The sequence below is a fragment of the Canis lupus genome, chromosome 18, assembly GCF_003254725.2.
Source record: "Canis lupus dingo isolate Sandy chromosome 18, ASM325472v2, whole genome shotgun sequence".
NCBI classification, from domain to species: Eukaryota; Metazoa; Chordata; class Mammalia; order Carnivora; family Canidae; genus Canis; species Canis lupus.
The window spans coordinates 9,019,092-10,075,000 of NC_064260.1; the positions used below are offsets into that span (position 1 = coordinate 9,019,092).

At 39.3% G+C, this 1,055,909-nt stretch overlaps 4 protein-coding genes, 4 long non-coding RNA genes, 3 other non-coding genes and 6 pseudogenes across 25 annotated transcripts in view; 10 read left to right on the forward strand and 7 right to left on the reverse strand.

Annotated features, from left to right (window-relative positions):
* Nucleotides 1-25,797: 25,797 nt before the first annotated feature.
* On the reverse strand, nucleotides 25,798-739,757 carry SUGCT (succinyl-CoA:glutarate-CoA transferase). 2 transcript variants are annotated; one of them, XM_025449590.3, is made up of 14 exons: nucleotides 739,613-739,756; nucleotides 713,259-713,310; nucleotides 712,365-712,438; nucleotides 706,501-706,586; nucleotides 705,913-705,963; nucleotides 699,361-699,481; nucleotides 644,145-644,236; nucleotides 611,478-611,621; nucleotides 569,028-569,123; nucleotides 435,698-435,769; nucleotides 428,516-428,613; nucleotides 388,742-388,844; nucleotides 124,150-124,213; nucleotides 25,798-26,791 (listed from the first exon to the last, which is right to left on the reverse strand). In XM_025449590.3, exons 1-14 carry the CDS (start codon nucleotides 739,710-739,712, stop codon nucleotides 26,628-26,630), a joined length of 1,317 nt encoding a protein of 438 aa, XP_025305375.1. In that variant the 5' UTR covers nucleotides 739,713-739,756; the 3' UTR covers nucleotides 25,798-26,627. The 2 variants fall into 2 exon arrangements, with proteins under 2 accessions (XP_025305375.1, XP_025305378.1); XM_025449593.3 differs by lacking the exon at nucleotides 611,478-611,621 and having other exon boundaries at nucleotides 739,613-739,757.
* Nucleotides 177,634-177,745, forward strand: LOC112661553 (U6 spliceosomal RNA). Its single transcript, XR_003137784.1, has one exon. It is a non-coding gene; the product is annotated as a U6 spliceosomal RNA (small nuclear RNA).
* LOC112661520 (uncharacterized) lies at nucleotides 223,980-227,637 on the reverse strand. Of its 3 annotated transcripts, none has more exons than XR_003137762.3 (2): nucleotides 226,512-227,637; nucleotides 223,980-224,825 (listed from the first exon to the last, which is right to left on the reverse strand). It is a non-coding gene; the product is annotated as an uncharacterized LOC112661520 (long non-coding RNA). The 3 variants fall into 3 exon arrangements; XR_003137761.3 differs by having other exon boundaries at nucleotides 226,390-227,637; XR_004806909.2 differs by having other exon boundaries at nucleotides 226,151-227,637.
* On the forward strand, nucleotides 238,361-262,700 carry LOC112661521 (uncharacterized). The gene is made up of 5 exons (XR_003137763.3): nucleotides 238,361-238,822; nucleotides 246,950-247,076; nucleotides 248,091-248,176; nucleotides 250,278-250,450; nucleotides 260,790-262,700. It is a non-coding gene; the product is annotated as an uncharacterized LOC112661521 (long non-coding RNA).
* LOC112661522 (uncharacterized) lies at nucleotides 323,082-327,678 on the forward strand. The gene is made up of 3 exons (XR_003137764.3): nucleotides 323,082-323,324; nucleotides 323,849-324,190; nucleotides 325,916-327,678. It is a non-coding gene; the product is annotated as an uncharacterized LOC112661522 (long non-coding RNA).
* On the reverse strand, nucleotides 516,230-516,840 carry LOC112661353 (E3 ubiquitin-protein ligase RNF13-like; annotated as a pseudogene).
* Nucleotides 673,531-675,800, forward strand: LOC112661352 (ubiquitin-conjugating enzyme E2 L3-like; annotated as a pseudogene).
* LOC112661554 (small nucleolar RNA U13) lies at nucleotides 715,613-715,715 on the forward strand. Its single transcript, XR_003137785.1, has one exon. It is a non-coding gene; the product is annotated as a small nucleolar RNA U13 (small nucleolar RNA).
* A 64-nt stretch (nucleotides 739,758-739,821) lies between the features above and the next one.
* On the forward strand, nucleotides 739,822-859,608 carry LOC112661519 (M-phase specific PLK1 interacting protein). Of its 3 annotated transcripts, none has more exons than XM_049096425.1 (3): nucleotides 739,822-740,498; nucleotides 808,919-809,033; nucleotides 859,198-859,608. In XM_049096425.1, exons 1-2 carry the CDS (start codon nucleotides 740,034-740,036, stop codon nucleotides 808,997-808,999), a joined length of 546 nt encoding a protein of 181 aa, XP_048952382.1. In that variant the 5' UTR covers nucleotides 739,822-740,033; the 3' UTR covers nucleotides 809,000-809,033; nucleotides 859,198-859,608. The 3 variants fall into 3 exon arrangements, with proteins under 3 accessions (XP_048952382.1, XP_048952381.1, XP_025305381.1); XM_049096424.1 differs by lacking the exon at nucleotides 859,198-859,608 and adding an exon at nucleotides 847,270-852,454; XM_025449596.3 differs by lacking the exons at nucleotides 808,919-809,033; nucleotides 859,198-859,608 and adding an exon at nucleotides 741,757-742,283 and having other exon boundaries at nucleotides 739,837-740,498.
* On the reverse strand, nucleotides 774,771-893,654 carry CDK13 (cyclin dependent kinase 13). Of its 4 annotated transcripts, none has more exons than XM_049096421.1 (15): nucleotides 892,220-893,654; nucleotides 865,371-866,030; nucleotides 857,929-858,099; nucleotides 856,428-856,567; nucleotides 854,787-854,957; nucleotides 818,340-818,529; nucleotides 816,556-816,612; nucleotides 798,077-798,178; nucleotides 797,903-797,980; nucleotides 788,484-788,600; nucleotides 787,793-787,924; nucleotides 782,718-782,765; nucleotides 781,007-781,212; nucleotides 778,361-778,813; nucleotides 774,771-777,803 (listed from the first exon to the last, which is right to left on the reverse strand). In XM_049096421.1, exons 1-15 carry the CDS (start codon nucleotides 893,431-893,433, stop codon nucleotides 776,956-776,958), a joined length of 4,587 nt encoding a protein of 1,528 aa, XP_048952378.1. In that variant the 5' UTR covers nucleotides 893,434-893,654; the 3' UTR covers nucleotides 774,771-776,955. The 4 variants fall into 4 exon arrangements, with proteins under 4 accessions (XP_048952378.1, XP_048952379.1, XP_025305372.1 ...); XM_049096422.1 differs by having other exon boundaries at nucleotides 778,361-778,633; nucleotides 892,220-893,598; XM_025449587.3 differs by lacking the exon at nucleotides 782,718-782,765 and having other exon boundaries at nucleotides 892,220-893,592.
* Nucleotides 893,655-920,825: 27,171 nt separating this feature from the next.
* LOC112661411 (uncharacterized) lies at nucleotides 920,826-939,588 on the forward strand. Of its 3 annotated transcripts, none has more exons than XR_007403527.1 (9): nucleotides 920,826-921,075; nucleotides 922,842-922,927; nucleotides 924,091-924,218; nucleotides 926,126-926,236; nucleotides 927,647-928,160; nucleotides 930,041-930,194; nucleotides 931,065-936,597; nucleotides 937,003-939,072; nucleotides 939,363-939,588. It is a non-coding gene; the product is annotated as an uncharacterized LOC112661411 (long non-coding RNA). The 3 variants fall into 3 exon arrangements; XR_007403528.1 differs by having other exon boundaries at nucleotides 927,838-928,160; XR_003137663.3 differs by lacking the exon at nucleotides 931,065-936,597.
* A 2,963-nt stretch (nucleotides 939,589-942,551) lies between these two features.
* Nucleotides 942,552-943,089, forward strand: LOC112661401 (40S ribosomal protein S24-like; annotated as a pseudogene).
* A 3,219-nt stretch (nucleotides 943,090-946,308) lies between these two features.
* On the reverse strand, nucleotides 946,309-946,611 carry LOC112661311 (10 kDa heat shock protein, mitochondrial-like; annotated as a pseudogene).
* Nucleotides 946,612-980,070: 33,459 nt separating this feature from the next.
* LOC112661549 (U6 spliceosomal RNA) lies at nucleotides 980,071-980,174 on the forward strand. Its single transcript, XR_003137781.1, has one exon. It is a non-coding gene; the product is annotated as a U6 spliceosomal RNA (small nuclear RNA).
* Nucleotides 980,175-990,087: 9,913 nt separating this feature from the next.
* On the forward strand, nucleotides 990,088-999,036 carry LOC112661307 (AP-3 complex subunit sigma-1-like; annotated as a pseudogene).
* Nucleotides 995,607-1,055,909, reverse strand: part of RALA (RAS like proto-oncogene A) — a 73,270-nt gene continuing 12,967 nt past the window's right edge. For 2 of the 5 annotated variants that reach the window (XM_025449290.3, XM_035701529.2), the window contains exons 2-5: nucleotides 1,012,212-1,012,367; nucleotides 1,009,938-1,010,146; nucleotides 1,004,222-1,004,396; nucleotides 995,607-997,613 (exon numbers count right to left, since the gene is read on the reverse strand). In XM_025449290.3, the coding sequence (XP_025305075.1) occupies nucleotides 997,491-997,613; nucleotides 1,004,222-1,004,396; nucleotides 1,009,938-1,010,146; nucleotides 1,012,212-1,012,325 (621 nt within the window). In that variant the 5' untranslated portion in view covers nucleotides 1,012,326-1,012,367 and the 3' untranslated portion in view covers nucleotides 995,607-997,490. Of the gene's footprint in view, nucleotides 997,614-1,004,221; nucleotides 1,004,397-1,009,937; nucleotides 1,010,147-1,012,211; nucleotides 1,012,368-1,012,982; nucleotides 1,013,149-1,020,629; nucleotides 1,020,784-1,047,968; nucleotides 1,048,031-1,055,909 lie in introns of those variants that run through there. The other 3 variants (XM_049096428.1, XM_049096427.1, XM_049096426.1) reach the window with 3 other exon arrangements.
* Nucleotides 1,028,217-1,033,077, reverse strand: LOC112661305 (aspartate aminotransferase, mitochondrial-like; annotated as a pseudogene).

Genomic DNA, 1,055,909 nt, shown 5'->3' on the forward strand with positions numbered 1-1,055,909 from the left:
AGACACCAGGGTGAGCTGTGGGGCTGCTGTGTCGAGGGTGCTGGGCCGGGCCTCTGGGCAGGGGGCCTCTGAGCAGAGGCCGACAGGTGAGCACCTGGGACAGGATCCAGGGAAGCAGCATCGGGGCGGGGGGCGGCGAGGAGGAGACTTGGGAGGGAAGCTGGCAGGGTGGGGGCGGGTGAGCGAGTGCGGGGGGCTGGGAGCCAGCGCAGGGGAGGGCCTACTTTCCAGGTTTAAAAGACCTCCCTGGTGGTTGTGGAGCTTGGGGCTGGGAGGGTCGGGAAGGGGCCTGTCTGATCCGTGGAGGGGAGGCGACCGCCGCTCCCCAGGGGGGACGCAGGCCCTAGCCCGCAGCCCCTCCGCCCTGCCTTTGGGGGCTACAGGCGCCCCGCCCCCGCCAGCCCCTTCCCACCCCCTCCGGTAACCACCAGGCTCATCCCTTTTCCTGAGGTTGGGGTTTCGGCTTATTGTGTTCTGTTCAGCTTCTAGAAGGGGACTCCCGTGTCAGTCGGTCCGAGTGTCTGCACTTGGCACAAAGCCTCGAGATCCGCGTGCGGAGGCACACGGCGCCCCGGCTCCCCGCCCGCACCCACGGCGCCCTCGGGGCCGCGAGGTCACCTTCTCCCGAAGTGCACAGCCGCCCAGGCTTCACCCCCCACCCCCCCCCCGCCCTGCAGGCCACGGCCTCACCAGCAGCCGCCCACCCGCGCCCCTGCCTCCCGGGGCCCCCCCACGGCCCGGGCCGCCTGCTCCCCGCTGCCTCCCCAGGGTCCCCTCCAGCGCCAGGCATTGCCCCGCGGCCCTCGGGCCAAAATACAGTCGTCCAAACGGGGTCCCGCCGCCCCAGGCCCCGGCTGTTGGTGTCCCCGAACTGACCCCGCGCCAGCGCGCAGGTAGCGGAGCAGCTGCCGCCCCGGGAACCCCGCAGCCCCCCTGCGCCCCCGCTGTGACCCCCTGCGCCCCCGCCCCCCGCCCCCCACCCCTCCCGCTGCGCCCCCCCCCGCCCTGTGCCCACGCCCGGGGCCTCCGCACCCCTGCACCCCTGCTGCGCCCCCTCCCCCCCGCCCCCCACACCTCCCGCTGCCCCCCCCGCCCTGTACCCATACCCTGGGCCTCCGCACCCCCGCACCCCCCTGCGCCCCCGCCCTCCGCCCACCCCCGGGGCCCCCACTGCACCGCCCCCGCTGCGCCCCTGCCCTCCGCCCACGCCCGGGGCCTCCGCACCCCCGCACCCCCATTCTGCTCCACATGCCTCCCATTGTCCAGTGAGTCGAGCTTCCTCTGCTGCTCATCTTGGGCCATGCTGCCGCCTCAGCGCTGTGGGGGGCCACTCTCCAAGGCCCGTGGACTGCGGCCTTGACAGCATCTCAAAGCCACGTGTTCGTTCCCACTGGAGCCTGCGTTGCTCCTCGGGGCTCCACGGGATGGTGTGTGCCTCCCGCTGCCGGCCCCTAACACATCCCCTCACCGATGGAGCTCAGCCCCGCATCAGGCGCAGGGCTGAGCAGTTTATAAGCCTCACCCACCATTTCTCACGTGGCATCTGTGAAGGAGGTACCCTGAATCCCCCCCAGTTGCCCCAGGCGGAGGCCGAGGCTCGGCAAGGGAAGTGGCATCCCCGTTCTCAGTCACAATTCAAGCCCACCTCTGAGCAGCCCTCTCAGGCACTGACTGTCTCAGCTGTGGCACTATTTTGCCTCATTTACAAGCGTGCCTGCCTCTCCGTGGCCTCTGAGACTCATCTTCATATGTCCCTGGCCTCCGCGGCACATGACACACTGACACGTTCTGGACAATGCGCTGTTAATAGGGTGGTTTCTTGTTCTGCTTCTGTAAAGTCTTCTAGAAGGAAAAAAAAAAGGTGAAGGTCCTTCTACAATAGCCTTAGCATTCTGTTATAATGAGGAGAAAGTCGGGAGATGGATATCTAAATGTTCTCAACCCCAACATTAGCTTAAGTTCTCATCCACACCCTCGGCCTAGGAGGGCCACACCAAGACAAGTCAGCCTGCCCTTTGCAGCCCCTTCATTAGAGAAGGGAAGTGTTTATGTGGCCTCGGCTCCGGGATGATATAATGATCGCCTTTCCTCCCAGCAGGTCTCACCCTGTCTCAGGAAGACGTCAGGGGTCAGCACACGGCCAGACTCCGAGCTGATGAGTCACTCCGGGAGAAGGCCAGTCGCAGGATGAAGGTTGGCTCCAGGGGATTGGCAAGAGGAAATGGTACCTTTCCCTTGGAGGAATGAGGTTGGATCTGACCTCAGTCTGATGGCATGGAAAAACACCTGCCCTGTCTGGCTGGGGATCCAGGAGGAGGGACAGGGGTCCCCAGAGAGTAATCCTCAAAGGTCAGCCTCTACCCAGGGCTCTTAAGAAATGCTCACTGCCAGGTCTCTGAGGGGCTCAGGTGAGGAATATGGATGTTTCTTATTTATAAGTCTGGTTCCATTAAATGCAGGCAGAGTGGTGGGAAAATGTACCTGGGAGAAAACAGCAGGAGGGGGAGGCCAACAAACCTTGATTCCTCTCCAAGCCAGCACATGTGCTGCGGGGCACCCGTGGAGGACCACTGAGTCCTGTGGTGCAAGCTAGAGCCACATGTATCACTGCCCCTTCCTTACTGCACTTCGCTACCACCATTACCACCGTTACCACCTCTCCATTGCCGTCACCACCTCTGCCCCCCATCACCTCCACTAGCTACCCTCTAACGCCATTGCATTACTTGGCAGGTGCCTTTCTAGGAACTTTGTTTCCTTTTCATTTAATTTATACAACAGGAGCTCTTTTCCTGAATAATGAGGAAACCAAGGTTTAGAGAAATCAGGCAACCGGACCAAGGTACACGTCTTATAAGTGGCAGAGTTGGAATTGTCACCCTAGCGTGTGTAACACCGAGGCTGTGCTCTTGGCCACTGTGCCAGATGGAAGATTCCTTCTGGGGCAGAAGAGAAAAGTTGGGATGAACAAACAAATCATAAAGTGAAGACCAGTCCTCCTCCATCTCGCTGATGGCCACCTCTCTCCGTCTGCTCATGCAGATGTTCAGTGACATCGTAGTACTCTCTAGAATCATGGATGATTATTATACTTCTTCTCCCTTGGGGACATGGCTCCTTTTCTCATTTCTACCAGGAAATAGGTGGTTGCCATGTCTCTTCTATTCTAAATCATCATGGCCGTTCTTGCCTTCCCAGCAGGTCACTGTGACCTCTGCTTGAAAATTTCAGGGGAAAATGAAATACTCTCACCAAAGCTCCCCAATGTCTAGCACAGCTGGAGATGAGGCCAAATCTTAATGTGTGAGGACCGAACCAAGCACAGGGCCATCTGCCAGCCTCACAGCACCCTGAAGGCCCACCCCTCCAAGAATCTCAGGCGTGTGTTCCCTTACGGGAAGATTAGAGGCAGAGGGATCACAGGTGAGTCAGGGAGCCTGGAATGCCACCATCAGTCAGGAACTACAAAGAGTTAATGCCCAGGGAGACCCAACAGTGAGGTAAAGGGTCATTGAAGGTTCCTGAGCCTTTTCTCTGCCTCAGCCAGCAGCTGAGGAATGGGCCAGCCAGGTAGCCGTCTCCTGTTGCTGGCTTGGATACTTTTCCAGGGAACTCTTTGAGCATAAGCACCTTGGAATGAGCCTGATCTCAGTAAAAGACCAAATGTCAGAAAAACTGAACATAAATCTTGCCTAGGGTAGGAATTCCTTGACAGTCCGATTTTTTTCTTTTTCTTTTCTTTTTTTTTTTTTCACTAGGGTTACAAGACAGGGAATGTGATAAGAAAGCCTAGCCTGATTTTATGAGCCATGATGATAGTACGTCCCTTTCTAGAACAAACTTGCAGTTGCAGAGCTTTTCTGTTATTTAAGCTCCTGGAAACTGAATTGGCTGGAGACCCCGTCTGTGGCTGCAGGTCCAGGTCCTGCTCCCACATTGAGATGCAGGCTCCGTGGGACACTCCCTGCAGTAGGCAGGCAAGGTTGGCCTGTTACTTCAACTGAGGTGGAGCTGTGTCAACTGCGTATCGCGAAATACATGGGAAGCCAGACCACATTTCAGTGTTACAGAATCCAATCCAGGTGTTCGCATTTTGAAGTATTAAAACAGGCAAAATACATCCTGGGAGGCCCCACCCGTAACTTCCAGAAGGCTAATCTTATACTATTTATAACAACTATAGCAGCTAACTTTTAGGGATACCTTACTCTGCCCTAAGCATTTTGCATCCATAATCTCACAGATCCTCATGATGATCCTATGAAATAGACAGTATCCCTATTTTATAGATAAAACTGGCCCAGGATGATTCTGAAGCTTTCCTAAATTCACACAGAGTGTACGTTAGAACAAAGCTGTGATCTTAAGGCTGTTGGACTCCAAAGCCATTGCCGCTAACTTCCATGTAATGACACCCAATGGGTCAAATAAAAGACACTGAATCCCAGTGGGATTGCTGCTTCCACATCCTCCAACCCCCGAGGTTTTCTAAGTGTTGACGAGAGGGATACACTGTAGCTGGGTTACTGGGGCCAATGCACCAAATTACTAGAAGCAGGCTGCTTTTATTTATTTATTTGTTTATTTATTTATTTATTTATTTTAGACATAGAGAGAAAGAGAGAGGCAGAGACACAGGCAGAGGGAGAAGCAGGCCCCATGCCGGGAGCCCGACACAGGACTTGATCCTGGGACTCCAGGATTGTGCCCTGGGCCAAAGGCAGGAGCCAAACCACTGAGCCACCCAGGGATCCCAAAGCAGGCTGCTTTTGATGGGGATAGATACCTGGGAAAATATACTTTGGAAAAGCCGCCACCTCCATGCAGCTCATGAGGTGATACTGATTGACAAGCCTGTAATTAAAAAGAAAATATAGTGAGGCCTGGCGAATGGACCACACAGGAGCACCAAGCTCTGATGGCCTTACTGTAATCTCTTGCTTTCAATTAGGCAAGGTGACTGAGCCACGAGGAGGAGAACCTGAGGGAACTGTGAAGACAGTTCTCCATCAGACACTGGGCACTCTGTTGCCAGAACCAAGGGCTAGGGCAGCGAAAGAGCTGTATGAAGAAAGATGAAGTAAACCAAGCTGATCCGCATATTCTAGGAGTGTAAGAAAGGGATAGGTAGATGTGGGTCCAAGTTTTTGAGCCCCCACCTCACAGCAGATCATTCTAAGAAATGCCAAGAACAAATGACTGGTTCTAGAATAAACGAATTAAGATGAATCTGGTTTTCTCTGATGTGACACCAATTCTGATCACCCCTTTTTTCTTCTCTTTAAAATTAAATTAAGAGGGACACATGGGTGGCTCAGAGGTTGAGCATATGCCTTTGGCTCAGGGTGTGACCCCGGGGTCCCGGGATCGAGTCCTGCATCAGGCTCCCTGCATGGAGCCAACTTCTCCCTCTGCCTGTGTCTCTGCCTCTCTCTGTGTCTCTCATGAATAAATAAATAAAATCTTTAAAGAAAATAAAATTGAACTAGGAAGCCAATGACTTGCTTTAGTGTTCTGTTTAAGCAACTACATTTATATACTTTCTAAAAGGCCAATGTTTACCTGCAGCATCTTTATTATTTTAAGTCAACTTTAACCCAAATTCAGTGGGAAGCAGGCTTCACAAGCACTTAGTGTGAGCATCCCTCTAAGGGCCTTATTGTTGTTCTAAAACTGAGCACAGCTATGCTTTTCTTCTGTTAGTAACACTGGGGATCTGGAGAGCTCACGCACACACACGCCCTTGATGTGTCCTACAAATAGTATAAATTCTACGGTGATCATTGGGTATTGCCTTCCATAGGGGAAAAGAGGATAAATTTATACCAGCAGCTAAGGTGGCTATGATGGTCCCCTCTGTAAACTGACTGTAAAGAAATCCTATCAGTTGATGATAGACACCAGGGCCTCATGCGTCACAGAGCAACTGGGTCATTTTGACTGCTTCCGAATAGGAGTAAATAGAACTTTATGTAAAATTGCTTATACTGGCTAGACTTCAAGAGCTTAAACTTTAGTGTTTGATATTTCATAAACTAAAGAATTTTCTCTCCCTAATTCTCAGCCTGATGGATCATCATTTGATGCCTGGAGGGTAACAGGAGACCTTCCTACTTGGGGCAAGATTAGTGCGTTGCTTTCATGTCTACAAGAACATTTCAGAGCTTCCAAGAACTTGTCTGAAAGGAAACTTGGAAGCAAGCGAAGGTGTGAGAACAGGAAACTTTCTCAGGGATTTAGACAATTAGAGCCCATGTTGATTTACTTAGCAAACCCAGTGACCCTCTTTGTCTGCTGGCTTTTACGTGTACATTTTATTCTACACTGGTCTTAACGTTGCCCTAGATTAGGCCACTTCCCAAGGCTTCCCATTCAATTTTTTCTTGCTGCTCCCTCTGTAGTTGGCTTTCCCTGAGGAGGGTGTGAGGACCTCAGAATAAACACAATCCTTCTATCAGCAAGGTTCCATCTTGACTCTCCACAGGACCACCCTATGTGGTGGAAGCCAGTGTCAACATGCACATGGGGAAAGATGTCACTGTACTTGAGATCTGAGGTAATCTCCCATCCTGCTGCTTTACTTGGCATAACTAATCACTGCAGCTCTCATGTTAAGAAAAGGCCCAACAATGTCCTCACTTATATCAGGACACCAGGCCACCTGCATGTCCTAGCTGAAGCAAGAGAAGGAGTATTTGATGTGCAATAATCAAGTGGCTGTCATTCAGATGATCCATTCTCCCAAGTCCCATAAACCTGTGCCTGAGTCACAACAAAAAAAGCAGTAGGTTCAACTTTAGAGGGCTGTTTCGCTACAATGTCTGTAAATCATTGGGTGCCCAAGAGAACTGCTTTTCTGTTCATGCAATGAAATGGAACATAAATATGGAGAGGAATTCTTCCCACTTCAAAGGGGTCAGAGCCACACATCAGGGGGTTCTGAGAATATAGCAAGGATGTGTTCTTCACTAGTGGCAGGTTATGGTTTCAAAGCAGCCAAGGCTTTAGGTGATGGGTCATGAGAAGAGGTTAGTGATAGATGTCTCCATGTTTCTGAGAACAGGGGAGTGCATCATAAAACATGGGGATAGTCCCAGGGTACTTTAGAAGATACAAAATGTCCTAGAGTGGAGGATGGGGAGAAGATAGGATCAAGGTTATGTTTGTTATGCTCTTTAATTGCAACTTTATAACCTACATTGGCGTGAGGTACATTTACATGTGCAACATGACATATTAATCATTTGGTATGGCTTCCAAGGACTGGTGGTTTGAAGGTCATTGTCCCTCCACCTTACAGGAGCTGTTGTTCAGGGGAGCTGTTGTCCACAGCTTCATCATAATCATTGAGGCCAGAGGGAGAATCTAACTGGCTACCTTTGCACAGTCCCAACAGAATGTCCACCAGCTGTACTTCTTCATCCTGTCATTAAACATGGGTTCAGCACAGGTCACTGAATCATAAACCATTAAAGCTAAAAGATACTCAAGAGATCTTCTGGCTCAGTGATTTCTAAACTGTTAAATAAAAATTTTTCAAATAAAATTTTACTCAGACCCCAAAACATAAAATAAATTTAGTAGCTATGATTCAATATGGCAATTTAATCATAACTTTTTATTATTCTTACCTAATAAATGAATATGAACTGAATTGGTTAAGAAAAAATCACCATTTTGTAGTCACTAATGAGACAATGGATCCAGGCAATAATCATGAATGGAGGCTGAAACCTTAAGATGAAGGGTTTGATAGGGGACTTTTTAATGGAAGGATGAGGCTGATACCAATTGAGCTTATTAATCAAACCACATTAGTAAAAGTGGGTTGATCAACTCTACTCTGGCTTCAGAGGTGTGCAACAGGAAGTACATATGAAGAGTATCCATGAAGCACTCTTGCCTTAAAAAATATCAAACTCATATTCACTCAACCTTCTAGGTTTAAATACCAGTATCCAGGACATTAAAGAACAAATCAAACAATACCATGAGGAAACAATCAACCATATTCGGAACGTGGGACAGTCTACAGAACAAATGACCTAGTTTCCCTAATTGGTTGAAGGCATGTGCAGTGGATTCTATTATTGCCCAATTATTCATCCCCTCTTCCTGCAAGAGGAAGGATTATTCATTTGTAAGTGGATCATACATTTGTGCCTACTGCCTTTTGGCTGGCCACTCTCCCAGGGGAACTGTGTGAATTCCCGTCCCATTGATATCAGTTGGACCTCATGACTTCTCTGCCCCATGGTGAGTAAGTGAGACTAGGCTACATCTAAGAAAGCTTTGCCGGCCATCCCGTCACTGGCCTTGTTGACCTTTTACTTCTGTGGCAATAACATCCTGACACAAATTGCTGGGTCCCAGAATCAGAAGACACATGGAAAGGAGCTGAACCACTGCCAAAAGCCAGACAATGTGCAGTGGGAGCCAGAAATAAAAACTTTTATTAACATTTTTTGTTATACCATTGAGATTTGGGGGTCATCTGTTACCCCAGCAAAGCTGGTAAATTTAATATGAACCTCCTCCCATCACACACACACACACACACACACACACACACACACACACACACAGACCTGTTATAAAGTAAAAGCCATTAAGCAATGTAACCATTGAAGACATGTTGTGGACCATGATTGTGAATCACAGTTCAAATAATTAAAACTTTAAAATGTCACTTTGGGGATAACCGAAACAATTGACATAATGTCTGTGTATTGTATAATATTAAGGAGTTATTGTTAATTTTGCAAGTGTGAGAGTGCTCACATACACATGTATTTCTCAGATGTATCGTGATGTATGCATGTGTCGAATGACATGACGTCTGAATTTTCTTCTGAAAATTCCAAGAAAAGAGAGTAAGATAAGTGTCACAAAATATTGATAATTGTTGAAGCTGGACTATGAGCACAGAGAGGTTGACTAAACTATTATCTCTAATTTTATGTATGTCTTTAAATTTTCCTCATAAATAATCTGTAAATTATAGAACATAAAACATGGAGAAATAGCAAATAAATTAAAAGGCATTAACAATCAATGACAAGCAGGATATAATGGGATGTGCCAGCAGACAAGAAAATTCCAAAATTTCTGCCAAACAGTGCAGTGTTTGGGATGAAGGGTAACTTAGTAAGATTGAGAAAGCTTCATTTGTGTGTGTCTGTGTGTGTCTGTGTGTGTCTGTGTGTCTGTGTGTTGGAGGTCTGCAGTCTGCAGAGGGACAGTGTCCTTAAAAAAGGGTGTTGACTACTCTGTAGAGCATAGCAAAGAACAGACAACAGTGCGTGGAAGTGAAAGTCTGTCTAAACAACCCTTGACATTTTGACATCCTTCCATCCACCCACCTACATGCAGAATGATGCCCAATAAAGTGTCTACTGTCCAGGTGAAAAACAGGCAGACCTTTTCTCTTTTTTTAGACAAAACAAAACAAAATCTGTCTAGGAAAACTAGGACAGCTGATACGAGCACTGACACCCAAGGGAAAAGCACTCCCCAAATTGGTATTTTAATGTAATGGTCAGCTGCCCACATGTCCATCCTGAAGTGAAGTCTACTGGAAAATCAGCCCCGCCTGCAGAGGAATACCTATCAGGTGACAATTGCTCCATTGCTATATGAATGGACCCCTGAGGATCACCATATGATTAGAGGAAGTCTGCAGCACGACAGAGGTAAACTGAGGAAAAATGACACCAGAGAAAACAGAAATAATTAGGGAACAGACAATAATATTTTTTAAAAGGGGAAAACTTTTAATACTCTCAGAGGGATTTGAAACAAGATGGCATCCAGAAAACAAGAATAAGACTCTACAAAAAAAAAAAAAAAAAAAAAGTAAAAATCAAAGATAAAGCATTGTTAGGAATTAAAATTAAGCCCTAACCCCCACTCTCTCCCATCCAAACAAAGAAGAAAAGACAAAGGAGATAATTCAGGGCCTACAGAGAAGAAGGAACTAGGATACTTTCCATCCCAGGGAAAGTAAGAGAAGTATTAGGGGCACATAGATGAAGAGTGAACTGGCAAGGGGAAAGGCAGTGCACACCAGAGCTTTGTTTCCATCATCAGTTTTCCATCATGCCTGACTTCATCACCATGCATTTTCAGAATATATGTCCCTCACATGTGCAGAAACAATGTGATGAGAATATTTTAGAAATGTAAGAGCAAAGATGATTCAGCATCCTAAGAGGCAAATCCTTAAGTATCTAATAATACACTCGGGCTTTCATTTCCAGAACCCCAAATCTCAAAGTCTAGTCTCTATACTGTCAGCACTTGCAATGCAAAGGTTAAGGTTCCAAGAACAAACAAGCAAACAAACAAAACACTAAATTTCTCTCACAGTAAAGATAATCCCCCAGAGAAGTTCCTGTCATTTTGGTTTCAAAGGTTTGTGGGTTTAGGATAAGGTTAAGTTGTGTTTGAAACTTTTGTAGAAAGAAAAGGTTTGTATATTGAGAAGAACTTTAACTCACACACAGGCTCCACTCACTGAGTACACATCAATGCCTACAAGTACATTATTGAAAATCCACAAAATATCTTAAAATCACCTTCACACAAGCTAAAAATGCTTATCAAAGTGCTTAGACTATATGTTGGCAATTGAACTTCAATAAAAGCAAATGAAAACAACAACAACGACAACCAAAACCCAAAGTGCCAAAGTGCTTAGAATCTACTTGGTGATGATTTAGAGGAAGCTATCCAATGATGAACATGATTTCTAGTAGAACACATAGACATAGACACATTTGGGTATAACATGAGAGATATTTTTAGGAGGCTCCTGTGAAATTATTACATTTTACCTAAAGATCATTTAAAGTTTTGAGGGGCCCCTGGGTGGCTCAGTTGGTTAAGCCTCTGACTCTGGATTTTGGCTCAGGTCATGATTTATGGTGGTGAAGCTTTCCTTACTTCTGAAGTATAGCTCTGGCCCTCTAGAGGGAAAGAAGCCAACTTAAACACTCTCCAAACATAGACTTCTAAGTTAAGGGTGTCATTAGCTCCTTAGTTATGTCTTCAACTTGGTGAAGACACATAATCCTCTTTCCCTTAATGTGTTAGAAAAGACTTCCTAGAAACTTCAGAATGCCGTGTACATTTCCTAGTATTATCCTTCTTGTTTCTTTTCAATGGAATAAATTGACAGTCAGTCTGACTCCAGCATACAGTTTAATAAGAGTGTGGGCTCCTGAGTACAAATGACAGCTCCGAAGCATAAGTGTTCCATGCCCTTAGGAAAGTCACTTACACAATCTCAGTGTTCTTCTCAAGAACACTTCATGGAGATGAAGATAGTGTCAACCACACAGAGCTACGATGAGGATTAATTGAGATAATCTCTATAAAGTTAGGCTATTCCCCTGCCCAGAGGTATTGTGGCTGCAAACAACAAAAGCAGCAACTCAAACTGGCTAAAATAATTAGTAAATGTGTGTTTCGTATAGGCTGGAATCCAGAAGACCACAGCTCCAGCACAGAATGATTGACAACTTGATAGATCATCAAAAACCTACGTTCATTCCCTCTCTCATATTCTACTCGTGGCATGGATTCATCCCAGTGCTGTGTCTTCTCCTAGTCACCTCTTGGCTTCCTAGGGCACTAGGACTACAGTATTTCTCATTCATATTCAATAAGAAAGGGCAAGGCAAATGTTCCAAAAGCTTTCCAGTGGACTTTTGTCATCCCACTGGCCACAGAATTGGGTCACAAGCCCATTCTAAAATGATCACTGCGGGTAGAAAAGGATCACCAGGACTGGCATAGACTTACTTTTGGAAGAGAAATGGATGTAGGGAAAGATCACTTAAATACTCAGTGAGGATGACCTCTTTTTAACATTACTGTCCACATTATGGTGCCCTTACAGTCTTACAGGAAGTTTTTCCAAAGATGCAACCAGGTATAGCTTCAAGGGTCTTGAAATGGCAAATGGATTTTTTGTGCCACTTCAAATTTCTTTCCGGTGCTGAAGAATCCTGGAGTTCCATTTATGAGAGGGAGAGTATAATGATCAGCTATAGGAATTAACCAAAAGTGCAAGAGCTGGCTTTGTCAATTCCATGAGTAGAACTAAACAACTGGGCTCTCTTTTTCTCTGCTACTTTAATTATTTTTTTTAAGATTTCATTTATTTATTCATAAGAGAGACACACAGAGAGGCAGAGACACAGGCAGAGGGAGAAGCAGGCTCCCTGTGGGGAGCCTGATGCAGGCCTCAATCCCGGGACGTCGGGATCACAACCTGAGCCAAGGGCTGCCACTCAACCACTGAGCCACCCAGGTGCCCCTCTTTGCCACTTTTTAAACGTTAGGCCACACAGAACTGTCTCTAGCATGCCTTCAAGCCTTTCAGACTAAAATCAAGAGCGCATTTTCATCACTGAACAGTGAGTTTGACAAAAGAGCTGGTCTTCCAGATTTCTGAGAGTGAGCTTTCTCAAAAGACCGATTCGCCAACCGTTTACTGAGCACTTACTCATTTTCCTATTTTGTGCCAGGTGCTTAGGGGAATATTAAGGGAGTGTAAGACATAAACTGTATCCTTAAGAAACTTTCAGTCTATCTCTGAAAATGAAGCATGTGGACAGTAAAGTGTTAAACAGTAGAACAAGACAACCTAGAATTCATGGCCTGAGAAAATTGCTGTAGCCATTTTAATTGGCCATGACTAAACTGACCAGCGACAATCCGTAATTAGAGGCAGCACCGTTTTGCAGACACGCATGTGGGCTCAACCCAAATCCATAATAGAGACTGATACTTTCCATGAAGCAGGCAGACAGGTGGCCTCACCAGTTTTTAGACTTAGCATCAATTTTTCCCATGTGCTAACTGTCACCAGGACCATGACCTTGCATAGACATATCTTCTTCCAGAGAGGATCAGGCTTGAAGCCTAATGAGATGGTAGGTTGCTAGAGCCCTAAAAGTGTGGGATGGCTTCTCAAGGCTCCATCTTCCAACAACCCTGAGGACTGACATTCAAACATGATTGATCTAATCTACACGGCTCCGCACCCTTGGCCTTAGAGAATATTTTAGGTGGAGAATATATCGTTTGTCATAAATCCTTACAAGGATTGCCATACCAAAGCTATGTGTTTATAACCCATGTGGAGCAGCTAAGCCTGATAAAAAATGTATACAGTAATAATAACAATAACTTTGACTCACCACCAGACACTTAATCCTTAGCACTGTGTAGGCAGGAAGGAACATTCTATAAAACTAGGGGGAAGTGTTCCTGGTTTACAAGGAATTTATAGTCTGAGTAAACCAGTACAACATAGATACATGGAACAAAATGCATAAGGCAACATACAGAATTACGATCTCGGCCCAGGCCCTCGCTGACTGACAGCCAGATTGTGGCAGTCAGAACCTTGGCTCCAGTCCCTGTACTGCACTGTCTCTATCGAAGCTACCAAGGCTACCAGAGAACAAGTCACTTCCTTGTTGGAACATCAATGGCTTCCCAGCGCCTACAGAAGAAACTGCCCTCTTGACTTTCAGGGCCTCCGAACGACTCTCTAAAGTCTGCTCCTCTCCTGTCTTCCAATGTACTGCCAAGAGCGTGGCCCTCTTTCACTGCTCTCTTTCCAAATGCAGCGTGGCCTTCCTGCCTCCATGGCCTGTTCACCTCTGCATACAGCACTCTTCTGGCCTCCACTTATTTAAATATCACTCTTCTTTGAAGATGAAGTTTTGCTTCCTACATAATTACTTTCCTAAACTCACCAGATTACAGAGGTTATTCCCTCCTCAGAACTCCCACAGCCCTGGCATTCACACGGAGTACCATGAGTTACTCTGCATCGAGTTTATATATGTATCTCATCTTCCCAGCTCTATTTCCAGTTCCTTGGTGTCAAGTGCTTCTCTACCTGCCTTCAAAGCTTAACAAACACAAGAGCTTCCACGCTGCTGCAAACAGCAAAATAAAACTAGGCATAAGCATTAAGTAAACTAAAGGAGTAATTAGTTATCATTGGAATGGACTAGAATGAATTTATTTCATTTCTTTTATTTTATTTTATTTTATTTTATTTTATTTTATTTTATTTTATTGTATTTTTTTAGAATAAATTTTAAAAGGCTTCCTAGACAAGTGACTTTTTAAACTGTTTGGAAGAAAGGTCAAGAATGACAGAAAAGTCAAGACAGAGAAGGAGCAAGACAGGTGAGGGTTAACATGGTGACTGTGGGCATGGAAAGGAATGGGTGGATCCCGGAGCCTGGCCATGTGCTGATAGTCGAGTAAAATCAACAAACTGGTACAAAAAGTCTGGACTCCAGATGCCCTTCCCTTTGCATATCTTCTAAGTGTAACTTGCGTAGGTCTATAGAGTTGACAATTAGGGCCAAGAAAAAGTCGTCATCTGAGCTTAAATTCTATCTTATGACCTTTAAACATTCTTCTTCCATTCAATTCTTTGAAATATCATTTCCTCTGGCGAGGTAACTTTTTCCAGTGGGAGCTTGTTGGTGAGTTTTTGGTCCTGACTTTAACCTTGTCAGAACAATTGGACAGAATTACAAGTGTTAGTTAATGCTTTGCACAGCGCTTGTTCTCCTCATGTCCTCAGATCCCCCCATAAAGTTCCATGTTGTTGAGAAGACTCTATCACATCCAGACCTGCAGGCTTTCAGAGATGTGGGGGGATATTACTGGACATGTGCTGATCAAGGGCTGAGCTGGGTTCTGCTGAGGCTACAGTTGGGATGGAATCCACCAGCCCCTACCTGAGACACTTCCCATGCAGGACACTTCAGCCTCAACCACACCTCAACTCTTCACCAGACCACACATCTGCAGAGTGCATACGTCAAAGAGATAGGAAGATGTGCCAAGGAATATGTGGATTTTCCCCCTTCATATTGGTTAACTTTGTAACTTTCCCTATCGTTCTGGATTACCAGATACCCAAAAAGGGGTACTCCTAATTCCTCATTTAAATTGTCTTTCTTCTATAAACAGTGTTGTTCAAACCTATCAGTTTTGTCTATACTGTGGTATTCTCTGTGCATCCAGAAAAAGACCCTAAATAAAGAACCATACAATGGAGGAATTTAAAACAGGGATCTCAGTAATTATCTCATCAAAGTCCCTAACTGTACAGAGTAAACTGCAACCCAGAAAGGGAATGTGGCCTGGCCACTGTCACTTGGGCATGTTATAGTTCTTTGATTATATTAAGGACTAAAATTGTTCCGACAATTTGATTTATGTCTTTAATGTAACTGCAACTACAAAAAACAACTAACGAGTTCCCGCCATTAACTAGAATGCTTTGCTCCATTCCCTTTAAAAACACACTTATCATAAGAAGTCAAAATAGATTTCATATTTCCGTGGAAAAAAATTGTAAGCTTCATCTGGGGATTATATCATACCTCCGTAGGCCCACCTCCCTTCTCCCTTAAATTTACGTAACATAAAAAAAGGACATAGAGGTGACAATCAGGCACCTGTTCTTCTGTCTCAACTTCCTCTAGAACAGCATTTTTCATAGCAGCACTGCTGACATTTTAGGCTGAGTAATTCTTTGTTGTGGGGCTATCCTGTGTCTTGTTTATGTTTATCAGCATCTCAGGTCTCTACTTACTTGATGCCAGTAGCAAACTGTCTCTCTCTGCTGCTCCAGTTATGAGAACCAAAAAGCCTCTAGACACTGTCAAATGTCCCATGGGAGATAAATTACTCCCTCTATTTTAGAACCACTGGATCTAGAACACACTGTGGTTATGGAGGTTATTCTGAGAAGTCCTGTCAGAAGTTTCTCATCAGTATTTGTATTCCACTCCCTCACTCCACCAGTTCTATTATTGCTGTAATTCCCACACTGGAGGCAACACTATCCCTTATTGTTCATAATGCCCTCACACAAAACTATACAGGCTTATCACACTTAGCAAAGAGTGGATATAACTGACAAAATATACAACACTGAAGGTCAAAACTGAAAGTCATATATTAAAAATAGCTTTTTGGGCACCTGGGTGGCTCAGTGGTTGAGCATCTGCCTTTGGCTCAGGTCATGATCCTGGGGTCCTGGGATCGAGTCCCACATCGGGCTCCCCGCAGGGAGCCTGCTTCTCCCTCTGCCTATGCTCCTGCCTCTCTCTGTGTGTCTCTCATGAAAAAATAAATAAAAATCTTAAAAAAATAAAAATAATGTTTCATCATAATCCAAGAGAACTATATTAGTTATCTAATGCTGTGTAGTAAATAGCCCCAAATTGAAGCTAACCTAACCTATTAAAAATAAAGCCAAAACAACTACCTGTTATTTCACACAGTTTCTGAGGGGCAGGAATCTGAGTAGCTTAGCTGCACAGCTCTGAGATGTCAATAAGCTGTTGGCCAGAACTACAGACATCTCCAGGCTATACTAAGCCTGGAGACTCTGCCTTCAAACTTACTCATGTGGGTCTTGGAACGCTAGCAGACCTCAGCTCCTCACTGGCTGTTGGCCATAGGCTTCAGTTCCTTGCCATGTGGGCCTCTCTGCAGAGCTGCTCGCTCCATGGCAGTTGGCTTCTTCCAGAATGAGGGATGAGAGAGAGAGAGAGACAGAGGCAAGGGGAGGGGGTAGAGAACAGGAGCTTCAGGTTTCACCTCTTCTATATGTTATTGTTTCCACAGACCAGCCTTGGTAGAATGTAAGAAGGGACAGCACAAAGATCGGAAGCAGAGGTGAGGCCCACAGAGGGCCATTTTGGAAGCTGCCTACTATGGAAACCCCTCATCTGAGGATGGAAAGGGATTTGTATCTCATCAGAACAATGACCTTGAAGCACCACATAATCAAAATAACTCAACCTACCCCATTCCTTAAGTGACAACAGTAAACCAATTCAGTTTAGAAGAACTTTCAACAAAAGCAGAGTTTCAGTTGCCTCTTTTCAATAGAAAAAAAATAATTAAGCGAGAACATATTACTTGTTTCAATTAGCCACAATTTCATGAAAGCTATTCATCAAGCTCTATTTATCAAATATTTTTTGAGAACCTTCTCTGAGTTAGACATTTGCTTGTGTATTGCTAAACTACAAATCACCTCAAAACAATGTCAATTTATGTGGGTCAGAGGTTGGGGTAAGGTTCAGCTGGGCAGTTCTGCTCTAGGTGGCACCGGCTGGGGTCATTTACTCAGTTGTATTCATGTGGTTGCAGACATGGGCAGGAGGTCCACAGAAGCTTCACTCATGTGTCTGGTGTCCTTGTGTTCTTCTAAGTGGCCCCTCTCTTTCTGAGGATAATGGCCATGGACTTCCTCAGGGAATAATGGTAGGACTTCATTCATTGTGGATGATTGCCAAGAGCAAAAGACGAAGATGCTACACCTTTTCAAGTCTTTGCCTAGAATTGGCATAGTATCACTTCCACCTCATTTCATTGGTCAAAGTGAGTCACTTTCAGAAAGTATCCCCTTATGGAAAGTTCTCTCATGTCTTCAAACTTTTGGCCTAATGCCTTTGACTTCTAGACTTAGATTCAAAGGAATTATGTGATTAGGTCAGGCCCGCCCAGATCATCTTCCTATCTTAAGGTCAACTGATTTTGGGCCTCAATTATCGCTGCAGTACCTTTCCATAGCAGCACTTAGATTAGTGCTTGAATGAATAACTGGGAGAGAGTGTATACAACAGGGACTACAAATCTTAGGGACTCTTTTAGAATTCTGTCTGCCAAAGTGAGACAGCTGGTAAAATTTGAGCATTTGTAGATTAATTAATAGTATCATATCAATGCTAATTTCTGCCTTAGATATTGTACACTGGTTATATAAAATGTTAACATTAGCAGAAGCTGGGTGAATAGTATGTGGGAACGAGATGTACTATTTTTGGAAGTTTTTGTAAATCTACAATTATTTAAAATAAAAAGTTTGACAAAAAAAAAGGCAGGTCACCAGACCAGGCCGGGTTCCAGGAAAAGGGAAATCAAGTTCATCTCTTGGTAGGAACAGAGGCAAGTGCATATAGGGAAGGAGGAATTGATGATGACCATCTTTGAAGATCACCTATTACAGACACCATGAGTAATAAAAATAATGAATACGACCAGTTCCTTTCTCAGAGAACATGTAATCTGGGTGGGTGAGAGAATGTCTATCCAACAGATATTTACTGTGGATCTCCCACAGAGTAAGCATCGTGATAATCCCTGGAGACACAAGGGTGATGAAGGTACCCGCAAGGATATTATAGTTTAATGGGAGAGAGTAATTGGTGACCAGTAATTATAACTCAGAAGTGATAACTGTTATGGTCAGATAAAGATGCAAACAAAATGCAAGGATCACTTCCAACTGTGGAAATCAAAACAAATACCAAGATGTTCTTTCCTCTCCCCTCTACTCTAATATTTTGAAAGTGCCCCAAACCAAAATAAGTTATCTTTATGGTTCACTACTGTATCTTCTCATTTGGGGGATTACAGTTTTCACGGAATTTGCTGATTGAGTAGGTTTCTATACAAATGAATATTCTCTTACTAAGAGAATTTTAACTCCTGCTAGAGTTATCGATATCATCCAAGACCCATCTCCCATACGTCTTTCATTTGTCCCAGGAGAATCTGAAATGCAACTGGAAATGGCTGTCACTCATTTTCCAGTCATCTCTGATAGGCCACAGCTTATTTACACTGGAATGTCTCTTTAGGTTTCAACAGTGTGCTGGCTGTGGTCTAGCACAAGTGACGCTCCTCCAAGGGGTTAGATCCAAGAGCTCCACCTTCTCATTGTTCTCACCAATGGTCCTTGGGAGAGCTGCTTTGACCTACTTCATCAGCCAACTTTATGACTCCATTTAACCTTTAAAGAAGAACTAGAAATGACAGCTTATATCTGTAAATTTACGCCCAGAAAAATCTGCTGGGGTGGGGAAAAACATCTTAAGCCCTGTTTTGCAGAAGTATATTTTCTTGGGACTTTGCACATGTGAGAAACTGTCATACCTCCCTGAGGTGGCAACCTGAGAAGACTTTCCTGAAGGTTTTGCCGACAGTGTTTGAGCTCAGCTGATCCTCTTGGGAACCTTATTATCTTTAGATCATTTACAGGTTGGAAAGATTTGGACTAGGGTCTTTTTGCTCCTGATGTGTTTCTCCGTCACCCCTTTGAAGATCCCCAAAGTCCTGGGCCCATGAGCTTTAGGGGCATGATCCAAGGGTAGCATTGTGGTAATAACAGCAGGTATCACTTAGTCCCACTGTATATGGTGGACCAGAGGATATGTGAGTGGTGCACACTCAATGTGATGCCCTCTTCAGGAGCACCCATCACGCCCTCCCAGACATGTTTGTTAAGTAAGTTAGTACATGTAAGTCTACCTAGAATAGTGCTTTACATGCAATGCTTATTGATGTTACTAGCATCAAATTTAACCCCCGTCACAGGACTCATGAAAAGATCTACCAGCATTGCTAAACTATAACTGGTATGTACAAGAGAGAAAAAAAGAATACAATAAGAGTTCTTATTTTACAGGGATGAATAGAGTAAATCTACTTCCATTTTGTCTGGGAAATTAAAAGGTAAAACTGACTAGTGGCAGAGTCTTCTTCCTCCCCCAACCGAGCCTATTCTAGATCTGAGTGCTCATGCTGCTGAGTTAATAAACCTTCCCCCAGAAGACACCTACACAGAGACCCACCATACTCATTTCACCTCATGTCACCGGGGTCATACGAGAGTAGCTGTACAAAACACTGAGTTCCCATTCCTGTCATCTCTCCATGGTTTTGTCGGTGAGTTCAGCTAATTGAGCACCACCTCGGCTTGCACAGTGAGCCCACATCCCCTCGCTTGAGTTCTCCCCCAGAAAGTAAAGCCGGAGAACCAGACATAATGTTGGAGACTCTGAAGGTAGGAAACATGGGCCCAGAAGTGGAAGTGTCAGTGATTGGATATTTCCAACTCTGTCATGTTTTTAAGAGTAGGACACTAGTTTGCTCTTGTCTCAGACCTTTCTCATTGTACAGTTCAACAAATCAGGCTGAAGATTCTAAGTCACTGAGCACTGTTTCCAGAGGTGACCTGTGGGCCATTGCACTTCTGTCCTGCTCTCTCTGCCAATGCCTCTGCAAGCATGTTTGGCTTATATATGAGCAATCCTCTCTGGGAAATATACTTCTTTTTTCTACCCCCAGAAAGAGTGGTTCTTTAATAGTTTCCCCAAAATGGACTCTACAGTTTTCTTGACCCTCTCCAAAGGAAGAACACAATAATGTTCATTAATAGTATATTTCAGGGCAGCCTGGGTGGCTCAGCGGTTTAGCACCACCTTTGGCCCAGGGCGTGATCCTGGACACCTGGGATCGAGTCCCACGTCGGGCTCCCTGCATGGAGCCTGCTTCTCCCTCTGCCTGTGTTTCTGCCTCTTTCTCTCTCTCTGTGTGTCTCTCATGTATGAATAAATAAAATCTTTAAAAAAATAGTATATTTCAAAGCTTCTACAGGAATAGCCAGGAAGTTCTTTGTAAAAATCTAAAAATATTATAAATCTAAGACTCTTAGGGTGAATGTGTGTTACACATGTTGCCATGTCTCATATCAAGAGAGGCTATGGAAATCTCAGTTTTTCTCTAGGGGTCACAAAGAGGTAAAGGGGTGGAAAGAAGGATATTTTCCTATGGCAGTTTCACATCAATTTCTTTCAACATCCCAGTTGTGTTCTGAAGCTAAGTGTCTTGCTTCATGGTGAGCACGTGTGCAGTTCTGGGCAAGAGGAAAAAGTGCCGGTAATGGGATGAGGAGCAGGAAAACATTGTTGTTCCCATCTGTGTGGTCAGGAGCCAAAGAAACCAACTTTAGTTGAACAGACTGCAGTGTGGTTAATTTGCAAAGAAAAAGAACGAGCAGGAGGGGGTAAGGGGTGGAGAAGAGATATGTCAAAGTGTTTTTCATCCTGTTGAAAGAATAAAGCAAAGGTTGCTATGAGGATCCACAGCGCCCTGTTTAACAGATGGCAAAACTAAGGTAGGGACAAAGGCACCATTCCTCTGGAGGCCATTTGAGTAAAATAGTAAGGTACCAACTACTCATCACTCCCTGAAGACTGAGCAAGCCCACTCTTTCTAAGAAAAAGCAAGAAACAAAGCCTAATTGTGGGAGTAGATCCATTGACCATCATGCCCTCCCTCCCCTTCCTTTGATGAAGTCTCAGTAACTATGACAGTAGGACCCTGGCTGTCACAAAGTCTAAACTCTGCTGTATATAATTTTTTTTTTGTTTTGTTTTGTTTTTTTTTCTTAGGACTGAGGATATGGGACAGAGAGGTAGTAAGCCTGAGGTCTCTACCACAACCCAGAGTAGCATTTGGATTATTCCTTCATTTTCTTTCCTGAGTTTCAGGGGAAAAAGGGGGCAGCCAGTTATTTGAGAACCAACCCATCCAGAGATTAATTCAAGATTGCTAGTGGAGGTAAAGTCATGGCCAGAATTACCACAAACTACCTTCTAAATTACTGAGGTAGTCCTATTTTTCTGAAGGTCAGTTGCAGGTTTGGAGATCTATGTTTGTGTAACAGGGATATATTACTCTGTGCAGTTAGAGGGAGAAAGGATATTATTATCATTGAGAAAGAAAGGAAGGACAGGAAGTTCAAAGAATGAGGAAAAAAGAAACATAGGAAAGGTGGTAAGTAGGGGGAAAAAAAGAAAAAATGAAGTTACAAAGTGTCAATTGATCATTTTGCAAAATAGTATTTTTCTGTCACTTTAGATGTACAAGCAAAGGCAAAACAGCCTCTGTATTAGTATCCTCCTGCTGCTATTAACAAAATATCACATATTTTGTGGTTTCGAACAATACAAATGTTTTGCCTTGTGGTTCTGGAGATCAGAAGTCTAAAATGAGTTGAAAATCGGTCTCGGGATCCCTGGGTGGCGCAGCGGTTTGGCGCCTGCCTTTGGCCCAGGGCGCAATCCTGGAGACCCGGGATCGAGTCCCACGTCGGGCTCCCGGTGCATGGAGCCTGCTTCTCCCTCTGCCTGTGTCTCTGCCTCTCTCTCTCTCTGTGTGACTATCGTAAATAAATAACAAAAGAAAAAGAAAAAGAAAAAGAAAAAAAGAAAATCAGTCTCACTGAGCTAAGGATTAGGTGGGACTGAGTTCCTTCTGGAAGCTCAAAGGGAAAGTCCCTTTCTCTTGCCCTTTTTCATCTTAAATACTTATTTTCCTTCATTCATTTTGATTTCAAATCTAGCAATGGTTTTTAAAAGTCTTTCTTAGATCACATCTCCCTGACATTGACTCTTCCACGTTTGAAGGACCACAGTGACTAACTAGAACCCACCAGAATAATCTAGGATAAGCTCCCCATTTCAAGGTCAACTGATTAGCAATCTTTATGCCCTCTTGCCAAGCACAGTGGTATATTCACTGGTTCTGGGAGTTAGGACATTGGCATCTTTGGTGGGCCATTGTTCTGCCTACCACAGTCCCTTTCTAAGAATGTTGCAAAGAGACAGGAGACTGGGCAGGCCCTTTAATGTTAAGGTCTTAAAGAACAGGGAGGAAAAAAGCTATTTCTCAGGAAAAATTTTGAGGTGGATGACATCTATGTCCCAGGTGGTGTTTGAGCACCTTCTATTTTTTTTTTAAGATTTTATTCATTTATTCATAAGACACACACACACACACACACACACACACACACACACAGGGGCAGAGACACAGGCAGAGGGAGAAGCAGGCTCCATGCAGGGAGCCCAACGTGGGACTCGATCCCGGGACTCCAGGATCATGCCCTGGGTGGAAGGTGGCACTAAACTGCTGAGCCACCCAGGGATCCCCGTGTTTGAGCTCCTTCTAGATCTTGCCCTTCTCTCTTGGCATCTACATGCCTGGCCGGATTCATACTGCTATGGGTTCACCAGAGTCTTTAGAACAAATATGCCCTTGGGTCTGTCTGACTTGTGCATGCTTTCTCTTTTCCCTTCCTGGTAATCGAACTGACATATTCCAACTTTCATTTTTTTCCCCAAACTCTCTTTTGTTTTGTGCTTTCCCCCGTGTGTGGAATAAATAGATGACTGCAAAGTATTTGCATTCATTTGTTGGTAATTCTTCTAGAGTGATGCTAGAAGACTTGATTTTGAATGAGTGTTGGGGGAAATGTGTCTGCTGTTGGAGTTGCTTATATCCCACTAATCCCACCACATAAACGTGTTCTGTGTATAGCCAGCCTGGTTTAAAAGTTCAGGCCATTTGTGCTCAGAAGATAGCTTGGTATGTCTATATAGAGAAACTATTTAAGTATCTTACGAGAGTAGCAATTTATAAAACATTCAACCCTGGTATTGCTATACTAAGATTATAAGAAGAAATATAATTTTGTTCTGATGTCTGAGAAAACTTCTAGACACCAATAGGAGAGCCTCTGTGATGTGTTTTTTTTTTTTTTTCCTTTTCCTAACTGCTGTTTGGAATGGAAATACCTTTTTAAAATTTTTTTCTCATCTCCCTTATCAAATGATGAACATACCAGTCCTAATGCCACAAAATCAAAAAGGAAAAGAAATTAGCTAGATATTCTGGTCTCCTAAAGATCATAATACTACAGTGTACAAGGGGAACAACCATTTTTTTTTTTTCAGGCACACGGCATCTTAAGAATCTCTTCAATGATAAGGGCTCAATTTAGCAGACAGTCTCCCATAAATAGAGGCAAATGTAAGAAGAATCTCATAATCTTGGGAACAAGCTTGAATATGAACAGCCCAGGGTCAGGGTATGGAAGGTGCGTCATGTGCCTTTTTTTTCCCATTCATCTCCTTTGCCAGTTGAGAATCCATGATGAGCAGTCAGAAGAGAGAGAGATCTGGACAGTCTGTCCATCCATGGGCTGGCATTCTTTCTTAGAGGCTTTAAGCCCGTTATTTGGGAGAGCAAATCCTATGAATGAAGACAGCACTTAAGCTACAAAACTTTTCAAGTTGTCAACATGCTAATGTCATGGGATGAAAAAGTCAGTGGTGAAATAGCAAATTTAGGTGAGATGTGAGTGGGGTGAATTTCTCTGAAAAAGTCTGAAAGTAGAGGTCATGAAGTCTTCACACAAAAGCCCCATGATATGGGCCTGTGTGGGTGAGGTAGCCTAATAACCTCATATGAAATAGCCTGTGTGAGATCTCCTGTGATTTTTAAAATCAAGACTATACTTCCAACTTTTAGGAGATGGATCAACGACAAAGGACTAGTCCAAGTAACTGGACTAGTCATACACAACTGGTCATTGTTCATTTCTCTTCTAGAGGAACATTCAGAATACCAGAGTGCATGTGGAAAATATCATGCTCGATTAACCAGAAAACCATGGCAGCAAAAAGTTTAGGAAAAAATTAAGAAGGGAAGACCAGTTGGCTGTGGACACACCCTTGGCTCCATAATGATTAACCCAACTAAGTTTTGAAGAATTTTCTAAGTCAACCTCAGATACAAAGCTGCCAGAAGGCAGGCCTTGACATACACTGAACTTGAGCATATGGTCTCTTAGTAGTGTGCTCCGCTTTGGGAATGTGTAAGAAAATAGGCCCTGATAATTAAAACAGCACATTTGTTTATAAGCATAACTTGATCTGGGCATATTGCTAGCAATTTTAGCCAGCGCAATGTTTCTTTCAGGACTAATTATCGATCTGAACTTGAAATCATTTCTAAATGATTTCTCTCACGGAGTCCATGCTTTCTGTAGGGTGAGAGGTTCAAAGTTCTCTGGGATCATCCTGAATTGTGTAGATGGAAATCTGGATACACGATTATACCGGAGATAGTCTCTGGCAGTTACTCTTCTTCAGTCTTGGTGGATTTCAAGGTTTTAAAGGCATTTTGTGACCCTGTCTGAGTGATCAGTATCCTCCCACGCAAGGCTACCCAGATAGATATTTAGGGTTATTGCTCACTAATCAAGTGATTTGCATTTCAAGATATTTACTTGGACCAGTAGCAGAAACGATGATCTGTTTTTTAAGATCACGGGGTTTTGCCAATTCTCAGTCATCTTGTCTTTTACTATTTTTATTACTAATTGTACATACATGGGGGGATTTCATTTAGATGTCTGGCCTGACGTGAATGTACCCAAATGTAGATCTATGAGTTAGCCGTTGGAGAAAAAGCACTGCAGAAGGCATTACCCTTGTATGATGAAATTCTAACTTGTGGAATGACAGCAGGGGTGCCTCAGAGTAAAATGTTCACAAACAGCAAGGCAGGGAGGACAGTAAGTCTTCCAGGAATTAGTAGGCAGTCTTCTAAGACACACCACGGGGCCTTGTGAGAGGACACATTTCCTATTTACTTGGAATCCTTGATTCTAGAAACATATTGGGGCTTATAGCATGGATAAATGGCTCAAATCATCCCCCCCCCAAAAAAAAAGAACACGAAAGGAAAACCAGCTATAAATCACAGTTTGAAAGATGAGCATCTCTAACTTAACTTTCAATTACCACTTGGTATGTCATGACATGGCTATCAAATACGAGTGCCTAACGGTCATGAATTTAGATCATGTCAGGATATCGATCATGAGGCCATTTGATTCCTTGGTCTGTACCTGGGTTTGGGTGACTGGCAGTCTGAGTGACAATCTGTCCTGGAACATAGAGTCAAATCAGGTGCCACCTTCTGCACAGAAAGTATTTTCTATACTTTAAGTTCTTTGACAAATACTTAAATACTTAAAATACTTAAATGCAAATACTTAATATTAAGGCATGATATATTCTTCTACAGTGAGCATTCAGATTACAAAGGAATGTTTTCCTTTTATTCTTCTATTATGTAAACATTATGTAATACCTAGATAGTCATTTAACACTCATTTAAAAACCTATTGCATTTGTACTTGGCTCAAAATAAGGTACTGATTAAAGAGGAACTCTTCATCCCCGAATGCAGATAGATACATACCCTCCAAAATGCATCGATGGAAATTGATTTTCTGCCATGTATCATGAAATAATCAGAGAAATACAACATAAAGCCAATATTTACCCCCATGGGGAGAATGAAACTCAGTTTTATAATGGACATCAGCAAAGCCCATGGTTTAAATTACAGATTAACAAAGGGTTCATGAGCTCAAAATTAAGTTATTCTGTTTAAAATCAATCACTAAAACTGTCATTCTGCTTATTGCTTTGACTTCCTAACAAAGGTTTAAATGAAGACTTTATGTGCAAGTAGAGAACGTCAAGAGATCTGCTCTTTTTCAGACCTGCGCGGGTGGAGGGGCAAACGTTTAGGCTATTAATGTAATTAGAATGAGCAATGTATTTTTCCAGGAAAAAAAAGTCTTCACAAAAAAATCCCACAAATCCACAATTAATCTATTATCTGTGGTGGTGTGTGTGGGGGGGAGAATGGTAAGGAGCAAAAGGTGGGATACGGTTAGAAAGCTCTAGATGCATTGATACCAAGGCCATTCTGGAGGCGCCAGGCAGGAAATCTGGAATTACTCTAACTTTTCTTTGCAGAGGCAGGCACCAGAACTGGGGAGCAAGGGTCCAGAAAGACTATTGCCTTTGCTAGCAAAGTACATTCAGATTATGGTTTTTGAGAAAGAGCATTTTTCATCATTCAGCTTCATGTTGGGTCACCACTCCGGCGCTGAGCAGCTCCCCAATGGCCTTGTCGTCGTATCTGAGGACCTCCTTCAGGATGTGTGTCGTGTGCTGCCCAAGCAGGGGAGGCGGCCTGGCTTCTGACATCTTGAACTTACTGTATCTCACAGCTGGGCCTGTCAAGAGAGGAGAAAAGCAGGAAGCCTGTTAATGACTAACCTTAGGAAATTAATTACCCAAGCAGCCTGGGGTGTTTTCAATGAATGCCAAGAATGTCACTGCCAGTTACAAAATCATGGTGCATTTTGGAATGAAATGTATTTTCACGTGAGGTTTTCTTGACTCGATTTCATCCATTTGTGCAGGGGTCACCTGACCTGCCTATGCAGGTGGCATGTATGTGCCTGGCGTGTGCCAGCCTATTTCAGGAGTTGCCAGTCCTGTCACAAAGACTCTCGGGGGTTGGTCACTTGGCTTGGTAGATTCTCTGGATCCAAAGGAACAATGACCACAGGTACATAGCATCTCTCTGGAGCTGTCCCTTCACCTGGGGCCATATTGCCAGCCTCAGGTAATCCAGAAGTTTATCATTCAGTGCCAACTATATAAACATGAAGTTCAATTCAATAGACTGCAGATCAATTAAGCCTCTGTGAGATTTTGCTGAAGCCTTGTGGCAGTGGAAGCAGTTATGTGCCAAGTTTCATTGTCAGCGAGATGTAGGTTTGCACATCTGCCCTGACACGTTGTAGCAGAGCCATCTTGGACAAGTTGCTTAACTTCTCCGAGCCTCAGGTTCTGCAACTAAACTGATGATGATAAGGTAAGGATTTAAATGAAATAATGGACAGGAAGCACTCAGGAAGCATCCCTTAACCCACAACAATGCACGAAACTTGGCCTCTATGATGACAAAAGCTGCCATAGACTCTGTCTTGACATGGGCAGTGCAAGGGGGAGAGGATATTTATTGCCAGCTGTTTGCGGAGCACTGAGCCACTGTTCACAGGGCAACTCAAGCAATAGTTTCAACAACTGTTGGAAACAGATTTTATCATCCTCATTTTCCACATAAGGACACAAAAGCCCAAAAAGCTCAAGTTTTGTTCAAGGTCGCATGACTAATAACCAGGACTCAAATCTACGTCCAGTTGAATCGTCTTGCACCGAGGGCCATGTACTTTGTGTAACTTTAGCAGTCTGCTCTTCCTTTTCCACTTTTCCATGGAGAAGCTGGACGAGTGCCGGGGAGCATGTTGTTTCAGCAGATTTTTACCTTTGCTGCTCACTCAATAAATGGTATTTACGTTGGCTGTTCTTCACATCTCATTTGATTAGGCTTCGGGAAAACAAATTAGATAGTCACAAGAAGACTACAAAACAGTGCATTTCTATCTCATAAAAATTTTTCCAGCCTGCTCTTGATGTGGGGAGCGCATAGGAAGACCACACAAAACCAAAGCACGTGTGGGCAACAATGTCGGTAAAGCAGCAAATGTGCTTCAAGCTCTTTGGAGAATTCCATTAATAAAGGGCATTGTTGTAGAAGCTATTGTTGATGGACACAGACCTCTGCAGACTATCAAGCCACACTTGTGAAACACACACCACCCACTAGGGGCAAATGACAACTTCCAACTGATGGCCAAAGTGTTTGCTTCTCTGAAGCTCCCTGAAATTCATTTCTTCTCCTCACACTTCTTTTTATTGTTTTAAATTGCATTTATTTTTTAAATTGAAGTGTAGTTGACACGCAACATTACATTAGTTTCAGGTGTACAACACAGTCAATCCAACTATCAATCAACTAGTCAATCCATTATGCTGTGCTCGCCACAAATGTAGCTACCATCCGCCACCACACACGCCGTATGGTAACCACTGGCTATGTTCTCTGTGCTGTGCCTTTTACACTCATGACTCATTCATTCCATAACAAGAAGCCCATACCTCCCACCCCTTCACCCATTTTGACCCTCCCCCCCAACCCCCTGGCAACCACCAGTTTATTCTCTGTATTTATGGGTCTGTTTCTGCTTTTTGTTTATTCATTTGTTTTATTTTTAGATTCGTTTTAGAAGCTCACACTTCCTTTTCTTTTCTTTTCTTTTTTTTTTTTTAAGGATTTTATTTATTCATTCATGAGAGACACAGAGAGAGGGGCAGAGACATAGTCAGAGGGAGAAGTAGGCTCCCTGCAGGGAGCCCAATGCAGGACTGGATCCCCAGGCCCTGAGGGTTAGAGTTAGGGTTCAGGTTAGGGAATGAGAATAACCTGCCCAACATCACACAGGTGGGAAGTGAGAGTCAGTTCCTACTGACTGGATTTGTTGGGTTCAAGAACTTTGGTTTTTAAACAGAATAATAATTTGTTGATGTGAAATTCACATAACAGAAAATGAAGCATTTGAAAGCGAACAATTCAGTGGCACTTCGTATACTGCTGTGCAATGACCGCCTCTATTTAAAAGTTGCAGGACATTTTCATCACTCCAAAGTCAGACTCTCTATCCCTGAAGCACTTTCCTTCAGCTTGGCCCTCCGCTGAACCCCTGGCAACAACCACTAACCTACTTTCTGTCCCTGGAGTGGTCTATTCTGGATATTCCATATAAATAGAATAACACAATATGTGACCTTTTGTCAAAAAGGTGAGCTTTCACAAGCATAATGTCTGAGATGCATCCACCTCGCAGCATGGATCAGTACTAAGGACCTGGACCTTGAACCTCCATGCAGTGGGTATGAGGGAATCTTCAGGTCCAGCCATACTACAGAGCAGTTCAGTTTGTGTTACTCCCATGCTTTCATGGCAGCTTCCAGAACTACCCTGAAGACTCTGCTACCAGTTTGGGGTGAGGGGTATTTAACATTTTGCACAAAAATGTCTTAAAGAATTTAGAATGGCATTACCAAATACCATTTACTAGAATGGTATATTAAAGAACTAGAATGGTATTGCTTGGTTTTTAGACTTGCCAGTATTAAAGGCCCTTGGAAAATACTGCATATTTGGAAAACTTATGCTTTCCTAAATAATTGTATGTTATTAAAGAAGCCGTATCACAGTTGAATAAATTGTATATAATTTTTCATAAATTCTTCAGAAACCAGGTCTTTTGACTATGGTTGAGTTCAGAAAGATTCTGAAGCTGGGGTTCATTCATGTAATTTAAGATCAAGTGTATATACATGTACAGTACTAGCAATTTTCAAATTGTACTCTTTATACGTTCTTAAAATAAAGTATTATTTTTGCCATATGGTTTATTAAAAAACAAAAATTTATAGTCTCTCTCTCTCTATACACACCCACACACACATATATACATATACATGCAATAGGACAAATACAATTTATATCTGGATCTCAGAGAGAGCTAAGTTCTCAAGAGTCCATTGAAATCTCCTGTTCTCACAGTCCTGTGCAATAATCCCAGGTACCAAGGACATCCCTCCCAGTCTAGGCTTTGCACAAAGGGAATAAATGGCTTTTAAAATACATTTGTCTCAAGAAGTACAAAATGTCTGACATAATTATTTACATCTAAGGTCCAGAGAGAATGAATAATTTGATCTTCCATTAAAAAAAGATGAGCAGATAAGTCACATGTTCTTAAATTACTTTTTGGCAAAGGAACATCTATATTCACATATGCTTTCAAACACTTGCAAGCTGTGTGATCTTGAGAATTCTTAAAGTCCCTGAGCCTCAGTCTACACATTTCTAAAATGAGGTTGATAATAACTACCAAAGGTTGGTCTGAGCATTTCAGTAGTGTAATATGGGTAATATTCAATATCTGTAATTAAGGAATACATATGAAGATAATATAAGGTACAATTTTGTTTATAAAATGAGCAAATCTGGTGACTGGGTTTTTCTTCTTTTTTCTTTTTTTTGGTTCATTTTTAAGAGGTCAGTAACTAGTAGGAGTATAAGTTGGTAAAATCCTTCTGGTGGGAATTTTGTCAACTAAATATGAAGAGTTTGAAAAGTGTTCCCATACTTTTCATACTTACAGAAATCCTCTTTAAAAATGTTCTATAGGGGATCCCTGGGTGGCTCAGCAGTTTGGCGCCTGCCTTTGGTCCAGGGCGTGATCCTGGAGACCCAGGATCGAGTCCCATGTCAGGCTCCCTGCGTGGAGCCTGCTTCTCCCTCTGCCTGTGTCTCTGCCTCTCTCTCTCTCTCTCTCTCTCTCTCTCTCTCTCTGTCTCTCATGAATAAATAAATAAAATTTAAAAAGTAAAATAAAAATGTTCTATATATGTAATTAAAAATGTTGACAAATTCCATAGGTAGGGATCTATACAGTTTTCAAATATACTTAATATTCTTAATATCTAACTTCTTCTCACACAACTTTCTAACTTATAGCCTATAAGGGTTCTTCGTGTATAATTCTGTACATTAAAAAAAAAAAAAAAAAAAACCCTTTAGCTTCCGAAAGTTACCTTGTTAGGACAAGGTGTTTACCAACCATTCCCTCACATACTGTGCTCAAGTCTAGCTCCTTCCCCTCTTTCCAGATGAAGAAGTCACATAGCTACAGTGTTGAAAAATATTTGGAAAATATGTCCAAAACTTGAGTACTGGTTAAATAAATTACAGAGCATTCAAATGATGGCAACCTGGGCAGTAATTTCAAGTTGTATTTTGGGGGACTTTGAACACAGATATTCTCTCCTGAAATAACACTGACATAAAGGCTTAGAAGTTAAACAAACAAATATAAAACTTCACGAGTGAAGAGAATGGGTGGTAGCATCACCAATGAATGAGATATTCAACAAATTTAAGAATGACATGGAAAAGATAATGTTGATGTGTCTTTTAAGGGGGAGAGAAGGCTGAAGCCCCAAATATTCTATAAGAAGACTGAGAGTAAGTGTGTATTAATCGGCCCATTTCACCCCTCAAGAGATTCTGATCTTAAAATCAGTGGTTATGAGAGAGATAGGTCTTAGAAGAGAAATAGGACTAAAGCAGAAGTATTGAATGGGTCAGTTTAGACTAACTTATTAGTTTGTACTACCAACTAGAAGAAAAATTAAGCTTGCTTTCAAGTTTCTAAATGAATATTAAACCTAGAATTTCATATCCAAACAAATAAATAATTTATCAAATATGAAGACATTTTCAAACTTTCAAAGATAAGTCTGTTTGCTAAGTAAGTTTCTTGATCCAGTAAAGCATGGGAGTAAATAATAGAAGGATAAAATTTTGGTACCCAGTAAAAACCAACCAGGGAGTACAGGGAAGGAAGACCCCAGGATGACAGCTCAGACTTGGACCCAGTCAATAAGGTAGAAATGGAAGAGGATAGAGGCCTTTGAAAGGGGTGACTGAGAGAGCAAAAGAGCCTTAATTGTATAACTAAGGATACTTAAAGACTGGGAAAATATAATAATAAGATAAAATTACATTATGCAAGAAAAAAAACAATTAGAAATTCTAGAAAAAACCTGCATATGAAAAAAAGATCCAAATATGAAGCAGATTATAATGTGGCAAGATTTTAAGTTACTGATGGAATATAAACATAGAAAATCCAGTTGACCTTGATACCAAGAACACTGGAGTAGTACATAATACCTGCACATCCTCTGTAATAGTACTAAGCATAACTCTCGTTTTATGGATCAGAAGACCAAGGTCCTTTAAAGGGTCAGTTTGTCTAAGGTTACCCAGCTAAATAAATAAGAGAACCAGGACAAGATCTGAATGTCAGACTCCATGGTAAGTGCTCTGTCATTCAACACGAATCTGTTGAACTAAGGATTGCCAACAATTAAAGATATTTGAACAAATACAATTTATAGGGATTTTTATTAAATAATTTATCCACTAATTCTACATAAAATTTTTTCATATCTATCTCTGTGTCAAGATCTTGGCTTCAGGATCTGGATATATATTAGCAAACAAATAGTTAAAATGTTAGGAATTATAAAACTGTTTAAAAACTAGCTGGAAAGAGGAGAATAATATAGGCAAGTGGGGAGAGGCCAGAGTGCTAGGAAAGGACTGTTCTAGGTGGGATGTATGATAAGGCCAAACTGATTAGATGATCTTTAAGCTGAGTCCTAAACTGATTGAGTTTATTGTACAACTAACTAGTGGAGGAAAGAAGAGTCCAGGCAGCATGAACAGGTTTGATGTTCAAGAAATTACAAAAAGATCCAATGGGGTCAGAACAGAATTTGGTAGAAGGGAGGTTCTCAATGAAGTTGGAGGGAGAGGCAGAGCAGAGAACACACAGGGATTTAAGAGCTACAGTAGCGATGGGGCATCGGGGTGGCTCAGTTGGTTAAGTGTCTGACTCTTGGTTTCAGCTCAGGTCATGATCTCAGGGTGGTGAGATCTGCTCCGAGTCAGGCTCCGCACTCACCATGGGGTCTGTTTGGGATTCTCTCTCTCCCTCTCCCTCTGCCCCTACCCCCACTTGTGTGTGCGCATACTTGCATGCTCAGGCATGTGCGCTCTCTCTCCCTAAAACAGATAAATAAAAGCTAAACAAAAAAAAAAAAAAAAGAGAGAGAGAGAGACATTACAGTAGTGAAGTTGGATCTTATTCTGGGTTCCATGGAGCTTTGAGAGCAGTGACAGAACTCTTGTGTTGCAAGGCAGAGAACGAGATGAGATGTGTTTGGAGGGCTGTTGAGGGTAGATCAGAAAAAATGCTGGTGGCCCAGACGATGATGGTGCCTGTAGAGTTTGAGGAAAGTGGGTATGTTTGGGAGCTGTGTCAGTGACAGAATGACAGACAAGGCTTGCTGGTGGATTACATGGGCCAGCTGTGGAGAGAAAGAAAAGGATCAAGGGAGAATCCTGTGTTTCTGGGTTGAGAGACTGGTGGGGCCATTTGCCAGAATTCAGGGAAGACGGAATGAATTGTTGAAGCCCAGGTTTGGGTGGAAGCAGAAGCGAGATTCTCTTTTGGACACGCTGTTTGAGGGCCTGTGAGATATCCAAGGAGACAGGTCAGTGGGCCTTTAGCTATGCAAGCCTGGAATTCAGGGAAGATTTGGGGCCAGGATATATAAATTTAGAAGTCACTTACCATCTAAATGTCCACATTCCAAAACATTATATTTTCATGGCAACTGTATTTATTCCAACATCCTTGATGCTGAGGATTTTAATAAGTTGCTTAGGGAGCCTTTTCTCTACTCTCCAAGCTCTCTATCAATTTCTACTGCATCAAAAATACTTCTGTAGGAAGCAAATTAAAGGAATAAAAAAAATCTATAAAAAAATCTATAGCTGACAGTTTAGAGAGAAATGCATTTCTTTAAAAGAGATTCCAAAAATAAATAAATAAAAGAGATTCCATATCCTTGGCCTTAAACAGATTCCCATTGACTTGACAGCCAAAAATAGGGCATTTTTACTTCTGCAAGAATTGTGAACATTGTGCCCCCACAGAGAGAGGCAGGGAGGGAAACTGAGTCAGATCTGCTTAGGGACAAACTAAGGTGGAGAAGTTTTTTCTTTGCCTTAATAAAGGCAATCAATCTGGAAAACACTGAAATAAATGCCCACCATAGCCATTCTGAGCACATAACTTGGTACCAAATCTGGAATCCCAGGTGCCATTCTTTCGAGGAGACCACCCAGTCTAATAACTGGTGTCAAGGCTCTGGGTCTACCTACACCCCTCACCAGGAAGGGGGCTGGGGTGGCACAGCTTGTAGGCTGCACCCACCTCCAAGGGAGGACTGTGTGTAATATGCTGAGATTGTCTATAGGATTCTAGGAAACTAGAGTTCAAGAGTTGAAAGCCAACACAATGCCAAGGCAGGTGAGGAGGAGTCCAGTCCTAGTTTGTAAGTCATACAAGGGAAGGTCTGCAACTACTACTGAGTCTTTGCTGTCAATGAGGCCTGGGGCCAACTGCTTTCTGGCTGTTATCTAATTCGATCCTCACACTGATTTTAGGCACTTTTTTAATATTTATGAATGCATTGTATTCCATATCACAGAAGAGCAACACAGAGCTCCTAGGGGTTATGAAATGCATGTAAAAGCATATAGCAGATGCACAGATAGGTCTGCTGACTTCGTAGCCACTGCTTTTGAGAAGTGATATAGCAAGGTGATTAAGAGTGTGGGGTCTGCATTAAGTTTCCCCTCCTCTTCTGGTTCCTTGCACTATTTCTTAGGTTCCACAGGAGTGAAACCACATGATAAGTGTCTTTCTCCTATTGACTTATTTCACTTAGCATAATATCCTCTAGTGGGGGGGGGGGAATCAAAGAGGAAGACAAACCATGAGAGACTCTTAACCCTGGGAAACACACTGAGGGTCGCTGGAAAGGAGGTGGGTAGGGGGATGGGGTAACTGGGTGACAGGCATGAAGGAAGCCATGTGATGTGATGAGCACTGGGTGTTATATGCAAGTGATAAATTATTGAAAACTACATCTAAGGGAGGTGGGGGTGAATGGGTGACGGGCACTGAGGGGGGCACTTGACGGGATGAGCACTGGGTGTTATTCTGTATGTTGGCAAATTGAACACCAATAAAAAATAAATTCATTCTAAAAAAAAAAGAAAACTACATCTGAAACTAATGATGGATATGTTGGCAAATTGAATTTAAATTGAAAAAAAAAAAGTGTGGGTTATGGAACCAGAGTGCCTAGCTTCCCATCTTGGCTGTATCTCCTTGAATATTTACCTAGTCAACCAGTACCTCAGTATCTTTCTCTGTAAAATAGGGATAATAAGGACACTTATCCCATCAAGTTGTGAGAATTTAGAAAAAAAGATAGTAGAAGAGTACCAGGCACACAAGAGGCATTTAATACACACTAGATGCTACCATTTTCTCTCCTTCTGCTGTGGTGCCTCCCTTAGCAACCTATATTCCTCAGCAGAGCCCAGGTCACCTGCCGACTTCAGACATTAATGACCTCCCGGGACACTGACCACCTGGCTGCTTTTCAGATTCATAACAGCAAGTTAGGGATAAAGATTTTAACTTTTAAAAATCCTTCACAGTCAAGGATCCAAGTATTTAAAGGAAAAGGAAAAGAGAGAAAGGAATCAACCATTCCTCAAGCACATATTACATAATGGCCACTTTTCAAATGTTTATTTTGTTGATTCTGCATTACAACCCTTTGGGAGTTTTTGTTTGTTTGTTTGTTTTTGTTTTATTTTTATTAATTTTTAAAGATTCTATTTATTCATTCATGAGAGACACAGAAAGAGGCAGAGACATAGGCAGAGGGAGAAGCAGGCTCCCTGCGGGGAGCCCGATGCAGGACTCGATCCCAGGACCCCAGGATCACACTCTGAGCCAAAGGCAGATGCTCAGTCACTGAGCCACCCAGGTGCCCCTGCATTACAGCTCTTTGATATAGGTATTTTTCTCTATCTTCCTACAGATAGCAAAAGGCAGGGTAAGGGAGGTTAGATTACTCACGTCACGCATCTGATAAGTACACTTACTGTTTTCAACAGCTTCAGAACCTACACCAGAAACCAATGTTATACTCCCTTGCATTTTAACTAGTTCTATTAGAGGGAACGTTGAAAACATGGAATTTATTTTACTTATTTAAAAATGCTATGTGCCAAACACTACTTTCTGGGCTTTACACATTTGATTCATTCAGCCCTGCAGATAATGCCAGAATCTACAATTATCGTCACTCTTTTACATATGGGGAAACTGAGAGGCATGGGGGGGGGGAGTCATTTGCTCAGGGTCACAGAATTACTAAGAGCCAGGATTCATACCTAGTCTCACCCCAAATCCCTGGTCCTTGCCAATGGGGCGCACTGCTTCCCAGGGAAAAGGGAAGAGGGAAAGAAAGAGAGGATGGTCTAAGTTTGAAGCTGAACTCAGGCGCCTTGGAGTAGAACATGCCAAGGACAACTTACAGTTCATCTTCTGACCAGTCTGTCCTCACCGTCCTTCTAGATTACAGTTCTACCAGATATCTTAGGCCATGTGTATTCATTACTACCTCATCTTTTCAAATTAGTTTGTCATATGCCACTTATTTCCTTGTAGTGAGCCCTGGAATCAAACCCCACCAATATCTTCCCGATCTCCCCTGATCCTGAGTCGGGCAGTGCGCTCCGAAGCCTTCCCTTCTACCCGCCCCAAAAGGAATGAAGCCTTCCCTGTGCTTGCTGTGGAAAGTTATCTGGTTCAAGGCACAGGGAGGGCCCAGTTCCTGGTGTGCCAGAGAATTCCTCAGACAAGCCCTGTGGTGTTTTCCATCTGTGGTTTGAGGCCCTTTGAGTAATAAGACCCTGACTATTTTGTCTCATCTCCTTTTAGAAAACTTCCATGATTCTCTTAGGCTAAAATGGGAATCTACCCAATCTATGCAAACATCCCAAGCTCCTCTAACTATATACAGAATTCAAGCTACATTTCTATCATCCAGACCAACTTAATAATGTAAACAGTTGCAGGAAACAGAGGTAGCCAAAAACATGTGGGAAACCATAATGAATATTCAAGTAATGGGAACATAATATCACATCATCATGAGGGAAGGGACCTAAACAGTCCTTTTTTCCAGAACTCCATGCACCTCCCTTCTTGATGATGCATTTCTAAAGCAATGAAATGATCCATTGCTCAACCTCACAGCAAACTGGCAACTGGTCAACACTAAGGGTTAAGTTAATTAACATAGCCGGCCTGTCTGATCATAATGGAAGCAGGAATAAGGAAAATCAAAACTAAGCCTCTGCATCTTTTCTTTTCTTTTTCGATGTCTGATATGGGTGTCAACTTTTAAAAATATCAAGAATACTTAAAAGCAAACATCTGTTTTATAATATATGAAATGCTATATCAAACATTTTTATTTTGACTTCTTTGGCCCATCACTAAGATACATGCTGTAGATACCATTTAATCTTCAAGGCTTACTAGTGTAATAAGAAGCCAAACTTCATTTTGCTGAAAATAATGATAGCTCCAGTACCAAGTTATTTCACAATTTCCCCTCCAGTGCTTGAACTCATCATCATAACAATAACAATATTTTTTATATGGCGCCTCTCAGCCATAGCATCCAAGGCGCCAAATGGAGCCACACAGTTAGAACACATCAAGCCCATTAGATGTGAGATAAAAACAGATAAAGCCATTTAAACTTGCATGGGTGGTGGGAAAAAGCCACAGAGAATCAGAATGGCTTTGGACTTCTTTAACAGAAGAACTCAATCTGTGGCACAACTTTTGTGGTCAGGCATCCCAGAAACTCCAGGCAAACATTTGGTATGTACCACCAGCTTGGATGGATCACTGTAGTCTCATCCAGAGTTCACCAGCACCATTTGTCATTATTGCTGTAACGAATTTTAACGCATTATTTTGTAACTCAATAAAGAAGTCTTCAAGAGCCACTACCTGTAAGGTAGGAGGATATTTTCAATGATGTCTATGGCCTAGTGGTAGTCATCAGTGTGGTTCCTCAACTCTCCAGTTCCCACCTTCCAGGAGCATGCTGGTATTACATGTCCTAACCCCTTTGATGTTGGGTGAGGCCACGTGACCAGCCAATGCACCATGAACGGAAGGGCTGTGTATGCCCTCTAGGCCAGACCACTCAATTGTTGATTTAAGAGGTCTCGAGGTCTCTCTGGTGTGGTGTCTTGTTAGCATGTGAGATGGTGACTGCTCCACCAGTCTGGGGTCCTTTAAAACCATGAAGCACATATACCATGAGCAAGAGATACATTCGTTTGTCATCACAAGCCAATGTTTTGGGGGGATTGTTTGTTACTACAGCATAACCTAGCCTATGAAGACTGATTATATGCCTCAACTATAATACATAGATCTATTTGCTGGGACCAAAGGAGGGACTCCTTAATCCAGCCCCTTAACATTCCTTTAAAAAGCATTCAGTTCAGATGTTCCAAATACTTTGAAACTCTCATTTTGTGCAGAGCCAATTTTGACCAGTGGAATGATGATAACAGCTATTATATACTGAGTACTTACATGTGTTGGGCATTTGCTGGAATGCTTTCCATATATTACTTTGTTTGATAGACTAAATGACTTTAAAAAGTAAGATTATTATTACACTATTTTATCAACAAGGGAAGTGGGGTTAAGTAACGTTATCAAAATTACACAGCCAGTCAACTAAAGAATTTCATTACTACTTGGGCTGGCTAAATACAAAGTGCATGCTCGTTAACACTAGGATGTATTTCCTCCCTGCATAATGTGGAAGAAAATCTGTTCTCATATCAGTGGCTGAATAAATACCATTCTTTGGCAGATGGTGTTATAAAGCAGTACTGTATTATAAATACTTATATATTTCATGATTGCTAATCCATTAAGGCATTTATCTTTCACTTGAAAAAGAAACAGGGCAACTTGCATTTGATTTATCTATCTTGTTCCAACCCACTGAAATGTCATAGTAGATTATCCATTTCCTGCTGGAAAAATATATGGCCCATAAGGAAATCCTATTCATATTCATTAGCAAACATGCCATCTCCCCTCAGAGTGTGCTACCCAAACTTGAGGCTGAGGTCTCCGAAAAACGTTGGACGGAGGAAGGGCTCCCCTGAACGCTTCTTTCCAACATTTGTGTTTGCTTCTAATTATTTTCAACGCTTATGAAAATGCTAAAAAAGGGTGAAGAAACACCTTGCTGACAATGTGTTCTTTGCCAAAATAATCAATTCTCCCACTTCTTTGCCTTATAAAATTCAAGTATCCAATACAAGCTCTTTGGGCACATTCCCAGGATTTTGTTTGGTTAGACTTCACCATGGAAAACAAAATTGGTTCAGCTGCGATCTGTAGCCAGAACATTTTAAGCTTCATAGACCTTCAAAGTAGTGACCTTCTCCTCACCTCCTCTGCCTCTGTGCTCCATTAAGGAAAATACCGGAAGAAGTTTCCAGTCAGAGAAGCCAGATTGCATTTCGATTCAGTTTGGAGGGGAGGAACTGAACAGAGCTGGAGCAGGTGGTTATTTGCAGCTCTTACTACAAATAAGCTTTGAAAAGTTCTTCTGTAAACCTCTGAAGGTCTTTTATAATTTAATAAAATTTTTCTGTGCTTCTTAATCTTTATCTTAAAGGAATCAACCTTATATTAACCGTCTTCTTCCCTGCCTTCCCAATAGTGTCTGAGATCACACAAACCACAATCATAGCCCAAGCAAATAGAGGATCAAGAAAAATAGGTCCCTAAACTTGCTGCTGGGAAAACAGAGATGTGTTCACTATTTGTTGCGAGAATTGATGTTAGTTTTTTTTCCCTTTCAGTTTACCTCTGAGGTCCAGATGGAAAGATTTTAGAAAATGCTTTTGCTTCATGCCCCTGTATCTATTTTGGCATGATCATACTCTCAATGACAGTGCTTTCATCCCCAGCCTTGCCTCTCATCTCACTATCCCAGTGGTGCTACCTCTTCCCACACTTCTCATCTTTCCTGCCACCTCCTTGGGCCAAAGCACTCTGAAATAGGAAGATGGCTTGTCTAATCTTTATTCCCAGCTGTTCCGTCCAGCTAAACTGACCTCATTCTTCCCTGGACCTGACACGGTGCCGATCCCTTTGTCCACCCGGAATGCATGTCAGCATGGCAATGCTTAAGCCCATGTTATTCTTGACGCTCTGCTCAAGCTAACTTGATGTTGAGCCATCTTTCCTCTCACATTTCTAAGGAACATCTCTCTTGTCTGATCCCCTATAACATTTGATCTGTTTTTTCCTCAATGGTGTATCTCAATCTCTAATTGTATTACCTCTTGAGATCTTTTGAGACCAGAATTAATGTTCCGCTCGTTTTGCATCCCCCATTGCACCTACCACATGATGAAGGATTAGACAAAAAAAAAAAAGAAAGAAAGAAAGAAAGAAAGAAAGAAAGAAAGAAAGAAAGAAAGGACAAACCCCATCCAACTAGATTCTTAGATTAGGAAACAAGGACACTAGAAATCTATGATATACAGAAGTAAAGAAACATTAAACCTTGTTTATATGGTGTATAAATGGAGTCAAGTGTATAAACGGAGTCATCCTGACTCCTCTTTGTCTTACACCCCATATCCAACTCATTAGCAAATCCTATTGGCTCTACTTCTAAATATATACAGAATCCAACTCCTTTTTACAAACATCCTGGTCCTAGCCACCATCACCTCTTGCCTGGATTTCTGTGGGAGCCTCTCATCATGACCCTTTGTCTGCATGCTTCCCTTGCAATATATTCTCAATAAGGCAGCTGGAGTCACCTTTTAAAAACTTATCACATCATATCACTCCTCTGCTCAAAACTCTGCAAGGCTTTCCTTGTTTTACTCTTGACAGTGGGCTCTGAGGTTCTACATAATCTACCTGCCTCCCCACTAAGCTGCCCTTGACTTCCCTTCCTACCTTCCCCAATCCTACTCACCTGGCTCAAGGAATGCTGGCCTTGTTCTTCAACACACATGCTCATCCTTAGGGGCTTTTTTCAGCCAATCTCCCTGCTTGGAACGTTTTTCTTTCTGATATCTACACTAATTATTTCCTTAAATCCTTCAACTTCTTTGACCATGTGGTCTACCCTAACTACCACATTTAACATTTCAACCTGCCACTCGGACCCTGCCACTTCCAATCTCCCTTATTCTGTTTTACTTTCTCTTTTTTCCACAGTACTTTTCATATATGTCTACTCTTCTTTGTCTAGAATTTAAACTTCTAGAATGTTTAGAATGTAAACTTGACAATGACAGGGAACATTGTCTGTTTTCCTCAACAAGTATCTGCCAAATGTGAGTGAGTGAGTGAATGAATGATTTCATTCAACTAAGCTTTGAATTTAGTTCCCAGAGTTTTAAAACAATGAAACTCAAAAATGTTCATAGCCTCAGACCAAGATTCTAGCAAAATAAATCCTGTCAAACAGACCCCAAAGCAAGGTAAAACCCTAGTGTTGACTATAAGCCAAAATAGTTACAAACAGAAAAGAGTTAAATGCAATGTGTTTGTTCTCACTACATCTGGTTTGTCCAATTGTGCAACTTAAGCTTACACTATCCATGAGGATGGACACCTGAAACATTCTGAAGATGAAATATTGCAACAGCTGTGCAGAATTTTTGAGTATCAAGATGCATATCATAGGTTGGATAAAAACAGGTGTTTGGGAGGGTTTTTAAGTTCCATGAGGGCAGGAACCATATCTGTTTTGTTTGCACTGTATGTCCAGAATCCAGCAAATTGAGATGCTCAACACATATTTATTGAACGAATGTATGCATGAAGAAAAAGGACCCCTATATTTTCAGAAATAAACAAGGCAATGAAAGGTAATTTTGCTGTTTGCACAAAGAAGGATTGACCATCTGGATGTTAGTACAATGATACCAAATTTTATCTTAATTTAATTTGTTTAAAAGTTAGTTTTTAATTTTGACAACAATAAGTAGGGCCCAATGAACAATGTAAAATAGCTCAGGAAAACATTGTCAGACTTAAAAAATGTTTATTCCTTCTTGGAAGAACATAAGGTCTTTGGATTTTTAATGACTATTTGCTTTTCTATTTGGAAAACATAAGACTTGGTTTTATTTATATGACACTATAATTTTTACAATTGTACATTAATTTAATTTTGTTCCCCATGTTTCTTTGTGAGTGGGTGTTGTAAATTTCACGTAATAATAATACATGCCTGTTGTGATATACAAACATTTTCCTACTTATTGATTTGTCCCCTTTTTCACATTCTCCTTGTTAGCTATTTAGATTGGTGCTTACAAAATGCCCCGCTGACTCTCTTGTTCATTAAATCTGTGGTTATTCTTCCCTAGTACCTTTTGAATTATTTAAATGTATTTAACACATAAGGTAAAAAGAGCTATTAAATATCTGAAGTGTTGTTTTCATTTTTACCATCACGTTGTAAATTTGAAGATGGTCATTTACTTTTTTTATATGTTAATTAAATGCATGGGTGATATTATCTTCCCACACAAAGCTCCTTGCACTGCTTATTAGAACACAGACTTGTTTCTCTTCTTCCGCTAAGGGTAGAGTTGGCTGTTGTCTCTGAAATGTGTGAGGATATCCTCAATCCATGCTGAGTGGGAAGACATTCTTTCCACATTGGAATTTCATTAATTTTGCCTGAGTAATAATCCAGCTTAAGCAAATGAAAAATATGAAACATCATTTTTTACAAATAAATAAAACTAGACCAGAGATGTCTTGTAAATCCATAAGAAAACTTAATAATATACACAAGTGGATTTTAAATAGTAAATCAGTTCTTTGCCTACAAAGGGTACTCTTTCTGTGTTTCAGTATGCTTATTTTTAGGAACATTTGAAACATTTCCTGTGTAATCATAATTAAGCCAATAATTTGTTCAGAGATTTGTCTTTAACAAGATAGCACAAAGATAAACCTCAAAATGATCATCTAAACATGTAAATGATCATACATTCTAAGATAATGAAAACCAAATTTAAAATGTTACTAAGAATAGTCTTTAAATTCACAAGGTCCATCAAACCAGAAGACCTGGTCCCTGATTAAAGATTATCCTGAGTTAGAAAGTCTTTGATGAGCAGTGATTCAGGGATAATTTGTCAAATGTCAATTTCTTAACAAAAATAAGTAAATAAGAAAAACTCTAAGTAGAAAGTTTCTACATGACATTTTGAATCATGTGAAAGAAAAAGGGTATTATAATAATAATGTGTTGCAAATTAAGATTCCTCTCTGGATTAAACTTTCTCTGAAAGTTTTTGTACCTTAAAATTACATGACAATGTATAAAACAGTTTATGTGAGGAAAGTGACTATTTTTATACACTATAAAAGGATCTGGTAGTTGGCACACTATAAAAAGAGTGTTATAAAGTCAAAAACATCCAAACACATGATATATATTTTAAGGATAACCACAATTTTGTTTCCTATGAAACAGAGCATTCAAGAAACATCCAAATGACCACTCTGGTATGATAGTGAATGTGCAGTAAACCCCTTAGAGCATATTAGAAAGTACTGGACATCTTCTTGGGCAAAACCCAGAAGAGAGGAGCATCCCCAAATTCTTGTTTTCTTTAAAAAGGGCAAGTTTGCTTATTTTCTTCATCCTTTTTTTTTTTTTTTTTGATGAAAGCCATCTTACCACAAAGATGGAGAATATGCCTCAGTGCCTTAGATGTTTGTCAAAGTCTGAGTATAGGGCTTCCTACCTCAGCTTTCTAGCCTGCCAAGTCAATTTTACATATTGCTGGGCCTGGCCTTATACCCACCAAGTCAGTATCTTTGGGAGTAGGGCTTGTTACCTGTATTTGAATATGAACATCAGAAGATTTTTGAATCACTAAGTTGGAAAAGTCTTGCCACTCTCAAGCTATGTGGCTTTGAAGTCAAATATTTTAGTCTCTTTTAGCATCAGTGGCTTCATCTAGAACATGAGGGTGATAATCATATCTAGTTCATGTACTACTTTAGAAAATTAAATTTAAAAATTTCTGCCAAGTACTTAACCCAGAACCTAGCATATATTAAGCCCTTGAGAATTTAAGTTCTTCTCCTTATTATTATTATAATTAACACTGCAGGGTTTTAGGGGCAGGAGCTAAGAGAATTGCTTCAAGATGACCAGCAATGATTCAAATTCATGTTGAGGTTCTAGCCTGAAATCTGTGCATAGAGACTCTTTCCGAAGGGAGGCTATTTATTTTACCATTAGAAAAGATGAAATCTTTTTTTTTAAGATTTTATTATTTATTTATTCCTGAGATACAGAGAGAGAGAGAGAGAGAGAGAGAGGCAGAGACACAGGCAGAGGAAGAAGTAGGCTCCCTGCAAGAAGCCCGATGTGGGACTTGATCCCAGATTCCGGGATCACGCCCTGAGCCAAAAGCAGATGCTCAACCACTGAGCCACACAGGCATCCCAAAGATGAAGTCTTAATAAAGTATTACGTGAAAAGCAATACCATGAACTTCCAGTTCTGACCAAGATGAAGTAGCCCCATTTCTCCCAAGTCCTCCCTGTTCCAACTAAAAACTTTGGACATACAGCAACAAAAATCATAGGAAAATTCTAAGAACTTGAAACAAAAAGATGACTGCCAAGGTATCTTGGGACTTGAGGAATTGCACTGAGGAGAGTTTTCTGGGTTTCCTTGTTGCCTTCTATACATCCTGGACAGGGTACTACAGAAGCCTCCAACCTGAGACAAAATAAATGGCAAGAAAAGCCCATTCCTCCAAGCCAAAGAACCAGGAAAGGATGGTCTAACTGAACCACAAACCAGTTTTTCAATATCTGCCTTACTCTGGGCAAACACCAATGTAAGACCTCTCTACCACTATTGCCTGGTGGTTCCAGTGGAAGCCAAGAGCGGATCTTCTAGTCTATCACTCTAACCCCACTCCCACAGAAGCAGGCAGTGGCACTCTGATTTTCCAGCCCTGTGGAGGTCAGCAGGACCAAAATGGGAAACAGACACCTCCACCTTACCAATGGAAAACATGGTACTCTAATGACCCTGCCATGATAGTGTCATGGTCATCCGGCAGAGAGTTGGGTGGGCTCAGTAGGAAGCTAACCATAAAGACCCATCTAGCCTTCATACTACATGCTAAGTGGAGGGTTGTTTGCTCAAAAGAGAGAGAGAGAGAGAGAGAGATTGAAAAGGATATAGAGACCCATAACATAATATCCAAAATGTCCTGGATACAACTGAAATTCATTCATCATAGTAATAACCAGGAAAATCACAACTTAAATGAGAAAGCCAATCAACATATGCCAACATCAAGATAAATCAGTTGTTGGAATTATCTGACAAGAGTTATAAAGCAGACATACAAATACTTCATGAATAAACGAAACAAATGAAAAAATATGAAATCTGAACATAAATTAGAAGAAACATATTATTTAAAAAAATGGAAATTTTAGAACCAAAAAAATACAATAACAAAAATTTTAAAAACTACTGATGTGTTCAGCAACATAGTAAAGATGTAAAGAACAAAGTCAATAAACATGAGGATGAATGAATAGAATTTAGCAGTCTAGCAACAGAGAGAAAATAGACTGAAAAAAATAATTGCACAGAGAATCGGGGCAATAAGAAAAGAGCTAACATTTCTATCACTGGAGTCTCACATGAAGAAAGGGAGAAAGTGGGACTTTCTGAAAAAATATTTGAACAAATAATGGCCCAAAACTTCAGAAAGTTTGATGAAAGACTAAAATGTACTGTTGTAAGAATGTGAACAAACTCCAAATAGGATGACCCCCATGGAAATTTATGCCAAGACACATCATAATTAAACTTCTGAAAACAAAAGACAAAGAAAAAATCTTGCAAGCAGTCAGACAAAAACATCAGCTTACTCATAGTAAAAAACAGTTCAAATGACAAGAGATTTCTCATCAGAAATCATGTATGACAGAAAGAATTGGAACTTTTTTAAACCAAAAGAAAAGAGCGGTCATTTCTGAATTGTGTATCTTGCAAAAACACCCTTCAGAAATGAAGAAGAAATCAAGTATTTCAGAAAAGGAAAGCGATAAGAATTTGTTGATTACAAACCTACCCTTATAAACAGAAAATTCTCTAAACAGAAAAGAAATGATAAAACAAGAAGACTCTGAACTTCAGAAAGAAAAGAACATCATAATGGGTAAAAATAAAGGCAGATATAATAGACTATCCTTCTTGTGAGTTTTAAAATTATATTTGATGATTGAAGGAAAAATTATAACATCATCTGACATGGTGCTCAATGTATGTAGAAGGCAGTTCGAGATGGTTGCATAGGAAGATCCTGAATTCACTTCTTCCCATGGACACAACAAACCTACTACATATGGAATAATTTCTTCTAAAAAAAATCCTGAAAACTAAAAGAACAGCACATCCACAACAAATTTGGATGTCTCACTGAGATAGGTAGGAAAGGCAGAGACATTCTCACCGAAAATCCTACCCCAGGCATGTACAACCCATAATCAGGAGGGATTTCAAAAATATGGAAGTTTTCCTTGAGGAACAAGGGGTTTGACCCCATGTAAGGCACCCCCAGCTCTTGGGTCCTCCACCGAAGAGATGAGCCCCCAAAATGTTTGGTTTCTAAAACAATGGGCAGTGCATCCCGGAGAACCATATAATTGTAAGGAGTGGAGAATCCACTCTTCTAGGGCTCAGGGCTCACACACAGAGCCACTCGCTTTGGGACCCAGTGCAAAAGTAGTAATTTTGAAAATGTGTAGACCATATGGAAATACCTACTTTCTAATTTTAAATGGCTGCTGAAGAGACAGGAACCCACTAGGACTCTCACTGGGGATTCTCACCATTTTTGTTACCTTATTCTACTTTGCTAATGTGTGCACAAGCAAATGCCATATTGGCAAGATCCCTCTAATCTGTTAGCACTGCTGGGCATGCCTCATACCCCATTCTGTAGCCAGGCAAGTACCCCAGCCTCCCAACCCATGCCACAGGTACACCAGAGTCAGCCAGGTAAGCACCCGCCCCACCCCTCATTGCTGCAGTTGCAGACCTGTTGTGGCCAGTAGACATATGCAGCCTATGCAAGAGTATACACCTTGACCATTTGGCTTTAGTGGCAACGGAGGATTGCACTTCTGGCCCTTACAAGTCTCCTACACATGGCCATTTCTATAAAACTGGAAGAAGTACCTATTTCATCTATAACATAGAAACAAACATGGAGAATCAGGAAAAATAAGTAGACAAAAGAATATTTTCCCAATGAAAAAAATAAGACAAACCTTTAGAAAAAGCCATTAAGGAAATGGAGATAAGTAATCTACCTGACAAAAAGTTCAAAATAATGGTTATATAAATGTCCCCTGGGGGTGCCTGGGTGGCTCACTTGATTGGGCGTCCAACTCTTGGTTTCAGATCAGGTCGTGATCTCCTGGGTCATGAGACTGAGCTCCACTCGGTTGGGCTCCACACTCAGCAGAGAGTCTGTGGGGATTCTCTCTCAACTTCCTTCTCTGCCCTTCCCCACCACTCTCTCTCAAATAAATCTTTTTAAAAAAATAGTTGCTGAACTTAGGAGAAGAATGGTTAAACACAGTGATAATTACAACAAAGAGATAGAAAACATAAGAAATACCAAACACAGAACCCAAAAACAATAACTGAACTGAAAACTACACTAGAGAAGTTACACAGCAGACTGGATGAAGAAGAATGGATCAGTGAGCAGGAAGACAAAGCAAGAAATCAAAGTGGAAATTTAAAAAATATGTGTAAACAAATTAAACAAAATGGAAATAAGATATACCAAAATCTATGGGACACAGCAAAAGTGATTATAATAGGCCAACCTCTTTTTTGAGAAACAAAAAAAAATCTTAAACAATCCAACTTTGGACCTATAGGAACAAGAGAAAGGAGAAGAAATAAAACCCAAAGTTAATAGAAGGAAGAAAATAATAAAGATCGGAGCAGAAATAAGTGAGATAAAGACTAAAATGACAATAGAGAAGATCAATGAAATTCAGAGCTGTTTGTTTGAAAAGATAAACAAAATTGATATAACTTAAGCTAGGTTCACCAAGAGTGAAAAAGAGAAGACTCCAATAAAATCAGAAATTAAAGAGAAGTTATCAATATATTCATGAATTATAGGTCAGGAGTACCTGGGTGACCCAGTAGGTTAAGTGTTTGCCTTTGGACAGATCATGATCCGGGGTCCTGGGATCGAGCCTTGCATTGGGCTCCCTACTCAGCAGAGAGTCTGCTTCTTCCTCTGCTTCTCCCCCTGCTCACACACTTTCTCTCTCAAGGAAATAAATAAGTAAAAATCTTAAAAAATAAAAAGAAAATTACAGGCCAATATTCCTGACAAACATTGATGTAAAAATCCTCAACAAAATATATTAGGAAACCAAATTTAACAATACTTTAAGAGGATCATACACCATGATCAAGTGGGATTTACTCCACAGATGCAAGAATGGATTGACATCTGCAATTTAATCATTGTGATACAGTACATAAACAAAATGAGGTATAAAATCATATGATCATTTCAATACATGCAAAAAAAAGTCCACATGGTTTCACTGGAAAATTTTACCACTTAAAGAATTAACACCAAGTTTACACAATTATTTCCAGAATATAGAAAATTAAAGTTCATTTCCAAACTTACTTTATGAGATCTGTATTACCCTGAGCTCAAAACTAGACAAAAGATTAGTGCAAAAAAGGAAAACTAGAGATCAAAGCCTCATGAACTTTAATCTAAAAAATTCTCATTATATATTAGCAAATTAAATGTGTAAAAAAAAAAAGTATACATCATGGCCAAATGGGATCTATTCCATTTATGCAAAGCTGGTTTAACATTTGAAAATAAATTAGCACAATTCACCATATCAATAGGTTGAAAAATAAAAATCATATGATCATACCAATTGATGTAGAAAAAATGCTAGGCAAAAATCCAACATCCATTTGTGAAAAATATTCTCAGCAAAGAAAGAAAAAAGGGCATTTCCTTAACTTGATAAAAAGCATTTACAAAACCCAATAGCTGCCATCATACCTAATGCTAAAAGATTGAATACTTTTCTTTAAGATTAGGAACAAAGCAAAGATATCTACTCTTACCGTTCTTATTCAAAAGTAAGTAAATAAATTATAGCCCCATAGTAAGAAAAGAAAAATAAATGAAAGGCATATGAGTTAGAGAGAAATTAAAATGTCCCTCTGCAGATGACATAACTATGTAAAAAAATCCCAAATAATCTACAAACAAAAAACCAAACACCTTTTGTTAAGGTTGACTTGCTAGAAGTGACTTCCACAAGGTTGCAGGATACAAGATAAAAATACAAAAAGTAATCACATTTCTATATACTAACAAGGAAAATGTGAAAACTGAATACAAGCAACACTATTTTCAATTCCTATAAAGAAGATGAACAAACCTTATACAAAATAAGTATGCTGAACATGATGATATGCTGATGAAAGAAATCATTGAAGAACTAAGTAAATGGAGAGATATACTGTGTTAATGATTGGAAGACTCAATATATTTGGCAAAGGTGAAAAATCAGTTAAAAAAGAAGAAAGATAGACCTTCAACAAATGGTCTTAGAGCAAATGACTATCCACAGGCAACCTAACCTCACACTAATAAAAACCTTACTCAAAATGGATCACAGAAATAAATGTAAGATGTAAAACTATAGAGCTCAGAAAAGAAAACTTGGAGAAAAATCTTTGAGACCTAGGACTAAGTGAATAGTTCCTAGACTGAACACTAAAAGGAGGATCCATAAAAGGAAAAATTGATAAATTGGGTTTTATTAAAATTAAAAACTTTTTTTCAGTGAAAGACCATGTTAAGAGAGTTTAAAAAACAAATTGGAGACCTAGCAAAAATGTTTGTAGACCACATGTTCAACAAAGTAAAAAGCATGAAATATCAAAAATCCAATTAGAAATTAGCAAAAGACACATTTCATTGAATGTAATATACACTTGGCTAGTAACTACATATGAATAATGTTCAATAGTACTAGCTACCATGGAGATGTAAATTAAGACATCAGAATAACTAAAATAAACAATAGTGATAGCACCAAATCCTGGTTACGATGCAGAAAAATTCAATCACTCATACATTGCTGGTGGGAATGTAATTTACAGTCCAACTGGAACAGAATATGGCAGTTCATTTCACAACTGTATGTGCATTTACCACATGAGCCAGCTATTGTACTCCTGGATATCTATCCCAGAGAAATGAAAACTGATGTTCACCTAGAAATCCCTTCGCAAATGTTCATAGCAGCCTTATTTGTAATAGCAAAAGTTGGAAGCAACCCAAATGTCCCTAATTAGGCGAATGGTTAAACATTGTTATATGGACTACTATTCAGCAATAAAATGAACTATTTTTAATTAATTTATTTATTTATGATAGACACACACAGAGAGAGAGGCAGAGACACAGGAGGAGGGAGAAACGGGCTCCATGCACAGGGAGCCCGACGTGGGACTCAATCCTGGGACTCCAGGATCCCGCCCTGGGCCAAAGGAGGCGCCAAACCGCTGAGCCACCCAGGGATCCCTAAAATGAACTATTGATGCAAGCAACATTTTGGATGTATCTCGACACAATCATGTTAAGTGAAAAAAGCCAAAATGAAAGAGTTACCTATTAGACGAATTTATGTACACAGCATTTATGAAGTGACAAAATTACAGACATGGAGAACATTGGTATTAGTGGTTGATAAGGATTACGGAAGTGGGAATGGTGGGAATTAATGTTGCCTATAAAGGGTAGTGAGGGATCCTTGTGATGGAACTGTTCTGTACATGGACTACTGTGGTATTTACATGAATCCACATGTGTTGGTAAAACTGCATAGAACTAAGTACACACACATACACATATAAATGAGTCCCATAAAACTAGAGAAATCTGAATAAGTGGATTGCATTAATGTCAATTTCCTGTCTGTGATACTGTATTACAATCATGCAAGGTATTACCATTGGGGAAAACTGGATGAAGGAATTATTTCTTATAATTGCATATAAATCTGCAGCTATCTCAAAATAAAAAGTTTTTAAAAACCCAAAAAAGACCAAAAGCAAACAAAAGCAATACCTCACATTTGATTAGTGCTTTTCTGTTTTCACTACAAATCATTCCATACCTAACAACACATCTCAAGTAAATGAATGATATTCATGATTTCCCCCATATAGAAAATACTGAGTATTTTCCTAAATTAACTGGATGGATCTTGATTTGGGGTATTGATGGTATTGATTTTGGGGAAGTGATTTTCCTTAATCACGGGGCTTAATAATGGGTTAAGAAGATTTGCATCAAACCAAGAATAAACTGCTTCAAATCCAAAACGGTGTTTATATTTTTTTAAAGTTTTGAAACCAAGTGAAAAAATACAATACAACCATCAAATATATTTTCCTTCCAAACTGTTGGCAAGCCTTAGGGGATTGCCTACCATGTCATACAAATCAGTTTACACTGGGGTGTGTGCAGCAAATTCAAGTCCTTTTGAAAAACACCATTTCTGGAGAACTTCGCAAGAGAATATGAGTGCTGCCAAAAGGAAGGTACTAGCAGAACTTAATTTCTGCAATCAATATTTCAACATGCAAGGAACGGGGGGATGGTGCCCTGAAGCAGACGTCAGTTGATAAGAAAAAATGTGATGAACCTGGATATGGAACTTGGGAAGTAGCTAGAAGGAATTTTGAAAAGAAAGAGTTCACATTTAGTAATCTGGATATTAGATTTTAATTCTTCAAAGCATTTAGATGAACCTGGAAGAGGCAAAAGACCAAATGCCAAAGCTGTTAGCAAGGTGAAATGGAAAAGAAAGGCAATATGTTGACCTGCGCTTCCCAGGACCATTACCACCAGTCCCATGTGGGTGTTCAAATTAAAATTAAAGTTAACTAAAATTAAAATCCAGCTCCTCAATTGGAGTAGCAAATTTCCAGTGCTTGTTAACTACATGTGGCCAGTGGCTATCATCCTGGGCAGTGCAGAAAACATTTCCATCATCTCAACAAAGTATTGGGCAGCCCCAATCCAGGTGATTAAGGAAAATACTACAAAGTTTAAAAAAAAATTTTTTTTTTCATTTAAAAAGGACACAATTTTATGAAATGGCACCTCCATAGAAGTGTACCCACAGCTGCCCGGAAGGGCAGGGTTGGAAAGGATCCTAACATCATCATGTCAAAAGAGCGGTCGTCTGCTGGAATCTTTCTGGTCGTCCAAGTCTATGTTTAAACACATCCTCTCCTACAGCAAGTAATTATTATCTTCTTAATTCTTTTGCAGGGCAAAAGAAATATTTCTGTACTGTGAAACGGTTCTATGGCTTTAGGTCTTTCATTATTCTGGCTGTTTACTTCTGGATACAAGTCTGCATTCCAATTTATCCACTGCTCTAATGAAATAACTGCGTATGTCATCAAGATGATCAGGGATAAAAGTGCCAAAAATAAGTGCATGTTTCAGGCTTGGAGTATAAAAGATTTATCTAGGGGCATCTGGGTTGCTCAGTGGTTGACCATCTGCCTTAGGCTCAGGGTGTGATCCCGGGGTCCTGGGATCGAGTCCCACATGGAGCTCCCTGCATGGAGCCTGCTTCTCCCTCTGCCTATGTCTCTGCCTCTCTCTCTGTATCTCTCATGAATAAATAAATGAAATCTTTAAAAAATAAAATAAAAAATTTATCTTTTGTTTTATTATATATTATATATTATATTATATCTACTTTTATCTCTATAATTATATTTTATATCTCTATTTTTACAGATTGAGATCACAAGGTTTCTTTTTAGTAACCCCCCAATCAGTTTATTTGCAATGAGTTTTCCATCAAATAAAACCCTGGTTAATGTGTCCCATTGCTCCAGAGAATTGACATGTTCTGTGTCTTATTTCTAATAACGTGTCTATGAAGTGGATCACCAGTGTGCTTTTTTCAGTATTTCAGGTGGCAAATTCATTAACACTGTCTGTTTTATGTCAGATGCAAATGCATGACCTTCTACATCTTTCCCAGTAGAAGTATAAAAATGTTGATGATAGAAATCAAGGATGCTTTCTTTCCAAGTGTTTGGGAAACTCTCAAGACCATTCACCTCCAGCCCAATAATCATAAAGGCATGGATAAAACCATTCTCAAGTCAGCCCATCCATAGCCATATTCTGTTCTACCCATGAAGACATACCTGATAATCTAGATTTTATTGAATTTCCTACAACATTCTTCATGTTCCCTAGATAACTAAAAACAGATACTGAATTTTTTTTAAGTTTAAGATGATGATAGAAGGAGGCTTTTACAATTAAAAAAAAAAAAAAAAGAACTTATCAGCCCCAGAGAATTAAAGATGTGCTGAGTCGTAACACAGCACAATGGACAATTCTAGAATTTTATTTTAAAGCAACGCTGAGAATACTTTCTAATGATTCTGCTGATTTTCAAACAATAATAAAGGTGAGGTCCTGCTTACCTGCATTCTAATGAGTTTGGCATTTCCCACAGTCTCGCACCTCGTGTACAAAACTATCAGAACTAGCTCTGGGAGAGAAGCACTCAGCATTCTAAGTTCTGCCTATGCCACTGTCCAGCTGTAATATTTTAGAACCAAATTGTACACTGACTCATCAGTCCAGAGACAAATAGATGAGAACTTGTGGCATCTGATCTCAAAGCTGGTGGCTACACAGTAATGATGTAGCAGGTGCCAAGCTCTTGAAAGGCGAGGTTCTAGAGAAACACTGTAGGACATCATCATTTTTAATGTCTCACCAACTTGAAAATGGTTTGTGTCTATGGCTTCAATTTTCAAAGATACAATACAGTCTGGGACTTTAGAACAGAGAATGTGACACATTGACTAATAAGTTTACAAACACGTGTTGAAATGGCAAAGCACTAAATAGGTTGAATTTCACCTACAAAAAAACAGGCACTTAAAAGGAGTCAGTCAAGTCAATGTTTACTTTTCACATAGAAATGTTATGTCCCCAAACTGGGGAGAAATAATTCAGCAGGTGGGGAAAAAATGCTTTCCAAGACATTGTCCTTGGCTTGTTAATGTCCCCTTACTACACGCAACTCGTGGAATACAACCGGTCTCATCTCAACATTCCTACATGTGGGGGTTTGGATAAGGATTTTTTTCCTCCAGAAATCTACATCTACAATGTGATCTATTCAATTTTTATTGGTTAAAAAAAAAAAAAGGATTATTGATTAGATTCCTCTCCAGCAGGACAGCAAACAAAAAATAAGGGAAGGGGGATGCTGCTGGAAAAGTCAATTTTTCTAAAGGGAAGAATGCTAGGTTGCATGGTCTGAGTGGATGGAGGTGAACAGACATGGAGGACAAGGAGTGAGAGTGGCCAGTTCTTGGCCTGGAACAACATGGGTGTTTGGGTTGAAATCTCCCTCTTTAGATAATTCTCAGTTGCTAGCAGTCTTTAAAAAAAAAAAAAAAAGGCAAATCATAGTGGCTAGATCAAAGTTTTTTATATGTCCCCCTCTTAGTTGTTTTGTACCAAAAAATGTTAATTTTTGGAGAGCATGTGGCCCATTGTGTAGTGCTAAGCATACTACTAACATAGCATCGAATAGGCTAGAAAGCAGTTTCACAATCATATCGTAATAGATGGTCATCGTGACGCTGAGATGGGATTTTTCCACTTAACAACAAAGGAAAATAAGGCTCTGAGAGGCTACATGTTACTTAGAGCTCTCAGCTAAGGGAGTGGTGCAAGGATTGGGGCCTGCCGGTGCCAGTTCTGGGTGCTTTTCACGAGTGGGCACTGCCACCTATTCATCCGTATTCTCCGAGGACGTCAGGATACACATGGAGCAGCACACATGTGCACTTATTGCCCTCTGAATGGAGACGGCCTCCCTGCTGCTAACATCCTGTCACTACTCTGGCTCCTGGTCATTGTGCCACACGACAGTAGACTCCCCAATATGCACGGGATCCTGACACTGGTGCCACCACCATGTCCAGGTTCTAAGCACAGGTTCCGGCCAAAGGAACCCCTACTCAGGGAGCCCTCCATCACTCTGCCCTCCTTCCAATGCCCAGCACCTTCTACTACCTGAGGCCAACAGCCACCCCTGCTGAATTTCAGCTGGGATGGGGGGCATGGCAAGGAGAATCTCACACAGAGACAGGCATGAGATGAATAATGTGAACAGAAGTATTCTTGTGTCCCCAGCTGGAACTCAAATCCTATTTTTCCACAGAATACATGTGACTGATTTTGACTTGCTAGTGAGGTTCAATAATTCTAGGAGGATCTAAGAGGATCTTGATTAGACATTTACATTATTCAGGGCCTCGTGGATGACCCCAAGGCCCTACTCATCATCGATAATATTGTTTCTATGGGAAAATGTGCTTCGAGTCGCTTAGGACTGTCCTCCAAAGAAATTCTAGCAAACAAACCCATTTGCAAGCTGGGCACCATCTGCCTTCTAGCACTGGATGTTCTCCCACTCGCTCCCTTCGACCTAACCTGTTTTCTCATGGCCAACTTCTGGGTGGCCCGTGAGAACAATTGCTCCTCTGAGACTACAGCAGGCGTAAGCAATGAGAAGAGGGTGAAAGTTCTAGGGAAAGGTCCCCGCAGCAGAGGGAGGGAGTGAGGAGAGGGAAGGAGACAGAGCTGGACTCATTCACCAGAAGGCAGGGATGGGGAAGCCTGTGCTATTGAGAGGCTCCAGGGAAGGAAGCCTTTTACGGGAATGAGAATGGACCTCTGAGGCAAGCAGGATGGATGTCTTGAAGAAAGCACAAGCTGTGGAAGAGGCAGACATGGGCACGTCTTGTCATTGAGTGGAAGTGGTGATTTTTAAGCTAATGCCTTAAGCTCTCAGAAAGTTCAGTTTTCTGATCTCTAGAATGGAGATATTGTTAATTTCCGAGGGTATTTGTGAAGATGAGAATCATTTTGTCAATGTGACCCACGCCACCCCCGGCAGCACAGGACAGACAGTTGAATGTCGCTTCTGCTTGCTTTCCTCCTTTGAGAGCTGCAGTGTGGTCCAGGGGAAAGAGCAAAAAGAAAGGGGCTTGGGTTCCAGCACAGAATTGGCACCGGTGAGTGCCTCTGCACACTGCCCCAGGGTGGGTCACCTGTGCTGTTCCAGCAGGGTGCCCTCAGAGACCTTTGGTGGGTCCAAAATGAATTAATGTATGCGTGAATGCCTGTGACCAGCTGGTGCTTGAGAAGTGTTATTATTAATTCAGGATTTCAACAAAGGTGTGTTGAGTGCCCACTCTGGGTCAGGCACTGTTCTAGAAGAAAATCCAGGCAAGGAGAAGGAGCGCAATAGGGCTGTTATGCAACTTGGGGGTGATGAGATGTGACCAGAGACCTGAGTGGAGAGAAGAAGGAGAGCCATAAAGCTAAGTAAAGAGGGGCCGGGGCAGAGGGAAGAGCACAACGAAAGGCGGGGCTATTGGAGCCTGCCTGGGCCTCTTTGGGAACCAGGGAGAAGTCCCTTGGATGGCTGTTGGGACTGTAGAGGGAGCAGGGACAGGATGGGTAGGGGAGAAACTGGTGGCCCACTGGTGTGCACTCTACAACCCACAGAGAGGCCTTTCTACTTACTTCTGGAATGTGGGGAAGCCCTGGAAAGGGTTTAAGGAATCCATATGGAGAAGAAACCATAGTGCACGGATGGTGGATGGTGGGAGCCGGCAAGCCTGGGAGGCTCCGTCAGCCAGTGGTACAGGCCAACGGTGCTGGGGTCCGGGGGGCAGTGGTGAGACTTGGATACATGCTGATGGAATGTGTATTTTGAAATTAAAGCCAATAAGATTTGCTGATGGGTGTGGGTTGTGGAGAGAGTGACAGAAAGAGGGGAGCTGAGAACAAATCAGTGTTGCTGCTTTTACTCTAAAGGAGACTGGAATTCACAGTGGGAGAAATAGTTTTGGGGAGTGGTGTTTGCTTCGGGGCAGATTGGGTTTGATGTGTCCTTGGGTGTCTGTGGGATGGAAGGCAGGCCCTGGGGTGCAGAAGGACACGGGCCTGGGACACATGCTGCGGAGGCCTCAGCAGGGCCCAGTGATTAAGAACGCTTCCTACAGGATGGACCAAGGAGCTACTTGTAAGACACATCACAGTGTCCGAGAGGTGTGGCACCAGATTCATCGTCTGGGGAATGAGAGTAGAGAAGGATGGAACCTCCACCCGACCTGGGCGGCATTGTGAAGGTCAGTGGGGACACACTCCAAGGGCGGAGGCTGACAAGGCATGTCCTTACGCAGAAGAGCCACTTTCTGACCCAAATTGTGCATGTTTCCCTTCGTTATGGCTTGTGCTTTATTCTTCTAATTTAAAAAATTAGGAAATGTTTCAGACATACTGAATACCAAAAATCAAAGAACGCACACTCCACCCAGATTTGTAATTTGTGAACATTTTGCCACTTTGCTTTATTCACTTTGACTCCAACTAACGTCTTGCCCCCACCCCCCTCTTTCCCTCCCAGCAGCTTTAGCGAGCTAATGAGAACAGCACCCAGCAAATGGAAAGTTCTCAATGAAGTCGGGCACTGTGGTCCCGGTGGACGTGGCTGTTATTGTTATTATCACGCTGACGCATATCCTCATGCCTTTTCTAGCTTTTCTTCCCTAAATGGATCTTCATGACAGTGGACAGTACAATTTTCTATCTTTTAAAAAAAAAATAGCATAGGTGGTTAATTTTCATGCTATATTTTTATTTGTGCCTGGCTGTTTTCACTCAACCTTGTGTTTCTGAAGTGTCGGATTTTGTTCTCTGTCGAGGCAGACATAGCTTAGAAAGTAAGAGTAACGGGGGGAGCAAATAAACTCTGTGCAAAGAGAGAAAAGTTGGGGTGCTTGGAAGTCCCAGCCCCCTCTGTCCTGTCACCCTTTACCTGGCTGCTTGCTTGCACTGCTAGGGCAGAGGAAGGCCAGGCTCGCTCAGGGTGCAGCGATATTTAATGCTAGCTTCACAGACCATCTGGTCTGATAGCCCCCAGCTCGTTCCACTGCTTGATCTCCAACAAGGAGCTGGAAGTGGGTGACAGTCCTCACCCCCAAGGAGTTTAGAACTCTGGGGCAGCCTCATTTTATTAACGAACTGACAATCACATTCACTTCTACAAGCAAAGTGAAAGTTATGGCACATGGATGCAACACTGCTCGTTACTGTTATTTTCCTGCTCTCTCCTATTCCAATTCCCTGTGTTATTTTTATTTCAGAGTCTTAACAGGAGAAGCAGTGTTTAGATTTAAGCTCCAAAGAGGTGAGGCGAGGCAGAGGGCACATTCCATGTAAGGATTTTTCAGGCATGGGTTTCAAAGTGGCCATTTGACCAACACCATCATGGAGCTTAAGCTGGAGGTCAGAACTGGTTTTCAAGACCCTGCTACCAGGCTGTGGCCCAATGGCAACCTCTGGGTTGGAGGTATCAAAGCAACGTCACCGTGAGACCACCTATGTGGCAGGTCGGTGTCCATGGGGTCAGATGGAGGGAGGCCTGTGGCTCCTGCTCTTGCAAAGGTTAAGTTCTGTGGCTTTTTCCCTTTTGCCAGCCTTGCTCGGGACCGAAGGAGAGATGGATGATGAACTGCCCAGGGTGGGCCTTGCCGCTTAGGTCTGCTGGCCCACGCGAGGAGGGGGGATCGGGCCCAAAGTTTCAGACCTGACCACACTCTGGAAGGGGAGTGGTCCTCGAGGTGATGAAGGAGCCAAGCTTCCTCTGCCTAACCTTTCACTGGAATGAAGAGCTTTTCACATTCTAGGTGATGATAGAACAGCAGGGGGAGGGGGGGCACATGAGAATCAGCTTGAAGCAGGTAAGCAGAGAAGCGACACTGTGGCCTCTTAGCTGGGGCAGCTCAGGGTGCCCCCTGCAGCCTCTCTGCTCCCACTGCCCCCTGCGCCCCTCAGGCTTCTCCCCACTGTCCTGATGCTCTGAACTTACAGCAGCAGGTGCCTGAGTCCTGAGGAATTTCTGCACCTTGGAATGTCTCCTCTGAGCAGGGCAACACCTCCCACCCACAAACCCTTTCACCTTTGATCCTTTGCCATGTGCATTCGTGGGTTTCCATTTGATCCTGTGCTCCCAGTTCGCTCCAGAATCTGCTTTTGTGTTTTCCTTTCCTCTGCTTCCCTTCCCCTGCCCAACCCTCCTTTCTTCTGTGGCCCCAGCTCACGAGCATCCTCCCTCCTTTGAAGGAGATTGGGCGGGAGGGGGGGGGGATTCCTTTTAGTTCATCTGTTTTGTTTCGTTTTTTTAACTATGCAGTACACAAAGAATTCAGGGAAAAGGGGTTGAAGAAAAATAAGAGAGGAAAACCTAGTGGATTTGGAGGTGAAGGAAAGTAAACTTGCATCCCACTTTCCCTAACCTCAGATATATTTCTTTTCTTGGCCAAGTTCTTGGTTACTCACCACAGTGCTCTTATTTTGGGCCCTAAGGGACAGGCGAAGGCTCTTTCCTGCTCAGCACATACTTAATACTTAAAAGAAATACCCTTCCTTTGTCTAGCGGTGCACTTGTTGCGAAGCAGTGCAAAGACAGGGCACCCAAGAGGCCACGTGCTAGAAACCCAGGGCCAGTTCTGCCGAAGGCTGACGCCTTGTGAGTGGTTCAAAAAAGACCTGAGTCAGAAAACCAACAAACAACCACAACGTGGCGGCTCTTTGTCTTGGGCTGTGTACTTTCTGAAAACCGTTTCTCTAGCCCGCAGCGAGCCTGGGCTTTGGTTGGGAGGCCCAGAGGTGTAGCTTCTTCACCCAATGCTTGCAAAATGTTTATAGGGAACTCAAATACCTTCCACAGATTACTCTGATTCTCCATCTGATTTCTCCACCAGCTGTTCGCTGCCTGATTCATTGTGCAGATTTCTTTCTGGTGTAGTGGCTATTCCCTAGTTACCCACCAGAATGCTAGGTCTTACAGGTGTATAGCATGTTTGTAATGCTTGTTCATATGCTCCCAGGGAAAAAAAATCATAAAATACAATCTTTTGTGTAATTTTCCTGAATACTAAATGCTTTGCCCTAAACTTTTAAGATAGTGTATCAGCTGAAGGATGCCAGGAATTACTTCACCTCTTGTATATGTACCTGCTATAGATTATGTTCGTTTTCAAATTAATTTCAAAGCCAGCTGTGATTTTTTTGCTAAAAGCAATCCTTGGTGGTACGCGTTAGCAACTGCCATTTAAAACTTAAAGAGACAACTAGCTGCACAACCTGAGGAATTAAAAATATGGGGCGTCTGGATTGTTTATTGTGGTTTTACATTTTGAGTTTAAGTCTTCTTAATCATATTGTCTGTAACACTTAATAAAGTTTTAGGGGAGGAGGAACATAATGTTGGAACTTCAGGGTGATTTATTTTTCCTTACTTTTTTTTTTTTTTTTCTTACTTTTTCTACTACAGTCATTTAGCTGTCTCTATAATGATGCCAAAATAGATGGATAGGTTCCTGTGCCACGGGGACTTATGGGAAGTTCAAGCTGAGAATGAAAGTACCTATGTAATCTGAATCCAAGAGGACAGCCCTCTAGCTGCCACAGTTGTCTATTTTGACCCATAGGACAGTGGGATGGATGGGCACCTGCCCAGCTACTTAATGAGCTGAGTCAACTCTGACAGAGCTGGGAAGAAGTCTCTCCTTCAGAGTGGACAGTTCTGAGGCCACCCTCCATTGTCTCTTATTTATGTGGAGTGTTAGTACTTTAAAACAGCTGGGCTTTTCTTTTTCTCTTTTCCTGTTTTTTTGCATAGAATTGACACAGTGATTATATCTAATATGAGAAAGAGGAAAAAAAAGAGAAAGAAAGAGAAGAAAGAAAGAAAGAAAGAAAAAGAGAAAAGAAAGAAAGAAAGAAAGAAAGAAAGAAAGAAAGAAAGAAAGAAAGAAAGAAAGAAAGAAACCTCTAGCCTATGCCAAGCACTTCAAGTTAGGTTTCCTCAGAAAATTTGAAACCTTAGAAATGTTTTTCATTCAAGCCATACAGAGATGTAAATAATAAGTATATAGATTCAAACTCTTCTAAGTAATGCTAGAAACAAGGCAGCCAGTGTTCCAACAAGGGCAAGACCTCACTTGTTGTATGCTTTTTAGGGCTCTTATCACTGTCAATTTTAGCTTGATGAAAGTACTACCACATGTCAGAGACAATGCCATATGTTCACCAAAAACAATTTATTTTCCTTCTGGGCATACAGGAAGACTACATTTCCCAGTTTCTTTTGCAATTAGTTTTGGGCCGTGAGTCCTGGATTCCATCCAGTGCGAGGCAAGCAAAGTTTTGTATGCCACTTCCAGGCCTGGCCACAGCCTCCCTGCTCCTGCCCCGTCTGTAACCCCTCTCTGCCCCTGATTCAGGAGCCCTGAGACCACATAGTGGTGGCACTGCAGCAGAAAGCTTCTGAGTGCCTGAAGGGCTGCACGAGATGATGTCCTCTTCGCCGTGACTCTTTGGGCTGTGACAGGGGGCAGACAATGATTAATTATTTGAGATTCAGGGGCTGCTTGTTATAGCAGCTAGCATCACTGACCACAGCCAATGTTCACCATATTAAATCACAGACGTTCTCTCTGTTGATTATTTCTTGCCTCACCCATACCTGTCATTTCAGGTAAAAATTAGGAAAATAGTTCATCTACACAAGTGCTTCTACTGTCTCCCTATCGCTGTTTCTCCCCTTCGTCCCTGCTTCCCCAACACACACACACACACACACACACACACACACACACACACCTTCCCCTTTGCAAGCCCCTTTTTTGGTTTTGAAATGGCAAGCAGGCCTGTCAGTGAAGACCCCTTGGGCTTCAAGGACATCAATCAGCTTCATAGCTACAGGTAAAGTTCTTTCCTTCGGGAACCTTTTTTTGAGCATGGAATATATTTTGCTCCCTCCAGTCACAGAGTGAAGTCAAGGATAGAGCTAGCTGCTTGTCATAAGCCTGAATGAATAAGAGGGAGAAATTTTATATTCACTGCTATCTGTTACTTTCTCTTTTTTGAGTATTCACTCCACCCTGCCTGAATTACTGCATTAATCTAGCAACTACTCAGTGGTCACTACTAAAGCATGAGTTCTTAGGAAAGGGACTCCTGCTTATTCCCTTTCCATCCTCAGTATTTGGCACCTCCTAGGTGCTCAAAAAAATGTTGGCTATTGTTTAGCGATAAGATTTTACACCAGGAAACGAATTGGCTTTGACTCTGTCAAGAGGAATTAGGGCAATTTCATGGGACTGGGACAGCTGTCTGGCCCTTCTCTTCATCCACGGTTATTTGAATCCCAGATCTGATACTTAAAGGAAATGAAATGTTAAATATAAATACCACCTTTTAATTCACCTTCTAATAACTTCTTTTTCCCTTGCCTCAAAAGAAGTAGGAGGACGAGAAGAAAGAGGAAAAAGAAAAGAAAAGAGAAGCTTGTAAGAGGCCCGTTTTCCTTTCAAAGCAGAAAACAGAGATCTCAAGTGCTTACAAAATCTGCCCGTTACAACTCATATTTATAGTAAGCAGGGTAGCAGAGTTCGGTAGAGGAAATGGAAAAAGTACGGGAGCAGACATTGCATTTGCTAAGTACAAATGTAAAACTACAGTTTCCACCTTCACTCTCCAGTGTTAATTTTTGAAATCCCCATAGTAGGAAATCCACTTGAATTTTGTTTGCCTTTGGATCTATTTTTAAATGAACAAATCTTAGTGCTTCTGGTATATGTATGTACTAGAGACAGTCTTAACCTAAGACGTTAAGAGAGGAGCCTGGGGGCAATTTATCAATGACAGAGCCCAACACCAGAAGAGAAATTGTAATGGCTTTTTAACAAAGGTTCTATTTTTAAGACCTAATTGGCTTATCCACTGGGATTATTTCTGGTATTAAAATTTTTTTAAAGGGATTGTTCCAAGAAATTCAGACAGGATGTATGGTAAAAATCATCACTGAGGTGATACAACAGCAGTAAATATTTATTGTTGCAAAATAAGAAGTTCTAGAATATCTGGGGACTTGCCTGCTATGGTAGTGAGTTATGAGAGGCATCACAACCAAGGCCTGCTTTTGTCTTTCTCCTTGCAGCCGGAGAAATAAATGCAACCCCTAGACTCATCGGAACATCCAAGAGGACCCAAAATCTGTCCCTTGGGGATTTGGTGAAACTCCTGCCTACTGATTCTTCACTTTCCCTGACCTTCCCAGTCTTCTTTCCTTATCCCTGTTGGTCTTTCTAGCTGCCCCCCACACACAGGTATTTCTTCATTTTCTTTATGCTTTATCATGCTCTTACTTCTCCATCTCTCTCTCTCAGAATTTCTCCATGCCCAAAAATATCAAATATGGAAGTCCAATGATGAGTGTGGATATGGATAAAGCCAATGGTAATGCTCCACCAGATTTCTTCCAGCTCTTAGGGACCCCAGTCTATCAATCACCCTCTCCTGTGCCTGCACACCCTATATTTCTCTCTCTCTCTCTCTCTCTCTCTCTCTCTCTCTTCTATTACTATATATAGGCAGAAGGGTCTTCTATCTTACAAGACAATCTTTTCTTGGAAGCAAATGTCCTATTAGCACAGGTACTCTACCTCCTACCTGTGTTCCCTCAAAGACTCATCTATATTGCTTGTCTCTATTGGCTTGTTTCCCATTTATCCTCAGGCTACTAAAATTCAAACCCTGGCTTCCATCTCTATCCCTCCAGTGAAACTGCTTTTCCTGGTATGCCAAGATTTCTAGTGACCCATGTCCATGGTAATAAATAAGAAACTTTAAAACATGAAGCATCTTTTAGGGCTACTGCCCTCTGTGGAGGAAAGAAGTCCTTGGTGGTTCTTTATGAAGAGGTAATCATGGTCTGGTGCCATATTGCCTTGTCTTCCTGACTACAGCTGATGCCACCCCAGGGAGTAGGAATAGACAAGTGACCCAAGGCCTCTAAAAACCTATGGACTATGAGGTCCTTCTCCATTTATAAAAATGGGGATGAACTAGACCAGTTGGATTTTCTCCTTAAAAGGCCAGTAGAGATGGAATCTGGTTGTGGAGCCAAAACATGTAGATTTTCATAGAGAAACAAAGAGTTAGAGTTGATAGCAGGCAGCCTGACTAGAGAGCTTCCCATGTGTTCTTAAAGCACCTTCAGAAGGAAACACAATATCCTGATTGCAAGAGTTCTGTTATAACTTGAACAAACTGATTTCTAAAATGTATTCCATACTCTACAAGGCCTGACTTTTCTATAGTTCCTATTTTCCCCAAACCTGGTTGCATGAATAAGGTTCTTGTGCACTTCATTTTCTGAGTGTGTACTTGCCATAAATTCACCACTGCTTAAGAAAATTTGAGTGAACATATTCTTTGCTAGCAAAAAGCCTGCATGGGTAATAGAGGTACCCAAAAATCATCTTATTTCTGTGATATATCACTCTGCTGATCACTATCTCCTTCCAGGAGTTCTGTCTCTTGGCTTAGGTGATACAAGTCTTCTCGGTATTCCTCCTATTTATGTGCCTATTCCTTTTCTTCCTTTCCCATCATCTCTATTTCCTTATCTCAACCATTAAAAATAGGCACTCCCCAGGTATACCATGATCTACTTTTCTTAAACCTGTATACCCTTTCTTTGTAGAAGTACATACACGCTCATGGCTTCAACCTCCATAAATGACAGTTATTTTCTGGACACCTTATCTTCGTGGCATGTTCCACAACATCCTCAAATTCCACATGGTTAAGAACAAAGTCACCAATTTTTATTTTTTTTACAGAAAGAGAACATGAGCGGGGGGGGGGGGGGCGGTGCAGAGGGAGAATCTTAAGCAGGCTTCATGCCTGATGTGCAGAGCCCGATGTGTGGCTTGATCTCATAACTCAACTCTGAGACCATACCTGAACCAAAATCAAGAGTCAGACACTTAGCCGACTGAGCCACTCAGGCACCCCTCAAAGTCATCATTATTTCACACAAGTCAGCTGTCTTGTATCCTTCCAGGAGTGGATGGCAGCAATGTTAGCTTAATATCACCCACCCAAATTACTCCATGCTCTAAGGTCTCTCTAATATATCTTCACTCTACCCTCTTTCATTGCTACCTTCTTTAGGTCCTCCCTCACTCCTCAATGATTGTGATGTTCCTCCTTTGTGCTCATATGGTATCTTCTGTGTACCTCTGTCATAGTGCCAACCCACCATGCTGAGAGTGCTGAGTTCCTCTGTCTCCTCCTAGACTGTGAGTTTTTGTGGGTAGAGATCCAGTTGTAGTCACATTCTGGTACTTCTACTAGCGCAGTAATGGCCAATTGCAGATATACATTGATTTTTTTAGTAGATAATAAGTAAATGAATAAATCAATAAAATTTAGACATGCCTGAACCATACATAAAAATGAAGACACTCCAGATACCTAATTGCATCAAAACCCACTCCACTAAAAACGGGAAATGTAATATTGAACAACAGAAGTGTTGGTTCATAATCTCCAAATGTCACCCCTCAAAAGAACCTCTCTTCTGAAAAGATGCTAGAGTCAAACATTTTTCACTTGCTCTACTCCCATCGCCTTCTCAGATTCCTTCTTTACAAGACCTTCGTGCAGCTCTTATTTGACTTTTGTGACTCAGTCTGTGTGTGTGTGTGTGTATGTGTGTGTGTGTGTGTGTATTTCTACCAAGCCAGGCCCTGGCTCTGAGGTTAATAGACATACCTAATACTAAGAGTTGTAATGATCTCGCTCATCAGGATTCTGTTCATTCCATATGAGAGAGGACCTTCTTCTGTACTCAATGGGACTGCTGAAGAATGCCTTTTAACAACCTCTTCAGCTTTATTTTTTTTTAATATTTTATTTATTTGAGAGAGTGAGGAAGAGAGAAAGCATATGAGCAGGGTAGAGGGAGAGGGAGAAGCAGACTTCCCACCAAGCAGAGAGCCCGATGTAGAGCCTGATGTAGGGCTCGATCTCAGAACCCTGGAATCATGACCTGAGCTGAAGGCAGATGCTTAACTGACTGAGGCACCCGGTGCCCCACCTCTTCAGCTTTAAAATGCATAAGCCGTTGACTCAAAGGGAAGAATCTGTGCAAGAGCCTGAAGAACCAAATGCTGGTATGATACCTCTTAATTGAGTTTATCCTAGATTTTGCTGATGACAGGAAAATCTTTTTATTTTGTCTGTGTGTGTATGTGTGTGTATGAGAGAGAGAATGCATGTACACACACACAAATGTACTTATATAAATATATATAATAAAATATGGTGTCATCATTGCTTATTTTAATTTGCCCAAACTAAGGGAAAGAAATATTAGCATATACAGTATAGAATAATAAGTTTATGTGTAACATTTACACCTAAAAAGAAAATTGAAGATGGAAAAAAATAATATGAGCTAAAATGTATTTAGCACTCAAAATATTCAGGCACTAGTAAGTGCTTTATAAGCATCATCTTTTAAAAATCCTTATACCTTGTTTATAGGTAAGAAAACTGAGGTTCTGGGTAGTTGAGTCACACTTGCAAAATGACAGGACCAGGATTTAAAATCAGGTATATTCATTTTTGAAATCAGGCTTTTAACACTAATAACACTCTGCTTATCTAATTTACTTCAGAAAGTCCAATGTGCTTAGTTTCCAAATAAGGAAGCTAAGGCCCAGAGGTGTGAAATAGCCTTTCCAAGGGCACACAGTTGGTCAGGAACAGTCAGGACTAGGCAGGAATTAGCATGGGGCATCTTGCCTCACTATTGAAATACATGACTCCTAAAGACAGATATCAATGAATAACAAAGACAAGTCTAGGAGATGAGCAAAGTCAAGTGATATGCCTTCCTCTTCTGCTTAACTTTGAGATGACCTGCATTCGGTCTATTATGAAATCTCCAAGAGACAACAATTACATTCATGGGAAGGAAAATAGTCTGTTTGAATGACACATACAAGAGATATTTTTGCATAAAAGCAGGGGATTGAGCCACTTATGGACTCTTAAAGATCAAAAGGCCCTTGGAGGAATGTTATTCCTCACCACCAGCTTCTTATCCCAACTCACAGCTGACTGACTTCCTTATTAGGCTTGGACAATGGAAGGGCAAAGAATTTAAATGAAGGAGGCTTTGTGAAACTCCAGAAGAGTAAGGCTCAGGGAATGGAGGCAATGTCTCTAGGGAGCATGGCTGGAAGTAGACCATTTGGGCTGTGAGGGAGGACATATGCCCAAGCATTGAGACGCCTCTGTGCAGATAATCTAGACTTGGCCAAACACAGTTTTTACAAATCTAAGTCTTCTTAGTTTTCCAGATGGCCATTCCCACTTGTTCAGATTGCCTGGGCCTCTGCCGCTGGATATCTGATGTCCTCTAGCTGCAGGTGATGCCAGGAGCCAGTCTGTAGATGCACCTGGGAATCAACCAGCTCTCTGGGGCCTGGAATGTCTCTAGGAATTGAGCCCCTGTGTTGCCCTCACCTACTCCAGCGCTTCCCTTGCTGGCAAACAGAGTAAGGTTGGGGTGTCCTAGGGACATGTAGCCAGACGGCCCTTCCATCACAATTCAAACTACTTCCAAGTTAGCCTCATCAGATTACTGAGCTTCCATTTGGCTGTCCAGCTTCCTCCTGTAGATGCTTCCTCAAGGGTCCATAGTGTTTTCCTAAATTTTTCTGTATTGACTACGTTTTCATTATATGGCCTGGTCCTTGGGCAATCTGCTGGTTTCTGCTATGAAACAGAGTAATTTCCTCCAGATTCCACCTGCTTTGGCAAACTGCCCTTTCCTTCCTCACTAATCTTGGTGTATTGAAGATCTATCAATGTGAGGCCTCACATCAAGATCTCCAATTCTAGAACATCGAGCATCAAATCATATACTTATTCCTCGAAGATGTAAGTAAGATTGGCCTATATGTGGCTTGTCAATGATCCTTTCCAACTCATGAGATTACACGGAAACAGTTACCGTAACTGCAGATAAGCTACTGCTATTTCTTCTCTCACCATTACTGATTAGGATCTTGTGGGTGATGGGCATTGTGCTGAATGCTTCACATGTATGAACTCGTTTAATTTTTACAACTGTAAGAGGTGGTAGATATCCTTCTTACTTCCTTTTTATACTTCAGGAAATTGGTATTTACAGAATCAAAGTCAGAGATTGCCAACTGCTATGCCATGGCACCACATGGGGAACAGGTTATGAGTCTTCTGATAATCTCACTCCTTACGGCAGCTGCACCAGACCCTCTGGCCCCTGCCTCAGTTGGCCCCATTTCTTTGCTCCAGGGTTCTTATCCCAACATTTGTGCAAATATTATCAATTTTCTCTGATTCCATGACATTAAAAATGTTGTGAAGCCATTTGGTTAAGTGGTGGAGCCACTCTGAATTCAAATCGGTGGAAATCAGAACCCGATCTGAAGGTAAACATCATAATGATGTTTTTCCTAACAAAACAAATCAAAGGGGAGGGAGTGACAAAACCAGGTTAAAATTCCCCAAGGGTGGTCATTAAAGAGCAGCATTAATCAGAACCACCAGAGTTTCTCTAATTCTATAAGATTTAGAGAAAAGCATGACAGTGAGGAGCAAAGAGGAAAATCAGATTGAAGAGGAAGTTACAATGGTGATGGTTTAGAAGAGAAGGCTGGGACTGTCTTGAATGGAATCTCAGTCTTCAAAGAATCCCCCAGGAGGAAATTATTCTCAACGTTCATAGAAGCATGGACAGGATAAAGTAGATTTAAAGCAGGATGGATTTGGGGTTGAACATCTGCAACTTTGACCATAAGTTTGATGAAATGTACTGACTACTCAGGACCACCTGGAACCCTCTGAGAACAAAACCTCAGCAGTGTTGTAGGGGTTTGACATCCCACTTCTTAAAAGCTGGAATTTGGTTCAAAATATCTAGCCACAGGTACTTGTAGACTTGAAATGTTTTTAGCCTTTTAGTTTTCTTTTACAGGCAAAAGATCTCATTAAACTTAATGATTTTCACTTGGATGCTTGGTTACTTAAGGGTTTGGAAGTATATCTATCCATCGCTCCTAAAAGTTTTTCCAAGTGCTTTCCAAGATGCACACAGTACTTAAGGAGCCCTTTTGTCTCACTGCTGTACATTTGTGGTGTTTTCTCTGAGGCTCCTTAGATGACCTGTCTCACACACACAATGATCTTAGACTGAGGCATAGCAACACTCTCATTTCATGCTCCGCCTATAGCTTGATAATACACATGGAATCATTTAATATGTTTGAAAGCAAAGCACTAGCATTTTTATATTAAAAAGCACCCCAAAGGAATATGTGTTCTTTTCATAAGGACATAAAACAAATGACAACTGCCATTACATCTACTATATAGAAGAAATATTGATGTCTGACATTGGAGGGATTAACAGGTTCCTAGGCTGGGTTCACATTTGGATGATACCAAAGTGATGGCTCCCTAAATGGTTTACAAGAACTTGAACTTTGGAGGGAAGCTTTAAGAAGGCTCAAGTCCATCTCAGAGTATTTTTTATATGCTGCTGGCCACAACTGCTTGCACACACACCTCTCCACATGAAAGCAAGTCATCTTGCTTGAAGGTGTTATCAACTTGCGGGCTGTCAGCTTGGGCTGAGGCAGAGAACCCCAAACATATTTTGGCTTCCAGACAGTGAACCAGCAAAATGATTTTCTTTCTAACTGAACCCAAGGAAGAAAACTGCTCATGTCTGGTTTGATGAATGAGTTATTCAGAAGCAATGAGTTCATCTCTTTTGGCATCTAGGGATCGGTGAAGGCCCATATAAATAGTAAACAATGCTTTTTTGGCGTTGCGTCCCAACTCAAACAATATGTTACATGCAGCCAGCCAGACTCTGCCCTTGGACACACCCAGATGAGTCCCACTGTAGTCAACGAAAACTATGGGGGAATTTCAGGAGAGTAAAATTCAGCTGGAGGGCGATGCTTGAAGGTCTGAGGGCTGGGTTTGAGGCCAGGGCCTGGCTCAACTGGTTGGATTCACGTGCCTTTAAAGACTATGCCTTTTTTTCTTTGCAGTATGTTAACTAGCATGCTTCAAGCAGGCATGGGAAAACTGATCCAGGAGGCAGTGAGTCCTAAACTGTTCAACTGTCTGAAGTCATACTATAAAAAGACACAGTCATTTTACTTCTGATGTGTGCTTTCGTGTAGACATATCAAGCTGACCACAAATAAAAGTGAAAACAGATCCAGAATAAGTACAGCAAACAATGGAAAACAAATGGGTCCTGGAGTACAGATGAAAAAGACTGGTTTTGCATGCCCCCATATTCCGCTGCCTTTTTCCCTAAAAATGTTTTCTTAACATTAAATTATGCATGTGGGTGCAAAATCAGTCCCATGGTGCCAACATTTTTTTTCTGCACTCAAGCTGGGAGAAACGGAGTGCTCTTCTATGACAATGGCTCTGATCTTTTATTAAGGCAAATTAGGACGCACTGTTTGCCCAGTGGAAGTTGGGCATCATTCAGAACATATACATGACAGGGACTTTGTCTTGAGTGCCTTACCATGGTTTCTAACAGATGCCTTTACTTAAGATATCCAGTCCTTGTCACCCCCAAAAGCAATATTGATTACATGGAAAAAATGTTTTTTTTTTTTTTTTCTGACAAGAACAATGGCCCAGACTGTGATATTCTTAAGAGGAAAGTGAACAATCCCACTATTCCCCGCTCCTGGATGTAGAAAGGGATGCAGGGGGAGGTACAGTATCCTCTTGATTCCTTCTCTTATAGCTCACATGATTGGAGAAGTCCTTATTAAACATCTAGTATGTGCCAAGCATCTTTCTAGGTGCTGCAGAGATAGCATTCAATTAAGAACTCCAAGTGTCTGCTCTCAGGAGTAGAGAAAATCAACACATCAATATTTTCTTGTTCATTTATGCACTTGCTTAATTTTTGGTAAACCCCTGCTCTCTAGTTTTATGTCCAGTGTTATATTTATGCACAAGGAGTGTGACACTGCCAACATTCGTAAGTGTTTGGAAGACAGGAAGAAATCTACTCGCTTTTCTCTCTGGGGCAGTCATCAATTCCTAGGTGATCACGATCAGCATCCTGGAAACAATGAATGAAATACCATTGACTCAAAATCCCATGTGCCATTCAGTCACCCTACTATGATGGACTGCTTTTCATGTGGAAAGTGAATAAGCCTCATGTTGTGTAGCTGATCTTTCTAGATGATACATAGAAAAAGTAATATAAATCACTCTTTTCTTCTTCCAAAAGCAAATGTAATCAGCGTACCACCCTTCCCACTATGGATTGTAACAATATATTTTGAATAAAACTAGCGTTTGAAAATGTACCAAATGCAATAGCACAAACGTGCTAGGAATGGTTTTTAATTTACGTTATGATTTTCTTCAGAACTGCTGCTTGGTTTCTGTAGCTTACCAAAGGATCTGTCCCTAGTTGTATGATCACATTATTTGTGTCACTCTTTTAGTAGCTGTCAAAATTAATGAGTGTCTATGATTTCTAATGGTTCAAAAATGTCATTTTGGAAGATGGACTCTTGTTTACTTCTGGAGGAAGAACTAAGAAGACAGCATGAGGGAAGAGAGGACCATAGGAAATACAATGATTTTCTTAAGATTGAAATGAAAATGTGTCATTCTGAGGCTTATAAGCAGAAAAAGATACAGGCTTTGTGGAGTCAGAAAAAAAACTGGCTTGATTCCTACTACACACTAGTTGTATGATTTTATTTATCTTATTTTTTAAAAATATTTTATTTATTTATTCATGAGACACACAGAGAGAAAGGCAGAGACACAGGCAGAGAGAGGAGAAGCAGGCTCCATGCAGGTAGCCCGACATGGGACTCGATCCCGGGACTCCAGGATCACACCCTGGGCCAAAGGCAGATGCTCAACCACTAAGCCACCCAGGCATCCCTATTTATCTTATTTTTAAAAAAGATTTTATTTATTCATTCATGAGAGACACACAGAGAGAGGCAGAGACACAGGCAGAGGGAGAAGCAGGCTTCCTGCGAGGAGCTCGATGCCGGACTCAATCCCAGCACCGTGGGGTCACGACCTGACCTGAGCCAAAGCCAGACACTCAATCACTGAGCCACCCAGGTGCTCCGAGTTGTATGATTTTAAACATAGATAAAACTGTCTAAGATCAATCTTCCCATCAATAAAATGGGAGCATTATACTTATAGAGCTGTTGTGAGGATAAAATGGAACAATACCTCTGAATGTCTTAATATAAGGTCTTGGCACATCTGTGAGTACTCTACAAGTGGCTGCTGTTTTATATTATTACTATCATTGCAATTTTATCTTATTGTTACATGTCATGAAGCCAGATGGAGAATCTTGCTTGATCTTGACCATGAGTAGCAAGGAGAAGAAAAGGAGTGAATAATAATAATAATAATAATAATAATAATAATAATAATAAAGTTTTGTTTTCCAAAAAAATTACAATGAAAAATAAAAGTCAGTATTTTATTTTATTTCATGATGACTAACTACCTGGAATAGGTAAAAATAGATTTTTTTTAAAGAAACATAACCGATTCCCAATTTCCCATAATCAGGGAATAAATGTTAGTATAATGGAATCATAAGTACTCTTTAAATTTTGTTTAAATTTCTTATTGTAGCAAACCCAAAGTGGAACCAAAAAAATAAATAAAATCTAGTCATTTATGTATGTATCTTCTGGTGCAAAACAGGCTAAAATCTGAAGAATAGGAAAGAGGAGGGGATGGTTATGCTGAGTACCACCACTTTCAGTTCCAAATTTGCAGTAAGTCGGCTTTTCAATGTTGTCATTTCTACCAGATGTCCATGAAAAGTGTGTGTGTGTTACACAAGGGACGGAAGAAATGGTCAGTGGATTTCTGGTTGGGTACCTTACACGAGCCTGGTGAAATGTGCAGCCTCTGGATATCCCCATTTGATGGGAACTGGGTGATCCTTTTTGTTCTCCATCGAGTCTCCAAGAGGAAGTTCACTGTTCACTACTTGTAATCACCAGGACCCACTGGGAAAGGTGTTTACAAGGCTTTAAAGATGACAAAGGGGAACTTGCAAGGATTTTATAGTCGGAACGGAAAAGCTCATCCATAATGAAGGGAAAAGGGTGATCAGAACAGATAGTAAATGTAGACCCGGCAATAGAAGGGTTTTGAGGTTTTAAAATGCTGTTTTGGTGATGATCAAATTGAAAAGTCAGAAAGGAAACAATGTGAAAGTAAGCAACTGTGTGTGTGAGAGTGTGTGTGTGTGTGTGTGTGTGTGTGTGAGAGAGAGAGAGAGAGAGAGAGAGAGAGAGAGAGAGAGAACGCCAGCTGACACCACTGACCAAATTTCCATAGGGGATAGAAAAAAAAATTCCTTCATCCATTCTCCCTAACCCTGCCTCTTGCAGCATATCTTCAAGTCATTTGTCTGGTCTAGTTTGAAATGACTAAGTGATGGGGCTTCCAAAATGTTCCCAGTGAGACCATTCCACAGTCTACAAAATTTCACTGTTTCCTCTTATTTAGCTTAATTTTACTCCACTTCAATTCACTGTTTCTATTCAATGGGGTGGGAGGGGGTAGTCCGTCTGTTCTTTAAATTCATGTCATAGGAAACAGTTTCTGTTTTCCTTTCACTTTAATGATTGGGTTAAATCATCTGTAGCCATGCCTAACATTTGCTTGAAGGGACACAAGACTATACGCGGATTGTTTTCTTGTTCAAAAGAGCTACACTGGCCGTTCTGTGGGGTCAAATCCTCATCCAGGAAAATTGTGAGGGCAGTTTTAGTTGTATCCATCCTGGCCAGGAGCGGAGGGGTGGCGGGGTGGGGGTGGGGGACGACACATCTGATAAGCCACATATGACATAATATCTTTAGGGTTGTTTTTTCCCAATCCTACATCTAAGATACCTAAGTATGAGTTTAAAGTTCAGCCCTATTTGAAATGTCCCACAAGCTTTCATTTCTAAACTTACTTCCTCAGAGGAGTACACTGCCATCTGCTACAGCTTACAGAAGAAGGGGCATCCTCTCCTTAAAAAAAAAAACTCAAGTCTTCATGTTTAAGGTTAAGATCTTAATCTATCTCACTATTGCCAGCTTCTCCACACCCCTTCTTCAGTGCCTCGGTGAAACCTGCCTGTGAAGGTGAATTTGAGTTCTGCAGAGTTTCTTACCTGGGATGCACCCACAAGATAGAAGAGATGTCCAGGAGAAAATTCTAGTATCTTTCTATCCTCTTTGAAATAATCCCAAGTCTGTGGGAACAAGGCACAGATCTAATGAAATATCTCTCCAATACCCTCAAGATGCTTCGAATTATTGGGGAGTGCTTACGTTAATAATAGGCCCAAAGCTCCAAGGCTTGGCAGATCAGAAATTTCTGTAGGTGAGGGCAAAATTAATAAATGCCTCAGGTGATCTGTATGCATGATAAAGTAAGAGCACCAAAGGTCTTAATGGCTTTGTCTCTAGCCAGGAGAGTGTTCGCAGATTTTTACTCTGTTTCCCCTTTCTTCTATGCATTGTCTTCCCCTTCCAGCAATTTCTACTTAAAATGGAACCGTCATCATTCCATATGGACAAGCCTATCTGGCTCATAGGAACCCCAATGTCTGCCCCCACACTGAGGGACCGCTCTAGATCCACATAGAATCTGGAGCCACTTACTGAATCTGAAGCCAGGTGCCACATACTGGGTTTTGTGCTCCCCACCCAGCTTCCCATCTCTGTCTCAGTTTTCTCAAACCTCAAATGGTAGTCATCACAGTACCCACCTCACAGGCTAGTGTGAGGACTATGAGATTCTATTAATTAATATCTGGGTGCTTAAAATAACGTCTGAAATACAGTAAACAACACTAGAATTGTGGACACAGTACATTTAGGACACTGAAGCTTCAACTGTGGTAGTCAATATAGAAGCCTCTGTATACCCTGAACACCTTCCTGGGTAGAAAAAAAAGAAATCGAGAAACTTAGGTGGATGGTGAAGAGTGTCAGAAAAAAAAAAATAGGAAAATTGGTCTCTGTGGTATCCATCACCATCAGCAAAGACCTTAGAAGGCCACAGTACAACTCCCCCATACCCCCTGGGGCCTGCCCCGGACCACAGCCTCTCTCATCTCATCGCCAAGGGCAGGGAACCTCAGCTGGAGGATCCCAGAGCCCCTGGTGCCCAGTGTTTTTCTGTAAAGAGAAAGGAGTAAGTCCTGCCTTTTGGCTGCGTTGGCAAGCTTGAATCTGGACGTTCATGACAATGCGTCTTAACTGTCAGAAATGAAAACAAACGTCTGCCTGGAGCACAATGTCATTTTCCAGGCGCATGGTGCCTGGAGCCACCGTAGCACTCGTGCTATGAAAGGATTCTCCTTGCCACAAAAAGATTCTGAATAAAATCTTGCTGATTTTCGGGAAGGTGGCCCTTCCAAAATTTGTTACCTGGCTCCGTCTGTGACAGGTTTGTTCTGGTAATGACTTTCTCACGGCAGGTATTGAGCATTGTGCTTGTTTCACAAACTCCCTTCACTGCATTTTCCAGCCTAGTGCCAACCCTAAGACTTCTCCATGCCAAGTTTTCTGAAAATTAATAAATCTACTGCCATAATCCTTACTGCTTCAGCTGACAAATTTAATAATGGACAGGATGCAAAGTGCAGGTTCCCTAATGGGATTGCTTTTTGTTTTTTGGCTGTTGTTGGATTTTTTTTTTTTTTTTTAGTTTGTTTTGTTTTGTTTGTCTTTGACAAGTTTTAAAGAGTACCACTTCTGAGATGTGGTCAAGGGCTATAAACCTAATCCTTAGCAATTTCTTCCTCAGCTCAAATAACCTAAATATTTTATGAACAGCAGAGGGTTTCGCATGTCAAGCATCAACCAACCAATCCTTGTTGATCCCTTGCTCTCTCTTTTCCTCTAGTTGTTTGGGTAATTTTCTTAAAAAACAAACAAACAACAAACTTCTATCAAATTTTCAAAGAAAATGCCCAGGGTGTTTTTAATATGCTTTCCTTAGAAGATTTCCAAAGTAGTATGCTATTCCTAACTAAAGCTGTCAACATTTTTCAATAACCCTGATATTCATTTTTTTGTTTTTGTTTTTGTTTTGTTTTTTTAAAGGCTTGATTTGAGTGGTTAGATAATAAAAGGACCAATTCTAGGGGATTCAAAGGGCCTCATGGTGCACAAGAGGAAGGTTAGCCCAAGATGTGCTTCACAGAAGAGGCAGTTCTGGTGGACTTTGAGGCCTTTTAAATGTGATCAAAGATGTGTTTGGGCCCAGTACACTCTGCCTTGAAGTAGTCCCTTTGCCCACCACAGCTGTGGGCTTCCTCAGCCCAAACTATTGACCACCAGCAAAGCAAAGACATTCATCCATGAAGTCTACTGGAATCTTCCTAAAGCAATGATCTACAGGGATTTATAATGGTGCAATGTAGTGTAACTCATAATTAGGAATGACAAGTTATTATGTATTTGTGAACCTAATATTCTGGGGTAGAGCTCATCTAACAAAAATGATTTAAAAACATAAAGAATCAATATTTATTAATAAGTGGTAACGATTTATTAATAAGTGGCATTTTAGGATCTTAGGTATTTTACCTCCTTGGACCATTATGATAATTATGTGAGATAGGTATCATTTTATATGCTTTAAGGTAAGGATTATATTGCTCAGAAAAGTTAAGAAGCATGCACAAGGCATCAAGAATACAGAGAAAACATAGCACTAAAGAAAATATGATATTTTTATTTAAAATACAAGACACCAATATACTTTGAAATACTACCCATTAGCATGAGGATATATTATATGCTAAAACTAGTTAAAACTTCACTTCTTATTTTGATTAAAGCTATGTCAGCAAGTTATGAATCTTGACTTTATCTCTTATTACTGTTAATTTATAAACATTTCCTATGTCTTTTCCATATCATGATGTTCTAACTCAGCAATCCTAAAGAGATCTTTTTCTTTCATTTATATTTAAGCAGGTATATAGTTTTCGAAGTATCTCACAAAAAGGAGTGCACCCAGAAAACAACAGGATTCATCAGAAGGTCCAGCATAATTTCTTTGTCATAATTAATTAGTCTTAGCACAATCATTCATTCAACATATGCATTTATTGGTCCAGGTCTTACACAGGGACTGGGGATAAAAGATAAGTAAAATATGGGTCTACACTCAAGAAGATCCCTGGGTAAAAGGGGAGCTATAGTAGCAAATTATTATTATAACACGTTTTGATAGATGCTAGAAAATGTACCTGCATTGGGGTGTAAAGCAGCCTGGAGGATGTGTGTGTAGCTGAGGATTCCATCCGAGTGACTGATGCCTGAATTCTGAAGGAGGGATTAGAGCTCTCCCGGTGGACATGGTGGGGGTGCATGCATCAAGCACAGGAACATAACATAGCAATATATCTAAGTGCCTTAAACATACGGTGTGAGTTTAGGAGTGGGGCAAGATGGACAGAGAACATTGATGGGGTCCCAGTTGTGAAGTCTTGGTAGTGCAGGCTATGCAATTTAAATTCTGACATTTATGTAAAGGCCGTCCAGGGTACAAATCTAATATTGAGAGGCCAAAAACTCTAAAAATGCCAGTCACACGCATTACCCCTTCTAAGCAAAACAACCCGTGGTTATTCCTTCTGGATTCCATGCCTTTGATTGGGAGACTGCAAGCTTGACAATGAGAAACAACAAGAATTGGTGTCTGACCCAAATATTGGACATGAGAAAGCCCACTGGCCTATAAGGTAGATAAGATGGAGAATTTAGGAGTGGAGGAAGGAATACATTTAAGAGGCATATATGAATTGGAATGGAGGGCTCTGTTGACCAGATGGATGTGGATGAGGAAGAAGAAGCACCTTAGGGACGACTGCTAAGTTTCCAGCTACAGTGGCTGATGAGGCAGATAATTTAAGGAGTAAACACAAGAAGAGGAAGAGATGTCAGAAGAGATAGACAGTCAGAGAGGCCTTGAGTTAAGAAATGGAAATGAAAGAGCTGTGTGTTGTGAAGAGAGTAGTCATATTTTCCAAATGAAAGATTGGTTTATGACTGCCCAATGTGCAGGGGGGTTTTGTGTGTGTGAGAAAATAAGGCAAGTATTTCAACTTGGGTTATTGCTACAGCTATGAAGTGCTGTGTTCTTTAAGTTAAATACCAAGATCAAAGTTCAGTTTTATGGTTAAAAATATCAATTTATAATGTGCTATTTCATACATACTAATTTAAAATGCATGAGATTAAACCATATATCATCTACTCTCCTCTCCATCCTATTAGATGTGTGAAAAGTTATCACAAAACTTAACTTAAAAGAGCCCCTTCAGATACCCTAGAGCCTACAGATTGAGGAAAGTTGGCCATGCCTACTAGAAAATTTTTTTTTTGAAATATCCTGATCCTCTTACTATTTTGTTCACATTCCAGTTAACCCTGGCTCTACCTTGCCTTGCTCCTTGGACATTTGGCTTCTAGGCTATACCTGGCTTGTCTCCAGGGACCAGCCATAGGTTCATCTATTGCTGATGTCCACTCACTGCTACCCTCTTGATTAGCACTTGCATTGTGCCCAAACCACTGGGGTTACCAGTTGGCTCCAGATTTCCACTGGTTTTGATTCACTGTGTAAAGTCAAACCCTTTCTCCAAAATGGCAAAGATATAAAAAAGGGATATAATCGTGGTGATATGATGACAGACAGTGACCATACTGAAAGGGGTGAGCACTGAATAATGTATAGAATTGTCAAATCACAATGTCATACACCAGAGACTAATCTAACATTGTATGTCACCCACGGTTCCATAATAAAAGAAAATATTTTAAAGATATAACCTGTAGCTACACCTCCTGTAGGAGGCAATATAGCTTAGCAATTCAAGACAGGGGTATAATGTCAGAAAAAAAACTGGGTTCAAATTCCTGATCTGCCATTTCTGATGTTAAGATCTTGAACAGATTATCTTAATTGTTCCCTCCCTATGCTTTGTCTATAACAGGGATAATAGATGCTAGCCTCAAAGCCTTCTAGCTTTGAGGTACAAATATAATAATACAATATGTGTACAGTAATGAGCTTGGTATCTGACAGAAGGTAAAAGTTCAAAGTTTCTTCTCTTTCTCTTCTGCTTTCTCATTATTATGAATTCTCCATAACATTCTTATTGCCAGTGCAAATTCTGTCCATTTGCCATCTTACAAAGCACCATCTCAGAAATGAGATCCTTAGCCTTCAATTAGAAGTTCTTGCCTTAAAATATCTGTAATGTTCTCATCCTCTTTGAATATCTTTGTATATATTCATTTGTTTTCAGGGATTAATAACTAAATGGGACACCAATACTTGGATTCCAAACTCACTAGTCACCTTTGCTGTCCTATTTCAATGTTAGTAGATGTTGTGAACTATTTAGAGCAGTCAGGGAACTGAGTTTTTTTCTCTGAAAGGTATTTGTTGCACACAGAAAGAGAAAAGGAAATTCTAAAAGAAAAGAACTTTGAGATCTAAGATCCAAAGGAGTTTATTATAAACAACTGAGAGTGTTAAAAAAAAATAAAAGAAACATTTAAAAGAGGTCAAAAAAGTACCTCGACAGAACCCTTTTCATTTATATTCTTTCACGTAAAATATCACATATTCAAAATGTTCCTATTAATTTTCATATGCTGCCCTCGCTCAGCATGTTTGACTATTTCCCTTCATAATGTTTTGGCACAAAAATGTAAATAACATTGTGCTTCACCTTCCCAAGTCCTCACAGTCCGTTTTCTGGGCAATCGCAGGAAGACTACACTAACAGTCAGAAATGGTGCACATTCTGCTGGTTGAAATCCAAAAGTAGTTTTTAAAAAAGTTTTCTGTCACAACTTGTTCTGGGGAGTTTGTTCCCTGCCAACTAAAAACTATGATTTTCAGGAGAGTACAAACCCCCTTAAAAATCAGACATGATGACTGTGTCTCTGCATTGATTTGGATGGAAGCCCTATGAAAACTTCGATTTTGTACATCAGGTCAAGATCTGGAACCCTTGGTTTTCTACTTCAGATTTTATTTTCCTTGAAGAACTTCTGGAGCATTCCTATTTAACTGCTTTTGGGAGAGAAGCCAACTTCCCTTTCATCTAGTGAAAGAAGACCAGCTCCAAACGCATTTCAATTTGAGGATGGGGTACTACTGGAAATAGTTTCACAAGGAGCTATTTACAAAATGTTTCAATGTGATGATAAAGAGGAAGAGAGAGAACGAGATTCTAGTCTTGGCCCTGCTCTTAACTACCTCTATGGTGTTCAGGAAGTCATTTTTACCTCTGTGCCTGCTTTCCTCAAGTGCACCTCAGGGAAGGGCCCCAGTCATGTAATATCCCACTCTTAGAGACATACAACATACTACATACCACATAAGTTCTTCAGTGAGGAAATCTGTAACTTTGTTTAAACAAGTGTTTCCCAAGCTTATTTGACCACGTAACTACAAATTAGGGTCCTATGAAATTCACTTTGGGAAACACTACTCCAGGTATACATTTACTCATCAGGAAAAAAAGATGAGGGTATTAGAAAAACATATATTAAGATTCCTGTAAAATTTTGTATTCCTTGATTGCTATAAATGTCTGTGGCATGAAATGAGAATTGGAGAATGAAAAAAAAATTTTCAATTACATTTTAAAGAGAACATGAAACCTCTGTTTATGGAAATATGGTAGATTAACTATCATGGAAAAATCTTCTTGATCTAAGACATTTTTAAAAGTCAGGGTATATTTTGCAAATGTTTTAAATGTATGGCTGAGTTAACGAGAAGGTAAAATAAATCGCTGGGTGGTGGTGAGCTGTTGGGGGAGGTGGGGAGGACCCAACAGAGAGAGAAAATCATAAAAAGTTAATTTAGTAAGTTCTGAAGTGAGCAGGTGCCCCGAGACTATCTACCAAAGCTTACCGACCTACAGCTATGGAAAACAGAAGACATAGCTTATGGATTTATACAAGATGAGAAGCCATATTTGAGACTCCCATGTGAAGCTGAGCTCCTTCCCCTAAATGTGATACCTCCGTGAGATAGTAAGCTAGAAGTAAAATCCATCTTGCATGGCACAGTGGCAAGAAAAATTCTGTCTCACTCTGATTCTGATGAAGATTGACAAAATAATTTCCTTCAGAATGTATAACCACATATACAGTGGTTACAGATTTGAAGCTTGAATTCATACAATTTTGGTAGTCACAGAAACTATAAGGAGAACTGTACTTTAAAAAGCCATCAGGGGACACCTGGGTGGCTCAGTGGTTGAGCATCTGCCTTTGGCTCAAGTTGTGATCCCAGGGCCCTGGGATCGAGTCCCATCAGGCTCCTGCAAGGAGCCTACTTCTCCCTCTGCCTATGTCTCTGACTCTCTCTGTGTGTCTCTCATGAATAAATAAATAAAATCTTTAAAGAAAATTTAAAAAAAGAGGCATCAGAGTCGAAGTGTCATAGATGTCTACAAGAAGGCAACACAAAGGAATATGCTTTCAATCTAGGCCATGAAGAATTTTGACAAAGTTCCAATGAGAGTAACACACAAAACATATAATGTACCTGGCAATAAGCAACATAAACTAGATAGGGTAAAACAAATTAAAAAAGAACCAGATATTCAAGTATTTCAGATATTAGATTATCAGATATAGTATAAAATATGTTTAAAGTAATAAAAGGAGGAATCAAACTTATAAGGAAAAAATAAAATCATTAAATTAAAAACTCATTGGAAAGATTATACATCATATAAGACACAGCTGAAGAGGCATTTAGTCAATTGCAAAACAGAACTGACAATACTACTCAGCATGCAATACAAGGAATAAAGAATTGAAAAATGTGAAAGAGAAGTTAAAAGACATGAAAGATAAAGCAGCAAGGTTTAACACCACACATCCAACTGGCATTCCAGAAGGAGTAAATAGAGTTCACATTTGCGGAATTTTCTACTGTGGATGAAAGACATGACTTCTCAGATTCAGGAAGTCCAACAAATTCCAAGTAAGATAATAAAAAGATCAATAAGTCAATTAATTGGACACATCTCAGTAAATTGGGAAACAAAGATAAAAGTCCAGGAGAAAACTTTCAATTGAGCAACAGAGAAAGGAAAAATATTGCCCACAAAGGAACATAATCAGATAGACAGCAAACAGGAAGCCAGAGGTATGGATGTGACTAGTGTGTGCAAATGGCCTCCTTAATATTCAGTAATTATGAGAACAAAGTAAAAGGAATCAAAATCTGACCAATTTAATGAATAACGAGGAAAAGGATACCATATGGTGAGAAGAGAGCCATCACTAATCATTTCTGAACTGAAGTCTGCAGGGAAGGGAGCAGTGAGCCCTGCTGCCTATTTACCACATCTAAGATGCCACTGCCCCTTCTCATGTTGGTTTATTTCCCCTCCCTCCATCTCTCCTACAAATTCAGAAATGTGTGTTATGGTTGCTCAATCAGGAATTCCAACTAGGGCCAAATTTATGAGTGTAGTGCAGGCAAATCTAGCAACTCACTAAATCTAATTATGGCTTTTAAAAAATCAGTTAAAAGAAAGCACATCTGAACATCGTATGGAAATAGAGTCTGAAGCAGTGGTTCCCAAACAAGGCTATGCATTAGAACCATCTGGGGAGTAGTTCTTAAAACGTGAATAACTGTACTCTATCTCTACTGAATCAGCATCTCAAACACAGGAATCTATACTTAAAAAAAAAGCTCCCTAGGTGATTTTGGTACACTGATAAGTTTGGGAGCTATTGGCCTAAGAGAATTCCAGCTAGATCCAACCTTGTGCTTCACAGACCCAGAACCTGGTTCTTATCAACTCTCAGTCCCATGAAAGCCGATACACTCAAAATCAAACTGCCTTTAAGACTGAAATAGATACCAGAATGCCACTCCTTATGTATATAACTGTCCTGTGAAGCACAAATATCCATGTTTGCATGATTGGCCCATCTCCACCTATTGTCAACTACATGAAAACATAATTACAAGAAGAGACTTCAACAATTTACATCAGCAATCATTATCACATGATAATGATACATATAGCTACATTAAGTCTAGTATAATCCATCAGCATGTTTTCTTCTTGGAAATTAATATGTTGCTGATGAATATGGAATCAGAACAAGGGGCACCGGATAAATTAAAGATCCCTTGAAATATCCTTCCCACCAAAGGGCTGGTTTTCAACAAGACTGGAATATGCAAGTGTGTTGACAACAACCAGCCCTGTGGATGAGGTCGTCTGCCTCAGGAGCCTCCTGATGATGGGGCTGACAGTACTTGGAAGGAATTGGGATGTGCACAGATGACACTGCCTCTGTAAAACTCTTTAGCTAACCACCCTAGCTCTGCTTCAGATTAAAGCTTTTTTAAATATATACTGTTCCTTTCTATTCTAAGACACAAGCACATGTTCATATTTCTAAAGTCAAGATGTGTCTTAAGACAGATGTATAGATTTAATATGACTTGAAAAAAATTAATTCAGAGCAGCTCCAGCCATCAGATACAAAAACTCTTTATTCCCTTATAATTGCAAAATTTCTGTGGTGATGCCTTGTATTTACCCAGTTTATCCTAGGTCAGCTCCCAAATAATCAAGTATGGCCAGAGGGGCAGGATCAAAATGGTCATGATCTCTGTGTGTTTGGGAGGAGTTTGCCCAGAAAAAAAAAAAAGGGAAAAAAAAAAAAAAAAAGGAAAGGCTAGGAAAACAAAAGAGGGAAATAAGATAGAAGTTTGTAAGGCCAAACAGTTGCTGCATTCATAGTATTCTTGATTAATCTCAAAGGGACCGTCTGTCAGAAACAAACCAATTCATTAAAGTAGCATGTTTATAAGAGCAGGGTGGCAGCCCAGGTGAGATCTTAAATATATTCTTGGATTGTTTTAACAGTAAGCATTTGGACGGGAGGTAAGGCAAAATGTAAATCCAGGAATAATATTTCCATTTTTTATTCATTCCTGCCTTTATTAAACATTGGCCTTGATTGCAAAAACTTGCCAACCTTTTACTGTTTGTTTACATGGGACCTATGGAAACAGCATTAAGCAATTTATTCCTTCAAACTACCATCTTGCTCTTAAAATTCTAACGTGCAACACCATGGTTGTTCTTTCAAGTCGACCAAGCTGACCTTGTCAAAACTCTGATCCCTGAGGTAAATCCTGGAAACTCAGATCACTGAGAAGGCTGGTTAAGCCAAATAGCGAGTTCAAACAGTCTCTGATTTTTAATTATTTTGTTTGCATCTTTAAGCAAACTTATTTGCCTGTATCATATAGACAGTAAAGAGTTACAGAGATACAGTTTACAGTAAATGGTTATTTGATGAAGACAAACTTATGTTTTGCTAATTTTAATCCAGGGGTCTTACCTTGATCATAACAACCTTTATTTTCTTAATTGAAAAGGAAAAAGATACATTTTAGGTAAACAGCAAATGCATTTTATGTCAAATATAATTAATGTCTGATAAATAAAGTTTATGAATTTTGCAAAAGAAAAGGTTTTTGTTTGGCTTTTGAACAGCCTTTAGTAAAATAGCTTTCTCTGCTCTTTTGACATCTGTTAGCTCCTCCATATCCTGGAAACATTAAGTGTATTATGCTTTCAGCTGGAAGCAAATAAGAACAAATCTCAGCCACCTCATTTTATAAATCCTTTCAATCATTCGTAATATTCTTTGACTAGCAAATAAAAGGACTGCATCAAAAAAGCAATTTAACTCATTGCTTACAGATGGAAATAATGAACATCGGTCATTGTCTAAGGACAGAGTATAATACTATATCCAAAACAGATCACATTCAAATATTTATTCATCCCTCTATAATTTAAAATGTCTCTAAAAAACTCACCAGTAATACCTCAAATTTCTATTTTCCTCAGGTAAAGGGATCAGAGTTTAAAGATTACGTGCACACAAGGAAACATGTGGTGGCATGGTATTCTTCAATTATTTCATTATTTCATTGAAATTAATTTTATTTGCCTGCAAATAATTTCAACAGACCATTTTATTATTCTTTTATCCATTGGAATTGTTGTCTAAATCTGAATTAGGCCTTCGGAGAAGAGATATTTTGATAAAATATTTTTGTATATTGGCTCACTACCAAGTGTTTGGTTTCTCATATTAAGTATATATCTAGGTGTTGTACCACAGCAGTAACAATCCAGTGATGGAGAAATTATTATCTACGTCTATATCCTATCTGCCTCATCTATGTACAGATAAATCTTAATTCAAAGGCAGTCTTTGAGATCAGCCATTTCAGACCTTGAAGCTTACCTCTGGCATTTACTAGTCAAGGGAACTTGGACACATTTCCTAATCTTCCTCACTCACTTGTTAAATGTGGGCATCACACTCACAGCATCGGGTTTTACGAAGATTAGATGGGTTGATGATTATAACACCTAGGACGGTGGTTTGAAAACAAAATAAGTACACAATAAAGATTAAGTTTTTTCTCTATTTTAATCCATAGAATTATAATATAAAATAGACATCTTCTCAGGGTGCCTGGGCGGCATGGTCTGTTGAACATCTGACTCTTGGTTTCAGCTCTCAGGGTCCTGGGATTGAGCCCTGACTCCAGCTCTGTGCTCATCAGGGAGTCTGCTTGAGGATTCTCTCCCTCTGCACCCCCCCCCCCCCGACTCTCTCTCTCTCTCTCTTTAGAATAAATCTTTTTAAAAAATAGAATTTTTTCTCTTTAGGATTCTCTATTTCTTGGGGCCTTTACGAAGCAAGTGATCTAATGCAAAACCTAACTCCACAAATGCCAGGTCTTCCTTCCAGTCTGTTGGCTCGCTCCAAGCAGGCTATTACCAAGTGGTAGCAAATATGACATCGAAGAGCCTGTGCTTCTATTCTAATAGTTGAGGTCTCTTTTCTAATACTTCCAGCAAGAACTCCAGAATTTTCTCTGAATTATCTTGGTCTGGTTATGTGCCTAACCCTGAACTAAACTCTAACTAAGGCCGAGAGAATGTGATAAAGAGGAACACATGCTTCCTCACGAACGTTATGGCAGCAGTAGCATCCCTACTCCAGCCATCATGAGCAGGAGGAGATGTGAGAGGGCCAAGTGGAAAGTAAAAGCTGAGATGGACTTGGAGAATGTCTGAACTATAAATGTATGCCCCCACCTGCACCATGATCTAGCTAAAGAGAATGGAAACTTTATAGGCTGAACATGTTCTATTATTTCCCTTTGGTCTTTCATTATACGTTCCATTTCTTTGCAGAGACATTCTATGTAATTACTAACATTTTCTACTTTTTTCCTTTATTTCGAGTGTGTTTATAATTTCTTGTTGAAGCATTTTTATAATCACTGCTTTAAAATCTTTGTCATGGGACGCCTTGGGTGGCTCAGTGCTTGAGCATCTGCCTTCAGCTCAGGGTGTGATCCTGGAGCCCCGGGATCAAGTCCCGCATCAGGCTTCTTGCATGGGGCCTGCTTCTCTCTCTGCCTATGTTTTTGCTTCACTCTCTGTGTGTCTCTCATGATTAAATAAATAAAATCTTAAAAAAAAAATCTTTGTCATATAATTCCAAGATCTGTGCATTATTCTCAGTGTTGAAAACTGTTGATTGCATTTTCTCATTCAAGTTGAGATTTTCCTTGTTCTTGGGATAAAGAGTGATTTTCAGTTATATCCTAGATCTTGGGCATATTATGTATCTCTATCTTTTTTTTTTTTTTTTTGGTCTTTTTAAAAATTTAAATTCAATAGCCAACATACAGTACAGTAACATACTTAGTTTCAGATCCAGTGTTCAATGATCTATCAGTTGCGTGTAATACCCAGTGTTCATCTATCTTGTATTTAAATTTGTTTTAGCAGGACTCCTCTGACTCTGTGTGGCAGGGGGAAGAGGGAGCTATTTCATTGCTGCAAGGTAGTGGTGGAAACCCAGTTTTTCCATTCTGTCCCCAGTGATACCCTATGCTGGTGAGGTGTGGGTGGGTCCTCCTCAATATTGCCAGGCAAGGTGGGAGTTCAGGTTCCCCACTAAGCCTCTGCTGATACTTTCTCGGCTCACAGGGAGAGGAGGGCCTGGTTACTCTTGGTCACATGGTTTCCGCTGACACAGCATGTGGTGTGGGTGGCTTGCCATTAGTGAAAGATGACAAAAGTCCAGGCTTTCCACTCAGCCTTCCCTGATACTACCCAGCCTGGATGAGGACAAGTGCCTCATTACCACTGGGTGGGAGTCAGAGCAGAAGTCCATTCTCCCCAAGGGTCTCCACTTTCACCATGGGGGTTGCCAGGGGGAAATGGAAGTCCAGGCTTCCTACTTGGCTTTCTCTGACAGCACCCTAGCGTGGGTGAGGGTTGAGTGGTGCTCTCAGCTCAGCGAGGCAGGGGCAAAAGTCTAGACTCCTTACTTTGTCTTTGCTGACAGAGGTGGAGTGGGCTGCAATTGTTTTCGTCTGGTGTTTGACTAAAGTAGAGAGGTTATTGTCTCAAAGCCTTCTTCCGTCTTTGTAGCCTGCATATTTCCTGGTCCTTTGGCAAGAAAGAACAGGCATTTCCTAGAGCTTTTTTGTATGTTTTTTGGTATTGGTCTTGGAATATTTGGTCGCTTGCTTCTCCAATACCCAATTGTGATATATTGTGATATGTGAGGGAAAAAACAAACCCAAACCAACCCAAGGAACTCAGTGCCACATCAGTCCCTGGGTGCCATGACCCAGGTTTGCCTTATTCTCTCCATCTCTCAGAGTCTTTTTAGGTTTCTCTTTAATATCTATTTTTTCCCCTCAGATCTTGGCCCATTAAGTGCTTGGCTGCCTTAGTAACCCAAAACCAAAACCCAAACCTAGCAAAATTGTGCATGCTCAAAGTCACTCCTGATGCTGTGAGTCAAAAAATGGTACTGTTCAAAGTCAGGGAAAGTGAAGGAGTGTATTGGTCTTACTTCTGTATCTCAGTGTGTTTCTCTTCTCTTTGGTATTTGGCCCCTTAAGTCCTAGCTTTCTTGGTAGTTTTTCAGTGCTTTCAAACAGATCTTTAAAAAGTATCCTGCTTTTCTTATTGTTCTCACTGGGGAGGGGAGGGGAGGATTGGGTTTGGTGTGCTAAAAGCTAGTCTTCCCGTTACCAGAAATGGAACTCTTGGATCTTTCCTATAGGTGTTTAGACAGCATTGTCCCTGGCATTCCTGATTTTGTACCTGCCCCAGGCTTTCAAAATAAATCCAACAATGAAGGCCAAAGAGTCAGGATAGATTCTAGTTGTAAAATTTAATGAAAAGTTTATTAGTGGACTATTAAAGATTTCCATGGCTGATATTCAGCTTGTGTGCACTGGTATATCCATACTGGTTACTAAAGTATTGAATTATTGATTACTAAATAATTGTACTCCATTCCCTGTACCCACCATGGGATCCCACTGAAATTTCTAATAATCCAAAATATAAAGGGCTAATGCCTAGTCAGGATGCACCTTCAATAGCACAGCTCTGTTGTCATGGCTAGCATCCTATCATTTTAGGTGAGGGCCCAAGCTTCAGTGTTGTTAAATATTTTGAATAACATCCCTGGGGATACTTGAGCTACATATATCCCAGTTTGTTTTTTCTTTTATTATAGGAATTAACTATATTTTCCTTTTAGTTACTTCCATAGCAAAATGTTTGGCATAGTTCTTTCATTTATTTGGATGATAGGCAACAATATAATTAGCAAAAATATTCAGAATTGTTTCTGCTAATGAGCCCTGTTTTAATTTCTAGTCTATGAATATCTTTACCTTTTATTAACATAATTAAAATCAGGCATAATTGCCAGGCTAAGCCAAATAACTTCTGATAAGGCTAACCTCACTGCTGAGATAATTTTCTCTTACTAATCAAAAACGTTATGCTGAATAGATGAAACTAAGAACACATCTTACAGAAAATAATCATCACAAAGTCATTAATAGTGGCCATCTTTATTTTTCCATTATTCACTATAATCATTTACTCCTTGAACTGTGGTCTCAGTATATTATTGCCATTATGCCTGTCTGAGATAATGTGTTCAAATTTCACAAGAACACATGAGAATATTATGTTTTATGTTTACTACCAGCCTTAATCACTTATTCACTTATAATTCACTTATTTATTTCTACAGGGAGATTCAAGGCATTAATTAAGCTAGCTTATTTTTCTTTGAACTAAATTACAAACTGAAACCTAATTAATGATTTTGCTAAATTGTCATGCAGTGGCAAAATCTCTGCTTCCTTGTATTTTTTTCACTCTGAAACCGACCCATTGAGAGCATATTGCATTTAATTTTTGTATGCCTTAACTCGTTTTTTCTTCATATGTTACTTCGGAAGTGGTGCTGTGTGCTACAAGGGAAAAGCAAAGCATTACAGATACATTCTTAATTCCCAGCCATTGCGACCAAGCCTTCAGAGGCTGTTTTGGGATCTATGTCAAGGGTCTGGTGAACAACTTAGTCCAAAGAAATCTATCTCCCCAACTTATGCTGTTTAACTAGGACTAAGCTTTTCTTTTTCTTTTTCTTTTTTTTAAGATTTTATTTATTTTTTCATGAGAGACAGAGAGAGAAAGAGAGGCAGAGACACAGGCAGAGGGAGAAGCAGGCTTCATGCAGGGAGCCCGATGTGGGACTTGATCCCGGGTCCCCAGGATCACGCCGGGGGCTGAAGGCGGCGTTAAACTGCTGAGCCACCCAGGCCACCCAAGACTAAGCTTTTTTTAAAGGGATATGTGAACTGCAGAAATAGCCGAGATGTCCACCAACAGATGAATGGATAAAGAAGATGTGGTGTATATATACATATACAATGGAATATTACTCAGCCATCAGAAAGGATAAATACCATTTACTCTGATGTGGATAGAACTGGAGGGTATTATGCTGAGTGAAATAAGTCAATCAAAGAAAGACAACTGTGTGGTTTCACTCATATGTAGAATATAAGAAAGAGTACCAAGGATCATATGGAAGGGAAGGAAAACTGAATGGGAAGAAATCAGAGAGGGAGACAAACTATGAGAATCTCTTAGCCATAGGAAACAAACTGAGGGGTTGCTGGAGGGGAGGTGGGGGAGGAGATAGAGTAAATGGGTGATGGGCATCTGAAACTAAGTTTGTACTATATGTTGGCTAATTGAATTTAAATGTAAAAAAATAAAGGGAAATGTGAGGCTGACATATCTGAAGCAACTGTGAAAGGAGGGGGTTACGAGATACAGGAAACCTACCAGATGGTCAGAATTTATTTAATATTGAGCTAATTTAATCATGGTTCCCATCCCCTAAAGAATTGGTGAAAAACAGGTAGTCAGACCAACTCAATCTAAGAACAGCTTTCTTCAAGAACGGACAATCCAGCAGTTTATGTTTCCTTTGACAAAAATAATTGATTTCAATTTTGTATACTTTTTGTTCATTTTGTGTATGTATGTATTATTATTATTATTATTATTATTATTATTATTATTATTTTAAAGTAGGCTCCATGCCCAACATGGGGTTTGAACTCACAAGCCTTGAGAGTAAGAGTTGCATCTCTACCGACTGATCCAGGCCCCTGGATCACTTTAAAAGGCAATTTTCCTGTGAAAATTTACCAAAAAAATGCAAAATTTATGAATTTTAGAGTGTCCAAGGGAGAATAGTGGTGGCAGGGATTAAGAGACTACAACCGTCTAGCTATTGGCCATGATCAGAAATGTGAATGTCCCCTTATAAGTGGTCTCTACAAGGATATTGGCTATAAAGGTATTGTAAGCAGTAGTACCTTGCATTTATGGATTCTTTATATAGATATATGTTATTATTTCTGATGGTAAGCAAAATTTCATTTATTTTGAAATGAGGATATGGAAGCTCAGTGTGATTAAGTGACTTGCTCAAGGTAACAAAAGACCAAAGGAGAGAAGTTGGATTCTAACTTTTAGTTCAATGTCTTTTGCATTTGGCCACCATCTGAGCAGTACTTGCATACACTCTATGTCTAACACAGGCATATCTCAGAGATATTATGGCTTCAGCTTCAGATCATCACAACAAAGAGTGTCAAATGAATTTTTTGGTTTTCCAGTGCATGTAAAAGTTAGGTTTACACTATTCTGTAGTCTATTAAGAGTGCAGTAGCATTATGTCTAAAAAGAAGTATATACCTTCATTAAAACACTTTATTGCTAGCAAATGCTAACCCACATCTGAACTTTCAGTGAGTTGTAATCACTGATCACCATAACAAACAAGATAATAATGGAAAAGTTTGAAATATCGAGAGAATCATCAAAATGTGACAGAGATAAGAAATGAGAAACGCTGTTGGAAAAATGGTGCTGACAGATTTGTTGAGGCAGGGTTGCTACAACTGCTCAATTTGCAAAAAGTACAGAAGTGTAGTAATGCACAGCCCAGTAAAAAACAAGGTATGCCTATAATGCTGTACAAACAATTACCAAGGAACTTTGGAGTCATTTTAGCACTGTGCTTATAATTTTTTTAAATTTACTTTCTTCCCCACTCCTCGCAGAAAAGATATAATAGAGGTCAAAGAAGGGGCATTCTCCGGTCCGAGAGAATCCGGAATTAATAGGGTGTAAATAAGGGATTAGTCTTTAAGCGTTCCTCCCAGAAGCAAGTGAATCTCATCTTCTGCATGTAATCCCAGTAATGTTAGATTTTAATGATATAAAAGTGTTAGAAATGGTTACGAGAGGACAATGGCCAGGGCAGTTCTAAATGGCCCACTTGAAACACTGGAAATGAGAATGAAAAGAATGTTGTCAGCCCTGCCCAAGGGAGACGCCAGCAGAGGAGCTCAAGTCTCTGATAACCCGGAAGATTTGCTGATGAGTGGAACAGAAATAATCTTTCACAAAGTTTTGTGATCACCCAACTCCTATGACTGCTCTAACCCACCTGCTTCTACGTGCCCTCAAACCAGGCTGAAAACATCTGGCAAATACCAGCTTGCCGTCAGGTGCTTTTGAACTGAGAAGGTACCATTGGCAACAACAGAAATATCTAGACATTGTAAAAGGTTTTTTCCCACACACACTGACTTAGTACAGATTCATTCAACAAGCATTGATTGAGTCACAGTGCTCAGTACTCAGGAATCAAAAATGATAAAGATAGCCTTGCCCTTTATGAGCTCAGAATCTAATTGGCTTTCTGGTGCAAATTAGTTTTATGTGAATTGAAAGGGCAGGAATCAATTATGCGAAGGCCTAAAACTTCCTGGGTGAGTAAATCACAGGGATCCAGATGGAAAAACTGAGAAATCTCTAAGAAGTTCCAAGGTGAGAGCAAGTCTAGCACCCCAGCCGAAAGAAACCAGCACTGAGTCAAACCCACATCAACACTGGTACATTTTCTCAATATTTCACCAATGTCCTTTCAGCAGGCATAGTTAGGGATCTTCAGTTTAGCACCAGAGAATCTACTGCTGGGAAGGGACATCTAGACAATACTCTTTAGTCTTTCCTCTTGTATTTATCTCCCTTTGTGAGTTCCCGACTCTGAGTGCTACTCCCCGGCATGTGACCCCTACCGCCTATCCCCTTAGAGTCTTGAAACAAATACAAACCAGTTGGTCTTGTTCATTCGTTTCGGCTGAAAGTAGCCTGACACTTTGAGAAGTTTTTCTGCTAAATATTCAAGAACAGAAGGGCAATGAGGAGAATATTACATCTACAGGCAAGCTAATTAGGAAAAATTTTCCAACCCATCAAAGCGAGTTAGCTTACAGGGCTATCTTGTTCTCTATGGGATTCCCTGAAAAAGGGGGCAGCTACCCTCTAGATCCCAAGGACTCAAGGAACCCCACCAGCAGGGCAGGCTATTGTCCCCTTTCTAGCCCCAGCTGGCCCCCACATGGCAAGCTTCAGAATGCTGTCCCCACCCAGCACTGTTAACCAAAGACACAAGGGACATTTCAATTTCTGGCTGGGAGTCTGACCCGTCGTTGATACCAGGAAGAAAACCATGCTCAGGATGAATTTTCCTTGGCATGGGGTCAGCTGAAGCCTGACATCTTACTACAACATTATATCCACACAGCACTCACAGGACAGAGTTCCATGTGCGAAGTCGGCCCCTCACTCATTCCCGTTGACTCAGATCCCCCTTCCTGCAAATGTAGAGGAGGGAAGGCCAAGACAATCAGAGGCCAGAAAAGTTACAGAAGGAGCAGGGAAATCTCCTGCATTTGTTGGGCAGCCCTATGATCAAAAGAATCTTCAGGGTCAGTAACGACGCTCTTCCATTCTCCTATTGCTTTTGCTAAACAAAAACACTGGCAATTCGTGAGTTGGATTTAATCCAAAAAGGGGCAAGGAATGAGGCCCATGGCATTACTTTCAATCTTGACAGCCAGGACCTTTTTTTCCGGATTCTCCTGTTTTTGTTTTTTTTTTTCAGACTCGGTGAATCTGTGTGCCAATCCAAATGCATGCTGCCCTCAGACTTTTCTAGTCGGTCCTTCACCTTGGAATTAAAGGCAATGATCTAAATTTAGTGGCTGCGGGAGTAATTCTGCCAAAAGTTTTGCTTGAAATCTTTGGTTAGGAAGAAAAGCAAACTAACAAAGCCCCTGTACTTACCACCTAACTTCCTCATAGGACAGGCCACAGGTAATAATTGAAACAAATTGGTGACCAGATCTCAAATGTTTGCATACAGGTTGTCTTGATAGACAGTCTAAAAGTAACAGGAAAGGAAACAGCAAAAAAGACTTATTTGGCAATGTGAGGATGAGAAAACTGGAGAATTTGGAAGCTACTGATGCGTTGTCAGGCACGTTTAAAAAGTGTGGAGATAAAAAAGTAAGGATGTATAGGATACAGTGTGACCTGTGAGGCGCTGGCATTGCATATTGAGAAAAAAATAATAAACATATTTTAAACTTTCTAGGGAAAACAGTATTCTATGTATACTGTACATAATATACTGTACTCCTAAAAAATAAGGTTCATGCCTTTTCTCATTTTTCTGTAAATATACTTTTTAAAATACTAGAGTAATGCTGTAAAAAAATTTAGAAAAACACTAGATTAAATAAAGTAAAACTTACCTATAATCTTACCACCCAGAAAGGCATTTTTTTTAAAGATTTTATTTTATTATTCATGAGGGACACAAAGAGAGAGAGAGAGAGAGAGGCGGAGACACAGGCAGAGAAGCAGGCTCCATGCAGAGAGCCTGATGCAGGACTCAATCCCAGGACCTCAGGGTTAGGCCTTGAGCCAAAGGCAGACGTTCAACTACTGAGCCACCCAGGCGTCCCCCCAGAAATATATTCTTAAAATCATAATGTCATTATTAATATTTTGATGTGTTTCCTTACAGACATTTTTTTTTCAGGAGGCACAAACCTCATTATATCAGTTATGGAAAAGTTTGAATATAACAAAACAATGTAAAGGTTGAGTTTTAAACAAATAGCCAGCTCCGACATCATGATAGGAGAGAGGATGGGAACAAAATAGCTACCATTTGACATTAAAAAGTCAGCCAAGGAGATCGTCTTGCCCAAGAAGCTGGTAGAGTTGCTAATCCAACGGTAGATAACAATTGCTAACCCTTTACTGAAAATTCCACTGGGTCCACATTATCCTTTTCAGTTTGCTGAGTGAAATAAGTCAATTGGAGAAGGACAAACATTATATGGTCTCATTCATTTGGGGAATATAAATAATAGTGAAAGGGAATAGAGGGGAAGGGAGAAGAAATGGGTAGGAAATATCAGAAAGGGAGACAGAACATGAAGACTCCTAACTCTGGGAAACGAACTAGGGGTGGTGGAAGGGGAGGAGGGTGGGGGGATGGGGTGACTGGGTGACGGGCACTGAGGGGGGCACTTGACGGGATGAGCACTGGGTGTTACTCTGTATGTTGGCAAATTGAACACCAATAAAAAATAAATTTATTATCCTTTTCAGTTTGATTCCATCATCAATGGACCCCTGAACTTTCTAAGAACTCCACTCATTCTCAGAAACAACATTTATTCTTTCTGTTTTGATCGGAGGTCACACAATTTGCCTCTGAACCCATGATGTAACTTCCACACTCCATTATTTAATAGCATATACGCATGTGTGTGTATGGTCAAGTGTATCATGTTATATGTCTACGTCTATGTATTTCTATGTAATGTGGATGTGTACATGCATAGATATGTGTATATTATCTCCTGTAGTGGGGCATTTTTTCAGAGTTTGGCTCCCAGACCTTGCTCATCCCCAGTGCTGGTAGGAAAGCTGAAGCATTTTTTTTTTCCCTGAGCCTGAAGATTCCATCGTTACTTATGTTTTATTATGATTTACATGGCTCTCATTTTATTTAGGAGAAAAGGTTATCAATCCAGCTGATGTCCTTTTAATTCCAAGGGAATGCAAGATGGAAAGTATTGTCAGAGGCCCAAGGCTAAGAATATGCAGATAATCAGAAAGCCCTGAGGCTAACTATCCTGGGTATATATAAACAACACTGATACATCACGTGCATAACTAAGGAGAAACAGCTCGCTGATACCGACTTCAAGGAGAGGGAGTCTATAACTGTACAGGAGAAGGAAAAGTCAAAGGAGCTCTCTTCAAAAGCCTGTGAGATACCAAGAATAAGTAACAAAGTCATCAACAGGAGGAACCCAATGTCTGAAGAATGCAGAAAGATAAAATCAGTGACATTGTCTTTTTCTCTCTGTTGCTGAACTTGGTCATGGGAAATATTTCCTCTCCTCCATTTTGAAGATTTAGGATGCAATTCTTTATGTTTTCAGAGACTTCAAGCTGACCCCTAAAAACTGTATCCTCACAATGTCTAAGACTTTTCAAGTTTGGTGTTTTTAAATTTTTTAAAGACAAGAAAATAAAAAAAAAAAAAAAAGGAAAGAAAGAAAGAAAAAGAAAAAGAAAAAACCCACACTAGGAACTCCAAGTCCTGCCAATTTTTCCTTCCTGCCAAGTCCTATTAGTATAAATGAACGGTTTATTTTAAGAAATGCCTGATAAATTACTCTACACAATCTAATGAGGGTACTGTCAGCAGAGGAGAATCATTTCCAAAATTTACTTGGCATTAAGGAACTAGCGCCTTCTAAGCTCAAACTGGGTTATGTGGCCCTAGCCTCTGTGGATTCCATAAATCTCTCCCTTCTCAGAGGACACAGGCCGATATGTGTAGCTGCCGAGGTTTCTCTGTGTGAGCTTACGGTTTTTGAGAATACAACAAAACATGGTCACTTTCAAACTTTCCTGGTCCACAGTTTGTACTTCTCTGCACAGATGTCCTTTGCTTCTTGGGCTTTGCCCCAGAGGAAAATATTAAAGACCACAGGTTGTTGCAGTAAAACCAGAAAATCCTGGGCCAGGACAAAACAGAAAACAGCAGGATATAAAAAGAGAAAGGTCAAAGAGCTTCACATTTCTCATTGCCACATAAACATTCACTTGGAGACTGATGCATATCCAATGCATCTTTGGAGAAATACAATGCATACAACTGGAGCGATGTAGAGGCTGCAAGTCCCTCCCCGAACAGCAAAAGCAAAGGAAGGCAACAGATTACTGCTTTTTCTTGGGAAAAAAAGGCAGAAGGAAAAAAAAAAGGCAGAAGGAAAAATGCCCAATTTAAAGAATCTGTGGGTTACAAAAACCATTACAAATGCATTTGAACCATAGAAGATGAGAATCTTCCCTCACTGGCTTCTCTATGGTCCTCCCCATGACAGCATGCACCTACTGACAAATCTCTTGTATTTTTTTTCTAAACATTTTATTTATTTATTAATGAGAGATAGAGAGAGAGAGAAAGGCAGAGACACATGCAGAGGGAAAAGCAGGCTCCCTATGGGGAGCCTGATGCAGGACTCGATCCCAGGACCCGGGATCACGCCCCGAGCCGAAGGCAGACATTCAACCACTGAGCCACCCAGCTGCCCCGAAATCCCTTCTATTTTTATTAATGAAAATCTGGAACCGAGATCTCAGCAATAAAAGACCTTAGGTGGTATCCTCTATCCTGAACAGCTAGTGGAAAAACAATCTTGTCTTCCAGTTTTACTTTTCTAAAGGCAGAAATAGGTGGATGTTCCGTTTGATTAATTAATCGTGGCAGCAAACTCCTGCAAAGCTCTTGGGGGGGATGGGATGAAGAGTTTAAAATTTGGAGCCTGGTATATGTAAAGCTTTTCTGTGCCCTTTAGAGCAACAACATTATAAAAGTTAATGTGCAAATAAAATAAACAAATACCTCTGGTCCTTGCCTACCCATGAGCCCGGCAGACTGGTTCCCCTTAGTTTTCCTGCGCCCACTTATAAATCCCCAGTGATGTGCTTCTAGGGCTTTTGCCCATAAGACTTTTTCAGCCACCTCGTCTAAAAGACTTCCACTTACTCTTACTTAGCGGTGTCTGTATAATGTTTGTGGTGACCCTGCACTGAAATCTTGTTAGGCCTCCAAGTAGGAGACCAAAGTGTTTCACACAATTTATACTACTCATATTTTGTATTTAATATGTTTAAACACTAGGATCGGAGTTCAGCGTTTAATGCAATGCGGTCTGTACACAAGCTGACTAAGTTACAGATGAGCAGAAAAGACACCGCATACTTCCTCCAATCTTATAGCAAGGGGAAAGATACCAGCTCTTCTTAGGAAATATTTATAAGTTCCAAGCGTTCTTAGCATCACTAACAAGCAAGCTCCACAATGCTCATCAGTGGTCCTCGAGGGGAACAGATTCCCATTTTGCAGATGAGGAAAAAGACCTGGAAAGAGATCGGGTGAGTTTCTCCAGGTCGAGGACAAAGACAGAACAGGAACAGAAAGACCCAGGAGGATCCCAGACCCCTGAGCCATCCTGCCTGATATTTTTCTCCAAGGTCACTGCTCAGAATACAACCTGCCTCTTTACAAGACCTGGGTGGGGAGGGGTTGTTGGTCAGGGTCCACGCTAACATTTCTTGAGTGGCTGGAAGGATAGAGCTGGATGCAATGGCCTCTAATCGTGGCTGGATTTGCACTTGGGGAAAGCCGTGCAGGAAGTTAACAATAGAGTGGAAAATCTTATCCTAAAGATCTCAGCCTCATCTTATCTATCAACAGGAAATCCGGTCCTAAAAAATACTTCATTTCAAGGCTCTCAGGTCTGATCCCCAGTTAGTGCTGACATCATATTTCACTAATTGGAAATGTCAGGGTAAGAACAGTATAAGCTTTATATCAGGTGGGTCCACATTAGTGACCCAGCTTCCTCAGCCTCCAAGTCTCTGGTGCACTCTGATTATTTTCTGATCACTTGCAAAGTGGAGAGCACAAAAGTAAGAACCCTTTCTTGGTAGCCTCGCCTCACCTTTGGGTGACAGAGCATTCCTAGATCATTAAATTGTGAAGTAATTCAATGGCAATAAGTTACAGGAAAAAAGGTGTGCTTCTGAAATGAATCTATCAGCCAGAAAAAGAAAATGTGAAGAGGGATATGAATTTCATGCGGGGTGAATGTCATAGTTGACTTTCTAAATGTAAATGCTACACCTATTGTCAACTCTCTGAAGCCAGCTTCGGAGGCGTCTACCGCCCTGTCACACTAGTCCCTGGGTACGGCCGGCTGATTCTGGTGATTCCAATGCCAGGCTTGGTCACTGGATCCCCAGACCTGCCACCAAGGCTGGAAGCACACATATCCTGGAGGACAGAAGGGTCTATGATGCGTAGCCTGACTCTGCAACCTCTGGCCATAGCTGATTAAGCCAATAGGGCCCAGACTCGAGGACAGATAACCCCTGGATTTCCACCTATATGACATGATGGAGAGGTTGACTTGGAAAGATAAGCTGTGCCCAGGTGTCCTTGGGGGAACTGAGAACTGGGAATTCAAGCCACTGGGCTGGTGGGCTGGAACCCCAGCAGCTAACAGGTAGAGAGAGGTAGGCAGAGCTGGAGTGGCCATGGCAGGCCAGCCCCCTGTTGGGTTCATGAGGAGGGAGTGACTGCGAGTGCTCTGAGGAAGCCAGGTGGTCAACCAGGAGCGGGAGGTGAGGGGCACCCGGACTGGGAGCCACAGAGCTACTGAGGGCAAGGAGGGTTAGCTCCTTCCCTTCTGAGGCTGGTCATTCAGCTTCTCCCACACACATACTTCCAATAAATCCTCCCTCACGTGGGGCAACTTAAGTGCATGCCTGTTTCTTGTAACCAAAAGAGCCTTGAGAAGAACAAAGGCCCCCAAGGAAATGATTAAAGACCTTGGGGGGGAGTCCAACCATGCAAAGTGCAGCCCCAGGAACACAGGGCTCTCCCTAAACCCTGGGTAATGCCAGGGCTCCTGCAAGAGAGCACCCTCTAGTGCAGCTCCCGGTCCACGAGAGTACTTAGAGTCATTTGGTCATCCTCGTGGCACCGTAAATAAGGAGCATCACCATAATTTTATACGATGTGCAACAAAAAGTGGCCAGCTGATTAAAAAAAAAAAGAAGAAGAAATCCCACCAAGGAAACATAACGAGAAATATGGCTCTTCGGTGTGGCTGTGATGTCTTTTTGCTCTGACATTTCATGAACGGGAATGTGTTAGCTTAGTACTTAACTGCAAGGAGTTCCTCCTGATGTTCACAGAAGAGATGAGTGCTCATCTGATACAAGTAAGTAGGAGTCATCCCTAGAGACTAATATCCCCAGGCACATCAGCGTTTGGTGAACATGAATCTGAACAATCTCTCCAGATTCACTATAGTGTTTTTACTGTCTACAGAAGTGGAGCAAATTCTTCCCCCATCTAGTAGTGGGGCTTTTGATTCAAGATTTCATTTCATCACAAAATATTTTTCATAGAAGGGGCTCATTACATTCTTAGCTTGTAAGAATTTTAGGGCTTTCTCTCTGGTTCAGTACTCCACTACAAAATATCTTTTCATTAAGTTTTCAAAGTGCTCCCTGAGGAAAAAAATCTTTGTTTGCCTTGGTGTTTATTACATGGGGCATCGTTCCATGGATGGTAAATTGATTTTGTCCTGCAGGCCAACTTCAAATGATTGTTTGAGCCCTCTGCCAAGATGGGTTCCTTAAAGCCAAGTGGCCCCTATGCTTGGTGGTAAAGAGCCCAGAATTGATTAGCAATGTCTGCCACAGGCATGGGAGGGAAGAGAGCCAGTATGCTAGGTACTGGCCAACTTCAGTTTACAGCTTTAATGTCTAAGCAAGTGTTTGACTTAGCACACTGCATTTTTAAGCCTAGCACAAAACTTTTCAGCCTTAAATATCCCTAATAGATAAAGGTGTTGACACTGAAATTGAAAATAAGATATAGATAATAACACTGATACACAATTTGTTGCCTCTAGGCTTTGAAAAAGCAACTAATTTATAAGCAGAACTTTCAGAAGAATATGAAAACTCAAATCTCGGAAGGAGAATTTTTTGCATGATGTGAATGAAAGAACCATATGCCAGTCAAAAAGAAAAGTATAAAAATGAAAAAAAAAAAAAAAAAGTGAGATCCCTGGGTGGCTCAGCAGTTTAGTGCCTGCCTTTGGCCCAGGGCATGATCCTGGAGTCCCAGGATTGAGTCCCATGTCGGGCTCCCGGCATGGAGTCTGCCTGGGTCTCTGCCTCTCTTTCTCTCTCTCTGTCTATCATGAACAAATAAATAAATAACTCTTTAAAAAATGAAAAAAAAAAAGTTGTGATATAACAAACTGGGGCTCATATCCTTAAGAAAAAACTCAAAAGCCCTTCTAATCTAAATAAGGCTGGATTCTCCATCTAGAACATGGCTTTTTTGTTTTTCCTTATTTTGATAGTTGAGACACTAAGAGTGAAAAGGAAAAACTGATTCAAAGGCCTCAATGTGAATCAATAGCAGATTCTGGCCATAGAAAATAAAAAGGCTGTGTCACGGCTGACTCGTTGTAGCTGTCAGACACTGGGATTCCCCGATCTGCTTTTCCAATGACAGGATGGAGGTGACCTCTGGGTACCCCCCTGCAAACTGCAATGTGGACCAGCAGGAGATTAGCAAAGGTTCATGGCAGGCAGAGCTCAGGTGAGTGGTCAGGAGATTACCTGACATGGAATGGTAATATATCACAACTGGATAGATTCTTTAGAAACTTTGGAAACAGGAAAGGAAATGCTCTAATTCCAGAAACTGAACCACTTCTGAGAGCCTCATCTGTGTTCCAAATACATATGGAGCTCCTCCCTCTGATTCCATATGCAGACTTGATTTTGTGTTGCTGTTTCTTTAAAGGAATTTGGAAACTCTTCCATCTACATTGCCTTATTTATACTTCCATGAGTGAAATAAAGTGCAGAAATAATCCACTTGCTTTACACTTAAGCCAGAGACAGTTTAATATCTTAGGTTTGCCCTCCAAAAGGCATAAGATGCATCTGTCTAAAATCAGACTAGATTCTCCTCTTTAGTGAAGTAAAGAAAATGAAAGCACAATGATTTTAGACTCAGACTCATATCAGTTGGAGCACCGATCCTGCCTCTCACAGCTGTGTGACCTTAAACATATCCTTTATCTATCTGAACTCTGATTTTCCAAAGCAGAGAAAATAATATCCACCTTGCAAGATGAAAGAATATTTTTAGAATAGTGTGTGTTAGGCACCTAATCCAGTGTCTGACAGAGAGTTAGCACGCAATGCATAGCTATTAGCTTATAGATACACCTCCTAGTATTGTTAACTGAGGGTGCATGTGGATGCTTACTTTTCCGAAAAAGAGAAAGTGGCTCCACGTTGGGTATAAGTCAGTGGCTGAGTCCAGAAATAAAATTACATCTACTTGTAAGTCAGGGAATGTACTTGCACCAAAGACACCCTGCTCGTTATGAGCAGAGCTCACTAGGATACGCTGGTCCTTGAGACCACCTCCTTTTAGTACAAACTGCATTAATGGTTGCAGATGATAAAGTGGGTTTATCTTTCAAAAGCTTCAGAAATATTCAGGCAACACTTATATAAGTTTTGTTGTTGTTGTTATTTGGTTTGTTTCTTTGCATTTTTTTTTTTTTTTGGTTATCTCTTCTGTGCAGAAATAAACCCCAGTGATACCACAGTTGAAGCTGCATGGTATAGTAAGCAGTTACCAAAAATAAGCATTAAATACTACTGAAAAATATACAATTTCCAATAATAAGAATTTGGCCCACTTACAGGTTTTTTGTTATTGTTACACATTTTTTTTTAAAATCTGAATCCTTTTAACAACTTTTCCCTCTTTTTCCCTACATGTTGCTAATGGAAGAGCGTTAATGGCCACAAAAATTAATTATGTCTTGATGTTCAGGACAAATTTGTGGGTTTTGCCAAAATGCCTCAGTTATTATATTTCACAATTACAGTATTTGAGGGGTAGATTGAAAATATGTAACTTTTGGACAAAGCCAGAATAAAATCAAAACCCAGAAGTGTTTCCAAATCTTTATAATAATCTGTAGACAAACATCATCAGCACCAGAAATAACTCTGTTGGGAAATATAACTGTATTCAGGCAAGATACAGTGTCTCTGGCTCACAGGTTCTACTTGAGCTTCTAAAAACAAAAATGCAGCAAATAATCCACAGGACCAACTGTCTTCCCATCTCTACAACAGATAACAAGAAAGTGACTGATTAATTTCTTGGGACACTGGTGTCTGGGAACTTTTCAGGGTCAATTTTTACTATCTATCCCTAAAAGGGAAGAAACAGACACATAAATATTATTATAGTTGTTGAGCTCCCTTTATGTAAATTAGAGCAAATCTTATTTTTAGGGTTCTGGGTAGCTCAGCAGTTTAGTGACTGCCTTCGGCCCAGGGCATAATCGTGGAGTCCCAGGATCAAGTCCCACATCGGGCTCCCTGCATGGAGCCTGCTTCTCCCTCTGCCTGTGTCTCTGCCTCTTTCTCTCTCTGTGTCTCTTAAGAATAAATAAATAAACTCTTTAAAAAATAAACAAACCAGAACTTAAAAAAAATCTTAGTTTTAGTTTTTGAAGGCACTCTTTTGACAATAATAACTTCAGCCTCTCACTAAATAAGTGAAACCTACTTCATAGAATTATTTTATAACCCTTGATAAAAGGGAAGGAAGAGTGACTTCTAAAACTCTGAAATAATCGCAGGCTTTACACAATTTTGGTGAATCTCAAATTAGAGGAAAAAAGAAGTGTCATAAAAGAAAGATTCAGTTTCCCAGATGAATTAGGCAGTATTGTGGAATCTTAAAATCTGATATAGTACATTTGCCCTCCCTAAAAGTTGTTCAACACATTTTTCTACAAAACAGATTTATAGCATCCATTTTCACTCTGATTTCCTGTTTCTCTGTCCATTCACCAAGCAAGTATTTGGAAGCCTAAAATGGCTATGTGGAGTGTTTTAAGAGTTGACCTAGGAAGTGAGCACCCCTTGGGGAGCAATTTGATTGGTTAATACTAGTTCTGAGCCCAGTATGTGAATCTTTATGACTGCACAGCTTCAGCAATGAATTACTTGACCTCAACTTTCTCCATAGGGGTGCACACCTTAATTTTCCACACTAATTTTCAAATAGAATTACAAAAACACTTTACTTATCTAGAGGTCAACTATTCGACAAACCCCACTACTTGGAATGCAGACAAAAAGCAAGCAAAAAAAGTATCTGTGCAGCCAAAAATGATGTCATAAAACCCATAGATTTTCCCCATTGGAGAGTGGCTATTCATTGACAGCAAAGTTACCTTGATTTCATTACCAATTCTGATCACTATACTGATGTTTTTGAGCCTACAGCCGATGAGAAGAAACACATCATGAGGGAGAAAGAGGGACGAAGAGAGAAAATAAGCCTAGAACAATATGACATAAAAAAAGATACTAATTCAAAAATCACAGGAAAAGGACAAACAACTGTATGCCTCCAAAGGCCATGAGGACATCACTTATTATATAAAAGAAACAATAATTAACATGCCTAATGATTATGGAAACAGACAATGTTTCATTTTCTTCAATCCACATAAATGAAGAAACCCAGATAGGTCTTTAAGTCATTTGATAAAGTTCCATGAAATAAAGAAAACATTTCTAAAGGATTAGCACTTAGAAGGGTAAGCTCTGGTCACTTACCTACCATCTATTACTGATCAATTGATCAATCTATATACCACTGTCGCCTTTATGAAATAGCTCATTCCCTCTGAACAAAATATTTTCAGATGCCAAAAGCCAAACTAATTGCAGAAGATCAATTATTCAATTTCAGAAAGGGTATATATGCAGCACTGGATGATCTTACGGACAAGTAACAAAATGCTTTGGAGCTCAAAGTTGGAAATCTGCCTTTAAAAAAAAAAAAAAAACAAAACAGAAGCATCTTCTCCTCCAAAGAAGGCCTTTTATCCATGAACCACAGGAACTTGACACAATCTGCAGGAGTTGATGATAGGCTGATATTCAGCAGGTGGGAACAGGAATATGGAACCAGAGCCAAGCTGAGCTTTCCAGGAGAGGAAGGTGCCCTCTTTTGATGCTGTTCAATGCTTGGATGTGGAAAGCAAAGCAAAGCAAAGCAAGCAAGCAAGAAGTATGGGAGAGTGAGCACATGCTGCTGGCGTTGGAGCAGTAGGCTCCAAGCTGGCCCACTCAGGATGTGAAAGCGGCACTCTGAGTATCCATGCAGGCATGGCAGGCACGGAGGAGGACAATCCCAGGCACACTGGAATCCATGGTCACCCTAGTTTTAAGGAGCAGGGTGAAAATCACCATCCTAATTAATTGTCCACGAAACCATTCTTGAGCTAGAGGGTAGTGTGAAAATATGAGCAGGTGGGTTTTCCTTAGGATACTCAGAAGAAATGCTCTCCTCAGTTCCTATGGCCTTTTATTCACTCTCTCTGTTCCCCTCAGTTGTAGCTACTACAACACATTACAATTCTTAGTACAGCCTCTCTTCCCTGTTGGATTATACACTTGTAAGAGCAGGGTAATCTCCCTCACTTGAGATCTTTAACTCTTGCCTCTTGCCATAGAAGGTAACATTCTCATGTTCCAGGGACTATTGTTCGGCCTATCACAGCAAGGTATCAGGTAAAAAAAAAAAAAAAATCCAGATTACAAAATGGGAAATTAGAATTTGGATTCTCGCTCAGTCACTCACTCTAAAAGCCACATGGGCCAATCCCCTAGCCTACACTTAAACACAGCATTCCTGCTAAGCGCCCACCCACTGTCTACTTCCACTGAACACTTGTGAGGCTTGCCATCTTGCCAGGAAGATCAACGCTCTCCCTGCCTCTGTCTCTTTCCTCTGCTGCTCCAAGTGTAAGAAAATTTGGCCTTGTTTCGAGCCCAGTCCCCTTCCCATAACATCTATGGACCTACGAGGGCATATCCTTCTGTAAGTTAACTACCGTATCTGAGACTTCTCATGAACATGCCCAGCGCAGGACACGATTTCAAGATCCTCATTCTGCTGGTTGATCTTTCCTTGAAGAACAAGTCATCACACCCACTTCCCCATCTAGATATGCCAAAAAGGAGTCTAATGTTTGTTGGGATGCCTGATTAGGTGTTTACAGGAGAAAAGGTACTATGAATGTATCACCAGCAGCATCAACCACAACACGACGGCATCTGGATTGCAATATTGTAAATACACTATGGGAAAGTAAATCCAGCACGGTGTCCATAGCCAGTATTTTTTGAAAAACACCATTTGGTGTTGATACCTTGAACATACCCGCTTTCTAAAAACGGTGATAGGAAGATGGGTGGGTGGGTCTGCAAGGTCTTTAAAATGTGTCGGTAGTGGTCATCTAGCCATCCCGATAAACTGAACAGACTCTCGGGTGCCTTTTCCCGCTGGTCAAAGGGTAACTGTCACAAAGTGGCCTAGAGAAATTGAAACATCCTGATGGTGTTCATAGAGATTGAGAGTCTGTGGGGCCATTGGGGATCCTAGGAAGTTCCTAAAGGGTTGTCCGGGAAGAGGAGCAGTCTAGATTCCTGCAGACTGACAGCCACGATCCCTCCAGGAGCAGCTGTGCAAAATTCTGAGAAATAGGCTGTTAAGCAGCTTGGGGCCATTGCCTCTGGGCTCTCATCTGCTGAACAGAAAGAAAAAAAGCCCAAACTTGAGCTGGAAAGCACTCCCTGGGTAATATTCAGCTTGGCTCTCTGCCCCTTGATACTCCTTCTTCACTTCCTCGGAGCTTGGGAGCCTGGGATCCTCCTGCGCAGAACGGGACTCAGAAGACACAGGGCCGGCCCAGCGCTCACTGCGTGCCTCAGGCCCACTCACATGCTCTGTGTTGCCCTGCAACCTAGCAGTCAAGTTTTTTGAGAAGTAGCCTCTACCTTCTTCCCTGAGACTCAGTTCTGCCCCTAAAACCATCCTGGCAGCCTTGTCCTTCCAGGATATGGAAAAATCAACGAGGCCGTCTTGCTCTTGCCTTTTTCTTCCTTATGCCAGGAGCTGAGTTCTAAATACCAACCCTTGCTAAGCAGGATTTATCTGAGGTCCACTGGGTACTGTCTGCTAGGATGCTGTGATGTTCCCTGAGCCCACAATCTCAGTGTGTATTTTGTCTGCACCTTGCCATCTCTTGGGAAACAGGGCACCATGTTTACCAGTTATCACGCCCCACCTGATGTGCTGGCATTCTCTCCATGGCCAGCAGGCAGGTTGTCCCCTGCCATCCCTCTGGCCCACACCAGCATGTCTCTTCAGTTCTGAGCCCTCACATAACTGGGCTGGTCCTTCCTGCTAGGTGAACAACTCTGCCTCTCCCAGGATTATAACACCCAAAGAGTCCCACAAGTGATTTTTGAAAAATACTCCACTGAGATAGTTTTTGGAGAGCCAAGGCTTCGAAATACCATCCAGTTTTCTTTTATATCACATGATTTCATTCTATAGCATACCTTTTGCATATAAAAGCATATGAGGAGGGTTTTTTTTTCCAAGTACAGGAATTAATATTAGAGAAGTCTATGAAGAGACCACCTATGTTATTAGTGAGAAAAACAAATTAGGACATTAATTCCTACTAGTCTATTTGGTTTTAGTCCTGTAGTTTAGGTAAACTTTTATCTTTTTTTGTAAAAATAGAGATTTAAAGGTTGTAAGTCACTGGAACATTTTCAAAAGCTCCTAATTAATAGTAGATGTCTAAACATTTCTTACATTAGATGTAGAACTATTGCTGTTGTGTAATCATCATCATTAGAACAAGATCTCCTTATGAATGGACTCCAGTTTTTCTACTGACACTACTACCTATAATCCATCGCCTCTGTCCCACATTATAAAATTTCCCATGGCACGTATATAGCAATAGCAATAACTGACACTTATAATATTTGGCAGGAAATTTGAAAATATGTCACACAAACACAGAAACACATCAAGGTTCATATAAGGCCGGATAGGATTGGGCTGCTTATCTTAAACATACATGTATCCAGTAAAGACTAAAACTGGTTGCTTTTCAAATTATCCAGAAGTTCTTTAAATTTATCTTAATAGGGTATTGTAGGGAAAAATTAATTCAAAGGTTTGATTATTACTAACATACTGAGATTCATATTTTTTATTAGAAAACAAAAATAAATTGCCATTGGGGTTTGCAGGAATTTGGATTTGGATGAGAAAGAAACAAGCATAAGACACATATGTAAAAAGATAAAGTTGCATTTTCTTGCAACATCAGATTTGACACCAGGATCTGTGTACAGATGATATGTATTGCTTCTTTCTATGCTTTTCCTGGGGTCATGGTTTCAACCTAATCAAGAATGCAAGAATAAAAAGTTACGTTATAACAGAATTCTGTTGCGTTTAAAAAGAAGAGAGCTGGAATATACATTTTCCTTTTCCCAGCTCACATGAAAGGTTACATGTCGACATTTCTTTTTGAATAGTGAAGAGCTTAATAAGGGTAAAGAAGAATAGTCCAAAGAAAATAATATCCACCCCTGAAAACGAAGGGGGCTGATGTGACATTCAAGGAAAGCACAGAAGGCTGCCATGCTGTTGAGGACTTCCTGCATCTCAGAGGAGGGGTGTGCTGGTTAACCAGAATGGAAGGTTTAGGCCATTTCAAAACTGTTTAAATATGAGTATTCCCTCTATTTTCTTCACTCACAAATTCCATTCTCCCCCCTTGGCTTGCCTTTCTTTGGTCTTCTTGGTCACGACCTCCAATTCTCTTTTAAATAAATGCAAATGATACAAATGATAAAGAGGGGTCCAATTTCTTTTTTGGATTGGTTTGGAAACCTTGGATTGTCTGATTTTACTTTTGGCTCAAATGCTCAAATAGATGACGTGAGGGTCTGAAAGTAAGTTAGTTACTTTCTATTTCGAGGGAAGCACACGATTTTTGCTTTATTTGTTAAAACAACATGCCCCTAACAACATTCGTCTCGGACTCTGTAGATCCCAGGCAGGGTGTCTGGGGATGACTGAATGAAGAGCCCAAGAAGCTGCTTCCAGCAAACTTTGTTTCTGTTTTGTTTTGTTTTAAGGAAAAGAATCTATTTCCACAGAAAATATCGTGGTATTTCAACTGGAATGACAACCTCTGGTTTGGAATTCCTATAATTTTCATTTGACTTAAGACCAAATGTGTTTAAGTGACAGCTCTTTTTTTTTTTTCTTCTTCCTTGTCTTACTGGAAATTTTCACAATTCAAGATGCAGAAAAATAAACCAGAAAGAAAAGTATCTGTAATTCACTGCAAATGAACTGCTGAATCTAAAAGGCCAAGCATGGAAGAAGCTGTCACTTTTGCTCTCTGAGGCCTTAGGGACCCCATGGCTACACAGAGAGCTGAGAAACACCATTCTGATGATAACTTGAGCTGCCAGGCACACCAAGGACCTTAAAATGGTAGTAACAGAAAAAGATGAGCCTCCAGCACCGCCAGGGAGAAGTTCTCTCCTTGGTAAGAGCATGTTGCCCCAATCGCGCTAATGTCCAGAAAATGGATGGTTCATCTCGGACACTAAGTGGCAGAGGCAGGAAACAGGCCAGGGGTTACCTTGATTGGGAATGGAAACAGGGAAGATGCCTTGGCCAGTTCAATAGGGTAAAACAGCTCCAATGAAGCTTCATTTAAAAAAACAAAAAGTAATCTTTAGGATTATATTGTTTTGTTTCTTGAGTCTACTCCACCCCGTCTTGACTGAGTCCACAAGAATTGTTTAAGTAACTTATTTTTTTCAACCTTTCCTGTCATATCTGGTTTTCCCATCAGTACTAATATACTGTTTATGGGTTGTTGTTTTTTCAAGAAAGGAAGAAAGCATTACAAAGATAGCCAAACAAGATGCTATAGATCATCTCTGCTGAGGTCCTGCTATAGAACCAAATTCCTGAGATTTGAAATGCGTTCCATGAATCTAAAAGACCTAAGTGGCCATTCCTGATGGTGAAAAGAGGGAACGAGGGAGCAGTCACATGGAGGGGCTGTTGGTCTCCGATGTCCTATAAATAGGAAGGTGAAATATTTTTTTTTCCTATCTACGTTCCATCTAGTCAAGGAAAACACTAAGTCTTCAGTGGTAAGATGAGATAAGGTATTTGGGAGAATGGTTAGAATTTGAGTTGTCACTTCCATGCTTATAATTTGGGAATTTCCTACTGAAATTAAGTGTACCAAAGTGCGGACTTCCTAAATTTGCTGTAAAACTCATGAATGCAGGATGCCACTTTGAGGGGAGCCTTTTTTCCATCCTCTGTGGAGTCTACTAGAATGCTCTCCCCCTGCTGTGTGTATGCTGTAGGGCAGTTGGGAAAGAAGGCTTTACCAAGGCTCGCTATGGCAACAGCTGGTGGCTTTGGCATTCTCATATAAACATGCAAGCCAAAGAGAAGTTTCTTCTTTATAATTGGCCCCCTTTTCCCCCTTCCTGGGACATTCCACAATGCCACCAACAATGAAGTGCTCAGAAAGGAGGAATCGTTTTTGTTTATGTGAAAATAGATCTGAACTCCATGAGGCAAGGGAAGAAATAACAAAAATCTTCAAAGACCACAAAGAGAAGTTATAATCAAATCTGGATGCCTTTTCCAAGATCCAACAGGATTGCGTACACCAGCTCTGATGGCAGGGGAGGGAGGGAGGGGTGGGGTAGGGCGGGGCGGGGACGGGCAGCTGGGGCCAACTGTCCTCTTCTCTGGCCTGGCCGAGTCCATTCCTGTTTGCCAGCACTCTGCTCCAGCTGTGCCACCGTATTCCCTACCCAGAGTGTGGGCAAGGCCCTTGTGTCCACAGGGCGTCGAACAGGAGCAGCCCATTTGCTCTCAGCTCTCAGGAGTGCTCCCTATACACCCAGCCATTGGCCTAACCTGTATAAAAGCGATGATCAAAACTGCCTTCAGGAGGCAGCATGACATTGCAATAAAAGGGCAGGAATTTTTTTTTTTTTTTTAAATAACTCAGCCCAGAAGGCAAATTTCCGAGTCTATAATTTACTGGTGATGTGACTTTGGCCAAGTTATTTAATTTCTCTGAGGCTCAGTTTGTTCATCTGTAAAATGGGGATACTGACGGCTCCCCTCAGTGTCGATGTGATAGAGACTGTGTGCAGCACCTAGTGCACCATCATACTCACTGTTGGCTTGTTTTGTCAGGTGTCCCCTAAAGTAACTGTTCTTATGCTGTATGTTACAAGCTGTATCTGCCCACACAGTGCAATACGAGGCACACATTTTCTATGATTCCTACCGCCCAGAATATTCCTATATAATGCAGCTTAAGGGAAAACATGTCTAGAGGGTGGGAGAGACCCTGTGTGTTGCTACTGGCTCGTAAGACCCTGCTGCCAGTGAAATAGGCTTCTCTATTTTTCAATTTCTGCTCCTAAGAAACATGGAGATGCATGTTTTAAAGAAAGAAACTTTGCTGGCATCGGGATATTATAAAAGAGAAAACTATCATCTCGACCCTCTTTCCAGATAACTCCACCGGCTTCCTTCCCGTGTGATGGCAGTCAAATCACCCTTACTGGTAAATACTGTTTCCCTAACAGACTTCAAAATTCAAGCCTCCCTTTTGTGCTCAAAGCCTGTTTCTTCTCATTTGCCACATTAGGCAATTAATTGGGTATTTATAGGCAGCTATCATATACCCCACTGTCATCGCTACTCACTCATACATCTTAAATTCTCCACATCTTGCTACTTCAAGTCTACCCCTTAATCACCTCATCATCTTTGTCACATTTGAAATTTTTCCTTCCACTTAATCAACTCCATTTTCCAAGCTAGCGTACGAACAATTGTGCAAAATCTTCTACTGCAGCTTTACCGAGGAGCAATGAAGAGAAAGTGTTTCTCCTTAAGTGATTTCTTTCGATCCCAGGATAGTTTCTGCTCCTGGTGCAAGAGCATCACCGTGTGAGCTATTCCTGATCTGCACTTCAGCAATGCCCTCTCTCCGTGCCCGGTGCCTTTCATTGCCAAATGTGGCTCTCTCTGGTGGGGGGTGAGCCAGCTTGGAGGGCAGGTGTCCCCTCCACCTCCATATCACAGCCTCCTGGCCACCCTGAAACCCCCATGGCTCTGCTCCTGGCTGACCCCCTCCCAGTGTTTCTGGGCACTCACCCTTCACAAAAGGAAAAAAAAAAAACCTTCAGATATTTCTCAGGACCCTTGGTCCCTTGAGCTAAGAAACAAGAGAAAATTCTAGCCCTCAGAGGATGGTCAGTTTTCTTATCTGGCTTCTCCTCCCTTTGTTAGGATAAACTAGCTGATTTCTCCAGTAAAGGACCATTACAAGCTGTCCCATGTGGTTGCCAAGGGACACATGTTCCTAGCGAGGGGACACACGAAATGCTTTTCCATGGGATCTTACTAGGGACTTTGGGGAAAAAGGGGGTCTTACCCAGTCGAATAATGTACAGAAACATGGCATTCAGTATCTCTCTCTTAGAGACTTCAAACATATCTCAGAATATTAATGGTTCTGAGAAACATCAAGGTAAAGGACAGTCACTGACCTTTGTTTAACATAACATTTTCCAAAGGTGTTGGCCAAGAGGCCTTTCTTGGTGGGACAATTATTAGGACTTCAAGAAACCATGGACCCATGCTGAGTCTATTTTGGAAATGCTACATGGTGTCTCTAGTTTCCCCTCAACAAACTGTGACATTCTCATCTGTGATTCCTGATTTATTATTTTCACCTGCACGTTCTGTCAGAGAACAAGGCTGTTTGGCGAGGATGCTTTCACACCGCGTGGTCTCCGCTGACGCTATACCCAACACACATATCCGAGAGCTCCTAGTTGGAAGATGAATAAAGAGGCTGTTTTTGGCTGAACACACACATCTGGCGGCGACAGTCCTGGGGCTTCCCTGTCCTCACTGCATGTCCTTTGATTGGTCACTGTCAAATGCCCATTAGACTGAGTTCCTTGTCAGCCCGCACTTGGCACAGAGGAGATACTAGATAACTGTTCATTAAGCAGGAGAATGACCTGTGTTACTATATATCCTAGAGAAATATCTGTGACTATTTCCATTTTTAATGTCTGACAAATAACTGATCATGTGGCAAGTTTTATTTCCCCCCAAGAGCCGCTGCTACTGCAGACACTGTTAGGAGTGTTATTAATTACCTACAACGTGTTTCGACTCACTCCTTGTATGTACTGAGCCTTGGCACACATTATTACTTAATGATTATAAGTCACAGGGTTCGATTTTGTGTAATAGATAAGACAGGTCACTGAGGCAGATGCGGAAGGCTGTGTATGATCTCCAGCTATGACCTGCAGAGCCAGGTTAGCTACACTTTTTTTTAGTAATCATATTTTTATTGTGACAAAAATATCAGTTACGTAAAATTTACCGAACAGCTCTGTGGCATTAAGGACATTCACACTGTTGTCCAACCATTCCCACTATCCATTTCCAGAACGTTTGCATCTTCCCTGGCTGAGGCTTTATACCAGTTCAACACTAACCCCCCAACTCTCCCTCCCCCAGCTCCCAGCAACCACCCTTCCATTTTCTAGTCTTATGAATTTAACTACACTGCACTTCATGTAAGTACTTCATATAAGGGGAATCTTACAGGAATTGTCAATAGTTCATTTTTATTTTTTAAATTCTTGCTCTAGATATAGTATCAACCACTCACCAGAACAATAATAAAAATCATCTTAACTTTCTTATACCAACACCACACTGTTTGCAGTTTAATTAGTGGTACTCAAAGGGAATCGGGCTCTAACTTTAAAACAAAATCAGTCCCCCTTGAGCAAGAGGAAATTTGCCCACACAGGGCCATGGTCAGATCATGGGAAAGATGAGAAATCCGGGTGAGTCTGGGTGGCAGCTAAACATCTTGTGTCTTTTGATGATCGAAATCTGCATATACATCCCAAACATTTCTCTTTTTCCCCCTTTCAAGCTGCTTTTCTGTTAATGTGTGAAAACAGTACAACTTGAGGGAAATGCAATCCACATGTTTTGGTGCATTTACACTTATATGCTCTTGAGAATATCAAAATGGCCTAGCAATATATTTTCCGATAGCTTTTTTGTCTTTTATAGAAACGTAATTATAAACTTGGTTAAAAAAAACAAAAACAAAAGCCAACTTAATAAAAAATTTTTTTAAAAAAGCTAACTTAATCCCCAAAGGACATAGACTCAATCTAAGTTCAGATTCTTGAAATTTAAACATTCTTTAAATAAATTGCCAATTTGATCTTTAAATGAAACACAAAAGATGCATTAAGCGGCCTTCATTTTACAACTTAAGTTGTATCTTAAGGTAAGGTAAAAACTCCATGGTTGGCTCAACTTTAGGAGTAGCTACTAATCAGGGAAAAGAGGACAGAGTTCAGGGATACCCAGACTTAGGTGCCCATTGGCACTCAGCTTCCCCACTGAGTGGGGACACTCAGCGAGTGTCAATTTTCCCATCTGTAAAAATGGACATCATAATGAATGGCTTACTGAACTGTCCTGGAGATTAAACAAATTGTGTCTTTAAAGTGCTCACATAGACACCATATATAGAGAAGGACTCAGCAAATGTTCATTGTTCATCACTCCTTCCTTTCATATTTGAATGTTCCACAGCAATGAGACCATTAGAATCTATTCACAAAATATATTTGCACTTAAGTACAGTGAGCTGCTTTCTTCCTTTAAATTGAAAGAATGAAAAGATTAATCCCATTAGGACAAGAAGACAAGGCACCAAAAGGCAAAGTGAGTTACTTAAGGCCACAGGCAGACTTGAGGGCCCAGCAAAAAAGAAAAAGTAGGTTGGGTCTTTGAGGGGTTTATGGCGGTGCTGAGGACATTCTTTAAATCTCTGTGGGGTAGTGCTTCTCTAGCTTGTCGGCGCTTTACCATACACTCTCCTCAAATCCCTAAAATAGCTTGCATTACCTTTCTCTTGCATTTTTAATGTAACTAAAATTCAGTTTTTGCTTAATTGTTTGAAAGCATGTGGCTTCTTGCAATAAATTGGAGGACAAGGTTCACAGAAACACCTTCCACAGACACAGGGTCCTGAGCTGGTTGGACCAATGGGCCAGCCACTCCAACAGTCACATGGCCACTGTGCCTTACTTGAATCTCTGATGAAGGACCAGCTGGGGAAGCATTTCAAGGTCTCTCATTCCTTCCCCCTCTGTGCAGGATCCCGATCTTACTCAGGGGATGAGCCCAGAGACACAAGTACTGCTAATGCCATAGCGGATAAAGATACAACACATGGAATTATGGTTCCAGAGAAGCTGATACATAATGACATATACCTCACAACCCTGAGATCATGACCTGAGCCAAAATTAAGAGTCAGACACTTAACCGACTAAACCACCCAGGCACCCTCGGGAAGCATATTCAAAGAAGACAATGTTCCTGTGGGATGCAGCCCAACTGTCATCTCTTCAGGGACCAAAGAGTTTCTACCTGCTATAAGGCTAGAAGAGAGCAAAGCCATTCCTCTTTCAGAGAGGACTAGCTCTCTGAATAAACTCAGAAATGAAGGCAAGCAACTAACTTATTCTCGGCAGAAGCCCACTTGGAGGCAAAATAATGTCATCTCTTGATTATCCATAACATGGAAGTCCAAACTGAAAGGTCATGTCAGCCCTTTTGTGCCTAGCTATTAAGGTGGCATCTGATTTTACTTCTCCAGCCAGTTTGCATGTCTAATTATATTTAATTAATTTATTCTCTAAAGACTTATCATAAAGTCAGTATTTCAATTTGATCCAGAAAAAGACTTCTCTGGGTGCCCAATGAAAGTTGACTGCTGGGATCCCTGGGTGGCGCAGCGGTTTGGCACCTGCCTTTGGCCCAGGGCGCGATCCTGGAGACCCGGGATCGAATCCCATGTCAGGCTCCTGGTGCATGGAGCCTGCTTCTCCCTCTGCCTATGTCTCTGCCTCTCTCTCTCTCTCTCTGTGACTATCATAAATAAATAAAAATTAAAAAAAAAAAAAGAAAGTTGGTTGCAGCTAAGATGGCAAGGACTCAAGCACTGATCCCAGAAATTGTCTTATCTGCCTTTTGGGACAAAATAACAACAAAAAAATGTTTTACCATCACTGAGCCTTCTACTCTTTTTTTGGCTTTTTTTTTTTAAGATTTTATTTATTTATTCATGAGAGACACAGAGAGGCAGAGACGTAGGGAGAGGGAGAAGCAGGCTTCCTGCAGAGAGCCCAATGTGGGACCCCATCCCAGGATTCCAGGAGCATGACCTGAGCCAAAGTCAGACGTTCAACCACTGAGCCACTGAGGTGCCCCTTCCTGTGGCTTTTTATTTTTGTTTTTATTTTGTTTTGTTTTGATTCCTAGATTTGGTTCAACATTCAATGGTCTTCTCAGAGGATTTCAAACACCTCTAATCTCCAGATTATCCTGCCTAGTGATACTTGGAGAAAGCCCCTCAAACAATGTATAAATCCAATGAAATATTCACCCAGAAAAAATTTTAAGCCTACGTATCACTTTCTAATAGTGAAAACGACTCTGCACCCCAGAACTTTATTGATAACTCAGGGCTGCCTTGCAACAAGAGTTTCTCATCTAGACAGATTCACTTATCTTTGGGTCGAGATTGATGAGGACATGCTGAAGAGGAACAACTGAGATCTTGGCCATTTTCCCAGTCCCAACGAATGGGAACATGAATTCCCTGAGCATGAAAGCCCAGCTCTCACGAAATATTTCTTCCTCATGGCACAGATAAGCATAGTTGATGGAGATCCCTAAGTCATATCAGCGACAGTAACTTGGCTCTTAGGGCTTCTCCAGTTCCTGATGGAAAGACATTCCTGGAGATGCGATTCACTCCTCCCCTGCTTCCTCCCTGCTCTCCTAGGAAGGGAAGTCACTGTGCTATTCATTTCTCACTGAAGGATAACAATGTCTATGACCCTGCCTCATTGAAATGGGACTGTCAGAGAAGGCTGCAGGCACTCAATGTCAAATCATCTGGGAATACACTGATTTATTTAACTCTCAGTACATTGCCATGGGTTAAGGGTTTAATAAAGTTAAACATAATTGAGGACTTTGGGAAGTACCATGGCTAGTCTATTTGAAAATTCATTTCCCTGCCAGCTTTCTCTCATTCTGTTGACAGACTGTAGAACCTTGCTTTCATCTCTTTCCTCTCTTTACAGCTTAACCTGGTCCCTGAAGGAGTATGCTCTTTCGAGAAGATAGATTGAGCACAACACACAACATGAAAACTTCACACACTCTTCCTGTTGTCATCTGAAAGATTTTTCTACCTGGAAGGAATAACTTATCTCACCTTTCACTCCCAGATTGGCTCTACACAGAATTCCTTCGGAGGACCAACATTTTTAAACTTTATGGAGGGATATAAGCTGAAACTTTGGTTCCTCTTAATTTTTCTTTCTCCCTGGTGAGATCTGTGACAACTTTCCACATTGCTGTTAACCATTATAGAAATTTAACTGCGCTTGGAGAATATGTGATTTCAGAGACACTATCTAAGTTTCTACCTAAAGGAGAAAAGAGCTAGAAGCATCAGGGCAGCATGAAGGCTTAGCAGAGGGAGACTGGGGACCATACGAGAGACTAGGTGGTCACTCCATGTAATGTATGTACTTCAAACTGGAAACAAACTAAAAAGTAAAATAAATCGCTTTCAGATAACTTCCATAGGTAGCCAATCTATTCATAAAAAAACATGCATACTGCTTAAAATTGTCACAAATCATGTTTTTAATTATTTTTCACCTAGTCATTTTTTATTCTAATCATCATCCAGAAAATGTCTATGAAGTACTTAGTTGCTATAGAGGGTGCTGATTTGACTTAAAATGATAGTATCTTTGTTTTCCAGAAGCTTAAAAAAGAAAGATGTTCATCATTTAGAAAAAGTCTTGCAAAATATTCAGAAATAAAAAATATGTCAGGCAATCAAATAAAGAAGTACTTTTGACTTTTTAAAAAAATCACTATAAAATCCAGACGTCCGTAGTCCAGTAAGTTGGTTTAAGTTACATTCATTCATAGGGGAAACTGTCCTTCCTGCACCCAACAACGACTAGCTAAAAATTGTTGCAAGTTCCAAACAGGAATATTAAAATATTATGAGGGAAAGACCTAACAAAAGTTTTTTCTCTTTTTTTAAGATTTTATTTATTTATTCACGAAAGACACAGACAGAGAGGCAGAGACACAGGCAAAGGGAGAAGCAGGCTCCCTGCTGAGCAATGTGGGACTCAATCCCAGGGCTAAAGGCAGACGCTTAACCACTGAGCCACCCAGGCACCTCTGACAAAAGTTTTATTGAAAAGAACTTAGAGGGGTGTCTGGGTGGCTCAGTTGGTGAAGCATCTGCGTTCAGCTCAGGGCATGATTCCGGGGTCCTGGGATTGAGCACGGCTCAGCGGGGAGTCTGCTTCTCCCTCTCCATCTGCTGGCATCTCACCCTGCTTGTGCTCTCTCACTCTCTCTCGAGTAAATAAATGAAATCTTAAAACAAAACAAAACAAAACAAAACAAAAAAACCTTAGAGTTGCTTGCTGAAAAACACGGATCAGGGTACCAGCAGGCAAGGGTTACTCAACTTCAAGCCATTTCACATGCACAGGAGACCGCTTCCCTTTCATGGCATTGACACACTCACCACTAAAATAATTCCCCCAAGTGCTGCCAGAATCGAACAACTGCAACGCACATTCACAGAGAAGTAGCTGAGAAAAGGTTATGGTAAGAAACTTTAGAGTAACACATCAAACTCTATTTCAGTGATATCCTTTGAAGTTTGGAACTCAAAACCAAGGCGGTTTGGCACCTACAGAGTACACAGGACGGCATGTTCCACTCTGGCTAAACGACCAGTGGGCAGCAGAATTACAAGAAGAAGATGGAAATGGCGAATGGCTCTGTGGAAACTGACAGTCCTTTGGAATATTAACAACTAATGGAAGGTCTTTCCACTGACGTCACAAGTAAGGCGGAGTTTATATAACGGCCAAGCTCTAGCTGATGAAAGGTTGTGGTATAAACCTTGGTGAACCTTTTAATTTCATAATGAGTGAACACAACTTGTTATCACGTGCACAGTTTAGACTTCAGGACACTATGAGCTTCACAAAAATCTTCAACTGAGTGAGAAGGCTTCTAGAAATTACACCTGAAAGTAGTGAGTAAGAACATCTGCCAAACCAGGTCGAGGCTCCTACCCAAACTCTTCTTCCGAGTCCCTTCTCCTCCAGATGGTGGGGACCTCAGAGAGCTCAGCATACATCTCCTTTACAGTTTGATTTATTTTTAGTTTGGTCATTAGCTCTGCCTTTCCAGGGTGACTGGGAAACCTGCCCCTCCCACTTCCTCCCTGTGAGCCCTTCTCACTGCCCCCACAGCCCACACTAGATCGGCCCAATCGACAGCTGGCCATGGCTTGTGTGTCTGTCTCCATTTCACTTCTCAGGGTAGACTTCCCTGGTGCCACGCACTGGGTGAGGGCTCCCTTGCGTAGCCTCTGGTTCTCCATGGAAATGCTCAGCCCCTTTCCCATATTTATTGCTCATGCTGTCCTCCCTAGTGAAGTGTAGCCCCATGAGCAACCGGGCCTGCCCTGGTCACAGCTCTATCACCAGGGCTCCAGCTAGCATAGGGAAGACAATAGTTGATGTTATCTGTTTGAATTTTACTACTCAACTTAGTACTCAAGTTACTTATTAGTTAATTATGAGCAAATTAGGACACTGTGCTCACTGTGCTGATACTTCTGTCACTAAACTGTTGGTGACCTGCCGCCCTTCTGGGAACTCTTAGGATGCTAGAATCTTTAAGCCTAGCAAAGAGGGATATGATACATTTTCTCATTTACACACCCACTAATAATTAATTTCTCTTAGTCTCTTTCCACCTTTAACTGTCAAATAGGCTTTAAAGTTCAAATCAGAGAGTAGTTTAATGAACAATATATGGAATAAAGAACAATAGTATTAGCCTAACAACAACTCATAGAGATAATTCATGAGCATTAACTAGTTTGCACGCTTCATCAAAGACATGCATATACACAAATGAAATTTCTTCCCTAATTATTTCCTAATAGATTGGAGGTGGCGGGAAATGATATGAAAAGGGAAGATGTTGCGATAGATACAATTAATAAAGCAAATAGTTTAGGTCTACTACTTGCTTTACTTTGATAGTGGCAATGATTATAAATGTTGAGACAATGTGTTAAGTACTCACAATAATTATTTAAGTAGTCAAAAAGACTTTTGAAGAGGTTAATAATTTCCCATCTTTGTTCAAAGTATATTAAACATTAATTGACTAGCCCCTTTAAGGCATTAATCAATTAGCAGCCTCCTATGTGGGAGCTCTTCAACTGAAAATCTGAGGGAATGGTATGGATTTATACATCTCTGAAAACGGTGCAATAAGTACTGTATAAGAATTATTGTTGTATAAAAAAAGAATTATTGCTGTTCTTCATGAGACGAGTTTCTAGAAATGATTAAGTTAGAATATGCTTAGGCAAATTAGTACAATGTATGGAAAATTCAGAAAAAGGTCACCAGACTTTCATTAACGACAAAGGAAATATAAATAAGTAGTTTTAAGTAACATTAACAAGGATTTTTACTATAAATGTAATGATGTAGATATATATATATGTGTGTAATATACATATATATAGAACTGCATTTAATGAATTCAAAAATATGTCTCCACTAGCTAACTAGAACACAATGTAGCATAATATCACTTTAGCTCCACTCTGGGTTGCCTGTTTTGGCAGATTCACCTCATTGAGGCATTGTGGGAGAATCAGTCATTTCTCCAGCATTCAGGAGGTCTCCAATGGGAACATCCCTTACAAAGAAAGGCAGAGCGATCATAGGTAAATATAATCAGTGAAAGGGGAAATCCACAGGAAAAAAATTATTTATTGATAAATTCCCTTTGCATTTAGTATCTCTCACCCTATGTGAGTGGCCTCTCAATAAGATACAGAGAATTAGGAGATACAATATAGCAATTTATTTGATGTCCATAAGCAGAATTGTCTCTCCCCTTTCATGTGCTAGCAGCTCTCAAGAGATGCTCAGATGCTAATTCCAAAAATAACCTAAACATATCTATTTCACCTGAAAGCTGGCACTTCCTCTATTGACAATTCTAACAGAATATAAGGTAAATCATTAAAGTTAACAAAAATATGCCAAAGCTCAATAGAAATTAAAGAAACAAAAATAGAATTTTCCAAAGGGAAATGAAGATAAAAAATGATGAGTAAAAAAGAGACAGCTGTAGACCTGAGAATTTTGTTGTGGTAAATTGAATTTGGGGCCCCAGTTATTTGCACCCTCCCCCCAAATGCCCATGCTTTCACCATATAGCTTTGCTCTCTCTTTTAAAAAGAGAGAAATATTTCTCCACTCCTTGGGACACAGCCTAAAACTCGTTTTGGCCAATGGAATGTGAACAAAAGGGTTTCTTGTGGTTTCTGTTTGCCTTTTTGCTCTTTTGCCATTGCCACGAGAGGACGTGAGAGGCACATGTGGGCAGAGCTGACTAAGGCCATCTCACAGAGATGCCTGGTCAGATTCGCACCTAGAGGCAAAGCCACTCAGGCAAGTCTGGCCTAGGTTATCTATCTCCCACCTGGTGTATGTAGATGGAATAAATTAATGCTTCCATTTGAATGGCACTGAGATTTTGTGGTTATTTGTTACACAGCATTATTCTGACAATACCTAAGTGATATAACTTAAAATGAGAAAAACGATATACTTTTCCCTTAGGGATCGGAAAAAAAAAATTTCTCTCTTCCCAAGATTGATTTTCCATTCATTTACCAGGAAAGCTGCCAATTTCACCTCTGATAGATCTAGAGAGCATTACAACGAATGAGTTCCTTCTAGATGGGCTGCTGACTTACTTTTCTCCTTACTATACTAACAATTGTATTAACTTTTAAAATGTTTACCTTTTCCTCTCTATGTTGGGGATAGTAATGATTCTGACCTCATCTGTAAACTGTAGAATTAAATTACACCAGTGGTTCTCGAATGTTCTTTAAGTCCCATGGTTCCAAGCAGGTGTTTGGAGGAGACAGCATGACGGAAGTGGAGAAGGAAAGCAAAACGTTTGGAGCGCTAACCTCTGCTTTAATCTTAAATATTGAGAATATTGAGATTTCACTTGGAAACTCGGTTCCCCTGTTTAAAAATTTAAACTAGGGCAGCCCGGGTGGCTCAGTGGTTTAGTGCAGCCATCAGCCGAGGGCCTGATCCCGGAGACTGCTTCTCCCTCTACCTGTGTCTCTTCCTCTCTCTCTCTCTCTCTCTCTCTCATGGATAAATAAATAAAATATTTAAAAAAAATAAAAAATAAAAATTTAAACTAAAAACCACTAGACAAGATGTTTTTAAATGTCTCCTCACACTGAAAACACTGTGCTTAAGTTTTTTATTTTGGCCATTCTCATCTCTTCATCACTATTGCCACAAACCCTAACTTAAGATATAATCACCTCAACTGCCATCACAACTCTCTAATGTGACTCCCTGCTTTAAGTTATAAATTATGCTATTTAACTTCCCTGCATCAAATTAGAGTAAAACCACATCTGGTGGGGTCTCCAGGCTCTGCCTCTCGGCAGTCTGATTTCCTGCTCCTTATTTCACCTGCCATATTGGCTTAAAACACACCTGGCTCTTTCCCACCTCAAAGTCTTCTCACATGCTAGTGCCTTTGCTGGGAATGCTCTTCTACTCTTCACATGTCAACTTCTTATTATCCTGCAATTTTCCATTGATAAGTCACCAGGCTTTCTCTGATCATTCAAATTAATGTAAGTCCCATTTGCCTCTATTATTCTCCATGACAACACATGTTCTGTACTCTTCTTTGCACTCATCATGAGTTACACTTATAGGAACTTTTGCTGGCTACTGTTATTATTTGACTTTCCATTGAGTAAGAACTCCATTATTTTTGCATTCCCAGGACCCAAAGCATTGCCTGGCACATGGTATATGCTCAATAATATGAGTAATGAACAAGCGACTTTGTTAGCTTTTATCAACATGCCGTTTTTTCACTACCACCCATCTACACTATATAGCATTTCCCTGTTAACACATCTCTGACATGCTCATACCTGCTCACTTAGTTATCTTCCTTAATTCATGTACAGTGTTCCTTATACCCCTCTACATCTGAGTTTTCTCTTTCAACTTGCTTTATTCATCATACTTCCCTCCTCTTATCCTTTTTGGACCAGTGGCCATGATCTGATCTGTTCCAGGACGTTATTATCAAGCCGATCCTGAATCTTAAAATCAGATTATACCAATAATCTGAATACCAATAATGAATTTAACAATAACAGTTATTCAATAAATGTGATCCGATATCTAGAGAAATAAATGCTCTATGCTGTTTGACTGAGGGGAGTGAGGAGTTTGGGGAATTTCCAAATTTCAAGGAAGGTAACCAGCATACCTTCAAGTAAACAATGACCAAAGTCCTAACTAATTTTCCTTATCCTTTTTCAGAAGAAGAGACAGAAAGAAGTGTCTGGTTTGTGGATAGTCAAGGAAATAGAGACCCAATGAACAAGAATGTGGCAAGTTTTCCCAGTAGTGCCCTGAGCAGAGACAACAGATCTGAGGAATGGTAACATTATGATCAATAGAGAAGTGAAGTCTGTGGGGGGTAGTAGGTTGGTTATGAGCTCTCATGACAGTCCGGATGCTCTCAGAGTAGGCATGAGGCTTCTGGCTTCTGGAAAGAGAACTCTCCCAGAAGTGAAAAAGTTGGCATTTTGGCTGAGACCAAAATGTCTTAGTGAGTTTGTTTGGTATGAGTCAAGTCAGAAAAATTCAATGTATTCTAAGTTAAGTGAAAACATTTAGTTTCCTTATCTACAAAGCTGAGATCTGTACTGTAAACCATAGTTCAGAAAGAAAATGCCCTGGCCTGAGCCATCAGTAGCATTCCCCAGACACCACCTCCATGGTGCCTTGCTTCTGCTCTCATTCGTGTACTGGCAATGTGTCATTTCCTAATAGGTGCCATATCCATTGTCCTTTGTTTTTGGTAATTATATTATGTGCTTTTGTGAGCATGTGAATACACAAAATGGAGTCAGATAATAAGAGCATTTTGGGTCACTGAGGCAATCGGACATTTGCTGGAGCAAAGACACAATTCTGTAGCCTCAGCATATGTGTGATCCTAGAGTTGCCCTTTTATCCAAATGAAGAAGTTGGATAATGTCTTGACAGATTGTTTGGGGGGAATCACCAATTAGCTGCAGTGGTCAGCACAGGGAACAATTAGTGAAGGAAAAGATGAAAGGAAATGACAAAAATTTTCAAACCTGGGACTGCTATCTTCCCCGCGGTTGGATGCTTCATCTCCATAATGAGGTCATTGTGTAACACCTTTAAATGTAAAAACAGACAGAAAACAAATTACAAAATAAAACTATTTAATCTCATGAAGTTTGAAAAGCCACCTATTTCGTTGACTAGGGAAAGATATTGCAAAACACAGAGATGTTTAGAATTTTAATTTGAAAGTAAATATTTTAAATAAAAATATTTCCATCTTATATTAAACCAAGTGAAACCAAAAAGAATTAGAAGGTTCCAGGACTAGCACACTACATTTTTTATAAAGTCTCACCACTCTTAAAAATGTTATTTGCTCCTAAATATAGGGTATGATTTTCCCCCTTTCATCTATGTTTGATCCTCTGAATACTAAAGCTCAGCCTCTTTCTGCATTACCTCATTACAGGACATGGCCAAAGTCAACTGGAGAAGGAGAGAATGGGAGAAGAACCAGGACCTGGAACACAGCAGCCCACGGGGGTGGTACATGTGTTCCCGGCAATTTATTCAGTGGAAGGTGTGGGGAGTCAGTCCAGTTTGAAAAGTGAATCAGAGTAACCAGAAGGCCCAGTGACTGCTGGAAGAGGACAGATTCAGGGCTGCTGTGACCAGCAATAAGCAGAGCCAGGAGCCCAAAGTGGACTTGAGTCAGAGGCTTGAGCAGAAGATTGAAACCAAACATGTTTTCAATGGTAATAAGACCATAATTATAAGACTAGATCTCAGAACTAGGAATCGATGGGGGACTGGCAAGGAGAAAACTGGAAAAACAAAAACAACAGAGACCCTATCCTAGAGGGCTGGTTAGGTTCCCAGGGACCTAACTGGGACCAATATAGTTATTTGGTGTCCCTTCAAGAGCACGAGGTGGATTTGACCTTGGGGTTAAGACTCAAGGCCAGTTACTAGGACAGGGACATGTTATCAGGGACCTGAGCAGCAGAAATGTGACTTGATGTCGAATTGCTTGACTACTGGAACAGACCTACCTAAATTCTTGACTTTCATTTTTCCTATAGGGTAGGTAGGAACACAGAATCTGCCAGGGATCAAGAGCCCTTCAAGCTAAAGGCAAGAGGATGAGACCAGGGCATGGAATTAGATTCCAGAACATAAAGTTTGAATTATGGGAGGCAAAACATTTGGCGAAAAACAAATGAAAATGCTACAAAGTTGTTTTCCTTTGTTTATGTGTTTTTTGACAACTGGAGTTTACCTGGCTATTCTGTCTCAAAGAACCCCCAAATTCAATTTACTATTACTGATTGTTCAGTGAAACATATATGGGTAACGTATGTATGAACTTACTTCACCCCTACTGCCTACCAAATGGAGAGCCTCTCTCTTCCTGTTCTGTACAGGGATCTTAGGGGCAAAAGTGTTTCAGTGGGCACAGTAAACTTATGGACCAGGATTTTATGCTAATATTTCAAAGAGCAACGTTTGTAATGGTTCTACAGCATTTTGAGCTTCAGGTAAAAACAAGATTTGCACATCCACGCCCTTATCATAGTCTTTTTTTTCACACAGAGTTAAAAGAGCATGGAATAAAAAGCCTAATAGAAATGTTCTCTCCCTTGGAAAACTCAGGGAAAGAGGTCAAATTTCTTGGGCTCTATCCATTTCCAGTGAGCTTTTTGGTCACATTATGGAGTAAGCCAATGAGACAACCTCACAAGTGACGTTTTCGGGCTACAAGTGTAACTCTGCTCTGTCTCAATATTCTGGCTTCTACTGTTTTCTTTGGGAATGGTCACCACCTTTGGGGTGATGTTCTTTAAGCAACCGTGTCAACCCCCCTCAGTGAGGGCGATGCCACACCATATGGAGATCCTTTCTAGGGATGCCTTGCCTCTCTTTCGGAATCACCAGCTTTGCACCCAAGAGCTGGCCAGAGAAAATTCTTGCCAGTGTTAGAACTGAGCTATAATTTAACTCTGGTGTGGCTCGTTCTCAGCACCCGCCCAGCACAGCCTCCTCCTATGTGGGGGTGGGGGCTAAATGCCAAGGCGAGGTGCTAAATCTCAGTTCTACTGAGGACAGGAACAAAAATACCAAGCTAAATTTCACTCGAAACAATTATCTGCACACTGAATCATTCTTCTCTTCTCGTATCTGTTGCCCTCCTGACTACCTCTTTGTAATAACACTGCAGTGCTACTCACAAAAGACAAAAGTGAGTGTTCTTAGCTAAATATAACTTCACTGATACTGTTGAAATTAATTAACGCTGAATTTTAATCGTGGAGGAAACGTTAAGTGTCAAACGTGAAAGGGTAGTCGGTAAAGGTCAAGGGCCAGATGTCAAAGTTTTGGGAAGCAAGAGCTCGCAGTAGATGCAGGTTTTTCATAGAAGCAGCTTAGAGACTGTACTTCCTTCGGCCCTACCCTCATTACTGTCCGTCTATGATATTCCCAACGCGAAACTTTTTAATCTTGGCCTCATCAGTTCCTTTGCATCGAAAATCATTCTGTTTCAAGCAGAAACATAAAGTGTTCTCATGCTTGGCACAGGAAGTTAACTGCACTTTTTCATTTGCCACAGCATTTGTACAATCATGAAATAAACGGGCTGGTCTGTGTCCTCCTCTCCACAAAGGATGGATGCATTCCCCTGCTTGGTCGCTGCCCACCTGTTTCTGTGAAGTCCGAGGTCAAGACAATTCCATAGGCTGTCTTCGAGAATCAGGTCAGGTTACCTCCGCCAACAATTGGGGCTGTGGCACTGCTGTCCCTGGAAACCCTGCCTAATGACTCGGAATCTTGGAAAACTCTCCAGCCTTGTTTGTGGGGCGAGTCCTGCTCTGCTTAGTAACATATTCGAGAATCTCAGAACCCAGGCAGTCTGTCTGAATTTTAGCATAAATCTCTCCTGCTGCACTTCAGGCATATTGTCTCCCCCAAACTTCATTGGAAACGGAGGATCTGGTGCTCATCAACATTTGTATAACATCTTTTGGGGAATGGTTACTAAATGTTCCCTGTTCACTTTTTGCACCCGGGCTCAACACCCCAATCTCTGTTACCTTAACCTAGAAATTCAGATTTAAAGTGTTTCATTTTCAGGGCACCTGGGTGGCTCAGTGGTTGAGCATCTGCCTTTGGCTCAGGGTGTGATCCCCAGGTCCTGGGATCGAGTCCCCACATGGGGCTCCCTGCAGGGAGCCTGCTTCTCCCTCTGCCTGTGTCTGTCTCCCTCTCACTGTCTCTCATGAATAAATAAAATATTAAAAAAAATAAAGTGTTTTATTTTCTGACCACTAACAATGGAATGGGGACCTCAGCATTAGGGACCTCCAATACCATTTTCTCTTAAGGAAATGTCATGTCTGGAACCTCTCTGCCTGGCCATTCTGGGCATTTGGGGTACGCATTTAGTTATTTTTAAATGAAGCAAGGAACCTCCCCTAGAACTTTGTAGTGGGCTTTGTCCTTCTTTTACTGATTTTTATCCTCCCTAGATCTTTCACGGTTGCGTAGCTCTTCTAAATTTCATTTCTTCTCCTTATTTCAAAAGCCTAGTCCCGACAAGAATAGAAATGTAGAGTGCAGCAACCTCTTTAGCAAAGTATCAGGCCTATTTAAAATAAGGTCTTTCTTTCTTCTTCAAGAGTTTCACAGATTGACAGCCTAATGACGGAGTCAAATGGTAATGTATTAATGATGGGGGGTGGGGAACAGTAAAATGTATACCTTAAAATGATGTGGGAAATAAAAAGTTTAAGTGAAAGTAAGAACGTCTTTTGATAAAGTCCTATGGCAGGAATGGCAGAAAAAGTCTGTAATACAGCACTAACAAGAAAAATAAATGTAAAAAAAAAAATAAAAAATCAATACCCGCTCTATAGGTGGTGAAAATCTCTAAGGAAATCAAGAGCTCTGGGTCAAGATTAGAGGCAGCAAAGCATATTCAAGTGAAAAGAGACAGACTACCGGCATTAAGTGACATAGACAAACGATATGTGTAAAGATCATATTAAAAATCAATATAATACCGCCAGTGACACTAACAATGATGCATAACAGAGAAGTGACCTCGCCGCTAACCATGAATAGAGACATGACCTATTCATTCCATTGAACAAACATCATAGAGCACCTATATACTGGATGTTGGAAGGGGCTGGCAGGAAAAAGATGAATGAACTTGCATTCAAAGTGCCTATAATTAGAAGGGAGGGTTGGGAATAAGAGACCTGAGCCAATTTTTACAACAGTTTAAACTCCACGGTGAAGGAGGAAAATCCAATAAGCAACAAGTAATTAACTTTGTCTACCTCGGAAGGAAGCAGCAGGACGTACATAGGTCAAGGAGTTCAGTAAAAGGCAGAGCACAAAGATAGTATTGAGATAAAACATTAGGTTAACAATTGCAAGGATAAATATAATACCAGCAGTTACTACCCAACAAAACTCCTGAGGGGTCAGGCTTTGTGTTGGAAGGGAAAGAGCTGTTCTCCATTGAATCCTCTCATTAAGTAGCCCCGGTAGGAATTACTCTCATTTGCATTTCTACTGATAAGGTGATGGAAGCCTAAAGAGGTTGAGAATTTACCCAAGGTTCACAGTTAATGGTTGAGTTTGGATTATAATTAAGGCATGTCTGACCCTAACTCTTAGCCAGTTGGAGACTCAGTAAAAGAAAAAAAAAAAAAAAGTCAGGCATAATTTGATTTACCATTAAAATAACTAGCTGATGTGGTCAAGTTCTGTGAAATAAATTAGTCCATTCACTGGGGAAAGAAAACTAGCCCAAGGATTGCTTGGCATCATGTAGCCCAATTAGTTAATAAACTGAACTGCTCCTTCGTAGGGAGCCAAGGTTACTACAGATACAAAGGCTATGATAAAAGGAAGGACTTAGGCGCCAGCCTAGCTCAGATTTTGAAGGGGACAGACCCAGCAGGTGACCTTGGGCAAGGCACTTAAGTACTCTAAGGCTCAGAACCCTCCCCAGTAAAAAGGTGGCAATAATATCTCTGTCTCAGGAGTTTTTAAGGATTAAGTAAGATATGAGTATAAAGGTGTGAGCACAGTGCCTTGGACAGAGTAAACTCAAAATTAATGGCAACTATTTACCATTATCAGTAGACTGGTTTTAAACGTTGGCTCTAACAAGGACAAGCTGTAGGGCTTTCGGGTATAAATATATATTAAACATAATAATACAATGATTAATAATCAGTGGTAATTAGATGCATATTGGCGTGCCAGGCATTATTAAGTGCTGAGGAAAAACTAGGTCGCAGAACAAGCAAGGTCCTTGCCCTCAAGAAGCTTACAGTCCTAGAAGGTAGACTTTCAAATTAAATGGTATCCACCAGACTGTTATTATTTAAAAATATTTGTTTAGCTCTCTGCTATATCCTCAGCACCTGGAACATTATCTGGCACTATCTGATAGATGCTGAATAATATTTTATTGAATTTATTGAACTACATTTTTAAAATTAATTGACTAATTTATTTAAATGTAATTACCTAGCAAATGGTGCCTTTTGGTTTCATTACTTAAGGAGGGGGGAGCGCATGATTCGAGGGTGTTGTCTCTTTTAAGCTTTTAATACACCCCTAGATTTCTCTAGACATGAAAATGTTTTACTGGCTTCCCAAAATATGTTCATTTGTAGAAACTTAGTTATCGAGGTCCAGCGTTGCCTTGCTGCAATTCCCTCAGTTTCCTAAAGCTTTCCAAGTGTCTGGAATCCTCCCTACACATAGTGCACAGGGCAGAAGACACTGCAGAGGCCATGCAGAGAAGCTCTGCAAGACCATGGTCATTAAGAGTGAAGAAAAGGCAGAAAGGGTGACAGGGAATTCAGGGGAAACAATGAGCATGCGCATTATATGTGTCATGTGAATCTACCACACTTGAATTATCATAGCTTTCTTCCTCATTGGGAAAACTCAGAAAACCATTTCCAAAACATGCAGTAATATCTTGGAAAGCAACAAAACATTGGAGTGATCTCATTTATGGCATTGTCCTTTACCACTGTGTCAATCCTACAGCTTGATAGAATTCATAATGGAAAAGTTACATAACTAAAGGCATAACATACAACACATTAGTGTTAAAAGTAAATTTAACTATCCTGAAAACAAAAAGAAAAGCAAAAATAACACAAAATTCATGAAAAAAAATGAACAAGTAAACTCCTAACTTTACTTAGATCATGGAGATCAGATTTAAGTGCTGATATTTTTGTTTTTCTTATTTCTTTTGAAACAATTGCCATAATTAAGCTTACTCTGGTGCTATTGCCCATGACACAGCCTTTTCCTTCCTTTTTATAATTAAAAAATACAAATATTAGTCATTCAAATAGATATTATAACATATATGCATAATTTAATAAGTACTCATAAAAACTTAAGCAGTAGAACATTCTCCAAGTGTTTATAGCACCAAGTTTATCCCAATTCCACCCTCTTCTATGCCCAAGTAATCACTCTCCTGAATTTTATTATTTCCTTCTCTTTTTTTCATCCTTGTATCCTCTATGTTTATGTCTCTAAGAATTTACCGCCTGTTTTCACCATTTATAAGATTTCTATCAATGAAATCATGAATATGTATTTTTCTCTGATTTGCTTTTTCTCTTTAACATTGTTTTTGAGACTTATCCATTTTGAAATATGTGGCCATGAGCCAATTGTGGCCCTTAATGTAAATTATGCCATTATATAGATATATCATAACTTATTAACTCTGCTTTTGCATTGTTTCCAGTTATTTTACTACAACAAACACTGCTGTCATACTAAACATCTCTTCATGCAACAATTACTCTAGGGCACATACCAAGAGCTACTATGGCTGACACTGGGTACATGTATCTTTAATATTAGGTAATAGCATTCCCCCCAGTATTGAGTGTCATTTTCAGTTGTTTTACAACGGTAGCAAAACTTGTTATTATCAGAGTTTCTAGGAGTTTGCCAATCTAATCACTTTGCATGGATATCTTACTGAAGCCTTAACTTGCTTGCATTTCCTTGAGTACTAATGAGACTGAATATGTTTTCCCTGCTTTTTATTTTCTGCTCAATGAAATGTTTGTTCAAGTCATTTGCATTTCTTCTATTTGTGTAATTATCTTTTCTTACTGGTCCATGAGTTCTTTATGTATTCTGGTTATGAATCCGTCATTGGAACATAAATTGAAAATATTATGGCTTTATTTCTCACTCATTTTGTGGTGTTCTGATGAACAGAAGTTTTTAATTTCAGCATTCTGAAATTTATTGAATTTTTCCCTTCATGTTCTATATCTTTTATGACATATTTATAAAATTCTTCCCTACTCTGGATGACACAGTCTCCTAAATTTTCCTATTAAAAATTTTAAACATTGGCCTATTTATAATAAAGCTCACAGCAAGTCAACGATTGAGAGGAATTATCTTAGCTTAATTAATGTGTTTCTACAAAACCCCTAAAGATAAAATGATATTTAATGGTAAGAAACTGAAAGCTTTTGCTCTAATACTGAGAACAAGGCAAAGATGTCTACATTCACCACTCTTATTCAACATATTATTAGGAGTTCTAGCCATGGAAATAAATCCAGAAAAAAAGGCATAATCTGCTTAAGGCACACAGATTGTAAGGGAAAAAATAATAGAATAAATAAGTAAACGTACAAGGGAGAAATATAAAAAGAAATATAAGAAAAGCAAGAAATCACACAGATTACATGATTGTCCACATAGAAATCCCAGCAAATATGCAAAAATACCCCTGGAACTAGTAAATGAGGTTATAGTATGCAAGATCAACACAAAAATCAATCACATTTCTGTATACCAACAATCAACATAAGGAAACCTAAATGAAAAACTTAATGCCATTAACAATTGCTAAACATAAATGAAATGCTTAGATACAAACTTAACTAACAATAAGTAAGACTCTGTATGCTGGAAATTGTAAAATGCTGATAAGAGAAATCAAAGGGCTACCTAAATAAATGAAGAAGCATAGCATGTTCTTGGATTTGAAGACTCAACATAGGGGATCCCTGGGTGGCTCAGCAGTTTGGTGCCTGCCTTCGGCCCAGGGTGTGATCTTGGAGTCCCGGGATCAAGTCCCAAATCAGGCTTCCTGAATGGAGCCTGCTTCTCCTCGGTCTGTGTCTCTGCCTCTCTCTCTCTCTCTCTGTCTCTCATGAATAAATAAATAAAATCTTAAAAAAAAATGAAGACTCAACATAGTAAAGATGTCAATTCTCCTCAAACTTATCTATAGATTTAAGGCAATTCTTACCAAAATCCAAGCAGAGTTTTTTGCAAAAAGGCTTATGCTAAAATCTATATGGAAAGACATAGACTTTAGAATAAATAGTCTTGAAAATAAGAATAAAATGAAAGAGAATCAGTCTACCTCATATTAAGGTATACTAGATAGATACTATATATTATATAGATACTTAAAGAGTATGGTAATGTAATAGAATAGAGAACTCAGAAATATATCCACACAAAACATGCCTAAATAATTCTGGCAAAGGTGCAAGTGCAGTGGAGGAAGAAGGACAGCCTCTCAAACAAATGGTACTGGAACAATCAAAAGAAAAAAAAGAAATATCTCAACCTAAATCTCATTCCTTATATAAAAATTAACTTAAATGGATCATGGACTTCCATGTATAATTTAAAGCTCTAAAATCCTAGGAAAAACCTTTAATATTCCTCTGCAAAGATCATGTTAAGGGAATGGGAAAAAAAAGCTACAAAAGGGGAGAAATATTTGCAAGCAACATACCTGATAAAGGACTGGTATCTTGTGTGTATGTGGGTGTATGTGTGTGTGTGTGTGTGTGTGTAACCCTCATAACTTAGCAGTAAAAAAAATCCAATTAGAAAATAGGCAAGGACATAAACAGATATTTCACCAAAGAAGATATCTTCTTACAGATGGCAAATAAGCACATGAGAAGATGCTCAATATCACTAACTGTGAAGGAGATGTAAACTAAAAGCATAATGACACAATACTAATGGCTACAGTTTTAAAAACTAGCATCAAATATTAGCAAATCAGAAACTGGATCACTCACAAATTTCCAGGGAGGATGTCAAATGGTACAGCCACTTTAGAAAACAGTTTGGCAGTTTCTTAAAAACAAAAGCCAAAAAAACAAAAAAACTAAACTAAACTTGCAGTTGCATATGACCAGCTGTTGTACTCCTGAGCCTTTATCCCAGATAAGTGAAAAGTTATGTTCATAGAAAAATCTGCACATGAATGCTCATAGCACCTTTCTTTGTAATAGTCCAAAATTAAGAACAACACAGATGTTCTTCAACCAGTGGGTCATGAAGCCAACTGTGGTACATCCATGGAATACTTCTAGGCAATAAAAAGGAACAAGCTATTGATTCACACAACAGCCTGGATTAATCTTTTTTTTTTTTTTTTTAAGATTTTATCTATTTACTCATGGGAGACACAGAGAGAGGCGGAGACAGGAAGAGGGAGGAGAAGCAGGCTCTTGCAGGGAGCCCAACATGAGACTCGATCCCAGAACTCCAGGATCACACTGTGAGCCAAAGGCAGACGCCCAACTGCTGAGCCACCCAGGCGTCCCAGCCTGGATGAATCTTGATGGAATTGTGTTGAAAGCTTCTGGGTGGCTCGGTCGGTTAAGCATCTGCCTTCAGTTCAGATTCTGAACTTGGGGTTCTGGGATGGAGCCCCACCATGAGCTCCCTGCTCAGCGTGGAGCCTGCTCCTCTTTCTCCCTTTGCCCCTCCATCCAGCTCGTGCTCTCTCTCTCTCTTGCTCTGTTCTCTCTCTCTCTTGCTCTGCTCTCTCTCAAAGAAATAAACAAAATCTTTTTTTTTAAAGAATTGTTCTGAGTGTAAAAAGCCAATCCCTGGGATCCCTGGGTGGTACAGCGGTTTGGCGCCTGCCTTTGGCCCAGGGTGCGATCCTGGAGACCCGGGATCGAATCCCACATCGGGCTCCCAGTGCATGGAGCCTGCTTCTCCCTCTGCCTGTGTCTCTGCCTCTCTCTCTCTGTGTGACTATCATAAATAAATAAAAATTAAAAAAAAAAAAAAGCCAATCCCTGAAGATTACATAGTGTATGCCATTTACAAAGCATTCTCAAAGTGATGAAATTCCAGAGACAGACAACAGATTTGAGGTAGAAGGTCCAGGAAAGATGGCAGTTGTACAGCTTTCAAGGGCAGTACGAGGGATTTTGCGATGGGGCTGTCAGTATCTTGACTGTATCAAGATTACTACCTTGGTTGTTAATGATGCGAGACAGTTTGGCAAGACGTTACCACTGGGGACCTGGGTAATGGGTACCTGGCATCTCTGTACTATTTCTTATAACTGCGTGAAGATCTATAATTATCTCAAAATAAAGTTTTATAATTTTTTTTGAATTTTGGTCTTCTATGTTTTGCTTTTGGAAAGATTGGAATTGAGTTTTGTGTATGATGTGAAAAGGGATTCAATTTTCCTTTTCCCCCAGAATGTTTTGTGCAGTCCTTCCTTTCCTCATGAATCTGTAATAGCAGCTCTGCTGTAGATCGTTTCTGCACATGTTGGGATTGTTCCTGGGCTCTCTAGTCTGTCCAGTGGGTACATTTGTCTACCCCATGGCCAATACCACACTGACCAAATCCCTCTTTTTCATCATAAGTATCAATGTTTCATTTGGCAAGATCCCCACCACACCTCTGCCTTGTTCCTGGTCTTCAGGGGTTCTTGGCCCTTTACTTTTCTCTATAAATTTTAAAGTCAGCCTGTCAGGTTCCAGGAAAATTCTACTGGGCAGAAATAACATCATTACAATATTATCTTACTACCCATTAAACATTTACTTTAATAATTTCAATTTATTTAAGTCATTTTTAATATGTTTTATAAAGTGTTAGCATTTTTCATAAAGGTTTTGCACATTTTTCATTAGATTTATCCCTTACAAAAGCAGTCCCCATTTTAGCTGTCAAGGTAAAACAGATCTTTTTTAAAAATAAAACTTGATGTTTATTGCTAGCATATAGAGATGAAATTTACTTTAAAATTATATCTGGCAAATACCTTATTAATAACTCATTTGTAGATTCTGTTGGTTTTCCTAAAGTTAATGATATCATCTCTGAATAAGTACAGTTTTGTTTTTCCTTTCCGAATCTTATACCTTTTATTTTGTTTTCTTATATTATATCATTGGCTAGGATGACCAATATATTGAAAGTGTTAGCAGAAAGCATTTTTATCTTGTTCTTAATTTTATACTTAATGTTTCATCATTATTTTTGCACCCAAGCATTATAGGCAATGCTTACTGCCTTATTACTGTGTTAGGCTAAAGAATCTATCCCTAGTTTATTGAGAACTTTTACCAAAGATATTGGCTTTTATCAAATTCTTTTCATCCATTTATTATTTATATGTTTTTCTCCATTAATCTGTTAACATGAGGAATGAACTAATTTTCTAATATTGAATCAATCTTACATTTCAAGAAAAAAAACAATTTTTGAGTTTTGTTTGCTCATGCTTTAACATTTTCTTGAATCTATTTCATGAATGAGAATGGCCTGCACTTTTCCTTTCTTGTATTGCTCTTGTTGAGTTCTCTTAACAAGAGTAATTTCCACTTTGTAAAGTGAGCTAGAGTAAACCTTCTTTTCCTATTTCCTGAAAGCATTTGGAATATCTGGTCCTTCACATCTCGTGGAATCTCACCTGCAAACTCTCTGGGACTGGTGCTTTGTTAGTGAGAAGACTTTTCATTATTGATTTGTTCTTTTAATCAATATAGGGCATTTTAGATTTTCCTTTTTTTTCTTAAGTTTCAATAACGCATACTTTCTAGGAGTTCAATCACTCCACTAACTTTTCAAATTTATTACCTTAAAACTGTTTATTACTTATTATACAATTCTAGAATCATTATATCTTTTCAGTGAATTGAAATGTTTATTATTATGGGGTGACTTCTATAGTAATGAATTTTGTTTTAAAGTCTGAACTAACATTAATAAAGCTACATTAGCTTCATGTTGGTTTGTTTTGCCTTCATGTATCATTTTGTGCCTTTACAACCAACCTTTCTAAGTTTTATCTTCTAGGTGTGTCTCTTGAAAATGGAAAATCACAGGACTTAGCCAGTCTTTTAACTGGAGGACTTAGTGTATTTATATGAATCAGGATTATTAAATTTCTATCGAATACCCATCCAGTTGTCCCCAGACTAATTTACATTCCATATGCTCCCAAACGTTGTCTGCTCCCCCTGTTCATAATGTCTCACAGTGTCCCTAGGTGGAAAGAATCTTTTGTTCCATTTATTAACTAATTCTGTTCTGTTTTGTTTATTAAACAATTAGGTCAAAACAACTTCTCATGTATTTATATCCCAATAACTTAGAAACTATGTGAAAAAAAGTGATAGATAAATTGAAAGAAGAAGTAATAATTTTGTTTCATTCCTAAATAACTACCATTATTTTCTCATAGGATGTGTGTGCTTGTTAGGCACTGCACAACATCTCAAATCTTGGAATAAAATTATGTACTTCTGCCCTTATTTCTTGTTAAGTATGTATTTTTCTCCTGGTATTTTCTTTCTTTTTTTTTTTTTTTCATAGAAACAACCACTGGAAAACTCAGTTTAATACAGATAAGATGTAATCGAAAGGAACATAGTGAATTCAATATTGAAACCGTGAACTGCCTTGGGCTAGCATTCCATGCTGTGTCCAACAGATGCTGCTGTGTCTCCCTAGAAACTTTTAGTAACTTCTGGTCCCCCTGTGTGTTCACTAGGATGCTGTGAGTGCCTCACTAGATAGCTTGGGAACAACAGTTCTATGTTCTTGTTGCTCAATAGTTGGGTTCTCTTTATTTAAATAAAAAATGATACAATACCAATATTGTTTTTTTTTCAGTCAATGGTTTTTAGCTTACTACATGTTTACCCTATTTTTGGCTTACTTTTTTTTTTTAATCATAGACCTTCTTTCAGCAGTTGTATTCCCTCTTCCGATGAGATGTTCTTGAGAATTTCCCTAGTCATCTGTTCAGAGTAAATCCTCTTTGTTTTTATCTTCTTAGAAGTTATTTCATTTTGCCCCCATTCTGAATAATGGCTCTACTGGATATACACTCCTAAGCTGATGGTTATTTCCTGTTGGCACATTGATGATATGCTTCCACAGTTTAGTGATCTTCGTTGTTTGCTTTTAAGAATTGAGCTGCGGGCTTCATGGTCATTTCTGTGTAGGTAACCTGACTGGTTAAACATCCTCTCTATGTTTTTGGTTTTCTACCATCAGTCTCAGCCACACTTGGTTTTTATGTAAGCTTTGCAATTTTTATGTCATCTATCTTGTCTCTAATACTTCATGACTCCGAGAAATTAGGTCTTCACAAGCTCCGGGAAAGTTCTCAACCACGTTCAAAAGCTGCCTCTACCAATTCTCTCTAGCTTCTTCTGGAGCTCCAATTAGATATATATTAGACATTATTAGCTATGCTTTGAACTTGATCACTCTCTAGGTCTCTGCATCGTTTACATTTGCTCTCTGGTGAATTCTAATTAATTTATTCACATCTATGTTAGCAGATCACAAATCCTCTCTTATGGTATGTCTAATCTCCTCTTTAATTTGTCTGTTGTGCAGGTGTGCTTTATCCAAAGATGATTTGCATTTGTTTCTTCCCGGTCAGTGCTCAGGGGCACCACCAAAATGGGACCACATTAAATTAAATTTTATGCTTGTATATTTTGGGTCCCCCGGTGGAATTAATTCTTGCCCTATATGCAGAAGAGTAGGTTTGTGGCTAAGACATTCATGAGAGATTTTTCTCTTTATAGCTTTCCTGTAAGAGCCAAAGTCAAGACAGGCTAGACTCCCAACTCTTTCCTTCTTCATTCAGTGAAGGGTTTGAAATTTTTTTGTTTTGTTTTGTGTTTCACCTAGTTCACCCACTGAGAATGCTGACTTTTGGATGTCCAAGTTTTTTTCAGAAGTCCAACCTCCCATCTGGTGTGTGCTGAGGATTTTTGTTCTATCCCCATTTGTTAAGGCCCATCAAGTCCAAATTCTAAGCCAGTAGATGTTAGCCAGCATTGGTCCAGTGCATGCTTCTCTGCATGCATGTTTTCTAGTGACTTTTGTACCAGCAGGATTTCTCAGGTCACACAGTCCTCCACACTGACAGAAACAGAGGTCCTCTGTTGTCATCCATCCTCTGGATGTCATTGTGTGACATTCCTCTGGATGTCTTCCCTAAGCTACATTTTTCAGGCTTAATTTGGTGCTCCAACTTTCCCAAGATTAATTAGCCCAGGGGTAAGAAAAATAACGACTATTAAAAGAAAGAGGAAATACAATAGAATCCAGTGAAATAGGAAGGTGATTTATGAACTCTAAAGTCAGGATATTAGAAGTCCGGACTTATATTTTTAACTCAATCCTCCTTGGCAGTGGGGCTTTTAAGAAGTTATCCCAGAACCAGTTGCTACAAACTTTGGTGGAGTTTGAGAAAGCATTTTTTCCCCTCTAGCCCTGTGAAGGGAGCCACTCCCAGGGGTTGTCAGCAGGGCAATTGTGTAGCAAGAACCAAATTACTTCTTTCATTCTTAAGAACCTCCTCCCAATTTTCCAGTGGGAAAACTGAGTTCTGATTAGTTCTAAGGACAAGTCGGGAGGTTTTAAAGATTTAAAAAAAAATTGAGATAGTACACGTGAGCGGAGATTGGGGGGTGGGGACAGAAGGAGAGGGAGAAGGGGACTCCTTGCTGACAAGGAGAGAGAGTCTGACACAGATCCTAGGACCCTCAGGTCAGGACCTGAGCCAAAGGCAGATGCTTAACCGACTGAGCCACCCAGGAACCCCAGGTCAGGAGGTTTTAAACGTGTCATCTTTCTTACTGGATATAGTCCTCTTCTTCCTGGACACTCTGAAGATATTAGCAAAGATTTGGGTGCTCAGCTTAAGATGCCTAACCTTATCTAATTCATTTAATGAATGGCTCTTGATTGTTTTCAGAATCCATGGAAATAATCACATTTCTTATTAACATTCATTTGCTGGTCAAGAAATCATCACTTAAATGTGAATCACTGCCAACCACTCTACTCTTTCAGGGACCAAAGAAATAAATGAGTGTGACAAGGAAAAAAGTCAGTTGGATAAAAATATAGCAGAGTAACAAAAAAGCCAGCGTGAATGTAAAGAAAGGTCAGGGGTGAGTGTGGGAGCTTAGCGCCTGCCGACCATCCATGGGTGGATGGCAATTTGCACCCCTTGGCTCGTATTATCCATACAGAAGCCCAGGGAAGTGGGTGGTATTATTTCCATGTTATAGATGAAGCCTCAGGCTTGGAGAGGTAAAATAACTTTAATATCATTAACAGAGGGAAAGGGCAGCCCGGATGGCTCAGTGGTTTAGCGCCGCCTTCAGCCCAGGGTGTGATCCTGGAGCCCAGGATTAAGTCGCGTTGGGCTCCCTGCATGGAGCCTGCTCCTCCCTCTGCCTATGTCTCTGCCCCTCTCTCTCTCTCTCTCTCTGTGTTTCTCATGAATAAATAAATAAAATATACATATTAAAAAAAAAAACAGAGGGAAAATGTGGCATCCTCTTGTTTCTCTGACAGCAGAGCATATTTTTTTTCCACCACATTATACCATCTCTTAAGTGTTCAGTACCTTTTCCCACTATAATAAGATTCTAGTGTTCCTGACCTGAATGCAACACAGATATAGGAAGAAAGGATCATTGGGGACACCAAATATTCCAAATGATTGCCACTAGCAATTTGTCTTTTTGTCTGTTGGTTCGAGTGCTGTCTGGAAGCTCAGATGTAGAAAGACACAAGCAATATTTTATGGAGGGCTTCCTTTCAGTCCCTTTGATGGTAGTGTATTGTAAACTCTATTGAGATCAAATCTCCTTTGGGAGCTAATTACAATAAGACATCTCTTTATTTGGTATAGTCAAGCTTTTCCTTACTAAGTCCACAGGACTATGAAGGACAGCGGGACGTAACAAAGCATCAGCATCTGCTTCCTTAACAATTTCTTCTTTAATAAAGTCACGCATGCCAAATATGTTTGTCTCATTATCACTCTCGATACAGTATGATATCAGTTTACCCAGGAAAGACTTTCAGCATCCGGAAACCACAGAGGAAATGATGTCGTGGCACACACACGATATCTGAACAGCCACAAAGCAGAACAGCAGTTGATAAATGTGATGATTACTCAGTCCTCCACCATGAGGAAGCAATATCATTTGTTTGCTTTATGTCAGCCACTCTAGAGAACCATAACCACCCAAGAGGCAATCCAATGATGGTCCTGTGACCACGGACAGATCACGGCCATGGCGCACCATTATCCTCTTGCACCTGATTCATCATTCACAGCATTTGCTCCGATTCAGAAACAAACAGAACCATTATGGCGGTTAGCACTGAGGTGGAGGTTGTAAAAAATTTAATAAATTCTGTGTTTTCATTTTACACATTGGTCTGGTTTTCAGGGGAATGTGTGCTGGTGGGGAAATAGTTTGCTTGTTGGAGGCAGATGCGTGTTTGCTCTGAGGCAAGAGATAAAGAGAAGTATTTTAGGAAGGAGTCTGTATGACTAGCAGTGGGGGAGATAATATCGATAAGTATGAGCAGGGTCACTGATAACTTTGTGGGCAAGTGACCCTTTGGATATGCCAAGAGATTTTATCAGCCAGAAAGACTGAGTCATGTATATATAATTTTGGCTTGAATTCATTGGCTATAGGGTGGAGGGTAGGGGTGGTGATACATAGAAACCAAAAGAGAGAGACGTGAACCCAGTTGAGAGTTTGGCCTGAGCCCCTTTCAGACACATGCATTTTCCCAGCTGACTTTTTGCACCCAGTGGCTCATAATCACAATCACATGTTATCAACTTGCCTCATAGACCCATTTTTTCAGCCTAGATCGTCATGGCAGTGTCACATCTCAATACAGTGGCCAGAAAAGTGGTTCTTGCCCCTGGTTTGCTTAACCTGAGTATCATGGGGAACACTGTCTTCTGAATTCTAGCTGTGTGATCTGTGTTCCTATTTATAACCATGTTTTATCTTTCAGACCTGACACAACTAGTCTGATTTGGACATTTTGCTCCTGTTCACAATGAAGATTTTCCTTTAGACCTAAGCCCCAAGGTCAGCCCTGTGGTCAAACACACACCTTGTGTAGCTTAGTCCTTGAATCAACCATTATACTGTGTATGTAGTAAAGTTGAATAATGGTCTCCCAATGATACCACGCCCCAATGCCTGGAATTTACAAACATCACCTTATTGCCTTATTTGGAAAAAAAAAAAAAAAAGGAATCATTGCAGATGTGATTCAGTTAAGGATTTTAAAATGCCAAGATGACCCTGGATTGTCTGGGTGGGCCCCAAATGCCATCACAAGTGTCTTTATAAAAGACGGGCAAGAGAAGATAAAACCAACACTCCAAATGGGGAGGAGGCAGTGTGAGTGGAAAAGCTGAGGATGGAGTGAAGTGGCCACAAACCAAGGAACGTCAGGAACCACCAGAAGCTGGGAGAGGCAAGGAAAGTTCTCCCCTAGAGCTGTCAGAGGGAGTAGGGTCCTGCTAACACCTTGATTTTGGACTGCTGGCATCCAGAACTGGATTCAGAGAATGTACAGAGACCATTTCAAGCCATCTAGTTTGTGGTCATCTGTAACAGAAGCCCTGGGGTACACTGTGTCTAGCTCCTCAGTTACATTAAGATGGATCCTCAGATGCTGGAATCCTCTGTTTAGTTCATGCACCCCTATCTAACAACACACCTTCCACCATTCCTCCCAAAGGCTTGCCTAATCTTATAAATCCAACTGAGATTCAGAGGTCCTATATAATGGGGACAGGAATGTTTTGAGCAGCCTCCAGACTTCTATCAAATAGCTGGCATTTTATTGAAAGTATTTTCATGAAGGAATATTCTTTTTTAAGCCTGTTTTGCACTCTTTTGGAGCTTTGCCATTTGCAATAATACCCTTAAAACCAAAATACTGTTTTCACATCAAATTTTTCTTTCTTCTATTTCAGCGATTTGTTGATGCAGGTGACGTGAGCTGCATGGTTCAGGGGCTGCTTTATGGAGGTATACAGCACGTAAATGAAGATGCATATCATCTTAGCTATTTTGGTTTATTGGTGGCAGCACATGGTTATTTTCTGGAGACTCCCAACTCTTGACTTTCCCAAGTTTTTCCTTAATGAATGGAAGCATGCTTTGTGAATGATCTGTATTTCCCTATAATGTAAGAGTACTCAGAGACTACAATAAGGAAATGATGAACATTTGACAGGTATTTCAGAAGATCTCGATCTTGTCTAAAAGCTATGGTGATGAGTGGCAGGAACACTTACCCATCTTGGCTCTGCCACTAACCAGGCTGAGGACTTGAACAAAGTTTTTTTCACCTCTCTGGACTTCAACCTCTGCACTGTTAAAAACTAGGCTAATGTGACCTACCTCATAGCCTTGTTAAGAGAACTGGAATGGCTTCAACTAGTTTTACCTGAATACCCTGAAAGGCTCTCAAGTTAAAGGCTCTCAAGTTCACTAGAGTCCAAATATAACTCATTGTCACCATACATCAAAGCTGTTCCTCCGAATCCACACTCCCTCAGCCCCATGCCTTCTAAGATGTATTCCTGACTTTTGCTCCTCTTTTATACCCAGCCACCTTTCCCAGAGTCGAGTTAAATTCATGACCAAGTACTATTACTTCTCAACTATGCCCCTTTGCTTCTTTTATTTTTTTGAAGATAGCCGTAAGTCAAGACTTCAGAACCGCCTGCCTGGACCACTAAAGAGTCTCTGAGTGGGTCTCCTCATGGGCATCATCTATCACCAACAACACCAACCATCTGAACTGTCTCTCTAGAGTTCAGATCTGACCATGCCTTCTCTCGGTCTATCTTCTTCCACAGCCCCTCTGCGTTACCAGAGGATGCACCCAAACAGTGTTCTCTGGCTTGCACAATACATCATCATTTTCAATCTTACTGGCCGAGATGAAAAATGTGGAGATTTTACATATACATCTGGATTTCTGCATTTTCACGAAAGACGAGAGGGTCTGCAAAGCCTGGATAACCTACATGAGCTGAGATGCTGTTATGGTCTTTAGCTGTGGCTTATTCTTTCCTGTTTTCCCTATCCTGGTTACCTGGTCTGATTCACTCATTGGCCTTATCTGCCTGGCACCTGTAGGTGGACCCATAGGATAAAGCCTAGACACCTGCATGCCCCTTCCTTGGACTACTTTTACAGTCACATCTCACCAAAATATGACTTCAAACACTTCCAGATTCTTGAACATTGCACTCTTTCAAACCATGTTGGCTTTTAACACACTTCCACTTCCAACACAAACACAACCCAAAGTTTTCTTCTTTGCAAACATGTATCCTATAAGACTACTTAAATGGCACTACTTTTGTCGTCTTATTTTGCCAGCCCAGAACAACGTGTGCTTCCTCTTCTAATCCTACACTAATAAATCATTTATCACATTGGTTTCCAATCATCTGTGGACATACAATAGAGTCCCCAAGAAAAGAGAGCATACCTACTTCTCTTATATCTCTACCCCCTGGCACAGCACCTCGTATAGAGAGGTGCTCCTAAGTGTTGGTTAAAAACAAACAGCAATGTATTGAGGTGCTTATCCACTGTTGGGTACACAGCAAGTGCTCAATAAATTTTATTTGAATTGGAGTAAACAGTATCAGGCATCACAGACTAAAGTTCCATAAGAATAAACTCCACTTTGGATCTTAGCAAAAGAGAAAATCATAGGGTAGCAGCTAAGAGTATAGGTTCTAAAATAGACTTTTTAGGTTAAAATTCTAGTTCTTCTGCTAGGTGTTTAGTTAGTATCTTTTCGTGTCAGTTTGATAACCTGCAAATGGGAATTCTAATAGTCCCTGCTTCAAAGGTTACTGAGATGATTAGATAAGATATTCATAAAGCCCTGAACAGCTTTTGGCACACAGCATTAATACATCTAGCTGTAATTATTGTTCTTATTTTGTTATATAAAGCCTTCTTTATATTAGGAAATCTCCCTTGTTACACAGCATGCACAAACTGGACCTCTGGAACAGCATTCTAGTGAGACAGCTGTATTCCAAATCTTACCTTCTACTAACATGAGATAAAAATTATATATATATTCAAAGAAGTTGTGAAGCCCTTCTTTTTCATAAGTAGGGCCTTCAGGAAACTTCTTTCCTAAAGCTCCAGTTTAGTCCTAAACAAGTATACTTCATTGGAAAAAAGCCATCCTAGTTAAAGTCAAGCAATAAGATACTCTATGCCTCAGACAACAATTAAATACCAGATTTTAATCACAATATTTCTAAATGTGTATATTCTTAAATAAGGCATACTTTTCAAGAGTGAAAGAAGACACATAATTTTTACCTGAAAGGTAAGGCTCCAAATTTATATAACTTTTTGAGAAGGATATATATATATATATATAGCCATATAACTTTATAAATAGAATATTAATATATATAAGTATGTATTATTTATAATTATACTACATATATAAAACTTTATTTTCTTAAGATTTTATTTTTTTATTTGAGAGAGAGCACAAACAGGTAGAGGGACAGAGGGAGAAGCAGGTTCCCAACATGGGGCTCTATCCTAGGACCCTGGGATCATGACCTGAGCTGAGTGCAGTCACTTAACCAACTGAGCTACCCAGCCACCCCTATATATAACTTTAAATATGTACCTTTGGCCAAGTAATTCTAAAGATACCACTTTTAAAAAGGAAAAAGACTCATACATAACAAGGTTCATCTCCACATATTTGTAGCATTTACAAATTGGTAGTTGCTTAAATGTTCAAAAATAGAATAATAAATAAATAATGATACAGATGCATGACTGGACACTGAAAAACTATTAAAAATTATGTTTACAAAGTTCTTTGACAATGCAGGAAAGTTACTAAATAAGAATTCAAGATACAAGGGCGCCTGGGTGGCTCAGTCAGTTAAGCGTCCAAATCATGATTTCAGCTCTGGACATGATTTCATGGGTTGTGTGATCAAGCCCCATGCTGAACGGGGAATCTGCTTGAGATTCTCTGCTCCTTCCCCTACTCATACACATCTCTCTCTCTCTCAAATAAATGAATCTTTAAAAAATATATTCAAGACACAAATTTGTATGAATAAGATAATCCCAAATACGAAAAAAAAAAAGATGAAAGAAATACACATCACTTATTTTGGTACATAGGTATCGAGAACCACAACATTTCTAGGGTAGGCAAAATTCTCTCTGCCTAGAGTTATTAAGAACTTCATCCTTGGGTTGCGTGCCCTCAGAGCTAGCCAAAACATTTCTATTAAAAAGCTAGGGATGTTGTCGAGAATCAAAAGTTTGAAAAGCTAAATTCTAATCTGAACAGGATGATTCATTTGGAAGAAACCAAACCTCAGCATCACTATCAGACATGAAGGCATAAGTGAGTGTCTTTGATGGAATGGCCTACATTTGTCAGGAAGTATGAGCCTGTGATGAGACAGGATGATAGCGGCCCTTGAGACTCACCTAATGCAAAATGCTTATGAGAGAGGAGAACTTCCAGTGGGTTGGATTCTATTGCTGAAGATGAGGAAGGGTTCTTGGAGGACAGTTCACCAAATGCTGCGGCTTTCCTAGCCTCTGACACTGCGGAGCCAACCACTGTGAGTGGGAAATGCAGACATGAATTCACATCTCTTGGATAAGCTAAACAATAACTTCCAGGGGACACTGATAATGGATTTTCTCCTAAAGAAATCATGACATCTTTGTATAAAGCATGGAAAAGTACACTTGACGAAGGCAAAAAAAAAAGAAATCCCTAAGGTCACGAAATCCTTGCGTAAAGAAAAAGTTACTGCCTTAGCTAACAGTGAGCAAGGAGTCACTAACAATAACGTGATACCATTCCTACCAATATATTATTCGGCATCTGACAGCCCATGGGGGCCTCACCTGTTTCTCCAAACACAATATACATAGTCAGTGCAGCCTTTCAATCACACACACTGCTCTGTCTCGAGAGCCCTGCTTAAGGACCTCATTCATCTTTCACCTGCCATGCAAGTGTTGCGCCTTGTTTATATATCATCCTTTGTTTTCTTAGTACACAGCCCTCTGGCTATAAGCACTGATCCCTCCCTTGATAATTAAGCTTGTTCCTTGCATGGAAATGCCTGCTCCAAAAAGCACCTGTATTGTCAGTTAGAGAGTGTGCCTCCACGGTGGAAGGGAGCCCACCCATCTGAGGTCACACCTGGGGAACTTGGCTGCCAGATTACTGCAGTGCTACGAAGCCTCCCCTTTTCTTTCACTGTACCCCACGTGTAATCTCTCTCTGGGAGTTACTATGCTGGAACAGAAGATAAAACATCTTAGGTGCCTTTATGGGCGTCTGCCAGTTAAGTGCCTTGAGCATACCGAGTAGTAGATACTAGGTTATAACTGCGATATTTAAGGAATGTTTACTGTGTGCCAAGCATTTTCTATGGATTATTTCCTTTCATTGTATATTAGCCCCATTTTACAAACAAAGAAACTGAGGCATAGAGTCTATGTAATTTGCTACGGTCACCCCACTAGTTTAAATGGCAGGGCTGGCATCCTAATTGGGACTACCTGGTGCCAGGGCAACCCTCATTCTACACGGTCTTCTAATTGCTGTTTTCCTGATTATAAAGTTAGCTCCTCCTCCTCCTCCTCCTCCTCTTCTTCTTCTTCTTCTTCTTCTTCTTCTTCTTCTTCTTCTTCTTCTTCTTCTTTTCTTTTTTTAAGATTTATTTATTTATTTGAGAGAGAGAAAGAGTGCACAAGCACTCCCTCAGGGTCAGAGGGAGAGGGAGAGAAAGAATCCCAAGCAGACTCTGCACTGAGTGTGGAGCCCGATGCTGGGCTTGATTCCATGACCCTGAGATCATGACCTGAGCTGAAACCAAGAGTTGGACGCTTCACCAACTGGGTCACCCAGGCACTCCATGAAATTAGGTATTATTCTTCACAAATTGCTTGCTGCTCCTCTCTATAAAGTTCCACATTCTCTTCACTCCATCTTTAGGATTTATTGTTTAAAAAAATACATCCTCCCAAATCAAGGCTGTCAAAGGATATAAAGCAGTAGAAATAGGGCAACATTCAATTTCTACATAGAAAGAATTTGGGACTTGCTAGAGCATAACAATTCTGGGAACTAAAAACTTGGATTAAGTCTACTGAGAAAATTTTAAGGTAGGTATAAGCAATTAATATGGATTTAGGAGATTATCTCTAGAAGGGTGCATATAAACCAAGCATAAAAACAGTAAGTTTTAGTGAATTCCAATAGTTAAAAGACAGTGTAAAGAAAAAAAAAGGGGGGGGGGGGGAGTCATGGAAAGGCTGCAGGGAAGAAAGCAGAGGTCTCTGCTACCCAACTCCCTGACGACCCTCAATGTGTCACAGCAGCCACTATTTTTAGCAGCCAAAGTTCCCTTCTGTGGTGGCTCAGTAGATGCGTAAAAGGATTTTCCTTCTGGGCACCTGGGTGGCTCAGTCACTTAAGTGTGTTTGCCTTTGGATCAGGTCATGATCTCAGGGTCATGAGATCTAGCCCTGCATCAGGCTCCTTATTCAATGGGGAGTCTGCTTCTCCCTCTGCCCCTCCCCCTGCTCATGCTTTCTCTCTCTCCCCCAAATAAATAAACAAAATCTTTTAAAAAAGGATTTTCCTTTTGTTTTCTCAAACCTTAAATAAAACAAGTTTGTTAAAGTTTTATCAGCCTCTAATTTGTCTTCTCTTTAAAAAAAAAATAAAGGATCTAGGGTTGATTCCAATAGAAATTTGGCTTTCATGTATATGAGATAAACACCTGTATATAAGTCATGTTATAAATGTGTATATATATATATTTCCATATAATATATCACATATGTAATAAGCACATATATTGCATATATAAGACATATTTAAGCAGCCTTGAACTGACTTCAGAGGAGAGGTCAGTAAACCATTTGTTGCACTTGGATCTCAGATTCACTTCCTTCAGCCAGTCCCAGATCTTTATTTTTTTTATTCTTTTTATTATTTTTTTTCTTTTTCCAGATCTTTTTAAACAGGAGAGAGGATAGACCAGCTACGCCAGACAGACACGACGAGGGTCGGATGTGGCAACAGTCCTCTGCAATGTCCTTGCACTTGCTGGTGCCCCCATGTGAAGAAATCCCCCTTGTGTTTTGTGGTCTCAGAATAAGAAAACAATGCAGTTAATCAGGAGTTTGTTCCTTGCTTCAATTTAGAGTTATAGAGTCTAGCGCTTCAGTGATCTCATGCCAGTCCCTGGCCCTCGTCATAAATATCTTGCCATTTTCTTCACATAGTGTCTGGTCTTTTTCTTATCTTAATTTTATTGTTCCACATCATGTGTGTTTTGTTACAAAGTGCCTAGAATCCTGGTAGGAAATAGACAGGAAATATATAAATATTGATAACATTTGCTGATTTGGCACCAGCTGCCAAGTGTCTCTTAAGTGGTAGGACCTGGGGATGGAAGGGAATAAAGTCCTCCCTCATGAACATGGAAACAGCGAATACAGACAGCTATGGTGAGTCGTGTGTTACGAGCTCAACATCCTCAATATGTGTCTAATTAAGTACAAATGGGATGTAGTACGTAAGATAAGTAAGTCTATTCCCTGGAAAGTCATAGTTGTTGTTTTTTTTCTTTCCGCCAAGAACTTCCTCTTAAAAACCAAATTAGTCAGAGATTTCCTGTGGTTTTATAATTTAACTGGAAGTCAGAATCAGAAGTAGGAGCCCATTACCAGGAATGAGTACTCAGAAACTGCCCTTGTTCATCAAAACAAACTTCATTCTTTCAGCAAACTATGACTGCAAGGAAATAGGACATCCCAGAGGGTAAATGCTCACCTGTCCAATGATCAGTTGAGGCATCTTGCTTTTATTACCTTTCTGCAAATAGAAGCAAAAGGAAAAGGAAAAGCAGCAGCTCCTCTGCCTGCTGGGAAGGAGAGAAGCAAAACCCAGCCCATCTACCTCCGGCTAAATTCCGAAATCTTAGGAATGGGGAGGGGTCTGAGGTCGGATCTCACAGAAATGGACCTGATGTGCTTATGAAATGGCACAATTCCCAGTTTTTCTGTCATACTTCAGAAGCATTTCATTATTTTAGTTAGCTAGAAGTTTCACTAGCCCTATAAGAAGTTCGTAGAAAACTCTGCCAGTTCACTTTCTGTATTTGGATCCCAAGCCAGCTGATCCAGGAAGCAAATCACTTACACAGCACTATTGATAGATTCATTTCAGATGGTAAACATTACTCGAAAGTACAGATGTGGTTTATGATGTATACAGCTTATAAATAACTTTATCAGATTGAAGGATGTCACCCTAATGTGCCACATGGATATTTTACTGACAAAAAAAAGTGTGGGGGGGGGAGGTGGGGGGAGATACTTTACTTCAAAGGGGCACAATAAAAAGAGCTAGGAAAAGCAAAGTAGGAACACAGGAATTTATATGTATTGAACACTATACGGAATTGTATTATACTCCACACATGCAAGAGGTATTTACTAATTGCTTCTGTGTTCAAACTAAGAGAAAATCTCTTCCACACAGTGTGATGTTTAATAATGTATCAGTCATGTCTTTTGGATGAGTGCCTGAAGTGGCTTTACCAACCCATGGTTCCAAGTAATGTGCTTCTAAACCTACTGATTCATTTATATATACCGTATATCCTTCCAAAAAGTCTAAACCCTTAAGAATAGGACTCATGGAAGGTAGTATGGGGCTAACCCTCCTCAAAAACTACCTTTGGGGGGCACCTGGGTGGCCCAGTCGGTTAAGTGTCTGACTCTTGTTGCGGCTCAGGTCATGACCTCAGGTGGTGAGATGGGAGCCCAGCGTCAGGCTCCACGCTCAGTGGGGAGTCTGCTGGAGACTCTCTCCCACTCCTTCCCCCTCTGTTTTTCTCCTTGACTCGTTCTCTTTTTTCTCTCTCTCTAACATAAACAAAAAAATAATAGTAAATGAAATTGTTAAAAACAAAACAAAACAAAAGAAAAACTACCTCTGGACAAGATTTACATTACAAAGTAAGTAGGGGGAGTTCTTCATTTATTCTCTTTAATCTTTCTAATCTCAAATATGGGAGGGGGCCTCAACGGACTAGAATTTTGCCAAAATACATGGTCTTCCATACAAGGGAAATTAGTTACCATATTATTTGTCTGCACAGATACAATCAAATTAATGCAGACTCCCACCTTGTGAGCTTTTTGGAACTAGAAGCTATGCATCTTCCGGGAATGCCTGCTTTTCTGTATCTTCATTGGCAAGAGAGATCACGGATGAGCAATGGTTTCGTAAAGCGTGCAAGACTACTAAAATGCGCATTATTTTGATTTTTGTAGCTTCTTTCTTCTCTGAGCCAGTACACTTCAAAATGTGGACTCTCTAAGAAAGAAGATTAAGTTACTGGTTTGACCAGTTTCCCAAATGATAGATGTAAAGAGGCCCCTTTCAGGGATTTGTGATCTGCTTTAGGTTGCCTCAAGGAGGCTTTTGCAACACTATGAGGATTGGGGGTGGTTTCGTTTTGCCTTGGGTTTTGAGTGCCAACCTAAGGACCACTGGTTTAAGTAAGGCTAACACCCAAACCCCTCAGAAACAGACCCTAGCTGTCTGTGTCTACATTCTGCCTGGAGTCTCATACACTCCATTCAGACTTGAACTCTGGTGCGTTGTTCCCACCTCTATGCGCACAAGTTCTGGAAGGCTGAAAACAGTGTGAAGCCTTGGATTTGATTTTTCCTTAATCCTCTAATCATCTCATGATCTAGGTAAAGGAATCAGTGAATAAATCAGTAAATCTTGCCAGCAACCTTTGATGGCCACTTCAGGAAGCAGCAGGTCTACGTGGTGAGTCACAGACAGGGACATCCTGTGCATGGTTGTCTTCTCAAGTGCTACTTGCTGAAACAGAGCTGTCATGAAGGGTTAGGGACAAAATAAAGGGTTAGCCCCGGAATCTGACTTAATTTCCTCATGAAGTTAATTCCTTGTAAGGAGAAACTTTTGCCTTGGCAAGAGAATTGCACATAGCCTACGTTCCAGACTCATCAGCTGCATACAAGGGGTGAAAATTCTGTGCAAAGGGTTGTGGGGAAGAGAACACTCTCTGGCCCTTTGCCACCACCCCAGCCCAGGATCCTCACAGCATCTCTACTTCAACTGAACAGATCCAGAGAGCAGCCTCTTGAAGTCCTCCCCTGGAAGGTCCTGCTTGGAGGACCACAAGCATCTTTAGAAAATGCAGATTCATCCGACCTCCTTGAGGCCCACTGTATCTCGAGTGGATAAACAATGTGGTTTTAGAATGTTCATTCCATCTTCTTGCCTATGCCAATGTGATTCCAAAACAACCAGTGGAGAAGCGAAAAATTCATTTTCATGCTACTGGTTTGAGTGCTTTTTGGAATTGACTATATTTGGTCTAAAACTGACTGTTTTCTCATTGAACGAGCCAACATTCCCAAGGAGCATTTAAATGAGCTGTAGCGTCACAGCATGGGAATGGCTGAGCACTGCACCAAGCTCTATTTTCACTTGATTATATGTGTATTTATTATACAAAAATAGAGCAAAAATATGACTCTGCCAAGAGACTCTCCTACATTGTAGTATAAGAGCGAGCTAGGATTTCTTTAAATTGAAGAGCTGCCTGCTTGTTTTGTTTTCACAGCTGTCAGCCTTTTTTATGTCAAAAATTTCCCCCCAATTGGTTGTTATTCATTGTGCTTATTATTTAGGAGAATTTACTGGTAGCAAAGTGTGCTTGCTGGTAACACAGAAAGAGGCAGTTCTCTGCTCTGTCAATTTGTGGTAGATTGAACTGTTCAGATAAAATAAAAACTGGGAAAATGGCCCTGAACATGGCCAGCTTGCCTCCGATTTAAACAGATAGGTTTTCTTCACTGCCACAGCCTTCTGGAAGACCTGCTTTCATCTGGGACCAGAATAGAGATGCGGCACTAAGAGCCCTTGCCAAAGGGCAGTCTTGAAGTGCTTCCAACTCTAGAGGGAAGTCTCTTGGGGGAAGCCTGTTTTCTACCTTGGGCAACGTAACCTGAAATTCCCAAACCAACCAATTCTCCACAGATTGTGTTCATGTGCACGAACAGGGAGAGAAGAAACTCTCTCCCCACTGTAGCAACTGCACCCCAGAGGACACTCCTCAGAGGCCGAGAACGTCCAGGTTATAGGAATGGAATGGAGCCACTGAAGAAAATGGTCCATTATGGAATGTTCTGTGGGTAAGAACGTCCGTTAATTAAGAAGCGAGTCGAAATTACTAATGGACTTCAGAATGGCCGCCAACCAGCTGCCAGTTGGCCATAGCTTGGTGACAGATGGTAGTGACTGATGTGCACTAGATCTGACCTAGAGATAGCCCATCATTTATTAAATCGCAGGCCCAAATAAAATTCCATGCATTGCAGCAGTTCACCCTTATGTCTCCCAGAGAGGTGCACTGAGAACATTCCTGACCTGCCACCCCTGTTGCAGACGGCAAAGTATTCAAAGGTCTGAAATATAGCACACAGGGAAGAAAGCCCCCAGAAAAAAACAAAAAGGTTGAAGGAGAGCCACTTGAGTGAGGAGTAGTGTAAAATGGGAGCTGTGTTCGTGCTAATCCGGTTTGTTACCTCACAGCACCACGATGCACCCCGCCCCTCGGCCTTTTTAAAATCCAGGGATGCTCACTCCCCACAGCATGTGTCAGGTCGTGACTGTCTGGGCTCTGCTTTAATCTGTCATCATGTTCTCAGAGGGAAGAGAGCCGCCCCAGACCAGCCCCAGAACCTGCCTACTGCGGGCTCTCGCAGAAACAAATCACCGAAGTGGGCTCATCGAAAGACCCAATTACTGTCACCGGACTCACTGTCTGAGTATTTGGGAAAATTAACCTTAGCTGTGCTTTCAAGACACTAGGCTCAAAAAGACCAGGGGGAAGAAATCCTACTGCTGTAAAGGCAGGTAGATCTAGAAAGGCATTTTATAGAGGAAAGATAGCTCTGTTTTAAAATCTTTTATGTAACATGTGCTAGAACTTCCTTCGTGTTGTCAAAATGTCATGTAGCTTCCTGTCCTATTTCAAAAATGATATGTAAAAGATGTGCTGGAATACAAGATACGTGCATTCAAGAAGCAAAAACGGGACAGAGACGGGTGGCATTGGGTCGGATTAAGGTTATCCTTTTATTTATTTCAAAGAGGCAGAGCACTGCTCTTGACAAAGTTCACATTTAACATGTTACACTAATCTTTTTTATTTTGTTAAAAAAAAAAAAAAGCAACTTCTTGTTTTAGCTGGAAGGAGCCTGGGTTATGACTATACTATAGTCTTCTCACACACGCCCACGGGAAGGCCCCAAATAGTAGAGAGGCTCTTAGAGATTTGAGGGGAAGCCCACAGAGGCCATGAATAAAATTTCTTCGTAATCTCATGCTTATCTTAAAACTGTATTTAAATTTTGCATTTGACTCCACGACATATCCATTTTTCCATATTTAAAAAAATGATGTTTGATGTTGCTCCCTTATAGAAAAAGAATGTTCCAAGAAGGTGTGCCATTTTTTTATCCTAGGGCATTATGAATCTCTGTCATAGCTCCCTGCACCTCTGCATCTTTCTGCACCAACTTTGGCAAATACAGACCTCATCCAAATTGCTCTGTTGATGGATTAGAAGACTCAGCCCCAGAGAGTTTGTGACTTCACCAAGCCACATGACTTTAAAATCATGCGAGGCTAGGTGACTTGCCCAAGGTCATGGGTAGCAGGAGAGAGACTGGAATTTAAGTGTCTGGTGGTCCCGTGGGAGTCATGTGTGCCTTGTGCCACCTTGGACATTGTGTCTGAGCTTGCGTGTCCTCGAGCTGGTTCTCCACGCCTTTCCATCTCAAACCACATTGCTGCCTCTGACCCCACAGTGCCCACCAGGTTCACTTATTCCTCCCAGGTCTCCCTCCTTGTACACCCAACTCTCAACCTCATTCTGCTTTGGAATTTTCTGTCATGGGCTTTGGTAACTCTTTGCCTGACCCAGTTCTGGTGGCCTTGAGCTGCTCTTGAGGGCTGGCTACAGCTGTGTATGTGGCCCAAGGGATCAAAGTGGGAAGAACTAGTGGAACCAGAAGATTCTGAGGGAAATGAGAGTCAAGAGGAAATAAATTGGGACATGGAAGACTGAAGAGCAGGCGAGGGAAACAATGGCCAGATAGCTTCAGAAAGAATAGTGTGAGCGAGGGCCCATGGGCCAGAAGGCGGAGTAGAGACAATGCCCTAAAGGAAGCACTGCCTGGAGCAAGGTAGAGTGGGAAATAGTTGTTGGGAAAGATGAAGTATGAGGCTGGCAAGCTCCAGATCACATGTGGCCTTGTAAGTGGGGTTGGGGGCCTTGTAAAGCTAAGGCTTTATCCTAAGGACAATGAAGAGATGCTAAAAAGTTTAAGCATGCAATGACCTGATGAAATCCCCACTGTAGGAATGATGCATAGGAAATCTCCAGAGCAATCTTAACAGTTGAAGGAGCTGTATTCATTTACCTTTTCAAAGTGATCTCCTTTCCTATCTGTGGGTTTTTAGAAAATTTTATAATATGTAGTCTTTGGGAAGAAAGACTATAAATAAATATTTCTGTAGTCTCTAATATTATAAGAACTTGTTCCCAGAATTTGCGGCAATAGTGTGGACACTGGCTCGGACGCAAGTATGTGGAATCCATTTCAATAAGTATTATTTAAAATACTCAAAGTTCCTTCCCTGAAAAAAAAAAAATGCCACTGCAGAATCACTTAAAAATGTTTACGTATATACCTAAATCTCCAAACTGCCGATGGCAATTTTAGATGGAAAGCCAAAGGCTGTTTCTCTTCCTTTTTATTGGACTATTATTAACCAGTCATAAAGCCTAGCAGTTCATTTATCAGAGGAAAAAAATGTATAAATGCTTGATGGATGAAGACTGTAGCCATAATGTTATGACTTTATTTGAATTATATTATATAGACAAAGCATGCCAATCCATCCACCTCCAGTTACTGCCCTGTTACCTCTGGTAACAGTCAGATATTTTCCTCATTATTTAACAATACCAGATCCCAAATAAGTATCACAACATGAAAAACAGATGTTAAAACGTGACACTCCAGGTCAGGTTACACTGAATACCTGTTAATTTTTAAGTGCCTGGTTCCTTCTCAAGAATCATTTCTAAAATTTTTCACAAGGTTTGTTGAATTCGGTTGCAGGGGTTAGGGTCTTAATACACATGTGAGACACAAACAGAAACTTGACTTGTTATGAATCAAAGTACCAATAAAACAGAGAGAAACCAGTTTTTATACAAAACGCTCATTACTTGACATGGAATATGATTTTACACGAAAGACTAATATCAAGGGCACAGTTTATGTTTTTCAGTAATTTCCATTTGTATTCTCCCCTTAATGCATCAAGAAGTCTTTTAAATCTATTAAAGGCAGACTTTCATTTTAAATAGCAAATAATTTTTCATTATTGTGCTAGTTTAGACTATATTTTTAAAAAACCTAAATACATGAATAAAAAAAAAATCGTCATTGGAGCACCACCCTCAGCAACCACTTCTCATCTAAATTTAGTTCCAGCTTTTTTCTCTGGATATTCATATCTACATAACTACATCTATAGATATCTTCTTGGAGAAATAGAATCAAAACATGCATAGAGGATCTTTTTGTGCCAATTAATCTTCTACAGCATCATTTTTAAATATGACTGAAGACGCTGCCTTGATATGGATATGCTGTAATGTGTTGCAGAAACTAATCACTGATTTCTGAACATTTAAGTGATTCCGATGTCTGGCTTTTATAAATATTATGGCAGTGAACAAATATGTAGCTTAATCTTTCTACACATTCTTGATGATTTCCTCAGCACAAATTCCAAGAAGTTAAATTTGTGGGTCAAAAGGATGCATATTTCAAAAATCTTGGTACATCACTGCTAAATTACATCCAGAAAGATTGTACTAAATTATATTTCCATTGGAGGTGAGTAGATGACATTTTCCTATCATTGTTTTTTTTTTAATTTTTTTAATTTTTAAAATTTTTTTACTAGTTTGCTACCATACTTCTTTAATCCCTACAGGCACATCCCCCTCCCATTTTAACATCCTTAAAATCAATTAACCTTTCCCAGTTGATGGCATATCATATTTTAACTGGTGATTTGTTATTTTTCCCATTCTTGGTGACATTGATAATATAGTGACGTATCATATAATCAATGTCTTAAATGCCATAACATATGGTATTTGCCTTTATATATGTGGCTGTGTTTATAGACACACAGAAGATTTTGGTTTCTATAGAGTCAAAAGGTTTCCTTATTTGCTGTCATGCTCATGATTTCTCTAATTTTATATGATAAACATTCACCTATGTTTCCTCCCATTATTATATTTTACACTTAATTCTCTTTAATAAACTTGATAATTACGTTGTAACAAATGAATACACCAATTACCCTCATATTTATTGAGCAATTCTTTTTGCTCATATATCATGTTTACAGCTTATTCTGTTTAAACATCATTAATCCCAATCATTTCAGTGTCCACAGAACAAGCATTTAATAGATTTTCATTGATCGATTATTTAAATCAGTAGGAAAAATTTGCAGACTTTGGCCTAAGTTAAGGTTTTGACATCACAGTTTAGGGCTTCTGAAAGGATTCTAGTTGTAGGTGTGAAAGGCCATTCTGGGCTTCCTGGTGTATCACTGCTTTGACCACGTAACATATAATAGGACCCAGAGAACTGAAAAACAGTGTTTCTCATCACTGGTGACCATCCTTCCGGCCTGACTAGGGAGGCGGGCTGGGAAGTCTCTGGTTTCAGTACTCAACAAAACTCCACAGGAATTTATTGAGAGCCCACCGGGGCTCAAGTCAGGAATACGTCCTCCACCCAGCTCAGCAACTGAGTTCACAAGTTCATCTTTTATAATGTCCACATCCAGAGTGAGTAGTGCGCTTATCTCACGCTCCAGAGTATCACTAACGACAGGCCAATGGGCACAAAAATGTGTCTGCCCTCAAAGAACCAGGTAGGGGAGCAAAAAGGTAAGTCGATTACGGAGCGCCATAAGATCCAATCCTCTCTTTAGCATGTGCAGCAAGAGAGCAATAAGGGAACGAAGAAGGAGACCACGGTCCAAGAGGAGAGGAGGAGGACAGAGAACCACATGGAAGAGGTAAGCTGAAGAACCCAAGGGACCCGAAGATGCAGGGTGGGGTACGGTGTGTGCCATAGCCTACCTGCCAGGTTGAGGAAATGGTACCCATAGGGTTGGGCACTGAAATGAAGGTGAGAGCGTCCAATAACAGGGCTGGGGGAAGTAGCAGGTGGAATGAGGAGTTGACAACTGGTTGACTGTGGAAGGTAGGGACAAGAAGATCATGGGGAGAGCCTCCATCAGGGGCTTGTATGCCTTGTAACATGCTTGTGCCCAGCCATGGGACAGAGAACACAGGAGGAGAGCCAGGCGGAGAGTCCGTTCACACTCGTAGAGTGTGAGCTGCTGTCAGTGGCTCTATCCTGGTGGGCGTGCCAGCCCACAGCTGGATATGCACAAATCTGGAGAGTCAGCCACATGCAACTGCAAATCACCTTCATTCATGTGCTTTCCTGGGTGACAGCAATCTCTCTGGGAATGAGAGTCGAGCTCTCTCGCTTGTTAGTTTTGTGGGAAATGGAGCCTACTATGAGGTGGCTTTCCTTCCATCTTGCAGTCAGACACTGGTTCTCCCAGAAGGCAGGAGCCCGGGATGCCAGGAAATAAGGGAAGAGCCTTGAAGAAGGCAAAATATTGTCTGCCATTGCACGGATTAGGGCCCAATGGCAAAATTTCCCCATCCAACCGCCATCAGCACTTGTGTTGCGTTTGCTGCACAACAATGACACTCAAGAATGACCTATCTGGTCTGCCCTGTGGGTCTGCTTTCAAAACAACGACAAAAAAAGGATTTAAAAAAAAATACTGTTTCAGTAGAACAAGAAGCTTGATTTTCTATCACCCAAGTCATACCCTTGCGATTCTTCGTTTCCAGACAATCTCAGCCGCGGGCAGGTGGAAGGAGGAGACATCATCACAGCTCACTCGCTGTACAGACCTGTGATCTGCATTCCGACTTCTGGGATATGATAAATCTCCAGTGTGAATTAGATTTTTCTAGGATCAGAAGTAACACTACCCAGGACAGGAGTTCGGATTGATAAATTGCCTTCCTGAACGGAGGAGAGGTTGGGTGGGGGCTGGGCAAGAGTAAGTATTTCATACACATAGTATTTTTATGTATTGCCCTGTGCAGTCTGAGTTGTAAAAATTCAGAGTTTCTCGCCTCCTCCAACGGTGCTACAATCGGCTTTAAACATGTCCAGAGCTAAATTTGCTCCTGAGAACAAGTGTTTGTGTTAATGTGACTTAATTGATAACAGCCCATGTGAACCCTATTATTTAAGACCTATGCATTACTAAATAGTTTCATTAAATAATGGGGAAGAACTTTAAAAAGAAAAACAAAGCGAGCACATGGTTTTCATTTTGGTAGTAAGGGCTGGAGAGAGGCTCTGCTCTTGAGATCGACTTCATGGCTTCAGGCAAAACTGGGAGATTAAGCAGAAACTCCAGCAACACCATAGCTCTCAGTTTTAGAGACACTTAACTCAGTATATGACAAATCTCAGGAAATCTTTTGACTTTATTGGTTGGGGGGGCGGGGGAGCCAGTAGTTGTGTTCCTTTTGTTTTCTCTCTCTCTCTCTTTTTTTTTTAAGATTTTATTTATTGGTTTGACAGAGGAGAGAGAGAGAGAAAGGGCATGAGCAGAGAGAGCAACAGGCAGAGGGAGAGCGAGAAGCAGGCTCCTGATGAGGAGAGAGCCTGACACGGGGATCGAACCCAGGACCCCGGGATCATCACCTGAGCCGAAGGCAGACGCTTCACCAACGGAGCCACCCAGGTGCCCCCGTTTTGTTTTGTTTTCGATAATTAATGTTAGCTAAATAGTGTTACCATAGAAAGTGACATGAAGTTTAAAATAGTTCCTAACAACTTCAGATAGTTTGCTGCCTGGCAAAAGGGAGGTAGATACCAAATGATCTCCCCGGATCAAAAAGCCTCCTTTCAAAGGGGGAAGAGAATATGAGGGGAGATGTAAACCATGGTGTATGGGGGGTGGGGGCAGGGGTGAACTGAAAGAATGATTCAATAATTATTGAATTCACACAATTCTCTACGCAAGTGATATTTCCCAGACACTCAGAGTGACCCCTTGCTACATGCCTAGGTCCAGAGTAGGAGTTACAAGAGCTACAGGATATTAAAATAGAATCTTTGCCACCTCTGTTTCGGTTAAACACAGAAGGCCCAAAGGTTAAACACAGGTAACAGGTGGCTGGGGTTCTAGACCACCTTTGTAGGACTTGCAAGGAGGTGGGAAAAATTGGTTTTGTAACCCTTCTCCCTTCCTTCCTTCTGTCTGCTGCTCCCTCTGCTTGTGCTCTGTCAAGTAAATAAATAAAATCTTAAAAAAAAAAGATTAAAAAAAAAAAGAAAAGGAAAAGAAAAGAAAGAAAGGACCTGAGGAGGTTACCATACCCTCAGAGTTCAGAGGCTGGGGCAGGGCAGGTGCCAGGGGGCATTGCAGGGCGGCCAGGGGCCTGCAGTCAGTTTCTGAGTGGGAGACCCATGAAAGCGCATCCTGAGAGGGGAAGCTTAGAGGAGGCTCCAGGCACAGAGAGTCACCCAACTCCAGGCACCAGATCACCCAACACCAGTCAGGTGAGGCTTTTCGGGCCCTGCTCCCTTTGGGTCCTCTTCCAGCAGGAACTTGGAATGGCAGGGGTGGGTGGGGGAGCCTGGGGAGGGGAGGGAGACAAATGAAAAGACGGATGGATAGGAAGCCAGCTGTGTCCCCCTCCTCCGCTCCTCCGCACCCCTGCAGACTTCTGAATTGAAGTAGGCCCTGGGCTACAGGAGCTACATTTTAGAAGAAGTTCAGATGCTGGGTTATTCCGCTCCGACAGCTGAACTACATTTGAGATGGATCTTGCCTTTGAAAGTGATGCAGGAGCATTCTGTTATCAGGTCCCTGAAAAAGTTACCAGACCTTCCCCAGACCCAGCAGCAAGAAAATCCAGGAAAATGAGCAAAGGATTGCGGAACCCTCTAAAATCCCCTCCGAAGTTTAAGGAGAGGGGAGGCCTGCTGATGTCACAGGCCCCACAGGGGACCCCTGCTCTCGGGCTCAGAGACTCGATCCTTCTCTGAGGCTCGGTGTTGAGACATTTGGCCCAACGTCCTTCTCTGCAAGGAGAGCATATAACTGGCAGTTCTAACAAATATAAGAAAAGAAACCAATATACTTCCATTTCCTATGGTCAGTGTTTCTTTACAAGTAAGGGTTGCATACTCAAACCGAGTTTTATACGATCTTCAACTCGTTTTCTCTCTACAGAGGCAATTGGCAGTTTCCCTTCTGCACCGCATTATGCTCTGGGAGGGTTTGTGCAACATCTTACAGCAAATTACGGGGCGGAATCAAGCTACTTACACCATATAATGTGACATATACACTGCTTTCCAGCTCCGCCTGATGAAACACAATATGCTTTATTTGGCTAGAAAATACAGCTGATCTGTTCTTATAAAACTCTTCGTGGCTAAAAGGAGGTCGGTTATATTTTTGATCAGACCTCACTAACCTCCTTCTCTGTTACTACTTCCCCTCAAACAAATAGCATATCCTAAAAGTTGTACAATGATTGTCATCTGGCAACCAGTATGAAAAATAATGGGAAGACTCACGGGTGCATTGTCGCAAATGCCAATTTACCAGGCAAGTAGCCATAGTCTATATAATCGTGATGGATTGAATGTCTGTGTGTCCCCCACCCCCCACCACAGCCCAGAGATTCATAGGTTGAAATCGTAACCCCTGATGTGATGGTCTTTGGAGGTGGGGACTTTGGGAGGGGATTGGGTCATTGAGGGTGGAGCTGAGTGGAATTCGTGCCTCTGTAGGAAGAGCGCAGCTTCCTGTCTCAGCTCCCTCTGCCAGGTGAGGACATCATGAGAACATGGGCATCTGCAGACCTGAAGAGGGGACACCAGATTTGCCAACACCTTCACCTTAGACTTCCAGCCTCCAAGACTATGACAAATACATGTCTGTTGTTCGGGTCCCCCACTCTGTGCTATTTCTGTTGATGGCAGCCCAAACTGACCAAGCCGGTAAAGTAACGGGCAGCGAAGTCAAGGCAATTTTTAAGTGCCAGCTCCTCCATTTGTGACTGGGCCAGGTCGGGTGGGCTTGCTAGGCCTGTTTCCTTGTTTTGGATGTGGGCCTCGCTTACAGGGCCACGGTCAGGACTGAACGAGTAAGGATGCAGAGCCTCTGCCAGGGGGTAGACCAGAGCCTCTACACATAGGTAGACCAGCTCTCCTATTCCATGTGTCAGGGGATGAGTCACCCCAGGGAAGAGAAGGACATGAGACTGGACGTTGTGCTCAGAGACTTCACAAGCTTACAATCTAGTTGGGGACACCCAGGCACACCCACCCTGGGTGGCTCAGTGGTTGAGCATCTGCCTTCAGCTCAGGGCATGATCATGGGGTCCTGAGATCAAGTCCCTGCATGGAGCCTGCTTCTCCCTCTGCCTGTGTCTCTGCCTCTCTCTGTGTGTCTCTCATGAATAAATTGTTGGGGACGCCCAAAGACATTTTTTTTTATTTATGATAGTCACACACACACACACACACACACACACACACACACACACACAGAGCAGAGACATAGGCAGAGGGAGAAGCAGGCTCCATGCACCGGTAGCCCGACGTGGGAGTCGATCCCGGGTCTCCAGGATCGCGCCCTGGGCCAAAGGCAGGTACCAAACCGCTGCGCCACCCAGGGATCCCCCCAAAGACATTTTAACAGTGATTCAAACGCTCAAATAAAAACAGACTTCACAAACAGTATCAAGTCAAATGAGTTGGATCCACAGGAGGTAGTTAAAGACAGGGGCAATAGTGTTTGGGTTTCCAAAGGATGGGGGGCATGGGGCTTGGGGAGGACGAGAGGAATCGGTATGGCTCCATCAGAAGATTTCACAACAAAATCCAGATGCAGCTTCTCTTCTAAGCATGGAAGCTGAGTTGGTGTTGCCCCCAGAAGAGGGAGCATGCCCCCCTCTCCAGATCAACAGCACAGGGCTCTCCCTGCATTTTTCATCTACTCTGGCTTTCACTGACCAGTGTTCCCTGACCGGCCCTAGTAGGTGTTTGGGATCCTAATCTCTGAAATAGAAGTTTCACCAACCTTGTAACCTAAGTGGACATCAGATGCCTTGGGCAACCACAAATTATGCCCTATCCCTTTCCTTCCACCATTCCCCTGGCAAGAACCCTTCTTCTAACATCTGGGGGGCCGCATTCCACACTCTAAACACAGAGAAACGACAGGCAAACCTGGAGTTTATTTTAGATGGCATCTTGTCAAGTTAAAACTCTTAAAGGAAATTTCCTTGAATTAAGATCCCGGGCAGGGGTGGGAATAATCAAATGATAATAAAACCTCTGATGCACATTTAGGCTGATCTTTCAATAGATTGATGATTATTTGCTAAACTTGTCCACTCAAATGAAATTATCTAGTTTTAGCACCTTCTTTTTTTTTTTTCTTTTTTTTCCCTGAATTAGTATTTAATGTCAATAGAGAGGTATGTGTGTGTGGTTTTTTTTTTTTTTTTTTTCTCTCCTTTTTCTTAGGCATTAGAATTCTCTCTCAAACACACACACATACATACACTCTAATCTCTAATACTTTTAAGCAAGATCTAGAAAACTGAGAATGGGGGAGGAACAGGGTAGAAGAGAAATTCCAAAGAGAAAGACTCTGCAGGTTCAACATTCCAGGCCTCACCCCTCAGAGCCTCTCACTCATCCACTACAAAACAGAGGCTGGGACATATCTCTCCTTCCCACAAATGTGAGGTAGATCATAAGTAATCTGTTTGTAAGACCTGAAGAATAAAAAAAATGCACAAATATCTTGTTTCCATGTAAATAAAAGCAAAATGAAGGATATGCTTGAAGTAATGTATTTCCATCCTGCATCCCATGACACTTTCTGGAATGAGAAAGAAGTGGCACATCTTATAGCTAACAGGCAGAGAATGTTTTATAACCCCGGGGTGGGGTGGGGGGGATAGTTAGGGTAAGGAATGAAAATCTGAACAGAGGAAGACCATCTAAAATTTACCTCTTAGAAAGTTTGCTGAGTGTGGCATAGTGTATACGTATGCCCAACCCTCCTTCAAGAGAATTTCAATAAAGACCTCTATTACTTCCAGTGCTTTCTGGCATAATATTTATGTTTCTTTTGTCTGACAGTGACTTTAAGAGAATCTTTAATATGATACGAGCTGATTTTCAAAGCTGTTCACCCGACGCCTGACGAGTATTCGCACCACCTGGGAACTAGTTAGGATAAATTTTTAGGCCCCACCCCAGACCTGTGTCAGAAATTCTGGGACTGGGAGCCCAGCGGCATGGATTTCCAGTAGTCCTCCAAGTGATTCAGATGCACCCTGAGTGTAAGAACTATCCCCTATGGGGAGCAGTCACTACTGAAAAACCTTGTGTGGTAAAGGTTGCTGGCGTCTGCCCCTGCCGACCCCTGGACCAGCTAGCACACCCATCCATTGGTTGCTTCCAATAAGACAGCTGAGGATTTACTTCCATGGCCTTCTCCAGACTTACCCCTGACTGACAGAGATGCCTGGGAAGCCACCCACCCGCCACCCCAGGCCTGGGAATCCGATGACAGATTGGCATAAAGTTGTTAAGTTTAGATCCTTTGAAGGGAAGGACAGCCTCACCCTGTGAGCCTTGTGTGCCCAGCCAAGGTTAGGCTTTACCTAAGACCACATCCCTGGGGAGTCCCTTCCTTCCCTATCTTGCTCTCCTCACTCTCCTTCCAGATTTTTCCTAAAGACTATTCGCTCACTAAATCAGTGCACCCAATCCCTTTCTCACATTCTCCTTTTAAGGAACCAGACAGTGACATTGTTAATAGTTGGGACATATCTGGAGAAATGACTGCAAAGATTTTCTTAGAGCAATGATGGGTGGGAATAGTTGCTGCTTGGTGAGGAAAAGAGTTCCCAAATGTGGGAATTCCCACAGGAGTCTTCTCAAAAGGATATCAGACTCTACTCTGTTTCAGGAAGGTGAAAATCAAGGTTGAAAACTGACGGGCCAGATGACGTCTATTGACCATTCAAATTCTGAAATGTATATATCACGACAAGTCCTAGTAGTGAATATTACCCAATTTTATTTCTGTTGGATGTATGAAGAGAAAGGGCAAGGAGTCCCAAGAGGGGAAGATACTGACGTTCGCTGACATAAAACAATTCATTCAACACATGTTTGCTGAGCTCCTAAGTGCCAGGCTTGGGGGCTTCCATAGTAAACTCTATAAGCAAAGTCTCTATCCTCAGGGAGCTTCCATCCTGATGAGGGAAACAGGCAAGAAACACAAGAATATGTGTAATCCGATATCAAAGAGTGAGAAACATTTTGAAGAAAAAAAGGAAAACAGGGGAAGGGGATGGAGAGTGATAATGGGATGAGGGCAGGGCGCTCACTGAGGAGGTGATACCTGAGCAGATGATTAAAAGCAGCGAGCAAAATCATGAGACTATCTAGTGCTCTAGACAGAAGAAACAGCAAGTATAAAGCCTCTGGACTAGGACTTGGTAAATGAGTCAGGGGCAGGAGATGAGGCCAGAAGGTCGCCAGGGCCCTGATCACGAAGGGGCTGGTAGGTCATAGTGCAAACAGGATGTGAGGGGAAGCCCTTGGGGCTTCTGAGCAGGCAGTGGCATGACTGGATTTATGTTCTCAAAGCCTATCCTTATAGAGAAGAGACTGTAGGTGGGGCAAGAGAATCAGAGACACAGATAAGAGGATATTGCCATAGACTAGGCAAGAATGAGATGAAGCTAATTAAGGGCTTCCTGGAAAGCTTATTTATCTAGTCATTGACTTCAATCCAGTGAGAGCTCCAAGGGCTCCGTGAGACGTGCACACTCTATGCACTTCTCCTTCCCTCTTGGCTTTATCACAACCTGGAATGGGAAAGAAGGATTTATGAAAGGGTTGAGTCGCAGACATCCAGACCGACTTAGGTATAGACATCATTACTGCACAGAGTACCAAGGAAGCCTTTCAATCCTGGATCCCCACTTTGACACTAGTACTATTATGTTTCATGAAACAGCTCCCTGCTTCCTGTTGTTTTATAAGATACTGTGCAGATCTGGGAAGTTTTACTGAGAACAAACTCTGTTCTCTAAAGCCGCAGTGTAAGTAATATTTTTTTTCCCATTTCATTTTTTTTCGAAGTGTATAAATAACACTGTTAAACAATACCATAAAAGAAGACATTTGATATCATCTATGCTAACAACTCAAAATTTCTACTTTGTTTTTTGCTCCCAATAAAGTCTATTCTTTGCTAAATTTTTATTGTCGGCAAGTTTTTAAATGCATGGAAAAAAGATTTCAATTCCAATTTATAACCCAAGCAAGTTTTAACATAGGAAGCCAATTCTTTCAAAAGAAACAAAAACCCACCAGAGCTTACTTTGAAACAATATTTAAAGCTTCAATCCACGGAGATTTCGAATACTCCTTTTCTCAGGTGGAATTCAATTTTCCCATTTATAAGCTTGCCGATGTTGGTGGCTGCAGAGTATGTGCCTGTGGTCAGGCGGTTTAGGGAAAATGGGAAGAATGAAGGTGCTGGTTTTAAAATTAAACCTGAATCTTTCACGTGCCTGAAGGATCATATCCAAAAGAAATTGCTTTCCTGGGGACCAAAGGTACTATCTCACCATTCAAAATACAAAGGGCCAGAAGTTTATTTATACCGTCTCCATGATTTGTTTCCCAGATCTGGCTTTCTACAAGCATTTCCTTCAGGAAAACACACACTTTTCCTCCCTCGCAGCCCAATTTCCTGTAGGAGTGCCTCTTTCAAAAATGGTAATCACAGCATCATTCCTCTGTTTTCTAGTGACACGCACAACACTCCCATTCACACATGCAAAACACCTTTCAAAACAAAATGAGGATAAATCAGAGAAAAGAAAGTAAAAAATTTTTCTTTTTCCCCAAACTGCCCCTCCTTATTAAAAAAAAGAAAAAAAGTAGCTGTTGTTGTATTTTCATAGCTGATACTGGGATTTCCCATCTACACTCTTCATTTAAAAGTTGATTCTTCCTAGTGATAGATGTAGACTTAAATAATCTGAGTCACTGGTGGAGTTTAACTCTACCCAAGGTGATTATAGGATACTCAGGGCTGCTGTTGGAACATGCCAGCGCTCTTGTGTTCCAAGGTGAAGGTGGCAATGAGGGTGGGGAGTGCTTCAGTTGTCAGAGCTGTGAGACGACTGCAGTCTCTGTGATGACTCCTTTAAGGAAAGGATCTGCTCTTTTGCCCTAAGTGAGGGTCTTTGGGGTTGTGTCCACAAAAGGAAGAAGGCGGTGGGGGGTGGGCGGGCGGGGGCAGCTGAGTTACACAGTCTTGCTTCCTGAACACAAAATTATCATACAAAACTATCTTGTAAACTCCTGGCAATGCTGTGATTTCCTCTAGATTAAGACTTAGGAAGGTCCCTAGAGACAGCTACCCAATGGAGGTGGTCTTGGGAGGAAGGCTGGTTGACCCTATCCCAGAGCAGCCTCTAGAAAGCTGCTGAGTGGACGTTATTGCCAGCAGAAGCCACTGCCATGACAATACCACTCATGAAGGAAAGAGGATGTTCCCACTTCTTGATTGCTATGCATTGAATATTTGTGTCTTCCCCAAATTCATATGTCAAAACCAACCTCCATTGTGATGGCATTTGCAGATGTGGCCTTTGGGAGGTGACTTTGGGAGGTGATTCATGGTCTTACAAAAGGTGCCAGAGAGCTCCTTTTCCTTTCTGCCCTGGGAGGACACAGCAAGAAGATGGTAGTCTGTGAACCAAGAAGTGGGCTCTCACCAGACACTGAATCTGCTGGCACTTTGGTGTTGGACTTCTTAGCTGCCAGAATAGTGGAAAATTTATCTTGTTTATGAGCCACCTAGTTTATGGTATTTTTTTTTAATAGCAGCCTCAACAGAATGAGACACTGGTCATCAGCTTTGTACTCAAATCTTATAATGATGCCATTTCCTCAATTCTAAGAGTCTATCACACTGACTTTTCTTTCTTTTTTTTTTTTAAGATTTATTTATTTATTTATGACAGACAGAGAGAGAGAGAAAGAGGCAGGGACACAGGCAGAGGGAGAAGCAGGCTCCAAGCTGGGAGCCTGACGTGGGACTCGATCCCGGAACTCCAGGATCGCGCCCTGGGCCAAAGACAGGCGCTAAACCACTGTGTCACCTGGGGATCCCCACATTGACTTTTCAAGAGGGGATAAGAAATACCATCATGATTGAAGGCACACACTAATATAAATAAAGATAATATATTTGCCATAGAATAAAGGATATGTTATATAATTAGAAATGATAACGATCATAAAAATACTAGACTATGTTGAGCCTTTCCTAGGCTGTACATTTAAATGTATTATTTCATTTATTCTCATAAAAAGTCACAGCCCTCTGAGATAGATCTAATTTTCCTCATTTTCAGATGAGGAAATTAAGGCTGAAGACAAATAAAGAAAATTAAGGAAAATGATGGAACCTGGAGTTTTAGGACTCTGATCTCACGTCCAAGGCCCTCTGATTTTCTGAGCAGTAGTGCTGTGAAAGGGAGCTACCAATGAGTACAGCCTTCCCCATTGTCCCAGAAGGACCCAGGGATAAATTTTAAGGGAAAAGGCAATAATTTCACACCAAGACCCTGCTGTAGGCTCTGTTGTTTCTGATGGCATAACAATCCAATCCACTGCTGCTGAGACCCAAGTTTCAGTAGGTAATGTGGTGAACCAGAGGGAAGAAGTGGCTCTGGGGCCTGAAAGATGTGGGCTTTGTAATCATGTAGTACAGGAACCGAAGGGTGAAATTTCTCATCAGTGTCAACGCGGTGACTTGTCAAATAGATGGTGCCGGGAAAATTGGAAATTAGAAAATAGATCCTTTCCCTCTCAAACATCAAACTAAATTCCAGATAAACCGAAAGTTGGAATAAAAATGAAAATGTAAAGATCTTCATGGGGATAGAATAGTGCTGTATCTTGATCACGGTGATCATCACATGCATCTACACATGTGATAAAATGGCTTAGAATGAGGCATACCCATTGCACTGCTGTCCATTTCCTGATTTTGATAGTGTGCTATAATTATCTAAGGCATAGTCACTGGGGGAAACTGGGTGAAGGGTACATAAGACTTCTCTACTATTTCTGCAACTTCCTGCGAATCTATAATTACATCAAAATAAAAAGTAAAAATAAAATTTGGGCACCTGGGTGACTCAGTTGGTTAAGCATCTGCCTTCAGCTCAAGTCATGATCCCAGGGTCCTGAAATCAAGTCTGGCATCTGTCTCGCTGCTCAACAGGGAGTCTACTCCTCCCTCTACCCCTCCCCCTGCTTGTGCTCTTTCTCTCTTTCTCAAATAAGTGAAATTTTTTTTTTTAAAGAAAACTTTCCTTAAAAAAAAAGTAAAAATAAAATTTAAATATAATCATAAAAGAAATAGAATATAGTAAAACTGAATAGCTGAACATGGCATGGCCAAAGAGGTATCCAATTTTTGAAAAATGATAAATTTAACCACCCATAAGTGAAACATTTCTAGTGTCCAAAAATACAAAATTGAAAGGCAGACACCCAGATGTTTTCCACATATATGACAAATGAGGGTTAGTTAATTCAGTATCCTTTATATATTGGTTAAATTGTGGACTCTGGTTGAAAGAGCCCGAATCCTGGGATTAAAAATCATGACTCTATCACTTGATAGCATGTGACTCAGAAAGTTACCTTCACTGAGCTTCAACTTTACCATCTGCGAGATAAGGATGGTGCTTCCTCAATGAGCTGGTGTGAAGATTAAAAGAGTCACTAAGGAAATAGTATCTGGAGCATAGTAACACATGCAGTATTAGCTAAGTTAGTCATCGTTTCTGATAATTGATACCATTCAATACAAAAAAAAAAAAAGAGATAAATCCCTCTGTGATTCCAGACTCTCAGTTATTCAGGATCTGGCTGGGATAAACTCATTCTTGAGAACTCTGGACAGATCGGCCTGATATAATGATATCCTCATGCTAAGTCAGGCCCGGACATTCATCCTGACAGCTGACAAGCTGCGCTAAGCAGGCCTTTACCCTTGTGGTCACCTTTGAGTGAGCTAGAATTCCCTGCTCTCTTCAACACGTCTACCTCTGTGGTTATCCATCCCGCTTCTCATCTAAGGGAGCTTCAAGTCCACTGTAACTAGGTAATGGGATGTTGGTAAGAGCCCCTCATGCTGGTAACCAGTGTTGTCATCTGTGCTCTCCCATGCAATATCTCTGTTAATCCTCACGGCGTCCTTGTTGGGTAGGTATGACTATCTCTATTTAGTGAAGAGAAGTCAGTGAGTGCCCAAGATCACACAGGTGGCAAGTAGTAGCACCTCATTGCAAAACCAGTTCTTCTGAATCAAAAGCCTGGTCATTTCCTGACTGGTGGGATCCCCTTGGACTCACATTATAAGCACCAAGCCCAAGCTGAGATTTCCAATAAGGATCTATAGGGCTCCACATTTTTCTAATGTGGAGTGTTGGACAACTTTGTTGACTCTTGACTGTTTTCTTCCTGATTGTTGTCAGCGTTCCAAATAGAAGTATTTGCCATGCAAGTCTTGCCTGGGCAAGTCAACTGCTGCTATAGTTAGACCACACTCTAGTGCTTTCTGTGTTCTATAAGATGCTTTAGAGCTCTGTCTCTCCCAGTAGATTGGAGGCTCATGGAATACAGGGAGCACATGTTGTCATTAGTTTGTATCCACTGAAAACAACTAGTACAGTGGACTATAACTGTAGATTGTTGGCCTCCTGATCTGGAACAATGCTTGAAAAGGCAGACTTGGTCCATGTTTCTGTTTGAGAAGCTTTTGTGTAGATGAATGACCTCCTGGATTATGAGTATAGAGACCTGGATTATCAGTTACCTGGGTACCAAGGAGGAGAAAGAGTATTTGCTCTGTTGCTAGCTCTTGGAGCTAAGAGTAGAATTCTCATCATCCTCATAAAATCATTATCCAGGGTGATCTTGGGCAAGTGATTAAACTATACTAGGGTCTCTTTCCCCACATTATGGAAGGAACTTACCATTTTTCAGGAAATCTACTCTGCAAGATAGCACCTCCAATCCTTCCAATCTCCAAAGACACTTGAGTATTTACAGAGAGTTAGGGCTCAGATTTGGTGTGGGCAACTGCCAGCACTCATGGAGAGGGTAGATACAGATAGGCATACATGTTCATTCTCTCTCTCTTTCTCTCTGTGTGCCCCCATCTTGCATATTTCTCTTTTTTATAATACTCTATGTAGATATTACTTCGATGTTTTCCCTTGGAGTCACAAAAGAGGGCAGGAATGATAGAATGGCTTTCTTTGTTAGGTGTATGGAAAAAAAAAATTGCCTCTAGCCAGAATCTTTTTGCACACCGTATGGGCTGGCTTGAGAGCAGCATGGTCTTTGACCGTAACACATTCCATGCTTAGCTCTGGTTTACAGGTGAGGGCCCCACAGGATAAGGAATTGGCCCAGGTAAAGCCATTTCAGTGATCTTTTACAGTGCTGGGAACCCCACGTGGGTGCTTGTAGGGCATTAATAAAAACACCTTGCTCGACAGTCGTCTTGACCCTGAAAACACGGAGTCCTCATGTTGATAGATGACCGTGAAACTGCAAGTAGCTTTACAGTAGGTTGACCCCCAAAAGCAAAGAAGGTTAAAGTGAGGTGGACTCAGTGCCTTTAAAAATACACATAAATCTAACGTACCAACAGCATGTGCTCCAGACGGCAATGCTGAGCACACGGGGGAGGAAAAGCAGACAGATGCCTACAGCCCAAAAAGCTGAGAAGGTAATTTGTGGCTTTTGGAGGTAGTGAATAATGATTTAACGTGGTTTTCTCCACTTTGATGGTTTTACAGAAAAGTCACATGAAAACGTGTTTTCCACTCTATTATTTCCCTCACCTGAAACAGTGCCAAGTCCCTTTCACGTTGGGAAAAATATCTCAACAGAATCAACAGTCGGAAGCTGGATTTTAAATTTCTTCTAAACTTGCTCTGCAGCCTGCCTGCCCATCCAGGGAAACAGTAAAGGCGCGAGAGCAATCCGGTCATTGATAATTATCTCTCTACTGCCACCTAGACAATCCGAGGGAGACCTGGCTGCCTTCAGAGGGCCCTGCCTCCCGCAGAAGGCTCGGGCTTCTGGTGGCGGTGAGGGTTATTTTGGGAAGCCAGTGCTTGGCTGGGTTTACATAAAGGGCTGATGACAAAGTGAGAATCACATCCTGTGATGATGTAACCCAGGTGGGTCTTACAGTCGTCTGAGTCTCTGAGGCATTTCCAGCGCTTCGCCTTGACAAGCGTGGGTCAGCGAGGGGTCCTAAGAGTGGCCCAGAGGGGTACCGGGGCCTCCAGGCCTGAGGCTGAGCTTTTAGAACCTGCCTCTCTTTAACTTGCTGTGTGGCTCCAACCAGTACTTGAACTCCTACTTAAACTCCTACAAGTCCATTTCCTCCCCTGAAAGGCAGCGGGGAGGCCCCCACTCGCCCACGACACAGAACTTCTTGGTGGAACTGTGGCAAGATGGCACAGCATGGTCCGCTTCCCCAACTGGGCTGGGCCTTCTCAACAGTGACGAGGAAAATCACTCACTACCCAATGCAGCTGCTGGGATGAAATCCGGTCGAAAGGAGATCTGAGATGCACCTTCCCTCTGTGCCCAAATGGTTTGGGAGCTCTGAGCAATCCATCCCTGTATATATACCTCGGTTTCCTCAAAAAACATCCTGTCATCTTCCAGATAATCATCCGGCAAATCCTATGCCCAGGGCCAACGTACAATGACTTCTCCGGACACCTGCCTTTCCAGAGGCAGGCAGCAGTCAGGGCCCGCGAGCAGCCCAGTGGGGCCGTGGGAGCCGCCGGCTGCCCTGCCCAGGCCGTGCTGGGCCCTTGGGCACCCAGTGCCCGTCACAGATGGCCCAGGCCGCCCGGGCCTCCGGGTGCTGCCGCGGTGGGTGAGCTCAGCCTTCCGGGGGGCCGGCCTGGCCGAGACTGGGGTGCCCCGCCACACTCACTTCCTAGAGCACAAGTTCAGCCAAAGCCACATTAAAAGATGGTTGCTTCACGTTGGCAGAACTTTTCAGGAGGCACCAAATGAGGGTGCGTGGGAGGGGGAGTGGGCAACGGTGTCAGAACATGACGAAGCCGAACAAACGTTTCCTGTCCTCACATTTAAAATCTCCGATGGGGGTGGAAGGCAGCCTCAGAGGCCCGGGGCTTTCCTGAAGCAACTATAAAAGGAAGGAATGATAAAAGGAGCCAGGGCTGGAGCAGGCTACTACCAGCCAGACCAGAGGGGGGACGGGGGGGGCGGGGGGGTGGGGGGGTGGGGGAGAAGTTTCCCTCCCAGGCCCGACCCTTGATTGCAATCTTCAGGCCGGGGTTGCTGCAGGAAGCTTTTTCGAGGGGATGTGAGCAGCTTTGGTTTGGTTTCTCTGGTGGCTCTCTTCTCAGTGACTGGCTGCAGGTGACCAGACCTAGTCTTCACAAGTTCCCACTGTAGATACACTGCAGAAGTCGGACAGCAAACAGAGGCATCTTTGTGCATCCCCCCCACCTCCTGGGTGGTATCCCACAAAATGTATTACCTGCCCAGGAAGTAGCCCCTACTACCTGATGCATTGCCCTTGAAGTCAGGAAAAGCATCTACTGGGACCGGGGCTGTAACTCAGATATAAGACCATCGACACAGTCGGTACCCAGGTTTCTTTCATGTGATTTCTGAGACAAGGCAAAGTCTTAGAGCCTTCCCTCTGACATCTGTCCATTTCCAGCCGCAACAAAAATAGGGACTCACCGATCTGAAGCAGAACAAATGGAAAACTCTTCAAAAATCCCAGATAGCATGATTGGCCTATTTCCATCAGCCTTCCAAGTTACTCAAACTACAATAGCCTATTGGGGATGCTTCCCATGATGGATTCTCCCTGAGTAGATTCAATGCTTAGGTCTCACATTTCTTGACCACTTAACTCCTGCAATGTCAGATCCCGTGCAGCCAAGGCCTGAAAGACCCATCCCCTAAGGAAAAGAGAGGTTCTCCTGAATGTGTTCAGAGTCCCCAGGCCAAAGATGGGACCGGCGATGTGAGAGCAGAGCCGTGTAGCTAATGGCCATGCACTGTGTCATGTAAGACGCAGAGTGTAAGGCAGGCTTTCAAGAGGTTCACGCATCTCAGAGGCCCAGGGATTGTGTTTGACTCATATAGTTTAGAATTCTTTCACCCACACTTATCAGTGGCATCATCTGCTTTGTCCTTGTTCTACCCTCCCCTAGAAATTGAGAGACACATGCAGCTGCCTACAGCAACCACAGAGATTTCTCCAATAAAGGAAAGTCCACTGAAAAGGGGGAAAAAATATTTCAGAAAGGCTCCAAGGGATGCCTGGGTGGCTCAGTGGTTGAGCATCTGCGTTTGGCTCAGATCGTGATCCCAGGGTTCTGGATCGAGTCCCGTGTCAGGCTCCCTGCATGAGCCTGCTTCTCCCTCTGCCTGTGTCTCTGTCTCTCTCTGTGTGTCTCATGAATAATTAAACAAAACCTTAAAAAAGGAAGAAAGAAGAAGGAAAGAAAGAAAGAAAGAAAGAAAGAAAGAAAGAAAGAAAGAAAGAAAGAAAGAAAAGAGAGAGAGAGAAAGAAAAAGAAAGAAAAAAGGTTCTGAGTTTCAGTGGCTTGGGGGTTAAATCAAATAATCCGGGTTCCAATTCTGATTCTGCTAACAATTAAATAATGAAATACACACTTTACAGATTTCAAGTTCTTTAACATTAGGTAATTTGTTTGACCTTCATAACAAACCTCTGAGCGAGGAGAGGAAACTTTGTCATCCCTAATGTGCAGATGAGCCAGCCAAGTCTGAGGTCTGCATAACCTGCCAAAGGTCCCATTTCTATATCGGCTGAGCTGTTGTCACGGTACATGGCCTGAGCTCCCTGTCTCCCCAAGTCATGACCTCTCTTACCTGAACACACATGCCTACTCACTCTCCCCCCCGTGCTCCCCTTAACAGCTGCTCTTAGCACAAGATAAGCTCCTCCCTGTAACTTGTCACTCATCTTAGTGACCCTCAAGGCCAGAAACTTCCTGGAGGACAAGGAGCATGTGAGGCCCATCTTGGATGGCTTGAGGACACGGCACTGCATCCATCTTGCATACAGCACGCGCTCCGTAAATATTTGGCAAGTTAAACCAAACTGAATCAATCTGGGCACCTGGGTGGCTCACGGGTGGAGCATCTGCCTTCAGCTCAGGGGGTGATCTAGGGTCCCGGGATCAAGTCCCACATCAGGCTTCCTGCAGGGAGTCTGCTTCTCCCTCTGCCTGTGTCTCTGCCTCTCTCTCTGTGTCTCTCATGAATAAATAAATAAAATCTTAAAAAAAAAAAAACCTGAATCAATCTGATAAAATTGCAAAATAGGTAAATCTTAGCATTGCCCTTCATTCCATAACCCCTGGTTCTCAACCTCAACTCCTGCCTGTCAAAACCTATACTCCCAGATCACTCAAACACATAAACTGTCTGATTGATAGGAACTTAAAATGTTTTATGTCACTGCAGGTAATACTTGAACCCAGTGGATGTGGCTCTAATTAATTTCAGGCACAGCCAGAAAGTCTGGGATAACTTGGGAGTGTCAGGGCCTTCCCAGCAGGCCAGAAATCACATTTAGAACTTCCTGGCACTTCAGCCTGTACAGAAATCACAGGCATTCACAGTCACCCACCTTGGTTTTCCTCATCTATGAGTTGAAAAGCATGAGTCATAAACTGTTGGAAGTATTTTTAACTCACCAATTATTTGGATAGTAAAATGTAATGCTTCAACCCTAACTGAATGCTAGGGACAATCTTAGCAACCAATTAGACAAAGTTGACTTTGAAACCAAAGAACAAGTCCAAGAGAAAAAGAGTAAGCTATTTAAAAAGATAATGTTGATATCCTGATAGGTATAACTCCAAGCACCTGTGAACGTGCCGTGCAAACAATCAGGTGCCATTGCTTCTTCCTCTTCTGTGCGGACCGTGTGAGGAGGCCTGCCCCGGTGGAGGCTGCAGCCTGAGTACCTCTTGGCCCTGAGCCTGCCCTCTGCTTACAGGTGGACCCGTGCTAACGCGTCTATACTCTGGAAGATTCTGGAGCCTCACATCAGGGGTGAGCCCAACCCCTCGCCTTTGCTGTTTGCACTCTGAGCCACTAAGCTGCCCCTGCCATCTCCCTGTCCCTGGCAGCTCGAACAGCCTCAGCTCAGGCCACCTGAACCCGCAGGACTCACTCAACGGACATGGCCTCTCCCTCTCCCGTGGCCTCTAGGCCCTGATGCCACCCTGCCCCGGCTATGCTGACCACTGGTTCCCCATTACGCTCTCTGCCCATCCCCAAAACTTGCTCATGCTGCGCTTTGCCTTGAATGCCCACCCCAGGAACTCCCACCTGCCCTTCAAGACTCAGCTCATGTGACCTGGGAAGTCTTGCCTGAGTGCCAGGTTGAGTTTTAGAATCCCTTCCTCAAGCACAACGTTAATGACTGCATAGTAATTCGTGTTCACATCTCTACTTGTGGCCTCAGAGTTCTGACAAATGTCTGGCACTTGTGAGAACTGAGGAAAGAGCGTGCTGACCAGCTAAACAAATGGATCTACTGCAATGAGGTGCAGTCCTACCCATCACCTCAGACCCTAGGCAAAAAAGGCCAAAAGTGCTTTGAGATGTTCCTCAGAGCCTAGCACAGTGCCTGGTGCAGGTTACCAGTTATTAAGTAACACTGGACCACATCATTCTTCCCTTGACCAATCTCTATTCATTTAGCCATCATGTCTTGACTATCTACTACATACACGCATCCACCAGGCATTATGGAAGAAATAACCAGCTAAACTGAGGAGCCAGAGGGGTCTAGAGTCAAGAGGAGTAACAGATTCATAAACAGAGGAGAGTCGTCCGGGTCTGAGTGCACGGCCAGCTGCTCTTTGTAGGGGAAACAGGGAAGACTTAGCCATGGAGATGAGTGTTGAGGCAGATCTTAACTGATGAGCACACGGATATACTTTTCTTGAGCTTGTTTAGCTGTGTATGTGTGCCCGTGTGTGTGTTTTGGTTCTGTGCTACTACTATCCACAGAATACCCTGGTATGGAGATTTATGCAAATGCTAATTACACACTAATTACACACTATAATCTAAAACTCTCCTTGGTTATTTTCTGCCAACACAACATCCTCTTGCACATCTCTAACTTTTTAGCTGTTCCTTGGATGACAGTGGTTTTAACATTCCGCAGACCCTGGTTTACCATCCCTGAACTGCTTCCTCTCCTGAGTCCTGTTAATCTCTCATGTTTATTACCAGTTATTCAGCTGCAGTCATCGTGAACAGTAGCGTGTTCTCCCCCACAGTAATAAATATTCATGTGTTTATGAAGTAACAAAGACAATGTAGCTGAGCATGAAGAGTTGATGTCAACAGCCAGGACTGAATGAAACACAACATTCAGTCGATTAGCATTCCCACGTCTTCCTGGAGGCTTAATTGTTTCAGACAGGAGGCTGGAGCTCGGAGGTTGGAAGTTTTGATAATGACTACAGGATGGGAAGGAAAACAAAAGATACAATTGGCTAGCCATGGCTCTGGGTGTCATTTCTGTTTCACAACAGCGTGTGGGGAAGAAACCTTTTCACATTGTTTAATTTATCCCTTGGAGATTGGGATGGTCCACGAGTCCAAACAGGAGATACAGCCTGGACGGTGAGAAGCGGAGCCCCGCTAGGAATTGAGGGGCTGTCTGCAATGGGGACTCCTAGTTTGAACTTGTATTCAAATGCACTCGATGCACCTATTGGCTCGGCGACAGCTACTGTAATGACACAAATATATATTTCTTTTTCCACGATTCCTGTCCGGTGGTGTCTAAGAAGCAATGCAAAGTTACTCTAGGAGTGCTTTGAAATAGTATTTGCTTCAGAGGTACGTATACTAAAATTGGAACAGTTCAGAGATTAGTGTGGCCCCTGGGCAAGAATGGCATGCAAATGTGAAAACAATCTCGGGGTTCTTTTTTTTTTTTTTTTTTAAGAGTGCTTCGAAATATTAACAGGTATTTGCTGGACATGGGCTCCTGCAGGTGTGCATACAGTACACTAAGCAAATGCCCATGAAGATGTATGATGTCAGACAGAAAAGAGAGAAGAAAGAGGATGGCTGCGTGGAGTCGTGGACGAGCACTTTGTACTCGGAAGAGCGCTTAGAGACCCAGCTCTGCCACTTACCAGCCAGGAGACCTTAGAAAGCTGCTCAACCTCTCCAGGCCTGTCTCAGCATCTCCTTGATGCAGGGCTTCTTAACTGGGGGCGATTTTGTGTGGGCTGCTCAATGCAGATGGCAATTTCGACCCCCACCTCCACCCCCAGCAACACCTCCCAAGTACTCATCTCATGTCCAATGCCGACTTTAATCTTTCCTGAAACCGAGGCTTCTGTCATAAAACAAAGGAGGTGGTCAGCACAAAGGTATCTGACTTTCCGACCAAAGCCACCAAATGACCAGGTGACCCAGTGGTATCAGACTTGTCTAATTTCCCTCCGAAAATGTCTCCAGGCATGCTGTCCCGATTCACCCTGCTACTTCTCGAGGCAAGGTGCTAATTTTATCTTAGAAAGGGCAGCACCATTTCTGAGGCAGTGACACTTTCTAAAAAGAGAAATCTGGCCACTGATGGCAAAAATCGTTTTATGTCCTTTTTGTCTTGTTTGTTCAGCAAGACCAAAAGAGGACAGATTCCCATCTTTTCTCGTTGACTTCACCAAGGGCAGGGTTCTGTTTAGAAATCAGGAAGAACAATGTGGAAATTGTTCACTAACAATGTGGATCATTTTCAGACAATCCCCAGAAAATCTGGGATAAGTTAGGTGGAAGAGAGATAGATGACAGTATGTGGAAAACTTTATTTATGAATGTTAATAAAATTTCTATTGCAAAGGAAATACTAGAGACAAAACCTAAAAGCCCTACATTGAGAATGAAGCTTATTCCAGCCTGACTCTGAGAAGCAAACAAGCCAAGACCGATTCATTAAGTGCCAAGTTCAAGGGAGGGATGGCAGGCTAGAGCTACAGCTGGAGAAGTTCCCCTCCTCGGGGTTTTGCCAAGAGCCTGCTCATATGCTTTGCAAACCATGATAGATATGGGAGGGCAGACCTGACATCCTTGCTGAGCTTTCTCCGCATCAGCGCTCTGCAGCATGGAAAGAAGTTGGTAGGTTTGAGATGAAAGGTAATCTTCCTCATTCACACTTGGGACCTTTGACAGAAATTTTCAAAATGGAAAACAAAAATGGCAGCCGGTCAACATCAAGATTCCAATTTTTACAACATCTGGAGGTGGCTGTTGAAGACAATGGCTGATACAACCCGGATGGACGGGTGCTTATGGGAGTATGCACCCCCAAGAAACATCCAGGTATGTGTCGGTTATACCGTGGAAAATGACATCTTTAATTTGTTTGAGCTGTGGGAATGTTTTCAAAAAGTGTGGTGAGAACAAGGCAGACCCAAGTTTTTGTGGCGGCTTGATATGCTGACTCCTATTTTCCACAGGTCGGAATGATATTGTCCTAAAACAGCAACTGAAAAGTATACCAACTCCTTAGATCCTTCCAGATCGTGGAAAGAGTAATATTTTAACCGCATATAGTAACTAGGATTTGAGAGGAAGTGAGTTTCCATTAAAGTGTCATCGAGGTAAGATGAAATTTTCAAAATTGTAATACCAAGGAGTATGCTGGACATCAGGCTCCAGAAAAAAAGCCAGGCTCTCTAAAAAGTTGGCTAATCTTTATTCCAGGATTATATCTTCCAGAACATGTGCCCAAACGCTTTAAACTCAATGAGAGTCAGTATAGCATGGGAGCAAAACAGTGTGACCTTTGCGGGCCAAAGGTCTGGGTTCAGATCTCAGCTCTGATACTTGTGTGACTTTGGGAAACGTATTCCTCAGCTTCCTCCTCTGTTACATGGACATAATTATGGCACCCACCTCATGGTATCAAACGGTGAATGAGTGAATACTTGTGAAGCAACTTGAAAGAACAGTGCCTGAAATATTTTAAGCCTACCCTCAATTCTGGCTCTCCTTCTCTGACGGCATCCTCACACAGACCTTGTGAGGCAAGCGCTATCCATCATTTTCAGCTCGCACATGGGAAGGTGAGGATTTAATAGGTAAGTGAACTTGCTCAAGAATGGACAGTTCATCAATGGTGGAGACAGTACTTGGAATCACCTATTCTCAGGCCAAAGCCCAAGCTCCACTATGTAATGTATTTGAGAATATGACTGTGGGGAGGAAGAGTTGGTCTTTCCTAATGAAGAAAATAAAACAGTTGCGAGGGCAGGGGTTAAAAAACTCTCCATGACCCCCTAAGGTGCATCCGCAATTCCATTCCTCTCCCCAGAGCACTTAGAAGAGGGGTGATAGGGTGTGATTACAAATATGACCACTATCAAAACTCTCCTGACCTCAGCTTATTCAGGTCACTTCCTTAACACTTGGCCCCAAAGCATGACTATTTGAAAGCCTTCCTCCTTCCTCTTTCCCAACAGCCTTCCCAAAGATGTACACTTATCGCCACCTAGTCTGTGACTGGTAGCATTTTACCCAATGAGTCAACTCATCCGTTGACTTCTGGAAGGCAAAGAGGCCTGGCAAGTTCTCTCAGGATTTTTTTTTTAATAAAGATTTTATTTATTTATTTGAAAGAGAGAGAGAGAGAGAGAAAGCATGGGTTGGGGGGGAGGAACAGAGGGAGGAGAAGCAGACTCCCTGCTGAGCAGGGAGCCCGACTTGGAGCTCCATTCCAGGACACTGGGATCACAACCCGAGCCTAGGGCAGATGCTTAACCACCTGGGTCACCCAGGTGCCCCTCTCTCAGGATTTCAAAAGGAAGGTTATTGTTGGTGCCTAAGCCCTATCCATACCCATCTTTCTCCTGGGACCCTCCCTCCTGTGCCACTACCCCTGCCAGTAATTGAGGCTTTGAATTGTTCTTGGGTCAGTAAAAGTGTGTGCAACATCCACCAATTTCATGGCTCTGTTTTTGTTTTTGTTTTTGTTTTTTTTATTGTCCAGTATCCCCTCATTCAAAGACACCTCTTGCATTCTCAGTAGCTGTACCATGGAAGCCTGGAAAACCAGGACCTTCAAGCTTTCCAATGCATTCTGTTGCTGTTCTTTCTAGACCTGGAATACCTTCTTCTTTTCCCTATCCTGCTCCCCAGCTGTTTGCTCTGTTAACCCAAAAAACTCCTACCCCTCCTTTTAGGGGAAGGCAGATGTCACACTTCATTGCAGCTCTCCTAGTCCACAGGAACATCTGTGTCCCCTTGCAAGGCAACACTGTTACCTTCTTTGCATTCTTCAATCTCTCCTAATCCTATTGCATTTAGCACACTGAATCATAATCTTTCTCTGTTCAGTACCTAATATACTCTTGAGATGTAATAGCCACTCAACAGGGCTTATTGAGAAAAACCATTGGGCGAATTGCCATGGGCGAAGCAGAGCTGGTGTAGTGAGAATGAGTATAATTTTTGATATCAGAGAGATCTAGGTTCAAATTCTGGTTTGGTCACCTCCTAGCTATGTGACCATATGCAAGACCCTTATAAACCTTTGTTTCTTCATCTGTGAAACAGACAGTATTGTTAGAAGAAGCAAATGAGAAAGGAGTATAAACATCTTTGCTACATGGTGCACATCTGACAAATTTTTGTGTCGCTCTTAAATTTTGCACACATTTTCTTCTCTTTATATTCCTCCTCTCCTCTTCGACCCACACACTATTTCTTCTTAGAGCAGAGGAATGTAGCTGTTGAAAGTTTGGATAAAAGTGAATTATAATGACAGGTTTTAGGAGAATCCCTTCAAGCAGAGTCTAAGAGAGGGAGATAACCATTTGACTTGAATGCCACAAACCTGATACCAAATGGGACCTTAGTGTGGAGATGGCCGTAGGATTTTTTTTTAAAAGATTTTATTGATTTCTTAGAGAGAGAGAGAGAGAGAGACCGAGCACAAAAGTGGGGAGGGACAGAGGGAGATGGAGAAGCAGACTTCTCACTCAGCAGGGAGCCCAGTGCAGGGCTCAATCCCAGGACCCCAGGATCATGACCTGAGCCAAAGACAGACACTTAACTGACTGAGCCACCCAGGTGCCCCTGGGTGTAGGATCTTAAGCCAATGGACTTTAATATTACTGGGCCCACCGAAAAAGTCATCACCATTATGGTGTAGATATAGCAGGCTATCTTGGTTTGGCTCCATTAAAATTTTAATATGTCTAACATGATTGTTCTGATTCCACTCTCACCAGAAAGCTGGGCCTGCCTTCTGGGGAGAATTATGGATGATGTTGATTTTGACTCTTTCCAGACCCCTATGGCTGTGATATTTCACAATCAGGAAACAGCATGGCTTCTGATTATGATCTGGCTGTCAGAAGAAAACTTCTGGTCTTATTTCAGTAAGTCGCTCAAGTAAATTAATCAGTTTTTTGGAGTCTACCACAAACTCACATTCATTTTATCTTACATGAGGCAATGCTGATCGACCGAAACATAAACGTGATTTCTGGCATCCTCAAGGACAGGTCCAGGTCACCCCAAGACTTCATTTAGCTTTGTTTCCTGACCCCCACATTCCTACAGATTTCATCAGTATTCTTTGAGATCCTCAGTTCTCTAATAATAGGCAGTTCGAATCTCAGTTTTTCCTAAGTCCTCCTCTTCGACCTCCAAGAAAAAAATCAGAGAGCCAAATGCAAAAGGCCTAAGTATATTCCATCTTGATGGACTATTGTCTTTGCCGTTGGAGGAGAAACAGGCCTTGTCAGTGACTTTTGGTCACAATCTTAGGTCCTCCTAAAGATTCCAGCTTAAACGTGTGTATGGATGAATCTCTCTTATTAGTTCATTGATGTGACTTACAGTAAGACCTATGAAAATGTAGCATTTCAATAATTAATGTGTAACTTAATTAGTCAGAGGGAAGAAATCAGCACTTAAGAACAATAATATTTGATTTATGGAGCATATTTAAAGGAGACTGAATAGAAAAGCTAAAGTCTGCAACATTTTGTTTTAAACTCTCTTTTGAACAGAAGTCAGCTCACATCACAAAAATGGTCTTGTTCATACATATAATGATACTGTAAATACAAGTTTTAAAAAGAGCTTTAAGGTAACAGTCGCAGACAACCAAATTGTAACCATTATGTTTACCATCTTGGCCCATGTCCCAAGCTCCACATGTTTTTGGCATAGTTGGGTTTTTTTTTTTTTTTAACTCAACAGTAAGGGCTCAAATATGAAGATTCCCTATTTCAAATGCATAAGAGAACAAATCCATTTATCTAAATATGAATTTGAAACTCTTTGGAGTATGGTGACCATATGCATCAATCCTCAGAAAGTAAAAGCAAAATATTAACTTCCCTTTCTGTTGGAACACTTTAGATTTCTGACATGAGGAACTGATCCTATTAAGTGGTAATTTACAGTGGCTACTTATTGCTTAAATGTGGAAAATCCACAGGGGTAGACCATGGGAATTAAGGAGGAGAGGACCCTGAGTAAAATAATATGCGCGGCTAATCCTCATCATTCACTCTGTATCATTCTCTTCCATCCAATTCCCTACCCACTTCCTTACCTTCCAGCCCATCCTCTGAACCCCAGCTAGTCAGTTAAATGAGAAATGTCTGGCAGAGTTTGCTACAAGAATGTGAGTTGCAGCAAACAGATTGGTCTATTTATAAGAAATGATCCTTCTGCCATGGTTTCATATCATGCCATGATTCCAATTCCAAGAAGTTCCCCTGCCTTTACTATATGATGCCTTTCACACAGTGAGAAGGAACAAACTATGGATCAAGGGAAAGTGTTGTCTTTGTGGAGGGCCAGCAAGCCAACAGCAGAAAGGCTCCATCTAAAATCAGAGAGGATAGTTACTCCATTAAGGTTGTTAAATTATTTCATTGGGCAGTTCCTCATAATGATCTTTCTTATCCGTTGAGAGTGACATTCTAAACAAACTATATTGCTCTTTCTTTGCTTGAAAATCTATGATTTTTTTTAGTGAATTCAGACATAAAAAGATTAAAAACAAACAAACAAACCCTGCCTTCCCATTATTGTTATTTTCTCCAGAATTTGGAGACCCATTACTTGCCATGAACTGGACATTCAAATCTTTTCTAGAACAATGAGATGTGTGCTCCAGCAGAGTCTGCTTTTTCAATTACTTGATAGGCTTAAAATGAGTAAACACAGAGAGAAAAATGCAGGGTGTGGGAACTGGAAGACATGACGATCAGTCTGTGGCTTTCTGAGAAAGTCTTGCTTATAGTAAATTTTTAAAGAAATGTAAAGTTAGGTCTTTTGCCTCAAAGTAAATTTCTTCCTTTCCTTCCTTCAGTGACAAACTACAAGGAGGAGACAATGTATAAAACTCCCACTCCGGCCCCAAAGTCCCATAAATTAGCCTTTAGGTAAATCCATTCCATTTCAGAATTCCACAGTGGAACCTTAAAATGTTTACTCCCCACAAAGTTTCCTGAAAATATGAAAATAGAATTTAAACACTTAATCTCATCTACAAATATGCCAATTTTAAGGTAAATGCATTTTATCATATAAACTATTATGTGATAAGTTACATTATATATTAAATGCAAATTATTTACTTGTAAATTCTTTTTAAACTAAAAAAAATAAAATTTTATTATAGTAAATTTGGAACATGCAGAAAAAATTTTTAAAAGGGTAAAAGTTACCAATAATCTCATTCCCAAACACAATTAATATTAGCATTTGAGTATATTTTTCCCTTCCACAATTTTTTTATCTTGTATGTTACTTTTACTACAATTGTGATTAAAGTACACTCGAAATTTTATATCTTGCTATTGTCTCTGAAATATATACATTTTAATGATTTGATGATAATCTATTGTTTAGCAATAACTGCTTTGGGGCTTTGGAAATTGTTTTTAATTTTTTATTATTAATGGTATCTTGGGACAAACATAAATTCAAAATAAATAAAAGTGCCATAGCAACTATTGCGGTAATTGGGAATAATACCTAGTTTTTAACGTATTGGGACAAACTGGAACTCAGAAGCACAATGGCTAATAGATCTTGAAGCATCTCACTTTAGATCTCTGGCAACAGAGACCTCTTTGGACTCTGCAGATCCAGCTGGAATTTTGGTAAGAGAGGGAGATGGAGTTTCTAATGGGATCCATTGCCATATGGACATGAGCAAGAAGGTTAAGTCTGTTGGATCAAGATTCATCGTACCATGGAAGGCAAAGGTCATTACTTACACAGCACTAATATTTACTCACTATAAGCACTAAAAATACTACCAAGATTTTTTACATTTCTATAACACCTGCCAGGTAGGCCTTAACATCTTGAATGTCCAATAAATTTTATGGAAGGATGATTAGCTCCATATTATCAAATGACTTCCTTGGTAAATAAGTTCATGGGCAAAACATATCTGAGCCTAGAATTCCAAATACACACACATAAAATGAACAAGAATAATTTATCCTCACTATTCACAAGGATAGCCACCTCTACGTTGCTTGAGACCTGCTGGCTTATAGAAGCTAGAAGATTCCCTTAGGATGCCCTTAAAAGGCTCCCCATGACAGAGTTCCTAAGGAGTTCAACATAATCTTGTGAGGTATATGTGGGGAAAACAATCAAAAGTAGAGGCTAGTGCTTGCTTCTCCCTCCTGAAGGAGGGAAATCTGTTGCAGCAGCCCATGCCAACAGAGCATCAAGTGGTTGTAGCATAACATAGTGTTCATGGGAAGAAAAAAGCATGGGCGTCCCCATTCCAGTTCCCCATGGAACTCTGAGGGTGTGAAAGAGGAATGTGGTTGCTCCTGAGCTCCTCAAGAAGGAACATAGAAGTTAGAAGAGGTGCATAAGCTGTGAGGCTGCAAAGAAGCTACTGGACAAAGCTAGGAGGCACTGCAGGCAGAAAAGCGACTGACATCAACTACTAAAAGAGCTAAAGGAAATTTTACCTGCAACTCTGCGAGGGAGCTGGAGTAAAGCTGGAAGTCACCATAGGTTGATGATGAAGGGAAGCATCAAAAAGTCATTTGAACAAAACAAATAGAGAATTAATCCGAAGTACAGCAATGGGATAAAGAGCTCCAGGATGGATGTCTTTCAGTAAATACTAACTGATAAATAACCTAGTCTGTCATTGTTTCTCTTATCATAAACATTACATCAGCAGAGTCTACCAATATCAGGGAAAATAAGACAGAACCAAAGATAGCTGCTCATAATCAAGGGTCCACTGGTGTCAGATCTCTGCTTCCCCGTCCCTTGTCCTCCACCAATGGAGCCACGCCTTGCTTGGAAAAGGGCAATTAGACATGGTAGGTTGAACACAAATATTTATTATCACTCCCTTCCAATTCTCCATGAAAATGATAGGGGAAGGAGTTTTCTAATGGATAAACCTAAAAGGACTAAGAGATGAAGGAAGGACAGAAGATGAGAGATGGTAGCAACATTTTGTAGGCTGAAAATGCAGTGGATGGGTGGTCATTAACTTAGAGATGGGGAAAAGTTGCAACTATGGAGTGGAGGTGGAACAGTGAGGAGCAAGCATGTTTAAGCTGCAAAACCCTGGAACCAGAGGCACCAGCAATCTGGAAAAAGTGGAGGAGCAGGGTAAAGGTGTAAACCAAGGACTTGCAGATAATCGATGTTGACTGCCTCTCCCCACACTTTCTGGAGAGGCGGAACACGATCCACAGCTGAGCACAAAAGTGATATTCCATGCAGGAAACCAGACAATTAAGTAAACTCTGTGTGGCAATCATGAGATTCCCTAGTGTCCTTCTTCAACTTGGCTCAGGCTTAAAACCCACAGGCAGAGATTTGTAGGATTGCTCTCTCAAGTACTGAATGGACCAAGAGAATAGATCTGTAGATGCTGATATTTGGGGTCCTCCACGGAAAGAGTCTTCTTATCAGCCGGCATTCAAAAAGCAATCAGTCCACAAGACCTGCCCTCAGCCACAAGATTCCTGCCAGCCTTTTAGTGTCATCTTCTTTAATATGAATAGATACTCATGACTATATTTCTATGTGCTAAGCATCATTCAAAGCATATTTTCTTTTTTTACACAATGAAAATTGTGTTGCTTCACTTTATCCTTTACATGTAGTATTCATGTTTTACACACATACATATAAATTTATTTTAGTCATCATAACAACTCTATAAGGTAAGTACCATTATCATTCTCATTTTTTCATAAGGAAACAGGTACCTAAAGACTATGTAACTTGGTCAAGGTCAAAAGCTGTAAAGTGGTGTGGCCAGTTTCACAATCTTTCAATTTGGAACCAGAGCCCATGCTTCTAATCTCTACATTATATCGCCTCAAAATAACAGTAGAGACAAAATTAGGCAAACAAGAAAAAAGGGAAACAATGGAAATAGGCAACCAGGGGCCAAAAGAAAAATGTAAATAACTATAACACATTTATTCAATTTACTCATTGCATCCATTTAAAGCAAAACGAAACAAAACACCATGATGCTCTCTTACTGAGGGAACAAGAGACTATGGGAACAGACAATTCAATAGGTGAGTTGAAGGTAGAATTATAGAAGGAAGAGACAAAGACAGAAACTAGGAGAGAAAACTGAGATGATCTATCTAGAGAAGAAAGAGTAAGCTGTGACTATGAAATCAGCAAAGAAATAATACAAGAAAACCTCCAGATTAATGAGTCTGTGAATATTCACTCAGCAGAATAAATGATGAGTTACACTAGGACACCACCACTGATAAATATTCAGCCACCAAATATAAAAAAGAGTATTCTGGAAGTTTCTAGGGAGGAAAGTAAACACAAGGAGGGTAAAGATGTGTTATGGCATTAGGCATCTCAACAGCAATTCTGAGACAGAAGACAGTGAGTAGCACCTAACCAAGTAACAACAAAAGGTGAAAATAAAATAAAAAGCTTTTCCAACAGGCAAAGTTTCAACAATATTATGTCCCTTTTGTCTTTTTTACTGATAGGAAGACAGGGTTCTAGAAAATAGCACCAAACTGATGATGCAGAGAAGCTTTAAGAAGTCATTTGAATAGCAGCACTAGAGAGAATTAATCTAAAAATCAGAGCAATAGGATGCATGTTGTTAGGTAAATACTCACTGATAGATCAACTGTTTTGTTGTTATTGTTGTTCATCTTACAATGGAGTTTTACAACTCCAATGAGAATTTAGGTGTGAATTACTACTACAAACACAGAAAACCAAGAAATGGATAAATAGGTCAGCTGTTAAATTCAGAAAAATGAAGGTGGGCCTGGGTGGCTCAGGTCAGTCAGGTAAATGGCCAGTGCTTGATTTTGGCCTAGGTCATGATCTCAGGGCCTGTTTGAGATTCTCTCTTTCCTTCTCCCTCTGTCCTTCCCCCTACTCATGCTCTCTCTCTCTCTCTCTCTCTCTCTTTCTCTTTCTCACAAATGATCTTTGAAAAAAATTATAAAAAGTAAAATATGTTCATAGAACAGTATGTGTCTTAGTTGTGAGAAATATTTATCTACTCTTAATAATGTAAACACTGACTACTGATTTAGGCAAAAACAGTAACCAATTATGGTGGAACGGGATGAGGGGAAAAACAGGTTGTGAGCTGTGTGGGAGATGATCCCAGACAGCTAAATCCTCACTGTCTATAGGACAGAATAAATATATGGCTACAATTCCAAGACACTAGGAGATAGCAGAACTCTGTTATTTAGAAATGTGAGGTAATTAGTGGAAGAAACAACTTTAAGAGTTTTCAGAAAACAAGAATCAGGAGAGGAGATGGGGGGAGCAAAAGGATGCTGCTTTTCACTATAAACCTATGAGTTCTACTTGTTTCTTCAAACCATGTATATGTATTATTTTGATAAAATGACTTTTTAAAATTACACGGAAATATTTTTAAAGGTTGGATTAGGGGATCCCTGGGTGGTTCAGTGGGTTAGCACCTGCCTTCAGCCCAGGGTGTGATCCTGGGGTCCCAGGATCGAGTCCCATGTCAGGCTTCATGCATGGAGCCTCCTTCTCTCTCTGGCTGTGTCTCTGCCTCTCTCTCTGTGTCTCTCAAGAATAAATAAATAAAATATTTTTTTTATAAAAAAGATTGGATTAGCATCTCAGAACTGGACTTCAAGTAAAATCTCACACTGCTTTGCATCTCTATCCCATAGCCACACACAGACTATTAGGTCCCCAAACATATCATGTCCTTATTTCCTGTGATCCATCTCCGGCTACTGAATCTTGGTTTTAGCTTGGTGAGACCCAAGCCAGACTTCCGACCTACACTGTTATTAGATAATATACTTGTGTTGTTTTAAGCCACTATATGCGGCAATCTGTCACGGTAACAATAGAAAGCTACCAGACTGCCAGTTCCTAAACCAACTCATGTAATTACTACTGATGGGAGAACCTTGAGTGACCAACTGAGAATGCGTATGGACACTCAATAGGCTTAATAAATCCATAAACTTAAAATTCATTAGAAAGATCATCTTATCTTCTCAAGTGACCAGGGTCAATTGTGAGTCAAGCAATGGAGGCACCCACCTACCCATCAAACACTGATCAATATTTTTGAGCATGGCCAAGAGGTCTGAAGCTTCCCACCATGGTAAAGGAAGCTTCAAACAACCCAAATTTCTTCCACACTTTCCTATTACAGCCATTCCTATCAAATGCATCTGAGCCAGTGGGATGGGTTTATGATGGAGTATGAATATTTGTAAACACCCAAGATAGAAGCATAGCCTCTGACTTCACAAGGAAGCCCTACAAAAAGAGGTAGTTTTGAGCACAGGTGAGCATGTGGAAAAACCAACCTGCTCAAACAGCTGTGTGTCAACATCAGTGAAAGTGTCAGGGCTAACTCAAGTTTAACAACAGGTGCAAACTGTCCCTTACTTCAACCTGAGAGCCATCACATGAAGAAAATAGCTCTGATTTTCTTTCATTTTTTTTTCTTGTTGTAAACTTCTTTTAAAATCGAGATATAATTATCATATAACACTGTGTATATTAAGGTGTGCAACACGCTGCCTTCATACATTTATATACTGCAAAACCGTAGTGTTAGCTAACACCTCCATCATGTCACATAATTATCACTTCTTTTTTGTGGTAAAAGCTTTGATCCATGAGCCACCCAGGTGCCCCAAAACTTGTTTAAACATTGATATTAAAAACAAATAAACAAAAAATTCACGATGTTGAAGTATATAATATAGTATTGTTGATGCAATGCTGTACATGAGATTTCCAAAACAGACTCATTTTCTCACTGTAAGTTTATACCCTTTGATGTACGACTCCTCAATTCTGCTCCCCCCAGAGTCCTTAGTAAATCGTTATTCTATTCTACTATTTCTGTGAGTTCAGCATTTTTAGATTCCACAGATATGTGAGATCGTACGGTATTTGTCTTTCTCTGTCTGACTTTTCACTTAGCATAATGCCCTCATGGTCTGTCCATGTGGTCACAAGTGACAGGATTTTCCTTTTTCTCATGGCTACATAATATTCCATTATATATATATATAAACTATAATATATATTATATATTATATAATATTCCATTATATATGATATATGATATTCCATTATATGTATATACTATATGTATATATAATGGAATATTATGCAGCCATTTTATATATGAGAAAAAAGGAATAAATGGATATATGTGTATATATCACATATCAATTATTGCAAATAGTGCTGTAATAAACATACAATGCAGATATCCTTTTGATATCCTCTTTTCATTTCCTTTGGATAAACACCCAGAAGTAGAATTGCTGGATCATATGGTTGCTCTGTTTTTAACTTGTTGAGGAATTTCCATACTGTTTTCCATAGTGGCTGCACCAGTTTACATTCCTGCCAATAGTATAGTAGGATTCCCTTTTCTCCACATCCTTGCCAACACGTGTTGTTTCTTGTCTTCTCCGTGATAGCCATCCTAACAGGTGTAAGGTAATATCATTGTGGTTTGATTTGCATTTCCCTGATGATTGTGATGTTGGGAACTTTTTAATGATCTTTTCTTACAGCAACATTAAAGCCTTATGAAATTTACACAGAATGATTGGGAAATTGTTTTTATTAAAAATTTCTACTCACAGAGAAGTCTAGGGTTTATTTCAAGCAAAAAAGACATCTAATTTTAAATTTTAGAAGAATAAGTTACTGATAACAAAGCAAGGAAAATAAACTGACAAACTACAAAATACAAAGGGAATCGTATTTCCACTACAGACATTGCAACAAGGCCCAAAACCTTTTGAAGAATAGCAATAATGCAAATGGAATTGATCCTTTCAATTTTTGCACTACAGATATTTTTTAGCTCCTTTACTTTTGGAGACACCAAATAATTAGAATAGAAGAACATAACTTATGACCATGTTCACAAAATGAACAAAGAATAAAGACTACTTTAAGCTGGGTAAAAACAAATAAAATATGAAATTATCTCCTTCCTCCCAGGGAGAGTAAGGGGATTTATTTTTCTCTTCCCCCCTAGCTTTCCATGTAATCTCCTTATGGTCTCCAGTACTTAAGATGTATTTACAAAGGGGGATCAGGATGTTTTGAGATTAATGTCCCAAAGGAAGTCTTCAGTTGACTTGTGCTAGTGGAAAGTGTAAGTTTTGCTTAAGTTTAAAGAAAATTTATGGGCTCTGATGTTGAAATGGGTCATGGTAATTAGCTGGACATACTGCTTCATTTCATTGCTCATTACAATCCCTAGAGTCTCACTTACTATACTACTTAATAGATCGCCATCCCCAGGTAGAATGACCATGGCTACACTGGCCACACATCCCATATTTGGATCTCGGAACAATGGTCACCATAACCAAAGAGAGCATAGAAAATGCAGAATTATGTGATTTCCAATCATAAATGATGTCAAAATTCCCTCCAGATTTGGACTTAACAAATGTGAAATAAAGATTTTTTTTTCCCTATAAAACTTCAGGAAACAAGGAACATCCCTGGGGGGGGGGGGGGGGGATGGGGAATATAATTACCTTTGACAATAGAATGCACCCTGGGACTTTCAAGGCAAAACTGTTAGGCCTTTTATTTTTCTTTTACTTCTTTTGTGGGTGTGCAATCCTTTCTTAAACATTTGGTCTACATATGGATAGACCTGTGATTTTAAATGGCCTAATGAGCTTCAGACAGACTTCTAAGTAACACTCATGAATAAGCCAGAGAGAGAATCTCAGATGCTAACATTTACTGTACTAAGAATTTTTTTGTTTGCTGATTTTTTTCCCCTTTTAAAAAGTTAACACTTATTGAACATAATATGTCCTGAATCTTTTGCAGGTGTTAAACAGCTGACTTTAATTTTTAAAAAAACCAAATCCATCTATTACCAAACAAAAAAAAATTAGTAGTATTTATTTAAGTTATTTTGACAGTAAATCCTTCCTCTCTATTCTGTCCCAGAAAAAAAGATTGTATTTCTCTGTAAAAATAAACTTTCTGTGAAGATTAAGACATGACCTCACCAGGACTTGGTCCTTAAAGAGCTGAAGGATCCAAAATGTGGCATTGCATTTTTTTCCCCTTAACCCTTTAATTTAGAATGGAGGGACACATATTAGCAATACTGGCTTAAAAATGAAATAGTATATCTTTCTATCATGGTATAAAATGCTATGGTATGACAAGTGGCTCTAAGTTAAGGCATTGTCTAGACTGGATATAAAATTCCCATCATGGGGGGGATACTGGAGTACAAGGGGATCAATCATAAGATAGCAAATGAGATTGGAAAAAGGGAGGGAAAATTTAACAAAAGCAAACAAACTTAATTCATGAGGGGTTTGTCCCTGGATTCAGGACTCTACCCTAACATCTGGGCTTTTTTCTCGTGAATTTTCCAGTGTTATCACTATTTTATCAACTAGCTATTTTCTGTTGTCTATGCCAGACAGAATGGTCTCTGCTTCCAGCCACCAAAACAAGGGCCAGAGCAACAAAACAGGAGCAAAGTAGGAAAAGTTACCTATAGTACAACTCATTGTCGTTAATAAAAGACCTTGATTTCATTGGAAGACTGAGATAGTACAGATGTGTGCGGTGGGATGCAACCTTGTCCAGATTTCCAAGGAGTGGTTGTTATGAAATTGTAGGTTTCTTTAAAATATCTATCCAGGATAGACAGGGATACATACATGCATGTTAGTTTTCATCGGTACTCTTTGGCTGGTCATCAGCACTAATCAGGAGTACATACTTCAGGGGTGGTAAGCTAGCACAGGAAAATCTTAATAAAAGAGCCAATTTGAGACACAGCTACAACATAGTCTTCAGCTATCTTTAAACCTGATAAACACCAAGGGTTTTGTTCACTAGCAGAGTGAGTATTAGAAATATTCTTTTGTTTTTGGAGAGAGACAGCATGAGTGTGGTGTGTATTGATAGGTAGTTCCTGGAGAGGGGAGAGAGAGAATCCCAAGCAGGATCCATACCCCATGTGGAGCTTAATGTGGGACTTGATCTTATGACCCTCAGATCATAACCTGAGCGGAAACCAAGAGTCAGGTGTTTAACCAACTGAGCCACCAAGGTGCCCCTAGAAATATTTTTTAATCATGATATCAGTAGCAAAATATGTGATAGAAACATGGTAGGGGCATTTCTATCTTCACATAAATAACATTTAGGACTCCAGTAAGCCCAATATCCTGTACCCTTCATAATGGTGGCCTGGGCTCCCTGAAGAACTTATATCTAGGCTCTGACTTGAAGAATTTTTGGTCACTACTACCTGGAACTCTAGGCAACTACCAAAACCAACCATAAAGGACCTAAAAGTTGTGAACAGGCAAACTGACGAAGGTTCCTTTGCAGTCAAGGGACTTTCCTAAAAACTTGGGGCAAGTAAACCAAATTGGTTATAATCTGGGGTTAACTGAATCAAAAATTACCTATATTTTCTTCATGTAAGAGAACAGTATCTGTCTTAAAAGTCCAAACTTACATTCAAAATTTCATAGTTCCTTGCCCTTGTGTCTCATATACCACGTGAACTAATCACCTCTGGGAAAAGCAATTTGTATCACCCATTCTATGTTACTGTAGTGGAATTTTTTTCAGTGAATTTACTCAGAAAGGGAAAGCAAGAGTTGCCATGCAAGCCTTATTTGTGGATTGTTTTCCTTCTTTTGATGACTGGCAGTTCAGAAGGATTTTTCTGGTGAAGTGAGGAGGTATGGATAATTATCTCTTGACAGCTAAATGTAACTCTAGATCAAGCCTCTTTACTTCACACATTCATTCACTCCTGCTCACAGATCAGGAGGAGAGAAAACTGTAAAAATGTCACCATGGTTGCCAAGAAAACAGTGTGAGGCAAAAGATAAAATAGGAGCAATAGCTTAGATCTTTGCTGCTGTGGTAGCCAGTTTCCAAATGGCAACCAATTATCCCTGCTTTCTAGTACCCCTGTATTTGTGTAGACTCCTCCTATATGGTTCAGGGCAGACTTATGTGATCAATAGAATACGACAGAAGTAATGGTGTGAGGATTCTGGAATACATCATAAGAAAGTATTGGAGCAGATGCTTGATCTCTTGAACTCATTGCTCTGTGGGAAGCCAGGTGCCATGCCCTGTGTGGAGGCTTCCTGGAGAGGAATGAAAGTCTACCATCAATAGCCAGCACCAACCTGATAGCTGTGGTGGTGCACCATGTTGGAACAGAACTTGCCAGTCAAGCCTTCAGATGACTGCCAACAAGGCCAACATGTGACTATAAACTCATAAGAGACAACAAGGTGAAACCACCCAGCTAAGTTGCTCCTGAATTCTTGACCTACAAGGACTGTGAAAGAAAATAAGCCACTTACTCTGTTTAAAGTCACTGTATGTGGGGGTGATTTGTTATATAGCAATAGGCAACTAACCACCTACAGCATTTTCAGCTCCATTCTCTTATTGAAAATCTCTTTTCATAGAGATTTTCAAAAGCAAAATACTGATTTTCCTATCAGCCTCTCTTGTAGCTAGACATGGCCCTGGAAGCTGTTCTGACCAATGAGATCAAAGGGTTTGTCTATAAGGGAGCTGTCTTGGAAAAGGAACAGGTACAGAGATCCCCTACACAGCTCCTTCCCCTCAAGTCTCTGCTTTGAAAATAATGATGCCTGGAGCTGGGGCAGCTATCTTAAAGCTGGGATGCAGCAAAGGAGTCTGGAGTAAACAGGAGAGAGGCTAGGACCCTGACAACACTGCTGGCTAGGTAAACTAGCACCGGGTGCATCCCACCACCTTGGAAAATGACTAAAATAAACCCAATTGTTATACTACTGGTAGTTGGGGGTTTTATTATTTGTAGCTGACAGCATTCTTCACTGATGCTGATTTTGGAACCAAGAGGGGGTGCTTTACATTAAAGACCCTAAAAGGTAGAATTGGCTGAGGGGAAGAGATAGGACATCAGGATATGAAGTTTAACCATCTCTAGAAAGAAGATGAGCTTGGTTGTGCAAGGAGGAAGCATCTGTTTCAATTGTTGCCTGTAGGGACACAGACTATGTATTGAAACAAAAAGATGTAGTGTTAGGGGAAAATGCAGAAAAACTGGTGGTGACAGCCTTTTCTCCACACAGCTTTTTTGGATGTTTCCGAATATTCAGGAAAGGGGAGGCAAAAGACTTCAGCGTGTACCTCCAGGCATGGCAGAGGGCACATACACACTCAGTAGTCATTCCGAAGGCTTTGGGTCCATATGTTTGGTTTCCCATAACAATTGTTGTGTGAAACTAAGCAGGCAACTTCAAAGCATAAAAGATTTTTCTCCCTTTGTCTCTCCTCTACTCTGATAAATAACAATCAAGCAAACCTCTTGTAGATTCAGATATGTACGTTTCCCATTTGGCCCATGAATGGGAAATAGAAGTTGGCAGGTCTAAGGTCTCATGAAACATTTATTTCACCTTTTGTCCTATGATAGGCTAGAAAGGTAGTTGGGACCATGTATCACGGCTGCATGAGGTTTTTAGGCATATTATATGCATTATTTTACGTAATCTTCACACCACCAGCCTCTTTGCCAAAGGAGAAAACTGAGAATGCCTACAGAGGAAGCCCAGCCTCGTTCAGCTCCAGAGCCTTTGCTCATATCATTATGCTGTAACGCCTCCGAATGTTTCTGTTAATTATTTATTTAGAACACTCCTCAATGTTGTCTGCTTTCCTGATGGGACTGGCCTCCACCTCCTCACTGGTCTCCCTGGCTCTCCTCCAATCCAGCTGCAGCCACAGACATCTTCTCAAGTCTATACTTGTGTGTGTTTATACATTATTGTTTAAAGACTGAAGTCAAAACTCCCTGACGTGACACCTCTGAGTTCTGTGTCACTCACCCATTCCCTGCCCTCCTGCCTCAGCTCCCGGCATTCCTCCCAGTCTTGACACCTCTTTCCATCTCCTAGCTCTCACTGCTCATCCTGTGTCCTCTTCTGACTTGATTTATCCCACTTCCTAATGCTTGCAGTCCCACCTTGGCTTTCCATCCCAGACTTCCCCCTCTGCCTGGGCACTTCCTCCAACTCTTTCGGCCTGGTGTCCTCCCACACGTCCTTCATCTCAGACATCACTTCTCAAGCACCTTGTGCTTCCATAAAGTTCAGCCCTTGTGTCTTGTCTGTCTCTCTCTTGGCTTGACTCCGTAAGTAATTTTCATCACCGTGCTCCCTGTGTTCAATATATGTTCGGTTCATTCATTCTTTAAAAAATGTCAGCATGCTTATTTAAATCAAAATTGGTCAAGATACAACCAATTCTCAAGAGCTGACAATTTCTAGGGAACAAAAGTGAAACTGCGTTCTGTCCATTAATTTATATCACAACTAGCACCAAATTATCACAGTAAAACGTTGTTGGCACACTGTATGCTACCCACATTTATGTAATTATAGACAATATTCTGCTAGTTTCACAGACATAACAAAGAACCCAAGTGCCTGGTCTAACTAAACTTGCACATTTAATTACTCATTCTCCTCATAAAATGCACTCATTTTCTAGTCATGTGGATGATGTGTACTTTATACACATATTATATGACATGTAATTATATATTAGAACATTCTATACATACATCTATAATTAAATATAATTATTTAACAAAACAGATTCCCTTTCCACTTTAGAGTGCTGTCAGTCTTTTACCGCCACCCTTCACTCTCTAAGTAAATTAGATTCACTAATTTCCTAGTTCATTTTTTATTTTAATTTTTTTTAAATCTCTAATTGCATGAATCTGCCCTTTTCCAGAAGTGAAAGCATGCCTGCAGAGGCCACAGATTTGGGTCTCCATCTAATTTCTTTCCATCTATGGTTGATGAAGTTCCTCTGTGGCTATCAAATGGCTCCCTATTGTCATTCTTTTCATAACTGGGAGTTCCTACATCTTCATAGGTCTTTCAATAGAAAGTTAAGAAAGGGCACATTATGAAATGTGAGTATGATGCCATTCTGAACCAAAAGGCCCTGCCTGCCCTTCAAAGGACTTCTTCTGTCTCATCTGGCACAAACCAGCCAAATTTCTTGGAAGTGAAGTGTCAGATTAAGCAATAGGCTGTAATGGGGAGGTTGCACTACAAGGTACATGAAGTTTCCATAGACTATATCCTGTGGTAAAAGTCTCTGTTCCATGCAGTTACTCCCTACAGAAAATTCATTCTTCCCAGAAAGAAATACCATTTAGTAGCGTAATGACAAACTTGTTCATCCAAAAAAAGAACGGTCTCGTATTTTAAGACTTTTAAGTTTATTTCCTTAATAATTCAATTTAATTTTTAATCTACTCTTCCCCTCCACCTTCATTTTAGAACTTTTGAATGTTTAAAATCTGGGCCTGGTTTTCATGGTTGTTATTGTTGTTGTGGTTGTGTGTTGTTTTAAGTGACTTTGGCAAGAAAGGAGTTTGGGGAGTGGAAGAGGCCTCTAGGTATCCGCTGGATCTTTGAAGGTAGCAAAAACTACCTCCTGTATATTTGCAGGAGGAACTATTTCTCTTCCATGAGATAAGCAAATTCACAATGCATACAAATTTTGGCCATGAAACATAAAATTGGCTCCAAAGGACAAGTAATTTGGTCTCAAAGACTGATTACACAAAAAGAACATGAAAAATGTGCTACATATAATTCTTTTATATTTATTAAGTGATAGGTGACTATAAAAGAAGTTTATGAATCATATATCCTCCATTTGTATGCTTTATTTCAATTACAGACATTTTATGGGTGGTTATATAATATTCTTCGGCTTTACATAGTGCCCTTAAATAGAATCACAAAATTCCTCACTGAGAGTTTCATTCATAAATAAAAAAGGAAAAAAAAGAAAGAGCTTTGATGCAAGGTTTAAATAGAGGAAGTGACTCAGTGATTCAGGAGGAGTGTTGGCAGAAATGGAATAGCATCCAAGAAGAAGAAACTAAATTGTAAAAGGGCATGGGAGGTTAGAATTTGAACAGCAATGTGAACAGCAGGACCCACAGGTAGAAAAAATTCAAGAAATATGTAAGCATGTAGCAGTATCCAAATCTATATTTATAGTTGAAAAACATGCCACTCCACAGGAAATCAAATCAGTGATTTAGGGGACAGAGATAAAAAGTCATCTCATCACACAGAGGAAAGAAAAAAGAAACAAAAATGATGTAAGAAAGAAAACAGCAGATATGGAGGACAGAGATTCCAAAGTGTTCACAATGGTGGTTACATAGTTATAAAACTCATCAAATGGTACACATTAAAAAATTCATTTTAGGAGTGCCTGACTGGTTCAGGCATTAGAGAATGTAACTCTTGATCTCAGGGTCATGAGTTTGAGGCCTCATGTTGGGCATGGAGGTTACTTTATAAAGTTTATAATACTTTATAAAAAATAAAAATTTCCTTTTATTAAAATTTTGAGATAACTGTTGATTTGCATGCAGTTGTAAGAAATAATACAGAGACACCCTAGCTATTTCTTACCCAATTCCCCCCAGTGGTAACATCTTGTAAAATATAGCACAGCATCATAACCAGGATACTGACATTGATACTGTCAAGATACATTGCCACACCACATTTCCATAAACATGAAGATCCCTGTCTGTGGTTGCCCTTTGATCACCACACCCCCTTCATTCCTGTCCTTACCTTCTCCTTAGACCAAGGGAGTCAAGGATCTGGTATCTCTACAATTTTGTCATTTCAAGAATGTACATTTAAAAGGAATGATATGTAAATTTCTGGGATTGGCTTTTTCACTCAGCATAATTCCCTGGCAATCAATGAAAGTTATTGTATCTATCTATAGTTCATTGCTTTTTTAAAAAAAAATGTGATAGAAACACATAACATGAAATTTAACATCTTAACCATTTTAAGGGTACAGTATAGTAGCATTAACTCTATGTACATTGTTGTGCAACAGATCTCTAGTAGAATTTTTTCATCTTGTATGACTAAAATCCTATATCCATTGAACAACAGCTCCACATTCCCCATCCCCAACCCAGCCCCTAGTAACCACAACTCTACCCTCTCCACATTCTCACCAAAACTTATTGGCTGGGGGATCCCTGGGTGGCGCAGCGGTTTAGCGCCTGCCTTTGGCTCAGGGCGCGATCCTGGACACCCGGGATGGAGTCCCACATCGGGCTCCTGGTGCATGGAGCCTGCTTCTCCCTCTGCCTATGTCTCTGCCTCTCTCTCTCTCTCTCTCTCTCTCTCTGTGTGACTATCATAAATAAAAATTAAAAAAAAAAAAAAGAAAGAAAGAAAGAAAAGGGAGGAAATTATAAAAAAAAAAAAACTTATTGGCTGGCTGGCAGGGTTCCTTCCTTCCTTCCTTCCTTCCTTCCTTCCTTCCTTCCTTCCTTCCTTCCTTCCTTCCTTCCTTCCTTCCTTTATATTATTAAGTGATAGGTGACTATAAAAGAGGTTAATGAATCATATATCCTCCATTTGTATGTTTTATTTCAATCACAGACATTTTATGGGTAGTTATATAATATTCTTCAGCTTTACATAGTGCCCTTAAATAGAATCACAAAATTCCTCACTGAGAGTTTCATTCATAAATAAAAAAGAAAAAAAAAAAAAAAGCTCTGATGCAAGGCTTCCTTCCTTCCTCCCTCCCTCCCTTCCTTCCTTCCCTCCCTCCCTCCCTCCCTCCCTCTTTTGTTTTTGATAGTAGCCATTCTAAAGGGTGAGATGATATCTGATTATGGTTTTGATTTGCATGCCCCTGATGACTACCTATGTTGAGCATCTTTTCATATGCATTTGTATAGGTACATGTATACATGGCCATTTGCATTATCTTCTTTGAAGAAATGTCCACTCAAGTCCATTGCACATTTAATCAGGCAATTTTTGTTGTTGTTGAGTTGCAGGAGTTGTTTTTACATTGTGGATACTACCCCCTTATCAGATACATGATTTGCAAATATTTTCTCCTGTTCCATTGGTTGCTTTTCCACGGTATTTATTGTTTCCTTTGTCGTGCAGAAGTTCTCAAGTTCTACGTAGTCTTATTTGTCTACTTTTGCTTTTGTTGATGGGGCTTTTGGCTTCATATCCAAGAAATCATTGCCAGGTCCAACATCATGAAACTTTCTCCCTATGCTTTAATAGTTCATTCCTTTTTATTGCTGGCTAATAGTTCATGGTATGGGTGTTCCAGTTTGTTTATTCACTCATCCTTGGGTTGTTTCCAGTTTGGGGCTTTTGAGAATAAAGCTGCTATAAACATGAATATACAGATTTTTATATGAACATAACTTTTCATTTACCTGGGATAAATGCCCACAAGTACAATTACTAGGTCACGTGGTGGCTGAATATTTAGTTTTTAAGAAACTGACCAACTGTTTTCCAGAGTAGCTATGCCATTTTTATTCTCATCAGTAAGGTACAAGTGGTCCTCCACCAGCATTTGGCATTGTTACTATGTCTCAACCTGATATGTGGGTAGTGATAGCTCACTGTGGTTTTAATTTGCATTCCTCTAATGGTTAAAGATGTTGAATGTCCATGTCACTTGTATACCACCTTAGATGAAATATCTGTTCATGTCTTTTGCCTATTTTCTAATCAGATATTATTTTCGTTACTGTGGTGTTGTTTGTTTTGCTTTTAAACTAGGAGTACTAGTCCTTTGCTGGATAATGTGGGTTACAAATATTTTCTCCCCCTGTGTGGTTCGTCTTTTATCTTCCTAACAGGGTACTCATGGAGGAAAGTTCTCAATTTTAATGAAATTCAATTTATCATTTTCTTCTTTTGTGGACTGTGCTTTTGCATTAAGTTTAATAATTCTTTACCAAGTCCTAGATCCCAAAGATTTTTTTCCTGTTTTTTGAAAGTTTTATAGCGTCATATTTTAGATTTAAGTTTGTGATACATTTTAAGTTAATTTTTGTGTAAGGTGTGAGTCTTAGATTTATTTTGTTTGTTTTTCACCCATGGGTGTCCAATTTCTCTAATGCAATTTATTGAAAAGGTTATCTTTCTCCTGTTGAATTGCTTCTTGCACCTTTGTCAAAATCAGTTGGGCATATATGTGGGAGTCTATTTCTGGGTTCTGTTTTCCCTCCCATGGATCCATATGTTTAGTTGCCCTCCTATTTCACAGTCTTTATTACTGTAGCTATATAAGTCTTGGAACTGGGTCAATAATTAGTACACTAATTATTCTCATTTTATTCTTCTTTAACATTTTTTCTAGTTAGTCTAGATCTTATGCCTAGAATCTAGGTATAGGATAAAATTTGGAATAAGCTTGTCTATATCTTGCTGGGATTTTGCTTTCTATTAAAACTGTATTATCAGTATGACAAGTGATATCTTTTCTATGTTGAGTTCTTCCAACCTACAGACATGGCATTTCTCTCCATTTATTTAAATCTTTTATTTTCTTTCATCAGCATTTTGTGTTTTAGCACACCAGTCCTGTACATGTAATTATTTCATTTTTATTTTTCAGAAAATATAAATGAAACTATATTTTAAATCTGTTGTCCACATGTTCATTCTCAGTATATGGAAATGAAATTGATTTTGATATGTTTAACATGTGTCCCACTACCTTGCGGAACTCACCTATTAGTTCTAAGCATTTTCTGTAGATTTCTGAGGATTTTCTACATAGTCAACTATGTCATATGCAAATAAAGAACTTTTTATTTTCTTCCTTTCCAATTTGTATGCCTTTTATTTATTTTTGTTGTCTTTTTGCAGTGGCCAGAACTTCCAGAATTTTGCAAATGCTCATTATGAAGTTGGTGAAATTCTCTTCTATTCCTATTTTTCTGAAATTTTTTCCTTAAGTGTGTTTTAAATATTTCTCAAGTGCTCTTCCTTCATTGGTTGATATGATAATGTTATTGGTCTTATTTACCTACTAATATAGGGAATCCATAGTAATCCATTGATTGGAAGACTCAACATTAGAAACATGTCAATTCTCCCCATATTGATAAAAGATTTCACACAATTCATATTATAATCCCCTCCGGACATAGACAAGCTATGATTTCCAAATATTGTACCTTGCATCTCTGCAATAAACTCCACTTTGTCATAACGTATAATTCTTTTTACATATTTCAGAATTCTGTTTACTAATTTTTATTTAGGATTTTTGCTTCTATATTCATGAAGGATATTGGTCTGTGGTTTTCTTTTCTGTATTGTTTTCTCTGGTTTTGATATCATGGTAATAGTATCTTCATAAAATGAACTAAATAAAATGGGCTCTAATCTCTTAATTTCTGGAAGAGATTTTGTAGCATTGAAGTTGATTCTTTTTAAAATATTTCTTTGGGGAAGTTTTAAAATTATGACTTCAATTTCCTTAATAGGAAATAGGGCCATTCAAAGTATTTATTTGATTATTTAAATATTTCATATTGGGTGAGTTGTGGTTGTTAGTGTTTTCCAGAGAAGTGATGCATTCCATCTAAGTTGTTGAATTCATGTACTCACAGTGATTCATAGTATTCCTTATTACCCTTTGGGTATTTGCAGATTCTTGGTAAGACTCCCTGTTTCATCACTGACCTTAGTCATTTGTCTTCTTTGTCATTGTCATCTTCTTCTTCTTATCTTTGTTAGTCTTTGTACAGGCTTGTTAATTTTTTTAATTTAAATTCAATTAATTAACATATAGTGTATTATTAGTTTCAGAGGTAAAGTTCAGTGATTCATCAGTCTTATTTAACACCCAATGTTCATTACATCCCATGCCCTCTTTGATATCCATCACCCAGTTACCCTATTAATTTTATTGATCTTTTCAAAGAACCAGTTTTTTGTTTCATTGATTTTCTCTATTGGCTTTTCTATTTTTAGTTTAATTGATTTCTTTTGTTTAAGATATTTAGAAAAGATTTATTTTTATTTATTCATGAGAGACACACAGAGAGAGGCAGAGACATAGGCAGAGGGAGAACCAGGCTCCCTGCAGAGAGCCCAATGCGGGACTCAGTCCCAGGACTCTGGGATCACACCCTGAGCAGAAGGCAGATGCTCAACCACTGAGCCACCCAGGCGTCCCTGCTCTTACCTTTATTAATTCCTTCCTTGTATTTGCGTCTGTTTTATTTTGCACTTTTTCTAGGTTCTTGTGGTGGGAGGGTAGCTTTATTGACCTGAGACTTCCTCTTTTCTGATGTTTGCATTTAATGCTAAAAATTTCCCTCTCCTTGCTACTTTAGCTGTGTCCTGAAAAATTTAATATACTGTATTTTCATTTTCATTCTGTTCAGTTAGTTTTTGTTTCTTTATATGTTTGACTTCCCTTAAGATTTCCTCTTTTACCCATGATTTATAAGTGTGTTGGTTAGTTTCCCAGTTTTTGGAGATTTTTCTATTACCTTTCTGCTATTGATTTCTAGCTTAATTCCAGTGTGGCCAGAATACACTCTATGATTTTTACTCTTTTAAATTTGTTGAGGTTTTTCTTGTGGCCCAGGGAATGGTCTATATCAGTATATGTTCTGTGGACACATGGAAAAAATATGTATTCTGCTGTTGTTGGATGTCAGCTGATGGTTATTGACTTCTTCTATTTCCTTGCTGATGTTCTCTCCAGTTGTTCTCTTTGGTTGTTGAGAAAGGGGTGTTGAAATCTCCAACTGTAATTATGAACTTGAGAATTTCCCTTTGAGTCTATTGGTTTTGATTCACACATTTTTCACTGTTGCCTGATGCATATCCATGTAGAACTTTCCATCTCTTCTTGATATATTTACACTCCTATATATAATAATATAATATATAATATATATATATAATATAATATCCACCTTTGTTCTGATAATTGGCTTAGCTCTGAAGTCTACCTTATCAGATATTAATATAGTCAATCCCATTGTCTTTTGATTAATATTCCATGATCTTTTTCCATCCTTTTACTTTCAACCTACCAATTGCATTATGTTTGAAGTAAGTTCCTTGTAGAAAGTACACAGGGGAGTCATATTCTTTAATTCACTCTGCTAATCTTTCTCTTGTAATTGGTATATATAGATCATTTCCTTATACTGTAGTTTTATATATTTTAGAACTCATGTCTGCCATTTTGTGTTTTCTATTTCTCTTGTTTTTTTTTTCTTTTGCCTACCGTCCTGTGGGTTACTCAAATACTTTTAAAAATTCCATTGTGGTTTAGGTATCATATTTTCAAACTGTGTACCTTTGTACAGCTTTTTAGATATTATATTATATATACATCTTTTATAACTGTCCACTGCTATCATCATTTTGCATTTACTTTTTTATCAGTTTAAATGTAGTGTAGAAACCTTACCTCCTTTTATATGTGTTTATCCTCCCTTATTTATAATTGTCTTAAATAGTTCCCCTATATACATTTGGAACTACATCAGTGTCTGACTTTCTTCAATCTTCAAATATGATTTTAAAAAATTCAAGAGGAGAAGGAAAGTCTATTGTAATTATCCATATTTTTACTCATCATGTTCTTTCTTCCTCCCTTATGTTCCAAAATTCCTTCTTTTATCCTTTTCTTTCTATTTAGAGTTTCCTTTAGCCATTCTTTTAGTCTGCTAGTGACAAATCCTCTTCATTTTCTTTCATCTGAGAATGTCTTCATTTTTCCCTTCATTCCTGAAGCATATTTTTGCCGTTTATAGGGTTCTGGGTTGACAATTCCTTTCTTTCAGCACTTGAATCATATTGTGCTACTTTTTTCTTGGCTTCCATAATGTCTGATGAGAAATCTGCTGGTATTTGAATTGTTTTTCCTCTATAGGTAAAGTGTCATTTTTCTCTGGCTGCTTTAAAGATTTTTTTCTGTCTTTAGGAGTTCTCAGAATTATGATGTGCTTTGGCATGGATTTTTTGTTTGTTTGTTTCTCTTTAGGATTTGCTCAGCTTCCTGAATCTCTACATTCATGTCTCTTGCCAAATTCGGGAAGTTTTTAGTCATTATTTCTTCCAGTACTTTTTCAGCCCCGCCCTTGTGATTTTGTCTCTCTGGGACACCAGTAACAGGATCCCACAAGTCCCAGAGGCTCTGTTCTTTATTTCCTAGGCTATTTTCTCTCTGTTGTTGTTATAAGGGAATTTCTATTGTTCTGTATTGAAGTGTACTGATTCTTTTCTCTGTCCCCTCTGCTCTGCTATTGAATCCAGTTGTTGAGTTTGGGGTTTTTGAGGGTTTTAAAAAATTATATATTTTTCATTTGGTTCTTTTTTTAATCATCTATTACTTTGCTGAGACATCCTTTCTTTACTTAGACTTTCCTTTGTTTTCATTTGTTTCAAGCGTATTTATAATTGTTAATTTAAGTATTTTAATTATTACTGCTTCAGAGTATTTGTTAGCTAATTCTAGCATTTCTATCATTTCAATTTTGGCATCCATTTGTTGTCATTTTTCATTACATTTGAGGTATTTCTAGTTCTTAGTATGACGAGTGATTGAAACCTGCAGTTTTAGTATTGTTATGAGACTCTGGATCTCATTTAAACCTTCTGTTTTAGCTGGCTTTATTTAACTCTGATTCAGTAGAGTCACTTTCCTTCCTTCCTACCTATTTATTGTATTTATGTATTTATTGGCACATGGAGAATTAAAATGGACAATTAAAACAAAGAGATTTCATATAATGTTCCCCCACTCTGTGAAAGCCCAGCAGTTTGGAGGGGAATGATCCCACCTTTAGCTTCAGAGTTAGTTTCATTTAGTCTAAGCCACTGAGAGTGGCCCTTCTGCTTTCATCATCATTATTGATTTGGGAATGGGCACAAAACCAGGCTCAAACCTTTCAGCTCCTAGTGTTCCCTGGGCCGTAGCTATAGTTCAAGGAAAAGCAATGTCACAAGTAGGCCCAGTCAAGCTAAAGCAAAGCATTCTCCATCTCCTCTGGAGATGACTGAGGAAGCATGCAGCCATGATTGTTGCCAGCAGAAGCTCTTAACTTTGAAGGAAATTATCTGAGGATAAATCAAACATGGAGAGCACAGAATCAAAATCAAAACCTGATTCATCACACTCACAGCCCACACTGTGTAGGACTTCTCAGTTACTTAAGTCAATAAGTTCTTATCTCTGGCTGCCCTTTAGATTCTTCTGGGAAGGTTACCAATACTTGAAACTCATCCCATAGAATCTTACTTAAGTGTTCTGAGTTGGGCCCCTGGCTTTCGTATTTTTTAAAAGATCCCCAGGTGATTCTAATGTGCCTTCAGCGTTCTGAATCACTTCAATCAATCTTCTTTATCATTGATGACTATTTAAGTTAGAGTTTTCAAACTTGCTCTTGAGAGCATTTTAACTCCATATTTCCAATGTACATAAAACTCCATGTTTTTTTAGATTTTATTTATTTATTCATGAGAGACACACAGAGAGAGGCAGAGACATAGGCAGAGGGAGAAGTAGGCTCCCTGCAGGGAAGCCCAATGTAGGACTCTATCCCAGAACCCCAGGACCATGCCCTGAGCCAAAGGCAGATGCTCAACCACTGAGCTAGCCAGGTGCCCCAAAACTCCATGTTTATTTATTTATTTTTTAAGATTTTATTTATTTATTCACAAGAGACAGAGAGAGAGAGAGAGAGAGAGAGAGAGAGAGAGAGGCAGAGACATAGGCAGAGGGAGAAGCAGGCTCCATGCAGGAAGCCTGACATGGGATTCGATCCTAGGGCTCCATGATCATGCCCTGGGCCGAAGGCAGGTGCCTAACCACTGAGCCACCCAGGGATCCCCATCCATGTTTAAACATGTAAAAAATTACTTGCTGATTTTGTTAAAATGCAGATTCTGTTTCATAGCTCTATAGTGGGAGTTAGTTTGCTAAGGCTACTGTAACAAAGTACCACAGCTGGATGGCTTAAGCAAAAGAAATGTATTCAAAATCCTGAAGTCAAGAAGTCCAAGATCAAGGTGTTGGCACTGCTCATTTCTTCTGAAGGCTCTGAGACAAGGATCTGTCCCAAGCCTCTCTCCCTAGTTTATGGATGGCCACTTCCCTCAATGAAAATTTCCAAATTCCTGTCCAAATTTCCCTTTTAGCACCAATCATATGGGATTAGAGCCTACCATGATGACCTCATTTTAACTTGATTTCTTCTGTAAAGACTGTATTTCCAAAGCATATATTACTGGGGATTAGGCCTTCATATATAAATTTCAGTGAGACACAATTCAGCCCAAACCGGGGTGGATTAATAATGTGTATTTCCAATAAACCTCTAGGTGACACTGGTACTGCTGGTCCATAGATCACACTTTGAATAGCAAGGTTCTACTGATATATTTCCTATGCATAAGACTGAGTGGAATTGAAGCCCTCCTAGATGAATGGTCTTGAAACTACCTAAGGAATAATTAACTGGTGGGTAGAGTGTTAGGAATGGGTTACTGGTCATTGCCATGGTATGGATTAATTTAAGAATATGTGTATAAGAGACCACCATGCTCATAGAGGACCTCCAAGAGAGACTAAGGGGGAGGGTACTTTAAATAACTAAACACACATATGCATTACACCAAAAAGTCATAAATAATTTTCTCTTGATGGCTTTAAAAGAAAGTAATACTTTTACATAATTTTCTTTTTTCTATAAATTTTCTAATTTAAAAAAAAACATATGTATTACATTAATAAGCAGGAAAAAGGGAAAATGTTATTTTTAAAAGAATCATCCTTAATTAAAAAGTAAACAAACAAAAGCAATAAAATTAACCAGTCTTTTATTTACCTTCATAACAGAGGGCAGGAATTCTCTACTGCAAAATAGAGATATACTAGCATGCTAGTGTTTTGCTACTATTTGGACATTAAGCTGAGATTTTTATTAATGTCATTTAATAAAATCTTCCTGTGTTCTGTATATGGAAAGCAAGACCACTGTCCATTTGAAATTTTTGGTCATAAATTTTAAATGAGTCCAGTCAGTAAAGTTGTAGCTTTTTTTTTTTTCTACTAGCAATGTTCAGCTGCACAGATACATGTGTGGCATAAGCAGATAGTTGGATTTAACTAGACTTGGTGTTTTGCCAGTTAAGTATGACAAAAAGACGGAGGAACAAGGAATGTGAGTTTGCAAGTGCTGAGCAGTGGAATCCAGGCCAGTAGGCAGAGAAATAAGGGCACCCGGAGAATGATGAATAGTTGGAAAGAGACACAGCTAAATATTAGTGGGAGAACTCTTGGAAAGGCAGAACCAGAAGAAGCAAGTTAGAAATATAGGAGGTGATAGTCATTCTGGGTTGCTTTTATCAAATCAAACTTTCTGAGGTGGCACAAGTATCAGTGATTAAACATCTCAGATTAAACATCTCAGATATTACTGCCTAAAGAAGTTGCCAACATGTGGTGATAGAGAAGATCATGGAAGGGATCAGAGAACCACTGTACTGGGGTATTGTTTGAATTATCTGTTTGGATGTGGAAATTGCCAAGAATGAGAGGAAAAGTGGTCAAAACTGATATAATCACCCAGATGCTGACATTGTCATCAGATAAGAGGCCAGGAGGCCAAGAGATGACAAGAAGAAGGGCTAAAAGTAGCAAAGTCTGATGAAGAGCAAAGAAGACAAGACTGTTCAGAAGCAGAAAATAGAGAAAGGGATTCCCACTTGGCCTTCTAGCCCTGAGATCTGTCCAATAGGAAGTCCACAGGCTGCCATGGGAGAGAGCTGCAGGAAAGGCAGTACGCTCAGGAGAGAGCCACGTTGGGTTAGAGTTAGAGCAAGAAAGAACTTTCCAGGAAAGCAGGGAGGGTACAGGGAAGTTGAAGAGAGATCACAATGGGAGGTCTGGAGAGTGAGAGAGTCAGGGGTGGCAAATGGGATACGACTGGAGCGGTCACAAACCAGGAAGGCAAGTGGCTCTGAAATGAACTAGGATGTGAAGACTGCTGAGACTGGCCCTGAGTTTGCACAGGGCAAGCTGGGGGAGGTCCTGTGGCTGCTAGGCATTAAAGCCAGGCAATGTGGTGCAACCCCTACCAGAGGGCTCACTCCCAGAGCACGTGTCCTGCGTGTCACACTTCACACATGCATCACGTTACATTTGTAATGCCATCCTAAGACAGCGATGACTGGCTAAAGTTTCAAACTCTCCCTTTTCAATGTAAAGAGACAGCTTCACAAACAAGGGCTACGTTTTCCTGCCATCTCCTCCACCCTCACCCTGTGATGTTAGGCGGAGGCGTGAATTAGGTGTAACTAATTTCTGGCCAATGAGATATGAACTGGAATGAAGTGTTGCTTCAGGCCTGGCCTGCGCACACTTTCCATGCTTTCTGTCTTGGCTCTTTCACTGGCTGAAAGTCAAAGTCAGGTGACATGGCAGGCCTCCTATTGAATATGGAAGAGGCTCTCCCAGCCTGAATGACTATACAGAGCAACTCTCCTGGTTAGGAGGTTTTATGTGAGAAAAATTTAAATTCCATTGAATAAGCCACTGAAATTTCAGGGTTTGTTTTTTTTTTTAAAGATTTATTTATTTATTCATGAGAGACACATACACAGAGAGAGAAGCAGAGAAACAGGAAGAGAGAGAAGCAGGCTCCTTGCAGGGAGCTCAATGTGGGACTCGATCCCAGATCCTGGGATCATGCCCCAAGCCAAAGGCAGACGCTCAACTGCTGAGCCACCCAGGCATCCCTGAAATTTCAGGGTTTATAATATTACCCAGCTAATACTACTTTAACCAATATATATCTATCGTGTGCCTAATAATTAGAGTCAGAGACCTCCTCCAAAAGTTACTAAGGTGTAATTTAGCAGTTATGCCCACCAACCATTATCCTACATCCCTCCTCCCCAGTTCATATAAAGAGAGGACTAAGAGGAGGTGATAGGTGCGTTGCTGGCTTCATGAGTACTACAGTGTGTCTATGTAGAAGGACAGAGTGATGGGGCCCCTCACCCAAAGCCAAGAGGAAAAAAGGTAAATAATGTGAAGTGATGGCTGCGTTAATTAACTTGATGGTGGGTATCTTTTCACAACATAGATGTATAGTCAATCATCACGTGGTGCCCTTCAAATACATTACAATTTCATTTGTCAATTATACCTCAATAGAAAAGTCTAGATAAAAGAAGTATTAAGTATTAGGGGAGAGGGGGAAGGAAAACAAGCTATCTCCCTGTGCTATTCCTCCTGCCTGACCCCAACAGATGAGGATCTAAGTCTGGAAGAGTTTTGAGAGATGAATCAGAGCCAGAACATGTACCCCTCCACTCTGAGAGGTATATCTAGCCTTTGGTAGGTAAAAGAGACGACTTAAAAATGAGTGTGGGATTAGACTAATATTTGACCTAATATTAAAGTAACGGGGAATTTATGGAGTCATACCAATGTTTTAGTAGATGGGAAAGTGAGGGAAGGGTTCAACATTGACAGAGTTGAAAACAGTCATCGGTGAACATCAAGACCATTTCATGTCTCTCTCTCAAGGAGTTGAGACCCCTGACTATAGAGGTTATACATCATATCATCATTCTAATGTGTAAATATTTAGAGGTTGATCATTGAAATGACATATATAAGGAATACCAAGAAGTCGTAGGTAGAAACGGATGGGTTAACAGAAGGTCTGACACATATTAATAGAGGGACAAGGTATTTGAGTGTCATTTGCAGTTTCAGTTTTTAATAGTGGCACTGTTGGGTAGTAGATCACTATACTGGTGTCCACAGGCCAAGTATTTCAGCCCAGCTCTATCACTTAGGAGCTACAAGAGCTTCACGGGTCACTATTCTTCTTTGACCTTAGATTCTTCATCTGGAGAGTGAGGATCATGAAATCCTCTTCATGAGATTACAATGAAATGTAGCAGGGTCCACTGGACACTTGTTATAGAATGTGTTCTCCTGGGGCACCTGGGTAGCTCAGTGGTTGAGCATCTGCCTCTGGCTCAGGTCATGACCCCCGGGTCCTGGGATGGAGTTCTGCATCGGGTTCCCCGCAGGGAGCCTGCCTCTCCCTCTGCCTATGTCACTGCCTCTCTCTCTGTGTCTCTCATGAATAAATAAAATATTTTTAAAAAATAATGTGTTCTCCGAAAGACACTAAAAGCAGAATCTGATAACTGTAGATTTATAAGGATTGGTAGGCTAGTTTCTATTCTGACCTCATTGTCAACGTCAGATTCAACACAGATATGGCACTGACGACACACCAGTGCCATGAGCAAATCATGCCCGGGCTGACGACCACAAAGGAAATTACTCCTTCCTGACTCACCAAAGGGGAAAAAGGGTATACGCATATATACATACATACACAAAATCTCTAACAGTTATATACATGTAACTATTTTCATAGAATTTTGATTTATAGCTTTAAAGAAAAAAATAGCCTTAAAACCATGTAACCCCTCATGTATCCTTTCCCTAAAGCCATAAACACACCTCCAGTTATCCTGTCCAACAAAAATATACCACAGCAGGTGGAGTCACAAAAAAAGTAAATGGTTTCAATATTTTCATTCATTTCAGCCCTATTCCCTCAACAAAAACTTCAAACTGCAGGTGCGTGCAGCATACTTCTGCTATGACAAGAGCAGTGTATCTTTGTAACTGGGGCTTCACCTAATGATGTGTGAACTAAATGCTAACTGCAGCAAAATGACTCCAAGCCAAGAAAGCCCCAGTCGAGGGTCTCGCCTGGAAGAGGGCTACGCCACAGGAACACACCAGACTGGGGTTGGATCTTTGGTCCTGGGGAGATCATCATTCCTTCCTTCCCTTCAACTTCTAATGTTTCGAGAACAGTGTGTGAATTAGATTGGAATTTTCAGTTTGCAGACATTCCTCACGTGAGGGTCCAAATTTGATTTCAGTCTGGAAACCAGAATCTAAATGAGTTTGAGAGAGGAGTAGGTTTCAAGAAAGGTCAGGCCAGTCAAAGTAAAACGCTAACCAATTATTGTAGGGAAGCAGTTTCACATCTGGAATTGGTTATATGTGGAACAGAAGGAAGAGTTTTCTTAGGACAGTCGGTTTAATTACATTTTTAAAACAAGAAAGAGGAACCTAGGATCTCCAGCTAATCTCAAATGCAAACAGGCCACCTCTAGATAATCAATATATTTGCTTCTTATTTCAACCAGAATCGTTAGTACTATATCCATAAGTGGTTTCTATCAGTTGTTGGTCAACTAGGGGAAAATCTTTGGGGTGTACATTTTGCTTGGGAGTTTGTGTGTTAGGGTCAAATCTAGGCGTTCGGACATCTTGTCTCTTTAAAAGAAAAGATGCTGAGAGAGAAGCATAATTTTGGCATCAGGCTGACCTAGATTTTAATTTAGTAGCTGTGTGACTTTGGGAATGTTACTTAATCTTTCTTTATCTTTTTCTTATCTGGGAAATGGGAATAATTCTTATCTGGAAGAGATCTGCGTTCTGATTATTATATTAAATTACACAGCATATGTAAAACAACCATAATAAGACTGTGTGGCTACACAAAGTAACCCACAAATGTTGACTCTCTTGACTCTCTTCTTTGTTAGCTTATTTTTCTGAAAGCAATAGATTTTTGGCAAATACAATGAGATGGAAAGTTGTACGCACCCTACAACCTGAACTGTCGGTAGGATAGCACAAGAGAGGATAAGAAATTAAACGTACTGATGGATTTGAAAAGTATTCACCTTTGGAGCTCAGAGAAGTTCATCATCCGTAAAATGTATGCCCGGACATCTATTTTTGTGATTGTAGCAAATTGTACCTTGATTTCATGACTGCCCCCGCCACTCCCCCCACCAAAATAGTCAATAGTAGCATATTGTAATTATCTCAATTCACCAAAATCAGGACAACCACAAGCCCTGGGGTCAGAGTACCCCCTGGGCCAGAGCGTGTCATTCCCTTTGTAACCAGTGTCGTTGCCCATGGACAAGTTTGTCGACTGACACTCCGCCCGCCCGGAGTGTAAGAGACAATTCTGCTTTGCAATGAAGAAGTTTAGTGTAGCTAAGAACGATGCTGAAAGCAACATTTTACTCCCGAGGAGCAGGTTATGACCTTTCAAATGAAACTCAGCCAGAACATTTATATCACATTAACACCGGTAAATGGAAAAGAGAGGGAGGATATAATTATGTTTGCGAAGGCACTGTGGCATTGGTGGTTTTTATTGCCTTTCCCCTAAGTTTTTCTGAGGTCTGCAATATATTTCATCAAATTAATAGCATTATTGAATCCCTTCCCTTTCCCCACGTGAGTCCCGGTGCGGGAGTCCACCTACGAGGGACTGGGAGGGCCTAGTGCTGTTGCTAGAACCACACAGATCAGGGTGACAAGGAAAGATGGTTTCAAAAACACCAGATGCCACGGAGCCAAAGTGGCGGAACAATGCATCGGAATTATCGAAAGAAAAGAGAGTTGTTTGTCCACATTTTTAAACCCTTAAGGACAGTTTTCGGGCACTTAGTGTGGGTCTTTGTGTGCGCGAAGCACAAAATGCAGGACAAGATAGAGTCGATGTTTAAATGGCATGCAACACGAGGGAGCCGCTTGATGGAGCTGAGCATTTGCTCTCGTTACACTCTGCTCTGTTTATAAACATTCCAGCGATGTGAATAATAAGAAGCCAAGCACAGGCCTTTGTCATCCCTCCATGATCTTTCTGGTACTGGAGGGTTCAGGAGGAGGTGTTGAGTTTCTGTGTGCTAAAGCTTGTCAAGGGCACATCAAAATGCAATAATGAAATCAACTACCAGACAGATTGGATGGCAGATTTTGGCAGCTAACAAGGAGCTTTCTTGTTATAGGATGTGCAAACTTGTGGATTGCACTGCAATTAGAATTTTTTTTTTTTTTTTTGCCTGAGCTCTTCTTGTACTTTAATTCTCATAAGTGACAACAGCAAAAGACTACTTCTCACTCCCTAACGTACTCTATCCATCTCCTTGTTGCTAAAGTAACTCATATCTTAATTTAACCTCAAATTTTCAAAAATCAGATCAATGCTATTCAGTGTTTATGAGATACTGATACTTCAAGGAAAAGTCGGTGATAGATGACTTAGAACTAATTCTCTTGCATTTTTTTTCAGTGTGTGCAAAATATCCTTTTGGTACTTTTTGTAATTGTTGTTGTTGTGGTTTTAACCATATGTCTCCAGTAGGAAAGCAAGATCTTTGTTTCTTAACAGCTGATGTGTACTTGCTACTGTGTCACACAGGAGTCCGTAATACTGTTAGCGACAGCTAAATCATTTCCACAAAAACTAATTTTAGCATCCAGGAAGGGAAAAACAACACTATTTCTGTGCTACTTAATAGAGGGATTTCATGTGAAACAACTCAGTGAACCAGGTCAACTTGTTTTTCAAAGGTTAAAGGTGACACGCCTACAGGGGTAAATGGTCTCCTCAGGGATTTATGGCCTAACTGCACCAACGTGAGGGCTCCATGTAGCTGATGAGGCAACTCCCAGAATATTCTGGTTGTTTAAACTATAAACAATCCTGGAAAGGAGTAAAGTGGGAACTGAAAGGGAGGGGAAAGGAGATAGAGGGATTGAATTCAGATTTCTAAATACACTTAGGGAATGTCCATTTCAGATTTTTAAATTCACTTAGGGAATGTTGGCTACCATCCCAACGCCATTGCTTCCAGTAGGAGGGTGGATACACCCGACCATCATAGAGTGGGTATCACAAGCACTAAAATCACAGTGCAGTTTATGATTTTTTTATTTTACAGGATAAGAGGTTTTCATTTTAGTGAACAACAACAACAACAACGAAACTTCAAAAATTGAATTGCAAATCCTTAAGAGATAAGACCTAGAGAGGAACTAGCCCCTATATTTTTCACTCTTTATTTTACTGAGAACGAAGAAAAATTGCTTATATATCCAAAAATACATATTTGGTTTTGAATCCAAAACCAGGGGCACCTGGATGGCTCAGTGGCTGAGCGCCTGCCTTTGGCTCAGGTCGTGATCCTGGGGTCCTGGGATCGAGTCCCCCACATCAAGCTCCCTGCAGGAAGCCTGCTTCTCCCTCTGCCTATGTCTCTGCCTCTCTCTATGTGTCTCTCATGAACAAATAAATAAAATCCTTTAAAAAAATGAATCTGAAGCCACTTTTTAATGCATTTAATGTATACTAGCATTTTGTATGAATAGACCAGACAATATCCTCTGTATCAGACCAGACAATGTGTATCAGGTTCTAGGAATACAAATAAACCAGAAACCATCTCTACTCACCCATGGGCCTTTGATAAGGAGATAGAAATACTGAGACCAACTCTTGCACGCAGTCTGATGGAGGCACAAAAATGGAATTATAAAGTCCCCTCTTCATGGAGATGAGGCTGGAGCTGTCTTGAACAAGCACTTTGGAAACAAACTTGGAAGAAAGGACAACATGGGTAGAGGGAAGATCACTAGTTAAAGTACAGGGGGTTGGAACACGGTGTGAGGTATGAGGCTGGAGATTTCACAGATTAAAGATTCCATGACAAAGAGTTTAGATAGGAAGGAGATTCAGGGATTCTCAGCAGGGAGTGACATAATCTCCGTCCTTTACAAAGATCTTTAAGCAGCCCTTGGGCAAACAGATCCAAGAGGGCAAATATTATTATATCAATACAGATTTTCCTTTCAAAACAATGTTTGGTAAGAGCCACTGTGCAATTCCAACTTCCTGCTAAAATATCCATGAAGACACAGGAAAAGTAAATACACCAAAAATCATCAGCAGACTGAATCTATCAGCAGTCTGAATCTAGGAAAATGGACATAACTCCACATGGGTGGAGCCGGGCTACCTAACATCTTTCTGAGATTCTATCTGCAGCTCGAGAGAGAAAGCCAGAAGCCACTGGGTAGTAGATAAGAGGGAAGATCCTAGAAATACAGCGTGGTGCATTTTGGAACATTGGTATAGATGGTGTTGGTACACAGCCCTGTGATCATGAATGTCAAAGTTTTTAATATTATTCAATCAGTTCATCAAACTAGAGAAAGAAGAAGTCAGGGAAGGAGTGAATTGCTCCTTCAATAGAGTAGAGGTACAGTATGATTTAAGTCTGTTGTAAAACGGGAGACAAATATGTACACCAGCCTTCACATGCACAACCAAGGAAATAATTCAGTCTCAAGGTGTATAAAGGCCAACCTAACTTTGTTTATTGAGAAATAGTGAGTCTGGACCCTTGTTTGAAGGTGAGTAAAAAGAAAACCGACATGGAGAAAATAATCTGCAGAAAAAAGAAAAGAAAAAATAGCATTCGATCCATAGGGATGAATAAAATGGTTTGTAATATTTCAGGACTGAGAAGAATTTCTAGAAAATGCTTGTTTTCCTCAATGAAGGACAAGGAGACAAGGTAACTATGAATAGGAACACATAATCTTAAGAAAATAAGAGGATGAACTGAAAAATAAAAGGAGGAATTAAAAGGGTGAGGATAAAATGAAGAACCAATGGCAAGAACACAAAAACCACGCTTTTAGAATTAACATCTTTAAAATCTGCATTGAAGGAACGCTTGAGTGGCTCAGTGGTTGAGCATCTGCCTTTGGCTCAGGTCCTGATCCCAGGGTCCCAGGATTGAGGTCCACATCGGGCTCCCTGCATGGAGCCTGTTTCTCCCTCTGCCTGTGTCTCTGCCTCTTCTGTGTGTCTCTCGTGAATAAATAAATAAAACCTTTAAAAAAAAAAATCTGCATTGAAGTTGGGGCAGAACCAATGATACAAAAACTTGAATCCATCACAGTGAGCATTGAAGTTTTCTTAGAACAAAGGAAAACCCTAAGCAGGAAGGAGGAAATGAAAGCTGCCAATGATCAAAATATCATAAAGCCAACTTGAGGCTGAAAGTTGTTTCTGAAGAAATGAATGAAAGAAAAGAAAACCAGCAATAATCAAAGGAATAAGAGGAAAAAGTTTCCTTGAGATGAAGCAAGGCCTGTGTAAGCAGACTGCAATGGTTGACAGTTATAATTCACAGAAATACCAGTGAAAAAGTGCAGGCCTACACATATCCCAAAGTACAAAATTAAGTGAAAGAAATTCCCAAGTTCGAGAACACAAAGCAACAAATTTTGATCCCTCTTAACAATGTCCTTTGCCACATTAAATACAAAATGACAATGAAGGACCATCTAATTCATTGCTGAAATTAGGTTAAAGCAAGTCCATATGCTCACTGCTAATCATTTCTTCCTGAAACAGATTATAAGAGGTGGCAAAACATCTCCTCAGAAGCATGTACCCAGCAGCCATGCAAACTCTCAGTATCAGCTTCCTCTGAAAGATGTCAGGTGATTCAAACCTTCAAGTCATAAGTATGATTTAGGATGTTATCATATGAGCAGAGAGCTAAAACCAATGGAGGCAGGCAGCCTCTAGGATGGCCTCCAGTGATCCCTATCTCCTAGAGTTCCTGCTCTGGTGTAATCCTCCTTCCTTGAGAGTGGATTGAATTTAGTTATCTTCTTATAGCAGACAGAATGTGGCAGAGGTAACAATGTTACCTCCAGGGTCAGGTTACAAAAAGAATGTGGCTCCTGCCTTGGGCACTCTCATTCTCCCCCTCACCCTGGGAATTTCTGCTGCCATGTTGTAACCTGCCCAGTTGAGAGGCCTACGTGGTAAGGCACTGAAAGAGCTCCCCCGTCAACTGCCCCGATCAAGGAGCTATGAGGAGCTGGGGTCCTCTGTCCAATAACTTGGGGAGAAATGAACCCTACCAACAAATTCACTGCCCTCGTCGCACCTTCAGATGGGAACGCACTCTTGGCAAGCACGTGGATTGCAGTCTAGCAAAAGACCTTGATCCAGGGGCATCCATTCAAACCAGGCCCAGACTCCTGACACAAAAACTCTGAGATAATAATGTTTGTTGTTTTCAGCCACTAGGGTGTTGGGTAATCTGTTATGCAGCAATAGAGAGCCAATATATAATGTTTTAATACTGAGTCAAAAATAAGGGGATAGAGCATAATTCTTTGACTGGTTTCTGGGTCACTTGGTGTTCTGAGATCTCTCCCATATGGCTTATTTTTTATACAGCTGAAGAGCGGTCTTGGTCTTGAGATGAGAGTCACCTCTGATCTGAGCAAGCACGTGACACATGTGCTAAGTCCCATGAAGCCTCTGACCACGGGCTACACAGATGCAGAAATCAGCTAATCAATCAATTAATCCATCAATCAATCCATCTTTTAAAATTTAAATTTCAACCAATCTATCTTTAATACTAAAATAAGATCTCCAAAGATATCTTAAAATAGAAGATATAATTAATGTAGATCACCATAATCTATTACGATTTAGGCCTAAAGCCCCAGAATTTATTTGGGAAGGCCTGATAGTACAGTGGTAGGAAACACAGCTCCAGGAGTAGAAAACCCTGTTTCAGCATTGGGCCGACCAACTCTGCCTAGAACTTCAGGCAAGTTCCATAATCTCTCAATACTTTGATCTCCTCCTCTGTGAAGCAGAGATATGCTATTGCTTGTAAACACTGGCACAGAAGCATGATACCTACTCAGAAAATGTGGGATCCCTGGGTGGCGCAGCGGTTTGGCGCCTGCCTTTGGCCCAGGGCGCGATCCTGGAGACCCGGGATCGAATCCCACATCGGGCCCCCTGTGCATGGAGCCTGCTTCTCCCTCTGCCTATGTCTCTGCCTCTCTCTATTTCTCTCTCTGTGACTATCATAAATAAATAAAAATTAAAAAAAAAAAAAAGAGAAAGAAAATGTGAGGTGCAGTCACCATATTTTAAGAGCTAAAAGTGGAAACGAAGGAAAAACTAAATTTGCTCAACTCCTAATCTCTAGTATAGGCAACTCAGATCCTGCTGTTTCAATCTTAATTCTGGCAATTAGGAAAAGATATAAGATAGATAACAGTTTTGAAAAGCATAGAGGTCATAAAATATATACGTTTTAAAACAATGGAGAAATATAAACAAATAAAGAGACCCCCCTCCCAAAAGCAACATAAAGAAGCACATTAAAAAAAATCAAATAAGTCAAAGATGTTCGACTAAATTCTATTAATGACAGCAACAAAGGAAAAAAGATTAAGCCCTTCTGCTCTTTAAAGAAAAATGTTTCTCAAATTTAGTCAAAAAAACATCATATTACTTTTGTCTTAGTTTCCAAGGGCTTCTGAAACTAATTGCCACAACTTGGGGTGGGAGAGGGGGAGGCTAAAAAGAACAAAAACTTATTCTCTCCCAGTTCTGGGACCAGCAAGGTGTCAGCTGGACTGTGCTCCATGTGGAGGCCCTAGGGACGAATTTTCTCCTGCCTTGTTCTAGCTTCTGATTTCTGATGCTTCCCTACAGTTCATGGTCTTCCTTCGTAGGCAGCTGCCTCCATCTTCCAGAGGCCACCGTCTCTGCTTCTAAATCTCTCCCCCCTGACCAGCACACTAATCATTAGATTTAGGACCAGTTTCAACCAGGACAACTTCATCATAACTCAGTTATATCTGCAAAGACCCTATTCCCACATTCACAGGTCCCAGGGGTTAGGACTTGTACACATCTCTTGCGGTGCACCATTCAACCCGTAACAGGGAAGTACTATTTACAAAAGGACACCTAAAATATATCCCCAAACAATTTAAATATGTGACAACAAGGAAACTAATTAGCATGCGTCTGCACAATCAAATATTTGAAGCCAACTAAAAATCAGGTATGGAGAATAATTCATATGTGAGGAAATGTGAGTGATAGGATATCAAGTAAAAGTATTAAAATACAAACAGACAAATAGGAAAAAAACAAGATGCAATGACCTCAAATAATCTATGCACAAATATGTATAGAAAAATATCTCAGAGAAAACACTAAAATATTAATAATGGTTAACACTGGTTGATAGGATTAGAGGCGATTTTTATTATCATCCTTAGAATTTGCTGTACTGTTAACAATTTCTTACAGTTAGATTTTGTTTAGACTTTCACAGCTTTTGTCTGCTTCATAACAGTAAATGTAAAGTGTATGTTTCAAACCCACCTTCTGATGGTTGTGGATATGCTGGGGTTCTTTGAAGCACAAGGAATTCAATAAAGCACAAGGAATGTATGGGATTGAGGTGGTTGTAAGTTTACACATAATATATTAGTTAAGATCACATACCAATAACCTGGGCTTACAGTCGAGATCTGTTACTTCCTGGCTGCGTGAACTTGGGCAAGACCTAACCTCTGTATGTCCTAATCTGTAAACTGGAAATGGAACAAGGCTTGCCTCAGAATATTGTTTTGGCAAGGTTTTTGCTCACATATTTAACAAAAATGATGGGTCAGCTGTTTTTACGTACAGTTGGATCAACAATTTAATATAGCGTCTGAAACGTAAGTTTCAGGTACCAGCAATGCCATATGGTGCATGAAATCCCTCTCGCTAATATTAGGAGCATTCGTAGGAATAGAAGTGGTGGTGGTAATAATGTACCTTCCTTTTTTAAAAAAAAATAATGTACCTTCCAAATTTCCACATGCATATTCTGATGCAGTGCATTCCCCTGAAATGCAGTATGAGGACTTCAACTGCCCACAAGGCACAGAGGTCCTAAAGTGACCCAAATGAGGACCCTTCCCTACCAAATACACAGGCAAGAATGATATATTTCCACATGTTTTTATAGCCTTCAAATGCCTTGACCTTCTAATGGTTTGATGCTATAGACTTAGAGCTACCTGTCCAGCCCCCAGGGAAATAGGCCACGGAAGACGCTGAGGGCCCTGATATTAGTGGCTCCCATCTGTTCCTGCCTTGCTGTGTCAAGCTGCAGGTGTTTGAGGTCTGCGACCTTCGTGTGTGCCCAGGGCAGCCCACTGAACCCTGGCTGTTGTGTTCAGAGCGCTCTCCCCAAGAACACAGCAGTCTGGGATCTGCCCACGGCATTAACTGCTGGCAGGTGTGCCCAGTTCCCGAGTGGGCATCATCATCCTGTTCACCCAGACCCAATGTGGAACTAGATGATTCAGTCATGTAAGAAGCATTCACCAGCTACAAGGCCTTGTGCTGGATGCTGGATAAAATAGCACTGGCCCCCCTGGAGCTTAGTGAATTAAAGCACTAGACAAATACAGAACTACACGTGGTAATCAGTGTCATGAAAGAAATAAGAGGATGCAAGGATGGAAGAAAATCAAACAGGAAGAGGTGACCTAGTCAGACTGGGTAGTTGGGGAGGGCCTCTTTGAGGAGGTGACAGTTCATTCAAAACTCAAGAATGAGGGGAATGAGCTCAGCAAAGAGGAGGGCAGGACAGCGACCCGAGTGAGGGAATACTGCATGAAGGTCCTGACAGGGAGAGCACCGGACAAACGCAAATGACGGGAGCGAAGCAGGTGCACTGGCCCAGGGGACAGAGGAAAGATACGGCTGAGCTGAAGAGAGGCCAGTCCCTGCAGAGCTTGGTCTCATTGGAGGCAGTGAGAAATGCATCCTGAGTCTGTTCTGACTGCACCGAGAAGGCACTGATCTGCTTTAAAGCGAAGGAGCAACAGTATTCAAATTACCTTTCCTAACATCGGCTGCTTTCTGGAAAAGAGAAGGAAGGGCCTGGGACCAGTGTGGAGGCAGGGAGTTGGGGGCATTTGAGTTTTCTGTTGGGAAAGAAATGGTAGAGCTGGCTTGCTGCCACACTGTGTGTGAGGAAGAGGAAATCCCATCAGGACTCTTGCTCGAGCAAATGGCTGGATATAGGGCCACGGATGCAGAGGCCAAGCATGGAGAAAATCCCATTGGTGGGCTGGTGATGCTGGAGTTGGAAATGAGGATAAGAGGGGCGCCTGGGTGGCTCGGTCGGTTAAGTGTCTGCCTCTGGCTCAGGTCATGATCTCAGGGTCCTGGGTTCAAGTCTCCATGGGCTCCCTGCTTAATGGGGAGTCTGCTTCTCCGTCTGCCCATCCTCCTCCCCATGCTCGCACATGCTCTTTGAAATATCCTGTATTTCAAAGACCTCGGAGACATCTAGTACCCCAAAGGAGATGAAAGGAGGCAGTTGGAGACACACATCTGGAACAGATATGTAGGTCTGAGCTCGAGATAAAAATGTGGAAGTCGGTCAGGGTCAGAATTGCCCAGACTTTGCGAGGCAGTTCCCACTCAGACTAGAGCCATGGCCTGAACCCAAGCTTGGTTGACTGAGGGACAAACCTCCCACCTACCCCCTTTCCCTGAGGTGGGGGCCCTGCCGGAGACTGGGGTCTACTCTGGGATCTTGTCTGACATCTAAAGTTAAATGACCTAGATATTTCCCACCAGGCTTCTAGAACCAAAACCTGTATCCTCTGATCTGAATCTGGCCTGCATCGGTTACCTGTGCTCCACCAGGTGCTTTTATTTTAAATGAGTCTTAGTGGAAAGGCAATGTATCCCCAAGGAAGACAAACCACAGTGTTTCAGTGAAGTGACGATGAGAAAAATGACAGGACAGAGAGCCTTTGCCTTTCACGGCATCCTCAAGTGCATGAATTGAGGGGCATACAAGAAAGGCAGCCCTGAGAGCATTTCTTTCCTGTCCACATAGCCTCTGGACTCTTTCGCATAGCCAGTCATCCCGCAAACACCACCAATCCAGGAGTGAGCCATGGCCAACGGCACCAGGCCCCGGGGTTCTCCTACGACTGGCTTCTCGCTTGCCCTCTAGATCAGAGGCTCCCTGTGCTCGCTGTCCAAACCCCAGGGTGCGGGGGGAGATGGTGGATGGGGAGGGCATTTTAGGCAGGCAGCCAACAAGGGAGGGCACAGAGTGGAACCACAGCAGGTGCGAGGAGGGAAGGGGCTGCAGTTGGGGCACATGTTCTACACGAAGGCAGGCGCGGATGGATAGATGGGCAAGAGCAGGGCACAGCGCATGACCTTGCAGTGCAACTGAGGGAGGCCAGAGGACCTGCCTTTCCCCTGAACCCAGACGCAGGGACGATGACGATGGACCCACAGTGGGATCCGGATGGACCCCATGAAGCAGTCTGAGGGCAAGTGCCACACCGGTCTGCCCGAGAGAGAAATGAAGAGATGAAGGAGCGGCGGGGGGTGTCTCCTGGAGCTGCAAACTGCATGTGAGGCTGCAAGGCTTCCTGCCAGCTTGCGACTGACGGGCACCTGGGTTTGCATGGATCAGAGGAAGGGATCCTGAGATTAAACCGTTGGGCACGTCTGAGTGCAAAATGCTGTGGTTGAGCTGATGGCTCTTGTCAGCCGGGGTGCAACTCCCCGCTTTCTTGTGAAAACCAGACCCACCTCCTGCAGTTCACAGGGCCGTGCGTTCAGCTGAACTGCAGAGGCAGCATGAGGAAGAGCAAGGGACCGGGACAGAACAGGCTGTGTGACCAGTGCCTGGGGCTTGGAGCCCAGTGAGTGATCGTTGCGCACCAGCTGTGGGCAGAGCCCAGGATACGACAGGTGGAGGGGCGAGAAGGCCTAAACAGGACAGATGATTAGTCTAGACGTGGGAGGCACCATGACACGGGTCAAGGGATCCAGAGGGGTGTGCTCTGAATACGGGGGAAATCCAGAATTAACGGCCAGGGAACGAGGATTTAGCTGTTGGAGCTTCTCCAAGGAAACTTCCTCCGTCTCCCACCCCTACAGTTTCAGAACTTACTGAGAAATGGATGCAAGAGTCACACAGGGATCAATCTATCAGCTTTATTGCTAGTAAAGCTGGCTCAGACAATGAGGCTAGTTGCTGAGGTCCCGGGGGGCCCCCTGCTTCCCCACACCCCCCCAACCTGCAGGCTTTCGGGGGGCAGAGGGACAGCCTGCCCTGTCGGGCTCCCACGAGGAGGGAAGAGCCTGCCCTGCTGGCCGGCCAACTGGGGGGCTGAGCCCCACCAAGTCAGTTCCTTTCCCCATATGAGGCAATCAAAGAAGTCCCCTGGTCCTTCGGGAGGGGGCTGGAGAAAGGCTGCAAGTCTCCTCTCTTCTCAGTATCTCCAGAAGGACAGATGTTCCCATTTTATGGGCCTCGATAGGGATCCTGGAGAAGGAAGGAAATCATTCTCCTTGCATTGTCCCAGCATTTACCATCAGATTGTACGTTTTGATATTTACCGGAAAAAAATTCTAATTTCTCAATGAGCTGGAAGGCCTGAAGATCCTTTGTTCCAGTGGCCTTCAATTTGTGTTTCCTTTGGTTTGGTTTTTAGTTGCCCAAGTCATCCTTCAGACATAAAACACGGAAGGCCAGGCTGTTTTGCCTGAAAGGAGCAGAAGGTAGGAGGTGCGGGAAGCCCGGGCGGGACCCATGAGGGCACCCTCCCTTCCCCAGCAAGCACCCAAAGGCAACTCAAAGCAAGCCGAGGACTTCTAGCTTTGGTTCCCAAACCTCCAAAACAGTCCTATGGTGCTGGGAAAACACTAACCAGAGAAGTTCTGATTCTTAGTCATTAAGGAAAACGCCTAAGCCAGACTGTGCAGCTGAGTCACTGGTGGTGATGGGGCTTCTGGAACCATCGAGTAATCCTCACCTTGACAGAGGCTTGAAAGCAACACAGAAAGTTTCAACTCACTTGGAAGGGTCCGAAACTAATACCGGTCTCCTTTCTTTTTGGACTACCATCCACCCCATCTCGTCATGCCCGTAGGTCTTAGGGGGGCTGCAAGTGGCTGTGGAGTTCACACTGAAAGGTGTCACCAAGCAGGGCGGTGAATACCCTTTATTGCCATTGCTACTGATACAGGTCTTTGCAAAAGGGTACATAATGACCAGGATGGTTCACCCAGGGGGTAAAGGGTTATATAAGCTCCTGGCGCTGCCCAGGGGACCCCTAGCATCATAAGGTGTCTTGCTGTGTCTCCTGTCCAAAAGGGACCTGAAAACAAAGGTAACCACATTTGTCACAACAGGCAGGTGCTAGCCAGAACCAACTGCCCTCACTGGAGCCCTGGTCTTCCGTGAGAAAAGGGTGGTGATGGAGGTGTTCTTAAACCAGAACGGTAAAACTGATCTGGCTGCTGAAGACAGCAATGGGTTAAATCACTGAAATCAAATGAAATAAAAACTTTGAATCATGTGTGTCTTTTTACGTCGGAAGTGACCACGTACTGGCTTGCTTACACGTCTCAACCTCAATCCCACTGGCCTGGTCCCCAACAGACTTGGACCTTCCAATGTTCTAGGTAACAGGCTTTGGTCCATGTCCCTCCCTGATTCTGTTTCTTGACTTAGGATGGGGACCAGAAGCGGTGGTGTGGCCTTTGACTTTAGGTCACGTATGTTCCACCAAGGGTGACCGAGGATGTCATAGGCATCGTCTCCTGCCTTCTCGGTCCCTAACCCTGGTTCCTGTCTATTCCCCTCACCTACCCTCAGTTCATGTCCACACGCCCACAGCATATGGTGGCCCCAGTGAGGCAACCAGCTGATTTCACATCGATCACTGAACGCTTACAACACAGAATGACTTTCATCGCTGTCAGGGGTCACAGGAGAGCCAGCCACCAGAGCTCGGTATCTCGGCATCCAATCACCTACCCTTCCCGAGAACATTACCAAATGTATGTAAGAACATACTTATTTCTCTCCTCCCTCTCGTAATTATCTCCAGGGTATAATCCCTGCAAAGCATCTGCGTGGCTTTAAAAAGCCACTCTGTGAGTGTCAGGGCAGATCACATCATCACATGTTGGCAAGCCAGGATATCACTATTACTAAACTTACTTTCCAAAACAAAGTGGGGGTAAAACGGTGGGGGGGTGGGGGGAGGGAACTTTGAACATCAAACAGGATTGATGGGCTTATCGTCCTCGCGCCGCATTACAGGGTGACCTCTGCAGACTGGAAATTGGGTTACATCAACAAACCTTCCGCTTTAAAGTGTGAGATGAAAGAGTGCCTCCCCTAACATTTTGCAGTATTACTGGCTCAGGTTTAAAGAAAAGTATGCAGCCAGGTACCCGTGTCACATTTCAATCTGTGATAGTGACATGGATGTGAAAACCCAAGCCTTTGAAACTGAGCCTCTCGCATGCTGAAGAAAAACCTGACGTGCACTCCACCGCCAAGGCCTGGAGAGAGAAGGTAAGATGATGAAGGCGGAAACCTTTGCACGTGGAACCTTGCTGAATTCTCCTGCCACGGGCCGTAACTCCAGGCTGCTAAAGTGGAGCTTAGTTCAGATAACTGACGTCGGTGTGTTTGGTTTTCTTCTGTATCAAGGCTTACCTGCCTTGTAGAGATTCCAAAAAGTCAGTGATGTGTCGCCAGAGGAAGGAAAATGACTTATTTCACAGAACCAGCCTTTCTTAAGATCAATTTGATGATAGTTCCCCAATGCCGTTCACCTAATAGCACTCTCTTGTCATTTCTTTATTTAGCCCAACAGGTTTCTCTGTTGCCTCCGCAAACCCTCAAGCAGGCAGCGAAGAGCTCAGATGTTAGATGCAAGGCTTAGTTGACCCTCTGCAAACAATCTTCATATGTTTTTTTTTTTCCTACAATATTTCAAAAGGACAATGTTTCTGGACATACTTTAGGCTTTTAGTCTTGTATCTTTGACCTAGAAGCTAACGGGTAGCAAGCCACACAGCTCATCCTCCGGTTTAAGCAATAGGTATGCATATAGGAAACAATGTAGACAGGATTTCTCAGCAGGGTCCTCACATTCTGCACAGCCATGAGCTTCAGGGTAGGTATAGGAAGGGTAACAGTGACATCATAAAGAGCATTCAAAGTCCCTGTAAATGGGAATAAAAGGCTATCTGCTCATATCTGATGATGCAAAAAACAAGTCTCTGATAGAGGGACACAAAAACATCCTGGTATTTTTAAGGTCTTGAAAACATCTCCAGCCTAAGTCCTTCCTTGGCATCTAGCCAGATCCTGGTCCCCTTTACCACGAACAGAAACCCAGGATGCATTACCCTTCCTAATTCTTCACAGTCTGCTTCATTTGGCAAAGGACCTAAACCTAACCACAACAGTTAAAAAGAAAGGCTTACATTCTACTATAAAATATACAAATCATGAAATGTATACAACTAACAAAAACAGTTTCAGTACTATTTGATGAGAGGAATTTTGTGTGGCTTTTTCTTTCTTTCTCTCTTTTTCTTTTCTTTTCTTTTTCTTTTCTTTTTTCTTTCTTTTTTTTTTGGTAATTCGGCATTCCAGTAATGTGAAACCACTGTTTAAGGTAGAAAATCATTTTTCAATCTCAGGAAACATCGTTACTAGCTGCCAAAAGTCGATCCATATAATAAGAACTATTTGCTAATGCTGAACACCTGCACTTTTATAGATAGCCTCTAAGGACAGCTGTAGCTGAGTCTCCGAGTCTACTGATACAGCAGCCAAGCACAAACACAACATTTTAGATAAGAATGCTTGCTGGGAAAAAGAAGAAAAGAAAAGAAAAGAAAAAAAAGAAAAGAAAAGAAAAGAAAAGAAAAGAAAAGAAAAGAAAAGAAAAGAAAAGAAAAGAAAGAAAAGAAAAGAAAAGAAAAGAAAAGAAAAGAAAAGAAAAGAAAGAAAAGAAAAGAGAAAAGAGAAGAAAGAGAAGAAAGAAAAGAAAAGAAAAGAAAAAAGAAAGAAAGAAGAAAGAAAGAAGAAAGAAAGAAGAAAGAAAGAAAGAAAGAAGAAAGAAGAAAGAAAGAAAAAGAAAGAAAGAAAGAAGGAAGGGGGAGGGAGGGAAGGGAGGGAGGGAAGGAAGGAAGGAAGGAAGGAAGGAAGGAAGGAAGGAAGGAAGGAAGGAAGGAAGGAAGGAAGGAAAATTCTCACCTGTGGAATTAGCAGTGCATGTATCCATGCTAAGTCTAGTGTATTTCTTGGTAGACTCTGAAGTCATTAGATAGAAAAAAAGAGCAAACAAAATACATCCAGAATAAGGATCCCAGCTGCTAGAAGCTTACATCTTGAGGTGGTAGGGTACACAAATCAAGACATACTAAAGGTATAAACATATATCATGCTTATGGAAGCCATGTGTAAATATTTATTTCGCTTCCCATGGTTAGTTTTCGCTTTTTGGGTTTCATTGTTTGATTTTCTGACTTACTGGCTGTAATGGAGAAAGACAGCCCCCAGAAGTCTGAAGGGAGGGTTCATGAAGAAGGTGGAAGCATTGTCTTATATTCTTCTGAAATGAATAATTTCTAGCAAGCATCTTAAGGATCGTTTGCACCTTCTCACATATGTTTTCAAACTCACTGCTTCTTCAATAAAACAAGTACCATAGAAAGGTGACTTAATGTTATTATTACAAATCATAGAAAGCATTTATTGAGCACTTACAAAGAGTAGAAACTGACTGAAGTCCTTCACAAACACTGTCTTTAATTCTTAGTATCTTTATAAAGCACATGCTATTGCCTTCACTTTACAGGCAAAAAAAATAAATAAATAAAAATTAAAAAAAAAACACAAAAAAAACAAAAAATAAAAAAAGCTAAAAGTCAGAATAATTAATGTGACTGGCTCAAGCTACAAATCTAAGCAAATGATAGACCTAGAATTCAAATCCAAATTCATCTGGTTTGAGTCACTGCAGTCTTTTCCCTATATTATGTTTCCTCCTTGCCAACATCTAGTTAGCAATGACTTTTTGCCGGGCACTGTACAGGAAACGCACAAGTTAGTGGTGTAGATGCGGTCCTGCCCTCATGGTTCACAATTTAGCCAAGAGGACAGACATACCAGCTGTACTAATGAGTGACATGTGGGTGTCCAGCATGCAAGAGAATACACACTAGATCTCGTCAGATGGCACAAATTCTGCAGGCTACATAAGAAGCTACAGAAAAACACCTAGGGAGTCATCACATTCATCCCCCAAAACTGTAAGCAAACCCACTGCTCACTCAATTCAATCTCAGTATCTTGATGTTTCTATTTAAATGGATATCATCCAATCAGTGTTCCTTGGTTGACTGAGATTTCCAAAGGGCCCAACAGAATAAGAGCCAAGGTACTAGAAGGACCCTTAAATGCAAACAGAATAATCACCTTTTCTTTCCTTGGATTTCAAGCCTTTCTAATGGCCTCCTCTCTATCACCTCCTCTGTGTGTCCAAATGGTATCTCTGAAGCCATTCATTACTCCCTCTCTCCCTGCCAACCGTGCCCCCTTACTTCTCTGCATCACAGGGCCTCAAGGTCCTACATCACAGGCACTGCGTCCCTCCGCCATCCTTCTCCTAACGCACGCTCCTTCTCCCTCTCTCGCCGCTGACCTCTGCAGCACCTCCCCACACTAGGTATGAACACGTCCCACAGGCGGACACAACAAAGTGATATCATTTTCAGGACCTTTGTCCTTTCCTCCCCCACGCTAAGCAGAAAAGTGAGAAGTTTCCTGGAAGCACTCTAACGCAGCTTTCACCACTTTGGGACATGTGCTCAGTTATTATGGGCTTGAGATTTTTCAAACACAGACACAAGCTGAGTGCCAAAATGAACATAGAGTGCCAAATGAGCCAGAACTCCTTAATATGCACATGACGGATGATGACATGGAGTGATCTGGTCATAGCTCCACCTATTCTCTTCCATCCGGAAAGAATTTCTAAATGCAAGTCAGAGTGACAGTATTAAAGGGAAAACCTTGAATTTGCTCTAGTTTGTTTTTAATAAATTACCCGAAAATTTCATTTAACTTGTAGTAAGCAATTATCTATGCTTTGCTTCACACTTCACGATCAAGGCATTGTGGTCACTAAACCTGCCACCAAAAAATAACAAGATGTTTGAAGACAATGGCTAGGAGCCTTGCCTTCTAAAGGCAATTGACCCTTACTTTTAAGGCAAATCACTCTTTACTAAATTAGGGACCCACATGAGCCTTTTTTATGGCCCGTTATTTTAAGTCATGAGTAGGTCTGATAAAATTCACCACATATGTACAAGCATTTACCCTGTCGTGCTTTCTGAAAAATTCAAGCAGTATCACCACAACTAAAAATAATGCTATTAAGTACTTCCAGATACACGCCCCCCTCAAAGGTGAGGAGAAACACTATGATACCAAGCCCAGAGCTTTCCAACTACATTGGCTGATTGTTTTACATCTACTAAACCTTTCCTTTTAAAGACTGTTTCAACCATCATATTGCATTCTCAAAGGAGATCATTTGTGCTGTTACCATAATAATCAGTTAGTTAGTGTGGGGATGTTATCACTATTAGAAAAGTAAGATGCCGGGGATCCCTGGATGGCTCAGCGGTTTAGCGCCTGCCTTTGGCCCAGGGCGTGGTCCTGGAGTCTCAGGATCGAGTCCCACATCAGGCTCCCTGCATGGAGCCTGCTTCTCTGTCTGCCTCTCTCTCTCTGTCTCTCTCTCTTTCTTTCTCTCTCTGTGTCTCTCATGAATAAATAAATAAAATCAGAAAAGAAAACTAAGACACCACAGAGGTAAATATGTTAGAGCACTTGTGGGAGTTGTCGATTAGCAGCAAAACATGAAGAGACCACGCTTTGGCATTCCCGAAGAAAGAAAGGCTGTCACGCTCAAGTGCAGGCAGCCAATTTTCTAAGGCTGGTGAGCTATATGCTTTGGCAGTTTTCTGACTTAGGTCTGATGTTAAAGAATTAACAACAAATATACAAGAAAGACGTTTCTGTGCTTGCGAGTGGCCTAGGGTCTGATGCCATACAAAATGATCTCAGGGATGAGTGCCAGCTGTCCACAATTAAACACTTCTACCTTTCAGAGACGCTGGTTCCTATGACTCAGCCACACTCCTCCCTGATACCAGACACTGAGTTCAAATGTTTTCATGGAGGTGTGGGGCATGACAAAAATGCAAAGGTCCTGCGGCTGATGCTCACTAGGTGGTCAGCGTTAACACGCTTCTCACCAAGTCCCAGTGTAACTCCGTGAGGCATTGAGGATTATGTGGCTTTTCCTTTCCTTGATGAAGAGAAAGAGGAAGCTGGGTTTAGAAGTTGAAAATCTCCATTACAACTTCCCTTTTAGTGAGTTTTCCCTGGAGTGAAACGAAATTCCGAGTGCATCAAACATAAATGGAAAACGTGCGCTTCATCAGTCATCTCATTTATTAACAGGAGCTCCCAGTTGGGTGGCTCACTGAATAAAATAGCTTATTCCAAATTTGTCTGGATCTTGAGGTCCCAGGAGCATGTAGCTAGCAAAAGTCACCACTCCTTTCATTAGTAATATTCGCCTCTGCCTTCCTGAAATCCCTGCCAGGACAGGGAGGAGTAAGAAGTCCACACCTTTATGAATGCTTTTGGGACATAAATGTACTCAGAGGATTTTATTTAAAATACTTTAAGACCAAAATAGTCAGGCACTGATTCATTAGAATGGGTGTAGACTCTGTGTTGTAGTTGTGGTTTTAATGGTGGCAAAATATACATAATGTAAAATTCACCGTTTAACCATTTAAGTGTGCAAACCAGTGGCATTAAATACATTCACAATATTATGCAACCATCACCATCATCTGTTTCCAGAACTTTTTCATCACCCCAAACAAATTCTACATGCTAAACAATAACTCACCCTTCCCCACCCTCTCCCCTCCTGGTAACCTTTGTTATATTTTGTGTCTCTGTGACTTAGCCTTCTCTCTGTACCCCGTGTAAGGACTGGTAGTGGTTTTAACTGTCATTCTTTGATATTCCTACTCATCAAAAGGTGAGTCTAATTTCTCTTCCTTCGTGATTCTCTTCAAGTGAATAAAACGAGGTAAAAATGACCCTGAATGACTTGAAGCCTAGACCAAAAAAAAAAGATATACCTTTCACCTGGCTTCCTATCTTCCCTCACCTTGGGAACCCAGACCTTATAGTGTGAGGAAGCCAAGCAGACACGTGGAAAGGCCAAATGTAGGTATTCCAGCCACAGCCCCAACCGAAGTCCCAGCCAATGGCCAGCATCAATGACCAGACATGGGAGCGAGCCTTCGGTAACTGCAGCCCGCAACTGTGGAGCTACCCCAGTTGATGCCACATGAAACAGAGACAAGCCGGCCTCATTGAACCCCTCAAATGTCATACACTTGAGCAAGAGAAATATTGTGATTATCTCATGTCACTAAATTTGATGTAGCCTGTTATGCAGCAATTGATAATTGAAGTGACAATCATTCAGAGTCAATGCCATCACATAACTGTATATCAGCCGAATATCATAACTTTATGTATCTCATAGACTAGATCAAGCAAAAAAAAAAAAAAAATCAGAAACCCATGCCAGGGAATCTGGAAGACGTAGTAACCTAGACTAAAGTTAAGGCAAGAAGAAATCAACAGTCTTGAATCAACCAGTGTTACCTGAGTATCTGCATAATAGCTAGTAATAGTCATACCTTGGGAGAGGATATTCTTACCTGTGGAATGAATAAGTCACAAGAATCAAGGGCATATAGTCAACGGCACTATAATAGCGCTGTATAGTGACAGATGGTAGCCATGCTTGTGGTAAGAATAGCATAATGTATAGGTTGCATCACTACACTGTACACCTGAAACAAATGTAACATTGTGTGTCAATTGTACTCAAAAAATAAGAAGACAAAAAAATATAATTGATGGCTACATGTAACTGGCCAAACTCAAGTGTGTTTCTCCTTAGTAAGGAAAGAAAATTCAAATTTTGGCTATTTTAATTGCTTACCCCTTACTTAATAAATATAGGTGATAAAAACTTAATAGGTGATCTTGGTGGCAGAAAAAGAGATAATAATGCAAACAGACTGTGTTCTGCAACAATAAAACTAAAAGAAAAAAAAACGAATGTTTCAAAATATTACCTTAATTTAATTAAAGCTTCAGTAAAATGTGTCTGTAGGCAGATTTTTGTTGTCCTGTGTTAATTTACTATGATTGCCACTTCCTGTCTTTTCTGGTTGAGAACTCTAGTCCTAGAAAATGCTCAGCTGTTATCATCTGTTAACATCTTCTCTTCATTCTATCCTTCTGGAACTCCTTGAAGAAATATATTTCAATGTCTCAATTCATCCTCTGACTCTTCTCTTTTATGTTTTTCATATCTTTTTCTTTTTCAATATTGTGTGTCATTTACTCAGTTCTAATTCCATGTCATTAACCATCGCTTCAACTGTGTCCAATCTATTATTTATCTTCTTTATTAGAGACTTTTTTTCAATTTTTAATCTATATGAAGAATTCATTTGCAAGATTTCTAATAGGCTCTTAGCAGCATTCATCCATACTTTCAAAAATTTTTTTTATTCATGATATCTTATTACAGTTCAATTTGGATATGAGGCCCTTTCTTATTCTTTCAAAGATTTATAAAATAATGTTACTGAAATCATTTGACAAATGTTTGGTTATTTCTAAATCCTTAAGTGTAATTCCTTCCACTTGTTGGGGAAACTGGCCATCATTCATAATCTTGAATGTCCACATACATTATTTTTTTAAAAAATTAAATTTTTAATTGAATTAGTTTTAGGTATACAACACAGAGATTTGACAATTATATACATTATGAAATGTCTACCATGGTAAGTATAGTTGCCATCTGTCACCACACAGTCATTACAATATTATTGACTAAACTCCCTGTGCTGTCCTTTTCATCCAGGTAACTTCTGTATTTTATAACTGAAAGTCTGTTCCTTTTAATCTCCTTCACCTATTTTGCCTATCTTCCCACTCCCCTCTCCTCTGGTAACTATCAATTTGTTCTCCATATTTATCCACATGTGTTAAGTCAGGCTTGTGAGCTCTTCTTGCCAAGGAAATTTTGTTGGTTTGGCTTCTTTGTTTTCATCTCTTCCTAAACTCACCTCCAGAGAGTGGACAGTTGCACACCTGCCTCAGCCTGACCCAGAGTCCACATTTCAGAACTAGGTTTTATACCAGCAGTTGGGACCTTTCCCAATGGGAAGCCCACAGTCTCAGTCAGTGTGGTTACAGATGGAGGCATTATTGGAAGATCCACTGGAATAAACAAGTAGCCCTCTCCTTCCTTCCTTCGCCAGGTCATTCTAATATAGCTGATGCCATCATAGAGGGCATGCATGTGACTTACACAGTGGGTATGTTTAGTACCTCATGGGGGTCCACCTCATGGGTGGATGACTAAGGTTGTTCCCATTTTCCGGATTCAGTGCCCTGGATATTTCAGCTCGCTCCTCCTTGCCATGTGGACTTTCATTCTGTTTTTGTTCATCAGAGACTTTTATTTCAAATTCTGCTTTGTTAGTGAAACTCTCCATTTTTGTAAAGCTCTTTTTTTTTTTTCCATTTTCTGTGTTCCAAATGGAGGGGGAGGTACACCATGTGTACCCACTCTGCCATCGTCAACACAGAAAAAGATGGGAAGAAAAGTAATTTGTTTCTTTTCCTTGATTTTGCACAAAAATCTCTATAATTTTCATAAGTAAAAATTTCATCTTTATCATGATGAAGAGAAGGTAAATTAAGTCTGCCATTGCGTAGGACCATAGATTTGCTGAAACAAATAACTGAAAATAATACTATGAAGCAAGTGTTTTAGGTAATGCAGGGGCTGGACAAATACTTGATTCAGGGCTAGTACTACCAAACGAATACAACTTTCAAATATGTGTGCATACTTATGCAAAGCAGAAGATATGCAGAAAATCACATGTTACATTCCTCACAGGGGAAATGAACCTTTTGTAGATCTCTATAACTCTATTTAGGACCCTTTATATCTTTCGAATTACTGAGTTTTGTTCTAGATTCATAGCTTAAACAAGCTCCTAGGTAAGTGAGAGCTGGTTCTTTAGCTCTTCTAATTTCCAAAGACAAGTTCTGATTGTCTGATTTTGTACCATACACCTGCTAAAAGGTATCATTTTTCTGATTGAAGGTGCAGATGCTTTGGCATACACAAGAACAATAGACTTCATTTTAAAAAAAAGATTTTATTTGTGCATTTGACAGAAAGAGAGAGGGAGAGGGAAAGGGAGAGAGAGAGAGACAGAGAGAGAGAGAGAGAGAGAGAGAGAACAAGCCAGAGGAGTGGCAGGCAAAGGAGAGGGAGAGGCAGGCTCCCTGTTGAGCAGGGAGCCTGATGCAGGGCTCCATCCCAGGACCCTGGGATCATGATCCAAGCTGAGGCAGACACTTCACTGACTAAGCCACCCAGGCGCCCAGAGAATAGACTTCATATAGACGCTTGTCTACTTGTCAGTTCATTGTGGGCAAACTTTCATATGTTCAAAAACTCAATTCAAAATACAGAGAAAAATAAATCATATTTTCAAAAATTTGTCTGACATAGAGTCAATAATCACAATCTGCATGGAAACAGCTATCTTGCTTATTCTTTTTCCTCTTACTCAGGCATAGAAGCGCAGGAAGGTCAGGGGAAATGGGTGGGGTGACTCTATATTCCTTTTTCACATCTGCCCAAGTTACTCTCATGCTGAGTGAGGTTGATCAGGAAATGAAAAGCGTGGAAGGACAGATGCCCAAACAGCAATCACAGACTGCTTAAGAGGAGACTCCAAGGCAGATGATTCAGATAAGAGAATCTAGCACTTATTAGCCATAAGCTTCATGCCTGGCATAAAAGAGCATACATTCTTATCTTCCAGAAAAAGGCAAGCTAAGGAGTATCGCAAGTCATTTTGCAAACAAGGCATCTGAATGGCCAACAGCTACATGAAAAGGTGCTCAGTATCGCCATCAGCAGGGAAATACAAATCAAAATCACAATAAGATATCACCTACCACCTGCCAGAATGACCATCATCAAAAAGACAAGAAATAATAAATGCCAGTGAGGATGTAAAGAGAAGAGAACCTTGGTGCACCATTGGTGGGAATATAAACTGGTATATAAACTGGTGCAGCCACTAGGAAAGATAGTATGGAGAATCCTCAAATATTAAAAATAGAACTACCATAAGATTCAGCAATCCCACGCCTGGGTATTTATCCAAAGGTAGCAAAAATCACTATCTTGAAGAGATCTGTACTTTCATGTTCATTGCAGAATTCTTTACAATAGCCAAGATATGGAAACAACATAACATTCCATCGACAGATGAATGTATAAAGAAAATGTAAGAATAATATACATATACATAATGGAAAACTATTTAGCCATAAAAAGAAGGAAATCCTGCTATTTATGACAATAGGGATGGGGATTATGCTAAGTGAGATAAGTCAGACAGAGAAAAACAAAGACTGTATGTTCTCACTTATTTGTGGAATTCAAAAACCCAAACTCATAGAAACAGATTAGATTTGTGGTTGTCAGAGGCAGGGGGGTAGGACGTGGGGGAATTAGATGAAGGTGGTCAAAAGGTACAAACGTCCAGCTATAACATAAATAAGTTGTAGAGATGTAATGTAAAACATGATGACTATAGTTAATAATATTGTTTTGTATATTTGAAAGTATGAAGAGTAGATCTTAAAAGTTCTCATTGTAGCTGTGTGAGATGAGAAGAGTTAACTGGCGGCTATGGTAATAATTTCACAATTTATACACATGTCAAATCATTAAGCTGTACACTTAAAATGTATACAATGTTATATGGCAACTGTATCTCATTAACACTGGAAAAAATCTTTTAAAGGCTTTTGCTATGATGCTAGATGACCAGGACTGCAACAGAACTTCCATCCTAGGAGGAAAATAAGCTTAGACAAGAATGGGTTATTCTGGGTGTCCAGTAGAGCCAAATTCACACCACACATATTATGCAGGATACTACTCCAGGCCATGGAGTAGATTGTGGGAAAGGAAGCCTCTGCTTCCATGGAGTTGGCGTTCCGGTAAAACAGAAAGGACTCTGGGCCTGGGAGCATCTCCAGGGGGTAAGGTCTAGGTCCAAAGAAAGAATCCAGTAACTTCAAAAACCAAGCTGGGTTAAAAGTCGAAGGTGAGTGTAGATAGGGGAATGACACCAAAGAAGAATGTTCAAATCTGGGTAGCAACGAAGTAGACCTTTGTCTTCCCAGAGAATGTGGGGGGACCTCTTAGTGATCACAAAAATCTCAACTCCGTGGTCTTCCCGCTGTGTCTGTCATACTTTGCATAGGCTTTGGAGATGGAATTGGTTTTCTATCTTAGGAGAGATGGGCATCTACAGGAAGGATCTGACCTGAGAAATCTGTGGTCTTACCTTCCTGATCACAATACTAACCCAGTTACCCTGATCCAATTCAGACACAACGTTTCAGATCATGAAAGGGCTCTTTTGACACTTTGTGAGGCATCTGCCCATTTAGGTCTCCGATGATGAAAAACAAACTCTCGAATGCTGAATTTGCAAAACTAAACCTAAACAAACATTGGGTGACAGGGACAACTAACATCCCATGGTAATCTTAACTCTCACCTGGGTGCATATTATGTCCAAAATCCATAACCATATATTCACAGCCACAGTTAGGAAGAAAGGTGTTATTAAACAGAAATGGGGAGCATGTGTTGAAGGCTAACTGGTGTCTTGTTACATAGAAATAATGCTGAAAGAAACCCAGAACCACCCAGCGAAGGCTGTGCAACACATCTGCTACCATAGGGCACTCATGGTAACAAACACCGTTTGCTGTTTTCTTGCAGTTGTCCTTTTCTATCATCCCAGGACACAGGCTTACGGAAACAGGAGCCAGTGGAGTGAAAAAAAAGAACTTGGGACTTTGGAGTCAGACAGATTTTGGTGTGAATGTCCAGTGAAGCACCTACTACATGACCTGGGTCAAATTACACAGCCACTCCAAGCCTCAACCTTCTAGTCTATAAAACAGAGATATTACTATCTCGTGGGATTTTCATATGGAACAAATGAGATTCTCTCTCTCTCTCTCTCTCTTTCTCTCTACACACACACACAGAGTCACCAGTTAACCAATTCCCATTCTGTTAGCTCAGAATCCTGGGCGTCCTCTATTCTAAAATGTTTTAAGTATTTGTTGCAAATTTACCTTCTCTCCTAAACTGAGAACTCTTTGGGGACGGACCGTGTATCTTATTATCTTTCAGTCATGAGGGTTCAGAAAGTTCTTGGCATAGAGTAGGTACTCAAAAGAATGTTCCATTCTGTCTCTGCTTTTCTAACTTGCACCGCGATCGGGTCACGAGGGCCCTCGTCTCCGTTTAAGAGAGGAAGCGAGAACAAGAGAAAGACAGCCCTGAAGTCCCAGGGTAGGTCCCCATGTTACCAGTGTGCACGTGCAAAACCTTTTTAACCACAAATGATGTTGCAATCCGAGGTCTGCTCTTTCTAGTGGCTGCTTGTCCTTGTTTTGTGCTTATTCTTTCCTAGGAAATAGCATCACGGTTCTCAGATATTGGGCCAAGCAGCGATGACCAGGAGAGAAGGCTTTTTTTATCCGATCTGAGATTTTGTTTTTTAATGGATGCACTCAGAGCACAGAGTTACAGTGTTCATGAAGCTAGATTAATATTACAAGATGGCCAATATAAATCTAGAAGGCATTTTTAGTGTGAATTGAAGAAGCAGGAGAGAAATGAGGATAGGATCTACTTCCTTGCTTCCTGGGAGCCGACCTGGAGCAGGACAGGGCCTTCCTCCTTCCATGTGACCCGACAGGTAGGTGGCTGGTGTCAGACAACTCTGGGTTTGGGCCGAGTGGAATGGCAGGTGGAGTGAGGTGGCCGTTACAGAGAAGCAGTGTCCTGATGGCACAGAGGAAGGGGGAGAAGTGATGGCAAGCAGAGTGAAGGACACTAACTGATGCAGGAAGTAGGGGACGTTCGATGGCTAAGTGCAGGCTTCTACCAAGAATAAGGAGGTCAGAGGACCCTGAGTGGCTCAGGGGTTGAACGTCTGCCTTCACCTCAGGGCATGATCCCAGGGTCCTGGGATAGAGTCCTGCATTGGGCTCCCTGCAGGAGGCCTGCTTCTCCCTGTGCTTCTGTCTCTGCCTCTCTGTCTCTCAAGAATAAATAAATAAATAAATAAATAAATAAATAAATAAATAAATAAAAAAAAAATAAAGTCTTAAAAAAAAAAAAAGAAGCACGAGGGCAGAAGTCAGGAGAAATAGAAGCAGGCCGCCCCTGGAACCTTCCTTCCTCTGAAGTGCTGGGTTTGTCTTCCCCTCACTGAAACTGGCCTCAAAAATGGAGATGTTCCTTTGTAAACCATAGCTTTCTATTCTAACTCTGCAGGTTACAAATGGAGCTCTGGTTGGGGGTTGACAGATCTTTGAAAAGGGTCATGGATATTTTCGTCCCTTGATATTTACTATGTAATGCAAATTTTACATTTGGATAAAATATATAATGCAGATTCACAAGATTGATAGTTCATGATATGTAATCTGATGGATGAGGCCACCTTTAACTCTGATCACTAATTTTTTTTTAAGATTCTATTTATTTCTTTATTTGAGAGAGAAAGAGCATGCACGTGTGCGCACAAGCATGGGAGGGACAGAGGGAGAGGGAGACTCCCCACTGATCAAGGAGTCCCATATGGGGCTTGATCCGGGGACGCTGAGATGATGACCTGAGCTGAAGGCAGACGCTCAACCGACTGAACCACCCAGGTGCCCCCTGATACTAATTTTGAACAATACTTTTCCTGGCTCATTCTCAAATAACTCAGTTCTCAAATTAGTCACTAAAAGACTCTGTGCCCTCAGATGACATACTCTCCCTCCCAAGGCCCTTCAAAATTGACCCCCTCCTCCTGTGACACTCCTACTCCCTATTCTAGCCACACAGGATTAGGTGTAGGTCCACAAACATCACTTTTTTTTTTTCTAGGTAGGCTCCATGTCCTACGTGGGACTTGAACTCAAGACCCTGAGATCAAGAGTCACATGCCCTACTGACTGAACCAGTCAGGCACCAGCCCGCAAACATCATCTTGATAGCCATAACTTGAAAGTCCCTCTGCTTCTTGTGTCTCTGGCATATTGAGTCTACCTTTAAGGCTATCCTCAAAGGTTTTCCTCTGTGACGCTCTCTCCAACTACTCTAATGATGCTTAGGGAGAGAGAATTTTCTCTCTGCTCTTGGTTCATTACTTATTCTCTATATAAGAGACTTCTTGATTCCAAATGATGAGCTAAAATGTTTAGATAATACAAATCTCTGAGGGATGGCACACAAGTCCTTTTTCTGGAAAAATATATCATTCATTTATTTAAATGACACAAAGTATGCTTAGTGTCAGGCTGTATGGTCCCCTACTTTACCAGGCTTAGGTAAACCTGAAAAAGGCCTAGCTCCACATCTTAAGGATATCACAGATTCATAGAAGATGAGTAAACAGGTGAGTACATGGAAAATTATCATATGATGAGGCAGGACTATAACAGAGAAAAGCAAAAGGTGCTAAATGATGATATGGAAGGAACAAGTCCCAAGGAGAGAGGCCAGGAAGAAAAGAGGTTCCTGAGCAGCAGTACCCTCAGGGTGAGGACAGTAGGGGCAGAGGGAGTAGCGGCCTGGCTGCAGTGGCTGAGTCCCCTTTTTCCTGCAAAACAGGTGGAAAGCACATACTTTGGGACTGGATGCTGTGCAGGTGAGCACAGCACAGGCAGTGAGAGGACAGAGATAATTACAGGGGAGAAAGATGGGGGCTTTGGGTCTTGTTCTGAAAGATTGAAAGCAGATGCCTCTATCCCATGTATACCTGGAGGCTGTAAGGTAGTGATGGGGAGAGGGAGACCTCTTAGGACTGTGATAAAACATATGAGAAATGATGGCCTAAAGAAGGCAGTGGAAGCAGGAGTGAAGAAGAGAGGGCAGATCCAATGGAGCTACCATCCACGTTCTCTCTAACTTAATGACAGATTGGATGTGGGGGCTAAGAGATACCTAGGCTTGTTTCTGACTAAAGTGCCTGCTCCTGCTGAGCCAGAAGAGGAGGGGCAAATTTAGGGGGTGAGAGAAGAAAAGATCTGAGTTTAGTTGAGACATGTTTAAGATCCTGTGGGGTGTCCAAGGAAGAATTTCCAGATGATGGAGGACTACATGTGTCTGGTATATAATAGAGACAATTCAACTAAAGATAAGAATGTTGGAAAAGCGAGTATGTACAAAGGTAGCTGAGTTCTATTTAGAAGCAAAAGAAGGATATATAGGGTGAGAAGTAATTCTTATTAGCCATGACTATGATGGAAATCTATTAATAGATATTAAAAAACCGGAACCCCAAACTTTGTCTTGCCATAGAATTCCCAAGTTCTACCCTTCACCCTCAAACGCCCATCACAAATTCCCCCAAGGAAATACAAACTCAGAGTCAAGAACTATGACCAGGTCAAAGCATATGCTTTACCACTGTAACACTTCACCACAGCACCTTCACCACTATGGAAAGTGGCCTGGTGTGTGAGGCTGGACCACCCATGCTCTAATGCCAGAGATGGATAGGATACAAAGGATCTAGAACCTTTAAAATAGGCTGAGACGGCTGTTCAGTGCATTTGCCCTAAGATGAAACACAAGTCTCAGTCTTCTGTATGTGACCACTCCAATGTCAAGGGAAACTGTGTCAAAGGCAAAGTAGACTGAAGTAAACAAGAAGACAAAGTAGGTACCTTTCCCATGGTCTATGGTAGAAACCATCTTATCCAGGCATCGAAGAATTCTTGGGATAAGGTATTTCCCTGGTAGTAATGGCCCCCCAAATCCACATCACTCCCAGTTTCATGGGAGGAAGAGAAGGACTATATAAGGTAATAATCAAGAGATATATATATAGAGAGAGAGAGAATCCCCTGCACCTGGATCTAATAAATGTCACTGCCCTTAATCCCACTTAATCATCCTTCTTCCTTGGGGATGAAGTTAGGAGTTAGAAACTACTAAGACTTGCTGAGAGCTCCCCATTGAACCCAAAAGGCCAAGAACGGGACCCTGATAAATAACTCAATTTTAAGGACCAACAAAACAAGAAGAACTTTTAAGGAGGTACCTGAGAAGGGAGACTAAAAGGGCAGAAGGAAAACCAGAAGGGGGTGTGCACTTCCAGATGTCATGGGGGGATAGAATTCAGAAAGGGCAAGTGGTCGAGAGTGTGAAATATGATTTGATATGACTGAAGGGTCATGACGGCCGCAGTGGGAATGGTTTGCAGTGGAGAAGTGCAGGATCAGGAACCGTGGAGTGCAGGAATGCACACGACTGGCATACCCGCTAAGATCTGCACGGATTAGAGCATGAACTGAGAATTCTACTTGCACATGACAGCAAGCCAGCCGTCCTCAGAACTGGCTAATGGCCAAGTTATAACAGAATTCTCAGCTAAGGAAGAAGGTACCTCAATAACATGGTCTTTGCTTAGTTAGTGCCCAGATGGCTCCCTTGAGTTTCTGACCACCAGATGGTGAAGTATCACAAGTGTTCTACTTTCTGATGAGCTGTGAACCTATACATTCTCCTTTCCTGCTTACCAGTTGGACAAATGTGGGTTAGTATTTCTTTTGGAACTGTAGATGAATAAACTTTTTATCTTAAATTTCATTCTAAGCAAAGATGAGAAGATGAAAGAATGCCCCCACCTCCCCGGGTAGGACCTCAAATTTAACATGTCCAAAACTGAACTCACACACATACACGCAACAGCAGCGAAGAGGCAGAAAGATGGAGAAAGAACAAATTATGCCATCTGGTATTAGATTAAAATAAAACACCTATACTAAAATTATACTAATATGAATTTTGTTGGATGATTTGAATACTAGATTTGAGTCCTGGCTGTGCCACTTACCAGCTATGGATCTTTGGCAAATTACTTAAGTTCTTGGTCTCTGTTTCTTTTTTGGTAAAATGGGATGATAATAATGATACCTAACTCAGAATTTTAAGAATTTAAATATAAGGACACATATAGCATGGTTCATGGTACAAAGTTAGTGCTCAGTAAATGCTATCCACTATAATTATTATGGCACTTCAGAATTTGGCAGGGCTTCCAGTTGATCATTATGATTGTCAATAATAATGACAGCATATGTACTAGGTCAAGGTCATTTGCATTAATAGAACACACATACACATAGACACCTACACATATGCATTTACATATATGTAACAAGAAAGCTTCTCCAAAAAGGCAGTCTTCATATTATAAAGAGCTTCAATCTAAAAATATATTGATAAGAATGTTTTTTTGATCTTGGAAATGTTTTTCCCCCCTCACAGAAACAATGACTATAATAAAGTATTCGCAGAATTTTAGGACCCAAATTAACTTTTAAATGATGACACTTCTGAAAATATAATAAAATGAAGTGAAAACATTCAAGCTGCAAGGGAATTAGCAGATGCTGGGAATATATTGGTCCAAGATCTATTCTAGCTCCCTTCTAGTTAGCAAGAGATTGGAGAGTTAAAATTTGGGGAAAAAAAAAAAAACACAACAACTCCAAGACACTCTTGTAACTAGGGTTTCAGGCAAGACTTAGTTTCCACCAATCAGAGGAACTTACATGAAATTCTGATTTCAAATAGTGAGTCACATGGAGAGCGAAGCAGAGTGTAGAGCATCCCACTTTCTGCCAGAGATTGTGTTGTTCCCGAATTAGGCCCTTCCTGGCTTAGTAGCCACTGTTGCTTTCCTGGGGCAGCAGAGGAAGCAGAACTCTGGCAGCAATAGCTTCTTTATCATCAGTTTCCCTGCAGAGGTGGTGACAGGCTTCTAGGAGGACAGTTAAGGCTCTGCCATCAATTCTGTTACCTGCACTGGACTCCTCCCCGACCAAGAGAGACAAGCAGAGTAAGGAGAGCTTTGGACAAGAATCCAGTCATTGCTTAGGCAAATCAGACTTACTGAGATCCCTGCCTAAGAGTGATCTATGTGGATTATCATGGCAGTTCCTTCTTCCACTTCAGAGCCCATGGAAACGCAACAATATTCATAACACAACTTTTATAAAGAAACAACATGGGATTGGACAGGAAGGAGGAAAAGGCGGAAGGATAGAGGTACTTCAGAGGTAGAAAAGGAGCAGAAGCAGCTATGTGCATGTACTGATTGTCTGTAATGTAGTTAACTGAAAGAGAAGCACTCTCTCTACAGAAATACTCAAGAAGAATAGGTGATAGGGATTAAGAATACCCTTCATCGTGATGAGCACTGAGTAATATATACACTTGGTGAATCATTGGGTCGTACACTTGAAACTGACATAACACTGTACGTTAACTATATTGGAATTGAAATAAAAAGCCAAAAAAAAAGAAAGACGCTTTTGAAAAGTCAAGATTTTTGGATTCCATCCTGAGGTAACCAAATCAAAACCTCTAAGGGGTGGCATCTAGGAATCTGGCAGTCATGATGGGGAGCAAGGTTTGAGAGCCAATGTAGCAAGTGTGCATACACGGAGATCAGATTTCAAATTTTTTGCTCCTATTGTTCATTCTCAGAGGTCATTTAGAACCTGAAGGGAGAATGCACACTCTCTTGGGCATAGGTTCCCTTTTAGCTTGTAGTTATGGATGTTAAGCTGGAGCAGGATTTGCTGCCAGACAAAATTTCTGCATTCAAGACACCAACACCCGTTGGGTGTGCCGGCCCCAGCCAGCAGGCCTGAAGCAGCTGGTCTCACCTGACAGGAACCACAAATATGAGAAGAATAATTAAATGGCAGAGTCTGATGACTGAATCATATCTGCCTCATCAGTGGTTCTAGACAAGTGCAGTGTAGATATTTTGTGCTAAAGGTTATTGAGAGAAGATCGTTGTCAAGTCCTTGGATTGGTTCTAGTCACTCAACTCAGCTGTGGTGAGCACCTTGCATTTGAATGAGCCCATTAAATAACATATTTAATATACAGTAAATCTGGAAATAAAATCACTCAACATAGTAAATGTTGATCACATAAAAATCCCAAATAGTCAGTAAACCACTATATTCGAATGAGCACAGGCCTCACGTGTGAGGATGTGAAAACCATCCTCAACTCCTTCACACAGTCTGAGGGCTGTCCTGCGAGCCAGCCCCGCAAAGGTGGTCTCACTTCGTGGTCTCACTTTTACCTCGATCTTCTTGTCTGCATGCCTTTCAGTCTTCACCAAAAGTAGGAGCTGGATAACAGGCCTCCTCTTGTCAGCATTTAGAAATACCTCTATTTTTACCTTTTTTTTTATAAGAACAAGGTGCCTACAAAGGAAAACTGAAAAAATAGAATAGGTTCCCCTATCACCTTCCTTCAACTTTCAATGTTGAAATCACTTGGTATTTTGAGCAAATATTGAGTGCATATGCCGATAGGAGAATTTCTGCTAGAACTATAAAAGGAAAGAGAAGAATTAAGCATTTTTAACCATTTATTAAGCATATCCTGAGGATCAAGCACTACAGCAGGGAAGTAGGTATTACTGTGCATGTGACACAGAAATGGAAGCTACGGGAAGATTAGCAACTTGCCATGGGATACACAAGAAGATGTAAAACCAGGATTTAGGCCCATGACTGTCTGGGCCCTTTCCCCATGAGCTCTGTCATTATTGTTTAAAAAAAAAAAAAAAAAAAAGTTTACTTAGCACATTTCATTTAGAGATACAGATATCTAAATATACAGTTAACATGACTTGCAGATAAGCTCAGTTCTTTGCCGTATACTGGAAAAAGCACATATTCCCAGAAGGGAGCCGAAAATAGTTGCATCCCTCAGAGTCTCTCAGGAGGCAGGAAAAAGACATGGAGTCTGAGGAACTTCCCGTGGGGAGCAAAGGATGCCAGAAGGTGGACTGAGACATTTAGGAAAAGAAGTATTCTTTTGACCGCTAGGTGGTTGAACAGCGTAGGGCTATAGTTAAGAGCATGGGACATGGGTGCAGGGCCCACTGCAGGGGGCTCTAGCTTCCAGCCGGGAGACTTGGGGCACGCTGCTTCCCCTGTCCTTGGTTAAGAGGAAACAGAAATACGTACTTCACGGAGCATGAGGTTTCAATTATATAAAAATTGCGAGGTGCCTCGCACAGTGCCTGATGCTGAGCATCTGCTTACTAATTGAGGACTCCATACTAAGCGCTCAGGAAACAGGTTGCTCACCCACCCTTTATGCAAGGCCCCTTGACTCTGCTTCAGTAAATAAGGGCTGAAGTAGCCTCTGGTATGGGCTTGCAAATCCGCTGGCTCCCTACCTCCAGGAGGGCTACCCTGTGTTCATGGAGCTTGGGGAGACCCTCTCCACTGCCTGCGCCACAGTTTCTCTAGAGAGAAAACTGTCTTTGTCTACAAAAATACCCTGATGCTCGTTGCTTGGGGTGGAAAAGGGGAGATTCTGGGAGACATGGTGAACAAGAGGCAGGAAAGAAAACCTAGTTAAGGAAATGTAGAGGAATTTTGAATTGAGTGATGGCAAAGAGGAGGAGGAGGGGGAGGAGAGGGAGGGGAAGGGAGGAGGGAGGGGAAAGGGAAAGTGGAAGGGAGGAGGGAGAAGAGGAAGGAGAGGAGATGGGAGGAGGGTGGGGAGGAGGGAGAGGGGAGGGGAGGGGAAGAGGGAGAAGAGGAGGAAGAGGGGAAGGGAAGGAGGGAGACAGGAGAGACGGGGAGGAGGGGGGAGAGGGGGGCAGAAGGAGGGGGGAAGGAACCGAACCGGGAGTGAGAAGCCCCGGACCCGCTGTGCACATGAATGCAGTTAATTAAAAATTCCTGGTGGCAAAGTGACTTAACTTGGTTTAAGAACAAGGATGCTTAATATTCCATTTAAATGTTTTGCTGGGATATGTACCCTCCCCTGTGGCCTGCAGGTCTTCACGACAGAACAGTTCCTTGTGGGAGTGAACTGAGGATGAAGTGGGAGGGCAAGTCCAGGAAAAAGGACTGAGCTCCCCTCCAGGTCAAAGAGGAACACAGAGGAGAAGGCAGCTGACGGAGGTAGGATGCAGGGAGGTCAAGAGTTCCCGGGGAAACACTGCCCATGCAAATAGGTTGCAGGTTCAAGAGCCTGCCCCAATCTGGGGGATGGCATTGGAACCTTGCCCGAGATAGGAAATGGGTGCTAGAGACAATTTTATTTAGATCTCCAAGGACAGGGCAACCTCAGAGAAGAGGGTGACCTCAGCTACCATCTGAGTTATGTTAGCATTTCCAGATCGGGGGGAAAAGATAAGACTGCCCTGTGATAAGTGGGATGGTAGGAAGCAGTCATTTTCAAAGCTTGTTTGTATTTCACAGAGAGACTCTTCAAAGGAAATATTACTTGGAAGTCCATTGTGAAAACAGATAAAAGAATATCTGCTCAGCTTCGTGTGTGTGCACATGTGGTGTGTGTGTGTGTGTGTGTGTGTGCCTGAGAGAGAGAGAGAGAGAGAGAGAGAGAGGAGCAGGAGGAGGGACAGAGCCCTGTCCACCTGCTTCTTCCCCTGGCCAAATTCTTGTCTCCCTCAGCGCAGCTCTTCTTGTGCCTGGGGGCTCCCCATCACAGTTTTAAAGCCCCAGGTAAGAGTGCATCTGGCTTTTTTTTCAGAGCTGGAGCACATCAAGGGGCGCCTAGCTGGCTCAGTCCATTGAGCATGCGCTTCTTGATCTCAGGGTCATGAGTTTGAGCCTCACAGTGGGCGAAGAGTTGACTTAAAAAACAGAGAAATAAGAGATAAGGAAATACACAAGATGGAGCACATCATTTAAATGCACCCAGTCTCCAATCAGATTGCCTTTACTCACTGGGTGAGTCTAGGCCAATCACCTGAATGTTTTTGTGCTCTGCATATAGGTCATGGGTGGAAAAAAGACCTCACAGGATTATTGTAATGACTGCATCAAAGTTCCATGGAAAGCATTGTGAAACGTCTTAGCACACAGTAAATAATGCAACTAGTATTGTTACTTTCATATGCTTCCTTGGCAGTGAAAGTATATGTAGATATTAGATTATCAAATTGTTTCCAGGTGGGCAGCTACCCCAAGAGGTCTTGGCGGAGAGTGAAAGGAGGATGGGCCACAGAAGAAGGAATCCACTGGAGAGACATGTCAAGGTGAGGGGCTCTGGGGGCAGCCTCAGACCGAGTGGAGAGTGAGGGGGGCATCCAGGGGAAGGAAGGTTCTCCATCCCAGAGGAGCAACCACCATCACCACTCCAAGTCAGACGGTGTCTGACTTAATGCACACAAGAAAGTTACTCCACTCCTTGGGGAACTCAAATCCATTTGATTGATTTCCCTCAAATCACACGCTGACTCTTTTTAGGATTTCGGTCCCAGGACCTTTAATTATCATCAGCAGACATAGAGTGACTGTAACATCAAAACCCAATGTCAAGAAGGACACGGCATCCTGAGCAGGAGGCAGAGCAAGATACTAGTAAGAGAGAAATCCTCACAATTCTACTGCCCCAGCTGTATTCTAAAAGGAGAAGCATTATCAGGAATCTAAAAGTTCCTTACAGAACATTGTTTTCTCCTCTGCCACCCTGCAAAACTCTTGATTACACAATGGAATATGTGTGTGTGTGTTCCCAAAACTTAAAAGACACATATTATCAGAGTAAATGATCTCCGAACAAAGTCCAAAAGCTGAAATAGTGCATATTTTCTCCAAAAAAAAAAAATTCTTGGAATTGTATTGCTTTTAATAAAATTTATTAACTTAATCATTTTCTATAAAAGGAGATGTTAAAAAGTAGAGGGAGTATAAAAATGATTTGTAGAGGCTCATAAAGCAATAAATTGTACTTTGTAGAGTGGAGGAGATGAGAGAGAAACTCAGCTCTCTCATATGTACAGTAGCCACGTGAAATCCATGGAGGAGTCCTGTTCTGCACAATCCACACTGTTCTGTGGCAACCTGGGCAATTTCGTTTTGTGGGGTATGCAACCAGGGACAAAGTTTGGAATCCTGGGGTGGACTGAAATAGAGTAGCATGGCTGACGCATTTTTGGAAAGAAGAATAAGAAAGTAGTTTCTAAGACTTGGGAAAAGATTCACAGTAAGACTCAGGAGTCCCTGGCATGGGAAAGCGGGCAAATGGAGAAAGAGAGTTAAAAGCCTGAAGGATAATGAAGTGTAGCCTTCCCTTGTGGAACCAAGGAGTGGTTCCATATGTCTTTATTGGCAGGGAGACTTCTAGAAAATCCTGTTATCAAGCATCAGAGAGTTTGGACAGAGATCAAATGAATTGCCCAAGGTCACACGCTGTGTCAGGGCAGACCCGGAGTTAGAACTCATACCCCTGAATTTCTAGTCTATTGCTTGGCTCCTTAAACCACAAATGCTTGTCAAGGAAGAAGTCTCCCCAGAGCTGAGGCAACACAGCTGGAGAGCATTAACCCCAAAGTTTAAAACAGACAGGATTTCACTGGATCACAAATCTATAACCTGTTTCAATGGATACACAGGGAAAGCAGTAAGCAAAGGAGGGCTGAGCAGGGATAGCCCAGGAAACGAGGAGGTTAAATTAGGTGATCAGATCACCCCACCCAACAAACCATCACCCTCAACACACACACACACACACACACACACACACACACACACAGAAATGTTATTGGCTGGTAAATTAATACTGGTCTGCAAGAAGAATCATTGTTTTAGAATAAGTCGTTGGTGTGTGTGTGTGTGTGTGTGTGTGTGTATGTGTGTGTGTGTGTTTTCCTTAAACCTAGGAAAGAGACTCCTATTAGATCAGTAATTAGATATGGTTAATTACGAACAAAACAAAGCGAAACAAAACATGAGGGCAGTTAAGTCTGAGATCATTAGGAAAAAATGCCTTCTATCTTCTGAGTGATCTCGTACTCCTGAGTCTGCAACCTTTCTTGGCCATTAATTCCATTGAGAACTTGATTAAAGCTGTGGTCCTCTCCTGGGAAATTGCTTATGGGCCCATACAACGAAATTTAGTATTAAAATTTCAGGTGTTCAAAGATTCCAGAAGTCAAAGGACCCTCTGTGAGAGAAATCCTGTTGTAAGAGGCTCTGCAATGCTCAGAGGAAGGAAGGTGGGAATAGTCTTGATAGGTCCACAGGTTCTAAAAGCCTATCCAAAGGCCAGCGGCCCCATGACCACATAAGATATTTGTTAAAAATATAGACAGACATCTGAATATCTTCCAGATCTTAATGTATCTAAATTTGCAGGTCTATAAAGGTGGAGCAGGTACCAAGAAACCAGTATTTTAACAAATGTCCCAGATGATTCAGATACACAGTCGGATCTGGGAACCACTGCTTTGGACAGCTGCTTAGAGATGGCTGTTAACTACCTGGATACTGAATGTGATAAAGGTAAACAGAAGTTGGGAGAGGAAGAGGTAAGAATAGTGATCATATTTTCCAATCCTGATTAGGGACCAATGATCTAACAATGGTGAAAATATTTGACATCTGGCCCAATCTAGGAAATCTGGGACATATGGTCATTGTGATATAAGATGAAAAATGTCTGAAAAATCACTGCTTTAAAGATAAGATGACCAGATGGTCTACATTAAGATGGAAAGTTCCATCATTTCATTTCACATCCTGCATCTCTGATTTTTCCTTGCTTGTTACCTTCTCCTCAAGCTATTGAAACACTCTTCTTCCTTTTATCTCCAAATTTCTCCAACTGCTCCATATGTTAGGAAACCTCCCTCACAACCCCTTCTAAACAGCCTCAAGGCTGGCTCACAGGCCAAGACCAGCCTCCCCTGTTCTTTGCTGGGTAGGCAAAGGCCCCTAGTCCCTTCTCTTTAGGTATCTATTTTCACCCACTCCACCCTTGAGCCTCTGTCCTCTCAAACTACAAGCAAGAAAGCAAACTGCAGCCTAGCATCTCCAGCTGACACTAAGAGTATCCACACTCACCAATTTTTATCACTGATCCTTACAAGGAGAAAGATAGGGAAAAAATAACAACAACAAAGTAACAAACATGGAAAAGCTCCCTGTTCACAGCGTTCTTTCTATTACAATAGGGAGAAAGCATCAAGGCTATAATTGCCAACTTCTTTGTGTATCTTCGATTTCTTGCTTCCCATTTATTTCCCAAACTACTATGATAATAAACAGAATAACAAAAATGTATAGAATATGTATTATATATATAAATAAATAAATATATTAAAAATGTCTTAGAAGATAGGATGAACAAAAACACATGATAAATTGTTGGTGCTTACTTCTAGAACTGTTTTACTGTTTCAGAATAGCAAAAGGAAACAGACTGCAAAATACAAAACACACTCCTCACTCTATTTACCATAGTGGTTTGCCATATGATGTATACTGAAAATAGATGCTGAATTAAATCAAAAAAGTTTAAAGACCGATAAGAGAAAGAGCTCACCGAGACTATGTCCACCTAAAAATACAAATTTCTCCCAGTATTTTGCAATCTTGCTTCTCTTGCTACTTAGCTAACACTAAGGCAGCCCTGTAAATTAATACCAATTATCTATTTGTCTTTGAAATTATTATTTCTGTCATTAACATCATTAGTACAGCCATTAATTAAGTTTCATGCCATCTCAGTTATCTCGTGTAAATTTTTCCAAAATTTCGTGAAGTAGATACCAGCTTCCCACACTCTACAGAGATGGAAAATGAGGCTCAGAGAGGTCAAATACCTTGAACAAAGTCACATAAGTTGAGCTCGTCAAACCAGGGTTGCACTGGTAAATGTTTACCAACCAGCTCTTTGGGGTCAGGGAAGAGTTCTGATTTGTAATATTTGCCGGTTCCCATGGTATAAATACTCCCAGCAAGGAATTTCAAGCTGCCAAGGAGATGTCACGGAGCACAGAGTTGGGAAGGGATGGGCACAGTGACATCTTAGCTATGGCCATGGCTCCCGCACACCATGGCTTGAATCCTGGCCAGCCTTATTCAGAGAGTGGTATATTCACTCACTGCACCATTCCTGTGATCATATGAGTATGGGAATTGGACACTGGCCACGTCTCTATCCTGAGAGTACCAAACAATTTGTAGAAGTCAGATTCTTTTTTCATTCATTGAATAGTAAAATATAGAGGAAGGGCTTCAAATTATCCCATTGTTAGTGTGTAAACTTACAATCAAAAGTACAAACTCTTTGTGAACAACTCTGAAAGCTGAATTGGAAGTAACATAGCAAGAAAAAAAATCATATAAAGTGTGACAAGTCTACTAATAAGAAATACCATCATTCTTTTGACATGGAACCTCCCTTCTTCATTTAAGACTTCCTTTTTTTTTTCCAAAACCAAATGTTTTAATCCAATAAATAAAAGTCATTCTACCTAGACCTCAACTTCAGCATCAAGGTTTTCCTCTTGTTTTCTTTCATCTGTACCCCACATTGGCTAAAATCATTCAGATGTCTTTAACTTGTTACTCTCCAAAATACTCTAATGTTCAGCTTTTAGGACAAAAGTTACACATCAAGCTAGTGTCTGCAATACCTGCAACTCATGACTATGAATGAAAGGGAAGGGAGAAAAGCATCTCTCCATTCTGAAAGATGAGCCTATGGTGTCCATATGTGCTGATGCCCAAGGAGAAGAGAGCTAGTTGGAGATAAAGGCAGGTCTCCAACATTGACCTTAAACCAATCATTAGCCTGGTGATACATCACAAATAAACCTGATGGAAAGGAATTTTTTTTTAAGATTTTATTTATTTATTCATGAGAGACAGAGAGAGAGAGAGAGGTAGAGACACAGGCAGAGGGAGAAGCAGGCTCCATGCAGGAAGCCTGATGTGAGACTTGATCCCGAGACTCCAGGACCATGCCCTGGGCCAAAGGCAGGTGCTAAACTGCTGAGCCACTCAGAGATCCCCCCTGGGAAAGGAATTTTAAAAATGCTTTGCCTGGCTGACAAAATCTGAAATAAGAGGTAAGAATTACTTCATCTTGATCGTAGAAATAAAATAAATCTTTCTTATCAGACTCTAAAACCTATGTCATAAAAATATGTTCTCATATCCATCAAACATTTCAAAACAGGGGATGCCTGGGTGGCTCAGCTGTTGAGCGTCTGCCTTCGGCTCAGAGCGTGATCCCAGGATCCAGGATCAAGTCCCACATCAGGCTCCCGTAAGGAGCCTGCTTCTCCCTCTGCCTATGTCTCTGCTTCTCTCTCTGTGTCTCTCATGAATAAATAAATAAATCTTAAAAGAAATTCAAAACGGAAGTCATGAATTGGAACCCGATGGAAAGGTCATTTATCTCTAATGTGTAAGAACCAGTCAACACAAAAACAATAAATAATAGAAGTGTCAAAATGATTTGCTTCATCTAGGTTTTGATACAAAATGTTTTACTATAAATGAAGAAAAATGAATAGATGAATATCATTTCATATCACATGAAATACAGAATATATTTTTCAACTATTTGTCAGGGAACTTGGTTAACTTTCATTATGGATATACTGGCCTACTCTAGGATGGACAAAAAAAAGATACTAAATATTAAAGAGTTAATAGAGAAGGCAGAAGCAATCATGACTAATAATTTAGTAGATTCAATAATTTAATAAAAAACAGTTCTATTAAAATGAGAATACAAGAGGCCTGGCACTATCTCTGATGTATGGGTTTCTATAGAAGCAGGCATGCTCGTAGGCCTTTATAAATAAGAGAATTTCATCCCTTAAAAGATATGTGGGAGGCATCCCAAAAAGCTACCTAACCAATGTGGGATTCCCATGGTATTCCTGCCCAGTGTGGGAGAGGTGGTGGAGGTAGCAGGGCTTCCAGGGGGTGGGGCGCGGGGGTCCACCTCCACCGAAACACCACCACAGAGAGAAAACCAGCCAGCCCTGGGACACAGCCTAGTGTTGGACAGCTCCACTTATGAGGGTGTCCATCTTTTGCTCAGTGAAAATGTCTGAGTTCAGACCACTGATCGTAATTATGCCTCCCAGAAGACAGAAGCACAACAACAAGAAAGCACGAGAGAGTTAGAAACACAAAAATTGGACTTCAATTCTGATGTCATCACCGTTAGCGGGTTGAGATCAAATCATTTAGACTCCAAAACCTCAGTGTCTCCATCTGCAAAACAGTGATAAAAACAGCTACCTAGAAAGACTATGAAGATCCAATGATATAATAACATGAAGTGCTTTATAAACCCTAAGTCACTACACAATTAATTGATGACGTGAACTCAACAATTACTTCTGTTCCCGGCTATTTGATAATCCCTAAATTATTTTAAAATAGCTACCAAATGCCACCAAATGGTTTTTTTTGTTTTGTTTTGTTTTTGTTTTTGTTTTGTTTTGTATTTTTGGAGGGGAGGGGAAGAAAGGGGAGGGTTTCAAAACAGAATGAATCAAGACATGTTACTAAGCTAGCTGTCTCTGCCTAAGTGTTCCAGTTTATTAATGGTAACAAAATCATTTGGTCACGTGCAATTCTGAGAGAGCAGCATGGCTACCACTTCAACGATGCACATGGTCACAGCAGAGGTCTGGCTAGATTCTGACGTATTTTGGCAGGAAAGCTAAAGAATTTCCTGTTGGATTGGATGCAGAGTGCAAGAGAAAGAGTCAAGTGTGGTTTCAGGATTTTTTGGCCTGAGCAACTTGAAGCATGGAGCCACCACAAGCAGAGAGGAAGAAAACTGTGGGCAGAGCAGGTCTAGAGGGAAGATCAATTAAATTTGAGATGTTTATTAGACATCTAAGAGGAGATGTCAAGTAGTACTCTGAGTAGGAATAAAAAGACTAAAAGGAAAGACATCATTGGTATATAATGTTGAAAGCAATTCAAGAGTTCTTTGAAAATACTTCTTGGGATGTTAGCTTTGCAACAGGCCTAGAAAACAATTGGTCAAAATTAGAACATGGAAATCAGTGGAAATCTCCAAGAATGGCTTCTAGAAAAATAATTAAATGGATTACAAGAAATATACAATGTGATTACAGAGCAAAGGTATAATAAAGTAGAAATATATTTTTTGTCTTGAGTATATACAAGGCAACTAAAAACAGGAAGAAAAATATTTGAGATAATCTGATGGAATACTTATGAAAAATCTGAAGTAAGACATGATTTTCAAAACTTGGTAAACTGTAAGAAATAAGAATTTACTTTTTTTTTTTTTTTTAGTAGCACAGGGGGCATGTCACTGAAACCATCAAGAAAGCACAGACATTGTTTTCTATTGGAAATATGTATGTGGTTATTGGTTTTTCAATATTTAGAATCAACTTATAGACAATGATCTGAAGAAAAAATCTCTGAGATGTTTTGATTTAAATCTTCTCAGATTTGGAAATTTAACTCTAATACCACTAGGGGTTATTTTTATACATGGTATCCTTAGTAAGGATCTACAGTGACTTGTTTTAAGTAATTAAGTTTCTTTTTTTCCTTGAAAAGGTCAGTATTAGTTGACTATTATTTCTTCCCTAGTATTATTATTAAATAATAATTTTTTTTTTTAAAAGATTCTTTTTTTCTTAATTTTTATTTATTTATGATAGAGAGAGAGAGAGAGGCAGAGACACAGGCAGAGGGAGAAGCAGGCTCCATGCACCGGGAGCCCGTGTGGGACTCGATCCCGGGTCTCCAGGACTGCGCCCTGGGCCAAAGGCAGGCGCCAAACTGCTGCGCCACCCAGGGATCCCCCAAATAATAATTTTTTAAAAAGAAATTCAACCAGTTAAATTTATATCAGAATTTTACTGGACATCTGAGCTCTTCTACTGTGAGAATCAAAACTTCTTCTTTTAAAAATATGTCAAAAGCACACATTTCATGGGCAAACTTCAGATAGCATGAAAGCATAAAGCTTCAAGCCCAACAGAAACCTTGGAGGAGATCTTATTCAAAGCCTCGGACTAGATGGCCTCCCAATGCTTTCATCTACCCTTGATCATCCAAGAGCATTCATTAAGTCCCTGTATGACAAAGGTGTTCTGTTAGACATTAAAATGGTGCTCATCCATCTTTTAAAGACATAACCCCAGTCTTTAGGAATGAGCTCTTCAAAACAGTAGGATGTTTTTTTTTTTTTCTCAAACATTAAGCAAGAAGTAAAACAAAGGTGAAAAATAAAGTAGTAGTTAACAAAAAAGACATAATATTCATTTGCTTTGTAGCATGGCATGAAGAACAATCTTAACTATTCCTGACCTTGAATCCACTAAAGATATCCTTTTCATATTTGAACTGCAAACTTTATTGAATATCTCATGCATTCATCTGAAAATGGAAAAACCTAGACTTTGCCATGACAACCAACATTAAACAAAGAAAGATATCCTGATAAATATGCTGTCCCCAAGCCCACAACCATTTGGAATGGAATACCTCTTAAGGTTTAAGCTGTCCTCGGGGTGCAAGATAGAAAAGGGGATCACACCCCACTTCGACGTAAGACCCTTGCTCGGGGACCCTAAAGACCCTTAGCCCACTGCCACCTTCACAATCTTCCCCTTTCCCACTAATCCCACAGTTACAGAGTCCACCACACGCTTGAAATGGACTACTTATTCCCCAAATACTTTTCACTTTCTCTGAAGACAACTGCGTTTGTCCTATTCCATCATTTACTAGCTCTTGGATCTTGCACAAATCATCTGATCTTGAGCCCTGATTTTCTCAAAACGAATTTCTCATAACTAGTTCTCAGGTTTCTTTGAAGAATAAGGAAGATCGTACATATAAATCTGCAAACGTATTGTGTAGTGTCTGGTACATAGTAGGCATTCAGTAAATAGTAGGCATTCACTTTGCAGTTATGTATTTATTATATTTTTGACATTTTAATAGTCATCCTGAAATAAAAAATATACAAAAGAGGCCTTGGAGGGAAAGGTAACTGTTCCTGTTTCCAAAAGTTAATTAAGTGCTAATGATATATCAAACATTTTAAATGGTGGATAACTTTCAAGACTTAGAGCAGACTGGGGATCCCTGGGTGGCGCAGCAGTTTGGGCCTGCCTTTGGCCCAGGGCGCGATCCTGGAGACCCAGGATCGAGTCCCACGTCGGGCTCCCGGTGCATGGAGCCTGCTTCTCCCTCTGCCTGTGTCTCTGCCTCTCTCTCTCTCTCTCTGTGACTATCATAAATAAATAAAAAAATTTAAAAAAAAAAAGACTTAGAGCAGACTGACTCTTCTTAGAGCAATAACAATCTGCTTTACTTTCTGCGCAGAAAAGAGGGCTCATGGCTTCATGTTTGAAAGGGTGTCATATACAATGAATAGGAGAAAGCCAATGCAAGGAGACTTAATTTTGAAAATAAGGCTTGTACTTGGTCTTTTTTTTTTTTAAAGATTTTATTTATTTATTCATGAGAGACACACAGAAAGGCAGAGACACAGGCAGAGGGAGAAGCAGGCTCCATGCAGGGAGTGGGACTCGACATGGGACTCGATCTCAGGACCTTGGGATCATGCCCTGAGCCAAATGCAGACGCTCAACTGCTGAGCCACTCAGGCGTCCCATACTTGGTCTTCTTATTATATACAGCAAACTGAATATTGTTTGCCTTTGCTCCCAAAGGACATTTGTATGTTCCCTGACAATCTAGGAACCACAGAGTACTGCAGAGCCCATATGTCCACGCTCTAAGGAACCGAAGAGGTTCTGTGTTCTGTGTACCTCTCCCGTGAACAGATGGGAAGCCAAAGCATAGGATGAAGTTCATGCCACAAACATGTGTCAGGTGGCTACTCTGTATCAGATCCAGTGCCTGTTGGGATTTGAACTTAACGAAATCACCAAGACCTTTGAATTTTCTGACATATTATCTTCTTATTTTCATGACAGCAAAAAATTTAATTTCTTTCCACCTAAGAATTAAAGGTTGTGAATTAAAATATTGCAATAGATCATCCCATTTACTGTCCTGGGATTGGGGGATTCAGGAAAAAAAAATGGTTTTCTGGGTCCCTGGGGGTGTTCCAGAAATATTTTTGTTTCAATCGCTATTATAAAAAATTATCAGTGGTTTGTTAATCTGTATTGTACGGTCTTGCATACATAGAAGAAGAACAAAGAGGAAGAGAAGGAAGAGGAAGAAGAAATGCAAGAACATCTTTGATGGTTGAGGGGCTTGCAGTACCCCAGGTGTCTCTCAATGTTCTGTCTGCAGATAGAATACGAATCCTGTTAGATTCAATTTCTGGTGGCTTCAGGATTTGTTAGAGAATTAGAGTGTGTTTTTAAATTAATTATGTTTTTCTTTTCTGTCATTTTCCTCTTTTTATTAAGTTCAATATTGGGGAAAACACTCTAGTAACTTCTGAATTCAAGATTATCATATTTTTAATAAGCTGTGGTATGGCATTTATTTGAACCCTAAAAAATAATAGCACAAGTACCATTAAGTTCTGGAATCTTTCTCTAACTATGTCCACCTATAAAAATGACCACCCTATAAATTAGCATTTCTCAGAGCATGGTCCTCAAACACCAGCTCTAAGATGCTGCAAGAAACAAAGATGCCACAGCAAAATAAACACATGATAGTCTCCTCCTAGCAATGGAGGAGTACACTGGGCTAGCAAGAAGCTCAGCAGAGAAGAAGCCTAGTTGTGCTACACAAGCCAGTGTGTCCCAAACTAATGTGAAGCAGTACACGCTTTTAGCAGAGCATCTATTAATATTCTCTGAACTGCCATTGTAAACAGACTGGGGAAGTAGGCTGTAGCCACACGGGAACGTGTTGTCGTCTTGAATGCAGAACTCAACAAAATTAAAAGAAAGCAAGAAAAATGAAGCAACATCCCTCAAAGTCAACTGGATAATGGAGTGGGTTTTGAAACAAACACTGCCTTGGGTTTGTTTATGCTTTTTTATTTATCAGTTTCCCCCCTCCCAGAACTATTCCCTGTAGGAAACAGTAGGCTTTCAGAGAGCAAGGACTGGAAAAAAAAAAAAATCTTAAGCGTATGAATTAGCATAGATAAGACATCCAAAATCCAACAGAAACAAATTAAAAATTAATAAAAATCAAAAGTATAAGCCACAGCACCCATGACTGTTATCTAGAAATGCTGGGTGTATGGTAAGACTGGGAGGTAACAACAAATGTGCATGCTGACTGCTGCAGGAAGGTTGTACCACTTAGCTTCTTGTCCAAGACTAAAGGAATCAAAGATGTGGAAGAAAGTCATTGTATATGCTCTTAGTCTCATCCTCCTATCTTAGGTCTGGAAAGTAGTCATAACCGAGGCCAAGTGAATTTTGACTCCCCATATAACCAGAGAATAAATTGTCTAAACACAGTTTCTAAGTGCCCATAATCAATGTAGCAATTTGGATCATTCTGGCATTTTCCAGCCAGTGCCCCACTAGCCCCTCCAGCTGTGTAAGCAGCTCATCCTGTTCCTCCTCAAGCCCTCTTCGTTACAGCCCACTCTCTGGCTTGCAGTCTAAGACAGTATTCATTGAATCGGGCTCCTGGGATTTTATCTGTGACTTGAAAATTCAAAGTCTACTTGTGAAATGCAAATGTAAGTTTATTTTGAATACCCATAATACTCTTATTCGAATACTACCATATTTTATGACCTACCATAAGAGCTTTAGACAGGTTTTTCTCATTTAATCTTCACAGCAAGCCCCTGAGAGAATAATTATCCCCACTGTAGAGATAAGAAACCCAAGGCAATGAGAGTTTAGGTAAATTTCCCAAGGTGGCACAGCTATCGAGGGATGGAGATGATCTTTCCATCTAGACAGGCGGACTCTAGATCTCGTCCTCTCACTCCTCATACACTACTGCTTCTCATTAGTAAAATAAAAGCTTCAGTTCTGATTGGCTATCAGTGCAAGTAAAAACAAAAGTAGAATTCATAGAAGTATGATTTTTCTTGCTTGTGTGGTAGGTGAGCTTGGGCTCTGGAGCCTGACGGCCTCAGTTCAGAGCCCACTCTGCATCTAACCAGCTGTGTGCCTGTGAGCAAGTATCTCACCCCAGAGTTCCCATCTGTTACATATGGATGACAGCTAGCATTTATTGAGCATTTACTCTATGCCATGCATTCCAAACACATTGCATACATTAACATACTTAATTCTGTAAAGTAGGTAGTTATTATCTTTAATGACAATAGAAGTTCTAAGTAAGAGTCGGATTAAATGTTTTAATGCTGGTAAAGAACTTGGAACAATGCCTGACAAAGCGTATTGGTAAATGCTAGTTATCAGACGTATGATACACATATGCTTAGACATCGTAACACATCAGTATGATCTTAATCATCATCCAAATGGCATCACAGAGATGCTGCTACAAATCTGGGGCATATTGTTTTTAAAAGGGGGAGGGGTAATCTAGGTTTCTAACAATGCTTTAATGCAATGTGAATGTATAAAATATTAACAATAATAAATGACTAAGGAGGCAGCTCCGTGATAGTGGTTTAAAAGTAGCATCTCTGCACACAGGCTGCCCAGATCAGAAAATGAGCTTTACTATTTAATAGCTGTGTGACCTTGGGCAAGTGGCTTACCCTGTCTGTGCCTTAGTTTTCTCACCTGTAAAATAAAGATAATGATAATGCTTGCCTTCTAGGATTGTGATATTTAAGTGAGATAATCTATGCAATGTACTTAGAGAAAAGCTGGGCAGATAGTAAAAAAAAAAAAAAAAAGCTATAGTAGTAGTAATGCAATTCTACTATATAACTCAGTATATCTTGTAATTTTGTTTCCTTCCCAGAAGTGCAGCCCCAAGAAAAACAAAACAACGGAGCACATGTGATGTAGGGATAGCATCTGATCGAAAAGAAAACCAGCGCTCCACACAAAGGCCCAAGAACTCTTATTTCCTAAAGTTTGTTATAAGGACACCTAGGGTGTTTGAGTCCTCTTGCGATCATCTCACCATGGGCAACCTTACATGGAAAATTTCCTAAGTCATTCCTGACCCTCATGATGCAATATGGGCACCCAAACAGCACTCTAAGGAAGACTGAATTTACTGATGCTAACTTGTTTTCCTTGAACAGGAGAATGTTTATAGCTTCACGACCTTTTCATTTTTCTGTGTTGGAAAAGGAATTACACCTCAAAGCATATCTTCGTTCTGGAGTTTTATTACTAAATCTGATGTATCCTGACTATAAAAATGTATGAGCCAGGAATGTACAGCAAGGATACATGAAAGTGCCCGCTTGTACTATTAATACTGGGAAGTCAAGCCTCGCGCTCCTAGAACCAACCGTGCTCAGGAAAAACGTCTGAAATGATTGTCCTTTCCCAAAGTCAACTTCCTTCTCCAGCTTCTCCAGCCTCCCCAGCCTCCCCTGCCTCCCCTGCCGCCCCTGCCGCCCCTGCCGCCCCAGCCTAGATTCTAGATTAGAGGAGGAGTGTCGATTCAGATGGAAATGCTTACATGCACTCAGTGGCCTTGAGAATTACCATGATTAATCTTAAACTGACATGGGCAACATGGAGGTTGATGGTCGGAATTTGAAGTTATAAGCACAAATAAAGCTCCTTGGCGCAAAGCGGAACCACATATAATAAGCTGCTAAAAATCAGGATTATTGTTCAAACCAGCACTCTGATCCCAAGGGAAATCCAGAATCACAGGGATTTTCTGGTCTCTTCTAAGAATGCCCCATTTCCAAACACTCAGTTTGGGATTTGCATTTTCCAAAAGGGAGCAGAAGAGATGTAAGTTGATCCATTTTTCTTTTTAAGACGGGTAATGTCTGGCCCATTTGGGAACTAGATATCTTCTAACAAAAGGTTTAACTAGATTTTTTTTTTCTTATGCATGCATGTATCTATCTATTTATTATGTTAACACTCCTCCTACTCAACAAAGCTTATGAGTTAACTAATAAAAAAACAAATTCTAAAAATGAGGGCCAAGAAAAATAAGACCCAAGCTGAAGTATCACAGGTGAATATAATCGGTCACAGATTCACTTTTTTAGCCTCCTGATGGTCAAAGCAAATAAAGGAAAGGTCTCTAAGAATGGAGTTAAAGGGACTGAAGATATGCAACCACATTAAAATGATTACTTCAAAATTTACAGGTTGGACTATTTCAATGAATGTATGTGTACTAAAGTCTCACACAGATGCATGCTGGGAAAATGTTTCCTTCCACGTGTCTCTTTGAGATCAATATTCTGCAGCCTTTCCCAAAGAAAGACCTCTAGACTCTAGAAGGAGAGTCTCTACAAACAGTTGAATTTCAGTTTTTAAAATATGATCAATGTTCCTATTTTAATCCAAGGAAATGATTATCACCAAGTAACAGCCCTTATATTGCCAATAATGCATTCTTGTTTTGCTAAAAATAAAACAAAAGCTGAATAAAACAAAAATCTTCCCAGTTTTGAAATGTGGACTCACTAAGAATTTAGAAAGAGATCAGTTCTCCTCCACTGGTCCAATGTACTATGCATGGCAAAAGATCAGTAAATGTGCTGGATCAAATTAGCCCTAATTTCTCAAGTATTGGGTATATAAGCATAAGCCATGGTTATTATTCTTATATTTTTTACTAAGGGTCTTAAATGCCATTTTAGAAGGATTCATATATAAATAAAATAAAGTTTATAAAAGAGTAAAATAATAATAGTACGTATATTATAAGGAAGAAGGGAAAGAATTTAACATGCAGTGAGAAACTACCCCATATATATCACCCTGGTCTCTGGTACTTACATATATTATCTAATTTGATCTCCACAATAATCCTATTAAGTAGACACTACCATTATCACTGTTTTACAAATAAGATATCAAGGCTCAAAGAGATTCAAAAATTCACTCAAGATCACAGAGCCAGCAAGAATACTTTCCCCATATATGTGTGGTTGGGAAGCCCATGTTATTCCTAACATACATCAGAACAACTCTCTCATAGGAGGACACATGATAGTAGGCCCATTTGCTAAGTGTGGAAACTGAAAAATCAAAAAGTCAAACTTTCTTTCTAGTGTATGTGAGAGCCAGAACTAGAACTTGGAAATCTACTACATCACAGTTGGTATCATCTAAAGAGAAGAATTTGGAATAGCAAATCCATTGAGAGAAACTTTGCAACATTCTGAAGACAGAGTTTAAGTTAATAAATAAAAATAATGGATTTTCTTTTCTTTTTCCTTTTTTTTTTTTTTTTTTTTTTACCCATTTTGGCTCCTTGGTAAGTAGACTTTGTAAGTTTATTTGTGAATTCGACTATTGTACTAGAAGTACAAAGGGATATAATTGAGATAAACTAAAAACATAATAAATGAACTAAAAATATACCATTTTCACAAGGGAAACCACAATTTTCTAGGCTATGTTCCCTAGAGCTAGAGAATATACTTCTAATGAGCTTTGAGTAATCACATAAATTGAAAACCTAACCTTGTAATGCCTGATAGTGATCTAAACTACTTAGCTATGTTTTGTATTATACCACAAAACAGTGGTTTGTTCACGAAATGTAACAAAATATCTTGTGTTACTCATACTTTGGCCTTAGGCTTACATGTGTTGAAACCATAATCCCCAACGTATTTCAGAGTATGTTTGGACAACCAAAGTTACTCTATGAAAATGACCCAAAAGGAAAACCCTATTCCATTAAAAACACAAATTGCTAAGAGTTAAATGTTTAAGTATTGCCTAGAGTGTATAAAGAAGATTTAAAATCTAGTGCTCATTTTTCCCACTTAAAAAAAAAAAAATGAAAAAGGAACTTTCAGGAACCATACAGGAAAGTTGTAAATTAGCTATATCCTGATCTACTTCATATCTGTTGCATTATGTAATGCAGAAGAAATGAGATATTGCAGCCCAACAAAGGGCTGTTTGATACAAGAGCTTCAGACACAGAGAGAAAGAGGCTACCCTGGTTGGCTAATATAGACTTGTCAGCAATGTCAAGGTGATGTCAGGGGTTTCCAATAGACATCACAGTTTGGAGATACTCAAGCCCAAATACCTGAAGCCCATCTTGGGAATGTTTAGCGACATTATCTAGGCTGAAAACTATGGTAGTTAAGAATGTCAGCAGTGGAATCAGATAGAAACTACATTTAAATACCAATTCTGTAATTCACTGGGTCTATGATTCTAGGAAAGTCCCTTCACCTTCTTCCTTCACAGGGTTGAGAGGCTTAAATGAGATGGTATATGTAAAATACTTAGCAAATCTCCTGGTACCTGGTAAGCCTTCACAAGTAGTAATTACTTTTATTATTGTTATTTTATGTTATTTATTATGTTATTTTATTTTATTGTTATTTTATGAATAATCACTAGTGCCATTAGTAACTAATATGGTACCCCTAAATATTAAGGGATCAATAAATGCTTAGTAAATAAATTGAGCTTTGGGGCTAATGGCTGGAAATATTACATTGGTCCACTTATTTATAAAAGAAACCCTCTAAGAACTGCTATTAAAACTCTGGGAAGGATTGGGTTGGTCATCAAATAAGACTGGGAAATCTAAGTTAAACAAAATCAGTATGTTCTTTCCTGCAGAACTTCTCAGAGCCTTTAATGAGACAAAGTGAATTATGAATCTCCTAAAAAGACACAGCCCGCAGTGCTTCTTAAATTTACTGTGCAGTTTCCTCATCTATAAAACATAAAATTTTACAACATGATCTCTAAATTCCTTCCCTCCTTGTTAAGAGATTAGAATTCTAGGTATTTTCCAGAACTAGTTATACATATGAATAGAGATTAAAATGAACATTGATCTCCACCCCCTTGAGATCAAAACAAATTAGATCTTTTTCCATTTTCCCACTGCAAAGCCCACCCGAAAAGAACTGAATCTTTGATGCTTTATCAAGTATATAACTTAATCCTGCCTTTAACTTGCACAGGTCAAGTTCATCAAGATTTAAGTCATTTCTGATTGAATATGACTTTTTGAGAACATGCATTAGATGTGAAAGCTAACAGGTTCCATGAGGACTCGATCATATAGGAGCCCAATTTAAAAAAAAAAAACAACAAAAAAAACCTTCACTTTTTCAATAGGTTTCTCATTAAGACAAAAATGTTACCCAAATCCATATGCTCGACAACATTTAATATTTAAAAAGCAGGTAATGAAATTGTTACCTAACTCAATTAAGCAAAAGAGGAAGGAGTGTGAGACCTTGCATTTTTGCCTCTTTCCCTCTGTCCACGCAGACTTCCTGGGCTCTCTCACTGATCCCTCAGGCCCCAGCTGGCAGATCCCCAGTCTCCCTGTAAGCCATCCATTTCCCCTCTCTGAGCTCATGACCCATATTTCCGTCTACTTAGGGCACATCCTTACGTGCAGTCACCGTGAATTCAACATGCCCCAGGTTGAATGCCACACTCCTGCTACACCAAAACTTCTTCTGCTCAGCCTGGTATCACTATCATCCACCAGCCAAACTGCCTTCATTCCTCCATCTTCCTCATCCTCCACATCCAGGTCCACCTCCTAAGCAGTTGTCCAGTTAGTCCCTTTCCCAGGATCCCCATTCTTATTTGTTTTTCCTTTTCTATTTCAACAGTTTCTTAAATACTGTAGATACATTAACATTCCTCCACTCTCTATCCATCCTCTACCTTCCTGAGAGATTTCCACAGTGAAGAGCCGTCATTCCCCCTCCTGGCTATAATCTTTCCCTGAGTCCCTTCGCCGGCTGTACAATCTAATCTGCTGGACCCCTTTCTCTCTTCATACCTTTTAATGTTGCAAGTCTAAAAGCCCCTTGGAGACTGAGCATCTCAAGATTCTTAGATATCTCTTCTCTCCTCGCTCTCCTAGGGCTCGACACCACCCTTCACAGTGCCTGGTATATAATAAGTCCCTATTAATGTTTGTTAAATGACTAAAAAAAACAATGCACGAAACCCAAATAAAATGTTAAGCCCTGATACCGGAATAATAATGTTTAGAAAGAGCTAAGTTAAACATAAGGGAAAGCATTCACATATGCCAAAATCTTCCACTCTCCCCCAAATATGCCACGTTAAGTAGAAAATGTGAGTAAGCAACTGATTCTTCCTCTGACTCTATTTACTCTGAGCACAAAGACGTACTTTGATGTGCTGTGCCATTGAACTCCGTGCCATTGCAACATGATTAAAGACACATTCAGCACAGGGAGGAAATGGGGGAGTATGAGGTTGACCGGGGTAGAACATGAAATGAGTTTTTGTTTGCTCAGATTAGACTTAAAATCACCCTCAAAAACTCAAGTCTCTGTTTTCATGACCATCATCTTAGACCAGCAGAGCATCACCCCCAGAAGAAAATCTGCCCCTGTGTTGGCCTAAGCGTGACATTCCCCAGGCCAGGTGCTGCGCGGCGGCCGCATGCGTTGCTCTGCCCAGCAGAGGGCGCGCAGCCCCCAATACCTTGCCAGGCCAGGCCACAAAACCGGTGGAGCCAGGGTGAAGTTGTTCAATAAACCAAAGCCTCCAAATCCGGGTCAGCACACCGACCTCCTGTCCTTGCCTGCTCCCTGGCGCTCTGCTCTCAGTGAGGTGTCTGTGAACTTCCAGATCTCAGGCACACCAGTTCTGTTCACTCAGGAGTGTGATGATTTCTTGGAAGAGAAAACCTCAACTCGCTCTGACTTAGCAGGACAGCTACAGAAAAGCATCCCGTGCAGGGTATAACCCATATCCTACTTCCTGATGCCTTCCTTCTAAAGAGTGAGAGAAGGGAATGTAGAGGGAGAGGTTTTCCACATGCCCCTACCCCCTACCCCCTACCTGAAGAAGATTATTTTCTGCTCTTAATGATTTAGTTTCAGATAGTTGAGGTATCAGAAGTGTGACATTAAGGTCACCAGGCTACTAAAAGGCTGAGTGGGGGGAAAACTCCTTCCTCTGAGTAGATATTTACATTTGATGAGGGTTAACTATTAGAAGAGGAGAAAGAGTATCACATACTCCACATTCTAGAGACAGATGCTTCTGTTGTTACGAGTAAGGGCCAGCGATCTAGAAAGGCAAAATAAAAAATAAGTTGAACAGATTCATGTGGTTCTCAAGGAAACCCACAGTGATTCATTTGAGGAGAACAAAGGAACATCACAGTCCTTATGGGGAGACTGTTAACCCCAAAACCTGCTCAGAGGGAGTAAATAGCAAGGGCCTCTTGTTAATATGCAGAAAGACTGTGTGGGAAAATTGTCTTTTCCCTTCAAAATACACCTCAGGCAGACACGAGAGGTCCATAGAGAATTTTACCCCTGCACTGGGCTTGGGGTAATGGGGAATGGCTGTTGGAAGCCCACAGGTGCTCCTGCCTGGGGACAGAGTGGGGAGCAGGGAGTAGGGAGAGTCAAGCTTGATGTAGCCCGTGGCCAGTCCTACTGTGCAGTATGATCTTATCCCCATGCCAGAAGAAACCACTGGAGAGTTTTAAACAGGGAGTGATGTGATCGGATTTGCATGTTGGGAAGATCACTCTAGAAATGGAAGACAGTGTGGCAGGTTTATGTACATCAAATACAAAATGTTAAATTTCATATTTATTAATTCTGATAAGGCCTTGAAAGATCATAGATTAATTTTTGAAAACCAAAATGTAGCAAGTAAGAATGGCAAGTTTCTTCCATTTCCAGTCTGTTTGCCTTAGCCTGGACCCCAGGCCCCTCTGCCTTGTACAACCCTAGGGGCCAAACTGCAGAGCCCAAGGTCTAGAGCCAGCTGAACTCAGCATAAAATCTCAAGTGATCTAACTTGCAACACTACTTTCCAATTAGAAAAGTACTATTTATTATACAGGAACTTAATTTAATTTCACAAATACTTATGGAGCTGCTATTAGGTTAAACCACTGTACTAGACTCTGCTGAGAACTCTGAGATTAATCAAATGCAACCTCTGTCTTCTAGAAACTCACAGACTTCTTCAAATCAAGTAGAGAGGAAAGCACTCTTTTATGGGTCATCTTTAAGGCAAATAAACATACCGACGAAAGCACTTTTTGTTGTCACTGTGCATTTGTGTCGTTTGTATGAACACATAGTTTGAATATCAAAAAAGTCAAACTTAAATCAATATTTTTTCCTATATTCTTAAATTATATTTCTCCTAAAAGCAGAAGCTGGATATCCTAAAAAAGCAAAACAAAACAAAAAAACAAACAAAAAAACACGAGCATGAAACTAGAAAATAACTGTAAGTGAATAACATACCTAATTCCTCTTAAAATTTACATTCTCAAGAAGCTCAGATGAATGTTTTTTGTTCCCTCACACCTATTTATGCTTAAAATAGTGATGCCAGCCCAATGATTTCAAAATCCTGTTGTTACTACAGGTCTGAGAAGCAGCCATGCAGGGCATTAGGGAGATTCCTGTCACTTTTAGGAAGCAAGTGGGCAAATCCTAAGGGCATCAGTTCTGTCAGAAAGGATGATGGGGCCAATCTAAATAATGGCTAGGATGGCATTGCTAAACCCCGGAAGGGGGACAAAGTGTACCTGGAAATGACTGAAGTAGATGACAAAAAGAACTGAAGATGTCAGAAGATAAGGAAATGGTTCTAGTATATTTTCATGAGGCCAAGAGGACTTCCTACTGCCTCAGTAACTCACATTTTTGAGTTTGTTTGTTTGTCCTCATGCCTGGAGTAAATATAGCCATAGCTTGAGAGTAGACCTATATCCTCACCCTATATTATAGCAGACAGGATTAGGAAACAAAGGAAATCTATTTCAGTCAGCAAAGTTGAGTTGGGATTATTTAGTAGGAACCACGTCTGAAATCCTAAGTATTGTTACATGAAGAGGCCTTCAAAATAATGACATCAATTAACATTTTCGTTTCCGTGCAAAATTAAAATCGTATGTCTACAAAAGGCCAAAGGAACTATTTCTAATTAGATATGCTAGATGCTTTAAAATGAAAACTTCCAGGCAGAGGGCAATTCTGGATTTTCAAATGCACATTGAATTTGGCGACTGGAATGTGTAGATCTGATTTTGTGTGATATTTTCTAGGCTTGGGCTTTGTGTAGCAGAGCTGCTATCCTCCAACACTGTAAGAGTGAAGAGTGAGATACTGCAATAGTCCACATCATGGAATTTTGTGTTAATGAACCACAACATGAAGCCAGGGTATTGTGTGGTTCACATAATTATTTCCGTAACACACCTGAGACCTTCTGAAAATGCTTCTAAGCAGAATTATTGTATCACTCAGAAATCCATTACACCAGCAGTGCATGGATTTGTGGCAAAGACACACATGCTGGGGTGGTCACGGTTCACAGGGGAGCCTGGTGTCTGTAGGCCCAAGATCTCTCCCTTTGGTTCCTGGTCAGATGGGTTAGGAGCTTCAGATCCACACAACAAGACATAAGATAAACTTGAATAACAAGGAATATTGAGAGTGTACATCCAGATGCCAAATACTATATGTTTCTGACTTGTGTCATTATTACCCTGGAAGCTATTTGTTTCCTTTTGTATCATCCAGGCTGGTGTGTTTGTTTTCTTGCTACCATGAGCAGTTCTGTATTTCGTGTAAACATGTGACCTAAAAAACACAGTACTGTCCTCCTCATTCTTTCTGGAATTGGCAGATTCATAGAATCCCATGTATTTTGCTATTAGAATGACAGAGGTACATGTCATGTTTCCACCAGAAAAATATTGGAACAGAGTACAGAACACAGGTACCAAAAAGTGCATGGGAATACCATACATATCAAAGTAAAGATGGTTTCAAAACAAAACAAAGCTGTCTTTAATTAGAAAGTCCTGGGCACCATGCTCACCTCATGGACATACCTACTTCCTTTACACACAATGAATGCCCATTCAACTGAATCTAATCCATAAATTAGGAAAAAAATCTCTGCCTTGACTCTAGAAGTTCTGAATTTGTATGCCCAGTTGACCAAGAAAAGAAAGGTGGTTTACTTTGACTTTAACAAATTCCACTTTTCCCACAAAGTATTTGAGGTTTGATTTTTTTTTTTTTTTTTTAAGTAGGCTCCACACCAGGCATAGAGCCCAACACAGGGTGTGGAGCCCAATGCGGGCTCCAAGTCACAACCTGGAGATCAAGACCTGAGCTGAAATGAAGAGTTGGACGCTTAACGGACTGAGCCACCCGGGTGCTCCCCCGGGTGCCCCAAGGCTTGATTTTTCGAATCACATGGGAAGTCAAGTACGAAGTCTCCTGTGTCTCCTCCCAGAGCAAAGGGAATGGGGATTGTTATGACTTCATTCCCTAAACTTCTGTGAATGCCCTGGAGAGTCAGCTGATGCACAGAGGTTCCCTCATAAAGCTTGTGATATTTGCAAAATTAATATCTTGGATGATATCCTGCAAATGATAACCCATTCATCTAGCAACAAAGACATGTTGGATTCCGGAGGGGGGATTTTTTTCAGCATATCCTTTTCAGTTTGGTTAAAGATGACTTGCATGAAGTAGCGTTTAGATGTGCAGGGATCACATTTATACACACCTGATGAATGGGTAGATAAGAACTCTGGCTTTTATGCTTCTATTGTTGGATTTCTTTTTCTTTTTTTTTTTTTTTGCTTTTATTTGTTTGGAGGACAGGTTCCTGAAGATGAATAATAAAATGGTTTTGTATACACATCCAGGAAGAGATTGTGACAGTACCTGGTGTAGCTTCCCTACAAAGATATATGCAGGGACCCCAACACCACATGGGCACCTTGAGGGAGTTTGAGGAGCCCCGGTGCCAGCTCTTTTCCTGCAGATGCCAGGATTCCTAGAGCAGGCCCTGGTGGCCACGTAATGCACTATCCCTAACTGTGACCCTGGGGTTTGGCCCCGAGCAAAGGCATGGGGGGGGGCCGAAGTGGGAAAAATAAGAGTGCGACTAGAAACCAGGAATTATTCTAGTGAGTTGACATGGTATTTGAGCTTCTTATGTATTATCCACAATTGTAAGCCTAGAGAAACTTGATTTATAAATAAAAAACCGTTGGGTTTCAAGTGTGTTTCTAGAAAGAGTAAGAGAGTCTTAAGAAAATTAGATGGGCAGTTTGGGGGAAGAGAAAAAAAGGACTTGTAATCAATAAGGTTACTAGGATTACTCAGAATCACAGTCACACAGGAAATCTTGTAAAATGAACCCATCCTGAGGAGGGCTGAACAGCCTTCCGAGGGGCCAGCTTTGGTGCCGAAGTTAATGTAACCCCCAAAGCAAAAGCAAGTAAACCACTGCAATTTGGTGTAAAAAGCATAGCTATCATCTAACCTCCCACGCTTCATTTCCTCGACTTTAAATAAAGACATTCCGAACCCTCCAATTTATAGTCAACAACCTAATTTCCTAATTAATGAGAACGCACAAGCTACCCACAGACTTCTCAAAACACTCCCCCACCCCCACCCTAAGCTGTGGTCTCCTACAGCAAGGACAGTAAGGGGTGGCAAGCCCAGCTCCAGCACCAGCTTCTGAGGCTTCACTGAAAGTATTGGTTTCAACCTCCCTTTCTTGCATCTGACCACAAAGCAGAGCTGCTTCCTGTGGCTTCTGAAATGAGCGGCAGGAACAAGAGACCACATTTTATTCAGAGGGAAGTGAAGAGGAAGGTGAGCCGCATTCAGGCTTCGCTCACAATTTCACCTCTGCAGCTGCCATCACGTTTAGAATTATGGATGGAAAACAAATATGGTCTCAGAGATGATGAAGATGACCTCTTTGGGAATCACTATTCCTTTGTTGGTTTTTTGAAAATCCAATATGCTCCTTCTTTCCAATTCAGCTTAAAGAGAATACTCTCAATTCTAGAAGTCACGTATCACGTGTGAGAAGTTTGGAAATCGGCACGCTGTATACAAAGATACTGTGTTTTGGATGGCAGTTGTCATTCAGCAGTCAAAGTTATCATCTTCTATCACCTGCTTTTCCATCAGATTTCCCAAGTCATATCCTACAGTTATTTCTCACTGCCCGTGCATCCCAACAAACTCCTTTCCAGATGTATGTCTCATGAGATCCTTGCCTGCTCCAAACACCCTGGATTCACCATTTCCTTAACAATTTCATGTCTACTCAAACAGACCTTCTCCTGTTTCCTACTAGGAAAAAAAAATTCATGAACTTTGAGACTAAGCTTAATTATCACTTCTATGAAGCCTCCTTTCAATCACCTTTCACAAGAGTTTCTGGCTTTACAATAATTACATAGTCTGATGTGTATTAGAATTTACTGTGTATGTTTCTGTCTCTGAGCAAGGGTCAAGGCATTGATTTCTTCATCAATGGCCAAGATCACTGGAATCTCCCTGATGAATCATGCCTCTATGATCTACTGACAGACTAGAACATCAAGTGCTCAGAGAGGGACCTGCTATGGACCCATACTTGGGAGAGAGGTATGGTTTCAGTATAGTGGGTGCTGTGGTCCACTTATCCTTTCACACTGCTACAAGTGGGCAACAGCTAAGGGTGTAAGCAGGCATTGAAACAGCTGATGCCTTGACATGTGGCACTACTTGGACCTATGGGGGGGATCTGGACCAGCAAGAGTATTATCATTCTAGAGGACAAAAAAGCTACTTTGTGAGAAACTACCAGCACACTATGTGGCAGACATGAAGAAAAGGCAGTAGTGAACTGATGAGACTTTTCAGTTTTTTAATGACCTTTTTGGATAAAATAAAACACTCCATTTTGGGGGACAAATTGATGGAGAAGGCAGATTAGATAGTGTTTTGAGTGTTCCAAGGTTAGCTGGAAAAATAAGAGAAATATTAGCCGTATCCATCAGGATAGGCTAGATGATACTACAGTAACAACCCCAAATCCCAATGGCTTAAAACAACAAAGATTCATTTTTCTCATGTGCTATATGATGACTTTGGGTCAGTAGTAGACTCTGCTCCTTTTACTCACTCAGGGACCCAGGCTGACAGAGAAGCTACCATCTCAAGCATTTACCAACTCACCATGCTAAAGGGAATGAGAGCTGTGTAGGGTCTCAGGCCCGATATTTAACACTTTGGCTTGGTAATGACATACGCCCTGTGTTCACAACAAGTTGGCCAAATCTAGTCACATAGTCCCATCTCACTGTAGGAGAGCCAAGAAGTGCAGTCCTACCATGTCGCCAGAAGGCAGAAAGCTGGAAATATTTGGTAAACAGCACTGATGACTACCACATGACCTTATTTGTACCCCAAGCTTGTAAAGTAGAGCACAGTTGTTACAATAAATTGAATTGTATTTTACTGAAATAGGTTTTCCTGTTGCTTTAGTTTAAATGAATAGAATGCATATTGTTCATAGATGTTGTGAGAGTCTCTGCATCCAGTTTGAAAGAATCTAGAAAAAACCTACTTGAACCTGAAGTGGCTCAAGTGGACAGTTATTATCTTGAAGAACTTTTGCTAAGGAAGCCTACCGAGACCTGCTCCTGTTGTTTGATAAATACATTGAAAAAAAATAATCCAGCTACTAATAATCAGATTTTTACAAGTTAAGAATTTACTTTTAAAGGAAGGAAAGTCTTATGGAAAACAAAGATCAATTAGAATGGCAAAAATCTACGAAATCCAAGTCCCTCATCTTCCACTTTCCTACTACTTAACTTCAGAGCCTCATAAGCTTATGTATTCCGGTTTTTCTATCCAGATACAGATAAAATTTTTTTCATTCAGTTATCAGATATCCATCTAACATCCACTGGATACAGGCACTGGCTGGACTTCATTCATCTCTTCATTGGTAATACAGATGAAGAGAAAAAAAAAATTGCATGACCCCTTGACCTCATGAATCTTTTTAACCTATTTACCACTAGTGATCAAAATGACTCGTTTCTAAATAATAGGATGTAGTAACACGTTATAAACATCATATGAAAATTACTAAGACTTGGGATCCCTGGATGGCGCAGCAGTTTGGCGCCTGCCTTTGGCCCAGGGCGTGATCCTGGAGACCCTGGATCGAATCCCACGTCAGGCTCCCGGTGCATGGAGCCTGCTTCTCCCTCTGCCTGTGTCTCTGCCTCTCTCTCTCTCTCTCTGTGACTATCATAAATAAATAAAAAAATTAAAAAAAAAACAAAAAAAAAACAACAAAAAAAAGAAAATTACTAAGACTTTCTCTGGTGTGTTAAATGCACTAGTATATAAGCCCTGAAAGGGAGGTAATAGGCAAAATAAGTGATAGGGAAGATAAGGAATATGAGAGGCAAAGGAACACTTTGACACCTTAGTACAGCAGCTGCAAGATCTTCATCCATCCCTGACCCCAGGACCCCCAGCGTGCAATGAAACACAAGTCCATGTAAAAGATACATAAAGTCAAACCTGTCAGTGTGTGGCCCATTCATGAAAATGAAGCCTCACGTTTGCTTGCTAGCTCATAGGATCTATAAGGGTACTCCTTTGGCTTCCTGGATATTCGGCTTAGAACAATTTGCCCATGTTTTAAAGACTCCAATTTCCTAAACAATGTAAGAAGATTTACACTGCAGTAGCAGCATGCAACATTACCAAAATGTTCTCTGTATCAACGCAAAAGCAGTTCTAGAATTTTCTCCGTGCCTCTGTGGTCCTTTTAATATTGGTGGCACCAACTTGTCTTCCAAGGACTTGGTGTACTCCCAATGCCTATTGTAGTTTTATTTTTTAGCTATTTTTGTTGGAAGGAGTGAGTAAACTATTAAAATACAAAGGATCCTTTTAAAGCTACAAAGAAAATGTGCAAAAAGCAATGAAAAGGATAAGAAATGATTTCTAAATTAAACCGTTTGTTTTATTATTAACAATAACAATAAAGTAAGTCACAGAGCCCATAAGTCCTCCCAGATGAAACATCTGCAGGATTCTCGGGTCTGAAAAGAACCTTAGCTTATAAACATGTCAGTCATGTTCTGAATATAATGAAGATTTCACACTACATGGAAATGTGACTATTTGCCCTTCAACATGTCCAAGATTTAGTGTTATTTTAAGATGATTTTCCTTCCAATTATATGTCCTATTTAGGACACTTTTTTCCATCAACTTTAGGCGGGGGAAAGGTACCAGTAATTGCTTTTGACGAATATAAATTGTTTTAAGCAACTAAGTTTAAGATCATAAGCTACCAACTATTGGTATAAATTCTAAATCCTGGGCAGCCCAGGTGGCTCAGTGGTTTGGTGCCACCTTCAGCCCAGGGACTGATCCCGGAGAGCTGGGATCGAGTCCCACGTTGGGCTCCTTGCAGGGAGCCTGCTTCTCCCTCTGCCTATGTCTCTGCCTTTCTCTGTGTGTCTCTCATGAATAAATAAATAAAATCTTAAAAAAAATTTTAATCCTAACCACCTCACAGATGTGAATAGGCTATGTAAATAGGCTATGATATATATATATATATATATATATATATATATATATATTTTTTTTTTTTTTTTTTTAATTTGAGAGAGAGAGACCACAAGCAGACCCAGAGATTGTGAACTGAGCTACCCAGGCACCCATAGGCTATGTTATATTTTAACCTTTGTTAGCAAACACTATGTCCATATTTTGGTTACCACATTGCACTTTAAACAAGTTATGACTGCCAAGTGATCCTGAGGCAGAAACTGGTGATAAAGCTATAGCTAATTCCTCACATTACATTGAAATTTCATGGTATTCTTCTTTTCCATGGCCAAGAAGAAAGGAAGAAGAGACAGGAAAGGAAAGGAAAGGAAAGGAAAGGAAAGGAAAGGAAAGGAAAGGAAAGGAAAGGAAAGGAAAGGAAAGGAAAAGGAGCATATCTTGTAGCCCATGGAGATACACAACATGATGTGAGCTGCCAAAAGTTCCTAAAGTTTCTCCTTTTCCATGCCTCTGTCCAAGAAGTAATATGAGGCCTGGTCCTCTGCCTCTAACATGTCAGTCTTACCAACTTCAACTTGCCAATGAACCACTCCCAACTTTCTATGAAATGCTTTTCAAGGTTCACAGGCTCAACTCCATTTGCTTCTCCACCCAAGGCATTAATGCTCATAATAATATATTATAGCAGAAATTAAAGCAGCACAGTACATTTCCTGAAGCGTCCACAGATGGGACGTGGTAATGGAAAGAATGCGGCCTTTAGCGTCATACAGATCCATCACTTTGCAGCACTATGACCTAGGTCAAATAACTTCACCTTTTTTAGGCGCCCATTTTCATCAACCATAATATGGAGGAGAATAGTTTCATCACAGAATTATGGCAGATGGCATCGAGGATAAGATATTTCAAGATATTTCTTCTTTACAATATTAAGTATATGGAGAACATTCTTTTTCCCAGTGTCTGACCAAAAAATTCCTTCTTTTTTTCATTATCCAGGCAGCAGGCTCGTCCAAGGTAGGAATGATTCAGCAATGACACAGAAAGAGGAAACTGTCAATAAACTACTCCAAGGAGAAAGGATGCATTAAAGGTGTCATCTTCATTCTAAACCCAGCCGAGTGGCCTGACAGCCTGGGATGGGCTGGGGAAGCCCAAGCAGAGGAGACTTTGGGTTTCTTGCCCTATTTCCACCAAAGCAACTGTACTTTGCCCTGTTTTATCCCAACTGTGTATAAGGGTAGAATTACGAAATGCACCAATGATAGCCTAGTTACGAATTCTAGTTGGTGCCACATACCAGGCTGAACTCCTGTGAAGGAGGAAGGCATCTCCTCAGAAAAGGACAGCTGTTCTCACCATGAATAAGCCTGGGAAAGTTTCAGAGTAGGCCAGGCACATCTGGGGCCAAGGTTTGGCCCTGATTCCCAGGCTGGAAGCTGAGTGGCTGTGGTGGAGGAGGATGAGCTGCCCCTGCCATGTGGGGGAGGCTGAGTGAGGTTGGCATTGGCCTAACAGTCTGGACTGGGTCTGGACTTGGGCTTCTTTCCAGAGTCATTCCCTGGGCTATCTTCTCCCACTAGCACCCCTAGATCTCGTGTGTGTCTCATACAAAGTGATGCAGTAGGCTTTGATGGACCCACATCCACCTTTGGAGAAAAGTAATACAATGTCCTTCTTTGGAACCCAAAATGTGGAGTGGTGGTCACTCACTGGGAGAAGGCATCTAGCCTAGCATGCTCTCCCAAGGCAACCATCTGGTGACTTGAAGAGCCTAAGCTAGATAAACAGGAAACAAGGAGAAGGAGGTGCTGATTCTTGGGCATGCATGAGGCAGAAACAGGAAACAAAAACAAAAGCAAAAACAGATTAACACTTTTACAGCATTATATGTGCCAAGTGCTAAGTGCTTTACAATTATTTACTCCTTTAATCCTCACCAGAACTCTACTAGGTAGATATTATCCTGACTTTTCCAAGAAGGAAAGTGAGGTATAAGGAGGTTAAGTAACTCATCCCAAGTAGGGGAATTGAATTGTTAAAGAACATTTTGAGACAGGCTGATTTGCAGCCATTTGACAGGTAGGGGCTCCTGCCATAATGACTGGGTATGAAAGGCAAGCATGATTGTATTTTACAATTTTGCTAAAGGGGATGATATAGTGGGATTTTACAGACATTTTATTTGAAAAAAATGGTTCTGAGATTTTTTTTAACTCAAGAATTTATTTAAGATTTTTTTACTACTCTTTTAGAACATTGTTGTCAAACTTCCTTACCCATGAACCACTCGGACAGGCCAGACTCGTGGGGTGACAACTCTGCATATTTCCCTTTGCCAATGCCCATTTTCCAGTCACTATCTAAATCTACTTATGGGCCCTGCAATCATCATCTGGGGAGTACTGTTCCTACCTCTCTGATGCTGGTTGCTGGGCATGAAGGAGGGTCTGGGTTTGGAGAGGCAAACAGTTAAACCAAGAGAGACACCTGCTTGGATCTCTTGAACTCTAGAACCATGGCAGAGTTGGGGCATTCAGCTACTTCTCTGGTCTGTATTCCAAGGCCAATTCAGCCTCTACCGCCCTGACCTACTAACTGTTCCAGGAGCCACCTGCCTTCTCACCTGGCATGTCCCTCATAATCTTTGTCCTTTTCTCTTTCTGGCACTCAGTCACTTAGAGCCTGGCCCATAGCTATGCTTCTCTCACAGACTCTGATCTAGATCACCTGGCTCTTAACTGTGACCTTAATTCCAAGCAGGATATTTCACGTAGCTTCTTGGAGAGCTTTTTGATGTAAATACAAATGGAAAAATCACTGTTCATAACTGAGAAATGTGTGGAACATTTGACTCTGAACTTCAGTCACCATCCCCAAGACCTAAAGATCAGGCGTAGTAATGAGCTGAAGACCATCCTAACCTCCTTGGTAATGGAAAAACAATAGTGAATGACTGCTACCTTACACAGATTCTTACTCTCTCTTTCTCTCTCTCTCCCTCTCTCTCTGTCTTTGGGATACATCAAAATATCTCCTTAAAACCACATTGAAAATGTTGCCTAACTCAAGGTAAATGCCTCACCAGGAGAACCTTGGCAGAACCCAAATACAGAATCTAAAATCAAATTGGAAAGCCCAAGCAGAACTTTCCTTCAAGTTTACTACACTTTTTCCAAATATGACACAGGGTCCCACTCCATATACATCTCCCTAGGCTAGTAACCTCACTTTTAGAGTGTACAAAGGCCTTCACCTCCTTATTTCCACTAGCTCTCCGCTGTAAGCTCTTTGGCCACCAGTCCTCTGTCCAGAGCTTCCAGACTTGATCAACGTGAGATAATACACTCTCTCTTCCAGATAACCAGTGATTTTAGGACTTTACATATTCAAAGATGGAAATCCATCATTATTTTATCTTAATCTCTGCCTCAAGGGAATGACAGAGACAATGGGACCAGATCCCTACTTTGGGGCTACAGTTATCTGTAGCTAAACTGGTCCAGCTCATGACTATTGCAATTAGCAATTCACAAAAAAAGAAAATGACCTTAATGAAAATCAAACCCAACTTCTCAACAAGGATTTACATCTGTCCATCAACATTACCAAAGGTTTGCCTTCCAATGTAAGCTTGATACCTCCTACCACACACCTAAATAATTCTGTCCTTTCACAATTTTTCTCTATTTTGTGAAAAGAAATAACTAGAGATGGGTAGAAAAGGCCAAAGAATATATCCAAAATGCTTTAAATCTAGTAGAAGATCTAAAAAAGAAATCATGAAATCAACAAAGTTACCATTTTGTTTTCTGATTTTAAGTTTTCATTAACTGTTCTAAGAAATGTAGGTATGGAGATATTAACATTGCCCTAACACAATTAAGAGTCAACCGGTTCTCCAACCCTACTTATATCTAATCTCTTTCCCCCTTTATATCTATAAAGTGAAAGTACAGGGAGAAAAATAAAGGAGGTAAATATGAAAATGTTGCCTACGATCATAGTCATCAGGATACACACACATGGATATATTATGTATTTAAATAATCTACAAGATTACTAAGCAGGACACCAATTACTGGGTTTATATCAGTTCCAAGCAATTTTATTTCCATTATATAAATTATATCACTCTTTGAAATTTTACTATAAGTAGAGGTAGATATTTAATTATATATTTATTTGTACCACAACAGAAATACCTCCTAGCTATTAAAAAAAAAATATCAGATGTCAGTTTTTTCTGCAAATGTATGCATTATACCACTCAGGATTCTAGGAAAAACAAGTACAAGGCTCAAAGATAAAATCAGAGGAAAAAAAATAACATTCATTCAGGGCTTTGTAGCTAGCAAAGTGTTTTCATATTCACCACCTCAAATTCCACATGAGTAAATGGAATTAAAAAAACAACAACCATATCCTGTAATTTACACTTTCCCTAAGAAGACTATTTTAAGATTAACCAGGATTATTGAAGGATTATTATATATGATATTAGTAAAGCCTAAACCTGAAGAAATGCTTAAAGCAGAAAACCAAGAAAAATGCTTAAACCATAGTCATTAATTAATCGTGTTTACAGTTCTTTATTAAGATTAATTACTTTTTAAGCATAAAACCCTAAGCATTAGAAATGTGATCATGGGAAAGTTATTTAACTACTCTTTATGTCTGTTATAAAACAATTTCTTCAATTATAAAACAGAGATAACCCCTTATCTGCTCATAGACAACAGACTGTACCGTATAATATTTTGACATCCCCTCTGCTTAAATATTTAATATATCTGCGGTTTTATGAACACACAACATGAATGAAGACAAAGTCATGTAAGCCTTTTAGCTAATCAATTCTGCATGACAGCTTTCTTGGAAATATAAAAAGAGGAAACCCGTATCTGCAAAAAGACATCCATTATACTATATTGTCTCTTATAAGTGGCTTGTTGTAAAAACAAGAATTTCATTATGTACTGGGAAATTTTAAAGCAAGCTTTCAAAGGGGCTGGTGACCTCATATGGTAGTTATTCTTCACTTAAACAAAATAAAAAGAAAATGGGATAAATCATATGACATCTTACCATTCAAGTTTAATTAAAATATCTTTTCCTCTTCCACCTCCAGTCTCTTTCCCATGCCAATGGCAAATAAACACCAAGTTGAATAAACATTTACTGTGTCAATTCACATTAAATATAAATTTAACTGCTTTAGACACACACACACACACACACACACATCTCTTTCAAGAGTCTTAAATTCCTACATCACTTTTCTGTTGTGTGTGTGTGTGTATACACATAAATATGTATAATAAATATGAAGATATATTTAGACACAAAAAATTAGAATTATTTATTTTTCAAAATAACCAACCATATTCCCTCCTGCCTTTGTGAAAATAAACTTGGATCTAACTGTAACTCTTTCTTTCTTTTTCAGTCAAGTTTATTGAAGTACAGTTCACATACAGTGAAATTCACCCTTTCTGGTTTGGGTGTCTATGAGTTTGACAAATACAGGGTCAGGTAACCATCACCACAATCAAAAGATACTCTATTTCATCATGCCTCCAAATTTTCTTATTTTTTCTAAAGTAAATATCGGCCCTTCACCCCTAACTCATGGCAGCCATTGGTCTGTTTCCTGTCCCTACGATTTTGGCTTTTCTAGAATGTCATATGAAGTAATCATACAGTATGCAGCTCTTTATATCTGGCTTCTTCCATTTAGCATAAGGTATTTGAGACTCCCCCATAGTGTTTACATTTATCTGTAATTCTGTAACTGTTTATATTGTTAAAGAGTATTCCATTGGTTGGGTATGTTGCATTATCTGTTTACTCATTTAACAGATCAAGGACATTTGGGGATTTTTCTACTTGTGAGTCTTTCTTCGCATGTCAAAGTATTAGACAGTATAGTATAGTGGGTAAGAGCATAAATTTTTGAGCTAGACAGACCTTAATTCAAAGCCAAGTTCTGCCATATATTAATATGTTCCCTTAGGCAAATTATTTGCATTTTCTGAGTCATAATACTGCCATGAAGATTAAATTAGTGTGTGACTTGTAGTATTGGCTAATATCTTCTATAATTATTATTATTATTATTATTATTATTATTATTACTATTATTATTATCTCTAGTTCTCAAATTCTGTTTTACTTCTAGTCTTCAAATATTACTCAGCCATTAGAAACGACAAATACCCACCATTTGCTTCAACGTGGATGGAACTGGAGGGTATTATGCTGAGTGAAATAAGTCAATCAGAGAAGGACAGACATTATATGGTCTCATTCATTTGGGGAATATAAATGATAGTGAAAGGGAATAGAAGGGAAGGGAGAAGAAATGGGTGGGAAATATCAGAAAGGGAGACAGAGCATGAAGACTCCTAACTCTGGGAAACGAACTAGAGGTGGTGGAAGGGGAGGAGGGCGGGGGGTGGCGGTGAATGGGTGACAGGCACTGAGGGGGGCCCTTGACGGGATGAGCACTGGGTGTTATTCTGTATGTTGGCAAATTGAACACCAATAAAAAATAAATTTATTATTATAAAAAAAATTTATCCCAAACAATATGTTCAACCACTTCAGAGCTTCTACTATATCTCTTCACTTAAAATACATCACTCCTTCTTTCAAGATCCAAGTTTATCTTCCCTCACGAGGAAGGCCACATGTTCCAATTCATAGTCCACATAGATCTTTCCATTTTCCACACTTCTGTAGCACCCATTATCCAATCTGGCAGCAACCACCCACATGAGACTTTTCAATGTTAAATTAATTACAGTTTCAAATTTCAACCCCATTCCTCAGTCACAGTAGCCACATTTCAAGTGCATAACTTGAAAAGTGGCTAGTGGCTGCCATATTGGACAATGAAGATACCGCATGCCTCATTCATTTTATTTCACTTTACTTCATTGTGCTTTGAAGATACTGTGATGTTCATAAATTGAAGGTTTGTGGCAACCCTGTACTGAGCAAGATTATCCCTGGCATTTCCAGCAACATTTGCTCACTTGGTGTCTCTGTCTCACTTCAGTAATTCTTGCAATATTTCAAACTTTTTCATTATTATTGCACTTGTTATGGTGATCTGTGATCAGTGATCTTTGATGTAACTATTGTAATTGTTTTGCGGCACCGTGAACTGCGCCCATATGATATGATGAGCTTAGTAACAAATGTGTGTGTTCTGACTGCCTCAGCGATCCACCATTCTCCCAGTAACCCGCCCCCTTGAACTTCTCTATTTCCTGAGATGCAAAAATATTAAAATTAACCCAATTAGAACCCTACAATGGCCGCTAAGTGTTCAAGTGAAAGGAAGAGTTGCACGCCCCTCACTTTAAATCAAAAGCTAAAAATGATTAAGCTTAGCGAGGAAGGCATGTCAAAAGCCAATATAGGCCAAATGCTAGGTCTTTTGGAGCCAAAAAGTTAGCCAAGCTATAGATACAAAGGAAAAGTTCTTGAAGGAAACTAAAAGTGCTACTCCAGTGAACACATGAATGATGAGAAAGAAAAACAGCCTTATTGCTGATATGAAGAAAGTTTCAGCGGTCTGGATAGAAGATCAAACCAGCCACAACATTCCCTTAAGCCAAAGCCTAATCCAGAGCAAAGCCCTAACTCTCTTCAGTTCTGTGAAGCCTGAGAGAGGTGAGGAAAGCTGCAAAAGAAAGGTTTGAAGCTGGCAGAGGTTGGTTCATGAGGTTTAAGGAAAGAAGCCATCTCCAACATCAAAAGTGAAGGTGAAGTGGTAAGTACTGATGGAGAAGCTGCAGCAAGTTATCCAGAAGATCTAGCTGAGATACTAAGTGATGGTGGCTACATTAACCTACAGATTTTCCATGTAGACAGAACAGCCATCTACTGGAAGAGGATGCTAGGAATTCTATAGCTGGAGAAAAGTCAAGGCCTGGTTTCAAAGTTTCAAAGGATAGGCTGGCTTCTAGGGGCTAATGCAGCTGCTGGCTTTAAGTTGAAGCCAATGTTCATTCATCATTCTGAAAATCTTAGGGGCCTTAAGAATTATACTAAATCTACTCTACCTGTGCTCTATACATGGAACAACAAAGCCTGGATAGCCCCACATCTGTTTCCAACATGGTTAACTAAATATTTTAAGCCCACTGTTGAGACCTACTGCTCCAAAGAAGAAATTCCTTTCAAAATGTGACTGCTCATTGACAAAGCACCTGGTCACTGATAAAGATGGACAATGAAATGTCCATCCTACCCTGTAAACATCCATTCTGCAGCCCAAAGACCAAGAAGTAATTTTGACGTTCAAGTCTTATTATTTAAAAATATGTTTCATAAGGCTAGAGCTGCCATAGTGATTCCTCTGATAAATCCGGACAAAGAAATCGAAACCTTTCTGGAAAGGATTCACTGTTTTAGCTGCCATGAAGAATATTTGTGATTTGTGGGAAGAGGTCAAAATATCAACATTAACAGGAGTTTGGAAGAAGTTGATTCCAACCCTCATAGATGACTTTGAGGAGTTCAAGACTTTGGTGGAGGAAGTAAGTGCAGATGAGGTGGAAACAGCAGAGCTAGGATTAAAAGTGGAGCCTAAAGATGTGACTGCAATGCGGCAATCTCGTGATAAAACTTCAATGAATGAGGAGTTGCTTCTGATGCAAGAGCCAAGAAAATGGTTTCTTGAGATGGAATCTACTCCTGGTGAAGATGCTGTGAAGGCTGTGGAAATGAAAACAAAGGATTTAGAATATCACATAAACCTAGATGACAAACAGCATCGGGTTGGAGAGAATGGGCTCCAGTTTTGAAACTAGGTCTCCTGTGGGTATAATGCTATCAAACAGCATCACATGCACCAGAGAAATTGTTCTTGAAAAGAAGAGTCAATTGATGCAGCAAAAGTTCGTTGTTGTCTTATTTTAAGAAATTGTCCCAGGCAGCCCAGCCTTCAGCAACCGCCACCCTGGTCAGTCAGTGGCCATCAGTATCAGGCAAGATGCTCCACCAGCAACAAGACTATGACTCCCTGAGAGCTCAGATGATCATAAGCACCTTTTAGACATAATGCTATTGCACACTTAGTAGACTACAGTGCAGTGTATGCATGACTTCTATATGCACCAAGAAACCAAAAAAATTCTTCTAACCCACTTCCCTGAGATGTTTGTTTTATTGTGATGGTAAGGAATCAAACCCACAGTATTTTCAAGGTACACCTGTAGAGAATATTTTAATCTTTACAGAAACTTCTACTGGACAATGCCAATTAATCATTTAAATTATGCATTTGCACTTAGAACTGGGTTAAATGATCTAGTCATATTCTCAGTTTTCCTGTGCACATAATGTCATATTCCACACAAAACTAATAATTAGCAGATATTGACTGAGCATCTATTCTGCATGAGACACTGTGCCATGGACACGGGCTCTGAAGGTCTGCCTTTCAAGAATTTATTATAACAAAAACAATGAGTGATGTAGCATCTTTTAGGTGATGCCGAACCACCTGGATGATAAGTGTTAAAGGAATTTAAAAGAAGAAATGATTACCGAGGTCTGGCTGGTAAAGAAGTGGGTCATTAAAAACTTAGGATGAAAATGAAAAAGAATATTCCAGGTATGTAAAAAGTAGGCAGAGCCCTATCTTTTACTTTTCTACATTCCTTCCAGAGCATCAAGCACAGTGCTATGTATAATAATTGGGTCATAACTAATGCACAGAGACATGGAGAAGCCAAGCAATCAGGAGCAGGAATGAATTTAGTCACGTGACAGAGGGTGGCATGTGATGGCCAGCCATGTTAAAGAGCATCCAAAAAACAGATGCTCAGAGCAGAGCAAACTAAAGGCAAATTGGCCAAGGTGTGTGTAGAGCAAATCCAGAGGTAAGGGCTAAGAAGCAAAGTCAAATCAAGTTGAAAAAAAAAAAATGAATAGATGAAAAGAAAACAGGTAATCAAAATGATACTGAGATAAACACAGGAGGTAGGTGGTGTCCAAAGATTAACACGGCGCAGCCAGAAATAATTCATCACCTATGAGACTGAAGGATGAGAGAATGGGTGCCCATACAGGAGGCCAGACTGGGGAATGCAGCCAATTTGGAAATGCTGTTCCAGCTATCTTTTCTCCCTGAGAGTTCCAGATGGGATGGTTTGTCTTCCTGTCTCAGATGCTCAAATGACATATGGAAGTCATACAAATCTTCTGGATAGGCTATGTTTACTGGCTAACGGCAAGACAGCTGAAGCCTTTATAATAATATTTTTTGAATTAAGCATAAAGGTAAAAATCTGCAAAATCTATATTGAAATGTAAGGTAAAAAGTAACACCCTTAGGTCTACTGGCTTTCTACAAGGCCCTGGCTGCCCAAATGGTGTCCTTCCATTTTTTCACCACCGTCTTGGGCTTATATTTGGCTCAAGTGACTCATTCGAGAAACTGGTTACAGAGACATGGCTTCAGTTGCTTGCTGGGTTCCACCACATGTGTTTCGCCAAAAGATCTAGAGTCACATAACAGTGTTCTTCCCAGCTTGTCTGAAGCGAACTGAGTATCAGCGAAAATGTAAACTTTCTAAAGTCCAAACCTTGGATGAGAATCAAATGTGTTTTTAGAGCCACACAACAATAAGGAAGCTTGCCAGCAGTAGCACAGTCCCTTCTGAGTGATCTGCCTTAAAGAGACACTGTAAGCCTTGAGACCCAATCCAGATACGACATCACCCACTCCTCCGGCACAAGGCCAAGGCTCGCTGGCTGAAACCACAATGCTCATATAATCTTCAGAGTTTCTAGAATAACCACACTTGGCCAGAGTCAGCAATGGACAGGAAGCTCATCAAGAATTCTCCACTTTCCCCACGACAACCTCTCACCACAAGATGCTACCTCCAACAGTGGGACTGGTGCCCCTATTATTCCAATCATATCTACTTGGAGGAGCAATCTGCGACCCACTGGAGGGTGACTTTTAAAAGGCAAACCAGGGATCCCTGGATGGTGCAGTGGTTTAGCGCCTGACTTTGGCCCAGGGCACGATCCTGGAGACCCGGGATCGAATCCCACGTTGGGCTCCCGGTGCATGGAGCCTGCTTCTCCCTCTGCCTATGTCTCTGCCTCTCTCTCTCTCTGTGACTGTCATAAATAAATTAAAAAAAAATTTTTTTTAAATAAAAAAATAAAAAAAAATTAAAGGCAAACCATCGAGTTTGAACGTTGTGCAAGGGTTAATCCATGACATTATCATCTGCAATGTACTTGCGGCAGGAGACCCTAGTTCTCTAATTTCCCACTTTCACAAGAATGTCAGCAGTTCCTCCCGAGAGTGAGCAGAATGCCAGGGTATCTTGGGAAGCCAGACTATTAGTTCAGGTGCAGAGAAATCCAATGGCGGGAGAAAAGTATCTACCCTAAATGACATGATACAGACTCGGAGAAGTATAAAGAGCACACCAGATTTGGATCAAGATCCACAACAGAATCCCAGCTCTCTCACCTTCTAGCTGAGTGACCTCAATGTAACACCTTAATTTCTCCTGTCATCAGTGTACTAGTCTGTAAAATGGGACAACACATTCCTTAACTGCTTTGGTGGGGTGTTGTGACAGTCTAATGAGATAATGGCTGGGAAAACACTTTGTAATCTGTACATCGCTATGCACATGGGAGCTATTATTTGGTCTTCTTCCCTAAAATACTGTGCCTTGGAACTCACTTAGCCTGGGGTTTTCCAACTGCACTTCTAAAAGAACATTTTTGGAGCTACTCAAATGAAGACTTACACAAATATGAGTATCTGTTTTCTGCTTCTTTTTCTCTGATCCAAGGAACTTGCTTCCTTTCACAGATTTAGCTCTTTATGTCATTAACTAAATTTAAATCATGCCTAAAGACTTACTTGTTTGGCAGCACAGTTTCATATCCTGTTTGGTTTAATTTTTAAAATTCTTTTGTAAAGCACTCCAAGATGTTTGCATGAAGATCACTCAACAAACGGAAGCCTCTCTTGAATACACACACAAGGACACACCCACATCAATGGGAAGAAACATAATACAGACTTTTGTTAACATGGTAAAACAAGTATACAGAAAACAGTTCCTAAAATTACATTCGCTGCCACACTGTATGGCCACTTCTTGGCTGAGCAATCCTTAACCCCCTCAAGGCCACCTGGGAAGGCCAGTGTGGTCTTCTAGAACCCAAGTCCATCAACACACATAGAGAATAGATTTAAGGGCACAGTTCAACAAAGACACGGTATTTTCCATGAAGCCAGCATCCTGGCAAGAGAGAACTCCCTAGTGTTTTACCATTTATCAAGAGACTAAACATCAGATCCTGAACTGTGTTACATAAGCACAATACTCTTATTGTTAGCAGCTGCTCATTGGTCACCATTGCACAACTGACCAGGTGCACAGCAGGATGGAATTCTTTCCTTACCCAGAGATTCAGGGTAGATGGGCTCAGGACTTGTTCAATGATGGTAAAACACTGATGCTAAGCCATCAGGATTATTATAGTCCATAAGGTACTTTGCCAATTTACGCATATGTGGTAGAAATTAAAGCATGCTGCAGATACAAAAAGAGCCACTGGTTTAATTTGGAAACTTTTTTTTTTGTACATTGAAGAGTTGATTTTAGGCTGAACTGCCTGGATGTGAAGGGTAAAAACATTGACTCAATGTCACCAAAGATCATCAGACAATTCCAAGGAAGATCTGTTTTGGAGGGTTTACTTTGAATTAACAATGGCATAGACATTTGATCTTTAATGATCTTAAGAGAAATACGTAATGCTAAAATGTGCTTATTAGAAGAAACTAGGGAATATCTATCCATGTGGGACAAAAGAGTTTTTCATGGAGCACACACACAAAAATCTATCTCCTTCTATATTCAAGAAAAAAAAACTCACTTTAAATTAACCATTAAGGTTCAGATTTTTATATTGTCTTATTACAAGGATTCAAGGGCTATTTTTTCACCTTTGGGCTTTATTGGTTTTAAGTTTTTAAAAGCCTTATCTACCTTCATTGATGTAGTTGGCCATTTAATGAATTTATTGTTTTCAAAAGCTTCCAGCTAATTGTTATTTAAGGGTATTATGTCATAAAGCAGGTTTCTGAGTTGCCAATTTTTGAGTTCAAGAAATTGGTATTTGCATAGTGAGTCCGTTTTTGTTCTTGTGTTGGTTTAGTTGCTAAGGAAGGTATACCTATATGTAAAATAGAGCTAACCTAATGTTCTTTGTGGAAGAAATGACAATATCTAGGAAATATTAATAATATCAGCATTATTATTATCATTACAGAAAATACCATATATTGACATTATTAAGCCATTGTTTTCCTAACTTTTTAGGATATAGTGCTAATATACACTGAGCATGGGCTCTGTGATAGGTATGGAGCTAACGGGTTCACCCAACACAAGAGCTATTATCAGTTTCCCTGATGTATAGGGAAATTTCCTCAAGGAAATTGAGGCAAAGTGGCTAGAGAAACCTGGAGTCATCTCACTCCAGAGCACTTGCTCCTACCTAGCAACCTAATTTTGTGTTTTTAGCAGTAACTAGCAGTAACAGCAGGCTTTCAATAAAAGTCTTTTGTTATAGCACTGTAAACAAATTCTACCTCAAAGTTTGGGTCACAGTGTGTTCAGGGCAGATAAAAAAAAAAAAAAAACTAGTGTCCACCAAAATAGCACTATTAAATACCAAATGATGAATAGAGTTCATAGCACCTTCAGTAACGAAAAACAATCTTTAGACCCTATACTTTGTTCAGTGGGAAATAGTGACAAAACTTTAGTTCTGGTTGTGAAACACAATAATGGAATTCAAATACCCCATTGTTGGAATATTACTCAGTCATTATAAAGAATGCGATCTTGCCATTTGCAATGATATGGATGGAGCCAGACAGTATTATGCCAAGTGAATTAAGTCAGTCAGAGGAAGACAAATATCATATGATTTCACTAATGTGTGGAATTTAAGAGACAAAACAAATGAGTATAGGGGAGAAAACAGAGAGGAAAACCAAGAAACAGACTCTTAACAATAGAAACAAACTGATGGTACCAGAGGGGAGGTGGGTGCAGGGATGGGTTAAATAGGTGATAGGCATTAAGGAGAGCACTTGTTGTGATGGCCACTGGGTGTTGTATGGAAGTGTTGAATCACTAAATTATATACCTGAGGCTAATGGTACATTGTACCTTAATGAACTGGAATTCAAATAAAAACTTTAAAAAATACCTCATTGCTGAAAGACACCAAGATCATTACACAATTTGCTAATACATCTTCAATTAGGAAACAACATATTGATCATATCAGTGAAGTGTGCACTTCATAATCTTTCCAGCGAGGACATTTTGAAGGAGATTACTCCACTTTCAGACCCAAATATAAGTGTAGGTTTATAGTCTCCGATGACTTTATTTTCCATGTGAGGAAAGTGAGGATTTTTTAACATCTGCTTGTTGTTTCTGGAAACAACCTGTCCTAGTGGCTTTTCCCTCCATCCTTGTGAGAGTTGGTATGCGTTTGCCCAGGATTGGACTTTATAATGGAATCTGCGAGAGATAGTATGTGTCCTTGTTCCAGGCTTCCAGGACCAAAGTATAAAGGAAGATTATGTTTCCTGAAGTTCTGTTTCCCCAGATTAGTCATGGAGGAGGAGGAACATTTGCTTCTGTGCCCATTGGTTTCCTGTCTTTAGTTTCATAGACAAGTCTTTACAAACATGGGGTGATTTGCGACTCTTTGAGATTCTCTCCATGTACTTTGAGGTGGACTTTTCCTTCCGAGGCTATAAATGGTAGGCTGAGCAGAATCTCCCTAAATTAGATCCTATTTGTACTACATCTTGCAGAAATTATTCAAATATTCTAGCCTGTGGGTGTTCCAATTTCTTATTTCCTGTGCAAGTACAGTCTTTTACCTGATACATATCAGGAAAAAGATTATACACACATACACATACGCACACATCATTTGGGAGGTAGGATATTAAGTGTGTGGGATAAAATCCCAATTATGAAACAAAAATAATCCTTTTTATAGGCTTCCTCCACAATTACCATATTTAAGGGGGAAAATTAATTTCCATATCTTTCTCCAAAAATACAACAAAAACTAAAATAAGTTACTGTCTTTCTTCTTCTTTTAGTTTTGAAAGTAAAACAAAATACATTACACTGAAGATTTTGTGGAAACCCTGAAATGTGAAGTATTCTTTGGCTGGATGATTCCTAAATTTAAATGTCACTTAGCTGCCCTACTCCCATTTAAATTGTATTCCCCCTGGGATGCCTGGGTGGCTCAGTGGTTGAGTCCTGGGATCGAGTCCTGTATCAGGCTCTCACAGGGAGCCTACTGCTTATGTCTCTGCCTCTCTCTGTCTCTCATGAATAAATTAATTAAACATTAAAAAAATAAGACCACACCTGCCATAATAGAGTTTTTAATGCCTTGCCTCCCCCACTTAATTATAAACTTCTAAAAATTTTAACCATTATATACCCAGTGCCACCACAGTACCTAGGCACATAATGCATCCTCAATAAATAAATTAATAATTGAATAAGCAGTAAAACAGACAACAGGCTTTTTTAAAGTAAGCTATTTAAACATATATACTACAGTATCATAAATAATTACACTATCCTTTGCTAGTACAAATACATTTTCATACAAATGTACAATCAAAAATTAATCAAGAAATATCACGTACCTTCCTCTTGACCCATCACATTTGAATGTCTTTGCTTTGTGGAGTCATGGGGGGCTGATTCCTTATTTAACTCTAAATAAAGTAGAGGGGAGGGCTTCACACACTCTTTAGGATGCTCTGGGATTCTGGTTTGGCTTTTGACAGGTTGGCTTAGGTATTTGTCCCACATAACAATTTAAAAGACAATGTAACTGGGCAGAGGTTAAGTCTGGACAAGCTACAAGTCTAGCACTTTTTAAAAACTTTCTTGGGGCTCCTGGGTGGCTCAGTCAGTTAAGGGTCTGCCTTCAGCTCAGGTCATGATCCTGGGATCCTGGGATTGAGTCCACATCTGGTTCCCTGCTCTGCAGGGACCCTGCTTCTCCCTCTCCCTTTGTCTGCTGCTCCCCTGCTTGTGTTCTCTCTATTAAATAAATAGATGATAGATAGATAGATAGATGATTGATAGATAGATAGATAGATAGATAGATAGATAGATAGATACTTTCTTCACTGGAAACACAAATATTTTAAATGCTTTATAGGACATTTTTCCTGTTTTGACATATTTTCTTAAGTATTCACTACTTTTTGGAAAACCATTTCATTTAGACAGATGGACATATACATAAATACTATATACATAATATAGTATGTATATAATATATATAATATGTGTAGAGGGTATATATACTGTAGATGGAAAAATATTTCTTGTTCACCCTCATGCTTCAATCAACTAATGGATTTCTGTCTAAAGACTACATTGCAAACACAAAGCTCTAGATTAAGCTTTCCTAATGGCCTATAATTAAAGACATAATTGGGACACCTGGGTGAGTCAGTGGTTGAGCATCTGCCTTTGGCTCAGGTCATGATCCTGGGGTCCTGGAATCGAGTCCTGCATCAGGCTCCCTGCAGGGAGCCTGCTTCTCCCTCTGCCTGTGTCTCTGCCTCTCTCTGTGTCCCTCATGAATAAATAAATAAAAAGCTAAAAAAAATTAAGGACATAATAAATCTGGATAAGCTAATCAAGGTTGATGTTTGTTTCCTTATAGTGTCTAGAATGGCTATGAGGATTGTTTCAAGTGGATGAATAAATTGCTTTACAGTTACCCCTTTTATCTACGGTAAACCTGACCAGATAGATGAATTCTCTCAGGAGGAAGGAAAGTATGAAGAAATTCCAAGTCAACCTCATCCCTAAACCATCCTGCTCCAGTGTAGGCAGGACTCCCTAAGATCAGTGAAGGGACTACTCGCTTTGGCCTCACACGAGGTGTGTTAGCTACAGTCTCCTCTACTTGGCACATGTATTCACTTGGCCTGCAGTGCTCCAGTTTGGACCTCCCCAAATGAGCTTCCCTTTCCCTGAAATTTCTTCTGTCAAGATTTAGTCACTATCTCCTGATTAAACTCTCTAGAATCTAGACGCATCATGTGCTAAAGCACACCCACCCTATTTATGTCTGTTTCCATAAAAATGGATGAGTATGTGCACTTGTTTATGTGTTTTCTCTGTGTGTGTTCTTGGGCCCTTTCATGTGTCTGTCCAGCTGAATTGAAGGACTACAGAGTACTTCCTGAAGCCCAACCACAGCAGGAAAGCTCGACTCTGGTCTTGGACCACCAGGAGGATCCCACCAAAGACCTGCTGTGTGGGAGAAGAAGTTGTACTGTCTCATAGCTCCTCAACAGCACTGAGTTGCAAGGGAAAGTAGAAGAAATCAGAGACCTGAAATCATGGCTCAGGTTGTTAGAAGGCAGGGTTGAAGTGTCATTCCAGTTTCTATAAATCACTGAGTCCATTTAATGGTATAAATGTGTTGCTGATAGTTAACAATGAAAAGATAGGGTGCTAGTAATAGTCTTCAAATGGTGAGATGTTTCCCTTTATTTTACCATTTACTTTTCTAAGGTCTAATAGAATAATATAAAATGTCAAAATAAAAACCCACCGATAATCCACTAGATTGTGAATTCTATGAAGGCAGAGAGGACTATTTTTTTCATCTGTTGTTAATACTATACTGTCCCTAGGGCCTAACATAGTGCTTGGGACATTGCTGGAATGAATTAATGTTTATTAAGTGCTTATATGTTTTAGATACTCTTCTGAGATCTGAAGATACAGCAATCAACAAGACAAAACTCTTACTTTCATGGAACTTGCATTCCATGTGGGGGGAGGAAGCAGGAAACAAGTAAATAGAGAATTAAAGAAGAAGAAAATATGAGACAGTGGTAAGTGCCATTAGGAAGTGTTAAGATGAGGGCTTGAGGAGCTAATTTGAATTGAGGCACTGGGAGGGGTCTTTTTCACTGAGCAACTGGAGCCAGCCATGAGATCACAATACCTGTCCACTGTGGTTGCTGATGAGAACCACTGGGGGAGTTAAGGAATCAGAGACTGATTGCACTGGGCTTAGGTGGTGGGGCCTGGGTACTTGTATATTTAAATGTTCCCAAGCCAATTCTAATGGACAACCAGGAATGAGAACCACTCAAGAGAAAGAACATTCCAGGCAAAGAAACTGCTAGTACAAAAGTCTTCATATGGGAATAAGGCTTGTAATTAGAGCAATGATTGATAAACCTCTGATTAAAATCATCTAGAGGGCCTTAAACATCCAGATGCCATCAGCATACCCCAAACTCATTAAATACAGACTGGATCAGTGAGGGCCAAATATCAGTGTTCTAAAAGAGTCTGTAGAAGATCCCAATAGACAATTGTTTTCCATATAAGGTGACCAGTCATTCTGGTTTGCAGGACTGGGGATTTCCAGGGACATTGGGCTTTAGTGATAAAACTGGAGCAGTCCTTGGCAAACTCATTTGACAAGTGGTTCTCAAAGACTGGTCCTACAAAATCAGAAATGCTGGCAGGGCAGCAATTTGTGTTTTAAGAGACCCTCCTCACGATTCTGATGTAGGCTAAAATTTGAAAGCTGTCAGAACAAGAGAAAACTGTGTCTACAACAGAGATAAGGTTAAAGAGAGACACTGGTTGGAAGAAGGAAGGAAGGAAGGAAGGAAGGAAGGAAGGAAGGAAGGAAGGAAGGAAGGAAGGAAGGAAGGAAGGAAAAAGGAAGGGACAAATGAACTCACCTGGGTATCTTCTCATAATGTCTCTACTTGGGGATAAATATTAGTCTCTCTGAATTTTATGAACATGTAAGCTGGTGGAAAGTCATATAGTGCTCAAGCAATAAAACACATGTTTATAGTTTTTAAATAATCAGAAGCAAAAAAGAAAATCGGCATAAGGTCCAAACTATTGAGAAACTCCTCAGAATAGAGCACCTTGTTAATATAATGCCAAAACTACTCACAGCCAAAAAATATGTACTTGTTACATTTTTCTGAAAGAATTAAAAACTGACAAATGTTCTGTTGTGTCATCAAGGCCACCTCTGTACTAGAAATGGGGTGGCTTAATTTCACTTCTCTTCCCTCTATTCCCAAAATCTACTCCAACCCAAGCATGTGTCTTGGGCCAAGCAGGTGGTGAGGCCAGCAGGCAGTCAAGCAGGATCTAGGGGATGTCACAGTATAGATACATGAAAAGGACTGCTCTCCTTTGGACCTTCTTGCTTCCTTAGTGATCAAGCAAGGAGAGTCTCTGGACTTGGTTCTAAGAAGCTGGGCCTACTTGTATCCTTAGAGCCCAAGATACTGAGGAATACTGAACAGATAGGCTGCATGCTCTTCCACTGAGGCTGTCAGATGGTATGGAAACCAAAGATCAGAGAAGATTTCCAGTGTTTGCACATAAAGCTCACCACCTGCTTGCGGCCTCACTGAGGTCAGAGGCAGCTTGCCCTCTACCATTCCCCATGACCACAACTGCTTGTGGTACCCTAACCAGAGGATTTAAAAAACAAAACCAAAAATCACCATAATTTTTAAACTAAAAATTTTGTTGTATAAACTGAAAGAGAAGTTAGTCTCCATTGAGAATCAAATTAATAGCCTAGAAAATCAAATAGAAAACATGCAAAAAAATAGAAATCATGTGAAAAAGAAAAATCAACTATGGATAAGTCCAGGAGCCCTTAAAATCCAAACAGTGGAAACTCTGGGAGGTAGGAAGGAGGAACTAACAAAGGAAAAATAAGCATTAAACAAACTTAAAAAAAAAAAAAAAAAAACTTCCAAGAGGAAGAAAGACTTTAAAGAGTCCACTGAGTTTTAAATAGAATTGATGAAAAACTACATTTAGACACATATGATTAAAAAAAATCCTTAAATCCAAGGATTTAAAAACAAAATCTTATAATCTTCTAGATTGAAAGAATGATTTCCTTACAAAAAGAAAGAAGATCAGACATGGATCAGACTTCTCACTTGCAAACTTAGAAGTTGGAAGAGAGTAAAATAATATCTAGAGATTATCTAAAGTAAAGAATTGCAACTCAAAGAAACCTACATTCGGGGCAGCCCGGTGGCTCAGCGGTTTAGTACCACCTTCAGCCTAGGGTGTGATCCTGGAGGCCTGGGATCAAGTCTCACGTCAGGCTCCCTGCATGGAGCCTGCTTCTCCTTCTGCCTGTGTCTCTTCCTCTCTCTCTCTCTCTGTCTCTCATGAATAAATAAATAAAACCTTTAAAAAAAAAAAAAGAAAGAAAGAAACCTGCATTCATTACTAGGCTTGGAAAAAAAACCGCATATCTTTATATATGCAAATATTCAGGTAACAAACAACCCAAATATTCAACTAAAGAAAATACTCAAAAAACAAATCTATTGAGACAACAAATATGAACAGAAGCCTCAAGAGAAGATTAAGAAAGGAGGAAACATTAATGAGAAATACACTCACATATATACATATGCTTGTATGCTATCTGCATATAATTAAACCTGTGGATAATGATATGGGGACACACTGTCTAGAAATGTACACTGCACACTAAATAAGGACTTCTGAGATATACCATGAGAGAAAATTTAATAAACCCTAGAGCTTAAAATATTACATTATCTCTGTATAACCTAGAAGTTTGGCAAAAATATGGAAAGAGAGGAATAGACAGTAAAGGTTTTCTGTAGGTTTCATTCATCTCCTTGGAAGAATAGAGTGTGTTGCTAAGGGAAACTCTAGTAACTTGATTCCATGTGATAATTTAAAAATTTGTATAATATTGTGAGTACTAGAAAGTGAAGACACCACTAATGGGATAGAAAAGTAATTTAGAAAAGGGAATAAAGTAAATAAATTACAGCATCAGAAAATTGGCATAAATTTTTCAAAAAAGGAAAAGAAAGAAATATTGAATGTAAAGCAAAAATGGAAAGAAAAACACTAATATCAATAGTAAATTAAATGTGAAAGGGCATATTCTCCCATTTAAAAAGAGATTGACAGGTTAGCTTTTAAAAAATTAAAACAAAATAATAAAGATTTAATATAAATACATGAATGAAAAAATAAGCAAATGCAAATAAAAAGAAGATAGAAGAAGTAATATTAATATCAAAATTGAGAAATTTGAGGACAAAACACTAAAATGTTCAAGGGATATGTAATGAGAAAGGTGTAATTTATTTTTTAAAATATATAAATGCCAACCATGTATCTGGATATAGGAAACCACAACAAAACTAAATATTTAAAGCAAAAAACAAAAACAAATAAACACAAAATGATCGGATCTGTGAAAGGAGCACAAAGCTCCTCTAGAAAGCTTATAGTCCTACTGGCCTGAAGAACCAGAATTCAAGGAAAGTCCTGTCACTGGAAAGAGAAGAGGAATCCCAGGAAGGAGAGAAGCCAAGAGGGACATCTATAAACTCTGCCCAAACTGTGATGACTGAACTGGTCACGTAGTACTGACTTAGCTAAGACTAAGAAGAACCAGACCAATATTTAAGGTGCAAAGGAAGAAGATTTTGCAAAGGAGGACAAAATTTAGAGTCTATTTAGAAAACCAGCACTCTTCAGAAGAGTATACTGAAATACAGAATCTCTACAACAGATCATTCACAATGACCAGAAAACAAGCCAGACTTACTCAGCATACACCCCCTCCCTTTTAAAATACACTCAGGAAAATAAAATGTTTTCAAGAGAAAAAAGAAACAATGGAAATGAGCCAGATACTAGAATTTACATTCAGAGATGCTTCCATCCTACCATCCTTCTTTGTCTCTTTCACTCAAGATAGACATGCATTGAGTGTGGACGGCTCTCCCAGCCTTTCCCTGCTCCTTCTCCATTTTCTCTCATAGGTGTTTTCTCTACTAAAATCCTTGCAAGTTCAATCTCATCTTGGTGTCTGTTTCCCTGGGAACCCATTATACAACTGGCCTGAGAAATTTAAAAGTCCGATAGTCTAGTGATAGCTCTCAAACTTGGGTGGTCTTGAGACTTGCAGGTCATGTTAGAACACAGATTGCTGGGTCCCATCCAACAGATTTTGGCACTGACTTTGCATATCTAACAAGTTCCCAGGTGATCCTGATGCTGCTGGTCTGGGGCCACACTTTGAGAATCACTGGTCTGAGGTTCTGAATGTAATCGTATGGTTTCCAAACTGTGTCCCGGGGAAATGTGGCGCTTGAAGGTCAGCTATAAGAGGAAAGGTGATGCTTAGGAGGCAAGGGTCAAGAGCCTCTCCCCCACTTCAACCAAAGCAACTCTGCTGTTATCAGTTTTATATACTGATATTCAATTTGATAAAAGAAGTTCAAGTGATGAGAAATATATTTGAAAACAATGGCTTTGACAAAACTCAACCAAGCCTTTTTTTATAAAATGGGGACAATGCTGGCAAATGCCCTCCTTCTGGTCTGGCTGACAGCCTTCCCCTATGACCTCATTCTAACTTTCACATACTAGGTCTGCAATAATCAGGTCTCCAAGAGTCTTCTGATTCCCCAGATTCACATATTCTCTGCTCTCGACGGACTGAAGACTTCTTTTGTTACAATTTTGGTGGGCTGCAACAGCTTTTTTGGAAGTTTATAAACTGCATTGAAAAAGCATTTTCCTCTGGTGACAGTAGACCCCTTTCTCTATGTTCTCTCTTGCCTTTTCAAAAACTGCCACCCTCACTTGACAGCTGCAAGGCAGAAGATGAAACAGATTGAAGAGCCAAAAGCTGAGAAGCTGCAGCTAATACTCAACCTTAAACCTGCTGCTTTACCCATGGAGAAACACTTTTCCTTACTTTTAATCCTTTGAAACACATTCCCATTCTGCCAGTAGAGCAGATTGTTCAAAATGCTCAGTAAGCTTTATGAGACTTATTTTCTTTTATCCTATGTGAATAAAAGCCCCATTTTTTGTGCTTCAATACAATTGACAAAAGCCAAATACGAGCAACAGTGAATAATGAAAGGTTGATTACTGGTAGTCAGAAATTACACCAGACAATATATAAACAGAAATAAAGGCAATCATAGCAAAGAAAAGATTGAAGGAGCCTTAGTCCCCCTCTTTCAAAATTGTGACAGTTTCAACCTTTTTCACACTGGTGACTGGTGGTGGTGACTTTTGAATAAATATATAGGAGGCAGATAATCCAATGAATTTATCCCCAAATTTCCAAAACTTCTCTCAACTTCTCTCCCCAAAACCACTCTTAGATATTCTTGAAGTATAGGCATAGAGAAGAAAGTGCTTCACAAGATAAGAATAGAAAAATACTCAAGCACTGATTCCAATCGTTGAGTTTGAATTATGGATTCAGCCACTAAATGGACCTTGGGCAAGACGTGTACTCGCTGCAATTCAGTTCCCATAACTATACACTGAGTATGACAACTTACCTCCCTGTGATTGTTGTCAGGATTGATTTGAGATGTCCATAGGAGTAACTCCTATGGTTATTTGTAAGAGTAAGTGCTCAATAAATGTCAGTTAATTGAAAGTAAAATCTTTATCACCAACAATCTGTCAGACTGAACTAATAGGATCCCCTTCAAGATGACATATGTCTTCAGAAACAAAATTAGAAATAAAGTTTTAAAGGGTTTTAAATTATTTAGAGGTTTGTTCTACAAAGAACTCCACTTTCTGTATTGTGGAACTGGGGATAAAAGGATTTAAGTGAGTGAATACATCAATCAGGACAACACAATGTGGAGAGCACATGGTCACATACACAAACGGTTGCTAGATACAGAGAGGACAGTTGGCGGTAGGTGGAGGTGGGTTGTCTAGGGAAGGTTTCATTTTGCTCAGACTCACAAAGAACCTGAGCCTTGGTTATCAGTGGGAGTTATCAGACAGATGAGGTGACCAGAGTGGGGAGGAGCAGTGAGCCTACCAGACAAACAGAAAGTCTTTGTGTTCACATAACACATGACTTCAGGAGCACATAATTTTGCAAATTCATCATGAAAAAACAAGAAAAGGGAAGCGTCACAGGTGAATAAAACCGGCCCATTTATAGGAGGCAGTTTTAAATGGAGAAAATGGGAGAAGGGAGATATATGAATAAAGCTCTCAAATCATGTGTTCAAGAGGAAAGAGCATAGGAGCTCGACGGCCTGGCTTCAGTCCAGCTCTATCAGCCACTACCTGAGTGATCCTGGGCAAATCTCTTCAAACCCTGAGCCTTGGTTTTCTCATCTCTAAAAACCGAGTTGGCTTACCAGATGGTGAAGGCATCTGTCATCTCTAAAGACCCTACGAGACAATTGAAGCTCCACTTCAGCATACGTGTTCAGGATACACATCAATAAAGTATCTAGTGCTTATTTTTAAAAAGAAACCCATTGTTTTGAAAACTCCCATCACACTAAAAAAACTGTATATACATAAATCATACGTGTGTACCTATGCATATGTATGTAGGGGCGTGTGTGTGCATGTGTGGGTTGTTACAGTTTATTTCTTAGGGGAAAAGTAGACTGGATTAAGTCACACCTGGTTAAGGTGGAAGGGGAGGGAGAGAAGGGGAGGAAAAGGAATTTGAAATGTCTGCAGAGCTCATTAGTGCCCTGATACCAAATGATTCAAGGACATCTTTGGCTTTGAGTCAAACAGTTGTTCTGTTCTGAGTAACATGACGACAATCTAAGGACCCGCAGCTGGTCTCTGGAAAGTCTTGTCTGCTTCTTCTGTTATAAAAGTAACAAATTTGCTGTAGAGGTTATGGAACACAGGACCACTTCAGAATGAATCCTGTCAAAGTCAGAGACCCAGAGGAGGTGCTTTGTGCGGTTTTTGGTTAAAAAAAAAAAAAAAAAAAAAAAAAAGTGAGTCGTTTCTAAGTTGCCCTGGTATTAGGAGAGGCTGAGCAAGCAGCTCGGAGAGGTCACAGTCCAAGATGAAATGAAAAGTGAACGTCTGCGCTCACACGTTGTGATGGGATGCAGTTTTTGTTACCCTCATCTTTCTGAGTCCTGGATTTCACAGGCAACTCGCCAAACAATTCAGAGAACAGATCTCTTCATCAACATGAAGCACTTATTCACATGGCTTATATCATGTCTCTTCTGATTCCACAGAATTTGACGCCACAATGAGAGCTACCCATGACACTCTTCTACGTAGAAATAAGGAGACACATCAGGTCTTTCTCAGACACACCCTTCATTCTTCATTAATCACAGCATCTAAAGCTGGTGGGGGACCTCGCACATCATCAATTTAGCTGCATATTCTTAAAGAAGAGTTAATACTTTAAACATACAGTAATATGATAAGAATAAAATCATAAACTTCTTCCAGAAGTTGCTAAGGTTTTTCCCCAGATGCCTTTTCCCACCACTGCTCTTCAAACTAAAGGTAATCCCCATTAAATTTAGGCACAGATTAATTCGATAAATAATTCCCACTACTTCCTCGTGATCTTAAAGGGTTGTTCTAATACCAGAGGGCCATCCTTGCAAGGCCCTCCAGCCCACTTCTTCATATTTCCTTCCTTGGCTCCCACAAAGTTCTCCAGAATGATCTGACCACTGATGAATGGATCCTGAGCTACGTCAGAGCTAGTGATCCCAAAATATTTCTAGGGATGAATTTATTTCTCTCCAAATATAGACGATAAGCCCTCTGGAATTTTTTCTTTGGGGAGGTCAAAGAAATATTTTCCTTGCTGCCCAACCAATTTTCTCCCTCACCTCCACCGTCCCGCATCCTGAATTTTTACAGGCAATTTTCTAAACTAAAATTTGCATGCACAGTGTAAATTTTCAGGAGCTTTCCTCCTGGAAAGTCAATTTCATATTATACACCTTCCAACAAACTGACCACATCCTGACCAAAACTAAGCACTGTGTAATGCTAAGCAGGTCTGAGCCTGCAGGAAATAAGATGCCACGTTCGGGACAGATGTCAACACTTGTCCAGCACCCTGCCTTCCACTCATCCCTCCCTGCAATTAGCCAGGCGTGAGATCTGGAGGTAAGTGGACAGCTTCTCACTCCAAAAGCAAAGGGAAAAAGTCACTTGAAGGCTGTTTGGCAAATATTTTGCTGAGGTTGACCACTGTCTGAAACTATTGTATTTCTCCGTAAGTGTTTCTTACTAACCCTTTTCTCCTGAGATGGTTGAAGACCATCTTACACATTCTTACATAATCCCAGAGAATTCTAGAGGACCACACATTCACACTTTGTTTTTAAGAAACCGGTGCCTGACAAAAGCTTTTCTGAAGACAGAAAAGCAGTTGAGTGAGAACTCCTGATACATTTAGCAAAGGCTAAGTTGGATTCCAGCCAACGGATTTTACCCATTTATGCATTCATTCAATAAGCATTTTCTTGAGCATCTAATCTGTTCAAAATGCTGAAGTCAGTGCTGCAGTGATATGAAAAGAGAAGAGACAGCTTCTCCTCTCAAAGAGTTAATAGTATGTGTCCGCATGCAATGCCATTCCTGGGCACAAACGGTTAGAGTCTCGAGTTTTGAAATAGGAAAATAATAACATATGTTCCCCAAATGCGATATCATTACACTGTAATGGGCACATGAGTGCACATTGTCTCATAATGCATTTTGTAGTCAGATGAAGAAAAATGAAAGAGGGCAGATGATTTATAATTAAATATGGATCCTCATTTAGACACTTACATGCTTAAATTTTAGTCTCTCTTAGTCGATATGAATGCACCATGGGTGCTGTTATTTAAAGAAGGAGCTAACACTTCCAGATAATTAAGATGTGGCAAGCTCAACTACGGCAAGCGCAACAAAATGCAATTAACGTTTAAAGATCTTTCATAAAACCATTGTAGGTCAAATTACAGACCGCAAGGACACGTATGGGCTGTCTTGATCATTCACCAGCTTTTACAGAAGAGGACCCTGAGATCTGGAAGAAAGTGGTCCATTTATAAAGGCCTATAGATTTTGCCTAGAGGAGACCGTCACTGCCTCAGATTCATGGCTTTTTCCCTCTTACCTTAAACATCGTTCTCATTAGTTTGGTTACTTGATCCTTTGACCCAACAGAAAGCAAATTAGGAAGAAAGAAGATAAAGCTCCTGGCATCAGATGCAGTCATTGCTGCAATGCCCAAGCATTAACGATGATAAATGAAGAAGCTAAGAGGAAACCGCCTCAGAAAGCATTACAAAATTAAAACCATGGCACGCATCTCACGATGTACCGCAGCCCTGGGATGGGCAGGTTCAGAGTCATCAGCACCACACATCCTACTAACAGCCCTGCAAGGCTAAACTGTGTTCCAGTCTCTTTCTCAGGTGATTGCTCTGACCATTCTCCTCCTCCTCACTGAGCTCTAACCATACTGCTCTTCATTTCTGCAAATCTGCGAAGTTCTTGCCCACCTTAGGGCTCTATCTGCTTGGAACCCCTTCCTTCCTGGGCTTCACATGGCCATGTCCTTCCTTCAAGACGAAGTTTATACAGCCATCATCACTGGATGCATAGGAGGCAAATATTGGTCGAATAAATAAATGGAAGAATAAATATTTATGTTATCAACTCTGTCTTGCTGAAGAGCTATCTCTAGTTTATTCCAGCTAAAAAGCAAAGAGCAAAATACGCACAACTGTATGTCTACCCATGACATTTCAAATGAGTCAGTCTTAAGAATAAAAATGGTAGCAACCTCAGATAACTAGAAAAATGGTTGTTTCATGAAATGCAATACAATCACCATGGAGCTGCCACCCCAATGCAGTAATCGCTCTTGAAACCCACATTTTCCTTACTACAAGCAAGCAAGGTTTGATAACGTGGCTACACAGCCTTCATCTTTGCCGAAGCAAGCTACGTATTATCAACTGTAGATGCCACACTTCACATTTTGGTGGGAGAACACAAAATAATTTGGTGGGAGAAATAATTTTATGGGAGAACACACCATATAAATTTCTGCCTATGAATTTTTCTAATTAAATGAAAGCCAATATCATTTTTATCATTCAGGTTAGGACTCAAGGTTTAATAAGATCAAAAGCTCCTTAAGGCAATTATATGTTCAGAATAGACCACAGATCAAAGGATCAGACAGTCTGATTGTTGTTCATAATATCACTTTCAAAGCTCCACGAATTAATACCAAGTTCATTTTTATGATCTTTTGACATTCAGATAATTGAGATTTAACAGTAAAAATTCAAGCCCACATTTTTATCTTCTCAATGACTCGCTAATCCCAGTTGCTCAGTTCACAAGTCTAAAGATGATTCCTCTCCGCCCCAGCTGTGTCAATTCAACCTGGGATGGGAAACGTTGAGTTCTGACACCCTGAAGAGCTACCAAGATTTCATGATGGAAATGAAGCTGACAGTTCTGTCAGGAGTGAGAAGCAGAATCAGATCCAGCTCATTCCTGCAGAGATGTGCTGGCTCTACAGAGCTGAAGATAATAAAAGCAAATTTGGTGGATAAAATGAGCCGATACAAGTCAAAGACACATGGGAAGAGATATTAAGCAAAAGGATGACATTCACACTTTACTGATCTGATGAATGCTGCCTTTGCAAATGGTTCCCCAACCACTGGAGGAAAAGGATCTCCTTAGGATTCAGCTGTTCCTTGTAATCTCCCCTTCCAACCCCCTAATCTCATCTCCCTCATTTCGTATTTCAGGCCATGGAGTTACAGGTCCTTGTGGGATATGTGTACTGTGATGAAACTCTTCATGAGCCAAAGTCCCCTTCATCAGATACATCAAATATCTGATTTTTTCAAAATCATCTTGGGCCAATGCACATATTCCTTACCATCTTTCAAAAAACCCTTCAACGTAGATATTGTGGTTTACATTTTGCAGATGAGAAAGATGGAGGCTCAGAGAAAATTCACTTATCCAGGATTACACAGCTAGTCAGTAGCAGAGCCAGGATTTAAACCCACACCCTTCAGAATTACACTGTTCCCTTGTTTTCCGCTGATGCCAACAGAACCCCCATTCTCACTGAGGATGTTATTGAGCGTTTTCTGCTAAAGATATTTTTCTTTTATAAAATGAAATGAAAGACTATCTCCACAAACACATTAAACACTTCTACAATTTTGATGTCAATAAATAATAACTTGACCTGAGACTATGTCCTGGGTTTCCCAAGAGCTATGACATGTCTACAGTGTTGCTCTCCAGCCCATGTCTGGACAAGCCAGGCCTCACGTTTATACGCTGCAAAGGTGATGAGGTCAGCAATGCTGCTCCCTACCCTAAGGGAACTTGGAAGCTCTGTCCCAGGGAAGCTGCCAGCCTCTGGTAACTGAGACGCAAATTCTCTGTACAGTGGTTTTTATGGCAATCCCCGAAATAGATTTTTATGTTCTCTAAGTGTAGTCCAAGAAAGCTCCTTAAGGTATGGAGAGAATCCCTTACACACACACAAAAAAAATTTATAGGTTCCTAGTTTTGAGTTATGCATTTGTTTTTGTCCCTTGACCTTGGGGGATAGGTGTGTATGTGTGTGTGGCTGATAAGCAGGTAAATGTTCTTACTACTGTTACATGTTATGCTTGTTGTGCATCTGAATGATGAATTTAAAAAGTCAGAAATGTGGTCCAACATCACAGAATAGCCTAACATTTGACTAACTTTCCACTGAATTAAATGTTTATTTATCCATTGTACCCTCTGCTTGGTAAAATAAAAGAAATGTAGAATTTAGGTTCTTCGTCTCCCACTTTTCCTCTCTTGGAGACTATGTCATCATTTGCAAAGTAGAGATAGCTAAGGCACCTAGTTCAGAAAGTTACGGGGAGGCTCAAACACAGTTGCTTGTGCAATGACTTTTTGTAAATGACAATGTCCAATAAGCTTTCATATTAATTAGCCAAAACTTTTCTTTTTCTACCCTCATAAGAGATTCCACTTAGTCTCTGCAGCTTCAAAGGGACATGGTGTTGCTGAATTTGACATTTCTTATGACATTTTAAATTTAGGGATATCTTTTTCCCCAGGAGTTACCACCGTCACAATTCTGGTCCTGTTGTGGTGGCTGCTGTGCCCCCTACAAGGTGAGGAGCTGACCTTGCGAGGTGTGTGAATGTGGGCAAAGGAGGAAGAGATGGTGAGAATGGCTTTGAAAGCAAGAAAAAATTAAACTAGATGGATGTCCTCTGAGTCACTTCCTAAAGAGCCCGCATGTTAAGGTTAGTTGGAGGCCTGAGGACCCAGAGGAGGAAGTATGATGTCCTTATTTAAATGCCCAGAGTGGGGGAGGCAAGCCCTATTCATGTTGCATTAATATTTTCAGTGACTTTTCAGATAATATGCAGGCCTTATAACGATTACAGTGTGGTTAGGAAATGAACAGTAATGAACAGTGTTGAATCATTTCATCTTCTAAGAAAAAAATCAAGAACAAAGTCTAATGATTATCCTGAGCAAGTAAAATATTGCAGACCACAAAATGGTTTGCCATTCTAATCCATTCCAAGCATAAACAAACACATACTTGCATGCACACCCACCCCTACACGGAAACCATAGGCAAAAGCTGAAAGAGTTAATTTAGGCCTTGGAGAAAACCCACTTTAAGCACTGGTTCAAAAGCTCTTAAATAGCAGAAAAATCAATACACTTTTATCAGACTTCAGTGTTTATAGAAGCAATACAAAACAGGATTTTGTTAAATGTATATATTATGCCAGTTCAAACTATAAGTTAAAACATCTGTGTCCAAGTTAATCTCAGATACAGCATGGAGATTATTTGAATTGTGTGTTTCCTTTTGTGACCTTTTTAGATGTGGCTTTGGGAGGGGACAGGAGGGGGAATAATTTTCTTAAGCCTTTGGTTGCCTGCAACGGTGCCAACAGTTGAACATAACGGCAATATTTTTTTTAAGTTACCCAGATGAATAACAAAAAAATTAAAGAAAACCCCTTTAGTAATTTCAAAATAGTGTTGTATAGGGAATCTTAAAAAATAAATTATAGACACATAAATATAGGTATGTGGATCTACGACTACTATAGGCTATCCATGACATAAAATTTTCAATTAAAACCACTTTTACGAGCAATAATCACATTCTGAAAAGGCATACACAACTTGCTAGTGGATTATACTACTTCCCCGATGAAATGAACCTTAAAACATACGCAAATATAATGTACTTAGTTTAACATGCACTGATGTTTTCAACACAATAAAGTCTTATAGAAAATGTCTTATAGAAAGTTCTTAGTTCTTGTTTCGAGGAGACAAGAAAACAAGAATTGAAGTTGATGGAAGCCTTCTTTTTTTAGATCTGTTTTTAAGGGATCAGACATCTGTAAATCAAATCCATTTTGATTGAAACAATAAATTTGAGTCAATTCTGAAATTTCATTTCAAAAGTGTAAGAGAGAAATTCATGGGACCCCTCAAAGTAAATGACAAGCCTGGTCTCTGAAATATGTCAGGAACACATTAACACCATGTAAAAATAACAGCAGAGCCAAACCAAAGTCACAACGGCCAAATGTCCTGAAAATGAGGCTCTAGGAAAGGAAGTTGAGGATCTAATATTAGTTGTATCTTTGGTAACTAACTGGGCCTTATGACTGAATTCCCTTACTAAGTGTTTTTGCTGTAGTTAGGCTATTCCTTCTTTGTTTAGTTGATTATGTGTTGGGCAGGAGACAAGAACTCAAGATTAAGAAGACTGAATTGTTGATGCTCCAAGTGAAGCACAGTCATTCAACAATCTACAAATATTTGTTGTTTGAATATTATGCCCAAGCTCTCTTCTAGATGCTAGAACCATAATCATGAACACAATAAAATAACTGACTTCACGGCATTTATATCCTGGTGGAAAGGAAGGCCACACGCATCCACACAAACACTTGTGTACACACACATGCACACACACAAACACAATATATGAAAACCAAGTATTGATGAATAATATGATGAAAATAAAGCCAGGAAAGGGAACAGGGAACAAAGGAAGAACACCATATCGGGTAACACTTCTCTGTTGAGGTGAAGTTTGAGCAGAGCCCCGAATGAAGGATGAAGCCCAAGATTGTCTATAGAAAGATTATTTCATAAAGACAGAATAGCAAATACAACAGCCTCCCCACCGCCGCCTTATCCATGGGAGATACACTCCAAGACCCCCAGAGGATGCCTGAAACCATGGACAGAACCAAAACCTATAAATACTATATTTCTTCCTATCCTATACCTATGATAAAGTTTAATTTATAAATTGGACCCATAAAAGATTAACAACAATAACTAATAATAAAATAGAGCAATCGTAACAATATACTGTAATAAAAGTTATGTGAATGTGGTCTCTCTCTCTCTCTCTCGCTCAAAATCCTTTATTGTAATGCTTCTTCTTCTTGTGATAACGTGAGTTGATAAAATGCCTATGTGATGAGAGGAAGTGACGTAAAGGACATAGGCCTTGTGACATAGTGTTAGGCTCCTACTGACCTTCTAACACTGCATCAGGAGGACCATCTGCTTCTGGACCCTGACTGACCGTGGGTAACTGAAACCGTGGAGAGCAAAACCACGTAATAAGGGAGGATCACTGCACAAGAATCCTGAAGCATGAGCTTGCTTAGCTTGTTTGAGGAACTTTAAGGGAGTCAGTGCGGCTGGAGCAAAGTGACAAAGTTGGAATAGAGGTTGGAAATAAGGTGAGAGAGTTGACTTGGATCACATTATATACAATCCCAGAAATCCTGCTGATTGTGATGGAAAGCCATCGAAGGGTCCAAGCAGAGAAGCAACACGATGATCATACTGTTCAATGGCTTATGATAGGTCACAGCAGCTTCTACCTAAAGCAGAGCCATGAAGTCCTTCACCCAATACTTAAAGCAGTGCCTGGCATGTAACAGATGTTTAATAAAGATTTGCTCAATGAAAGAAACGCTGGGTGAACATAAGATATGGTGGTGACAGATGAGATCCCAACAAAGCTGTATCCTTTATTCCTTTCATCAAAACCATGTTCCTTTTTACAACGCAGAATACACCTGGGAGTATCACAACTTGGTCACTGATCATCAACATGTTTCATGAATTAGTTGACTGACAGACTCTGCCCAATGTGTCTAAAGCACAAAGCAGGCTCCCTCAGCCTCTGGATAAAAAAAAAAGAGATCTAGGGGACAAAAGCTGTGTCCTAGATTCTTAATAGTGGTTGCGTAGTAATACCAAATTGGGAGAATACAAGGAAAGGGTAGAAAGACAATAACAAGGAATCCTGCCTATTTTCCAACTGTCCAAAGGCCAGTCCTGATAATGATACCTGCCCACGTCCACAACGTGTTTCCAGTGCCCACTCTCCTTCTGCAGGATCCACTGCTTCCAGTCAAAGGGCACTGTTATCCAGCCTCGATTATCATTCTTCCCACAGCACAGGAAGTTGGATACAGTTCTACTTCTAAGAGAACACAGTTAGCAAGTGTCTTTTATCTAGGTATTTGGAGGCTGGAAAATTATCTTCATTCCCAATACACGAAATGGCTGTCCTTAGTTAATAAATATCTCTCAGAGTGTCCAATTCAGTAGCAGAAAGGAAAACTCATTATTAGGGAGATCTGAGTCCTTTTATCCTTGGGCACAGGACGTTATGCCCAACCTCTCCTGTGACAGGCCATGCTCACAAGAACCACCAGCCCAGGACTTAGTAATGGTAAACCTTTTTTATATTAAAAAATGATTTTCATTCTCAAAATGTTAAGTCATAGTCTAAAGGAATGGATAAATCTCTAGCAAGAAAGGAAACTGAGTTTCTGATTAGTGACTTGAGGAAAGAAAGCAGAATATATTAACATGAATTCTTACATATAGAACAACTTAGAATGCATTCCTTTCCCCCATCATTCATATGTTAGTGTCATTTTACTTTTTATTTATTTATTTATTTTTAAAGATTTTATTTATTTACTCATGAGAGACACAGAAAGAGAGGCAGAGACACAGGCAGAGGGAGAAGCAGGCTCCCTGCAGGGAGCCCGATGCGGGACTTGATCCCAGGACCCCAGGATCATGACCTGAGCTGAAGGCAGACAACCGCTGAACCACCAGGTGTCCCAGTGTCATTTTATTTTAAAATAATTTTGAGGTGATGATAAAAGTCATACAAGCTTATTGTTTGAAAGTTTGAATATTTTTAACAAGTAAATTGCCTACAATTCAACAGCTCAGATCTAAGAAAGATTAATATTTTGGTATGTTTCTTTCTTTTCAGTTACATACAATCGTTTGTATAATCATTGGTTCTCTGTCTTGTTCCACAAAGGACTTATGATGACAACCCAATGGACAATTATTGCTTTTAAATGCCATTTATAGCCTAGAGGATTCCTGTCTCACAGGCAAATATTTCAATTCATTGCATTAGGCTAGGCCTGGGTTCAATGAGTTTCTTTGCAAAAGCATGTGATATAGATAGATTTTCATGCCAAAATGGTGGCATAGTGTGCCAAATTTTCTGAATTAACCCCACCACTCAGGGGCTAGCAAATTGTAGCCCTATAGTCAAATCCAGCCGCCACCTGCTTTTATAAATAAAGTTTTACTAGAACACAGCCACACCCGTTTGCTTGTGTATTAACTGCAGCTCCTTTGGTTCTATAGTGGCAGGAGAGTGACTGCACCACAGACTATCAGGCCTGCCAGGCCTCAAATCTCTACAGTCCAGCCAGCCCTTTACAGAGAAAGTGTGCTGACCACTCTCACCCTCACCCCCAACCCCCAACCCCCATCTAACTCATGGAAGAGAAGTACAATGTATGTGTCCAACTATCCCCTCCTCCATATTTATTGTGGCTTAGTTATTAGGTTTTTAACTGCCATGATCTGAGTTTCCAAACCAGTATGTCCATATTGAATTATTAGAGGCTTAGGGACACAGTATAGTTTGTTTTGCTTTTTGCTTTATGTTTTCCAGTTGCAAGGTGGTGTCCTCATGGTCCTGAGGGCTAAGAGAGACTGTAGGCAAAGGCAGCCTAATGGAAACAGTTCTGATTTGAGCAACAATCTAGAAAAGTCTCTCACATGTACCTATGGTCCTAACTGTGACCACCTGCCAGAAGCTGTCTTTTCAGATCATGCTGTAAAGTAATCACCTGTTCTTTAATTATCAAAATGGATTCTTTTTTTATTATTATTATGTTTATTATGTTATTTTTTTTAAATAAATTAATTTTTTATTGGTGTTCAATTTACCAACATACAGAATAACACCCAGTTTCTATAGAGGGAGCACTGCTTCCACTGAGATTTCAGAAAGCCACAAGAGGTTCTTATCCTAACAACTGAGAAAAAACAAAGAATTTACAAACCATGACTTTTCTTGAGCACATCCTAGAGTTCAAAGAAGCAGGGCAATCAGGTGAATGAAATTCCAAAGGGATCAGCCTTCTGGGAAGAGGTGGGGCCCAGGCAATATGTCGCCTTTAGCAGAGTGTGGAAAGAAGAGATGACTGCCATAAATGCCGCAAAGAAGAAAGGAGCCAAACTTTTAACAAATTCTTCGAGTCTGACCATGGGCCAGCATGACAGGGTAATTGGAAGGCACAGGCAAAGGAGGAGTCCCCACATTAGCAAGCTCTGTGCCATGGGTACCCACAGGACAAGAGGCTGGAAAGAGCCCATTCAGTGGCACATGCATGCTAGCGGTGCTCAGCTGCTACTAGAGGATAAGCATTAACCCTCCACTCACTTCCCTGGACCCTCCTCTCGTTGGAAGAAAAGTCCTAACTGCCACAGGGAGGCAGGAAACACTCAGCTATCCTAACCAAGGCAAGGAACCAAACTTCCTACACGTTCCACAATAACCTTGAGCTCAGCATGTCCAAAATAGAATACCTTTTATTCCCCCCCCAAAACCTCTACTATTCCCCAACAATGATCTCCCCAGTAAGTACAACCACAAACTTTGGAGTTCACCATGAGTCCTTCCCTCTGACCTTCATTCCTTCAAGTGAAATTAATTTTTCCTAAATCTCTCTCAGGCCTCAAAAGGGGAGAACCCCCTTTATTTTTTTTTATAATTTTTTAATCCATTTATTAGAGGGATGGAAAGAAAGAGAGAGAAATAGAGAGACAGAGAGAGAGAAAACAAGTAGGGGGGAGGGGCAGAGGCAGAGGGAGAAGCAGACTCTTCACTGAGCAGGGAGCCTGATTTGGGCTTGTTCCTAGGACCCCAATATTACAACCAGGACCGCAAGATTATGACTTGAGTAGAAGGTAGATGATCACCCAGGTGCCCCTAGAGGACAGCGTTACAATTCCTACTGTTAGGATTCACTTCCAGTGTGCTCAGCCTCTTCACATTTGTCTCGTACAACTGATCAATATCTGTCGTCCCTCCTTCAAATTTTTCAGAATCTCATCATATCCTACAAGACGAAGTCTAAATTCCTCAGCATGGCAGAAAAACACAGCCACCTACTTTTCAAGTGCTTTCCCCCACCCCCAGGCCATCACACCATCACCAACATCCTGCAACCTTTTATGCTTCACTGCCTCCCAGGAATCAGGCACTTCTCTTGGAAGATCCATTCCTGCCTCTTCTATCTGGTGAATGTGCATTTGCTTTTAGGCTTAAGCATCTACTCCTCTGTGAAGTCTCTGAGCTCTTCCCCTGAGCCCCGGGGTGCTACCCATTATTTCCCTGCTAAACTGTGATGCCCTCCAAGTAGAGCACCTATCCACTGGGTTATTCCTATCAGAAACCTCAGTCCCAAGCACACCGCCTGGCACATAGTAGATGTTCAATTTGTTTACTGACTACATTTTAAGCCTGAAATGAAGAAAGACATGGACATGATAATTCTTGCCACACCTCAGATGCAATAAATGACTAAATGTTAATGATTAGTGCTACCAATGGGAGGGCAACCCAGTTCTCAAATTTCAGATGAAATATATTCTTCTGTTTCTATTTGAGAGTTCTGAAGGAGATTTTAAGAAAGGGGAGCTGAATTTCCTCATTCCACTTAGAGAAAACCTAAATGAAGTCCTTTTTAAGATTGTTATTTGGCACACCAGCCGTTGGTAGTATAGATGTGCTCATCACGGCATCATGGCATTGCTACAATTCCGTAGCACACTGCTTTTACATACCTAGGCTGAAAGGCTGGTATCTAAGCCTTCCCCATTCATGAGTAATTTCTGAAGGGTATGTGTTCAGTGATAGCACTCCTAAACGAATCCAAGCACAAGACGATGCTTTAAAGAAAGAACAATGTGGTGATAATCACCATTTAATTTCAAGTGTTGCATATTTGTTTCAACAAATTTCAAAACATTTCCCAAAGGATTTTAAAGAAAGTCACCAAGTATGTTTAACAAAACAACATATGGAATGCTAATTTTGTTGTGATGCTATACTCTAATACAGCAAGAAACAGATTTTTCATAAAATCAGCAGATTTGCAAACACTAATTAAGAAACATTGAAAACTATCAAGGTCAATTTAAAAATCCATTTGAAAACAAATATTCCTAGTCTTGTTAGTTCTAGTAATTTCCCACTAGGGATTTACTGCACATCAACAAACTTTCACCATGCAAGTCTTGCAGTAAAGGTAAATAAATAAAGGTTTACTTTCAATTTTCAATACAAAGCCAAACAGTGGGGGTTTGGAGGGTGGGGTGGAAATAACCAATTTGTCTCTATCAGTATAATCTCTACTCCGGAATCTAAGACCTTTGGGGCATAGGATTTCCACTTAACAAGATATATCACTCCTGAGAGACTGCCCAGGAGTTCTGTGGTTGCCATAGGGAATATGCTGCGATGCTGTTAACTCGGTGAGAATAATTCTCTGCCTTGTGTGGAGAGAGCAATTAACCTCCCAAAATTGGTTTGACCAGTAAAACCTTAATGGATGCTTCCCGCTTGCCCTGTGCCCATTTCTTGTTCTGTCTCTGTGTCCATTGGCCATGTCACTGTTTGGCAGGTCCCTCTACCCAAACAGCAGGGGGAATATACATAATTCTCCTTGAATGTATGATGTGTACATGGATATATATGTGGGCATATGCGTGTGCTCAAATTTTTAACCAGTGGGTATTAAGCAAGAATCTACTTGGTCAACCTAGCTACATACTCAGGGCTGCTCATCTCTTGTCAGAGTTAACTCCATGCACATTGAATGAAGAGATATATAATATATACCCTCTCTGGGAACAGATCCACCAGTAACAAACATCACGATGTTTCAAACAGGCTAATTTATAACAAACTCCCCTTTCACCTAAGAACCCTAGACCAATGAATGACAAAAGAGGAGCTGATTGGAATCCAAGTAGCAAGGATTAAAAAAAAAAAAAATACTACTGCATGTTTGATTTTTTTTCGTTTTAATAGTTTAACATATAACTGATTTGTCTCTTTATGCCTTTGTCTTGTTCCAGAAAGGACTTAGAGTAGTTTTGCTTGAAATAAGTGTGAGACTGGCTGAATTTGGGAAAGTTATTGCTAAAGGGAATTTGGCCTTTAGTTCCTATTGTATCTCTTTATGATGAAATTGGATGTAAGATGATATACATGTGAGTGGGTCAGTCCTCTGTCCCACAGACCCACAACACTGGACTGGTCAGAAGAAGGCCAAAGAGACTTAAAATAAAGATGTAAAATATAAGAAGTGAAGACAAAGACCTCTCAGTAAATGTCATGAGTGTTCAAACTTGTCAACCAATTCCTAAGGAACACCATCTCATGAGCACATGAACTTTCTTTCCTCCTTACTTCTTTCATTTCACTTCACTATTTATAATAAAAATGAGAAGGATCCAAGACTATGGGGTGGGAAGAACAATCTTGGCCAATGAGAGACTCTATTAGATTTAATTTACTCTTATGTCTAGGGTTTTTGCTTATAGATACAAACAACACAGCAACTAAGACACCAGACATTGGAAATTTTAAAGCATTATTTATCACAGCACAGTGATTGCCAAATCTAAATTAGAGTCTGTGGGATTTTTAAAAGTTTCTCTTCAGGGGAACGTTTCAGCTCTATGGAGAGGTGTGATACATAAGAAGATGGAGCATCTGGCTGGAGACCAATTTGCCTATGAGCTCAAACCAAGTGAACCCATATGGACAGCTTTTATAAAATCATAAACGGTAAAGCTGAAGAAAACTCTAGGCTCAGACTGCTTTATGGCATCAATAATTACACTTGACTCACTGCACTCATGGGGTTATAACAAATTCTGACTAACCCTAAAGAATTTTCAAATAATCTATTTATTTATTTATGTTTATCCACAGTGTTTTTCCATTTCTCTGCTTTTATTTGGAGGTTTAAAAATTCATGGCTGCTCAAGCACTTTGTTTAGATGCCCATAGACAAGTCATGTGTCCTTCTTTCATGAGAAAAGAAACATTAATGAGACACATATCAAAGTCCCAAAGACAGAATAGGAAGAGCAAAAAGAAAGGCCAGAATTAATGCATCTTCTTTTTACTCTGGTAAAATGTGCATAACGTAAAATTAACCATCTTAACCATTTCCGAGTCTACAATTGCATTATGCACATACATAACGTTATATAATCCTCACCACTCTCTATTTCCCCAATGTTTTCTATCATCCTAAACAGAAACTTTGTATCATTAGACAGTGAGGCTCCACTCTCATTCCTCCCCAGTAACCTGTAGTCTACTTTCTATCTCGATGAATTTGCACATTCTAAGGTACCCCATCTAAGTGGAATCATAAAATATTTGCCCTTTTGTGTCTCGCTTATTCCACCCAGCGTAATGTTTTTGAAGCTCACCCATGTTGTGCATATATCAGAATTTCATTCCTTTTTACAGCTGAAGGATAGTCCATTGTATAGACACTCTGTTCATACATTCATCTGTGATGGACACTTGAGTGGTTCTACTTCATGGCTATTGTAAATAATGCTGCTATGATCGTTGGTATACAAGTATCTTTTTAAATGTTTGCTTTCATTTCTGTGGAATATATACCTACTAGTGGAATTACTGGCCATATGGTAATTCCATGTTTAACTGTTTTTTCTTTTTTTCCCCCATCACCTATGTCAGCTGTCCGCCTACTCATCTCCCCTCTGGCAACCATCAGTTTGTTCTCGATAGTTAAGAGTCTGTTTCTTAGTTTGTGTCTTTTTTTTCTCCCTTGTTTGCTTGTTTCGTTTCTTAAATTTCACAAATGAGTGAGATCATATGGTATTTGTCTTTCTCTGACTGACTTATTTCACTTAGCATTATACTCCCTAGCTCCATCCATGCCGTTGCAAATGGCAAGATTTCATTTTTCTTTTGGCTGAATAATATTCCAATAGACATATGCCACCTCTTCTTTATCCATTCATTAATCAATGGACATTTGAGCTGCTTCCAGAGCTTGGCTATTATAAATAATGCTGCAATAAACATAGGGGTATCCCTTTGAATTAGTGTTTTTGCATTTTCTGGGTAAATAGTAGTGTGATTACTGGGTGGTAGAGTAGCCCTATTTTTAATTTTTTGAGGAACTTCCACATGATTTTCCACAGTGGTCACACCAGTTTGCATTCTCATCAACAATGGACGAAGGTTTCTTTTTCTCCACATTCTCACCAGCACTTGCTCTTTGTGTTGATTTTAGCCATTCTGACAGATGTGAGTTGATGTCTCCTAGTAGTTTTGACTTGCATTTCCCTGATGATACGTGATGTTGAGCATCTTTTCAGGTGCCTGTTGGCCATCTGTTATGTCTTCTTTGAGAAATGTCTGTTCATGTCTTCTGCCCATTTTTTAATTGGATTATTTGCTTTTTGGGTGTTAGGTTGTAATAAGTTCTTTGTAGATTTTGGATACTAGCCCTCTATCAGATATGTCACTGGCAAATATCTTCCTCCATTTCACAGGTTGATTTTTACTTTTGTTGATTATTTCCTTTGCTGCGCAGAAGCTTTTTGTTTTGATGAAGTCCCAATAGTTTATTTTTGCTTTTGTTTCCCTTGCCTGAGGAAACATATCTAAAAATATGTTGTCATGGTCAATATCAGAGAAATTACTGCCTGTGCTCTCTTCTAGGATTTTTATGGTTTCTGGTCTCACATTTAGGTCTTTAATCCATTTTGGGTTTATTTTTGTGTACGGTGAATGAAAGTGATCTAGTTCCATTCTTTTACATGGAGCTTACCAGTTTTCCCAACACCATTTGTTGTGGACACTGTCTTTTTCCAATTGGATATTCATTTCTCTTTTGCAGAATATTAATCATATCATTATGGGTTTATTATTGGGTTTTCTATTCTATTTCATTAATCTATGCATCTGTTTTTATGCCAGGACCATACCATTTTAATTACTACCAGTTTGTAATATAACTTGAAATCTGGAATTATGATACCTCCAGTTTTGTTTTTCTTTTTTAAAGACTGTTTGGGCTATTTGAGGTTTTTTGTGGTTCCATTCAAATTTTAGGATTGTTTGCTCTAGTTCTATGAAAATGCTTTTGATATTTTGATAGGGATTGAATTAAATCTGCAGATAGCTTTGGGTAGTGTAGGCATTTTAATAATAATCGTTCTTCCAACCCATGATCAGCATGGAAGGTCTTTCCATTTCTTTGCATTGTCTTGAATTTCTTTCATCAGTATTTTATAGTTTTCAGATACAAGCCTGACACCTCTTTGGTTAGGTTTATTCTTGGATATTTTATTGTTTTGGGTGCAATTGTAAATGGGATTGTCCATGTTTAACTTTTTGAAAAACTGTTAAACAGTTTTCCATAGCAGCTGTACTATTTTACATTCCCACATTGCATAAGGGTTTCAATTTCTCCATATGTTTACCAACACTTGTTATTTTCCTTTTTGTTTGTTTATACTAGCCATCCTAATGGGTGTGAAATGGTATTTCAGTATGGTTTTGATTTGCATTTCTCTAATGACTAATGATGATGAGCATTTTTCCATGTACTTATAGACCATTTGTCTATCTTTAGAGAAATGTCTATTCAAATCTCTTGCTTATTTTTTGAATTGGATTTTTTTGTTGTTGAGTTGTAGGAGTATTTTTTATATATTCTGGATATTAATCCTTTATCAGATATATGATTTTTAAATATGTTCTCCCCTTCTATGCATTGTCTTTTCACTCTTTTGAGAGTGGTTTTTGATGTATAAAAGCTTTTAATTTTGATGAAGTCTATTTTATCTATTTTTTTTCTTTTACTGTCTGTATTTTTAGAATCATGTCCAAAAAAATAATCACTGCCAAAACTAAAGTCACAGAGATTTTCTCCTATTTTTTTTCAGACAGTATTATAGTAGTAGGTCTCACATTTAAGGGGTTTGATCCACTCTGAGTTAATTTTTGTATATAGTGTAAGCTTTTGTAAGTGGATATTCAATATTTTGGTTGAAAAGACTTCCTTCCCAAAGGTCTTGGGACCTTTGCTGAAAATCAATTGGCTACACATATAAGGGTTTATTTCATATATGAAGGACAGCCACGAAATGTCTGATCTTATACCAGTACCACACTGTTTTGATTACTATAGCTTTGTAATAAATTTTGAGACTGGGAAGTGTGAGTCCTCCAATTTCATCCTTCTTTTTCAAGATTATTTTGGCTATTCAGAGTTCCTTTAGGACTTTATTTATTTTTTAAAATGCCATTGGGATTTTGAAAGGGATTAGACTGAATCCATAGATTACTTTGGTTAGTAGGCTATCTTTGAACTTAATATTTTAAGTTCTTAATATCTTACTTAATATTTACTATCATTGAACATAGTATGTCTTTGATTTACTTATGTTTTAATTTCTGAAAGAAATGAAAATGCATTTATTTTTAATTTGTTTTTACAAGCACTTAATCGGCATTTATTCTATCCCAGGAACTATTCTAAGTGCTTTACAAGTATTAAAGTATTTAATCCTCTTAACACCAGCAAAAAGAACTATTTTAACTCTACTTAATGGATAAAGGAACTGAAACACAAAGAGGTTAAATAATTTGCCCAAGGTCACAGAACTGGTAAGTAGCAGAACTGGGATTTAAACTCGGGTAGTCTGGCTCCAGAGTCCAAGCTCCAACTATGATGTTATATTCCTTTTCAAGCACTCATTAATTCATTAATCATTTATACAATACTTGCCAGCCCTGAGACAAGAGTTCATGTATAAGTGATTTATTCAGGAAGCACTCCCAGGAGAAATCATTGAGGAAGTAAGAAAAACAGGATAGGGAAGGAAAAGATGCCAAAGAAAAATTTGATTTTGAGGGGCACCTGGGTGGCTCAGTGGTTGAACATCTACCTTTGGCTCCGGTTGTGATCCCAGGGTCCTGGGATTGAGTCTCACATCAGGTCCCCGTGGGGAGCCTGCTTCTCCCTCTGCCTATGTCTCTGCCTCTACTGTGTGTCTCTCTCATGAATAAATAAAAATAAAATCTTTAAAAAAAGAGTTTGATTTAGAGTGAAGTCCTTGTTTCAGCCTGATCCTGTGTGAACCTCCACCTCAAAGTGAGGGCTTTAGTACTACTGTACTAGCTGTAGGTCACTCTGCTTGGGGGGGGGGGGGGGGGCAGTGGTTAAGCTTCCAGACAATTCTAGCTCTTTGGTCTGAGATAAGTGGCTCTAGTAATTCAAGTTTAGTCCTCTAGGGAAAGCTAGAAATTTCTAGCATACAGAAGCTAGAAGATAGATACACAGAGGTGGTGAATTTCCAAGGAGAGGTGGGTAAAGCACCAACAGAACCTAGTGTGAATAAAGCACTAGAGTGAACATTTGAAGAAGTGAAGTAAATGAGACTAATACATTTGCCTTCAAGTAGCAAAGCCAAGATATTCACACTTCCTATAGTGTAGGTGGTGTAACTACTATGAGGGGAAGTAAATTGCTAAGAAATCAGAGAGAAGAGATCATATAACAACTGATTTTGCCCAGGCTGTGGGAGTCATAAAAGATCACTAAAGAAGTGGCATTTAACCTCGGTATTATGAATGGCAAGATTTGGGGAAAGCCTTCAAGATCCATCAAACTATACAAGCAGCCATACAGACGTATGAAGGTACAGAGCATTTTCACAACCAGCTAGTGTTCAGCAATGCCTAACTTCCAAATATAATGAGTTCTCCTCAAAAAAGTGTCTAGAAGTGCAAAATCTCAGCCCTCAACCCTGGACCTAAATCAGACACTCAGGGATGGAGTCTGGCAGTCTATTTCAATAACACCCTGCAGGTGACCGTGGGCATGCTCAAGCTGGCATGGGCACAACATGTTCTATCACCACCTTGACTACCGCCCAAAGGAAGCTCATCTGAACTGCATGTGCACAGACTATCAGTGACTCTGCTGCTTGCCCAGCACCACACTCCCTTACTCCCTCTCTTGAGCGAGTAACAGCAAGGGATAAAAGAGGATCTTGGCCTAGAAGAAGGGACAGCCATGGCAGAAAGCAGCCTCTTGTGACCTACAAACTTGATGTTCAGATGATGCAGAAATCCACAAGGCAACTTCAGTGAAAAAAAAAAAAATGACAGAGGAACAATTTCGGTGATCAGAGGAGAGAGCGTGGATCGCCATGGGGGTCTACCTCCCTCTCCACCTCCTGGAAATTTTATAAGTTCTTACTCCTTCTCCCTCCTTGAGAACTGGGGCAGCTCCAGGGGCTCACAATACTCAGAAAATGACAGGCTAACAGTTTATGCCAACAGGAGTTGAGGAAAACCAGCACCACCATAGTTTGAAAATTTTATATCAAACACTGTATGAAAGACCAGATAATTCCCATAAACAAATGGTTTAGAAGTGACCATAAATAGATACCTTATAAAAGTAGGGGGTGCCTTGGTGGCTCAGTCAGTCAAGCATCTATCTGACTCTTGATTTTGGCTCAGATCATCATCTCAGGGTCATAAGATCAGTCCCATGTGGGGCTCCATGCTGGGCATGGAGCCTGCTTAAGATTCTCTCTCTCCCGGACGCCCTGGTGGCTCAGCGGTTTAGCATTGCCTTCAGCCCAGGGCATGATCCTGGAGACCCGGGATCGAGTCCCATGTCAGGCTCCCTGCATGGAGCCTGCTTCTCCCTCTGCCTGTGTCTCTACCTCTCTCTCTCTCTCTCTCTCTCACTCTCTCTCTCTCTCTCTCTCAAATAAATAAATAAAATCTTAAAAAAAAAAAAGATTCTTTCTCTCCCTCTCCCTCTGCCTATTCCCTGCCCTCTCTCCCTCAGTCCCTCTCCCCCCAAAATAATAATAGTAATAATAATATATAAACATATGCTTTAGGAAAGAATAGCATAGTTTAGTGGAACAGGATATGCAGAAAAGAATCATGGAAATATGATTTAGGGGATAAGCATCCTAGGTCAGGAGGAGGAAGCATTAGGCCTGGCCATGAAATGAACCTTTAGGTAAGTGTCTCTGGCAAGGTATGCAAAGAGAATTAGACAGAAGAGACCCTGGAAGAAGGGAAATCCCTTGGGAGCCTCAGAAGTGGAACTGTAGAAAGGTAGAAAAATATACAAGAAATTCTAGAGATAAAAATTGCCAAATATTTAACTTGGGAAAAACAAGGGAACATTTTTCTGCAGACTGTACATATCATTAATGTGATACAACTTCTCTACAAACGTCTGATTTCTTGCTGAAACAGAAAATTCATTCTTACCTGCAGAACAATGGTCATTAAAACTATCCCCACAGCAAAGCATAGTACAGAGAAGCTGGAACCATACGAACGGTACTTAAGTCTCATATTTACCATAGACGGGTTCTTGAAACATGGACAAGCTAAATGACTCCAGGTGTCCTTAAGACACATGCATGCAGTCACACTTTTATCTTAAACCTACAGTTACATTCACTGTCTTGAGAAGTTGGCAGGTCATATCAACGAATATATTCGTTGGCATGCCACTAAACTCTCCAGATCAGTTGTTAGAATAGATTTAGAAAAACCACTCACTCTCAGACTTAGACATTGTTTTATTATCAGCCCATCATAAGAAAGTTAACATCTGGGCACCTGGGTGGCTCAGCGGTTGAGCATCTGCCTTTGGCTCAGGGTGTGATCCCAGGGTCCTGGGATGGAGTCCTGCATCGGGCTCCCTGAAGGGAGCCTGCTTCTCTGCCTCTCTCTGTGTGTCTCTCAGGAATAAATAAATAAAATCTTTAAAAAAAGAGAAAGTTAAGCTAAGCTCTGCTTAGCTTTTGTAATTTACTAATAATAGCAAATATTTAATGAGTGCTTACTATTTGCCAGCCACTCGGCTCCTTACATTATATATATATATATATATATTTTTAATTATTTAATTATTTATTTATTTTTTTGCTTAGACACAGGGAATTAAATGAACTTCCAGAGGTTACACAGCTTTTAAGAAGCAAAGCCAGGATGCAAATCCACATACGCCAACTCCAGGACCAGAGTTCATAGCACTAAGCCATGTCTCTTCATCCTTTATGTCTTTTAATTTAATCCTTTTAAAAACCTTTTGTGGTATTCATTAGTATCCTCATTTTATTTTTTTTAACTAAAAAAATTATTTATTTATTTATTTATTTATTTGAGAGTGAGAGAGAATGAGAGAGAGCATGAGCTGGGGTGAGGGGGTCAAAGGAGAAGTAACTCTCTGCTGAGCAGGAAACCAGATATGGGACTCGATCCCCGAACTCCAGGGTCATGACCTGAGCTGAAGGCAGATGCTTAACCAGCAGAGCCACCCAGGTGCCCCAGTATCCCCATTTTACAGGTGAGGAATATGAGACCCAGAGAAGTTAAGTGTCCAGTTCAGCAAGACTCCACCAGGAAGATCTAACCCGAACAGTCAGAATCCCAGGGCAGTGCTGTCCCACGACCTAGTATGGTGCTCACTGACTGGGATCATCCTCAGTATTTCCAAAACATACCAGCATTCTCTGAGAAAGAAAACAGAGCATTTGAAATGCAGCACAGCCAACAACACAGACGTTCTGTTCAAGGGCAAGCGTGCATGCGTACACACACAAACGTGGCAGCTTAGCAAAGGTGACAGGAGCGTGGCAAGAGTCTCCACTTCAGCTGTCCACTACCAGTTAGTGCTACACCAGTCTGTGTGGGAGGGTGTGGGTAGACATACGTAGCTGCAGATCTCTACAGATATAGATGAATACAGAGATCCCTATCTTCAGAAAGGGATCAGCATAATCACATGGACCAGCTGTGATGTCTGCAAGTCCGGGGAGGAATTGTCATCTGTTATAAAACATAATCAATCATATTGATAAAGAAAACACTGGGCATTTCCAATGGCTTTCAGCGAGAGCTGCATTGTTCAACCTCGGCCTTCCAGGCTTGTTAGTTCCATATGAGGTGCTATCGCAGAGGCAACATGAATCTAGGTAAGAAGCATCGAAATTCTGCCAACCACAATTTGTGTTATTTCTCTCAAAGAATTACTTCTCTTGGTCAATTCCCAGTTATTCCCTAACTCTTAAACTACATCCCCAGTCCGTGTGTCCCCTTCGTTAGGGCCCCAATATTCACTTTGCAGAGAGGGAGTGTAAGTACAGCATGACAGAAGCAAACTCAGAACGCTGCGAGGTAGCTTTGAAAAGCCTGCCACACGAGCCCAAAGGTAATTCTTACCTGTCCCATCACCTCCGCAAGTTACTGGGGCCGTTATGAACGTTGGTTGTCAGTACTGTTGGAAGCTACATGCATTCCGGAAGCCCCCTATCCTCCACCCACAGCATAGGCGGGGATCACTGGGCCCCCTCTCCTCTCCGGGGAAGGGCCAGCATCACCCCAGGCCCGGCCCGGGGAAGGGGCAGATGTGAGCTCTGCCCGGTGCAGAGGCTGCAATCACGGCCACAGCTTCGGATAAACAGACATCAGCATGTCCCAAATCCTGTGATTAGGTCAGGAAATTGCAAATCCCTGAACCAATTGATTAATATGAGTATGGTGGGTTCAGGAAACCCAGCGGGGGTGGGGGGTTGGAAGCGGCTGTGGGTGAAACTCTCCTTAAACATAATCTGTCTTTTCCCTTCTCTGCCTCCGGGGAGAGTGCGATGGAGGCTGTTGCCCTGGTAGCAGCTGCGTTTGGGCCAAGTTCGAGGTCACCCTTCACGGAGCCTCTTGCACTTTGATCTTGGCCCTGCTGTCAACGGGAAGGAGAGGCGCGAGCCCAGCAGGGCCCCGGCGCGTGGCAGTGGGACAGCTGGACCGGGCCCTGCGGGCCACCCGCCCTGGGGACCGAGGAGGTGCGAGCCCCCCCAGGCAGCCCGGCCAGGCCCACAGGGGATGGATTCAAGAATCGGGGACTTCCAAGGAAGGGCAGCCAGGAAATGGTTACAAATTAGAAAAAGAAAGAGGAATCCAGGGCAGAGGGGCCTCTCCTGCCACAGTAATAAAAGCAACTTCCTCTTTACCCTAATTGCAGAACCACAGGGCGGAATTCTCTCCATATGAAATTCCTTACGAGTCACCGGCTGCACTAAACCGCCGCCTGTCCCCGTCGATGTATTCACAGCCTCGCCGCCCAGAAACAGATGTGACCGCTTTGCTATCAGGCTGTCAAGGGAAAGTGTCGATGTGACATGGGAAACAGTGACCTATGACCTCTTGGGAACAGCTCCCAAGCGTCTCATCGAAGCTTTTTGTTCTTGGGCCCTCTGGATCCTTCGAGGCTGCGGGGGCTCTCCAAGATCGCGCAGCTCAAGGTTAAGGATCGTGATAGACTCTGTCATCGAGCAGAGAGTGGCGTCTCGCGGCTTGCACACAGGTGCGAGGCTGGCCCGAGGCCGCTTCCGTGGTCCAGGCCTTCTGTCTGTGCTCAGGCTGGCTGACGGGGCCTGCAACCTGCCCCGCTGCAGAGCGCTGCCCGGCCTGGGTCAGAATGACTGACACTCTCATCTGGGTTTTCTAGATGACGTGTCCATGTCTGGGTCACGGCACCCGTCCTAGCACCCTGTAATCATGCATACTGACGTTCGTCCCTCCGACCAAACTGGCTCCCTGTGGTCAGCGAGGGGGCCTTCTAACTGCCTCACATCCACAGAACCGAGCACATGTGTTCTGTGAACAAATAAATACACTTCAGTCCGGATTGTCGATATGTATTACGGCCTAGCACGATGTCCTGGCTGACATTGTACACTTCCTCATGATTTCACTAAGCCACTTCAATAAGCCATTTCATTTCATTTGAAATCAGATAAAATAAAATAAGTTTTAAAGTTATATACAAGTATAGGCTGAACATATTTATAGACGTGATGGTATTCCTAGTAGCATTTGGCCTGGAAGTCGGTTCTCTCCCGCAAAGGGGTAGGATAGGGTGGCCCAGGTGGCTCAGAGGTTTAGCGCCTTCCTTTGGTCCAGGGCATGATCCTGGAGTCCCAGGATCGAGTCTCATGTCAGGCTCCCAGCATGGAGCCTGCTTCTCCCTCTGCCTGTGTCTCTGCCTCTCTCTCTCTCTCTCTCTCATAAATAAATAAATAAATAAATAAATAAATAAATAAATAAATAAGTAAAATCTTTAAAAACAAACAAAAAAAAAGAGGTAGTATATTCTGAGCGAATATAAATAAAATTTTATATTCGGCAGAAACTGAGTTGTCTTTGGTAGCAGAAAGCAGCTTTCAACACAAAGGCCAGAACCCTCGCTGAGGGTTTAAAGTTTTTTTTTTTTTTAATTTTTATTTATTTATGATAGTCACACAGAGAGAGAGAGGCAGAGACACAGGCAGAGGGAGAAGCAGGCTCCATGCACCGGGAGCCCGACGTGGGATTCGATCCCGGGTCTCCAGGATTGCACCCTGGGCCAAAGGCAGGTGCTAAACCGCTGTGCCACCCAGGGATCCCAAGGGTTTAACCAAAGTGGGAGGAGGAGTGGGTGGATGCAGAGGGGAGTTGCAGAGTGAGGAAAAGGAGAACAAGAAAGTTGTAATCCATAAAAACAAAAGTGGCCCAAGAGAACAATCCAGAGGGGGTCCTGAGGGTGCCCACCAGCCCAACAGCATGCCCACTTGAATGCAGAGGACCTGGGAAGGGCTTGGTGAGGGCCTCTGAGCACCAGGTCTGTGCAAAGACATGGACACTGGCCGAAGAGAGGCATGGAGCTGGCTGCCAAGGGAATAGAAAAACCACAAAAGAGAAAAAGGAAGCAGGCGAAATGAGTCAAAGAGAAAGCAGGAAGAAAGAGAAGGGCCCCTGTAAGACTTTCTAGCCAGGAGAGCTCTAGTAATGTAGTAAATGGGTCCTGAGGACAGAGGTGAAATGTGTGCGAACCTGGGAAGACAGAAGAGAGGGCGAGAGAGGGATGGAAAGGGGAGAGAGAGCCATGGTATCTTAGCAAGGGAGAGCTTCCCCAGGAAGTTGAAACTGAGGGCCAAGAAGAAGTATATCTGTATAGTTGTATTTGTACCGGTCATGCAGTCAAGTCTTAACTGTTTTCTCCACAGTGTATGATTACACAGTGCTCAGACAAATCTGTGTTGTTTTTAAGTCTCAGAACAAGACCCTGTGAGGACATCATTACAGCAAATGTGAGCAGGAGCTGTTCTCCACCCAAGCAGGAATGGACAGCTCTTGATTGGATCTGCATCTCTTCCTGCCTTCCTGTCAAAAGAGACCAGATGGAGAAGAGAGAAGATCCTATTCACAAAAACAAATCCAAACTCATCAAGGACTAGGTATTGAAGAGAAGATGAATCTGGACTGCTAGAGATCAGGAATACTGAATGACACTAGCACCACTGATGACAGTAGTAACATGGCCTCCTATAAAGAGATATGACCAACGGCAGAACGGAATAAGAGAGGCACTGACATCTCATAAAGTCACTGGAACATCCAAAGTCACACATAAAATACAAGACAGATGTTTTGTCTTCTTTGAGCAGGAGGCAGGAAAGGGCAGAGGGAGAGAGAGAATCTTAAGCAGGCTCCATACCCAGCATGGAGCCCGACTTGGGGTTCCATCTTAGGACCCCAAGATCATGACCTGAGCCAAAATCGAGAGTTGGTCGCTTAACATACTGAGCCACCTACGTGCCCCAAGGCAGTTTAAATTCCATTGAAATATCTCTTCATCAGGTGGTAAAGCCACACTATAAATAACAATCATGGTTGTGGAGAGTCATCCTAAACTTTTGTTTGTAGACTCCCAATGCGTCTCTCACCTCCGGTGTCTAGCCCCTGCAAGTTATCCTTTGTGACAGGCAGAGTATTAACCTAAGGAATGAACCCAATCATGCCATTCTAGGCTTAACATCCTGTCCCAGAGTTGCTTTCCAATACCTGCAAATGAATTCTGAACTGCTTAGAATGGCACTGAATAATACACAGAAGCAGACTCCAATCTATGTTTTCATTTTTCTTCTTCTCCCATCTTCTCTCTCATCTATTTTCTCCCCACTACACTAGACCCTTCAATGTTCTAGAAACAAACATGTTCAGATGTTTATACTGCTTCTCCATGCTATCCTCAACACTTAGAATTCACTTGCTGCTACTCACACACCAATATCCTACTTATCTCTCAAGGCCCTGCTCCCGTGTCCTTTTTTCTCTCTCTTTTTTAAAAGATTTTATGTATTTATTAATGAAGAAACAGAGAGAGAGAGAGAGAGATGGGGGGGGAGAGGGAGGCAGAGACACAGGCAGAGGGAGAAGCAGGCTCCATGCAGGGAGCCCAACATGGGACTCGATCCCGGGTCTCCAGGATCACACCCTGGGCTGAAGGCGGCGCTAAACCGCTGGGCCACCCAGACTGCCCCTGTGTCCTTTTCTCAATGAATCTTTCCTTGATCCTTTTAGTCACTGTAATTTTTCCTTCTTACATATTTGAATTATGTTAATGCCCAATTGCATCATCTTGGGAAACTGACATACCAAGCAGCTGTCTGTGTCCAAATCCCTAGCTGGATAGTAAACTCCTCAGGCAGAGTCTTACCTACCACTTATGTGTTTTCCTCCTAAACAAAGTTTCAGACTACCCTTGCATTTCTTTAATGCTCCCTCTAATCTCATATTCAATTTAAATTTCATGACTATTCCAGGGCCTATTAGTGTTTATTCATAATTATCAGAAAGAAGTTCTATTTTTAGAATGTGATATTTTCTATCCATAATTTATAATCAAGTCTACAGAAAGTCTAGATCATCTGACCAAATATCAAATAAAAGTCCAAACCATAAAGTGGCAGTGACTGTCATATTCACAAAGGGCAACATCCATGGCATTCATTAAATGGAATAACTCTGTCATATAACCTCACACCAGGGCAAGCACAAGAGTGCCCTAAATAATTTTTTATCTATTATATATTACCTAGGTTGTTCGCTGTATGTTTAGATGTAGAAAGCGTCTCTTGTGCTTCGCTGCACCCTCAAACGTGACCATTGTAATAATCTACACAAAGTACTCAATAATATGTGTCAAATGATGGAAAGATCGAGAAAGTCAATATTTACATTTAATTGGTGAGCTACCAAATTTTCAAGGCTGATAGGAACTATATAATTTCTTTAGATTTTAGCCTATTCAACTAAAAATAGTCTAACAACCCACAGCACATTTTATTAACACCCCAAATCAGTTACATGACTATATGTTTATATCTTTATATGAAAATATAAAATATGATTCTCCCCTTCAAGAAGCTGATAGCTTATCTGGAGGACTAAAATAATACATGTGAAAAAGTAAAAAATATAAGACAGTATAAAACCGAGGTCACTAAATTAAAAGATTGGTTTTAGAAAGTTGTAGAAAACATAAGATGAGAAGCTGAAAATGAGGCAAAATAATTTTATTTTTATTTTTATTTTTTTAAATTTTTTATTTATTTATGATAGTCACAGAGAGAGAGAAAGAGAGAGAGAGGCAGAGACACAGGCAGAGGGAGAAGCAGGCTCCACGCACCGGGAGCCCGACGTGGGATTCGATCCCGGGTCTCCAGGATCACGCCCTGGGCCAAAGGCAGGCGCCAAACCGCTGCGCCACCCAGGGATCCCGAGGCAAAATAATTTTAAAGTTAATGTGATCAGGAAAATAAAAATTCACCTGTTTTTAATAAAAGAATAATTAGACATCTATGCAAGGCTGCATGTACAAAGTAGTGTCTCAGCATAAAATGGAAATTATCTTAGTATCCAATCCTGAATTAGTTAACAAATTATGGACCATTCATAAAGCAAATATTGCAACATGATTAAAAATATTCCTTTCCTAGGTGTATGAATGAAAAAATAATAATATTCTTATATTATATTATATAATGAATATTATATATATTTATAAAACTATTATATGAGTATTATATATATTTTATATAATATATATATAATGAGTATTATATATATTTTATAGAACTATATACAGAGAAGTCTAAAAAGCTATAGAGCTATACCTCAGACTCTTGAATGAAGGAACACATTTACTTCCTTCTTTTGCTTATCTCTATCATCTGCATTTTTTATGATAAACATGTATTTATTTTATAACAGAAATAAATACTAAAAGACTTTCTTAGTGCCTCAGAGCAATTTGGCATTCAGAAGTCAGCCTTCCCTTCTCTTCTCTCCGTGTCCAAAAGATGATAAAATAAGATTAAATCCAAGAAGGAGTTTTGAAATGAATAAAAAGCTCTAGTAAAAAGACAAAAAAGAAGACATAGCTATTATACCTTTGTAAGGAAAGCATGATGGTTAATTTTATGTGTCAACTTTACTGGGCCATGAGGTTCCCAGATACTTGGTCAAACCTTAACGTGTGTATGTCTGTGAGGATGTTTTTGGATGGTATTAACATTTGGATTCATAGACTAAACAATATCTATGTGATGGCTGGGTCACCACCCTAATGTGGTGGCCCTCATCCAGTCAACAGAAGGTCTGAATAGAACAAAAACGCTGAGCAAAGGGAGAGCTTCACCAGTCTGAGTGTTTGAGCTGGGACATTGGTCTTCTCGTGCCCTCAGACTGGACCCTGCACCTTGGTTCTCTTGGTTCTTGGACCTTCAGACTCAGACCATAACTATACCACTGCTCCTCCTGGGGGCTTGTGCAAGTGTATGTATATGTGTCTCCTTCTGGTTCTGTTTCTCCACAGAACCCTAATACAGAAGGAATTCTTGATAAGAAATAGGTTTGAAGAAGGTCCATCTGATACTGGTGTGTAGGACAGACTGCAGTGGGGGAAGCCTAAAGGGTCAGAATCCAGCCAGAAAGACACTTCAGAAATCATTCAGAAATTGGGCAAAAAGGATGAGGGGATGACCAGGGGTGGAGTCAGGGGGAGAGGACAGCTCTGGTGCTCTGAGGATCAACAGGGTTGAGTTCTAATCCCAGCTGAGCTATTATGCCCTGCAGTGAGTAAGTCACTTCCCTCTCCAAGCCTCTGGTTCTTCAACTATAAAATGAGTTGTTACCAGAAATCCTCCAGGGTCCTTTTCCATTCTATAAATCTGAGGCTCTATTATCAATACAAAACAATACTTAGATGCTTTTACTCAAACTGCGAATACATTGGCTTCACTTTGTTCTTATACTACGCTGACTATTCCACCAGTGCTCAATAAATAATACATTAAGCAAGTTCTTTTGGACATGACGGTTTAATTGTAAGGCCTGAAAATGCCCTGCCTCTTGGCAAAGTCTTTGCAATATCAATTACTTTATTCACTTAGCAAACATTTAAAGGAAAAATGGCCACGTTACTTTGAAACAGGCCCGTTTTAATCTAATTCTCTTTCTTAACCATGGAAAAAGTCAATTTATGACTTTTCATATCAGATAATTTATTTATAATGAAACATTAAGTAACTTCAGCACTTGGTGCAATTTGAGGATATTGCACGGGGGTTAAATGAGGTTCCAGTAAAGCAGACAGTGGTGCCAGTTTAATATGTGGGCATACCCTTACCATAGGTCTGCTATGTACAGTGGTTACCTATACCTGAGTCTAAGACATCCTAGAAAGAGAGAACCTCGTTAACTTTATTTCAAACAGAAATCTCATGTCAAAGTTGGGAGACACCTTATTTGAGTACTGTACTTGAAGATTAACTTCCTGGATGTTGAAATTCCTGTGATCCATATGATACATGATGCTGGGGTTTCACAGGTATAGATGGCTAATCCCAGCTGATCAAGTTAAGGCAACTTAGCCACAAATCACTAGGTCACAGAAGATGTACTAAGCCCACAGAGAGAATATTGCCTCAACCACACTCACCAACTCCATCTCTACCCTAGTCGTACAGTTCTCTGGATACTGCTCCAGTCAGAAGTTTGAAAGAACAAACCCATGTTTCTTCTGAGGCTAGCATACTTAGTTATTCTCTGTATGCCTGTAAAAATCAACAGAAAAAAGGAAAGAAGAAAAAAGGAGAGCACGCCAAATCTCCTTTCAGCCCGAGGTCTGATCTCTTAGAACCTGGACGCATGGACCAGCTCTTACTTTCACAAAATCCATTTCCTTCCTGTGTCTTGGGTTCTTTTTACAATTAAACCTGGATCTAACAGCATTTAATGTCCTGAAGCTTTCAGGTAAGGCCATATTTTACATCGTATTTTATTTCTGGTCTTGGCAGTAGACTTGGAATTAGCTATTAAGTCCAGATTTCTCCTCTGGTCAACTCCAGGAAAAAGTACAATAGAGAAGGAAAGAAAGAGCCAGAGACCTTGACCAACAGGAACTATATGAAACCAAAGGAAAAGAATTCCACTTGTGTTCCAATAGGAAAGAAAACCGGCAAAGTCAACATTTCCATTATCAGACGAGAACTTCTTCCAGTAGAGGGGCTCCATGGTAAGCCTTCCATGGACTTTGATCCAGGAATACCCAAAGGGTCATGATTCCTTTCAACTTTACCTTCTCAGTCCATGCTGTTAATTGAGGTTTATGAGATCTAACCTATTATTTCTAAAGAGGGAGGAAATTTAAAAAAAAAAAAAAGAATTTGTTCCTCAAATATCTGGTTCTCCATCCCCACCTGCCTTCATTTATAAAGCAACCCATCTAAATCTCCCAGGCTATTTTTCCACAGGCTTGTTTATAATGTGGTAATGATTATGCTAATACCAGCTGGGAATACATCGATGTGGACAAGTTGTGTGAGTGTGTCGGGGTGGGGGAGGGCCACATAAGCGCGCAAGGAGAACTCTTCAATAAAATTATAGTACATGTGTAGCCCTATTTCCATATTTACTGGTTTGTTGTAAGCTCCTTCTCAAATGGGAAATAGACCATGTCTCCTTTGCAGAGGGATAGTTATTGAATAACGAAGACCATGTGTTCTGCTATGTCTTATTCATCTGAGTGCTCTGCAGCAATTTTCTAAACCAAATTAATAACAGTATCCTAAACTTATTTCCCCAGTGAGAACTTCTGGCTACTAACGGTGTCAATATGCGCACCTAGCTGTCCCCAAGAGCACAGGTTATCGCCATGCAACCGAGTGCACAATGGCATCCGAGCGAGGAGAATGCAGCTTTCACGGTTTGCGGGAGCAAACAGACACCTTCTAATTAAATGAGATTGTTTACCCGAGCAACAGAGTATTACATCACTTTCCCTACAAAAGGGACGAAGAATGTGAAAATTCAGAAAAGACAGATAGTTGTGTAATGTGGAGCTTGTCACCAGAGTCAGCTTCAGCGTAATCAAATGCACATGGAAAGCCCTTGCAGCAGGCCCACTGGAGCAGGGCCTGCCCTCGGCCTGGGCCTGGGCGGGAGGGCGTGCATGTCTCCGAAGGCAGTGATCCCTCTCCTTCGCTCACACACCCACTTGCAGCCCGGGGAGCTTCAAATAGCACCGCCCAGATGTGTCTGCGGATGCTGGGGGCACAGAGGCAGAGGCTGGCAGCGGGCCTCCTGTGCGCTCGGGGACGAAGACAGCATCTCCTTCCCACCGGTCAAGAGAAGGCCCGTCCCAGCGACAGCCGAGCCCGGGGAACCTGGCGTGGCTGCAAAGGGCTCTCCTCCACGTTTGTTGCCCACCAGCCTCACCGACGGGCTGATAAACTGCAAACAGAGACAACACAATTCTGGTAGCAAACGGATCACCCAAAGGATGTTTTCCTGATTTTTCGGCAACTTGATTATAAATTACAGTACCTCCCTCAGCAAGGATGATTTTTTTTTTTTTTTTTTTTTTTGCCCCATCCACATGAGGGCATTTTTCTGTACCCATACTGGAAACAGATTCCTTCACCCCAACAAAACTGGCAACGAATGTAACACACTCATATTTCAAATATGGTATTTCTGTTCCCAGTCCAATATATAGACCTATATGCTTATTATTAAAGCACACTCTATAAAGTCCCTACTGGGGGTGGGGGACGGATTTTTACTTCCACTTGGACATCACCACTAAAACATTCTATTCAGTCGCTGGCATGTTCACTCCCTCCAAGTAAAAATGCTTTCTGGTGTTTCTGATATAAACTTAGGAAGTTCATTAGAATTCACACATGAAAAATCTCTTTAACGGTTGGAATCAGAAGTGGTAAGAGTTAACGGTCCGGCCCGGCAGATAAACTTTTGCAGGTTTCCATCTGAAAGTCATAACATAACCTTTCATTCTGTGTGTCATTGGTACAGAAGGTTTTTCAAGGCAGAGCTCTTCGGCCTGCAAGATGTTAACCAGATGTACCGTAGAGTCTTCCAGGTCTAAACTATGAGGAGTCTGGGTGCAGTCTGCGTGTTGAATCCTTCATTTGTTTTATTCTTTTATCAAGATCTTCAGGTTTGGGTATTTCTTTTGTTAAAATCATTTTTTGTTGTTCTTTATTGCTTCCTTCGGCCGCGTATTTGCTTAGAACCGGATCTTGAAACATGCTCCTTTTGAACTAAATGAGGACTATTCACTTAAATGTTGCCATTTAAAAGCATATTTTTTCAGCGGGAAAATCTCTGCTTCCTATAGCAGGTGCTGGAAGCCCAATCCCAGATGTTTTGATGTGTATACAGCAAAGAAGGAATTTGAGAAATGGGTGGGGATGCAAGAAAGAGGAAGGCATAAATAAAAAACAGACCTGTTGAAACTTCAGTTCACTTGGGCCTATCGCTAAGAGGCCTTTCTAACCACTTTGGCTTTTGTTTTCCATTGGTGGGCTTCTACGCTCAACTGTTTTCTCATGTTGCAAATGCCACTTCCCGTAACATGGGAACTGTCATAGTAATTGGCCTAAATGTTTACCTGGCTATTCATTTCCAACAAACCAACTTCTATTCTTATATTGACCAGAGTGTAGGCCCTGTGCTCCAGTTGGGCATGCCGAGACTCAAAGCTCCATCTTGTAGATGAGATGGGGCCATTTCCCCCACCTTTACTGCACAGGAGCTTGGAGTGGAATGAAGGCAGCATGATAAACAGGCTTCTCCAAAGCTTAAACCTCAGTCTTTGTAGTGAAAAAGGGCCAGTGCTGCCCCTCCCTTGCTCACCCATCTGTTACTCGCAGGGGTTTTGGAATGCATAACTCTAACAGGGTTAAAAGGTGCTTGTAAATGTGTTCTCCTGATTCAGCTTGATGTTGGCAGCGCCCCTCCAACATTTCAATGAGACACACATGAGCAGAAAGGCCTTTAGACTATAGGCAGAACTTTATAATATGGGCAGCTTCCTTCTCGAATATCCTTTTGCTATCAGACTAATCAGTAGTAAGGGATAATTAAAGCCATGCACAGCAGAGGACTGAGCTCTGGCGACTTTAACCACTTCACTACCAGGCCCTGTGACATCTACACAGAGGACCCCCAGGAACAGGAGGAGTCCAGCCTGGGGGTGAAGGGCCTAGGCTCTGGTCAGACAGACCTGGCTTTTTGTCACGACTCTAGCAATTATGGGATGTGCGGCTGGAAAGCTACCTACCTTTTTAAGACCTAGTTCCCCATCGATAAGGTGAATAATGATGCTTGATGATGCTTAGGTGGAGACTCTCCATGTCATGAGGCCACAGTGAGGATTAATTGGGTGAGGGGCATAAAGGGATGCGTGGGTGGCTCAGTAGTTGAGCGTCTGCCTTTGGCTCAGGGCGTGACCCCAGGGTCCTGGGTTCAAGTCCTATATCGGGCTTCCTGTGAGGAAACTGCTTCTCCCTCTGCCTGTGTCTCTGCCCCTCTCTCTGTGTCTCTCATGAATAAATAAATAAGATCTTAAAAAAAAAAAGATGAAGGGCATAAAGGACCCAGCACAGAGTCTGACAGTGCTACGTGCCAGCTGTCATTACAGTGCCTCACCTGTACCCTATGCACCAACCAGTGAGCCCTTCCCTCCTCACTGAACCCTTGCCCCTCATCACTGTACTGCCAAGCATTTGCTGGCCCTACTTTCATAAATCCCAATATCTACCCCCCTGTACTAGCTTCCTATCTTCTCTAACCGCTGTCCCAATTTTACCCAGCCTTAGAGACATAGACTTATGTCTGTGCCACTTTTCTATTAAGTATTTCCTCAACTCTTCAAGTTATAATCTCTTACTACCTTGAATTTCCATGATTTTTGCTTTTTTCCTCCCGTTGCAGAGTGCTGAATTCCACATGCTCCTGTCCCTGTGTAGTATTTATTCTCTCCTTTATTCCCAGTTCCAATTTCCATTGTCCTCTTCCCACAAAAACCCTAATATATTAAATATCTATCCCTTTATTAAGTGTTCTTGGAAAATATGTACTGTTCTTATGCATGCATGTTAATTTACTGAAATGGATCCCATGATAAATTTCATTCTGCTTCTTTACTGTTGCCAAGCTGTTTCGTGACCCTCCTCTGGTGCAACTGGTATTTTTTTTTTTTTTTTTGCAACTGTTATTTCGAACTGCTGCATAATACTCCATGGTACGCACTGCCCACACTTTACTTATACTTTTGACCACCAGAAATGAGTACTCCTGGCCACCAGAAATGAGTATCTTCATACGTGACCCCTTATGGACCTGTCTGGGGATCTTACTGGGTTATACACTGGACAGAAGAATTGCAGGGTCACAGGAATGAGTAAGCTCATTGACTAAGCAATACCAAACTGTGTCTAGAATGTCTGCACTGGTACACATTCTCCCCAAAGTGCACATTAGCCACTATATACCCGCATCCCTGCCAACACTTGGCTCTATCCAGTTTTCTCGTTTATGCTACTTTATTCAGTGTAAACAGACATCATTGCTTTCATTTGCATCTCTCTGCTTGCTAATGCATTTATTTCTCATGGTTCTATTTCTCTTGGACATTTAGCTTACACAGCCTGGAGATTTTTTTAACTAAAATACTTGCTTGTTTCTCTTTACTCTCTGCAAGATCACAAAGTCCTTTTAAGGTGGGTTTGTTTTGTTTTGATTTGGGTTTGTTTTTTCTCTCTCTCACTTTTCCCTCACTACAGTGCCTACCATAGCACCTGAGGAGAGACAAAACGTGCACAAAAGCAAATTGAAAGACATGCCTGGGTGGCTCAGTAGTGGAGCGTCTGCCTTCGGCCCAGGTCATGATCCCGGAGTCCTGGGATCAAGTCCTGTTTCAGGCTCTCTGCAGGGAGCCTGCTTCTCCCTCTGTCTGTGTCTCTGCCTCTCTGTGTGTGTGTCTCTCATGAATAAGTAAATTAAAAATTCTTTTTTAAAAAATCGAAAGCATGGAAACACAAGTGAGGAGAAGTTACAGAGAAAACTGAGTGCTTTGGATTCTAAACTCAGTTGGATAGGGTTCCCCGTCTTCTTGCCAAAACCATGATTTCCCTTGGCCAACTGAACAGAAAATGGTAGCATCCAGACAGAAGGGTAAGAAGAAGGTGCTAATGTGCTGAATTCGAAAGTGGGGATGCTGCTGGGACACGTACCAGTGAGGGGTGCATGTCCATTCTCTCTCCACTGCTCACTTTCAGGACCTAATGGAAGCTCGCAGCTTCCTACTGATGACTCCCAAGCTCTGCTCTTAAACACAGGTACAGACTGGTTAAGAGTCTGTGCTCGAGAGCAAGTAGGCATTTACCAGCAGCCAGTGCAGAAGCCTCGATGTCCCATAACTGCCCTGATATGGACAGGGCAACAGTGGTCTTGCCCTTCCTTTGCCAACACTTGTTTGAGGCATATCATGAAAGCTGCCCAGACGCACGTTACGGTGACCAAAACGAGGTCTTTGGAGTCTAACAGACCTGGTGGAATTTTGATGGCCATACACCAGCTGTGTTACTTTTGGTTTTCCTCTGCCATCAGTTTTGTTATCTGCAAAGCGTGGACCAAAATGCCGGTGCTTTAGGGCTATTTTAATAACCAAATGAAATAATGGTGTAGCGCTTGACAAATTGTGGCTATTTTATGAGGCCTGTTATTTCCCCAGCCTATTCCACATTCGCAAAATTAAAGCAATAGATGAAAGTGTGCCGCTGATATGTGAAATATGTATTGAAAAGAAAGGTCTATACCCATGAAAATTGATTCGGTGGGAGGTTTTCCTTGCAAAATGGAATTTGCACATGCTGTAGTGGGGAAAATATACTATTTTAAGAGATTTGATTATAGTCTGAGCCCCAATCCCACCACAGCTTTGCTGTGTAAGGTGAAGCAAGTTAGCCCCTTGACCTCACACAGGTATGCAGACCACCATCAACGAGATAACATTATCTGCACCAGAGTGCTGCAAAAATCCGATGTCATAATGAATGCGAAAGCACTTTGCAACTTGCAAAATAGCCTAAGATATGTTAATATAATTTCCAAAGTCTGACAGCACCTTGGTTTTTACTGGCATATAGTTAGTGCTAAAACAATAACCTATTCTGTGATTCCAAATGTCAGAAGCTTTTTCCTTGGGATGAAATAATGTTGGCAAATCTTTTTCCTTTTACCTTATCATTGAGAGGTGTTCAACTTTTATTTTGTACTTTGTAAATGAGAAGACTCTGCCCAACATTTGAGACAAAAGAAAAGGAACCACCGTTTCCCTAATGCTGTAGGGACTAACGAGAGAAATGTCTCTCTCATAGTGCCACTGAAGAAGTCTGCTTCCCTTGACCAATGGTTTATTTCTATTTTATGAAAATGGTAATGCTTGTAAGGGATCTGGTTTCCTTCTTCCTGCTGGCTGCTAGAAATCTCAGACCAAACTTTGAGGTCATTTCTGAATGTGCTGGACTACACAGCATCTTGTGTCTTGTGTTCTCAACCCTTCCCAGGCATATTTTATTACTCATACATGTATTTTTTCTTTGCTCGGATTTTCCTATTTGCTCTTTCATCTTCTTGAAGATGAAATTTAAAGGGCGGGGCACCCGGGTGGCCCAGTCCATTAAGCATCTGCCTCCAGCTCAGGTCTTGATCCAGGGATCCTGGGATCAAGCCCCACATTGGGCTCCCTGCTCAGTGGGGACCATGCTTCTCCCTCTCCCTCTGCTGGCCCCCTGCTGCTTGTGGACTCTCTCTCTCTCTCTCTCTCTTTCTCTCAAGTAAATAAATAAAATCTTAAACTTTTTTTTTAAGGTTAAATAAAGAAACAGAACAATCTCAACTAGGGAGGAGTGAGTTTGGGGGCTTCTCTTTAGACTGTTTAATAGGAGAGCCATCTTTTATGTGTGTGGCTTCCTCCTGTCCCTGAGTAGTCCCAGAGCATCTCATTCATTCTGTCTTTCTTTACCTGAGCACTCACTTTACAGGGCCAAGGGGGGCTTCTTATATGTTCCATGTCTTTCAAGAAAACATGTTGTGGGAACTTTAATGCTGGTTTCCTTATCATTCCTTTGTATTGTCAGCACTGACTTAAACTTTGAGATTTTTTTTTTTTTTGAGAAACATTTCTCCTAAAAACTTACCTAGCTTACTAGCTTTCATATTCTAGTATTTAATATTCTAAAGTACCTTCAAAGCTAAACAAGTCTTGTGTATATGCAGGGCCCATATAACAATGGTGTTTATTTTGTTTTACGTAGCTTCAACCTCTGGCTGGAAACTCAGAGGACAGAATGTCCTGCTCTAATAAAAAAAGCTTGGTGAACAAAACTGTAATCTTATCTGGTTCAGTATATTTTGGGAAGGAGTGGAGAGGATTATTTTGACTACAAAGATCAAATTGTAGTCCTTCACTTTGCATTGTAGGCTGTGCACAAATCTTAGACTTTTTATGTAGTTTAATATCTCCTATACTAGGACATTTTATATGGTAATCGGAAGTAGTCCTAACATTTGCATCCTTCGAACAGCTTTCCAACAGAGCTTCAAAATCCAAGCGTTACACACTATTAATGCTAAGTGGACGAATAGGTGGTGATGGTTTCTTATGACAAAAAATAGCAATGCTAAATAAATGATACAAAAATAATAATAGTTGTCATTGCCATTAAGCATAGTAATAAAACTGAACTCCCAAAACATAGTATGGTGTGCTTCACCACGGATGCATTTTCTTACTTGATTTATTATAAGGGCAACACCAATAATCAAATTAAGTTGATTGCCTGTAGATGAGTGCCACTGACGTTGTAAAAAGGGTTGAAGGAAATCAGGCATAGGAAAGAGTGTTTTGTAGATATCCCTGGTTATTATTCTAACAGCAACAACAAAGGAGTAGAGAAATTCAAACAGATGTAATAAGGTGCATTAAATTGACTCAATAATGATTAATTATATAAAACATGTATATGTTATTTTCTAAACATCCCCAAATAGAAATTCCCTTGCTCACTGTCTAAAACCTAGCCTTACGCTACTGTGTTTAGATTGCTTCTTTTTAATCTCCAGGAATGCTAAATTTTCACCACCCGATAGTTTCCTATTTGTATTAAACACTATTAGGAAAAGTGTTTCATAGTCGCTTGGATTATATTAAGTTAGAAATCCTTAAGATCTCTGTCAAGAAGCCAGTACATCTGAATGTAAAGGGGACCCCCACAGTAAAGGTTTTATGATGCTTTATTCAGAGCTGTACAGCCACAAAAATTATTTCTCAGACAAGCACATCTGATTCAGTCGACATCTACATCTAAGATCCTAATGTATATTTCTGTTTTCTACTGTTTAAATTACTCTCTCTGAACACCAGAGTTGCACATGGGATGTATTCAGAATTATACTGAAGTCATTAGTGGCTACTTTTTTTAAATAAAGATGAAGCTTTCAGGATTAATGAACAAAAGACTAAAAAATACTCAATCCACAGGACAAAAAAAATCATGATAAGCTTTAATCATGGATTTTATAGTTTTACCCTAGTTTTAATAAAAATATGAACAATAGCTTTAAATATTTTTTTTTCTGTTACTGTTACGCTAAGGCAAAAATTTCCCATCAGATTCACTGGTCCAGATTGATTAGGAATGTGGCTTTCCTGAACCTGGGGCTCAAAGGTCTGCTACACTGTTTCGACAAAAGGGAAATTTTTACTTCCCAAAAAGAACTATGCAGGCTTAAAGGTGCTTATGGTGTGAAACTGCCTGAGTACAGAAGAGGCTTCTTTCTCAAAAACTGTAGGGAGCCCGAGACCTGATGATATTATCTGAACCCCTAAATGAGACCATTCCTGACACCCAGGGGCGCCTCCCAGACTTCGGCAATGATGCGAATCTCTAATTTCATTCTTTTCTCTTTAATCCACTTTGAATTAGATTTTGGTCACTGACCAATTAAAGAGTCTAAGATGCTTGTGCTCTTTTTTTTTTTTTTAGGTTTCGTGGCTTATTTCCCATTGTTCTGTCAGATGTTATTTAGAGCATAACTTAGACCTTAGAATTTTCTGCTGCTAATTTGCTTGAAAACTAGATAATCCCCTTTGAAATGCATAAAGTAAAGCTAACCACGCACATTAAAGAGTCTAAGAAGCTCTCCTTTAAAAGAAAAATTTTCCAGCTTCTCTCTTCTCCCCAGGCTGAGCAACACTTCCCTCTCTGAGCTCCCACAGCAGCACCCGCATGGTAACTAGTGATTTACGCTGTAAATCACAGGAGTCTGTAAACTCCTTAGGGACCAGGACCAGGTCTTTCATCTCTGTATCCCCAGAGCCTAACCAAGTACTTAATATGTGGCACGCCTTCAGGAAATGCTTATTAAGTTAATGGGTCTCAGCATCTCACAGCTAACTACTTGCCTGGCCCTGGCTGGCTAGCTCACCTCCAATTCTGAGAATACCCATCCGAAACTTTCCATTCTCACATTCCTCACAATTGCCTTGTCTTCTCCTCTTACCATGCACAAATCATTTTGCCTCCTACTTAATTGAGGAAATGAACAAAGCATGAGCTCCCTCTACTTCTTATCCCTGCACGTTCCTACCACCCCCTTCTTCCCGCCAGTCTCAGGGCATAAAGCGCCCTTTTCCTTGGTTCTCTTTCTTCCATATCCTGCACACTCAAGATCTTAACACCAGCTATGCTCCTTCTTTCTCTAGAATATGCAACCCCCTCCCCTCTGTCGGTAGCGCCTTCGGGGAAGCGTGCAAGTTTCTCCCATCCTTGATCCAACATCTCTCTTTAATCATCCCTTTGACTTTCCATCCACAGCCAAGCTCTTGAAAAGATCCTCCAACTGGTTCACTCCCTCCCATGAGCAACTAAACCCACGCTGCTAGTGCTCTGCTTCTCCCATTCCACAGAAATGTGTCTCGGCAGACACAACACCTGCCCGGCATTTGCACAACTTGACAAACCTATAAGTCAATATCTGGTCACTGGTGGGGGGCTCCTATGAACTTAGTTACTTGGGAATAATGTTAAAATGGAAGTCTGGGGCAGCCCGGGGGGCTCAGTGGTTTAGCGCCGCCTTTGGCCCAGGGCCTGATCCTGGAGACCTGGGTTCGAGTCCCGCATCAGGCTTCCTACATGGAGCCTGCTTCTCCCTCTGCCTGTGTCTCTGCCTCTCTCTTTCTCTGTGTCTCTCATGAATAAATAAATACAATCTTTAAAAAATAAATAAATAAAATGGAAGCCTGTGTTACAATGTTTCATTAAAATGGGGAAGTCAAGCCATAGTGCCAATGACAAAAAGAAAAATGAAACAATTGAAATATTTTGTTAATGTAGAACTGCCACCAAAGTATTCATAGGCGACAGTGTTGTAGTTAACCTGGATTCTGCGGACAGTGTAAGATGCATAAAAATAAGTGATACTGTATGCACAGAAATGATCTCTAAATTATTAACAATTTTAAAACAAAATCTATTTTAAAACATCTTAATATTTCGATAAATTATAATTAGGACATTATACTTGAATCGATACAACTTTGTCTACTATCAAAAATTTAATCTATAGGGCACCTGGGTGGCTCACTGATGTGAGGTGTGGGTGTGATCCTGGGGTCCCGGGATCCTGGGTCCCACAGGGAGCCTGCTTCTCCCTTTGCCTATGTCTCTGCTTCTCTCTGCATGTCTCTCATGAATCAATAAATAAAATATTTGAAAAAAAATTTAATCTATAAAAAGAGTCACTCACAAAATATTAAAAATATTCATAAGTCATAGAAATAATTATATTTAAAATCACTGCAGTTTTGGAATGAATCCCTTTGTGATCAACTGTCACCCATAAATTATAAAAACATGATAAGAAAAAACAGAGAGTAGGTGAAACTTATGGTTGAAAACATCTTATTTCTTAAAAACATGTTTACCATTAAGATGGCATAAATAACTTTTCAACTGTGACTAAAGGTTTTTGGAAATTACTGAAAATCAGAATGAAAGATAAAGAAAATTGTTTTAATTTAAGAATTAAGTTTTCGATTCTTACAGATCTGCCTAAAATTCAATATAAAATCATTGGTGTAACAAAGATCAAATTCGTACTAAATACTGTTAATGACATTTAATGTCCCTAAGTCTTTCCAGTACTATCAGAGGTGACAACAGGTCCACCATAAAACCAGAAACTGTTCGTATAAGATACGTGCAATTAACATCAGAAAGTATATTAAAGAGAGACTGTGGAGAACACTTGGGTCATCTTACATGAGTTTTTTTTTTTTAATTGTGCCAATTCAAAATTATTTTCCTAAATATTTCAACCAGGTCTGATATCATGCCATTAACACAACTAGACATTTTGCTGCAACATTTAAGTGTATTTACTCTGTCTTATATGTCTTTCGGATTTAGAGGTGATAAAGTTCTCAGAGGAGATGGAAATTAAGGAAATGCAAACCATTCCCAATACCATCAATTCTTTGTACGCATCTGTGAAGGGACTGGCCATTTTTCAAAACATCAACAAGTAGAGATTAATAATGTGCAAGAAGCTACATAATTTTTAAAAACATGCTGGACTTGCACCATAGTGCATTATTAGGTGTGATCGAAACATTCCAAAAGCTATGAAAACATTGGATGTTGTAGAAAATGATTTTTCAATCAAACAAATAGGTGGCTGATAAATCAAGGGATGTGGTGATAGTCTTCTGCAGATCTGAATTTACAGTGGGCTTAAAGTTTATCATATGCTAGTTAGAAGACTTCTTTCAAAAAAGGTTAAACAGAATAATAGACTTTTCTTACCTTCAAAAATAGAGGTGGTTCTTCAGTTAAATTTCAAAATAGATTTGCAAAAGAGTGAAAAGCATGTTAAAAAATCCTCCAAACATGTAAAAATCACAAAACCTTCTCAGATAAGACAAGATTATAGCTTTTTGATTTATGTATTTCTCCACAGCTCTCATAAAAAAGATAAACACTGATATTTAATTACGATTCTGAAATATATATTGCTTATGTTGGATGCAATATTATTCAACTTAAATTAACCTTTTGAGGCCAATAATTGGAGCAAAATGAAAGAGCTACTCTTTGGAAGAAGTAAACACTTAAAACAACCGAGGATGTGCAAAAACCCTGCAGACGATACAAGCGTGATTCCCACATTTTAATTTCATTGATAATATAAAATTAAATTTTTTACAGTTGAATTACCTTTATACATTCTGGCTCATTACTTAATGCAAACTTCATAATAATGCACCCCGCATTTCATGGCTGCTGCATGGTATATCACTTTGGCTTATACAATGATTATAGCAACTCATATTCTATTCTGAATTATCTGTAAAAGTTGGAGGTTGAAGGGAGGGTTTATCAAGGGATTTAGCAGCCTGTCACAAATTTTAAAAAGCAACAATTTTAACCAATTTGACTGAACGTAAAGACCACTGTTCTATTCATTCATAAGAGCTGAGAGATGGATGATGTGGTATTGATTTAGTTACATTACAATTAAAATACTGTTATAACTCACATACTAAACATGAATTTATAGGTTCAAAAGCCTTATCAACAGTGTTGATACTATTGTTCAGATGTGATAATGGGATCGGTATGTTACTCTATGAAAATCGCTGAATATTTTTTAAAAATAAAACCTTATTTTGTTGAACGTTAACATGAAATGTCTTCTGAAACCTCTTGCATGTGTAGCATCAAATCTAGAGACTTCAATACTACAAATTAAAATTAATCTGAGGCCACAACCACCACCCCCAACACACACACTCAGTTGGTGTCACACTTGAAATGTTTCTCAATCTTTCCTGATTTATTTTATCCCTTATAACATAAGGAGTCCTATAGGTTTCTTCCTCCCATTCCAGATGTATTATATACACACCTACCTCTGGCTAAACCCTAAATGGACCCAAGGTTAGTCCATTTTCCCTTCAAAAAAGATGATTTTCCCTCTGTGGTCCCCAAAGGATGATAAGACGTGGCTTAGTTTTGTTTTGTCTTGTTTTGTTTCATTGAAAGAGTTCTAAAATAAATTCCTATAATGTTTCTGCTGTGGTAAAGACCAACCTGGGGCACCTGGGTGGCATCCGCCTTTGGCTCAGGTCATGATCTCAGGGTCCTGGGATCAAGTCCCACATCAGGCTCCCTGCAGGAAACCTGCTTCTCCCTCTGCCTATGTTTCTGCCTCTCTCTCTGTGTCTCTCATGAATAAATAAATATTAAAAAAATAAACCACTCTAAGACATCAAACCATTTGGTACTCTGTACTCTTGGATCCTTATTTCTGAAGAAACCATGCAATGATTTTAGTCAACTTCATATAAAAATCCACGTGAGGCCACCCTTCCAATCTGCTTCAATCCCGTAAGCCCATTCCCTCCACTATGTGATCTCATCTCTTAGGCTCTGGACAGGTGGATATTCAGAAAGACAGAGCTAAAGACTGTCCAATACATGTGGCAGGAACATATTTTTAAAATGTTCATGCTCAGGACAAACTGTAAGCACATCACCATGGGGGTGATTGGGAACTTCTTCCTTATTACAATAAGAACAAGAATCATCATTATCATTATTGTTATTATTATTATTTATACATTTTAAGTAGTTTTATCTTCTAAATAGCATGGTTCACAACCACAAGGCAATTTTAATTTAATATTTTCTCACATTTTATGGCTGAGTATATTATTAAAAACAAAAGAGGCCATTAAGAGACTAAAAATAAAAAATCCAATAAACTCTTTGGCCGTGTCACTGAACTTGTGCTCAGCAGCCCCCCATCTCTGTGGCTCATTATGTGACCATAAACATGTCCAAGCTCCTCAAGTCTGTTTCCTCATCTGTAAAACAGGCATCATACCACCTACTGGACAGAGTTCTTGCAAGGTTTAAAAGTTCTTAGACGGTTCATGACCTGGCTTCCACCCTAATTTTCAGTCCTAATACTGGAACATCCTTATACTTTCTCAACATGCATCTTATGTCCTGGTCACACTAAACTCCTCCAGGTTCTCTATAGGTGTCACCTTCATTCTTCCCCCTTGCTGTGAAAGCCTTCTTCCTCAGTTTGCTTGGATAATATGGATTAACTCATCAACACTCAAAGTACCCCTTCCTGACCATCCCCAGGTTGAATCGGCTCATTCTCTAGGCCTCAAGATCAACCTACACAATTGTGATATTTACCCATTTATTGGTACAACTCCCTGACCACATTCAACATTCCCCGAGTTCCTAAACTACGCCTTCCATCTCTTCCATCTCATCACGGGTCCCCAGCACATGCCTAATCCACACTGTGTGCAGTGGGAAGGGCAGGGGATGGAACTGAATGAACAATTAAATGAATGTATGACAAGCAGAAAAGCATCGGGCTTGGTTATTTGTGATAAAGTACAGATTCAGATTAGATTAGCACAATCTGAAATTTAAACCGTTGGAGATGATGGAGCACACGCTTGCCATGATATCCTTTCAGTCTTGTGATTTAAACTTCTGAACAATAACTGCTAGTGTTCCTGAGATGTTTTATAAAGAAAATGAAAATCACCATCAAATGAGCCCCACATATGGTCAGCACACTCTGTTAAGAATGTTTTATCTTGTTTGTATTAAGCTAGCATCAAGGTCTTTCAGCTTACAAATCCCATGGAACAGGAAAACTGACATACAAGACTTCAGTACATCACAGAGCCAAATGGTAAGCATGCTTTTCTCAAGTTTCAGTGTGGTCACTGAATTCCACTGCCTAACAGCAGAAATTGAAGGGTTATATACATCTCCCGCTATTGGTCCGTACAATTCTTTATTAAAACAATTATACCTTCACAGCAAAATGTACAGATTATGTTTCAAATAACAAGTAATGGCAGAGAAAGCTGATTCCAAATAGTCATGTTCTGTAGCTAAAAATGACAGAACTACTCCCAACTGGATATGTTATAATTAGAACTGTTCAAAAGGGACAGAAAAAAATAGCAATAAAGCCAGAAACAAATAAACCTTAGGAATAAACCACAGTACTTTATACCTATGCAAACGCATGCATCACTGAGGTTTCTGAGCTAAGGAACGACCCAACAAAGGGGGCAGAGAACACGCAGGATAGAATTTAAAGGAGAGAAATTGGAGTCAGGTGAGCAATTAGGTTAAAATCTCCAGACAGTGGGACTCCGGGGGCCTGTGGTCCGTGTGGGGCTGAACGAGCTGTTTACATTGCCACATTTCCAGGCCTTGGAAAACTCCAGCTTTCGTGTACTGTTGAACACAGAATGATCACCTCGACTAATACTCTCTTTTGTGGGGCAAACTTTCTGTTGTAAACTTGCCTACTTTATCTTCTACCCCGATCATGTTTTCCTTACAGGTCTCATTCTTATTGATGACAAAACAAAAAACAAGAACTCTTTTAACTTGACAATTAAGAGGAAGGCTTTTCTCCCTCCTCATCCTTCTTCCCAAGATGGTGCTGTCTGTGTGAGCAGGAGCATCTGGTTCCCAGAGCCTCTGGGTTCTCTCTGGCTTCGCTGAGATGTCCTGCAATCTGCCATCTGCTGGGACGCCTCTACTGGGCAGACTGATTTCTCTGGTTTGGTGTTTTTATGGTGTCTGGCTGGCACCCACTGCTGATGACCATGAAGCTCGCCTTTGTGGCCAGTGGTGAGGTCCCTGCATTCCACATGCTCCAGGACCCGGCGCTTGGGTCCACTGGTCTTCTCAGAATGGGGAGAGTGGAGAGGGAATGGGGAAGAAGCTGCCTTCTCTGCTGGACATTTTGATATGATGAAGGAAGGGTCTGCAACCTTCTCAGGCTCTTTCCAAGTAGAAGGCAGTATTGACTTTCAATGTTCTCGAATTCAGACAGATTTATTAATATTTAATTCTCCCCTCCCAGTGTCAAGATCCCACGTTATGGTCACAGGGTGCAGAAGTGAAGCTGTTCTGTCCCCTTTCTTGACCTACTTCTCTTTCAGTGATTCTCCCCAGCACTGGGACATCTGCTCCTTCTCATGTCGTGGGAACAGCCCCCGTGTGCTGATCTGCGCTCTGCTCCACAATCTCTGCTCCACAATCGCTGCTCCAGGTTCTGAGTTATAAGAAAATCATTATATACACCCCTCTTTGTTTTTTCTTTCTCAAAAAAGAATGGCTTTTGTAAACAAAAGGTGCTTACTTCAAGACAATAGTCTTGCTATCAATGTGACAAATTCTTTTTGAAAGTTTAAATTATACTCTATTGTTCTCAGCTGGGGCTTTCTTTCCCAAGAAGTAATGGATGTTACTGATTTAATGAGGTAGAAGAATCAAGGCACAAGTAGGAACACGGGATAAGAAATCTGATACATCTGATAAAAGTGCATCTCATGTTCAAACATATATATATATATTCTGCATATATAGAATATAGAATTTATATGGAATACATAAAAAATATAGAATTCATTCCTATGAAGTGGTATTTAACTTGAGCCATTCTTAATGGTTTCAATGTAATGAACAAATCATGTTTTTTTGTGTTTATTGGGTTTTTTAGATTTTGTTTACTTATTAGAGAGAGAGAGAGTAAACAAGGGGAAGGGCAGAGGGGGAGGGAGAAGCAGACTCCTCGCTGGGCAGGGAGCCCAAGGTGGGGCTTGATCCCGAGACTCCAGGATCACGACCTGAGCTGAAGGCAAGATGCTTAACTGACCGAGCCAACCAGGCGCCCACAAATGATGTTTTTTTTTTTTTGTACACATTTTTCACTCGTCAGAGAAAACAGAACAGAAATAAAAAATCATGCATCTAACTAATAAAAGAATCCAAAATCTACTGGCCTAAAAGCATTTCCCAGCGTTAGTGTATGGGGCGATTACTATAATAGAATATGGTTTCCAATATGTAGAACTAGAACTCATGACCAAAACATCGCTTACTCAGTTTTCATAAACATGGTTCTGAATTTATAATACTTGAGCCATTTTAACTCTCTCCCATTCCCAAGTGATATTCTAAATAACAATTTACAGGGAGGCTGTCATAATCTTCCTTCTCTGGGAGAAGTAATTGATCGCACCAGGAAGTCCAATCAAAATAAATAACAAAAGCTAATGTTGACTGGGTCTGCTATTATGCGCCGGGAACTGTTCTAAGGGCATCACGTGTATTATTTCACTTAACCTTCACCACAATGTTCTGAGGTAAGGATACTCACGTCAAGCTGACAAATTAGGAAATGGAGGCACAGGAAGGCAAACAGCTTTCTCAACACCACTCAGTGGCTGAGCAGTGGAGTCAGATTTTGAACCCTGGCAAACTCACCACCAAGCATTCTCATCTAATCACTACGCAGTGCGCCATAGAGGTGAGGGAACCGTGGGGGCACTGAATGGGAAGTGCAAGAAGAAAAGAACTAGGCACCAGCTACTCTGCTATCTTTATAAGGACAAAAGAAGGGACTGAGATCCCATAGTTAGTACTGGCATGCATAATAATTCCCAGAACCATATGTTTCAAATGACCCGATCACTGGGTCTTTCGTTTCTGATCACTTGACATTTTTAAGCATGAATCATCTAATGAAAAAATTACAGGGCTTTCTTTTGAACACATTGTTTATTTGTCACCAAGAGATCTCAGATATACTTTAAACAAATTCCTTCTCTAAAGGAAAGACTACATACCCTCATGAATGGCATAATCCAAAAATAGAAATTATTTAAAACAGCTCTAACACCTTTTCTAAATTTCCTACATTGTGAAATGACAGCAGTGTCTCCCTTTCAACACTGCCTTCTAGTCAATGTAAAAAGAAATAAACCATCCCCACATGCTCATATTTGGTGTTTACTTTTCCGTCAGTCATCTAAAATGGGACGCAGGAAAAAGGATGTGTCTGTCTCTGTTAGAAAGAGAAGAAAAGTGAAGGAAAGAAAATCTAATGCAACAAGAGAGTTGCCAGATTTGGAACTGATTGAAAGAGTTTCGTGTCACCAAACATTTTTCAAAGACCGATCAATCTGCAACTCTTTTTATAAACCAACCTGTAATGACTGGTGTTTCCACACATTTTCTTCACACAGTTGCTTCTGAGTTTGGCAGTGCCTTTGATTTGAAAACGAATTTCAAACTTTAGATGATCACACAGAACCTTTTTGGCATCATGGAAAAGAATATTTAGATCATAAAGACTTAAAGGAATGTAAGCTAGAGTTCCAAGTAGTTTAAACTTTCATTACAGAGATGCCGAAAGCCACATTGCTGTGCTTACACAAGTATGTTTATAAGTGATGCCATTTGTAACTCTAATTAAATGAGAATTTAAAAGGATGTGAGAAGGAAAGGCATGGATTAAAAATTAATATCAGGTGAAAAATATAAATTCTACAGTATAGCAAATAGATAGACCCAAGCATCACCGTGTGATTGTTTCTATTCACATCTTCTGGCATCGAGAGAAAACCACCTTGGAAAAACCAACAAATCCTTAAAATAACAGAAAAGTGCCAGCACTAACAGTGGTATACTTAGTAATCCCTGGGAAAATTCAAGGAAAGTAGAGTAATGAAATTTGTCACCTGCTGACTGGTTTCTGCTGCTTCAGAAAACAGAGCCCATCAGATCAGGGTTCCCAATGTACAGCCAGAAAAGAATGGAATTCCTAACTCAAAGTAACTGACTCCATTATGAATACAAATCTCATTACCCTCCTCCCAACCCCCAAACGCCTGGTTCTCAAAAACTTAGTCCCCCACCCGCGGTATCAACATCTGGGAACTCACTAGAGATATGAATTCTCAGGCTCCACCTAAGACCAGCTGAATCAAAACTTTGGCGATAAGGCCTGGTAATCTGTGTTTTCATAAACCCTAAGGATTATCTTAATGCACACTAAAGTTTGAGATCCACTGCCTTCAACGTCATAACATGATCACTAAAAAGTAGAGTCGCCCTTCTTCTGTCTGGGAATCCTAACAGTTATCGATGCCGACTGTGAGCAAAGCGCTCTTCATGACATGTTACTTCTATTCACTCATTAGGCTTCATGGAAACCTTGCAGCTGCTGTGCCCATGCCACTCACTAGCTCAACAGGGCAAGTGAAACTAAGTTCCTAAGAAAAGACAGTGCTGTTGTGAGAACAGTGAGTTTCTTGAATGTAAATCTACCAATAGCAACAGAGGCATAAACAGGATTTTCTGTACTAAGAAATGAAGGATTTTCTCTCTCTCCAAAGGAAGAAAGGATTTTCAGTACCTCTGAAGCAACTTTTACTGGTAAAAAAATCTCCATAAAATTTTGAAGTTTCTTTTGAAGGGCAACCAGGTCAAAGTCTAGTTTTTTCAGGGATCAACCTCTTGAATTGGTTCCATTCTGATATCCTTTTTTCTGGTCCAGAATGGGATCTTGATTGAGTCCAGCTAGCCAGTTGGTGATAATGTAAGGGTGGCAGATATGGCACTGTACTGTTTTCAGGGCTGACCAGCACATCCCATCCCTGCTGCCAGCCCCCCAGCCTTAGGAAATCAATGGGTATTCTTAGCATCAGTGGACAGAAAATATAAAATAATTCATATCTGATTATTTAACATTTTTTAAAGATTTTATTTATTTATTTATTTATGAGAGACACAGAGAGAGAGGCAGAGGCATAGGCAGGAGAAGCAGGCTCCCCATGAGGAGCCTGATGTGGGACTTGATCCCAGGACTCTGGGATCACGACCTGAGCCAAAGGCAGATGCTCAACCACTGAGCCACCCAGGTGCCCCTCATTTGACATTTTTAAGCATGAATCATCTGATGAAAAAATTAGATAAAAATAAAGATATAAAAAGCATGATAGCAGAGAAGAGTTTAAATGATAGCTAAAACAAGGAAAAATTAGAAGCCTTCTTTTATTCCTTTATTTAGTTCTATTACTTTGATTAGTGACCTGGGCTTGAAACCTTGAGGTCTTTTGAGCACTCCTCCCTCCTCATTCTCTCACCCAAAAAATCACCAAACCCTAAAATTATTTTGTCCAGACTCTTGTATGTGTCACTTTCTTTCCATTCTAATTTCCCTTACTTTATCTCAGGTCCTTATGATCTCGTCCTAGATTAACACACTGGTGTCTGAATCTCCTTCTCATATTTATCATGGGGACCAAACTCAAAGACACTTCCTTGCTCAAAACCCATCAGCAATATTCCATTAGTGACAAGGTAAAATCCTAACTCCTCAAACATAAATGTGAGCATCTTCACAGCCTGGCTCCAGCTTTATCTCCAAGGGTCTCCTTATGTTAATCCTAACCTTGAATCATGGTTCTATATTCAACATCTCCAAAGCACATCATGGATGTTCCAGCAACTCTTCTTCATCCCTCTCCACAGCTTCAGACAAAAGGTAATGGTTGTAAAATGCAGAGTGAGAACAGGCATTAAAGCACAGAATAAATTAATGTCTGTTGATTTATTCAGGATTTAATTATAGATTAGTGCCTCCAATTACATTATTCTGCTATATTGAATTTATAACCATTAGGAGAAAATAGTAAGAGTCTAAAAGTTTAACACAGGTCTTGGTTAGCATATATGGCAGTATTTGATTAAATATTAAACTTATGCTTTCAGATGCCAGAGATTAAAACATTTATGAAGGAAGAAGGCTTCTGTTCCAGAGGCTCACAGGCATGAGGTGAAGCAAATATCTAACTCTCTCCTTCCTCTCTCCATAGAACCACCACTAGAACCAAGCTTCCCGGGTATCTGTCCAAATTCACTGCTGAAGGAATAGGAATTCCTATTTGTCCTTAGGAAATAACCATCCAACTACCAAAACCATTCAACTGAGTCCTTCAATTCTAATTATTAAAAAACTAAAAAGAATCACCAACATTTAAGGGAACCAGTGGAGTGATAAAAAAAAATGTTCAGGGGTGCCTGGGTGGTTCAGTTGGTTAAGCGTCCAACTGGTGATTTTGACTCAAGTCATGATCTCAGAGTTGTGGAATTGAGTCCCACATCAGGCTCTGCACTCAGTGTGGAGTCTGCTTGAGATTCTCTGTCTCCCTCACCCCTCCCCACCCTCCCCCAAGTAAATCAATAAATCTTGTATAAAAAAAAGTTTCCAAACAGAACTAATCCCTAAAAAATAAGAATTTCTGAAAGAAATAAAAAGAACTTTTAAAAGACTATAATTATTATAATCAATGAGACTGAAGAAAATATTGCATTCTTTTGAAAAAACATTGTTCCTATTCTTAAGAAAGAAAGAAGCAGAAGAGAAGGAAGGAAAGAAAGAATCAGCATTTTTGGAAATTAAAAGCTATGTGGCTGAAATAAAACAAATCAACAGATGAGTAAATAGTAAAATGGATATACATATGAATAAAATTTCAATTAGTGATTTGGAAGATCATAAGAAGTCTCCCAGAGTAGAGTAAAAGGGACAAAAAATAGGTCTTATCAAAAACACTGAGAAAAAAAAACAAAACAAAACATAAGGAATCAAGCATGTAGTGTTAAGAAACAAAATTAGCATTCTCTACCAACAGTCTGAGGTCCAGGAAAACATTCAGAAAATTATTAAAATAAATGAGTTTACTAAGCCAGATGGAAACAATATCAACATAAAATCAGTAGCTATCTCACATGCTAACAATCAAATTAGAAGATGAAACCCATAAAGATTTCATTCAGAATTCAAATAACACTCATATAATAACTAAGAATAAAGATAGAGTAAATGTGCAAAAGATATTTTTAGAATAACTGTGAATCTTACCAAGGACATGTAATAAGGCTTAAATCCTAGAGAAACACCATGTTCCTGGGTAGGATGATTCAATATTGTAAGAGTATGAATCTGTCCCAAATTAATTTATAAATTAAAGAAAATCCCTCATCATTCTAAAATCTATGTAAAATAGATTCATGAAATACGCAAGATCGTTTTTAAAAAAGAAGAAAATTCAGCCTGACATGCTATGCAAATGCAGTAATTAAAAATCAAAAAGAAACTAATCCAGAGATATAGACTGGACAGTAAACAGGGTAGAGAATTCAGAAAAAGGTCCATGCATATATGAAATTTATCATGATAATGGTAGTATTTCAAGCTGGTGGGAAAGAGAAGACTAACAACGATTTATCGCATTGGCATTGGGATACATGGCTTTTTACCTGGCCTAAAAAGAAAAAAAGAAAGTTATATTATAATCTTATCTCACACCACAGACAAAAATATAGCTTTTTAGGTCTTGATATAATAAAGACCTAAAACAAAGCTATAAAAATGTCAAAGAAATAATGAATACAGCTGCTTTAATAACTTTGAGAGAGCAAGTCTTCCTATGGAAGACACAAAGCTCAGGTGTCATAAAGGGGAAAAAAAAACCTGACTTATCTGATTACATTAAAAACTGAAACGTCCTGTTTGGCAAAAAATAAGTCTTTTTTAAAAGGCATGAAGTTAAAAGGCAAGCATCACTAAGGGAAAATAATTTACTGCTTATAAATTTTAAAAAGGGGCTAAAATCCATAATATACAAAAGCACAAACTTCTTAAAATCTAATAGATAAATAGGCAAAGAATTTTAACAGTTAAGACAAATAGACATTAAAAAAAATCTCAATCTCATTTTTAATCTAGGAAACAAAAGTACTAGTACTAGCATTTATGAAGTGCAAATGTCATCTCTTTTTGAATTAGATTAATGAAAGCAGCAGACACTGATAACATCTAGTACTGGCGATGGGGTGAGAAAACGAGCACTCTCCATTTGGTTTGGATTGGAGCATAAATGAGCACAGCCATTTGAAAATCATTTTGGTAGTTTTTACTGAAATTTAAATTGTGCTTACCTGACCAATCAGAAATCACATTTCAAAGAATTTATTCCAGAAAAACTGGCACACTGTCATACTCTGTGCATCTAAACATTCGAGTCACATTATGTGCCATCTAAAAAAATCTGTTGTTCCCGTATCCCAATGCGCATTCTTTAAAAATAGATATTTACATAATTAATCATTAATAAAATAACATCTATAAATAATTAACAATTTTTAAACAATTAAAATAATTCTTTAAAAATACTGACCACATTGCCTACCACTGCATATCTCTATCAGCTGCATAGTAAATATTTACATGGAAATTCTCTATTGTTAGGAGCAATGTGCAACTTTATTGTGTCTATTGAGTCAATATTGTTCTCTGCTCCAGACCAGTGTAGGAGGAAAAAAAATAGCTCCTCAAAGATGTCCACACCCTATTCTCCAGAACCTGTGAATGTGTTATTTTACATGGCAGTAAAAGTCTTCTAAGTGTGATTAAATCAAGGCGTCTCAGATGTGGAGATTATTCTGGGTAATCTGAATGGGCCCACTGTAATCCCAAGGGCCCAAAAGGAGCAGAGTGGAGGCACAAGAATCCATTTCAAAGTGATGGATAGTATGAGAAAGACTCAAGTGTCCATCGCTGGCTTTAAAGATGGAAGGAGGCCATGAGTGAAAGAGTATACACAGTTTCTAGAAGCTGGAAACGGCAAGGAAATTAACTCTCCCCTAGAGCCCCCATTGGAATTTAACCCTGTAGACATCTTGATTTTTAGCCCAGAGAGACTAAATTTCAGATTTAAGACCTCCAGAATTAGAAGATAATAAATTTGTATTTTTTAAGCCACTATGTAAACAACTGTTTTAGCAAGAATAGAAAACTAATACCATCAGACACTATATCAGATTATACAAATACTAAGACATGCTCATGCCTTTGAGATCACAGTCCTTCCAGGGGAGGAAGTAGATACAAACTATAATTCTTCAGATAGATATGAAATGTCAATTTATAAGACTTTCTGTTTCTTTTTAATTATGCGTAATTTCATTATTTCTGCTGATAACTGTCACTTTGCAGACGTCTACATGTTACATGAAATTGATCCCGGTGGTTTGATATTATTGGCTGAAAGTAAATAAACTTACAACTTTGTCCTAAATATCTGTGTGCTATTAGGGCATTCTTCCTACCCTGAATTCTGTAGCTAGTGTTATAAAATGATTTATTATTAAAATAGAGAAAAAAGGGACATTCACTTCCTATATTCTATAGTCACTGTCAGTTTCACTTAAGAGTTTGGCAGACATTAATTATAATATACTATTGGACATTTTTGCATAAAACATAGTTTATGTAATAATGGATTTCTGAATCCTGAAATTTTTGGAAAGTAAGCAAAATATTTGTGTCTATTGGAACGTCGTCAGTGGAATTTGATAAATAAACCACTTGAAATTTATTATTGGGGAAGAGAATTGTTGGCACTGCCCACAGGTACTAGGGCCTGGCTTACAACAGTAGCGTGAGCCCTTCTGTCAGTGGAGACACGGAATGATTTGTAAGAATGTAATGGGAAGAACTTTGCTAGCTTGTGACTTGAGGGTTACGCCCACAGCAACTGCAAGGAGGTGTGCTCCTCAGCAAAAACTAAGAGAAAAAAAGGACAACTCAGTCTAGTTACTTCCTTGATGGAAAATTTCAAATATTTATGAGATGTCTTCCCTTGTGGCATATTTTACATTTCCTACACAAGATCTTCTCCAAATTAAGTGTTTTTTATGAGACGTGTGCTCATGTCTTGGGATCAGTCAGGGTCGAGTCAAGAGACAGAAATGACACCATTTCTCTTTTCAGAGAAAACCCAATAAAAGCATCCTCCACCCTCCAAAGTTGGTGGTGAGGTAAGTGGACAGATTAAAAGAGAACTTCAAAAAAATAAAATAAAATAAAAAAATAAAAGAGAACTTCAAGGTATCACGAAGGTAGCCACCACAGGAAAGGGTTAGTGCTCCTGGAACTAGGGAAACAAAAGAAAATGTTAGAATTATTAAACCTAGGTCCTTAGAGATAGGAGCTGTGGAGTTAAAACTCAGATCTCTGAGAAGGGGCTGGCCAGGGAGAGCTGGTTTCTCCGACACAGGACATAGGGAAGCGAATTCTTCAAGTATGGGAAAACCTCAAATTTGACTCAGCGGCAACCACCTGAAAGTTCTGCGGTCCTGTGGGGGACAGGGCAGGGGGGTGGGTTGCTGACGTGATGAGCACAAGGACCACAAATGAACTGGAGTCCATGGGAAGAAAGCAGAAAAACAGGCAAGAGAAAGTCTTTTCTCCCTCTTGGCCCCTCGGGACTCCCTCCGTGCAAGATCCAAACAGGAAGTCAGGTGGCAAGGCAGCAATGTGCTGGAGAGCAAAATACAAAAGCAGCCAAGAAACAACTGGTTCAGCCCTAAAATGATGCCCTTTCCCATAAACAGCCACCACGCAGCTCTGTTTCCACGGAACAAGAAGCACCTATTAGTGCACACGGAGGCACCTTCCCTTCAAAATAATGGAGACAAGAATCTCGAGCATCAGGATATCGATCCCTATGCAATGCTATTCTCCAAATTTGGTCACCGTCCCTTCTGCATTTTCTCTTCCCTGGTCCTAATTGGAAAATAATCTCTGTAGGCTGTAAGATACAAAGAGGAAAATATGCACAGCTGCCACGCTATTCATTCAACTGGTCGCTAGGCTGTCACTCCTGTTTATAACTTCCAGCTTTTACTGTCTTCCAAGTTTCCTTGCCCTCAGCCAGAACCTCAGGAAGGCAGTATACTTACCTGGTGAGGTAACCTGGAGCACCATTCCTGATGTGTCTGAATCCAGTATTGTTGCAACTTCTACTACTGAACATGGAAGTACTAAGTGGAGGCTCCCAAGAAAATGCACTGGGTTTCGGGCATGGTCCTCCTCGTCTGCATGGTACCAACCCTATTTCCCCCTGACAAGCAGGATCAGATACCCCAGACAGCAGTAACCACCTTTGTAACGTGTTGCTCCAATGGCATCTGAATCCCTAAAGAGTCAGGTGGCGGTCTCAGCTTCAATTCAATGAATCAGGACTGAGTCACCTGGTAGAGGGTTTCTTTCCTTATGAAATGTGGCTAATAAACCCCCAGGGCTTAAAGTTGTAGAGAGAGAAGCCAAAATTCTGAGAATGGGCTTTCAGACATTATGATCTATGGAGCCATTCCTAACTCCTTGATTTCCTGACCCATGAATTTGGGCCACAGGGGAGACAGCACCAGACTTGGGACTCTGATTCAAAGCATACACTGCATCCTGTAAGACAGCGTCCATCCTTCCAGCTGTTGTCTCCATTCCACTTGTCCGTTGGGAAAGCTGCTTCCGAATAATGAGACAAGGGGTAAGATAAGTTAATTTCAGAGGCTGGAGCCTATGGCTGCACATTTTTGTTGTGAGATCCTACACAATGTTGTGCAAAATATCATGATAATGGATAATACATTCTGCGAATCCATGGGTGGTGGTGCTGGCAAAGGCATGATGGGCAGGGAAGGCAACTCCATGTCAGGATTACATGTCAGGGACCTGGGTGGCTCAGTGATTGAGCATCTGCCTTTGGCTCATCTGCCTTTGGCTCAGTGATTGAGCATCTGCCTTTGGCTCAGGTTGATCCTGGGATCAAGTCTAGCATTGGGCTCCCCAATGTGGGAATGTGGGGCCTACTTCTCCTTCTGCCTGTGTCTCTGCCTCTCTGTGTCTCTCATGAATAAATAAATAAATTAATTAATAAAGGATTCCATGTCAGCAGCAGGGGGGGCAAATCGGGTCCCTTCCATGACAGCATGTGTCCGAAATAATCAAGCCACCACAAAGTGCCTCTGCTATTGGCAGGGTAGGCTCTAAACAAGGCACTAAGCCTTAGTGAGGAGAATTGTGTTGTTGAGCCCATCCACAGGCTTTATCCCTGCACACGTTGTGCTGTGTTGTGCATGGACTCGTTGAGCAGGTACTGGGGTGGCTAAGAAAAGATCCTTACCGACATCCATTTAAAAAAAAAAAAGTGTCATTTTGTTTGCCTGAGAGCCATTAATGAGCATGAAGGTGGGATACAAATATCTTCACACTCTATACCTACTCAGGGGAGGGAGGTGATAGGTTACGATTCAGACAACTGGAGCCTAGAGAGGTTCAACAATTTCAAGGAAGCTCAGTAACTTCCTCAAGTCACAGAATAAAAACCAGAAGAGCAAGGACCCTCCCCCAAATCTGCTTGATCCTAGCCTACAGTCTCTCACTGTTCTACAGTGTCTCTAAAAGAAGAAAGAACAGGACCCAAAAAAATGAAATCGAAACACAGAAAAGACATGATCACACTACCAATAAGGCTAAAAACAAAGAAAAACTCTAGTTTTTAAAAGTCAGGCTCTTTACCAAGGCCAATGTTGCAAAGAGTTGAATAGACAAGGTACGAGGTGAAAAAAAACAGTCTAATAGGGAATCATTTTTCACCTTTCAATTGCGACATGGAGGAGTAAGCAAGTATCACTGGATTCCACCAAGAGTTGCAAGGAGATCAGCAGGGTTGTCAAAGGACAAGGAGGGGACAGCTGTGAGTGGCAACAAAAAATAATACCAGAGGAGGCAACCAAACCGACAGGGGTGAAAGGAGGCAAGGTAATGTCACAGAAGGTGGAGTTAATGTCATGCACGCATGGAAGAAGTATGCAGAGACTGGATGAGCAAAGCCAATGTTATGCCCAGTACGTTCTCCAACTTCCTCAATAAAGGAGAATTTATGATGGTATCTACTTCTAGAAACACTTAAATTATTAAAAGAGATATGAGTTCATCCAGCCACAGTGAGCGGTATGTAGGAGACACTCAAAAATAGGAATTAACAGTGACAGTGGTAGTCATTATAACAGCCTGCGTGTGTTGGGCCTTATCACGTACCAATACAGTGCTGAGCAGTATGCACGCTCTCGTTTAGTCCTCCCAACCCTACAATGGCTGCTATTTTACAATTGAGGAATTGAAGGTTAGAGATAAGTGACTTGTCCAAGGTTGTATAACTAGAGACAGAGACAGACCACTCTGATTCCAAAAGCCATGTGCTTGACTAACAAAGGTGAAAGGCAGGGAATGTGGGAGGGAGGAGGGAGAGAAGGGGGTAAGAAGGAAAGAAGGGGGAGGGGAAAGGGGGTGAACAAGAGAAATAAGTCCTTGAAATTCAACAGTTCAATTAGTAATGGTAATACTTCTTGATCTTAAAGACTCTTCAACGATAAATCCCTATGCACCCCATTTAAATGTAGAACAAGGGAAACAGAAGTTTGCTTCTAACTCCGCATCCTACTTTGATCATATTTTCCATAATCTTGGTTTTTGACCTGTTTTCCTCAGCACCTGCCAATTCCAGGCATTTCATATCCTTCAAGCCACTCTTGCAACAAAATTATTTACCATCTTTTGGATGGAAATCATGTTTTAGAAACGAAGTATTAGAACTTACACCTGCCAATCTTGAATGATACCTATAAGAGGATGTGTCCCTTTAAAATTTTTCCATCTTTTCTCCTCCCCTCTAAAATGCAGCAGTAAACACCTCCTCGGGAACTCTGCAGTGGCACGTGGGTGTGTGGCCACTTTATAAGGGAAAAATGACACCCTTGATTCAGGTTATTTTACCCGAGATACTTTTGTCCACAAGCTGTAAGTATCACAGAAGTGAGAGCATACATGGAGTGGCAAATCCCTCAACTCTAATTTTATTTGTTCAGGCCAAGAATTTGTTCTGTTCTCCTTCCTACTGAGCAAATGCCTTCAAAGTTTAAGTTTCAAGTCTTGAGACTGGAGTATCGTAGCATATTCTTAAAAATATATACTGACAAACATTTAGCCAAAGTCTTTTATTTCCATAATTTTATTTGATCTCATGATAACCTTGAGAGATCAATATTACCACTCTTTCCAAAATCATGAAGCTGAGGTTTACCAGCACTCATGATTGTAGGACTGAAACCAAGATTTTTCTCACCCAAATGTCTTCTAAACCACGAAAGCCCCTAGAAAATTGAACTTTAATAGCCTCCAGAATTTCTTTAACCTGTCTCGTCTTCACCCTTTCTGATTATATTCAACGCTATATGTTGAAAATTATAGATATTCTAACATTGTAAGAATATCATGTATTTTTTACTATTTTGCTCATATGTCTAAGAAACTCGCAATCAGTATCCTCTATATATGAATTGGGTGCCAACCCTTATTTGGACGTTTTTAATTTCCTCCAGCTCAATGTAAAAATTCCTTATTCTCTCCTTTTGATTCTGTCTATATTAAGTAAACCTGCTTCCTACTTTTTATTCCCATAGCCTTCCAAACTTTAAAATTAGAAGTTGTTCAGCTTCCTCTTTTTAAAGATGGCCCAAATACCAAAGTAGCAGATAATATGAATCACATGTTTTGATAACTCTGTCATTTACTCAGTACCTAGAATGAATACGTAGTTGAATGAATTTTCCAACAAAGTTGAAATTTGTTGGACACCTTTATAAATTATCCTAATTCTGTCCTCAAGTTCCATCAAATTCTTGCTGTTTCTAACATAGCAACATGAGATTCTCCTACTGGAAGGAAAACCTACTTGTATTATTAAGCAAAACTAATCTCTGTTTGTTTGCTATTATATGCTAATAAAATTTATCAGTAAATTGATCTATCTTTATGAATTGGTGCCATCACAGTACTTTTTATAATAAATCCAACTCTTCTGGCAATTTGTTTCAGAGATTTAATTCAGATATATGCTGTCAGGATTTTTCTTACCCCTTTCGTTTTCTCAACTTAAAGTTTTTTTTTATTGTCTATTGTACATAAAATATCTTGTGAAATCTTTTTCAAAAAATATTTCATTTATTTTGAGAGAGAGAGCACATGCGCAAGTGGGGATAGGGCCAAAGGGAGAAGGAGAGAATCTCAAGCAGACTCCTTGCTGAGCTAGGAACCTGATTTGGGGCTTGATCTCACGATTCTGAGATCACAACCTGAGCTGAAACCAAGAGTTGGATGCTTAACCAACCAAGCTACCCAGGCGCCCCATGACATCTTTCATACTGTGTTGTTTCACTGTAATTTTTATTTAATTATTACAATTATTTATTTTGAAATAATTTCAGACATAAGGAAGAGTTAAAAAAATAGTCACAAAGAATTCCTATTACTCTTTCTTTACCTAGCTTTGCTTTATTTGGATTTTACTAGCTTTTCCTCAAATGTCCTTTCCCTATGCCAGGATCTAAATCAGGATTACATCATCATCATTATCACTGGTGATATTACCAAGCTGCAGAGTTAAAGTGTGTCTGCCAGTTTTCTCTGCTATAAAGTCATTATTCTTCCTACTGTAGTTAATAAATATTTGGAGGAGGAATAATAACATACTGAAAATATTCTGCTTCTCATTAAACATTCACCTGTTAACATAAGCATTCACCTGTAGATTTTGCCTACAGCAATTACTATCGTGCTGTTCTAAAAGTGATTTTCTACTTTCTTCATTCCTTCTATGTTTTTTAACTGAAATATTTCTGTGAGAAAGACTTGCACCTTGCCCACATTTATTCATTTATTTCATCATTCATTATGTCAGTGTGAACAAATAAATATTTTATTATTTGAGCTGTAATTCAAATACTTTTGGTTCTTATGCTCTTGTTGGGATTATGTTATTTCATTTGTTCTAACTCTGGTCATTGCAAGTTCTTTCATGTTAGCACCTATATCCTTTCGGTGTGGCCCCACACTTTTTTTTAGTACTTCCATATTTTCTGGCATCACCTAATGGCCGGGCATATCTTGATTTTTTTCCCTGCACAAGCTGTGGAATCAACTATTACTCCAAGAAATTCTGATACTATTTAATAAGAGGATAATATAGGCAGCCCTGGTGGCTCAGCAGTTTAGTGCCACCTTTAGCCCAGGGCGTGATCCTGGAGATCCTGGATCGAGTCCCACGTCATACTCCCTGCATGGAGCCTGCTTCTCCCTCTGCCTGTGTCTCTGCCTCTCTCTTTCTCTCTGTCTCTCATGACAAAAATAAATAAAATCTTAAAAAAAAATAAGAGGATAATATTTAGAAAGCAAGACCTGGGAGTTAAGTATGAGGTCACTGCTTCTAGGACCTCACATGTATGAATACTTTCTAATGCATGCACATATATCTGTATTTCTGTATTTATTTATCTGTATATATATATTTTAAAAAACAGATGGGTTAGGGGCACCTGAGTGGCTCAGTTGGTTAAACCCCTGAATCTTGATTTCAGCTCAGGTCATGACCTGAAATCAAGCCCCAAGTCAGGTTCCATGCTCAGTATGAAGTCTGCTTAAGATTCTTTCTTCCTCTCCCTCTGCCCCTCCCCACCTGCTCATGTGCCTTGCCAGCACATGCTCTCTCTCCTTCTCTATCTCTTAAAAACAAACAAACAAACAAACAAACAAACAAACAAACAAACAGTAACTCTCCAGAAGGTACAGGCCAACAGCATTTCTCATCACGAGCCCTTGCCTACCCGACTCCACCCCCAGCTTAGCACTACAAAGTCTCTATTTCAGGCAAAAAATGTTAGAGATAAAGGGTTGCCCTCTTCCACCCAGCTCTGACTCCTAGAACAGAGGCTTCATCCCTGGTATGACAGGCCAAGAATACTGAGATCCCAGTTTCTCTTGTCCCATCTTGCTCATAGAAACAGAGATTCCTTACTGAGAAAGGCAAACCAAAAAGACTAGAAGCCACCACTCCCACCAAGTGCCCTGCTCATAAAGCAACGGTGTCATTCTGAGAAGCCACTACCATCCCTGACTATGGCTCTAGAACAATGCCTCAGAAATTTTGCCCACAGAGCAAAGGAAACAATAAGAACAGAAAAATCAAGAATTCTCCCAAAGGAACGGACTGTACTTGGAAAGAGTGTGGGGAAGTTCAGGACTAAGGATACTCTCAAAAACAATGGAGATTTGCTGATGGCAATTAATAGGAGGCTAATAGCCATATGAAAGCAAAAAATAAAATAATAAAATAAATAAATAAAATAAAATAAAATAAAATAATAAAATAAAATAAAATAAAATAAAATAAAATAAAATAAAATAAAATAAAATAAATAAAAGTAAAGTAAACCAGAGGCCAGCTTATTTATCATAGAAAACCAGAGAAAGAGAAAACTAAGAAGATCCCCTCCCTGGGTCAGAATAAACCACAAAGACTAGCCTCAGAAAACTATCTCTACAAAAGGGAACCAATTTAGTTGGATCAGACTATGGAGCTATTCATGCCTAAAGGCACTGCTAAAACAATAGAGAAAACCCAGCAATTAATGGAGCCTAACATCCACATGTGATGCCAACTGAGGCTGACAATTTAACAGAGAGATTAGGAAAAGTCAAAGAGAGCTCTGCTAAAACCACTCTAATCCTATGCTGAGACTACACATGCTCAAGGTGACACCTTTAGAATATAAATATTAGAGGGTTCAAACTGTAAGAGTGGAGGGGGAAGAGACACTTCACTGAATCACACCAGAAAGTCATTAAACAAATAAACAAGAAATAACAACAGGCACTGCAGAGGGGTCAGAGGAGTGGCAAAGGAATCTGTATCCTAAATTGCTTGCAACACATTATCTAAAATGTCCAGTTTGGGGGGCACCTGGGTGGCTCAGTTGCTTAAACAGCTTCCTTTGGCTTAGGTCATGATCCCAGAGTCCTGGGATGAGCCCTAAATCGACCTTTCTGCTCTGTGGGGAGTCTGCTTCTCCCTCTGCCTGCCATTCCCCCCACTTGTGCATGCTTTCGCTCTCTCTCTCTGTCAAATAAATAAATAAAATCTTTTTTGAAAAATAAATAAAAAGTCCAATTTTCAACAAAAATGGTGACACATGCAAAGAAACATGAAAATGTGACTCATACACAAGAAAAAGAGTAGGCAATAAAAACTACTTCTGAGAGTATCCAGATGTCAGACCTAATGGATAAAGACTTCAAAATAGCCTTAAAAGTATGTTCAGAAAAAGGAAACCATGCCTAATGAATTACAGGAAAAAATGATGAAAATGTCTTACCAAAGAGAGAATATCAATAAAGGGAAAGAAATCATTTGAAAAGGACCAAATGAAACTTCTAGAGCTGAAAAGTACAATAATTAAAATTAAATAGTCGCTAGAGGGGCTAAAAAGTAAATGTGAAGGTAGGAAAAGAAAGAATGAGTGAACCTGAAGATAAATTGATAGAGATTATGCAGTCCAAAAAGCAGAAAAAAGAAAGAAGAAGCATAAAAGTCTCATAAAAAAATGTGATACCATTAGTTATAGCAACATAGGTATAATGAGTGTACTGGGGAAGAAGAGAGAAAGGAACACAAAAATATTAAATAAAAAATGGCTAAAAACTTCCCAAACTTGATGAAAACATTAATCTACACATCCAAGAAGCTCAACGAGCTCCAACTAGGATCAATTTAAAGAGATCCATATCCAGACATCTTAATCAAAATGTTGAGAAAACAGACAAAAAGAGACCCTGAAATCAGGAGAAAAAGAACTTGGAACACAAAGAGAACAACAATAAGATTGGCAAGTGACTTCTCATCAGAAACAATGCAGGCCAGAAGGCAAGGGATGTTATACTGAAAAGCTCTCAAATTTTCAGAAAAACAAAACAAAACAAAACAAAACCCACTGTCAATAAAGAATCTTACATTCATACATCATACAAAAGTATTTGTAATTATTTTTCAAACAGTTTTTCAAAAATGTAAATGAACTGGGGGATCTGGGTGGTACGGCCAGTTAAGCTTCTGACTCTTGGTTTTGGCTGAAGTTATAATCTCAGTCTCTGTGCTCAGTGGGGAGTCTGCTTGACATTCTCTCTCTCTCTATCTTTCCCTATGCCCCTCCTGCCTGCATGTGCATGCACACTCTCCCTCTCAAATAAGTAAATCTTTTTTAAAAAAATTAAATGAACTAAAGAAATGCCCAGGTAAACAAAGACTGAAAGAATGTGTTGCTAATAGACCTTATAAGATGTATTAAAGCAAGTTCTTTGAGTCCATATGGAAAAACCAGTAAAGGCAAATGTCAAAATGTAAAAGACACAATAAATGTATATTTCTTCTATTTTCTCTTAAAATACAAAACCACCTATTATACATATACGTATATGAGACCAACTCATTATAAGTTTTCAACTAAAAAAAAAAAAAAAAAGAGTTTTCAACTCATGAGATGAGGCCAATATTACCCTGAAACAAAAACCAAACAAGACATAAGAAAATCACATGCATACACACATACTTTTATGAAAAATATATATATATTTTTTATAAAAATATAAATTTTTTTTATAGAGAAAAAAAATCCTCAACAAAATATTGGCAAACCAAACATAGCAACACATAAAATGGATTATACAGCATGACTAACTGAAATTTATCCCAGGTACATAAATTTGGTTTGACATCTGAAAATCAATTAAAGCAACACACTATATCAATAAAAAAAAGATAAAGAATACAGATCATTTCAATAGATACAGAAAAGCAACACTCTTTTCTGATAAAAGCATTCAACAAACAAAAAATTTTAAGTAATTTCCTCAATCCTGATAAAAGGCAACTATGAAAATTATACTTAATGGTGAAAAACTGAATGCTTTGCTCCTTAGATCATTAGGAAGAAGGCAAAGATGTATGCTTTTGCTACTTCTACTCAACATAGTACCTGGGATTCTGGCAAAAATTGAAATGAAAGCTACCCAGATTAGACAGAAAGATAGCATGATCTTATATACAGAAAATTCCCAAAGGATCCACATCCTCTGCTAAAAAAGTTTCTTGGAACTAATAAATGAATTTAGCATTATTGAAGGAAAAAAATCTATTTTATTTCCATGCAGTAATAATTAAAAATACAAAAGTAAAATTGAAAAATCAATTTGATACAATATTATCAAAAAGTGAAATATTCAGGTACAAAGTTGGCCAGACAAATACAAGATTTGCACACTGAAGCTACAAAATATGTTTCATAAATTAAAGAAGACAAAATAAATAGACAGTATTTTCAGGGTTCAGAAAACAATATTACTAAAATGGCAATACTACCAAATTTATCTACAGATTGAACACAATTCCCATCAAAATCCCAACTAATTAAAAGAAACTGACAAGCTATTCCTAAAATTATGTGAAATGCAAGGGACCGGAAAAAAAAATCTTGAAAATGAAAATCAAAGTTGGGGTACTCTTCATTTCAAAACTATGACAAAGCCACAGTTCAAGACAGTGTGGTACTGGCAAAAGAACAGACATACAGATTAATGGAAGAGAAATAAACCCTCACATTTACTATGAATTGATTTTCAACAAGGATGCCAGAAAATTCAATGCAGGAAAGAACAGTCTTTCAATAATTTGTGGTGTAGTACTGGTTATTTATATGTAAAAGAAAAAAGGGTAGGCTCCTACCTCACACCATATGCAAAACCTAATTCATGGAATTAATTAAACTAGGTAGACTCTAGAAACCTACATGTAAAATATGAAACTATAAAGCTGTTAGAAGAAAACATAATCATAAATCTTTATGTCTTTGGATCAGGCAACTATTTCTTGGATACAACATCAAAACCACAAGCAACAAAAGAAAAAAAAAACAGATAAATGAGACTTCATCAAAATTAAAAGCATTTGTGCTTCAGAGACCATCAAGAAAATATAAAGACAACACACAGGATGGAAAAAAAATATTTGCAAGCCATATATTTGATTAGGGACTTGTATCCAGAAGATCTAAAGAACCATTTTAACTCAATAATCATAGACAAATAACCCAATTGAAAAATGGGCAAAATATTTGAATAGACATTTAACCAAAGTAGGCATACAAATGGCCTATAATCACTTTGGAGTATTTTCCACATCATTATTAGTGAAATGCATATCAAAACTATAGTGAGATACCACTTAATACCCACTACTATGGATATGAAAGGAAGAAAGGAAAGAAAAAATAAAGGAGGAAAGGAGGGAGGGAGAAGGAGAAAAAAAGGAGGAAAAAGGGAGGGAGGGCAGGAAGAAAGGAAGAAGGGAGGAAGGAAAGAAAGAAAAGGAAGATAAATAAATGGCTAATGCAAGGACATGAAGAAATTGCAACTTTCATGTATTGCTTGTGGGATTGTAAAAGGGGACAGCTACTTTGGAAAACAGTTTGGCAGTTCCTCATAAAGTTAAACACAGAGTTACCGTATGACCCTCCTGGCTATATACCAATAGATATTAAGACATAGGGTTACACAAAGCCTGTACATGAATTTACGTAAAAGCACTACTCATGATAGACAGCATGTGGATATAACCCAAATGTCCATCAGCTGAAGAATGCATAAGTAAATGTGGTGCATCTGTATGAAGGAACATTATGCAGCCATACAAAGGAATGGAGTAGAAGCCATCACATGAAAGAATCTTGAAAGCATTATGCTAAGTAAAGGAGTCACTCACAGAAAGACACCTGGTGAATGTTTCTGTTTATATGAAATGTACAGAACAGGCATATCTATAAAAACAGAAAGTAGGGGTGCCTGTGTGGCTCAGGTGGTTGAGTGTCTGTCTTCGCTCAGGTGGGGCGCAGTCCCATGTCCAGCTCTCTGCTCAGCAGGGAACCTGCTTCTCCCTCTTTCCCCTGCTCATTCTCTCTCTCTCTCTCTCTCTCTCTCTCTCTCTCTCAAATAAATAACAAACAAACAAACAACGAGAAAGTACATTAGTGGTTACAGGAAGCTAGGAAGAGGGTAAACTGCAGAGTAAATGCTAATGGGGCTTCTTCTAGGGGTTATAAAAATGTTCTGCAATTAGATGGTGGTGATAGAATTCACAATTCTGTGAATGTGTTGAAAACCGTGAATTATTCACTTTGAAAGGGTAATTTTCCAGTATATGAATAATATCTCGATAGAGCTACTGGTTTTTTAAAAGGTCACATGCTGTATGATCGCATTTATTTAACATTCTTGAAATGACAAAATTATAGAGATGGAAGGAAAATTCATAGTTGCTGTGAATTAGGAAGGGGGCAGTTGTCGATGTGACTAAAGGGGCAGCAGAAGGAAGATCGCTGTGGTTACAGAACAGTTCTGTGCCTGGATTGTGGCCATGGTTACACAAATCTACATATTCACGTAATAAAACGGCATAGAGCTTTATATACACACGTTCCACTGATGTCAGATTCCTGGTTTTGCTGGTACGCTATAATTATGGAAGTAAGATGTAATCATTGAGGGAAACAAGTAAGGAGTCCATAGGACCTCTCTGTACCATCTTTGGAACTCCCTGTGAATCTAATTATTTCTAAATAAAAAGTTTAAAAATATTTTTAAAACTTTCAATGGTCTTCAGATCTGATCTTTGTCAACAGTGTCCTAATTATTAACCTGGTTTTCAACAAGTACCTAAGTGCCTGAAAAAGATACCCTGGCAAATAGATATAACATTGCAGGCTTTGAGGGGAATATGTTCCTCATTGCAAAGAAATTATTTGGTACTCCTGTTGATTGATTAGCCTCCCATTTGCTTAGTATTGTGATTCTTTCTCCCTAGCACTTAGCACACTGCTTTGTACACAGTTGACACTCATGAAATATTTGACTATGAATGAATTGTGATCTTTAAGTCTCAGCAAGTAGCTCCACCTCAATACTGTGAAGCCTGATCTAAAGGCAATAGGGATCTCTAGTTAGGGCACCTTCCTTTTGGCATATTTAAAGACGATTTTCTACAGCGGTTTTGGTTCACAGCAAAACTAAAAGGAAGGTACAAAGAGTTCCCATATATCCCCATCCCCCACATATGCACAGCCCATTATCAACATCTGCCACCAATTACATCGTTACGAATAAAGAACCAACAATGACACATCATAAAAACCCAAAGCATCTTCTTTTCCACATAGAAATTTCTCAGTCTCTGAAAAGATATAGTCTTTCTTTAATTGCACTTCTACTATAGTTTGCAGAAATATACTTCTCTGAGCCTAAAGACCATGCAATTGCCACTATTTGTATGAGAATTTCCTAACTTAAATAAGCCCTAGTTGCATTCATAAACTTTTTTGGGGATAAGAGTCACTTTAAAAATCAAAAGAGCCACTTTTTCAATGATATAATGACATAATGTCATTGTGTGCCTTGGGTCAGAGGACCCCAGAGTACAGAACAGCATCCTACTTAGCCTGTGTCTGCTCTTGCATTTAGGTGTCCCAGTTTCCTCCTGCTGCAGCGATAATTTGAGGATAAGTAACGTGGATCTCCATGGGACTAGGAACTGAATCGTATCCTGGAGAAAGCTCTTTAAAATTGATTTTATTAACCGAGATGGCTAGGAACAGGGCTTAAAATGAGATCCGTTAGTCCAGTTGCAACACAGTAATACTGCTCCCCAAGATGCCCACACATGTCTATCATTATTAAGGTAGCTGATTCCCTGTAACCTGGAGAGCTCTTCTTCATAATGTTCACACAGGGGTCATCTATAGCTGGATTATTACCAGAATTAGAGTTTATGAGAGGTTCAGGACCAGAGTTCTGGCTGACAGGATATAAAACAAAGAATGAAAAGCTTCTAATAGCTCTTCCCATGCACGTTTCTTGGTAGGCTGTGTCAAATATGGCTCGAACTTGAGTAGTTCTATCTTCTATCCTGAATTTCTACCATGAAACTGATAAATTCTACATATGTCATAGAGGGTTATACACAGGCACACCTACAGCCTGCATCTTCCTGGGCCTCATTGTTACTCAGGGTCACCAGAATACACTGCTGCTCACAGGAGTCCATGCGCTCCACTTCTGGTAGCTGGCAGCCTCCTGCCCAGTCTGACATTCTGGATACAGATCAAACCCTTCAGCATAGCCACACAAGTATCCCATGAAATGACTCTCGGGTTCCCGAGAGTCTCTTCCCATTTGCATCTCCTACCATATCTCCTCCACACTCCATGCTCCAAGCATAAGCCACCACCTGAGCTTCCCATATCTCCCCAGGCAGTTCCACAACTGCCATTTCTTTACTTGGTGAATGCTTCTGCCTGAAGTACTTTCCTGTCCACCATTGCATTTTCCAGAAAACACCTAGTCATCTTAAAGAAAACAAATCAATAAAAATTGCTTTCATTTTAAGTACTTCACATGCACTATTCGCATTGAAGTATTTTTTTTTAATTAATGAGGCAGAAATTATTAAAACCTCCATTTTACAAAGGAGGAAGCCAAGGCACAGGAAGTTGAGCAGTGCCCATAGTCACTCTATGAGGAAGTGTCAAAGCCCAAATAAAAGTCAGTTCTGTCCAACTACAAAGACCATGTTCATAAACAACGCTCTCCTCTCTCCAGAGCATTCTGTGGTTCTACAATAGAATCCTTAGGGAATCTTCTGAAAATCCAGATATCCTTAACTCTATACTAACCTGTGTTACCAGAATCCCTGTTGCTGGAGGTGCAGGATCTATATTTTGAAAAAGTTCCCCAGGTAACTAATGCCTATCCTGTTTGAGAATCACTGCCTGATGATATAAAAGGGCTTACAACAACTATTGACACTTCAACGTACTACTAAAAAATTGGACAGCATCTGAAACCAATTTTGAAAATTTAACCATTTTTCATAAAAGTTAAATGAGACATATCTATTTTGCAAAAATGAGAATCTGTAGAGAAGTATTTCCAAGAGTAACTGCATTCTGGTAACATTTTAATTACATTTTATAAATTAGCAAAAATCTGTTTTGTAAAGAAAAATGAATTTAAATTATCTTTCATTTAAATTTTTGACAAGGAATCAACTACAATTGGGTGGAGAAGATCTGAACATTTGATTGAGTGTATGGCTGTCTTAGTGGTCCTCAGGCATCAGAAATAAAATCTCAACTATGATGCAGAAATATCGGGAATAGTTCAGGCTACAACTACTCAGTGTTTCATATCCCTGAAACAGTAAAGGGAGAATTATTATAATCGGTCAATTTGAGATGTGAGAAGGCAGAAACAATGGCATATAACAGTCCTCTGATATTTTAATAAGCATTGTTTTTAAAGGACAGAGTTCTGAGAGAAAGGCAATGAAATTTGAAATTTTATTTTGCATGTTCCATTGAGGACTTCTCCTTGGCCACTTTACACTTAATTTTTTTATGCAAACCTCATTGTTTTTGCATTTATAGAATGTGAAGTATTTGAAATAAGTTTTTTGGTGGTTTTAGTTTGTTATTATTTTTTTTTTTTTTTTACTTTTTATTTGGAAATAATTTTAGACTTACAGAAAAGTTGCAAAGCACTGTTCTCAAATACCCCTCCACCCAGAGCGGTATTCACATCTTTCCTAACTATAGTAAAACTATCAAAACCAACAGTTTACATGGGTACCATATCACTAACAAACCCATAATTCAAGCAAACTGTTTGAATTTTGACAAGTATGATACTGGCCCTTCTCTCTGGACCAGGAGACAATCCAGGATCCCACATATCACATGTAACTGCCATATCTTTTTACCATTCTTCAATCTGGGACTGTTTCTGAGGCTCTGTTTTACATCACCTTGACACGTTTGAAGAGCCCTGGTCAGGGATTTTATAGGATGTCTCTCCATTTGAGTTGGTCAGATATTTTCCCATAATTAGGTTAAAATTGTGCATTTGGGACAAGAAGGTGATGTTACGAATAATCTCAAAGGACTCATGATGCTGATACATCTCTTTACTGGTGATACTGACTTGGACCACTTGGTTAAGCTGGCATCAGTAAGACTCCCTCAGTGTAAAGTTACTCATTTTTCCTTTGTGACTGAGAACATGGAGAGAGATTTTGCGATTATACAAATATCCTTTTTTCATTGTAATGTCAGCCTCCATCAGTGGTTCTTTCCTGCAAGTTTTTACTGTGATGTTTACCTGGAGGTAATTTTCAATTTCCCTCATTCCTTCTATGTTTATTAGCTGAGAGAGAGGTCCTACAATCTGACCAACTCTTTCCATTCTTCTGTATTTATTGATTGATTCAATTATTTATTTATATTAGTATGGACTCATGGATATTCTATGGATTACGATTCATCACTATAATTATATTTATTTTGTTACTCAAATTGTCCCACTCTGGCCTGTGGACACTCTTTGAAGCTAGTTTCTTTATATTTCTACCATGTTCCCATCACTTTGTGAGCACTTCCTCACTGGCACCACAGGATGAATTACATTATATTTGCTGTGAAAAACTGGATGAATGATTTAAGATTTAGTACTGCTCAGAAACAAGAAAATAGACTTTTTTCCCCCTCAGGCTCCCTGGCCATTCCTGGCCCTGATACCTTCTTCCTCTTTCTGAAAATTCTCTTTTCCCTCATACTCTAAAATATTTCATTTGCCAGAGAACCAGTGGAGAAGCACTAAATATATGTCAAATGCCTGACACAGAAAGTTGATATTTATGGAAAGTAGTTTAAGAATAAGATAAAGATTCATTCCTATAGGTCAGAAGATTTTCTTTCTCTTTAGCAGAAAACCCCTTATTTTAATAAAAAAAAGTAAACAAAACCCAAATATATAAAGCATTCAAAAGCAATAGTGTATTAGTATAAATATATTCATACTAATATGATGTTCAAAACTATAACATTTGCTTACCCTACAATCAGCATAAAAAGTGACATTTTATATTATAGTTCCAGTTATTTAATGTCCTTTTCCATTCAATTTATTTCTACGTTTTGTTTTGATTATGCATTTCATGAAAATCCTATTTTGAATGACTAAGCAGTTGCAAAGTACAGGAACTTTTTGAGCACTTCTACTTAATTATGTCAGGGTTAATTATTCAGGAACTCTTCTAAAAATAGTAAGAAATTTTGCTTTGAAGTTGAAACATTCAGGTTCTGGGTACTACAGAGAAATAAGTATACTCTACGCTGTCTCCCACTGAATGTGGCTAAAAAACCTCGACAGAATACATGGAGCAGCTATTTGAGGATTCAAAAGTAAACAGGAGCAGATGGATTGGGGAAGAACAGAATTCAAATACCACCATACAAGCAGTAAGTTTACCAATTTTTTTACTGCTGTATCCCCTGGTCTGAACTTGTCACATAGGAAACAAAGAAGTGAGCACCTGGACTTTAGTATAGATTGAACGTTTGTGTCCATCCCCCACGTTCCCCCTCCTGAGTCTTCTGTTGAAATCTAGTCCATGGATGAGATGGTACTTGGAGGTGGAGTCCTGAGGGTAGACTCACAAGGGTGGAGCCCTCAGGAATGGGATTGACACCCTTATAAAGCAGACCTCAGAGAACTCCCTCACCCCTTCCACCAGGAGAGGACAAAGCATTGAAAACAGCCCGCTCTGAACCAGGAAGTGGGTCCTCACTAGTAGCCAAATATGCCAGCATCTTGATCTTGGACTTCCAGCCCCCAGAAATGTGACAAATAAGTTTCTGTTATTTATTAGTGACACAGTCTATGGTATTTTTGTGATAGCAGCCCGAATGGATTAAGATAGATGCAGACAAGGAAAGCACTGGAAGAAGCCTTTTAGTTCTGGTTCAAGGAATGGGAAAGGGAATGCATAACATTCAAAGAGTGTGGAAACCCCCCATTTCTTTTCTTTCTTTTCTCTAATCTCCTACCCTCAGCTCTCAAACAATGTTGTGGTGACAGGGTAGCAGCACTTTGACAGGAAGAGGCAATGGGAGCCAGCAAAAGCCAAAATCCTAGGAAAAGAGAACTGTCCTTGAAGTTGGATGTAACTGTAGTTTCAAAAAGTGGACACAAATCTGATTGCACTTTTTCCCTCACGATCCTGTTGCCACTGGGCCCCAAAGACAGGTGCAGTCGTGAAAGTGAATAGGAGAATAGCATAACTAAAGCTATAGTATCTGGCCAGAGGACCAAAAAGAGGCACCCCAGGAAACTAGAAATTACCAAGGAAATCTTGAGGGAGGAACTTGGGAATATGACTGCATTACATTACTTCTGAACATCTGGACACATCTATACGTCAAGCTCAACAAACCACGCTTTGAGAACTGAATTAACAGATACACCACCACCCAGAGCCCAGACTGCCTATGAGGCGGTATATACACACCTCAGCTTTGGATAGCCTTGCAAAAGGCTAGAAAATTGAATTGACATTAGAATCATTTCCCTTCAAAAGCTAATCAGAACTTAGTCTGAACCCAATTATCTTGATATGACCAATGTCATGTGAAAAATGGAGGGAAAAACAACTGAATAAAAATGAACAAGGTCTCAGTGATCTGTGGGACAATAACAAGAATGTATGGATATTCTATTCATCTTGTTTACAATTACATTGTAGGTCTACGCTGTGCTTGTAATTAGGGACACAAAGGCCAATAAACACAAAGGAACCAGCTTTAAGGGAGTATATGAGATATCCTACTCTTTCATAAAACTCAAGATCTAACTCAGGCTATTTTCCATATTCATCTTCATACAACAAATTAAACCTTCCTCACACTGATTTGTTCTTTGACAGTGAATTTCTAACCTTTTATGGTATCTTTTTGTTTTAATTTTGAGAAATAATTTATATACAATAAAATTGATCCTCTTGAAGTGTATATAACTCAATGACTTTAAAAATAATCTGAAGTTTGTGCGACCATCACCACTATCTAATTCTAGAACATTTTCATCACTCCAGAAGGAAACCCCACACTCCTTAGCAACCACTCCCCTTTCCCTCTCCTTCCCTTAGGACCTGGAAACCACTGATGTACTTTCTGTCTTTCTGCATAGGTTTATCTATTCTGGACATTTCATATAAATAGAGTCATACAATAGGTGGCCTTTTATGTGTATTTCCCTGCACTTAGCATAATGTTTTCAAGGGGGATTCATGCTCTAGCACATATCAGTACTTTGTACCCTTTTATGGATTAATAATATTCCACTACATAGATATACCACATTTTGTTTTATCCATTCATCTACTGATGAAAATTTAGGCTGTTTGTGTCTTATTAAATATTATGAATAAAGCTTCCATGAACATATGTGGGCACATTTTGTACAAACACTATTTTTTCAATTCTTATACCTAGGACTGAAGTGGCTGGGTCAGATGGTAACTGCATGTTTAACATTTTGAAGAACTGCCAAACTATTTTCCAAAGCAGCTTCACCATTTCATATTGTCACCAGCACTGCGTGAGGGTTCCAATTCATGTACACCCTTAACAACATTAGTTACTGTCTTTTTCATTACAGTCATTCTTGTTATATCACACTATAATTTTGACTTATATTTCCCTAATAATTTATGATGCTGAGCATCTTTACATGTGCTCAATGGCCATTTGTATATCTTCTTTGGACAAGTGTCTATTTAAATCCTTTATCCATTTTTAATCACTTTCAATCAATGCCTATATAAGGCTGACCGTCTTTAAGAATTTTAGGGGTTGATAATTTTCAGAAATTAGGTATAAGGCTACTGTCCATTTTTTTTTTTTTTTGGCATGAGTGGAAGGCAGTACAGAGAAGCAGGTAAAAGGGGCAGTCACATTAAAAATAACTCCCTACACACAGGATCTGCTTTAGAAATTCGTTTGGATTGCTGAAATTGTCTTTTAAGTTTTTATCTGGAAGAAGGAGAAACAAAGTGATGCTTTAAGATCTTTGAGGGGTTAGGAGTCTTCCATGTTCTGTCTCCCTTTCTGATATTTCCTACCCATTTCTTCTCCGAACTAGGGGTGGTGGAAGGGGAGGAGGGCGGGGGATGGGGGTGACTGGGTGGCAGGCACTGAGGGGGGCACTTGACGGGATGAGCACTGGGGGTTATTCTGTATGTTGGCAAATTGAACACCAATAAAAAATAAATTTATTATTTAAAAAAAAGATCTTTGAGGGGAAGGATAGATAAGGTTATATTGAATGGGTAGGGAATCAGAGGTAAAGAAAGGAGAGAAAACAGACTGATAAAGGATGAGGACCCTAAGTCCTTAGTGAGTGAGTGAGGGGCACACAAAGTGGCTGTAACACAAGTGGAGGTACATCAAGGAAAGTGAGAGGACACAGAAGATACTTAGTACTATATATGCACATATAATACATAAGGCCAATATAAGGCCATTTTTGTTTCCAACACTTAGCCCACAGGGAAAATCCAAATCCTTTCAGAGTAATGTTTGAGGTACTTCATGATTAGGACCGAAGTTATACTTCCAACTTAATCTTCTACCATCCCCTAAATGGTTCACAAAATACAGTTTGTACCAGAATCATTCTGGGAAATCTACATAAGCCAATTCCTGAACCTCATCCAAAGACATTAAAACCACTGGGCTTGGTTAGCTCCAGAAAAATGAATTTTAACAAGGCCCCAGGATGATTCTAACCCAGGTGTTCTTTCGGCGAACACTCTAAAAACACTACCGTAAAACGTTTACATGTGTCTTTCAAAAGGAGCAATAAGTGGAAGACCAAACCTAGCAAGGTAAGACAAGGAGACTAAGAAGCCCAGTAGAGCACAGTCAGACCTTTTTAAAGGCGCAAGAATGAGTGGAAAGAGGGTGAGCACAAAGTACAAAGTAAATGAAATTTAGCACATGGATATTCTGATAGAGTAAAGAACTTCAGGAAGTTCTGGAAAAACAGGGTGGAATGCAAATGGGTAGGACTTCTGAAATGATGGAATTAACTGCTCAACAGACCCTTTTCTCCATGACACAGATTAGCTCGTGGAAATTATTTTTAAAACTAATTAAAAGTTTCTGGAAGTTATTGTATGGGTATACAGCAGATGAAGAAATATCCTCTCAAGAAAATCTACTCAGTCTTGGAAAGAAGTGAGAGTCTGGCATTTGAGCCATGGCTTCCTCCACTGACATCCCCTCTTCACCACCACAACCAATCTCCATAATTCCATGTTATGAAAGCTTTAACCCAGCACTCTACTCCAAGCAGGTGAGGCCAAGATAATGGGATCTTCCTCTGCCCAGGTATCACTCTGAGACTATGGTTTCATCCCATTAGAGATAGGTTAATTTATCTCTGACTTTCCTTAGGCCATCCTGCAGGAGCTATATTCCAGGCATGTAGAAACAGAAGGACATAGTAGATCATAAAAATAAAGAGCTCCTCAGCTCTCCCTGAAGGGAATTTTTGTAAGATAGAATGGGGAAAAAAAAGAAAGATAGAATGGAAATTCCATGCCTAATGACCTAAGAAGGTTGTTGGAAACAATAGATATTTTTGTGGAGAGCAATTAAAATAAAGCTGGTAGCTCCAGAACACAGGCAAAACAGCAGACAACCACCAAAAATTTAAGAGAGAACCAGGGAAAGAAACCTTTGAGAAAAGCCCTCTTGGGATCACAATCAACTCTTAGGTTAAAGAAGGGGTGTCTGCATGCTAGGCTGTACCCATTAGGAGCAATCATAGCAAGATGTGGAGACAGACCTGAAAGCATTCACCATGTTGCAACCTGACCAATTAGCGTGTCAAAAGCCTCACTGGCATGGGCTCTAACAATCTCTGACCAAACACTGACTTAAGTAAGCTACTCTGATCCAGGAGTGATGTCTAGGAAGCTGTCCTTAAAAAATCAAATCAGGGATGCCTGGGTGGCTCAGTGGTTGAGCATCTGCCTTCAGCTCAGGGTGTGATTCCAGAGTGCTGGGATGGAGTCCCACATCAGGCTCCTTGCAGGAAGCCTGCTTCTCCCTCTGCCTGTGTTTCTGCCTTTCTCTCTTTCTCTGTGTCTCTCATCAATAAATAAAAATCTTTTAGAAAAAAATCAAATCACACTTCTCTTTGGAAGTCTGGGCAAATGTATGAGTGCCCAAGGTTGTGCTCTCTCAAAAGCAATCACAGAGGGAATCCCCAAGCTATTAGTCCCTGGCCAGAAGGAGAGAAAAATAGAGTAAAGAAGTAAACTCCCTTGACTGTGGAAGCAGCTTCCACATCATACAACCAGCTACAAAGGATAAAATCTAACTGGCTAAGAATCTAACTTTGCCCAATAAGTCGCCTATGTCAACTCAGGAGAGACCCATGGTAAAACATAAAAGCAAGTAGAAACCATGAGCTGGGACCTCAGTGGCTTTGCATTGCATGGAAAACAGACTTCACAGAATTGGGGAGCCAAGACACTATTGTTTGACCTGTTAAGCAACAAGCAAAACAACCCTTAGGGTTGGAAGGGATCTAATATATCCAGATATCAACAAAGAATTATAGACATGCAAAGAAACAGTAAAGTGTGACCAATTCACAGAAGGAAAATGCTGGCAATATAAACCACCTTTGAAGAGGCCCAGATGGTGGACTTAGCAGGAAAAAACTTCAAAGAAGCTATTATAAATATGTTCAAAGAACAAAAGGAAGCTATGCTTAAATAATTAAAGGAAGATATGAGGACAACGTCTCATCAAAGATATCATATCAATAGAGAGATAGAAATATCCCAAATATTAAGAGAAACCAAATGGAAATTCTGCAGTCAAGAAGTACAATAACTGAGATGAAAAATTCACTGGAGGGGCTCAACCATATATTTGAATTGGTAGAAGAAAAAATCAGCAAATTTAGAGGTAGATGAATATAGATTATGCAACTTGAAGATGAGAGGAAAAAATGAAGAAAAGAACAGAGCCTTAGAGTGTGAGACACCATAAAGAGTACCACCATACACATAAATAGCAGAACCAGAAGGAGATTTGAGAAAAGGATAAACAATATCAAAGAAATAATGGCTTAAAACTTTGCAGATTTCATGAAAAACATTGGCCTACACATCCAAGAAGCTCAATGAACTCTACATATGATAAATGCAGAGATTCACACACCCATACATACTCAAAATGTCCAAAGACAAAGAGGAAATCCTGAAAGAAGCAAAAGCAAAATGACTGGTAACATACCAGGGAGCCCAATAAGATTAACATCTAACATCTCATCAGACATAACAGAAGTCAGAAGGCAGTGGAGCAACATATTAAAAGTGTTAGAAGTAAAAAACTGTCAAACAAGAATATTGTACCCAGCAAAACTATCTTTCACAAATGAGGCAAACTGAAGATAATTCATTACACCAAAACAGAAAGCTCATTGGTAGCAGTCTTATAATAAATATCAAAGAAAGTTCTTCAAATTGAAAGTAAATGATACCATACAGCACTATGAGTCCTCAGACAGATACACAGATACACAAAGAATACTAGTAAGATAATCACATAGGCAATTATAAAAAATGATATAATTATGTATTTTTCCTTTCTTCACTGATTTAAAAAACGAATGCAATATACAATATGTATATAAGTGTACTATTGGGCCTATAATATGTAAATGTAATGTATTTAACAATAATAGCACAAGAGGAGTGGAAAAGAGCAGAGAGTGTATTGGATTAAGGAAAGGACATCAGATCCAACTCAAATCTTTAACTCAAATCCATAGGTAGAAATTAGGAAAACAAGATAGTATAGAAAGATTAATATAAAAATTCTATAAATATATATTTGCTCTCATTTCTCTAGACCAGCTGTCTTGAAAGATTTAATATAATTATACTGTATAGAGTAATAATTATAACAGTGTATTTCTGAGTTTATAATATATAGAGATGTTAGATAGATGAGTAGTTTCCATATTTCATTAAATCAGCATAAAACAATGTTAGATAGATGAGTAGTTTCCATATTTCACTAAATCAGCATAAAACTGAAGTCAATTATTTTTTGACCATCTATCCACACCCCTTGCCTCTGGCAACCATCAGATTTACAGATCTGATTTTGCTTTGCATTTCTTTGTTTATTCATTTATTTTGTTTTTTAGATTTCACATAATGATGGAATCACATGGTATTTGTTTTTCTCTAGGACCCTCTAGGTCAATTCATGTTATCACAAATGGCAAGATCTCATATTTTTATGGCTAGGTAACACTCTACTGTGTGTATACATGTATGGGTGTGTGTCACTTTCTTTATCCATTCATCTATTGATGGACACTTGGGTTGCTTCCCATATCTTGATTATTCTACATAATGCTTAAATAAACATAGGAGGTGCATATATTTTTTATATTAGTGTTTTCATTTTCTTTGGGTAAGTACCCAGTAGTGGAATTATGGGTGAAAGGTAGTAGAAGATTCAGGCTTCCAGTAATGGAATGAATAAGTCCTGGGAATAAACAGTGCAGTTTACTCTGTGTCTCTCATGATTAAATAAATAAAATCTTTAAGAACAAAAAAAGTGCAGTATAGGGAATATAGTCAGTGGTATTGTAATTGTGCTGTATGTGACAGATGGTAGCTATACTTGTGAGCACAGCATAACCTATAAAGTTGCTGAATTACTATGTTGTAGACTTGAAACTAATGTAACATTGTGAGTCAACTATACTCAAATAAAAAGAAGCTGAAGTCAATTCTTATAATTAAGGTATGTATTATTGGCCATAAAGAAACCAATAAAAAAGCTCAAAATGTCTTTTAAAGTTATGAAAGGAATTAAAATATTATACTAGAAAATATCTACTTAATACAAAAGAAGACAATGAAAGGAATAGAAGAATAAAAAAGATAAGAGGTACATATAAAAAGAAAGGCAAAATTTCAGGTGTAAATCTAACCATATCAATAATAACTAAGTATAAATGGCTTAAACAATTCAATCAAAAAGCATACATTTTCAGATTGGATTAAAAAACAGGATCCAACTATATACTATCTACATAAGAGATTATATTCAAGTGTGCAAGTAAGTTGAAAATGAAAGGATGAAAAAGATGTACATTGAAAACAAACAACAATCATAAAAGAATGTAGTGGCTATCCTAATATCAGAAATAGATATTAGAATGAAAAAATCTTACTAGAAATTTCTTATAATGATAAAGGGAGAATTCTTAAAGATGATATAACAGTGGTAAGCATATATGCATGTAACAACTGAGCTCAAGATATATGGAGCAAACTGACTAAAAGGACTAAAAGGAGACAGATGATTCATGAATAATGGTTGAAGACTTCAACACCCAACTCTCAATAATGTGTATTAACAATTAGGCAGAAGATTAAGAATACAAGAATTAAGTAATACAAAGTAATACAAAAGTTAAACAGTGGTAAAAACAAACAAGATCTAACAGACATCTATAGCATACTCCAGTGAAACACACATTCTTAAGAGTACAGTGAACATTCTGCAGAATGGATTCTATGCTGGGACATAACATAAACCTCAATAAATCTGAAGAAGCTGAAATCATTCAAAGTATGTTTTTCAAACACAATGAATGCAATTAGAAATCCACATTAGAAAGTTTGAGAAATACATGCATATGTGGAAATAAATAAAAACACTTTTAAATAATCGAAGTTCTGAAATTAACACTTATATTAATGGTTAATTGATTTTGAACAACAGTACCAAGAAAATTCAATGGGAAAATATTAGTCTTTTTAACAAAAGATCCAAAACAACTGGACATATCCATATGCAAAATAATGAATTTGGACTCCACACCTTACAGCATAAGCATGTACACACACATGCACACATGCATGCTCAAAATGGATGATAGAACTGAGTAAAAGATGTAAAAATTATAAAACTCTTAGAAAATATAGGTGAAAATATTCATGTCCTTAAATAAGCAATGGTTTCTTAGGACGATACCTAAAGCACAGATAATAAAAATAAAATAGACCAGTTGCAAACTCAGGCTCCATTTTTAACTGCTGAGTTCTTACAGAATAGAATGTAGAACTCCATTCTAAGGTCCCTGTAAGCTTGGAATACACTGTTTTGTATCTCTTCTTCCCTTATTATTAACCATTTTAGAAAAGTCTTCATATGTCAGTGGTTCTCAGTCCCTGTCAATCATTGTTCATGCTCAGTACCACCAATAATACAACTAAAATGCTTTTGCATGTAATAACTGCAATAAAATGATAATGGAAAATGTTTTCATTTGAATAAATCTGTGAAATCATAACCTTTAATATTGGCTGTAAAAGAAAGAGAAACACATACAGAGAGAATAACTCTACAAAATAAACAAAAGAAAAAGAAACTTTCAGATATCCTCAGGTTACAAATAATTTCAAAATCACTGAATACTAAAAATAGAAACCCTCCATCAAATTCCTCTCAATCACCGAGAAAGAATTTATTAGTATTATGACATACTGATTGCAAAAAGTATTTAAAAGGATAAAGAGTTCTTCGATAAGTTGGGAGATATTGGCTTCCAGTTATGAAATGATTAAGTCATGGGAATAAAAGGCACAGAATAGGGAATAAAGTCAATGATACTGTAATAGTGCTTAAGTGATTAAGACATTTTGCAACTCTTTGTCAGACTTTAAATTTTTGTTAATTTATTAAATAGGATGCCTTAGGCCTATTATTTCTCACTGCTAAAATACCCAGAACATTCATGTGTAACTCTTCTGTGACTGGACACTCTTTACCTTGAACTGGACTGTAGGACCTCTTTGAATGCTTTATAGCTTTATCTTTGTTGATTCACTGTTTTTTATCATACCCTCTCCCTTGCCAAATACCTAATACAAGACTATAGATATAATATAATATAATATACATAATATAGTCTTGTATCATACATTTCATATATATATATGGGGAGAAGCACGTGATGGTCATCAATTACTATTTGCTGAATGAATGAGTGAATGCCTGAGTGAATAAGCAATTACATTCTCCTTTGCCCTGAACCATGCCTCTCACATTTTCATTAAAAGATCAAAAGTAAAGAAGGCCCTTTTCTTTAACATAAATTCTACAATCTTATTTCCATCAACATCAATCAAGTAATGTCCAAGGCATTCCAATTTGATATCTAAGTATATATGTGTTATAGTTCAAAGAAACCGGTGCCTCCAAATTTCTTAGCTATATTTTAAAAATGAACATAAAATGCCAGCAATGTTATACTATGTCCTTAATTTTTATTTGACATTTCAATGGGTTTCCTCTTACATAATAAGAGATAAGGCTTCTTGGATTAGGATTAGGATTCTTTTCAATTCAACAAAATAAAATTAGTTATTATTGCCTCATGCTGTATGTTTTAATATAAAATTGAAGGCTTAAACACTCCAATTTTAAATTTAATCATCTAAGTCTAAAGCACATGATTTCTTCAAAAATTTAAAATATTTTACCCAGGTATCACGAGACAAACACACACATAATATATCTGAATTTGTTCACCATCTAAAATGTGTCATGTATGTTCAGAGATACACACAAAATTTATTTTTTATTTCCTCTGTCTACCAGGAATTACTTCCAGACATATTTTTTTACCTAGATATTCATCAACTATTTTCCAGTTGCAGGGAGCACTGCATTTCCCAGCAGGATTAGACACAAGGACATAATTTTGCTTGAGGTATATAAGCCCACCAGGACTATACAACCACATTTCAATAAATATTAACCAATGTCATTGAGAAGGCCGTATCTAAAATCCATCAATAATGCATGTGTGTGTGAGTGTGCATACACGCGCGCGTGCAGAAGCGTGTGCATTCATGAGTGTAGAAAGGGCTTGAAAAACAGCTTTGTATTTTGGGGTGCTTCTGACTCTTACTATATGAACATTGAAAGCTTTTTTTCCAGATGCTCAGATATTTTGCCAAAATGTGCTAAAAAAAAAAAATCACTCAGAGAATATGAGCTAGCCTAGAGATTAATAAAACCTCCAACTTCACAAGCTTCCACAAATAATGATATGAAAACAACAGATAATTTTAAGCTATCAAATATTTCAATACTTCACTCTGTTTGCTTCAATGACATATTTATCCCATACGAAAGATTCACTAAAGGAGTTGTAATGGCCTCCTGGGACAGGAAGAACAAGGTTTCTGTAGAAAATGTTAAATTAATTTTGATGGTGATACAAAGTTGAGGAAGGGTTGTTAAGGGCTGGCTTGCTGCCACGGGGTGGGGTTTTGTTTTGGTATCCTTTTAGAGCCTGCAGGTGTTTGGCACTAGCTAAAATCAGGGCCAGCTGTGATATTTCAGTTCTGATTCTTCCCTCCCAATAGTTCTCAGAAGTGATGCTTCAGGGTGATGTCTTACACCTGATGTATTCAACTTGTGTGGTAGAAATGTGAAGACTCTTAAATAACACCAGTTTGGCGACTCCTTTTGCCCTCTCTTCCCCCACCCACGGGTCATGGCATCAAGGAGGAAAAAAAAAAAGCATTAATCAAAGATTCAGTCATTCATATCTCTCTATTTTTTAATTGCGTAGGTCAAAGAATATATTCAGAATCGCCAGATACACAGTCTTAAGCAAAACAGAAAAAACAGGATAACACAATCTCTTGATTCTCATGGTAGATAATGATGCTGTTAAATGCTCTCAGTGGTGGGATCCATACCTATTTTTGCAGGAATCTGAATAGTTTCTATTAAAAGCTGCATTTTCTTTTAAGTTTGTTTGGGTTGGAAAACCTCAAACCACAATGTATTTCATGCACATGTTCCCCAGGGTATGTTAAATAGGACCATACTGAGGTCATCTAGCAAGTTTTTTAAACTTTTTAAGAATTCCTTTAATGTACTGCACAATCTTGGCCTGATTAAAAAAAGATATTTTGAGAAAGCCGTTAAAAAATGACTCTTAAAATCTATATGCAGATAATCTGTATTATACTTCTATAGAATATACAGGGTTTTCCACTGAGGGAGAAACAACAAAACTACCACTAAAAGGCTTTTAGGTCAAAATTTCTCAAAGCTATCAGTAAATACAGACCAAAACCCCCATAGTATTTTTGATTGACTTTGAACAGTGGATGCTTGTAGGATCCTTTCAACTGTGCAGAGTCTGCAGCATATAATCGGAGGATAAAAGGTAGACAACTTCACATCTATCCAAGGGGGAAAAAAATCATCTATTTCCTTCAGTTGAGTCAAAAAATAATAATAATCCAGTTTCCCCAGAACATGAGACCATGATGAAATTATTTAGGTTAGAAATAACTTCTACGATCAAGTGAATTTCTTTTGTCTACCCAGCTCAACCCACAGATGAAATGTGAATGGTTCACTTGATAATCCTCTCCTGTACTTTGATGCTTCTAACTTTTTTTTTTTTTTTTTGGTTAAACATACCCCTCTTCACTTCATCAAAGCCTCACTTCCTGTGCCATGTTCCAGGCCTTGTACCTCACCCAAATCAATTTTCAGTTGAACTAGCAGCTGTGCTGGCACAGTACACACAGAGAGCCAGCCACGGGCGCCAGCGGTGCGGTCCCACATCTGAACACAAGTGGCCGGTTCCATGTACCCAGGGCCAAGAAACTCTACAACTCATCGGGGGAAAAACAAGGGAGGACACCTTAAACGGAAATGATACTTCTACAGAAAATTAAAAATAAGAGGAATTTCAGCAATCAGAAATGATGAAGGGTTGAGAACTTCTTGGCAGAGTGTGCAGATGCCTTTTCTTAAAAGAATATTACAGCTTGATTTGAAGCTAGTGATCCCCAGGTCCCAGAGCCACACTGAATTGGTTTGTAGCCACCAAATAAAGGTAAGTAAAACAAAGTGTTTTTTAACCAAAATATAACCTCAAAGGGTACTGTCATAACCAGAGCTACTACGGTGTATTGAGCCTTTATCTCTGGCAATCCCTACTGCCCTTGATAAACATTATCTCTTGCAACACAACAATATAGAGAAAAGATTCTATTATACCACTTTCTGTCAAGAAAACTGAAGGCTAGTAAAGTTTATAAAACTGCTCAACAATTTTGACTCCATGGTCCTAACCATTAGGCTACACTTTCCAAAAGCTTTCCTTCCAGCCAGCACTATAGATAGAGCCCCACTCTGGGCTGCACAATAGCCCCTTGATCATCTGGAAATCCCATACTTTGCAGAGTTAGCCAACTCATTCATGCAGTGATTCATGCATCAACAATATTTACTGTGTACCTGCCGTCTAAGTCGATTTTAAATTTATTTTTCAGGTGGGAAGAGAATTAGTCAATTCATGCTAAATCCCTAGCACTAGGTACATGTTGCATGAAATTTTTAAAGCAGTCCTAACAAACAACTCCCTGGTTTTTTCGCATTTTACTTTCCTTCCAAAATTCAAAATTACACAGGATTCTTTTTAAAAGAGCTGACCTTAGGGAAATACAGTACCCTTACCTCTTGTGCCCAACAGCCCTACATACAATTGCCAGAGTCATCTGTGCTCATTTTTAAAATGTAACAGTACTATGTTTCTCTCTAGTCTTTCTAAAACTCCGGATAAATTTTATGTGGATATTTGGTATTTATTTATTTATTTATTTATTTATTTATTTATTTATTTATTTAATAAATATTTGGTATTTAAACTGCAGAGAATGAAATTATATATAAAAGAGACCAACCCTCCTCTCTCTACTAGGGCACGATTGTCAGTAACTGTCACTGTATGGGTAAGAATTTTTGATGTTAGAATTGTAACAGGACCTACTTTTTGGTGGATAAGAAGACAATTTTCAGAGACTCTTGGGGTTGTAGCAAAAGTTGGTATCAATATCAATCTTCTCCATCTGAAAAATGACTGAAATACTAAAAATATGCTGAATACCAATATCAGAAACTTCATGCTGGTCCAAAGGAGTTGAGATACAACAAGTAGTAATTAAACTGAACTACAAGAGAAAACCAGGAATGAAAAACCTCATTGTCCTGTATTCAATCTGAAGCAGCCCATAAAGTGAGCATGGTTCCTTGTTCATGAAAACCTAAGAAATATTACTCAGCTATTAGAAATGACAAATACCCACCATTTGCTTCAACGTGGATGGAATTGGAGAGTATTATGCTGAGTGAAGTAAGCCAGTCGGAGAAGGACAAACATTATATGTTCTCATTCATTTGGGGAATATAAATAATAGTGAAAGGGAATATAAGGGAAGGGGGAAGAAATGTGTGGGAAATATCAGAAAGGGAGACAGAACGTAAAGACTGCTAACTCTGGGAAACGAACTAGGGGTGGTAGAAGGGGAGGAGGGCGGGGGGTGGGAGTGAATGGGTGACGGGCACTGGGGGTTATTCTGTATGTTAGTAAATTGAACACCAATAAAAAATAAATTAAAAAAAAATAAAAATAAAAATAATGTTTAAACATCAAAAAAAAAAAAAAAAAAGAAAACCTAAGAAATGGTTGACATTAGAATATACCCAGCAATTTTTAAAGTAACGTTCTTTATTCTGTCTTTCTGCCCGAAGAAACATGGGTAGAGCGACACAAACACTGATGATAAAACTCTCAGGAATGATCTCTAGAGAAATGTGTCCTCAAATCGAGTTAAACACCAAGTCCTACACACTTCAGTGCCATGTTAAGCAGGAAAATAAAAGTAAAACCCACCCATTCCTCCACAACAACTTGAAGCCAAAGCTTGGCCTCGTTCGAGGTTACGAAGTGAGAACACTGGCCCTCCAGGTCTAGTACATTTCAGAGTGTGCGCACTGCTGCCTCATGGCAAAGATGCATTAATCACCAGGCATTGATCCACTGATGGGGTGAGGACCCTGTCACATCAACTCGGTATGCATCCAGTGGGCCCCTTGATCTCAAATACTTATCGGCCATCATATTTTTATGGACAGAGCCTTGCCCTATTCATGATCTTGGCAGGAAAATAACACCCAACAGAATTCCTGGATTCATTCACTCTTTTTCTCCCAGAGATATTGTAAACATTGAATTAAATACATGTCATTTCTCCTTGAGGCAGATACTCATGTAAAATATAGGTACCCAAGTTAAAGAGTCAGGTCAGCTTCCAAGGTTCTCCTCCCTTAGAAACAATCATATTCCATTTTCAATCATACACTTCAAAGAAAAATCTGTTACAATATAAAGATTCTTTTTCAGACGTACAATCGTAAAATGTTGGAAACTGACACAATATGTGAATAATCATAGCGAAACTTGATGGAAAAATGGAATTCCTCTACCTTTTGGGATGAATATGTGAATCTGAGAAACACTTAATTGCTTGTGGTGATATTAATTAAAGTAACAGAATCAAAAATTATTTTGATATCTAAAAATAATAATTTGAACAATGTTAGAGAAAAAAATACTATTTTTTTCAGGTGATCCTTATTCCTGGAGCCCAAGAAGAAACCTAAAAGATTGTACAGTACAAATCTCTATTCAAGTACAATTGATTCTTCACAAATAACATGCTTTATTAATCAAAACATATAAAAGTCCCTCATTTGCAAAATTAACTATGACTTGTTTTGTGTACATTTTAAGATAGTCACCTGGTGACATGTGGGCTGTAATTGTAAAAGTTGTCATACTTCCTTCCATAGAGAATGATCTCTGAGGGCCCGATCCCAACCTCTCAATTGTCTACATTTCCCATTTTTCTGGAAAAACAAAATGTCCTGACCTTGCAAACTTTATGTAGAGGCTACTGCAGAAATATATCAGATCTGATGGACATGAAAGTATGATTGTAGACAGCCAGTTCTAAATTGATTCTTTTTACTTCAGACCCACAGTCTAATGTAACCGTCAAAAATCACCTCATGTTACTTAAGCTCAAGACTAATAGCTCACGTGCATGTCTATGAATCAATCTGGATTAAAAAGAGAGAGAGAGAGAGAGACAGAGAGAGGCAATTTCTTGTGTTTTTAACTTCAATGTACTAAAAACTTCAAAAAGCCAAACCTGGGGTTCTGCAAATACTTCCTTCATGTTGTTGATTGGGCCGTACGCAACTCCACTGCCTTCAAAGAGGTATAACCACTTGCTGGTCATTTCTTTTTCAAACCTAGGAACAGACCAAAAAAAAAAAAAAAGATGTATTTTTACAAATAATGTAACACAAAATTTTTTTCTCATATGGCCCTCTTTTGAAGCAACCAGTAACGACAAAAATATGTTTCTTAGGCTTTCTTTGCTCCTAGATTTGAGAATGTTACCTACAATGAAACAACATGACTTGCCCTGGAGTGGTAAGAATAGCCACTCAGAGCCCATTGTTTGAAAGTCCACCATCAGAGATATAATCACTCCTATTTCTGTCCCTGTGTGCTTTTTGACAGAGAGTCCACTGGAGAAGACAGATTGTGTGGGAAATTTTTTTTTTTTAAGATTTTACTTATTTATTCATGAGAGATGCAGAGAGAGAGAAAGAGGCAGAGATACAGGCAGAGGGAGAAGCAGGCTCCATGCAGGGAACCCGACGTGGGACTCGAACCCAGGTCTCCAGGATCACACCCTGGGCTGAAGGCAGCGCTAAACCACTGAGCCACCCGGGCTGCCCTGGGAAATGGTTTTAACTGAGCTTCAATTGTTGTATTGAGCACTTTATAATATAATAATGGTATCACAATTTTGAACATAATGTCATCATGCAAAGTGTTTTTTTAGGTCTCAGGCCTAGCACATCAGTTTAAGGTAGTTTGATAAACTAAATTATTTCTCAAAACAAAAAATAAACAAATGTAGTTGTTTTAAAAGACAGCTGTATGTTCTACTTCCATTGTATTAAAAGTACACCAAAATTAACAGCCACAACCATTGGCCTAAAAACAACCTCAGCTACTTTCCTGGAATATGATTTACTAATCAGAACACATCTAGGCATATGAAGACCAATATATATCAGTTTAGCCAACAACACTCAAATCCAGTCAAGTCCTTTACCTCTGTTTTGTTTTTTCTATAATTTAAAATCAGACTTCACAGACAACTTACTTGATTGCCTTTATTTTCTCTACGAGGTCTTGAGGAAAGGGGATCCAATTCATTAATGAGAGTCACTGTTTTATATTTCTTCTTGTTAAGACAGTGAAACAGAAAATCTTGAATCCTCAAAATAACATAGTTTGCAATATATGACGAATTCAGAATTACTAATTATTATAATAGCAAACTATTTCTAGTTAAGTAATAATCTAGGTGAAAAGAGGTTTTCTAAAAGCATTAGGTAAAATAGGTTACTGGCAGCAAGGAGAAGGCTTCATTACTATAGAAGGACAAGTGGAAATATAGTAGAAATAGTTAGTATTCATGGACTTCCATTCAGCAATCTTAGACATAACTAGAATTAATATTAGATTGGCAGATTCCATGAAATTATATTGGAGAAAGGCACTACTTCTTCCACTGTTTAAAACAAGGGTAAAATATCAATACTTGGAGGATACTTTTCTGATCTGTCTGATGACTGAAGATTTTTCATTATACATTTTAATTACAGCCAGTAGTGTTAACCATCCCTACTTAGGACACAAATACCTAACTTCTACATACTGAAAAACATTTTTTCATGGGAACGTCACTGTGCAAGATAAAATGTCTTACACTAATCGATTCTTTACATCCTTATTTTCCTTTCAATGACTGTTAAAATCATCTCCTGGCCAAGACTTCCTAAGACATATATGTCACCAGAATGATATATGCTGAAAGAATAAAAGAGATACTTTGAACCTGGAGCCTTGTCACTCATGGTGTCAATTATTTAAGGTTCCATAAGCAGAGTGTTATCGTGGTTAACCTGATAAATTTGCAAGACAAGTGAATTTATCACCACTGGACTCACCCAAGTGGCCTGAAAGATCTGCACAGAAAATGCATGTCAGGATCCAAACAAACCCTTAGCTGCAGGCTTGCCAACAGAAAACTCAGGGGAATGGATGAAGTTTTAGTATTTATATAAGCTTTTCACCACTGGGCAAAAGAGAGGGATTTATTTCATGTTATGGAAAACAACAAATGCACTTTGGAAATGAGACTGAGGAGAGAGGTAGTGTCTGGAGCTGCAGTTGTGACCACTGTTTGTGTATTGGCGTGGGCGTGGGCATGGACGTGTTCATGAATGCCTTCAACTCAAGCGGCCAGAGATGGAACATCGCGGCATTCTGCTGCTCCCAGAGGACGCATCCATCATTTTCTTCTGAAAATCTATCTCTTGATCTAAATCTGATGTGGGATCCTTTCCTTTATCTATGCAAAAAAAGCTGTAAGCACATGTTTTTGTTAACCACAAAAATGCTGCTAAAAAAAAAATGGTAAGAGCTATTCTAAATCACTTAGGGCAATACAATACTGAAAATAAGACAGGAAAGGTGTCCTCAGATGCAGTGTAGTGAGCCTCAAAGCTAGAGCCTCCTCTGCAAAGTTTCTGGGAACTCTTAAAACAATTCAGACTTAATTGTGAACTTGCTAAATTAACCCATATTTTAAATTTAAGATTTTTGCTGAATTCACTTGCTGTCAGAATGGGTATCGCTACTCAGATTGAATCATTCAGGTAGATGATACACTGGTACCTGAAGATGGACCTGAGTTTAAATTTCTTAGCGTCAAAATCAGACTTAAAGAACAAACAAAAAAACTCTTTTCTTTAGAGAATGGATTAAAGTTGCAGCCAAATCCAAGACCAGAGAGAAACTAAGAGATAGAGGGCCATGAAGATGGCGTTGGAAATAATGCTAACATTAATGATCATTAAATGCTGGCTACTAAGTTGTTTGGTGTATATCTTATAGCTTTTATCCTCACAAGCACACTGTAGAGGAAGTATTATTCTCATATGACCAATAGGAAACTCAGGTTTGGAGAAATTACGTTGCTCAAATTCATAAAGCTTTGTACCCCCCCAAACTTTTTTGAGGTGTAACTGATCAATAAAAATTGTATATATTGAGTTTGTACAACATGGTTTTTAGAGTACAGTGTAGTTCAGTGATTGAATCTACTTATACATCATAAAATGATTACCACAATCAGATTAATTTATACATCCTTCACCTCATGGTTACCATTGATATGTGTGTACGTGTATGTGTATGTGTGTGGCAAGAACATTTAAGACCTACCTAAGAACACTGAAGTATAAAATATGGCGTTGTCTTCAATAACCATGCTATACATTGAATTCTCAGAATCTTTTCATCTTATAATTGAAAGCTGGTACTCTTTGACTGGTTTTGCCCCATTTCTCTCACACCGTAGTCCTGGGAAACCACCATTCAACACTCTGGTTCTGTGAGTTTAACTTTTGAGATTCCATGCATAAGTGAGATCATGCAGTATTTGTATTTCTGTGTCTGGCTTGTTTCACTTAGCACTAAGATGCTTCTTCACTTCCATCCTATATACCTCAAGATATATCTCCTTACATTAATACACATTCATTCATTCCTGATGCTTTTAGCAATAGTTTGTTTTGTCCCAGTCATGGGGATTACAACAATAAAAACATCCCTGTTTTCAAAGATTATACAGCCTGATGGAGAACACAGCTTAAGGAAACTGCTGATTTGCAATGCTAGATGCTGAGACAAAAATGAGTGTACAGCCTGAAGTACCAAAAAGGAGACCTGAACTGGGCCTGGGGCAGTCAGGAAAGAGTTCAAAAGCCAGGTGACATTTGAGCCAGCTGCTGAATGATGAGTTTAGCATTTTCATTTGGAAGATGGAAAGAAGGGTCTTCCAGAGAGGGCCAGGTATGCAAAGACCCCACTTGGAAAGAATCTAAAAAAGCTCCTGTGCCCTGAGTGGTGAAAGATGAAATAGGAAAAGAAGGTTAGAACCAGAGTGCAAGGTGTCTTGTCTACTGTGCTAAGGATATTGGATTTCTGCTGGGCCATGAGGAACCCAGAGAGGTCTTTCAGCAGGACTTGTTCACCAGCACCTTTTCTTACCCAATGGCCAAGAGTCTTCAGTGACTGCTACCCAAAATTCTTTTCAGAGTCCTCATCCTACCTGCTCTCTGTGCATTTGATGCTATTGACTATTCTATTTTTACATCCCATGCTCCCGTAGTTATTGGATTTTTAATACCTCTTTAACCATTTGTTTCTTTTATTAATTCTTTTACCTCTTCCTTCCGGTCCCAATTTTCTTTGTTCTCTTTCATTCATCTAAGCAATCGTGTTGTCTTCATGCAGATGATACCTAAATCTCTATTTCCAGCCCTAACTTTTTTCCAGGTCCCTCTTCCCAGTTACCACGGGATATTTCCACTCAGATGCACATAAACACAACATGTGGGGTGCCTAGGTGGCTCAGTGGCTGAGCCTCTGTCTTCCGCTCAGGGCATGATCCTGGGGTCCTGGGATCAAGTCTTACATTAGGCTCCCTGCAGAGAGCCTGCTTCTCCCTCTGCCTGTGTCTCTGCCTCTCTCTGTGTGTCACTCATGAATAAATAAAAAAAAAAAAAAAAACACACACAACATGCCTGTGGATGACTAAGATTTCATTTCCCCCATAAACCTTGTATTGCTCCCTTGCTTGAATTCACACTCTTGGCTAAACTGGGAACTCTTTCTTTACATCATCTCTTATAATTCATACATAATTGGGCCACAGGATCAATTTTTTAACAGTTAAGTTTTATTTGTCTAGTCCCACCATTACTACCACAATTCAGGCCCTTGATCCTTCTTTACACTTGGACTATGGCAACAGTTGATTAAAAATTCACTGCCTCCAATTTTCCTCCATTCAGTAAAATGAATTTTAGATACGTCTCAAATCTGTCCAGTTGTCTCTTTCCCAAGGATTACTATTTTCTCTCACACTAGAGAAACAGACTGTTTCTTCACTGCTACACCCCCATAACTTAGAACACAGTTGACACTCAATATTTGCTGAATGAATGAATACATGACTAACTGGTCAGAATAAGAGGGTCTCAGTCACATTACCTTGACTAAATGGGGTGGATTAATTTCTCCCAAAACCTTGCTGAGACTTTAGATCTTGAGGCTGGGAGAAGGAAGAAAGGGAATTTGAAGGCTTAAATGTAATATCACAGTATCTCTTCTTCTCCTATACTGGTCTCAAAAGTCTTCATAGAAATATATCTTATCAAAATAAGTTTCAAGTTCCCAACAACTAACTTATAAACAAAGTACTATGACTTATGGACAGACTATGTTACCAGAAAATCATAAGATCTCAGGAATTCTAAAGACCTTAAAAACTATCTATTGTTTGGGGTGCCTGGGTTGCTCAGTTGGTTATGCACCTGATTCTTGGTTTTTGTTTTTGTTTTTAAAGATTTTATTTATTTATTCATGAGAGGCAGAGATACAGGCAGAGGGAGAAGCAGGCTCCATGCAGGGAGCCCAACGTGGGACTCGATCCCGGGTCTCCAGGATCAGGCCCTGGGCTGAAGGCAGCGCTAAACCGCTGAGCCACAGGGGCTGCCTTGATTCTTGGTTTTGTGCAGGTCCTTATCTTGTAGCTTGTGAGACTGAGCTCCATGTTGGCTCTGCACTTGGTGGGAGTCTCCTTGGATATTCTCTCTCTGTACCCTTTCCCCTACTCATGCTCTCTCTCTAATAAATAAATAAATCTTTAAAAAACATTATCTATTGCTTTCTGTGGTCCTACAAAATCATCCTATTATGTGCACTGAAAATATTTCTAGCAATCGGGAACACAGTGGCAGTGCAGTTGCCAAAAGTCTTCAAACACAGTAAGTATGCTGCAATAGTAAAAGCCATGAGATGTGGATAGATCCAGGTTTGAGTCAGAGCCCCAGCAACTCCCATCTATATGACCTTAATAAAAATATAGGTGAATAACAGTCACAACTTTTCAAATCAAATCTTAATTCTCACAACAACCCTGCAACATAGGTATCAGCATTATGCTCATTTTAAAGATGAGCAATCCAAGGTTTAGTGAGGTTAAGTGACCTTTTTAAGTCATATTAAGTAGCCAAGCTAGATAGAAGTCTATACTGGGTCCCAAGCCCGTGTGTTAACCATCACTTTCTACTGCCTGAATCTAGGTAGCAAAGTCCAGGAGAGCAGACCAGACAAAGCTCTGTCAAACATGCACTGCCAAAGGCCAGCCCCACTGAGGGATTACAAGGAGGATTTGAAGCCTAGCATCTTGCTGTTACAATGAATTAAGAGCCTTTAATGTACCAGACACCGTGAGAAATACTTTGTATATATTATTTCTAGTCCTCACAATCCTGTGAGGTGAGTTTCATGATTCTGATAACTAAAGCTAAGGCACAGGGAAGTCAAGGTGGGAGGTATACATAAGAGAAGGCTCAAATCAATCAGCTGGTTGTGTGCTGAACTGGTTTTTCTCTCTGCTTGTTCAGTAGGGTACACCTGCTAGAAGTAAGCATCAACCCAGTCAAGTCTAGCACACAGGCCACTGGCCAACCAGAGTTGGGGGACAGAGGGTAGGTAACTCCGTACTGGGTGAGTTGCCTAGGCTCCAATATTCCCAATTTCTTTCCCACTGACCATTGACCAAATTCTATGGTCCTATGATGTCTCATAATATTGACCACCATATTTCAATCTGATCTTTTCAAGAACCTTATGAGAAAGGAGAAGCTATCCTTATTTTGAAGATGAAAAAATTGAAGCATAATTGAGACTCATACTCAAGTCTTTGTATTCCAGGCTCAGAGTTCACCTCACTATGCACTGCTGTCATTTATGAAAGGTATTCAACAAATAAATCAATAAAGAGATGTATTTCCTAGCCTCACCAGGCTTTGTGATGGTGATAAGTTGCTTAACTTCTCTGAGCTCCAATTTTCTCATCTACTATAAGAAAATTATAGTTGTAGATTGTTAACACAGCACTTAGCACTTAGTAAGTATCCAATAACTGCTATTTCACGTAGTAGTGGCATCACTTACACTAAACCTAAATACAGTAATATGTCTAAAATTATAAATCCAAAGAAGGAGTTTTAGCAATTTATATAGTGGATCCTATTTATTGTTGATCATCTCTCAGATATTTTATGGTTATGAAAGTATAAGAATACATATGTCAAATCAGTATATTGTGCATTAAAACTAATACAATGTTATATGTCAATTAAAGTTGACCTTTACATAACATCTATTTGAACTGTGTGGGTCCACTTACACATAGTTGTTTTTTTTTTAATAAATACAATACTGCAAATGTATTTTCTCTTCCTTATGATTTTCTTAATAACATTTTTCTTTATTGTAAGAATTCGGTATAAAAAACATATAACATGCAAAATGGGTTAATCGATTATTTACGTCATCAGTACGGCTTCTAGTCAACAGCAGCCTATCACTAGTTAAATTTGGGGGTAGCCAAAGTTATATACAGATTTTCAACTGTATAGGGGTCTGGCACCCCTGACCCCTGTGTAGTATAAGGGTCAACTGTATATCTCAAACAAAAATTACTTTTAAAGATAAAGAGTCAAAGCCTTCAGGACTTCTGAAATGTATTTAAATGCTACCTTGCTGTTATTTTTTCTTCTAGAAAATGCCACTGTACTGAAGCCTCTAGGGGATTGGTGATGACACCAGCATCAGGAATCTCAACTAGTGTTCATTACACCTGGAAATCCCATAGCAGGTAGTGACAATGCAGAGATTTCAATAAAATAATAAAGCAAACACGTCTTACCAGGACTGCTGAAACTATTTAAAGGGGTATCAACATCAATACAGCTTGTGGAGAAGGCACAGAGGTTAAATCTTATCTTTTTATCTCATCCAAGTGGTTCAGAGGAAGTCCAAAGTCTCAGTTCCTGCCTGTGATAAGAGAATGCCTACTGGGAGTCACCCTGTGTCCATAACTAGGTAAAGTCTCATTTCCCTAAGAGGTTCTTAGGTGCCCCTGGACCATATCTAGTGATTTAAAAAAGTCAGTGACAGCAACTTGAAGCCTTTGCCCTTGATCCTTACATCCCACTAGACTTTTTGAGATGCTTAAAGACACTTTCTTCTATGATTTTCAGAGTTTCTTGAGCAGAGAATATGGCAACATTTGTGGCAAAAGTAAAATCATATATGCCTCTTGGTTTCATGAATTTTTCCCCACTTTTGGGTCAGAACAGAAAAGTATTTCAAGGATAAACTATATACAGAGACTCTGTGACAAGACTTTAAATCTTTGAATCCCCTCAATCATTTTTCCACATAAAAATTCAGGACTCAAGAATGTAAGTTATTTTGGGGGTCTAGTTAGTTGTATTTTCAGAGAGGTTTTACATGAAAATCCAAATGTAACTTAACTAACATTGGAATACGACTTTATGTTGTAAAAGCAATCTTCAATGCACACAATGATTTGTTCATATAATTGGAAATATGAATTAATTTGCAAAAAATTTTCGTATTTTTTGCCTAAGTAGAAAGGTATACCTGTTCTTGCTGCTATACTGTTTCTATGGTAGAGTTGTAGGTTTGCCAACCATGGTTTTCTGAAAATAAGCTTCAATATTTATATGCCCAGAACCCATCATCTTTTAAAATTTGTACACAGTAGTTCCATCCCCTTATACAAATAAATACAAATACATTTGTGGATTTTCCCTGGAGGTGGCTCTTCGAAGAGTGGAGAGAAACCTCTTCACACCTCACCTTCTTGATTTACAAAAGACTGTGTCTCTAATCTCCAAATAATTTTGCAAAAAAACAGAAAGCTAGATATCTTCCAGAGACTTAACACAAACAGTGGAGAATTGCAAAACACATTACACTGGAAGACAGTAAGAGCTGAACAGAACTTTGTAAAGATATGCTGTCCATACAACATACAAGTTTTCAGAAGAGTTTATTTCAATATCATAGCAACGCTTCCCTAAGATTTTTAAAAGAAAATTCAAGAATATGATCTACTAGAGTTCGTTCTTAAATTATTGTTTTGTTTTATTTTGTTCTTGTAAAATATTTCAAACATTCCAAAAAGTACAGAAAGAGAAAACTATAGAAAGGAAAATAATACAAATTCTTATGCCCCCCTCACCCACCCATCTATATCATTTGAATCTTAACATTTTATAGCATATGTGTTTCACATATTTAGGGAACAAAATGTTACCGACAGATGTGAAGTCCCTTTTGTATCTCTCCTCTACCTATTGTCCTTCTTCTTCTCTTCCGAAGAAACACCATCCTATGACATACCCATGTATGTTTGCACTAATGCATGAGTGATATAAAGTATCATGTGGGTTTTTTAACTTTATACTGGCCTTGCTTTTCCATCGAAGACTTTAAATTTAACATCTCTCTGTATTCATACTTTTGGATTTGCCTTACGTGTTTTAACCACCGGGCACATTCCTGTGTGAATATCCCATGGTTTATCTTTTCTCCTACTTATGGTCCATTGTTTCCAGTCTCTTACTATTACCCACAATGCTTTAATGGAAACTTATACTTTTCTCTGTCTATTCCAATAGGATTGATTCCCTAAGATATACTCAGAGAAGAATTGTTGAGTCATAAAGGGGACACATCACCAACCATATTAGATTTTGCCAGACTGTTCTCCAAAGAGCTTGCTCCCAATTTTTGCTTCTTCCATGCTCCATATTCTCATTAACTTTTGTTGTTGTCAGGCTCATGTTCTGTAATCTTATGGAGGTGAAGTTATATCTCATGGTTACTTTAAGTTGCATTTCTCACAACTGGAGAAATTCAACATCTCTTCACAAGCTTAAAGGCTATTAGATGGGATTTTTTTCCCCTTTTCTTTCCTCTTTGTATTTTTTGTACATTTCTCAGTTGAACTATTTTTCTTTTCTTTTATTAACTAACTTATGCACTTTAAATTTCTTCTAGACTATAGCTCATCTTTTAGCCTTATTTACCTTTTCATACAGAAACTAGTAACTTTAATGCAGATAAATCATGATTCTTGTCCTTTAACGTTTTTGCTTTTTCTGTTGACTTAAGTAGTATCTAGCTTATAAGCTTGTCATGAGGAATTAAATTTAAAGGTTTATAAAACACTACCTGGTACAAGTGCTACATAAGTTATGTTAAATAAATAAAATACACTTTTACAATACTGGGAAGGCAAACTGTTGGCAAGGACGGGGAAGACACTAGAAGTTTTGGAAACAAAAATTTGGTACAGGGCTACATCTCATAAATGTATAGCCTACAGATAACGTCTCTTTGGACAAACATGAGCAAACCCAAACCAAACCAATAGGATTCCATAAGATCCTGGCTGAAATCTACAATGCAGTAACTATAAACAGGCCTGTGACACTTCTATAACCCACAGAGAAACAGCTGGAATTTGTTGGTTGGCGTTTCTACCGTAAACAGAACCACAGATTTAGTATTTCCTGTAATCTTCTCAGACCTTATTTCCTCTTAGGAATTTATCTCTACTATTACTGATAAATTACGGTTAAAGTCATCCTTTTTTTCCCCTCTAGCATTCACTAGCTCTCTCCTTTGTCTGAATGTCAAGCCACAGGCCACACAAAAGATGGAGTACAAGTCCATTCAGGGAATCGAGTCACTGCCTTCCAGTGCAGGGTCACTCACTACTTTTCGTACATCTTGTTCTTCAACACATCAAGACATTTACTATGCTGAGTAGCCACTATTTTGTAAGGTTCACACTAATTATTGCCATATTCATAATCCTGGTCCATACTAATGATAATTCAGAGTTCAAAAACATACTCTGTTTTGTACAGATTTTAAATGAAATGCAGGTCATACATTACAAAGGTGTGACCAGCATTGGCTGTGACTGTCCATACAGCCCAAGCAGTATCACTGCACACATGATATAAGAAAGTTGCCCACATTGTCAAGGTCCAGTGGTACCTTACTCCAGGACTTCTCAAACTAAAAAGTAAGCCTCTTGAGTTGAGATCTCTTTGTGAATAACTACTAGTAGAGCAATATGCAATTATTGTGGAAAAAATATTTGTGTATCAACAGACATAAAAAGAAGAAATAAAATCAATGATAACCTTACCACACAGAAATAATTTTAGTTTAAACATATCCTTCAGCATTTTTTGAATGAATATAATTTTAAGAAATTTAAAAGGGATCAAAATGGGTTTTTCTTCTTTTATTGTATTAAAATACACATAAAATTTACCATCCTAACCATTTTTTAAGTGTACAATTCAGTGGCATTAGAAACATTCACTTTGTTGTGCAATAATTACCACCATTCATGCCCTTAACTCTCTCCACCTTGTAAAACTGAAACTCGATATCTTTTAAACACTAATTCCCCATCTCTCCTCCCCTCCAGGCCCTGGCAACCACCATTCTACTTTCTGTCTCTATGATTTTGACTACTCTAAGTACCTCATATGAGTGGAATCACACAGTATTTGTCTCTTTGTGACTAGTTTATTTCACTTAGCATAATGTCTTCAAGGTTCGTTCATGTTGAAGAATACTACAAAGTTTCCTTCCTTTTTAAGACTAACTAGAAATTACAAAACACCTCTGAAATAAATTAAAGACCTAAATAAATGGAAACATGTCCCATGTTCATGGATTATAAGACTGAATATAGTTAAAATATCAATATTATTCAAAGCAATCTACAGATTCAGTGCACTTCCTATTGAAATAGGAAATTCTAGAAATAGAAAAACCAATCCCCAAATTCAAATGGAATCTCAAGGAACTCCAGATAGCCAAAACAATCCTGAAAAAGAACAATACTAGAGGACCCTCACTTCCTGATTTCAAAACTTACTACAAAGCTACAGTAATCAAAGTAGTGTGGGTTTTGCATAAAGACAGACATAGAGACTAACAGAAAAGAATAGAGAGCCCAGAAATAAACCTTCACATTTACAGTCAGATGATTTCTGATATGGTGCCAAGACCATTCAAAGAGGGAAAGGATGGTTTTCTGACAAATGATGCAGGGAAAACTGTATATCCACATGCAAAAGAATGAAGTTGGAACCTTATCTAACACCATATCCAAAAATTAACTCAAAATGGATCATGGACCTAAATGTAAGACTTAAAACAATAAAAGCCTGAGAAGAGGACATAGGACAAAAGCTTCACAAATCGTTGACTTGGCAACAATTTCTTGGATAGGACATCAAAGGCACAGCTAACAAAAGAAAAAAACAGACCAATTGGACTTTGTGAAAGTTTTACAAACTTGTACACCAAAAGACACTATTCATAAGTAAAAGGGCCATGCACAAAATGGGAAAAAATATTTGCAAGTCATATATCTGATAAGGGATTCACATATACAGAGAACTCCAAAAACTCAACAACAAAATCACATAATTCAAAAATGGCCCAAAGGACTCAAATAGCATTTCTCCAAAGCACATGAAAAGATGTTCATCATTAATCATTAGTGAAATGCAAATGAAAATTACAAAGGGATACCACCTCAATCTCATTAGTACAGCTACTATTAAAAACAACAACAACAACCAACAAACAGAACCACAAGTGTTAGTTAGCAAGAAGGTGGTGGGATTGGAACACAAAATTCAGTGTCTTCTTCCCAGGGGGCAACAGGAAGATGACATAGGTTAGTAACACACAGATGGACTCACACTCTGGTTTTTGAATGAGTATACATTCATGGGCATTCATTATATTATTTTTGCTTTAACATTTAAATATTACCTATTTTTAAAATGCTTTTTATGACATGATGTAGATTACCTTGTGTGTCCAGATTCTACAGACACTCTGTTGTTTCTATCTTTATTCTTTCCCCTACTTTGGTTTTATACCTTGGAGACTCCACTTAGTCAGATATTAGGATTTTTTTTCCCAACCATCTTCATCATCTGGTGCTTTCTACAAATTCTTGTTAAAAATATATTTTCCATTGCTTTTTGATTTTTACAATTTTCTTTATTTTCACTATTTTCCTGAAGAATTGTCTGTGTCGATTCCCCTTTATGTTCCTTATAACTTAATCTTGTTTTCTTTTGTATCTAATATTTTCCTAAATATCTAATATTTTGCATCTAATATTTTTTGCTTAATTTCTGTGTGTTTCAAATTCTTAATCAAATTACTCTTTCATATCTGCCATCATTTTTAGTGTCTTTTACTCCATTTTTATCTGTTGTATGGGTATGTCTTTATGGCATGTTTTCACTACCTATAGGAATATGATTTTGCAAATTCTCTTTTTTCAATTTTATAATAACTCTGTATAGGATTTGAATCTCAGCACTATCCTGTTACTTTCTTTTTTTTCTGTAAAATTAGTTCTCCTGAACTTTTAAAAGGAGATTTGGTTTAAATAGTCTTAACTTACTAACAGAATTCCATCTTCAGTTTTTTTGTGTAGTATTTAAAAATATATAGGGTAGCTTGTTTTCCAAAATTTCTTGGCTCTGTCCTCCTCTCTTTTAACTGTATGTTCTGTCCTTATATCTCATGTCCATAACCTGCTCAAATTTTTACTTCACTCCCTGCAGTTTTTCAGCATAGAGCCATCTCCTGGAGTGTAATTTTCAAAGATTCGTAGCAACTATTCTGCCTCAGTGTCTTCAGAGCTTACCAGGAACCCCCTACACTCAGCCACCAGTTTCAGTTACTGTTCTCATAATTGCTCTTCCCTTTCTGAAGAATGTCTCTAGGTTATTCCAGACCTGGGCTCAAGTCTATGTGAGAGGTCCCAATGCTACTCTCTATTTTTTCTCTTTTAGAAAGATGCTGCTGCTATTCCGGTCCTATGGCTTTTGATGGCGTGTCCCCGCTCATTTATACTTTGAGGTTCGAGAGGATTCCTTGTCCTTCTGTCATAAAAGTTTTCCATGTTTTTTCTCATTTTGTTCTTTAGTGGCGTTGTTTTTATGTGGAGATTTGGGAGATCCAAAAATGATGCCACCACTGCCACTACCATCTTCCCAGAAGTTCAAGGGTATTATTTTTAAGAGCTCTGGAGAAGCTTCCTTATAGATTACAAGATGGACACCATTTCAAGCTGCAAAGAAACTCATTTATGATTCAATTTTTATTATGTTTCCTGGCCAAGCGCTCAACCTCTTATCACCTGGCCAACAGGCACCTTTTCATTACTTGCTTCTAGTCCTGAGCATATAATCCAGGTGATTTATGATGTCCTTCTCTTCTACTCACTTGAAATACATATTTAGACCATCAGCATCATATCAAACATAATCTAAATCCAGGTATATGGAAATAGAAAGCAACACACCATAAAATGAAAGCCTGAAACTGCTCCTTAATTTTCCTGTTTCAAAACCCTGTTTTTTAATACATCTCTACTGAATTTGACTTACACTTTTTAAACAAAAGATATTTTCAAATGACGTATGAAAATCTACTACTCCACAGGTTTGCCCACCTTCTCTTCTGGTGTCTTCCATGAATGAACAGCCTTAGGAAAGGGCGCATTATTTTGTTACTGTATATAACACACTAACATGAAAATGATATGGAGGAAAAAAGTTATAGGATAGAGAATGCAATCTTTTTATTCCAAAGAATCCCAGAGGCAGAATGAATTCTATGGCAATGTCCTCCAATTCATAAAACCCAGAAGAGTGGTGATCCTACCTGTTTCGCATGTCAATAGTACAGAAGGTACCCTGCCAGGGAAGACAGTACTTTGAGAAGGAACTCACTTCACATTTCGAAATTTCTGAATAAGGATTTTATCTTCCCAATCTTTCTGCTCCTTTCCCATCCTCCCTAGACCCACTCACCTTGGTCTCCTTTCCCAGGGGAGAGCCTAAAATTCTTTCCAGGGGAGAACCAATGCTATAAATGTTAGAACACAACTGTTCACCTCCATCCTAGAATCTGCCTCTGAAAACGTCTTCCCATTGATCCTCGCCGAGTCCTGAGGAGCCTCATACCATGTTCTTTCCTTACACCCAGCCATTTAACATTTTAAAACAGCAGTCATGCCCTTCCATCAAGTCCTCTCTACTGTAAATTAGAACACCCTAACATCCTTTACCTACTCCTCAACATGGCGTATATAAAGAATTTATACAATTCATAGCCTACCCGTCAGTGGAGAAAAACATTTTATTCAAAGGGAAAAGATGAAAATAAATCATCACAGAAAAACATGCTCAGCCCCACTTGTAATTTAAGAAATGCAAGTTAAATGATTTGAGGTATCATTATACACTGTAAGAAGTGGGAACAAAAGTATGGTTACATATTACTGAGGTCCTACAAATTAGCTCAGATTTTCTTGAAAACAATCTGTTAAGAAGTAATAAGAACTATAAATCTGTTCATGCAGTTTGAATGATTCCATTTGTACAGTGATATTCAAATCAAAAGCTTCTAATGCAGTAAAAAAGTAAAAATATCCTAAATGCCTAGAAAACAGCAAAATGCCTTTGTATACTACAGAATATTTATACAACAGGTTAGTACATAAGCAATTTAAAGTAAATATATAGCCAATATACACTAAATACTTTATACAATATACACAAAAATACTTTAGGAAATGCAAAAACAGAACTCACAATTGTATGTGCATATAATTATATCTAATTATGTATATACATTAACAAAACTCCACAAAACAATTTGGCAAGATATAAATAGAACTAAGTGTTCATCGTATTCTTTTTTCCTTCAAAATTTCTCAAATCCTTAAAAGAAACCAAGATGATTAAAGCAGTTTCATGGCTTCATGAAGAATATTGGGATCCCCACTAACTGTAAATACTATGAAGGAGGAAATGAGCCTGGCTGTTTTTCTGTTCTTATACCAGGACAGAGCCTGACATGTGAGAGCTGACATTTATATAGCATATTCTCTGTGCCAGCCATTGTTTTAATCTCTTTACATGGATTACACATTTAACACAAAAGGCCTGTAACATAAATACTATTATCGTCCCCATTTGATAGATAGATGCCCAATAACCTGAGGCATTGATTAAGAGGTTTAAGTGACTTGGCAAAGTCACATGGTCAGGATGTAGGATGAGAACCCAGACAGTATGAGCTCCAGAATCCATGCTCTTCTCACCCTTTCCCTATGCTGTACCACTTCAGTAAATGAAGAAGTGAGCAACAAAAACTGGCTGAATAGATGTATATATGAAGAATGGATCAATGGATTCATTAACCGACTGACTTATGAATTATTTGCATTTACTCTCTCTGGAATCCGAGAAAGGCAACTGATATATTAAACCCCTTTTCCACTCTGGTGCTGTGCTAGGTGCTTTCATACATTATCTCACTAAATCATAGCAGCAATGTTGCAAGGATGCATTATTACTGCCATAACTGCCCAATATGAAGAAACTGAGATTTGTTCATTTGCTGTTGAATCTTGGCAAGGTTATCCTGAGATACAAGAATGGTGCTTAGCAGAATAGGAGCTCAATATATATTTGTTGAATGCAGGACTTTAAAGTAACTTTTCAAAACTTAGAAAAAGAAGTAGTAAGAATTAGCAGCCAATAAGATTTTCTCTTTTTTTTTTTAAGATTTTTATTTATTTATTTGACAGAGAGAGAGAGAGAAAGAGAGCAAGGGGAAGAGCAGAGCAAGAGAGAGAAGCAGGCTCTCAGCTGAGCAGAGAGCCTGATGCAGGACTCACTCCCAGGACTCTGGGGTCATGACCTGAGCAGAAGGCAGATGCTTAACCTACTGAGCTACCCAGACACCTCCAATACAATTTTCTTAGAGGCAAACAATACCAAGCCAATCTTATTTTCTGTTTTCACTGGGTTCTAGACAGATATGCGAAGGACATACTATAGGCAGGGTTCCAGATCCACCAAAACTACTCACAGGGTCATTAAAAATATCATTGTGGATAAGATGGAGAAATGTAGTTTGCATAATGACATAATGTGTAAATTGGAAGCCAGGCAACCACACACCCAGCGTTCAGTTTCAATCCTAGGTAGTAAGGGTGGTTTCTGTTGTTGAACCAAAATGAGAATTAGGGTGATGTCATATTTGTTAGATTTGTGCATAACAAGAAGCTGGTAGAGACAGAAATCAAGTTAGTTTAAACAGAGTCAATTTTGTCTTAAAGGAAATTAATAAAAAATGTACTTAAGCCCAAAAATAATAAATGCACAGAGAAACAGAGCTTAATAGCAGACAGGGGTTTTTTTGTTTTGTTTTGTTGTTGTTGCTGTTGTTGTTGTTGTTGTTTATTGAGGCATTTTGTGGTCACTTAATGTGAGTCAACATGCCACAGGGCTGCCAAATGAGAGTGAAACCTTGGACAGCACCAGAACTCTTACCAAAAAAAATGAACTCCCACTCCACTGTACTGCTGCCTCGCCTGCACCTACAATAAGTAACACTGGCCTTGGGTCTGCCATATGCCAGGCATTGTGCTGACAGCTTTACCTTTGTGTATTCACTCATTCAATGCTTTCAACAACAGTTCTAGAGGTAAGGATTATTACCGCCATCCCCAATTTACAGATGAAAAAATCTAGAATATCAAAGTCACACAGTTGCCTATTATCTTACAATTAATAGGAAAGGACAAGCATTGAAAGCTGAGTAGTCCAATTCCAGCTTCAAATTATGTTAACGGTGATTCTATTCGGCCTTTCTTGTCCTGAACACTAACGGCTGCAGAGGTTGTAGATGCCCCTGCCCCAGGCCCTTGACCAGGGTGAGTTCTACTGTAGCTTTAGACGGTTTCAGCCTGCTGACGGCTTCCTGTCTCATGCACCTTTCCTTACTGGGCTTCCTCCAACACCAAAGGAATTTGCTGGGCTCACCTCCAGGGGCAATCCTCAAGCACTAGGGATGGGGATAGCGGATAAACGACCAGTATCCCCATTCTCCAGTAAGATGATTCTAAAGCATGTTCCACACTGTTTTGAATGTTCCCAGCATGACTGAGCCCAGGATGCCCACAAAAGCAACCCATTCATCAATGCACCCTTCTCTGTCTTATTTTCCCCTTGTTTATTTGTATTCCATGAGATTATTATCCTAATAAATTACGTGTACCTAAGTCCCTGGATCAGGGTCTGCTTTGGGGGAAACCCAACTAAAATACCACCCTGTGCTATTTCTGAATCACTCTTAAATCTTCCATTAACTTCAAGTAATTAAGTAATTACTAAATTGAATTTCTTGGGATGCCTGGGTGGCTCGGTGGTTGAGCGTCTGCCTTTTTAGCTCAGGGCATGATCCCAGGGTCCTGGGATCAAGACCCGCATCGGGCTCCCCACAGGGAGACTGCTTCTCCCTCTGTTTATGTTTCTGCCTCTCTCTGAGAATCTCTCATGTATAAATAAATAAAATCTTTTTTAAAAAATTTTACTTTCTTTAAGAATTTAAGAAATTTGTCTTTTTAATCATACCATGGATAGTTCTGCCATTAATTATACGTGCTTTGAATGTTTTATATTATAAACTAAACTAGAGCATGTCTTGGGGGAAAATAAAAGGGATTAGCATGATTTCCTTCAAGGTCATCAACGGAACCCAATAATAGCATTCAGGAAGGAAAAAGGGCAAAATAATGGGAGAGGTAGATAAGACAGGAATTTTGAGCTTAATCACTATAACTCAAGTAAAATGGAGATCTTTGCCCACTCTGTCACCCACCAGTGGACTCCCAATACCAAAATACAGAACTGCCTCATTCTTAGGAATATTCCTGAAAGGGACGAGTTCCTTAAATCGTTTTCTTTGTGAATAAGCTCAAAGGAAGTTATTGGTACTTAGAAAAATAATTCAAACTGGGCTGGCAAGCCAGAAAACCAAATCATGCCACCATTTGTTACTGTGCTTGAGGGTCACCATCCCACTCTTCTAAATCCAGGAGTACTTCTTTTTTTTCGCCGGGAGTCCTCTTAGGAGGCAGTGAAGTGTGATAGATTGATCACTAATCCTCAGGTGCTGCTATCTCACCCAGTGAACAATTCAGACTTAGAAACAGCTTGGGAATGGGAAAAACAAAGGCTACTTGGGAAGGCATCCTTAGCTTTACTTTGTAGCTATTTTTTAAATTTTCCTGAAAAATAATATTTTAATAACTCAATGTTGTCTTCTGCTATTGTTGCATGGAAAAAAAATAAGGTCACCCACTCTCATAAAAGTATTGACATTTCTCAAATATACAGCTTTTGCATGTACATGTTGCTTTAAGATGCTTCATATGGTTACTGTTACAACAAATATGTAAGTTTTATTGAACAACACAGTAAACAACCACAAAAAGCATGCATAAATTGTTAGGAGATTCTGCTATTTATGCCAGAATTCATTGGTGGACTGTGTTTCATCAAAATATTCTTTCACACTGAAAAATGAAAAGTTTTATGGCACTCAAACAAAAACACAGTCCTCTTTCTTCTTAAGCAACTTTATACTTCCCTTTCTGTAAGTCAAAGCAAGGAATACAGACAGCTGTCTCAGGGAATCTATAAGGAAGATAACTAGCTACAAGTGAAAACAAAATGTATAGGACATTATCATAAAATTTTAGCTACTTATCCAGATTAACATTAAAGTTAGAAGAAAATCAAAGATACCTTGATTTTGATGTTCACACCAAGTGAAATTAAGAAGATGAACTAATGACAAGAGGCATTTCCTTAAATAGCATTAACCTCTTAACCTTTATTTTGACTTCTCTGTTCTGTGCTATTGTTGGTCCTCAATGACTAAACACTCCTAATAATAAAGTTGTTGGTATGTTTACCAATTAGGTCAGAGCACAGGATTTATTTTTTGGTTATTTTTGGTGTTGTTTGCTCTCTTCAAACAAAATTATAATCCTCTCCAGAGAAAATCATGGTTAATATTAACTAATACTTCTTCTTTTGGCGCCTTTCCTTTTTGTTAATATAGTTTACAATTTTGCTTTTTTAAAATTAATATTATATAGTAAGCATTTCCCTTCCTATAAACGATTATCATTGAATTTAATTTTTGGTGAGTGCATAATATTCTAAAGTAGTTACTTACCTATTACCCTAATGCTGGATGTTTATGTGTTTTGCATATTAAATTATTGTGAACAGTTCTGCAAGTGTCTTTATCTTGATTCTTCTAAAGAGATTCACCATAAGGTAAAAGATGATTATTTTAAAATAGAATGAATTAATTTACTAAGATTAGTCACTTCAATGCTCTATACATCTACTATCCAATTGCTTTCTCCTCACCATGGTGTGAACTTCTATGTCTTACTATGTGTTAGGACATATTAATCATTATTTATGTTTAATAAATATTTAAATGACTACAAAAAGAAAAACATACTTGAGCCATCTTTATTTGTATATATTTATTTGCTAGTAAAACCAAATGCTTTTTCATATATTCATTTGACATTAGGTGAATTTCAGCTTTTATGAGTTATTTCTTCAAGTTAATCTGTTCAGGTCATGGGGTTTTTTTCTAATCTATTTGACTGTCCTTTGTAAAATAACTGTACAAACTGTACATGTTTATCTGTAGTTACTGTTGGAAATATTTTCCTCATCTCATTTTTCTTTCAGTTTATTTATGGGGTTAGTACTAGAGTTGTTCTAATATACAGTAGGGACTGTCATCTCTAATACTTTTAAAAAATTCATTTAGTCTATTTATTCCTAGTGATAAGTTTTGGTAGTTTCTTCCCCATGTAACTGCCACATACACCTTGTTGCCCTTCTCCTTAGGTATTTTGTAGTTGGTGTAGCTGCTGTTAGCCACATATGGAATCTCTCCTTCACCACATTTTCAATTGTATAGCAAAGTACTATCTTCTGTACATTGATTCTGTATTTGATGGCATGCTTAACTCTGTTGTTAAGTTTTAAATTTTTCTTAAAAATATTATTCCAGGGCAGCCCGGGTGGCTCGGCGGTTTAGCACCACCTTCACCCCAGGGCCTGATCCTGGAGACCCAGGATCGAGTCCCACGTCGGGCTCCCTGCATGGAGCCTGCTTCTCCCTCTGCCTGTGTCTGTGCCTCTCTCTCTCTCTCTGTGTCTCTCATGAATAAATAAATAAAATCTTTAAAAAAAAGTATTACTCCTTTACTATGATATGTAGATCATTTTTAATACTTACTTTTTTCATCTGACAAATATAATAATTTTAGTGAACAACATGTATTTATGAGTGTACATTCAGATATCGATTTTACTGTCTCTCCCAACTTCCAACCCATTCTCTGGATTTGGTATTTTCTAAACACTGGGTAAAATCCTGGAAAGATCCTATAGCCTTTCCAATCTGTCCTGGGTAATGAATACATAGTCCTTTCATTCTGGTGTTAAAATAATCCAATTCAGTCCAAGAACTACATAACTCTACTCTGCTACAATATAATAGTAAGTCAGAACCCTTGTGCAAGTTCAATCCTAGGTTTCCTATAACATTAATACTTGGATAAGCTTTACTTAATTATAGAGGTTTATGCTTTTGATACATTTTTATATTCTATCTGATATTATTTCAGTATCTACTTTCCTAAATTATATTAGATTATATGTCCTGATTTCCAAACTATGTTCCAAGGCATGCTGACGACCCCAGGCATGCTAACACTCCTTGATATGTTAATAGCAGCTGGGGCTAATGGAGTAGAAAGAAGAAAAAGTTTCTCTGGCCACATTAGTTTGGAAATCACTGCTTGCTACATTTCTCCATAGAGATTCATCATATACATCAGCATATTAATGTTGTAAGGAATTCTTTAAAAAAATAAACAAAATATTTGTCTTTAAGTGTTAGCTGGCCTTGGGACTCATTTCGACTAATAAAATGTGATAGAGGAGATGTGCAAGTTCTAGAGTCCAGACCTCAAGAAGCCTTGTTGCTTCTATCTTTGCTCTACAACAGTTTTCAAAGACCACCAGATAAGCAAGTCTTTCTAGCCTGAAGGATTAAAAAGATGAGGAAGAGAACAAAGTGACTCCATGTAGCCAACAGCCAGCACCAGCCAGACAAATGAGTAAGGCCATCCTAGACTTTCCAGACCAGATAACCCCCTAGCTAAAAGGAGACATTTAAGTGGGCCCTCAAATCCAGGAGAACCGCCAAGCCAACCCTTAGAACCATGAGAAATAATAAATTCCTTTTGTTTTAACACGGGCTTGAGGGGATCCCTGGGTGGCTCAGCGGTTTAGCTCCTGCTTTTGGTCCAGGGCGTGATCCTGGAGACCGGGGATCGAGTCCCACATCGGGCTCCCTGCAGGGAACCCGTTTCTCCCTCTGCCTCTGTCTCTGCCTCTCTGTGTGTGTGTCTCTCATGAATAAATAAATACTTTTTTAAAAAATAAAAATAAATAAAAGTCTTGAAAATGCAAAGATATGACCCATTGGCCACATTTAGTCCACCTGTTTTTATACAACCCACAAGCTAAAAATGGATTTTAGAAGTGACATCACCAAGATGCAATATACTTCATTCCTGACTTTGTGACCCCTTACAAGAAACTAGCAAGCGTTTAAGAACAAGACACCACTGAGAGAATCCGAGAAGAAAGCGCTAAGGCTGAAGTACCCCCCTGCCCAACACAGATCAAGGCAGACTGCATTAGAAGACTAAGAGAAGTGGCTGCACATTGACCATGTTGCTCCTTACCCAGAGCAGTATGGCACCACAGGAGAGGTCTCCCCTGAGGCTATGTAACCTCCAATGGGAAAAGAGAACTCAGGGGAACAACCAGACTCCTCTCCAGCATTGTGGGCCACTTTGCAGGAACATCTACTCTGATCTCAGGCCACAGGGATTAAAGGGAATCTGTGGGGTATGACCATTGGGGATCTGACCAGCAAGGAGAAAGGGGAGGGGCTTGCAACAAACGGTCGGTACTTGCACTGCCTGAGTAGTAATCCCAACCTTGGGGTTTTGCTCATCTGCAGAACCTCATCAGGGGCACATTCTGATGAGAGAACTTAGTGGAGTGCAAATCTGCCTGATTTGGATCCTCAAACAAGTTTTGCTGGCTCTAGAGCCCAGTTGCTCAGACCCAGGCAAGCTGCTGAATCACAGCCCCATCCACTGTGGAGTGTCTTCCAGCCCCATCCGACCAGAATGCTGATAACTCCTGGTACCGATGCTGCCCAGTGGTGCTCAAGCTGAGAAAGAAGCAGGAAGAGCTAATCATCCCCAGAAGAGAGCCAGTACTGGGCATGAAATGATCTCATGCTCCATACAAGCAAAAGATTAATTCATAGCTAAGGCTGATGGTAGCTCCCAGCCTCACCAAATAAGACAACCTGTTTGGGAACTTGCGAGTAGCCAGGAGCAGCCCCCCTCTAACACCCATGCAAGGGAGCTGAGACACGGCCTCACCCACTATGGAGAGTGAGTGTCCTTCTGGCCCCGCTGACCAGAAGAACCAGTAACAACTCCTAGAAGCTGTGAAGCCCAGTGGGACTCAAGTGGAGAGGTGCATTGGCAGAACCAAGCCAGTAGCTTTGTTTGGTCAGGGATCTTAAGGGAAGGTTGGCTTGAGTTAAGGAAACAAAGAGCTTTACCAGCTTTAGAGCTGCTTCTCCTACTGTATCCAGGCAGGACTCTAATTCATAGTTCCCCCTTATCACTGAATACCATGTTCAGCCTGTTCAACCAAGGAACCTAACCAAAATACTTGGGAAGCTGCTTAGCTCATTCAACAGCTCTCCATAGAGCGCCACTTGAACAGAGAGCACAGCCTGGGACTTCTCCATCTGCAGAGCAAAACCACTGGCCTCACCTGACCAGGGAATTCAGTGTATACCCTAGCCTGATTTGGGTCCCTACACAACGAGCTATATAGGCTCATCGGGTCCTGTCTGTTACCTGGTCAGGGCAAGGAGGCTAAATTTTAGTTCCAACTACTACTGAATATAGTACCCAGTCCCTACCATCTAGTAAGCCTGCCAGAGAATCCAGGCAACCATGGACCCATCTCAAAGCCTCACTTGGGCAGGGAACCAAGCCCATAGTCCTACGCAACTATCCTCAGACATTGGCACACCATCCCTATCCTCATCCTTAAAGCTCAAACAGTTTCCTTGACCAAAAATAAATCATAATAACAGTCCCCACCTGCCCAAGGACATTCCCAGGAGACATACCCAAAAACCCAAACTGGTGAAGAACTGTCTCTGCCCAAACAAACCTGTTAAGTCTGGAAGAAGAGCCTGATTACTCAAATGCAGAGATACCAACATAAGGAATCAGGGATGAAAACCAGGTAAATATGATATCAGCAAAGGAAAACAATAAAGCTTTAAATAAATGATCTAAAAATATGGATATTTATGAGCTGTGAGATGAGGAATTTAAAAGAATCCTCTTAAATCAATTCAGTGAACTATAAGAACACACAGACAACTAAACAAAATTAGGAAAACAATGCAGAAGCAAAAATAAGAAGCTTTACAAGAAAACAGCAGCCATCAAAAAAATAATAATAATTAATCTCAGAGTTCAAAATACAATAACTGAATTGAAGACTTCGATAGAGTTTCAATAGGAAACTCAACCAGCATAAGAATCAGTGACCTGGAGGATAGGACATTGGAAATTGACTACAGTGACTCTGTACACTACACGTGACTCAATTTACCCTTAAAGACACACAGACTGAGAGCAAAGGGATGGGAAAAGACATTTTAAGCAAATGATAACCAAAGAAAAGCAGGGTTAGCTATACTTGTATCAGACAAAATAGACCTTAAACTAAACATGGTAAAAGAAGATAAACAGGGTCATTATATGATGCTAAAGGGGTCAATCCTTCAAGAAAACAGTTGTAAATATATGTGCACCCAATATTGGAGCACTTAAACATATAAAGCAAAAACTACCATAACTAAAATAAGAAATCAACAGTAATACAATAAGAGTTGGAGACTTTAATACCCTGCTCTCAACAACAGACAGATTATCCAGATAGAGAATCAATAAGGAAAGAGTAGATTTGAGTAACACTACAGACTAAATGTACTAAAAGACAAATATGAAACATTCTATACAACAGCAGAATACATATTCTTTCCAAGTGCAAATGGATCATATTCTAGATTAGGTTATATGTTAGGCCAAAAAACAAGTCTTAGCAAATTCAAGAAGACTGAAACTATAGCAAGTATCTTCTCTGACCACAGTGGTATTAAATGAGAAATCAATGACAAGATAAAAAACTGGAAATTCATGAATACATAGAAATTAAACACCACTCTCCTGAACAACCACTGAGTCAATGAAAAAATTAAAGTGGAAATAGTCTCTTGAGACAAACATAACAAAAACAACATATCAGAACTTGTGTGATACAGCAAGAACAGTTCTAAGGAACTTCATAGCAATAAAGGCCTACATAATAAGCAAGAAAGATCCCAAGTAAACAACCTAATTTTATACCTTAAGAAACTAGAAAAAGAAGAATAAGCTGAGTCATACATTACCAGAAGAAAGGAAATAATAAGAATTGAAGAAGAAATAAATGAAACCGAAAAATGTAAAGCATTAGAAAAGATTAACCAAACCCAGAGTTGGCTCTTTGAAAAGATAACCAAAATTGACAAACCTTAAATCAAATTTAAGAAGAAAAAGAACCCAAATCAACAAAATTAGAAATGAAAAAGGAGACTTTACAACACAACAGAAGTTCAAAGGACCATAGAGACTACTATAAACAGATATACACCAATAAACTGGACAACATTGAAAAAGATGAAAAAATTCTGAGAAATATATAATTTATCAAGACTAAATCAGGAAGAAATACAAAATCTGAATAGGCAAATTATTAGTACAAAGATTGAAACAGTAATCAAAAATCCCCCAACACAAAAAAGCCCAGGCCCAGATGCTTTAACAAATATTTGAAGAATTAACATCAATCCTTTTCAAAAACCAATCCTTTTCAAAATCTTTTTGAGAGGGAACACTCTCAAAAATCATTTTATGAGGCCAGCATTACCCAATACCAAAACCAGGGAGGGGAAAGGAAAAAAAAAAACTTCTGCAAAAGAAAACTACAGACGAGTATCCCTCATAAATATAGTTGCAGACATTCTCAACAAAATATTAGCAAACTGATGTCAGCATCACACTAAAGGAATCATATGCCATAATCAAGTGGGATTTATTAAGTGGAATGCAAGGGTGGTTCAACATGCAAATAAATCAATGTGACACATCACATTGATAGAATGAAAGAAAATAATCATATGATCATCTCAATAGATGCAGATAAAGCATTTGAAAAAATCAACATCCATTCATGATAAAAACTCTTAATAAATTAGCCATAGAGAGAACATATCAACATAGTAAAGACCAAATATGACAAGCTCATAGCTAACATCATACTCAATGGTGAAAGATTGAAAGCTTTCCTTCTAATATCAGGAACAAAACAAGGGTCCCCACTCTCACCTCTCTTATTCCACACAGTACTAGAAATTCTAACTAGAATTAGAATTAAATTCTAAGGCAAGAAAAATAAAATTTCTTTAAAAGAAATGGAAGAGAAATAAAATTCCTCTGTTTACAAATGATATGGCTATATATACAGAAAATCCTAAATGCTCAACAAAATCAATTAGATCTAATTAATGAATTCAGCGAAGTTGAAGGATATGAAATTAACATCCAAAAATCAGTAGTGTTTCTATACACAAACAACAAATTTCTGAAAAATAAATAAATAATTAAAATAAATAAATAAACCCCATGTATGATAGCATCAAAGACAATAAAAACACTTATGAATAAATTTAAGGCATTGAAGGATCTCTACTCTGAAAGCAATAACACATTGATGAAAGACAGTTTTCATTGTGTCTTCTTCAAGATGCAAATAACAGAAAAGTACCCCATGTTCATGGATTGGAAGGATTAATATTGTTAAAATGTCAATACTATCACAAGCCACTTATAGATTAGAGCAATCCCTATCAAGAGTCCAGTGGTATTTCTTTACAGCAATAGAAGAAACACTCTTAAAATTTATATGAAACCACAAAAGACTCCAAATAGCCCAAGAAATCTGAGAAAAAAGGACAAATCAGGGGATACCACACTTGATTTTAAGCTATACTATAAAGCTATAGTCTTCAAAACAATATAATACTGGAATAAAAACAAATAGGCCAATACTACAGAATCAAGAGCCCAGAAACAATCTCTAGCATATACAGTCAGCTAACATTTGACCACGGAGCCAGGAATACTCAATGGAGAAAAGACAATCTTTTTAACAAATAACACTAGGATAATTAAATAGTCACACATAAAAGAATGAAAATGGGCCAAGATCTTACACCACTCACAAAAATTAACTCAAAATGGATGAAAGACTTAAATGTGAGACCTGAAATCATGAAGCTCCTAGAAGAAAACATAAGAATAAACTTCCTTCATATGGGTTTGGTAATGGTTTTTTGGAAATGGACAAAATAAAGAATAGGGGCATCTGGGTGGCTCGGTGGTTGAGCATCTGCCTTCAGCTCAGGGTGTGATCCTGGGGTCCCGGGATCGAGTCCCACATCGGGCTCCCTGCATGAAGCCTGCTTCTCCCTCTGCCTGTGTCTCTGCCTCTCTCTCTCTCTCTCTCTCTCTCTCTCGCTCTGTGTGTGTGTGTGTGTGTGTCTCATGAATAAATAAATAAAATCTTTAAAAAAGGAATACAGTCAAGAGCACTCACTGTGTATTGTCTATGGTTGCTATCTTGCTACAGTGGCAGAGTTAAGCAGCTAAGGTAGAAATCAGTTAGTCCCCAAAGCCAAAAGTATTTACTACCTAATCCTTTAAAGAGAAAGTTTGCTGACTCATTTAAAAACGTTAAGTCTTAGGATGGTTTGCAATAACGCAACAGTTAACTGAGATTTTAAAATTTTAATCCCATTTAAAGGTTTTTTACTTATACGCTGTTTTATCATTTTATCTATGCTTATATTTCTAAATTTATTATTGATTTTTAGAATATTTCATTGTAGTTGGCTTTGCTTTTTTGAAGCTAAGATTTTTTTGTAACCTAACCTATAATCAGTGTTTGTAAATGTTCCAGAGACACTAGAAAAGACTCTGTGCTCTGTTAGCTGAGTATGCAGTGTGCCATAGATCAACTACTTCCACCTCATTCAATATACCAAATAAGTCCTCTTTTTCTTTCTTAATCTATTTTAGACAATAGCATGTTAAATAATTATAAAAACAATTATGTTTCTCACAATTTCTAACTTTCTAATAGTTCTGACTCTCTATATTTTAGGGTATATTTCTATATCCTGACATGTTTTAAAATAGCTTGGAACACTCAATTACTCTTATTTTACAGATAACCGTATATATCAAGGACCACCAGAAAGGGTCAACCCCAGGGCCATGAAGATCCAGGCCAGCACTCTGATTTTCCCTTTTTTGTTTCCCTTCATTAAATTGAACAGAGTACTGAGACTTAAATAAACTCAGACATTCCAATGTCTGGATTTTTCTTTCCAAAGTTAGCAAATGAGAAAAAGAAAAACAATTCACAATAGAGGGAAGAAAAATCATTAAGAAAGAAAAATGTAAATTTATAAATTCAAAGATTAAAAGTTGTGTCTGCATGTGTGTTTGTGAGCATGGGGGCGAGGTGCAGAATGTTCCACTTATTTTCTTTCTGTGGCCAGTATGATTCTAAACACAAAACTTATAGTTACAGAAAAGAGAAGAAAGCAGTTATTCTGTGAGTTCTATGGAAAAGGCATTGATCATCGGGGAGATTTCCAATTTGAGCCTCACTGATGAGCTATGTGTTATTGGCCAAAACATGTTCAAGTAGAACTAAGGTAGGTTTGGTCTGGTGTTGGAAGCAGTGCGTAGCTTGCAATGACTACTGTGGCTCATCCAGGTGAAGACGGTCAGGAGCAGCTGGTCACCAGGGAATGGTCTGGAAGGCTGGACAGCTGGTGGAAATCAAGACTCAGCAGGGATGTCAGCTGTCAGCACTGGAAGAAAGGTGGGGTCAGCTCCTACTAGAAGCATCAGTTAATGTAAGATCAAAGGCCAGACGAAGGCCTGTGCTAGAGCACGGAAGCCCGGATGAGATAAGAATAGAATGCAGGCCTGGGCAAAGTGGTTGCCGAGCAGAACTCAGTCTGGGCCAGAGGCAGGCAGGAAATCGGGCAGGGCAGGGGCGAGTCTGGGAGTCTGAGGAGCAAACCAGAGTGTCAAGAGACTGAGTCAAACTCCAGATTCTCTATCCAATTCGAAAGTCAAGAGCAAAACAAGGTCAGCCAGAAAAGTCTGGAGGACCGTGCCTACATCCTCCCAAAAGGAAGGCCTCCTGAGCTAGCTCTGTGGAGTCTCCCACCAGATTGCACGGAGCCTCGAGCCATGATGCCATTAAATTCTAAGTTCTTTCTCTCAGGAAGGGGTTAAGACCAATGGTATCTGAGGCTCTATCCAGCTCCCCAAGTGTTTAGGACTCTAACATTCTATAAATCTAAAAATATACATTAAGTTGCAATGGAGAAACGAGGGTATTAAATGTTTTATCCAGGGAAGCAGAGTTTACTGGACTCCCTCCCACCACCATCACCCCCTCCCCCGCCCCTGCACATACATACAACTATCCCCCCACTACCAGCGAATTCTTTCTACTAAAAGGCAGTATGGAATGGTTTATAGCCCTCCTGGAAAGAAAAAAAAATAGGGGAGGGGGGACGAGGGGGATGACATTCCATTTCGTCCTGACTCACTTAAAAGACATCATTTGATTCTCAGTCACAAAGAATTCTCTTAACAGAGTGGAAAGAGCCCTGGTCACGAGGAGCTTGTTTGGAGTTGCAATAGTTCCCTTTGCATTCTGTAAGCCAAGAGGATACATTCCAGGGCTGTGTTTCTTTCATTCTTTTTCCCTCCAGGCTGATTTTATAGTTAACAACACATAGCCACTTAAACCTATCTCCAAAGAACCAACATTCAGAAAATGTACCACATAAAATATAGACATTTTACTAGGACCCAGCTATTAGCTGATAATGGCAGAGCTGCCATGGAATGCATAAGAAAACAAATGTGACCCTCACCAAAACATCAGATCCATTTATCCAAACCGGCCCTCTGCAGAGGGCCGTGGATGCCAGATAAACCTACAATGATGTGATTCAAAGCATTAGAAGAGGTTGGGTGGGGGGGGCTGCAATAAACTAACCATGTAGGTTGAGGAGATACATAAATCACATGAAATGCAGCCTCATAAGATACTAATAAAGTCTGGGGGGGTGGGGGGGGTGGAGGCTGGCAGGAAGATTTTAAAATGCGATCATATGGGAAAGAGAATATTAGACCAACCAAAGAGTTTCAGAGGGAGCAAACAATAAGTTTCTCTCTATATATATTAAAAACATGTAGACATGGGAGAGTCAGTGGTTGCCAGGTTTAGAGAGGGGAGGAATGAATCAGAGTTAAAAAGAGACTTCCCCAGCCTCCGGGCCCTGGCAGGAGTATCAGTGAGGGGAACTCGATCTCTGGGGCTCTTGACTGCTCCCAGCCTTTCACTCCGCTCTTCGCCTAGCCTAGGCAGCCTGAACGCTAATGACTTCTCCACTTTCTCCACGCTGAAATCTAGTCGGAGGAAAAAGCCTGAGAAGACTTATTTACCCTAAGGAATAGGAGAGTCTGCTGGAGAGTCTCACCCTCTCCCTCTGCCCAGACCCCCTGAAAAGGAATAAATCTTTAAAAAAAAAATCTACAATTGCCTAATGTCAGAAATCAGCCAAGTATGTGTAAGGGAAGGTTATATTTCATGGAACAGGGGTTTCTTCCAACCCTTCTATCATATAGGTGGGCACTGATAAAATCCTCTCTGTTCTTTAAGCAAACCACTTCTTCTCTGAAGCCTTTGTGAAAATAAGTGAAATCCCATTAGGAAGGTGATACATAGGGGATCCCTGGGTGGCTCAGCGGTTTAGCACCTGCCTTCGACCCAGGGTGTTATCCTGGAGTCCTAGGATCGAGTCCCACGTCAGGCTTCCTGAATGGAGCCTGCCTCTCTCTCTCTCTCTCTGTATCTCTCATGAATAAATAAAATCTTTAAAAAAATGAAGGCAATATATAATATCCTTTTTTTAAAAGATTTTATTTATTTATTCATGAGAGACAGAGAGAGGCAGAGACACAGGCAAAGGAAGAAGCAGCTCCCTGCGGAGAGCTTGATGCAGGACTCGATCCCAGGACCCCAGGATCACGACCTGGGTTGAAGGCAGATGCTCAACCACTGAGCCACCCAGGTGTCCCCATAATATCCACTTATAATTTCATTTTGAAACAGTTCAGATTGTAAAAGAACAAGTTAAGGATAGGAGGATGGAGCCAGGAAAGGAAGACAGGAGAAAGGAGTAAAATGGGGATTTAAGAAAGTGAGGAGGGTAAAGGAGTAATAGACAGTTGTTAGAAATTAAATATAGGGCAGCCTGGGTGGCTCAGCAGTATAGCGCCGTCTTCAGCCCAGGGTGTGATTCCAGAGTCCCGGGATCGAGTCCCACATCGGGCTCCCTGCATGGAGCTGCTTCTCCCTCTGCTTGTGTCTCTGCCTCTCTCTCTCTCTCTCTCTCTCTCTCTCTCTCTGTGTGTGTGTGTGTCTCATGAATAAATAAATAAAAATCTTAAAAAAAGAAATTAAATATAAAGTGGAGTTGACCCTTAAACAGTACAGAGGTTATGGGCGCCATCCCCCACCTTCACCCCCCAACACAGTTGAAACCTATGGATAACTTTTGGCTTCCATAAAATTTAACCACGAATAGCCTACTGTGACCAGAAGCCTTACCGATAACACGAGCAGTCGGTTAACACATATTTTGTATGTTACACATGTTATACTCTGCATTCTTACAAGAAAGTAAGCTAGAGAAAAGAAAATGTTAATACCAATGTCACAATAAAGAGAAAGTACATTTGCAATACTGCCCTGCATCTGTCGAAAAAAACGTGAACCTGTGCGGTTCAAAGGTCAACCATTGCTTCATTTTCTACTAAGAATAAAAATTAAGGAAATTGTAGATGTTATTTAGCAAAAAATAAATTCAACAGCTTTCAGGAAGGCCAAAAATATCCATTAAAACTTTGAAAAACTTAACCATAAAAATGACACAGGAGAACCCATGGACATAGTTGATTTCTGAGTTCAAAGGTCCCAGCTGAAGCCTTTCACAGGGGCTATTAACACAGCCTAGCAGGTAAGAAACCCAAAATGCTTCGTTCTCTATGAGGGTACAGCCACAAATGCAAGGAATATCGTAAGTGGACTGTTCACAAGTTCCAAATTTGTGGCCCACACTGAGAAACAAGTGTCTCTTAAAAGGGAATAGACTACGAGCCATTAAGGTCCACTTTTGGCTAGAAAAGACGAAGCACTATGAATAGCCTTTATTAAGAATGTAGTACTAAGTTAAATATATTCCAGGTCTTGGGAGCTCTTTTTACTATTTCAAAAGAGTTTAACAGAAATCATGTATTTAGCTGTGACGAGGCCACACAGACCAAATACAAATAATTCCTGTCACTGGAATTAAATCAGCACAATACAGGGCCCCTGGGTGGCTCAGTGGTTGAGCATCTGCCTTCGGCTCAGCTCATGATCCCGGGGTCCTGGGATCGAGTCCCACATCGGGCTCCCCACGGGAAGCCTGCTTCCTTCTCCCTCTGCCTGTGTCTCTGGCCCTCTCTCTTTCGGTCTCTCATGAATACATAAATAAAATCTTTAAAATCAATCAATCAGTACAATAATATTTCTATTACCCTGATTAGGATTTGATTGGCAGTTACATAGGACTTTATTAAATAGAAATTGTGGAACTTATGAAATGTGTATTGCTTGGGAGAGAAAAATTTCTCAAAAATAGGGGGTTCACGAGTTAAAAAGATACAGGAGAAATTTGACAGTAAAAACTTGGGGAACAGTAATTTAAGATTCTAAGGGATTGAGATTCTCCTAAAATAGACTGAGCACTGCTGTGTGCTGAGTGCTGTGCAAGCTGCTTTCATGTGTGTTCTGGATCTTAATTCTCACTAAGACTTAGGAATTGTTACACGCATTGTATCCACAGGAGGACCCGAAGCTCAGAGGAATCAGGACCAGCTCAAGGCTACAGAATTAGTCAGTAGAAGATTCTGGCCCCACATTCAGGCCTTTTGACATTCTGTGATCACAATGCCATCCTCTTTGGTTAGTTTAGAATAAGTTTGCATTTCTGGCCACCACTGTTCTCTTTTTATTTGGACCTGATGCTAGGAATTCTGTCTTTTCCCTTTTGGCCAGTTATGCCAAACTTGGATGGTTTTGCCCCTTCTTGGTTCATACACTCACTCGCTAAAACATTTTTTTTGAGCACTGAAAACCCAAACAGACAGTAGAAATAAAAATGAAAAAAAGAAAGATCTAATCCCTTATGGTGTGTCCGTGTAGATTCATGGATTGAACAGAGGTATCGCTCTGGTGGGGGGTTGATGGTGGCAGGTGGAACACAGGGTGGGGATGGGGGTCAGACGGAAACTCTGCACCTTCCTCTCAATATTGCCAGGTACCTAAGACGGCTCTCAAGAACATCTTTTGCAAAGTAAGAAATTAATTTAAAGATTATTTAAGAAACATAAATTTACTGTCTTGTCAAGGAGGATAGCTGATGTGGACAGTAGATGCCCTGATGCAGCAGCAGGAGAAGGGCTGTCCACGGCAGACAGGTGAGGCAGGGAAAGCCCAGAATTTTGCGCTCATCCTTAAGGACTGATAGCAGCCAGGGAGACAAAGAAGTTTCATCATTTTGGTGAAAAGTAGTGAGCATGGGATGCCTGGGTGGCTCAGTGGTTGAGGTTGAGCGTCTGCCTTTGGCTCAGGTCATGATCCTGGAGTCCTGGGATCGAGTCCCGCATCAGGCTGCCTTCTCATTGGGGAGCCTGCTTCTCCCTCTGCCTGTATCTCTGCCTCTCTCTGTGTGTCTCTCATGAATAAATAAATATAATCTTAAAAAAAGAAGGGAAGGAAGAAAGAAAAGCAATGAGCATATGGGGAGACACTCAGGATTAAAGCACCAGGCCACATTATAAGAAGTTGCAACAAGGTGGGAAATGACTGCACGTGTTAAGGTAAATAGTTTAGGGGCACCTGGGTGGCACAGTCTGGTTAAGCATCCAACCCTTGGTTTGGGCTCAGGTCGTGAACTCAGGGTCACGAGATCGAGCTCCACATCAGGCTCTGCGCTTAGCAAGGCATCTGCTTGAGATTCTCTCTCCCCCTCGGCCCCTCCCTCCACCTCTTTCTCTTAAAAGCAAATAAACAAATCTTTAAAACAACAACAGCAAAGGTAAATAGCTTAAACTTTCTCCTCAAAGCTGTGGGGATGCCATAAAAGACTAAGGCAGGGAAGCAGAAAGATGAAATTTGCCTGATTTGTACCAAGATGTCAGTTTAAAAAAAAATTAACATTATATTCAGGCATCTCTGATGTGACAACCCTTCTATCAACAGCCAAAAAAATGCTCCAGGCCCAACTCTCCAATATTCTGAACAAGCCAACTAAAAATAATTTGACACCAAGCTTTGGAAGTGATCAGTTTAGATGAAACTCTTTAATAAACCTTTGATTCAGTTCAACAAATATTTGTCTAGCACTTCTGTTTGGAAGGCCCTGAATTACGGCATTTCATTTCACAGTGTTTTAATACAGGGCACTCTAAAAATAAGTAAATATTCAAATACATACAAGAAACTTAAAAAAAAACTCCGATCATTCAAAACCAAAAATAATTACGTATTTCACTAAAGGAATTGCCATAGCATTTTAAAAATAAATTTATCTTACACTGTTAATTTTTATTTATATCATCGGAGTGTAACCAACTTTTTAGTAATGCCTTCACTGGGACTGTATTGACAGCCACTTGCTTAACGTGTGTAGCATTTTTCAAAAAGCAATTTAAAAGTTGTCATCAGTTTCTTTCCAAGCTACTTTATTTGTCTTCTCCTATGACTTATTTTGTTTTCTCCCTATGAAATCACCCTCAGTCTAATATTTTCCCCTTTGAGTTTTCTTGTTCCTTCATGTACTTCTGTTTGTCCTCTATGACTCCTCTCAGGTGGCACCACCTCCAGGAAGCCCTCCCTGACTTGCCCACACTGACATAGCTGCCCCTTCTCTGGGCTCTCGGCACCCTGGATATTTACCATGGCACCTCACACACTACTGAAGCCACTGCTTTACTTGTTTATTTTCATAATTAGATCATGAGCTCCTTAAGAGCCCAGACCTCTTTTTCTATCTCTATAGCTGCAGGGTGCAGTAATGGTGAAGAAAGGAAGGGAGAGAAATAAAACAAACTGTGTTTCTATTTTCTCCACCATTTCTCTCTTCCTTCCTCCTCATTTCATGTCTTCCTATTATTTCTCCCCAACTACCAATACAACATCTTTATCCTCCTCTTCTTGGTTCCAGCACACATCATGATTTTTAATCTCTCCCTTGAGGTCCTTCTGATTGCAAAGATGCTGATCTGGGGCATGAGGGGCACAGGCTTAGGAATTGTTGCTCCTTGGCATTGCAAAGAAGGGGTTTGTTTTAACAGGCCCTGGATTCATCTCTATTATATCTCTTCTGTGTTTTAGCTGGGGACTTTGAACATGCATTAGCTTTGCATAGTTTTCAGTCTTCGCAGCTGGGTAAACAGACTTTCTGCAACAGCCTGGATAAAATGGCAAGCTCAAGGGGAAAATCTTCACCTTTAAATTAAAAAAAAAAAAAAAAGAAAGAAAGAAAAAAAAAACCTTCTTCACGGCCACGATTGGGGAATAGTAACACCTGAGAGCACCTGAGGGGAATGGTGTGTGTCCTGACTGTGGAAAACCCAGCTGATGACAAGAACATGCAGCTGCCTTCCTGAGTGAGCCTGGCTGCGCTCAGAAAGGAGCATCAAACTGTAGTTAGCAAGAATAACAGAAAAGTGAGGTAAGTGACTGACATTTCTGGTAGACCTTCAAAAAACACGTATAAATTCCATAGGAGAACACCAAGGTGACTGTAGTTAACAATACTGTGTATCTGAAGGAAAGTAGATGTTAAAACTTCACAAGAAAAAAAATTGTGACCTTGTGAGGTGATGAATGTTACCTAACGTAATTGCGATGATCATTTTGCAATACCCATAAATACCGAATCATTATGTGTTGTACACCTTAAGTTGTACAATGTTATATGTCAAGTATATCTCAGTAAAACTGGGGAAAAATGGATCTTCAGGATACATAGAAAATAGTAGTTGCTGAGAAGCAAATTCACTTTCTGATGAAAATTCCTTTATTTCACAGGTTTAAGAAACGACTCTATTGTAACTTTTACAACACGATTTGCTGGCCATCTCCCCCCACTCTCTCCCTGGACCGACATCCCTCTACTCTCTCTCTCTCTGGACACACATCTTCTCTCTCTCTCTCTCTCTCTCTCTCTCTGGGCCCACCTCTTCCCACTCTTCCTTTTGATCCCTGAGCTCCAGGCTCATTTTCCTCCCTGCTACTCCTCCAACTCCCAGCCATGCACCTGCTGCCCAGAAAGCTTCTCCCAGTCATCTGCAGGTCCCTTCCCCGACCTCCATCAGGATTTATTTATTTATTTATTTATTTATTTATTTATTTATTTATTTATTTAATGATAGAGAGAGAGAGAGAGAGAGGCAGAGACATAGGCAGAGGGAGAAGCAGGCTCCATCACCGGGAGCCCGACGTGGGATTCGATCCCGGGTCTCCAGGATCGCGCCCTGGGCCAAAGGCAGGCGCCAAACTGCTGCGCCACCCAGGGATCCCTCCATCAGGATTTAGCTCAAATTCACTTTATCAGAGAGTCCCTCCCTGACTGGCTTAAATGGAACCGCCGGCCTCACAACCAACTTGACCAACTTTCAGCACTGCTCATTTTCCTTCCCTGCATTCTTTTTCACCAACTTACTTTGTTTCATTTAATTCTCTATCCCTAGTGCTCAATAAATATGTATTGAGTAAGTAAAGACACAGTAACATTTCATGGACCACTTCAGGGAGGCAATACAACATGTGGGAAGGATACACAGCCTTTTGAATTCTTACCAACTATTCGCTACGTACCTAACCCTCCCTGTGCTTCAGAATATTCATTTGTAAAGTGGGAATAAGCTTCTCTGGCTAGTAGTAAAGGCATCTAATAAATGCTAGCTCCTCTCCTTCCTTTCTCCCTGTGTCCTTTCTGTGGTTGGGAGTCAGCGTGTCCGTGATTCACCGGTCCTGAGACAGCTGTCAAATGAAAGGAACGGTGCGTTCAGCACACCTTGGACAGTATCAACCCCAGAGTTGAAGCTGATTTTGGTTGTGTTTGATAACTGGTAGGCTAGATCTGAGGCCCGCAAGGACATCTTCTTTTCGGAAAGTGTTGTCATCTGACTGGGACCCCAAATGGAGACATCTGAGGATGGTTTCAGGAAGCTGTAGAATGGACCCTGAAACATGACTATGTTTCAGAATAACAGTAAGTCTGGGAAGTGTTCCAGAAAGAGAACAGAAGACACAGAATGGGAGTGTGGCCATGGCAGGGGCTTTATGCTGAGAAAAAGGTAGAAAGAAAAGATGGTGTCACACTGGGGAAGACGATGAGGTCAAACAAAAAAGGCCAGATTTATTCCTGTAACAGAGAGCCACTGAATATTTTGAATATTTCATAAAAAAACATAGAATCCTATCATGGAAATGACACATGTTTTGAATGTTCACAAGAGACTTTTGAAAGCTGAGCACTGAAGGGTGCTGGTGGATCCAGTGACATCTGTTCAGCAAAACCAAGGACAAGGTTGTAAATGGGAACAGAACACATCCTGATCTTCCCTGCTCATCACTGTTTGATCCACCAGGCAGAAGAGACTTGAGGTGGAAGAGACGGAAGGGCCACTAACCACAAGAGAGCACCCAAAGCCATCAACACGCTAGCACGGGAGAGCATGGATGCTGGCCTGCTCTGGGCCCGCGGGCTCCCTGCGGTCTGTGTTTGAAGGACCTATGACAGCGTCACCTCCCCTATCAACTTTCCTCTCCCAGGCTGCCCCTCATCTCTTCCATGTGATTTACTTCCTTATTCCTTGTGAAGTCTGAATAAAAGACCTAAGAATCTTAAAGGCTCCAAAATGATGCAATTTCCACTTCTGCGTGTCTATAAGAGGAGAAAGAAAAAGTTGGCAGATTATTTCATTCACCCCAAAGAGAGAAAACAGAAACTAATCGGTGACAGATGTGCTGAAAGTCTTTCTACCGTGGAATTCTACAACAGGATTTAGCAAGGAACTGATGTTTTGGGACCCAGGAAACCGATAACTTTGTGATTCCCAGCTTCACTATAAAAGTGCCAGCAGCTAAAGAACAAGATGACACTTGTATCTGATGAGGTTTTCTATTTTCCTTGGGTCTACTCTTCTCACAGCATGGAGATGATCTATTTAGAGTATCAAAGAGCTTTTGATAAGGTTCTCACAAATGCCTATTATTGAAACTGGGTAACCACGGTGTGAAAGGAAAAAGTCCTATCAATGAATTAAATGGATTAAAACACTGCTTGAGAGGTGAAGGGGCAAAAAGCAGAAATAATGCTTTTATTAATGGCCAGTTCTCATGCGGGGAAAGGTTAATGATTGAGGGCTCTTAGGCTTCGTGGTAGAATCAGATTGATAGTTCACTAACGACCAGGACAGGGGAGCTCCAGCCTCATTCCCGTGTTCTCCACAGATAGGCCCACACAGAGCCCCCATTGATCAAAGAGCATAAGGCACATGGAGGAGATGCAAGCAGGGCAGAGAAGTGCCTGTCGTCCAGAGATGCCCAAATACCAAGGGGTCCAAAATAAAAATCACGATAGCAGAATTTTATTGTCTAGGAATTTTGATACATACTACAGAGAAATACAAGGGCCCTTTCAAAAGACAAGATATGATATTGGAACAAAAGGACTTAATTTATGGGCACTATGAGAAAAAAAAATGTTCCGCACTGAAGAATTTCAGCATTTGGGCATTTAGAGCCACAAAAACCACGATGCCTACTCTGTAGATGGAGAAGTTTAGATGTAAACAAAAGTGAAACTGGTAGGAAAGATTAAGAATTAGTACCCTTTTTGGAGGGAGAACTCAAAAGATTTGAGACAGGTTTTAACAAAAACATAACCCTACATGAATGGAATAATCTGGAAATCAAATACTCTAATTGCTTAAATTAATACTTTATGACCCATAACTCCATCTAGCATTTTCAAAACATCATCACAACAAACTTCATAGCAGAGCTTTAACCTTTTTTTGTCTCCGTTTCCTCATCTGTAAAATGGGAATAGAATTTACCTCACAAGATGACTATAAGGGCTAAATGGGATGACATGTAGAGCATTTGAACAGCAAAGGTAAAACCAAAAATGTTCAATTATTTTTGTTTTTAGTATTGTTATTATTAGAACTTAAAATAGACCAAACCCAAATACTTACGTGTTGTAGAGAAGCAATCTCTTTCGAGCCATTGCGATTTTTCTTATTTATATCATTGTTATGAGTCAGTGCTTAATAAGACACATAAAATGCTTTCAAATAAAGAAAAAGCAAGCTTTAAAATACCTTTCCACTAATGCATTTTGTCAAATGGAAGAGAATTACAAGTTAATCTAAGTAAGGCAAAAAAAGAACACACACATACACACACACACACACACACCCCTCACACCGAGCAATTGCTAATGACATATTAATTCTCCAATGTACTAATAGTGGAGCCAAGCTTACCGTGCAGATAGTATTTTGATAAGCTCCTTTCTATTCTGTACACGAAGGTGATTAGTTTTATACTTGGGGTCATCAATCAGTTCAGGCAAATTCAAGATCTAAAAAGGGAAAATAATTTTAGTATATAATTCAGATTTTTCGTGTACCTGCCTGTGAGTGCAAGTGTTCGGGTCCTACTAACATGCTCCCCAGGACCATTCCTTGCTGACCTTTATGCTTCCAGACAAAGGCATAGGGAGCAAGAAAGGAATATGAAGGGAAGGATCATGCAATTAGGATTGAGTTTGCCATTTATGAGACGTTTTTGCTACATTCGAGTTTGTGCCTACATATGCGAGCACAGAGCAAGAGTTATCAGATTCCCCATAATAAGTCTTGTCTAGAGAGAGTAGGTAAAGAGATACAGAATTGGAAAGAACTGACCTAATTCTGAGAACCGATATCATAAGTACATGTCTGCACTTACGCGAAGCCCATAATCAACATATATCTTGTAGGTACATTCACTTATTTGTTCCACATGTAAATAAAATAATATTATCTGTCCCAGAAGTCCTATCCAGGATGTTGTACAAGGTGCTAAAATAAAGGAAAAGCATATACATTTGCCCCAAATGCTCACCATTAAAACAATGTCAAATTAAAAGATATTCTTCCTATAGAAGTGTCACTATTTTTCTTTAATATGTCTCCCTAAAGGAATACCAAATAGAAATGCTTTTATATACTTCCTCTTTTGCTCCTCCTCAATAAAGGGAAAATCTATCTTGCAAGTCCCTTTGGACATCTTGCAATTTTAACAAGACCATAATGAAAGTACCAAGTGGATTTGGAATGGAAAAGAAGTTTTATAAAGAATGTGTGGAGGCAGTGTTTGGCAGTTGTGTTGGAAAGTCAGAAGGAGCATTTATGGGCTTGGGGCAGGCCATGTGGCCTACAGAAAGCTTCACTACCTTTAGTAATGCATTTGCTTTAAGTATAAACATTTAATGGTTTCATTTGTTTCCCACAGTTTAAATAAAATCAATCCATTAATCATCCCACGAAGGACAGAGAAGTGAAGAAGGTCCCCTGGAGTAAAGAGAGCATCTCCACAGTGTCATTTCTCTTTCAGGTGGTTCACTTATTCATTTCCTGTAGGAATAATAAAGACAGCACTACTCCCCCAGATTTTTAAAAAGTGACACTGCATAGAGCGACCTTTCTAAAAACTGCCCTGCCACCACACCTGATCCCAGAAGTGGCCTCCAGGCTTGTCCAGGAATGGAAACCCACCCTCCCTCCCTAAGAGTGAATACGTTATTTCCAGAAGGAGCAAGTCCCTTCACCAAATCATGGGTTAAACCTGTAAATCTGGCCTCACCCAGAAATAGTAGGGGCTGCATTAAAACAAACTGTTCAGTGATTGTACTCGGTGGTAACCGGAACATCCTCAGATGTCGTTCTCTGACTTTGACTCGTCACCTCTTTTCTCTGTGAAAGTTAGTATGGAAGAGTGGGTCAAAGTAATTATGGCTCTGCCTTCAGCCATGCTGCCATTCACAGTGCTTCTAGAGAGGCTGCTGCACGAGCTGTGATCACAACCATCCCTTACGTGCTTGAAAAAGTGTCGCCTGAGGTGGAATGATTCAGTGTCAGTGAAAGTGTTTGACATACTGAGCACCAAATACATGTGAGGTATTCCAACGAGGTGCTATTCCCTCCCCGCAAAGAAATAATGAAGTGTGTGTTTGTTCAAAGAAGAAGGATGGGAAAGAGGGAGGGAGGGAGAGATGTCTTTAATTAACCTTCATTTCCTACGAACATCTCTATTGGACATAGAGTTCCGGGTTGACAGTTTGGTGCCAGTTGGCTCTAGGCTCCCGGTTTCAGGCCAAAAAAATGTGCAGTTCACTGAGTCTGTGTTCTCCCACAGGTAATATATCATTTTCCTCTGGGTGCCTTCAAAACTTTTTCCTTGGTCTTTCATTTTCAGTGGGAAGTCTTGGGTATGTTTAGGCGTGTGTTCACTTGGGTTTATCTTATTTGGGGTTTGCTGAAAGTATTAAATCTGTAGGTTTTTATCTTTGGCCAAGTTTGGGAAGTTTTCAGCAATTATGTCTTCAAATATTTCTTAAGCATGTACTCCTACCCTCTCCTCCTGGGATTACAAGGACATTGGTGTTAGACTTTCTGTTTTTGTCCCACAGGCTCCTAGACTCCTGAAGGCCTGTTCTTTCCTTCTTTCTTTCTTTCTTTCTTTCTTTCTTTCTTTCTTTCTTTCTTTCTTTCTTTCTTTCTTTCTTCTTCTTTCTTTCTTTCTTTCTTTTTTCTTTTTCTCTTTCTTTCTTTCTTTCTTTCTTTCTTTCTTTCTTTCTTTCTTTCTTTCTTTCCTTCATGTTCTGGGAGGGGACCGTCTTTTTTCTCTTTATTGTTCTACTTATCCATCCTTGAGTTCCATGACCATCTCCTCTGTCATCTCCATTGTGTTATCGGGATTATCCAGCGAGGGGTTTCTTTTTATATTTGGTGGTCATATTTTTTGGTTCTACAATTTCCAGTTGGTTCTTCCTCCTATCTTCTATTTCTTTGCTGGACATTCCTCCTTTCCCATTTATTTCAATGGTGTCTGTGATGCCTGTTGGAGCATTTCTGTAATAGCTGTTTTAAAGTCTTTGTAAGTTAATTCCGACATCTGTGTCCTCTTGGCATTGGCATTTATTGACTGTCTTTTCTCATGCAAGCTCTGGTTCTTCATATGCTGAGTAATTTGGATTGCATCCTGGATGTTTCAAATATTATAGTATAAGCCTCTGGGCCTTATTTAAATCCTACAGCAAAATTTTATTGTTATCATTTTTAGCAAGCAGTTGATCTAATTAGGTCCAGGCTGCAAGCCCCTACCCACCTGCCCGTGTGCTTTGGTTCTAGACTTAGTTCCACTCCCGAAGCCCTGGCAGTGCTGTCCAAGTCTGCCCCAGATGTGCCCCACTTGATGGTCACGCTGCCACCTGGGCAGTCATCTGTTCACAAACTTCCTTCTCAACTTCTTTGGTGTGCTGGTTAGGATCAGATCAGCATATGTGTGGCTCAGGGGTGAGCTCATGAGTTCACAAACACCTTCCAGGGTGGCTTTCTGAAGCTCATCCCCCTCTGAGGGCTCTCTCAGGTTCCCTGAGGCTCCCCGTTGGTTAGCTGACTTCCAGGGTGGAGGCCAAGCAATAGGAGGACAGAGGAAAAGCAACAAGGGTTCACCCACCTATTTGGGGGGATTACAGCTCAGAGATAAAGAGGAAAGTTCTCCTTCCTCAGATCCTGTTAGATCTGTTTAGATCCTGTATAGATCCTGTTCATCTGCCGCTGCCACTATAGGGTTGTTCGTGGCATAGGACTCAAGAAAACAGACAGGGAGAGAAGATGCAGGATTCCCACACTCTCTCTGCTATCAGAACTCACTTTTGGGCTCCTCACTCCAGGAAAGAAGGGTATCTCCTAGGGCTCAGCTCTGTCTCCTAGTTTCCACTCTACATTTTAGGCTGTGCTGTATCCATGTAAGGAAATAATTGTAGAGACAACTGAGCCTGGGTGGCTCAGTGCTTGAGCATCTGCCTTTAGCTCAGGTCATGATCCCAGGATCCTGGGATCAAGTCCTGCATCAGGCTCCCTCTGCCCATGTCTCTGCCTCTCTCTGTGTCTCTCATGAATAAATAAATAAAATCTTAAAAAAAAAAAAAGAAGACTGGTAAACTTACTGCTGATCTAGAGGTATTTTATTCTTTTTTTTTTTTAATTCTAGTGTTCTTCCTCAATTCTCTCCCTACTACTTACTTTTCAGCACCACCCTAGACATGCTCCACACATTCTCTTCCAGGTTTTATCACTGTGTTCAGTGGGAGAGATAGGGAGAAGTATGCTTACTCTATCTTACCCAGAACCAGAATCTCCGAACCTAATTTTTATAGAGGCCATTTATTAAGCACATACTGTGAGCCAGGATTGGACTGAGCATGTTACTACTTATTCATTCTGACTCTTACAAAACCCCAGAAGTTATATGTTAGCATAGTTATGTGTTCTAATCTTCATTTTATTGGGAAAACACAGAAACTTAGCAGAGATTAAGTGTCAGACCAGAGGTCACCTGACTAGTTTCAAGGCTCACAGTATGCCTTGGAATTATGCTATAATGTCCTCGGACCACCTGCTCCAAAATCAACTACAATGCTTATCAAAATTGAAGTTTCCTGTACCCCACCTCAGACATACTAAGTCCAAATCTTTGGGAATGAGGCTCAAGGAGATTTCCTATGCATGTTAAAGTTGAGAACCAATGCATATTGCCTCCAATAAAAGAAACTCTCAGTCTAAATGACTTTTAAAAGGATGTCAATGTACTTCAAATAGGAATACCCATTAGTGTTGGCATCAATCAGCTTAAAATAGCTTACATATGCTCATGTTCCCTACTCTTCTGTATCATGTTAAGAGACATAAAATAGGATTTGCTGTAAGCCAAGGTTCACTTTATATGCAGAAAGATTTTTCTGAACCCCAAGCCTTGAACCCATTGCTCTTGTTCTCACTCTAATTCCTGACAATAAGAACTCCTTAATAGGACCCGTCCCCAAGAAGTATTATTCAGCTGGTATATCAAATTCCATTTTGGAAAGAGATTAGGCCTAAGTAAATTCTACTCATTCATCACAGACAATACTGCTGTATTTCTCTCGAGGAGGGAGAGCTGCCCTATCTTTCATTATGGACCTTACTGGGAAAAAGATCAGCTGATGGACTTACTGGGGACCTCATCTCCTATAAGGCCAGTTTGAATGACAAGCCCCTCAATAAAAGGTAAATCTGAACAACAACAAAAAAAATTCTTAGAAGAAACCCACTATGTATGGAATAAGGAAAAGGATAGTTTTTCTTAGGTTAAAGGTTCTTAGGGCCAGTTTACACATAAGGATATAAAAAGTCAATCAGCTTGCAATGTTTGCTCAAGATGTAAATGACGTGAATAACATTAAAAATCCTCTGCACATAAAACTTTTCTTCTGAGTATCTCAAAGAATTTGATAGACATTGTCTTAATGGCTTATAAGAGGGATTATCATTCCTCACTCACATATGGAGAAACAAAGTCATGTATGCCATTCTCAAAGGCCCTCTGATGGTCTACTTTTAAACAAATGTATCATAACACACCATCACCATAAGTCATATTTGAGTACTTAGACTTATGGCAAATATTCTGCTTTGAAATAAAAATCTTTTTCAGAAAATGTTCTTATGGATATTTATGAGGAAGTTCAAAAGTTTCAAACTGATCAGCAGTAATGAATCAAAAATAAAACGAATTCAGTACAGTTATTTTCAACAGTGAAGAATATGTCAACCAGTAATTTCTCCCCCCCACCCCATCCACCACCCCCCTCTCTGGAGAGACAAAACTCCAAAACATATGGCCCAGGAAGAAAATCTGTACTCATTTATAGCAATGAACTGGCTTTTACATCTCTGCAGCTAGAGTACGCAAATGACTTCACAGGCAACGGCTTCCGTATGTTTCATATTTTTAACATTGACCGTTCATAATAAAGATTCTTTGATCCCAGATCAAATGTTTGAATCGATTTTCTCTACACTTACTCAGAGTCACCGCTATGAAAGCTCTCCTCTTTCCCACCTCAGATGTTCCAGCCCTTTCTGCAGAAGGGCTCCATTTGTCACCTTCTCTGCGGTACTTTCCACCCCTTTACTGTGGTTTTTAGCTGTGTTCATTAACCGTTCATACAAAAGAGGCACAGCAATAAATAATTTTTGTACATAACAAGTTAACGGCAATAAATAAAGTTCCCCTGAGGAATTCACAGGCATCTTTAATGAAGCTGAAAAGTCAGAGTAAGTGGTATGTGTGATTAGTACAAGAAAATAAACTCCCCATCAAAAAAAACATCTTCAATAGGTGAGACCTCTCCCTACCTGTCAGAGAAATTAAAAGAAAAACTTATATACATTTTTTAAAGCTAGATTCGATTTCTGGGATTAGAACTGGGAAAAGCAAATAGGAACCTAAAGACTTAAATAAAAACAAACAAAACCCCAAAAATCTAGGTAAGTAGTAAAAACATCAAAAAAATTTTAAGTGATGCCAAGAACTTAAAATCTCCAACATAAAATTATTTTACGTGACTCCAAGGCCTTTTTAAAAAATCTTGTTGAGAGGAGCACCTGAGTGGCTTAGTGGTTGAGCATCTGCTTTTGGCTCAGGGCATGATCCCGGGGTTCTGGGATCAAGTCCCACATCAAGCTCCCTGGAGGGAGCCTGCTTCTTCTGCCTATGTCTCTGCCTCTCTTTCTGTGTCTCTCATGAATAAATAAGTAACATTTTTTAAAATATAAAAAAATAAAATAAAAATCTTGTTGAGAAGCAATATTTTTAATGTAATATTAACTTAATAACTTAAAACATGAACTCTGCAGAAAGGTAATCATTAAACAAAGGCTAATTTGAAAAAAAAAGTTTAGTTTTCTAGGGGTTAATATAATAAATTTGGTATCACATTATATTTGAGCCTAATTAGATCTCAGGTTGTTACAGAGGGAATAAAGAAAAAAAGGGGATCCATAAGTGCCTCAGCGGTTGAGTGTCTGCCTTCAGCTCAGGGCATGATCCTAGAGTCTCCGGATCAAGTCCCACGTAGGGCTCTCTCTGCAGGGAGCCTGCTTCTCCTTCTGCCTGTGTCTCTGCCTCTGTGTGTGTGTGTGTGTGTGTGTGTGTGTGTGCGCGTGTGTGTGTTTCTCATGAATAAATAAATAAAATCTTTTTTTAAAAAAAAGGAAAGTGAAAAGAAAAAATATCCTGGTATTAAAAATCCCTTTAAAATGAATTATTTTTGTTTCCTGTTTTTCACTGGACTGATAGATCATTTTGGAGGATAATTGAGACTACTATGTACTATAGTACATTTCAGAATACAGCCAGGTACCTCAAAAAAAAAAAAAAAAGGCAGAATGCTAATTCAGACCATGTCCTTAGCACTTATGAGTATAAAAAGGGCACACTGTTAAGGGTGAAGGCAGGTGGTCTTAAGTTGGCGATAAACTTAACAACATTGTTCTAGGCAAAAGTGAACTTTCCTGGCTTTGTACAAAGTGAGTTATTGCACAGATCATCTGCCTATCCCAGGGATTACACATTACCTTGCACACAGTAGCAAACTGTTGGTTATTTCCTACTCCAACCACAAGAAATCCATCCTTGGTTTTAAAAGCCTAAAATAAATAAATTAATTAATACATACATACATACATATATACATACATACGTATATAAATATATAATTTTATATATTAAAAATACCACAAGTTAGCTTTAATTTCTAAAAGTTCTATATAGAAAGTATGCTCTAAAGCAACATTATTAATAAAATCCATATCAATCAATTAGTATATTTTGCTCTTATATTTGCATAGTTATTTTCATTTGGGATTTTCAAAGCACTTCTTGGCTCTTTTACCAGCTGTTGTAACACTGCATGAGTGGCTTGGAAAAATAAAGAAAATACTAAACTAAATCAGTTTTGTTATATTAGCATAATATGAAATTCTATATTGATTATAGTATGGATTACTGTTGGGCTTTTCTAAACTTTTGTGTTTTGTTTGTTTCCAGTTCTCCATGGAGGGCAAAGACCAAGAAGGTACATTGCTTTCTATAAAGTGTAAGAAGAATAAAAGGAAGGAAGGAAGGAAGGAAGGAAGGAAGGAAGGAAGGAAGGAAGGAAGGAAGGAAGGAAGGAAGGAAATGAGGAGAAGGAGAAAGAGAAGATGGGTAAGCTGATACATTTTGTCTTTGAAGATCTCAGATGTAAACTCTTGGACAATTATCACTTTTCAGTAAGTGACAATGGACACATCTGGATCTCTGCACCTCATGTGGTTTTATGTACCTGAAAATGTTTGCTGCTTCTAGGAGCCATATTCGTTTGAGCAGTAACAAGAATACCAGAGTCCTAGGTCCTCTGTAGAACTCCCTTCTCCACATATGATCACAGTGCTGGTTGGAGGACCCAAACTTTACCGTCAGAAGGCCTTAGTCCCACTTTCCTTAAGTAAAGGAGTTCCTGTAAGTTTCCTTCCTAAGTAAAAATTGTTCTGTATTTTCACCTACTCTTTCTTCACTTATTCCTGTCTCTGAGATAGATGACTTCTATCTTCTTTGCCAGGGCTTGCTCCTATGCTAAGCCTGTTCCCACCTTCACTCATATCCTTCAGAACCCTGCTCAATCATTTTTAATCTCTTCATTCCCACTGGGTCCCTTTTTTTCTGCCTACATTTAGGCTTGTGGCTACACTAACAATATAAGCAGCAAGAAAACAAAATTTCCATCAGTCCTGATGCCTTTCTCAAGCTATCTTGAAATTTTCTTCCTCTCCTCCATCTCTAAATGATATAAAAATTCCACCTGCCTGTATTTCTTCATGAACACCACATTCCAATGCCGTCTGTCATCAAGATACTTATTCTATCACTACACTGAAACTATTCTTTCTTGACCTCATTAATTGGTACTGTTAACCATCCCTTCCTCCAGGAACCCGTCTTATCTCTAGGATCCATCTGAGTCCATGTCTAATATCTCTCTGACCTGTATTCCACCTGTATTCCATGCCCCCCTTTTTAGGATTATTTTCTCCTTAGCCTTCAGCATTCCTTAAGGATCTGTATGTGGTCTTTCACTACACTTGCTTCTAATGGTAGCCACTAGCCACATGTGGCTATTGAATTTAAATAAACTAAAATTAAATTAGCTGGTCACAAAAGACCACATAGTGTTTGCATTTGTATGAAATGTCCAAAATAGGCAAATCCACAGAGATAGAAAGATTAGCAGCCACACTGGGCTGACAAAATTGGGAGAATTTGGGGAGTGACTACTAATGAGTACTCGGTTTCTTGTGGGGGTGATGAAAATGTTCTAAAATTGTGGTAATGGTTGGACAATTCTGCGAATACACTAAAAATCACTGAATTCTACACTTTAAATGGACGAATTATGTGACATGTGAATTATATTCCAATAGAGATGTTATTAAGAAACAGCTCCACAGACACACTAGCTACGTGTCACGCACTCAATAGCCACAGGTGGCTAGTAGCAGCCGTATCAGCACAGATGAAGGGCATTTCTGTCATCACAGAAAGTCCTGCTGTGCGGTGCTGGGAGATTGAAGCTGGTAGTTTGTAGGTTTTCTTTTTATTCTCCTGCTAGGCCTAACATGATACCTGAAAAATGTTAGGCAATGAATAAGTGGTTATAAAATGCAATGAATCTCTCAGACACCTGCTTCCATATAATAGAATTGTGGTTAAAATGGATCTCAAGCAAAACACTATAATAGGGTTTATTCTATTTACATTTTTGCTTGATTTGGTAATGAATGCTACTAAAAAGATAACACATGATCCCTGTTCACAGCGAAATGCAAAGTTAGTGTTATAAATAATGCAATAGTGTTTCTCAAACTATAGAAAGGGAATTTGCAATGGAGATGTGAGTGAGGGGCAAAAGATCTTGAGCAGAGATGTCTCAACAAACTATTGATAACTATGAAGGTACACAGGTAGACTGTTCGCTCGGGTGTTGAGTTTGGTTTGGTTGCAGTTTTTCCAAGAAAAACTGAGTTGGGGAGTAGATAAGCAACGTGAAGTAACAATGTGTGTTATCAAGTATAATGTAAGAAAAGATTTTCAAAATTTTAGATTAATGACGTGATATTCAGCAAGTTTACATTTTGAGAGATCCTCATTTCCTTTTAATTAATAAAGACGTGTTTCTTCCTTTAAGCCTTAACTATACCATGAAATATATGCTTACCAATATACAACTTTCAAAATTTTGAGGAGAGAACTAGTTAATGATTATAGGAAAATGAAGATTGAATAGTAGCTGAGCCACCAAACTCAATTAAAGATTACCAAATAGATTTATAAGGATGAAGGTAAGATTGGGTTCTTTAAACACTTACTTGCTCCCTGTTACTATTATTACAGTGTTTATTCAATGAATATGTTTTAAATAAAAACTTAAAAAAAAAAATACTGTTGGCTGAAGACTGAATAATTACGTCTCCCCAAGCTTCACATGTTGAAATTCTAACCCCAGTATGATGGTATTCGGAGTGTGGAAATTAAGAAAGGGAAACCTCACTAAAGTGGAGTCAGGAGACTAGAAGGAAAAGTCCTATGACTCGGTGTCAATTACAAGAACTGTCGATTACAGACCCCAACAGGAAAATCATCAACAGGAAAGAATGATCGATTCCACAGGAAAATATGTACACTTGACCCATGAACAGTGCCAATGCCCCAATCCACACCTGAAAATCCACATATAACTTTTGACTCTCCAAAAATTTAACTATGATGCCTGGGTGACTCAGTGGTTGAGTGTCTGCCTTTGGCTCAGGTCATGATCCTGGACTCCTGGGATCAAGTCCCACATCAGGCTCCCCGCAAGGATCCTGCTTCTCCCTCTGTCCATGTCTCTGCCTCTCTCTCTGTGTCTCTCATGAATAAATAAATAAAATTTAATTTAAAAAAGCTTAACTACTGATAGCCTATTGTTGATCATAAGCCTCACCAGTAACACAAATAGTCAATTAGCATATTTTATATCTTATATGTATTCTATACCATATTCTAATAATAAAGGATATTAGAGAAAATAAAATGTTATGAAGAAAGTCATAAGGAAGAGAAAATACATTTATAGTACTGTGCTATACTTAATGAAAAATTTCCAAGTATAAGTGGACTGTACAGACAGTTCAAACCCATGTTATTCAAGGGCTACCTGTCCATTAAATCCTCTACAAGAAATCATCTGCCCCTGCAACCCAGCCAATGAGAAACCATCAACACCTTGAACTCTTGCTTTTCCTCAAAGGACTTTCACTCGAAACAAACCCTCCCAACCTCCTCCTTAATCTCCATAGAATAACATTCCTCTCCCTTTTTGGTTGAACTTGTCTATGGTTTTGCCATAGCTTCATGTCCTGAGTTGCAGTTCTCTGTTATTCCCAAATAAACCCATTTTTGCTAGAAAAATAAATGACAATTTTGTTTTTAAGATTAACAGGCCAAGAACATGGCCATCTGTGAAACTCAAAGGAGGTCCTCACCAGATAACAAATTGCTGGTGCGGTGCCTTGATCTTGGACTTCCCAGCCTCAAGCACTGTAAGAAATAAATGTCTGTTGTTTAAGCCACCTAGACTATTCTATTCTTCATAGCAGCACAAATGGATTAAGAAATTGGTACTGAGAAGTGGGGTGCTGCTATAACAAATATCAAAAAATGTGCAAGCTATTTAGAACCAGGTAGAGGCTGGGAGAGATCTGAGGTTCATGCTAGAAAAAAGTCTACATTGCTGTGAACAGCCTGTTCTGAGCTATTGAGAGCTCAGAGAGAAAAGAGGAGAACTGTAGAGAAAGTCTCAATCTTCTCAGAGAAACATAAGGAATGCCAAACAGAAAGTTTAGAAATATGGACAGGAAAGGCCATTTTGATGAGGTCTCAGATGGAAATAAGGAACATGTGTTTGGAAACTGGAGGAAAGGCAATCTTTGTTATAAAGTGACAAAGAACTGAACTGAATTGTGTTCATGCTCTAATGTTCTGTGGAAGGTAGGACTGTGCAAGTGATGAAATTAGGTATTTCGCTGAAGATATTCTAAGCAAAATGTTGAAGATACAGCTTTGCTCCTTCTGACTGCTTATAGTACAATGTGAAAAAAAGAGATTACTAAAAGAATTGTTGAGGAAAAAGGAAGTAGAAGCTGAAAATCTGGAAAATTTGTGGTCCATCCATATTGCAAAATATGAGAAAGCATGGTCAGAAGAAAACACTAAGGAAGTAGTCAAGTAACGGACTGAGAAGGAGATGTCCTTTGGTAAGTAAATGAGTAAATAAATACAGCTATTAGAAATGACAAATACCCACCATTTGCTTCAACGTGGATGGAACTGGAGGGTATTATGCTGAGTGAAGTAAGTCAGTCGGAGAAGGACAAACATTATATGTTCTCATTCATTTGGGGAATATAAATAATAGTGAAAGGGAAAATAAGGGAAGGGAGAAGAAATGTGTGGGAAATATCAGAAACGGAGACAGAACGTAAAGACTGCTAACTCTGGGAAACGAACTAGGGGTGGTAGAAGGGGAGGAGGGCGGGGGGTGGGAGTGAATGGGTGACGGGCACTGGGTGTTATTCTGTATGTTAGTAAATTGAACACCAATAAAAAAAAAAATGAGTAAATAAATATTCAGACAATGCAATTATTCCACACTAGAAAGAAAGGCATTATCAAGCCATGAGAGACATGGAGGAATCTTAAGTGCATATTACTTTTTTAAAGATTTTATTTATTTATTCATGAGAGACACACAGGCAGAGGGAGAAGCAGGCTCTATGCAGGGAGCCTGACGTGGGACTCGATCCCAGGACCCCAGGATTACTCCCTGGGCCGAAGGCAGGCGCCAAACTGATGAGCCACCCAGGCATCCCCTTAAATGCATATTACTAAATAAAGGAAGCCAAGCTTTTAGACTACATACTGTATGATCCCAGCTTTATGACATTCTGAAAAAGGCAAAACTATAGAGACACTGAAAGTATCAGTGGTTGCCAGGGATTGGGAGGAGGAAGAGATAAATACTCAGAACATACTGGATTTTTAGGGCAGTGAAAATACTCTGTATGATACCACCATGATGTCTACATGTCATTATACATTTGTCCAAACCCACGGAACGCACAACACCGAGATGTGTGTTGTGAACTTTAATGTAAACTGCAGACTTTGGATGATTATACTAAGTCAGTGTAGGTATGTCAATTACAATAAATGTAACACTCTGGTGAGGGATGTTGATATTGGGGGGAGGCTGTGCATGTGTAGGGAAGGAGGTGTACGGAAAATCTCTGTACCTTCTGTTAAATTTTTTTCTGAACCTAAAACTGCTCTAAAAACTAACATTTCTTTTTTCTTAAAAAAAAAAAAAGACAGCAGGAAGCATCTTTGTTACGATGATAATGTTCTGTATCTTGACTATGTCAATATCAATATCCTGACTGTGATATTGTACAGTGTGTTTTGTACAATGTTACTAATGGAGTCAATTTGGTAATGGGTACACAAGATCCATTTGTATTATTTCTTAAAATATATATGAATCTACAATTATCTCAAAAAAATAAGTTTAGTTTTTTTTTAAAGATTTTATTTATTTATTCATGAGAGACCAGAGAGAGAGAGAGAGAGGCAGAGACTCAGGAGGGAGAAGCAGGTTCCATGGAGGGAGCCCGACATGGGACTCGATCCCAGGTCTCCAGGATCACACCCTGGGCTGAAGGCAGTGCCAAACCACTGAGCCACCTAGGCTGCCCTAAGTTTAATTTTTTTTAAGTGATGGTGTATTAGTTTCGGGCCCTGACATCAGAGATGGAAAGAAAGAGATTCAATAAATATTTAGAGCTGCATTATTTACAATAGCCAAATTACAGTAGCAGCCCAAATGCCCATCAACTGATGAATGGATAAAGAAAATATGGCATGGGGTGCCTGGGGGGCTAGTCAGTTAAGTGTCTGCCTTCTGCTCAAGTCATGATCCCAGAGCCCTAAGATTGAGCCCCACATCAGATTCCCTGTTCAGCAGCAAGTCTGCTTCTCCCTCTTCCTCTCCCTCTGTGATCTGTCACACTCTTGCTCTCTCTCAAATAAAACATAAAATCTTTAAAAAAAGAAGATATGGCGCACACGTGTGTGCACACACACACACACACACACACACAATGAATGATTCAGCCATAAAAAAGAATCAAACCTTGCCATTTACAATGACATGGATGGAGCTAAAGAGTATAATGCTAAGTGAAATAAGTCAAAGAAAGACAAATACTGTATGATTTCACACATATGTGGAATTTAAGAAACAAAACAAATGAGCAAAGGGAAAAAGAGAGAGGGGGAAGCAAACCAAGAAACTGACTCTTAACTATGGAGAACAAAATGATGGTTACCAGAGGGGAGGGAGGTGCAGAATGGGTGAAGAAGGGGTTTAAGGAGTGCCCCTGTCATGAGGAACAGTAGGTGATATATGGAGTTTTTGAATCATTATATTATACACCTGAAACTAATATAATACTTTATGTTAATTAACTGAAACAAAAATAAAAACTTTTAGAAAAGATTTAGCTGGTAAAATCTGCTATCGTTGGTAATGACTTGAATGTGATGGTCAAAAGCTGAAGACTGGGGGAGAGCAAGATGTCATGGGTGACATTTAGGTTACTGAGGAGCTTTTGAAATACTCCTTTGGAAATTCCAAGGGAACAGAATTTGAAGAGCAGATGAAAGTCTGAACTGTAGATGAAACCTGAGAGTCATTCATTATAATCTGTAACGGAAGCCATCACATAGATGAAGTCATTTGGGAAGAGAGTTCAACTGTAGAATAGGGAAAAAGGAGGTGGGGGGAGCTGGGGGATGAATCTGAAGGTCACCCTCATCTCAAGTCCAAGTAGAAGAGGAGTTAGCCACTAGTCTAAGAGGAGGACCAAAGAATGCCACCAAAGTAGTTATTCATTACCTCAGCAATGCTGTTCTGGTGTCACAGTGTGGACCAGATGAACTTTGAAGTGAATCAAGGACTAAGTAACAGGGAATGGGGAGAGCACATGAGAACATCTATTTAAGAAACCTGGTTGGGAAGGAGAAGAATAAGCACAGCACTGAGAAGACAGAATGAGCACATGTCGGCCGGCACCATGTTTGGTTTGGTGGTGGGGAGCTGAGGAAGTTCCCTCTAGCTGCTTCTACTTTCTTATAAATAAGGAGTGAGGTCATCAACTGAGAGTAGGGTTGGGACATATTGGATTGAAAAGAGTGGCTAAGTTCTTTTCTTTTTTTAAGAATTGTATTTATTTATTTGACAGAGAGGGTACACAAGCACACAGCAGGGGGGAATGGCAGGCAGAGGGAGAGGAAGAAACAGACTTCCTGCAAAGCCCAATGCAAGATTCGATCCCAGGTCCCTGGGATCATGACCTGAGTCAAAGGCAGACCCTTAACTGACTGAATCACCTGGGCACCCAAGAGTGGCTAAGTTCTGATGTATCACTGAAGAGACTGGGACAGCAGAGTGACCAGATATACAGAATTGTGCTGAAAGCCCAACTGAGTGATATTCTCCATCATCTCACAGTTACAGACATAGAATAAATGGATATTTGCATTGACTAATAAATAACAAAAACATATAGATGCAGGGAAATCAGAAAACTTGGCCAAAATGTTCCTGGATGATGAGCCATGGATTATCTGGATATGGAAGGAGGTGGCAAAGATAGGAGGACGTTATCGACAGGGCAGAGGTGTCAGTGGATAAGAAATCCTGATGAAGGGATCCCTGGGTGGCGCAGCGGTTTGGCGCCTGCCTTTGGCCCAGGGCGCGATCCTGGAGACCCGGGATCGAATCCCACGTCGGGCTCCCGGTGCATGGAGCCTGCTTCTCCCTCTGCCTATGTCTCTGCCTCTCTCTCTCTCTGTGACTATCATAAATAAATAAAAAATTTAAAAAGTATATTTAAAAAAAAAAAAGAAATCCTGATGAAGTCAAAGAACAGTCATGATGGAGTGGTTGTACATGTCGGTGGAAGAACAGGAGATGATGGATGGTTAGGATGTAAAATGTCTCATTCAGTTGAAGTGAATGCAGATTCAGTGGGATGTGAGAGTCACAGTGTAAGAGCCATAGACTCGCTGCTGCTAAAAGGTAGGGACTCAATGAATAGCATTATTATTGATCATTTAATAATTATTTAATCATTTATTAACAGTAATTAACAGTAATTATTTAATTAATAATATACTACATGCTACCTAAAAGGAGTTCCTACTGTATTCTAAGCCCTTAGATCCTGACTCTTGAGCCCTCGTCCACTCTACAAATGTCTCCCCTCTCTCTCCTCTCATTTCCTTAGTTGTCTCACTCTCCATACCGAACAAGATAAGTGACAACACGCCACGTACACAAACTGCTAGCAGGCTTTCCAACACAGGGAGAACTCGCATCAAAAGCATTGAATTGGGCTACAAACTCTCATGGCTGGGGTGTTTCTCTTAGAAGGAGTTCAGGCCTCAGGAGAAAAGAAACCATTGCTTCTGCATGAGATGACAGGGGAGAGGGCAGCAGGGGCAAGTGTCTATAGTTTTAAGAGGATGAGGCCAAACCCACGCCATTCCTCTTAGGAAACCAGATTTATTATTCCTGAGGAAAGAAATGCTCCTCGCTGTGAGTTGTGCTGATTCAAAGGTGACAAGTGTCACTGGTAGAGGAGACCACACAGAAACTGCCTGGTTTTCTTCACATTCTAGTCATGACATAACTCCCCTCCTGGGGAAGGAGGTGTTTCTAAGACATAAAAAATATTGATGGGTCAAGAGATTACAAGGTATTTGGGAAATATGTAAAGACAAGAGAGCGTAGGGAGTCAAGGTTGAGTTATCTGGTTAGAGCAGTTTCAGACATAAAAGGGGACCCCACCTGAGAGCCTGATGGGTGGCAATATAAAATAGAAGAGTAGAGAATACTGAGCAGACATGAAATCAGAGAAATAAGAGGGTCAATCTGGAATTCCCATTACTCTTGCAAGTGTCTATTACTTCCTAGATGCTCTGCTTTGCCAGCTTCCAGGCATGCTACCTGGATGGATGACCTCTTAGCTACTGAGCTGGCTACATATAAAACCACAGAAAGACATCTAGAAGTTCTGCACCAACTCAATGTATCAGATGGTCACATGGAAAATGAAAAAAATAAAATAAAACTGAAAGTTTCTGCGTCACCCTCTTAAGCTACCATATTGATACATCAGTATTTCCTCCAGTCTAAATAAAGTACATACAATGGGTAGTGTGTCAACTTCAAAAACAAGAGCACAAACTCCCGGGCCTCGGGGGCTACCTAATTTTTAACAAGATTTTCTTCCACAAAAGGTAACTGTTGCTAAATGACTTCATCATCCACTGGAAAAAGACATTCCCTGAAGTTTAACTCACTGCCATGAGAATGTTTTCTGGAATGTCAAGCAGTTACTGACTTTGGGTCTGTGCTAGTACATCGTGACAAATATAGAGCACTATTTCCTACCACAAACAGTTCAGTTCACCTTATGGTGCTGAAGCTGGCTGAGCCAGATGGCAATGAGGCACAAACTGCTTATAACTCAAGAACAGTGTCATCGATGGGATGGAACCGCGCAACAAGTGGTAAGTGAGGCCAGGAGTCCCTAATCTAGCCTTCCAACTATTTGGCTTTGCACACTTTTCGTCATCATGAATAAGCCATTTTGTAGACCTATTTCTAAATACAAACCCTTGCCTTGAATTTTAGAATAGATTTGAAAGAGATATCATGTGCTGGTCTCCTGCAACCCCAGATCCGGGCCGGGATTTTCCAATTCCACAAGAAATGTGAATATTCAAAAATATACTTGGGGTTCTTCCAATCAATTAAATTTCATTTCAAATCGAACATATCAATGGTCTTCAATCATGCAGTTTCTGATACCGGATATAGAGATAATGGCAAAAAAGAAAATGGAAACTGTCTTGATTTTTTTATTCTTCACAAACTGTCAATGATTATTATTTTTCTTACAAAAGAAGTCCTCTGTCATGAAAGCCCGCTGTTATTCAAAAAGGCAGTAATCGTGCACCCTGGACGCAATGTAAAATGGCACGTGGTGTCATTTTTCCTGGAAGGTATGTGCCAGAAACTGGTTTTGATGATCCTGAATTGATTTCATTATAAAAAATAATAAGCCAGATTATCTGAAATAGCCTACCAAAAGCACCTACTATTTAATGGCAAGCAACATAAAAATCCTGAATTGAGTCCACATTGATTTTTCAGGAGCACTTTAAGGTAAAAATTCCTTGACTGTGTTAAGCAATTTTTTTTTTTTGACAAAGAGAATGGGGAGTGGGGGTGGGCAGGGGGAGAGAGAGAGTCTCAAGCAGATTCTATGCCCAGCGTGGAGCTTGATATGGCACTTGATCTCACAACCCTGAGATCATGACCTGAACTAAAATCAGGTACCTCCTTGTTAAGCATTTTGAAAAGTGCTTTGTTTTATCTCAAACATGTTACAACAATCACAGTCCCATCCCATCGTTAGGTGCCATCCATGAAAATATTATTTCTGATAGCAAGCCTACATTTATCTCAGACTGATTCAAGCATTCATAGACCAGAACTTTATTCAAGATGTCACTTTCAAGCAAAAAATCAAGCTAGAAAAGGATATTCACTCTAATTACAATAAAATTATTCTAACGTGGATTATAGAGTGGCTTGCTAATAAGATTTTCCAAACATAATTTAATGCCATCATATTTCAGTATTTATCAGTGACAAGACATAGGGCACACACAATAGGAACAGGGCTAGAGGAAAGCCCTGACATTAGAACTGTCCACTAGAGCTGAAGAGGTGGTGGGGAACAGGTCCAGTTGGTAGCAAAATTTCAGCCCAGAGCATGGAAAGTTTGAATAAGCATGGTTCAGGAAAGCAGTCAGCAACATAAAGTATAAAGGTATAGATAGGGGAAGGGTGAGAAATTCTGACAGAATAATTCCTGAAAGTTCCACAGTAGGTAGATGGCCACCAAGATGTAGAGACAGAGGCCTCAGGGTCCCAGTTATGGGAAAGAAGCTCAGAGAGTTTCCTCCAAATTCCCACACAAGAAATTGTGAAAATAAAAGGTAGAGGGACAGAAACCAGACAGGTAACTAGATGAGAAGCTCAGGGATAGAGGATAAGCAGAAGCCCAAGCCTTTGAACAAAAACATACGAAGCAAGGAGAGTTACCTGTGATGAGCATGGGAGTCTGGCTGGAAGACAAGAATGTAGAGCCCAGTGTAGTTACACCTAATGTCCAGGACAATACCTGGCATGCTAGGTCCTTCATACATTTTGTTAAATTTAGGCCAATGTATTAATGTTAAATCACAGGCAATTCGGGAATTATTACTCACTATACCAAAAGAATGGTGGCAAAGCTGGGCAGTGTGAAATAGAAGAGATGAGGAAGTGTCCAGGACTCAAAGATGGGCATGTACTGAGAATGGCAAACATACTAAGAATCAATTCTCACAACAAACTTCCTTCCTCACAAATGATTGCTTAAATTTAAAGGTGAAGATTAAGTTCAAGGGGAGCTGGAGAATATACACCTTGTATTTGGTACAATGCAGGACTTAGTCCCTCTAATTAAGTACCTCTCCTCCTTTCCATGGTCAAAATCTAGCCCATGACCTCCCTTTTCAGAGGTCATTTAGTTGGCTGAAAGGTCTCTTCCCTTATCTCCCTAATACTCAGAGCCAAGGGTTTCTAAACCCATCATGATGTTTGAAGGCAAGGAAGTTGCTTGCACCATCCTGCCAGATGGTGAGGAGAGATCTCCTAGCATCTCACATTGGGCAAGGATCCACTCATACTGCCACTACCTCCAGCCACCAATTCCATCATCATCTCCCCGATCCAGGAACCAAGGCAGATGTTGTTGTGTAACTCTAGTACTCTGTCTTGCAGCATACAGGATCATCTTTAGTATTCGTTCTAACAAACACTCCAGATACCTACTACCAAATAATTGGACATGGACTGGAATTGAAATTTATTTTCCACCCAATATAAAATGGGTTCCTGTACAGAGGTTTGGAATCAAACTATACAGGTTCTCAAAACAACCTTAGGCTTGGCCTAAAGATCATGGGATGCTACTCAGCTTACACAGCGGAGAATAAGCACTTTAGGAGGGCCCTGCTAGCTCACAGGAAGAGGTAAAATGTAGTCCTCATGGGATAACCAAGTATATAAAACAGGCCAACTCAAAGATTAGGAAAAGTGCAGGGGGAAGCTCTGTCTTAAATATCTGTAGATGTTTCTAACTAAGAAAAGTGACAGAAAAGGTGGTAGGCTACAAGTGGCTATTTGGATTTTTTTGAGATTGCCGTATTCCAGGGTCTGGACTGGTTCCTTAAAGGACTTACTCCTTCTCTGAGTGATCAGGACGTGAGAGCCTGACTTAGGCCATCCTACACATATGTGAGATTAAGGTAGATACCAAAATGATCAATTGCCACTGTAGAGTGAGGAAGAACTGTATTAGAAGCCAGAATCTTTGAAGGTTAAATGTTCAATAAATTATCTCCCTGAAAACTAATAATCATAAGGCAAAATTGTTAGGATTGAGCACGGATTAATTACTTCTTGTCTCAAGTCCTCATGCAACTGGCTACCAAGTCAAGCCTGAATCTGTCGATGGAAGGGTCAGTAGACTCTTCTGTGCATGGCTATAAGAAACAGGGGAGAATGTTCTCTTGTCCAACAGAAGGAGTCAGGCTAAACCATTAGAGACCAGAAATCTCAAAATGCACTTCAACCATTTACATTTCATGACAACCACAGGAAAAAAAAACAAGAAGCACTCTGAATATGGTTCTGCACATTCCTGTTCCGATAACTGATGATCCAAAAGAGTTGTACTTACAGGGACACAGACACCATGACTGAGATCATGGGAGTATTGCAGAAGAGTCTTTTGCATCAAAATTTAGACCAACTAGGAGGCTGTCCCTTCCAAAGCAACTTAACAGCACAGATTCTTACAAACAACCTGAGAAGAATTTTCAGTTAGCCCTTGCAGTACGTTGGAAGATGAAGAAAACAGCAATTCCTTTCTGGTCCCCATAAGCACTTAAGAGAAGATATGTGGCACTTCTGTGCATCCCTGCCAACATAAACAGGTTATATTAGCTAAAAAGTCAAAGGTAACAGGAGATTCTGTTTTTTTTTTTTAGAGTTTATCTATTTGAATAACTGTTATATTTTAGTTCCTTTGGAATTCACGTTCTCTAAATGAAGGTGGAAACTTATTCTGCATATGAATTTTTATGTATAATAACAGAATCCCTGTGTCTTCAAACGCTACAATCCATCCCAACTGCATTAAGTATGTCTAATTTCCACTCCATCCCACTTGAAGAAGCAGCTCCATACTTCACGTGGCTGACCATCCCTCATCTCTGGTGACTAGAATAGTGTGGATACCATTCCCAAGCCAGCTAATAGATTCACTGGACAGAAATCAATTACATCAACTTGAGAATTCAAAATGCCACATGGAGGTGGGGCTGAGATGACCATATTAGGCTTAAGTAAGTAAGAAAGCCTCAAAAAAACTACAACTGAGACAAAAGACCAGACTACACAAAAGAAACAGATACAAACCAAGCAACTGTTCCATGTCAGATAGTACCCCAATTCTCATGAAACTAGATTATACTTCTGTTTCTGCAAAATCTCTATAGCCTTAAAATAAATAACCTCCCCTTTATTCACTTCATCTCTATTTATCAGAATTAGTTTTATTGCATTTCTGTTTGTTGGAAGCAAATAGACTTAATCATTGATTTCCTAAACTGTGCTAAATGATGCAAATTCACGATCAATATGAGACTGGACTTCCCTTGCATAGGAGAGTTTTGGGGGAGTAGAGAACAAGAAGGCTAGGTCTCATGGACTCAATGTCTATATGCCTAGCACAGGGACTGATATATAGTTGGTCCTTATACTTACTGGAAACTTTTTTTTTACTAAAGATTTTAAACTAGTATTTCCCAAATTAAGTCCACAAAACACTGTTCCATAAGTGTTAATAACTAACAACTTTCTCTCTATTTTTCTCTCTCAGTACCACACACACACACACACACACACACTTTTTCATTTCTTCACTCAAATAAATTTGAGAAACTTGGGACATTTGAAAGGGACCAGGGAACCCATCAGATCTATATAGGAGCAAAGAAGAATCTACAGAGTGTGATCTTTCGTTTTCTTTAGGGTTAGTTTCACAAATTAATTGATTTACTTAAAGTCTGATTTAATATTATCCCCTCATGGATAAACTATGCTGGCGATTTTATACAAGGCCTTAAATAAAGGCTTTGGCTAAATGCCAAGAGAAAAATTTTACCTTAATCCATATTTTCTACCCAATAAGCTCAGTTTTTAAAAATATGATAGCTAATCATTTAGATGGGGTAATTTAATTTTTTAAATGACCTTGAAATCTTGTAAATCAGGTTTTCTGAGCAGAGAATGGCATTTGTAAAGACCAAATAGTTTAAATGCTTTAAGAACCATGCTAAATGTTGCAAAATTAAAATTCAGGTGACTACACCTATCGTGGTAAGCACTGAGTTATATATAGAATTGTTGAATCATTATGTTTTATACCTGAAACTAATACAGCACTCAATGTTAATTATACTGCACTGAAAAAAATAATAAAATAAAATTTAGTTTTTAATTATCTTCAATATATGCAATAGATTATTTTCCTTATCAGATAGTAATCCCTCTCTGCTTCCATTTCCCTACTATTCATTCCTTCCTTCTGTCCTTGGGATGGTGCTTGTCCCAGAACACCAGCAAAACTACTTGTAAGTGACATCTTAATCACAAATTTTTTTCACAAAGTCCTCACCTATCTTTATCAACTTGTCCCCAAACCTCCCATTTTACCATAAGGAGAAATGACACAATCTAACTTCCTTCAGACTCCAGCCTCCCACCCCACCCCAACCCCTTGCTCTGTGGCTTTTCCTGAGCTTTTCTCCTCAGCTGACCTCTCTTCCTCCTCTTTATTCTTTGGCTCTGTGACCTCATTCATTCACAGAGATTCAACCATAACTTCTTTAGGAATTCTCTTTCTAATATCAACCCACCTCCAAGCTCTTGAACTAAATTAATCAAAGCTGGTAATCATGGGGATCCCTGGGTGGCTCAGCGGTTTAGTGCCTGCCTTCCAACCAGGGCATGATCCTGGAGTCCAAGGATGGAGTCCTGCGTCAGGGTCCCTGCATGGGGCCTGCTTCTCCCTCTGCCAGTGTCTCTGCCTCTTTCTTCCTCTCTCTCTGTGTCTCTCATGAATAAATAAATAAAATCTTAAAAACAAAAGCTGGTAATCAAAACTGAACTACGTTACTATCATCTAAACCAAGACAGAGACAAATTGGGATACTGCAGCAAGGAAACACCCTCATAAAGCTGGGACACATAAAGTTCTATTCTATCAGTAAGAGTGCAAATGAAAAAGATCCATTAATAAGAAACAGGGAGAGAAAAAAAGACTCACCTGAATAATCCTACTCATGGCTTTTCCTTAAAGAGGTACAAATTTATCAGTAAAAGTGTGGATTGCAAAAGCCAAAAAATGAACAAAAAACAGATCCTTGCTTTTTACTGTCTTTGGGTACTATGCAAGAAATACATACAAATCCTACTTAGAAGGAAACCCTCAATTCAAACTGAGGGGGATTTTCACTGAAAAAGTCCAGTTGTATTTGAGCCTATAATCCAATATTATACAATATACACAGAAATAAGCTACCATGGGCTAGCTGGAATTGGAAGCAACAATGAAAAGCAGAGTAGAATCACAAGATCTTCAAATAACAGTATTTCTAGAAATACAATATAAAATAAGCATGGCTAGATTCCTTTAATGGAGTATAGATTTAAACATATGAGAAAAGTATAAGTTACTCTTAAGAAAGGTACATTTTTGAAAGAACAAAATATTTTTTTAAAAAGTATTATTGAAATTTAAAGCTCAACAGACATGTTAAAAGGCTGAAATAAGAGTTCTTGCCTGAAGGGGCACCTGAGTGGCTCAGTGGTTGAGCATCTGCCTTCAGCTCAGGGTCCTGCATCAGGCTCCCCCCAGGAAGCCTGCTTCTCCTTCTGCCCATGTCTCTACCTCTCTCTGTGTGTCTCATGAATAAAAAGAAATCTTTAAAAATTTTTTAAAAAGGAAATAATCCTTGCCTGAAATAGAGATTTGAAAAAAGCAGCTAGATAGAATTGAGCAGAAAGAAGAGATCAAATATTTTAAAGTGATATTAAGAGACAAGGAGGTCAAAATGTAAATATCCAATTACAGTTACAGATGAAGAGAACACAGAGAATGGGGGAAACATCATATATAAAATATGATGCCTGATAAATAGACAGAATTAATTAATTCTATAAACTCAGTGAATCTCAAATAAGACACAGAATAAGAAATGGACAAGTAGATAAACCACAGTAAAACTGAAGAATACCAAAGAAGTAGGCATGTTAAAAATCATCCAAAGAGAAAGAAAGGGCAGAAGACCTGTAAAGCATGTCATTTATGCCAACAGCAGAAACCTCAACAGCAATTACAGAAGTCAGATGATAAAGCTGAGATATAACTCTTTAACAAAGAATTTTATACCTAACTAAAATATTCTTAAAGAATGATCTGGAAATGAACTTATGTTCAGACTAACAAAATCTGAGAGAGTTTATCACCACCAGATCCTCACTGAAATGATTTCTAAAAAAAAAAAAAAAAAAAAAAAAAATATATATATATATATATATATAATGCTTTAGGAAAAAAGATATTGAATCTACAAGGAATGAGATACAAAAAGGAATGGTGAAAAATATATATAAATAGTTCATCTAAAACAATAGTGTGAAAAAGAAGAAGGGGAGAGGAAAAAGAAGGGAAGTACTAATAGTAGTGGTGGTGGTGGTAGTGGTGGTGGAGGAAGCAGTATGGCTGTAATGGAAATGAATCACTAGGATTCCCCCTAAAGAGAGAACTTGATGTGAGGTGACATCAGCAAAGTGACAGAATAGGAATCCCCAGCCTCTTTCCTGCATGGAAACATTGATTCAATAACAAAACAGAGATCAATTTCCTTTGTGAGAAAGCCAAAAAATGGTTAAAAGCCTGGTGTACCCCAAGTGAGTGTGAAACTAACCAGATCAAAGCCAGTAGGAAAATCTGTGGTGCTCACTTGCCATATTCTCTCCCTGCTCCAGCTCAGTGAGGCATTATAGAGCAAAAATTCTCAGCTGCTGACTTTTCCTTGGGGGAGGAAAGGAAAATATGCAGACTTTCAAAGGGCTACCTGAGGAACTAGATTTTGTCTTGCCTGAATCTACATGCTAATAAGAAAGGATGTTGGGTTGTGGGCTACTGAGAACAAAGGTGAGAATGTAGACCTGCACACACTCTCTCACCATAGTCCCTCCCCCTGGTTCACTGTAGAAAAAGTGAAAGAAAACTCCCGATTCCTGGCTTCTCCTTGGGGAGAGAAAGAATTGGAGTAAGTGTATACTTTTCCAGATTTTCATGGGGCAGCTCAAGGGACTAGTTTCCATTGTGCAAGTCTCAGAACACTTTCAGGACATGGCATACTCTAGATGCCCTAAGACCACAGACTAAAAAAGAGACCTGGGCAACATGCTACAATTTCAGAGGAACCATAGTACAACAGACAGAGTGTTATACAGTGAAGTGGCCTTTCACTCAAAGGCAGGGAAAGAGGAGTGGAATATCCATTCAATAATGTGGCACCTCAGGGGCTGCTCAAGGGGCTGGTTTCTATCTCTTCAGTCTCAGAGCAATGATTTGACACAACATAAACTAGATACCTCGGGCCGGCGGAGGGGGGGGCGGTGGGCAGCTGGTGTGCGGGATGAGGTACATTTTGGAATGAGGATAAAAGGTTGCTGGGAATTTGTGTCACTTCCAGAGAACCTGCAGTAATGCAGACAGATGCCAGAGGGAGCAAAAGATTATAAGCTCCTTAAAAACAAAACTGGCAAATCCCTCTAATTATGAACTTACACAAATCAGTCCAGAGAATATGCATCCACCAAAAATGTTTTAGGAACCCTCAGAATATCTAGCCAGGATAATTGGTAAGTCTTTCCCTGTACAAAGCCAGCCCATAAAAACTGGAAAGCTGGGTATGTTTTTTTCAAGTACATGAATCTCAACGCCGTGTTAGTTACCAGGGTTACAAGGCACATGAAGACATATTGGTCCAATCAAAGAAACAAAATTAATCTACAGAAACTGATCCTTAAAAAGTGGGCATATATATATGTATACACATATATGTATACATAGATATGTATACATTTATATATATTTATTTATATATAAATATTTATTATTATATATAATTATTATATATTATATTTCTATTTACTTATATTTATATTTTTATATATAAAAGCTCAGGGAAACCATGCTTGAATATAATTTTGGAGCTAAAGAATATAATGACTGAACTGAAAAAGAATTTGTTCACTCAACTGAACAGCAGACTTGATCGGAATGAAGAATGAATCAGTGAACTCAAAGACAGATCATTTTAAATTATTCCCTCAAGAAAGAATTAACTTATGAGAAACAATCACACAGACCAACATAGAATTATAAGTGTCCCAATAAGGAGAATAGAGAAAGGATAAGAAGGGTTATTGGAAAAAATAGCTAAAATTTCCCAAATCTGGGGGAAAAAATGGATATCCAGATTTAAGAAGCCATTATTCCCGCAAAATCCAACTAGAATAAACTTAAAGAAGTTCACACCAAAATACATTATAATCAAAATGTCAAAAATCAAAAGCAAAAAGATAATGGTAAAAGAACAAAAAAAGGAAAAAACAGATAACTCATCACACACAATGAGGCTCCCATAAGACTATAAGCAAGATTTCTTAGCAAAAGTCTTACAGGACAGCAGAGATGGGACATTAGTTTCAAAATGCTGAAATAAAAGAACTGCCTACGAAGAATAGCGTTCCCAGAAAAACTGTCCTTCAAAATAAAAGGCAAATAAATTTTTTTCCCAGACCAAAAAAAAAAAAAAAAATCTAAGAAAGTTCATCATCACTAGATCTGTATTATAAGAAGGAGTCCTTCAGGTTGAAACAAAAGGATGCTAAAGAACAACAAAAAAGCATATGAAAGAAAGAATAATGCTTTCTGGTATATGTAAATATAGAGACAAAGAATGCTATAATAGTGTAACACTGGTGCATAAATCACTTTTAACACTGGTGTAGTAGTTAAAAAACAAAAAATATATAAAATAACAAAAATTATGCAAATGTCTTAATAGGTAAACATACAAAAATGCAATTTGAGACTTCAAAAACAAAAGTGTTAGGGAATAAAGTAAAAAGGTAGAGTTTTTTAATGCAATTAAGGTTAAATACTTAGCTTAAAATGGATTGTTATAACTATATAGTGTTTTATGTAACATGAATAAAGAAAGAAAGCAAAAGGTCACCAAAAAAACCTACAACACAGGTCAGTTCAAGACGGTGGCATAGGAAGATCTTGAACTCACAAACTGTCACAAGCACAACTCTACAGCTAAATATGGTTTAAGTTTCTCTGAAAATGAGGTGAACAACACCTCCATAGCAAAGGAGAAGAGATCCACATGGAGACAGGTAAGAGAGGCAGACTCATGCTCTTGCCAAAATCCCCACCCCTGGCATGGTGACTCACATTCTGGAAGATCTTAAAAAAATAGAACTTTCCCCTGAGGTTGAGGGGTTCTTTCTCCACATCAAGCATCCCAACCTTAGGTCCTTCATTGGAGAGACAGGGCCCCAAAACATAAAATTAATGAGGATTATGTCCAGGAGAACCATAGAGTGGTAGAGAATGAAGAACCCACCCTTAAAAGTCTTTCATGCAGACTCTCACAGGCCAGAGTTCAGCACAAAAGGAGCAGTTTTAAAAGACTTAGACCATATGTCATATGTGAAGGAGAACCATTTGCAGATTTTAAATAAACTAACTGAGACACAAGAACCTGTTGAAACTTTTTCCAGGGACAAAAGTGCTAGTGGGTAGCATTTTTGCATTCACAGTCTACCTTGGTAATGCCTACACTGGCAGGTGCCATTCTGGCAATCTTCCCCTAACCTGCTAGCACAGATGGACATACGATGGCCCTCCCTACACAGTAGTCACACCATAGGGTAGATGTAGACACACATACACAGCCCACACAGGAGATGCTTTTCCTCTAAGATTAGAAATAAGACAAAGATGCCCACTCTCCCCACTTTTACTCAACATAATATTGAAAGCCATAGCCAGAGAAAATAGGCAAGAAAAAGAAATAGATGACATTCAAAACGGAAAGGAAGAATTAAAACTGTCACTGTTTGCAAATTACATATTATATGTAAAAGAAAATCTTGTAGATGCCATCAAAAAACTATTAGAGCTAATAAATGAATTCAGTAAAGTTACCAGATTCAAATTTCATATACAAAAATCTGTATTTCTATACACTAATAATGAACTATCAGAAATGGAAATCAAGAAAAAAATACCACTTATAATTGCATAAAATATAATAACATATCTAGGAATAATCAATGGGGTGAAAGACCTGTACTCTGAAAACTATAAGACACTGTCAGAAAAAATTGAAGACAGTAAATGGAAAGATATTCTGTGCTCATGGATTGGAAGAATTAATATGTTAAAATGTCCATACTGACCAAAGGAATATACAGATTCAATGCAATCCTTATAAAATCTAATGGCATTTTCCCCAGCACCAGAAATGTTAATCCTAAATATACATGAAATCATAAAAGACTCCAAGTAGCCAAAGAAATTTTGAGAAAGAAGAACAAACTTGGAGATATCAAGCTCCCTGATTTCAAACTATACTACAAAGCAAGAGTAATCAAAACAATATGGTATTGGGATAAAAAGACACACAGATCAATGGAACAGAATAAAGAGACCACAAATAAAACCAAGCAAACCAAGCATATATTGTCAAATTATGAAAAGGGAGGCAAGAATATGCCATGGGGAAAAGACAGTCTCTTCAATAAATGATGATGGAAAAACTGGACAGCTACATGTGAAAGAATGAAACTGGACCACATTCTTACATCATGTACAAGAATTAACTCAAAATGGATTAAAGGCTTCAACATAAGACAAGAAACCATAAAACTCCCAGAAGAAAACATATGCAGTAATTTCCTTGACATCCATCTTAGTTAGCAGTGCTTTTTTGGATCTGACTTCAAAGGTGAGGGCCCCCAATACAAAAACAAACTAAACTAAGTAACTAAAAGGACTCTGCACAGTAAAAGAAATCATCAACAAAACAAAAAGATAACCTAATGAATGAGAGAAGGCATTTTCCAATTATATAGCCGATAAGGATCAATATTCAAAATATTTAAAGAACTCATAGTAATCAAAACAAAAAAACAAACCATTCAATCAAAAAAATGGTAAGAAGGCATGAATAGACATATTTCCAAAGAAGATGTACAATGGCCAACAGATACATGAAAAGATGTTCAGCATCGCCAATCATTAGGAAAATGCAAATCAAATCCATAATGAGATATCACCTCACACCTATCAGAATGGCTAGTATCAAACAGAAGAAATAATGAGTGCTGGCAAGGATGTGGAAAAAAGGGAATATTAATGCACCTTTGGTAGGAGTTTAAATTGGTGCAGTACCAATGGAAAACAAATTAAGCAACAAATTAAACTCAACAAATTAAAACTAGAACTTCTATATGATCTAGCAATTCCACTTTTGGGTATTTATTTAAAGAAAATAAAACCACTAGTTCAAAAAGATCCAGGTAATCATATTCATCATAGCATTATGTATAATAGCCAAGATACAATACAATCTGTCAATGGACAATCTGTCAAATACAATCTGTCAATGGACAGATGAATGGATAAAGATGTGGTGTGTACACACACACACACACACACACACACACACACACATACACACAGAGGAATACTCCTTAGCCATAAAAGAAAGAGTGAAATCTTGCCATTTGCAACAACAGGGATGGACCTTGAGGGTGTCATGCTAAATGAAATAAGCTAGGCAGGGAAAGGCAAACACCACTTGATTTTACTTGCAAGTAGAATCTAAAAACAAAGCAAAATAAAACAAAACCGAGGCTCATAGATATAGAGAACAGAGTGGTGTTGCCAGAGGGGATGGGGATTGCAGAGGCAGGGGTGAGGGGGTTGTTTTGGGTGAAAAGGATCAAGAGGTTCAAAGTGCCACTTATAAAATAAGTAAGTCATAGGGATAATGTACTTGGGGAATACAGTAAATAATATTGTAAAGGGGCACCTGGGGGACTCAGTGGTTGAGCGTCTGCCTTTGGCCCAGGTCGTGACCCCAAGGTCCTGGGATGGAGTCCCGCATCGGGCTCCCCACAGGGAACTTGCTTCTCCCTCAGCCTGTGTCTCTGCCTCTCTCTCTGTGTCTCTCAGGAATAAATAAATAAAATATCTAAAAAATAATATTGTATTAACTTTATATGACAGATGGTGATTAGACTCAGTGCGTTGGCCAGTTTGCAATGTACACAAATGTCAAATCACTATACTGTAGTCATGAAACTAATATAACATTGTATGTCAATCATACTTCAATTTTTTTAAAAAAGAATAACAGTAAGTTCCTTCCCTATTGATAATACTTTAAGATAAAACTCTTCCAATCAAAGACATAGAGTGGCTGAATGAATAATAAAACAAGACCCACTTACACAGTGTGTACAAGAGACTCCCATTAGACTTAGGTCCACACATGGGCTAAAAGTGAAAGGGTGGAAAAGACATTCCATGCAAATGGTAACCAATAGTGAATATATTTGGGAGGATATATTGGATATTTTGACTTAAAGCCTAGGCTTTAAGTCAAAGAATTTCATAAATGGTTTTAAAAAATGATACTATGTAACAGTAAAAAAGTCAATTCACTAGTTACAAATACACATGCCCCTCACATCAGAGCACCCAAATGAATGATGTGAACATGGACAAAATGGAAGGGAGACACAGACGGTGACGAAATAGTAGGAGATTTCAATACCCCGATTTCTGTAACGGGTAGAATGTCCAGACAGAAGATCAGTAAGGGAACAGAGGACTTGAACTCACACCGTGACTGATAATGGGAGTTTATCCAGAACCAAATATTCAACAACAATAACAGACAAACAGTGAGTGTGGGTGGAGTTCAGTCATTGCCCGTGATAGCCGAGAAGGCAGAGGTAGCAACAAAGGTCTGAAAAGTAACTCCTGAAAGTAGGACATGGAAACAGAGAAGACAGCGTCCACACTCCTCAGGGGAGCATGCACTGCGTGAAATCAGACAGCAGAGCTTGACTCTCAAGCCTACCACTTAGCAGCGTGACTCTGGCTAATCACAGAACTTCAGTGACCTCGTCTGTAAAATAAAAGCAATATCCACCTTCTAGAATACTGTGCAGATTACTCCGAGGGTATTGTCTTAGGCCTCCTGGGCTGCTAGAACAAAATACCACAAATCGGTTAGGTCATAAACAACAGAAATTTATTTCTTGCAATTCTGGAGGCTGGAAGTCTGAGATTAGGGTGCCAGCCTGGTGAAGTGAAGGCCCTCTTCCAGGTCACAGACTTCTTGTATCTTCCTCACCTGGTGGAAGACCCGATGAGCTCTCTTGGGTCTCTCTTCTACGGGCACCAATCTCATTCATAAGGGCTCCAGTCTAATGATCAGAAGCCCCAACTCCTAATACCATTACCTCAGAGATTGAGTTCCAGCATACATATTTTTTTGGGGGGGACACATTCCAACCACAGCAAGGATCATTATTATTATCACTTGTTAGCTATCAAACAAACCCCAAATCCTTAAAAGCATCTAGAACTCCCCACAGTTTAATGCAAATCCACCTGTCCAATCTCACCACTCACAGCTCCTAGATATATACTATGTGATTTGATCGAAATTTATAATGGGACATTGTCTGAGGAAAAAAAAATGTTTTCCTACTTCCATACCCTACTACTCACACTTTAGCACCCACTATTTCCATAAACCTTCCCTGATCACAAATCCAGATATTCTCCAGTGTCATAAAACTTTAAGAGCCTGGGATCCAATACCAGAATTCCTCCAACACTTTCAGTGACGCAGAAGTCAGTACCAGCCAAAGTCATCAAGGGCTCACCGGGTATTTCTGACCACTAGCAGAGGTAACTTTTTTTTAAAAACCCAAATCAGCCTTTTGGTGGCTTGCTCTTTCTGCAGGGAGTATTTAATTGTAGAACACGTCTAATATCACTACACGAGAGCCTTGTAGATATCTACAGGGTCAGAATGGGTAAGGGTGGTGCCCAGGAGTGCTGATTTTTATAAAACATTCCTGGTATTGCTTTAAGCACTCTAAACCTCAAGCTCCTCCTTTCTAATTTACTTCTCTTAAATGTTTTGCTCCAGAATTGGTCACCGTACACAACGATCCTGGCTTTAATGATATACTCCTGGTTCTAAGTTTTTTATTATTCTCTTTTGTCCCTCTAAATCATAAGCTCTTTGAAGTAAGAGGTGATTTCTTATTTATCACCACCCTTGTCTCTGCACTTAGCAGCACTCCTTGTACAATAATAAAGTATCACAGGTTGAAAGACTGTTTTCATTTCCTCCTCTTCACCCCATTGGTGAAGGAGGGATCCCCTGCCCTAGGTTTAAGGGTATGATCAAACACACGACACCTAAAACTGGGCACATAAGAACAAGAGTTAAGGGGCACCTGGGTGGCTTAGTGATTGAGCATCTGCCTTTGGCTCAGGTCATGATTCTGGGGTCCTGGGATCGAGTCCTGCATCGGGCTCCCTTCTCACCAGGGAGTCTGTTTCTCCCTCTGCCTGTGTCTCTGCCTCTCTCTCTCTGTGTCTCTCATGAGTAAATAAATAAAATCTTTTTTAAAAAAAGAACAATAACAACAATAAGAGTTAATTTATTATTCACTTGTACCCACAGCCCAGGAGCAGAGGGCACTGCATACCACACAGGGTCGTAAGGGGGTTGCACTCAGGGAAGAGTGCACAGCCAGCGGCTGTGGGAAGCAGGCTTTGCAGGACCTAGAGGGAAGAGCACCCTCTAGTTCCCACAGAACCATGTGATTGGCTTATTTGGATAATTCCATGAGCTGGCAAAAAACTGAGACTCACTACTCAGGAGTAAGCAGGAGCCATGCCTGGTCTGTTTGATAAGGAGAGTTGAGCTAGAGGTTTATCGGAGGGAGCAGAGCGCAGAGACGGACTTGGCAATTAGGCCATTCCAGGCTCTCCTGGCTCCAGATGTCAAGGCAACACATCGCAGCAATGTTCAGTCCGATGCCACATAAGGCTGCTTCTTTTTCTCTCCCATTTCATCATGTTAAAGATGTCGTCCCACTGTCTCATGGCTTCCAGAGATTCTGTTTAAAAATCAGTCACTATTCTTCATGTTGCCGCTTTGTAGGTGATCTGTCTCTTTCCCCCTACTCTAGCCTCACTTAATCAAAGAAGATTCATTAAATTCTGATGTCTTGAAGTTTTCAGTTGCCTGAGATTCTTGAATCAAGGGGGTAGGGGGGTGATACCTTTCATCAGTTTACAAAAATTCTCAGCCATAATTTCTCCAAACATTGCTTAATCCCCTTCTACATCCCTTCCTTCTGGGATTAAAATTTCACATCTATCTGAGCATGTGCACGTGATCTATCTATACCTTATACTTTTTTCTGCTTACATTCTCTTCTTCCTAGTCTGTTTTCCAGCTGGAACTTCAGTGTGGATTTTTTTATTGACTTGTCTCTGAATTCACCAATTCCGTCTTGCCATGTGCAGTCTGTGATAAAATTCCATCTATGGAGTTCTAATTTCAGATATATTTTAGTTATCTCCAATGCCCATTTAATTCCTTTTATATTTCTGTGGAAATAGCCTATCTTTTATCTTTTATTATCATTTTTGTCCATCTTTTCATCTTATTTTTTAACATATTAACCATGATTAATAAACTCCAAAAAAAAAAAAAAAGCACATATCTGGATCATCTCTGTGTCTGTGGCCACTGAAGATTTTGTCTTATTAGTGATTTTTTTCCCCACTTTTTCACATATACAAATTTTCAGTCTTGGGTTAAACATTATAAAGAATATATGTCTAAGGTTCTGATTTTAACTTCTTATAAAATTCCAGGATGTTTATGTTGTCTTGCTATGGCAAGCATACTGGATTACCTGAGAGATCACTTTGATCTTACCAAGAATTGGCTTTAGCCTTTGTTAGGGCCGGTCTGTTCCAGTATTTTCCTTACTCATAGACCTTGGTGTTTATTCAGAGGGTGTGGTCTTTCCAGGTTCTCGAAGTATTGGCAAGGCCTACTTTTGGTGGAACATGTTGCAATTTATACAGAATTCTCATATATATATTACTTTATTTGCTCAAACAGGTTTTTTCATTAAGAGAACTAAAACAGAAGATTTTACACATACCACAAAAAAACCCAAAAGCTCTCCAGATTTGCTAGGCTATGCCTTGTCCCAGGACCATTTACTCAAGCCACCATCATTCATTCATTTTGGTAGAAGATACAGTAGGTGCATAATAAATATGCATCCCTTTAATACAAATGTGAGTAATATACCCTCAAGAAACCTAACATAAAAGCTTCTGATCTTGTCAATAAAGGAAGAAATGTGAGTGCTAACCAAAACAAAATGTCTTCTGTCTTATTTGTCTCAACATTTTCTTTTTACAGTTGTTTTTTGGCTTTAATTTCCAATACTTATGTCTACATTCTAAGAAGAATCTGGGAAGATCTAATGTACAAATAAATGGTTCTTACTCATTGTAAATTTATTTATGTCTATTCTATTAATCCCTAGTGCACAGGTTTTGCATGTAACAGTCATTTCCTTACTCGAGCTGCTTCGGGCTGCACAGATTTGCCATGAACATCTATGATCGATATACAGAAATTAAGCCATATACACAACTAGGAAAAACCATATATATTTTCAGGTCTTGGGATACATCAGAAATTTGCGGTTGGGATAAATTTGTTGCTGAGACTTTTGAGGTTGAGAAGGATTGTTATGTGGATTTATCAAAACCTGGAGCAGCATTTTACAGACTAAACCTTAAACAGAACTGTAGCTAGGCAGCACAGCACTGAAAACTCATTTTGGAGCAGCAGCAAAAAACAAACAAATAAAAAGAAACAAACACATTAGAGAATGCTGTATCTAAAAGTTACCAGCCAGTTTTAAAGTAGGTGATTATCATAACCTGATGCTATTTAAAAGTCATCTTTTTAAAACAATGGAGGAGTAAAGTCTACCAGTGATTTTTGAGTCTAGTGAGAATAAGAACACTAAATTGTGTCTTAGCATGGCCAACAAGCACATGAGAGAATACTCCGCATCACTTGCCATCAGGGAAATACAAATCAAAACCACAATGAGATACCACCTCACACCAGTGAGAATGGGGAACATTAACAAGGCAGGAAACCACAAATGTTGGAGAGGATGTGGAGAAAAGGGAACCCTCCTGCACTGTTGGTGGGAATGTGACCTGGTGCAGCCACTCTGGAAAACTGTGTGGAGGTTCCTCAAAGAGCTAAAAATAGACCTGCCCTATGACCCAGCAATTACACTGCTGGGGATTTACCCCAAAGATACAGATGCAATGAAACGCCGGGACACCTGCACCCCGATGTTTCTGGCAGCAATGGCCACAATAGCCAAACTGTGGAAGGAGCCTTGGTGTCCATCCAAAGATGATGGATAAAGAAGATGTGGTCTCTGTATACAATGGAATATTCCTCAGCCATTAGAAACGACAAATACCCACCATTTGCTTCGACATGGATGGAACTGGAGGGTATTATGCTGAGTGAAATAAGTCAATCAGAGAAGGACAAACATTATATGGTCTCATTCATTTGGGGAATATAAAAAAAAGTGAAAGGGAAAAAAGGAGAAAGGAGAAAAAAATGAGTGGGAAATATCAGAAAGGGAGACAGCACATGAGAGACTCCTGACTCTGGGAAACGAACAAGGGGTGGTGGAAAGGGAGGTGGGCGGGGGGCTGGGGGTGACTGGGTGATGGGCACTGAGGGGGGCACTTGATGGGATGAGCACTGGGTGTTATTCTGTATGTTGGCAAATTGAACACCAATAAAAAAATAATTTTAAATAAATAAATAAATAAATAAATAAATAAATAAAAATAAATAAATAGTATCTTAGACTCAGAGCCCCTGGAGTCTGAGATATACCCGGTTCCCTTGTATGTATTGGAAAGCATAATACTCCAGAAGCTTCACTCCCTGAGAATACTGACTACTCACCTTGACACTCAGCTCAGAGAAAAGGTCTCTGCCTTGATTTCTCTACTAAGTACCCCTTTCATCTGTTTAGACTACAGTGCTATCCTCAGTTGTGGGTGCCTTTGTTAGGACCTGAGAGCACACTAGGTAAGTTCACTGAAGTACTTTTTCAAGGGCTAGAACTCACCTCCCTATGACAGATCTTCTAACCACAGGGAGACCAAGTACTTGGAATTATAGTGATAGTTACTATTTATGAAGCACTTACTATCCTTGCCAGACACGATGCTAACTAAATTCACTTCATGAGTTACCTTGTTTGTTTATCAGCACAATTGTAAGAGTTAAATATTATTATAAATTTACTGTTGAGAAAACCAAAGTACTGAAAGATGAGTGACTTCTTCAAACTCTTGATGAGCAGAGCCTCCCTGGAGTTTAGGTGCTCTTGCTTTTCTGACTTTGAATCTGCCACCCTGCTGCTTGGATATCTACCTGGGTGCTTGCTTTCTGGTTCAACCTGACATATAGGTAATTGTTACCTGAACAGACCTGAGATCACAAGATCCTTCATAAATGCGGTATGGCTCCATCCAGGTAACTTCACGGGGGCAAGCCTCTGCCACCATGTCAGGGTCGCCAACACCAGCCTCACCCGATCTTTTCTTTCAGCTATCTGCTGTATGGCCACTTTGTAGGACCCAAAACCACCCATCCTAAGTTTATTAAAGCTTCAGTTTTGTCCAAATCCAGTTGTCATTTGTCCTCCCTAAGTATTAGGCTTAGAGACGAGAGGCCAGGATTGTGTTATTACCTTACTATATAGCCTCAGGCAAGTCACTTAAACTTGTCAGGTCACAGTTTCCTCACATAAATTTAGGGTGTTGGGTTGGTCCCTTCCAGCTATAAAAATCTGTGATTTTAAGATCAAACATGAAATCCTGATAGGAGGATTGTAATAAAATACTGAAAAAGAAAGAAAATGGTCTGGTCTAGAAGATCTTGCTTATTTTAAAGCAAGCGTTTGGGGTTATTTTATATATGTTTACATACACTTAGAGACAGTTAAAATGAGGACATTTTATAAGGTAAGAAACAAGAAAGCCCTCACACATGATATTTAAAATGTGGCTCCAGAGTTCACAACACCCTCATCATGTATAAATAGAACATAGCATTTACAACCACTTACCCTATAATATATTTCTTTTGGCTGAGAGGTAATGCTCAACTACATGAGTTTCTCAGAACACTGACCTTTGTTCTTTATGTTGTTGAATAAAGTAATGCTATTTTGTAAAGACATAGTGTCCTCAGGCACTCAATCTAATTATTACTGTGTTTTTTGTAAGTAATTATAATGGCTCCATTCACTGAGCCCCCACTGTTGGGTGTGACTCCATGCCTGGTAATTTACATACATAATCTCATTCTTCCCAAAGTCTGCCAAATATTATTATCCCGCTTTACTCATAAGAAAATCAGGCCTCAGAGAATACAGTAGCTTAGCTGAACACTATTAAATAAGAAACCAAGATGAGAACCCAAGTCTATCAAGCTCTGCTCTGCCATTCTGCCTCAAAATAAATCTGTTCACTAGTTAAATAATAATAGTAGTAAAATTTATTGAATCCTTATTGTGAAATAACCCCTTTAAACCTCTCAGCAACATTACCAGCCAGACACTGTTATTATCTTCAGTTTACAGGTATGGAAACTAGATCACAGAGAAGGTGAGCTGCTTGTCCAGGAGTTATGTAGTTAAAAAAAGATGAATGCTCTCAAACCCCTTCCTGCAAAGTGCTTACCGTACAGGAAAGCTCTAAAGGCAAAGTATTTAAGTGTCTTCTCAAGTTTTACAAATTTATATTTAGGATGAGTAGACTGACAAGACAATGATTACAGAGTCTCAACTCTTTCTACAATTGCTTCAAGTTCCCACACCTTGGATTCCCCCTTCTCTATGAAAACTACGAGAAGCGAGTTTCTGTGCACATCCCAGTGAGGTCAAAGATGATGATGACAACGACGACGACTACGAAGACGACGATGACTACAAAGACGACGATACTGATATCTTATAAGTGATTATTTTAAATTCAACTATTTCTATCACTTGACACACTATCCCACCATGGCAGAGTAAGCTGTAAAATTTAAACGTCAGAGTGCCTGCATCTCTCAGTGGGTTGGTTGCCTATCCAACTCTTGATCTCAGCTCAGGTTGTGATCTCAGCTCATTAAATCAATGGAGCCCCACATTCGCATTCAGCTCCACAATCAGCAAGGAACCTGCTTATCTCCCTCTGCCTCTGCCCCACCCCTTGCTTGCATGCTTGCTATCTCTATATTTATATAAAACAAATACATAAATCTTTAAAAATTAAATAAAATTTAAACGTCAAAAAATAATTTATGAGAGAAAGTGTAATTGATCACTTTGAAATCCTAAAGCTTGTTTTTTTTCTTCTTTAGAAAATTGAGTATAAATAATCTGTCCAGCCTCAGGAGAGTAACATAAGAAATATTTTGTCAAAGAAACAAGAAAAACTTCAAAATGGGGAACAGAAATAATATATGGCCAGTTGTAAAATATGTTTTAAATATCATAAAGTTTATGATAAACCTTAATTCCAAATAAACCCCTTGATGTTGTAAACATACACTGTGCTAGAGTGTTAAAAAATATATACACAGAATCAAATTCTCCATTGCAACATTAATTTTCCATTACCTTTTCAATAGCATCCTATGAAAACATACACATATAGAAGATGGATACTTTATGATACCAACACATTGGAGCCAGTGTAATGAGGTTTATGTCAGTGTTTCCATTTAAACTACTTTTTTCAGTAGTTAATGACTGCACCATAAAAATGCAATTAAGTGAAATCTGGCATCTGTGTTCTTAGTAACATTTTTTAAAAGTGGGGGGGGAAGCAACTGTTGACCATTTGGAAGATTTTTTTCGATTATTTTGAAGAATAGGTACTGCACAGGAAAGTTAAATAAAAGCTTTTGGCAATTAGATTTATAATACATTTAGGAAGTTTTTGCCAAATAAATTTAACCCTATCTTTTTCTATAAAATACTTTGTGTTTTCAGAAACTTTGACATACACTTTTTAACCAGATAAGACATGCACCCGCAGTAACATTAATGTTCTTCTATAGTCAATTGTCATAGTATTTAAGAGTCCAGATATTCCCAGAAAGGTGGTATACCGAAGAGTAATAATGGAATTAAATGTGAAATGAGACTCAACTTAGAATCACACCCCTGAAAACCGTTGACAGAGTTGGGAAGACACGTAAGTGTTAGCTCTGCTACTGGCAACTTTGTCTGAGCCAGGCAACCTACCCAACCCCTCCGCGTCACATTTTTAATCTGAAAATAATGATAGTAGGACCCATTTATTCAAAAAGTAAGCACCTACTGGGGCAAACAGTTATAAACTAGACTTCTGGGGATTTCCTTTATTGAAATACAGTATTAGGTATTCTTAAATCATGGAAATTGCTCAAAAAAAGTATTTTAGTGATTGCATTTTTTAAGAAGATGTTTGTTTGGTCAGCTGGTTAGTTCTCTAAGATGGCAGAATGAAGAGCAGCAAACCATTTCAAATCATATTAATTACTTGGCTGTTAAAAAACATCTGCCTAGTTTAAATGAGATAAATTAGCAAAACTACCCAAAGCACCTGATGTTTAATTCAACAAATATTCATTGAGCCTCTACTTTACTTAGGTAAAGTGCCAAAGGTCACATCCAATATGGATTGACTGGAATATCTTGAAGAGGTAACAACTCCGAGTGTAAGAGTTTCATATGAAAAGAAAAGAATGCATTCCAGGTAGAAGAAAAAACACGCACGAATACAGCACACAAAATAGCCAGGAATATGTTTAGTTGTCACAAAAGCTTCAAAGATAATGAAAAATGAGTCTGGACAAGGTGTAAGCCAAATTGTGAGGAGCCCAAGAAAGCGTTTATACAGGATTCAGTGAAAGATGTCTTGACAGTTTTTCCAAAGGATTAAATGAAATAATACATATGGTAACTTTTAGTGTAGTGCCTGCAACATTCTAACCACTAAAACTGCTAGCCAATAAGTTATTTATTTATTAAAAATTTAATTACACCTCATTCTAAATACTAGCAAAATACTACCAACATAAACAAATAACACCCACTTGCTCCCACCATATCGCATGCTAATTATAAATTTAGAAGCACTTAAACCCTTTTTAACTGGGTTCCACAGACTTCTACAGATCAAATTTTTTTTAAAGTACAAATGGTTGGGATCCCTGGGTGGCGCAGCGGTTTGGCGCCTGCCTTTGGCCCAGGGCGCGATCCTGGAGACCCGGGATCGAATCCCACGTCGGGCTCCCGGTGCATGGAGCCTGCTTCTCCCTCTGCCTGTGTCTCTGTGCCTCTCTCTCTCTCTGTGACTATCATAAATAAATAAAAATTTAAAAAAAAAATAAAGTACAAATGGTTCCTTCAATCACCTAGACCTGGGCTTGATCTGGGAGCAAATGACACAAGTGGCAGATACTGGAATTCACCAAAACATGGTCAATATTTTGATAACCACAGAAGAGAGTTGGTAACAAAAACTCAAAGCTAGGAGACAGAGCTCTTTTTTTTTTTTTCCTTAAGATCTTGTTTATTCATTCATGAGAGACACAGAGAGAAGCAGAGACAGAGGCAGAGGGAGACGCAGGCTCCATGCAGGGAGCCTGATGTGGGACTCGATCACAGACCCCAGGATCACGCCCTGAGCTGAAGTCAAAGGTTCAACCCCTGAGCCACCCGGGTGTCCCTAACAGAGCCCTTTTCTGACAACTGCTCTTTCAACCCTAACAGCTCAGGGTTAATGCACAGTCTTAGGGATGGTGACATCTATTAGCCTTGGGGAATTCTCAAAGAAGTACTTCCTGATATCCTTTGAAAGCAGGTGTTGTACCTACTGCCTGGCACATAGCAGGTAATTGGTAAATATTTGTTGAAGGAATAGATGAACAAAACAAATCAACAGGCTCATGGAATCTGGGTCAACCATCCTTCTAGACCACAGGGCAGTAGGAATACCAGGCTTGGATTCTGGTAAAGTATCCTAGGACCTGGTCTGGCCAGGAGAACAAGAAGGTGTTACCCACCTTACAATCTTTCAGTGCAAAGGATGATGATACAAGAAGTGAGATATTGAGGAGAAAGAAAGGAAAAGGCAGCAACAGATCTTCAGGAACTGGATAATAAGATGGAAACTTAGGAAATTAAATGTAAGTGGAAAGTGGAAGGCAGAAGCTAGAAAAATCCCCAGACCTGCAGAGGGTACCTCCTAAAGGTCTTTGAAGGGTGCCAGAGGCCTTAGGAATCAGTTAAGAGGCATCTATTGCAACTCTCTACCTGTCTAGACAAGACAGACTTTGACGATCCCAAGATGTGAGAAGGTCAAGGAGGGAACTCGGAGAGAGCACAGAGAACATGAACAAATGCATTTGATGAGAACCTAAGTAGTTAAAGGAAATACTGAAAACACAGTTGGAAAAATAAGTTGGAGCCTTTGAAAGCATGCATGTTACAAAAGCTGGATTTTAGTCAATAAAACTTCCCCGTGCACCTCTGTGAGTTTGTGAGCAGGGAAGAGACCTGATCAAAGCTCTACTTCCAGGTTCAAGAGAGTCTATGTCCAAAAAAAGAAGGGAGAAGGTAAAGTGTGTACAGTAGTCCAGGCAAGCAAAACTGAGCCAACGAGTTAGGGTTGTGTGCATGAAAATAGAGATGCAAATCCCAGCAGCACAGAGAGCCCGTAACAGAAGCTCCCCTGTAGCACTTAGAAACTTCAAAGAAATGTGCAGGCATAACTTGCATAAAAAGCAACTTCCATAATGGGATCTAACTCCTGCCCACTTCTAGACCTTTGCATCCCATCACAACTCTCAAGAAACCTTCTCTGCACTCGTTGTAGTAAGGCACTCCACATGGTTACCCACTCAGGGAACCTTCCAGAGCGTTGCTCTTTGTCACCAGAATGTCCTCTCCCCACCTTTTTCATTCAACAACTCTTTCTCATGCTTCAAAATTCACCTCTGATTTGCCTCAAGTTCTCTGATCGCCCTCAATCTGTGTACCCCACAGCAGCCTTCCGTTGTCTGCCACCATACTTAACCACACACACAAAGGGCCGATTCACATTCTCCGTACTCCCTCCAGAAACTGTAACCCATCACAGGGAAAGGAAATTTTGAACGCTCGGATTCAGAGCACAGGCTCCTGTTTCTGCAGTTTACCACCTGTGTACCATCCTGGAGGTGCAAAATGCATGTAGCAGCTATTCTGCACAATGTATGCAGTGCCTATGTCACAGGACTTCTCTACAAAATGCATGTAAGACCTATGTCACAGGACGACTGCAAGAAGCCCACAGACAGTACATGGAAATGGATTAAAACAGCTGGTCGGCAGAAGCACTGAATCATACAGCTCTTTCATTGACTTTTCTGGGGCAGTTGCAGATTGAACAATGAAGCAGACCCAGCTACCTGCCCAAGGTAACCACCAAAGCCAGTACTAGAACCAGACTTTCTACAAGATCTCTATAGTCAGTCTCTCAACTCCCTTCCACTCAGGCCTCTTGGCAGTGGACCTCCCCAACAGTGGACTAGGACTATAAATTCACAAAGAGATACCAAACTCTTGAATCAATTGGCCATTTCTTCCCATGGACATCAGACAAGAATAATGTGAAGAGGGAGCACCAAATTTAAAAACTGAACTTAGCGTATCTTTGTGGCCAGAAAAAAAAAATTGGGGGGAAGAAGCTTTTTACTGATTAATAATTATAACTCTCCTCCTTTTCCTTCTAATTCAAGCCAAAAATTATTTTTCCCCTTTGGCAATGAATCAAGTGATTCATGAGTATATTGGGGATTCTGACTAGGTTTAGAGTTGGCTAGCAATATACAAAAGTGGATGTAGTTAATTAAGTAAAAGGAAAAAAAATGAATTCCTACTATCAGATCTCTATTTGCACCACTTTTTAGTAACTTTGTCATCAGCCAAAGAAATTCAATCAATAAAACTCATGAAGAACTATCCATTTACAGTATCCATTATACTACATAAACACGAACGCTGCCTTTTGTTCCATGCAGCAGGAATTCACTGCCCCATAAAGGAACATATTCCTTTAAGATTCTGTTGCATGTCATTACATCAAAAAACTTAGTTAACATACGTTACACTGATGTTCTTATGTACAATTACATCTCTTGCCATAATAACTTCCAAATATATTTACAGCATTATACTGTACGCAGGGAGTATGAAAAAAATAAAGCATTCTTTCAGGACCCTAATGAATCTTAAAATTCTGATCATAAATACATTACAGTTTATGGATTCTGGTGCTTAATAAGGCATTTTAATTTCTTTTCACTATTCCAAATTTAAGTTGACCAACATGCAGAGGACAAATTGGGAATCATCATTTCCTCTACTTTACAAATGAGAAAAACTAAAACTGATGACACTCTTCATTTAAAGAAACTCATGGTAACTGAAAGATTATACAAGTAATGCTGTCACCACCTATCCAGACCACACCTCACCATAATCTGCCCATTTAGAACTCCTGCACCCGAAGTGGCTTAGTCTCTACTATGGAACCCTTCCCCTGCTACAGTCACTGGGAGGTAGACAATGGCACTAGAGCAGAGGCAGCTCATCCACAGGCCAGCCAGTGGTCTATTTCTGAACAAAAACTTTGGAGGGGTCCCATCACATGACTCTTCCAAACTTTTGATATTGGGAAAAGGAGACGCTGTGAAGCTGGTAGCAAATATACATCATGAAAGTGACTCAGGGACATGGCAGGGCAATAATACATGCACCTCAAAGTAAGGAAGAGACAAAAACAATATTGAGTAGCCAGTAAGGAAGCCACTCATTGAGAGATCACGGTATCACCCGAGGAGAAGCAGCAGGCAGGGAGACCAATTCCTAGAGAAGACGCAGTTCCTGAGATTTCCAATCTGGAAGTCCTTACAACCGACAGCTTTATACTCAGTGGCTCTCTACTTGCAATCAGAAACACAATGACTTCTAACACACTGTCTATTGGATAATGGGTACAGCTATTTCAGAATTAAGGAAAAAAACTTTCACAAATTGTAAAATTCAAAAACAAAACAGAAAGGAAGACTTCTCCTCTTCAAATATCAAAAGAAATACGGGGTAATATTCAGACACACTAAAATACTTGTTTGTCTTAAACAAGTTGACATCATATGATGCTTCATATTATTTCATCATGTGAAATATAAATGCTTATCAGGGGATGCCTGGGTGGCTCAGCAGTTGAGCATCTGCCTTTGGCTCAGGATGTCATCCTGGAGTTCCGGGATCGAGTCCCACATTGGGCTCCCTGCATGGAGCCTGCTTCTCCCTCTGCCTGTGTCTCTCCCTCTCTCTCTGTCCCTCATGAGTAAATAAATAAAATCTTAAAAAAATAAGTGCTTATTGGATATATTGATTTTATTATGTTACATAATAAATTACTATAAACACATTGGCTTAAAGTGGCACTCACTCATTTCACAGTTTCTATAGAAAATATGTGGCAAATGTGGGCACAGCTCAGTTGGCCTCTCTGCTCCAGGTCTCACAGCCAAAATCCAGGTGACAACCAGGGTGTACTCCTAGAAGAGGCTTACCTAGGAAAGGATCCCCTTCCAAGCTCCCTTTGCTGATTCATTGCCTTGTGGTTAGAAGATTGAGGCCCCCAGTTGCTGGAAGCCATGCTCTACACAAAGGAGTTCACAACAGGGCTGTTTGCTTCTTCAGAGCCATCAGGACATTGTCTCTCACCCCAGTCCACTAAGACAGAGTTGTATACTGCAACATGATCATAGCGGTGACTATCCCAACACCTTCTGAATGTTCTGTGGGCTAGAGAAGCAAGTCCCAAGTTCCACCCATATTCTAGGAGAGGGAATTATACAAGGGCATGGGACCATTGAGGTTCATGTCCTAATTCTGTCTACCACTTCAGACAATTATTATCACTGAGTACTTTGCTTCTCCCTTTTCTGACCAAAAGTTTGGACTGGTCCAATCACATGACTCTCCCAAACTTTTGATATTGGGAAAAGGAGATGCTGTGAAGCTGGTAGCTTTCTACTTTGGAAATGTCTTCAGAAAATTATGAAGAAATATATCCACTTTGAACAGGGCTTTTTTTTTTTTTTTTTAAGTAAGCCTCCTGCATCTGCCAGCATGGAGCCCAATGCTGGGCTTGAACTCACAACCCTGAGGTCAAGACCTGAGCTGATACCAAGAGTTGGACACTTCACTGACTGAGCCACCCCAGTACCCCAAACAGGGCTTTCTTGAATAAACACATTGCCAGTCACATGACGAAGTAAAGAGTCAGGCTACCAACAACAACAACCCCCCAAGGCACTTTTGTTTTAGAGATGTTGATTGATTTCTAAATTTAGCTGCTCATCTTTTCTCTTCCCCCCACTTTCAATTCTCACTCTTATATTTTAAATTCACCAATAAAGAGTAAGGTGGCAAAACCTCAGGCCCCCACCCTCAACCCTACTAAAAGCAGAACCCCCAGCCCACCCGCTCTTGCTCTCTCTCTACCTGTGATCCCACAGTGGCCCCAGAGGTGCTGTGTAATTTCTAGATCTTTTAAGTGATAAAACTCTAATTTTCAAAAGTTTCCTGACAGTTGTGGCTGAAGGGTGTCTTGCAATCATATACGAACCAAAAGGGATGAACCAACCATGACACTGGTTATTGATAGACTGAAACCAGCAGAAAACACACCCTCACTTGCCAAAATCAATACAAATTACCAAACTGCAAAAATGTTCTTATGAAATTAACACTTTTAAAGGAAATAAAAATAATTTTAAAGAGACAAATCCCATTATCCCAAGGCAAAACTGATAAACGTTCTCCATAATATCTTCCATTCATCCTCCAGAGACATGACAGAGAGGTGATAGATAGATAAGTAGACAGACATAGATTCACATATTTCTGTTAATACAGTGGTTGTCATGGCTTGGAATTCGAAGCCAAAATATAAAATCACTATGTGCTACACGAAAGGCATTTCCAAGCAGTTTGCAAAAAGTAGATCACCTATTTAAATAAAGCCAAGACAACGTAAAATTATTTCACTCCACTAAAACATCAGGTATCATCTATTTTGGGTGAATTTAAAGCTTGCAAAATTAAAGCTTTTGTTTTAAGCCACATTAGTTTAATCACTAGTTAGGCTGAAATAGCCTATCTATATTAATGTATAGGTTGTATTGTTTTTAAGGTAAGTTGTGTTCCTTGATCATTTTTCTATTGATGTATTTCTTTTCAATTCATAAGAGCTCATTATATAATATAGGTCATAAAATGAAGATATTTTTACCTCAGATTTTCTTTTTTTAAGTGCATTCTATACTAGCATATTTTATAAATCAATATATGTTTGTTTTTTTTAATGATAGAAAAAGATTAAAATTAAAAGAAAAAACAATTGGCATTCAAGTACAAACACAGAGAAAGCAGGAGTAGTAATATGAATCTTTGACAAGGCAAAATTTAAGTTAAAAGGATTAAACATGACAGAGAAAGGCATTACACAGTAATACAAAACATGATTTATACAAGGAAGGTTTAATTTCAAAAACATGTAACTTGAAAGTTAAATAACAAAGATGTTAAATAAACAAAGTAAAACAACTTAGAAGTAAAATAAACAAAACAAAATAAATAAAGCAAAAGCTAATAGAAATGCAAGGAGAAATTCATAAACAACCCAATCAGAGACATATTAATCTTTCAAAATACCATAGAGCTAGAACATTAAAAATATGTAAGCATACAGAGAAATTAAATAATATAATCAATAGAAAAATGGAATAATATAATCAGAAAACAAGATTTTATATAAATATACAATATACAATTCCATATACTATAACTGGACTGGAGAACATTTTATTTCTTAGTGTCCATAAAACAGTTTTTAAATAAATCACATAGTTGAACACACACATACACATAAAATGCTTAAAAAATTGAAAACATGATAAATTGGGTCACTGCTCATTATACACTAGTAAGTCAGAAAAACATAATAAAAGTTAATAAAAATAAACCTCTTTGGAAATTGATAATTATTTTCCTAAGTAATCCCAAGATCAGAAAATCAATAATAACTGCAATTACTAATGATCTATAAGACAATGAAAAAGAGAAACTAGTTAATACCCAAACCTTTGGGATACAAAGTGTCTTACAGAAAAACATATAGCATCAACTACTATTATTATTTAAAAAATAGAAACTGGGGGTACCTGGGTGGCTCAGTTGCTTAAGCCTCTGATTCCTGATTTCAACTCAAGTCATGATTTCAGGGCCCTGAGATCAAGCCCCAGGCTGGGCATGGAGCCTGCTTAAGATTCTCTCTCCCTCTCCCACCATCCCTCCCCCAGCTCAAGCTCTCTCTCTCAAAACTAATAATAATAATAATAGAAAATAAATAAATACTGAAAATAAAGAAACCAAGTATACATTTCAAATATTTAAAAAGAAGCTACAAAATAAATCAAAAGAAAATAGAATACAGAAATTAATAAAGGAAAAAGCTGACATATATGAGAAAAATAATGGAAAAAAATCAAACACTGACTCTTTGCTAAGACAAACAAAATACAAAAATTCTCACAAGTCTGATAAAGAAGAAAAGATAAATATTTAATGTAGACAAAAATAAATGAAAACAGGCACAAAAGATATAGAGGAAATCAGGAAACAGTTTGAAAATATTATATTCATTTCTGAAAATATATATATGTGAAAGCCTAACATAAATGGCTAATTTTCTAGAAAAATATAAATTATCAAAACTAAAAAAAGTAGTAAAAACTGAACAAATAATCTTCATCTTTACCTAATGATAAAGATTATAAAGGCAATTAAGTTATCATAATTTTAAAATGAATCATTTCTAAAGGTACTATGCCCAGTTAGATTTACAACTGAACTCTCTCCAAGATTGGGGTTTTTTTTTTAACTTTAATTTTTTTTTTTTTAACTTCAGATTTCTGGAGTACAATTCAGGGATTCATCACTTACATACAACACCCACTGTTCATCATAACAAGTGCCCTCCTTAATACCCATCACCCATCTAGCCCCCATCCTTCACCCTCCTCCATCCATTTTTTTTTCTTTTCACCCTTCCCATATGTTCTTCTGTTTCCTTTCTTAAATTCTGCACATGAGAAGATCATATAGTATTTGTCTTTCTCTGACTGACTTGTTTCATTTAGCGTAATACACTCTAGCTCCATCCATATCACTGCAAATGGCAAATGGCAAGGTTTCATTCTTTTTTGAGGGCTGAGCAACATTTATATATAAATATATATCACTTCTTTATTCATTCATTACTTGATGGACATTTGGGCTCTCTCCATAGTTTGGGTATTGTTGATAACGCTGCTATAAACATTGGGGTGCGTGTATCCCTTCAAATCTGTATTTGTATATCCTTTGGGTAAATACTTAGTAGTGCAATGGCTGGGTGTAGGGTAGTTCTATGTTTAACATCTTGAGGAACCACTATACTGTTCTCCAGGGTGGCTGCACGAGTTTGCATTCCCACACAGGACCCAACTCCCAATGTTATTTAAATTATCCCAAATCCAATTTATCAATGGACTAATTAGCAATATTTCAAAAGGATGATGGACTATGATCAATGAAGATTTATTTCAGGAAAACAAATGACCAAGAAATGTAACAAATGAATCACATATCCAAAACTTTAGAAAATCAGATTTATGTATGATTCTGTAAATGGTACTAAATGTTCCTTTATAAAATTTTGCAATAATTTCTACTAAGAGCCCCATGAAAAATTGAAAGGAAATCAATACTGTAAGGACTATACAAAAGGACAAACATCATTTAAATCAGGATGACCTTTTATCACAATTATTAGCCAAAATTGAGTTTTGAGATTTTAGTATATGAAGATAAGAAATAAAATAATTACTATACCTAGAAATTATACCTACAAAACTCAAGACCCTAAAACGGAAGCTGCTAAAATTTGTAATCTGATAAGATGACAATATGTCATATGCAAAACCAACATTTTATTATCTAAAAAACCACAATAAATTAAGAAAACAAAATTGCTATTCACAATAATGAAAAAAAACCTATGTAGGTATAAAATTTTAACAAAATAAGATTTTAACAAGTCAAGAGGCAAGCCATATCTTTGAGAAGGAAGATTTGATGCCAAAATATTATAAATATATGTCATCCCAATGCATATACTCGAAAGCATACATTTTTCATTTCTTCATTTCTTCTGGATTGAAAGCAATCCAGTTAGAATAATAATCATTTTGATTAGGTTAATTTTATTTTAATATTCATATGGAAGAATAACTGCAAGAAGAGAAAAATATGAAAATAAGAGTAAGTTGAGGACTTGCCAACCATCTATTAAAACTTACTGTAACATCATCTTAATCAAACAATAAATAAATTCAGTGGAATGGAAGAGAATCAATTGTAGCTTCCAATGTATACAAAAATTTAATATGACAGAATTTTATTTTAGAAATAAACTACTCAAAATACTGTCAAAACTAGCTATTCATCTGTAAGTAAATTAAGTTGGACACTGCTTCCTATCACATAAAGAAACATTATTTTATATGGAGTAAAGATATAAATGTAAAAGACAAAAATTGAATAAAATTTAGGAAAATGGGTGTTGAGGAATCTTTTACTCAAGGCCTTCTTAATCAAAGGTAGAAGGCCCAAAAGTTCTAGAAGAAAAATCAGATTTATTTGACTCGATTGAAAACAAACACAAAGATGAAAGTTAGCATGGAAAAATACCAATATAAAAAGAATTCTTACCTATTAATAAGAAGAAATATTAAAACAAGCAAAAATAGAATATGAATAGGAAATGCAAATATCCAATATTATATATTAAAACAGCACTGCCCTTCAGTTTATTACCCATTAGGGTTGGCAAAAATTTTAAAGAGTAACAATATCCAGTATTAGAAAAAACTTAGAGGTAGGACAAGAGAATTTTTGTATACTTTTTGTAAAAATGCAAATTGTTTCTTCATTCCCTTAGTTATAGCAATCCCACTCCTGATAACCTATCCTGTGTATAAAATAACCATAGTTTATTCATATTTAAAGGAATGTTTATTACAGCATTTATTACTATGGGAAAAAAAAAGGAAATGGTATACTGCTCATCAATGGGAAATAAATCATGTTACATACAAGCCATGAAAAATTATTCAACTCTTCTTTTAGAAGAAGATCTTAAAAAATGAAATTCCACAATAAGTATTATTGCTTTTCTTTACATTTATCAATATAATAAGGAAAATGCAATTGAGTGCTGTGATTTATACTTATTTATTAATGACATGCAAAGATTTTATTCATGTTGTTATTAGCCATTTGTATTTTCTTTAGTACGTGTTATCGCTTAATATTGTTCATTTTCGTATTGGGATTTTTGCATTTTATTTATTGGTTTGCAAAAATTCTTTACATATAAGCACTTACTCCTCGACCATCAAATCATATTATAAATATTTTTATTTACCATATAATAGTGTATACAGAGTGAGCTTCCTCACATACAGACATTTTTCACATTTTCAAATAGTTAAGACTATCAGTAATTTAATTTATCCTTGTTTTGGACTTAAAGTGTACATTGCCACCCAAAGAGTGTATAAACGCTTTCCCATATTTTCTTTGAGTACTCAGAGTTTTAATTTTTTACATGTAAATCTTTAATCCATCTGGAGTTTATTTTGGTGGATGAAGTGAGTTAGGAATCTGACTCTCCTATTGAAATAGGGTTTTTGCCTGAAACAGCAGGCAGGAGCTCCAGGAAGGAGGTCAGACGTAGCCAAACAGTATATTTGAGGGGAAGCCAGGAGGAAAAGAAACTAGCTATGCAAAGCTAGGCTACAGAACAGCAGTTTGCCTACATATACAGAATAAACCACACAGACAGAAAATTCCCCTGCTTGGGTGTCCCATGTCTCCAATTTCCTCCAGATTGCTGGGTCGCTAATATAAATTTACCCCTATAAAGCCATTCAAGTGTAGAGATTAGAGAAGAATCCAAATATTATACAAGAGAATACTGTGAAAGGACATCCTGCCCCAAAATCCATTCATGCTATTTATTGGTAAATACATGGTCAGAATACATCCTTTTCATTTAAGAATGTATCAATATAAAAATGAAATGATGCCCATAAGATGTTATGCCCTATAAAAGAAAAGAAATACATGTAAAAGGTAAGGAACATATTTTAATGTAAATATGGCAGACAACATAAGTAAATCTTAGAAAGCATTTTATGCCCTGTAAATAAATGCTTTTTTTTACATTTAATTTTTAATTTAATTTAATTTAATTTAATATGTAAATTTAAAAAAATTCTGGACTCTCTAAACAATAAGAGTAAAGATGAACTAAGGAAAAAACACTTATAGGAAAAGAAAACCAAAAGAGTAAAGAGAGAATGATTTAATAGGATTTAAAATTACACTAAAATCTGTAAAGTTCAGCACCCATATTGCAGAAAATCTAACAGGTCATCAGAAAAACAAACTTTTAAACTTAGCCAAGATGGAAGAAGGAAGAGACAAAATATTAAAATGATCCAAAAATGATTTTTTAAAAAGTATAGAAGATAAAAAATGGAGATTCCACATAAAAATAATGCATTTTACTAAAGAAGAAATCTAAACAAATGAAACAAAAACATCTCCTACTGCATGACAAATCTCAAAAGTTGTTTAATCTTCTCTTGGAAGAATAAAGGAGAGTAAGCATCAGCTACTTTTACAAACTACAATTCCTATGAGCAGTAGTAAGAATGCTGTCTTGGTCAACACGTCCAGCCACCAAAAATTGTTAGTTCCTGATTAATCTTTATCTTCCTAACAGAACAGAATAGATGCACCTATAAGAATTAAGCACTCCCATTTGTGAAACTTAGTAGGTAAGAAGTCAATGAGAGGAGAGTAGCTTCTGATGCGAGTCATAGGACTATGGATATTTGGGGGCTGGAAACACTATAAAAGGAATGATCACATATGAAACTCAACTGGCACCTTCTGACTCTCATTCTCGAGCAGAATTCATTTCCACCATATTTGCCATTAACAATGCCCAGAGGAGGAACATTTTGGCACTTGATCAGGGTTATGAAGTAAGATGTATAGGGCTGGGTTAAAGGAGGCAGGAATAATGCCCTGCCACATTTTTTGTCCACCACATTCAATAAATTTCCATTTTATACATGCCTGATTCATTGGCTTATGTCAGGGGGTTAGGGAGGAGTGAGATGAGCCATTTTGCCGAGTCTATATTCTTCCTTCAGCTTAATCACAGTTTTTCCATAAAAAAATATGATGACTGGGTTGAATAAAAAATCTGAATCTGCTGACCAGAAAGCTTCATTCTCCCAGGATACAACTAATAGACCTAGAGAAACCCTGATGAATATTTTTCAAAGATAAATAGTTTTTAGGTATTTTTTTAAATGGTAGATTCGTCTAGATTACTTCTTCACAATATTACATACAGAATAAAATAGTTTTTTAATGAGGAAAGATTGCTGCAGAAGTCTAAAGCCATACAAATTGTCACTCACTTGTAAAGACAACAGAAAAATATTATCTGATACGCAAAGTCTTATAAAATATACCAGCTATGTATATGGGAGGAAAAATAAAATGCTTGGAGGCATGTTATTTGACCAGTCACAGACAGGTCAAATAAGGCAAAACCACATGAATACACAAACTGAGGTAAGAAAGAAATGGGAAAGAGTATTGCTACCACTTTATCTCCTAATTATATCTATATAGCTACTAAAATGTAAATATAAAACAGTATAATGATCATTGAAAGAAATGATACATGAGTTAAAAAATAAATAGTAATTGAAAACAATAAGTAGTGAGAGAGATGAAAAGTAACAAAATATGCAAAGAGAAATCTGGAAGCTGTAGGGGGAAGAAAATCAAAAGGTGCAAATTCCTTTGACTCATATCAAGAGAAACAATATGGTTTGTTTCTTAAGGGGAGTAATTAGAAAGATATATTTTCAAGTAAGTTCTTTAACACAAGATAATTTTTAGTAAAAATTAAAGCAAATATATACCCTCCAAATTCTCCCCAGAAGGAAGAAAAGAGCAACACAGCAAGGTTTCAGAAGACACAAAACGAAGGGAACAACAGAAAAGTTTTTTAAAAAAATTCAAATCATGTAAGAAGCAGAACCAAATACATAAGTAATATACCAATAAGCATTTATTTTAAAAGATATATCTAACCAAATTTATTCCAAAAAGTTTAGTATATATAAGAATAAATTGCTTGAAAGATGAAAATTAAAAAATTAATTGAAAAATGCTAATAGTAAATACATAGTGTGTAGTAAGCTCTGGGCACTATGACAGGCATTTTACATCTAGTTACTCACCACACCCCCATTTTATAGATGATATAAAACTGAGGTACAAAGTGGTTATGGTTAATTAACCTGCCTGAGGTCAATCAGGTAGTAAGTAGCATAGCCATGACCAAACCCAGGCAGTCTGGACCCAGAGCAGCACATGATAATCACAATAGTGTCACTACACAGCTAGACACAAGTGACACTCAATGCTGCCCTTGCAGATAGATCTGTCACATTTCTCTGCTGCCTTCATTTCTGGGTGAAGCCATACCAAACAAATAAAATAATGTCTATAAGCAAACAAAAACTGTAGAATTCAGGAAAAAAATATGAAATCAAATTTAAAAATAATTAAAAATAGCTGGATGAATTACAGCAAGTTAATATTATACAGCTCTAGATCTGAATTAGAGTTAATTAGAAATAATGAAGAATTCTGGTGATGTAGCCAATTATGAGCCATATATATCATAAGCACTTACTAGCTGGCAAACATAATGGGAAAAGATCCTACCCACTATACTTCCCAAAACATGTAAGATATCCAGGAATAGACAAGAAAAAAAGCATATAACTTAACATGAAAAAAAATCTGCAAACCCTGGCTGAGAGTTGATTCGTATCATATTCCCATATTGAAATGATTCAATGATGGTTAGCAGGTCAACTCTAGCCAAATTAATTTTTATATGTAAAGCAATTTCAATCAAAATCTGAAAGGATGTTTTCAACTTGACATTTGACTCAAATTTTCTCGGGAAGTATACACAGATATTAATAAGCAAGGAAATACTGAAAAAGAATAATACTGATAAAAGTAGAAGTCTGAAACTGTAATAAGAGAGTTTAACTGAGATACAACGGAATAGAACATAAAGTCCAGAACCGCATGAGCCTGTGTGTGTGTGTTTCTGTGTTCATAAAATTAGTCTGTATCACAGAGGGATTAGGTTAATGAGTGGTTATAAGTAAATAAGATAACTATTTGAAGGAAATACATAGAAATATGAATTGTACTTATGCAGTAAAATTACAACGAATTTTCATTTTGTTGTGTTTCAGTTTGTTTTGTCTCTCCTTAGCATTTTGATATTTTCCTGAGCTCTCCAAATTTCCAACACTGGGAAGGTTTTAATTGTGTAATTAGAAGAACCTCCTAAATGTTATTTGAATGGTGTGGATTCAATTAGAGTTGTAATTAGAATAGAAAAATATGTTGTTTTAATTCTATAAACTTGAGATTCTTTCCACAGTGAAAGGCAACAGAGGAACATGAACATTTTTGGTAACAAACTACAACCCAGATGATCTATGAAAGAGAAAAGCGGTGAAAATCCCTCAGGGAGCTGGAAACTGCCCTGGCAGCGCTGGTCTTGGTAAGAGGCTGCGGTGGGAAGTAAGTCAGAAGGGTGTTCTGTGAGACCACCATCTGCAGGTAGGAAGGACCTACACCCCACGAGGGATATAGAAATAATCGAAGAAAGCCCATCCTTCTCAGTTAGCACAGGTCTGTTTCTAATATGTTTTCTGCAACAAAAATAGTCAAATGAAAGTGACTTTTTTTTTCTAAATTACTACTAATGTAGGTGAGCATCTCTAGGAAAAAGCACTAAAGAATATGGTCTTAGTATTGGTTCCAACATACATGATGAATAGAATATGCACATACACTTGTTGTACATTGGAAATCAGGAGCGCCTGTCATTTAAAAGAAGATAATTAGAAGGAATGCTCTAGGAATATTGTTACTTTTTTTAATAAAGGCACCAACTTCAATTTACCTGTTAAATTTTTTTGACAAAATTACCACCAAAAAAATCACAGAAAAGTACAGTTGGTCTTAATGACTTGGAAAAGCTAGCCGGCATCAAAATCAACAAGTTATTCATATCCTTCCAAGGGAAATAGATAAAACAGGACTAAAGAAAATATCTGAACTCAGGGGTAGGTTAGTGAGTTAATGGTAAGAGAAAACTATCCCAGCCTCATCGGGGACTGAGTCAGATGGCTCTTGTTTCAGAGAATGTGTCCAGGTTTTAAGCTAAGATAGTCTAGTTTAGATCGAATATAAATGAAAATGCTCTTCTAGTCTATGCTGCCAAATCTGTGTGCATTGAGAAATAAATTGGGGGGTAATAATAAAAGGGTACTCTATTACATATACTCCTTAAAAAGCCTTCTAAAAGCTCAGACTTGCCAAATCCTTTTGCTGAGGACTGCCAAAATTGAAAGAGGAAAGATCAAAAGCAAAGTATTGTCCATAGCGTTTATTCTTCAATACTTACAGACTGAGCTCAATATAATTCTTTTTTTTTTTTTTTTTGGCATGATCTTCCTAAGTTCTGAAGCTATTTCTATCCTTTTACAACTTAAATTGGAGTAGTTTCAAACATATATATAAGATAAGAAATAATGATATTCATTTTGTTTTCTAATTTTTGTCACGGTAGTAGTACACCCAAAATTTGATGTCTTTATCAACTTCATCAAAACATATATGATTAGGTGAATACATTTACCTTAATTTCATATAATATTCAAACAAATGCTTTCTGACTTTTGTTTTAATGAAGCAAAATAACTCGAATTGCTCTTAGATTTAAAAGCCATTTCACCCAGCTCTTGAAATATTGCATAGCTACACTTACTATATTTTTATTCAGGGAGCCAAGTAAGTCAGGGGAAAATTTGTCTTCAATCAGCACACAGGTGTTGACAGTAAAGTTAATCTAATGACAACAAAACCCATTGCAAGTATTTTTCTATGAGCTTGTGCATATGAATCCTCATTTTCATTCATATTTTATATTTTCTTTGTATAGTCTTTTAAAAGAAGACCTTGGAACTCTTATTTTCCCCCAAAAATTGTATTCAATGATCTTACATACATATCTGAAGTCTATTGAAAAGCAAAATGTATTTAAGTTTTACTTTTGTAAGCTGAACCCTATTTCAACATGTTTTTAAACCAAGAACCTAGTCTATCATTTTATTTCCCAGCTTTCTGTTTACCTGTATAAATTAAAGCTTAGCAAAAATAGTAAATAAAAAGAAAAGGACTTTTTTTTCTGTTCCCAAGCCAAATAATCATTGTAAAAATTCAGAATTCTCCAAGCTGTCAATGAATATGAATAAGAGTATTACTTACTCTTTATGCCTAAGTTACAACTTTCTGAATAAAAGAGATTTATATAAATCAGCTCAGAACTAACTCTAATCACATTAGCTCTCAAATAAGAGCTCACAAATAAGTTACTTTACTTTCCAAACCGCATCACAATTAAAATCTGTTCTGACAACATTATAGGATTTCTAAATTGAAAGGGACATTCCCTCATTGTGAAAAATGCCAGGTTTATAAAACATCTTCTATAATAAGAAACACTGATATTACAAGAAATAATGTAAAATGTGCTTTGTAATAAAATGTAAAGCATAACATATTCACATGCTAACTTTAAAGCAGAAAACATATTATCTTAATGATAATGAAAAAAGAAAGGACATTATCTTCATTAAAGAAATGGAGAAATTAAGGTCCGTAATCACATAACCTCTTTTGCCCAACATCCTAAGAGTTAAAACAGTTTCCTACCACACCTACATCTCCTACCTCTTTAAAACCAGCATCAATCTGTGAGTGTGAGTGAGGTCACTGTATCCTCACTGATCAGGACTCCTACTCTTTCTGGCCATGTGACTAGAGATCAATAAACAGATGCCACACCTTCTCCCAGAAACCCCGGAGGAAGCCTGGGTATTTCCATTCTTCTGGTGCTCTGGGGGATGTGCTGAGGGGCTGTCATCTTTGATTTCCTATGCAGCTTGCAGGAAGGGAGTGAGGTTTAGGTTTGGGATGTGCTGTTAGGTGATGGAGAGGCCTAGAAATTAAAGCACATACCCCAGCTCGCTATACCAGGGAGCTTAGCTGTGGTGTTTCAAGCTAAAGCCCAATTAATGCCATCACAATCCCAGAATTAAGAATAGGAACCATGAGGGGCCTGGGTGGCTCAGTTGGTTAAGCATCTGCCTTTAGCTCAGGTCATGATCCCAGGTTCCTGGGATTGAGCCCCACATCAGGCTCCCTGCTCAGCTGGGGGTCTGCTTTTCCCTCTCCCTCTGCCCCTACTTGTATTCTCCCTCACTCTTGCTCTCTCTCAAATAAATAAATACAATCTTTAAAAAGAAGAAAAGAACAGGAACCACTTAGTCCCAGCCCTACAAAGGGCACGTTTTTCTGTTAGCAGTACAGAGCTAGCAGAGCGTGGGATCATACTGAGGAGCCTTCATTGGCCTGGAAAGTATTTCTCTCTAGAAGAAGCTATGTTACCAAAATGCCAGAACATCAGGAACTCCTCTATGTGCAAAGAGAAAGCAACAAAGGCAACTAGGGACCTCTCAAAGGAACATCTTCCTCAGACCAAGGAAGCTAAAGGACAACAGAGGTCATGGCCACAGTACACACTCTGTGCAAGGTGTCAGGGCACTGCATAGCTCCCTAGTTAGTAAGGGAAATGTCACTGTCGCTCCTTGACTTAGCATTGTGGAGCAGCAACTCTGCAAGGAACCTCATCAGCTTTCATTCTTCATCTCACTAATGAGAAAACATAAGCCCAGTAAATAAAATTCAGCAACTTGCCCAAGGTCACTGGATCAGAGCAGAGCTTCCTGGGGTGCGGGCAGGGGGCCCTCCCCCTGCACAGAGCAGTGTGCCTGTGTCTGCACTTCCCTTCCTGAGTGACCTGTACCCCTGCACTTCATGCTTGGTCCCTGTATGAAGCCAGTACAGCTCCCCTCTTGATCCCTGCCTTATCTCTCCTTATGTGTCACTTAAAACCTGAGAAAGGACACTCATACAAAAAGAAAAAAGGGGATCCCTGGGTGGCGCAGTGGTTTGGCGCCTGCCTTTGGCCCAGGGCGCGATCCTGGAGACCCGGGATCGAATCCCACGTCGGGCTCCCTGCATGGAGCCTGCTTTTCCCTCTGCCTGTGTCTCTGCCTCTCTCTCTGCCTCTCTCTCTCTCTCTCTCTGTGTGTGTGACTATCATAAATAAATAAAGAAAAAAATATTTAAAAAAAAAGAAAAAGAAGAAAGAAAGAAAGAAAGAAAGAAAGAAAGAAAGAAAGAAAGAAAGAAAAAAGAAGAAAGAAAGAAAGAAAGAAAGAAAGAAAGAAAGAAAGAAAGAAAGAAAAAGAAAGAAGAAAGAAAGAAGAAAGAAAGGAAGAAAGAAAGAAAGAAAGAAAGAAGAAAGAAAGAAAGAAAGAAAGAAAGAAAGAAGAAAGAAAGAGAAAAGGAGAAAAGAAAAGAAGATAAAGGAAAAAAGAAAAGAAAAAGAGAAAGAGAAAAAAGGAAAGAAGTGGCCAAGACTGGAATGACGATTCCATTGAGACTGATGACATTTCATCAGCCAGCGAGCCAGTCAGAAAGAATCACCAGGAGCAGATGCTGCTTCCAAAATTAATCTTCAAAGAGATTAAAAAGGCATGTTCACACTGTAAACTCAACCTGTTTGCCATATAGGCAAAGAAAACACGAAAACATGCTTGCCATCAAACTGCATCAAATTAGTTCCATTCTCCTATGAAGAAATTGAATAGAAATAAGTTATGAATCATCTGAGCACATCAAAGCCAGAGACGAGGGCAGTCTCAGACTGAGATTAAACATTTTAGCTACTCTGACCCGTGTTCAGGTCACAGAACATGTTCGGGTTATATAAACATTTCTCGTGAATTTTATAATGCATCCTTCATGTTTCTGCCTGTATAACTTTCCTCTTTTGCCCAACATACTAGGCAGTTAAAAATATAGTTATTAGTCCATCTTTGCAAATGCTATTTTCTTCAGGCTTATCAGTCCCCTGGCAAAAAATCTGTGTTCCTGAAAGTATTATCACTGTTTTTAATACAATAAGATAAATAAGTTGTGACATATTCAAGTGTGTGGTAAATAACCCCCTACCCAGCTTCATTCAGCATGACAGGTCTTGTTATATTTATTAGTGAACAAAACTTGCATGGGACTCTTCATTTATTGACAGAAGGATTTGTATATTGTTTGGCTTCTCTATTTCCTTATTTTTGTGCCAGGTCAGCAGCTAAGGCCCTTGCATTTTTTTGTATAAAACCTAATAAAACCACGGAGTATGACAGCAAAAAGAAAATTATTGTGTTTAACATATAGTTTATCGTTATCTACTCCCCAAAGGCAAAGGAAGGAAAATGGAAAAATATATGTAAGAATGAACACAGGACATGAGTAGTGAGGTTACAGCTTAAAATGTAGTAAATAGCACAGATACCAAGACCAGATAATGCCTCCATGCCTATGATCCTATATTAGTCTACCTCTAACCGATTGGCAATTAAGCAAAGTGCAACATGAATTTTCCAGTAAAAAGTCCCTGGTGTTCTCACCTAAATCCACGGAAGACAGTAGTCCTCATCACCAAAACCACACATCAATCAGCAAGTTGGCAATGCTTGCTCTGGAGAGTCCAACACATAAGCCGTCTGGAGACTGAACTTCCTCTCACCCTAAAAAGAATGGATCCTCCCCAGTCAGGATCAAGCAACAGGAGAGGACTTTCTAAAAGTTGAGAGGAGTGAGAGAAAGAGATTGAATTCTATTCAATTCTGAAAACAGACAGATTTTATTTCCAAAACCATTTAATGTAGCACTTAATAAACTATGAATAGGAACTCCGATCCCCCCACAGTTAGGCCAAAAACAGAAAAGTCAGATATACTTTCAAAAAGTCAGATACACAGATACACTGGATTTTTCTATAAGAATAGGAAGAAGACAGATGCGAATAAAGAATCCCTGCAGCGGCGCCTGGGTGGCTCAGCGGTTGAGCGTCTGTCTTTGGCTTAGGTCATGATCCCCGGGGTCCTGGGATCAAGTCCCACATCAGACTCCCTGCAGGGAACCTCCTCCCTCTGCCTCTCTCTCTGCGTCTCTCATGAATAAATGAATAAAAAATTTTTTAAAGAAAGAAAGTATCTTTGCAGAACAAAGAAAAATCCCAACATCTCAGCAAAGCTATCTTTTTCCTGGGCTTTACTGTTCTATTTTATCATCAATTTTACTTCATGGAAGGCTATGAAAAGAAAGAAGAAAATGTCTGCTTCTTCTACTACGAGTTGCCCTTCTTAACTGAAGGGGCTGATTTCCAGGCCATAGGATGTCAGTAAGCACAGAAAGAGCGGACAGCTTGATTTCTCCATCAGCCCTAAACTGCACTCTGGTAACCGGCTCTAGTCACTCACCTTACAAATGAACTCAAATCACAATGAATCATCGCTAATGTCTCAACCCTCAATGTCTTTCCTGAAAAGAAAGACTGAGAGGCTCATAGGTGCTCGGTAGACACCTATGAGTCTGGAACCACCCTCCCTAACAGTGTGAGCGGGGGTAAGAGGATGCCTTATGTTCTTCTGCAAGCCTTAGTGTCTACATTTGAAAATGGTTAGGGGGTGGGGGTAGATAATAGCACTTATTTCATAGATTGGCTGTAATGGATAAAGAATATAATCCATATAAAACATTGAGAACAGTACCAAGACACAGTAAATGCTCCATAAATATTAGCATGCTCACTGAATGTGCTTCTCACAAGCGATTTGGAATGTTTGGTTAAAAAAAAAAAAATTAGGTTGCTGTAACCAAAAATATGAAAGGGAGCAACCTGGAGCATTTCTGAAAGATGACCGGAAAGATATGGGATCATGGTTAAGGACAGAGGACCCTGACTAAACTAATAGTTGGGATAGGTTTTTTCCTTAGGGATCCTTCTTTATTCAAATAGTATATATTCACCAAGTTGTTCTCTAGTCTTGATTTATAGCTCTTGTTATTTCTGGTCTTATGTAAACTTCCCTTCTAGGAAGAAGGATTTGCTATTTTAAGTTATTAAATTCGTTTCTAGCTAAAATCGGAATTTGGTCATTGCGAGTACATTTTCCTCAGGGCTTAATCACTCCTTAGATTAACTGAATGGCCAACTCCCCGACTGAAAAATTGAAGTACAAACCCAAAGAATAAAGAGTCCTTAACGTACCTTTCTAGAAAGTTCGTAAGTTTAACTGACTGTTCTGTGCCTGGCCCCTAACACTGTATTGTGTGAGTTAATAAATTAGCAGCCTCTCACATTCTGTTCCACTTCCGTCTTCTTTTCCAGTCTTCAGTGGCCACCACTTCTACTTTCCAGGGTTGCAGAGCACCCGGAGGGCAGAGGCCTTGTCTACATCATCCCAACGTCTAGCCCTGTTGCTACCTGGTATATAACATACCCCATAGCAAGATAAAGTGAAACAAGCAAGGCACTACTACACCTTGTATGGTCACATTATGATTTCTTAGGTTTAGTATAATAAAAGCCCAAGAAGATTTTTTTTAACCAGCTGGTAATGAGGGAAAATTCTACTTTTTAAGACCAGAGACTGCAATTAAAAAAAAAAAAAAAAAAGTATATCTGAGGCTTTGTGACACACAGGCTAGTCCTGAAGGAAAAAGTATCAGCTAGTTATTTTTCCTTAATCTCAGAAGTTAAGAATAATTCAGGATTGACAAGAAAGGGGTAAATCACAGATAGACTAACATTAAGATGGAGTGCCAGCAGAGAGCGAGGTGAGAAACCCAGGGCGGTAGTCTGTCCTAGGGCCCTACAGGCCCTCTGGCCTGAGGCCAGCAGGTGAACTGGGGGGCCCAGGGAGAGGTCAGGAGCTCAGACCTGCAGAGACCCAGCACCCTCGCTGTGGCTGCCCACCGGCGAGGCCCAGACGTTTGAAGCAGTCATGAGCCTCTCCCCGCCCTCACCCCCCAACCCCACCCCCACCCACGTCAATGGCTGTGGCCTCTCAGAGCCCAGACCTCGCAGGCTGCCCACTCTCCTGGCCCAGCTCTGTGGGGCCTACATGAACCCACACCCAGCCAGTTGGGATATGGTGCTTTTGGACACCAGGTGTAGCAGGGTGAGAAGAATGGCAGCCACTCAAATGCCAGGGACAGCCATTGGGGCCTCCGAGGGCCTGTGAAGGTGGGTCTCTGTGGACCTAAGCTTGGCCACCCTTCGGCCTTGGTGCCCCACCGATCTGGGGCCTGGGATGACCACTCCGTCCTAAGTGGATGAAACCTCATCTATGGAGAAGAGTGGACAGAGGCCCTAACAGGCCCAGAAGGTGAATGAAGCTCGCCCCAAACCCTTGCCCCGGTCGACAACGGGTGGAACAGTTAACAGGTCAAAGGTGATTGGTCTTCGTTCTACCAGACAGTGCTGTTGGAAGATCGAAATAGGAGAATTACATAAGGCATTTGGCCAATAGGAAGACCACCCTTTGGGAAGATTTACTGGCTGTTTATAGAAGGCCTGTGTATACAATTATGAAAAAGCTTCTCTCAACTTACCCCTCAACCTTTTCAAAAGAAAACTTTTGCCACATGTAGGCCTTCTAGATGTAAAGAGGTTGCTGACATATGATAAAGTAGAGTTAGAAAATCATACATCTTGTAAATGCCTATTTGTTTTTTTTTAATCATAGAAAAGAAATTTCTTTTGGAAATGACTTTTTGAAATGGAATTGTTAGACCACTTCTAGAAGCGACATCAGAAGCAACACAGGTTCACATTTGTGCAGTAGGTTAGAGCATGAAGTAGACGACCTTGAAGAGGAAGAAGGTTCTGTGCCAGACTGGTCATACTTAGAAGACATTTCCACATTATAAGCATTGTTTTGTGTGTGCATTTTATTCCTCAACTACTATGTATATGGTTGACAATTCTAAGCACCTTTTTCAAGTATCTAGTCTTTCTAGATGTTCTGAAGTGCCTGATACATGTTAAAAATAGAAAGTAGTAGAAAGACATTAGTAGAGAGACATTTTGTAAATATCTTCATTGACATTCATACAAAATGCTGTTTAATTTGGGGGTAATGGCCAAACCACCTCTTTGAATAGTATGCCTTGTGTTTGTCCACTGGTTCAAAGGACAAGGGAGGAGAAGGAAGAGCAAAGAACTCTGCCAGTGTGTTTGTGGCGAGGGAAGATTAACCATTGTCCTTTATGTTTCTGCATTTTGTTTTTCTTAACTGTGTATATAGTGTATATACTGAACAAATGAGTCCTAATTTTCAACATCTAGCCTTTCTAGATATTAAAAAGGTTGGCAGTGTATGACAAAAATAGTTAGTAAACTAATATGTTTTGTACATTTTGTGTTAAAATTCTTAGAAAGATTGTCTTCTGAAAATTGGAGCATTATAGTCCACTGGGTTAGTTGAGGAAGAAGGGAAGAGAAGGATTAGACTTAGGCTAGAATGTTCTTACTTTGAAGACACTTTCAGATTATAACTGTTACATATATGCAGTTTATTCAAGACTGCTATGTATATAGTGGACACATTAAGTCCTATTTAAAACATCTAGTCTATCTAAATGTTTAGAAGTGCCCAATATATGTTAAATGTAAAGGTAGTAAAATATCACTCTGCAAATATCTTTTTGCTAAAATTCTTAGGAAATAACTCTTGGTAGTAGAATTGTTAAACCATCTCTGAGCAGTATATGCTGTCATGTAAAAGACCGTGAGGAAAGGTAAAGGAAATAAATGACAGCCTCAGAAGGAAAAATCTACATATAATTGGGGTTCCAGAGGGCACTGAGAGGGCCAGAGGGTCAGAAAGCATATTGGAACAAATCATAGCTGAGAACTTCCCTAATTTGGAGAGGGAAACAGGCATTCAGATCCAGGATATAGAGATGCCCCCCCTAAAATCAAAACCATTCAACACCTTGACATTTAATAGTGAAACTTGCAAATTCCAAAGATAAAATCCTTAAAGCAGCAAGAGACAAGAGATCCCTAACTTATATGGGGAGAAATATTAGATTAACAGCAGACCTCTCCACAGAGACCTGGCAGGACAGAAAGGGCTGGCAGGATATATTCATATATTCACTAAATGAGAAGAACATGCAGCCAAGAATACTTTATCCAGCAAGACTCTCATTCAGAATAGGAGAGATAAAGAGCTTCCTAAAGAAGGCAGAAAATGAGAGAATATGTGACCACCAAACCAACTCTGCAAGAAATATTTAAGGGGGACTCTGTAAAGGAAGAGGAAGCCCAAAGAAATAATCCACAAAACCAGGGACTGAATAGGTATTACGATGACACTAAATTCATATCTTTCAATAGGAACTCTGAATGTGAATGGGCTAAATGATCCCATCAAACACAGGGTTTCAGACTGAATAAAAAAACAAAAAAGACTCAAATTAATAAAATCATGGATGAAAAAGTAGAGATCACAGCCAATACCAAGGATATACAAACAATTTTAAAAACATATTATGAGCAGCTATACGCCAATAAATTAGGCAATCTGGAAGAAATGGACGCATTTCTGGAAAACCACAAACTACCAAAACTAAAACAGGAAGAAATAGAAAGCCTGAACAGGCTGATAACCAGGGAGGAAATTGTGGCAGTCATCAAAAACCTCCCAAAACACAAAAGTCCAGGGCCAGATGGCTTCCCAGGGAATTCTATCAAACGTTTAAAGAAGAAACAATACCAATTCTACTAACGCTGTGTCAAAAATAGAAAGGGATGTAATACTTCCAAACTCGTTTTATGAGGCCAGCATCACCTTAATTCCAAAACCAAAGACCCCACCAAAAAGGAGAATTCTAGATCAATATCCCTGATGAACACGGATGCAAAATATCTCACCAAGATACTAGCCAATAGGATCCAACAGTACATTAAGAAGATTATTCACCATGACCAAGTGGGATTTATCCCCGGGATGCAAGGCTAGTTCAATACTTGTAAAGCAATCAACATGATAGATCATATCAACAAGAGAAAAAAACAAGAACCATAGGATCCTCTCAATAGATGCAGAGAAAGCATTTGACAAAATACAGCAGCCATTCCTGATCAAAACTCTTCAGAGTGTAGGGATAGAGGGAACATTCCTCAGCATCTTAATAGTCATCTATGAAAAGCCCACAGCAGGGATCCCTGGGTGGCTCAGCGGTTTCGCGCCTGCCTTTGGCCCAGGGCATGATCCTGGAGTCCCGGGATCGAGTCCCGCGTTGGGCTCCCGGCATGGAGCCTGCTTCTCCCTCTGCCTGTGTCTCTGCCTCTCTCTCCCTCTCTCTATGTCTATCATAAATAAATAAAAATAAATCTTTAAAAAAAAAAGAAAGAAAAGCCCACAGCAAGTATCATTCTCAATGGGGAAACACGAGAGCCTTTCTCTTAAGATCAGGAACATGACAGGGATGTCCACTCTCACCACTGCTATTCAACATAGTACTAGAAGTCCTAGCCTCAGCAATCAGGCAACAAAAAGAAATAAAAGGCATTCAAATTGGCAAAGAAGAAGTCAAACTCTCCCTCTTTGCAGATGACATGATACTGTACTGAGAAAACCCAAAGGACTCACCTCAAGATTGCTAGAACTCATACAGCTATTCGGCAGTGTGGCAGGATACAAAATCAATGCCCAGAAATCAGTGGCATTTCTATACACTAACAATGAGACTGAAGAAAGAGAAATTAAGGTATCAGTCCCATTTACAACTGCACCCAAAAGCATAAGATACCTAGGAATAAACCTAACCAAAGAGGTAAAGGATGTACACCCTAAAAACTACAGAGCATTTCTGAAAGAAATTGAGGAAGACACAAAGAGATGGAAAAATATTCCATGCTCATGGATTGGAAGAATTAATACTGTGAAAATGTCTATGCTACCCAGGGCAATTTACACGTTTAATGCAATCCCTATCAAAATACCATGGACTTTCTTCAGAGAGTTGGAACAAATCATCTTAAGATTTGTGTGGAATCAGAAAAGACACCAAATAGCCAGGGGAATACTGAAAAAGAAAACCAGAGCCGGGGGCGTCACAATGCCAGATTTTAGGTTGTACTACAAAGCTGTGGTCATCAAGACAGTGTGGTACTGGCACAAAAACAGACACACAGATCAATGGAACAGAATAGAGAACCCAGAAATCAACTCTATGGTCAACTAATATTTGACAAAGGAGGAAAGACTATCCACTGGAAAAAGGACAGTCTCTTCAAAAAATGGTGCTGGGAAAATTAGACAGCCACGTGCAGAAGAATGAAACTAGACCATTCTCTTTCACCATACACAAAGATAAACTCAAAATGAATGAAAGATCTAAATATGAGGCAAGAATCCATCAAAATCCTAGAGGTGAACACAGGCAACACCCTTTTTGAACTTGGCCACAGCAATTTCTTGCAAGATACATCCATGAAGGTAAGAGAAACAAAAGCAAAAATGAATTATTGGGACTTCATCAAGATAAAAAGCTTCCGCACAGCAAAGAAACAGTAAACAAAACTACAAGACAACCTACAGAATGGGAGAAGATATTTGCAAATGACCTATCAGATAAAGGGCTAATATCGAAGATCTATAAAAAACTTATTAAACTCAACAGCAAAGAAACAAACAATCCAATTACGAAATGGGCAAAGACATGAACAGAAATTTCACCAAAGAAGACATAGACATGGCCAACAAACACATCAGAAAATGCTCCGCATCACTTGCCATCAGGGAAATACAAATCAAAACCACAAGGAGATACCACCTCACACCAGTGAGAATGCGGAACATTAACAAGGCAGGAAACCACAAATGTTGGAGAGGACGTGGAGAAAGGAGAACCCTCTTGCACTGTTGGTGGGAATGTGAACTGGTGCAGCCACTCTGGAAAACTGTGTGGAGGTTCCTCAAAGAGATAAAAAATAGAACTGTCCTGAGACCCAGCAATTGCACTGTTGGGGATTTACCCCAAAGATACAGATGCAATGAAATGCCGGGACACCTGCACCCCGATGTTTCTAGCAGCAATGTCCACAATAGCCAAACTGTGGAAGGAGCCTCGGTGTCCATCAAAAGATGATGGATAAAGATGTGGTTTATGTATACAATGGAATATTCCTCAGCCACCAGAAATGACAAATACCCACCATTTGCTTCGATGTGGATGGACCTGGAGGGTATTATGCTGAGTGAAATAAGTCAATCAGAGAAGGACAAACATTATATGGTCTCACTCATTCGGGGAATATAAAAAATAGCAAAAGGGAATAAAGGGAAAGGAGAGAAAATGAGTGGGAAATATCAGTGAGGGTGACAGACCATGAGAGACTCCTAACTCTGGGAAATGAGCAAGGAGTAGTGGAAGGGGAGGTGGGTTGGGGGATGGGGTGACTGGATGACGGGCACTGAGGGGGGCACTTGATGGGATGAGCACTGGGTGTTATGCTGTATGTTGGCAAATCGAACTCCAATAAAAAATATTTAAAAAAACATTAAGATGGAAAAATGGTGTAATATAAAAGCATTTTCGTAACTTCAGGGAGATGAATTAAGCAGCTTTTGATGATTAGTTGTATCACAGAGTTCCACTGGCTTCTGTTCAAACTCATCAAACCACAGGTGTGGGAAGCTTTGCCGCGTCACACCCCATCACTTTTCTGGGGTATAGGTTCATACTTAACCTATGGGAATTGGGTTGAAGGGGATGTGATTATGTAAGGACAATGAAAGATGGGTTGCCACTTAGGTAAGCAAGGTAGGAAGTAAGGAAAATGTGGAGGCACAAAAATGCATCACATCAGCTGAAAGTCAATGAAAACCATGCTGGCAGGGGGTAAGGACCTAACCAAATACCAATTAAAAGAGCAGCTCATCACCCTTGCCACAGGTGAGGCATTAGTAAATTCTTAATCAGATGGAGACTCAAGTTGGCTCCCAAGAGGTTCCCATGATGATAGACACTGGGTAACCTCTAGAAACTAACTCTGCTCCCATTTATGATCCCTTCTTAAGAGCTCTATCTCCTCATTCTACCCTGCTTTCTCCTTCCTGCCCCACCAGGGAATCTTATCCAGTCTTGGTGATGAGAAGCCTTGTTCTGCCTCATTGTGTATAATAGTCATTTATTGTACCCTAAATTCGTCACCCAGCTTCCCACTCTTCTTTCTTGTGGCAACTGAACCTTCATTTTTTTTTTCCAGAGGAACCATCCTTCTCCCATTGTCAATTCACATACTTGAGTAAAACTGACTCTACTCCTTGAGAATCGGAGTAAGATCATGAATTAAAATAAGTTAATCTTCCTACACAAACTCTGTCAGAAAACAGAGGAAGAGGGAATGCTTCCTGCCTCATCTTATGAGGCCAGCATTACCTTGATAGCTGAGTTAGATAAAGCTATTACAGAAAATAATACAACAAACCAGTATCACTCAAGAACATGGACATAAAAATTAAGCACACACACACACAACTGAATTCAGCAACTTACAAAACTTATTCAATACATCATGATCTTGTAGGGTTTTTGCCAGGAATCAAGGTGAAATTCGTTTATGTAATTCACCATACTAACAGAATAAAGAAGATCATCCACATAATCTTCTCCATTGGTGAAGAAAAGGCATTTAATAAAACTCAACATCAATTCATGATTTTTAAAAAATCCTTAGCAAACAGGAATAGAAGCGTATTTCTTCAATCGAAAGATGACATCTATATAGAGCCTACAACTAACATCATATTTTATGGTAAAACACGAAATCATTTTTCTCTAATATCAGGAAAAAGCTGAGATGCCTGTTCCTACCCTTTCTATGCAACATTGTACTGGAGGACCTGGCCAGAGTAATAAATCAAGAAAAAAATATGATTGGTGTACAGATTAGAAAGTGGAGAGTCAAATAAACTAGTGTGTTTATTTCACTGTCAAGGCCTCTGTTTGGAGATGAATATACCCAAGTCAGACCAGTGAGGTCCAATTCCTGAATTTGACTATGAACTCTCTTTTCTGTTGTGCTGTCTGTTCTTGTGGCAAAGAGACCTTCAAGTCTCTGGGGTCCATCTCACAGTCTGAGAACAGAACTATCCCACTAAGTGCAAGGCCTGAAAATGACCTACACTTTGAACCATGAATCACACTGGTTTGAGAGGAGTTCTATCTCTGGGTTGTTCAGTTATATGAACTAGTAAATTCATTTTTTGGCTTAAGCCGATGTGGGTTATCACCTAAGAGTCTTGTTTTGTTTTTGTTTTTTTTCTAATACCTTCCTTTATCTTAAATCCCCCCAGGGGTTAGGCTTTTGAATTCTTTTCCTGCTGTTTCTTCTACTCCATAAGTTGACTCCACGTCTACTTGCATGGGTAAAATAACATATAAATTAGTATACAAAAATATTATCCTGTCATGTGTGTCAAAAATAAATGTAATATAGTGAATTTTTTTAAATTTCCAACTGGTGAAGATGCCTGGGTGGCTCAATCAGTTAAGCGTCTGCCTTCCTTCCACTCAGGCCATGATCCCAGGGTCCCACACCAGGCCCCCTGCTCAACAGGGAGTCTGCTTCTTCCCCAACCTCACCCCCTGCTCATGAGCTTTCTCTCTTTCTCTCTCTCTCTCTCTCTCTCTCTCAAATTTTTAAAAAAGCCTTAAAAAAAAAAAAGAAAGAAAAGAAATCTCTAACTGATGAATCAAAGCCAATCCTCTGTAAACCTCTTCCCAATGTAAAAGGTTGACAATGTAGATTCATCTGTTTTGCTTCTGGATTCACTTCTCTCATTCAATAGCAGGGGAATGGCAACCAGACATAGCAGATTTGTATAATGTAGTTATACCAAACATATTTTTAATTATACTGATTATGGCCAAATTCAATAGGAGATATGAGAAGTATATAGTACACATTCCATTTTCAAGCATGAAGTCTCAAAGCAATTACTTTTCTCTACAACCCCAGGCCATCCCTTCATAAGTCCATCCTTGATTCCTTGCAGAAATTCTTCCTAGACTCCTACAAAAATCTTTCTCCAAAATGATGCTAAGCCATATTTTTCCCACTTTGATTGCCCTACATTTGTTTCATCTGTGGCCACTGTCATTTGAACACTATTTTTTGTTTGTTTGTTTGCTTTTTAAAGTACACTGGGCATGGAGTCCAAAACAGGGCTTGAACTCATGACCCTAATATCAAGACCTAAGCTGAGATCAAGAGTCAGATGCTTAACCGACTGAGCCACCCAGACACCCTATAACATTATTAATATAAAGACTGAACCTTATAGTTGAGGTCACTTATTTTTCTCTAAGACCTCAGCTCTACTTGGTCACAATGTCTTAGGATGAACTAATCCAAAAGAAGATCTTATTTGCTGTGTGATCACGGACAGCACAGATAAAATAAAAGTGAGGAGGAAATAAAAGTGAGATCAGGAAGGGGGAAGAGCCAATAAAAAATAAGATAATGATCATATAAATGCTGTAGCCACCTGAGACTCAATCCCACTGGGGCCCTTCTGGCAAACAGACAATATATCAGACAATATTATATATCAGACAATATATCTCAGAACAGTGTCATCAGGGAAGAGACAAGATGGAATATGGAACCACTGACAGTTAGCCCTCACTGGTTGAGGGTTGCTTATGGAGGCATGAATCACTGACATTTCTGTGCTAGCCTATGTGGGCTGAGTGAGGAACTGTGACATGGAGGTAAGGCCTCAGGCAGACAAGCAGAGAGACACAAATGGTTGAGACAGGAAGCTGGCAGCGGCCACAATTCAGGAGAACTAGAATGAGATGCAAGCAATGCAGAGAGAGGCATCAACAGCTTCAGGTATGCAGTTACACAGATTTCAAGCCATCTCACCTCTGTGATCACTGAAACACCAACATTCTTCAGTCTCCTCCTGTCTCATGGATTTCTCTACAGTCTCCACGTGCCTCTTCATCCTCTACTCCGCAGATCGTATTTCTACTTCTAACATAGATACAATTCCCATATTAAATATAACATTCCCTTCTGATCAGTATTATCCAAAAGACAAAAGAAATTTATGCTTGATATAATCCGCCCTTTTCCTGATCAGTCTGGCTTCAGACTCCTCGAGAATGATCTTCTTGAGCAAACATGAGCGTTAGCTTTCAAGAGTTTCAGGAATAAAGAAGACATAGTCCCTGCTCCCCAGCTGCCCAGGAGAGGAAAGAAAAAAGGTCACAAATAACTAAAACATAAGGCAGAATGAGCTAAGTGCCATAAGAGAGGTACATACAAAGTGCTTTGGGGGCTCAACGGAGATAAATATCATATCCAGTTGGCAGGATCGGGAAGGATATGTGAATGAGGGGGCTTGTGAGCTGAGCTTCGAAGGATGGATGGGATTTTGTCAGTAAAAGGTGGCTAGAGGGCTTTCTAAATATAGAGAATATTATAAGCAAAGCTCCAACCACAGAAAAATGCACACTCCTCTGAGAAACAGTCTGGTTTGGCCAAAGCATAATGTACACATCACAGAGGTGTACTGGGGGATAAAGATGGAAAAGACCATTCTGCGTGCATTTTTAACCATTTCAGTAATTTATCATCAGGGCTTTCAACTCCAAAAAGTGGCATGACATTAATGCCTCTGGTGGTAAGGTCAATCAGCAGCATATTATTTTTTAATGCCAGGTTAGTGTTCATATTTTAAAATCGCTACAATATCAAACTTGTTGAAAGGAAATGGAGGAAGTCAGAGGGGGGTCATTCCCTGATGATCATATAAGGATAGCATAAAAGTTTAGGGTCTGCCATCTTTATCTCTGTTTGTCCAAATACCACTTAAAGAAAGAAGTCATGGTTACTATTTTACAGAAGAGCTGGAATGCGGTAATATAAAAAAAGATGAATGAACAAAATAAGTCAAGGCTTAATATTCTCTTCAACAGGTGTCCAAATCTACACATATATGTGAGTTTAAAAGGAAATTAGCCAAAGTAAATAATGTGGGGAATCAATGTTAAACACATTTGTATGCATGTGGTTTTTCTCCACATCCTGGGGGAATTAACATTTTAGTCTTGCTACAGTCCCCTTATTAATCTTACTCTTACCAGAGTCAAATGGGAAGTAAATCTACTAAAGTGTAATAGCTGAAGCTAGAAGGAAATTGTTTCTTTCTTACAGAACAAATCCTTCAGCTCGAAGACTGTTTTTTTAGACCATCCTAACAGTTGTTTTGTCAAGCCACAAATACGTAGCCTTAGGCTAACTCGTAAACACACACAGTTTTATAGCATGAGTTCATCTACATCAGAATAATCAGTCTGTACTTTTCAGAGCCTCCCCATGTCTGAGTTGTGATAAAAGGTGTTTTGAGTCCCACTTAAATGTTTTTTTTTCCAATTTACCTGAAATGAGTCTTAGTAGGAAGCATTATTTGCTAAATAATTCACTTTTTGAATCTCTGCAATGCAAAAGAGCCGAGGGTCACTTCTTTGGGTTATTAGTGTAGAGGATAATTTTGAGACATTTAATATTCTTTGGTGATTTCCACGATCTTCCTCCCATAAAGCTTGGCTAAGATGACTTCTTTTTTTTTTTTAAGATTTATTTTTATTTATTTATGATAGACACAGAGAGAGAGAGAGAGAGAGAGAGAGGCAGAGACACAGGCAGAGGGAGAAGCAGGCTCCATGCAGGGAGCCCGACACGGGACTCAATCCCGGGACTCCAGGATCGTGCCCTGGGCCAAAGGCAGGCGCGAAACCACCCAGGGATCCCCTAAGATGACTTCTTACATGCTCCTGGATGTAGTTTTCTGGAGTCTCAAAAAGTTCTTGTTAGAGGCTATTAAATAAATTCAAAGTGTTACTTAAAGAAAGGCTTGGTTCTGCCTCCAAGAACCACAAAATGCCTGTTCTATAGGAAGACAGATCCTCTATATGTGCTAGAATATAAATGAAAGTCCTCATTTCATCAGAACGTTAACTTTCCACTTAGAAGTTCTAAGATCTATTGCAAACTATCTGGTACCATTACAGGTCTCTGAGACAACTGGATGGATGAAGAAGCTCCCCTATTTTCTGAGCTGGGTGGGAATGGGAGTAGAATGGCTTGGAGCAGATGAATGATTCTCAGATTTGAATCTGCATATAACCCACTTGAGGATCTTGTTCAAATGCAGATTATGATTCAGGAGACCTGGCTCCAAATTCTGCATTTCTAACTACCTTCCAGGTGAGGCCAATGTTAGTTCTGGACCACACTTTGAACAGTAAAGGGTATGAGGCAGGAATCAGCAAACTGCAGCCTACGACTATACAGCCCATGAGATTTTTACATTTCTAAATGGCTGGTGGAGTTGGGGAAGTGGGTATCAAAAGAATTTTTCATAACATGTGAAAATTATATGAAATTCAGATTTCAGTGACCATAAGCAACGTTTTACTGGAACACAGCCACACTAACTTATTTGTGTATTATCTCTGGCTTCTTTTGAGCTATGACAGAGGCAAGTAGTTACAACAGGGACTGTATAAACCCATAAATTCTGAACTATTTACTATGCGGCGCTTTCCAGAAAACATTTGCTGACCACTGGTCTAAAGCAGTGGTTCTCAACCCTGACCGTATTGTCATATCAACTGCAGAGCTTTAAAAAATATTGATGACCATGTACCACCCAAAATCTATACACAAAGTCACCAAAGTCAAAGCTCAAAGCCCAGGTCAAGTACTCACTGCTTCTTTCTGCATGACAATCTGCCATGTGGTCACTAGGAGCTAAGACACAATACCTAGCATGATTCTTTGGGTTTGTTGCTGCTGTTCATTACTCCAGTACTTCAAGACTAGTAACAAAGCTTCACCACTCTCTATATCTCTCAACACATTCATTTTCAGGAATTCGCATTTGCTTCCTTCTTCCTCCACATGGCTGAAAGCAGCAAGCTGAGTTATCACCGGACTAACACACATGACCTATAAGTGATCTACAACTACACCCACCTTCATTCCTCTCCTTCCTTCATTCAGGAAAGGAACAGCCCTGTAATCCCATACCAGGTCCCTATCTCTTTAATACAGTCCTTGGGCCTCATCTGGGGCGTGTACATTGATCATACCTTCTCCTATATCTTTAACCTCTCCATCTCAGTGACCTCATTTCCTACAACCTAGAGACCTGCTAAATTCTATTCCCTTCCTTCTGGAAAAAAAAAATAGCTACATGTATACATATATGCATGCATACACACACACACACACACACACACACCAACACACAAATATTCACCTTTACCTACTACACAGTCTTCTCCCTTTATCAACCAAAATACTTGGAAGAGAACTCCTAACTTGCCATCTCAATTGCCAGCCTAATATTTACATCTAAAACCAATGTGCCATAATTTCTGTCAATACCACAGTACTCTGTCCTTGCAAAAGTCACCAGTTATATCTAATGCCGCATTCACAGTGAACATTTCTGAACCCTTGTAACACTGCTATACAGCACTGCATGCCTGTTTATCATTTTCTGGAAACTCTGTTTCTCTGATGCCACATACTTTTGGTTCATCATATCTCTGATTATTCTTGTTCTGGCTTCCCTTTCTTCACCCAACCCGGTACCTCAGTGGCCCATCAACAGCTCATTATTCTCACCTGTGCCATGATCTTGATCACTCTAATAGATGCACCTACCATAAATGCTTATTATTCCTAAGTCTGTCTCTACCTCAAATCCCTGCCCACAGTATCAGACTCATATAGTCATTTTTTTTCTTATTAAAGATTTTATTTATGTATTTATTTGAGAGAGAGAGAAAGAGAGATCAGGAGAAAGAGGAGGGGCAGAGGGAGAAGATGACTCCTCACTGAGCAGGGAGCCCAATGCAGGGCTCGATCCCAGGGCCCCAGAACCATGACCCGAGCTGAAGGCAGAACTGACTGAGCCACCCAGGCAGCCCTCATATAGTCAGTTTCTGTTGACTGTTACCAGTTGACTATATCAAACCCAACATGTCCTAAACTGAACTCATTCCATCCTCTGCCTGACCCTCTTTCCTATATTTTTCTCAGTCTTAATTGGTGACTCTACAATCCAGCCAGTTACATAGGCTGGAAATCTGGCACTTACTGTTTATCCCCTTATTTCCCTCATCACCCAGAGCTAAGAACTACTAAATACTATAAATCTGTATCTCAGTTACATCCTAAATGGATGCCCTAGTATCACTGACCTAATCCAAAGTCTTCATCATCTTTACACAGAAGACTGAAACTGGTCTACCTACCTCCAGTTTTGTCCACAAAAACTATCTCCTCACCCATTTAAGAGTGATCTACCCAAAAGACAAACATAGTATACCAGTTATCCAGTTATATGCCTGAAACCTATCAGTGTCTTTCTATCATAGAAGAACATGCCTACGCTCTTCAACACAGCTTTCTCTACAATGTGGGCCTTACTTCTCTGGCATCATCCTCTGACTCATATAATATTCTCAGTATACTGCAAGTAACAGAAATAGCTTCTCCTAATTGCAAAATGTTCTACTTGAATTCCTTTCTTCTCCCCCTGCCCCATACTATCCCTGTCCCCTCCAAAAACACCCTATGCTCATTCATGTACTTTAAGACTCAAGCCTCCCAGGTTTGATGAAGTGTCTACTGCTGTATGTCCATAATAGCCTGTGCTGTGCTTTTCTGTATCACTAATATCATAATGCAGTAGTTGAAGAAACTGGTTAATGACAGAGATCTGAATTCAAACCACTGCTCCACCATCTGTCAACATTCTTACCTGAGAAAATCACGTAACATCTTTGGTTCCTCAGCTCTTTCCTGTGTACCATGGGGATAATACTTACTAGTGCTTTGTCACTAAGAATTAATGAAATAACATGCTTAGGATATAACCTGTCCCCAAATATAAACACATCAAATTAGAATTTTAGTTATTATCAGCATTTGTTGTTGATCTTAAAGCCAGAACACAAAACTTGATGCATGTGTTCCATAGTTATTCAACAGTCTTACTTTTTGCAAAGGAATCTGCAAAATATTTTTATCAAGTTCGTCCTAATAGTGGTCACAGATATCTCTTTCTTACAAAAAGAAATTATCTTGAAACATGTTAACACAATAACAAGAAAGAAAGTTTGACAATGAATTGTCAAGGAAAAGACAGGGAACCATAGTTTTTCTCATGATAAATGAACATCTTAAACATATTTTTAAGGTTCTTAATTGGTAAAAACATGAGCACTGAGAACCATGGAGAACTTTTTATAGAGAAGAAAAAAAGATCCCTTATAACTAAATCATTATGAATTATCCACACCCAAAATAATAGGAGATCCTGCTTTTATTTTACTTCAGAGCATGATGTGAAAATATAAAATGTGAAGTTCTACAAGAACATCTGCTAATTTTTAAAATGTTAAAATGTTCTGACTTGTGTTTTTCCAGTAATTTGTATTTAAATTAATTTCAATTCCAAAACCAAAATTCTCTCATTATATTATAAGCCTGTTATAATTACCCTAAGGAAAATAAAATGTAACCTATTACCAACGTGCCCACTAGCCTGCTTCATTAAATGCCTAAAATTACAGCATATTTTTCAGTAGTGTGTAAGGGGACTCAAAACAAATATATTCCAGGTGCAAACTGAGTTACTCAACAGACTGAACCATATTCATTTTTTTTTCGGTCTTAACATTGGGACAGTTCTGATTCAATTTCTACTTCATTTTTTTCTACTTTCAATTGAAAAGTGTGTGCAGGCATGTAGAAAACTGTTGGGGGCTTTTATAATACAGTGGGCCCAAGCCACTCCCACCTCCCAGATGCAAAGAGGATGTTTCCTGTTGTACTGGTAACCAGTGTCAACTCATGCACTCAAAGTCTGTGTTTCCTTGGGCAAGGAAAAAAACTCTTGAAGTCCCATACCCTTGTCTGTGAAATGGGGATAATAACAATATCTATCTCAGGAAGGCTTAGGGAGCATAAATGAGAACACACAAGGATCTAGAGTCCTTAGCACAGTGCCAGGACACATGAGAGTGATCCCCCCTTACACAGCACTTAGTGACTGCCAGGCAGTGTTCTGGGTACTTTACATACATTAGTTCCTTTAAGCTATAGCAGCCCCATGGGGTAGGTACTATTATCATCCTCCTTTAACGGATGACAAGCCATCCATAAAGCACAGTTCTGATTATTTCACAGGACAACAGTACCAGATAAATGGGATTAGCACTAAATACTCCAAAGGGTTCGGCAAGGAATATAAATCCTAATGCCCTAAGGCATCCATTGCATGGAACAAATTAACTTCTCTCCTATCAAACTAGAAAGTACCATCCACAGGAGACTTGTGACTAATAGCAGCTCAAATAGTTTTCTGCTTTCTGTTGTTCAGTTGAAAAACTCTGCAATAGAAAAAAGTACATACACCTTCAACCCTATCCAATTATCCTCTGTCTTTGCCTCAGCCCAACGGATAGCCATGGTCCTACTCACCGTTTACAGAGCTCTGATTCCCTGTGGCAAAGAAACCAGACCAGAGAGGTAGGTCAGGACATCTGTTTTGGAGGCATGTGATATAAAAAATTTATACTTGGGTATGTGGTGGGATAATTCAGCTTTTTGGTTTTACTGCTGTTGAATGATGCAAAAGAGTGAAGCAACGTTTAGTACTTTGCATTTTTTATTTGGCCTTCTGATAATACTCCTACCTTCTAAGAACGGATGGCCAGGCTTTTTGCACTCCTTGCCACAGTGTGGGCTGCAGGGCAGGAGTAGCCTGAAGAGAACCTCCTTCCCTTGCCAGAGTTTTCCAAAAGTCTTGTGCTATAGAAACAACAACAACAACAACAAAGCTAATACACTCTGTGTGAGAGTAACAGATAAAGGTGGGGACAGGTGTGGCACAAGAGCAAGAGGAATAAAAATATTGTCCCAAGCTTAATGAAGAGTTGGAAGTCTGGGATCTTTAGTAAAGGGGTCTACAGCTTCTCGGAAAGAGGTTGGGCCTCCATAGGAAATGACACCAAAGTGGCCACACAAGATTCCATTCAGAGCACCAGAACCCACTAGGTCCCCATGTGCTGGGTGACATAGTAGCCACAACACCATCAAATCCCAAGGGATTGGTTAGGGAGGTACATCAGGGGCTCTGGAAAGGGGGGGACAGCTTTTGTTGTCAAAACGAGTGAGAGTCGTGGATGCCAAAAATATCCTACAGTGTGCACAGGACAAAATACCAGTGCACCCTGTTGAGAGAAACTGGTGGACAATGGGCATCAAAGTGAAAACTAATTTGGACTAAAAGACCAAGGATCACCCTTGAACACTGTTCTGTGCAACACCCTCAGGATCGAGACCCCATAACTCTGTGAGGGAGGGACTCTTTAGCTCTTTGACTTAAACTGAATTCCCTCCAAGCTAGTGGGATGGGAGTTCAGAGTTGGATGCAGGTTTACTTAAAAGAAATAAGTAACGTAGCATTTCTTACACACTGGAGCTTACTGAGAGAATTGATATGTCCTATAGCTACTTCATTTTTAAGAGTATAAATGTCAAGGCCTTTCTGGAAGCATGGTCAGCTTTCGCCCTATCTTCTGAACATTTCTTTTGTGCTATATTTGGTACTGTAACAGTTCTGAAAATGGCTTTCCATATTGCATCTATGTCCAAACACAATGAAGAGGGAACCAAGCCATGTTCCTGTCCCTAAGAGAACACCCCATATTTCTTTATTCTGAATTTCTTATGAAAATGGCAGCAGTGACTATATTTTTAAAGTTTTATTTTTAAGCTATTTTATTTATAATCAATAAAATCTGGTTAAGCATCTGTATACGCATCCATCCCACCTAACAATTGTTACATGTCACAAGAAGATTGGCAAGAAAGGACTTGGGCAATGCTTTATAAAGTGACACAAATTACTAGTTTCATAAGAAATGTCCACTCATCACCTTAAAAGCTGTAAATAGCCACATGCATTTTTTTTAAAAAATAGGATTAGAAAAAGACAAGAAGCACTTTCAACTTCTGTAGAAAACTAAATTTGAGGAAAGGAATAAAACACTATTGATGTAGCATCTTCTCTAAGAGTGAAAAAAAATACTATATGGTAAAATTAATCTTCATACCTTCACTACAAAAAGAAGGAGGGGGCAACACAATCCCTTTGGCATCTGGGAGAAGCAGCAAAAGTTCAGAATGCCCAAGAGCAGTCATCAGTGGAGATGGCATCCAAATACTACATGCAGATGAAGGCACTAGTTAGATACCAATAGCTTACAAGCACTGCATCTTTTTAAAAAGATGTCGCTCATGAACACTTCATATAAACAAGGCAGTATGCTTCAAATACTCATCTCACTGAAGTCTGACTAAGAGGTACATATAATTTTCCCCATTTTACAGCTGAAGAAACTGAGGGCAGTGACATTAAGTTGCTTATACCAGGTCACCCAGCAACTAAGTACTGACTGAGATCCAGCCAGGACAGTTGGACTGTAAGGCCATGCTCCCACCTAAGAGTCCTCCTTCTTTCTTTACCCCTCACAGAGTGAAGAGAGTTCATGCATCTTAGAATTAATATGGATTTTTTTCCTAGTGGCCATCAAAGACTCTAGCACTGACAACTAAAATATGACCTAAGAGGTTTATTTTCAATTTCCCTAAAATGTTACTGATCATTGAAAAGAGCCTTGGCTTTATCTTCTATACTTTCCAGTACCCTTCCCCAATCATTAACTCTAATCACACCATTTAAACTTCCAGACACAAGACCCTTGAGGACAGGAAAAGTATCCATCATCGTCTACCACTACTCTCAACACCTAATCACAGTGTCTGGCACATAGTAGGCTCTCAATACACCTTTGGTGGATGAATAATTGAAGGATCCAGGGCAGCCTTGTGAGCTAAAGGAAGCATGGCATAGTGGTAACACCTGTTTAATAGGGCTCCATTGACAACTGCTGGATTGAGATTGACTTATAGAGAACCAGTGGTCCAAAGAGACAAAATGAGAGCAGAGATGAACAACTGAAACTCCACTTAACTATCAAAGCCTTTGAAAACTCTTCACAGGAGAACTAATGGCTATCTCCCGAACCTAGGCATGACTCTCTCATACCTGGTTTTCTCCATGTTTCCCACATCATACTTACTTCCATTCTTAAATTGCATGTATTCATCTTTGTATCCCCAGCACCCCTTAATGCACCTACACATTCAATCTTTCTTTTTCTTCTACCCAGTGCCCTTAGCATTGACTACAGTTATGATTAGTTTAGAACCCTTTTTAATAATGGCCCTCCTTTATCTTAGTGTTTATCCACAATCAAGCCTCAACTCATGTTCTAAATTTATTTTCCACTATCTCTCCCTTGACCCATTTTAGTATCATCTAAAGAGAACTACCTGCTGATGTCCTGACAATCTTCTTTGCTCATGCAGTTCATTTTGCATCAAATGCCCTTTATTTTCATGCTTGAGCCCAGCTCAATTATCATTCCCTCCAGGAAGCCTTCACAAACTCATTCCAAATGGACGTAATTCTTTCCTCATCTTAATTCCCATATTATATATATATATATTTTCTGTTGACATATATCACTTTACTCCATAAATTCAGATATTGTTTTATATTCCCTACTAGATGAGAAGTTCCCTCAAGGCAAATGCCACATATTATTCACTTCTGTATCTTTCACAGCAAGCAGCACAGAGTCTTCCACACAGTGGTGCTTTATAAGTTGAGTAAATAAATGAATGAACAAGAAGTTAAGTGCATCTTTGTTCTGTTATTCTTATGTCTTGAACCTGGCTTAATAGAAAGGTCATTAATCATAAATCATAAATCCTAGTTCAATTTTTCTCTGAAGTAGCCATGAATCTTGCCTAACCTCCATGGGTTCTAGTTTCCTTGTCTGAAAAAGGACATGAACTAGGGCTGCTCTCTGAGGCCAATCCTAACGTGTCAATATATTATATAGTACAAAATATGTAAAAAAATTCCAAGCAGAGGAAATACGATTCTCCTTACCCTTGGCCTAGGAACTCTCAGTGTTTTTTCAGAGCTCAACTCATCATCACTTTCACAGAGAAATTTCCCTGATGACCATGACTACATCAAATCTCTACATAACGTTCTCACAGCACTATAAATCTCCACTTTGCAGGACTTAAGATACTGATGATTTTTATTCATTTCTGTATTATTTAATTAAAGTCTATCCCCATTTATCCCCTCTATACTCATTAAAATGAATAAATGAGTGCAATCTGTCTTAGAATATGACATCTTACAAAGCAGAAGTATTTTTTTCAGTAGTTTTCTTTGTAACTTATATAACCATGTATATTTCAGCACTTAAATGCTCTCCAAAGATAATGGACAAAAGCAAGCTGACACAACTTCAGAGTTAATGTAGTTTTCAAAGCATCTAATTTGACATTTCATTAAAGATTATATATTCAAAGAATGTGGTCTCAGACATTTCTAACCATGAAATCTAAATTAAATTCTCTTTTGTTTTACTTCAGCTTTTTGCTATTTTTCTCTGTATTTTTCTCTATTTAAAATATATCTATAAACAACTCATTACATGTGTTTTCTCAGATCATTAGTTAAATAAAACATCAATTTAGAGATTCTATATGTGATACAGAAAGTAAACCTAAACCCCCTCTTATGAAGAGAAAAAAACAAAAATGTTTCTTTGTAAATAGCCACAATTAAATATTTGATTTTCAAATCAAAATATAAAAATTAAACATATTTAATTAGTAAATGAAGTATCAGTGAAATCATCTTTTATAAATGCAAATCTTTTATGTGAATAATAAGGAAAGACTACAACTTGTCATAAGGATACAGCTAATCAAAGCAGTAGGAAATAAACTTTGATATGCTTAACTTGATATAAACATTTGAAACTTAATGGTTTCTTTATCTCATTGATATATTTGAATTAACACAAACATAGTAGATTTAAAAAGCTGTAACACTTTATTCCTCACCAGGCCCATGTAAGCCATTATCGTTAGCACTATAATTATGAGTTAAAGGTATGATCTTTAGACATAAAGCCAAAGCTTTGTATCTTTTTTTCACGTGCTCCTTTCTACACACTTGGGGAGTATTCTTTTCCATAAAAAGGAGAAATTGACTGAAACTAGTAACCCATGACCTCTTCCTATCCAATAAAGTAGAAGTGGAAGTGCCAAATCCTTGAGAGTGATGTTCTCTCAAGGGACAACATAAGATGAGCTAAGCTCACTTCCTTCCACCTTAAAATAGCTCTTCACTTTTTAAATCATAAATATATGAAGAGTATAAACATGTGAAGAGTAAGCCTACAAGAAATAAAATTCTATTTGTGACAACATAATTCTGAGAGTCGCTAGATTATGCAAGGTCCTGAAAAACATATTCAGTCTATCAGATAAAGTCACATGCCCATTAAAACTCTTGAAACAGGCTACCCAAGGACATACGAAAATAAATACATAATAGAGCAGGGCTTATATTTTCAAACATCTTAGATGTTTTTTGAAAAATAATCACACCACTATTAAATAAGAATCCCTGTCTTAATTACCAGACTCAAGAAACGTCTAGGGTTATACAGACCAGCATTTCACCCTTGATGGCATGAACTATATTTATTCCAGGTCTGTATAAAATATCAGCAGCACTTGCATGATATGTTGCATGAATAAGTTCATCAACTAAAATAACTGTCCAGGGACACCTGGGTGCCTCAGTCAGTTAAGTGACCAACTCTTGGTTTCAGCTCAAGTCATGATCTCAGGATCCTGAGATGTGGAGCCCTGTCCACAGGCTCCTTGCTTAGCGGGGAGTCTACTTCTCTCCTTCTCACACTGCCTCTGCCTCTGCTCTGCCCCACTCATATGCATGCTCGTTGTCTCTTTCTAAAATGAATGAGTAAATCTTTAAAAAATAAATAAAATAACTGTCCAAAGAAAAAAGTATAAAATAAATATAAGCACAAATGATTGACATAAAAAAAAGACCGCTCATTATTTGGTTCCTTAACCAAAACCATTCTTCCAGATGTTATGTAGTTATCTGGCTTGATGGAATTTTTGTATGTCTGTGATTTTTTAATAATTAGGATATCTGGTACAGTGAGAGAGACAGGGGAATGACATATTATGGACTTGCCAATATAATCCTCAATGTATTGAGTTTCATTACATCCACACTAGCACAACACCATTGGGTCTAGGGTATCTCCTGAGATATGGGAATAACCTCATCACACTGATTTAGAAATTACTGAATTTCATAATTTTTCCTGAACAAAGTTGGGGGTTTCTTGTGGGGAGGGGGTTGTTTGTTTTGTTTTTTACAAAAGCAAAACTGGTAATGCTTTGTAGATGTTTTCTACAAGGAATTGGAATTTAAAAGAACATGAACTTTGTGAAGATGACATTCACATTTTGATATTTTAGCCATGTGAACAAAAGAAAACATACTGTAAGACTTGGGCAAACAAACAAAAGAAATACAACTGCCTTATAACATTCCTGCAGAAGTGAACTAAAAATACAATGTATACATTATCAAAAGTTTCCCATTGCTACTATTACTACTACTACTATTATTTCTATTATTTCTGTATTATATCCAGCCACATTCAGGGTCATACAGACCTGCAGCATAATACTATTAATTTTAAGAATGAAGTTGACTCTTAAAGAATCAAATGACTTGAATTTAAAAAATTAAAACAAAATGGATTCTGTCTCTCATTTTTTTCAACATGTTCCACTATCATCCTCCTATTGAGAATAAATATTAAGACATCCTACACGGACATGGCATTGCCTCATTAGCACAAACTAGATGTGACTGGCAGTAAGCAACTGGCCTTATAAACTACAACCAGAAAGGGCCACACACTTACTTTTTAAAACCAAAATTTCCACTTGACATTTACTATTTGGTTTAAAAAAAAATTAAGATTTTATTTATTTTTCATGAGACACAGAGAGGCAGAGACACAGGCAGAGGGAGAAGCAGGCTCCCTGCGGAAAGCTTGATGCAGAACTCGATCTCAGGACCACAGGATCATGACCTGAGCCAAAGGTAGACACTCAACCACTGAGCCACCCAGGTGCCCCTACTATTAACTTCAAAGTAAATAATTCTGCATCCTTTCAGAAAATAAGTACAAAGAAGAAACTGAATCACTGAACCTCTACCCCCAAAACCTAACAATAAATACAAAAAGGAAAAAGAATCAAAATGTGAGTCAGTCAAATGGAGGATGACAGGAACCACACTACAAATTTTGATAAGTGCCATCAGAGACAACAGTGTGAAGATTTATGATATCAACCTTCAGCTCCCTTCATTATTGTCAAGAAGCATTGTGGAGACGAGAAACTGAATCGAGAAAGTTCTGAAAATTCTTACTGATATCCCCCAATTAGGAATGAAGTAGAATCTAGGGGTTGAGATGCAACCCAAAGCAAAAGCCAGTAGGAATAGGAGGAGGGAAAAAAAAACATAAATACAACAAGCTGTGACTCAAAGGATGTGTCATTTTGCTGGTTACCATTTAGGTGGCAAGCTGCATACTCTCCATCACCTCAAAGAAGAAATAGGGGTTTATTTAAAAAGAAATCATGCTAAAACTATATAGTGAAGTCATGAGGCAAAACTATTGTGAAGTCCCTCCCCTCCATCCTTAAAAACACTTTACCCGGGCAGCCCGGGGGGCTCAGCGGTTTAGCAGCGCCTTCAGCCCAGGGTGTGATGCTGGAGACCCGGGATCAAGTCCCACGTCAGGCTCCCTGGATGGAATGGAGCCTGCTTCTCCCTCTGCCTCTGCCTTTGTCTGTGCCTCTGTGTCTCTCATGAATAAATAAAATATTTAAAATAAATAAATAAAAACAATTTACCCAAAAGCCACATGTTGAAGTGACATCAAAAAAAAAAAAAAAAAAGACCCTCAAAATCCTCTCCAGCACATAACAATAAAATCATTGGCAAAAATAGTCAATAACAATTTTTGCAGAACTCTGAAAATTAACTGAAGGCTTGCAGTAATCCAGAGAGCATTTATTTCAGAAAAACAGCTGAATCATAGTAAGAACAATGAGCTTAATGGCATTTTAACTCGACCTGTTCTCATCCCTGGGTTTCCAGCTACACAGCAGCCTTGAAAATCAGTAGTCTGCAATCTCAGTGAAAAGCAGCAGGCTGGCAGCCACTAGAGGATACAGAATGGGGTTGGAACTTTCAAAGCCTCATTAACACAAAATGATCAGTGTTTGACCTATCTGCAAGACCCCATTTGGAAGGGTTCTTTTTTTACTAAGGCTTTTTTTTATTCCAGTATAGTTAATATACAGTGTTATATTGGTTTCAGGTGTACAAGATAGTGATTCAACAACTGTATACATTGCTCGGTGCTCCTCACGACAAGTGTACCCTTCCTGGAAGGCTTCTTTTTACCTGACCTGGCTCAGAGTTCTCTCAGTGTGAACAGCCTTGTCTCTGGGGGCATTTGTTAATTGTCAACATCACTGCTGATGGGTAACACTTGGGGTAAACAGAAGACTAAGCAAAAAGCTTACTTATCAAGGGAAATCTGGGGAATGAAATGCCCATAAGGAGCTTTGAAAGGCGCCAAAATATTCCTGGAAATCTAAAAGGCCCATGCACATGTATGGGGCTGTTTGCTTGTTCAGGGCTGTGCACGTGCTCAGAAATAGCTGAGAAGACCCTTGTTCTCAGCAGCTGTGACTGACCTTGAAGCTCTGTGCAAGTAGGAAGTGGAGAGGAAGGCAGAGCTGTCAACTGCCTGGCTGAGTGTAAAAGACACAGGTCCCAGCACACACATACCCCCTCAATAGAAACTTGGAAGACATACTGCTTCCGGGCATTTATGCAGATCTCTGTCCAATCATTAATTGATCATCAGTCTCTTCTCAACAGAGCAGACTTCAATGGTCACACACAACAAAGAATACAGACTTTACAGATTTAGTTCAGAAAAATCATTAGGCAAATAGCAACAACAAATCCCGAGAAAGGAGAAGGAGCTGATTCCCAGAGTTGCCACATAATTTTTTTCAAGTCCTCATACTATTCTTTATTTACATGTTTTTTAAGATTATATTTAGTTATTCATGACAGACACACAGAGACAGGCAGAGACACAGACAGAGGGAGAAGCAGGCTCAATGCAGGGAGCCCAATGTGGGACTCAATCCCGAGACTCTGGGATCAAGCCCTGAGCCAAAGGCAGGTGCTAAACCGCTGAGCCACCCAGGAGTCCTAATTTACATTTTTTAAAAAGATTTATTTATTTATGATAGACAGAGAGAGAGAGAGAGGCAGAGACACAGGAGGAGGGAGAAGCAGGCTCCATGCCAGGAGCCTGACGTGGGACTCAATCCCGGGACTCCAGGATCATGCCCTGGACCAAAGGCAGGTGCTAAACCACTGAGCCACCCAGGGATCCCCCTAATTTACATTGTAACATGAAAATTTTCAAATACAGAGAAGAGCTGAAGAAATTTTATAATACCCATATATCCACTACCTAGATCTACAATTAACATTATACTGCATTTTTATCACCTACCTATCCATCCCTCTATCTACCCATCAGAACACCTCTTTTTCTCTTCATTTTTTACAGTGCATCTCAAAGTAAGTTGCAGATAGTCAGTATATGTCCCCCCAAATACTCTAGCATATGTATCATTGCTTAGAATTTAATATTTTTACAGTTTTTTCCCCTTAGGTAAAATTTCTATACAATGAAATGCACAAAATTTTACACAGAAATTTGTGCAACTTCTCTCAAGATACATAATATGACTTACCCAAAAAAAGTTCCCTCATACTCTTCTCAGTAAATCCCTCACCCTGTCCTATCCCAGCCCCCTAGAAGCAATCACTGTTCTGATTTTCCTACCTAGATCATCTTCACCTTTTCCAGACACAACAAATAAATCCAATAAATGGATTCATATATACTTCTTTATGTAAGGCTCCTCTCATTCAATACAATGATTTTTAGAACCATCCATACTATTTTCTAAAATATATTTAACATTAATTACCTACTTTATGAAAAGGACAATCAAGACAAGGCAGATACACATTGCAATAAAAAGGGGATTTAGGTAGTAAATGTCCAGAGACACACTGAATTCTAGAACTAAGATGATGTGGCCCCTTTTTTCAATGTGAATTCATCTTTCAGGGCATTAGCTGATAACTCCCCCATAAAACACATGGAATGTCCACTTTATTTAGCACATTAAAGTCGCCGGGTGCCACGCTATTGAGGTCATCAGAATTGTGAACTATGGCGGCTTTGTATCCTGCTCTTGGTGCTTTTAAAACCTCTACATCAAAATTACACAAAGTCTTCTAACTAACACAATGAAAGTGCCAGATGAATCGTCTTCAGTGGTGGAGGCCCTGTGGGTTCATAGGCATTCTCTGGTTTTGAGTTAATCAAAGAACCCCTTAAACTTTCAGCTGGAAGTCTATAACCAAATCTTACTGGAAGGTCATCAAATGTCTGAGATGCACTTTCAAAATTACATGCTAAAATGCCTGATTCTACAGGTAGTAGGTTTAAGAATACGAAGAGCTGGACAGTCAATATGCCACATATTTGTGTGGCCGACAGCATGAGCATAAGCATCACTACGAAGAGCAGCATCTTACTGTAAAATCACCAGACTAGCTGATGGAGCAAGGATAAACCTCATCCCTTCTGCATGGTGTCCAGGCTGAGATCCAGATGGGAAGGATGGAGACCCACTAATGCCTTAGATAGAGTCCTGGTTGCATTATTAGAGATGCAAGCAGACTGAAGGCTGAAAGCAAGTACCTAGTCACCCAGCAGGAAGCCATGCCGACATCAGCACCCTGGGCCTGACACGAGTCATCTCCAGGACTCAGCAAAAGTCAAACCCATGACATAATATTATATTAAATGTGCAATTTTCAACAAAAACAAAAAGGTACAAAATATGCAAAGAAACAAAATTTATGGCCATTAACAGGGAAAAGAGCAGTCTACAGAAACTGTTCCTGAGGATGACCAGACATTGGACTTACTTGACAGACTTTATTAGTTTCCCAAGGCTGCCATAACACATTATCATGAACCTGGTGGGTTTAAACAATGTAAATTTATTCTCATATAGTTCTGGAGCTCAGAAGCTGGAAATCTGAGGTGCTGGCATTCCCTCTAGAATCTCTAGGGAAGATTCCTTTCCTGGTCTCTTCCACCTTCTGATGATTGCCAGCATTCCTTGGCTTGAGGCTATCTCACTCTAATCCCTCCATCTTCACATTGCTTTCTCCTATTTTGTGTATCTCAAAACTTTCCCTCCCTATCTCTTAGAAAGATGCATGTGATTACATTTAGAGCCAACCCAGATAACCCATGATAATCTCCACTTCCCAAGATCCTTAAATTAATCACATATTTTACCATAAATTACTCCTCTACCATGTAAGGCAGACTCCGAGGATTAGGACATGAAATACATCATGGAAGCCACCACTCAGCCCACTACAAAAATTTTAAATCAGCTACATAAAATATCTTCAAGGAATGAAATGAAACCATGTGTTGTGAACTAAAGCATACGGGCAATGTCTCACCAAATAAAGAATATCAATAAATAAGGTGAAATTATAAAAAGAACCAAGCAGAAATTGGAGTTGAAAAGTACAATAATATAAATTAAAAATGCACTTAGAAGAGCTCACTAGCAGATTTGAGCTGATAGAAGAAAGTGAAGTTGAAGATAGGTCAATTCAGATTACCCAATCTGAGTAACAGAAAGAGAAAAGAATGAAAAAAAAATTTTAAAAACCCTCAGAGGCCTGTGGAACACAATCAAGTGTACCAATACAGGCATAATGGGAATCAAAAAGGAAAAGGAGGGGGAAGAGAGAGAGAAGAGAGAAAGAAAAGGAGATGGAAGAAGAGACAAAAAGAGATGATGAAAACAAGACAAATTTAAGGAATTAATAGCCAAAAATATCCTATATTTGATGAAAATGTTTTAAAAACCCACCTACACAGCCAAGAAGAGCTGTGAACTCCAAGTTGGATAAATCAAGCGTTCCACACCTAGACACATCATGATGAAACAATCAAAAGATAAAGACAGAGAATCTTGAATGTAGTAAGAGAGACAAGACTGATCACATGAAGAGATCCTAAGTAAGATTAACAGCTGGTTTCTCCTAAGAAACCATGGGGGCCAGAAGTTAGTGGGATGACCTGTGTGAAGTGCTAAAAGAAAGTAAAATGTCAACCCCAAGAATCCTATGTTGGGCAAAACTATCCTTCAAATATTAAAGACAACTTAAGATAAAAAATGAGAAAATTCATTGGAAACAAACTTGCCCACCGAAAAGCCTAAAGAGTTCTCCAAACTGAAATGACAGAACATTAGGCAGTAATTCAAAACCATATAAAGAAACAAGGAATACCGGGACACCTGGGTGGCTTAGCAGTTGAGCTCCTGCCTTTGGCCTAGGGTGTGATCCTAAAGTCCCGGGATTGAGTCCCATATCGGGCTCCCTGTGTGGAGCCTACTTCTCCCTCTGCCTGTGTCTCTGCCTGTCTCTCTCTCTCTCTCTCTCTCTCTCTCTCTCTCTGTGTGTGTGTGGGGGGGGGGGTGTCTTATGATAAATAAACAAAATTTTAAAAAAATAAACAAAATAAAATTAACAAGGAATACCAGTAAGTCAACTACATAAGCAAATATAAAAGGCGGTATAAATGTATCTTCATTTGTAACTCATTCTTTCTCCTGGTGTAAAAGGCATCTGGATACATAAAGCGATAATCATAAGCCCATGTTAATGGATATACAATTATATGCACAAAATTTGTATGAAAAACACAGCAAAATGAAGAGAAAATGGAGCTATAGAAACAAAGTTTTATATAATATTAAAATGAAGTGACTATAAATATATGAACTAGATTTTTTAAAGATTTTAAATATTTATTTGAGAGAGAGAGTACATGTGGAAGCTGGGGGAGGGGCAGAGAGAGAGGAACAAGCAGACTCTGCACTGAACATAGAACCCTCAGGGGGCTTGATCCCACGATCCTGAGATCATGACTCAAGACAAAACCAAGAGTCAATTGCCTAACTGGCTGAGCCACCACGGACCCCCTAAGCAAGATTTTACTGGTTCAAGTTAAAAAATATCCAAGGTATATTTAGTGAAAATTGCAAACAGCAGAACGCTATTTCTATTATAATCAAAATGGTTTAGATAACACTTAGATAGCTAGTTAACTATCTAGAAAAATAAATAAAACCAATGAAAAATACCATATAAAATTTCTAGAAATACATGTAAGAATGTATTAATAGTGATTAACTGAAAATGCAATTGGGGGAAGGAAAAGTTTTACTTTCGCTTTACAGCCTTTTCTATCATTTAAACTTTCTACCCGCAAAAATTTATTATATAATTTTTTAAAGAGTTAGTCAACATTCTACTTTAGCAGTATGAATTTTTCATCATATATATATATTTCATCATATATATCATGCATATATAGATCCCCTGTTGCTATTATACATTAAATTCTTGTTACAATACACACTGGAGAAACAGCTTACACATCCTCCATCTGACATGGGAATCTGGTACATTCTCTTATCAATACCCATGTATTTTTTCCAATTATATTCCAACTGTTTATTCATTTGCAAATACTTATGTGAGGATCCATTCTGTTCTGGAACTAGATTCTGAATCATAACCCCTGTCCTTACAAAATTTACATTCTCTGAGGATACTATGGAGTACATTACTCTGAGAGTATGGTACTACAAATATGTAAGTAGATAAAATAATTATAAATTAATTAATGCTGTGGTGAAAATTAACAAAATATAAAGACAGGAACAAAGGTGGAAGGAACTCAGTTTTTAGATAGGGCTTAGATAGGAAGATAGGAACTTACTTTTTAGATAAGTCAGAGATAATCTCTCAAAGAAGGGATAGTTGTGCTAATAGGTAAAGAACTTAAAGGGTAAAAACAAATCAGCTCCATCTGCTCCACTGAAGAAGAATATTACATGCAGGAAATAAAGCATGTGCAAGAGCCCTGAGGTGGAAAAGAAGCCCATGATTTCAAAATCCAAATATAGATATAAATACAGTTATACATAGGTAATTTCTCATAACCTTATTTCTCCTCTAAAGACTCAAAAGTTCTTCGGAAGAAAAGAAGCAACAAGCTCCCACAAAGTATCCAAACAAAAGGACTTGTCTTAATTAGGTATTCCAGGAAACAATCTTAGACATATGCAAAAAAACCCAAACAAAACAAAACCAAAAAACAAACCCTGATTGTATCTTCTCCTGACCCTTGAAAATTTTATCAATAAAACAACATGCTTCCAGTGTCCCATAAAAGTGTATTAGTAACATCAGCCAATGTTCAGAGCAATCCTCAGGACCTTACCTCACTTACCATGTTTCCTTTTCCAAGCTCAGAAGACAGCTTTGTGACCCTGTCTCCATTAGTGCTGTCCCAAGAAATTGGACCTATCTCAATGAAGCTTGAAATTTCAGGACCTCCCTTCCAAAAACTCAGCCTCATAGATTACAATATAATTCCTACTAACTAAAGGCTGCGGCCAACTTATCCAACCTAGATTTCATGGAAGAGGTGGGGCAGTTGGGGGATGTAGAGGGACAAATAGTATCTATAATCTGGTCCTTAACAACTTTCTACCAAAGTCCCCTGGATAAAAACCCAAGCTCCAGGCCAAATGCAATTCCTCTCTATGATCCCCCTCACATTTTCCTCCATGTTCTTGTTCATGGATTCATTTAACTCAGGACTGTGTATTCAAAGAATCCAGTTAAAGGACCACTCATGCAGTTTGTGACATTCCTTAGTTCCACATGTCTAGATTTTGCCCTTCCTATAAGGCTGTCAGGCATAGCCTCTCCCATAAAATGTGTGCTGATTCCCTTAATATGGACTAATACTTTGCCTCTCTCTCCACTTGATAGAAAGAAAAAGTAAAGAATATGAAGCCAGAAGACTTGAATTAATAAACTCACTTGCTCGGGATGCCTGAGTGGCTCAGCAGTTAAGTGTCTGCCTTCAGCCCAGGGCGTGATCCTGGAGTCCCAGATTCAAGTCCCACATCAGGCTCCCTGCATGGAGCCTGCTTCATCCTCTGCCTATGTCTCCGCCTCTCTCATGAATAGGTAAATAAATCTTTAAAAAAAAATAAACTCACTTGCTCACCTATAATTTAAGGCAATTATCTCTGACCCTCAATTTCCTCATGTGCAAAATAAAGTAACAACCCCCACCTCAACCTCTTCTCTTTGATCACTTTGAAGGTTGAATCAGAAAATGCGTCCAAAAATCACCATATAAACATTAATTCAAACTGTAATTGCTGAATTTCTCCATTCTCAGGCCAGAAATAGCTTTTGTTCAGGGCTAGATTAATATCCTTCTTTATCCTTCTTTCCTGAATCTTTCCCTGTATAAATACTTGCCCTACAAAGTACTCGACACATTTTATTAATGCTTTGTCTTATGGTTTATACAGTAGCTCCGTTCATTTCTAATGTAACTCAGATGCTTCACTCAGAACTTCAAGTCCTACTTCACAACAAAAAATAATTTTTTTTAAATGTACCAGAACATTTTTGTATTTGACCAGATACAAAAGGAAACCTGGATATATATACCAATAAACTGCAGACCAGAAAAGGAAAATTAATATAACTATTTTGTACCTACCTATGTGAACTCCTTGATAATGAATTCAACTTCCACATACTTCTTATCTACAGAATATTTGAAACATCCTCACAGATTTCTATTACTCCTGTCATTGATTCATTCCTATTAAAACTCAGCTATCTTGCCAAAACCCCTGAAAATACTTTTCAAAAGTGATTTGTCACAAACAGAATGAATCAATCATAGATAACTCACTTGTCTGTTTCTGCTGTTATTTACAAAAATAAATTTGCATTCGACTTCCAATATCAAGGACAATCAGTAATACACACATATAGACAGACATCCACAGACACTCAGTATCTTCCTAATTTAAATTTGAGGACTTCCTTGTATTAATACATGCTCTCCCAATGAGCAATTCTCACATCCAAAATTAATATCCTCAGATTTTGAGGGTATTATAAACTTAAAAGTCATTTTAAAATCTCATAATGCTCTTCAGGGTTAAAATCTATAAAACTTTAGGGTTATCTTTCACTGATCTAGTAAATTCTTAACAATTCTAAATACCTGTTATTTCTAGAATCATTTAACTTCTCCATACAAAGTAAAAAGAGACAAAAATGTGACTTTCTAACTTCAAATCACATCATCTAAGAATTCACAATATCACAGTTTTACTCCTTTGGGTTTCACTTATAGTATTTTCAACTATGAATGCTCTGAAATTGTTTAGTAATAATTACTGCTATGACATACATACAATTACACCACATGATGTGAATTTTATAAACAGTATAAATGTTTATTTTTAGAGTTGGCTTTTGCAAACTAATAATCCTTTCTGTCTTTATAAATTTGTGCTACAACTTATTTTTATGAAAAATCAATATGGATTTGAGATTACAAATTCTTAGAGGACAGCATACCTAGGTCACTTGCATTGAATCTTTCACACTTATTTGATTAATGATGTATCTGCTCCTTATAGTTACATTTATTGCTGTGTTTTACAACAAATAGTACCTTTTCTTGTAAATAAGCATTCTTCATGGAATATCCTTTTTTCTTAGAAACCATTCCCTACAATCTTTAAGTTTCTCTTTCAAAATTTATATAGATGTTGGTTTAGTTGCCTGAATAATTTTACAGGTTTTTTTCCATTGACATCAAAAATTAATTCTGTTAAGAATGAAAATAACATTTGAATGGTGTTTTTCAGTTGAGAAAAATCTATATCCATCAAACATATATGTACCAGAAAAATCAGAAAAAGCAAAACTATGAAAGATATCCCATACAAATGGTAAATAATGTAGAAAAAGCTCTTAAAATCAGATTAATGTATTTGGTGTGGAAATAAGACAAAAATACAAAAGGAATTAACCATTCAGTATATTCCAACAGCCAATTTTATTAATCAATTGCACAGTGCTTTGGAACACTAATTAATTAAAGATGTAAGGTCTATGATCTGCAGTACATTTTGCAATGGCCTCATTGTCTTCAAAATTCCAGATGACTAATAAGAAAGAAATAGACACCTGACAGATGATGTTAACAAAAACTGTCTCCATGTGAATCTGCCAGCTTTTCAACTCTTATTCCACTGCTGGACTTATAAGAAAACAGGAAGATACTCAGAAAAATAAAATTCAAAAACAAAACTTAAAAAAAAAAACCCTCAAGCCAGTAAGACCATGTCAAAAACACACACACAACCCTGGATCTCATTTGAAGCATGTTACATAATCCTGATTTAAAAAAAAAAAACACACTGTACCCTTCAACCTATACTATTTTTAACACACACACACACACACATATATATACACCCTCAAGCAAATAATTACATTTCCTGTTTATTTAAAAGAATTAAAAAGAATTTCCTGTGAACATGATTTTTAAATTAGGGAGGAGAAAATCAAAAAAGATTCTTTTCTTCCCATACCTCAGGAAATAAAATGGAAGTTTTGTTAATAATCTTTTTGAATATAAGTACAATGCTGAAAGTTATCGCTGAGCAGTGATGATTAAGGTACTAAGAAACAATACCAAAAGTCTAATAAGAAAATATCTTCTAAAAATATTAAATTTAATGTATTTCTGGTGCATAGTTGAGACTTCTTGGTAATGTTTTTAAACAATGTGTAATATTTTGCCAAGTTCCCAAACATACTCAGTTAGTAGGAGAAAACAAAATATAATGAATTCATTATCTACATTTTAAAAACTATTTTAGAAACTTGAAGTGCCTAGGAAATCATGCCTTGCCTTCATCTGACCCCACACCTGCATTCCTGAAGCTTAATAACTGACTTTTTTTGTACAGTAACCTTTCCTTCTCTTTCCTCATTGGCATCACTGCTTACTGCCTATGCGCTCACAAGCTGTAGGAGAAATCAAAATAACAAGTCAAAGCAGTAAATGCAATGAGAAAGAGAGAGAGAGAGAGACAATGCAAATTGAATAAGTCACGCTGAGAACTTGGTCAAAATGGATTCTTCTTTTCTGGCATTCGTTAGGAATGTTCATAATAATAAAACAATTAGCACAGAAGAAACATTTATGGTCTTTTGAGTTGGGACTATCTAGCTCTGTGCCACTTGTTACAAAAGTCTCTGGGCAAGTCATGTCACTTCTCTGAGCATCAGTTTATCCATCTGTAAAACAATAGTAATGATATATGTTGCACAATGTTATTCAGAGTTACTTAAGACGAAGTCTTTAACACAAGACAGATGCTTGATAAATTAAAACTGAGCTTGTTATTTGTTGGTTTAAAGCAAGTTGGGTTCACATTTTTGCACAGATGCAAGTTATAGCTGAGGCCCTTTATAAAAACACTGTTTTCTTATGAAAAATATTCATGTTGTAGAGATGTTTAGAAAACACTGAGAAGCAAAAGAAAAAATGAAAATCACCCCAAATTTTAAAACTGAGATAACCACAGCTAACCTTTAGGTATATCCCCACCTCCTTGGTCCACATCTCTCTTTCTCTTCCTGATTTTACCCTCTATACCCATCCTAACATGGTGAAAAGAACCCCTGCAGGTGAGGATCCCTAGGTAGATTTCTTCCTGTAGCCCCAGCTACATATAAAGCAAGCATTACTTCATACAGAGGGAAAAATTACTCTTGATCCTTTAGGTTGGGCAGAATTAGAAGAAATATATACGTAGCGAGGAGCAGCTAGGGTTCAAAGCCCCATAAATCTTCCATTAAGAGGAATTTACATTTTGAAAAGGTCTCCAGATGATTCTGAAAATCCGCAAATTGGGGGATCCATACCTTATAGGAAAATGGAGTTTCTTCAATATTGTAACTGCCTACTTCTGGGTAGTGGTAAATTAGAATCAATATTAACATCAACTATAGATATGTAGCCAATGAATATACTCTGTCCTTCAAGTCTGAACTTCCAACAACTGCAGACAAAGGTGACAACTCTATGCCATCAAAACATCAGCTCAGTGGAAGAAAAGCATCCAGTCAAGAGAGAATAAGAAAGAACACAGAACTCAGAATACAAGCAGTCAAGGACAACAGATCCATTCACTTATTTATTCATTCATTTTTCTCAAGACAATATTATACTGAGAATCTATGTGCCAATGTGCTATATGAGGGGAATACAAGAATAAGCCAAAGAGATCCAGCCCTTGCCCTTACTGTATTTATGATCCATTAAGACAGTTAATAAATATTACACAAATAGTCACAAAAAATTATACATATATAAAGTCTCATAAAGGGAAATTTGACTCAGTAGGCAGGGGCAGGAAGCAGGAGAATGTGGTCAAGGAAGATTTCCTAAGGAGGTGACTAAATGATTAGTAGAAGTTTATGAGGCAAAGAGAGGAGGCAGCAATGTTCCAGGGAGATGGGAAAAAAATGCCAAGAAGAAAGGCCTTAGAGGCTGAAAGAAAAGTGACTCACGTGAAGAAACGAAAGCAAGCAGTTTACATTGAGTACAGTAAAGATGGAAGAGAATGGCGGGAGGTGAGTGTGGGCAGGGAAGCAAGGACAGATCATGCAAGCCAGGAAGGCCAAGTTAAAAGCTGGGTCTTTGGGACACCTGGGTGGCTCAGTGGGTTAAGAGTCAACCTTTGTCTCAGGTTAGGATCTTAGGGTCCTGGGATCAAGCCCCAAGTCGGGCTCCCTGCTAAGTGGAGCGTCTGCTTCTCCCTCTCCCTCTGCTGCTCCCTCTACCTGTGCTCTTTCACACATTCTCTCTCTGTCAAATAAGTACAATCTTAAATAAATAAATAAACCTAGATCTTCAATGCTTTTGAGGCAAGAGTGAAATGGAAAGAAGGAAACAATGAGAATCTGCAGTATTCTGAGGGATGATGGACCAGAGTAGTGGCAGCAGAGATGGAGGTAAGTGGATGTAACAGGAGAAATCTAAGAGACATTGAAAATAAATATCTTTGCCTTAGTTAAATCTTATACTCTTAAGGAAGTAAAATAACAATTTTGGCGTTTTTCTAAATGAGAGAGAGTATATTGGGCAGGCAGAGGGAGAAGGAGAGAGAGAATTTTAAGCAGGCTCCATACTCAATGCAGAGCCAGTCCCAGGGCTCAAGCTTATGACCCTGAGATCATGATCTGAGCCAAAATCAAGAGGTCTACACTTAACAGACTGAGCCACCCAGTCTGTTAAGATGGAAAAGACTGAAATCTCTTAATAACGGATTTTTAATAATCCATTATTTTTAAAATGCAGGTTTCTAAAATAAGGGATATTTTTGTTATTGTTTAGTAAATATCTTTTAGTAAATAGTAAAAAAAAATGTTTTTTAATGGATCTTTTAAAAGGTTGTTTTTTTTTTATTTGAGACAGAGAGAGCAAGAGCACAAGTGGAGGGAGGGGCAAATTGAGAGGGAAAAGGTGAAGCAGGCTCCCCATAGGGCAGGGAACCCAATGCTGGGCTCAATCCCAGGACCCCAGGATCATAACCTAAGCCAAAGGCAGACATTTAAACAACTGAGCCACCCAGGTGGCCATAAATGGGTTGGATTTTTATTGTTTACATTTTACTTGGTAATTTTTAAAACTAGAACTTTTTTATATACTATTAGATTAAATCATATTTTATAAATAAAATGACTAAAAGCAAATTCTTATCCTATTACATAGGTCAAAACTATATTTTATTCTGGAGTTAGGTAGTAGTAATAGTTATATGAGCTTGTGAATATACTAAAAAAAACACTGAATTGTACATTTTAAAAGAATTTTATGGTATATGAATTATATCTCAATTTTTAAAAACTATATTATTGCTTCCAGACTTAATGCTTCCACTTTAACTTTCCTCCAATGTTGGATGCAATCATTAATACAGCTATACAATACTACAACAGAAATGATACCTACACACACACACACACACACACACACACACACACACACTGAGGCCAGATAAATGTGTGATTGCCTTTGCCAAGCTCTCTTCTCTAGCATGCAGACTTAGTACCTGAGTCTTTAACCATAGCAGTCACTTCCATCCTATTCATCCCAGCAAGGATACTTTAGTTAGCAGTGATGGAGACCAAGGAGGATTATGATGATTGATTAGTTGGCTGGGTGGTGCTTGAACTCACTTATCTGAATCAAGCACATATGATGCAGTTACACCTGATGTCCCCAAAGAGTATTGTTTCCTTGGACTCTGAATCAGCTCACCTGTCTCACTTTCCTCTCTAACCTGCCTCTTAAGCGTTATGGTCCTCCATATTCTTAACTTTGATCTCTTCTCACTCTATGCCAGAGCTTCTCAAACCATGACCCAGGTCACTGTGGAACAATTAACTCAGAATCTCTAGGGAAAGGTCTCAGGCATTAGAATTTTTTTAAAGTTCCCCCAAAAATAGCCACTGTGTAGTCAGGAAAGAAAACTACTGCTCTTCATCCCCTCCCTGGATAATCTCATCCATTCAGTCACTTTAATTAGCATCTTTATGCCAATGACACAAATCTATCTCCCGTTCCCACCACCTTCGTCATTCAAAATAAAAGACTGCTAAACAACAAAAACAAAATTTGGCTTTTTAAATTAACACACAATTTAAAAGTATGCTGAAGTTTAAGTAACTTCTTTCTAGATTTTTCTAATTTTCTATCTTTTTTGAGGTGTGAGGTGCCTGTGCTTAGCTAGTATCCCCAAAAACTGCCTAGAATGCCTGTAGGGAAATCAGGTACATGCTAGAATTTTCCTTTTCTTTCCTGAGTTTCCTTTCCTAAACTACAGACACTGGGGCAGGGGACCTTTCCATCTAAAGATCTCATAAGCATGAAAAAAAATCAATATGTCTAAAAAGAACTCATCATTTTCCCCATTTCTCCAGACAGAACCTGCTTTTCCTCCATGTTTCATATCTCAATGAATGTTACCAACATCCACCCAGAGGCTGAAGTAAAAAAAGTTGGGAATCATGATTAAATCATCCGTCTTTCGTGTATTCTCACCTTCAATTAGAGACCAAGTAATATCACTTCTAACTCTTTAGCAGGCCTTGTACCCATTTGCTTTCTCTCCACTTCCTCTTCTCTGGAGTACTGCAACAGCCTCTTGACTGATCTTCTTACCCACAGTCTTCACTTGCTCTGCACTACCACGAAAATTGTATTTCTAAACACAAATGCCTTTGCATACTTAAAACCTTTCAGAGGCTCCTTCCTACCCTTAGGATAGTGTTCCCCTTTCATAACATGGTTTACAAGGCTCTTACCAACCTCTCCAGATGTTTTCACTGCTCCCTCTGCTGCTGGTCCAATGCCCTCATCACTACTCCACCTCGCTTCAGATTTCCTCTTCTAGGAAATCTCTTGTCTCTCAAAACCGGATTAGGTGCCCCTTTCATTCACACCCATATCATTCATGCCCTTACTCTGTTATTGCATCAATCACTAACTTGATTGTCTTTGAGCTTCTGAGGAGCAGAGACAATGTCATATTCTTCACTGTTGCCCACTGCTTGTCACACTGTAGGTGCTCAGTATTGTTGAAATAATTAATTACTTAATTAATAAGAGCCCTTAGTATCCCTTCTTGCAAATCTCATTAACAAAATGTGCATTCATCCTCTTCGAGCAAAGTTAGAATACAAGAAAACCAGTAGTTAAAAAAAAATCTTGAACACACATGTACAGCAGACCCCTGGGGTACCCTGTGGATATTAAAAGGCTGTAGTTCATTTATCCAACATTTGTGAGCAGTTACTGTTTAACTCTGCCCATAATGACCCTGTAATATGCAGTGTCAACAGTCACCTAGTCATCTCAAATTAAGAAATATTAAAATACGAAACCTGTCATTTAATATAAATAATAGCTACCATTACCATTCTCTATGCACTGTGCTCAGCAGTTGACACATAATGTCTCATTTAATCTCCACAATCAAGCTCTAAAGTAGATCATATTACAACTTCTCAGAATAAACCAAGGCTCCGGAAGGGTAAGCACCTTGCCTACAGAACACAGGATGTGAAAAAGCCAGTATACCAATCCTCCTCTTATATACCCTTATAAGCAGGAAAAAAATTAACAACAACAAATAAATGAACAGGAAACCTGTACTTACATACCATGTCATGTTTAATTATGCTCCAGTAACAGAACACAAAGTTAAGGTTGCAGGCTTTATAAAATAGCGAATATCCATAGAATGCAGCCCCATGCCAAAGCTTAAGAACTGAATGAGTTCTTCACCTGCACGTGATCTAAATGAGTTTGAAATATAGCATATAGTACACCTTTGGCTGACAGTCACAGTTATCTGTATCCTGGAGTAAACCACATTCCTGAAAGCACACATTAATTGTGGAGGGGAAACTTTATTTAAATAGTCTAGCATATTGGAATCCCTGGGTGGCTCAGCGGTTGAGCATCTGCCTTTGGTTCAGGGCATGATCCTGGGGTTCACGGATCGAGTCCCACATTGGGTTCCCTGCAAGGAGCCTGCTTCTCCCTCTGCCTATGTCTCTGCCTCTTTCTTTGTTGTCTCTTATGAATAAATAAATAAAATCTTTTATAAATAAATAAATAAATAGATAGATAGATAGATAGATAAATAAATAAATAAATAAATAAATAAATAAATAAATAAATAAATAAATAAATGGTCTAGCATAGTAAATAGCTAAAATACACTGAGTTCATCCTCCTAGAAAATGCAAGTAGCTTCTAGCCTCTTTGGCTTGAAATTCTTTCCTTGTCGAAAATTCTTTCATTTTCTCTACATAACTCGTTTTAATTGAAATATAACTGACATGCAGCATATTAGTTCAAGTGTGCAGTATAATGATTCCACATTTTCATACACTATGAAATGATCACCACAGTAAGTCTAACAACCATCGGTCCCATACAAAGTTACAAGACAATTTCTGCGTGTGTGCAGAGGGCTTTTAAGATTTACTTTCTTAGCAACTTTCAACATTACAATATAATATTATTGATGATAGCTTCCATGCTATATATCACATCTCCATAACTTATTTATAACTAGAAATTTGTACCCTTGATTCCCTTCAACGATTTCATCCATCCCCCACACTCTCCCCTCTGCCAACCACCAATTTATTCTTTGTATCTATGAGTTATGTCTTGCTTTATTTGTTCATTTGTTTTGATTGTTTTTTAGATTCCATATATAAGTGAAATCGTATGGTATATATCTTTCTCTGTCTGACTTACTTCACTTAGCATAATATTCTCAAGGTCTATCCACACTGTCACAAATGGCAACATTTCAGTCTTTTTCATGACTGAGTAATATTCTAGTCTGTGTGTGTGTGTGTGTGTGTGTGTGTGTGTATCCATATCTTTGTCCATTTATCCATCAATGGAGACTCCGTTTGTTTCCGTACCTTGGCTATAGTAAACAATGCTTCAATAAACATAAGGACGCATTTATCTTTTCAAATTTGTGTTTCTGTTTTCCTCGGATAAATACCCAGAAGAACTGCTGGATCATATGGTAGTTCTATTTTTAATTTTTTTTTAAGAACTTCCATACTGTTTTCCATAGTGGCTGCACCAGTTTTTATTCCCACCAACAGTGTATGTGGGTTGCCTTTTCTCCATATCCTCACCAACATTTGTTGTATCTTGTCTTTTTGAAAAGAGCCAGACTGACGGGTGTGAAGTGATATCTCATGGTGGTTTTGTTTCTTATTTCCCTGATGACTGGTGACGTTGAGCATCCTTTCATGTGTCTGCTGGCCATCTGGGTGTCTTCTTTGGAAAAATGTCTACTTAGATCCTCCACTCATTTTTTTAATTGACAGATTTGTTTTGTTTTGTTGGTTTTTATTTTTGTATTGACCTACATGAGTTCTTTACATATTTTTAGATGTTAACCCCTAATCAGATATATGATTTGCAAATATCTTATCTCATTCAGTAGGTTGCCTTTTTATTCTGTTGGTGGTTTCCTTCATGTGCAGAAAGATTTTAGTTTGATGGCATCCCATTTGTTTAGGTTTGCTTTTGTCACCACTCCCTTTGTAGTCAGATTCAAAATAGAATCACCAAGAGCAACGTCAAGGAGCTTACCACCTATGTTCTCTTATAGGAGTTTTATGGTTTCTGGTCTTAACGTTCAAGTCTTTAATCCATTTTGAGTTAATTTTTGTGTATGGTGTAAGCCAGTGGTCCAGTTACATTCTTTTGCATGTAGCTGTCCAGTTTTCCAAGAATCATATTTTGAAGAAACTGTCCTTTCCTCGCTGTCTATTCTTGCCTCCTTTGTCATAAATTAATTGACCATATATGTTTCAGTTTATTTCTGGTCTCTTTATTCTGTCCCATTGATCTCTATATCTACTTCTATACCAATATCACAGTGTTTTTATTACTAAATTTCATAATATTGTATTAAATCCAAGAGTGTGATACCTCCAGTTTCATTCTTCTTTCTTATAAGTATTTTCGCTATTCGGGATCTTTCGTGAGTCCATACAAAGTTCAGGATTGCTTGTTCTAGTTCTGTGTAAAATGCCACTACAATTTTGATAGAGTCTGCATAATATTTTTAAGGGATTTGGTTAACACCAAAAGGTAAAGAGTCTTATTGAAATAGACTAAAGAGTGTTTAGCTTACCTGCTACACCTTCCCCACACCTCAATTACCTGAAATACTTGATCCTATATATTGTATATGATATATAATAAACCATTCACTCATCCAACAGACTTATTATAGGGTTTTTTTATGCTAGAAATTGTCTATCATTTACTTACTCAGAAAACACTTACTGAACATCTATGTGCTGGAGATTTAATGCTAAACAAGATGGTCATGTTTTCCTAACTTTGTATGCCAACTCTTAAGCAATGCCTAAGTATTTGTATTTTTCAGTGTCTCTGATATTCTAGGGACCCAAGATAATCAGTAGAATCAGCAGTCAGCAAACAAGAGCCTAAAAGCCAAACCTAGCATAGTGCTCATTTTTGTTCAATCCACAAACTAAAAATTACCTTTACATATTTAAATGGTTAAAAAAAATCAGAAAAGGGGTACCTGGGTGGCTCAGTGACTGAGTGTCTGACTTTGGCCCAGGTCATGATCTCAGGGTCCTGGGATCATGATCCCAGGGTTCTGGGATCGAGTCCTTCTCCTTCTGCCTATATTTCTGCCTCTGTGTGTGTGTGTGTGTGTGTGTGTGTGTGTATGTGTGTGTCTCGTGGATAAATAAATAGAATCTTTTAAAAAAATCAAAAGAAAAATATTTCATGATAGATAAAAATTATATGAAATTCCAATTTCAATGTTCATAAATAAATTTTTATTAGAACACAGCCATGCTTATCTGTTCACATCTATGGTTGCTGTTGCACTACAAAGGTCAAGTGGTTGTGACAATGACCGCATTAGGCACTCATTCTCATGGCTCTGCACACCTTCTTGGTGCACTACAAATCACAGTGATGCAGCTATAATGAAACAGCTTTTCAAATGTCACGTGTATTACCTTACCACAGTTTTTTATTACCAACACAGATTCATCATGTCAAAACAAAAAAGGCGGAGAAGTGTGCCTACTTTTAGCACACACTGGAATGTGGGCTATTTTTTCAATTAAATTAGGTAACAAAGTATTTTGTTTCATATTCAATGATATTAGATCCATGCTAAAAGAATACAACATACACGATTAAGTGCTCATCACAATAGTCCCAACTCATAGGAAAAGCAGTGGTCAGAAAAATTCTAAAATTTAAAACAGAACATCTCATCATAGAATTTCTTCACAAAAATATAAAATAATAAAAATTAGACTGCAACCAAAGTCAGTTTCCGAGCGGCTCATGTGTTAGCAAAGCAAAGAATGCCTTTTACCAATGGTGAGCTAATTAAATTGTGTTTGATTGCAGCAGCTGAAGCAATGTGTCCAAAGAAAATAAACTTGTTTAGGACTATTAGTCTTCTGGTAAGAACAGTTGTTCAAAGAGTTACAGACATTGGGAGCAATATCAATAGTCAATTTAAAAATGAGGCAAATTATTTTGAGTGATTTTCTTTGGCTTTGATGAATTGACAGATGTTATGGATACTGCTCAGTTGTTCTTTATAAAAAGAGTCAATTTTGCTGATTTTGAAGTGTCTGAAAAATTAGCCTCTATGAATAGGCTGTATGGCACAACTACAAACAAGAATATTTCCAAAGAAGTTGAAAAGCACTAATTCAATACAACTTAAGCCGTTAAGTGGAATCTGCAAAGATGCGTTACGACTTAGGATGGTAAAAATTATGTGTGGAGCAAAAAAGGAGACTTAGTTGACAAGTCTGCAGAGCTTGTAAAAATGTCAAGTGTTTAAAGCCAAGGGTTCTTCGTTGTATTATTCATCAGCAGGTATGCTGGGGAAAACATTTCAATCTATCAAATGACATTGAACCTGCAGCGTTAATGCTGATTTTCATTTGCTCTGATAGCCTTAACCATCAGTAGCCTCATGAAGTTTTCTCAAAAACAGAAGGTGAATAGGGATGCCTGTGTGGCTCAGTCAGTTAAGCTACAGACTCTTGATTTTGCACCAGGTCATGATCTCAGGGTTGTAAGACCAAGTCCCTCATTGGGCTCTGGGATCGGCACAAAGTCGGCTTGAAATTCTTTCCCTCTCCTTTCTCTTCTGCCCTCCCTTTGCTGCACTCTAAATAAATAATAGATAGATAGATGATAGATAGATAGATAGATAGATAGATAGATAGATAAATAGATAGATAGATAGATAGATAGATAGATAGATAGATAGATAGATGATAGATAAATCTTTAAAAACATAGAAGCTGAATATCCTGACCCACTCTACCACATAGCACAGCTAAACTATGGTCAAGTTTGTGTGTTTTTTTTTTAAGCTAAGGCTCAAGAATAAGTCTTTTCTGAATAAAAAGAACCACCCTCAACCACTATAAATGAACACTGAATAGCTTTGGAAGTTAGCTTTTCCTGCCGAATTGATAATGGTTATTAATGAATTCAAACCAAAAGTATAAGGCAAAGAGAACATGCAAAACTTTTATGGTGATAAAGTCTTTTCATTGACAACTAATGTCTGAATCACAAATACTGTCAGACTGCTTTTTGTATTTTCCGTGCTGGTAAAAGTTAAAACAAAAAGTGAGAGTCCCATTCCCATGCAAACTTGCAGCAGATATATTTTCTGAGCACATACTATAGCAGTGTTTTTCAGCCTTCCATGCAATTGCAAAAGAAACTTTTATAATTCAAAATCCATTTAACTGTGCAGTTGAGGAGTTTCCACTTGACTTTCAATTTTCAGTGATTAATCTGCCATATAACAACATGTGAAAGGAGAGTACCAGGAGAAAAATCTACTAAGTCCTACAAATGCTTTCTAGGCAATGAACACACTCAATTAAAATCAGCTGCTTGTGGATTGATATCACTATTTGGCATCACCTTTCTGTGTGAAGAAAAAAATTTTCAGGAATGAAATATGTAAATTCTTACTATAGATCAACATTAAGGGGAAAACATTTGCAATCAATTCTGGTGATAGGAAACACTAACTTTGTACCCCAATTACATAAAAATGTTACCCTACCATAAGAAATAATTCCATTCTTCTCATTAACAAATCTGTTTTATTTTTTTAAAAAGTACTCAATTATTTTATTTTTTATTTTATTAATCAAAATTTTGTGAAAATTTGTTTTCTCTTTTATTGTATAAGTACTTGCATAATACCCTCAATTTTGCCTCTTGGCTTGCAAGGCCTAACTTAATACTATCCACTTAACCAAAAATATTTGCCCATTCCTGCTCAAAAGGGTTGGTGGTCAGGGAACCTGAGTGGCTCAGTTGGTTAGGTGTCTGACTCCTGATTTCAGCTCAGGTCATGATCTCAGGATCATGAGATCAATACCTGCATCAGGCTCTGCACTGTGTGGAGAGTCTGCTTAAGATTCTCCCCCTGACCCTCTTGACTCTCACTCTCTCTCTCTCTCTCTAAGTAAAAAAAAAAGGTCCATGGTAAAATGGAGCATGTCACGGTCTTCAAGGAGCATACACTGTTTATATTTCCCAAAAGTAGAATAGATTACAAAAATATAAAAATTTTAAATTATCATAGATTATGATTGATATAAATGAAAAACTCATTAAGGATAACCTTGTCTGAAAGAGGAACAAGGTAAGACATACCTCCTAAGAGTCTTACCAAAAGATTCTGACACAAATTATGACATTGGAAATAAAAGAAAGAATCTATATAAAGAGGCTGGACTCCCCCTTGGGGCCCACAGCCTCCAAAAAGATGCTCGGCATCCCTAGTTGAGAATCCAGGGAAGACAAGTAAATAAGGAGAAAGTCAGCAGGATCTAGTGGCCTGGAAATTAGAGTCCTCTGTATGTATTTGGGCACCATGCAAATCTCATGGGTTTCCATGCAACTCAATGGAGATGGCAAGCACCAAAATAATGACTGAGATACAATTTCCTGAGATGGGTTAAAGGTTGATTCACAGCCAAATCTGAGTCAATGTAAAAAAAATATTTTTATCGTATATGTATTTGTGAACACAAGTCATAGTTGTACATGAGATGGCTAACGTCCAAACCATGTGAGGACTGAATGAAACAAATTATATAAAGTATTTAGCCAAGTGCCTGGGACCTGGGACCAAAACTATTGGCTATTACTTATATTTATCCAGACACATCTGTTACTACCCTCCTTTCACATCCCCCACCTCCTGTGTTCCTTGCTGTTGCCCAGAACTGCCAATCATTTGCACTTCTGTGCACCAGCATGTAATGTTCCTTCTCCCTGGAACTACCATTTCTGCCTTCTCTCCTGGCTCTTTAACTTTGTCCAACCACTATCCATTCCCAGTGTGCTCTGTCCTGCTCTGTGCTCTTGACACTGACCATATGGATGGCAGGGACCCAGTTCCCTTGCCAGCTGACTTCTAATTAGATTTGACCAATGGGAAGAAGAAGAGATGGAGGTATTTCTTAGCAGCGTAGGCACTGTGTCTCTGGAAGTAGCCAGGTGCCTCTGCTACTGCAGCTTTGACCAGGGGGCCCCATCCTCAGCAGTTCCAGCTCTCACTGGGCTCCAGGACCTCTATTACCTTCTTAGCCCTTTGGCCATGTAAAGAGGTAAGAGTTGCCCACTTTGTGTGCCTTCTGCCTACACTGTCATATGCAGTACCTGCATTCAAACTATCAGGGCTGAATTTGTTTCCTGCTGACCCCCTGGCTGATAAATCTTCCTAGAAAATTCGTATTCAGCCTTCTACATTCTGCCTAAATAGACAAACTTCTGTGAAACCCTATTCAGCAGCACTTTTCCTGAAGACTCTCTGGTTGGGGGTTCCTCTCATGCTTTCATCATTGTACTGTAATTGGTTTTACATGTCCCCAACAGAAAGCCAGCTCAAGAAACAGAATCCTATCTTGTTCACTGATTAATCTCTGGCATCTTATATAGTGTGGAAGAAGAGAGGGAGGAGATAAGGAAAAACAATGACAATGTCCTCAGTCACTCTCAAGTGGGGAGCAAGGCAGAGAGAGTAGACAAATGGCCTAAAGTCATTGCCTATTAATAGGGCTCCCCATCTCCAATTAAATGCTTTCCTCAATGTAGCACGTTTTCCCTAAAATACTTTCTCAGACTCTCAAAACAAATTTCATAAAAATAAAAGCAGAAAATAGTGATAGTCATCAAAAGAGTAGCAACATGAGGCAAACCCAGAATCTTCAATTTTATCAGAAATGACTGAAGTGGGAAAATAAGGAGAGAGAGGGAGAGATGGGGGAAAGGTTCGGACATATTCATGTTTGATATTGATGAAGCTGATAATGGGTCTCATATTTATCATATGTAATATTTTATAATATTAAGACTAATTAATGGAAAAGTCTCATATTTTATACCATATGTGGTAAAAAAAAAAAAAAAGATCCAACTCCATCAGACAAAAGTAATAGCATAATAGAATCTTGAAATGACTAGAGCTATAAAAGCAGAAAAACTGATACCAGTTTGGCTTAAAAATTGATTTTATTGGGACACCTGGGTGGCTCAGTAGGTTGACAATTGATTTTGGCTCAGGTCATGATCTCAAAGTCATGGGATCGAGCTCTGCATCAGGTTCTGCACTGAGCATGGAATCTGCTGGAGATTCTCTCCCTCTCCCTCCCCCTCCCCAGCTCAAGTTTATTCTCTCTCTCTCCCTCTCTCTCAAATATTTTTAAATTGATTTTATCTTTACTATAAGAGAAATTATCTTTACTATAAGAGTTATTTACTACAAAAATAATTATCTGAGCCCAATTTCAGAAAACTGAATTTTTTTTATTGTTTGAGATGTTTTTGTTTTTGTTTTACTCAAGTGTCAGGTACTCTTCAACCTCAGCGTGTACACAAATCACCCAGGGATCTTGTTACAATGCAGACTCTGGTTCATTAGGTCTGAGATGGAACCTAAGATTCTGCATTTCTGTCAAGCTCCCTGGTGACATCTATGCAGCTGGTCTGTTAGGGCTTGAGTGGTTAGATGGTCTGTTCCTGCTCTTGTAGTTTCATTTTAAAAGTGATTTTCCTAAGCTTTAGTTGCATCAGAATCACCTGGAGGCTTGAGAAAACACAGATTCTTGTTGTATCTTGACTGCGATGGTAGTACACATAAAATCTCATTTAACTAAACACACACTCCTGTGTATGTTAAACTGTTGAATATGGATCTCTATATTATTTCTTCCAATTGCATGTGAATCTACAATTATCTCATAACAAAAACTTAAAACACACCCACACAGACAGATTGCTAGGCCCTATCCCCAGAATTTCCGATTCAATACACCTGAGATGCGGCCTGAAAATTTACATTTCTAACAAATTTCTAGGTGATGCAGGAAGTCTGGGGACCATACTTTGAGAACCGCTGATGTCAAATAATGGTCTGCACATTAGCATCACATGGAGAGCTTTTTAATAACTTTTAATACCCAGTCCCACCACAGACCAATTAAACAGTAATTTTTGGGGGTGAACCTTAAGCATTAATATTTTCTAAAAAGCTTCTCAGATCATTCTAATGTAAAGCCAAAACTGACAATCACTAGTCTAGAATGAAAATCTCTTTTTGTTTGGGACGGCTGGGTTGCTCAGTGGTTTGGCGCCTGCCTTCGGCCCAGGGTGTGATCCTGGGGTCCTAGGATCAAGTCCCACATCGGGCTCCCTGCATGGAACCTGCTTCTCCCTCTGCCTGTGTCTCTCTGCTTCTCGATGTCTCTCATGAATAAAGAAATAAAATCTTAAAAAAAGAAAATCTCTATTTGTTCAATCATATTCCACCTTACATCACTTAAGAAAGATGTACAAGATTGGCAAATTTTCCACAGACTAAAAAATGAAGTCAGAAAATAAAAGTTGGCAAAGCTGCCATTAAATAGAACTATGCTTTTATCCCAAACTCTAAATGTGATGTCAGGCAATCATTAAAGACTGCTTATAAATGTTTTGTTGACAAAAATTAAGACTTATTTATTCTGGAGATTTTCTAAAAACAGTCTTGGAACTCTGATCACAGTTATTACCCTAACCCACAGGGTGTGGTATGAATTAATGAGATAATGGCAGTAAAGGCTTAGAAAACCTTGGAAGGATAGTGGAAGAAAATACAATCACACCATTATTAGTATATTATATTGAATCCCAAAACAAATCTAAAAATACATTCAAGGAAATAACATAATTGGCTTATTTTTTTAAACAGGGAAATGCCTATAAAAATATTTTCATGGGAAATCATAAAGATTTGACAAACAAGAATCAATTATTGTCATATTTCAGGATAGAACATACTTTTCAAGCATAAAAAACAGCAAGTTCACAGAAGGAAAATTATGAAATGTAATACCTAGACCTAACATTTTATACATTAAGACCAGAAACAAAACTAAAAGACAAGCAAGGAAAAAAAACAGTTGCAACAACTGCAAGATGAGAGTGATATTGCCGATGGTGCAGCTGGCTAGCCCATGAGAGGATGGATGGCACAGCACATGAAAATCAGTCAATTCAGTACGTACTCAATAGCTTAGAAAAAAAAACATTTAAAATCATTAATATGACAAATAAAAATAAAACAGTAAAGACTGGGTTTCCCCTATAAAATAAGCAAAGATTTTTTTTAAGATTTTATTTATTTATTCATGAAAGACAGAGAGAGAGAGAGAGAGAGGCAGAGATACAGGCAGAGGGGGAAGCAAACTCTCCTTGGGGAGCCCAATGTGGGACTTGATCTCAGGACCCTGGGATCATAACCTGAACCGAAGGCAGACTCTCAACTGCTGAGCTACCCAGGTGCCCCAAGCAAAGATTTTTTTAAACAATATGTAACTTACAAAAAGTATAAAGTGTAAAGTATTATTGATTACTCTTCCCATACCTCCACTTGAATTATTATACACATGAAATGATTTTTTTATGAAATGATTTTTTAATTTTATGTATCAAGTACATTATATTAAATTAAATATATAATATAAATGAAATATATATATATATATTTTTTTTTTTTTTTTACAGAGGGAGAGAGCACATGCACATGAGGAGTGGAAGGAGAAAGGCAGAGGGGGAGGGAAAGAGAGAATCTAAAGCAGGCGCCACACCCAGCACAGAGCACAAGGGGGTTCAATTTCATGACCCTGAGATCATGACCTGAGCAGAAATCAAGAGTCCCACACTTAACCCACTGAGCTACCCAGTTGCCCCAGTGACAGGCTTTTTTAAATAAGGAAAAAAACACTACTAGGATAAAGGGTACTGGAATAGAAACGTTGAAGATTTTCTGCTAGGTATACTCTAAAAAAACTAAAATAAGTGAAATCATCAGGGATCCACTGATAACTCATATAAGTAAAACTCAACATTGATGAAAATGCAAGAAAACCTTGTTAGAGCAACGAAATTATACAGTTGGTGGAAGCAAGTGGCACAGCTTCCATTCTGCAACTGCGAATAAGAAATATTTGAAAGCAGGGCTCTGGGTGGATTTGGGGCAATGACAATACCAAACAGAAAACAGAATAACAAGGGCTAGAGTCAAATATTTCAGACAGGAGTCTCAGTTTATACTTGGGAGGAAACACTATTATAATATCAGATATAGAAAGTTAGTCACTGAGCAACAGCTCAATCAATGTACTAGAACAAAAGGATGAAGTGACCTCAACCCCCTGATGGGCCTGGCCACTCCTGTAATGCCTTTGGAATCTAAATGTATATTGGTGAGTATTTCACATTAAGATTTAAAAGAAGCCTTTAGAACAGCAAACAGATAGTGATGAGGACAAAGAAAAGCGAAGCCACCTACTTTGTTTGCCAGCAAACACCAGACAACACAGATGAGAAGTCACTCAATGGATTATACAGAAGAGAGATGGAAAGGACCTATAAAATATTCTACAACATAAGGGCACTTGGGTGGCACAGTCAGATCGCCATGAGACTCTTGGTTTTGGCTTCAGTCGTGATCTCGGGGTTAGGGGATCAAGCCCTGCAAGGGGATCCAAGTGCAGTGCAGAACCTGCTTGGGATTCTCTCTTTCCCTCTGCACCTCCTGCTTCAGTGCTCGCGCTCTCTCTCTCTCTCTGAAATAAATAAATAAATCTTTAAAAAAATGTATATTCCACAACAGAGAAGAAAAAAATAGAACTCCAGAAACATGAAGACAAAAATGTCAAAATTATTTACGCACATGCTTTATTCACTCAACGAAATTCAAGGAAATGTGGTCTTTCCAAAATAGGATATAAGCCATCAGATTTTGAGACAACAACGTGAGCTGAGAGGTCAGACGAAATGACATTAGAGGCAGGTAAGAATTCTATGACAAAAATATATTAAAAGCAAAAAGTGAATTTCAGCACTGCAGAGACTGGAGTAAGTCATGTGTGGAATGAAACTCAACAGTTCTTCCAAAATGAAGAAGGGAAGTGGGCGGGGGGTGGGAGTGACTGGGTGACGGGCACTGAGGGGGGCACTTGATGGGATGAGCACTGGGTGTTATTCTATATGTTGGCAAATTGATCACCAATAAAAAATAAATTTATAAAAAAAAAGAAGAAAAGGACCAAGAATGAAATAGAGGAGACATAATAAATATGGAGGACAGACACCTGAAATAGAGATAATCGGGTATTTCTAAAGAAGACATAGAAGATAATGGGAGTACATCTTCTTAATTAAAAAAGACATGTTTTTAAATTAAAGACCCAAAAAATTACTAAATGAAAGCCAACCTGAAAATATCCTGCCACAAATTTCAATTCCAAGGGTAAAAAAAAACCACCATTTTGATAAATCAAAGATGAGATTCATTTTTATAAAAAACTAAAACTATACTTGAATTATTTGAAGTAAGAAAATCAAACACCCAAAATTAGAACAAAGGCCCGGTGACAAAGGCAATTGATAAAACTGTAAGAAAATATTATATAATTTAGAGCAGTGATAATAAAGTAAGTTGAACAGCTGATGAGACAAATTACTATGAACTAAAAATTATTCTTCCCCAAAAAAGCCCTGGAGTCAGAGATTTTAGGAAAGTATTTTATCATTCAAAGAAAAGATACCTCTTGTATTACATAAAGGTCAGCTTCAAAGTTGCTAAAAGACTAGCTCTTAAATGTTTCACCACAGAAAGGAAAGGACAATTATGTGACTTACTCAAGGTTTTAATGCCATGGTGGTAATCATGTTGCAGTGTATAAATGTATCAAATCAATGTGTTGTATACTTTAAACTTATACAATATTATGTCAAGTGTATCCTAATTATTAAAAAAATATTTAAAGAAAGAAGTTCAAAGCTCCATAAAACTGGAAAACTGCCTACTTTGATCCCAAAATCTAGCACTGCCCTCAAACTAAAACCTAAAACATAACAATAAAAAAACACTTGAGACTCAACACTTAGAAAAATAGATGCAAAAATTTTAAGGAAAACGTTATCAAATTAGATCAGTAGCATATAAAAGAAAAACTATGAATACAATTGGTTCCAGAAATATTTGAATAACTCGATATTAAGAAAACTATTACACTAATGCATTAATCAGTAAGTGAGAGGAAAAGTTCTTGCCCAACAATTTATATGTTCAATGCAATTCCTAAGAAAACTTGAAAGGGTTTTTTAACTTGAAAAAAAATTATCTATTTTGAAATAAATCATTGACAAAAAAAATCTAAGTAAATGATGAAGATGAAAACAAGAGGCAGATGTTCACCACAGAGTATTTTAGCATATTATAGAGTCACAACAGTGACACAGGTTTGAGAGGAGACATAAGTAGAATAAACAGAATCAAGAAGTCAGAAAATGACCATCATATGTAAATTTATTATGTGACAAAATTAATACTTTAAGCAATGGACAAAGAATGGGTTATTTAAATATTCTGGAATAATCAGCATACTATTAAGATGAAAATACTGTTAAAATTTACTTCATATTATATAGCAAAATAAATTACAGATGAATTTAAAATTCAAAAAATGGGACAATAAAATTATGAAAGTAATTTTAAGAATTACTCCAAAAACATAAATCTGAAGAGTGATGGATTTGATCACATTAAAAACCCAAACTATTCTATGTAAATAAAACCACCACAGGGGCCTTTGGCTCAGGGCGTGGTCCCAGGGTCCTGGTATCAAGTCCCATATCAAGTTCCCCACAGGGAGCTTGCTTCTCCCTCTATATCCCTGCCTCTCTCTGTGTGTCTCTCATGAATAAATAAACAAAATCTTAAACACACACACACATATAAAATTCACATGCAAATAACATAAGAAAAATACTGTAACTATGTATCAAAAGAGTAATACCTGCAACATATATAAAGTTTTACAAATCAACAAGAAAAAAATTAACTCCATGAATGGTTAAGGGAACAAAAAATGCAAATAAGCTCAGTGACCAATAACGAACAGAAAAATGGTAGACTAGGCAGAGGAAGCAAAATATATAAACCTCTAAGGTTGAGCTGGAGCACAACACAGACAGCAAGTGCTGCTGATGGCTGGGAAGAGAGTGACAAGATATAAGAACTGGAAACAGGAAAGATAAGAACAGGACAGATCCCCCAAATGACATAAACAAGTCTACATTTAAACTTAAGTGATAAGGATATACTGTTGAGGCTTTTCAATGTGATAAGTGACAATAATCAAACATAATAAATCCATAAAAACGCTAGGAAAATCAAGTGAGTAATTTCCTCTTCTAAAAATCTTTGATAGAAAAAAATCTTTGATAGTTATAAACACACCTATTCATCACTTCATCATGTTTAACCCAGGTGACACTAAAAACCATGTTTTTGAAAGATACATAATGATACAGCAGACACTCAGGATAAAGGAAAACAGAAGAGACAGCCATGCACATCTACATGCATAGATGTGTGTGCACATATGCACATATATGTACACAGATATTCACATATATGTACATGCACACATATATACATCTATATACACATCTTCCCAACCTCTCCAAATAAAAACACATATGCATAAACACATGCACACACATACATAAAAAAAAGAAAGAAATGACTAGAAAAATGTGCACAAATTTCAGTAGTAGTTATATTATCTCTTGAATGGTGGATTTCAGCCAATATTTTTTTACATACTCATAACATTTATTGTCTATAAAAAAATTAATGGTGAGTTTATTCTGGCTATCTCCAAGTTTAGTTTGCTATTCATGAAATTCAACTCCATATATTTACAGTAAGTAAAAATATTATTTCCATAAACTTTTTTATCTAGTCAACTTCAATTGTTAAATTATAGAATTTCATTGTTTTTGTTAGTATTTCCAATGGCTTCCTGATTAACTTTGCAAATTACTGAACATTTCTTTCTTGGCAATAATGACATTTCACATATAAATTTAGAAATATTCAAGTTAACATTAGGGAATAATCTATAATCAGAGCCACATGGGGTCAGAGAAGACAGAAATTCAACTGTAAGCAGGACAACCTCTCAACACTACTTAAAATATATGACACATGACACATATACACATACATACAGACATGCATACACATATTTTACATGTACACAAGCTATGACATAATAAGCAAGCCAAAAGTCTATCCAATCCATTTATCTATGTATAGCCATATTACTGTTATTTATAGTCTCTTCACTGATTTGGGTATTTTTAACCATCGTTCATGAAAATGATTACTTCTCCATATGTATTATGCCTACATGATCCAAAAAGGCACTCTATAAGGCAAAATTAAATGAGTAAATCCAGATCTTAAGAGTAATCAATTTACTGTTTTAGATAAAATAAAATGCTTCTATAAAATACCCAAGCATAAAAAAATCATGTAATTATTATTAATCCTGATAGATAGCCTGTACTGGGACCTTAGGAAAGGACAGGTGATTTATTTATCCTTAAATGTTTCATGGGGGTACAATGAAGAAAGACAGAGATGATGAGATAGTTCTAGGCACAGAAGATAGGAGCAATAATTAGAAACACGAATGACATTCAAGCAAGTACCCAAGACCAGAACCAGCCAAGAATGCAAAAGTCAGATGTCAAAAACAGACTAGAACAGCCACAGTCAAATTATAAATAACTCAATGAGTCTAGAACTTTAAGGATATTTCACAAACCAGTAAGAAAAAGATGAAAAACTGAACAGTAAAATTGCTCAATGATCTAATGACTAAATTACAAAAGCAGAACTAAAATATGGCGAAAATAAAACTCTTCCTCACTTGAGATCAAATAGATATCAATTGAGATAAAAAGGCAATATCATTTTTCATCTGTAAATAGGCATAGTTTTTTTAATGATCATATCTAGCACCGCTGGCAAGAGTGAGGAAAAATCAACACTTTCATATATTGTTAATGGTATTTTTAAAAATTTTTATGACATTTTTAAAATGCAGGGTAAACTGGAAAAGAATAAATATATGTCCACCTGCAAAGGAAACAGAAATTTCTCTGTGTAAGATATGGAAGAAAAATCTTCCCTAAAAATATGGCAACTTCTGACATGGCACTTAGCCCAGCCAGGTCTAAATTCCAGAGTATTAGTCTGCTCAGGCTGCTGTAATAAAATATCACAGACCAGAAGTCCAAGATCACAGTTCCAGCCAATTAAGTTTCTGGTAAGAGCTTTCTTTTCTGCTTGCAGACACTTTCTCAGTATGTCCTGACATGGCCTTTCTTTCCTTAGTGCATGCACAAAGACGGGGTGACAGGCCATACGAAGGGCTCTCTGGTGCCCCCACCCTCATGTCCTCATCTAACCTTAATTATATTCCATAGAGTAAATATAGCCACACTGGGAGGTCGGGGCTTCATTATATGAATTTGAGGGGAGACACAAACTTTCAGTTCATAACATTCCACCCTGGGCCCCCAAAATCGATGTGATGCTCATATGCAAAACACCTTCATTCCATCTCTAGAGTCCCAAAAGTCTTAACTTCATTACAGCATCAACAGTAAAATCTGAAGTCTCATCTGAAATTCATCTAAGTCAGGTTTGGGTGAGAATCAAGGTCCAGTTCATCTGAAGCAAAATTCGTCTCCAGCTGTGAACCTGTAACACCAGACAAATTATGGGCTTCTGAAATACGGTGGGGGACAGGTAGAGGGTAGGCATTCCAATTCCAAACAGGAAAAACTGGAAGAAAGAAAGGGGTGACAGGTCGTAAGGAAGTTCAAAATCTAGCAAGGCAAATTCTAGTAGATCCTGAGACTCAAGAATCATCCTCTTTGGTTCAGTGCTCTGCCCTCCAAGACTGTCGGAGAGGCATCATCATCCCCATGGCTGTGTGCAGCTGCCCACACTGCTCTCTGGAGTGGCCACCTGGCACACTGGAACCAAAGAGGGGCCCCACTCTGAAACCAAGGAGCCATCAAACCCCTGACCGGTGGTGGGAGGGACATCCCAAATGATTTCTGAATTGACTTTGAGGTCATTCTGCCTTTTTCTTAAAAGATAGTCAGGACTGCAACTGGATAGCTCTATGGTCCCTTTCTGTAGAATCTCAGAGGTCCAGCCTGCCTTCGCTGCATCCTATCGCCATCCCCTTCAGTTGAAATGGCAGTGCTTCTGCTCAAATCATATAATCTCTCTATCAAGTTATACTTAGCCATGTCTTCCGTGTTCTCTTCTAAACATGCTTTCTCGTGTTTTTTTTGCAATATGGACAGGCTGAGAAATTTCCAAATCTTTAAGTTCTAGTTCCTTTTTAGTTAACAATTCTTCTTCAATTGAGCTCCCTCCGCCTGTACTTTACTACAAGCAGCCGCACCGGAGGTTAGGGCTTTAGTGTATGAATTCTGAGGGACACAAACATCTAATCCATAAATATACACAATGGTGTGTATATGTGCATGTGTGTGTACATATATATGCAGATAAGATACATGAACATATATATGCACATTTATGTATATGCACATATGTGTATATATAGGTATTTATGTGTGTATACACATGTTTTTAGATTTATAAAATTCTAAGTACATCCTGTAAGGTAGATGCTATTTTACTATCATTTTTATAGTTGAGGATCTGAAACCCAGAGAAGTATATAACTTTCTCAAGGTCACATAACCAGAAAACTAAGATCTGTATTCAAGCCTAGATAATGTGGCTACACAGTCTGTGCTTTTACTACCCTAGAGTTATTTTCTCTATGTTAGGAATGAAAAAAAAGAAAACAATAATAGGTACAACAGAGGTGTTTTTTTTAATTATGGGGAAATATGCTTAACTTTATGAGAATAAATTAGAATACCTAGATTACATAGACAAATGTATAGGGAAAAAATGTAACTGAGTAAAACTGACTTAAAAAGAAATAGAAAATCCATATATAGATCTTTTAATCTTTAAAACTCTGTAATTTAAAATCTATCCATCCAAAAACTACTAGTCTCATTTGGCCTAATAGACTGTTTCTACCAAACTTTTAATATACAGATAATTCAAATGTAGAAAACAGCAAAGGAATGGATACTCTGTCTCTCATTTTATGAGATTTACATAAAAACCAGAAACAAACAAGATCAACATGAGAAAAGAAAGTTCTGTGCCAGGCTCCTTATGAGGTAAAAGAGATGTAAAAGTCCTATATAAAACTCTAGAAAAATAAATCTATAAAGGTGTAAAAATGATACGTTATACCAATGGGTTTTCCTGGGAATGCAAAAAAAAATGATGTTATATTAGAAAATCTACTTATATAATTCAGGCAAAGTTGAAGTTATACATGCCTATGCCACAGCAATTCTACTGTCAGATCTAGGTTCCAGAGAACTTGAGACATACAAACAACAAAAATGTACAGAAGTACTCACAGCAATGTTGTAAAAGTAAAAGATGGGAAAACAATCTAAACATCTTTCAACTGATAAATGGCAAACAGTGTAGCATATCAATGGAATAGAATAATGTAGGGTATGAGAAATGAGTGTATCAGAACTATCTGTGTTAATGCAGACAAAACTTCTAAAAATGAAACTGAAAGATAAAAAGGCAATTTTCAAAATGATGCATCAGCACCTAAAACAGTACTATGTATTGTTAAAAGATATATACATATGTATAAGGCTAAAGGTACTGATGATGTTGATAATACCAGATTTAGGATAATATCCATCCCTCTACAGGGAAGAAAGGGAACAGGGGGTCATCTGCATGGATTCAACAATCCACACCTTATACACAAAAGGCTTCGAGTGTTCAAACCCTCTCCTTCCCATTCTCCCTCTTCCTTAAACTTCTACTCGGCCTTCAAGATTTAAATCAGATTTCATTTCCTATGAAAAACCTTTTCTGACTCTTCTGTTTGCTTGCTCTTCTGGGGCCCCACAGTTCTGGGTACAAACCACAATTAAAGCACTAATCACAAAATTTATTTGTATCAAATCCTGTCTTCCCCAACTTTGGCTCCTTATATGAAATCTGAAGGATTTGACTTAAAGAAATTCAGTTCAATTCAGCAAGTATCTAGTAGAAGTCAAGCACTGTATTCTTAATCCTTGGCTGAGTGCTATGCTGCTAAACATATTACATGTTTCCTACTTTCAAAAAGATTATATTTACCAAAAAAAACTTTTAAGACAAAATTTAATATACTTAAATCTATTAGAGACACTGTCAATCAAATGTGCCAGATAAAGAGGAAAGAAATAGTTTTGAAGGTCATGATGGAAGTGAAATTTAAGCTGGGACTCAGAGAGAGAAGGGCCCAAGGGGTATGTAGAGTAATACTTATTGGCTCTTTAGAGACACTTTGGGTTTTTTTTTTTAAGATTTCATTATTTATTTGAGAGAGAGAGAGAGAGAGAGAATGCATGAGCGGGTTGGAGCAGAGGGAGAGGGAGATGAATCCTCATGCAGACTCCCTACTGAAGGCAGAGCCCAACTCAGGGCCCTGAGATCATGACCTGAGCCAAAATGGAGTGGGCCACTCAACCAACTGAGTCACCCAGGTGCCTTGGAGACACTTTAAAGAAAGGGTCAGCAAACTTTTTCTGTAATCATCTCATTGTTTTCAGCTTTGCAGGGCATTCTGTCCCTGCCACAACTCTTCTGTTGTAGCACAGTAGCAGCCATAGATAATACATAGTCAAATGACCATGACCATGATTCAATAAAACTTTAGTTATGAACACTGAGATTTAAATTTCACATAATGTTCATGTGTTACATAATATCCATTTGTTCATGTGTTACATAGTATTCATTTGATTTTTTTAACCATTTAAAAATGTAAAAACTATTCTTAGTTCATAAACCACATAAAATTAGGCGTAAGTTGGGCCATAGTTTGCCGACCCCTACTCTAAAAGACTGCCAGTTGTAATATAAAAAATGAACTAAATCGGGGATCCCTGGGTGGCGCAGCGGTTTGGCGCCTGCCTTTGACCCAGGGCGTGATCCTGGAGACCGGGATCGAATCCCACGTCGGGCTCCCGGTGCATGGAGCCTGCTTCTCCCTCTGCCTGTGTCTCTGCCTCTTTCTCTCTCTCTCTTTCTCTCTCTCTCTCTCTCTCTGTGTGTGACTATCATAAATAAATAAATTAAAATAAATAAATAAATAAATAAATGAACTTAATCAACCTGAAGGCAGGATCAGTACTAGGAGCCAATAATGACTGCTGAACAGTGGAAGGTCAAGATGAATGTGCAGATTAAGAGCTTATAACTATCAAGATAAAATATAAATCCTAATAAATAAATAAAAGTATCAATAAGGCAATGCTCTGTGAACTCGTGTGTGGAAACCCATCCCAAGCTGGCAATTTAAATTTATAATTTCCCAAGTTTTAGAAAGTAAGGAAGAAAAGAAAGTGTGATTATTTAATCAGAATGTATCTCACCACAGTTTCATCCAGGCTACTATGAGCATGCAGAGCAGCCACTATTCAACCTTCTGGAAACAGCCCTGAGGTTTACATGGAAGGCAGGGAGGCGGGGAGAAAAAAAAAAAGATCAGACATCCTGCTAATAGAAATGGTTATAGGGCAAGAAGAGGCCAAGATGGTGGGGAAAAAAAAGATATATTTATATTTTCAAGTTTGAGATCAGCCCCAGAGATTCTGCTCTTGATAAGGTTTTGTGAAATGCCATCAGTTCTATAGGTGTCTATGGTTCCTTTTCCTTTTTCTTGAAAAGATTCTATGACTGAAACAACAGGCATAATTTCAAAGAGGTTTATGATTCCTTGGTTTTGGAAAAATCTGGATTCAAGTCCAGAGTCTGTCTAATTTGCTCTGTCACCCTGCCCAGAAACATTCTATCAGGCGGCATGCTGGTAATTATTATAGATAAATATGAGTGACTAGCACACAAATTAATTTATATTTTGCATGTAATAATAGCTGTGAGTTAGTGAGCTAATGGTAATCTCTAATAAATATAACAATAATAAACTTAGGAAGTAACAGATGAATTAGGATAACATTTTGTGCTAAACCTGAGAGTGAAAAGCTGATGTAGATGCATGTACTTGCATATAACTATGGAACTCCCTCCTTAGCTTAGCCTTGGTTTTATTTATTTATTTTTTATTTTTTTAAAGATTTTATTTATTTATTCATGACAGACACACAGAGAGGGAGAGAGAGGCAGAGACACAGGCAGAGGGAGAAGCAGGCCCCATGCAGGGAGCCCGACACAGGACTCGATCCTGAGCCTCCAGGATCCGGCCCTGGGCTGAAGGCGGCGCTAAACTGCTGAGCCACCTGGGCTGCCCTTAGCCTTGGTTTTAAACAGACAAACAAAGGTATTTACGAATAGTCATTACTTCACATAGAAAGCTTCTTATATGCCACACTTCTAAAACCAGCAAGATATTTTAGGCTACATCACTTCAAGATTGAGGGAGACCAATTGTAAAGATATTGGGATCTTCACTTCCGATATTCTGGGACTGGAAGGTGTCAATATGAGTAATAGGTTGCCCAGAAATTTTTATAAAGACTCTTGAGAATGGCATGCCAAGTACTCTAAACACTCTCCACAGGGCACTCTCCACTCCGAGTTAAACGTCTAGTGATTATTAACTGAACAGAGGTGTGTACATTTGTGTGTAGGGAACTTTATGATCGATTACTCTGTTGAATAATCAGAGTTCAGAAATTAATAATTACTTGCTTGCTTTCCTGAGATTTGATTTCACCTTACATTCCTCATCCTCATCCATAAAGCAAGGAGTGATGGCTCAGGTCTTTCTTCTCTGTTACTCTGCTGTTCTATAACTTACAGAAAGGTAGCTTTCAACTAAGCATAAAGTCCTTAGTGACAATTAGAGCTGTTTAAAAATTAAATCATCTTCCTTGCAAGAAGTGAGTTCCTTGTAGCAGAGCTGGAGAGAAGCTGGAACAGGATCTGGAATGGAAAACCCTGTGCCAAGTGAGAATGAATGATTTATTTCAACAATGAGAGTCTAATTCTATCAGGTCCCCCTCCGAGACTCTGCATTCAATAGTTGCCATGGACCATGGTTCTGGGCAATTTTACATATATTTAATTTGGTCCCCATAACAATATATGAAAACTGTATCAGGAGTTGTAACCAGGTATTTTCTCATGTTCCTGTTTGAGATAGGAGAGTTAAAACTAAAACAACATATAGGTACAATGGTTTTGCTTCACATGTACCCTTGTTTTCAGAATCCTCCCAACATTCTGGGCATCTGGGTGGCTCAGCTGGTTAAGCGCCTGCCTTTGGCTCAGGTTGAAATCCTGGGGTTCTGGGATCGAGTCCCACATCAGGCTCCCTGCTTCATAAGGATCCTCTCTCCTTCTCTCCCTCTCTCTCTCTCTCTCTTTATCTCTCATAAATAAGTAAAATCTTAAAAAAAGAAAAAAAAATCCTCCAGCATTCTGCTGGCCTGTTCAGAAGGATGAAATGACAATGGTGCTGAATCCCCTTCGTGGCTCCTAAACAAAAGCAGGTTCCTAAACCATTCAGAGTCCACAATCTTAAAAGTTGAGTCTGGTTTCTCCCTAAATGGGGAGCACTTTTCACAGTACTGGAGCCTCCCTGTCACTTTCTTCTCCACTTACACAATTTTTTGAAAGCTCTTTCCTGCTGATTTTTAATTTCACTAGCCAAAAGAGCTCAGTCCCGCACCCTCCAAAATTTCATTGTGTACTTAGCCCTCCAGATTATCTATAAACATGTTTACTAAAGAGGCCCAGCAGAAATCCCTGGAGGGGCTTCCCTGTTTACATATCTCCATCAACAGCAGGCTCACACATCCTCCCTGTGTTTCCTCTATTCATACCTCTGTGTGACAAAATTACCCTTCTTAATACCATGGCAGCACAATTTGGAATAGCTTTATTGTAAAACTTTTAACTGACTCCTTGAAAGTCTAAGTAAATTACATTTATTGTTCTTTTCTGGGTGCTTACGTACCTCCTCAAACAATGCAGTCATGTTCTAGGAAACAGAATGCTTTTTCTCCACTCATTACACTTAGTGGTCAATGATCCTACAGTATTTGGAGTTTACCAACAGGAACGAGATTCACCAGTAGACTTTAGGGTCTCTACCTTAGAATGGTAACAAGAGTGGAATTCACTAATAGTGAAAAAAATAAGTGGCAATAACTTTATCTTATACTTTGGTTATTTGTTCCATTGAGCTTCTGCAGACCCTTTGAATGGACACCATAAAGTTTCAGCAATTTACTTATATCCAGCAAGCCATCCGGTTCCCTCACCACTATTTGATCTAATACTACATCTCTCGCCTCTTTGCTTCAAAAGACACGATGACAGTGGAAATTTCTATGTTTCGACAAAGACCAAAGCAAAAGAATTCATTGAGGCTCCAGATCTCCTTTCTTCCCCGTGAGCACGTCTTTTGCACCCTGATCATCAAGCAGTCCCATTGATTCCCAAGTTGACCCTCTGCTTTCATATATAAAAAAGCTTTTATTTCTGGATGACAGTCCTTTTGTGCTGTTTCTTCAATTCCTTTACAGTCTGACTTATTTACACCCGACCTGTCACACTTTGAGGCTTTCCCTGTTCTCACTTGAACAATTTTTTGCCTACTTCCACCCCCCCAAACCCTACCTTTGCTTCTTTTACACTTTGTGAGATGGATGCAAAAGTTTTTAAATGAGCTCCTAATCTTTGGTATGTGACATATTTTCCTGCCCCTCCATAAATATGTTTAAAGCATTTCCAGGTTTCCTACAAGTTACAGACTTTTTAAAATATTACTTTCAATGTTAACTTCATGCACACATTGATTTGATCTTAGTTTCATTCTCTAAAACTGAATAATAATGTGACGGTTTGTTTTTTTTTTTGTTGCTGTTGTTTTTGTTTTTGTTTTTTTTTGCTTTTTACTCCCTTTCAGAAGGTTGGATGTAATTGAGTTGTGAGCATTATTGCAATAGTCACAGATAATTTCCTGTACCAATCCCTGTCTAATCTTAGGCCTGAGTCCAGTATAGTTCCATTCCTTCCTTAATTCTAAAACTTTTTGTCTTATGAAACAGATATTTGTGTGAGATCTTCCAGTCTCAGAGTGTGATTTCCCTCATAACTATTATTTAGTCTAATTTTCCAGTGTTATCAATAGAATTTCAATATCCTTACCCTAATTGGTTGGTCTTTGGTGGGGAGTTTTAACCAGAGTTCAGGGATGGGTTCTAGGAGGTCTAAGAAGCTCCTGAAATCATGGGCAAAACCATATGTGTCTAAGGGAATGTGTACTTTTCTAAGAAAGAATTCCTCAGTTTTCATCAGCTTCTCTCAGGAATTATGAAACAAACAAACAAAAAAAGTTTAAGACCCACTGGTCCATAGTGTCCCTAAATACATTATTATTGAGCGTGAATTTCTTACCCACAGAGAAACTTATTTATCCAGCATTATTTTGTATACTTTTGTTTACTGTTTTTATTATACCTATTGTTTTCATCATTTTCTGTATATAAAATGTTATAATCCCATCAGTTCATCCATCCCTAATATTCCCATAGATTTCCTAACCCTGTAGTACCAGTTTTCTCCAGTTTCTACCCACTTTCTCCTTCTACCAAGCCTAAGGGGAAAACACTGGAATTGGGATCCTTACTTGCTACCAATCATTCTATCTACTCTTTTTTATACTTCTAGAGTTTATATATCCAGTATGCGTTTAAAGACTTGAGGCGGGACACCTGAGTGGCTCAGTGGTTGAGTGTCTGCCTTCAGCTCAGGGTGTGATCCTGGAGTCCCGGAATCGGGTTCCACGTCAGGCTCCCTGCATGAAGACTGCTTCTCCCTCTGCCTAGGTCTCTGCCTCTCTCCCTGTCTCTCTCATGAGTGAATAAATAAAAATCTAAAAAAAAAAAAAAAAAGACTTGAGGCTTTGCCTTTCTAAAAACTGTCAATTTTCTGTTTATACAGATGGATAGTTTTGCCATCCCATCTTCATCCAACGCACCACAGAATCCCCTTCTCCCTCTCACTCCTCCTTCCCCACCCCATCAGCATCGCCCTAGTGAGGTCTGTGTCAAACTGGGTCTCATGCTTCCTCTGCACTTATCAACTTTCTCCCAATTTTTAGGTTAAACGCTAAACTGCCACTTAACAGATTTGCTACACACAGAGCTCATTTTCTGGCCCCCCACATTAACACAACACCTCAATGCACCATTATATTTGCTGAACAAACCTCAGATTCTTTTGCAATCTACACAGTAACACCATTATAAGTTTTGTTCCCTACCCCCCCCTTCTTTGAACTGGACTGAACTTACCGATTTGACTCCTTGCAATGGAAACAAGAATGATATGGTAGGGAAAGAAGAATGATCCATGCCCTCTGTAAGGTCTTTTGAGAAGGCATTTTAAACAATTACCAAAAATATATATTAAAACCTACTATGTAAAAATAAATCCAAAGTAGATTCCAAAAGCCTAGCAAAAAAAGCAAGAGTGTATTTTTTAGATGTATCATGCTCACAATTCTTAATTCTTCAATCCTCTTCTACTTGAGGCAATGTACTCATACAGTTACTGTCACATCAAAATCTCCATTGTTCTTCATCAACAGGATGTTATCTAATGAAACCACAGGGCAGCTTACAACGCAATTGCAAAGACTCTTACGAAGATGTTCTCAGGATAAAAGATCTCCTTGGATTTCTGCACAGCAGCTTAGTGAGGCTGCCGCTAACCAGGCAATGTTCCAGTGACCCCACAGTCTAGAGGTCCTCCAGGACCACAGAGGTCATCCCAAAGCAGTTAAGATAATGAAGAGCAGGCAAGCTGAAACATATGCTTCAGAAATTCCATTGAGATTTGGCAGTTTGCGTCTCAGGGCGATTTTCCATTAGAAACGATGTTTAAATTGGTGAACAGGAGCCTGGGCCAGCCCGTCATGCAGATGTACTGACAATCCTAACAATGCTCCCAATTCTGGCAAACTCTATCACCATTTTATGACACTGGGGGAGAGTCACAGCATAGGCTATGGGAAGAACTTCTCTCCTTGTTGCAGTCCAAGAATCCATGTCCTCCCTACCACACTACTACCCTAATGATCTGCTCCCCACTGACCTACCCCCTCATCACACGCACACATCTGCCAGGCAGAGGAAGGGAAGACTCCTTCTTGACTTGGAGCTGTCCTCTAGCAGAGAAAAAGCATAGGAACGGGGGCACCTGCCACAGATGGTGGAGGTGAGAGATGGGGATAAGCCACAGGTCTGCGGTCTGTGGGATGGGCAAAGTAATGACGGTAAGAGCTACTATCTACTCAACATGCACTATGTCCCGGACTCTATGCCACATACTTTAGATGCACTGTCTTGCTGAATTATCACCACCACCCACGAGGCAGGAAATACTATCCCGATTTTACAAATGAAACTGAGGTTTGGTGAAAGGAAGCAGTTTGCCCAAGGTCTGAACTCCAAAGCCCGTGCTTTTAAATAATATATCTAAAGTCTGCTGCTGTATCTGGCAGCATCTGAAGTCTCAGCAGCAACAATTAAAAAGAAAGAGGGAAGGAAATTCAATAGTAGAGGGGATGGTGGTACAAAATCCTATCCCTGCAGAAGTAGAAATCTGGACCACAGCTAGGAATGGGAATGAGCATTGTAGGTTTGTTTTCCATAATTTCAATACTGCTTTTAAAAATGAAATTGATTTTCAGTAAAATGCTTGAAATGCTAACTTGTGCCCTTGGTCATTATGAATCACATCATAGGGGAACTTGAGTGGCTCAGTGGTTGAGGGTCTGCCTTCAGCTCAGGTCATGATCCTGGGGTCCTGGGATCGAGTCCCACATTGGGCTCCCCACAGGAGCCTGCTTCTCCCTCTGCCTATGTCTCTGCTTCTCTCTCTGTGTCTCTCATGAATAAATATACGAAATCTTCAAGAAAAAAAAAACATCATAATAAATGATGTTGCAATGATGTTGCAAAAGAACTCTAAAGCTTACAAGTAAATTATTTTGAACAAAAGAAAAATTATATTTAAGCTAACGCCATACTGTTTTCACATCAATACCAATATTTACTTGACTGAAATCAAATTAAACATTGTGCATTCATATGGTGATATTATAAATTAAATGCCCCTCCCACAGACCAAGAAGAGGAAATATACACTCACCAAGCACACCCAAGCGCGCACACACACACACACACACACACCTGCTACTTTATGAGTTGTTTGCTACCCTTGTTAACTGAAACAGATGAAAAACCACATCAGACTCAGAGGGAGGAGAGTTTTGCAAGGGTTTGATTTATTTCAAGAACTAAGTTTTCTCAAGCTGGGTATCCAGCAAAAAAAGGGGGGGGAGATTATTCTAAAGCATAGCATAGTCCTTAACCTTTTCAATCCCCTTTCCTAATATGCAGACCTAACCAGTTGTTAAAAGGACTTATCCTATGAGACTCATATGTCTCTGAAAGTATATCATCTCCCTATGGGTTTTACTCCACAGTAAAAGTTACTTGTAAATGTCCCTTATATTCATCTTCAGGACTGATACTACAAGATTATACTTGGGACATTTCTTTCTAAGCAAAAGTGAACTTGATCTTTTTGGTGAAACCACCCTTGAGACACCCCAAGAATTCAGAAAAGTCTGCACTTCCTCCAACAATCACACAGAGATCAATGCTAATTTCAGGATACAGTCTTGCTTCTTTACAGCTCTCAATGACTCGTATGGAAATTAAACCTTTAAGTTGATTCTGCATCACTGCCCTGAGCAGGCCAGCATGCTGCTCTCTCCATAAGCCAGCCAGTGAGAGCAACTGCAGCAGAGTCTGTGCTGAGGTTATATAATGACGGAACTGGCCCAAGCAACAGGGGGCTTTGAAGGAGGGGGATAGATGGAAGGCTTGAGTGCTAATTCAACAAAATGAAAATCATTCCCAGGAATCACTCTCCAGGACTTTGAACCAAAAAAACAAAAGTAATTTTACCTTTAATAATCAAGGTGAATATCAGTAGCTTTGAGGAGAGGGAGGAAATCACCTAATAATGTGCTCATTATTCACAGATTTTTTTTTTTTCAAGTCCCCATTGAAAAGTACCATCCCATTATCAGGTTACAAGAGTGACATCTAGTGGACTCATAATGCAATGACCGAGAGGCTTTCGCACACACTTGAGAACAGGGCTTCTCAAAATCTAAGGTGAAATCGAAATTACCTGAGGATCTTGTTAAAATGCAGATTCCGATTCAAGTAAAGAAACCAAAATCTATTATTTCTAACAAGTTATAGGTAATGCTGACGCCACCGCTCCATGGACCTGTAAGAGTGGCAAGGACCTAGAACATTTCGCACCAGCTTTTACCCTCAGGAAAGAAAAGAGGGAAGGGACATTTGGGAATCATTTCCAGGTTAAAATTAGGCCAAGTGAATTAACATGATTTTTTTAAGTTCCTAGTTCACTAGCCCAACACAGTATGCACATTCACAATCTCCTGTCCAGCAGAGTCCTGACACCAGTACTCCTCGTCCTAAATGCCAGAAACAAAACTAAGAAGGAAAAGACCTTACTTCACAATCACATTTATTTGTGACATGATTTGCTCAAGTCTCCAACACAGGATCACTTCAGAACTTAACATCTTGCAAGTTTTCTTTCATTGTTATTATTTTATTCGCCCAATACTGAAGTATGATATAGTAGTAATTTGTACCGTATCAGAACTCATTCCTTTCTCCCCCAGGTAACCCGCACCTGAGCAGGAAGCCGGTGGGGTATTGTCTAAGTGCCAAGCACACCTACTCAGAATGTCAACAACATTTGCCCTGGACACCCCTAAGAACAGAACAGGATGTGTGACTACATCCAAATCCAACCGTTTCCAGAATCCAGTCCTATGTGGTTTTTCTGAGCCAAAGAACCTTGACGTCCATGCAGAACAACCAGACTAGGCCGTCAGCTGTAAGACTCTCCTCTGTGGAGGAGCTCTGCTAGGCCCCACGCAGACTCCTCCTGCCACAGCCTCCACCTCAGCTACATTAGACCCATTCTTTGGTTCCAGGTCATGGTTTTAAGAGCCATCAACACTGAGGGAAATCAGTCTTTCTGTCTCCAAACACACACACAAACACGCACAAAACCCACTTTCTGGTCTAGTAAAACCCTTTGGGACAAATGGATTAATCTAAGACAGTCGTTTTTTAAGCAGTGGAATTCTTATTTCAAACTGGCAAACAAACAAAAGTGGAGCTGTTTTGGCTGAAATGGAGCTGGAATTCTTGGCGATCTGCCTACTTGATTCCTCCCCAGGCTGCCCCTCACCCCATACTCCTGAATACTCCTCTTCATGCCCCAAATACTCCTTCCTGCCCTAAATCCCACCCCCAGCTACCATGCTCACAGAAACACAGTTTGAACCAGAATCAATGAGTCTCACAATCACTAAAACCATCCCCAACTCCCAGATCACTCAAGGACAATATTGTTTTCATTACCCACATGGAGCAAGAGATACCTGTTTCACTATAATTTGACTTAGTTATGATTCTAACAGTTTTTGCATCTTCAATCAAAGGATTTATCCAAAAGATGTACAACCTGATTTCCTGATGGAAATTTGCTTTTAAGTCATAATTAAGGATCTCTGTCATGAGTAAACAACAGAATTGTTTATACCTCTTCAATTACTCTTGGCAGTCCTAAAGGGGAAAATAGGTAGAGGAAAAAAGTCACGTAATTCTTCCTCAAAATGGGGATGAAAATAGAAAATGTAACTCAATATGCCTGTTTCAGTAAGTGGCACTGCCTCACTTGCCTACAGAGTAGAGAGTCCTTGCCTCAGTTAGAATTCCAGTTACGAGGGATCCCTGGGTGGCGCAGCGGTTTGGCGCCTGCCTTTGGCCCGGGGCGCGATCCTGGAGACCCGGGATCGAGTCCCACGTCGGGCTCCCGGGGCATGGAGCCTGCTTCTCCCTCTGCCTGTGTCTCTGCCTCTCTCTCTCTCTCTGTGACTATCATAAATAAATAAAAAAAAAATTTAAAAAAAAAAAAAAAGAATTCCAGTTACGACACATGGGACCTTGGGAAAATTAGCTACCTCTCTCTATCCTCAGGCTCCTCATCTGAAAGTGAGAGCAATACCTATTTCATGGGGCTCTTGTGAAGACTGAATTAATATATGTAAGGGAGTTAATAACCAACACGGTGTGATCATTCGATAAATGTTGCCTCTAATGATAATTACAATTACTAATATAATAGTATTAAGAGTAATAACCATTAATATTCTTCTTTAACTGAATATTCAAAATGGTATTTGATTCTCTTGGAAAATTTCAGCCAAAATTTTTTAAGTGTGATTTATTCCTTTTCTTAAATTCAAGTGTAATTAACATATAGCATTTTATTAGTTTCAGGTACAGAGTATAATGATTCAATAATTCTATACATTTCTCAGTGTTCATCAAATTAAGTGTACCCTTGGGACACCTGGGTGGCTCAATGGTTGAGCGTCTGCCTTTGGCTCAGGTTGTGATCCCGAGGTCCTAGGATCAAGTCCCACATCGGGCTCCCTATAGGGAAACTGCTTCTCCCTCTGCCTATGTCTCTGCCTTTCTGCATGTCTTGTGAATAAACAAATAAAATATTTTTTGAAAGAGTACCCTTAATTACCTTATCAATTACACCCATTCCTCCCCCCACCTCCCCTCTGGCAACCACCAGTGTCTTCTCTATTTAAGAGTCCATTTTTTTGTCTTTTTCTTTGTGTTTTGTTTCTTAAATTTCACATATGAGTGAAGTCATATGGTATGTGTCTTTCTCTGTTTAACTTCTTCCACTTAATATTATACCCTCTTGGTCATCCATGTTGTCCCAAATGGCAAGATCTCATTCTTTTTTATGGTTGAGTAATATTCCAGTGTGTGTGTGTGTGTGTCTGTGTGTCTGTGTGTCTGTGTGTGTCTGTGTGATCTTCTTCATTTATCTATGGATGGACATTTGTGTTGCTTCCATATCTTGGCTATTGTAAATAATGCTGCAATAAACATAGGGGTGCATATATCTTTGCGAATTAGTGCTTGGGAACTACTGGATCATATGGTAATTTTATTTTTAGTTTTTTGAAGAACCTCCATACTGTTTTCAACAGTCGCTGCACCAATTTGCATTCCTACCATCAAATTTTAGCCAAAATTGAGAGGTATAAACAACATACAGTCCCATCAATTCTGCATATATATTGAGAATACTGAGAATGTAAGAGAAGCTGATATGATCCTAAATGAATTTCAGATATATTCCTTAAGATACATTGCCTTTCCTTGTGTCTCTTTGTTTTACCTCTCAGTGAAACATATTAAAAAAAAAAAACATATTTATCAATTAGAGGCAGTTCTGATTTTTAAAAATCACATTAGTTTTTGAATAGTTATAACTATGTTTATTCTTTGTGCAATACATTGCTCTCCTTAAACATCATATTGTCTAATTTATTTTAAATTTAAAAATTTTATTTTAAATGAAAGAAAGCTGAACTTTTTCTAGGAAAAGTCCAGAAGATGGCAGCTATTATGTGAGTAGCTGGCTATCTGCCTTTTTTTAACTGCCTGTTGGACTGCTCAATTATCTATACTGTTAGGACTGTGCCAAAGTACTGACCACTTGGCTTCAAAGCAACCAGAATCTTCAAATAAATTTTTTTTGTTTTAACAAGAATCCAAAAAACTCATAAGGACTGAGGCACACATAAGCTTCATAGCAAATATTCAAAAGCTACCTTGCCAAAAGCTTTAGAACAAAGAGGATGGGAGAAATTCAGACAATTTATGACTTAATTTACAAAAAAAAAAAAAGACTTTTGAATATTCTAACATGTTAGTACGAAGTAATCCAGAAGTTTTCAGAAATCTCTGAGATGTAATCTAATGTATCCCCTATCACCAGCACTTCTGTTCCAAATAAACCTCTAGGTATTTTTTACTGGATAAATTATCAAAGTTTACTGCAATCTTAAGGTTATAAGAACAATGTTTAAAATACTCTGTAGTTCTCTCACTTTTTAAAAGTGGGGGACAAATCGCCACAATTTTCAGCTCTCAAGGGGAGATATATCTTTCCTAGAAAAAAGTTCCCATCTTGTGGGCTTCTCTGATATTACTTCTGAAAATCATTTTTGTCATGCTTCATTTTGTTAACTGTGAGTTTATACTAAATCTCAATTAACTAGACAATTCAGTAAACTGGAAGCCCTGTTCCCCTTGACAATGAGGTGATATTGCTATAGATGATTCTTCTCAAACTTTATTTTTTTCAAGAAGTTGGTAAGAGAGTTCTCAACACAAGGAGGAATTTTTTCTCCTTTTTCTTTTTCTCTTTTTTTTTGTAGCTATAAGAAAAGATGGATGTTAGCTGATCCTATTGTAGTAATCATTTCACAATATATGTAAATCAAACCATCACACCATATGCCTTAAATTTACACATTGATGTATATCAATTATTTCTCAATAAAACTAAAAAAAAAGTACTGGCAACATTTTGGCAATGGCTGAACTCTATAATTTCCTTAAAAAATCTAAGAACAGTTTTTTTAAAAAACAAACAAACAAAAATACCGCAGCATGTTGCTCCCCTTTCCATTTGAAAGAAAAAAAAAAAAGAAAGAAATTAAAGTAGAAATTCCCTTAAGAAAGAAACTCAGCTATGTGTCTTTATTCTTTGTTTACTCTGCCCCTAAGCTGCCATGGATATGTTCATGGAGATTACTTTGTAGCTTCCTAGAAACTATTTTACAGTTATAATTATTAGTTTAACTACAGAAATAATAATAGGAGCCACTTTCCACTGAATTCTTACAAGAGTCAAGTACTGCACAAAACTCCTAGTATATACTATCTTATTTAATTCTCTCAAAACACATGGAAACAACTATCATTATCACTTTTTTGCACAGGAAACAGCTAACACTAGGGATATGAAAAGACTTGTCCAAGATTTCACAGTAAGTGGCAGAGCCAAGTTACGAACCCAGGTCTGACTCTGAAGCTCAAGCTCTCCCAGCTGTGCCTGCTATTTACTGCTTCTAAGTTCCTTGAAATCAAGGGCCCAGTTCTTCCTCATCTGGAAACCTTCAGGAATTAAACCACTACCTACTCCATAGGGGACTCAAGAAATTGTTGCTTAACTGAATAATCAAGAGTCACTTGAAAGCATAAATTGAAAATGTGGTAGACAGAAACCTACGATTAATTGCCCCAGAGCTCAGAATTCAGATATACTTCAAGGTCACTTATTAGGCTTGATATCTTCTAGAATCAAAATAAATAGGTCTTTGTCAAAGAGATGATGGAAAGAATTTAAAAGAATCCTACCATCTGTCAAAGAAACTAAAAGACAGGCATCCACAATGTATCAGGCACCAACAGAATTACTAGTCTGGATAAAACAGGAAAGGAAATAAATTTTGAAATATTAAAACCAGGTTCTTTGACTATCTACCCATGGTCACAGTAAAGTTGCTTTCTCTCTCTTGGTCTCCCTTTCATCAATATAAAATAAGGAAAAAATATATATCCAAAATATTATATATATATATGTATATATATATATATATAATATATATACTTAAAAGGTTACTAGTATGTGTTTAACGGAAGCCATCATGATTATTGTCATTGTTACTAGCAATGCATCAGTTAAGTTAAATATGTGATATATGCCTGTTTAAATTATACTTTCAAACTTCAGTGAATGCTTTAGCATGACTATGGTTAAAAAAAAAAAAAGTCACATAAGAAGAGGCACATGTATATCATTTACCTTTTCACTTTTTAAAAAATCCTTAACATGGGTTAAAAAAAAATTCCCAAGGTTACTTAATCTGTTATGATTTAACAGCATTTTAACGTTTTCTAAGGAATGATAGCAAAGTGCTGCATCTCTTCAAACTTGGAATTTACTGCCTGTCTGAGTCTCTGCTTGTGCCAAATTAAATATACAGTATAATGTCCATACCAGAAATAACATAGCACAGTTTCCTGCTCTATTCCTTGGTTGAATGGGCCCGAAATGAAGAAAGGAAGACATGATTTTATTTAATCATCTGAATAATGGTTTTCTTCAATCCCTTGAATTAGAAGGTACTCCAGGAAAAAAAAAAAAAAAAAAGTTTAAAAGAAATTGCCATGTGAATTATCAGGCTATTTAAAGGAGAAATTTCTTTTGAAGGCCCTACATTTGAAAGGCTCAAGAAAAAGCATTAAAAAGAGTAATATTAATGAACGACTTAAAAAGTCAACTTCCCCTAGCTCCTCCAAACTGCTGAGGAGTGAGGATTGTAAAATCCCTTGGCCTGTGAAGTACAAGTGAATTGTAGACTAGTGCTTCTTCCCAGCAGATACTACCCAAAACTCTTCTGAGGAATTTTGGAATAGAAGAGCATGGAGAAATGGGATGGTATATGGGAAAAGATGCCCTGGGGGTCTAAGGAAGGTTGCTGGGTTTTTTAAGGTGAAGGACATAGACATCTGATTATCCACTGATAGATAATGCAGGTGATAGAGAAGATAAAGTGCTGGAACAACACCTTTAAGTGGGCAAAATATGGACAGGGACAATTCATCCATTGTGATAGCAGGGAATGAAATGAACTATAAGTGGGCACACATGTGGGAGCCTGGGAGGTATGGCAGAGGAAGGATGAGGTAGTTCTCTAATGATTGCATCAATTTTCAGTGAAATAAGAAACCATCTTTGGCTAAGGGTGAGGAGAGAGGGGGAGGATCTGAGGAGAAAGAAGAAGTGAAATAGTCATCTCAGAGAGAGAAAATAAATGTGTAAGTAGTGTTCTAGGACTGTGAGTTAGGCTGAGGGACCACTTGAGAATGGTGGCCATGAACAGAGAGTGAGGTCGTCAACATGGTAGCTATGTTTTCTTATAGCCATACACTACATGACTGTGGGCATGGAATAGAAGGAGAATTAATTTTAATCAGCAGTGGGATGTTGCCAGTTGGATACAAAGGAGATGGTATAGTCAGCTAAACCGCTGAGCCACCCGGGCTGCCCTCAGCAATAATAATAAAGTCTAGATCTGGAACCCTGTTACTCATAGTGTGGCATCAATATCGCCTGGAGTCAGGCAATGCATCTTAAGATGATCTCTATTTAGAGATTCATATGCATGATAAAGTCTGACAAACACCTGAGTGGTAGCCAAGTGAAAACAAGAAAAATCATTAAGAGCCATGAGAGGTTAAAGAAATGAAAGGACAGGATGTCGCTTGGGTCATCTAAGTGGATTACAAGGCCACCAAGATTTTTGACAGAAGACATGACTAGGTCAAAGGAAGAGATAAACAGAGCCACACGGGAATGACTGTCCAGGTCCTAACAGGCGCCTGGAAGGCTTGGAGTCCTGGTGGTGATTGAGGCACATGTGTAAAGGATGCTGGGATTGGTGTTCTTTTAAGGGAAGGAGATAGTTGTGGTTGTCTCATCCTCTGGATTGCTCTCCTCAGAAATTTATACTGATCATGAGGGTGACGCTATAGCTGAAGAAGCTGTGGTTTTACAAGAAGGATACAGAACTCTGTGAGCTCCCCCAAGTCCTGTTGGGAGTAGTGCAGACTGGGAGAAATATGGTCTTATCAGGAACACAGACAGAGCTTAGTATGCATCTATTAGTCCACATGCCAGCATGCTCCTTAGGGCACAGAAGTAGTACAGTTAAGCATTTAGGATAAATGTGGCCACCCAAAGATCTGTGCTTGTACTAGCAAGCACAATAATTCTATTTGAGACTGGAGAAATTCATTGAACTCGAAGAGAAGCAGAAAAGAAGAGGGAAGAGAAGGAAGAACACGAAGGATGGGGAGAGTCATATGTTCTTCAGGACAGTGAAACTCCCTAGAAACAGCCTAAGTATATGATTAAGAAAGGTGAAGCCTCCCAGAGATTGTACAAGTTTCATCTATAAAAATCTCCCCCATCTTCCTTGAAAATATATAGTGTAGTCTCCTCTCTTCAACAGTACATTTGTGAATGGATCTTCTGTGATACTAGAGAGGGGTAGAGGTCAGTGAGATCATGAGCCCACAAAGCAGAGGAGAATATGCAAATACAGGTTCCTGGGATGTTGAAGAAATTTAATAGAGAATTTTGGATATACACAGGTTATGAAATTAGGGGGATTATGATAATTAATCATGTATGTAGAGGGCAGTGGCCTCACTGATAAATATGTTACATAATAATAAAACATATTCTTTTTGAAGACTGGTCAACTGCTTCCTCTGCACTCTCCTCTCCCATCTCCCAAAACCCTTCTATCATCATAATTTTTTGAACAACTGAGAAACATTTCAGGGTGCTGGGGTGGCTCAATCGATTAAGCCTCTGACTTTGGCTCAGGTTGTGATCCTGGGGTCCTGAGATGGAGCCCCACGTTGGGCTCCCCACTCAGCAGGGAGTCTGCTTCTCCATCTGCCCACCCCCTGTTCGAACTCTCTCTCTCTCTCTCTCTCTCTCTCTCAAATAAAATGTTAACATATTTATGTGTGTATTTATTACATACACACACACACACACACACACGAATACTATGTAATTGTTAATCCTTTGGGCTAGGTGTTTCTCAGGGTCAAGGCCCAATGGTAATAGAAACAAAAGAAGCACTGACTGAAATCTACAAGTTCTTTCTTAAAATCTGAATTTTCACAGGGCACCTGGATGGATCAGTCAGGCATCCAGTTCCTGATTCTGGCTCAGGTCATGATCTCAGGGTCATTAATTAGCTAACTAATTAATTTTAAAAATGTGAATTCTCAGAAAAGCATCCACCAATACAGTCAACAAGTAGCAAAATGAGTATCTCAATTTTACTTTTGTTGAGCTAACTCATTTTTTAAAAGTTGACAAAGAATAGGGAGGAAAGAGCACAAGTGGATGATCAAACTGAGAAGTTAAAAATTGCATGTATGTAAAATAGCATACAAATCAAGGATCACTACTCTTTAAGAAATGTATATGTATTTATTCACAGTCTGTGATCTTTCAGCTAGGGTTCAACAAGAATTAAGGAGAGTGAGCAGTGTACCTAACTAATTCCTGAGACCATCAGGGTCTCCACTATAGATTTTCAGCTCAAAACTCAGACAACTCAAATTAGATGCAAAGCTATAATTATTATAGAAAAATGAATTATAATTATCCTGGCACTCACCCATAAAAATATTTCCCAAATCTATTTTAAAAATTAAAAACAGACCAAGGTCTAGAAGCATATCTAGGATCCATCTTAGCATGCTAGCTTCATTCAAGCTGAATTTGTATTTGGTCCTTAATCACAGTGTTGAACCAGGCCTCCACCAAGAGGAAACAAATTAATTCTGAGTTCCTAAGGAAAAACCCTAGTAGATCTTCTCTTATTTCTTACAGATAATAAAGCAGCAATCAACTAGATCAAATAAGCACAATATCTACTTTATGTGACCGGGACAGTTCAAGCAGGAAAAGTATATTTCTGTCTTCAAAGAATACACACACACACACACACACAGTCTCCCATATCCTTTGCCTACCATAATAAAGGCCAAAGATTCTAAATTTCTTTTTACCTTGCAGTGACGTAATTGAGAGCATTTACCCAAGATGCCAGAGCTCTAGGTACAAACACTCAGGAGGGACTACAGAGGTCTATACCAAAGTTTTTTTAAAGAGACATTCTTTTTTAAAAAATATATACAAGCAGGGATCCCTGGGTGGCGCAGTGGTTTGGCGCCTGCCTTTGGCCCAGGGCGCGATCCTGGAGATCCGGGATCGAATCCCACGTCGGGCTCCCAGTGCATGGAGCCTGCTTCTTCCTCTGCCTGTGTCTCTGCCTCTCTCTCTCTCTCTCTCTCTCTCTCTCTGTGTGTGACTATCATAAATAAATAAATAAAAATTTAAAAAATATAGAATTTAAAAAAATATATACAAGCAAAAAATAAACTATAAACCTTATACTAGAGCATAATGAACACCTCCCATGTGAAGTGGTCTGGAATTGTACTATAAAGCCTCCCGAGTCAAAACTGCTTTCTTCACACACCAAAAACTGAAGATTGGACTTCCATTGTTAGTGATGAATTCCCACGAGTTCCAACATTTCCCTCTGTTAAAATGCCTGTGAAAGGGATTGCCATCATCAATGAGGAGTATCAGTTAGTTGCTGCAACCCTTTAGCTAGAAGCAAGTCTGATGGAGAAGGGGTGGGATGGAGTAGAAGACCTGAACTGGAATCACAGCACTCTCCTGTCAAAGGTAGCAGGATCTGAAAGGTTAGTCGACAAGGAGGCAGATCAGAGTTGGGATCCATCTATTGAACACAGGTATCAAATTCCCTATTTGAGAAGTGAAGAGGTGAAAGTTGATCTCTAAAAAGTTCAAAACTGCCACTTTTGTGAAGTGTGGTGGGTCTGGCTAGAAGTGCATGGTTCAGCCCCAAACGGAACTAACATGTTACCAATGCTGGTCATAAAAGCACTGCTGAAGAAGAGGGCAGGCACTCAAGAAAATGTTCCACAAGTACAACTATGTCAAAAGGCCATTCTACAGGGAAATCATAGTAAACGCCTCACATGTAAAAAGACCATAAATAGAAATAGAGGAAAAATTCTAGACTCATCTTGGTTCACTGAAGTGTTCACACTCGTATTAAGAGAAATGGAAAAGAAAGTTGGGCTGAAGGAAATAATGTTCTTAAAACTAAAAGGATGATTAGCAGCAGTGTGGACGGATTGGCTGGCCAATGGAAAATGCTGGCTTTCATGCATGCTGTCAAGAGTACTCGCTCGGAAATGGCTGCAATAAAATTCACTCCTTTGTTCAATAGATATTTATACAGTGCCTTGTACGTGCTTCTGCTGGATGTGTAAAGCAATGAAAAAAGACACCTCTACTCTTAAACTTCCAATATATGACAGAAGATACAACAATGATATTAGTAAATTGATGGGAAATGGTACAACTGAGTCAAGCAAAGGTTAGGGGTTTGGAAGAAGAGTTAGAGTTGCTGTTCTCATTTTTATTTGTGAAGGATCACAGTTCTTTCACACATTCTTTCGCACTAGCCAACGTCAAGAATTTCTAAGGACAAGTTTAGACACTTAATAAAGAGCATCAGTCCCTAAACCATCTGCTTTGCTCTGAAAATAAAGATCCGTCACATGCAAATTTTCATTTTACTCCAACCCTATGAGAATGTTATTGTCAGCTGAGATAGGTAACATTTGGTTTATAATTGACATGGTGAACAAACCATGCTTTATAAAATGGCTACAATCAGTGCTTCTTTGGGATGAAAAAAAAAACCATCATATGAGGCCAAAAGTCACTCACTTTCAGCAACTTCCTTTGATCCTTTTAAGTGTCCTATTACTAATCTTCTGACGAAGAAATGTGCAAAATACAGAATTTAAAGTGAACAACAGAACCTTGTTATAGTCAGACAAAGATATATAACAGAATACCCCACGAGGCTTTTTCTTAAAAAGGGAAATCATCTCCCAAACTCGTATCATACAAACCCACAGATTAGAATAGCCCAACCCTATGTTGTGTGTATCATTCTTACCTGATAAGGAACAATGCTGACATGAGCTGTGCCCCAACGTTCTGCTTCCTTTTGGCCAATAAGATAATTAGCAGCTATGTGAGTCAAACATGCCACCTACCAGGAGGGAAAAAAAAAAAAGGTAGTTTACCCACAAATCATAAAAAGAAGGTTATACTACCTAAGTTCTTATTTGAATTCACTTCATGTCATTGCAAAAAAATAAAGAAGAAAGAAAGAAAGAAAGAAAGAAAGAAAGAAAGAAAGAAAGAAAGAAAGAAAGGAGAGAGAGAAAGGCAACTCAAAATATATCAGCAAATATATAGGCATCATCCTACAAAGAAAGGAAGAGCAGTATTACATTACTGCACGAGACTAAATATGAATAACATTCAGCTCTCGAAAAGATCACCTGAAGACAGAGGTTGGCCCAATAGATGAAACCTTGGTCCAGCCTTTAGCAGAAAAACCATAGCAAAATACATCAGCAACCAGTACATTCCTTTCCCCTCTTCACCCATGTCCTTTTACTTTCTGTCAAGATGACAAAAAAAAAAAAAAAAGAGCCTGTGTCATAAATGACCAGCTGAACCAGTCATGAGCCATATTCCTTTAAATTGCTCATTTCAAAAAAAAAGTAAAAAATAAAAAATAAATAAATTGCTCATTTCATGAGAAAAATAACAATAATAAACCTCTATTTTGTTGACATCGACTCAGTCAAGTCTTCTGTTTCTAGCTGCCCAAAGCATTCTTACTGGCACCGACGATCGACATTACTTGACTTGTTAAAACTCCTTATTGAATCATCCTATTTGCACAAAAAAGTGCTCTACCTCTTTAAAACCTAGTCCTAACCCTATATCCTCATTATCCTACTTACTTCAATTTTCAAAAGCCCTAGATTTATTAAAGGGGTCATCTCAAACCTTAAGGTCAATCTCTGACTCTTGCAGTACTTCATACACATATCTTGAAAGCCTACAATAACTCAATTCCATAGGAGGATAACAGGAGGATAATGGACTTGACTCCTGGTGACCTGCCACAAGGAGATTACGTTCCCATGAATAACCATGCCTCCAAGGGTCCCAAACTATGGAAAAACAACCTAATGACAACCTTCGATTGTTTCCAGAAAGAAAGCTTCTGGCCTCATGACATAATCATAAGATAGCATGGGCTCATTCTTCCCATCCTAGATGATCAGATGTGATGGGGAATCTCCCAAGCCAGCAAGTCAAACATATCCCGAACTGAGTTTGGCTCCTGAAATAACTCAAGGATTTGTTTTTCAGGCCTTGGTGATACAACCTGATATTGCCCTGTACCTGGCATGGCAGCGTGCCTCCCACAAGGCCTATCAATAGGCCTCAGCCTGCATGCAGCCCCTTAGAGCAGAAGACATTCTCCTTTACTTTATTCTTGGGATTTACACTCACTTTTATGTTCATTTACTGCTCTGTTGAAATTGGAACTGCCTTATGGCAGCTGGTTCGGCTGTACTGCCCAGGTGGCAAAACTAATAAACTTTGAGTCATCCACTTCTGGACCTCCATCTGGTCTCAGGCATTTGAACCATGGAGCATTCCAGGGCTGCCTGGGGCTGCCTAGTGCTAATCACCATTTCACAGATCACTTCTGTGTCTTTCAAAATGGAAAATCAAATCAACATTTTGTAGTAAAAAATGCACTGGATGGGAAGTCCAGTTTCATGGTTTTTCATTTGTCACCTCCAAGTAGTTGTATGACTATAGGTATTTAATTTAAATACCTTGACCTTCAGACACATTCTCTATAAAATATTGGGCATTTAAACAAAATGGGTGGTTTTCAATATTTTTTTAAGCAGAACTCCTGTATCAAACAAATAATGCATGAAATCCTAATATATGAGCAGATAATAATATCCCAAGTGTTCTGGTTGAGGCAGAAGCAGGTCTACAACGTCACCCTGGGCAGCATGAGCAAACAACATGATCTGTAAAATACTAAATGGTCTTACATTTGCTTCCAAGGTCTACACCTCTGACTATTATTCTTCGTAACAGTCTAGAAGATACCAGGAATGAAATTGTAGTCATTTTTCCATAAAAGCTCTTCCTGAAATTGGGGAAATTTTCTCAAATCTGGGGTTTTTCTGTAACAAAGAATTTTCTCTGATCTACTTTTGTTAGAGTGGAGGTAGGGGTGGTTTCTTACAAATAAATTCTGGTGAAAGTCACTCTCCAGGTTGTTCTGGTGCTCCTGGAGGCCAAGGATTCACATTAATAAAGGTAATTCTTTGCAAGCAAAGAATCATAAGAGGCTTGGTATTTCTACTTTTTAAATTTCAAAGTCAACTGGTAGGTAATAGACTAACATCAGCATAGCCTCAAGAGGCAGTGGGCTGGGACACCTGGATGACTCAGTTGGTTAAGCTGGCTCAGGTCATGATCCCAGGATCCTGGGATGGGGCTCCTTATCTGGCTTTCTGCTCATGGAGAGTCTGCTTTTCCTTCTCCCTCTGGCTCTCCTCCTGCTCAGGCTTGCATGGTCTCTCTCAAATAGGTAAAATCTTTAAAAAAAAAAAAAAAAAAGAGGTAGTGGACAGACTGGATGATCACAGGTTAACCTGTAAATCGTAGATTGATCTGAGATTGTTGACAGAAGTAGGTATGGGCTGAATTGTAGGCTGGAGATCAGCCTGATAGCCTCATTTCTGGTCCACAATTTCTTCCTTTCTTTTCAATTTTGACTTCTGTGTTTCTGACCTTACCTTACTAAGCTCTATCTTTGACAACTATTTAATAAGAGAAGCCCTATTTAGGGTAAGTTTGAATGGGTTGCCAAAACTCATCTCACAGACTGTTTCTTAATGAGATGCTCTATCAATTTCCTCCACACAATGATAAGTCACAAAAACAAAAAGATTTCAGAACTAGCAGGCTCCCACTGGGCAGAAAGGTTAGATAAGATTTTAAGCCATGGCCACCCAAAAACAAAGCGTGATTTGTCAGTAACTATTCAGAGGCAAATTTAGGGGAAAAAAAGAATTCTATTTAAAAAAAAAATGAGAGCAAGAGGGCTAAACTTAGCAACCCAATGTTTAAAAGGGGCATTGCAAATCTGAGAATAATCTACTATTTACAATGAAGTATTTTAAGGCAAGAGAAGGGGGAGAAAGTCAACAGCTATGACTATGTATGAAAAATCAGGCTTCCTGGCAATTAATGACAAATTTTCCACAAATCAAAAGAATGCAGGATGTGACTTTTAGGTTAATAACTACATACTGTATATCCATTCTAAATATTGCATTAGATCATTACTTTCATCCCTTAAACTTAGGCTCATTATTTCATCATGTGGACGCTATATAATTTACTCAGAATGTTGCCTTTATATGGTTTCATCTAAACAAAAAAGCCAACTTTGGTTTAATAATAATCATTCTGACAGCAAAACTATTATTTTAGATAACATAGAGGGTCGTGGTATTCTGTGTGTCTAACCAGAAAACCAATGGGGTGGTCAAAGTAGATCTCAAAGGGCACAGCCCCAAAAGACATGAGGAAGAATGCACCCAATTATTTCCCAAAGCAGCCCCATGGTGTCTGTCACCACATGTTTCACTTCTACCAAATGAGGATCGAGCTGCAATAATAGAATCTTTCATCTCCGAAAGGACAACTAAGTATGACGGGTAAAGTGGGGAAAACAACACTCGAACTCTGGCCCATTACATCATAACTGGTAGATTTTCCTTCCTGTTCCCTTGCACATATGCTGACCTCCAACTAAGCTGGGCTGAACATCAATCATGCTTCACTCCTGCTCATCTCCCCGTCTGTTCTTCAAAGTCCATTTCAACATCACCATTTCCATTAAGTCCCCCTCACCATCCAAGCAAAAAAACTATTTTCCCTGCCTCTGAACAAAGACAACACCTTAATCTGCCTAATTCCAGCTGCACCTTCAGAGTCTGCCTCGTCCTACAACTATACTTATAAGATGGCAAAGCTGAGAGGATCTAGATGAGTGGCTCCTAAGTTTAGCTATGCATCATAATCACCTGGAGAATTCCTGGACCACACCCTAAGTCTACTGAATCAGACTCTCCAGGGATGGAGCCTGGGAAAAAAATAATTTAACCAATGCATCTTTAACTGCACACCAGATTGGAGAACCAAAACCTCAGGAAAAATCTAGCCAAACCCCTTAATATTAGAGATGGATGAAGAAAGAAACAGAGAAGGAAATAACTTGTCTGAGGTCACACCGCTGGTTAATGACAGAACTTTAAACTACAACAACTACAGTGCCCTCCTCTGTGCTACAATATTACTCATAGCTGATCCTATCCCTTCTTTTAAATTGGGATCTATTTCAGGGTAACAACTGTGTACTGAAAACCCTTCATACGTTCTCTACCTACTGTAGAGTTCCTACACTAATTTTTTTTAATGCACAAATGAGAACAGTAATTATTCATTTATTTATTCAATAAATAGGGAGTGCTGCTTTGTACAAGGCATTATGTTAGGTACCGGGTATGCAAATGAAAATGGAAAGATGTAGTCCTGCCCTCATTGGACTTAAGAAAAGTGGAGAAGACAAACAGTTACAGGAACTGCCATGGGGAGAAGTTTAAAAACAGAAAGAATAACATGTGTGAAAGCCCTAAGGCAAGTAAGAGAGTGGCATACAGGGGGATAAAAAAGATAGAGTGAGAAAAAAAATCTGAAAGTACACCAATGTAACTGAAGCATAACAAGAAAGAGATGGGAAATGAAACTGGAGAGGTTGAGAGATCATGCTACTTCCTGCAGGTCATGGGTAAGGTGTCATTCTCTGCACAGCTTTCAGAATGATCACTTTTTTTTTAAAGTAATCTCTACACTCAATGTGGGGCTCGAATTTACAACCCCGAAATCAAAGCCTCTGAGCCAGCCAGGTACCCCTCACGATGAGCACTTTAAAATCAAGAATTACAGCCTATTATCCTTCTTCTCAAAGACTCACAGGGCTTCCCACTGCATTTGCAATTAAATCCAAAGAACAGACTGAATAGAAACAAGAGAGAAAGGGGACCAGTTATGGATATTGTGAAGGTCCGGGCATAAGCTGATAATAGCTCAGACTAGGTTGGTGGCAGGGGAAAGAGACAAATCAGCCTGTTTAAGATAGCTGTTAGGGACAGGATGGACAGAACATGTGAAAGACTGTTATTTTAGGAGGACGGGAGATAAAATGGTAAAGGAGAGGAAGGAACTACGCTTAATTCCCAGGTTTCCACCTGAATATCTGGGTGAGTTCTGAAGGCATTAACAGAAATAAGAGAGAGAGAGGAACAAGGTGAAAGCAAAGCAAATAAGAATCCACCTTTGCATGTGTTGAATTGGAGATGCCCACAAGACCATCACTTGGGCTGGGGTCAGCAGCATATAGAAAGTATTTAAAGTCATTCCCTAAGGGGAAAATATAGAGAGATAAAATGAGAGAAGAAATGAGAAATAAGATAAAACACAGGAAGGTAAGGCCCCATGTCAAGAACAGCCCTTCCTCTAATCATAGGTATGGCCCATGAGGCAAGTACAAACTACCAGAGCCAGTACCCCCCCAAAACAGGGGTAAGTTAAATAAACTACAAGACCCATATATAATGGATACCTACATGTAACAGCAGACAAAGTAAGCATCCCAGATGATACAACAGAAGAATATAGCACCATGTAGGGAAATGTTTACAATCTTTTCAATTTTTATTTTAGGATGGCTTTAGATTTACAGGAACCTTAACCAAGAGGGTAAAGAGCGCTCATATACTCCATACCCAGTTCTCCTATTACTTTTATTTTTTCCTCTCTGCTTGATTGTACTTTTTAATTTTTAAATTTGAGTGGACACCATGTTACATTAGTTTCAGGTGTACCACAGAGTGATTCAACTTCTCTATACTTATGCTGTGCTCACCACAAGGATAGCTACCATCTGCCACCATACAGTGCTGTTACAGTACCACGGACTCTGTCCCCTACTACGCCTTTCATCCCCATGACTTATTCATCCCAATGCCCCTATTATTAACATCTTACCTCAGTATGATACGTGTTTTACAATGAAAGAGCCAACACAAATGCATTGTTACTAAAATCCGTATGCTTGGACTTCCTTTGTTTTTAATATTCTTTTCAGTTCCGAGATCCCCATTCAGGGTACCTATCACATTATAGTTAGTCTTTGCTTCCTTAAACTACTCTCAACTGTAATGGTTTATCATGCATTCCTTCTTTCTGATGACTTTGACAGTTTTGAGGAGTACAGATCAGGTATTTTTGGAGAATGTTCCTCAATGGGGATTTTTGTGTGTGTGTGTTTTTCCTCATAATTAGAAAACTATGGGTTTGGATTTATAGGGGTTTGGATTTTTGGAAGAAAGTAAACTGCCATTTACATCACATTATATTAAAGATACAAACTATGTCTATGACATCACTGTTGGTGTTGACCTTGATCACCTGCCTGAGGTGGTAGTTATCAGGTATCTCTACAGCAAATCATTCTTCTTCCTTCTCCCCTTTCTACATTGTACTCTTGAAAGGACGTCACCAAGCACAGCCCACACTTAAGGAGTGGGGAGTTATGCTCCTCTTTCTTGAGGATGAACTGTCCCCATAAATTATTGGAATTCTGCACAGGAAATTTGTCTCTTTTCTCCTATTTATTTATTCAATCATTTATTTATATCAGCACAGAGTCCTGGGTATTTATTTTAAACTTTGGGTATACAGTGAACCTGAGACCTGTAGAAAGCATGTGAAAATCTAAGGCAATGTTTCTAGGCAACAACATCAACCAATTAAGAGACGTTATCACAGTAAAAATTAACCATAATTCAGAAGAGAAAGAAGGACACTGTAGCTGGAACATGGTCAGTAAAGGAGGCAGTAGACAAGATGGGTGAAAGAAGAATGAAAGCACCAGATCATGCAGGTATTGCAGGCCTGCGTAAGGATCTGGGATATCATTCCAAGTGTCATGGGAAGCCACTGATTTACAAGAATTGAATCAGCTGGCTGTTAAATGGAATATAAAGGAGCAATGAATGAAACCAAATTATCTCACATGACGTTGGTATTACAACCTCTATTTTACAAATGGGAAAACTAAGCCTAGGGAGATTCGCTGTCTCACTTAGATCAAACAGCAGGTTGGCGAATGGCAAAACTATGACTCACGTGCAGGTCACTCTACTCTCCAACCCATCCCTACACCACTTACCTCCTCTCTCTTGGTTCCCACTCCCTCTCATCCTCACAGCGCTTGGTTTCATGTCCTACATCCTTCATTATATCCTGGGCTTCACAGTCTATATTCCCTGCAAGGACCCCCACATCACTCAAGGGGACTGGAATCCCTACACAATCTCTCAGCTGTCCTCTACATTTGCTTAGAAAGCACTTCATTAACTGAATCAATAATTCTCCTCAGGTTCTTCTGCTCAACTTCACTCATTCAGTAACTATAAAACATCCTTTTGCAGAAAATACATTAAAAAACAAATGAAAGGGCCAGCATTTATAGAGAATACATCTGTTAAGATTTAGCCTCTCATCAGAAAGAACTGTTAATATTCTTTTTTTTAAGATTTATTTATTTATTCATGAGAGACACACACACACACAGAGAGAGAGAGAGAGAGAGGCATAGGCAGAGGTAGAAGCAGGCTCCTCACATGGAGCCCAATGCAGGACTCAATCCCAGATCCTGGGATCATGCCCTGAGCCGAAGGCAGATACTCAACTGCCGAGCCACCCAGGCATCCCAAGAACTGTTAAGATTCTGACATCTTTTTAATCCAAACACCATTACTTTACATGTCAAAACTCCCTATGCAATTTAATCTGCTACACTGTGTCCCTCACTTCTTAAAGTAAACAGAGTCCTTAGAATCACTAGGGCTGAAGAGGAAAAATGTTGAGGAGTAGAGAAAGTATTTTGGATGTCCCATGTTGAAGAAAGAATAAGAACTCTACCTATACATACTATATTTACCACTTTAAGCTTCTAGTATTCACTAATGGTAAAAACTAATGCTTGTCAAGCACTTACTATATACTGTTCTAAGCATTTTATTTTTTTTTAAGATTTATTTATTTATTTATTCATGAGAGACACAGACTGAGAGAGAGAGAGAGGCAGAGACAGGCAGAGGGAGAAGCAGGCTCCTCGCAGGGAGCCCGATGTGGGACTCGATCCCGGATCCCAGGATCACAACTGAGCCAAAGGCAGGAGCCCAACCCCTGAGCCACCCAGGCGTCCCTGTTCTAAGCATTTTATGCAAATTATCTCATTTCATCCACATCAACTATATGAGAGATGTGCTATGATGAACCCATTTTACAAAAGAGAAAACGGAGGCACACAGCAGTTTAGAATCTGCCCAAGGTTATATACCTAGTAAATACACAAGCCAGGACCAGAACTCAGCTCATCCAGATTCGGCATTCTGTACTATATTTTATACAGAAGCAGACTCCTCAAAATGTCTGAATGGCCACTATCCTGGGAAAGTTTTACAGGCCTGTCCTACGTCGATAAAGAAAAATCAGTCATTAAACATCCTTTTCCATTAGATAAACCTCTACAGGTAAGTTTGACCTTAATTATCACATAATACTTAAGATTCAAAGATTTCTGCTTTGTTGCAACTCTGTCTTGGCTTCTATTCCAAAGTAATTAGAAATAAACAACAACCTATAAACATTTTACCTGTAAACACTGAAAAAAACCGTTGAACTGTTATGCAATTTAAAAATCTCTACTTTTATTTGCTTAGCGAAGGAAGAACATTTTATCCAATCTTTCTCTTCATGCAATTTTTTAACTTAATGAAAGGAACACACACATTTCACATTCCTCTAAACTATCACTAATGGGAGTCAAATCATATTGATGTTTATTTTATGTACTGAACTCAGAAGGAAAACATATTTGCATTATACTCAGAATAATTTTCCCAATCCATCAGAATCAAAATCAGACATGAGGAAACCGGATATCAAATGCCAGAAGGTAAGACCAGACAACAGAGAGAGACAGAATTTCAAAAGCATGTTTAGGAAAATACATCAAACATATTTCTTACCATTAATCACTGACCCAGTCAATCATTTCACTCAAAAAGTGGTTATAAATAACTAAAGGAAAAAATGTGATGAGTAAGTGGAAATATAGAAAAACAACATTTAATGACATGGTTTACTTATTGATTCCTATGATGCCTTTGGTTTCAAATGTTTTCTTCAAATATGGTTTTACATTTTAGATGACTTCATTCTTTAAAATATTCGTATTTAGGGCACCTGGGTGGCTCAGTTGGTTGAGCGTCCCACTCTTGATTTTGGCTCTGGTCACAATCTCAAGGTCCTGGGCTGGAGCCCTGCATCAGGCTCTGCACTCAGCAGGGAGTCTGCTTGAGATTCTCTCTCTCTCCCCCTCTGGCCCTCCCGTCCCATGCACACTCTCTGTCATAAATAAATATATCTTTAAAATATTTGTTTTTAAAAACAAATGATGGGCAGCCTGGGTGGCTCAGAGTTTAGTGCCACCTTCAGCCCAGGGTGTGATCTTGGAGACCCAGGATCGAGTCCCATGTCGGGCTCCCTGCATGGAGCCTGCTTCTCCCTCTGCCTGTATCTCTGCCTCTCTCTGTGTCTCTCTGTGTCTCTCATGAATAAATAAAATCTTTAAAAAATAAAAAAACAAATGAATAAACAAATAAAAAGCAGAATCAGATCTGATGATCACCAGAGGGTAAGGGGATGTGAGGATGGGCAAAATGGGTGAAGGGAAGTGGGAGATACAGGCTTCCAGTTAGGGAATGAATAAGTCACGGGAATAGAAGGCACAGCCTAGGGAATATAGTCAGAGATATTTTAACAGCACTGTATGGTGGCAGATGGCAGCTACACTTAGGTTGAGTGCAGCATAAGTATAGAGAAGTTGAATCACTGTGCTGTACACCTGAAACCAATGCAACATTGTATGTCAACTATACTCAAATATTTTTTTAATTTCTGTTTTTAGAATAAAGTAATACATTGTTCTGCAACACTAGCTTTAAAAAGGAGTTATGAGAAATGAAAGTTGCTTTTGTTTATTGATTCCATCATGCATTTAGCACAAATATTTAGTAAGCTCTTACTATATGCAGAGCACTCTGTGAGGTGCACAGATTCCCAAAAGCAATAAAAGAGAGTTTTATCTCTCAAGAAAATTAAAATCTATAGTTCAAAATAGAAATAATCAGTCCCACAAGAGACCTTTTTTTTAAAAATATGAAGTAGAAATAAAAAGGGAGGGGTGCCTGGGTGGCTCAGTCAATTAAGCATCTGCCTTTGGCTCAGGACATGATCCGGGCTCCCAGGATGGAGCCCTGCATCAGGCTCCCTGCTCAGCAGGGGCCTACTTCTCCTTCTCCTTCTGGTCCTCCCCCTGCTCCTGCTCGCTCTCGCTCTCTCTCTCTCTCTCTCTCTCTCTCTGAAATAGATAAATAAAATCTTTTTTAAAAAGAAAAAAGAAAAAGTGACATTTGAGCTGACCCTTTGATAAAGGAAATGCAGGCATGCAAAAACAAAGAAAAGAGCCTTCCACATGAAAGAAATTCTGTAGGCAAAGTCACAGCAGAGATGGAAAAGTACTGGCTCTTTTTGAATGAATGAATGAAATAAGGCATTAGATTGGACGAACAGGAGATCATAAGTGATCATTAAGAGGCACCAGTAAAGCAGTAAGAACAAAAGCAAGATTAAAGGGAGCTAAGGAATGAATGAAAAGAATATAGGAGCCACAAGAGTCCTTTCGAGGCTTGTGTAAAGAAAGAGAAGTAAAGGGAAGGAGAGTGGACAGTAGCTCACACACATTGAGCAGGAAGATAAAGGTTTTATTTTTAAAAATAAAAAAAAAGTGTTTAATTATGCAAGCAAAAGGGAAAATTGGAAGGTGTGGAATCTTAAGCAAGATTGACAAGGATAAGAAAGGAAGGACAAGTGAAGGAATTATGGTTCAAAATGTCATCTTGCAGTGAAGTCTTCCCTACATAATGGCTCAGCTGCAGTCATTTCATATTGTGTCTCTCTGTCCATTAGGATGGAGGCTTCAGGAGGGAAAGGATTCTCCCCAACAGCAGGAACACTACGTAAGGCCCTCGGTAATTATTAAACTTGTGAAAATAAATGAATGGCACAGTTTTCCTTTATTTTGGGAGGAGAACTTTTTTCTTAAAATTTATTTATTTATATGGGGGTGGTGCAGAGGGAGCAAGAGAGAGTCTTCAGCAGACTCCACCATGAGCAAAGAGCTCAACAAGAAGCTGGGTCTCATGACCCTGAGATGATGACCTGAGCCAAAACCAAGAGTCGAAGGCTTAACAGGCACTCCTCATGGAAAAATATTTCAAGTGAAAAAGAGGAAATTTGGACACAATCCCTATGGGAAAGCAGAATAGCAGAAGGCATCTTCATAGAGTGTAAAGAACAGGCTGAGATTTGCCTCTTTGTCCCTTGAAACCCTGGCTCTGTCCACTGGAGTCACACAGAACAAATTCATTCGTTCTTTTACAGCGTACCAAATGTACATTCTCTGACTGGCTCCCTAACTGAGCCATGTGAGGGCCCAAGGCCTCATCTTCAAGGTAAAGAAAGCTACACAGGTGGCTCAGGGACCAAAAAGAGAATCTTCAGAGGTCAAGCCCTCGCTGAGCTAAAAGTGAGTATATGATGGTGCACATGACTTACGAATGGGTGGGGAGATGAAATAACAACTCTTCTCTTGAATCTGAATTAGCCTGGGAGTGAGGGTCAGCTCAGAAACAGGAGTCCCAAAAGGTCCTAGGAGGGATTCAGAGGCTAAGAAATTGACTAAAGGCTGACTCCCAATGACCTGTTCAATCTCCAATGTTCCACAGAGCCCAAGACACTGGATCTTTATTTTTTTTTTTTATTTATGATAGTCAGAGAGAGAGAGAGAGGCAGAGACATAGGCAGAGGGAGAAGCAGGCTCCGTGCACCGGGAGTCCGACGTGGGATTCGGTCCCGGGTCTCCAGGATCGCGCCCTGGGCCAAAGGCAGGTGCTAAACTGCTGCGCCACCCAGGGATCCTGACACTGGTCTTCTACAGAGAGTCATGGTTCATTTTAAGAGCTTCAGACACTTTGTTTGGCCATGCTAGTTCAGGGAAATTTCTCCAATCCTCTACTTACCACAATTTCCCTCTAGTTCTGATTACCTCTGCCTTCATATCCTGGTGACCTTGACCAAAATGTCACTATTTATTCAACACTATTCAATAATATATTATCCACTTATAAGGGGAAGGGACCACAGGCCTATGCATGTTCAGAATACAGTACACAGTAGACAGTCTTCAGACTGTTTACCTTCCTTGCAAGTATACAGACAAGCTTGCATGGGTCTAAGGTGTAGATGCTACAAGAACAGAAGAAATGGCAAATCTGAGAGACATCTGAAGAAAGGAACTACAAGATCTGAGAAGAAACTACAAGGAATAGAAAAAAGGGTAGAAAAGGGCTTCAACGGTTTTTAGCCTGGACCCTAAAAGGAATTTGAATTTATTTATAGAAATGGCTTTCCTAGTGAAAAAAAAAGCTAGGGTTTCTGTATGTCGGGGGGCTTAGAAGGGGAATACACTGACTTAAAGGTGTAGTTGGCACATCCAAGTGGAGATACCCATGGCTGGTTATATGTCCAACTGCTAAAGCCTGGATGATTGGTGAGAGAAAGCCATTGATATTCGGTGGTTATCCACACAAAGGCTTATGATAGGCATGATTCTAAGATGGCCACCAGAATTTCCATCTCCCTGCAAAGGCACCCCATATAATCCCTTCCCCTTCTGATGGGATGTCACTTCCATGATTAGGTTAATATCAACTGACTTTCAGTTAATAAAAAAGGAAAATTGTGTTGATCTAGTCAGAGAAACTTTTAAAATAAGGTAAAGCTCAACCAAAAAACTGCAGACCTGATACATGAATTCAGTAAAGTCACAGGATACAAAATCAATATACAGAAATCTGTTGCATTTCTATACACCAACAATGAAGTAGCAGAAAGTGAAATTAAGGAATCCATCCCATTTACTATGAAATACCTAGGAATAAGCCTAACCAAAGACGTGAAAGACTTATACTCTGAGAACTATAAAACACTGATGAAAGGAACTAAAGATGACACAAAGAAATGGAAAGACACTGGAAGAACAAATATTGTTAAAATGTGTATATTATCCAAAGCAATGTACAGATTTAATGCAATCTCTATCAAAATACCACCAGCATTTTTCACAGAGCTAGAACAAACAATCCTAAAAATTGTATGGAACTACTAAAAGACCTCAATTAGCCAAGGCAACCTTGAAAAAGAAAAGCAAAGCTGGAAGCATCACAACTCCAGACTTCAAGTTACATTACAAAGCTGTAGTGATCAAAACAGTATGGTGCTGGCACAAAAACAGACACATAGATCAATGGAACAGAATAGAAAACCCAGAAATGAACCAACAATTATATGGTCAATTAATCTTGGACAAAGCAGGAAAGAATATCCAATGGAAAAAAGACAGTCTCCTCAACAGTGTTGGGAAAACTAGACAGTGACATGCAGAAGAATGAAACTGGAGCACTCTCTTACACCATACACAAAATTAATCCAAAATGGATTAAAGCCCTAATTGTGAGGCCTGAAACCATAAAAATCCTAGAGGAGAACATAGGCAGTACCTCTTTGACAATGGCTGTAGCAACTGCTTTCTAGATATGTTTCCTGAGGCAAGGGAAACAAACTCAAAAATAAACTACTGGAGCTACATCAAAATAAAAAGCTTCTGCATAGTGAAGGACACAGCCAACAAACTAAAAGGCAATCTATGAAATGGGAGAAGATACTTGCAAATTACATATCTGATAAAGGGTCAGTATCCAAAATATATCAGAACTTATCAAACTCAACACCCAAAAAACAAATAATTCAATTTAAAAAATGGCCAGAAGATATGAGTAGACATTTTTCCAAAGAGGACATCCAGAGCCCAAAAGACACATGAAAAGATGCTCAACATCAAGGATAATCATGGAAATACAAGTCAAAACTACAATAAGACATCACCTCACACCTGTCAGAATGTCAATAACACAAGCAACAACAGGTGTTGGAAAGGATGTGGAGAAAGGAGACCCTCTTGCACTGTTGGTAAGAATGCAAACTGGTGCAGCCACTCTGGAAAACAGTATGGAAGTTTCCATTCAGCAACCGGACAACTAGATATTTACCCAAAGAACACAAAAACAGTAATTCAAAGGGATACACATACCCCAATATTTATAGCAGCATTATCTACAATAGTCAAATTATGAAAATGGCCCAAGTGTCCATCAACTAATGAATGGATAAAGAAAATGTGGTACACACACACACACACACACACACACACACCAGAATATTACTCAGCCATAAAAAAGAATGCATTGTCTTTTGCAATAACATGGATGGTGCTAGAGAGTGTAATGCTAAGTGAACTAAGTCAGAGAAAGACAAGTCCCACATGATTTCACTTGTATGTGGAATTTAAGAAACCAAATAAATGAGCAAAGGGGGGAAAAAGAGAGAGAGGCAAACTAAGAAACAGTCTCTTACCTATAGAGAACAAACTGATGGTTACCAGAGAGGAGGGAGGTGGAGGGATGAGTTAAATAGGTGATGGGAAAAAAAAAAATAGGTGATGGGGATTAAGGAGCACACTAGTGATGAGCACTGGGTATGGTATGGAAGTGTTGAATCACTACATCACACACCTGAAATGAATATTACACTGTATGTTAACTAACCGGAATTTAAATAAAAACTTAAAAAATAATTATTTAATTAATTAATTAAAGTGAAGCTCAGGGAGACATACTCCTGCTGGCCTTGACAACACAGCCTGCATGAGCTCAATAGCCACAGGAACTATATTCTGGATGGGTTTGGAAGAGGACTCTGAGCCCCAAGTGAGAGCAGCAGACAACCAGACGCCTTGACCGTAGGCTTTTAAGACCTGAGCAGACGATCCTGCCTTTCCTGGACTCTTCAGTCATGGAAACTATGAGATGATAACTTTGTGTTATTCCAAGCTACATTTGTGTTAACTTACTATGTGGCAATAGAGAATTAATACAAGGCTGAAGCCATCGAACTAGATGACTAGGCTGGGTACTTAGAGGGAAAGCAGAGGACAGGGATAGGGCACTGTAGTCAACCGAAGAGGAGACGAGAAAAGAATATAGCTGTAAAGAATCTGTAGGAAGTAAGAATAACAGAAAGGTGTGGTGTCTAAGAGGCCGAAGGAGAAACTTGTTATAAGTTATCGTGTTGAATGTGTGTCAAATAGCCAAGTGAGGTCAAGGAGGAGGGCAGTAAGAATCCTGGACTCAACAAAAAGAAATTAGCCTTCAAAGGCAGTATCTATCAGAAGAGTGATTGGAATGGGTATCATAACACAAAGGATTAAGAAAAGTGGGTAGAAAGCAGAAAACTCAAGCGCAAATAATATATTAAGCTTGGCAGTGAAAGGGGGAAAGAGACAGAACAATAGCTGGAATGCATAGCCAAATTACCAAAAATGGTGTCAAGTGAAGCCTGTTCACGATGTTACCTTTTCCAGGGTATACAGACTTTAATAGAAAATTAATGAAGACACAAAAGCCTTAGAGCTAAAGGAAGGAATCTCTCTTACTGGAATTTCAGGCATTTCCCCCAAGTTCATGGGAGAAGGATTTTATAATTGAGTCATTTTCCTAAAACCTTTAAGTCACAGAGCTATATATAACAACCCTGCATACAACAGCAGCTTATAAACCAAGCTCTGACATACGAACAAAAATTAATTTACTACTCTGCCTACATCTGATCGATCTCACTGATTAAAACCCAAGAATGTAAAGGTGATTCAGATGATGATTTTTGTCTGGCCATGTCACCTTGCACTACTCTCCAGCACCTCTGTGGAACGGTTCCCAGAATAACAGGGGAGACTCACCAGCATGCAGTACCCGATTAAGTTCTTTAGTGGTGACTCTTCTTAAAGTGTCCTCATGGGAGTTCAAGGGAAAGGCACAAAGCCAGGTGTGAATTAGAACAAGAAATCATGTCAGTGACCAAATGATTCAGCAGGTAAAATATGTGTTATGTCATTACACTTCAAGCAGGAATCTGTGCAATGAATGTCGGTACACAGAGCCAAGGACTGCCATGTTAATTAACAAAACCAATTCAGTGATTTAAAAACAACAACTCTAAGAGCACCAAAAGAGAAAAAAACGCATTCTATATTTTTATATACTAATTCTGTTTTATTTGAAAGTCTTAATGTTTATGTACGTTTCATTTCTTCCTGCAGCAAATACTTACTGAGTGACTACTTGGTTGCCGGCAGTATGCTAGGTGCGGGGGACACGTCCTGAAAGAGATGGATTCTCTGCCCTCACAGGAAGATAGAATCTAGTGAGAAGACACAGTCAATATGCAAAACCTCCTGAGGAATGTGGGGGCACCAAGCCGACTGGGGGACTTATCTCAAAGTTGACTTTGCACGATAACCACATTCCCTTCACATTTCCTGCCCCCTCCTGCCACCAACACCCACAAAATGCATGCTTTCGGCAAATCTAAGCACCATATTACAGCCATCTTTACTACTTGAGAGTCACTTCCCAGGAACAGGAACAACAAGAATACTCCACTACATATACAAACACAATCTCATCTCTGTTCTTGTTAGCGCATCTCAGCAGAGATTAAAATCAAGGAAACTGATTTCAGAACATCGCTAACTTATATCGCAGTCAGAACTCATCAACAACAGGCCACATGGCACAAGCTAGATGGCTTTTAAGATCTAAGCTGCAGATTGTGGACGTGTTTGGACTTTTCAACATCACCTCTAAGAGTCCTCAAAGGTACACCAACATAATCAGCCTTTGATGATACACTGTATCATATATCCATATTCTCATATGCCCCTAATTTGGTACATTTGCATATGATCTGCATTCTAACATACCCACAAATCTGTTTTTATATGCTAGAAGACTGTAATATGATAGAACCCTTAAGGAGCCACTCTGCTTTGTTGTGTCAATTCTCATATTCATCAGACAATGATCATTCTCTTAGCCACATCCTCCACCTACTCCTTAACCACAATTGGAGGGCCAGACAATTCTGAAGAGGCAGAGTCTTTGAATCTTTTTTTGACATCCTTGGCAGTTTGGTGGAAAGAAATTCGGATCCTGAGTCTCACTCCTCACAACAAAGTCCTGAACCCTGACTCAAGTTTGCAAAACAACCAACTTTCTCACAGCTCTGTTTGTATGATTTCAGAATAACATCATAAAAGCACTTTGAAAATACTCAGAAGTAAGAACCATGAAAAATTACCCTTTTAAAAAATAACATTACCCAAGCAAATACAGACCAAACAGCTAACATGGGGTTTTACTATACAACAATTTAGTAATTTCTATGAATGAGATTGTTGTTTTCCATCTTTCATTGATACAAATAATCCATCTAGGGAAAAAACAATTCCCACAGTTGGCAAAACAGGTTAGTCGGCTTTAGAAATTCAAAGTATATTGATTGTTTCTGTTAACAAAAGAAATTTCTGAACTGCAATTTTTTTAACTTTTATAAATATTAAGCACACATTGAAGCACTGTTGGTTCAAAAAAATACCAGTGGAAGTGTTAATTAAAAATCAACATTTGCACCTGAAGTGAATATAACACTGTATGTTAATTATATTGGAATTAACTTTAAAAAAAAAAATCAACATCTGTTTGAATCAAACCATTGATTAAATCTGCAGTTAGGCTGTAAAGTAGCAAAAAACGATTTCTAATAAGATTTCTAAAAGAAGTTACCAGCAATTTTTCTTCAGGGGTTGCAAATTGGTAGCTCAGAAGCATGATTTGGTTCACTACTATATTTTGTTTGGGCTATATAGTCTTTCAAAAATGGAAAAGTTTTATATAAAAATTCGAATCTCTTACTTCAAAAATTGGAAATCTGGCCATACTGGGCAGTGGTATACTGGAACCAGCTTATGCTGGCTCTGCAGAGTTGATTATTAATACCTCCTCCAAACATGTTCAGTAACAATCTCATTAGAAGTCTGAAATTAGCTACACGGAAAAATTTACACCACAAGAATTGTCAAATGCTACAAATCATACCCCATTTTTTTAAAGAAAGTCAGTGGAACATTTACAAGCATATCCCACACTTGGCACCACAATCTCACATGATAGCAAATGCTGGAGTGGATAGTGGCCCATATCCTCCACCATTCCCTACTCTTTATCTGGCTCAGGGTCACTCATTTTAACTACCTTCCTGGAGTATTTAAGTATCTAACTTTGCAACTCCTGGTTTACAGTCACATACTGTCTTCAAAATAACTCTCAGATGAGAAAAAAGAAAATTCTTAGATGATAACAAAGGGGGGGGAGAAAAAAAACCTGAGCCACTGTGCTTGCTTGATAATTAAAAACAAGGCCTAAGCTTAAACTCAATACTGTTAAACAAACTGAAATACCATCCTTATATTCCTTCCTCTTCCTTTCCTAACCACTGTGTTGCTTAGGAAAACAAGAACACTGTGATGATTTTTAAGTCATAAGCTAAACAGAAAAAAATAGTATTTTTTAAATGATAAAAGTATTGTTTAGTTGAATACTCCCAAGAAACAAACAAAAAAAAAAAAGAAAAACTGAGAATTTTCATTTCTAGGGGAAAAGGATCGTCATTGCTTCATAAAACTATGAAGGTCTTTAGGCTTGTCTGCAGACAAATGGATATTTGACAGAAATCTTGAAAACCTGGGCAGCAGAAATCTGACACAAGACAAACCTCTGATTAAATGACTCGCGATAAGAATGTCTGAACATGAAATCAGATATGATAGTGGTCAGGAAAACTCTCTTTCATGTCACATTACGTGGGTTCACACACAGATGACTGTTGCTTAGCCTGCCCTGTAATACATAGGTCTGTGCTTCCAAAGACAATAATGCTTTCATTTATCCCTCCCTTCCCTTGGGGCATGAGCATCAGAGTCCTACCCACCAGAAGAAAAGCATTTTCCAGAAACCACTGCCACAGTCCCAAGAACAAAGAGGACAAAATTTGGGACAGAACACAGACCAGTAGAAGTTCCCAAAACAGTTCCCACCGACGGGTTTTGTATTTCTGGATAAGTCCTAGCAGTAATTTCCACACCATAAGGAAGGGGCAATCTGGGCATTTGTCAGGAGTCTCACCTCAACGCACCACTTTTAAAATTCTATCTCCTAAAAAAAAATAAAATAAATAAAAATTTAAAAAATAAAAATAAAATAAATAAAATAAAATTCTATCTCCTCACCTCTACCTCCCGCTAGCCTTGTTTTCAGTCTCAGACCTATGCTAGCATGATCACAGGTCTTTGCCTTTTTTTCGAGATGCCCCAACATACCAAGTATTTGGAATTCAATCCTAGCCCCCAAATTATAAAAAAAATAAGCTCAGTTTTACTGAAGCAACAAATCAAGGACAGTAAACAAGAGGAAGAAAGGAAAGAAACAGAAAGGAAGGGGCGGAGGGGAAGAGCAAAGTAAGAGCATGAGCACATTTAGAGGTAACATTAGAGAAAGAGACCAAGATGAAAAAAAAAGACGGGAAAGCAACTGTCATGTGTCCTTTTAGATTGCTCTTAATATAAAGTTTGAGCTGGAGTAGAATCCCAGTATTATCAATCACTATGAAAAACACTTTGCCTCTCATTTTCCATATCATGTCCCATTCAGAGGACATTCTAGTATCTATGGGAGCGCTCAGGAAATGATCCAGCTACACTTAAAACAAGTTTGTTGATAGTTCCAAAAACAAAAACAAAGCAAAACAATAACAAAAGAATAAGTTTTAACTGTATTCAGTAATTTGTACTAGCTGTACTCATTTATGTTGAGCTTTATTTCAGTATATTGATTTTCACTGATTTAATGCTAAAAGCCTGGGCCTCAGTTATGGGAAGATTAACTGAGTTCTCTTTTATATATTTTTTATTTTGATTCCAGTATAGTTAACATGCAGTATTATACTGGTTTCAGGTGTACTGAGTTCTTTTAGCAAAAGAACCCAAGGCAAGCCCGAGTACTTCTACTCAAAATTCTCAGGTTGATCCTGCAGCTAAGAGGTAAAAAAGTATTTCCTGGACTTATAACAGGCGATCTCAGCCCTCTGCCTAGACTAAACTCCAGCCAGCATCCATGGGTCTTACCTGCATAATGATAATAAGCAATATGTCCTCAGTGTGTTTAGCTTAAATTTTGGTTGAGGCACTGTAGCATGCACATTCCCTCTACTTTAAAAGAAAGAAAGGAAAGAAAGAAAGAAAGAAAGAAGAGAAGAAAGAAAGAAAGAAAGAAGAGAGAAGAAAGAAAGAAAGAAAGAAAGAAAGAAGAAAGAAAGAAAAGAAAAGAAAGAAAGAAAGAAAGAAAGAAAGAAAGAAAGAAAGAAAGAAAGAAAAGCAGCAGTAGCGAAGATTGACTTTTACTTTTTAATATTTATATTCTTAATAATTGCCAAGACTTAGTCAAAAGTAAAGGTTTTGCGTTAAAAAAAAAATCAGTCTCTGCAGCAATCAATGTGCTCCTATGTCTGGACATGCAAAGTTAAGGAAGGCAGCAATAAGGTGAGAGTACAGAAGAGGGATCAAGGAAAGGAAACAAAACAGGAAAACTAAGAGACAATGGTAATAATGGCAATATAATAATAAAAGTTAACACTTATTTAGCACTTCCCACATAATGGGCTCTGCGGTAAGCACTTTAGGTACATTAGGGCATTTTAATCTTCACTGCAACCATAGGAGGCAAACACTGATGTCAGCCCATTTACTGAACCAGGACACAGGCAGAGAGCTGTTTTATGACTTGCCCAAGCCCTTAGCTACTTAGCAGCGTACTGAGGAGTCAAATCTCAGCTCTCTGGCTGGAGAGTCCATGCTCCTCACCTCTACTCCATAGTCTAAATAGAAAGGTTCCCAAATAGAGACAGAACATGGAAGACTCCTAACTCAGGGAAACGAACTAGGGGTGGTGGAAGGGGAGGAGGGCGGAGGGTGGGGGTGACTGGGTGGCAGGCACTGAGGGGGACACTTGACGGGATGAGCACTGGGTGTTACTCTGTATGTTGGCAAATTGAACACCAATAAAAAATAAATTTATTATTTAAAAAAAGGTCCCCAAATAGAGGAAGTTAATTCAACAATAAGTTTCAAAATTAAGTTCTTTTAACTTAATTAGAAGTGAGGTTTTACCTTATAAGTTAAAAAAAAAAAAAAAATGCATTCAGATTAAAATGTTCTACGTAATAAACACTATAAATTTTGATGTATATTTGACAACAAGCAACAAGTGCAATTACAAACATTAGAAATGAACATAAAAAGCCTTCTCCAGAAAGATGGTAGCACTAGATTTCAACCACCAGAGAGCTTGGCGCAGTTCATGAGCTCACAGCGCCATCCAGTGATAAGGGAGATGAATCACAGGCACATCATCTGCTGCAGGTTACCATAATCTGTTCTATAACTAATTCAGAATTTTCACATAAAAAATGAAACTTACATTAGTAATGCCTATCTTTTCATTTACTATATCTTTTGCCAAATGACCCTCACCTTTAAATTCCCCACCCCACTAATTTCTTAATTAAACCTATGACTTTAACAAGAACAGCCCAAACTATTAAATAGAAGGGTAAAATAAGGCTGCTGATCATGTAGGAGAATGCTTCCTTTTCCTCCAAATACAAATTGTTAGTAGCCTCTGTCACTCAGTGATGTTATAATGCTGTCACCATATAAAGGACTTTAGTGTTTTTTTAAAAAAAGATTTTATTTATTTATTCATGAGAGACACAGAGAGAGAGAGAAGCAGAGACATAGGCAGAGGGAGAAGCAGTCTCCTTGCAGGAAGCCAGATGCGGGACTCGATCCTGGGACCCCAGGATCATGCCCTGAGCCAAAGGCAGAGGCTCAACCGCTGAGCCACCCACGCGTCCCTTCAGTGCTTCTTTAATAGAACTTCTCAAACCGTGGATAATGGATTTCAGAAGCAGTCAGGGACGAGGGCTGAAACATCCACTCCAAAGAGCAGCGCAAAGTGTGGGTAGCCCTCACCCCCCTGGGTCAGCAGTACCTGCACTGTGGAACCTCCAAAAGGAAGTAGACACAGCACATGGTGGATGAGAGGCAGAAATGCAGGGAGAGGGGCTGAGCAAGCATGGAACGAGGCAAAATGTATCTATAGACCTAAATAGACAGGTAATTATTTAAAAAAAAAAATATCATGCCAGGCATGTTTACAACACAACTTAACTGAATTCTAAAGTGCAGTTTTCATCCAATACCATAATATTATACAGCTAGTTATATCCTAAGACAAAATAATTATATATGTTCCCAGAAGCAATTTTAAGAAAGGTTCATTAGTGAGTTCTTTTGATAAAATCTTTTTTCCTGAAATATTCACCAAACTTTGTTTTAAGATTTCATTTATTTATTCATAAGAGACACAGAGAGAGAGGCAGAGACATTGGCAGAGGTAGAAGCAGACTCCCTGTGGGACTCCAACGCAGGACTCGATTCCAGGACCCCGGGATCATGCCCTGAGCTGAAGGCAGACACTCAACCACTGAGCCACCGGGGAGTCCCTCACCAAACTTTTAATGGTGGTTATTGCTAAGGAGTGGAATTGCAAAAAACTTTCAGTTACTCAGTAACATATTTGTGTATTTTTAACATTTTTTTCTGAACATGTATTTCTTTCTGTTGAAAGTGTGGACAAGTCCTATGCTCACCCCACTACAGTCATCAGGAAGAAACCTTGAAGAAGACATTTGTCTCTTTTCTATATATCCCTTATACATTTCAATCATTATGCAATTGATAATTTCACATATACTCCTAAGACTCAACTTTCTGCTTAAAATAACAAAGAACTACTTACAAATCTAATTATTTGGTAAAGTGTATTTTCCCAGTTACCAGCTACACCAGATCTTTAAATTCTTTCACTTTTAAAAATGCCACGATGGATAACACATCTATGGGTGTAAATATGATTAAAAAGACAAATATGTGAACTCTGTTTGCTGGTACGTGAGAAGTGGAGTCTGACTTGAGGTTCATGTCTGTGGTCCCTGGAATGTCCCTCTCTCCAGCTGTTTTCCTTTTAGTCAAGGGTTCAGGATGAAGAGTTCCCACACTCCTAGAGGCTGTAGATCACACTGACTGGTCAGCTGCTGATTATCAGTTTCCACATTGTCATTGCCCAAAGTTGTGTTCGATGTACCACACAGTTAGAAAACCAAGGTTCATTCTAAGCCACTTTATGTTCTTTTAGTTCCCTGTTGAACTAAGGATCCCATGGAAGCTTGTAGAGCAAAGACCTTAAGTTCAATGATGCCTATAACTGCACCCACAGGCCAGGGGCACCTAGATGGCTCAGTGGTTGAGCATCTACCTTTGGCTCAGGTCATGATCTTGGGGTCCCGGGATGAAGTCTCACATCGCGCTCTCTGCAGGGAGCCTACTTCCCCCTCTGCCTATGTCTCTGCCTCTCTCTGTGTCTCTCATGAATAAATAAATAAAATCTTAAAAAATAAATAAGTATATAAATAAACCCACAGGCCAGCCAAAAACAGCTACATCAAGTATGATTTGAGGGATCCCTGGATGGCGCAGCGGTTTAGCGCCTGCCTTTGGCCCAGGGCGCGATCCTGGAGACCCGGGATCGAATCCCACATCGGGCTCCCGGTGCATGGAGCCTGCTTCTCCCTCTGCCTATGTCTCTGCCTCTCTCTCTCTCTCTCTCTGTGACTATAATAAATAAATAAAAATTTTTTTAAAAAGTATGATTTGAGTTCTGATCAAAAATTATTTGGAAGCAGGGTGCCTGGAGGGCTCAGTCACTTCAGCATCAGATTCTAGGTTTGTGCTCAGGTCAGGATCTCAGGGTTGAGAGATCTAGCTCTCTGCTGGGCCTGGTACTCAGCTTGGAGTCTGCCTGAGATTCTCTTCCTTTCCCACTCCTTCCTCCCTGCCTCTCTGCTCGCTCTTGTGTGCATTCTCTCTCTCTTACAAACAAATAAAATCTTTTAAAATTTTTATGTGGGGAAATTTTAATGCCACTTAATTTTAAGAGTATCAAGATATATATGGAAGAGATATACCTTGCAGGTTTACTCTAAGACATGCCTTCTTTTAAAATTGTGACCCACAGATCTACTGCATCAGAGTCACCTGGGATGCTGCTTCAAAATGCAGGCTCCTAAGTTCTACCCCAGACCGACTCAAAGGGCATGCTTGAGTGTGAGGCCCAAGAATTTGTTTGTTTGTTTGTTTGTTTGTTTGTTTGTTTGTTTGTTTTTAATCTCCCCAGAACCACAACACAGCCATTAGAATGGCCAAAATCCAGAACACTGACCATGCCAAAAGCTGGCAAAGATGTAGAGCAATGAGAACTCTCATTCACTGCTGCGGGGAATACAAAATGGTACAGCCACTTTGGAAGACAGCTTAGCAGTGCCTGGGTGGCTCAGTTAGTTAAGTGTCTGATTCTTGATTTTTGGCTCAGGTCATGATCTCAGGGTGGTGAGATGAAGCCACGCATTGGACTCCACACTCAGTGCAGGGTCTGCTTAAGATTCTCTCCATCTCCCTCTGGCCCTCCCCTTACTCATGCTCTCGCTCTCTAAAATAAATAAATAAAATCTAAAAAAAAAAATCACAGCTTAGTGGTTTCTTACAAAACTAAATATGCTCTTACCATACGATCCAACAATAGCACTCTGAGTTATTTACCCAAAAAAATTTAAAACTTGCATCACTCAAAAACCTGTATGTGGACGTTTATCATACCTTCATTCATAATTCCCAAACCTTAGATTTATTCATAACTGCCAAAACTTTGGTTATCCATAATTACCAAAGCTGTAGTACATCCAGACAATGGAATATTATTTGGCACCAAAAAGAAATGAGCTATCAAGTCACAAAAAGACGTGGAGGAAACTTAAATGCATATCACAGAGTGAAAGAAGCCAATCTAAAAAGGTTACATATTTTATTATTCCAAATATATGACACTCTGGAAAAGGCAAAACTAGAGATAGTAAAATGATCAGTAGTCATAGGGGTAAGAGAGGGAATGAGTAGACAGAGAGGATTTTTAAGGTAGTGAAAATATTCTGTATATTATAATGATGGATACATGTCATTATACTTTTATCCAAACCCACAGAATGTACAACACCAAGAATGAGCCTTAAGTTAAACTGTGGACTTTGGGTGATTATGATGTGTCAGTATAGGTTCATCCTTGGTAAAAAATGTACCACTCTGGAGAGTGCTGTTGATAACAGCGTAGGAGCACAGAGTATATGAGAAATCTCTGTACTTTCCTCTCAATTTTGTTGTAAACCTAAAAGTATGCTTTAAAAAACTGGGTTTTTTTTTAAAGTTCCTTTGTGATTTTCACACATCCTAAGTTTGAGAATCAGTCTGTGGAATAGCAGTTCTCAGACTTTGCTGTACATTAGAGTCATCTGGAGAACTTTTAAGAATCTCAATGCCCAGACCATATTCCATACCAATAAAACTAAAAAACTCTGGGGGTGGGACACAGGGAATAGTTTCTGAAATTTCCAAGTGATCCCAATGTGCAGCCAAGTTTGAGCCCTGGTTACAAAGGTACAGCTCAGAGACCAAATTCAGTATTCCTTGGTGTCTAGGCACACTCAACTTAAAGTTTTTAACAATAACAAAAACAATAAAATGTTTGATACCCACTTAGTCATGGTGGCAACAAATAAAACCTAACACCCTGCCATTAGGAAAAATGTTAAGTATGGTTTAAACATGAACAAATACTTTTTACCAATTTGACAACATACAAGGGGGGGCAGGGTTCAGCACTTTTGAGTCAAATGAAAAGGAAATGTATGAAGTCCAGCCTTCATTGACAGAAAACTCAAACTCTTGAATATCAGTATGTAATCAGTTTCATTACATATTATGATGTAGGAAATGACAAATATTGTATATTTTTTTCATACTGCTACAAATCAATCTGCAACAGTTTGGGGATATTTATAAGATGCTGAAACAGAATATGCCTCAAAACAAACAATATTCAATTAGGTACCCAATGTCCAAGAAGTAAAATGATTTCTCAGGTCAAATCTTTTTTCTGTGGTTAAAAAGACTTGACAGATGCACTTGGTTTTCCCTCAGTGGCTTACAAGACACTGCATTATTAAACTTAAGACAATATATCCGAATACAGTGGAAAATTAGTCACAAAATTTAAAAAACATTTTTCCCCAAAGAAGTGCAAATTTCAGACACAAAATGGGCCTTATGGATTGAACAGAGCTAAAAAGGATAACATACAAAAAAAAAAAGGATAACATACTCATTTTACTATTGTGGCCTGGCTTAAGTTCAATAAAATCAAAAATATAAAGATTTATAGAACTATTTGGTGGAAAGGAAGTCACCATTCAGAAAAGACCCAATGATTTACATGATTTCAAATCATGCTTTAAGTTTTTGCAGCTTCCTTTAGAGAAAACCTCAGAATGCATTTGCATTATCATCTATCCTGTAAATGTGGTTCAGTTTCACAAAGAATTGATTGAACTGAAAACAAACTATCCCACCAAGAGGACACAGTGTTCCTGGAATTTTAGAGATAAATATATGGATTCCAGAACTACCCTGAAATTTCTGGCAATTGTCTCTCGGCAATGTTTTTTAGTCCTCTGCCCTTGTGAAAATTCATCTAAACTATCAAATGCCTGAAACTAAAAATGAGTACCTTACTCAGTGATGCAAAGCTTGAAACAGAATTGCTACGGACTTTAAGTTGCACAGAACATGAGTTGTTTAAAATCAACAAAAATTTATATATAAAACCAAACTTCCTATAGCCACTTCTGCTAAAATGGTGAATTAGTTTCTTATTGCCATGTGCATTCCTCATGTGAGTGGCCTTTTTCCTCACACCACTCTACCTTCCTGTTATCACTGTCATTTCTCAAACTACTGACTCTGGTCTCCCCCACCCCACCCCACCCCCATCTTCTAAGGACCTTTGTAAGTACAGAGGACAATCTCCCCACCTCAAACCCCTAACTTAATCACATCTACAATGTACTTTCTACCATGTAATGTAACATATTCACAGGTTCTGGGAATAAGAATGTTGATATCCTTCGAGGCCATTATTCAGTCTACCAGAAATGGTAACAAGGAAGGAGCAGAGAGTGGACACAGTCCTAGATAAACATTACTTTTCCCTTTCAACACAAGTGATCAAGGTTTTCTTGTACTAGAATTTCTAAATTTCTAATACTAGAGTTTCAACCTGTCTCCCCATTCTTCTGCGTTCTAAGACTACTCTGCCCATTGCAAAAGCCACTAGCCACATGTGACCACTGAGCCATTGGTGAAGATAATCCAAATTAAGATGTGCTATAAGTATAAAGAACATATAAAATGTGAAAGACTTGGTACAGGAAAAAAATGTAAAGTATCTCCTTCTTAATTTTATATCAAGAGACACCTGGGTGGCTCAGCGGCTTAGCGTCACCTCCATCTGGGCCTGATCCTGGAGTCCCAGGATCAAATCCCACATCAGGCTCCTTGCAGGGAGCCTGCTTCTCCCTCTGCTGTGTCTCTGCCTCTCTCTGTGTGTCTCTCATGAATAAATACATAAAATCTTTTTTAAAATGTGTATCAACTTTATATTATGAAATAATATCTTGGGTGTATTTTGTTAAATTAAATATATAATTAAATTTTCATTGGCTTCTTTTTACTCTTTTATTGTGGTTATTAGAAAATTTTGAAATACATACATAGGGAAGTTCTTTGACGGTTAATTTTATGTGTCAACTTGACTGGACTAAGATGCCCAGATATCTGGTAAAACATTATTTCTGGTGTTTCCTGAAAAATTAGCACTTGAATAATGAGCAAATGAAGATCATCTCACCAATTCGAGTGGACATCATCCAATCCAACCCATCATGAAATCTGTTTGAACTGGAGCATTCATCTACTCCTGCCCCTGGACATCTACTCCTGCTACTGGTTCTAGGGCCTTCAGACTTGGACTGAATTAAATTATTGGCTTTTGTGTGTGTGTGTGTGTGTGTGTGTGTGTATACATACACACACACACACACACACACACACACACTCTACATGTTTCTCTAGAGAACTCTAATTAATACAACTTCCAAAATGAAAACACTGGAAAAATTCTCAACTTTTTCAGAACCTGGAAGTTAAGCAAAGCCTTAGAACAACTGATAAATGATTATTCAAGAAAAATGCCTGAATTTAAATAAGGACAGTAAGCTTTATGATGTCTTCATTTGCCATAATTCCAACCACCTCGACCAGCTCTGAGGCAACCTTGAAAACCAACAGCCTCACAAATAGCTGAGAATACCAGCAATCTAGAAGCCACAGAGGTAAGCAGAATGAGTTAGAAGTTTATGAAAAAGCCCCATCACCAGAAAACTGTCACTATTCAACCTGTCTGGCAGTGCCCTGGAAAAGCTTCATTTTCACAGTTGCTTTATTTGACTTCCCTCAGAGCTTACTCAGTACAAAAAACCCTATCCTCAAGACATTTGTGGAAAACAATCAGCAATAATTGTTTAACATCCCAGCTAGCTAAGGTGGCAATACTGTTTGGAGCAAACAAGAGGCTACCCAAAAACTTAAAAAAGAAACACTGGATAAAGAGATATCCATAGGGATACTGAAAAGCTCAACATATTCCTTGGCAATCTAGAAGGCCATGTGCATGAGCAAGAAAGACCTGAGAAGGCCTAATGTTTCATTTACAGCCGAATTTCAGGTTCTGCACAAACATGAAGTGAAGGTAGAGTTGTGAACTCTGCCTCAACACATGCAGAGCAAATGTTAAGAGATACATTGGTTCAAGGCAGCTAAGAAATACATTCCTACATACCTGAGTGAATCCACCAATTCCATATACAAATGATGATTCAACTAGCATTCCAGCACATGCTATCAGAGGATCCCCTCCCCCTAAATCCCATCGATCTGGCCACCAAGGAATTTCACTCCAATCACCTTCCAGCACGTTAATATAATACCATGTTCTGGTTTATAACTGCAAAGAACCCCCGATGGACCAATAAGTTTAGGTAAGGACAGCCTGCCCTCACCCCCATCCAGCATGAAGCAGCTACTGAAGATGAGACCTCTGCCCAAATGCCAAAACTTTGTCATTGTCAGGGGGAATACAGAGGCCACTTTTAAGCAACAGGCTTGAGCAACAGAAACCTGAGTAAGGTGAAAGGGCCCACAGTGACTACCAGGCTGGATACGAACAGGCCATTCGGTACCTACCTCAAAATATCCAGTAAGCCCTAGCTGACCAATGTGTTACTTACAACCGGGCACAGGAACCAAAAACCAGAAAATTCCATATGCTCTCATATCTCTTCACTTTCCCTCTTTTTTTTTTTTTTTAAAGATTTTATTTATTTATTCATGATAGTCACAGAGAGAGAGAGAGGCAGAGACACAGGCGGAGGGAGAAGCAGGCTCCATGCACCGGGAGCCCGACGTGGGATTCGATCCCGGGTCTCCAGGATCGCGCCCTGGGCCAAAGGCAGGCGCCAAACCGCTGCGCCACCCAGGGATCCCTTCACTTTCCCTCTTAATCATCGCCCCCTATTACTGCCTCCTGGCAAACAGTCTCTCCTTTGCTGTCCTGCCTGCTGCTCCCTGTACTGTATTCAATAAGCCTCTATCTCCTTAAAAAAAAAAAAAAAAAAAAAAAAAAAAAAAAACTAGACAATAACACAAATCCACTCAAAGAAATAAAGAGCACCAGTAGAGATAGCTAAAATAGGTAAGCATAAAAGATTAGTGTAAATATATTTTGTCTATAAATCTTTCTTCTCCTACCTGATTTAAAAGAGAACCTGAACAGAGCCTATAGTAGTAAATCTGTGTTGAAGAGCACACAATGTATAACAATAATAGCACAAAGTAGAAGGAAGGAAATAAAGTTACCTTAGAGCAAAGTTTTTACACAGTATTCAAATTAAGTTGGTATTAATCTAAAATAGATTACTATAAATTAAGATGTTAATTGTAATTCCTAAGGCAGCACTAAGAAAACAAAGAAAAAAATATTTTTTCATATATATTAAGGATATTATAATAGTACACTAGAAAATATCTATTTAACCAAAAAAAAGGTATTAGTGAAGAAACAAAAAAACAAAACAAAACAAAAAAAAAAACATAAGACATACAGAAAACAATAGCAAACGGCAAATTAAAAAAGCAGAGATTGGCAGAATGCATAAAAAAATTGATCTAACCATATTCCGTCTATAAGAGACACACTTTAGATTCAAAACCACAAAGAGGTCAAACTAAAAAGACGAAAGAAGATATACCATGTGTCATGAGCTAAATTGTGTCTCCTCAAAAATTCATGTATTGAAGTCCTAACCTTGGTACCTCAGAATGTGACCATATTGGAGGGGTACCTGGCTGGCTCAATCATGGTGTCTGCTGAGATTCTCTGCCCCCTTCTCCCCTGCCCCTCCCCCACTTGCACTCTCGTGCACTCCTTCTCTCTCAAATAAATAAATAATAAATAAATAAATAAATAATAAAATCTTTTAAAAAAAATAAGATTGAGACCATATTTGGAAACAGGGTCTTTTAAGAGGTAATTAAGGGGTGTCCCAGTCAGTTCAGCATCTGTCTTTGGCTTCGGTCATGATCCCAGGGTCCTGGGATTGAGCCCTGCATCAGGCTCTCTGCTCAGCAGGGAGTCTGCTTCTCCCTCTGCCCATCCCCGCTACTCATGATCTCTCTCTCTCTCTCAAATAAATAAATAAAATCTTAAAAAAAAGAGGCAATTCAGTTAAACTGAGGTCACTGTGATATCCCCTAATACAATATGACTGATGTCTTTATATAAAGAGAAAATTTGGACACAGATGTGCCAAAAAAGATGATGTGAAAACACAATTAAATATGACCATCCACAAGCCAAGAAGAAAAACCTGATACAGAACCTCTCCTCATGGCCCTCAGAAGAAGTCAACCTTGACAACACCTTGACCCAGAGTTCAACCCTCCAGAATTATGAGAAAATAAATCTGTAATGTTGGAGTCACCCAGTCTACATTACTCTGTTATGACAGCCCTGGGGAATAATACATCCTGAAAATGGTAGCCAAAAAACAGATGGAGTACATACAAATATCAGAAAAAAATAAGACTTTAAGACCAAAAATTGTCATTAGAAGCAAATCAATGCATTCTATAATGATGAAATGTTCCAATTATAAGGAAGACATAACAGGGATCCCTGGGTGGCGCAGCGGTTTGGCGCCTGCCTTTGGCCCAGGGCGCGATCCTGGAGACCCGGGATCGAATCCCACATCGGGCTCCCGGTGCATGGAGCCTGCTTCTCCCTCTGCCTGTGTCTCTGTCTCATTCTCTCTCTCTCTCTATGACTATCATAAATAAAAATTTTAAAAAATTTTAAAAAAAAAAAGGAAGACATAACAATTATAAACATGCATGAACCTAACAACAGAGCACTAAAGACCTGAAGCAAAAACTGAGAGAACTGAAGGAGGAAAGAGACCATCCAATAGTAACAGATGGAGACTTAAATATTCCGCTTTCAGGAATGGATAGAAGGACTAGGGATAAAATCAATGGAGAAATAGAAGGGTAGAAATACAAATCAAAACCACTTTACACTAATTACTTTACAACAGCTAAAGTAAAAAAGAGAATAGTGAGCAAGAATGAAGAAAAAGGAGATATTTCATAAATTGCTGGTGAGACTGTAAAAGACTGCTACTATTTTAGGGGAAAAAACGACAGGTCCTCAAAATATTAAACATCATGTACCATATAAACCAACCAGACCTAGCAAAAATCTATGTAACACCCCAAAACAGCAGCAGAACATACATTCTTCTCAGGTATACCCAGAACATTTTCTAAGACAAACCATTCATTAGGCTAAAAACAAGCCTTGGTACATTTAAAAAGACTAAAATTCACACAAAGAATGTTCTCCAGGGGTGCTGGATGGCTCAGTTGGTTAAATGTCTGCCTTTGGCTCAGGTCATGATCCCAGGGTCCTGGGAATGAGCCCCATGTGGGCTCCGCGTTCAGTGGGGAGTCTGCTTCTCCCTCTCCCTCTGCCCCTCCCCTCTGCTCATGTTCTCTCTCAAATAAATAAATAAAATCTTAAAAAAAAAAAAGAACATTCTCCAACTGCAATGGAATGAAGTGAGAAATTACTAACAGAAGGATATTTGGGGAACTCACAAATGAGTGGAAATTAAACAACACATTCCTAGAAACCGGTGGATCAAAGAAGAAATCACAAAAGGAAATTAGAAAGTAATTTGAGATAATAGAAAAGGAAAACACAACATACCAGAACTTATGAGATGAAGGTAAAACAGTCCTTAGAGGGAAATTTACAGCTGAAACTTCCCATATTTAAAAAGAAAAAGACCTCAAATCAACTTAACATTCCATCATAAGATACCAAAAAAAGAAGAGCAAACTAAGCCCAAAATTGGAAAAAGAAGGGAATAATAAAGAGCAGAAATAAGTTGAATAAAATGGACAAAATCAATAGAGAAAATCAGTGAAATCCAAAGTTAGTTCATTGGACAGATCAACAAAATTAACAAATCTTAAGGGAGATGAGAAGGAAAAAACAGAAGACTCAAGTTATTAAAATCAAGAATGAAAGAGTGAACATCTCCACTAACCTTACAGAGATAAAAATGATTATATGAAAATACTATGAACAATCATATGGCAAAAAATTAAGTAATTAGGGCCCCTGGGTGGCTCAGTCAGTTAAGTGTCTGCCTTCAGCTCTGGTCACAATCCTGGGGTCCTGGGATGGAGGCCTGCATTAAGAACTAGGAAAATTAACCCAGTAAAGTTGCAAGATATGAGACCAAGAAACAATCATGTTATTAAAATCATTCTCAGACACTTGGGTGGCTCAGTGGTTGAGCGTCTGCCTTTGGCTCAGGTCGTGATCCCGGGGTCCTAGGATCAAGTCCCGCATCAGGCTCCCCTGCAGGGAGCCTGCTTCTCCCTCTGCATATGTCTCTGCCTCTCTCTCTGAATAAATTAATTAATTAAATATGTTTTAAAAACTCATTCTCCCAATAAACAGGTCAAGATATATTATCTTTGTATAGGCCCTGTAATAGCTAAAACATATTCCCAAACATCCCTATTCACCATGACATTGTATTCGTAGCACTGCACTAATATTTAAGTCCATAAATAAATTAATGAATACTGGGAAGGCCTTACATACTTGTGAGTAAAAGTATAGCAGCCTCTGGATCCAGATTGAGTTCAGGTTTCAGCTCTGCCACTTAGTGAATGGCTGTGTGATGTAAGTCAAGTTACATGATTATTCTGTGCCTCTGTTTCCTCCTCAGTAAAATGGGAGCAACAGAGCCATTGAGGAAATAAATTAGTGTATGTAATGTGCTTAGAATGGTGTCTAGTATAGCGTTACAAGTTTTACTATGTTTTTAAAGACGTTCTCAATAATTCAATTTGGGAGAATACACCCTGTAAAATACAACGTCTACTCCAAGGTTAGCAAGTTGATACCACTTTATCAGTGTTGCACCTTGGCGGACATTGTGGTTTGTAATCACAACAGTCCTATCTCAATCTTCTTGGTACTGGTCTCCGGTCAGCCCCAGTGATAGAAAAGATTAAAGCCATGTACAGTTCTGTGTTGTTACTACTATCATCCCATTAACACAGCACCGGAACTCAATTCTTACCCAATAGGTTTGACCTAGGACCCTGCCAATAAATTCCATCCCCACTAAAAAAAAGTCTGTTACTGACTCTTAATGTGCCTACTTACTAAAGATTATTAGATTATTATTTACATGTCACCACCCACATTTATTCTTCAGATGATAATTGATAAATGGCCAGATTTAGTGTCAGTGTCAACCTCAAGGGATGTCCTTTAGTTAATCACATCAACCTTTTGTCAGTTCCTAGAGCATGCTAAGTCTTGTCCTGCTTTGGGTCTTTGCATTTATTGTTCCCTCTCTCTGGAATAATCTTGCCTTGGCTAACAGAAACGTCCATTATCTTTATTATACTGTTTATTTCCTTCTGCAGATATATCATTTATTACTTGTTTATTTTATCTACATCTTCAATGACCACATAAATTCGATAGGGCAGGGAACTTGCTGGCTTATTTACCATTTATTGTATACTCTGGCATAGTAGATGAGAAACAGGGATGGATGGATGGATGGATGGATGGATGGATGGATGGATGGTTGAATGAATAATGGATGGATGGGAAATAAATTCTACTAGAGCAGATTCAATTTCACTCCTTACTCCCTAAAGGGAGTATATCTCAATAGGTTAAAAAAGAGAGATATCTGAAAAATAACTTTTAAGGTGAAAATATATTTAGTATATGGCATTTACCACAACAGAAAGGTAAATTAAAGCATTTTAGAAGATTTTCTATGAAAATGGTTGAAACTAAAATAGTTTCCTTGCAGCCTTCGGTCATCTAGAAAATGAAATCAACCAGAATATCCAAATTGCTAAATGCTTAAGCTAATCAAGATCTTACTGTATATGCTGGCATATAAGGACTCTAGGCTCTGAAAAAAAAAAACTTAAAAATTATTTATCATTATACTTCATTTACATTCTGTAAAGAACTAAAGTGATTTTCCTAGAAATTAAGTCTCAGCCACCATGCTTGATGTTAGTCATTTATTTATCCTTTATCTACACTGATGGCATAATAGACATGTTGGTTGAAGCCAAATAGACATGTTCCTCTAGGAATCAGTTGGTCCATGACTTATGGCAGGTTTACAGCCACTATTAATTAGCCAACACAAAAGGATATGATTATAACATTATATTCTACATAAAATTTTCCAACCCTAGAAAGTACAAGGATGAAGGCAGAATCAATTAACTTCGCACAAAAACAAATTGTTCTAACTCTAGTAACACAGGCAATTCTAATATTGTTAAACCTACCTTTAGGAACAGTCAATTCAATTCATTAATTCTACAAGATTTTGCAAAGACAAAACTAAATTTAGTGAATATTTGTCAACACCAATGGATGCTTCTCCTCTGACTTTTTTTATTGATCTTAATTATTTTTCAGAACATTTTGAAATCACCAGATTGTTTTAAAGTATCCAATAAGAGAATTAAACTAGATCACAATGAAAGTTGTCCTCCTGTTTTATTCTTTTCTCCTTTGAGATACTCTCCCACTAGTAATTATCAGTTATTAAAAATTAAAAGTTCTAGTTTATCTCAGTGTGGTTCATGTCATATAAAAATATGCAATGTCAATGACTATAACTAAGGATTTCAGTTATACAAAACCAGAGCATCCTCCAACACAGTTACATTTCACTGGATTTCCTTTAAAAAAAAAAAAGAAAGAAAGAAAGAAAGAAAGAAAACCATGTTTTATATTGTAGACAACTTGTATTCAATCTAAATTGAATATTGAATACAACTTGTATTCAAATCCATTTATAGAGATTAAAATAATAATGAAATAAATTATCTAAAATTTTAATTTTCTTTGGAAGTTATCTAATTTTTTACTTTCTTGTGTGTCTTCACCTTCCTAATTAGTCATCTTGATATCAGATAAATGTTCATATCTATTTGTACCCCTTGAACTTTAATAAAGCAGTGAGAGGCCTTAAGTTGAAAGCAAAGACTAGAAGCTGGACAAGGATTAAAAATTGGCCTCAAGTAACTAAGGATTACGAGGCTGACACAGGCCTTCATGGCAGGAATGCGGTAGGCTTGTCAAAAGAGTGAGGTTCAAATGCAAACTCAGAGTTCTCTGATTTCTTAAGCTTTCTGATATTAGCTCTTGTTACTACTATCATCCCATTAACACAGCACCGGAACTCAATTTAGTGCTCAATTTAATTTCTTTTTCTCCCTCCCTATTCCATGCTGTCAACTTCCTTGGTCATAGGTCTCTCCCTTACCATTCTCTGTTCATCCTTCTGCATGATCTCAACTTTCAGCCTCCACTTCCTTCCTGGATACATAATTTCTTTCCTCACAAATTTGGCACATTTACAGACTATTCTTAAGGGAATTCTTCCAGAACTGACTTATCAATTAGGCATCATGCTCACAATACTTCAGAAGCACACAAAATGTTTTAACTTTAATTTCTTTCAAAAGGAGAAAAAATTAATGCAATAATAATTAATACATAATAATGAATTATATTCATCTTTATACCAATGCAGCTATAATTCTTAGTTTTTTTATGACGGAAAAGACTCACAAAGGCAAAATTGTCTGAGGCCCACCGAATCATAATGAGCCCTGAATTCTGAGTCAACCCAACCCTACATCCTTCCCCACTCAAAACTGATCCATTCTAGCCTCATGGGTACAACATAGACCAGCAGTGACTGTATAAGTATTTATTTCAAAACCTGATTTATGGTAATGGTTGCATAACTCACTAACTGTACTAAAAGTTATTAAGTGATCCCTTGAAACATGGTGAATGTTATGATGTCCAAAACATACCTCACTAACCCTGTTTTTATTTTTTACTTTTTTATGTTTTTAAACAAGATATAGAATTTTTAAAAAGCAGAAACATTGGTATCTAAAGACACAAAAAGATGAACTTCAGATTATTTTACTTATTTCAAATTCAGAAGTTTATCCATAGCTACAATAATGATAGCTAAAATTTTATCTACCCTAAATATGAGCAATATTACAAACATGTAGAAAGAATAGTGACATTAAAAATGTAAAAACATTCTATATGTGAAAATAATTATGGAAATTTGGTGCTAAAAAAACTCATTGTAGTAGTAATTAGGGGAGCCTGGTTGCAATTAAGTACAGGAAGGATATTAAAACTTCCAAAAGATATTTCTGTAAGCCACAACAGAAGAATAAGAGCAACAGAATAATTGGAACCACATCCAAACCCACTTCCTTGTTATTTACCAATATCATCTAAAGAATACTGTTTAGATGCTGACGTTAGACAATCTTCAGTTGACAACTTTAAATCATATTAAGACTAAAAAAAAAAAAATCAAAGAATTTTATGACAAGGGTTAAAAGTTCATAGCCTTGAAACTACGAAAAATTTGGTGCCCACTTGTAAACCACATCCCGGCAACTGTCGTGTCTCTACAATGAAATGGTTTTGTTGTGGTTAAAGCAATCAGCTTCGAGTTAATAATTAGCTACTATTCAAATCAAGTGTAATTTGTGTAATTGTATACACTAGGTCACTTTTAAGAGAAGGAGTACAAAATCTCATTTTTAGCAACTGATATCGAATGTTATAATCATCCATCACTCTATGTAATGCAATCAAAATGAGTAGAAAAGTATGTTTTTTGCCCACTGCATGAAATCGCAGTCATGTTCCAGGCAGCTGAAATTAAGTTCAAATATTATCTGGTTAATGCAGGTGAACATTTATATAAAAAAGAGAAAATGAACACACTTTTTAAAAGGTGAAGTTTCCTATTATATTACTTTGAAAAGCACCTAGAAATAGCATTTCCCATTTACATAAAACAGAGTTTAATCATTCTGTGGTTTGGTATTTGGATTTAGAATCTAGAAATGTTATCTTAAATTGAAAAACTCAGTAAAGTTAGTCAAAATTTCTCTATTACGAAGTTATAATAATTATGATAATAAAATAATTATGTCAATAACCACCTTTTTAATCTCAGCACATTTCTGACATCGCAAAATGTGTTTTCAATAACCTAATATAAAATTAATGCTAGTCATCAGAATACTTACTAATTTACAAAGAATATTTCACATCTTTTTAGTGCACTAAATTCTCAAAACAAGCCAGTATTGCTAATATAATGTTGATTGCCACCACCCCCCAACATCTATTTCCCCTTTCTCTGGCCAAAAAATAAGTATGCCATTCTTTGGGGGAATCATATCTCCCCATTTACAGTCATATGGTTTGGGTAGGGTTAATCCCATCCCTCATACCTAAAACAGCTTAAGCCAAATAGCATATTTTTTAGTGCTCATTAATTAGGAATGATCACTTAACCCAGTGAAATATATGGTCTGGTTTTCTGGGGCTTCTACAAAAAAGGTCTTCATTTTCCTTCCACGGAAACTGCTAAAAGATTCTGTGAGTTTTTTTAATGGTACAGTATAAAGATGTAAGATCTGAAACCAGAACTGCTTCAACTATACCTCCATATAATGAAAGATGGAGAAAAGGGGACTTGGAAAAGGTGGACAGTGCAGAATAGGAATGAAAACAAGGAAGTAAAGAAAGACAAGTGAGAAACAGATGGAGGAGAGATATGCTCAAGGCTTGAGGATCACACATGAGAAGAAAAGAAGCACAGAGACAAAATATAGAGTAGAGGCAATAAGTGGTGAACAGAGCTTGCAAAAGTTCTTATCACCCACTGCCTTGAACTTCAGACAGGCTTCAACATAAATTATTGTCTGTACCACTGCCCTTTGAAATTCTAGCACCATCAGAGCTCAGATGCTATTGGCATGTGGCAACTATAGCATGTATCCAAGGAGACATGGTCTGTGGTTGAAAAGACCATCACCAACAGAACTGATAAAAAAACGAAGGCGTTGAGAGGTTAAAATCCAGATTTCTAAGCATGATATTTGAGGCCCTTAACAATCTTGGCCCAAACATGTTCTAAAACTGTCAGAGACCTACAGAGAACTGTGTACATCACCTCCAGCCCTTCTGTACGACATGGTCACCTCGACTACTAAGCTCTGATATGTCCCCTCCCACTCCAACCTAGCAACCACATTGTGCCTAGGACACAATGAGTCCTCAGTTGACAAGAGCTCATAAAAAAAAAATAATAATAATAATAATAATAATAATAATCCAGTCCAAATGTTCTTTCTCAAAATTCTCATATTTCAACAGAAACATTTGTCCATCGGGGTAAATTGCATGATAGTTTTTAATCACTGGATCTAAACACGATTAGATAATGATTCAGACGGGCCCACTTTGTTGCACTGTCTTATTCTGACTCTTGGTATGCAGGGTGGGAGCAAGGGAGCCAGTCTTATGCGTTCCCTCATTACTGAGTGCTCCATTGCTTCTCTGCCTCTTACTAAATTTGCCTTCTTCCCTGGAGCTTCCCCACAGGAAAGCTGGATTTTGCCTGTCCTTTGGTGCCAAAGCTTTTTCCTTTATGAAGTAAGGAAAAGAGAACCAGTCAGGAGATCAGAAACCAGAATTCTTGCTGTGACTGTTGGTCAAGCAGATCAACCTCCCCCAGCTTCAGTTTCCTTGGAAATAAAATAGGAATAAAAGTTTCTGCTCTACTTGCCTGGGTGGCAGTTGAGCATCAGACTCTTGGTTTCAGCTCAGGTCATGATCTCAGGGTCATGGGGGCAGCCCGGGTGGCTCAGTGGTTTAGCACATGATCCTGGAGACTCGGGATCGAGTCCCACGTTGGGCTCCCTGCACAGAGCCTGCTTCTCCCTCTGCCTGTGTCTCTCTGCCTCTGTGTGTGTGTGTGTGTGTGTGTGTGTGGCTCATGAATAAATAAATAAAATCTTTAAAAATAAATAAATAAATGATCTCGGGGTCATGGGATCAAGCCCAGCACCCAGCTTTGTGTTCAGTGTGGAGTCTGCTTGGGATTCTTTCCCTCTCCTGCCCCCTCACCCCTCCCTCTGCTCACATTCTTACACATATGCTCTCTCTCTAAAATACATAAATAAAATCTTTTTAAAAAATTTCTGCCCTACCTACCTCAAGTGATTATGAAGATTATATAAAATAGTAGGTGTGAAAGTCCATAGCTCTAAAATAAGAAGTTATTTTTACAGTTAAAAGGTAATGACAATAGCCAAGATATGGAAACAATCTAAGTGTTCATCAATGGATAAATGGATTAAAAAATGTTGTACATATATACACACACAATGGAATGTTATTCACCCATGAAAAAAAGAAGGAAATCCTGCCACTTGCAACAACATGGATAGACTCTAGGGCATCTGCTAAGTAAAATAAGCCAGACAGAGAAAGACAAATACAATACAATGTCATTTATATGTGGAGTCTAGAATAAATTATTCTACTAAAAAAAAAAATACTGAGCTCATATATAGAGAACAGATTGGTGGTTGCAACAAGCAAAGGGTGGGTAAAATAGGTGACAGGAGTCAAAAGGTACACCTTTCCAGTTATAAAATAAAGAAGTCACATGGATGTAATGTACAGCATGGTGACCACAGCTAACAATACTGTACTGCATATCTGAAAGCTGCTAAGAGTAGATCATAAAAGTTCTCATCATGAGAAAAAAAGATCACAACTACGTATCATGATGGATGTTAACCAAACTTAGTGTGGTAATCATTTTGCAATATATACAAATATCAAATCGTTATGTTGTACATCTGAAACTAGTATCATGTTACATGTCAATTTTACCTCAATTTTCTAAAAATTAATGAGTCTTAAGCACACTAATAATCTTAGCAAGCTTTGACTAGATTAGCTATAGCAAATAGGTTAAATCACTGCTAGCAGGTTTGCTAAAAGCATCATCATTAATTGTTTACCAAGTACTTACCCTAACTCAATGGTTTTCTTCCTTTTTCTAGCCTTTCCTAGCACACCAAAGGGTCATGAGACATACCCACTACTAACAGTGGGTCTCCTATGGATCTCAAAAGATTGGGAGAGCCCACTCTGACAAATACTGGGCTGGGCTTTGAGGATACCACTGTAAGCAGGAACAAATGTTATTCTAGCATTCATGGAACTTACAGACCAGGGGGAGGACATGAACAAGAAACATAGATACATAGCCAAAATGACTGGAATACATGTATATGTGTATGCATGCATGACTTACTGTACTTACTGTATATCCTCACTTTCAAACAACCCTAACAGGGATACCAGCCCCCTCCACGCCTATCCCCAGGGAACCACACACCTCCACATTGTGAATCCATTGTGTTACGTGCTAGAAAATAATTAAACTCTACAATACGCTACAGGAGAATTTCTTCCAGAGCTAGTTAATCATTGACATATAAGTAAAGCAGTCTAGGTAAAGATCAGGAGACTTAAGTAGAGTTCCAAATCCGGGACCAGCCACACAATTTACAAGTATTGGTGCAAAGTGAAAAAAATGTAGGGCTTCTCATTCAAAAATAATTAAGAATCTCAAGGCAGTAATAACAAAGCATTTAAACTAAGCCTAGGACCCTCTGTGATTGCACAGATCGAATACCCATGAAACCTTCCTGGCTTCTATACTTATTGAATGTGTAATTTGTAGCCAGTCACTTACCCTACCTCTGGTTCCTTACAGCTATAAAATTAAAGGAGGGAAGAAAAGGCTTTCAGCTTCTTCCCATAACTAACACCTATGTTTCTCTATTTAGGAGACTGTTCATTCATTTAGAGGGAATTATTTTACCCTTTTATATAACCATCCAAATGCTCACTGTGACTCAAAGCTAATGTTGAAACCCCATACATAGCATTTTACCTTCAACCATTTTTATGTTTTTCTTACCTCTAGACAACTCTTTAATTTTGTCTAAGAAAAAAATAATTTATGTTCAATATTACCTCAAAATTGTAATAGTTATTAAGTCCAATAATAGATATTATGGTTTAATGGGTTAGTAAAAAATCATATATGTTATCATAACACAAAATTGGTTTTTACATTGAAATAACTATATTTTAATATAACTGGTTTCCCTTGCAATTCTAAGTGTACCATTTTATGCATGTTATGCATGTTATGTTTTTACATAATTCTGAGAAAAGGTCCATAGGCTTCACCAGACTACTCAAAGGGTCCACAGTACAAAAAAGGTGAAGAAACTCTTGGTCAAAAGGTTACGGAACTCAAGTGACAATAAAATAGAACCAAATGTATTCTTATCTCACAAGTAGTAATAGACCCATTTTAATATAAATAGCCTTTAAAATTCTAATTCAACAGCAATGTCTACATACAACAAAATCTTCCTGGCCCATTTGATTTAACATGACAATATTTAAGTATTCCAAAAAGACAGCTTTTGCTGTTGTTGTCTGTGGGCTTTTCCTGTTTTTCTTATTTTTGCACACGTGACCATAGGATTTGATATGAAAGAGTGTAACTCACATACACATCTTTATATCACAATTTCAAATGTTCTTTGGATTGGTACCTGAGATGACAGTAGGTTACAATCAATGAACAGTCCTTTCCCAGTTTTGTATCTTTGTATCAATCCAGCCATAATGGCTCCATACGCATACAGGCCAGTAGCAAGATCAGTCATGGCCACTCCTGAACGAACTGGATCGCCATCCTGATTTGAGGGTTGGGGTGAGAAAAACAGAGAAAATTGAAAATCAAAACCATCACATGATTTCTCAAATATTTGAAGAGCAAACAGAAGAAAGAATTGTATATGACATGTGCATGCACACACACAAAAGAATAAAATAAGTTGCTACTGTGGATAATCTGCTGATGGTAAGAATACATTTATATTTATTGTATTTCTCACTCCATCACCTACCAACCAAACTAAACCAAACCAAATAAAATAAAATGTTTTAAACATGTATGAAATTCCTTCTTAATATATATTACTTTGTTTACCATAAAAAAAAGTTAAATTTGAATTTAAATGAGTAAAACTATTGGAAACAAAAGAGAGTTTTTTTTTTTTTCCTGTTGAGTAAGAGGCTCTCCCAGGAAAAAAGAAGGCAGAAGACCTGGTCTATTCTCCTTATAAGCACGCTAATTATTGACAAATATACTAATGGTATTTGCTTACAAAAGAAAAAAGAGTACTTATTCAGAGAAGGCTTTCAGCAAAATACTTTTGTTTTAGAATTACTTTTGTTTTAGAATTTAGATACACAAACCTAGAATCTATAGTGTTTGTGTCTTTTTTTAAGATTTTATTTATTTACTTGAGAGAGAGAGAGAGAGAGAGAGAGAAGCAGACTCCTTGCTGAACAGGAAGCCTAACACGGGGCTCCATCCCAAGACCCACTGATCAGGATCTGAGCCGAAGGTAGTTGCTTAACCAGATCATTACCTGAGCTGAAGGCAGTTGCTTAAACAACTGAGCCACTGAGGCACCCCTAGAATATACAGATTTATAAGGGATGGGATATCACCTATACAATTGTTGGAGTATACAAATGTTGGAGTATAAAATATATAGAATGTTTCACAGCCTATAGTGTTCCCTGTTGTATGAAGTAACCTATATACTTCATTAGAGATCATATCTACTGCTCTGGGATTGAGAGGTTTGTCTATTATGGGAAGAAAGAATCTAGGGGTCTCTCTCAATGTCCAGGACCTCTATCTGCTTCTCCTGTGCCTATTGGCCCCTTGTATCCTTAAAAATTGCAAGTAAAGCTTAATACTGCTTAATATCTTCAATCCATGTCAGTCTGATTTGACAATACAATCCTGGATCTATATGTAAAGATATTACAACAGTGCCTGGCAAACAATAAGTCCTATATAAATTAGCTAACATTATCATTAACATTATTATCAGTCATCGTTATATCATAGAGTTCCTATTTTGTACTACCTTAAATTCTGTTAACTCTGTCATCATACAGAATACCTAAAAAAAAGCCTACATTTCATCTGGCTGATACATTCATTCAATCCCTTCTTTATTCATTAATTCCAGCTGTTAATTCAATCAATTTCGGGAGCTAATTTTTATTTTCCTGCAATCCATATATGAACTATATCAATCATCTTAATGAGAGTGCTAAGTAATGTTAAAAGCAAGTAAATGAGAATATATAATTACTAAACTTTTTCTCTGCTTTTCAACACAATTTGAAGGAAGATATAGCAATGAAAATTGGAAACTTCTAGCTGTTTTCTACCTGCTATGACTGGAGAAACTTGCAGTGGCTTGAGTCAGTAAACTTAAAATTAAATGTGTCACTGGGATTTAAGATTATTTATAGAGAGACAAGTTCAAATTTAAGTTTAAAGACGCATTTTCTCACTATAAAATGAATAAACTCATTTTATCTGCTCTACTTCTCAGACCAATAGGAATAAATTAGATAATAAGTCCTTTGTCATATATTAAAACTTCCTGATAAGGGGAGACTATACCAGATTAATATTCTAAAAACATCATTACATTATCCAGAATAACAGTATGAAATGTATAAGCATTAAATAAACATTAACTCATCAATATATTAAAGACAACCTTGTCTGGGAGATCCCTGGGTGGCTCAGCGGTTTAGCGCCTGCCTTTGGCCCAGGGCGTGATCCTGGAGTCCCAGGATCAAGTCCCACATCGGGTTCCCTGCACGGAGCTTGCTTCTCCCTCTGCCTGTGTGTGTGTGTGTGTCTCTCTCTCTGTCTCTCATGAATAAATAAATAAAATCTTTTTTAAAAAAATAAAGACAACCTTGTCACTGTTAAAAGTGACAATTTGTGCCAAATAATTTCAGCGAAACAGCAACTGGAACAGGCTAACACACTTTAGATTCAAAGATGCAAACAGCCTGAAAAAAATGAAAGCATGGGAAGAAATATATCATACAAACAACAGACAAAAGAATGCTTGAGTGGCTATACTAACATCAGACAAAATAGATCTTAATACAAACCAAAAAACTGTCACTAGACAAAATAAAAAGATATTTTATAATGAAAATGGGGTCACTGAACTGGGAAGATATAACAACTAGAAGCATATATGCACCCAACAACAGAGCTGCCAAAATACAAAAAGCAAAGAGTAACTCATTTGAAAAGAGAAATAGACACTTGAGGAATAATAGAAGGTTTCATAACTCAAATATCAATAGTGAATAGAACAACTAGATAGAAAATTTTAAAAGAAAGAAAAGATTTGAATACCATAAACCAATATATCTAATATCTAGAAAACACTGCACCCAACAACAAAATACACATTCTTCTCAAGAGCACACAGAACATTCTCTAGGACAGACGATCTCATAGGCCATAAGATAAGCTAAAATAACACACACACACACACATACACACACACACACACACACACACACACACACACACACTGAAATATTACATAGTCATAAAAAAGGATGAAATCATGCCATTTGAGACAGCATGGACAGACCTACAGGGTATTATGCTAAGTGAAATAAGTCAGACAAGAAGACAAATACTATATGATTTCTCTCATATGTGGAATCTAAAAAACAAAACAAATGAATTAATAAATAAAAAGCAGAATCAGACTTATAAATACAGTAAACAAACTAAAGGTTGCCAGAGGGAAGGGAGGTGGGGAATGGGCAAAATGGATGAGGAGGGGTGGATAATAGGCTTCCAGTTATGGAATGAATTAGTCTTAGGAATAAAAGCACAGCATAAGAAATATGGTCAATGGTATTGTGACAGATGGTAGCTACACCTGTGGTAAGCATAGCATAATGTATAAACACGTGGAATCACTATGATGTATACCTGAAACTAATGTTACAGTGTGTGCCAACTATATTCAAGTAAAATTTTTGAAAAAGAAAATGCCTCAAGACAAATGAAAATAAAGGTCCAACATACCAAAATGTATGAGGTGGAGCTAAAGCAGTATTTGAGGGCAATTTATAGCTTACATACCTGTATTTTAAAAGAAGAAATATTTCAAATGAAAACTTACCATCCCCCCTTTAGACATTGGAAAAAGAAAAGCAAAGTAAACCAAAAGGAGTAAAAGGAAGTAAAACAGTTTAGAGTAGGAAATAATGAAATAGAGAAGAGTAGGCCAATGGAGAAAATCAACAAAACAAAAAGTTGGCTCCCTGAAAAGATCAACAAAAGTGACAAATCTGTACCTGAACTTTTTTTAAAAAGTAAAAAATAAAACTAACAAATAATTAGAAAAACTGAATAAATATATGACAATAGAGAAACTGAATTTGTAATCAAAAAGCTTCCAACAAAATTTTTAAAACCCTGGAGAATTCTACCAAGTATTTTTTTTAAGTTTTTGTTCAAATCCCAGTTAGTTAACATACAATGTAATATTAGTTTTAGGTGTATGATATAGTGATTCAATGCTTCCACACTTTACCCAGTGCTCTTGACAAGAAGTCTACTCTTAATCCCAAACCCCTACTTAAGCTGGCCCCCTGCCCACCTCCCCTCTGGTAACCATCAGTTTGTTCTCTATAGTCAAGAGTCTGTTACTTGGTTTGCTTCTCTTTTTTCCCCTTTGCTCAATGTTTTGTTTCTTAAATTCCACATATGAGTAAAATCATATAACTACCAAGCATTTCAAGAATTAACATTAATTCTTCATAAGTGCTTTCAAACCCTGAAAGTGGAGATAACAACTTCTATGAGGCCAGTAATTTACTGAGGTCAAGCCACACAAAGACATCAAAAGAAAATAAAACTATACAGCCCAATATCTCTTAAAAGAGTGAACACAAACAAATTCTCAACAAAATACTAGCAAATTGAATCCAGCAATATATAAAGGGATTATACATTATGAGTAGTTGGGATCAATGTTCTCAGGAACAAGGTTGATTTAATATTTGAAAATCGATCAATATAACAGACTAAAGCATTAAAATAAAGGACAAATGCAAAATGATCATCTCAACAGATGCAGATAAAGTATTTTGATAAAACTCAGAACGCTTAATGAGGAAATACTCAACACACTAAGAAGAGAAGTGAACTTCTTCAATCTCATGAAGGATATATGTGAAAAAGAACACAGGTCACATCGTAAGTAAATGTAAAAAATTGAATGCATTTCCCTAATATCAGGAACAAGAGAAGGATACCTGCTCTCATCACTTCAATTCAACATTGTACTGGAGGTTTTAGCCAGTGAATTAGGGGGGGAAAAATAAAAGTAATCTAGAGTGGAAAGAAAGAAGTAAAACTATATTTGCAGATGACAATCTTATGTACAGTAAATCCTTAAGAATCCACTAAAAAAAACTTAAAACTAACAAATGAATTCAGCAAGTTTGCAAGATACAAGGCAATATATAAAAATCAATTGTATTTCCACACAGTAACAATAAACAAACTAAAAATGATATTAAGAAAATAATTCCATTTACAATATCATCAAAAGGAATAAATTTAACAAAAGAACAAACTTATATTTTGAAAACTATCAAACATTGTCAAAAGAAATTAAAAAGAAGACCTAAATAAATGGAAAGACATCCCACTGTCATGAATCAGAAGATTTTATACTGTTAAAATGGCAATACTCCCCAAATTGATCTACATATTCAAAGCAAGTTCACCTACCAAAATTCAAGGTGTCTTTTTTGGTAGAAATAAAACCTAATCCTAAAATTCATATGTAAATTCCAGGGACAATAATTAAAACATCTAGAAAAAGAAGAATAAAGTTGGAAGATTCTGACTTCCCAATTTCAATACTTACTGCAATGCTACTGTAAATAAGGCAGCATGGTATTAGAATAAGCCAGATTGACAGACAATGGGAATTCTCAGTTTTACTTTCAATTCCTTTTTTGACAAGCACACCAAGATAATTCAATAGGAAAAGAATAGTCTCTTTCAAAAATGGTGATGCAAAGGAATGAACTCCTTACACCACACACAAAAATTAACTTTAAATGGATCATTAACCGGGGCACCTGGGTGGCTCAGTGGTTGAGCATCTGCCTTTGGCTCAGGTGGTGGTCCTGGGGCCCTGTGATTGAATCCCACATCAGGCTCCCTCCCTCTGCCTGTGTCTCTGCCTCTCTCTGTGTCTCTCACAAATAAATAAATAAAATATTTTTAAAACATAAAAATAAAAGATAAAAATATTTTAAAAATAAAAATGTGCGTTTCAAAGGAAACCATCAAGAAAATGAATAGACAACTTAAAGAGTGGGAGAAAGTTCTTTCAAGTCACATATCTGATAAGGAACTGAAAACTGGAACTAGAATTTATAAAGAAACTTGATAATTTATAACTCAATAATAAGGCAAATAACCCATTTTTTAAAATGGGCGAAGGATCTGAATAGACATTTCTCCAAAGAAAATACACAAATGTCCTTTAAGCACATGAAAAGATGCTCAACATCACTAGCCATCAGAGAAATGCAAATGAAAACCACAATGAGCTTACAACCCAACAATAAAAAGACAACCCAATTTTAAAATGAGCAGAGTGTTGACATACTTTCAAAAAAAAAGATATACAAATAGCCAATAAGCACATGAAAAGATGCTCAACATCACTAGCCATCAGGGAAATGCAAATGAAAACCACAATGAGCTTACAACCCAACAATAAAAAGACAACCCAATTTAAAAATGAGCAGAGGGCTTACACACACATTTCTCCAAAGAAGACATATAAATAGCCAATAAGAACATGAAAAGGTGCTCAAGATCATTAGTCATCAGAGAAACGCAAATCAAAACCACCATGAGATACCACATCACACATACTAGATAGAATAGCTGTCATGAAAAAGAGAGATAATAGCAAGTGTTACCAAGGATGTGGAAAAATAAAAATCTTATACACTGCTGGTGAGATTATAATGCTGTGCTCACTGTGGAAAACAGTCTGGTAATTCCTTAAAGAGTTAAACATAAAATTACCATATGAGCAATTCTACTTCTAGCAATATACCCAAAAGAATGAAAACATATTCCTCACAAAAAAACTTATACACAAATTTTCATAGCAGCACTATTCATCATGGCCTAAGAGTGGAAGTAACCCACATGCCCACCAACCAATAAATAAAGTGTGGGATGGCCAAACAATGGGATATGTTAGGCAATAAAGAGAAACGAAGTACTGATATATACTAAGACTTTATGCTACATGACAGAGCCAGTCCCAAAAGGCCACATATTATATGAGGCTATTTTCATGAAATATCCAGAATAGGCAAATTCTGGATGAAAAGTAGAGCCAGGCGCTGAGAGGAAGTGGAATAGGAAGTGCCACTAATGAGTTTGGAGTTTCTTTTTAGTGAGATGAAAATGTTTTAAATTGATTGTGGTGACGGCTGCACAATTCTGTGAATATAAAAACCATTGTGAATATAAAACCACTGAATTGTCACCTTATATGAGTGAATTACATGGTATATGCATTATATGTCCATAAAGCTGTTTTATTGTTTTAAGTCCCATTATAATGCTGATAATGAAACAAAACAGAAAAGACAGAAATAATTAGAAATAAATGTTTTTTAAAAGTCTTTTAAAGGCCTGCTAAAGAACATGTATTTAGTGGAAACTCTACCTACAAGTTACATTTCATTCAAAGCTACTTGGTAACAACAACTAAATATATACCACTCATGTTCTAGTATAATTCAGAGGTGGCTATGCTCATACTTTGGAAATCCCTCGTACTCATATTCCTGTCATCAAAGAATTGTCAGCATGCCAGAGAAATTAGGAAGTGCAAATAAAATACCATTTAGTGAGCAGGAAACCCCACAGTGAACCACATTGCCACACTGAGGTGACTAAGTATTCCCAGGTGCAATCAGACAATCAGAGCCGGGGTGCATATATACAAGGTATGAAACTCCCCTTCCACATCTGGAGCTCCGTTGGAGCCCTGCTGCCATGATGGCATAAAATAGCGTGTATCTCCTCCTAAGATCTGGGATAAATGGGGTGGTACTATCTCTATGTCAATAGATATAGAAATTTATCACTCAGAACACTTAGCAAACATGTATTTGGGGAAGATCAGGTAATTAATGGACCTTGTTAAGCAATATGTGCTAGGATTCCACCATAACTTATCGGAGGAAGTGGATCTAAGTTAAAATGTAGATTTTTAGAAATTAAGTAATATTTATATTTTACTAAATTTTAATTCTAGAAATTGGTAATAGAATAATTTTTTATGGACATTTTGAAACTGCTTTAGATATATTTAGCTTCTTTAATAAATTAATAAAACCCTTTCATTACAACAACTTGTGGTGATATTCCTATAAAACTAAAACAGGTATACTTCTCATCCACAAAGGCACAAGAACTAAGAACTAAGACATACAATTATAGCAGGAGGACAAAGTCTATATTAAACATATTAGGTCATGAGGCACCTGAGTGGCTCAGTCAGCTAAGCGTCCAACTCTTGACTTCAGCTCAAGTCACAATCTCAGGGTCCTGGGATCAAGTCCTGCATAGGGCTCCACACTCAGTAGGGAATCTGCTTGAGAGAATCTCTTTCCCTCTCCCTCTGCTCCTTTCCCCTCTTTCTTCTCCCCCACCCAAAGAAATAAATAAAATCTTTTTTTAAAAATGAAGACTTCCAAATTACTCACTTTTCATATCCATTCATATATTTCTGCATTTTCCCTGTTACCAATGCTCTCTTAAACTTTCTCATCCCCTTTCATTCATATATTTCAAAACAAAACCTGAATATTAATTTTAAAAAATTACTAGTGAAATCCAAATAAAGTGGAGTTTAGTTAATGGTACTGCACCAATACTAATTTCATTGTACCATGGCTTTGCAAAGTGTTAACACTACAAAGTGGTAAAGGTTATGGGCTGAAGGGTATAGATAAGGGTATTGGTAAAGGGTATAGGAATTTAGGTAATCACAGTGACCTAAATTATAAAATTAAAAAATTTTTAAAGATTATTTCCCATAACACTACAAAAGACTGTGTAATATTTTTACTCATTTCTCCATACCTATTCTTGCTACTTTCAGAACTTACCAAATAGATTTTTTTTTAAGGAAGGAAGGGAGGGAGGGAGGGAGAAAGAAAAATCATTTGTTTTTCTAAGTTATTATTTAAAACCTTGTTTGATTAAAAAAAAAAGTATGTAAGAAACTGTAAATCAATTCTGGCAGATGTTCAATAAAGTGGCATGAATTTGAAAAGTCACACAAGCATTTTTCTTTTTAGTTATATTACTCAATCTAATTACTTCATAGAACAACAAAAATGTTAAAACTTTTTTTAAGCAGTTAGCTTCAATTCCAAAATAAAAAAAATATCCTTAAACGTTTCTGTGTCTAGATTGTCATACTTTTATTTCATATTGAGTAATTCATTATATTAATGTAATTTACAGAAAATTTTTTTCTATCTTGGGGCCCATGAATTTTTTAGTGACCTATTTTCTGAAATATGAATTCTTCCACCATTTACTAACTGTATAACCTTTGGAAAGTTTTTAGCCCTTCTATTTTTTTCCCCATTGTTGAAGGTAGGTAATGATAAGATCTATCTCATAGGTAGGTATGAGAACTAAATAAGAAAAGGTGTATAAAATCACTTTATGTGCAAAGGTGACCTTTTATAAGACGCTTGGTGTGGTGATAGGAGACCCATCAGAAACATTTAGCAATAGTCCGGGGAGAGAGCCAAAGTGAGAACCTCAGTTAAGAAAAAAAGCATGCATTGACTCCAGAGATACTTAGAAATTTGAATTCTTGGGCTTTGATTACTGATTGGGTGAAAAGAGAGGTTAAAATAAATTAATTTGGGAAAACAACCAACAGGAAATTAGGAAAAATATCTTTAGTACAAAGAGCAATATGAAGAACAAAAAATGGTATATTCAATCAAACCAGTATTTTAGCAAACAAGAATGCAGACAGTCACTATAGTTACTGCTTTCACATTTCATGGGCACAGACCCTGAAACTACACAGTATCCAAACTTTCTGTTCTAAACACACACTCTATGGGACACCTGGGTGGCTCAGGGGTTGAGCGTCTGCCTTCGGCTCAGGGCATGATCCCAGGGTCCTGGGATAGAGTCTCACAGCAGGCTCCCCACGGGGAGCCTGCTTCTCCCTCTGCCTGTATCTCTCTCTCTCCCTCTGTGTGTGTGTGTGTGTCTCTCATGAATAAATAAATAAAATCTTTAAAAAAAATAAAATAAACACACAGTCTACCTCAAACCACTCATTGAAGCTAAAAATATGTTTATAGTGACATTCACCCATAAATTTCTACAAAGCAATATATTTCCGTTACAGGAAGGAAATTCCATGTAATGGCTAAAACACAACTCAGAGCTATAGATCCAACTCCTAGGGACCTTCACATTCCCACCTATAAAGAGGCACGACAAAATCTACCATCATGTGCTTCACTGATATACTCTAGAGTCCTCCAAACTAAATCACAGCTTTTTAGAAGCTGAAAGGATCTGATCGTTCAGTCCCCTTAGCAGTGAAGGTAGAAAAGCAGGAGAGTATAGGGTTGTTAAGAGATCTATCTCTGCTACTTACCAGCAAACTGATACCCAGTAACAAAGAGAAAATAGTGTTCCCATCGTAATACCTTAAATCTAGCTATTAGGGGTGCACAGTACCGACAAGAGAAAAATCTTCAGATGTTTCACCTAGACACTGAAACACGAAGATCATTTTTCTTCATCAGAAACCAAAAACCTTGAAGTCCCAACCCATACATCACCCACACATCTCCATCTGAACCTAGACAAAGCACAAGTCAGAAGCTGACATCGCAACAAACTGGGAACCCCAGAAGGAGGGAAGAAAAAGAGAAACTAAGAAAAAGGAAACTTAGAGAAGGCCAGAGAGTCCATATCAGACAGGCAGCTCAAAGGAAAATGTAACAAACCAATTGGTGCTATTCTCTTGGCCACTTATGAATGCTTCAGTGCCTATTATAAATTTCTTTTTTTTTAAGATTTTATTTACTTATTCATGAGAGACACAGAGAGAGAGGCAGAGACACGGGCAGAGGGAGAAGCAGGCTCCATGCAGGAAGCCCGATGCAGAACTTGATCCCAGGACCCCAGGATCTCACCCTGAGCCAACGGCAGATGCTCAACCACTGAGCCACCCAGATGCCCTATAAATTTCTTTCTTGTAATGAATGAAAATTTTTGTACTTTTACACATTAAAAGTATAACTTAGAGATATTAAACTTACAGAATGTAATATTCTATAGTGCACTTTAAACCCAGTATCTAACTAACTCTCTGCAGATCCTTAGAAGTAAGCAATCCCTGTTCTAGGAACTGAGGAATAGCCAGGAACTGGAATAGCCAGGTTAAATACTGTAAGATGTTACAATCATTTAGTAGCTGAGTCAAGATGAGACTCCAAATGAAGTGATCCTGAATCCATTTCCTCTACTCATTACTACACTCAACCATCTTCTTTAAGGACGCATGACCAGGTCTAGATTCCTAACTATCTTGTATTTAATAAACCGGTAAGATGCTCTCTTCAGGTCTCCTGCATATCCACGAGATTATATAAAATGTCATGCTTTTCAAGGTGCTTTAACATATGCTGTTACATTTATCTCTCAACCATAATTCTATGAGTACCAATATTATCTGTATTTTAGAGATTATGAAGGATTTAGATGATACACGAACTTGTCAAAATCATAGCAGCAAATGGTACAATGACAACTAGAACTCTTGAATTCTGACCCTAAAGCTTCTGTTCTTTTCACTGCCACCTTGTCTCCATCCATTGTCCCAATTTCAGTATTCATCATCTTTCCTTTTCAGACAGTCACTAGAGAGCAAAAGTTGTAAAGAGATGAGGTGATTTGTCATTTCTACAGCCACAGTTAAGAAGTAATCAGTCCTGACGTGGCTTGTTCAATGCAATTCGAGTGAGTGGCAAACACTCTAATGCACTTACCAAAAAAATAGGGTGTTACCAGTGTGAAAAATGTAAGCCAGACGTTTTTCAGAAACCTGGAAAAATCCACTCACTGGGAGCCCACCAAATTAAAAAGTAGACAAAATACAAATTTTCAAAAATGTTTAACACCCCAATTACAATATTTTCTTATCCAGTGATTAAATACCATCTAAATCATTTTGAGTTGACTCCCACAGTGAAATGCCCAAAATATCACCCCGCCTGGCTGTCCTCTGGAGTTTAAATAGGGTAAGACTGGGAGAAAATGGAATGGATGGTTAGGGAATTGTGATATTTTAAGAGATGGAGTAAGAAATAATTTGGAAAGTTTTTTTACTTCCATGTTGTTCTTCAAGAACAGTTTCTGTGTTATAGCTTTCTGTGATACATCAGAGAGGAGCAAAAACAAATCTAAAAGTCAATGTTTCTTTTTTTTTTATTAAGTTTTTTTTATTTTAATGCCAGTATAGTTAACATACAATGTTATACTAGGTTTCAGGTCCACAAAAGAGTGATTCAACAATACTATACATCATTACTCAGTGCTCATCAATGTAAGTACTCTTAATCCCCTTCACCTACTTCACCCACCCACCCACCCCCACTTCCCTTCTGATATGCTTTATTTTAAAGGGATACCCAGAGTTAAAAATTTTCAACCAAGAACATTTTTTACTTGAAGCATACTTCAGAATACTTGGTTCTAAAAGACTTATATAAAACATCCCATCCAAGAAAAATAGAATACACATTTTCTTTAAGTAGACATGCAAAAATCCCCTGGTCAAGTCACATAAAAAGAGACATAACAAATATTATAAATTTAAGAGGACTTAAAGTCATTGTTTCTAAGTTCTGAGACAAAACAACATTCATATTCACTAAAATCTGCATATAATCAATCAATCCTACATTTAACAAACCTCCTCTGAACAGTCTTATATTTCAGTAAATTGCTCCAGACCACTCCAGACCTCTATACCTGGTACAATTAAGGTAAGCTATTCCTAGAAGCATCAAAACAGATTAACTCTGAGGGCTTTTCCTATCCTGTGATTTTACATATTTCATTTAATTTCACTTCCCACCAATAAAAGATGTCTCAAAGATCCAGACTATGAACTCTGAATGTAATTACTTTTGATAGAAAAATCTTTCTATATCAGTATTATAAGTTATCCAGTACAATTCTTCCTGAATCCTCCACATGCATGCAATTGCTAGAATAAGCCAAATAAAAGCATGAAATTATCTGATTAGTGTTACTTAATCATGACAAAAATTACATAGAACCAGTAGCATATTAAGACCAATCTTGGTGCACAATAATAATAAGCCATCAGCTCATAAAGAAAAATTGGTCATTCTGGTTTCTGTGCAGTGCATTTGTTTTATCCAAATGGATTACCAAATCATTAAGATACAACTTTTTAAAAGTGAAGAATTAAATAGTGAAAACATATCCATTTTACATGCTCAAAATTTCTATCTAATGTGCCAAGAGATATCTACTCTATTCCTTTCATCCTGAGTCCTTCTTTGGTAATTAGGTTATAACACTAACAGTAGGTAAAGTTTATATTTAGATCGTTAAAACTGAGTCCATAACCAATTTTCACCACAGACAAAGCCATGAAAGGATCAATTAAAGCTACAAAAAGTCTGTTGTTACTAATAGATTTCTCCAAAAGTGAAAAGATTGCGCCTAAATTCCACATGCTCTTTATGTAGCATTGCAGCATACTGAAAGACTAGCAGATTATATTTCCCAGAGACGGTTGCAATATCTCCCATCCCATTGGCCGTTCTAGTACCTTGCCACTTCCTGGTCCTTGAATCAGGGTGGGCTTGTAACATGATAAGAAGCAATAAAATGCAACAGAAAAATTAGAGCATGACTTCAACAACACATCACAAAACATGTATGTAATGGTGCCTTTGCCTTGTTCACTGGAACACTTGTGAACGTGGACCCTGAATCCCCAGGTAAAGAATCTACACGGAGAAGCCTTGAGATTACACGAAGAGATCCCCAGCAGCCCCAAACTGATCCGGCCCCCACTCTTCCTGCTTTCACTACAATTGCTTGAGAAATTTCAAGTGAGAACCACCCAGCTAAGCCCTTCCCAATTTCCTGACCCATGGAAACTATGAGAGTTAATAAAATAATTGTTCTTGTTTTAAGTCATTAAGTTTTGGGGTGATTTATTACACAATAATTGTTAGTAGAATAGAAATCAAGGCTTACTGAAAACGAATTACTGGGACTTCATCAAGATCAAAAGCTTTTGCACAGCAAAGGAAACAATCAATAAAACTAAAAGGCAACCTAAGGAATAGGAGAAGATATTTGCAAATGTCTTATCAGAGAAAGAGCTAGTATCCAAAATCTATAAAGAACTTATCAAACTCAACACCCAAAGAACAAAAAAACAGTCAAACAATGGGCATAAGACATGAACAGACATTTCTCCAAAGATATACAAATGGCCAACCCACACATGAAAAAATGCTCAACATCATTCAGAATCAGGGAACTATAAATCAAAACCACAAAGAGATACCACCTCACACCAGTCAGAATGGTTAAGTTTAACAAGTCAGGAAACAACAGATGTTGGCGAGGGTTTGGAGAAAGGAGAACCATCTTATGCTTCTGGTGTAAGCTGGTGCAGTCACTCTGGAAAATAGTGTGGAGATTCCTCAAAAAGTGAAAAATAGAGCTATCCTATAACCCAGCAATTGCACTACTAGGTATTTACCTAAAGATACAAACATAGTGATCCAAATGGGCAGTTGTACCCCAATGTTTCTAGCAGCAATGTCCACAACAGTCAAACTATGGAAAGAGCCCAGATGTCCATGTACAGATGAATGGGTAAAGAAGATATGCTGTGTATATACAATAAAATATTACTCAATCATCAGAAAGGATGAAATCTTGCCATTTGCAATGATATGGATGGAAGTAAAGGGTACTATGCTGAGTGAAATAAGTTAGTCAGAGAAAGACAAAAACCTTAAGATTTCACTCATATGTGAAATTTAAGAAAAAAAACAGAGGATGAAAAAAAAAACAGAGGATGATAGGGAAAGAGAGGAAAAACAAAACAAGATGAAATCTGTTTCATCTTGAGGAAACAAAGCATAAAAGACTCTTAATCATAGGAAACAAATTGAAGGTGGCTGGAGGGGTGGGAGGGTGGGGAATAGGGTAACTGGGTAATGGGCATTAAGGAGGGCATGTGATGTAATGAGCACAGGGTATTATATAAGACTGATGAATCACTAAATTCTACCTCAGAAAGAAAAGGAAAAAAAAAAAAGAAAGAAAGAAAAGGAAAGAAAGAAAAAGAGAGAGAGAAAGAGAGAAGAAAAGAAAAGAAAAGAAAAAAGAAAGAAAAGAAAAGAAAAGAAAAAAGAAAAGAAAGAAAAGAAAAGAAAAGAAGAAAAGAAAGAAAAGAAAAGAAAAGAAAAGAAAAGAAAAGAAAAGAAAAGAAAAGAAAAGAAAAGAAAAGTGAGGCTTACAAGCCTCACTTGTAAGGCTCACAAGTGACCATGAAGAGAACTGGCACACACTGCAGATGGAGTACCTACCTAGGAAAAACAAGGGTACAAGGTACAGTTCTCAACCCTCTTCTGTGGTGAAAGTTCCTAAACATCCTTACCTGTCAGGACAGGAATTATGATTTACTAACACAAATGTGAGCTTTATTAAAATTTAAAATTCTTGGAGCGCCTGGGTGGCCCAATCAGTTAAGCGTCTGCCTTCAGCTCAGGTCCTGGGATCGAGTCCCACATCAGGCACCCTGCTCATCAGAGAGCCTGCTTCTCCCTCTGCCTCTGCGTGCCGCTCCCCGTGCTTGTGCATGCACTCTCTCTCACTGTCAAATAAATAAATAAACCAAACAGGGTCATGGTGCCTGACGGCCAGTCAGTGAAACAACAATGGGTGAAAAGACTGTGATTCGAACCTAAGACGAACTGAGCTAAACCTTATTTCTCAAAGCTGCATACTGCCCTATAGAGACCTCTTTAAACTCCTCCTTTACAGTCACTTTACCCTGATCCTATGTAGATAAAAATGAATACACGCTGTGATCTGCCCTGCAGTCCAATCTCTTAAGGGAGGGCTCACTCAGAATTTAAGCTCTCATTAACTTTCCACCAAAATTCTCAATGGTTCAAAAGGTAATTCAAGACATTCTGCATCCTTCTTCTTCCAGTGTATAATTGCAGTATGAATCAAACACTGCATCCTTGGCTGGTCAAATCTTTCCCACAAAAGAAGTTTAAAAAAAAATCTAGTACTTGGTTTCCAAAATAAAACTGCAAACAAAGACTCCTAAAGCTGTAAAAACTCTCAGAGACATCAGGCCTAACATGCTACCTTTAGACACATACATTTCTAAACCTTCCAGTAGAGATGCTTATCCTCCTCTCCTTAAAGCTCTCCAGAGGAAGAAGAACCATTACTGAGTATCTAGTACATACCATGCGCCAGAAAAGGGAATGCCTACACATTATCTCATTGAATCTGAGGACATCTTTCAGGATGTGCATCAGTATTCTCATTTTTACAAATGAAAAAAAAAATGAGGTTCAGAGACATTATAAGTGTGACTAGGATTCCTGTCTCAAGGCCCAGTATCCTTCTATCCCACCATGCTAGTAGAAACGGCATGATCTGTTTCTATATCCACTGCATTGTTCAACACGCAAGTGGTCAGAAAGCTCTTCATTCAGCTAACTAAAATCTCTTCTCTGATGTGAGCTCACATTCTCTTATTCATTATTCTATGAACAATGAAAATAACTATTCCACATTCTGTCCCCATGGATTAAAACAGAAATCAAATCATTTCTTTGCCCTATTTACAATAAATAAACCCAGTCCCAACAGGCTTTCATTGGGGGAAAAACAAAAAACACTATTTTATATCCCAGGGATAATTTTGGCCATTCTTTTCAGGATCTTCTCTGATTATAAACTTTTCAAAGCACAATGACTCAAAATAAACATGAAGCTCTCAAAAGTAACCATTTACTGAAATTAGAAAAAAGAGAGAGAGGAAAGATCTTTCAACTATAAGATTCAAAAAACATAAACATTAGAAAGAAACTTGTTTAAATACTTTTTAATCTTTACCTCAGGCTGTACATTTTTTCAAATATTTTTACCATATTTTTCCAAACAGTCACAACCCAAAAATTCTCTTATTCACATTTTCTGAAAATGAGATGTTTATATGAAGGGGTCTACCCAAGAGGAAAGATTCTCTTTTTATTTTTATGTCTCTTAAAGAACTTTAAGAATCTCAAATGCCATAGACGTGGCTACAACTTTATCAACCTTTTATTATCAAATAGAAGCTGAATACTTCCTGGAACAATGAGAGAGACTAAAATCATATGTAACAAACCATGAGAGTATTTTACTATGTAGGACTATGTAGGAGATCTGTATTATACTCTAGGATACAAAAGTAAGTGTCCCTAAGACACTCTCTCTGAATTATGCCCTTTATATTCTAAAGACAGAAACAGACATACAATTAACAGTATAATGAAAATTATAATGAAACACAAGAAAGAAGTGGCAAGTTTTGCCTAACAAAGGAAATAGGTCATAAAGGATGAACAAAAGTCCTGGATATCTAGTAGTGCTTTCAATAGGGACACCATTAGCATTTGGGGGGAGATTTTTAGAATTATGAGCCCATCTCATACAATAGGATGTTTATCCATCCCAATCCCAAGTACTAAAATGCTAAGAACAACCCAAATACCTCATATGTCATTTTAAAACTCCCCCCGCGTAGGGGTAGGGACTACAACCCCAGATGAAAACCATCGGTAGAGCACAGGATACCTCAAGCTAAGAACCAACAGAGAGAGACCCATCATCCTATTTCTTCTAAATTATGGACATTAGCAGGGGAAATGGAGTAAAAGAAAGGTGAGAGGCGAAATGAATAGGACAATGGATTTACAAGATTATGAGATAATATGGTCAAGGAATTTGTGGTATGGAACATGCAATCAGAGAATACATCCCAAAATGGAATCTTCCTAAAGAACACAAAATATAAAATGTGAACATATAAATTGGTTTATCAAATTCATCATCACTGAATAAACATGACCATAGAACAGGCACTGGGTAAGATGACAGCATGGTTTCGCATGTGATTTGTGTGATGCTTCTACCATCACTTTACAATTTTACAACCACCATTTTAGAAAGATGTCTTCTCCATTTTACAGAGAGAGAGACATTAAATGCAGACAACATGTCTAATGTTGCACTGAATGGCAGGCTGAACGTGCAAACCCAGATTTCTAATTCCTGAGACCATTCAGTGAAGGTGCTAAGTTGATCATCAAAGAAGATGTGAAAATGGCTCAAGATAATGACAGGAACTGGACTTGACCAGAAAACCGTGAGAGCTGAAGTTCCTGGACAGCATGGCGAAGACAGACGAGGCAGGATGACTAAAGTTGGAAGCATGGGAAACAGAGTCTGTGCAGAAGTGGAGTGAGTGTTGGCCTACATTGCAGAATCACAGATTAGATGTAGGGATGAACAGCGAGACTGGGACACACCCGTAGTTTGAAGTTTGCAGAGGTGCAATATCCAAAAATGGCCATCCTCCAATTGAGAAGAATTTGAAATAAATAAATATTACCCATACGTAACACAAACAATATTTCAAAACAATTATCCCAATCTATAATTCCTTTCTATATTGGTATTAAATGTCTCCTTTGTCCTACAATATTTAAATAAACTGTTTATTTACTTTAGTCTTTCCTCCTGGTTTAAAAAAAAGTTTATTTTCTTTTTAACATTTCTTTGGGATGTTTCCAACTTGTTGACATTTCTCTGGCATTTTTGGTGTTTACAAATCAGCTCAGTATTACAATTCCAGGAGTACCAGTGCTATATATAGATAAACTATAATAATCTTCTTGTTCTGCAATGTGAAACAAAAGTGGATAGAAATCAAAATAATACTATGGGGACACCTGGGTGGCTCAGCAGTTGGGTGTCTGTCTTTGGCTCAGGGCATGATCCTGGGGTTCCAGGATCGAGCCCCATGTCGGGCTCCCTGCATGGAGCCTGCTTCTCCCTCTGCCTATGTCTCTGCCTCTCTCTCTCTCTGTCTCTCATGAATAAATAAATAAAATCTTTAAAAAAATTGATACTGATGATATCAAAAGAATCAACATAAATAATTTCAGTAAAATGCTAAATAAAAATAATTTATCCAAATTCTGATTGTATTTACTTGACAGTTTAGAAAGATGGTAACAATAACAGCCTCTATAACAAGAACTACTGACCATTAAGAATCCTCACTCCCAAACAGACTAGGTGCTGAGACTTCCTCACCCCAAAAAGGATAATATACACACACCCTTATTTCTTAGTCTATGTAATACTGACATACGATTTTTTAGATGAGAAAATCTTAGACTGGTGATCAAAAGGAAATGTCAGGGGAAAATGAGATTATGAATAAGAGAAAATCCACAGACTACAAGCAGATAATTCAGCCTGTTCCCTTTTTTTTTTTTTAAGGTTTTATTTATTTATTCATGAGAGACACACAGAGAGGCAGAGACATAGGCAGAAGGAGAAGCAGGCTCCCTGCGGGGAGCTCAATACGGGACCCGATCCCAGGAACCCAGAATCATGACCTGAGTCGAAGGCAGATGCTCAACCACTAAACCACCCAGGCAGTCCCAGCCTGTTTCTTTTTTAAGTCTTTCATGGAGTGAAGCAAAAATAAATCGCATCTTGGGGTGCCTGGGTGGCTCAGTCAGTTAAGGATCTGACTCTTGACTTGGGACTCAGGTCATGATCTCAGGGTAGTGTAAACACTTAACTCAAATAAAAGAGTCCTTTCCTCTCCAAAGAAATATAGTTCATTTCTTAAAAGACTGAGATTGTGTGTGTGTATACGCATGCATGTGTGTGAAATCTCTTATTAGAACCCTGCTTTAGAGGACTTTGAGGATTTATGCATTCTTTCATTAATTTCACAGATGATTCTGTCTTTGTGTTTACTTCCTTTTAGGGATTAATTTTGAGGAAAATAAAACAAAACTACATTGTCAAATACATTCTATGGAATAACAGAAAAAACATCAAATATACCTCAACAATGAATATTAGTAGTGTTAATGTCAGTCACTCTTGGAGGTGCCGGGGGGCTTAGTCGGTTAAGCATCCAACTCTTTTTTTTTTTTTTTTTAATTTTTATTTATTTATGATAGTCACAGAGAGAGAGAGAGAGGCAGAGACACAGGCAGAGGGAGAAGCAGGCTCCATGCACCGGGAGCCTGATGTGGGATTCGATCCTGGGTCTCCAGGATCGCGCCCTGGGCCAAAGGCAGGCGCAAACCGCTGTGCCACCCAGGGATCCCAAGCATCCAACTCTTGATTTTGGCTCAGGTCATGATCTCAGTGTTGAGAGAACAAGCCTCACGTTGTAGTTGGGCCCTGTGTTCAGCAGGGAGTCTACCTAAGATTCTCTCCCTCACCCTCAGCCCCTCCCTCCACTCACATTCTCTTATGTTCTCTGAAATATGAATAAATCTTTAAAAAATAAATGAATAGGGCAGCCCGGGTGGCTCAGTGGTTTAGCGCTGCCATCAGCTTAGGGCATGATCCTGGAGACCCTGGATTGAGTCCCACATCAGGCTCCCTGCATGGAGCCTGCTTCTCCTTCTGCCTGTGTCTCTGCCTCTCTTTCTCTCTGTGTCTCTCATGAATAAATAAATAAAATGTTAAAAATAAATGAATGAATAAATAAATAAATCCAATTCCACTTAAACTAATTAAACTAAATTGAATAAGTCAATAAGTCAAACAACAAATTGGTTGTACACAAGGGCAAAAAACAGGATTTTTTATTTTCCCTAAACTTATTTGCAGTGTCACTGAACTGACCTAGGATCTAATTTTTTAACACACGTAAATGTATACCTGCATTCGGTCAACCAATATTTGGGTGCCCACTATGTTCCAGGCATTGTCGTAGATTCAGGTGGTAAAGTAACAGCAAGTTCCTGATAAGAAGTTGGAGAGTTACTAGAAATCTTGTGGGATGGGTGGACAAGCTAATAGGGTTGTTGTCCTTTCAGGACTGGACTCTATATAATAGGACATTAATTCAAGTATTCCATTTATTGAGCACCTACTCTTATTTAGGCACAAAATAGGTCTAATCTTAATGACAACCATGACAAATAGGTATATTATTGCCATTTTACAGATGGATAAATGGAGGTTCATAGTAGCTTGTCTAAAGTTACTTAGATAAGAAATAGCAGAGGCTGGGTTTGAACTCTCTGTACCTTCCAAGTCCATGCTCTTTGCACTATAGAGCACAACTGTTCTGATATGGATCAAAATGGCCTCACTGTTCCAAACTACAATTCCTTACCACAGTTATAATATTCATTAGTTTTAATAAGTTTTAATAAATCAGATCCTTCAATACACTATATTTCTGGGAGATGTTAGGAAATTCTAACGTGTATGATATGTTATTAATTCTAAAAATTCAGTACTTTGAGAATCATTATTTATAACTTCTGTAGTAATTATATTTGAAAACTCTTATTAAAATTTGTTCTATCTCACTAAATGTCTTCCATTGTTTGGATGCTATCCCAAAACATCTATTATCATAAAACTGTAGTTTATCAATGTATGGTTTATCCTTAGGATATTTTTATCTTGAAATGTTATGTGACCCACAAAATTATAATTTTAATAAGCAAAATGTTGCTACAATAGTTTTATTCAGGAAAATACAACTACAATTGGAAAGTTCCTATTTTCTGCTAGTGAACAGACATATTAGGGCACAATTCTACCAACCCATCTATACTTTCCCCATCATCTTCGTTCATGTGGTTTTTCTGGTTTTTGGTTTACTTTTTTGTTTTCCCTAGGTCATACAAAAAAGAACCAAAGATTGAGGTGCACCCATGTAGTAGAGCTACTCATTTCTTCCTTGCCCAGACAGTATTAAGAAAAAACAGGTTTAGAGGACCAAATCTTAAGAATCCAGACCAAAACTCTAATAGAAAAGAAGCACAATAAAAGCAGAGGGGGTGGGGGGGAATGGATTCTGAGAAAAAATTAACAAAAATACCCTTTAAGGAGGGATGACTGGGTGCCTCAGACGGTTTAGCATCTGACTCTTAGTTTCAGCTCAGGTCACACACGATCTCAGGGTCATGAGATCGAGCCCCGCGTCAGGCTCCACACTCAACCCAGAGTCTACTTGAGATTCTTTCCCCCTCCTCCTCCCTCTCCCTCTGCTCCTCCCACCCCCTCAGTTTGTACTGTATCTCTAAAATAAATAAAATAAAATAAAATAAATATATAAAATAAATAAATAAAATTTTTAAATAACCTTAAAGGAAAAAGTCTAAGGGCCAGAACCAAGGCAAAAAGTGCCACCAGGATTTGCCCTGTCCATAAATATGGAAGCTCCATACACCCTTGGCTGGCCTATCACAGTGCACTTGTTGGGGTCTAAGAAAGAGGGCAGTAGAAACTGCAGTCCCATAAAGATTGCCCCAGTAAAGACTGCAGTCCTGAAAAGCTTGTTCTCATACCACACCTCTTCTTCAACCTCACCTCACTCCTATTTCTATTCCTCAGGCAACTCCAAGCTGGGGAAATGATTGTTAGAATCCAGAACTTCAATGCTACGGAACTTGACTCAGAGCAGGTATTAGAGATAGAGTAAGTGAGTAAAAGCACTTAACTATAAATGCTAACTAAACTTTAACTAAGTACTAATCAGCAACAATTGGGAAGTGATGAAAGGGAGATAGAGGAGAAATGCTAGTATTTACTCATAGCACAAAATCAACACATAATGTTTAAAATTGAACATGAAGGTAGTTAACAAAGCATAAAATCACTCCGCGTCATTTAAAGGTTTTCATAATCTCTCGTCTCAACCTTGAAAGGATCTGTTATGAACAATTATTTTTGTAAAGAAGAAACATTTAGCTAAATTTGAGCAATGCCTTCCACTTCAGTTTATTGTTCCCCAGTTAAATTCAACTAAATTTAATACTTATTTGCTTTAAATTAACAAGAGTATTATGATCAAGATATATTATGATCTTGTTGTTATGAAATTATTTCCATTCATCATACCCTCTGAATATGTCCACTTATAAAGCATAAACAGATGTCTGGAATGATGTTCACCAAATATTACTACTAGTAACTTCTAAATGGTGAAATTAGGATAATTTGTTGTTTTCTAATCCATCATTTCCTGCATTGCTTAACTCCTTTTTTAAAATTTTTAAGTTCCAGTTAGTTAACCGAGTGAATTATTAGTCTTAGGTGTATGATATATTGATCCAACACCTACATATGACACCTGGAGCTCATCACAAATGCCCTCCTTAATCTCCATCACCTATTTAATCCATCCTCCCACCCACCTCCTTTTAGGTAACCATCACCTTGTTCTCCAAAGTTAAGAGTCTGTTTCTTGGCTTGCCTCTCTTTTTTTCCCTTTGCCCATTTGCTTTGTTTCTTAAATTTCATGTATGAGTGAGATCATACAGTATTTGCCTTCCTCTGACTAACTTACTTGGCTTAGCATCCATGTCATTGTAAATGGCAAGATTCCACTCCTTTTTATGACAGACTAATATTCCACTGTATGTATACACTATCTCTTCCTTATCTATTCATCCATCAATGGACACTTGGGCTGTTTCCATAATTTGACTATTATAGATGATGCTGCTATAAATGTTGGGGTGTATATATCCTTTTGAATTAGTACTTTTGTATTTTGGGGGTAAATACCTAGTAGTACAATGCTGGATGGTAGGGTAGTTCTATTTTTAACTTCTTGAGGAAACTCCTTACTGTTTTCCAGAGTGGCTGCACCAGTTTGCAACCCCACCAACAGTGCAAGAGGGTTCCCCTTCCTCCACATCCTCGACAACACTTGTTTCTTGCGTATTTTGTTTTAACCATTCTGACAGGTGCAAGGTGATATTTCATTGTAGTTTTGAGTTGCATTTCCATGATGATCAGTGATGGTGAACCTCTTTTCATGTGTCTGTTGGCCATCTGGATGTCTTCTTTGGAAAAATGTCTACTCATGTCCTCTGCCCCTTTCTTAAATGGATTATTTGGTTTTGGGGGTGTTGAGTTAGGTAAGTTCTTTGTTTGGAAACTAACCCTTTATCAGATATGCGATTTACAAAAATCTCCTATTTTGAAAGTTGCCGCTTAGTTTTGTTGATTGTTTCCTTCCCTGTACAGAAGCTTTTTAGTTTGAGGTAGTCTCAGTAGTTTATTTTTTATTTTGTTTCCCTTGCCTCAAGAGAAATATCTACACTGAAGCTGCTATAGCTGATGTCAAAAAGGTTACTGCCTGTGTTCTCTTCGAGAATTTTTATGGTTTCAGGCCTCACAAGTAGGGCTTTAATCCATTTCGGATTTAATTTTGTGTATGATGTATGAGAGTAGTCCAGTTTCATTCTTCTGCATGCCACTGTCTAGTTTTCCCAACACCATTTGTTGAAGAGACTGTCTTTTTTCCATTGGATATTCTTTCCTGCTTTGCCCAAGATTAATTGACCATATAATTTTGGGTTCATTCCTGGGTTTTCTATTCTGTTCCATTGATCTATGTATCTGTTTTTGTGCCAGCACCATACTGTTTTGATCACTACAGCTTTGTAATATAACTTGAAATCTGGAGTTGTGATGCTTCCAGCTTTGCTTTTCTTTTTCAAGGTTGCCTTGGCTAATCAAAGTCTTTTAGTAGATCCATACAATTTTTAGGATTGTTTGTTCTAGCTCTGTGAAAAATGCTGGTGGTATTTTGATAGGGATTGCATTAACTCTGTACATTGCTTTGAAGAATATACACATTTTAACAATATTGGTTCTTCCAATCCATGAGCATAGAATGTCTTTCCATTTCTTTGTATCTTTTCACTATCTTTCATCAGTTTTCTATAGTTTTCAGAGTACAAGTCTTTCACCTCTTTGGTTAGGTTTATTCCTAGGTATCTTATTGTTTTTGGTGCAGTTGTAAATGGAATTGATTCATTAATTTCTCTTTGTGGCCCTTCATTATTGGTGTATAAAAATGCAGCAGATTTCTATACATTGATTTTGAATCCTGCAACTTTACTGAATTCATGTATCAGTTCTAGCAGATTTTTGGTAGAGCCTTTTGGGTTTTCTATATATAGCAGCATGTCATCCTGCAAATAGTGGAAGTTTTAGTTCTTCCTTGCCAATCTGGATACCTTTTCTTTTTGTTGTCTGATTACTGTGGCTAGGACTTCCAGTGCTATATTAAATAACAGGGTTGAAAGTTCCCTTGTTCCTGATCATAGAGAAAAAGCTCTCAGTTTTTCCCCATTGTGGATGATATTAGCTAAGGGATTTTTGTATATGGCATTTATTATGTTGACATATGTTTCCTCTAAAGCTACTCTGAGGAGGGCTTTTTATTATGAATGGATATTATACTTTGTCAAAGGTTTTTTCTTCATCTATTGAAATGATCATGTGGTATTACCCTTCTTTTCATGATATGGTGTATTATGTTGATTGATTTGCAAATACTGAACCATCCTTGAAACCTAAGAATAAATCCCACTTGATCATGGTGAATGATTCTTTTAATGTATTGTTGGATTCAGTGTGCTAGTATTTTATTGAGAAATTTTCCATCCATGTTCACCAGGGATATTGATCTGTAGTTCCCTTTTTTAGTGGAGTCTTTATCTGGTTTTGGTATCAGGGTAATAATACTGGCCTTATAGAACAAATTGGGAAGTTTTCCTTCCTTTTCTATTTTTTGGGATAGTTTCAGAAGAATAAATACTAACTTTTCTTTCCTTATTTATTTTTTTGATAAAAGAGCATGTACAAACAGAGGAGGGTAGTGCAGAGGGGGAGAGAGAGAGAAAATCCACACTCAGAGCAGAGCCTGACCCAGGGCTCAATCTCAGGACCCTGAGATCATAATCTGAGCTGAAGTCAAGAGTTGGCTGCTTAACCAACTGAGCCACCCAGGCACCCCACTAACTCTTCTTTAAATGTTTGGTAGAATTTGCCTGGGAAGCCATCTGGCCCTGGACTTCTGTTTCTTAAGAGTCTTCTAATCACTGATTTCATGTCTTTGCTGATTATTGGTCTATTCAAGTTTTCTATTTCTTCCTGTTTCAGTTTTGGAAGTTTATATGTTTCTAGAAATTTGTCCTTTTCTTCCAGGCTGTCCAATTTGTTGGCATATAGTTTTGCATAATTTTCTCTTATGGGACCCATGGGTGGCTCAGTGTTTGGGCATCTGCCTTCAGCTCAGGGCGTGATCCCAGGTACTAGGATCATATCCCACATCAGGCCCTCCAGAGGGAACCTGCTTCTCCCTCTGCCTATACCTTTGCCTCTCTCTCTGTGTCTCCCATGAATAAATAAATAAAATCTTCAAAAAATAATAATAATAATTTTCTCTTATAATTGTGTTTCTTTGGTGCTAGTTGTTATTTCTCCTCTTACTTGTGAATTAGTTTATTTGGATCCTCTCTCTTTTCTTTTTGATAACTCGGGCTAAAGTTTATCAATTTTATTAATTTTTTTCAGTGAACCAGCTCTTGGTTTCATTGATCTGTTCTACTGTGGTTTGGTTTTGTTTTGTTTTGTTTTGTTTTGTTTTTAGTTTCTGTATCATTTATTTCTACTAATACTTTTTATTACTTCTTTCCTCTTGCTGGCTTTAGACTTCATTTGTTGTTCTTTTTCTACTCCTTTAGATGTAAGGTTTGGTTGCTAATTTGATATTTTTCTTGCTTCTTGAGGTAGGCCTGTGTTGCTATATACCTTCCTCTCAGGACAGCTTTTGCTGCATCTCCAGCATTTTGGATTATTGTATTTTCAGTTTCATTTGTTTCCATGCATTTTTTAAATTCCTTCCTTGATTTCCTGGTTGACCCATTCATTGTTTAATAGCATGTTCTTTAACCTCCATGTCTTTGTGGTCTTTCCAGATTTTTTCTTGTCATTGACTTCTAGTTTCATAGCATTGTCATCAGAAGAGATGCATGGTATGACCTTAATCTTTCTGTATTTCTTGAGGCCTGTTCTGTGACCTAATATGTAATACATTCTAGAGAATGTTCCATGTCCACTTGAAAAGAATGTGTATTCTGTTGTTTTAGGATGGAATGTTCTCAATAAATCTGTTACATCCAACTCATCCAGTGTGTCATTCAAACTCATTATTTCCTTCTTTATTTTCTGTTTAGATGATCTGTCTTTGCCACTTTTGATCTCTCCTTTGCACTCAGAAAATTCCCTTTAATATTTCAGTGGTCACAAACTAAAACTAACTTTTTATAATGAATATATATTATTTATAAAACAAATTATTTTTAATAAAATTAAAATAAAATATAAATAAAACTTACAAGTCACTACATCGTTAACTCTGACTAATCAATGACTAGCTATGTTTAAGTAGTGTCACCTAGAATGTTACATGAATAAGGGCAAGTTGATTATTTAATGTCTTTTACTAATATATTAAAATTTATAATTAATTAATAAGATTAAGATCAAGGAAACATATTATCCTTTTTTTTGGAAACATATTATCCTGATATGAGTCATAAAATAAGAAAATATACTTGATGTGCCTAAAAACTCATAATTCTTGTAATATTTAATGAGTACAAAGTTCTTCACCAGGCACTAGTGTTATAAAAATATGTTGAGGAATATATATATTAACCAATATATTTTAACCAATATTTTAACCAATATGATCATTTTAACCAATGATCAAATATAGTAGAATTTTTAAAAGAGGAAAGTGTGTGTCTGTATGTGCGTGTATGTTAAGAAGGGCCATAGCTACTTTGTTTTAATGCCATTCACTTTATCGCACTTCATAGGTACTGTATTTTTTATAACTTGAAGGTCTGTGGCAACCCTACATCAAGGAAGTCTGTCAGCACCATTTTTCCAACAGCATCTGCTTATGTCAGGTCTCTGTCACATTTTGGTAATTCTCACACTACTTCAAAATTTTTCATTATATCTTGTTATGGTAATCTGTGATCAGTGATCTCTGCTGCTACCATTGGAGACTGAAGATATGATTGAAGTGCTGCAATCTCATAATAAAACTTCAACAGATGAGGAGTTACTTCTGATGGATGAGCAAAAAAGTGGTTCCTTGAAAAGGAATCTACTCCTGATGAAAATGCTGTAAAGACTGTTGAAATGACTACAACCGATTTATTACATGACATACACTTACTTGATAAAACAATGGCCGGGTTTGAGAGAATTGACTCTCAAAATATGAAATCTGGTAAAATGCTATCAAACAGCATCACTGGCTGAGAAACAGTTCATGAAAGGAAGAGTCAATCAATGCAGCAAACTCTGTTGTCTTAGTTTAAAAAACTGCCAAGGGGAAAAACTATATCCATATAATCAATATATCATTGTTCACTGATTGATGAATATAATCCTTCCTGATGTTTAAATGTAAAAATTATAGGTGAATTATTTCTTAGAACACATATTTCATATTTATCCATCATTTACTTTCCATAATCTCATACTCATTGATTTTGTTCCTGATCCCCCCTCCATAGTCCCTATGCATTAAAAAAAGTTAGATAGCTAGACAGATCCTGTTTGGAGAAATAACTGGTTAGCACTGAGCCATGAACATGAAAAAAAAATGATTTTGTTTGAAACACAAGATTACACTTTAATCAGAATATATAGACCTTAGTAAGTCATTAACTTCAGTCAGAGACTATCAAAGAATATCTGCTGCCTCCTTTAATGCAAAGGGGTTTTCAATAATAACACCTCTCATAATGTTTCCAAGTGTTATCCATAAACCACCTTCATCAGAAATATTTGAGGCCATCATTAAATATGCATTTGTGGGTTAAAGCCCACAAATCAGTATCTTTAAGAGTGGAGCCAAGAAATCTGCAGATATACCAAGCACTTGATGATTATTTTGTGCACTGTCTTTACATTATACCCAATTTTGTGCTTTTATGTTTTAAAAAAATACATTTTATTTGCTTATTACAATATCTTGAAGAGAAAGTATGTATCACTTTCAGATGCACTTCACTGAAACACAGAGAAGCTATATGATATGTTCAAGATCACATAGCACAGGGCCAGGTATTCATTCATTCATTCAACATGTATTTATTGAGTGCTTACTAAGGGCCAGACTGTTCTAGGCGTAGTTACAGTAGCAACGCACAAAGACCATAGTCTTAAGCCTCATAAAAGGGTCACTTTTTGGGCAGCCCGGGTAGCTCAGTGATTTAGCGCTGACTTCAGCCCAAGACGTAATCCTGGAGACCTAGGATTGAGTCCCACATCAGGCTTCTTGCATGGAGCCTGCTTCTCCCTCTGCCTGTGTATCTGCCTCTCTCTCTCTCTGTATCTCTCAGAATAAATAAATAAAGTCTTTAAAAAAAAAGAGAAAGGGTCACCTTTTAGGCAGCCAGTAACATTACACAGGAGTAAATCAGATAGAGCCAAACCTCCAGGCTCTTAACTGAATGCTTTCTCACTACTCCAAAATGGTTGATTCACTAACTCTAACATATCATACCATGTAGCATGCATAAGCAAGATGGAAATATAATAAAAACCAGGATTCATTTTTCAGGCAGTATGGAGAGTGGATATAAGCATCAGGGTATAAGAAGTAAAGCAAACCTGGATTCAAAGTCTGGCTTTATATACCAAGGCAGCACTCTGCACGAGTTATCTAAGCTGTAGTTACAGAATTTATCAGTACCTACCTGGGAGGATCAATGTGAAGATCAAACCATATAACAGCATATGTAAAACACCAAGCATGGGTCTAGCAGAGTGTAGGCACCTGTTCTCTCTTTCCACACAAGCAAGTAAGAATCCTACTGACAACACCACAGCACACCTAACCTAGAAGGCTAGACTTTAGATTTGATGCAAATCAACTGTAACTAGTTTGCCTAAATTTCATCATAAAGACTGCTTTCACAAATTCTATCCTACATTATATACTTAAGTAATGCCCCTTTGGGATTAAAAACTGAAATTATTATCCCATTATTTAAAAAACATTCTTTAATAAGCACAATACTAGTCTATACTTTGGGACTGTTGCTCATTTTCTAAGCAGAAATATATATTAGATCATCACTAAAAAAATGTATATACATATACATCTTCTCTAATCAAACTGTTAAGTAAAATAAAAAGTCCCTAAACAATAAGTTCAGCTACCACATTCTACCTCTCCAACCTAATTTTCTCCCTTCTTTACCAGCTCACAACAACCCAGAAACACTGGCATTCCTTTAGCTCTTCAAACCTAACAAACTCCCCAGCAGTTAGACGTCACACATGGTGTTGTCCTCTGATCATCAGGCTAATGCCTAACTGGGTCCCACCTTAAACATCTGGTCCTCAGAGAAGCCATCCCTGACCAAGCATCCTGGCGATGTTGGGCTGCACTGCACACGGTGATGCAATGAAGCCTTAGGATAATGATATATGATGGAGAGGCCCAGGTTTCAGTCATCTGACAAGATGCAGATATGCTACAGCATGAATACACAGCTGTGCAGGTAGATAAAAGTTCACAAATAGCATGATATAACTGGAAATAATGCATCTGCTTTGGCTAGCTGAAAATATTAGCCAGGGTGGCATCTGGGTGGCTCAGTGGTTGAGTATCTGCCTTAGGCTCAGGTCATGATCCTGGGGTCCTGAGATCGAGTTCCACATTGGCCTCCTTGTAGGGAGCCTACTTCTCCCTCTGCCTATGTCTCTGCCTCTCTCTCTTGTATCTCTTATGAATAAATAGTAACATCTTTAAAAAAAATTAACCAGGGCTTTCGTAAGTGATCCCTCTTCTGCCAAGAGGTATAAAACACTGCTCATATTGAGAAGTTCTTCTAAAGGGAACTCCCAACATGGCCTAAGTCTCTTCCCTTCTGCTTTTATTCCTGGCTGTCAAACCACATTTTACAAAGAACTTTGGAAGTATTTTAACAGTCTAAGGCACATTGTTACTTATGTCAATAGTATACAGAGCCCTTTTTCTTTTTTTTTTTAAGATTTTTATTTATCTATTCATGAGAGACACAGAGAGAGAGGCAGAGACACAGGCAGAGGGAGAAGCAGACTCCATGCAGGGAAGCCCAGTGCGGGACTTGATCCCAGGACCCCGGGGGCACGACCTGAGCCAAAGGCAGACGCTCAACTATTGAGACACCAGGAGTCCCCAGAGCCCATTCTCGGAGTTCTTTTTATTGACTTATTGTCTGATAATATGTGCTTTCTCTACTTAATAACTGTGCTTACCCCATCGCCTGCCATACTGTCAGTGCCTAACAGTTTCCAGCATCCATAAGGAGTATGTGCCTTAGGAATATTTTAAGGAATACCCAGCCACTGAATCAATGAATTAAGAAGAAAGGGTGTGCCCATGTGAAAGAAATACGGTATCCAGAAGTTAAGTTTACCAAATGTATGTAAAGTCTACAAAATAGTGCTGGGCACATACATAGTAAGCACTCAGTCAACATTGTCATTATTTGTTTAACTAGAACAAAACTATCCCAAGTAGGACAATGGAAGAGAGAAAAGGCTGTTTAGTGACTGAGGAATACCAAGGCTGAGCACATGACATGTGGCTCTCCATAGAGCACAGTGCAAAGGCACCCTTCACAATGGCCCTTTCCGAGTTGGTTCATTTTAACACATGAACATACAAATTTAAAAGCCTGAGATCTTTTCACATGTTCATGGTTGAGTTCAGCACTCTTACAATAAAACCACTCACAACAATAACATCTCATACAGAAGCACTTCTACGGGATAGAGCAGAGAGAGAGAGAGAGATCCATGCTCCACTCTCCCAGTGGATGGAAAGAAAAGTGGCACCCTTAAATATTTTATGGAAATGTCATACATTTTTCTTCCTTAGACTCATGAAAATAAAAGATAACAACAGTACAAATACTCATATTTCAAGTCAATGAAATCCCACCAGCTGTTTTAAAATTAACAAAAAGAAGTCAAGGCTACCAAAGAGAAGACTTGAGTGAGGTCACTCTGCCTCTGTTTATCACAAAACCGCAGCCATATTACCTGAAGCATTCACTGATGCAAGTGATTCAAGAAAGGAACACCTAAGTGAAAGAAGTTTTCACATCTAACAATCCAAGCTGTTTTGGAAATGGATGTCTTATTATTTTTATTTATTAGGTTTTCACACAATTGTTTTTTAACTTTCATACCATTCTTACTGTTTTCTTTCTCAAAGAGCCCGTTTTCTATGAGTCTTCGATCTGAACAAACACATTTTAGCCATCCATATACTTTTAAGGAAATTCCCAACCTATTATCAATAAAGAGGGATTGCTATAAAATCAAATAATTCTCCCACTGTCAGAACCTAATGTTCATAACAAGCAGACATAACTCCACCCGAGGCTTTAAGTAACAAATTTTAAAATACATAAACACTAATTAATATTCCAGAGGGAAAAAGAGACCCTCCACCATGTACATGTGCCACATGAAGGTACTCTAATAGAAATGGCCATCTGTGATCCGGTCTAGTCGGCCATTCTCCTTCACAGAAGGAATATCCGTAAATCACACCCAGGTGCCTATATCAAGCCTGAATAATTAGAATACAAATGCAAAATATGTTTATCACTTGATCTGTTGCTTCTCACTAAGAAGACTATTATTTTCCATGGGGCCATATTGGCATTTAACAAGTATATTTGTAATAAGTACTTCCATTTTCTTTTTTTATTTTATTTTATTTATTTATTCATGAGAGATTCAGAGAGAGAGAGGCAGAGACATAGAGGGAGAAGCAGGCTCCCTGCAGGGAGCCCGATGTGGGATTTGATCCCCAGACCTGGGATCATGCCCTGAGTTGAAGGCAGATGTTCAACCACTGAGCCATCCCGGCATCCCAATACTTCCATTTTCAATAAGAATTCATCTTCCCTAGTTTCTTTTTAAAATTAACTCAAATTTAAACTTATAAGTTAGTGAATAGGAAAATTCCTTTGGAATAAACGGGGGAAAATTTATGAATATTCTAAAGAATGATACCTACCTTAGGCCCTGTGATATGCATCAGACCACCAAAAGCAGAGGCAACAGTATCATAACCAGCTCGCTGAGACAGTGGACCTGTCTGACCATATCCTAAAATGAGAAGAATAGACATAGTCAGCATCAGGCAGGGGAGAACAAGAGTACAAGAGTGTGTTAAAATCCTTTGTAGCCAGAAATCTTGCAGCAATTTATTACTGTGAGATTGATAGTATCCCTTGAAAAGGAAGCAATAAAAATTATTTATGATCGTATACCCCAGAAGGCTGCAAACTGGTTATTTGAGGGCCAGATCCCACCTGCAAGAATATTCTATCTGGCCTGAAGAGGGTCCTGAAATGTTTCTATTTAGTTTCCAACATTTCAAAACGCAGGAGATAGCACATAAAATACAAATTTTATGGATTTTCTTGAAAAATAAGAAAACTAGGCCCATGCAACAATCAATCAGAGTGAAGTAACAACTCTTCCCTTTACACAGGGAAATAAGTTATCCAATTTTCCATTCTTCCACCACTCTTAATATTCCTTAATGCCTGAGCCTGATTCACTCATTTAATCTTACCTCCCAGATTCCATTCATACACGCTACTCTTGTTCTATACTAAACAATTTACAAAGTCAGACTGGATTCTGTTTAAATATTTTCTTAGGTATGCAAACATATACATAAATGATGATTAAAAATTTTGAACATAAATAATATCATTAGATGACCTAACAGTGCTTTTTAAGATTATAAAGAGAAGATGAAGGTATTACTTTTCTTTTCATTTTGTTTTTCTTTTTCCATCAGCAAAAATCAAGAGAACACAAGAAATAGTTTCTCCTGCTCTCCTCAGTCCTGGCACTTACTTTAAATAATAAAGGTTATTTCAGGTGTTACATGAATCTGTCTCCAAATCCTATGTTATCAACCAGAGAGAGGACACATGAAAAGCCTTCTACACCCATCAGCTATTAGCTGAAATTTCCTGCATACCTCACTTTAAAAAGATCAAAAGGGGTGCGTCAGGATCCTCACTTGCTTCTCCAGCCACCTGGAAGCTTCTCCCTCTATTTCACTCCTATATCCACATATCTCACACTCTCTCACATCCCCCAAATCTGCACTCAAATGTCTCCTTTAAAAAAAAAAATCTCCTTACCAGAGAGACCTTCCCTGGAGAACTTTTATAAAAGAGTATTCTCACCTCTCACTCTTAATCCCTCTTGCCTGACTACATTTGTCCTCATAGCATTTATCACAAGATATAGACTATCGCTCTGTGTTTACTGATTTATTTTCTGTCTCCTCCCTACCAAAATGTGTGTTCCAGAACTTTTTTTCTATTTGATCTACTACTGTATTCACAGCATGAGAATAGAATTCAATAACATTCATTGAACGAATATTTGTCACATAAAATATTTTTTTTAAAAAAATCTATAACTAAATTAATAAGGAAACTAAGTAAGTTTTTGTTTTGCTTTATTTTGTTTTTGACCAAAATGGTAGAGGCTCCTGAATTTTTCTCCTCCCACAGACATACCAAATGCACAGCTCCATGTGGACCAATTCCCTCTGAGCAAAACTCAGAACTAGTTGTTTGACTTGTACACATTGGTGATAGAGAAAATACCCACATCTAGGGGTGCCTGGGCAGCTCAGTCAGTTAAGCATTTGCCTTTGGCTCAGGTCATGATCCCAAGGTTCTGGGTTCAAGCCCCGCATTGGGCTCCCTGCTCAGCAGGGAATCTGCTTCTTCCTCTTCCTTTGCCGCTCCCCCTGCTTGTGCTATGTCTCTCTCAAGTAAATAATTTTTTTAAAAAATCTTTAAAAATAAGCAAATAAAATACCCACATGCAAATGAGTAGGAAAGGCTGAGTCATACTCCTGCCATAAACCCCACTCCAGGCATAGCACCATATAATCAGGAGGGAACCCCCCAACTCCAAGCTTCTCCTCTAGAAGTGAAGGGTTTGGACCACATATCTTATGCCCCAACTTTTAAGGCTCCCAGCTGAGATACAGGCCTCCAAAACACCTAGCTCAGATATCCAATGGAGCTTACATTCACAAGTCCCATTGGACCATAACAAACAGAAAAAGAAGTTGTTAACAGGTGCACAGCACTAATCACAGCTATCGGGACAGAGGGACAAGGCAAAACCATTCATCTCCCAGTTTTTCCCTGTAAAGGGTCTCACTGCACACTTTACAAGCTGCTATTTGAGGATTTGGACTGTAATTAACATATATCTAGGTGCTGACTGCAATCCTACCTGGAACCCAAAAGAGCCAGTGGGTCACACTCAAGTTCACTCCAACAATGCCAGGTCACCAGCATCTCTCTGGAAAGAACTTATACACATATCTGGCACACCAGCTCTTTTGCACCTACTGCCCCCTAATCACCTGGCTCTGACAGCCAATGGGTTTTGCATTCACAAATCCCACAGGGCTATACCAAACAAAGAATCAGTTTTTAAACAGGCTCAGGAGTAAACTCAATGGCTATATATTCGGGCTCAGTGCAGAAAGAGAAAGCAAAACACCATCTTTCAGTGTCTCCCCGGAAAGAGTTTGCATGCTTTTCCAGCTGTTATCTGAAATCCAGCTTCTAATCAGCCTGCATCTAGGTGCTAACTGCTATCATCCCCCTGGGGACATTGATGGATCTTGGCACACTCTCAACCTCTAGGAGCCACTAAGAACAAAGTCAGTGGCTTGGACAATCACAAAGATTTGAGGAAACTTGGAGCTTAGGCCAGGGTGATTGATGAGATTCATCTCCTACACAAGACCAGTCTCAAGGCTGAGAGAGGTGGCTGTTTTAGCTAATATATAAAACCAACACAGAGAATGAAAAAAAAAAAAGAAGAAACAGGAATATGTCCCAAACAGAAGAAAAAGGTAAATTTCCAGAAACTAATCTGAGGGAAATGGAAATAAGTTATTTATCTGACAGAGTTCAAAATAACAATCATAAAGATACTCACCAAGATAAAGAGCAATGCATGAACAAAGTGATAATTTCAACAGAGAGAGAAAATATTAAAAAGTACCACAGAAATCACAGAGCTGAAGAATACAATAGCTAAAGTGAAAAATTCAATGGAAGACACTCAACCACAGACTAGATCAACTAGAAGAAAAGAACAGCAAATTAGAAGATAAGCAGTGGAATATATGCAATCAGAGGAGCAAAAGGAAAAAGAGTGAAGATAGCTTAAGGGACTTATGGGACATCATCAAAAAGACCAATATACTCATTAAAGAGGTCCCAGAAGAAGAGAGGGGGAAAGAGGCAAATGCTTATTTAAAGATATGCCTCAAAAATTCCCTTATCTGAAGGAAAAAACAAGATCTCCAGATCCTGGTAGCCCAGAAAGTACCATATAAGATGAATCTAAAGAGACTCACACCAAGAAACATTATTAATTAAATTGTCAAAAGTTACAGACAAAGGGAGAAACTGAAAAGCAACTTGTTGCATACAAGAAAACTGTCATAAGATTATCAGTGGATTTTACAAAAAACATGCAGGCCAGAAGGGAGTAGAATGAGATATTCAAAGTGTTGAAAGAAAAATATTGCCAACCAAGGACATCCTATCCAACAGAGTTATCTTTCAGAAGAAGAGATAAAGAATTTTCCAGACAGACAAAAGCTAGAGGACTTCATCACCACTAGACCGGCCTCACAAGATATGTTAAAAGAAGTTCTTCAGGCTGAAACAAGAGTGCTAATTAGTTACACTGAAATGTATCAAAGTATAAAACTAACTGGAAAAGGTGAATATATAGCTAAATTCAGAATATTCTAATATTGGGATCCCTGGGTGGCACAGCGGTTTAGCGCCTGCCTTTAGCCCAGGGCACAATCCTGGAGACCCAGGATCGAGTCCCACGTCGGGCTCTCGGTGAATGGAGCCTGCTTCTCCCTCTGCCTATGTCTCTGCCTCTCTCTCTCTCTGTGTGTGACTATCATAAATAAATAAATAAAAAATTTTAAAAAAAGAATATTCTAATGTTGTAATAGTGGTGGCTAAGTCACTTATATAACTGTAATATAAGAGTTTAAAGACAAAAGTATTAAGAACTCCCATAATGACAGTACTTTCTTAATGGATACATAATATAAAAAAATGTAAGTCGTGACATCAAATCCTTAAAATGTCAGAAGAGAATGTAAAAATTTGGAAGTTTTGTATACGTCTAAGTTAGGTTGTTATCAGCTTAAAATAGCCCATTACTGGGGCACCTGGGTGCACAGTCAGTTGAGTGCCCAACTCTTGGTTTCAGCTCAGGTTGTGATATCAGAGTTGGGGGGTCAAGCCCCACGTCAGGCTCCACACTGGGTGCAGAGTCTGCTTAGGACTATCTCTCCCTCTCCTTCTGTCCCTATGAGCTCTCTCTCTCTCTCTCTCTCTCTCTCTCTCAAATAAATAAGTAAATCTAAAAAAGAAAAAAAATGAAAAACAAAAATAGACTGTTACAACTATAAGATGTTTTACACAAGTGTCATGGTAGCACAAAGCAAAAACCTATAGCAGATATACAAAAGAGAGAGAAATCTAAGCACACCACCACAGAAAATTATTAAATCACAGAAGAAAACAAAAGAGGAAGAAACACGATTACAAAGCAATAAGAAAACAATTAACAAAATGACATAGTAAGTTCCAGACCTATCAATAATTAATGAAAATGTACCAAATTCTCCAATTAAAAGACATAGAGTCGCTAAATGGATCTTTTTAAAAAGATCCAACTGTATGCTGCCTACAAGGGACTTACTTAAACTTTAAGTATGTAGACTGAAAATGAAAAGATAGAAAAGATATTCTATGAAAAAGGAACCAAAAGAAAGTAGGAATAGCTATACTTAATCAAGTAAAATAAACTTTAAGACAAAGAAGGGCATTACATAATGAGAAAAAAAGTCAATCCTGCCAGAGGATATAACATTTGTAAATATTTATGTTGCACCCAACATATAAGAAACTAAGTATTTAAAGCAAATATTAAGAAACATGAAGGGAGAAATAGACAGTAATACAGTAACAGTAGGGGATTTGGATACTCCACTTTCAAAACCAGATAGATAATAAAGACAAAAAATCAATAAGAAATCATTGCACTTAAACTGCATTAGGGCAGCCTGGGTGGCTTAGTGGTTTAACGTTGCCTTCAGCCAAGGGTGTGATCCTGGAGACCTGGGATCGAGTCCCACGTCAGGTTCTGTACATGGAGCCTGCTTCTCCTTCTGCCTGTGTCTGTGCCTCTCTCTCTCTTTGTGTCTTTCATGAATAAATAAAATCTTTAAAAAGAAATAAATAAAATAAAATAAACTACACAATAAACCAGATGGACTGAACATTTATAGAACATTCCATCAAACAGCAGCAAAACACACATTTTTCTCAAGCATACACATGAAACCTTCTCCAGAATAGATCATATATTAGTCTGCAAAATGAGTCTTAATTAATTTAAGAAGATTGAAACCTTCTTAAGCACTTTTTCTGATCATAAAGGTATTAAACCAGAAATCAATTATAAGAAGAAAGTTGGAAAATTCACAAATATGCAGAGATTAAATAATATGCTCAAAAAAAAAAAACAGATCAAAGAAGAAACCAAAAGATAAACCAAAAAATATCTTGAGACAAATGAAAATGAAAACACAAGTTAACAAAACTTATAAGATACAGTAAAAGAGGGAATTTTATAGTGATAAGTGCCTACATTGAGAAAAAAAGAATGATGTCAAACAACCTCATTTTACACCTCAAGGAACTAGAAAAAAAAAAACTACGCCCAAATTTAGCAAACAGAAGGGAATAACAAAAATCAGAACAGATAAATATGAAAAGATAAACAAAACAGGCAATCTTTAGCTAGATAATCAAAGAAAAAAGAGACAGAACTCAAATAAATAAAATCAGAAATGAAAGATAAGTTACAGCTGATGCCACAGAAATATAAAGGACATAAGAGACTATCATGAACAATTATACAAAAAAACAGACAACCTACAATAAACATATAAATTCCTACATATGACCTACCAAGAATGAATCCTGAAGAAATATAAAATCTGAATAGAACAATAACTAGTAAGAAGATTGTATCAGTAACCAAAAACATCCTTAAAAACAAAAGTTCAAAACCATATGGCTTTACTGGTAAATTCTACTAAACATTTAAAAAAGAATATCAATCCTTCTCAAATACTTTGAAAAAACAGAAGAGGAAGAAATGCTTCTAAACTCTTTACAAAGCCAGGATTATCCAGGATTATCCAAAACCAACAAGGACACTACAAAAAAATAAAATTACAGGCCAATGACCCTGATGATACAAAAATCTTCAACAAAAATTAGCAAACCAATTTCAACAGAACATTTTTAAATACATCATTATCAAGTGGGATTTATTCCAGGAATGTAAGGATGGTTCAACATCCACAAATCAATCAATGTGATACATCACATCCACAAAATGAAGAATAAAAATCACATGATCATCTCAGCAGATACAGATAAAGCACCCGACAAAATTCAACATCCATTTATAATAAAAACTCTCAACAAATTTAATATAGAGGGAATATACCACAACATAATAAAGGCCATATATGACCAATCCAGAGCTAACACCATACCAAATGGTGAAAAGTAAAAGCTTTTCCTCTAAAATCAGGAACAAGACAATAGTACCTACTCTCACCACTTCTATTCAACATAATATTGGAAGACATATCCAGAGCGATTAAGCAAGAAAAGGAAATAAAATGCATCCAAATCAGAAAGGAGGAAATAAAAATGTTTGTTTTTTAAAGATTTTATTTATTTATTCATGATAGACATAGAGAGAGAGGCAGAGACACAGGCAGAGAGAGAAGCAGGCTCCATGCAGGGAGCCGGACATGGGACTCGATCCCAGGTCTCCAGGATCATGCCCTGGGCTGAAGGCAGTGCTAAACCACTGAGCCACCCGGGGATCCCTAAAACTTTTTGTGAATGACATGATCCTACACATAGAAAACCCTAAGACTCCATCAAAAAAACTGTGAAACAAATTTAGTAAAATTTTGGGATACAAAATCAATATAAAAATCTGTTGCATTTGGGGCACCTGAGTGGTTCAGTCAGTTGAGCATCTGACTCTTGGTATTGGCTCAGGTCATGATCTCAGGGTTGTGGGATCTAGCCTCATGCTGGGATCTGCACTCAGGGGGGAGGCCGGCTAAGAGTTTCTCTTTCCCTCTGCCCCTCCCCCCATTCGTGCTCTCTCCCTCTCAAATAAATAAATCTTAAAAAATATCTGTTGCATTTCTATACACTAACAACAAATTATATGAAAGAGAAATTAAGAAATCAATCCTATTCATAATAGTATCAAAAACAATAAATATTTGTAATATATTAACCAAAAAGATAAAAGATCTATACACTGAAGATTATAAGACATTAATGGTAGAAACTGAAGACACATTAAATGGAAAGATATCTCATGCTCTTGGACTGGAAGAATTAGCATTGTTAAGATGTCAACACTACCCAAAGCCATCTATGGATTCAACACAATCCCCATCAAAATCCCAATAGCACTTTTTATGGAATTAGAAAAATAATCCCCAAATCTATATAAAACCACAAAAGACCTCAAATAGCCAAAGCTATTGTGAGCAAGAATGAACCTGAAGATATATTTCTTAATTTCAAAATACATTACAAAGCTATGCAATCAAAACAGCACGTGGTGCTGGCATAAAAACAAACAGACCAATGGAACAGAACACAGAGCCCAAAAACAACTGATCTTTGACAAAAGTACCAAGAACACACAATGGTAATTGACAGTCTGTCCAATAAATCGTGCTGGAAAAAAAGGTATCTACCTGCAAAAGAATGAAATGGATCCCTATCTTAACACTATATACAAAATCTAGGGGCACCCAGGTGGCTCAGCGGTTTAGCGCCACCTTCGGCCCAGGGCCTGATCCTGGAGACCCGGGATGGAGTCCCACATTGGGCTCCCTGCATGAAGCCTGCTTCTCCCTCTGCCTGTATCTCTGCCTCTCTCCCTCTGTGTCTCTTGTGAATAAATAAAGAGAATCTTAAAAAAAAAAAATCTATTCAAAATGGTTTAAAGACTTAAATGTAATAATCTGAAACCATAAAATTCCTAGAAGAAAACATAAAGAAAAAGTTCCCTTACATTGGCCTTGGCAATAATTTTTTGGATATGACATCAAAAGCATAGGCAAAAATAGACAAACGGAATTAGATTAAATAAAAAGGCTTCTGTGAAGCAAAGGGTACAATGAGAAATGAAAAGGCAACCTACACAATGGGAGAAAGTGTTTGCAGACCATGTATCTGATAAGAGCTTAATATCCAAGATGTATATGGAACTCAACCAAACAGCAAAAAAAAAAAAAAAAAAAATCAAATAATCTGATTTATTTATTTTTTTAATTTTTAAGATTTATTGAGCCACCCAGGTATCCCAAATAATCTGATTTAAAAATGGGTAAACATTTTTTCCGAAGAAGACCAATAGGTACATGGAAAGGTGCTCAAATTCACTAATCATCAGGGAAATGCAAATTAAACGCACAGTAAGACATCACCAACACTTGTTAGGATGGCTACTATCAAAAAGACAAGAGATGATAAATGTCAGCAAGGTCATGGAAAAAACGGAACTCCTGAGCACTAGTGGTAGGAATGTAAATCGGTGTAGCTATTACGGAAAATATTATGGAAATTCCTCAATAAAATAAATTAAAAATAGAACTACCATATGATCCAGCCATCCCTCTTCTGGGTATATATATCCAAATAAAATGAAATCAGTATTTCCAGAAGGTATCTGGATTCCTACATTCACTGCAGCATTGTTCATAATAGCAACGATAGGGAAACACATTGTGCACTTTAAATATATACAATTTTGTCAATTACTTCTCATGTGGCCTGGGAAAAAAGAAAAAAATGTAGATATGTAAGACAAAATCCCCAGATAAAATTATCACTTAGCATTAAATTAAAGTAGCTCAAGATTAAATTATATTTATATTATATTATTATAATTATATTAAATGATATTTATCATTATTGATGACAGAAAAGATATCACAACATGTAAAGTTTCACATATAAAAGCAGAGAGAATCATATAATAAAGCCACTGGCAACTTCCATAATTATTTATTCTTAGACAATCTTCTTTCCACTACACTTATTTTTCAGTTAAAACTATTGTATGAAGGGATCCCTGGGTGGCGCAGCGGTTTAGCACCTGCCTTTGGCCCAGGGCGCGATCCTGGAGATCCGGGATCGAATCCCACGTCGGGCTCCCGGTGCATGGAGCCTGCTTCTCCCTCTGCCTATGTCTCTGCCTCTCTCTCTCTCTCTGTGACTATCATAAATAAATAAAAATTTAAAAAAAAAAAACTATTGTATGAAGAACAAAGTAAAACCATAAAAAAAACAGTCTTGATTCAGGTGAAAACCAGTCACACAAAATCCTACACTGTGCCATGTTTGTATTCCAATTTCAAAAACAAAATCTGTAAAATCTGAATTCTTAAATCTTCCGATAAGCAAAAATGGGATATGAAGGGAAAATAATGGGAAACAAAGTATAAGGCAACATTCTCTGTGCAAAAATACAGAAATTAATACCAAGCATCAAGAGTGAATTTATATTCCAGGGCAGCTAGCTTACAATTAACTGCAAAGGGCACCGTAGACCAGGCTTCCAGTATTCCACACAATGGCTTTCAAATTCGGCATCTGCAGCAGAAAACAGGCCCCTTGGAGCAGAGAAAAGCTCCACCATCAGACAGGAACTCTGTGTTCCATGAACCACCTGTTATCTCAACAGGAAGTCAAGAGAAGGAATTAAGTTTCAGTCCGCTCAGCGAGGAAAATCAGGTGCTCAGGAATCTGGCCAGGAGCCCAAATTCCTCAAATGGGACAAATTGAAGCCCCCCACTATCAGCATAACTCTAAAAGGGGTCTTCTAAATAAAGGCCTGGAGGAAAATAAGATCAGAAAAACAAACAACTTGCTAAATAAAAGTTCACCATAATAGTCACCTTCTGATACAACTTCTCTTGTTCAGTTTACAGCAAAGAGGAGGCATAAATACCTAATTACTTTAAATTACAACTTCAAGTACTTCTTTTAAAGAGAAATAGGGGCACTTGGATGGCTCAGTCCATTAAGCACTGACTCTTGATTTCGCTCAGGTCATGATCTCAGGGTCTTGAAATCGAGCCCCACATTGGGCTCCATGATGGGCAAACGGAGCCTGAGTAAGATTCTCTCTCCCTCTGCCCCTCCTCCCTGCACATGTGGGCTCTCTCTCTCTCTCTCTCTCTCAAATTAATTAATTAATTAAAATTTTAAAAATAAAAAAAAATATAGTTATTCTCGTGGAAGTAGTATGGCATAGTGAATAAGGATGAGTTTCAGGACTGAAAAATACCTGGATTCAAATTATTGCTCTGCGAACAACTAAATTTTCAACAATTTATTTGATCTTCCTGAGCCTCGATGTCTTCATCTGTCAAATGGCAATATTCGGGGCACCTGGGTGGCTCAGTAGTTGAGCACCTGCCTTTGGCTCAGATCATGACCCCAGGGTCATAGGATCGAGTCCCACATCAGGCTTCCTGCATGAAGCCTGCTTCTCCCTCTGCCTGTGTCTCTGCCTCTCTCTCTCTGTGTCTCTCATGAATAAATAAAACCTTTAAAAAAATAAAAAATAAAATGGCAATATTCATTTGACCACAGATTTCTTATGGGGATTTCATCTGATAAGATGGCATAAGCAAAATGCATTTTACATTGAGAGCTAAATATACTTCAATAATAAACATGCATTAATCAATATACTAATAATATACCAGCTTACTTTTCCCACAAAATACTGAGAATAACAAAAAGAAAACTGCCTTGGGGTATGTTGAAATGATGAGAGTAAGTATTCTAGGCATGGCAGTTATGTTGTTTATAAGTGTCTTTTTTTTTTTAAGATCTATTTATTTATTCATTAGAGAGAGACACAGAGACACAGGCAGAGAGAGAAGCAGGCTCCTCACAGGGAGCCTGATGTGGGACTTGATCCCCGGACCCGGGGTCATGCCCTGAGCCAAAGGCAGACACTCAACCGCTGAGCCACCCAGGCATCCCGAAAATTGAAAGTTTTTATACTGTGAAACTTGCATTTGTTCATTTTAGAGGAGAAGCTGACAATAATAATAATTTTAATATATATATATACTAAGTTGCACCATACAACCTCCCAAGAATGCTTCCTTGACCATTGTACTTGACCATCCCGCAGCAAGGAGTCATAAATTATTCCACCTTTTCATCTGACTCTTAACCATAACTATTTGAAAACTGGCTATCAGCACTATCAACAAATATTTCTGACAACAAATAGGAAGTTTTAAAGCTGGGAAGTGATATCATCAAATAGTATTTTGTAAGGCTTACTCTGTTGGCAACGTGAAGGATGATTTATTAATTTTAATAAAGAGCTGACAAAATGGCAAATGTGGGACCCAGATAGTTCTTTTCCATTTTATTCTAGCTTTACAATTCCAAAAAACTGCGGTCAAAATCCAAATTAAAGAGAAAAAAATGTAAGCATGTCAGTTCTATCATATGCTCAAGTAATGGGGTAAAGAAAATTAAGGAGGTTATGGAAAATCAGAGAGGAACCCTACACATTCAACCATTCTTTCACTCACTTTCTTTCTCCTCTCTCTCTCTCTCTCTCTCTCTCTGTGTCTCTGTCTCTCTGCCTGTGTGACTCTGTCTCTCTCTCTCTCTCTCTCTCTCTCTCTCTCTCTGTGTCTCTGTCTGTCTCTGCCTCTCTGTCTCTCTGTCTCTCTCTCTGTCTCTCTCCGGCTCCCTCTCTCTCTCTCTCTCTCTCTCTCTCTCTCTCTCTCTCTCTTTCTGTCTCTCACACACACACACACACACACACACACACACACAGGCCCTTACATTCATTTTAAGGAGCAACCTCGCCACCTTGTGGCTTTTATAAACATTCACTATAAAGCAAAACTTGAATTTCCAGACACAGAAAAGCAAAACTGTGAGGAAAAGAAACCAATGGGAAAAGATTTCTCCTTTTAATATTTGCCCTGAATACCAGATGATTTGGCCTTCCTGCTCCTGGCTTCCCTCATCTTTCTTCTTAATTATGTCTCACTGTTCTCCTGAACCTAGGAGCGCTTCTAAAGCAGGAGCCCCCACTGTTTCTGTAACTCCTATGACACCTCCCACGGTGCTCCTTCTGAGGAGGTTAACCTTCTGAAGGCCAAACAGCCCTTCAACAAACTGGCGAGAAGCTATGAACTCTCCCCAAAGAAAATATCTCAACATATTTCGAACCCCATTCATGAATGCACCCCCGGTGAAGAGGCAGGTCAAAGACCCCCCACTGCTTGTTATCTGTCCACTCCAGGCCCACGGCATCTCCATTATCAGCATAACTCTCCTGAGAGGGAGCAGTTCAAGGACAGCTAGGAGGCTTCCAAGCATCTAAGAGCTCCAGCATGGGGCTTTGGTCTCACAACAAAAAGAAAAGAAGGAACAAAATAAAGCATCTGTCAACTACACTGTATCCGTAGCCTCCTCTGGTCTCCCTCCCTCATGTTGCCTCTTGTGATCAGAGTGACCCTTCTAAAATCTAAATCAGAATGTACTACCTTCCTGCCTAATGCTTTCTAGGGGCTTTCCAAGTCCCCTAGAGTAGATCCAAACTCTTTATCCTTTTGTCTTTGTCATTGACTGCTCTCTAAACAAATCTCATCAATTTTCCCACTGCCCTCTACCTTGAGTCCTGATGGTCTTCTTACTTTTTCTGAATACACCCACAGCTATTTCCATCCTGGAGACTCTGCTACCTAAAATGTTTTTTCTTCCAATTTCACAGGACTGGCTGCTACTGATTATGTGATCCTGCACACACCTCTTCAAAGAGCCCTTCCCTAACCACCCAGTCTAAAATAGACTTCCAGGAACTCCCTAGCATTTTATCATATTTTCATTCTCTCTGATAAGATAGTACTTATCACCATCTGGAATTTAATTTTTTTAAATGAATATATGTCTCTTCCCTGGAACATTAGCTTTGACAGAGGTATATGTTCTCAGCAATATCTTCAGCACCTAGAATGTCTTCCAGTATCTCAGTAAATGTGTTAAACAAATGAATGGGGGTGCCTGGGTGGCTTGGTGGGTTAAGCCACTGCCTTTGGCTCAGGTCATGATCTCTAGGTCCTGGGATCACCCCACGTCGGGCTCCCTGCTCAGCAGAGAGTCTGTTTCGCCCTCTCCCTCCATCTTTCCCCTTGCTTGTGCCCTCTCGCTCTCTCGCTCTCTTGTTCTCAAATAAATAAATAAAATCCTTTTTAAAATAAAAAATGAATGAATATAAACAAATTAGCTAGGGCAATGGAAAGAAGACTTACCTTACTACTGGCCATAAGACAAAGATTAAACTGTACTTCCTCTAATAATACCTGAAATAACCTGTCTGGGGTTTGGGGGCAAGAGCAATAAAGGAAGGTCCAGGCAACTAAATTTCCCAGGTTCAACCAAAAATGTCCCTAAGAGTCCATATATATTTGGTGCCCTCTCATATCCTCAGTGTTCTCGCTAATAAATTTCATCCATACCATGGTCCCAAACAAGATACTGGCAACACCCTGTCTAGAATAATAATGACTATTTATCAAGTTATTATGTATTAGACACTGAAAGACATTTCTCCAGTACATCACTTAATTCACATAAAAACCTTATGAGTTAGGTACCATTATCTGCTATATACAACTATAAAACCTGAGGCTTAGAAGAGTTAAGCGACCTGTCCAAGGTCACAAAGACAGGAAGTAGCAGAGCTTAGATCCTAACTCAAGTCTGAATCCTTATACATAAACATGTCTGCTTGTGTGCGTAAAGACATCTCCATCAAAAAATCCAAGGTACCACAAGCTTAAAGATGCCCTAAACAGAAAGTATCATTGCACCTCAGTCACCCTCACGGGCCATGGAGCCAGACTGTTCCTTCTGCCACATTCACTTCACTGAACGAACTTTACCCACACACTTGCACAATCCAGAAACCTAAGAGTCATCCTGGACTCTTTTCTTTCAGCTCCTGACCATACCTAATTGGTCACGAATTCCAGCTAAACAACTCTCAGATCCATCAAAGCTCTTATGCTCTGCAATAGCTTATTTACTGGTCCCCCTGCCTTAGTTTATTGTTTATGTGACTACAACAGTCTTTCAAATATGTAATTCTGATTTTAAGTCATGTCCCTTATTAAATTCTTACTAAGTTGCATACAGGATACGAGATAAAAATTTCTTACTTAGGAGGACAGACTGAAGGAAAAAAAAAAAAGGAAGAGGACAGACTGAGCCTTTTGTGACCTGGCCCCTAACTAGCCTACACATCTTATCTCCTGTCATTCTTCCAAAACAACTCATGTTCTCCAAACATGCAGGGCTCTTTCATTCCTCTGGGCCTCTGTGCGTGCCATTTTACCTGCGACCCTCCCACCTCCCCCATCCGTCCTCCCACCTCCCCCATCCGTCTAGTAAAGATAATCCTCCTCGGGGATCCCTGGGTGGCGCAGCGGTTTGGCGCCTGCCTTTGGCCCAGGGCGAGATCCTGGAGACCCGGGATCGAATCCCACGTCGGGCTCCCGGTGCATGGAGCCTGCTTCTCCCTCTGCCTGTGTCTCTGCACCTCTCTCTCTCTCTCTCTGTGACTATCATAAATAAATAAAAAAAAAATTTAAAAAAAAAAGAAAAAGATAATCCTCCTCAAGATACAGGTTTAGTTGATAATGGACTATTATGGACAATAAAGAAGGAAGCTTCAAAGAGGACAACTATCTATCCTGTTAATGAATTAAATACAAAACAGGAGTTAATGTTTAAAGTTAATACCATGCTATTAGCTAGAAGGCTAATACTACTGCTCCAGCAGCTATAGAAACTCCAACAATAGATTATTTAACTGAAAGAAGATCAGAAGGCAAGAAAATATTTTACAATAAAGAAGGTGATCCTTCAAAATGTATATAAATACAGCTGACCTTGAACAGCACAGGTTTGAACCAGGCAGGTCCATTTACATGCAGATTTTTTCCAATAAATACAGCATAGTACCATAAATATATTTACTCTTTCTTATGATTTTCTTAATAAATTTTTTTCTCTAGATTAATTTATGAATACAGCATATAATACACACAAAATATGTGCTAATTGATTATTTTTGTTATTGTAAGGGTTCTAGTCAACAGTGGGTTATTAGTAGTTAAGTTTTGGGGGAGTCAAAACTTATATGCAGATTTTCAACTGCATGGGGTTCAATACCTCTAACCCCCACATTTCTAGGTCCACTGGATCTGAACTTTGTTTCTTTCTTTGCTCATTTTCTCATTTATAAAGTGTTTCCCAATGAAAATGATAGATTATGATCTACTAATGGACTTTATTTATTTATTTATTTATTTATTTATTTATTTATTTTCTCATCTGTCCCTGGAAAAGGCCTAAAACCAAAGACTAACCCAATGGCAATGAGCATTCCTACTACCCAGACTATGGTCTCTAAATGCCATTTCCTACTAAAAGGAACTAGGATTCCATGGAGAAATGGTCGATTCCAGGATGGGGGAGGAAACATACAAAATTCACCTAGAATATCAGGTTATACCAGGATCAAGGAAGTGATCAAAGACTACTGGTCATGTCACAAAAATGCAGATGTCAACCTGAAAAGGCCCACTATGGCCAAAGATGAGATCATTTTGAGTATGAATAAAAATAATAGCTGCAACAGACTGAAACACATCAAATATGTGAAATTCTGAGAATCTATAATCATTATTTTTTTAAATCATCAGTCACCTTTGGAGGACAATAGGAAATAAATTCATTATTATGACAACTGGTAAATAAAGGGAATTTATATATATCTTGTCTTTACTAATTAAATACTAATCAAATAGTTGATGAGAGGATATCCATTTACAGAAATTTTCCAACCAACGTTTGAAGAAGCAACGGCAGAATTAGGATGTTATCATTTCATAATTCCTAAGGGATTTATAATAGATCTAATCATCATCAATGGCTTCTAACATCACAAAAAGAGCAACAGCCAGCCGTTATGTGCCTCCTAGTAGAAATACACATCACCTTCTATGAAATAAAACCAAAAAAATCAAACCGAAATCTGAGCAAGCCTACAGATGTCAGTTTTTAAAGAAGAACAACAACAACGAAATTAAACATATGGGAATGTAATCAGCAAAAATCAAACAACTCAACAAGACAAACTGTTTTTGAAAGAAATAAGTTGCAAGAAAAAAAGAGATTGAGGAGGAACTATATAAAATAAAGAAGATTTCAGAAACATATCAATCAGTTGCAATGACTAGACTTCATTTGGATCCCAATTCAGAATAACAAACTGTAGGGATGCCTGGGTGGCTCAGTGGTTGAGCATCAGGTTGTGATCTGGGGCCATGGGATTGAGTCCCACATTGGGCTCCCCGTAGGGAGCCTGCTTCTCCCTCTGCCTATGTCTCTGCCTCTCGTGAATAAATAAATAAAATCTTAAGAAAAAAACTGTAAATAGAAAGAAGAGAACGGGGAAAATTTGAACAACTGCATATTTAATGATAGCAAGGAATTATAGTCATTTTTTTATTTACACGTGACATTGTGTGTTGATGCTTTAAAACGACCCCTTTTCTTTCGGATATATTCTGTAATATTTAGAAATGAGATGATATAAAATCTGAGATTTTCCTTTAAATAACAGGGGAGGAGAATATGTGATTTTAGACAAAATAAGATGGGTCGTGAAGTGATTTATGTGTACCTCAAGAACCATTATACTACTCTCTCTACTTCCATGTAACTTTAAATTTTTCTATATTAAATGTCAAAAAACAAAATTTAAATGATATGAAAATTTCATTTTGTACATCTAAAAATACACCAAGGAATATTAGTGCTGAAGGGTTGGGGGCAAAATTTCTTGCAGATTCTTCAAAGAATTCTTTACAGATGTGAAAGCTGAGTTCTACAGAAGTTAAGTGACTTGTCTAAAGTCACAAAGCCAATCATTAGCAAAACTAGACCAAACACTCAAGATTTCAGTTTCCCAGTCAGGTTCTCCCTCATCTGAACAGGAGAGTTTTATTCTATTCTGAAGAATCTTCTTAGCCACTTTCTATTTTAGACAATTAATTCAATAATAATAGTTAATATGTAAAGAGCACATGCTGTGTGCTGGGAACTGTGTTGGTGCTTTGTATGTGTAACTTCATTGCATTCTCACAAAAAGTACATGATGTATTTTAATTACTATTGAGGAAAATGAAATTTTGAGAGACTAAGTGCCTCACCCAAGGTCACACAGCTACTTACCATGATTCTGTAAGTAATCATCAAACTGCGGACACTCATTACTGTGTAACCACTCTTACAAAATATTTCCATGAGCATCAATGGTTCATACATTGTTCAAAGACCAAAAATGTAATATATTAATCATTAGGTTTGCTATCTCCATAACCTTTGAAATTAGACCCCTCACTCTATATCACAAAGAGGGAGTAAAACTGGTTGACTAATTGTATACCACCTAAAGCATCTGAAATATAATACTAATAAGCATATGTTCCTAGTCAGAAAGGGTAAATAAATTTGTAAGTTAAACAATATTCTGCAATGTGGCAAAAGCATACTAAGCAAAATACAAAATAAAAAAAACTTTACACCATTATCTGTCTTTATCACAGAATTATCACTTTGTTTTACAAAATCCAATTTGATGATATTAATATACAAAAGTATTATTGTTTAAGAATTGTTTCTTCTGCATTAGTTTCATTTTCCCCAACTAGTTAACATAACAATAAGCACACAGTAAGCACTTAATGAACATTTGTCATCTGACTGATGCATATATTTGTATTTTATAGTATTTCATGTATGCTTATGATATTCTTCACATAAACTATCAAAATAAATGTTTTTATAGGATTGACAGGAGTTAGGGATAATAGAGTATCATGGTCTTGTATTTAATACGCACAATATTTTGGGGCATCTGTGTGGCTCAGTCAGTTAAGCGCCTGCTTTGGCTCAGGTCATGATCCCATGGTCCTGGGAATACGTCCCGCATGGGGTTCCTTGTTTAGCGAGGAGTTTGCTCTTCCCTCTCACTCTGCCTGCCACTCTGCCTACTTGTGCTCTCTCTCTGTCAAATAGATGAATAAAATCTTTTTTTTAAAAAAAGATACATACATGTATATATTATATATACACACATACACACACGCACAATGTTTTTTATAGAAAAGTGATTAAAACTCTTCAATATTTCCATCATACAACTGGAATCTACAATTTCAAAGACTTTCATGATCATGTCAATGCATCCTGCTAAAAGTGAATTTAAGTACACTACAGTCGTGAACATACACACACACACACACACAAACACACACAAATTATCCTAAATCCCAGAAGACTTATTCAAGTAGAGAAGGAAAAACACAATCAAACCAAACTTATATAATGAAAATAAATTGTAGAATTTGTCCTGAAATTAAGAATTCAAATATATTTTCGGGGGATCTATTCTAAAGAAATTCTATTAGCAGTTATATCTATATCCCAAGAGTCAACATTTTCTATAAGACAAATGCAGCTCACATTCTGACAAATGCCCCATAAAATCATCAAAGAAAAAACAGAATTACTATTGCTATATGGTTTTCATTTTCAGGTACAAAAATCAAATTTTAAAATGTCAGAAATATAAAACATACTCTGTGAGTAGAAAAGAAAATAAAAATTCAGCCAGACTCTCACATAAAACCAATTCCCTATAGCTAGATTCCCACACCCCAAATAGCAGCACTACGTCAGACTGTGAAAGAACATTCTAGGCAAAGAACATAAAAATGTTCAGTACTGACCTCTTTTGAGAGACTAAACATCATCTCAAATGAAATCCAGATAAATGGATAACTCAACTGAGTAACAAATTAACAAGAATCACCTTTAGCCTTCTTTCATTGCCAAGGGAAAAATATTCAATTAAGTACAGTCTACATCTTTATTTAATAGAGATCAATGAAACAAAAGATAGCAAATAAAATCCAGTAATCCTTGAACTGCCCAAAGTTGGGAGAAATTAAAAGTTTTTCTGCAGACTTCTGTAATGTTTCCTAAACAAGGAAATACATAGTACTATGTGTGTGTATACAACGAATCCAAAAGCAAGGAAGAACAAGAGATCAGGAGCATATACTATGTAATGGTGCTGCTGAAAATAATCACATGTAGAATAAACTGATAGAAGCTTTAAAAAAGTTTGCAGTTATGAGCACATCTAGTGCTCAGACCTTGGTTTTTAAATATCATTCTCCATTCAATGGAACCAAGGTTCCTTGGAAAGAAATGGTCAATTCTGGGACTAGGACAGAGGAGGAGAGGGGACTCAAAACAGGATAACCTAGAACCTAAACCTAGAATATTTCAGGACAAAAATTTAGAAAGTCTTCAAAGAAAGGTGAGGACATATTAAAAGGACACACGGAACATCCTGAAGGTATTCCCACTGCCTGAATCTGGGGCTATTTAAGCAACAAAATAAATAATGATAATCCTAATTAAAGGATTGTCTGAATAAAATGTGAATACAAGAGTCAACACTGATATAAATAAAGGAAAAGGGAAACTCTTCTCTGGTGTAGAAAGGGACACTTTTGAACCTCTTATCGGGTTCATAAAAAGTATAGATAGGGCAGCCAGGGTGGCTCAGTGGTTTAGCGTCACCTTCAGCCCAGGGCGCAATCCTGGAGACCCGGGATCAAGTCCCACGTCGGGCTCCCTGCATGGAGCCTGCTTCTCCCTCTGCCTGTGTCTCTGCCTCTCTGTGTGTGTGTGTCTCTCATGAATAAATAAATAAAATATTTTTTAAAATATAGATAGATTATTAGCTAGATAGATAGATAGATAGATAGATAGACAGATAGATACAGAAAGAAGGATAAAACAAAAGCATTTGTATATCCAAGTCCATGGGAAAATAAACCTATAAGTAATGAGTGCTCACACACACCTGAACACCACTGAACCTGCCCCTGTGTATGAGGAAGGAGAGGAAGCTAAAGAGGTAGAGGAGGAGGGGAAGGTGGGAGCAGCAAAGGAGGAACAGCTACCATTTCCTGAGCACTTCCTTGTAATAACCCTATACTAACCCTTATAATAACCCTTTCTTAGAATAACCCTGAAATTTACAGATGAGAAAGTTACACTTGAGAAGGTTAAGTAACTTACCCAAAGCCACATAAGTAGTAAATGACAGAGCCAACATTTTAACCCAGTCCACCATGGAGGCGATGACGCCCCCTGCTCTCTTTGCCCTGCTTTGATCCAGTAGTTCCACCTTTATCTGTGTTAGGCTTCTACAGAAGATATTTGAAGAAAAGGCTAAAGAACTCTAAAACACTCTATTACACTATTCTCCCTCCCAGTATTCCTAGACATCTCCCTAAACCTGAAATGACAGTATCACTTGTGAAGAACAAGACCAAGGTGGTAGAGAGGTCAGGACAAGCTAGACCCACTGCCTTAAAGCAAAACTCCGGGCAGGAAAAGAACATCCACCACGGTGCTCAAACCCCAAACAGGAACCTGGAGAGTCATTTCATTTCTAGTAAATCAGTTACAGCATTTTATTCTAGTATTGATTCGATAAGTATCTACTGAACACCTACAAATGTGTAAACGTTACTTTCAAGAAAACATGTAGCATTTAAGAAAAACCCTTGGTGTCCGATCATAACAGAATCCAAATCCATGTAGCTTCCCCATTTGCTAAGCATAGTTTCTAACACATCCATGGTTGGGCAAATGCTGGAAGGGGTGGAGGAAAATGAGAAGAGGTACGGTCAGTAGGAAATGTCTTACTATCGTGGTGATCTAGACTTGGCAGGGATTAAAAGCCTACTTGTTTCAGAGAGTAGTTTAATGGCTTCTTCAAAGACCTCCCCTACTCCATCAGTGGGGGGTCTCTCACTTCCAGGGTCTCTTTACCCTGAAGAATCTCTCTCTTTCCCAGCTAATCACTTACGTTCCCTCCTCAGCCCCAGACATTATCAGTACACCACCAGCTTCCTTCTTCTACCCTCTTGGACAGGATCTAAAGCAATAACACAGTGTTTTTCTCTTTCTCACTCTAATCCACAGGAAATATTGGTAAGACCACAGTGGCTCCCAAACCACAGGCCTCCAGACATCCTCTGTCTCCCTAAATATCTCAGGCATGAATCACATATCAATCCACTTATCTACCAAGCTCCAGGGAACAAACACCAAATCCTCCCAGAGGTCCCATTCAAGGTCCTTTCCTTTGGTTTAAGATTATGAAATTGCAGAACTACTTCTTTTGAAAGTAGTGTTTGAAAGTAAGTGTTGGATTAAAAGTTCTTTTTAATTTAAAAATGATCATGGAAATGCACCAAATATTATCATAATACATATTATCTCAGAGTGGTGGCATTGTAACTCATAATTATTTTCTTTTTATGGTCCTCTATTTTCAGAATTTCCCACAGTAAACATTTATCACTTTTGTGACTGACAAAAAGCAACAGTAAATATTTTAATTAAAGAAAAACACAGATAATATAAATAGCTGGCTTATTCTACAATCAGATGTCTAATGAACAATAGTTTCAAAGTATACCTCCCAACATTAAAGAAAAGCTGCTTATTTTTTTTTCTAAGTGCATGGCAAATGTCAAGAGGAGATCTAACCATACTCATATCTATGGTATTTCCACCAATGGTCAAGACATTGACTCAAAAAAAAAAAAAAAAAATTGCCCAGTTACTGTATCCCTACTACGAAACTATGGTTTCATGTCAATAAACTTATCTTCCTCATTATTTGAGCTAAACTCATATTAGTAAGAATTACATTTTCTTTCAAGAATCCAAACAAAGGCAAAAGAAGAGGATTCCAAACATTCTGTGTCATGGGGGAGTCGGCCCAGGTTCAACATTTTTCTGTGGATAATCCAAAAATAAATAATTCAGAATTTACCATGCTGGAATAAGAAACCAAGGTGAGCCTAACATTATTTTGTAGGAAATAGGTATTTCTATTTATTTATGGAACTGTGCCAGGAATAGAACACTTCCCAATTTTTATGAGAAATTACTGCATAGAAAGTATTCTGTATTGCAGCCCTCAGTTAAATGTCCTTGATGAAGTGATTAGAGACTTTCAGATTTTGTCATCTCCACATGCAACTTCGATTAAGCAGTTTAGTTCCTTCCTCCATCATCACTCAGGGACTATCACTTGGCCTGATGGTCCGATAGCCTGAAAGTACTTGGTAACAGACTTATCACAAAATTGTGAACCGAAGCCAAGTTTCCTTCTGACACAGTCAAGCTCCAAAGCCAGCTTTATGTTTTTAATTAATACTATCTTTGCACCAGATGTAAATAAATATGTGCAACACTCTGGGAATATCATTAGAGCCAGATGAAATATCAGGGTTCTTCTAACTTCTGAGTTAACAGGGCAGCAGACATCCAGGCCAGTAGGCTTTCTCTCAACATCCCATCAAAATACCTATGGAGACATATAGTAAAGATCAAAACTGGGGGTGGGGGAAAGAAAGAAAAACTTTGAAGAGAAGATAACATCACGAACAACGTTTAGCGGAGAATTTCCACTAAAAGCATCACTGGTACAAAGGATTAAGAAGCACATTCTTGAGTGATATATCACATGCGTCCTATTCTGAACCAGAAACATACAGCCACCTTCAAATAAATGGGGGGGAAAAGGGGGTTTTTTTTCCCCACATGTTCCTATGCTAACAAAAACCAGCCAGAGATTAGGGTAGACTTTCTTGTCTTTACAAGGTCCTAATTAATTAATTGATACTTTTTATGAGGCAGTAAACAAAAGAATTAGAATTCTAAGCGGAAAAGTTTGGTCAAAGGGATTTTTTTTAACAAGGTCCCTTTTAATTTCTACATTAAGGTATTATCTGCAATGGTTTCTTTCAGTCCTTTGCAGATAAGGACTTTTTAATTCTTTACTTTTGTTTTATTGTGTCTGCTTAATGTTTGCTTTAAACATGCAAACAGCAGTCACCACCCCTACAACCAACATGCCTGGTGTAGAGAGGTTTACCCTTGGAAAATCTCCACAGAAATGACCTGGTCCCTCTGCCTCTCAAAGAGACTAGGGGCCCCGATGCATATAACTGAGATGAATGATCATCCAATGACAATTAATGAACAGCATCCAGTTATAAACCTTTTTTTGTTTGTTTGGAATACTGGAAGCCAGGTCCTGCATAGGACCATCTAATACTTCTATCTAATAGAAATATTACTACCACAAAGTAGCACATATGCATAGTTCCCTGAAGAGTAAAATAAGCATTTTCTCCTTTCACCCTTTTCTTTTAAATTGTGTGAACTGTCCTCTTGGAATGAAACTCCCTAAGCATGTATGACCAACTCAAGGAACACTAGTGACAGTTTTTCAAGTCTACCTTTTTCCAGAAGGATTATCACATAGCAAGTGGCCAAATATCTCTGTCGACAACTGCAAGATTTTCCAAGAGTACTCTGATACAGTCCGTAATTCTAGAATCCATATACTGCATATCTATAAAAAAAAAAAAAAAAAACACGAAAGATTTCCAGAACTAGAATTTGGGTCTTCCATCAGTCCCATTCACTTTTCTGTTTCTATAACCAATCAAATTCCTACGAAATCTTAGCACAAAACAGAAATTTCATAAGGATTGGTAGATGGACAGGACACTGGGATGCTTTGATACCTGAGCAAAAGCTGTGTGAACAGGAGTGAAAACAAGAATAAATCTGGAAGCAATCTAGGATTGGGAAGTTGGCTGGGTATACAGTGGAGGAGACTACACATGGGATCTGTGGCCCTAGCTTAATCAAACTATTAGGCAACAAAAGCAAAAGACTAAAAAACCTCAATGCAGCAAATCTCTAGCTAAATTCAGACATGGATTCTATAAACAATCAGCCACGCAACGTAGTGTTGAGAGACGAGAGACACGAGCATTCAAGTGGAAGAGCGCTCCACCAGGAATATCCTGGCATGTGGCCTCCCAGCTGCTCTGTCATTATTCTCTCCTTCTTACAGAAAGAGGGTACAAATAAATTACAACACCCTTCTGAAGCAAGTTTAGCCAGCTTGTCCCATCATGCTTCATTTTTTTTTAGTTTAAGTACAATTGACACACAATGTTATATTAGTTTCAGGTGTACAACACAGTGACTTGACAATCTGTACATTACTCAGTACTCACCAGGTCAAGGGTAGTCACCATCTGTCACCATCCAACATAATTAAAATATTATTATGTTCCCTATACCGTGCTTTTCATTTCTGTGAGTTAGTGTTTTATAACTGGAAGTCTGTATCTCTTAATCCTTTTCATCTATTTCACCTATACCCGACCCACCTCCCTTCATGCTTTCTTGCAACTAAAAAAAAAGAAAAGTATTTTAAAACATTTTTGTTACTAAAACAAGAAAGCAGAACGGGCCTTTCCTATCGATAGAAATTTTAAGTAAATCTCATTTTTTACCATAATCTCTGTCCTACTAAAGGTTATTATAGCCAGCTCTTTCCTAAAAGGTTTGGCCAGTGGGTTGCAGTCTCCTCCACTTACTAATAGAGAAAGAGCTGTTCCAAAATGCAGAGCCATTTATAACATAAAAGCTCCAAACCCTCAGCTATCTCTAAATAGTCTTTGCATCTGATGAGAAGAAATCAATGGCACACAAAACTCTTCGACTAGTTATTGTTTGTTGGCATCCTAAAAGTTCTGCATCATTGTAGTTAAAAACATCAGCATATAACATAGCCCAGAAAAAGGGAGACATCTCTAATTTTGATTGACCCTAAAATATCTGCCCATGCTAGAAACTTTGGGTATCTTTCTCAGTCCTTTATCTTGTTCCCCACATCATCTAGGCCTATTGACCCCTGAATTATCTCTTAGATGTACACATTCCCTCATCTCCATGCAACCTTTCTATTTTAAGTCTCCACGTAGACCAAAATATGCCTTTTGAAGAACATCACTGTAACCTCAATCTCGACTCCCCCTCCACAGTTCTGACATACTAGGAGGCATAGTTCGGGTTTCCAGGCACAGATAGTGAGCCCAGGCATCAAAATTTCTCTCTCCCCATTCTAACAGAAATAACAAAAGAACTACAAAAACGGGGAAAATCTGTGTCTGTGGCCTCCAAATTATTAGGAACTTCTGTTAGATACAATTCAAATGGGATTAGGTTGCACACAGGAGTGTTCTCAAGTGTAGATATGTAACTCACACTTGTAAGCTTCATTTCCTCACAGGAAAGCAACAGTAAAGAGTATGTAGTGGTAAAGGTAGACCAGCAAGACTGCCTGGTTCAAAGTCTAGCTCCACTGCTTACTAGTAGAGCGAATCTGGGCAAGTCACTGGACCAGCAGAGCAATCCTGGGCAAGTCACTGGACCAGTAGAGCAATCCTGGGCAAGTCACTTAACCAGTGGAGCAGTGCTGAACAAGTCACTAGACCAGCAGAGCAATCCTGGACAAGTCACTGGACTAGCAGAGAGACCCTGGACAAGTCCCTGAACCTCACTGTGCCTCAGTTCTCTCTCTCTCTCTCTCTCTCTGTCTCTCTCTCTCTCTGTCTCTCTCTCTCTCTTTTTTTAAGATTTTATTTACTTATTCATGAGAGACACAGAGAGAGAGAGAGAGGCAGAGACACAGGCAGAGGGAGAAGCAGGCTCCATGCAGGGAGCCTGACGTGGGACTTGATCCTGGGTCTCCAGGATCACACCCTGGGCTGAAGGCGGCGCTAAACCGCTGCACCGCCAGGGCTGCCCAGTTCTCTCTCTTAAAAATTATGAATAACAGAAGTGACTTCATGGGGTTGTTGTAAAAATTGTATCAGCTAATATGTATACAGTGACAAACAGTACTTAACATTCTGTATGCTCAATAATTGCTATTATTATCCCACTACAATGTAAACTCCATGAGGGCAGGAATTTTTCTCTGTTTTGTTCATTGCCAAGTTTCCAGGGATAGAAAGGCCTCGAAGGAGGGAGAAGGGTCATGGGAGAATGTTTGCACTATACCAGTAAGTGTTTCCCCAACAGATGTGACTTGGAATGAACTTTTCAGAAGGAGAAGGCATATATCTTAAGAGTCAATAACAAAATGGTTCTGTTTGGTTCAAACAGTGCTGTTTCATGTTCTCACCAGGCCACTTACTACATGGAATCAGCTTAAAATTTTGTAAAAATGGAGGTAATATCCATCCACCTCACAAAACTACCTTGAGATGATATATATTAAAAAAACACTTAGTTGCAGGACTAAGGCAAAGAAAATACAGGATGAGCATGTCCTGGTACCAGAAAGTAATGTTTAAAAAAAGGGAGGAGAAGGTGGAAAAGCTGGAGGAGAGGGAGAGACAGGAAGGAGAGAGAGAGCAACAGAGAGGAAAAGATAGGAAAGATGGAGACATGTCGGAAAGACACAGAATTCAATCTGAAAGTGCAACCCATAGCAAAAGCTGGACCCATTTTAGCAGCAAAATAACAATAGCAACTGACTATAAACAAATGAATGAGGCATATATGCATTGGTCCATGCTGACTTGAATGAGTAAACAAATAAATGAGGAAGAATGGACAAATCTTCCTTTCAGAATAATCACAAGTATCTGTAGATACTACCTCCCTGCCCCCAGAAGGTATAGTTTAATTCCCCTTTGCTTGAGAGTACGCTGAGCTTAGTGACTAGCTTCCCAAGAACACAGTATGGAAAGGGAAAAGTAGGGACACCTGGGTGGCTCAGTGGTTGAGCAACTGCCTTTGGCCAAAGTCCTGATCCTGGGATCACAGGAGCCTGCTTCTCCCTCTGCCTGTGTCTCTGCCTCTCTCTCTGTATCCCTCATGAATAAATAAATAAAATCTTCAAAAAAAAAAAAAAAGGAAAGGGAAAAGCAGTGAATTTATAATGAAAAGATGGCAGACACCATCCTAACCAGGTGATCAAAGTTGACATACATCATCAGTAATGGGTCACGTAGATATTGTGTACTCTGACATGATGCCACGACAAGGGCATTTCACCTCTGTGCTGTGCTTCCCCAAAAGCCCATCACCCCAGTTTCATCATATGAAAACATCAGATAAACCCAAAGGGAGGGATGTTCTATGAAACATCTAACAAGCCCTCTTTGAAAGTGTCAAGGACCTAAAAACAAAGCCTGAGGACTATGAGAGATTGGAGAACTTTAAGGAAACATAGTAACTATACGCAATGCAATATACTGGAATGGATTCCCGGACAGAAAAAAAAGACCTGAGTGGAATCATTGGTAAAATCTGAATGAAGTCTGGAGTTTAAAATATCATATCAATGTTAATTTCTTAATTTTGGCAAATGTATCATTGTTATATGAGATGTTAGCATTAGAGAAAGTTGGGCAAAGACCATATACGAACTCTCTGTACTATCTCTGCTCCTTTCCTGTCCATCTAAAAGTATGCCAAAAACGAATTTTTAAAGGATTTATCATATCCTTAACACACAGCACCAGTAAGTGTTAGAAAATAAACAGAGCACCTAAGATGGAGAGAAAAAAGGGCTGGAGCCCAGTGGTCTGGAACAGATTGGCTCCAGCTTGGGCAGAATCCCTAGAGGCTTTCTCTTGGTAGATCACATTTGGTGGAAACCAGTGAGCCTCAGAAGCAACAGAACATAGGGACGGCCAGACAGGGCAGCAGGACTGGAAAGCTTCAGGCAACGGCTCAGATTATATGTGACAAAAATCACTGTCCTCTCTCCTGTCCTCCTCCCCCTGCTACCTCCACTAACTTCTAAGGTTATCAACCCTAGCTGCACATTTGAATTACCTGGTGAACATCTAATATATATATATATGCCAGGTCTCGCCCTACCCTCCCTGAGATTCTGACTGAATGGGGTGAAGCCTGGCATCAGTATTTTTTAAATGATTTCAGGTAATGCTAATGTGCACCCAGGGTTAAGAACTGCTCTCTTAGGGACACCTGGGTGGCTCGGCTCAGGTCATGATCCCAGGGTCCTGGGATCGAGTGCCCCATCGGGCTCCCCGCAGGGATCCTGCTTCTCCCTCTGCCTGTGTCTCTGCCGCTCTGTGTGTGTCTCTCATAAATAAATAAATAAAATCTTAAAAAAAAAAAAAAGAATGCCAGTGTGATGGGTTCAGTGAGCACTGTGGTCAGGAATATACAAAAGATGAGGCCGTAGATATAGGTAGGGTCCTACAGCCCACAATGAGGGGTTTGGATCCTGATCCATGTGCAATGGGAAGGTTTTTGAGGGAGCCATGTGAGGGTGTAAAGCAGGAAAGTAACATGATCTTTGCAGTCACTCTGCTGCTGTTAGGAGGACAAAGGAGCAGAAGCAGGGACAAGTAGGGACACTACTGAAACTTTCTGGGCTGAGATGAGGTAGCTTAGACAGCCTGAAAATCTGAATTTGCATTTATCTGAAAGCCAACCAGTGAAATGCATCATAGCTAAATCAAAAACAATCTATGAACTAAAAGGCATTTCTCTTTTTTTTTTAAGTTTTTTATTTATTTATTTTAGAGAGAGAAAGAGACCGCATGAGCAGGGGGAGAGGCAGAGGGGAGAGGGTGAAGCAGACTCCCCACTAAGCAGAGAGGCCAATGTGGGGCTAAATCCCAGGACCCTGAGATCATGACCTGAGGCAAAGGCAGACGCATAACTGACTGAACCACCCAGGTGCCCCTAAAAGATATTTCAATTCAAGGTCAAACCAGCACTATAAGAGATCTAATAATCTTCTAAGGTTTTAGGACTTTATTATATAGGACCTAAAGCATAGGCTATTTTTCAAAACAAAGACAGCAGCAGAGGGTTGGCTAATATTCTCACAGATATATGTTTTCTTTGAGAATTTTGAATTTTGTATTTTTCAATTCAATAACAACCACCCCAAAAAATAATCAACACCAACGTGTTCTAGTCATCTAATTGACAACTTCATAACTAAGCACTAAGCATGATATAAGTGTTTACAGCCAAGTTTGTTCCAAATGAAATCCAAATGTCATGGTGCACTGTTCAAAACAAGATGTTGCAGGAATTTCAAAGAAGGAAAACACTGGGGAAATGGCACCTGCATAGCTGCATTAAGTACCATATTCCTTCTGTGAGTAGATGAACAACACAGATCTTAACTTTGTGCCAACTTATGACTGTGCAGTAGCAAGTGAGTGTGGAGACAAAACCACAAAGGACTTTTACCATCACCAATGCCAGCAATCAGTGCAAACGTCCATAACGCCTCATTGCTAACCTCAGGTTTGCTCTACTACAATTTTCAGTTCATATAAGTAATACATATACCTAGTTTATTCTTTTTAAGATTTTATTTATTTGAGAGGGGGAGTGAGAGAGAGAGAGAGAGAGAGTACACGAGTGCTGGGGAGAAGCAGACTCCCCACTGAGAAGGGAGCCTGACTCAGGACTCAATCCTAGGACCCCAGGATCATGATCTAAGCCCAATTAAGACACTTAACCCACTGAGCCACCCAGGCATCCCTGCTCTGTTGAACCTCAGGTCTTCCTTCACTACTACTGAATTATTAATTTAATTGTTATCTAATTATTACTATTCCCCTATTTTGATGGAAAACATCCTTCAGTAGCTTCCAGAGAAAATATGCAAAGAAGTAAAACTCCTGAATTTGAGTAAAACTTACATATCTGAAAATCTTTATTCTACTCTTAATACTTGATTTTTCTGGGTGTGGAATTCAACGTTAAATACCATTTTACATTAAAATGTGGAAGGTTTCCTTCCAGTAGATCAAGATAATTAATTGTATTATCCAAATCTTCCAAATTATTAATGATTTTTTTTTGGGGGGGGGCTCTTTGTCTTATCAATTACTGAAAAAGATGTATTAAAACCTTCAACTATTGGGACGCCTGGTGGCTCAGCGGTTGGGCACCTGCCTTCGGCTCAGGTTATGATCCTGGGATCCGGGGTCGAGTCCCACATCGGGCTCCCTGCAAGGAGCCTGTTTCTCCCTCTACCTGTGTCTCTGCCTCTCTCTCAGTCTGTGTCTCTCATGAATAAATAAATAAATCTTTAAAAAATAAAATAAAATAAAATCTTCAACTACAGGGGAGGCCTGTGTGGCTAAGGTCATGATCCCAGGGTCCTAGAACTGAGCCCGACTCAGAGTTGGGCTCCCTGCTTAGTGGGGAGTCTGCTTCTCCCTCTTCCTCTGCTGCTCCCCCTGACTAGGCTCTCTTGCACTGTCTCTCTCAAATAAATAATCTTTTTAAATCTTTTAAAAAATATCTTCAACTGTAACTTGTGAATTTATGTTTTTCCTTATAGTTTTGTCAATTCCTATGTATTACGAGGCCATATCATTTGCGGTATATATCTTTAGAACTATCAAACTTCTCATGAATTATCTTAAAAACCATGTGAATCATAAGCCATAAATCTTTATCAAGTATCCTTTATTTTAAGAAGGCTTTCTGCTTTAAAATCTATTGTTTAGTATTAACACAGCTTCACCAGCTTTTTTTAATGTTTATGTGCTACATTATTTTCCAGCTTTTTGTTCTCAACTTTTCTAAATTACTTTGTTTTACATGTGTCTCATAAGTGGGGCACCTGGCCAGCTCAGTCAGTAGGGCATATGGCTCCTGATCTTCAGGTCGTGAGTTCAAGCTCCACCCTAGGTGTGGAGCCTACTTTAAAAAAAGAAAAAAAAAAAAAAAAAAGAGGTATGTCTCATAAGCAACATTTAGTTCAAGTGTGTTTTTTAAATTAGGTCTGACAATCCTTGATATTAGCTGAGTATGTTAATCTATTTATATTGAAAGCAATTGTAGAGCAGCACCACATCTAAGACAGCGGCCAGCAGGAGGCTGATGAAAGAGCTTAAAGAAATCTGCAATGTAGAATGAAAAACTTGGGTAACATCCAGGTCGATGAAGCTAATATATTCACTTGGCAAGAGCTTACTGTTCCTGACAAACCTCCATACAATAAGGGGGCCCTCATCATCAAAATCAACTTTCCAACAGGGTACCCATTCAAACCACCCAACATCATGTAGAACAAAGATCATCCCAACAATGATGAAAGGGGGCAGGTCTGTCTGGTAATTAGTGCTGAAAACTGGAAGCCAGCAACCAAAATGAACCAAGTAATTCAGTCTCTCGTAGCACTGCTGAACGACCCCCAGCCCGAGCACCCACTGCAGGTTGGCCTCACTGAAGAATACTTTAAGGACCGTGAAAAATTCTGTAAGAATGCTGAAGAGTCTACAGAAAATATGAGAAGCCACCGACCCCAGCGAGTGTATGTGGGGAGCCCCAAGCAGTGCACTCAGACATCGACCAAAGCAGGACTCTGGAAAACTAACAGGTACCGCTGCCGGGTGTTTGCTCAGGGGAGTTAGTCATTTTCTAATCTTTTCTTAATCAGAAGTAGTCTAGGGAAGGATTTATTTTTTTTTTTAATTTATTTATGATAGTCACACACAGAGAGAGGGAGAGAGAGGCAGAGACACAGGCAGAGGGAGAAGCAGGCTCCATGCACCGGGAGCCCGACGTGGGACTCGATCCCGGGTCTCCAGGATCACGCCCTGGGCCAAAGGCAGGTGCCAAACCGCTGCGCTACCCAGGGATCCCTAGGGAAGGATTTAAAAGTCAAGATGTTCTAGTTCTGCTTTTTGTTTTAAAAATCACTTCTTCAATCTACTTTGAAAGAATGGTGTTTCTTTTCTGGTCCAAATTGATCCAAAATCTTCAATTTACATTTAGCCCTAAAGGTTAAAAAAATAAAGGGGGGGAAAAAGGTTGTGGTTCCCTTTCTTCCTCGGCCCTTGCAAACTCTCACTTTCTTGCATTTGGTCTCTCTTTCACTCATTCACTTCCCCAGACCCTTCTCTGCAAAGGAGAAGAGACAGCTCCTAGCCATTCTGGTAGCTTCTCTGCTCCCTTTCGCACTGCCCAGTGTAGGAATTGGTTCAAACTGTTCTGGCTCCAACTTATAATGTCCTTTTTAAAAAATGTAAAAACAGGGACATCTGGGTGGCTAACTGTCTTGAGTGTCTGTCTTCTACTCAAGGCACGATCCTGGGGTCTTGGGATGGAGTTCCCCATCGGGCTCCCCGACACAGAGCCTGCTTCTCCCTCTGCCTGTGTCTCTCCCTCTCTGTGTCTCTCATGAATAAATAAATAAAATCTTTTTTAAAAATGTAAAAACAAGAAAACCATACTCACCACCCCCACCACCTCCCACTCACCACCAAAAAAAAAACAAAAAACAAGAACCAAAAACCAAAAGCCATGAAAAAGGAGACCCGGTTCTTACGTAAAACTCTGGCTGGTGTTACAATAACATTGGCTAAGTGAGGCAAACCCTAATGCCTGTGTGCCCCACTGACCTCTCACCTGACCTGGCCTGCTTGGGGGAAACCCAGGCCTGCAGCGACCCCAGGGGATGGCCTACCCATCAGAAGATGCTGTGCACTTGTGCGAGGAATTTCTCGCCAGAGAGGCTCCTGAGAGCAAAGGTTGACACTCCTCCCTGCAGGCACTGTAGGAGATGGGCTGGTCATTGCAGACAACGCCGACATCAGAATGTCCATGTGAAATACCGGGTTCACCTGTCATCTGAATGTGCCACAGAGCTGGCTGTCCCAGGTCCCCAGGGTAGTGCAGCACAGCCCCACCACGACCCTCCCTCGGCACAGTCTGACCCTGTGCGGGGCTAGAACCTGCTGGCCATAGCCTACACCAGCCTGGGGTTGCCGGCGCCCTGGGGTCCCTTCCTTCAGAGTAGCCCATCAGCCCAGGAACAAGAAGGTCTTCCCCTCTCCCTCTGGACTCACAGCCTCTGCAGAGGTAAGCGCCACTTGAAGTTCACTCAGTAATATGCTTTACATGTGTTTTATATACTGTTTTGAGTACCTTTTTTCATAGAAATAAAAATTGACCCAGAATTTATCATCAGAAAAAGAAAAAAAAGAAATAACTGTATCTTCTACTTGAGTTTAAGTCCTCTCTCATCTCCTAATGTGCTTTCTATCTATCCCAACTGTTCCAATATGGGGTTTTTTTGGTCTCTCCTCTCTTTTCTTGGATAGATTGCAGATCTGTTGTCATTCTTTATCCCCTGCATTAGTTTAGAAGTTATGCCTTCTTATCTATTTTTTTAGTTGTCTTTTATATTTTCTTATCCTAGAAAATGTAATATTGATCCTTGGAATTATCTTTACCTCTATCCTTCCTCCTCCTGAATATACAAACATGAGAACACTCTTACTCCCTCCTGACTTATTTGCTATTGTCATGTACATGTGTATGTGTTATACATACTATATATTAATGTATATGTATATGCTTACATGTTTTTAATACCCATGCATTATGCTTTATAGAGTCAGGGTTTATTTAGATTTAGCCATCTAGGATCATTTTTCTTTTGAAGAATTGCCTTTAGAGGCCTAATGGCTTCTTTTTGGTATGAGTTTGCTACTAAAGAATTCTCTCAGTGTACTGTTGGAAACGTCTTTGTCTTCATCATTTTTGAAGAATATTTTCATGATTAAAGAATGTGTAATTGACAGTTATTTTATATCAGCCCCTCGAAAAATATTTGTCCACTATTCCCTACCTTCCAATGTTGCTATTAAGCCAACTGTCAAACAACTCCCATTCCTTTGACAATAATCTGTCTTCCCCCTTCCCTTTAGCTAATATTCTTTATTATTGACTTTGTATAGTTTTGCTCTGATATGCCTCATTGAGGATTTCTTCCCTATTTGTCCTGCTTCAGTTTATAGTGACTCTTCTCAATCCACACACTCACTTTATTTCTTCATCTGAAGCTGGTTTCAGAGGATGACACAAGACTCAAAAGTTGAGCCACTAAATGAAAGGGCCTGTGTCCTAGGATGATTATATCAGTGCAAAGCCCCTTCTAACTCATACTATCCATAACACAAGAAAGAAATAAACTATTGGACAGCCACATGTAGGAGAATGAAACTGGACCATTTTCTTACACCATACACAAAAATAAACTCAAAATGGATGAAAGACCTAAATGTAAGACAGGAATCCATCAAAATCCTAGAGGAGAATAGAGTCAGGAATCTCTTTGACCTAGGCCACAGCAACTTCTTGCTACACACATCTCCAAAGGCAAGGGAAACAAAAGCAAAAATGAACTATTGGGACTTCATCAAGATAAATAGCTTCTGCACAACAAAGGAAACCAAAAGACAATCTACAGAATGATAGAAGATATTTGCAAATGTCTCATCAGATAAAGGGTTAGTACCCAAGATCTATAAAGAATTTCTCAAACTCAATAACCCAAAAGACAAATAATCCAGTCAAGAAATGGACAGAAGATATGAGCAGACATTTCTCCAAAGAAGACATATAAATGGCCAACAGACTATTGAAAAAAGGCTCAATATCACTCGGCATCAGGGAAATACAGATTAAGATACCACTTCACACCAGTTAGAATGGCTAAAATTAAGTCAGGAAACAACAGATGTTGGTGAGGATGTGAAGAGAGGGAACCTTCTTACACTACTAATGAAAATGCAAGCTGGTACAGTCACTCTGGAAAACAGTATGGACGTTCTTCAAAAAGTGAAAAATAGAGCTACCCTATGACCCAGCAATTGTACTACCAGGTATTTATCCAAAGGATTAAAATGTAGTGATCCAAAGGGGCACCTGCACCCCAATATTCATAGCAGCACTACCCATAATAGCCAAACTGTGAAAAGGTCCCAGATGTCCACTGACGGATGAATGGATAAAGAAGATGTGGTGTATATATACAATGGAATATTACTCAGCCATCAAAAAAAAGAGAAATCTTACCATTCGCAATGATGTAACTAGAGGGTATTATGCTAAGCAAAATAAGTCAATCAGAGACAGACAATTATCAAAGAATTTCAGTTGTATATTGAATTTAAGAAACAACAGAGGAGCAGAGGGGAAAGGAGGAAAAAATAAAATAAGACGTAATCAGAGGGAGAGGCAAACCATAAGACTATTGATTACAGGAAACAAACTGAGGGTTGCTGGAAGGGAGGTGGGTTGGGGGAATGGGGTGACTGGGAGATGGGCACTAAGGACAGCACTGATGTAATGAGCACTAGGTATTGTATGCAACTGATGAATCAATGAACTCTAGCTTTGAAACTAATAATACACTATATGTTAATTAATTTAATTTAAATAAAATAAAATTTATAATTAATTAATTAAAAGAAAGAAAGAAACTATTATTAAGTCATTGAGATTTGGGACTTACTAGAGCAGTTTACCTACCTACCCTTACCAATATAGTATCCTTCCAGCTGCTCAGGCAAAAAACTTAGGAGTCATCCTTGATTCCTTTCTTTCTCCTGCATTCCATATCTGATCCTTCAACGAATTCTGTCCATTCTAACTTGAAAGTAAGTCCAGAATCTGACCACTTCCACTACTATCCTCCTGGTCCAAAGCCATCAGCCTCTCACATGCGGCTCCTTCTTAATTGGTCTCCTTAACGCTTTCTTTCAAGCACAGATCAGATTATATCATTTCTCTGCTCAAAAATTTCCCCAGGCTTGGTATCTCACTTGGAGTAGAAGCCAAAGTTCTCAACGCTGCCCACAAGGCCCAACCACCTCCAATCGCCAACCACTTCTCTAAACTAAACTTCATTAATTGCCTACTCACTCTGATCCAGTCATACTACCTCCTCAAGGTTCATGAACAAGGCAAGCTCACTTCTACTTAAAGACTTCTGCCCTTACTAATCTCTGCTTAGAATGTTCTTTTTCCAGACATGAGTTTATATGATGCATTCCTTCTCTTCCTTCAGGCCGTTGTTCCACTGGCCTCCCCCGAATCTACAGGGCCTTACCTAACCCCCTCATTCCCACTGATGGTTTTCAAAGAATACTTCAGTTTTTTTAACTTATCATAATGGTTAAGAAAGCTGGAAATCTGAAAGACTGCATGAGCAAAGACCCCACTGACACAACTTAGACTGTGACTTAGAAAGAAATAAACCTTGAGTGTATAATGTCATCGAGATTTTGGAGTTGTTTATTGCAGCAGTTTTCTATTTTAAAAAGTTGAGGTAATTTATTAGTGTTAAGGATTGAGTCTTGGCATCAGACTGGTGATTTTGGACAAGACTCTAGGCCTCAGCTTCATCACTGAAATAAAAATAATTAGTATACCATATTAAATTTTATGAAGACTAAATGAGGTAATGCATGTAAAGTTTGGATCACATAGTAAGATTCAATAAACATGAGCTATCATTAGTTAAGGTAGAGATTCTTGAAATCACAGAGGTATACATTTGATGGTTAATTTACATATCAATTTGGGCTAAGGGATGCACAGATAGTTGGTTAAACATTATTCCTGGGTACATCTGTGAGGGTGTCTCAGGAAAAAAAGAGCATTTGAATCAGTGGTCTGAGTAAAGATCACCCTCACCAATGTGGATAAGCATCACCCAATCTGTTGAGGGCCTGAATAGAACAAACAGGTAGAGGAAAGACAAATGCTCTTCCGCTCTCTCTGCTTGAACTAAGCCATCTGTCTTCTCCTGCCCTCAAATATGCGCACTGCTGGTTCTCAGACTTTCTCAGACCAGGATTTCTGCCATGGCTCCTCCCCACTCCATACTCAGACCTTTGGATTTGGACAGAATTACACCACCGGCTTTCCTGGATCTCCATTTGCAGAGAGTGGATGCAAATGATCCAAATATCGATCCCATGACTCTGAGATCATGATCTGAGCTGAAATCAAGAGTCAGATACTTAACTGATTGAGCCAACCATGCCCCCCTGTTTGAATTATTGCTGCATGCTAGTATTGGGAGCACAAAGGAAAAAGACCAAGTAGTTCTATCAAAGTGATCACAGACTCATACTTGAGGGGAGAAGAAAATCAGATAAAGAATTATATTATATGGCTTGGCATGGAGTAGATACAACATTTACTTTGCTGAATGAATGAATGAATGAATGAATATGCATACACATTTAGATGGATGAATACAATCTAATAAATATTAAAATCAAGAGTATAAAAGGGGCTATGAGATTACAAGGTCAAAAATGTCCTCTGCATAGTATCTGACACTGATCATTTTACCTTCCCCTTGAAATTCTCTCTTCTCATGGCCCCTAGTATTGAACTTATGTTCATTTTTCATTTGTCCCAGATCCCAGAATGGCTCGAGCTAGATAAATGAAGTCATCTCAATTTCTTTCTTTTTCCTTTCTTTTGGTCACTCAATTCATGTGCTAAATCCTTCTTTGATCCACATTCCCTCTACTCTATCCCCACTGCTTCTGCTTTGTTTAGTATGTTTCTCCCATTATTTTACTATAATTAGTGAACTGCTGTCAAGATATGCTCTCGTTCAATGCAATTCTCTACCTACAGTTAATTATCTTCCTAAAATGGATTTGACCAGGTCATTTCCCTGTTTAAATTCCCTGATGATTTCCTATTAATAACAGGATAGAGACTAAGCTTGTAAATCTGGCATCTAAAGTCCTCTGTGTGGCCTTAATCTACTTTTTAAGCTTCATTCATCTCTACCTCAGGCTTTATCCACACAGGCCTCTGCACTGTTCTTTGAACACACCATGTCAGTTGTGTCTCAATTCCTTTGCCAAATCGATCCTACTGCCCAAAATGTCTTTTACCTCCATTCCCTGCCTGGGGGGAAGAAAAAAAACTAATCATATTTCTTTTTTGTTTAAAGATTTTATTTATTTATCCATGAGAGACACAGAGAGAGAGGCAGAGACACAGGCAGAGGGAGAAGTAGGCTCCCTGCAGGGAGCCTGATGTGGGACTCAATCCCAGGACCCCGAGATCACGACTTGAGCCAAGGACAGACACTCAACCACTGAGTCAGCCACCCACCCAAGTATCCCAACTAATCATATTTCAAAAGCCAACTTAATTATGACCTCTGTTGTTAAGACTTCACTAGTATCCCACCACCACCATGGAGTTAGCTGACCCCTATTCTGTATTCATAGCACTTCTGTCCATTCCTTAAATTGATCTGTAACTACCAGGTTCCATATGAACTATCTCCTTTCCCAGGTGCTATTGGCTGCCCATGTGTCCTACTAATCTTTATGCTCCTGATACCTATCAAAGTATCTGTAGAGGAGCCACGTTTGGGCAAACAGGCTTGAGCAATGGAATGTAGAAAGGGCCCATGGTGACAACCTGGCTGAAGACAGGCAGGCCCGTCAGGTGACCTACCTCAAAATATCCATAGGCCTTAATTAACCAATGGGCTACTACTTACAACTAAGCACAGCTCCCAAAAAAGGGGAGATGCCACATGTCGCCATACTTCCTCATCTTCTCCCTTTTAAAGCAGCCCCAACCCACTGCCTTGTGGCAGACAACCTCTCGACTCTGCTGTCCTGCCTGTTGCTCTCTTGAGGTGTATTCAATAAACTTCTATCTCCTTTGTTCTGCCTTGGTGAATCCTTTCACTGCCTGTGCCACCAGCTTCCATCTGATTGTTGCCCCACATCTGGGGGCCCCCTTCTGAGCAAGACACTCTATTTAGGCAGCACAGTATCAACATCAATAAATATTTTCTTGAATGGATAGCTATTCCATCACCTCAATATAGGTTCCACAAAATCTTTTTTTTTTTTTACTTAGAGAAGATGCCTCATTTGTATTCTTTTTAAATTCCTCTCAGGACACCCGGGTGGTTCAGCGGTTGAGCGTCTGCCTTTGGCTCAGGGCATGATCCCAGAGTCCCAGGATCAAGTCCCACATCAGGTTCCCTGCATGGAGCCTGCTTCTCCTTTTGCCCATGTCTCTGTCTCTCTCTCTCTCTGTGTCTCTCATGAGTAAATAAATAAAATCTTTAAGAAAAATAAATAAATAAAAAATAAAATAAAAAATAATTCTGGCTCATATAACAAAGCAAAAAATAACTGTATCTTAATACAGTATATAATGAAGTGATCACAGAAAGCAGCATTGAGCCAGAGAATATGGGAAATGTGAGAATGTGAGGATTAACATATTTAGTTCAGCCTCTGCCCTGAGAAATGGTAGCTGGAGAGCAGTTTCCTGCCAGTTTTGAATATGATTGTCCACATACTAGAGCTGAGGGTATGTGGAAGGGAAATGTCTGGAGTTCTGTGGAGGAGGGGGAGTAGAAGACTTAGGTCTGAGAATAACACTGCACATTAAGATTGTATCACTTTTATGGATTCCATTTGCACTTTTATTTAATCCTTATAATAACATTGCTAGGGAGGCACCAGCATCAATGTTCCTATACTATAGTCAGAAAAGAGAGATTAAAATAGATTAAAAACTTGACAAAAGTTATACAACCAATAATGGTAGAACTGGGACTTCACCCCGGGTACTGAGCCTTTCCTCTCCATTATGTAGTCTCATGAAAAATAGTTCCAGGTATGACTAGTATTATACTCAATATAAAATTCACATTACATAATCCGAAACGTATTTAATGACTTAATGTCTTTAATAGCTCCATAATATTTCCAACTTTGAAGGCACATTCATGAATTACATCTCAGACTCCACTAGAAGTTTATGAGGTAAGCATGACAGATTTATTTTCATTTTAGAGATGGGGACATTAAAAGATCAGATCAGTGTAATGACTTCCCCAAGGTCACAAAACGCTGCAATGCAAGTCTCATAAACCCTTGTTGAGAGCTTTTTTGGATTATGCTGCAAGGCATTTTTTATAATGGATAACCAATTAACCTATCATAATTATAAGATCTGCCTATATGTAAACTATGCCAATCGTGCTATTTTATATGATAATACATAATAAATGCTTAGCACAGTGCCTAACACACAATAAACATTAGATGTTATTTTATATAGCCAAACTAAATGTCAATCTTTTCCTGATTCCATTTCTTATTACATCTATAACCACTTTCATTGTGGAGAATAATTTTCATCCTTGGGAATATAGTCACAGGACTCAGACTCCCAGCTTTAACATCATAACACATTTTCTATCCTAAAGATGCCCAGAGTTTTGATTCAAAAGGGAACAAAAGAAAAACTAATAAATAAATAAAATAAAAGCAAAAGGGTGGTTTTGTCCTCTCCATCCTGTGGTGTCATCCTGCCTTCAGGACACACCAAATGCTCTAGATCTGGGGCCTGCAAACTCTGTCAAGCATCAGAGAGTAAATATGTTAGACTTTGTGAGTTGGAGGCGGGGCAGGGGCGGGGGGGAGGCGGTGTTTGTTCACTGTTCAACTCCTCAACCCTGCTGTTGCAACGCAAAAATAGCCATAGATAATATGTAAACAAATGGGCATGGCTGTGTTCATATAAAACTTTATTTTTAAAAATAACAACTGGACAAATCAAGCCCACAGGCCCTTCCAGGGCCCTGAACAGAACTAGAGGACTGCAACACATCTGCAGGAAAGGAGATAGTTTATATGGAACCCGGTAGTTACTGCTGGGAGAGCAGTGGTAGGCGCTACAAGAGGAAAACTTATTTTAACATTCGCCTGTCTCCACAACATGAGATTCCTCCTGTGACTTATCCCTCTTCCCCACCCCCTGTTTTCCCCTAACAAGGTTTTAGGCCACAGTCAGTGAGTCTTTGCCTTTCACATTAGCTCTGGGTGTTTTTTAAGACTGCCTAACTCAAGATAGTCAAGAAGACAGAGCAAACAGCTTCTGCCCATGACACCCATGGCTTCCAGATGTAGTAAGATACAAGTTCAACTTCAAACGTCAGACAGGCCTGAAATGGTGGTGGGAATAGAGGACAGAAGCATACAGTACCCCCATTCAAGGAAGCAAAAGACCCACAGAAGCACTGAGGTTAACAGCTGAAGGCTTTGTGGCTGATAAATAATCCCGACAACCTATAACTAAACACTGACAGGTAAAAAATCTAATAAGCGCATCAGTGTGGACATGAACTTGTACAGCTTAGTGGAATCACTGCTCCCATATGCTGGGTTAGAAGCAGAATGGATGGTATGTAAGACACAAGCCCTCAAGACACTGTGCAGGAGGAAGAGTAGAAGATTGAAAATAGAAGGGTGGTAAGAGAACAAACAAAACTCTGGGTGTAGCTAACTGAGGCAAAGGAAGGTCTCCCACTACCATTTTGGCTTTCCTTGGAGAGCTGTGAGAAACATGGTTGAAATTTCCGGCTGCAGTAACAGAAATGTACCCTCCTAGAAATATTTGGGGCCATAAAATTTTCATTTGTCATATTGAAATTTTTTAAATAATTATGTCTTTAGTCTCAAGTAAGAAGAGCAATTCTCATACAACTCTCATGATTTTAACTATTTATCCTAACAGGCAATTCTCTCCAGAAAGTATTCATTTAGATGAATAAATATTTGCCTCAGTCCTTAGAGTATTTCCTAGACAATGTTAGGAATGATAAATTATTTACAATGGAATGATAAATATAGGGTGAATAGCAGTAAGAATCTAAAGACATAAAATTAGTATTATGGAAAAGGATTTTGACCCCCAAAAATGGAACGTTGGTCAATATTTAGTATTAAGCAAATTTATAAGTGTATTCTAATACATATATGTTAATCCCATCAGACTGAAAAGAAATAAAAAAACAAAATCCTTGAAATAAAGGGTTTTTAATTTATACATATAATAATCGGTTTTTTCTTGAACAATGGAGTGTTTTATATATTCAATACTTAGTCATCAAGTACTTATATGTGCATACCACTATTCCAGATATAGTAAAACATTTTGTCACTGCAACATAGTCAATTCCTATTTTTTCCGTAGAATACCTTGTAGCTTAACTATTTTTTTTACTTAAATGTTTTCTTTTACTCTATTTTTTCATACTAATTTTTACATTTTCAGTTGTGATAAGGTATACACAACATAAAATTTACCATTTTAACCAGGTTTAAGTGTACAGTGTGGTAGCGTTTAAGTTGTTGTGCAACCATCACCACCATCCACCTCCAAAACTTTCTCCTCTTTCCAAACTGAAACTCTGCACCCATTAAACAATAACTGCCCACCGTCCCCTTGCCCCAGACACCAGCAACTACCCTTCTCCCTCCTGTCTCTATGAATCTGACTATGCTAGGTATTGCATATAAATGGGATCGTATTTGTCCTTTTGTGTCTGGCTTATTTTACGTAGCATAACATCTTCAAGGTTCATCTATGTTGTAGCACGTGTCAGAAATTTCTTCCCTTTTATGCTGAATAATATCCTATTGTATGCATATACCCCACTTTATTTAACCATTCATCCATTCATTAATGGACACATGGGTTGCTTCCAATTTATGGCCATTTGGAATAATGCTGCTATGAACATATATGTGTAAATATCTGTTCAAGTCCCTGGTTTCAATTCTTTTGCATATATACCCAGAAGTGGAATAGCTGGCTCATATGGTAATTGTGTTTAAATCTTTGAGGAACCTCCATTGTGGCTTACATTAGTATATCTACCCACCAGTATAGTACACAAGGCTACTAATTTGTCCATGTCCTCACCAACACTTATCTTCTGTGGGTTTTTTTTTTTTTAATAGTAGCTACCCAATAGGTATGAGGTGGTATCTCATTTTAGTATTGATTTGAATCTCCCTAATAATTAGTACTGCTGAGTATCTGAGTATCTTTTCTCTCTGGAGAAATGTCTATTCAGGTCCTTTGCCCATTTTTTAATTGGCTTGTTTGTTAGACTAGTTTTTCTTATACCCAAATATGTTTGCCAAATTTTTTAACTTTGGTATTTTTTCACTTGATAAACTTTTGTGGGTTTTACATTCTTTACAAATCAGAATCACTGATTCCACAATCTGATAATCTATCAACATCCCTGATCTTTCAGAATTGCGTGACTATTATCTACTTCACATACTTTTAACCTCTGCGATTAAAAATACTGTAGTTCAAGTAAAGGACTGAAAGTTGTAGTATTGCACTAAGGCTGGCTGGGAAGATCATCCAAAGAATGGAAAAAATATCATTAGCACTTATGAAATAAATGCTATCTAAATTTTATCTAACATTTTTTTGCATCCTTTTAAGTATAACATTTCTTCTTATCTAGCATTACTTCTTTAAATTTATGGATTTATTTCCCAGGCATATTACCATAAAGGGAAACAATTCAGTTCGATGACAGGGTTTTGGGATGATGGCTAAGTCTTGGCATGTTTATCTGGAACGATCTGTGAATCACTGGGTTTATGAAGATTTTGAAATAATTACTACTTAAACATGAACCGATGTTGTCTTCTTTTTCCCTCTTGCTAGTCTCTAGCCCTCAAGAAGTTCTTTAAATTGAGAACTATTATCCATATGCTAGAAATGAAAGACCAAAGGTGAAACCAACTGATTCTAGATTTATACCATATTGCTAGGTCTAGCCGATCTCTGCTTCTGGAATTTTAAAGCATTGAGAAAACAGCTCAATGTCCTTCTGGAGTCTTGAATTCCTCTTTTATTGATCAATGGTATATCAAAAATAAAAATAACTGGGGATTGGAGTAGGTCAAACATATATTTATGTATGATTATGTCATGACATAGTACTCACTGCATATCCATAAATACACCCAGCAGAACTCTTTCAAGAAGAGCAATTTGGGGGTGACTGTGGCTCAGTCGGTTAAACTTCTGCCTTTGGCTCAGGTCATGATCCTGGGGTCCTGGGATCAAGCTGCTTCAGACTCCATACTCAGCAGGGGATCTGCTTCTCCCTCCCTGGTCTGTCATGTTCTCTCTCAAATGAATAAATAATTTTTTTAAAAAAATTAGAGCAATTTTGTCTCTTTTAACATAATGGGTAGTCATTCTGTTCATGTTCCAGTCTAGTAGATTTTCTTAACTTCACAGTTTCATAAAGAGTTCCCAAGGGAAACTATCATAATGTTCCTTATAACCAGTTAACAACTCAGTATCAGCTTTAAAGTGGTATTTATTATCGGGAAAGTTCTTTATTTAGAAACTATGTATATGGAAAAACTTGACCTTTGTACTTATGTTTAAATATTTGAAAATGCATATGAAATCAGTCAAAACACTTTTATCCTTAAATATGATCCTTTCATACTTAAAAATTTTGAAGACAGATATCTTAGGTTTGTTCTACTTACTATTATTCTTTACAATACACACACAACATATTTCTTTAACAAAATTTGAGTTGAAGAATGTTCAGCTGGGACTCTCTTGTCTCACTCAGTTCATCTGAGACTTCAAATCCACAAAGAATGCTGTAAGTGCAGAATGCCAGTGCAGATCACACTAGATTATTATGAAACCAGTTTTGCTGCCCTCAGCTTATCATCCATTTGAGGGTATGCAAGAAAAGGTAGAGAGGCAAATAAGATCTTTAACAGAAAGAGTTGTCAGGGGTGCCCAGGTGGCTCAGTAAGTTAAGTGTCTGCCTTCATCTCAGGTCTTGATCAAGCTCTGTGTTCAGCAGGGAGCCTGCTTTTCCCTCTCCCTCTGCCTGCTGCTCCTCCTGCTTGTGCTCTCATTCTCTCTCTCTCTCTCTCTCCATCAAATAAATAAATAAAATCTTAAGAAAGAAAAGAAAAGAAGGAAGGAAAAAGTTGTCAGCATGCCATGCATTTCACCCTGCCTCCTCCTTACTTCAAGTCACTTAAGGGACACTTCAAAAAAAGCATCTGAGATCTTGGCCTGTGTTCTGAGAACTTGAAATTACCAAAGGACTTGACTTGTTGCCTAAAAACATACCAAAAGCAAGAGGTTATGGTTTCATCAGTTAAAGGCAGCAAAAGTTAACAGGTTTGGAAGTAAACTGCAGTCCCACCAATGATGAAGAGAAAGGGAGAGTTTGCCCTATGAGCCAAGGAGACCATCAGAAAAGCAGAACAAGCTCATTTTAAAGGAATTCTCTACCCATACGGGCTGCATATAGGACCATGTGACCTAAAGAGACAGTCTGTGTACAGAGGACCACAAAAAGACAGGGGCTAAAGCGGAAGAACTACAGCCTGAGATTTCAGGATCCCACAAAGCTCCCCAAAAGACAAAGAGCCACCAAATGAGCTTCAAGCACACAGAAGTCTCCAACGCAGGGCTCCAACTCCAGAAGTCAACCAAAGGCTTTTGCATACCCAGTAACTCACTTCCCTTTCCCTAAGAGGGCCTAACTCTGAAGGAATTACATACAGCAGCTAGCCATAGGGAAGAGAACAATCGTGGAAGAATGAAGAAACAATCACTTTCCAAAACATATTTTCTCCCTCAATCTCTCTCTCTCTCTCTGTCTCTCTCTCTCTCTCTCTCCCCTCACCCCACCCCACTCCACCCCACCCCACCCAGGTTCCCAAAAAGATGGGCCCATGTTGGGGAGAGGGAAAAGTCATAAGCCACACAAGAGTCTGAAGTTATGATTTCAGATTGGGCTGGACTTTTTAATACTGTAAATGAAACCATCCGGAAAAAAAAAATCTATAGGACTTGCCTGGGATTTCATCCACGAGCAATGAAAATGAGTCAGGAGTGCAGGTTGCAGAGGTAGGGTGGGAGGGAATACAGTTTTTGCTTATACTCCACTGAGTCCAACTTGCACAACACATCTGTTATATGTGTAAGGGTAGAAAGAAGTATTTAAAGATAAAAAGGTTATTCCCTTTGGGGATAAAATAAAGGCATAAAGTCACTTTCTGGAGTCAGTCCATGTCTACAGACAAAATACAAGTTCAGTCCCTCGCTTTATGGGCTGTGTTTTGAAATCTTGTATTTATGTGCTAAGTTTCTCTTCCCCTGCAGAGATGGTGTCATTATTTGTTTGAATAATGAGTTTGGTATGAAATGGTAAATATGTCAAACCACACTTTTGTTGGGGATCACAGACTATAAAATTGGAGAGATGGCCGCAATACTCTGTATTTCTGGAGAAAGGAACATTTCCTGAGAGAAGAGGGGTACAACCGGGACATTCATGGTTTAGATCAGTAGTTACCAATTATTTTGACTCTAAGAACCCCTCTTAATGTCATATCTGTACTGATTATTTATTCAACCTAGAAATGACGCTTACTGCCACGTGAATGTCATGGGAATTAAACTGGACTACAATTTTTAGAGGTTAAAAAAAACAAACTTGCCCATTGCTATTCCATTTGTCTTAATTCTTTCTCTTCTTTCCTTGCTTCCCTTCTTTCTTCCATCCTCCTCTCTTTCCATCCATTCCCCTTCCTTCTTTATTATTCTCCCCTTCAAAATGTTTATGGATCTACAGTGCCAGCCGACTTCTCATTATCCTTCTTTAGAGATGTGGTTATGTGGTGAATATACAGAAAATGATGAGAATACACACACACACACACACACACACACACACAGAGAGAGACTAACTCATTCTGTAAGAATCCAACTGCAGCAGTGTTTTGTTTTGTATTGTCGTTGCCATGATATGAACGTTGGATGCTGTGGCTAGATGATTTGCCATAGCCATTTGGGCTCACCCTTCTCCGCTACTGACACTGAAACCTGATGGAGGCACAGTGATTTCCTTAGTCATCTAAAGAAATTTTATGTTAATCACTACTCTCTGGAACATGAACTTTCTTTCAATGTCCAATGTGGGTTTTTTTTTTCACTTTTTTAAACAGATTTACAAAAACACAATTTATACAGCATTAAATTCACCCATTGTAAGTCCATAAATCAATATATAGTTTTACAACCATCACCACAATCTAAAAAGTTTCCTCATTCTTCTTTGCAGTTAATCCCCCATGACCATCTCCAGCCTTAGGCAACCACTGATCTGCTTTTCAGCTTACAAATTTGTCTTTTCTTAGACATTTCATATAAATGGAATCAGACAATACCGAGACTTTTGGATCTAACCTTTTTCAGGCAGCTGGATGTTTTTGAGGTTCATCCATACTGTAGTATGAATCAGCACTACACTCCTTTTGGTAGCCAAGTGGATCATGCTCTTTCCATCATATATCTAAAGTCATAGCCAGAATCAAAAGTCATGCAGCTTTTCTCATATGTCCTTCTTTTGTGCACTAATATGATTAGCACAGATTATTGAAAGTTAACCCATCCTACATTCCTGGATGAACCCCACTCGATTGTGATGTATTATCATTTTATGTACTGCTGGATTCAATTTGTTCATATTTTGTTGAGAATTTTTACTTCCGTGTTCATGAGGGATACTGGTCTTTGGTTTTCTTTTACTGAAATGTCTTGGGGCACCTGGGTAGCTCAGTGGTTGAGCGGCTGCTTTCAGTGCAGGTCATGACTCCAGGGTCCTGGGATCAAGTCTCGCTTTGGGTTCCCCACAGGGAGCCTGCTTCTCCCTCTGCCTATCTCTCTGCCCCTCTCTGTCTCTCATGAATAAATAAATTAAATCTTTAAAAAAATAAAAATAAAACAAGAAATGTCTTTAGTTTGGAATCAGGGCAATGCTAGCCTCATAAAATGAGTTTGGAAAGTATTCCTTCCTCTTCTATTTTCTGGAAGAGATCATGTAGAATTGATAGTATTTCTTACTCGATGTTTGGTAAGACTCACCAGTGAAACCATCTGGGCCTAAAGTTTTTTCCAAACGGTTTTTAGCTAAAAATTTAATTTCTCTAATAGACATAGCACAATTCACATTATTTCTCCTTAAGTAAGTTTTGGTACTTTGTATCTTCTTCGAAGGATTTACTCTTTTTATCTTGGTCAGTATGACTAGAAGTTTGTCAGAGAGAAGATACAAAGTTAACCAATATCAGGAATGAAAGAAGAGCCATCACTTCTGACAACAAACACATTAAAAGGATATCCCTGTATTTCTAGGTCTGATTCTGCCCTCTGTTTGTTTACTCATTTGTTTTGTTTTTAGATCCCACATATGAGCGAAATCATATGGTATTTGTCTTTCTCTGACTTATTTCACTTAGCAGGTTGCTCTAGGCCCATCCATGGTATCACACACAAATGGCAGACCTCACCCTTTTTTATAGCTGTATAATTCAATGTCCAACATTTATAATGAAGTTCTTCAGTGAGTTAATCAGTATTTGATTCCTCTCTATTTTAAAGATTATTTTTAATGTAATTTGGATCATTCCCTCTATTCCTCAAATTGTTCCCAGATTGCCATACCACTTGTACCCCTCTTCTCACGCATTCTGATTGTTTTTGGTATTTCAGGCATATTGGATTTCTCTTAGGCTTTTAAAGATATTTTGATCCTTCCTACCCTCAGGGTCTTTGCATATGGTGTTCTCTCGGACTGAATGGCTCCTCCCCTTGATCTTTGAATGGCTGGTTCCCTCTCAAATTTTAGGTCTATTAAATGATAACTCCCCAGAAAGGCCTTTCCTGACCATCCCATTACACTATGCACCCTGTTCTCTATTAATCTGTCACAGTACCTTGTGTGATTCTTTCATAACAACACAATTTATTAGTACAAAGCATACTATTTTTTAACTTTTTATAAAATGTCTCCAACACTAGGCTGTAAGCTCTCAAAGGCAGAAATCATGTCTGCATTGTTCACCCTGTACACTCAACACAGCCAGGAAATACAGAAGCTCAAGAAATATGCATGGGTGTGGGAGAAGGGAGACAGAGGAAAGGAAGGGAGGGAAGGTAGGAGGGAGTTATTTGGATATTTCTGGATCTTCTGTTATGTTGAACATAAAAGGGTATACAGAATAATATAACAAGAATGCATGCTTATTTGGCAAATATAGTTGAAGTCCTGTGTATGTCCCTTCCCTGTGCCATATCCCTCCTTCTCCACTCCTCAGGAGTAATCATTCTCTTAAATTTAGTGTTTCTCACTACCATACACATCTTTATATTTTAATCACACTTAAGTGAATTACTAAAAAATACATATGATTTTTATTATCTTAACTCTACATAAACAGTATCATTCTGCATATTAGCTTTTGAAATTTACTCTCTTCCCTAAATTCCATGTTTGGAAAGTTCATCTAGTTGATTTTATGTTCCCGCTTACTCTTTCCACTGCTTAATAGCATCCCACTTGTTATATTACACATTTATCCATTTTCCTACTGAAATGTACTTCATCTCATATTCTCACCTTTTTGTTCATACACACAATGCTGCTATGAACATTCTTCATGTACCCTCACACACATGTTCGAGACTTTCTATAGGTACATATCTAAAAGTGAAACTGGAGATCATGTATAATCTCAGAAGAGCTTGCCAAATTGCTCCCAACATGGATGTCATTTTCCAACATGGATATCAGTCCTCCAGCAATGTTCACGGATTCCTTTGCTTCCTCCACACTTGGTAGTGTCAGACTTTTAAATGTCTGTCAATCTCTTAGGTGTGAAGTGGAATATTATTTTTGTTTTAATTTGTATTTTTATTTTTTTATTTAAATTTTAGTTAGTTAACATACAGTGTAATTTGCATTTTTCTAAAAACTACCAAGCCTGAGCAACTTTTTACGGCCATTCAGGCTTCCTTTTCTGGAGCCTGCCCATTTTTCTATTAAATTGTTTCTCTTTTTTTCTATTTGATTTAAAGGAATTTTTAATATATTTTGGTTATTAATCCTTTGTCAGTTATCTTCCACGGATCTGTGACTCATCTTCTTGCTTTTTTTACAGTGGCTTTTGATGCACCAAAGTTTTCCATTTTAATAAGTAGTCAAGTTTATCAATCTCTTCCTTTGTTGTTTATACTTTTCGTATGTTGTCTAAAAAATTCTTCCCTGCCCTACAGTCATAAAGACATTTTCCTATATTGTTTTCTAAAAGTTTTAAAGTTTTACATTTTTATACTTAGGGCATAAATCAATCTAGAATACTATGTTATTATATAGAATAAGCTCAAGATCAATTTTATCTTTCTCCATAAGGATAACCAATGTTCTACCATCAATTATCACATATTCTATTCTTTAATGATCTATAGTGTAAGCCCTAAGAAAACATGTTTCCGTACATATGCCAGGAGTTTCTGAGCTCTCTATTCTGGTTCCATCGATGTATTTCTTTATCCTTGTACTAATACCACACTGTCTTGTTACTGTCTTATGAGTCTTAATATCTAACAGGGCAAATCTATCTACCAGGGTCTTCCTTAAAACTGTCTTAGCTATTCTTAATTCATAAGTAGAGCTCTCAGACTTACTTTCTATTTAAAACTAAAGAATGGGTCTAATTCTCTAAAATATTCTCTCTGATATGAGTCCTAAGGTCCCTCTTGAGGACCTATCCCCAAGCAGAATCCTGCAATTTGTCCATACAAGGACATGGTTAAGAAAATGTCATTGGGGAATTCACAAAAATCAAAAAGGTATTTTGCAAAGCCCTTTCCGCCCCCCTCACAAAAAGAATTACTTAACGAGAATACACAGGTGTACCTGGATGGCTTAGGTCATGATCCCAGGATCCTGGGATCAAGCCCTTCATTGGGCTCCCAGCTCAGTGAGAAGTCTGCTTCTCCCTCTCCTTCTGTTTCTTCCCCCTGTTTGTGCTCTCTCTAAATAAATAAAATCTTTTAAAAATAATAATAAATAAAGGGCATACACAATGTTCCTACCACAAAATTAGTCTAGTCAATAATATAATGTAATGTTTATCTAGGAAAAGAGTAATGAGGTTAATAAGAAGAAAAAAAGTAAATATTTTTAAATGTAGTAGAGAGGATTTTTACTGCTAAGTTTTTATAATTAATAACGTGCTCAGAAGAAACAAAGGAAAGAAGGTACAACTTAAAAATTAAAGTGTCAAGGAGAATATCATTATACTTCTAAAAGTATAGAGAAGTAGAGAATGGTCAGTTTAAAAAACAAAACTTCTTAAAAAATATCAACATGCTCCTACAGAGATTCTCTCTACTGGCACACAGGAAACACTAGTTTTCTCAAAAAGGAATTCCTAGTGAATTATAGCTTTTTAAACACTGCCCCCTAATGTTCATACTCTGAAATGATAAGAGGACCTTGCTAACAAAAATAATCAGGTCCTTCCTCCCTTGTGATCAACCCAGCATTTTTGTCCTGCAGACCAGATTTCACAGACTGAGACAATCTCAACCACACAAATGTCAGAGTGCATTAAAATAAATCTCCTAACCATTCTAATATTACTCTCATCAGCAATAAGGCCAACATGTGAGTGAGAACAGACTATTTGGGCTTGGACAGCTCTCACAAAACAGCCATGCCACTGGGAAACATCAGGAAAGTCTAGGATCCCAATCATAACATGTGCAACTTTAGACTGATCTAATCAGTCTAAAAAATATCAAAAACAAGTACTGATTACCAAGAATATCAAACTTTAAAAAAAAAGAGATGGCCCTTACTTTAAATACACACAAATCCATGACTCATAAATGACCTTTGCTTCCAAAAGATTGTTGAAATTTAGACTCCCTGATGAGTAACAACAAATGAAAGAGATGAACAAGAATATACTATTCTCAAGTCAAGCTGTTCAATGTCTTATAATCACAAAGACACAATTATAAGACAGTGTCTTATAATCCACGCTGCCACTTAACAATATAAGTTATAACAATATAACATAAAACAATGATATATGTCCAAGTATCGAAAACACAAAGGCACTTAATATTTTGTCAAGAGGCCTGAGTTTTAAAGCCATCTGCCATTAAACTGCTGTGTGACCAGAGGTCCCTTAGACGTCCTGGACCTTTCTTTATCAGGAAATAAAGGAGAATGAGCTATATGGATGTTTTTCTCATGATTGTCAGGAGATGGGGATGTAGAGGATTACAGAATCATGGAAGGTGCTTTTTCAGACTGCAAATGCTGCTCCCCACCAGCTCCTTTTCCCCCATCCCTATCAATGAAAAGCATATGAATTCCCCACTCTCCCCATAGCTGAGAACTTCTGCATTATACAGTCTATCTCCAAGGCCCTTTGCCACACTAAAATTTAATATGGGATCTGAGAACTGGAAGAAAATGTAGAGATTCTCTAATCATAAGCCAAGACCCAGAAGAACTGTTGGCTGTAACTATAGTTAGTGATAGATGTGAAACTTTGGGAAATTTAAGGCTTCCCAAGTGGAGTAGCCTTTTTTTTTTTTTTTTTTAGATTTTATTTATTTGAGAGAGAGAACACAAGCAGGGGAAGGGGCAGAGGAAGAGGGAGAAGCAGACTCCCCCCCAAGTGGAGAGCCCCACGCAGAGCTCCATCCCAACCCTGAGATCATGACTGAAACTGAACTCAGATGCCTAACTGACTAAGCACCCAGGTGCCCCTCAAGTGGATTAGCATTTTGTTTGGCTGGGGAACTGTAATAAAATACATTATTATTCCTAAACTTTACCCCTCTTGGAATCCACACCTTGCCATGTTACTCTGTAGTTCCCATTAGAGTAGAATATATTTCACCATGTGTTCCAACCGGGCTTGGTCACATGACTTGCCTTGACCAAAGGAATGTAAGCAAATGGGATGTGAGCTAATGCTTTAATCGTGCTTGTGAGTTTAGGGTCCTTCTCTTGGACTCCTGACTTCCACTATGAGGAAAACATGCATTTGGTAGCCACTGGTCCAAGCAGTATAAGAGAAAGGTAGAGCACACCAGGCCCCCAAGCTGAAACCTGGAGTCAAATCTAACTAGTCGGGATCAGCTGAATCTCAACCAATACAAATTCATGGAAATGAGAAATAAATACTTACTGTCATATAAGATTTTACATTTGCTAGTTATGTAGCATTTTTATGATAGCAAGGTAATTCAAAGATAATATTTTACCTATTTTAATAATTTAGACCTCAACATTTCCATCGGACTGTGAGATTTTAAGGAAAAAAATCTTTCCCTCTCTCTGACACATATAAAAAATGATATATAGACACAAAAATGGAATACTACAACGAAGAAAAAGCCAGAGTTAGCGACAAAGAGTCACCTACTATGTACAGACCCTGTCTCTCATGCTGATTCAGTAGAGAAGTTAATGATCATTGGGCTCCTCATCCTCTCTAAAATAATATCAGCCAAACATTGCAGTTATAGCTTAAGTTATATAAAAATAGCACCACATAATATTGTGAGAAACATTATTTATACTAATGTAATATGTCACAAGGTATTATTATATCTCAATTAACCTGAATGCACAGAAATAGGAGTATTTTGGTTATCACTTTATGACTAATAAACCTCATCACTCCTCAGCTACCTCCACCACTACTACCCTAATTCAAGCCACCAGTATCCCTAGCCTGGAGTAGCTCAATAGCTTCTTTCTCCCACTTCTACCCATGTCCTCTACAGTCTATCCTCAACACAGTAGTTATAGTGATCCTTTTAAAAATATGTCAGATCATATCATTCTCCCATTCAAAACACTCCATTAGCTCATCAACTTATTCAAAGTGAGAGCCAAATTCCTTAAGTGTTGCCCACCAGCTCTTCGTGATCTTGCTAACCAACACCTCCATGTTTTTCTTCCTATTACATTCCCTTTGGCTCACTCTGCCGCAATCATCCTTGCTGGTTCTCAAACATGCCCAGCACACTCCTGCCTTGGGTCCTTTGCACCTGCTATTTCTCCTTCCTGAAACCATCTTTGCCAATATTTATATGATTCACTCCTTTACTTCATCCAGGTCTCTGCTTGAATGTTATCTTATCAAGAGAGCCTTCTGGGGATCCCTGGGTGGCGCAGCGGTTTAGCGCCTGCCTTTGGCCCAGGGCGCAATCCTGGAGACCCGGGATCGAGTCCCATGTCGGGCTCCCAGTGCATGGAGCCTGCTTCTCCCTCTGCCTATGTCTCTGCCTCTCTCTCTCTCTCTGTGTGTGTGTGACTATCATAAATAAATAAAAATTTTTAAAAAAGAGAGCCTTCTGTCTCTCTTTTTTTAAAGATCTTATTTATTCATTTGAGAGAGAGAGAGCATGAGCAGGGGGTAGGGGTTGCAGAGGCAGAGGGAGAAGTAGACTCCCTACTGAGCAGAGAGCCGCAGTGGGGCTTGACTCCCAGGACTCTGAGATCAAGACCTGAGCTGAAGGCAGAAGCCTAACTGACTGAGCCACCCAGGCTCCCCCGAGGGAGCCTTCTCTTCTCTCCAGGTATAAAACAGCTCCTCCTCACTCCATCCCTCTTGCCCTACTTTATGTGTCTTTAGCCCTTATCACTACCAGGCTCAATTACAAAAAACAAAACACAAAAGAATATGTTTATTTATTTACTATCTATCTTCCTAATCTATAATGCAAACCTCCATGAGAGCATAAATATGTATTATTCAATGCTACATCCTGGAACCTTAGAATACTGCCTGGCAAATCATAGGCCTATAGTAAATATTTGGTAGGTGAATGAATAAAGACAAAATATTATGAATTTTTCTGATAAAAACTATTAATGTAACTCAGAATTTTCAGAGCCACTTTTCTACATTGCATCCCTAATTAATAGTTAAGTGTTTAAAAATATGTTAAACTAATATGATAGCTTTTTTCCCTTGGACCTAAACACAGACACACACACACAAACATACACAACATTCACCAGCTAAACCATCTGAAAGACTGTATAGCACTCTTTTCCTTCACCTGGCTTAACACTTTTGACTATATTAAAGGGATATGTTGATTTCCTGTGCTATCCTAAAGCCAATTAATATTTCACCTACAATTCTGCATATGAATTAATAACAGTACTTTGTAAATGTCTGTAAAATATCAATAGAAAAATTGGCAAAAAGCTACAGGCATACAATTCAAGAAGACATACAAAGAACCAATAAATATATGAAAAATCTTCATTTCGTTTAATGTTCTTTAACGATTAACAGGGGGGTGAGGACTAGTGAGAACAGAATCACTTCAAGAAAATCAACACTATATGAGGTTTCTTACATTGATAAAGAAACCCAGTAGCTGGAAAGTCTACTCATGGACAAGGGTGTGGGGTCGAAATACCTGTGATGGAACAGTAGATGATGTGAGGAGCAATCTTGTCTATATCTTCATATCCCAGGCCCACTGCAGACAGTTTGCCAGGGACATAGTTTTCCACAAATACATCACAAACAGCTGCAAGCTGAGGAAAAAGGGGAAGATGAGTCAGACTTCTTAAGGGACTTCCAAACTTTCAACAAATCCCCACATGACACAATTCTTTCTAATTTCAGTAAACACAGTTGAACCTTACTTTGCAATAGTCCAGAAAAATCACAGGAAAAGTGAATTACAAAGTAGAATTAAACAAACATAAAGGCTCTCATCAACTACTGGAGGTATTACTGCCAACAAAACAACAGCCATTAAAATACTCAATTAAATATTGCGGCGTTAAGTGGATTCTGCTTATGTTATTTTTTTTTTTTTTGCTTATGTTAAATATAATATCCAGGTTACATGGTCCAAACATTTTCCCAAGAAGTTTAGGTAGAAAAGTTAAACTATATGTGTACAAATATATGAAAAACACCTTAAATCCTTTACAAAAAAACTAAATACAATGTCTTTGCTGTTCCCCACCCTTACTATGTAACATTCCTCATTACAACCTGCACATATAGGACTTAATACATGTAAATGTGATTCAGAAATGCTTTCATACTTTTCAAATGCTTCCTTTCCAAAGAGTTCTAAATGTATTTAATGAACCATTAAAAAAAAAAAAAAAAGATTAAACAGTAACCCAGTGAATCAGTAAATCAGAAACAAGGCCCAGAGTTTGATTCCCAGATCACTGCTCTTGAAACTGGAGGACAACGAACCAACGTACACCTTAAAAATTATTTTCAAAATTTCAATCGTGACTGCATTATCTCTTAAAAGGTCTGTTTTGAAATCATCCAAAAGTTATACTACCTCACCTAGAGAATTCATTACAATAATTCTTTTATTTTTTTGAAAATTTTATCTTTAAGTAATCTCTTTTTTTCTTAAAGATTTTATTAAAAAATAAAGAGAGAAACAGAGAGAGGCAGAGACATAGGCAGAGAAAGAAGCAGGCTCTCCTGGGGAGATCCCTAGGGACTCAATCCTAGGATCCCGGGATCATGCCCTGAGCCGAAGAGAGATGCCCAACCACTGAGCCACCCAGGCGTTCCTATTTTTAAATAATCTTTACACCCAGTGTGGGACCCAAACATACAAGCCCAAGAGCAAGAGTCACATGCTCCACCAACTGAGCCAGCCAGGTGCCCCCATTTCGGTAGTCCTTGAACATATCCAAGTGTCTAATAACTATTCAACAATTTTTAATTGCTATATTGACAGAGATTTAGATATAGTCATAAATACACACTAATAAAATAGAGGAAGACTCCAGATAAAGGTGGGCAAACTTTTTCCATAAAAGGTCAAATAGTAAATTTCTCAGCCTTTGCAGGCCACATACATTCCCTGTCGGATACTCTTCTTTACATTCCTTTAGCAATCTTTAAAAAGTATAAAACCCACTCTTAGTCCATAAACCATTCAGAAACAAATATGATCTGAGATCACGTTACTGAGAACCTCTCCTTTAGATTGAAAAGATTAATTAGCATAAACTGTAGATGGAAACATGTAAATAAATTGAGTGCCTGTCTGTTCTTGTGTCACTAAATTTGGAATATATAGTTGAAATTGTCAGACTTAACGAAATTTGGAGGCAGAAGTAATCCTACGAAACATCTCAATGAAATAACCAGTCACCCAGTCAGCAGAGCTCCTGAAACAGTGGCACCAGAGGCCAGGTAACCACTTATCTAGAGAGGAATGATAAATATATTAAGATATAGGACAGAGAGAGAAAGGTTGAAGTATGCACTCCAAATCTCAAGCCATATAGGAATCTTTCCAAATTTCAGGCTAACATTTGAAACCATGGAAACCAATTAACATTTGAGCAATTTTTCACATAAGCAACTCCATGCAGGGAGAGTTCCAATAAAGATGCATTTACTTATTTATTGTTAACGACAACCAAGTATTGCTTAGGGGATTGGGGAGAGGGCAGGTGTTAGTAGTAAATAAAACAAAAAGCTGCACTTAACTTCAACTTATTTCACAAATTTTTCTAAACCTCTATTTACTATTTATAAGGCACTCCTGTGGGCAGTAAAGAAAAACTACATCAAACATATCTAGGTTTCTACACCGGTCAGCTCTTGCTGCATATATTCTGCATGATGCATTATAGAGTACCTTATGCAAATGACATTTAACAAATTATTTTTAATTTTTTTAAATATTTTATTTATTTATTCATAAGACACAGGGAGAGAGGCAGAGATTTAGGCAGAGGAAGAAGAAGGCTTCCTGCAGGAAGCCTGATGCAGGACTCAATCCAGGATCCCAGTATCATGACCTGAGCCAAAGGCAGATGCTCAACCACTGAGCCACCCAGGTGCCCCTATTTTTAATTTTTAAAAGCCCTGTGTGGGTTCCTTAAGAAGTTAAACATAGAATTACCATATGACCCAAAAAATACCTCTTCTAGGTATACACTCAAAAGAATTGAAAATAGGGACTCAAACAGATACTTGTCCCAGATGCAAATGTTCACAGCAGCATTATTCACAGTAGCCACAAGGTGAAAATTATCCAAGTGTCCATCAACAGACAAATGTACCTATCCATGAAATGGAATATTACTCAGTCGTAAAAAAGATGATGTTCTGATACATGCTACAACATGGACAAACCTTGAAAACATTATTCTAAGTGAAATTAACCGACACAGCAGTACAAATATTGTATGATTTCACTTATATAAACTACTCAGAATAGGCAAATCCATAAAGACACAAAGTCGATGAGAGATTATCAGGGGCTAGAGAGAGAAGGAAGGAGAAAACTATTGCTTTCACCCCAGTTTCTGTCTGGGGTGATGCAACATTTTAGAAACACATCAGTAAGGATTGCACACTATTATGAATGTAATTCATGTACTTAAAAATGATTAAAATGGGAATTTCTATGTTTTATACTACCACAATAAAAAAAATTTTACCTGTGTAAGGTATTTGTATTTTCAGACTTCTGTGGAATCCTAAATTATATCTCAATCTACACCAAGTATTCAAATGGACCACAATAAAACTCACTGGTTCAGTAAAACAAGAAAATAAACATCATTAATAAGTTATGCTAATAGAAAAGTATTAAAAATATTTTAAGTTACCAAAACAAGCAGATTAAAACACATTATACATGGTATTACCTCACGTTTGGGGGGGGAAATGAGCATATAATGGAATAAGGAGATTTGACATGATTCATTAAAATATTAATATTTTTGCATAAACATGCATTAGTACTTGTTTAACAAGTCAAAAATTCTTTTAACTAAAAAGAGCTGTGCACAGAGCACCATGTAGTTTGGCTCTATGATGTCCTAAGAAAAATACAGAAAAGATGAGTTTAAGAGCAATAACAATTCTACTGATAAAGATAGAGAGTAGTTTTTATGCTTACCCAAGAACTGAGTACATATGCACTATAATATTTATTCAGAACTATCCCTAGAAAAGTATATAGGGCAGAAATTATTCTTTTCTCTATCCTATAAATATTTATTTTAAATATGTCCTAGCCACTTGCTAGATATTGATTCTTATTTGTTCTGTCATTCAACACATTCTCTCTCCCTCTGTTTCGGGATATTCAGTCATTTCAAGATCATGTGTGTTCCAAACAGCTTCAGCTAATCATTCATAAAAATTCTAACACAAGAGTGCTATAATTAGAGTCATCAGAAAACTCCCTCGGAGTTATAATTGCTCTCCACTCTAACTACAAGTGTTATAAATGACAATTATCTCAAGGGAGACCAAGTGTTTACTTCATTTCCCTGATACTATAATCTACTAGGAAATAAAGTGAGAAGACTGGTTTCCAGTTTTACTGGTGATCACCTCTTCCTCATCTAAGTACTCACAAATCACCTAAAACATCTATTCTAGAATCTGGCCCAGAATAAAAAGCAAGCACAATTTTGTATGAGTTAGAGAAGCTACTATCTTTTTCTGTCTGAAAGAGAAAAAAGAAAATCTTCCGTCTGGTCACAGAATTAAATAAGAACTAAAATTAATTTGAAATATAGAGTATCTGATTCTGAGTTCTCTTCACTAGATGTAATTTAAGAACAAAGTGGAGATCAGAAATAGAAAGGAAAGTGATGATAATAATTTATCCACATTTATGAACAAAGAAATCATAAAAGTAATTTCTAAAATGTTATATCAAAGAATATGCTTATTGGTAGGAAATGTATTCTGAAAGATGTCAGCACAAAGTTTCATATTTTTCACTTTAAAATAATTCAAGGGGGCAGTCCAGGTGGTTCAGCAGTTTAGCATTGTCTTCAGACCAGGTTGTAGTCCTAGGGACCTGGGATCAGGTCCCACATCAGGCTCCCTGCATGGGGCCTGCTTCTCCCTCTGCCTGTGTCTCTGCCTCTCTCTCTCTCTCTGTGTCTCATGAATAAATAAATAAAATCTTTAAATTCAAGAGGTGCCTGGGGTGCCTGGTTAAGCATCTGACTCCTGATTTCAGCTCAGGTCATGATCTCAGAGTCGTGAGATCAAGCCCTGCATTGATCTCCACATTCAGTATGGAGTCTGCTTGAGATTCTCTCTCCCTCTTCCTTTGCCCCTCCTCCTACTCGCTCTAAATAAATGAATAAATAAATAAATAAATCTTTTAAGAAGTTAAAATAGTTCAAAAATACATACGCAAACACACACATAGGTATACATATGTAAATAAGCAAATATAGCAAAATATTAAAATTATTGCAACGAGGCATAGGGTTAAAGAAAGTTCCTTATATTCTTCTTTCAACTCTTCTATATCTTTGAATTTTTCATAATAAAATGTTGGAAAAATATAAAATCCATGACATTGCTCTGTGGACCATAACATGTGCACACAAAATGGATATTGTGACTGTCAACTAATTAACACAGAGAATTATCTGAAATATAAATGACAGGTCAGAAAATTATTAAATCATATTGTTATGAAAATATCAGGCTCTACCTAGATTTTCTAAGCAGAGTTTTGTTTTTTGCACAAGCTGTTTTTGGTTAGCCTGTAGATAAAGGAGTCATATTTTTTGAAGCTCTCATGTATCCAGTTGATTGCTTTGTATGCTACTTTGGAACCGTTTCCATAAACTAAACTCATTATATTAGCAACCATAGCCACCATGGCCTGAATACAGAGGTTTTTTTGCTACTCTTAAGTTAAAAGAGAAATTGATGCCAGAAAGATTAAAAAGACTAAGCAAAAAATAATTTCTCCCCTAGGCAATAAGATTTGTAACATGCTAAAAGCTAAAAACATATAATTAGCTAAAAGCAATAGACATGAATATGTCCCCATACAATCTATTTAAGTTTAATATGACTTGAAATGTACTTTATTATTAACAATCAGACATGAAGAGAAATCAAGCCCATAATGAAAGTCAACTTAAAGTTGTTACAGTATGGGCAGCCCCAGTGGCCCAGTGGTTCAGCGCCAACTTCGGCCCAGGGCCTGATCCTGGGTTCCCGGGATCGAGTCCCACATCAGGCTCCTGCATGGAGCCTGCTTCTCCCTCTGCCTGTGTCTCTGCCTCTCTCTCTCTCACTCTTGCTGTCTCTCAAGAATAAGTAAATAAAATCAATCTTAAAAAAAAAAAGTTGTTACAGTATGGTAGAAGATTGGCAAGATTCTAGGACAGTGAGAAGGAACTCCTGGAGATCCATTTACTTTGGTCAGAATTACACATGCAGGCCTAAAATACTCAAATGTACACTTATGTCTTACTAGCAAGAGTATGAATTCCACCTAATACTGCCCCACTGAGAAGCTCTAATGAAATTGAAAAGTATTTGCTCAATCAAATCTGAAACCTTGACTACTTAGGTTAAAATATGAGAATGGTCTGTAATAGAAGCAAGGAAGCAGGAACTGTGACCACTGAAGGTGAAATGGAGAGACAGAAAAACAGAAAGAGGAGAATTAAGGCAAGAACAATCTCCTAAAACCAATTAAAATAAAATGAAATAACCACTGAGGAGAAGATAAAAAAAGAATGGTCTGAGAATGAAGACTATGGGAATTGGGTCCCACATCACTGGGTTCAAATTTCAGCCCCTTCCTTTACCAGCTATGCAATCTTTGGAGCATCACTTGAGCCCCATGCAACTTATTTCTCTCCCATGATTCTAATACCCATTTACAAGTAAAATTCTGAGGATTTGAGATCACATATGGAAAGTGCTCAAGCCTAAGATCTGATACAGAGAAGGCATTTGGTCAATAGTAGACAGCATTATGACTGAGTACTTTCACAAAGTAGAGAAATATTATGCACAACATAAAAGAAATTTTACTTAAACAAATGTAAAGTTAAATTCTTAAATGGTATTTACAGCAACATTAGAGATTACAAATGAAACAAAGTTTTAAAACACCTTTACTCTGATGTTCAAATCCCCAATTACAACCCAAGTGGCAAGATATCTTCCAAAGAGCATACTCTACCTCTTTGATGATTTTCACTCCTTTTGGATCCTTGATATTAACAGCTATACTCTAAAAATTAAAATATAATACATTAAAATAGTATCATAAAGGCTTTCATATTACTGACAGTTCAGTAAGGGAGCCACTCATATCACATGTTCTCCTCTCAAAGCAAGTGCATTTTCCTTATGAAGAAACATTTAAATTATATTTACTGATTTTATTTGCAATGTAGATATATTAAGATGATAGCAAGGATTACAGGAAAAAATTTCAAATAATAATACCAAGTGTTAGGCAATCAGCAATCACCGAAAGAAAAAAAATGTAAAGAATCAAATAATTTATTTCTTTAATAAAATTATTTCCATTTTAAACCATTATAGATTCTCATCAAATATTTTAAGTTATTACAGAGGAAGATTAGTTAAAAAAAAAAGCTCTCTTTTTTCTATTTGGTAACTGGTGAATGAATAAAATTTCACCTTCTTTTAAACATTAATTATATATACAAAAAAGGATAGAAATCAATGAGCCAAGGTGATATCAACAGTTTTGTTGTTACAAGAGAAATACAAAGAAAAAACAAAGAAATTATATTCTTACTTTTTTATTTCGATTAACACTGAGAAAATAAGCACTTTCTCTCCCCACAAAAGGTGGTCCCCAAGTTCGTGTATCATCGCCAGCTCCTGAAAACAACAGTATAAGCTATAAAGTTTTAACTATGAAACATCATGAGACATTCAAACCAACATTCACCCATCATACACATTCACAGGTGCCTAAGGAAAATCAGCACAGTTCAGTGGAACTGGCAATCTAGAGGGACCATGAGAACTTGTGGGAACTGTCCAAACTCTACCCATTCATGTTATTCACTAAATCCTTCCATATCATCTTTCACTAGAATCCATGTCTGACAGTCAATATCCAGAAAGAAATCTACTGGCAATCTTTATATTTAATAAATGGCAATTTGAAAGAAAAAAAAATAATTCTCAGTTTTTGAGTAAGTTGGTCAGCTCTCTCTGTGTTTCTTGGCATTAAATCTGCAAAGAAATGCTGAGTCTGCAAAAGATTTTTGTTAAATATTATTTAAACTAGAATAATGGTAAATGAAATTCTATAATAAAATGGCATCATAAATAAATAAATAAATCTCTAAGTTTCTGGGAAATCCCAGAAATAAACCCAAGCATATGTGGTTAACTGATATATGACAAGGGAACCAAGAATGCTCAATGGAGAAAAGACAGTCTTTTCAACAAATGGTACCAGTATAATTGGATACTCACTGGTAAAAGAATAAAACTCAACCCATATCTTATACCACTCATCACTCACAAAAATTAATTCAAGAAGGATTAAAGATTTAAACATAAGACCTGAAACCATGAAACTCCTAGAAGAAGACATAAGGACAAAAGCTTGACATGGATCTTGGTAATCATTTTTTTGGATTGACACCAAAAGCACAAGCAACAAAATCAAAAATAAACAAGTGGAACTTATTTTCAAACTGAAAAGCTTCTGCACGGCAAAGGAAACCATCAACAAAGTGAAAAGACAACCTACATGCTGTGTGATGACTATAGCTAACAGTACTGTATGATATATAGGAAATTTGTTGAGAGTAAATTCTAATAGTTCTCAGCACAAGGAGAAATTTTTTTCCTTTATTCTTCTCTTCTTTCTTTTTATCATATCTACATGAGAAGATGGCTGTTAGCTGAACCTATTGTAGTAATAATGTGGTAACAATGTATGTAAATCAAACTATCATGCCATGTGCCTCAAACTTATACAGGGATGTATGTTAATTATTTCTCATTACAATTGGAAAAAAAATTTGTGTTATAGCGACCAATCAGAAAAGGCAAAATAAGTTACTGAATAGCAGATTCATTTATTTTCAAATTCTAGAATAAAATTTTAGTCAACTAGGTCTTGCTTCAAGGTAAAAGGTTAAAACCATCAATATTGAGGCACCTGGGTGGCTCAGTGGTTGAGCATCTGCCTTTGGCTCAGATCATGATCCCAGGTCCTGGGATTGAGTCCCACATCGGGCTCCCTGCATGGAGCCTGCTTCTCCCTCTGCCTGTGTCTCTGCCTCTCTCTGTCTCTCATGAAAAAATAAATAAAATCTTGAAAAAAATAAAACCATCAAAATATAGGGGTTTTTTTTCTGGACACCTACTTTAAGTGATATATTTGTGTTAGATTCAAAGACAACACTTTGAAGAGTTACAGAAAAACTTTCCTTTGCACAAAAAGCAACTGACAAACAATGTAGACAGCTCAGAAAAATCTATCAATGACTAAATGGCACAAAATAGTATCATTAAGAATTTTATAATATAAGGTCTGGTCAAATATTGATAGCAGAAACTAATCACTATATAAGTAATTAAAATCACAGTATTTATCACTAGCCCCCAAGAAGAAACTACTTGTGAATATGAGTTAAAAGTTTAAATTCTAATCTCATCTAAATGATATAATTAATCTATTAGCCCAGTGACTTTATCACTGAATCTGATCAAGAAAAACAGACATAGCCTTTTGGAAAACAAAACAGAGACCAAAGATCAGACTTATTTATTTAAAAACAAAACAAAACAAAACAAAAAACTCACAAGAGAAAAGAGGATAAAAGAAAAGAAACATTAGTTCCAACTGGAGATAAACCAATAACAAAACAAACCAGTCAATGGTAAGCATCAAATGGAATGGCATGCTCAAAACATCAGGGGGGAAAATGAACTACAAGATGCCAGAAAGGCAATCTTCCAGTAAAAAAAAACAGGTAAAAGCTTCATGGAAAAGGTAGGTGCGAATCTGGATCTTCAAGATTAGACAAGACCTCTCAGAGTCAAGAGAAAATCCAGCCACTTCCATTATTTTGAAGCCTCCAATACCTTAATTTTTTTTATTAAATAAAGCAACATCAAGATAGGCCTAAAATTAGATAATTTTAAATGTTTACATTCATCTCTCAGGTAGAAATAATGTCAGGAATCTCAACTGGAGGCCTACCTGGCTTTCCCAACCAGGGCTTTAGAGAGGATAAGTGGCCTCTAAAAAGAATCAGCTGTGATGGTACATAATAGGAAATAAAGGCAAAAGGTCACAAACTGGGGAAACTGGCAGTTGAGAGATATTTTCTTTGACTCACACAGAATTTAAACTTTTTAACTAGCCACCATGATTTCAAAGTCTGGAGATCTCATGTAAACTTTCAGACTGCCTTTCTTAAATATTATTTCAAAATATTCAATCCATTCAGCAAATATTTACTGGGCACCTACTATGTCACAGACACTGCTCTAGGCAGAGCAGACACAGCTGTGAACAAAAGACCATGCCCCTGCCTTCATATATATCCCTGCCTATGGGGCACAGTCCACAAGTACCAGCAGCATCATTTGCTGCCCTACGTAGTCTATGTCACTCAGTTAGGTTACTGCAGAAAGAAGAAGAAAATGTATATGTTCTTTGATTACAAAAATAAGAATAATCCAAGTCCCAAGTCAGAAAATGATAACAAAATAAAGAACTGAAGAAGTGGACATTAAAAAAAAAAAAAAAGTCTAGTTCTCTCCTGAACTTTGAAAATCCTGCCAAGTCATTTTTCCTCAGATCTGTGTTGAATAACTATCTCAAAAATACAAAATAGTTAAACATGCAATATGAACATTAAAATGCACTGGGCAGAAGGGTTAAGGGAAAGAGCAATCAGGAAAAAAACAATGAACAACTATGTGCTAGGAACAAAGCTTGATACCAAGTGTATGACTGTGGGACATAAAGGCCTAGACAAAGGAAGGAGAAAGGAGAAATAAGGCCTACATAACAGGAAATAACGATCTCTAAAATTTATACAATGACAAATATTTAGACTAGTGATCAACTGAAATAGAAAGAGAAATTAGATCAGATGCTCTGTCTAGGATTGGAAGACCCAATGGCTGAAATTAGAACGTGCTGTGGTGTTGAATTCATATAATAATATGGAACTTAAAGTTTTATGAAACCTGGAAAAGAAAAAAAAGGTATTCAGCTAGAAAGTAAACATTATCCAGCATGCAGCCAGTATCAACCAGAAATGATAAACATCAATGACTAGATATATGAAGCATTCATTATATCCGGAAAGCAGGATTCTCCAGGCTCTCCTACCACCTGGTTCCTGATAAACAGAGGGTCAAATAAATACAATATAATAATATGTAATACTCCCCATGCTGTCAGAGAATCTTCTGCTAATTCGTTTGACCTCCTGAGAATTCTATTCAGCTGAGAGTTAAATCTTCTACACCATGTGGTCTACTTTATAGCATTTAATCACTTATGAGAAATTAATAAGGTGATATAATTATAAACTAGTCTTTTATGAGTCTCACAGATATATTCACACTGTTCAAGGCCAGACCATTTTCATCAAATTGGTAATTCTGCTCTATATCCATAAGGTTTCAACTTAAAGAATAAATAATGATGCTGTTTTGAAACCTTCTGAAACAAGGTCTTTATAGGATGATGTAAAGGGTATGGAGAATGTGAACTCTGCCCTTTAAGTGCTTGTAGGAGAGAAAGAGCATACATGACACTGGTCTAAACAACTTTCAATAACAGCATGAACTAAACACCAAAATACTAAGAAGGCACCCAAAAAAAGTGAGAATTCTGTACACAAAATAGGTTTACTTGGAAAAGGGGAAAGAAGAAATAGGAAAGATGTCAGATGAGAAGCAAGGGACGCCTGGGTGGCTCAGCTGTTGAGTGTCTGCCTTTGGCTCAGGGCATGATTCCAGGGTCCTGGGATCGAGTCCCACGACGGGCTCCCTGCATGGAGCCTGCTTCTCCCTCTGCCTGTGTCTCTGCCTCTCTCTGTGTGTCTCTCGCAAACAAAATCTGTCTCTACCTCTCTCTGTCTCTCATGAATAAATAAATAAATTAAAAATCTTTTTTTAAAAATGGTGTTTATAAAAAAAAAAAAAGACCTGATCTCAGCATCAGTGATTCTGATCTCAAAATCTCAAAATCTTTAAAATTATAAAATGAGGAAATCTTTCTTTTGTTAAAAACAGAAAAGAATGACTTATATTAGAGTATCAGGGTTCCTTCTGGAAGGACTCTGATTCCCTTTCTTTCTCTCCTTCTTGTGTGTCCTTACAGGAAGGGAGTGTGGCCAGGCCAACTCTGAACTCAGCCCCAACGGGAAGGCTTGTGTGGGGCTAAGGAGGACCAGGACCAGAGCGGAGTGCATGGATGTCCTTATCAGCTGTGTACTTTTGGACAAACTAGTTGTCTCTCTGTGTTTCTGTCTTCTCTTCTATAATTGAAGAATAATAAAACATCATCCCATAAGGTTGTTGGAGAGATTAAATAAATATAGGCAAAGTACTTAGAACTGTAGAACTGTCCCTGGCACTATGATAAGCATTGGCATCACTGTTACTACATGGTGCATCTCAGTTTCTGTCAGAGGCTTTCAGGTGCATGTGAAGGACCTGGCCTAAGCCTTACCCCTTGGCACTTATAAAAAGTAAGAAGAAATCATTAGTATAGGTTCAGAAGAAAATAAAGAATGGAGAAGAAAAAATAATCTTTTCATTTCAATTCTCTCCTCATCCCATATACAGACACATGGAAAAAAAGAAAGAAAGAAAGAAAGAAAGAAAGAAAGAAAGAAAGAAAGGAAGGAAGGAAGGAAGGAAGGAAGGAAGGAAGGAAGGAAGGAAGGAAGGAAGGAAGGAAGGAAGGAAAAAAAGAAAAGAAAAAAAAGAAAGAAAAGAAAAAAGAAAAGAAAGAAAAGAAAAGAAAAGAAAAAAAGAAAAGAAAAGGAAAGAGAAAAAGAAAAGAAACAGTTAAAAATTGTATTAGTTTGGGGCACCTGGCTTGCTCTGTCAGAAAAGCATGTGACTCTTGACCTCAGGGTTGTGAGTACAAGACCCATGTTAAGCGTAGAGATTACTCAAAAATAAAATCTTGGGGATCCCTGGGTGGCGCAGCAGTTTAGCGCCTGCCTTTGGCCCAGGGCGCGATCCTGGAGACCCAGGATCGAATCCCACGTCGGGCTCCCGGTGCATGGAGCCTGCTTCTCCCTCTGCCTATGTCTCTGTCTGTCTGTCTGTCTGTCTCTCTCTCTCTCTCTCTCTGTGTGACTATCATAAATAAATAAAAATAAATAAATAAAATAAAAAATAAAATCTTGGGCAGCCCAGGTGGCTCAGCGGTTTAGCGCCGCCTTCAGCCCAGGGCGCGATCCTGGAGACCCGGATCGAATCCCACGTCGGGCTCCCGGTGCATGGAGCCTGCTTCTCCCTCTGCCTGTGTCTCTGCCTCTCTCTCTCTCTCTCTCTCTCTGTCTCCCATGAATAAATAAATTAAATAAAATCTAAAAAAAAAAAAAAGTATAAGAAACTGTATTAGTCTTTATGTTTTAAAGGGAGCAACAGCTTTACCTGGTCTTTCCACTTTTATAACTTCTGCTCCAAGATCTCCTAAATTCATAGTAGCAAACGGTCCCGCCAGTACTCTACAATATTAACAATGACAAATAATTATCAACTTGAAGAATTTTATATTGATTCTTAATAGCCTATTAACATAGACAAGGTCATATAATGATAGCAAATTAAAATTGTTAAAACTCCTCAGAACAGTAATTTGGCCTTATGTATTAAGAGCTTTTAAAAAGTATATTCCTGGGATGCCTGGGTGGCTCAACGGTTGAGTGTCTGCCTTTGGCTCAGGGAGTGATCCCGGAGTCCAGGATCAAGTCCCACATCGGGCTCCCTGCAGGGAGCCTGCTTCTCCCTCTATGTCTCTGCCTCTCTCTCTGTCTGTCATGAATAAATAAATAAAATCTTTTTAAAAAAAATAAATAAAATAAAAAGTATATTCCCTTTGATGCACTTCCAGAATTCTATACTATGGAAGAAATCCTAAGATTTCCTGAGGCAAAGATTTACGTACAAGGAAACCTAACTTATAATGGTGAATACTGGGAGATGAGTAATTATGTGACACCTATATAATAAAAGATCATCTTACATTTTTCTTGAATTTTGAAAGACATGGAAAAATACTCAAAATACTACATTATCTTTTAAATGTGGGTAAAACTGTAATTTCAATATGGTTCTAAATTTTTTTGATTAAATATAAAATGTAGATTGGGAAAAATGCACAAATATTACACTAATTGCCTCTTAGAGTGATGAAATTATAAAACTTTTTCCTTTTTTGTTGACCTTTCTAAAACTTTGAGTGTAAGCATTATAATCCAAAAAAATAACTTTTTTTTAAAGAACAGAAAAATTCAATCACCAAAACATAAATAAACCAACACTAACCTTGTCATGTCCAGAATTTTTATACCCTCCAGTGGCTTCATATTGTCAGTATCTGGCAAAACACAGAAAATATTTGAAGAGCACTGATTACTAATTTTCGGAAGAAAGAATGCTTCATATTGTTTTAAGTAATCTGTATTACTACGAAAAATATATGTTTTCCTTCACAATATTTCTCTTTATATGTAATACAGAAACCTTGACCTGACCCACTTAAGTCACTCTGTAAAAATTACAATAGCTAATATCCAATTAATAAAGTCCACAGCTACACTTAAGATAGTTTGTCTAATGAAAAATGAAAGTGGAGGAGGAGGAATGTATAGGGTGATTTTTAGGATTTTTAGGGCACTGTGTTACTGTAGGTTATAACAAACATGCCACTCTGGTAGAAGGATACTGATAAGGGGGGATGTATACAGGCAAGGGATAGATGGGAAATCTCTATACTTTCCTCTCAATTTTGCTATAAACCTGGAACTGGGAACACCTGAGTGCCTCAGTGGTTAAGTGTCTACATTCCTGATCCGAGGTTCTAGGATAGAGTACTGCATTGGGATCCCTGCAGGGAGCCTGCTTCTCCCTCTGCCTGTCTCTCTCTCTCTCTCTCTCTCTCTGGGTCTTTCATGAATAAATAAAATCTTTAAAAAAAAAAAAAAACTAGAACTGCTATAAAAAAATTAAGTCTTTAAAACATAAATAAATAAAAAGTGAACTAAACAACTAAAAAGTATTAATAACAAAAACGGAACAACAAAGGCCTCCACGTATCTGTGCTACATTTAAGACAAGAAGAAAAAGGGCACCTGGGAGGCTCAATGGGTTAAGCATCTGCCTTCAACCCAGGTCATGATCTCAAGGTCCTGGGATCGAACCCCAGGTTGGGCTCTCTGCTCAATAAAGTCTGTTTCTCACACTCCCTCTGACCCCCTCCCCTGCTTGTTCTTTCTCTCCCTCTCTCTCTCTCTCTCTCTCTCTGTCTCAAATAAATAAACAAAAACGTAAAAAAAAAAAAAAGAAAAGAAAAGACAGGGAGGGGCACCTGGGTGGCTCAGTGGTTGAGTGCTTTTGGCTCAGGGCATGATCCTGGGTCCTGGAATCGAGTCCCATATCAGGACTGCTTTGCTTCTCCCTCTGCCTATGTCTCTGCCTCTCTCTGTGTCTCTCATGAATAAATAAATAAAATCTTTTTTTTAAAAAAAGGGAGAAAGTATGAATTTTGAAGTTTATTAAACAATTTACAATTATATGTTTATTTCCTTTTTCTCTCCATTTGCCAGCTATAAAAATAAGAAGATAGGTCAATAATTATATCACTAATTCACTGAAAGTATTCAACATTAAGTCACAAGGTCAAATTCTTGCCAAATGGCTTACAAAGTTTAGATAATGACGATTGAGATTAAGCTGAATTTATGAGGAAAAAAAATGAACTACTGGTTCAGTACATTTTTAAAATAGATTATTTTTTAGAGCAGTTTTGGATCTGGACAGAGGGAGAAGCAGGCTCCATGCACCGGGAGCCCAACGTGGGATTCGATCCCGGGTCTCCAGGATCGCGCCCTGGGCCAAAGGCAGGCGCTAAACCGCTGCGCCACCCAGGGATCCCGACCTTCTGTGTTTTAAATATCCCTCACCAGAGTGATACATTTGCTACAACTGATGAAGCTACACTGATACCTCAGGATCACATAATTTAGAGTTCACCCTTGGTCTTGTACGTGTTATGAGTTTCAACAACTGCAGACTGGCAGGTAGCAAACATTATTATATACAGAGTAGTTTCATGCCCAAAAAGTCCTCTGTGGTCTATTCATCCCCTCCTCTCCTCAAATTCCCAGAAACCAATCTTTTTACTGCATCCACAATTTGCCTCTTCCAGAATGTCACATAGTTAGAATCATACTACCTACTACATACTACAAAAGGTAGCCTTTTCAGATTGGCTTCTTTCACTTGGTAATATGCATTTAAGTTTCCTCTGTGGCTCGACAGATCATTTCTTCTCAGTGTTGAATAATACCCCATTACCTCGATATACCAGGTTATTTATCCATCCATGTAACTAAGGGACATCTTGGTTGCTTCCAAGGTTGGCAGTTCTAAAGAAAGTTGCTAAAATGTGTACCGGGTTCTGTGAGGACACAAGTTTTCAACTCATCTGGGTAACTATCAAGAGTGTCAATTACTGAATGGTGTGGTAAGAGTATGTTTAGTTTTCACTCCATCTTCCAAAGTAGCCGTACCATTTTGCATTCCTACCAGCAACGAATGAGACTTCCTCAGTTCAACACATTTTTAAAAAAAAATAATGCAGCTCCATCACCAGTGGGTTTTAAAAATCTCAATGCAGGATCTTTTTGTAGTTCATAAGCGTGATGATTGGGTGTTCACGCCGTTGTGTTACATGTGCCTCCCTCCAACCTTGTTACGATGTGGCACATTACCCGTCTGACGTGAAAAAAAAAATAAAAATAAAAAATAAATAAAAATCTCAATGCAGCTCCATCACCAGTGGGTTAAGAACAAGAGTTACATAAGTCACACATTTCCACATACACCAATAATCTTGAGAAGGATCACAGTGACACAATAATTCTTAAGTAGGAGGATCCCCAGGCTACATGGCTCCAGTGAGAAATATTTAAAGTCCATATAATGGGCATTTTCTCCTTGAAATCAGACAATTTATTCTTTTACAGTAAGAAATTGCTGTCACAGCCCTAGGAAATATGTGAAATCTATGTGACTGGTTCATTATTTTCTGGGAAACATACTTACTTATATAGAAAACCAAATTATACCAGAGGATCAGAAAAGGGAAAGTAACTAAAACAATGTTTAATGTGGTAAATTGTTACAACAAGGGCCTCCATGAATCACACTTCCAGATATCCACACCCTTGTATATTCTCCTTCCATGGTGACTCTGGATTTAGACATTTGTTTTGCTTTAGCCAGGGGAACATTAGCAAACTTGATGCCCACAGAGGCTGGAAAAGTGCTTACACAGTAGGGCTTGACTTTTTGGAACACTTCTACCATCAGATGAAGAAGCAGAAGATGAAAAAGAGCAAATGGAGGGAGGCTTAGCCATCCCAGTCACTGCAGCTATCTCAGGTGAGGTCCAGACATGAGAGTGAAGCCATCTGAAAATACCTAGACCCAGGCACATGAGTGAGTTCAGGTGAGTCCAGCAGGACACTCACAGAATTTTGAAAAAAAATAAGCCACGGTTGTTTTAAACCAGTAAGGTTTTAAGTGGTTTGTTGTACAGCAATAGATAAACAGATACAACAGCTTATGGCAGAGTGGTCCTTTCAAAATGTAAAACATATGTCATTCCCCTGCTCCAAATCCTCTAATGGCTTTCTACCAAACTTAGAATGAAATCCAACATCCTATTACCACAGGCCGCAGATCCTACTCGCTCTGGCCCTCTGCTACCTCTCTGGCCATGACCCCTATCACTCCCTCTCACTCTTCTCCAGCACATTAGCTTGTTTGCAGTTCCCTGAACACACTGAGCATATTTCTGCTTTAGAGCCTGTGGCAGAAACAGAGATAGACCGCCCATATTCCCCTTCAAAGAAAGGAATTTCTGCCCAACCTACAAGAAGCATGGTTAACATATAACTCCAGTATTTGTTTCTTCAAGGTCCACCTCAGCTTTCCTCAGCTGAGGGTGCTCTGTTCTCAGGACAGTCTCCGGTCAAATGACCGATCAAAGTTGGGCAGAAAGGCCTGGTCATTTCCTCTACCCAGTGCAGAATCTTGTATCTGCTCTCCTTGGTGTAGTGCTCTGGAACTCCTCATTGAGCTGGCAAAGAATTTGACAGGTGCATGCAAGTCTGATATTCCTCTGCCCAACCCTATTTCCTTCCTTTCCCTTTCATAGGCGGTAGTCCTCAATAAATCCTTTGTCCTTCCAACTGTCTCAACATCTGCTTTCTTAATAATCCGAGATGTGACAGGACTTTTGCACTTACTATTCTCTAGACTTGGAACTCTTTTCCTCCATACATTTGCATGTCTTGCTTACTTCTGTCAAATTTCTGCTCAACCACCACACAACCTTGCCTGATCGGCCTATCTCAAACAACACCCCTCTGGATCTCAGTATGTTTTAGTTTTCTTTTAACACTTACCATTACTTCACATTACATTATATGTTTACGTATTTATTGTACTACTGTCTTTTCCACTGAAATGTAATCTCAGTGAAGATAGGACTTGTCTGTCTTGCATCTCCAGCCAGAATTCACTAAGAATTAGTTGAACGGTCACACTGGGAAAGGGTGAGGGAAGGAGGGAGGAACTCATATACTTAATAATTCATACGATCCTTATAATGGGCTGAATGTTTGCATCCCTGCAAAATTCATAAACTGAAATCCTAATCCCTGAAGTTACAATATTAGGAAGTGAGACCTTTGGGAGGTAATTAGGTCATGAGGGTGGAACCACCAATGGAATTAGTGCCCTTATATAATGAGCCCCAGAGAACTTCCTTGCCCCCTTTCCACCAGATATGGGCCAGCAGGAAGTTGGCAGTCCTCAACCCAGAAGAGGATCTCACCAGAATCCAAACATGTTGGCACTCTGATCTCACATTTCTAGCCTCCAAACCATTTCTGTTGTATATAAGTATATAAGTATGTAAGTCTGCAATATTCTATTACAGCAGCCCAACTTGATAAAAATCATTAAAAGACCAGAATCAGGGCACCTGGGTGGTTCAGCGGTTAAGCATCTGCCTTCGGCCGAGGATGTGATCCTGGAGTCCCGTGATCCAGTCCCACATCAGGTTCTTGCAGGGGCCCTGATTCTCCTTCTGCCTATGTCTCTGCCTCTCTCTCCATCTCTCATGAATAAATAAATAAAATATTTTTTAAAATTAAAATAAATAAAAGGACCAGAATCTTCAAAGTCAGATAGCTAATTTTTCTCTAACCCAGACAGGGCTTGAATAGGGCAGGAAAAGACACAGTTAGGGGTCCCTGGATGGCTCAGCTGGTTAAGCGTCCAACTCTTGATTTCGGCTCAGGGTGGTAAGACTGAGCCCCATGTCAGACTGCAGTCAGTGGAGAGTCCACTTGAGATTCTCTCTCTCTCTCTCCTTCTGCCCCTCCACCCAGTCTCATGCATTCTCTCTCTGAAATAAATAAGTAAATCTAAAAAAAGAAAGAAAGAAAGAAAGAAAGAAAGAAAGAAAGAAAGAAAGAAAGAAAGAAGAAAGAAAGAAAGAAAGAAAGAAAGAAAGAAAGAAAGAAAGAAAGAAAGAAAAGGAAAGAAAGAAAGAAAGAAAGAAAGAAAGAAAGAAAGAAAGAAAGAAAGAAAGAAAGAAAGGGAAAGAAAGAATAGAAAAGAAAAAGACACAGTTAAAGACACAGTGAAAACGCTCTGCCAAAGAACTGAATGGGCATTTGGAGGAATAGGTAAGCTTAGCAGATAGAATGGAAAGGAAAATCAGAGGAGAGAAAGCTGAGGAAAAATGACAGGAGAAAGATTATCAGGGAAAAATTTCCATTAACAAGACAGCTAACAGGCCTATTTTAAATAAATTACAAATAGTATTATACTTTACATTACATGTGGCAGCTCTCCAAAATTACCAAATTAATTCAGTAAACCCTGGCACAAACCCAGGGTTTGTGTGAGTAGTTCTGGGGAAGATTTTTAAGAAGAGAGTGAGTTGGAGCTGGGGCCAAGTGGGTATAATCAGTACATGAGATAGGACATGAGTGAAAGCTTTGTTCCTACTGTGTGCTAATCATCCTATGAAGATACGGTGTGAGGCATCATATCCCTTCCTCCTCAGGTATTCCATGATCTACTGGGGAAAACTGAAACAATTACTATTACGATTAAGAGAACTACCACTGAATTCAAATTGCTCTATTTACTAACTTGTGACCTTGTTCTACCTTGACTTCTCCATCAGTAAAACAGGGATAATACTGGAACCTATCTCATAAGGACACTAAAAAATTAAACAAAACATGGCCTTCTAAGCATTTAGCCATGGTGCTCAATAAATGTCAGCTACTGTCAGTATCACTTCTATCATCTCCCTAACCTCACTCCTGTGTTCCTTACTTCAGTAAATGGTTACCACTTGGTTACCCAAGTCAAAAACCCAAACATAATTCTTGAACTCTCTCTCTCTCTTTTTGCACCTCTTAAATTTAATGAAGAACCACTTACTGCATATACTTTCTCAAAAATCTCTCTTGGCTCACTCCTCTTCTCTCATCCCCACTGCCACTAGGGTAGCTCAGGTCACCATCAACTCTCTCCTGAATTACTCTAACACCCTACTAAGTCTGCTGCCAGGCTTCAATCTTGGTTCTCTTCAAAATTCCCTCCATATGAGCACCTGGGTGGCTCAATCAGTTGAGTGTCCAACTCTTGATCTCAGCTCAGGTCTTAATCTGAGGGTCCTGAGTTTAAATCCCTTAGTGGACTCCACAGGGGGCATGGAGTCTACATTTAAAAATAAGAAAAGAAAAAGAAAATGCACCCTCCATAATGCTCCCAGAATTATTTTTCAAAATGTAAATCAGTCCAATCTTTTCAATCGTATCTGTTTCTCATTCCTCTCTTCCCTCTATCTCAGTTAATGGAATCATCAACCCTCTACAATAGAATCCGAGATCTTCCTAGACATGTCTTCCTCTTCACTATCCATGTTCAGTCAGCCATCAATTTTCTGTTGAATCTGCTCTATTCTTCCCCAGGGCCCTGGTACTGCCTCCATTCAAGCCTTCATCATTTCTTGTCCCAACTGCCTGCAAAAGCATCTTAACCTATTTCTGCCTAACCTCTGTCCCCACCAATCCATTCCCAACACTGCTTCAAGAGTAATCTTCCAAAATGAAGAGCCCATTATGCCACTTTCTTGTTCTTTCACCCATTTGCTCATGGTCTTTTCCCTCATGAGGCTTACAGTCTATTGCTCCTCCTAAAACTAAAACCAGTTTCACTCCTGTCCACCTTTTCAATTTCAATCTGCAAAAATGGAAATGTCTTACTGGCCATACTTCTTTCAAATCTCTCATACTTCTAGGTGACTGTATGTGCTCTTTCCTCTGACTCTAATAACAACCCTCTATCCTGTCTTGCCTAGACAAGTCCTTTCATCTTTCACGAGTCAGCACCCTTAGAAAGTATACGTGCTCACCACAGCATCCTGAACAAGTCTGTCAAGAGCATTTTTCTGAATTATGATTTACTAGTTAGTCTTGACCAGATGATAAACTCTTGAGAAAAGAGACTTTCATTCTGTATTTCCAATATTAAATACTAGCACCTGGTATGTAGTAAGAACTCAACAACTGTTTGTGGAAGAAAAGAAATGACAAAAAGGAGGAAAAAATGTCCTCACATTTTGCCACAACGCATTATTAGATTGCCATAATGGAATGTTGTAAAAAAATATTATGTAGTCTCATTGCAGCAATTGGAAGTAGCATTTCTTGGTGCCCACCAGGGATGCTGCAGTGTTTTATAACCAAATCTCAGAGGTGACATATTATCATTTCTGCCATATGCTATTAGTCACATAGGCCAACAGGTGCAGCATTAAGGTGTACTCACACAAGGGTATAGGAGGAAGTAAGGATCACTGCAACCATCTTAGAAACTGGGTAATACACTTGTGGTGGTTTTGATTTGTATTTCCATGATGACAGGTGATGTGGAGCACATTTTCATATGCTTATTGACCGTTATCATGTCTTTTTTACTAAACATCTGCTTCAAACTTTTGCCCATTTTAATTCAGTTCCCTTAATGAGTCTACACATCATTGCTTCAAGCACTCTTACCATCCTTGTTACTTAACACACTGAGACATAAACATCAAGCTGATGGAGAAGCTTCGGTTTCATCCCCTATAAAATCAGGTTGCCTACCTTCAAATTCATTGCTGTCCAACAACCATCTCTTCCCAAAATAGCTACTGCAAATATTCTACACTTAATAAGCCTCAAAATCCCTTTCTTCTTTAGCTGTCATGTCAAATAGCTTTATTGGAAAATTCTTCTTTGCGCAAGAATTTTATCAACCCAAGAGAAAATAACTAAAAATACTGATAGTAGTCATTTATACATAAAGGTCCAGCTAAATAACCCTATATTGAAATTTATCAGTCACAAAGCCTTATTTTAGTGTGCTAGGGCTGCCAGAAGAAAATAACATTCACTGAGGGCCTTAAACAACAGAAATTATTCTCTCACAGTTCTAGAGTCTAGACGTTCAAGATCAAGATGTCAGGAAGTTTACTTTCTTCCAAAGCTTCTCTCCTTCCTTCATTTGTAGATGGTCACCTCCTTGCTGCCTCTTCACATGGTCATCCCTCTGTGCAATATATCCCTGATATATCTCCTAACCTCTTCTTATAAAGACACTAATCAGAAAGGCCAACCAGAACAGCCTCATTTTAACTTAAACTCTCTCTTTAAGGGGGACTTACCCCTAGAAACAGCCACATTCTGAGATACATGTGGTTAGGACTTCAACATATGCATTTAGGGAGACACAATTCAGTCCATAACAAAGCTCTACCCATGCATGCAGTTTCAACCAGCTCTTTTAATATCCATCTCTTATCATGTGCAGAACAGCCAAAAAATCAGTAAGATATAGGGAAAATCTGTATCAAGAAGAAAGAGACCAAAGCCAACATGAAAAAGAAACACGGAGCAAACAGATATACAGCAGGTAAAAGAATATTTTTAAAAACTACCATTATGATTCCATCATTATGACATTCTGGAAAAAGCAAATGATAGAGATAGAAAACAGATAAGAGTTGGGAGACACTTGGGATGAAGAGAGGGAATGACTGCAAATTTTGAGGGGTAAGGGAAGTGTTCTACACCTTAATTATGGTGATGGTTACATGACTATGTTTGTCCAAACTCACAGAACTATACACAAAAAAGAATTTTACTGTATGCAAAATTTACCTCCATAAAAATGTTATCAATATTATCAGAAATGTGAAGAATTTGCACTTACAAAACAGAAAAAGATACTTGTAAAAGAAATGTACAGAATAAAAATATGATCTTGAAACTTTACAAAAAGATGGAAGAATGAAAATGTAAGAGAAAGGCAGAAAGATAAAAATATGATGAGGCACCTGGGTGGCTCAGTCAATTATGCAGCCAACTTTTGATTTTGGCTCAGGTCATGATCTCAGAGTCCTGGGATGCAGCCCCGCTTTGAGCTCCATGCTCAGTGGGGAGTCTGCTTGAGGACTCCCTCTCTCTCTCTCCCTTTGATCCCCCTCCCCTACACTCACACTCTCTCTCTAATAAAAAAAATAATCTTTAAAATCTTTAAAATAAAAAAATAAAAAGATAAATAAAATCTTTAAAATCTTTTAAATTTAAAAATCACCCAGACAATAGAACAAAAAGAAATAATAAAAGTGAAAAATAGAGAAGAGGGAGGAAAAATAAAGGATCAGCCCAGGAATTCTGATAATACAGGCTTGCCTAAGAGTGAACAACAAAAACAGAAGAGAGACATTAATAAACAAATAATTCAGAAAAAGTTCACAGAACTAAAGGGCATGAATTTCCAGATTGAAGGGCTCTGTGCATGCCCTGCACACATTTTAAAAAGACACACACCATTTTGAAAAGATATATGCACCCCTCTATATACTGCAGCATTATTTATAATAGCCAAGATATGGAGGCTACCCAATTGTCCATCAATAGATGAATAAAGAAGATGTGATACACACACACACACAAAATGGAATATTACTCAGTCTTAAAATAAAAGATGCAACCTTGCCTTTTGCAACAACATGGATGAACCTACAGGGTATTATGCTAAGTGAAAAAGTCAGACAGAAAAACAAGTAACATATGATTTCACCCATAGGTGAAATTTTAAAAACAAAACAAATTAATTTATAAACCAAAAGCAGAATCGGACCTATAAATAAATACAAACTGATGGGTGCCATTGGGGAGAGGGGTAGGAGTATAGGCAAAATGAGTAAAGGGGAGCTGGAGACATGGGCTTCCAGTTATGGAATGAATAAGTCATGGGAATAAAAGGCACAGCACAGGGAATATAGTCAATGATCTCCTAACAGCATTGCATGGTAGCTACACTTGTGATGAGCATAGCATCAATGGACAGATTCGTCAAATCACTGTATTGTATATCTGAAATAAATGTAGTATTTTATATCAAATATACTCAAATTTTAAAATTAATTAATTTCATTAATAAAAATAAAAAGACACACACCAAGAATGAATAATTCATGGAATGAAAGGTACACCATAGAAAATATGGTAAATGTTGCTCTAATAGCATTGTATGGTGACAGATGGTAGCTACACTTGTGAATATAGCATAATATATAGAGTTCTCACACCATGATATTATACACTTGAAACTAATGTAACCCTGTGTTTCAACTATAATTCAATAAAAAAGTAAATAAAAGATTTTATTTACAAAATGGTATAAATTTTTAAAAAGTAAAAACTATATTAAAAGACATATCAAGATCCATTAATGTAAGAATTTGGAACACTAAGATTTTCTTCTCTGCGAAAAGATCTGAAAACTTTCTAGGGAGAAAAAAGCATCGTATATAAAGTATTGGCTAGCAGAATGTCATTGAAATTCTCAATAGTCCTGGAAACTAAAGCATAAAAATGGAATAAAAACTTTTAAAATTTTGAGAGGGAAATGTATTTATCTTCTAAATTCTAAGCCCAGTCAAGCCATGCATCTTGTGTGAGTAGAAAAAGACTATTTTCAATGATGCAAATTTTCAAAAACTTTACCTTCCCATCCTTGCTTGTGAAAATTATTTCTAGAAGATATGCTCCACCAAAAACAGAACAAGAAATAAGAAGATATACTGGGTCAGAAAAATGGAGGATCTAAAGGAGAAGGATGAAACGAATCCTCAAGATGACAGTAAAGAAAATACTAACACAATAGCTGAAATATTTGTACTTATGGTACAGCTGGCAATGAATTAAGGACAGATACTGAGAAAGTAAATGAAGAAGCCAGACAAATATTAACACAAGGGAAAACAAAAAGGTGTATGAGAGCAGCAGTGTAATCAAAATATGAAGAATAACTATATAATCATAACTATATATATATATATATATATATATATACTGAATACTGATCTAGCAAACTTTATTATTTGTAAGATGGAAAATTTATGTGTAATTGTGGGAATGGTAGTGAAAGAAAGCTAGTCTTTATCACTATAGATAATGCCTAAAAACAGAATCAAGAAGTACCATTATAATCATGTTAGAGATCTGGAGGTAAGGGGCACCTGAGTGGCTCAGCGGTTGAGCGTCTGCTTTCAGCTCAGGTCATGATCCGGGGGTCCTGGGATCCAGTCCCACATCGGGCTCCCAGCAAGGAGCCTGCTTCTCCCTCTGCCTGTGTCTGCCACTCTCTCTGTGTCTCTCATGAATAAATAAATACAAATCATAAAAAAAAAAAAGACGAAAGAGAGAGAGGAAGAACTGGAGGTAAAAACTCAATGAGATGGCTGAAAGAACTGAAATTCATTGTCTCAGGAAAAAAAGGGGGCAGAGAGACATAAGAGGCTACTGTTTTTCATAATTAACTTACAGTTCTGAAGTATGTGTAAAAACCTTGATTTTTAAAAATTAAAAAATAAATAAGTCATGTTAAATTCATAAGCAACAGGTGAAGTATCATTTTGCTGTACTGTCCCCTGCAATGTTTTGATAAATATTGCCACTCTGAAGCTTTCCCTGATTCATTATTTGTACACACAGCAGCAGCTTCCAAGGGAAATTTCATTCTCTTCTCATTATTTGCAGACTCTGTATTTGAGAATTCAACTACTCGCTAACTCCAAAGTCAATACTACAGAGCTTCTGCAGTCATTCTAGGACATGCACAGAATGTAGAAAAATTGTTCATGTTTCCAGCCGAAGCCAAAGTAGGCAATTCTCTGGCCTTCCAGGTTCAGGTCTCATATGCAAACAAGTGTCCTTTATATGTGGTGCATTTAGTGTCACATCTTCACATTTCTGTGCTTTTTCTTTTTTTTTTTTTTTTTTTTTTTTTTTTTTGGTGATTTCACCACTTAAAATGGCCCCCAAGAGTAGTGCTGAAGTGCTATCTGGTGTACTTAAGTGCAGGAAGACTAAGATTAGTCTTGTTTTTTAAAGATTTTATTTATTCATTCGAGAAAGAGAGAGAGAGAGCACAAGCAAGGGGAGGGACAGGGGGAGGGAGAAGCAAACTCCCCGTTGAGCAGGGAGCCCAACAAGGGACTCGATCCCAGGACCTAAGATCATGACCTGAGCCCAAGGCAGACACTTAACTGACTGAGCCACCCAGGGGCCCAAAGATGAGACTCATAGAGAAAACACATGTTTTAGTAAAGCTTTGTTCAGGCATGACTATAACTATTCAAGTTATAATGCTATAATGCTATGGCCATGAGTTCAATGTTAATAAAACAACAATTTATACTAAATAAGGTGACTTTAAACAGAAACACACACTTAACAACATGTGTATTCTGTGTATTAACCAGTAGTCAAAAATATGTGACCAAAGACTTGCAGGAACTTAATCTTATATTTCCCCTAGGGGCAATGGTTCAGTATTCACTCATTAGGTGTTCGGTTTATAGAACACACCTACTTCTAATAACAAGAATTAACTGTATAAAGTGGCAAGAAAAAGATCAATGCTAGTTCAACAAGGAAGCCCTCAACCACCCTGGGAAGCTTTGAAACAAAACTAAATGCCATCATGAAAACACTGTTCAGAAGGGTGGGCCCTAGGGGAAAGAAAGGTAAAGATTTAATAAATTGACTTCAAAATTCATCCTGATGAGTCTACAATCAAGAAGAGCCCTCCACCCCCAACCTTAGACAACCACTGATCTGTTTTCTGTTACTACAATTTAGTTGGCATTTTCTAGAATTTTATGTGAATGAAATCATTTTGTAGGGACTCTTTTGTGTCTGACTTCTTTCAGAAAGCATAATAATTTTGAGATTCATTCATGTTGTTGCATTTTTTAAAGATCTTATTTATTTATTCATGAGAGACACTGAGAGAGAGGCAAAGACACAGGCAGAGGGAGAAGCAGGCTCCTCACAGGGAGCCGGAGTGGGACTCAATCCCGGGACTCTGGATCACAACCTGAGCTGAAGGCAGATGCTCAACCACTGAGCCATCCAGGTGCCCCATGTTGTTGCATTTTTTTTAAGATTTTATTTAATTCATTTGAGAGAAGGAGAGAGAGACGGAACAAGCAGATGAAGAAGGAGAGAAGTAGATGCCCTGATGAGTGGGGGAGCCCAACCCCAGGACTGGATCCTAGGACTCCAAGATCATGCATGACCTAAGCCAAAATTAAGACTTGGCTGCTTCACTGACTGAGCCACCCAGGCGCCCCTGTGGTTGCATTTTTATAAGCGAGTAGTATTGTACTCTATGGGTAGACCACATCTGTTAGCCATTCGGCTACTGATGGACATTTAGTTGTTTCCAGTTTTAGGCTATGGCGAATCAAGATGCTATGAACATTCACCTACAAGTCTCTCTGTGAACATGTTTTCATTTCTCTTGAGTGAATACGTAGTGGAATGGGCTCAATAATATGGTAAGTGTATCTTTAACTTTCTAAGAACCTGAGAAACATCTCTCAGGTGGTTGTACAACAATGCATGAGAGTTATAGATGCTCCACATCCTAACAACATGGGGAATTGCTATTCTTTTTAATGTTTGTCATTCTAATGGGTAGATAATGTTTCTTGTTGTGATTTTAATTTGCATTTCCCTGATGAAAATCTCTTTCTGTAATAATTAACCATTCAAATAGCTTCTTTTGTGAATTGCTCTTCTGTTTATTTTTAGTGTTTTTTTTTTTTTTATTTAAAGATTTTACTTATTTATTCATGAGACACACAGAGAGAAAGAGAGGCAGAGACGCAGGGCAGAGGGAGAAGCAGGATCCATGCAGGGAGCCCGACGTGGGACTCAATCCTGGTACTCTAGGATCATGCCCTGGGCTGAAGGCAGACGCTAAACCGCTGAGCCACCCAGGTGTCCCACCCTTCTAGGTTTAATACTGAAGAAAAATATTCAAAACAATAAAAAAAAATCCCATCAACTGGTAAAATGTTAAATAAGCACTGGCACATTCATACACCAGACTCTTGGGTAGATATTAAGAAAAATGAAACAGATTTATGTTTCCTGACATGAAAAGTTGACCAAGATATATTCCTCAGGTAAAAAATTAAATCAGGGCTGCCTGGGTGGTTCAGCAGTTGAGCACCTGCCTTTTGGCTCAGGGTGTGATCCGGGATGGAATCCTACATCGGGCTCCCAGCAAGGAGCTGGTTTCTCCCTCTACCTATGCCTTCTCTCTCTGTGTTTCTGATGAATAAGTAAAAAAAAATCTTTAAAAAAAATTAAATCAAATTATAGAATAGGATGTATAATATAATCCTATTTTGTAAATATGCATAACATTAAAAATATATGTTGATGCGGGCATCTGGATGTCTCAGTCAGGTAGCCAACCAGCTCTTGATTTTGGCTCAGGTCATGATCTCAGGGTCATGAGGTTATGAGATCTAAGCACTTAGCGTGGAGCCTGCTTGGGATTCTGTCTCCCCTTCCCTGGCTCACACACAGGTACACGTTCTCTCTCTAAATAAGAATAAAAATAATAATAATAAATGTTGGTAGCTGTAGGAGCATTCATAAAATTTTGTCAGTTCAATCTTGGAGAAAGAATTTATGGAGAAATTTACCGGCTAAGTTATATGTTTCTATAATTTTGCTTAATTGTGATTGTGTTTCCAATCAGCCCCCCCCCCAAAAAAAAGACAAAAAGTGAAAACATAAAAAATCAACAAAATTAGAAAAATTATTTTCAATAATAAGAACATAGAAAAAGACCTCAAATATGAGAAGATATTTTGACATTAGGAATGTACAAGTAGGGCAGCCTGGGTGGCTCAGCAGTTTAGTGCTGCCTTCAGCCTAGGGCGTGATCCTCAAGACCCTGGATCGAGTCCCACGTCAGGCTCCCTGCATGGAGCCTGTTTCTCCCTCTGCCTGTGTCTGTGCCTCTCTCCCTCTGTGTCTCTCATGAATAAATAAATAAAATCTTAAAAAAAAAAAAAAAAAAGGAATGTACAAGTAATTCTTCTTGTTCCTTAAGTCTCCAAAAATACTGATCATCTGTACTCAGATCTCTTTTCGGGTTCCTGTTTTATTTCAAACGATGAGTGGAATACATTTAGGAGTCTCTTCATCCCATAAATCTCATTTCATTACACATCTACTAAAGGAAGTCTATACTCCACTACCAATGCCATCCAACAGCCATAATAAATTAGTAAAATTTTGTTTAATGAAGCAAAAACTTTTAAACTGAATTCATTTCACTTCAGGCAATAGAATTATACTTGTATGATCTGAGAAGACACCCAGAAGGAACTTCCAAGCACACTGAAGTCAATATCAATGAATGAGTTTTACACAGTGGAAAGTATGAACTCTGGAGATTTACTGGATCTGATTTCCTGCTCCAGAACTTACTCCCCCTTGACCTTCAAGGTAACTTCACTTCTCTGAGCGTGTTCCCTCTAAATCACAGAGTTTGCAAGGATTAAATGAAATGTTGTATGCAAAGTGCTCAATACACTTCTTGGCATATACTAAATGCCTACTAAAAGTTCACTTTTGTCATTATTATCATTATCAAAAAATGTCACACCACCTATTAAAGTAAGTAACTTATTCCAAATGTGAAAACAAGAAAAGAAAAATACATGATTATTTTACGGAACCGAAAAAAATATGACTCTCAATACTTTATACTCAAGAAGGACAACTACACATACATATTTTGCCAGTTTGTGGAAGACAATAAGCTGGATGGGAGTAAAGGGTAATTATAGGAGTAAAAACAGTTGGAAAGGGCCTCAGTTGTCAATTTGTTGTGATATATTGAGCAGCTTGTATATCATTTATCTTCTTAGCCTCTATGATTGAAAGCTATTATAAAGATACAGCTGAGCAATCATGCAAAGAAGTATAATTATAATGAAGGTGCCATTATTCTATGGTTGCTTCTAAGACTCCCTTGGTATTTGGCCCTAAGATTTCCAGGAGACAATACACTTGAGCAGCACGAGCGTAGACCTAATTGACAGATGCCCACTAAGTGGTCATCCATGTGACAGCAATCATGGCATCCCTCCCTGCTGTACCAGCCAATAATTAGGAAAAAAAAAAAAAAAGGCCAAGTCATAAAACAAATTGATCAAATATCATATCAAATAGAACATGTAATATACACTAAAAGGATTTAATTTGATATTTTACAGAGAACTTCACTACCAGAACTTAGGAGCAAGAAGAGAGAAGATGGTTTTTTTTCAAAGCATGTTCTCTTAATCTGAACTTTAGAATAGTTAGCAAGATATTTTCTTTCTAGCATGTGTTAGAAGTCTTGAAAAAAAAGCTCTGTTCCTAATAATATAGTTTGACAGGTAAGTGTAGAAGTTTAGAGTACTTCAGAAATTAGTATCCACTGGAAGACTTTCCAGGGAAAGTAGAATTTTGGAGCTGTAAAAAGGTGGTGTGGGAGTGATGCTCAAGTTACAAGGCAATCATACCATTTAGAGACAACCAGAGAAGTTACATGGGTAATAACTTAGAATAATTTATATTCCACCTCTGCTGACACCCCATTTCTTAACAACTGCCCTTCACCTGTAAGAACTTGGCTAATACTGTGGTATTTGCAATTAAACAGATTTGGGAACTGGTAGATGCCACTATTTTAATGAAAACTTAAGAAGTTTATAGGAAGAATGATGTAAAAAGATCAGAAAGGGGGCTTTTGAGTCATGAGGAAAGCACGCCACAACCAAATTACAAGTCAGTGTTAATCCAAACTCCCTCTGCTCTTTTACACTTCCCAGCTTTCTCTTGCAATTAGATTGGGGTCAAATGCCTGGGGTCTGGCCAATGAAATGGACAGGCACAAGTAACGTAAGCCAGTTCAGGCCTGACCCTTAAAAACATCCCATGAAACTCCCCAGGCTTCTCTTCTACTGCAGTGACCTTGGAGGCTGCAAGTTTCAAAGAGTGAAGCGAGACATGCAAGAAAGATAGTTTTATTTTATTAAGCCACTAAGATCGTGGGCTAATTTGTACTGCAGCACAACAAAACCTATCCTGACCACTAGAGATGCCAAGCACTGGAGGAGAAAAATGGTAAGTTCTAAGCAATTTCACAGCATCAAAGCCAGCAACTGGTAAGTTCCATTTAAGGGGGAGACTTTTACGGTCCCTTTAGCAGCAGTCTTCAAATTGAGATACATGAAGACTTTCCTAAGAGATACACAAATCATTCTTAAAGGATTTTATTGGGCAGCCCGGATGGCTCAGCGGGTTAGCACCACCTTCAAGAGCCCAGGGCCTGATCCTGGAGACCCAGGATCGAGTCCCATGTCGGGCTCCCTGTATGGAGCCTGCCTGTGTCTCTGCCTCTCTCTCTTTATGTCTCAAACTAATAAATTAATAAAATATTTAATAAAAAAATTTTTATTTATTTATTCTTGAAAGACACACAAAGAGAGACAAAGACACAGGCAGAGGGAGAAGCAGGCTCCCTGCAGGAAGCCTGATGGGGGACTCGATCCCCAGACCTGGGATCACCCCTGAGCCAAACGCAGATGCCGAACCACAGAGCCACACAGACGTCCCGAGATACACAAATCATTTTAAAGAAATCAATCTCCAGGTTTTCAACTTCCATATATATTCTTGCCTAAAATTGATCAGCCTATGAATAAGCCTTCTTTCATAACCCTTCTCTCTAGTAGGCTAAAGAAAAGCATATTTCTCACACATCCCGGATCTTCCTCTCATCATAGTTCATATTATAAAATTTATTTAAGTGATTAAAACTTTTAAATATCAGCTTATATGCAAGGTATTGCTTTTCAAATCATTTTCAAATCAGTAGATAGACCACTACTACAGATTGGTATGTGGAAATGTATAACACTACCAATTTACAGGCTTCATAAATCAATTTTTTTCATAAATCAATTTAGAGTTAGAGGATTTATAACCAAAAGTCAGCAAGCCACAGGATAAAAAATTGATGTTCAGGACTCATTAATGGGCCATCCTTAACTACTCAGATGATCAGAAGTGGTTGAACCAGGAACTGGTGGAGCAAATGATAGTTACTAACTACTGAAGATGAGTGCTCACAAGTCCCAGAGGGTCCTTGAACTCAATGTTGGTGATGTGACTGTCCCCTAGGAGAAGACTAACCAAAGGTAAGTTCTTTACACAAACTAGAAAAAAAAAAAAAGTCCCTTCTAGAGAACAACTGGCAAAACAGCGCTCAGTCTAGGTCGTTGATGAAACACTGTCCTAAGTACCTGAGGGGAATTATAATTCAATAGCAAAGAAGAAAATGTGTAATTGCAGGGAGTGGAGGGGGGATGTTGCAATGTTAGACTGTGAACAGGATAAGCCCTCTTTTGACACACACACAAACACACACACAAATATATTGAGTCTTATTTTATAGAATACTGCAAATAAGTAAGAGGAATAAAAGGAAAAGTATAGGAAGGGGCAGCCTAGAAGTTGGAGGGTGGTGGTGGATATTTATGTGAAAAAAATGTTTTATAATTTGATTTGTTTTTAACAGCTTCCAGTGGGTAATTCTGAAGAGCAGAAGAGATGAAAAGAGAATTTAGGATGCTTTTTGTGTGAGGGCCTGTGGAACCTCCCCAGAAATTCTCTTCAATACTGAAGATAAGAATTATTCTTCAAGGCTTTTTAGAGTTTTGGAGAAACTTTGGATGGAGAAGGGAAAGCTAAGAGCATGTTTCCAAGTATACATAGCCTACCATGTGTTCATGTTACAAATTCTTTAATAGTATTAATACTGATTATCAAATTGTCCATGAAAAAGGCAGTATTAACATATACTGGCACCAGCAGTGTATGAAAACGGTATTCTCCACCATCTTCCACACACTGAATATGATCTCTTGGTTTTGTGGGATTTTTTCTGTTTGTTGCAAATATGACATTTAGAATCTGTGTCACTGTCATTTTAATTTGCATTTAATGACTTCTGAAATTAAAGTTTTTTCACATCTGCTCATTTCATATCTACTCTTGTAAATTATTCTTGTAAATTCTCATAATTTTGCCCCATATTGCTAAGGCAAAATTACCTTATTACTGATTTGTATGTATTCTTTATACATGCAGTAATAATATTAACCTTTTATCATACATATTTCATAAAAGTAACTTTTCCCTATCTCTTGTTTGCTTTTTGAGTTATATTGGAATCACACTTTCAAAAAAAGCATTTTACTTTCCACTTTGGTATTGTTTCAGGATTACTCAAGACTACCCACACTTCCAGTGATTTGCTAAAAGGATTCACAGGACTCAGCATACAGTTGTATTCGTGACTAAGATTTATTACAGCAAAATGATATATGACAGGAAGAGCAAGGGAAATAAACAAGCAGTCTGGAAAAATCCATGCACAGGCTTCTTATGTTCTTTTCCTTCTGTGAAGGTCACACCAAGCCTGCTTCTTTCTCCAGAAACAAAAAAAAAGAGCAGTATGTCCAATGCTTCTGCTTAGGGAAATCTATTACAAGCTCAGAATCTAAGGTTTTTACTGAGGGCTATTCACCTAGACATGCTCTGCTTCCCATGTGCCAAAATTTCAGACTCAGAAAAAAAGCAGGCTCACCATAAATCACACGGATTGTACAAGCCATCTAGGCATACTTATTAATTAGGAAGCAATTCAAGTGCCAAGTTCCCAGATGCCATCAAAGGGCTAAATTTCTAAGATGGTCCTTTAAAGACAATAGCCTGATGGGCACCCGGGTGGCTCAGTCCATTGAGTGTCCAACTATTGATTTCAGCTCAGGTCATGATCTCAGAGTCCTGAGATCGAGCCCTGTGTCTAGCTCCACACTAGGCATGGAGCCTGATTTAGATTCTCTCTCTCCCTTTACCGCTGCTCCTCCCACTGTCTCAAAAAAATAAATTAATAAATAAGAATTTAAGAAAAAAATAATAAAGACAGCAGTCTGAGGTCTGCTATGTTAACTCTTTTCTGCATAGGTACCATGATTTCCCAACCCCAGATTACAAAATGTTCATGTATAGGGTGGGTTTCCCATTTTAAAAGCTTTTATTTTTCTATTTAAAGATTTAAACTATCTAAAGTTTATTTTTTGCTATTTAAATATTAATAGTTGCTTCTTGGGTAAGCAATTATTTTTTTCTTGCTTTCTATTTTTCGAAATACTTTAGGTTTCCTACAAAATGTATGTATTTTTTTTATAATTGGAAAAATACAAAGAAACAACTTCCTTTTTTTTAAAGGTTTTATTTATTTATTCATGAGAGACACGGAGAAAGAGGCAGAGACATAGGCAGAGGGAGAAGCAGGCTCCCTGTGGGGAGCCTGATGTGGGACTTGACTCCAGGACCCTGGGATCACACCCTGAGTCAAAGGCAGCTGCTCAACCACTGAGCCACCAAGGTGCCCCAAAACACAACTTACACTGAAATTAAAATTTTATTTTCTAATTTCTTTTTTTTATTTTCTAATTTCAAAATAAAAATTTGTGTCTCAAATAGTTATACTCTCTTATGTTTGCCTTCATATTGAAGTACTCTCTCACCAATTTTATGCTCAATGAAAATTTTTAGAGGTGTGAGTTAATGTTTTAACATCTGTGTTGCACCCGAGTAAAGAATATTAGTCTACAAAGAGGTAAATATCTATAAAACAATTCACCCATGCTTGACTACCAGGGACAAAGTGTACACAGAGTTGAAAAGAAGATGATTAAAAAAAAAAAAGAAGAAAGAAAGAAAGAAAAGATGATTAAGAGTAAAGTGTGGCTCTCAAAAAATAAAAAATAAAAAGTGTGGCTCTCATAAACTCCTGCAAACAAGCTGCTTCTAATACTTGCTTTATCAATGAAAAATATTATGTAAGTGATAGTTAAGTGATTCACTGTGTCACTATAGTCCTAACCCTATCAATGAGTGAACTAATCACATCCTAGAGATACACTAACAGGGCCTCTATAAGGAAAACAGAGATGTTAAAGTTTCAGGAAATATCAAGGTAAAGCTTATGCTCTAAGTATACATACAAGCATTTCTATACATAAAAATTATTAAATATACTCTCCTGTAATACGAAGTGTTTTATATCAAAAATATGTTTTTAATATTTACATTTATGCATTTTTAGCCTGAGAGTAAACACAAGGTTCTGGAGCAGAAATGACAGTAACTATTACTTATATTAAAAAATAAGCCACTTTTGGGATGCCTGGGTGGCTGAGTGGTTTGAGCATCTGCCTTCTGCTCAGGACATGATCCCGGGTCCATGGATCAAATCCCACATCAGGCTCCCTATAGGGAGCCTGCTTCTCCCTCTGTCTGTGTCTCTGCCTCTCTCTCTCATGAATAAATAAATAAAATCTTAAAAAAAGAAAGAAAGAAATCACTTTTCCCACACCTAATACACCACAGGCATCGTAAAGAGAGCCAGTTGGTTAGGCCTGTACATACAGGGGGTAAACCACAGGAAGGATCCCCAAAAGTATGAATTTAGAAGTATGTATATTATAGCTGCCAAACTGAGAAAGGCAGAAAAAAGGCTACTCTTCCTAATGTAAGCAAATTCTCCTTAGCAAGAAAAGGGAAGGTCTCAGAATTTTTACCCTTTGGAATGTAAATAAATGTCTCCAGGGAAGATTAACTTCACAGGGTTTATAAATCTCAATCTTGAATGTCTCCCAGGCTGAGTTTTATAGCCCATTGAAAAAGAAACAAACTTCCTGGGCATTCTCTAACAATCTAATCTCTTAACAATCTTTTAACTTCCAAGTCTTGCCCTGTAACCCAGGTTGTAGTTTTCTTGGCTTGCAAGGCTGTGACCAATGCAGAAACATGAAAATAAACACTTCTTGATAATACAAAGTAAAACAAACCAAAATATTTATATTTGCAGCCCTTGTTAATATCCAACACCTCCTAAAATATTGGCTTTCACACCCCTCTGGAGAGCCTTGGGAATTCCTCAGAGGTGCCCCAGAAGCCTCTTTTCAGGGGGGCATTTAGAGGTGCAGAGTGAGCAGGGCTCTGAAACCCAAAATCCTGCTTCAAATACAGCCCATCTGCTCTCGTAATTTTGGCTTCTAATTATGTTTTTTTGAAGATAAGGCTCAACCGAAAAAAAAAAAGTCATTTATAATGATGTGAATGGAACTAGAGGGTATTACGCTAAGCTAAATAAGTCAATCAGAGAAAAGACAATTATCATATGACTTCACTCATGTGGAATTTAAGGAAAAGAACAGAAGCATAGGGAAGGGAGGGATAAATAAGATTAAATCAGGGTGGTAGACAAAACATGAGACTCTTAATCATAAGAAACAAACAGAAAAAAAAAAAGAAAAAGAAGCAAACAGGGTTGCTGGAGGGGCCATGGGAGGTGGGGTGGGGTAACTGGGTGATGGACATTAAGAAGGGCATGTGATGTGATGAGCACTGGGTATTATATAAAACTGATGAATCCCTGAACAATACCTTTGAAACTGATAATATACTAGATGCTAATTGAATTTAAATTTTAAAAATAAATTAATAATAAATTTAAATATTGCTAAAAAATGCTAACCATCAAAAAAAAAAAAAAAAATTGGGAGGCACCGGTTGGCTCAGTCTGCCTTCAGCTCAGTTCACGATCCCAGGCCCCGCACTGGGCTCTCTGCTCAGCGGAGGGCCGGGTTCTCCCTCTCCCTCTGCCTGCTGCTCTGACTACTTGTGCTCTCTCTCTCTGTCAAATAAATAATTAAAATCTTTAAAAAATTTGAAATCCACTAGGAAAAAAAAAACAAAAAAACCCACCAAAATATCTTAGGCAACCTAAATAAAAATCTTGTCTTATAGAAACAGACCTGGTTCCATTTACATTTACACTTAAACTTCCTTGGCTTGGTTCTCTTGCATTAATGTGAAACCTATAAAATAACACACCACCACAAAGTTAACCAATTATTTCTGGGGCTCCCCATATAGTTCACAGGTACTCAGAAAGTTCTTGACGTTCCATCTGTTGATGTGCTATGTATACAAAGCCACTTGAAAAAAGTACCTAGACACTAATAGTGTCTTCCAAGAAAGCACTGCCCTATTCAGTATCCTGTTTCCAGTGCTAATCCTCCCTAAACAGTGCTCTAATTATCTTGGGGGAGGAGGGGAGCCCATGGGGAAAGGTGGGACCAAAACTTCTGCTGTTCACAAAAATAAGAATTGCCCTTTTCTCTCCACAGGACTCAGACTTCAGAGGGCAGCCACCGTAGTCTCATATCCATCACCCCAGGTCCTCATGTTTCTACCTCCAGATAACACAACATAAAACTTCCTCCCCTCCCCCTCCCCTGAACTCACGACCATAAAAATAAATTCAATACAAATAGATAGATGCCTCAGACCCACCAGTGCAGGCACTCAGACTGCAATCCCCATGCTAACACCTGGGAAGATTCTAGCTACATTTATAAAAATTCAATATTGAGGTTGTATGTACTAATTGCTAAATCTAGAACAATAAGCAACACAGCATTTTCAACATTTTTCAATGTTCACTTATCTATGGAATTGTTCAAAGGACAGCTTGTCAATTCATCATCTTTATTTAGATTTCAAAAAATATATATATTTCCCGGGATTAAATAAGTCTGAGTTCTGCTTGCACCTCTGCTTGTTATGTGAACTTAAGCAAGTCACTTAACTTCTCTTGGCTATTTCTCATCTCTAAAAGGGCATATGGCCTATTCTGAGAAGTGATCCAAATGGAATCTGGAGTTTTCATATAATTATTAACTGTCTCTCAACCCTCATATATACTTGCAAATTTGATGAAGGGCACACTGTCATGTATAATTTACCCGTCAAAAATTTTCACTGTACTTCTTTTCCTCCCCTATTTTGTTCTAAGATTTTATTTATTTATTCATGAGAGACACAGAGAGAGACAGAGAGGGGCAGAGACACAGGTGGAGGGAGAAGCAGGCACCATGCAGGGAGCCGGATGTGGAACTTGACCCCAGGACCCCGGGGTCACGACCTGGGCTGAAGGCAGAGGCTCAATGGCTGAACCACCCAGGTGCCCCTCCCTCCCCTATTTCTATTGCAAGTTCCTATGTGTAGTAGAAGACAGGAAGACATCACTACAGGGAACATTCTCGAGGTGTAAGCCAAGTAAAAAGACAATATACAGTATTTTAATCAATTCTGCAAAGCATTTGCCAGTTATTAAAAAAAATTAATAAAGGTAATTTTGGTTCCCATTGCCCTCGTTTTGTGCTCCCTCTTCCCCAAAAGTGGACTGGTTAATGATAGAAAAAGTAAAATAAGTGAGAACCACTGACTGATAATGCACCCAAGAGCTTATTCAATAAATATCTGAGGGCCCAGTTACCAGGCTTTAAGCTAAACACCCACGACAAGGCCCAAAAGCTAAATTTTTGGCCAAGCCATAAATACATCCTAAAGTGGATTATCTGGGGTCCTCATGCCTTAACTGCATCACTAAAGCCTTAATGGCATCATCCTGACTTGATTCTACAATTTGTGTCTGAAGGAGAAATTGGGAGAACAGAACTCCCTCAGAATAAAAAACTAAAAAAGCCATTGGTGTCTCCACTCCTCATGGAGGGCAGAAGCTGAGGAGACACCACAGTCTTCAGCCAGCCTTATCAAATGTCTCTAATTCTGTTAAGGAAGGAATGCAAGTAAAAGAATCACTTAGGAAAATACATATTTGAAATACGGAAAATATCTAAGATAATACTAAAACTTTCTGCCCTATCTCCAAATAGAAATCATTTTTTAAAAGATATTCAAATGATAAATAAATAGAAGATTCCTACTAAGAGTAACAACACTTAGTTTACTTTCTAAAATTATTACCATTTTTTCCTAAAAATACAGACCAGGGATCTTGAATGGACTTTCTCATTCATGAATTTTATTTCTACATGTGGATTTGAGAGGCTTATTGTTTAATTGTTAAGTGGTAAAATCAGTTATTAAAATATATCAAATGCAATTGCAAAAATGATCAGACAAATTAAAATTTAATTTTTCTCTATTAAATTTTGAGCCAGCCTGTCAAAGAGAGCATGCAGGGGCAGCTGCAAGGTGCACCGCCAGGCCTCCACGGGGCTGCCATCTCCTGAATCCCCCCAGGTGCTGATGTCATGAGTCACAATGGACTCTGGCTCCCAAACTCTGAGGAAAGAGAGTTCTATACGACGCCAGCCGATTTAAACCCAAACCACGACTTCTAAATCAAATTCTGGGACAGGTGTCTGGTACAAGAGCATGTTTTATTAGCCATCAGGTGTCATGCTGGAACTGGCACATTGTTCAATAATACCAAACTTTGTGGAAATAGTCAAGATTTTCACAGCTATTGGTCCAAGCGTACTCATTGAAAATCTTCATCTGAGCACCTGGGGGCGGGGGGGGGGGGGGGGGGGGGGCTCAGCGGCGGAGCATCTGCCTTTGGCCCAGGGCGTGACCCCGGGGTCCCGGCATGGAGCCTGCTTCTCCCTCTGCCTGTGTCTCTGCCCCTCTCTCTGTGTGTCTCTCATGAATAAATAAATAAAATGTCTAAAAAAAATGCATTAGTTTGGGATGCCCGGGTGGCTCAGCAGTGTAGCACCTGCCTTCAGCCCAGGGCGTGACCCGGGGGTCCTGGGATCGAGTCCTGCATCGGGCTCCCTGCGTGGAGCCTGCTTCTCCCTCTGCCCCCGTCTCTGTGTGTCTCGTGCACGAATACATAAATAAACCCTTTAACATAAAAGTCAGCATCTGTGCCTCGGAGCCACCTCCCCCGCCGCTTGCATTCACCCAGAGCGTGCAAGGAGTAAAGTCCGACACGCGTCTCCGCGCCGGGGAGCCGCGCTCTGAAATCCCTCCCGAAATGCGGCTGGATGTACCTTCTCAAAGTTCTGTGGGCTCGGGACAAGGGTCGGGGGCAGGGCGACCCCGACCCCGCCCCCGCCCCCCGCCGAGCACCGCGGCCCCCGGCGGGCTCGCCGACCCCGGAGCGCGAGGGGCGGGCAAGGCCAGAGACGCGCGCGGGGCGCGGGACGCGGGGCGCGGACAGGCTTCGGGACGCGCGGGTGCCCGCCCCACGGCGCCGCCCGGCCCGCGCCCCGGGGGTACCTGAGCGCGCGCGGCCGCTCCGCAAGCCCCGCCCGCCGCCCGGGCCGGAGAGCAGGCAGGTTCCCCGCAGCGCCGCGAGCCTCGCCGCCGCCGCCAGCATCGCGCGCCTCGCCGCCTCTCCCCTCGGGGCGTCAGCAGAGCGAGCGCGCACCGCCCGCCGCCGCCGCAGGGGCGCCCGCGGGCCCCTCCGGCTCCGCCCCCCGCCTCCTGGGCGGGGCCGCAGCGCGCTGTGTTCCGGGCCGCAGTCGGCCGGGCCCGAGCAAGCCCCGCGGGGCCCTGGGGGCCTTTGCTGGAGCCGACTGTTCGGCCTCCCTCTCGTCCTTCTTCTTCCTCTTGCCTTTAAGTCCAACCGGTCTCTATCCGGACCAGTAACCCGCTTCTCCGGTGCGCCCGACGGAACCCTTGTGCCGCCGGAACCAAGATGCTGTGCTGCGCTGGAGGCCGGGGGACAGTGTCGGCAGCGGACCGCCGAGCCTCTGAGAAGGGTTGGTCGGGCCAGTTCCGGCGGGAGAGCGCGGCGCTGAGGGCTTGGTCTCCGTCTCCTGACATGCACCGGCAGAACCTTCGACCCCCGACTCCTCCCTACCCCGGCGCGGGTGTAGGAGGTTGGGGTAGCGGGAGCGGCTTCCGGGGTGCCCCGGGCGGAGGCGGACCGCGGCCGCCCTCCCCTCGGGACGGGTACGGGAGTCCGCACCACACGCCGCCGTACGGGCCCCGGTCTAGGCCCTACGGGAGCGGCCACTCTCCGCGACACGGCGGCAGCTTCCCGGGGGGCCGATTCGGGTCTCCGTCCCCTGGCGGCTACCCTGGCTCCTACTCCAAGTCCCCCGCGGGGTCCCAGCAGCAATTCGGCTACTCCCCAGGGCAGCAGCAGACCCACCCCCAGGTAATAATAGCCAGCGTTTGCCGAGCTCTTACTGTATGGCAGGCATGGTACTAATAATAATCCCTCTCCATGGATTATTTTGTCTAATCCTCTATGAGGTGAGATACTATTGTTGGCCCTGTTTTGCAGATGAGTAAACTGAGGCTGAGAGAGAAGTTAAGTAACTTAGGTTACCTTCAGTACTTTCTGAGGTGGTTTTTTTTTTTCTTGTTTTTTTTTTTAAGATTTATTTATTCATGAGAGACACACACACACACACAGGCAGAGACACAGGCAGAGGGAGAAGCAGGCGCCACGCAGGGAGCCCGACGTGGGACTCGATCCCGGGTCTCCGGGGTCACGCCCCGGGCTGAAGGCGGCGCTAACCCGCTGGGCCCTCCGGGCTGCCCTGTGCTCCCTGTCTGCAGAGCCCTCCTGCTTTGGACTCGTGCACTGCCGTTCACACACTGTCCTCTGCCGGGGGCCCGGCCCGTTCGTTTGAGTAAATTATTCTCCGAGGGATAAGAAAGCGAAAGCATCCCCAGCAGAGAGCTCACCGGAGTTACAGGGTGACAGACAGACAGACACTGGTGCCATTTCCCTACTAATGGAACCGCGGCGGGGGCGAGGGGCGGAGGGGGTGGGGGGAGAGCTTCAAACTACACTGGCTGCTTCTCAAGTTTTCCTAAGGGAAGATCGTTGATTTTGTAAGATTCTCGTTCTCCTGGAGACCGAGGGCTATTTCTGGTGTGGCTAGGAGGTCTGTGGTTCAACAAGCTCGCACGGTTTTCTAACTTCCAATAGGGCTAAACCAACCCCGACCCCTTTTTGAGTCCAGAGCTAAGGAGATAAAATTGCACAGGATGGAAAGGTTCTTGAAATTTTGAAGCTGTAGCGTTAAGAAGGGAAAAGAAAAAAAAAAGATTTTTTTTTGAAAATTTTTGTTCAGAAAAAAATGATGGAAATTTTGAGGAAAAATGGAAACACAGTTGCTTATTTCATCACCAATGGGTAGTTCTGCAAAGCTCCTACATAGAAATTGAAAAGTATTTGAGCTGAGCGTTGGCATGCCGTTAGACCGGCCTAAATACTCTTACAGACCAAAACACTAGGTTAAAGGAAGAATGGATTTTGGAATCCATTCCAAATGGAACATGTTTGGGTTCAAAACACGACTTTTAAACTAGCAATGTGATCCCCACTAGCTTTTTTTTTTTTTTTTTTAAGTGCCAATTATCTCTACAAAACATTTTTTTAACTGATGATTTTTTTTCTAAAGGGTTCTCCAAGGACATCTACACCATTTGGATCAGGGCGTGGTAGAGAAAAAAGAATGTCTAATGAGTTGGAAAGTTATTTCAAGCCTTCAATGCTTGAAGACCCTTGGGCTGGCCTAGAACCAGTGTCTGTAGTGGATATTAACCAACAATACAGCAATACTCAAACATTCACAGGCAAAAAAGGAAGATACTTTTGTTAAACATTTCTGAAATTCACCTGGAAGCTTCATGTGTCAGGAACATCTTGGACAAAACTTTTACTCCTGTAATTAAGTTGAACCCTAAGATGGTGACTTTGAATAACAATTAGTTGAGTCTTCTTGGTACTTTTCATCATATCAAGTATTGTTGATATTAGAGAAGACATACAGTACAGTAATTTGCAACATTTAGCTCTTTGGAAGTGCCTACCACATTTTAGAAGATTCACAGTTTCCAAATATTTAACGTTCATGGTTATATAATGGACATTTGTCTTTCAATGGTTTTCCAATGTTTTAAAATAAAACATTTTTGTCTTTCTAGATATACTGTGGTTTTGTCATATGCTAAAGAAATAGAATTATTAAAACAATGCCTGTAATCACTTGCTTAGAATTCATAGATAAATATTTTGAATACTACTTTTGAAAATGAAATAAACCATCCTTTGAGCCAGAGACAGTTCTATATTTACTCACAGGGGAAAGGATGAAGGAAGAGAACAGAAAAGAATTCTATTCTTATTTATTATAAACATTGTTCTTTGTGCATATTTTATGTAAATGGTTTTGCAAATGCATTGAAACTTGACTGAAAGTCACAGAAACCCACTTAAAGGGTATTTATACTTTTTATACTCATTTTACTGGAAAAGGCAGTGATAGGCTATTTCTTGCATAGTTAGATGGAAGTGTCCTGGATGTAAATTTTTCAACATCTTTGAATATTTTGGAATCATTTTCTCTTGAGCTAAGGAAGGTAGAGTACCAGCAGTCAAATCACTTCTTCCTTTGTGAAGAGAACATCTCTGTCCATCCCAAGAAAGATTTGTCATGCCTGGATCATGTTTCTGTCATCTTGAACCAGTCACTCTGCCCAAGGCAGTGAGACCTAATTAGCTTGAACTGTGGACCTCCCCTATAATGAGACCGGGTCCCATAATCTTCCGCCCCAGTAGGCCTGCCTGGATTAGAAAAGTGGTTTTTCCAGAGGAAGGGATGCTGCATGTGTGTACCTACATTAACTATTTAAACAAAACTAAGTCTTCCAGCATTCAGGTTTTTTTGGGTATCTTGAGATCACAACATGATGAAGATAGAGCTACTTAAAAATCTGTTTAAACATTCCCAAAAAGAAACCTCTAAAAATGAAATGGTCACACCACCTATTTGACCCATACTCCGTTCTGTTAGTTCTCACAGAGGCAAAGAAGAAAAGGAGAAGGGAAAGAGTTTAGATTTATGGAAACTTTTGTGACAGCCAGGGATATTTCTACCAATTAATAGCTGGATGAGTTATTTAACTTCTCTATGCCTCAATTTTTTCATATGTAAAATGAAAATAGTACCCATGTCATAGAGGTGTTGTGTTTGAGGATTAAATGGGTTTATGTGTGCAACTCTTAGGCCAGAGCCTGGCACATAGTAAGCACTCAATAAATGGTAGCTATTACTTTCTCATTCACCCCTATAGAGCCTCAGCTGGTAGAATGATGTCTGGGAAATAGTAGGTGCTTAATAAATATTTGGTGAATGAATGCAGACATTCTGATTATAACTACTGTATTGCTCTGCCTTGTCTCCTGTTCTAAAAAGGATAGTAAATTAGTAATTTTCCCCAATATTTTAAAGGAAATGTCTTTATACTCTAACATCTTGTCTTTCCCAGATGACTTGAGGTCATGATGTGTCATGAAAATTAGAGCAAATAGAATACTTTTGTAAACCTCTTAATGAACTTTATAGGTAAGAAATACTATCTTTAGGAAATTGCATTTGGAAATAATTATTAAACCACCTCTTAGAGATCACTGGATTATTGGCAAAGATGAAAAAGGAAGTCAGGAAGGATCTTGTGCCAATGTATTCATAGTGTATTTGGAACATACACAAATTGTAACAGTTTTAATGGTTTATGTGCATTTTATTTCACTCTAAGTGTAATATCAAACAACGAAATGTGAAATTCTTTCTTGCCAAGTTACCAGCATCCGCTTCCAGAGCTGACCTTTTCTGACTTTCTTAAGAGAAACTTTTTTTTTTTTTTTGTCCTCAGGAAAGGTGCATTACTGTTTGACTCTAGTTGATAGTGTATTCAGTTATCAAAGTTCTTGCAACATTGATAATTTGGTTTGTTTCTATTATTAGTCTATCTTTGTTTAGCTGAATGAAAGAATTGATCATTCTCTAATATGAAAAATAATTGCCTTTTATTGTTACAAAATACACATTTTTACCTCCATAGAAATGCTATATAACTTAGAAAATGTTTTAGTTAAGTATGTAGCTTAAATATTTAGATAACTAAAGAACGGAGGTATAACCTGTAGTTGGGTCTTCAAACAAGAGTGTGTGTACTTGGAGTCTTCGACCTTCCAAGGAAAATGCAGGCATAGAAAATTTTCCAGATCCTCAATTCTCATGTATACTCTTTGTTAAAATGATGTAAAGAACATTTCCTTGTTTAGTGGATTATGCTAGTTCTCCTTTTTACCTTCTGCCTTTTCATAATCACCCTTCTCCCAATTTACATAGGAAAACTATGGTGAGTTTGTGTTTTATAAAAATAACCCCAACAGTATTTCAGGTCCCACATACTCTTCTTCTAGAACCTTGCACTACGCCATCAAGATGTGGAGTTAACATCCCTGTCAACCTGCACAGACCTTTTTGACTGCCCAATTTAAGAAAGTGTGGTGGAAGCTAATTTGTATTATGAGTGAAGTGTGGTCTTAGAAATGGGTTATCTTGGCCCAGGTGGAGATGTTCAGAATTCAGATGTGTTATCAAGTAGGAGATAGTACAATGACAGTTTTAGTTTAATAGCCTTGCCTTTTTTGTTTCCTGACTTCGAAAAACTCATTTTTCCTATGGGTGACTCGTGTGAAAGTAAAGCAGAGAGCAGGAAAATAAACTGAAGGTAAAGTTACCTTATTTTTTAGGCAACAAACAAATGATAAGATTATTTGCCTCATCTATCTTAGAATATTCAAAACTGGTACAAAAGCATGATTGGTTTTGGTGAATGCTGTCAAGCCATTTTCACCATTCTCCTAATAGTAAAGAACCTGATAAATATGTCTCAAACCTGTCTCAGTAGCATTATTAGCACGGTTTCAAGGAGGAAGAAATTAGAAGTTCCATGTTTATTTCTGACATACTAATCATAGATTTTCCAGTGAAAAGATCACATATCAAAGGTAAGTTCATGATTGTATATTTTCCAGAGCATTTTTCAGATACTTAGGAGAAACATTAACCTTTGCCAGTTCATGATCAGATTCTGTAAATCCATATTAATTTTAACTGGCCCAAGTCTTTTCCTTTTTCCTATTGTTTCTTAATTCTGAACATGCATTTAGGTTTAAGTTAACAGAAACACATTATGGGTTTTTCGTAAATAAGACACATAATAGTCATCGATACGCCTTGCATATTCCCTGAACTTAATAGTGATTCATTATCTTTTTTTGCTCCTAATTTCCACAATCTAAATTTTCATCTAATCTAAGACACTGTTCTATGATTCATAATTACATACCACTTAGTAAAAACACTGGCCACTAAACTGTGTGCCATCAATTGTTAAGATGCATCCCAACTTCAGAAATGTTAGGATGTGTGTCTTAGTTTGATAAACTACCATAAACAATAAGAGCAGAGTATATACTTAGGTATAGGTAAATGGAATAAATATCCCCAAAATGTACACTAGGACATAGTACATTTAGCTTTAGAAAATCAGTTTAGTTATGATTAATTCTCCCTTTTCAGATATTTTATATTAAATCCTAATTCTGTAAACATGATTGTTTTTCAAACATAAGTTTTCTAATCTATATATCATTATCCTCAAGAAATCTCTGCAATTTCCAATTTTGTGGGAGGTGTTTTTACTCAGTTTTTTTCTTGATTTTAAGCTCTACTAGCAAGATGACTAAGTGAAAGAGTTACTGATAAAGTCTTACTAAACATCTTTGGTTAACTTTCCAAAGGATTAAGAAGGAAAATGGCTTGAACAACAAGGTCTTTTATGAGGGTGGTCTTCAATTCTTTGCTTTTAAAATTGAAGAAAGCTCAAATTGTCAAAATCATTAAAAATAATTTGATTACAGATTCAGTTTACAAATTTTGGCATATACCTTAAAGAGTCCGAGAATTGAGTGACATCACTATGACAATTCTTTCTGACCCTTTTTTTCTATATACATGAGTGAGTTTTCTCAGCATTTATATCTACACATAAAAAGTACTAATAAAATAGTAAAATAGATGTCTTATTCTAGCAATAACAGAACTTACTCATAAATATAAGAAAATACAGCACAATACATTCTCATTGAGATACATTTCCAATAAGACTTATTTTGTTTATAATAATTTATTAAAATTAATGTATTTATGTTTTTGTAATTTGAGTAGTAATAGTAATCCAGACAACAGTCTTCAACACTTGGAGGTTTATAGTTGTTGGAAACCTATTTTTTTAATTTCTAAAAATATTTTTTACTTCAATAAATGTTTTTCATGTATTTTGAGACAGATTCATAATAGAGTATCAGTAAAAGGCTTTCAAGCAATACACTATATTGCAATAAGATAAAATTACATGAGAGAATACAATGGAGAGATGAATTGGGAATAAAATAGCATAAAGTTTCTGATACCTGTTCTAAGGAGTGATGGTGCATATCAAATTGCTGTGATATATTGATTCAGTTAGAGACCTTAGTAATGTAAGAAATTTAGCTTAAAATTTCAGTATTACAGAAATGACTTCCTTTACAATTTTTAAGATTAAGTAAAAATATTTTTATATTGACTTGAATGTTTAAGAGGCTATATTACTTTTAAAAATTATTTTAGAAAATATAAACCAAAAATTTTAAAGATCTTCAGCAAAGGAGGAATATAATTAACTATAAATCCAAAAGAAATCAGGGAAGGAGTAAATCCAGTACAGTAGTAAGTCCAAATATAGCACAATGAATCTAAAAATAAAAATTTGTTTTAAAGAAACATCAGGAATTAGGAAAATGGAATCCATCTATTTGCTGCTTTTAAAAGAATAACATTTAAAATAAAGAGGTATGGGGCACCTGCGTGCCTCAGTCAAGCAACCGACTCCTGATTTTGGCTCAGGTCATGATCTCAGGGTCATGAGATCGAGCCCCACATCATGATCCACGCTGGGCATGGAGCCTGCTTAACATTCTCTCCTTCCTTTATGCCACTGAAAGTACTCTCTCTCTCAAAAAAAAAAGCAAAATGAAGAGTTATAAAAAGATTCAAATTCACAGTGATTTAGCATCTCGACTAGATATGGATATGGCAAGTAGATAGGAAATTTGTAAGAACAGAGAAAAATGGGACACAAAACAGATTATAGATTATATGCATATTCTTTTCAAGTCCACAGCAAGTAATTTTTATAAATACTCTAAATCACAAAGAGCCTGCAAATTTCAAAGATTTGATTGATAGCCAGACTGTGTTTTCTGACCAGAATGTTTGATAAATTAAAAAAAAAAGTACCGTCCATCAAAAAAATTTAAAAATAAATCTGTGAAACAGGAGACAAACTGTAGAGAATGTTAAGAAAGCAAAAGCGTGGGATCCCTGGGTGGCGCAGCGGTTTGGCGCCTGCCTTTGGCCCAGGACGCGATCCTGGAGACCTGGGATCGAGTCCCACATCAGGCTCCCGGTGCATGGAGCCTGCTTCTCCCTCTGCCTATGTCTCTGCCTCTCTCTCTCTCTCTCTCTCTCTGTGACTATCATAAATAAGTAAAAAATTAAAAAAAAAAAAAAAAGCAAAAGCGTATTCCCTTGGACAAACTGAACAGAAACTAAATGAAAAAAAAAGGGGAGAAGAAATAAACCCACAATATTAACCTTTGGTATAACATCTGAAACTATGCAAAAAAAAAAGACTACAGTAGGAAAACAATAGTAATGGAATCACCTAGAAGAATAATGCAATAGTGAAATCTTCATTATTGCATCATCCATTTTTTAAAAGACAAATTTTAAAGGCAAATGCACATTCAAAGGTGACTGAAATGAAATAAATGATGTAAAAGTGAAAAAATTGGACTGACCATTCTAACTGATGCTTACAAATCTAAAAGTGAACACGTTTTGCAATTATGAAGCACAGAAGCTAGCCATCCTCTTCAAAAGTGTGACATCTAAGGTTTAAATTGTATTGCTCTTGAAGATTCAAGTGTAAGAAGCAGCAAAGGAAAAAAAAAAGAACCAAAGGAATACTTAATCCAGAGCTCATTGGAGATACACTTGAAATCTAGAGTCAAGAATTATAAGTTGAATATGCTCTAGGCTCATGACAGTTAAAGAATGTCTAAAATGCATTCCAAGTACATTACCCAATATCTCATATATTAATACCAAGGAAAACCAGGAAAATAACAAAAATTTGGGTTTGCTATGTTTATATTTTTATTCCAATTTCTAATGTGTTTCACTGTATCTTTATTCTGTACATTTTGCTAAACAACTTAAAATACTTTTAAAAATTAAAAGGAAAAATAAAAATTAAAAGGGCCTTTTGGACCCAGATAACAAATGATATTCTTTTTTTCTGGTATACGGAGGATTAAGATGAAACTATATTACTACTTGGTAGTAGTAATAGAGACCTTGGAGGTCACTCCCAACAGTATGGCCAAAGTATTTGAAAACAGAAGAAATTAGTAATTTTTAAGAAAAGGACATGATCAAAATTGACTCAAAAAGAATAGAAAGCCATAATAAACTAATTGCCATATAGATACTGAGTTGATAATCCTTCTTGCCATAAATGACAGCAGACTTAGCAAGCCTTCATGAAACACATAATGCCTATATTATAAAAGCTTTTACTAAAAAAGAAAAAAGTATCCAACACAGCCTACAATCTTTGTATTAACTTGATTCTCAAGCCTGGCCAAGGACCTATAAATGGAAATTGTACAGTATTTAACGTATAAACATAGTTTTAAAAATCTCAAGTAAGATCACAGTTCAGCAGTTACCAAACAAGAAAAGTGAAGAAAAAACTAATATGGTGTATATCAGGATTGCAGTGATGTTTCAGCATCTGGAAATTTATTTCTGTTGCACATTATTCATGTTTAAAGGAGATTATATATACCAATAACTCAGTATATGAAGACAAAGCATTTCTTAAAACTACATGAAAGTCTGAGAAGTGGGAATGGAAGAGATCTGAGGTATGAGAGTTGTAAAGGGAGAGAAGAAAGGGATTATATTTGTAGATAATGTCTGTGTACACCTTCAAGGGAGGCAAACTTTGAACTATTGCTCTGGATCCAAGAGTGATATACAATTATAGCACTGCACCAATCAAAGAAGACAGTAGCTAAAAATGGTTCATTCTCCATAGCAAGCTGCAGTAAGTCTTGGGAGGACTACGGAGAAAACTGCAAAGCATTTTTGAAGAACTTTTTTTAAAACATGACTAAATGGAGAGTTATTCATGGATGGAAAGACAATACTGTATGCCCATTCTTAATTTATAAATTCAGTCCAATAAAAATCTCAAAATAATTCTTATAGACCTTGCAAAATGATCCGGATGTTTATATGGAAGAGGAAATGGTCAAGATTAGTCATAATAATGTTGAAAAACGTAAGCAGACTCGCTCCACCAAGAAAAGAAACTTGTAAAACTAATGACTGATCATGCAGGAATAAACAAACTAATGGCACAAAAACAGAGACCTCAGAAACTCACACGTTTATAGAAACTTGGCACATGGTTAACAGAGCGCTGCACATCACTGGGGAAAGGACCGACAATAAGTAGTAACAAGTCAAATATTTAGGCTTATGAAAAAAGTAAAAGTGAATCCTTAGGCCATTCAAAAGCAAATTTTCAAGTTAAATAATGACCCAGATGTGAACAGTTAAAACTAAAGAAAAGAGACAACAGGCAACATTTTTTTTTTTATGAACTTGCAATAGAGAAGGATTTCTTATAGCAGTTGGGAAAACCACATAAAATCTTGACAAATGTGACTGTTAAAAACAACAAATGGCTTTATAAACACAGTTAAAAAGATGGGATTTCTTCTCTCCAAAATAAACTCTTCTAAAAAGGGAGGTGCCTGGGTGGCTCAGTTGGTTAATCATCTGTCTATTGGTGTGGCTCAGGTCATATGATTGAGCCTCCCATCAGACTCCATACTCAGTGCAGAGTCTGCCTGAGATTCTTTCCCCCTCCCTCTCCTTTCTTTCTGCTCTTCCCCTCACTCTCTCTCTCTTTCTACAATAAATAAAATCTCTTTTAAAAATGAGATTTTGGGGGCACCTGGGTGGCTCAGTGGTTGAGTGTTTGCCTTTGGCTCAGGTTGCAACACTGGGCTCCTGGAATCAAGTCCCACATGGAGTTCCCCTCAAACACCCTGCTTCTCCCTCTGCCTATGTCTCTGCCTCACTCTGTGTGTCTCTCATAAAAAAAATAAAATCTTTTTAAGTGGGATTTTTAACACACATATACCTAACAAATTATATCTAGAATATAAGAGTTCCTACAATTCAATGAAAAAATCAAGCAACTCAGTGACCCAAGAAAGATAAGTGTAGAAAAGCAGATCCATATGGAAAATAAGTACGAATCCCTAGTAATCATAAGAATATAAAATGAAGTCACAGTGAGCTATTACATGACGCTTTGATGGTAACACAAAGTTGTCAAGTCATCCAACACAAGTTCCCATGGAAGTATAATATGGTAGAACCACTTTGGAGAGCCATTTGGCAATATAACAACACTGAAGGCGCTCAATACCCTGAAACCCCGCAAATCCACATCTAGCTATTGTGGAACAAAATAATTACCAATTATTATTAGTGTAATTCAAATTTGTCTAAAAATTGTAACTGAAATTATTAGCCACAAGTCCGAAAAGGTTACAATAGCAAAGCTTTCTGAGAATGTGAAAAATACTTTGGAAAATGCCAATATGTTTATAAAAGTTTTTTAAAGGTTAGAGAATATTTGCATACATACAAATGTATTTGCGTAATTTAACTCTGAGTTAAATGTACTTATTGTTTACTCAGAAGATCAAAGACATTCCTATAAATATTCTTAGATTTATATTTACTATTGTCCTCCAAGGATTATTACCTATCAACATGAGGTTATAGAAAGTAAACTATTAAAAATTCTTCTGCATAAATTTTGTGTATTTACTTAACATTGTGATAGGTGGATTTGCTTACAAACTGTATAATAACCTGCAGACCATGACCTCATTGTTTTAAAAGCCAACTCAAAAATATACTTAAATCTCTTACTGAATAAATTATATGAAAACCTCCTTGCAGAAATTATTTTACAAGTAACATAGAGAATTAAAACGAATTATTTTCTTCTGCAATATATAATCTAGAAAAATAATTGCTCTTGTATTTTTGCAGAGATACATTCAGAAATGTTCTTTGTAGTAATGTTTGTAAGATCAAAAGATTGGCAGTGATCTAAATGACCATTGATAGGAAAAAGACTACTTAAGTAAGCTGTAAATTTGCAAAATGCAATAGAATTCAGCAATCAAATTAATAAGAGCCAAATGACACAATATTAATAAATCCAAAATAAAGAGCAATAAAAAGCTAGTGATATTTTTACATGAAAATGTAAAAGTCGGGCAGCCCGGGTGGCTCAGTAGTTTAGCGCCACCTTCAGCCCAGGGTGTGATCCTGGAGACCTGGGATCCAGTCCCACATCAGGGTCCCTGCATGGAGTCTGCTTCTCCCTCTGCCTCTCTCTCTCTGTTTCTCATGAATAAATAAATAAAACCTTTAAAAAAAGAGAAAGAAAGAAAGAAAATGTAAAAGTCTGCCAAACAATAAAGGGGAATAAAAAAATGAAAGTTAGAAATACTACTCATGACAGTAATTATTTTGATGTAAGGGAATATAAGCTTTGAACAAATTTGGGTGGATGGGTAAGTAAGTATATTATAAGAAACTATCAAATTTGGAAAATAAGATTTATTAAGATTAGGTATGAGGTATACATGTTCATTTTACTTTTCTCATTTCTTTGAGACATTTTGTAATAAAAAATTCACTCTGACCTCTTAACTCATCCTATAATGCCAGGATCGCCCAAATGCAAAAACCAGAGATTGCAAGGTAGGAATACTGCACACCTTATCTCATAAGCATAGATGCAACAATCATCAGCAAAATATTAGCAAATTGAATCCAACAATATATTAAAAAAGTTAAGTCCTATGAACAAGTGGGATTACAGGTATGCAAGTCTGATTCAGTGTTGAAAAATCAGTGTAATTCATCACATTAACAGACTAAAGAAAAATATGATTTTGTCAATATGTGCAGAAGTTTTGACAAAATCCACCCATTCACGATTAAAAGTTTCAGCAAACTAGGAATAAAAAGGAACTTGCTCAACTTGAGAAAGTACACCTAGAGCTAATATCTTACTAAATGGTGAGAAAATAGGATTGCTGTTGTTTTTTAAGATTTTATTTATGTGACCGCACGAGCAGAGCAGGGAGAGTGGGAGAGGGAGAAGCATGCTCCCCACTGAGCAGGGAGCTGGAAGCAGGAATCGATCCCAGGATCCCAGGATCATGATCTTACCTAAAGGCAGATGCTTAACCCACTGAGCCACCCAGGCCCCCAAGAAAATAAGTTTCAACAAAGATCAGAAAGAAGGCAAGGATGTCCCCTCTCACCATGCTTTACAGTGTACTAGAAGTCACCCCCTGAAAAGGAAATTAAAGGTATACAAATTGAAAAGAAAGAAACCCTATTCCCAAATGACACTATTGTCTATGTGAAAAAATCACAATTAAAAAGAAAAGTGGAATAAGCAATTACCAAAGCTTGCAGTATACAAAGTTAACATATCAAAGTTAATTGCTTTCTTATATTCAGCAATGAACAATTAAAATTTGAACCTGAGAATCCAATATAGTGGGGCATCTGGATGTCACAGTTGAGCAGCCAACTTTTGGTTTCACCTCCAGTTGTCTTGAGGCCGAGCCCTGAGTCAGGCTCCACACTAAATTTGCTTGGGACTACCTCTCCCTCTGCCAACCCACCCCAAACTCTCTCCCTCCCTCCCTCTCTCTCCCTCTCTCTCTCTCTAAAGTAAATCTTTTTAGAAAAAAATCTAAAATGGCTTACAGGGATCCCTGGGTGGCGCAGCGGTTTGGCGCCTGCCTTTGGCCCAGGGCGCGATACTGGAGACCCGGGATCGAATCCCATGTCGGGCTCCCGGTGCATGGAGCCTGCTTCTCCCTCTGCCTGTCTCTGCCTCTCTCTCTCTGTGTGTGACTATCATAAATAAATAAAAATTATAAATAAATAAATAAATAAATAAATAAATAAATAAATAAATAAATAAAATGGCTTACATTAGCACAAAAGAGAAAAAACCTGAGGTATAAATCTAACAAAATGTATACAAGATCTCTATGAGGAAAACTACAAAACTGGTAAAAAAAAATTTTTTTTGAGGTACATGGGGATATTCTATGTACATGGTGTAAGAAGACTCAGTATTGTCAAGATATCAGTTCTTTCCAATTTGATGTTTAGATTCAATGCAATCCCAAGCAAAATCCCAAGAAGTTATTTTGCAAATATTGACAAATCAGTTCTAAAGCTTAAGGAACTTAATAGGCAAAGACTGTAAAGTTTAATTGTAAAATCAAATAACCAACACAATGTTGAAGAAGAACGTAGTTGGAGAACTGGCACTATCAGACTTCAAGACTTCTATAAAGCTAGAGTAACCAGGACCACGTATTGGTGAAAGAACTGACAACCAGGTCAGTGGAGCAGAGTACAGACACCAGAAATAGACCAACACAAACATAGCCAACTGATCCTTGATAAAGGATCAAAGGCAATTCAGTGGAGAAAGGACAGTCTTTCAACAAATGACTAGAACTGGACATCTACAGGCCATAGAAAGTCAACCTAGATACATCCCTTACACGTTTAAAAAAAAATTAACTGAATGAATCATAGATCTATATGTAAAACAAACCTATAAAGGAAGATAACACACAAAATCTAGGACCTTGGCTGTGGTGATGACTGTTTTAGATATGACACTGAAAGTATGATGCATAAAAGAAAAAGTAAGTGAAACTTCATTAACATTGAAAATTTCTTTCTGCAAGACTGTTCAGAAAATGAAAAGTCAAGCCATGAATGGGAGAAAATATTTGCAAAACAATGAGATACTGTTGTTACAATGGTTGATCTAATGGCTACAATCCAAACCACTGACAACACTAGATATTTACAAGGCTGTAGAGCAATAGGAACCTTTATGCATTGCTAGGGAGAATGCAAAATGGTGACATTTTGTTTAAAAACTAAATGAACTCATACCAAATGATCCAATCACATTCCTTGGTATTTACACAAATGAGTTGAAAACTTAGGTCCACATAAAACCTGTACATTCGTGTTTATAACAGCTTTATTCATAATTGCCAGAACTTGGAAGCAACCACATGCCCTTCAATTGGTAAACTGGTACATCCATATCAATGGAGTTAATAAAAAGAAATGAGTTACCAAGTAATGAAAAGTCATGGAGAAAAATTTAGAAGCATATTGCTAACTGAAAGAAGTCAATCTGAGAAGCCTACACATCCTATAATTCCACCAATGTGATATTCTGGAAAAAGCAAAATGTATGAAGACTGTTAAAAAGATCAGTAATTGCCAGAAGTTGGGAGGGTTTGGTGGGTGGAAAGGGAGGAATGAATAGGTGAAGCACGGGGGATTTTTAGGGCAGTGAAACTATTCTGTTAATGGTGGACATGTGTCACTATATATTGACCCACACCCACAGCATGTACAGCACAAAGAGTGAACTCTAATCTGTGACTTTATATGTTAAATAATGTATTGATAATGGCTCATCAGCTATAACAAATGTACTACACTAATGCAAGATGTTAACCGCAGGGGGAATGGGGGTAAAGGGAGGACAAGAGGGTATGTGGGAACTTTCTGTGTTTTCTACTCATTTTTCTGTAAATCTAAAGTGAGAAAAATAAAGTCTATTAACAAAAAAAAATTTTTTTTTACTTTGACTTCAGTGTGAATAACAGAGTTGACAGATTTCTTGAAGACCATTTAGTAAGCCATTTAGATAATCAGGGTCAGAGATGCTTATGAATTGCATTAAGATAGCGACAGTGGAGCTGGAAATGGATGGATTCCAGGAATAAGGAGGTTTACGGTATTAGTCTTACAGCTTACTTCTGTGTGAGAGAAGGTATATTATTCTGTTTTGTACTTCTCTCAGCCCTATTACCATATATATAATCTGCGTTAAATGTTTGTAAATGCCTAGAATTGAATTGTTACTGGACTGGACCACCTTAATTCTGTATACCTTTAAATATACATTTGCAAAAATTATTCAATACAAATTAAAATTTAAAAACGTGTGTATAGTAAATACTTCAATTGGCCCTTAACTTTCATTCACCTTCCATTGTTAGAAAGGTGTTTTGTTTTTTTAAATGGTCTGACTGACTCCTTTGCACCCAGTTTCTGTATATAAATCTGGTTTTGCCAAGATACACTTGTCCAAGATTCGGGAAGCAGAAGTAAGTCAGAGTCCGTCATCAATGTGGCTTCTGGCTGTTGCCACTGGGTAGGAAGATTGTGGTTTTCCTGAGAAGACTCCAAGGTTCCTTTGCCAGCCTTCCAGGTGTCTTCAGCTTCCTGATTTAATTTCCTAGCGCCAGGACGCAGTTGTCTTCCTATTATCTAGATGCAATTGCTGCCATTGGTATCTCTAGTTCTAGTGTGCCCTCAGTGCAGTAGCCTCCTTAAGGACGAGTTCTGTTTTTTGTTTTTTTTTTAAGATTTTGTTTATGTATTAAGAGAGACACACAGAGGCAGAGACATAGGCAGAAGGAGAAGCAGTCTCCACGCAGGGAGCCTGATGTGGGACTCGATCCCAGGACCCTGAGATCACACCCTGAGCTGAAGGCAAAAGTTCAACCATGGAGCCACCCAGGCATCCTGACTTCTGTATTTTCAAAGAGCATTGCAGGGGCCCAACTTAGATCCTGCTCCTTTAGGCGTACCAGTGGTGTTATAAAAACCTTCCTACTTAATAAATGTAGTGAATTTTGTTTCATGCCTTGAACTGATGGTTAAATGTAACACAATTCATAGAGCTATTAAAAGTAAACTTTTGCAGTTATCAGGAAATCCCTTAGTTTGTTTTTCTAATGGAAAATGAGGAATGGAAAGAGAACAGATAGATGTACTGTGAGGCTGAAATTGTTACATACAGACCAACTTTCATTACCTCACTATACAGTATCAGTGTATATGGGCCATATAGATGATCTAAACCTTGATAAGTCACTAGCTTTTTAATGGTTGAGACTTGTTAAAGAGATAGCACCAAAACTCAATGCTTATGAGGCTAGAGTAACAAGAGTCCAAGGAAACTGTCAAAATGTTATTTTTCTTTACGTGACCATATTGTCTAGGATAAATATACTTGGTAGGGTTTCATGACTCTAGCAACAAAATTTTTTTAATTTAAAATCAGTTTAATTTATAGTGTATTATTAGTTTCAGAGGTAAAATTTAGTGATTCAGCAGTTGTGTGTAACACCCGGTGCTCATTACATCAAGTGCCCTCCTTAATGCCCATCACCCCAGTTACCCCATCCCCCACCCACCTCCCCTCCAGCAACCTGTTTGTTTCGTATAGTTGAGAGTCATGGTTTGTCTCCTGCTCTGATTTTGTCTTATTTTCTTTCTCCTTCCCTTCCCCTATGTTCATCTCTTTTGTTTCTTAAGTTTCATATATAAGTGAAATAATCTGTCTTTCTCTGACTGACTTATTTCACTTAGCACAATACCCTTTAGTTCCATCCACATCATTGCAAATGACAAGATTTCATTCTTTCTGATGGCTGAGTAATATTCCGTCGTATGTATGCACCACATCTTTATTCATTCATCTGTCAATGGACATCTGGGGTCCTTCCATATTTTGGCTACTATTTGGGTAGCACTGCTATAAACATTGGAGTGCAAGTGCCCCTTCAAATCACTATGTTTGTATCCCTTGAATAAATACCTAGTATCTAGCACTCAAATTTCATTTCTCCTTTTTTATTTTATAATTAGGGTAAGCTTCCACCATAAAGTATCAGCATGTTTTTCATTTGTTTTGATTTTATCAAGTGGCCTTTCAAACACATTAGATCTGTAATTCGATGCTGCAGAAGCTACATTTAAGTAAATACTGCACATTACTATTCCCTTTGGTCTTTTAAATTGTTATTAATCCTTTGAAAGTCAGAATCCCTAATACTTCTTATAGAACAGTGAGCTCTATGTTACTGAGGCATCTTCAACATTCAGCTACAAGACGGAGGATTAGAGGCAAAAGGAGGAGACATGTCTCTTGCCATCTTTTTCTGACTTGCTTTTACATCATTACATGTGACAGAAGCTGAGAAATTGCTTTCTAAGTTGTGCTAAATGCCCAATGCAGAAATGCAATGATGCCAGATCAGATTTTTCCCATTTTTCAAATGATTTCTAGAAATCTGGACTTTTTTATGCAAACCCTCCCAGTTTCAAACTAATTCTTTAATTCTTGTTAAGATTTTATTTATTCATGAGAGGCACAGAGAGAGAGAGGCAGAGACATAGGCAGGGGGAGAAGCAGGCTCCATGCGGGGAGCCCAATGTGGGACTCGATCCGGACACTCCGGGATCACACCCTAAGCCGAAGGCAGAGGCTCAACCGCTGAGCCACCCAGGGATCCCCAAACTAGTTCTTTAAATGCTTAAACACTGTTGAGTAAAAGAAAACCACCTATAAGCTGAATCCTAACCTTAGAACACCAGTTTATGACCTTTGTTCTGAGGGATTAGCAGAGAATAGTATACATGTTGTCCTTCAGTAAATGCTTTTTAATGTCACTCAGTAAATGCTGGACTAGAGATGGGGGGAGGTCACTTTTTAAGCTAACATTGGAATCCATTAAGTAACTTTTCTAAATATTCCCCAATTATGTAGATATAAAAGAATTTTTGTTGTTGACATTCTACATGTTAGGACCAAATTTGTAATTCAACAAAGTTTAAAGGATGATTGGGATGAATTTTTGTTTAATGTAATTGACATCCCTACATGAGCCTATAGACCATGTGATGAAATTTCCATCAAAGGATAAGACTGTATTATGAATCCTGAATGTAAAACAATGACAAACTTCATCCCAGATTTTGGTACTATGTACTATGCTGTAATCATTTTAAATTCATAACCCTAGGAAATAAATTGGACCAAAAATCAAAGCTATAGGGAATAGATGTTAACAAAGTAAAAGTTTCTACATTGCTAGAGTTTTCTCTCAAAAGCCATGTTTTTCGTGCCTATATTTCATGAAAAATTCTGTGTAATGTCATGACCAAAGTGTTTATCGCTTTCAGCTATATGGCATTTATTAAGAAAAAAGTTTTAGTGTTTCAGTTCATGACTTGAATTGGTTAAATTATTTGACTAAATGAGTGAGGCAACTTAAAATAATTAAGGTTGAGCTGTTTTTTATTTTTTCTTCGTCATAGATACTTCATAGGATAGCAGTTCTATTTAATGTTTCCTACTTCTGATGACAGAAATAATGCATGTTCCTTATGAAAAATCCAAATAGTTCAGGAATGTGTAAAACAGGATGTGAAAGTCTTGTAACTCCAATCCAATTCAATCTTTCCAAAGATTTTATTTTTTTTAAGATTTTATTTATTTATTCATGAGAAACACACACAGAGAGACAGAGAGAGAGAGAGAGGCAGAGACACAGGCAGAGGGAGAAGCAGGCTCCATGCAGGGAGCCTGACATGGGACTTGATCCTGGGGTCTCCAGGATCAGGCCCTGGGCTGAAGGCAGCGCTAAATCACTGAGCCACCTGGGTTGCCCTTTCCAGAGATTTTATATGCACAAATACTTTTTAAAATAGTGTCATGCTAGATGAACATGTTAGTATTAACCCACTACAGTTAGACATTTTTGTACTAGTCTGGATTCAAGATACAAGATTCAGAAAATCCAACTAAAATTGACCTACACAGCAAGTGTACTGTATTGACCAAGTCCAAGGCTGGTTGGATAGAGGAGCTTAGATAATGTTACCAGTTTGGGGGGTTGCTCCCTTTGGTTGGTTGTTCTGCTCTTTCCTGTCTTGGTGCCACTTTGCATCACTTACTTCATGACAGTAAGGCTGATATGACCCCTCTCAGCAGCCCCCATGGAGAGAACAGATCCTGTCTTCCTAATAGTTTCACAAGAATCCTGGAATTGAATCTCCCAGGGGTTGATTGAATGATATGTCCATCTCTGAATCTAATTGCGACTTGAAAAATGTGGTGTTGTTGCGTAGGTCACGCCTGGGGCACTTGCCATCTGCAGAGGCAAAAGAGGGTTAGTGGTTCTCTGCATCATGAAGACTGAGAGCAAAGGGATGTGAAGCTTCCCAGTTGAAAGCAGAATGTTTTTGACAGAGGGGAAATGAATGCTAAGTAAGAAAAGACATTCCATCTCCCGGCAGTGCAGTTTCCTTATATAGGTTTCTTTATACATACACTCTTTTCAGTGTTAGATTTAGAGAAAGGTGCAAGGATAGTACAGAGTTCCCATATAGCCTTCATACAACTCTCCCTGATGTTAACATCTTATATAACCACAGTACGTTTGCCAAGACGACAAACACTAAGCTGCAGACTTTGGATTTCATCACCCTTCCATCACTGATTTTCTGTTCTAGGATCCAATCCCAGATTCATTGCATCTAACACACAGATGCTTTTTAAAATAGTCATGTAGCTACCATACATGACAAAACATCTTTTTATAAAGACCATTCTGTCTCATTATTCATTCAGAAGTCCAAAAAAAGCTCTGGATCTATATTTCTCGTTTCAGGGTTGGTACAGTACAACTCCTTATGGCAAAGTGTGGCTGAAGCACATACTTAACTAACTCCCCACACTCCCCCACCATAGGCAGTGGTGGAAAGGAGACAGGGTATTAACAATTAGAAGGAGGGAGAGGAGGAGATGAAGAAGAATGAAAGAAGGAAGCAAGGGGGCAGGAAGGAGAGGGAAGAAGGAAGGGATGGGAAACAAATGAAAACACAACATACCCTAAATAGAAAAGAATAGCAAAGACTACCTGGACAATAAAGTGAGTTTTTTCATCAGCCGTTGGTTCTCTCTGAATCTCCTATCTGGTATATGATCATGTCTGAGATGAACAAGAAGGCTTTTTCCTTCAGGGAACTGCTGCTTTTTCCTAAGAAGTTCTCTTTCTTGGACTGACTGACTTAACTTTGTGTCATTTTATTGTCTTATCTGATATACTGTTATAATTCTGCTTCCAGCGAGGAGTTTCCTTTTTGTTTATAAAATCAGTATTTGTTCATTGGATATTGAGCTTGTATGGTGTCCCAGACACATTTCTAGAGGCTGAAAGTAGAGAAGAACACAACAAAACAAAAACTGATTCCCTCAAAGTTTGTATGGGGAAAAAATTGATAATGCAAGAGAGAGGTGAGCTTGAGGGAAGTTCTTTGTTTAGCAAGAAGAGATTTATTGGGAGTATCGATAGTTTATCCATGGTAACAGCAAAGGAGTTAATGAAATGCAGGCAGTTAGTAAAAAGTGGAGGTGATGTGGTAGGAACTTTGGAATTTCTCATTTCTGTATCTAAAATAAGGGGCAAAGTCCTGAACCGAAAGTGAGAACGGTAGAGTTTTATGGGCTCAATTGTGTCCCGTGAAAATTACTATGTTGAAGTATTAACCCCTAGTACATAAGAATGTCACTGTATTTGGAGATGAGGTCTTTACAGAGGTGATTTCATTAAAATGAGGCTGTCAACGTGGGCCCTAATCGTATGATTTGTGTCTTTGTAAGAGGAAATTTGAGCATACGGGCATGAAGCATGGGCACACACAGAGGGAAGACCATGTGTCAACACAGCAAGAAGGCAACGTTGGCAGCTCCAGCAGCTAATACAAGAGGAAGTGTTGGAGGTTTGAGGAGAGAGGAAGGGAGTACAAAATGATCGTGTGGAAGGACTAGGGAATCATGCTTTACTTCATCAAATCTAAATTGCTATTCACCGAAAGACACACTGATATTTTAGGTACCACAGAAAAGGAAAAACCCTGCCAGTTTTAGTGTGACACGTCATAGTAGCACGTGTAAGACACACCCTCATTCCGGAGATACTAAATGTGAAGGTGTGTATGTTGTAGAACTGATTACATGGTAGGATAGCCTCATGGGCCCACAGTGAGGCTGGTGATCATGAAGTGACGTGAAACTGGTCAGCATAGTTTATTTCTCCAACTATGTTCAGCTGCACCCATGCAGGCACAGGGTGGATTGAAACAGTGTTTCTGGAGCTTGAGTTTAAACAGAGTTTTCATTTTTTCAAGTGAATACAGGAAAGCAAGGGGGTGCCCAAGACAGCTGAAGAGGTGTATGAGGAAGTGAGGGAGAGATTATAGTGAAGCAGGTAGCCAAAGCCCCCTAGAGGGAGTGAGCCGCAAGTTAGGAGGGGTTTCAAAGAGCAGTATAAGTAGTATTCGGGAAGCTGAGATTGATGGGAGGATTATATCATTGGTGTATGACAGGGATATGAGTTGCTGAGATGAGGTGGAGAATAAGACCATTGGAGAAGTAGTCAAGAGACAAGCCAAGATTTGCAGGATCATCCACATGTTGAAATCAAGATAGAAATAGGCAAGAGTGAGTGAGCCAGGAATTAAAATTCTCAAAGAATGGGTAAAGGGGTAGGATTGGGCGGGGGGTGTGAAAGGGGAAGAATAACTCAGAGGGCAGTAAAATAACCATGACGGGAGAAGTGACTGAAACAGTCTGATGACATGAAACCTTGTTGTTCTAAGGAGGCAAAAAGACCAGTCTGAAACTGAAACCAAAGGTCAAGAAGGAAATCTAACTAGACTCCAGGCCCACGGAAGAGAAAACAGCCATCACTTGAGAAAGTTGCAGGGCAGTTGGGGACCTTAGGGGAGAGCCAGTTGTCAGTCAAAGCGGGAAGGCCAGGGGGATGCAACTATACCTTAGCACACCACGTATGGTGTTCTTAGGTCAAAGTTATTTGGCTTAGACTTGTGTATAGCTTTTGGCATCCGGTGTTAATGGTGAGGGCTCTGATGGCCGTCTGACTCTCCTCCTTTCTTGACAGTCTGTTTCTGTTATTTCCTCAACATAAGTAAATCTAAAGTTCCAATAAAATTTAAAATTCAGAGATACGACTTTGATGTATTTCACGTGTGAATCTTTTACTGCATGTCTTGCTCCGGACCTCTTCAGTTAGAAGCCTCCTGCCTCTTTGAACTCCGGGAAATTTTCTTCTAATACTTTTTCACTTACTTCCTCCTCTCCATTTTCTCTTTTCTCTCCTTTTGGAATTCCTGTCAGATGAATAGCAGGATATCTTTATCTATGTTCCAACTCAATTTTTTTAATATATTTTTCTTCATTTAAATTTTTAGTGGTGAATTTTGGGGATAATCATCCCCAGCATTTCCCAGCTTGATACTCAGGCTCACTAATTTGATCTTCAGCTGCAGATATTCTGTTCTACTGTTTTGTTTGAAAACAATCATGTTTTCAACACCCAAGAACTCCTGATTCTTCCTTTTGACAGCCTTTTTCTTTTTTAAGATTTTATTTATTTGAGAGAGAGAGAGCAAGAGTGAGCATGAAGCAGGGAGGGGCAGGAGGAGATGGAGAGGCAGGCTTCTGGCTAAGCAGGGAGCTGGACGTGTGGGTGGGTCCCAGAACCCTGGGGTCATGGCCTGAGCTGAAGGCAGCTAAACTGACTGAGCCACCCGGGCACCCGTCTTTTCCTCTTTTTTTATGAATGATTAATAAGAAGTGATTCTCCAACATTCCTTTAACCATGGTAATCTTATTGCTCCTTTTAAGTAGTTGAATTGGCAATGTGAATGTAGCTCAATTCTGGCTAAAGATATAATTCTTAAGAGGTGATCCTTCTGCTCTAGAGTTTTGTTTGGCTGTGATATTGGAACAACCACAACAATCTTCCAACCCCACTGAAAATGGAACCAATGCACAGAGCAGGACAGAACCAAGAAAGCTACAAAGAAGTAAACAAGGAGTCCCGACATACCATGTCTGAAGATTAACCTTTTCTGGATTTATGTGAGAAAATAAATTTCCCTATTGCTTATGTAACTTTGAGCTGGAGTTTCTGTTATGTGCAGCCAACAGGTGCTGACCTGATAGAGAATGTAGTGAAAGGAAAGAAGGTGCTCCAAGTAGCACATCCTAAAGTGTATAATTGGCAAGTCCAAGGAGGTAGAACATTGGACAATGTGCTCCCCACTGTTCCGGGTTTGGATGACCCTTGCACTTGGCTAAGTTGTTACCTTATACATTGGGACACTAATCGTGCACCTACAAAAATGTAGTATTAAGGGAAATGATAGGGGAAAAAAATTAGGATATTGGAATATGTTGGCTATTTCTCATAGCCCACAACAAAGAGCTGCATCCGGCTGAAGGTGACCTAGCTGAAAGCAGAAGTCCTCCCTAGGTACAGCCTGCAATCTAAGTCAAGGATTGAAAAGCTGAATTCTCTGCCCCAGGTGGTGGAAGACCTAGTAGGAGATACAATTGAGAAAAAAAGACCTTTACCATGCCTTTCTCAGAACTATAGGATTATGAATCATTCCTTCCTACCCAAGACTGTTGTTTCATTGTGCCTCGAGGCCAGATATCATTAAGTAGAAAGAAGGATGAAGAGATTACAAAAATGAAGCCTGGAGTGAAGGTACCTCACTGTGTTATCACACTGCTTCATCAGAAATGTTACAGCACAAGAGACAAAGCCATTCAACTGCTGTCCTTTTAACAGTACAGTTGAAATTATAAATTCCAAGAATTTCTGAAAACTGGGACACAGAGGCCTGTGTGCCAATGCTGTTACTGACTTGTAAAAGCACACATTTTTTGGAGAGATTGTGCTCAATCAATATGCTACTCTCTCCCTGCACCAGTTTTTTTTTTTTTTTTTTTTTTTTTTTTAATTTATGATAGTCACACAGAGAGAGAGAGAGAGGCAGAGACACAGGCAGAGGGAGAAGCAGGCTCCATGCACCGGAAGCCCGACGTGGGATTCGATCCCGGGTCTCCAGGATCGCGCCCTGGGCCAAAGGCAGGCGCTAAACCGCTGCGCCACCCAGGGATCCCCTTGCACCAGTTTCTTAAAGACAATGTCTTTAAATGGGCCTTAAAATAAGTGGCTGTATGTGGACTCGGGGCAAGATTAACTGCTATGGACTGAATGTTGGTGCCTCCCTGAAAATTCAAAAACGGAAGCCCAAACCCCCAGTATAGCTACATATGGAGTAAAGAAGTAAGTAAGGTTAAATAAAGTCACTAAAGTGGCCGCTGGTCCCCTAGGATTAGGGTCCTTATAAGAATATATGCCAGCGAGCTTGGGCCCTCGTACTTGCTCAGTCTCTCCCCGCCCGTGCTCAGAGACAGTCCCTATGAGAACACAGGGAAAAGGTGGCTTCCCCAAGTCAGAAGAGAGCTCTTACTAGAAACTGAACCCCGCTGGGCCTTTATCTGAGACTTCCAGCCTCCAGAACTGGGAGAAATAGGTTTCTGTTTAAATGTCAGCCACAGCCTGTGGTATTTTGTTATGGCCATGTTTAAATCCCAACCTTACTTTATAATGGATTATGAGGCCATAGGCAATTGTTTAATGTTTCCTCACCAGGGCACCTGGGTGGCTCAGTGACTGAGCATCTGCCTTTGGCCCAGGGTGTGATCCTGGGGTCCTGGGATTAAGTCCCACATCTGCAAGGAGCCTGCTTCTCCCTCTGCCTGTGTCTCTGCCTCTCTCAGTGTGTCTCCATGAATAAATAAATAAAATCTTAAAAAAAAAAAAAGTTTCTTCACCAGTATCATCCTCTGTAAATTGTACTTATGACTAGTATCCAGCTCCTAAGAGTTATTAGGATTAAATAAGTTAATATTTAGGAAGAGCTTAGAACAGTGCCCACAGTAAATGCCAGAGTATTGGTTAAAGAATAATTACAGCAGATTCAATAATAATTTCATGAGTGTTTCCTTTGGTGTCTGATAAAAGCTGAAAGCATACCAGTAAAAGTTAGTTAAGTCAGGTCTACAAACTATCAAGATGACAGTAGAAGTACTTAAATGTTCTGAAGGTCCACTTGGACCTGAGGATACCACTGAGTAGCCACTAGAAAACGTGACCTTCTTCCTAAATTTAATGAAGTACTATTACTGCTTTTGTGTTTTGTTCAGAGTCACAAGTCACAAGTACTAATACTGCTTTTGTGTTTTGTTCAGAGTTCACAACAAAATGTGAACAACAAATCTGTTTTTGCAAGCTTTGCAATTTTAATCTTTCGCATTTAGACCTATGATCTATCTCAAATTAACTTTTGAGTGTGATATAGGACTCAAGCTTCATTTCTCCCCCACATGGATACCAATCACTACAGCAATATTTATTGAAAAGATTATTTTATCTCATCGAATTCATGAAGGTGAATGTGTGTGTTTGTAGGGGGCGGTTATTTCTGGACTTGTATTCGGTTCCGTTGGTCCACATCTGTCTTTGTGTCAGTACCACACTATTTTAAAAGCTGTGACTTTAAGCACTGAAAATCTGATCGAGTAAGTTCTTCAACTTTGCTCTTCAAGGTTTCCTCGACTATCCTAGTTCCTTTCCCATTTGCCCTTAAATCTTAATATCAATTCTGTCTCTTTCTCTCTCTCTCTCTTAGACACGCGTACACCTCTGCCGGGTTTCTGATTGGGATTGCATTGAATCTATAGATAGCCCAGTATGAGTAGAATTGACATCATAATACTGAAGCTTCCAATCTGTGAGCTTAATATATTTATTGGTGAGCTGGCTCATTCTCTCTTTCACTCTCTCCATACTTTTAGGTCTCCTTTAACTTCTCCTGGCAATGTTTTGTCGGTTGTTTTTAAGATTTTATTTATTTATTTGAGAGAGAGCTACCAATAAAGAGGGACAGAGGAAGAAGCAGACACCCCACTGAGCAGGAAGCCCAACTCAGAGCTCCATCCCAGGACCCCAGGATCATGACCTGAGCCAAAGGCAGACAGACACTCAACTGATTGAGCCACCCAGGCGCCCTGTTTTGTAGTTTTTAGTACTTCTTTTGTAGGATTTATCCTAAGTATTTGATTTTTTTAAAAAGATCTTATTTATTTATTTATTTATTTATTTATTTATTTATTTAACAGAGAGAGAGAGAGAGGCAGAGACACATGCAGAGGGAGAAGCAGGCTCTCTGTGGGGAGCCTGATGTGGGACTTGATCCCTGGACCCAGGGATCATGTCCTGAGCCGAAGGCAGACGCTCAACTGCTAAGCCACGCAGATGCCCCAGTATTTGATTTTTTATGTTAATGTTGGTGATTACTGAATTTTTCTTTTTTTTTTTTTTTAATTTATGATAGTCACAGAGAGAGAGAGAGAGAGGCAGAGACATAAGCAGGCTCCATGCACCGGGAGCCCGATGTGGGACTCGATCCCGGGTGTCCAGGATCGCGCCCTGGGCCAAAGGCAGGCGCCAAACCGCTGGGCCACCCAGAGATCCCTGATTACTGAATTTCATTTTTCAACTGTGCTAGTATATATAAATACAACTGATTTTTGCATTTCAATCTTTTATTCAACTAAATTAACTTATTGTTTGTGGTTTCTTTTGTACTTTCTGTCGGTGAAAAAAGACATATTTGTTTTTTTCTTTTTCAATCTTTACATTTTCACCCTTATGGCTTAGACCTCTAGTAAAATATTGACAAGTGGCAGTGATAGTTAAACATTCTTGTCTTGTCTGGACTTCAGGAAGAAAGGGTTCACTATTTTTCCACTAGGTATGTTAGCTATATGTTTCAAATAAATACTCTTTATCAAATTAAGGAAGTTCCCTTCTATTTCTGAGAATTTTTTTTATCATAAATGGATGTTTAATCTTCATACTTTCTGCATTAACTGAGGTGATGGTATGGTTTTTCTTAACCATGAGAATGTGGTAAATTGCAATGATTTATGAAATTTAGCCCAACCTTGCATTTCTGGAGTAAACTCCACTTGATCATCATACCTCCATCACTGTTTGCTTTTAAAATCTGGATTTTCTAACATTTTGTGAGGGATATTCAATGAGATATTAGCTTGCAATTTTCTTATACAGTCCATGTCAGGCTTGGGTTGTCAAGATTATGCTGAACTCATAATATGAACTGGAACATATTCCATCTCTAATTTCTAAGAGTTGTGTAGAATTACTGCTTTTTCTGTCTTTGGAAGTTTTCATTCGCAAAGCATGCTGAGCCTACAGTGATATTTCTTTTGTTTTGGGGGGGATAAATTTTCTAATTACAGGTTCAATTCCTCTCATAGAAGTAAGACTTTTCAATTTCTTCTTCTGCTGGTCTTAAGTTGTATTTGTCTGTTTTATCTAATTTATCACATTTATTGGAACAAAGTTGTTAATAAGAATGTATACTGTCTGGTTTCCTCCCCTCCCTTTTCTTTTAAAGATTTTTATGTATTTATTTGACAGATAGTGAATGTGTTCAAGCCCAGCAGTGGGGAGAGGCAGAGGGAGAGTGAGCAGCAGACTCCCCACCGAGCAGGGAGCCCAACGCAGGGCTCTATCCCAGGACCCTGAGATCATGACCTGAGCCCAAGCTGGATGCCCAACCCACCAAGCCACCCAGGCACCCCTCTCTGACTCCCTTGATATGACACTTAAGAGCAGGCAAAACCATTCAAACATGACAGAAGTTAGCTTAGTAGTTCCTGGGAGTCCTGCTTGGGAAGGAGCATGACTTCCTGGAGTGATAGAATTGTTGTCTCTCTTGATATGGGTGGTGGTTATGTGGGTGTGTAAACATATATAAAAATGCATGAGGTGCACTTAATGTTACTTTAACATATCCATGCTATATTTACATAAAAGTTTAAATGTGAAATTAAAAATAAAACTTGACATGTGATTCCGATGCCCACCCAAGGCAGAAACTTTTGTGCTCAACAGTGGCCTGAGAGAGCCCATCTGAACGCTGCTGGAGACCTAAATTTTCAAAGTGAGTGGTCCCAACGCTGGAGGACTTAGACCATTTCCTTGTAACAAACATAGAACGAGCCTCTCTTATCTCCTCCAATGGAGACAGAGAAAGAAATCATTTCTCTGAATTTGAAGGTAGTGAACGTTAGTGTTTAAAGGAAAGAATGAACTCCACACACAGTTCTCCGTTAACCACTTTTTGGATGTTTAAGATGAGATCAGACAGGATATAGTTCAAGATAGTTTTTATATTCTGTGGAAAGCCTCTGGGGTGAATGTTCTTATTTGTAGACTGAACTTGATATCTTCCAACTTAAAATGTATTACAAAAAGATAATAAGAAGCAAGCATGAATGAAGAGTAAAATTTGCCCTTCCCCACTCCCACCCAATCTGTCAGAAACAAGACCAAATATTCATGAAGCACTTAGACTCTATACCAGGCACTATCAAGGTACTTAACCCATAAAACTTCAGTACTGTACCCATTTCAAACAAAAATGTAAAAACTGAGAATCAGGGTTTTGATGACTTTTCTAAGATTATACAGATCAATACATGGTAAAGCTAGAATCTGATGCTGGCTCAGAAACCTGCCTTTTAAACCACTGTGCTATATAATAGCCCACAGTCGGTGTTAGTTTTCAAATTATTTTTCTTCTTTTTTTTGAGAGAGAGATTGAAAGCACGAACAGTGGGGAGGGGTAGAGGCGAAGGGAGAAGCAGATTTCCTGCTGATCTGGGAGCTGGATACAGAACTCGATCCCAGGACCCAGGGATGATGACCTGAGCCACCCAGGCGCCCCCAAAGTCTTCTATACATTTATATATAGACATATTTATTTAATCAAATGGAATCTTTCTTCACTTTTATCCATGACAATATTTAACTACTTTCCAATAGATGGATATTTAGGGTATTTATGCTTATTTATTTATGCTTATTACTTTATAAATGGTATTATTTATGAATAACAGATTCCCACAAATGGAATTGCTATGTCAAAGTGCATATTCCCTTCCTCGCTATTTTTAATTTTTGTCACTCAGACCCATGAAAATGTGTATGTTAAACATTTGCTCTTTTTGACTTTAATATTTGTGCTTGTGCATAACCAGGGTCCCAGTAAACTTAGTATCTAGTAGAGCAAGTCCAAATTCTTGGGTTTTTTTCAAAAGTACCTTGGCTATTCTTGACCCTTTGTTCTTCATATCAATGTTTCCTGCAACTTTTTCAAATCGCATTTTAATGCTATCAACCTTAGTATAGATTCTCTTCAGTGTCGACACCTACATTGAAAGTCATCTAGTCTGCCATTAAGAACTTTCTCTTCCTTTCCAAACTTACTTTTCACTTCCTTCCTTCCTTCCTCTCCCTGGCTCTTTCTTAACTGTGTAACAAAGACCTGCCACAAACTGTTGAATACCAAATAGTAACTAATATATGGGCATCTTTGTCCATTCCTGATCTTAAAATGGACGTGTCTAACATTCTGTCCTGATATATTAGGTAATGATTATAATAGTTATGTAACAGAACTGAAACATTTTTTTTAAACAGGATGGTTCTTTTTAAAATATTTTATTTATTTATTCATGAGAGACAGAGAAAGACAGAGAGACAGAGACATACGCAGAGGAAGAAGCAGGTTCCATGGAGGGAGCCCGATGTGGAACTCGATCCCGGGACTCCAGGATCACAACCTGAGCCAAAGGCAGACACCCAACCACAGAGCCACCCAGGCATCCCAATATCATTATTTTTTAAATGAGGCTAAAATAATTAATTTTACTACAAAAACAAAACAAAAACAAAAAAAAACAGAAGGAAGTAGAGGGCTAGAAAGTGGGCAGATTTCTTTTTATATAGGTGATGGTCTATAGCAACTTCTTTATACCTGAGATTATTCATTCAAAAATAGGTTTACATACATCTTTCAAACATCTAAAGCTGAATAGGAACATCACAAATCAACAGAAGGCCCGAAAACACAAATTTTAAAAAGAGAGAAAAAGAAAAGTTAGCAAAGGTTAAAAACAAAGCCAGCAAGGTGGCATTGAAAAAAAGGGGTAAGAAGAGAGTATAAAATAAACTGACAAAAGACCGAGTAATTGTGATAATATTACAACTGGACCTAGTAGAATTAAAGGTTTTTAAAACTTGAATAAATGGAACAAAGATTATGAATCTGTAAGTCCTGAATATAGCATAAAATATATAAAACAAAAAGGATTAGATATGTAAGAGCAGAATGAGAATTTACATTTCTCCTTGAGAGAAGTGAAGCATAGAAGTAAAGATCTAGAGAATCTTACCCATATTCAATTAATAATAATTGATTTAATGGCTATATGACAAGTTGTACCAAAGAACATACCCTGTACCAGAGCACCCAGGGAAATACTGAAAAACTGTGCTTAGGATAAGAAGCAATCCTTAATAAATTCTCAATAGCAGACTGTGTGTACTGACTATATGTAATAGAAACTATAAGTTATTAATAAAAAACTAAAGTAAAAAGTAAAATATACCCAGCCAGCCACCTGGAAGTTGAAACTCACCATCCTAAATAACCCTTAAACAAGCAATCAAATTCTCAGCCATCAAATATTGAGAAAACAATAACGAAAACACACACTTCTCAACCCATGGGATGGAGCCGAAGAAAACATTCAGAGAATTCATTAACATTAACATGGTCTTGGAATCGGAGAAAGAAAAATAAGTGGATCGATAAGGGATCAATTCAATTCAAAGGGTAGGAATAAGTCAGGGAAGTAAAAGAAAGGAACCAAACTCAAAATGCTGAAATAAATACCCAGGCGCCCTGATGCTAAAAACATTTTGAATATAAGGTAGACCATAGGACAAATTTCCAGAAAAAGGAAAATTATCAAGGTGTACTCAAGAAACAGAAGCCTGAACAGAACAAGAACACATGAGGAAATAGAAAAATTGTGAAAGAATTACCTTCCAGAAGAGTCAGGTGTATCTGAGTATAAATGAAACAGCATCAACTTCAATAAACAGATAATTCTTACAATACATAAACTATTCTAAATTAAATAAAATATGAGATTGTTTTCCAGTTTATTCTGCGAAGCTATCAAACCTGTTAATCAAAACCAGACTTCTCTCTTATGAATAAACATAATACAAAATCCTAAATACAGACTTAGTTAATAGAATAAGCAACATTTTAAATGAGTGGCTCAATATTAGATTCTACTAACATAGATAGTGTCTATTATCAATAGCTCAAAGGAGAAAATCTACATAAATATAAGGGTAGACATTGAAAAAGCATTTGAAAAAATATTAACATCTGATCCTAAGTGGGCTTCGTGAATATTCTTAACATAAATATTCAATCTATAGTTTAAATTATACATGGGGGAAATACTAACAATTTACATTTGTAAAATCAGAAATAAGAATGCCAATTATCATATTCAATCAATAGAAAATCATTAGAAATTATAATAAAAGTTTAAAAAAAGAAATTATAATTAAAGTCAATGTGGCCATTAAAAAAAAAACCCATATGACAGCTTTCCTATTTATGCAGTGATTAGTTTACATTACTGTACCTTTAAGAATATGAAATACAAATTAAGATGATTTATCAACTGTCAAAATGGCAGATTTAGAAGTTTTAACATGGCTAACTGAAAAGTAGTAAGAATGAATATAAAACTTACAAACCTTTCCTGAGGGCAGAGGTTTAGAAGGAAATCGTGTGTATTTGTATTTATGTGGATTTTCAGTATATTGTTATTTGTAACAGAAAAGTTGGAAATATTTTGTGTCTAGCAGTAAGGAAATTTTATAGTTCTTCTATAAAGGAATACTTTACAACCATTAAAAAGAGGGTAGAATGTAATTATTGACCTAGAAAGATGTTCACAATGTATTATTAAATGAAAAAAACCCCACCAACTTACAGGCAATATAAACCCATTGTTTTAAGAAAAAGATTAGATAGGCATTTATATACACCCACCAAAGGCTAAATATTAATGGTTTAATTAATGGATGTGTTCTCTGGATGTGTTCCTACACTTTCAAATGTGTACCAGGCTAAAAAGAGAAAAAATAAGTGTTCTGGGTTTTAAGCTTTGTCAAGAAAACGTGGCACAGGCGCCTGGGTGGCTCAGTCGGCACAGTGCCTGCCTTGAGCTCAGGTCATGGTCCCGGGGTCCTGGGGATCCAGTCCCCACGGGGTCCCTCCCACGGGGGGAGGGGGGGCTGCTTCTCCCTCCACCCTCATGCTCTCCCACCCCACTCATGCTCTTTCTTGCTTGCGGTCTCTCTCAAATAAATAAAATCTTAAAAGTAAAAGAAAGAAAGAAAACATGGCACAATGGTTAACACGGAGTCATCTTTGTCAAATAAGATTATTCCTGAAAGTCTGTTCTGGAGACAAGCAAGAATAAAACAAGGCTAAAAATGGCCTGGAATTCTGATGGCATTTTATTTACAGACTATCATATACAGCCTTTTTTTTTTTTTTTAAACAAATGGCTTATATTAAACACATTAGATTTCACAGTTACAAGACTTTACTAAAAGTTCTTGCATAAAGTACAACACCTTTACAACAAACTAAGTGTGAAAAAGAATCAAGGGGTGACTCACGTACAGGGCCTCATTTTGAATGCAATGAGAACTAAAATATTTTAATAGGACATTTGGCATGGTGAAAGGAGTAAAACCCACAGAATTTGTTAGTCCACATAATTCAAAGGACAAGTTCTTTCCATTATGGTCAAAATTCTGTTTTCTCCCTAACTGGATACCTAGATAGCTTATCAATTAACTCTTAATAGTTTATATTTTCAGTTAAACTAAAAGCACTTTAAAAAGTTATCTGGAGAGGCTTTGGTAAATGAGAAAGCATTGCTCCCTCATAACACCACTGGAAATTATAAAACCTTAAAAGAATTTAAAAGCAATGTTTGCAGGCCGGCTGATAATGACTTTCCTCTTACAAATAGAAAATAAATTTAAAGGAAAGATTCAGTCTTACTGTCAAATTCATATTTGAATAACTATTGTCTTTTAAAAAAAGAGAGATGAACCTCCTTTTTAAAAACTATCTCTATTGTTTTTGTTTTTAAAGTTGACCTTTTAAAGCCATTTGCATTAAACTAGTTGTTCAGCATTCTAAATTTATTTTACTGTAACACTGGTAACCATTTTAAGTCAATTTCCTTGTTAAAAAGTTAAGTGTTTCCTGCAGAATTTAGATAAGGCTTAGAGGGACAGCCCTGGCTACCCATCTCTAAATCTCATTTTTCTCAGCTATAAAGGGAGGAGACAGACCAGATGATGTTAGATTATTGGAATATCCTGTTCAGTCGTTAAAAATACCAAAACCAGTATCCCAGATCAGTAGATCTTCACTCAGAACTTGTATTTCAGGTTTACTTAAAAAAGGAGGGGGGGGGGGCTCCAGTGACAGGTTGTGTAAAATTGGATTAGGCTCCCAGCAAACAGCTAAACTCTGACTCACAAGTTCCTGTGAGAGTAGCTGGGAAGCATTTAACCCATTTTACCTTCCACCTTCCTTGAGAAATCCTGGTATTTGCTGCCGACTGGCCTATTACAAACTGGCCAGATGCGACCTAAACTTTGTTTTCACCTTGGAGTTTCTAGTTGTCCTAGTTCTGCAATGTTCTCTATACAAATTGGACTTTAAAATTTCACACTCACATTTCCGTCTCTCATGTTCACTCAAGAGTAACGTAGACACAGCTGAGCAGCAAGAACCACTAGCTTCTCCAGGCCTTTGAAAAGCCTGTGACCCACTCTGGCCTTCACGCACCCCAGGTGCGAGGATGGCACCCGGCGCTCGGCGGGCCCTGGATATACGCTCGCTGACGGGACCAAGCCCCAAATCACAGCCAGAACATCATCTTAATTCACACTCCCCAAACCATTGTCATCGGTAACCCCCTTATAGTGAGTCTTTAAAAATTTCATAGGTGACTACAGCTCTCCAACAAATAACGGACTCAAGATTTGAGTTTGCAGAGAGACTTGCCGGGTCAGAAAATACAAAAGGCAACTTCACGTGGGAGACCAGAAAATTCCTTCTTTTGGTAGGTCAGTCGTCTATTTTCATCCTCATGGTTGCAACCTGACTTACCTGTTTCTTTCCCCAAACCTTAAGTAATATTTTACGTTCCTTAGATTACACTCAAGAATATTCAGGGATTACTGCCGTTATAACCTACAAAATTAGGGATTTCTGACCTTGCTCTCTTTATGAAATCCAATTTATTAAAGTATTAAATGGTATGGAAGGGATGCATTAAGATCTTGCTACCGTATTTCATCGATTCTTTCATGGGATGACCTCTCTGAATTTGGGGAGTAATCTTACAATTGATGCATTGTGTTGTGGCTTAATTGGCAAATTTTTTCTAAATGGTGCAATAAAAATTGGTATGTCTCACAATTAATGATGTCTTAGGGTAATATTAGAAGCTATAGTTCAAACTTCCAGTTTCAAGCAACAGTTTCCCTGTCCTCCCAGCCACTCTCCCAACATAATATAACTGAAATGTTGGAAAAACTATCCAAACACAGTTCAATTTTATATAAAATATTTAATTTTTAAAACACAGGCTATTCATGTCACATAAATATCTTCAATTTTAGGTTAGCTGCTATGGTCAGCAGAATTATCGAGTGTGACTATTAAGAATAACTTAGATACGGTCACTTAGAGGAAAGTCTAAAGCGCTAAGACTCACCATATTAAAATTTCAGATACTTGAATACTGTAGCTATTTTGCTAAATTTCAAAATATTTCTTCACTTCCTGCAATGTAGTTTTATTATAAGTTGTTAGTACTCAATATTCAAATAAAAGCAAAATAATTTTTCTTCCATTCATTTCTTTATCCCCAACAAAAAAAAAAAATTCCATCAAAAAAATAAAATGATCAACTGACATCAACTCATTTTATAGCAGTAAAATGGTAAAATATCCACTTTAAAATATCCTTACTGTCACCAAACTATAATGCTTCCCATATATTGTTTTGAAATGAAGGTTCACAAGTCAGATAGAGGACATGGGGGTTAAAAGACTGACTTTAGAACTGGAGTAAGTTCCATTCTAAAACAGTTCTTCCAATTTACAATTCCAATCAAAAAGTAAGTTACCAGGAGAACAGTTAAAAACAAAATGGTTAATTGGCACAACTCTCATTTCCAGAGTTTATTTTTCCATTTAGTGATAATGGAAACACTGGTTATTCACCTTTGGTTCCTTTCAAGAATTATTATAATTCTGCATGTGCGTGAGCGTGCACAAACGTTAGTTAGACTTGACACCATTACAGCTTACATATGGGTTAGTCCGTCATTCTCTGTTGCTTTTAATAAAAGAAAGAAAAAATATTAAAACGAGCTAAAGTTGTTCTGAGTCTGGCAGAAGTCATAATAAACCTCACAGAAGGTGAGAGGAGGGAAGATAAGAGGTTTTCTCTCACATTTTCTTTTCGCTCCAATAAAGTCATTCGAGGCAATGTTTTCTAGTTAACAAACCAAACGGCTAATTTTTTCCTAAAATGGCAATTGTGTGACTTAAGATACGATGTTTGCCACCCCTCCCCCTGTGAACTTTTAAAGGAGTCAGGCAAATCCTGTGTATTTCAGCCTTGCTTCTACGCCGCTGCCCTCGATCACCCGCGGCAACAGACAGGGACCTTACAGCAGCCTGAAGGAACGGGCCTCCCGAGTTCTCGTTTAGCTATTACTTTCAGCACTTTGACGACCTAGCTTTTTAGAACTTCTTGGAAGTAACAGGGGACTGACTGGAGTTCTAATCCCTTTTTTGCGCTCGCCCTCCTCTGGAGACAGGTGAGAGTGGAAGGTAACACAGCCCAAAGACAGGCAGGCAGGAAGAGTGGGCTGGGCAGAGGGGATGGGTCTAGCAGGAAGGGGGCAGGCGAGCCGAACACTCGTGAGCTCCGCCCCTTCCGTACAGTGTACTGATTCCCTCTAGAAGACAAATGGGTGTAAAGGTTAACTGCTTTTTCAGACCTTAAGCTTACCTGTTAAGGCACTTACTTCCCCTCCCCACCCCATATTTTTCATATAAAACCCACTATTTCATTTGAATGCATTTTGCTCGGCTATGATAATCTGCAAAATAAAACAAAAATAACATTGACCATTTTTTTGTTTATAAAACTGTTGCATCAAGAGAAAGGTTGTGTTTTATTTTCTGAAGTGAGCACAAAGTACACCTTTCACAATAACACTGAAAGCAGGTGCAAAGACGGACAGTGACCTTTGACTAAAGGCAGCTTTGTAAAAAGAAAAATACCAAATAAATCAGTGCCCTTTCTGATTGTTGTAAAACTGGAGGGGGGAGGGGTTGGTTGGCTGTTACATAAAAGTTGGTCCAAACTTACAAAAAAAGCACAAATGTGCATAGTTCAGAAGATCTGCAAGAGGGCCATAAAAGACTCTTATGTCCCTAAGATTAGCATCCACTTAAAACTGCAAGAATACAAAATAAAATCGTTAACTAGAATTTGTGAAGATGTACAATCAATAGATCTAGTTTTTAGAACAGCATGAATTTAAGCAAAGGTTTTTTTTTTCTTTTTTTTTAACTATTGTATGCAAGACCCTTTTCCACATAAAAATAAAGCTGTTGTTGAATTAATATTATTCAAGTCTCTTGGATCGCTGCCTTAAATTGCAGCTAGAAAAGTCTTTCCAGATAAAAACGATGTGCCTGAGGAAAAACAGATACTCAGTATGGTAACCCTCTGCCTCGACCTCTGCCAGTTGATGTGCTAATGTGTCCCCTGTATCCTTGTGAATACCCGGGTCCTTGGGCCGGAGAAGTCCAGGTCTGTCCATGCATGAGGCCGGGGCCGCCCGGGTTCTCCTGCAAGCTCCCGCCATAGTTATAGTTGTGCATCTTTGCTGGCAAAGGATGAGTACTCTCTGGCCCCGCGGCAGGGTCACTGCTGTTTGCCAGGACGGCAATGGGGCCGTGGCTGTATTCAAATCTGTGGTCCTTGTCTCCACTGAACAACATGGGACCGGTATTGAGGTAAATGTCTCCGTATCCAGCTACTGAACTGGGAAATGACTCGGAAAAGGCAGAAGGCTGAGGTGGACCGCCAGAATGAGATGAAGTAGTACTGTAGTTCTCCAAAGGCTGGATATCGGAGTTCCCAATGAAGCTGCGTCGTTCCAGTGGCGGAGCAGAGCTACCCCCGAGACCATCGGTGCTGACGTAGGGAGCAGAAGAGAAAGAAGATCCAAAATTGTCCTTGTAGTCTGACGCGGGGACATAGGTGTCTCCGGCCTGGTAATCAATGCCACTCTCTCTCTTGGGGTCATCCTGGGGCTGATGCTGAGCAAGCAGCTGTAACAGGGCTGCTTTCACTCCGGCGTGAGGGTCAGTTAACGAAGAACTAGTGGTGGGGACGTGCTGGTTTTCTGTCCGATAATCCAGATCTTCCTCGGTGACTGGTGGTGGTTCAGGTGGTTCGGGAGGTCGCTGATCCGGAGGCAGAATGCGAGGCCGGTCGGGTTCCGGCGTGAGCTCCAACATCCTCATATCCTGGTGCTGAATGAGGTCATCTTGCCCTACGTGCAACGAAGCAGAAAAAAGGAGAGTTAAAAGTTACCACAAGAAGCCGGGTGAGTTTCCTATGGGTGCTCGTAAAGAACATGAGAAGTCCCATTCCCCGCAAGTAAGCAAAAACAAAAATGAAGGAAGCAAGGGAGGGAGGGAAGGAGAGGAAGGGATGTAAGTGCCAACACTGCGGGCTACCGCCCGAGTCTACGGGGACTGAGAAATCGAATTGCGTGGGACTCTTCCCATCTACCGATTTCCGGGCCGAAGAACAAAGCTACCGCACACATCAAAGTTTCTGCCTTGGACAATCGCCACTGCAGCTGGAGTAAAAGATTCTTCCTAAGCCTATGGCTTTCGGAAGGAGTTCTATCACCCTGGATGGTTTGTTCAAGAATCTCCCCCAAGGGGTGGACGGGCCAAGAGAACCACCTGTAACCAGTGACCAGAGGACTTTCAGAACATCTCCCCCGGCAATGCCACTGAACACCATGCACCACAGACACTCCCCAACGCCACGGAAGCAGTGTGAAGGCCGCGGTGTTCGCGGTTCGCTCTCTGCACTCACCCGACGCCGGAGTGCTAGGTTCTGGAGGGGGCCTGAGCTGTAGTGACGCCTCGTGTCCTGATCCGTTTTCCCTCTCTTCTAATAGCACATCCTTCTGCTTTGACTGCTGGGCCTTTATTAACTGAGTCAGCAGAACTGCAAATGCGCTCTGCACAGCCGCCTGCGCAGCATCAGTCTCCACTTTGGGCTGCACGCTCTGAGAAGAAGGCTGAATTCCTCCCAGTGGTTTCGAAGACTCCTGCTGTGGTGTTGACGGATCTGTCTGTTTTTCACCTGTTGCCAAAATTCCAGCAGGAAGGTTTATTTTATTTAGCTGCTGTTGAGTCTCAGAGTTTACCTTAATGTTCAACACTTGGACAAAATCAGCCATATTAACACTTGTTTTAGACTGTAGTAGGTTTAGAAGAATTGCCAATTCACTGTGGTTTAACTGTTGTCCAGGGCCTGTTTTTACTAAAGACAAAATTTGTATTAATTAGAATTGCCATAATTCATAGCATCCCGCCCTCCCAAATGGCCCTGTATGGCCATATTCAAGTGCACATCTGTGGGGCAGTGTTTAAGAAACACTGTGAAAAGGCACCTCAGTCTAGGTCTAATTTCATGGCCATTTAAGATGTAACTGCACCTTAATTAGAACAAAAACTGTGGCCCATTTTGAAGAAGTTCTCTTCAGGGGTAAATACTTCAAAGAAATTCGAGACTACTGCTAGAAGCCCATCATCTTCTAGTTAGACCAGGAACTACTACCTGTGACGGAACAGAGGGAGTGGGGGCGGCGGGGTGTGTGTCGGGGCAGGCCCAGAGAGTCAGTCAGTAAAGGGTATGAACATTTCATTTCATACCCTTTACTCCTCACCATAACCTGGAGGTCACACTCTATTATCAGTCCCCCTCCCCTCTTTTTTTTGTTTTTTTTAAACTAAAGAAGAAACTGACCTCCAGAGACACTAAATGACTTGCCCAAAGTCACACACTCTATAATAAAGTGGCCACACTCTAAAAAGTGGCCGAGATCAGAACGTAAATATGCCGATTCCAGCCTCTGAGTTCTGCTCACCGTACTGCTCAATCTAAAACAATGCTTTTTATCTAAGGACTTAACGTTATTTTTGCAGTAATTTCAAACTGGAATGTTGCAGACTTTTTCATAAAACGTACTTTATTCAAATAATCATTTTTTAAGCAAACTCACTTTGGGAAGTTAGGAACTCCGACAGAAGCGTGCTGATGAAGTGCCCACAAGAGGGTATTAACTAATCACCAGCAAAACAGATTCAGCTGTTGTTTTTTGTTTTTTTTTTTCAATTTTCAGATTAGACACATGATCATTTAGACAGGTTCCTGCACAAGCTTCTCGGGTCCCACATGATAAGGCTGGAGGGTATATGGTACCGTGTGGGGTCAGGGGCACTGTGCTGATAAGCAATTTCTGTAAGAGTAACAGGTGAATAGAAGAACCACTCCAGAAAGATGAGAAACTGATGATGAATGCTACCTTTTTATTTTCTCTCTTTATAGATCTTAAGATACTTTTTATTACTTCTTAGTTACTTTCAGGTTAACCTGAAACACACTTTGGCCAGTCCCTGGGACCCCCAGGCATTAATAAGGAAGGAGCCAAGCTTGTCTGCTGCACGCCGAGAGCCAGTTCCCCTCATTTTCCAGTCACGTTTCTGCCTCAGAGGCAGGCTCTGTGTGACCTCAGAAGTACTCTGTAACCACGCTGTCTCCTCTACAGAAAGGGCACCTTCTTACTAACAGCCGATGACGACGGACGTGCAGAGAGGACTCATTCCTATTTCACAAAACCAGAATTCTCACTTCTTAACAGTGAGTCAAAAAAAAGGGGGGGGGGGGCAACAAAGAGAATGAAACCCTGACCAACAAATAACAACTGTTTTTGTCTGTAAAGTAACACGTACTAGCACTTTAACGCAGTCTGACCAAGGTCAAGTTTAAGCTTGCAGATCACACAGGAAAGCGGTCATGGTAATCTCTCTCCAGCTTTCTCAGCTAATCTACTCTATATTTATACTCAACCACCAAAAGTTGAATCTGATCAGATCTGTTTTAAATCAACTGATTTTTAAAACTAAAAGACAGAATGAGTGACATTTCCAACAACACTGAAAAGGCTTAATTCTCATGAAGAAGCTTACTCTTACAACAGATTGAGTCAGAGGAAGAAATTTGTTTCCCCCAAATATGCTTCTTTACTGTACACTTCAAGTCTTTGCTGGCATGATAGAAGATTCCAGTCTTTGAGATTCTATAACATAATGGGAGATTTAGTAAGTGCAATCTGAGGCCATTAAAAAAAGAGCTTCTATTACGAATTTTGGCTCTTTTCCTTTATCTATTGACTCCTGTACTACGGAGAGAAAGGCTATAGAGAAATCCGACCACTCACTAATCGTATGTAATTTGATGCTTTCTTTAGAAGTTTAATTTTTCGGTGGGATTGCTTAATATTGTGTTGCCAGCAGCCTGAAGCATCTACACTGGCACAAGCAATTAACAGGGAAATGTGAAGTTTGGTGAATAAACCTTATTTTCCACAAATGGTTTAACACTGGAGCAATATAATCACCGTTAGCCACAAAACAAGGGAAGACCAGCCCAAGCACGGGAAGCATTACTGACCAGGTGCTACGTTCGAGTTGCCCTGAGGTTTCAGCTGTGAAGATGGCAGCACGCCCTGAGGTGTGCTGGTTCTGCTGTCATCTAAGCCAAGGGACAAGTCCTTTCTGGGGGCTTTAATAGTGGACACGTCATCAGTCATGCCCATCTGCTTCTGTCTTCTCCGCTTTTTACTCCATAGCTCATGACAATCTTGCCATAAAGGAAGGCTGGAAAAAAAAGTATCAAATTGATTGTCAATGTTACTTCTTAACAACAATCAAAAACTGCTACTATTAACTACAGAGCACCAAAGCCGCCACCCCCACCCCCCTGCCAGTGGGTCTTAAAGACTTGATACACATGCTATGTGAACTCCTCAATCAAAATCATCCTGGAGGCCCCACCTCCTTCAGGGCTTCACCTTTTTTCTGTGACTTCTAAGTAATCAGTAAATAATCACTTAGTATGACTATCAATGAAGAACACAAGTTCACAAAAAGTATGTTACTATCATCCTTGGTGCAATCTCTTAAAGCCAGTTCTTATCATAGTACACCATATGTTGAATAGGACATGGGAAAGAAGGCAAAAAATATGCCATTTGCAGAAAATGGAAACAGGATTAAAAAGCAGTAAAAGCTAGGAGATAACATCTGTAAAAAACTTTCTAGTAAAAGCTTTTTACTTTTTTAATACCCTCTTATTTACTTCCAAAATCAAGTGCTCTCAAATTAAACTATGCTACAGAGAAGTTTCATAAATAGGTAATCCAGGCTCCCATTACTACTCATCAACAAAGAGTTCTGAATAACTAGCAACTCTCAAAATTACCCACAATTCTGAAACAATTCTGCCTGAAAGTAATTTCATAAAACTAACAACACTGCAGAGTAACTTTTGCTTAAAGAAAGACATAAATGTTTGATTTATAAATATTTTCTTCTTAGTCTAATAAAAATTCCAATGGGAAGTTACTATTATATCTATTTTAAAGATGAGAAAATTGAGGCTTGGAAAGGTTAATAAACTTGCCCAGAATATCTACCAATGCCCTTAAGCAGCCCCAACCTGGTGATACATCTACCGTCTTCAACCTGGATATGTTTACCTCTTAGGGATGCTTTCCAGGGGGGATGGGGTACACCTGAAATTGTTTTAAAAGAATTCACATATCTCTATGTCCTCTTTCCTAAAACTGACCTTTGAGAATGGCCTGCACAACAAGTTCTATCAACACCTCCTCTTTCACAATTACTCTCATCTCATGTTATAAAGTAAAGGCATATGCAACAATATGGTCGAATCTTAGCAATATAATATTAATTAAAAGAAGTCATTCCCAAAAGATTACAAACAGCAATGATACCCTTTTATAAAATTAAAAACAACTAAAATTTTTAAATATAACTTTTTATGAGTACATATAGATGGCAACAAAAGTATATACAAAAGAAAACAGGGATGATGGTTACCTCAGGTGGAGGAAGGCAAGGGGGTAGGTCGTAGGGCAGGGGGTGGGGAAAGGGTATGATATGACTAACGTAGGTTATTTTCAAGGTTCTAGCTTTTATTTGGTAGGTTCATGGCTGCTTATTAACATCATTTAAAATAACTAATTAAGTAACTAAAAGAAAAAAAAGAGAGCCATGCATGGACCAATGATGAGTGACACAAGGATTATGATTAAACCAAGTCTATGCACCTGAGGTCCAAAAACAAAACAAAGGCATACCTCTCAGCCATCTTACTATGGTGCATTGCCTCAGCGTGTAAAAACCTCCTGGAGTAACAAACAAAGGTACAATTTGAAATATTGATATTGGGAAGCTTTAAGGCATCATAAACCCGCCAAAGACTTTCCTTTCTGTGTCTGCAAGTGTGTGTGTCACGAGATGTGTGGCTTTAGCCCCTGTTGGGATATTCTAAATTCAGCCAGACTGCAGAACTCTGGAGCAGGGAAATGAGTGTGGCTGCACTGCTTCCACCCTGATGCTCCTGTGGGAGAGCCCCGTGAGAGGACAGTGGAGCAAATCCATTAACCAACCAGGGCCTTTGTTCCGTCCCACAGTTTAAAGCTAAGAGATTCTTTATGGATTACCTCGACACTCATCTCTAGGAAAGATAAAATATTACCCAATAAATAGCTGAAACGTATAGGTCAGTGATGCTGACTCTGGATACAGCACCAATGTCTTCCAGGATGACCCAATTTTTATGTGCTTTTCTGAAGGTTCAAATACTGGCTCAGCCACTTACTTACTGTGTCTCACTAGGCAAGTAACTTGACCTCTGTGCCTCAGTTTCCTTATCTTTAAAAATGATGAGCAATACAATCTGCCTTACGGGGTAGAGTAATACATGTTACCATATATAAGCACCAGACAGTGCCTCTCCCAGAGTAGACACCATATTCATGTTTGATACCATTTATCATCATTCAACAAGATAGTTTAAAACTACTTTTATCAAATCAATCATATTTATTCCAATTACAATTGATCACATTTTATTTTATAAACTGTTCAGTGCTTTTCCCTTGCTGTTAAAAAAATTATAGGCTAGCTGTCGATCTAATTCACTTGTTAGCAAAATATGCTCTTTTCATTAAATATATCAGAAAAATCTGACACCACATCTAATACACTTAATGTGGTTGTTTTAGTTCTTTAACATCGCATTCTCATTTGATTATTCAAAAAAAAAAAAAACTGGTCACAAGAATTTAGTACATACACATATTTCCCAAAGCAATACCATACCAATGCTCTCCTTCATAGTGCTTACTTCATAGAAAACTTATCATTTTAATTACCCAATACATATTTCAAAATAATGAGATGTTAAGTTGCTTACATAACTTTTAATTTATATATCAATACATTAAATTTATATATGAATTCAATTTGCATATTAAATTTCAATCTGACTGCTTTAGTGATGTATCCCTAATTCATTATTGGATTAGAGCCTGTTCACCAAAATATGTATTAACATACATATATTTAATGGAGGAATGCAGTCAGGTGTGTTCTGATAAAAATTAAGTGAATTTAGGTGATATGTTTGATAATATGGACACAGTTTCCAATTAGGTTACATGGCAGACATTACCCATTAATTAAATGGGATGTATCTACAGTTCCAAGGTGTTCACAAAAGCGTATTTCAAAAACATGTAATAAGAAAAACAATTTAACATACAGATTGGCAAAGTTGTAATGACATTCCATGCTGACTTCCTAAACCTGTCCAAGTATACTGGATGAAACAAGTACTAATAAAAGAAAAAGTAACCAAGTATAAGAAGTCATTTAAGTGCACTGGGGTGGCTCAGTTGGTTAAGCAACTGACCCTTAATTTAGGCTCAGGTCATGATCTCAGGGGTGTAGATCTAGCCCGAATCAGGCTCTGTACTGGGCATGGAGGCTGCTTAAGATTCTCTCTCGCAGGGGTGTCTGGGTGGCTCAGTCAATTAAACGCTGCCTTTGGCTCAGGTCATGATTCCAAGGTGTTGGGATCAAGCCCCAAGTCAGGCTCCCTGCTCAGCAGGGAGTCTATTTCTCTTTCTCCCTCTGCCCGCCCCGCCACTCACATGCATGTTCTCTCTCAACTAAATAAAAATCTTTTAAAAATTCTCCCTCTTGGGATCCCTGGGTGGCGCAGCGGTTTGGCGCCTGCTTTGGCCCAGGGCGCGATCCTGGAGACCCGGGATCGAGTCCCACATCGGGCTCCCGGTGCATGGAGCCTGCTTCTCCCTCTGCCTGTGTCTCTGCCTCTCTCTCTCTCTGTGTGACTATCATAAATAAATAAAAATTAAAAAAAAAAAATTCTCCCTCTTCCTCTGCCCTCTTCAGCGCCACCCCCACTCATGTGCACGTGCACTCTCTAAAAAAATTTTTAAATACCTCAAAAAACATAAAAGGGAGTCATTTAATAAATAATGGCAAAGCTTCTTCAGTTTATTTTCTCAAATTCTGAAATATGATTAATGACCAGATAAAAAAATCTTTGCAAGTCATGTGGTTTCCAATCTTTTACTGTAAAGAAAATTGAAGAATCTTAAATTGACATCTGAAAGGTCATTCTAATAATCTCTGATGACAAATCACTATGTGATTTTTGCACATAATATGGGAGGAGTGCAAAGAACTCAGTGATAAAACTATGACACAAGTCCATCTTCACAAAAGCTTATTATTTACAAGGGTACTTATAAAAATAAAAAATAAATTATAATTAATGTGGGACTTTCTCATTCTAGAATAAACAGTATTAACTGATAATCAAATTAGTTGGGGAAAATAATCACAACCCTGCCTATTTCATTAGATTGCATTTCCAACCAAATTTTTTAATATTTATGTATGTATGTATGTAGCCTCCACAGCCAGCATGAAGCCCAACACTGGGCTTAAACTCATGACCCTAAGCTGAGCTGAGATCAAGAGCTGGAGACTTGGGGCACCCAGGTGGCACAGCGGTTGTGCATCTGCCTTTGGCTCAGGTTGTGATCCCGAGGTCTTGGGATAGAGTCCCTCTGGGAAGCCTGCTTCTCCCTCTGCCTATGTCTCTGTATCTCTCATGAAAATAAATAAAATCTTAAAAAAAAAAAGGTTGGACACTTAACTGATTGAGCCACACAGGCACCTTTCTTTTCTTTTTAATTGAAGTACGGTTGACATAAATTAGGTTCAGAGGTACAACATAGTAATTCAACAATTTTCTTTCCTTTTTTAAACTTAAAGACATACTAGTATAGTAATATTTGCAAAGACTATTTGATCAAGAGGAAAAAAAGCTTTGTATTTTCTAAGTGAATCTTGGTGAATATCAAAATGCTAAGATTATTTTGTACATTTATGAGTGATGTAACTGCTCCCATTTTAAAGTGTCAAAACTTATCATACACTGAAATTTTCATCTTTTGCAACTGTTTCAACGCAGTTTGGATGTTAATTAAAAATGTGTTTAATACAGCTTTTACCAGACTTCTCTCATGTGGGCCACTTACATCAAGAGGTCAACATAGTATTACCAATAATGGTAGAAAAATGACCTTAAATTCCTCTTGACAGGACAAAGCACAAAGCACACTTCACTACCTAAGTAGTATTTCTTGACATACACAAAAAATGTTATTCTAATTCTGATCACAAGAAAGCAATTAAAGCCGTATCAAAATAGCTAGCTTGAAGTTTTAAAAAATGTCAATGTCATAAAAGTCCTACCTAAAGAGTAATTAAAGACTGAAGAGACAACTAAATGAAATGTGTGAGTTTTGGATGAATTCTTCATCCAAAACAAACAAACAAACAAAAAAAAACAGACTAAAAGGAAATTACTGGGAAAACTGGAGAAATGTGAATATGGACTATCTACTAGATACTGCAATGTTAAATTTCTTATGCTTTATAGTGATAGTATAATTATAAATAAAGTCTTAGTTCTTACAGATATACAGCAAATTTTAAATATTATATCACTTCCACAATATAATATTCAAACAGTTCAGAGAAAAAAGCTCATATGTAGTGATAAAGCAAATGTTAATATAGGTGAAGGATATATGAATATAGATTGTACTATTCTTCCTATTTTTCTGTAAAGGTGAAATTTTTCCAAATCAAAAGTTGAAAAGAATTTCTTGAAGGGATACTAGAGCCAAAGTTTCAAGACTGCTGATAAGCAAAAAAAATAAATAAAAAAAATAAAAATAAAAATAAAAATAAAAAAACCCACCATGAAACAATTCAACAGTGAATGATTCAGATCCTTCCAACACGTCAAATGATAGATCCTTTTTGTCTTTCCAACCATCCCATAATGGCCATTCATACACAGTTCAATAAAAAATTAATAAAGCTGAATATAAAGGTCTTAGAAACATAATAAGCCCAACCTAAGTGATAAGTGGAAGAGCCAAGATTTGAACTCCAAAGCCCATGTTTGTTCATTCACAATCTGCTAATTTTATTACATGGAAACATTTTATTATAGGAAAAGCCTTGTTTTTATGATGCTCATCAAAAATTTTTAAATTACTAAGGAAATCCTGATGAAGTTTCTAGATCCTTTCAAAAAAGAGCCAAATGAACTGCTTTGTCCCGTCCCTTTTCCCCAAATCATTCCTAGAAAAATTATAGGAGCCACAAGGGAATGCAGGTTCAAGAAATCAGCTATTCTGACTCCCAAACTCTATACACTTTCTCTGAATCATACAATAAACTCATTCTATACTGGCTTTTGTTACTAATGCTCCTTTATCCAATGGTTAAGGATTTGCTATTGGACAGTCTGCCAGAGTATTGCAGGACTACTCTTTCTTACTGAACTAACTTGTTGGCTCCACCCTTTCCTAGATTTGTATTCTTGGGCAAGTTTCTTAACCTCTTTGAGCCTGCTTCCTCCTCTGTAGTACAGTGACAGTAATAATACCCACCTGATAGGATGGAATATATAAAAATGCTCAGCATTCAAATTTTTAACTATAGCAACTAAGTAGCAGTATAAACACTAGGAATGGTAGAAGTAGTACTAGAATAATATTAGCAGCAGGATTATTTTCTTAGAGTTGAAATCTATTAATTAGAAAGAGGAAGGCTGCCTTTGCTAATGCTATAGTTAGCTGAACATTAAGCAAGGTTCTGCATTCTAGATGTGTAAATTGTGTGTTTTACTGCTATTCTATTTCTTCTAATTTATTCTATTTCTTTTGACTTAACTAATCATGGAATAGCTTCTGGTCATTTTATATAGATGCTATTAAAACTGTCCAGATGGGATCTAAATTAATAAAAAGCCACTTACTCTGGTGGAGGCATTTTTGAGGGTTCCACATCCCGGAGGAACTCGCACTGGAGAGCCTGTTCTGCAGTGCAGCGCTTACTAGGATCCAAGGCGAGCATGTAATCAAATAAGTCTAGTGCGGCTGCAGGAATACTGGCATAAGAGGATTACAAAAGTCATATATGGTCTTTCACATAAGCTTAACATTTCTTTAAACTACTAACATTTTATAACATAGTTGCACTACTTTATTCCAATAAATTTCAAATTTCCCTTTGAAGAAATAGTTCTTTTTACATAATCTTTATTATTCTAAGTAATTTGAAATTTGGCAAACAATAGTATATTTTATTACCCTGTTGTAAATTTGCAATTCTTACATAAACTAAGAACTGAAGAGTTCCCTATAACAAAATAAAAACCTGAGCTCAAATAACATGAAAATCACTTCATTAAAATTTTAAATGGTGTTTAAGTTAGGTCATGTAAGCTCCAAATGAAACACACAACCCCAAATCACTGATACCATAATGACAGTGAATGGTAATTTGCATATAGCAAAGGGAAATTCAAAATTAAAGGACACAGAAGAATTGTGATAGGTCTACCTTGGGTCAATAGAGGACAGAGTGACATTCAGAATTCTTAAGAAATAACTAAAAAAAAAAAAAAAATTCAATGCGATATGGACATTTAACCATCCCCTTCTTACAAAACAAATTCTTCTCTTAACTTTCGACGATATTGCTTCTTTGGTTTCATGGTGTTGAAATATGGTAGTTTGATTACATCAGGCCACACTGCAGGACATGGACTCCCACATATACGGCTAAACAACACACAAGAAGAAGTACATCAATATAAACTACACAGAAAAAAATCATACATACAATTGCTATATAAAACATCAACTCCCTCTTCAATACAGAAAAGTTGGAGTGTTGACACATTTTATATTTTAGTCATCCCAAATTAATTACTTGTTTTAAGAAATCAATTTACTTTCAGTGGATGCTTCTAATACTCCAGACATTCCAATTCCTAAAAAGAAAACCTTCATATTTGCAGAGCCAAGTCTTAAAACACAGGTAATACTCCAAACATGCTGACCATACTTTGGACCAAGATAAAACACTTTATGCCAATAAATTAAGGAACCAGAGTTTAGTTCATATCTTTCTCTGGTTTTATAGGTACCTGTCATTACTTCTCATGAATATAATGAAGTTTGTGAGAACAGCGGAAGCAAATTTCCTACACCCAGGAAAGGAAATACGGTAATGTCTGTTGCTGAATTCGATCAAAAGGAAGACCTTCAAAGTAACACTTGAAATATAGAAGTTCTTCAACTTAAGTAGTGCCACTGATTTCAAGGTATTTAGAAATTTTAACTGTTTTACTCTCTGCTTATCTGTATCTTGAAAAACAGTATTTTTGTACTGATTAGTACGTCCTCGTTACGTTAATTTGTAGAAGGACCATAACAGAGCTAACTCTAGCTGATAAACATTTAAAAACTGATTTGGTAAAAAAAAAAAAAAAAGCATTTGGTGATATGTAGATGAAAAATTCATTACATAAATACTTGAGTATACTAAATCTCAAAAATAAATGTACATTATACATAAAATCCTCAGCTGCTCTTCATATGCAAAGAGGAAATGTCCATGCATCACTGACTAAAAATAAGTGTTCTGTACATAATACAAATACATGCACCAAAGTGTATAAACAAGTGATGGCTAACGTTGCCAGCCATTCTTTAGCTGCGCTGTAGAATGCTATCTCAAACCCACATTTACGTAAGACACCTTCTCATGTTTTTAAAGCTATGTCACTGAAATGGACTTTTTTGGTTTCAATATAGTTTAGGATTTTTGTAAACACAAGCTTTTAAAAAGGTACTAAGAGCCTATGCTCTGTACATACTGCCAGCATACAAATCTTTACAACTGGATTTTTACAACCTCCTCAAAAATACAGTGGGTCCCTCAGGAAACAAGGCCAGCCTCAGGACCACGGTTCTATGATCTGGTCTTACACTGCCTTCCTACTCTCATTTCCCAATTTGTTTCTCCCCGCAGACCAACCACTCTTCCCCATCTGTGATCATATTCTCTCTCCTTAGATTCTAACTGGCGGAGAATCTTTTTCATTTCTCAAGATTCAGATCATAAGTAATCTATTCATTGCAGTCCTCTGTATCCCCATGGCCCCTCAGAATGGTCGCTCTGCAGTCTACCTGCCTTTTTTTTTCTTTTTGTCTACCTGCTTCTTTTGATACTATTTCATATTTCATTTTGCTTTGATCCTAGTTTACATGTCTGTCTCACTTACTAAATTACAGTTTAGGCATCACTTCTCACTTTTGTATACCTCTCCAAGTAAGAATATAAATATAAATAATCCCAGGCAGACTGATGTGTTATTACAGATGTATGAAGTACACTGAAAATTTTTTAAATGAAGGACACTTTCAACAGCAGAAATACAAGTTATGTAAAGAGGGGCAGAATTTTGGCTATAGCTCCAAGGATGAGTAAACAATGGAGAGATGGAGGAAAGAATTTAAGAGAAATGTTACTGGCAAAGAAAAGTGCATAGACAGAGGAAGTAGTCAAGTACAGACATGCGGGAGGAAGACCAAGGAAACAGGTGGAATTTAGGGCTGAGAGCACAGATAGGAGCCACACAATGTTTTAAAGGGCAATTTGCCCTAATGAAGACAGACTCTGAAAACAAACTTTAAAACTGAATCTTGTCTGTGCTATTGGTCAAACTGCATTGCTTAAGAATCTGTTTCCTCTTTTGTAAAAGAGATTCATTTTATTTCAGAGCTGTGAAATCAAATGAGCTGGCATGAGGCCTGTTCAATAGCCCTTTAATAAAAGGGAGTTTCATTATCCCTTAGCTAAAGAGTTTCAATTTTAGTCTATGTGTTGTGGGAAGATAGCTGAGTAGTTAGCTGGTAGCAGCATACAGGATGGAACAGACTTACTGAGGCCGAGAAAGTTACTAGAAACCAGGAAAGCAGGCAGGACAGCAATTGATGGTAACTGAGTATTAGCAAAATCTGTGCCTGATGGCCAGCCAGCTATCTCAAAATTACTTACCGAAGAGGTCTCGAGATGCCTCACCTGCTAAATCCCCAAATACCTGAGGTCTATCTGGGGAATCTATTCTGATCTATGTACTCTGGTATTAGTACATGTTAGCTTTTTGTTTTTTACAAAGCCAGGAGGACAAAGCCTTCTACCTACCCATTCCTCTAATTATTCTCCTCAGGATGTTCCTATGGGTGAATTGTAGAATCAACACTGTCACATTCCAAAAGTTAGAGAATTTGCTCAGATTCAACTGCTGCTCTGAATTTATAGATCTAGAAAGGATTGCTATCTTCAGAAGGCTTAATACTTCTATCACAGAAATATCCAATTTTTGTATTTCTTTCCATTTTATGTTTTAATTAGATCTTATATATTGCTTTTCATCAGCTTTATTTTTTGCTTTTTGAATGTATTCTTATCCTTATTCTATTGCGCCTAAGCAGGAAGTAGGGAAGTTTTGTTACAGGGAACATGTGACATAGGACATAAACAGAGCTGAAGATAGCCACCTGAAGTCCTCTGATTCCTAACATTAATAGTCATTTCTTTGAGGCCTTCCAGGTTTACAGTCTTATCACCTATAATCAGAATTCTTCCGTATTTTTTCAAACATGTATACCTCTTTATCATGATATGGTATGGCATGTGACAATTTCTAAACAATGTCACAAGGATAATGATGCCACACAATATTGGGTAGTTTTGTCTGGTTTCTGACTTTAATGGGAGTACTCTCATTGTTTTACAGCTGGGAAGGGGGACGACGTTTGGTTTGAGAAAAACAACACAATGCACACTATACTAATCACACAGACACACACACTCACACATATGTCCTGTTAAGAATTAATTTAATTCCTTTGTACTATGGGTTTTATTTTTGTGGCTTTTTCATCATCTGCAGTTTTCCCCCTGCGTAACTAAGGTTGTGAATCATATAAAGAGCTTTCCTGATACTCATCCTTACATTGAAAAGAGGATACCACCTGGCCCTAATAAAAGTACTATCATTTTAGTGTAGTGTTGGATTTACTTGTTCATTTAGATGTTTTGTATCAATATTCATACATCAGATTGGTACACAGGAGCAGTTCACAAAAATGGGGTCCACAGACTCTTAAGGGGTCTGGCGGGCGAGAGGTGTTACTAAGACATTATTTGCTTTTTTCAACGTGTTGATTTTGCATTGGTGGTACAAAGCCTGTAGTAAGTAGAATGACGAGCACCTTAGCATGATTCAAGGCAGCAGCACCCAACTATCAACACTCTTCATTACTATACAATCTCCTGGGGTGCAGTTGGGGAAGAGACATTAAGAGCCATTTCACTTACGACTGTAACTTGTTGAGGAAGTAAAAACTGTGTTATTAAAACCCAACATTATTTATTTAGAAGATTTTAATTTATTTGAGACAGAGAAGAACACATGGGTGGGGGATCGGCAGAAGGAGACCCAGACTACCTGCTGAGCAGGGAGCCAGATGTGGAACTCCACCCCAGAACTCCGGGATCCCGGGACCCTGGGATCATGAACTGAGCCAAAGGCAGATGCTTAACTGACTAGCCACCCAGACACCCTAAACCCTAACACTGCTTAGAAGAATATATATCTTCTTTATGTTGTCAGTGATGAAACAAAAAATATTCATAAAGCACTTTTGCTGCTCAAGAAATTCAGCTATCTTGAGAAGCACCTGTGCAATTATTTGAGCTGCAAGCTTAAGTAGCTGTGTTTTGTTTTGTTTTTTCATGGACCATCATTTTTACCTATGTGGAGAAGTGACACACTATGGTCATTCAGACTTGGTATCAGCCAGACATTTTCTCGTATGGGAACAAAGTCAGCTTTTTACTTCCAGGAAGTTGACTGCAGTATTTATTTTCAGTTATAAAATCTGAGCTTTCAGGAGAAAATTAGAATACTAAAGTTTATATTTACATCATGGCTTTGACAGCTTCACAGTAAATACCTAAAACCTTTTCTGGTGAGATCAGTAGTGATAACCAATATTATATAATGAAATGTTACATTTAGAAGATCTTCTATTTTTTTGTTTAAGATTTTATTTATTCATTCATGAGAGACACAGAGACAGAGAGAGAGAGAGAGGCAGACACAGGCAGAGGGAGAAGCAGGCTCCATGCAGGGAGCCCAACATGTGACTCGATCCCAGGACCCCAGGATCATACCGTGGGCTGAAGGCGGTGCTAAGCCGCTGAGCCACCAGGGCTGCCCTAGAAGATCTTCTAAAATAGGTGATCCACTATTTCCCATACTACCAATGTTACAAAATCATCTCAACCCAGCATGCAAGACAGACTAATGGATCTTAATATATTAGAATACAAAATATTCCTTCATATGTTTTCAGACTGCACATTACAACTAATCCATAAAAAATTACCACTTTTTTAGTGTAGTTTCAAAAAAGAATATGCACAATTATCTGAAAGTTATTGAAAACAGCAGATCACAGAGAGGAGCTTCCAGATGCTATTTTATTAAGCCAGACATTAAAAGATAAGTAAAAATGTAAAACAAAGTTACTCATTTCACCAACATTTATTTCAGTTTGGAAAATACAGACTTTTTATAATTAAACAATGTTAATACATTGTTTTAAAATAGATATTTTTACTTTCTCAGTTTTAATTTATAGTATGATAAATATCAATACATACAACTAGCATAAACAAACCTCCTGGGACCTTTCATAATTTTTGAGGGTGTAGAGAAGTTCTTAGAGCCAAAGGAAGCAATCTATAGAATTTTTTATGCTACTGATCTATGAAGATATACATGCTTCATTTTTTTAAATATGGGAGCTTCCCTTCTTTCCTATAGTCTAGAACAAAGTCTAAGCTTTTAAAGTTAAAAATTTCATCTGTGTGACCATCTAGGCCCGAGACTGTGTGTGTGTGTGTGCGCACGCGCACGCATGCACGCTAGGTGGGCATAGAGGTTGGAGAGAAGCAGAGTTCTTTTCACTCTGATCTACCAAATTTTCCCCATGATTCTAAATGTCTTTTTTAGTTTATAAGCAATGTACACTATGTGATATAAAGGTTCTTTATAGCTGCTAGAAGACTCAGGGTTGAAAGTGTGACTCTTGTGTTAGAAACATTTTTTTGACCTCATTCATCCTATTTTGTCATCACCTCTGTTTTTCACTTTCTTTTGCCATCACTCTTAAACCCATGCTATTTCTATCACAAAACTTTGTAATTTGCCTAAAATCGTTTCTAGATCAAGGCTAAGTACTAATAACTTGACCACTGTTGTGTGAAGCTTTTTAATACAGATTCTGAGTAGTATTCCCACCATTCATTAATTCATACGTTCTTATACAATGCAGACTAGAACTCTTCGTTCCCGGGGCTTTAGATTGGGGATATAGTCCAGCATTACCGCAAACAAAGGGGAAGAAGTACGCAGGAAACCTACAGTTATTTAACTCTTACATCCTTAAGCATAGGAGTAGTCCTGTTTCACTTGTGAAGAACCAAACTTAGAGCATTGTGGAACTTACCCTAAGTCACAAGAGCAGGAGGTAACTGAGCTGGCATTAGAATCCAGGTCTGTTAAGATTCCAAAGCCCACCCTTTCAATTAATACACTCTGCTGCCTCCTTCATATCAGGGAGAGAACAGTTTCTTTTGTCACAAACTTTTTTCCTTCATGTTTTATAAATACTTAATGCCACAGAATCCAATTGTAGCAATACTTTTTACAGTATTATAAATATTTGATATAGTACCAACAAAATAAAAACATTCTGAAATACATAAACTGGAATGTAAAATAGCCCCCTTCACAATCCTCTCACATAACAATTCTAGACTCTCTTGATATTTTACCTAAATGGGATCAAACTGAACACAGACTTCTGTAAAATGGTTCATCATGAAACGCTGTTGCTTTTCAAGATCTCCAGCTCTATCATTTCCTTTATAATACCGTACAGTACGTCACCAAGTGGATGGATTGAGCTTTTTTTTCCCCTGACATGGTCCACAGACTTGACGTGTTCATAAAATAATCCAAGTATACTCATGCCTTAGGATCTTTATTACTTTGCTGTCCCCTCACTTCATTCAGATCACTGCTCAAATGAGACCTTATGGGAGAAACTTCCCCTGACTCTCTGTACAGCACTGTCTCCTAGCATTTTCTATTTCCTTACCCTTATCACCACCTGATATATTTTATTAATTTGTTTTGCCTTGTCTCTCCAAATTACGAACTAGAAAAAGTTGTGCATTAGTTCCTGCCTTATATCACCAGTGCCTGGTAACTGGCACACAACCTGAAACCACTAGATACTTGTTCAATTAATAATCCCCACCCACCACAACTTGAAATAACTTCTGTATTATATTTGGAGATCCATATGAACTTGCTTTATTTCTGGACTTCCCATAAAATTCCAATAATTTTTCTATGTGTCTTGTGCTAGTGCAAAATGGTTTTAGGAGCTATAATTTTGTTTTAACATACAATATGCCATATTTTCCTACTATTTAAGAATTTTTCTTGTTATTTTAAAGTTTATCTGTAAGTAGAATGTCTTCTGAAATTCTCATTAGGACTATAATGATTAATACAGGTCGAAGTGGCATCTTCAAAAATGTTAAGGCTTCCAAACAAAAATGAGATACGCCATTCCCAATAGTTATTTTGAATCTGCTTTACAATTTTAAGTGAGACATTATAGTATTCAATACCCCTGGAGTATATATGGTGGTGCTTTTGTTAAAGGCATCTTTTCCCTCACGTATGTTTCTAACTGGTTATTATTGGTACATATTTTTAAGAAGCTATTATTTTTAGCATTTATGTACTGGTATATTAGGATATTGTGTGCATATATGTATACACACAAATGTACACACACACATTTTCTCAATACTTGTCATTTTACCAGACTTTCTTACTCGAGGTGTTTCAGGTAATTCCTTTGCAGGCTGCCTGTATACACGTATGCAATGCTATCATACACTAATTATGACACTACTGTGTTCATTCTGCCACTATTTACACCTCTTACTGGATCACTTGTTAGTTAACTGGTTAGTACTTCTAAAACACTCTTAAAATAATGATACTAGAAGACACTTTTTATCCTTCTTGTCTTACATTTTCTAGTATTTCACCACTAAATAGTATTCTGGCTATTGGTCTAGAATACATATTTTCATCATGTTAAAGAAATATATACTTCTACACTTAGTTTGTGTTTCTAGCAAATGCTATTCAACACCTACCAAGATAAACATACTACTCTGCTTCTATTAAAATGATGAATTATAATAACAGATGTCCTAAAACTGAAACATTCTTGTATTCTTTGGGTGATTCCTACTTGACTCAGCAAGTTTATTTTTAATGAAAACCCAGATATGACTGGCTAATCTTTTCTTTAGAATTTTTTGATTAATATTCGGTAGAGAATTTTTAAGCTTTGTCAATTATTGACATGTGTGCCACACTATCTAAAAAGCTCCAGGAAGTTTTATTTCTTACATGGTATAGAGAATTAAAAATTTAGCTACTATGGTAAACTGTCTAAACTTAAAACCCGTTTTTGTCACTTGCTAGTTATAGGATCCTAGACAAATTCTTCACTTTCTAAGATTCCATTTTGTTAACCTTAAAAAGAAGACAAAAGGTTTTATGAAGCTTAACTGAGGCTACTCCAGGTGAAAGTCTTGGAACCATGCTTGCATCAAGTAGTAAGTAAATAAAAGTTAACTTATCATTAACAGAAGCCCTAATAGCCAAAGAAATCAGAACCAATGCCTTGTTAATTGAAAAATAGGGTGAAGGGGAGTCATTTAAAAAAAACAAAAATAAAGAAACACAGATATATAATTTAAACATTTTATTATAAATGAAAAATTAAAAATGTACATTTATTCTCCAATTTTCTGACATAGGACAAGGCCTTCTCTTTGAACAGAGGATTCATTGAATGGAATTCTGCATTTGCCTTCTCAAACAAACCACATTATCAGGGATTTAAAGCAATTTGAGTACTAAATTCTTCTAAATTTTTATGACTTACCTTTCTAACTTAAAATAACTTGTTCCCTGCCCCAGTTAATTTGATAGCAACTTTGTTAAATCTCTGCAAAGCAGAGATCTGGCTATATTTAAGGACACACATACAATAATACAAAATTGGAAACAACTACCTCTTAGTCATCATACTTCAACTGGTAGGATAAATACACAGTCTTACTGTAGAGAGTAGTAGAGTACTAGCTGCAAACATTCAGCTTGCCATGTTATCAAGCTAGTGTTACTTACAGAGGGATTGGAGAGCATCAATTAATCCAATAAGTCTGCTGAAGGGAAGGTTCACAGTGTATTGGTATCTGTGCCTCATACCAGTATCTTTCCTAAAAGTTCTCATCCATATTTTGAGACACAAAAAACTTAGAAGTTGCAAATTAACATTATTATATATGAAAGCCAAAGTTCTTTTTTAAAAAAATAAACGAATTATTTTAAAATGTTAAAGGTGATTATCATGTATGTCCTTATGACCTCAGCCCTACTATAGGCTTCAAATAATGAAGACTGATGCCTCTGGGTACATGTATATGTTTTGGTCTATATGTCACATATAGACATGTATAAACATGTATGCATATGTGTATATAAAACAGTATTTCTTTAAAGTATCCCAAAACATTAATTCCTCCAATCCTGGCATACTAAAAAAAGGTTACCTACCATCTATTCTCTCCTTCTTCAATATTTATTTACTCTTTCTTCCTGGTCTTATTTTTTGGGCCTCCTGCTCTTTCTTTAGTTGCCAAAAAGATTTAGGGACTTTAAGAGCCTTAATATTACTAGAATAAGTTATCAAAATACCCACATTCTAGTTTTTCCTCCATTCAGCAATCATTAGCCATCAAGAAAACCATGCTGTTCCTCCTAAAAACACAAACTCAAAAGACTTAAAATCTTCTGTGAAGTATTACACACCCCCAACAAATATTACAATCATGAGCTTACCTTATTAGTTCGAGTTGTGCAAGTTCTTGATTTGCTTGAAATATAGGTTTTTTAGTGAAGAGTTCACCAAGGATACATCTGATGGAAGAAATGCCCATCATTACCATATGATATGATTTTACTTCAATACCAAAAGTTCCAAGTAAATTAAACCAGTCAGTAAACCTATCTTACCCACAGCTCCATACATCAATAGCAGGGGTATATCGTTCTTCTCCCAACAGCAGTTCAGGTGGGCGGTACCATAAAGTGATGACCTTGTTAGTATATGGCCGACTAAAAAACACAGAAAGTACTCTTTAGACTTAGTATCTGTTGGAGTAAGAGAGATCCTCTTAAGAAATATTACTCTGGCTAATCAAAGCAATCCTACAACCTTAACTAAAACCAATTTCATCTGCCTACTAAATTCAGACATACTATTACACCTGGCATCTCTCATCATAAAATGCATCTGAGAGCAATGTGATTAACTGAAATTCCTTAATACATAAAGATGACAAGTAATTGGCTGATTTTAACTGTCACTTGATCAAAAGAGGTCTTTATATCAAACCCAACCATTCAATTGTTTTTCCTTTCCATAACTTTAAAAAAGGATTGACTTAAAGGAAGTTGATTGATTTTGACCAAATCTGGCAAATTACTAATGTGTGGCAAGATACCGCGCAAACCAGTCACCTAACAAAAATTTCCACCTGTGTATATCTTTGACAATATTTCACAGATTGCAACCCCACGTTAGTATGCCAAGACAAAGTACATAAATGTAGCCTGTAGTAGCTGAGGTCTATCCTGCAAAGCATCACTAGCAATTGGTATGATACTTTATCAGATGATTCTTTTGTCACCTTCTAAAAGAATATGTACATACTGCTACTGTTGCTACCTCTTAATTTGCCAGTGGGCCTTACTTCCAGGGGACCAAACAGGCTGTAGGGGACTGAGACACTTCTGTTAAAAGGCTTGCATGCAGACTTACTCATGCCAGGGAAGAACACAAAACAGCTGTTTGAAAAGCAACTGGACTACATGGGAAGAAGGTATGCTATTCTTAAACCATCCACAAGAGGGGCAGGGGCCTATTGGGCCTTTCTCCAGGGACAAAGATGCTGGCAGGTGCTGTTGTTGCACTCTCCCTTTTACTTCCGATAGCACCAATGGGGCACTCCAACCCTGCACTCTCCTGTGCCCCGCCCCCCAAAGCTGGCAGGTGCACCCAGCCCTGCACTCTTCACAGCTGCACTCAAGCTGCTGGTTACACACACTCCACACCAAAGATGCTCCCTGGTCACCTGGCTCGAGTAGCCAGCGGGGCCTGCATTCCTGGGTCCCATGAAAATGTACTGATCAAACAGTTCTTAGGAACCTACCACACCCAGAGCACTACACAGACTGAACCACATCCCATCTTTCTGTGAAAAAATGCCTATTTACTTGTCCTGGAGCTTCACCCTAAGGGACAGACTTCAGGTTTGCCACACGTCTAAAGTCTATACAGCTGCTCTCAGAGAATGCAGGGCAGGGGACATCATCTTTGTGCTCTCCACTGACCTCATTATAGCTCACTGGAACCCCCTAGAAAGGAACTTACAATACTCCTCTCAAGCCCTGACTTTTCCAACTGTAGCCCAGAGGATATCTCCAGATCACCTGGTCTGCAGGCCAGAGGATTTATGTCTGTGGTTCCATACAACTATACATTATACATCTGCATACACTAAAGCTGCTGCCTGAGGGTCTGGCTTCCAGTCAATCTGAATCTAGGTACTGACTTGAGATCCCTGCCTTTGCAACACCGACTGATCTTGGAACAGCGTCAATAATTGGTTCCTATCAAATATAAATCAGACTACTTAGACAAGACAAAGGTTTGAGAAACACAAGAGCCAGGGCTAGGTTGAAAGATAAAGATCATCTCCTACACAAGACTAGTCCTTCAAGTCTAGAAGAGGTAGTTGTTTTCTGTAAACATAGAAACAACATAGAGTCAAGCAAAATGAGAAAACAGAAAAATATGTTCCTCCAAACAAAAGAAGATAAAAACCTCAGGGAAAAAAAATTAATGAAATAGAGATAACTAATTTATCTGACAGAGTGAAAGTAATGGTCATAAAGATGTTCACCAAACTTGAGAGAAAAATCAATCAACACAATGAGAACTTAAAAACAAACAGAAAATATAAGAAAGTATCAAAGAAGAGTCACAAAGCTGAAGACAGTGGCTGATCTGAAAAACAAGAAACTAAAGCAGAAGAATTCAAGAGCAGACTAGATCAAGCAGGAGAGAAGAACAGTGATCTAGAAGATAGAGGAATGGAACTCAAGCAGAAAAGAAAAAAGAAAAAAAATTAAAGTGAAGATAGCTTAAGGAACCCATGGAACATCACAGCACGAAGAATAACATCCACATTATACAGGTGCCAGAAAGAAAAGAGAGAGACAAAGGGGCAGAAAACTTATTTGAAGAAATAATGGAGGCAAACTTCCCCAATGTGGGGAAACAGACATCCAGATCCAGGAAGCCTCGAAGGTCCCATAAAAAATGAACTCCAAAAGATCCACACCAAGACATAGTACAAGTAAAATGTCAAAAGTAAAAGATAAAGAAATAATCCAAAAAGAAGCAAGAGGAAAACAACTTTTACATACAAGGGAACCCTGTACCCTGCCCTCTGGCCTGCATAAGATTTTCGGCAGAAACTTTGTAGGCCAGAAAAAGTGGCATGATAATATTTAAAGTGCTGAAAGGAAAAAACTCCCAACTAAAAATACTCTACAAGGCAAGGTTATCATTCAGAATTAAAGGAGAGATAAAAAGTTTCCCAGACAAGTAAAAGCTAAAGAAGTTCATCATCTAAACTGGCTTTATAGGAAATATTAAAGAGAATTCTTTAAGCTGCAAAGAAAGTATACTAATTATTAACAAGAAAACATATTCAAGTATAAATCTCACTGGTAAAGTTTAGTATATAGTAAAGGCAGTGGATTAATCACCTAAAGCTACTATTAGCAAAAAGAACTGTGATTAAAAATGTTAAGGGACAAAGGAAAAAGATGTAAAATGTAACATCAAAAACATAAAATGGGGGGGGTAGCAAAAATGTGGAGTTTTAGAATGCATTCAAACTTAAGTTGTTATCAGGATGCCTAGGGGGCTCGGGTGGTTGAGTGTCTGACTCTTGGTTTTGGCTCAAGTCACAATGTCAGGGTCCTGGGATGGAGCCCCACATTGGGCTCCACATTCAGCAGAGTCTGCTTGAGAGATTCTCTCTCTCCCTCTTCCCTCCCCCATTCACATGAACTCTCTCTCTCTAAAATAAATAAATCAATCTTAACAACTTTAAATTGCTATCAATTTAAAATAGACTGTTATATATATATAGGCTATTATATGTGAGCCTCATGGTAACCACAAAGTAAACATCTATAGGAGATACACAAAGATAGTAAGAAAGATATCTAAGCATAACACTAAAGAAAACCATCAAACTATGAAGGAAGAGAGCAAGAAAGGAAGAAAGGAACTACAAAACAGCCAGAAAACAATGAACAAAATGGCAATAACTAGAGACCTATTAATAATTATTTTAATGTAAATGGACTAAATTCTCCAACCAAAAGACACAGAGTGGCTGAATGAAAAAAAAAAAAAAATCCATCTATCTGCTACCTACAAGAGACTTGCTTCAGCTATAAGAACACACACACGCAGCCTGAAAGAAATGGTAAAAGATGTTTCACACAAATGGAAACCAAAAGAAAGCAGGAGTAGCTTTACTTACATCAGACAAAATAGACTTTAAAACTAAGACTGTAGTAAGAGACAAAGAAGAGGGATGCCTGGGTGGCTCAGGCAGTTAAGCATCTGCCTTCAGCTCAGGTCATGATCCCAGGGTCCTGGGATTGAGCTCCATGTCAGGCTCCCTGCTCGGCAGGAAGTCAGCTTCTCCTTCTTCCTTTGCTCCTCCCCCCTCTGCTCATGTGTGCGTGCTCTCTCTCAAATAAATAAAATCTTTCAAAAAAAAGAGAAGAAAAGAAGACCTTTATATAATGAAAAAGGGGTCAATCCAACAAAAGTATATAACATTTCTAAATGCTTATGCACCCAAGATATGAGTAGCTAGATATGTAAATATTAATAGACCTAATGGGAGAGATGAATAGCAATATGATAGTACAGGAAACTTAATACCCTACTTATACCAATGGACAGATCATCCAGAACCGCCCCCCCCCCCCAAAAAATCAATAAGGCAACATCAACTTTAAACAACCTATTAGACCAGATGGTTTATAAATACACACACACACACACACACACACACACACACACACACAGAACATTCCCTCCAAAAGTAGCAGTATATGAATTCTTCTCAAGTGCATACGAATATTCTCCAAAATAAATCATCTTAAGCCACAAAACAAATCTCAATAAATTTAAGAAGCCTGAAATCACATTAAGCATCTTTTGCAATCACATGGTATGAAACTAGAAATGAATGAAAAAAATGGAAAAAAATCACAAATATGTGGTGATTAAACAATATGCTACTAAATAACCAATGGGTCAATGAAGAAATCAAAGGAGAAATAAACAAATACCTCAAAACAAATGAAAATGGAAATGCAACTTACCAAAATCTATGGGATGCAGGAAAAACCATTCTAAGAGGGAAGTTCAAAATGATAGAGGCCTACCTCAAAAAAAAAAAAAAAGAAAAAAAAAGAAAAAGATCTCAACTAAACAATCTAACTTTACACCTAAAGGAACTAGAAAAAGAAAAACAAGCAAAACCCAAACTTAGTAGAAGGAAGGAAGGAAGGAACAAAGACCAGAGCAGAAATAAATAAAACAGAGACTAGAGTAAGACAACAGAAGAGACCAATGACACCATGGGCTGGTTCTCTGAAAAATAAACAAAACTGACAAACCCTTAACTAGACTCAACAGGAATAAAAGATAAAGGCTCAAATAAAAATCCCCAAAAATATACAATCTTCTAAGACTGAATCATGAAGAAAAAAAATCTGAACAGACCAATTACTAGTAAGGAGATTGAGTCAGTAATCAAAAACCTCCCAACAAACAAAAGCCCAGGACCAGACAGCTTCATTGATGAACTCTACCAAACATTTAAAGAAGATTTAATACCTATCCTTCCCAAACTCTTCCAAAAATTGATGAGGAGAGAACACTTCCAAACTCATTTTATGAAGGCAGCATTACCCTGATAACAAAACCAGACAAAAACATTACAAAAAACCCCCAAAATTACAGGCCAGTATCCCTGATGAACACAGATATAAAAAATCCTTGACAATAATGCCCACTCTATACTTTCATTTGACATAGTATTGAAAATCCCAGTCAGAGCAATTAGACAATAAAAAGGAATAAGGCACTACAACTGAAAACAAAGAAGTAAAACTCTCTGTGGATGACATGATTTTTTTATACATAGAAAACTCTAAAGACTCCACCAAAACACTGTTAAAAGTAATAAATTCTGTAAAATTGCAGGATACAAAAATCAACCATACAAAATTCTGCTGCATTTCTATATAATAACAAAGCATGAGAAAGAGAAATTAAGAAAGCAATCCCTTGCACAACTGCATCAGAAAGAATGAAATATCTAAAAATAAGTTAAACCAAGGAGATTAAAGACCTGCACACTGAAAACTATAAAGACACCGATTGAAAGAAACCAAAGGCACAGATAAACGGAAAGATGTTCTATGCTCATGGATTGGAAAAATTAAAACTAAAATGTCTATAGTACCCAGAGCAATCTATTGATTCTATGCAATTCCTATCAAAGTCCCAATGGCATTTTTCACAAAAATAGTACAAACTATCCCAAAATTTGTATGAACCAAAAAGACTCCAAAATAGCCAAAGTAATCTTGAAAGGAAGAAGGTAGGTGGAGGCATCATACTCCCTGATTTTTAACACATTTAACTAAGCTATAGTAATCCAAACAGTATAGTATTGGCATAAAAATGGACACATAGATCAATGGGACTGAAGAGAGCGCCCAGATATAAACCCATGCATATATGGTCAATTAATTTATGACAAAGGAGTCAAGAATACACACTGGGGTAAAAACAATCTCTTGAATATCAATGGTGTTGGAAAAACTGAACAGCCACATGCAAAAGCATAAAACTGGACTGCTATGTCAAACACAAAAATTAACTCACAATGGATTAAAGACTTGAATATTAACACCTGAGACTATAACACTTCTAGAAGAAAACACAGGCAATAAGCTTCCTGACATCAAGTCTTGGTGCTGGGGTGTTTTTTTGGACCTGATTCTAAAAGCAAAGGCAACAAAGGCAAAAATAAACAAGTTGGGACTCCATCAAACTAAAACACTCCTGGCCCATCAAAGGAAACCACCAACAAAATGAAAAGGCAACCTACTGAATGGGAGAATTATTCCAACCTACTGAATGATACAAATCATGTATCATTCACATAAGGGGTTAATATCCAAAATATATAAAGAACTCATACAACCAAATAGCAAAACTACCAAAAAAAGCTGATTAAAAAATGGGCATAGGATCCAAGGACACACTTTTCTAAACATGACATACACATGGCCAACAAGCACATAAAAAGATGCTCAACTTCACCAATCATGGGGGAGAGGAGAGGCAAAACCACAATGCAAGATCACCTATTAGAATGACTGTTATCAAAAAGACAATAAATAATAAGTGTTGCCAAGGAAGTGAAGGAGGAGCCCTTGTGCATTGCTGATGGGAATATAAACTGGTACAGCCACTATGGAAAACAGTATGGGGGTTCCTCAAAAAATTAAACATAGAAATACCATATGACCCAGCAATCCCACGTCTGTGTATTTATCCAAAGACAATGGAAACACTAACTCACCTCCCTCTTCACTACAGCAGTATTTATAATACTCAAGATATGGGGCAAACTAAGCATCCACTGATGGACGAATGTATAAAAAAGATGTGGTACACAGAGCAGTCCTCCCCTTATCCATAAGGGATACAATCCAAAACCCCCAGTGGATGCCTGAAATCAGAGGTAGTACCGAACTCTACATATACTATGGTTTTTGCTAATCCATACAGAACTATAATAAAGCTTGATTTATCAATTAGGCACAATAAGGGATTAGCAACAATATTAAAATAGAATGATTATAATATACAGTAATGAAGCTTGTGAATATGGTCTCTCCCTCAAAATATCTTATTGTACTTTTTGTGATGATGTGAGCTAATAAAATGCCTATGTGATTAGATGAAGTGAGGTGAATGATGTTAGGCACTGTGATGCAGCTTTAGGCTACTAGTGACCTTCTGATGATACATGAGAAAGATCATCTGCTTCTGGATTGGGGCTGATCACAGTAATCTGAATCTGTGGGACACAAAACCCAGACAGGGGAACTACTGTATTTATAATAAAATACTATTCAGCCATAAAAAAGAATGAAATCTTGCCATTTGTGACAACATGCATGGTCCATGAAGGTATTATGCTAAGTAAAATAAGCGGGCAGAAAAAGACAAGTACCATATGATCTCATTTATATATGAAATCTAAGTCAAGCAAATAATAAAAACCTCATGGATATAAAGAACAGAATGGTGATTGCCAGAGCAAAATGGATGAAGGGGGGTCAGAAGGCAGAGACTCCCCATAATGAAATGAATCGGTAGACCACAGGAATGTGGTGTGCCACATGGTGACTACAGTCAATGGTATTGTCTGTATTTGAACGTTGCCAGGATAGTGGATCTTGAAAGTTCTCATCACAAGAATAAAAGAGAAGTTTTCCTTTCGTAATGTTTTATGGTAACAAATGAGGACTAGACTTAATGTAGTTTTTTCACAAGGTATACAACTGTCAAATCATTATATTCTGGAACTAATATAATGTATGTTATACTTTGATTTAAAAAAGTTCACCTGTTTATTATCCCTTAACTCCTTTAAAATTTGAAATCCGTCCCCCATTTTTCTCATTCAACCTTACACCTCTTTCAAGATATAGTGAAAGACCCATCTCCATAATTCTAATCTCTATTATCAACGGATTTTCACATTCTTGTTTTTTATACCATAGTTACCACTGTATTCTATTTTATGTTTTCTATCTTCCCAGGAAGACAAAAGGCCCCAGGTACCATCTTCATTAAGAACCCCCACCCCCTCCCACACACAAAGCCCAGAACAATGCTGAGCACAGGATAGATACTTTAATGTATCTATGGCCTTGCTAAGTTTAGTTGACATAGGTGAATTAGCTGAGGGGGAGAATAGTTTGTGAAAATTATAATGACTTGTTTTCTAAAACATTTCAAGGATCTAAAAGCACATGAAACCTATGGTCTTGTTAACTCAAATGTAACTGAATATCTATGGTCTCATGAAAACATTTAAATTAATATAAATCTGTCTGTAAGTAGTAAATATTTTATCTTTTTATGTTTACAAGTGTTTTTTAAATATATTAAAAAAATAAAAGTATGTTGAATTATGTAGAGAAATCACACAAAATAAAGTTATTAAATTTTATTGAAAAGAATATTTAAATAAAAGTATATACTATATATGAAGTTCTAGACAACATTTAGAACATAATCGTCTTTAGTAGCTAAAATTAAGACTAGTTTAATTTTTTAAACTCTTTTACCAAACAAATCCAGGAGTGAAAATATTTAGTACATTATCAAAAATGATTAAACACAAAAGAAGATGAAATATATACTTCAAAGTATATGGCAAAAATATTTCATGTATACCAATTAATGCCTTTTTAAAATATTTCCAAATTCTTAGCTTCTGTAGAACTAGTTAAGACTGAGAAAAAAAACATTCAACTGTATAATTTGACCCAGAAAGCTCAATTTTAAAATACAAATATCTCAAAACTGGGGAAATTCTTTCATTTGTGAAATGTGTAAAACAAATTTTATACATTTGTGAAATGTATAAAAATAATCAGACTGATGCCTACTTTTTATAAAACAAAGTACCATCACTGAATTTTCATTGAATTTCTTTGCATTCAATGGCATATTAATAGAGATCAAAGACTATCTGTTCAATGACAGATCTCAACACTCTGCCCTTAGAAAATCCCAGGAATTCAGAAAAGTGGATGGAGTGGGATCAGGAGAGGTTAAGAACACTTAGGGTCTTCCCCACCCTTATCCCCAACAAAAGCACCACCTTAAGGGTGTGCCCACAGGCTGGCAGGTGACTCAGTCTTCATTTGGCCTAAATAGATAAAAGGCAAAAGCAAATGCTCAGAGCAAGATCCTAGGCTCTCAAGGTACTTGGAAGGTTCTGAATAATTAAAAATGTACAAATCAGAGATGCTAACTTTCCTAAAGAACCTTATAAGAAATAAAATGAGAATTATAGAAAAGGAAATACCTAAACTGCTCTAAAATGCTTCATTTTTTTTGACATATATAATAGTCTGTACATCTTTCTTTTAGACTATAACTTTATTTTTGAGAAAAACATGGAAAGCCTTCAGCTAACAAAATTTATCATATGCACAAATGCCATGTCTCCCTCCAGAATCCACTACAGAAACACCTACCAAACCTACAAAAGAAATTTGGGATCTGTTTTTAACACCAACGCTTTGGAAGTAAAAAATCTTGTCATCCTTGATTCTTTTTTCCTTCAAACCTCACTTCTGATCTATCAACTTGTCATTTCTACATCCAAAGATATCCTAAATCCAATAATTTCTGTGATTTCAAAAAAGTATAAACCAAGATTATCTTTCAGTCTGAGCCATCATTATCTTTTCATTGGTACTAGTTTCCCTACCATATCTATCCCTAGCTTTCCTCCCCTACTTTTAAGGTGTTTTTTTTTTTTTTCGTTGTAAAACCAGATCATATCACTACAACTATATAACATTTAAACTTTGCCTCAGTTAGTAAGACCACACTCCTGAGTGTCTCACTGCACTGGGCAACTTTTTGGTCCTTAGATTTCCCAAGTCTAGTCTACAGCCATACCATCCTGAATGCGCCCGATCTTGTCTGATCTCGGAAGCTAAGCAGGGTCGGGCCTGGTTAGTACTTGGATGGGAGATTTCCCAAGTCTATTCTCTCAGGCTTTGCGTTTGCTGAGTTCCTTCTACTGGCAATGTTCATGGCCTCTGTTTTCATTAGTTTATTCCATCCTCATCCCTCGCTCAATTTTACCCCTTCAAAGTTTATGCTAACTACCTTAGCTAAAAAGTAGCCACGTGCCCAGAGTGATCTTACAATCACTGTTTTTTATCTGCTTTGTAGCATTTAAGTATTTTAAATTCTTTCCTCTATTCTACAGGTTTGTTGTCCACCTTCTCTTATCACTGTGTACATGAGACCAGGCAGGAAGCCAGTCTGTCTCTCACAGCCATACCTCCAATACTTAACCAGTAGGCATTAGCTAGGTCAGTGTCTGGCACAGAGTAAGCACTTATTAATAATGGACTGACCTATGCCATAACTATCATATAACAATGAACACAATCTTTTTTCTCACGCCCTTTCCCCCTTACCTTCTATTTTCACTCCCACTTTCCTCTTTTTGATATTTTCCATGAAAAATAACTTTTACATTTCTGTATTGTAACATTTACAAAGAAACAAAAGTAATTTTCTCCCAACTGAGATCATCTTACAATCACTTTTCTGTTTTTACTACACATGTAAATTTGAAGTCCTGTAAGTACCTGTATCTTAACATATCCAAAAGGACACTTACCATCTTTTGCCACCAACTTGCTGTTTCAGGAGACCTGTCTTATGGCAGAGACTACTACCTGTTTCTAAAATCTGCTTTTCTTCAATGGTAGCTGCTCACCGACACTACACTCCCACCCTCACTGCAGCTGGGTGTGGTGATCACATGACCAAGTTCTAACCAAGGGAACATGAATGTAAGTAATAAGTGCCGTTTCTAGGTCTGGTTCCTAATACTCCTCCCTCCTTTTTTCTAGCTTCTGGCAGACAGAGGTGGTGACAGCCTTGGAAGGCATGTGAAGAAGATGGCAGGTCTTCCAACGTGGAATGAGATCTAATGAGATGGTGAAATACCCTTAATTGTCCACCGAGGTAAGGAACCACTCCTGATCAGTAAGGGAGAAGTACATACAAACTTTGGATGTTTTAAGCCACTGAATTTTGAGTTTTGTTGTAAAAGCTTAGTTTACCCAACAAACCAATTGGCCAGTTGCTGAAGCAGAAATCTTACAGTAGGGGTGCAGGCAGGGATGTGTCTGACAACACATTCAACCAACAAATTCTAGCAATGTTAGATCTTATGATATAATTCATCTGGTTTTCTAACATCTACAGCCACTCCCTAGTTCTTCTACCCAGAATCACAGGTTCACTGCTTTCTGATTGCCCTTGCTTTAAACTTACAAGTCAATCAACTTTCCAAAATACAATCAAAGTAACAGCATAAAATGTCAATGTTATACCTTTAATACACATAGCTGCCTCCTAGAGAATATGCACACAAGGCCCACAAAAATCTTTATTACTTATTCTTGCTCCAACCACACTGAACCATCAGTTCCCTCAAAAGGCTGAGCAAATGTTCATTTTCTACAGCTAGGAGAAAAAGCCAGGGAAAGAGCAGAGCTAGTAAGAAAACTTTTAAGAAGATAGTGGTGCTGTAATTATGTTTTAAATGTTTGTGATAAGCATTCTTTAAACATTTTAAATAAGCTCTTTAATAAAGTAGCTTATAATAAACTTTTAAAAGTTAACATTGACAAAAGATAATGAAAATGATTGTTTTATTAAAGTCAAGAAAAAACACATGATGATTTATTCAGGAATTTTGCAAAAACAGGTACCCTGCTTCACTTTCCACCTTAGTTTAGTGAGAAGAAAACAAACACTGACAAAGTATCCAGACAGAAAAAAGCTTTAATCATAAAAGCAAATTCCAAGGTAGATGGAGTTAGCAAATAAAGCCAATTTCAAATCACCTAATTCACTAAATGATTATTAATAAACAAGTATTATCAAGAAAATATTTCATGTTATGATCAAGAAGCTGTTTTTATAAACATAGTGACAAAATTAAAAGTAACTGAAACTATGTTCTGAAACTAGAACATTTAAATCCCAAGGAAACTAAAGTACTGTTGTAACATAAAAACAGATGATCCAAAGTTAGACAAATATGTGGAAATCCAGAATCCTCAAAAATTAACCTGTCAAATTTGGTCCACGAGGCTTGGCTACCCATTATCAACATCCTAAAGATGGTCCTGTTTAGATCACAATGAGAAAAATGCAACTGATGTGCTACCACATATATATGATGCTTTATTTTTCTTTCATAGAGTTTTAAGAAATTGCACTCTTGAGTTGTCTACCCAGTATTTCACTACTATGAAAAAAGAAACAGGACTGAAAAACAAATAGGTTCTTAGGTGGTACAGAATAAATACATTTTTAAAAAGAAAACATGGGTGGCCTGGGTGGCTCAAGTTGGTTGAGTGTCCAACTCTTGCCTTTGGCTGCGGTTATAATCCCAGGGTCCTGGGATTGAGCCCAGTTGGGCTCCGCGCACTCAACACGGAATCTGCTTGAGATTCTCTCTCTCCCTCTCTGTCTGCCCTTCCCTCCACTTGTATGCTTTCTCTAAAATAAATCTTAAAAATAAAAAACAGAAACAGAAAAATAAACCACCCCATTTACTCCCATAATTAAGTTTAACTCCAAGTAATAAATTCCATAAACTAGCAAAGAACACCACACACAAAATCCCTCAGCCAATAAATTTAAAAAAAAAAATGATAATTTCAATAAGCTAGTATTCTTAGTAAAAACTAAACTTTGTAAAGATCCAGAAATAATGGTCTCAACATTAAATATTCTGAATTTCAATTTCTACTGAATATCTTTCATCTGTAAATCTCATTAACAGTTTTCAAAAACAAAGCAGACACAATTTCTTTTCCGCTAGGGAAAAAAACACTCTGAAAACAAGAATACTTCCTTTGTTTTGTTTTGTTTTTTCAAAACTTCTAACTTAATGTGGTCAAGATACTAAAATGTTAAATTATCTGGCTTTTGTATAATAAAACTTTCATGTGGAAATCTCAGGTAATTTAAAATACCTAATGTTATCAAAATATTTCAATTATAGCCTTCTTATTGGGTATTTAAGGAGCTTTACAGGAGATTCAAAAATGGAAATGTCATACAACTTGCTGGAATACTAAATGAGCAGGGTTCATTGGGCAAAAATAAAATATATTATATGAAGGCCATGAGAGCAGAGACAGTAAAATTCAGCAGACTGCTGTAACAACTATAAAAAACTGCCATCAGCCTAATGGTACCTCCAAAGCAGACTCTAGATGCCTCTAGAGCTCTGCACCTGAAAGCTACTTTTAGGTTAGATCCAGAGTCTTACCCAAGAAGCACTCCAGTATTATGAAAATAAAAAGCCTTTCTGTCAAAAGATTCAAGTTTGATTCTTAGCTCTACCACTGACTAGTGAAATTTTGTAAAATTTCAGTTTATCTTCAAAATGTACATAAAAGGGAAGCCTGGGTGGCTCAGCGGTTGAGCGTCTGCCTTTGGCTCAGGGCGTGATCCCAAAGTGCCAGGATCGAGTTCCCCTCCCCATCAGGCTCACTGCATGGAGCCTGCTACTCTTTCTGCCTGTGTCTCTCTGCTTCTCTCTCTGTCTCTCTTGAATAAATAAATCAAAATCTTTAAAAGATAAAATAAAATAAAATGTACATAAAAATGATATTTACACAACCTATCTCAGAGAACTGCTTTCCCTTAAAATAATTCTTGCGAAAGGGGACACTGTATAATAAACTATGCACAACGCTAGTTAAGTTTGTTCCTTCTTTATAAAAAACAAACGTTTTTTGAAACTTTGAGCTAGGTACTGCACTAAGTGCCAAGAGACGGCTGAACCAAACAAAGAGCCAACCAACTAAAAATTGTTGTGGCTGTTTAAAGCCTTAAAGTCTGGTAATGAATTATAATAATATACTTTAAATACTAAGTAAATTAATGAATAATGTACTCCAGACACATAAAGGACGATGTACCTAATGTTGACTATAGGATTCAGGATAAATTTTTCAAGGGAGGTAATGCTTGAACTGCACATGGAAGGAAAAAGACAAATGTGTCAGACTGAGATAATGGAAAGTATAATTCCATACAAAAGGAAACAACTCATGTAGACTCACAAAGACACTTAACTGCTCAACTTGTTTAGGGATCTACAAATAGTTCAACATTGTTATTATCTGGGGGGGGGGGAGGGGGCGGCAGGGGATAGTAGTAAGAAACGCAGAAGAAAAGAATGTTATAGAGAGGACCAGAGGCAGGAAAACCTATACAATTCTATTTAGAGTGGTTTGTGTGAGACATTATCTATATGAGAAAGTGACTGGATACCTTTAACTAAAACAGAGAATAAAGAAAAAAGGAACAGATTTTTTTTTCCCCCTGGGGAATGTGAAGATAGGCTTTGTAACAAGATGTTTAATTTAAAGCACTTACAACACCTGAGTGGAGTTGTCCAGCAAACACACAGGTTTAGAGATCAAAAGAAAGATAAAGGCTTGAAATTGAGATTTATAAATCTTCAGCTTTAAGGGAATGGATGAGATTTCCCGTACATGAAGAGGGAGGAACACCATACCTTAGAGGATTAAATTGCCTTTCCCATTTTATATGCTCAAAAATGTAAGCTATTCTGTTAGGGCCAAAGAATGTACAATTTAATCCTGAAATCATAAGGTCAGCAATCTAAATAAGAATTCCATTCCTAAAAGCTTGTTTAGTCACATTATTTATTGTTATTAATGTTATTAGCAATCTTATTACAATGGTTCTAATATTGGCCCAGGGTCTCCCAGAAGATCCTCTATATTATCTACAATCTCAAAGCTCCCTGCACTAATCTATACTGGGAGGGTCCTCCAGACCAGAATGACCCTTTCTTGGATCAGATTTGATCAAGCAGTTACTATGAATGTGTTTTAAATTTTAATGCATTAAAAAATAAAAGTTTAAAGTACAGTCCCTGTCTTTAAAAATGACTACAATTCTAGCTTGAGTGAAAAAGAGAAAAACACAAGTAATAAATCCAGCATATAATTTCATCTAGTCCTTGGACAAGCTGCAAGAGGTAATACTTTCTCCGTTTTCCAATGATACCAATAGCTATATATAAGAAAAATTGTTTTGCTTTTAATGGCAATTTTATGAAAAGCCACTAGATGGGGATATTGCCTTTGAAAATGTTGCTCAAAAAACTTTTGATCACAGTAACTTGTAGAACCATAAAAGATGTCTCCAATACCCTTTAAATAGGTTCAGAGATTTTAAATCCTTCATCTTAAAGTTGAGAATAATGAGACAAAGATTAAATGACTTGCCCAAGATTCCACAACTGCTTAAATAAAGGGCAATGCCAGGACTAGAGCCAAAGTCTTCCTTATTGAGTCCTAAAGGTGTTATGTTCCTTGCATTTAAAAAGTAAATGTGCGAAGTTACAGTTTCGCCTTTAGAAAATGAAATTAACTTCAGTTTATATGGAAACCACATATTTATTTATATGGGACGTTCACATAAAGAGAAAAAGGTATCCCATCATTTGGGAAAGCACTGGAGCAATGACATGGTAAAATAAAAACTCAGAAGTGGGTATATTACTGTGGCTGAAAGTTTCAGAAGAGTTAATCTTAAAGTAACTACTGAAAAACAATGAACAGGTATAAAGAAATAGACAAAAACCTCTGGTCTCAAATTTTGTATTTCCAAAGGCCAAATGGGAAGTATAAATATTGATATATAAAATGAGAAAATGATTACTGAAGTTTAAAGAAATCATTTCCCCCTAATTTTCCACAGTGGTTCTCCTTTCTTCCACTATAGCACACCTAATGGTGATCCATACTACGTCACACACACACACACCTCCATCCTGAATTCCTAAGTATTGACTATCCCTCCATCCAGTTCTCAAATTCAAAAAAGATATCTGAAACTAAATAAGTGAGGATGTAGTTGAAGGTATTCCAGTGGTAAGCTGAAATTTGCTCTATTTAGAAACAAAAAAATCTTACAGTAATTTCCTGAACACTTCAGTTATTCTGTCTATAACAGCTATACTTAGAAAATACTTCAAAGTGACTTAACATTTGGATGAGTTTTATTACAGTAAAGCCTTACCTTTCTTCCTGCTTATAATGACAAAGAAATATGAATGAAAAATCATTTGTTAGATGTTTATTTCAAGCAATGTCTACAAAAGTTGGGACAATATTAGATCTGCTAAAGGCAGGATGTTAAAACTTGGTATGTTATTAAAATTTACTAGGACAATGTATGTATTTTAAAGTCATTCCATTAAAATAAAACCTACTTCTCTGATTTTAAAGAAACTGGAATTATTCAAATTTGAAAAAGAAAAGTTTTAAGAGAGTGCATAAGCCCTTAAAAGACAGGCTATTTGGTTACAAAACAACACACCAAGTTTTTAGTTACGAATTTGGGTAAGCAGAAAAATTTAGTATACATTACCTGAAGATGCAAATTTTAAATTTTCTACTTTTGTAAGCTCAAAATTCCTCTATCAGTTCAGTAGAGCAATGGGGACCATGGCTCAGTGAACACACCACAACCTTGGCACTCCACTGATACTCAACATTCCATTTTAAAAGGTAAAATAAATAGGAAAATGGAGTTTGACTTTATAGTCAGTTTTTCTGGAACATATCTATTCCAATATAAATAAGTACCAGCATAAAAAGAATCTATAAGATGAAATATGGTAATTTAGCTGTTCTCCATCTCCACTGAAACCTAACATGAAAACAAGAAGAAAGGGATTTACATTCAAGTATGACAAACACACACCTGTATTAAGAAAGGATGATCTAAACTACAGTGTAATCTCAATTAACCAGCCAGGTAGACAAAACCCTTAATATTAAGCAGAATTTTCCCTTAAAGAACAGTCACTAAAATTTAGTTGTTCAACTATACAAACATACATCAAGAGAAGTTTTAGATTAAGAGCATATTTGGCAAAAAATAAAATTAAAATTTAAATTTAAAAAAAAGAGCATATTTGGCCAGTTTGGTTTTTCCTTGTTTCTACCAAGAGGCATTATTATATATGATGGAAAACAAACAAACTGGGAGTTGGAAACTTCAAACTATACACTCTTGACTCTGCCAACAAGTATTTTCTGATCTTTAAAGTCACTCAACCCTTTCAGTTTTCCCAAATGCAAAATGAAGGTTACAGTTTTTAAGCTTTAAAATAGTTTTAAACTTAAAAAAACACACACAATGCTTTCTTAAAATAAAATAATCATTAGAAGTATAGCAAGTCAAACAAGTACAAGTGGAAAAGCTCTGGCTAATGGGGAATTAGGTGGCTGGAGCCCTGTCCGTAACAACTGGTCTACACCATAATTTCTGAGGGGTTTAAGGAATTCTAATGGATCTGAAACACACCATTTAAAAACCTCTCCACACCAAACAATGAAAGGAATTTTCAGAATGATGTGACAGCCACGGCAGCGAGATTCAAAAATAAACACATTTTTCACCATAAAAAATTCAAACAAGAGAAACTGGTCAACATTCAGTGAAAATAAAAACCTATTTCTGAGAATTTCAATTAATGATACATCACTCTATTAAATTATGGTTACACTAAAGAACTTACAGAATAGCCAAACATAAATTATCTCAGAATATGTATCTGAATATAAAGAAACACTCCTGTTTGACAGGAAAGAAATGAGCCAAAATAAAGATATATTAAACCCAATTAATTTTGTAGTATATTTACATAAAACCCATTACACTTCACAAAAGTGTTTTATTTTGAAATTCCCTATCAGTTTTTTTTTTTTTAGATTTTATTTTTAAGTAATCTCTACACCCAAAATGGGGCTCAAACTTACAACCCTGAGATTAAGAGTCACATGCTCTACCGACTGAGCCAGCCAGATGTTCCCACATTAGTTCTAGGAAGACAAGTCATATTTCACTACCACCAAGCCCAAAGGAGCCAAATGGGATATACATCCCAACTGCAGCAAGGGAAGCTCCACTCGGAAAAGTTATACAATGGAACTTCCTATTGTTTAAACAAACAAGTTTTTTTAAAATAAAAGGCTCTAATGAAATTTAAAAAATTTAACTATAGATAAAACTATAGTTTAAAAAAAACAGAAGTCCAAAATATAACTAAAACAAAGTTTGTAAGTTTAAACATGCAATATTAGATATTTCACTAAACACAAAAATCGCGAACATCTTAATATCTGGATTTGCATTAGAAATTTAAGTATGACTTTTACAAAATTCCTAAGTTCACTTAAGATACATTTAAAATGGCACATTTTTAAAGAAATTATATTTACCTGTAAATGTAAATTGAGATAAATACATAAGATTTGTAATGAAAACAGTCAATCGAATATGGTATAAAATTATATTATTTCACATATATAACAATGAAGAGTAAATTTCCCTTTTCTTAAAAAAAAAATCAATAAAATATTCTTAAAACTGGTCAATTCTATTGTCTGTAATAGTCATTTGAAAGCACTCTTACCTTTCTTCTGAGCTATACAATCGAGCAAGTCCAAAATCTGCAAGTTTTATTTGCCCTCTGGCAGAAGACAAAAGGAATAAAAACGTATTAGTCTACTCTGAAATCATATATATTTATATCCACTGATAGATATCTAAACATATTATACATATTCATATTCTATTCTTAAAACTAATAAAAATATACTAATATAAACTTTAACTTTCATCACACAGCAGTACACTAAGTCCTACAAGGAAAGGCAAATAGATATACTCATACATAATCTTAAAAAAAAAAAAAAAAAGTAGTACTTTTCCTTTGGTAATTTCAGCTCCTATTATTCTAGTACCACCACCACCACCGATACTACTACTATTATACTAGTATTAATAGTATTTTAGCACTATGTAAGAGTTCCTATTTAGAAAAGTACATTTCAATGGAAATAAAACTGAGATCACTTCTGCTTAGTAATTAGACATATTACTTGTTCAACTCAAATCAATAATGCATATGAACACATTGTTTTATTTTCTAGTTATTAGAGGGGCTAGGTACATAGAAACCTTTCTACCAACTAAAATCAGAACCAGGCATGCCTCACTTAAACTAATGAGTAGCACCAAATACAACAAAATTATCAGAGCTCAGGTTATGCTGTCAGTAAAATGTTTAACATAAGTTTTAAATACCTAGTTATGTAGGGGCACCAAGGTTGCTCAGCCAGTTAAGCATGTGACTCCTGATTTTAGCTCAGATCATGATCTCAGAGTCATGAAGTCAAGCCCCATGTCAGGCTCTGCACAGGGCATAGAGCCCACTTAAGATTCTCTCTTTCTCTTTCCCTCCCCCCATCCTTCGCTTGCACTCTCTCAAAAATAAAATAAATAAATAAAATAAAATAAAATAAAATAAAATAAAATAAAATAAAATAAAATAAAATAAAATAAAATATAAAATAATAAAATTAAATTTAAAACCCCCTACTTATGTGCATGTAAACATACTTCAAAAAAGTTCACTTTATTTTTTTAAAAAAGATTTTATTTATTTATTCATGAGAGACAAAGAGAGAGAGAGAGAGAGAGAGAGAGGCAGTGTCTCTCTCTGCCTGTGTCTCTCGATTCTGGGACTCCAGGATCACACCCTGAGCCAAAGGCAGACGCTTAACCACTGAGCCACCCAGGCGTCCCAAAAAACTTCACTTTAAAACTGTGATACTGAGGAAAAAAAAAAAAAAAAAAAAAACCTGTGATACTGGTATAAAAAAATTTCTAAATTAAAAAAAAATTTTTCTTAGATCTATTCTTAACCTAAAGCCAAAATCATATTATTAAGTACTAAAATATCCATTTACAGTATTTGGAAAAAATAAAATGAGAAAACCAACTAAGCCAACTTATTTTATGTACATTAACAACTATTATTGGAAATTAAAAAATTTTTTTTAAAGATTCCATTTATTTATTCATGAGAGACACAGAGAGAGGCAGAGACACAGGCAGAGGGAGAAGCAAGGCTCCTTGTGAGGAGCCGGATATGGGACTCGATCCCAGGACCCCGGGATCATGCCCTAAACCGAAGGCAGACATTCAACTACTGAGCCACCCAGGTGCCCCTAATTAAAGTATATTTAACACAACTTCAGATGCAGCTCAAGCCGTAATATTGGTGATTATGTTAAAAGTTTGAGCAATTAAAAAAAAAAAGTTTGAGCAATAAAATAAATTTTAAATCTTTTTAACAGAATCATGATATATATAACACCCACTTTAAACACATATATCAAACTTACATCATACCTATTGTTTAGAAGAATATTTGAACACTTGATATCTCTATGCAAAAAGTTCTTCTTATGACAATAATCCAGACCTTCCATGAGCTGTCTCATAAATGACTTTATGTGATTTTCATTAAAATGAACCAAGCCTGATTCCAGTAGTCCCATCAGATCATGGTCCATATATTCAAACACCAGATAAAATGCACCTAAGAGCAAGAATAATGAATTCATTAAAATTTTTTATTCTTACAACTTTTTTATAGGTTCAAAATTTTAAAAATTACAATGCTGTGGAGAAAATTATTTCTTGAAAAGAAGTCCTACTTTGTCACTTCAATAACATTCATCTTTCTCTCTGAATTTATTATCAATAAATGCATCCCAAGGAAACCTCTAACCTCTAACCTCTATATATGTTAAAATATAAAATCAACCCTACAGTGCATAGTTTCTGGGGGTGATTCACATAAAGTAATTCTTAACTGTTTTATGTATTGAACAAACTGTCTCTCAGCAGAAGCTGAATAAAACCAGTACAGTTCATTAAAGAAAATTTAAAAGTGATAAAAGAATTGTGTTCCATAAAAAAAAGTCTGGGCCCAGCTGGGTCTTCAGATGATTTCTATAAAGACTTCAATAAGCATATAATTTAATTCTGTTTATACAGCTCCAGAGCATTTGAAAGCAAACTGCAACTTTATTTTGTAAAACCAGCTTAATCTTGCTACCAAAACCTAAAATAGCACATAGCACATATACAACTGTATTTATAAGAAATTCAAAAGTCCTAACTGAAGCTCATACAAATTGAATCCAAAGCTGTATCTAAAAATATTCCAAAGTTAATTTATCAATTCAAGAATGGAAAAACTAATAAAAGTAAATATATCTATCAAAGAAAATAAGTTATTAATATGCCAAAAAAGTTATCTGAAGAAAGCCAATATTGAGTTCCTAATTAAAAACAGAGCGAAGATCTCACTCATAGTAAAGGTAGAATAATTCTTAAAAGTTGGAAATTAAAGAGTGCACTTGTGATGAGCACTGGGTGTTGTATAGAAGTGTTGAACCACTAAACTGCACACCTGAATCTACACTGTATTTTAATTAACTATAATTTAAATAAAACATTTTTAAAAGTTTATAAATGGTACCTCTTTCAAGCCAACAACCAAGTAGAACAAAAGGAAAATATTCATTACTAGTAACTGCTCTAGAAGTTAGTAAAATTATTACTTTTTTTTGAAAGTCAATAAAATTAAAGACAACGTATAAACATTGAAAGAGAGAAAAATACAATTATTGATGGATGACTATTTTCCTTGAAAATCCAATAGAATAAAGAGAGAGTACCTAGGTTAGAGAAAATCATATGTAAAAAGCAAAAGACACAAGTAACAACTCATTAGAAAATAAATTTTAGGGATCCCTGGGTGGCGCAGCGGTTTAGCGCCTGCCTTTGGCCCAGGGCGCGATCCTGGAGACCCGGGATCGAATCCCACGTGGGGCTTCCGGTGCATGGAGCCTGCTTCTCCCTCTGCCTATGTCTCTGCCTCTCTCTCTCTCTCTCTGTGTGACTATCATAAATAAATAAATTTAAAAAAATTAAAAAAAAAAAAAGAAAAGAAATTTTAAGTATCTCTACAAAAGGAAAAAAAATTACTACAAATGACTAGGAATAAACTTTAAAAAGACATACAGAAATTCACGAAATACCAAACTGTTAAATTCTGTATTTTAAAACAATTTCAATAAAAGAACCAAGGATTTGTTTCTATTTTCTTTTGCTGAGAGGATACTTATCTTCACAAAATAATTCTAAAATTCACCTTACAGAAAACAAGAACCAAAGTACCAGCCAAATGTTTCTGAAAATTAATCTACCAGAGATTAATATTATCTGTAAAAGTGTAATATATATCATAAAACAAAGCCTAAATACATATCTAATAATTATGAAAATAATCATTTTAAGTCAATGAAGAAAAAAAGAGGGAAACTGGTATTGAGACAAACGTGTAACACCATAGGGAGGTGAGGAGTTACTCCAAAGACAAAACAAAACCCCATTAAAAAACCAACAGATTTTACTAAATAAAAATTTAGAATCACGTACCTAAGTAAACAATATGGAAGAGAGGTAAAGGCAAATGACAAACTGGAGAAACATATATGCTACAAAATTAGAATAATATCCTTAATATTAATATCCTTAATATTATTTATATATATATAACAAAGTCTTACAAATCAGTACATATCCTACAATAGAAAATGAGAAATAAAATGAACTGCCAATATGCAAAAGATATTTATGCCCAAAATACATGAAAACATTGGGGCACCTGGGTGGCTCAAGTCGGTTAAATGGCTGCCTTCAGCTCAGATTATGATCCCAGGGTCCTGGAACTGAGCCCCACGTGAGATTCCCTGCTCAGCGAGGAGTCTTGCTTCTCCCTCTGCCTCTGCCCTCCACTTGTGCTCTCTCTCTCAAATAAATAAAATCTTATAGTATACAACTTTAACTAAAGGGAAAAGATTTTATTTTTTAAAGATTTATTCATGAGAGACACGGAGAGAGCAAAGAGCATGGCAGAGATACTGGCAGAGGGAAAAGCAGGCTCCCTGATGTGGCACTTGATCCTGGAAATCCGGTATCACGACCTGAGCCAAAGGCAGTCACTCAACCACTGAGTCACCCAGGTGCCCCTAAAGGGAAAAGATTTCAAAAAGAAAGACAATAAATACATAATATTAATAAATACTGTGAAGTATAAACAGATACTGTTTTATAGTGCCAGTAAATTAGAAGATTTATAAAATATTAGCCAATATACAAATATACAACAAAACTTTAAAAATTATATTCTCTTACATAGCAAATGTAAAGATCTAGCTATAAACATGTTCACTAAAAGAAATGTAGTATTAAATATTTAAAAGCAAAACAATAAGCAAACAAAAAAGAAACAAAAAACCTGAGTTATTATGATACATCTATACTATATCATGCACCTTGAAAATTACTGTAGAGGTATAATAATATCAATGTGGAAATGTATTAATGATGTTGAGTTAAATAAAGTAGGTAGATTATAAAATAAGTACTCAACAGATCTATATTTGATGGTATTAAATAACAGAGAAAGTATTTAGAGTTTGCATAGTGCAATACAGTTGCCACAAGTCACATGTGGCTATTGGACACTTGAAATGTGGCCAGACCAAATGTGCTGCAAGTATAAAGCATTCACCAGATTTCAAAGAATTACTACAGCAACAACAAAAAGAATATAAAATATCTCAATAATTTGTTATACTGATTACATACTGAAATGATCTAGTAGGTATACTGGGTTAAATAGAAATATTTAAATTAACAACTGATTTTTTTAAATTAGGCTAACAGATTATTTTAAATTAAAATATAATGGTTTGCATTCTATTTCAATTAGAACTGAATTAGAGATACAAGAATTGACATAGGAGAGCTAAGATTATCTCTCTATGCAGATAACATGATCTTTTGGTCCCTGAAAAAAACATAAACATTCAAAGGAAAAAAAAAATTAAACACAGTAACACAATTTAGAAAAACAGAAATATACAGTAGTCATTAACATAATTACCAGTTAAAAGACAAAATAGACTATTTCTAATAAGATATTAATTTTTTAAACTTAGGAAATGTACCAAATTCTTCAAAGCTAAAGTAATAAGACACTCTAAGACAGAAAACTATTTGCAAAAAAAAATGCATACATTCTTAAATAGGAAAGCTCAACATAATAAAGATGTCAATTTTCCCTAAATAATTTATAAATTAAGCATATCAATTTTTATCTTTTTAAAAATTTTATCTATTCAGAGAGGGAGAGAGAAAGAAAATGTGAGCAGAGGGAGGGGCAGAAGGAGAGAGAGAATTTCAAGCATACCCTGCACTTAGCACAGAACCTCAGGCAGGGCTCACTTGATCTCATGACCCCAAGATCATGATCTGAGCTGAAATCAAGAGTCAAATGCTTAACCAACTGAGCAACCCAAGTGCCCTGACAAGCTCAATTTTTAAAAATACAGAGTTTTTCCTATAATTAAACATAAAATTGATGCTATATCCATGTAGAAAAATAAATAAGAATAGCAATGAAAACACCTAAAAGAGAGCTTAAGGGGCATGAGGCACTACCAGATATTTATTAATGTCTATTAACTAAAAAGTATAATATTGCTAAGTGAACATGAAATGAAACAGAAATCCAGAAATATACTCAAGCATATATAGAACTTTAATATATGATAAAGATAGTGTATTAATGCAATGGGACCAAAGATAGACTATTAGGCATATTTGAGGAACTGAATGGGCAGACAGAAATAGATATAACTGATCTGTTACTCAAAACATGTACCAGCATAGAAAAAAGCAAATTAGTGCTAAATATAAAAAATAAAATCATGAAAAGATTTTTTAAAAAACATGAATTTCTTCATTACCTCAGAGAAAGGAAAATTTTCCTAACTAGGAATCAAATCAAGAAGCAGTAAGAGAAAAACACTTTGATAATGTGAGTATGTAAAACTAACAATTTACTGCATGGCTAAAAACACTACAAATAAATTTAGAAGAGTAAAGCAAACTGACAAGTATTCATTTACAACTTATATTCCGGAAAACTATTTAATATACATTATAAAAAGTCTCTCTAAGTTGGAAAGAAAACGATTAACAAGCTTACAGAAAAGTGAGCAAAAAAAAGATAACTCACCAGGAAACAAAAAAAAGGCAGCAAACTGCCATTAAATCAATGGAAAGTTGCTTAACCTTGCTCATGATAAAAATTTATTTTTCAAAAAAAAATTTTTTTAATTTTTAAGAAATTAAAAAAAAAATACTCTTCAAACAGAAACTTCACCACAATAACAAACTGACAAAAATCCTAAATATTTTGGACACCAGACTCTATCCTACTGCAGAAGCTGTGAGGAACACTCTCATACACTGCAAGGAATTTGGCAATATCTAATTTAATCACATTTAGCATTTCCCTTTGACTTAATAAGCCCAATAATAGGAACCTGTCCCAAAATAAAAATACGTAATCACATGGGGACAGAGCTGTTCAATGAAGCATTATTTCTAACAGCAAAATACTGAAAACAAAGCAACATTATTTCTAACAGTAAAATACTGAAAACAGTCAGTAAGAGACTGAATAAACTGTGGCACATCCACAGGGTGGAGTACTGTATAGCCATAAAAAGGGATGATGACAACCTCTACTGAGATGGAGTGATCTTCAGGATACATGACTAAATGTGAAGAACCAGGCACAGCAGAACATTTACTATTATGCTCCTTTTATATAAAGACGGGAGGGTGAATATGTACAAAAGAAAACTAAAATGATGAACTAAGCATTTAAAAATAAAACACAGTTGCCCATAGGTAAGGGAGAGACCAAGAACAAGAGAAATGGAAGTGAGACTATTCTGAATGTGGCCTGTTTCAACATTTTGAGTCTGGAATTATGTTTTTTTTTTTTAAGATTTTATTTATTTATTTATTTATTTATTCATGAAAGACACAGAGAGAAAGAGGCAGAGACACAGGCAGAGGGAGAAGCAGGCTCCATGCAGGGAGCCCGACGTGGGACTTGATCCCGGGACGCCAGAATCACACCCTGGGCCAAAGGCAGGCGCCAAACCGCTGAGCCACCCAGGGATTCCCTGGAATTATGTTATGTTTTACATGACTGATACACATCATTAAACCAAAAAGGGTGAAAAAGTAATGCTTAAAAAACTGGAAACAAATGAACCTAAATGTGTATCAAACTGGCTGTGTATGATGTCTATCATAGTATTTTGACTATGCCTGGGGGTGTATATTCTAAAAACAAAAAGAAACACTAAGAAATCTAAAACTGTATTCAGTAGTCTTCTCAGTAATTAATATTAGTATTGTTATCTTAAAATTATTATAGGTATATTGTAGGACTCTATTAATATCTTGGCAATCAAAATTTTCAGTATAAAAGAAAGGCAAGTATAGGATCAAAGAAATATAAACCCTGTTCTTTTAAATTAAAATCATCTGTGGTAGGAACATCTGGCTGGCTCAGTCAGTAGAGTGTGTGACTCTCAGGGTCATGAGTCCAAGCCCACATTGGTTGTTGAGCCTACTTTAAATAAATAAATAAATAAATAAATAAATAAATAAATAAATAAATAAATATTTCTTAAAAAAAATCATCTATGGTAGTCAGCCACCAAGATGGCCCCCAATGCGTCTTATCTCTTAGTATCTATGCCCTCCCACAGTGATTCAAGGACAGTGTGTGTGATCAACACAATACTGCAGAAGTGATAATGTCACTGACTACCAAGACAAGGTCATATAGATACTGCAGGTTCCATTTTACTTTCTTGGATAATTTGCCCTGGAAGAAGCCAGTCATGGAGCTGTCAGGATATTCCAGCAACTCTGTTGAAAGGCCCATGTGCTGGGGTGTCTGGGTGTTCAGTGGGTTAGGCATCTGCTTTTGGTTTAGGTCATGATTCCAGGGATCAAGCCCTGCATTGGGCTCCCTTTTCACTGGAGAGTCTGCTTCTCCCTTTCCCTCTATTCCTCCCCCTTGTTCATGCTCTCTCTCTCTTTCAAAAAAATAAATAAAATCTTAAAAAAAAACAAAAACAAAAACAAAGGAAGGAAGGCCCATGTAAAGAACTGAGACCTCCCACCAATAATAGAACTACCTTTTGCCAGCCATGTGAGGGAAACCGATTCTCCAACTCTGGTCAGGCCTTCTAGTGACTATAGCCCTACTCAACATCTCACAGAAACTTTATTAAAGAACCTGAGTCAAAACTGCCCATCCAAGATGCTCCCAAATCCCTGCCCACAGAAACCATAAGAGTTAATAGCTTCTAGCATCATCTTTTAAGTGCAACTGCCAAAGAATTAGGTTATATCTGAATAAGCTTCTAGATCTAATTATCATTTGTAGGAAATATGTGCATTAGAAGAACAAGCTAAAAACACCAAAAGGAAGCATTTAGAGAAATCCAAAATGTGGCCTATTCTTCAGCAAATAAGTAGAATGAAATTTCTAAAAAGCAAGAGAGGATACTACAGATTCTAGGAGACCTAAGACAATAATTAACTACTTACAATATAGATCTTTTTTGCATTCAGATTCAAACAAAGCTCGTATAAAAAATATTTCTAAGATAACTCAGTAAATGTAAACATTGACTGTTAGATAATATTATAAAATTACTGTCTATTTTGTTAGGTATAAGGCCTCTTTCTTTAACATAACCATGATTTCATTATCTATTTATTATAAGCAGCTGATTAACCAAGATTTATGTTTATAATATGATGCTTGGGACTCACTTAAAAATAATCCAGCAAAATAAAAACAAGTAGGGAGAGATAAATGAAACAAGATTAGCAAAATATGGTAACAGATAAATGTAAGAAATGGTGACCCTAGGGTTCATCATCCCATTTAAAAAAATTCTAAGTATATTTAAATTTTTCAATAATACTAAATTTAAAAAACCTGAAACAAAAATGAATTAATAAAAATTTTCATAGGCTTTCAGAATATCTTGAATTAAGGGACATACTGCTCCTATTTTTTAAATTTGTTTTTTTTTTTTTTAAGATTTTAATTTATTTATTTGAGAGAGAGCAGGAGCAGAGGAGAGGAGCAGAGGGAGAAGCAAGCACCCATGCTGAGCAGGGAGCCCAAAGTGGGCCTTGATCCCAGGACTCTGGGATCATAATCTGAGCCGAAGGCAGATGCTTAACCACTGAGCCACCCAGGTGCCCCAAATTTGATTTTTATCAAGGTTATATATTCATATAGTTTTAGGCAATGTTTCAAAAATCAACATTTCCAATCATTTCAAAATGCTTCAGAAGTTTCAAACTATGTTATGAAATCAATTAATAGGTCACAACCTGTAATTTAAAATATATTTATTCAAAAAAATAAAATACAATAAAATATATTTATTCATTTATTAAAAAGACTTTATTTTTAAGTGACCTCTATAACTAACATGAGGCCCAAACCTACAATCCCAAAATCACAAGCTGCATGCTCTACCAACTAAGGCTACCAGGTGTCCCACAATCTGCATTTTTAACAAGTTTTTTTCTATTGCACATTATTTTCCCTTACATTGTATTTAAACAGTAGTAAAATCATATGTAATAATATTTTTATAATACAGCATTGCCATATGTGAACTTTCATTTTAATAGGAACTTATATACATACATAAAGTTAGAAAAATGTCCAGAATCAAAATTCTAAGAATAGTTTATCTCTGTGTGAGCAAATGGGTGATTCTGGCTTTCCTCTTACACTGCCATTTTCTGACTTTTCTATGAGGAACACAAACAGCAATTTTTAAATATATTAACAATTATATCTAATATACAATTTGATAAGGAAAAAACAACCCAACTGAAAGAAATGACAATGCCACAAAGAATGCACATGAGAAATCAAAATGATAAACATATATAAGATGATCCATACCTCACTAGGAATTAGGAAAGTACTAAACAAAGAAACAATGGGATACCATTTTCACCTAACAGATTGACAATAACCTAACAGATTGACAATATCCAGTGATTTCCAAATAAAAGAAAACTCATACACTACTACAACTTTTTGACAAAATAACCTGATTACCAATTAATTAAAAATGCAAACGTCCATTGGCTTAAGTATCCCACATCTAGGAGTAAACCAAAGGAAATAATAACACCACTATGCAAGTATACATGTATATGGACATTTCTAGCAATATTGTTTATCATGGGGAAAAAGATGGGAAAAATTGAATGCCCATAAAGAAATGGTTGAATAGGGATCCCTGGGTGGCGCAGCGGTTTGGTGCCTGCCTTTGGCCTAGGGCACGATCCTGGAGACCCGGGATCGAATCCCACGTCAGGCTCCCGGTGCATGGAGCCTGCTTCTCCCTCTGCCTGTGTCTCTGCCTCTCTCTCTCTCTGTAACTATCATAAATAAATAAAAATTAAAAAAAAAGAAAAAAAAAGAAAAAGAAATGGTTGAATAAATCTGTATATCCAAACTGTGGCACATTATGCAGCTACATGAAAAAATTTTATCACCTAGAGATAGGTTGTACTCTTTAATAAGAAAAGTAAAATGCAGAGTAAAAAAACTATTAGCACCAGGACTTCCTGATTCTGGTCTGACATGAAGGGAATTTGGAAGTCACTATACCTGCCATCGCAACAAGAAAATAGGAGAATAAACTGAAAATCAATAACTCTTCTTAGATCTACAGAGAACTGAGGTCACAGAGCAAACACTGCCCCTCAAATTAGTGAGTGAGACAGGTGGACACAGAGAGTCACAACTCACCAAAGCAGAAGCCCAGGAACAGAAATCTTCATAGGAACTTATTACCAGGGTAGGAAAGCCCAAACCATAATCGACAAATCGCTGAATGCTCTAGTGAACAAGTTTGACAGTTAATAACTCCAGGGGATCCAGCCTTAGATAGGCTTCCATACTTCTGCAAGTTTTGCCATCAGGAAACCTACCAGATTATCACAATGATGATCAGAGAAAAATCATACTGTGCTTCCGGCAAAGGGAGGGGAGAAACAGTCATGATGAAATACACCCAGAGCATTCTGTTCTTAACACAGCTTGCTCTCAAGAGAAATTTTATTGCCAGAGACTAGCCGACTGGGGTTCTGCAAGTCTTACCGATCTGGCAGAAAAAAAAAAAAAATCTAACTCCAGAACATTCTAGCCTTTGACTCAAAGGAAGGAAATACTCAACTGCAGCATCCTTTAGTATTCCTGTCTTAAGGGGGGGAAAAGCAAGAAAATTGAAAAACACCTCTGAAGGACGCAGCCCAATGATATAGGCGCACTAAAAAACAGATCAAAACACAGGCGTATAAAATACTTTCCCTCTCCCACTGTAACTTACTACCATATAATAAGGCTCCTGTATAATAACAAAGGAATACAACCGAAGAACTACACATCCCAGACATTTTAAGAAGTCATCTCCAGGGAACTCAAAAGACAATAGGGGGGATCTTAGCCTCTGACACAGCTTCTGCAAAGAGTAGGAACAGCCTAACCACTCAGGAGATAAACATAAAATCTAACACCAAAGCCAGTTCACCTTAGTTTCTTCTATCCAATACACTGTGTCTGGCTTTCAATGAAAAATGAGGGGGATCCCTGGGTGGCTCAGCAGTTTAGCACCTGCCTTTGGCCCAGGGCACGATCCTGGAGTCCCGGGATCGAGTCCCGCGTCGGGCTCCCGGCATTGAGCCTGCTCCTCCCTCTGCCTGTGTCTCTGCCTCTCTCTCTCTCTATGTCTATCATAAATAATAAATAAATAAATCTTTTTTTAAAAAAAAGAAAAATTACAAGGTATTCTATACCACAATCTGAAGAGAAAATGCAAGTATCATCAGAGTCAGATTCAGATACAGCAGAGAAATTGGAATTATCACACCAGGAATTTTAAGAACTATGATTAATATTCTAAGGGTTCTAACGGGAAAAGTAGACAACACGCAAGAACAGATAGATACTATGAGCAGAGAAATAGAAATTCTAAGAGAATCAACAGGAAATACTAGAAATCACGAACACTAACAAAAATAAAGAACGTTTTTGATGGGCTAATCAATACATGGGACATGGATGAGCAAAGAAATCAGTGAGCCTGAAGATGTCAGAAGAAACTTCTAAAATTGAAATGCAAATAAAAATAAAAAATGGAAAAAAGCCCAAAATACTCAAAAAACGTGAGACAACTACAAAAGGTGTTAACACATATGTAAAAAGAATACTAGAGGATCCCTGAGTGGCTCAGCAGTTTAGCACCTGCCTTCGGCCTGGGGCATAATCCTGGAGTCCCAAGTCTCTGCCTCTCTCTCACTTTCTCTGTCTCTCATGAATGAATAAATAAAATCTTTTTTTTTTTTTAAACAGAATACTAAAAAATAGAAAAAAAAGAGAAAACAAAAAATATCTGAATAATAGCGGAAATTTTCCCAAATTCATAATAACTCCAAACCATATATCCATGAAACTCAAAAAATATCCAGGAAGATCTACTATGTATGTCAGGTTCAATCAGAAAAAAAAAAAAAAAAAGAGAGAAAAATCTTGATAGAAGCCAAAGGGGAAAAAAACCCCACTGTACCTATAAAGCAGCAAAGCTAATAAAAATAGTATCAAGTTTCCTCTCAGTAAAGATACTGCTTAGAGAGAAATTATAGCACTGAATGCGTGGATTAGGAAAGAAGATCTAAAATCAGTAACCTAAACATGTACCTCTGGATAAAGGGCAGATTATTAAAAAAAAAAAAAAAAAAAAAGACTATTTATTTATTCATGACAGAGAGAGAGAGGCAGAGACAAAGGCAGAGAGACAATCAGGCTCCATGCAGGAAGCCTGATGTGGGACTCCATCCCAGGACTCCAGGATCACGCCCTGAGCGAAAGGCAGATGAGATGCTCAACCGCTAAGCCACCCATGCATCCCAAAAGGGCACATTAAAGTCAAAATAAGCAGAAGAGAAGTAATAAAAATTAGAAGCTGATTCTTTGAAAGAGTCAAATAAATTAATAAAAACTCTAGCCAGGTTAATTATGGAAAAAAAAGAGAAAAGGTACAAATTACTAATGCCAGAAGTGAAAGAAGACATCACTATTTCCCTCAAAAACTTTTTAAAGATTTTATTTATTTATTCATGAGAGACAGAGAGGCAGAGACATAGGCAGAGGGAGAAGCAGGCTCCATGCAGGAAGCCCAATGTTGGACTCGATCCCAGGACTCAACTGCTGAGCCACCCACCCATCCCTCTCAAAAACATTGAAAGGATAGTAAAGGAAGAGATGAACAGCTGTATGCCCACAAATTTGGTTATGTAGATAAAATGGATCAATAGCTTGAAAGACACAATGTATCAAAAGTGACACAAGGAAAAATAATTTAAATAGGCCTATATCCTTTTTTTTTTAAGATTTTATTTTTAAGTAATCTCTACACCCAAAGAGGGGCTTGAACCCACAACCCTGATATCAAGAGTTCCATGCTCTAGGTGCCTGAATGGCTCATAAGCATCTACCTTCAGCTCAGGTCATGATCGAAGGGTCCTGGGATCAAGCTCCATACTAGGCTCCCTGCTCAGCAGGGAGTTTGCTGCTCCCTCTGGCCCTCACTGCCCCCACCCCTGCTCATGTTCTTTCTTGGTTGCTGTCTCTCTCAAATAAATAAAGTCTTAAAAACAAAACAAACAAAAGAACAAGCCAAGGATATCCCCTCTAACCACTTCTATTCATTGATGTACTGTAAGACCTAGCTAATGCAATGAGACAAGAAAAGGACATAAATGGTATACACTATTAGAAAGGAAAAAATAAAACGTCTTTGTTCACAAAGTACATGATTGTCTACAAAGAAAATCCCAAAGAGTCACACATACACACAAAAAAGTCCTGGAAGCAACTCTAACAAGGTTGCAAAATACAAAATTGATGTACAAAGTTAACTGCTTTTTTATACACCAGCAATGAACTGGAATTTGCAGTTAAAAACATTATATGATTCACGTTAGAAATAAAAATACTTAACTTATAAGTCATAATAAAGTATGTACATGATATACATGAGAAAAACTACAAACCACAATGAAAGCAGTAAAAATTAAATCAATGGAGATATTCCACGTACATGGAGAGAAGACACAATATTGTCAGGATGTCATTTCTTCCCAACCACAATACCTATGTATTTGTCACAATCTCAATTAAATTGTAGCAAGTTATTTTATGAATACTGAAAAACTGATTTACAGTTCACAGGGAGTGGCACACCTGATAAAGGACTGATATACAATGTGTACAAAAAGGTCCTTAAACTCAACAATAGGAAAACAAACAGCCCAATAAAAAATTGGCAAAAAGGACACGTGGGTGGCTCAGGTGGTTAAGTGTTCTGCCTATGGCTCAGATCATGATCCCAGGATCCTGGAGCCTGCTTCTCCCCACCCCTTTTCCTCTCCACTTCCCTCGTGCTCTCGCTTTCTCTCTCTCAAATAAATAATTTTTTTTTAATGAGCAAAAGACCTGAACAGGACTTAACCAAGGGGGGGAAAAAACCCACACACAGATGATAAGAATATGAAAAGATTCTCAACATCATTTCTCATTAAGGAATGGCAAACGGAAACAAAAATGGAATACCATACACACCTATTACAAAGGTAAAAATCCAAAACACTGACAACATCAAATGTTGATGAGGATATGGAACAACAGAACTCTCATTTATTACTAAAGGCAACACAAAATGATACACCTCACTTGGGAAGATAGTTTGAAAGTTTCTTGCAAAATGAAATATACTCTTCTTACTATATGATCCAGCAATCATGCTTCTTGATATTTAATCAAAGAAACTCAAAAAAACTAAAAACATATATCCAAACAGAAACCTGCATGTGAATATTTACGGCATTTTTATTCATAATTATCCAAAAACTTGGAAGCAACCAATACTTCCTGCAGGAGATGAATGGATAAATAAATAGGGTACATCCACACAATGGAATGTTAATTAGCACTAAAAAGAAACAAAGCATGAAACCATGAAAATCCACAGAGCAAACTTAAATGTATATTACTAAGTGAAAGAAGCCAATCTGAAAAGGCTACATACTGTATGTTTCCAATTATAATGCTGTTCTGGAAAAGGTAAAACTATGGAGACAGTAAAAAAAAAAAAATCTGTATTTGCCAGAGTTTCAAAAGGTGGATATATGAACACATGGACACTAGGGTAAATTTTTAGGATAGTGAAAGTGTTCTGTGCATGAGTCTGTCAGATTCTGTGTCTGTGGGGACTTTCTGGGCCTCTTTTTCTTTCTCTATGTCTCCAACAGTCTCTCTCACACTCCATCAATCTGTGGGGATTCTCTGCATCTCTTCTTCACTGTCTCTTTGACCTGTGCGTCTCCTTTTTCTCTCAATTTATATATTTAAATACATATTTCTATTTCCATTTTTAAGCACAAAGGTCTTAAAGAATATGTAACAGGATTGGGAAGTAGTAAAACAGGAAATTTTTTCTTTATACATATTTGTATTATTTCAATGATTAGAATAAAATCATTTATACTTTTATACTTATTACAGAACTTTATTTTGAAAAGAATATTAAAATAATTTCTAGCTAAAAGTCCTTAAAATACAAGATATTTTAAATTCAGTAAAAGCTAATCACAATTAGCTCTACACTCAGAGGCAATGAAAAGCAATAAGGAGAAGAAATAAATTGGGGGGATAAATTGTATTACTTGTATTTCTGATCCCTTTCACTAAATAAGAGTTGAGTCATTCCTGTTCATTAAGTTGAATCCTTAAATGTCTGCCAGACCAAAAGATCTAGAACAACCCTCTTTAAGAAGTCAAATCAAGAATCTGAGGCTTAGATATCACAACTTGACCTAAATTATAATTGGTGGAAACCCTCCCATCAATCCAGAACATCCCTATGCTTCTAGAGCATTCTACCATAGGCTATTTTAAGATGGACCTCCCTAATCCACACCTACAAGACAAAAGGTACAAAAGGTACCTGAACAAAAAGGCAATTTATCAATCTTCTAAACATTCTTTGTTTTGGGTATACGGGGAAATACAGCTTTCAAAATTGTATGGCAGGAGTTGAGGTTCCCTTTCTCCACCTCTCAGTGCTAGGTCTGTACTCAGAACCCATTCTGTCACAAGGTGATTGTTGCAGCAATAGCTCCTTGCTCTCGGGCTTATACCTCACAGGTAAGAGGACCCCACTCCATGCATGAAATCTTAGGAATAAGTCTCAATCTCATGGACAGCAAAATCTTGCTGTAACTGGCCAGAGACACGCCCCTAAGGAACTGGAAGTAGAGTCAGCTCTACAGCTACATCAACTGAGAATAGGTAAAAGGTAGAGCCTCAGAAACAAAAAACCTATGGCTGTTATAGGAGGTAAAGTATGTAGGAAGCAGGTACATTGGTGGTAGGAGACACCAAGACGTAGCAACTCCAAAGTAGAGTCAACAACGTTGTTCATTCAAGGCATTGTCACAAGTGCCTATGGAGCACTTGAAATGTGGCTAGACTCAAGGGGACAAGATGCACCGTGGATTTTAAAGACTTACTACCAAAACATGCAAGATATTTTAATAATTTTTAAATATTCATTACATGTTAAATGATAGTATTTGGGGTATTTTATTTTTATTTATTTATTCTGTTTTTAACAGAGAGTATGTGCAGGGTGGGAGAGAAGCAGAGGGAGAAGTAGAGAAATATTTTTTTTTAAAGATTTATTTAATTGAGAGAGAGTTTGTACAAGGAGGGAAAGATGTGGGGCGGGGGGGTGGTGGTGGAGAGGAAGAGAGAAAAAGAGTGAGAGAGAGAGAGAGAGAGAGAGAGAGAAGCAGACTTGTTTCTGAGGGCAAAGTCCAACAGGGTGCTTAATTCTAGGTAACCTGAGTTGAAATCCAGAGCTTGGGCAGCCTGGGTGGCTCAGTGGTTTAGCGCTTGGGCAGCCTGGGTGGCTCAGTGGTTTAGCGCTGCCTTCAGCCCAGGGCCTGATCCTGGAGACCAGGGATCAAGTCCCACATCAGGCTCCCTGCATAGAGCCTGCTTCTCTCTCTCTCTCTCTCATGAATAAATAAATAAAATCTTATAAAAAAAAAAAAAAGAGCCCATGCTTAACCTAACTGAGCCACAAAGACATCCTTGCATCTGCGAGTATTTTAGATAAAGTATTATTTAAAATAATTGGTGGGGAGATGCCTGGGCGCTCAGCAGATGAACTTCTGCCTTTGGTTCAGGGTGTGATCCCAGGGTATGGGATCAAGTACCCCACTGGGCTCCTTGCAGGGAGCCTGCTTCTCCCTCTGCCTATGTCTCTGCCTCTGTCTCCTGTGTATCTCATGAATAAACAAAATCTTAAAAAAAGAAAAAAAAAAAAGAAAATTGGTTATCTTAGGGTTCTGAGATCAAGACCCTCTGTACTAGGCAGGGAGCCTGCTAAAGATTCTCTTCCTCTCCCTCTGTCCCTCCCCTATCCCTGAACATATGTACTTCCTCTCTAAAATTCAACAACAACACATCTAGCATAACTATAAAAGTTTTAAATTTCTTACAGTAAGATTATTCCTAATAGGGAAAACTATTCAAGAAAAGAATGTGAAAGACCAATCTACTTTCAATTAGCCATTCTAGAAATCATCTGTATTACCAAGATCCTACCTTTTCAAGGCTTATAAATCAGTAATGATTAGAAGCAAACACAAGGAATAAAAATGGTGAATTTGAACTAAAAACTACAAGTTTCCATTTGTAAACCTTAATTTATTTTTCAGATTACATATTTCATGTAAGCTCTTTGTATGACATCATTGTAGAATTTTACCTTTCTGAGACATTTTTCAATTAAACAGTCAACAGAAATTCATTGTTTAGAAGTACAAAGATGAGTAACAGCTGCTGACATCAAGAGCCTAATAAAGTAGCACCACGGACATTAATAAAATAACAGTATAATGCTTTAACTGACAGACCTAAAATGCAGTTGGTATCCTGATTAAAGAATCAAGAAGAAACATTTTAAACTGAGCTTAAAATCAAGGCTAGGCTGATAAGGGCAGGCTGATAAGGGCCAAAAGGTAACACTCAGTTTGAGAAACACTTGTGAAATATCAATATGGAGATACCTAGCAAAGAGCCTGTAAGTATCTGGAGCTCAGGTGTAGAAATATTTTTACAAGGTAATGGCACAGAATCACTGATGATAATAACCAATGAGAGTATCTGGGAATAAGAGAGAAGACCACCAAGGACATAACCCCAAGGAACACCAACATTTAAGCATAAGGCACAGAAAGGGCCAACAATTAATAATGGCTATGAAGCCACAGAGAAGAAGAAAGCCAATCTGACTAGAATTTTTCAAGACAAGCCACGAAGACATTCAAGAAGCAAGTCAACATAATGTTACCCACATAAAGAAAAGAACTGAAAAATTCCCACTGATTTGGCAAGAGATCATTAGTGACCTTATCTTAATAAAGTGGTAGGAAAATTCAGACCCAATTCATGAATGAAAAAGAAAGAAGTACAGACAGCAACTGCTGATTACTCTTTCCAAAAGTCTGGCAACAAAGGAAAGGAACAAGACAGACTAATGGAGTCACAAGTAGACTCAAATCAGAGAACGATTTTTTGTTTTGTTCCAGATAGAAGAGATGTGAGTAGGTTTAGTGCTGAAAATAAGGAGCCAGAAAAGAGGGAAAATGTTAAAATATAGAAGAGATAACACACAACTGAGATCCTAGGAACGCGAAGAAAATGGCTTCAATCAGGAAGAAGAAACACTACTTCCTGCGAGACAAAAGAGTGAAATGGGTACAGAGTAAGGTGAGTGCATAGAAAGTTAGAAGTTGTGGCAGTGAAGTCTCACCCTGTAAATATAAATTTCTCTAAAGAGAATGAAGCAGTGTCTTCTCTTAAGAAACAGGGCTCTTTGCTGTGTAGAATTAAACAAGGAGCTAAGGACCATCTAGCAGCCCTGAAGTCCCAGTAACAGACCATAAATCTAGAGAGAAAAAAAACTCTTCACAGTTGTGTGACAGGTGCAAAAGGTAGGTATTTCCTGACAAAAGTAATTAACTGACTCCAAATATCTTGACTTTATGAAAATGTATAGTCAAAAACAAAGAGTAAGTTGTACGACAACTGTTTTCTCAAATTCAACTCAGATATAATCAAGAAAGGAAAGTTATTGGACATCATTTAACAATTCTGATTGTAAAACTAAGAACTACAAAACATGCATTGTTCTTTTCTTAAAACAAGTAAAAGAATCACAGACAGAATTTGTAATATATAAATTTTCAAGGCATTTATATAAAATTCAAGAACATTTCTGCCCAAAATCTGCAAAGAAAGAAAAAGAAAGCAAAAACATTTCTTGTGCCAGAAAACATTTTCTAGTTTTATTATTTTTTTAAAGATTTTTTAAAAATTTATTTATGAGAGACAGAGAGAGAGAGAGAGAGAGGCAGAGACACACGCAGAGGGAGAAGCAGGCTCCATGCAGGGAGCTCAACGCAGGACTCAATCCCAGGTCTCCAGGACCAGGCCCCAGGCCAAAGGCAGCGCGAAACCACCGAGCCACCCGGGCTGCCCACATTTCTAGCTTTAAAAGGAGGAAGGGATTGATCTAACATCAGCAACCCAAGCTATATAGTATCACCGGGAGTGGATGGGGGGCATTCCTGTACTCTCCTTTGATTCTATTTTCTGTTCAAGTTGGAGCAAAGAGAAGCAATTTCTTCATTTCCCTATTCCCTTAAATTCTCCCCAGCCTAACCCCAAACCTCAGCTCTTACGACAGAATATCCGAGACAGCAGACTCTTACTTAACTAGAATGTAAGCACCATAAGGTAGGAACCCCATCTATCTAATTTACTGCCTTTTCCCAGCACCGAGAATATGACAGGTACTCCCCAAATATTTAAGTAATTTCTTTTACAAGTATCCAGACAATCTTATTTCCGCATTTTTTGTTTACCCAAAAGTCACTTTGTAACTTACATTTCCCACAGGCCAAAGAGACAGACCTCTGGGGGCAGGGGTTGGGGTGTGGGTATTAGCAGAGAAGAAAGAAACCTGTCCTCCTTCCTCTTTCTCATTGGTATTAGTGGTAGAAAACCACAAAACAGATATATACGCATTATACATTATACATTATACGAAGCTGTGGCTGAGAGTAGCAGTCAGTAACAATAAAAAGAGAAATAGATCAATTTCGAATGACAGGGGAGAGAGAAGTTTGAGAACTATGCCAACCTGAAACCAAATACCTCAAATCCAGAGATGCTTCTATAAAAAAAAAAAAAAAAAAAAAAGGCCCAAAGCTTCAAACTCTGAAAACCTGAGAGCTCCTGGCTGGTCATCGGAGGTTCTCCATTCCTCATTCCAGGCCCCAAAGCCACCACCAGTGACAGCAAGCTGGATTAGGAAATGTGCTCCCACCATATGAAAGGTGACAGAAGCAGAAAGCGGAGAGATCCATTTAATGCCACCACAACTGGGAATGGGAGGAAACAGGTGTGTGCCTGGCCTCAGTATTTTTATTTCTAATGCATTTTCCCACAAATACACTGTGGCACATCAAAGTTAGATTTTCCCACATCTTAGTAAAATCAAGCAAACTGAAAATGACTATCTGGTTGAAAAGGGATCTTTCTAGTCACTATTTTTCATATATCAAGTATTGTGTGTATGAGAGAGTGGTTCTGACTTTTCTTGTATCTCATTTCATTCTCTGTTCTTCACAGATTTTTTTTATGAGGATTAAATGAGTTCATATTTGCAAATGGTTTAGGATAGTGACTGGCCTACAGTGAGCATTCTTTAACACTACTTCATCTTTCAGATTTGTTAATTTTTTTGATCTACCTCAAAGAGAATTGTTTAGAGTTCACATAGTCAAAATTATAATTTCTGAAGACTAAAACATTAACTTCTCTTTGGGAATTTCAAATTAATTTAGTTTATAATTTTATAACTTAGAACATCTCACTCTGTTTAAAGTAATCTTATTCCTAAAGTTGCCTTGCTTTTTAAAAACATTACCTACAACCTGTTTTACCCACAGCTGTATTGTCACCACCTTAGAAGTAAACATCTGTTATGTTTAAGTAGCTTTAATGTACCTTCATCATGAGTGCTCCATTAAACTGCCATCACTTAATGCAGCTTCTGTTGTAAGAATTGGATGGACAGTGACCAGTCTGTGCAACCTCAATTATATTCTGGGACAAGTAGAATCACATAAGATTTTAGGGATAGCATGCCAGTCCAGCCTTTCTTATGCAACTAAATATGCTGGGGGAATAGAACAGCCTTAAAATCAAGAGTAAAAGTGTGCAGACGAATCAATGAAGGGAATCCAGGTTGGCAAAGTGGCTGCTGCAGAAATAACCGAAGGTGATAAAAGAATCTGAACTTGTATAATTTAAAAGTTTATTGGTTATATTAAATCTAAAACATGATGTAAAATTCCAATTCAGTTTCAGAAAACTCATTTAAACCCAGAAACAAATAGCAAAAAAGCTGTCGAGAAATGCAAAATTCATTCAATTCTTGTTACTCCAAATATCTGTAACAATGGACAAATCTTACGTTCATGTAACATTTGTTAGAAAATCCCATTAGACACAAAAATGGCCCCAAATCCCCAAATTAAAAGTCTGGTAGCTGAAAACCCAAGACTGAAATGAACACAAACCCTAATGAACAAGCCCAGCGATAGGTGCGCATCAGTTAGGAAAGAATTACTCCATTCACTAAAATAAAACACTGAAGTCAGAACATTAAAAGAAGTTATCAATGCAACTTTCCACATCCTAATTTAAAAATAGTCAATAATTCCATTAACTTTATATGACTCAACATTTTGGCTGCCAATTCCCACCTGTCCTAGAGACACAGGCTAACTTGAAGAGAAAAAAGTTGGAGTAACTTTTACTTGCATGGCAAAGTAGGTATTTCTCAATCTCCATCTGTAATACTGTAGTGTCTTCAGGTTTCATGTAAAGCCAAGAATCAGCCTCTGTCCAACTCAGCTATCTCCCTCCCTCCTAACAGAGTCCCGTACCAAAAATAATACTTCTCTTAGTTTCTTTTTGTTTTAATCATATTCTAATTCCAGTACATTCTTAGTAACCCTCCTGGCTGGTGACTGGTTCACAGATGGGCAAGCACAGCAGATTTGGGTCTACTGAGGCACTGAGGAGGGCCCCTAAGAGAGAAGCTTTCCTTGACTTTAGAAAGCCATGTGAAGGACAGCTCTCACTTCACCAGATACAAAGAATTGCCTCTGCCAGCATCCTACAGTGAAAATGAAACAGACACTACAATGGCATAACTTGAGCCTTTGATGACATCCTCAAGCCATGGAATCCACCAACCCTAAAGCCTGCCCTATCTCTGGACCACTTATTATGCAAGCTAACACAGTCCCATATGATTTAAACTATTTCTACTAAATTTTCTATCATCCTGCTGAAATCACTTTGATACAGTGTGATGGCTAATTTGATGTGTTACCTTGACTCGGCTATAGTGCCCAGCTGCTTGGTCAACACCAATCTAGATGTTGTGTGAAGGTATTTTTAGAAGTGAATAACACTCAAGTCACTGGACTCTGAGGACAGATTACCTTCAATAATATGGGCAGGTTTTATCGAATCAGCTGAAGGCCTCAAGAGAAAAGACTGAGGTCCTTTAAAGAAGAAATTCTGCCTCCAGAATGCCTTTGAACTCAAGACTGCATGCAATACACACTCCTGCGAGAATTTCCAGCTTACCAGCTGCTCTTACAAATTTCAGACTTGCCAGTCTCAATAATTGTTACAACCCAATTCCTTAAAATAAGTCTCTCCACATATGCATATATTCTATTGCTTTATTTCTGAAGTAATAGATTCAATAGTTTTCCTTGGGCTTTACTACATTTTAACAGAACAAAAATTTTTTGCAGCTTCAATGTGTTTAACAATAATAAACTAGAAAGGTACATTTAAGTAGTTTTCACATAGATGTATACCTGTGCAACTATGGCAACAATTAAGATAATGAACATACCCATCACCCTCAAAAGGTCTCCTTGTGCTCCTAGAGTATACTTTAAATACAAAAAATGGATTAAATGTTATATATTCCTTTGTAAACTTTTTCCAATTCATAATATATAGAATGAACAATCTTCCTTAACATTGAACTTTGACACAATTTTAATGGTTACACAGTACTCCACGGTCATAATATGCCATTGTTCTGTTCAATAATCCTCTGTTGTTAGATATTTAAATTATTTCTAGCGTTTCTCTATTATAAGGAATACTATGAAGAAAAAAATCTGTTGTATTTATGTAAAATCATGATTACTTCCTTCTAAGTTCCTAAAAATAGAATTGCCAAGTTAAAGGACACAATACATTTTAAGAAATAATTACTTAATATCAACATTAAATACTTATACATTTAATATGTGCCAGATATGGTGCCTATGAAAGTCATACCAATTTTCACTCTCAAGCATTTTTATGAATATGCCTATGATTTCATACATTGACCAGTTTTTAATTCTTGCCCTTCCTCAAATAAACTTCAACATAATTCCAGCCAAATCTCCACTGTTAAGTTTTCACACTTCATAAACATCTAAATGCATAAAAATAAGCATAGGGGAGGAGACTTTTATCTAACAGAAATTAAAATGTAATATAAGGCTGGAATAATTAAAATAATGTATGGTAGTGGGACATGCAAAAGGATCTATAAAACAGGAGAGGCCAGAACATGTACAAACTTTATATAGGATAGATATGACAATTATCTACAATAGTCAAATTATGGAAACAGCTCAAGTGTCACTGACGGATGAACTGATAAAGATGTGATTTGTGTATATATATATATAATAGAATATTACTTGGCCATAAAAAGGAATGGAATCTTGCCATTTGCAACAATATGGATGGAGCTAGAGTATGTTAAGTGAAGTAAGTCAGAGAAAGATAAATACCATACGATTTCATTCATATGTGGAATTTAAGAAACAAAACAAAACAAAGGAGAAAAAGAGAGAGAGAGAGGCAAACCAAAAACAGTCTCTTTACTGAGAACTGAGAAGGTTACCAGAGGGGAGGTGAGTAGGGGGATAGGGGAAACAGGTCATGGGGATTGAGGAGCATACTTGTTATGATGAGCACTGGGTGGTGTAAAGAAGTGTTGAATCATTGTGTTATACACCCAAAACTAATATTACACTGTACATTAACTGAAATTTAAATAAAAACTTTAAAAAATTAATCCATTAAAAAACAAAAAACATTCTTTTAATTTTCCATGAGGTTGGGACAAATCACCTTCCCTCAAAAAAATTCCCCGGGATCCCTGAGTGGCTCAGCGGTTAGCGCCTGCCTTTGGCCCAGGGCACGATCCTGGAGACCCGGGATCGAATCCCACGTCGGGCTCCCAGTGCGTGGAGCCTGCTTCTCCCCCTGCCTATGTCTCTGCCTCTCTCTCTCTCTCTCTCTGTGTGACTATCATTAAAAAAAAAAAAAAAAAAAAAAAATTTCCCCAAACTGACAGATATGACCACATATATTTTTCAGGAGGACAACACAGAAAAAGAAAATTAATGGCAAACAATGAAAAATTATCTAGGATATGTGAAACACCTAAAATATTTAAGCAAACATCAAAGAAACAGGCAATTCACAGAAGAAATGGCAAAAACATGAAAAATCTTGAACCTTTTGGTTTTTTTGCTGTAATGGCCACTTCCACCCCTCACCACCCCCACTGCAAAATTCAAGTGCAGAATTCTTTCTCTTTGTTAATGACCATGGTATTCTCGATGTCAGATCACCACTTCTTTACTTCCCCCTCTACTCTCCGTTTCAAACTGTTACCATGACCTCTGTAATTGGCATCGGTCTTACATGCCTGTTGCTGAGTTTCATTCTTAGGACTTCCTTTTCTAGACCTGGGTTTGATCCAACCAATGAGCTCATTTTTTACCTTCTGGAAACTAATCAATCACAGTTAGTCACATACGACAAGTTTTTTACTCTTCCTGACAACTTTTACTATTAATAATTAGAGACTACTTCTAAGCTTTCAGAAAAAAAGTTTCTTTTTTTAAATTTCTGGGTCTGCTTTCCACATAATAAAATTTCCCTGGAGGACTAAAATACTTATTTCTCCCAAATCTCTATCTTCTCTACTCAATTATAAACAAGTACTGTATTACTGATCTATTTCTGTCCTCACAACAACAGACTACCCAACTACAATAAATGCAAACTTGATTGTGCTTACGTTTGCAAATTCTAAGTGCTTCAAATGAATTACTTCATATAATGCAATAAACCTACGAATTAGGCATTATTACTCCATTTCCCAGATGAGGAAATCAAAAACTACATAATGATGGAAGAAGCATAAAGTATACTCTTACACATTACACATATTTCTTATTACTATTACCTTATAACATCTGCCCCAAAAGAACATACCCCCTTTTCAGGAAATACTGACAAGAGACAGGCACTCCCCCCTTTCTATTCCCAACTAATCCTTCCCAGCTTTACCACAGATTTCTTTTCCCTTAAACTCTACAATCCTACCATAAATCGTCTCCTGATGGGCACCTACACGTTCTGATTTCTCTATGTTCTTTTAAGCTCTAAATTTCAGGAGTGCTTGACTGGGTCAGTCAGTAGAGTTTGAGACTCTTGATCTTGGGGTCATGAATTCAAGTCCCACCTTGGACGTAGAGCTTACTTAATTAAAAATAAATAAATAAACTGGAAAGTTCAACCCAAGATGCTAACTCTATATTTCCTTGTGATCCAGAAAAGAGAGTCATTCTTAATTAAGATCTTACATTTCTTCCTTTAAAAGCATTATATCCTATATTTCATTAAATGTAAATAAAATCCCTCCTGTATCTGATTATGCAAAATCACATTATGAAAGGTTCATTTGGTTATACTGGAACAGACTACAATCTGTTTTATAAATATTTTTCTCATCAGTTCAACTCAAACATTTACTGAGCACTAACATAAGAAACGTGAGAGTAAAGAAACCAGATGCCTGGATAGTTTTTATATAAATTACTCAGAAGATGAAAATTCTTGCTGTTACAAATATATTCAAATTCAATTAAAAACACAACCTAAAAATGCACTAACAAAGAAAAATGGGCACAGGACACAAATACGTAATATGTGGATAAAGAAATATAAATAGCCTCTAAGCACAGTAAACTGTCTAATCTCTATCATAATAAAAAAATAAGTATTAAAAAAGACAAGGTACCATCTTTTTAACCTATCCAAATTGTCAAAGATCGAACAAAATCATTATAAACACTGGTCAAAATTCATAAGTTCTGTGCTATTTTTTCTAAAAAAAAAAGTAAAAACTATTTTGTGCCTTGGCATTGTATTTAAGGTCAAGCACCATTTTTAGTCTTAACCTACCTTTCCAGCCTTATCTTCTATACCAACCCATCCTCTCCACTACACTTATCCCTCTCAATTTACACAGTATTTTCAACAAAACAAAGAATTTTGGGGAGCTCTTTGGGCTTTTGTCTTAAAAAACAGCTTTACTGAGATCTAATTCACATACCACACATTCACCCATTTCAAGTATACAATTCAACTGGTTTTAATGTATTCACAGAGTTGCACAACCATCAGCACAAAGAATCACTCAAAAAGAACCCTCATACCCATGAGCAGTCACTCCCCCTTTTCAATCCCTACCCAAGTCTTTGGCAACCATCACTCTATTTTCTGTCTTACGGATTTGTCTACTCTGGACATTTTATATAAAAGGAATAATATGATAGTCTTTTTTCAACTAGCTTCTTACATTTAGCATATTGTTTTTAAGGTTCATTCATAACACATATCAGTACTTCATTTCTTTTAATCCTTAAAAATGTGGTAAAATACATATAATATAAATTAACCATCATAACACTTTTTAAGTGTACTGTTCAGTGGCATCAAGTTCATTCATACTGTTGTGCAATCAATCATCACCATCCATTTCCAGAATTTACATCTTGCAGAACTGAAATTCTGCACCTATTGACAGTAACTGCCCATTCGGCACCCTACCTCTACTCCCTGGCAACCACCATTCTATTTTGTGCCTATAAATTTGACTACCTTGGGGACTTTCCATCCGTAAAGTCACTCCATTTGTGCCTGGCTTATTTTACTCAGCATAATGTCCTCAAGGTCCATCCAGGTTGTAGCTGGGTCAGAATTTCCTTCCCTTGTAAGACTGAATATTTTATATATATATATACACACACCACATTTTGCTTATCCATCCATCCATCCATGGACATCTGGGTTGCTTCCACCTTTTGGGCAACTTGAATAATGCTGTGACCATAAGGCACAAATATCTCTTCAAGATGCTGTTTTCAGTTCTTCTGAGAATATAAGCAGAAGCAGAACTGCTGCTCTGATCATATGGCAATTCTACTTCTAACTTTTTGAGGAATCATCATATCATTTTCCACAGTAGTTTTACCATTATACATTCCCACTGGCAAAGAACCAGGGCTCCAATCTCTCCCCATCTTTGGCATCACTTGTTATTTTCTGTTGTTTTTATTTTTGTTCTTTTGATAAAGCCATTTAATGGATATGAAATGGTAACTCATTGTCGTGTTAATTTGCATTTCCCTAATGGTGCTGGAATGTCTTTCCATATGCTTAATATCCATTCACATCTTTTGCCCTTTTATTTTCGTTAAGTTGTAAGAGTTCTTAGACTGCCTCGGTGCCCATTGAAAGATGAATGGATAAAGAGGATGTGGTCTATGTATACAATGGAATATGACTCAGCCATTAGAAACGACAAATACCCACCATTTGCTTCAACTTGGGTGGAACTGGAGGGTATTATGCTGAGTGAAGTCAGTCAATCGGAGAAAGACAAACATTATATGGTCTCATTCATTTGGGGAATATAAAAAATAGTGAAAGAGAATAAAGGGGAAAGGAGAGAAAATGAGTGGGAAATATCAGTGAGGGTGACGGAACATGAGACACCTAACTATGGGAAACGAACAAGGGGTAGCGGAAGGGGAGATGGGCGGGCGGATGGGGTGACTGGGTGAAGGGCACTGAGGGGAGCACTTGACAGGATGAGAACTGGGTGATATGCTGTATGTTGGCAAATTGAACTCCAATAAAAATTTAAAAAAATAAATAAAATGTAAACTATGTATCAGAAACTTTGATAAATGCTCTACATAAATTACCTCATTTAAATCCAAAAAAAAAAGAGTTCTTAGACTGAATGTGAAACTTTATCAGTTATGTGATCAACAGATATTTTCTCCTGCATCATCAGCTGCTTTTTTACTCTTGATTATGTCCTTTGATGCATAAAAAATTTTAATTTGGGGGGCACCTGGCTGGCTCAGTCGGCAGTAGAGCATGTGACTCTTGATCTCAGGGTCATGAGCTTGAGCCCCACATTACATTTGGGGTAGAATTTACTTAAAAAAAATTTTTTTCATTTTGATGCAGTCGAATTTATTTATTTATTTATTTATTTATTTATTTATTTATTTAATTTATTTAATTTAGTTTGGGTTTGTTGCTTGTGCTTTTAATGTCATAACCAAGAAATGACCGCCAAACCCAATGTAGTGAAGCTCCCCCCCACCATGTTTTCTTATATGAGTATTCTAGTTTTAGCTCATACATTTAGGTCCTTTTTTTTTTTTTAAGATTTTATTTATTTATTCATGAAAGACACACAGAGAGAGGCAGAGACACAGGCAGAGAGAGAAGCAGGCTCCATGCGTGGAGCCCAGTGCGGGAATCGATCCCGGGACTCCAGGATCACGCCCTGGGCCAAAGGCAGATGCTCCCACTGCTGAGCCATCCAGGCATCCCATATATTTAAGTCTTTGATCCATTTTGGGGTTCAGTGTGTTTTTTTTATAATATGGTGTTAGTGGATCCCTGGGTGGCTCAGTGGTTTAGCACCTGCCTTTGGCCCAGGGTGTGGTCATGGAGTCCCAGGATTGAGTCTCACATTGGGCTCCCTGCATGGAGCCTGCTTCTCCCTCTGCCTGTGTCTCTGCCTCTCTGTCTCTCTCATGAATAAATAAATAAATAATCTTTATAATATGGTGTTAGGTAAGAGCACAACTTCAATGTTTCATATATGGATATCCAGTTTTCCCAATGCCATTTGTTGAAAACTGCCTTTCCTCATTTAAGCACCCTTGTCAAAAATCATTTGACCATATATGCCAGGGTTTATATCTGAGCTCTCAATTCTGTTCCACTGTTGTATACACATCTGTCTTTATACCTGTACTGCAGTCTGATTACTGTAGCTTTGTAGTAAGTTTTAAAATCACCAAGTGTGAAACCTCCAACTTTGTTTTTTCAAGAGTCCTTTGGTTATTTGGGAGATCCTTTGAAATTCCCTGAGTTTCAAGGTGAATTTTTCCATTTCTGCAACAACCATTGTTGGGATTTTCATTAGAATTGCATTAAATCTTTACATTACTCTGGGTAGTACTGATATCTTAACAACATTAAGTCTTCTAATTCAGGAATACAGAGGTCTTTAATTTATGGTGTCTTTAACTTCAAGCAATGTTCTGTAGTTTTCAATGTATGAAAGTCATCTCCTTAATTTATTCCTAAGTATTTTATTTTTTGATGCTATTGTAAATGAAATTGTTTTCTTCATGTCCTTTTCAGAATTTTTGCTGTTAGAATACAGAAACTCATGTTTTTTTCCACATTGATTTTGTACCCTGCTATTTGCTGAATTCACTTATTAATTCTAACATTTGGTTTGCTAGAATCTTTAGGGCTTTCTACATATAAGATCATATTGTCTATGAACAAAGGTAATTTTATTTCTTCTTTTCCAATTTTGATGTCTTTATTATTCTTGTTTAATTGCTCTGATTAGGACTATGCCAAATAGAACTGACAAAGTGAGTATCCTTGTTTTTTCCCTGGTTTAGAAGAAAAGCTTTCCATCTTTCACCAGTGAGTATATTAACTGTGGACTTGTCATATATGGGCCTTTAATATGTTGACATAGTTTCTATCACTGGTTTGTTGAGTGTCATTATCATGAAAGAGTGCTGAACCCTGTCAAGTGCTTTTTCTATATTTACTGAGATCACAATGTGAATTTTTTCCTTCATTTGTTAATGCAGTGTATTACACGGACTGATTTTCATATGCTGAACTATCTTTGCATTCCAGGTACAAATCTCATTTGGTCATAGTGTATAATCCTCCTCGTATGCTGCTGAATCAAGTTTGCTGGTGTTTTCTGAGGCTTTCTGCATAAATATTCATCAGAAATATTGATATGAAAAAAAAAATATTGATATGTTTTTCTTGAAGTGTCTTGGCCTGGGTTTGGTATCAGGGTAATGCTGGCCTTACAGAACGAGTTTGAAAGTATTTCTTGATGAACATGAAGAAAAAAAAAAAACATGAATACGTTTTTTAGAAAAGTCTGGAGAGGCCTAGGGTTAACTCTTCTTTTAATGACCGCAAAATTCACCTGTGAAAGCATCTGGTCATGGGCTTCTTAGTTGTGACTGCTGAAAAGTTTATGTTACAGATTCATTCCCTTACCAGTTATAGATCTGTTCAGATTTTCTATTTCTTCATTATTCTTGGTAGATTTTAAATTTCTATGAATTTTGCCATTTTATCCATGTTACCAAATTTGTTGGTGTAAATTCTTCATTCCCTTTTATGGCATAATAATATTGCACTGTATGGATATATCAAATTTTCTTTATTCATCAAACTGATAGACATTTGAACTGTTTGCATTTTGTAGCTATTATGAATTATTCCACAATGAACATTAGTATATAAGTTTCTGTGTGAACATGTTTTTATTTCTCTTGGATATATCCCTAAAAGTTCTAGGTCTCATGACAGCTCTATGTTTACTATTTTGAAAAAAAGCCAGATTATCTTATAAGGTGGTTGGACCATTTTTCAACCCTATCGGTAATGTATGAGTCTCCCACCAGTAATGTCTGAATCTTCCAATCTCCGTATCTTTCACAACACTTAATAACTATCCTTTTTCTTATGGCCATACTATAGTGCATATGAAGTGGAATCTCACTGTAATTTTGATTCGCATTTCCTTGATAGCTAGGATACTGAACATCTTTTCATGTGTTTATTGGTCATTTGTGTATCTTCTTTGGAAAAAGGTCTATTCAGATCCTTTGCACACTTTCTAAACAGGTTGTCTTTTTATTATTTGGTTATAAGAGTTCTTTATATATACTCTGGATAGAAGTTCCTCATCAGATAGATGTTTTACAAATATTTAAATTCTCCCAGTCTATGAGAGTTGTCTTTTCACTTCTATCCACTAGAGCACAAAAGCTTCTAATTTTGATGAAGTCCAATATATCTATTTTTTTCCTTTATTGCTTCTGCTTTTGGTTTCTTAACTTAAGAAGGCTTTAGCTAATCCAAGGTCATGAAGATTTATTCCTATATTTTCTTCTAAGAGTTTTAAGGTTTTAGCTCTTATATTTAAGTCACTGATCTATTTTGAGTTAATTATTATGCATGACGTGAAGAAGAGGCCCAATTTCATTCTTTTGCATATGGAGATCCACCTGAGCCAGCATTGATAACTGAAAATGCTATTCTTTTCCACTGAATTTTCTTGGTATCTTCACTGAAAATCAGTTGACCACTAAAAATGTGAGTCTTTAATTTCTGGACTTCCAGTTCTATTCTACTGATCTTATGTTTACTCTACAGCCAGTACCATACAGTTTTGATCACTCTAGTTTTATAGTAAGATTTGAAATCAGGAAGTATGAGTTCTGTTTAAAGATATTTTTTGACTGTTTTATCTCTTTTGAATTTCCATATGTATTTTAAAACCAGCTTGTCAGATTCTGAAAAGAAGCCTGCTGTGATTAATAGAAACTGCAATGATTATACAGATCAACTTGCCATCTTAGTAATATTAAGTTGTGGGATCGATTAACAGGAAATGTCTTTCCACTTATTTAAGTCTTCTTTAATTTTTTTCAATGACGTTTTGTAGTTTTCAAGGCACAAGACCTTACGCACTTTTTGATTTATTCCTAGATATTTTATTCAAGACTATGACAAATTAAACTGTTTTCTTAATTTCACGTTGGACTGTTGATTGTTGGTATACAAACCTACAACAGATTTTTGGGGACTGATCTTGTATTCTTCTATCTTGATGAACTCATTTATTAGTTCTACAAGTTTCTTAGTGGATTCTATAGAATTCTCTATAAAGTGTGTATCCATACACACATGCACACCACACACACATTAGAGATAGTGTTATTTTTCCCTTTCCAATCTGATTTCTGATTATCTTTTATTTAATTTTCTTGCCTAATTGCCTTGGCAATGTTGAATAGAAATGGTGAGAGCAGACATCCTTGTTTTTCACAGATGACCTTTTATCAGGTTCAGACAGTTCCCCCTTCTATTCCTAGTTTGTTCTCTTCCTGCCTTATAACTTGGTACCTTTCTGGAAAACAACTTGGTGATATGTCTGAAGAAATTTCAAAGTTCAAATCCTTTGACCTAGTAATCTTACTTATATTAATATGCTTAAAGGAATAATCAGATGTGAATGGAGTTTTATGTACAAAGACCTTAGAAGGAAATCTGGCTCCACCGTCTAACAGAACTAGAATTTAAGTGCAGGGGAGCACCATGTGGGAATCACAGATTATAGAAGAGTGACACTGAGACATTTTCCCTCAACCACATAATAATACTTTGCCAAAAGCATTTACCTCAGAATATTCTTTTCCTGATTTTTAGGAAAATTCCAAATTAAAAGATTATAAAAATTCCCTCATTTGGGATCCCTGGGTGGCGCAGCGGTTTGGCGCCTGCCTTTGGCCCAGGGCGCGATCCTGGAGACCCGGGATCGAATCCCACGTCGGGCTCCCAGTGCATGGAGCCTGCTTCTCCCTCTGCCTATGTCTCTGCCTCTCTCTCTCTCTCTCTCTCCGTGTGTGACTATCATAAATAAAAATAAAAAATTAAAAAAAAAAAATTCCCTCATTAAACTAATACCAATATTGAAAGCATTATAGCTTAATTCGAACATAGCAATTATGATACTGGGTTTTGGTTGTCCAAGATATCATGTTAATTTTAAGTACCAAAATACTATTTTCTTGGAATGATACCATTACATCAGTGCCTGGAGTTTTTTTAATCTGAATTCTAAATATTTACATCTTGAGATGGAGATCAATGACTATAGTTTTTATTTTACATTACATATAATTGCAGAACAAAAAGTCTTTTACCCAGAGAATTATAAACTGCTTTAAAACATTTTAAAGATTTATTTATTTAAGAGAGTGAGCATGTGAGCATGAGTGGGGGAGTGAGAGGGGGGAGGGGGGAGGGGGAAGGGAAAGGGGGGGAGAGAAAGAGGGAGAGGGAGAGAGGGAGAGAGAGAGAGAGACAGAATATGTCTCAGACTCCCTGCTGAGTGCCAAGCTGACCCGGGGCTCAATCCCACAACCCTGACATCATGACTTGAGTTGAAATCAAGAGGAGTCTGATGCTCAACCTACTGAGCCAGTGTGGTACCCCAAACTCCTTTACATTTTTTAATTCAGTATAATTACATTCATTCAGAAAGTATCTTTCTAAATTCATAATCCTCGGGGAGGGAGGGCAAGAAAATAAAAGCAAAGTTTCATCTGCAAAGCAGTTCACACATCAAATATCTGATTGAACAGTGAAATATGAACTCTAGAGTACCAAAATGCCCTAATTGCATCCCATTCTTCTTCCATACTTGAAGATCAACTAAAAATCTAGAGGTACAGGAAATGTTTCCTTTGAAACAAAATCTCCCCCTTGCTCACAATAAAAAGACTGAATAACGGACAAAAAGGTTAAAAGATCCCCTCAGTTATAAAAAGATGAAACTGTCTGGAGATAAATAAAATTAGGAAAAAATTTATAATTAGTTTAGCCTTCATCCATTCCCCCAGATTATTCCAGAAAAAGTTCACTCAGCATCACTAAGATTTTGCACAAAAATCCACCATTGGCTTTTTGATACTACTTAACTCTGTTTTCTTAAGGATAATTTCTTTTTTTTAATATTTTATTTTCAATATTAATTTTTTTCATTTTTAAGTAAAGCCAAGTTTTAAAAAATTCTTTTACAGTGTTCTTCTTACATAGCCAAAGACTTAAGTTAGAATAATGCAAATGTTTCTACTTTTATATTAGCAATTTTACCTCATATGTATATTGTTCATAATTTTCATAGCTAAATTGTTTTAAGTATTTGCTTTAACTTTTTTTCAGTTTTACGAATTTGAATATGAACTATTAACTATTAAATCAAAGTTCCTATACTGCCTTTCTGCTCCAGGATAGCAATCACAATTAATATAATGGCACATGATCAGGATTAGAACCCAAGGACTTCAAATCGATTTCTCTTTTCACCAAATTAGGCTATCTCACCATGGTTCCCATCAAAATTAACCGATTCATTACAAAAGGATTATGTATTATCTCACATCTATTAGGATGACTATTAAAAAGACAAGAAATAACAAGTGTTGGTGAGGATGTAGAGAACAGGGTACTCTCATGCACTATTGGTAGGAATGTAAATTGGTGCAGCCATTATGGAAAACAGTACTGAGGTTCCTCAAAAAAGTTAAAAATAGAACTACTGTATGATACAGCAACTCTACCTCTGGTTTCTTATCCAAAAGGAAGAAAAATCTAACTCAAAAAGATATCCGCACCCACCATGTTCACTGCAACATTACTTACAATAGCCAAGACATGGAAGCAACCTAAATGGTTGTCAAAAGATGAACAAATAAAGACAATGTATTACAAATATACAATGGAATATTATTCAGGCATAAAAAAAGAAGAACTCTTGCCATTTGCAACAACACAAATGGACCTTGAGGGCACCATGCTAAGAATTCAGAGAAAGACAAGTATCATATGATCTCAGTTATATGTAAAATCTAAAACAAAAACAAGGAAAAAAAAAAAAAACAAAAACCAAACTCACAGATACAGAGAAGAGACTTGCCAGAGGAAAGAAGGTGGGCAAAATAGGTGAAGGGGGTCAAAAGGCATAAATTTCCAATTATAAATACATCATGAGGATGTAATACACAGTATGGTGACTATGGTTAATAATACTGTATTGTATATTTGAGTTACTAAGCAAGACCTTAAAAGTTCTCATCACAAGAAAAAAAATTCTACATGACCGATGAATGCTAACTGAATGCATTGTGGTGTTCATTTCACAAGATATATAATATCAAATGATTATGCTGTTAAAACTAATATAATGTACATCAATTATATCTCAATAAAATAAATAATTTTGAAAGATGATTGTGTTTTAAATTCCATACTCCCTGACATATTGTAATATATTTAACTCCTACCTGGCATCTAAATATAACATTTCACATAGTATAACACTTTATTTATCATGATTCCAACAACTATAAACAGGATTATGGTAGGGAAAAAGAAGATGAGGAAGCAAATATGTGAAAATCTACGATTTGTAAAATACAGTACTAGGCACTGTACGGGAGACAAAACAAAAAACCAAGGACTCAAGGGAATTTATTATATAGTAAGGAAAATAAATTATAGCCATAAATATAAGGAAAACTACAAATACTTTTATGTTCAATGATAACAGTCTTTTAAAAAGTTAAAGTATGAACGGGATCTAAGTAGAGCTCATTTATTCATCCAGCAATTAGTTATTTATAGTAATTTCTATGGCCTAGCCACTGAGCTAGGTAGAGGTTATAATAATGAATAAAACAGGTATGATTCCCATCCTCATGCAGAGAAACAAATAAATAACAAATCAGTAGTATGATTATTCTGGAAAAAGTAATGAAGAAAAAAAGTAAGACTTTTAAATTGATGGGTCTATATACAGAAGAAAGTAATCCAGTAAAGCCTCACTGATGAATAATGTAACATTCAGTCTGAGATACAGAGGATGTGAAGTCAGCCTTTCAAATGGTGTTTGCACCTATATGTTGGGACTAGAGAGGTTTAAGCCCGGGGGGGAAAAAAAAAACAACCCAAACTCATAGATACAGAGAAGAGACTGGTGGCAGCATTTGTAAAGACTTTAAAGATAAGAGAAGTGCATCAGCATATTTGACAACTCAAAACACCCTGAAGTTTGATGGACAATCAGAAAAATGGCAGAGATGGGGGATAAAGAAACAGGCAGGGACATGATCCCACAGATCAAAGAAGGAGATCCAGGGTATGTTGGAGGAAAAACAAATACATTATTTTGACTATAGTAGGAAGTTAATGAAAAGCAACATAGCACATAACCCTCATGTATAAGATTTTGATTTAATCCTTACTACACAGTAAGAGAAATAATGTTTCCCTTTTTTTTTTTTTAATTTTTTTTTTATTTATTTATGATAGTCACACACAGAGAGAGAGAGAGAGAGAGAGAGGCAGAGACACAGGCAGAGGGAGAAGCAGGCTCCATGCACTGGGAGCCCGACATGGGATTCGATCCCGGGTCGCCAGGATCGCGCCCTGGGCCAAAGGCAGGCGCTAAACCACTGCGCCACCCAGGGATCCCCAATGTTTCCCTTTAATAGATGAAGGCTTCACACAGGTTCAGAAGGGCTAAAGCCCATGCTACTAAGGTTGCACTGCCCATAAGCAAAGTCACAAGTCCCAGACACTGTTAACACAAATCAAACCTTTCTACTACACAATAAGGGACAAGAAAAAAATAAGGTGAAAAATACAAACTAGATTAAAAATCAAGCTAAGGAATGTGGGAATTATTAAAGACAAAAACTAATGGAAAGGACACCAATTAAAAAGATCATTCTAATTATCTGCATAGTACATAGAGAATACTGTCAAAACAAGTTCCTTTCTACAAAATTACCATGTATTATGTCAATCATTTTTATACTGTTCCCCAAGAAGAGTAAGATATTGTGTGTGTGTGTGTGTGTGTGTGTGTGTGTGTGTGTGTGTAGTTGGGGATGGGAGAGGGCTAAGTACCCTGTTCTATCAGAACATATCTATTTTACTTTCTTAGATTTAATCTGAAAAAGAATTTTGCTCTTTGAAAACCACAGATTATAATGAAGTCAACTCTGGTTCCACAATCTTACTCTGAAGATCTAAAACCTACTACAAGCAGACCTTTCACCCACCATATGCCTATGACAACCACTTTAATAAGCATGCTAATTCCTTTTTACTTTTCTGCTAAATGTCAAGCATATGCCACTATAGTTTATTAAAGGCAATTTCAGGTAAGATTTTTGCCTCCACACCTTCAGAAATAATATAAATGTCTACCATAAAATTTCTTTGTCTATTAAGTCATGACATTGAAAATGTAAATATATTCTATACTACTATAAACTATTTCTCAATAACAAAAAATGCACACTAAAAATTATACATTAATGCTCAAAAAACTACTACTACTCCCAAATATGCTTTTTTGTTTACTAATGTAACTCAAAAATCACTAAATAAATAAATAATTGTTCAACTCATCTACATTTAAAATTAAAGTACGACATTAATGCAATAGTTTTATGTACCTAGCAATTACTCAACTGGTCAATCCCTATGACAAAATCCGTAAGTTAGCAACATCATGCGTATGCAGAATTGGTTATGTAAAAATGCATGCATACCTTTATCCTTCTTAAAATCCAAAGCATCTTCTTTATCAGTCACTATTTCCTTCATATTAATAATACTCTGGTGGGTAAGCTGCCGGAGAATTTTAATTTCTCGAATTGCTGTAATTGGAAAGCCTTCCTTTTCATTATCTAGACGTACTTTCTTTAAGGCTACCATTTCTCCTATGAAAATTAAAAAAAAAAAAAAATCAAGTTACCAGATGACAAAACCAAACGACATTTTTCTTGATTTCAACTTTTAATTCATAATTTCTGCTCCTACCTCTTGAAATCACAATGTTTACAGTTCAAGAAATTAAATCCCTGATTAAATAAAAATTATGAAATATTTATCCAAATTGTGGAATAGTACACAACTGTTACAAAGGATAGGGCAGGTCCATAGCTATTGTTATTTTTTGTTCTCCAAAACATACTAAAAAAGCAAGATGATCAACAGCAGGTGCATTACACTACCAATTTTAAAAAGTGAAGGAGGGGAGGATAAATTTACTCAACATGCTTACACATGCATAAAACCTCTGAACATATGAGAAGATTCTGTACATAGTGCAAGTGAGAAAATAAACTCAGACGTATTAACTTGTCCAAAGCTGCCCAGTTACCTAGCAGTGAAACTGGGATTTAAAATCTGGTTTAGCAACCTGAGAAGTATTTGACTCTTCCCACTACACTAACTGACTTCACAATCCAGGTCTGAATGAATTTTGATCAGATAAGATCTAACTATTAAATAGAACAGACACACTCCTATTATAGGAAAAAATGCACTATAATAAAGTTCATTCCATTCTTTAGAGAAAAAAAGTAATTCTGTATTTACAAATTTTCCAAAAGAAGAAAGTTTATCCTTTTAATCATTAAAACTTACTTCTTTTTGATGGAAGTCTTAAAATGTAGGATTCCTTGTTTATTAAATAGCTTTTTTAAAATTATAATTTAATCTTTTTGATAATGCAGAATCATCATTATAAATATTACCCTATGCTGTAACTGCCCTCCAGAATTTTCTTATACTAAATGACTTCATATAGCTATGCTACTTTAATCTATTGGTTTATTTCAACAAGGAATTATAAGTAAATATTAAACACTGGCTCTACCCATTATTTAGTAAAATACATAGCCTGGGACACAGTTACTTTTTACTCTGCTGCAAGACCTTTGAAAACTTTCTCAGAGGTTCCTAATTATGTTCTAAAATATTAAGCTGCTAAGTCTGGCCTCCAAACAAAGGGTAACTTGGACAGAAAAAGAATATTTTGGCTAAAAGAAAATGTGTTACATAAGGCTTAATACAACAAAATTTACTACTAAGACAGTCAAGATACTTTTTCCTCCTGATTACTAACAACCTAAGAATTTATTCACAATTAAAGAAAGCTAAATCCCACCATACTACATATCACAAATACTAAAAAAAACTTAAAAAATGTTTACACACCCACTTACGTGTATTCATATCTTACGTACTTGCACATAGAAAACAAAACAAAAACCAAGATGAAACAAAAGCATGATAAATCCAAACTTAAAAAAAAAAAAAAAACCACCTCAAATACACATTTGAAGAGAAATACAAATCAAATACATTCAATAGATCTAAAGATCCACAGCATTTGACATACTTACCAGTGTCTTTATCCCTGGCCTTATAAACTTGTCCATAGGTACCTTCTCCAATAATTCCGATGATATCAAATTTATCCACGCAGCGTTTTCCCCAGTCAATATCTTTTTCTTTGATTTCACCATAGCGAGGCCCACATATTCTATCAAATATAGTTCTGAAGTTTTTATATACAATCAAGCAAATTGAATAAACCATTTAATATTTAACATCCACCCTCCCCCAGTCTTATATCATTTTCCCCCTTCCCTGTACATTTGTGATCATCGAAGACCAAGTTACACTTTAATTTGGTATTATAAATTATCCCAAAGTCAAGGCATCATTTTTCCATACCGACTTTTCTCCTACAGACTAACAAACTGAGAAAGAGAAGTAAAGCATGTACCAAGAACTTTCAGAAATAAAATGTAATTCTCAATGAATGGATAAAACCAACAGTACTACAAAGAGTCAAAGTTCTCTAAGCAATCTCCAGAAGTCTTTTCAATCCATTATACATATATGCTTCATTCATTTTTTCAGAAAACAAATTTGATAATGAACATTACCAAAACTCTAACTACAAAGCTTATTGACAAATTTAGACTTAGGGCTAGATGAAATTATCTTAAAAATGGAAACACAAGAAAGATTTTTAGTCCAAGAGAGTATAAAAGTATTAGTATAATCAACTCTCCAGAATCCACACTGTGTGTGTCTGTGTGCATGTCATATATATGACAAATATTTGACATTCTTTAAAAAAATAAGTAATTTTGTAGTCTCTCAATATTCTGGTATGTAACAGAAATTCAAGTAAGAAATAAAGCTACAATACTCAGGAAAATGATTTTAAAAGTTTTCTAGTTTCCTACTCTATATTAGAAAATCAGCTGATACACAAGGAACCTGGACAGCAATCCTAAAATCAAAGTCTTACACTTTCCCTCGATTAAGTAGAAGTAAAGTAGGAATCAACGTCCTCCCCCCCTTAACTGATGAACTGGTTTTAAGGGAAGGAGTTATCTCTGGGCACTTACTTGAAACTAATTTAGGATACAGATTTCAAACCTTCTTCCACTCCACCTCTTGCAAAATGAAAAATGCATTTAGTTATAGGAGCAAATGGAGCTAAAAAAGCAAAGGAAAACATGCCAGCTTGCCCATGACTAATTTTGTTTGGGCTCACTGAATGCCGACTTCCACATTCTCCAATTTCAGTGTTTTCTGTTATTCAAATAACTTAATTGTAGAAATTATCAGTAACATAGAATACCCCAAGAAATTAATACATTACAAATTGTGAGAGAAAATTAAATTTGGTTTTATTAGTCATTTTGAATAGGTATACGCAGGGAATTATGAATTTTTTTCAAAACTCTAGAATTTATTCATATAGTTAAGTTTAAAGAATAAGTACACTTTTTATAATTTGAAATTTTAATTTTTTGTTTTGTGATTTTATGATGACCCAGAATCATTTCTGGTCAATTTAAGAGCAGGTAGAAAGCAAGCACATACTTAGGCCTCCTTTTACTATGTAACTGTGTTGCTGTTTTCTTTTCCTCTGGACTCTTTGAGAGATCATCTCCTCCTGGTAGCTCAGGGGGCAGTGGTAAATCAGCAAGTAAACATCGTAGTTTCTTCTCTACTTCTTTTTTAACTGCTTTTACTGAAATATTTCCTCGTAAGCTAAAAAAGAAAGGAGTCAGACAAATAAAACACATTTATATGGGAAATAAAAATGCAGCCACATCTTACACTTAAGTAGCAATGGCAAAATACGTTAGTATTTCTTCACTTTCTAGCTAAAATAATGTACTATATATATTCAATTGCAAAATATAAAATTTGAGGGTAAAAATGATACAGAATTAGACAAAAACTAAGGAAATCTGAACAAGGTATGGAGTTTAGTTACAATGACGTATTGATATTTGTTCACTGGTTATAATGAACATACCATACTAATGTAAGATGTTAATAATGAAGAAACTACAAAGTATATGGGGACTTTCTGTAGTATCATTTTAACTTTTCTGCAAATCTACAACTGGTCAAAAAGCAGTATACTTTTAAAGATGATTAAAAAATTACTATAAAACTGTAAATTAGGGCAGCCCCGGTGGCTCAGTGGTTTAGCGCGACCTTCAACCCGGGGTGAGATCCTGGAGACCCGGGATCGAGTCCCACGACAGGTTTCCTGTGTGGAGCCTGCTTCTCCCTCTGCCTGTGTCTCTGCCCCTCTCTCTCTCTCTCTCTCTCTCTCTCTGTGTGTGTCTGTCATGAATAAATAAAGTCTTTTAAAAACAAAAAACAAAAAACTGTAAATTAATACTAAAAAAGTAAACTACTCATGCTTCACAGGAAAATTCCTTAGTTTTGTGATAGCATTTTGTTTGACTCTGTTGGAGAGACATAAAGAGGTTTTGTAAGAAATAATACCACATGCTATTATTTATCTTATCCATTTACATAAGCAACAACAACTAATTTAGCTTTTCCCCCTTTCAAGGTTAATTTTCTTAAATTAGATGATGATTCTTTTAAATCGGACAATGATTTTTTTTTTTTAAAGGTTCTAAGAAGCTTACTGATAGTACAGGCAAAAATTCAAGTTCAGTTACTTTTTTTTTAATGCATAAAGAGCTCTGAATTTTAAAGACTATCTTAACTAGGTAATTTGAGTATCTTAAACCTCCCAGTTACTAAAAAGTCTGTTTAATAAGAAGATATTTCTTTTAAAAAATTTTTTTTTTTTTAAAGATTTTATTTATTTATTCATGACAGTCACACAGAGAGAGAGAGAGGAAGAGACATAGGCAGAGGGAGAAGCAGGCTCCATGCAGGGAGCCCGACGTGGGATTCGATCCCGGGTCTCCAGTATCGCGCCCTGGGCCAAAGGCAGGCGCCAAACCGCTGCGCCACCCAGGGATCCCAAGAAGATATTTCTTGAAAGAGAATCTTATAATGATAATAAAAGTTGTACTTCACACAGTTTCATAGCAATTATGAGTCCTACAATGAAAAAATTGAGTGAGACTACACCATTGGAGTCACAAATTGCAAATAAAATTATCAATCATTCCACTTTAATTATAACTTCTTCTATTCATGTTGAACATTAGTATTATTGTACAAACACATACTTTAATACTATCTGATAAAAACCATTTACCAATTACTATAATAAAGTTGTGTCTTTTCTTCTTTTTTGTGTGTGTGTGTCTTTTCTTCTTAACCCCATGTTACTCGCTAGAAGTTTTTTTCTTCTTTTATTTATTTATTTGAGAGGAGGGAGGGAGAGAGGGAGGGAGGGAAGGAGGGAAGGAGGGAGAGAGAGAGAGAGAGAGAGAGAGAGAGAGAAACTGAAGCCGACTCCACACTGAACACAGAACCCCACAACAGGGCTGGATCCCACAATTCCAAGATCACGACCTGAGCCAAAATCAAGGGTCAGAGACTTAACTCACTGAGCCACCAAGGTGGCCTAGAAGTTCTTTAACAGAGAAAACATGTTCAAAAGGAAATTGGTTTGGGACGCCTGGGTGTCTCAGCGGTTGAGCATCTGCCTTCAGCTCAGGGTGGGTGTGATTCCAGGGTTCTGGGATCAAGTCCCACATTGCGCTCCTTGCATGGAGCCTACTTCTCCCTCTGCCTATGTGTCTCTCATGAATAAATAAATAAAAATTTAAATAAACAAACAAAAACAAAAGGAAATTGGTTTGCAGTTTTATTTTTAAAGTAATGGTATGGAGGTACTTGGATGGCTCAGTGAGTTAAGCAGCCGACTCTCGATTTTGTCTCAGGTCATGATCTCAGGGTGGAGGGATCAAGCCCTGCATGGGGCTCCACACTCAGCAGGGGTTCTGCTTGAGATTCTCTCTCTCCCTCTGCTCCCCCTGCCCCACTCCATGCTCAAGCACGCATCCACACTCTCCCTCTCTCAATAAAAATATAATAGTATCACACAGGTAACTTTTCAATATTAATGTTCAACATTGATTTTTATGCTATGTGCTAGACACCAGGTAAGGCACTGGAGTTTAACAACAGTAACAAGTACACTAAGATAGAACTCCTCTCAGAAATGAGCTAAGATTGTCTCTTGGAGAACACAGTCAAATAAGCAGCGGGATAAAGTATTACCAAATGGGTTCCTGGAGTAATGTAGCTAAAGGGTAGCTAAATCAGGGTTGAAAGACAGTAAAAGCCTCTTTTCTAAAAAAGGGACTACTTGAACTATGCCTGAAAATAAACCTATTTCAAACCTTTAACTAGAAAACTGTAGTCTCTCACTTATAATTAGGGTTTAGTCAAAAATTCTCATTTGAACATTCAAATCAACATTTTTTTTTCAAATCAACATCTTTAGAGGAAAAAACTAAAACTCCTAATTTTACTTATAACTTAAAATTTAAAAGACTGCCTATAGCCATATATTATTACATGAACTACCAGACTTAGCAAGGCTCCCAGACTTCAGAGAAATGAAATAGGAAGTATGATTTTTTAAAAGTTCTCATGTACTACAGCAACAAAAACAACAAAATGCCTTAACAAGAAACGTACAAGATCAATAGAAGAAAATTAAAGATAGGGACAGACAGACATAAAACTGGATCTGAATGAACAGAAACCATGTTTTCGTATGGCAAACTGTGATACTATAAAGCTATCAGTCTCCAAATTAATCTACTACATTCAGTTGAGTCCCAAACAAAACCCAAGCAAAAATTTTCATATAACTTGACAAGTAGATCATAAAATTTATCTAAGAATAAAGGCAAAAATCTGCCCAAAAATTTCTGAAAAAGAACAGTGGAGTGCGATTTGCATTTGCCCTGTCACATGACCAATCTATTTTAAAAGGTCCCAAACCAGAAACCAAAGATTGGTTAAAGTCAAGGAGTATGTATTATGATCTATCCAACATGAATTGTCAATATTTTTAAATAAGATTTACATAAACATTCAGATTTCAGGCTTTTTAAAAAACAAACAAAAGAAAAAAACAAACAAACAAAAAAACAAAAGCTCTAGCAACACTGGGCCCAAATTTATGTATAGCAGCAGCACTGAAGCTGAGGCTGAAAAACAAAGATACTTACTCATCAGTAATTTACTTCATCCCTTCACTTTTGTTATTTCCTGCCTAACCCTGTAACAGAAATCTGAGTTTGAGAACCAATACATCATGCATCTAAAGAAGTTAAAACACGAGGCCCCTGCTTGGCACAGTTGAGTGGAGCATCTGCCTTTGGCTCAGGTTGTGATCCTGAGGTCCTTGAGCCCAAGCCCAGCATCAGGCTCCCTACTCATCTCTCCCTCTCCCTCTGCTAGTCCCCCAGCCTGTGCTCTCTCTGTCAAATTAATAACTAAAATCTTAAAAAAAAAGAAAAGAAAAAAGAAAAAAGTTAAAACAAGATGTACTGACAAAGAAATAATAGAACATACTAATAGAAAAGAGTTCAGAATACAGGTATCTGTAAGAATTTTATATATGACACCACAAATTATAGATTATTCAGTAAATGATGTTAGAAACAAACTTATCAGTCCACAGGGTGATGGGGGAGAGCATCTTTCTTCATATATTAATCAAAAACAAATTTCTGTGTGATTTGACTTAATCTCTTCTAACTTTATAAACACATAAGTTATAAAGGAAAAATGATTAGATCAGACTATATTTAAAAATAAAAAACATCTATATAGCCAAAACCAAAACAAATACATGTGAAAGATAAGCAAAGACTCTGATAAGCAAAGGTCAAGATTCCTAACATAAGAAGCACCTACAAATCAATTATAAAAAGGAAAATAGTATTAAGGAATAGCATAAGATATAAACAAGTCGTTCACTGGAAAAAATAAATAGCCAATAAATATTCAGAAAGATGCAATAATAATAATATTAATAATATTAATAATATTAACTATTAATATTATTATAATCAGAAAAATGCAAAATTAAATAATTACATATTTTAAAGACTGTATAAATTGGTAATAATCTTATTAAAGTACAATTTGGGGGCACCTGGGTTGCTGAGTTGGTTAAGCATCTGCCTTCAGCTCAGGTCATGATCCCAGGGTCCAGAGATCAAGTCCTGCATTGAGCTTCCTGCTCAGCAGGGAGTCTGCTTCTCCCTCACCCTCTGCCTCTTCCGCCCCCTACCCCCTACTTGCACTCTCTTGTGCTTTCTCTCTGAAATAAATAAATACAATGTTTAAAAAAATAATAATAAAATGTGTATACTTTAACCTGGTAACTATCCTACAAAAATTGCTCTCACATAAAATATTAATATAAAAAAAAGTTTGATAGCAAACAATTATAAATCTAAGTATCCCTTAATCAATAGCAGAATAGTTAATAAGAGCATGATTTATTCATTCCTACCGATAGGAATATTGAATGAACCTCTTATCTATATACCAACATGGAAAGATCTCCAACACACTAATTAAAAAGACAAGGAGTATTATGCATTACATGCATAATCAAAAAAAATTTATCATATAAAAATATATACTTTAAAATTACCATGTTAAAAAAATAAAATAAAATAAAATAAAATAAAATAAAATAAAATAAAATAAAATAAAATAAAATAAAATAAAATCTACCATGTGATTTTTCAGAGAGTAATAAATCCCAGGTCTAGAAGAGAAGCAGAGTGCAAAGTGAGCCTAAACTAGGAAACATTAAAAAACAAATAGGTCATGTTAAAGGACAAAGAAGTCAGCTTAAGGGAGTTCCTACTGGCCAAGGACATTTGCAGCACCAAAAAGAAGAGTGACTCGTGTTGAATCCATCTTTCACCGCACATGTTAGTAGTAGCATACTGGTCTTAAAAACTTCTATATTCAAGGACATCTGGGTAGCTCAGAGGTTGAGCATCTGCTTTGGCTCAGGGCGTGATCCTGGAGTCCGGGGATCAAGTCCTGCATCAGGCTCCCCAAGAAGCCTGCTTCTCCCTCTGCCTATTCTCTGCCTCTGCCTCTCTCTCTGTATCTTTCATGAATAAATAAGTAAAACCTTTAAAAAAATTCTATATTCATGAAACGTATGAACACATTCACAGAAAGAAGAGCAGAGACGTAACAGAAAAGCAGAAGAAACAAAAAAGGTGGGTCAAAACATTTTCTTAATGATAAGCATGACATGTACCACCGTCTCAAAAACAGATGCACAAAGAATACCCTCCTTAAGCACTCACTCACTTGTACATATCTTGAATTCTTGAAAATATCACCTGTAAAAATTTATCTCCAAAGCATATATGAAAGAATAAAGTAAAAAACAACCAGTTTCACTGGGCCAGAATTACTGGATTAAATTTTTAAGATTTTACTTGTTTATTTAAGAGAAAGAGAGGGAGAGTGCATAAGGCAGGGCAAGTGGACTCCCTGCTGGGTGGGGTATCTGACTTCTGGCTCAATCCACAGACCCCAAAATCATGACCTGAGCTAAAGTCAGATGTTTGAGCCACCCAGGCACCCCCAGAATTACTGGATTCTTGTAACTGGGTCATTCTCTCATTAATGAAGTGACTCAGTTCTGCATTCATGCCTCTGTGGATGGAGAGTTCATTCCCGGACTCATCAAAATTACAACTCATGGGCAGCCAGGGTGGCTCAGCGGATCCAGGGCATGATCCTGGAGTCCCGGGATCGAGTCCCACCTTGGGACCCCCGCATGGAACCTGCTTCTCCCTCTGCCTGTGTCTCTGCCCCCTCTCTTCTTCTGTGTTTCTCATGAAACAATAAGTAAAACCTTAAAAAAGAAAAATTACAACTCACTACTGTTATGAACCTTCAGTGCTCCTAGAGAAGAGTCAAACCTGTAAATACCACAATTACAGTGGTAATTGAAGAACCTACACACCATTTTTATCCACTTATTTTCAAATTCTATAAAGATGTCAGCTAAGAGAATGGCTCATATAGTTGTTTTTTAACAGAAAAATGAGGGGAAAACAGCTATAATTTTAGTTTCTCCATAAAAATAAAAGTGAAAAAGATTAAGTGGTATAACAGATACTACACAGTAGCGTAATGCTTCCATCCTAGCATACGTTTCAGAAATATTCTTAGAACTGCATTTACTTTACTCACCCTTATCTTCATTAAAAAATGTTTCAAAATTAAAAAAAAAAAAAACCCTCATACCCCCAATATTCACAATAGAAATCTGTAAACATGTTAAAGGAAAACATAAGCACATTATGGGTTTTCTGTAATATATAGTTAATCTCAAAAAAAATTTAAGAGTCAAGAGAAGTCTAAAAAACAATAAATTCATAAAGCTACCCAGACAAGAGAAGTCTAAAAAACAATAAATTCATAAAGTTACCCAGAGTGATAAATCTGTAAAACCTCTAAAGAAACCTAAAAATTACCAATATACCTACTTTGTATCACCCAGGGAAGAGTCCCTCATAAATTGTCCTGTTTCTTATAGTATCATTAAGGAACAGTTATGCTAAAGAAAACACAGTACTGGCATTTCTAATTCCCAAACTCAAGCTGAAATGGACATTGTATCCCAAGGCAACAGCAAATTTCTTCTGGAATTCTAAGCATTAACTCTAATTGTGTCATCCTACAAGCAATGTGCTTCAGTTTAAGGTGTACATAATAAAGATAACTTACCTTTTTTTTGTAACCTTTTTTGTGTGTGGGGGGGTGGGAAGTCAGATAACCTCTCACTTCAGACTGTCTTTTTTTTCTTTAAACCGTCAGTGACAGGGACACCTGGGTGGCTTAGCGGTTGAGCGTCTGCCTTCAGCCCAGGGCGTGATCCCAGAGTCCCGGGATCAAGTCCCACATCAGGCTCCCTGCGTGGAGCCTGCTTCTCTCTGTCTGTCTGTCTCTCTCTCTCTCATGAATAAATAAATAAAATCTTTAAAAAATAAAAAAATAAACCCTCACTGACAAAACTTTTTTGCACTTACCTATCAGTGTCTTTATCTTCAGGCAGCATGGGAGGCAAAGGTAACGGTGGTAATGTAGAGGTCACTAAAGCCACATGTTGCTCCTTCTCCTTGGCTCCTAAGCTTGGTGTAAGTGGTTTGGTTTTCTCTTTAAGAGATACTGGTTCATCCTTTGTAGCAGCAGATTTACTCTCCTTCCCAACTACAACTGCTTTCTTGGTGGCTTTATCTACAATCAAATTATTATCCACCTTTGTTACCTGAAGAGGTGGCTTTGTTTTTGCCTTGTCATTTTTTAAAGTTCCACCACTTGAGGGAGAAGGTGCATGTTCAGTTTTCAGTTTCTTCACATCCTTCACATGGTTGGTTTGTGATGCACCGGCCCCAGTCTCTGTGCTCCCTTTCGTAGGTGTAGAAGTGTTGGAAGCTTTGGCAGCTTTGGCAGCGGCCTCAGCAGCCTTTGCCGCTTCTGCAGCTTTCGCCGCTTCTGCAGCCCTTGCCGCCTCGGCAGCCCGGGCTTTTTTATTCTTGTTCAACTCAGCTGCCAGGCTACTCTTCAGAGTTAGTGTGCTAGGAGAAATGCTAGAATGACGACTTCTGGATCTAGACAATCTGTGCCTGCTACGAGATCTTGAATGCCTAGATGAATACGGGCTTCTGCTTCGGGATTTAGCTGAACGTCTGGTGGAAAATAATGAAGATTTAGTTAGTAATTCAGAAAAGCTTAGTATGAAATTTATACAAACTGTGAACTCAAGCCTGTGAAAGTTTATTTAATTTCAAAATCATAATATAGTTTGTGGGAGGATTTTTAAAAACAGAAAATGCTTTTAAGCAAACGATTCTCTGTCGCTATAATTTTCCTGGAAATAGACCTATTATCTTGATCTTGGTCTAGCTCATGAATGCTCAAAGGTGAGACTAGATGAAAGTAGATCTCTGTGAGGAGAAATACTCTAAGGAGAAAAAGCTTGACGGGATGAGCACTGGGTGTTATGCTATATGTTGGAAAATCAAACTCCAATTTAAAAAAAAAAGTGACAAGGCATCTCTGCTGTCTTAGAAAACAGAAGTATGCAACAAGGACACGCCAATGGTAGAAGGAGCAGGGTGCAGTCTGACCCATCTTTCACCAGGGAGACCACCTTTACACCTGAAAAGCATCCTCGTTCCCCAAGTTCAGAAGTCAGTATTGTCCTGTCTAAAGCCAAGAGTGAAAAAGATAAATGCCTGTTACAAGGCAGTAAATACAAACGGTCTCTAAATTTTAGAAACTACTTCATAGTGACTGTGCAATTCACTTCTCAAAACTTATTAGTAAACACAAAAACTATCATATATTTAAAAGTATGGTGGTGGCAATCAAAATCCCTATAAAACAGATACAGCACAGCAGCATGTGAAAGGAAGCTCCACACCTTATCAAAACTAAAAACAAATACTCACAAGACAAAGACATTATGATAGTACTTTGACAGGTTTGCCAGGTCTCATTTTAATGCTCACATCAACCCCAGTTAATAAGTATCTACAGTTTACAGATTAGAAATTTAATCTAAAATATTATGTTACTTAAAATCAGTCCCATATTCATCAGCAGTTGTACTGGTAATTATCTTTCTGCCACTACCCTATTCCTACTATACCATTCTGCCCAACTCTGTGTCCAAGGAGGCTAACCCCAACAGACGCACCTTCGGGGTTTCAGTGCTGTCACTGGCAGATCAGAAGGTAGAGAAATACTGGATTATTTCTTTCCAGCACCCTCCCTCCTTTTGGTCACATTTTCTGACACAAGCTTTGTCCCCCTACCACCATTGCTCCTTTCAGGCATCCCCTTTTCACAGCTCTCACCAGGCTCTACCTACACTGTATTTTCCTTGCCCCTTTAAGCTTCCCCCCATAACTACAGAAAACATCCCTTGTGGTTTCCCTTTCCACCCCTATCTCTGCAGTCCTTCATTTAATAAATCTCTTGCGCCATCTCAGTTGGATTGTTTCGTTCTAGAACCTTGCCTGATATCTAGTGGTATGCCATCTTAAACTATAAAGTAGGTTGGTCAACACAATAAACAACTTAATACACTGTGAAGGAGATAGCTCCTGTTGAAATTCTAAGTTACAGGGAGAGGGTAAATGAAGCAAAGAAATTCCTAGGAACCCATAATTAAAATGGGAAGAGAGAAAACGAAGGACTGGAAATTTTGTTTATATCTGACATTAACAGAGCATGGAGGAAAACACTGAGAAACATCCTACAATTCTACTATGAAAACGAAACTATGATTAGGTTTAGGATAAACTCAAATACAAATTCAACTTCTCCCTCATTCTTTCAAGAACATTTCAAAATGTACTAAGGGCCAACTGGTATTCAGCAGTTGGCATTTCGTATAAGCTCCATACTTTATATAACACACTATTTTAGATGAATGGGAACACGTTTTAGAAAACATTCAAATCTAACACTTGCTTATCATTAAATATTCATATGCACCAATCATCAAAATTACCAATAAGCTTACTGATATTTGTGAAAATGAGAAGAAATGTTTTGTTAAACATACAGTGGTAAACATCTTAGACAACTTTAGTATAGGAACCAAAACTGTCATTATATGAAATAATCAGCCACATTTTTTATTTCTTCTCCCTGCAGACTCTTTGACCTTAAAACAAGTCTGATTATGTCATGCCTCTAGAGCAGCAGAAAGGTACACAGCAGGAGAAAGCAAAGAGACTATCATTCATCAGAGGTAACAGCACAGAAACTTCTGTTAAATTAACTTTCCTACACTGGCAAGATTCTGGTCACCAATTTCATAGAGACATATAAATTTTACTTAATTGAGAGATTTATGACCACTAAGTTTTACCTAAGAAAAGAGACATAAAGATATTAGGTAAAATCCCAACACAATTAACTCCCCTGGCCTATTAAATTATTGTTTTCTAGATAGAATCTAGATAACCATTATCAGCAAGACTTAAAAGACACAGCCTCCAACCCTCTCCAATTCCTCTCTCTTCAAAAGTTCCTTAACGTTTTAACTTCATGTTCTAGTAAACATGTACTCTCACATAATGCATATTTACTAGTTAATGTCAACAATATATTTACAGCTTATAACATGGTTTGGGAAACTAAAATCAAACATAAACACAAAATTCAAATTTAGGTCATTTTTACTAATAATCTTCAGCCATACAAAGTTATGAGGGTAGAAGTGTACCTCTAAGACTACATAATGAATTATGAAGTCTTATTAGTAAAAGAACTAAAACAGATGGTAAATAGTCCTTTTTAAAAAAAAAAAAAAATTATTTAACAGAGAGAGAAAAGAGGGAGTGAGCGAGAGTGGGGAGAAACAGAGGGAGAGGGACAAGCGGGCTCTACACTGAGCACAGAGCCCAACCTGGGGCTCAATCTCACACCACCAAGATCACAACCTAAGCCAAAGCCAAGAATTGGTCACTTAACCAACTGAGCCATCCAGACACCCAGCAAGTCCTTCTTTTAAAGGTAAGATTTTTCTTCTTTTTAAAACTTTTTACTGGGCAACCCAGGTGGCTCAGCGGTTTAATGCCGCCTTTGGCCCAGGGCATGATCCTGGAGACCCCGGATCGAGTCCCACATCAGGCTCCCTGCATGGAGCCTGTTTCTCCCTCTGCCTATCTCTGCCTCTCTCTCTCTCTCTCTCTCTCTCTCTCTCTCTCTGTCTCTCATGAATAAATAAATAAAATCTTTTAAAAAAATTTTTTTAATAAAAATAAAAATAAAACTTTTTACTAATATTTCTATACTGTAAAATCTGCAGTGAATACACATTAGCTGTTTGTTTTCAATGTTTTTAAAAGATGACAGTATCTCTTTAAGAAGTTAAGAAAACTTTCTATGTTTCTAAGGTTTCCAAATTCATACAAAACAAAGCAGAACCACAATAAAAACTCAGTATCCTGACACTCAATTCATTAGTGCTCATTGTTAATTAGGTTAGTGTTCCTTAGAAAGAGGGCATGGTGTACTTATTCACTCAACTGTATCACACAATCTAAGAGTCCAGGTCTTCTAAAATGGTGCCAAATTAGCAAGCACTGATTCTTAAAAATTTTACTATGATAATAACTGATCTCTTATTATATAAAACAATATTGATTAGTACTATCCAAAAGAACTTTCTGGAATGAAGAAAGTATCTTAAGTAGGTTCTAAGCTCAGTGTGAGCCGTGAGCCCAAGTCAAAAGTCAGCAGCCCAAAGGACTGAGCCACCCAGGGGCCCCTTATTTCACATACTAATAACAGTTATATCCATTTCAAAACCTTGTTAATTAGGTATAAATATGCTTTCCATGCAAGTAAGGTCCAACAAATGCTAATCAATAAATGTGATGTACCACATCAACAAAATGAAGAATAAAAATCACATGATCATCTCAGTAGACGTACAAAAAGCATCTGACAAAATTCAACATCATTTCATGATAAAAACTAAGCCAACTGAGTACAGAAGGAACATACCTCAATATAATAAAGGCCACTTAAGACAAGTCCACAGCTAACATCATATCCTCAATAATGAAAAAATGAAAGCTTTTCCTCTAAGATCCGGAACAAGAAAACAATGCCCACTCTCCTTACTTTTATTCAACATAATACTCAAAGTCCTAACCTGAGCAATTAGGCAAAACAAATTTAAAAAACAAAAGAAATTAGGGAGCCTGACTGGCTTTGTGGGTTAAGTGTCCAACTTTTGATTTTGGCTCAGGTCATGATCTCGGGGTCCTAGGATCCAGCCCTGCTCCTCGATATGCAGTACATCTGCTTGAGACTTTCTCTCTCTCTCTGCCTACCCCTACCCTGCTCACATGTATTTATGTGTGCATGCACATGCTCTAAAGTAAATAAATCTTAAAAATGAAAGAAAGGCATCAAAATCAGAAAGAGATAAAATATTCTATTTGTGGAAAACCCTTCCAAAGATACCACTAAAAGGATGCCAGAATAAACAAATTCAGTAAAGTTGCAAGATACAAAATCAATAGTTCACCCTGGAACAATGCAGGAGTTAAGAAAGCCCACCTCCTGTGCAGCTGAAAATCTGTAAGTTTTGACTCCCCAAAAACTTAACTATCAATAGCCTTCTATTCACTTAATCCCTTAATGGTAACATTAACATTAGGTTAACACACATTTTCTCTGTTATATGCATTACATACTGTATTCTTAAAGAAAGCTAGAAAAAAGAAAATGTTATTTTTAAAAAATCATAAAGAAAATACATTTACAGTGCTATGTGTCTGGCTACTGAAAGAAGAATCCGTGTATAGGTGGACCCATGCTGTTTAAACCTGTGTTCTTCAAGGCTTAATTGTGTTTCTGTACACTAATAACAAACTACTGAAAAGAGAAAGTAAGAAAACAATCTTATTAAGAAAAAAAGAAGAAAACAATCTTATTTACAAGAGCATCAAAAAGAGTAATATACTTGGGACACCAGGGTGGCTGAGCAGTTGAGCATCTGCCTTCAGCTCAGGAGGTGAACCCAGAGTCCCAGGATCGAGTCCCACATAGGGCTCCCTGCATGGAGGCTGCTTCTCCCTCTGCCTGTGTCTCTGCCTCTCTCTCTCCATGCCTCTCATGAATAAATAAAATCTTTAAAAAATTTTTAAAAAGTAATATACTTAGGAATAAATTTAATCAAGGAAGTAAGAGAAACTGATAAAGAAATTGAAGAAGGCGTAAATAAACGAAGATATTCTGGGCTAATGAAATGTAAGAATTAATATTGTTAAGATGCCCATACTATGCAAAGCCATCTACAGAGTCAATGCAATCCCTATTAAAATTCCAATGGAAAAAATAAAAAAATAAAATAAAATAAAATTCCAATGGCATTTTTTAAGGTTTTATTTATTTATTCAGAGAGAGAGAAAGTGTGTATCCTCTTACCAATCTTACCTCTTACCAACCTCTTATAATCTTTCAGTTATAAGATTAGTAAGGTGTGTGGATCTAATGTATAATATGGTGACTAAAGTTAACAGTATTATATAATTGAAATTTAAAAAATAGAACTCAGGACGCCTGGGTGGCTCAGTGGTTAAGCGTCTGCCTTCAGCTCAGGGCGTGATTCGGGGTCCTGGGATCGAGTTCCGCATCGGGCTCCCTGCATGGAGCCTGCTTCTCCCTCTGCCTGTGTCTCTGCCTCTCTATCTCGCTCATAAACAAATTCTTAAAAAAGAAGAAGGAAGAAGGAAGAAGGAAGAAGGAAGAAGAAGAAGAAGAACTCTAACCCAAAAAAAGGTAAATGTAGGAAATGATGGATCTACTACTTAACTTGATTATGGGAATCCTTTCACAATATGTACTTGTATCAAATCATCAAGTTGACACTTTAAATATAACTTTGTCAATTAGATCTTTTTTAAAAAAGATTATTTATTTATTTATTTATTTATTTATTTATTTAAGAGCAAGAGAGAAAACAAGCGGGCAGAGTGGGGAGAGGGAGAAGCAAGCTCCGCTGAACAGGGAGACTCGACTCGGGGCTCGATCCCAGGATATTGGGATCATGACCTGAGCTGAAGACAGATGTCGAACCTACTAAGTCACCCAGGTACCCCTAATTTTGTCAATTAAATCTTAATACAACTAGAAAAAAATGCTTTCTAAACTGAAGAACAGTAAATATATAAGCACTTTTTCAAAAAAAATCTGTCTTTCTCAATCATGTTTTGTTACCTTCTCAGTCAAAACTAAAAATTCCTATGTAATTTGCCACAGATTGGTATTAGAATGGCTCAATTAACTTATTTTTTTCGTTTTTTTTTTCAATTAACTGTTAACAGTACTATGGCAGCCTCTTAAATTCATCTACTTCAGATCTTCCTTTCACGCTATCTAATCCATATGTAATGCAAACTGAACACCTTCCTCTAACATCTACTCCATGCAATTCTGTAATTTTAATTTCACCACTCTCCTCCATCCATTTACTCATGCTAAACATCTTCCCAGATTCCTGATGCCCATACCATACTCTACCAATTGCCTTACTTTATCAGTTCTAACTCTACATTCCCTTACACCCATGCTTCTATTCAGGTTTCCTACTGCTGCTGTAAAAAAAAAAATGACCAAACAACACAAATTTATTATCTTCTAGTTCTTGAAGGTTGGAATTCCAAAATCAGTCTCATTGGGCTAACATCAACACATCACCAGGGCTTTGTTCCTTCTACAGCCTCTTGGGAAAAATCTATTTCCTTGCTTTTTTCAGCTTCTAAAGGTACATTCCTTAGTTCTCAGTCCTCCAACAATCTGACCACTGCTTCCTTTATTACATTTCCTCTTCCTCTGCTCTTATCCTCACATGGCCTTTTCTGACTCTGCTGACCCTCTTGCTTCCTTTTATAAAGATCCTTATGATCACAATCCAGGATAATCTCTCCATCTCAAAATCCGTACTTCACTCCCACCTACAAAGTCTCTCTTGTCATGTAAGGTAACATACAGGTTCACAGGGACATCTTTGGATGGGCCATTATTTGGCCTCAGATACCCTCCTATTCCTCAAGTCCCCTGTTCTGTTTCACACTTCATTACCTCCCCTCAGGGCTACCTTATCATCTTAAAAAAATCTCCATATCTAATCTTTCTCTGCTCCAAGTATTTCTACAGACACTATGACCAAACTAATCCTCACTGTTCAGTGAATATTACAAGTCCCAAATTCACTCACTTTCTATTTTTAGTAGCTATTCCAAACCTTCACAAGCTATTCCAAACCTTTCTGCCTATCTTTAACAATTCCAAAGACAAGAGTTCTTAACATCCCTCTACTTCTATTTTGCAAGGAAACACACACACACACACCCAGAAGTTATGAGGTGTGTCTCCTTAATCTGTATTTCCATCTACCTCACATTTTACCTCATCACAAAATAGAGATTTTTCCTCTTCCTACCAAAGACTAACTCTTGTATACTGTCAATGCCGTACTCTCCAGATCTTATTTTAAAGAGTGTGGGCCACAAACCAGCAGCACTGGCCTCATCTGGGAGTTTGTCAGAAATGTTGTAAATCAGGCCCCAACCCAAACCTTCCGATTCAGAATCTTTTTTTTTTTTTTTAAAGATTTTATTTATTTATTCACGATAGACATAGAAAGAGAGGCAGAGACATAGGCAGGGGGAGAAGCAGGGTCCCTGTGGGGACCTGACGTGGGGATTCAATCCCTGAGCCAAAGGGAGACACTCAACCACTGAGCCACCCAGGTGCCCCCAGAATCTTCATTGTAACAAGATCCCCATTAAAGTTTGAGATGCTCCTCAATGACTACTCCATTACTTGAGACTTCAACCCTTTGCTATCCATTTACTATTTCCCCTCAAGGATTAAATAATCCAAATCTCTAAAATCTTTTAAAACAGACAAGAAAAAACAAGCAAATAATGGTACTTTGCTATCTCTTTCTCTCCTACCAATTACTGCCAAATTCTCATACATACACATCCCCACATATCCAGCAAACCATGGTAATTTGGCTTGTATCCTCACTGAAATTACTAAAGTGACCAATGACCTATCTTCAGGGTGGAGGAAGTATCAATACCTGTGATGACAATGCTGATCACACCCTTAAAAACACTTCCTAACCACTTTACTCCCTACTTTTTCCTGATTATTTTCTTACTTCTATAGCTACGTCTCAGGGCTCTCTTGAGATTCCTCTTCTTCACTAAGTTCATCCACCCACAGCAATTTAATTATGCTATGCACAGTTTAAATTATCAGCTAAACATTGATTACCCCAAGTTATCATCCTCACGCCCAACTACCCTACATGCACCTTCAACACAATACAGATAAAACTATTAAGCTTCCTCTACAAATCCACCCCTTTTCTTCTTAAATACACCCTCTTCTAAGGCAATGGCAGATTCTGATATTCTGAAACAGCAGAGGCCCAGAAATCATTCTGTATTCCACATGGTCCTTTTCTTCTTCTTCCATATCGAATTGATCTCCAAGGTCAGCCAATTTTACATGTTAAGCATTTGGACAGTTTTCCAGGCTCTCTGTCCCCACAGCTATTCTTTCTCATTAGATCCTCAACATCTCTTACCTGGTCTAGTACAACTATCTCCTCTTCAGGTTCCCCACCTCATCTCTATCCTTTCCCATTACTCTCTTTACCACCACCTGAATCTTCCAGTTATCCCTCTACCAAAGCTCTTAACAGCCTTGCACTGTATACAAAGATCTCGTCCAGCCATTCCAAAACATATAAAGTGTCAGGCACAGAAGCTTCTCTCACATTCTCGATCAAGCCTTCCCTCATTAGGCCAGAGAGGCGGAGCTGTTCCTCATCCTATGATCCTACTACACTTTGTCCAACCTCATTCAAATAATAATTAGACAATCTGTCTTTTCCCACTAGACTAAAAATCACTGTACCTTCATAGCCCTAACTAGCACAAATCTGGTAATGAGAGATCCTCAATAAATATCTGCAGAATTAAGTATGCTGGTGAGGGCATTCTACTGAATAGAATTCCCCTTCCTTAGCCTAACATTAAGGTGCCGCAGGATGTGTCTGGTTCTAACCTACCTTCTCTTATCAAGTTCTGATTCTGCCTAATACTACCATGCCTTTACTCCCACAAACTCACTTACTGTGAACGTTCTCTTCCTATCTTCTACTGAAGTCCTATCCATCTTTCAAGGCATAGTTCAGGAGTTCTTACTTACCCATAAAGCCTTATCACCAACTCTAAGAAAAGAAGGTTCTCCCATTCTGTGATCCCCCCCAAACCCCACTACTTGGGCTTTATCTGCATACTGCTTCAGATTTAACCATTCGTAATTTTGTATTTTAGATAATTTACCACATTGTCTATTAGACTACATCCTCTTTGAAGAGCAAAAATGAGGTCTAATCCACTTTTTTATCACCCCTTTAGCATAATACCACACAGTTTTTTACTGAATAAACAAACATACCATATTGAAAATCACAGTTTACAAAACCCTTCTTTTTTATTTTTTTTAAAGATTTTATTTATTTATTCATAAGAGACCAGAGAGAGAGAGAAAGAGAGAGAGAGAGAGAGAGAGGCAGAGACACAGGCAGAGGGAGAAACAGGCTCCATGCAGGGAGCCAGACACGGGTCTCGATCCCCAGTCTCCAGGATCACACCCTGGGCTGAAGGCGGTGGTCAACTACTGAGCCACCCCAGGCTACCCTACAAAACCCTTTTATAGACATTTTTCATTTGACTTGCTCTTCATAGCAACCAAGGTATACAGAAAGGAGATGAAAGAACTAAGAAGAGACTTAAGAAACTTATTTAGGGTTCAAGAGCTATAAAGAGGTAGAGTCAATATGAAGACCAAGTCCTCCAATTCAAAGCCAGGCACTATTTTTTGCGACCACATCATACTATATATCCTTCCCCTCCACTGATTTATTTTTTTTAATAAATTTATTTTTTATTGGTGTTCAATTTGTCAACATACAGAATAACACCCAGTGCTCATCCCGTCAAGTGCCCACCTCAGTGCCCGCCACCCAGTCACCCCCATCCCCCGCCCACCTCCCCTTCCACCATCCCTAGTTGGTTTCCCAGAGTTACCCTCCATTGATTTAATTCTTCTCTGTCTTTAAGGGTCAAGTTAAAGTCCCATCTCCTCTGTAACAGTTAAAGTCCCATCTCCTCTGTAACTTCCCCATTTGCTGAAATCACATAACCCTGGTGACATACTGCTTTGTACTTTATTCTTTATCTCTTAAAAACATAAACTGGATTATGCCATGCCTTTGCTAAATTTCTACAATGGCTTCTCACTGCATATAGAATAAAAATTAAAATCTTTATTGTGAGCCATAAGACCCAAACTGCCTCTCATCTTTATTATACACTTCTCTTCACTCAGTGAGCTCCAGCCACACTAGCCTCTTTTCTGGTTCTTCAAAAAGTTATGCTTCTTCTTGACTTGATGTCTTAGCAATACTGTTTTCTCTTCCTGGGATGCTTAGATCATCATGTAGTTGCTCTTTCTTGTTATTCAGGGATCTATTTATTTATCAATACTACAGTGAGACTCTCCCTCATCAGAAAGATAAATGAGCATGTATCATATACTTCTCTCTTTCCACCACTGTCTTGATTATCACTATATTCCCAGTGCCTAGAACTATGTCTGGTGTGGAATAAAGAATCAAAAGGTATTTACTGAATTGATGAATAAAAGAACAAAGAACATGTTTATCAACTACTTTTCTAAATGCCGCCCACAAACCACAAATATTACCAGAATGCTTTGTGTAATTGCTATCCAACCAATTAGCTAATAGGCATAGATCCACTGATGAAAGTCTACTTAAAACTAAAAAGATTATAAAAAAAAAAAAAAACTAAAAAGATTTAGAAGACAAAATAACCCTCAGCCAATTAGCTTTTTCATATAAACATTGAGATGAATTCATTATTTTTCCTAACAACCAAACATTTTACATCCATTATCCCACAGAGATTTATTTTTTTTTTTCCCACAGAGATTTAATGAGTAAAACTAGCTTTTCTACTGTAAAACTATCTCCATTTCTTATTAGTAACTAGACAGACTTCTTGATTAAAAAAATACATAGTCACAGAAGAAATACAAATGGACGGTATGGAAATTTAAATGTTTCCTTCTCTCTCATAACCAGAAAGGGCAAAATAAAAGGACGGTAATAAATTTGCATCCATCAGAATGGCAAAAATTGGAATTTTGAGAATATCAATTATTCATGAGAATGCACAGAAATGGTCATTCACATAAATTATAAGAAGGAATATAAAATTGCACAGCCTTTTATTTTTTTATTTTTTAAAGATTTTATTTATTCATGAGAGAAAGAGGCAGATACATATATATATATATATATGCGCGTGTGTATATATATATATATATAAAATACCTGAAACTCGTCAAAAATAAATAAATAAAACATCAACAGAAAAGTTTAAAGATGGAGACAACTGGGTTGCTCAGTGGTTGAGCACCTGCCTTTGGCTCAGGGTGTGATCCTGGGGTCCTGGGACTGAGTCCAACATTGGGCTCCCCACAAGGAGCCTGTTTCCCCCTCTGCCAATGTCTCTGCATTTCTCTGTCTCTGTCATGAAAAAATAAAATCTTTTTTTCTTAAAAAAATAAAAGTTTAAAGATGATCACCAGAAATTATAACCAAAATGTATAATATGAAGAAACCTTGTCATTTTAATAAAAATAAAAAAGTTGTACAAATTTATTCTTATTCCTTAACCTTAAGAATTTTTTTAAAAGTTTTAATTTATTTACTCATGATAGAGAGAGAGAGAGACACACACACAGAGAGAGAGGCAGAGACACAGGCAGAGGGAGAAGCAGGCTCCATGCAGGGAGCCCGATGCGGGACTCGATCCCAGAACTCCAGGATCACGCCCTGGGCCAACGGCAGGCGCTAAACCACTGAGCCACCCAGGGATCCCCAAACCTTAAAGAATTAAATTCAGAAAATCATGCATACTTAAGTAACACATTACAAAAATACTATAAACATTGATGCATGTATTTTTCATTAAAAAATTTTTCATATGTTTCTTCATGTATACTGAGAAAACCAATATAGTTAATCACTACACATACTACAAAACAGGAGATTTTCCTCTTTGCCTAGACCCTAGGACAGTAATGAATAATTATACCAGTTCATGTATAAGGGTCAACCAAAGCATCTAGAATCTTTTTTGATATCAAAAATTAGACTCTTGAGGGAACCAATTTTAATTAAAAAATAAATGTATGCATTCATATAAAAAACAAAATCACAGCCAACATCATTTTGTGGGAAAAAGGCTAAAACGTTTTCCCAATAGGATCAGGATCAAGAAAAGAAAGTCTAATTTTGCCACTTCTAACCAACACCATACTTGAGACTCTAGCCATTGCAATTAAGAAAAAATAAAAGGAAAAAAAATAAAATAAAAGGAATCCAGATTGGGGAGGGGGGTGAGAAGTAAAACTATTTGCAGATGACATAATCTTGTACATAGAAAATCCTAAAAAACAAACTAAAAACTATCAGAACTAATAAGTAAGCATGGTGGCAGGATACACGATCAATGTAGAAAAATTCACTGCAGTTCCATGCACTACCAATGGACAATTAAGTGAAATTACAAAAACAACTCCCGTTACAATAGTCTTAAAATGTATACTCAGGAATAAATCTAACCAAAAAACGTTTACCCTGAAAACTTCAAAATAAAAACCATTGAAAATACTGGGGGAACATAAATAAATGGAAGGACATTCCATCCATATTCATGGATTTGATGACTTAGCATTAAGATAGCAATACTCCCAAATCAATCTCCAGATTCAGTGCAAACCCAAAGAAATCCAAGCTGCCTTTTAGCACAATTTGGCAAACTGATCCTAAAATTCATGTGGAAATACAAAAGACCCTCTGCCTCTCCATAAAAGGGAAGATTAAAGCAATGTAAAAGAGCAAAGTTGGAGAACTTGCACTTCCTGATTTCAAAAACTACTGCAAAATTAAAATAATCAAGACTGTATAGTACTAGCATAGGATGGACATGTAAATCAATGGCCTAAAACTGACAATCCAGAAATAAACCCTCACATTTATGGTCAGTGTATTTTCAAAAAGAATGCCAATACAAAAGTCAATGGAGTAAGAATACATAGTATTTTTAACAAGTGGTGCTGGCACAACTGGATTTCCCTGCAAAAGAATGAAGCTGAATTGCTTTCTCTCACCATACATAAGAATTAACTCAAAATAGATCAAAGACCAAAATGTAAAAGCTAAAACTATAAAACTCTTAGAAGAAAATATAGGAATAAATCTTTGCGATGTTCAATTAGACAAAGCCTTCTTAGATATGATATCCAAGCACAAGCAACAACATAAAAAGTTAACTAGACTTCATCAGAATTAAGAACATCTGTGCATTAATGTCAACAAAGTGACACAATGGGAAAATTTTTTTTGCGAATCACATATTTGTACTATAACTTAATTGCTCCCCTGTTCATTGTACTGTTCTGGTTTGGTTTGGTTTTGTTTAACTAGGTAGGTATCATTCCTCCCATTTTTTTTTTTTTTTTTTTCATTCCTCCCATTTTAGAAGTAGGAAGACCAGAGCTCAAAAAGGAGAAGTAAATTGCTTGGCAGTGCTCTGCTACTAAAGCACCAGAATTAGTACCTAAATCCACATCTATATAATTTCTAGTCTTTGTTTTTTCCCTTATGGTGGATATTTACCCAGTCAACCCAAAGCAGGAGATCTGCCAACTAGATAGTAGTCTTTTGGTTGTTCTGTGAACACTCTAGGAATTCTTTCTTTTTTCTTCTGAGTCCACAGACAATGACTCAAAAGCTAAGTGACTTGTCCAAAGTTTACACTGTTAGAATGACCTAAAGTGGTTACAAACAAGTTACCTAGGGAAGAATCCAGGTTTTTTTGCTCTAAATTAAAACTAACTCTCCTGAATACAAGAGTTCTTCTTTCGGGCAGCCCGAGTGGCTCAGAGGTTTAGCGCTGCCCTCAGCCCAGGGCCTGATCCTGGAGACACAGGATCGAGTCCCACGTCAGGTTCCCTGCATGGAGCCTGCTTATGTCTCTGCCTCTCCTTCTCTCTCTCTCTCTCTCTCTCTCTCTCTCTCTCTCTGTCTTTCATGAATAAATAAATTTTAAAAATCTTAAAAAAAAAAAAAAGAGTTCTTCTTTCTAGAAGAAATGTCACAGGCATATTAGTACCCAAAATATATAAAGAACTCTAGAGATTCAACAAGAAGAAAACTAAATTTTTAGAAAAAGATGGATCTGAATAAACATTTTCCCAAAAAAAGATATGTAAATAGCCAACAAACATTTGAAAAGATGAGCAGTATCATTAGTCACTAGGGAGATGCATATCAAAAGTACAAGGAGTAATCAAGACAGATATAATAAAAACAACAACTGTCAAGGATATGAAGAAACTGAAACCTTCATATACCGCTGGTTGGAATATTAAAGTGATGCAGCCACTCTGGCAAACAGGTTGGCAATTCCTTAAAATGTTAAACATAAATTACCACATGACCCAGAAATTCTACTCCTAGATATTCACCCAAGAGATATAAAAACATTATCTCATGAAAAAAAAAATCTCATGCAAAAACTAAACATAAGTGTTCGTGGAAGCATAATTCATAATAGTCAAAACTGAAAACAACCAAAATATCCATCAACTGAAAATAAAATGTGAATAGTCATACAATGGTATACTATTTTGCCATAAAAAAATACTGATGACACATGCTACAACACAGCTGAACTTAAAAACATTATGCTTAAATGAAATTAGTCAGTCATAAAAAACCATGAATCGTATGATCCCATTTATATGAAATGTCCAAAATAGGCAAATCCATACACATAAAAAGTAGATTGGTAGTTGCCAGAGACGTGTGGAAGTGAGAATGGGGACTGAATACTAAGAGACACTGAGTTTCTTTTTGGGGTGATTAAAATGTTCTAATGGCTGCACAACTCTGAATATACTAAAGGCCACTGACTGTACCAGTTAAAATTAGAGTAAATTGCATGGTAGATATCTTATCAATATCTCAAAAAAGACGTTATTTTAAAAACTATAAACATTAAGTGACAGGAAACTGAAATGTTTTGTGTTTATTTCCTTTATGTTCCTTATGAAACACTCAAGTTAAGAAAATAAAAGACACATGACTGACTTTTTTGTGGATTTTCTCAGGCAAACAAGTTCTAGTCCACTGAGCACATGAACTGAACTGTGTTTGTCTTCATGTTTCACTGAACCATGCCCTGATATGTGTTTTTGAAGACAAAAAAAGGAAAGATGGTGAGAAGAGTAGAGGGTAGCCTTAACACCTAATCTGCTCAAAGGCATATTCTTTTGACTTGTCCAGCTCTAGTTCTTACAAATTTATTCATCAGCCAATATTAGACTCTATTAATAACAGAAGAATTTTTTTTTCCCTAAGTCTGAAGTGCTGGATATTTTCTTATCCAAATGAATTTAACATTTTTTTGGCATCTATTTCCTATCACATGCTGTGGTAGGTGCTTAAGAGACACTAAGATTAAAAAAGAACCTCATGGGACTTACAATCCAGTGGCTGAAGCAAAAACAAAATATTATGTAAATTCTCGTCAAACTACACCAGTGAGAAGTGGAAGAAGTCAAAGTACTAAAGGGGAAAAAAAAGTCCATGTAGAATTCCATACCTAGCAAAAATATCTTTCAAAATGGAGACTTTTTCAAACAAATGAAATAGCAGAGCTGCATTATAAAAAATGCTGAAAGACATTTCTCTCGCTAGAGGAAAATACTACATCAAAACTTGTATCTACACCAAGGAATGAGAAGTGTTTGAAAGGTATAAATTACAGATATAAATTATTTTTCTCATTTTTAAATTTCATGTCCATAAACAACATATATAAGTCCTCTATATAGAGAAATAAGACATATGATAAGAATGGTACGTAAGAGGAGAAGAAAAAACAGGAAGCATACTATTGTTATTACGTTATATATGAAAGTAGGCTGTGATACGCTAAAGATGTATATTTTAAGATCAAAGAAGAAATTTTTGTGACCATGAGTTAGGCTTAGTTTTGGGGCAACACAAAATACATGAATCACAAAAGAAAAAAATTGCTATATTGGACTTCATAGAATTCTGCTCTACAAAATTACTGTTAAGGAAAGGCAACCACAGAACGAGAGAGATCACTTGCAAAATATTTGTATCTGATAAGGAACTTGTGTCTAAAATAGGTACAGAACTGTTACAATTCAATAGAACAACCCAATTCATAAAGAGTATGGACAAAATGTTTTAAGACACTTTAGAAAAGATATGAAGAGCAAATAATCATATGGAAAGACACTTAACATTATTAGTCATTAGGGAATTGCAAATAAAACCACAATGATGTACTACTACACATCCACCAGAACAGCCAAGATCAAAGACTGACGAAACTGAAGGTTTAATGAGGATATGAAGCTATTGGAATGGTCATATGTTGTTGACTAGAATGCAAAATGGTACATCCATTTTGGAAAATACGCTGCTTATAATGTAAAACATTCACTTACAGCACAGCAATCCCACTACTAATTTACTTGTAAGAAATAAAAACAAAAGTGCAGCCCGGGTGGCTCAGCGGTTTAGCACCGCCTTCAGCCCAGGTCGTGGTCCTGGAGACCCGGGATCGAGTCCCATGTCAAGCACCCTGCATGGAGCCTGCTTCTCCCTCTGCCTGTGTCTCTACCTCTCTCTCTCTCTCTCTCTCTGTGTCTCTCATGAATAAATAAATGAAATTAAAAAAAAAAGAAATAAAAACAAAAGAATTACATCAAATTTCACAACAGCTTTGTTCATAATAGCCCCAAACTAGATATAACTCAAATGCTCATCGGCTGGGTGAATGGACAAGCAAATTATCCTAATTCTATGCAATGCATATAAAAATGGAATACTACTCAGCAATAAAAAGGAAGAAACCACTCAAGCATGCAACATCATCAATGAATCTACGTGAATTCACCAAGATTACATACCATATAAGTAGCAGTTACCAAGGACCACAGGTAGGAGACAAACTACAAAGGAGTCACAGGAAACTTTTTGGGGTAATGGAAATGTTGTTTATCATGATTGTGGTGGTGGTGGTTACACAAGTATATCTAATCGTCAAAAGCCATTTAAATGTATACTTAAAATTGGTAAATTACACTGTATGTAAATTATGCCTTAATAAAACTGACTTTTTAATGAATGAATGAAATATGTCCAATATACTGGTGGGGGAGGGGTGGTAACAACTCAAATTAATGCAAGCCTGAATGTGAGAAATCACTTCTGGATGAGATTAATGAAGATGACACCTCAACTATGGCTGGAAGAATGGCCAAGTAGGATTAGCCAATTGAGAAAAGGGCATAAACTAAAGTGAAGGGCACCTGTAATTCCATGTTTTTAAAATAGTAACAAGTCCAGTTCGCACTATGATCGACATATATACTGAGAAATAAGGGTAGTTTGGGCTGTCTGGAGTAAAGAATCATAAGTGCCCAGCTCAGGAATTTGATGCTATGTTTTATAGGGATCCCTGGGTTGCTCAGTGGTTTGGTGCCCGCCTTTGGCCCAGGGCGTGATCGAGTCCCGCCTCAGGCTCCCAGCATGGAGCCTGCTTCTCCCTCCTCCTGTGTCTCTGCCCCCCCCCCATGTCTATCATAAATAAATAAATCTTTAAAAAAGTATGTTTTATAGAAAAATGATAGGATCAAAGTGGTATTTTAAGATTAGTTTGAATGCAGAAAACAGAAGAGGCCTGAAAAAAAACCCAACGCAATCGACCCAACAATAAAAATGTAAACGAATGTAAAAATTCCTAAATGGAACAGATAAAGACCATGTCAAAAGTACCAACAAACAAGCAATTCCCAGAACTGGGGAAGAAGAGGTAAGTATTACTAATGTTTTGGCACTGGGTGCCTGGGAGAAACTACTGTCATTCAAAACACACAAACAGGGATCCCTGGGTGGCTCAGCGGTTTGGCGCCTGCCTTCTGCCCGCGGCGTGATCCTGGGGGTCCCGGGATGGAGTGCCACATCAGGCCCCCTGCATGGACCTGCTTCTCCCTCTGCCTGTGTCTGCCTCTGTGTGTGTGTGTGTGTGTCTCATGAATAAATAAATTTTTAAAAATCTAAACACACACACACACAGACATAGGCATAATTCTAACAGTTCTTAATACAAAACACGGGGCGGGGCGCCTGGTTGGCTCAGTCAGTTAAGCATCTGCCTTTGGCTCAGGTCATTATCTCAGGGTCTGTGATTGAACCCCATGTAGGGCTCTTTGCTCAGGAGTCTGCTTCTCCCTCTCCCTTTTTCAAATAAATAAAAAGCTTAAAAAACCAAAACATTACATAAACAATGTTAAAAAACAAAAGACAAACTCATGAAAAATACTTGTTATGCCACAAAATAGCTAATACCTCTAATACAGTTATGCCACAAAATAGCTAATACCTCTAATACAGTGTGTTAAAAATAACAAACAGAAACGAATCAAGAAATTAAAACATTCAGTAAACAGATTAAAATAAATTCAGTCTTATTAAAGAAATACAACGAAAAAAATTGCATATTTGACAACTCCCAAGTGACGATGGGGCTGAGGAAATGAACACTGGCACACCTTTGGGAAACAAAAATTGGTAAAAGCCTTCTGAAGGATAATATGACACTCTACCAGAATTATAATGTGTATGTCATTTTTGACCCAACAATTTTACCTCCAAGGAGGTAATGGGACAAATGTGCACACAAACTATCTGCAATAGATATATATACATATCAAAAATTTTAGAAATAAAAAACTAAGAATCTAGCAAAATGGACTTGCCAAACAAGTTATAATACATTCATACACCAAAATACCAGAAGTGAACAAAAAAGAACATACTATAGAATGTGTCATACGAAGTAGCATTGTAATATATTCCCATAATTCCTAAGATTTACATAAAATCTTTTGTCCCAGGGTGCCTGAGGGGCTCAGTTGGTTAAGGGTCCACCTTTGGCTCAGGTCATGCTCCCAAGGGACCTGGGATCAAGCCCCACATAAGCAGGGAGCCTGCTTCTCTCTCTCCCTCTCCCACTCCCCATACCTATGTTCTCTCTCGCTCGCTCTCTAATAAATAAAATCTTAAAATAAAAAAAAAAAAAGCTTAAAAAAAAGCTTTTGTCCCTATGCATATATGAAGAGAGAAATCTAGAAGAATGGTATTCAAAACATCAAAGATGATCATCTCAAGTGTTTGAATTCAGGAGGACTCTCACACTCCATAATTGAAAACTTCTCACCATGAGCCTCTAGTATCTTTGTAAACAGGTGAAAAATAATGAAGAGCAATTATTAGAAAAAGAAATGACTCCAAGAAAGGAGAAATAATTTAATGTTAAATTAAGTTTGGAGAGTCAAGTATCTCAGTGAAAGTGCCCCCTATGCAAGTGAAAATGCAGAAACAGAAAAATGGGGAGGCATGCAGCCCATTAACTAGTTTCAGTTTTCAGTTTCTCTCACTACCCTTTTCGTTTCCATCTTATAAATTCCAGTTTTTAGACAAGCAAAGGGGGAAAAAAAAAGAGAGTGAGAGAGAGAGAGAGACGGGATTGGGGGGGCAAGCCAAGAAACAGACTCTTTACTATGGAGAACAAACATGGTTACCAGAGGAGATGGGGGGGGGGGGGTTAAATAGGTGATGAGGAATAAGGAGTGCACTTGTTATGAAGAGTACCCCGTGTTGTAGGGAAGTGTTGACTCACTCTATTGTACACCTGAAACTAATATTACACTGCATGTTAACTGGAATTTAAATAAAAAATAAATAATTTCCAGTTTTTAACCTAGATTTTATCCTTTATTCTACATTCATTTTGTTTTCCAAATATATTAAGAAAACTAAATTATCTCCTAATTTAGATGTGTGGAAATTCAAGGAACAAAAATCACTGCAAACAAGTAATACTTCTGATTCTAGCTTGATCTTTTTGCTTCTAACATCCACTTTAAAGATTATAAAGATCTACCTATGAAACAAAGCCAACCAAAACCAAAAATAACAATAAAAATTTAATAAAAATAAATAAAAAATAAAAAAATAAAAAACAATAAAAATAAAAATTATTCATAGAAAAAGTACAGAATAAGAGATTTAAATGATCTAAAATATGAGTATCAAGCAATATTAATTTTCAACAGATTTTTTAGAAAGCTACAATTTTTCAAAGTTAGGAAATAAAGCTTAGCATACAGAAAATTGTTCAGAAAATTTTCACCAAGAAAAACAGATCATTTATCTTGATTAGTACAACAGAGTGCAAATCTAAATATTAGGTCTGAATTTATTCACGCAAAAAGTGACACCCAAAATCCTCAACTCATTCCAGTAAAAGCAGCAGCTAGAAAAAGGTTCTTAAATTCTCTCCTTAAAAAAGAATTATCTCACCATCCTAGAGTATATGTGAACCAAAATACGAAATAAGTTTAGAGATACAACTGTAATCTGTGCAAAAACTGGTATGCATTAATCTGTGGAGAAATATGCTATTTAAATTATTTCGACTACTGGGGCGCCTGGGTGGCTCAGCCCATTAAGCATCTGCCTTTGGCTCAGGTCACCATCCTGGGATCAAGCCTCACATCAGGCTCCCTCTCAGCAGGGAGTCTGCTTCAACCTCCCCCTCTGCCACTCCCCCTGCTTGTGCACTCTCTCAAATAAAGAAATAAAATCCTTAAAAAAAAAAATAATTTGACTATTAATAAATGTTTCATAATTTGTCCTCCAGGATCTTACAATGTAGTAGAGAAAACACAAACATAGCCAGCCAAATAATCAGAATATTAAATAAAAAATTTTAAAGTTGTATATCAAAGACAAAGCAAAGAGCCATAGGAATATAAGAATTAACTTTTTCTACATGAATGGGGCAAGATCTCTCAAGATGGCTGAATTGGAGCTGGGTTTTGAATGCAAAGCCGGAAGCAGAGAAGAGGAAAATAAAAGGGCATTTCAAAGTAAAAGAACAGGAAGAGTAAAAATATAGAGAAATAAAAGTGCCTCTGAAAATAGAATTGATAGAATGGGGCCAGATCATAAAAGGCATTACCTGACCATGCACTGAAAAGTCTGGACTTCCATTCTATACAACGGAAGTGACAAAATCTGACCAACACTTTAAGAAAACTCTCCTGATAAAAAATAAGTTGGGAAGAAAGGAATGGAAGAACAAGGGAAGAAGAGAATGGCAACAAGAAGTCTGATTAAAAACAAAGACCTGAACTGAAGTGCTGAAAACGCAAACGGGATAAATACCAGTGAGACTTATGACTTCACCTGGAGCACCTGGGTGGCTCAGCAGTTGAGCATCTGCCCTCAGCTCAGGTCGCAATCCCAGGGTCCTGGGATCGAATCCCATATCAGGCTCCCTGAAGGGAGCCTGCTTCTCCCTCTGCCTGTCTCTGCCTCTCTGTGTCTCTCATGAATAAATAAAATATTAAAAAAAAAAAAAGACTTCACCTAAATCTACATTCCTTTTGAGTGTTTTCTACATTTATTCTAGTATCCTATATATCTGACACTTTTTTTTTGTCTCTAACACTTTTTAAAAGCATTTTAAGCATTACACTCACCTATGGATACTCATGCTTTATTTCTCTTAAGTACAAATCAAATCAGTAGCGTTTTATGAATTAATAGGAGCTTTATTATTCTGAAATGTCTTCATTTTATACATTTCTGAACACAGGTTCTAGGACAATACACTAAATAAATCATGACAGAAGTAACCTATATCATATACAAGTGAATACTAATAACATTTCACTTATTTACACCTACTGGTCCAACTGTCTTTAGACCCCCCAGGATCTCCATACGATTCCATAATATAGGCTTCTGCTGCTTGTCAGTGGAACAGAATTTCCACAAGTTCAGAGACAAAACCAATTAATGGGATATGTAATAATTTACTGTACTGGTTGTAACTGATCTGACTTGAGTAACTTCAGATGAAGATACTGCACTGCAAAAAAACTGTCAATAACTAAGTGTAAATAAAGTCTTCAAGGAATGTTTTTAGGCTCATATTCATAAAAGCTACAAGTTAATAAAGACAAAATGAGCCAAAAGAATCTTTAGAAGGACTAGTTTTTTACAACCCTCAAAATGCTGCAAAGATGGCCAGGAAAGGGGAACCTAGGTGGATCAGTTGGTTGAGTGTCCTCAGGTCACGATCCTGGGATCCTGAGATCAAGTCCCACATCAGGCTCCCTACAGGGAGCCTACCTACTTCTCCCTCTGCTGATGTCTCTGCCCTCCTCCCTCTCTCATGAATAAATAAAATCTTTAAAAAAAAAAAAAAAAAAAAGCCAGAAAAAAAAAAATCAGTATATAAATACCCAAATAGGAGATGAATTTTAGCAAAACAGATCACTCCATGAGGGTGTTAGCTCCCTTGAATGCCAGCCAGGACAGTATCAATACCTAATACGAACAGCATGTTACTTCAGTCAGCCCAAGGTTTGAATCCAAGCTGACCTTGGAACAAATCACTTAACTTTTTAGAGCTTCAGTTTCCCAATCTTTTCCCAACAGAAACGTAGGGGGTGAATGTATGCTAAGTATTTACCAACGCATGGCGCATAGTAAAACCCATATGTCAGTACCATTGCCTCCCTTGAGAAACAGCTCTCTCTTCAGTATACTCTCACATTACAGGGTCAGTAAGCAAAATTCTGTGACTTCCCACACCTGAGTAGACAAATAGTAAAAAAAATAAATAAATAAATAAGGTAAGCTGGTTATACAAGAAGAAATGTACAGCTAAGGAAGGACTGATGAAAAGAAAAGCATCAACAGAGGACTGAAGATTCAGATGAAGGCCTAGAGGACACTGTGAATTAAAAGCCAACAGAATGGGGATCCCTGGGTAGCGCAGCGGTTTGGCGCCTGCCTTTGGCCCAGGGCGCGATCCCGGAGACCCGGGATCGAATCCCACATCGGGCTCCCGGTGCATGGAGCCTGCTTCTCCCTCTGCCTGTGTCTCTGCCCCTCTCTCTCTCTCTCTCTCTCTCTCTCTCTCTGTGACTATCATAAATAAATAAAAATTTAAAAAAATATTAAAAAAAAAAAAAGCCAACAGAATGGAGAGGATTTATTCTAGGAACTAACACCAAGAAAAATCTTCATACCATGGCTTGAATACTACTTTCAATGTGCATGTATTCCCTTAAAATATCTACACTGACAATTCATTAATACATAAGGTCCATCTGGCCTGGTAAAAGATCTTACTACTATTTCTTATAGCCTAACACATGGTCTCTATTAAATACTTATGTAATCCACAATATTTCATATACTCAGTAAACTCCATCATCATCATCCCTGCATTTACCCATTCAACAATTACTAAGCGACGACTTGTGCCAGACACTACGCTGAACACTAAGAATACAACGGTAGGTAAAACAGGATAGCTGCCTTCACAGAGCTCACAATCTAGCAGTCTATTCATTAAGTAACACAAGCCACTTAAGACATTACTAAATTCAAAAAATAAATAAAACTTTGTGTTAAACTGGACAAGTGAGTTCAATTAATTATTCCTAAACAGTAATAACACATTTGTTATATATTCAAAAATCTTAAAAGTTTCCAACCATTTCAGCTGTAAATTCTGGACCCAGTATTTTAAGCAGGACAGTTAACAAACCAGATATAATGTGAAAAATCTCAAAGCCACACCTCATTACAAATGAGGTTTTTTGTTTTTGTTTTTGTTTTTTTTGGCCCAGAGAAGAAAAGACTCAGAAGACGTGGCAAGTGTCTTTACATTTTAAAGAGGTAGCATACCAGTTTGCTCTGTATCATTCCAAAGGGTTAAACTTGAAGCAATGGGTAGAAAGTTACACGGAAGGTAGATTTCTGTTTCAATGTGAAGAGTTCTAATAATTCAAGCTATTCAATAATAATTCAGCCACATTACATTTCCATAATAATCTATAGTATTTCTATACTTTACAAAACATAAATTTTCGCTTAATCCTTGAAATAATGCAAAAAAAAACAAGTATATCCCTGTTACGGTTTAGGAAACTGAGTCTCCAAGGGAGGGTCTTGCTAAGATACCAGGCAAAGCTGGTCTAGAACTCAAGTTCCAAATTTAACGGAACAGGCTGTCTCAAAGTAATGTCTTCCCATGTCTAGACGTATTCTGGCACAGACCAAACAGACAGCTGTCAGGAATGCTGGCCAAGATATCTAAAGCCTCTTCCAAATCCAATACTTTAAAAATGCTGGTGGTCACTGTAAATTCCATGAAAAGATTCAGCAATGAATGATCCTCTAGAACGCAAGCTTCATGAGGGCAAGGTCCCCATCTTCCTTCACCAATCTATTCCAGTCCCTAGAACAGTAACTGGCACTGATCTGCTGAATAAATATTTGCAAAATACGAATAACACTAATCATGCATACCACTACTACACGATGTATTTAAAATACACAGCACTATTAAGGCCAGGACCTTGTAAAGTATCCATAAACCAAAAACCCAGATAAACACAAACTCTATTCTTAAAATTGCATCATACCCTTAAAATTGTTATCTCAAGTCCTGAAATGTAACCTAATAATTTTCAAAAAACAGTGTTGATCACAGAAAACATAAAAACAAAAACAACCCCAAAACAACAAAAATGCAAACCTTCTGGCACACCTAAAACGTTTTTTAACTAAAAGTAAAATGCAAGGTCTTACAGGACACGAAGGCTAAGTTTGGTGAAATGAGTTTTCAGTTGACAGTCTTTGCTTAAGACATCAACTAGAATTTTAAGTGTGCTTGAACACTGTAAGGATGAAGTGATTTATACAGCTGTTTTCATTTAAGGACAAACACACCCAGATCTCCACTGGAATCACATCTTGACAAATATTTACTAGGCTGACACTTCAAAGAAATGTGCTAATTTTACAGGTATATGTATCAAGATTCAACATAACTTCTACTGAGAGGTATTCGCATCCGCTTGGCATTGCTGAAAACTAAGGCCAGTAAGAAAAACACGACCAACGAAAATGACATTTTGTAGTACCCTAAAACTAGAAGGCCTGGAGTTTCCAGACAGCTGAAGGGATAGAAGAACCTGCAAAATATTCCAAAAGTTATTCTTAATTCACTTTGCTTAACAGGTACCCGCGTATCAATGCTCACACTTTTCCTAGAGAATAGAAATGTATAACAAACAAGGTGTGACAACCACATCAAAGATTTACTCCAATTTCACTGGATTAAATTACAGCTTTTAAAGATTTCTGAACAAAGATCGTGATATTTAAAGGTACAGCTAACTTTTAAAATAAAAGTAAATAGTAATTTAATACGATAGTAAACAGCGTAATACTGTAAGGATGTGCTAGACCCTTCACTTGGGTGCACCAATCAATTACACGTTATTAGCAACTGGGTGTCATCATACATAGAAACCACAGTCTCGTCATTTTTTTTCTCTTTACCACTTAAACGACCATCCCACCCAAGAATACCACAAAATGGGCATCCTCCTTATCTCGAGAATTTAGAATCCTTTAAGTTCCCACGTAAGTTCCACATCCTCGTGGAAGAGTAAACTTTACGGAAAAGCTGCCTTTTCCGTCGCTGTATTATTAATCACCTGCAGCATGTGCAATCCACTTCTAACTCTGACATCAGCGAGCGACTCTGAGTGTCCCTTACAGGACGTAGGTAGGTCCTAGCTAGGAAGTTCGCTCCTAACCCTCCAAAGATGCAACCTCTTCAGAAAGCTTTCAAGATTCTGGCAAATTCAACCACCTCTCGGTCTACCCGAAGAAACTGCTGGGAGAGCAAAGGGCGGCTGAAGAGACACCTGCTAGTGTGTTCACCAGCAAGTCTAACCCCCCTGAGCTCTCCCCCGGCGGTCGTGCGAGAACAAGTCTGCCGGACCTGTTGCTCTGCCCCCCGCCCCACGACACGGTGTCACGGGCGCGCGAAGCCGGGGGTCCGGCCGGGTCTCCTCGCGCCGGCTGCGGGCTCGGGCGGCCCCGCAGGGCCCGGTCACCGCTCCCCCTGCCCCCGCCGCCGCCGCCGCCGCCGCCGCCGCCGCCGGGGGGTGGGGGGGAGGGGAGGGGAGGGGGGCTCGGGCCGGCGCGGCCGCAGGCGGGCCCACCCGGGGGCCGACTCACCTGATCACCGGGCTGTAGGGGCTCCGGGAGCGGCGCCAGCTGCTGCTGCTGTAGGGGCTGGGGGACACGTCGCCGCCCCGCTCGTAGGAGCTGTGGCGGCTGTAGCTGGGGGAGCGGCGGCGGCTGTAGGGGCTCGGGGAGCGCGCCAGCCGCCGGGAGTACGGGCTGCTGCCACCTCCTGCCGGGCTGGGGGACTTGCGGCTCCTCAGGCTCTGCGACGCCCTGTGGGACACCGGGCTGTCGTCCCGACCTCCCAGCGGGCTCAGGGACCGCTGCCGCCGCCTGTAGGCCTTGGGCTCGCTCTTGTCCTCCCGGTAGGCCTTGGGCGGCTCCTTGTAGGCCGACGGCGGCTCCTTGGACGACTTAGTCCGGCTCCGGTGCGCCTTCGGGTCTCGGTCCTTGCGGCTGCTGCTGCTGCTCGACGTGGCCGAGGCGCTTTTCCGGCGGCCGCCGCTGCTGCTGCTGCTGCCGCTCTTGGCGGCCTCGGCCCGCTCCTCGCCGCTGTGGCTGTGGCGGCTGCGGGACTTGGAGGCCTCGCCGGCGCCGCGCTGCCCGTCCCGCCGCCGGTGCTCGCGGTGGCGCTCCTTGCTGCGGCCGCTGCTGCTGCGGCGGTCCCGGCGGGGCCTGCGCTCCGAGCCCTCCCCGCGCCGCTGGGTGCCGGAGGAGGAGGCCGGACTCCCGCCGCTGCCCCCCGTTCCCCCGGCAGCCGTCGCCGCCGTTGCCGCGCTGGCCCCCCCCAGCAGCAGCCCCTGCTCGGACTGGGAGCTCACATCCTCGTACTCCACCAGCGGGGTCACACCCCCGCCGCTACTAGCACCGCCACCGCCGTCCTGCTGCGGCTGGGGCAGCGAGAAGACCCGACGCTTCTCCGCCTCCTGCCCGGCGCGGGGCCCGCGGCGCCGCTTCTGCCGCCCTCCTGCGCGCCTCTTGCCTCTCGCCAGCCGCTTGACCTCCAGAGGGGGGCCCGGGCTGAAGCAAGAGGAGGAGGCCGCGGCGGCGGCGGCTGCGGCGGCGGCCGTGCCGGGAGCAGCCAGGAAGAGCAGAGGCGGCGGGGGCGGCGGCGGTTGCAGGAGCTGCGGCTGCAGGAGCGGCAACAGCAGCGGCGGCTGCTGAGGGGACAGGAATCGCCTCCGCTTGCGGCGTTCCTCCAACTTCTTCTCCGCCCAGCTCAGGCCCCCGCCTCCCCCCAGCGCCGTGTCCGAGCTGCTCGGCATCGCCTAGGGCCCGCCGCAGAGCGCGGCGCGGGTGCGGCCTCCTCCCGGGTCAGATCCTGGCCATCGCCGCCGCCGGAAACGGGAACTGCGGCGGAGGGACACCGAGCACCAGGGCCGGCCGCGAGCCGCGCCACGATAATCCGGGTCAGGACTCGGGTCCTCGGGGTCCGGGTCGCGGTCGGGAGTGCGGCGGCCTCGGGCCCGAGGGGAGCGGGAGCCCCGGCGGCCCAGCTCGCGGTCCTGCTCGCCGTCCCGGCCTCCGCCGCACACACCCCAGAGGCGCCGGGCGCTGACCTGCGGGGGAGTCCGGAGTCCTCCAAGTGCCCCCGGGGGCGGGGGAGCGGCGTCGGCCGCGCTCTCGGCTCGGGCAGCGCAACGCGGAAGTACCACCTTCGTCCCCGCTTCACTCCATCGCGCCCTGACGTGGGGCGCGAGTTCAGGGGAGGGGAGTGGGCGAGACAACAACACGCCTCCGCCGCCGCCTCCTCCGCGTCGACGTCGTCCTCCTGTGGTGGCGGCGACACCCGGCGGGCGCCTCGGAAGTGGCCTGGGCCTGACAACAACTCCCGGCCTCGGGCCTCGCGCACTCGGCCGCCCGCGGGGACGGGCGGCGGGGCGGGGCGGGGCGAGGCGGGGGCGACCGGGCTGCGGCTCCGGCTGGGGCACGAGTGTGCGGGGCTGGGCGGGGGGCTGTTTCCGGGGAGGTGCGGGCGGGGGGCGGTTTCTGCGCCTGGGGCGGCGGGCACGGGCCCTGACTTTCTTCTTCCTTCGCCGCCGCCGCCGCCGCCGCTGCCAGCAGAGGTGGCGGAGCTCCCCTTTCCTCCGCTCCCCCCCCTCCACGAGGAGGCTCCTGGTGTGCGCGGCCGGCCCGGCTCGCTCCTCCCCTTCCCTCTCCGAGCCTCGTCAGGAGGAGGGAGGGCGACGGCACTCGCTGGTTGGGCCCTAACCTCCACAACCCCTCCTTCTCGCCTCGCTCTCTCGGCCTTTCCCCTCGGCCCCGACGCACGGCCGGGGGCGCGCACGCACGTCACGCTCCGCGACCGCCGAAGGTGAGTGGCGCCGGGGCTCAGGAGGCGGGAACAAGGTTGCCGCGCGCCAGCGTGCTCGCTCCCGCCGGCGACGGGCGTGCGGGCCGGAAGTGGCGTGACGTAAGGCGGCTCCACTTCCGGTGAGGGTGGGACTAAGCGTGGAGAAGGGTTAAAGAAAGGAGAGGCGGCGTGCGCCGCCCACTGCTGTCGCCGGAGCGTCTCGCCCCGATGGCACGCCGGTCGTGCCTGTTGCGTCCGACGCGCAGTTGCGCCGCCCGCCAGTTGGAAGGTCACGGCCACAGCAGGGATCTGGGGGACCGTTAATAGCACCGTTCGGGGCCTTCTGGGCCGAGGGGTCGGCGCGTCGGGCCCCCCTCAGCCGGGCCCCGGGCGTGGGAGAGCTGCGAGCGCACAGACGGCCCCCTGCCCTGGAAGGCCGAGGCGGCGTTGGCTGACCTGTCTCTCCTACACCCGAGTTCGAGGCCCTGCCTTAACCTAAAAACACGCTTGGGAATCCACAGTCTCCAGCTTTCCTTAACTCTGAAATTTACTTCAAAAAAAAAAAAAAAAAGTCTTTAATCCGAGGAATAAATGAAACGTCAAAGGGGGCCGTTGGAAATCGCAGAATTCTTACTGGCAGCTTGAAGCTTCTTGCCTGACTGGGCTCCTAGGAAACTTGGATTAATTCATTATTGGTTTTTTGGCTTTTGATATATTGCTTTAAAAAAAAAAAAAAAGATTTTTAATCTCTTCACCCAATGCGGGGCTCAAACTGAACTACCCTCCCCTCTCCCCCCCCCAGGTGGAGAGTCTAAGCCTTTGCCATCTGAGCCAGCCAGGTGGCTTTTAATGTGCTTAGAAAAGCTAAGCAATCCTTTCAGTGACCACATAGAGCAAGCCTTCTGCAAGTTTATTTTTTCAGATCATCAGTTTGGTTCTTGGTTCCTAAACACTTAGTTTCCCATCCATCATTCGTGTCCCAGTGTAAATATTTTTCATTGGCTTGACATTCCCGCCCCCCCCCCCCCCCCCGCCGTGTATTTCAGACTGGACTAATCTAAGCTAAAAAATCAGACTTCGGTGAAAGAATGACTACAAAGGGTGTGTGTTTGCTGAAGGGTAAAGGAGGAGGCAAAGCATTGCCCAGGAAGGTAGACCTGGGTGGGCCACACAGTGGGGCCTGCTGTGCAGCCAGCAGCGGGCAGTGGTCAGGGCATTGGGAACCTGAATGGAAAAGTAAGGGGCAGGGTGCCTACAACGGATTTCTCCCTGGTACTACTGAGTGAAGGGCTTTTTCTTTTCTTTTTTAAAAGATTTTATTTATTCATCAGAGACACAGAGACACAGGCAGAGGGAGAAGCAGGCTCCATGCAGGGAGCCCGACACGGGACTCGATCCCGGGACTCCAAAATCATGCCCTGAGCCGAAGGCAGACGCTCAACCACTGAGCCACTCACATGTCCCTGAGTGAAAGTGGCTTTTTCCAAAAAATAGGATTATCCTCTACTATCAAGGTACCTTGAAAAGCCTGGATTAACAGGAGAGCAAAATAAGAGGTTTATTTAGAAATTTCTCAAATCTACCACCAATATCATTTGAGAATGTCCTGTTCTGTATTTGTAAAAAAAAAAAAAAAAAAAAAAAAAAAACTCCAAAATACAAAACAAGACCCATAATAAATGGGCAGCTTTCAGGCCAGGTTGGAAAAAGAAAAGATGTCCTAGAATATTTTTAGTAGAGTTTTGCTGCCCACAGCTTTCTGCAAAGATTCTACCTTGGGAGAATGGAAAGAAGAGGAAGAAATAAAGCATTGTGAGCTCCTCAAAGATACCTGCCTGCATACATTGAAATACTAGAGTTCAAACCAAAAAAAAAAAAAAAAAAAATGAGAAAGATCTTTGAATTAGAAACTGTTTTTAGAAGCTTGTCTACTTGTCATAATATAAAGAGATTTGAAATTGACACTTGGGACTATATTTTAGTATCTTGCTCACTGTGTGTTATAATTTATTGCCTCCTGATTTTAAAAGAAAAAAAAGCAAATGGTAAGTTTTTTGTTTTCTTATCTAACAGTCATACCATATCAGCTGTTCTTCAGGTGTGGTTTGAGACTAAAACCTATTCAGTGACTCATGTAGTGAAAACAGTCTTCATAATAAGACATGATTTGGGGACACCTGGGTGGCTCACTCAGTTAAATATCTCCCTTTGGCTCAGGTTGTGATCCGAGGGTCCTGGGATTGAGCCCTGCATCTGGCTCCTTGCTCAGCGGGGAGCCTGCGTCTCCATCTACCTCTACCTGTCCCCTTCTGCTCATTCTCTATCTCTGGCTTTCTCTCTCAACTAAATAAATAAAAATCTTAAAAAAAAAAAAAAAAGACATGATTGGTCTTTATCACTCTTCTTGTTTGAAGAAGAGTGTACATGAATGTACAGTAGAGTTTTCCAGAGACCACATGACATCATCATTCTGATGGCTAATGGAATGTATGCTTGTGTGTTCATATATTTTCTAGAATGTTCTAAGGTATTGGGTTTCTGAAATGTGTAAACATTTGAAATATCTGCATAACTCAATGAACTAATCTTCTCCAAATGACTAATGAATGATATTCCAAAATCATGACTAAAACATTCATTAAAAATGTACGACTGACCAATGGGCTTTGATATAACAGTACAAAAAGTTCATTGATATGATTTCAGATTCCGCTTTAAACTAACCTTCACAAAATTACTATGGAGGAGCACCTGGGTGGCTCAGTGGTTGAACATCTGCCTTTGGCTCAGGGCATGATTTAGGGGTCCTGGGATGGAGTCTCACATTGGGTTCCCCACAGGGCACCTGCTTCTCCCTCTGCCTATGTCTCTGCCTCTCTCTCTGTGTCTCTCATGAATAAATAAATAAAATCTTTAAAATAATAATTTTAAAACTACTATGGAGTTTTGGTGTAGTATCAAAGAATTACCACAGATATCCAGAAAGGCTATTAAAATATTTCCTCTCTTTGCCAAGGACCTATCTTATTCATATATTTTGACCAAAATAACATACTGCAATAAGTTGCATAAAAGGGCAGAAATGAGACTTAGTTTCAGTTCTAGCAAACCAATAAAGAGATTTGAAGACACACTAATCCTCTCCTTTTTGTTGTATTTGTAAAGATAATTAAATATTCGTTGTATTAATATATGATAGGGTTATTGTTATTTCAAATGAATACTTTTTTATTGTCTCCACTTTTACTTATAATATCAATAGATATAAGTAACATAAACAGAAACTCTGTGGTCCTCAAAATTTTTTAAGAGTATAGAAGGATCTTAGGACCAAAACCCTGGAGTACACAAAATCATTAAAATTCTGTTTCTCTGCTTCATTCATGCTTCTAATGATTTCTGCAGTATCTTTCAACCCTGTTCCTCTTCTGGAGAGGTTGATGGTTTGAGTTTCAATTAGGTTTTTCTCCACCTTGAAAAAAATTAAGCTCTTCTTATGTCAATCCACTACTCTTGATCATAAGGAAGATTATCAGCATATTATTGTTAGAAGGAAAAGCTGAAACAATGGAACAAAGTAGTGGCTACATTTACCTGAGCACTTGCTATGTATCAGGCCCTGTGCTAAGTGCTTTATTTTTTCATTTAATCCTCTCATCAGTATCTGTACCATAGTTCTGGGCTTATGCCACTTGTTCAAGCATGATTATTAATATTATCCCCTTTCCAGCACATTAAAGTTTTCCAGTTTGGACATAAATTATCTTATTCTACTTGTAAAAATTATTATCCACAGTTTACAAATGAGGAAACCAAGGCATCGATAGATTGAATGTCTTGCTCAAAGTACATAACTAGTAAATATAAGGGATCTGGGATCCTAACCCAAGTCTGTCTAGCTTTGTAGTCCAGTCTTTTAAGAATTACAAGATGTTGGGGATCCCTGGGTGGCTCAGGGATTTAGTGCCTGCCTTTGGCCCAGGGCGCAATCGTGGAGTCCCGGGAACGAGTCCTGCGTCGGGCTTCCTGCATGGAGCCTGCTTATCCCTCTGCTATGTCTGCCAATCTCTCTCTCACACACTCTCTCTCTATATCATAAATAAATTTTTTTTAAATCTTTTTAAAAAAAGAAGAATTACAAGATGTTTCTGGGGCACCTGAGTTGCTCTGTTGGTTAAGTGTCTGACTTGATTTTGCCTCAAGTCATGATCTCATGGGTTGTGAGATTGGACTCCTCCCTAGGCATGGAGTCTGCTTGGGATTCTCTCTTCCTATCCCTCGACCTTCTACCTCTCTAAGAAAAAAAAAAAAAAAAAGATTTACATGATGTTTCACAGTGATCTCAGTCCTGAGATTTATGTTGAACACAACTACAGTAATAAATTCCCCAATACAAGTATAACACAAGATTCATGATAAAATTTTAAGATCAATTTCACTAGTAAAATTCAGAAATGAAAGGTATGCCTCTCCCATGCCCATCTTTCACACAGTTCAGAACCCATACTGGCTGTCAATCCGTTGCAGAAGAGCAATGCTGCCTCTGTGTGAGTGCATGTGGGGATTTGGAGAGGGGTGTAGAATTCTTGCTGGTTCAATAAAGCTGAAGGAAGGGATCCCTGGGTGGCTCAGCGGTTTGGCACCTGCCTTTGGCCCGGGGCGCGATCCTGGAGTCCCAGGATCAAGTCCCACGTTGGGCCCCAGCATGGAGCCTGCTTCTGCCTCTCTCTCTCTCTCTCTCTCTCTCACTCTCTCTCTCTGTCTATCATGAATAAATAAATAAATCTTTAAAAAAATTTAAAAAATAAAGCTGAAGTACCTACTCATAGAACAGGAATTGTGGACTAAACTGCTAGAGGCCTTCCTATATTGGCTTCTCCCTGATTGTAAGTAACAGAACACTGGTTTTGTAGGGGGTATAAATATGCCCAGCTAAAAACTACATCCCCCAGCACTCCTTGCAGATGAAGGACACACACATATTTATGCAGTTCTGGCCAATGAAATGCAAGTGGAAATTCTTGGATGAGGCTTCTGTAAATGCTTCTTAAAATGAAGAGCAAATTTAAATGACCTGTGCCTTTTGCTCTTCACCCTTATTTTTCTTTACTACTGGAATTCAAATGCAATACTGGAGTTTGAGCAGCCGTCTTGTGACTACAAGGGAACAAGTGTGTGCTAAGGATTACTAGGTGAAGCAACGCCAGAGAGGCCTGTCTTCCTGAGGACACTGTGCATGTATCAAACCAAACCTTAGACAAAAAAGGCATAAAGGTGGTGATATGATAAAGCTACTGCTTTTTCCGATTTTATTACAGCCCCACTAAATTCCTAAATATTGCGGCATGACACCATGTTCATCCCACTTCCATGATGAATATCATTAATTAATTGGCAACAGCATTCCTTCCTGCACATTCTAAATATAACCTCAGGCTCCATCTCAAAATAAGTGCCTGAAACTCACACTAGAGTAGATCAGCCACATTGCCCAGCAGTTCCGGCTTAAGAAGGACATGGTCCAAGTGTGGTTCTGCAGCCCTCATCAGAAGGGCAAACGATTTAGCAGGAGCTATTCAGGATGAGAGGATTTTGAGGCTCCAAGTCTCCTATCAGGGCACCAGTATCCTTCTCTGTGGCACCAGGGCTTTATTTTGGTAGGCTAAGTCCCTCACTCCGCTAGGCTGTACTCCTTGATTCCTTTCCCTGAGTGTAAACCCTCTCCCTGTGTGTCTAACACTCTGGGCTCCCCCATATTCAAATTGAGGTGCCTGCCCCCTCCCGAGGACTGGGAGGAAAAGAGAGGGGAGAGCTAAGGAAAGAGAAAGCCGGGGTTTATACCAGGGCTTTTGGGAGTAAGTTCTTCATTCACTAAGAAAAAAATTGGAAACACAAAGTGTATGGGGACAGAGAATTTTGGGGAATTGGTTAGAGGGAAGGTGAAGTTCAGTGATACTCCTGAATTTAACCCATACATCACTCATCACTTTGTTCTGCGAGAGAGAGAGAGAGAGAGGTAATGTATTTCAGAATAAAAGGAAGTACAATGCAAAATTTGTGACATAATTTCAAGGTGAATTTCACTAGTAAAACTCTGAAGTGATAGATGCGCTGCTCTCATGCTCATCTTTTACATGGTTCAGAGACCCATTACCAATAGGTCAGAGAGATACTAGCAATTAAATCATTTTTTATGCCTGTCCTATAGCAACTTTTGTAATTATTTGAGGAATTGGTCTGAAAACTAGGATTCATACTTTGGCATAAAACTATGAACATTACAGTTATCTTATACCAGTTATGCCTTAGTTACATAGATGTGCTGCTCCCATGCTCATCTTTTACATGGTTATCTAGTTACATAGATAAATCAAATTTATACATTGAATTATGTCAGAATTTAAAGGGGACATAACTTACTGGATTTTTTGTTAATATTTACTCTCGTAAGAATGTAGTCTTAGGAGATATTCAGGAATATTTGGAAGTTCAAGTACAGAACAAGAATACTTTTAAGTTTCTAATTACATCAACTAAGTTAATGGAGAAAGTATAAACAAACATGAACAATTCATCTATGTTGTGTTAAAAGTTCTCGTTAATGAGGTCATTATAATCTTAAAATACACCATTGGTGATAGAGGTCAAATGAAATTATTTCTCTTTTTTTTTAAGATTTTATTTATTTGTGCATTAGAAACACAGAGAGAGAGGGGCAGAGACACAGGCAGAGGGAGAAGCAGGCTCCATCCAGGAAGCCCAATGTGGGACTCGATCCCGGGACTCTGGGATCATGCCCTGAGCCAAAGGCAGATGCTCAACCGTTGAGCCACCCAGGTGTCCCAAAATGAAATGATTTCTACCAGAACTTTTTAACTGACAACATAAATCTCATTTTGTTCTCAGAGCATTACGATAAAAGTATTAGACTCAGAATTTAAGAATTGATTTACTTTTATATTTACGGTCAGATAGTTTTCAACAGGGGTGCCAAAACAATTCAGCCTTGGGGTGGGTAAGAATAGTCTTTTCAACAAAGGGTGATAGGATAACCAAATAGCCATATACGAAGGAATATAGATATACCCCAACCTCATCCCATATAAAAAATTAACACAAAATGGATCAGAGACCTAACATAAAAGATAAAACTATAAAACTCTGAGAGGTAAGCATAGGAATAAATATTTGCAATGTGGGTTACACAAAATGTCAGATGACATACCCAAGAGCACAAATAACAACAGGAAAATAATAAAGTTGTTCTTATCAGAATTAGAAAGCTTTGTGTTTCAAATGACAACATCAACAAAGTGAAACAGCCTATAAATATTTGTAAATACATATATGTTAAGGGACTTGTATCTAGAATATATAAGGAACTCCTACAATTCAATAGTGGAATGAAAATACCCAGTTTTAAGATGGTTAAAGATCTGAATAGACTTATCTCCAAAGAGCTAAAAAGGACATGAAACATCATTACTGATTAGGGAAATTCAGATAAAATGCACAATGAGATACCACTTCAAACACCAGGATAGCTATAATCAATAGACAAGTTTTGTTGAAAAATGTGAGGAAAATAGACCTCTCCTACATTGCTGATAAGAATGTGAAAATGGTATAGCTGCTTTGGAAAACAGTTTGGCAGTTCCTCAAAACGTTAAACGTAAAATTTCAATGTAACCTAGCAATTCTACCCCTAAGTATATATGCTTGAATTGTGAGAACATATTTCCATGGAAAAACTTGTACATGAATGTTTGTAGCAGCATAATTCATAATAGCCAAAGAATAGAAAGAGCCCAAATGTCCATCAATAGATGAACAGATAAACAACATGTTACATATCCATACAAAATAGTATTTGTCAGCAATAAAAGGGAATGCATTTCTCCCACAGCGAATATCATTTTCAATGGGGAAAAACTGAAAGCTTTTCCCCTAAAGTCAGGAACATGGCAGGGATGTCCATTCTCACCACTGTTGTTCAACATGGAACTAGAAGTCCTAGTCTCAGCAATCAGACAACAAAAAGAAATAAAAGGCACCCAAATCAGCAAAGAAGAACTCAAACTCTCACTCTTTGCAGACGACATGATATTCTACATGAAAAACCTGTAAAATACCTAGGAATAAACCTAACCAAAGAAGCAAAAAATCTGTACGCAGAAAACTGCAAAACACTCATGAAAGAAATTGAGGAAGATACAAAGAAATGGAAAAATATTCCATGCTCATGGATTGGAAGAACAAATAGTATTAAAATGTCTATGCAACCTAGATCAATCTATACATTTAGTGCAATCCTATCCAATTTGTTCCCATAATTTGTATAGAACCAGAAAAAGATCCTGAATAGTCAAAGGAATGTTGAAAAAGAATACCAAAAGTGGTGGCATCACAATGCTGGACCTCAAGCTGTATTATAAAGCTGTAATCAGGGGATCCCTGGATGGCTCAGCGGTTTCGCGCCTGCCTTTGGCCCAGGGCGCGATCCTGGAGTCCCGGGATCGAGTCCCGCGACGGGTTCTCGGCATGGAGCCTGCTTCTCCCTCTGCCTGTGCCTGTGCCTCTCTCTCTCTCTCTCTCTCTCTCTCTCTCTCTCTCTATGTCTATCATAAATAAATAAAAATAAATCTTTAAAAAAAAAAGCTGTAATCATCAAATCAGTAAGGTACTGGCAAAAAAAAAAAAAAAAACCCACATAGATCAATGGAACAGAATAGAGGGTCTCAGTAGCTGTCTATCTTCGGCTCAGATCATGATCCTGAGTCCTGGGATCGAGCACCACATCGGGCTCCCTGCTCAGTGGGAAGCCTGTTTCTCCCTCTCCTCCCCTCTTGCAATATCTCTATCGCTATCTCTGTCTCTCTTTCAAATAAATAAGTAAAATCTTTTTTAAAAAAATAGAACAGAATTGAAAATCCAGAAATGGACTCACAACTATACAGTCAACTGATCTTCAACAAAGCAGGAAAAAATATCCGATAGAAAAAAGACAGCCTCTTCAACAAATGATGTTGGAAAATTCGGACAGCCACATGCAGAAGAATGAAACCAGACCATTTCCTCACACCACACACAAAAATAGACTCAAATTGGAGGAAAGATCCAAATGTGAGACAGGAACCCATCAAAATCCCAGAGAAGAACACAGGCAGCAACCTCTTTGACCTCAGCCACAGTAACTTCTTCCTAGACACCCCTCCAAAGGCAAGGGAAACAAAGGCAAAAATGAATTATTGGGACTTCATCCAGATAAAAAGCTTTTGCACAGCAAAGGAAACAGTTGACAAAACCAAAAGACAATTGACAGAATGGGAGAAGATATTTGCAAATGACCTATCAGATAGAGCTAGTATCCAAAATCTATAAAGAACTTATCAAACTCAACACCCAAAGAACAAATAATCCAAGAAATGGGCAAATGAACAGACATTTCTCCAAAGACATGCAAATGCCCAACAGACATATGAAAAAGATGCAACATCATTCAGCATCAGTGAAACAGAGATACCACCTCACACCAGTCAGAATGGCTAAGATGAACAAGTCAGGAAACCACAGATGTTGGCAAGGGTGCAGAAAAAGGGGAACCCTCATACACCGTTTGTGAGAATGCAAGCTGGTGCAGCCACTCTGGAAAACAGTATGGAGGTTCCTCAAAAAGTTGAAAATAGAGCTACCCTACAGCCCAGCAATTGCACTACTGGGTATTTACCCCAAAGATACAAATGTAGTGATCTGAAGGGGCACCTGCACCTGAATGTTTCTAGCAGCAATGTCCACAATAGCCAAACTGTGGAAAGAACCCAGATGTCCATTGACAGATGAATGGGTAAAGAAGATATGTGTATGTAGAATGGACTACTACTCAGCCATCAAAAAAATGAAGTCTTGCCATTTACAAGAACATCGATGGAACTAAAGGATATTATGAGAAGCAAGGTAAGTCAATCAGTGAAAGATAATTATCATATGATCTCACTCAGACGTGGAATTTAAGAAACAAAACACAAGATCATAGGGGAAAAGAGGAAAAATAAAACAAGATAAAAATCAGAGAAGGAAACAAACCATAAGAGACTCTTAATCATAGGAAACAAACTGAGGATCGTTAGAGGGGAGGGGAGTGGGGGAACAAGGTAACTGGTGATGGACATTAAGAAGGGCATGTGATATAATGAGCACTGGGTAGTGTATAAGTCTGATGAATCACTGACCTCTACCTCTGAGCTCAATTATATAGCATATGTTAATTACTTGAATTTAAGTAATTTTTTTAAAAAAGGAATGGATTTCTGATACATGCTACAACTGCAGGAATTTCATAAACATTAAGCCCAAATAAGCCTTAGTTTCTGTCTTTTAGTTGTCACTCAAATTACAAAGTAGATATATAGATATATATATATATATTATATATATATTTTTGTATTTAAGTAATCTCTACACCCAATGTGGAGCTTGAATTTACAACCCTGAGATCAAGAGTTGCATGCTCTATGGGCTCAGCCAGTCAGGGGCCCCAAGGTAGACAGTATTATTCTCATTTAACAGTTAAGGGAAGTACAGCCAAAAAGATTAAGTTGTCTATAGCCACATAAACAATAATGGGAAACTGGAATGTTTATGGAAAATGTAGTCTTTTTTTTTTTTAGATGTATTTACTTATTTGAGAGAGAGAGAGATGGAGCACGTGCATGGGGCGGGCAGGGGCAGAGGGAGAGGGAGCATCTCAAGCAGACTCCTCACTGTCAGGGGAGACAGAAGTGGGGCTCGATCTCACAGACCCATGAGATGCCAACCTAAGCCAAAATTAAGAGACCAAAGGTCAATCGACTGAGCCCTACAGCGAAATGTATTCTAAACACAAATAAAAACGCTCCTTAGGAAGTGTTTCTTGATGTATAGCCACATAATTCTTTCCTTTTCCTTTACCATGTACTCAGTGACCACAAATGTCATCCACCTCTTCTTCCTCCCCCCTGTTGGTGCCTGGCCTTCTTCTCAGTGACCTGATCATAGCTAAAAACTTCTAATGGAAATCAGGAGATTGAGGAGCTGGAAAGAATCTTTAAAGTTGAACTCAATCCCACGCCTTCCCCTCACTCTATTGAGAGAAACAGATTTACACAGGGACACTCTGGGTGGCTGGGTAGTTGAGGGCCTGCCTTTGGTTCAGGTCGTGATCCCAGGGTCCTGGGATCGAGTCCCACATCGGGCTCCCCATAGGGAGCCTGTCCCTCTGCCTGTGCCTCTGCCTCTCTCTGTGTGTCTCATGAAAAATAAATAAAATCTAAAAAAGAAAAAGAAACAGATTTACACAAATGAAATGTCTTGTTTAAGATCCTACTACTACTTTGTGTAAGAAATCAGTTTGTTTGTTTGTTTGTTTGTTTTGTCTCCCATCCAGTGCTCTTTTTACATTAGACTCACAGTTTTCAAACTCACTAGTGGAACTCAGAGACATTCCAAGGGGCACATAATGCTGGGAAAGGTTTGAGAAATTAGCGTTCAGATCCTTAACTTCCATACTTCTAAAATTGATCTGCTGGAGAATGTTCTTGTGGTCAAAGGTATCTTGCAGGTTCTCTTCCTCCCACTTTCCAGAAAAAAGATAACAACACTCACTCGTTCTCTAATCTTAATGACACATTTTCCAAAAGTGTGAGAATAAAGACAAACTAAGCCACAAATCAAAGCACTAGTGTGAGGAAGGCTTTTTAAATCCAGACAATAAATAAATAAATAAATAAATAAATAAATAAATAAATAAATAAATAAATAAATAAATAAAATTCAGACAAGCTGGGATGCCTGGGTGGCTCAGTGGTTGAGTGTCTGCTCAGGGTGTGATCCTGGGGTCCCCAGATAGATTCCCACATTGGGCTCCCCTCCAGGAGCCTGCCTTTCCCTCTACCTATGTCTCTGCCTCTCTGTGTGTGCCTCTCATGAATAAATAAATAAAATCTTTAAAAATAAATAAATAAATTCAGACAACCCGTCTCATGATAGTACATATTTCTGTGGACACAGAATTAATAGGGGGCATATGAACTAATGTCTAAAAATGATTAATCCAAACATGAAATATTTTTGCTGTTTTGATCAATTATATGTTAATGATAGTTGAAATTTAGCCTCACACTAGGAAAGAAATTTTAACATTCATAAATTTCCACTTATATACATATTTTTAGAGCAGCATGTGAGATAAGGTGACCAACTAAAGACTTTAAAGCAAAAATGTATGTTAGCATATTACACAAGGATAAAATTATGTGAGAAAAGTTGAATGCAAATAGAAATTCATAGAGAAAGGACCACTGTAAAATTCTGCCTATTGAAGGTTGATGTCATTTTTCTAAAAGAACAGGCGTGGGGGTGGCAACTGGCTGGCCTGCAACTCTTGATCTCAGGGTTGTAAATTCCAGCCCCACATTGGGTGTAAAGATTACTTGAAAATCTTACAAAACAAAGAAAGAAAAGAATGATAGTGGGTATCATATAGCTCCCGTTTGAGAGTCTTTTGGACACACACAAAGTGATCTAACAGTTTTATTTTTAAATATTAATATTTATAGGGGTGCCTGGGTGGCTTAGTCAGTTGAGCCTGACTCCTGGTTTCGGCTCAGGTCATGATCTCAGGGTCGTGAGATCAAGCAGCAGTTTGGACTCATGCTAGCGGGGAATCTGCTTGGGATTCTCTCTCTCCCTCTCCCTTTGCCTCTCTCCCCCCATCTCTCTCTCTTTCTTTCTTTCTCAAATAAATAAATCTTAAAAAATAAATAATTTTTATAATACAACAGAAAATTGCCTCCTTTGCAAGTATTTTAATTTATAATGAAGAGAATCTTAAATGTTAATATTAAAATGTGCAAAGGTGGGACTCCTAGGTGACTCATTGATTGAGCATCTGCCTTCAGCTCAGGGCATGATCCCGGGATCCTGAGATAGAGTCCTACACCAGGCTCCCCACAGGGAGCCTACTTCTCCCTCTGCCTATGACTCTGCTTCTCTCTCTGTGTCTCATGAAAAAATAAAATATTTAAAAATAAATAAAATGTGCAAAAGTATTTATAGGCTTTCAAAATTATTTTAGGAAGTAGCAGAAAACCTGAAGGCTACTGTTTTAGACAATCTTCTATAGAATGTTGATGACATGTAAAAATCTATTACTATTATGGAGAAATTTCTCAATAAATCTGTCTGCTAGTTTCTAACTCCGTTTTATTATTTCCACACATAAAAGAAAGCACAGTAGCATTGGTCTTAAAAGAAAAAAAAGTTTTTGAAGTCTTGAAATAACAGAGATTTTTTTTGCTCCCACCCCTAAATTTTGCAACCTTTTCTTACACAATATTCCCAGGCAACGAGGCAGCAGGTAGCTATTGTATAATGAGATTTCTGCTTAAAACTCTTCTCCTTAAGACATACCGCTTATATGAGAAGGTGCTAACACTTTCATGGGATTCATATTACTTTTCATGATCTGAGTGCCATTTACTCCATATTTATCTTTTTATTTCTGTGCAGACTCTCCGCTTCAGTCACATATGCTTCTTCTCAGCTCTCTGAAGGTCCTGTAACTCTCTCAACTCTGGGCCTTCTCATGGGCTCTCCCCTCTATTTGGCATACTCACCCCACCTCCTATCTTTTAAGTGTCTCATGTTTACATATTCAAATTTCAATTTAAATATCCCTTGAAGCTTTCTCTGACAACCCCCTGCCACTACAATAACTAAGGTTGGATTCAGTGCTCCACGTTTGGGGTACCTGAATGGCTCAGTTGGTTAAGAAATCTGCCTTTGGCTCAGGGCATGATCTCAGAGTCCTGGGACTGAGTCCCACGTCAGGCACCCACCAGGAAGCCTGCTTCTCTTTCTGATATGTCTCTGCCCCTCTCATAAAAAAATAATAAATCTTTAAATAAAAATAACTCCACTGAAAATTAACAGTTACTCTACAAATCTTAAGTAAAAAAGGAACTTATTGGAGTTATGTAAAGGGCTCATGAATTGGCAGGAAGCTGTAATACCAGGGCTTGAAAAATAGGTAAAAGACCCAGGTAAGTCCAGATAGCAAGAAAACTGGAAAATGTTAGCAGGTATAGCTGAGGCAGGACACAACTACCTTTGTTGTAGGGCACTGCTGTTTGGCGATAATCTCCCCGCTGCTATGAATTAAGTCTCATCCCTTCTTTATCTTTGCAGTCAGTTGGTCAAGATTCAAATTTCTGAAAACAAATGGTCATTGGCTAAGCATCATGTGCCCATGCAGGCTGCTAGGGGCTATGGCCCCTTCCACGACCAGAGTGGGAAGGACAGCATGCCTCCCAACAAGACAGTAGGGGACTTCCCTCAAACAGGAAGAAGGGATGGTTACGGGGCAGCCAAGAAAGTCCAGCTGTCCATTACAGCTGTCTAGAACTAAAGCAAAGTATGTGTTCCCTCCCATACAGAGCAGTTTGTTTTGGTGCCATGTGTGAATTGAGGGCCTCTAGAATAGCTTAAAAAGTGATAAAACACATGAATCAAGCATAATGTTTTCAGAGAAAAAAATCTTTATTCTGTTGTCAAATGGAAAATTCAGTAATTCAGATGTGTTTATGCTAGAAGTTTTATTGAATGAAGAGCTCATTTAAGGATAAAAAGAGAAATTACAAAATAGACATTTAAAACATCAACTGCAAAGAACTTAAAATACTTTGGGTGGCATTATACATAAGTTATTTACAGCTACCTTCTCAGTTGTAGCACACAGTTCTACCTTTCTGGGGAAATAGGCATGAGCCCAGAAATCCAAAGGATTTTGGAAAATTGCTCAGCAAAATTAAAGATGTCTGTCTGAATTTTGAGGAAAACTTGCAGTAATTAATATTTACTGAGAACCAACCAGAATTCAGGCTCATTTAAACAAGATGAATGGCTTTTCTCAGATACAATGGAAACGAACCACTGAAGGAAAAAAAAAAAAAAACTTAGCATAAACCTGAAGAACCAGGGATGAAAAAGAAATATAAGTCCACACAAAACCCTGCACATCAGTATTTATAAGCAGCTTTATTCATAATTTCCAAAATTTGGAAGCAACTGAGACGTCCTTCAAAATGTGAATGGACAAACCAACTGTGGTACATCCATAAATGTTCGAACATTACTCAGCAATGAAAAGAATTGAGTTATCAAGCTACAAAAGACATGAAGGAAACACAGGTGCATATAATTAAGTGAAAAAAGCCAATTTGAAAAAAGCTACCTAGGGGCACCTGAGTGGCTCAGTCAGTTAAGTGTCTACTTTCAGCTCAGGTCATGATCTCGAGGTCCTTGCATTGAGCCCCACATCAGGCTCTCTGCTCAGTGGGGAGTCTGCTTCTCCCTCTGCCTCTATATTCTCTTGCTTGTTCATAAATAAATAAATAAATAAATAAATAAATAAATAAATAAATATTTAAAAAAGAAAGAAGGAAAAGGCTACCTATTGTAGGATTCTAACTATATGGCATTCTGGGAAAGACAAAACTAGAGATAGTAAAAAGATCAGAGGTTCTTGGGGGTGGGTGGCATGTAGATGGAGCAAGGAATATTTTTAAGAAAGTGAATATTGTGTCAAACTGAAAAGGTGTCATTATACATTTGTCAAAATCTGTAGATTGCAAACTATGAACTTCAGTTAATAATGAATCCATACTGCCTCACTAATTGTAATGAACATACCACAGAAATGCAAGATGTTAATAGAAGACGGTAGGAAGTGAAGAGTATATAGGAACTCTCTGTCTTGCTCAATTTTTCTGCTCAAAAAAAAAAAAACTCTAAAAGAGTCGCATACAATTGTAACTTTGAAATACTATAAATGTCTTATTATGTTTATTACAGTATCTATCATACTAATAAAAATTAACAGGTATTTTCCTCACAAGTGGCAGGTGAAACAAGCTAAGGAATATAGATGAACATAAACATACAAGAAAGTATTTACTGGGGCACCTGGGTGGCTCAGCTGTTAAGCGTCTGCCTTCGGCTCAGGTTGTGATCCTGGAGTCCTGGGATCAAGCCCCGAGTTGGGGTCCCTGTTCAGCGTAGTGTCTGCTTCTCCCTCTCCCTTCGCCCCTCCACCCTAGTCATGCTCTCTATTGATATCTCTCAAATAAATAAATAAAATCTAAAAAAAAAAAAGGAAAGAAAGTATTTACTTATGGAGTTAGCCAGCCCCCAAGATGAACCCCAATGATCCTTGGGTCCTTTTTGTTGTGGTTTCAAGCCCCCGAATTTTGCAACATTTGTTATGCTACAAGAGATAACAAATACAATGCATTTCAAGTAGGATTAAATCAAAGGTACACATCACAGAGTAAAAATCCTAAGAACACATGAACAACTCTGGAATTGTAGGGTTTTGGAGAGGTTTCAGACTTGGGTATAGAAGTATTATAGAAGGAAAGAAAGAAGTGAGGCAGAATCAGAATGATCTCAAGGTGTATAAGGAACAGACTAGCTGTGAAAGAGAGTAGTTGCCAGCCAAGTGATTATACCTGGAGGTTGGGGAGGACAAGAGAATTCCTTTCTAGAGAATTGCCTAGAGAGAATTGGGGTTGCTAGGAAGGAGTCAGTACAGTAGAGAAAAGCTCTTCCTTCCGGCATGGGAAAAGTTTCCATCATAAAAACCAGCCTGTACTATCTGTACTCTCGAGGGAGCCCTATTAATTGAGAATCTCCTTCTTTGTGTCAAATCATCCCATCAGTCTTACTGTTGCCTCTTTAAAAAAAAAATTAAAAAACTTTATTATCAAATCAATTTAGACATGATATAGCGGCAAATGTATAAGGCATGTAACCACCACACAAAGAATATTTCATTCACAAAAACCAGAAAGTCCCTCCTGTCTCTTTGCAGTCAATCCCCATTACCACTACCACCACCCTGCTCCAGACAATGAATTTTCATTTCTAGAATTTCTGATGAATTGAATCATAAAGTATGCAGTATTGGCTTCTCTTGGAGATGTAATGTTTTAAGATTTGTCATGTTGTAGCTTCTATCAGTAACTTGTTTACTCACATATCTACTCCTAGGCCTCATATAGAATGGCTTCACGGCCCTAAAAAATCTCCCATGATTCATCTATTTGAATCATTCCCTCTCAAGCCTCTGGCCACTCATGGATCTTTTTAACATTAATTTACCTTTTCCATAACATAATTATAAGTGTAATTATGCAGTAGTCTTTTCAGACAGGCATCTTGCACTCAATAGTATGTATTTAAGATTCATGTCTTAAATGTCTCTTTGTGCCTTGATAGCTCATTTCTTTTTATCACTGAAAAATATTCCAGTGTATGGATGTGCCACAATTTGCTTGTCTATTCACCTGTGAAAAGATATCTTTGTTGCTTCTGATTTTTAGTGATTATGAATAAAGCTGATGTTTGTGTGCAGGTTTCTATATAGACATAATTTTTCAAATCAATTGATTAAAAACTTAAGAGTACAATTGCTGGGCCATATAACAATAATATGTCTAGATTATTTTTAGCTTTAAGAAACTGTGAAAGCATTTGTACCATTTTCCATTTCCACTGGCAATGAATGAGTGTTCCTGTTCTGCACGTGCTCACCAGCAACAGGTATTATTAGTTTTTGGATTTTAGCAATTCTTTTTATTTATTTTTTAAAGATTTTTATTTATTTATTCATGAGAGACATAGAGAGGCAGAGACACAGGCCGAGAGAGAAGCAGGCTCCATGCAGGGAGCCCGATGTGGGACTTGATGCTGGGACTTGAGGATCACGCCCTGGGCCGAAGGCAGCCACCCAGGTGTCCCAGGATTTTAGCAATCTATTAACAAGCATATAGTAGTATCTCGTTTTAATTTGAAGATCCCTTATGTCAAATGCTACTGAGCATTTTTGGTATGCTTATTTGCCATCTTCTTTGATGTGTGTGGGGTTTTGTTTTGTTTTGCTTTTTAGATCAGGAGCACATTTTTATAGTTTGAGTTGTTATTGTTGATCTTTAAGCATTCTTTGTATATTTTTCATACAAGTCTTTTTATCAGATATATGTTTTCCAAATAATTTCTGCCCGTCTGAGGCTTGTCTTTTGATTATCTTCCCAGGACAGATGTTCTTAATTTTTGTAAAGTACAACTTATCAAATTCTCCTCTTATGGGTCATGCTTTTGATGTATCAAAAAATTCATCACCAAACCCAAGGTCAAATATATTTTCTCCTATGTTCCAACAGGAAATTTTATAGCTTTGCATTTTAATACTTGGTTTGTAATCCATTTTTAATTCTCATGAGAGATCTATAAAATGTTTTTAATATTGCATTTTCTTCAATTTATTACTAGTATTTAGAATTACAGCTGGTTTTGGCATATTGGCCTGCTATACTTTCAGCTTGCTCAATTCACATATTCTATTCAGTTTGTAGGTTCTTTAGGATTTTCCACAGATATGATTATGCTATCACTAATTAAGTGTTTTACTTCTTCCTTTTCCATCTACATTGGTTTTTATTGCCTTTTCTTATGTTTTTTAATAGGCTTGGACCTCTAGTTTTGAACAGAAGTGGTAAGAGCCAACTCATTACCTTGTTTCCCATCTTAGGTAAAAAAAAAAAATTCAGTCTTTCACTTAATTAATTCATTAATTTGTGATGTTAGATGTATATTTTTCACAGATATTCTTTATATTTTGGGTGAGGCTCAATTTTAATCCTGAGTTGATACATGTTTTTTGTGATTAATGAGTGCAAAGTTTCTCAATACTTTTTCTGCATTTATTGACAGAATGATGTGCTTTTTATCATTAATTTCATTAACATGGTGAAATACAGTGAGATAATCATACAGTTTTTCTTTTTTAGTCTGTTAATATGGTGAATTGTATTAGTTGCTCTTCAAATGGTAAACCAACCTTGCATTCCTTGAATAAACCCTGTTTGATCAGCATACATTATCATTTTTATGTATTATTATTTGACTTGCTAGTATTTATTTTATTTTTTATTAAAAAACATTTTTTTTTTTGCTTGCTAGTATTTTCTTAAGGATTTTTGCACCTAGGATTGCCTGGGTCATGCTCAGAGCGTGACCCTGGGGTCCTGGAGACTGAGGATTGAGTCCCCACACTGAGCTTCCCATAGGGAGCCTGCCTCTCTCTCTGCCTATGTCTCCACATCTCTCTGGGTCTCTCATGAATAAATAACTAAAATCATTAAAGAATAAAAGGATTTTTTGCACCTAAGTAAATGAGGGATATTGGTCTATAAATTTATTTTTTTAATGTCTTTTTAGGTTTTGGTATATATGCCCTACCTTCTAAAGTGAGAGGAATTAACCCTCATTCTCCATTTTGGGAACTTGTATTATTTTTTTCCTTAAATGTTTGCAAAGGATTGCAATTGCTAATTGACTAGTGAAGTCATCTGGAACTAGAGCTTTTTTATGGGAATTTTTTAAATTACAAATTCAATTTCTTTATTTGTATTTATTTATTTATTCATAAGAGACATAGAGAGGCAGAGAGACATAGGAGAGAGTCACAGGCTCCCTGTGGGGAGCATGATTCAGGACTTGATCCTAGGACTCCAGGATCATGATCTGAGCCAAAGGCAGGTGCTCAACCACTGAGCCACCCAGGCTCCCCAAAATTCTATTTCTTTAATAGTTATTCTTATGCCAATTTTGGTTATTTTGTCCTTCAAGGAATTTGGCCATTTCATCTGAGTTGTAGGATTTATTGGCATAAAGTTTTTTATAGTATCATATTATTATCTTTCAGCATGTATGGTGATCTCCCCTATTTTCATCTTGTTATTTTTAATTTATGTCTTTTTTTAAAAAAAATCTGTTTAGCTGGTAAGCTTATTATTTTTATTGATATTTTACAAAGAGCCAGCTTTGGGTTATTCATATTTGTTTATCCATTTTCTATTTCATTGACTTCTACTCTTTACTATTTCTTTCCTTCTCCTTAACTTGGATTTAATTTACTCCTTTTTTACTAACTTCTTTTTTTTTATTTTTATTTATTTGTGATAGTCACAGAGAGAGAGAGAGAGAGGCAGAGACATAGGCAGAGGAAGAAGCAGGCTCCATGCACCGGGAGCCCAACGTGGAATTCGATCCAGGGTCTCCAGGATCGCGCCCGGGGTCAAAGGCAGGCGCTAAACCGCTGCACCACCCAGGGATCCCTTTTTTTACTAACTTCTTGAGATGAAGCATAGATTCTTGATTTTAGACTTCGTTTTTAAAAATATAAGCACTTAGGGGCATCTCGGCGGCTCAGTGATTGAGCGTCTGCCTTTGGCTCAGGTTGTGATCATGAGTCCTGTATCAGGCTCCCACAAGGAGCCTACTTCTCCCTCTGCCGATGTCTCTAACTCTCTCTATGTCTCTCATGAGTAAATAAATAAAATCTTAAAATATATATATATATTATATATATATATATGCTTATATATATGTAAGCATTTAAGACTACACATTTTCTCCTAAGCTCTGCATTAGCTGCATCCCACAAATTTCATTATGTTGCAGTTTTATCAGTTCATTCAAAACATTTTAAAATTCCTTCTGTGATTTATTTTTTAATCCAGAAGTTAATGACAAAAGTGTTGATAATTCAGATAATTAGACTCTTATATATCCTTTGACTACTGGTTTCTAATTTAGTTCCATTATGGTCAGAGAACCTACTCACTATGATTTCAATATACCTGAAATGATCAAAACTTGTTTTGTGATCCTTTATATGGCCTATTTTACTGATTATTTTTAGTCTGTTGAAAAGAATGTGTATTCTGTTGTTGGGTAGAGTGTTCTATGATAAGGAAAAAGCTTTCTAAAACTGTCAATGGGTCAATGTGGCTTAGCGGTTTTGTATATACTTACTAGTTAATCTATTAATTACTGAGCTGAGTGAAACCTTTCAACTGCAATTATGGATTGTTATATTTCTCCTTTAATTCTATCAATTTGTGCTTTGTGTATTTTGAAATGCTGTTATTAGCTGCATATACATTTAGAAATTATATCATCCTGATGAATTTAACCCCCCTACCCTTTTTCATATTTTTATATGAAAATTTTTATATCATATTTATATCTGGCATATTTGTTGTTCTGATGTTTACCTTTTTCTTACTAGAGCCATTCTAGCTTTCTCATGATTATTTTTTGTATGTTTTATCTTTTTCTATCCTTTTGACCTATATGTGTCTTTATATTTAAAGCAAGTTTCTTCTATATAGCGTCTACTTTAGACTTGCTTTTTAAAAAATCCAGTTCAACAATCCTTCCTTTTTAGAGTGTTCAGTCTATTTCTATTCCATTTCTATTTCTATTTCATCACTATTCCATTTTATCTTCATTATTTACATGTTAACTATACCTCTTTTGTGTATGTGTGTGTTCTTCCTCTAGGGCTTACAATCTGCGCCTTTAACTTAGCAGAAGCTACCTTCAAATAATATTATACTACTTCAAGTTTATTGTAAGAACCACAAGGGGCAGCTGGGTGGCTCAATTGGTTAAATGTCTGCCTTCAGCTCATGTCATGATCCCTGGGTCCTGGAATCAAGTCCCATGTCTAGCTCCCTGCTCAGTGGGGAGTCTGCTTCTCCCTCTGCCCCTCCCCCTGCTTGTGCTCTCACTCTCTCTCTCTCTCTCTCAAATAAATAAATAAAATGTTTAAAAAGAAAAGTGTTCTCTTGTCACTGGTATCAGCAATTTAATTATCATGTGATTTGCGATTATTTTCTTTGTGTTTTCTGGCTCGACTCTCATTTATTTTTTTGGATCCCTGGAATTTTAATAATTTTAATCATATTTGGAAATGTTTTGACTATTACTTCAGATATTTTCTCCACATCTTTATTCTCCTCTGGGACCTCAATTGCATGTGTTTGGCTTCTTAAAATTGTCTCAAAGGTCATTGAGGCTCCATAAATTATTTTTCAGTTTTTTCCTACATATTTTTCCATACAGATGATTTCTATTGCTGTGTCTTCAAGGTCACTGATCTTTCCATCTGCAGTATTTAAACTGCTATTAAGTTCATCTAGTGAAATTTCCAATTCACATATTGTATTTTGTCTGTGGAAGTTTCCATTTAGTTCTTTTTATAGATTCCATTTTTCTTTATTTTTCTTCTCCTTTAAACATTTGAACATTTTTATAACAGCTGTTTTTAATTCCTTGCCTATTAATTCCATCACACCTGTCATTTCTGAGTCTGGAAATAGACAGCAGATCTTAGAAACTGGCTTAGGGGTACCTGGGTGGCTCAGTCAGTTAAGTGTTTTGACTCATGATTTTGGCTCAGTCATGATCTCATGAGTTGTGGGATCAAGCCTCACATCATGCTCCACATTCAGCCCAGAGTCTGCTTGTCCCTCTCCCTCTGCTCCTCCCCCTGCTCTCTCTCTCTCTTTCTGTCTCAAATAAATAATAGATGAAATCTTAAATTTTTTTTTCTTCTGGTTAAAGGTCATATTTTTACCTTCTTCACCTGTCTAGTGATTTTTGACTAGAAGCTGAACATCATGAGTATTATGATATTGAATATTAGTGTTCTGTTGTTTTCTTTTAATGAATGTTAAATTTCCTTGGAAGGCAATTTAGTTACTTGAGGATCAGCTTAATTATTTCAAGACCTCATTTAAAGCTTTGTTAAGGCAGATATAAAGTAATTTTTATTCTGGAGTGCCTGTGTGACTTGGTTGAGTGTCTGACTCTTGGTTTCAGCTAAGGTCATGCTATCGGGATTGTGGGATCAAGGATCATCTGCTTGGGGACTGTCTCCCTCTGTCCTTCCCCTCACTAGTGTTCTTTCCCAAATAAACAAGTCTTTAAAAAAACTGGCTTTTATCCTAATGCTTATTTAGTCCCTGTACAAAATATAACACTTCTTGGTTCTCTATCGAATGCATCAGGTTTTTCAGGTGTTTTCTTCACATAGTTAGGAGGCAATAAAGTGTCTCTTTGCCCCATTTGAGCTTCAAGACTTGCTTAGCTCCCAGCTCCCAGGTGGTGTTCTTTGCTTAGCACAAATGTAGTTTCACTTTACATAGGTTCAGATTACTATTCTAGCAAATAATAAGGGAATCTCCATGCAGGTTTTGGATCTCTTTCTCTGTATATTTCCTCCTTTGATATTCTGCCCCACAGAATGCAGCCATCCCACCCTCCCCAGGTCCTTATGTCTGGATCAGCAACTCAGAGGGATCATCTAGTGATGTGTGGGTTTTGCCTCCCAGGGCCAATTGTCCAAAAACTGCCTCCAGGGAGAAAGCTGTAACAATCAAAAGACACACCTTGTTGGTTTCCTTTCTTTCCATGACTGAAAATAAGTGGCTTCAAACATTTATGTCAGACATTTTGCTCAGTTTTCTGAGCAACAGAAATGTTTACAACAGGATGGCAAGCCCCATACTTGTGACCCCATCAAGAACAGAAGCTGAAGTCTGTTGCCCATTCTTAAATATGAATAGATAACTCTATTCATAGATCAACAAACGTTTGAGAAACATAGAACATAAGATAACTTTATGAGTAAAATATGAATGCTACAACATTGAATATGTATGTATATATATATAAATTATATATATGGTAATAATTTGTTAGGGCTGCTGTAACAAAGTACCACAAATTGGGGATCTAAATTTAGACAACAAATTTATTGTCTTACAGTTCTGAAGACTAGAAATTGGAGATCAAGATGTCAGCAGTGTTGGTTCCTTCTGAGGGCTGTGAAGGAGAATCTTTTCCATGCCTCTCCCCTAGATTCTGATGGTGTGCTGGCTGGCTTTGGCATTCCTTAGCTCCTGCTGTATCACCCCAATCTCTGCCTTCATCTTGACCTGGCATTCTCCCTGTGGATATGTCTGCCTCCAAATTTCCCCTTTTTAAGGACATCAGTCATATTGGATTAGGTACCCACCCTATTCAGTATGATCTCATCTTACCTAATTCTATTTCCAATCACCCTATCTCCAAATAAGGTCACATTCTTATTTACTGGGGATTAGAACCCCAGCATATGAATTGGCAGGGGGGCAAGCACAATTCAACTCATAACAGTAATTAAGGTGCTTCTGACAAATTCTGTGAAATGGAAAGGGAATAGAAGAGAAAGAGGAAAGTGGGAGAAACCTAGTATGTTGGTCTTACAAAACAAGAAGGGAGCTGTGAGATAGTGACAAAAACTTATGAACCATGAAATAGGAGTTTTGGTATATAATTTAAAAGTCATAGGCAGCCCGGGTGGCTCAGTTTAGCACCGCCTTCAGCCCAGGGCCTGATCCTGGAGACCCGGGATCGAGTCCTGAGTCGGGCTCCCTGCATGGAGCCTGCTTCTCCCTCTGCCTTTGTCTCTGCCTCTCTCTCTCTCTCTCTCTCTCTCTCTGTGTGTGTGTCTCTCATGAATAAATAAAATCTTAAAAAAATAAATAAACAAAGACATTAAAAAATAAAAGTCATAAAGGCAGGATGCCTGGGTGGCTCAGTGGTTGAGCATCTGCCTTTGGCTCAGGTTGTGATCCTGGGGTCCTGGGTCCCACATCAGGCTCCCTACAGGGAGCCTGTTTCTCCCTCTGCCTATGTCTCTGCCTCTCTGTGTGTCTCATGAATAAATAAATAAATAAAATCTTTTAAAAATAATAAAATTAAAAGTCATAAAGGGGGGTGCCTGACTGGCTCAGCTGGTTGAGCATGCAACTCTTGATCTCAGGATCACGAGTTCAAGCCCCCCGTTCGTCATGGAGCCTACCTAAAAATAGATAGATAGATAGATAGATAGATAGATAGATAGATAGATAGATGATAGATAGATAGATAGATAGATAGATAGATAGATAGATAGAAGCTGTAAAGATAAGCAGTTGCAGTTAGTCAGCAGATGTTTACAGGAGCAAAGCAGGTAACATAAATGAGAGCCAGGGCTCAGGTATTGGTGTAAGGATTTATGTCATAGATGTGACGAGAGTTTTGGCATACTAGTGCATGCTTGCCCCACCTGGAGAGTTCAGCCACTGGACCAGCCTTGGTCAGTTCTTAGGACAGGGGGATATATGCCATGTACTGGGCTCGTGCCCCATCCCCCAAATTTGTGTCCTCTGGAACCTGAGAATGTGATCTTACTTGGAAATAGTGTCTTTGCAGATGTGATTAGTCAAGGTGAGGATCAGAGTGGGTCCTAAATCCAATGGCTGGTATTGTCACAAGAATGGGAGATTTGGACAAAGAGACTCAGACACAGAGAGAGGACAGCCACATGAAGACAGAGGCAGAAATTTGAGTGATAGACCTACAAACCAAGGAATCCCAAGGTTTGCTGGCATTTCCAGAAGCTCTGGAAGAGTCAAAGAAGGATTCCTTCCTAGGGCTTTCAGAGAGATTATGGCCCATGCCAACACCTTGATTCCAGACTTCTCACTTCCAGAACAGTGCGAAAATAAATTTCTGTTGTTTTAGGTCACCTAGTTTGTGATACTCTTTTGCAGCTGCCCTAGGAAACTAAAACATACCCCATCTGACTTTTTGTGAGAAGCTAAACATTTGGATTTTTTTTAATGTTAAATCTTCACAATTTTTCAATGCTGTGTTCTTTCTTTCTTCGCTTTTAGCTAATGGGAATCCAAACAAAACACATCAATGGTCAGATCAAGCCTCCAGGCCACCCATTTGTACCTCTGCAATAAAGAAACTAAACACAGTAAAGGGATATGACTAACAAGCATGAGAAGGGAGGTAAATGAACTGAGATGTAGCATAAAAGAGCTGAATCTTCATCTATCATAGCAGGAAATAATTGGAAAATGTCTAAAGTTGATAAATCAGGAAATGGTAAGAACACGATTCAAAGTAGTGGCTTCTGGAAAATGTACAGGAGTTTGGGCAGGTAACTTTTACTTTTCGTTATAAGTTCTTTTATATTCTTTGATTTTAAAAGGTTGATATTAGGAAGTTGGTCTAGAAGTGAGGGAATAAATTGTTCTGCCAGGAATAATAGAAGATGCCACTGGCTGAGAGATGTTTGGAGCTGTAACTAAATGCACCACCTCTCTCTGGAGAAAAATAGGTTCTAGTACTTTCGAAAGAATGGACAGAGTGTGTAGGTTTCCACACTTTTCTGGTTCCCAGAATATCTTTATGAAGATCACGAGCATCCTTCATCCCAAGCATGCTTTGAACTATGGAAATGAAACCACTGAGTAATGTAATCTGTTACATTTTACAATATTGGGAAACTAAATAATTAAAAATATATTCTGATTTTATTTTTAAAAACACTTATCTATTTATTTTATTTTATTTTTATCTATTTATTTTAGAGAGAGAGTGAGTGAGTTGGGTGAGCGGCAGAGGGAGAAGGAGAGAGAGAATCCACAAGCAAACTCCCCACTGAGTGCAGAGCCTGAGTAAGCTCAGATCCAGATCCACAGGGCTCCATCCCAGGACCCTGAGATCACAGACCTGAGTGGAAACCAAGAATCAGCTGCTCTACTGACTGAGCCACCCAGGCACCCCATTCTGATTTCATTTTTGAAATCACCTCTGAAAAACCTTGGAAGAACCATCTGTGTTTCATGTAAGTGTTTGTGCCCTTCAAGGAGGGAATATAGATCCCTAATTATACAACCATTCGTGACATCTGACATGACTAATGATTTTAAATGATAAGCCATAGAGATTGCACAAGGGGAAAATCATCTCCAGAACTACACCCAGCTTACCTTGAAATTCTTGTTTCTATGAAAACCTACCAACACATCAGCAGTGTATATTTATATGAAGTTTGCAAATTGAATTTATATATTCAGGTAGTTATTTGAGATCACTGGGTTGCTTCTCAGAACAACATTAAGAAATTAAAATTATATTAAACTTGAGAAACAGGTTTATTATGTCACTTTCTTCCCTCTGAAATACTGCAGGAAAAGTGGGCCAATAGCCACAATATGTCCATCTGTTCACACTAGACCCGAAGGTCCTTACTCAAAGGCAAATCTGCTTAAGGCCTTCCCCCAACCTAAATCCTTCACTGAATCTCCACCGCCTTCATGACTGTTAAGGTCTTTCATGATCTGACCTCTGCTCATCTTCCTGGCCTCATCCCTTAGCTCTCCAACCGCCCTGATGTGGAGGTTGCTAGTCCTTGGATCTGAACTCCTGGGCATACATAGTTCCTTCTTTCTCAGTCCTTTTTCCTATGGCTAACTCCTACTTATTCATGAAAGTTCAAGTTAGATCTATCCCTCCTCCAAGAAGAGGTCTTCTTCATCGCGTCACAGCTGGGTTGTATGCTATCCTGGATATTTCCACAGGATCTTATTGGATAATTCATCACAGCTTGACATGCTCACTCATTCTCTCCTGGCCCCAATTTTACTGGTGGACTTGTAACTTTATGACCATAAAAGTTGGGTTTAATGAGGAAGTTTCTTCTTTTGTTTCTAAATAACGGCTTCAGTTCTTAGTTCATGTGTAAAAAAGACAAATCTCAAGCCAGAGGAATAACCCAGTCCCTGCCTGTTCTGCCTAATCCGACCCCTAGATCCCTTCACTTCCAATTGTCCTCTTCCCACTCCCCACAGGGGGTATCCTAGTTTAATACCAGAATTATACAAATTCAAAGGGAAAAAAATAATAGACAAGAAAGAAAAAGAAAGAGCATTGTTTTTTCATAGTATAATGAATGCATTCATAATCAACTCTCCTGACTTTTCTTTTGAATGATTTGAATATAAGTTTCCTAGAGGTTTGAATCATGTCCTGTTGTATAGCATATTTGCATTAAATAGGAGAAAAATCACTAAATATTTATTGCTGATGACAATCTTGCAAATGACCTGATTTCCATCAATCTCTGGACTTATTAGCAGAAACATTGCATGAGGTTTTTTTTCTTGTACAAAATTCTAATTGAGAAAGACAGGATTCATGAAAGGTAAACAGTTTGCCCCATTTTACAAAAAAAAAAAAAGTATAAAACAGATGATAAGAATGTATCAACTTAGAGCCAGACGGAAGCAGAAATTCTGCAGGAATTTTTTTCCTGATGACTTTTTGATATTTGCTCCAAAAATAATCCAGATGTATGAAGGTCTTTGATTTCAACAAAATTTTCCAAAAACAAAAGAAAACTCAAACTGCCCATATTTCAGCAAAAGCAGAACTAGCCTAAATCCGAGAAAAGTTTTTGGTCCTATGTCATTGACTTTCCTCAAAAGTACTTCCCAAAATCTCCTGCTCTAGTCTCTTTTCCTGCTGATATTCACATCAGAGTCCGAAGAGAAATTTTTATATCATCGGTAAAACTTAACTGTCATTTTTGCATGTTTGTTAATCCAATAGTGCTGTGAACAGCTACAGTGCAGAAGCATCCTTCTAAGGACATTCACAGACAATAGCTCATTCATTTTTCAGAACACTTCTGGGAGGTAGGTGTTATTTTTATTATTATTGTTATTGTTATTATTATGATTATGATTAGCATCCCTGCTTCACAAATGTAGAAATGTAAGATCAGAGAAATTATGTCATTTTCTCAACATCACACATCCAGCAAAGAGCAGAGCCTTAAGTGACATTTGTAAACACTGGATAAAAGAGAGATGAAATGAGAATTCGTTGAAAGAGGACAAATAGTTTTGAAGCATTTTTTTTTCACAGCTGTTTGTGAAATGACAGTGGGTTAATGCCTCACAAGATAATGTGAAGTCAAAGTGTACATGTTTTCGTCCCCTGACCACTGAGCAGGAAAGGCCAGAACAGGTTTTTAATTACTTTGGAAAGCCCAGGACAGTTGTTTTTTTTTTTTTCCATCAGGCCTTTTTTTAATACCTGCATTGATGACAAAGATTTGTTGACTCCTCCTGTATCCCTGGAAGACCCCATTCTCGACCCAAAGCTGACTTGTTTTTTTCTCTGACAGCACACTTTCCATTTCTTCTGGTGGAAGGTTGATTTGAAATCTGTTTACAAAGCATTCTAGCACCCCCCAATACCCCCAATATAGTGGAGTTGAGACTCTTCTTCATTGTCACTAAAAAAGCCATTGCACCTTTTGCCTCTGTCACTTTCTGGCCTCAGGCTAAGGATGTAAGTGGGAGATGCAGAGTCCCTATTTGTCTCTCTCAGGATGGGGAGTCCCTAGGTGTCTAGGACACCTGACTCAGTCTCATATCTGCATGACCTTCTCATCCCTTCCAGCAATAGCTTCTCAGAGCAAGAACATGAGCTAACAGGCACCAATTTCTGTTTCCCTGGCCTTATGAACTCCATACAATGCACAGGAAAAGTCTTCCATTATGAAAGGGCCCATCTCTGCTGTGTGCTTCAGGGAACGGGCAGGGTTCTTTAAGGGCTCCGACTAGCTCCATCACATTAACGTCACTCCCGTATCACTTTTCTCAGAGAATTTGAAGGCTGGAAAGCAGTAACCCTGTTTTTAAGAGAGTCTTGACTTCCCTCTGTGTTTACATAAAGTGCAAAAAATGAAACAGTTCACAGCTCACGGTCATTGTTGGGTTTTACCCATAACAGCCTGGAGGATTTTTGCACAATTAATCTCCCCTCTGGTTTTCTTTGCCTTGGAACTAAGATCTGCAAGAGGTTTGCTGTGGTGGGAGCTGTGTGGCTGAGGCTCTAACAGTCTGAGAGGGCAGCTGGATCCAAGGGATTAGAGGTCATGATAGCTGAGCCTGTCACTTGGCAGGAGGAAACCCGAAGGTAGGTCTTGACAAGTCAGAGTGTGTGTGATCTCTCTGATAACTGTTCCCCTGCTGCGCTCGCCTGACCAATGAGACCGGTTCCCCTGAAAATTGTTTGGAACATCGAGTCTTATATTTAATGTTTCAACAGATGACTGCAATTCAATAGAAATAAATTAATTCAAAACAGACACTTTTTGGAGTACATCTAAAACTATACTTGTAAGCTGCTTTCAAGATATGTTCTACGTTATTCACATCAATTAAGAAATTTTAGGATTACATGTTGTCTGACACCCATTTTACCCTTTATAATAGCTGCACCCATGTATCACTTTGAATTCATTTTCATGCTTGAATCTTTCTCTCTCTTGGAGTTTTGAAATCCAGTCCTTTGATGAAATCTCGAGAAAGAAGCATCATACGGTGGCAAGAATGAGAGGCTGAGTCAGATCTACTCTGGTTCTGCCGCCAATAAGTATTTTCATTTAATCTCTCTTAGCCTCAATTTTCATTTCTGTGAAATGACAAGAATGATAGCTTCCTCACCTATTGTTACAAAGTTCTTATAATAATACTGAGTGATTCACATAAATAATATGAGTCAGCATGTGAGGTAGGTACTGTTGCCCATTGTGTAGAAGAGGGATCTAAGGTCTGAAATGCCAGATGACATCCCCAATGTCACTTATAATAATATACTGAATGGAGTTTATGCACCACCTCAGACCTCAGGTCAGGCTCCCTCTGAACCCACACCCCAATCTTGGTCTCTTGTTCAGTGAGCTTGCCTAATCTAATATCCCAGCTGACTCAGACTCCCCCAGGGTGAGAGCCTGGCTTTACCCTGACCTCCCTCCTACCCCCTCATGAACCAGCAGCAGCTTCAGCACCCAGGTCCAGGCTGACCCACTGACTCACTCCCCTCACTACTCCCAGATTAGATGAAGCCCTGCACCATTTTCCTGGCACAACTCATAGCAGGTGATTAATGCCATGTGAAGGGCACTGGACAGCAGAAGGGAGGAAATGGCAAGGAGTCAGGAGATGAGTGCATCTCCCTTCTTCCCCGTGATGGGCTATACCCACATTGGACAGTGCCACATGGCACCTTCAGAGACTTCCTCTGTGGCCAGGCCACCAGTGTGTTTGCTTGTGAAGCTGTGACCAACTCAGTAATTCACCACATCTTGTTTGCTTCTCCTCCTCCCTTTTTCCTTTCCATCATTTTTGATGGAAAGCAGTCGATATGATCATACTCTAGACCCGTGCCATCTGATTCAGTAGCCACTGGCTTCGTGTGGCTATTTAAATGTGAATCAATTAAAATTGAATAAAATTTGAGATTCAGGGTCTCTATCACACTAGTCACATTTCAGGTGCTGGACAGCTCAGCCAAAGAATAATTCCAACATTGCAGAAAGTTCTGTGGAACTATAACCAATATTTCACACAGAATTTCTTTCTTTCTTTTTTGAAATTTTATTTATTTATTTGACTTCCAGAGAGAGAGAGCACAAGCAGGGGGAAGGGCAGTGGGACGGGGAGAAGCAGGCTCCAAGCTGAGCAGGGAGCCCAATGCAGGGCTTGATCCCACAACCCCGGATCATGACCTGAGCCGAAGGCAGATGTTCAACCAGCTGAGCCATCCAGGGCCCCCTCACACAGAATTTCTATTTTGAGCAGCTCCCTTCTCCAACAGGCACCTTCTATCTTCCCAACCAGCTCTAGTAACCTCACTTAATTACTCTGTAACCTCATTTGGACCATAGGTATAGGCCCTGAGTTCTCTCACTGCCTTCCTCCTCTTTGCATGTCCTCATCAACCCCCCTGCCCTGCTTAAGTGATACGTTACTTAATTCTGAATTCTCTCCTCCCTTTACTATATTCACCTGATGCAGGATATCTTTCATTTGCCCCTCTAGATGCAGATGTAGATGGTCTACAGTCTTCAATGAATTCATTGTTCTCTGGATTCCGTTGGGGCTCAGCCCATGGCAAACCCAGAAGGAAACCAAAGGGAGGAAGGGAAGCAGGTGAGGCTACTTACTCCTCTAGCTCCTCTAAGAAGTCACCATGGGCTGCATCCCTCATTGGAAAGACTCAGTTCAGGAAAGTCCGTCAACTCTTCTCTGTTTATTTATTTTTATTTATTTATTTTTATGATAGTCACAGAGAGAGAGAGAGAGAGAGAGAGAGAGGCAGAGACATAGGCAGAGGGAGAAGCAGGCCCCATGCACCGGGAGCCCGATGTGGGATTCGATCCCGGGTCTCCAGGATCACGCCCTGGGCCAAAGGCAGGCGCCAAACCGCTGCGCCACCCAGGGATCCCCAACTCTTCTCTGTTTAACAAACAAACAGAAAACTCCTGGATTACTATTGGGCCCTGGCAATCACCTATGACCTGAACTACCCACCATGAACTGGGTGTTATATATTCCATCAAGACATGCACAGCAGATTTCTTATAAAATAAAAATGGTAGGCTCAGTCTCATAAGCAGGTCTGGAAGCATAAGCAAGTGGCACAGACTCAAATGCTACTGCTCCAACTGCTCTGTTGCCTCTTTCTCAGTCTACGCCAGGGCCCTGTGAGGAGTTCCCCATAGCCAGTTAATAGAGGAAAAAACATAAGCTAGATTTATCACTGCATCTACCTGTTGCACCATCACCAGCTGGAAGTGGGTGGCTTCTACACTAACCCTCCGCCAAAGGGTGGCCCAGAAAGACAATGGTAAAGGAGAATCCCTATGCGCAGAACTCTAGATACTGCATCTCATTGTCCATTTCATGTGGGAGAAGAGATAGCCCGACGTACAGAACTGTACAGTGATACAGGGGCAGTGGCTCTATGGGTCAGAGACCTGGAAAGATTAATGTTGGAACATTGGTGGCATGATTTCAGTGCTTTTGCCAGTTCCACCAGTTTTTGGATTCTTGGAACACCTTATCCACCACCATCAAATCTCACACAGCATTGCCCAAGACTAGGCAGTGTATTTTATGGCAAAAGAAGTGGAACAATGGGCTCAGTGTCCCTGAATTTCATTGATCTTACCACATGCCCCATTACCTGAAAGTAGCTGGTTTGACACAACAGTGAGAGGGCCTGCTGAAGGCTTAGTCCTGACACCAGCTGGAGACATCACCCTTGAAGTTGCTCTGCTGACCTGTAAATTAAGGTACACTTTCAGCCAGTGACCTATGTATGGTGTCTTCTTTTTTTTTTTTTTTTTTTAATTTATGATAGTCACAGAGAGAGAGAGAGAGAGAGAGGCAGAGACACAGGCAGAGGGAGAAGCAGAGGGAGAAGCAGGCTCCATGCACCGGGAGCCTGATGTGGGATTCGATCCCGGGTCTCCAGGATCGCGCCCTGGGCCAAAGGCAGGCGCCAAACCGCTGTGCCACCCAGGGATCCCTGTATGGTGTCTTCTTTTTCCTAACCAGGATGCACAGGCCTCAGAACCAAAGGTTGGAGCTGGAAGTGGTCTCTTACTATTACATGATACACTTGAAGAATATTTGCTTTTTGTCCCTGTGACCTTGGCCTCTGTGGATTTGAAGATCCTAGTGCCCAAGGGAACAAAGCGAAGAATGGGGCTATTGTGCTGACTGAGGTCATTGATCCCCATTACCAGGGAGAAATTGTGTTGCTGCTACAAGAGGATGGCAGAGAGCTGTGTGAAGAGCACAGAGGATTTGCTGGATGCCTCCTACTACTACTCAATTGTCCAATCATTCTTGTCAATGGGGAGTGGTAGCCACAGAATAAAATAAGACCACTAAGGATGCAAATCCCATAAGAATAAAGGTTTGAGTCCCTCCTACCAGGAAAAGAACTCCATCCAGCTGAGATGCTCCCAGAGGATAAGAGAAACACGAAGTGAATGTGGAAGAAAACAGATATGATCACCACCTACTTAGACCTCATGTGCAGTCACAGAAGCAGAGAGGGTAATAGGTATGTTTCATATCAATTACTTACTTTTCCATTAATTACTTACTTTTCCCTTATCCTAGCCCTCTGATATGAAGAACACCAGTGTTAACTAATATTTCAGGTTTCAGGTGGAACCATGACTGACCAGACGTTTTCCTGTAATGTGGACTCTAAATGTCTCCTGTAACAGGGAGACAAGTTTTCACCTGCATTAAGAGCAAAAGATGAGGGGCGCCTGGGTGGCTCAGTTAAGCATCTGCCTTTGGCTCATGTCATGTTCCCAGGGTCCTGGGATTGAGCCCCACGTCGGGTTCCCTGCTCAGTGGGGAGCCTGCTTCTCCCTATCCCTCTGCCTGCTGTGCCCCCTGCTTGTACTCATGCTTTCTCTCTCTGTCAAAAACAAAACAAAACAAAACAAAACAAAACAAAAACAAAACAAAAAAATAAAAACAAACAAAAAAACAGCAAAAGTTGATGCTGAAGGGGAAAGGGGCTGGACCCTGCTGAGTATCTTCTGTTCACCTCTCCAGATCCAATCTCCATTCTCCTCTTCCCCACTCTGTGCTCTGAGAGGATAGCCTTCCTGGGAAATGTGGAAGTCTCCCTTGCCTTCTGCTTCTGAATAGGTTCAAATTATGGGGACACCTACAAGGAGACTAGAGGGAGGGAGAAGAGGGAGGTTGGAATGTTGATTTCCAGGCACCCTCTCTGAGGAGGTTGCTGCCTGGTGGCTGTTTTAGTTAGCTATCAAAAAACTAACTGACTGGGACACCTGCGTGGCTCAGTTGGTTGCCTTCAGTTCTGGTCATGATCCCAGGGTTGGGCTTCCTGCTCAGGGGAAGTCTGTTTCTTGCTCTCCCTCTGCCTCTCCTCTTGCTCGTGCTCTCTCTGTCAAATAAATAACTAAAATCTTTTATTAAAAAAAAGAAACCTGACTGACATAGCAGTGCGTGGGTGCCCCAGTGGATTAAGCATCTGACTCTTGGTTTCAGCTCAGGTCATGATCTCCGGGTCATAAGATCAAGCCCCAAATTGGGCTCTGCACTCAGCAGGGAGTCTGCTTGAGACTTTCTCCCTCTGCCCCTCTCCCCACTTGTGTTTTCTCTCTGTGTCAAATAAATAAATAAATCCTTTAAAAAAAAAAAAAACCGGGATCCCTGGGTGGCGCAGCGGTTTGGCGCCTGCCTTTGGCCCGGGGCGCAATCCTGGAGACCCGGGATCGAATCCCACGTCGGGCTCCCGGTGCATGGAGCCTGCTTCTCCTTCTGCCTGTGTCTCTGCCTCTCTCTCTCTCTGTGTGTGACTATCATAAAAAATAAATAAATAAATAAATAAATAAATAAATAAATAAATAAAATCTTTAAAAAAAAAAAAACCCACAAATGACTTAGAATCACCACCATTTTATTGTTTCCCATGATTCTGTGAGTTGACCAAAGTTCCACTGAATGATTTTTCCACTGGTCTCACAAGGAATCTCTCACAAAGCTGCAGTCACATGGTGTCTCACCAGACCGAGAGCAAGGATATGTCTGGTGGGGACAGCAAGAAGCCTGGGCCCAGACAGGGTTTTGGGAAGGTGAAACTTCTCTCTCTTCCCAAGTGTCAAGAGCCTCACCCTTTCCATATGGTTCACTACAAGCTCATTCCCTGTGGTATCTCCTGCAGAGGACCTGGTGACTCAAGGGCTCCCCAGATTGCAAAGGCAGAAGCTGACAGACCTTCTTAAGGTTCAAGACCTGGAATTGGCACAGGGTCATGTCCACCATCTTTTAAAAAGTCCCTTTATTAAACCAATCTAAAAAGATCCCAAATTGCATATGCCATCTCCTTCCTTTTGGGACCCAGGGTAGTTCCCACTTTATATGACTCTGCACTCTCTCCATGTCTGCACCCGGTAGAACTGAATTGCTTTGGTGAAAATCAATGGACTATACATATATGGATCAATTTCTGAAGTCTCCATCTGTTCCCATGGTCTATAAGTCCACCCCTACACCAATACTACATTGTCTTCTTTTTGAAGCTTTGTACTAAGTACTGAAGTCAGCTAATGTAAGTCCTCCAATTTTGTTCTCTTTCAAATTTGTTTTGGATATTCTATATTGTATGCATTTTTTGGGTAAATTTTAGAATCATCGTGGCACTTTCTATAGAAAAGCTTATTGGGATTTTCGTCAGGATTGCATTGAATCTATAGATCAATTTGGCAAGAATTAACATTTAACAAAATTGAGTTTTACAATTCATGAATATGGTATATAATTTTTTAATAAGTTGCATACTCCATAAGGCTTTACCCCTAAATTCTTCAATGTGTATTTCCCAAGAATATGAGTATTGTCATATATTTCCATAGTACCGCCATCAGCTTCAGCAAATTTAACATAGATACTTTTACCTTATCTGTTGTCTATATTTCAATTTTTCCAATTGACCCAATAATGTCCTTTATAGCATTATTTCCTCTAGTACTGAATCTAGACCAGGATCACATGTTGTATTAGTTGTCGTGTGTCTTTAGTTTCCTTTCACCTGGAACTGCCTTTGTCTTTCATGAAATTGATAATTTTAAAGAATACATCCTTTTTTTTTCCCTTTCATAGTCCCTCTTTTTAAAGAATGCTATTTAAGTGTGAAACAACAGTATTGCTGAATTCCCACATTTAGTTTTTAAAAAGTGGATGTAATTAAAGGCAATTTTTGTAATAATTTTTACTTCTCAGAGCAGAGAAGCCCACTTTAACAAATAAATTACTGGGATGCCTTTTGTGTAACAGAGTTGTTTCCTTTACTTATACATGGAACAGGATAAGCATTGCTGGACTGATTACACAGACTTACACATTTTACACAGAAATATATGTATCACAGTGATAGAACTGACTGAAAGGATTTCTTACTTGGTTCTCCTCTCCTTTCCAGGCATAAGAAGAAACTGTACTTCCTAACTATGAGGCTAGAGGTGTGTTCAGTTCTTGCCAATGAAATGTGAATATAAGGTGGTTTGTGCTGCTTCTAGATGAAGGTGTTTAAGGGCTAGTATGCTGTCTCCATGTGTTCTTTTCCCCATCATGGTGACCTTAGAAGCCCCCGATTGAGAAGGGAGCATTGCTACTTAGAAGAAGCCTGGATTTTTGACTCCTAGGTGAAGGACAGCTTTGGCTCACCTACTGGTGAGAAATAAACTTTTTAATGTGTGCTAAGTGACTGAGATTTCAAGATTTGTTACTGCATGCTATTTTGACTAATACAATCATGTACCAGTTGATTTGTGTTGGGAAAGAGAACTAAAGAGTAGCTGATTTCTAAAATGTCTTTTTCAAATCACATCACCCCCGTGTCGGACAGTTGATGAAAAGTTGATCTTCAACCATCAAAAACATCCTAGGGCTATAAGGAAAGTAATAAATGGTTAAGAACAAGACATCTTCCCTGTTTTGGAGATATATCATGTGGATGTTTAAGTTGCAAGTGTCAAAGTCTAAATTGAATTGAATTAAGAATTAGAAAGTGCATTATCTTACATTAGTAAAAGTCTCTACTAAGGTAAGGAGTGCTTCAGGATTGATCAGTTCAACAGCTCAGTGTGCAGTCAAGGATCTGGATTCTTTCCATCATTCTCTTCTAAAGTCCTTGGTGTTGTCTTCATCCTCATGCTCTTAATAAAACAGGAGCAGCAAGTCCTCTGTCCACACTCTCACAAGGAATTGTCAAGCAGAATAGGGATGGCTTCTCTTCTAGCTGCCTCTCAGGATTAAGGGCAGTTTTTCCAGAAGCATCCTCATAGACCTCCCCTCATGTCTCATTGGCCAGAACTGAGTCTCAGGCTCATTCATAACTAATCATTGATAAGGCACAGCAGGATTATCTGTGGAAGAATCAGGTCTGTTCTTAGAATTGGGAGTATTGTGACCACAGGAGGGGGGTTTCCTTGTAAATAAAGTCTGGGTGCTGTTAGGAAGAAGGAAGAACGATGATTAACCCTGATTCACCTGTTCAATAATACCTTCATTCCAGGCTTTATTCCATCTTTCTGTATTGGCTTCATTTCCAGGCTTGTGGCAAGATACCTCAAGTGTTTCCATATGTCAAATTCTGAAATGACTATGTCCAGATGATAAAGGGAGGAAATGCCCGTTCTCATGGGTGGAGGAAAATTTTTCAGAGCTGTCTTCCTTCCAGCAGGATGCTCCTCACATCTCACTAGCCCAGTTTGGGTCACAAGCCATTCATGAACCAAACACTAGCAAGGAGTATAGAATTTGCACAATTCGCTGATGCTAATTACCTGGGGTCAAGCGGATATTTGAAAGCCAACCTTATAAGTGGGAAGCTAAAGCCAAAATGAGGTGTACAGTTTGTGTAGAAGATGAAGGAGGAGGAATAGAAGCAACACACGGTGAAGGCCAAGGTTCCTGAGATAGTCTGGGAATATAAGAAGAATGTCGTTAGCCTCTACACTCTCTCAAGTTTGCAGAGGACTCCAGTCATAACCCTACAGGGAATCAGGGGAAGACCATAATTTATCACAACTATGCCCCTAACAAAGTCACCTAGAGCAAGGCTGTCATACATTCATTCATTTTTTCACTCAACATTTATTGAGCACTGAGATAAATGCTAAGGATAAAAAATAATGATTTGTGGTCCCTTCCCTCAAGGATCACATATTCTGGTTGGGAAGTCTTTTTTTGTGTGTTTTTTAAAAGATTTTATTTATTTATTTATTTATTTATTTATTTATTTATTTATTTATTTATTTATGAGAGACACAGAGATAGGCAGAGACATAGGCAGAGGGAGAAGCAGGCTCCCTGCAGGGAACCCTATGTGGAACTCGATCCCAGGACCATGGCCCGAGCACGAAGAACTGAGTAGGAGTGTGAGCTGAGTCCCATGGCAGAGATAATGAGGTAAGGGGTGGAGGAATTCAGAGTTTGCCAGACAAATGAGGATAGGGAAAAACATTCTAGGCAACAGGAGCAGCATGTATGGAGACACTGGGGCCGGGAGGATATGGCAGGACAGAGGAATAGGAAACTAGGCAGTGTGCCTGGTGAGTCAGAGTCGTCAGAGTTAAGATCAGTAATGCAGGCTTTGCATTGAAAGGTCTCCTAAGCATAAGACTGGCCTTGGGCAGTAAGGAGCCATGGAAGGATTTTAAGGAGGAGCAGGACCTAGTCCAGTTTGTATCTTCCAGAGATTACGCTGGCAGTAGGGGGAAGATGTTGCAGGGTTGAGGCCCAAATCCAGCACTCTTTAAGAAGGTAAATTCAGTGGGTGGTAGACTGGCATTAAACTAGGAGAGGCATCAGAGTGCCACCTCTAGCAAGGCCGGGCAAATGCTGTGTGTCAGGGGCTGCCCTCGACGGCTAGAACACATCCTGTCTCGAAGGTGGCCACAACGACTCAGCCCAAGCTATGCATAGCTACGGACTTCGTGGTGTCAGATTTTCCAGTTAAAAATTTTTTTAAAAGCCCCAAAGCACTTACTGTGAAATCTCCCAACATTTATATGTTGGTAACTAATTCAAAATTCAAAAACCAACCCCAGCAGCAGCAGCAGTAGCAGCAGCAGGACTCTGCAGGCTAAATACATCTCCCAGCTGAATTTGAATGTTTACCAGCCTGGGGCCCTGCCTGGAACATGCAAAGGTCAAGGGCCTCTTTCAGCTCTGACCCTATAGAGTCCCTAATATCCCAGTGCTGTTTGTGCTACCCCGTTATTGGTCATTCGTGGGAAGCCATTGACGTGGATGAAAATCTTCAGTTCTGCTTTAACAAGCCTACCCAGGGATTTCCAGGGTTAGTGTTCACCCACTGATATTTTCATTCATTCATTCATTCATTCATTCATTCATTCAACGAGCATTTGTAGAGTGCCGACTATACACAAAGCACTGTTAAATGGAGGTAATATTTAGAGAAATAAAAGAGAGAAGTGGACCTGGGGGCTCATGGAGGAGAAACTGGGATTTCCTTTCAAGAAGGAGAAATGGGTGGTTTCTAATCCATTGCCTCCACCGGCAGGTCTTAGGGGAGAGCTCTGCAGCCTGGACCAGAGTCTCAGTGGTCACCCTTTTCAGGGTGAGCAAACCTGTCCATCATGGGTCCCCCGGGGTACTCAGGATCTGACTGCTTCCTCTTTCACCCGAAGAAAAGACAAATGAAAATAAAGGAAATAAAAATAAAATGTAAAAAAAAAATCAAATAAATAAAGGAAAGGAAAGGAAAGGAAAGGAAAGGAAAGGAAAGGAAAGGAAAGGAAATCGCTGCTTAAAATTATTCCTTTGGGGCACCTGGGTGGCTCAGGGGTTGAGCATCTGCCTTTGGCTCATGTCATAATCCTGGGGTCTCAGGATCAAGTCCCCCATCGAGCTCCCCACAGGGAGCTTGCTTCTCCCTCTGCCTGTGTTTTGCCTCTCTTTGTTCTGTCATGAATAAATAAATAACATCTTTAAAAAAAAAAAAAGACTGAGGTAACAGGTGACATTTGTTAAAGAGGGGTTTAAAAAAAGAAATATAAAAATGAGGGGTGTAGAAAAATGTGTACCCTATGGTAGCTTTGTGTGGAATGTGCGTAGAACTCCTCTAGAAGAAAGCCAGTGCACAGAAACTAACATTTGATCTCATTTCTAACATCAACAGAAAGGGAGCTTGAGCAGAGATTAAGTTGGAAACAAACTAAGAAAGGTAAACTACCATACACTAGAGCAAAGGAAAACAAAATGTACCATTTTAAACTAATTTTTAAACCATTTTCATGCAATGTTTTTAACAAAAATTACATAAGAATTACAAAGATTTCAAAAATGATGATACCCGATGGCATTCGTGTAATACAGAATGGTGTCAAAAGCTTTCAAGATTGTATCAGTACAAACTGATCCAAAGGAAATCATCTAGCATGTATAGAGATCTGACCATGAGGATGATTATCAGGACACAACTTTTGGAAACCGGAAAATCACTCAATAACTAGCAATAGGGAATCGGTTAAAGAAAAGGCATAAATTGTAGGTCTCTAATCATTAGGCATGACTCACTTATTCTCCTAGAAAGCTATCCCAGGGAAACATATTTCCGCTTATCTCTGAGAGAATCTTCTGATAGCTAGACTTGTGCGCTGAGCCACCTGGAGACTTCCAGCAAGGCTCGCCACCTGTCACGTGTCACCCAGCTCTGTGCGCTTTAGTTTAGGGCCAGGCAGAAAGGCAAAAACTAGAAGGAACCAGACAGATCACGTAGCTCAGGGAAGTGGTGAAGTCCCAAAAGTTAGTGACGGTGGGGAACCATCAGGGCAATACCCCAGGTTCAGATCAGTGGGGTCTGAGCCATCGCATGTACTTTTAAACTGTCTGGTAGCCAAATTCGAAAAGGACAAAAAAGTAACTGAAATTCCTTTTATTTTATTTTTTAAAGATTTTATTTATTCATGAGAGACACGGAGAGAGAGAGGCAGAGACATAGGCAGAGGGAGAAGCAGGCTCCCTGCAGGGATCCCGATGCAGGATTCGATCCCAGGACCCCAGGATCACACCCTGGGCCGAAGGCAAGCATTAAACTGCTGAGCCACTCAGGGATCCCCTGAAATTCCTTTTAATAACCTATTTAACCCAGGATATCCAGAACAACAGCACTGCAACATGCCATCAATATTTATAATCACCAACGAGACGGTTTACACTCTGCTCAGTGCCTCCAGGATCCGGTGTGTGTTTCTAACTCAAAGCAACATTCGGCACGAGATGTATTTCAAGGGCCTGGTGGCCCCATGTGGCCTTGGCTATTGGACAGCACAGCCCCCGAGGCTGAGATGTGGGCACCAGTGCTCGTGATCCGAGGGACCAGGGTTAGGGAACAGGGAGGCGATTTTGTTCTCTGCCTCATTTGTGAGCCCTGTGGGGCCAGGAAACCCTTGGGTACACAGAGGGACCTGAAGGCCGGTCCGAGGACAGACAGCCACAGAAGTCTCCGCCAGTGTCCCACGGGTAAGTGAATGAGTAAGGGACGCCTGCCCTGACCCTATGGCCAGTCGCAGGTCCCTGACCTCACTGTAGAACAGAAACGGCAGATGTTCAATGTCAAGTGTGCAAAGTCAGTGCCATACCTACCATGGACAGAAAGACAGACACAGACACAACCAGAGCCACAAAGGGCCCCAGCTGAGCAGAGCTATCAAAATGCCAGACAGTGGTTGGGTAAGTAGGTTTATGGGCCGAAACGTGGAAAGGATCCCGAGTGTAAGTACATATCAGGTTACTATGCTTCTGTAACCTCTTAATCCTCCACATTTTATTTCCACCTGAGGCGCAGAACTTCAGGTTGCTCGGCCAAGAGTCTTGCTGCCACCTCACACTCACTGGCTTGATGGGCGAAAAATAAAGTCTGGGGAAGAGCAAGATTTCCTCCGACGGGAGCCTGCGCAGCCCGGGGGGGCCTCAGATCTAAGAAGGTGCAGACCTGTTGGCAGCGGGGTGGGCAAATGGCAGGAGAAATGCACACATTTGTTGGGTGGACCGAGCACAGCAGGACAATGAGTCACAAATCTATGAAGCAATTCCTAAACCGTGGCTTGCCTGATGATCACTTAGGGATCTGGTTTAAAAATAGATAATTCTCAGGCACCCCTGGGTGGCTCAGTAGTTAAGCACCTGCCTTCCGCCCAGGGCGTGATCCTTCGGAATCAAGTCCCGCATCGGGCTCCCTGCAGGGAGCCTGCTTCTCCTACGTCTCTGTCTCTCCCTCTGTGTCTATCATGAATAAATAAATAAAATATTTTTTTAAAAAAAGAAAAATGCATAATTCTCACCTCTACCTTCAGAGATTTTTTTTTTTTTAAGATTTATTTATTTTACAGGTACAGAGAAAGCATGAGCAGGAGGGGCAGAGGGAGAGAGGGTCTCCTTCAGCGCGGAGTCCCACACAGGCCTGGATCTCATGACCCTGAGATGAGGACCTGAGCTGAAACCAAGAGGCCGGCACTTAACCAACCGGGCCCCCCAGCCCCGCCCCCTACTTTCAGAGGTTTTAATGCAGCAGCAAATACAGAGCTGGCCCCGGGGAGTCTGAATGTGAGCAGCAGCCAGGAGACGCTGATGCAGGTGGTCCCAGGACGAATGTCAGTACTGCCGGCAACATCTCCAGGCACAAGGACCAGGACCTGGCCCCTCACTCACAGGACGCCCGGGAAGATGTTAGGGCCCCAAAGGAGCCAGCCTGTGAGGACCTGGGATCTGAAGCATGGAGTCAGGTGAGCCCAGAGAGGGAACGCGGAGGAGGTGGTGGGGGGGGGTGCTCCAGAGAGCCGCGGGGAGCCTGCGAGGCTGCTCCCAGCCGCGCCCCCTGCCCTCTGGGACCCACCACCGGCTCCAGAAGGAGGTGGCTTTCCTACGAAATGAGCAACACCCAAGACGCGGGGTTCCTCGGAGTGATCTCAGGGCTTGTGCGCCGGGCTGGCTTGTGGCCCGTGTGGCCATCGTGGAGCCTCGTGACCGCTTCTTGGGAGGATCCTAGAGTTAGGATCCTAGGGTTAGGATCCCAGGGTTAGAACCCCAGGGTCAGGATCGTAGGGTTAGAACCCCAAGGTCAGGATCCCAGGGTAGGATCCCAAGGTCTGGATCTCAGGGTTAGGATTCCAAGGTTGGGATCCCAGGGTTAAGATCCTAGGGTTAGGATCCCAGGGTTAGAACCCCAAGGTTAGGATCCCAGGGTTAGAAACCCAGGGTTAGAACCTCAGGGTTAGGATCCTAGGGTTAGAACCCCAAGGTTAGAACCCCAGGGTTAGGATCACAGGGTTGGGATCCTAGGGTTAGGATCCCAGGGTTAGAACCCCAAAGTTAGGATCCCAGGGTTAGGATCCCAAGGTTGGGATCCCAGGGTTAAGATCCTAGGGTTAGGATCCCAGGGTTAGAACCCCAAGGTTAGGATCCCAGGGTTAGAAACCCAGGGTTAGAACCTCAGGGTTAGGATCCCAGGGTTGGGATCCTAGGGTTAGGATCCCAGGGTTAGAACCCCAAGTTTAGAACCCCAGGGTTAGGATCCCAGGGTTAGAATCCTACGGTTAGGATCCTAGGGTTAGGATCCCAGGGTTAGAATCCCAGGGTTAGGATCCCAGGGTTAGAATCCTAGGGTTAGGATCCCAGGGTTAGGATCCCAGGGTTAGAATCCCAGGGTTAGGATCCCAGGGTTAGAATCCTAGGGTTAGGATCCCAGGGTTAGAATCCCAGGGTTAGGATCCCAGGGTTAGAATCCCAGGGTTAGGATCCCAGGGTTAGAATCCTAGGGTTAGGATCCCAGGGTTAGGATCCCAGGGTTAGCTGCACAATGAGCGACCCAGAAACCCAGTGCCAGCGCTCCGCAGGCCGAAGCCGGATTTGGGGTGCGGGAGGCTGAGACCGAGGCGCTGCCAGGCGCGATGCCCTCCCCGGGGTGCGTCACCGGAGGGCGCCAGAGCATCCTTCTCCGAAAGGAATTTCCGTCCACGGAAACCCCGTTAGGCTTCGATTCCATCAACTACCCGCCCAAAGCCACCGTCTCCCCCGAAATGAGACAGAAGAGGGCGGACAGGTGGCCGCGTAAGGAGTCTCCCGAGGGGCCGCGAAGTCGTCGACGTCATCCGCTTTGTTAGACACGCACCTGCCTCCCCGCGCGCTCTCCCGGCCTCTACCAGCGCGCGGGATGGAGGCTCCAGGGGACGCCGGCCTCCCGGCCCGGCTCCTGCAGCCCCTGCGGACGCCCCGGCCTCGGACAGCTTCTCCTCCAGTGTTCCCGGTTCGAACAGGGGAAACTGAGGCTCGAGGGGGCACCGGGACCTGCGCAGAGTCGCCCTACAGCTCAGTCTTGCGGCCCAGGGGATACTTTCCTTTTAACCCATGAGCTGACCCCGGAGTCCCCCCGTAGGAAGGGCTCTCGGTCCACTGATGCAAGGGTAAGAGAGGGTCTGCGGCCCAGGAAACGGGGCTCAACGTGCAAAAAGCGAGCCTGAAAAAAAAAAAAAAAAAAAGCGAGCCTGATCTGGGAGGGGCGGGAGGGGGGCGGCTGGGAGCAGGAGACTCCGGCAACATCCCCGTGTGGTGCTGCCATCTTCTGTTCAGCTGGGAAATTAAACCCAAACTGGCGTCAAGCCGGCTTTTCCAACAAAACGGATTTTTGTAAAAGAACTGGCTACATTTCTTCTGTGATACTTTTCCCCTAATGCATTTGTTTGGTATTTGCAAGCTGCATGATCATCGCTAGAGAAATACGAGAAGACAGGAAGAGGCCTGAGAATTTGACAACCATCCACTAAGAAGTTAAATTAAAAACTTCAGTTTCAAACAAACAAACTCCAGTTTCTTCTAGACTCAGCTGGTTCACGTGTGAAAGGTCTGTGGCTCTGGCATATTTTATAATGGGCATTTGCAGCATGATCGCTGACTCACGAATTAAAATGATAGAGAACATTTGAGTGTGTACTGTATGCTGTATCTATATTTTATGTGGATAAAGGATTTTTGTGGATGAAATACGTCATGGACACATACCGTGTCCATACTTCATGTGGATTCGTTTATTTAATCCTCACCATAACCCCCTCCCCCAAAGCACATGCCATTATTATCCTCATTTTACATAGAAGGAAACCGAGGCATAGGATGTTGAATATCCCAAGGTCGCACACAGATGCTGAGCTGAGCGCCCACCCTGCTGGGTCTGACCTGGAAGCCCATGATCTTTTTTTATTTTTTATTTTTATTTATTATTTTTTTATTTTTTTAAAGATTTTATTTATTTATTCATGATAATCACAGAGAGAGAGAGAGAGGGGCAGAGACATAGGCAGAGGGAGAAGCAGGCTCCACACAGGGAGCCCGATGTGGGATACGATTCCGGGTCTCCAGGATCCTGCCCTGGGCCAAAGGCAGGCACTAAACCCCTGCGCCACCCAGGGATCCACTATTATTATTATTTTTTTTAAATTTGGAAGGCTATGATCTTAACCAAAAAGCCAGTGGTTCTCAAAGTGCAGCCCCTGGACCAGCAGCACCATCGCTACCTGGAAACTATATAGCACTGCAAGGGCTCAGACCCCACCCCAGACTTTTCTAATGGGGGGTCAGGGGTAGAGGGCAACCACCAGAGTTTTAACCAGCCTTCCAGGTGACTCTGCCACAGGCCAAAGCTTGTCAACCACTGATCTAGGCAATACCATCTCCAAACACTAGAATATTTTTAAAAAGCAACTCTGGGCCTTGACCTACCCTGGAATTCAGAATGTAGACATCATTACACTGTCTTTTATGTGACTTCCCGTAATTATGGCCTATTCAAAAGACACTATCCAGGAATTAAGTAAAAAAATTGTTTTTGAACATAATGCTCATATAATTAAGACCCTAAAAAATATTAGCTGCACTTCCCAACCTCCTCAAGAGCCGTGGTGACTAGATGGGATTTTCTGTTGATCATAACTGAGTTTTGACTTTCCTCTTCTCTGGGCAGAAGAGGCCCAAGGACAGGAGTTGCAGGTGGTTCTGAAGCGAAGCAAAGGACCCACCCAGGCATTCAGACCAGAGGCTGGCAGCAGGGAATAATCCCACCTTCGCTCTACAACAAAACACAGAGTGAATATTAAAGAGGCAATTCTGTAGGCACTTTTCCCCAACTCGGCTTTTTCTGACAGCCCTGGGCCTTGCCTGCCCTGCTGCCTTATCTGCGGGCTGCCGTGGTGTGGGCAGCCCCTGGGCTCACTGCCCTTCCAGCCCCCATGGGGCTTACTTCCATAGTGGAGGGCTTCACTGTTCCTCTAGGACACCCACTTCCTTCCGTGGGGTGGGGGGGGCTTTTGGAAAGAAACAAGTGGGTTGGTTCCAGCTTTATGGTTGTCAGTTTGTCTGTCCTTGCTCTACCCCACTTCACAAACATCTTCATCTCTACCTCTAGAGCACCTGCCTTGCAGACTTCAGGCCCCAGGACCAGCCTAACTAGCTTCCACCAAAAATATTGAGTGCCTAGAATAAGTTCCCCTATTGCAGATCACTCCCAGTGGTGGTGGGATTTGTCGCGTTGGACCCCGATTAATAGACCAGAACACAAAGAGGAGACCCCATCTGAGGCCAGACGATGGACAAGCTGGGAGGGGTTCAGGAATTGGGCCTGGCGGAGGAAAAAAATATATATATCCTGGAGACTCCAGGTGTCCCGGCCAGCTGAGTGAACCAGGGGATTGGTAGGATGACTCAGTTTTCAGGGGAAAAAAAGATCAATCAAAATGTGGTAATCCTGACTTCTTGTGCACAGGGTCACAGGAAAACCAATGTGGTGGTTTGATGAGAGAATGTTAGTGGGGCCGGCCTGGTCTGAGCACAGCCCAACCACTCACCTGCTGAGGGACCCTGATTAATTTACTGAACCTTCTTTGCATTTGTAAAATGAAGAGGTTAATAGCACCGGCCTCATAGGTCGCTGGGAGGTTTACATGAGTTAATATGTGTAAAGCCCCTAGAATAATCTGCCGCACACAGAAAGCACGATCTAAATTTCTTCTACTGATTTGTCGGGTATATTCATCATTACAGGTAACTGGGGTTTCACCTGGGCCCCTCTCCCTCTTTCCCAGTCTGCCTCCCCTCCCCACGTGCCCTTGGCCCTGGTGCAAGCAGTCTCCTCCCTCACTTATAACCCCGCCCTCAGCCCTTGGGCAGTTTACCAACCCCTGCCTGGATCTTCTCCACCCTCCTTTTCAGAGAAACCAATCATCCACATCCAACAGCCAGCAGCAGATCATCCTGCGAAGCCTGAGCGGCTGGCTGTCGTGGGGGACGTGGGGAGGCAGCCAGTGGAGCCTTTTCCTGCCTTTCCGCTAGCTCGTGGGGCCCGGGCTGGGTACCACGCCATCCGGTGGGCACAGGGCATATAACGCTTCCTTCAGTCTTTCCACCCTGTTGGGTGATACCCCGGTGGTTTCATAGCAGAAGTAGCTGAGGCCAAGAGAGATTAGGAATCTCGAGCACCAAGATCATACAGCCAGAGTCATGGGGTCAAGGGCAGGAAAGCAGGCCCGGGAGTGGGGGGTGGGGCGCATGGTTCCTAGCCAGAGCTTTTGCTTTCCACTACAGCACCTGCCCTTCAACTCCTTAGTCATTGTTTGGAAATCTTTTTTTTTTTTCCTAAAGGTTTTATTCATTTATTCATGAGAGACACACAGAGAGAGGCAGAGACACAGGCAAAGGGAAAAGCAGGCTCCTCGCAGGGATCCCGATGTGGGACTCGATCCGGGGACCCCGGGGTCACGCCCTGAGCCAAAGGCAGACGCTCACCCACTTAGCCACTGTTAGGACATCTCGAAAGGCATATGCACAGCTCTAGGGATGGGAGAGAAGGGGAGAGATGAGGCTTAGTCCTAGAAGGACCTCGGATGAGTTCCTCCCCGGCTGCTTGAAGCTCGGCCACCATCATGAATGACACAGTAACTATCCAGACCAGGAAGTTCATGACCAACCCACTACTTCAGCAGAAACAGATGGTTATTGATGTTCTTCATCCCAGGAAGGCAACAGTACCCAAGACACAAATTCGGGAAAAACTAGCCAAAATGTACAAGACCACACCAGATGTCATATTTGTATTTGGATTCAGAACCCATTTTGGTGGTGGCAAGACAACTGGCTTTGGCATGATTTATGATTCCTTGGATTACGCAAAGAAAAAATGAACCCAAACATAGACTTGCAAGACATGGCCTGTATGAGAAGAAAAAGACTTCAAGAAAACAGCCACAAAGAGCGCAAAAACAGAATGAAGAAAGTCAGGGGGACTGCAAAAGCCAATGTTGGTGCTGGCAAAAAAGAAGTGAGCTGGAGATTGGACAACAGAGGAAGTAAAGATTCTGCAGTGGCTTTATCTGTGGTGATTGTGCAGATTTTTCATGAGAGGCTTAATAAACTAAGAACGTTAATGTGAAAAAAAAAAATAGAAGGACCTCGGATGAGAGAACAGAAAGCTCAAGAGGTGTCCAGAGGAGCATGCCCATTAGCTGTCCTGCTTCCATTGCTTCCTGTCCCCTCACCCCCAGTTTTGGCCTTGGTCAAGAGCCACCAAGCTCAAACCGCGCAAAAACAATTGTCCAACACAACAGGGAGGGCAGGTGGCTCATCGCAAACCCCTAGAAGGGGTACGGTCATCATCTTCATTTCACATGTGAGCCAACTGAGGCAGAGTGGGTCAGTAAGGCCTGACTCGGCCTCCCCATTTCCCAACCGGGTGTCCCCTCTAGATTACAGGTCTTGGAACTCTCTAAAGAATTTTCTTAGCCAATGAGGAGGAACTACAGAAACCGCACAGAAAATACTTTGAGTATTCTGAGGGACCGTTTTCTCAATCATCCCGGGATGCGACATAACTGATCCTGGGCTGGATCCTTAGCAGCAAAAGTCATTCTTGCTTTTTTGGTACATACACAGAAACACAAAGAACAATGTACAGAACAGCGACACTAGCTGAAACCCTGTTTGCACACCACCCACCTGCAACAATTAGCCACAGTTTGTAGTTTTGTTTCATCTCTTCCCTGAGACCCCTGTGAAATTTCACCTGTAAATACTTGAGTACACATCTGTCACTGGAAAGGATCTTTTAAAACGTCGTTGCTCTGCCATTATTGCATCTAATGAACGTAATAATAAATTAGTAGCATCTAAACAAATAAACTGATATTCATAATAAATTAATAACAGGAAATATTCCGACCATATTTAAATTTCCTTGGTTATCTCAAAAGTGGCTTTTTATAAGTTTATGTGGCTAGCTTAGCCACAAGTACAGGCAAAAGATTTGGTTTTGATGAACATGTCTGTCCTCCCCGCCTGCCTTCCTTCCTTCATGCAACAAATACCAATTGACTGCCTACCATGTGCCAGGTGCTACTCAGGGCTGTTAAAAGCCGCAGGTCCTGTCCTCAAGGACTGATGGGTCACCTGCCCCCTTCGCTGCCCCCTCTTGCACTCCCACCCCCAGATCCCACCTAAGAACTTTTTTTAGGAGTTGAGCCCAAAGCAGAAACTCCAGTTACCAGATTGTTGAATCTCAGGATCTTTGGATAACTTCTAGTACAATGTTTCTCAAAGCACTTTCTCCAGCTATATTCATTCTTGGGTTATGAATATAGCGAATATATTCACTATTAAGAATATAGCTATAGGGGAACCTGAGTGGCTCAGTCGGTTAAGCATCTGCCTTTAGCTCAGGTCATAATCCCAGGTTCTGGGATCCAGCCCCAGTAGGGCTCCCTGCTCAGCAGGGAGTCTGCTTCTCCCTCTGCTCCTTCCTCTGCTCATATTCTCTCTCAAATAAATAAATAAAATCTGTAAAAAAGGAAGATAGCTATATAGAATGAAGCTAAGAATGTTCAGGCTGGGAGCACACTACCTCAAGAAATCAAAGGCGATCTATGAAACTTTCAGTTATGTATTATTACTAAAATATATGTTTTGGGGAGATCCCTGAGTGGCTCAGCGGTTTAGCGCCTGCCTTTGGCCCAGGGCATGATCCTGGAGTCCGGGATCGAGTCCCACATCGAGTTCCCTGCATGGAGCCTGCTTCTCCCTCTGCCTGTGTCTCTGTCTCTCTCTGTCTCTCTCTCTCTCTGTGTGTGTTTCTCATGAATAAATAAATAAAATATTTAAAAAATAAAATATATGTTTTGTCTTTATCTCCAATAAAATGATTCCACTAAGAGAAAATCACAAATGCAGGGGGATTGTTTCAGTTTGACATTAGGGCCAACATTTCTTAAAATGAGGTCTATAGATCCAGGGGCGAGGGGTGCATATTTGGGGAAGACCATGTATTCTCCAGTTTGAGAAACCAACACAAAAATGGGTCCCAAAGCTGGATTTATGTTAGTCTTCTGAGGATTTCTGTAAAAATACACATGCTAGGCTCTATCCCAGACCTACTAAATCAGAATTTCTACAAGTGAGGCCAAGGAATCTGAATTTTAAGATGCCCTCCCTGCGATCTGATAATTGGCTATTTTGAGAACCGATGATCAAGGACTCTCTTTCCTTCTCTCCATCAATTAATGCTTAAATCCATTCTACAATTTCTTGAGAAATACTCATCTTGTGTTAGCTTGACTCCCCCAGTGAGGGACAGATTATTTCCTTCTGAGTCAACCCATTTGGGTTTTTTTTTTAAAGATTTTTATTTATTTATTTATTTACTTTTTAAAGGTTTGTAATTATTTATTCATGAGAGACACAAAGAGAGAGAGGCACAGATGCAGGCAGAGAGAGAAACAGGCTCCTTGCAGGGAGCCTGACGTGGGACTCAATCCCGGGACTCCAGGATCATACCTTGGGCTGAAGGCAGGCACTTAACCGCTGAGCCACCCAGGCGTCCCAACCCATTCTGTTGTAGTCACTATTGTTGTTGATAATTTTTTTATATTGAGCTGAACTCCCTTCCCTCAAGTTTTACTGAAGGATCAGCCTGGTGATACAGAGAGCACATTTAGATCGGAACTTGTGAAATTATTATTAAACAATAATATGTGCATAATAACCTTCTTAAGACCTCCTATCTCCTAAAAGGCTGGTAATTCTTCAAAAAGAGATTTTTTTGACATAAAATCCCAGACTCAACATACTATGTCCTATATATAGATACTGGGACTGATTCTTATAGGCTTTATTTAATCATAATGACTCATAAACTGTGATCTGGCTGGACTACTAGGAAGTATCCGTTATTTTCTTTAAGAAATTTTGGGGGAAAAATCTGTAAAAATATATCTACAAGGATTGGGTTTGAGGAATGGAATTTGTTAAGGAAGGAAGCTTTTATATTTTTCCTCACGATGAGTCTTTCTGTTTGTTTGTTTGGATACCATTAGTTGATTCTAAAGGACAGCCATGGGCACCTGGGTGGCTCAGTGGTTGAGCAGCTGCCTTTGGCTCAGGTCATGATCCCAGGTCCTGGGACTGAGTCCCACACCAGGCTCCCCACGGGGAGCCTGCTTTTCCCTCTGCCTATGTCTCTGTGTCTCTCATGACTAAATGAATATAATCTTTTAAAAATAAAAATACAAAATAAAGGAGAGCCATGAGAATTATTTACATGATGAAAGATTTCACGACTCCCCTGGAATGGGCAGCTTCACTTGATGCCATTTCGATGATTTATTTCAGTCTCCATACTTTCCAAGAATGTCACCATCTCTAAATAAGAAATAATCCTTGTCATCTAGAATTACTTTGGTGCCTCCATATTCTGGGAAAAGAACTTTATCTCCAACTTTCATGCTTTCTGGTTAAATCTCTCTACCCTTCCCTTTAGAGCCCAGCCCAGTGGCTACTACTGTTGATTGTGATGCTTTCCTTGAGATTTTCCTGGAAGTATAATGCCTCCTTTTGGTTACAGCTTTGGCTGCACTCCTTTCAACTCAAACCTGGTCAAAGAGGGAAAAAGGAACTTTCTGTCCTGCCATGACTCCAGCCTCTGCAGTTTGTACTCTGCTCTGGAGCTGCCAGGTCAAGGAGACCCATAGTCTGACCCTCGGACCATGTGAATATGGGGGGAAAAAAGTGTCATGATGAGTCTTGTGCTTTTATCTTTAAATTCTTGAAAATTTTCCAGTATTGTTTTCTTCCTACTGTCCCTCATCCTTCCCTCACTTCCTTCCTGCTTCTCTGGTGCTTGTCAACATGTGTTTAGTCTTTTTCCTATGGACCAAGGAAAGGCTGGAGGAGGAGAGCCAGTTTGGATTTGCTACAGCAATCTAGGACCCAATCGACAGAGGATAGGGTAGGGGCAATGGGGGTGGTGGTGAGGAGAACAGACAGAAAAGAGAGTCATGGAGGGACACATGCCAGGACAGAATCACCAAGTGGATACAGGGGCTCAGGAGGTGGAGGAGGGAAGATTCACTCCAAGATTTGGAGGCAAGCGGGGAGCAATTGGCAGAAATGGTAAGATCTAAAGGAGCAGCCCCAGAGGAGATAATAAAGTTGGACATACTGGCTTCGAGAACTGGTAGAGACTGTTTAATAGGCTCTTGTAATGTAGTGCTGGAATTTAGGACCAAGGTTAGGACAGGGGAAAAAGCCGTAAGTAAGCCCAGGTACCAAACCTCAAAGACTGAAATTGAAGGCATCAGTGACAAGGTCGGAGACAGAGGTAATCTTTCTTAGAACTTCTAGAACAAGAAGAGAGAGCCCATGCCTAGTGATCCCTGTTCAGTAATCCTTTGCTTATAATCCTTTTTTTAAATTTTTATTTATTTATGATAGAGAGAGAGAGAGAGAGAGAGGCAGAGACACAGGCAGAGGGAGAAGCAGGCTCCATGCACTGGGAGCCCGATGTGGGATTCGATCCCGGGTCTCCAGGATCCCGCCCTGGGCCAAAGGCAGGCGCCAAACAGCTGCACCACCCAGGGATCCCATGCTTATAATCTTATAACACCAATGTCTCAGGGTCAAATGCCCTTCTAGTTAAAGTTTTCCTGATTTTTTTTTTTGCTACATTTTCTACATGGGTTTTTATCTTAGATTTTTAGAAGAAATTTTACTTTCCCTCAGGATTGATAAAGTTTTACTTTCTTTAGGTGATTTTTTTTACCATAGCCATTTTCTGTCCGAACTATGCTAAGTTGTTTAGTTTGTCCTACAGCAACTTCTTTGTTTCTATAACTCTTGTTTAAAAAAATCATGGTAAAGTGTACATACCATAAAATTTACCATCTTTTTTTAAAAGAAAGATTTTATTTATTTATTCATGAGAGACACAGAGAGAGGCAGAGACACAGGCAGAGGGAGAAGCAGGCTCCCTGCGGGGAGCCCAAGGTGGGACTCGATCCCAGGACCCCAGGATCATGCCCTGAGCCTAAGGCGGATGCTTAACCACTGGGCCACCCAGATGACCCTAGAATTTACCATCTTAATCATTTAAAAATGTACATTTCAGTGGCCTTAGGTTCATCCATATTATTTGTGCAGCCGCCACCACCATCCATCCTTAGAACTGCTTTCATCTTGCAAAACTGAAACCTATTCCTCTTAAACACTCCATATTATCCCCTCCCACAGCCCCTGGCAAACCACCATTCTACTTTCTATGAACTTGACTACTTTAGGCACCTCATTTAAGTGGACTCACAAGGTATTTGTCCTCATGTGACCGACTCATTTCACTCAACACAATGTCCTCAAGGTTTATCCATGTTGTAGCATGTGTCAGACTTTCCTTCTTTTTTTTTTTTTTTCTTAAGGTTGAGTAACATTTCGTTGTAGGGATATGACACACTGTGTTTGTTCATTTAGGGGTCAATGGATACTTGTGCTGTTTCCACTTTTTGGCCATTGTAAACAATGTTGCTACCGACATGGGTGTATAAATCCCTCTTCAAGATGCTGGGGTATATACTCTTCAATTACTCAATACTTCTTTAGTTATTTGGGGTAGATACTGGATCATATGGTAAATCTAGGTGCTCCTTGCAGGGGGTGGGGGTTGGGTGGGCGCACTGCTGTACTATTTTCTGTAGTGGCTGAACCACTCTCACCAACAGTGCACAAGAATTCCAATTTCTTCACATCCTCACTGACACTTGTTATTTTGTTTGTTTACTTTTTAAATAGTAGCCATCCTAATACGCGTGAGGTGACATCTCATTGTGGTTTTGATGTGCACTTCCCTAATGATTCTTGATGTTGAGCATCTTTTCATATATCTATTGGCCGTTCTTCCTTAGAGAAATTTCCAGTTAAGTCCTTAGCTCATTTTTATTTATTTACATGTTTTTAAAGATTTTGTTTATTTATTTGAGAGAGACAGAGAGTGAGCACAAGTAGGGGGAGCAGGAGAGAGAGAAGCAGGCTCCCTACTGAGCAGGGAGCCTGACTTGGGGCTCCATCCCAGGACCCCAGGATCATGACCTGAGCCAAAGGCAGATGCAGGGCAACCCCGGTGGCACAGCGGTTTAGCGCCCCCTGCAGCCCAGGGCGTGATCCTGGAAACCCGGGATCGAGTCCCACGTTGGACTCCCTGCATGTAGCCTGCTTCTCCCTCTGCCTGTGTCTCTGCCTCTCTCTGTGTGTGTCTCTATGAATAAATAAATAAAAACAAACAAACAAACAAACAAAAACAAAGGCAGATGCATAACTGACTGAGCCACCCAGGAGCCCCTTAGCTCATTTTTGAATCAAATTATTTGCTTTTCTGTTGCTAAGTTGTCCATGTAATTCTTGATGGTTGTGTTTCTCTGGTAATTTCTGTCCCTCTCTTCCTTCTTTTTAGTTTTTCATACTCGGCAGGGTGAGGTTCCTTTGAACTCTGTTGTGTAGTTTCAGTGTTTATTTAGGCATGAAAACAACTTAAACAATAAAAATAGAGGAAAACAAAAGAAATGCAGTAGCTTCTAACTGGAATCTGGTGAATTATTACATATTTCACAAGCAAGTCTTATGAAAAGGAATCATTTGACTCATGTAAGCTGAAAAGTATAGGGGAAGATCTAACTAATTTAAAGCTTAGGGCAGGGTTCCAACAAAGTCACCCGGATCCACCTCCTGGCTCTCCTTCCTCTGGGTCTATTCCATTCTGAGACAGCCTTTCTCAGTGTGGTTTTAACACGGTTGCCAATGGCAACTCTCTTCTTTTTCCTCCTCCTCTTCCACCACTTCCTCCTCCCCCTCCCGGGCTTTTTCTTCAGTATACTTTATTTTGAACTAATTACAGGTTTACAGAAGGTTTATGAGAATAGTAAAGAATCCCTTTCTATCTTCTGCAAAGGAAAACTCACTTCCTGTGTCTCATCAGAGATAGTATCAGATCCCACATGTCAGGGCTCAGTAGGCGAGATTGTGTCTCTGTTTCCAGGTATCAACCACAATCCACCTGTTTATGACCAACCAGCTATAAATCAAAGGTTCCCATGATCCCCTTCTTGAGATTTTTTTTTATTTTTATTTATTTATGATAGTCACAGAGAGAGAGAGAGGCAGAGACACAGGCGGAGGGAGAAGCAGGCTCCATGCACCGGGAGCCCCACGTGGGATTCGATCCCGGGTCTCCAGGATCGCGCCCTGGGCCAAAGGCAGGTGCCAAACCGCTGCGCCACCCAGGGATCTCTCTTCTTGAGCTTAATGACCTTGTTGGAGTCACTCTCTCAGAACTCAGAGAAACATTTGCTTCTATTTACTAGTTTAGGATAAAGGATATTATAGAGGATTTAAGCAAATAGTTGGATGAAGAGGTATGTAGGATGAGGTCTGGAGGGGTCCCAAGGATAAGTGCTTCTGTCCCTGTGGAACTAGAGCAGTTCCCACTATGTGGATGCTTTCACCAATGCTGAAGCTCATCAAACCTTGTTGTTCAAGAGGTTGTGTTTTTTTTAAAGATTTTATTTACTTATCATGAGATATACACACAGAGAGGCAGAGACATAGGCAGAGGGAGAAGCAGGCTCCATGCGGGGGAGCCCGATGTGGGACTCGATCCCAGGACCTTGGGATCACGCCTTGAGCCTAAGGCAGATGCTCAACCACTGAGCCACCCAGGTTCCTGGACAATTTTTATAGAGCTTAATCTTCCACCCCTTCACCTTTCCAGAGGTTGGTGGGTGTGGCTGAAATTTCCAACCCTCTAATTACATGATCTTTCTGGTGACTAGCTCCATCCTGAGGCTAACCATGGGGCCCAACATATGTCATCTCATTAGCATAAACTCGTATGCTCCACGGGGGCCCTGTCACAAGTGACAAAATGCCAAGAGTTTTAGTAACTCTGTTCCAGAAACCACAGGCAAAGACCACATATATCTCTTCTTATACCACACCCTTTAACCAGGGTCCTCTGTTGCTAACTTTTTATCCCATTTGCTTTACCCTGTTCTTCAGTATATTATCTCTGTGTATGACTATATGTGTATAATGTAATTTTTCCTGAACCAGGCGCAAAGGAGTTACAGATGTGATGACCCTTTATGTCAATATACTTTAGTGCATATTACCTAAAAATAAGGATATCAACCACAATACAGTTATCAAAATACAGGTATTAATGTTGATGTGGGGCACCTGGGTGGCTCAGTTGGTTAAGCATCTGCCTTCAGCTCAGGTCATGATCCCAGAGTCCTGGGATCAAGTCCCATATCAGGCTCCCTGCTCCGCAGGAAAATAAATAAATTTCTCACTGTCAAATAAATAATAATAAAGTCTTAAAAAGAAAATAAAGTTGATACAGTACCAGCTTATCCACACACCTTATTCCAATTTTCGCTAATTGTCCCCGGTAATGTCTTTTATGGGAAAAGAAAACCACAGATGATAAAATTGCATTCTGTTGTCAGCCTCTCCAGATGTTGCTGAATTCACCTCTGTGAGGCTGTAACATTTTGCATTCCCACCAGCAACGCATGGTAGCAGTAGCTCTGTCCCTATGCACATCTTCTGAGAGAGTCCAGTAAGGTCCAGGTCACTGGCCAATTTTTTTTGAATTGAGTCTTTTATGCCCTTTTGGTCCAATTTGGGCCACGTGTTCTTTCCTGAACCAATTACTGTTGTCAGGGGAAATAGAAGGTGCTGGTTCTCTTAGCCTGGGGCGCACACCTTGTCCTGGGAGCCCACAGCTGGATTCAGGTTCACAGGCAGCACTGGGTTCAGACTCGGGAGAGGGCTGGTTTTCCACAGCAGAATTAGAATACTGTTTCTACAGATTTGAACAGGAAGAAAGCACCAGAAACAAACAAGGAATACCCGATGCATGCTCCTCTTGATGGGTGCCCGACATTCACATGTACCAAAACAGCAAATGCCTACTGTGTGTGGCAAAAGTGAGAGAGACTAAAACCAGAACATAGGTAGGCCCCCACCTAATTTTTCATTTTCATGCAGTAAATATTTTACGATCTCTTCTTTTATTCATAGCACCACTTATTCTGAGAGATATTTTGGTCTGTCTAATTTTATTTTTCAATTGAACTCTCAGCTCTAGGTAGCAGCAGGAAGTTGCATACTTATCCTACTTTTGCAAAGTATGTACTAAAAAATAAGTCTGTCCTCAAAATAATTTCACTAAATGTTACTCAAGTAGATAAATGGAAGTTCAATTTTTGATCTGGTTGTTCCAACCTATGGGAGATTGTAATCTGTCTAAAAGAACTTGGGTACTATTTTCCTCCCAATTTCTCCAACGAACAAACTTTCATTGTTAGTATGTTTATTTTTCTGCCTTTTCAAATCACAGAGAATTTTCATCTTGCACAGAAACTAAAGGGTTTCTTGGTGCAGGGTCATGATTTGTGGCCGGTTCACATTTCTTCTCATTCTTGTTTTTCTGTGGATTGTAAAGCTTCTAAATGATCAATTGCCATCATGAGAGCCCTCAGATGGGTTGTGTTCCCCTGGGGCAGTCTCTTCAAGCCCAGAGGCATTAACCCTCCCAGATATATCTGTGCCAGGACAAACTGATCTCTTGTTTTACATTCAAAGAGTATTTTGGGAAAATATTTTCTGAACCTAAGTGCTTAGTGTACTTTGAAGAACATACATTTTATTCTTATAGTCATCAAATCTCAAAAAGTCCTACCATTCCTTGATGTAGGAATGTACTCGTTTTTATTTTCCACTCAATGGAGCCCAGAAGTACCTTTAAAACAAAGAATCCAATTTAAACCAGCCTCTCTCACTTCTTAATCAACAATTAGACAAATATGAAACAGAGGAAACCCAATGATGGTCTGCCTGCATCTTTTCCTTCAAGTGGATCTGAAGGAGAAAAATGCAGGGGAGTGTTTTGAGGAGGTGCTGGAGGACGTAGGAAAGGGATATGAATGAGCCCTTGGAGATGGAAACAGGACACTTGGGTCATAAGGTGGCTGTGTAGCCATGGCCAAGCCACATATATTTTCTGGAGGTTAGAGGATGATACATATAAAAAAAAAACCCACAAAAAAACAAGAACTTCAGAATTTAATACCAAAGCCATAATTTGCCCAAAAGTGACAAGGTGTATCTTCCTGAAAAAAACCACCATAACTTTGTGATCTCATAATTCAGATTGCCCAGATAGATGTTACTTGTATAATTTTCCCTAACATAATGATAAAATCTGTCCTTTCAGAGGGATACTTTTATTCTATTTGAGAGTGGAAGGGTGATTCCGGTGACCATGCTCTCTTCACCCAACACAAGGTCAACTTGAGGCCATTTCTTAATATGGAAGATAAGCCCTAGGGAAAGAAAGGAAAGGCAGATAGATGATCTATTCCTTTAAAAACAACTGATCTGACTTCAGATTGAAGGGGCATGGGAAGATCAGTTGAGGCTCTTGAGTGATGCTGGAAATTTCTTATCCCAAATTAAACAGCAATTATGTCTTGGAACCCATTTTGGGGGCCTATATTCTATTTTCTGTAAAATTGGATTAAAATGAGGAAGAATTTTGAAATAAAAGAGAACCAGAATGGAACAAAATAGTCCCAAAAACCTCTTTAAAATAAAACAAGTGGTTAAAATCAATTTCTAGGATGCCAACTGGCAACTCTGGATATTCTCTTTACATGCCAGAGGAATTGTTTTGATAAACATCCACCATGTCTGAAGGCTTTGTCTCCAGGTCTTTTTTTTTTTTTTTTTTTTTTTTTTTTTTTTTTTTTTTTTTTTTTTTTTTTTTTTTTTTTTGAGGTTGTCTCCAGGTCTTAATTGAAAAATTATCCCACAATGTATGTTCTTTATTTTTTAAGGCAAACTGTATCTCAACTTTTCTCTGTTACCATCACTGAGTCTAGACACTTAAAAATAATAATAATAAAAAGAAATGACACTTAACTGACCCCTGTCCCTCCAAAAATAAAATAATTTAATCACCAGGAAATGCCCTGGGAGGGATTCTTATTAGACCATATTTATTCATTTATTTAAATGTTGATGAAGAGCATCTGGGCAGGTGGTAATGAACCAAAACAAAGGCTCTGATCTCATGAAGCTGGATTCTAATGAGGAGACACCTACAATAAACAAATAAATATATAACATCAGCTGAAGATGAGTGCTACCAAGAAAAAGAAAACATCATATATGGTTGCGAAAAGCAGGTGTGGGAGGGGGAATGACATGTGTTTTATTTAAGTAGGGCGGTCCAGGAAGAGGTGGCATTTGAGCAGAGAGCTGAATGAAGCGAGGGAGGGAAAAGTGAGGTTATTTAGAGTAAGAGTCTGCAATTTTTGTCCGTGAGGGGACAGACAGTAACCTGTTTTTGGCTTTGCAGGCCATCCGGTCTCCACTGCAACTGTCTGACTTCACCCTTGGCACTAGAAAGCAGCCAACGGACAACGTGAATGAGCGGGTGAGGCCATGCTCCACTAAGCCCGTAGTTATGGATGGCAAAATGTAAATTTCATGTATTTTTCATGTGTCACAAAATATTAGTTTTCTTTCTTTCTAACCATTTAAATATATATATATATAAACCATTGTTGGTTCAGAGGCCATACAAAAATAAGCCATGGGCTATGTTTGCTGACCTCTGATCTGTGATCACAGATAAACACATTCCAGAAGAGGGAAGAATCAGGCCTTGAAGCAGGAGCATGCACAACCTGATTGAAAGCAAAGCAAAGTGCCATCCAGAGGCATCAATTAGTAGTCATCATGGGAGAGAGCCCCCTACACTCATTCCTATTTTTACCTGGATATATCAAGCTTCTAACTGTTAACTGTCTTTAGGATGAAGATTTGTTCTGTTGGTCTCCCTTCAGAAGAGAGAGCTCATGTTTCAGAGGGGTGGATGGATCTGGGGAAATTTCTCAGAGGAAGTAGGTTTTTTTGTTTTTTTCTTTTAAATATTTTTTTAAAATTATTTGACACAAAGAGAGAGAGCACAAGCAAGGGGAGTGGCAGACAGAGGGAGAGGGAGAAGCAGGCTCCCCGCTGAGCAGGCACCCGATGTAGGGGTCGATCCTAGGACTCCAGGACCATGATCTGAGCCGAAGGCAGAAGCTTAATGGACTTAGCCACCCAGGTGCCCCAAGGAAGTAGGTTTTGCACTGCCTTGACTTTGAAAAATGAGTAATGTTTTAACAGAAAAGCCTGGACAAGGAGAGAGAAAGAATATTCTAGGTAGAGAAACAACCTGAATAAAGACCTGAAAGTAGAAGTAGTGTGTTGTGGTTTACAAGTCCTGTCTCAAGTATTCTTTGTGTGTGTGTGTGTGCTGCATATCCCTCTACCTTGAAATGCAAGCCTCCATACAGTGGCTCTCAAATTCTGGCCTGCATCTGAATCACCTGGAGGGCTTATGAAAACCCACTGCTGGTCCCTACCTGTGGGTCTCTGATTCAGCAGGTCTGGAGAGGAGCCCGAGCATGAGCATTCCTGGTGAGTTTACAGTGATGCTGATGCTGCTGGTCCTAGGACCCCAGTTGGAAAACCACTGCCCTGCAGGGTCGTCTGCTACAGGGAAAGGGTGGGGTCTGGCAATTGTCTATTGCGTGGCTTTCACAATGGGGCAGTGTCTGGGCAGCTATGGATCCCAAGCCCATCATAGACTTCCTGAGGCGTGCATCCTGTTCTGCTCCTGACTTCTTTCCTGCGACTATCCAGAGGGTTTAAAATTTGTACGTGTGTTTCATGTGGTGCTTCTGCTTCCAGACTCTGTGTGTGTAATATATATATATATTATCATCTGTAGAGACATGTTTTTTACTACCAACAACAGACAAAGCAATAACATGGAGTAGCACACAATACACTGAACATTTGGAGACTCTTAGGGTGTCTCCAGAGACAAAGGAAACTGGAGACATTTTGGAATTGACTAACACAGGGAGTTTGTGTATCTTTCTCACCAATTAAAGGCCAAGATGAAAATGAAATTCTCCAGCATCTAAGAATATAATTAAACTTCTTATTATGCATACTATTGATTCTTCTGTCATCACCATTCTTTAAGACTGACAGGTAGCAAAACTAAGCAACACATTATTTCTTTGAATGCATTCACTTGCACCAAATTTCCAATGATTTGCAAAAAAATCAAGAAGGTGGGCAATTGGAAGATCGATACACTCCAAAAGAAAGATGTTTTTTTAAAATGGAAAATGCCAAAAATAAAAATTTTCTTTTGTGTTCCAAAATTAAACAAATTTTGGGAAGTGAAGTGAAATACCCACATGTATTTGGAAGTGGCACTTCAAAAATTATCAAGTTAAGGGGCACCTGGGTGGCTCAGTCAGTTGAGTGACTCCTGATTTTGGCTCAGGTCGTGATCGCAGTGTCATAGGAGTGAGCCCCATGTCGGGTTCTGTGCTCTGTATAGTCTGCTTGAGACTCTCTCTTCTCTCCCTCTGCCCCTCCCCTTTTACCCCCTCTATCTTTAAAATAAATAAATATATTTTTTAAAGAAATAATCAATTTAAAGTCTAATGGACTTTATGGAACAAAAACTCAAAGTTTGAATGACCAGTTTCTGCTAAGGAATAAAGTCTTATTTACAGATTCCATGTCCTTCCCTGCTGAGGCTTGTGTTTCACGATCCTGTCACATACCCCCAGCTGTGGCTTACTGGGCATTTAATCCAAAGGTGACCCAACTCAGGCAGGCCACCAACCTTGATGTTGGAGAGACTGGGGTTGGCTAGCTGTGAGAGCCAAGTAAGGGCCCACTGTGGACCAGAGCCAAAGTGAGGGTATGAAGAAACCCAGTGGTAAAAAGAGGAGGACAGAGTGGACAGACTCACAGGGAAGAAGTAGAGAGGCCATTAGTGAGAGCTCATGTGGCCTCTATTGGAGAAAGGGACAGACTTGCTCTGGATGGTTCTCTAGTCCCAGGACATGTGTATCCTTAGAGTCAGCTACCTTTTCCTTGAGATAACCAACTCAAGTGGATTTCTTTAAAGGGATGTAATGCAAACAGCAGCTGTGTTTCTAATTACTACTATTATTTCTAACTAGGAAAGGACAGTTTTGTTATTTTAAAAAGTTTTAGCACATCTACTGGAAAAAATGGTTTTAGAAGTAGGCATGAATCTAGATTTTGTGTGGTCTGAAGCTTGTACAGATTAGGTGGCTATTTTTAAGAAAAATAATTCCAGATGACTCATACAAAATAGGTACAGAGCCCTAGAAGAGGAGACCCATGTAGGTGAGGAGACTTAAAGCCTGAGCTTCATTAACTTTACAGTAACTTCAACTCCATTTAGGAATGAACACATGATCCAAAGGGGCAGTTTGAGCTTAGATACTTTTGTCTCCATCAACAACCATGTTTAATTTAAGTAAAAAATGCCCCCCTGCCAAAAATTACACTGCATCATCCTCATGCTTTATTTCAATGTTTTTAAGCTTTAGCAAAAGAACTATTCGTGGGCATGACTGGTACTTTTTAAAGGATGAAATAGATTAAGAAAGAGAAGAAAACATCAGGGTGCATCACAATAACATCAGGAAACTATTGTTCTGTGAGACTTTTCTTTCAGTTTTATACATATAATGCCAGTGATTCTCAGAATCTCTTCAATAGCCTTAAAAAATAGATAGGACCTCCCAAAGTTTTTGCTTATGTGGAATATATCTGTTGATATTTGCTGTATTAGAAATTAAAACTGAAGGCAGCTCGGTTGGCTCAGTAGTTTAGCACCACCTTCAGCCCAAGGCATGATCCTTTGAGACCCAGGATTGAATCCCACATCAGGCTCCCTGCATGGAGCTTGCTTCTCCCTCTGCCTGTGTCTCTGCCTCTCTCTCTCTCTCTTTCTCTCTCACTCTTTTCTGTATCTCTCATGAATAAATGAGTGGAGTCTTAAAAAAAAAAGAAATTAGAACTGAGGATTTAAAAAATTATATAAAATGAAATAATTATTAAATTATTTTAATAATAAATAAATATATAAAGTAAAAATAAATAGATGTATATATGAATAAAATATAAATATATAAAATAAAATAATAAATAAATATAAAATAAAATAAAAAATTATATCTATCTATATCTAGTGTAGTGAGAGGGAGGAAAGAGTAGAACAAAAAGTTCAATCTGTAACTGACAGTGAACAATCATCTGAGATAACTCACTACCTTCGGGCCAGCCTGGAATATATTAGCTTATTGGAACGCCTGGGTGGCTCAGTGGTTGAGTGTCTGCCTTTGACCCAGGGCGTGATCCTGGAGTCTGGGGATTGAGTCCCACATTGGGCTCCCTGCATGGAGCCTTTTTCTCTCTCTGCTATGTCTCTGCCTCTCCCTCTGTGTCTCTCATGAATAAATAAATAAAAATAAAAATATATATTAGTTTATTAATTTTTATATTAATAGCTGTTGTGGTCACTCCAAGGAAGAAGGATGAGCCCAACAGTTGTCAAAATGAATGGGGTGTTTAGGTGGTGACTACCATTGAGAGTCTCTCTTCTCTTGCTTTGGCTTGCAAGCTGGCTCTGCCGCCCACTGCCCAGCACGTATTTTGAGCTGCTGCCAGCTGAGGAGATTGCCCTTTGAACTGTGCTACTTTGTGCTGCATTTGCTTGTCCTATCAAGCCTCTGTTATATAGATGTGACCAACCCAAGTGGAAAGTTTTGATAATTAGTGTTTAGGGCCTGGATTGAGGCCCTCTTTGAAGTAGGCCCGGATCATATGTCTCACCCTTTGCCAGTCTTTACCATGCTGGAGGACCCCTTGACTACCTGGGGAGCCTCTGGGGATCAATAGAGGGAAGAGCAATGGGAGTTTGAACACTTTCCAGACAATATCATCATCATTATACAGGAAGGAGCTTGCTGGAGAGTTGCTGTTTTCCATCCCTTTACTGGGACATCCTTATTAAGGATGGACACAAGGAATTGGCACAATTAGCTATACTACAGGCAGTCAGCTTAGCGCTGGTCCCTGGCCAACAACTGACCCCATCTGCACATTTTAACAGGTACTCGGGCTATTTGTTGCCAGTGGTCAGCCATCTGGTCCAGTCAATGGCAGCAACGATTCCTTATCCAAGGCTACATCCCTATGGATAAAGACCTTTGGAAATCTATTGCTAACAGACACCCAAATTATAAACCAAGGTCACACATATCTCTGTACATACTAAAACCACAATATGAGGGTTCACCAAAACACTTCTTTGCAGTTTCAAACTTTACTGATAGTGACCAAGGCACACATGTCACTTTGCCAAATACACGTGCCTTGAATGAGGTCTTCAACTGAGCTCCCTACCGGACTCGGGCTACAGGTTGCACAGAGCATAATAGTAGCTTAGCTGTTATGAGTTCAAATTCAATTAAAGGAATTGTGGCATTTTCAGTCATCAGTCAAATATCAGGGGTGAATTTTAATAATCAGTCCAACCGGAGCACCTGGGTGGCTCAGTGGATGAGCAACTGCCTTTGCTCAAGTCGTGATCCCAGGGTCCTGGGATCGAGTTCTGCATTGGGCTCCCTGCATGGAGCCTGCTTCTCCTACCTATGTCTCTGCCTCTCTGTGCCTCTCATGAATAAATAAAATCTTAAATTAAAAATAATCAGTCCAACTTCATTTTTGATATTTGAGTTCTGACATCTTTCAATCTCTCCTCCTCATGTTTCCATCTTGCCCACATCTGGGAAGGCAGTAAGAAAGCTCATGAGCTCCTTCCCTTGGTGTCAACAAAAAATTCAGACCACATAAGATCTGGCCCATATGAGGGAATGCTTGCTCCAACCCCTCCTCCTAACCATCATAAAACTCCAAGCCGGTCACCTCTCCCTGATTTCTCAAGCCATTTATAAAATATCTTGAGAATCTGCCCTGCTTTTCCCAGAAAGCCTCATTATGTGAGTAATAAATTGCTTTATGCCCTTTTGGTATAAGTGTGATGCTGAGCCAAATTTTGGGTGTGGGATCTATATATCTCCAAGGGGTGACCACAGCAATACAATAATAAACCCATTACATGTTAAGTAAATTAAAAATTAAAAAATTAAATATTTTTAAAAGCAGGAAAACATTCAGTGAGGAGAATTGCTTTTTTTTTTTACTTTTCTTCTTTTTGCAAATCTCTTTGATGTCTAGTTTAATAGAAGACACTTTGATTCTCATATTCTTCATTCAGTTTATTGCAGTGCTTCTGCTCACCTTTCTTTAAAGTATTTAAAGAAAATTCATCCTCACTGTTAAACAGTTGGAAAGAGGAAGAGAATTTTAATAATGCCTTTAGACAATCATAGCTATTTTTGACACTGCCCCAAACTTGACAAGTGATAGTCTCCTAGGTTGCAACGTGGAACCTGAAACCATATTATTGTACTTTTCATACTCTGCTACATTAAAATCCATCCTGAATTTTTAAAAGATTTTATTTATTTATTTGACAGAGAGAGGGAGCAAACACAAGTAGAGGGAGTGGCAGAGAGCGAGGGAGAAACAAACTCCCTGCTGAATAGGGAGCCCAATACGGAGCTCAATCTCAGGACCCTGAGATCATGACCTGTGCAGAAAACAGACAACTGACTATGTGCCTCTCCATCTTGCATTTTGAATGGATCTTTTACCCATGCATTTTTTGCAACATCATGCATTGATCATTTGGAAAATATTGATTAACTGAGTTATACAAATCTTACAAAAGGTGACACATTTCATTATGTAGTATAAAAAAATCCTCTTTGTTAATATGACTACAGGTCTTATCAGAAAAATCTTTAAATGTTGGGAAACTATCAAGTTCACACTGGTGGGTACAAGTTTTCCAAAACTTTAATTTTTACTTGCAAATTCAAATTGTATCACTGCCAACAAATACTGTCAATCATTGTCCTTAAAATGACAGGCTCACTTCATTCATTTTGGAGGAAATGCCTGCCAAATATTCAAGTGTGAAAAATGTAGTTTGTCTGTTAGGTGTTCTTTCAGAAAGTAAAAAGGGTGCTCCATGAAAAGTGCAGCTAGTACAGTCTGCAATTCAAACAGTGGTTCAAATTCTCTTCTTGGACAACCATTGGATGCAGGATGCAGCAGAATGCTTTATGCATACTTATTTCATACATAGGATATTAAAAAGACGTGTATACAAGAAATAAGATTTGACATAATGAGTGACTTTTTACTGCGTTATCAAGAATATTCCTTTTTTAAGATTATTTATTTATTTATTTATTTATTTATTTATTTATTTATTCATAGAGACAGACAGAGAGAGAGAGAGAGAGGCAGAGACACAGGCAGAGGGAGAAGCAGGCTCCATGCAGGGAGCCCGACGTGGGACTCGATCTCGGGACCCCAGGATCACACCCCGGGCCAAACGTGGTGCTAAACCACTGAGCCACCCAGGCTGCCCCAAGAATATTCTTACATGATATTGGCTTTTAACAACCGCCAGTGCATGGAGATGAAGAATGCCACCATGACATACAGTTTGGTGCCTCTGCCTTTACTGATACGGAGGCACCAACAAATTTACTGCCACTGTTTTTCACCATAAGTCAACACAGTATTTAAAAAAAAAGTCAACACAGTACAAAGGCAAATAACATCTGATGTTCAGAGGCAGGTGATAAGAGGTTGTAAGCTGAAACAGTATTCTGGGTTTTGTTGTTTTTAAAAGATTTATTTATTTTAGAGAGAGAGAGCATGAGTAGAGGGAGTGGGAGAGGGAAAGAGTCCCCTCTGAGCGCAGAGCTCGATGTGGATCCCATGAACCATGAGATCATGACCTGAACTGAAATCAAGAGTCATATGCTTAACCAACTGAGCCACCCTGGCACCCCTGATATAGCATTTTTATTTTTTTAAGATTTTATTTACTTATTCATGAGAGACATAGAGAGGCAGAGGGAAAAAAGCAGGTTCCCTGTGGGGACCCCGATGCGGAACTCGATCCTGGGCCCCGGGGTCACGACCTCAGCCCAAGGTGTACAGTCTCCTACATTTGGAAGGTACAAGTGGGCACAAGTGGTAAAACCCTAAAGGATGCTCCCCTATGTGTGTGCATTTCTGTAGGGGAGCAGAGCACATGGAGACCTTGCTGTGCCAATTCCACCTGCGGAGGAATATAATTTTCTGTTCTTTTTAAACTGCTGTCAGATGGTCGGCAACATCCATTAAAATCTTTACACAAGACTCCAGTTCATTTGGAGCTAGGGGGAGCTAGTGAATCCAAGTCAAATGAAAAACCAAGAGGTATACAACTGAATCGAGAAAGCATCTGTTCTGGGTTGAACAGGGTCCCTACCCTGCCAAATCCACGTCTGTCAGAAACCTATGAATGTGACTTTATATGGAAGTCAAGTCTTTGCAGATGGAATCAAGTTGAGATGAAGTCATAGTAGATCTAGGTAGGCCCTAAATTCAGTGGCTGGTGTCCTTCTAAGGAGGGATATTTGGAGACAAAGATGCAGAGACCCAGACACAGAGAGAGGAAGGCCATGTGGCCATGGAGGCAGAGACTGGAGGGATGGAGTGCCCCAGCCGCCAAGAACTAGAAGAAGCAAGGAAGGTTTACCTACAGGTTTCAGAGGCAGCACGACTCTGCTGCAACCTTGGTTTCAGACTTCCAGCCCCTAAACTGAGGCAATTGTACAAATCACCTTTGTGGACCTTGGTTACAGCAGCCCTTGGAAACTAAGACAGGATCTTACAAACCTTCCGTTTGAGAAAATTTAACATCAGTAATTGTGAAGAGTTCTTGGACATCTTTAGGCCTAAAGGTGTGCATTCGCTGGGGCTTGGGGCTGTGACTGGTAATTAAAGATAGCAGTTTTAAAAAGGTAACAGTGAAAACCCATGTCATTTAAACCAGGAGGCCTTAGAGGTGTGACCTGTGTTTTTCGGATGCAGGCCACTGGTTCCCTCTCCCTAGGAAGACACAATTTTCCCACACAATTTTAGGAGACCCCAGAGCAGGACCCTGACTGGGGTGAGGCAAAGGGGTGACATGCGTGTTTCCCTCAATGCTGCACCCCAGGGCTGGCTCTTACACCACCTTCAGCTGTGCCCCAGTGTGCCCACAGTGCGCACAAACAGAAGGACATATGGTGAAACCATATCGAAGACACCCTGGGTAAGACTTCCCTGGTGGACAGGTGGACTCTGCATTTCATGAAACTCTCCAGGTGACTCTAAGGATGGTCCAGGTGGTGCTGGTGGAAGGGGTCACAGCCAGGCCCAGGAATATGATTAAAAAAAAAAAAAAAAAAAAATATATATATATATATATATATATATATATATTTGCTTTTTGCCTTATGCCTGCTATGTTCATATGGGTTTAAAATGCAAAGACTCCAAGGGATGTTAACACAGTCTCACACTTTGCAGAGGAAAGTGCTGAGAAGCTAGAGAAGTTGGACATGGCAAATGAATTAAAGACCAGAAAGTCAGGACAGTAAAGGATGATTACATTTGAATAGGCAGATCCATAGAGACCAAAGGTAGATCAGCAGTGGCCAGCGGTCGGTCGGTCGGGGAGAGAAGCATGGGGAGCGAGTGTTTAGTGGATACGGAGTTTCCTTTTGAGGAGATGAGAAGCTTCTGGAATCTTTAATAGGTGAATGGATAAATAACCCCTCGTTACAACATATGGTGTTACTTAGTGCTAAAAAGAAGTGAACCATCAAGCCATGGAAAGACGTGTTGGAAATTTAATTGCAAAGTGAAAAAGCTCATCTGGGTGGGCTCATCTGTGGGATTCAAGCTCTACAACGATGTTCCAGTTGCTGGGGAGGAGGGAGGCGGGAGTGATGGCCCTGAGCGAAGCCCAGAGGATTTTTAGGGCAGTTAAACTGCTCAGCTGGATACTGTAAGTGCTGATGCAGATCCTTATAAACACGTCAAACCCACGGAGTGACGGTGGCCAGAGTGGACCCCAGTGTAAGCCATGGACCGAGGTGGCTCTAATGCCTTGGTAGTCTACGTGAATAACCCCAAACCTAAGCCAGAGTCAGTGCACCCAGAATCCCAGAAAACCAAATTTAAGGACAAACAGCCAACTCATCTATCCCAAATAAGGCAACTACTCAAGCTACCTCTCATCAAATCACTGCTTTGCTCTGCTCGCCTGTCTTCTCCAGAAGGACCTTTCCGCCGCCTCCTGCCCACGGAGTGCTCCTGCCCACGGAGTGCTCCCGGCCACTCTCTGCTGGTACTGCCTGATTCAAATGATGCCTGCTCAGATAATCCCCGGCCTCAGTCTATCTTTTACTGGTCACCGCGGGCAGGTGTGCGCACCGCAGGGGCAGGATGCTGTGATGGGGGCCACCCAGCTCGGCTCGGCGGAGCTCAGACGAAGTCTCGGGTTGGTCTGTCCGTCCTGAGCCCACAGACACTTTCTCTGCCCACCTAGGGTGTTGTGGCGCTTTATTTTCCTGCACCTTGCAGCGTATCACTTGACACTTAATTTTAGAGGCGTTTCCGCATCAGCACATCCTTCCCGACTGCGGTAGAGTCTTATAGCAGGACACACAGGTTTGCTACAAAAAGCGCCCAATTTAGCCCGTGCAATTGATACCGCAGGGAACTCTCGGAGCATAATGGGAATTTCACACGTGCTTATGCGTGATTTCCTTTTCAAGAAATGCCAGGTGACGCAGAAAGCTGCTGGCTGCTGCACGGAGCCACGACAGGACCCGTGAGCTGCAGGCAGGTGCATACCTCAGGCCCCCTCTGCGGGCAGGTGCACACCTCAGGCCCCCTCAGGGCCCCCTCAGGCTCGGGGGCTCGGGGGTGTGGCCCTTGCAGGGAAATGTCAGCTCCAGCCAGAAGAGAGCCACCCAATCTGCATTTCACTTTTGCAAACCAAACGCCCCGAGCCTCTGTGTCTGGCTAGCTCCTGCCGAACCACCAGAACGGTGAAGTCACAAGTGGTTGAGACATTTAAAGAGACACTGAAACTTCTCGGATGCAAGAGAACCACATTCCCTTCTGACACTAAAAGGGCGTGGGAGGACCTGATTAACACAATGGGGAGAAAAGTAACAAAATTGTGAGGCCAGGAGGTGGCGCCTGGCACACAGCTGGGGGCCTGGCAGCCCAGATGTGGCCTCCTGGAGAAGTGAGGCTCCCCCAGCGACGGGGATGGGGCGGCCTGGAAGCAGGGCCCAGCACAAGGGGGAGGATCTTAATGACCCAACAGTCCAGACCAGAAACTGGAAGAATGACTTTTTGCCTCTCCCACTCACCCCCCAACAAATGCTAGAGATTCACAGATGCCTTGGGCTGTCCAAGGAAATGGACCCAACCCAAGATTCAGACCAACAAAACCTGCCTTATAAGCAGCATCGTGGAGATCCTGGTGTGGGCGTGACCCTGAGGTCGGGGCTATAATGATTTTTGATGAAACCAGCACATTTTACAATTTCAGGTTTGAGCACATTAATAACTAGAATCGAATCTCAGCTCTCCAGTTCACACAAGGCTTTCAGTCAAAGGGGGGTTTTTTGGAGACTCAGAATTACCTTTATAAAAAGGAGGAGGAGTCAGGCCAGCCCACCACCAGAGCCTTCCGTTTGCAAAGCACAAGAAACAATGTTTGCAAGGAACAAAGTTTCTTCCTGGGCTCCAGGCAGCCCCTCCTCCTAGTGCCCCGGGTCAGGGCCAGACCAGGTCTGGGTTACCTGGATAGTTCTCCCAACTTGAGAACCAGATCACCTGGGAACCTGCTGCAAGTGGAGTTTTGTGGGCTCCCACCCAGACCTATGGGTTGGGAGACTCTGGGGTGGGGTCCAGCAATCTGTGTTTTAACAGGGGCTGCTGACATTGAGAACCACTGAGCTACCTCGACCAGGCCCTAAAACCTGATGGCATCCTCAGTGTCCAGCGTCTCCATCACGCAGCTGAGCGAAGGAGGGAGGGATCACAGATGATGGGGGGTCGGGGGGGGGTGGGGTGGGCAGGCCTGTTTCTAACCTTTCCCTCCAGGCCCGCATAACCTGGTCCTTGGGGCTTGCCTATCCGTTTCCTGCTTCTCTAAATAGCCACCCCCCACACCCCACCCCCACCCCACTCCCCAGGAAGTTTATCTGAGATCAGATAAACTGCATCAGGGCCCTCTCTGCCAAGTAAATACATCAAATCTTAAATAAAATAAACAGAATGCTTATCACTAACTCACTGCATCAAATTAGAGGGGGAAGTTATTCCCATCACAAAGGGATTCCCCATTTTTCAAAAAGGTCCTTTTTTTTTTTTTGGTGTTCAATTTGCCAACATATAGAATAACACCCAGTGCTCATCCCATCAAGTGCCCCCCTCAGTGCCCGTCACCCAGTCATCCCCACCCCTCGCCCACCTCCCTTTCTACCACCCTTTGTTCGTTTCCCAGAGTTAGGAGTCTCTCATGTTCTGTCTCCCTTTCTGGTATTTCCCACTCATTTTTTTTCTTCTTTCCCTCAAAAGGGTCCTTTTAAGAAGCAGCTTCTCCCCGCACCCTCGCAGACTAACATGCCTAACAGAGGGAGAAACCAAAGGCTGAAGTGTTCCTGCTTGCTGCCTATTAAATAAAATTAGGCATGGCGATCAGTGTAATCTGCCATTATGATGCTTAAAAAAGTATTTTTTTAGAAAGATTGTATTTATTTATTCATGAGAGACACACACGGAGAGAGAGGCAGAGACACAGGCAGAGGGAGGAGCAGGCTCCATGCAGGGAGCCCGATGCAGGACTCAATCCCGGGACCCCGAGGTCATGACCTGAGCCAAAGGCAGACGCTCAGCCACTGGGCCACCCAGGTGCCCCTGAAAGAGTATTTTTATGTGTTTCTCCCTCAATGGTCCTTTCACCAGTTATGTGTTTTACTTCACTGGGAAGGAAGCTAAAGCGCCAGATTGTTCTGCTCGATTTTGGCCGCAGAGAGAGGCAGGCGACTGGCAGAAGGGGCAGACCCGGGACTCTGACTCAGTCTCCCCGGGCCCACCCACCTCCAGCCAGGACCACCTGCCCACCCACCTCCAGCCTCCAGCCCTCCGCCACCCCCCGGGTCCCTCAGGTCAGCCGAGTGGGGAGGGCACTGCCTCCACGTGATCCTGCAGGACTGGGCCTCATCTCAGGACAGCCCCTTGCCCACTGCATCCGGGCCGCCAGCATCATTCCCCCTGAGTGCACTCAGCCTCTTCCCACCTCAGGGCCACTTCCCAGGTGGTGGCTGGTCTGGAAGGTTCTCACCTTCACTGGATCACCTCCGGAATCTCTCCCCCTGTGGAAACTGAAAGCTCTGTACGTGCGTTTGACATCATCTGTCTGGTTTATGGCCTTCCTCAGCCTTAGTTCCTGCATGTAGGGAGTATGGGTGAAACGACCCCGTCTTTAGACCTCCCCCGTCAGCTGGAGTAGAAATTCTGCAGCAACTCCCCAACTGGGAAAGCTTCCAACACCACCAAGCAATTTCAGATTTCTCTGGAATTTTATGTTATCTTTTACCACCATGCAATTAAAAGCCAAGGGGACATGTTATTAAGTCCCTGTGAGCATTCTAAATGGTTGTTTACAAACAAAAGAGACAAGTAAAATTTCTGTAAGATAACTGAGTTTCTAAGCAGTACTCATTTATTTCTTTGGCACAGTGTCCTTGAAAGACCTCCCTGGGAGAAGCTCCTATTTACAAAGGCAACCAAAGATTTAAGGTACCGGGGCATAAACTTGAAAAATAAATGCATCAAATGATGTGAAGGAAATTATAAAAACTTCACCAAGAGACATAAAGATCTTAATAAATAAACACTAAATGAGGGGTGCCTGGCTGGCTCAGTCGGTGGAGCGCACAACTCTTGATCTCACGGTTGTGAGTTTGAGCTCCATTTTGGGTGTAGGGATTGCTTAAAAATAAAATCTTTAAATAAAATGAGTACTGAATGAGAATTCTCAAAATTATGATACTAAATTAACCCTGTGCTCTGCGTTATCCAGATCAAAACACTAACAGTTAACTTTTCTGAGGTTTTTTACCAAATGGTAGGAAAGAATATATCTACATGGTATAATGACACACAAAGCCCAAGAATTCTGAAAAGGAAAACTACTGAAGAGGGACATTTCCCCTCCAAATGTTAGAGACATGTACAAGAATGTTCATGTAGCGTTATTGATAATAACCAGAAATTAGACATAATCCAAGAGCCCAGCAGCAGTAGAATGGGTAAATAAATCATTGTATATTCATGAAATTATACAGCAATAGAGAAAGAAGTCCTGCTGTACCCAACAATGTGGTGCATTGGAGAGAAATAACGATGAGGGAATTAAGGCAGTCATCAAAGAGTACACATACTATATGATCTATTTATATATAAAGTTCAAAAATAGACAAAACAAATCAAGCATGATCAAAACCAGAAGAAGGGTTACCTCGGGGAAAACATTGACGGGTAGAGGGCACAAGAGAGGCTCCTGGCATGATGGTTACACATGAATACACACTTTTTATTTGTTTAGTATAATTATTATTAAATATTTTGTTAAGCAATCTCTATACCCAATGTGGGACTTGAACTCACAACCTCGTGATCAAGAGTCACATGCTTCATTGACCGAGCCAGCCAGGCGCCTCGAATATACATTTTTTAAAACTGCACTATTAGAATATACCAAAAAATACATCAGTAAAAATGAATGAACTGCTGCTGAACCAACAACATGAATAAATTCACAAAGATAATAATGAGTGAAAGAGATCAGACACAAATGAGTGCACACTTGTATGAGTCCATTTATGCAAAGCTAGAAGAGCCAAAATCAATCTTTGATGTTAAATGTCAAGAGTGGTTATAGGCCGCCTGGTGACTCAGTTGGTTAAGTGTCTGCCTTCAGCTTGGGTCATGATCTCAGGGTCCTGGGATTGAGCTCCACATCTGGCTCCCTGCTCCGTGGGGAGCCTACCTCTCCCTCTCCCTCTGCCCCTTCCCCTCCACTTGTGCTCTCCTTCTCTCTCTCTCTCTCAAATAAATGAATAAAATCTTTAAAAAAAAAAAAAAAAAAAAAAAAAAGGTTACATCCAGAAAGGTGAGAACAGGAAAAGGTGGGGGGAGGGATGAGAGCTGTACTGGTTGTTCATATTTTTCTGTTTCTTGATTTGGGTGGTATTTTTTTTTAAGATTTTATTTATTTATTCATGAGACACACACACACACACACACACACACACACACAGAGAGAGAGAGAGAGAGAGGCAGAGACACAGGCAGAGGGAGAAACTGGCTCCACGCAGGGACCAGGGTCTCCAGGATCACGCCCTCGGCTGAAGGCAGCGTTAAACCGCTGAGCCACCCAGGCTGCCCTGTTTGGGTGGAATTTGCACAAGTATGTTCTCTTTGAGATTATTATTTTTTGTATATTTTTAAATTGGAATTCAATTTGCCAACATATAGCATAACACCCAGTGCTCATCCCGTCAAGTGCCCCCCTCAGTGCCTGTCACCCAGTCACCCCATCCCCCGACTCCCCTTCCCTTCCACTTGAGTTTAGATCAAACTATCCACTGATGATGTGTGCCCTTTCTGTCTACAAGATATACTTTAATCTGTAAGTTTGTCTTTTATGAAGTATGTGCATTCCCTTTGACCTTGCAATTTCCCTTTTATGATTTTCTTTCCTAAGGAAAGAATAATAAAATCATCCAGATGTACAAAGAAATGTATCAAAGCACTGCTTCTAAAGTATAAAAATAAGAAATAATCTAAATGTCTAATGATAGGGGAATCAGATGAATAATTTAGGAAACATGCATACACTGAGATACTATCCAGTCAACCATAGGTGACACAGATCTACATTTATTGACCTAGAAAAAGTGTCACTACAAAGGCTCAGATGGCGAAAGCTGGTAGATATACTGATGTTTTCAGATATAACACTAAAATGTTTTCTGTGGTAACTTTGGACAAGGGATGATTATTTGATTGCGTTTGTATTTGCCTCAATCTATTTTCTGCCTTTCCTATAAAACCCATCTCTTTTCTTTTTAAAAATTTGTTTATTTAAGTAGGTCTTATACCCAGCATGGAGCCCAACGTGGGGCTTGAACTCACCACCCTGAGACCAAGACCTGAGCTGAGCTCAAGAGCCAGGCACTTACCTGACTGAGCTGCCCAGGTGCCCCGAAAAACCCATATCTTTAAAAAGACCTTTAGTCATTTTATTTACGTCAAGACGGCCCAGCCATTAGCAAACAGATGACTTGCCTCCCTTAAGAACATAGACTCTGTGGATAGATCCAGAATGGCGTTCCCGGCTCAACCACTTATGAACCACGCTACCTTGGAGGTATTGCCTCAATTTCAGAGCTTCCTTTTTTAGGCCAACAAAACTGAAGATAATTGTATTTAGAGGATTTTAAATATTTCAGTATCTGTAAGGCATTTATCAATGGGTGACACACAAAGACACTAATAAATGTCACTGCCTTGCCCATAGTCAGGGCTCTTAATTTCAGAATTTGGATTTCAGATACAAGGATCCTTTCAACAGACGCTCAGTTTCCAGGGAAATAAGAAATAGCCTACAGTCTCTTCTGTTCTTGTGAAGTTGTTTTTTGACTTGTGTTAGCAGCTTTTGATCAAAACTGTTGACAGTTCCCGGACCCCTTTCCTTTGGGAAGGCAAAAGAAATGACATGACCGGGCCAGAGCAGAATATTCTTGTTCACCCGTGTCAACAGGTGCAGTTACTGCACTTGCGCTCCGAGTTTGATATCTGAAGGGTCAGCAGCCCAAAGGGCTGGGGAGGACCTCTGGTGACACAGCAGACCCAAGGTGGCAGAGAGGTCAGGATCCCGGAGCAGAGCTGCTGGCTCCTTGACGGTGTCTCTCCATCCAGGACCCATAACCCAGGGACTTCACGCGGACAGGGCATGGCACGCCCAACGGTCCCTGCCTCTAAAGTGTCAGCCTCGGGCGCCTGGGTGGCTCAATTGGTTAAGCGGCTGCCTTTGGCTCAGGTCATGATCCCAGGTCCCCGGGATTGAGCCCCATGTCAGGCTTCCTGCTTAGCTGGGGGTCTGCTTCTCCCTCCCTCTCTCTCTCTCCCTCCCTCTGCCCAATCCCACTGCTCTATCTCTCTCTCTCTCTGATAAATAAATAAAACCTTTAAAAAAATTGGGAAGATAATTTCTGATGTTGAAACCTGGCTTTAACTTTTCTTTATTTTTTTCTTTATTTTTTAAAAAAGATTTTATTTATTTATTCATGAGAGAGCAAGGCCGAGACACAGGCAGAGGGAGAAGCAGGCTCCATGCAGGGAGCCCGACGTGGGACTGATCCCGGGTCTCCAGGATCACACCCTGGGCTGAAGGTGGTGCTAAACTCCTGAGCCACCCAGGCTGCCCTAACTTTTCTTTAAAGGCAGTTTGGTTTATATACAATAAAATCACCCTTTCAAAATAAAGTCTTAAGAAAAAAAGAGAGAAAGAATGAAATGCCCTCTCAAACATGGCAAGTCCTAGTGTAAACCCCAGCGTCTTGCTGATGTTCCAAGGGAGGAAAATGCGATGATCGAAGCTCCCCAGAACACGAAGCACGTTAGTAAAAGACAGCTACATGCCGTAGAAACCGAAGTTCACCTAGGCTGCGTAAACACTGCCGAGTTCTCATTACGAGGAACTAGAGACAAAGTCACTGTGAACAGCTTCCTGTGAGGAGACCCCACGGGTAGGGGCAGGGGGCTCCTATTTTATCCACTGAATCAGGTCCCCCACTTGCTCACCCCTCCACGCAGCAGTAATCGTAGCTAAGGCTTACATCCCACTTGGTGCCACTTCACTGCACACACTCGTTTATTCCCCATCGCGACCTGTGAGGCAGACGACCTTCCAGGTGTCAACCCTTTAGACTGGGCAACGCAGCCTTGCTACGTCTCTTCATCATCCAGCTCTTTCAGCCACTTTCGGGCTCTGGCTAATGACCAGTCTCCCCGAGCCAGGCCTCTTGGTGATAAGCTCAGAGCTGCCAGACCTTGAAACACCCAGAGATGGCTCCCTGCCATCCGTCGACATTGGTGACACTGGGTTGGGTGTAGTTGTCTAGGGCTGCCAGTACTGAGACTGCTGGTCACACTGCCAATCCCAGGGATGTGCCACCCAAGTAGAGTCTGACTCCATTGTCCCACTAGGCCGCTTCCACCACTTGAGCAGAAGGGAATCCTGATGATGCCTCGGATCTAACAGTGATTCTCAATTTGAGGGCTGCACATTGGAATCACTTGGGGGAACTTTAAAGAATCCATTGGCCAGGGACAACTGGGTGGCTCAGCGGTTGAATGTCTGCCTTTGGCTTAAGTCATGACCCTGGGGTCCTGGGATAGAGTCCCACATCAGGCTCCCCACAGGGACCCTGCTTCTCCCTCTGTGTATGTCTCTGCCTCTCTCTGTGTGTCTCTTATGAATAAATAAATAGAATCTTTAAAAACAACAACAACAAAAATAATCCATTGGCCAGCTGCACGCTAGGCTAATTGCACCAGAATCTTTGGGGGTGGGGACCAGGCATCAGTATTTTTTAAAACTGCAGGTGAGCCCCAGCTGAAATCCACTGTCAGCTGTTACTGACCTCAGTGAAAACAGTCTTGGAAAAGACTAGAAAGTCTAGAAAACCCAATACAGAACTGTGATCTGGCCCTCCCTTCTTTTCAATTTATTAAAAGTATAAAACTTCTAAATGGGCTAGATTTCATTTTCTTATTACAGAGAACAGAAAGATAAGCCTTCTGTAGTAAACATATGGACCCATTATTTCCCCAAACTAGGAAGGCCTGAAGAGAAGAACCCTCTTGGCTAGACCAGAAAGAACAGTCAAAGAATGGCCACTTTCAACAAACAGCTCTTGAGCAGCTACTCTATGCCAGGTATTGTGCTTGACGCTGGGGAAGACAGGCGGGCAGACAGACAGACAGACAGGCGATCACAGTTCAGCACAATATCTATGATGCAGAGGAATACTATGAAACCGTAGAACAGACAAGATAAACTTTTGTCAGTCAGTCAACTGCATTAGGGACGGCTCCCGGGACCGGAAGGTCAGAGTGTGTAGGCAGGGCGGTTCGCCTTAGACTTCTGCAGGGGGAAGGAGACAGGTTGCAGGGGTGGGGGACTTAACAGTGGGGCTGTTTGGCAGTTAGGGGAAGTCTCCAGCTAACTGGGGAATGTTCATCTCTGTGTCTATCTAGTTTCAAGGGGACAAACAGTTCAAACTAATCACTCATGAGACACAGAACAGGACATTGGCCAAAGGCAAAAGGGTCTATGTCTGGCCTTGTCACTCCTACCCAAGACTTTGTGTATTAGTGTATGTGTGCTTTTCTTCTCTCTCTCTCTTTCTCCCTCTCTCTTTTAGTTGGTAACCTTTCAAATATATGCAAAGGAAGAGAGAATAGTATAATGAATCCTCATACAATAATCCCCCAATTTAAGTATCAAAAATTGGCCACTCTTGGTCATTTAGCCCTCTTTACTTTTTTCAACGTATTTTAAGACAAATCCTAGACAAAGTGTCACTTCACTTTGATATGCATCCGTCAGTTATCTTTAGCCAATTTTTTGACGTTTGGGAAGTTTTCCTGGACGAAGTGACGTCTAAGTTGAGATCAGAAGGACAAGCTGCAAAGAGCCTGGTGAAGATGTAGGTGGCGGGGCGGGACAGAGGAGCAGGAATGTTCTACTCATTCATTCTACCCAAGAGCATGTGCTAGGACTTCATGGTAATTTTGAAGAGAAGGGGATCCGTGGGAGATGGGTGCACATAGGTAAGCTGCGGCCCTTTCATACAAGGTTTTGTGAGCCTCAAGTTCTGGAAGGTCTAAGTTAACTAGAGGAGGAGGAGGAAACAGCACGTCCAAAGATTTCCCTACCCCACTAGCTCTCTCCAGCTTTGTTCCTCTGGGGTCCGCTTTCAGTTTTTTTTTTTTTTAAGATATTTATTTATTTATTTATTCATGAGAAACACAGAAGCAGAGACACAGGCAGAAGGAGAAGCAGGCTCCCCATGGGAGCCCGATGTGGGACTCAATCAGGGTACCCTAGAATCATACCCTGAGCCAAAGGCAGTTGCTCAACCACTGAGCCACCCAGGCGCCCCGTCTACTTTCAGTTCTTGCCTGAGGTGGGGACCATGGAATCTAGTGGGTCTCAAGGCATCCGACTAAGCAAAATGCACAGAGGGGGCTTCAGTTCTCTCCCTTATCATCCCTCATTCCTGCCTGCCGAGGCAGGTGGGCTCTGGCCTGGTCCACCCCCTCCCAGGCTGTTAGGTCAGAATGGGGGCTTGTCTTTCACTGACTTGATGCTCCTGAGCCCCACTCAGAGAAGTGGGGAGCTCCATGTTCTTGAATGAAAGATTGAGGACGTTGCACAGTACACAGCTGAGTCCACATGTCAGGAGAGACCTGAGCTGGCAACAGAGATTTGGGTACCGTCTGCACAGATGTGCTGGAGGTGGAAAGGGAGCCTAGGCCCGTGACCAGAGCGAGGCCAATATTTAAGTGCCCAGCAGAGCAGTCACATGACATCTTGGCATAATTTTCTTAAGCTGCATAAGTGCATTGGTTCATTATTTCTCTTGTAATGTGTTCCTGTGTGAAAAACAAAACTATGAATTAGGGTCACCTGGGTGGCTCAGTGGTTGAGCATCTGCCTTCAGCTCAGGATGAGATCCCAGGGTCCTGGGATCAAGTCCCACATCGGGCTCCCTGCATGGAGCCTGCTTCTCCCTCTGCCTGTGTCTCTGCCTCTTTCTCTGTGTCTCTCATGAATAAATAAACAAAATCTTTAAAACCCCCAAAACTATGAATTATGGCAAAGTCTATGCCTTTTCTTTGGAACCAGTAAATCTATGAGATGGCAGCAAGTTGGGGTACAGCTGGGGGTGGTGGAGGGGATAATGAAATGATTAGGAGGAGAGAGAAGCAAGCTGAGTCCCTGGGAATAATACGTGAGGGTTGGGGGATCCCTGGGTGGCGCAGCGGTTTGGCGCCTGCCTTTGGCCCAGGGCGCGATCCTGGAGACCCAGGATCGAATCCCACGTCAGGCTCCCGGTGCATGGAGCCTGCTTCTCCCTCTGCCTGTGTCTCTGCCTCTCTCTCTCTCCCTCTGTGACTGTCATAAATAAATAAAAAAAAAAATATTAAAAAAAAAAAAAAAAAAAGACGTGAGGGTTGGGGGAGGCAAAAGCACCGGAAGCCACACCCGCCAAAGGGGCAAACAGTTAACAGAATGAGCCTGGGGACCCCACGCAGAATACACATTTAACAAAAATCCATTTTCTTTACTAAAAATTAGACATCATAATGACCATTTCTTAAGAGCCAGGGGCTTGGCATCTTCTCTCCACCGCGGAGGGATTCACCGTCCTGTCTGCAAATGAGGCGCCGCAGGGGGTGCCTTGCTGGCGAGAAGCGCTGGAAATGACCCGTGTTCTGACTCAGCCACTCGTCCAGCTGTGCCAGCCGGGGCAAGTCGCTTCATCTCGAACCCCTTAAAGACACCTGGCAGGTGAGAGACCCCCGCTGGAAGCGCCAAGCCGCAAGGGCTCCAATGCCCCTGCACCCCGAAGCCGCGGCCCGGACCCCAACATCCCCATTTTACAGATGCGGCCACGGAGGCCAGAGGCAGAGCTGGGTCTGGGATGCCCGCCTCCCGGTTAGTGGGAAGCTCTCGTCGTGAAGCTGCAGGTGCCCGCGCAGCGGCGCGGACAGCCAGTCCCTTCTCTCTGGGGGTGATCCTGGGGTCCTGGGATCGAGTCCCGCTCGGGATCTCCCGCTGCCTGTGTCTCGGCCTCTCCCTCTGGTTCCACATAAGGAAAAAATGCGCAGAGGACGTGCCACAGCGAGAACAAAGCTGGCGGGGCGCACTCGCAGCGGGGCTGCAGGCTGGGGACCCCCGCCCCCACCCGGTCCCCGCCCCCACTCCTAGCCCCACCCCACCCCCATCTCCACCCCGCCCCCACCCCGCGGCCGAGCCCGAGCCCGAGCCGGGGGGATCCGGCTTCCGGCTTCCAGGCCCTACGGACGCAGCCGCCTCTGCCCCGGGGACCCCGTCTCCTGGAGCCGGGGGAGGCCCAGGTCGGCTCCTGGCTCGCGGCCCGGCGGCAGTCGCCATGGAAACCGCCGCCCGCGTCACCCGGGACCACAGCTCCCCTCCTTCCCACGCAAGGGGGAGAGAAATTTCGACCAATGAGATGGCGAGAGCCCCGTGACGTCAACAGTCGCTGGGTGGGCGGTCGGGGCTGGCGCCTCGGGCTGGGGGTTGGGCAGGAGGGCGGGCGCGGGGCGAGGAGGAAGGGGGCGCGGGGCGGCAGGGCTCCCGGTCCCCCGGACGTCCTGCAGGCACCTCCTCTCGGGTTCTCCCGACTCACCGCCCCCCCCATCGCATCCCTCCTGCTCCTCCCCGGGAGCAGGGCCGGAGAGGTCTGGGCGGGGAGTCGGGTCGCTGACTTGCGGGGAAGGTGGGGCTCAGGCGCAGGGGGAGTGGGGAGAGGGGAGGGGAGGGGGGGGGAGGGGAGGGGAGGGGGGGGAGGGGAGGGGAGGGGAGGGGAGGGGAGGGCGGGGCGGGGGACGCCTGGGGGCCGGGGGCGCCCGCCAGCCCCGCGGTGAAGGACGGAGCCTGAATGCCCGCCGTCTCCTTCCTCTGCCGCAGACCCCGAAAGAACCTGGGTCTCTAAGCCGCGGAGGCCGGCGTGCGCCTTCCTCGTGGCAGGCATCTCCTCCCTGGTATTTGTGGCTGGGGTGAGGAAGGCGGTGTCCCTGTCAAGGGTTCCTCGGCCCAGAAGGTACCTTAGCAGGCCACAGAACCCGGCTCAACCCAGCTCCAGAGGCTCCCTGCAGGGAAGCCCCTCCTTCCTCCGTGCGTCCCTTGCTCCGCGCGTGCAAGGGCCACCTGTGAGCCAGGCCCAGCTCCAAGGACTGCAGGTGCGGCCGTGCGGGAGACAGGAGGCTCCTGCCCTCCGGGGGATGGCACTCGGGGCGGCCTTCGAACCTGCATTCTCCACTCGAGACCAGGACTGCGCTGAAAGTGGCCCTTTGTGCTGAAGGCAGTGAAGAGATCATGGCCAGGGATCCCTGGGTGGCGCAGTGGTTTAGCGCCTGCCTTTGGCCCAGGGCGCGATCCTGGAGACCCAGGATCGAATCCCACGTCAGTCTCCCGGTGCATGGAGCCTGCTTCTCCCTCTGCCTATGTCTCTGCCTCTCTCTCTCTCTGTGTGACTATCATAAATAAATAAAAAAAATTAAAAAAAAAAAAAAAAGAGATCATGGCCAGACATGGCCCTAAAAGAGGGTAACCCTCCCCTTAAAAAAAAAAAAAATTAGCTTTGTTGAGGTATAATCGGCACCTACAATTATAAGATATTTGAAGTGTACATCGCAGAGATTTGATATACATACACGTTGTGGAAGGATTCCCCCCACGTAGTTAATTAACACATTCATCACCTCACATGCTTGTCTGTCTTCTCTCTCTCTCTCTCTTTTATGTGAGAACATTTACAGTCTACTCTCTTAGCAAACTTCAGTAACACAATACAGTGTTTTCAATGTGGTCACCATGTTTTACATTTTTTAAAAAGATTTTATTTATTCATGAGAGACACAGAGAGAGAGAGGCAGAGGGAGAAGCAGGCTCCATGCAGGGAGCCCAATTCGAGACTTGATCCCAGGGCTCCAGGATCACACCTTGGGCCTAAGGCCACGCCAAACTGCTGAGCCACCCAGGGATCCCCATGTTTTACACTATAATGCTCCTCAGATCCTATTCATCTTAGAGCTGAAAGTTTATATCTCTTTACCAACTCTCCCTATCTCCTCCTACACCCCAGCTCCTGCAGCCACTTTTCTACTCTGTGTTTCTATGCATTTGGCTTTTTTTTAAAGATTTTTTAAGATAAGAGGGGTGTCTGGGTTCATTAAGCATCTACCTTTGGCTCAGGTCATGATCCCAGGGTCCTGGGATGGAGCTGGCATCAGGCTCTCTGCTCAGCAGGAACTCTGCTTCTTCCCCTCTGCCCCTCCCCGTGTCTCTCTCTCTCTCTCTCTCTCTCTCTCTTTCAAATAAATAAATAAAATCTGAGGGACCTGGGTGGCTCAGTCAGTTAAGCATCTACCTTGGGGTCAGGTCATAACCCAGGGTCCTGAGATTGAGCCCCACATTGGGCTCCCAGTTCAGCAGGGAGCCTGCTTCTCCCCTTTCTCTGGGCTTATTCTCTCTCTCACTATCTCTTTCTCTCAAATAAATAATAACATCGTTTTTTTTAAAAATCTGATAGCAAGTGTGTGTGTCTGGCTTTTCACTAACAAGTGTATCCTTTCTTGATGACATCCTGACCATATCCCCCACACTGCCCTTCCCTGGTACTAGGTAGGGACTGAGGCCTCAGGGCCAACTCTCCGGGCCCCTGTGTAGTGTCCATCCTCTCTGCCCCAGAACAGTCTCTCCCCTTTGGCCTCAGATGGGAAGATTCACCCAGGAAGAATGAGGCCTCAGTTCGAGCCTCAGCCCTATCCTGAGCCGCCGTCTCAGGAAGGAGTAAGAGGGGTATGGTGTCGAGGTTCAAGGAGTTTGGGGGCTGGCCCAGGGAAAACATGACCATGAGGGGCAGTAACACACAAGATTTAACAAGTTTGCCCTCGGGAGGCGGGGCAGGTGGGGGGCGGTGACCCTCTCATAGCATGAAACCATCAGAAGCTCTAAGTGAGCTCAATGAGCCACCATCCAGCAGAGGCAGGCAGGGGAGCCCCCAGGGATGTGGGACTCACAGAGGGGGCTTCCTTGTCTAGCTACTGGTGCTCAGCAGCAGGGTGGAGAGTGCCTGGGTCAAAGGGCAGCTTGGGGTCTTATAACTATCAGACTGTCCTCTCTCTGGCTCGCAGATATGGGGTGAGCTGTGTCTTGCAAAGTGTGCAAAAGCAGGCCAGCTTTAAATGGTTTCTTTGACCTATTTTTGAAGTAAGTGGATGTGTAAAAAATTTGAGTTTTGCCCCAGGGAGGGGGTGGGCTTTGGAGCTGATGGGTCTCAGCCCACAGCCAAGGAACAGCAGCCTAGGGACTGACCTGTGGAGGCCGTCTTTGGCTCATTTGTGTAACACACAAGCGGAAGGAGCCTAGAAAGATCTGCTGATGGTGAGGGCATCTCATTGTGGGTATTTCCCACCCTCAGAGGACTCGAGAGCCTGCCATTCAGGGTGCTTCAAGATCCAGCCCCCACTGGCTTCTACACCAGCCGCTAAGTATTGTAATGGTACAGGGGGAGACGGTCTCCGTAGAACCACCCTCCTCACATCATTTTCCCCCTCGAAAGCCACCGTGGCCTCCCTATTGTCCACTTTGTCCCACAGGCTGGGTGGCTTGAAACAACCAGATTTATTGTGTTAGAGTTCTGGAGGCTAGAGGTCTGAAATCAAGGTGTCGCAGGACCCCATCCTCTCTGTGGAGGTGCTAGGAGAGGAATCCTTTCTTGCCTCATCCAGCTTCTGATGCTTGCTGGCATTCCGTGAGTTCCTCGGCTTGGGGGGGAAAGTCTGCCTCCAGCATCACATGCTGTCTTCTCCCTACGTGTCTCCCACTGTCTGTGTCTCTCTTCTTACAGGGCCATCGATCACATGGGGTTAGGGTCCACCCTTAATGACCTCATCTTAACCTGATTACATCTGCAAAGATCTTATTTCCAAATGAAGTCATCCTCACAGGTGTGGGGATTAGGACTTCACTGTATCCTTTTGAGGGATACAATTCAACCCATGATACCAGGTGACTTACGTCCTGTTGAGTGGCCGTGCTGGAGATATGCAGGTGCTTCCAGAGACCTTTCTTAGGAGACTGCCTGTGGGTTCCCTTTGCTTTGTCACTATCTCTTCCTCCATCCTGCCACCCAGCACTTGGACTCTGATGTCGAGGCCACGGGAGACGAAGCAGCAACATAGGGGAGCCTGGGTGCTACGTGGTGTGGAGTACGCTTCCAGCCCTGGACAGCCAACCTGGACTTTTACTTTTAAGGGGAAATAAATTTCAGGCTTTGCTTTGCTACACTAAAAGTTAGAACTATATTGGGAATGATGCAGAGAAGATTAGCACGGACCCTGAGCCAGGATGATGCGCAAATTTGTGGGGTTCCATATTTTATGGATGTACCTAGAGAGTTTCATGCTAAATGAAATATGCCAGTCAAAGAAAGACAAATACTGTATGATTTCACTCATATGTGGGACTTAAGAAGCAAAACAAATGAGCAAAGGGGGAAAAAAATACCAACAGAGAGACAAACCCAGAAAAAGACTCTTAACTCTAGAGAAGAGACTCATGGTTCCCTAAGGGGAGATGGGTGGGGGTGTGGGGTCCCAGGGGAAGGGGCCTAAGGGGTGCACTTGTCAGTGGGGAGCACCGGGCGGTGCGGGGAAATGCTGGATCACTATGTTGTACACCTGAAACTAACGGAACACTGTATGTTAACTACATGGGAATTAAATTAAAAAAAATTTTTTTCAAAGCATGTAAATCCCTTATTGGGGAGAAACCCATTGCAGCAGAATCCTGTTCCAGCGAATACACTTTGTGCCACCCTGGACTTGGGGCTTGGCCGTGGGGTTTGGGTTCCCCTCGGAGTTCCCAAGGGGGAGATGAGCCTGGGTCCTTTCGCTTCTAGATTTCCACACTTGCATGGGGAGTCCAGCCCGTACCACTCCCCTTCTCGGGGCCACTCAGCTGTGCCCCGTCTCCCTTTGTGCTTCTTTTTGATCCCTTCCTCAGTGCAGAGGGTCTCCCGGGGCAGGGAAGAAATTACTCCCTTGCATTCACCCAAATCTCTGGTTTCTGCCATAAGCTGCCTGCCCTGAGTCCCTTGGGGCTTTGGCTTTTGAAACTCAAAACCTTTATCTCTCGTCCTGTTGCCTCCAAGATGTAATCTGCGAGCCAGAAATACAGGATGGATATTTTTGTGTTGCTGCTGGCCTCCTCCTTTCTCTGGGGTTCTGAGCCCAGGAGGCTACAGCTTATGCTCTAATAGGGGAAAGGTCACGATGGCCTAGGAATGGCCAGGAATGAGGACACGCTGGCTAATTTATCAACTATGACCCTGCTGGCATGAGCCTTTGCCTATATGCGGTGTCAGAAACTGCCAGTACTAGAAGATGCCTTTACGGGTCCTCCTCAAGGGCGCCTGGGAGGCTCAGTCGGTTAAGCATCTGCCTTCAGCTCAGGTCATGATCCCAGAGTCCTGGGATTGAGTCCCGTGTTGGGCTCCCTGCTCTCTGGGCCTCTGAGCCTCCCCCCTGCTTGTGCTCTCACTCATACATGTGCACTCTCTCTCAAGTGAATAAATAAAAATTTTTTTAAAAGAAGGAATCTCTGAACACCAATAAAAAATTTATAAAAATAAAAAATAAGGTAAAAAAAATAAAAAGGAATCTCCCCCAAAAGAGCAGTTCTGGGTTCAAATAAGTTTGAGAAACGGAGCTTTTACTATGCAAATACACACTGTGCAGTAGACACAGTGCAGTATATCCTAAATTTATCCTCTTTTCCAGAACCATACACAACACACCAAAGCACACGAGAGTTCTGTCTTCTAAAAATGCATCTCCACTAGGAATATAGGCGTGTGCTGTCCAGGAGGGAACATAAGCTGGGACCAAGGGTGGCCTCTGGGGATCCAAGGTGGGAAGTAGATTTCCTGTTCACCGTACAACTTTTGCTCTTTGGGGTTTATGCTTTCCGTGTGTCTCTGTTACCAACGGTCTATAAGGGGCACTAACTCAGGACGTGAGCGGGTGAGCCCTGGCACTGCCAAGGCGAACTGCCCTGTCCTGGAGAATCCCGGGAGCTGGACAGATCCAAGCTTAGCTCCTGGCTGGGTTTGCCAACACTGTGGCTGACCAAACTCAGATAAGCTTGTTGCAAGAGAAGCCAATAACTCAAGAGACAACAGTTTGGAAAAGAGAAAGGGAGAGACCTATTTGGGGTGCTGGCATCTGGGACAGGTGCGACAGAGAGGGCAGAGAGCAAGGAATCCCAGGTGAGGGTGGGGGGTATGTGTTCAGCATGCGATGGAGGGCAGGGCAGGGGACGTGTGGGGTGTGGTCTTCCAGGCATTCCGTTGCTACTGGGGCTTTCCTGAGCTGGCCATTGGAATGTTCGGGTCATTGCAAAACATCTTCGGTGCCTCAAGAAGGTGCAATGAGACATAGGAACACGTGCGGGCAAGCCCCCTTGCTCCCCTATAGACCCCAACCATTGAAATCAGAAACAGACGAGACCGCTTAACTCATGCTTTACCTGAAACCCATGGCTCTCTTTCTCTTTCAAATAAATAAATAAATATATAAAATCTTAAAAAAGTAAAATAGATGGAATAAATTGATGGAAGCTTAGGTAAGCCGAAAACTGGTTATTGAGTTGACATCAATCACATTTAACCAAATCCTCCTGGGGATTGATAGCTGCTGCCTTTTGTCATTGTGGGAAGCATCCTTCAGATGCTCACCACTGGGGGTGAGTGATGTCAGAATGACATTGAGGATGCCGGGAAATAGGAAAGCAAGAAAAACAAGAACAAAATCTATTTTGACTGCTCTGGTGTGGAACTGGAAATAGCAAATGTTTTCAAAGCTGGAATGTGTAGCAGAGTTGAGACCCATTGGGGTCTGAGAGTAAAATTAAGAGGTCTTCTTCCAGAAGCCATTTCTCTTGTTCTGGATAAGGCAATGGGGTGAATTTATTTATTTATTTATTTATTTATTTATTTATTTATTTATTTATTTTTATTTTTAATGGGGTAAAATTTAAAAAGTGAGTAAAACTTGGCCACTATCTTCAAATGGCTCCTGGAGCTGGAAGTTGCTCTGTGTCTTATCAGAGATGTTTCTGGAAAGAGCCTCTCCCCGGCTCCCTGTCTACCCCCAGCTTCATTATGTAAGAGCTGAGGTTGGGGCTGGGTTTGCTCAGAGAGAGCTGACCTGGGGGGGTTGTGTCTGCCTTGGGAGACAGTGAGCTTTGGGACCTGGAGCACTGAGGGCAGCTGGTCCTTCCAGGAACTTCTGGGAGAATTCCACATTCCAGGTCACGTGCGCAGGCCAGGAAATCCAGGCCGGGTCCCTTGGCTTGTAGAGAGACAGATCCAAACTTTGCTCTAGAAAAGCCTTTCTGATAGCCAGCCCTAGGACGAACTAATGATATTTCTTACCAGCCTGGTACAGAGTCACACAACCTTTTTCCAACTCTAGCAATGGAGAAATCATCATTTCTCAGGAGAGAGCATTCCAATTTCGGAAAATTCTATTTTATTTTAAAATTCTTACCTCAACATAATTATAGGCTCGCAGGACACGGCACAATTAGTACAGAGAGTCCTGTGTGCCCTTCACCTCACCCCCCTCCCCCACCAGTGGCATCTTATTGGGTGTGACACAGTTTCAAAGCCAGGGGATTGGCATTGCCTGTTACCGTTCTATAGGCCTTACTCACTTTTCGTCACTTTTTAAATTAAAAAAAAAAAAAAACACCCTGCATTCACTTGTGTTTGCAGCTTGTATAGATCCTGTATAGAAATTCCTGTATTTGAGATATAGATTTGTTTCATCACTAAAAAAGAACTCCCTCCCGCTACCTCTTTGTGTTCACACCCACCCATTTCTAGACGGGGAATGTTCTATAAATGGACTTGTACAGTACACAGTCTTTATTTTAACTGTAACAGTGTGGGTGATATATAATTCACAAACCACTCATTTAAAGTGTACAGTTCAGCGGCTCTGAAGATACTAAGAGTTCTGCAACCATCACCATCGTCAAGTTAGAGCCCTTACGTCACCCTGAAAGGAAACTTCCCACCAATCAGCAGTTGGTCTCTATTTCTCCCAAAGCCTCAGCCCCAGGCAACCACTAATCTGCTTTTTGTCTGTGTGGATTTGCCTGTTCTGGACAATGCATTCAAATGGAATATATAAATATATATACATAAATTATATTTATAAATATATATAAATAATAAATAAATATGTAAATAATATATTTATAATCATGTATTTGTAGTCCTTTGTACCTGGCTTTTTTCACCGAGGATGATGTCAGCAAGGTTCATCCATTTATCGGTTGTTTCCACTTTTGGCTCTGATGAATTGATTGAACTGATTGGCTATTTTATGGATCGAACTGATTGACAATTATGAATTAACTATTTCCGCTTTGGGCTATTGTGAATAGTGTTACTATGAACATTTACATACAAGTTTTTGTGTGGATGTAGGTTTCTATTTTTTTTAGGTATATACCCAGGAATGGAATTGCCAGATTATACCGTAACTCTGTTTAACCGTTTCAGACACTGCTAATGAAGGATAGTTGGAAGAAAGGCAGGCAGGGACAAGGGGCCCCCAGGCACCCCGAGAGGAAACCACCCTTAAAAGGGTTTTACTTCACCCTGGCAGGAGCCATCCACCTTTGCCCACGTGATAGGTAGATGACAAAACCTGATGGGGTGACACGCTTGGAAAGGGTTGATGAGATTAAACCAGCCTGCTCCCAAGCCCGTAAAAACCCCTAGACTTAGGAACTCTGGGGACAACCCTCTTGGGTCTCCTCCCTCTTTGGGAGCTTTGTACTATCGCTCAATAAACTTTGCATTGCTGCCCACCAATCTTCATCTGGTCGGCCTCTTCACTCTTCCTGTGACCAAGAAGCCCTGGCACTGAAGGAGAAGGAACCCTGTAACATTGCCAAACTGTTTTCCTAAGCAGCTGTGCTATTTTCCATTCTCAGTGGATGAGGGTTCTTACTTCTCCAAATCCTCACCAACACTTGCTATTGTCTGTCTTTTTGCTTCTAGCCATCCGGGTGGGTGACGAGTCGGACCTCACTGTGGACTTCTTCAAAAAAGATTTTGTTTTGGGGGTGCCTGGGTTGCTCAGTTGGTTAAGTGTCTGACTTTAGCTCAGGCCATGATCCCAGAGTGCTCATGTTGGGCTTCTTGCTCTGCGGGGAGACTGCTTCTCCTCTCCCTCTGTCCCTCCCCTTGCTCTTGCTCTCTCTCTCTCTCAAATAAATAATTAAAATATTTTTAAAAAGTAAAATGAAAGACTTGACTTTAAATAATCTCTACACCCAACATGGGGCTCGAACTCACAACCCCGAGATCAAGAATCACACACTCCTACCGACTGTGCGGGCACAGTGCCCTTCACTGTGGTTTTGATTTGAATTTCTCTAATGACTAGAGACATTGGGCATCTTTTCCTGTGCTTGATGGCCTTTGCAAATCTTCTTTGGAAAAAATGTCTACTTGCATCCTTTGTCCGTTTTTAAATTGGATTATGTCTTTTTATTGTGACTGTTCTCATATAATCTAGATACAAGTCCCTTAGATTTATGACTTGCGAATGTTTTCTTCCATTCTTTATGCTTTCTTGATGGTATTATTTGAAGCACAAAATATTTTAATTTTGAGGAAGTCCAATTTATCTATACATTTTTCTTATTTTTTTTTTTTTTTGTCTTATAGCCTAGAAGCCTTTGCCTAGTCTAAGGCTATGAAGGTTTATCTCTGTATTTTCTTCTAGAAAAGAAGGACTCTTCTAGAAAAGAGATTTGTAGTTGTAGCTACGTCATTTGATCCATTTTGAGTTAAAGTTTATGTATGGTATGAATAAGAAGTCTGATTTCTTTTGTACATGGATACCCAGTTGTCCCAGCACCATTTTATTGAACAACCATTCTTTCCCATTGAATTGTCTTAGCACCCTTTTCCAAGATAGATTGACGGTAAGTGTAAATAAAGGTTTGTTTCTGGACTCTTGATTCTATTCCATTGATCTATTTGTCTATTCTTATGACAACACTACACAGTCTGGATTGCACCAGCTTTGTAGTACATTTTAAAATCAGGACTGTTCTTTTGCAACAGTGTTTTGGCTACTCTGAATTTCTTGGCTTTACATATGAAGAATCAGTCAGTTCCTGCAAAAAAAAAAAAAATCAGTAGGAATTTTGATAAGGATTACATCAACTATGTAGATCATTCTAGAAAGTATGGCCGTCTTAGCAATATTAAGTCTTCCACTCCATGAGCACAGGGTGTCTTTCCATTTATTTAGGTCATATTTAATTTCTTTCAACAATTTTTAAAAATTTTTCAGACCATACATGTTATATTGCTTTTGTTAAATTTTTCCTAAGTGTTTTACTCTTTTGACACTATTGTAAATGCTTTTTTTTTTCTTGGAATTGTTTTTCTTAATTCCAGTTTCAGGTTATTCATTGCTAGTATATTGATTGATTTTTGTATATTGATGTTGTACTCCCTAATCTTGCTGAACTTATCGGTTGTAATCATTTTCAGTGGATTCCTTAGGATTTTTTATATACAAAATGTCGTCTGCCGGTAAAAAGTTTTCTTCTCACGCATTTTTATTTATTTATTTATTTTAGAACGAGAGAGAGAGCGAGCATGCGCAAGAGCAGTGAGAGCAGAGGGAGAGACAGAGAGACAGAGAGAATCTCAAGCACACTCAGTGCTGACCATGGAGCTGGACACGGGGCTTGATCTCCTGACCCTGAGATCACCAGCTAAGCTGGAATCAAGAGTTGGAGGCTTAACTGACTTCACCACCCAAGCGTCCCTCCGCGTGTTTTTAAAATAGACTTTATTTTTTAGAGCAGTTTCAAGTTCACACTAAAATTAAGAGACATATACCCTCTGCCCCTATACACATAGGCTCCTTCATTTTCAACATTCCCCACAAAAGTGGTGCATTTACTACAATGGGTGAAGCTACACTGGTGCATCATTAGCACCCAGAATCCACAGTTTACATTAGGGTTCACCCTTGGTGTTGTACCTTCCATGGGTTTTAACAAATGTATAAGGACATGAATCCATCATTATGGCATCACACAGAATCTTTTCACTGCCCTAAAAATCCTCTGTGCTCTGCATGTTCATTCATCACTCCTCTTGAAACCCTGGCAACCATTGGTCTTAACTATTCCCATAATCTTGCCTTTTCCGGAATGTCATTTAGTTGGAATTATGTAATATGTAGTCTTTTCAGGCTGGCTTCCCTCAGTTAGTGGCATGCATTTAGCTCTTTAGAGCCGAACAATATTCCATTATTGGATGGATTACAATTTATTTATCCATCCCCCACCAAAGGACATCAAGGCTGCTTCCAAGTTTTGGCAATTAAAAATAAAGCTGCTATAAACATCCAAGTCCAGGTTTTGTGTAGAGGTAAGTTTTCAACTTCTCTGGGTAAATACCAAGGAACACGATTGTTGGATTGTATGGCAAGAGGATACCTAGTTTTCTAAGAACCACCAAATTGCCTTGCAAAGCGGCTGTTCCATTTTGCACTCCCACCAGCAACAAACGAGGATTCTTTTTGCTCCACATCCTCAGCAGCATTTAATATGGGCAGTGTTTTGGGTCTTGGCCATTCTAATAGGTGGGTAGTGGGATCTCATTTTAATTTCCTTGATGACTTATGATGTGCAGCATCTTTTCATATGCTTATTTGCCCTTTGCATGTATCTGTTAAGCTCTTTGGCCCATTTTTAAATTGAGTTGCTTGCTTATTGTTAAATTTTAAGTGTTCTTTGAGTAGTTTTGGATAATAGTCTTTTAACAGCTGTGTCTTTTGCAAATATTTCTCCCAGTCTGTGACTTGTCTGTTCATTATCTTGACAGTGCCTTTAATTTGCATTTTTCTAATGGCTAATGGTGCTGAACATCTTTTCATGTGTTCATTTGGCAGTTAGTGTAATACCTGTTTATGCCTTTTCTCTGTTTCTTAATTGGAGTTTGTTTGTAACTGTTGAGTTTTGAGAGTTCCTTACGTATTCTTGACATAAGGCCTTTGTTGGATATGTGCAATCATATACTGTAAAAAATTAGTTTCAACCATGTAAGTAGTACATGAATGCATTCTTTTTTTTTTTAAAAGTAGGCTCCACGCTCAACACGGAGTTTGAACTCATGACCCTGAGATCAAGACCTGAGCTGAGATCAAGAGTCAGACACTCAACCAAATGAGCCACCCTGGTGCCGCCCATGAATGCGTTCTTTATTTAAAAATAGTAAAACAGGTTTGATAAAGTTTAAACCCCCAAATCCTTTCCTTTTCCGCCATCCTCCCAGGGATGACCATTATTATGGATTTGAGGCATATCGCATCTAGGTTTTTTAAAAATACTTTTCTCAAGATACACAAACTCACAGAATGTATATGGTGCTGTTTTGTATCTCAGTTTGACAAAAAGGTTGTACTGTTTGTATCACAGTGCAACAGATGCATTTTTGAATTAAGGATATTTTAGAGACTTTCTTAGTGTTGATACATATCTCCAGTCTGTTCCTTCACATTATTGTAAAAGCCCTGCATTGTAGGACTATGTTATGTTTAGCCACAACTCTGCTCCTCGACTTCCAAGTGGTTCCCAGTGCCTCTCCAGCAAACAGTGCTGCAGTGAACCACCTCATACAGGCCTCTGGGCATGCGTGGGAGTGTTTCTTTAGCAAGATATAGAGAAAGGGAATGTTGTGAACATTAAGGTATGTGCTCTATCTTTTTATGTAGTATATATATATATATATATATTTTTAAGGATTTTATTTATTTATTTTAGAGAGGAAGGGACAGAGAGAAAGAGATGGGGCAGAAGGAGGAGAGAGTCTCAAGTAGACTCTGCGCTGAGCATGGAGCCAATGTGGGGCTGGATCCCACAACCCTGAGATCATGACCTAAGCTGAAATCAAGAGTCTGGATGCTTAGCCGACTGAGCCACCCAGGTGCCCCATGCTTTTTGTATTTTCATAGATCCTGCCAAATCGCCCTCCAAGATGTGCATTTTCCCCACACCTTGGCCAACAACCAAGAAAACCACATCTTCTGAATGTAAGGCACACTATTTTGTAGGCCAATTGCCTACCAGCTGCAATGAAGAAGGCAGTCCGAGGGTGGGGGAGAGGAGTGGGGTTCAGAAACGCTGCCGCCGAGGGTAAGGGGGCAGCTCTCACTGGGCCTTCTGTGCCACGGGGCCTGCGCCCACACACTTCCAGCTCCTCTCTACGAGGAATTGTCATTGAGCAGAGGAGACAGAGGAGACATGAGGACTAAGTTCAGTGCGGATTCTGGATTAGAACGTGAAATAGGAGAAGTGAGAACACTGGTGCGACCCCACAAAGTCTGCAGTTTAACTGTTGTGCACCAGTGTCAATTTATTCGCTGTGACCAGCGTGCCCTGGTGATATTAGCATCAGGAGAGGCTGAGAGAATGAAAAACAGGATGTCAGATCTTGGCAACAGGCCTGTAAATCTAAAATTATTGTAACATAAAAATTTGTAAAAGAAAAGACTTGAACGTGCAATAAAATACAATGTGTGGACTGTACTTGGATCCCAATGGAAACAAACCAAAAAGAGACTTTTAGGGGGAGGAAACAGCCAATATTTGAATATAGACTGGGTATTAGACAGTATTAAGTAATCATTATTAATTTTGTCAGGTGTGATATCATGTTTTATGAACAAAAATTACCTACTGAAGGTGCATGCTGAAGTGTTTATAGGTAAAATGATATAATAGCTGGAACTTGTTCTAAAATATTCAGAAATGATGGGGGTGCCTGGCTAGCTCATTCGGTGGAATATATGAGTCTTGATCTCAGGGCCATGAGTTTGAGCCATGTTGGGTGCAGAGATTACTTAAAAACATAAATAAAATATAAATGGATAACTCTTTTTTTAAAAAGTGAAAATATTCAGAAACAAAAGAGAAGTACTTTTGGGTAAAGTGGTATAATCTCTTGGGGTTACTTTAAAATAGCCCAGAAAAATGGGGCACCTGGGTAGCTCACTGGTTGAGCATCTGCCTTCGGCTCAGGATGAGATCCTGGGGTCCTGGGATCGAGTTCCGCATTGGGCTCCCTGCAGGGAGCCTGCTTCTCCCTCTGCCTGTGTCTCTGCCTCTCTCTCTCTGTGTCTCTCCTGAATAAATAAATAAAATCTTAGAGAAAAATAGTCCAGAAAAGAAAGTGTAGTTGGGAAAAAAGATGAAAACCGGTTGGTAAAATGTTGCTACTTATTGAACCCGGATGGAAGATGACAGCCTGTGGGTGGGTGTCTATTGGCCTCTTCGCTCTGCTCTTACGAATGACTCAGGTTTTCTGCAAGAAAAGGCTAAGTAGACAACACTGCCCCAGGATAGCAGTGACTTAGGGACACTCCACTTTTTCTTCTCACCAGACTTTTTCACACTTCCATAGCGCTTCCCACGTTGTTTGACTTCGTCCATAGAACTTGTCTCCTCTCCAGTCTGAGGGATCCTCGTGGCTGTTTCCTCTCTGCACCAACCGCATCCGCCCCGACAAGTGCTTGCTGAACATTAATCTGTACCAGGCCCTCTGCTGCCCTGGGGGGTGCGGGCGGGCAGGATGATAAGGAAAAGTAACTGTTGCCAACTCATTGAATCTATCATCCAGGGTGGCTCATGTCCAGGGGCCAGGGCCCTGAGTCACTTGGCTCTCAGCTTGTTGTCCTACTCGTTTTCTCACTTTGACTTTTCTGCCTCCAGCTTCTAAGGACCCTTGTGGTAACACTGGGTCCACTGAGATAATCCAGGATGATGCCCCGTCTCGAGAGCCTTTACTTAATCACATCTGCCAAGTCTGCTTTGCCAGGTAAGGTAGTGATGTATTCACAGGTTCTGCGGGTGAGGACGTGGACATCTTGGGAGGGGTGTGTTTCCAGCCTGCTACATCTTTTTTTGGAATTCTATGTTTAAAAAAGACTTGAAGTCAATGAGATGGTTTAAGTGAAGGGAGGACCTGATGGGATCTGACCTCTGCTCTGACTATTGTATCCAGGATGGACTGGGTGGGGGGTAGCAGGGGAACAGGGGTGGGAACAGTGTTAGGAGGCTGTCGGGATAGCTTAGGTCAAATCATCCAGCTTGGATGAGAATGGAAGGGTAAGGATGGGGAAGAATGAAGAATCATGTTTGATGGATGGAAGGAAGGATGGATGGAAGGATGGATGGATGAGCCAACAGCCTGTCTTGGAACAAAAGGGACCTGCTTCCTGGCTTTCAGTTTCCACTCTAGAAGCACAGTGCGCTCCTCTGCTGCTGGGACGTGCAGCCCTTGACCATCACAGGATGGCCCTCTGAGGCCCACGTGGCTGATGACCTCAGAAGGCTCCTCGTGCCTTCTTTCCTGGAAACTTTTATCTTTGGCTTCAGAACCATGACCCAGCTGAGGCCTCTCCCAGCAGGGGAGCAAAGACACCCAAGCAGTTGCTCGTAGTCGTGTTTCCACCTCCGTTCGAGCTGAGCTGCCTTCCCAGGTCCTGCGCTGGAAACAGCCCCTGAGTGTTAACCTCAGTTTCAGAATAAACAACCATGACTCCGGTTTCACAATTTATTTAACTGATCTGTTCGTGTACTGAGAGGTCCGGCACTTTCCTTCTGGAACTTCAGGTGTGTTGTAGGCCGGCGGCCAGAGCAGCCAGAGGCAAGGTGTGATGTGTGTACAGTGGGGCATGTGCCCATTCCACCCCTTCCCTCATGTGTGGGCCCCTCCAAAGACTGCCTTTGTGACTGCAAGGTGACCCCGAAATGGAGGGTCAAGGTGGAGGCAGGTCATTCTATTTTGGTGTCTGAGTCAATGAGCCAGCCCCCACTTCCCAAAAGGCCACCTGACTCAGTCTATGAAGTGGGGCCGGCTCGTTCAACCCCACGAACTCTTGGAGCTGGTTCCTCGGATTGCTTTACAAAAATTCTTGGGGCGGGCAGTGGTGCCCGGCGGGCTGCGGCGGTGATCGTGCAACTCTTGATCTCCGGGTTTTAAGTTTGAGCCCTGTGATGAGTGTAGCGATTACTTAAAAACCAAAAACTTAAAAAAAAAAACTCTTTGGGAATGAGACTCTTCAGCTGTGCTCAGCTGTAGCTTCCCGCAAACCAGACGTCAAAATGTGGCATGTTTGGACGGCCCCAGGCTCAGCCAAGGAGGAAGGGGGGGCTCGCGCAGGCCCCTGCTAAGGACCCGGCCTTTGCCCCCCGCGGTGCTCCAGGGGGGCCGAGGAACCAGCAGCCCTGTGACCTGTCCTTCCCCCGGGGCCCTCCGACCTCCCGGGGAGGAATTCCTGACCCTCGAGGTCGGGAGCCCAGGCCAGGGCCCAGCCCGCCCGGCAGGCTGCTCTGGTCCCGCCCCCCCGCGACCCCAGCCGCCCCCCCACCGTGACCTCGGCCGCTCCCCCCGTGACCTCGGCCGCTCCCCGCGACCTCAGCCGCCCCCCCCCCCCGTAACCTCGGCCCCTCCCCCCCCGCGACCTCGGCCGCTCCCCGCGACCTCAGCCGCCCCCCCACGTGACCTCGGCCCCTCCCCCCCGCGACCTCGGCTGCTCCCCGCGACCTCGGCCGACCCCCTCCCAGGCCCTGCGGCTCCCCCTCGGCCGCCCCCCCCCCGTGACCTCGGCTGCTCCCCGCGACCTCGGCCGCCCCCCTCCCAGCCCCTGCGGCTCCCCCTCGGAGGCCCCTCCCGGCTCCCGGCTTCCGGGGCTGCAGCCCGGGGCTCCCCGAACCCCGCCCTCCCGCAGGCCCCCCAGCTCCTCGCACACGGCCGGGAAGGGGGTGTTTGCCCGCTTCGATCCGGGCCGAACAGGACGTGGCCCGGGCCGGCGAGGACCTTCCTCGCGTCTCGAAGTCCATCCTGGGCAGCGGGGTCGGCGCCGCCCTCGGCCCGGGGCGTGACCCTGGGTCCCGGGATCGAGTCCCGCGGCGGGCGCCCTGCAGGAGCCCGCGGGGTCTCTGCCCTCCCCCGGGTCTCCATGAATAAATAAATAAAATCTTAAAAAATATATAAAAGAAAGAACGCGTGGCGCCCCGCGTGCGGCCCCGGCAGGCAGCCCGGGGACCTGGGGACCCGCCCGCGCCCGCGTTCCCCGGAGCACCCCCGGCGGCGCCCGGAAGGGGGCGCAGTGCCCGAGCCGTGACCCGGGGCCTGGCGGGGTCCCACGCGCAAGTCGCTGCCCGTCCCGGCGGGTGAAACCCACGGAGCGCGGGACCCGGAAAGGACACGGACGAGCCACCGCGCCCGGGGCCGGGGTCCTGCACCCTCCCCCAGGGGCGAGCTCGGCGGGCGCCCCGGAGGCGGTGGCTCCCACCCCCCTCCCCTCCGGTTCACCCCACTCGTGTTCCTCGGCCTGGGGGAGGGAGCGTCGGTGCTGGGTGCTTGCGAGCACCTGAACACCTCGGCCCTTTCTGTTGGGGCTTTTGAGCTTTTATTTTTAGATTGTATTTATTTATTCATGAGAGACCGAGAGAGAGAGAGAGAGAGAGAGAAGCAGAGAGAGAGTGAGAGAAGCAGAGACACAGGCAGAGGGAGCAGCAGGCTCCATGCGGGGAGCCGACGCGGGACTCGATCCCGGGACCCGGGGTCACGGCCTGGGCCCAAGGCAGCCGCTCAGCCGCGAGGCCCCGCCCCCAGAGGGGCGCCGCTCCTTCCTGAGGTTCCAGTCGCCCGGGAGGCCGCCCCCAGGGTTGAGGGGCGCCTGTCTCTGGCAACCAGGCTGCGCCCCAGCGCCCGGCCGGCTCACAGGCAGCCCGAGCGGTCCCGTCCAGGACGCTCGTCAATCAGCACGCGTGGCCCCGGCCCGGGAAGCCTGGGGGTGGGGGCGGGGGTGGGGGGCTCCCACCTTCGTGCGGCCGCCGAGCCTGCCCTCTGCTCCTCACCCTGCCCCCCTTCCGCCCCCTGCGCCCCAGGGCCGCCACCTGGGGCTTTGGGGCCCCGACACGGGACCTCACTGCTCTTTGGCGGTTCCTTCGTCTGCAAAGTAGGGGGTAATGATGGCACCGGCCTCATGGGAGGAATATGAAATTCCAACACGTATAGCCGGTGTCTGGCATAGAGGATGCGCGGTTTGCTATCATAACATTATTTTTTTAAGTAGGCTCCATACCCAACGCGGGGCTCGAACCCACGACCCTGAGACCAAGACCTGAGCTTCGGTCAAGAGTCGGATGCTCCAGAGTCAGATGCTCCACCAACAGAGCCACCCAGGCGCCCCTTATTGTTGTGATTGTTTTACCTGTTGACAATCAAGAAATAGGGGGTGTAGCCCAGAGTAAGGAGCCCTGATCTTTTTTTTTTTTTTGACTTCCCCTCCTTCCGCAAGGGGCAGAGCTCCTTTCTGCAGCATGGGTCTCCGGAATGGCACTGGTGCCTGTCCCTCCCCTGCTGCGTTCCCAGCAGCGCCCGTGCCCACGAGGTGGACACACTATGTACGAAAAGCACGCAGGAAACCCTCTATTTACCCGCCGATCCTGACTTCCCAAGTCAGCGGCTAAAGGAGGCTTCAACCACTGGATTCAATCCAAAGGATTACCTCGACTACCTCGACAACCTCGCAGGCGCTTTTGGTAAACACTTCGAGGCTTTTATTCTACAGGTAGTGATACAAGGTTGCCAAATACATTTTACGTTCTTGTTGCACAATTTTGAGACATGACGCTCTGATTTAGGACCGGAACTTAACCTGACCTTTATTTGGTGTACATTTAGCATCATGCCCCATACTGGTGTTAAAAGTGGGCCCAGGGGCTCAGTCGGCTAAGCGTTCAACTCTTCTTGGTTTGGGCTCAGGCCATGATCTAGGGTTGTCGGATTGAGCCCCATGTTGGGCTCCAGGCTTAGCGGGGAGTCTGCTTCTCTCCCTTTGCCCCCCATCCCACTCGTGTGCTTGTGCTCTCTCCCCCCCGCCAAAGAAATACTTTAAAAAAGATGGGTCCAGCGAGGGAGGTTAAAACTACATCAGTTATAACTTACATGTGCTTATGAATTAAGAAATTAAGATCAACTGGATTTTGCAAGGCAGTGCTGGGTCAGTACGGGGCCAATCGGTTCTAACCCAGGCTGGCTGACAGCTTATATACCATTTCCCACCGGACATGCGACGCCAGACAGAATGAATGATTTGAAGCTTGATGAAATGACAGCAGGGTGGGGACTCCTGCCACAATCTGGAAATTAAATGATACATGAGGATCATTCTGATTAGAAGGTGCATATAAAACCGTCACCTAGCCATTCGGGACTTTGGGAGTATTCTGAAAGTACAGCACACACCGTGACCTTCGGGACCACCCAGGGTATCTCCCACGTAATTGTGCAATAGGATTTGCCTGCTTCTGAGCCTGGGCTGCCGCTGACCAATGATGCTGCTGTCTAGGAAATCTGGGGTTACACAAAAGCAAACCCTAAACTGAGAGCTCGAGATTTAGTGTTTGTTTGTTTTTTAAGATTTTATTTATTTGACAGAGACAGAGAAAGCGCACAAGCAGAGGCAGAGGTAGAGGGAGAAGCAGACTCCCTGCTGAGCGGGGAGCCGGATATGGGGCTCGATCCCAGGACCCCGAGATCATGCCCTGAGCCGAAGGCAGATGCATAACTGACTGAGCCACCAGGAGCCCTGAGATTTAGCAGTTTTAAGACCTCTGGTCAGGGTGCCCAGGTTGATAAAGCTGAACGCTACATGTTATATATATTATAGACATCAAGTAACACCACAAGCATTTAAAAAAAAGGAAGTTTATTGGTCTTTAAATGGCTCAAATTGCAAATAAACCAATCGGGTAGTGGCATCAGCCTAAGACATGTGATGCATCTTTGTCAGTTGGCTTCATAGCACCTCAGTACCCAGGAGAGGAAAGGTCTCAGAGCGAAGTCACAATGTTAGTGGTTAGGACCCCTGGTTAAATAAGACTGCAATGAGTACACGTGGAGATCGCTGGGCCCGCCGGGCCAGTGTTACATCGGCAACTTTAATTCTGCACATGGCATAGCCTATGAAAAAATACGAAATGAAAGATGTACATCTCAAACCCTTTAAGGACAAATATTTAACATGACAAGTCAGATGTAATATCTAAAGAGCTGAGAGTTCCTAAAAAGCCTATTTTTGTTAACTTTACGTACACACCTGTTACCTGGAATGCCTGAACACACCTTTGACTTGTGGAAATTAGGACTGAGCGAAAAGAAAGACGAACTTTGTTGAATCAACTGCCTTAGTCCCAGTCCGAAGAAGAAAAGAAACCTCTTGACAGTGGTGTATTTCCCATTGAAACTACGTCCCCGAATAGCATGCTAGAATTTTCCCAGTGGGCACACCACACAATGGCGACACAAGCTAACGTCTGGCCTGCGTGTGCCACACGTGCTTTCCGCACTACACTCAGGCTGCCTGCCGGCTGTTAACTCTAGGGAACCGTGCTCTGGCGTTCTTCATTATGAACGCGGACCAGAGAGACTCCCGAGCACTCCCCGAGCCCAACTGCAGCCTCCTGAGCGCACACTGAGAAATGGCCAGGTGGCAAGCACCCAGGCTTTCCCCAAGTGTTCCAGTGCAAAGGGCCTCGGCTCTAGTGACGTTCTCCGTGTGCCCCGTTCCGGAGAGACCAACGACCTCACACAGGCTCACCACTTGTGGAAGGGATTTCCAGGGACCGGCGTCTTAAAGAAAAACGGGCTCACTGAAACAGAACTGTGCTGAATCCTCACAGTCTAAAATTATCTTACAAGTAGATGCTGGCCCTTCATTTCACACTACCTTACAGTTAATTAAAAGCAATCAAGGAGCTCTGGAACCTTACTTTCAAGAACCAGAGTATGGCACACATTTTAAATTTTGGACAGACTCCTAGCAGACAGGTTATTTTTCAAGAATCTTCTATACAAAAGTTGTACTTCATACCAAGCAAGCATTCTCTCACCAGGACACACGCGGCGACAGGCCCCCGGCACCAGTGAGGACACACCCAGAATGATGTCACCGGGTATTTTTCGGTTTCTAAATTAAGGCATATTCAAAAATTTCCATGTACAAGTTTACACCACTTTTCTACGTTAATCACCAGGTAATTAATGCAGGTTCACAGATGAATTACTCTCAATTTAACTATATGCAACAATCATGCCAATAACTTTTCTTCTATGTTTTGCATAACAATGGTTAAAAAAAGTGGTACAGTTTAACTACCATGTTCACAATTGTCATTTTTCAAGGCAGTAGAAGACCAAGACATTTTAAAATGATATAAAATTTAAGCTTTATAATAAACCAGAGGAAGTAGCCTTTCCTCCCATTCCCCCCACCCCGTCTCAGCTCTAACAGTTCCAGAAAGACTGCCCGCAAAACACAAGCCCACACGCTACATTCGGGACTGCAATAAATGTAGGCAATTATGAAAGAAGTTGAACTTTGCTTCTTGGTGAAGCCACATTAATTTCTTTTTTAAGTGAATTTGACTTTCAGTGCAGTTCCAATTCATGCTTTTAGTGATACATAACAATTTCCAAATTGTTAAAGTAATTTCAGTCAATTGAGCCTTCGATGGCAATGCTTATAAATTATATTTATTAGTATGGTCAAGATAAGAAAGGAGTTTGGGCTTTGATTATAAAATGCAACATCTTTCTCTGATTCTCTTGGCTAAACTTTTCCTCTTCTTTTTTCCATTCTTTTCTTTGCTGTCTTCCATCTTTCTGGCTCGAATTTCTCTCATTAAATCAAAAAATACCTAGAAAGAAGAAAACAGGGTAAATAAAACCAACATATCAAATGAGCTTGGTACTTCTTGGAACCAAAGCAGCAAACCTTGGAAATAAGCTAAGAATGACGACTTAAGGGTTCCTGTTTGGGGAGCACAAGGAGAAGATGACACAAAACCAGAGAGACTCGGTGGGAGGGGGCCGGCGGGGAAGGATCGCCGTTGAGATCCCGCCCGGCCCCCACTCAGTCCCACCCGGTCCGCCCGGCTCAGCCATGATCAAGGCGATCCTCAGCTTCAACAACCACGGGAAGCCACGGCTCTCCAAGTCCTACCAGCCGACAGTGAAGATACACAACAGCACATCAGCAGGGAGACATTCCATTTGGTAGCTAAGAGGGATGGAAATGTTTGTAATTTCCTAGACGGAGGACTGTTAATCGGAGGATCTGACAACAAACTGATGTATAGACATTATGCAACATTGTATTTTGTCTTCTGTGTGGATTATTCAGAAAGTGAACTTGGCATTTTAGATCTAATTCAAGTCTTTGTGGAAATATTAGACAAGTGTTTTGAAAATGTGAACTGGATTTAATTTTCCATGTGATAAGGTTCACAATATTATTGCAGAAATGGTGATGGGGGGAAATGGTATTGGAGACCAACATGAATGAGACTGTTACACAAATTGATGCACAAAATAAACTGGAGAAATCTGAGGCTGGCTTAGCGGGAGCTCCAGCAGTGCTGTATCAGCTGTAAAGAATATGAATCTTCCTGAGATCCCAAGAAATATTAACATTGGTGACATCAGTATAAAAGCGCCAAACCTGGCCTCTTTTAAATAAAACATTAAAAAGGCCACTCCCAGGTAAAATCCAGGGGGAAAAGTCATCTAAGTTTACCATGCACTTGTTTACCAAAAATAAGAGGAAGAGAGTCTTAACTTTTGCTCTGGATTTAAGTCAAGGTACTGTATAAAAGTTGTGTAAAATCAGTATGGAAGTTCAATGTTGCTTTTCTTGCTCAGTGATTTTGAAGAAATTGAGTAGTTCCAGTGTGATATTTCTCTTTCTTTTCTAAACCGCATTCCTGTGCCCACCTGAAAGCATGCCTCTATGTATTGGCTATTACAGTATTTCAAACAGTGCTTGAGACATTTCTTTAAATTATGTACAATCTACAATATTGGTGTATTCTATGGATCACAAGTGCAGCATCCCATAATCCTTTTGTTGTCACGGTTGTCACAACCAAATATGTATTGCATGAAAACATTATGACCTTTCCTCCTAGTTTAAATAAACTCCAAGGTAACTGGACTTCTAAAGTACCTTTCTACTATTTGCCTGATATCTACTTTAGCAATAATTTTTTTACGACCCTCTGACTCAAGAAAGTAAATAAAAGTATATTTTATCACTGTTAAAAACAAACAAACAAACAAACAAACAAGCAAACAAACAAACCCCAGAGACTCCTTCCCCAAGGTACTGGGAAAACTGGGAACTTCCCTGTATTGCACTTTTCGGTAAAATTGTTCCCATCATTAACCTAATCTTCCCATTCCAATTTTCAGGGGGAAAAAAAAAAAAAAAAAGACCAAAGCCCTACAAATGATGATAGCTCCAAAGTTAAAGCTCAGTGGATTCCATCTGAGTAACTTACAACGAATGAATGTATTTTACTAATTCACATTTAAAAGTAATTAATTTAATAAAATTTATAGTTAATAACTATAGTTTACATATAGATATACATATAATATCTAGTTAATAACTTGACTTGCTTTTCTTCAGCTCCATTTTTAGAAACAAAGCTAAGGAAAACAAGTGCTTCCTTTATCATTTTGATACCAGATGCGAAGAAAACAATTTCTTTCAACATATCTGAGAATTTATCAATTCTGATGCCTAGAAACTGGCAAATGAGAGATATTCGCATAATCATTTAAAAATTACTAGTGTAACAACTCAAAAGTTAAATGTCAGTAACAAATGTCTGAGGGCAGACAGGTCTACAGGGACGTGGGCTCACACTGCTCAGTCATGAGTGTGTGTGTGTGCGATGCCTGGAAGAGTGACTTTCATGGGTTACACTCTAAAATTCTGAATTTAAAAAAATTGTTATAATTTCTATTTTATTTTTCTCATAAGCATGAAATAAGATGTGACATCACACCGATGTATTAAGAACTCACTCAACTGAAATCAGAGATTTAAAAAACTCTAGTTAGCTTGTGCATTGTTGAGTGTTGTAAGTAAGCAAACGTATGCTATGGAACGGCTGCTGGGCCTTTTCAAACATTCCTCCAGCTGTCTAAAGGAAACACTAACTGGAAAAGAGAGGTGCTATCAAGGATAGCAGAGAACTACCTGCATGTGTGCAGAACAGGAGTTATGTGGATTTGCCTGCATTTGAAATGGAAACAATGAAATGATAAACCAAACACCAATATTATTTTCAGGATGAAGAGAACAGGGGACACGGAACAATGAGGCATCTCTGAATATACCTCGTCATACAACTTCTACTTTGGAAATGTAAATGTTTTACAGCTTAAAAAACGAAAATAAACACAAAAAAGCAGCTGCCCAAAACTGAAAGTCAAACTAAAACAAGACTAAAACAAGACTAACTACATGTTCGTAGTTATATACAAGATATATACAAGTATATATACAAGAATAAAAAATAAAACCTCAACAAAAAAACAAAACAAGAAAAATCTTAAACTTCACTTTGTAATTTAGTGGTTGATAGTAACAGTGGTATTACTCTTTTGGAAGAATTTTATATATACGCTGCAGGATAGTGTATGAGCAATTATGTGGGTTAGGAATGACGATTTTCAGTGTAAGAGAGAAGATACATCTTTCTTATATCTAAGTAAGATATAAAGTCAAAGAGGTAGAGAATCCTGAATGCTAAAACTGAATTAGCAGTAACAGTATGATCTCATGATTTGTTTTCTTTCAATCATACGCATTTCCCAGCACTTCACTGAAAGGCCATGAAGCAATGACAACCCAACAGCAGTAAGCACATTAGTCCTCAGGCTGTTGCTGCTAAACACCATTCCTCCCAAGAGAACCAGTGTTCCTTAGATAAACGGCTGATTCCTGATCTGAAGCAAGAAACAGAAAGTAAATCAGAAGGCAAGGAAACTATTGGGGGGGAAAAAAAGGCAAGGAAGCAACCAGAGACTAATGGCTTAAGTCAAACGGACACAGGACCAACACACAAAGGGGTGTGAATGGTTAGAACAGGGAAAAACTGAGCAAAGCAAGCCCACAGAGAGTGCAGGAGACTGAAACACATGGGTAACACGACCCCTGGGGTCTCTGCCCTCACTCCTTGCATCTTGGCTTCCCTGAGGCGATTTTATTTTTTTTATTTATTTATTTATTTATTTTTTTTCTATCCTGAGGCGATTTTAGAATGTCTGTGCTTGGAGTGCACAGCTGGCCAGCTCGGGCGGAAAGCTTCCAAACTAGCTACATATAGTATCAGAGGACTTGCTTGTGGCTTCCTGATGCACACAGATCACTATGGAGTGAACTTCAGAAGGTTTTTTTTAAAGTAGGCTCCACACCCAGGATGGAGCCCATCACTGGGCTTGATCTCATGACCCTGAGATCACGACCTGAGCTGAAATCAAGAGTTGGACGCCCGAACAACTGCACCACCCAAGCGCCTGTTATAAAATTTAAAAAGCAAACTACAGAAATGGATGATCTTCATACACAGAAATATTTTATATATATACAACATATATGTGTGTATTTATATAAATAAATGTACTATATATAAAAATCCTATTTATACAGGGAAACACAAGCAAACACAAACTTTCCCTTAGACTCTATATATTGGTCTTTAAATGCAGATAAACGTCTGGAAAGACATACTTAAGTTAGTAGTGGTTACCTTAAAGGAAGGGGAGTGGAGTGGAATTTGGGTGAAGAGTGACTCACATTTTCTCCTTGCTACGAATTTCTCTTATACAATAAGCAGGTGTTCACGTTTTTAATGACAAAAAAAATTAAAAATACAGTACATTTCTTCTAAAATTCTTTTCCCAACATAAAATTGGCTCTTTATGTAATAAATCATATTCTCGTTTTTGACATCTACTTGTTCAATGTCTTTCCATTCCTCCAAGGTGTTCCTTAAAAATTAAGAGCAATCTTGGAGTTATGCATTAAAGAGCCAGGACATTTAGCCAGAAGGCCACTAACAAGGTCATGAAGTGAACCTGGCACCCAGTGAGTCTAAAAGCAGGTTTGCCAGGTGGACCCTTGCTTCTGGGTGACTCCCCTGTGACAGGCATGGCCTCTGAGACAGGCGAGGCCCTGGCTGGACCACTCAGATGATCATGAAGCTTTTTACAGGGTGGACTCAAAATCTGCCTCTGAAACTTCGATGTGATGGTCTATTTGGAATCCAGATGAGGACATGGCATGAGCCCTTAATGTCTCGTAGGGGAGTTGAGCATTTATTTTCTGTGACAAAACAAGATACTACCCAATATAATAGAAGGAGACAATATTAACACTCACTACCCCAGAAAACTTGTACCAGGCTTTCATAGTGGGTGACGTACGCCCTGGGAGATACCACAGGTACTCCAACTGTTGTGTGTTGTAAATAGTCGGAAGATGACACAGGCACTTGAGTCGGCCACACCCAGAACCAGCAGATGCCATCACAGGCCTTTTGAACTTGAATTGGGTATGTAATCTCTCTGCATCTCAGTTTCCTCATCTAAAAAAGTGAGCATGGGAAGAGTACTTACACCTTACGGGGCTAAAGATACCTGGTTAGTGCTGGCTACAGTGCCTGCATCTTATAAACACAAATGAGTATGTGCTCTTCTAACTATTAACATTATTTCCTTAGCAAGAAACCAAATATAACCTAATTCTAGAAACTGGATAATTGCTGTAAGTTACTTTTATTTAGCCACTGAGGTATTTTATCTGGCATTTACACTCTTCGGGCTGTTGTGGTACGTGAAATGACAGTATTTATAAGCCGCCACATTTAATGTTATTTTGCTTTGGAGAGGTGACCCCTGACTACAGTCTACATTTCCCCAAACTGGCCACAGCAACAACCCCCTTCCCGCTTTTCCAGCACCTTGCCACCCTCATCAGGAAGTGGAGTGGATTCCCCTTCCTCCTGAACCTGGGCGGGACTCTGTGACCACTGCAGTTAACAGGACAACGTGGAAATAATGCTGCATAACTTCCGATGCTAAGTCATAAAAGGTGATGTGGTTTCTGCCTGGTTCTTCCCTTGTGACGCTTGCCCCTGGCGCTCACCGTGCCACCCTGCTACAGGGACGGGTTTTTGTTTATTTTTGTTTTTTAAAGATTTTATTTATTTATTAATGACAGACAGAGAAAGAGAGAGAGGCAGAGACACAGGCAGAGGGAGAAGCAGGCTCCATGCAGGGAGCCCAACATGGGACTCGATCCCGGGTCCCCAGGATCACGCCCTGGGCTGAAGGCAGCGCTAAACTGCTGAGCCACCCGGGCTCAGCATGACGCCTAAAGCACGACACGTGGAGAAGGTCCCATGGTGAGGAACGGAGGAGTCCCTGGACAACAGCCAGCATCAACTGGCTGACTCAGACACGTGTGAACAGTCTTGTGAACCTAAGCGGAGACGCTTCCAGCTGAGGCACCAGATACTGTGGAGCAGAGACAAGCCACCTCCACTGGGACCCGTCCAAATTCTTGGCCCAGTGGTTCTCAGAGCATAGTAAACGGTGGTCTGCTCGTGACACAGCCAGAGTAACCAAAATAGCCTATACCCAGCCCTGCCCTCGCCAGGGCCGCAGTCTGCACCACTGGGGAGCTTGCAGAAAATGCAAATTCTCAGCTCCCACTCATAGCACATGAATCAAAATCTCTGCGGGTAAGACCCAGGAATCCGTGTCCGTGAAGTCTCAGAGACAATTCTACAGCTAGAGTTGAGAGGCACTCGGCACAGCCTAGATGCCGGGGGCTGGCAAAGGCCCCATTGCAGGGCTCAGGGAGCCTGCCTCTGCCTCAGCTGATGGGCAGTCTTCTGGAAGATGTGCGTCTCCGACAGGAGGATGAAATAACGCACCTGGGCTGGCTCCTAGAGAGGAGGCAGGACTCAGGGAAGGGCCACCTGAATGAAGGCGGAAGATGGGATAGAGGAAAAAACAGGGTGGGGAGTGGAAGCGTAGTAATAGATTTCGAAGCCCTCTTCTCTGGGGCTCCTGTCTTGGGAGGCACCTTTACTTCGGAGAACTGGCATGGGGTTGGGCAGGTGTTAGCTCAGAGGACTTCTACCACGCCTTTTAAATTATCCAGCCGATCAGGATTAAGAAAAAAATTTTTAAAAAGGCAGGGATTCAGGTCAGAATCCTGTCAGCACGAGGAAAAAAGTCTCATGTTTCGGTGTCTCTCGGGAACCTGAGGACAAGGTGAAGTAGGAAATTCCTCACGTGCTGCACTGGAGCATTCAGGGCGGATACAAATCAGCACATGCTAAATCACCATTTGCAAGTTTCACAAATCTCTAGACACAGTGGAGCTGAGACAAAGCGAATCAACTTATTGTTAACATGATGTGCAGTAAGGAGGGCCACCCTTTACCTTGTCAACATTAGCTCGGGTTTTCGCAGATGTTTCCACATAGTTAACATTCCACTGGTCAGCTCTGGTTTTTGCCTCTTCTACAGAAACCTGCCTTTTATCTTCTAAGTCTGATTTGTTACCAACCAGCAGAAATGGAACATTCTCATCTTCTTTTACTCTTAAAATCTGCTCCCTGGACAAGAGAAAATAAGAAAGAAATATTAAAATTACCCCATGTTATACTAACAAAATAACAAAACCCATCTGCAATTAGCATTTGTTTACATGTTTCTTTACAATAGCAACTAGCTCATGCATGGTAGGAAATGAGCCACGCTTCCTCCTTATTCCACCATCGATCACCTGAATTACATACTCACTTCACAGATGAAGGAAATATGCACTAGCGAGGAGAACATAAATACGGCAGTAGAGGCACAAAACCCAGTGTCAAATGCAACTTTCTCTGAATGCTTCTTAAAAATCAACTTCTACTGGAAGGATGGTTTTAGATGTGTAGGACAGTCGCAAAGACGCTAGAGTTCCCATACCCTCGCACCCAAGTTCCCCTTACAGGCAACATCTTACGTTAGTGTGGTACATTTATCACAACTAATGAGCCACTCTTGAGACGTCTTTATTAATTGAAGTTCGAATTTTATTCCAATGTTCTTAGTTTTTACCTAATGTCCTCTCCCTGTTCCAGGATCCTGTCCAGGATCCCGCATGACATTTAGTCATCACATCTCCTCAGATTCCACGTGGTTCTGACAGTTCCCAGACCTCCTTTGTTTCTGATGACCTTGACAGTTTTGAGACATGCTGGGCAGCTACTTTGTAGAAAACCTCTCAGTTGGGATTTGGCTGATGTTTCTCTCATGATTAAACTGGGGTCACAGGATTGGGGGAGGATTGCCTCATATCACCGGTCCCACTAAATGTTTCTAAAAACTCCACACAGGCCAGACATCTCTCGAGTACAGATGTTGTTTATTATTATTATTATTATTATTATTATTATTTAAGATTTTATTTACTTATTCATGAGAGACAGAGAGACAGGGAGAGGCAGAGACACAGGCAGAGGGAGAAGCAGGCTCCATGCAGGGAGCTCGATATGGGACTCGATCCCGGGACTCCAGGATCAGGCCCTGGGCTGAAGGCAGCACTAAACTGCTGAGTCACCCGGGCTGCCCAGATGTTGTGTTTAGAGAGAAGTTATGGGCCATCACCAGTTTTAAAGGTGTCATGGTTCTCGGCCCTTCCCAGTCATGTGACTCTGGGCAAAAATGCTTCTTTGCCCTGGTCTCCTCACATGGAAAATGGGGCTAACCACAGAACCTTCTTCAGCCAGGTGCTATGAGGATGAAATGTAAAGTACCTAGACTTGTGTCTGGCACACAGTGAATCCTCAACGAATGATAGTTGCTCTTAGTGATTGCTGGAAAAAGACCTTTTCTTCCAAAATCAACACTCTCTGGCTATCTTACTGACGCCCCTCCTTTGAAATTATTAAGGGATTTGAAACTACAGGAACAATATTTTAGACTAAGAGAAAAGGAGATGAGTAATGGGGTTATTAGCATGACAGATTAGCAGAGGACACGGACTTTGCAGCGATCTCTCGTGATGTTTGAGACGGAATACGAATCTTTGCCAAGCCTTAATCTCACATTTGTCTATTCTGTGCTTCCTTGACAGCATTGCCTGAATACCACCACCACCTCCACTGCTGCTAGCATTTTACTGAGTGCTCGCAATGGCCATGGGCTTTAAATGTCACTAACTGCACGCGTTATGTTATGCACCACTAAGAAAAACTGCTGCCAGTCATAATGAAAGATGTTCTACTAGAAGACATGGGCCTGATTTTAAGAGATGATAAGATGTAAAAGAATGTGTGTTTTAGAATCTATGAAATTCGCTAGTATCCAGCTCGTCTTGTTTATCTTGTTCACTGAGAGCAGCGCCTGGTGCGTGGTGAGCACTGTGTATTAGGCAGTGTTATTTTTAGTATTCCTTCATTCACCTGGTTACCGATGTTGTCGTAAACATTCCAACAGACTCAGCGCTTATAGGCAGCTGTCTGGACCTGAATTCCTAGTTTTCTAGCATGAGCAGATTATGGACCACACAGTCACCTCCATCTTTCACTGATCTGTACTTACCTTAACCACCCTATGAGGAAGGAACCAGGTCAGCTGGGCCCAGGAACTGGGGGACGTGTGCTAAGCTGTACAGGACAGGAGGGCTGTGATGTTTTCCTCCACTCATGTGACCTCTTGCAAAGACCATGGCCACACCACCATTACTCCTATTAAATTTACGTGTTTGTGAAGAGGACATTGGCCAGTCATAATCTTTTTCCAGTGTTGGTGACAACAATGTGCTGTTACCTTCTTTTTTTTTTTTTTTTTTTAATTTTTATTTATTTATGATAGTCACAGAGAGAGAGAGAGAGGCAGAGACACAGGCAGAGGGAGAAGCAGGCTCCATGCACTCCATGCACCGGGAGCCTGATGTGGGATTCGATCCCGGGTCTCCAGGATCGTGCCCTGGGCCAAAGGCAGGCACCAAACCGCTGCGCCACCCAGGGATCCCTGTGCTGTTACCTTCTTAACCAGGTTCCTTTGTGATCAACAGCCTCAACGAAGATGTCAACAATAGACTTACGACTTGATCTCACTAACTACCAGAGACTGACTGGTTTCTTTGACTCTAGTACTTCTGGTCATATGTATACATAGTCATTAATTTATTTCTTAGTAAATACCTACTAGGTTTTCTGCATCAGGGGCTTCAGGAAGACCAATACTTCCTGTTACTGTGTGATGAATGCTACCACAAATATGGCCGTGGAAAGCCCATGGACTTCCTAGGTTCAGGGATGAGAAGACATTATTTCTTAGAGTGAATTAGTTGGTTTTAATTAGCTACCTTTCTGGATGTCAGAGAAAGGCAATGCTAGTCTTCATTCACATTTTACTTAATGTGATGCTCCCTTTAAATAGAATTTAAAGGTAACTATAGAATTTTAGAATAGGAAAGTACCTTTACAAACTGGTCCAACTTCTTCATTTTTGACATGCGAACTAAAAAAAATAAGAGAGTTTTCTAACATTTCTTTCTTTCTTTTTTTTTTTTAATTTTATTTACTTATTTGAGAGAGAGCCAGCGTGAGAGAGTACAAAAGCAGGGTGAGGGGCAGAGGGAGAAGCAGGCTCCCCGCTGAGCAGGGAGCCTGATGTGGGGCCCCATCTCAGTATCCTGGGATCATGACCTGAGCCGAAGGCCAATGTTTAACCTACTGAGCCACCTAGGTGTGCCTCTAATGTTTCTATCAAACGTTTTTATCAAATGTTTACTAAGCATGCCCTGTATGATACATGCCAGGAACTGTGCCAAATATGGGTACTAGAGATACTTGGCTAAGAAACAGGTCCTGCTCTCAAGAGTTTTCCCCTTGTCAGAAAAAGCACACAAATCAAGGTGATTCTGAGAGGGTAGTAAGTGTGCTAGTGGTGCTGTTGCAAGCGTACCGCTCACGCAGATGAGGAAACGGGGGCTCTGCCTCGGTGATGGGAGGCCCAGGAAGGCTCAAGAGAGGCCCTGCCACTGGTGCTACACCCTGTGGGCGAGACCGCATGGTGTGTAACCATTCAGATGGTCTCAAAAATGTTTTCCTGTTGCTGCTGAGTCACTGGGACTATTTTTATTTATGGGAAGGGGAACACGTCGGAGGTACAATAGAAGAGTAATGAATGATTCATTTATTTTCTGTCACAGCAGTGCCTAAGATTCTTACTCTTGGTGGAAAAATATTCCCTTGAGATACCACTTTGTCTTTGGCAACTATGGTGACAACATTTATCCCATTACCTAGACCAGGACTTGCTGCATAACAAACACTCAGTTATTTGCTAAATGAGTGAATAAGCACCGACATTTAAATTAACTTTCAACATGTCTCCCAAGATTATAAGTTACCAGGGCCTGCCACCCTTTGCACTTTATCATATATGAAACTCTTTCCTTAGAGAAACCAACAAAATTAATTTTATAAATTAATCTGCATTTTAAAAGTTTCTCAATGACTTTTGTTTTTTCTACAAAGAATGCTCTTTTAAATTCCTTCAGTTCTGGGACTTTCAAGTATATGTGAAAAAGAAGCTTTATATAAAGCCAGGTTCAGTTTTTGCTCAACCTCCAGAAAACTTCTTTCCTTGTCTGTGGAAATCCTTCTTATCCTTCCGGCTCACCTATGTTACAAAAGCCTCCTGGATCCCTGTAATGAGCACTGTCTACATCTCCTACTCTGTTACTACCTTGCTCTTGGTTTTATGGTTTTTACAGCTAGGCTGTATCAATCTTTAAAAGATACACTACAGGGGTGCCTGGGTGGCTCAGTGGTTGAGCGCCTGCCTTTGGCCCACGGTGTGATCCTAGGGTCCTGAGATCAAGTCCCACATCCGGCTCCCTGCATGGAGGAGCCTGCTTCTCCCTCTGCTTATGTCTCTGCCTCTCTCTCTCCCTGTCTTTCATGAATAAATAAATAAAATCTTTAAAAAAAGAAAAAGATACACTACATGCTCGCTTCTTTTGCATCCCTCATACCAAGGCAAACTTGAAACAAACAAACAAACAAATATATATATAATTAAAAAATACTTTTTTTGGGGGGGGGGGGGACCTGGGTGACTTGGTCAGTTGAGTGTCCAACTTGGTTTCAGCTCAGATCATGATCTCAGAGTTGTCAAATCAAGCCCCGCACTGGGCTCCATGCTTAGTGCAGTCTGCTTGGGAGTCTCCCTCTGCCCCTCCCCCTGCTCACACTCTCTCTAAAATAAGTAAATAAAATCTTAAAAAAAAGGGATACTTTTGATTACACACGTAATATTTGAGACTATTCAAGAACTTATTTATGCTGTATTTCTCTTAGAACCTCTCTCCCCTTTACCAACTGCACCCCTGCAAACCACATGGATGACAGATTTTGATTAAGCAAATGGTAAGATATAAAAAATACTATATAACACAACCTCGTGTGCCAATCTATGGTATTATTTCTATTAAAAGAAATCAGGGGTGCCTGGGTGGCTCAGTTGGTTAAGTGGCTGCTTTGGGCTCAGGTCACGGTCTCAGGGTCCTGGGATTGAGTCCTGCATCCAGCTCCCTGCTCAGAAGGGAGTCTGCTTCTCCCTCTTCCTCTGCCCCTTCCCCTGCTTGTGCTCTCCCTCACTCTCAAATAAATAAATAAAATCTTAAAGGAAAAATCAGTGTGTGCTGTCAGGGGATCTGTGTTGTGAGGAGGATGGCGATGTGCCTGCTGAACATTACACAGGGGCTGTGAAACTGGTGACTAACACAGAAAGATCTACAATCTGGGTCAGAGCTCTATGATGTGATCCAAATGTCAACCATTACGGCAGCAGTAGTATTATACTGCAAAGAGAAATACTTCAGAAATGTATAAGAGACCTTTGGTACTGAGGCTCACAAACTCACGCTCCAATACAGCTGGCATTGCGACAGCTATAAGATTACTCGAGGTATTCCGAGTATCTGAGTCTAAGTACACCGTGGGTGGAGTCACAGACTGCCATCAAAGACGGAATAAGCACAACTACACACAGGGTGAAAGACTAACAAGTAACAAGCTCTAGTTGTCCACTTGTTTCTGGGGACGACACCACTGCATGGTATGCTGGTGCAAAGGCATGAGTCCCTGCCATACCTGAAGTCGGCTGTGGCTGCAAAGGATTCCATTTCTGTAATAGAGAAGACACAGAGGAAACCCTCCCCACTCCGAAAGTAGTTGTCTCTAATTGCAGCATAATCCTCCTGCCCAGCTGTATCCAAGATATCGATCTGTACTTCCTCCCCATCCAGCACTACCTTCTTCCGATAGCTGTCTGCTTTGGTAGGCTCATAGTCCTCCACAAACTAGAAGAGAGGAAATATAGATTCATGTGAAGTTGCCAAAACAGTACAGAGAGGTCCCATGTACTCTTCCTTCAGCTTTCCCCAATGGTAAAAATTACACTATTCTATATTTCATTTTAGATAATTTGGTGGCTTCCACTTTTATAAAAAGCAAGGGTTGAATGATGAAGTCTAGATTGTTTACAGCTTGAAAACTGTGCCTTTCCCTTCCTGAAAACACCACACCTGCAAAAGTGATTATTTGTGTATTTAATCAAATATATAACAACTCCTTTCAATGTGATTCTCTATATAAATTTTCATGCCAGAATTGTAGAAATAACTTGAAAGTGAGTCAATTGAAAGCTGCTGTGAAATCTCTTCTCTAAAATGAACCAATTCAATAAAGTGGCTTATGCTACTTACTTAGTAGAACAGCAAATCACAAACCTTGAGGTCGCTCTCTACATGCCTCATTTTTTAAACAGTACTATTAAACAACTTTACATTCCTCCATCTATCTTCAACTCTGTAAATCTCACCTTGATATTTTTGATCAGTGTATCATTGCTACCATGTGTGTATGTATACATACTTTTGCATGTTTTTAAAATTAGTTCCTATAAATATTTTCATTTTCCTTATCTGATATTTTCTTATTTATTTGCTCAATGTCCATATCCCCCTACTAGAACATAACCCCTGGGAGCAGGGACCTTGACTATTTTACTCATCACTCTAGCTCCCCGATCTACCTGGTACAGGGAGGATACTCAATATGTAATTATTTAAAAAAAAAAACGAACACAGTGTATTTGTAACCATAAAGGCTACAGAACAGTCTACCCATATTTACATACTAATTTTATAAGTATTACACATGATGATTTAACAAAGACACATATTTTGATACCAGATACTACTGTGAATATTAATATTTATGAATACTAAGTGAGAGCTTAGCCATTTATCACTCATCAGGTATGTGAATAGTCTTACTTTTGACCTCTTCCTTATTGTTAAGAAGGGGCCTGACTAAGCGATTACTTTGAAAGACTATCTATTAAAATGAGTAGTATGGAAAACAGATTGAACACTTAAATCAGCAATTTCATTTCAAGTATCATTTCAATCTTCTTTCTTTCCAAATGTTTTATTATAGTCACCATTGAGCAAGAGAGCTGATTAGATTTAGGCTTTTTTTGTGTGTGCCCAAAATGCTGATGAACAGGCAATGGAAGGAGACAATGGGTGGTAAGATCTGCAGGATTTGTTATCAGGAGACCAGGCTTTGGTTACTCATTAGAGATCACTCCTCTTGGGCAGGCTGAGAAAACTCTCTGAGGTCCTGTTTTCTCATCTGTAAAATGGGGATATCACCTACCATGCAGGATTGTTTGGAGGATTAAGTAAAAAAGAGTAACCATAAAACCTTGCTTCTCTATTGGAAGGAAGAATTGAGAATAAATGCTTAAACCAGATTATCAACTCTTAAATTATTTAGGCTTGACAAAAGTCTTCTGGGGAAAGAATATATTGCTGTATATAGGCTATGACCTTAACTCTGGGCGGTAAAGTCTGATATAAATACAGGCACACAAATCTGTAACCTTCTCTTAATTATATTTTAGGGACACAGCTTTTTACCTAATGGTGAGTGTAGTGCCATGCCAGATACTACTGATTTTTTCACTATTATTAAAATCATTACTGTTAAAGTTACTACAGGACACCTTATTATGCTAACTTTAAGTCTCGATTAGATACTATATCTACCACTTCTATTAATTCAAGATGGGAACCTCCATTAAACATTTGAAATGAAAAAGCCAAAAAGTTAGATTGCTTAAAAATAGGTACCGTTTCCAGTTTTATTTTGTTTTTAAAGTGTAAGTTCTTAAGGATCTTGAGTTATTGATTTGTTAAGTCAAGATGTGTACAAATGCTGGCTCTAAATTTAAAAATGGGAAATACAATGAGTAGCTTTCAAGGATTCAGGTATACATTTAAAAGAGCACCAAAACTAAACTACTGAAATACTCTCTACAGCCCGAACTTTGATACCCATTATAAAACCGGCACTTACCTCATCATACATGAACTGTAGAGTCAGTGCGGACTTGCCCACACCACCACTGCCCACCATGATGACTTTGTGTAAGGCCAAAGAATTCTGACCCTTGGGCTTGTTTGCGGCCATCTTGTGTCACAGAGTGATTTTCAGCAAAGGATGAAGAAGAACCTAGAAAGAATGAAAAACTAAGTACCAGCCAGTACAATCTTCTTCAGAGTTCCAAGTGTAGGAAAGAGATACAGTGTCCTTGGGCTTCAAGATACTAGTTTTCATTTTCATAAAATCATTGTGGCGATTTTAAACAGACAGCAAAGTATGCTCATTTAGAGGAAGAACAACTTATCAGAGAACACCATGACGATACAAGTATACAAGTCAAGGGCATTTCTCCTATAACAGCTAGCTTTCAGTAATGAGCTGTGACCCAAAGTGAAGATTTCCCAATGCAACCACATGCAGACAATAATGGAGTATTCAATGTATTTGAACAGAATCACACAGATTATGAAAACAGTCTCAACAATCACTTTGTTCTCACATTAACCTTTATGGGCAATAATAAAAGAGACAGTTCTTCTAATTCTAGTAAGAAATAACTGATTCCCCTGCACCCTGCCCTCCTCCAAAAAAGGTTGCTGATTGAAAGGTTCGCTCACTGTCAGTTTATAAATGAAGAAATCTCATCCCAGGAACTTGGCAGTAGAATTACAGACAGAATCCAATGCTGTCTATCACACCTCCCATGGGACATCATGGAATGGAGGGCCAACCTAACTTAAATACCTGGATCCTGCATGCCCTCATTTTCTTCAGAACATGCGTCTGTTTACCACTTTTACATGCTCCATGTGGGAAGACCAGGTTCCTCCAGAAGCTGGAGTGCCGCCGTGTGCCAAGGGCACCCAGGACCAGGCCTTAGAAAGAGGCTGTAAGGTGGCAGCAGCCAGCCTGTGTGCAGCCCGAGCTAGGAGACTTTCTGTTATTAGAGGTTCGAGGGGGTTGGGTTGCAGCAGCCTTTCCTCCCGGCATCTTCTGACTATTTGGTCACAGCACAGCTTTCCCAAACTGCAGCTCCTGGAAACCACATCTCATCCTGCCTGCCTCTCTGTCCTATGCCAGTGTCTCCCAGCTCGGCTGCATCGGGCTCCCACCCGGCCTCCTGTAGTCCTTCACGTACTCTTCTGTGCCTCTTGGTCCCTGCCTTTTGGCATCTTCTCATTCTGTCTGGCTAAGACCTCTCAGTTTTGGGGGTCTCAGCCTTACCTGAAACTCTCAATCTAAATTAGTTAGGCTCTCCCCTGCCCTGTGCTCTCATATACCATCTGATACTCTCCCTCTCAACCATTATTACAAGTTGAAACTACTTGAATGTGTTAGTTGCTTATTATGAGTCTTCTTCCCTAATACACCAGAAGCAACCCAAGTGCAGGGGGTCATGTCTGCTTGGGTTACTTTATGTTGATTGTGACTACCATGGCTTGGCAAAATCAACCATTCAGTACACAAGTGTTGAATGAACAAATAAATGTTCTCAGTCTGACAACCATGGGGAGTGATTTAGACTGTACTAGTAATAAAGCCATCATTGCTACTAGAAATTCAATCACAGGTATGGGCAAGGATAGTCTGCTGTGGGTCTCTGCCTCACACAATGGCTTAAAGGCACCCAAGAGCTGGGCAATTCTTGGGCTGTGCCCAGAAATCAGGCCCTTATGACTATTTGCCCGAACAAAAGAGTTGGTTGTTGTTGTTGTTTTTTAAGATTTATTTATCTTACAGAGAGAGAGAAAGCACGTGCTGGTGAGTGGGGGTAGGGTAGGAGACATTCTTCGAGCATACTCCCTGCTGAGGAGTCTCCCACAACACACAGAGTTTGATCTCACCACCTATGAGATCATGACCTGAGCTGAAACTAAGAGAGCCTCATGCTTAACTGAATGAGCCACCCAGGTGCCCCCTAAACAGAAAAGTCTTAAGGAAAAAAAAAAAACAGCAATCCATAATCTTATCTATTTAGCAACATGAACATGTTATACTTTGAGACTGCTTTCAATCTATAAGGAGCATAACTTGAGCTGACACTATATATGCAATTTCTGATCCTGTTCTTATTTTGTAACAAACATTTTAGCAGAAGCAGCTTGCGCTGTCAAGTGTACTGTAAAGAATCTATACTTAGAGGCTAGCAATTTGATCGATTTAACAAACAAGAATTGAGCCCTCCCTTTTTTTGGGTACCAAGGACATGATCATTAGATTATGAATGACTATCACTGCTCAGAAATTGAAAAAGAATAGCATATTTCAGGTAAGGAACTAAAAGCCTGAAGTCTACCAAGCCTAAGCAGTTGATGGAACATGATGTTCCTACATGAATCAGAAAATGACTTCCCACCATTATGATCCTTACTTAGCTGTAAGTAACTTCATGACTATGTACCTACTGTCTTATTTTTAAAACAATTAAGTATACTCTAAGAGCTGTGTGTGTTTTGAAAGCAAAACATTTAGCAGTCACACCAACTGAGAACACTTTTATTTCCAGAACAATTTAAAATACTGTTTAAATATCTGAAGTATATAAATATTTACATTTATTTCATATAACTATTTAAATATGTAAAATATTTAAATGTGATAAAATAGTGACTTAGATATAAAGAAGGAAAAGTCCCAGAGATATTTTTCCAAAGTGCAATCAGTCCCTAATAATTATGAGCTGCATATCCCATACTTTCAAGAGGCAATGCAAGACAAGAAGCTCCCACGGAGGAGACGCTCCTCTCTCCCCATTTCAAAAAGTTGGCATTCTACAATTTAGCTCCCAATCCCTAGTTTATATGTTGTTTTGATGGTAAACAAACTGAAGCCTGTGCCTACCTAAAACTGAAGGCAAACAGATACATAAATAAGAAAATTCCATAGTGCTAAATGCAATAAAGACGATGACAGGCACAAGATGAAGAGCAAGGGATGGGCAAATTGAACCAGGCCAGTCAAGCATGACTCCTTCTCAGAGGTAGCATTTGAGCTGAGACCTGAATTTTATGAGAGAACCAGGCAACTCTGAGGGAAGAGCATTCCAGAGGAATGACAAGTGCAAAGACCCAAAATGGGAGAGTTCGGCATGTTCTAGGGACCTGGAGGAGGCCAGAGTACATGGAGACTTGGGAGTAATGGTGGGGAGAGCGAGAGGAAGGGGAGGCCAACTGACAAAAAGCTTTGCAGGCCATGGAGAGGTGTCTGAGTTTTATTATAATTTTAATGGGAAGCACCAGGGAGTTTTTAAGCAAGACAGTGACATAATTTCACTTATATCTTGAAAAGATTAGCTTGGCTGGTGTGTGGAGAGCGGATGGTGGAGGAGCAAGAGCAGAGGAGTCTATCTAGTCCATGCTAGTGAGGGCAGGGGGCTGGCCTATAGCAGCTGCAGCCCAAATGGTAATAATATTAGTTTCCATAACTAGTACTTGCATAACTATCAATACTACCTGTATTGGGGACAATGACAATAAATTTAAGAGCTTTTCTTCTTCTTTTTTTTTTTTTTAAAGATTTTATTTATTCATAAGAGACAGAGAGAGAGGCAGAGACACAGGCAGAGGAAGAAGCAGGCTCCATGCAGGGAGCCCAATGCGGGACTTGATCCTGAGACCCCAGGATCCTGGGCAGAAGGCAGGCACCAAACCACCGAGTCATCCAGGGATCCCTAAGAGCTTTTCTTCTAAGATCAGGAACAAAACAAGGATTTCCACTTACCACTTTTATTCAACATAGTACTAGAAGTTCTAGCCACAACAATAGGACAAGAAAGGGAAATAAAAGGCACCCAAATTGGTAAGGAAGAAGTAAAACTTTCACTACTTGCAGATGACATGATGCTATATATAGAAAATCCTACAGTCCAACAAAAAACTACTAGAACTGATAAATGAATTCAGTAAAGTTACAGGATACAAAATTAACTTACAGAAATGTTTCATTTCTGTACATTAATAATGAAGTATCAGAAAGAGAAATTAAGAAAACAATCCTATTTACAACTGCTTCAAAAACAAACAAATACCTAGGAATAAACTTAACCAGAGAGGTGAAAGACCTGTGCTCTGAAAACTATGAACCACTGATGAAAGAAATTGAAAATGACACAAATGGAAAGATATTCCATGCTTATGGATTGGGAGATCTAATGTTATTAAAACATCCATATTGCCCAAAGCAATCTACAGATTTAATGCCATCCCTATAAAAATACCAACATTTTTCACAGAACTAGAACAAAGAATACTAAAATTTGTATAGGACCACAAAAAAACACTGAATAATCAAAACAATCTTGAGAAAGAACAAATCTGGAGATTTCAAGATTTACTACAAAGTTGTAGTAATCAAAACAGTGTGGTACTGGCACAAAAACAGACAAATAGACGGAACAGAACAGACAGCTCAAAGGTAAACCCATGGTTATATGGTCAATTAATCTTCAACAAAGGAAGCAGGAATAGAGAAAAAGGAAAATACAGTCTCTTCAACAAATAGCGCTGAGAAAACTGGACAGCTACATGTAAAAGAATGAAATTGGACCACTTTCTTCAACATACATAAAAATGAACTCAAAATGGAAAAAAGAGAACCCCTCAAAATGGACTAAAGACTTAAATGTGAGACCTAAACTAGAAAACTCCTAGAAGAAAATATAGGTAGCCATCTCCTTGATATCAGCTGTAGAACCATTTTTCTAGATGTGTCTCCTGAGGTAAGGGAATAAAGGCAAAAAGTAACCATCAACAAAACAAAATGCAACCTACTTAATGGGAGAAGATATTTGTAAATGCTGTATTTAATAAGGGGTTAAAAACCAAAACATACAAAAAAGTTATACAACCTAACACCAAAAAACCCCCCAAACTATCTGATTAAAAAAATGGGCAGAGGACCTGAACGGACATTTTTCCAAAGACAACAGATGGTTAACAGACACATGAAAAGATGCTCAACATCACAAGTTGTGTCAGGGAAATGCAAATCAAAACAACACTGAGATACTACTTCACACCTGTTAGAATGGCCAAAATAAAAAAAAACGTAAGACAAGTGTTGGCAAGGATGTGAAGAAAAAAAGCACCCTCATTTCACTGTTTTTAAGAATGCAAATTGGCACAGCCACTCTGGAAAACAGTACAGAGGTTCCTCAAAAAATTAAAAATAGAATTACTGTATGATCCAGTAATTCCACTAATTGGGAATTTACCAAAGGAAACGAAAGACTAATTCAAGAAGACAGGCAACCCCTATGTTTACTGTAGTCTTACTTATAATAGCCAATATATGAAAGCAAGCCAAGTGTTCACTGATAGATAAATGGATAAACGTGTGCTAAATACACACAATGGAATATTATTCAGCCATAAAAAGAATGAGATCTTACCATCTGCAACAATATGAATACACAGAGGATATAATGCTAAGTGAATAAATCAGTAGGATAAAGACAAATACAAATACTCTCAAATGTAAAATTTAGGAAACAAATGAATAAAGAAAAAGAGAGAAACAAAGAACCAGACTCTTCTTCTACAGAGAACAAACTGGTAGTCACCCAAAAGGACATGGGTGGGAGATGGATGAATAAATAGACAAAGGGGGTTAAGAGTGTACTTACTGGGGCACCTGGATGGCTCAGTTGGTTAAATGTCTGACTCTTGATTTTGGCTCAGGTCATAATCTCAGGGTCATGAGACGGAGCCCCGTGTCCAGCTCTGTGCTGGGCATGGAGCATGCTTAATATTCTCTCTCTCTTTCCTTCTGCCCCTTACCACCCCCCCGAACACTCTTAAGTCTTAAAAAAAAAAAAAAAAAAAAAAAGAGTGCACTTAATGTGATGAGCACTAATGTATAGAATTGCTGAATATTATGCACCTGAAACTAACATAACACTGTATGTTAACGATACTTCAAAAATAACTAAATAAAAGAGACAGAAATTAATGATATAGGAGAGAGGGTGCTTCTAGGAGCAAAGTGCCTTTGAGAGTGGGCCAGAGGAGTGGAGATGGGTCATGCATGAGGAGGGCCACCTCTTCTTTGTAACAGAGGTGAGGGGAAGTGAAAAGAAGGGGTATGGGTGAAGGTTGCAGACAGATCTGATCATTTATTTATTTTACTGAATCTATAGTTCCTCAATGAAATATGATCACACAGCAATTCAGTGCGGGAGTTGTAACTCAAAAGCAAAACCTTGCCTAGATAGATCAATGGAACAGAATATACAGCAATAGATCTGAATATATACTATAGTGTGTAAAAAAGGTGGCATTTCAAATGGAAGTGGGGAGGGAGGCATGGAGAATATCTCAATAAATGGACTTGGGACAATTGGTGAGCTATCTGGAAAAAAAATAAAGTTGGATTCATTTTCTTCACACCAATATAAACGTCAAGCGGATCAAAGATTTAGATGATAAAATCACAGTAGCACTGGGGTGCCTGGGTGACTCTGTTGGTTAAGCATTCAATTCTTGATTTCAGCTCTTGTCTTGACCTCAGGGTTGTGGGATCAAGCCCTGCAGTGGGCTCCTCGCTAAATGGAGAGTCTGCTTGAGATTCTCTCTCCCTATATCCCTCTCTCTCTTTCTCAAATAAATAAATCTTAAACAACAACAACAACAACAACAAAAAACCACAAAACACCAGAAGGGAAAGAAAACAATCCTGAAAGAGTTGTTTGATAATTTCAGAATGGGAGGGCCTAAAGTATTACATAATACTCATCAGCAAATAACTAACAAATTTTACTACTCGGGCAGCCCCGGTGGCTCAGCAGTTTAGCGCCGCCTTCAGCCCAGGGCCTGATGATCCTGAAGACCCAGGATCGAGTCCCACGTCGGGCTCCCTGCATGGAGCTTGCTTCTCCCTCTGCCTGTGTCTCTGCCTCTCTCTCTCTCTCTCTCTCTCTCAAGAATAAATAAATAAAAAATCTTAAAAAAAACAACAAATTTTACTACTCAAAACATTTCTAGTGAACAAAATCTTTTATGAGTAAAGTAAAAGACAAAACTGAGGAAAATGTTTGCAATTCATTTCAAAGAGATAATTTCCGTATATAAAATGTTACTATAAATAAGACCAATAATTATAGGAAAATGGGCCGAAAATAGGAATAGTCATAGAAAAGGAAATATAAATGGCTCTAATATGCTCTACTGATAAGAGAAATACAAATAAAATACATTGGGACACTATTGTTTTACCCATCAGGTTGTTAAGTTTGCAAAGGTCAGCAAACTATAGCTCCTTTGGCCCACTTTTTGTATGGTCCCTGAGTTAACAATGGTTTTATGTTTTTGAAGGCTTATAAACAAAACAAAACAAAGAATATGCAACAGAGAATGTATGTGGCCCACAAGTCTAAAATGTTTACTTCTAGTCCTTTTACAAAGTTTATCCCTGGTGTAAAGAAATAGGCACATTCATTCATTGCAGTGAAGTGTAAACTGAATGCATGGAGTAACCCTAACTACAAAAAACAAGGATGGTCTTTACCCAGTGATACGGAGGGAGCTCAAACATACTGTTAAAGTGGGAAAAAAAAAAAAAAGACACAGACAAGATACAGAACAAGCACAGATGAGGAAAAGGCTTTTTTAGGAATTCACTTGTTTATTACATCAGAAACGATATAAAACAGTGGTTAACAACACGGTTGCCAGTGAGGATGGAAAGGAAGTCACTGGTGGATAGAAGTGCGACAGTGGCTTGTAATGTATACCATTTTGTACATTCTGGTTTTTGTATCATGTGTACATATGTTTTAAGCAAAGAACTAGTCATAAAATAATATAAGCTTGTTTATTTCTTGCACTCACTTGACACAAGTGCAATTAACTACCTTGTTGGAACTTTCATTCAAATTAGGAATTGGGGGACTGAATCTACATTTTAAATAAAATATGACATCTCCATGTATGTGGATTCGTTTCCCTGCCTCAACTAATGAGACAAGAATCCTTGAATTTCAAATGGTGTATTTGGTTTCTCAGTTATCTTCTACCTTTTACTGTTTAATTTTTTCAAAGTGATATCCTAGAATAAGACTACAGAACATATTCAGTTATGGGTGGGTTTCAAGTTTTCAACCTTACTGTTTTTCTGCTTCATTCAGAAACCAGACACCTATACCATGCTCAAAATATTTGTGTGAAATATGAATTCCTTGATTTTCCCTCCCTCCCTGCCTTCCTTCTTTCTCTCTCTTCCTCCACAAAGACACTGTTCTCAGGGCTGGGGCTGTGGAGTCGAACTCCACAGGTCAAGGCCTTGCCGCTGATGTTTAGTGGATGGGTAGCCACACTGTAGGAGTTTCCTGTGGCCGCTGTAACAAACCGCCACAAACCTATAGTAGCTTCAAACAACATATATTTATTGTCTTACAGTTATGGCTGCCGAAATCCAAAATGAGTCTTAAGGCTCAATCAAGGTGTCAGTTGGGCAGATTCCTTTTGGAGGCTCCAGGGAAGAATCTGTTCTTTGCTTTTTCCAGTTTTTAGAGACTGGCTTTCCTTGGCCCTTAAACGGTCTTAAATCCCTTTGCAAAAAAAAAAAAAAAAAAAAATTTAAATCCCTTGGCTGAATCATTACAATCCCTGCTTCTGTGGTCATATCGCCTTCTCTTCTACTGTAGTCAAAACCTTCTCTACCTCCCTCTTAAAGGATACTTGTGATTACACTTCAGGCCAAATTCTCTAGAATAAGCATCCCATCTTAAGATCCTTAATTAACTTTTTAAAAAGATTTTTGTTTTGGGGAAGGAGAGAAAAAAGAGTGGAGGGGGTAAAGGGAAAGGAAGAAACAGACTTCCCAGTAAGCAGGAAGCCCAACCTGGGGCTTGTTTCCAGGACCCCAGGACTATGACCTGAGCTGAAGGCAGACACTTAACTGACTGAGCCACCCAGGTGCCCCTCAATAGCCTTAATTTAATCAAGTTCCTTTAGCCATAGAAAGTAACATTCACAGATTCCAGGGATTAGGTATAGATATCTTGGGTTTATTCAGCCTACCACCTACAGAAAGGGGGTCAAGGTGCTTCAGACCACAAATCTTCAATCCAAATTCTGCTCTGTATTTTCAACTTCAAGAAACTTTCTAACAATCAATCAATCTAGCTCTCCAATACTGAATAGAGAATACTCTTACCAAGTAAGATATCAAACACTCTCTGCCCACCAAAACCGAAAATGCTAACAATCTTAATATTTCCAGAGTTCATTATTGTCTTTAGACTTTCCTAATAAAGGCACTTATTATTAGGTTTTAGTCTAAAAAAAATATCAGCTGTGAACTTCTTAATGAGAGATTCCTTGTAATAAAGAGGTTAAATGAAGTATTTACTTCCCCTCCAATTTCAAAACTGCATTAAAGGTTTATGATCACTAAAGTTTAGTTCCTATCAAACCATTACTAATCACAAGTAGGTAGACGTCAAATTAGTGACTCATTCTCAAAAAAGTATTTCTTTTCGGGCAGCCCGGGTAGCTCAGCGGTTTACCACCTCCTTCAGCTCGGGGTGTGGTCCTGGAGACCTGGGATTGAGTCCAGTGTCGGGCTCCTTGCATGAAGCCTGCTTCTCCCTCTGTCTGTGTCTCTCTCGAATAAATAAATAAATCTTTTTTAAAAAGTCTTTTTTTTTAAGATTTTATATTCATCCATGAGAGACACACAGAGAGATAGGCAGAGAGATAGGCAGAGGGAGAAGTAAGAGATAGGCAGTAGGGAGCCTAATGGGGAACTCAATCCTAGGACTCCGTGATCACGACCTGAGCCTAAGGGAGATGCTCAACCACTGAGCCACCCAGGCGGCCCTGTAAAGTATTTCATACAAACAACTCACCCATGACACTCCCTATCTGCATTAAGAGTATCTGCTCAGTAAAAACAAAAACAAAACAAAACAAAAAAACCCCACCAGGAATTTAGTATAAAATTAACAATTTTAGAAGAGTTAGAGTATACTTGAGCAAGGAAACAAGACACACTATTCTTTTTTGAAAGGGATTTAAGACTATTTAGGTTTATACCAGGCACAAATAATACCACTGGTACAATTTTCCAGCCACTTCAGGAATGGGTGAAGGAATTGGGGCACCCAGGTGGTTCAATCAGTTAAGTGGCTGCTTTCGGCTCAGGTCATGATCTCAGGGTCCTGGGATAGAGCCCCACTAACCATCGGGCTCCCTACTCAGCGGGGAGCCTGCTTCTCCCACTCCTCCCTGCTTGTGCGCTCTCTTTCTCTCGCTGTTTCTCAAATAAATAAAATCTTTTTAAAAAATAAAGAACGGGTATTATCAATACTATTTAATGTTTCAGAGAATGTTTCCAATTATCCTCAGAGATCTAGATTAACACTGATGAAGTCTTAACAAAGAGACTAAAGGAAATGTAGATTAACTGACCTATCATGTGAATACAGGGCAAAACTTTAAATAAAAAATGTTACCATATAGAATCCAGCATGTTAAAGAATAAACCAAAGTGACCAAGTGGGGTTCAACCAGATATTGCAAGAATAGCTTTATATTTTAGGAGGTCAATATAATTCCTCATATTAATAGATGAAAATAATTGTATTAGTATATTTATAAGGTCTAGAATATTTGATAAAATTCAAAGTTCACTACTTATAAAAACATAGTAAAGTAGAAATTTATTGGTACTCACTTAATACAGAAACTGGTGACCTTAAAACTAAACCCTAAAAAAATCTCATCATGCTTCACGATAAAAGCATTTTATAAAAGCATTTCCATTAACGCTTTTGTCAGGAATAAGATAAGAATGCCCAGTACCATCACTCTTTTGCATTGTCCTGAAAGTAGCACCTGATGACATCAGAAAGAGATATAAGGAGTAAATGATCATTATTAATTGGTAACATTTAAGTCAAAGGAATCAACTAAAAAACTGCTCTAACGAGATTTCAAAGGATAGATGATTCTATTAATAACTTTGTTATATAAAAAATAGAATTCTTCTTTTTAAAATTTTATTTATTTATGATAGACATAGAGAGAGAGTGAGGCAGAGACACAGGAAGAGGGAGCCTGACGCGGGACTCGATCCCGGGGCTCCAGGATTGCGCCCCGGGCCAAAGGCAGGCGCTAAACCGCTGAGCCACCCAGGGATCCCCCAAAATAGAATTCTTTCAAAGAACCAGTTAGAATGTATAATGGGAGAAGGGGTCAAAGCAATTAGATGGTGGGAATGACAATCTGCAACAAATGGTCCTAGAACAATTGTATAAACCTTGGGAGGAAAGAACCTCTATGCATGTCTCACACTACACCAAAAAATTAATTTGACATGTATGAAAGACTCAAATGTTAAGCTAATATATGAAATTTTCAGAAAATAGGAAAATACCTTTGAGACCCTGAGGGAGAAAAAAGATTTCTTAGAGAGGACACAAAATATATTAAGTACAAAAACAAACAAACAAACAAAAAAAAAACCTGAAAAACTGAACTATTAAAACTAAAATCCTCTGCTCATCAGAAGAGATTGTTAGGAAAATTAAATGATAAGCTACAGGCTGGGAAAAAATATTCACAACATATATGTCTGTAAAAGGGCTTGCATCCAGAATAGATAACTCCAACAAATTAATGAAAAAATATAAGCAACCCAATAAAAACTGGGCATAATACTTGAGCTTCATAAATACTTCATAAAAGGTTATTTCTTTGGCCAAAAAGTTCATAATAAGTTGCTCCACATCAGACGGAAATTCAAATTAAAGTGACAAGGATATCCTACTTCATGCCCACTAGAAGTTAAAGTTAAAAAGACAATATTGAATGTAGGCAAGGATGTTGAACTATGAGAACTCATGCTTTGCTGATGGAAGTATAAGAATGGTACAATTGGGGATCCCTCAGCGGCTCAGCGGTTTAGCGCCTGCCTTTGGCCCAGGGCATGATCCTGGAGTCCCAGGATCCAGTCCCACATCAGGCTCCCTCCATGGAGCCTGCTTCTTCCTCTGCCTGTGTCTCTGCCTCTCTCTCTCTCTCTCTCTCTCTCTCTCTCTGTGTCTCATGAATAAATAAAATCTTAAAAAAAAAAAAAGGCACAATCATTTTCAAAAGTGGCTATTTCTCTAAAAGCTAAACATATACATATCCTACGACCCAAAGTTCTACTCCTACAATTAGGTACGTGACATGAAGACATATGTCCACAAAGACTTGTACAAGAATGTTCAGTTTTATTCACAGTAGCCAAAACGGGAAACAACCAAATGTCTAACAATTTAAAAAAAAAAGTTTATATATAAAATGGAAGAAAAGCCTGAATTTACAACAGCTTTCACAAAGGGTACATAACAGAATAAGATTAACAAAATTGAAAAAAAAATTAAAAAAAAAAGATTAACAAAATGGTCTAAGATATATATGAGAATTTAATAATGTACCTAGGTAACTTTATAAAGGGTGACTCAAATAAATGAAAATAAGATCCTGTTTTGGGGGCAAGAAGATTGTATGTTGGTAAAGGCACAAAATCTGGTAATGAAAAATACTATTTTTTTAATATAGAAGAATTTATTAAAAAAAAAAAAAAAGACCACTAAATCAAAAGACAAAGGACCTGATTTAGGAGTCCTCTGATCTATGTCCTAGAGTTTTCTTTACCCTTAATTTTGTGAAGATACAGGGGCCTGGGTGGCTCAGGTGGTTAAGCATCTGCGTTCAGCTCAGGTCATGATCTCTGGGTGCCGGGAGTGAGCCTCATGTCTGGCTTCCTGCTCAGCAGGGAGTCTGCTTCTTTTTTTTTCTCTCTCTTCCTCTGCCCATCCCCACTGCTCATTCTCTTGCTTGTTCAAATCTATCTATCTATCTGTCTATCTATCTATCTATCTACTATCTTTAAAAAAATTGTGAAGATAATTTCTGATGTTGAAACCTGGCTTTAACTTTTCTTCAAAGGCAGTTTGGTTTAAATACAATAAAATCACCTTTTTAATGAATTTGGATAAATGTATAGTCATGTAACCAACCACAATCAAGATACGTAACATTTCCATTCCCCCAAAAAGGTTCCTCTTACCCCTTAGCAGTCATGCTTCCCTTCTGACCCCATCCCCTGGCAGCCACTGATCCAACTTTAGTTCCTATCACCTTTTCCAGAACGTTATATAAATGGACCATATTATACATATAGACTTCTGTGCCTGGTTTCTTTTTCTTAGCTATGGCTTTTGAGATACATCCATATTGTTACATGTACCAGTGGTGCATACATCTTTTTTTAATGTTGGATGGTACTCAATTGTCTGGAAGTAGCACAATTTGCTTCTCCATCTACATTTATTTGGGTTGTTTCCATTTAAAATATGTTAAAGATGAAGAAGCTATAAACATACAAGTTTGTGTGTGTGCGCGCATATATGTGTATGTGTGTGTGTTTCCACTTCTCTTGGGTTAATATCTAGGAAAGAGACTGCTAAACTGCATGGTAATTTCATGTTTAAATATGTTTTCCAAGTTGCTATGCCCTTCTCCATTTCCACTAACATGTATGTGATTTTTAGTTGCTTTCTATCTGGGAACTGTCAGTCTAATAGTTTGAGTAACAGTATTTCACTGTGGTTATAATTTTCCTAAAAACTAATCATATTGAGCATCTTTTCATGTGGTTGTCTACTATCTGTCTTTGGTGTTCAAATCTTTTGCCCATTTTTAAAAATTGGGTTTTTGTTTTTTCAGTGAGTTGTAAGAGTTCTCTATATTTTCTTGTATAAAAGCCTTTATAAGAAAATATTTTCTATCTGTAGCTTATCTTTTTATTTTCCTTACCTGTTTTTGGAAGAGAAGAAGCTTTCAATTTTGATGAAGTCCAATCATTTTTTTTATTTCATACTTTTGGAATTCCAATAAATCTATGACAAATTTTAAGTGACAAGAGAAACTACTGTTTTGAATATTTATAAGCAAAACCTTATTAATTAGTCATTATGAAAAAGAGAAGGTGGAAGAAGTCCAGGTGAAATAATAAATAACCTTAGTAGTAACTGACGCCCTAAACTCATAGGAGATCTTCATTTTAAAGTATACAATCAAGCTCTAAAGATCAATATCCAAGTTAGAAAGTCCCTGAGGCACTGTTTTATTTTTGAAATGTAACGACATAATATTTTCCAATTCAAGCTGCACTGAATAAGGAGGATACAAAATTACAATAAAGACTGAACTAAGGAAAATAATACTGTTATAAGGGTACAGTAGCTGGAAACTGCTTAAAGATGGTCTAACATTTTGCTTTGTCTGAATAAATTTATATGACTTGCCAAACATGACAGATATCAAATTACACCCTTAAAATCACAAAGGCTCGAATTACTTTATCTCCCTGGGTCTCTGCTCATTTGCAAAGCCAAAGTTAACATGAACAAAACAGCATTATGTAAGATGTCTAATATGGTAAGTATAGGAAATAAACATTCATCTTTTTAGAAGATCCTACCTTTATATGCAGCATATATTCAGCCCAGGGCAAAATTACTAACAGCACCACAAAGGTAAAGCCCTTGCGGCAGTTAAAACTAACAAAAATTCTCTGGAACAAATGAGGAAGGCTGAGACTTGAAAGACAAAGCATTAGCTGACCAGGTGACTCCCAGAGCGAGAGTGAGAGATGAAGCCAGAAGTAAAAAGGGACAGAAACAGAAAGAAAATGTACTAGGGATGTACTAGGGATTTAGATTCCTGTCCTCCAAGCAGTGGAGACCCACCACGAGTTTTGAAGCGAGAGACTATGACTCAGAGGCAGGCAGATGGCTGGAAGGCTACAGGCCCACGTGGACTTGACTGTGGACCAGGGAGAGGGTATGGATGGATTCAAGAGACACTCAATATGGGGACAGATTAGATATGAGAGGTGAAGGAAAGGAAAGTTCAACCCAAATCACCAAACTTTCTGCCTAGAATGGACATGGGTAAGAAAAAAGAAGAGGAACAAGCAGCTTTTTGTGGTGGGGAGGGGTAGGTATTGAGAATTCATGAAAGGAAATTATGAAAATCAATACTGATCTTTTAATAGATCAAAATAATTTAAAATAAGAATCTAAGTATAGCCCAAGTATAAGTGTTTTTTTCACCTTGGCCTCAGTGGTTTTGTTACCACCTCATGTCTTGATTCAGTAATGCTGAGAAATAAATAACAGGGTGGAACCCGAAAGGTAAAAGAGTAAAATAGCTGTAAATCACTATCTACAGCTATTTTAACATCTGTCTTTGAACACCTAAATGTGCTTCTGAAATAAGATTATGTAGTTTATTAGGAAAACAGCAAATAATTATTATAAAGAATATACATATTGCTTCTGTATTCCTATGCTAACTCTGGAAGGATACACAACAGAAAGTAATCATTTGAATTTTGAACCATGAGAATGTTACTTATCTGAAAATTAAATACATTAAGTGTTATTTACTGAATTTACCAGCTACAAAATTGGATAAAAAAAAATATTCAGAGCCTGGATGCTTAACAACTCTAACAAAAAAGTATAATTTGGGCAACTTATATTTGCTTTAGGTTCTACTGTGTGTGAGCTATAAATTAAATATATATATGTGTGTGTGTATATAAATATAAATATAAATAATATATACTGTTATAGTTTCTCTTGTTTATAGACTTATGAACTTCATACTGTCTATGGAAGCTTTGCTAATTTAAAAAATGCAACCAGAAAAAAATAATTGAACTAATTATATCTAAATAATCCTGCTTAAAAATTATTCAACTAAATAAGACTTATATCAAACCTTAGTATTAGAGGGGTGCCTGGGTGGCATGGTCAGGTGACCAACTCTTGGTTTTGGCTCCAGTCATGATCTTGGGGTTATAGGATTGCGCCAGGGTCAAGCTCTGTGCTCAGTGCAGAGTCTGCTTGAGTTTTTCTTTCTCTATCCCTCTGTCCCTCTCCCCCTACATGCGCATGCTCTCTCGATCTCTCTGAAATAAATTTCAAAAAAAACCCCTTAGATATTAGAAGAAATACTGACAAAAAGTTTAACAGTAAACAATCATTAGCACATGAAATATTTTTAAGGAATTTAAGTGCACATGAAGACATCTGTTAAATTCCACTTCTTAATGCATGTTTCATTAGTAAGTTAGCTCTCTCTGTGTAAAGTGGCTTCTCTCATCTTTTGGCTTACTTTTGGATTTCCTTCCTGTTTTTCCTATGCCCATCTTCTGAGCCAACATATAATTACTGAGGGTCAGGTACCATGCCAAGGCATGGGGTGGGGGGCAGTAGTGGGTGGGCACAAAGATAAGCAAGTCTGGATCCCTGACTTCAAGGATCTCACAATCAAGTACTGAGACACCATGGGAAGAGGTTATAAACACACAAGTTTGCCTTCTGCATCCCTTTCCACTTAAGTCATACTTGTTCTTCTGGGTTGTTCTATTGATTTCCTGGCTATAATTCTTAATGGCTATTTAGTATGTCATTCTGTAGATGTATTATAGAAGCTTACTTACCAAGATCTGTAATATAAAATGTTATAGCCGGTTAGAATTATTTAGTGTAACGATGAATGACCATCTATTTCTACATTTAAAATGTTTTCATGAGGTAGACTCCAAGAAACAGAAATGAATGAATGGACTGTTTAAGGTTTAGCAGACATAATATTCAACTCCTTTTCAATAGGACTGTATAATTAACTGTTCACAACATTCCTATTAAGCAATCAGAATTCTTTTTAAAAAATCTGCTTTTATATTAGAAAAAAGATCTCGTTATTTCTATTCCATCTTTGATTACATGAAGAGGGTGAATATTTTTTCCATTTACTTAGTTATTTTGTGAATTGTTAATTTACATCCTATACTAATCTGGCAATAATAGCATACTACATTTTATTTAATTTCAAGTCACCACTGGCTAGGCTTTCTTCCTCTAGCTTCCTCAGTCCAGCAAAGCAGGTTTTTCTGGTGGTGACTAGATCTCCTTCCCATGACAGATCTGGAGACTTCACGTTCACTGGCATTTTCAGAGGAGCTCACTTCAAGGTTCACGGGCAAGGAACAGGTTGCCAGGTTAGATTCTTCTCCAAAAACCAAAACAAGCAGAGGTTACCTTCAGTCACTAACACTTTCACTGGAACTCCCAGTCCTCCTCAAAATGAGAGTTTAAAAAGAAACTTTTTTCAAAAGTAGATTTCCAAAATTAGCACAGGAACCAATGTTACTGCAACACTTGTATGGGCTGGTATGTGGGTAGGATATCCAGTTAGCTCTTAATATACACATATATAATACCTTGTCCTATCATCTCTTCTGCTCTGTTCCTACGGCCTCAGCTTAAAGGCTCTTCAGCAATCTATGGGGAAGAAGAGATTCCACTTGCAGCTTTCCTCATGGGTATGCCGGCCTGGGGCTTCTTCTACCCTGGTTCACCCATCGATGCCATCTGCTTTCTGTCTTCTAAAACCTGGAAAGTCTCTGCTTTGCTGATGGTCACTCCATCTGTTCTCATTCTCAATGCTGTTATGAATTTACAAACTTCTGTCTGTAAATTTTATTTTCCTCTGTGTTTTCACTGGGAGCTGGGGATACAGATGAGTGAGCCTATGGCTTTCACTACAACCTGAGTTAAAATCCTCAGTTGGCTTATTTGAAATCCCAAAATATTTCAAATTCAGGAATTATGAAAATCTCAAAGTCATCTAATTAAAATTAGCCTCAGTTTTAAAAGATTATGTATATATTTACTTATTTGAGAGAGAGCAATTGAGAGTACACGACTTAGGGTGTCGGGGCGGGGGGGAGAGGCAGGAGAAGGACAAGCAGAGTCCCCACTGAACAGGGAATGATCCCTGGGCCCTGACACGGAGCTCAATCCCGGGATCATGACCTGAGGCAAAGGCAGATAACCAACTGAGCCATCCAGGCACCCCCAAATCAGCCTCAGTTTTAAAGAAAACAATTATTCAGTACCAATTTTAAGACTAAATAGGTTTCCTGAAATGAGTGGCCAAATCATCATAAATAAGGAAAAAGTTAAGATTAGGCAATATCTGGCACAGAAAAGGAGTAGGAGTGAGGCACAAGCGGGAGAAAAGAGAAAGGAGAGCCAATAGTCTTCACTGCTATAGAGAAGTGTTGAAGTGATTTTTTTTTTTAAATGTTTTCTTCATAGCACTGAGGTTGGCTAAAAGTAAGAATTTATAAGGGCCATAGTGATCAGTCATGCTCTGCAAATTAAGTACTGAAACTATTTTTATAAACCAGGAATTTATTTTTTAAAAAGACTGATTGATCGATTGATTGATTTATTGGGGGGGGAGAGAGTGCGCATGTACAAGCGGGCAGAGGGGGAGATCCTGGACTCCAGGATCATAACCTGGGCTGAAGGGAGATGCTTAACTGCCTGAGCCACCCAGGCACCCCATGAAACAGGACAGATGAACTCTACAGCAATAAAGAGAAATTCCCTTTGTACCAACTAACCTCTACTATAGTCTTTAGTTGATCACTTGCTGAGTTTCTATTTTATGGAAATGTGGTTGAATAGCCAATGCTTTTTATTTTTGGGGGGCGGGGGCTATAGAAACTTTATTATAACAAAGAAACCAGGCTGTAATAAGTCTACATGATTGGAGCAGACGGTGGTGATCTTTCCAAAGGGTGAAGCCTGAGTCCAGCCGGCAGCACACACAGGTTAAAACCAAAGCCCAGATACTCCTCTGCCCTGGTGCTGCCCTGCCCTGCCTGCTGCTGATGTGAGATGAGAGACTGAACTACTGCACTGAATGGAGGAAGAGGACCAACAAGGCAGAGGGAGCATCCCGACAGGAGACAATCACTGAAGAGGATGCTGAACTAACCCCTATAGGCTGGGGTTGATGGTCAATCGAGCAGTAGAACAGGATGAAAATTGAGGCTGGTTATAAAGCTCTGTGCTGAAGGGAAAGAACAGCAACACGAAGGGAGAAGAGAAGAACATTAAAATGCCCGAAAGCATTAAACAGCAGAGCTTTTTCTTTTTCTTAAATAAGACAGGAAACAGCATCTTTTATTTCCCTGGCTGCAGCGGCAGCACACTTGCTGGTTTTCATGAAACACGATTTCTGTAACGAGGTGTGTGGATAAGCTTGCTCAATCACGAGCGGACAAACACGAGGCTGCCTGCTAATGTTAGAGCCAGGTCTTCCCGCAATGCCTCTCACAGGTGCTATTCTCATGCTGGATCTACAGAGGTGTCCCCAACACCACAATGTGCTGCAGTTAAAGCTTCTGGAACTTCACAATGGCATGATGGATGGGGTTTTTTGGGCCATGTCTTTTTTGTAAGCTCTTCTGGAATAGCTGGAGTTAAAGGATGAGCAGGAGCTTGGTTTTGAGCCACAAAGTTCAGACACCCACCACAGATGCCTCTGCCCTATTTCACTACATGTTCTTTTCTGAGAAACTTATTCAGTGGTTGAGTGTTTAAGTACTGTGGTTGAAAGAATGACCTGCTTGCCACCATCCACCCTCCTTCTTCCGTTTGAATTTCACAACAGTGGAGGCTGTAGACAGGAAGGTCGGCTCTGGTCCCTCTCACAGGGAAATTACTCAGTGACCTGGAGAAAGGCTTGGGCAAGGAAGCCCCCTGCCGCAGGGGTGTGTCCATCCTTTGTCATGCAGATGAAGAACTCCTTGGCCTCTCCACCAGCTCAAGCTTTAGTCCCCTGAAACAGAACATGGCAGTCATGGCAGTCCATTCAGTGATGTGCTGTCACGGTGTGGAAGGAGCCCTCCCTTCTTGAGGCTGGAGACCAGCTGAGTCCACATGATCGGGACTTGGTCAGCCAAGCCTTTTACTTCCTGCCACCGCTGTTTTTGTAGGTCAGGGCTGGTCTGGATGGTCAAAGCAATCTGGCCTCCACTGATTGGGAAGGGCTGGAATACATGGGACAGATCAAGATCTTCAACTGTGACTCTACCCTTCTGGCTTCATCAGCATCTTTGCTGACCACAGTGAAGGCTCCCATGTGCTCACCAGATAGGCCCATGATCTTGGCATAGGACTGGCAGGGACCAACATTAATGCCCTGTTCCATGAAGTGGCATACAGTCCAGGCATCTTTGTTGCCATCACTGTTGGCAAAGCCTTGGGAGGCCATGTCAAAGAACGTCAAGAGACTGTTCCTTTTCATCACTGTTGCCACTTCCTTCTACGGCTCATGGCATTGGTCCACTCCCATGGGGCAGTGGGCTCAGACAGGAAAGCAGGAGAAAATGTTGTGGCATTTTCAAAATGTCCTCCACAGAGCCTGTAAAGTCAAAGCTGCAAGTCTTGGGGTTATTGTATCAATTAACCTTGTAGCTGCATGCCAGCATCCCTGAAGATGGGTGTGTGATTTCCCCAGGGTGGTTTGGACAGAAAGACACTTCGGCTGAACTTAAAAAAACCTCTGCAGAAAATTGGCTCCAGTCCTCAGGCCCTAGTTGCAGAAATGGTCTGCAGGGTGACATATCTGCTGCTTTTCAACCTTTAGTTGTTCTCTCCTGGGGCTAGTTTTGGAGCTGCCTTACAAAATTCAGCAAGTCTCACGATGGGTAGGTATTCTTTGTCCATATTGTTTGCAGCAGTCTGGGCTTCTGCCTTCTGGATGCTGGGGAGCACATAGGCTTTCCATTATCATCTCGGTAGGCACCAACTCCCAGATTCATCTTTTTGCTGTTGGTGTTTCTCTTAAAGACTTTGGGGATTCCCAGGATGGGATGTGAAGACCCTATTTCCACAAGGTCCACCATGAGCTGGATCTGGAGGAGGCTGCAGAGCGAGACCTGGATGGAAGGCCGTATTGAACCCAGACAGCATGTGGGGTGGTCAGAGTGCAGTAGGGCTATGCTGGATGAAGAGAAGGCAGCAGGTAGCTGCAGGGCAGAGGGGAGGGCCAGCAGCCAATTCTTTATGTCCAATTCTTTTTAAATAATAACAGAAAATGTAAACTGGTAACCTCTAAAATTCTGACTTGATATTATACATGGCACCAGGCATCCATCTAATCACATTAAGCTTTTGGTATGTGCTCTATGATGCTTACTGTGTAAATATGGCACAGCAAAAAGACAGGAGATATCACTGTTTTTAATTTTTTTAAAAATTCTTTTTTTTTAATTATAACAGTGAATATAAGAAATATCCAATCTGAACTTAGGTTTAATAACAACTTGAGTATTTATCAACTAAATTCTCCATTGCAAATCTGTTTACTACAGACTCATTTCTGAGGGTTATCGCAAATGCTGTTGAGTACTCTTTCTTTTTTTTTCTTTAAAGATTTTATTCATTTATTCATGAGAGACACACAGAAAGAGAGACACAGACAAGGGATAGGGACAGGCAGGCTTCCTGTGGGGAGCCCAACTCAGGACTTGATCCCAGGACCCCGGGATCACTCCCTGAACCAAAAGCAGACACTCAACCGCTGAGCCACCCAGTCGCCCCTGTTAAGTACTCTTAATGTTATCATTAGCGTTGATCACCCTCCTGTGCACACATACGTGCGTGTGCATGCACACATGCATACACATACATGAGACATGAGCTCCTCCTTCACTCAGTTTTTCATGATGATTATAAAGTAACATGTACTCATCATATAAAACTTGGGAGAGTAAAGGGACAAAGGGAAAGTTTACCTGTGTGGTCCTATTACCTAAGGTTAATATTTTTAAATTTTTATGTTCTTCTAGGACTATCTTACAGAGCATTCAGCCAAACATGGTTCAAGAAGCTGGGAGAGGGGCACCTGGGATGAAGCCCTGTGTGGGGCTCCTTGCTCAGATGGGAGTCTGCCTCTTTTTTTTCCCCACTTGGCCTGCTTGTGCTCTCTCTCTCTCTCTCTCTGTCAAATAAATAAAATCTTAAAAAAAAAATAAAGAAAGAAGCTGGGAGAAAAATTCCAAGGAAAGTAGGAAAAAGGGGGGGGGGGGATAAGGACAATTAAAAAAATACCTGGAGATAAGACAATAACATTGGAGGAAAATATTTTCATCTATTGAGTATTTATATTAGACATTTTTTCAACTACTTGATTAATCTCAAGACTATTAAAGGACATTAAAACCATTACCCACATTTTACAGCTCAGTCACACAGAGTTTTTAACAGGTGTCCAAAGTCACACTGCTGGTATGAATCTAGGACTTTAAAAAATATAGATCCTAAGTGTTTACCATCTAAACTTTACTATCATTATAGAAGAAACTGGCAAGAATGATCTCTCCACCAGGCTTGAGCCCGAGACAGTTTTTGTTTGTTTTATATGTACTCTACGATGATTTTATTTATTCATTTGAGACAGATTTTATTTATTCATTTGAGAGAGAGAGACAGAGAGAGCAAGAGCACGAGTGGAGGGTGGCAGAGGGGGAGGGAGAAGGAGAAAGAATCTGAAGCAGACTTTGCACTGAGCACAGAGCCCAATGTGGGGCTTGGGGCCTGACCCAACAATGGCAAGATCATAACCTGAGCCAAAATCATGAGTCAGAACCCACTGAACCACCTAGGTGCCCTGGGACCCAGACAGTTTTAAAGGTAATTTCTCTTAAACATGAAAAGATAATTCTCATGGGTAGCACAGAAAAGCTACCCAAAACACTTCATTTGGGTAATAAAAGTCAGTAGTACCAAAATAGCAATAATCATACAAAAAAAAAGGTCTCATTACAATTTCACTAATAAAGAGACATTTCATAAAACACAAATACTTGGATTTTATCTCTTAGTAAAGAAGAACACATTACAGTTAAGTATGGGTTTTTTTTTTCCAGCTAAATGTGTTTTATCCCAGAAATATTAACAGCTTAATATTAAAAATGCCAGAATACAATAAATAAAATATGGTCACATGAATAAGCCAAATGCGAAAACCCATGTAATCAACAGAAGAGAGAAGAAGACATTAGGTAAAATTCAAAATATATTAAAATGAGAACACTAAATATGTGCACCTAAATTCAAACTGGGGGTTAGAAGCAAAGTTGTAGCATCTCATTATCATGTAAGACTCACAGGCTTCAGTATAGAGGACAATCTGATAATCAGAGAGAACATCTGGAAGGTCCAACCCCCTCAGAAAGTGAGATTTACCTAGGGACCTCATCCAATACAATATCCCCTTCAGTATACTAGCCTATTTCTTCCAATTTTACACATGATAGGGTTTAACAAGTTATTTTCATTCTTACCTCAAAGTTTCACTGTGAGATGTTAAGTCAAGTAAATAGAATGTCACTGAAAACCCACAGAAGGAAGTCTTAAAATAGTCTACTCTTCTCATCTTTCATAAAAAGAAAGAAAAATTAAGTCACTTACAAGAAATTCCGCAGAAAGTTGTGGCAGAGGTAAAACTGGAACTGACCCAGGATGGTATGAACCAGCAGAAACTATGTGTCTGTGTCAGTGTGGTTAGAGCAGACATGAAATCACTGTGTATTCACAAATGACTTTTGAAGCCAGTATTCTAATCCTCATTTTTTCACTCTATCCCAAAACCCAGGGTTCAGGTCAAGGGATGGGCTGAGCGTGTTTACCAGGAACTGGTACCTACTTCTGGGCTTCCACAGCCACCAATCCATCATACTGGAGGGCTGAGTTCAACTAACCTCCTGAAGAACTGGTTTCATATGCTCTCTAGTAGTTTTGTGTTAAGCCAGGTGTTGAAAAACACGGGCAGTGACAGGTGCTGTATGAAGACAAAGAAACTTTTAATAATAAACTTTATTTTGCAACAAAGCATTCCAGTTGCCAGAAAACTGGCTACTGCTCATAAATTACCTTTATCCTTTCTGGGTTCTTGCCATCTCTTGCTGACATCAAGAATCAGTAGTGCCTTACAGAGAATCATATCTAACCAAAATTAGTGAACGTTGACTCAAAGTTTGAAAGGAAGAAAAATAAAATATTAAAACCTCTCACATGCCCTTTTTTTTAAGATTTCATACTGAAAAACAGTAAGGATGAATACATGAAGCCTGTATTTTATTCCAGTAGACTAAATTCTTAAGCCTAAATATAGTTGTTATTCTCATAAACCCAAGAAGCAGAAGCAGGAAAATTCAGTTAGTTCTGAACTCTGAATTGCTAGTCATATTTCAGTAGATGGGATGCAACTATAACGTACAAAGCCTGGGAAAAATTAAAGTATTGGAAGAAGAGCTTTGACCCTGCCACCCCAAAAAACTATATATTAACTAAAATACCAAAGCGACTGATACGAAGCCCCTTACTGTTAATATTGCCTGCCTTTTTATGTAACCACACTTATCACATTAAAAGGGAAATTAGTTTGACATGGGTTAGTTAAAATTTTCAAAGACTCCATAGTGCTCTAAGGTTAAAATCTAAGTTCTGTAATACCGTCTCCCTTTGTCATCTGCCCCTGATCATTCCTTTTTTACACTTCTCCCCTTAAACCTTATGTATCTTGACCCTCTGCATTTTTCAGTTTCTACTAGTGAAGTATGTGTGGACATTTAGGGGAGTTTGAGTTAAATGGATAACAAAGTGTGTTGTTGGTAGTTGAACAATGGTACCAAGGAAAGACAAAAGACTATAGAAACTGGCATGACATAAGGACTTAAATAAAGAAGTAGAAGGTATACCTGAAGTGAGTTTACAATGATCACATTTTCTGAATGCTATGTTGAGACCTATACACCATTTTTTAGTAAGAAGAAGAAAATGGAGGCTATAGTATGAAGAAAAAATTAAGGAATAAGAAAGAAAAATTTTAGATACAAAAGTTTATTGTGGGGGCACCTGGGTAGCTCAGTCGGTTAAGTGTTCCCTTCAGGTCAGGTCATAATCCTGGGGTCCTGGGATCGAGCCCAACACTGAGCTCTCTGCTTCTCTCTCTCGCTCCACCTATGCTAGTGCTCCCTCTCTAGCTCACACTATCTCTCAAATAAATAAAATCTTTTAAAAAAAAGTTTATAGTGTTATTCTATAAAATTTTAAAATTTTATTTGTAACAGCTTTATTGAGGTATAACATATAATAAACTGGACCTATTTAAAAATCTGACCCAAAAAAAAAAAATCTGACCCATTGTAATCTCCCCTTCTATTGCCACTTTCCTTAATACATTGAATTAGATATATTATTTTCCATATAGACTAATTAGCATTTTCTAGAGTTTCTAGAATTATGCAGTATGTATCCCTCAGGCTTTTTTCACTCCACATAGTTTTTTTTTTTTTTTCACTCCACATAGTTTTGAGATGTATCCCTGTTGTTGCCTGTATCAGCAACCCTTCTTTTCCTTCTATTAAGCCCAGGACTCCACTGTATGGATACACTACAACTAGTTTATCCATTCACCTGCTGGTGGAAAAGTGGGTTCTTCAGTTTTTGACACCTGTTGAGAAAGGTGCAAAAGGCAATGTACTAAAAGAAAGGATGGTCTTTTCAACAATGATATTGGAACCATTACGATATCCATATGTAAAAAAAAAAAAAAAAAAAGGTATACCCATACAAAAGTTACCTCAAATTGGACCATTCTTTTTTTTGTTTTTATTATTTTTTAAAGATTTTATTTATTTATTCATGAGAGACACAGAAAGAGAGGCAGAGACACAGGTAGAGGGAAGAGAAGCAGGCTCCCTGTAAGGAGCCCGATGCAGGACTTGATCCCAGGAATCCAGGATCAGGGCCTGGGCCAAAGGCAGACGCTCAACCGCTGAGCCACCCAGGCATCCCAAATTGGATCATTCTTAAATGTAAAGCCTAAAATGGCAAAACTTCTAGAAGAAAGCATAGAATTAGGCATGTGGCCTTGGATTACGCATGTGACCCTGGGTTAAGTAATGATTTCTTAGAATACCAAAAGCAAAATCCACAAAAGAACAAACTGATAAATTGGGCAACAAAATTAGAAACTTCCACTCTTAAAAGACAGTTAAGTAAATGATTACACCGTTATCCACTATATTCCTATGGTGTGCCTTTTATTCCTGTGATTTATTCATTCCATAATGATGACAAGTGGTAGCTACATTTGTGGTGAACAAAGCATCACACAGACTTGTTGAATCACTATGCTGTACAGCTGAAACTAATATACTGTTGTGCATCAGCTATACTCAAATTAAAAAAATTTTAAGAAGTATTTTCTGCCTTCAAAACATAAAAGACAGTTAAGAAAATAAAAGGAGGGGGGCTTGGCTGGCTGAGTTGGTAGAGCACGAGACTCTTGATCTTGGGGTCATGACTTTTTTAAGCAAGCTCCATACTCAGTGTGGAGGTTACTTTAAAAAAATGATGCAGGTGGAAGAAGAAAGTGAAAGATTCTATAGAAAGGTCCCAGTGGAGAAGCAGAGGTCAACACAAAATCTGAAATTTTCAAAATAGATACAAAACTGTCTCAGTACTGTAGACAAATAAACAAGTGCATTGCTGTGGGCGATGGTGTCGCTGGAAAGACGTATCTCCTGATAGCCTACATGGCATATTTCCATCTGAATATGTACCAACTGTTTTTGACAATTATGTAGTCATGGTTATGACTGGTGGAGAGCCACATACTCTTGGACTTTATGTTTTTCACTGTTTTCTCTGTCCTCATTCAAAATGTGAAAGAAAAGTTGAGTGCCTGAGATAATTCACCACTGTGCAAAGACTCCTGTCTTGCCTGTTGGGACCCAAACTGATCTCAGAGATGACCTCTCTACTACTGAGAAGCTTTAAGTACAAAGAGAAGCCTATCACTCCAGAGACTGCTTGAGGGCTATCAAGTATGTGGAGTGCTTTGAACTCATACAGAAAGGCCCAAAGAATGTGTTTGACCATGCAAGACTGGCTGCCCCACAGCCAGAACCAGAGGAGCTCCTGGTGTGTGCCACTATGAACTTATCTCCAGAGCCCTTGCCGCACAGCTGGTGTAACATCCTACTAAAGCCATTTTTAAATCAGACTAAAGATGAAAAATTAAAATCTGTCTTTCCAATCACAACTAATAATACCCTGAACCTTGCCACATGCACTTGTGTGAGACTAGGCCCATCGGTTTGGCCCCTTTGCCTCCGATACTAATTAATTCTGAGTAGTTCTGTATTGCCAGAAAAGTGATCAGTACTAGTTTTTGATCTGTTGTTTCCAAAAAAAAAAAAAAAAAAAAAAAAAAAAAAAAAAATTTTTTTTTTTGTCATTGTTTAAAAGGCAAGTCATACTTGTGATGACTGTTAACAGACTACTTTGGATTGCTGAAGCTGCTTTTTGATTCTGCTCTGGGGAATAACCAGGGATATCTTGGTGGTATTTGTTTCTCTTCCATTTTGGGGGTGTTTGGTTTTTCTTTGATCTTTAAAAAAAAAACAAAGTTATTAACCAGCGGACAGCCCTTAAGGTGTAGAAGATGACTGATTCCATTTCCTAGATCTAGTTTAGAAAACCTGTCTTCCCCACCCCACTCCTGCCCAAGTGCTCTTAGGAAGGTGTGTAGTAAACGCCTCACATATTCCTTTTTGAGAGCTGACTTTTCTGTCCACCCTTGAGTAGGCCCAGTATTTGATGAATCTCATAAAGGCAGGTGGTATCCGATCTGTCCCTCCTCTCTTCTCTGTATGTGACTGTGACTTCCAAGGAGATTTGTTCACCATTTGCTGAGTTTTCTTAAAGCTGATTTCTAACTTCTTTTACTGATAAATGAAGAAAAGTATTGCATCTTTTGAGAGGTATCAAATGGATTGAGTTCATACTTTAAACATTTTTTTTCCCTTTCAAAAAGAAAATGAGGGGTGCCTGGCTAGCTCAGGTGGTAGAGCGTGTGTCTCTTGATCTTGAGGCTGTAAGCTTGAGCCTCATTTGGGTGTAGAGATCTCTTAAAAATAATATCTAAAAAAAAATGAAAATGAAAGGATAAGCAACAGACTGGGAGAAAATGTTTAGAATTTAAAACTAAAAATATTGAAGAAAAGATAAAGGCAAATTTTGGCTCACTGGAAAGTTCTTTCTGATTACTTATTATGGTAAAAAAATGAACGAACTGTCTATAAACTCCGAAAAAAGGATTCAGAGTAGGAAAGAGGGTGGTAGAGATTCAGATAATTAAACTTAAATTGCTTCTTACTCTATAAATATACTTTTTAGTTATTTCTAAGGTGACTAATTTAATGCATATTTGATACCATATTAAATTAAGGGTGAAAAAAAGCTCCTGATCCATACAACTTGATCAAAACATTTTCAATGACAACACTTTGGCCTAACAGGGTGATGTGAAATGTGGGTAAAGAAAGCTGTTTAGGGCAGCCTGGGTGGCTCAGCGGTTTAGCGCCGCCTTCAGCCCAGGGCCTGAGCCTGGAGACCCGGGATCGAGTCATGCGTCAAGCTCCCTGCATGGAGCCTGCTTCTTTCTCCCTTTGCCTGTGTATCCGCCTCTCTCTCTCTCTCTCTCTCTCTCTCTCTCTCATGAATAAATAAATAAAATCTTAGAAAAAAAAAGAAGAAAGAAAAGAAAAGAAAAGAAAGAAAAAAAAGAAAAGAAAAGAAAGCTGTTTAAACAGAACCTCTTCTGTGAAGCATGTCAAGCATTCTGACTGCTTTCTGGGCCTGAGTGGGTAAATCCTTGCTGGTTCCAGAGCATTCTGGACAAAACCTCTATCAGTGCTTCTCACCACATTAATTACTGGGGGCTTTTAAACAGCAAAGAGCTTTTTGTTTTCAATTCTGAAATCCTAGCACCTAGCACAGTATCTAGCAAATAACTAATACATATGTACACTTTTGAAAAAGAAATTAAACTCTAGAAAATGATTGGAGAACAGGTCATCAGTATTGGTAAAATCCTGAGACATTTCCCCAACAAGAAAAGGAACTCCAGGTTAAGAACTGTTGATTGAGGGGAGGGGCAGAGAAAGGAGAGCCAGCAAAGGAGACAGACAGCCTACTCCCACATCTGATAAGATGACGTTGTATTACTTGGAATTACAATGTATTATGCATTATGGGCAAATTAAACACTGGTCTCAGAAGCTAAGTTAGTTTGTTCAAGATTAGTGTTCCAAAAAAAAAAGCCTCAGAAAAAAATGAAACGGAATAGTCAGAGATAATTCTAAGTTCAGCAGATACTTCATGCAATTTTCTTAATAAATTAATATAAACATGTCAATGTTATATAACATCTGACTACAAAGCAATTCAATCTGCTGATACTGAAGTCATTTACTAAAATCACTATAGCAAGTGGCAAATCTCTGCAAACATTTTTTTGGTGCTTACCTTACATATATAAGATTTAGGAGTTTGGGGGGCATTAGATGTACCATGCTTTTATATACAACTCAAGGTTTATGTAAGATAAGTTTATAGTTATGGTAAGATAAGTCTGTAAGGTAAGTTTATGTAGGATAAGTTTATAGTCACTGACCTATTTCTACAAACTGACAGAGGACGTGAATATCCCAGCCACTTCTGAGAACCTAATAACATCTCTGGACCCTCAACACAGAAACCTCATCATGATCCTATTTAAAAACTAATTTATATATAACAAAGTTTATACCTACAGTTTTTGCTTTTGTTGAATTTGTATGTGAATTATTAGTATGAACTGATACTTGAAAAAAAGGATATCATAATCAGGGTTGTATAAAAGAAATATTTACTGTAACATTGTTCATAATAGTAAAAAAAATGAAGAATTAAATTATGGATAGCCATAAAATGGGATTACGAAACAATCATTAAAAATGACACTGAGTACTGAAGGTCGTTGAAAAATATTCACAAAATATGTGAAAGCAGCTCACAAATAATGTGAAGTATGAAAACAGATTACGTATTAGTACAAATAGGAAAAACAGCAGATAGCAAAGTAAAATCTCAGTAGGAGTAATCTAAACAGAGGCACATGAAAAGTGTTTAATTTCCAGAGCTTTTTACTTATCTGAATTCCAGTTTTCTATCATGAATGTTTCTTCTATAACCAGAAAAGAGAAAAGCTTAGGAAAACAGAAAAAATATTTAAACCGTGTTTGTGGCTGGGCTTTAATATAATCAAACTGTCACTAATAGCTGCTGTGGGCAGTAATGAAAACACTGGTCACACCTGGCAAAGCTGGAGGCACATGACATAGTTCTCTAGACATTCAAGCTGAGTCTGTGTAGTCAGCCTCCAAGTTAGCCCCTGACCATCCCCACCTCCTGGTACTCACACCCTTTGGTCCTATCTTCCAATTAAGGTGTCAGGGTTGAGCTGTACGATCATTACAATACAGCAGAGGTGAAGGCATGTCACTTCCAGAACTATGTTAAAAGATTAAGGCTTCTGTCCTGGGCACTCTCTCTCATCTGTCTCTTGGTGGGGTGCAGTGGGGGGACCACGTTGTGAGTCCCTAGCCAGGCGTGGAAGCCTCCTGCCAGCAACCATGCGAGTGTGAGAGGAAGCCAGACCTCTAGACCTAGCCAAGTCTCAGGTGATGGCAGTTCTGGCTGACACCTTGACTGCAGCTTTGGGAGAGACTGGGTCTGAACCATACCCCTAAGCTGCTTCTGACTCCTGACCCACAGAAACTGGAAGATAATACATATTGGTTGTTTAAAGCCACTGAAATTGGGGTCATTTGTAACATAGCAGTTGCTGCCTAGATGGTTAGCTTACACCCCTGGAGACTGTGGTCCTTCTAAGAACCCACCTTAAAAAAAAGCACCTAGGCTGTAACTCATTTTGCTCTAAATGCAGAGTTCTGATTTCCTTCTCATCTGACCCAAACCAGAAAAGACATTTGAATACCTCTTACAAAATGTTCAGTTACTTAGATCTACCTTCTAATTCCCCTCTCCCACTCATATTTCATCTCTTCTTTCAGTTACCGTAAATCTAAGCAAACTCCTGCAAAGAGCCAGACGGTAAGTATCTTAGGCTTCTCTGTAGCAACTTTGCAATTCTATCACTACAGCTTGAAAGCAGCCACAGATGATATCTAAATAAACTGGCATAGCTGCATTCCAATAAAACTTTATTTCAATAACAGGCTGATTTTAGCTCCAGAGCTGTGGCTTGCCAACCTGCTATAAATGACAACTAGTAAGACCAATGCTCCAAACTAGTGCAGTAGATCCCATGCCCTTAAGCTGACTCCAGATATTGCTCCAGGAGGCCCAGAAAACCAGTATATTTGTCTGTCTCTACTGAATGTAATCACGTATTTCTTTCTTAAAAAACAAAATTAAAACAAAAAAACACAAAAAATAAACACTCTCAATCCTGATTCCATTTCTCCAACTCCCTAATTTTCCTCCACTCGCCTACTCTTACCAGGCTTTTGTTAAGATCATCAATGATCTTCATGTTGCTAAGCCTGACTGTTAATTCTCAACCTTCACTATATACTTCACTTAGCAGCAGCTGGCCCAGATGATTACTCCCTTTTTCTTAAAACACTTTGATTTCCAGGATACCATAATCACTTGTTTTTCCTTAAATTTCTATGGCTGCTCCCTTTCGATCTCCTTTGTTCAAAGTGTGGTGGATCTCATGGTTCAACTTGAACCTCTGTTTTCTGTCTCTAGTCATTCCTTCATAACCACACTCAGTATACTTCTGTATGAGATGACACCCAAATTTATTTATTTATTTTTTAATATTTATTTATTCATGAGATACACACAGTGAGAGAGGCAGAGACACAGGCAGAGGGAGAAGCAGGCTCCACGCAGGGAGCCCGATGTGAGACTCGATCCCAGGACCCCAGGATCATGTCCTGAGCTAAAGGCAGGCGCTCAACCGCTGAGCCACCCAGGCGCTCAACCGCTGTTTGAATCCCAACATTCAAATTTATAACCCCAGATTTTATCACTCCCCTGAAGCCAGACTTACATTCAGCTGCCTACTCAATATCTTCAACTGGTTGTGTTCCAAACTCCCAAATGTCCAAAACTAAACTCCTAGTATCACCTACCTCAACCTGCCTCCCTCTCTGTTCTCCCCTTATCTTAGTTAACGGCAACCCCATTCTTTGTGTTGCTCGGGCCAAAACCCTTGAGTCATTTTTGCCTCCTTTTTCACAGCCCACATCTGATCTGCTGGCAATTCTGTAAGCTCTACCCTCAAAATAGATCTACTCCTGAGAAGAATTTCCATGTTACTCTGAATAACACAGTCTTACAATGAAATGTAAGGTCCTAAGTTATCCTGCCATCCCTTCTAACTAGGAGATAAACACGTGGCTTACTCCCTCACATCACTGAGGCCTCCTCTGCGTAGAATATGAGATTCATGGGGGCAGGGAATTTTTCTTTGTTTATCGTGTCACACCTCCATTATTTTATATAGTGCATAACACACAGGAGTAGATCCTTAAGTAGTATTTATTGAATGAGTGAGTTAACCGTGAAAAGAGATAAAAAAAATACTTTCTAAGTTGATGGTAAACTTACTGGTAAAACAAATTGGGTATGTTAACTTTTTTTTCATTTCCTACTTTCATAGTGTTTTTTAAACATAATCAAAGTCCCTGGTAACTTACGGCACAAAAAAGACTAGAATATGAGTCTGTGGTTCTAGGTTCCGCCACACACTAGCCTCTAAAGTCTTTAGTTTTTTTCTGAAGACCATGTATACAGGGACAGATACTCTCCACACCCACAGGCATCTGACCACAGCCTCTATAAAGGTGTGTTGATAGGGAAGTGTAAGGCTGACTTCCTGGAAAAAATGTCATGCTGTAGAGGAAAAACATCAGCGCAGCTGATAAGCTGGTGACTCGAAGGTGAAACACACACTTATTTAAGGGCTTTAAATGTCCAAAGCTTTATGTTAGATACCATAGTAACAGGAAAGTAGATCTTCTTGGTTTATTTATTATTTTTAAAGATTTTATTTATTTATTTGAGAGACAGAGATAGCAGGAGTAGGGGGAGGGACAAGTAGACTCCATGCTGAGCAGGGAGCCCGACATGGGGCTTGATCCCAGGACCCTGATATCATGACCTGAGCCGAAGTTGGATGCTTAACCCACTGAGCCACCTAGGCACCTCAGGAATTTTCTTTGTTTAGATTTTTGTAACAGATCATGTAAATGAGCCCCCAAAGTTATGTAACATGTCCAAGGTCACACAGCTAATAATGGCTAAACCATTTATTCAAATACAGGTTTATGAAATTCCAAACCTACACTATTCCCAATGTATCACACACCAAAAGTTTTAATTACAGGGGCACAACATATCTGAGATAGCAACAGAAACCAATGAAATATTTTTATCAGAAAGACAACTAGCTGGACTCTACCTCTACTATATTTACAAAAATTACCTTCATAGCTAGAGTCATGGGTTGAAGGGTAGTTCTAGAATTCCCAGAATAAGCCCCATAAGGTAGAGGCTATGTAGATTTCCTATTAAAAAGAATCTGCTCATAAGCAAACAGGGACACTCAGTTATATTTCTTAATGCAAACTAATACATATTCCTACTTATATTTTTTCTACTTATTTTTAAAGGAAAGGAAGCTAAATTTTGTGGATGAATACCTGCAGTGTTCTAGTACTTTGCAGTATTTATCAAATGACCTTATAAGGCAGGGATCACATAAGTGCAAAAAACAAGACTCAAAAGACTGTGTAAGAGATTATGAATCTTTGACATTAACAAACTGAGTGGGGATGTGAACAAAGCCCATCTGTTTCCAATATGTTACTCATATTTATTTGGGTATTCACAGACAACTGAAACTCAAATGATGTTGTTTTTCCTTCTATCTGCCCCATTTCAATGAATGCCATCCTCGTTCATTCAGGCTCAAGGACTCATACCAGAAACTAGTTATTCTTGATGCCTCTCCTTAACTTTCCATGTGTAATTAACCACTCAAGCCCTACACATTCTACTTCCTCAGTATTTCAAATCCAGCTGCTTTTCTTAATCCCCCTGATCCTATTTAGGACATTATCCTATCAACCTGGGCTGTTCTAAGAGTCATATCATCCCAGTCTGGTAGCCTGACCCCTTCCAGCGCATTCTCTAGAACACTGACCTTGAGAGTAGGCTTATGTGCACCCTAGCATGCATATAAAATGAGCCACCAGAATATGGGAAAATATTAGAACTCGTATTTACATGTGTTTCTAACCTTTAAAAAATGAGGAAGAAATTAAGCTTTACTAATAGCCAACATACTGCCTGACACTGGCATCCTCACTGGGCCTCTGTCAAATGGAGAAGGTACATCTGGAGTTTGAGCAGTCGGACCTATGGGAAGAGTGAGCAACCAGAGAGGTGGAGAGCAGTGCTCTCTCATAGCTATTCACTAACTGTCAGGATATGAGGGTGTATTTTAGTTTACATGACCCAGGTAGGTAGAGACAAAAAATATTATCTTTTACCTAAAACATTTTTGCCAGATAGATAATTTAATAAAGCTTCCCGAATAGACACCATGAATTGAAAAGATTCATGCAAGCGCAGGTGAGCAACAAGACAATGGCAGAGGGTCAATTCATTTTTACTTCTAATATAAGCTCTTCATCAGTTTCATGCAAGAAAACAAGGACAGTAAATCAGATCTGAGAGTAGGCCAAATGCCAAACTGAAATCAAAGACGGAAATGGTAATATGGATTTATGTATCTAATTCTGTGTTAGGTTTATGTCTGGCTGCTAATGGCAGAAAACCCAAAATAACAGTTAAAAATAGAAATTAATTTCCATGATGATATAAGTATACAGAGATAGGCAATCCACGGCTGACAATGTGGCTCCCAAATGATTTAGCAGTCGGCATGCTTCCGTTTTTTTAGGGGGCCACTATCCCCACAGAGGATTCCTAGTCATTACAAGTAAGTTTAAGTGTGCAACCTTCTCTCTTTTTTTTTTACTTGTTAAAGATTTTATTTATTTGACAGAGAGAGAGCACGAGCAGGGGGAGCAGCAGAGGGAGAGGAAGAAGCAGGCTCCCCGCTGAGCAGGGAGCCAGATGCGAGGCTCCATCCCAGGACCCCAGGATCCAAAGGCAGAAGCTTCACTGACTGAGCCACCCAGGCACCCAAGGTGTGTAACCTTCTCAACTTTAAGAGCCCTTCCTGGAGTTTCACAAATCATTTCTGCTTGAGCTCATTGGCCAGAAATTAGTCACGTGGCCACAGTTAACTGTAAGGGAGAGTGCGATTCACAGTGTTATTCTGGGCAGTGGCATGCCCTATTAGGGTCTGAGAGGAAGGGGAATGCCGACATCAGCGGACTCTAACTCATATACAATAACCCTCACTGCTGTTCCTCACTGTTAACCCAACAGTGAGCTGTAGTATCACAATACAAAAAGGTCTGAATAATGAAACTTTTTCCAGGTAAGTATGGTGCAAACTGATGTGAGGCCAAACCTAAACTGAACAAGAGACTATTTGTACTATTGATTTATTTAGTGTGAACAGTCATACATTTTGCTGTAGAAATATTATTTGATTAGTGGGTACTACACCAAATTATGAAAGTATGAAATATTTAATATATGTATAAAATTATCTTTCTTAAATTCTAAGAATTCCAAATCCTAAAACATATTCATTTTTGGATAAAAGGATTATGGAATGGTCGTATGAAACAATTAGAATTATGAAGGTATTTAAAAACTAAGTGTCTAGAACAAGAAGAAAATCTCCATGTTTTTTAGTCATCTTTACAGTAATGCAATGCTGAATCAAGACTTCATATAATTACTCTGAACTTAATGATAAAGATTCACAAGCATCCGTTAAGGCTTCTTACCTAATAGCAAAATCCACATGATATTCTACTAATACTTGTTCTTCCTGCCACAGTAAAAACATCTAAAATAACACAAATAACAAAAGGCAAAATTAAAATGCAAATACTGCTGGAAATCATATAGGTTTTAGGGTTAACATGAACAATATTCTTGGACAGGTTAGACTAAAGTGCAAAAGTTTCTAATGTGTCAGCTAAAATATTTTCTGGATTCTAGAATAACATAACACACAAGAGCTGCTTTTTATTTGCTAAAAAAGCAAGAGGTACCAGAGAAGAAACCTCTGAAATTAAATTACTTCTTTCATAAAAACAACGTGTTACATGGAAAACTATGTAAATATGTTACTGATGGAACTAGTAGGACGAATAAGAGGAGGATTCTAGGATAAGCAGACATAGGACCACATCTGAACTTTATTCTCTGCATAATTCACAGCTAGTGTGAAACAAAACTGAAACTGGAAATGCACAAAATTTTATGCCATTTATATGGTTCGTTTTATAAAAAGAAGACCCTTAAAATATAGAAGAGAAGAAGAACCATATCCCCATTTATTTTGTAATACCTACATAATCTTGATATGAAAACCTGAGAAGGAAAAGAAAGACAATTACAGGCCAATCTCTCATAAACACAGATATAAAAACATTCAAAATTATTAGCAGACCAAAACCAACGATACATCAAAAAAAAAAAAAAAAAAAGTACATCATGAGCCAACTGGATTTATTTGAGGAATACAAGTGTCACATTCACAAATTGATGTGTAATTCACAAAAGGGAACAAAATCATATGATTATCTCAACAGATGCAAAAATATGTATCTGACAAAATTCAACATTCATTCATAAGAAAAGCCTTTTAGCAAACTAGAAACAGAAAGAAACCTCTTTATACTGATAAATAATATTTACAAAAACTTTACAGGTTAAATCGCAAATGTATGCCCCATAAGACGAAGGATAAGACAAGACTGCTTACTATCATCACTGCCAGTCAGTAAGGTCCTGGAAATTCTAGTCAGTGCAATAAAGCAAGAACAGAAATAAAAGGCAGAAGATTTGCTTTGTCCTAGGAAAAAGCAAAATTGAGATTATTTATAGGCAACATTCCGAAAGAATCAAATTATCAATATTAACAAGTGAACTTAGCAAAATTGCTGAAAATGTGGTCCTAACTTACAACATTATATTTCAATTACTTTAAAAAGTAATTACAAGATCAAGGACCTAAATATAAGACCTAAAACAATAAAACTCTTGGAAGAAAACAGGGCCAAAGCTTCACGATATTGAATTTGGCAATGGGTTCTTGGCTACAATGGCAAAGGCACAGGTAACAAAAGAAATAGACAAAATGGACTTCATGAAAATTAGAAGATTTTGTGCAAAAAATAAAAAATAAAATAAAATAAAATAAAATAAAATAAAATAAAATAAAATAAAATGAAAGATTTTGTGCATCAAAAGATGCTATCAACAGAGTAAAAAGGCAACCCACAAAACAGGAGCGGCTCAGTCAGTTAAGTCTCTGACTCCTGATTTCAGTTCAGGTCAGGATCTCAGGGTTGTGAGGCTAAGCCTTGCATTACGGGACATGGAGCCTGCTTAAGATTCTCTCTCTCTCTCTCTCTCTCCTTCTCCTTCTCCCTCTGCCCCTCCCCTGTTTTCTCTCTCTCTTTCAAAAGAAAGAGAGAGAGAGGGAGAGAGAGAAGAGTAAGTTGCTGATATGATGCTTTGTCTCACCTGAATAGTTCTGAGTTTATCTCCAACAAGAACAATCCCCTACAAACCATAATAGGGTCATAATAGGGTCATCACCATTGGGATATGAACATTAACACAGTCCTATCATAGAATCCTCAGACCCTATCCAAGATTCCGCACTGGCTTAGAATCATGTGTTCCATTTAGTTGTTGCATCTCTTTGCCCTCTTTCAGTTGGGAACAATTCCTCACACTTTGACTTTCATAAATTCAACAATTTTGAAGATTACTAACCAATTATTTTATAGCATGTCTCTTAATTGAGTTTTGTCTGATGATAAGATTCAGATTATGCATCTTCCATAGGAACAACATAGAAGTGATGCTGTTTCTTCTGTCCATCTTTCTTTTTATTTTTTTTTATTTTTAAATTTACTTATGATAGTCACCTTTCTTTTTAATAGACTTTATTTTCTAGGGCAGTTTTAGGTTTATGGCGAAATGCTTCTTTTTGTAAATAAAGTTTTATTGGGACTTAGCCACTCCCATCTGTTTATGTACTATGGCTGCTTTTTATTACAACAGCTGAGATGAGTGGTTTTAACAGAGACCATATGGCCTGCAAAGCCTAGAGCTGACATTTAGACCCCTTGAGAAAACCTTTACTGATTCCTACTCTACTGACGATGAAGACTTCTCATAAAGCTAAAGTAATTAAGACAACATGGTATCAGTGAACGGATACATCAGGAGTTCAGCAAGCTTTTACTGTTATGAACGTAAATGTACCCACTTTAAAAGATAATCTCACCTGACCACCAGCTTGAAAATTTCTAACCTGTTTAAAACTGTAGTTTCACTGGATTTTGAAAACATTTACACACCAAAAATACACACCAAAAAGGAAACTCATTCTGATGAGTTTCCAAGAACTGACATCAGAGAACACGGAAATCAGCAAGACAAATTTCACTAAAAATCTGTCCTTTAATTGTTAGATAAAATTAAAAACTGAGGACTATCATTAAGCCGATACAATCAACATCATTCTCCTAATTTTGATCTACATCTTAAAGAGGCATCTATCTCAAATGGGACATGCATGAAAACAAACATAAAACAGACTGCACCTAAAACCAAGCCTTTGAATCACCATTTCACAAAGTGTTGATTTTCACTAGAATGAAGATAATATAAGCAGAGACTTTTTTTTTTTTTTTTTTTTTTTGGTATATATTATGGTCTACTGTGTCCCTCGGCACCTAAATAATACTTGTTTTTTTACTTATCTTTTTCCACCTTTATTGAGGTAAAATTTCTATTTGGAGAAACAGTATGCAACATGATGATATAATATACTATTTATTTATTCTATGAATGAACCAAGACTTGTAAAGTTTTAATAAAGCACATTTGACCACAGTGCTTTCACTAAGCAATGTTTTAGTATCACCGAAAAAATTTTATACTATTAAAATTTTTTCATTTTTTTAATTTTTAAATTTAAAATAGCTTATATAACCTCCCATTACTTTCTATTTTAAGATTTATAATGTATATTGTATAACCACACAGCAGTATATGTGTGTGATTTAAAAATAAATATACACATGGGAGTTTCTAGAATTCTATAGAGATGGAGTATATGATCAAAAGGAGGTAACTCCTCTGTAGCAGAGGTAGCCAGAACTTAACTAGTTAATGACCAGGAAAGAACAAATCTGAGAGTATATCTTTGGAAACTTATAGTGAAACTTAGAAATAATTTTATGTCTGTTCTAACTTTTGATATGGGCTTTTGTTCTTAAAATTTCTTTTTTAAGTAATTCATCTGTATTGTATTTTAAAATCTTCTCAGTCTGATACATATTGAAAATTTTAAAAATAGTTCTTCACCAAAGATAATTTCAGAAGCACTGGTATAGAGAATGATCAAAACACAAACCTGATCATAATGCTCCTAAATTTATTTGCTGGCTCCCCAGGGGCCTGAGATGAAGGGCCTTGTGATCTGTCTGCAACCGTTCCGTTTCCCCAGGGCCTTTTCACATGCTCCTCCTTAGCCCTCAGGAATACGCCACATTCTCTCAAAATCCATGGCATGGATCTGATTCCCTGGTCCTGAATCCCCAATGGCCAATTCAACCCAATCCTGATTTCTTTTACCAAATTCCTATTCATCCTCCTGGTGGTCACTTCAGAAAACCCCTTGTTCCTAAGCCTAGGTTGAGTGCCTGTCCTTTTATGCGTCCAGCACAGTACCTGCATACAACAGGTGCTTCTTCAACAAGTACTTTATTAAATGAAACCTACGCTCATGTCACCACACCATACGGTCTCTCCTCAAATCTTCTATACTTCTCTTCAAAACATTTCATTCTACGGACAATAAATGGATGTCTACCAGCTTCAAATGTTAAAGAATAAACAAATTATAATTTTCTAAAGGGAAAAAAACCCTCAACTACTATCAATCTTCCCTTTCTTCTTTCATTTATGAAACATTATTGCCAACCTGTCCAAGTTTTGGAATGAAGAAGACACATATTACTAACCACTTTTATCTCAAAATTACTTTCATATGATTGCCTTAATAGGAAATGCTTCCTGGGGCACCTGGGTGCCTCAATCAATTAAATGTGTGACTCTTGAGTTCAGCTCAGGTCAGGATCTCAGGATCGTGAGATCCAGCCCCATGGAGGGCTCTGCTCTGGGCCCCAAGTGTGCTTAAGATTCTCTCCCCACCATCCCTGGGTGGCGCAGCGGTTTGGCGCCTGCCTTTGGCCCAGGGCGTGATCCTGGAGACCCGGGATCGAATCCCACGTCGGGCTCCCGGTGCATGGAGCCTGCTTCTCCCTCTGCCTGTGTCTCTGCCTCTCTCTCTCTCTCTGTGACTATCATAAATAAATAAAAATTAAAAAAAAAAAAAAAAAGATTCTCTCCCCACCTCCTCCACCCTCCCCCACTCTCATAAGCTCTCTCTCACAGAAAAAGAAGGGAATGCTTCCTTCTAAACCCTCCTGCCCCACCTTCCACATTGTGACACAGACCTAAAACAGGTTTATTGACTAATCTAGCAAAAATAAACTACAAAAAGGAAATCTGCTGCTGTTTATCCTTGGCCCAAACTTTCACTTTACGTGAAAATATTTTATACTGACAGTAAGCCAAAAAAATGAGTCCTGAGTTCTGAATCCAAATGATGTTACAATTACAGTCTCAGTACTTAAAAAAAAAAAAAATTTATTTATTTATTTGACAGAGAGAGCATGAGCTGGGGGGAGGAGCAGAGGGGGAAGGAGAAGCCGGCTCCCCACTGAACAGAGAGCCCAAAGCAGGACTGGATCCCAGGACCCTGGGATCGTGACCTGAGCTGAAGGCAGACACTCAAGCGACTGAGACACCCAGGTGCCCCACAGTCTCAGTACAAGATGCCAAAGAGCACATCACACTTTTAGGAAAGTTACTGAAAAGTCTGGATGTATCATACTTCTTAATCTATCAACATAAAGAAATAGCACAAAGTAATTTATAAACAGAGGTTGGTTTCCCCACATTTTTCACGCATCTGTCACGTAATGAAATACATTCTATACTGCATGACAAACTGTTCTTAATATGAAGTTACTAAAATTTCACTGAAAGCAGAGATAAGTTTATGATTTTATACTTCTCAAAGGTAGCAATGTTCTGATAAGATTGCTAGGTTTTAACCAACCAAAAGCCAAAAATCCCACAATATTTTGGCACTATACATTTTAATCTTTCTTTGAAGAATAAATTGTCAATATGTGCATCAAAGATTTAAAGATGTAGTAAAATTAGAGATAGTTGAAACTTATAAGAATAAAGGGCAGCTGACTACTTACATCAAAACAGCAACCAAAACAGCTGGGGTTTGGAAGAAAAGGAGAAGGAGGATAAAACCTAAAGTATTTTTGGAGTAATACAACATTATACTCTTATTTCCTAATCCAAAAGAATGCAACTCTTAACTAGGTAATTTTAAAAGTACTCACATACATTTTTATATGAAAATTTGAACTGTTTTTGCTTAGTCTAACAAGCAGGGGAAGTGGACCAGAATGTGCTAACCCACAAAAGGAAGACAAATTGTAATGAACCGTAACACATCCAAGATGGAAGAACCTTGCTTATTCAGCTAAAGTTATAGGAAATGACAAATTCTAACTGTACAGATTACCTCTTGCAATCAATCATCAACAGATGAACAGCTACTATTTACTGAGTGCCTTATTTTACTAAATGCTTAACATAAACACATTAAGAAAATAATCAAGAAAAATAAAAAATAAAAAAAATAAAAAAATAAAAAAAAAAGAAAATAATCAAGAGACTTTAGTAAAGGGGATAATGGATGAGAAACAAGCAATTTAGCCATCAGAAGTAGTATCCAGGTAGGATAGTATTTTAATTTTTAAAGTGTATTCAATAAAGATTTTGAATTCAGAATTGTATGTCTTACAAATTCTTCAACTTAACTGAACAGTTTTTTTTTTTTTAAATTCCTTGATAACCTAGAATCATAACTAGCAACTATTCTCCTGCCCTTAGGAGCTATTATGAATTGCCCTGGAATGCGGAACTCTGAATTCTCATATGGTCATGTTATTAAGTCTTTCTGCCTCTTGCCTTCCTTTCACAGTTGTCCCTCACTGATCACTACTGCCTGCGGTGCTTGCCTTCAGCAGCATCCCTTCACTCCTACAAATTGTTTGGACGCAAACTACCAGGCTTATTGTAATTAGATATAAAGTAAGAGTTCTGAAAGATGGCCTAATTATTCTCCTGAACATCAGATGTTAACAGCCTTTAGTGCCAGGACCTCACATTTCTACTTTGGATGTTCAAAGCTATGCTGTTTTTTCTATTTCTTTATTTTTAAGCTTTACTTCCTGATTCTTACTGCCTTTAAGTTTCCTCATCTACCTCATCTAAGTGAATCTGGATAATTACATGGAAATAATAAATCTGAAATTGCTTAGGGTCAGGGCCTGGCCACAGAAGGAATCTACAGATTCTAGTTTCATCCTTCCTCTTTCGATGTATTTCAGATTTTAAGTTGTAAAATTTGACCTCAAAATAAGTGTCTGTTACTGTCTTATTTTTGGAAGCCTGTGATCAAGATAGTCAGGAACTAACTAAAGAAATGAGGGATGTTTGGCCTGAGCAGGCAGGCGATGGGGAAGCTGGCAAAGGAGTTGTATCACTGCCATCTTCAATTACTTGAAGAAAGGTATCTGTAAAATGACTGTTCTCGATTCTGTCAACAGATGTACTGTTTAACAAGGGCTCAAAATAGGTTTGTGTAATAAGTTCTTCTTCAGAGAACAAACCAGGCACAAAGAGAAGTCACAGGATAATACACTTCAGTACAAAACAGGAATGAATCTTTAAATGAAAACATCCAAAAATGACCCAGATTTCCACAAGATCACTGCAAGTGTTTAAGCAATGGCAAGTGGTTGGGTAGTTTTGAGGAGATTTTTGCAAACAATGGAAGAATACATTAGAAAATCTTTCAAGGCCCATTCTTCTCACTGTATTTATAGATGATACATTTTATACAGACAGCCCCCAAACCATAAGTTCTTATTTCTGCATTCAACTTTCATACTGAAAACAAATCTTAAAGAGTACTGGAAAAGTATGGAAGCAACACAAGAGCCAAATAGTATCCAGAGTTATTTGTTTAATTTCATGACAGTATTTATATAGCAGTTATATCTATCAAAGACTTTAGATAAGAAACATTTTAAGTGATAAAAATTATTTCCTTTTTAGAGCAGGAAAATCATAACTACATCAACAGCATCGTCACCCTCCCCATACACATCATACACCCAATGTCATGAAAAGGAATTGGGAACTATCTTTACTTAAAAAAAAAAAAAATCACTTTGAAGATGAATCATACAACATATGGACACTGACAGAGCTTGAGAATCCAAGTAAATGAAAGAGGAGAGGAAGGAAACTAATTATAAAAAATTGATTTCAGCAATCTGTAGGAATGTAGGAACTCCAAGACAGTTGGATATAACCCCACTCAGAGAGCTAAAGAAAACTACATGAAAGAACAAGACAAGTACAGAAAAATCAGACATGATTACCAAGTTACAAGTTACCACTGTTTTTTTTTTTTTTTTCCCCAAGTTACCACTGTTAATGTTAGTTGTTTCCCACCTCCACTGGAGAGTGAAACAGGT

Coding starts and splice junctions, on each gene's coding strand:
- SUGCT (XM_025449590.3), bottom strand. CDS start 739,712: ATGCTGGCGGCGGCGGCGAGGCTCGCGGCGCTGCGGGGAACCTGCCTG. Junction 713,311..739,612: donor GAGCGGCCGCGCGCGCTCAG/GTACCCCCGGGG, acceptor GTGTTTTGCCAG/ATACTGACAATATGAAGCCA. Junction 26,792..124,149: donor GGGGAAGATAGCAGTCCCAG/GTTTGAAAATTT, acceptor CTCTCTTGACAG/GCCCAGCTGTGAGATACAGT.
- LOC112661519 (XM_025449596.3), top strand. CDS start 740,034: ATGCTGTGCTGCGCTGGAGGCCGGGGGACAGTGTCGGCAGCGGACCGC. Junction 740,499..741,756: donor AGCAGCAGACCCACCCCCAG/GTAATAATAGCC, acceptor TTTTTTCTAAAG/GGTTCTCCAAGGACATCTAC.
- CDK13 (XM_049096421.1), bottom strand. CDS start 893,433: ATGCCGAGCAGCTCGGACACGGCGCTGGGGGGAGGCGGGGGCCTGAGC. Junction 856,568..857,928: donor CATAGTAAAAGGAGGCCTAA/GTATGTGCTTGC, acceptor TATATTTGATAG/AATATGTGGGCCTCGCTATG. Junction 797,981..798,076: donor ATTGATGTATGGAGCTGTGG/GTAAGATAGGTT, acceptor TTCTTCCATCAG/ATGTATCCTTGGTGAACTCT.